The following is a 1153433-nucleotide window of genomic DNA, read 5'->3' on the forward strand; positions in this document are numbered from 1 at the left end:
TTCACAGCTTATCAACCATATATTCAGGTGGAGTGGTCAACTTGGGTAAGTAGTTTTGGCAAAAGCAAGAAGAAACCTTGGCAGCTTGGCTTTTGTGTCTCTGGGACACAGGGGTGGGCTTGGTGCCTGTGGCAGTATTATGTGTCCTTACTGAGAGAAGTAGAGGGGCAGCATGCAAAATGCCCTTTTAAAAGAGTGAAGGCCCCAAAGGGGGCCTAAGCTGACAGGGGTCCCATCCAGGTTATGTGGATGCAAATGTGGCCTGATCTGTGTGAAGTATGTTGTAAAGGCTGTGTACTGTGATGCTGTACTAACCGCTGATTCTCTTGCAGATTCAGAACAGTGTGAAAGCATTTGGAATCTTGTGGGTGGGCTGTGAATGCCATAAAAATCACTTCCTTGAAGGGGTGGGCCTTGAACCTATTTGTGGGATATTCAGATTCTTAATAAAAAACCCCACAGGGGTGGAGTTGTGCCTATGGAGGCTTTCTTGCAATTTTGCAAGGACAGACTGTGTAAAGGATTTGGTCATGAAAGATAAACATATTCTACCTGCAGTGGCTGGCTCTACTAGCCCCTTGAGGGCAAGGACTGCAACATGAGTGATATCTGGTGTTGAGTTTTGCTATGTATTGAGGATGGAACTGTTCGTTGTTATAACAGTTACTGCTGTTGCAAGATGTAAATCCAAGGGTCAGTGTTGCTTAACAAGAGAATAGCACAGAAGATGGACTGTGCAAAGAATGTTAGGTGAGAGAGCCTGAAGGGGTAGAGTGTGGGGAGTGAGCAATTTAGCCAAGATGGTGTGTTCAGGCTCTCTCATCCACATTTTGTAAATAATGACTATATAACTGTTGAGATCATTTATAGCACTATGCATGCCTATCATGAGGTTTATGTAACAGCTGAGATCACTTGTAGCATTGCGTATGCATGTCAGGATGTACTCACTTGGTCACAAGCTACTTTGTGCTGTACAGATTCATGAGCTCCACTTAGAAAGCAGCGGCATTACTGCTGCATCACGGCTTTGTCCATTTCTGTCACCCATGAGAGTAGAGAATATGGTATGCCTGCTGCTAGGGCTCTGTGTCAGCCAGGAGGGAATACTGCCATGGCTGCTGCACCAGCCTGGAGAGAGGTTGTGTTTTGTTAAGTTATGCTATGGCTGCTGCTATGTCAGCCAGAGAGAATAAATGTGTCTGCAGTTCTTATGACTTCTCAAGTCTTCTTTCAGTCTCTTAGCTTGGGCTTTGCCTAACATGGATTCAAGAAACAGTGCACATAATGTGAACAGTGAGATAATTGGCACTTGGAGCAGGGTCAGCAATACATATTAAGATAAGGAAAAGAAAAAGATTTCATCTCTGATCACTACAATTTAACATTGATTGTATAGGAAGTTGTGGTTGGTTGAATAAGATAATAAACAGAAATAAAATTGTTTAAAAATAGAAAAGAAAGAAATCAACCTGTTTTTATTTACAGATAACATGTTTTTTCATGTAGAAATTTTCAAGGAATCAATAAAAACAAAAAAAACCTGGGGAACGCATGTAAGAATTAAAGATTTTAAAATATAAAAAATAAAAAAATAAAACTTTAGGTACTAGTGAAACAATACAGTAAAGTGATAGGATGCAAGGTTAAAATAAAAAAGTCAATTGTTCACAGATGCAAGCTTCCCTAACCAGGAAACCTTGACAAGTCACTCGTCCAACCCCACCCACAGGGAGCAACCTCCACAATAAAGAGGAACCACAAATGTCCAGCCTACAGAAAGGCCACCCCAAAGAGAGCAATCTAAACAAAATGAAAAGGCAGAGAAATGTTCAACATGTAAAGGAATATGATAAATGCTGACTCAACCAAGCAAAAATGGAGGAGATAGGGAGTCTACTTGAAAAAGAACTAAGATTAATGATAGTAAAGATGATCCAAAATCTTGAAAACAAAATGGAGTTACAGGTAAATAGACTAGAGACAAGGATTGAGAAGATGCAAGAAATGTTTAACGAGGACCTAGAAGAAATAAAAAAGAGCCAACCAATAATGAATAAAGCAGTAACTGAGATCAACAGCACTCTAGAGTGAATCAACAGTAGAATAACTGAGGCAGGCAGAAGATAGGATAAATGAGATGGAGGATAGAATGGTGGAAATAAATGAAGCAGAAAGGAAAAATGAAAAAAAAAAAAGAATTAAAAGAAATGAGGACAAACTCAGAGACCTCTGGGACAATTAAATGCCCCAATATTTGAATTATAGGAGTTTCAAAAGAAGACAAAAAGAAGGTACTAGAAAATACTTGAGGAGATAATAGTTCAAAATTTCCCTAAAATGGGGAAGGAAATAGCCATCCAAGTCCAAGAAACCCAGAGAGTCACAAAGAGGATAAACCCAAGTTGAAACACTCCAATACACATATTAATCAAATTAACAAAGGTCAAACTCAAAGAGCAAATATTGAATGTAGCAAGGGAAAAACAACAAATAACACACAAGGGGATCCCCATAAGGATAACAGCTGATCTTTCAATAGAAATGCTTCAGGCCAGAAGGGAATGGCAGGTCTCTATAAGAGACCAACCTTAAACCAAGGCACACATACAGGCTGAAAGTGAAGGTCTGGAAAAAGATATTTCAAGCAAATGGAGACCAAAAGAAAGCAGGAATAGCAATACTTATATCAGACAAAATAGACTTTGAAATAAAGACCATAAAAAGAGACAAAGGACACTACATAATGGTCAAATGATCAATCCAAGGGGAAGATATAACAAGTATAAATATATATGCATCTCACATGAGAGCACCACAATATGTAACAAATATGAAAGGGGAAATGAACAGTAACACAATAATAGTGGTAGAAGTCAATATCTCACTCACACCTATGAATAGATCAACCAAACAAAAATTAGCAAGGAGACACAAACTTTAAATGATACAATGGACCAGTTAGACCTAATTGATATCTATAGGACATTTCAACCCAAAATAATGAATTTCACCTTTTTCTCAAGTGCACACAGAACCTTCGCTAGGATAGATCACATCCTGGGCCATAAATCTATCCTTGATAAATTCGAAATTTGAAATAATTTTAAACATTTTTTCTGATCACAATGTGGTAAGATAAGATGTCAACTAAAGGAAAAAAAAACTATTAAACATACAAACATATGGAGGCTAAACAACATGCTTCTGAATAAACAACAAATAACAAATAAATCAAAAAATGCATAGAAACAAATGAAAATGAAAACATGATAACCCAACAACCCAAAACCTATTGGATTCAGTAAAAGCAGTGCTAAGCAACATTTTTTGTTGTTGTTGTTCATAGCAATACAGGTTTACCTCAAGAAACAAGAGAAAAAAATCAAATAAATAACCTAACCTTACATCTGAAGCAACTAGAAAAAAGAAGAAATCACATGGTTAGTAGAAGGAAAGAAATCATAAAAATTAGGGCAGAAATAAATTGAAAGGAAACAAAAGAGACTATAGCAAAAATCACCAAAACTAAAAGATGGTTCTTTGAGAAGATAAATAAAATAGTCAAACCATTAGCCACATTCATCAAGAATAAAAGGGAGAAGAATCATATCAACACAATTAGAAATGAAAATGGAGAAATCACAGCAGACAGCATAGAAATACAAAGGATCATAAGAGACTACTATCAGTAACTATATGACAATAAAATGGACAACTTGGAAGAAATGGACAAATTCTTAGAAAAGTATTACCTTCCAAAACTAAACCAGGAAGAAATAAAAATCTTAACAGATCTATCACAAGCACGGGAATTGAAACTGTAATAAAAAATCTTCAAACAAACAAAAACCCAGGACCAAATGGCTTCACAGGTGAATTCTAACAAAAATTTAGAGAAAAGGTAACACCTATCCTACTCAAACTCTTCCAGAAAATTGGAGAGGAATGTAAGCCCCCAAACTCATTCTGTGAGACCACTATTACCCTACTACCAAAACCAGACAAGGATGCCACAAAAAAAGAAAACTACAGGCTGATATCACTGATGACCATAGATGCAAAATCCTCAACCAAATTCTAGCAATCAGAATCCAACAGTATATTAAAGACACCATACATCATGACCAAGTGGGCTTTATCCCAGTGATGCAAGGATTCTTCACTATTCACAAATCAATCAATGAGATACACCACATTAACAAATTGAAAGATAAAAACCATATGATTATCTCAATAGCTGCAGGGAAAGCCCTTGACAAAATTCAATACCCATTTATGATAAAAACCCTCCAGAAAGCAGGCATAGAAGGAACATATGTCAACACAATAAAAGCTATGTATGATAAACCCACAGCAAACATTGTTCTCACTGTGGAAAAATTGAAAGCATTTCCCCTAAAGTCAGGAACAAGACAAGGGTGCCCACTCTCACTACTACTATTCAACAGAGATTGGGAAGTTTTAGCCACAGCAATCAGAGAAGAAAAAGAAACATAACGAATCCAGATTGGAAAAGAAGAATTAAAACTCCCACTGTTTGCAGATGACATGATCCTCTACATAGAAAACCCTAAAGAAACCACCAGAAAATTACCAGAGCTAATCAATGAATATGGTAAGGTTGCAGGATATAAAATTAACACACCGAAATCCCTTGCATTCCCATACACTAACAATGAGAAAACAGAAAGAGAAATTAAGGAAACAATTCCAACCACCATTGCAATGAAAAGAATAAAACACTTAGGTATAAATCTACCTAGAGAAACAAAAGAACCATATGTAAAAAGCTATAAAACACTGATGGAAGAAATCAAAGATGATGCATCAGGATGGCAAAATATACCATGTTCACGGATCAGAAGAATCAAAATATTGAAAATGAGTATACTACCCAAAGCAATCTATAGATTCAATACAATCCCTAACAAGCTACCAACGGTATTTTTCACAAAACTAGAGTAAACAATCTCACAATTTGTGTGGGAATACAGTAAAATCTCTAACAGCCAAGGCTATATTGAGAAAGAAGAATGGAACTGGAGGAATCAATCTGCCTGACTTCAGACTATACTACAAGCTATGATCATCAAGACAGTATGGTACTGGCATGGAAACAGAAATATAGATCAATGGAACAAAATAGAGAGCCCAGAGATAAATCCACACACATATGGACACCTTATCTTTGACAAAGGAGGCAAGAATATACAATGGAGAAAAGACAATCTCTTTAACAAGTGGTGCTGGGAAAACTGGCCAACCACTTGTAAAAGAATGAAACTAGAACACTTTCTAACACCATACCCCAAAATAAACTCAAAATGGATTAAAGATCTAAATGTAAGACTAGAAACTGTAAATCTCCTAGAGGAAAACATAGGCAAAACATTTTCTGACATAAATCTCAGCAAGATCCTCTATGACCCACCTCCCAGAGTAATGGAAATAAAAGCAAAAATAAACAAATGGGATCTAATGAAACTTAAAAGATTTTGGCCAGTGAAAGAAACTATAAGCAAGGTGCAAAGGCAGTCTTCAGAATGGGAGAAAATAAAGCAAATGAAGAAACTGACAAATAATTAATCTCAAAAATATACAAGCAGCTCATGCAGCTCAATACCAGAAAAATAAGTGACTCAATCAAAACATGGGCCCAAAAACTAAACAGACATTTCTCCAAAGACATACAGATGGCTAACAAACACATGAAAAGATGCTCAACATTACTCATTATCCAAGAAATGCAAATCAAAACCACAATGAATTTCTATCTCATGCTGGTCAGACTGGGTGTTATTAAAAAGTCTAAAAACAATAAATGCTGGAAAGGGTGTGGGGAAAAGGGAACCCTCTTACACTGTTGGTGGGAATCCAAACTAGTACAGCCACTATGGAGAATGGTGTGGAGATTCCTTAAAAAACTGGAAATAGAACTGCCATATGACCTAGCAATCCCACTGCTGGGCATACACACTGAGGAAATCAGAATTGAAAGAGACACATGTACCCGTGTTCATCATGGCACTGTTTAGCTAGGACACGAAAGCAACCTAGATGCCCATCAGCAGACAACTGGATAGGAAAGCCAGGGTACATATACAAAATGGAATATTACTCAGTTATTAAAAAGAATGTATTTGAATCAGTTCTAATAAGGTGGATGAAACTGGAGCCTATTATACACAGTGAAGTAAGTCAGAAAGAAAAACACCAATACAGTATATTAATGCTTACATGTGGAATTTAGAAAGATGTTACTGTATGCGAGTATATAGCATATATATATAGCATATATAGCATATATATAGCATATATTATATGCTAGAGAGCAAAAGAGTCACAGATGTAAAGAACAGAGTTTTGGATTCTGTGGGAGAAGGAGAGGGTGGGATGATTTAAGAGAATAGTGTTGAAACATTTATATTACCATGTATGAAACAGATCACTAGTCCAAGTTCGATGCATGAAACACAGCACTCAAAGCCAGTGCACTGGGACAACCCTGAGGGATGGGATGGGGAGGAAGATGGGAGGGGGTTCAGGATGGGGGACACATGTACCCCCATGGCTGATTCATGTCAAAATATGGCAAACCCACTACAATATTGTAAAGTAATTAGCCTCCAATTAAAATAAATAAATAAATTTTTTGTCAATTGTTTTTCTATATACAAGTAGTGAATAATTAGATCTTGAGAATTAAAATAAATTACCATATACAGTAGCATAAAAATAAAATAGTTCATTATAAACCTAGTAAAATGCATATGAAATCTGTATGTGAAAGACTGCTAAACGCTGCTAAGTCATTTCAGTCGTGTCCGACCCTCTGTGACCCCATAGACGGCAGCCCACCAGGCTCCCTCATCCCTGGGATTCTCCAGGCAAGAACACTGGAGTGGGTTGCCTTTCCCTTCTCCAATGCATAAAAATGAAAAGTGAAAATTGAAAGTGAAGTTGCTCAGTCGTGTCTGACTCTTAGCTATCCCATGGACTGCAGCCCACCAGGCTCCTCTGTCCATGGGATTTTCCAGGCAAGAGTACTGGAGTGGGTGACATTGCCTTCTCCGACTAAATGCTAATGAATGAAATCAAACTCCTGTATAAACAGAGAAATATTCGTGTTAATTAATTTTAAGAAGCAATATTTTTAAGATGCCAATATTCTCAACTTTATCTGTGATTCAACACAATCCAAAAAAAAAAAAAATCACAGAAAGCTATTTTATGGTCAGAAATATGACTTAAATTTATGTGGAATGACAAAATACAGAATAGCCCACACAATATTAAAGAAGATAAGTAAATACAGAGCACTTATACATCATAATTTCAAGATGACAAAAATTAACACAGTGTGGTGTTGTTGAAAGAACATACCTGTAGATTAATAAGCCAGACTCCATTAATGGAGCATAACTGAAAGTTTGAAAACATAATAAACAGATCTTTGCCAAAAAAGCAAAGACAATTTCCTGGATAAAGGACTGTCTTTGCAACAAATAGCCCTGGAAAAATTGGATGACCATTTGCAAAATAAATGACACAGACTCTGTCCTTACACAGGTCACAACAATTTACTCAAAATGGACCATATATTCAAATGCAAAATGCAAGACTATAAAACATATAGAAGAAAATTTATGAGTTTTGATTTGATGATCCATATAAGAGACAATATCAAAAGCATGATCCATAAAAGATACAAAAAAAGGTAATTTGGAATTTATTAAAATGAAGTAATTCTGTTTTGCCAAATACACTGTTAAAATAATAAAATACAATGAATAGATATTAAAATACAATGAACAGATTGGGTTATATCATTTCCAAAATACATATCTGATAAAGGATTATATCCAGAACATGAAAATAATCTTTAAATCTCACAATTAAAATAAAAATTAATAAAATGTACCATATTCCTATGAGGTTAATAGGGAAGTTTGATATGTCATATATGGAAATTCCCTATTTTCACTTTTTTTCTATAAACCAAAAACTGAAAAAAACAACAAAAAAAATTACTTAAGAAAATCAAATAACCACCTAAATTATGCTTAATATTATTATTAATTGTTCATTTAATGAATTTAACTTTCATTAGCAAACTACTGAGACATCAACATAAACATATTTTTGACTAATATGAGATAATGCTGGTGACTTCAATTTGTGTTTTGCCTAATACTAATAAGTCATCTTTATAGAAATTTAATATTAAACTGACAATGAAATGTGTATGATGGATGCCAATCTGACTTGAGCTTTAAATTATGGGTTTCACACCTGATGTGTTTCAGTGTGTGTTGATAACAAATGGAAAACACCTCTGTATCACGCCTACCTAAATGATCTCTATTAACTTGATGTTAAATATCCTTTCATTTTCTTTTTTTTTTGCAAAAAAACACAGCATACATTGCAAATCAGGTGTATAAGAAATATATTCAATTAGATATGAGACTGACAAGCACATGAAAAACACATCTTTAACTTAGAAGAAAATTTGAACGTTATCTCATCTTTTTTTTTTTTTTTAACCAGGAGCTTATAAGAATTAATAACAGTTCTTTGTATCTATATAATACTCAAAAATTTAACACAGCATGGCATAAACTGCCTGTTATTCAAGTCCCATGAAAAATTTTGCATTAATAGACATACTTTATTGCAACCATTACCTTTAAATACAAGAACTGTTTATTATTAGCAACTTTGGGATAATTATAGGATTATTTTATATATAATTAATCATTTTACTATAAAACTTCATAGATTAACTTTTAAATGAATCCATATCACAAATGTAGAGACTCATTGGGAAGCAGAGATAGTATATGTTTCCTTTAAGATAGGGACAGTTAATAATTAATAAATAATCCAAAGCTCAAAGTACATTTCAGAATTAAAAAAAGAATAGAATTGTATGTTGTTGTTCTCATTATTTATAATGATCTATTATTTCAGGAGTTTAGAAAGGCTGGTCCTTTAAAACTATGAGCAGATTAGATTCTAGGTCAAACATATTTTAAGGTCCAGAATTTGTTCATCTTCCCAATATTTTCAATAATTAGACAACAGCATAGTTTTGCTAACATCTGACCCCCATATATCCTCAAAGAGTATAGTGAACTGAAGTCATTCAGTCATGTCCAACTCTTTGCGACCCCATGTACTGCAGCCTACCAGGCTCCTCAGTCCATGGGATTTTCCAGGCAAGAGTACTGGAGTGGGTTGCCATTTCCTTCTCCAGGGGATCTTCCCAACCCAGGGATTGAACATGGGTCTCCTGCATTGTAGGCAGATGCTTTACCATCTGAGCCACAAGGGAAGCCCAAAGAGTATAAGGAAAGATTAAATAAAATCTAATGAGCTAGAACTTTTAGTTGGGGAAGGACCAGTAGTAGGATCTACTTAATCTCCCTTGATCTCCTAATTCTTTTCATTTTGCTTAAAAATTATTTAGAATTATGTCTTCTCTTTTCTCCCATTATCCTGACTGACAGTGGAGAAAAATAAAATAAAACTAATAAGTAAACTCTATTAAGAGATTCAGCAGTATCAAAAAATTACTTGAAATCTATGACAGAATTACTTAAATTTACAAATTAAATGATTCACTTAGTACAATTATTAAGGTCAAACTTCAGGATATGGCTCCAGACCTCCTTAACAAGAAACTATAGGGGAAGGGTGTGGGAATACAGGTGGTTCTTAGAAGAGAAACCAAACTCTCAATCTGAATGTTCACATCAAATCAAACATTATGTACCAGACTTAAATGTTATATTTCTATAAATCTGACAGTATTAAAATTATTTTTAAAAGATATAGACATTAATTAGTACTGTGAACAAAATGTATTCTTTGTGTGTAATAGGGAATAACAAATTTGACTCCATATTGGATCTCTTTTACTTTAATCATCATATTCTAATTTTTTTTGCTACAAGTTAACCACTAGTTTCCTATAATTTAAAGTGTACATAATGGTCCATCTTCTGGAACCTTGCCTCCAAAGTCTGAGCATTAAGCTAAAATGCTTTTGTTTAAGCTCTCAGGAAATACCTTAACCAGTTTAGTTCAGTTCAGTTCAGTCGGTCAGTCATGTGGGACTCTTTCAACCCCATGAATCGCAGCATGCCAGACCTCCCTGTCCATCACCAACTCCCGGAGTTCGCTTAAACTCACGTCCATCGAGTTGGTGATGACATCCAGCCACCTCATCCTCTGTTGTCCCCTTCTCCTCCTGCCCCCAATCCCTCCCAGAATCAGGGTATTTCTCAATGAGTCAACTCTGCATGAGGTGGCCCAAAGTATTGGAGTTTCAGCTTTAGCATCAATCCTTCCAATGAACACCCAGGACTGATCTCCTTTAGGATGGACTTGTTGGATCTCCTTGCAGTCCAAGGGACTCTCAAGAGTCTTCTCCAACACCACAGTTCAAAAGCATCAATTCTTCAGCACTCAGCTTTCTTCACAGTACGACTCTCACATCTATACGTGACCACTGGAAAAAACATAGCCTTGGCTAGATGAACCTATGTTGGCAAAAAAATATCTCTGCTTTTCAATATGCTGTCTAGGTTGGACATAACTTTCCTTCCAAGGAGTTAGCGTCTTTTAATTTCATACCTGCAATCACCATCTGCAGTGATTTTGGAGCCCCGCAAAATAATGTCTGACACTGTTTCCACTGTTTCCCCATCTATATCCCATGAAGTGTTGGGACCAGAAGCTATGATCTTCGTTTTCTGAATGTTGAGCTTTAAGCCAACTTTTTCACCCTCCTCTTTCACTTTCATCAAGAGGCTCTTTAGTTCCTCTTCACTTTCTGCCATAAGGGTGGTGTCATCTGCATACCTGAGGTTATTGATATTTCTCCCGGTAATCTTGATTCCAGCTTGTGCTTCTTCTAGCCCAGTATTTCTCATGATATACTCTGCATATAAGTTAAATAAGCAGGGTGACAATATACAGCCTTGACATACTCCTTCTCATATTTGGAACCAGTCTGTTGTTCCATGTCCAGTCCTAACTGTTGCTTCCTTACCTGCATATAGATTTCTCAAGAGGCAGGCCAGATGGTCTGGTATGCCCATCTCTTTCAGAATTTTCCACAGTTCCTTGTGATCCACATAGTCAAAGGCTTTGGCATAGTCAATAAAGCAAAAATACATATTTTTCTGGAACTCTCTTGCTTTTTCCATGATCCAGTGGATGCTGGCAATTTGATTTCTGGTTCCTCTGCCTTTTCTAAAACCAGCTTGAACATCTGGAAGTTCACAGTTCATGTATTGCTGAAGCCTGGCTTGGAGAATTTTGAGCATTACTTTACTAGTGTGTGAGATGAGTGCAATTGTGCAGGCGTTTGAGCATTCTTTGGCATTGCCTTTCTTTGGGATAGGAATGAAAACTGACATTTCCAGTCCTGTGGCCACTGCTGAGTTTTCCAAATTTGCTGACATATTGAGTGTAGCGCTTTCACAGCATCATCTTTCAGGATTTGAAATAGCCCACCTGTAAATGACTTCAGGTAAGAAGAAATTAACACAACTCTTTCAGAGTATGGCTGGAACCAGGAAGTATTTGTAACAATGTTTCACTGTTTGTTGTTGTTGTTGTTTGTTTGTTTGTTTTTACTTTACCTCCTCAACTCCCCATCTTTCCAGAGCCATGTTATGGGGAGGGAGGAGGGAGGGGGGTTCATGTTTGGGAACACATGTAAGAATTAAAGATTTTAAAATTTAAAAAATAAAAAAATAAAATAAAATTAAAATGCAAAACAAAACAAACAAACAAAAAAAAACATTAAAGAACCAGGAAAAAAAAAAAAAAAACTAGCTTCCAACCATCCAAACCAAAGATGATTCTTTGGGACACTAGTCCACCATTCTTAGTGTTGGCTTTCCAAATAAAGTCACTACTACTTTCTCTAACAACTTGTTGCTTCATTTATTGGCCTGTCATGTGGCAAGCAGTATGAGCTTGAACCCAGTACCATCCCAAGTTTATTTTTCTTATTGTGGTGTTTCCAGCAACAACTGGTTTACATACTAAAATCTGATTTTTAAGATATTCTTTGGCTAAAGACTTGCATTAAACTATTTGAGTACAGACATTAAAACTTTATACATATGTTTTTCTCACCAGCCCTTTTTCAGAACTACCAAACCTTTGTTTTAGTGATGTCCATCTTTACAGTGATAAGTTTTGCTAATTAACTTAGCTGTGCTTGATAAAATCATTTTATTATTTTCTTGGACTTTTTCTGGAGTCAAAATTTCAAAATTATGTTTTCTACAGCACTGAAGTATCATAAACTTAGAGTAATGTGGCTCTTGTGCTCATCGATGCTTAGAGCCCCAGATACCCTATGAAGAAAGGGGCTTGACTCTGCAATTGACCTGAAGACCTCTGTGCTTCTGCATAAATGTGTGAATGACAATATATGAATGAATTAAAGCATCACCTCTAGCTTCTCATTCATATGTGTGTTTGTATGTGTGTGTTTTGCAGGTGTTGGAGAACTATATAATTCATCTTCCTTTCTTGAATGTAATAAAATATTTACTGGGTGAAATGATCATTAATTATCAAACTATGGATAATGATTTAGGAAATATAAAAACAAACAAAAGAAAGGCATAAAAGGAAAATATACTTCCCCCAACTCCTCAGGTGGTTCTCAGTTTTCTGTGAGGCTATTAAAATTCTGTGGTGGAGAGTTCTGAAAAATGTGGTCCATTGGAGAAGGAAACGGCAAACTGCTTCAGTATTCTTGCCTTGAGAATCACATGAATAGCATGAAGAGGGAAAAAGATAGGACACTTAAAGATGAACTCCCCCGGTCAGTATATGCCAAATATTCTATTGGAAGACTGGAGAAATAATTCCAGAAAGAATGAAGAGATGGAGCCAAAGCAAAACAACACCCAGCTGTGAATGTGACTGGTGACAGAAGTAAGTCCTATGATATAAAGGAAAATACTGCATAGGAACCTGGAATTTTAGGTCCATGAATCAAGGTAAATTGGAATTGATCAAACAGGAGATGGCAAGAGTGAACATCGATATTTTAGGAATCAGTGAACTAAATGGACTGGAATGGGTGACTTTAATTTAGATGACAATTATATCTACTACTGTGGGCAAGAATCCCTTAGAAGAAATGGAGTAGCCTTCATAGTCAACAAAGAGTCCACAATGCAATACGTGAGTAGGTGCAGTCTCAAAAACAACAGAATGATCTCTGTTCATTTCCAAAGCAAACCATTCAATATCACAGTAATCCAAGTCCATGTCCCAACCAGTAATGCTGAAGAAGATGAAGTTGAACAGTACTATGAAGAGCTACAACACCTTCTAAAACTAACACCAAAAAACATGGTCCTATTCATTATAGGGGTCTGGAATGGAAAAGAAGGAAGTCAAGAGATACCTGGAATAACAGGCAAATTTTGCCTTGGAGTACAAAATAAAACTGGGAAAAGGCTGAAAGAGTTTTGCCAAGAGAATGCACTGGTCATGGAAAACACCATCTTCTGACAACACAAGAAAAGACTCTACCATGGATGTCACCAGATGGTCAATACTGAAATAAGATTGATTATATTATTTGCAGCCAAATATGGAGAAGCTCTATACAGTCAGTAAAAACAAGACTGGAAACAGACTGTGGCTCAGATAAGGAACTCCTTATTGCCAAATTCAGACTTAAATTGAAGAAAGTAGGGAAAACCACTAGACCATTCAAATAAAGAAAGAAAGGAAAGTGAAGTCTCTCAGTCGTGTCTGGCTCTTTGCGACCCCATGGACTGTAGCCTACCAGGCTCCTCCCTCCATGGGACTCTCCAGGCAAGTGTACTGGAGTGGGTTTCCATTTCCTTCTCCAAGGGATCTTCCCGACCCAGGGATAGAACCTGGATTTCCCGCATTCCAGGCAGACGCTTTAACCTCTGAGCCACCATGACCTAAGTCAAATCCCTTACAATTATACAGTGAAAGTGACAAATAGATTCAAGAGATTAGATCTGATAGACAGAGTGCCTGAACAACTATGGACAGAGGTTCCTAACATTGTAGAGGAAGCAGTGATTAAGACCATCTCCAAGAAAATTAAATGCAAAAAGGCAAAATTGTTGTCTGAAGAGACCTTACAAATAGCTGAGAAAAGAAGAGAAATTAAAGGAAAAGGAGAAACGGAAAGATAAATCCATTTGAATGCAGAGTTCCAAAGAATAGCAGGAAAAATAAGAAAGCCTTTGTCGGTGATCCATGCAAAGAAATAGAGGAGAAAAAGTAGAATGGGAAAGACTAGCGATCTCTTCAAGAAAATTAGAGATACCAAGGGAATATTTCCTGCAAAGATGGGCACGATAAAGGACAAAAATATTATGGACCTTACAGAAGCAGAAAATATTAAGAAGAGGTGGCAAGAATACAGGGAAAGTCTTCATAATCCAGATAACCATGATGGTGTGATCACTCACCTAGAGCCATTTATCATGGAATGTGAAGGCAAGTGGGCCTTAGGAGGCATCCCTATGAACAAAGCTAGTGGAGGTGATGAAATTCCAGTTAATCTATTTCAAATTCTGAAAACAAAAAATGATGCTGTTAAACTGCTACACTCGATATGCCAGCAAATTTGGAAACCACAGCAGTGGCCACTGGACTGGAAAGGTCAGTTTTCCAATCCCAAAGAAAGGCAATGCTAAAGAATGTTCAAACTATTGCACAATTGCACTCATCTCACAAACTTAGTAATTCTCAAAATTCTCCAATCCAGGCTTCAACAGTTTGTGAACTTTGAGCTTCCAGATGTTCAAGCTGGATTTAGAAAAGGCAGAGGAACTAGAGATCAAATTGCTAACATCTGTTGGCATCATCAAAAACCCAAGAGAGTTCCAGAAAAACTATTTTGACTATGCCAAAGACTTTAACTGTGGGGATTGCAACAAACCGTGGAAAATTCTGAAAGAGATGGGAATACCAGATCACCTCAGTTATGTAGGTCAAGAAGCAGCAGTTAAAACCAGACACGGAACAACAGACTTTTTCCACATTGGGAAAGGGATAAGTCAAGGCTGCATATTGGCACCTGGTTTATTTAACTTATGTGCAGAGTACATCATATGAAATGCTGGGCTAAATGAAGCACAAGCTGGAATCAAGGTTGCTGGGAGAAATATCAATAACCTCAGATATGCAGATGATATCACCCTTATGGCAGAAAGTGAAGACGAATGAAAGAGCCTCTTGTTGAACGTAAAAGCAAAGAGTGAAAAAAAATGGCTTAAAACTCAGCATTCAGAAAACTAAGATCATGGATCCGGTCCCTTCACTTCATGCAACAAGATGGGAAACAATGGAAACAATGACAGATCGTTTTTTTTGTGGCTCCAAAATCACTGCAGATGGTGACTGCAACCATTCAATTAAAAGAAGCTTGCTTCTTGGGAGAAAAGCTATCACCAACCTAGACAGCATATTAAAAAGCAAAGACATGACTTTGCTGACAAAGATCCATCTTATGAAAGCTATGGTTTTTCCAGTAGTTATGTATCGATGTGAGAATTGGACTTTAAAGAAAGCTGAGTGCCAAAGAATTGATGCTTTTGAACTGTGGTGTTGGAGAAGACTCTTGAGAGTACCTTGGACTTCAAGGAGATCCAACCAGTCTATCCTAAAGGAAGGACTGATACTGAAGTGGAAACTCCAGTATTTTGGCCACCAGATGCAAAGACCTTACTCACTGGAAAAGACCTTGATTCTGGGAAAGACTGAAGGTGGGAGGAGAAGGGGACAACAGAGGATGAGATGGTTGGCTGGTATCACTGACTCAATGGACATGAGTTTGAGTAAACTCTGGAAGTTGGTGATGGACAGGGAAGCCTCTTCTGCTGCTGTCAATGAGGTTGCAGAGTCGGACACAACTGAGCAACTGAACTGAACTGAATTAAAATTGAGCTTTGGAAAGCGGAGAAACTTGAAATAACCACATGGGAAATGGGAGTTTATTTCAGAAATGAGCATGAACTTGGAGAATACCATTTTTTTTGCTAGGGAAATATAGACAAACCATGACCTTGTACATTCAAATGGGTGCTATTTGACATTTTATCACAAGATGGTGATGAAGTTTTTTGGAAGCAGAATACAACCATACACTCTAACTCTCCTTAGTTTTTGAAAACTAAGATCATGACTTCTGGTCCCATCACTTCATAGGAAATAGATGGGGAAACAGTGGAAACAGTAACAGATTTTAGTTTGTTGGGCTCCAAAATCACTGCAGATGGTGACTGTAGCCATGAAATTAATAGACACTCACTCCTTGGCAGAAAAGTTATGACCAACCTAGACCACATATTGAAAAACAGAGACATTACTTTCCTGACAAAGATCTGTCTAGTCAGTAGTCATGTATGGATGTGAGAATTGGACTCTAAAGAAAGCTGAGCACCAAAGATTAATGCTTTTGAACTGTGGTGTTGGAGAAGACTCTTGAGAGTCCCTTGGACTACAAGGAGATCCAATCAATCAGGAAATCAGTCCTGAATACTCATTGAAGGGACTGATGCTGAAGCTGAAACTCCAATACTTTGGCCACCTGATGCGAAGAACTGACTCATTTGAAAAGACTCTCATGCTGGGAAAAATTGAAGGTTGGAGGAGAAGGGGACAACAGAGGATGAGATGGTTGGATGACATCACCGACTCAATGGACGTGATTTGAATAAACTCTGGGAGTTGGTGATGGACAGAGATGCCTGGTTTGCTGCAGTCCATATGGTTGCAAAGAGTTGGACACGACTGTGCAATTGAACTGAAGTGAATTTTTGACAATCATAAAAGTCTACAGTGTCATATCCTCAGTATATCATTGTTTTATATCTTTTCATCAGCGGTGTATATTTCCTATTTTCCATGGGGCCTTCATCTTTATCACCTGTAACAGTTCTCTAATCAACTAGCTATTTGACTTTGTCAGTTTTTTTTTTTCTAGATAAAATTCAAGTTTCTTTAATTGTATGGCATTCAGTGATTTTCATTATTTTTTTCATTTTTTATTGGCATGTTTACTATTTATTTTCCCACTAGCATAATCAAATAAAGAAAATATTTTGAAAATTTAAGACAAAAATTCCTGGCAGCAGGTTTTGGGGACAATGAATGATACAGTGACTGTGTAAATCATTTCACTTTACTCATACACAGCTTCTACCTCAATTCATTTGGATGCTTGAGTGGGTCACTTGAATAATACATACAAGGAAAATATGCCTCTAAACATATTTAATTCTCCCCTGAAGGTGTCATAAACTAATATTCTTGATTCTATGCAGATCCAATTATTTTTCCCTTGGTAGAAATAATGTTTACTTATGATTTGAGGAAAGCAGAATGAATGAAAACTAACAGTCACTCATATTCCTGGGGACTAGTAACCTCATTTACTTCTCACAATATTATGTGATTATGATAAAGAAATGGAATGTAGCACAGAAAAAGTGGCTATTTTCATTTTAATATCTGGTACTGTGTAAATTGAGATAACCCAGGCTGAGTTGCAGAGGTAATGAGACAAAAATCTCAGGGACTTCATACAATGCATGTTTATATTTTGTTCAGTTTGTGTCTATTTCAGGTTGGTGTTCTTGGAGAGGGAGTGGGAACATAGGGGTTGTGACTGACATCATTCTTATTCTGTGAGCCAATCTGACCTAGCCTCTCTGTAAGGAGAAATTTCTTGGCACTTGTGAACACAAAGGGAGAGAAGTGTCTGCCAATCAAGCATTGTAACTTAAAGGCTTCCACCCTAAGTGACTAGCCCTTAATTTACACTAGCACTTCATTTACAAAAGCCAACCAAATGGTTAGGCTTAACTTCAGAGAACCAAGGAAGTACCACCCACATTCACATGCCAGAAAAGACGAGAGTGGAATGTATCTGTGCACAGATCTAATGAGTTCATGGACACTCTGCACCTTTTTTGCCCACAAAAAAGAAAGCTGATTTAAAAATACTGAAGTCATTTTCAACTACAGTTGCATAATTAAATGTTTTATATTCCCTGTGGATCTTTAGCTGTATAATTTCTACACTCTTAAGTATGTGACATAATCAGTAGTAACACACTGAATGATTCTTAGAGATTAAAAAATAAGAAGTATTGATTAGAGATTTACAAATTGAATAGCCCTAAATATCTCAAAGAATCAACTGGTGGCCAGGGTTTCTTGATTCCAAGGAAGGCAGTGAAGAGAGAATAAGTAAAAGTCCAGCAGGGGGAACTCCACACTCAGTCATTGGTTCTGATCAAGAATTATGTTTTCGTGTGAACCAAGATCCTACTTCAGTGACAACATATATAGTAACTAGACTGGGCAAAGAGAAGGAATTTTTTTCTTCCTCTAGATATGCTATAGTACAATTTCAGAGAATCCGATAATTCTACTCTGCCAAATGCTGTTCCCCAAAAAAGCTGTCTTGGTATGCCTTATATAAAATATCCATTTATTTCCGCACATACAATAATTCAGGAAGAAAAATTTCATTTGATAATTTTCATTTCTGTAATATGTGTCATATGCCAGGCATTAGACTATACACATAATCTGTTTGTGGTGTTTGTACTGTGAGGGATGTAAAATAAATGTAAATAAATTAGAATACCATATGGCTAGCAATCTAACAGCTCAAACCATTACTAAAAGGACATTTCTTGCAAGGATGGGCTCAATAAAGGATGGAAATGGTATGGACCTAACAGAAGCAGAAGATATTAAGAAGAGGTGGCAAGAATACACGGAAGAACTGTACAAAAAATATCTTTATGACACAGATAATCATGATGATGTGATCACTAATCTAGAGCCAGACATCTTGGAAAGTGAAGTCAAGTGGGCCTTAGAAAGCATCACTCTGAATAAAGCTAGTGGAGGTGATGGAATTCCAGTTGAGCTGTTTCAAATCCTGAAAGATGATGCTGTGAAAGTGCTGGGCTCAATATGCCAGCAAATTTGGAAAACTCAGCAGTGGCCACGGGACTGGAAAAGGTCACTTTTCATTCCAATTCCAAAGAAAGGCAATGCCAAAGAATGCTCAAACTACCACACAAGTGCATCTCACCATGCTAATAAAGTAATGCTCAAAATTCTCCAAACCAAGCTTCAGCAATACGTGAAACGTGAACTCCCTGATGTTCAAGCTGGTTTTAGAAAAGGCAGAGGAACCAGAGATCAAATTGCCAACATCCTCTGGATCATGGAAAAAGCAAGAGAGTTCCACAAAATATCTATTTCTGCTTTATTGACGATGTCAAAGCCTTTGACTGTGTGGATCACAATAAAATGTGGAAAATTCTGAAAGAGATGGGAATACCAGACCACCTAACCTGCCTCTTGAGAAGTCTGTATGCAGGTCAGGCAGCAACAGTTAGGACTGGACATGGAACAACAGACTGGTTCCAAATAGGAAAAGGAGTACCTCAAGGCTGTATATTGTCACCCTGCTTATTTAACTTATATACAGAGTACATCATGAGAAACGCTGGACTGGAAGAAATACAAGCTGGAATCAAGATTGCTGGGAGAAATATCAATAACCTCAGGTATGCAGATGACACCGCCCTTATGGCAGAAAGTGAAGAGGAGCTAAAAAGCCTCTTGATGAAAGTGAAAGAGGAGAGTGAAAAAGTTGGCTTAAAGCTCAACATTCAGAAAATGAAGATCATGGCATCCAGTCCCATCACTTCATGGGAAATAGATGGGGAAACAGTGGAAACAGTGTCAGACTTTATTTTTTTTTGGCTCCAAAATCACTGCAGATGTTTATTGCAGCCATGAAATTAAAAGACGCTTACTCCTTGGAAGAAAAGTTATGACCAATCTAGATAGTATATTCAAAAGCAGAGACATTACTTTTCCGACTAAGGTCCGTCTAGTCAAGGCTATGGCTTTTCCTGTGGTCATGTATGGATGTGAGAGTTGGACTCTGAAGAAGGCTGAGCACCGAAGAATTGATTCTTTTGAACTGTGGTGTTTGAGAAGACTCTGGAGAGTCTCTTGGACTGCAAGGAGATCCAATCAGTCCATTCTGATGGAGATCAGCCCTGGGATTTGTTTGGAAGTGATGCTAAAGCTGAAACTGCAGTACTTTGGCCATCTCATGCGAAGTGTTGACTCATTGGGAAAGACTCTGATGCTGGGAGGGACTGGGGGCAGGAGGAGAAGGGGACAACCGAGGATGAGATGGCTAGGTGGCATCATGGACTCAATGGAGGTGAGTCTGAGTGAAGTTCGGGAGATGGTGATGAACAGGGAGCTCTGGTGTGCTGCGATTCATGGGGTTGCAGAGTCAGACATGACTGAGCGACTGAACTGAACTGACTACTCTAATGGCTCAAACCATTACTAAAAGGGCATGAAAAATATAAATAAATAAAAAGAACTTTCCTTGAGAGAGTTCAAGAACTTTTTCATGAAACCGATTCTATTTGGAGTAGAAATTTACAAGTGGTTCAGTTCAGTTCAGTCGCTCAGTCGTGTCTGACTCTGCAAACCCATGAACCGCAGCATGCCAGGCCTCCCTGTCCATCACCAACCTCTGGAGTCCACCCAGACCCATGTCCATTGAATCGATGATGCCATCTAACCATCTCATCCTCTGTCATTCCCTTCTCCTCCTGCCCTCAATCTTTCCCAGCATCAGGGTCTTTTCCAATGAATCAGCTCTTCACATCATGTTGCCAAAGTATTGGAGTTTCAGCCTCACCATCAGTCCTTCCAGTGAACACCCAGGACTGATCTCCTTTAGGATGGACTGGTTGGATTTCCCTGCAGTCCATGGGACTATCAAGAGTGGAGAAGATCTTTATAAGGAAACAGATCAAGACAAATTATATCTTCAAAAATACATTGTAACTTAATTCTGGTGCTATAGACAAGAGAATAGGGACAGTTGCAATGAGGAATTAACAGATATTTTAGTATTGTGGTTGTTAGTATTATAGTTGCTTCAGTTAAAGAATCTAGATGATCAGTTCATTTCATCGGAAAATAATTCCCTAGCAAAACAATCTCTTTAACATTTACCTTTTCTTTACCTTCGTTTCATGCTACTAATCCCTCAGAGTATTACGTAGTACAGAGGTGAATTCTGTCGTCTTTGATCACCCTTTCTAGTAAATTTACAGCCTTCTTTTCCTTTCCCTAGATCCACATGGATTCTCTTCTGTTTCCATATCTGATACCTCATCTCATTTCCCTTTCTTTTCCCTCTTTGTTTGCCTGGGAGCTTTTGGACCTCATATGCTTTGCTTTTCCTTGATTAATTACCCCTGTAAGTTAATTTATGTAGATCTTTTATTCAGTAAAATTTCTATGTTGAAGTTAAGTTGTTCCCAGTTTTGGGAAACCATCAGGGAGGTATATTTCTGAAACATCATAGCTCATTTGAAGGGTTGACTCTCAAATAATTTACAGTTTTTTATTCCTGATTTAGTATAACCAAAAAGATGGAAGCACATTTGTCCTACTCATCACTCCATCTGTATCAGAACATTGTGTGCCAAATAATATTAACATAGTGAAAACATAACAGAAATTGAATCGCAAAAGGTAACCAGAAATATTCTCAGAGAATCTTGTCAAATAGAGGTCATGGTATATTTTGCACCACTGGATAGTTTCACTTTTTTGTATAAATGAAACCAAATAAAGAATACTTTTGTTAATTGATTACATAATACTACACACCCATTAACAAAATATTAATTAATTTTGCCTCTTAAACATGATAGTATTTCTTAATTTTGGAGTTTAATTTATCTAACACTACATAGAGTATTCAGTGTTCATTTATCTTTCTTGAAAGTCAGTTTCATCCATAAATGATCAGAGCTGTTACAGTATTTGTCCTTGAATCTCCATACACATTAAATATCTTCTTCAAAATTAATAAATATTTATTGTTTAGCTCTTCATAAAGTATTTCATTATATCTGGCTTGAAAGGCAGGGCAACCACATCTTATTCTTATTCACAACCAGATAGATCATTTATTTACTCAGAAAGCATTATTACATGCAAATTTATATTTTAAATGCTAACATGAATTATATCCCTGATCTACTCCTCAGTGAACTTCTCTGCCAATGACCTATTTCCTGAAGACTTGGAAATATTATAAAATCTTCCAACATTCTCCCCTGGGACACTCTGAACATTTACACAAGCATATTTTAAAATGGAATCAGCTCCTGACTTACAAATGATCATTGTATCACCTTTATATCTCCTTTATAAAATAATATCCACAGAGGCTATCTCTACCATTGCTACTGAAGTTGTCAACACACACACACACACACAGACACACACACACTGACTGTGGCTATTTTGAGTAAGGGGTCATTTACTCATGTCCACTTCTTGGTTCATGAGCAGTATGAAATCAATAGAAAGATACATATATCTATATTTTAAAAACTTGGGATTTGACCCTGATAATTACTAGGCATGATGCTTCTTTCTTTCTCCTAACTACAACTCTATACCAGGTCAGTTAGTACATACCTAGATGGCAGTTTTCCAGAAGGGGATCCAGAAGATTTAAATATAAATATATTTCAGCAACATGAATTCTCTTATTGAATTGATGTATTACTAGGTCATAAGTATGAGATGACCACTTGATCAAGTCACTACCTGCCCAGTATCTCTATATTAGCCAACAGTAAAGCCAAAGTAGGGACATAGATTTTATGTAAATTTAAAAAATACCTTTGTCCCTCTTGCACCTATCCATTTCGGACTGAAAGTTTGTGTATGAGTAAGATGTGATTGAAATATAGGGGAAGTCGCAGCTATTGGGATGGAGTGTACTGACTCTGTGCTGATGGAGTATGAGCAAAAATCTTAACAATTATTTAAGAAATACCTTAGATTCTTGGAAGAATATAAGGGACCCCAAATCTTTCTTATAAGATTCTTATGTGAAATGAAGGAAATTAATATTCTTTCCCTTTGAAAATCACCACTGGAGCCCTTTCTATGAAGAAAATATCTTTATATAGTTCTCTGAGATGGTTTCAATCACCTTGTTGTTGTTGTTGTTGTTTTTTAATATTGTGTTTTCTCTTTGTGGGAATGCAAATTGATAAAGCCAGTATGGAAAACAGTATGGAGCTTCCTTTAAAAACCAGGAATAAAACTACCATACGACCCAGCAATCTCACTACTGAACATATATCCTGAGGAAACCACAATTGAAAAAGATACATGGAAACCAGTGTTCATTGCAACACTATTTACAATAGCTGGGACATGGAAATAACCTAGATGTCCATCAACAGATGAATGTAAAGACAGTTGTGGTACATATAGATAATGGAATATTACTCAGCTATAAAAAAGAACAGATTTGATTCAGTTCTAATGACGTGGATGACCTATTATCCAGAGTGAAGTAAATCAGAAAGAGAAAGGAAAATATCATATATTAAGGTATATATATGGAATCTAGAAGGATAGTACCAATGATCCTATGTGCAGGGCAGCAAAGATAAAGAACAAACTTCTGGACACATTGGGAGGAGGAGAGGATGGGAAGATTTGAGAGATTAGCATTGAATATATACACTACTATATGTAAAATAGATAGCCAGTGGGAGTTAGATGTATGATGCAGGGGCCCCAAAGCCTGTGTTCCTGTGCTCTATAAAAACCTAGAGGGATGGGTTTGGGAGAGAGGTGGGAGAGTGTTTCAAATGGGAAGGGACAAATGTATACCTGTGGCCAATTCATGATGATGTTCAGCAAAAACCATTACAAATATTGTAAAGGAATTGTCCTCCAGTTAAAAAAAAAAAAAAAAAAAAAACAGAAACGTAGTTATGTACAATGTTGTATTTATTTCAGGGTCTACAACATGATGATCCAACATTTGAATATATTACAAAATGATCAACATGATAAGTTTAGCAATCATCTATACTTATTCAAAATTATTATGGTATTATTGACCACATATCTTATGCTGTATGTTATATCCTGGTGACTTATTTATTCCATAACTAGAATAGTGTATCTCTTAATACCTCTTACTTATTTTGCCCAATCGCCAACCTCTCACCCTCTGGCAACCACAAGTTTTTTTTTTTTTTCCTAAATCTGAGTCTGTTTTAGCTTTATTTATTCATTTGTTTCATTTTCTAGACACCACATGTAAGAAAGATCATGCAGCATTTGTTTTTCTCTGTCGGATTGATATGTTTGATTTAGCATAATGCTCCTTAGGTCCATGCACATTATGGCAAATGGACAAATATGCATATATATATGTTTCAGTATACAGATATATATGTTTCAGTGTGTGTATATATATATATATACACAAACACACACACACATATATATATATATATTTGTTATTGTTGTTGTTCCATGGATTTTAAAAAAAGCTTTATTGAGGTATAATTTACAAACCACAACATATATATCTATCTATATCTATCTATATATATATATATATATATATACCACTTTTATTTTATTCATTTATCTATTGACAAACACTTAGATTGCCTTCATATTTTGGCTATTGTAAATAATGATGCAAAGAACATAAGGGAACATGTGTTTTTGTCACAGATATACCCTGCTTTTCTCTGGATAAATACTCAGAGATGGAGTTGCTGGACCACATGGTAGTTCTATTTTTATTATTTTGAAAAACCTCCATAGATTTTTTTCATAATGGTTGGACCAATTTATATTCCCATCAACAGTAGATGGCAGTTCCCTTTGCTACACATGCTCCTAAACAACACTTTTTATTTCTTGTCTTTTGGATGATAGACATATGACAGAAGTGAAGTGATATCTCACTGTGTTTTAATTTGCAGTTCCCAGATGCATGGTTGGATTTATTTCTAGATATTTTATTCTGTTGATGCAATTGTAAATGTGATTGTTTTCTTAATTTCTCTTTCTGATAAATTTTCATCAGTGGATAAAAATGCAGTAGGATCATGTATAATAATTTTGTATCCTAAAACTTTACTGTATTCATTTATTAGTTTTGTTTTTTTGTGGACAATTTGTGTTTTTTTAATATGTATAAAATTATTAATTTCTTTTTCAATCTGTATTTCTTTATTTATTATTTTTGTTCTATTAACAATTGCTAGGGCTAGTATTTCTAATATCATGTTGAATGAAAGTGGTAAGAATGGACTTTTTTGTCTTGTTCCTAATCTTAGATATCGTACAAGAAATTATTTCAGTTTTTTACTATTGAATATGATGTTAATGGTGAGTTTGTGATACATGGCCATTATTATGTTATAGTACATTCCTTTTATACCTATTTGATAAGTGTATTTTTGTTTTTTATCATACATGAATGGTGAATTTTGATAAAATCTTTATCTACATCAATTGAAGTGATCATATATTTTTTGTTCTTTAATTTGTTAATGTGGATGTGATATATCACACTGATTTGCAGATATTGAACAATCCTTGTATAGCTGGGTTAAACCCTACTTAATCATGATTTATAATCCTTAAATTTTATTGTTCAATTTGATCTTATAATATTTTGTTGAGGGTTTTTACATCTGTAATCATCAGGTATATTGATCAAAATTTTCTTTTTCTTTGTAGTGCTTTGTCTCATTTTGATATCATGGTAATTCCAGCCTATTAGAATGAGTTCAGAGATGTTTTTTGGACCTCAGTATTTTGGTGTAGTTTGAGAAGGAATACAGTGTAGGAATTAATAGTGTAGGAATTAACTCTTTTATAAACCTTTGTGCAATTTCCGTGTGAAACTGTCTCATCCTAGACTTCTGTAATTTATGAGTTTTTAAATTACTAATTCAATTTCAATACCAGCAATTGGTTTGTTCAGATTTTCTACTTTTCTTGTTTCAGCATTGGAAGATTATACATTTATAGAAATTTTTCCGTTTCTTTTAGGTTTTTCAGTCAATTGGTATGTAATTTTCCTCTAGTAATCTCTTATGATCCTTTGCATTTCTGTGATATATATTGTAACATCTTCTATATCATATGATTTTGCTTATTTGAATCCTCTCTTTTTTCTTCATGAGTCTGATTAAAGAGCTATCAATTTTGTTTTTCGTTTTGAATCATCATCTCTTATTTTCATCAATCCTTTGTAATGTTTTTCTAGCTTCTATTCATTTTCTCTCTGATATTTATTATTTGCTTCCTTCTACTAATTTTGTTATCTTACCTCCATTATGTGTAAGGTTAGATTGTTTATTTGATACTCTTCTTGTTGTCTGAAGTAGGCCTATATTGCTATTAATATGTTTTCCTCTTAGAATTGTTTTTGTTGTATTCCACAGAATTTAGGCCACTGTGTTTCTTATTATTTTAATGTTTATTTTTTAAAAATTTTTCTTTACTTTTTTCATAGACCCTTTGGTTGTCTAAGAGCATTTTGTTTAGATTGAATATGTCTGTGGGCTTTTTTTTTTCCAATTAGCTTATATCTAGTCTCACATTTTGTGGTAAAAAAAAAAAAATATATCTGATTTTATTCTAAATTTGCTGAGATTTTATTTGTGGTGTAATATGATTTCCCTGAAGAATGTTACATGTGCATTTGAAAATAATGTATATTCTGCTGTTTTCTGATGAAGTGTTCTCCATGTATTTTTCAAGTTCGTATGATCTAATATGTCATTTAAGTCCAATGTTCCCCTATTTCTTTCTGTCTTTATGATCTATACATTGATACAAGTAGGAGTATTAATTTTGCCTACTATTATTAAGCTATTCTCAATTTCTCTCTTAATGGCTATTAATATTCACTGTGTGTATTTAGGTGTTCTTCTGTTTGGTACATATATATTTACAAAAGTTATATATTCTTGGTGAGCTTGTCTGATATAAGTGATGTTATCTAACTTATTAACTTATTTAACACCCTGCTTATTTAACTTATATGCAGAGTACCTCATGAGAAATGCTGGACTGGAAGAAACACAAGCCAGAATCAAGATTGCCGGGAGAAATATCAGCAATCTCAGATATGCAGATGACACCACCCTTATGGGAGAAAATGAAGAGGAACTAAAAAGCCTCTTGATGAAAGTGAAAGAAGAGAGTGAAAAAGTTGGCTTAAAGCTCAACATTCAGAAAACGAAGATGTTGGCATTGGGTCCCATCACTTCATGGGAAATAGATGGGGAAACAGTGGAAACAGTGTCAGACTTCATTATGGGAGGCTCGAAAATCACTGCAGATGGTGATTGCAGCCATGAAATTAAAAGTCACTCACTCCTTGGAAGGAAAGTTATGACCAACCTAGATAGCATATTAAAAATCAGATACATTACTTTGCCAACAAAGATCCATCTAGTCAAGGCTATGGTTTTTCCAGTGGTCATATATGGATGTGAAAGTTGGACTGTGAAGAAGGCTGAGCAACATAGAATTGATGCTTTTGAACTGTGGTGTTGGAGAAGAATCTTGAGAGTCCTTTGGACTGCAAGGAGATCCAGCCAGTCCATTCTAAAGGAGATTGGTCCTGGGTGTTCTTTGGAAGGAATGATGCTAAAGCTTAAACTCCAGTACTTTGGCCACCTCATGCGAAGTGTTGACTCATTGGAAAAGACTCTGATGCGGGGAGGGATTGGGGGCAGGAGGAGAAGGGGAAGACAGAGGATGAGATGGCTGGATGGCATCACCGACTCGATGGACATGAGTTTGGGTGAACTCCAGGAGTTGGTGATGGACAGGGAGGCCTGGCATATTGCAATTCATGGGGTCACAAAGAGTCGGACATGACTGAGCAACTGAACTGAGCTGAACTGAACTGCACCTCAGATTATTTTTGTTTTTGTGGCCAGGGGATATCTTTTTCTATCTCTTCATTTAATTTTTATATATCTTTATATCTGAAGTGAATCCTTTGTAGACAGCATACATGTTAATATCTTGTTATTTTTAGCCATTCAATCTTTCTATGTCTTTTGCTTATAGCATTTAATCCGTTTACATTTAGAGTAATTATTGATGAATATCTATTTATTGTTATTTTGTGGTTTTCTGGTAGTTTTGCAGTTCGTTTCTATTACTTTCTTCTCTTGATCACTTCTCATGTGATATGGTGATATCCTTAATGTTAGTTTGGGCTTCCTTCCTCTTTGTGTGTGTGTGTGTGTGTGTGTGTGTGTGTGTATGTGTGTGTCTGTGTATTTACTTTTATTTTTTATTTGTGTTTATCTTAAGGTTCATATATAACAACTTATATGTACAGGTATATATGTTAAGTTGATGTTCACTCACATTTTTATGTTATTATGTTATACATTTTTTATTTTGTAAATTTATTAACTAATTGTAGATACAAATGATTTTGTTTCTTTTCTCTTTTAACCTTCTTATTAGCTTTGCAGGTGGCTGAAAGTAATATACTTGCCTTTACCAGTGAGATTATTTTCTCTCCTAATTTTAATTTGTTTGTGACTCTTTGTTTCTACTTAGAGAAGCCCCTTTGACATTTCTTTTAAGGCTTGTTTAGTGGTCATGCACTCCTTTAGCTTTACTTAACCGTGAAAGTTTTTATCTCTCAATTCTTGTTAATAACCATGGTATCTAGACTATTCTTGGTGGTAGGCATTTCCCATTTACGCTCTTTGAATATATCTTGTCACTCTCTACAGAGTTTGCTGCAGAAAAGTCAGGTGATAATCTTTTACTAGTTCCCTTATACATAACTAGTTGCATTTCTTGCTGCTTTTAGGATTCTCTGTTTATGTTTAATTTTTGGCAGTTAGTTACAATGTGTCTTGGTGTGGTCTTCTTTGAGTTCATCTTATTTGGAACCATCTGTGCCTCCTGGACCTGGATATGTTTTATTTCTCAGGTTAGGAAAGTTTTCAAATATATTATTTCTTAAATACTTTGCCTCCTTCTCCTGTCTTCTCCTTTTGTGACCCCTATAGTGTGAATGTTAGCACATTTGTTGTTTTCCCAGATAGCCATTAAACTATCTTCATGTTTTGTTTTGTTTTGTTTTGTTTTGTTTTCAGTTAAGTTTGTGTGATTTCCACTACTCTGATTTTCAAATCATTAATCCATTCTTTTCATCATCTAATCTACCTTGATTGTTAATTCTTTCTAGGGTTTATTTTATTTTAGATGTTGTATTCTTCAGGTGTAATTGGGTCTTTTTCATGTTTTCTAACTCTTTCTGTTAAAGTTCTTTGTGTCTTTATCCATTATTCTCCCAAGTTTGATGAACACCTTTATGCTTATTACCTTGAACTTTTTATCAAGTAAATTGCCTATCTCCATTTTGTTTATTTACCTTTCTGAAATTTTGTCTTATTCCTTCATTTGGAATACATTTCTGTTTCCTCACAAAGACTAATTTTTTGTCTTTATTTCTTTGTGTTAGATAAATCCATATGTCTCTCAATCTTGGAAAAGCATCCTAAAGCAGATGTATTGTGTGGCCCAGCAAAATGCTGCCCACTGGTCAAGAGAGCTATATGCTCCATTGGTGTTTTCTATGGGGATTGTGTACACTCTTCTGTTGTATCATGGCTAATTACTGCTGGTACACTGGTAGGTGAGGCAGGCCCTTGGCCCATTAGCCTGTGAAGTCCTACTTTGTGCAGCTGCAGCCAGTGCACTGGTGGGCAGGACAAGCCTCTGGCTGTGAACTCTGTCTGTAAGTGATTTCTAATGGTGCTTTCATGGATGAAATATGTCCCTGCCTACAAGATCTGGCAGTTTGTGACTGCTGTGTACATGCTGATGGTCCCCAGAACTAATTGATTAGAAGGAGGATTCCAACATGGTACCTGCCAGTGCTGGTGTCATCGTAATAGAATGAGATCACAAAGATGGTAGCTGCCAGAATCTCAGTCCCCAGTGAGTATCCCAACTGCCTCTGCTTCTTTTGAAGGCTCTCCAAGGTCAGCAAATGAGTTTGATCTAGGAACTTTTCAAATGACTGCTTCTGTGTGGGACTCAGAACAAGTGAAATTTGTGTATGCCTTTTAAGATCTGAGGCTTGGTGGCCCCCACCTCTGTGATTCATGTAAACAGTTTTGGGTGCTTGTCTTCCCAAGGAAGGACCCCCAATCTGGGAAGATCAACGTGTCCTTGGTTTCTTCATCCCTCTAGATGTTGCATGTGTCTCTTTATTTATATCATTAGTTATGAAACAATCTTCTCCACATCTTCAGGTTATTTTCAGAGATAGTAGTGCAGTAAATATTTGCAATTTTGTTGTGCTTATGGGAGTAACTGAACTCAGGCTCTTCCTTCTCTGTCATTTTTATCTGATACAGTCATGATTATTTTAAGTTAAAGAAGATGTTGGTTGCCCATTACCTCTCAGGAAGTCCTCACCATGATATCATTGTTTCTTTCTTAACTTTATTGAGAATTTTATTTAAAAAAAAAAAAAAAAAAAAACAACAACAGGACTTGCCCCCAGCTCTAATACACTCCTCAAGAAACACTTGCTGCCACATCTTGTTTACCCACTCCCACTCTCCTACTCATCACTCAGTCATTTCATGTGTAGGATAGAATGGACAAGGGGACAAGGGGACAATTTTGACCTGTTTTTTTCTCAATGGTGTCTCTAAGAACAAAGATTAGGCTCAATTATTTTAAATAAATTTGAAATTCTTAGACATATCTGCCAAATGTCCATATTCAGTTCAGTTCAGTTCAGTCGCTCAGTCGTGTCCGACTCTTTGAGACCCCATGAATCGCAGGATGTCAGGCCTCCCTGTCCATCACCAACTCCTGAACTTCACTCAGACTCATGTCCATCGAGTCAGTGATGCCTTCCAGCCATCTCATCCCGGTTGTCCCCTTCTCGTCCTGCCCCCAATCCTTCCCAGCATCAGAGTATTTTCCAATGAGTCAACTCTTCGCATGAGGTGGCCAAAGTACTGGAGTTTCAGCTTCAGCATCATTACTTCCAAAGAAATCCCAGGGCTGATCTCCTTCAGAATGGACTGGTTGGAACTCCTTGCCATCCAAGAGACTCTCAAGAGTCTTCTCCAACACCACAGTTCAAAAGTATCAATTCTTTGGCTCTCAGCCTTCTTCAGAGTCCAACTGTCACATCAATACATGACCACTGGAAAAACCATAGCCTTGACTAGACGGACCTTACTCGGCAAAGTAATGTCTCTGCTTTGGAATATGCTGTCTAGGTTGGTCATAATTTTTCTTCCAAGGAGTAAGCATCTTCTAATTTCATGGCTGCAGGCACCATCTGCAGTGATTTTGGAGCCCCAAAAATAAAGTCTGACACTGTTTCCACTGTTTCCCCATCTATTTCCCATGAAGTGATGGGACCAGATGCCATGATCATCGTTTTCTGAATGTTGAGCTTTAAGCCAAATTTTTTGCTCTCCTCTTTCACTTTCTTCAAGAGGCTCTTTAGTTCCTCTTCACTTTCTGCCATAAGGGTGGTGTCATCTGCATATCTGAGGTTATTAATATTTTTCCCGGCAATCTTGATTCCAACTTGTGTTTCTTCCAGTCCAGCATTTCTCATGATGTACTCTGCATAGAAGTTAAATATTCAGGGCGACACTATACAGCCTTGACGTACTCCTTTTTCTATTTGGAACCAGTCTGTTGTTCCATGTCCAGTTCTAACTGTTGCTTCCTGACCTGCATACAGATTTCTCAAGAGGCAGGTCAGGTGGTCTGGTATTCCCATGTCCTGAATAATTTTCCACAGTTATTGTGATCCACAGAGTCAAAGGCTTTGGCATAGTCAATAAAGCAAAAATAGATATTTTTCTGGAACTCTCTTGCTTTTTCCATGATCCAGCAGATGTTGGGAATTTGATTTCTGGTTCCTTTGCCATTTCTAAAACCAGCTTGAACATCAGGAAGTTCATGGTTCACTTATTGCTGAAGCCTGGCTTGGAGAATTTTTAGCATTACTTTATTGGCATGTGAGATGAGTGTAATTGTGCAGTAGTTTGAACATTTTTGGCATCACCTTTCTTTGGGATGGGAATGAAAACTGACCTTTTCCAGTCCTGTGGCCACTGCTGAGTTTTCCAAATGTGCTGGCATTTTGAGTGCACCACTTTCACAGCATCATCTTTCAGGATTTGAAGTAGCTCAACTGAAATTCCATCACCTCCACTAGCTTTATTCAGAGTGATGCTTTCTAAGGCCCACTTGACTTCATATTCCAGGATGTCTGGCTCTAGATGAGTGAACACATCATCGTGATTATCTGGGTCATGAAGATCGTTTATGTATAGTTCTTCTGTGTATTCTTGCCACCTCTTCTTGATATCTTATGCTTCTGTTAGGTCTATACCATTTCTGTCCTTTATCAAGCCCATCTTTGCATGAAATGTTCCCTCGTTATCTCTAATTTTCTTGAATAGATCTCTAGTCTTACCCATTCTGTTGTTTTCCTCTATTTCTTTGCACTGATTGATGAAGAAGGCTTTCTTATGTCTCCTTGCTATTCTTTGGTACTCTGCATTCAGATGCTTATATCTTTCCTTTTCTCCTTTGCTTTTCACCTCTCTTCTTTACACAGCTATTTGTAAGGCCTCCCTAGACATATTCGAGGTGGCCATATCAGAAGTGCTGACAGTCTTGATTTTAAGCACGGTAGAGGACTACAATATGCACTCTCTTGACTATATTCTTGGAATGAAAGTTCAGGCATTAACTTGCCTCTTTCCTGAAATACCATGACTTACAGATTAGAGGGGGTCACTAGACCCAGTACCTCAGAATGTCACTAATTTGAATAAATGATTACCTGTAAAATAGGTCATTGCAATGATATACAATGGCAAAAAGACAGTTTCTTAAGCAAGTGGGAATGTTGTACAGCTATATGCAAGGCAATGAAATTAGAATTCTTTTTCACACCATATACAAAAATATGCACAAAATGGTTTAAAGACCTACAGATAAAACATGACACCACAAAAGTCCTAGAAGATAACATAGGCAACACTCTTGGACATCAATAATAGCTATATTGTCTTAGATCAGTTTCCTAAGGCAAAATAATAAATGCAGGAGTAAACAAAGGAGAATTACTCCAACTTGAAAGATTTTGCATAGCAAAGGAAACTGTCAACAAAATGGCTGAATGGCCTACAGAATGGGAGAAAATACTTACTAATGATGTGTCAATATTCAAAATATATAAACGGTTCATAGAATTCAACATAAAAACAAAACAAAACAACCCAATCAAAAAATTAACAGAAAATCTAAATAGGCATTTTCTAAAGAAAATATGCAGATGGCCAAAGGCACATGAAGATATTCACCATCACTAATTATTAGAGAAATACACACCAAAAGCACAGTGAGATCACAATGGTCATCATCAAAAAGTCTAAAAATAGATTTTGGAAAGGTGAGGAGAAAATGGAACTCTCCTATGCCATTGGTGGAAGTTTAAATTGGTTCAGCCACTATAGAAAACAATATGGAGTTTCCTTTAAAACTAAAAATAAAGCTTCCATATGATTCAGTGGTCCCACTCTGGGGCATATATCTGGAGAAATACAAAAACTCTAATTCAGAAAGATACATACACCCCTATATTCATAGCAGCACTATTTACAATAGCCAAGTCATGAAAGCAGCCTAAATGTTCACTGACAGATGAATGGATAAAGAAGATGTGGTATATGTATACAATGAACTATTATATAGCCATAAAACAATTAAATAATGCCATGTGCAGTAACACAGATAGACCTAAAGATTGTCATCTAAGTCAAGTGAGTCAGATACAGACACATTATCATACACACACACACACACACACACACACACACACAAATAACTGAATCACTTTGCTGTACACCTAAGACTAATACAATATTGTAATTCAACTATACTTCAATTAAAAATAAATAACAAGAACCCATTGGATGGACGCTAATTGCATATGACTGAGGGGATTTGAATGCAGAGATACCAGGGAAGCACACGCACAGTAAAAAAGAGATGTGAGAATACAGCAAGAAAGGAGCCATCTGGAAGCCAAGGAGATATCTCTTCAGAGAAACCAACCCCACTGACAACTTGATCTCAAACATCTAACCTCTAGAATGGTGAGAAAGTAAATTTATTTTGTTGAAGCCACCCAGTCTGTATTGTTTTTTTTTTGTGACAGCCCTAGTAAAGTAATACGAATACTATGATGCAACATAATTAATTCTCAGAATATATTTAACAGATGAGCTAATGAAAATGAAATAGAATCCAATAGCATAGCATCCATTACATTCCACAGTGCTCATGTCTTAGCTTCCAAGAAATGTTCTTTTATTCTTCATCCCAGCAGAGTAAACAAAGTAATTCTTTTCATTCAAAAATGTTACAGAAGCAGCTTATCCAAAAAAAAAAAAAAAAACAAAACAAAACCAAAAACGGAGAGAGAGAGAAAGTGAGAAGATTGATGATATACTCAGTGGTGCTGACAATGCTACGATGAAGTCTATGAGATAACACAACCCTTGATGAATGATGATATTGTTTTGTCCATAAGATTTTTGAATGATGATGCCTGCAGTCAGTAATATCAGATTTTTATTTTTATTTTCTAGAGGAATTTCATAGAAATGAATTTAACTGTTTTCAAGGGAAACAATATCTAGCTAAGTGAACAGAATGCCAAAGATCTAGAAATACTTTCTCAAAGATATTTTACTAAATGCAATATTTATAGATTTCCATCATCTTTGATTTTAGGATAAAAGTTTGTGCTGAAAGTGTGACTGTACTCTTGTAGTTCTTGTCTTTCAAGACTCTGCATTTCCTTATATTTACAATTATCTGGTGCTCTTTTATTTTTCCTTGGTTAAATATGTCTTCAGGAAATAATCAGTAGCACATACTTATTCTTTTTTTTTTTAATTTTTATTTATTTATTTATTTTTTAAATTTTAAAATCTTTAATTCTTACATGCGTTCCCAAACATGAACCCCCTCCCACCTCCCTCCCCACAACATCCCTCTGGGTCATCCCCGTGCACCAGCTCCAAGCATGCTGTATCCTGCATCAGACATAGACTTAATATGAATTACTATTTACTCCTGAGGAGGTTTATACATTAAGCCACATCTTTAGTTATAGAATGGAAAAACTTGTTAAAATGAACTGACACATCATATTTTGGAGTTGAGAAGTCTTTCTTAGGGATCCTGAAGACATATAAGTCCACCTTTTACACTCTAAATGCAAACTTAAATACAATTATCTTCATCAATAAGCAAAGGTCCCACCAGATTATACCGTATATCTTTCAAGCTGACTCAGTGTCTCAGACATGTAACAGTTTACTCATGACATACTGGGTCACTCTGCCCTGCATGGCCCATAAGTGATTAGACTGGACACAGATAACTTGTTAAAAGATAACTTATATAAAAAAATAAAAGGAAGTGCAGAGTCTTGAAAGACAAACAGATGTCAATATTTTCTGATAGATAAACAGTTAACTGAGTTAAAGTTGGCAAAACCAGGACTTTTCTGACTCAGAGACTTTGTATAAAAGATATGAATGAAAGGTAGATGGGTGGACTATGAGGTGGAGAGTGACATATATGCAGAGTAGTTTGGAAGAGACATTAGTTGGTTTCACATTCAACAGACCCTTTCTGAGAATACATAGATAACAGTACTAGAAAGTAGACACCAAAAATTAAAGTCAATCAACACAAATGATAAGTAGAAGCTATGAAGCAATAAAAAGCTGAAATAATCAGAATGTGAGAATTATAGTATGCTTAGAAATATCTGACATTATGCAAAAGTAAGGATAGCACTGTATTAAAATCCCAAGGATACATCACCTTGCTTCAGTATTTGGAAAATTACTGACTGTCTTATTTCATGTCAGTTCTCTACATTGCACAACACAACACTATTCTAGGTCATTTTTAATAAAATCCCAGATATCAAATTATTTCATATGAATACTTTAATATCTATTTTTAAATGATCTGACTCAAATATCAACAGTGTTTTTCTCAATAATATTATTTTGCTTAAGATATTTAACAATAACTTCTCAATAATATTTAAATACTTAGTTAAATTGTACGTGTGTCTGATTGTCTCCTGTGGTAGCATTCAAATTATTTGGTCTCAGGGAATCTGTATACTCTTAAACATATTGACATTTACAAGAATCTCTTGCCTTATTATGCTATCTATTGATATTTATCATAAATTAAAACCAAGAAATTAGTTTTACTATGCTTTAATTCATTTAAAAAAAGAGTAAAAAGTTCATTTTAACACAAATTCCACATCTTTAATGAAAAAAGAATGGTATTTCTCCATTAAAAGTGAAAAGAGTATAGTATTCCTTTACATTTTTGCAGATCTCCTTAATATTTTGTGTGATAAAAGACTGCTGTTTTTTACATCTTGCATTGCATTCAAAATGTTGCTATCTGTTGTTTTAATGAAAGTGTGTGAAGAAATATATCCCTACTCACACACACACATAAATGTAGTTGGAAAAGGAAGAAATGAAACAGCATTCTTAAATAATCTTGTATAGTCACCTTTAACATTATACCAAAATGAGACAAGTGGAATTCCTCCCCCAACTTTATTGAGAAATAATTGAAAATTAGTATATATTCAAAATGTATAATGTGATGATTTGATTATATATGTATATGCACATTAAGGAATGATTAAAAGATCCATTCTCAGCAATTTCAAGTACACAATATACATTGTTAACTAGTGCCAATGTGTTATACATCAGATCCTCAGAATTTATTCTTACAACTAAAATTTTGTACCCTTTGACCTGTATCTCCCCATTTTCCCTTCCCTCCAAGTCCTGGCAGCCATCATTCTTTTTCACTGTTTGTGTGAAGTTGGTTTTCTTTTTTTCTTAAAGATTTGACCTATATGCAGTTTAATATTTGTCTTTAGGATTATGTCAGCAAGAATACTGGAGAGAATTGTCATTTCCTCCTCCAGGGGATCTTTCAAACCCAGAGACTGAACCCGCAACTCCTGCATTACTGGTGGATTCTTTACTACTGAGCCACCTGGGAAGCCTACACTTTCTTGTATTTTGAAATCCTGACTCACAATAACTCTGAATGTCCACTGTAGTTGGAGATGGGGCTTTAAAGACGTAGTTAACCAGGCTTCCTCTGTGATGCCTTGGTAAATAATCCCCCTGCCAATGAAGGAGACACAAGAGATGCAGGTTCAATCCCTGGGTTGGGATGATCCTCTGGAGCAGGAGTGGCAACCCACTCCATTCCTCTTGCCTGGAAATTTCGATGGACAAAAGAGCCCAGCAGGTTACAGTGCATGGTGCAGCAAACAGTGAGTCATGACTGAACACACACTTTTAAGATAAAATGAAGTCATTGGCCTGGACACTAATTCAGTATGGCTATCTCTAGTACTCCGATGAAATAAATTTCTCTTTTTTAAGCCACAGGAATGTGGCACTTTGTTAGGGAAGTCCTAGAAAACATATATTCTCTGTCTTTCTTTTTTTCCTTTGTTTCTTCCTCATCATGTTTATTAAAAGAAGTTTAATTTTTAGTACTGTAGTGAATTCTGGTGATTGCTTCCCTGTGATACCATGCAATTTACTTTTTTATTCTCACAGAAATTAATGGTTCCTTCTCTAGGAAATTTCATGTTCATTTTTCAATAGTAATTCATAAATGATGCTACATTATATGTTTTCAGGATGATTCACATAATATCTGTGACCATGTGTTTTTTTTCATGATCTTAGCTGATAATTTCATGATCTTAGATGATAATTCATTTGGAATTATCATCTTAAAATTCTAAGCAATCATCTAGATCCAGAGATTGAAACTTCATCTAAATTGGCAGGCAGATTCCTTACCATTAGCTCCTCCTGGGAAGCCCTGAGTAGGGTATATATGTGTGTGCATATCACCGCAAATGGTGACTGCAGCCATGAAATTTTTTTTTTTTCAAATTTCTATTTTTTTTCCTTTATTATTTTTTTTTAATTCTTACATGCATTCCCAAACATGAACCCCCCACCCACCTCCCTCCCCATAACATCTCTCTGGGTCATCCCCATGCACCAGCCCCAAGCATGCTGTATCCTGCGTCAGACATAGACTGGCGATTCGATTCTTACATGGTAGTATACATGTTAGAATGCCATTCTCCCAAATCATCCCACCCTCACCCTCTCCCGCTGAGTCCAAAAGTCCGTTATACACATCTGTGTCTTTTTTGCTGTCTTGCATACAGGGTCGTCATTGCCATCTTTCTAAATTCCATATATATGTGTTAGTATACCGTATTGGTGTTTTTCTTTCTGGCTTACTTCACTCTGTATGATCGGCTCCAGTTTCATCCATCTCATCAGAACTGATTCAAATGAATTCTTTTTAACGGCTGAGTAATACTCCATTGTGTATATGTAACATGAAATTAAAAGACATTTACTCCTTGGAAGAAAAGTTATGACCAACCTAGATAGCATATTCAAAAGCAGGGACATTACTTTGCCGACTGAGGTACGTCTAGTCAAGGCTATGGTTTTTCCTGTGGTCATGTATGGATGTGAGAGTTGGACTGTGAAGAAGGCTGAGTGCTGAAGAATTGATGCTTTCAACCAGTCCATTCTGAAGGAGATCAACCCTGGGATTTCTTTGGAGGGAATGATGTTGAAGCTGAAACTCCAGTACTTTGGCCACCTCATGCGAGGAGTTGACTCATTGGAAAAGACTCTGATGCTGGGAGGGATTGGGGGCAGGAGGAGAAGGGGACGACCGAGGATGAGATGGCTGGATGGCATCACGGACTCAATTGACGTGAGTCTGAATGAACTCTGGAAGATGGTGATGGACAGGAAGGCTTGGTGTGCTGCGATTCATGGGGTCGCAAAGAGTCGGACACTACTGAGCGACTGATCTGAACTGAACTGAACTGATATACATGTGTATGTGTGTTCACTAAGTTGCTAAGTTGTGCCTGCTGCTAAGTCGTTTCAGTCATGTTCAACTCTGTGCGACCCCATAGACGGCAGCCCACCAGGCTCCCCCGTCCCTGGGATTCTCCAGGCAAGAACACTGGAGTGTTCCAAATGGCGACAGGAGTCGCCATTTCCTTCTGCAATGCATGAAAGTGCAAAGTGAAAGTGAAGTCACTCAGTCATGCCCGACTCTTCATGACCCCATGGATTGCAGCCTTCCAGGCTCCTCCATCCATGGGATTTGTGTCTGACTCCCTTGCAATCCCATGGACTATAGCCTACCAGGCCTCTCTACACAGGAATTTTTTTTCCAATCAAGAATGCTGGGGTGGATTGCATTTCCTCCTCCATGGGACCTTTGTGACCCAGGGATAATACCCACATCTCCTGTGTCTCCTGCATTGGCAGGTGGATTCTTTACTACTATGCCACCTGGGAAGCCATAAATACATGTACACACACAGACACATATATATGAAGTGAGGTCATATCTCATTCTGACTTTGATTTGCATTTCCCTGATGATTAACAGTGTTGAACATCTTTTCATATGCATGTTGGCCATCTGCATTTCTTTTAAACTATTTTAAAAGGTTATATCTAGAGCTGTCAACTCCTTAAAAAATATTGATGTACTGAATTATATGGATTACTGTTCCAGTTTAGTTCTTTGATCAATGCACACAGCATATATTCTATTAAAAATATTTGATTCAAAAAAGCTTTGTCCCATCTGTTTATTTTTGCTTTTATTTACAGTATTCTGGGAGGTGGATCATAGAGGATCCTGCTGTGATTTATGGTGGAGAGTGTTTTGCCTATGTTCTCCTCTAGGAGTTTTATAGTTTCTGGTCTTACATTTAGATCTTTAATCCATTTTGAGTATATTTTTGTGTGTGGTGTTAGAAAGTGATCTAGTTTCATTCTTTTACAAGTGGTTGACCAGTTTTCCCAGCACCACTTGTTAAAGAGATTGTCTTTACTCCATTGTATATTCTTTCCCCCTTTGTTGAAGATAAGGTATCCATAGGTGTGTGGATTTGTCTTTGGGCTTTCTATTTTGTTGCATTGATCTATATTTCTGTCTTTCTGCCAGTACCATACTGTCCTAATGACTGTGGCTTTGTAGTAGAGCCTGAAGTCAGGCAAGTTGATTCCTCCCGTTCCATTCTTCTTTCTCAAGACTGCTTTGGCTATTAGAGGTTTTTTGTATTTCCATACGAATCTTGAAATTATTTGTTCTAGTTCTGTGAAAAATACCGCTGGTAGCTTGATAGGGATTGCATTGAATTTATAGATTGCTTTGGGTAGTATACTCATTTTCACTATATTGATTCTTCCGATCCATGAACATGGTATATTTCTCCATCTATTAGTGTCCTCTTTGATTTCTTTCATCAGTGTTTCATAGTTTTTGATATATAGGTCTTCAGTTTCTTTAGGTAGGTATATTCCTAAGTATTTTATTCTTTTCGTTGCAATGGTGAATGAAATTGTTTCCTTAATTTCTTTTTCTACTTTCTCATTATTAGTGTATAGGAATGCAAGGGATTTCTGTGTGTTGATTTTATATTCTGCAACTTTACTATATCATTGATTAGCTCTAGTAATTTTCTGGTGGAGTCTTTAGGGTTTTCTATGTAAAGGATCATGTCATCTGCAAACAGTGAGGGTTTTACTTCTTCTTTTCCAATTTAGATTCCTTTTATTTCTTTTTCTGCTCTGATTGCTGTGGCCAAAACTTCCAGAACTGTGTTGAATAGTAGCGGTGAAAGTGGGCACCCTTGTCTTGTTCCTGACTTTAGAGGAAATGCTTTCAATTTTTCACCATTGAGGATAATGTTTGCTGTGGGTTTGTCATAGATAGCTTTTATTATGTTGAGGTAAACAAAGGAAACTCTAAGTAAGGTGAAAAGACCGCCTTGTGAATGGGAGAAAACAATAGCAAATGAAGCAACTGACAAACAACTAATCTCAAAAATATACAAGCAACTCCTGCAGCTCAATTCCAGAAAAATAAACGACCCAATCAAAAAATGGGCCAAAGAACTAAATAGACATTTCTCCAAAGAAGACACACGGATGGCTAACAAACATATGAAAAGATGTTCAGCATCACTCATTATCAGAGAAATGCAAGTCAAGACCACAATGAGGTAACATTTCACACCAGTCAGAATGGCTGTGATCCAAAAGTCTACAAGCAATAAATGCTGGAGAGTGTGTGTAGAAAAGGGAACCCTCTTACACTGTTGGTGGGAATGCAAACTAGTACATCCACTATGGAAAACAGTGTGGAGATTCCTTAAAAAATTGCAAATAGAACTGCCTTATGACCCAGGAATCCCACTGCTGGGCATACACACTGAGGAAATCAGAAATGAAAGAGACACATGTACCCCAATGTTCATTGCAGCACTGTTTATAGTAGCCAGGACATGGAAACAACTTAGATGTCCATCAGCAGATGAATGGATAATAAAGCTGTTTTACATTTACACAATAGAGTATTACTCAGCCATTAAAAAGAATACATTTGAATCAGTTCTAATGAGATGGATGAAACTGGAGCCGATTATACAGAGTGAAGTAAGCCAGAAAGAAAAACACCAATACAGTATACCAACACATATATATGGAATTTAGAAAGATGGTAATGATGACCCTGTATGCAAGACAGCAAAAGAGACACAGATGTATAGAACAGACTTTTGGACTGTGAGGGAGAGGGAGAGGGTGGGATGATCTGGGAGAATGGCATTGAAACATGTGTACTACCATATAGGAAATGAATCACCAGTTTATGTTCGATGCAGGATACAGGACGCTTGGGGCTGGTGCACGGGGATGATCCAGTGAGATGATATGGGGTGGTAGGTGGGAGGGGGATTCAGGATTGGGAGCTCGTATACACCCGTGGCAGATTCATGTCAATATATGGCAAAACCAACACAGTATTGTAAAGTAAAATAAAATTAAAATTAAAATTAAAAAAAAGAAAAAAAAAGCTTTGTCACATTTGAAGAAATGAATTAATTTCATTTAGCATTGCCTTTTTAGAGATAATTTTCTTTTTTATAGGTCTAATAATAATTACATTTCATATTGTGATCCAACCTAATAGGTTTATACTTTCATTGGGAATTTCCCTAAGATGTAATTTAATTGTCAGTAGGGGATCAATAAAAGCATAATGCAATGTGCTATGAAGATCTTTTGTTCTATAACTATTTGTTGCTATAGAATCCTTTTAGATTTAGTACTTATCATGAATCAGAGCTTAAACAGAAATAAAGAAAGCTGAGAATTTGCAGACTACTTGACTCAAATAATTAGATTTTGTGTACAAATAAGAGAGTTGACAAAGAACATAACAGTTTATGCACCTTTAAGCCACATATTTAAGGACATTTTGATGTACTATATTAACATATCAAAAACATAAAAATGAAGACAATTTTGAAAAGCAAATGACTCATATGCAATATCTAAATTTATGTCTTTTTTTTAAATCTAAGACATGAAATAGATTTAGAAGATAGCTCCCCATTATCTATCTATCTATCTATCTATCTATCTATCTATCTATCTATCTATTATCTGTCTGTTGAGTAGTATCTGTCTGCATTCAGTTAAGGAGCAGAATGTATAAACTGTTTCAAAAAGAAAAAAGTTTGCTGGTTTATCTAGGATAGTTACAGAGTTAAAAAATAGGCTGAAAGAAATTCAGGAAAAATGTTTTTAGGAAATATGTAAGTGCAGGACCCCAGGGATTGCATGAAGCAGCCACCAGTGATCCCAGCTGCCTCTGAGAACCAAAACAAATAACTTTCAAGAGCATACCTAGAGGTCCTGGAGGTTCTGTTGCCAGAGAAAACACAATATGCCTAGTTAAAATTGAATTTCAGATTTACAACATTTTTCTTTGACTAACTATGTCCCAAACATTGCATAGAACACATCTACATTAGAAAGCATTCGTTGTTTTTCTGCTATTCAAATTCAACTGATTGCACTGTATTTTAATTTGCTAACTCTTGCAATTCCAGCTGAAAACTACCATGGTGATTCTTGAAGCTTACAGCCCTGCAGTGTGTAATCCACTGAAGGACATCTGGGAACTGGAGGAAGTCATCTCCAATGATCTCGGCTGGCTGCCCACAGCTGACAAGAGAGAATAATAGCTTCTCCTATTCTTTTCTGGGAAAGGAGTTTTAGGTTTCCCTCCAGGGAAGAACATGAATGGAGACAATGCGGCACTGACAATAATCAATCTGCTATGTGAGTTTACCTAGAGTAATCATAGTTCAAACACAAATCTTTATTACTGTACTTTACTACATTGACATTTTATCAATCTTAAATCTTAAGATTTACATCTATAAATCTTAAATATTAGATCATTTTTCATGAGTTATTCTATTAACCTGAGGCTTAGTGTATATATATTCTACTTCTCACATTATTGGATATTTAGGTTTCTTTAAAAAGTAGTTCCACTGTTTCCCCATCTATTTCCCATGAAGTGGTGGGACCAGATGATCTTCATTTTCTGAAATGTTGAGCTTTAAGCCAACTTTTTCACTCTCCTCTTTCACTTTCATCAAGAGGCTTTTTAGTTCCTCTTCACCCTGGCATGCTGTGATTCATGGGGTCACAAAGAGTCAGACACGACTGAGTGACTGAACTGAACTGAACTGAAAAAGTAGTTCAAGTAAATGGAATTAAACGCTAAGGAATTAAAAGGAAAATATTAGTAGAGATGATTTTCCAAGTGAAATAAATATAAGATAGTCATAAGAAATATTAATAAAACAAGAAAAGTGCAAAAAAGACTTTTTTGGGGCTTCCCTGGTGGCTGAGATGGTAAAGAATCTGCCTGCAGTGTGGGAGACCTGGATTTGATACCTGGGTTGGCAAGAACTCCTGGATGCTGGCCTGACAATGCACTCCAGTATGCTTACCTGGAGAATCCCTACGGACAGAGGAGCCTGGAGGGCTGCAGTACATGGGGTCACGAGTTGGACATGACTGAGCGACTAGGCACAAGCACACACATGAAAAATTGGAATTTAAAATAATGAAACGATGATGAATCTTACAGTGTTGTGTTAGTCTCTCAGTCATGTCAGAGAATTTGTGACCCCATGGGCTGTAGCTTGCCACACTCTTCTGTCCATAGAATTCTCCAGGCAAGAATACTGGAGTGGGTTGCCATTTCCTTCTTCAGGGAATCTTCCCGACTCAGGAATCAAACCCTGGTCTCCTGAATTGAAGAAAGATTCTTTACTATCTGAGCCACCAGATAAAACTTTTAAAGGACAGGCAAATAATGTATATAAAGGACTTAGTGGAGTTGGGAAAGAATGTTAGAAAAACTACGAAGAATTCATGGCAAACAGTGACATGACTTAATGAGGACTTTTAAAAATATTAATTCAGATGAGCTATAGAGTTAATGGTTTCCTAAATTTTAAGTGCCAATACTATTGCAACATCATTAATATTTGAAAGTAAATGAAATCACTAGGAATGTTTTCAGGGTTAAACTATAGAGACAACCTACAAAAAGACCAGGATTTCACTTATTAGCATGGAACTCTTGCCAAGAATTTAATGTCTCTGTCTCAGAACTTTATGTCTCCTCCGGTTACAGTTCCCCATAGAGAAATTTAATATGTACAATTCTAGGCATTCTTATGAACCTTTAGTTCAAGTTATTTCTTTGGAGAGAAAGTTCTTTTCTGATGTAACTTGAGTGGGAGCATTATAACTGTGTTTGTACCAATCAGGGGAACATGTCGCTTTACCAAAAACTTATTTCCTTAATAAGTTCTTCATTCTCTGCTTCCTTGTAACTCCTAAACTTTGGTCTCAGTTTCAAAGTTACATTGCCCTTAAAAGTGCAATTTGAACTTCCCTGATGGCTCAGTGGTAAAGAACCCACCTGCCAGGGAAGGCAACATGGATTTCACCCTTGTGTGGGGAAGGAAATGGCAGCCCACTCCAATATTCTTGGACAGAGATCCTATGGACAGAGAAGCTTGGCTGGCTACAGTCCATGGGATCACAAGAGTCAAACACTGCTTAGAGACTAAACAAAAACAACAGAACTGCAATAGCTCTTATGATATTTGAAAAACTACAAGCTCCCTTTCATGTCAAAGTCTATAAAAGCTCTCCATTTGGTGGTTTCCAAACGCATCTTCCTAGATAGCTTTTTATTTTTTTAATGATATATATCTGGCATAGAAGACGCTGATGTCAGCACATTGCTTAACCTGATAGTATGTTGCTGCTGTTCTTGTTCAGTCATTGTCATGCGCAACTCTTTGTGACCCCATGGATTGTAGCATACCAGGCTCTTCTGTCTTCCATTACCTCTTGGAGTTTGCTCAAATTCATATCCATTGAGTCAGTGATACTATCTCAGCCTCTGCCTCCCCCTTCTCCTTCTGTCTTCAGTCTTTCTTAGTTAGCATCAGGGTCTTTTCCAATGAGTCATCTCTTCGCATCAGGTGGCCAAAGTATTGGAGCTTCAGCTTCAGCAGCAAGCCTTGCAGTATTCAGCTGGCAAAATTAGTAATTATCTGTAGTTGTTTTTTTTTTCTTTTTGTAGAAATTCCATCTTTGTTGCAAAATTGAATTGTAAAAAAGGTAAAAAATAGACTCAGCATAGATATCCATCTAATCTACAGTATAAATTAATGCAATTGTAGGATTTAAAGGCTAATTTATACTTGTGTGTGCGAGCTCTTTCACTTCAGTTATGTGCAACTCTTTGCAACCCTATGGACTGTAGCCTAACAAGCTCCTCTGTCCATGGGATTTTCCAGGCATGAAGACTGGAGTGGATTGCCATGCCTTCCTCCAGGGGATCTTCCCAATCCAAAGATCGAACCCTAACTTCCTGCATTACGGATGGATCCTTTACCACTGAGTCACAGGGGAAGAACAATTTGTACTTATAGCTAATATTATTTGGCAAGAAGTTTAAACTGTTTCATTAAGCAGTATATGATTTTACTCAATTGTGTGAAGTTTTTCAGGCAAGATTTTAAACCAGAAATGCTGCTTCATTGTTATATTCCAGTAGAATGACCAAGTCAGTATTTCTTTAAAAAAAGTCAATTGATGGATATCCAGTGATCATTAATATTTTTATCACAGTGTTACTTAAAATTACACAGAAATGTATATCTTAACTATTAGCATAACGTTGACCTTATACCATGTGCATTTACATTGTTAATTAAATAGAGGGAATACTGTTGTTTTGAGGAAATACAATCTGCATTTGCTAAAAAAAAACATTCAAAATAATTGATGTAGTTCAAACTATTACATTCCATGTTTCCTCAATTCCACTAGTATTCTCTGTTATTGTTCTCATTATCCTATCTTGTAAATTAAATATTTTCTAACTAACCCTCCTATTTATTATATCCTACTTTTAAAACTGTATGACTACCTCTCTCTCTTTCAATAAATGTTTCTACATTGTATATATTTTTTGCATTGATATTCTGAATATTATTTTCTATATGGACCTTAATTTTTAATCCATCCATTGTTTACCTGCACTTAAGCAGAGAAAATTTTATTCTCTTTCTTAGTCTTATGCCTTAATTTCTATGTATAACCCGGTTCCTACTTCAAAAGTTGACTGACAGTTCATATTTACTGAAATTAAAATTCTCATTGTTGAAGGAGATATAAATACATTTGCATATGTCCTAATTCCTTTTAAGGGAAGAGATGGATGGGAAAATTGTAAAGTAGCTTGAATTTAACTAACAATGAATGTCATTCACATGAAGCACTATGTAGAATAAACATAGCACTTCTCATTTGATAGCCACACTATTGCACTTTATCATACATATCATTTATCCATGAAGATTGAGTATGTCCTTTTGCATTTGGAAAATGGGTAGATGAGAAATCAAGCTTACTCTATAAAAAATACTGTTATAGGACCCATTTGTCAACCACAATATATGATTCTTTTGTATGAATCTGTCACCATAACTTCCTTAGTGGGCTTGCAACTTTGCACATCTATCTTTATCTGCTATGAAACTTCATGTTGTGTTAGTTCTATAGCACAATAAAATGAATGGATACTTTATAGCTACCAATTGAAAATAAATGTTTCATGGAGAGCATTTTTCTTTTCACTGAACCAGCTGAATGACAAGCATATGATTACTTTTCTTTGTGTCTACAAATTTTTAAGAGGGAAAAACAGACTAAAGCCAGTTTGGTTACTATTCAAAAGAAAATGCACCATGGTGCTAGGTATATTCTTCTTAGAGTTGTATTACTCCAGTGAACACTTGGAATGAACATAGAAATCTCTAGGAAATCTGTATTGTTAGCCATGTGGTTGGAGATGGAAGGTAGTAGTAAGTTTGTATAAAACCAGGTTCCATGAGACTTCTTGAGAACTGAAGTCAATCTAATTACTTTTGTGAGTTTAAACCTGTTTCCTTTCTTCTTTCATATAACTGTGTTTTCATTTATTACTTTGGGATTTAAAATTTCAATTAGTCTTTAATGAATTATTTTGAATGAATAAATGATAGAACATTTTTAAGGCAATAAAACACCAAAATTAGAATATTTTGATTATTATTTCAAATATATATATATATTTATGTCATTTATTATGATAAATATTTATAAAAGTATACATTTGATTCTATCTTATACTTGATGAAAAAATAATAATTATACCGATCTGATCACCCATTTTCTTATGAGCTCATTACTCATTTGTTTACTAATTACTGTTTTGACTTTCCAGTCTCTTTATATTTACTTCTGGTAAATGTTTATCTTAACTTTATTACTCTTTAGTTTAATAAAATATTCATTGTTCCAGAGAGTAACTTTTTTGGTTATTTGTTTTTCTCTTTTGTAGATTATTTTCTCAGATAAGCCATTACATAGTATTGGACAGAGTGTCCCTGTGCTACTGAGTAGGTCTTTATCAGTTACCTATTTTACAGTAGTGTGTATATGTCAGTTTATCTTCCAATTTATCCCCCCATCTTATGTGTTGGTAACCATAAGTTTTATTTACTACATCTGTAATTCTATTTCTGCCTTGTAGATTAGTTCATTGGTACTTATATTTAGATTTTGCATATAAATGATATCATATGATGTTTGTTTTTCTCTATCTGACTTACATAACTCAATATTACAATCTCTAAGTTGCTACAAATTGCAATATTTTGTTCTTTTATATGGCTGAGTAGTATTCCATTGTATATGCACCACATTTTCTTTATTCACTTGTCTGTTGATGGAAATTTAGGTTGCTTCCATGTCCTAGCCATTTTAAATAGTGCTTAAATGAACATTGGGGTGCTTGTATCCTTTCAAATTATGGTTCTCTTTGGCAATATATCCTGGCATTGCTGGATATATAGTATCTCTATTTTTAGTATTTTTAAGAAACCTCTGTACTATTTTACATAGAGGCTGTACTAGTTTACATTCCCACCAACAGTACAAGAGGGCTCCATTTTCTCCATGCCCTCTCCACATTTATTTTTTTGTAGATTTTGAAAGTGCTTATTCTGACCGGTGTGAGGTGATACTTAATTATAGTTTTGACTTGCATTTCTCCAGCCATTAGTGCTGCTGAGCATTTTTTTCATGCGCCATTTTGACATCTATATGTCTTCTCTTGAGAAATGTCTATCTGGATCTTCCATCTACCCATTTTTAATTGGAGTTTTTAAAAAATTCTGAGCTACATGCACTGTTTATATATTTGGAGATTATCCCTTGTCAGTTGCTTCATTTGTAAATATTGTATCTCATTCTGATAATTTTATTTTTCATCTTATTTATTTATTGGTGTGCAAAAGTTTTTAGGCTTAATTAGGTCTTACTTGTTTTTTTATTTTTATTTTTATTATTCTAAAAGGTGGATAGTAAAAGATCTTTCAAAAATTTATGTCAAAGAGTGTTTTGCTTGTGTTTTCCTTTAACTGTTTTTTTTGTTTTGTTTTGTTTTGTTTTTTTTTTATCCAGCCTTACATGTAGATCTTTAATTCATTTGGGGTTTATTTTTGTATACAATGTTGGGGAATGTTCTAATTTCATTCTTTTACATGTAGCTCTCCAATTTTTCCAGCACCACTTATTGAAAAGACTGCCTTTTCTTTACTGTATATTCTTACCTCCTTGTCATAGATTAGGTCACCATAGGTGCATGGATTTATCTCCAGATCTTCTATCCTGTTCTGTTGATCTATATTTCTGTTTTCGTGCAAGGACCACGCTGCTTTGATTACTGCACCTGTGTAGTAGTGTCTGAAGGTGAAGCCAGGAAGCCTGATTTCTCCAACTCCATTTATCTTTTCCAAGATTACATCAGCTATTCAGAGTCTTTTGTGTTTCCATAAAAATTATAGGATTTTTTGTTGCTGTTCTAATTCTGTGAAAAAATGCTCTTGGTAATTTAATAGGAACTCCACTGACTCTGCAGATTACTTTGGATAGTATAACCATTTTCACAATACCGATTCTTCCAATCCAAGAACATTGTATTTTTCCATCCTTTTGGATCATGTTTGATTTCTTTCTTCAGTATCTTACAATTTTCTGAGTACAAATCTTTTGCCTCCTTAGGTAGGCTTATTCCTAAGTGTTTTATTCTTTTTGATGTGACAGTAAATGGGATTGATTCCTTCATTTCTCCTTCTGATTTTTTTGGTCAGTTTATAGTAATTCAAGAGATTTCTGTATGTTAATTTTGAGTCTTGCAACTTCATGAAATTCATTGATGAGCTCTAGTAGCTTTCTGGTAGTGTCTTCAGGGCTTTCTGTGTATAATATCATGTTATCTGCAAACAGTGACAGTTTAATTTCTTCATCTACAAATTGCGCTTCTTTCACTGTGTTTTTTCTCTGATTTCTGTGGCTTGGGCTTCCAAAACTATGTTGAATAAGAGTAAGAGTGGATGTACTTATCTTATCCCTGATCTTAGAGGAAATATTTTCAGCTTTTCACTATTGATAGTGATGTTTGCTGTGGTTTTGTCATATACTCCCTTTATATGTTGACATTGTCTCCTGTTATGCACACTTTCTGCAGTATTTTTTTTTTAATTGTAGGATAATTGTTTTACTATGATATGTTGGCTTCTGCCATAAGACAACATGGATCAAACATAAGTATACATATATCAGCTCTTTTTTGAGCCTCCCTCCCACCCTCTATTTCACCTCTCTAGGTCACTACAGATCACCAGGCTGATTCAATGTGTTATGTTATATAGCAACTTTCCATTAGCTATTTTACATGCTAGTGTATGTATTTCAATGCTACTCTCTCAATTATTCCCACCTTCTCCTTTTCCTGCTGTTTCCACAAGTTTGTTCTCTGTGTCTTCAGCAGTTTTTTTGTTTATTTGTTTTTCTATCTTATATTAAAGCAGTGTTGAATTTTGTTAAAAGCTCTTTCTGTATCTACTGAGATGATTATGTGGTTTTTATTCTATAATTTTTTTCAAGTAGTGTATAACATATCACATTGACTGATTTGCAAATATTGAAAAAACCCTGCATTCCTGGGATAAATCCAACTTGATTGTGGTGTATGATCCTTTTAAGATGTTATTAGATTTAATGTGTTGAGGATTTTTGCATTTATATTCACTAGTGATATTTGCCTGTAATATTCTTTTTTTGTGTGTGTGATATCTTCCTCTGGTTTTGGTTTCACAGTGAGGGAGGCTTCGTAGGGTGAGTATGGGAATATTTCTACCTCTACAAATTTTGGTTAGACTTCCAGAAAGGTAGATATTAACTATCTTCTAAATGTTCAATAGATTTGCCTGTGAAACCATCTTGTCCTGGACTTTTGTTTGTTAGAAGATTTTTAAACACAGTTTTTAGTTTTAGTGCTTATGATTGGTCTGTTCATATTTTCTATTTCTTCCTCGTTCAATCTTGAAAGGTTGTAACTTTCTAAGAAGCTGTCCTTTTCTTCTAGGTTGTGCATTTTATTTGCATACAGTTGTTTGTAGTAGTCTCTTATGACCTTTCATGGTATCCATTGTAACTTTTCCTTTTTCATTTCTAATTTTATTGAGTCCTTTCACTTTTTTTCTTGATTGGTCTGGTTAAAGAATCATCAATTGTATTTATCTCCTAGAACCAGCTTTTAGCTTCATTAATCTTTGCTTTTGTTTTCTTTTGTCTATTTTATCTATTTCTGACCTTTATAATTTATTTTCTTCTTCTAAATTTGGGTTTTTCTTATTTTTCTCTAGTTGCTTTAGTTATAAGGATAGGTTGTTGATTTGAGGTTTTTCTGTTTTCTTGAAGTAAGACTGTATTATAAACTTCCCTTTTAGAATTGTTTTGCTCTGTTGCATAGGTGGCAGACTTCATTTGCTGTTCATATTAACAAAAATAAATAAATAAATAAACTCTTCCTCTGGGACAAAGTTTGGGCAGGCTTAATTTAGATCCTATCATAAAATACGGGGGTTTCCTAAATTTATGATTGTTTAGTTTTATGCAGTCCTACTCTGTGCACTCTCTTGCTTTTTTTATGATGCAGCGGATGTTGGCAATTTGATCTCTGGTTCCACTGCCTTTTCTAAAACCAGCTTGAACATCTGGAAGTTCATGGTTCATGTACTGCTGAAGCCTGGCTCGGAGAATTTTGAGCATTACCTTACTAGCATGTGAGATGAGTGCAATTGTGCGGTAGTTCGAGCATTCTTTGGTATTGCCTTTCTTTGGGATTGGAATGAAAACTGACCTTTTCCAGTCCTGTGGCCACTGCTGAGTTTTCCAAATTTGCTGGCATATTGAGTGCAGCACTTTCACAGCATCATTTTGAGAATTTGAAATAGCTCAACTGGAATTCCATCACCTCCACTAGCTTTGTTCGTAGTGATGCTTTCTAAGGCCCACTCTACTTCACATTCTAGGATGTCTGGCTCTGGATGAGTGATCACACCATTGTGATTATCCAGATCGTGAAGAACTTTTTTGTACAGTTCTTCTGTGTATTCTTGCCACCTCTTCTTAATATCTTCTGCTTCTGTTAAGTCCATACTATTTCTGTCCTTTATCAAGCCCATCTTTGCATGAAATGTTCCCTTGGTATCTCTAATTTTCTTGAATAGATCTATAGTCTTTTCCTTTCTGTTGTTTTCCTCTATTTCTTTGCATTGATAATTAAGGAAGGCTTTCTTATCTTTTCTTTCTATTCTTTGGAACGCCACATTCAGAAGCTTGTATCTTTCCTTTACTCCTTTGCTCTTCACCTCTCTTCTTTTCACAGGTATTTGTAAGGCCTCCTCAGACAGCCATTTTGCTTTTTTTTGCATTTCTTTTCTTGGGGATGATCTCGATCCCTGTCTCCTGTACAATGTGTCGAACCTCATTCCATAGTTCATCAGGGACGCTATCAGATCTAGTCCCTTAAATCTATTTTTCACTTCCACTGTATAATCAAAAGACATTACTTTGCCAACAAAGGTCCATCTAGTCAAGGCTATGGTTTTTCCAGTGGTCATGTATGGATGTGAGAGTTGGACTGTAAAGAAAGCTGAGTGCTCAAAAATTGATGCTTTTGAACTGTGGTGTTGGAGAAGACTCTTGAGAGTCCTTTAGATTGCAAGGAGATACATTCTGAAGGAGATCAGCTCTGGGATTTCTTTGGAGGGAATGATACTGAAGCTGAAACTCCAGTACTTTGGCCACCTCACTTGAACAGTTGAGTCATTGAAAAAGACTCTGTTGTTCGGAGGGATTAGGGGCAGGAGAAGAAGGGGACGACAAAGGATGAGATGGCTGGATGGCATCACTGACTAGATGGACGTGAGTCTGAGTGTACTCTGGGGGTTGGTGATGGATAGGGAGGCCTGGCATGCTGTGATTCACAGGGTCGCAAAGAGTCAGACATGACTGAGCAACTGAACTGAACTGAAAAGGAAACTAATGACAAGATGAATATCATGTTGCCTGTGGTGCTGTGACCAAAGTTTGTCCTGTTATCTGCAGTATCCATGGTGGATATTGACTAACTTGTTAGATTAACAATAGGATAAATTTTCGGGCCTTTATTTGTTCTTCATAGGAAGTAGAAAATTGTTGAGGAATTAGATTAGGTCAGACCTACTAAATGTACTTTTGTTGAACATTTATGTTAAAAGATTTAGAAAATATGGCCTCACTTAATCTATTATCATTATTATTTTTTTCTTTTTCTTGTGACATTTTGAAATGAGGCCAGTATAACTTTTTGTTCTTTATTTCAGACATTTGGGTTTTTTCTAACTGACTACTTGCTGTTTAACCAAGTCTGAATGTTGTCTCTCAGTCAGGAAGTTTCCACAAGCCTCTTATCTGTATCCATCAGAGGGCAGATAGGGTGAAAACAACAATCCAGAAAGCTAACCAAAATGATCACATGGATCACAGCCTTCTCTAACTCAATGAAACTATGATCCATGCCATGTAGGGCCACTCAAGATGGGTGGATCATGATGGAGAGTTCTGACAAAATGTGGTCCATTGAAGAAGGGAATGGCAAACCAATACAGTGTTCTTGCCTTGAGAAACCCCCAACCCCCTCCTCATCCCCGCCCCACACCCCCCCCCCCATGAACAGCCTGAAAAGGGAAAGAAATATGACACTGAAATATGAACTCCCCAGATTGGTAGGTGACCAAAATGCTACTGGAAAAGAGTAGAGAAATAACTCCAGAAAAAAAGTAGAGATGGAGCCAAAGCTAAAACAATGCACAGAGGTGGATATAACTGGTGATGGAAGTAAAGTCTGATGTTGTAAAGAACAATATTGCATAGGACCCTGGAATGGTAGGCCCACGAATCAAGGTAAATTGGAAGTGGTCAAACAGGAGATGGCAAGAGTGAATATCAACATTTTAAGAATCATTCAAATAAAATAGACCAGAATGGGTTAATCTAATTCAGTTAACCGTTATGTCTACTAGTGTGGGCAAGAACAGGGTAGAAGAAATGGAGTAGACTTTATAGTCAACAGAAGAGGCTGAAATGCAGTACTCAGTGCATTCTCAAATCGACAGACTGATCTCTTTGTTTCCAAGGAAAATCGTTCAATATCACAGTAATACAAGTCTATGCCCCAAGAACTAATGCCGAAGAAGCTTAAGCCGAATGGTTCTATGATGCACTACAAGAACTTCTAGAACTAACACCAAAAAAAGATGTTAGTTTCATCATAGGGGATAGAAATGAAAGTAGAAATCAAGAGATACCTGGAATAACAAGCAAGCTTAAACTTTGAGTACAAAATGAAGCAAAACAAAAGCTAACAAAGTTTTGCCAAGATAACACACTTGTCATAGCAAGCACTCTCTTCCAAAAGCACGAGACAACGATACAAATGGACATCATCTGATGGTCAACAGTAAAAATATGATTGATTATACTCTTTGCAGCTGAAGATGAGAAGCTCTATACAGTCAGAAAACACAAGAATGGAAGCTGACTGTGGCTCAGATCATGAACTGTTTATTGCCAAATTCAGACTTAAATTGAAGAAAGTAGGGAAAACCACTAGGCCATTCAGGTATGATCTAAATCAAATCCCTTATGATTATACCGTGGAAGTGACAAAGAGATTCAAGGGATGAGATTTGATAGACAGAATGCTGGAAGAACTTCGGATGGAAGTTCGTGACAATTTATAGCAGGCAGTGATCAAGTCCATTCACAAGAAAAAGAAATGCAAAAAGGCAAAATGCTTATTAGAGGGGGGCTTGCAAATATCTGAGAAAAGAAAAGAAGTAAAAGGCAAAGGAGAAAAGAAAAGATATACCCATTTGAAAGCAAAGTTCCAAACAATAACAAGGCAAGATAAGAAAGCCTTCCTCAGCGATCAATGCAGGGAGGAAAACAATAGAATGGGAAAGACAAGAGAATTCATTAGGAAAATTAGAGATACCAAGGGAAAATTTCATGCAAAGATGAGTTCAATAAAGGACAGAAATGGTATGGACCTAAAAGAAGCAGAAGATATTAAGAAGAGGTGGCAAGAATACACGGAAGAACTGTACAAAAAAGGTCTTCACGACCCAGATAATCATAAAAGATGTGACAGTGCTGCACTCAACAGGCCAGCCCATTTGGAAAACTCAGCAGTGGCCACAGGACTGGAAAAGGTCAGTTTTCATTCCAATTCCAAAGAAAGGCAATGTCAAAGAATGCTCAAACTATCACACAATTGCATTCATCTCACATGCTACTGCAGTAATGCTCAAAATTCTCAAAGCCAGGCTTCAGCAATACGTGAACCATGAACTTCCAGATATTCACGCTGGTTTTAGAAAAGGCAGAGGAACCAAAGATCAAATTGCCAATATACACTGGATCATCAAAAAAGCAAGAGAGTTTCAGAAAAACATCTACTTCTGCTTTATTGACTATGTCAAAGCCTTTGACTGTGTGGATCACAATAAAATGTGGAAAATTCTGAAAGAGATGGGAATACCAGACCACCCAACCTGCCTCTTGAGAAACCTATATGCAGGTCAGAAAGCAACAGTTAGAACTGGACATGGAACAATAGACTGGTTCCAAATAGGAAAAGGAGTACATCAAGGCTGTATATTGTCACCCTGCTTATTTAACTTCTATGTAGGGTATATCATGAGAAACGCTGGGCTGGAAGAAGCACAAGCTGGAATCAAGATTGCTGGGAGAAATATCAATAACCTCAGATATGCAGATGACACCACCCTTATGGCAGAAAGTGAAGAGGAGCTAAAAAGCCTCTTGATGAAAGTGAAAGAGGAGAGTGAAAAAGTTGGCTTAAAGTTCAACATTCAGAAAACGAAGATCATGGCATCTGGTCCCATCACTTCATTGGAAATAGATGGGGAAACAGTGGGAAAAGTGTCAGACTTTATTTTTTTGGGCCCCAAATCACTGCAGATGGTGAATGCAGCCATGAAATTAAAAGGTGCTCACTCCTTGGAAGGACAGTTATTACCAACCTAGGCAGCATATTAAAAAGCAGATACATTACTTTGCCAACAAAGGTCCATCTAGTGAAGGCTATGGTTTTTCCACTGGTCATGTATGGATGTGAGAGTTGGACTGTGAAGAAAGCTGAGCACCAAAGAATTGCTGCTTTTGAGCCGTGATGCTGGAGAAGACTCTCAAGAGTCCCTTGGACTGCAAGGAGATCTAACCAGTCCATCCTAAAAAAGATCAGTCCTGAGTGTTCATTGGAAGGACTGATATTGAAGCTGAAACTCCAATACTTTTCCACCTCATGCAAAGAGTTGACTCATTGGAAAAGACCTTGATGCTGGGAAGGATTGGGGGCAGGAGGAGAAGGGGACGACAGAGGGTGAGATGGCTGAATGGCATGACCAACTCAATGGACATGAGTTTGGGTAAACTCTGGGTGTTGGTGATGGACAGGGAGGCCTGGCATCTTGTGATTCATGGGGCTGCAAAGAGTTGGACACAACTGAGTGATTGAACTGAACTGGAATGAACTGATGTTTTTTCCAGTAGTCATGTATGGATGTGATAGTTGGACCATAAAGAAAACTGAGCTCTTAAGAATTGGTGCTTTTGAACTGTGATGTTTGAGAAGACTCTTGAAAGTCCCTTGGAGTGCAAGATGATCAAACCAGTTCATCCTAACGGAAATCAGTCCTGAATATTTATTGGAAGGATTGATGCTGAAGCTGAAGCTCCATATTTTGGCCACCGGATGTGAAGAACTGACTCACTGGAAAAGACTGAAGGCAGGAGGAGATGGGGATAACAGAGGATGAGATGGTTGGATGGCATCACTGACTTGATAGGCATGAGTTTGGTCAAGCTCTGGGTGTTGGTGATGGACAGGGAAGCCTGATGTGCCTCAGTCCATGGGGTCACAAAGAGTCGGACATGATTGAGAGACTGAACTGATGAGTGAATATTTCCTCTATCTTATATGTTCATCCATGTATTACTGCTTTTTCTTACTGTCCATGCTGTTCTCTGGGGAAGAATACTGAAGTCAGTTATCATTTCCTTCTCAAGAACTGTCTTGTTGGAAAAGACCCTGATGCTGGAAAAGATTGAAGGCAAAAGGAGAAGGAGAGGTAGAGTTTGAGATGATTAGAAAACATCATTGACTCAGTAGACATGCTTTTACAAATTCCAGGAGATAGTGGAGGACAGAGGAGCCTGGCATGCTGCAGTCCATTGTGTCGCAAAGTTAGACAAGACTTAAGGACTGAAAAACACAAATAGCATCAAATATATCACTGTGATTTTTAAACATTTTTCATGATTTTTGTAGCAATAACTATCATAGAAAAATTAGAAAGCATAATGAAAATTTAAAGAGTACAATATTTCAATATTATCACAAGATGAAATCAATATTAATTTATTTGCATATATATTTATATAATTTATCTTTTTTTAAAATTTTATTGTCATCTTTACTCACATACAATTCTGTATTGTTATATAGCCCTGGATTTAACAATATCTTTCTCAACAGGTGATAATAGGAAATATCTAGGTCCTCTGGGAGTCTTTTTATAGAATAGGTAGCTAGGAAGCAATTTTTTTCTGATGGAAGGAAGTTTGTAAGTAAGCTCTGCTGAATACAAAAAAAGAAAACACGAAATTTTGGAAGAAATGGTCATTCTGAATTAAGTGTATTTCCTTTTACTCTGATTTTTCCCTACTCTTATCCTGCGTGGTTTCATCCTCCTAATGAACACAACATAGAAATTATTAATAGACAAAACAAGTCAAATATGTGAAAACATTTTTGACCTTATCCTAATTGATGTGAATACAATTGGGGAAAAAAGATTCTAATCAGTTATATAATATGCCACAGCAAAATTTTGTAATTTACAATGCTTAAATATGTTAGCAACGATGGTAAGATTTATCCAATCAGTAATACAATGTGTAGTGAAAGCATGTAAGCAGAAGCACTTCAGGTGCATGATTGGTTGAGATGATGCCACTGGGAATAATGGCAATATCCATCAGAACTATGAATATGAGGATCTGCTTCAAATAAAGAGGTGAGAGTTGAACAGGACCAACTTTCTTTAAAATAAAAAAAAAAGTATTTTAGAAAAACAGCAATCTGGATATCCTGGAGACTAAGCAAAGCATACAGAAACAGGAAGATAATTTGTATTTGAAAGTCAAAATGCAAAAAATATATAAAAGCAAAATTTGTATGAAAATTAGCCATTGGTAAGGCAACTTAGTTGGAAAAAAAAAAAGATAGTCTTTTCAAGAAATATCTCCAGCTGCAAAAGATAAATTCGCACCCTTACCTCATACCATACAAAAAATTAACTTCAAATAAGTAATACACCTCAATCGGAGGTTAAAGTAGCTATATTTTAGAAGAAATGATAGCAGAAAATCTTTGTGACCTTGGATTGTGCAAAAAGGTTTTGATAAGACACCAAAATCATGATCTATAGAAAAAAAATTGACAAACAATGCCTCATCATATTAGTTTTTACTTCAAAAAACACCGTTCAGGAAATAAAAAAGATAAACCACAGATGACTTCTTCTCCACCCTGCTTGATTTTCTTCCCCAGTTTTCTTGCCTAGAAACGACTGACTTTCTTATCTAAGAATGTTTTCTGAAGGTTTACTTCCCACTCAATATCTGATTGTACTCATGTGAGAGACCAGACTCCCAGCATCTAGTTGAGGCAAGAAAATTTGTATATTATTTATAAATGTGATAACTGTGAGACATTATTCAATTGCTGATTTAAGTTTCTAAGTTTTGGGTTTTTTTTTTTTTTCAATTTTTTTACTTTACAATACTGTATTGGTTTTGCCATACATCAACATGAATCCGCCACGGATGTACATAAGTTCCCACTCCTGAACCCCCCCTCCCACCTCGCTCCCCATACTACCCCTCTGGGTTATCCCAGTGCACCAACCCCAAGTATCCTGTATCCTGTATCGAACCTAGACTGGCGATTCGTTTCTTAAATGACATTATACATGTTTCAATGCCATTCTTCCAAATCATCCCACCCTCTCCCTATCCCACAGAGTCAAAAAGTCTGTTCTGTATATCTGCGTCTCTTTTGCTGTATTTCACATAGGTTATCATTACCGTCTTTCTAAATTCCATACATATGTGTTAGTATACTGTATTGGTGTTTTTCTTTCTGGCTTACTTCACTCTGTATAATTGGCTCCAGTTTCATCCACCTCATTAGAACTGATTCAAAAGTATTCTTTCTGATGGCTGAGTAATACTCCATTGTGTATATGTACCACAGCTTTCTTATCCATTCATCTGCTGATGGACATCTGGGTTCCTTCCATGTCCTGGCTATTATAAACAGTGCTGCGATGAACATTGGGGTACACCTGTTTTTAAAAATATACCATAAAATAAGTGGCAACTTTTAGAATATAACATTAAAAACAGCTTGCACACTGATATTTAGCTATATTTGTTTTTCTATAAAAATTAATATATGAAGTAAATATATGCACACATATAATCATGTTTTGGTACAGTTCAGTTCAATTACTCAGTCGTGTCTGACTCCTTGCGACCCCATGAATTGCCTCCCTGTCCATCACTAACTCCCGGAGTTCACTCAGACTCATGTCCATTGAGTCAGTGATGCCATCCAGCCATCTCATCCTCTGTCGTCCCCTTCTCCTCCTGCCCCCAATCCCTCCCAGCATCAGAGTCTTTTCCAGTGCATCAACTCCTCGCATGAGGTGGCCAAAGTACTGGAGTTTCAGCTTTAGTATCATTCCTTCCAAAGAAATCCCAGGGCTGATCTCTTTCAGAATGGACTGGTTGAATCTCCTTGCAGTCACATACCTTTTCCAATTCCATTGAAGATATAGAATTATATGTTAATATAATCAACTGTTTATCTTAATTTGTGAATATTCGTTTAGAAGGAAAAAATAAGAGATTTTTCTTAAGTTGTTGTTCAGTCGCTAAGTCATGCCCGACTCTTTGTGACCCTATGAACTGCAGTACTCCAGGCTTCCCTGTCCTTGACTGTGTCCCAGAGTTTCCTCGATCTCTTGTCCTTTCAATCACTGATGCCATCCAATCATTGCATCCTCAGTTGCCCCCTGCTTGTCTTGCCTTCAGTTTTTCCCAGCAGCAGGGTCTTTTCCAATGAGTGGGCACTTGGCATCAGGTAGCCAAAGCGTCAGAGCATCACCTTCAGCATAAGTCCTTCCAATGAATATTCAGGGCTTATTTCCTTTGGGATTGACTGGTTTGATCTCCTTATTGTCCAAGGACTCTCAAGAGTCTTCTCCAGCAACAGAATATGAAAGCATCAATTCTTCAGCACTCAGCCTTCTATATGATTCAACTCTCACATTCTTACATGACTACTGGAAAAACCATAGCTTTGACTAGATGGACATTTTTTGGCAAGTAATATAGTGTCTCTTCTTTTTAATACACTGTCTGGGTGTCTGGGTTTGTTATGGCTTTTCTTTCAAGCTGCAAGTGTCTTTTAATGTCATGGCTGCAGTCACCATTTGCAGTGATTTTGGAGTCCCCCAAAATAATGTCACTCACTGTTTCCATTGTTTCCCCATCTATTTGCCATGAAATGATGGCACCAGAAGCCATGATCTTGGTTTTCTGAATGCTGAGTTTTAACCCAACTTTTTCACTCACCTCTTTCACTTACATCAAGAGGCTCTTTAGTTCTTCGCTTTCTGCTGCAAGGATGGTATCATCTGTGTAGCTGAGATTATTGATATTTTTCTTGGTAATCTTGATTCCAGCTTGTGTTTCATACATCCTGGCATTTCCCATCATGTGCTCTGCATGTAAGTTAAATAAGCAGAGTGACAATATACAGCTTTGATGTACTCCTTACCTGATTTGTAACCAGCCTATTGTTCCATATCCAGTTCTAACTGTTGCTTCTTCATCTGCATCCTGATTTCTCAGGAAGCAGGTAAGATGGTCTGGTATTCCCATCTCTTTAAGAATTTTCCACTGTTTGTTGTGATCCACACAGTCAAAGGCTTTGGTGTAGTTAATTAAACAAAAGTAGATGTTTCTCTGGAACTCTCCTGCTTTTTTGATGATCCAGCAGATGTTGGTAATTTGATCTCTGGTTCTTCTGCCTTTTCTAAAACCAGCTTGAACATCTGGAAGTTCACAGTTGATATACTGTTGAAGACTGACTTGGAGAATTTTGAGCATTACACTAGCATTTGCTAGTGTGTGAGATGAGTGCAATTGTGCAGTAGTTTGAACATTCTTTGGCATTGCCTTTCTTTGGGATTGGAATAAAAACTGACCTTTTCCAGTCCTGTGGCCACTGCTGAGTTTTCCAAATTTGCTGGCATATGGAGTGTAGCACTTTCACAGCATCTTTTAGGATTTGAAATAGCTCAACTGGAATTTCATTGCCTCCACCAGCTTTTTCTCATAGTGATGCTTCTTAAGGCCCACTTTTCTTCACATTCTAGGATGTCTGACTCTAGGTGAGTGATCACAACTTCGTGGTTATCTGGGTCATGAAGATCTTATTTGCGTAGTTCTTTGAGTATTCTTGCCACCTCTTCTTAATATTTTCTGCTTCTGTTAGGTCCATACCATTTTTGTCCTTTCTCAAGCCCTTCTTTGCATGAAATGTTCCCTTGGTATCTCTAATTTTCTTGAAGAGATCTCTAGTCTTTCCCATTCTATTGTGTTCCTCTATTTATTTGCATTGATCTCTGAGGAAGGCTTTCTTATCTTGTTCACTCTGATTAACTGACTGAAAACAATGTACAAAACCATTAAATTTCTCTCATACAATGCTGATTAAAACCACCAGCAATAAGACACCAAACAATGTTATTAGGCAGGTTCAAATATTGACATCAACTGTGCTCTTGTTATCAGCCTCCTGTTTAAATCCAATAGACTGTCAAGGTTTAGGTGACTTTCCCCTTAAGTTTCTGTATTGCGCTTGTATTGCAGTTGCAGTTGTTCTGTATTGTAGTTGTTCCCAGGAATTAGCCTACTTATAGTAGGAATTATTAACAATTTTACCTACTACATCTTGACTCACAAGGAGAAAGACTAGAACAATTCCATCCTCTATAACAGACCTGGTCAGTGAGTTAAAGCTGACATGAATGATCTGAGATAGTAGCAATATCTTTTTTCAGATTGGGTCTGGACAAATTTTGTAATTGCCTTTCTTTTTGTATGGCTTCCATTCTTGAAATATCTGCCTAAAATGTGCACAGAAATAATGAGTCAGGTATACCTCCAGAAGTTCCTCTGAGTAACAAAGGGTAGCTTCATTTTAAAGTAATGTCTGTATTCATCTGACGTTTACATGATTTACTGGTGGTGGCAACTTATATACTTGAAAATCACTTATAAACTCTAATGTATAAGTTACTGTGTTTTCAAGACTAGATTAATATCTGGCTTCTGCACAGAAAGTATAACTTCCAATGGTACATCTGTCAGTTATAGGGGAAAAAAATGCTGTTAAAATTGTTGGGAATTTCCAAATGTGGCTTATATTAATCAAGGTGACCTTGACATAAACTTTAGGGTTTCATATTAAGTTTGAATAATTGATTCTAGTTTTTGTGTTTGAGGAGACTTAGTTAAGGGAGACAGCATAATCTATAGAGTTAGTGTATACTACCAACTGGGAACAATTCTTCTGCCTCAAAGAAAATCTGACTAATGCTTTCAGAAATGGAGACTTAGGAATATGAAAAGGTACTTACATGTGTTTTGTGTTGGAACTGCAGTGTCTGGGCTCTTCAGTAGCGCTTTTTGGTAGATTTCTACTTAGGGATGAGGAGAATGACAATCAAATCATGATGAGACCTGTCTGGTCAGTGATGGCCAACACAGAAGTACTGAATTCAAGGTTTCTATAATATTTTAGGACATCTGCAATAGAATATTAAAAATATTACTGGAGTATAGGTGATTTACAATGTATAAGTTTCATGTGTGAAGCAAAATTACTCAGTTATACATATACATATATGTATAACCAAAATTATTTCCTTTTATAGACCATTACAGAGTGTTGAGTAGAGTTCTCTGTGCTATACAGTAGGTTCTTATCATTAACCTATTTTGTATAAGGGCTTCCCTGGTGACTGAGCAGTAAAGAAGCCACCCGCAATGCAGTAGCTGAAGGACCTGGGTTCAATCCCTGGGTTGGGAAGATACCCTGAGAGGAAATGGAAACTCACTCCAGTATTTTTTTGCCTGGAGAATTCCATGGACAGAGGAGCATAGTGGGCTATAGTCCATGGGGTTGCAAAGAGTTAGACATGACTGAAGAAATTTAGCAGTGGCAACTTTTTATATATAGAAGTATACATATGTCAATCCCAAGCTCCCATGTTGTTCCTCTTCTTATACTCTAGTAACCATATGTTTGCTTTCTACGTCTGTGACTTTACTTCTGTTTTGTAAAAAAGTTCATTTGTATTATATGCTGTGTGCTGTGCTTAGTTGATCAGTTGTGTCTGATTCTTTGCGACCCATGAACTGTAGACTGTCAGGCTCCTCTGTCCATGGGGATTCTCCAGGCAAGGATACCAGAGTGGGTTACCATGTCCTCCTGCAGGGGATCTTTCAAACCTAGATATCCCATATGAAGGAAGGTTTTTTGTTTTTGTTTTTGTTTTTTTTTACCATCTGAGCCACCAGGGAAGCCCAGAATTTTGGCTAAGACAATGAAATTGGGAGTGGGGGAGGGCAGGGTAAGGCTTTAAGGTCATGGTGAGGGTTATGGAGAAAGAGGGTGAAGACAGGGCGGCTATTTCCCGGTGATTGTTGTGTTTCCCTCTCCATACCATCAGCCCACACCTCTGTCCCCACTACTCTTCTCCAGGGACTGGAGTTAGAATCTAGATAGGCCCCTGACCACACACATCACTGGGTTAGGTGGTGGAATCAACAGGGCTTTTTGTTCATTAAGAAGGTTTCAGGGGGCTGTTGTGAAAAGATAGATTATTACTGAGAACAAATCCTCCCATTTCTTTAAATTTTTGTGATATTACTTTTCCAGGTGCCAAAGTTTTTATTGTCCTATACTATTAATATCACAAAAATTTTCTTATTATAGGAAAACTAATATTATCTTTAAAAATTCACCTCAAACTCACCTCTTTAATTTGGAATGGTCAGATGCAAGAGGGATGAAAGTGTATGTTATACATACAGAAAGCCTTTATGGCCCACAAGTTTACCTACATTGGATACTAGAACAGGCCTAGTTGACAATGTAGTCAACTCAGTGGACAATATCCTTATGATTGGGGTCCTGTCAACTCAAGAATGTAATCTATACAGCTGATCCAGAATTAAGTTGAATCCTCTAGGGTCGTATTTTACCTTGGTGACACCTGGAGATTGTAGCAATCAGGCTGGACTGGGATGGGTCTTAAAGAAAGAAGTGTAATCCAGAAATTCTCAGGGCAGAATTCTACATTCTCTAAAATTCTCTATAGCCTCTATCCATTTTATCCTCATTGCTAACCACATATTGGCCAAAAGGAGATCTCTTATTGGGACAGTCACATATAATTACCAATCTGACTTTCTAAAATGTATGTGCCAAGAGGAGATGATGGAAAGGGAAAGAGAATCAGAAATGCTTTTGAGTCCATTTGTAGGAGACTTTTCAAAATGCTGAGGTGCTCATGGAATGTGTTTTCAATTCAGTTCAGTTCAGTTCATTCGCTCAGTCATGTCCGACTCTTTATGACCCCATGAATCAATCGCAGCATGCCAGACCTCCCTGTCCAACACCAACTCCCAGAGTCCACCCAAACCCATGTCCATTGAGTCGGAGATGCCCTCCAACCATCTCATCCTCTGTCATCCCGTTCTCCTCCTGCCCTCAATCTTTCCCAGCCTCAGGGTCTTTTCCAATGAGTCAACTCTTCACATTAGGTGGCCAAAGTATTGGAATTTAACCTCAATATCAGCCCTTTCAATGAACACCTAGGACTGATCTCCTTTATAAGGGACTGTCAAGAGTCCTCTCCAACACCACAGTTTGAAAGCATCAATTCTTCGGCATTCAGCCTTCTTCACAGTCCAGCTCTCACAGCCATACATGACTACTGGAAAAATCATAACCTTGACTAGATGGACCTTTGTTGGCAAAGTAATGTCTCTGCTTATTAATTTGCTGTCTAGGTTGGTCATAACTTTCCTTCCAAGGAGTAAGTGTCTTTTAATTTCATGGCAGTAATCATCATCTTCAGTGATTTTGGTCTCCAGAAAAATAAAGTCTGACACTGTTTCCACTGTTTCTCCATCTATTTCCAATGAAGTGATGGGATCAGATGCCATGATCTTCGTTTTCTGAATGTTGAGCTTTAAGCCAACTTTTTCACTCTCCTCTTTCACTTTCTTCAAGAGGCTCTTTAGTTCTTCTTCACTTTCTGCCATAAGAGTGGTGTCATCTGCATATCTGAGGTTACTGATATTTCTCCTGGCAATCTTGATTCCAGCTTGTGTTTCCTCCAGCCCAGCATTTCTCATGATGTACTCTGCATATAAGTTAAATAAGCAAGGTGACAATATACAGCCTTGATGTATCCCTTTTCCTATTTGGAACCAGTATGTTGGAATGTGTCTAGGGAATGAGAAAAGTCAGATATCTTGATTATCATCCTGTTGTTGAATGCTTCATGATAAAAGGCACTCTGTTACATGAAAATGATTAGGAAATCTGAAAATATTTTGCATATTACTAGATAGAATTAAAATGATGTGCAAGAGTCAGCTGAGTAGAATGAAAATATTCTCAATCTATGAATAATACAGTACAATACTACTTTATGAGATGTACTACTTTTAGATTAATCTTTTATCTTCATGTTCTTTTTTCATCTCTGTCTCCATTATATATATATATATATATATACACACACACATATATATATATATACACACACACATATATTCCAATGATAAAACGGAAATAAAAAAAAGTATGTGTTGACAGCAGAGATAGATATGTGCATGCAAATTTTTTATGCAAAAGAGAAATAATTGATCAAAATATTTCCTTTGAAATATTTTGTGATTGATCATATAAAAGATACTTGGTTACCTGCCTACAATGCAGGAGATGTGACTTTGATCCTGGGAGGGGAAGATCCCTTGGAGAAAGGCATGGCAACCCACTCCAGTATTCTTGCCTGGAGAATCCCACAGACAGAGAAGCCTGGAGGGTGACAGTCCATGGGCCATAAGGAGTTGGCAGGACTGAGTGACTTTTACTTTCACTTGGTTACAAGTTAGATTCAAATAAATATTCAAAACTTTATTGGCTTTACAATATTCTATTGGTCAAGAAGGCAAATATTTAAATCTTTACATTTAGCCATTTAATATCATATATTTTGGGCTTACATTAAATATATTTCACAACCAGCACTACAAAGCAGAGACCAATAAAAGGGACACACTGATCACTCACAATTGATACCAGCTATGAAAAACAAGTCAGCTGCACTGGTGAGCATTATCTCATATGTATTCAAGATAGCCAGAAAATACTCATTTATGTAGACACAATTAACTGGTAATTTGTAGTGATGATTTGCTTCACTGATGAAACTTAAAAATCAATCTGATGGAAACTATTTTTAGCATCCCAGAAATATTCATGGCAAAATGTCATTAGTATGATTTACTTGATGGCACTGAAATTTAGGAGCTTGATGATACAGGGAAATAACCCTTCAGGTGATATTTTCATTCTTACTAATGATCTAATAGGACCCAGAGCATACTTTCTTTTTAGGCTGATTTTACTTTATCTTAGATTATTTCTTATTTGCAAAGGGCTGTCTCATTGAAAATAGTGTGTATATGTTTGTATATGTTTGAACTTACAGCAAAATATTGGATGCATTCTACTCAAAGCTTTCATACTGCTGTAATATTTGCATAATAAAAAGTCATTAGATGGAAAAAATACTCAAAAGTAAAACTGTATTTTCAATTTAGGCAAATGGACATGAAAAGAATTTACAATGTGTAAAGATGGGAAAGAGTCATAGATCTTTAGAAAGTCTTAAATCTTTTGCAAATTTGTATTAAAATAATAATGAATGTGGTAGTATGTGAACAACATATTTAATTGTCACTTGTTTTGAAAAAAATACATTTTAATAAGTAGCACAATAAGAATACTGGGATCACACGTAAAATCAATAAAGTATTCAGATATTTATAATCAGACCTAGAATAAAAGATAATAATAATAGAAGTTAGTTTCTGCTACTCTGGCTCTGGCAGTCATTAAATAGCAAGCCATATGTAAACATGTAAATCATCTATCAAGCTCTTATACACAGCTCTTGTACATGGACTGCTAGTATATTCAGAGAACCACCAAAAAGATTCAGGGAATATGTGTATAAAAGTGCAAAAATACTTTGAATAGTTTTACATGAATAATGTGTCTTTTGCATTGTGAAACAGGTTTTATAGTGGAGAAAAATATGATTTTTCTATTCTATAGATATACATATTGGCATATCTTTATCATCAGAAATGTATCCTTAGATGTTTGATTGTATGTATTTTACTGGATAAAACTGTGTTAAGACACCACTGCTGTTTTAAATGTCATTTAATTATTAAATTTAGAGTCATAAGAAATTTCCTCTTGTTTAAAATTTACATCACTAGACAAATTAAAATATCTTAATGATTTCATATTTTTTCCTAATTTTCCTTCTTGAAAAAAATTTTCCACATGTGCTTCATAAATGCATTTTCTAAATTTAATCCTGGCAAGTAGGTCCAGGAAAACTATTAATAAGACTTAGCATCGTGTATATGTACCACAGGTTTCTTATCCATTCATCTGCTGATGGACATCTAGGTTGTTTCCATGTCCTGGCTATTATAAACAGTGCTGCGATGAACATTGGGGTATATGTCTCTCTTTCAATTCTGGTTTCCTCGGTGTGTATGCCCAGCAGTGGGATTGCTGGGTCATAAGGTAGTTCTATGTGCAATTTTTTAAGGCATCTCCACACTGTTCTCCATAGTGGCTGTACTAGTTTGCATTCCCACCAACAGTGTAGGAGGGTTCCCTTTTCTCCACACCCTCTCCAGCATTTATTGCTTGCAGACTTTTGGATCGCAGACATTCTGACTGGTGTGAAGTGGTACCTCATTGTGGTTTTGATTTGCATTTCTCTAATAATGAGTGATGTTGAGCATCTTTTCATGTGTTTGTTAGCCATCCGTATGTCTTCTTTGGAGAAATGTCTATTTAGTTCTTTGGCCCATTTTTTGATTGGGTCATTTATTTTCCTGGAATTGAGCTGCATAAGTTGCTTGTATATTTTTGAGATTAGTTGTTTGTCAGTTGCTTCATTTGCTATTATTTTCTCCCATTCAGAAGGCTGTCTTTTCACCTTGCTTATAGTTTCCTTTGTTGTGCAGAAGCTTTTAAGTTTAATTAGATCCCATTTGTTTAATTTTGCTTTTATTTCCAGAATTCTTGGAGGTGGATCATAGAGGATCCTGCTGTGATTTATGTCTGAGAGTGTTTTGCCTATGTTCTCCTCTAGGAGTTTTATAGTTTCTGATCTTACATTTAGATCTTTAATCCATTTTGAGTTTATTTTTGTGTGCGGTGTTAGAAAGTGATCTAGTTTCATTCTTTTACAAGTGGTTGACCAGTTTTCCCAGCACCACTTGTTAAAGAGATTGTCTTTACTCCATTGTATATTCTTGCCTCCTTTGTCAAAGATAAGGTGTCCATATGTGTGTGGATTTATCTCTGGGCTTTCTATTTTGTTCCATTTATCTATATGTCTGTCTTTGTGCCAGTACCATACTGTCTTGATGACTGTGGCTTTGTAGTAGAGCCTGAAGTCAGGCAAGTTGATTCCTCCAGTTCCATTCTTCTTTCTCAAGATTGCTTTGGCTATTAGAGGTTTTTTGTATTTCCATACAAATCTTGAAATTATTTGTTCTAGTTCTGTGAAAAATGTGGATGATTTGGGAGAATGACATTCTAACATGTATACTATCATTTAAGAATTAAATCGCCAGTCTATGTCTGGAAAACAAACAAACAAACAAACAAACAAAAAATTCTATTAGCACATAAAGGACATATGCATGCATGTATAAATAAAATCAGTTTTAGGTGGGTTAAAAAGAAAAAGACTTAGTGTCATGAAATAATATCCCTGAATTGAGTTCAAATGTTTGTCCTTGACCAATGAGGTTGCTGTGTGACCTTGGACAAAAATTATTTAATTAGTATTTTTCTAATTATTGTCACTTGTTATATAAGGGAATATATCATGATATATCTATACTTCTATTCTTTTTAATTCTAAATCATGAATGCATGTCCAATGGTTAACAACCTCTTTAGAGTTATGGTTTAAATATAACATTATTTCAATAACAGTTCAATTCTCTACCTTGACCTAAAATACATTTGCATTACATAAAGGTAGTAAGGCAATAAAGAAGATAATTCCACCTTCCATCTACCTGGCATTTTATTTTTTTTTTCCTGTTGAGGTTAGAGAAATCACCAATGGAGCTCCAAGTCAAGACCTAGGTATCATCTTTCCACATGATTGAAATTTCTCAGCTACTTGACTAGACAGAAGAATGATCCCATGATTCTTAAGCAATGTATATATTGTACTATTTAACATCTTTGAATGCCATTAAACAGATATACCTATGATATTTTAAATAAATTGATCTGGGTTTCTTCCAAAACAATTCTGCTTTGAAACTTCTTTGAATATGTGGAACAACACACCAGAATTTGTCCTGCAATTACTCATTTAGTCATTCTAAATTTTATCACCCATGGAAATAGTCACCTGTTCTGATCTGTGAGTTTCCACACAGATTCACAACTAATACAACAAATATTTGTTGTTGTTCAGTCACTAAATTGAGTCCTACTCTTTGTTATTCCATGGACTGCAGCCCACCAGGCTCTTCTATCCTCCACTATCACCTGGAGTTTGCTCAGATGCATGTCAATTGACTCAGTGATATCTAACCATCTCATCCTCTGCACCTCTTTTTCCTTTTACCTTTAATATTTCCCAGCATCAGGATCTTTTCCAATGAGTCATCTCTTCACATCAGGTAGCCAAAGTATTGGAGCTTCAGCATCAGTCCTTTCAACGAATATTATGGTTGATTTCCTTTATGGTTGACTGGTTTGGTCTCCTTGACATTCAATGTACTCTCAAGAGTCTTCTCCAGCACAATTTCAAAGCATCAATTCTTTAGCATTCAACTTTCTATATATGATCACTGGAAAAACCATAGCTTTGACTATATGGACATGTGTTGGCAAAGTGTTGTCTTTGCTTTTTAATATGCTGTCTAAATTTTTCCTGGCTTTCCTTCCAAAGAGCAGCATTTTTTAAATTTCATGGCTGCAGTCACTATCTGCAGTAATTTTGGAGCCCAAGGAGATCAAATCTGTCATTGCTTCCACTTTTTATCCATCTATTTGCCATAAAGTCATGGGACCCATTATCTCATAGGATCCACAATCTTAGCTTTTTGAATGTTGAGTTTTAAGCTAGTTTTTTTTTTTTTTTTTCACTCTCTTGTTTCACTCTTATCAGGAGGCTCTTTCCTTCCTGTTCACTTTCTGCCATTAGAGTCATATCATCTGCATCTCTGAGGCTGTTGGTTTTTCTCCTGGCAATTCCAGCTTGTGATTTATCTAGCCCAGCATTTTGTATGACATACTCTGCATTAAATAAAGTAAGCAGAGTAACAATACAGAGGCTTGTCATAATCCTTTCCCTTTTTCTACCAGTTTGTTGTTCCATGTCCAATTCTAATTGTTGCTTCTAGACCTGCATACATGTTTCTTGAGAGATAGGTAAGGTTGTCTGATACCCCATCTCTTTAAGAATTGTTGCCAGTTTATTGTGATTCACACAGTCAAATAATTTAGTGTAGTCTATTAAACAGAAGTAGATTTTTTCTGGAATTCCCTTGCTTCCTCTGTGATTCAACAAATGTTGGCAACATAATTTCTGATTCCTCTGTCATTTACAAACCCAGCTTGTATCTCTGAAAGTTTGCCATTCATGAACTATTGAAGTCTAGCTTGAAGGATTTTGAGGATTATCTTGCTAGCCTGCAAAATGAGTGCAATTATATAGTAGTCTGAATATCCTTTGTCATTGCTCTTCTTTGGAATTGGAATGAAAACTGACCTTTTTCCAGCCCTGTGACCACTGCTGAGTTTTCTAAATTTGGTAGCATCATCTTATACATTTTTAAGTATCTTATCTGGAATTCTATCACCTCCATAGCTTTGTCCATAGTAATACTTCTTAAGGCCCACTTGACTTCACACTCCAGATTGTCTGGCACCATCTGGTGAATGACTGCACCATCGTGGATCTCCAGGCCATTAAAACCTTTCTTGTATAGTTTTCTGTGTTTTCTTGCCACCTCTTCTTAATCTTCTCTGCTTCTATCTCAAGTTATCTTGAAGAGATCTCTAATCTTTACCATTCTACCATTTTACTCTATTTCTTTGCTTTATTCACTTAAAAAGGCTTTATTATCTTTCCTAGCTATTCTCTGGGACTCTGCATTCAGTTGTGTATATCTGTATCTTTTCCCCTTGTCTTTCACTTCTTTTCTTTCCTCAGCTATTTATGAAGCCTACTCAGAGAACCACTTTGCTTTCTTGCATTTCTTTTCCTTTGAGATGGTTTCGGTCAACACCTCCTGTCCAATATTACAAACCTCCACCCATACTTGTTCAGGGACTACCAAATCTAATCCCTTGAATCTATTCACCATTTCCACTGTATCATTTCCACATAACATATTTGATTTAGGTCATACCTGAATGGACGAGTGGTTTCCCCTACTTTCTTCAACTTAAACCTGAATTTTGCAATAAGGAGCTCATGTTCTGAGTCACAGTCAGCTCCAGGTCTTGTTTTTTTTGCTGATTATATAGAACTTCTCTATCTCTGGCTGCAAAAAACATAATCAATATGATTTCAGTATTGATCATCTGGTGATATTCACGTATATCTGGGGTTGTAGGAAATGTGTGTTTGCTATGACCAGCATGTTCTTTTGACAACATTTTGTTAGTTTTTACCTTGCTTCATTTTGTACTCCAAGGAAAAACTTGACTGTTGTTCTGAGTATCTCCTGACTTCCTACTTTTGCATTCCAATCCTTTATGATTGGTGTTTGTTCTAGAAGGTGTTGTAGATCTTCATAGAATTTGTCAACTTTAGCTGTTTTGGCATCAGTGTTTGGAGCATAGACTTAAATAACTGTGATGTTGAATGGCTTGCCTTGGAAACAAATTGAGATTATTCTGTCATTATTGAGATTACACCCTTAGGAGAAGGCAATGGCAACCCACTTCAGTACTCTTGCCTGGAAAATCCCATGGATGGAGGAGCCTGGAAGGCTGCAGTCCATGGGGTCGCTAAGTCGGACATGACTGAGCGATTTCACTTTCACTTTTCACTTTTATGCATTGGAGAAGGAAATGACAACCCACTCCAGTGTTCTTGCCTGGAGGATCCCAGGGACGAGGGAGCCTGGTGGGCTGTCGTCTATGGGGTCACACAGTCGGACACGACTGAAACGACTTAGCAATGACATTTTTAACTCTTTTGCTGACTCTGAGGGTTGCTCCATTTCTCCTAAGAGATTCTTGTCCATAGTAGATATAATGGTCATGAATTATTTGCCATTCCCATCCATTTTAGTTCACTGATTCCTAAGATGTTTGTGTTTAATCTTGACATCTTCTCCTTGACCATGTCCAATTTACCTTGATTCATAGATCTAACATTCTCCTTCCCTATGCAGTGTTTTTCCTTACATCATCAGACTTTACCTTCTCTGCCAGGCATATCCACAACTGAGCATCATTTCCACTTTGGCCCTGTCGCTTCATTCTTTTGAAGCTATCAGTAATTACCCTCGTCTCTTCCCCAGTAACATATTACACACCTTCTGACCTGTGGGAAGGGAGGGGGGTTGTGGAATCTTCCAGTATCGTAAGTTTTTGCCTTTTCATACTGTTCATGTGATTCTCAAGGCAAGAATACTGGAGTATATTACCCTTTCCTCCTCCAGTGGACTATATTTTGTCAGATCTCTTCACTATGACTTGCTTATTTTAGGTGGCCCTGTATGTCATGGCTCATAGTTTCAGTGAGTTTTGCAAGCCCCTTTGCCATGACAAGGTTGTGATCCATGAAGGGGATAACCAACACATCTAGCCACATAACTCACCACTCCAGTCAACTAATATACATGATCTTATGTTGCTGCTATGATTACTGTCAACCATAAAATATATTTATACTAAGTTTTTTTTAAATTAGGAACCAGTTTTCTATCCTACAGTTCTAAAATTAGTGATCAGTAAAAGCCTAGGACCTTCACTTTGTAATAATTTATTCCATGTCAATCTTCTTATATAGATATTATTACCCCCTTGATTAAATAAGCAGTATTCAGGTCTCTGAATATTTAGTTGTATTTACCAAAAACCTATGATGTATTATTTACTATGTATTGTTTTCCATATAAATATTGTATATTTATAATAATTATCCACAATATATTTATATTTGATGATTGCTTGCATATAGGGATTATATTTATACAGGGGAAGTTGATAAGAAATTAATACATAATTTGGAATAGGATAAACATACTAGAAATTTTAGAGGTATATTAATGATTTTGTAGTTCAACACTGCTATTTTAGGAAACAATCAAGGTCCACCAATTGTATAGTTAGATTGTAGCAGAATTGGGAATAAGACACAGCTCAACAATTTTCTTTCCAGTATTTTGCAATCACAATCTTGTCTAACATGTCATATGTTACAAGTTTCTATGTTCATCTGTGGCAGCAGTAATGACACTTCCTATTTTTAGTTTGTTAAGAATAAATAATCCAAATCTATCACATGACAGCACTTTCTATTGAATCTGTGAAATAACAGACTTGCACTGCCTTTCTGGAGGAAGGCAGCAAGTACAGCTTATCAATGGCATGCCCTGAGTTCAAGCATTTGAGACAATCTTTGTTGTTTGTCTATGTGCTACTGTGGCCAATATCAGAAGCTTGATGCTCATGTGGTCCAATTAACTGCATATTGTTCTTCAACTGCTGATAGTGTAGTTGATTTATTTCTTTTCAGGCTGATATCTTTATACAGACATTTTTAAAAAGTTCTTTTTTATAGTAAGCTTCTGTTTCAGAAGCATATTGTATTTAGCATTAATTGCTTTTATTTTAAAGGAATACATGGAAATGTTATCATGCAGTAACTGAAAGAGAATTAAAATATTTTGAATGTTGAGCCATTATAATATGTGAAGATAGATATGTAGATTTGAGAGGTTCTCTTATGTTTTAATTTGGTGCCATCATATCTCTGGAATTTGTACTGGCCAAAGCATCATTAATAGAGACAATAAAATGTACATTTTTCAAATAAGAATATTTTAATTAATGTTTTTAAAATGTTATTCATAAAGGGCAATGTGTATGTAGAATAAAAGAAATCACAATCTATATATAATAAGATTTTATGCATAAATGAGCCTGAAAACTTCACAGAAAGAAATAAAACTGTAAATTTGTTATTTAAGAGAAAAAATCATTGGGGAAAGTGAAAAGCATATTAAAAATACTCTTTTTAAAATGTTATATAGGAATGAATGACTATCAATTTCCTCATAATGGAAATGCACATTCTGAATAAATTATAGATACCTTAGAAATCTTCAAATAGTTTTTTAAAAAACCTTATATATTTGTTTTTTTTTTTTTTTTTCATAAAATTCCAACAAGTTTATCAGCTGCTGCTGCTAAGTCACTTCAGTCGTGTCCGACTCTGTGCGATCCCATAGACAGCAGCCCACCAGGCTCCCCCGTCCCTGGGACTCTCCAGGCAAGAACACTGGAGTGGGTTGCCATTTCCTTCTTCAATGCATGAAAGTGAAAATTGAAAGGGAAGTTGCTCGGTCGTGTCTGACTCTTCGTGACCCCATGGACTGCAGCCTACCAGGCTTCTCCATCCATGGGATTTTCCAGGCAAGAGTACTGGATTGGGGTGCCATCGTCTTCTCCAAATTTATCAGCACCAAACTAGTAAGTACATGGATATTACTGTGGCAGTGTGAGGATCCTATACAGATAAATTTTGAATTAAAAATGGAATATCTTTCAGTTGAGAGATTATATAATATCCATAATCTTCAAATTACAAAACAACAAGAAGATAAACATTCAAGAGAAAGACATAGGTATAATTTATAGAGGCTCAAAAGTCATATTTTATTAAAAATCTGATAATGATAACCCTCATTAACACAGATTTTTTAAAAGCTTAAAAGTTAGTAATAATAGTATCAGTAGATCTTTAAGAAATATACCTTAAATTTTACAATTCAGTTGTGTTGATTTGCTTTCACAGAACAAGGGATGATCATAAAAACTAATTGCAGTGCTGGACTATCTGTTGATTGATTCTTAAAATATCAAACAGGATATTTTTAAATGTAGTGGAAATACTCATTTAAATTTGAATAACTTTTCCATAGCACTTCTATTAGATGATATATCATGTAGAAAAGTAAAAACATCTAGGTACCATATTATTTTATAAAGTTAAGAGGCATGCTAGAAATTACATATAATCAATATGAATGCAACTATTAGCACTCACTGCATATGGCACCCTCCAATTTAAGTCTTTCTTCATAGTTACTACTGGTGCTGATTTTATATTTAGAGTGGGCATAATGAACAAATGCTTTGGTACCAAAAAAAAAATCGAGTTTATTATTATTTAAACCAAACAGTTAATTTCTCAAATCAGTGCTTCAATAAAAAGTTCCTTTTGAGAAATGTGTATTAGTACTTAATTCTAATTTAGGGTTTGATTTAAAGAATAGATGTTTTTCTTTTATAAAGAGAAACCATCAATTTTTCCAAGAGAAACACCATGGAAATCATCCATAAACATTTAAAAATTCAGATTAATGAAAGGTACAAGGAAAATATTTGGGAAAATAGTTTGATTTTCATGAAAGGTAAGATAACATGTAAATATCATTCACTTATACAATGTGACTAACCTTGGTTTTAGAATAGTAAATCATATGTCAAATCAATTACATCACCTGACTGTAATATGTTTTTCAAAAATGATAAAACGTTTCTAAAATTAAGCATCATTTATTGTGTTCCTATTTGTGCTTAGAAGGGATGATATTTTCTAGAGTTCAAATGAAAAATCATTTGTAATTGAAGGTTTAATAATTTTACAGTTATCAATATGATTGTTGATCATCAATATTTCAAAAAATAAATAGCAGCATCTTAATATTTTTATCATTAAAATATAATCCTATCTTTAAAACATGGACAGTGTTTAGATTACCTGTATTTATGCTTATATTTTGTTTATTCAAACTGGAAAAAATATATCCCACTTCTCTTTAGGGAGTGTGCCCCTGTCCCCATCTTTAGAAGTAATCTTTTATCTTATGTTTTCATTCTGGTCATTGTTCCAGAATGTCTACTGTACTTTAAATATTGAAAATAAGAATAAAAAATTATAACCACAATGGGACTAGAACATTCATTACTTCCTAGCCAAGTTCTTTTAGAGTCTTTGATTTTTATGTGATAGATTCATCATCTGTAGTCTTTTAAAATATCTAATTCTTTCAAAAGCATTCTTTCTCTCTCTCTCTTTTTTTTTTTTTTTTTCCCTACTGGGGACTTAACAATCAAATATTCCTTTATATCCCCCATTTTTCAGTTCAGAGTTCTGGAAACTTATTGGCATCTTCACAATATTTATTAAAATCATTCATAGTTGGATCATCTGCAATGTTCTGCAAGCCTCTGGCAACTACTCAGTATTAAAATTCTTCAGTGAATTACCTCTAACTCCTCCCATCCCAAATACTGAAACTTACAACTCAATATATACCATGTCCTAGCTATGTGGTTATGAGTATAATGCCTAAAGGAAATGAGGGAGAGCCTAAGAGAAATCAGGCAGAACAGCTAGAGTTTTTGAGTGCACATAGATTATTCTGGTAGATTCATTTTTCAAAATAGCAATCTGCTTTTTGAGGCCTGAGAACGTGGTCACTAGACTAAACAGAAGTGTGAAAACTGTGGTTCTTTTGTGTCTTGTTTCTGTAAAATTTAGTAAATTTTTCAGGAAAATTCAGCTTCCCTGATAGCTCAGTTGGTAAAGAATCTGCCTGCAGTGCTGGAGATCCCTTTTGGATTTCTGGGTTGGAAGACCGTCTGGAGAAGGCACAGGCTACCTAATTCAGCATTCCTGGGCTTCTCTTGAGGCTCAGCTGCTAAGAATCTGTCTGCAATGCAGGAGACCTGGGTTCGATCCTTGGGTTGAAAAAATCCCCTGGAGTAGGGAAACGCAACCCACTCTCGTATTTTAGCCTGGAGAATTCCATGGACTGTACAGTTCGTGGGGGTTGCAAAGAGTCCGCCACGACTGAGCGACTTTCACTTTCACTTTATTCTCAGTAAAATTTACTCATTAAATGTTTGCCCTGATCATATTAAATTCCTTCTGGCTGCTATTTATATTGTTTTGTTGTTGCTTGAGAAAGAGGTGGGCTCCTGGGGAATTCCTCTCTGATCTTCCGTAGCTAAAAGAATCAGAGTTCTGAGAAGACAGTAATAGCAACAGAAACAGCCCTAAAACGGGGAAATCATTTGTTTCCTCCAAAGTTCAAAATATAGAGAATAGCAAGAAACCCAGACCTCTAAGAGAAGGTTCTTGGTAGTAGTTTATCATGGGTAACAAATTAAATATATAACCTGTCTGAATATCTCTATCTTTTTAAAACCTTCCATGATTCAGACATACAATGCATTCTATTATTGAGTGTATCTCCCATATTTTCTTATTTACAGTCCTCTTGTATTATTGTATTCGTCCCCTTCTCCTCCTGTCCCCAATCCCTCCAAGCATCAGAGTCTTTTCCAATGAGTCAACTCTTCACATGAGGTGGCCAAGGTACTGGAGTTTCAGCTTCAGCATCATTCCCTCCAAATAAATCCCAGGGCTGATCTCCTTGCAGTCCAAGGGACTCTCAAGAGTCTTCTCCAACACCACAGTTCAAAAGCATCAATTCTTTGGCACTCAGCTTTCTTCACAGTCCAACTTTCACATCTATGCATGACCACAGGAAAAACCATAGCCTTGACTAGATGGACCTTAGTCAGCAAAGTAATGTCTGTGCTTTTGAATATGCTATCTAGGTTGGTCATAACTTTTCTTCCAAGGAGTAAGTGTCTTTTAATTTCATGGCTGCAGCCACCATCTGCAGTGATTTTGAAGCCCCCAAAAATAAAGTCTGACACTGTTTCCACTGTTTCCCCATCTATTTCCCATGAAGTGATGGGACCAGATGCCATGATCTTTGCTTTCTGAATGTTAAGTTTTAAGCCAAATTTTTCACTCTCCACATTCACTTTCACTTTCATCAAGAGGCTTTTTAGTTCCTCTTCGCTTTCTATCATAAGGGTGGTGTCATCTGCATATCTGACGTTATTGATATTTCTCCTGGCAATCTTAGTTCCAGCTTGTGTTTATTCCAGTCCAGCATTTCTCATGATGTACTCTGCATATAAGTTAAATAAGCAGGGTGACAATATATAGCCTCGACGTACTCCTTTTCCTTTTTGAAACCAGTCTATTGTTCCATGTCCAGTTCTAACTGTTGCTTCCTGACCTGCATAAAGGTTTCTCAAGAGGCAGGTCAGATGGTCTGGTATAATTAGTGAAAATGCCTAAATTTGAATATTTGTTCTTAAGGAGTCTAATAATACCATGATAAATCTACCTCTGTAAACATTTTCTGAAAAGTTATGTTTTGTGCAAAAAAAGCCCAAACTACTTACCCTCATTTACAAAAGAAACTTATTCCACCTGAAACAGAACAAAGTAATAAGGAATAAACTTTAAATTTCATCTTACTAAATAATTTGGTAACAAAAATGAAATACTGATGTGTTTAATCAGCAGTTTAATCTCTAGCCCTCTTGGATAAACAATCTTTCTATTGCTAAATTAATTCTGTCATTTTATTAAGGGACCTTTTTTCATAGCATTATCCACAAAATATCACAACCTAATAGACAAAATCAATTGTTTGGTTTATTTATTTAAGTGGTAAGCATAATTTAATTATTATAACCTTAACTCCATTAAAATAATTTAAAGGTACAAAAATGCATTGAACACCATTTATCATTACTGTATATTTTGACTTGGTGTTATCTATTATTACTAAAAAAAATGATAACATCAACTAGTTATGCTATATAACAGTTATTCTTTTTTAATTTTTATATTTATTTTAAATACAACAAAATGAAATATTATACTTAAATGATAGTATTACTGTAGCAGTGTTAGTCACTCAGTCATAAACTGAGTGATAGATCCCTTAAATTATAGTCTGCCAGGCTCCTCCTGTTCATGGAATTCTCCAGAAAAAGATACTGGAGTGGGTTGCCATTTCTTTTTCCAGGGAATCTTCCCAATCTGAGCCACCATGGAAGCCCTACTATATACTTCCTAAGTAAACATAAAATACATGAAGAGAAGGGTTCTATTGGCCCTGCTGTCTTACAATACCAGTAATCTGTGAGGGTCTTTCTTCCCTCCCTTTGGATTTTAATACCATAATATACTGCTCATAATTTGAGGGAAGAATCAAATAAATGATCAATACATATATAATAGATTAAATTATTGTTCACCAACTATGCAAAACCCTCCATCCCCCCCACACACATACACATACTATCTCCAACACACATGCCTGTGATGTTGGATTTGGCCATGTGACTTGATTGCCCAGTGGGACTGTGAGTGGAAAAGGTAAGATGCCATAACATTTTTCCTTCTGACCTTCTCCATGAGCCTTGGAAACCACAAGTGTGGAAAGAACCTAAATGAAACTTAGCTCAAAGCAAAGCTGCTCCATTTTCATCACAGAATTGAGTAAGAAATAAATACTATTTTCCACTCAAATTTTGTGATTTTTTATTAAAGAAAAGCTGATGGATGCTATGGGATTTTATTATAATGCTTGCTTCTTGGGGTAGAGGTGACAGAGGAATGGCATGAAAAGGAGAGCATGTGAGTAGGTGCAAAGTATTCTTGGTGTTCTAGTACTTAAGTTGGATTATGGATCCATAGGAGTTCATTATGCCTGTAACTCACATAAAGCAGATATGATACTTGTGTAAAATATTACCCAAAATATTACAAAAGAAGAAAGAAGCAAAGTGAGTCTCTCACTTTTAGAAGGAACATAATGAATCAGCATTATTCCTATGTATAAATCATTTTTCATATTTCTGTGCAATTACATGTGTCCATATCATACTTATTATATATAAATAGACAAATGTTAACATATATTTTATATTTTTAAAAGCTATTTAAGATGGTTCAATATCAGTTCTCAGCAGAGCAAAATGAAATTAATTTCACTTAATCAGTTTAGAAACCAATTTATTTCTTTACTATTCAAAACCATAAAAACAAAGTTTTACATACTTGAATGACTTTCTGAAATATGCTGATTATTTTTTCTTTATAAGACACAGTTATATAATTTATATATATACATATATATTTACAGACATGGTAGATTTGCATATACATGTATTTCTCAAATACTGTTATTCATGTGCATGTACCAAATGATTTTGCACACTTGAATGAGTTAAGTATACTCAAAAGTTCCCACAGATAAACTTTTTAATTTGGACAATTTTTCATTGGAGGAGCAGAGAACTTTAGAAATATTTAGTTAACTGTATTGTTCAATAAAAAATTCTTTTAAGTTACTATAGAATCATGAATATCTACTGAAATATTTTAAAATGCCAATTATTTTCAAAGAAATGTTTATGATATTTTATTATTGATTAAATAATATTGAATAAATATAAATTTATTATTGATTAAATACTTAATTTAAATTTTATTTAAAATTACCCTACAAACAAATTTGGTGTACAAAACATTATATCTTATAAACACTAATCATGATATCATACAATTAATGAAATGCTAGAGACCGAACAAAACAAAAATATATGATTATAGCTTATGAACTTAAACACTATAGGTCTCATATTGATGCTCCATATCTTGCTATGGTGGAGTGACATTGTTGTTATTGTTCAGTCACTGTGTCCAACTTTTTGCAACCCCATGGACGACTGCAGCATGCCAGGCTTCCCTGTCCTTCACTGTCTTCTGGAGTTTGCTCAAATTCTTGTCCATTTAGTTGGTGACGCTATATAACCACCTCATCTGCTGCCCCTTCTCGTGTTACCTTCAATCATTCCTAGCATCAGTGTCTTTTCCAAAGAGTCAGCTCTTCCCATCAGGTAGCCAAAGTATTAGAGCTTGAGCTTCAGTTTCAGCCCTTCCAGTGAATATTTAGGGTTGGTTTCTTTTAGGATTGACATTACCAACTTTGCATTTATAGGTTTTACTTAGAAACCAATAATGCAATCTAGAATTATGTCTATCAATTTCACTAAAGGGAAAGCAAATTCATCAACTTTCTTTTTGTTTCCAACTACTGCACAATTGCACTCATCTCACATGCTAGTAAAGTAATGCTCAAAATTCTCCAAGCCAGGCTTCAGCAATACGTGAACCATGAACTTCCTGATGTTCAAGCTGGTTTTAGAAAAGGCAGAGGAACCAGAGATCAAATTGCCAACATCTGCTGGATCATGGAAAAAGCAAGAGAGTTCCAGAAAAACATTTATTTCTGCTTTATTGACTATACCAAAGCCTTTGACTGTGTGGATCACAGTAAACTGAGGAAAATTCTGAAAGAGATGGGAATACCAGACCACCTGACGTGCCTCTTGAGAAATCTGTATGCAGGTCAGAAAGCAACAGATAGAACTGGACATGGAACAGAGACTGGTTCCAAAGAGGAAAAGGAGTACGTCAAGGCTGTATATTGTCACCCTGCTTATTTACCTTTTATGCAGACTACATGAAGAGAAATGCTGGACTGGAAGAAACACAAGCTGGAATCAAGATTGCTGGGAGAAATATCAATAACCTCAGATATGTAGATGACAACACCCTTATGGCAGAAAGTGAAGAGGAACTAAAAAGCCTCTTGATGAAAGTGAAAGAGGAGAGTGAAAAAGTTGGCTTAAAGCTCAACATTCAGAAGATGAAGATCATGGCATCCGGTCCCATCACTTTATGGGAAATAGATGGGGAAACAGTGGAAACAGTGTCAGACTATTTTTTTAGGCTCCAAAATCACTGCAGATGGTGATTGCAGCCATGAAATTTAAAGAGGCTTACTCCTTGGAAGAAAAGTTATGACCAACCTAGATTACATATTCAAAAGCAGAGACATTACTTTGCCGACTAAGGTCCGTCTAGTCAAGGCTATGGTTTTTCCTGTGGTCATGCATGGATGTGAGAGTTGGACTGTGAAGAAGTCTGAGCGCAGAAGAATTGATGCTTTTGAGCTGTGGTGTTGGAGAAGACTCTTGAGAGTCCCTTGGACTGTAAGGAGATCCAAACAGTCCGTTCTGAAGATCAGCCCTGGGATTTCTTTGAAAGGAATGATGTTAAACCTGAAACTACTCCAGTACTTTGGCCACCTCATGTGAAGAGTTGGCTCATTGGAAAAGACTCTGATGCTGGGAGGAATTGGGAGCAGGAGGAGAAGGGGACGACAGAGGATGAGATACCTGGATGGCATCACTGACTCGATGGATGTGAGTCTGAGTGATCTCCGGGAGTTGGTGATGGACAGGGAGGCCTGGTGTGCTGCGATTCATGGGGTTGCAAAGAGGTGGACACGACTGAGCAACTGAACTGAACTGAGCTGAACTGAACTGAACAAAAAAAAAAAAAAAAAAGAAAGAAAAAAAAATAAAACAAATGCCATGAGTTCATGTTCTTTATATCGTCAGTATCTCTTGTTATTATTCAAAGTCGAGTACTTTATTTTAGATTCTTTGCCTAACTCAGTATTTCATTGTCTTTTGCTTATTTCAGTATCTTGAAGCAAAGAAAACAGGGAGATGTGAACTCTTATGAAAGAAAAAACAAATCTCATTTATATTGTATCACCTGAAATAATTTTAGAATATAAATAGCGAGGAAATTCATTAAATAATGTCACTCAGTAATTTTTTTACAATTTGAAGTAACTTTCAGATGAATGAACTTGGTGCATTTGAAGTAGGCTCACTTTTAAATGAACATGTAAATGTACTTTGATCTTTACCTCATAAATAATATTATTTATCCTTAAAGGCTTCTGTAGATTTCCAATTTTATGATTACAAAGATATCCATTATACATATTATTGCAATGATCACTATAGATTTCCTTCAATAAATTTGAGCAAAATGAAAAAAGGTTCTGTATTCTAACTATAACCAATCATTTTGCCCAATGATACAGAGATAGGGAAATAGGGAGAACTGATAACAGATAGGGAGAACTGTAAAGGACTCTTCCTCAGTTCTTAGTAAGGACACAAAGAAGAATCTGAGGTCTTACTCATGGCAAAAATAAGTTTATTGAAGAAAGAACAGAAGGAACGCCTCAAGGGAGAAGTAAGTCAAGTCAAGAGAGGCACCGCACCAGGAATGACGAGGTACAGGGGTTTTCAAGACAGGGCTTTTATATATTCATTAAGGTGGGTGTGGACTGAAAATTTTGGTTGACAGTTGCAAGTTGAATAACAACAGGCTTTGTAAAGAGTATCTTTCCCATAATTCAGTCTATTATAATCAGATGTGTGTAAGTTTAAAGTGTTTATGAACCGTTAATGGGCTCCTAGCTGCCAAGGTCACTTGCAGACATATCTATGTATCAAGGACACATGGGATTTGGAGAAGTCCTTGTGATTAGTTTGCATCCATGGTGTGCCTAGGGCACATGCTTTCAGTGAAAAATTGGTAATTTTTTAGCATAGCTGTGAGTTCTCCTTGGCCTCAGTGGGGCCAGTCTGGAGTGGTGTTTGAAGATTTCATTGCTCATGCCTAACTTCCTACCTAACCAATCTACTTAAATTTATATGAATATTCCACATGTATCTAATTGGTTTACATTAATGTAACTATAATCTATATTTACTATCCATTTCCATAAGATGACTGACAGGTGATCACATACAACTTTAAAAATTTATTTTCATAATCTATTTGATTGATATATTTCTTATTTTTCCTAGTGTAGATCTTGTTACATAAGAATATGTTTATTCTGCATCCTGCAATCCTGACTTCTTTAGTACATATCTGTGATGAATGCATATTTCATTTTTGGTTGTTACAGTGAAAATCAAGAAGTCACTCTATCTAATTTTGCATGCATCCCTCACAGATTATAATTTTTAAAACGGGGATGACCCAGAGGGATGTTGTGGGGAGGGAGGTGGGAGGGGGGGTTCATGTTTGGGATCGCATGTACACCCGTGGTGGATTCATGTCAATGTATGGCAAAACCAATAGAGTATTGTAAAGTAAAATAAAGTAAAAATAAAAATTAAAAAGAAAAAACATACCTTTTAAGAAATAAACTAAATGGATTCAGAATACTATCTATGCTTATCATTATTATGAAAAAAATAAAAACAAAACATTTAACAATGATGGACATTATAAGCAGTCAGGTAATTTTTCTTTCAAGAAAGGCATTAACTGTTTCATGAAATCAGAACATCTTGTGATTAGGCTTGGAATGACCCATCTATCATTTTGTCCATGTGGTATTTTAGACCCAAAACATCTAACACAGAGTTGAAGTATAGTAGTTAAATTTTAAAATTACCATAATTCCTTGGGTATATATAAAACTCCAAGAACATGGTTATTAACGTATGAAATAGCAAACTTGGTGTTTAACAGCAATTTTGGTAAATCAGTTATTTCATGTCTATATTTACTGAGAGAATATATATACCAATGACATCACTGACATAGAAAATAACCTTGCTTGTGATTACTAGATATTTTGCAAGATAGTGATTGTTTCATGTTTAAGAGGACATTTATTTAGTATTGAATATCTTCCCTATCTAAGCCAATATGAGAAATCCACCAAAGTGTATCATCAGCTATGTAAGACATTGCTTTTTGTCTTGTTTGAAATGTTATTGCTTTCCTGGAGCACTCTATCGACTGAAGTTATCTTTGAAATTAGAGACTGACCTTTGCAGGTATACACATATATTTCAATATGCATAGATCTAGAAATAACAAACGGAGTAAATGTCTATTACCCTGCTCCTAGGAAACTTTGCGAACAAGAATAAAGTCAGTTTTAGGGAATTATAGCCAACCATACTTACTAGCCTTAGGCTTCCCTGGTGGCTCAGACAATAAAGTGTCTGCTTGCAATGCGGCAGACCCAGGTTTGATTCCTGGTCAGGAAGATCCCCTGGAGAAGGAAATGGCAATCCACTCCAGCACTCTTGCCTGGAAAATCCCATGGACGGAGGAGCCTGATAGGCTACAGTCCATGGGGTCGCAAAGAGTCGGACACGACTGAGCGACTTCACTTCACTAGCCTTGTGTTCTCCATTGCCTTCAGGGAGTAACTAATGAAGACAGTGCTTCTTGACAATTACTCTATTCTCTTAGACCACTTTCTGTGGCATAGTTTTGCTGACAGATTTTTTTTTTTTTAAGGATATAATCTTGGAAGAAAAACTATGACCAACTTAGACAGCATATTAAAAAGCAGAGACATTACTTTGCCAAAAAAGGACAAAGCTATGTGTTTGTTTGTTTGTTTCAGTAATCATATATGGATGTGAGAATTGGGCCATAAAGAAGGCTGAGTGCTAAAGAATTGATGCTTTTGAATCGTGGTGTTGGAGAAGACGCTTGAGAGTTCCTTGGACTGCATGGAGATCAAACCAGTCAATCTTAAATCAATCCTGAATATCCGTTGGAAAGAATAATGATGAAACTGAAGCTCTAATACTTTGGTTACCTTATGCGAAGAGCCCGTTAGAAAATACCCTGATGCTGGGGAAGATTGAAGGCAGAAGGAGAAGGGGATGACAGAGGATGAGATGGATGGATGGCATCATTGATTCAACGGACATGAGTTTGAGCAAGCTCCAGCGGATGGTGAGGGACAGGGCAGACTGGCGTGCTGTAGTCCGTGGGTTTGCAGAGTCAGACACAACTTACAACTGAACAACAACAACATAACCTCACAGGAGCCCAAGAGAATAAAATCCATCACTGTTTCCTCTTTTTCTACTTCTATTTACCATAAAGTGATGGGACTGGATGCCATAATCTCAGCTTTTTTAATGTTGAGTTTAAAGCCAGTTTTTTCACTCTCATCTATCACTCTCATTAATCATGAATCTCTTTAGTTCCTCTTCACCCTCTACCTTAGAGTGGTATCATCTGAATATTTGAGGAGGTTGTTGATATTTTCCCCAGCAATCTTGATTCTAGCTGTGATTCATCCAGCCTGGAATTCCAGATGATGTACTCAGCATAGAAGTTAAATAAATAGGGTGACGACAGATTTAATTTTCTTAGGCTCCAAAATCACTGCAGACCGTGACTGCAGCGATGAAATTAAGATGCTTGCTCCTTGGAAAGAATGCTATAACAAACCTAAACAGCACACTTAAGAGCAAAGATGTCACTTTGAAGACAAAGTTCTGTATAGTCAAAGATATGATTTTTCCAGTATTCACGTATGGATAAGAGAGTTGGACCATGCAAGTACCAAAGAATTAATGCTTTTGAATTGTAGTGCTGGAGAAGACTCTTGAGAGTCCCTTGGAGTGCAAGGAATTCAAATTAGTCAATCCTAAAAGAAATCAACCCTGGATATTCATTGGAAGGAATGATGCTGAAGCTGAGCTCCAAAACCTTGGCCACCTGATGTGAAGAGTTGACTCACTGGAAATCATCCTGATGCTTGGAATGTTTGAAGACAAAAGGAGAAGGGAGTGACAGAGAATGAAATGATTGGATGGTATCACTGACGCAACGGACATGAACTTGAGCAAACTACCAGAGATGGGGAAGAATAAATATACCTGGTGTGCTGCAGTCCTTGAGGTCACAAACAGCTGGATACCACATGATGACTGAACAATATTTACTGCAATATACTTGAAAGACTAACATTTGGGTTCTACTTGTATTGAGCTATTTCACATTCTTTTTGCTGTTTCAGAATTAAAAGTTGAGTGTAGGAGACAGGAAGAATAAAAGAAAAGCAGGCCCCAGCAGGGGCCACAAAAGAAATTTATAATTATTGATAAACTGGATTCTATAAGCCATGAGACTCTTGAAACAAGTCCTGAGGGGACAGCTCATAATCTTGAAAACAAGATATGATCCTGGGGTTCGAAAACCGAGACCAGACTGTTTCTCAACTGGCGTCTCAGAGTCACATGTTTTACGTATCTGGTGGAAAATCTATAGATAATATTAGGCTTTGTTACTGATTACTGTTTCCTAATTACTCAATGGTTAATGATCATTTTGTTCTTTGGCTCTGAAGGCCACATGAGTTATAGTTTAACTCCCCTTTTATTCTTTCATTCATGGCTGAAAGAATAATAAAGCTGGCTTGGATTCAGTTTCAGCACCGTAAACTTGGAGTGGTGTTGGTCCCCTGATCCTCGCTTTTCTCTGAATTCTTGTGTCTTGTTTCTCATTCTCTCACTGTATTGCACTTTTGGAAACCCTGCTTGTCAAGCTGGTCTTGACAGATGACTAAGTTAAACTGTTTCCTACCGTACTCTAAAATCAATTAAATCCTTTCTAGAAATGTCATAAAGATCACACAAACAACCTTTGCCTGGCATTTGTTTATGTAGAAAGAAGACATACTCAAGGCCCTGCATATTAGAAACACTGTTAGCTTGCCTGGAAAATCCCATGGACCGAGGAGCCTGGTAGGCTACTGTTCATGGGTTGCAAAGAGTTGGACATGATTGAGCGATTTCACTTTCACAGCCCCTCAGAGCCATTTGAACAAATGTATAGAGTAGTTTAGGCAGAGAAACCTGAATTTTTAAAAAAAATTGAAAATGAGAGAAAACATGCCAGTTTCAGGGAAATAAATATAGTTAAGAGTTCCTGGAGCACAGCTCCAGAGATACAAGCAGGAGAATCAATGAAACTACTGTGTAAGGGTGTATCAAGAATATCATGTCCTAAGATGCAGAATTTCATTCTAAAATAATGGGAGACCACAAAATGATTGTGAGCAGGAATAGCACACTATCAAATTTGCCCTTTAGGATAATCAGTGTGACAGGAAATGAGAATATTAAAGAGAAACAAGACTAAAGATTGAAATACTGATAAGGAGGATATAGCAATAACCTAAACAAGAAATGATATGAGTATAGAATACTAAGCAGTAGTAAGATGGGTAGGAAGACAATTTTTGACAGATATTTAAGAGATGAAATTAATATGATTTATGAATCATGGAAATTTCACTACTAAATATGGAATTCACAATATTTTTATACAAAATTTATTGTCTGTTTTGTACTTAAGAGGTAGTACATATTTGTCTCCTATAGAATGAATGTTTATAGTCAGTAAATAGTAAGCAGAGTTTCTCCAAGTGCAATTATTTGTATACTTTGAGGTGAATTGGGAGCTTGTTAAAAATATAAACTTCTAAATATCAAATTTTAAGCATCATAGCCTTAGAATGTAGCAAAGTGCTAACTCTTAATTTATGGGGATTTTTCTAAGATAGTTTTAACTGAAAGATGTTCAAATAAACTGACTGCAAATTAAAGGATTACAACCAATTTATGAAAAAAAGAAATACACTTTGTCACTGATGAGAGGCTTATAGGCATATAGCTATTCTATTATGGGCTCTCATTAAATACTGTTAGCATGCCAAAAAGCTTTTCCTGAAGTATGATACATTGCTTTCCTGTTATCTTTCAAGGGTACTTGATTATCTTTCTAAGACATATCCCCTTGATAGAATTCTTGTAGTATTGAGAATATATGGTGATTTATTGTTTGCTATATGCTGGCACACTGGTACACCCTTTATTTCTCTCCATCCTCTAATTTTCTTATCTACTGTGAAAACCTCACATGTACCTTGTGTATAACCTCACATGTATCTTGTGGATAATGATATTCAATACTTCTCCTAAGATTATATTTTAGATTTTCAGTCACCAAGTTGTTGTTGTTGTTCAAATTAATGACAAACAGAAATATGCAATATAGAATGAGAGATTATTTGCACATTTATCTTGCTGTAGAATCCTTAATTCCTAAAAATTGATGGTCACTTCTAATTTGAGAAGTCAATTAATTGATTTAAAATCACCATTCTTATGAGATACTACCGTATCCTAATCCCTGTGCATGGCAATGGAAAGCAAAGAAGAATGCAATATCTTGTCTGAATGTAAAAATATACATTTATGGATCTTAAGGGGAGATTTTGTAATTTACAAGTAAGAATTTTCAAATAATAGCCGATTCAAAATCAGGAGAGAGAATAGGGCTGTCTTGTACTTTGGCCACCTGACGTGAAGAACTGACTCATTGGAAAAGACCCTGATTCTGGGAAAGATTGAAGGCAGGAGAAGGGTATGACAGAGAATGAGGTGATTGGATAGCATCACTGACTTGATGGACCTGAGTTTGTGCAAGCTCTGGGAGTTGGTGTTGGACAGGGAGATCTGGCATGTTCTAGTCCATTGGGTTGCAGAGTCAGGCACAACTGAGTGACTGAACTGAACTGATTGTCATGGCTGCTTATATTATCTTGGTATTTAATTTGCACTTCTTGTGTAGCAATACAATAGATTGTAATAGTAATTAACTTTTTTAGTTCTACTAGAACTTGTAGCTGCATATCACTAGCTCAGGAAAAGATCATTGATAAAATTCAAAATTCAAAGTATGGTTTCTATTAAATGTGTATTAATTTTACATCATTATAATGTACAAAATTTTAAGTTGAACCATTATAAGCCAATGACTGTCTGAACAGTAATATTAATTTTGACTCAGATTATTTTAGCTGAGGGCTTCCTTTATGACTCAGCTGGTAAATAATCCACCTGCAATTTTTTAGCTGAATGGTGACTCATAAGACAGTTATCAGTTTCATTACTATGTACAACAGATTATTCTTCAAGCAGAGATTTTATCAGTTTGTGATCTTCCAGATTAATAAATTTACTCTTTTATCAATTCTATGTCCTTGGAGAATGTGTCCATTTACTGTTCCTATTGTCCTCTTAACTAATGGTTTCTTACCTTAAAATCTACTGAGCTTTAAATATACCAAGACAATCAGTAGCATAATAATATATATTTTAAAAATATGCAATATCTTGAAAATGAATATGTGCATATGTTTTTATTTAGTACTATGACACTGAAATATGATATTGTAATAATGTATAAATAATTATAAAACAAAGTATACATAAATACATGCTGCAGGCCTTGACATTAATTGCAATATAAAGAATATATGTGCAACTATTGTCATTGATAAAAATCACAATGTATATTATGACTGCATTAAAGCCATTGAGGTAAGTAAGATGTAGCTGCATATGGAAACCTTACAGTAAAGATTGTAATTAAAATATTTTAACAAAATTTCTAGGTTTAGAAACAGAACTTTCTATAAACAAAAACGGTGACATCAAGCTTTGAAAATATTTTACATAGATGAGTAAACAGATTCAGTGCTTTGAATAAAAATATAAACAAAGTAAACATGTTCAGTACAGTCATTCAGTTGTATCCGACTTTTTGCAACTCCATCAACAGCAGCGTGCCAGGCTTCCCTGTCCATCACCAGCTCACAGAGCTTGATGAAACTTATGTCCAAGATGGTGATGCGATTCAACCGTCTTATCCTCTGTCCTGCCCTTCTCCTCCTGCCTTCAATCCTTCCCAGAATCAGGGTCTATTCCAATAAGTCAGTTATTTGCATCAGGTGGCCGAAGTATTGATGTTTCAGGTTCAGCATCAGTCCTTCCAAAGAATATTCAGGAGTGATTTCTTTTAGTATTGACTAGTTTGATCTCCTTGTAATCCAAGGGACTTTCAGGAGTCTTTTCTAAGACCACAGTTCAAAAGCAACAATTCTTCAGTGCTCAGCTTTCTTTACAGTCCAACTCTCATCCATACATGACTACTGAGAAACCCATGCTTTTGATGAGATGGAACTTTGTTGACAAAGTAATGACTGCTTTTTAATATGCTGCCTAGTTTGGTCATAGCTTTTCTTTCAAGGAGCAAGTATCTTTTACTTTCATGTCTGCAGTCACTGTCTGCAGCAATTTTGGAGCCCCCAAAAATAAAGTCTCTCACTGTTTCCATTGTTTTCCCACCTATTTGCCATGAAGTGATAGGGTCAGATGCCATGATCTTAGTTTTTTTTTTTTTTTGTAATGTTAAGTATTAAGCTAACTTTTTCACTCTCCTCTTTCACTTTCATCAAGAAGCACTTTCATTCTTCTTTGCTTTCTGTCATATGGGTGATGTTATCTGCATATCTGAGGTTTTTGAAGTTTCTCCCGGAAATCTTGATTTCAGCTTGTGCTTCATCCAGCTCAGCATTTTGGATGATGTACACTGCATATAAATTAAATAAGCAGGGTGACAATATACAGCCTTGATGTACTCCTTTCCCTATTTGGAACCAGTCTGTTGTTCCATTTCCGGTTCAAACTATTGCTTCTTGACCTGCATACAGATTTCTCAGGAGACAGATAAGGTGGTCTGCTCTTCCATTTCTAAGAATTTTCCCCAATTTGTTGTGATCCACACAAAGGCTTTGGTATAGTCAATAAAGTGAAAGTAGATTTTTTTTTTAAAATTCTCTCTTTCTTTTTTTTTTTTTTTTCCTATGATGTTGGCAATTTGATCTCTGATTTCTCTGTCTTGAACATCTGAAAGTTCTTGGTTCACATACTGTTGAAGCCTGGATTGGAGAATTTTGAGCATTACTTTACTAGCATGTTAGATGAGTGAAATTGTGTGGTAGTTTGAGCATTATTTGGCTTGCTTTTCTTTGTGATTGAAATGAAATTTGACCTTTTCCAGTCCTGTGGCCACTGCTGAGTTTCCAAATTTGCTGGCATATTCAGTGCAGCAGTTTAACAGCATCATGTTTTACGATTTCAGATGGCTCAACTGGAATTCCATCACCTCCTCTATCTATTCATTTTTTTAATTTATTTATTTTAAATGGATGCTACTTACTTTATAATATTGTAGTGGTTTTGCCATACATTGACATGAATCAGCCATGGGTGTACGTGTGTTCCCCATCCTGTGTCCCTCTCCTACCTCCCTCCCCACCCCATCCCTCTGGTCATCCCAGTACACCAGTCCTGAGCACTCTGTCTCATGCATCGAACCTGGACTGGTGATCTGTTTCACATATGATAATATACATGTTTCTCTGCTATTCTCTTAAATCATCCCACCTTCCGCTTTTCCCACAGAGTCCAAAAGACTGTTCTATACATCTGTGTCTCTTTGCTGTCTCGCATACAGGGTTATCATTCCCATTTTTCTAAATTCCATATATAGGCATTAGTATACTTTATTGGTGTTTTTCTTTCTGGCTTACTTCACTCTCTATAATAGGCTCTAGTTTTACCCACTTCATTAGAACTGATTCAAATGTATTCTTTCTTTTTTTTTTCCTTTTTTTCTTTTTTAGTTTTTTTATTTTTTTAATTTTAAAATCTTTAATTCTTACATGTGTTCTCAAACATGAACCCCCCTCCCACCTCCCTCCCCATAACATCTCTGTGCATGGGGATGACCCACAAATGTATTCTTTCTAATGGCTGAGTAATATTTCATTGTGTATAGGTATCACAGCTTTATTATCCATTCTTCTGCTGATGGACATCTAGGTTGCTTCCATGTCCTGGCTATTATAAACAGTGCTGTGATGAACATTGGGGTACACGTATCTCTTTCAATTCTGGTTTCTTCAGTGTGTATGCTCAACAGTGGGATTGCTGGGTCATATGGCAGTTCTATTTCCAGTTTTAAAGGAATCTCCACACTGTTCTCCATAGTGGCTGTACTAGTTTGCATTCCCACCAACAGTGTAAGAGAGTTCCCTTTTCTCTACACTCTCTCCAGCATTTATTGTTTGAAGACTTCTGGATAGCTGTCATTCTGACCGGCATGAAATGGTACCTCATTGTGGTTTTAATTTGCATTTCTCTGATAATGAGTGATATTCAGCATCTTTTCATGTATTTGTTAGCCATCTGTATGTCTTCTTTTGAGAAATGTCTGTTTAGTTCTTTGGCCCATTTTTTGATTGGGTCCTTTATTTTTCTGGAATGAGCTGCAGGATTTGCTTGTATATTTTTGAGATTAATTATTTGTTAGTTGCTTCATTTGTTGTTATTTTCTCCCATTCTGAAGGATGTCTTTTACATTGCTTATAGTTACCTTCGTTGTGCAAAAACTTTTAAGTTTAATTAGGCCCCATTTGTTTATTTTTGCTTTTATTTCTGTTACTCTGAGAGGTGAGCTGTAGAGGATCTTTCTGTGATTTATGTCAAGAGTGTTTTGCCTAAGTTTTCCTCTAGGAGTTTTATAGTGTCTGGTCTTATGTTTAGATCTTTAATCCATTTTGAGTTTATTTCTGTGTATGGTGTTAGAAAGTGATCTAGTTTCATTCTTTTACAAGTGGTTGACCAGTTTTCCCAGCACCACTTGTTAAGGAGATTGTCTTTTCTCTATTGTATTTTTTTGCCTCCTTTGTCAAAGATAAGGTGTCCATAGGTGCATGGATTTATCTCTGAGCTTTCTATTTTTTTTTTAATCTATATTTCTATCTTTGCACTAGTACCATACTGTCTTGATGACTGTGGCTTTGTAGTAGAGCCTGAAGTCAGACAGATTGATTCTTCCAGTTCCATTCTTCTTTCTCAAGATTGCTTTGGCTATTCGAGGTTTTTTTGCATTTCTATACAAATTGTGAAATTTATTGTTCTAGTTCTGTGAAAAATACCGTTGGCAGCTTGATAAGAATTGCATTGAATCTATAGATTGCTTTGGGTAGTATACTCATTTTCACTATATTGATTTTTCCAATCCATGAACACCATATATTTTTCCATCTATTTGTGTCCTTTTTGATTTCTTTCATCAGTGTTTTATAGTTTTCAATATATAGGTCTTTTGTTTCTTTAGGTAGATATATTCCTAAGTATTTTATTATTTTCATTGCAATGGTGAATGGAATTGTTTCCTTAATTTCTCTTTCTGTTTTTTCATTGTTATTATATAGGAATGCAAGGGACTTCTGTGTGTTAATTTTATTTCTTGCAACTTTACCATATTCATTGATTAGCCCTGGTAATTTTCTGGTGATTTCTTTAGGGTTTTCTATGTAGAGGATCATGCCATCTACAAACAGTGAGAGTTTAATTCTTCTTTTCCAATCTGTATTCCTTTTATTTCTTTTTCTGCTCTGATTGCTGTGGGCAAAACTTCCAGAACTATGTTGAATAGTAGTGGTGAGAGTGGGCACCCTTGTCTTGTTCCTGATTTTAAGGGAAATGCTTTCAATTTTTCACTATTGAGGATAATGTTTGCTGTGGGTTTGTCATATATAGCTTTTATTATGTTGAGGTATGTTCTTCTATGCCTGCTTTCTGGAGAGTTTTTTTATCATAAATGAATGTTAAATTTGTCAAAGGCTTTCTCTGCATCTATTGAGATAATCATATCGTTTTTATCTTTCAATTTGTTAATGTGGTGTATCTCATTGATTGATTTGCAGATATTGAAGAATCCTTGCATCCCTGGGTTAAAGCCCATTTGGTCATGATGTATGATCTTTTTAATATGATGTTGGATCCTGTTTGCTAGAATTTTGTTAAGGATTTTTGCACCTATGTTCATCAGTGATATTGGCATATAGTTTTCTTTTCTGTGGCATCTTTTTCTGGTTTTGGTATTAGGGTGGTGGTGGCCTCATAGAATGAGTTTGGAAGTTTATCTTCCTCTGCAATTTTTTGGAAGAGTTTGAGTAGGATAGGTGTTAGCTCTTCTCTAAATTTTTGGTAGAATTCAGCTGTGAAGCCATTTGGTCCTGGGCTTTTGTTTGTTCTGATTATGGTTTCCATTTCTGTGCTTGTGATGGGTCTGTTAAGATTTTCTATTTCTTCCTGGTTCAGTTTTGGAAAGTTGTACTTTTCTAAGAATTTGTCAGTTTCTTCCAAGTTGTCCATTTTATTGGCATATAGTTGCTGATAGTAGTCTCTTATGATCCTTTGTTTTTCTGTGTTGTCTACTGTGATTTCTCCATTTTCATTTCTAATTTTGTTGATTTGATTCCTCTCCCTTTGTTTCTTGACGAGTCTGAACTAATGGTTTGTCAACTTTATTTATCTTCACAAAGAACCAGCTTTTAGCTTTGTTTATTTTTGCTATGGTCTCTTTTGTTTCTTTTACATTTATTTCTGCCTTAATTTTTAAGATTTCTCTCCTTCTACTAACCCTGGGGTTCTTAATTTCTTTCTTTTCTAGTTGCTTTAGGTGTAGAGTTAGGTTATTTATTTGACTTTTTTCTTGAGGTAAGCCTGTGTTGCTATGAACCTTCCCCTTAGCACTGCTTTTACATGTTTCATAGGTTTGGGGCTGCTGTGTTTTCATTTTCATTCATTTCTATGCATATTTTGATTTTTTTTTTATTTCCTCAGTGATTTGTTGGTTATTCAGCCTCCATATGTTGGAATTTTTAATAGTTTTTCTCCTGTAATTGATGTCTAATTTTACTGCATTGTGATTAGAAAAGATGCTTGGAATAATTTCAATTTTTTTGAATTTAGCAAGGCTAGATTTCTGGCCCAGGATATGATCTATCCTGGAGGAGGTTCCATGTGCACTTGAGAAAAAGGTGATATTCGTTGTTTTGAGGTGAAATGTCCTATAGGTATCAATTAGATCTAATTGGTCCATTGTATCATTTAGAGTTTGTGTTTCCTTGTTAATTTTCTGTTTAGTTGATCTATCCATAGGTGTGAGTGGGGTATTAAAGTCTCTCACTATTATTGTGTTATTGTTAATTTCCCGTTTCATACTTGTTACCATTTGTCTTACATATTGCGGTGCTCCTATGTTGGATGCATATATATTTATAATTGTTATATCTTCTTCTTGGATTGATCCTTTGATCATTATGTAGTTTCCTTCTTTGTCTCTTTTCACAACCTTTATTTTAAAGTCTGTTTTATCTGATATGATTATTGCTACTCCTGCTTTCTTTTAGTCTCTATTTGTGTGGAATATATTTTTCCAGCCTTTTACTTTCAGTCTGTATGTGTCCTTTGTTTTGAGGTGAGTCTCTTGTAGACAACATATATAGGAATCTGGTTTTGTATCCATTCAACCAGTCTTTGTCTTTTGGTTGGGACATTCAACCCATTTACATTTAAGGTAATTATGATAAGTATGACCCCATTGCCATTTACTTTGTTGTTTGGGGTTTGAATTTATATACCCTTTCTGTGCTTCCTGTCTAGAGGAGATCCTTTAGTATTTGTTGGAAAGCTGGTTTGGTGGTGCTGAATTCCCTCAGCTTTTGCTTGTCTGTAAAGCTATGATTTATCTTTCATATTTGAATGAGATCCTTACTGGGTACAGTAATCTTGGTTGCAGGTTTTTCTCTTTCATCACTTTAAGTATGTCCTTCCATTCCCTTCTGGCCTGAAGAGTTTCTGTTGAAAGATCAGCTGTTATCCTTATGGGAATCCCCTTGTGTGTTATTTGTTGTTTTTCCCTTGCTGCTTTTAATATTTGCTCTTTGTGTTTTACCTTTGTTAATTTGATTAACATGTGTCTTGGGGTGTTTTGCCTTGGGTTTATCCTGTTTGGGACTCTCTGGGTTTCTTGGATTTGGGTGACTAGTTCCTTCCCCATTTTAGGGAAGTTTCAACTATTATCTCCTCAAGTGTTTTCTCATGGTCTTTCTTTTTGTCTTCTTCTGGAACTCCTATGATTCGAATATTAGGGCATTTAACATTGTCCCAGAGGTCTCTGAGGTTGTCCTCATTTCTTTTAATTATTTGTTCATTTTTCCTCTCTGCTTCATTTATTTCTATCATTCTATCTTCTACCTTACTCATCCTATCTTCTGCCTCCATTATTCTACTGTTGGTTCCCTCCAGAGTGTTTTTTTTGTCTCATTTATTGCATTATTCATTATATATTGACTTTTTTTTACTTCTTCTAGGTCCTTGTTAAACATTTCTTGCATCTTCTCAATCCTTGTCTCCTGGATATTTATCTGTAACTCCATTTTGTTTTCAAAATTTTGAACCATTTTTACTATTATTCTGAATTATTTTTCAGGTCGACTCCCTATCTCTTCATCTTTTGTTTGGTTTGGTGGGCATTTATCCTGTTCCTTTACCTGCTGAGTATTTTTCTGTCTTTTCATCTTGTTTAGATTGCTGTGTATGGGGTGGCCTTTCCATATTCTGGCCATTTGTGGTTCCTATTTATTGTGGTGGTTCCTCACAGTGAGTGGGGTTGTATGGGTGGCCTGTCAAGGTTTCCTGGTTAGGGAAGCTTGTGTCGGTGCTCTGGTGGGTGGAGCTGGATTTCTTCTCTCTGGAGTGCCATGCAGTGTCCAGCAGTGAGTTTTGAGACGTCTATGGGATGGTGTGACTTTGGACAGCCTGTATATTGAAGCTCAGGGCTATGTTCCTGCATTGCTGGAGAATTTATGTGATATGTCTTGCTCTGGGAATTGTTGGCTTTTGAGTGGTGCTTGGTTTTAGTGTAGGTATGGAGGCTTTTAGATGAGCTCTTATTGATTAATGTTCCCTGGAATCAGGAGTTCTCTGGTGTTCTCAGAATTTGGACTTAAGTCTCCTGCTTCTGGTTTTCAGTCTTATTCTTACAGTAACCTCAAGACTTCTCCATCTATACAGTACTGATGATAAAACATCTAGGTTAATGATGGAAAGTTTCTCCACAGTGAGAGACCCCCGGAGAGGTTCATAGAATTTCATGGAGAAGATAAGAGGGAGGAGGGAGATAGAGTTGCCTAGAAGGAGAAGAGGGGGAATCAAAAAGGGAGAGAGAAAGCTAGCCAGTAATCAATTCCCTATGTGCTCTCCACAGTCTGGAACCCCAGAGATGTTCATAAAACAAAACAAAGTCACAAAAATTTTAAAATATATATATGAAGTTTCCTTTTAAAATAGGGTCTTTTTGATTTTGCAAGGAAATAGTTGGTTATAAAAATAAAAACTAAAGGAGGAATAGAGGACTTAAAATTTAAAAATATAAAATAAAAAATGATAATAGCAAAAATATATCTAGGAATTTCTCTGGAGCTTTTGCAGACAGTGTGGGGTCAGTTCAGTTGTGGATAGTTCTTGATCTGGCTTATACTTCTCAAGATCTATAGGCCCATTCCCATATAGTCAGTGCTAACTACAGGGTTTTAATCTGTTGCACCGGTCACTCCCAAAGCAGTTCCCACTGTTTATTTTTGCTTCTTCTGTTTGCTGGCCTCTTCAGTGTCTAATTATGCCCTGACACGAGGGGGCGAAAGTGGTTGGTTATTTAGGCTCCTTTGTTAAGTACCACTGTGAGGAGGGAGGAACACTGCAAACAAATATCACTGGAATGTGTGGGGAGTGCTCACAGTGTCTCGGCTGCACTGGGTTTGCCCACACTCAGGGCGTGTGGGCTTTCATGGTCTACACTTCTCAGGTTCTAGGTTGCTCTGCCAGGGAACTGTTTGAGTCAGGCTGTGGGTTGCGTGCACTTCCCAGGCCTAAGCTGCTCAGGTTCAGGTTCTCAGGTACTCCACAAAGGTACAGACTCATTTGGGCCTGCGTTTTGTGCCCTTCCCATGTCCAAGCAGCTCAGACGACCAGGTGCCAGGGAGTGCAGTCTCCCTCACGTGGGGGTTGCATCTTATCACCTCCCCTGTCCCAGATGCTTGGTTTTCTAGGTGGCTGCGGTTGCGCCCCTCTCAAGTGTGTCGTGTGCCTCTTCTGGGAAACTGATCTCTGGCTGCAACCCTCCCGACGGATATCAACCATCCAGAATCCCAAGAATTCTTGGTTAGCAATGGAGCCTGGTTGCAGTTTAGTAGAGGATGCCTCTCTGGGGCCAAGATTGCCCCTTTGGCGCTCTGGCGGCCCCCGCCTGCCTGTCTCCAGTGGAGGATGGGCCAGTCTACAGCCTGCTAGCTCTCTTCTTTTATTCGCTCAGTCCTTTGTTCTGTGAGGAGGCCTGGCAGTGCCTTAGGTTAGGGCTTTTTGTGGAATAGTTCTCTCTCTCTTTTTTTTTTTTTTTCTTCCTCTCTTTCTATGGCTATCCCACAGTTTGGCTTGCTATCTCACGATAGTTCCCTCAGATTGTGCTCAGGGATTTTGGTCCTGGTCCCTACCCTAAGCAATGCAGCCCGCACCTCCCTGTTCAGCCCGCACTTGCTGGTGGTGGCTGTGAGTTCTGGGAGTTGCCTACACACATAATCTGTGGGTTTTATTTATTTATTTTTCCTCCCAGTTATGTTGCCCTCTGAGATTCCAAAAGTCCCCACAGACCCGCTGGTCAGAGTGTTTCCTGGTGTTTCGAAACCTCTCCTCTTTTAAGACTCCCTTCCCGGGACAGATCTCCATCCCTACCTCTTTTGTCTCTCTTTTGATCTTTTATATTTTCTCCTACCTCCTTTCAAAGACAATGGGCTGCCTTTATGGGTGCCTGAAGTCCTTTGCCAGCATTCAGAAGTTGTTTTGTGGAATCTGCCCAGTGTTCAAATGTTCTTTCAGTGAATTTGTGAGGGAGAAAGTGTTCTCCCCATCCTATTCCTCAGCCATCTTAAGACCCTCCCCCCCCCATCTTTATTCTTAGTGATGCTTCCTAAGGCACACTTGACTTCATATTCCAGGATGATTGGCTCTAGGTAAGTGATCACACCATCATGGTTATCTGGGTAATTAAGAACTTTTTTATATAGTTAAATCTGAGTATTCTTGCTACATTTTCTTAATACCTTCTGCTTCTGTTAGGTCCATACTGTTTCTGTCCTTTATTGTGTTCATCTTTGCGTGAAATTTCCCCTTGGTATCTGTAATTTTCTTGAAGAGATCTCTAGTCTTTCCCATTATATTGTTTTCCTCTATTTCTTTGCATTGATCACTGAGGAAGGCTTTCTTATTTCTCCTTGGATCTCTGCATTCAAAAGGTAATATCTTTCCTTTTCTCTTTTGCTTTTAGCTTCTCTTATTCTCTCAGGTATTTGTAAGGCCTCCTCAGACAAATATTTTGCCTTTTTGCATTCCTTTTTCTTAGGGATGATCATGAATACTGCCTCCTGAACAATGTCTGAACCTCCATCTATAGTTTTTCAGGCACTCTGTCTATCAGATCTAATATTTTGAATCATTTCTCACTTCCACACTATAATCGTAAGGGATTAGATTTAGGTCAATCTGAATGGCCTAATGGTTTTCCCTACTTTCTTCAACTGAAGTCTGAATTTCTGAGTTTTGCAATAAGTCGTTCATGATTTGAGCCACAGTCAGCTCCCAGTCTTGTTTTTGCTGACTGTATAGAGCTTCGACTGCAAAAGAAAATAAATAATCTGATATCTCTATTGACCATCTGGTGATGTCCATGTGTAGAGTCTTCTCTTGTGTTGTTGGAAGAGGGTGTTTGCTATGACTATCAGTTTGTTATCTTGGCAAAACTCTGTTGACCTTGGCCCTGCTTCATTTTATACTCCAAGGCAAAATTTGCCTGTTATTCCAGGCATTTCCTGACTTCCTACTTTGCATTCCAGGCCCTATGATGAAAACAACATTTTTGAGGGTGTTAACTCTGGAATGTCCTGTAGGTCTTCATATAACTATTCAGCTTCAGTTTCTTCAGCATTACTAGTCAGGGCATAGACTTGGATTACTGGGATATTGAATGGTTTGCCTTGGAAACAAACAGAGATCATTCTGTCATTATTGAGATTGTATCCACTCGAGTATTGCATTTTGGACTCTTTTGTTGACTATGATGGCTACTCCATTTCTTCTAAGGGATTCTTGTCCATAGTAGTAGATATAATTGACATCTGAATTAAATTTGCCCATTCAAGTCCCTTTTAGTTCAGTGTTTGACCATGCTCTTGTTTGACCATTTCTAATTTACTTTGATTCATGGACCTCACATTCCAGGTTCCTATGCAGTATTGTTCTTTACAGCATCAGACCTTACTCCCATCACCAGTCGCATCTAACACTGTATTGTAAACCTGAACTAATGTAAGTCAGCCAAACTTAAATAAAAATTTTCAAAATTAAAAATGAAATAAAGTAAATATAACTGTGCAGTGTTCTCACTTTGGCACTGCCTCTTCATTCTTTCTGGAGTTATTTCTCCACTCTTCTCCAGTAGCATATTGGGCACCTACCAACCTGGGGAGTTCAGTTTTATATCCTTTTGCCTTTTCATACTATTCATGGGGTCCTCAAGGCAAGAATCCTGAAGTGGTTTGCCATTCTATTCTCTAGTGGACCACATTTTGTCAGAAATTTTCACCATGTCCTATCCATCTTGGTTCACCCTACATGACATGGCTCATAGTTTCTTAGAGTTAGACAAGGCTGTGGTCCATGTGATCATATTAATTAGTTTTATGTGATTGTGGTTTTCATCTTTCTGCCCTCTGACAAATAAGGGTAAGAGGCTTATGGAGGCTTCCAAAGGGGAGAGGTTGACTCTGGGGGAAACTGGGTCTTTTCTAATGGGTGGGGTCATACTCAGTAAATATTTAATCCAGTTTTCTGTTTATGGATGGGGCTGTGTTCTCTCACTGTTTTTTGAGCTGAGACCAAATTATGATGGAGATAATGAAGATAATGTTAATATCCTTCAAAATGTCCCATGCTTGCATTGCTTCACTCAGTGTCCCTAATCCTCAGCAGGCCACGGCCAAATCATGCCTCTGCTGGAGACTTCTGGACATTCAGAGGAAAGTCTGGTTCAATTTCCTTTAGGGTCACTGTTCCTTTTTCCTGGGTGCTAGTGCACACAAGGTTTACTTTGTGCCCTCTGAGAATCTGTTTCTCCAATCCTGTGCAAGTTCTGTAATAAAATCCCACTGGCCTCCAAAGTCAAATTCCCTGGGTGTTCTCAGTCCTTTTGCCAGATCCTCAGGTTGGGAAATCTGTTGTGGGTCCCAGAACTTTCTTAAGAGTGTGAGAATTTATTTGGTATTATTGTTCTGTAGTTTGTGGTTCATCTAATTAGTGGCTCTGTGGTGGGGTTAATAGGGGCCCCTCTAAGAGGGCTTATGCCACACATTGTGTGACCCAGTTCTGCCACATCCAGAGTCCCTGCCCCTGTGGCAGGACACTGCTCACCTGTACCTCCACAGGAGATACTCAGATAATCAAAGGCAGGTTTGGCTCAGTCTCTGTGGGATCTCTGGGTTATTGTGTGCACAAAGTTTTGTTTGAGCCCTCTGAGCATCTCTGGTGGGTATGAGGTTTGATTCTAAAAGCGATTTTTGCCCCTCCTACCATCTGACTGGGGCTTTGCCTTTGCCCTTGGACTTGAAGTATCTTTTTTTTGGTGGGATCCAATATTCTCCTGTTGATAGTTGTTCAGCAGCAAGTTCTAATTTTGGAGTTCTCACAGGAAAAGATAAACACACATCCTTCTACTCTGCCATCTACAACAAGTTAACATGTACTAGGTAGATAAGTTAGGAAAAGGAAAATAATTCAGAATATGGAGAAGAGTGGAGATTCCTTTAAAAACTGGAAATAGAACTGCCGTACCACCCAGCAATTCCAGTACTGGACATATACACTGAGGAAACCAGAATTGAAAGAGACACGTGTAACCCAATGTTTATCACAGCAATGTTTACAATAGCTAGGATGTGGAAGCAGCCTAGATGTCCATCGAGAGACAAAGGGATAAGAAAGCTGTGGTACATATACACAATGAATATTATTCAGCTATTAAAAGGGACACTTTTGAATCAGTTCTAATGAGGTGGATGAAACTGGAGCCTATTATGCAGAGTGAAGTAAGTCAGAAAGAAAAACAACAATATAGTATATCAATGCACATACATGTATAATTTAGAAAGATGGCAATGATGACCCTATATGCAAGACAGCAAAAGAGACACAGATATAAAGAACAGACTTTTGGACTCTGTGGGAGAAGGCGAGGGTGGGATGATTTGACAGAATAACGTTGAAACATGTATATTACCATATGTGAAATAGATCACTAATCCAAATTAAAAGCATGAAACAGGGCATTCAAAGCCTGTGTACTGGAGCAACCCTGAGAGGTGGAATGGGGTGGGAGGTGGGAGAGGGGTTCAGGATGGGGGACACATGTACACCCACGGCTGATTCATGTCAATGTATGCCAAAAACCACTACAATATTGTAAAGTAATTAGCCTCTAATTAATATATATATATATATATATCCTCTCTCTCATGTATGTGTGAGTGAGTGTGTTTGTGTGTATATAAGGGCTAATTCAGGTATCTTGGAAATACTACACACTTTTTTTAAAATTAGAAGTAAACTTTAAAATATTGAATTTAATATGAAAAGCTTATATGCTTTATCTCAGGCATTGTTTAGCTCCTTATGAATCTTAATGATTGCTTATAACTAGCAAGATTATTTATTATTGTCATTGTTGTTCAGTCACCCAATGGTGTCCAACTCTGTGAGCCCGTGGACTGCAGCACTCCAGGCCTCCCTGTCCCTCACCATCTCCAGAATTTGTCCAAGTTCACGTTCATTGTATCGGTGATGCTGTCCAGCAACCTCATACTCTAATGCCCTCTTCTCCTTCTGCTTTCAATCTTTCCCAGGATCAGGGAATTTTCCAGTGAGTAATCTGTTCGCATCAGTTTCAGCTTCAGTTTGTGCTTCAGTTTCAGCATCAGTCCTTCCAGCGAATATTCAGGTTTTATCTCCCTTAAGATTGACTGATTTCATCTCCTTTCTGTCCAAGGGACTTTCAGTAGTCTCCAGCAGCACAGTTTGAAGACATCAATTATTTGGTATTCTGCTTTCTTTACAGTCCAGATCTCACAACCGTACATGACCACTGGGAAGACAATAGCCTTCACTATAAAGACCTTTGTCAACAGAGTAATGTCTCTGCTTTTCAACACACTGTCCAGGTTTGTTATTTCTTTCCTGCCAAGAAGCGATTGTCTTCTCGTTTCATGGCTGCAGTCACCATCCACAGTGACTTAGGAGCCCAAGAAGAGGAAATCTGCCACTACTTCCACATTTTTCCCTTTAGCTGCCATGCAATAATGGGGGCAGATACCATAATCTGTTTTTGTTTTTGTTTTTGTTTTTTAATAGTTAACTTAAGCAGATTCTTTCATTCTCTTCCTTCAACCTCATCAAGAGGCTCTTTAGTTCCTTCCTCTTTGCTTTCTGCCATTAGAGTGGGATCATCCACATGTCTGAGGTTGCTGCCCTTTCTCTCGCCTATCTTGATTCCAGCCTGTAACTCATCCAGCTTGACATTTCTTATGATGTGCTCAGTATATAGGTTAAACAAACAGAGTGAGAGCAGACACCCCTGTCATACTCCATTCTTAATCTTGAACCAATCAGTTGTTCCATACAGGATTCTAACTGTTGATTCTTGATCTGCATACAGGAGACAGATAAGATGGTCTGGTGTTCCTATCTTTCTAAAAATTTTCCACATTTTGTCATGACTTTGGTTAAAGTCAAAGGCTTTACTCCAGTTCATGAACCATATATATATATATATATTTTTTTTTTTCCTGAAATTCCTTTGCTTTCTCAAATGTTGGCAATTTGATCTCCAGTTCCTTTTCCTTTTCTAAACCCAGTTTGGACATCTGGAACTTCTTGGTTAACATAATGCTGAAACTTAGCATGCAAGAATACAAGTCCAACCTTGTTAGCATGAGAGAGGAGTGAGAATAAATATGCAGTTCCCCCTTCAAGGATCACTGCCGTGTCATGGTGAAGGGGCTTAAGTAACTCAAATTGAGTTATGAGAAGCTATGAGCCATGCCATGCAGGGTCATCAAGATGGGCGGGTCATAGCAGAGAGTTCAGACAAAATGTGAACCACTGGAGGAGGGAATAGCAAACCAGTCCAATATACTTGCTGTGAGAACCTCATGAACTTTATGAAATGCATATTTATTATTACTAACTGCTTATTTCTAGCAGTCCTCATCTCTCAGTTTTAAAAGGCAGAAAGTCGCTTTCATTAGACCTCTATTTGTCATCAAAATTCTAGCTTAATGGTTTGAATAGGATTGTTGGCTATTCCTAACATTCGTTTTGATAATATGCAGTAAGCAACTTTTCAACAGAGGATGAAAACAATTACAAAAAGTTGTGTGTGTTCAGGACAAAAGCTTCAGGAAATGTTGTTGTTTGTATCAATGCTAGTGACATTTTAGGGCCATTCCACAGTGCTTCCCCAATATTTGAGTTACCGAAAGGAAATGGAGTGGAAAACAGGTAACTTTGCAACAATTACCTTTCCTCAATAGACTATTCTATTTTGAGAAATAAATATACAGATCTTCTTTGGGGAACTTTTTCTTTCTGTCCATTAATTTCTACCTTTTTCCAGGTCTGAATTTGAATATTTCATCATGTTCCTTCTCCATAAGTAGCTCTTGCATTACAATGGGGGTGGAGAATTAGCTTAAATGGTTGAGTGCTCACTTAGCCTGCAAGAGGTAGCAAGATGGATGCCTGCATTTTCCAGCTTAGGCTTCCCTGATAGGTCAATTGGTAAAGAATCCGCCTTCAGTGCAGGAAACCCCAGGTTGATTCCTGGGTTGGGAAGGTTCACTGGAGAAGGGATAGGCTACTGAATCCAGTATTCTTGGGTTTCCCTGTGGCTCATCAGGTAAGGAATCTGCCAGCAATGTGGGAGAGCAGGATTTTATCTCTGTGTTGGGAAAGTCACCTGGAGAAGGGAAAGGCTACTCACTCCAGTATTCTGGCCTAGAGAATTCCACGGACAGTATTCCATGACCATGGGGTTGCAAAGAGTTGGGCATGACTGAGTGACTTTCACTACAATGGTAATCAGCAGCTGGTTCAGACTGTAAAGAATCTGCCTGCAATGCAGGAGGCTGGGGTTCAATCCCTGGGTTGGGACTATCCCCTGGAGAAAGGCTTGGCAACTCATTCCAGCATTCTTGCCTGGAAAATTCCATGGACAGAGGAGCCTGGCGGGTTACACTTCATAGGGTCACAAAGAGTTGGACAAGACTGAACTGTTAATACTCTCACTTTCAACAATGGTAGCTGAGGCAAAGCACTTTTCTCTCCTTTTTTGTTTCCCATGTTTGCAGAGACTTTATTATATCACTAAGTATAAAGAAGAATATTATTCCAATGTAACATATTGGGAAAATAAAGCTGAAATGTTACATATTGGCTTCTATCTGTAGGTAGAACAGGAGTTAAAACTCTGTTGCTCATTCCCAATCTGTAAAATTTAGTAAGTCAATTAAATATTTTGTTATTATTATTTTCTACTTATTTTATTTTATTTATTTATTTTTTTTTACAACTTACTATTTTAAGCAATCTCAAGGCTCACACTTGGCATGCCAGGATAGAGGTTTTTGAAAATTTTATTTCATTGCATGAACCTCTAGCTACTTCTTTGAATGGAATACATTATAAGTCTTGAAGAAGGAAAGAGCTTCTGGACCACAGTAACTAAATTGAGTCAAAGGCTTTTTTCTTATTGCCCACCAGTGTTAACTCTGGTTATCAAACGTTCTTCTGTTGAGGAAATTCTAAAAAAAAAAAAAAAAGGGGGGGCCAAAACACACAAAACAAAAATCTTAAGATTATGATCTGCTATTCTTTATGAAACATCCAATGAAGATGGCTGAGGAGCTCTAAGAAGGAAAGCCTTGAGTCATTTCTAAATGTGCAACAGAGTTTCCTAAATGTGCAACAGGGTTTAATACTACTTTTCTAAAACATTCTTCTTTTAGTCTATTCAGTAAAATGGCATATAAGGGGATTATTAAGAATTCACCATAGTAACAAACTAACCAAAAAAAAAAAGAGATAAATCCCTAATAAATATTGATCATTGAAATTAACATCAGTTTATACATTGAGAATTATACTATATTACTATAACCTTAATACTCTGTGCTTTTTTGGGGGTAAGGTGGCTAGTAATTAATGTTCTAAATTTTATCATTTTAATCTTTTTTCAATCTTTTGGTTGCAGGTAAAGAAATACAGAATATACAGAAATGATGAGAAGTCAATTCTAGAGGGTGCATATGTCTAAACAGGGAGAAAAAAAAAATACATGAAGGGTAATTTATGAACTTCTGCTGCTGCTGGTGCTAATTTGCTTCAGTCATGTCCGACTCTGTGCGACCCCATAGACGGTAGCCCACCAGGCTCCCCCGTCCCTGGGATTCTCCAGGCAAGAATACTGGAGTGGGTTGCCATTTCCTTATCCAATGCATGAAAGTGAAAATGAAAGTGAAGTTGCTCAGTGATGTCCGACTTAGCGACCCCAGGGACTGCAGCCTACCAGGCTATTCCGTCCATGGGATTTTCCAGGCAAGAGTACTGGAGTGGGGTGCCATGAACTTCTAGACAACCCTTAACATTTGTGAATATTGAATGAATATATTATAAGTACCTTTAAAAATGTTATGTAGTGTTATTTGAGGAAGACTGTCAGTGCAAGGAAGATGCATCTCTATATATGGCTATGTGCTGTGTAATATAAACATCAGTAAATGCATTGTATTTAGCTAATGAAGCAATTCTTGCTGTTGTTCCCTTGGCAAAGAGAAGTGATGTGGCATAGAGAGAATTTCTCAACAACCCTGAGGCATATGTTGAAGGGTTAATGCGGCCACAATAGGGAAAGTGGAGATGTACTGCTTGCAAACAAGATGTTCTGCCAAGAAGACGGACACAGCCTTGAGATTAATGGTCCCTTGCAAATAAGGGAACATTCCCTTCTTGTGATAAGGGCTCTGGACAGATTCTGCAGTAGGCCAGAATTTCACTGCCTTTTGCTGTACAATAACATTTATGCACATGCGCTGTACTGAACAAGTTTGGTCATACAGTCTGGAATTCTGCCCAGGGGGGCTATATAAAAATAAACTGCAAGCCTGCTTGCTGGCGCAGCAGTTATTATTTTCCCTCTTGCCAGAGTGTTTCTGGCTCTTGTATGTGTATCTTGTTGTTTTATGTCATTTCACTCGTAGTCTCCAGAAATCTCCTACATATGTAAATGAGATTAATGATGGGAGTGAGTCTTAAAATGAAATTATCCATAGCTTACTTTTTGTTTGAAGAAAACTAGACTTTTTTCATTTTTAATAAATGTGTCATTATATTAAGTGACTGTAATAGAAATAGATCTGAAAAATTGTTCTCAGAGCTTGTCAGTGAAACTAACTGTGAAGGTTCTCAAGAAACTAAATTTGTTATTAAAAAGCATGCAGTTATCTGCTAAATGAGTCACTTATGAATCTCTGGGACTCAGAAGAAAGGGGATTGAAAGAACCAATAAACATAAAAGGACTTCAAAGAAAACACCCTGTAGATTCACTTTTTCTTCTCCCTGATTCAGAAAACCAAGAAATCATATGAAAATAACTTGGATGGATAGCTATACTTTTTAATCTAAATCTAAGAGAGAACAGGTACTGAGACAGGCAAAGAAAAGCAAGCAACCCTCACAAATTATGTCTTACAGATGAGCCTCTGTTAAAAATGTGTGAGTTAACTGAAAGATCTATCTTCTGGATTTCTGTTGTCTCTGCTATCGTGTCTATTTACATTACACTCTAACTCCGAAGTATTTTGCAGAGATAGATGTTTTGTATTTTGTGCTTTACCCAACAAATATCAAATTCATATATATATATATATACAAATATAACAATTATGAGTATTTTAAGTTTAAACATTTAAACTCTATATACATTATATTTTTGACTATAATTATAAATTACATAATAAATTTCATATATACAATTTAAAGGTATAAATATAATATATAAAATTTCATTTCACTTTTGAATGGTAAGTATAGCACTAGTGTTGTTTATGAATGGAGTACTCCCCTTTTTTCTACTAAGCCTAATAATCTACATTACTTATGATTTAGGATTTATTTGTTGATATTAACTTGCCAAAGGAACTCTGAATGTTTATGAATTTATGTTTAGGTTTTAAATATTATTTTGATATTAACCTTTTAGTGACAATTACCCTTTAATTCACTTTCTAGTTGTTTTGAAGGTTCAGTTCAGTTCAGTTCAGTTCAGTCTCTCAGTCATGTCCAACTCTTTGAGACCCCATGAATCGCAGCACGCCAGGACTGCCTGTCCGTTCACCAACTCCTGGAGTTCACTCAAACTCACGTCCATTGAGTCGATGATGACATCCAGCCATCTCATCCTCTTTCATCCCCTTCTCCTCCTGCCCCCAATTCCTCCCAGGATTAGAGTCTTTTCCAGTGACTCAACTCTTCACATGAGGTGGCCAAAGTACTGGAGCTTCAGCTTTAGCATCATTCCCTCCAAAGAACACCCAGGACTGATCTCCTTTAGAATGCACTGTTTGGATCTCCTTACAATCCAAGGGACTCTCAAGAGTCCTCCAACACCACAGCTCAAAAGCATCAGTTCTTTGGCACTAAGCTTTCTTTACAGTCCAACTTTCACATCCATACACGACCACTGGAAAAACCATAGCCCTGACTAGACGGACCTTTGTTGGCAAAGTAATGTCTCTGCTTTTGAATATGCTATCTAGGTTGGTCATAACTTTCCTTCCAAGGAGTAAGTGTCTTTTAATTTCATGGCTGCAGTCACCATGGACGTGACTGAGAGACTGAACTGAACTGAACTGAATTGAACCTTCAAAACAACTAGAAAGTGAGTTAAAGGGTAATTGTCACTAAAAGGTGACAGCATATTCAAAAGCAGAGACATTACTTTACCGACTAAGGTCCATGTAATCAAGGCTATGGTTTGTCCTGTGGTCATGTATGGATGTGAGAGTTGGACAGTGAAGAAGGCAGAGCACTGAAGAATTGATGCTTTTGAGCTGTGGTGTTGGAGAAGACTCTCGAGAGTCCCTTGGACTGCAAGGAGATCCAAACAGTCCATTCTGAAGGAGATCAGCCCTGGGATTTTTTTTGGAAGGAATGATGCTAAAGCTGAAACTCCAGTACTTTCGCCACCTCATGCGAAGAGTTGACTCATTGGAAGAGACTCTGATGCTGGGAGGGATTAGGGGCAGGAGAAGAAGGGGACGACAGAGGATGAGATGGCTGGATGGTATCACTGACTCGATGGACGTGAGTTTTGAGTGTACTCCAGGAGTTGTTGATGGACAGGTAGGCCTGGCGTGCTGCGATTCATGGGGTCGCAAGGAGTCGGACACGACTGAGGGACTGAACTGAACTGAACTGATGGGACCAGATGCCATTTTGCTACCAAATGAAACGTTGTTTCTGTTATACACATATACAGATAGGTTGCACATGTATACAAAGTTTTGGCATGCCCTTCAGAGTCTCTTAACTCAGTTTTGCAACCTTCCCTCTCCTATATCTGTATGTACATTGCATTCCAGTTGTTGACTAAGTATTCATTGTTTATTCCTTTATACCTTTAATTTACAAATAATGGCTTTTGCCCACATTGACTACTCAGTTTCAGTATATTTTTAACCCAATTCTGCCTTTTGAAATCCTATTAATTTTTTTTAAAGGTAAACTCATATGTAATCTCTTTGAGGGAGCTTTTCACATTGCAACAGAATTTCTCAAGCTTGGAAATATATATATTTTGAAGCAGGTAATTATTTGTTGTAAGGACTGTCTTGTGCATTTTAGAATACTTGCAACATCCTTATCTTCTACTCTCTATATGGCACAACCCCTTCTATAATTTTGAAACATAAAAATATATCCAGAAATTGCCAAATGTTTATTTTATATGGGAGTGTTGGTGTGCAAAATTGTCCCTAGCTGAGAACCATTTCCCTGACAAAGGAGTATATCTCTCAGTCTTTACATTCCTATGGTACCTTATTTTTGCTTTTCTCTTGGCATATATCACATTTCCATCATATTTCAGTTAGCTGAGCACTTAGTAAACTCTCTTATTTTGTGTGAGGAACTGCATTTAATGTATGTTTTTTACACAATGTTGTATAAACAATGCTTTTGACATTATGGGTGTACTGTTTCTTAAATACAATTAAATTCCAATGCCCATTCACTATGTTTAAAGATAAATTCAGATTCATTAATAACAATGGAACAATTTGTTGTTGTTGCAATTAAGTTATGTATTAGTAGTTATAAGTTTGCAACGTCAGGGTTCTAGAGGCTGTTTGATGTGCTCTCATGTTTCTATCTTTAATAAATAGCCACCAAATGGATAGTGGTGTTGTACTTTGGTATCAAAAATGGCTCACTTTGTTATAGTGTAGCTGATTAAAACAAAGATGGGTATGTCTTATGACTTGATTAATAATTATGTACAAGAAGCACACTCCTTTTTATTAATAAAACAGCTAAGATGTGTATTCGATTAAAGATTAATTCTCAGCTTCTAAGTGTAATTCCAAATAGGTTCCTTTTTCTCTATCTATCTCTATATCTACAAATATGTAATGACCACTAAATGCAAGAACATCCAAACAGATAACAAATTTCATTACTTCCTGTTTAATGTTTATTACTGTTTAAGCTTTTCTGGCTATAATGCTGAAAATGTATCAGTTTTAAACTAAATCTCTCTTGTTAGCAGAAACCTTTTCATTACATATATAGGGTTTTACTCTTTTGAACTTAAAAGCAAAATAAAATGCACACTACAAGACACTCTTGCAACTTACTCTTAATTCACTCATGCTGCTAAATATTAAAAATAAAATAGTTTAATATATGTTTTTGTCACTATTGTCTGCTTATATTGCTATTGAATAAATGAATAATAAATTACAGTGTGGTGGAGATTTCAGAGCCCATAAATACTTACACCAGGGGAAGAAAGAGTTTCTAGTTGACAAGTGACATAGATAAAAGAAGTAAAAGTTACATTTCTGCGTTTCTCTGTGTTTATCAGGACAGTAATATTTTGATTACATTGAGTCACCATTAAAAATTTCACTATTTTCTGCATAAAAATAGCAAAGCCCAGAGATAAATCCACACACATATGGACACCTTATCTTTGACAAAGGAGGCAAGAATATACAATGGAGTAAAGACAATCTCTTTAACAAGTGGGGCTGGGAAAACTGGTCAACCACTTGTAAAAGAATGAAACTAGATCACTTTCTATCACCGTACACAAAAATAAACTCAAAATGGATTAAAGATCTAAATGTAAGATCAGAAACTATAAAACTCCTAGAGGAGAACATAGGCAAAACACTCTCAGACATAAATCACAGCAGGATCCTCTATGATCCACCTCCCAGAATTCTGGAAATAAAAGCAAAAATAAACAAATGGGATCTAATTAAAATTAAAAGCTTCTGTACAACAAAGGAAAATATAAGCAAGGTGAAAAGACAGCCTTCTGAATGGGAGAAAATAATAGCAACTGAAACAACTGACAAACAACTAATCTCAAAAATATATAAGCAACTTCTGCAGCTCAATTCCAGAAAAATAAACGACCCAATCAAAAAATGGGCCAAAGAACTAAGTAGACATTTCTCCAAAGAAGACATACGGATGGCTAACAAACACATGAAAAGATGCTCAACATCACTCATTATTAGAGAAATGCAAATCAAAACCACAATGAGGTACCACTTCACACCAGTCAGAATGGCTGCGATCCAAAAATCTGCAAGCAATAAATGCTGGAGAGGGTGTGGAGAAAAGGGAACCCTCCTACACTGTTGGTGGGAATGCAAACTAGTACAGCCACTATGGAGAACAGTGTGGAGATTCCTTAAAAAATTGCAAATAGAACTACCTTATGACCCAGCAATCCCACTTCTGGGCATACACACCGAGGAAACCAGAATTGAAAGAGACACATGTACCCCAATGTTCATCGCAGCACTGTTTACAATAGCCAGGACATGGAAACAACCTAGATGTCCATCAGCAGATGAATGGATAAGAAAGCTGTGGTACATATACACAATGGAGTATTACTCAGCCATTAAAAAGAATTCATTTGAATCAGTTCTGATGAGATGGGTGAAACTGGAGCCAATTATACAGAGTGAAGTAAGCCAGAAAGAAAAACACCAATACAGTATACTAACACATATATATGGAATTTAGGAAGATGGCAATGATGACCCTGTATGCAAGACAGGAAAAAAGACACAGATGTGTATACCAGACTTTTGGACTCAGAGGGAGAGGGAGAGGGTGGGATGATTTGGGAGAATGGGAATTATAACATGTATACTGTCATGTAAGAATTGAATCGCCAGTCCATGTCTGACATAGGGTGCAGCTTGCTTGGGGCTGGTGCATGGGGATGACCCAGAGAGATGTTGTGGGGAGGGAGGTGGGAGGGGGGTTCATGTTTGGGAACGCATGTAAGAATTAAAGATTTTAAAATTTAAAAAAAATAAAAATTTAAAAAAAAAATAGCAGAAAAACCCATTATGTGCTGTGGGAATAATTTTTACCTTATATAGATTTATTTTTTAAATTGAAAAATACTTTCATATAATTTAAAGTGTTAATATTTGAATAACCCATCCATATATATCCACTCACATCTCAGTATTCTTGATATGCTGCTGCTGCTGCTAAGTTGCATCAGTCGTGTCCTACTCTGTGTGACCCCATAGACGGCAGCCCACCAGGCTCCCCCATCCCTGGGATTCTCCAGGCAAGAACACTGGAGTGGGTTGCCATTTCCATCTCCAATGCATGAAAGTGAAAATTAAAGTGAAGTTTCTCAGTCGTATCAGACTCTTTGTGATCCCATGAACTGTAGCCTACCAGGCTCCTCCGTCCATGGCATTTCCCAGGCAAGAGTACTGGAGTGAGGTGCCATTGCCTTCTCCCATTCTTGACATATATAATAGCTAATCATAAGACACTAAAAATAATGCAGAAATTTCTAGATAAGCTCTCTGGTTCTCTGAGGCTTCAGTCTTATTTTGTGAAAATGAAACTGTAGAGATGGATGAAATTACAATTTGAGGATGAGTGAAGATTCTGGTAATGGCACTGTCCTTTGTGCTATAGAAGGTGGATCATCTCTTGAAGACCAAGTGCCTCGGTCTCCTCAAAGACACCTCATGTCTGAAAATTTGCCTTGGAGTGTCTTCAGTGAGCTTTATTCTGTCTATTCTGCCTATTCTGCCTCCTTTCCCTTTTTCACATAGTATCTCACCATTCAAAAAATAAAAGTCATGGCACCCAGCCCCATCATTTCATGGCAAATAGCTGGAGAAAGAATGGAAAGAATGACAGATTTTCTTTTCTTTGGTTCCAAAATCACTATGGATGGTGACTACAGCCATGTAATTAAAAGACACTGCTCCTTGGAAGAAAAGCTATAAAAGTCAAACCTAGACAGCATATTAAAAAGCACAGACATCACTTTACCGACAAAGGTCCTTCTAGTCAAAGCTATGGTTTTTCCATTTATGACGTATGAATGTGAGATTTGGACCATAAAAAAGGCTGAGTGCTGAAGAATTGATGTTTTCTATCAGTGGCACTGAAAAAGACTCTTGAGCATCCCTTGGATAGCAAAGATATGAAACCAATCTTAAAGGAAATCAGCCCTGAATATTCATTGGAAGGACTGATGCTAAAGTTTCAACACTTTGGCCACTTGATGCAAAACGTGGACTCAATGGAAAAGACTCTGATGATAGAAGAGAATGAGGGCAAATGGAGAAGGGGGGAAAAGAGGATGAGATGGTTGGGTGGTATCATTAACTCAATGGACATGAGTTTGAGCAAATTCTGGGAGATAGTGAAGAGTAGGGAAGCCTGGGGTGCTGCAGTTCATGTGTTGCAAAGGGTAGGACAGATCTAAACAACTGAACAACAACTTCATCATGCAGCTGCTGCTTTGCCAAGTATATTTAACTTTCCAAAATCAGATTAATTATGATCTGTTAGAATATTTTAAAAAGTGGTGTCTCGTGTCTGATGTCATCCCAAATATGTGCTAATATGCCCCATAGAAAATATCTGTGGTCACCAACAACCATCTGCTGCTCTCATGCACATTTCCAAAAGTATGAATAGATATCTGTAAGACATTTTTTTTTTGCTATTTTAATTTTTTAATTGAATGACAATTGATTTATAGAATTTTGTTTTTCTATCAATTGTCAACAAAAATCAGCCATAGGTACACCAATTTTCCTTCCCTCCTGAACCTCTCTCCCATCTTCCACCCCATCCCACCCTTCTAGGTTGTTACAGAGGCCCTGCTTGAGTTCCCTGAGTCATTTGGCAAATTCTCATTGGCTTTCTATTTTACATATGGTATTGTAGGTTTCCATGCTACTCTCTCCATACATCTCACCCTCTCCCTTCTCTGTTTCCCCATGCCCAAAAGTCTGTTCTCTAAGTCTGTTTCTCCCCTGCTACCCTTAAAGTAAATTCATCAGTACCATCTTTATAGATTCCATATATATGCATCAGTATATGATATTATATTTCTCTTTCTGACTTACTTCACTCTGTATAATAGGCTCTAGGTTCATCCACCTAATTAGAACTGAGTTAAATGCACTCTTTTTCATAGCTGAATAGTATTCAATTGTATATATGTACCACTGCTTATTTATCCATTCATCTGTTGATAGACATCTAGGTTGCTTCTATGTTCTAGCTATTGTAAATAGTGCTGGAATGAACATTAGGGTACTTATGTCTTTTTCAATTTTTGTTTCCTCAGGGTACATGCCTAGTAGTGGGGTTGCTGGGTCATATGGTGGTTTTAATTCTAGTTTTTTAAGGATTCTCCACACTATCTTCATATCGCTGTATCGATCTTCCATGTGGCTGTATTAATTTACATTCCCACCAGCAACGCAGGAGGGTTCCCTTTTCTCTACAGCCTCTCCGGCATTTATTGTTTATAGAGTTTTTGATGATGGCCATTATGACTGGTGTGAGGTGGCATCTCATTGTAGTTTTGATTTGAATTTCTCTAATAATAAGCAATGTTGAGCATCTTTTTATGTGTTTGCTAGCCATCTGTATGCCTTCTTTGGAGAAATGCCTGTTTAAGTCTTTTCCCCACTCTTTGATTGGGTTGTTTGTTGTTCTGGTATTGAGTTGTATGACCTGCTTGTATATTTTGGAAATGAATTATTTGCCAGTTGCTACCATTGCTATTATTTTATCCGATTCTGAGAGTTGTCTTTTCACCTTGTCTGTAGTTTCCTTTGCTGTGCAAACTCTTTTAAGTTTAATTAGGTCCCACTTGTTTATTTTTGTTTTTATTTCCATTATTCTAGGAGGTGAATCATAGAAGAACTTGCTTTGATAATAGGTATATTTCCGTTAATGTCGCAATTCTCCATGGCATGGCATCCAAGTTTTTATCATCTTAGATCATTTGTTTCAATCAAAACTATTTCCCAGTAATGAATTGTGCCCAATATTCTAACAACTTTTTTTTTTCTTCTCAACTGCTGCTGCTGCTAAGTTGCATCAGTCATGTCCAACTCTGTGCGACCCCATAGACAGTAGCCCAACAGGCTCCTCTGTCCCTGGGATTCTCCAGGCAAGAATACTGGAGTGGGTTGACATTTCCTTCTCCAATGCATGAAAGTAAAAAGTGAAAGTGAATTCACTCAGTCGTGTCCGACTCTTAGCGACCCCATGGACTGTAGCCTACCAGGCTCCTCCGTCTATGGGATTCTTCAGGCAAGAGTTCTCAACTGTTCCTACCTAAACCTGGCTTCTGAAATTCTCTATTGAGTAACTCTTATAGTCCATATTCCAGATTTCTCTCCAAATAAGTGCATGCAATCCAGACTAATAGCTCTAAAACAATGGATTCTAATTTCCCACAGAAAAAAATACAAAAACCTGGGGTTCAAATCGCTATCTAACCTGAACGTTATCATTTACAGTCAACAGAAATCACTGGACTGAGGACGTGAGCCTGAATCTCACTTAAAATTTTTGCAAATTGTGTATAATCGCCCAAATTTATTCAAAATTTTTCTTTCCTAAATATTTTAGGAATATTTCCAAAATATTATTTCCTAAATATTTAAAGTCATTTTCTCATACAGTTTTGCAAGTCTTAAATAGTTAGACTCACAAAATCTTGTATACTCTAAAACATTAACAGGCAAATCTAATTAAAAATAATAGTAATAAAGAGAAGGAGAAATAGCTTTTTCCAGCATCGTTTTCCACTTTTAACTTACATAAATGATGTTACAAGAGACACCTTTTTGTTGTATTTAGTCCTTTTCTACATTCTGTTACTTTGCACAAACTCTCCTTCCCACTCAATTATTTTTCACCCTTCTCCTGCATGGAGTGGCCCATCTCCATTCTTCTCACTTTAAAATGCCCAAAGAGATCAAAATGATCTCTTCTATGAATGATTGGAACTTCCTTTTTGCCAATACAACCTGTCCCAGGCTTTTATTGTCCTTTTTTGTTGTTGTTGTTCATGCTTCACAATCAGCCATTTCACTAGTAGCCTTTGTTCCTTTTATTTAGAAATTACATTTAGGAATCAAGAATATACCTGTGGCAGATTCATGTTGATGTATGGCAAAACCAATACAATATTGTAATCAACCTTCAAATAAAATAAATAAATTTATATTAAAAAAAAAAGAAACCAAGTATAGCCACGGAGTGTGCTGTGTTCTTGGGATGTCCCTGTTTCTCGACCTCCCAGAGGACAGAGCTAGATAATATTGTTTACATATATCAATATAAAAACATTTATATTTATATAAGTATTAGTTCAATTCAGTTGCTCAGTCGTGTATGACTCTTTGCGACCCCATGAATCGGAGCACGCCAGGCCTCCCTGTCGATCAACAAACCCCAGAGTTCACTCAGACTCACATCCATAGAGTCCGTGACCAATCCAGCCATTTCATCCTCGGTTGTCCCCTTCACCTCCTGCCCCCAAACCCTCCCAGCATCAAAGTCTTTCCCAATGAGTCAATTCTTTGCATGAGGTGGTCAAAGTACTGGAGCTTCACCTTTAGCATCATTCCTTCCAAAGAAACCCCAGGGCTGATCTCCTTCAGAATGGATTGGTTGGATGTCCTTGCAGTCCAAGGGACTCTCAAGAGTCTTCTCAAACACCACAGCTCAAAAGCATCAATTCTTCAGAGCTCTGTCTTCTTCGCAGTCCAATTCTCACATCCATACATGACTACTGGAAAAACCGTAGCCTTGACTAGATGGACCTAAGTCAGAAAAGTAATGTCTCTGCTTTTGAATATACTATCTAGGTTGGTCATAACTTTTCTTCCAAGGAGTAAACGTATTTTAATTTCATGGCTGCAGTCACCATCTGCAGTCATTTTGGAGCCCAAAAAAATAAAGTCTGACACTGTTTACACTGTTTCCCCATCTATTTCCCATGAAGTGATGGGACCAGATGCCATGATCTTCATTTTCTGAATGTTGACCTTTAAGCCAACTTTTTCACTCTCCTCTTTCACTTTCATCAAGAGGCTTTTTAGGTCCTCTTCACTTGCTGCCATAAGGGTGGTGTCATCTGCATATCTGAGGTTATGGATATTTCTCCCTGCAATCTTAATTCCAGCTTGTGTTTCTTCCAGTCCAGAGTTTCTCATGATGTACTCTGCATATAAGTTAAATAAGCAGGGTGACAATACACAGCCTTGACATACTCCTTTTCCTATTTGGAATCAGTCTGTGTTCCATGTCCAGTTCTAACTGTTGCTTCCTGACTTGCATACAGATTTCTCAAGAGGCAGGTCTGATATTCCCATCTCTTTCAGAATTTTCCACAGTTTATTGTGATCCCCACAGTCAAAGGATTTGGCATAGTCAATAAAGCAGAAATAGATATTTTCTGGAACTCTCTTGCTTTTTCCATGATCCAGCAGGTGTGGACAATTTGATCTCTGGTTCCTCTGCTTTTTCTAAAACCAGCTTGAACATCTGGAAGTTCGTGGTTCACGTATTGCTGGTCTGGCTTGGAGAATTTTGAGCATTACTTTCCTAGCGTGTGAGATGAGTACAACTGTACGGTAGTTTGAGAATTCTTTGGCATTGCCTTTCTTTGGGATTGGAAATGAAATTGACCTTTTCCAGTCCTGTTGGCCACTGCTGAGTTTTCCAAATTTGTTGGCATATTGTGTACGGCACTTTCACAGCATCATCTTTTGGGATTTGAAATAGCTCAACTTGAATTCCATCACCTCCACTAGCTTTGTTCTTAGTGATGTTTTCAAAGCCACACTTGACTTCACATTCCAGGATGTCTGGCTCTAGATGAGTGATCACACCATCATGATTATCCGGGTTGTGAAGAACTTTTTTGTAGAATTCTTCTGTGTATTCTTGCCATCTCTTCTTAATATCTTCTGCTTCTGTTAGGTCCATACCACTTCTGTCCTTTATCAAGCTTGTGCCCATAGAAATGTATGTAAATTAATATAAACTCAAATTATTTTATATTTTAAAAAGTGCATCTGATAGAATGTACTTACTATGAGGCAAACTTTGAGTTTTTACATACATTTTTTTTAAAATTTGTGCCTCAAAACACCCCAGTCAGATGGCTGCAATTCTTATCCTCATACATAAAACAAAGCTAGTGGAGGTGATGGAATTCCTGTTGAGCTGTTTCAAATCCTGAAAGATGATGCTGTGAAAGTGCTGCATTCCATATGCCAGCACATTTGGAAAACTCAGCAGTGGCCACAGGACTGGAAAAGGTCAGTTTTCATTCCAATTCCAAAGAAAGGCAATGCAAAAGAATGCTCAAACTACTGCACAATTGCACTCATCTCACATGCTAGTAAAGTAATGCTCAAAATTCTCCAGTCCAGGCTTCAGCAATATGTGAACTGTGAACTTCCAGATGTTCAAGCTGGTTTTAGAAATGGAAGAGGAACCAGAGATCAAATTGCCAACATCCTCTGGATCATGGAAAAAGCAAGAGAGTTCCAGAAAAATATCTATTTCTGCTTTATTGACTATGCCAAAGCCTTTGTGTGGATCACAAGGAACTGTGGAAAATTCTGAAAGAGATGGGAATACCAGACCATTTAACCTGCCTCTTGAGAAATTTGTATGCAAGTCAGGAAGCAACAGTTAGAACTGGACATGGAACACAGACTGATTCCAAATAGGAAAAGGAGTACGACAAGGCTGTGTATTGTCACCCTGCTTATTTAACTTATATGCAGAGTACATCATGAGAAACCCTGGGCTGGAAGAAGCACAGCTGGAATTAAGATTGCTGGGAGAAATATCAATAACCTCAGATATGCAGATGACACCACCCTTATTGCAGAAAGTGAAGAGGAACTCAAAAGTCTCTTGATGAAAGTGAAAGAGGAAAGTGAAAAAGTTGGCTTAAAGGTCAACATTCAGAAAACGAAGATCATGGCATCTGGTCCCATCACTTCATGGGAAATAGATGGGGAACAGTGGAAACAGTGTCAGACTATTTTTTTTTTTTTTTTTAGTTTTTTAAATTTTAAAATCTTTCATTCTTACATGCGTTCCCAAACATGAACCCCCTCCCACTTCCCTCCCCATAACATCTCTCTGTGTCATCCCCATGCACTAGCCCCAATCATGCTATATCCTGCATCAGACATAGACTGGTGATTCAATTCTTACATGATAGTATACATGTTAGAATGCCATTCTCCCAAATCATCCCACCCTCTCCCTCTCCCTCTGAGTCCAAAAGTCCGTTATACACATCTGTGTCTTTTTTCCTGTCTTGCATATAGGGTAGTCATTGCAATCTTCCTAAATTCCATATATATGTGTTAGTATACTGCATTGGTGTTTTTCTTTCTGGCTTAACACTCTGTATAATCGGCTCCAGTTTCATCCATCTCATCAGAACTGATTCAAATGAATTCTTTTTAATGGCTGAGTAATACTCCATTGTGTATATGTACCACAGCTTTCTTATCCATTCATCTGCTGATGGACATCTAGGTTGTTTCCATGTCCTGGCTATTATAAACAGTGCTGCGATGAACATTGGGGTACATGTGTCTCTTTCCATTCTGGTTTCCTCGGTGTGTATGCCCAGCAGTGGGATTGCTGGGTCATAAGGTAGTTCTATTTGCAATTTTTTAAGGAATCTCCACACTGTTCTCCATAGTGGCTGTACTAGTTTGCATTCCCACCAACAGTGTAGGAGGGTTCCCTTTTCTCCACACCCTCTCCAGCATTTATTGCTTGCAGATTTTTGGATCGCAGCCATTCAGTGTCAGACTATTTTTGTGGGCTCCAAAATGACTGCAGATGGTGACTGCAGCCATGAAATTTAAAGAGGCTTACTCCTTGGAAGAAAAGTTATGACCAACCTAGATAGTATATTCAAAAGCAGAGACATTACTTTGCTGACATAGGTCCATCTAGTCAAGGCTACGGTTTTTCCAGTAGTCATGTATGGATGTGAGAATTGGACCGTGAATAAGACAGAGCTCGGAAGCATTGACGTTTTTGAACTGTGGTGTTGGAGAAGACTTTTAAAAGTCCCTTGGACTGCAAGGCGATCCAATCAGTCCATTCTGAAGGAGATCAGCCCTGGGATTTCTTTGAAAGGAATGATGCTAAAGGTGAATCTCCAGTACTTTGGCCACCTCATGTGAAGGGTTGACTCATTGGGAAAGACTTTGATGCTGGGAGGGATTGGGGGCAGGAGGAGAAGGGGATGACCGAGGAGCAAATGACAGGATGGCATCATGGACACGATGGACGTGAGTCTGAGTGAACTCCAGGATATGGTGATGGACAGGGAGTCCTGGCGTGCTGCTATTCATGGGATCACAAAGAGTTAGAATGAACTGACCTTAACTGATACATAAAACTAAGGTTAAAAAGTTTGTTACACTAATACAATAGTGTAACTTTGCTGGTTAAATGTAGAAATCCTACATGTTGAAGACAAATTACAGAAAGGAAAAATAATTGCCTGAAAGGGTAAAACTAAACTCGTTTTCTTCCTTCTTTCCTATTTTGTTTCTTTCTTTCAGAAAAATGTGATATTATTTCTAGACTTTGGGTGAAAATATTTTATCAGACTGTGAAAAGCATGACTGGCTGTTAAGCTCTTTTTGATTTACAAATACTGTATGAATTACTTTGCTGAAAGTTGCAAGGTTATGATTGGAATTTTAGCAGAATGCTATGATCAATTAACAATGCCTGCCAAGAATACCTGAGGGACAGGTGGCAGTATGTTATATTTAGTAACTCTATTATAACAGCCTATTTTCAGTATTCCCTGCTTTCTATTAATCATTTAATTCCCTACAACATAGAATTTAGTGCACTCGATTAATTTTTTAGACTCATCTATGTTTCCAACAAAATTATAAATGTTATTATGAAAAAATACTTATATCCATCTTGTTCATTTTTGTATCTGGAGTGTCTGGTATATTGCATAGTATATATATGAATTATAAATTGTGAAAACAAAGGTTAAATGTATATCTTATTTTGAAACCTTGTGTGAACAAACAGAACACTAGTAGGTGAATAATATGTTATAGACATGTTTAAATAACTGAGAACTAACAAAATGTTCTTAAAGGTCATCTGGGAACTGCTACCATCCTAAAAGTTATTTATTTTGAGATGCAAATTGACAGATGAAAATTTCCAATATCAAATTTTTTAACATCAGCTGTAGCAATAGTCCTATATAACCTCATTATTGCTGCAACAGTTGTAAAGTCAATGGCTTGTAAAGTATATGATGCAATGAATATTCATGTTATGCAGATAGTAATGGGAATGCTTCTAGAACTCCACCTCCTTTTAAATACATTCTGGTCGCATACTGATCTCTCTATGGAGTAAGTATTTCACCTTTTTATTAGTTTATTTTTAAATGCACCCAAGCATCGAGATTAATGCTATAAACTTAATATATATGAAATACAGTTATGAAGTATTAGAACAGAATCTTTCATATCTACTGAGAAATCTTGTTTTTAAAAGTATGCTTCCTTTTTAGGAGAGATAACAGAAACAACTTCTATCACACTCAAAAGCAGCCATCTACTATAGAGAGTAAAAAGTGGCAGAGAATATAGAATGCACTTCTGTTATGAAATCTACACACAAAACTATAGCCAGTGACATTTTCATTATTTCTGTATGTAAGCCAAAAGCATTAAGATTTGAATAGATTAATCTATTTCTATTACCAGAAACCTGAGATAACATAATGCTTTTTGTTCTGTCTGCAATATGACAAGGAGAAATTGTAATGAATATGTTTAATTTCTCTGATAAAATGTTAAAGGACAAAATCATCCACCATTGTTTTTAATGAACAAAATAATTTTGGTTTTAGAATATATTAAGACATACACAGTGATAGGAATTATGGATAAGCTAAAAATAGTTTAGAAAAATACAATATATCTTATTTAAAAAAAAGTTTTAAGATATTCTTCTATTTTACAATTTTTATGATAGTGCATTAATTCAATGCCGAGAGAGGTAGATATCTGTAAAGTAGTACATTTATGAAGAATATTAAGACAATCATAATTTATAACAGCCAAAAAAAAAAAGAAGAAGAAATCAACATGTGAGTTGAATCAGAGAATTTCAGGCACAGAAATAATTAAAATTTATTTTTCTTATTGGGATGATATTGTCTAGTAGTATAGATTTCATTGGGAATTAAAAATTCATACTTCATTTGTTCATTCCTTTCTCTATGGTAGCAGTTAAAAAGAGATATTAAGAATAAGATGTGTTCCCTGAAATGGCATTGTTATTGTTCAATTATATCAGTACTTAAAAAGATGAGTTATAATGGATATATGAAATAGGTAATTTAATAATAATTTTGTAGAATTTTAAAAATGCTTAAGATTTTAGTGTATCCTGCTCTTAAAATCAGGTAAGCAGGGTTTCCTTCTGTTTTTTTCTTTTTAATATATGCAAAAAATCCATTGTGATGATTTACTACTGAGAATCTCTTTGGTTTCATTTTTGTAAGCCTGGAGGTCAACATTTGGTTGCAGAGAATTCTTAGTCACTCTTATTATTGTCATTTTTATAACCAGAAGAAGCTAGAAAGGTAGATCTTTTCTCAACTTGTAAATGTCAAGTGGGGTGCTGTTGAAATGCATATTTTCAGTCATAAGTTAAAGTATAAGAATATCTTCAAAGTGTTTCAATTATATATACCTGTGTCAGATTTATGTTGATGTATGGCAAAACCAATACAATATTGTAAAGTAGTTAACCTCCAATTAAAATAAATTTATATTAAAAAAGAAGAAGATATTTATCATATTTCCACCTGAAAATAACAGGGCATTCCTGTCAAGATTTTTTTTTTTTTAACGGTGTCTGCTTGACTTTGGCAACAGATACAGTCTTAATAATTTATTGTTGTTTAAGAATTTTATGGTATGACTGTGCCAAAATGAAACCAGAAAGTTATGACACGATCCTTTCTTTCTCCCTGCTGAGGTGATGACCTAGGTAATTTCAAAATAGCATTTTCTTTTCTTACAGAAAAATTGCTGCTAAAATGAAATAAAAGCAAGCTTGCTATTGCTTTCAAAAATACAAAGTTTCACTCAAATAATCATACTGCAATTTTTTCATTCAGATGGCATATTTAAACAAGCAACCCCAGACACACAGTAGAAAATTCTAATGTATAATAGCACACTTCTCTTTCCCTGTACTTTTAAGTGGTCAGTTTTCTTCTACAAATATTTCATCAGAATATCACAATTGTTTTATGAGATGAGGAGACCTTGTTTTATTATTTTCATTTTTCTCAGGTTAAACGACTTGAACAAATACCAATTATTTAAACAAAACTGAGAATCAAAACTCCCAATTTATATTCTAGTATGATTTCCTGAAAAACACTGAAAACAATTCCATTTTTGTTGTTTGCCAGAGGTTGGCTTTCAAATGGTCCACTCCCTCCCCATCTGTCCCACATATAGACAAAGCATAACGCAATTCCTGGCATTCTTTCCTTTGGTGTGGTGAAGTGTCACTCTAGTCATGGATTCTCCAAGCTCCACCCGCTTATCACAATAAAACCCAAGCTATTCTCCTAACCTTCTCTACTCAATTCCTGTGGATCAGCTTTACCAGCTGAGCTACCAGGGAAATCCCATGGATCAGCTTTAGAGAGTGTTTGCTTTCTCCCATGAGCCTCATTATGTCAGTAGTACAACTGTTCCCATCTTCTTGGGCATCATCAGTCTTTATGTTTGACCCCATTTTGGTTATGTGAGAGGGGCATATCTCACTTTTGCAATATGGCCAGAAAATACACATAGACCTAAATTTCAATTTACTTTTGTAGAAATCTTCCTTCTGAATCTCTACAAATAAAATAATTCTCCTGCTTTCTTCCTCTGTAATCTTTACCTATATTTACACGGAGTGTTCATTTCTCTTCAGGATTCCTCTTCTTGCCAGTAACTCCTCCCCCCACCTCCATTTTCCTTTCATACCTGTGGTCTTTCCATGCCCTGTTTTAGAAAACATGTGACAATATACATTGATTGTTCTACTTACAGCAAGGAAAACATTACACAGCAACATACAAATTTGTATTTTAAAATTGATTATGCTGTTGGAGCAGGGGTTGGAAAAATTTTTAAAGAACCATTTAGTGAATATTTTAGGCTCATGAGCCAGATTGTTCCTGTTACATCTATTCAACTCTATAATTATAACTCAAAAGCAGCCATAAACAACACATAAAGAAGGTTTTTATGGTTTAATTCTAAGATAAATTTAAAATTGAACTATCATATGATCTAGCAATCCCACTCTTGGGTATATATCTGAAGGATGTGAAATCAGTGTCTCCAAGAGATGACTGCATTCCCAAGTTCATTGCAGGTTTATTTACAAAAGAAGTGTTCATCAAAGGGTGAATGAATTGAGAAGTTGTGACTTGTGACTTACAGATAGATAGTAGAAAGATAGACAAACAATACACACAAACAATGGAATATTAATATTATTCAGCAGTGAGAAAGGACATGTGTCATTTTCAATGACAAGGATGAAACTTGAGGCCACTATGCTAAGTGAGATAAGTAAAGAAAAAGACAAATATTGGATGATGTCACTAATATGTAGAGTCCAAAAGGAAAAAAAAAAAAAATTGAAATTGTTAAGAAAAATGGTGGTAGAATGGTGGTTGCCAGAAGCTGGGGATAGGGGAATTGGGGATATACTGTATAAAAGTACAGATCTGCAACTAATAGATATATAACTTCTGGAGATATAAGGCAGAAACATAATAATTATAGTCAACAAAATACCCTATTATATGCTTCAAAATTTCTAACAGACTAGATCTCAACTGTTCTCAATAACAAAGAAATAGTAATTATGTGACATGATGAAGGGGTTAGCTAACCCTTCTGGAATAATTGTATTGCAATATATAAATGTATCAAATCAAAACACTGTACATCTCACATTACACAATGGTATATATTAATTATATCTCAATTTTTAAATGATAAAGAATAAAATTTATGTAAAAAAAGCAAGTGCCATCTATACCTGACCTATAGGCTGTACTATGTCTACCCCTATACTATTCCTAGGTAATTTATTGCAAAGAGGTAACAAACCAAGAAAAAAATTTTTCACTCAGTATCACTTAATTAGTTTAGCATTTAATACTTAAGAAAACAAATGAGAGATGGCTAGATAATAACTATATGTTTTCAAAGAGGTACAGTAATTATTTTTATTCTGAGTTCCATAGACTAGGCATATAATAGCTATTTATTAAATAAATGAAGCAACAGCCTGTCACACACCACTGAAAACATTATAGCAGTCTTTGGAATATATATTTAATATTTAATATTGAAAATAAATCAGTAAAGTTTTAATGTAAGTAGTCCATAATATTCGCAAAGAGTCGGACATGACTGAGCGACTTCACTTTCACTTTTCACTTTCCACTTTCATGCACTGGAGAAGGAAATGGCAACCCATTCCAGTGTTCTTGCCTGGAGAATCCCAGGGACAGGGGAGCTTGGTGGGCTGCCATCGGTAGGGTCACACAGAGTTGGACACGACTGAAGTGACTTAGCAGCAACAGCAGCAGCAGCAGCAGCAGCAGCAGCAGCAGCATCAGCAGCAGCAGCAGCAGCAGTAATCCAAAATATTATCTACCGAAAAATAAATAAAAATCAAAGAGTTTAGCTTTTGAGGGTATTAAAACCATGAAGTGACCCATGAAACATTAAAATATAAAAATTTGTGTTCTGAAGAGCTAGATCTAGCAACTAATTTTCTTATTCAAATATAAATATTGTGCTTTATAATTATAAATACATATACGGTTTCTAAGAAAAAAAATGTACTCACATTAGCAGAGTTAAAACATCATTTTGTAACTGTAATAACACATTCAATTGAGCAATTCTGAAATAACCACAAAGCTGTGTTAGTTAAACATGTTTGGCTTTGGTTCCTGCCCAACACAACCAAAAGATTAAACCTGCAATAAAACAAGCCAAAGACCTCTGGAGGATATTAAGATAGCTGCCTACTCTGCTTTTGATTGTTAGTTTCTTAAAACTTCTCATTTGAATGTAAATCTGAACTCTGAATAATGTTTCTTTTTTTTTTAATGTAACTCCAAGAGATTTGATAATCTTTACGAAGAGTTTTGAGTCAGAGCAATGCCCCTCTTTATTTTTGATCTGAATTCTATTCTTTATTTACCTATAGGCATAAGCAATTTTGCCACAGCCACTCATGGGAATTGTGTCTGCATATGAAGAAGACAGGTAGGTATTTCCTATAATCAGTATTCATTAATATTGTTCATAAATATATATTTTCATCCTTAATATCTTTGACATTGGCATCAATAGGGGTATATAGGCAAAGAGTAATATGTGGTTCTTGCTTTCACTGAGTGTTGAATTAATTTGAAATGCAGACCAGATGCCAGAAATTTAAAAATATGGCATGGTGAGATAATATTTGACATACTTGTTGAGGTTTTTTTTTCTTATTATTTAATTTTTCAATTTTTCCTATTTAATCAGAAGTAGCTCTGTTTCCCTTTAAAAGGAAACAGTGAAAAGACATAAAGCAGAGATAGCCGTAATATGTTTCTGGCTTTCACTTTAAACATCTAAACCCTTTAGAGAAGTTTAATGTTCTAGCAGAATAGGTTAAAGAAAGACGACCCAAGGTATATGACAAAAATCTCTGGCAGAATCAGTGTGTGGATGTGACACCACTCACTTCATTACCAGAAAGTAACTATCCTGAGTAGGAGGGCAGAAGAGAAAAGTGAAGGAGATAAGGCTTTTTTAGACAACTTGCCAGTACTACCTGAGAAATGTCAGGCACCTGGAGAGAAAATGAATGTATAAACGTAACTGGGCAGATAGATCCGTGGACAGTTCTACAGAGAGTTTCTGCTCTCAAGTGAAGCATAGAAGAAGCAAAGATTTAATGGGAGCCATGACCAGTGTGGTGTTGGACTACTTGGTTATTTCTGTGAGGTACTGATGTAACCTACAAAATACAGGATAAGTAGAGAAGTCTGCTTTTCCCCACAGAATAATCTTAACTTTAGCAAAAGCAGGGAGGTAAACACAAGAACGTTATCCATCGTCCTGTCTGGAGAGAACTGATTATAAATTAAATCAAACTGTATAATATTTTCGAGTGAAACAGATTCTCCTATTTTCTATAACTATAATATCAATAATTATTAGTATTAATAATGCAATGATGTATACAGAGTAGGATGTATACAACATATGATGAAGACACAATTAGTAATTAGAATGCTTGTTAGAGCTTAGGAACCTTTTATTTTGGACTCAATGATCATATATATGTTGGTACTATTCACTCTGCTAAGAAAAATTGTGAGGGAATTAAAACTGTATTTTTTGGATATGGATTTCAGTTAACACTGAGACATATGAGTGGAAGTGAAATTGAGATTTGTAAGTCTCTGGTATTGAAGTATCAACAGAACCTGAGGCAGGCAATAGATGGGCCCCAGGTCAGATATTTATAGCTAGCCCCTTATTTATGCTTCAAAAATAAAAATAATAAATGGAACAGAATAAGTAGCTGGACTCTGTCTCCTGTGGACCTCAAGATAATGGGAACAGCAGGAATATGGAGGGACTAAGCCCTGCTTAGGTAAAAGATATGGTGACCACATACTTCTCTTTTTGAAGTAAAGGAGACCCCCTTCATCTCTCCAATATACACATGTGCAGAAAGGATCCTCAGGGGAGGGGGAGGAATCTTTCTTGGCTCAAAGGTCCATGTGCGCACACAGCGATTGCCCTGAGCCAGGTAAAATACGGACTCAAAGACCAACAAAGCAAAATGATTGGCCAGAGGAAACTGAAAGAACTGCTCTTATATTAGTTATGTAAACCACACCAAAAGTGTGTGACTCTCTCTCCAAGCACACGTGTGCTTTCTCCACACATATCTCCTCTCCTGATAAATATTTTCCTTGCCTCACTGCTTTTCATCTCTGCTAAATTCTTTCTTCAAAGCAAACAAGAGCCAAGGCTCTGCTACCAGCCACAGCCCCTGGTGTTCTAACGGTTAAGATTTGGCACTTTGACCACCATGGCCATAGTTTAATCCCTGATCAGGGAACTGAGGGGCTTTCCTGGGAACTCAGATGGTAAAGAGTCTACCAGTAATGCAGGAGACCAGGGTTTGATCCCTGGGTTGAGAAGATACCCTGGAGAAGACGATGGCAACCTACTGCAGTATTCTTGCTTGGTGAATTCCATGGACAGAGGAGCCTGGCAGGCTACAGTTTATGGGGCTGCAAAGAGTCAGACATGACTGAGTGACTAACACACACACACACTCACATGCACACACACATACACACACACATAAAGAACTGAGAGGAATCCCCGATGGCTCATTGAGTATAGACTTGTTGATCTTTTCTATTGTCTTTTTAGTCTCTATTACATTTACTTCTGCTTTAATCTTTGTTATTTCTTTTCTTCCACTAAATTTGGGCTTCATTTGTTCTACTTACTTTTTCTAGTTCTTTGAGGTGTGAAATTAGGTTGTCTATTTAAGACTGTTAAGGTCTTAAGGTTGGTATTTATCAGTATGAACCTCCCTTTTAGAACTTCCTTTGATATATTCCATAAACTTTAGTATGTTGCATTTTCATTTTTTCCAAAGGATTCTCTTTTGATTTCTTTTTTGGTCTATTGGTTATTCAGTTGCATGTTGTTTAATCTCAATACATTTGTGAATTTTTCACTTTTCCTTTGTAATTAATTTCTAGTTTTATGCTACTGTGTTGCTATCAGTGTATATAATTATTCAAATTCTATCTTACCTGGCAAATTAGTAATTTTTTCCTGATGAGTACGGATAATTTTTCTGTCTTTGCAGTAAGCAATGTCTGTACTCATTTTCACACAGCAGGCATTGTGCATGTTTGAATTTACAGATAGTTCTCAGAATATTATTAAAACTTTTTTCCTTGCTATTAGCTCGGTTGAAATAATTTTTCAACCCATTTACATTTAAGGTAATTATTAATAAGTATGATCCTGTTGCCATTTACTTTATTGTTTTGGGTTTGAGTTAATACACCCTTTTTGTGTTTCCTGTCTAGATAAGACTTTCATAGATATAAGGAAAGATGTGCAATAAACACAAGAAGAGTAGATAATGAACTGATACCATGTATCTCCCTTTTATTGTTAATACATTTCTTTACAAGAATAAAGCAGGAATTATACTTGGTGTGCTCAGGAAATGTTCAATTTATGCAATAACTGTTCTGAGGTATAAGAGAATAAAGTCAAGGCAACCATAAATTAAGTGCTGGTAAAATTAACCATGCTTAGAACATTGCCTAGCATATACCAAGTGATAAATACACATTATATATATATGTTTATATATATACACATATATGTTTCCTTACTTATTGCCTAAAATAAGTAAGTATACTTATCTTTATTAGATTTGGATATATAATTTATTTCCAAATTTTAAGACTTCTCAATTAATATTCTTGCACCTAAAAGTTGATTCTAGCGATCAATACAGCTTATTTTAGAAATAGTTAATTAAATCTAATTTTTTAAACATACAAAAATAATCTTTAATTTTTAAAATAAGGAAATTTTACTTTCATAAAACTGTGCCTGTTTCTGTATGACTTCAAATGAAAGTCTTAGTGAAATTGTGTTTCAAAGTACTTTTTGTTTTCTAGCAAGATTTAATTTGTCTGGGGATTTTAAATTAATATTCCTGCTACCACTATTTTGACTCAGCATAGTTTTACTCTCTATTCAAAAACTTTTGCATGGACTTTTAAACAAACAGAACTTTTATCATCTCTTCCCTATAGCACAGTATCCTCCATATTTGGTATTTATTTCATGGGCTCCTCTGGTAGCTCAAATGGTAAAGAATCTGCCTGAGATGCTGGAGATTTTAGTTCAATCTCTGGGTCAGGAAAATCCCCTGGAAAAAGGAATGGCTACTTATTCCAATATTCTTGCCTGCAGAATTCTATGGACAGAGAAGCCTGGCAGGAGTCTCCTACAGTTCATGAATTCTCAAAGAGTTGGACACAACTGAATGACTAACCTACATAGAAAACATCAGAAAAGAAAGGTTGAAAAGGCAATTATCTATGTATACATCTTAAATTATCACAACAAATAGTTAAAGAAAGAAAAGGATGATTCTTTAAATTTTTTAATTTAATATTAAAACCAAGCATTACCACTAACTTATGTAACTGAAAAATCTTTTCTAAACCCTGTTATAAGCTAGAGGATTACATAAACTTTCTATTTACAAAGTTCAGGCAAAATTTATGTATTTGAAATATGATATTCTACCTAAAAGAATTTATAATCATGACATTATTTGAAACATGCCTGTTTTACTTAAAATGGATAACCAACCAAGACCTACTATATAGCACAGAAAGCTGTGTCCAGTATTCTGTAACAATATCAATGGGAAAAGAACTTGAAAATAAGTTATTTATATAAATATATATGTATATCTGAATTACTTTGCCTTACACTTGAAAGTAATGCAGCACTGTTAATTAACTATATAGCAATATAAAGTTAAAAAATAAAAATTTAATTTATTATATAACAAAAATTAGAAAATTCCTGTGCCATAAAATTAAATAACATTTATTATGAACTTGCTTTCTTCCTCCAACTGACTGTTACAATTCTACCCAGATGATAATAAATAAGCTCAAAATAATAGTGGTCTAAGTACAAGTGGTCTAAGTATAAGTGGTCCAAGGCAAACCATTCAGTATCACAGTAATCCAAATCAATGCTCCAACCAGTAACACTGAAGAAGCTGAAGTTGAACGGTTCTATGAAGACCTACAAGACCTTTCAGAATTAACACCCAAAAAAGATGTCTTTTTCATTATAGGGGACTGGAATGCAAAAGTAGGAAGGTAAGAAACACCTGGAGTAACAGGCAAATTTGTCCTTGGAATACGGAATAAACCAGGGCAAAGGCTAATAGAGTTTTGTCAAGAGAACACACTGGTCATAGAAAACACCCTCTTCCAAAAACACAAGAGAAGACTCTACACATGGACATTACCAAATGGTCAACACTGAAATCATATTGATTATATTCAATATAATCATCTTTGCAGCCAAAGATGGAGAAGCTCTATACAGTCAGCAAAAACAAGACTGGGAGCTGACTGTGGCTCAGATCATAAACTCCTTTATTACCAAATTCAAACTTAAGTTGAAGAAAATAGGGAAAGCCAGTAGACCATTCAGGTATGACCTAAATCAAATCCCTTATGATTATACAGTGAAAGTGAGAAATAGATTTAAGGGACTAGATCTGATAGAGTGCCTGATGAACTATGGACGGAAGTTTGTGACATTATACAGGATACAGGGATCAAGACCATTCCCATGGAAAAGAAATGCAAAAAGAAAAATGGCTGTCTGGGGAGGCCTTACAAACAGCTATGAAAAGAAGAGAAGTGAAAAGCAAAGTAGAAAAGGAAAGATATAAATATCTGAATGCAAAGTTCCAAAGAATAGCAAGAAGAAATAAGAAAGCCTTCCTCAGTGATCAATGCAAAGAAACAGAGGAAAACAACAGAATGGAAAGACTAGAGATCTCTTCAAGAAAATTACAGATACCAAGGGAAATTTTCATGCAAAGATGGGTTCAATAAAAGACAGAAATGGTATGGACCTAACTGAATCAGAAGATATTAAGAAGAGGTGGCAAGAATACACAGAAGAACTGTACTAAAAAGATCTTCACAACCAACATAATCACGATGGTACTATCATTCACCTAGAGCCAGACATCCTGGAATGTGAAGTCAAGTAGGCCTTAGAAAGCATCGCTACGAACAAAGTGGAGGTGATGGAATTTCAGTTGAGCTATTTCAAATCCTGAAAGATGATGCTGTGAAAGTGCTGTACCTAATTTGCCAGCAAATTTGGAAAACTCAGCAGTGGCCACAGGACTGGAAAAGGTCAGTTTTCATTCCAATCCCAAAGAAAGGCAATGTCAAAGAATGCTCAAACTACTGCACAATTGGCACTCATCTCATACGCTAGTAAAGTAATGCTCAAAAAACTCCAAGCCAGGCTTCAGCAATACGTGAATCGTGAACTTTCAGATGTTCAAGCTGGTATTCAAAAAGGCAGAGGAACCAGAGATCAAATTGCCCACACCTGCTGGATCATGGAAAAAGCAAGAGAGTTCCAGAAAATATCTATTTCTGCTTTATTGACTATGCCAAAGCCTTTGACTGTGTGGATCACAATAAACTGTGGAAAATTCTGAAAGAGATGGGAGTACAAGACCACCTGAACTGCCTCTTGAGAAACCTACATGCAGGTCAGGAAGCAACAGTTAGAACTGGACATGAAACAACAGACTGGTTCCAAATAGAAAAATAAATATGACAAGGCTGTATATGGTCACCCTGCTTATTTAACTTATATGCAGAGTATATCATGAGAAACGCTGGACTGGAAGAAACACAAGCTGGAATCAAAATTGCTGGGAGAAATATCACTAACCTCAGATATACAGATGACACCACCTCTGTGGCAGCAAGTGAAGAGGAACTAAAAAGCCAATTGATGTAAGTGAAAGAGGAGAATGAAAAAGTTGCCTTAAAGCTCAACATTCAGAAAAAAATGATCATGGCATCCAGTCCCATCACTTCATGGGAAATAGATGGGGAAACAGTGGAAACAGTGTCAGACTTTATTTTTTTGGGCTTCAAAATCACTGCAGATGGTGGCTGCAGCCATGAAATTAAAAGACGCTTTCTCCTTGGAAGAAAAGTTATGACCAACCTAGATAGCATATTCAAAAGCAGAGACATTACTTTACCAACAAAGGTCTGTCTTGTTAAGGCTATGGTTTTTCCAGTGGTCATGTATGGATGTCAGAGTTGGACTGTGAAGAAAGCTGAGCACCGAAGAATTGATGCTTTTGAACTGCGGTGTTGGAGAAGACTCTCGAGAGTCCCTTGGACTGCAAGGAGATCCATCCAGTCCATCCTAAAGGAGATCAGTCCTGGGATTTCTTTGGAAGGAATGATGCTAAAGCTGAAACTCCAGTACTTTGGCTACCTCATGCGAAGAGTTGACTCATTGGAAAAGACTCTGATGCTGGGAGGGATTGGGGGCAGGAGGAGAAGGGGACGACAGAGGATGAGATGGCTGGATGGCATCACAGACTTGATGGATGTGAGTCTGAGTGAACTCCGGGAGTTAGTGATGGACAGGGAGGCCTGGCGTGCTGCGATTCATGGGGTCGGAAAGAGTCGGACATGACTGAGCGACTGAACTGAACTGAAGTATGTATTAACTTAAAATGAGTAAACAGAACAAAACCTTTTGTGATCACCACATCCCTTTTCAGCTATTACTCTCTGCTCTAATTTGGTCCTCAACTTCATGTGCAAACTAGCAAAGAAAAATAAAAATTCAAAAATTCAAAAAGTTTTCTGTACTCTATTTTTTTTCCTACACTTTATTTTCTTTCATTAACTTCTGAAGACCCTGGAATATTAAAAATTAAAATATTGCCTTGAAAGTGGCACTTTGAATTCTTTGTCACCATAGCCATGAGACTCATCAATTTTTACTTTTCCTTAACTATGCAGCCTATACCATTTTTAACAACTTTGTCTCTCTTAAAACTTTTATTTTCCATAATACAATACCATATCTCTTGGTATTTCTATTTCCTAATTTAGCTTTTCTTCTCCTTTTTTTAAAAACAACTAAAAACACATTTTGCTCATGTCTCTATGTCATTCAGACAGTAAAAATATATATTTTTACCATTGCTCCATTCCTAGAACTGGGTGTACTTTGTGAATGAAGCAGTCATGTTTTCTGTCCTCATTGAACTTATACCCTACTGAGGTAGAAAAATAAAATAAAATAAGTAAATAGATATATGAAATATATTGTGATACAACGATAAAATAATACTGTTGTGATGACAGGATAACATAGAACATATTTAGGGTAATCAGAGACAGAATTTTTAAAGAGGGTCTTGTGAAAGTGACCTGAAAGATCCAGGTAAGTGTTAGTGGTGGTCGAGGACAGAGAACCTGCTCTGAGAGGCATAGTCTTTGCAAAGGTTCTGAATTGTATTCTTAGAGGCAACCAGAATGTGGTGAACAAGGGTGAAAGTGATGAGATGGGGTTTGGAGAGATAGGTGAGACTGATGAGTCAGGGTTGGGAGAGATAAACAGAGGCATGATGCTGCAAATGCAGTTCACTCTTTCACTTATCACATCTTCCTTTCTACCTATTTGTTCATGATTATCAAATCCATATAGAATCAGTCCAGATTTTAAGAAAGACCTGATCTGGGAATAATATTGAGAGCTTATATATGTTATTAAACCCATGAGGCTGGAAGAGATCACAATACAATTAAAGAATGAGTGCAAAAAGCGAAGGAGGTTTGGTAATATTTATTGTTCTGGAAGATGAGGAGGGAAAACTGGCAAAAGACACTGAGAAGAAGCAAACAGATGGGCCAGAGGCAAACCAGTAGAGTGTAGTGTGCTAGCAGCCAAATGAAAAATGTGTATCAAGGATAAATGCTGATGAGAGTCTAGTTAAAAAAAAAAAAAAAAGGCAAACTGTTCATTATTTTTAAATATACAATGAAGATCATTTGACAAAGAGACAAAAAGGGTATGTTTATCTATCTATCTATCTATCTATCTTGTTAAGGCATTTTGTTGTCAAGTGTAACAAAAAAATGTGCCCATAGATATAGAGTTTAAAGGTCTCAAGAAAACAATACTTTTGAAGAGAAGAGAGAACCAACATGTTCTTATGTGATGTTATATTAGTCAAAGAAGGATTGATGTAGAGATAGAACAGAATAATAATTGAGAGATATTCTAAATGATCTAGCTTACAAGTTGAAGGATAGAGACATGAATAACTTAATACATTGCAAGGAATTTTTAAAATGGTAAATACTAAAAACATATCAGCTACATATCAGCTACTATTCCTATATTATATTTATTGTCATGACTAAAATTGGATGGTGCATAGCTCCCTATTTTGAGAAAGACAGAGAAAAAGAAAAAGATAGACCACACAGTGGTAATCAATGTCAACAGGACTCTATGCTTCAGTCCCCTGACCTCTATGTATGTCCAGATGCATATATGACAGGGGTTTTCTGAAAAAAAAAAAGAAAAGAAAAAGAAAGAAAAGAAACAATCTATCTATAACTATCTATAAGTAATCTCAGAGCTGTTGCACTCAAGCGATTGGTAAATTATGATATTGTGATGTCACCAAAAGCACTTCATGATAAACGCAGTTTCAAATGGCTCAGCTGTTCATGCTGAATTTTCTCCTGTAATTATGCCAGGTTTGCTGGCATTAAGAAAGGAGTGGAGAAAGGTTGAAGTGTAGCATTTTCCCTTAGATATAGAAAAAATCATAATTTCTAGTCATTGTGAGCTAAATAGGAAATTGTAATAGATCCCCAAAGACTTACAATTTAATTGCAAGTCTAAGAATGTCTTTTATTTTTTCCTCTAGTATTTTGAAACTGGGACATTCTACATGCTGTGAATCTCTTGCTTTTCCTGTATCTTTATATTAACTACACTTGATTAAGACTCTTAAAACAATTTCCTGATTATTTAGTAGTTTGTTTGTTTTTGCCTAAATGCAAAGAAAGAAAAAAGCACATTTTCTAGATGTGGTTATAATACCAGCATCAGTTTTGAATTTAACTAGAATGTATGCATCTAAAGGACAATTTTTTCCCCTTTAAGTTACAATATAAAAATTATTTTATCATGTAATGTGTTCTAAACTGAGGAGATCTGAAGGAAATAAAAGAAATAATTCCTACTACTTGATTAAGATTAAATGCTTTACATAGAATTATAAAAACTCATGGGTCAAATTAAAGATTTTAAACTTTAAAAAATAAAAAACTAAAAAAAAAATTAAAAAAAAAACTCATGGGTCAGTTTATAATTAGATTCTAATATAGGTAGAATTTGTATCCGAGGTTTAAGTGCTACAGGGATTAAGACACAAAAGAACCAGCACAACCACAGAAATGCTAGCTGAGGGCATGAAAAAAAGGACCTGGATCTCTTCTGTGTGACCAGAGTAGATTTATACAAGATGAAGCATTAAATCAGATTGTATTTGTCTTACCTAGATAAAATGAAAAACATGAGCAAAGCCAAATATATATTTATTTTCCCAATTGTTATAAAACTGCTTTGACAAGTTATTATTATAGCCAATATTTGAAAATAGTCTATATTTATGAAGATAATACTGTATAAAATCAATAAAATCATTCAATAAAAAGTATATAAAACAGTATATAAAAAGTATATAAAAAGTTATAAAACAGACAGCTACCATAAGCAAATGATAAACTATAGAATTATTATTTAATAATTATTTAATTATTATTTAAATATTTTTAGCTATCCATACAAAGAATTTTTGAAATTAAGCCCAAATTTATTTTTTAAACTGCTTTATTTAGATGTACAGAAGAGAGAAAGTAGCACTGATATATATATATATATATATATATATATATATATATATATATATATATAGTACCATGTGTAAAATAGATAGCTAGTAGGAAACTGCTCGGAGAAGGCAATGGCAACCGACTCCAGTACTCTCCTTTGGAGAATCCCATGGATGGAGGAGCCTGGTAGGCTACAGTCCATGGGGTCGCTAAGAGTCTCGGACACAACTGAGCGACTTCACTTTCACTTTTCACTTTCATGCATTGGAAAAGGAAATGGCAACCCACTCCAGTATTCTGGCCTGGAGAATCCCAGGGACGGGGGAGCCTGGTGGGCTGCCGTCTATGGGGTCGCACAGAGTCGGACATGCCTGAAGCGACTTAGCAGTAGCAGGAAACTGCTAATATAACACAGGAAGCCCAGCTGAGTGCTCTGTGACAACCTCAAAGGGCTGGATGGGGATAGTGGGATGGTGGCTCAAGAGGGAGAGGATATATATAACAGACAGAGAGATATGACTGATTTGTGTTGATGTAGGTCAGAAACCAATACAACACTGTAAGGCAGTTGTCTTCCAATTAAAAATATGTTGAAGACATTTTACAATACACATTCAGAAATATATCAGTAATTAACTTTTTAAAGGGTTTTCAAAACATTCTAGGTGTGGTTATTGGGGAAAAATCCCCTGGAGGAGGAAAAAGCAACCCACTCCAGTATTCTCACCTGGGGAATCTCATGGACAGAGGAGCCTGGAGAGCTACAGTCCATAGAGTCAAAAAGAATCAGACATGACTGAGCAACTGATCACACAGGCACATGGTCATTGGACCAATAATTGAAAAATCTGAATTTTGAGATAGATACTGTGCATCACAATTTTCTAAATCACTCAGGCTTTCCGTATTTTTTCTTATGAAATGATATTAATATCACATATATTTGAGATGGCAAACTAATTGTGAAAATCCTAGAGAAGACATATATAAATCTTTGTAGTACACAAGTACTAATCACTGAGTTTGTGTTACTCATCCATCTTTTTTATTCCCACTGGAGATTCTGTTAGGACCAAACTGAAGCCAGGACAGGCTCTAAGGGGCAGGCCCGCAGGCAGTGTAGCTAGACCAATCAGAAAAAATCCCCGTAGCCCCACTCTGGCGCCAGACCCCAGCCAATCCAGGGAGGGATGCAAGGTTTAAAAGTCCCGCGCATGCCTACGGTTTAACCAATCAGCTATGCTGTTACAGAAACAAAGAACCATCTGTATAAAATTATATGTGATTCAGAACTCGGGGCTCTTGTCAGATATCACTGTGCTGGATGAAACCTGGGCCCTGGCTCGAGCTAGTAATAAACCCCTTCTTGCTTTTGCATTGCTGTGGACGTCTTATTCTCTCAGTTTTGGGGACCTGGACTCTGGGCATAACAATTCTTTTTCGCTGTAATTAAAATAATTAACCTATATTTGGTGTTTAATGTGTGTCAGGCTGTTTGAGAGCCTTATGTGTGTTATTTTCAGAAATACTAATATTTATCTTGCATTATCTTCATTTTTCCTACTGCTATTTGTACTTTATAGACAGGAGAATTGGTACATGAAGACTTTAGATAATTTTCCCAGATTAGACAGAAAGCATATCTGACCCCAGCTTCTTGGACCTTAAATCCTGAATACAGAATCATTGTGCCATAAGACCTCCCAGGATTTTGCACTTGCAATACTCACATTTTAAATGAATTAAACTAATTTTGCAATGGAATTTGAAAACATTTGTGTTAAAGCTCTTCAAATGACTTGTTGAGTAATTTTAATTATGTTAATAAGGCTTTTCAAATTATAAAAGAGATAAACCATGTTTCAATGCTTGAGAATCTAATAACAAGATGAATAATGACAGAACTAACCAGTCATTACTGGTCTACCTTATCTTGCCTGCATGTGTGCTATGTCACTTCAGTCATGTCCCACTCTTGGTGACTCTGTGCACTATAGCCACCCAAGATCCCTCGTCCATGGGATTCTCCAGGCAAGAATACTGCAGTGGGTTGCTATTCCCTCCTTCAGGAGATCTTCCCAATCTAGCAATTGAACCCACATCTCCTGTGGCTCCTGCAGTGCAGGCAGATTCTGTATAACTGAGCCACCTTGCTAATGAAAATATATGCAATCGTGATGTTCATAATTAATTATTTTCATTTGTTTCTCATTTTATTGAAATAAAACCATTATTTTATGCCATCTTTTTGTTGACAGAATATCAATACCCTTAAGTGGCAATAGATTTAGATCCAATTTTCTTTTCTCAGATTTCTTCACTTAGAAACATAATCATATAAATGCTAAATATTATTTATATTATTTTATATTTCTTGATACATATAATTATACATTGAAAGTATATCATGCATATTTTCTTTCCAAAGGCATTTTTCCCCTCTGTAACTACCATTCATTCAATCATTTTAGTTTTCTAAATCCATTGTCACTCACAATTCAGATTAGCGTTAAGTGTACCTCCTTTCACTTTTTTGTCATTTTCCTATATGAATAATATGTATACATTTTAAACATATATTGACATAACATAAGCACATATATATTAATATAGAAGGTTATTGGTCATTAATTACCTTCTCAAAATAAAATATACATGACACAAATTTATCATCTTACTTTTTTCCAGCTTAATATGTCTTGGACAATTTTTTGCAGTTAGCTGGTATATTTTGACTATTTTTTTTTTTTTACTAATTATTTTTAATGGTTGCATAATATCCCATTGAGTGGATGTACCATGTATTTTCAGTCTTTCCTCTGAGGATGGATTTAATGGGATATGAAGCAACAGACTAGTTCAAAATTTAGACAGAATTATGTCAAAGCTGTATATTTTCACACTGCTTATTTAACTTGTCTGCAGAGCATATCATGTGAAACCCCCGGCAGGAATTAAGAATGCTGGGAGAAATATCAAAAACCTCAGATATGCAGATGATGCCACTTTAATGACAGAAAATGAGGAGAAACTAAAGAGCACCTTGATGAGGGTGAAAGGGTGAAAAACCTGTCTTAACACACAACAAGATCACATCCGGTCCCATCACTTCATGGCAAATAGATGAGAAAATATAGAAACAGTGGCATATTTTATTATCTTGGGCTCCAAAATGACCCTGGACAGGGTCTGCAGACATGAAATTAAAAGACACTTGCTCTTGGGAAGAAAAACCATGACAAGCATAGACAGTATATTAAAAAGCAGAGACACAACTTTCCTGATAAAGGTCTGTATAGTCAAAGATATGGCTTTTCCAGTAGTCATGTATGAATATGAGAGAAGGCTGAGCACCAAAGGACTGATGTTTTAAACTGTGGTTCTGGAGAAGAATCTTGAGAGTCCCTTGAGCAGCAAGGAGATCAAATCAATGAATCCTGAAGAAAATCAACCCTGAATATTCACTGGAAAGACTGGTTGATAAAGCAGAAGCTCCAATACTTTGGCTACTGGATGTGAAGAGCCAGCTTAGTGGGAAAAAAAAAAAAAAACCCTGATGCTGGGAAAGATTGAAGTCAAGAGGAGATGGGAGCAACAGAGGATGAGATGGTTGGATGGCACCATTGATTGGATCAATGTGAGTTTGAGCAAACTCCAGGAAATAGTGAGAGACAGGAAAGCCTGGCACGTTACAGTTCATGAGGTCACAAAGAGTAGGACATGACTTAGCAACAAAACAACAAAATAGAAATAGTATCACAATAAATACATTTTATTTATATCCTTAACTGTTTGTATATATATTTTTTAATTCTTCCTGATAGATTCCCAGGTAAAAGATGCTAGAAAGAATAAGTATGTGCATCTTATTTCTAAATGACCTTGACAGACTGCTTTACAGATGCTACAACAATTTTATCTATCAATCAACAATGTGTAAAGCACTTTATCCTGATTCTCCAACTTTTTAAAATTCTTCCAGGTCAGGAATTTTTCTAAGATCTGCCAAGATTTGTGTCTTTTTTTCGTCAATTCCTTCTAGCATGAGATGAGTCCTTTCAACCTGCAGACTCAAGTCTTTCTTCAGCTCCAGGGTATCTTCTACTATTTGCAGAGTATTTGTTTCTCTGTCATCCATTTCCTTGTCTCTTGATGGAATTGCTATTATATCGGAGAAGGCGATGGCACCCCACTGCAGTACTCTTGCCTGGAAAATCCCATGGACGGGGGAGCCTGGTGGGTTGCCGTCTATGGGGTCACACAGAGTCAGACACGACTGAAGCGACTTAGCAGCAGCAACAAAGCTAAGCATTTGGGATTATTACTTACTTTTTCAAATGTCATTTTCTTTTCTTTTTCCTGACTTCACTTTTACTGCTTTCTTCCTCCAGCCATCTAATTTAACTATTGCTAGTGACTATCTTCTCTGTGAAAAATGGATTTTTTTTTTTTTTGAGGTCCAGAGAAACTTCTTAGTGTATTAGATTTTAATATTGAGTGCTTTTTCCTTCATTTGTTGAAGTTCTCCCCTGGAAAAGGCACAAGAGACTCCATCTTTAATAAAGATCTCTTCTAATTCTTATTCTTCTTGAGCTTTCTAGCTACAGGATTATATTGTGTTGGTATGATTTACTTTATGAAAATGTTAAAAAAGCATCAAATTTTATGAAGTCTAATACAATGACTAACTGAATCATCATTGCACATTTTCAAGTGTTTGTCATGTTTATTTCAGATCTTGATTTTCTTTTAAAGAATAGACATAAATATTCTACTTTCATATTTTGTCTTAAGCCTCATCTTTTGTCCAAAAGTACAGGAAAAATCATTTCTAAATTTGAAGTTTATCATTTGTGTATGTTGTGAAATAATTTTATTAAATAACTAATGATCCCAAGTAATATATATTCTTCTTTGGTTTATTTTTTCATTGTATGTATGTGTATTTACCACATTGTAAACATCATTGCCAAATTTTTTTGGAGCCTGAGGTTTATGTATGTCAATGCATATCATTCCAGTTTCAGTAATTTCAACCTTTTCACCATTTGAGTTTCAGTTCAATTCAGTCACTCAGTCGTGTCTGACTCTTTGCAACCCCATGGACTGCAGCATGCTAGGCCTCCCTGTCCATCACCAACTCCTGGAGTTTGCTCAAACTCATGTCCATTGCCAGTGTTTCCATCCAACTATCTCATCCTCTGTCATTCCCTTCTCCTTCTGCCTTTAATCTTTCCCAGCATCAGGGTCTTTTCAAATGAGTCAGCTTTTCGCATCAGGTGGCCAAAGTATTGGAGTTTCAGCTTCAGCAACAGTCCTTCCAATGAACACCCAGGACTGATCTCCTTTAGGATGGACTGGTTGGATCTCCTTGAAGTTCAAAGGACTCTCAAGAGTCTTTCTCCTACACCGCAGTCTTTGGCACTCAGCTTTCTTTATAGTCCAACTCCCATGTCCATACATGACTTTTGGAAAAACCATAGCTTTAACTAGACAGAACTTTGTTGACAACATAATGCCTCCATACCAGAATAATATACAAATTTAGATTGCTTCCAGGGTTCTGCTAGTATAAATATATTTGCAATGAATATTTTCTAAATGTATCCTTAGGTACATCTATGAGACATTCACTAGGAGATTATACCTTAAAGGGCAATTGCTTGGTTACAGAATATGGGCAATTTCAACTTTACTAGATATTGCTGGCCAAATTGCACTATAAAGTACTTATACCAAATACATTCTGACCGGCAGCATTTGAGAATGCCTATTGTTCCATCTCACTGCCAGCAATTCTTGTTTCCATTCTAACTTCTGCAAGTTTGATATTTGTAAAATACTATTTCATATGAATTTCAATTGGGATTTTTCTAATAACCAGTGAGCTTGAGTAATCTTTCTGTGACTTACAACTATTTGGGTAGTTTTATCCTTTGTAAATCCCTTATGCAATTCAATTTATAATATTTTCTGTTATATTTTAGATGTATACCTTATAAAAATTGTTTATTCATTATCACAACCAATATTTAACATGTTTTATAATGCTGTGCTGTGTTCATCAATATTTTAACATATTATTCATGAGTAATTTTATAGCAATCCTTAGGTATTCATACTTACAGCTTCAAGTCCTCTAAATAGTGTTAGGACCAGTCCTATTTCAGATAATTTGCCTTTTAATTTCCAGGTTTACCACCAGTATGATACTTACTTTATTTTTAAATTTCCCTTACTTTATTTTTAAACTTCACTGACTTATTGAAAATAATGTTTATTATCAATTGCACACATTTCAGTTGGGTTTTATTTTCCTTTAAAAAAGATTATCTATATTACCAGGATTAGGAGTATATTACTTGTTGATCTGAATTCATAGGAGTTCAAGATAACTGGCTAGGTGACCTAGAAAGCACTTCAGACATGGTCTAAGCCCAGCTGACCGTATATAATAGCAGGAAGGTTTTCAATCCTTTATGAAGGTAACAAGAAAAAAGTATATTTACTCACCAATCTTAAATTTGGGTGTTTGTTTTGGTCTTTGAGATTTGAGAGGACTTGGTCCATGCATATATGTTTCTATGTATCTTTCTTGGATCAGGGATCAATATAAGCCAGACTCTTTCTCAGTCAAACTCTTATGGTACTTCCCCCAGGCATGAGCCATGCAGGATACCAGATTCTCATTGTATGTTAAAGGAAGTGAGATAACACGATTTTAGGTATTTCTGTCCATGCCTATTCTTCCCTAGAAATCATGACTACTTTACTTGCTGGTACTGAATGGATTAAACTGCCACTATCATAGAAATCTTAGTAAGATTTCATTTTAATGTGATATTTTAGACATGTGAGAATTGTTTTCCAAATGATAAAAATTGTGACACAAGTCATTATTGACTTTTTGCTTTCTCAACTATTATAAAGCACATAGAAAAGGTACTATGATATGCATGACAGTTGAGACATCTAATTCCCAAAGTAACTGAGCAGAACAATAACATGGTAAAAATAATTCTTGATAGTTTGATGTGAGTGAGAACTAAGTTATAAGGACTCAAACAAATACCAAAAGTATAAAAATTTGGAATTTGATTAAAAAGAAAAAAAAAAAAAACTACATAGTTCAGTTCAGTTCAGTTCAGTCACTCAGTCGTGTCCAACTCTTTGTGACCCCATGAATCGCAGCACACCAGGCCTCCCTGTCCATCACCATCTCCCAGAGTTCACTCAGACTCACGTCCATCGAGTCAGTGATGCCATCCAGCCATCTCATCCTCTGTCATCCCTTTCTCCTCCTGCCCCCAGTCCCTCCCAGCATCAGAGTCTTTTCCAATGAGTCAACACTTCTCATGAGGTGGCCAAAGTACTGGAGTTTCAGCTTTAGCATCATTCCTTCCAAAGAAATCCCAGGGCTGATCTCCTTCAGAATGGACTGGTTGGATCTCCTTGGAGTCCAAGGGACTCTCAAGCATCTTCTCAAACACCACAGTTCAAAAGCATCAATTCTTTGGCACTCAGACTTCTTCACAGTCCAACTGTCACATCCATACATGACTACTGGAAAAACCGTAGCCTTGACTAGACGGACCTAAGTCGGCAAAATAATGTCTCTACTTTTCAATACGCAACCTAGGTTGGTCATAAATTTTCTTCCAAGGAGTAAGCGTCTTTTAATTTCATGGCTACAGTCACCATCTGCAGTGATTTTGGAGCCCCCCAAAATAAAGTTTGACACTGTTTCCACTGTTTCCCCATCTATTTCCCATGAAGTGGTGGGACCAGATGCCATGATCTTCGTTGTCTGAATGTTGACCTTTAAGCCAACTTTTTCACTCTCTACTTTCACTTTCATCAAGAGGCTTTTTAATTCCTCTTCACTTTCTTCCATAAGGGTGGTGTCATCTGCATGTCTGAGGTTATTGATATTTCTCCTGGCAGTCTTGATTCCAGCTTATTTTTCTTCCAGTCCAGCGTTTCTCATGATGTCCTCTGCATATAAGTTAAATAAGCAGGGTGACAATATACAGCCTTGATGTACTCCTTAGAGTAATTTACAATGTAGCTTGGAAAATTCAGCTTAACGCAAGTTTGAACAAGTACAGGCTACTATGAAGCATGAATTTTGAAGCCCTTGACTTTACATCATTGGCTCTGTAATATTGATAATCCAAGAAAATAACATTCTCAATCCTAGTGCATTAATGCTTGTCTGGTGGCTCAGACATAAAAGAATCTGCACACTATTTATATTATCGTGAAGTCGTGAAATCACTCAGTCATGTCTGACTCTTTGTGACCCCATGAACTGTAGCCCACCAGGATCCTCCATCCATGGGATTTTCTGGAGAAGAGTACTGGATTGGGTTGCCGTTTCCTTCCCCAGGGGATATTCCCAACCCAGGGACTGAACCCAAGTTTTCCACATTGCAGACAGATGCTTTACCTTTTGAGCCACCAGGGAATCACACATTTATATTATATAAACCACTTAAAGCATAGCTTCTGGCATTTTTCTCTTCAGATCAGAAGTATATAAAATAATTTTACATTTGAAAAAATAATTCACAAGCTTAAATATTTATTGATGATTCAGGGCTAAGTTGACTGTCAGTTATTGAGTTCTTAGTATATGCCAGAAGCTATGTTTTAAGTGGTATTTATATTATATAATACCGCTTAAAGCAGATAGTTATACTATATAATACCACTTAAAGCAGGTACTTATATTATATAATACCACTTAAAGCTTAGCTTCTGGCATCTACTAAGAAGTCAATAACTGACAACAAACTTAGCTCTGAATAATCAATAAACATTTAAGCTTGCAAATTATTTTTCAAATGTAAAATTATTTTATATACTTCTGATCTGGAAAAAGAAAAAGAGCTTGAACATCTGGAAGTTCATGGTTCATGTACTGTTGAAGCCTGGCGTTGAGAATTTTGAACATTACTTTATTAGCATGTGAGATGAGTAAAATTGTGCAGTAATTTGCGCATTTGTTGTCATTGCCTTTCTTTGGGATTAGAATTAAAACTGACTTTTTCCAATTCTCTGGCCACTGCTGAGTTTTCCAAATTTGCTGGCATACTGAGTGCAGCACTTTCACAACACTATCTTTTAGGATTTGAAATAGCTCAACTGGCATTCCATCACTTCTACTAGCTTTGTTCATAGTGATGTTTCTTAAGGCCAACTTGACTTTACATTCCAGGATGTCTGGCTCTAGGTGTGTGATCATACCATTATGATTATCTGGGTCATGAAGACCTTTTCTGTATAGTTCTTCTGTGTATTCTTGCTACCTGTTTATATTTTCTGCTTCTGTTAGGTCTATACCATTTCTGTCTTTTATTGAGCCCATTTTGTATTAAACATTCCCTTGGTATCTCTTATTTTCTGGAAGAGATCTCTAGTCTTTCCCATTCTATTATTTTCCTCTACTTCTTTGCCTTGATCACTGAGGGAGGCTTTCTTATCTATCCTTGCTATTCTTTGGAACTCTGCATTCAAATGGGTATATATTTCCTTTTCTCCTTTGCCTTTCACCTCTCTGCTTTTCATAGCTGTTTGGAGGCCTCCTCAGACAACCATTTTGCCTTTTTGCATTTCTTTTTCATAGGGATGGTGTTGATCACTGCCTCCTATACAATGTCACAAACCTCTGCCCATAGTTCATCAGGCACTCTATCTTTCAGATCTAGTCCCTTAAATCTATTTTTCACTTCCACTGTATAATCATAAGGGATTTGATTTAGGTCATATCTGAAGTCTAGTGGTTGTTCCCTACTTTCTTCAACTGAAGTGTGAATTTGGCAATAAAGAGTTCATGATTTGAGGCACAGTCAGGTCTTGGTCTTGTTTTGTTGACTCTATAGAGCTTTTCCATCCTTGGCTGCAAAGAAGACAAGCAATCTGATTTCAGTATTGACCATCTGGTGATTTCCATATGTAGAGTCTTTTCTTGTGTTGTTGGAAGAGGGTGTTTGCTACAACTAGGGTGTTCTTTTGGTAAAATTTTATTAACCTTTGCCCTGCTTCATTCCTTACTCCAAGGCCAAATTTGCCTTGGGTAGCCACAGACTGTGGAAAATTCTTAAAGAGATAGAAATATCAGACCACCTGACCTGACTCTTGAGAAATCTGTATGCAGGTCAAGAAGCAACAGTTAGAATTGAACATGGAAAAACAGACTGGTTTCAAATAGGCAAACGAGTAAGTCAAGGCTGTATATTGTCACCCTGCTTATTTAACTTATATGCAGAGTACATCATGAGAAACACTGGGTTGGATGAAGCACAAACTGGAATCAAGATTGCTGTGAGAAATATCATTAATCTCAGATATGCAGATGACACCATCCTTATGACAGAAAATGAAGAACTGAAGAGCCTCTTGAAAGTGAAAGAGGAGAGTGAAAAAGTTGGCTTAAACTCAACATTCAGAAAACTAAGATCATGGCATCTGGTCTGATCACTTCAAGGCAAATAGATGGGGAAACAGTGGAAACAGTAGCAGATTTTATTTTGGGTGGGTGGGGGGGTTCCAAAATTACTACAGATGGTGATTGCAGCCACGAAATTAAAAGACGCTTACTCCTTGGAAGAAAAATTATGACCAAGCTAGACAGCATATTAAAAAGCAGAGACATTACTTTCCCAACAAAGGTCCATATAGTCAAAGCTACTGTTATTACATTAGTCATGTATGGATGTGAAAGTAGAACTATAAGGAAAGCTGAGTACCAAAGAATTGATGCTTTTGGACTGTGGTGTTGGAGAAGATGCTTGAGAGTCCCTTGGACTGAAAGGAGATCCAACCACTCCATCCTAAAGGAAATCCGTCCTGAATATTCGTTGGAAGGACTGATGCTGAAACTCTGATACTTTGGCCACCTGATGTGAAGAGCTGACTCATTGGAAAAGGCCCTGATGCTGGGGAAGATTGAAGGCAAGAGGAGAAGGGGATGACAGAAGATGAGATGGTTGGATGGCAACATGGACTTAATGGACATAAGTTTGAATAAACTCCAGGAGTTGCTGATGGACATTGATGCCTGGCATGCTGCAATCCATGGGTCACGAAGTCAGACAGGATTGAGCGACTGAACTGAAATGAACTGATCTGAAAAAATATAAAACTGGAATTTAATATAATACATTTTTATCAGCTTAAAATAAATAGATTTTATTCTTCTTCTCATTTCTGGTACTGTCAATCCTAACAGAAATCAACCTTGAATACTCATTGGAATGACTGATGCTGAAGCTGAAACTCCAATATTTTGATCACCTGATGTGAATAACTGACTCATTGAAAAAGACCCTGCTGCTGGGAAAGACTGAGGGCACGAGGAGAAGGAGGAGACCGAGGTTAAGATGGTTGGATGTCATCATTGATTCGATGGACATGAATTTGAGCAAATTCTGGGAGAATGTGACAGACAAGGAATCTTGGTGTGCTGCAGTCCATGGGGTCATAGGAAGTTGGACATGACTGAGTGACTGAACAACAACAATTCTAAGGAAGTAAAATGTAAACAGTATAATGAAGATGCTCATACATACCATTATTCTCGTGATATTAAAGCATAATAGATATGTGAGCAAATGATGCTAGTTTTAACTGTTACTAATAAATGTTGGCAGATTATCATAAATGAATATATTTTAGAGAGTCTAACAGTTAAAATAATCAAATATTTCTATTTTATATTATCTTCAGTATATTGTACATGAAAAAGAAAGATCCTAGGGAAGTCCCTTCTGTAGTAAAGGAAAAATAAAACAAAACTGTTTACTATGTATACTTAATACAAAATGCTTATAAATATTGGTTTCAGCTCCATTTATTGCATCCACTAATTAGATTTTATGATTGTCTTACAGAAATATAGAACTTTTCTTGTTACATTAATATAAAACTTTTATTTCATGGGTTCATAAAAACTATTAAAAAAACACTTTTTCCTGTATTATCCACCTTATTAAGTTTATTTTATGCATTATGATACACTCCTGAATAGAACTTAATAATTTACAGAGTTTATCAAACCATCCAGGCTTAAGAAAATTAAAACATTTTTGCCTGAGTTTTAATGGGAAATAATATGAACTTTTGAAAATGCATCTAGAGAATGCAACCAGTAATAAAAAAGTAAATAACTGTATACATGAAATTGTGCTTAGAAAAAGGAGCATTGACTTTAGCTTCCAAATGTAAGCATCTACTCTTCTTCATCTTTTCTTAACTGAGGTAAATCTTACACTTTCAATTAAAGAGGACTATTATTCTATTATCAACAACTCATTCTAACTAATAATATTTTGACAAATAGCTCTCCAGTTATGACTATTGAGTCATCTATACAAATAAAGTTTTCATTTATCTAAGTTTTTGAAATCAACATTGAATATATTTTATAGGTATTGAAAATGCTCTGATTCTCACTTGAATAAGATTCCTCTAATGCAAAACTCATCCTTTATTTTTTATCATATTTCATTCTAACAGTGGTGGGGGCATGAAAGACATTCAGAATGTCACTTAGAGAAAAGCTATGGGGAGGGAGGTGGGAGGGGGTTTCAGGATGGGGAACACATGTACACCTGTGGCGGATTCATGCTGATGTATGGCAAAACCAGTACAATATTGTAAACAACTAGCCTCCAATTAAAATAAATAAATTTAAATAGAAAATAAAACTCCTTTAAAAATTTATTTCAAACATGTAAACGGAAATAAGTAACATGCCTGAGTAATGCACTCTTTAGTTAATGTGTATTTTCTTAAATAGTAAGCACTAATTTTTGCAAATGGGCTTTCCTAGTTGATGACTTATTTTGTAATAGAACCATAAATTGAACTGTAGACTTTAGAACCATAAATAAGGACTAACTTCTCTTCATCAGAGTCATAAATATTTAACATATTTTTATTGCTGTCTTTGCAAATGAATGCTGATTGGTAATTAAATAAGAATACAAGTAGAAAAGAATAAAGAGTAACACTGATACATGCTTTCTGTTTTTGAAGTACAGAAGCTTCATGAAATCTTTTAATTAAAAAAAATTGAACTTTCTAGAACACACTGACATTTTAAAAAGACACAGAAAACTACAGAACAACTACAGAAAACTACAGAAAAAAGAAATAAAAAAAGGCAAGAAGCAAATAGGAGGAAGAAAGTATACTTAAGGATTAGACAAAACCTTTAAGGAATGCAGTTATTACAGGATTAATGTATGAGTATAAAGGATATCAAATTTCTTTGATAATGTTAAAGTAAGCAAAACAGTTGTTCATAACAATGGACCTAAAGAGAGAAATAATTAGGAAAAATTGTCAGTAGGTTACAGATTAAGATGCTCAACATTACTCATCAGAGAAATGCAAATCAAAACTACAATGAGGTACCATTTCACACCAGTCAGAATGGCTGCGATCCAAAAGTCTACAAGCAATAAATGCTGGAGAGGGTGTGGAGAAAATGGAACCCTCTTATACTGTTGGTGGGAATGCAAACTAGTACAGCCACTATGGAGAATAGCATGGAGATTCCTTAAAACACTGGAAATAGAACTGCCTTATGACCCAGCAATCCTACTGCTGGGCATACACACCAAGGAAACCAGAATTGAAAGAGACACGTGTACCCCAATGTTCATCGCAGCACTGTGTCTAATTGCCAGGACATGGAAGCAACCTAGATGTCCATCAGCAGATGAATGGATAAGAAAGTGTGGTACAGATACACAATGGAGTATTACTCAGCCATTAAAAAGAATGCATTTGAATCAGTTCTAATGAGGTGGATGAAACTGGAGCTAATTATACAGAGTGAAGTAAGCCAGAAAGAAAAACACCAATACAGTATACTAACACATATATGGAATTTAGAAAGATGGTAATGATGACTCTGTATGTGAGACAGCAAAAGAGACACAGATGTGAAATCAGTCTTTTGGACTCTGTGGGAGAGGGAGAGGGTGAGATGATTTGGGAGAATGGCGTTGAAACATGTATAATATCATATAAGAAACGAATCGCCAGTCTAGGTTTGATGCAGGATACAAGATGCTTGGGGCTGGTGCACGGGGTTGACCCAGAGAGATGATATGCAGAGGGAGGTGGGAGTGGGATTCAGAACTGGGAACACATGTACACCCATGGTGGATTCATATCAATATATGGCAAAACCAATAAAGTATTGTAAAGTAAAATAGAGTAAAAAAAAAAAAAAAACACTTCTATAAATTAAAATCCTGCAAATGTAAATGTTGTCAGTTCTGGTTTTGTTGCAAGAAAGAGGATCCCTTCCAAGGTCCAAAGCGTGTTCATGTCTAACACTCAGAAATGAATTGTCCAAGGAGACACATATACTGACAGAGCAAGAGACATTTTTGTAAAAGGTCACACATGTGGAGAGCAGTAGGTTTAGGGAACCCAGGAGAACTGCTGTATCACGTGGGTCCCAGTCTCAGGTTTTATGGTGATAGGCTTAGTTTCCTGGCTGTCTTTCACCAATCATTCTGATTCAGAGTCCTTCCTAATGGTGTATGCATTGATCAGTCAAGATGGATGCCAGTGAAAAGTATTCTGGGAGGTGGTAGGACAAAAGGTGTCACCTTTTAACCTTTCCCAAACTCTTCTTGTTAGTGATGTCTTATATGTTCCGTGTTCCTTAACAGGACCTCCTGTTGTAAAAATAACTCAGGCAGATGGTTACTATGGTGCCTGGCCAGGATGAGTGGTTTCAATCAGTGTGCTTCCCATAGCAGTTTTTCACTGCTTGAGCTTTTCAGAAGGCTCAATGGTAAAGAATCCACCTACCAATGCAGAAGCTGCAAGAAGCACAAGCACAGGTTTGATCTCTGGGTCAGAAAGACCCCCTGGAAGAGGAAATGGCAACCTACTCCAGTGTTCTTGCCTGGAAAATCCTATGAACAGAGGAGCTTGGTGGGCTACAGTCCATGGGGTTGTAAAGAGTCGACAAGACTGAGCTTGCACACATGCAAATCTAAGCATAGCCAACATTCTTAAAAAACAAATTAACAGCATCAACTTATATGTTTTGGAAAATATACCAATCTTTCATATAAAATTCTTAATATTATTCTTTCCTATACTTTTACAAATTATGCTTAATCAGGTTTTATCCAGAATAGAATTTGACTGTATGTCTATTGGTTCTAGTATAAGACTAAGAAACATCTGCCAGTCAAGACTAAAAAGAATATTGCCTTCTTGTAGAATAAACTGAAAATTTTAAATATTTTTTCTTATATATAGTCCTTATCACATCACTCTTTTGTTTTCTTACTTTCATATTCTAACCCTCACTACTATTTGCAACACATATGTACATATAAACACAAACCTATACTTTTATATCTACTAAAACATAGTTTTCATTTGCAAAGCAGAGGGTCACACAACTATTAGATTTAAACTGAATCTTACTCACCCTTGAGTCAAGATCAATTCCTGTTTTATTAAGATGAGTAGGCACTATGTTCTCTGATTTGCAGAGGAGTAGCTGATCCTAACTGGAGAAAGATAATAATATCAAGAGCCTCCTAAAATCAGAGATAATGGGAAACTTTTAGAGCAGTCAAAGAAAAGTAAGCTATTACTTTAAAAGAGCTACAATAATATCATATAAGAAACAAATCGCTAGTCCAGGTTCAATGAAGGATACAGGGTGCTTGGGGCTGGTGCACTGGGATGAACCAGAGGGATGGTACGGGGCGGGGGGGGGCCTTCAGGATGGGGAACACGTGTACACCCATGGCGGATTTATGTTGATGTATGACAAAACCAATACAATAATGTAAAGTAATTAGCCTCCAATTAAAATAAATAAATTTTTAAAACCTATATGAAAGTTATATTTAGTTAACTTTATTATTGACAGCCTCACTGGTAACACAAGAATGCATATAAAAAATACCAATTAATAGTTCAATGGCTAATAATAATAATAATAAAAAAGAGTGCTAGCACATCTTTCCATCAGTTCAGTTCAGTTCAGTCGCTCAACCGTGTCCTGTAAAATACATCTTTTGTCTTATATTTGAAACTTGTACCAACTATATCAAAATGCAAAATGCATATGAATATTGATAACAGTGTAGGTTTTTGGTGTTAAACTGATTATAAAACAAGGGAAGATTAAATTTAGGTTAAATAAAAATGTATCATATCTTTGCTGTTTACTTCTCCTGATTAACCTCCTCAGTTCAGTTGCTCAGTCATGTCTGACTCTTTGCGACTCTATGATGCAGCACATCAGGTTTTCCTGTCCCTCGCCATCTTCTAGAGTTTGCCCAAGTTCATGTCCATCACGTTGATGATGACATCCAACCAGCTCATCCTCTGTCATCCCCTTCTTCCCCTGCCCTCAAACTTTCCCAGCATCAGGGGCTTTTCCAGATTCAGTTCAGTTCAGTTTGGTCGCTCAGTCGTGTCCGAATCTTTCTGACCCCACGAAATGCAGCGCACCAGGCCACCCTGTCCATCACCAACTCCCAGAGCCCACCCAAACCCATTTCCATTGAGTCAGTGATGTCATCCAGCTATCTGATCCTCTGTCATCCTTTTCTCCTCCTCCTGCCCCCAATCCCTCCCAGCATCAGGGTCTTTTTCAGTGAGTCAACTCTTTGCACGAGGTGGCCAAAGTATTGCAGTTTCAGCTTCAATATCAGTCCTTCCAATGAACACCCAGGACTGATTTCTTTTAGGATGGACTGGTTGGATCTCCTTGCAGTCCAAGGGATTTTTGAGTGTCTTCTCCAGCACCACAGCTCAAAAGCATCAATTCTTCAGTGCCCAGCTTTCTTTATAGTCCAATTCTCACATCCATAATGACTAATTGGAAAACAATAGCCTTGACTAGACAGACCTTTGTTGACAAAGTAATGTCTCAGCTTTTTAATATGCTATTAAGGTGGTCATAACTTTCCTTCCAAGGAGTAAGCGTCTTTTAATTTCATGGCTGCAATCACAATCTGCAGTGTTTTGGAGACTCAAAATAAAGTCTGCCACTGTTTCCACTGTTTCCTCATCTATTTCCCATAAAGTGATCAGACTGAATGCCATGATCTTAGTTTTCTGAATGTTGAACTTTAAACCAACTCTTTCACTCTCCTCTTTCACTTTCCTCAAGAGGCTTTTTAGTTCTTCTTTGCTTTCTGCCATAGGGATGGTGTCATCTGCATATCTGAGATTATTGTTATTTCTCCTGGCAATCTTGATTCCAGCTTGTGCTTCCTCCAGCCCAAAATTTCTCATGATGTACCCTGCATATACTTAAATAAGCAGGGTGACAATATGCAGCCTTGACATACTCCTTTTCCTATTTGGAACCAGTCTGTTGTTCCATGTCCAGTTCTAACTGCTGCTTCCTGACCTGCATGCAGGTTTCTCAAGAGACAGGTCAGGTGGTCTTGTATTCCCATCTGTTTAAGAATTTTCCACAGTTTATTGTGATCCACATAGTCAAAGGCTTTGGCATAGTCAATAAAGCAGAAATAGATGTGTTTTATTTTTTATTTTTTATTTTTTTCTGGAAATCTCTTGCTTTTTTGTTGATCCAGTGGATGTTGGCAACTTGATCTCAGGTTCTTCTTCCTCTTCTAAAGCCAGCTTGAACATCTGGAAGTTCACGGTTCACGTATTGCTGAAGCCTGGCTTGGAGAATTTTGAGCGTTACTTTACTTGCATGTGAGATGAGTGCAATTGTGAAATTTTGAACGTTCTTCAGCATTGCCTTTCTTTGGGATTGGAATGAAAACTGACCTTTTCCAGTCCTGTGGCCACTACTGAGTTTTCCAAATATGCTGGCATATTGAGTGTAGCATTTTCATGGCATCATCTTTCAGGATTTGAAATAGCTCAACTGAAATTCCATTATCTCTACTAGCTTTGTTCGCAGGGATGCTTAGTGTTGTTTCCTAAGGCTCACTTGACTTCACATTCCCAGATGTCTGGCTCTAGGTGAGTGTGAGTGACCACACCATCATGATTATCTGGACCATGAAGATCTTTTTTGTACAGTTCTTCTGTGTATTCTTGCCACATCTTCTTAATATCTTCTGCTTCTCTTAGGTCCATACCATTTCTGTCCTTTATTGAGCCCATCTTTGCATGAAATTTTCCTGTGGTATCTGTAATTTTCTTGGAGAGATCTCTAGTCTTTCCCGTTCTACTGTTTTCCTCTTTATCTTTGCCTTGATCACCGAGGAAGGGTTTCTTATCTTTCCTTGCTATTCTTTGGAACTCTACATTCAAATGGGTATATCTTTCCTTTTCTCCTTTGCTTTTTGCTTCTCTTCTGTTTGCAACTAATTGTAAGGCCTCCTCAGACAGCCATTTTGCTTTTTTGCATTTTTTTCCCCTTGGGGATGATCTTGATTCCTATTTCCTGTACAATGTGATGAACCTCTGTCCACAGTTAATCAGGCACTCTGTGTATCAGGTCTAGTCCCTTAAATCGATTTCTCACTTTACTGTATAATCTTAAGGAATTTGAGTTAGTTCTAACCTCCTACATTTGTTCAATTCATTTTCTTTATAAACTCTTCTGGACAATACTCCACGTTTTCTGTCTTCACTGAAATTAGCACTTTATAATCTGTATAACCTGTCTATATGAGTTTTCCTTTCATGTAAATGAATATAGTTTATAATTATCATTGGGAATTTTCTATTTTTAGTGTGTATCATATGCCAGAGAACTCATATGTAATTCAGTCATATTAAATTCTTTTGTTTAAAAATCCAAGCAAAACATTTGACTGTGTGCATATATGCACTGGCACACAGACACACAAAAGTGGCAGAAGAAGCGCTGACTTAAAAGTTAGAAGAACAAAGTTCTGTTTTTTTGTACTGCTACATCTCTGCATGCCATAGTAGATGGAGAACCATATGATTTGATTTCCTTGGAATTCGTTTCTCTCAAATGTTACAGAGGAAGGAGGAGTTGGTTTCTAATATTTACTTGATTTAGTTTAGTTTCCCAGTTCATGTGGATTATTTTTAGCAGACTTCAAATTCAAAACTTAGACATAATTATAGTGTTTTGTATTGAGACAGATACTATCTGTGATCAATGCATTTTTAGAAAAGTTTAGTTTACTTCCTCTGATGTATTGAACTTGAAAAACAAAGGGCGATACAGTACACCTTTCACCTGTTTAAAAATGCACAAGGATGTAGAAAGACTATGTTTAATGAAAAATGCAGTGGATCAAATTCCATTAAAGTTTTAGTTTGACTTTTATCTAAGGTGACAATGAGTTGACCTTATGAGCTCATTGCTGGGGAGCTAGGCTAAGAGAAAACCTCAAGGTCATCACTTTCAAATAAGATCTATGGGTAACACTGTTTCCTAATGAAGAATGAGCAACTGTGAACTTTTTGCGCATACGTTTCCTTATACCACAGTAAGATACATAATGTGAAAGAAGTCATATAGATATAATTTATGCATGTGTTAATTATGATCAACGTTTTTTATTCTTTAACCTTGAGCTATATCTAAGATACTTCAAGCATAATTTTGCTGGGAAATAGGCATATATATCACCATTTTAAAGTGAGGTTTTAATCTCTGGCATCATTTAAGCTACCTCTGAAATAGTGTTTTCTTACCCAATTATAACACAGATAAAAACATATTTTTAAATTTATGTTTATTTAGTATTTAATTTTTTGTTGCTTATGGTTTGTGTCATACATTGTCAGAATTGACTGTGTTTGTGTGGCATTTGGATGGATCAATAATAAATCTCCTGTACCCAAATATGCCCCTTTTATCTGCTTGCTGAATATCGTTCACTCTACCATTATCTGTGTTTCACTCTACCATTAGAAGAGCTTCCCTGGTAGCTTGGATGGTAAAGAGTCTGCCTGAAATGAAGGAGACCTGGGTTTCATCCCTGGATTGGGAAGATCCCCTGGAGGAAGGAATGGCAACCCACTCCAGTATTCTTGAATGGAGAATCCCCATGGACAGAACAGTCTGGTGGACTACAGTCCATGGTGTCACAAAGAGCTGGATATGACTGATCAACTAAGCACAGCTACCATTAAGGGAGAAATGTTAAAGTATGTTACTGGAAGTGATGGCACCCTGCCTAAAAGTCAAGTTTTCTAATACACATTTATCCATATTAAAACTGGGGAGGCAATGATTTGCTTTTTAAAGTCTATAACCAATAGTCTTATGTTGTTTCTCTTTCATTCCCTTTCACCTCTACCTGTCTTTATCTCTATTCTCTCTTCTATATGTCCCTTCTCTTCTTTTTCTCTCTTTCTTTCTTTCTAATTTTTTATGCTTCTGTATAGCCACTCTATCTCACTTCACTTGTTAGTATCAAATGCCATCACTTTGAATGCCAAAGTAGCAATTTAAAATATTATAATTTCCCCAAAGACTAGTAGGCATACACTTGTAGTTGCGCATGTTGGGTTTGATAATCATTGCAAAAGGAAGAACACATACCATGAGGAGGCACAGTATGAGGGTGTTAGAAAAAATCCATCATAAAATTTGGGGCTTATATTAGGTATATTTAAGGTGAGTTCAAGGTAGCAGGAAATCAAGCAAAAGCCAATCAGTTTTACTCTGGGTGTTTTCAGGAAGCAGGGGCAATTGATTCTTACTTAGGCTTACCTAGATGGAAGCAAGACTGGACAGAAGCAAAATGGTAATTAGTATAGAAGCATCTGCCACTTTCCTCAGCCAGGATAGGAGTATGTCTGGTCTTTTTGTGGATTAAACATTATTTGTGTATTCATATTTATAGACATTATTCTATTTGATCAGTATTACAGAGTGGTCTTATTTTCTTTGACTCTCTCATGGTCACTGATTAACACTATCTGATGCTAATATTCTGTGAATTTGCTTATTTTTTACTGAATAGCACCGTAGTCTCCCCTCCACCCCGCCCCAGCTTTCAAAGGATGTTTTTTACTTTATCTTTACCAAGCGTTGAGTCCCAAGCAGTTCCTTTCCCCAGTCTAGTGGTTAAAGGTATGTACTCTTGAACCACACTGCTGGGTTTGATTGACTATTGCATTTGTCATTTGCTAACTATATTACAGAATATCTACTTCATTTTACTGTACTTTATCTACTTCCACTGAAAAATGGACATAGCAGTCTCTCCCTCATGGTGTTATGAGGGTTAAATTGGTTAATACGTGTGAAATACTGAGAACACTGCTTATCACACATTCGTGTTGTAGAAATGTTAGCTAGAATTATTTCATCAGCTTTCCTTTCCACAGATAAGTACTGGAACACCCCCCAAAAATGTTCATATCATGATTAAATCTTTTGCACTATTACTATTATCCTTATAACCTCTTTATACACCCAATTTTAGATATGTTTAAGCTCTAGTAACCTGCTAGAAATACCTGTGTTCTGGCTCCTTCAGGTGACTCTTTCATCTCAGATTCACCACTTCTTTGAACTTCACCATCTCCTTAACAGTGGTCACTGCCTTGGTCCAAAGTGACTTACAAGTATCTGCAACTGAGGGCAAGTACCATAAACTCCCACCAATCACATTTGGGTCCCATCTTTCCTGTCCAATAACTAACCTTTTCCTTTTACTGATTAGAATGTTAATACATTATATAAAAATTTTACATTATCATGTCACAGCAGTTTAGGACTACTCTATAAAAAGTAAGAAGTAATATTTGTCTTAACTTTATGGCAGGATAATTTTGAAAGATTTTCATTTTGCAACAGCTTACGTATTTTTTTCTCAGTTTTCCTTTTCAGGTAGAGAAACTTTGCAATTTCCTACTTTAGTGGCATTAGTAAGGTGAGGAGCAGCTGCAACATTTGGTCAAAACTCTTCCTGACTTTCCTTAAATCAAGAACCAATTGATTTGATCATGCACATGCTGATGTGGTGGAAAAGAACCACTGACAAAGTTCATTATGTGTAGGAATGGTGTCATGAAGTGAGAGACTGAGGAATATGTGTTAATTCTCTGAGCAATGGGAACACACAACAGTATTCTAGGAGAGTGTCCCAAGGAGGTGGTATGTACCATCTATAACCAGAAAGAAAAACACCAATACAGTATACTAACACGTATATATGGAATTTAGGAAGATGGCAATGACGACCCTGTATGCAAGACAGGGAAAGAGACACAGATGTGTATAATGGACTTTTGGACTCAGAGGGAGGGAGAGGGTGGGATGATTTGGGAGAATGACATTCTAACATGTATACTATCATGTAAGAATTGAATCGCCAGTCTATGTCTGATGCAGGATACAGCATGCTTGGAGCTGGTGCATGGGGATGACCCAGAGAGATGTTATGGGGAGGGAGGTGGGAGGGGGGTTCATGTTTGGGAACACATGTAAGAATTAAAGATTTTAAAATTTAAAAAATAAAAAATAAATAAATAAAATTTTTAAAAAAAAGCATAAAAAAAAAAAACAAAACAAAGACTGAACCCACACATAACACCAAAGAAGTAGAAATTTTAGACCTAAAACAACTGGGACAAAGGGCATCACAGTCATAAATCCTAGAATATAAGTCATTAGAACAGAAGCCCCATGAAGGTAAGCCCTTTAATTTCTTGTTCAGTGAGGATTATATGCAGAGTACATCATGAGAAATGCTGGACTGGAAAAACACAAGCTAGAATCAAGATTGCTGGGAGAAGTATCAATAACCTCAGATATGCAAATGACACCACCCTTATGGCAGAAAGTGAAGAGGAACTAAAAAGTATCTTAATGGAAGTGAAAGTGGAGAGTGAAAAAGTTGGCTTAAAGCTCAACATTCAGAAAACGAAGATCATGGCATCTGGTACCATCACTCCATGGGAAATAGATGGAGAAACAGTGGAAACAGTGTCAGACATTATTTTCTGGGGCTCCAAAACCACTGCAAATGGTGACTGCAGCCATGAAATTAAAAGACTGTTACTCCTTGGAAGAAAAGTTATGACCAACCTAGATAGCATATTCAAAAGTGGAGACATTGCTTTGCCAACTAAGATCCATCTACTCCAGGCTAGGGTTTTTTCCAGTAGTCACATATGGATGTGAGAGTTGGACTGTGACGAAGGCTGAGTGCTGAAGAATTGATGCTTTTGAACTGTGGTGTTGGAGAAGAATCTTGAGAGTCCCTTGGACTGCAAGGAGATCCAACCAGTCCATTCTGAAGGAGATCAGCCCTGGGATTTCTTCGAAAGGAATGATGCTAAAGCTGAAACTCCAGTCCTTTGGCCACCTCATGTGAAGAGTTGACTCATTGGAAAAGACTTTGATGCTGGGAGGGATTGGGGGCAGGAAAAGAAGGGGATGACAGAGGGTGAGATGGCTGGATGGCATCACTGACTCGATGGACGCAAGTCTGAGTGAACTCCTGGAGTTGGTGAATGACAGGGAGGCCTGGCGTGCTGCAGTACATGGGGTCGCAAAGAGTCAGACATGACTGAGTGACTGAACTGAATTGAACTGAGGATTATATGTTCAAAAGGAAAATAGTTCCCAGCACTACTTCTAACAAATATTTTAGTCAATAAGTTAATGAATGATTGATTATATCTCCAGAACTTTTGTACAGATTTACTGGAATTAGGGGAGAACACTTGTTGACAGGCAGGATGCCTATCCTACTAGGAATCTGGTTCAATAAAACACTCACCTCACCCAAAAATTCATTATTTCATGGCTGTCTTGGAATCAAGGTTAGAAATCTATCCACCAGAGATATGTGTGTGTGTGTGTGTGTTCACCTCTCCAGAATAATCACTACAAAATGATGTTCATATGAAAATTCTCCCTGATTTTAAATTGCATCTTCCCAAACGCAGCAATAATAATGGTAGCAGCACTGATACTAGTATAATTTCAACTTTCAATGCATTTTACTATAGTTGTATCCTTTGCTGTAAGTTATATAGTTATTATGGAGAAGGCAATGGCACCCAACTCCAGCACTCTTGCCTCGAAAATCCCATGGACAGAAGAGCCTGGTGGGCCACAGTCCATGGGGTCGCTAAGAGTCGGACACGACAGAGCGACTTCACTTTCACTTTTCACTTTCATGCATTGGAGAAGGAAATGGCAACCCACTCCAGTGTTCTTGCCTGGAGAATCCCAGGGACGGAGGAGCCTCATGGGCTGCTGTCCTATGGGGTCGCACAGAGTCAGACACGACTGAAGCGACTTAGCAGCAGCAGCATATAGTCATTAACTCTGTCATGAAAATAAAGCCTGTTCTTTTTTAAAAAGCTTTAGGTTGTGACAGCCTGACTAATGGCATTTTCCTGATTAGGTCATGCTTTCTTATACCTCTGTGCCTTTGCACATACTGCTCCCTAGGCTTTAATGCTTTCTTACCATCTGTACTTGGCTAACTTCCAAGTCACAGTTCATGAGTTTGCTTAGGTATTCTACACCCAAGAAGCTTTTAGAAAATAATTTTCAGTAGAAGAGAGAGGCTGTGAACACATTGATGAGTGACCTAAACTAAATATGAAGAAGAAAAAGGAAGAGAAAAGAGGGATTTGACATAATTATTAAAATGTTTTGTTCATAATTTTGCCTAGATTAATCTATATTTTTAGCATTATATATTATATTTAATTCATATTTAACCACATAATTTAGGTGTGTTCTCTGATATTATATATAGATGCTAATGTTCAGGTCTGCATTTCTTGAGATCAAATTACAATAGAAACTCATGTTTAAAGTAATTATTAATATTGTCCTGAAAATGTGGCTGTCAAGACGTAATTGTGTATCTATCTATTGATATATATAGTCTAATTATCACATTAAAGATAAAATAAAAACTATAATGAAGATTAGCTCTAAAAAGAGCACAGAATTTTAGCATCTGTGCCAATACTTCATATTTAGTGCTATTTATCTTCTATTAACACCATTATTTTGTTCTTTAAAATAATGACACTATAAGTAAAATTTAACATTTGATGAACTTCCTAGGATTTGTTAGTATTAACTCTCTCCAACTAGTTGAAAATACTCTAATATAGAAACGATCCTTAAAATATGTTATTACTATAAGTTAGTATACATGCTTATACCAATAACTATATATCTATTTATTCATGCACATAATAATATCTTTTTGGGGTAGATATTGTTACAATTTTTAGAGCAGTATTTCACACGTAACTATTGCCTTTCCTTTGAATGCATTTTAAATCCTTATTTCATTATGCAGGCTATCATTAACCAAAAGCGTAAATATTTTCAAAAGGAAAAATTAAAATTCTGCCAATGTGAGCATTGGAAGGTTTAAATGCATTCAATTCTGAGATCCAAAATGACAAACCAAGTTCTAGTAGTAAAGTGATGTCAAAGACAAATACTATATGATGTCATTTATTTGTGGAATCTAAAATAAGACACAAATGAACTTATCTGCAAACAGAGAGACTCACAGAGAAGAGGGGTTAAGGATGAATGGATTAGGAATTTTGGATAATCAGATGGAACTAATTTATATAGAATGGGTAAACAACAAGGTCCTACTGCATAGCACAGGGAACTGTTTTCAATATCTTGTGAAAAATTATAATGGAAAAGATTATAAAAAGAACATGTGCACATCACTTTGCTATATATAAGAAATTAACACATTGCAAATCACCTTTACTTAAATAAAAAAAAAAACAGTAGATTCTTTGGTTAGTGTCTATATGTATTTCCATATCATAAGAAATACTAAATTCCAATTTTAAATGGCAGTCAATGTTGGTATTTAATTTCATAAATCAACTCATATGGGCCATGGTCAAACTTTATTCTGGATATTTCTGTGAAGATTATTTTTGGAAGGCATAATTATCCTTTAGGGTAATGTGGGTGGATTCACCCAATCAGCAGAAGGCCTTGATAGAAAATTACTGACCCCCTCCAAACAGGAAAGAATTCTGCTACCAGAATGACTTTGGACTTGGCACTACAATGCTTCCCTAAGCATCCAGACTTCTGGTCTACCTAACCGATTGGTTGATTTTGACTTGAAAAATTTCTGTATATGTGTGAGCTAATTACCCAAAATAAATATATTTTCCTCACTCCTTGTCTATCTTTCTGTATGTGTGTATTTGTGGTTTCAGATGGATGGTTAGGGATTTGAACAATGGTGATCAGAACACTAGGCAGAGGAGAAAGGAAAATACAAGGAGCTGGATATTTTCAAAATCTCAATACCCAAATAGAACTTCATAATTATACAATAGAGTGTTATCCCTGGCCACAAAAACCTATTAACTTATGTGATACAGTTTAAACTGCAGCCTGGGAAACCAACCAGTATAATTATTATTGCAATTCTATGGAAACACTAATTTTCTCTCCCCAGAAAGCAACTTTACAAGAAAACTTTAAGAAATCAGTATGCTTGTCAACTGGGGATTCATGAATAATTTTGGATTTATGAAAGGATAATCTACATTCATTTACCTCAAATTGAAAATTGTGCATATTTTACTTAAATTTTTGTGCATTTGGAACTAAAGTTAAATAATTTACTCACATTCATTCTTGAGTCTGTCCTATCAAATTTTATTAAATATACAATATGCTCTATGTTCATTGCATTGCTGTTAGCACAAACAAACACAGAAGAGGAAAACATACAAAACACTAACTCAAAGTTAAACAGTAGCTGAACTTGCAAAGAGCAAACCAGTCTGGAAACATTTCTAGAAAACATAATTAAAACTTATATTGTAATTTAGAGAACCTAAGATTTTTGCCATGAGTCTGTAGTATTGACAGAGAAATGTTCAGGAATTAAATATTTTAGAAGGTCTTTCATTTTAAAACCAGCTTCTTAAAATTCAGGTAGATATCCAAGCAAAAGATTTATGTGTACCCATAGAATTAATATTGGACACTGTCAGAAGTTCTATAATAATTTCATTGTAAGCTTATTCATGGTTGATGAAATTATTTTAATTATGACATGACAGTACTATCAAGGTTTTTTTTTTAATTTATTATCTTGGAAAAAACACATTTAAATTAATGTGAAATATTGGAAAATATATCAGGGTACCACTGGAAGCAGAGAAATAATCTAAAATAAAATTGCCTATTGACTCTTTCTGGTAGATAGCATAGGTTAGGAAGGGCACAAAGGACTTATGACTAGGTCAACTCCTAACTCATTTCACTCCAGAATTATAATTTTAAAAGAAATAAATAAATTAGAGGTGTAGCTAGACTTATATGATATCATGTATCTTAGCATAACTTTTTTCAGTTAACTCCACTGTGTTCTAGGAAAGGGTCTCAAAAGGGAAAATAGTAGAGAGCTGCAAAAAATAAACGTTGGAATTATTTTTTTTTGTTTGTTTTGCTACATTTATCATAAGAATATTTATTCAAGTGGAACCCAAAATTCTTTCCAAATAGCTTTTTATACTGACAGGTAATTGACTTCAACTGGCAGGGAAAATAACTGGCAAAATTCTAGGTAAAGGAGGTTGAATGTCTGCAGTATAACCTGATAACTGGTATTATTTGGAACTTCTGAACTATGACAGTCTTCTGCAACTCAACAAAATGTAGTTGAAATTAATAAGGTACCAAAGAAATGTATGTTCAGCAGCTTGATTAACTTAAAGTGGATGAATCAAATCCCAAATAAAGGGCAGATGCTCCAGTGTGCCTAGGGATGAATATATTATAGATTCTGAGAAATGATTACACTTTCACATTTCTAAATGTCCAAGGAACTGAAAATCAAGGTAGCTCAAGTATTACAATAGTTTTTTTTTTTTTTCTAGTAATTTTATTTATTTATTTTTTTTTTAATTTTAATTTTTTATTTTTTTTAAATTTTAAAATCTTTAATTCTTACATGCATTCCCAAACATGAACCCCCCTCCCACCTCCCTCCCCACAACATCTCTCTGGGTCATCCCCATGCACCAGCCCCAAGCAAGCTGCACCCTATGTCAGACATGGACTGGCGATTCAATTCTTACATGACAGTATACATGTTATAATTCCCATTCTCCCAAATCATCCCACCCTCTCCCTCTCCCTCTGAGTCCAAAAGTCTGGTATACACATCTGTGTCTTTTTTCCTGTCTTGCATACAGGGTCGTCATTGCCATCTTCCTAAATTCCATATATATGTGTTAGTATACTGTATTGGTGTTTTTCTTTATTTCAGGTTCATCTTTAGGGTAATTTTTTCAGATACGATATTTTAAAGCATACTTATAATTTTCTACTATGTTGAATATCATATTATCTAGGGCATAGTACAGATTTCAAAATTATTGCTGTTGTATTTAATCGTGTCCAACTCTTTGAAATCCCCTGGACTGTAGCTTGCCAGGCTCCTCTGTCTATGGAATTTTTCAGGCAAGAATACTGGAGTGGGTTGCCATTTCCTACTCCAAGGGGATTCTCTTGACCCAGGGATCAAGCCCACATTTCCTGCATTGGTAGGTGGATTATTTAACAGTAGTATTACTTGAAAAAATTATCCTTATTATAAATATTCTGCTGTCTATGTGATGATTACTAAAATGTTTAATATAAAATTAGATAATATGACATATTATTCTAAGGTATGATTTCTAGATTTAGTGGGATTTGAACTATGTTAACTGAAGCATCACCTGCCTTCATGTTATAAACTCTTTAGTATATTTTTCCACTTTCAGTAAATGTCAGTAACCTGAATTTACAGCTTTTTAAGAGTTTAATTTGAATTCTACATGTTAAAAAAAAATGCAGATGTGAAGTTAATCTCAAAAAGAAGATTGAACAAAGCAGTTCCATAATGCAAACAGTACTCTCGCCACAGTCTTTATAACTGAAATGTATTAATAAATTGAAGCAACAGTCATATCAAAATTTAAGTTATGTGTATTTTCTACCTTGCATTACTTCAAGGTAGGTATGGTCAATATCCAAATCAGATTGATTATGATCTTTGCAGCTGAAGATGGAGTACAGTCAGCAAAAACAAAACCTGGAGCTAACTGTGGCTCAGATTATGAGCTCCTTTTTGCAAAATTCAGGCTTAAATTGAAGAAATTTGGAAAAACCACTGGGCCATCCATGTGTGACCTAAATCACATCCTTTATAATTATACCATGAGCTTCCCTGATAGTTCAGTTGGTAAAGAATCCACCTGCAATGAAGGAGACCTTGGTTTGATTCCTGGGTTGGGAAGATTCCTGGAGAAGGGATAGGGTACCCACTCCAGTATTCCTGGGCTTCCCTTGTGGGTCAGCTGATAAAGAATCAGCCTGCAATGTGGGAAACTTGTGCTTGATCCCTGGGTTGGGGAGATCCCCTGGAAAAGGGAAAGGACCTAAATCACATCTCTTATGATTATACCAGTGGAGGTGATGAATAGACTCAAGGGATTAGATATGGTAGATAGAGTTCCTGAAGAAATATAGATGATGGTTCATAACATTGTATGAGAGGCACTAACAAAAACCATTCAAAAAAAAAAAAGAAATGAAAGAAGGCAAAGTGACTGTCTGAAAAGACTTTAAATATAGCTGAGGAAAGAAGAGAAACAAAAAGCAAGGGAGAAAGTGAAAGATATAACTCTACCACTGAATGTAGAGTTACAGAGAATAACAAAGAAAGACAAGAATATCTTAAACAAGACTGGAAGAAGTAGAGGGGACAATGCAAAGAAATAGAGGAAAAAATAGAATATGAAAGACTAGATATCTCTTTAAGAAAACCAGAGAAATGAAGGAATCACTTCACATAAGGATGGGCATAATAAAGGACAGAAACAATAGGGACCTAGCAGAAGTATAAGAGATTAAGAAGAGGTGGCAAGAACATACAGAAGTATCATGCAAAAAAGGTCTTAATGACCCAGATAACCATGATGGTCTGGTCACTCACCTACACCCAGACCTCCTGGAGTGTGAGGTCAAATGGACCTTAGGAAGTATTACTGCAATCCAAGCTAGTGAAAATGATGGAATTCACTCTGAGCTATTTCAAATCTTGGACTATGCTTCATTCAATATGTCAGCAAATCTGGCAAACTCAACAGTAACAACAGGATTGGAAAAGGTCAGTTTTTATTCCAATCCCTAAGAAGAACAATGCCAAATAATGTTCAAATTACTGTACCATTGCACTCATCTCATATGATATTAATACTAAGGTTATGCTCAAAATCCTTCAAGCTAGGCCTCAGCAGTATATTAACTGAAAACTTCCAGATATACAAGCTGTATATAGGAAAAGCAAAGGAACTAGAGATCAAATTGCCAACATTTCTTGGATCATAGTGAAAGCAAGGGAATTCCAGGAAAATATCTATTTCTGCTTATTGACTATTATAAATCCTTTGATTGTGTGGGTCACAACAAGCTGGAAAATTCTTAAAGAGATGGGAATACGAGACACATTACCTGCCTCCTAAGAAACCTATATACAGGTCAAGAAGTGATAGAACTGGACATGGAACAATGAACTGTTTCAAAATTGGAAAAGGAGCATGATAAATCTATATGTTGTTATCTTGATTACACAACTTATATGCAGATTGCATCATGTGAAAACGTGGGCTGGATGACTTACAAGCTGGAATCAAGGTTGCTGGGAGAAATGCCAGCAACCTCAGGTACCAGTCTAATGGCAGAAAATGAAGAGGACCTGAAGAGCCTCTTGATGAGGGTGAAAAAGGAGAGTGAAAAAATCTGGCTGAAAACCCCACAAGAAAAAAAAACTAAGATCATGACATCCAGTCTCATCACTTCATGACAAATAGAAGGGAAAAAAGAAGAAGGAGTGACAGAATTTATAAGAAAATAAATTTTGGGCTCCAAAATCATTGCAGATGGTGACTGCAGCCATGAAATTAAAAGACACCATTCCTTAGAAGGAAAAAGCAGAGACATCACTTTGCCAACAAAGGTCCATATAGTTAAAACTATGGCTTTTCCAGTAGTCATGTATGGATATGAGAGTTAGACCATTAAGAAGGTTGAGTGCCAAAGAACTGATACTTTCAAGCTGTGGTACTGGAGAAGACTCTTGAGAGTCCCTTGGATTGCAAGGAGATCAAACCAGTCAGTCCTAAAGGAAATCAGTCCTGAATATTCATTGGAAAGATTGATGCCAAAGCTGAAGCTCCAAAACTTTGGCCATCAAAGAACTGACTCATTGGAAGAGACCCTGATGCTGGGAAAGACTGAAGGCAAAAAGAGAAAGTGGTGGCCTGAAGATGAATTGATTAGATAGCATCATTGACTCAATGGACATGAATTTGAGCAAACTGTAGGAGATAGTGTAAGACAGAGGAGCCTTGTGTGCTGCAGTCCTGGGGTCACAAAGAGTTGGAGACAATGACTGATCAACAACACAATTTCCTCTGTAATATGAAGTACATGTAAGTGTGTGTGTGTGTGTGTGTGTGTGTGTGTGTGTGTGCTCAGTAGTGTCCAACTTTTTGCAATGCCATGGACCTTAGTCTACCAAACTCCTCTGTCCATGGATTTTTCCAGGCTAGATTACTGGTGTGGATTGACATTTCCTACCCCAGGAGATCATCCTGACCCAGAGGTCAAACCCCCATCTCTTGCATCTCCTATATTGGCAGGAGGATTCATTACCACCATTCCATCTGGTAAGCCATTTTCTTAAGTGTAATTGCTAGCAAATACTAATGTTAAGAGGTGAAATTTATTGTATATTACCAAATTTGAGGCATAGTTCTATAGACCTTACAACATAAATGTTATCAGTGCTGTTTTTCAGTGGTGAAAGGGAGGTAGAGAAAGATCCTATGACATGTTCATTATTGCAAAATTCTAAGTCTACTCCAGCACCCTTGCCTGGAAAATCCCATGGACGGGAGAGCCTGGTAGGCTGCAGTCCATGGGGTCGCAAAAGTCAGACACGACTGAGCGAATTCTCTTTCAATTTCACTTTCATGCATTGGAGAAGGAAATGGCAACCCACTCCAATGACCTTGCCTGGAGAGTCCCAGGGACGGGTGAGCCTGGTGGGCTGCCGTCTATGGGGTTGCACAGAGTTGGACACGACTGAAGTGACTTAGCAGAGCTGGAAAGATTCTTCTGCAGACACCTTCACTACTCTCCTCAATTATTGTTCTGAATTCTTTGGGCTCCAGATTTCATTAATAATTTGTAAAGATAGTATGTATATGATATTTTAAAGATATTCTTTAAGTTAAGCTGATAAGATAATGCAGTTTTATTTATATGAAGATCTACAGTTACCCGTCTAATCTAGTTAAAGTTAAGTCTCAGTTCAGTTCATTTCAGTTCAGTTCAGTCACCCAGTCATGTTCGACTCTTTGCGACCCTATGAATCGCAGCACGCCAGGCCTCCCTGTCCATCACCAACTCCTGGAGTTCACTCAGACTCATGTCCATCAAGTCAGTGATGCCATCCAGCCATCTCATCCTCTGTCATCCCCTTCTCCTCTGGCCCCCAATCCCTCCCAGCATCAAAGTCTTTTCCAATGAGTCAACTCTTCGCATGAGGTGGCCAAAGGACTGAGTTTCAGCTTCAGCATCATTCCCTCCAAAGAAATCCCAGGACTGACCTCCTTCAGAATGGACTGATTGGATCTCCTTGCAGTCCAAGGGACTCTTAATTTTATGGGCGGTTTGCTTTGTATGTCCCTGACTCTTATGCTCTAACTGGAAACTTATTATAACAGTAATAAAACAATAATACTGAGAATAACACCCACTTGTAGAATTATTTTGAGACTAATTATGAACAATTTATGTAATGTAATTTGCATGCTATTTTTAAAATTTGTGTATTTTCAGGGTTGAACAAAGTGGTTATTACTTAGTAAACAGTCAACAAACACCATTGATATTAGTAAAAGTTCTAGTATTATTAGCAAATGACAAACACCATACAGAGTTCTTTAATAGAGAGATGAATATGATAGAATCAATGTTGAAAATAATTTAAAAAGACATAAATGCAGAATGAAAAGAACATTCATTCATTTCTGATGGAAATACTGAATAGAAGAGCCCATTTTGAAGACAGTTTTGAAATTTTTACACACTTTTTCATAAACTCAGTTATCCTGTCCATGGATACTGTGCTGTGCTTAGTTGCTCAGTCATGTCCAACTCTTTGTGATCCCATGGGCTGTAGCCCTCCAGGCTCCCCTGTCCATGGGGGTTCTCCAAGGCAAGAATACTAGAGTGGGTTGCCATGTCCTCCTCCAGGGGATCTTCCCAAACTGGGATATTGATTCAAATAAATTGAAAACTCATATTCATACAAACATCTGCACATGGATGTTTGTAGCAGCTTTATTCAGAAATTGAAAGCAAATCAAGCAGTGTATCAACAGGTGAATGACTGGACAAACTGATACTTTTAACAATGGAATATCTATTCAACAATGAAAAGCAGGGTGCATTAATTCATACAAAGGCATGGCTGAATCTAAATGCCTTTTGCCATGTGGAAGAAAGCAGAACTCAAAAGAATATTGATTGTAATACTGCATTCTAATATAACATGCTGGAAAGGCAAATCTATAAGAACAGTGAAAGATCAGTGGCTAATAGGATTTGGAAGAATGAAATGCAATCTTATGAAAAAGAGACATACAAAGCATATTTTAGGGTGATGTGCTTTATGATACTGAGGTACTGGGTACCTCATCCTACGTAGGTTTCCAAATCTTATATATATATATATATATATATATGTGTGTGTGTGTATATATATATATATATATATATATATATATATATCACAAGTGGTAAACTTTAATGGATGAAGACCAAAAAAAAAAAAAAAAAAGTCAACCAGCATGTCATGATGAAATCCAAACTGTGAAGAATGAATCTAACCCGTATTACGAATATATCACATAACCTTACTGAAGAGGATGAAGTGAATAAGAGCTGAACTGTGCTGACTTTTTTAACATAGGTAAACAATATTTTGACTGGAAACGTTAAGGTTAACAGCAAAAAGAACTATGCATAAACAACATGGTCTATTTGACTTTTTTCCCACGGAAGGATAGGTTAGCAATTCTGAAGCTATTAATATCTTTATTTAACAGTTTAAAAATGTCATAAATGATAGACAATAAGAGGCTGGCTTCTTAATGTCAGATTTCCAGGTAATATCAGTAGACACTGCATCTTCCAGGGTTGGAACTTAATCTTCTCTTACCCTAACTGGGGATGAATTTAGAGACTTGATTTCAAAAATAAAGTAGAAAAGGGAAAAATAAAATAGTAGCTTTACAAGGGAGAAAGCTAGAACACACTAACTTAATTAAGTGATCAAAATTAAAATTATCGATAACGTTGTGTGTCTATTACTTACCTGTGCTATGACATGGTAAGAAGGGTATTCAACCTCTGTGACATTCTTTTCCCCAAACCATAATTCCAGTCCAATTATGAGAAAACACCAGGTAAATCCAAAATATGACACATTTTTAGAAAATATGAGAGTCAAGTCCTAGGCAGATTGATAAGAGGTCCAGAGGTCCCCAAGGGAATCGGGGTCTGGAATTCCCAAGGAGGAGGAAAGGACACTTTTTTTTTCTCCCCTCTCCATTCCTTAGTCTTACTCACATTGAAGGTTTGTTTTTTGTTTTGTTTTGTTTTGTTTTTCCTTTAAGCCTAGAACTGATGGTTACACAACAAACAACTCAGGTTTTTTTTTCAGATTTTATTTTATTTAATTTTATTACTTTAAACTCTGTACTAGGGATTATATAGCAACAATGTATCCTACTTGAGAACAGTTTCTCCTTCCTGAAAACCTGAGAGAATGCAGATTTTGGGAATGGGTCTGGAAGGATCTTTCTATTGTTAAATTCTAATCTTGTTATATTAAAATGTAAATTGTGGGTTTGGTAAAATTTTTACAACCTTGAGACATTTTTTCGATTTATTGTAATAGCTAATTAAAAAATATATAATTCCCTTGCTAAAGAATAGTGAGTGGGGCACTCTCCTCCCCCTTCTGATGTCTATGTCAGAAGCTTTCTCTGTCCCTTTTTAATTTTATAAAACTCTGCTATACAAAAACTCGTGAATGTTCAAGTCTGGTCTCTGGTCCCAAAGTTAAATCTTCTTCGGACATCATGAATCCTGCACCATTCATCATAAGCTATAAAATACTATACCAGCCTTCATCAAAACTGTCAAAGTCATGAAATTCAAACATTAAGAAATTCACATAAGAGGATAATAAGAAAATAAATATAATCAAGACACAACATGGTATCCAGAATAGAACCTGCAAACACAAAATAGACTTTGATAGAAAAACAAATGAAATTTAAGCATAGTCTGGAGTTTACTTATTAGTAATGTGTCAGTAAAAATTTCTTGGCTTGACAAATGTATCAAAGGTATGGTAACATTACCAGAGAATTCCATATAGAAACTCTTCGTGTTATCTTTGCAAATTTTCTACAAATCTAACTTTAATCCAAGCTTTAAAAAAATGCCTATGAAAAAAGTTATAGTAGAAAATATAGAAAACATGATAAGTTTTTGGATATATTAAAGATAGATTGAACAATGTTTGCAGAGTAGGTATTGAGTATCCATATGACACATTATTTGCATGAAATTAAAAGACACTCCTTGGAAGGAAAGTTATGACCAACCTAAACAGCATATTAAAAAGCAGAAACATTATTTTGCCCACAAAGGTCCGCCTAGTCAAGGCTATGATTTTTCCAGTAGTCATGTATGGACGCAAGAGTTGGACTATAAAGAAAGCTGAGCACTGAAGAATTGATGCTTTTAAAACAGTGGTGTTGAAGAAGACTCTTGAGAGTCCCTTGCACTGCAAGGAGATCCAATGAGTCCATTCTAAAGGAAATCAGTCCTAAATATTCATTGGAAGGACTGATGCCGAAGCTGAAGCTCCAATACTTTGGCCACCTGATGTGAGAATTGACTCATTGGAAAACACCCTGATGCTGGGAAAGACTGAAGGCAGGAGGAGGAGATGACAGAGGATGAGATGGTTGGAAAGCATCACTGACTCAGTGGAAATGAGTGCAGTGTAAACTCTGGGAGTTAGTGATGGACAGGGAGACCTGGCATGCTACAGTCTAAGTGGTGGCAAAGAGTCGGACACGACTGAGCAACTGAACTGATCTGAACACTTACTTGTTGCAGATCAGTGCCAGTGCAGGAGACATAAGAGACATGACTCTCATGCAAAGATTCGGACACAACTGAAGCAATTTAGCATGCATGCACACCAAGATTAGGACTTCCCAGGTGGCACAATGGGAAAGAACCCACTTGTCAATGCAGGAGACACAAGAGATATGGCTTAGGTCCCTCATTCAGGAGAATCTCCTGAAGTAGGAAATAGCAACCCACTCAAATAGTATTGCCTGCAAGATTCCATAGATAGAGGAAGCTGTTAGGCTACAGTCCTTGGGGTCACAGAGAGTCAGAGGCTACTGAGTGCACGGGCACACACACACATACACACACACACACAGCCAAGACTATGTTTGTAAAATAACATTTTAATCCACATATGGCTAACTATGGACAGGGAAGCCTGGTGTGCTGTAGTCCATGGTGTTGCAAAGAGTTGGTACGACTGAGTGATTGTAACAACAATGGCAAACTATGAATTTATGAATTACTAAATTAATACTTCACAATTTAACCTATCAGGCAATAATGTTTTTACTAATTGCATAATTTTTTAAATGTCCTAGTAAATTTTTCATTTTTATTTATCAAATTATTTTTCATTTTTGTTTAAAAGTACTTTTTGCAGTTTCAATATATTATTATATTTTTCACATACTATCATACCATGAGCCTTTGGAACATATAACACAGTAGACATAATATGTGCTTAATGAATGCTGCTGAATCAATTATTAAAATAAACTCGATAGTTGTGTCTTTTTATTTACTCTAATCACTAGAAGTAGAGAATTACACAGTACATGAAATTACCACATAGAAGTCAAACATTTTAGGATTTCTTGAATCTCATTTTATAAACATTATTTTAAAATTCCACTTTGTAACATCTTTATATTCAACACATATGAAGAAATGTATCATTTAAATTCAATGAAGCAAAGATAGCACAGTAGCTTGCCAATTCACTTTAATCTCCATAAGCTTGGAATTTTTTTTTCTTTTGCTGATTCTCTGAATTGTTTTCTCCTTCTTTATTTATTTTTTTTCTGTTCCATTAATTCTGGTTGATTTAAAATATTGTTAACCTATTTAGTCTCATTTCTTTATATATAAAATTATTTATATGAAGAAGTTAGAAAGAGTAGTTATATTTCAAGCTGAAATATATGTTTTAATTCTTGAAGCATTCATTAACTACTAAAATATTTATTGCTAGCATTCAGACATCACACCCTAAAATAAAAATCCTGCCAAGTGTTCTTTGTTTAACTAATGTTAGAATAGATACATTGGAAAGATTAGTTACTATGAAAATCTGTTAACTCATGAGTGTGGATAATTTAAAACCCTATTTACTTATTTTTTTTTTTTTCTGGCTGCCTTGCACAGAATGCATAATATTCACAAATGAGGACATTTATATATTACCTGTCCCCAGTATCACATTGCATGTAAAATTAAGAAGTCACCACCTCAGTATAACTCTCTGGGAAGTATTAACTTGGTTATAAAAGTAAACAACTCTTAGTTGATCATTTCACATATCTGTCATGTGACATTGTATACAATCTGTATGTCATAGATCATTGAGTTAAGATACTTGAAAACAGGTAAAAAATTTACATATAGTGAGCTTAATATTCCTAGAAAAGAAATTTGTCTTTTATCAGTGATCACTTTTTTTGTTAAATTTGAGACAGCTATGTGGAAAGCTTAGCAAAAGATTTTCATTCTTCAACAAAACAAAACAACAAAGAAAACAACAACAACAACAAAGAAACAAAAAAAATCACCTTGAACTTAGTTAAAGAGAAGATATTCCACATAGATATTAAGGAAACATGATAAAGTCTTCCTACTAAATCTAGTCACAGATTAGGTATATCCAATATACTTTTGGAAGGATTCTGGGTGTTCATTGGAAGGACTGATGCTAAAGCTGAAACTCCAATACTTTGGCCACCTCATGTCAAGAGTTGACTCATTGGAAAAGACCCTGATGCTGGGAGAGATTGTGGGCAGAAGGAGAAGGGGACAACAGAAGATGAGATAGCTGGATGGCATCACCAACTCAATGGACATGAGTTTGAGTGAACTCCGGGAGTTGGTGATGGACAGGGAGGTCTGGTGTGCTGTGATTCATGGGTTGCAGAGAGTCAGACATGACTAAGCGACTGAACTGAACTGAGAAAGCTAGAACTTGAAGCACATAAACATAACCAAGAAAACTGAAACAATGAAACAACCTCACACGGACAGAAAATAATTTTGAATATTTGTATGTTTGTTTACTTTTGATTCTTACTTCCTATGCATTATTTCTATTCTGTGCTGTGTGCTATGCTTAGTCAGTCGTGTCCAATTCTTTGGGCCACATGAACTGTAGCCCATGAGGCTCCTCTGACCGTAGGGATTCTCCAGGCAAGAATCCTGGAGTGGGTTGCCATGCCCTCCTCCAGGGAATCATCTCAACCCAGGAATTGAACCAGGATCTCCTGCATTGCAGGCAGATTCTTTACCAGCTGAGCTACCAGGGAAGCCCAATATTTCTATATACAACTTTAAACAAAGTTGACTCCTACCATATACTTTTGTATCCTGATTTGATTATCAAATACACCTATATCTCAATTGTATTCCTAAATCTGCATGCTAAATGGAAAGCAAACTCTATTAATCAGTTACCTATTACTGAATGTCAAAGGATGGTGAAGTTTCAGGAAAGGCAGGCAAATTTATATATTTGTATGTTTTATATTTTTATATAAAGAAGTAGAGAAAATTTCTATCCCATTGTTTCTTTCCTTCAGTAGGAGACATGGTCACCTGCTGAGAATTATTAAGATATGGAAAACAGACTTATTGTAGAAGCATAGTAAGATTTCTACTCCACTTGTTGAGGTAACCATAAATGTATATTGGTGGCTATCTACTCTCTCTTTTCAAGATACACAGTGGCATAGGGCTATTTCTGTAACAGGTATGAAAAGGGCAGTTGGTTGAGTTCATCTTGGACTCAAGTTTTGCTGGAATGGATAATAAAAGAATAAGAGATTTTAAGGGAATTGTTTGTAAGATAACTTTTGATCCTTGCAAACCAGATTATATAGGCAGGCAGGGAAATCTAAATGGGAGTTAAGTTCCCATTAAATAAATATAAGCACACTGCTCTCTATCCACACCCTCATTTATAGCAGAAACTTAGAGAGTCCATAGTCCACTGAAATAGTATCCTACTTTCTCCACCATGATACAGTTACAAATATAGAATGTGCTAATAGTAATGAGGAAATCAGCCAAATAGTAAGCCTGATAGAGGATTTGAAGAAGGGGAATTTACATAATCAATTAAGGATTGCATGCTACAGAAGCTCACTAAGATAGGAATGACATAATTTACTATCTGATTATATGCAAAACAGACATCTTTGAAGTTATCTTCTCTACCAAACAGAGTAATTTTTATCTTTATTGGTAAAAATATACAGGTAAACAGATGATAACAGAGTTTAGGCTCTTGAAGATGGTAAATAGTAGTCCTGTTAAACAATGATATTGCAGAGACATTTAGTCCACCCTTGGTCTCATATCCAAAATTTTTTATTTTTCTTTAAAAAAAAAAGGAAAAGAAAAGAAACAGTAACCACACAGACTAAATTTCTACCAAACAGCCTTTTTTTTTTTTTTTTGTCTCGATTAGATATTTGCAGGCTACAAATATGCTTTCACCTGTTTTATGACTGGTTTAACCCACCTATTTTTTCTCTAGAATTTTCAATTTCTCCCTGGTTGTGGAAAATACAATAGTAAGGAATGGAAAGTCACGATTTTCTCTGTCTTCTCAGACTGTCATGAGGTAAAGGCTATGTAGCAAGCACTGAACCTCCAATCCAGTTCCATCTGCTTTCTAATTATAAACCAATTAGATTTTGTTATTAATTGTCTTTCATTTCAACCCTTCAGTGCTATAAAATTCCACCTTGGTTGACTCTTCATGATTTACCTGTATTACCTCATCGTTAAAGAAGTGGAGACTTCCTTCATTAACGAGTGCTTCGTGTCACTCTTCGTTCATAGGACAAGGAAAAGTAAGACAGACAATTTCAGGGGCTATTTTGAGTTGTACCATAACTGAACCAGCTCTCTGCATGTTTCTATTGAATGTTATAGATCATTCCATTACGTGAAATGATTGAGAAAGTTAGCATTTATAGTTTCCTGGCTTATTCAAAATGTTTACTTATGAAGTAGATTTTGTGTATGTTATTATTTTGTCACATAAAAGAGACTTTAGGTTTAATACAGTAATGCTTAAATTTATTTGTAAGCAAGTTGACCATAACCTTAAATTTTTTTTTTCTGTTATACTAATGAGATACTTTTAGAAGAGTTCAGACTTAAAATCTAAACAAAAAAAAAAATTTAAAGAGAAGCTAAGCCCAAACATTTGCTGCGTTTTGTAACACTCCAAAATAGTCATGCATTTTTAATGACTATTTGTGAATCGTGTTTCTAATTATTCATTAAAATTCATTGTTAGATGCTATGAATATGCTATAGCATAAATTTCCATGAATATAAAATGAAAATCAAAATACATGATATTAAATCTGCAGAACTGTTTCTCCAATATGATACTAGAGTTCAAAATTATAAATACTTTATAAGCTTCATATTTTACTGATAGTTTTAATTCAAAATTAATTTAATATCTTTGCATAATAATTGTCTGACTGAAACCATATACAAATCCTTTTGTCCTTGTCTTTGAAGTAAAATGCTGACTCAAGATTTAGTGATTGGGAAGTGTGAAGATGTAGGAACAAAGAATAGCTATTGAGTTGAGGAACTGGTAACTATTTAGACTATAATTCTGCCACATAGCACAATCACCAAACTCCCATTCCCTGAAAGACAGAGATAAATGCTTGACACCACATTACTAAGTGGTATTTATAGGAAGCAGAACCCTCCAGTGAGAGCTGGAATGTAGACCCTAGACTGGTTGAAATCAGTTTGCTGAAACTTCATCTTGATACCAAGCAATCTGAGAATTATCCATGAGCTGATTATGCCCTGATCCTCAAACACTGTAAAAATTCTCACCATCTTCTCCAGAATAGGTCACGCAGTCTTGAGAGCATTAGTCCACTGTGACCCACTTGCCCGTCAAAGCAATAAGAGCTACTATTTTCTACTTCACCCAAAACTCTGTCTCTGTGTTTCTATTTGGTACTGATGAAGAGAGGCAAAATATCAACAACATGACCAAAATGCTAAACTTAATTGCTAAGTTAAAAACCTGAGTATGTGTTCTTTTTTATCAAAAATATTAACTGATGAAGATTTTCTGAGCAGAATCATCACTCCATCTGTGAAACTTAAAATAAATAAATAAATAAAAACACATGGAAAACATCTACCCAGGGAATTCCCTGGCTGTCCAGTAGTTAAGATTCCATTCTTTGACTGCTGAGAGTACAAATTCAATCCCCAGTCTGGAAAATTCCTACAAGCCATGTGGTGCCAGAAGTGGGGCAACAGCTATCCAACTCAGATTTGATGGATCTAAGTTATCAGGGATGAACCCAAACAAGATCCCTCTCTCATAAAGCTTCCATTATAATAAGGTATAATAAGGCATAAAACAACATATGCAAATACACATAAATTTACTCATTATAATATCTCAGTTACTAAAGTCTATACAGGCAAACGACACAGAGTAAAAGTTAAGACAATATCAGATTGTCAGGTAGGTAATCTCTGAAGAAGTAATACTATTCTGGGAATCCAGGGATCAATTCCTAGAAGATATAGAGAAGAATATTTCAAGAAGAAAAAAAAAAATCAACAAAAAGGACTTGCATAGGAGTAAACTTGGAATACTTAAAGATCTGCAAAGTGATAGATACCCCTGGTACAGACTCAACAAAGGGGAGGTTGGAATGGGTCAAATTCAAATATGGGGTCAAAGGCCAAATTATGAAAGGCATAATAATGTGAGATAAGCATTTAGATTTTGTTTTAAGAAGTAACATAGTCTGAATCATAATTTTAAAATAGCACCCTGGCTGCTGTATGGAGAATAAATTCTCAATATGAACAGTAATGGGGGGAGGCAAACTACTTTGGCAAATAATGGCAAACAACCACCCAGATGTGTTGGTGGTTTAGACTGGACATATAGAAGTGGGGGTGGTGAAAATTGTGTATATATTTTTAGAAGAGATGCTTTATTACATCATCTGCTCTCTGTAGACATGAATAACTCATGATTTCCTGGAGTGTTTCTGCATTTGAGATACAGGAGCTAAAAAAGATAATACATTGAACACCAAGACTATCTGCCTCCTATCATTTCTCCAATACAGAACCTTCCACTAAATTTCCTACTTTGACTGATAACACCCATTTATCCAAGCAAGAGAGCTGCAGTGTCTTCCAAACACTTCTCTTTCACTCCATTTTAACAGCCATTGCCTTTGGTGACCATTAATACCTCTGCAAAATGTCCTTACTTCACCTCTATGATTCTTCCTTACAACAGTTTCATCTCTCAGCTGAACTCTTGATCTGATTGCAAAATTTTCAGCCCTCATCTTTACTTCTTCATGAAGACGCTATTGTAATTTTTTTCAGTTCAGCTCAGTTGTGTCCAACTCTTTGTGACCCCATGAACCGCAGTATGCCAGGCCTCCCTGCCTATCACCAACTCCAGGAGTTCACCCAAACTGATGTCCATTGAGTCGGTGATGCCATCCAACTATCTCACCCTCTGTCATCCCCTTCTCCTCCTGCCCTCAATCTTTCCAACATCAGGGTCTTTTCAAATGAGTCAGCTCTTCACATCAGGTGGCCAAAACATTGGAGTTTCAACATCAACATCAGTCCTTCCAATGAACACCCAGGACTGATTTCCTTTAGGATGGACTGGTTGGAACTCTTTGCAGTCCAAGGGACTTTCAAGAGTCTTCTCCACCACCACAGTTCAAAAGCATCAATTTTTCTGCACTCAGTTTTCTTTATAGTCCAACTCTCACATCCATACATGACCACTGGAATAACCATAGCCTTGACTAGACGGAACTTTGTTGGCAAAGTAATGTCTTTGCTTTTTAATATGATATCTGGGTTGGACATAACTTTCCTTCCAAGGAGTAAGTGTCTTTTAATTTCATGGCTGCAGTCAACATCTGCAGTGATTTTGGAGCCCAGAAAAATAAAGTCTGACACTGTTTCCCCATCTATTTCCCATGAAGTGATGGGACCGGATGCCATGATCTTCATTTTCTGAATGTTGAGCTTTAAGCCAACTTTTTCACTCTCCTCTTTCACTTTCTTCAAGAGGCTCTTTAGTTCTTCTTCACTTTCTCCAATAATGGTGGCATCATCTGAATATCTGAGGTGATTGATATTTCTCCTGGCAATCTTGATTCCAGCTTGTGCTTCCTCCAGCCCAGAATTTCTCATGATGTACTCTGCATATAGTTAAATAAGCAGGGTGAGAATAGACAGCCCTGACGTACTCCTTTCCCTATTTGGAACCAGTCTGTTTTTCCATATCCGCTTTTAACTATTGCTTCCTGATCTGCATAGAGATTTCTCAAGAGTCAGATCAAGTGGTCTGGTATTCCCATCTCTTTAAGAATTTCCCACAGATGGTTTTGATCCACACAGTCAAAGGCTTTGGTGTAGTCATCAAAGCAGAAATAGTTGTTTTTCTGGAACTCTCCTGCTTTTTCAATGATCCAATGAATGTTGGCAATTTGATCTCTGGATCTTCTGCCTTTTCTAAAACCAGCTTGATTGTTTTATTGCTATACTTTTATCCTTCGATGATTTCTATTCATCTTTAAAATACTTTCAAACTTTTCAGATTATATATGTTCAACTCTCCCCTTCCTGAGGCATTACATCCTAAACTAATACCAGACAGCTTTGCAGTTTGCATTTATGGTACATTGTTTAAAACTTTCTCCTCCCAGTATGCTCTTTTCCCTTCATCTACTTAACAAACTTCCTTTTCCAGCCACTGAAGCTCATGGTTCATAATAAAGAGACTGAATTTAACTAAATCCATTTATTCTGTTTGGGACTTCAACTCTTATGCGAAAAAGCCCTTTCTCCACCCAGACAAAATTGACCACCAACTTCTCTATAATGTTTATGAACATTACATTTTTAAGTACTATTTCCATGTGTAAATATGTACATACTCCTCAAAGGTGATCATATCTCTTTTTAGAAGTTTTCTGAGGTAAAGAATAATAAATTGTTTGCTTTTGAAACTGTGGTGCCTTGCATACATTCAAATATATTTCAATATTCTTTGTAACTCAATTACTACAGTAGAGGAATAACTGCTAAACAATATATTAATAGATAGCTAATAATGATATGTCCTTAGAATAGTCAATAATCCCTTACATTCACTCTTGTTTGATCTTTGTCAAGAACATATGCTTTTGCCATTTGGTTTTGTGTCAAAAATTGACTTCAAAACCTCAGGCCAGATTTTTTTCTCATGTAATTTGATGAATAACCCCTTTGTGCAGGCCCTGAGACTCCTCAGTATCTGCAATTGCTCAAGGCTCAAATATTAAGTTGCAGAAATGTCAGTAACCACATTTCTCTAGTTTTGGCTTTTAGTTTTTCTAATTCACTACTGCTCATATATAATATAAATTTAATAATTCATATATGATTCTCATATAAATATGTATGCTTTAGAAAATCAGCTGTGCATGTCTTTCCCTGCTAAAGTAAACTGAGAAGACTGGTTTTTAGGCAGAAAAGACCTGTACAATATTTTCTTTAGTACAAAAAGTGAATAAATCCTCAGCCATTTTTTGACTGCATAATTAATTGCCTTACTATATCCTGGGCCCCCTGGTGGTGCTAGTGGTAAAGTATCCACCTGCCAATGCAGGAGACGTAGAGACTCAGGGTCAATCCATAGGTCGGTAAATTCCCCTGGAGGAGGGCATGAAAACCCACTCCAGTGTTCTTGCCTGAAGAATTCCATAGACAGAGGAGCTGGTGGGCTACAGTCTATATGGTCACAAAGAGTCAGACACGACCAAGGTGACTTAGCATGTATGCCCTATATCCTAATCTCTCTCTCTCTTTTTTTTTTTTCCTAATGCCTGATAGCTCCCCTAAATAATCTATAGGTAACCATATTTGTTGGGATCTAGACACGCAAACAGAAACCATTGTTTTAACTTGAAAAATTAATATAAAAATTGAGAGTAATTAGAGGACAGAAAGGTGGAAGGGGAAAAAAGGAATTATTTAACAGAAGCAGCCACTGTCTTTACTGTTTTGAGAAGAAAGGGCAAAGGTTGGGGTTTACTAGAGCCTAGAACATTGGAGGAGAAACTCCCAAAGGAACTTCAGCCTCAGAAAATGAGACATAACTCATCTAGAGCTGGCATCTCAGGAACTCAAAGCAGGGTCTCTTCCAAACTGAAACTCAGACATGTGAGTAAAAATGCTGCTCAGTTTGTCTCTGAAAGCTACCATAGATGACAAATTGCTGTTAAGATGACACTGACAGAGAAACAACTGAACAGAATGAGTAGGTTCTTTCTGTCTCTTCTTACTTTCCCATCTCCCTCTAGCGATCTGCCAAAGGAGAACTGCCGTTTGTAAAATCTGTCTTCCAATTTCGAACAGAAGATGGAAGTGGATACACAGGGGAGCAACAACAGCTGAAAAATCAACGCTCAATCTGTACAGCAACAATTGCATTACTTTGAAGGTCTGATGTACACTTCACACGACAGAACAAAGGAATCCATGACTTGGGTCCCAGGAACAGAGGCTTCATGCTGTATTATGAGCAATATCTTGACTGCTGTCAACCTAAATGTAATGAGCAAGACTAAGTCATGCTTCTGGTTAATTATTGGCTATTTATAAATGGAAAACCAAGTTCTCTGTAATATTTTCATTAGTAAGCAATCAATAATAGCCTGCTTTTTTTCCTGTGGCCAAAGAGATAAACTCAACTTAAATTTCACAGAATGCTTTAATAGACTGAATCAATTGTGAATTAAATTATTCTTATGCTAATGCTAAGTAGTTAGAGTAGGGAAAAGGAGTCCAAAATGGTGGTGGCTAAAAGACAAAGAAAGGAAAAATCTCATAAAAATGGAACAAAAGAAAATCCGAAGACCAGAGTGAGAACCTCAGGTGAAACAAAAAACCCTCCTGGCTATCCTAATTCACAAAGGACAAGCTAAAGGAGAGGAGAAAAAAACATACAAAAAGAGGAGCCAAAATTAAGCCCCTCTCTTCTTTTAGGTCGGCCCACCTAATGCCTCTAGGTTGTTTTTTCCTTTGCTTGCCAAATAAAACTGAACTGCAACCAAGCTGTAAAACTGGTCCACCACTTCAAATCTGTCAAAAGAGTTACTTTGATAGAATAAATAATAGAGGTTTAAACCCTCTTATTTCTAGAACTATAGGAATTGAACCTACTCCTAAGAACCCAAAACTCTTCGTGCTCCCAATTACACCAAATTCTATTAGTAAGGTCAGCTAATTAAGCTATCAGGCCCATACCCCGAAAATGTTGGTTTATATCCTTCCCGTACTAATAAACCCAATCATCTTTATTATTATCCTAACAACCGGTATACTTGGAACCATCATCGTTATGATTAGCTCCCACTGACTACTTATCTGAATCAGATTCGAAATAAATATACTCACCATTATCCCTATTATAATAAAAAAACATAATCCACAAGCCGCAGAAGCATCAACCAAGTATTTCCTAACTCAATCAACAGCCTCAATGTTATTATTAATAGCTGTTATTATTAACAATATTCTCAGGCCAATTAACTGTAATAAAATTATTTAACCCAACAGCCTCTATACTCATAACAATCGTCCTCACTATAAAATTAGGAATAGCTCCATTCCACTTCTGAGTCCCAGAAGTAATGCAAGGTATCCCCCTATCCTCAGGCCTAATCTTACTTACATGACAAAAACTAGCACCCATATCAGTACTTTACCAAATCTGCCCATCCATCAACCTAAACCTAATCCTAACCCTATCAATTCTATCTATTATAATCGGAGGCTGAGGAAGACTAAACCAGACCCAACTACGAAAAATCATAGCCTACTCATCAATCGCCCACATAGGCTGAATAACAGCAGTTTTACTATATAATCCCACCATAACATTACTGAACCTAATCATTTATATCATTATAACCTCCACCATGTTTACACTGTTCATAGCCAACTCAACCACAACCACCCTGTCACTATCACATACATGAAACAAAGCACCTATCATAACAGTCCTGGTCCTCATCACCCTCCTATCAATAGGAGGACTACCTCCACTATCAGGATTTATACCAAAATGAATAATTATTCAAGAAATAACAAAAAATAACAGCATTATTCTACCCACCTTTATAGCAATTACAGCACTACTAAATCTATATTTCTACATGCGACTTACATACTCCACCGCACTCACAATATTTCCCTCCACAAACAATATAAAAATAAAATGACAATTCTCGACCACAAAACGGATAACCCTCTTACCAACAATAATCGTACTATCCACCATACTATTACCACTCACACCAATCCTTTCAATTCTAGAATAGGAATTTAGGTTAAACAGACCGAGAGCCTTCAAAGCCCTAAGCAAGTATAATTTACTTAATTCCTGTTAAGGACTGCAAGATCATATCTTACATCAATTGAATGCAAATCAACCACTTTAATTAAGCTAAATCCTCACTAGATTGGTGGGCTCCGCCCCCACGAAACTTTAGTTAACAGCAAACACTCTAAACAACTGGCTTCAATCTACTTCTCCCGAAAAGGCGGGAGAAGCCCGGGCAGAGTTGAAGCTGCTTCTTTGAATTTGCAATTCAATATGTTACTTCACTACAGGACCTGGTAAAAAGAGGAGTCAAACCTCTGTTCTTAGATTTACAGTCTATTGCTTTACTCAGCCATTTCACCCATGTTCATCAACCGTTGATTATTTTCAACTAACCATAAAATATCGGTACCCTATACCTCCTATTTGGTGCCTGAGCTGGCATAGTAGGAACCGCCTTAAGCATGCTAATTCGCGCTGAACTAGGCCAACCCGGAACTCTACTTGGAGATGACCAAATCTACAACGTAGTTGTAACCGCACATGCATTCGTAATAATTTTTTTTATAGTAATGCCTATTATAATTGGAGGATTCGGCAACTGACTGGTCCCTCTGATAATTGGAGCCCCTGATATAGCATTCCCTCGGATAAATAATATAAGCTTTTGACTCCTTCCCCCTTCTTTCCTGTTACTCCTAGCATCCTCTATAGTCGAAACTGCTCTAGTGGAAACTGCACACTCCCCTGACACTAATATCCATCAACATATTCCTCTATACATAGACCAATGTCTAATCAGTTTGAATTGCATTACTTAGATGATTACATCGTTGCGCTAGCCTGAAGTGTCTTGAGATTACACTATTGAACTAACATGAAGTGTCTTGAGTAAAACACTACAACTTCAGTTTTTGTAATTAGTATGTCCCCAATATGCAGCATGATATCATACATGAAGTGGTTTCTCAGTATATGATTGGCATAAAAAACAAAAATTATTTATTCCTTTAAATCATACCTTGAGATATTTTACATTTTCACTAATATACCAGGGTAATATACAAAATTCAGTGACTTATAAGTATTAATATTACAATGATTTCCAAAGTTTCTATCTCTCATGCCAAGATAGATACATTGTGAGAATCTGCCTTTGCAAGATAAAGGCAAATTTTATTTAATGCCTAATTATACAATGTATATTCAATATGTATGATTTAATGTTGATTATAAGCCTTAGTATTTTTAGTTTCCTGTATTTTCATTAAGAGAAATGAAAAAAATATTATGTTGTCTGCTCTGGCTCTTTCAATCATTCATTGTTTCTTTAATTAAAATACACTTAAAAATGTGTTATAAATCACAATTGTCACTATAGTCAAATGGAATACAATGCATTAAAGGTCTAAAATGCTCGTGGAAGCCATGTTAAATATATCAATACAAACAGAAACATATATATATATATATACATACACACACTCATATACATACAGAGCTTCCCCAGTGGCTCAGCAGTAAAGAATCCACCTACAGTACAAGAGATACAGGAGACACTGGTGGTCTACAATCCATAGAGTCGCTAAGAGTTTGACACAACTGAAGCGAAGCAACTGAAGACACATGCATATATTCTCTAAGAAAATATTTGAAGTTATCCATTCGTGTATTTATATTTTATGGAGAAGGGTATGGCAACCCACTCCAGTATTCTTGCCTGAAGAATCCCAAGGACAGAGGAGCTTGGCGTGTGACAGTCCATGGGGTTGCAAAGTGTCAGACACGACTGAAGAGACTTAGCATACACATTCATATTTTAACATTATTTCCTATGTTTGTGTTATTTTAATTGATTCCTTCCTCACCATGACATCTCCTCTCACAACCATACTGCCTCAATAAAGCAATACACTGTTATACTGTGGGCTTTATACTAATCTTATACCCCACTGGGGTAATGAGGGTGATGGACCCTGGACTTAATTTTCTTTTAAGGTCAAGGGAGTTTGGCATTTTTCATTAGCATGAACTCTTTTGGAATAAGCTAGTGCTGATTAGCAAAGAAGACATAGGTTGATACTAAGGAATACTGACAGAGGTGTATGGATACTGTATGCCATTCAGTGTCCCCTTTTAAATGAAATTAGCTTTTCATGAGTACAAGGCCTTTATTAACTTGCTAAGGCTTCCCTAGTGGCTCAGCAGTGAAGAATCCACCTGCAATGCAGGATATGCAGATTTAATCCCTATGTCAGGAAGATACCCTGGAGAAGGAAATGGCAACCCATTCCAGTATTCTTGCCTGAGAAATCCCAGGGACAGAGGAGCATGGTAGGCTAAAGTCCATGGGAACACAAAAGAGTTAGACACGACTTAGCTTCTAAACAACAACAACATATATTCAAATTAGCTTTAAGAACAATATATTAAAATAAATAATTTCATAATTGTTCATATTTGTAAAATCTTCAGAATTAAGTTCTTTGTCATATTTTCACTAGATATATTACTTACTATATTATATGTCTATATAAATGCTTTATGTTTCATAACTATCAGTATATATTTTTATACTCTTTATGTTTTTTATTTTATATCAAACATGTATTATTATATATCTCTATCTGATTTTTTAGTGTAGCTGTGATAGTTAATTTTATATCTCAACTTGATTGAGCCATGGATGCTTGATTAAACATTGTTTCTGGAAATGTCTCTGAAAGCGTTTCTTGATGAGATTAGTATTTGCATAGGTAGACTCCATGATCTTCCCAGGTGGCCCTAATGGTAAAGAATCCCTCTGCCAATGCAGGAGACTCAAGAGACGTGGGTTCAATCCCTGGGTCAGGAAGATCTGCTGGAGAAGTGAGAAGTGCATGGTAACACATTCCAATATTCTTCCCTGGAGAATCCCATGAGCAGAGGGGCCTGGCAAGCTACAGTCCATAAAGTAAAGGAGTCAGACATGATAGGAGTCAGCACACACATAGGTAGATCCCATAAATTGCCCTCCCAGTTGTAGCTGCATATCTGCATTCTCAATCAATTGAAAGTACGAATAGAACAAAAGGCAGAGGAAAGAGGGATTTATCCCTATTTTCCTGCTTCACTGATGGAAGCCGAACATCTCCTATTCTCTTTTCCTCTCCAACAGTTCCCCTGATTCTTAGGTCTCTTGACTCAAACTGAATGACACCACTGACTTTCCTGTGTCTCCAGTTTCCATACTGCAGATTACTGATTTTGTTTCTCTGGAGAAGCCAGTCAAGAATTAATATATTCCAGTCATGGAATATATTCATAGAGAACATAAAGAGTAAAATAGGACCACCTTTATCCTCAAGGAAGTTTCAGACTTTTAATTTCTTAAGTAATTGACTTCTCTTATCTGTAGGTCACAAGTATGCTGGAATAGTGATGGTGTCGACAATAATAACACATATTTAAGAAATAACAGTAATAATACTTGGAATTTTCATTAAGGCTATATATTTCTCAAAATGATTCTGGATATACTCTCTGATTTCTTATTTTGATATATGAATTAATGCTAAGATGTATAAAATTTGCATATTTTATACATAACAAAGATTAAATCAATGTTATTTCATAAATAATATTATTCTTATGTTTAAATTATGCTAAATTAATTTTAAATATTAAGTTTAATATTTTCTTACACAATTAAATTATATTATTTTCCCTTACAAAATATTTCTAGAGTTTGAAATAAAAATATGGTTTGCCATTTGCCCATGAGATACTAAACTGGCTGAAGTTTCTAAGCATAAACACCAGTATGAAACATTGTTTATTTTTCTACATTCCTTCAGGATCTAATTTATGTGTTTTCTTTTGTGGTGCACTATTCTCAAAGCAGAAAGTATTGCTTTCTTGTCTATGTTCCAACAGCGTAATTCTTAATTCTACCTCAGAAAATGTGTACTACATAAACACTTTGCAGATATTCTCAGACATAAGTCATTTTATTTGGACCTGAGAGGAATAGAGACTCTGGAATGTTTAAAAGCCTGAAGACACCTCAGTTACATTTTTCTATGCAAACTCACTTGCATATGTTCAAAATTCTGGATGGCATTTGGAATTGTGGGTCTTCTGATGTGGGTCTCCCCAACATCAAAAGGGGAAAAGCAAATAACTTTACTGATCCAGACAAGAATGTCACAATCTCTGAATGTAGGAAACTTCTGGTATCCTTGGATGATGTTAAGGCAGGAACACCTACAAGTAAAGGCCCTGTTTCCACAGCTTCAACCTGAGTATAAGGAATGTTAATCTCAAGTACACACAAAAGAGCAGTGAAAGGTATGGAAAACTACTCAAAATGAGTTTGCAAGTAACGGCACAGATAATCCTACAAGGTGCTATGACACTAGGATGGCCTTTTATTATTGTCTCAATTTGTGGCATGAAGACAGGGCTTGCCCATCCTAATATCAGCCAGTTGATGTGGTTCAGGACATGCTATCCTAAACTCTGGCTTGAAAATCTTTCACTGAGGGAGTTTGAGCAAAGGCAGAAGCAAGAAGTTCACTCTGACCTTCCTCAACTCTTACCCATCTTTCCTGAATGCAGGAGATAGTCTTCCATGCAAAACATAGCCTTCTGGTACCAAAAGGAAGGGAAACATTATTTTCACTACAGATAGGAAATTTAGGGCCAAGATATCTGTAAAAACAAACCTTTTAAAAATATCCCATCCTTCTAGTTACTTCTTCACCATTTACTACTCTCTGCCCAAATCCCTTTGTCTTGGCAGTTGATGTCAAATGTAATTCTTTTTTTTCTTTTGTCTAAAAGGTATCAACACTTCCTGCTCTGTTCACTTCAGATTTTCATTCTCTTGGGAAAGTTCCCATGTACATGTAAAAATTCAGTATAATATGTACGCTTTCCTTCTATTAATCTGTCATTGTAACTAATTTTTAAAATTAGCCAGGGCCTAAAGAGGGCCAATTAAAACTTCTTTCTCTCCTCCATGTTTGGGGAGATATTTCCCTGTGGTCTGGGTCAAGTCTCAGTGAGAGACACCTGTAAACATTCAACTGCTGATATTTTTTAACAACAAGTGAAATTGGTGTGTTTGCTCTGAAGGGAGCATCCAAACAGATCCACTATTCGTAACAGTAATCTCTTGAAGACTGAATGTTTCCCATCTGTATGTCTTATCTGGAGAAATGTCTCTTTAGAGTCACATGAAAAGATGCTCAGCATTGCTAACTGTGGGAGAAATACAAATCAAAACTACAATGAGATATCACCTCACACCAAACAGAGTAACCATCATCAAAAAATCAAACAATAAATGTGGGAGAGGGTGTGGAGAAAGGGAATTCTACTGCGCTGTTGGTGGGAATGTAAATTGGTACAATCTAGTGGAGAAGGCAATGGCAACCCACTCCAGACTCTTGCCTGGAGAATCTCATGGATGGAGGAGCCTGGTAGGCTACAGTCCATGGGGTCGCTAAGAGTCGGACACGACTGAGCGACTTCTCTTTCACTTTTCACTTTCATGCATTGGAGAAGGAAACGGCAACCCACTCCAGTGTTCTTGCCTGGAGAATCCCAGGGACAGAGGAGCCTCTTGGGCTGCCGTCTATGGGGTCGCACAGAGTCGGACACGACTGATGCAACTTAGCAGCAGCAGCAGCTGTGGAGAACAGTATAGGGTGTGTGTGCTCAGTTGTATCTGACGGTGTGAGACTCCATGGATGGTAGCCTGACAGGCTCCTCTGTCCATGGGATTCTCCAGGCAAGAACACTGAAGTGGATTATCATTTCCTTCTTCAGGGAATCTTATCAGCTCAGGGATCAAACTTGTGTCTCCTGCATTTCCTTGCATTGGTAGGCAGATTTTTTTTGTGTCTGTGTGATTATTTTATTTTATTTATTATTATTATTTTATTTATTTTTTTTTACTTTATAATATTGTATTGGTTTTGCCATACATCAACATGAATCCACCATGGGTGTACACATGTTCCCAATCCTGAACGCCCCTCCCACCTTCCTCCCTGTATCATCCCTCTGGGTCAATGTTCATCAGCACTGTTTATAAAAGCCGGGACATGGAAGAAACCTAGATGTCCATCAGTAGATGAATGGATAAGAAAGCTGTGGTACATATACACAATGGAGTATTACTCAGTCATTATTATTTTTTTTTTAAATCACTGAGAAACTTGGGAAATACCTGAGAACAGTGTGGAGGTTTCTTGGAAATTAAAAAAATTGAGCTACCATAAAATCTAGAAATCGCACACTTGGGCATGTAATTCAGAGAAAAACATGGTTTGAAAGGGTACATGCACCTCAATGTTCATTATAGCACTAAATGTCCATTGACAGGTGAATGAGTAAAGAAGATAAGGTACATATATACAATGGAATATTAGTCAGCCATTTAAAAGAATGAAGCAATGCTATTTGCAACAACATGAATAGACCTGGAGATTACCATGTTATGTGAAGCAAATCATAAAGAAAAGACAAACACACTATAGTCTTGCTTACATCCAGAATCTAAAAAGAGAGAAAAAAAATGATGCAAATGAACTTATTTACAAAACAGAAACGGACTCACAGACTTAGAAAATGAATTTATGGTTACCAGGGGTGAAGTTTCCCAAGGAGGATAGATTTGGAGTCTGAGATTAATATGTACAAGCTGCTGTATTTTTTTTTTTTTAAAGTGCCTTTTCATGAAAAAAAAAAAGATTTAATATTTCCCATTAATAGCAAAATTATTTGCATGCATGCTATAGTTTTGTCACTACTACTAAAGAAAATATTTCTTCTATCATATTTCCTACAAGATTTTTCAGTGAAGGAGAACTATTAATTTTTGTCTGATAATTAGATAACTAATCATTCTACTGAATTACTTTTAAATTTTATTATCTTAGGTTCCACAGATATATAATTATACCCATATATTTATCCAGTTATTCCTGGAAAAACAAAATTAGATCAATTATTATCATAGATGTATAATATCATATAAGAAATGGATAACCAGACCTGGTTCTATACAGGATCCTTGGGTACACTGGGATGACCTAGAGGGATGGTATGGGGAGAGAGATGGGAGGGGGGTTCAAGATGGGGAACATGTGTACGCCCGTGGAGGATTCATGTTGATGTGTGGCAGAACCAGTAAAATATTGTAAAGTAATTAGCCTCTGATTAAAATAAATAAATTTAAATTAAAACAAACATTAAGTATAAACGACATTATGGTGAACTATTTTTTGGTAGTCAACAAACAAAGCAACCATGTGATGAAAGTCAATGTAACTGAAACTTGCATTAAAAAAAAAATACAAAGAATAGTACAGACGAAGAAACCAGTGTTAACAAAGCAAACGGTGAATGAAATTGCAACTACTCTGCACTGACAAAGCTAAAGAGGGCTGAAAGAAAACCTTAACACTATGGTGCCTCTACTCACTTAAAAAAGATAACTGCCTGGCTGCTCTCATTTCTGTGTTCAGCTCTTCTCAAGTCATGGGAAATACAAATCAGCTCAGTCAGACCAAAAAAGGACTCCCAGCAGGTAAAAATATTTGAAAAGTAACTCCTTAAAATGCCAATTTATTTTAAGTCAAATGGAAATTTGTTTTAGGTTTTAACTGTTGCCATAATATTTTCATTCTTCTCAATTTTTATAAAACTAAACATTTAATCAGAGAACTGATTGACGTTTTTAAAAAAGGTTCAGTTCAGTTCAGTTCAGTCGTGTCTGACTCTTTGAGACCCCGTAAACCACAACATGCCTTATAATAGTCATTATCTTGTCTTGTTCTTAATGAAGATTCATGTGTTTCACCAACAATTATAATGACTGAATTTTTTCTCTCACTTTATTGTTTATTTATACACAAATGTAAAATAGAAATGGATAATTGTATATGCATATGTGTGTAAATTATTTTGAGAGTATCTAGTTTTTCATTATGTTCCAAACTAATTAATGTGTTTAGAATGTATTTCTTCTTTGTTAGTTGCTACAGACATCATTATGGTATCATTTATTGTTATTGTCTGATTGTTTTTTCTGGTAATTTTTCTCATGGGTCTAATTTACTCAGGTTTCCATATTTGAATATCACTGGAGAAATTAAAATTTAACCTAATCTTTAACTGTTAAGACTTTTCCTTGTGTGTGCATATTTTCTTTTCTGAATGCTGAGAATTTTTTTTTACTGATGATTTATAGTAAAGTTTTTTAAAAATCTATGTTTATGTGAATCTATTTGAATAATATTTCCCAGGAGTCAAGTTGTCTTTTTCTGAAATTTTCTTTAATTCAAATTGCTTTCTTCAATGATAAACTTTCCTTTTTCTGTATATTTTTAGTTTTATTTCTTCTTGTATCTTTTTCAAAATACCAATTATTTCAACTCATGATATCATTTCATATTTATTGTCTTTGCTCTAATTTTCACTTCTTTTTCTTTTTTAACTCTTTTTTTTTTTCCCCACTCTTTTTCTGTCATTGCATCACATTCCTGACTGGATCATCAGTGGAGTTCTTTTCTTTTCTTATATATATATTTTTAATTAACCATATGATTCATATTGTTCTTTTCTTTTCTGTTTTGCATTGATTTACTAAGCTCTGAAAGCTCAAAGTTGATCTGTTACTGGTTTTGTAACAGTTCTTCCTTGAGCCTTTGAAGATCGTCTCTGAGGCCTTGAAATATTTCACTGCCTTTAGGTTCTTAGATTTTTGTGGGCAATAATTTTTCATCAAAGTTTTCCTCTTTTTTAGTGTCATCTTATTGGATTTTTTTTCTTATGAAAAATCATTATTGTGCTTCCTTTTCACCATTAGATATATGCCACTTATATGTAATTTTCATAATAATTTCACAATAATATTCATAAATAAATTCATAATAATTGTCATTATTATTAAACATAATTGAATGCGAAGAGCTCTTTTTGGGCCAATCATCTCACAAGAAATATAGTGATGGAGTCAGAAGATAGGAAAAGGGTTCCAGACACTTAGAGTAGAGAAGATTGATGTTCCATTCTACTGTCTATTATACATTTCTTGTGACAATCTTGCTTTTAGGTATTATTTTGTGCAAGATAACAGGAATAAATCCTGGAAGCATTCCACAGCTCATTTATGGGAAAATCTGAGTATTTGTACATTATTATCTTACATTTTCCTACGATGACAGAGAGAGGCACCTACAGCTGTTTTTTTACTAACGTTTTCTCTGTCACTACACTGTTTTGTGCAAAGCTGGCATATCTGGTTGTTATTGTCATATATATATATATATATATATATATATATATATATATGTCAGTCAGTCATTTCAGTCATTCAGTCCTGTCCTACTCGTCGCAAACCCAGTGGACTGAAGCATGGTCAGGCCTCCCTGTCCATCACCAACTGCCGGAGTTTACTCAAAGTCATCTCCATTGAGTCAGTGATACCATGCAACCATCTCATTCTCTGTCATCCCCTTCTCCTCCCGCCTTCAATATTTCCCAGGATCAGGATCTATTCCAATCAATCAGTTCTTCACATCAGCTGGCAAAAGTATCGGTGCTTCAGCTTCAGAATCAGTCACTCCAATGAATATTCAGGACTGATTTCCTTTAGGATGGACTGGTTGGATCTCCTTGCAGTCCAAGGGACTCTCAAGAGTATTCTCCAACAATTAAGTTCAGTTCAGTCACTCAGTCATGTCCGACTCTATGCAACACCATGAACTGCAGCACACCAGGCCTTCCTGTCCGACTCTTTTCAACTCCATGAACTGCAGCATGCCAGGCTTCCCTGTCCAACAACAACTACCGGAGTCTACCCAAACCTATGTCCATTGAGTCGGTGATGCCATCCAAACATCTCAACCTCAGTCGTCCCCTTCTCCTTCTGCCCTCAATTCTTCTCAGCATCAGTATCTTTTCAAATAAGTCAGCTCTTTGCATCAGGTGGCCTAAGTACTGGAGTTTCAGCTTCAACATCAGTCGTTCCAATGAACACCCAGGACTGATCTCCTTTAGGATGGACTGGTTGCATCTCCTTGCAGTCCAAGGGACTCTCAAAAGTCTCCTCCAACCCAACAGTTCAAAAGCGTCAATTCTTGAAACATTCAGCTTTCATTATAGTTCAAATCTCACATCCATACATGGCCACTGGAAAAACCATAGCCTTGACTAGATGGACCTTTGTTGGCAAAGTAATGTCTCTGCTTTTTAATATGCTGTCTAGGTTGGATATAACTTTCCTTCCAAGGAGTAAGCATCTTTTAATTTCATGGCTGCAATAACCATCTGTAGTGATTTTGGAACCCAGAAAAATAAAGTCAGCCAGGTTTCCACTGTTTCCCCATCTATTTGCCATGAAGTGATGAGACCAGATGCCATGATCTTCGTTTTCTTAATGTTGACCTTTAAGCCAATTTTTTCATCAAGAAGCTCTTTAGGTCTTCTCCCCTTTCTGCCATAAGGGTGGTGTCATCTGCATATCTGGGGTTATTGATATTTTTCCTGGCCATCTTGATTCCATCTTGTGCTTCCTTCACCTCAGTGTTTGTCATAATGTACTCTGCATATAAGTTAAATAAGCAGGGTGACAATATACAGACTTGACATACTCCTTTTCTTATTTGGAACCAGTCGGTTGTTCCATGTCCAATTCTAACTGTTGCTTCCTGACCTGCATACAGGTTTCTCAAGAGGCAGGTCAGGTGGTCTGGTATTCCCATCTCTTTCAGAATTTTCCACAGTTTATTGTGATCCACACAGTCAAAGGCTTTGGCATAGTCAATAAAGTAGAAATAGATGTTTTTCTGGAACTCTCTTGCTTTTCCCTTGATTCAACAGATGTTGGCAATTTAATCTCTGGTTCCTCTGCCTTTCCTAAAAACAGCTTGAACATTTGGAAGTTCATAGTTCACATACTGCTGAAGCCTGGCTTGGAGAATTTTAAGCGTTACTTTACTAGCGTTTGAGATGTGTGCAATTGTGCAGTAGTTTGAGCATTCTTTGGTATTGCCTTTTTTGGATTGGAATGAAAACTGACCTTTTCCAGTCTTGTGGCCACTGCTGAGTTTTCCAAATTTGCTGGCAACTTGAGTGCAGAACACTGACAGCATCGTCTTTCAGGATTTAAAACAACTCAACTGGAATTCCATCACCTCAACTGGAATTCCATCACCTCCACTAGCTTTGTTCATAGTGATGCTTCCTAAGGCCCACTTGCCTTCACATTCCAGGATGTCTGGCTCTAGGTGAGTGATGACACCTTCGTGATTATCTGGGTCATAAAGATCTTTTTTGTACAGTTCTTCTGTGTATTCTTGCTACCTCTTCTTAATATCTTCTGTTTCTGTTTGGTCTCTATAATTTTTTTTCTTTATTGAGCCCATCCTTGCATGACATGTTCCCTTGGTATCTCTAATTTCTTGAAGAGATCTCTAGTCTTTCCTATTCTACTGTTTTCCTCTATTTCTTTGCATTGATTGCTGAGGAAGGCTTTTTTATCTCTCCTTGCTATTCTTTGGAACTCTGCATTCAAATAGGTAATGCTTTCCTTTTCTCCTTTGCTTTTTGCTTCTCTTCTTTTCACAGCTATTTGTAAGGCCTCTTCAAACAGCCATTTGGCTTTTTAGCACTTCTTTTTCTTGGGGATTTTCTTGATTCCTGTCTCCTGTACAATGTCATTTACCTCTGTCCATAGTTCATCAGGCACTCTGTCTATCAGATCTAGTCCCTTAAATCTATTTCTCACTTCCACTTTATAGTCATAAGAGATTTGGATTAGGTCATACCTAAATGGTCTAGTGGTTTTCTCCACTTCTATTTCAGTCTGAATTCGGGAATAAGGAGTTCACGATCAAAGCCATAGTCAGCTCCCAGTCTTGTTTTTGCCGACTGTATATAGCTTCTCTATCTGGGGCTGCAAAGAATATAATCAATCTGATTTCGGTGTCGACCATCTGGTTATGTCCATGTGTAGATTCTTCTCTTGTGTTGTTGAAAGAGGGTGTTTGCTATGACCAGGGAGTTCTCTTGGCAGAACTCTATTAGCCTTTGCCCTGCTTCATTCTGCACTCCAAGGCCAAATTTGCCTGTTATTCCACGTGTCTCTTGACTTCTTACTTTTGCATTCCCATACCCTATAATGAAACGGACATCTTTTTTGATGTTAGTTCTAGAAGGTCTTGTAGGTCTTCATAGAACTGTTCAACCTCAGCTTCTTCAGCATTACTGATCAGGGCATAGACTTGGATTACTGTGATATTGAATGGTTTGCCTTGGAAATGAACAGAGATCATTCTGTCGTTTTTGAGACTGCATCCAAGTACTGCATTTCAGACTCTTTTGTTAACTATGATGGCTACTCCATTTTTTCTAAGGAATTCATGCCCACAGTAGTAGATATAATGGTCATCTGAGTTAAATTCACCCATTCCAGTCTATTTTAGTTCACTGATTCCTAGAATGTCGAAATTCACTCTTGCCATCTCCTGTTTGACTACTTCCAATTTGCCTTGATTCATGGACCTGACATTTCAGGTTCCTATGCAATATTACTCTTTACAGCATTGAAATTTGCTTCTATCACCAGTCCCATTCACAACTGGGAGTTATGTTTGCTTTGGCTCCATCCCTTCATTCTTTCTGGAGTTATTTCTCCACAGATCTCCAGTAACATATTGGGCACCTACCAACCTGGGGAGTTCATCTTTCAGTGTCTTATCTTTTTGCCTTTTCATACTGTTCATGGTGTTCTCAAAGCAAGACTACTGAAATGGTTTGCCATCCCCTTCTCCAGTGGACCACATTCTGTCAGACCTTTCCATCATGACCTGTCCTTGGGTGGCCCCAAAGGGCATGGCTTAGTTTCACTGAGTTAGACAAGACTGTGGTCCATGTGATCAGATTGGCTACTTGTCAGTGACTGTAGTTTCAGTCTGTCTGCCCTCTGCTCCCTTCTCTCAGTGCCTACCATCTTACTTGGGTTTCACTTACATTGGACGTGGGCTCTCTCTTCACAGCTGCTCTAGCAAAGTGCAGCTGCCGCTCCTCTCGACCACAACCCCTGACCTCGGGCATGGGGTAGCTCCTCTTCTCCAACACCATAGTTCAAAAGGATCAATTTTTTAATTTCTTCATTCTTTCTGCTCTGGGACATCAAATTAAGACCAGGAGGTAGACTTAATTTATACCCAGACCACCCATATCGATTTATTTCAAATATAGCATTAATTATTTTTCCTTCCTTGGAATCCCATCTGATTGATGAGAAATAGGAAAAGAGAGTGTTATTTGAAATTTATAGACAGAACATCAATGTAAGAATGAATATCTTTTAAAGAAGATATTAATCTTGAGAAGAATAAAAATTCAACTAGAGTTAGAAGGGGCAAAATTATAGGGGAATTAAGGGGAATTGAGGAGGAGTAAATAAGGGAATGATGTTTTTATCATTTTTTATCATTTTTATTGTATATAGATATTGCCATTTTAGCATATATATATATATATATATATATATATATATAGCCCTTCTCCCAAATTTGGAACCAAAAATCTTCCAGCTCACAATTTTAGTAAATAAACTGTGCCAATTCAGGAGATGCAGGTTTGAGCCCTGGGTTGGAAAGATCCCCTGGAGAAGCAAATGGCTACCCAGTTCAGTATTTTTGCCTGGGGAATCTTATGGGCAGAAGATCATGACAGGCTACAGTTCAAGAGTTCCCAAAATAGTCTAACAGGAGCTAGCAACTAAACACCACCAGCACCACCACCACCACCACCAAAAGCAAGAAAGTATGAAATGGTACAACACTGTGTATATATGGGCAAAACATTTTTTAAAATCATTGTGATCAATTTTACAATAGATTTATCAATTTAGTTTAAGCAGGAACATTTTTGATTCAAAAGATAATGGAAAATAGGAAAGGTCTCTAAACATAGTAAGGACTTTGAATCTGATATACTTTCCTTTTATTTTTCCTTAAAGAAAGTATTAGTTTATTTATTTTTTTCTTTTTTTAATTTTTATTTTTACTTTATTTTACTTTACAATACTGTATTGGTTTTGCCATACATTGACATGAATCCACCACGGGTGTACATGAGTTCCCAAACATGAACCCCCCTCCCACGTCCCACCCCATATCAGCTCTCTGGATCATCCCCATGCACCAGCCCCAAGCACTAGCTTAGATTGGAGCTTTTCCCTAAACTTTTAACAAAAAAATAATTCCAATCTTACACAAATTATTCCAGATAATAAAAAAATGTTGTCTACTCTCAAACCTATTTTCTAAGATCAGCATAACTTTGATATAAAAACTTGACAGGGATATTACAAAAAAGAGGAAGTTATGGATTGATTTCTCATATAATCATAGATGCAAAACTCTAAAACAAATAGTAGCAAATGTGTAAAAAAGCAATCAAGTAAGCAGAGATACAAGATTATTTTTGCATTTAAAAAATTATGATACAATTAAAGATATTAAGATAAAGAAGTGGAAAAATGATATTTTCTTCATAAATACAAAATAATCATTTGATTGTATTCAAAAAATTATAAAACCAAAATCATAAAACTCTTTTTGATGCTCAACTTATAAAACCCTTGAATATGACAACTTAGAAGCACAATGAGATATAATGAAATCTATAAATCAAATATATAAAATTACAAAATGATGACTTGCTATAAAAACATGTAACAATAATATTATGTATATATTACATTAAAAATACAATGCATCATTAATACCAAGTGCTAGCAAGGAGGCAAGGTGATTGTAACTTTCATTCACTGCTGGAGGGAATGCAAAATGGTACAGCCACACTGTTTGTCACTTTCATATTAAATTAAACATATGCTTATCATACAACCCAACAGTCACTGCAGGTTTTTAACCTGAGGAAATGACAATTGTATTCACATAAAAAGCTGCTGCTGCTAAGTCGCTTCAGTCGTGTCCGACTCTGTGCAACCCCGTAGACAGCAGTCCACCAGGCTCCGCCATCCCTGGGATTCTCCAGGCAAGAACACTGGAATGGGTTGCCATTTCCTCTCCAATGCGTGAAAGTGAAAAGTGAAAGTGAAGTCGCTCAGTCCTGTCCAACTAGTACCGACCCCATGGACTGCAGCCTGCCAAGCTCCTCCGTTCATGAGATTTTCTAGGCAAGAGTACTGGAGTGGCTTGCCATTGCCTTCTCCAGTATTTGTTTATTTATAGTGACTCTATTCATAATTGACCAAAATTGGAAACAACCCATTGTTCACCAATAAATAAGCTCTGCATAGTCATATAATTTAATGTTTCTATGTAAGAATAAAGAATAAACTACTGATACCCATAATATACATATATTTCATATGTATTTTAATGAAAGAAAGAAGCCACTCTCAAAAAGTTATATGCTGTATGATTTCATTTACACGACATTTTACAAAAGCAAAATTGTAGGAACCAAGAACAAATTAGTTGTTGCCAGGGTTTGAGGTGGGAGGAAATTGTTGACTACAAACAAAACATAATGATTTCTGGTGTTATATGACACTTCTGTATCCTGATTATGGTAGTAGTTACATAAATGTATAGAATAGCTAAAACCCACAGAACCATACACAAAAATATATAAAGTGTATCGTATGTATAAAAAAACTAATACCATTCATAAATAATACCTAATAAAACTAATACCATTCATAAAAAATAACTAATACCATTCATAAATAAAGAAGTCAGGAATCTTCTTTAATCTGGTAGAAGAGAAAAAGGTAAAACAAACATGATATTAATAGGAGAATTCATGAAAATCCATCCTGCCAGTGAGACAAGAAGATCTGCCTGTAGTACTTCTGTAAAATAGTGTCCTAGCGAGTTCTAACAAGTATAAATATTGGAAATAAAATAAAAGTTTTATTTTTGCAGATGACATGACTATACATGCAGAAAATTAAAAGGAGATACCGAGAAAGTCTTAGCTCTTAAATGAATTTATTTTGCATGTTTAATAAAACGTTGAAAGAAAGAGATGGAGAGAGTTAAAAGAAACAAACTTAAAGCAATAACTTGCAGAAATCTGAAATACGCTAAAGTAGAATCAAACTACCACACAATTGCACTCATCTCACAAGCTAGTAAAGTAATACTCAAAATTCTCCAAGCCAGGCTTCACCAATACGTGAACCGTGAACTTTCAGATGTTCAAGCTAGTTTCAGAAAAGGCAGAGAAACCAGAGATCAAATTGCCAACATCCTCTGGATCATGGAAAAAGCAAGAGAGTTTCAGAAAAACATGTATTTCTGCTTTATTGACTATGCCAAAGCCTTTGACTGTGTGGATCACAATAAACTGTGGAAAATTCTGAAAGAGATGGGAATACCAGACCACCTGACTTGCCTCTTGAGAAACCTATATGCAGGTCAGGAAGCAACAGTTAGAACTGGACATGGAAGAACAGATTGGCTCCAAATAGGAAAAGGATTATGTCAAGTCTGTATATTGTCACCCTGCTTATTTAACTTATATGCAGAGTACATCATGAGAAACACTGGGCTAGAAGAAGCACAAGCTGGACTCAAGATTGCCAGGAGAAATATCAATAACGTCAGAAATGCAGATGACACCACTCTTATGGCAAAAAGTGAAGAGGAACTAAAAAGCCTCTTGATGAAAGTAAAAGAGGAGAGTGAAAAAGTTGGCTTAAAGCTCAGCTTTCAAAGAATGAAGATCATGGCATCTGATCTCATCACTTCATGGGAAATAGATGGGGAAATAGTGGAAACAGTGTCAGACTTTATTTTGGGGGGCTCCAAAATCACTGCAAATGGTGATTGCAGCCATGAAATTGAAAGACGCTTATCCTTGGAAGAAAAGTTATGACCACACTAGACAGCATATTCAAAAGCAGAGACATTATTTTGCCAACAAAGGTCCGTCTAGTCAAGGCTATGGTTTTCCAGTGGTCATGTATGGATGAGAGAATTGGACTGTGAAGAAAGCTTAGCGCTGAAGAATTGATGCTTTTGAACTGTGGTGTTGGAAAAGACTCTTGGGAATCGCTTGGACTGCAAGGAAATCCAACCAGTCCATTCTAAAGGAGATCAGTCCTGGGTGTACATTGGAAGGACTGATGCTAAAGTTGAAACTCCAGTACTTTGGCCATCTCATGCGAAGAGCTGACTCATTGGAAAAGACTCTGATGCTGGGAGGGATTGGGGGCAGGAGGAAAAGGCTATGACAGAGGATGAGATGTTTGGATGGCATCACCAACTCGATGGGCATGAGGTTGAATGAACTCCAGAAGTTAGTGATGGACAGTGAGGCCTGGTGTGCTCTGTTTCATGGGATCACAAAGAGTCGGACATGACTGAGAGACTGAACTGATCTGAACTGAATGTATAGTAGCATCTAACCAGTAGATTTTAAACTTGAGTAAATGAAATAAATTACTGGATATCCACACAGAATAAAGCATGAAGCTAGAAGGAATAGGAATTTTCTCCTTAGTGGAATATGCAATAATGAAGGATTGCATTTTATTTCATCATACTTACAGCTTATTTCCAAATCTATTTATTAAAACTAAAATCCTATGTGAAGTGAACAAAGCTTTGAAGTGGCCTAGTTAAAAATTTCTCACTTAACAATTATCTCTAGAAAGATTAGGCTACCATGTGACAATAAGAACTGAGAAAATTCTTGTTGATATTGGACAGAACTTAATGACTGTTCAAGTCAAGATTGCCTTTATAAAGACTTCTCTCTAAAATTCAGAGCTTAAAGGAGAGAATGTAAGAAATAACACAAAATAGTTTAAGGTAAGTAAAGAATAGCATGAATAATTTAGCTATGATTATGTGCCAGAGCTTAGTAAAATATATTTATATTTATGATATTTTAATTCTTCAAATTTAACTCTGTTTCACATTTTTGCAGCTAAATGATGTTAATCTGAATTATGGCATGGTAATCTGAAAGAATATCAACTTATTCTCAATTATAATTGAGAAAAAAAAAATCTTACTTTTATTCACAATGGTTTTTGACCATTTACTATGAGCCTGACAATGTTGGATAGTGAGGAAACACGCAAACATACAATATTTTATGATAAATTTTTATTTAAATAAATACATTTGTTAATACATATAGTCAAAGTAAAATATTTTAAATTACACTTTAACCCATTTGTTTCATGCACTAATCAAAGACTTGAGATCTTGAGTCCTTTAATACTCAGCAATGCTTGCTTCCACAGCACATATACTAACACTGCTGCTGCTGCTGCTGCTAAATTGCTTCAGTCGTGTACAATCCTGTGCAACCCTTTAGATGGCAGCCCACCAGGCTCTGCCATCCCTGGGATTCTCCAGGCAAGAACACTGGAGTGTGTTGCCATTTCCTTCTCCAATGCATGAAAGTGAAAAGTGTAAGAGAAGTCGCTCAGTCGTGTCCCACTAGTACCGACCCCGTGAACTGCAGCCCACCAGTCTCACCCGTCCATGGGATTCTCCAGGCAAGAGTACTGGAGTGGGTTGCCATTGCCTTCTCTGATATACTAACACAGGGGGCCTCAAACTACTGCCCATGGTCCAAATTTATCCCTCTACTGATTGCAGAGCCCACAAGATAAGTATGATGTTTTCTTTACATTTTTAAATAATCGGGGGAAAAAAATCAAAGGATGAATATTTTCCAAGATGTGTGAACAATGTATAAAATTGAAATTCCAATGGCCATAAAAATGTTTTATTAAAACAAAACTATGCTCATGTGCTTCTGTGTTGCTTATGGCTTCTTCCATTCTGCTAATAGTTAAGAGAGACTATTTGGCCTAGAGTTCTGAAAGTATTTACTATCTGGCCCTTTACAGAAAAAAGATTTCCTGACCTAGCTTTTACAGTACATGGCAAAGGAGGTCTCATTGCTTGCCTAAGCATTTCCTTCTGACAAGAGCTGAAACAGCAGAGACTCACATATTTGAGTGTCCCATGTGGCAATAGTGGTAAAGAAACCGCCTGCTAAGTTAGGAAAAAAAGAAAACAGGGTTTAATCCCTGGGTTGGAAAGATCTCCTGGAGAAGGGCATGGCAATCTACTCCAGTATTCTTGCCTGGAGGATCCCATGGACAGAGAAGTCTTGTGGTCTACAGTCCATAGGGTCACAAAGAGTTGGGCACAACTGAAGTGACTTAGTATGCATTACGTGTTTTTTGCTCTTCTACCTTAAATAAAAGTACAGTAAATGACAGAAGGAGACGACAGAAGATGAAATGGTTGGATGGCATCACTGACTTGATGGACATGAGTTTGAGCAAGCTCCGGGAGTTGGTGATGGATAGGGAAGCCTGGCATGCTGCAGTCCATGGTGTTGCAAAGAGTTGGACACGACTGGCTGAATTGACTGAAGCCTTTATGAGATTACTACTAGTGGTTTTAACCACAGTCTCTTATTTAGAAAAGCTGGCAATATCAGACAATGTAACTCTTTTATCGCATTTTAAATGCAGTTGGGTTTAATGCACATTTTGCATACTGAATGGAATCTCATGGCTCTAATAATTTTTGCAAGTTCATTTCAGGGAAATTTTAATTGAAATATTTAAATCATACTTTGCAGCCACAACAAATTTTATTTTATGCAAACATTTCTCTTGTCTTCCCAGTAGCTTTTGTTTAAGGATCCATGATTCCCTTATTCTATGCAGTTAATCATTGATTGTTAGGCCAAATGGAGCCAATGTGTTGGAAATATACACCAGATTTTTTTTTTTTTCTTTTTCCCTAAGATGTTGGGTCTGAGACCAGTAGAAAATGGTCCATGTGCATTATTCCCCATGTATATTGTCAGTTATATAAGAAGGAGAGAATCATTCTGACACTCAGAGAGAAGTGCTTAGAGTAGGAAAATAAAGGGAGGAAATGAATAGAGTTGCTTAAATGCCTGGTATGAGATGTGCTTGGAATAGGCAAACATCTGGACATTTAAGTGGTGTGAACCCAATCAATTCTTTTGTTTTTCTTAATCTAGTTGCAATTTAGAGTTTTTATTTATATATATGATATACTTTTGTTAAAAATTAGTCTAAATTTGAATTTACTTCCTTAGGATTTTACACTTTGGCTATTTTCTAGACTTTAAAAAATATATACTCTTTAAAATATTTTTAAATAAAAGGAAATCCTCCTATCTGTTTCTCAAAAATTTTTCCTTAAAATATATTTAAAGACTCTTCAGGCTCTAATAAAATGGTCAGCTAGAAGAACTAGATTTAGTTAACCATCAACTAGTTTCTATGCTAAACAATTCTGTACAGGTTTATCACATGGCACTAATAGCACTATGTCAAAATGGGAAAGGATGATTAAATTAGTACAAAGATATCAAAGTGTATATAACAAACTTACAAGATGAATTTGTGGTTTCTTTAAATATGTCCCTAACTCACACTTATTTCCTTGAAATGACAGACATATTCACACTAATACTAGTGCTGTGTCTATCATATAGATGCTACGCTAAATGTAGACGCTCAGATAAGTATGATCACTTTGCTGTCAGAGAACCTTGGCTAAAGACCAGGATGTGGCTTGTATAGTAAAGAAATAACTTTAACCAAAGAGAGAGACTGGTCGTTGCTGAAACTACCACGAGGTGATCTCTAGGCTCTTGGACTATCATTCCAGATATCCTTGTCTGGATTGTTTGGCCACTAGATTAACAATTTAATTCATGATGGATTTAATTCATTTGAGCCATGCACTACCATCTTTACCTCCAGTAGGAAATGGAAACAAAAGATATCATTCCCAACCTCAGGGAAGGGCTGAAGATAAAAAATCAGTCAGGTAGGCAGGATGTGATTGATTTTCCCAAATCTCGGAAAACCAAATGTTAAGATGCTTTCTTGGTCAGCAGTATGTACTCCATGTGTATTGTCAACATGAATTTTACAAAAGCAATCCTGTCTTCATTTTATAGGGAGAAGAAGACAGAAGCTCTTCATGTGATACTTTTCCTGATATCTTCCCTGTGTGCTTCTACTTCTAGTTGACTTTAATCTGTATTTTCATGCAATAAATTGTGACTAAATGGAAAGAAAAAAAATCTGCTTTCTTAGATTAAAAATTGATTTTAATAAAGGATATAGTTCACATAACATGTTTCCTTTATTTCTGTTATCTCTATTTACAATATAGCAAAAATATATTTGAATTAGTTCCAAAAGTTTTTAAATGTTTTTGTGAGGCTCTAATCAAAAATCAATGTGAATACATTTAGAAAAATCAACCAATCAAAGGAGTTGATTGACTCATAGAAGGGTCAATTCTTTTGCTCCTACTTTGCTTTTTATTTCTATTCTGTATTGTTTTCTTATTTGAAAGAGTGTCTAAAAACCATGCTGCATTGATTAGTCGTTAGAGATGATGTGGCACATAAAGGGCATCATAATGCATTGTCAACAACCTGGTTTTAAAACCTCTATGACTTGTGATAGAAATTCATTTGGATTTTGGAAAGTGAAAAGAAATAGATTATTAGTGAATCAAATTAAGAATGTTAAAGACCATGAAAATAAAAACTTGGAGCTAATATGACAGTGTGGTATATCCTTTTTCACTAATGATCTGCTTATTAAGATAGTATATAAGAACTCATGATCTTATACAAAGAATAATGAGACTAGAATTTGTCACATTTATGGTATAGTAATGACATTTACTTCACTGACTCTTGTGTTTTAAACAAGAAATAACCAATGTTATGAATAATTGGGCTTCCCAGATAACATTAGTGATAAAGAACCAACCTGTCAATGCAGGAGAGATAAAAGACATAAGAGAGAGATGTGGTTTCAATCTTTTGGTCAGAGAGATCCACTGGAGGAGGGCATGGCAACCTGCTTTAGTATTCTTGCCTGGAAAACCCCATGGACAGAAGAGCCTGGCAGTCTATGGTACACAGGGTCGCAAATAATTGGGCAAAGCTGTATATTGTCACCCTGCTTATTTAACTTATATGCAGAGTACATTATGAGAAATGCTGGGCTGGAGGAAACACAAGCTGGAATCAAGATTGCCGGGAGAAGCATCAATAGCCTCAGATGTGCAGATGACACCACCTTTACGGAAGAAAGTGAAGAAGAACTAAATAGCCTCTTGATGAAAGTGAAAGAGAAAAGTTAAAAAGTTAACTTAAAGCTCATCATTCAGAAAACTAAGATCCTGGCATCTGGTCCCATCGCTTCATGGCAAATAGGTGAGGAAACAGTAGAAACAGTTGCTGACTTTATTTTCTTGGGCTCCAAAATCACTGCAGATGGTGATTGCAGCCATGAAATTAAACGACGCTTACTCTTGGAAGGAAAATTATGACCAATCTAGACAGTATATTTAAAAGCAGAGACATTACTTTGCCAATAAAGGTCCGTCTAGTCAAGGCTATAGTTTTTCCAGTAGTCATGTATGGATGTGAGAATTGGACTACAAAGAAAGTTGAGTGCCAAGAAATTTATGCTTTTGAACTGTGGTATTGGAGAAGACTCTTGAGAGTCCCTTGGACTGCAAGGAGATGCAACCAGTCCATCCTATAGGAGATCAGTCCTGGTGTTCATTGGAAGGACTGATGTTGAAGTTGAAATTCCAATACTTTGGCCACCTGATGCAAAGAGCTGACTCATTGGAAAAGACCCTGATTTTGGGAAAGGTTGAGGGCAGAAGGAAATGGGGATGAGAGGATGAGATGGTTGTATGGTATCACCGACTCGATGGACATGAGTTTGGGTAGACTCCGGTAATTGGTGATGGACAGGGAGGCCTGGCGTGCTCAGGTTCATGGGCTTGCAAAGAGTCGCACATAACTGAGCGACTGAATTAGAACTGGAAATGGAAGAGACTTAGCACAAATGATTAATTAAGGATAATTTATCACATATACTTGAGAAATTTGTCTCCTAAGAAGATAAATGATTATAAACAAAATTACTTAGCATGAATCAATTTCATAAAATGATAAAAACACATTTCTTACAGTTTAAATATTCAGGAATCTTTAATTTTACACTATATGGAATAAAAGTAAAATAATTTGAATATAAAATTTAGTTTAGTGACTAAATCCCCATAAAATCTGTGATCAATTTCCACATTACTTCTTAAACCAACTGGTATATGAAATATAAAATAGAATAAATTACTTAGAAAGTTTATTAACTAAAATACATTCACTTATACACACACAAAAATGAATAAAAGATGGCAAACTAGGTGATACAAACAAACGTTAACACTTTGTAAAGCAAGAGTATGTTCCCAAGAGTCTAGAGGTAGAAGACAGGAAGATTTCACAGTATTGAAAAATAAGAACAAGGGAGAAAGAAACACAAAATATCTGACTAGCTGAGCCTACATAGTCATCCTGTTTGGAATGAGAAGGAACAAGGGAAAAAATATAGAGCCCAGAACTGACTCAGTATTGAGATTGTTTTACTTGGATAAATGATATCTCTGGTCAGGTAAAGTAACTACAGGTACAGAAAGTAACAGTGTCAACCTACTCCAATATCTTTGCTTGGGAAATTCCATGGACAGAGGAACCTGGTGGGCTACAGTCCATGAGGTTCCAAAGCATTGGACATGGCTTACTGACTAAACAAGAAAGTTTTCTAAGCTTTGGTTTGCCAGTGTGGTACCTTGGGCAGGAGAAGCACCATCTTGTGCATGGAAATTGTTTCAAAAGTCTCCACTTTGAATCATCCTCTTGACCATTTAAGAGACTTGATAAAAAATAAAGTTTGGAGTGATTCTCAGTTATCGTTGCTTTTTCAGTCTCAGTGTCATGTTCACAATAGAGGATGTCAGGCTCACATTATTGAGAATAGATTAGGTTCTTCTGTAGTCTTTTGTTGTTCCAGTCAGAGAAAAACCATCTGTTGGCTGGCTGGTCAATGGCTACAAGTACATTTAAAATTTTTCAGAACAAAGTGTACTGTTGTTATTTTTGTTGTTGTTGTTCAGCCACCCAGTTGTGTCTAACTCTTTGCAACTCCATGAACTACAGCATGCCAGGACTCCCCATCCCTCACCATCCCCAGAGTTTGCCCAAGTTCATGTCCATTGCATCAGTGATGCCATCCAGCCATCTCATCCTCTGATGCACTCTTTTTCTTATGCTCTCAATCTTTGTCAGCACCAGGGACTCACTTTTCCACTGAGTCAGCAGTTCACATCAGATGACCAGAATACTGGAGTTCCAGCTTCAACATCAGTTCTCCCAATGAGTATTCAGGGTTGATTTCCCTTAAGTTTGACTGGTTTTATCTCCTTGCAGTCAAAGTGACTTTCAGGAGTCTTCTCCAAGACCACAGTTCAAAGGCATCAGTTCTTTGACATTCTGCCTTCTTTATGGTCCAGCTCTCACAACCGTATGTGAACACTGGGAAGACAATAGCCTTGATTATATGGACTTTGTAGGCAGAGTAATGTCTCTGTTTTTCAACACACTGTCTATGTTTGTCATAGTTTTCCTGCCAAGAAGCAGTCGTCTTCTGATTTCATGAATGCACTTACCATCTGCAGTGATTTTGGAGGCCAAGAAGAGGAAATCTGTCGCTACTTCCACCTTTTCCCCTTTTATTTGCCATGAAGCAGTGGGGTCAGTTCCCATGAGCTTGGTCTTTTTTTTTTTTTTAATTAATATTTAATTTTAAGCTGGTTCTTTCACTCTCTTCCTTCACCTTCATCAAGAGGCTCTTTAGTTCCTCTTTGCTTTCTGTCATCAGAACAGTATCACCTGCATATCTGAAGTTTTTGGAATTTCTCCCACTTATCTTGATTCCAGCTTGTAACTCATCCAGACTGGCATTTCTCATGATGTGCTCAGTGTATATGTTAAACAAATAGGGTAACAGTAGACAGCCCTGTCATACATTTTTCTCAATCTTTAATCAATCAGCTTTTCCATACAGGGTTCTGTTGCTTCTTGACCCACATACAGGTTTCTTGGGAGAAAGATAAGATGGTCTGGCATCCCTATCTTAAAGATTAAGAGCTTTTCACAGCTTGTGATTCTCCGTAGAGTCTAATGCTAAGAGATGTAAATGCTTTTCTGGAATTCTCTAGCTTTTTCTATGATCCAGTGAATGTTGACATTTTGTTTTCTGGCTCTTCTTTCTTGTCTAAACCCAGATTGGACATCTGGAAGTTCTTGGTTCACATAATGGTGAAGCCTAGCATTCAAGATTTTAAGCATGACCTTACTATCATGGAAAATGAGTGTACCTGCCTAATGGTTAGCAAATTCTTTAGTTACTACCCTTTTGGGGAATTGGGATGAGGATTGACCTTTTCCAGTCCTGTGACCACTTCTGGGTCATCCAGATATGCTGACATATTGAATGCAACACCTTGATGGAGTTAGGGAGATATTAATAATTATAAGCAACATAACAGAGCCCATGCTTTGGAGAGCACCCCTGAGCCAAAGTCCTCATGACTCAAATCAGCTAAGATTTCCTATGACTGTATTTCTACTTCCCAGAAGTGTTTATGCAACCATTTGAAGGCAGTGGAATTCAGGGAGTAGTGAGTGATGAGCAGAAAGAACTAAAGGACCGCCAGCACCATAGCAAACATCAACAATCAATCAAGTTGGATTCCTTTGCAATGGCTTTAGGTATGTGAACTTTGGTATTATTTTTCTCAAGCCAAGGCAAGAAAAATATGGGGAAGAAAGAATCATAAATAGGACTTCTCTTGTGGTGCCAAGGCTAAAAATCCACTTGCAATGCAGGGGAACAGATTTGATCTCTCCTTTGGGAAGATTCTACACATCTCAGAGAAACTAAGCCCAAGGGCTACAGCTACTGAGACTCTGTGTTACAACTACTAAAGCCCGCAGGCCTAGAGCCTGAGCTCCACAACAAGAGAAGCCATTGCAGTGAGAAGTCCACACACCACAATAAAGTGTCTTATTTGCCACAACTAGAAAAAGTCTGTGCAAAGCAATGAAGACTCAGCACAGCCAAAATATACAAAATTATTTTTTTTAATCATACAGACCTTCATAGTTTTAGATTTAGATAAAAGATGGTCAGAAGTGGAAGAAAGAATAGAAATAAATGTTCTAGATCAGACATGATGGGAAGAAGCAGCCACTTCAACATCAGCTACTTTTCTTCCTAATCAATTTGATTTTGAGGTTACTGAGCTTATATAGGATCAGATGTCATGTAGAATTATCTTCAATTGTGAAATCTGCAGCCAGTATTTGATACCTTGTAATATGGCATTGATGTCAATGGTCAAGAGAGTTTGGTATAGTCTTTTCTACATATCTCAGTTCTGCAAATGCATAACAGTAAAAGATTTTAAAATGTCCATTGGTAAAAATCTGATGAGAGTTAATTGCAATGGAATTGACAAGGAAATTTGGTTATTTCTATGACATACAACATTTTAAGATGATAGCTGAAATTATGACTCATAAACGTATCACAGAATATATCAGATTTGTAGGAATTTTATACAATTTCTGGAACACTTACAATAAAAAAAAATATACCATACAAATAAAACTTAAGAAAGCCAAACACATATTCTTATTGGACAAGGCTTCCTTGGTAATTTAAATTATCAGATAATTCTAAATAATTTAACACTACTACTTTTAAGTAGACATATCAAAAACCATAATTACTGTTAAAAATTTACATACTCTTGTGGTACTTACATCGCTCTAATTTATTTGTTTCAGAAATTATGCTTAGATTATACATGAAATTTTTGTGAGTCATTAAATGACTAACCACCATCTTAACCTACCTTTCTTGCTGACAAATTCTTCAACAGAGATAACATATGAGTTTATTTGACTCAGTAAACTTTGGTGGAATAACTGCTATCAGTTCAATTCAGTTCAGTTGCTCAGTCGTGTCTGACTCTCTGGGACCCCATGAATAGCAGCATGCCAGGCCTCCCTGTCCATCACCATCTCCCGGAGTTCACTCAGACTCACGTCCATCGAGTCAGTGATGCCATCCAGCCATCTCATCCTCTGTCGTCCCCTTCTCCTCCTGTCCCCAATCCCTCCCAACGTCAAAGTCTTTTCCAATGAGTCAACTCTTCGCATGAGGTGGCTAAAGTACTGGAGTTCCAGCTTTAGCATCATTCCTTCCAAAGAAATCCCAGGGCTGATCTCCTTCAGAATGGACTGGTTGGATCTCCTTGCAGCCCAAGGGACTCTCAAGAGTCTTCTCCAACACCACAGCTCAAAAGCATCAATTCTTTGGCACTCCACTTTCTTTATATTCCAACTCTCACATCCATATGTGAGTACTGGAAAAGCCACATATTTGACTAGATGGACCTTTGTTGGTAAAGTAATGTCTCTGCTTTTTAACATGCTTTCTATGTTGGTCATAGTATTCCTTCCAAGGAATAAAATTTCAAGGTTGCTGTCACTATTTGCAGTGATTTTGCAATCCAAGAAAATAAAGTCTTTCCCAGTTTCCATTTTTTCCCCATCTATTTTCCATGAAGTGATGGAATTGGATGCCATGATCTTTGTTTTTCAAATGTTCAGTTTTAAGCCAACTTTTTCACTCTGATCTGTCACTATCATCAAGAGGTCCTTTAGTACCTCTTCACTTTCTGCTAAAGGAGGGGTGCCATCTGCATATCTGAGGTTAGTGATATTTCTCCCAGCAATCTTGATTCCAGCTTGTGCTTCATCCAGCCTGGCATTTCACATAATGTAGTCTACACATAAGTTAAATAAGCAGGAAAACAGTACTCAACCTTGAAGCTCTCCTTTACGAATTATGAACCAGCCCATTGCTCCATGTTCAGCTCTAACTGTTGCTTCTTGATCTGCATACAGATTTATCAGAAGACAGATAAGGTGGTCCGGTATTCCCCATCTCTTTAAGTATTTTCTGTTTTGTTGGGATCCAAACAGCCAAAGGCTTTAGCATAGACAATGAAGCAGAAACAGAGGTTTTTCTGAAATTCTCTTGTTTTTTCTATGATCCAAAGGAGGTTGGCAATTTGATCTCTGGTTTCTCTCCCTTTTCTAAATCCAGTTTGTACATCTGGAATTTCATACTGTTGAAGCCTATCTTGGAGAATTTTAAGCAATACTTTTGTCAGCATGTGAGATGAGTGCAGCTATGTGGCAGTTTGAACATTCTTTGGCATTAACTTTCTTTGGGACTGGAAGGAAAACTGACCTTTGCCAGTCCTGTGGCCATTGCTGAGTTTTCCAAATTTGGTGTAATATTGAGTGCAGCCCTTTAAGAGAAAATCTTTTAGAATTTGAAATAGCTTAGCTGGAATTCCATCACCTCCACCAGCTCTGTTCATAGTGATGCTTCCTAAGGACTATTTGACTTTGTACTCCAAAATGTCTGACACTAGGTGAATGATCACACCATCATGCTTATCTGGGTCATTAAGATTTTTGGGGTTTTTTTTGGTATAGTTTTGTGTATTCTTGGTACCTCTTCTTAATGTATTTTGCCTCTGTTAAGTCCATACCACTTCTATCCATAATTGTGCCTATCTTTGAATGAAAAATTCCTTGGTATCTATAATTTCTTGAAGAGATCTCTGTCTTTCCCATTCTGTTGTTTTCCTCTATTCTTTGCATTGAGAGAAAGGCTTTCTTATTTCTTCTTACTATTCTTTGCAACTCTGCATTCAGATGGATATATCTTTCCTTTTCTTCTTTGTCTTTCATTTCTGCTTTTTGCCAGGTATTTGTAAGGCCTCTTCAGACAATTTTGCCTTTTGGCATTTATTTTTTCTTGGGAATGGTTTTGATCATCACCCCCTGTACAATGTTAGAACCTCTGTCCATAGTTCTTCAGGGACTCTGTCTATCAGATCTAATCCCTTGAATCATTTGTCACATCCACTGTATAATCATAAAGGATTTGACTTAGGTCATACCTGAATGACCTAGTGGTTTTTCCTACTTTCTTCAATTTAAGTCTGAATTTTGCAATAAAGAGTTTATGATATGAGCCACAGTCAGCTCCCAGTCTTGTTTTTACTGACTGTATAGAGCTTCCCAATCTTTGTCTGTAAAGAATACAAGCAATCTGATTTCACTATTGACCATCTGGTGATGTCCATGTGTACAGTCTTCTCTTGTGTTGTTGGAAGAGGGTGTTTGCTATGACCAGTGTGTTATCTTGGAAAAACTGTTAACTTTTACCCTGCTTCATTCTGTACTCCAAGGCCAAACTTGCCTGTTATCCAGGCATTTCTTTACTTCCTACTTTTGAATTTCCATTACTCCATAATGAAACAGCCATCTTTTGGGGATGTTAGCTCTAGAACTTGTAGGTCTTCACAGAACCGTTCAAATTCAGCTTCTTCTGCATTACTGGTCAGGGCATAGACTTGGAATACTGTGATATTGAATGGTTTGCCTTGGAAACAAACAGATCATTCTGTCATTACACCCAAGTACAGCATTTTGGATTCTTTTGTTGACTATGATGGCTACTCCATTTCTTCTAAGTGATTCTTGCCCTCAGTAGTAGATATAAAGGTAATCTGAATTTAATGTGCCCATTCCAGTCCATTTTAGTTCACTGATTCCTAAAATGTTGATGTTCAATCTTTCCATCTCCTGTTTGGCCACTACCAATTCCCTTTGATTAATGGACATGAATCAAGTTTCAAATGGTTCATGAACTTGATTCATTCCAGTTTCCTATGCAATATTCTTTCCAACATCTGCCTTTACTTCAATTACCAGTTACATCAACAACTGGGCATTGTTTTTTCTTTGGCTTCATCTCCTTATTCTTTCTAGAGTTGTATGAGCACAGCACATAGCAATTTACCAGAGAATCCTTGTGTCCCATCAACCTTTGTAGGGGTCTTTGAGGGTGAATGTGGAGGCATTTCAGGTTTTGTGATATATTTGACAAATTCTTTGAAAACAGTTTTTTCAAGTGTCCTGGTTGATTGCAAACCAGTCACTGATTTTTTGACCACTGTTCTGATCTTGGAGCTTTGAGAAGGATGGACCCAAGGAGGTCTGGGTGTTTTCTTGGGTGTCTAACTTCAGAGGTATTGCAGTTGTTATCCAATAACTTGATGGATTTTTAATGGTCTATGGTTTCTTCAGAGTGGAAAGGCAATTAAGATACAGGATAATTAGACTGAGACTACTGAGAGTCTGTCTTAGATTCTTTTATTTTAGGTACCTCTTGTGTTTATTTTAGATACCTTTTGTGTCAGGTCATGAACTCCATATTGCAAAAATCAGACTTAAAGTGAAGAAAGTACAGAAAACCACTAGACCATTTAGGTATGATATAAATCAAATCTTTTATGATTATACAGTAGAAGTGACAAATAGATTCAAGGGATTAGATCTGATAGAGTGCCTGAAGAATCATGGATGGAGGTTTGTGGCATTATACAAGAGGCAATGATCAAGACCATCCCCAAGAAAAAGAAATGCAAAAAGGCAAAATGGTTGTCTGAGGAGGTCTCATAAATAGCTGAAAAGAAGAGAAGCAAAAAGCAAAGGAGAAAAAGAAAGATATACTCATTTGAATGTAGAGTTCCAAAGAGTAGCAAGGAGAGATACAAAAGCCTTCTTCAGGGATCAATGGAGAGAGAAAGGAGAAAACAATAGAGTGGGAGAGACTAGAGATCTCTTCAGAAAATTTGAGATACCAAGGGAACATTTCATGCAATAGGCACAATAAAGCAGAAATGGTATGGACCTAATAGAAGCAGAAGATATTAAGAGGTGGCAGAATACACAAGAAATATACAAAAAAGATCTTAATGACACAGATAAGCATGATGGTGGGATCACTCACCTGGAGCCAAACATCCTGGAATACAAAGTCAAGTGGATCTTAGGAAGCATCACTACAAGCAAATCTAAGGCGTATGATGGAATTCCAGGTGCTATTGATGCTAAGTCACTTCAGTCGTGTCTGACTCTGTGCGACCCCGTAGATGGTAGCCCACCAAGCTCCGATGTCCCTGGGATTCTCCAGGAAAAACAATGGAGTGGGTTGACATTTTCTTCTCCAATGCATGAAAGTGAAAAGTGAAAGTGAAGTCTCTCAGTCATGTCTGACTCTTCGCGACCCCATGGACTGTTGCCTACCAGGCTCCTCCATCCATGGGATTTTCCAAGCAAGAGTAATGGAGTGGGTTGCCATTTCCTTCTCTGGAATTCCAGTTGAGCTATTTTAAATCCTAAAAGATGAGGTCGTTAAAGTGCTGCACTCAATATTCCAGCACATTTGGAAAACACAGCAGAGGTCACAGGACTGGAAAAGGTTAGTTTTCATTCCAATCTCAAAGGAAGGCAATGCTAAAGAATGTTCAAACTACCTCACATTTACACTCATCTTACACTCTAGCAAAGTAATGGTCAAAATTCTCCAAGCCAGAAATTTCAACAATACATCAACCCTGAATGTCCAGTTATTTAAGGTGGATTTAGAAAAGGCAGAGGAACCAACATCCGTTGGATCATTGAAAAAGCAAGAGAGTTCCAGAAAAAACATCTGCTTCAAAGCTTTGACTATGTCAGTTCAGTTCAGTTCATTTCAGCTGCTCAGTCATGTCCGACTCTTTGCAATTCCATGAACTGCAGCACGCCAGGCCTCCCTGTCCATCACCAACTCCTGGAGTCCACCCAAACACTTGTGTTTGTATCACAACAAACTGAAAAATTCTTCAAGAGATAGAAAAATCAGACCACCTTACCTGCTTCCTGAGAAATATTTATGCAGATCAATAAGCAACAGTTAGAACTGAACATGGAACAATGGACTGGTTCAAAAGTGGGAAAGGAGAATGTCAAGGCTGTATATTGTCATCCAGCTTATTTAATTTATATGCATAGTACATCATGTGAAATGTGGGGCTGGATGAATCACAAGCTGAAATCAAGATTGCCAGGAGAAATATCAGTAACCTCAGATATGCAGATGATACCACCCATATGGAAGAAAGCTAATAAGAACTAAGGAGCCTCTTGATGAAAGTGAAAGAGGTGAGTGAAAAAGTTGACTTAAAACTCAGCATTCAAAAATACAAAGACCTATATATAGAAAACTATAAAACACTGGTGAAAAAAATCAAAGAGGGCACTAATAGATGGATAAATATACCATGTTCGTGGATCAGAAGAATCAATATAGAAAAAATGAGTATACTACCCAAAGCAATCTATAAATTCAATACAATCCCTATCAAGCTACCAGCGGTATTTTTCACAGAACTAGAACAAATAATTTCAAAATTTGTATGGAAATACAAGAAAACCTTGAATAGCCAAAGCAATCTTGAGAAAGAAGAATGGAACTGGAGGAATCAACCTGCCTGACTTCAGGCTCTACTACAAAGCCACAGTCATTAAGACAGTATGGTACTGGAAGAAAGACAGAAATGTAGATCAATGGAACAAAATAGAAAGCCCAGAAATAAATCCACACACCTATGGACACCTTATCTTTGACAAAGGAGGCAAGAATATACAATGGATTAAAGACAATCTCTTTAACAAGTGGTGCTGGGAAAACTGGTCAACCACTTGTAAAAGAATGAAACTAGAACACTTTCTAACACCGCACACAAAAATAAACTCAAAATGGATTAAAGATCTAAACCTAAGAGCAGAAACTATAAAACTCCTAGAGGAGAACATAGGCAAAACACTCTCTAACATAAATCACAGCAGGATTCTCTGTGATCCACCTCCCAGAATACTGGAAATAAAAGCAAAATTAAACAGATGGGATGTAATTAAAATTAAAAGCTTCTGCACAACAAAGGAAACTATAAGCAAAGTGAAAAGACTGCCTTCAGAATGGGAGAAAATAATAGCAAATGAAGTAACTGACAAACAGCTAATCACAAAAATATACAAGCAACTTATGTAGCTCAATTTCAAAAAATGGGACAAAGAACTAAATAGACATTTCTCCAAGAAGACATACAGATGGCTAACAAACACATGAAAAGATGCTCAACATCACTCATTATCAGAGAAATACAAATCAAAACCACAATGAGAAACCATTTCACACCAGTCAGAATGGCTGGGATCCAAAAGTCTACAAGCAATAAACACTGGAGAGGGTGTGGAGAAAATGGAACCCTCTTACACTGTTGGTGGGAATGCAAAATAGTACAGCCACTATGGAGAACAGTGTGGACATTCCTTAAAAAACTGGAAATAGAACTGCCTTATGACCCAGCAATCCCACTGCTGGGCATACACACCAAGGAAACCAGAATTGAAAGAGACATGTGTACCCCAATGTTCATCGCAGCACTGTTTATAATAGCCAGGACATGGAAGCATCCTAGATGTCCATCAGCAGACGAATGGATAAAAAAGCTGTGGTACATATACACAATGGAGTATTACTCAGCCATTAAAAAGAATACATTTGAATCAGTTCTAATGAGGTGGATCAAACTGGAGTCGATTATACAGAGTGAATTAAGCCAGAAAGAAAAACACCAATACAGTATACTAACACATATATATATGGAATTTAGAAAGATGGTAATGATAACCCTGTATGCGAGACAGCAAAAGAGACATAGATGTATAGAACAAACTTTTGGACTCTGTGGGGGAGGGAGAGGGTGGGATGATTTGGGAGAATGTCATTGAAATATGTATACTATCATGTAAGAAACAAATCGCCAGTATAGATTCGATACAGGATACAGGATGCTTGGAGCTGGTGCACTGGGATGACCCAGAGAGATGATATCGGGAGGGAGGTTCAGGATTGGGAACTCATGTACACCTGTGGCGGATTCATGTCAATGTATGGCAAAACCAATACAGTATTGTAAAGTAAAATAATAATAATAATAATAATAATAATAAATAAAATTAAAAAAATGCAAAGATCATTAAATGAAGACCTATCACTTCATGGCAAATAGATGGAAAATAATGGAAACAGGGACATACTTAATTATTTTGGGCTTCAACATCACTGCAAATGGTGACTACAGCCATGTATTTAAAGTTGCTTGCTCCTTGGAAGAAAAGGTATGACCAAACTAGACAGCATGTTAAAAAGTAAAGACATTACTTTGCCAACAAATGTCCGTCTAATCAAAGCCATGATTTTTCCAGTAATTATCTATGGATGTGAGATTTGGACCATAAAGAAAGCTGAATAGTGAAGACTTGCTGCTTTTGAGCTGTGGTATTGGTGAAGACTCTTGAGAGACACTTGGACTGTAAGAAGATCCAACCAGTACATTCCAAAGGAAATCAATTTTGAATATTCTTTGGAAGGATGATGGTGAAAGTGAAACTCCAATACTTTGACCACCTGATGGGAAGAACTGACTCACTGGGAAAGACCCTGATGCTGGGAAAGTTTAAAGGCAAGAGGAAAAGGGGACAACAGAGGATGAGATGGTTGGATGGCATCACCGACTCAACAGACATGAGTTTGAGCTGTTTCTGAGTGTTGGTGGACAGGGAAGCCTGGTGTGCTGCAGTCCATGGGGTTGCAAAGAGTCAGACATGAATGAGCAACTGAACTGAACTATGCTTTTAATTTTTCATTAGCATTTTCCAATGTGTCTTTCAATAAAGCTATATTGGAAACGAAGTCTTTTGGAGTGTTCTGCATAACAATTAAAATAAGTATCCTATTCTGTTTATTAGGCCTGGGAATCCTTGCTTTTAAGTGCAATTTAATGGATGATCTTGTCTAACTAGTACCTAAGATTTTGCTATTTTAATAGGTATTTATAGCTTTTAGGACCACAGTTTTTAGACACAAAATAAATAGCATGTGTCAAAAGAAGATGAACTCATGCCAGTGGTGTCACTTCACACCAGTCAGAATGGCTGCGATCCAAAAATCTGCAAGCAATAAATGCTGGAGAGGGTGTGGAGAAAAGGGAACCCTCCTACACTGTTGGTGGGAATGCAAACTAGTACAGCCACTATGGAGAACAGTGTGGAGATTCCTTAAAAAATTGCAAATAGAACTACCTTATGACCCAGCAATCCCACTTCTGGGCATACACACCGAGGAAACCAGAATTGAAAGAGACACATGTACCCCAATGTTCATCGCAGCACTGTTTATAATAGCCAGGACATGGAAACAACCTAGATGTCCATCAGCAGATGAATGGATAAGAAAGCTGTGGTACATATACACAATGGAGCATTACTCAGCCGTTAAAAAGAATTCATTTGAATCAGTTCTGATGAGATGGATGAAACTGGAGCCAATTATACAGAGTGAAGTAAGCCAGAAAGAAAAACACCAATACAGTATACTAACACATAAATATGGAATTTAGGAAGATGGCAATGACGACCCTGTATGCAAGACAGGAAAAAAGACACAGATGTGTATAACGGACTTTTGGACTCAGAGGGAGAGGGAGAGGGTGGGATGATTTGGGAGAACGGGAATTCTAACATGTATACTGTCATGTAAGAATTGAATCGCCAGTCCATGTCTGACGTAGGGTGCAGCTTGCTTGGGGCAGGTGCATGGGGATGACCCAGAGAGATGTTGTGGGGAGGGAGGTGGGAGGGGGGTTCATGTTTGGGAACGCATGTAAGAATTAAAGATTTTAAAATTTAAAAAAAATAAAAAATTAAAAATAAATAAATAAATAAATAAATAAAAGAAGATGAACTTAATTCTTTAAAACTTCAGGATTCCATTTTTTTTTTTTTTTTTTAGCTTTGTGTTTCTCAGGACCAAACTAATACCTAAGAGGATCTGCAACTTAGTTCACTTTGTTGTGGATTTGTGGTATTTTAGAGTGTATCTCATTACATGAAAACTTTCTTGAGATTGTCAAGTAACCTAGTTTTAATTGAAACCATTCTTATTATGGCCTTGGAGACTTAGAGTTAAGTCTAATATGTCAGTTATATTATTTTAAACATTATATAATATATATTATTTATAATGTTATAAAGCATATTATCATTGTTTATATATTATAAAGCACTATATATGTAACATATAACATTTTAAAATAAATTTTGCTTGAAATGAAGGTGTGGATGAAAGGAGAGTGAAGCTCAGTTATGAGCATGACTATAGCCACTGTTAATATGAAAAACTCAGAGAAATACCAGGTACATTGCCTGTGCTTCTTTTTGTTCCCCAGGCCACAATGCTCAGCTTTATCTCATTTTTCATCAATCATCAGTTGTGTCAAAAATGAGTAAAGAAGACAATTTATGTAGTATCAACAAACTTTATTTAGCACCTCATGTAGCAGACAGTTTCTGTTATGAAGGAACTAGAGAACTTAAAAATGGAGCAGAAAGAGAGATGCTTGTACAGAATAAAGAGTAAAAAGAAAAACAAAGATAAAAGTAGAGAATATCTGATTGGCTGAGGCTACGAAGTCAATCTTTTTAGGGAAAAAAGAACAAGAAAAATGTTTAGACATATCTGCCTCCATACTTGGGGATTGGCAGACTGGATAGACTGTATTTCTAGTCCAGGGGAGCACTTACAGGCACAAAAATTATCTAAGTTAGGAGAAGTGTGTGACTGACAATGAGATGGTTGGATGGCTTCACTGACTCAATGGACCTGAGTTTGGGAAAACTCTGGAAGATAATGAAGGACAAGGAAGCCTGGAGCGCTGCAGTTCATGCGGTCACAGAGAATCGGACACATCTGAGTGAACAACAACAAAGACAGCAATTTCATCAAATATGCACACATATGTCTTCACACACTTTGCTTTTGAAAGAAAAGTAAAAAAGCAAAGAGTTCAATTTACTTATAGGTAGTAAGAAATAATTCTTGTATATTACATAAACCAGGCAATATATGAGGAAAATATAAAAATCAATGATCTACTTTCTATGTATATAATTAGTGAAATCAATTCAATATTGTTAGTTAAAATATTACTATATTTGAAAATATGCAACCTATATATTGTATTGACAGGGAGAATCAAAATCATAAGACAAGTAGATATAGAGCAAGACAAACAATTTAAAATAGCATAGGAGAGTATTTATGTAAGGAAGAGAAACAGGAAAATAGGGACTGCAAGAATTGACAAGATACTTGATTTTTTTCTTTCCTGGTTGCACAATATAAGACAGAAAGTTAAAATTGGATTTTTTTTCAGTCTCAGTTTTGGTTAATGCCTCAAAAGTCAAAGAAAATTTAACAAATGCAAAGTACGCTCAGACCCTCTACTAAAGAAATTTCTGTGTACTAAAGGCATATTTCGTTCTGAAGTGGGTTCTGTGACTTCTGGTCTGCATAAGAATCAGAAGTTGAAAAATCCAGTTGGGAGAAAGGATTTCAGATTCAGTACTTCAGGCTTCAGTACTCTTCTTGGAATGGAGAAAGGTACTTCTTCTTTCCCAGGTGGCTCAGTGGTAAGGAATCCACCTGTGTGGGTTTGATCCCTGGGTTGGGAAGATTCCTTGGAGATGGAAATGACACCCATTCCAGTATTCTTGCCTGGGAAATCTCATGGAAGAGGAACCTGATATGCTACAGTCCATAGGGTCACAAAAGAATCAGACAGTAATTTGTGACTAAGCAAAAATAAGCTTAAAAAAAAAGTAAGGAAGTTTAAGTTTTACTATATCCGCATAGTTTACTATGTGTTTTCTGAAGTTCAAAGGAAACTGAGATACTGTTTGACTCCTGTGAAGAGAAGTCTTACTATAAAAGAAGTTGGAGATGGGACTGCCATTTTCTGGCAATGGAGAGAAAACCCTAAGGATGCTAAGTCTGTGTTCTATAACAAGTATATTTCTCCTAGACTACACAAAATTGAACAAGTATATCTTTCTAAGATTAGTCTAAAGGACATCTAAAGGACTTCTCACTTTTAAAGATGGACAGATTTCTAGATGTCTGAGGGATGAGAGCACAGCAGAAATTTGTCAGCCACAGGAATCATTGTGCTATAATATCAGGCAATTTACCATTTAATCAAAATTGAAAAGCACAGCTAATATATTTTCCATGAAGAGGGTACCAGCACCAAAAGACATATCCATCAGTCAGATGATAACTGTCCAGCATATATTGTTCCTTGTTCTCCCAAACTCCATCTGTTTTCAATCCAGAGGGGTCCAAAATAACAGATGCAGATTTGGCTAGGAGAAGATGAGAAGAAGGGAAAAGAGACAACCTTTTCCAAATGTAAGCTTTATAACCAAAAGCAGAACTGAATTGCGATTGGAAGAAACTTTAAATTGGTTTTAAAATAAAGTTTGAACACTAAAAATGTATTATTTACTTACCAAAGTAAAATTCTGCTTGTGATTGGCATGGGCTAGAAAATAAATGAGACCTGATCAAGATTTCATTGAAAGGCCCAAAAGGGGAAAAAAAAAATGGTCTAGAACATAGACTTTAAGTATGTACATGTAAGAGTTAGGTACAGACAAGCAGGAACATTTTAAGAGAATTTATTGTCTGCGTGAAATCACTTAGAGAAAAGAACCAGAAGCTTCAGGAAAATTTTTATGGATGAAGCAAGTGCAGAAAGGGTGAAAAAAAGTGATACAAGATGATGGAGATTAAAATGTAAGAAAAAGTCAAATCATTAAAGATTTGTAGGTGAAGATAAAGATTCTGAAATTTATGCTAAGTGCAAAAGATGTCAGCCATTGAAGAGTTTTAAACTGCTGAGTGAAATGATCAATCAATGTCACATTTACTTATTTTAATCCAGTAATATCTCTCAGAGTGGTTCTATATTCTCCTTTCCTGTGGCCACTACTCCCACAGTTCTAATAAATTCACTAATCCCAGAACTTATTACTTCTCACCTGGACTATTATAGGAGACTTTTAAAAGACCTCTCAAATTTATATTCTTGTTAAAGTACAATTTTGATCATCTCTATTTCCTATTCAGTAACTCTTCATTAGCTAAAGGTTGTGTTACGCTATTCTTTGACTTGACATTCAAAGCTCTCTATTTTGAGTTCCTGCCTAGTTTTATATCACAACTTAGCTACCAACTTGAACTCTTCCACATTTGCTATATTCTTGCAATTATTCCTTCCCATCATTTCCCTTAAGCAGTTTACTGCGCTCTTACACTATTATTCTTCTCTGTGGGGTCAAATTCTCTCTATGCACAAAAAAATGTAATCCTAATACCACTTCTGGTGTCCACAAAATCTTCTTTGACCAACTCAACCAAGATTCTGTGTCCTTCCCCCTCTTTGTGTTATAATTTAATCAATTAATCAGGCAAACATGTATACAGAGTTGTCAAATGGAATGCCTTCTGCTAGGCATCTCTCTCTCTCATTTTTAAAGTAGGATGCATAAGACAAGTTTTGGCACATGTGGCACTGAAAAGCATAATGCTTTATCCAAATGAAAGATGCATCATGCAATGGTATAACTTGATAATCCCTACGGTAAAATTGTATATATACTGTCTATGTGACCTCACAAGGCAAACTCTAAGTATCTCCAGGAGGGATCAGAGATGGCTTTATGAAGGAGGCATGCCTAGGCTTTGATGAAGATAGGAGTTTTTAGACCAAATGGATTTAAAGGCATTTCAGACAGAAAGAATGTCTGTTTATGCCTTAGCATCTGTGGGATACATATACCTGACAGTGGAAGCTGAGTCTACCTCCTTACATTTCCAGTTTCCGAGTTTCATATCCTACACAGAATAAGCAAGAATATCTTTCCTGTCCAACCGCTTCAACTACAGATAGTGAAAACTGGGCAGCTCACAGAGCTTTCCCTGACATAACCTATCATATATCCTTAGGTAACTGTCACCATGGTGGTTCCAAACAAGGTTCATCATTGTCCTCATAAAACCCTCAGCACGCACTTTCCCAAAACAGAGAAGATATTGAGGGAAACACTTCCTCCACCCCTGATATTTTCCTCCTTGGGCAGAGTCACATGTTAATATTGTAGTCTGACCCTTGTCTGTCAGCTCCTTTACTCATGGCATGTGAAAGTGTTAGTCATTCTGTCATCTCTGACTCTTTGTGACCCCATGAAGTATAGCCTTCCAGGCTTCTCTATCATGGAATTCTCCTAGCAAAAAATACTAGAGAGAGTAGCCATTTCCTTCTTCCGGACCCAAGGATAAAACCTGGGTCTCCTGCATAGTAGGCAGATTCTTAACCATCTGAGCCATGAGGGAAGCCTAAACAGTGGTTAGATGCCACAAAGTAGTTGGCAATGTCTTAACTGTATGCATGTTGTCAGGCCTGAGAGCCTCGTCCATCTTTGTCAAGGGGAGTGCTAACCTTGTCTCCTTTCATATAACACTCAAGGCACAGCAGGAGAGCTTTTACTATAGCTGAGTCTGGGAAAAAAAGCCAGGCAGTTGACTCTGCCCCTTCAACTCTTCTTTTTCTTGGGAACTTATCTGAGAATGCTCAAATTCATTCTTCTCTGTTCCTTTACATCAAAGGAAGACAAGGCAGCCCTGGAAAGCTGACTATGAGTGGGTGAAAAAGTTGATTTAATTCAGGTATTCTAAATCAGTAAGTGTGTTTCTTTCTTTCTCATTTTCTTCTTTCCTTCCATCCTTCCATGCTTCTTCCCTTCCTTTTCTGCCTGTCTGTTTTTATCATTCACATAAGTAAAATTCTCCCAAAGCACCCCCACAGTGTCTTGTTTTTATGTGCTCTAGACCCTCACTGATACCCACAGTGACTGTTCTCATTGAAATAAATAACTGTTTCCTGTGTGCCAATTTGGTGAGATAATATCTCCCAGTTTTAGAAGAAAGTTCTAGTTTTTTCCCAAATGGCCTGTATATGATCCTAGAATGCCTATGGATAATCTATTATGGGTTATGACAATAGTGGCATAGTAAATATCTATTTCAAGTGAATGTCTCCTGGCTGTTCAGCTATATTTATCACGTTTGTGAAATCAATATTTCTATAGATATTTTTTTATTGTGTATAAAAAAAAAGATGCTAGGAAAAAATTCTTCTTTAATCTTGCTTTATTGATTTTAGTTTCTATGTTTAATATTAATTAGTATCAATGTCTAACTAAGCATAATTTAATGATGAGCAATTTTGCCAAAGTTGTATTTAATACAAAGATTCAAAATAAGAATATAATTTAATTTTATCACAATACCTGTGCTGCTGTTGTTGAGTCACTAAATCTTGTCTGACTCTTTGCAGACTTCATGGAGTTCTCTGTCCATGAATTTCCCAGGCAAGAATACTGGAGTGGTTTGCCATTTCTTTCACCAGGGAATCTTTCTGACCCAGGGATTGAATCTACATCTTTGCTTGGCAGGCAGATTCTTTACCACCGAGCCACTGGGAAGCCTGTTACAATATATTTTTAGATGAAATGTAATGATTTTTAAAAATTTTTAATTATTACAAGCCATTGATATTAACTTCCACTGAATTATTCATTCAGTGACATAAAGATTAAGTGAAATGTCTCTACTTCAGTGAGTATTTTTTTATATTCTTGAAGGAAGGTATCTGATGAAAATATGTTTATTAGTTGAGATGAATATTTTATACCATACGTTAAGTGTTTCTATCAAAAACAAGATTCAAACTTGTGTAATTCTGAGACAGAAATTCTAGAACTGTACCCTTTAATGTCTTAAACAAAATCAGTCCTGCTTAAAGCCATTTTTAAGTTAAATTAAAAAAAATAAATGCCTAGACGCTTACTCCTTGGAAGAAAAGTTATGACCAACCTAGATAGCATATTCAAAAAGAGAGACATTACTTTGTCTACTAAGGTCCATTTAGTCAAGGCTATGGTTTTTCAAGTACTCATGTATGGATGTGAGAGTTGGACTGTGAAGAAGGCTGAGCACCAAAGAACTGATGCTTTTGAACTGTGGTGTTGGAGAAGACTCTTGAGAGTCCTTTGGGCTGCAAGGAGATCCAACCAGTCCATTCTGAAGGAGATCAGCCCTGGGATTTCTTTGGAAGGAATGATGCTGAAGCTGAAACTCCAGTACTTTGGCCACCTCATGCGAAGAGTTGACTCATTGGAAAATACTTTGATGCTGGGAGGGATTGGGGGCAGGAGGAGAAGGGGACGACAGAGGATGAGATTGCTGGATGGCATCACTGGCTCGATGGATGTGAATCTGAGTGAACTCCAGGAGTTGGTGATGGACAGGGAGACCTGGCGTGCTGCGATTCATGGGGTTGCAAAGAGTCGAACATGACTGAGTGACTGAACTGAACAGAAAACATCTTAAAAATTCAAACTATGCACCAAGTATGATAAATATTTCTAAAGTCTTATAAACAATCCAACTTGGTGTAACAAAAATTAATCACTTTAGTTTTATCTTTTTATAAATTTTCTACATATGTACAATCACATAGAGATAATACATATGTATATGATACAATTCACTTAAAGATATTTCTATGTTAGCATTAAATATATATTTTTGCTATGCATATTTTATAGGCCTTTTTGAAACTATTTTCTCTATTCATAGAATTAAATATTACACAGGCACTCTGTCTATGTATGTGTGTGTATACTCAGATATATCTGACACTTTGTGACCCTATGGACTATTACCCACCAGCTTCCTCTGTCCATGGAATTTTCCAGGCAAGAATACTGGAGTAGGTTACCATTTCCTATTTCAGGGAATCTTCCTGACCCAGAGATGGAACCTACTTCTCCTGCATTGGCAGGCAGATTTTTTTTTTCACCACTGTGCCACCTGGGAAGCCCACATAGGCAATTTAGAAAATCATATATTTTATTTCACATTTTTAATAATAAAATTATGTACATATACTTGCTGGAGATTCAAGCTACTTATCTAGAAAATTCTCCTAAAATGTCAATTTAAGTTTCAAAATCTTGGCTATAAAATTTCAAATTATAAAACAAAAAGAAAATAATTTTAAAAGAGGGAAAATAATTAGTAATTAATTTCACTGAAATGTGACATATTGCTATATTGAAAATCAAGATCAGTGATAACTCTGTGTTTGAAACATAAGGAAGAATAAATAAGAGATTCTGTTTTATTCAGATGTGTGGACACTGTCTACACAACAACTTCTTTCCTCCTAACTGGAAATTCATTCAGCCCAATTTTCGTCACTCATGATATGTAAATCAGGAATGTCAAGAAGACAACATTGGGGGAAGTGTCATACATTCTGTCTATATCATGAACATGGTTAAGCCAACATAATTGGGTCTAATTATATTTTCCAACAGATTCAAAATTCGTCACACTTTATCCAGATTTAGAACTAAGGAAAAAAAAAAAAAAACTGAAAAATCCAATGAGTCCGTCATCTTTTCTCTAAGATTTTGACATTTCTTCTTAATTTCTTGTCACTTGGAGTTTAATTGCTGCTGCTAAATAACTTCAGTCGTGTCCGACTTTGTGCGACCCCATAGACGGCAGCCCACCAGGCTCCTCTGTCTCTGGGATTCTCCAGGCAAAAATACTGGAGTGGAGTGCCATCGCCTTCTTCAATGCATGAAAGTGAAAAGCGAAATTGAAGTTGCTCAGTCATGCCTGACTCTTAGCGACCCCATGGACTGCAGCTTACCAGGCTCCTCTATCCATGGGACTTTCCAGGCAAGAGTACTAGAGCGGGGTGCCATTGCCTTCTCCTTGGAGTGTAATTAGTAAACTAATATTAGTTTTAAACTATTGAATAATATTTTTGTTCTAGACCTAAAATACTTTTTGGAAACCGGGTGTCAGTATAGCCTCCACATTATTTTCATCTGTTCATTTTCACTCTTTTTGACTCCTTTTGTAGGTAGGTAGCAGTTCAATTCTATTTGGTAAATCATTGAAAAGTCTATGTTTTAGATGTAATAAATATGTTTTACTAATCTAAAGATAAATCATGTTTATCATTGTTTTAAACAAGGTGCGGCAATTTGACATGGGAATAATTAGATCAGACAAAAAATAAGGTTTGCTTATTGTTTAATTTTGCTTTATTTTGTTTTATAAATCTACATAAGGAAAATAAAACACAATATTATATAGTCTGAGGTAGACTTGCACATTGATTTTGTGGGGTTTAAGTCTCCATCAATTTTCAGGAAAATAAAAGGAAATTTATAGTTCATTCTAAATTTACAAGACAATCCTTTTTAAATACAGTTACTCTAAACTACATGATAAAATGGTTATCCTAGACTACAAAATTAAAAACTAAGTATATTTACTTCAAGGTAATAATATTAATTTTAATTCAGGATAAATAGAAATATGTTTGAGATATACTTTGCAGACTAACTACCACCTTCAGATGATTGTGTTGTTCTTGGGTTACTTATAATGCACTGTTTTCTTTGTAGTCCAGAGAGAGTACTAATACAGTTTCCACCTAGTAGACATATTTCCTCCAAAATTTTTTTCTGTCTACTAAAAAACATTCACTGAATATTAAGGATACAATTATATATATATATATATGTTTATCTATCTATAATAATTTATATTTTTAAAACTCATAGTTACATTGGAACCTTTTTAAATCAAATCTAAAAAAAATAATAATGTCAAATGCCCAAAAGTCAATAGTTACTGAAGATTTGGTTCCAAAGACACAGTAATAAAAGGTTTCAGAGACTATATAGTTCAGAAAACTTATACTAGATTGTTATTTTTTAAGGCCAGAAATACTTCAGCACCAATGTACATTTTGTAACTCAGTATTTATATTTGAAAATATGACATGAAAAAGAAGAACTTCTTTATTACATAATTGAAAGTAGGATGGATAGGGCAAGAAGATTCATCTATTTGCATAAACTGTAAAATACTAAACAAAGAGTACTTTCTCTCAGTCAGTCAACCAACCCTTTCATTTTCACAGCAACCTTTTACATGAAGGTATAGTTAGTTATCATCATCATTATCATCTGTACTTTATGAATGAGAAAACAGATGGACTGTTTGCTGGGTAATTTTTTGAAGCTCACTCAGTACATCCCAGGACTGAGATATGAATCCAGACTGATTCTATTGTCTATGGCCTTGATCATCATGTTACATTGCCTGTGAAGCTGCACTGAAAATGATTGAACAATCTGACAAATAATCAAGTTTTAATTGAAACATTTTTAAAGGAAATAATCCATTCTAATCAAATACTGAAAATAAGACTGTTTGACATTTAATATTGGAATATGTTATAAAATATCATAGGCAGACCAAAAATTATTTTAAGGCCTTTCATCGTTTCTGAGGAAAGCTTCCTGTCAATTTTTTTAACTTGAAAATCTTTAATTTCAAATCTATAGAAAATGCTTCATGTATTATTTATATCATATATTATATTTTAGGTAAAATATTCAGAAACAAGAATTTGATTGTAAACAAGGAACTAAGAAAAAAAACTTATATGAAGTATGAACATATATTTGGATATTAGAAGAGAGTGAAAAAGTTGGCTTAAAGCTCAACATTCAGAAAACAAAGATCATGGCATCTGGTCCCATCACACCATGGGAAATAGATGGAGAAACAGTGGAAACAGTGTCAGACTTTATTTTGGGGGACTCCAAAATCACTGCAGATGGTAACTGCAGCCATGAAATTAAAAGACACTTACTCCTTGGAAGAAAAGTTATGACCAACCTAGATAGCATATTGAAAAGCAGAGATATTACTTTGCCGACTAAGGTCCGTCTAGTCAAGGCTATGGTTTTTCCAGTAGTCATGTACGGATGTGAGAGTTGGACTGTGAAGAAGGCTGAGTGCCAAAGAATTGATGCTTTTGAACTGTGGTGTTGAAGAAGACTCTTCAGAGTCCCTTGGACTGCAAGGAGATCCAACCAGTCCATTCTGAAGGAGATCAAGCGTGGGATTTCTTTGGAAGGAATGATGCTAAAGCAGAAACTCCAGTCCTTTGGCTACCTCATGCGAAGAGTTGACTCATTGGAAAAGACTTTGATGCTGGGAGGGACTGGGGGCAGGAGGAGAAGGGGATGAATGAGGATGAGATGCCTAGATGGCATCACTGACTTGATGGATGTGAGTCTGAGTGAACTCCGGGAGTTGGTGAATGACAGGGAGGCTTGCCATGCTGCAATCCATGGGATCGCAAAGAGTGGGACACGACTGAGCGACTGAAATGAACTGATAATATATTTCCAAAATTTGGCTATCTTGAAACATATCAAATTATAATATCTGTCTAATCTTTGTTAAAGATGTTGAGGTCACATAAATTATACTTCCATCTTCTGTAAATGTAGCAGTAGACATCTTTGCATTTATATAGAATATGTAACTGTAAACAACAGCCTCCCAAATAGCCCTGGACACTCCTGAAAGTCCCATGACCCAGGATCCTCCCATTCAGGCAAACAAAGATAGCTGATTATCTTTTTTATTTGCTAAAGCTAGAGAGTAGAAGCAGCGAAAAAAAAAAAATGTAAAACTCCAGTAACTTTCCCATTTCAATTATCCTTTAATCCACTTGCAATGTAAGAGATGTAGTTTCAGTCTCTGTGTTGGGAAGATCCCCTGGAGGAGGAAATGGTAATGCACTCCACTAGTTTTGGCTGAAAAATCCCACGGACAGAACAGTCTGACCAGCTACAGTCCAAAGGGCTGCAAAGAGTCTGACACAACTGGGCAACTGATCACATGCACTATATCATCACTTATTTTGACTTTAATATGTGGAAAGATTTTAACTGTACACTGGTTTATTTAATAATTGGTTGCATTCAATAATTGCTCACTATGAGAACATTGCATATCAAAATCTACATCATGTTTTTGGCTATGAAAATAAATGGATATATTGAATCCTCTATTAGGAGGAAAAATTAGAGAACTAATTATTTAAGTTGTTATGAAACAAAATAGCTTACATAAAATGCTATAGAAGTTCACAGGAAGAATGATGGGATGTTAAGAACCACACAAAGAAACTAGATTCCTAGGTTACCAACAGACATAAAATAGAAGATAGCCACTGATAGTTCAGCTGGGAAAGAATCCACCTCTAGTGCAGGAGACCCCAGTTGGATTGCTGGGTCAGGAAGGTCCACTGGAAAAGGGATAGGCTACCCACTCCAGTATTCTTGGGCTTCCTTTGTTGCTCAGCTGGTAAAGAATCTGCCAGCAATGTGGGAGATGTGGGTTCAATCCCTTGGTTGGGAAGATCCTCTGGAGTCTGGCAAGGCTGCCCACTCTAATATTATGGCCTGGAGAATTCCATGGACTGTGTAGTCCATGGGTTACAAACAGCTGGACATTACTGGGTGAATTTCACTCACTGGAAATGTAACCATGTGGAGAAAATTATACTTTGTAAAGGGTAGTACAAATATAAGCCACTTGACAATAGAAAGAGGAAAAGTGAAAATGAAAATAAACAGCTCTGGCTTGTGTATGTGTGTGTATTTGTGTGTTAATCACTCAGTTATGTCTGACTCTTTGTAACCTCATAACTGTACTTGGCCAGGCTCCCCTGTCCATGAAATTCTCCAGGCAAGTGTACTGGAGAGGAATGCCATTTCCTTCTCCAAAATAAACCAAACAAAGACGTATTTCTAGGTTACAAAAATATGAATAATAAACATGGACATTGATCAAATTCTTATTTTGCCAGGCCCCACTTTGTCTGCATAATTCCATTCTGGGCCTATTTTATTTCCTTACAAGAAACAGTGGAGACATAGAATCAAGTGACCTAAACTTTTAATTTACATCCCAACTTGCTGCACATAAGGATGGAATTGAGGAGCAATAATTATTTTAATCTTTCAATATGTCATTAAATTTAAAAGACAGCTATAAAAGATTCATGTCAACATGCTATGTAAAGTAACTAATTTTAAGTACTATTAAACAATTAGAAAACTTCATATACATAAACTTACTTTTAGAGATATCTCGCACTTAAAACCTCAGATACGCAGATGATACCACTCTAATGGCAGAAAGCAAAGGAGGAACTATAGAGCCTCTTGATGGGGATGAAGGGAGAGAGTGAAAGAGCTTGTTTAAAACTAAAAGTTAAAAAAAAAAAAAACTAAGATCATGGCATCTGGCCCCATTACTTCATTGCAAATAGAGGGGGGAAAGTGGAAGTAGTGACAGATTTCCTCTTCTTGGGCTCTAAAATCACTGCAGATGGTGACTACAGCCTTGAAATCTGAAGACATTTGCTTCTTGGCAGGAAAGTTATGACAAACCTAGACAGTGTGTTGTAAACCAGAGATATTACTCTGCTGACAAGTGTTCATATAGTCAAGGCTATGGTCTTTCCTCTGGTCACATACAGTTGTGAGAGTTGGACGGTAAAGAAGGTAGACCACTGAAAAATTGACACCTCTGAACTGTGGTGCTGGAGAAGACTTCTGAAAATCCCTTGGAGAGCAAGGAGATCAAACCAGTCAATCCTAAGGGAAATCAATTCTGAATAGTCATAGGAAGGACTGATGCTAAAGCTGAAACTCCAGTATTTTGATCATCTGATGTGAACAATTGACTCATTGAAAAAGTCGCTGATGCTGGAAAAGATTGAAGGCAGAAAGAAAAGAGTGAATCAGAGGATTAAATGGCTGGATAGCATACCAATGCAATGGACATGACCTTGGACAAACTTTGGGGGATGATGAGGGACAGGGAGGCCAGGCATGTTGCAGTCCTTGGGGTTGCAGAGTTGAACACAACTGGATGACTGAATAACAACTACACTTAAAAGGACTTCCCAGGTGGTGTTAGTGGTAAAGAACCTGCCTGCCAATGCAGGAGATGCAGGTTACATTCCCGGGTTGGCAAAATCCCCTGGAGGAGGGCACAACAACCCACTCCAGTATTCTTATCCGGAGAATTCCATGGACAGAGGAGTCTGGCAGGTGACAGTCCATGGGATCACAAAGAGTCAGATAAGACTGAAGCTACTTAACACTCATTCTCGCACAATAACTAAAATTAATTTCTGCTGTGAAAAAATCTTTATAGATTCCAAAACATGTCTGTATGGCATGTTTTCTGCAATATGCAGCCCAAAACATGTGTGCCTAGAGGAAAGAAGTCAGGTAAGAGGTACTGATAAGCTTAAACTGAATTCTTTATGACTAAGCTATGCATACATTGGACTCTAGAAGAGGAAATTCACCACACTTATCCACAAACTCATCTTAAGTTTTCAGGAAGCTTAAGGCATGAACATTGAAAAAAAAACATTTTTTTTTTCATTTGGTTTAAACAGAGGACAGAAGCGAAGATAAGAAAAATAAGCTTATAATTATTAGTTAATTGAAACTAATACACTGCCTTTGCTGTTTCACATTTATTGTTGACACTTTGAATTTAAAAAGAACTTCAAGGGCACTAGGCAAAGACCTCTGGGTTATGCTTAAGAGCTACAAATATTCCAGAGAGAGGAAGAAGGAGGAACAGAGGGAGAAAGAAGGAGTGAGACACAGGGATCACCTTTGAAATTTATCAAGTAATGTTAAAAAAAAAGCATGTAAATAGACAACCCAAGTCTAATCTTTCAAATGTTAATGGCTTTAATCACTTCTTCTCAAACTGGTAAATTATCTTTTGAGATTGAATTAGAGTAACATGAAAAACACTCTACATATTGGACATTACTATATAAATGTATTCATTTATATTACAGTATAGTATCACTTCATATTTATTCCCTTTAAAAATGAAAGCATGATATCATGATCATTTAAAAAGCATAAATTGGAAAGACTGGTCCAGATTGCTAACAGACCTCCTTTTCTCTTGAAAGCTATGCTATCTAATTAGTTAACAGCACTCACTGTCTAGTGGTGGTTACCCCTGAATACAGAGATAAAGTCATGAAGGAACAAACAAGATTTGAAGCTCATATAAAGTATTAAAGCACCTTTGTATGCAATGGCAAAGCTTGAGTCTAATGAGGATGCCACAAAGAAAATCTTCCAGATCCTACTCCCTGAAGGACAGATTTTGAATTAATTAAATTCAACAGTATAAGAAGAGTATGACAGTAACTTCTCTTTAAAGATAAGTAATCAAAACCAATAAATGGGAATTAAACAAGAACCATGGAAGGCAAGATTTTAGCTGCAATCCCAGTGAATACATAACCCTAAGTTATAAACAAATTAACATACCATAAGATTTTCTTCTGATTTCTTCTGTACACACACATACATACTATTCCTACACGAACATCTGTATTCTGCAGATGCTAAATAAAATTTTAAATAATTAAAAATAAAAGACCTTCAGCACTGCTAAGGATTTAGATACACTGATCCTCTGAAATATCCCATTTGCATACAGTAAAAACCAATATTTCCTATATAAAGAATAACTCTTTCATAAGACTTCTCAACTCCAAGGCCTCTAGGCTCAGCTTACAGAACATTTCCTGACATCTAACTCCTTGAACTGACCAATCCAAAATTTTGGTACTGCATATGATACTTTCTATACTTGTTTTTACAGCTATTACACAATGGAATCATATAGAAATTTTCAAATTTATTTGCTTTTATTTTCTTCCACTAGATGATAACCTTCATGAGAGAAGAGGGTGTGCCTAATATTTTTACTACTGTATTTCCAAAATCTACAGCAATCCTTGGAACATAAATAGGAGCTATTTTGGTGAATGAATGAAAGTATTATAACCACTTTTCTCTTTGAGGTAGAATAAAATAATATTATAATGTTAAGAGAGTGATATATATATATATATATATAGTGATGTTTATAGTATATACAAAGGCATATAATATGTGTATATTTTTTTCCAGAATGGGTTCAGTTCAGTTCAATCACTCAGTCGTGTCTGACTCTTTGTGACCCCATGAATCGCAGCACGCCAGGCCTCCCTGTCCATCACCAACTCCCGAAGTTCACACAGACTCATGTCCATCGAGTCAGTGATGCCATCTAGCCATCTCATCTTATGCCATCCCCTTCTCCTTGTGCCCCCAATCCCTCCCAGCATCAGAGTCTTTTCCAATGAGTCAACTCTTTGCTTGAAGTGGCCAAAGTACTGGAGTTTCAGCTTTAACATCATTCCTTCCAAAGAAATCCCAGGGCTAATCTCCTTCAGAATGGACTGGGTGGATCTCCTTGCAGCCCAAGGAACTCTCAAGAGTCTTTTCCAACACCACAGTTCAAAAGCATGAATTCTTCAGTGCTCAACTTTCTTCACAGTCCAACTGTCACATCCATACATGACTACTGGAAAAACCATAGCCTTGACCAGACGGACCTTAGTCGGCAAAGTAATATCTCTGCATTTGAATAGGCTATCTAGGTTGATCATAACTTTTCTTCCAAGGCTTAAGGGTCTTTTAATTTCATGGCTGCAGTCAACATCTGCAGTGATTTTGGAGCCAAAAAACATAAAGTCTGACACTGTTTCCACTGTTTCCCCATCTATTTCCCATGAAGTGATGGGATCAGATGCCATGATCTTCGTTTTCTGAATGTTGAGCTTTAAGCCAACTTTTTCACTCACATCTTTCACTTTCATCAAGAGGCTTTTTAGTTCCTCTTCACTTTCTGCCATAAGGGTGGTGTCATCTGCTTATCTGAGGTTATTGATATTTGTCCTGGCAATCTTAATTCCAGCTTGTGTTTCTTCCAGTCCAGCATTTCTCATGATGTACTCTGCATAGAAGTTAAATAAGCAGGGTGACAATATACAGCCTTGATGTACTCCTTTTCCTATTTGAAACCAGTCTGTTGTTCCATGTCCAGCTCTAACTGTTGCTTCCTGACCTGCATACAGATTTTTGAAGAGGCAGGTCAGGTGGTCTGGTGTTCCCATCTCTTTCAGAATTTTCCACAATTTATTATGATACAGTCAAAAGCTTTGGAATAGTCAATAAAGCAGAAATAGATGTTTTTCTGGAACTCTTGCTTTTTCCATGATCCAGCAGATGTTGGCAATTTGATAACTGGTTCCTCTGCCTTTTTTAAAACCAGCTTGAACATCAGGAAGTTCACGGTTCATGTATTGCTGAAGTCTCGCTTGGAGAATTTTGAGCATTACTTTACTAGCATGTGAGATGAGTGCAATTTTGCGGTAGTTTGAGCATTCTTTGTCATTGCCTTTCTTTGGGATTGGAAGGAAAACTTACCATCTCCAGTCCTGTGATCAATTCTGATTTTTCCAAATTTTCTGGCATATTGAGTGCAGCACTTTCACAGCATCATTTTTCAGGATTTAAAATAGCTCAACTGAAATGTCATCACTTCCACTAATTTTGTTCTTAGTGATTCTTTCTAAGGCCCACTTGACTTCACATTCCAGGATATCTGGCTCTAGATGAGTGATCTTACCATCGTAATTATCCAGGTCATGAAGATCTTTTTTGTACAGTTCTTCTGTGTATTCTTGCCACCTCTTCTTAATATCTTCTGTTTCTGTTAGGTCCATCCCATTTCTGCCCTTTATCGAGCCCATTTTTTGCATGAAATGTTCCCTTGATATCTCTAAGTTTCTTGAAGAGATCTCTAGTCTTTCCCATTCTGTTGTTTTCCTCTATTTCTTTGCACTTATCACTGAAGAAGGCTTTCTTATCTCTTCTTGCTATTCTTTGGAACTCTGCATTCAGATGCTTATATCTTTCCTTTTCTCCTTTGTTTTTTGCCTCTCTTCTTTTCACAGCTATTTGTAAAGCCTCCCCAGACAGCCATTTTGCTTTTTTTTTTTTTTTTTTTCATTTCTTTAACTCAGTGAAACTAAGCCATGCCCGGGGGGCCACCCATGATGGGCGGATCATGGTGGAGAGGTCTGACAGAATGTGGTCCAGTGGAGAAGGGAATGGCAAACGACTTCAGTATTCTTGCCTTGAGAACCCAATGAACAGTATCAAAAGGCAAAATGATAGGATACTGAAAGATGAACTCCCCAGGTCAGTAGGTGCCCAATATGCTACTGGAGATCAGTGGAGAAATAACTCCAGAAAGAATCAAGGGATGGAGCCAAAGAAAAAACAGTACCCAGCTGTGGATGCAACTGGTAATAGAAGCAAGGTCCAATGCTGTAAAGAGCAATATTGCATAGGAACCTGGAAAGTCAGGTCCATGAATCAAGGCAAATTGGAAGTGGTCAAAGAAAAGATGGCAAGAGTGAACGTCAACATTCTAGGAATCAGGGAACTAAGATGGACTGGAATGGGTGAATTTAACACAGATGACCATTATATCTACTACTGCAGGCAGGAATCCCTCAGAAGAAATGGAGTAGCCATCATGGTCAACAAAAGAGTCCAAAATACAGTACTTGGATGCAATCTCAAAAACGACAGAATGATCTCTGTTCCTTTCCAAAGCAAACCATTCAATATCATGGTAATCCAAGTCTATGCCCCAACCAGTAACACTGAAGAAGCTGAAGCTGAACAGTTCTATGAAGACCTACAAGACCTTTTAGAACTAACACCCCAAAACGATGTCCTTTTCATTATAGGGGAGTGGAATGCAAAAGTAGAAAGTCAAGAAACACCTGGAGTAACAGGCAAATTTAACCTTGAAATGAGGAATGAAGCAGGGCAAATACTAATAGAGTTTTGCCAAGAAAATGCACTGGTCATAGCAAACAAAATGGGTTAAGAGTTTTCTTTGTTTAATAAACATTACATCCTCTTGTATTCTCCTAAAAATAACTTCCATACAGTTAAAAATAATAGTGCTTCAAGAACGAATTTGAAAAAGTGAAACATTTTTCAGTTATAATATTTTATAATAACCAAATATCATATAAGTAAAAACAAAATATGGTAAAAATCTTTAAAGCTGCCTAATATAGTTGAGCAAGTTTCAATTTACACAACATGTAAAAAGGTACCATTCATACCATTTATTCTATGAACCAGGTAAGATGACACATAATGTAAAAATAAAGAGGTTAAGGTATGATAGAGGGACATTTTAGTCTTGTAACTTGGTGAACAATATAGTTTCAAAATGGAGATGATAATTTCAAAACAACTAATATAGAGTTTTTTATGTCACCACAATGTATGTTTGTGTGTAGTATGTAGTACAGAATCAATATGCACTTATCATATACAAATGGTTGTCTGAGGGGGCCTTACAAATAGCTGAGAAAAGAAGAGAAGTGAATGGCAAGGGAGAAACAGAAATATATAACTATCTGAATACAAAGTTGCAAATATAAGCAAGGAGAGATAGGAAAAGCCTTCCTAAGTGAAAAATCCAAAGAAATAAAGGAAAACAATAGAATGGTAAAGATTAGAGATCTCGTCAAGAAAATTAGATAATTTTGGAGGGTAATTTTAGAGACTCTTGTAGGGCACAAACAAAGCTTTGTGTGCACCAAGACCCAGGAGAAAGAAGCAGTGACCCCAACAAGAGATTGAGCCAGACTTGCCTATGAGTGTCCTGAAGTCTCTGGCAGAGGCATGGGTCAACAGTGGCCTACTGTGGGGTCAGGGACACTGAATACAACATTCCTGGCATAAGTCTTTTTAAACGAAGTCACACATAACAGCCATTACCCCTACCATAGTTTGATCTCAGACCAAACTACACGGAGGAAACATAGCCCCACTCATCAACAGAAAATTGGATTAAAGATTTACTGAACATGGCTCTGTGTATCAGAGCAAGACCCAGATTCCCCTACAGCCAGATCCTCCCATCAGGAAGCTTCCACAAACCTCTTATCCTTATCCATTAGAGGGCAGAGAGAATAGAAACCACAGTTACAGAAAAATAACCAAACTGATCACTTGGATCAAGGTCTTGACTAACTCCATGAAACTATGAGCCACCTTGTAGAACCAACCAAGAAGAACAGGTCATGGTGGAGAGTTCTGACAAAATATGGTCTACTGGAGAAGGGAATGGAAAAAACACTTCATATTCTAGCCTTGAGAACCCAATGAACAGTATAAAGAGACAAAAAGATATGACACTGAAAGATGAAATCTCCAGGTCGGTAGGTACACAATATGTTACTGGAGAAGAGTAGACAAATAGCTCCAGAGAAAATGAAGAGGCTGAGACAAAGTGAAAACGACACCCAGCTGAGGATGTAAAGTCCAATAATGTAAAGGACAATTCTGCATAGGAACCTGGAATGTTAGGTCCATGAATGAAGGCAAATTGAAAGTGGCCAAACAGTAGATGGCAAAAGTGAATATTAACATTTTTGGAATCAGTGAACTAAAATGGACCTGAATGGGCGAATTGAATTCAGACAACCATTATATCTACTACTGTGTGCAAGAATCTTTTAGAAGAAATGAAGTTTTCCTCATAGTCAAGAAGAGAGTCAAAAATGCAGAATTTGGGTGCAATCTCAAAAACAATAGAATGATCCTTGTTTGTTTCCAAGGCAAACAGTTCAATATCACAGTAATATCACAGCAATCCAAGTCTATGCCTCAAACACTAATGCAGAAGAAGCTGAGGTTGAATGGTTCTATGATGATGTACAAGAACTTATAGAGCTAACACCAAAAAAAGAATGTCTTTTTCACCATAGGTAAATGGAATGAAGTAGGAAGTAAGGAGATGCCATGAGTTACAGGGAGGTTTGGCCTTGAAGTACAAAATGAGGCAGGGCAGGAGCTAATAGAGTTGAGCAAGAGAACGCACTGATCATAGCTACTATCCTCTTCCAACAACACGAGACAACTCTACACATGCACATCACCAGATGGTCAATACCACAGTTAGATTGATTATATTATTTGCAGCAAAATATGGAGAAACTCTATACAGTCAGGAAAAACAAGACCAGGAACTGTCTGTGGCTAAAATCATGAACTCTTTATTGCAAAATTGAGATGGAAATACCAGACCATCTGACCTGCCCCTTGAGAAATCTGTATGCAGGTCAGGAAGCATGGAACAACAGACTGGTTCCAAATAGGAAAAGGAGTATGTCAAGGCTGTATATTGTCACCCCGCTTATTTAACTTCTATGCAGAGTACATCATGAGAAATGCTGGACTGGAAGAAGCACAAGCTGGAATCGAAAAGGAGTATGTCAAGGCTGTATATAGTCACCCTGCTTATTTTACTTCTATGCAGAGTACATCATGAGAAATGCTGGACTGGAAGAAGCACAAGCTGGAATCAAGATTGCCGGGAGAAATATCAATAAGCTCAGACATGCAGATGACATCACCCTTATGGCAGAAAGTGAAGAGGAACTAAAAAGCCTTTTGATGAAAGTGAAAAAGGAGAGTGAAAAAGTTGGCTTAAAGGTCAACATTCAGAAAACGATGATCATGGCATCTGGTCCCATTACTTCATGGGAAATAGATGGGGAAACAGTGGAAACAGTGTCAGATTTTATTTTGGGGGGCTCCAAAATCACTGCAGATGGTGACTGCAGCCATGATATTAAAAGACACTCCTTGGAAGAAAAGTTATGATCAACGTAAATAGCATATTTGAAAGCAGAGACATTACTTTGCCAACTAAGTCTGTCTAGTCAAGGCTATGGTTTTTCCTGTGGTAATGTATGGATGTGAGAGTTGGACTGTGAAGAAGGCTGAGCGCCAAAGAATTGATGCTTTTGAACTGTGCTATGGGGAAGACCCTTGAGAGTCCCTTGGAGAGTAAGGAGATCCAACCAGTCCATTCTAAAGGAGATCAGTCCTGGGTGTTCTTTGGAAGGACCGATACTAAAGCTGAAACTCCAGTACTTTGTTTTGGCCACCTCATGTGAAGAGTTGACTCACTGGAAAAGACTCTGATGCTGGGAGGGATTGGGAGCAGGAGGAGAAGGGGATGACAGAGGGTGAGATGGCTGGATGGCATCACCGACTTGACGCACCTGAGTTTGAGTGAACTCTGGGAATTGATGTTGGACAGGGAAGCCTGGCGTGCTGCAATTCATGGGGTCCCAAAGAGTCGTACACGACTGAGCAACTGAACTGAACTGAACTGACTGCTTCACTGACTATGCTAAATTCTTTTGCTGTGTGGATCACAACATAATGTGGAAATTTTTTAAGTGTTGGGAATACCAGACCACCTTACCTCCCTCCTGCAAAACATGTATGCAGGTCAATAAGCAACAGTTAGAACCGGACATGGAACAATGAACTGTGAAAATAGGGAAAGGGGTATGTCAAAGTTGTATATTGTCAGTCTGTTTAAGTGATATGCAGAGTACATCATGCAGAACACTGGGCTGGATGAAGTACAAGTCCACCATTATGGCAGAAAGGGAAGAGGAGCTAAACAGCCCAGTGATCAATGTGAAAGAGAAGAGTTAAAAATCTGTCTTAAAACTCAACATTCAAAAAAACTGAGATCATGGCTTGTGGTCCAGTGACTACTAGGAAAATAGATAGGAAGCAATGGAAACTGACAGACTTCATTTTCTTGTGCTCCAAAATCACTGCAGATGGTGACTGTAACCATGAAATTGAAAGACGCTTGCTCTTTGTAAGAAAAGTTATGACAAACCTCAGTTCAGTTCAGTTCAGTCACTCAGTCGTTTCTGACTCTTTGCGACCCCATGAATCGCAGCACTGCAGGCCTCCATGTCCATCACCAACTCCCGGAGTTCACTCAGATTCATGGCCATCGAGTCAGTGATGCCATCTAGCCATCTCATCCTATGCCGTTCCCTTCTCCTCCTGCCCACAATCCCTCTCAGAATCAGTGTCTTTCCCAATGAGTCAACTCTTCACATTAGGGTGCCAAAGTACTGGAGTTTCAGCTTTAGCATCATTCATTCCAAAGAAATCCCAGGGTTGATCTCCTTCAGAATGGACTGGGTGGATCTCCTTGCAGGCCAAGGGATGCTCAAGAGTCTTCAACACCACAGTTCAAAAGCATCAATTCTTCCACGCTCAGCCTTCTTCACAGTCCAACTCTCACATCCATACATGACCACAGGAAAAACCATAGCCTTGACTAGATGGACCTTAGTTGGCAAAGTAATATCTCTGCTTTTGAATATGCTGTCTAGGTTGGTCATAACTTTTCTTCCAAGGAGTAAGCATCTTTTAATTTCATGGCTGCAGTCACCATCTGCAGTGATTTTGGAGCCCCCCCCCAAATAAAGTCTGACACTGTTTCCACTGTTTCCCCATCTATTTCCCATGAAGTGATGGGACCAGATGCCATGATCTTCGTTTTCTGAATGTTGAGCTTTAAGCCAACTTTTTCACTCTCCTCTTTCACTTTCATCAAGAGGCTTTTTAGCTCCTCTTCACTTTCTGCCATAAGGGTGGTATCATCTGCTTATCTGAGGTTATTGATATTTCTCCCGGCAATCTTGATTGCAGCTTGTGCTTCTTCCAGTCCAGCCTTTCTCATGATGTACTCTGCATGGAACTTAAATAAGCAGGGTGACAATATACAGCCTTGACATACTCCTTTTCCTATTTGGAACCAGTCTGTTGTTTCGTGTCCAGTTCTAACTGTTGCTTCCTGACCTGCATACAGATTTCTCAAGAGGCAGGTCAGGTGGTCTGGTGTTCCCATTTCCTGAAGAATTTTCCACAGTTGATTGTGATCCACACAGTCAAAGGCTTTGGCATAGTCAAAACAGAAGTAATAAATGTTTTTCTGGAACTCTCTTGCTTTTTCCATGATCCAGAGGATGTTGGCAATTTGGTCTCTGGTTCCTTTGCCTTTTCTAAAACCAGCTTGAACATCAGGAAGTTCGTGGTTCACATATTGCTGAAGTCTGGCTTGAAGAATTTTGAGGATTACTTTACTAGCATGTGAGATGAGTGCAATTGTGCGGTAGTTTGAATATTCTTTGACAAACCTAGACAGCATATTTAAAAAGCAGAGGCATAACTTTGCTGACAAACATCCATCTAGTCAAAGCTATGGCTTTTTCAGTAGTCAGGTGTGGATATGAGTGTTGGTCCATAAAGAAATCTAAGCACAAACAACTGATGCTTTTGAACTGTGCTGTTGGAGAAGACTCTTGAGAGTCCCTTGGACTGCAAGGATATCAAGCTAGTCAATCCTAAGGGAAATCAATTGTGAATATTTATTGGAAGGACTGATGCTGAAGCTAAAGCTCCAATACTTTGGCTACCTGTTGCAAAGAGTTGACTCATTAGAAAAGATCGTAGCTGGAAAGATTGAAGGCAGGAGGAGACGGGCATGATAGAGTATAAGATGATTGGATGGCATCATTGATTCAATGGACATGAGTTTGAGCAAGCTCTGGGAAATAGTGAAGGACAAGGAAGCTTGGTATGCTGCACTCCATGGGGTCCCAAAGAATTGGACATGACTGAGTGACCAAACAACAACAATATACTAATTTTTCCATTTCTACTACTTTCAGTTCAAAGTAATAATAAGATGCTATGATTTAATATAGGTACTAAAAATGCTATGTATGAAAAAGAATACTGGGTAAGCAGCCCACATTTCGAACATGTAAGTAGCAAAATTAACATTGACTTCATGAATATCAGTACTTGGGAAGAGAGTAAGGTATGTAATAGTGGTAGAGCCACTAAATTACAGTTATGGATCCTCATAAATCTTTCAAAACTTCAATGAATGACTCTTCCACTATAATGGTTAGGTAACAATTATACACAGGCTTACTAGGTGATCCAATGTGAAAGAATCCACCTGCCAATGGAGGAAATATGGGTTCAGTCCCTGCGTGGGGAATATACCTTGGAGAAGAAAATGGCAACCCATACGAGTATTCTTGACTGGAAAATTCCATGAACAGAGGATCCTGGGGGTTACAGTCCATGGGGTTGCAAAGAGTCAGGCTCAACATACTGACTGAACACACATGCATCAATTATATAAATTACTAATAAAAAATTCAAAATGTTATTTCTATAAGTAACAGTTGTGCAAAATGTATATAAGTAGGCAAAGTGTGGATTGGTATTGAAATAAAATCTGATTTATGTCCATTTTCTTTCCATTCTTTCCTCTAACTCTTGAACTCATAACATATTAACAATCAATTTTTAAATATTTAAATAATGTGTATTCTTGTTTGCTGGAAAAATCTGTCAAATATTTGTGTCTGTTGTGTTTTTTGATGAATCGCTAAAACCTAGAGCTATGCCTGGACACTCAGTAAATGTTTTCTGAATCAATAATGTCATCCTGTAAGTTTATAGAATATAGATTAAAAGAAATAAAAAGCAGAAAATGTATTTTAAATTTGCAAAATTTCCAGCTTCAAATGGAAAAACATCACACAAACATGAGAACAATTTAAAATATGAAATTTAGATTTAATGGTTTGATGATAAAAACAAACTTGAATCTGATCTTATACTCTGAATCAGAGCTATCTGATCTGAAATATCAGTTTAAAGCACAACAAACAACTTGGATGGTAGAGCAAAGTGGACAATTTCAGTGCTCCTAAAGACCATGTAGTATAATAGGAAGACTTTGCAAAATTTAAGATAGATGTTTTATAATATTTAATTGCAAACATTGCAACTATTGAACTAATTCCCAGGGCCCTCATTAAGCCTGCTTCAAAACAAATAATAAATATTTCAATCCTAGAACTGAATAAGCAGTGTCATTGATGACACACTTCTTCATTTTAGAATTAACAATATATTCAAAAGATGTAAATCACCCAGAGTGGCACAAATTCAAAAAAAAATTCTAACAGTAGACAAGTTTTAATTATATCTGTTCACCTGATTTTGTCGTTTATCAAATACAAGATAAATTAAAAAGTTCATTTAACTTTGCCAAACTAGAAGGACCTGTATGAATGAAAAATAAATAAAAAGCTTTAAAAATGTACCCATGCCTTCATAACAAATAACGGCATCAAATATAACCAGTTTATTAGAATAAACTGAACCAATATGCAATATTTCATATAGACATACTGAGGATTTTTATGCAAAATATAATCATGATTGTGGCACTTGATCCTGGAAATGCATAAGTGTTAAGACAGATACTACAAATGAATCTGCTCAATATTTTAATTGCACTAGCAGAGATCCACTGAATTTCATTTTTTAAAAATCAGATTTTTAGAAAAAAGCTGCCAGTGAATACTAAATATTACTGTTTTGTACTGACTGACATTTGCTAGTTATAACGTGGAAAATGTTCCGGGTATTCTAAATTACAAGAGCTTCGAGTTTGGCCTGATGAATTCTTCAAACTACAATGGCTGACTGACAGTGGATTCATGAATTGCTGTTCAGTAGCTCAGTCGAATCCGACTCTTTGCAACCCTACCGACTGCCTCATGTCAGGCTTCCCTTCCCTTCACCATCTCCTGGAATTTGCCCAAACTCATGTCCATTGAATTGGTGATGCCATCTAACTGTCTCCTCCTCTGTAATTCCCTTTTCCTCCTGCTTTCAGTCTTTCCCAACATCCGGAATTTTCCAATGAGTCATCTCTTCACATTAGGTGACCAACGTATTGGAGCTTCAGCTTCAGCATCAGTCCTTCAAATAAATATTCAGGATTGATTTCCTTAGGATTGACTGGTTTGATCTCCTCAGTCCAAGGGACCCTCAAGAGTCTTCTCTGATACCACAGTTTGAAAGCCTCAATTCTTCAGTTCTCAGCCTTCTTTATGACCCAACTCTCACATCCATGCACCACTACTGGAAAGGCCATAGCTCTGACTATATGAACCTTCATCAGCAAAGTAACGTCTCTGATTTTTAATGCTCTGTATAGGTTTATCAATGATCACATCTAGAATGGGTTCCTGCTTCTAGCTGACGTCAATACTAGAACATCCATGTTTGTCTTAATCAGAACAAAATATATTCAAGTAGTCTTGTGGTTCTGATTTTTTAAATAGTTCTACTCCAAAATCACTGCAGATGGTGATTTCAGCCATGAAATTGAAAGAGGCTTACTCCTTGGAAGTAAGGTTATGACCAACTTAGACAGCATATTGCAAAGTAGAGACATTACTTTGCCAACAAAGGTCCATCTAGTCAAGGCTATGGTTTTTCCATATGGTCATGTATGGATGTGAGAGTTGGACTATAAAGAAAGCTGAGCACCGAAGAATTGATGCTTTTGAACTGTGGTGTTGGAGAAGACTCTTGAGAATCCCTTGGACTGCAAGGAGATCCACCCAGTCCATCCTAAGGGAGATCAGTCCTGGGTGTTCATTGGTAAGACTGATTTTGAAGCTGAAACTCCAATATTTTGGCCACCTGATGCAAATAGCTGACTCATTTGAAAAGACCCTGATACTGGGAAAGATTGAGGGCAGGAGGAGAAGGGGACGACAGAGACGACAGAGGATGAGATGGTTGGATGGCATCACCGACTCATTGGACATGGTTTTGGGTAGACTCCAGGAGTTGGTAATGGACAGGGAGGCCTGGGGTACTGTGGTTCATGGGGTTGTAAAGAGTCGGACACGACTGAGTGACTGAATGGAACTGAACTATACAAACTTGTCTTTGTACATTTTTGTAATATAAATGATTCTATTTTGTTAACTTTAATTGAATAATATAATATGTTGTAATTAAGTGTGGTTTAATCATTGATTAGAATTAAGACTACAAGCAGAAGAAACTGTCAAGATAACTTTGGTTTGAAAAAAATAAAACTATCTCTATTCCTGACAATGGGAGTCTACAGATAGAAGGTCTGGGATTGTAAGGTAATTCTCTTGCTGTGGTCTTATTGATTTTCTTAATATGAAGTGATTAGGGAAAAGGACTTCCCAGGAAGTGCCAGGGTCCAGCCCCGGTGGATCCAGGGAATTCGAAGGGGAGATGGAGTTGGCGTCCTAAGAAAGAACTATTTAATTAGAAATATAAAGAGAGATTAGGAAACAATAGTGTAGTAGGAAAATTAGTGGAGAAAAAGAGGCTGAATAACTTGGTTTATGCAGAATACTAATAAAACTCCAAGACAAGGAATTTGCACCATCTACGTAGGCCACCGGCGCCCGCTTGAATAGCGGAGGGTGCCCCACCTTGGGCTCCCTCTCGCATGGGTCTTAGAAGCCAGGGCAAGTAAGTAGACATGGCAAGCTTCCATGCTCCAGATGGGAATTCAGCCAGAAAAGAAGAGAATGAGAAAAGACCACACGGGGGAAACCAGTCTTTCCAGGAACTGGTCCATTTTCTTTATTTTTCAGGTTCACATATATACTTTTTGTAATACATAGGGATGAATACAGAGTCATGCGGAGTCAGCAGACCTGACCTTTATCAAAATCAGGTGCTTCATATAAAAGATCTTAGGGGTTTTGCATCATCTTCTGGCCAGGGGGCCTACTAACATTTTATGACCCTTTCTTTCTGATAATGGTCAGTCAACCAGAAAACTTATTTTTTCCAGGGGTGATTTTTTCTCAAACCAGGCACCACTCTCTGAAGGTACCGGATAAAGTTACATTCCTATAGTGTGAGGGTGTAGTGGATTACAATTAAGAAAGGAATTTACTTAGCCTAAGGTTTAACATGATTAATCTTAAAGGTTAGTACTTATTTCTCTTATATGCTAGTCATATATTCATTAACATGTATAAGGGCAGGAGATTTAACAACAAACTTTGGCCCAATAAATGAAAAACCCTTCACCAATATAATTCCTAGTCAACCCACTATACTAATAATTTCTAACTTCCCCAAAGAATCTGTCTTTAGAAAGTTGAAAAACACCTCATGCCTCTCATGGTGGGAAGGCTGTAAAAAATCACATGTGGCCGGACGAACCTGTTCAGGCAGGGTAGATATCCTTCAGAGGAGTTTGTAAGTTGAAACACTCTTGTCACACCCAGGAATTTTTATTAACTGGAGCTGTAGGTTAACTCCTTCTCCGAGAGAGGTGGTGGGAGATAGCCCCCCGTAAAGTCAGAGGTATAGGTGAGAGCAAAAAGCAGTAAAGTAGGCAGACTCTGGTTTTGGGGGCAGATGCCTGGAAACAGGAGGTTTCCTGAGGCTCGATCTTGCCTTTGTGTATGCCGCGCCTCCTTCCCCATGACCTTTCCCACTGGCGGAGTTCCTTACACTGGCTCCCGGCAAGGAAGTGCAGTGGTAAAGAATCTGCCTGCTAATGCAGAAAACATAAAAGACACAGGTTTGATACCTGAATTGAGAAGATCCCTTGGAGTAGGAAATGACAATTCAATTCAGTATTACTGCCTGGAAAATTCTCTGGACAGAGGAGCATGGCAGGCTACAGTCCAGGGGGTTGAAAAATATCAGATATAACTGAATAAGTGCGCACACACACACACACACACACACACACACACACACATACACATGCACAAGGAAAAGAAAGGACTAGAATGATATGGTTTATCCTAGGCAAATAAGTTGTGTGAACTCTTTGAAGTGAAAGAGTAAGAAATAATAGGTTGCACTTTGCATATAATGTAGTGAAGCTATAGATATAAAATTTAAAGTTTGTATCTGGAGTTTGGAAGATAGTTTTGAAACGTAATGCAGTATTTGTGAGTCATCTATTTACCCTTTGTAGTTTTGCTTGCTTTGTTTTGCTATTGAGAAGATTAATTCAATTTTGTCTTACATTATATATAGTATCTGGAGAAGGCAATGGCACCCCACTCTAGTACTCTTGCCTGGAAAATCCCATGCGCAGAGGTGCCTGGTAGGCTGCAGTCCATGGGGTCGTGAAGAGTTGGACATGACTAAGCAACTTCACTTTCACTTTTTACTTTCATGCATTGGAAAAGGAAATGGCAACCCACTCCAGTGTTCTTGCCTGGAGAATCCCAGGGATGGGGGAACCTGGTAGGCTGCTGTCTATGGGGTCGCACAGAGTCGGACACGACTGAAGTGACTTAGCAGCAGTAGCAGCAACATATACAGTATCTACTGAGTAAGTATAAATTTATTATAAAAACTAAGTTGCAGAAAGATCTTAACAGTAGGACACTCCATGGAAGTAACAAAGATGATTTTGTTCTGAATTACCTATCACGTAATTTTTATATAGTGTATATCAAAATCATGTTATGAAGACTAGGATTATAAGGGGGGAAATAAGCAATGTTGCAATTAAAATATTGGTAAGTTAGAGGTGTCCCCAGAAGTTCTTAGTAGAAAACTGAAGCATAAGTACATAGGGAAGAAATGATATTACGAATGGAACTGTAGATGTAATCAGTTCATTTGGCAGATTAAGCTGTAGAATAGATAGTTTCATGAAAAAGGGTGATGTAGAATAGGAAGCTAAACTCACAAGGAAAGAACAATTTAAGTAAAAGTCACAATAATCAATGAGAAGAACAATAACCATGTTTTCAGTCAGATAGGGAAAAAAATATGGTGTCATAGAAACAAAAATTGGAGTTTATAAAAGAATTTGAGAAATAGTGTTGACAAATCTCAGCCAAAGACCTGATGGATTATGGAAAAGGAGGGGCCAACTTCTTCCCTCTGGACTTTTGTAACTTGCACAGAAGCACAGAAATTCTCTCTGGTGAATTTCCAGAGTATTTGAACTACAATAAAGGAGAGATCTGACAACGGAAAGGAGAATGAGAATGAATGGACTGTGTGAATCTGTAACCTCTGCTTCGTTCCCTGGTCTATATTCCTTTCTATAAAGACCAAAATACATGTGCCTCATTCTGTACCTGCCTGTGAGCACCCAAGCCTACAAAGATCACCTTCTCCAAGGGACTGAGACATCAGTGTTCCATTCTTTGACCAGTCATCTATCACCCCTGAACACAATTTTTTTTTTTAATGTGTTACCTAGTTTTCCTCTACATAGGGAAAATATTAGGATTGCTCTTCTCATATGCAAAATGAGAACAATAACATTTTCTTAACTAGAGATTGTCCAATAATTTCAAGTAGAAAAAAAAATGAAAAGTAGTAAAGGGGTTAGCAGTTAACTGGTTTCCTAAATTTTAGGACATGGTTTGGAAAGAAACTATATTTCAATGCTTTGGGGAATAAAATTTTGTTTCTGAAGTTACTCAAAGCATGAGGAATTTGGAAGACATTAGGTACCAAGAGAAGGAGAAACTAGTGTATTCACATAAACAGTGAGTAAAACTAAGGAATATTATTTATTATTGAGGATAATGTATTAAGATGATAAACAGAGGGGAAAAAAAAGGCTGGAGTGGGAGAGACTGAAACAAGAGAAGGGACAGTACTAGAGGCAAATCTGCATTATCTCTGAAGCAAAATGTGGAGTTGCTTAATATAGCAAGGACAACAAAGTATGTGACTATAAAGATGTAAATAAATACTTACCATGAAGAACGCTTTGAATCTTTAATGTCTCATTTGACCCAAAGCTCTATCATCTACGTTTTGCAGAATTCACATAGTTAGGTAAAATACATAGCTGACAGCCAAAAGTTATTCATTTGTTTCTCCATTCCAATATATAAGCTTTTGTTAGTAAACTCATACCCTAAATGGCCATAATTCTGCTCTTTAGTTCATTCTCTTTTTAAATGTCAGACAAAAGAAAAATGTTGCTGTTATTGTTCTGCAAATATCTAGAACAGCAAAGAAATCAGGCCAGATTTATCTTGAGTCCAATAAGTAAAATGTGATCTCACCTCATGTGACCTCACCTCCTAATTTGTTTTATTTTTTTTTTAATATGATTAGCTTTCAACTTTATTCTTTGTTTCTCTTTAACAAAAATCTCTTAGTCCTGAGATAACAAAGACCATAAACTGAGTGACTTAAAACAAGGTGAATTTATGGTCTTTAAGATGTGGAAGTTAGTTGCCCAGAATCAAAGTGTTAGCATGGCCATGCTTCTTTCTAAAGCTCTAAATGAGGGAACTTCCTTGTCTTTTCCAGCTTCTGATAGTTCAGGTATCCCTTGGTTTATGACAGCATCACTTCAATCTCTGCCTCATCTTTATAGGGCCATCTTTGCTCCCTGATGTTTGTCTAACTTTCCCTGGTCTTTTCCTTCTTGTGTTTCTGTTTTCTCTTCTTTTAGGCCACCAGTTGTATCAGACTAGGACCTACCCTAATCCTGTAAGATATCTTCTTAACTTCATTCTCTGCAAAGACCCTCTTTCAAAGTTATATCACATTCCCAGGTACTGGGGGTTAGGACTTCAAGTTTCTTTTGGGAGACACAATTTATGCTATAATAACTGCAATTAAAAAGCCAAGACTTACTATTTTGTAACTTATATTCCTACCTTCCATTTCTAAAACATCTGGAAACTACATATCCCAGATCTTTTTGAATGAGCCTCAGCTAGGGGATTGAGTGAGCCTCAGCTAGGTCAGTGGACTGTTAGCCAAAGAGCTACATACAAATCCCATCCCTGTCTGCTGAGATTTTAGAGGCAACATTTGAATACGTGGCTTCCATATAGGGAATTCACTTGGGTCACTGAGTCACATTCAGGGGAGAGCTTCCACAAATGTCAACACAGGAATTTGCACACATGAAAAATAAATTTTCATTGTTAAGTCAATGAGTTGCAGAGAGACTACCTTAACAGACATGCACATGTACAGTAAGAAAAGGTTCTACTCTCAATGTTGTTACTGGATCCTCTAATATTATGTCTAACAATAAAGGGCAAAAATATATAATATGTATAAAAACGTCTTAATCCACAACACAGTGTTGTTATCTTCATATAGCTAATTTTCTCTCAAGACAGTATATACTATCAATTTCATTGGACAATACTTTTAAGGTGAAAAGACTTGCAATTAATGATTAAGTCCCAACTGTTTTCAATGCACAATAAAAATGATATCACTTTTATGGCATCACTGAGTCAATGGACATGAGTTTGAGCAAACTCAGGGAGATAATGAAGGACAGGGAAGTCTGGCATGCTGCAGTCCATGGGGTCTTGAACAGTTGGACAAGACTGAGCGACTGAACAACAATGACAATAAAAATAACCAAGTTTATGGATTTCTTAAGATGACTGACATTCAAATATCTTAAAAGCAAAATAATTGCAAGACATTGTCTGGTAAAGGTTAATTATCATTCTACAGGCTATTTGATGGGAAATCCTACATATGTATGTGCTGTAGAAACATGTTTAGACCAGCAAATTTATATTAATGTGTTCATTCAATTATGCATTCACACAGTGCTTTGGTGCCTAAGTTTAATACTCTCTGCTTGGATTTAGGTGTAGCATAGCAAAGCAAATAGGCAGGTTTCAGCTTGCACTGAGTTTACAGAATATGGGAGGAAATAATAAATGGTGATACAGGTGCATAATTACATACTGCCAGAGTGTTATGAATGAAATGCAGAGGCAGATATAAAAATACAGAGCAAGAAATGTGATCTAGCCTGCATTGAGCTGAGAATGTTCCCATAAGAAAGTAACATCTTTCACTGTGTTTAATGTTCAGTAAGAATTAACTGAAACAAAAAGTGACTGGTGGAAAGTGGTTTATGCAGAGGCAACAAGAGGTCCAAAGTTCCTGGGAAAATAAAAAAAAGGATAAATTCTAGGAGTGTAGAGAGTTTGTGAAAAATGTGTGAAATGAGAAGAAATGTAGGGGACAGAAGTGGCAGGAAACTGCAGTCTATGTTAGGGATTTTGTTTTCCATACTAAAAAAAAAAATATATGGTCATATTTGCAAAATGAAAATATAATTCTGCCTGCAATTTGTAGAGAGAAAAATTGATCCAGGCAAATAATTTTGGAGACAGCTGTAGTATTTCAGTTTTCAATCTTAGACTAGCAGTTTGGGAAAATGAGAGAAGTAAATAATTTGAGAAGTATTTAGGATGTGCTGCATGCAAACCATAGAATATAGACATGCAAAAACATTTTACTGTTTCCTCTACTATATATTGCCTTTACTTAAAACACCATTCCATCTTATGGCATATCTGTGCCTACATCTTTCTAGGGAAAGTAAGAAATGATATCGATTAGGGATAAGAGAAAACTTGTCAGTGAATATCCATTACAACTTAGTTTCACCTCCTAATTAGTTGGAGGGAAATTCAATCAATTCACATGCAACTCTTCTATTTCCCCTCTGTCATAATGTATTTTCTTCCCTTCTTCTCTCCATTGTTGAAATGTGAAGGCTAGATCCACTCTCTCTGGCAAGGGAAGAATTATTTGTGTGCTTTGCTGTTTTCCCTATGTCTTCAACAAGTTGTCCTTCACTCTGTCTGGTCACTGAAATACCAAGAGTGTACTCTGAGGTGAAACCTGTTTTAGTGTTGTGGAAACAGAACACTTGATGTCAGTAGTCTTGGTTATCCCAAATCTATCTAACCATTTTTTTAATATAAATTTATTTATTTTAATTGGAGGTTAATTACTTTACAATATTGTATTGGTTTTGCCATACATCAACATGAATGCACCACAGGTATACACGTGTTCCCATCCTGAACACCCCTCCCTCCTCCCTCCCCATACCATCCCTCTGGGTCAGCCCAGTGCACAAGCCCCAAGCATCCAGTATCACACATTGAACCCGGACTGGCGATTCGTTTCATATATGATATTATACATGTTTCAGTGCCATTTTCCCAAATCATCCCACCCTCTCCCTCTCCCACAGAGTCCAAAAGACTGTTCTATACATCTGTGTCTCTTTTGCTGTCTTGCATCATTCTAAATTCCATATATATGTGTTAGTATACTGTATTGGTGTTTTTCTTTCTGGCTTACTTCATTCTGTATAATAGGCTCCACTTTCATTCACCTCATTAGAATTGATTCAAATGTATTCTTTTTAATGGCTGAGTAATACTCCGTTGTGTATATGGACATCTAGGTTGCTCCCAATGTTCATCTCAGCACTGTTAATAATAACCTTTTTTTTTTTAATTGGAGGATACTTGTTTTACAATATTTGCTGGTTTCTGTTGTACAACCACAGGAATCAGCCATAAGGATACATATTCTCTGGTATCTCAGGCTGTAAAGAATCTGCCTGAAGTGTAGGAGACTTGAGTTCAATCCCTGGGTTGGGAAGATTCCTCTGGAGAAGGGAATGGCAATCCACTCCAGTACTCTTGCCTGGAGAATTCCATAGACATAGGAGTCTGGTGGGCTACAGTCCATAGAGTCACAAAGAGCTGGACTTGACTGAGTGACTAACAGTCACATACACCTCCTCTTTGAGCCTACCTCCCACCTGTATTCCACCCCTTGAGTTTGTCACAGAGCATCAGGCTGAACTCCCTGCATTATACAGCAATGTCCCACTATCTGTTTTATACATGGTAATGATACATATTTTAATGACATCCTTTGAATAGCAAATAAGAAGACCAAAATTTGCTTCTCCACATCTTTTACCCATCTCTCCCCCAACTCATACCCATCCCCAGTATCTCAATACTGTTTGCTCTTTTTTGTGAGGAGGGACTTCCCTTGCATCATACCATGCATTTCTCTATTATATATATATATATATCAATCCTGCAAAAGACTCTGTCAGAACAAAGTTTATACTTTGTCCCTCCAAAAGTACTTCATTCTCCCCAAGCCTTGTTCTTGGTATGTAAACAAAACAAACAACAACAACAAATCTTTTGGCATTTGAAGTTTTTTGCTTATTTGTATAAAACCTGAATTTCAACATTAATATTTCCACATACACAGAAAGTAAATTCTCATTTGAAAGTCAAAGTTAAACAAAGACCTGTTTGTTCTTGGCTGTTCTCCCCAAACCATAGTAATGATTCAAAGCTGGGAAAAGTGAGAGTCTAAACCATATTCAGAATTACATGTAATAAAAAAAGAAAAACATGTTTAGTGGACATTCACATCTGTTAATACCTTTTTCCCTTTAAGATGTCTTTTTTCTTCACAAAATAATATCTGGATACTTAGTGAAGTTTGGATACTTTTAAGCAAATTGAGAAGAAATCTGTGGTCCATACACAGAACTTAAGTGCTACTTATAAATGTATTTTTCCAGCACATTCTAGATTTGATCACTGTTCATGAATCAAATATATGTGATTAATCCACTGTATCTTTCTTTTCTGTGTGACTTCCCTGGTGGCTCAGGTGGTAAAGCATCTGCCCACAATGCGGGAGACCCGGGTATGATCCCCGGGTGGGGAAGATCACCCGGGGAAGGAAATGGCAATCCACTCCAGTATTCTTGCCTGGAAAATTCCTTGGACAGAGGAGCCTCTTAGGCTGCAATCCATGGAGTCACAAAGAGTCAGACATGACTGAGCAAGCAGGCATTAATGATATTCTACCTTGCCATTACATTTGAGTTCAATATCTTAATATCCCTTGTTCCCAGCTTGATTCTGATTCACTCTACTCTCAGCACTTCAGCCATTTATACACACATCTGTCTAGGAATTTTGGCGTTGATGGGGAGGTTGCAAAGCTGCCATGATTAAAGTGGAGAGAAAGTTTTGGGAAGACATAAAGAGACAGACAGAAAATATTTTGCCAGTCTGACTATATGACTAAAGATGATTCTAATAGTAAGAACACTCTAAATATACTTTAAAAATCAAATACCTGTATGCATTATTAACTTGTGAAATAGTAATATGATTATAGGTTTCCTCAGATAAAGGAATTTGAAAAAGTTAAATCCTAGCAATTAAAATTATATTCCATTAATCTATGTTCAGATATGCAGATGACACCACCCTTATGGCAGAAAGTGAAGAGGAACTAAAAAGCCTCTTGATGAAAGTGAAAGAGGAGAGTGAAAAAGTTGGCTTAAAGCTCAACATTCAGAAAATGAAGATCATGGCATCCACTCCCATCACTTCATGGGAAATAGATGGGGAAACAGTGGAAACAGCGTCAGACTTCATTTTGGGGGGCTCCAAAATCACTGCAGATGGTGACTGCAGCCATGAAATTAAAAGATGCTTACTCCTTGGAAGAAAAGTCATGATCAACCTAGATAGCATATTCAAAAGCAGAGACATTACTTTGCCGGCTAAGGTCCGTCTAGTCAAGGCTATGGTTTTTCCTGTGGTCATGTATGGATGTGAGAGTTGGACTGTGAAGAAGTCTGAGTGCCGAAGAATTGATGCTTTTGAACTGTGATGTTGGAGAAGACTCTTGAGCGTCCCTTGGACTGCAAAGAGATCCAACCAGTCCATTCTGAAGGAGATCAACCCTGGGATCTCTTTAAAAGGAATGATCCTAAAGCTGAAGCACCAGTACTTTGGACACCTCATGCGAAGAGTTGATTCATTGGAAAAGACTCTGATGCTGGGAGAGATTGGGGGCAGGAGGAGAAGGGCACAACCCAAGATGAGATGGCTGGATGGCATCAAGGACTCGATGGAAGTGAGTCTGAGTGAACTCTGGGAGATGGTGATGGACAGGGAGGCCTGGCATGCTGCGATTCATGGGGTCGCAAAGAGTCGAACACGACTGAGCGACTGAACTGAACTGAACTGAACTGAACTGAATTTATATTAGACACATTTAGTAAAGGAAAAAATTGTCTTGCATACAGGAAATAGTGTCAGAAAAAAACATCCTTTTGTGCCTAAGAAAGAAATGCTGGCAAGCTTCCCGTTTAGTGAAAGTGCATTATACACACACACACACACACACACACACACACACACACATACACAGGGACATTCACATTCATACACACAGAGTAAGTCACAAATATTAATTTTATTTTTAATATAACAATTTGTAATCCAAGTGTGATAGATATTTTAATGTACTAACAACCTACTTATCCCTCAAGCAAACCTTTATTTTGGAAAGCTCTAATACATTTTAAATAAATAATATATGGCAATTATGTTGGCCTATCCAATGCATTTGGCTTCCTAAAACATAACTTCCTGATTCAGGGAAAAGAATAATCTAAATATGTCTAAGGTGTTTTGGGGGGGCAAATCTGCCATTTAGAGCAGTATTTCAAACACAAATGCCATTTATTGTTGTTCAGTATTTAAGCCATATTCAACTCTTTTGCAACCCATGGACTGTAGCCTGCTAGGCTTCTCTGACCATGCAATTTCCCAAGTAAGAATACTGGAGTGTGTTGCCGTTTCCTTCTTCAGAGTGTCTTCCAGACCCAGGGATCAAACGTGTCTCCTGCATAGGCAGGCAGATTCTTTACCAGTGAGGCACCTGGGAAGCCCTTGTAAATGTACTATATACATGGAAAAATAATATATACATATGTATGTCTGTATATACATGTGTGTCCATATGTATATGGACTGTATGTCTGTATATGTATATACATACAGACTTACAGGGTATTGAGAAAGAAAATCTTTATAGTATAGTGAAGAAACAATACTCACAACAGTGAACTTTTACACCATGGGAAATGACATGCCAATGGTTAACACATTGTATTGCATAAATGTTAGCCATTTAATTTATGAATTACTATTGAATCAATAGTTCTGAACGTTTGAAATTTATTACTAAGCTTCTTGCTTTTTTTGTGTTCAAGTCAATACAGATTTAATGGGCCCATAAATCTTCTAAAGTAAGTTGTTTCTCCTCCCTACCATCACCAGCTACCCTCTCCCCCAGTGTTAAGACTCAGCGTAAAGCTTAAGTCATAACGTTCCTTCAGTAGTTGAGTGAAGGAAGTAAATGAATTACACTGTAAAAGACAGTTATGGAGCACTAAGGTTCAGAGAGAACAGTGGGTGTGAGTATCATGTAGCTTCTCAACTGCTAAAAAGGATCTTGATAAAGTGGATCCCAGCTGTGTTACTCCAGATGCTTGCTTTCTCTTAATGACCATTAGAACAGGCAACAAAGCAATTAATGTTGTATCTGTTAAAAAAAAAAAAAAAAACTGTCAGATAACTTTTAAATAAAAATAGGATTATAGGCAATTTCTCAATGTAAACCTCATGTAAACATTTTAATATGAACTTGCCCCTAGGATAATTTTTATGTAATTAATAAATTATGCTGCTACTGGTAAGTTGCTTCAGTCGTGTCTAACTGTACGACCCCATAGATGGTAGATCACCAGGCTAACCCGTCCCTGGGATTCTCCAGGCAAGAACACTGGAGTGGGTTGCCATTTCCTTCTCCAGTGCATGAAAGTGAAAAGTGAAAGTGAAGTTGCTCAGTCGTGTCCAACTCTTCACGACCCCATGGACTGCAGCCCACCAGACACCTCCGCCCATTTGATTTTTCAAGCAAGAGTACTGGAGTGGGGTCCCATTGCCTTATAAAAATCAAAGTGTCTCAAAACAGGTAGAGTTATTAGTGACAATTACTAAATACCTTCCTAAATACAATCTCTATCTACAGTTATGCAAACTGGTAACTATTTAGCCTCTGCCGGGATAATTCTGAAAACCAACATTCATTCACACTTAATGAAAAAGAGTTCCTTATTAGAGAGTCTTGCTCTTAATGAGTTCCTGTTATTAATTACTTGAAATGTGCACTCTTTAAACACTTCCACAAAAATTCAACTTACTCTGTGAAACAAGGCAACTGTCATATTGATTTTTTATATTACTGGCTTTAGATATTTAGTGCAAGCATATGTTTGGGAGAGATGATGTCAGAGCTTTCTCTTTCATCAGTTTTCTAATGCAAATATTTATAATGATTCAAAGCATTCCTTTCATGTAATGAATGATCATAGAAATCATGCTCATAACTCAATAGCCATATAATTCTGTATATGTTTATTTCTAGAATACAAAGCTAATTTATTTTAGCTATTTACATTTACAATGTAATATGTGCCTTTGTCCATGATAATTTAATAATTGAGACTGTATTAAAATATATCAATTTTTTTACTGTGACTTGAAACCTTCACACTAAGTGTTTAGACTTCACTTATTAAAGAGCAGCTAAAAAAATTCTCACTTAAATGACAAGGTTAATAAGATCTATATCTCCTACTTTTAACAATTTTCGTCTCATCAGATCATCACTATGTTAAGGGTCAATACATATTTAATTGATAGAATTAAGTAAAAATAAATGAATTATTAAATAATTATATAATTATGATTACTTTTTCTAAGTTCAGTGTTGGATCTTAAACTTGCTCTCTCTATAAATAGAGTATATGGATTATTTGTTCAGTAATTATATAAATATGCATGCCTGTGTGAATTCCCTTCAGTCATGTCTGACTCTTCGTGACTCCATAGCCCACCAGGCTCCTCTGTCCATAGGATTCTCCAGCAAGAATACTGGAGTGTGTTGCTATGCCCTTCTCCAATTATATAAATGTACATCTGTATAATTTAGAGAATATATATTTATATAATTTAGTGCAACAATGCAGTTTAAGACTGGAAATAATTGAACAATGTATTGAATTAACATACCAGATTGAGCACTCTGCCATTGGTCTTACCATGAATCAGAAGGAATGTATGTGTGTAGCCTTCTATTGCGCCATAAGAGAGCAATACAAAATCATTTATGTATCAATGCCCTCTTGACAGGAAAAACTAGAGAAAAGACAAAAAGCACTAGACACCGGTCTTATCTCTTATTCAGATGGGAGCAATCTTTTTGAGTCCATAAACCAGCTCAAAGCAGACACGTCTAGCATGTATCCTAAATAATTGGGAACAATTTGACCCTCAAACCCTACAGAAGAAATACTTGGTCTTTTTCTTCTCCAAGGCATGGCCTCAATATAATCTAGTTGATGGTGAAAGATGGCCCTTTGAGGGCACGCTTAATTAAAACACCATTTTACAGTTAGCTCTTTTTTGTAAACAGGAGGGGAAAATGGTCAGAAGTCCCTTATGTACAGATTTCTTTAAGAGAAGACAACACATTACATACGAATTGTGGGTTCTCTCAATCTGTACTGCCTGTAGTTTCTTATGAATTTTTAAGTCCAAACTGTTCTCCTTATCTGGAATTGACTAAATCAAATCCTGCACATGCTGAAAAGCAGCACACTCACCTGACACCAAATTAGTGGAGATACTTCTAGATTCAATACCTGCAAGTGATTAACAGAGAGACAAACAGAGATTCTCACACCAAATTAAGCAGGGAACTAGGTATAAACAAACATTTCAGAAAAATTGTCACCATCTAAAAGAAAAAATTCAACTGTAAAACAAATTTTTAAGGAAACAAAAAGAATAATTGGATTAGTAAATGAAAGTAATGTCCAACTCTTGTAAAATAAGGACCCTAGAAATTTAAAAAAAAGCATCAATACTTAATATTCAATATGCTATGAATCTTCATGGAGTGTTGATTTAAATTTTAAAAAAATCTGGGGATACATGAGTTCATTGGGGAAGTTAAAATATTATTTGAAAATTTGGCGGTGTTATGGAATTATTGGGAGTTTTGCTTATTAATGGTATTGTGCTCACTTTTTAAATAAAATGTCTTATTCTTTGAGTTTATGTTAATATATTTATACATGAAAATGATAAAATATCTAGGATTTGCTTCAGAATAATCCACGGGAGAGTAGATAATTGATGTGGATAGAAGTGGAGATGAAAAAAGATACATGAATTGACCATGAAATTTAATTATGGGTAGTACGTGAAACTTTGTTCTTCTCTTTATTTTTTGTATATTTCTTACATCAGCAGAAAAGCAGAGGATAATATAACAAACAATTTAATGAGTTAGAAAGACAGTTTGAGAAAATTAGGGTAATATGGCATGCTGTACCTTAATAGTTTAGCCTTGAATGAAGCATAATTTACAACTTTCTCTAACTGATGTTCTAAGAGATGAGAAGAAAATATATGTAGAAACAAATACAGCATAGAGCTGAAGAAAAACTCAAAATTCCAGAGTACTGAATGCATATGTAGAATGAATTCTTTAAAAAATCTGGAAAAGTCCAATTATTCTATTGCAGAAGAATATTTCATCACAGAGAATAAATAAGACATTCAAAAATTCCTTAAAGGAAATTAAATAAATTACTAGCTATACAAGTAAAAATATATGTGTGTATATACATATATATATACATATATGAACTTGTTTCATATATATATGAACTTGTTTTATCATCAACCATACTACATGTTAAAAGCATAGTAACAAGAAATCAAGTGAACATTTTTTTAAAGTTAGACAATTATTAGCATCAGATAGCATTTGGCAACCATATAGTTTCAACTCATCAATGGTAATAAGTCCTGAATGAGATAGTGAGGCTTAGGGAGAGGCAAATTGTAGGGGGAAAACATTCCCACCAACAAAAACAAACCAAAAAGCAAGGATACTGAGTGTTGCTGGAATTTTCTATTACTTGGGGTAACAGTTAATTGAGTTATCAATTTAATTATCTTTCTACCCCATTTATTATTGCTCTAATATGCCAAACATATGCCTCTGAGCCTTTCCACTTTTTTTTTTCCTGCCCCAATGACTATTGCCCTGGTAACTGCAAGTCTCCCTTTCACCCTCCCACTGCTTTATTCAAATCTCTTCTCAAATGTCATTTTATCAGAGAGAACGTCTCTAACCATATTATCTAAAATAATTGTTGCAGCTCCCTCAGAATTCTCTAGTTCTCCCCTTGCTTAATTTTTCTACATAATAATTAAATCCCCATGACATTATTTACTTATTTATTTGCTTGTTTGTCTTTTCCCACTAGGATGCAACCTCTGCTGAAACATCCAGAACAGGGTTTGACACTAGTATGAAACAAGAAACACTATTAATTATTTAATGACTTGGAAAAGAAAGGGCTAAGACACCCCACCAGTGTTTCTTTGGAAAATGATGGTTACTTGCTAATGTGCAAAAGCAGAAAATCATAGAGGAGAAATATGTTATTTATATTTTCTCTAAGTGTTAAGGGAAGAATATGAACAAAAATGACATACGAAATTCAATAGCAAATGCTTTCCATTAGATTTAACATTGTCTCTGAATATAATTCTTACAAACCAAATTAACAAATTAAATCCAATTCTGTTTGTATTTTATCAAAGAAAATCTCATTTTCAAAAGTCTACGTCTTGTCTTTAACATACTCAGATGATATTTCAGCAATTTGAAATTATGGATAACCTGAGTTATATATGTTTTATATATTATGATCTTAAGTAAATACAAGAATTCAATAAAGTGAGATCTTTGGTGACAGCTTGAGGCACAGTAAAATATTGTTAGAAGGATTTTCTAAGTACAAATAACTTTTTTCTCTGTAGGTTTCCTTTTTTGATATATATTCCTTATTACTTAATAATAAATTCTTACTGGTTTGACATAATATGCTTTAAATTGCTTACATTACCCAGTGGTTGCTATTTGCTTCTGGATGGCAGACCTTGGGAATGGTACCAATGAGTGACATCTTTAAACCTCCTCTAGTATGGAAGAGTGACATTTGTAGGTGGTCTCACCCTCAGGCTACTGCCTTCCCAGGATGATTCCTTAGGGTCTGGTCATATAAAGTGAATAGAGGGCTGCTTCACTAAAAAACTGGTAATATTTTTAACAGTAAATGGAACTTTGAATATTCCTCACAATCACTTTCTGATAGCTGTGATCAATGAATGAAAATTTTGATAATGTAAATCTCATCACACTTTGTCACCATTAATCTGTGTAATAACCTGAAATTGCTATCAAAGACCTTATTACTGAACTACATAACTATTTTTTAAAGTAAACTTCAAAAAGTTCTATTTATTCTTTATAATTTATGGGCATCAAAGCATTATTTTAACATTTAAACTGCAGTAATACTTTCTATCTATAATATTTAAATTTCATAACCTATTAACTGAGTTTCATAATTTGCTGCTGCTAAGTCGTTTCAGTCGTGTCCGACTCTGTGCGACCCCATAGACAGAAGCCTCCAGGCTCCTCCCTCCCTGGAATTCTCCAGGCAAGAATACTGGAGTGGGTTGCCATTTCCTTCTCCAACACATGCATGCATGCTAAGTTGCTTCAGTAGGGTTTGACACTGTGTGACCCCATAGACAGCAGCCTACCAGGCTCCTCTGTCCACAGGATTCTCCAGGCAAGAACACTGGAGTGGATTGCCATTTCCTTCTCCAATGCATGAAAGTGAAAAGTGAAAGGAAAGTCGCTCAGTCATGTCTGACTCTTAGAGACCCCATGGACTGCAGCCCACCAGGCTTCTCTGTTCATGGGATTTTCCAGGCAAGAGTACCAGAGTGGGTTGCCATTGCCCTCTCCGAATTTGCATACTAACTATGTATTTATTGTTAACCATTTCAATTTAGAAACAGGATGTAGAAAGACAGAGATTGATATTTGTTGAGTAACTTCTATATGCTGGCCCCTATGTTGAAAGATGTAATTTAGTTAGTTTTTTTTTTTTCTTCAAAAATTTTTGAAACATTATAGCCTCTGTTTTATAGATTAGGAAACAAAGTCTCTGAGGAGTCTGGAAAATATTTCAAGGTAAAACAGTTAATTAGTATCAGAAATGGAATTCAAATCCAAGTCATTGTACCCAGAGTAAGCCCTATCTGTATCATTTTAAAATTCTGGTAGATATTGGTAGATGTTGGACAAGGCCCCTCTCATTTAGTCAAGATTGAAGACTCAGCAATATAATTCTCTTCTTGATGTTTCTCATTGCTTTCTTATTGTTTCAGTTTTTTTCTTTCTGGACTTTTTTTTTTATTCAATTATTTCTTCCAATTTTATTATTTATTTCTATATACGATTTATAAGATATATTTGTTGTGTATGTGCTCAGTTGCATCTGAATCTTTACAACTTCATTGACTATAGACCACCAGGCTTCTCTGTCCATGGAGTTTTCTAGGAAAGAATACTGGAGTGGGGTGCCATTTCCTGCTTCACGTGATCTTCCTGATCCAGGAATTGAACCCACCTCTCCTAAGTCTCCTGCTTTGGCAGATGGATTCTTTACCACTGTGTCATCTGGGAGGAGCAAGGATAGATATCACAGTTTTATTAAAATGTGCATATAACTTGGTTTTCATTATGCACACTAAAATGTCATTTTTGATTTATGGAGAGTTCCTATTTCTTCATGATTTTTTCTTTTATATATATATAAATATTTATTTCTTTTATTTATTCTTTTATTTAATATTTATTATTCTTTTATATATATATCCCTGTTTCAGAAATAGAATAGATGATAGTAAGTGTTTTATTCACTTAATTTTAAAGAATCCATGGGTATTTACAATCATGTTTTACTCGGAACTGTGTAACTCTGAAGTTAAATCATAGGATAAAATGGACTACTGATATTTCAGTGTTCAGTTCAGTTCAGTTCAATCACTTAGTTGTGCCCAGCTCTTTGCAACCCCATGAATTGCAGCACACCAGGCCTCCCTGTCCGTTACCAAATCCTGGAGTTTACTCAAACTCATGTCCATCGAGTTGGTGATGCCATCCAGTCATCTCATCCTCTGTCGTCCCCTTTTCTTCCTGCCCTTAAATCCCTCCCAGCATCAGAGTCTTTTCCAATGAGTTAACTCTTCTCATGAGGTGGCCAAAGTGTTAGAAAAGTTGAAACTTTGCACTCATGAAGTTCAAGTTGCAGGTTAAATGCAGAATACTAAATGAGCAGGAAACATGAAAATTGAGTTTATCTTTAGAGTAACTGTAGATAGACTGGAGGAAGATTAATATTTAAAGATTATCAAGATGAAATTCCTGGTCTATATGTCAACTGACCACCTACATTGATAGTAGGTGACTATCACTTCCACTTCCCAGGTAATGCTAGTGGTAAAAAGCCCATGCCAATGTAGGAGACATAAGAAGCATGGGTTTGATCCCCTTAAGGTAGGATCCCCTAGTAGAAGAAGAAATGGCAACCCACTCCAATATTCTTGGAGAGAGAATTCCATGGACAGAGGAGCCTGGTGGACTACAGTTCATGGGGCCTGCAAAGAGTCAGGCACAACTGAAAATGCTGAAGAATAATAAGAAATTTGTACAGGTTACATCATTGTTTTGATCTTTAGGTTAATAATCTAGAAAAATAAATACTACCTCTCCGGTTTTCAAAAGGATTTCCCATAATATTAACTACTCTAAGCTCTTTCCTGACCCAGGATCTTTGTATATAACATTTCTTTTCCTTCTAGCTTTTTCTATGTTCTCCTTTTCCATCATGTCTCTGCTTTGTAATCCGTCTCCAGAGTCCTGATTTCCCCTTGAGAACCAATACAGTTTATAAAGTGAGATAACATATGGCAAAGTGCTTTTAAAAATAAAAACCTAGCACTGTAAGTTATATCCATTTACTAAACACTAATCCTGGTACTAAATCCTTAAATTAAATTAAGATAGCACCTCTATATGAGAGCAAGCACTAATACTACCCAGCTTATTTTTGAAACTTATTATGGAATGATCCTAGGTTAAATGATTGAGTTTCCTGATGGAAGAGAAAATATTCCTGATGATGTATTTCTTTCTTTGGATCCTTGCACTTTTCCAATCTAATTGACCCAAGTTAAAAAACAGTCATGTCTGACTCTGTGTGACCCCATGGACTGCAGCATACCAGGCTTCTCTGTATATCACCAACTTCCAGAGCCTACTCAAACTCATGTCCATCTCGTTGGTGATGCCATTCAACCATCCCATCTTCTGTCATCCCCTTCTCTTCTTGCCTTCAATCTTACCCAGCATCAGGGTATTTTCTAATGAGTCAGTTCTTCGCATCAGGTGGCCAAAGTATTGGAGTTTCAGCTTCAGTATCAGTCCTTCCAATGAATATTCAGGACTAATTTCCTTTAGGATTGACTGGTTTGATCTCCATGCAGTCTAAGGGACTCTCAAGAGTCTTCTTCAACACCACAGTTCAAAAGCATCAATTCTCTGGTGCTCAGCTTTCTTTATAGTCCAACTCTAACATCCATACATGACTACTGGAAAAACCATACCTTTGACTAGACGGACCTTTACTTCACTGCTTAAAACCCTTTAAATTAACTGCTTAATTTTCCATTGTAGATACAATTTTTAAAAAGAACTCTACCCTGCAAATTATGGAATAATGTCATCTCAGCCTTCTCCTTATGTAATCCCTAAGAGTGGCCTTTGTATTCCTCCAATATACCATTCTCTTTGCTAAGTGGCTTTCAGTGGCCATTCTTTGGTGGTCTTTCTCCTGTTGTTGTGCTGATTGTTTTCTTTTATTTTTGTATTTTATCTCCTTCTTCTCATCTCTTTATCCATCTGTTTTATACACACACACACACACACACACACACACACACACATTGCTATCTTTCAAATGGGTTATAAGGTCAACTTTATAGAATACAATTTTCTAAGGATTCTACATAAAATGGAGAACAGTGAAGTGCCTTCTGCTATCTCATCTCTTTGCACTTCATAACACCAAAATGTTTGGGTTTATTTTTGGTTTGTTTAGATGTTTTCTAGCTTTTCTCCCCATAGAAAATGTCAGTTCTGTGTGGATAATGAGAAGCCCCTCTTTACTTTTCATGTTATAAGTACATAACAAGATCCAGTCACTCAGAAATAGATATTTGTTCTATGATTGAACAGATTTCAACAATTTTATGACACCAAGTCCAACAGTTAATCATTTCTGCCTAACCATCTAAATCATTATTAGGAAATCAGATATTTCAATATTGGACTGGATTTTTTTAAACTAAATAGCAGATTAGTTAAAATTTTTATTTTATTGAAGACCATAAATAAGTCTTTCCTTATTGATAAATTCACTTTTAAACTGTAATTCTCCTAGATCTTTCTGATTTTTGAAAACAATTACCAGTATCATCGTAAAATTCCCTTCTCCGTTGTCTTCTCTTGGAATGCATTACTGAAAGGAGACATAGTAGAGGTTTTATGTTCAATGACATGCCCAAAATGACAGACTCTAGGTAGCAATAATAGAAAGACAATTAAAATATTGCAGCTGTGTGGAATTCAATATCTTCTGTGAACTGTCTCCATTTAAAGTTTTGAATTTTTTTTTTAATATCCAGGAAATGATATCTACCATATAAACTGAATTAATCTCTTTCAAAAATAAATAAATGCCAAATTATGTGTTTCTCCTTTACTGTTTTGACTGTATTGTTCCCTATGATTTGATTTCCTTTCAAACTTTATGTATGTGCATGTGCATATAAACTTACATATACCCACATATGTATATGCATAAAATGTATCTGAATAGAAAACAATACATTTGTACTGCACCAACTGCTTTATTCTATGGCTTCAACTGGGGAATGATACCCACAGCAAAGGAAAAGAGGTTTTCAAAAGGTTAGTGAAGCACAAACATTTGTAAAGAAGTATACGATGTTAGAAGTTATGTTCCATATGAAAATTAAAATTTTGCATTTCAATAACCTGTAAAGTTCTCTTATTAACCAAAGAAATTGACTCAGGAGTGGCTTATTAGGTCTATAGTACTCTGTGATTGGTACTTTAGCTTCTCCATACTTCATATTTGCATCTTTGGGAAACAGGCATGAGAAATAATTATGAAAAATCACCTGCAAAATCTGTATGTAAGAATCAGAAAAATTCTCAATCTAATAAGAATTATAATTATTAGAAAATTATTTTCCAATAAGAATTAGAAAAATATTCAGAGCATTGTATGGTGTGGATAACTCATAATTTAAAATCTTCTTGTTTGTATATGTTATGTACCAGAATAGGTCCCTATTTTCTTCACAGCACAAGACTGAGGACACAGGTAATTCTCAATACTAAATTGATTGATTGAAATCTCCTGCGGTTTCAATTATTTCTGCATGGCTTGACATTTTTGTAAGTCAGAAATCCATAGTCTGGGTTTTCAGTGCTGACACAGAAGTATAGATTTATGGCAGAAGATCAGAAATAATGAATGAACCTTCTAGAAAGCTCATTCTATTGGATGGAAGTGTCAATCTTAGATTCTCCAGTCAGGAATCTGGAAAGAGAAAATTTGAAGTCTATCCTGTAGTATAACTTGTTCTAGTAGTCTATTATTTTCACAAAAATCAGCATTAATAAATGGAGACATATTCAATTATTGAAAATGTGTTTTTATAATGAAAATAAAAAGTTTTATATTTTGACAAAATATAGCTAATAAAAAAACTCAACATTCAGAAAACTAAGATCGTGGCATCTGGTCACATCATTTCACAGCAAATAGATGGGGAAACAGTGACAGACTTTATTCTTTTGGGCTTCAAAATCACTGCAGATGTTGACTGCAGCCATGAAATTAAAAGATGCTTGCTCCTTGGAAGAAAATCTATGACCAACCTAGACAGCATATTAAAAAGCAGAGATATTACTTTGCCACCAAAGGTCCGTCTAGTCAAAGCTATGGTTTTTCCAATAGTCATGTATGGATGTGAGATTTAGACCATAAAGAAAGCCAAGCACTGAAGAATTGATGCTTTTCAACTGTGGTGGTGGAGAAGACCCTTGGGAGTCCCTTAGACTGCAAGGAGATCCAACCAGTCCATCCTAAAGGAAGTAAGTCCTGAATATTTATTGGAAGTACTGATGCTGAAGCTGAAACTTTAATACGTTGGCCACCTAATGCGAAGAACTGACTCATTTGAAGAGACCCTGGTGCTGCGAAACATTGAAGGCAGGAGGAGAAAGGGATAACAGAGGGTGAGATGGTTGCATGGCTTGACCAACTCAATGGACATGAATTTGAGTAAACTCTGGGAGTTGGTGATGGACAGGGAGGCCTGGCATGCTGCAGTCCATGGGCTTGCAAAGAGTCGGAAATGACTGAGCAACTGAACTGAACTGAACTAATATTCATATGCAAAGCCAGAATGTTGACTAGCAAACAATTCTACATTTAACTAAATTTGTACTACAAATGGGCTTCCCAAGTGGCATAGACAGTAAAAAATCTTCCTGTAATGCAGGAGACCTGGTTTGATATCTGGGTCAGGGAGATCTTTTGGAGAAGGGAATGTCTACCCACTCCAGTATTCTTGCCTGGAAATTTCCATGGACAGAAGAGCCTATCAGGCTACAGTCCATAAGGTTGCAAAGTGGTGGACACAACTGAGCAACTTTGACTTTCAGTAATATCAGGTCGCATGGTGAAAGAGATTAAAACAATAAAAGGATCCACTCAACTCAGAAATAACTCATATTTTGTTTTGCTAACAGGCCTGAAATTTCCTAAATTACATTCAAATTCAGATTATGATAGTTGTTTTACAAAAGAATTTTGAACAGTAGAAGCTATTCATATACCTAGATTCATGCAGAAGCCCAGTTTATAAAACAGATAAAAACAAGATTGTCTTTATTCAAGCTGGGCAGTCCACCCTAGGCTGTGATTGCAGGTGCTGCCTTTAACATTTTTGGCAATCCCTAAAGAATGATAAAGAACTTTGAATATATCTTGGTTTAAAGTTTCATTTGCTAAATCTCAATGAAATATAAATTATTTTGTAGGCTGAAATTACAAATTACTACCTGAACATGGCTTAAGTTATGTGAGCATCTGACATCAATGAATAGGATCCCCTGCCAAAAAATGGAGAAAGAGATTACCTTTGGGAAACAAAAACAGAATTAAACTTTATCAAACATTGATAGTATAGAGAGGAAAGAAAAAGGCTGTGAGCTTGAAAAATCAATTCCCTAGAAATGCTACACCTTCCCAAAACTTCCCATACTTCTATCATCTTTTATCTCCTCTATTACCATAGCATTCTAATGTTTTCTTGTCCGTACCTTGCTTTCTTCTCTTTATTTTTAACCTGGCAGCCAAGATGTTCTTAGAAAATTAAAGTCAGATGCTATCACACCAATGCTAGACACACTCCAATGGCTTCTCATCTGATTCAGAATAGAAGCAAACCTTCCTATCCACTCACCTGGAAGATCCTTTAAGCCACCATACTGACACTCACCCCACGCTGAGTTACCTTATAACTCAGTTGGTAAAGAATCTGCCTGCAATGCAGGAAACCCAGGTTCAATTCCTGGGTTGGGAAGATCCCCTGGAGAAAGGAATGGCAACCCATTCCAGTATTTTTGCCTGGAGGATCCCATGGACAGAGGAGCCTGGCAGGATACAGTCCATGGGGTTGCAAGCATCAAACACGACTTAGCGACTGAACCATCCCCCTTCCCCTCCACCCCACCGCAAGTTCATCTTCTAGTTTCCCTTTGGTGACTCAGCTCTAGTTGATATGACTCCTTAAATATTCCAAAATGTATCCTTTCCCAAGGTCCTTGCTTGTCTATGAGATCTGTTTGGGGTACTGTTCCATTTACATGAATAAAATCTGCTTTCATTTCCTTCTGGACAGAGCTGAAGTGTCCATCTCCCAGTGAGATTTGTTCTTTCAGACTACCTAAATTTCAACCTATTTCCCTTCAAAACTTTTGCTTTCTTTCTTTGATACAATCTCCATAGACATCTTCATCATCTTGTATTTATTTATTTATTGACCTTTAATTTATATCACTCACTTCGAAGATGTAAGTTCAATGAGGGCATGGATTTTGGTTTACCTTTTTTCTTAATTGCCTCATTCCTATCACTTTGAATAGGGCCTGGCACATAGTAGATACTCAATAAAAAAGAAATGTGTTTGAATACATGCAGTAATGTATGAGTGAATTAAATATGTGTTTCTAATATAACTAAAGTTTATATTTTTAAATGTAAAGACTTTAAAAATTTTAATATTAACGATGAAAAAAATTGTCTAAATACATTATACATTGCATTGCCTCTTTCTAGAAAGGAACACAGAATATAAGCTGATTTTTTAAAATGTTTTAGAATCATTTAGTAATATGACTGAAGTATTCCAGAACACACTTTTTTATAATTCTATTTGCTCTTACACAAAATAATTCCAGACAGAATGTTTTATCATACTTTTGTTTAATTTTTTTTCCTGCTTTCTCCTATAGGAGTCCATTCTACCCCATCCCCCAAACTGGTCACTATTATTAATTCAAAAATTATATATTAATTTATCATGCCATATAGGCACTATGTTATTGTTGTTGTATAGTTGCTAAGTCACGTCAGGCTCTTTTGTGACTCCATGAACTATAGCCTGCCAATCTCCTCTGTCCATAGGATTTCACAGGGAAGACTATAGCAGTGGGTTGCCTTTTCTTTCTGCAGAGGGTCTTCCCAACCTAGGGGTCAAACCTGAGTCTCCTGCATTTGCAGGCAGCTTCTTTACTTCTGATCCACCAGGAAAGCTGTGCTAGGCACTGTGAATTCAGTATTAAATAAGGTATGTTCTCTGCCCTCTAGAACCATTATAGCATAGTAAAATAATCTCTGTGTTTTCCAGAAATTATTGTCTCAAAGGAGATACTATTTTTATTCTTGTCTAAACACACACCCCCACACACACACACCCACACACACACACATACACATGCAAATACACGCTAATATTGAAAAGTTCACTTTTGAAAATGCTAAAAATATCTCTTTTCTTAGAGCAGAGCAAATGTATAGATAATTATGAACCTCCATACTCTGAATCACAGTTTATGAAAGGATATTGAAATGTCATAAGAAGTGTGTCTTTTTTTAAAAATGCACTCTTGTACTTAGCAGGAGGAAAAATATACCTGTGGAAAACTGTCTGAGCTAGATAATAAAAGAAAATACCTGTGATGTGGCAAGTGGAGTTTTAAATTTATTTTTCTTACACTGAGTCTTTTATAACATCTAGCTAGTAAGATTTTTATAAAGATTAAATGAAATAGTTGTCTGGAATTTAGAAAGGTGTTATAAAATTATACTTTCCATTTTAGTTACCTAAATCACTATATAAAAATAAAGTATAATATCATTAACATTTTTATAACTTTAACTTTGGAGAAAAGGTTCCATATTTAATCTGAGAGTCTATCTAGTATGAATAGATTTAAAGAATGTATTATAATCTACAATTGTATCTGTTTCCCACTGTCATCTTTATTTATAATGTTGTTTTAGAAAAGTGAAAGTTTTAATCTCTCAGTTGTGTCCGACTCTTTGGGATCCCATAGACGGTAACGCACCAGGCTCCTCTGTCCATGGAGTTTTCCAAGCAAGAATACTGGAGTGGGTGGTCATTTCCTTCTCTAGGGGATCTTCTTGACCCAGAAATTGAACCTGCGTCTCTCATGTCTCCTGCATCGCAGGCAGACTCTTTATTACTGAGCACCAGGGAAGCCCAAACTCTACACACAACTTAAGTAGGCTAAAATCTCATGAAATTTATGTGGTGTTATGATTTTCAGATTTATCACTCTATTTTTCATCCTTTATAGTACACTTGTATTCAACACATGTCATATTTCCGCTGTTCTATAGAGGAGAACCTTCCCTATAGAACCTTCCCATCTTTCATTTTGGCTAATAATTAGTGTAGCATAGGAAGAGAAAGGTCCCTGTAGATAAAGGAAACATGTATTCAGTCTAGAGATTCATTAGTTAGCCTCCTACAAAGCTGACAAGTAATCTTCTTTTGGACTGGGGACCAAAAGACATCTGGATTGGTAGTAAAAGTCATGAAAATATACTAAATACCTTGAGCTTTGATATTCAAATTAAAAATTAGAAACTTATTTACTTGTATTAACAATGCTCAAAGGAATTTGATTTCTCAGAATAATCTTCTTGAGGCTCTTTGAATACACAATTTACTTGAAATAAGTTATAGTATTATTTCCAAAACAGGTTATGCATGAAATATTGCTCTCAACTCTTATATGTTCACATGTTACTTAACACATGGACTTCTGGGAAAAGGAGCATTTGTAAACAGTCTATAATTTATGTTATATACCTAGTCAAAATTATGATAAGGAAAATGGAATCTTGGTTTCTTAAGACAGGCTTTCTGATTATAGATTTTTAACAGATCTGGTAACAAAGCAGATGAAAGTAAACGTAAGAGCTTGGCAGATGTTCCTCCAGATAGAAAGATGGAGGTATAGAAACCTGACATGAGAAAATCTTATAAAAATTTTCAAGAGCCCATGTCCATATGAGACACAAGACAATAAAATATTATTCACAAAGTTCATTCTGGGTTGGCTTCAATTTTCAGGTATCCTAAGCAGGAAATGGTAATTGCAACTATGTTGAAGCTAATATTTAAATTTTGTGTTGTTATTTTCCTGTTTATATTGACATCGTAAACTCTTTTCTAAGTCTGTATTGTATATACTATAATCTTACTATTTTATTTTGTCCTTAATGGTAAAAATTCCAGAGGACGCACAGGTTACCTCACAGAGATAATGAAAAATTTAAATTTGACATGAAAAATAATGAAATTACTTTATTCCATGTAAATCTTAACAGTTTTGGAAATATAAAGTATTAGTGAAACAGTTTTCTCTCTATCTATATTAATATATTGTCTATATATTTATATATTTTTAAAAATATTTCCTTTAAAAAAGTAAGGGTTTGTTTAATCATACCATATTGTTCTGAGCAATGTGACTATAACCAGAGCACCTACTTCAAATGTTAAAATAGTGTATTTTCACCTTGGACATTCTGCACACAATTTTGAGAATAAAAAGATAATTAAATGAAACCTCGGTCATCGTTAATATGAATGCACTCTTTTAGTATAATTTTGAATTCCTGCACTCATGCAGTTAACTCAGACATATATGTATGAGAACTTCTCAAGCATATACATTTATTGCCTGATTCAAATCAAAAAGGTCAAATAAACCAAAGAGGTAGAGTGGATTAAAATGGTCCCTCAGGATCAATTAACACCTACAAATGTTTAGTAAGCAGTCATTTAATTGCTACTTAACTAAACTATACATATACTGTAATGAAGATTAATAGACTTTGAACAGGTAATGTTTATTTGATTTAAGAAGAATAAGCCCTTGATACTATATATGAACTCACTTAATATTAGTGCTATATGGCATTATTTCTTTCATATTAAGAAAGAAAATATCATTACAGAACTATTGTAATTTCCACTTCCACTCATTTTAAATATTTTCTAGTGATGTCCATAGATATATTTCATTAAAATAAAACAAATATGAACAAAAAAAAACAAACTAAAATACAGGAAATTTTAACATCTGAACTTACAAATTGGATAATAATTAGCTGTTCAAGTGCTTTTGTTGAGTATTTTTATGTAGAGACAAATTACTAGACATTGTAGAAGTACTGTCTAAAAGATTCAGAAGGATCAGAATTCACTTGGAGCAAATACACATTTACTTGAATTGTTTATAAAATGATTGCTAAATGAGAAAATTTTCCACCAAGAAAATGCTTGGATTCACATTCAGTTTTTCTTTTTGGTTAAATGTTTGAGTTGTAGGAACTTTCAGCTAGGTGTATTTAATGTTCATATTGAATTTAATTATTATTTGGAGAGTTTTATTCATGTGTATAGAAATAAATGTTTGAGCATCCTTTGGATTTTTTTGCTAAAGTTTTGTCAGGAAATTATGGCAATATTATGAACATTCATTTGAAAGACCCTGACTGAAATGACAGATCAATTTAATTAAATAATAGGATTAGAAAAATTGAGTTGATATTCTTGTTTAAAAGAAAATGTAATATGATTTTTGGGATTGTTCAAAAGTGTCTATTATGTTTTTGTCCTCTTCCTTATGAGTATGGTTATCTTAATCTGTAATTTATTTGACTCAAAAGTAGATTACAATAGATAAAGTAAAGATAGTTAATAATTTATAACTGCCTAAGTAATCATCTTTGTTAGTGCTTACAGCCAGTTTCTAGGAACTTAATTCTTTCATATCTGCTATTTCTTGCCATTGGACCTAATGTGTTCTAAGTGCTAAATTATTATTATTATTTTTAGTTTGAATACTGGATACTTAATAAGGCATATTTTTTCAAAGAGTTTTCTAATATATAAATGTAAGTCATGATATCTTAGTAAATTTATTCTTTCATTTCCTCTCTTTCTTTCCTTCTTTTTCTTTCTTTTTGACTTTCTTTCTCATTCATTTTCCTTTCTCTCCTCCTTCCTTCTCTTATTACTTCATTTTTTCCCTCCTTCCTTCTTCTACTTCAATAATAAAATATAACACTAAAGCTAAATAAATATAATCAATATCTACTTAAGAATTTAATTAATATTTCTTTATATTAAAACTCAAATTACATTAATTTGGGTCATATAAATTTGAACAGATAACTTTTAAGCTGCATAATAATCATATTGATATTGCAAATTAAAAGTGTAATAGAATTTCAAAATAGCAGTGGAAATGAGTACTGAATTACAGTTTTGAATGTTTCAGATATGAAGAAGGAAACTATAGCAAACCTTATTTATATTATTTTATATTATATATTTTATATTATTTAAATTAAGTTTAAATTAAATGAAGTTGGAAAATCCATGATGCAATCAATTTCTTAAAAAGTCAGTTAGTTATATGCACTTATATTTCTGCATTACCTCTGATGGAAAGTTTTTTTGTCTTGCTTGTAATGTGTGATTTCATACACTGCTTTCTCCCCAAAGAGAAATACTTGATTCAGTTCTTGGATAAAAATGATCTGTCACCATTGTTTGCTTTAAAGGGCTTTTTTTTCTTTTCTTTTTTAACTCTGAATACTGAAAGAAAAAAAAAATCAAGGCACAGGGGACTGTAGTCCAGCTGTTGTGGAATAAATCAATATTTAAATGTGGAATAGTGATTTTTCTCCTTCTGAAAGTAGGGATTTTATGTGCTTAATTTCTTGTTTTATGAATACATCTAACTTTGTCTAGGAAAGGCTTCAAATGTAGCTTCAGTTTCTGTTTAACTTTACTGCTCAACAATGGGGTAATATAATAATAATATAACTGTGCTTTAATCTTTGATTCCTGTGTTCTGTTGGAGGTTGATGAAGCTATGACTTTCATAAATTTCTGTGAATTTCTTTTAATCAAACAACCATATTCCTTTTTGAGTTACGGAAACTGCAACTTCTCTGATCTGTTTGACGTTGGCAAAAATGATTTTGGTTCTATTTTAAAGGCTCACTAAAGGAAAAGCTGAAAAATCTCTACCTGGTCATAGCTAGAAAGGGATCATAAATCTCATTCTAAATATAAGGAAAAACACATATTTTTTTCTTCAAACAAGAGATTTCTGCAGAATAGTAGCCTTTGGGTATACTCAGTCTTTTCCCCCAACCTCTTCCATACATTTTATATCACGATTTTTGTACTAGAAGGTTATGCCTTGAAATTATGTTTTATCATTTTATTCCATTTCTTGGTTTACACTGAGAACAGCTTTCATTCTATGGCAACTCATTTAATGCACTGATTTTGCAAAACTCGTCCCCTGCGCTCAGATGCCCATCTTCAAATTTCTACCGTGTGCCTCTGGCCCCCAGGGTGAAGCACTGCCTGAGTGCGTTATTGGCAGAATAACAATGTAATTGTCAGAATGGTGGCATCGTCACACTTTGACGCCAGCATCCTGTTTCTTTCTTCTCGCTACAGAGAAACTAAGGCTAAAGGTTAAAGGATGCGGTTTATTAAATAATTCAAGCCATTAACCTGCAACCTGCAAAGCAATGGCAGCCTATTAAGTTTATGCTGCCATGATTCACATTTGGTGTTTACTGATGCTAAAGCATATTGCCTGTTTGCTTTACTTTTATTGCTACATAGTAATGTAGTAAGGAAGGAGAATAAAAAAAAGGTGACAGGACCCACACAAGGGGACAATAAGAGCAGCAGACTCACTTGCATAAAGAAGATTGAAGCCTTCCCTCCCTCTCTCCATCTCTCCGTTAAGGCCTCAGTGCACATCTGCGTCACTTACTGGGGAGGAGGAGGCGCCGAGGCAGAGAGAAAATTGTACTGTGAGGACCTTGACAGCTTCACGGCGCGGGCTTTGCTTCTGCCCTCCTGCATTTGCTGGATTTTTTTTTTTTTTTTTCCTCTCTCTCTCTCTCTTTCTCTTACAAACTGACTAGATAAAACCACCCCTTCTCGCCTTGCAGAAGGCATTTTGACTTTCTCAGAGATACCCGCAGCTCTCAGAGCATCTTCCTAGAGAGCAGGGACAGGGGCGCAGGTGCATCGAGAAGGCTGGGGGGTGTGTGCTTCTTCCGCGACTTGGGGATCTTTCTCTCTGCAGTCTCCAGGCACTGAACTCTAAGCTGCAAGGATAGGAGAGCCGACAGCTTCTCGACTGAGGCTCTGCCGCCCTGCATGCTAGGGAGGTGTATCCAGCTGCCTTCGCCTCCAGAGCTCTGAGCGCGTAGACCTCCCTCCCTCGCGCGTCTCCGGCATCAGGGCAGCCCCTCACCGCGGTCACCGCGGGACCCCGCAAGGAGATCGGGGATTCTCAGCCCTCTGGGTCCAGTTCCTGACTGTGCACCCAGCCGTTGAGTTCCCCACGGCGGGTCCTGAGGTCCTGACCGCAGCTGAGCCGCAAGGCTTTGCTGTTCGCGCTCCGGTCGTCGCCTGGCAGGGAGCTCAGCCGCCCGGTCCTGTCTGTTCCCCGGGCTCATAGGGAGCCTCCCGTACCCTCCTCTAACCCGGGGCTCCGTTGGCCTGCCTCCCCAAACCATCTACTCCTGCATCAGCTGAGGTCCCTTCGCCTTCCTTTTGTCAAGCATGTCAGGCTCTGGGCGAAAAGACTTCGATGTGAAGCACATCCTGCGACTCCGCTGGAAACTCTTCAGCCACCCGTCGCCGTCGGCCGGCGGCCCGGCCGGGGGCAGCTGCCTGCAACAGGACGGCAGCAGCAGCTTCGAGCACTGGGGACCCAGCCAGAACCGCCTGCTCAAAAGCCAAGAGAAGGGCGGAGTGAGCACTTTCTGGAAGAAGCCTTCCTCTTCTGCCTCCTCTTCTTCGCCTGCCTCCCCGTCCTCTTCTGCCTCTTCCTTCAGCCCTCTGAATGGCACCCTCTTGCCAGTGGCTACGAGGCTGCAGCCAGGGGCGCCCAGGCAGGGAATCCACCAGCCTGCCAGGACTCTCTTCTACGTGGAGTCCTTAGAGGAGGAGGAGGTGCCCGGAATGGACTTCCCTGAACCACACGGCAAAGGGCTTGTCCCACAGGAGTTCAAAGCGGAGCCAGCCAAGTCGAGCCAAGCAACAGGTGAAGGGTGTGGACACAGGTACAGTAAGACCCCATGGGACAACCAAGCAGCCCTCAATTTCCACTTGTTCCCGTCCCACCCGGTGTGCCCTGGTAGTTACTAAGTATAAGTTTCAGGTTGAAAATTTTGATCAAGAGATGCCAACCTGGTTTTTATTACTCAAATTGTAATCTCATTAAAAGTTTCCTCGTTAATTTCTATTAGCTCCTACATATTGCTTTTCTTTTGGAGTTGTAATCACAAATTGAATATATATGCATTTTGCTAACTCTCCAGGTAGAGTGGTTCTCATATTTCTGAGGTTACAGTATTTTTCTGTCATTTTCTATCACTAAATGACATGTGTGAATCTCCCAGTTATCTAATGTGAGGAGAAACTTCATATTCAAATGCATCTGGTATACTGGCCTAGTAACTGGCTTGGCAGATTATCTAGGATCCTTGTGGCTTGACTCTATATTCCAGGAGTAATGAGGTGGACAGAAGGAGGTTCTGGACAACATTATCTTCTCTCTTCCTCCTGCATGAAAGGCTATACTCTCTGTTACTCTACTCTATCCCAACTTGCCTTTTTATTCTACTTCGTGATCACCTTCGTTTTGTTCAATGTCTTAGAATTAAACTCTTACTAATGCCCTTTGCATTATTCTACCCTGATTCATTGGCTCAGTATGGACTGTGTATTCTTAGTAAGCAGGTCAATGCCAATTTCCTATTTATTTCTAATATTACATCTTTGAGTACAGTTTTTCTACTGTTAAGATGTAGAAAAACTCTCTCACATATGACCTCATTCTGAGTTTGATATTTTCAGAGGATTAATTCATTCTACACTAGATCATTACTACTTTAGGCATATAGTGAAGGGATCTGAAAAGGTTTGCATTTTAATTCATATATGAGAATATATTATGAAGAAGAAATACAGAGGAGCCACAGGAAAATTATGGGGAAATTATTAATAATAAAATTTACCTTTCAGTAAGTAAATTAGAAACAGATGCAATGTTTAAACTTCTGCTTCATTGAATCAATATTTCATCAAGTTGTCATGAAAAAACACATAAAATAAAATACTATAGATGTTCTTTATATGGACAAATGTGAAGTTAAAGATACAAAAACAATCCTTAAAATTTTTCAATTATATGGATTGTGTGGATTTGAATTTAAATTTTAAGAATCTTGAACATAATCTTATATGCAAAGATAATATAATGGTAGTTTATTATTTTACAAAGAGAGGTTTAATTTACTATTTTCAACTATGAGAAAGTTTTTTCTATGTATAGGAGACCTAAAATATAAATTTATCTATTATTCAGTTTAATTAAGATACTTTACAAAAACAGTCATGACTTTGGGTATCATTACTACTGTGACATTATTTGACTTATGTATTCACTGGTGACCTACAGTTATGGATTTTTTAAAAAATAAAATACATTGGGCTTAAGCCCCTTTAACTGAGAAATTTTAATTTTATTTTTGTTTTAATTTTTGGATAATCATCTCTAAAGATCTAGTATTTCACCTTATATGTTTAAAAGAAAACCAGTTAGGTTAAATATTTACCAATTACTGTTATATTGAAACTGGTACTTATGTGTCTCAGACAGTTTAGGGAAAAAGAAATAGATTTTTTTTTTTTTTCAGTTTTGTAAAGTCTTCTCATCAGCTCAACACCTGACCTTCTGGGAATATTTATGTTTGATAGTTGTAAAAACCAATTTGCTTTATAAAAATATATCAAGTATATAAGGCATATTTGGCATACGTAATTTCAGAAAAAATTTATGTAAGTTGGAGAATTTGGAAATTCTTATGGAGTACTGGCTTAAGAATTTATAATAAATTAAAGAAATAAAACTAATAACTAATAGTCTAGGTTAAAGATAAAACACCCATCAGATTTACTTCCAGTCCCTCACTTTTGAATATACATCAGTATTTTTACTCATTAAGAGTTGTATATGAAAACAATTCTGAAAACAAGTCAAGTGCCACTTCAAACCATCTTTACTTTTGATATGAGGGCTTCTTATAAGAGTTTGTATGTGTAAAATGTTGAAATTAAGGTCTAGTTTTATTTTAAAATTCTTATGCTTAAATCCTTTAGTTAAATTTTAATTTCTTGCTGGACAAATTAGTCAGCACTGATAGTATCTCGCGGATTTTATATGTTCCTAAACATTCATAGATTACTGGTTCTATGTTCATGATTGATTGACAGCAAGCTACTAAACAACAATTAGTTGTTATCAATATATGTTATTATAATATGTGGTAAGAATAATGTCCATTTCCTAGGAAGGACAACATTTCCAATATGTTAAATACAAAATGAAAAACAATATGTAAGATCATTCTGTAATATGGATTTACTTTGTTTTCTCTCATAACCCATGCAGGCAATCTACATGGGGTTCATAATGACCAATGGACACATAAACCATATAAACCTGCATGATCTTTTTCATTACTTGAGTCATTACTTTATTGGTATTCTATGCTGTCACATTTGATATTTAGCATTTTGCTTCATCAATTCTGAGCACTATATTAAGCTAATCTACATGTGTAAAGAAAGAATTGGCCCTTTTTCTCTTTCTTCATTTCTCTTTATTTGTTCTCATACTAGTTAAGAACATTGTTTTATATAAGTGGCTCAGTTTTATTTGTTGTTCAAATAGCAGCTGGAAGTTGCTCAGCAGAAAGCAGCTCATAATCTCAGCTCAATTATCATGGAGTTGAAACATAAAGGTAGCAAGAAGACATAGTAAATCGATTTACTGCTGAAACCCAGTCTTTATCTTATCCCACTTTATCAGACATACATAAACAAATCTCAGTATTCTACCTTACCCGTGATACCACTAAGAATCCTAACTCTTACAGTAATAGGCTCTTGCCCTGTGCTATTACTTATTTATTTTCTCTTTTTTACTGTCTGAACTTAGTTGTTGGCCAGTGTATCATTTCCTAACCATCAGATCATTACATATTTTTGATATGTTTAATTTTTTTATACCAGATTCTATATGTAGTAAACTAAAAAAACAAAGACCTATTCTTGAAGTTCATAGTAATGTGAATAGGAGAAAATACGTCATGTTTAACTGATTGCTTTTTTAGTTTTTTCAGTTCTCACAGAGTGGAGGCTTCTATTTTCATGGCTTCAGTTGCATACGTACTCAGTTTAGTTGAACTCTGTGACCCCATGGACTGTAGCCTGCCAGGCTCCTCTGCCCATGGGATTTTCTAGGCAAGAATACTGGAATAGGTTGCCATTCCTTCTCCAGGAGATCTTCTTAACCCAGTAAAATGAACCTGCAGCTCTTGCCTCTCCTGCATTGGCAGGAGGATTCTTTACCACTGAGCCACCAAATTGTATTTTAGTTGCAATTTGAAAACTCAGACTCCACCTCCCCACACTCAACCCTCTTCTTTACCCCCACCTTGACCTCTGGACTCGCACATCCATTTGATCTCTCTGGTGGATATCGCAGATACAATAGAATACAGCACATACAAAATTGAGCTCATAAGCTCCCTTCTCTCTTGCTTAGTTTCCTTTTTCTCTATCTCAGAGAAGAGCATTCCATGTGTTAGGTTGTGCAACCTAGAAATCCAGGATCATATTTGTCAAAATCCTCTCTCTCTTGATTTTCAATATTCCACCAAGTTCTGTCACTTTTCTTTCAAAACTGTCCTTTCCCCTGTATCTATCCCACATCTCTCCATCTCCACCAACTGCACTTCATTTAAAAATACTGTTGTCTTTTATGTCAACTTCTGTAACTCCCATCTACATTCTCTTTCTTTTTTAACCTTGCCACCTGTAATCTTCCTCCATACTAGAGTCAAAGAAAATTTATGAAATAAAAATTTGAACTATTTTGCCAGATACTGATTCTCCTTTTATTTTTCAAAGCATTTCCACCACTCTGACCACGATCCATTCTGTGGACAGTGATGCCCTGAAAGAGCTGAACCTTGTCTCCCATCTAGGCCTTTCCCTTACGAGATCCCCATGCTCCTCCCCTGTCTTCCAGGGGCAATGTTCTTCTGTATTGCTTTTCCCTGCCTCTGGGCCTCACAAAGTTAATTCCTTTCCTGATTACATAGTGATTCTCCTTCTCTCAATTCACCATTTTCTGAATTCATTACTATTCATTATTGAAATGTCTTAAATAAAATCCTTGTAGCTTTCTTGAAGAAGCATTCATTGATCTTCCAGCAAAAGTCACTTTAAAATTTTTAATTTATTTTATTCCCTTATTTTATGTTTTTAGAGTAACTGGTCTCTGTCTTGAGTTTCTTATTATAATTATATAATAATATATGTGCTACATTTTTTTAAATTTATCTAACTCTGTTTGCCTCATGGACAGAATGTTTCTGTTTGCTCATTATTTTATACTTATCATAGAGCATATAGCTACTCAATAAATACTGTTGAATGAATACATATTTGTCATAATCATAATAAGTGACATTGATTAAGAACTTTCTATTTGACAGGTAGCATCTGAATATTTATATTGTGGAATTTAATATTTAGAACAGCTCTTTGATTCTGATATAATTATGGATGAGATATAGACAGGTGATTAACTTCCCCCAAATCACAGGACTGTAAGGAGTACAACTGGATGTTTAATCTTGATTCTCTGACTCCTGACACCATATTCTATGCCACTTTGCCAACTCTTCACTCAGTCTGCTTAAACAAACAAACAGAGCAGAAGAAAAGAGGCTCCAGCCAAGATTATACTGAAAGAATTCTTATCTTTCTGGTGGAAATTATGCTTGTGTCTCAATGTTTAAATAAACTATTTTAAATGATAGTGATGGACAACTCCTGAAAAGGTTCAGTCAGAGAGGACTTAGCCCAAGTTAAAAAACATCAAATTGCTTTCTGAAGTATTGCTTATTCAGTGCATTTTACTTTTTAGTTAAATCAAAGTATAAGGAAATAACCTAGACATAAAAAAAATCATTAATTTTGGAATCCAAAAGAGAGCATTAGGATGGAAAATCTCCTTCTGAAGTACAGAACAATTGATACAGAGATGTGTCATAGAAAAGAACATATACCATTAGAATCTCATAGAAGTTTGTGGAATTTATTTAGAATGGAAAGAAATCAGCCTTGTTTCAGTCCAAAGGAAAGGAAAATGACACGAAGTGCTATTTCAGGAATATAGCTCTCAAAACATTCTTATATGGAACTCTAAAATAAATAATATTCATATTTTCTCCATGAGCTCAATTTTGTGGTGAAAAAGTGTATGGCATTATTTTATTCAATTTTATGTCTTCCTTGTTAAAATTTCTACACTTGGCTATTATACAGACTATTAAAATTTAAGTTAGAATTAGCAAAAAACAATAGTTTCTCTGGGAAAGTTTTTTTTTTTTTTTAACTTATTTTAGGATGCATTTACCAATATATTGTGTTGTTTGCAAATGAGTCTACAGTTTCCAGATGCCATCTCCTCTGAGTACATTTGCTTCAGGCAAATAAGACGATCATAAAGGAAAAAGTAATAAGATCATTAGATTGGTTTGAAAGTACTCAAAAGTACTCAAAACTCCAGAGTTATCTAAGAGAAAGATGTAAAAACAAATGCAAGATGAAATAGATAGAACTCTTAGTTGTAACAAACCATAAAACCTCTACACTAGTTGAAAAATAATATTCTGGCTTTCTTTGAAATTTCTAAATGAATACTTTGTAAACTATATCATTAACCACTTCCAGGCATCAGTTTAAATGTTTAAAAAATAAGGAAAATCTCCCTATTCAACACTTGATTAATATAGAATATAATATTGATGTTATTTTAATTTGTTGATTTCTTCTATAAGTATCAAAAGATAATTTGTATATCTAAAAGATGATATATTTCTAACATGTACATGTTAAGTCAAATTTCATTGCTTTTGACTAAGAACTCTTACAGAATTTACAGAAATTTTAGATCTGCAGGATATTTTAGAATTATATCAAGTTTAAGAACATGAAAATGTACTACATTTTAAATGGAGTCTCACAGTAATGAGACTATTGATTTTATTTTAACATCCAAAATAACTGTAGGTATTTTTGTAGTAGCTGTAAAAACAAATTCTCTGGAATGTACATATTAGTTTAGACCAGATAAACTTAATTCATCTTTCTGCATTTAAGATAAGATTATTCAAAACTTTGAGGAAAACATGATATACAAACAGATAGTGTGAGCAGAATCAAATATTTGAAAGTGTTGTAAATCAATTATAGGTAAAAATTCTGTCCACAATATATAAATAGGTTTGGTGCTATTACCTTTTCTCACTTTCTGGCCAGGATTTGGAAACAGATTGGTATAAGAACTTATGAAAGCATTACACAGTTTAGCTTGACTGATAGAATGTATGGTATGATTTTAAAATCCTGCAAATGATAAGCCAACAAGGCAGGTCATTTTGACTGAAGATCATGTCACAGAGCTAGTACTTGAAAATGATCTGACAGTCTTTGATAAAGGTAAAGAGTGGAATCAATTGATTTAATTCTAAATTCAGATTTTCCCATCCCTTAGGCAGCATAAATCAAACTTTTATAATTTTTCATAGGAAATCTTTCAATTTAATTTCTTCTCATACTTGTTTGTAACACTGTCTCAGTAGATCATTTGGGCCCCTTTATTCTTAATGATGTGGATAGGTACTTAGTCATGTAAATCAGCATTTTCATCTTGGCTGAAATGTGATGGGATAACTTTAAAAATTAAAACATAAAATTAGGGGCTTTTATATTACAAAGGTAGGAATAATTCAACTATTTTATAGTTTTAAAGAGGTAAATACAAAAATCTCTTTATATCTACAATAAACATATGGTTTGGTTTGATTTACTTCTTTAATAGATTCCAATTACTTTAAAATGTCTGAGATGTCTCTTTAGGCTAATATTGATAAGTATCAGCTTCAGAGTAGACAGAAAAATACCCTTGGAAAGAAAAACTGTTTTGAATTTATATCTTAAACTTTATGGATATAAAAATATCCTGACTTTCTAATCCTGAGATTCATCTTTGAACTCTACAGTGCTGAAAATAAGTTGGAGTAGTTTATCATTCACAGTAAAATTTAACTATGATTTCTACTTTTTCAGTTACCTTACCTTAGATGTAATAATATGTAATTTCAGTAGAGAGGTTTACATACATTAGTAGCTAGGTATTTGGTCTTTGGTGATCTATTGATGATATTTAAACATTTACTTGTGCAATTGTTTCTTAAAATGCATGGAATTTTGCATTTTAATTTCTTTATGACTGTGGCTTATAGCAGTTTTGGTTAGTGGTTAGCTTAGTTATCTTGGACTTCCCTGGTGGTTTAAATATCTGCCTACAATGTGGGAGACCTGGGTTCAATCCCTGGGTTGGGAAGATCTCCTGGAGAAGGAAATGTCAACCCACTCCAGTATTCTTGCCTGGAAAATCCCATGGACGGAAGAGCCTGATAGGCTACAGTCCATGGGGTTGCAAAGAGTTGGACACGACTAAGCAACTTCACTCACTCAATCACTAGCTTTGTTAGTGGTTAGTTATAGTGGCTTTGGTTAGAAAATTCTTATTAGCAATAAGAAAATGCCCATATTAATCTGCCTAAGAATAAGAAAATTTGGAAAAGCAGTCAATGTTAAAATAATCGTAGATCAAATAATCAAATCATTTTCTTTAAGTCAGGATAAAAGAACTGATATCTCTGCTTCTGGCTGAGTTAGAATAAAAGGCACTAGGCTTATGTGTGCATCTAAAATAAAAACAAAGAAGGAAAGAAGAAAAGAATACAGAGAAAAAATGAATGAAAGGAAGAAAGGAAAGAAGGAAGTAAGAAAATAAAGAAAAAGAAAAAATAAGAAAGAAGAAATATATGAAACAAAATATTCAAGTCACTGGACATCAGACACTGCAGGAGAATAATTCCTGAGATATGAAAAACAAATGGAATGAACACTAATTGTCCAAGCTCACTGCCTTCAGAGATTCCAGGCACTGTTACAGGGAAGGAAAAAGGAAGAAGACTGCGCAAACCACCCTGGATTGAAGAGATGGAGCTAAGTGGCCAGGAAGACCAAAGTAGTGAGACCTCAAATGACAGTGTCATAAAAGAAATCTGTAATAATTAGAAAGCTCCAGAAGTCTGTAGAGGTGCCACTTAAGTATTCAGCAGGTCAGTATTCAGTAGACTGATGATAGTTACACATGTTTAAGGAAACCACCCAAGTTCTGGGAAAAAGCCATGTCAGAATTACAGGGATGGTTGTTGTTCAGTTGCCAAATCATGTCTGCCTCCTTGTAACCCCATGGACTATAGCATGGCAGGCTTCCCTGTCCCTCCCCATCTTCTGGAGTTTGCCCAAATTTATGTCCATTGAATCAATGATGCCACCTTATCATCTCATCCTCTGTTGTCCCCTTCTCCTTCTGCCTTCAATCTATCCTGGCATCAGGGTCTTTTCCAATGAGTTGGTGCTTCGCATCAGTTGGCCAAAGTATTGGAGCTTCAGCTTCAGCGTCAGTCCTCCAAATGAGTATTCAGGATTTGTTTCCTTTAAGATTGGCTGGTTCGCTCTCCTTGCAGTTCTAGGGACTCTCAAGAGTCTTCTTCAGCACTACAGTTCAAAAACATCAATTATTTGGTGCTCTGCCTTCTTTACGGCTCTCTTCTTACATCTGTACATGGCTACTAGAGGGACTGTGAAGTAAAGTGAAGTGAAAGTCAATCAATCCTGTCTGACTCTTTGCAACCCCAAGGACTATACAATCTATGGAATTCTCCAAGCCAGAACACTGGAGTGGATAGCTGTTACTTTCTCCAGGTGATCTTCCCAATACAGGGATTGAACCCAGGACTCCCACATTGCAGGGGGATTCTTTACAAGCTAAGCCACCAGGGGAGCTCAAGAATACTGGAGTGGGCAGCCTATCCATTCTCCAGCAGATCTTCCTGACCCAGGAATTGAATTAGGGTCTCCTGCATTGCAGGCTGATTCTTTACTGGCTGAGCAATCAGGGAAGCCCAAAAAGACCATAGCCTTGACTACATGTACCTTTGTTTGCAAAGTGATATGTCTGCCTTTTAATGCACTGTCTATGTTTGTCATAGCTTTCCTGCCAAGAAGCAATCATCTTTTAATTATATGGCTGCAGTCACCATCTGCAGTGATTTTAGAGACCAAGCAGAGGAAATATGCCACTGCTTCCACTTTTCTTCTTCTATTTGTCGTGATGGGACAAAAGGCTTTGACTGTGCAGGTCACAACAATCTGCAGAAAATTCTTAAAAAGATAGGAATACCAGATCACCTCACCTGCCTCATGAGAAAATTTTATGCAGGTCGAGAAGCAACAGTTAGAACTGTACATGGAACACAGACTGGTTCCAAATCAGGAAAGGAGTACATCAAGGCTGTATATTGTCACCTTGTTTATTTAACTTATATGCAGAATACATCATGAGAAATGCTGGGCTGGAGGAAGCACAAGCTGGAATCAAGATTGCTGGGAGAAATATCAATAACCTCAGATACACAGATGACACCATACTTATGGCAGAAAGTCAAGAACTAAAGAGCCTCTTGATGAAAATGAAAGAGGAGAGTGAAAAATTCAGCTTAAAACTCAACATTCAGAAAACGAAGATCATGGCATCTGATCCCATCACTTCATGGCAAATAGATGGGGAAACAGTGGAAACAGTGTCTGACTTTATTTTTTTGGGCTCCAAAATCAATGTCGATGTTGACTGCAACTTTAAAATTAAAAGACACTTGCTCCTTGGAAGAAAAGTTATGGCCAACCTAGACAGTATATTAAAAAGCAAAGACATTAATTTGCCAACAAAGGTCCATCTGGTCAAATTATTGTTTTTTCAGTAGTCATGTATGGACTTGATAGTTGGACTATAAAGAAAGCTGACTGCCAAAGAATTGATGCTTTTGAACTGTAGTGTTAGAGAAGACTCTTGAGATTCCCTTGGACAGCAAGGAGATCCAACCAGTCCATCCTAAAGGAAATCAGTCCTGAATATTCATTTCAGGACCTGACAGTGAAGCTGAAATTCAAATACTTTGGCCACCTGATGTGAAGAACTTACTCAATTGAAAAGACTCTGATGCTGGGAAAGATTGAAGGTGGGAGGAGAAGGGGACAGCAGAGGGTGAGATGATTGGGTGGCATCACCAATTCAATGGAAATGAGTCTGAGTAAATTCTGGGAGTTGGTGCAAGACAAGGAGGCCTGGTGTGCTGCATGTAGTCCATGGGGCTACAAAGAGTCAAACATGACTCAGCGACTGAATTGAACTGATGAGACCAGATTCCATGATCTTAGTTGTTGTTGTTGTTGTTGTTTTTAATATTGAGTTTTAAGCCAGGTTTTCATCTCCGCTTTCACCCTCATCAAGAGGCTCTTCGTTCCTCTTCACTTTCTGACATAGGGTAGCATCATCTGCATATCGGAGGTTTTTGATATTTTGCTTCACAGGGTTGGTACCTGTTCTTAATAATTAGAATGGAAAACCTAATGAATCCTGGTACTAGATAAAGTATGTGGAAGGGTATTAATCACTTAGTAATAGGAAATAACTAGCCTTGGAGTAAACACTTCCATTGTTCCATTTAACAAATCTTAACAAGAAATCCCCAAAGCATCAAAGTGCTTCAAAGTATTGTAACTGTCTTCCAGAACAGAGTTGAAAAATAATTCATATATTAATAAATGTTTAGTACCAAAGAAAACAAATATTTCAATGTCTGACATTGAATTGAAGATACCTAGGCAACAAAGAAGTGGAAACATATGAACCATACTGAGGAGACATATCAATCAAACAAACTGACCCCAAACTCTAGAAAAGTCTTTAAAGTAGTTAAAACAATATTCCATATGCTCAAATAGCAAACTCAGCCATGGTAGATATGAAAAAATCAATATCAAACCTCTAGACCAAAAGACAACACATGCCTGAGATGAAAAAAATATATTGAATGAAATTAGTGACAGAGCAAGAAGCAGAAAAACATAATGATTTTGAACACATAGCAATGAAACTATCCAAAATGAAACAAAGAAAGAAAGATTTGATAATTTTAAAAAACTTAATAAATATATACTTAGAATTCCCAAAGGAAAGAGAAAAATAAAGAAAGCAAAAAAATTAAAGAAGTAATGGCAGAACTTTCCAAACTTTATGAAAAATATAAACTCATATTTTTAGTAATCCTAATGAACACAAGCTGGAATCAAGATTGCTGGGAGAAATATCAATAACCTCAGATATCCAGATGACACCATCCTTATGGCAGAAAGTGAAGAGGAACAAAAAAGCCTCTTGATGAAAGTGAAAGAGGAGAGTGAAAAAGTTGGCTTAAAGTTCAACATTAAGAAACCAGTGGAAACAGTGTCAGACTTTATGTTTTTGGGCTCCAAAATCACTGCAGATGGTGACTGCAGCCATGAAATTAAAAGACATTTACTCCTTGGAAGAAAAGTTATGAGCAACCTAGACAGCATATTCAAAAGCAGAGACATTACTTTGCCGACTAAGGTGCGTCTAGTCAAGGCTATGGTTTTTCCTGTGGTCATGCATGGATGTGAGAGTTGGACTGTGAAGGCTGAGTGCCGAAGAATTGATGCTTTTGAACTGTGTTGTTGGAGAAGACTCTTGAGAGTCCCTTAGACTGCAAGGAGACCCAACCAGTCCATTCTGAAGGAGATCAGCCCTGAGATTTCTTTGGAAGGAATGATGCTAAAGCTGAAACTCCAATACTTTGGCCACCTCATGTGAAGAGTTGACTCATTGGAAAAGACTCTGATGCTGAGAGGGATTGGGGGCAGGAGGAGAAGGGGATGACCGAGGATGAGATGGCTGGATGGCATCACTGACTCGATGGACGTTAGTCTGGGTGAACTCCAGGAGTTGGTGATGGACAGGGAGGCCTGGTGTGCTGCAATTCATGGGGTCGCAAAGAGTTAGACACAACTGAGCGACTGAACTGAACTGAACTGAACTGAATGAATTCTAATCACAAGAAACATGAAAACTGCCATAAGTCACATTTTAATAAAATTCTCAAAACCAAGAATAAATATTAAAATATCAAAACTTCCAGAGAAAACACATGTTGTGTAGAGGGATATAAAATAAAGAATGATGGATCATTTTATTTTCAATGAAAATGATGCTAGTGAAAAGTAGAACATCATATTTTGAGAGTACAAGAAAAAAAAAACTATCCACCTGAAATACTATATATATCTAAAATATTTTTCAAAATGAGAGTGATATAATATTTTTTCAGACTTAGAATAGTTGCAAAAATTCATCAGAAGGAGACATGCTCTACAAATATTAAAATTCATTAAAGGAAAGGAAAAATAAACCAGTTGGCACGAAGGAATGAAAAACCACCAGAAATGTTAACTGCATAGGTAAAAAGATAAAGATTATTCTTGATTATATAAATCTGGAACATCTGGAACATAAATAGTCATTAAACAAACAAAAACCATGAAAATATGAGGGTTTTTCCATATGTGTAACCTATACTTATAACTGCTGTAGCATTAAGGGAAGAAATAAAAGTATAATATTGCAAGCTTCTTTATACTAAATGTAAAGAGATGTATCATTTGAAAGCCATCTCAGAAGTATATTTTAAATCCTAAAATAACCACTAAAGTAACTAAACAATAATAAAGTAACAAAACAAAATAGCTGGTCATCCAGCAAAGATAAAATGCTGTTTTAAGAATTATTCTATTAATTGAGAAAAATGAGAGCAAAGATAGGACAAATAGTAAATGCACAGCACATATAATCTGAAATCTTACTATATCAAGAATTGCATTAAAGTAATCGGTATATACATCCATAATATAAAGACAGAAATTGTCATTGTATAAAAAGCCCTAGAAGAAATACACTTTAAATATAAACACAAACACTGGATAATAAGGAAAATATAGAAACAATACAAAGCATGCTAAGACTAATCAAAAGAAAGCTGAATTAATATATAAAAATATTAAACAAAGCATCTCTCAGAAGAAAGAATATCAATCTGATAAAAAGAATCTATTAAAAATACCCTGGAGGCAACATCAAAATGTTGAAAGATTAAATGTGTTTCCTCTAAATCTGGAAAAGAATGAGAATGTCTTCTCTCACAACTTTTGCTCAGCATTGTATTGGAGATGATATTCAGTTCCATAAGGAAACAAAAATAAATAAAAAGCACCTATATTGGAAAGGAAAAAATAACGTTTTCATTTGTACAAAATAGATCATCATAGAGTAATAAATAAACACTATGGCTTTGTTTGCAGATATGTTTGTTTATTAGAAAAAATTATGGAATCTACAAAAAGATGAAGTTTTTATGGTTTGGGATACAGAATCAGTATACAAAATCCAACTGCATTTCTATATACCATCAAGGAATATCTAGAAGTTGAAATTACAAAAATAGTAACATCAGTAAATTTTGAATACATGTAAATGCATACAATAAAAGATGAAAGGGACTTATAAGCTCAAAACAATAAAACTAGGTAGATAGAAATTAAAGTCCTAAAAATGGAAAAACATATTATGTTCATGGTTCAGAAAACTTACTATTACTGAGATGTTAATTCTTCTCCAGTTGATTTATAGATAGTATACATCCTCAAAGAAAATCTTTTCTTGATTTTTTTGAACAAGTTGACAGGTTTATTCTAAAACCCACTGAAATATTCAAAGAAGCTATAGAAAGGCAAAACTTGAAATTAATCTACTTTAAATAGTATAGTATCAAGTTCACAATATATAGGTTAATGGAGAATAATTAAATGTTTTTATAACAGCCATATTAAGCATGGCTTCCCTGGTGGCTCAGATAGTAAACAATCTGCCTGAAATGCCAGAGATTTGTATTCTATACCTGGGTTGGGAAGATCCCCTGGAGAAGGGCATGGTAACCCACTCCAGTTTTCTTGCCTGGAGAATACCATGGACAGAGGAGCCTGGCTGGCTACAGTCCATGGGGTCGAAGAGTCAGACACAACTGACTAACACACACAGCCAAATAGAGTAATACTTCACACCATAAAAAAGAATAAGCAACTGGTCATTAAACACTTATAATTGAATGAAAAAAATATGATGAGCTAAAGAAACTCAATTGTATGGTATATTTCTTTTAATATTTATGTACTGTAAGTCATATATACACTGATTATTCATATTTTGAAAAAATAATTTGATCCTAATTTTCCTTGAATCATATATTGGAGTGAAAGACTGACTGAATTTGAATACATGGTTCCAGGAATCATTTATTGATATTTGCCTTGCAGAACTTCATTATGAAATTATTCACATTAAGTTTTTTGTTTCCTTCTTCTTGGCAGTAGATGAGAAAGAAGAGAAGGCTGAATAGTTTTATAGCAGACATTTCTGCAAAGAAAGCTCAGAAATTCTTGCTGTGTGCCCACAAGGACTTTTATCTTGAGGCAATGGGAACCATCCCCATTTCTAATACTAGAGGAGCATCAGTACAATTCTGAGCTTTCCCTTAAGGACACTGAAAGGAAATGCTGTGCTGTCCTCATCTCTGATTCTTCTTTGTATTTTACCAGATGATTTGGAAAGATCACTAAACATATTTTCTCACAGAGGAAAAACAGAAGTTCATGCTCTTCTCTAGCTCTTGCCCGAACAGTTATAAAATATTTACCTGTGATTATTCTCCTTAATAATGGTCTGTGACTTTAAATAGATTTCTTATTAGAAGAAAATGTTTTCAATTTTAAAAGTAAATTTATATTATTAAAGAGCTCATCAAAGAACACAAAATTATTTCTTTTTAAAAATTGAGGTGTAGTTGATTTACAATATGTTAATTTATATTCTACAACAAAGTAATTCAGTTATAAATATATATATATACATTCTTTTTTATATTATTTTCCATTATAATTTATCATAATGGATAAGGATGTTGAATATTGTCCACTGTGCCATATAGTAGAACCTTATTGTTTATCTAGTCTATATAAAATAATTTGCATCTGCTAACTTCAAACTCCCACTCAGTCCTACTCCTCCCTCTTGGCAACCACAAGACTGTTCTTTGTGTCTGAGTCTGTTTCTATTTCATAGTAGTTCCATTTGTGTTATATTTTAGATTTTGCATATAACTGATATATGGTATTTGTCTTTCTCTTTCTGACCTCACTTAGTATGATAATCTCTAGCTACATACATATTGTTGTAAGTGGCATTATTTTATTTATATTTTTTAAACTGAGTAATATTGTATACATGTGCCACATCTGAGACATTTAGGTTGTTTCCATGTCTTGGCTATTGTGAACTATGGGGCAATGAACACAGAGTTTTATGTATCTTTTTGAACTATAATTTTGACTGGATATATGCCCAGGAGTAGGATTGCTGGATGATATGGTAATTTTCTTTTTAATTTTATTTTCCATGCTGTTTTCCATAGTGGCTGCACCAGCTTACATTACCACCAACAGTATACAAGGGTTCCCTTTTCCCCATACCCTCTCCAGGATTAGTCACTTCAGTTGTGTCTGACTCTTTTAAACCCTATGAACTGTAGCCCATCAAGCCTCTCTGTCCATGGGATTCTCCAGGCAAGAATACTGGAATGGGTTGCCATTTCCATTTCCAGGGGATCTACTTGACCCAGGGATCGAATTTGCATCTCTTGTGTCTCCTGTATTGGCAAGATTGTTCTTTATGACACTAGATTGTTCTAGTGCCATCTAGAAAGCCCTAGACCCAGGCCTAGATCTAGGGATACCTGTGTTAGCATTTGTTATTTGGAGACTTTTTAATGCTGGCCATTCTCACTGTCATGAGGTGGTTGATTATTACAGTTTTTATTTGCATTACTCTAACAATTAGTAATCTTGAATATTTTTTCATGTGCCTTTCAGCCTTTGTACTTCTATTTTGGAAAATGCCTATTGAAATCTTCTGGATTACATTAAAACTTTGTATTTAACTTATGGTGACTGTGAAGCAATCAATTTAGTAGATGAAAATCAAACTTTGGAAATTTTTTCTGTTGCAATATGTGATATGGACTAGAGAAAAATGGACGAAACTAAAAATAGACATATGAAAATTCTAAAACAAAAATCTACTGAGACACTATTATTAAGAAGAAGAAACAGAAGAAAGAAAATATGGAAAAAATGCCTCAATTGTCCCATTAATTTAAGCTTCAATTGTGAAAGATAGAGAGACATAAGAAGACTTCTACATCTTGGTGGGGAAATGAATGGATTTTTTCTTGTTCTATGAAGTGGACAGTGCTGGAGGCTAGAAGGAGGAAAATATTTTTTGTTTGAACAATATGAGTCCAATAAGCAGCTGACATAACTACTGTAATTTTTTTAGTCCATTTGGAAGAACTGTATTGGGGTGATGGGATAAAGGGATTACAAGAATTAAATTTTTGGAATATGCTGGGACTTCAGATTTCACGTGAAAAATAGACCTGAATAGTGACAACATGAAATATGTGGTTATGAGAATGAGTAAGTTGGGATACTCCGGGAGTTGATGATGGACAGGGAGGCCTGGAGTGCTGCGATTCATGGGGTCGCAAAGAGTCGGACACGACTGAGCGACTGAACTGAACTGAACTGAAGTTGGGATAAAGATGTGGAATTCAAGGCACTGGAAGCAGAACTTACATTGCTTGGTGAATCATCTATATAAGATTAAATATGTCCAGAAATATAGTTGAATTTGAGGGATTGCAATGTGGTATGGACCTAACAGAAGCAGAATATATTAAGAAGAGGTGGCAAGAATACACAGAACAGTGCAAAAAAGATTTTCACAACCAAAATAATCAAGATGGTGTGGTCACTCACCAAGAGCCAGACATCCTGCAATGTGAAGTCAAGTGGGCCTTAGAAAGCATCACCACAAACAAAGCTAGTGGAGGTGATGGAATTCCCGTTGAGCAATTTCAAATCCTGAGAGATGATGCTGTGAAAGTGCTGTACGCAATATGCCAGCAAACTTGGAAAACTCAGCAGTGGCCACAGGACTGGAAAAGGTTAGTTTTCATTTCAATCCCAAAGAAAGTCAATGACAAAGAATGCTCAAACTACAACACAATTGCACTCATCTCACATGCTAGTAAAGTAATGCTAAAAATTCTCAAAGCCTGGCTTCAGCAATACATGAATTGTGAACTTCCAGATGTTCAAGCTGGTTTTAGAGAAGGCAGAGGAACCAGAGATCAAATTGCCAACATCCTCTGGATCATCAAAAAAGCAACAGCATTCCAGAAAAACATCTATTTCTGCTTTATTGTCTATGCCAAAGCCTTTGACTGTATTGATCACAATAAAGTATGAAAAATTCTGAAAGAGATGGGAATACCAGACCACGTGACCTGCCTCTTGAGAAACCTATATGCAGGTCAGGAAGCAACATTTAGAACTGGACATGGACCAACAGACTGGTTCCAAATAAGAAAAGGAATACATCAAGGCTGTATATTGTCACCCTGCTTATTTAACTTATATGCAGAGTACATCAAGAGATACACTGGGTTGGAAGAAGCACGAGCTGCAATCAAGACTGCCGGGAGAAATATCAATAATGCCAGATACGCAGATAACACCACCCTTATGGCAGAAAGTGAAGAGGAACTTACAAGCCTCTTGATGAAAGTGAAAGAGGAGAGTGAAAAAGTTGGCTTAAGGCTCAACATTCAGAAAACGAAGATCATGGCATCTGGTCCCATCACTTCATGGGAAATAGATGGGGAAACAGTGTAAACAGTGTCAGACTTTATGTTTTTGGGCTCCAAAATCACTGTAAATGGTGACTGCAGCCATGAAATTAAAAGACATTTACTCCTTGAAAGGAAAGTTATGACCAACCTAGATAGCATATTGAAAAGCAGAGACATTACTTTGCCAACAAAGGTCTGTCTAGTCAAGGCTATGGTTTTTCCAGTGGTCATGCATGGGTGTGAGAGATGGACTATAAAGAAAGCTGGGCACTGAAAAATTGATGCTTTTGAACTGTGATGTTGGAGAAGATTCTTGAGAGTCTTGGACTGCCAGGAAATCCAACCAGTCCATTCTGAAGGAGATCAGCCCTGGGATTTCTTTGGAAGTAATGAAACTCCAGTACTTTGGCCATCTCATGCGAAGAGTTGACTAATTGGACAAGACTCTGATGCTGGGAGGGTTTGGGGGTAGGAGGAGAAGGGGACAACAGAGGATGAGATGGCTGGATGGCATCACGGACTCAATGGACGTGAGTCTGAGTGAACTTCTGGAGTTGGTGATGGACAGGGAGGCCTGGCATGCTGCGATTCATGGGGTTGCAAAACGTCGGACATGACTAAGCGACTGAACTGAATGTCTTCAACGAAGACAGGCATAAAAAATCAATATGAGGTATATCAATGGAAACAACTCAGTTGAATTCATATATAAATTTTATTTGGTGAAACTCATCATAGATGTAGTTTAATTTGTTTGTGAATGTATACATTGGGCTTCCTGGTGGAGGTAGTGGTAAAGAATCTGCCTGTTTCTTTAGGTAGATATATTCCTAAGTATTTTATTCTTTTCGTTGCAATGGTGAATGGAATTGTTTCCTTAATTTCTTTTTCTACTTTCTCATTATTCGTGTATAGGCATGCAAGGGATTTCTGTGTGTTGATTTTATATCCTGCAACTTTACTATATTCATTGATTAGCTCTAGTAACTTTCTGGTGGAGTCTTTAGGGTTTTCCATGTAGAGGATCATGTCATCTGCAAACAGTGAGAGTTTTACTTCTTCTTTTCCAATTTGGATTCCTTTTATTTCTTTTTCTGCTCTAATTGCTGTGGCCAAAACTTCCAGAACTATGTTGAACAGTAGCGGTGAAAGTGGACACCCTTGTCTTGTTCCTGACTTTAGCGGAAATGCTTTCAATTTTTCACCATTGAGGATAATGTTTGCTGTGGGTTTGTCATAGATAGCTTTTATTATGTTGAGGTATGTTCCTTCTATTCCTGCTTTCTGGAGAGTTTTTATCATAAATGGATGTTGAATTTTGTCAAAGGCCTTCTCTGCATCTATTGAGATAATCATATGGTTTTTATTTTTCAATTTGTTAATGTGGTGAATTACATTGATTGATTTGCGAATATTGAAGAATCCTTGCATCCCTGGGATAAAGCCCACTTGGTCATGGTGTATGATCTTTTTCATGTGTTGTTGGATTCTGATTGCTAGAATTTTGTTGAGGATTTTTGCATCTATGTTCATCAGTGATATTGGCCTATAGTTTTCTTTTTTTGTGACATCTTTGTCAGGTTTTGGTATTAGGGTGATGGTGGCCTCATAGAATGAGTTTGGAAGTTTACCTTCCTCTGCAATTTTCTGGAAGAGTTTGAGGAGGATAGGTGTTAGCTCTTCTCGAAATTTTTGGTAGAATTCAGCTGTGAAGCCGTCTGGACCTGGGCTTTTTTTTTGCTAGAAGATTTCTGATTACAGTTTCAATTTCCGTGCTTGTGATGGGTCTGTTAAGATTTTCTATTTCTTCCTGGTTCAGTTTTGGAAAATTGTACTTTTATAAGAATTTGTCCATTTCTTCCACGTTGTCCATTTTATTGGCATACAATTGCTGATAGTAGTCTCTTATGATCCTTTGTATTTCTGTGTTGTCTGTTGTGATCTCTCCATTTTCATTTCTAATTTTATTGATTTGATTTTTCTCTCTTTGCTTCTTGATGAGTCTGGCTAATGGTTTGTCAATTTTATTTATCCTTTCAAAGAACCAGCTTTTGGCTTTGTTGATTTTTGCTATGGTCTCTTTTGTTTCTTTTGCATTTATTTCTGCCCTAATTTTTTAGATTTCTTTCCTTCTACTAACTCTGGGGTTCTCCAACTCTTCCTTTTCTAGTTGCTTTAGTTGTAAAGTTAGGTTATTTATTTGACTTTTTTCTTGTTTCTTGAGGTATGCCTGTATTGCTATGAACTTTCCTCTTAGCACTGCTTTTATAGGAATATATCTACCTAAAGAAACTAAAGACCTATATATAGAAAACTATAAAACACTGATGAAAGAAATCAAAGAGGACACTAATAGATGGAGAAATATACCATGTTCATGGATCGGAAGAATCAATATAGTGAAAATGAGTATACTACCCAAAGCAATTTACAAATTCAATGCAATCCCTATCAAGCTATCAGCAACATTTTTCACAGAACTAGAACAAATAATTTCAACATTTGTATGGAAATACAAAAAACCTCGAATAGCCAAAGCAATCTTGAGAAAGAAGAATGGAACTGGAGGAATCAACTTGCCTGACTTCAGGCTCTACTACAAAGCCACAGTCATCAAGACAGTATGGTATTGGCACAAAGACAGACATATAGATCAATGGAACAAAACAGAAAGCCCAGAGATAAATCCACACACCTATGGACACCTTATCTTTGACAAAGGAGGCAAGAATATACAATGGAGTAAAGACAATCTCTTTAACAAGTGGTGCTGGGAAAACTGGTCAACCACTTGTAAAAGAATGAAACTAGATCACTTTCTAACACCCCACACAAAAATAAACTCAAAATGGATTAAAGATCTAAATGTAAGATCAGAAACTATAAAACTCCTAGAGGAGAACATAGGCAAAACACTCTCAGACATAAATCACAGCAGGATCCTCTATGATCCACCTCCCAGAATTCTGGAAATAAAAGCAAAAATAAACAAATGGGATCTAATTAAAATTAAAAGCTTCTGCACAACAAAGGAAAATATAAGCAAGGTGAAAAGACAGCCTTCTGAATGGGAGAAAATAATAGCAAATGAAGCAACTGACAAACAACTAATCTCAAAAATATACAAGCAACTTATGCAGCTCAATTCCAGAAAAATAAACGACCCAATCAAAAAATGGGCCAAAGATCTAAATAGACATTTCTCCAAAGAAGACATACGGATGGCTAACAAACACATGAAAAGATACTCAACATCACTCATTATTAGAGAAATGCAAATCAAAACCACAATGAGGTACCACTTCACACCAGTCAGAATGGCTGCGATCCAAAAATCTGCAAGCAATAAATGCTGGAGAGGGTGTGGAGAAAAGGGAACCCTCCTACACTGTTGGTGGGAATGCAAACTAGTACAGCCACTATGGAGAACAGTGTGGAGATTCCTTAAAAAATTGCAAATAGAACTACCTTATGACCCAGCAATCCCACTGCTGGGCATACACACCGAGGAAACCAGAATTGAAAGAGACATCGCAGCACTGTTTATAATAGCCAGGACATGGAAACAACCTAGATGTCCATCAGCAGATGAATGGATAAGAAAGCTGTGGTACATATACACAATGGAGTATTACTCAGCCGTTAAAAAGAATTCATTTGAATCAGTTCAGATGAGATGGATGAAACTGGAGCCGATTATACAGAGTGAAGTAAGCCAGAAAGAAAAACACCAATACAGTATACTAACACATATATATGGAATTTAGGAAGATGGCAATGACGACCCTGTATGCAAGACAGGGAAAGAGACACAGATGTGTATAATGGACTTTTGGACTCAGAGGGAGAGGGAGAGGGTGGGATGATTTGGGAGAATGACATTCTAACATGTATACTATCATGTAAGAATTGAATCGCCAGTCTATGTCTGATGCAGGATACAGCATGCTTGGAGCTGGTGCATGGGGATGACCCAGAGAGATGTTATGGGGAGGGAGGTGGGAGGGGGGTTCATGTTTGGGAACGCATGTAAGAATTAAAGATTTTAAAATTTAAAAAATTTAAAAAAATAAAAAATAAAAAATAAAATTAAAAAAAAAAAAGAATCTGCCTGCCAATGCAAGAGACAGAAGAGACTTGGATTTGAGCCCTTGGTCAGGAAAATCCCCTGGGGTAGGAAATGACAACTCAATTCAGTATTCTTGCCTGGAAAATTCCATGGGCAGAGGAACCTGGCTGGCTACAGTCCATGAGGCCGCAAAGAGTTGGATGTGACTGAGCACACACACACACACACACAAACGTACACACAAATGTATATATATTACATATAAATTTAGATACAAAGCAGTTTTAAAATATGCTTCTTTTTAATTTATTAACTTGAGGTAGTAAACAACTTTCACAGATTATACCGTGCTTCTGAAATAGTCATCACATTATTTCAATGGAAAGAAAAGCTATTGGAACCAAAGAGATAATATCAAATGCTTGGGCCTGTGGAAATTTAAAACTACTTCAAAATAGATTTTCAGTACTCACACACATGCTTATAATTTTTTATGTTGAATTCAATGAATAAAATTTCTATCTCTATGTTGAGTTTATGCAAATAAAATTATTCTTATATTCTTTAGAAAAAAAACAATTTATGAGTAATTTTATATTTCACACAGCTTTATCCAGTGTTTCACTGACCTGGAGAATTGCATTGGCTTAAGAATTAGCACAAAGAGAAGGGTACCAGAGTAAGCTGATGTAATATCATGTACTTATATACATAAGAATATCAAAGAAGTATAATCACTTCTGAAAAATCAGTGATTGGCACAATCTCAGGAAGTAGCCTTCTTCTTAGTCCTTATTGACTACCATTATCTTATAGTATGATGTTAAATATAATACCTCTTTTTAGTATTATATTTTATTTAAAAGTACAAATACATTTCATTTAGTACATTAAAGTAAATTGACAGTTATTTTGGGCTTTGCTGTCTTTAAACAGAAAAACTTTGGCAGTCACAATTCAGAAGAAAGGAAGAATTACAAATGTATATTTCTAACTCCTTGAAATTATAAAAACTTTATGATGAAAAGGTTAACCTCTTTCAAATAGCAAATATATTGGAAGCAGAAATTGCATCATAATTCTCAAATCACTGTAAATTAGGTAAATGGCTTAAATTTATATGTTTATGATACCTAGGTAAGAAATAATCAGAAATATTTTATTGTTGATGGGAATGCAATTTCCTGTATTTTGGAGGGAGGGGCATGGGGCAATATTTATTGGTAAAAAAAATATAAAAGTCTTTTAATCAGTAATACAAATTTTGAGATTATATCCTTCAGACATAAAAGCACTGTAAGTTAAGGAACACCCATATCCCACATTTCCTCATTGATAGAAGTATGACAAAAAACCATTTTATATCCTTCATGCAAAATATACATTATAAAATGAAAATATTTCCTCTGTCTCCCTTTTCTCCTTCTGCCTTCAATTTTTCCCAGCATCAGTGTCTCTTCTAATCAGTTTGAAGAGGGCAACAGGGGATGAGATCGTTGTATGGCATCATGGATGCAAATAGGCATGAGCTTGGGCCAACTTCGGGAGATGGTGAGGGACAGGGAAGCCTGGCACATTGCAATCCATGGAGTCTCAAAGAGACAGACATGACTTGGCTACTGAACAACAACAAAATATACAGAAGCTGAAAAAGAATGAATAAATGTAGAATGTGTTGGATAACACTTGGATTCAGTGCATAAAGTAATTTGTCAAAATTTGTGTGAGACATGTAAAATAGTGTGTATGATCACATTATATATTAAAACAAAGAATAAAACATCTCCACATTCACGTTTATATGTTTAAATGCCTTTGTAAGGTCAGAGAAATAACATGGAAGTCAAATACCACATTTTTGTTTCCAGAAAATTATAATATTATTTTTTAATATAAATTTGTTTATTTTAATTGGAGGTTAATTACTTTACAATATTGTATTGGCTTTTTCTATGTTCTTGATGTGATACATTGAACTTTATTACAATTATATTTTTTACAAAAGATTAAACTAAGAAAAGCTTGTAAAATTTTTAATTTAGCAAATATTTGCTTTAAAAGCAATGCATATAATTGTGGTCAAAATTTGGTAAATTCCTAACAGGTGTTAAAAAGCAATATTGCTATCTACTGGTCATTTATTCAAATTAAAGCGACATGTGTGCATGCCTGCTTGCTGTCGCTTCAGTTGTATCTGACTGTTTGTGACCCTATGGACTATAGCCTGCCATCATCCTCTGTCCATGGAATTCTCCAGGCAAGAATCCATGAAATTCTCCAAATTCAACACACTGTAGTGAGTTATCGTTTACTTCTCCAGGGGATCTTTTCAACTCAGGGGTTGAACCCACATCTCCTATATCTCCTACATTGGCAACTTGGCTTCTTTTTACTACTAGTGCCGCTTGGGAAATCCAAAAACTATATAATATAGTAGACAAATAAGGCCATTAAAATGTTCTAAGATATCAACATTCACCATGGAATGATTTTTTTTTTCTATTCATTGTATTCAGTGTATACCACATTACCAGGGTGATGCTGGCCTTATAAAATGAATTTGAAAGTGTTCTTTAATTTTTTCTAACAGTTTCTTTATCATTATTAAATTTATCATTTTCTTTATGCACTGCTTTATTAATTTAGTTTAGTTGTCTATGTGCTGTTGTGATTTACTGAACTCATTTTAAAATAATTATTCTGATTTCTTATTCAGTTCAAAAATCTCTATTTCTTTAAGATCAGTTATTAAAACTTTATTGGCTTCTGTTGGTGGTGTCATGTTTATCTGATTCTTTGTTACTCTTGTTTCTTTGTATTGGCATCTGCATTTGAGTAAGTGATCTCTCTTTCAGACTTTACACATTCCCTTTGGTAGGGAAAGGCCTTCACTAGTCCAGTCAGCATGGGCACTGGACCAATCAACTGGTATTGACAGGCAAGCAGGGCTTTCTATCAAAGATTTTGGTTGGACAAGGCCATGACAGTTCTCTGAGATTGGGAGTGAGGGATCTTCAATTGAGTTCCACAGTTGGGTTGGCCTTCTGGTTGGGTTCTACATTCAAGTGGAGCTGCTGGATGGGCCTCCTGGTTGGTTGAATGCACTCTGTGGGCAAGGAATCAATAGCTGGGCCCTGTGGTCACTTCTGGGTGAATGAGGTCTCAGGTTATGTTCCCTGGCAGTGAGGCTACTATTTAGACTCTCTAATTGTACAAGTCTGCAGGCTGGGCTCTGCAATTGCTTCTGGTCAAGTGAGGTACCACTTGTTGTTCAGTTGCCCCGTCATGTCCAACTCTTTGTGACCCCATGGACTGCAGCTCATCAGGCCTCCCTGTCCATCACCATCTCCCAGAGTTTTCCCAAGTTCATGTTCATTGCATTGGTGATGCCATCCAGCCATCTCATGCTCTGACACCCTCTTTTCCTTCTGCCCTCAATCTTTCCCAGCATCAGGGACCTTCCCAATGAGTTCTCTGTTTGCATCAGATGACCAAAATACAGGAGCTTCAGCTTTAGCATCAGTATTTTCAGTGAATATTTAGGGTTGATTCCCTTAAGATTGACTGGTTTGATCTTGCTGTCCAAGGGACATTCAGGAGTCTTCTCCAGCACTACAGTTCAAAGGCATCAATTCTTTGACGTTCTGCCTTCTTTCCAGTCCAGCTCTCACAACTGTACATGACCACTGGGAAGAACATAGCCTTGACTATATGGACCTTTTTCAGCAGAGTACTGTCCCTGCTTTTCAACACACTGTCTAGGATTGTCATCACTTTCCTGCTGTAATCAATCATCTTCTGATTTCATGGTGGCAGTTATTGTTCACAGTGATTTTTGAGCTCAAGAAGAGGAAGTTGGTCACTATTTTCACCTTTTTCCCTTCTATTTGGCATGCAGTAATAGGGCCAGATACCATGATCACAGGTGTTTTTTCCTTTTCTTTTCTTTTTTTTTTAATATTTAGTTTTAAGCCAGATCTTTCACTCTCCTCCTTCACTCTCATCAAGAGGCTCTTTAGTTCCTCTTTACTTTCTGCCACTAGAGTGCTATCATCCACATAGCCAAAGTTGTTGATGTTTTTCCTGCTTCTCTTGATTCCAGCTTGTAATTCATCCAGCCTGGCATTTCTCATGATGTGCTCAGCACACAGATTAAACAAACAGGTGACTACAGAAAGCACTGTCATACTCCTTTCTCAATCTTGAACCAATCAGTTGTTCCATCCAGGGTTCCATCTGTTGCTTCTTAACCTGCATACAGGTTTCTCAGAAGACAGGTGAGATGGTCTGGTATCCGCATGTCTCTAAAAGCTTTTCACAGTTTGTCATGATCCACACAGTCAAAGGCTTTAGCGTAGTCGATGAAACAGAGATAGATTATTTTTTTTTCTGAAATTCGCTTGCTTTCTCCATAATTCAGTGAATCTTGGTAATTTGATCTCTAGTTCCTCTTCCTTTTCTAAACCCAGCTTGGACATTTGGAAGTTCTTGGTTCACATAATGCTGAAGCCTAGCATACAAGATTTTAAGCATGTCCTTACTAGCATGAGAAATGAGTGCAACTGTCTGATGGTTAACACATTCTTTGATACCAATTCTTGGGAATTGGAATGAGGATTGACCCTTTCCAGTCTTGTGGTCACTGCTGGGTCTTCCAGATTTGCTGACAAAATGAATACAAAACCTTGATGGCATCATCCCTTAGGGATTTGAATATTTCTGCTGCAATTTCATCACATACACTGTTAGATAGCCCCTAAAATTAATTAGGTCCATACAGTGGGCTTGATGATTGGCTAGGCCATGGTTATGCTTCTCCATGTGTGAGATCACTATCTTCACTCTCTGGTTGGGCAAGGCCTCCAACTATATTGTACTGAGTACAGTTGGGTGGGGTTGCAGACTGTGTTCTGTTGTGTGGCAGGACACTGTCTATGTTGTGGGCTCATGGTTGTGTGGGGCTGCAGTCTGTATTCTCATAGGGGCACTAGCTGGGTTCCCTGCTAGTCTGTGTCCAACAATTGAGGGAGCCATAGGCTGGGCTGTGCTGCTTGGTGGAGTTGTAGGCTTGGTGGTCCAGTTAGCCAGGCTACCAGGATGCCCAGGATCACTCGTTATGCTCAATAGTTAAGCAGGGCTTCTGGCTTGGTTCCCTGCCAGCACAGGTCTGTAAGGTGGTCTCCAGGTCTGCCAGGATTCTCTGGCCAGGCTTCCTGGTGTGTGAGACTAGGGCCTATGATCAGCAATTAGTGGGGCTGCGAATTTGTTTTTCTACCCTGATGAGCTACAGAATGCTTTAGCAGTTTAGAAGTTATGTAGAACTTTAAGCCTGCTTACCTGTCCAGAATGGCTTCAAAGATAGTACAGCCTGTTGGCTGAGAACTGCAATCAAGAAGAACTGCTAATGGAGATTCCTGACCAGATGGGGCCTCAGCTCAGCTCTGAAGATGAGCAGAGCTACTGGCTGGATTCTTGCTTGACAACTCCTTTAAGCAGGAACCCAGCTGGCTAAGATCTGAGCACTGGTTGCTGGTAACCTTGGCTCTTCTCTGTCTCTTTGGATTTGCAGTGGTTAAATCTGCAGATTTCCCCTGGTAACCATTTGGAAATGAGGTGTGGGTATCCACTTTGGCTTTCTTTTCACACTGAGAAACCATGGTCCCAAGGGGGCCCTCCTGGTGCCCTGTTATGATAACCTGGAATATAGGTAATGTTATCAAAGTGAAACTGCTCTTCTCATCCTTCTAATGAGGTCCTTCTCAGTCCTCGTGATCCAGGAGGGGGCCTAAACTTTATCCAAACTTTCTGAGATTTCCACAGTTTTGACTTACCTATGGATAGTTGACAGTTGGTCTTCTTGTGGTAGGGACTGAAATTGAGAACAACATATGTCACCATTTTGATGATTTTGCTCTCCAATTTTTCAAATGTTATAAAAATTTACTTAGATGTTGTTCCAAAATAATAGAGAATTCATAGTGCCTACCTCATAAAATATGGCTTCCTAGATGGTGCAGTGGTAAAGAATCTTCCTGCCAACGCAGGAGACACAGGAGATGCAAATAAACCCCTGGGTTGGGTAGATCTCCTGGAGGAGGAAATGGCAACCCACTTCCAGTATTCTTATCTGGAGAATCCCAAACAGAGGAGCCTGGCAGGCTATAGTTCTTAGGGTCACAAAGAGTTGGGCACAACTGAGTGACTGTGCATGCATGTATCTCATAAAGTATAATCATTTCCACTATTTAATAGTATACATGGGAAAAAAATGACAATCCACTCCAGTATTCTTGCCTGGAAAATCCTATGGACAGAGGAGCCTGGTGGCTATGGTCAATGGGGTCGCAAGAGTCAGATATGACTTAGTGACTAAACAATAATGACAATAATATTAAATATAAGTATAATGTTAAAAGAGTATGATGTATATTTCAAATGAAATTTTATATTTTAAAATGATCATACTTCCAAAACATACAAGCCAAATTTATGGAGTCTAGATTATTAGAAGGAAAAAAAAAATAGCTGGCTACTCATAAGTCTGTGCCTTCCTGAGTTGCATGAGGCTTCCATGTCTGCCTTACTCACCTGACATGCATATTTATTGAGGAAATCATGACTGAGCATCTGAAAACACTTGGAGACTTTAACACATTACATCATAATAGACAAGCCAGTAATATCAGGACTTGGCTCCATAATACTAGGCTTAATGAAACTGTATTGAAAACACTTGCAACATGTCACTTTTTCCATTTGGACAAAGCTTTATCTAGGCTTGAATACTGCCCTGTGTAATTTTCTAGAGAATTTTTATATAGAACTTCATTAGTAAAGCATCTAACCTTGAAATCACTATTACATAATAACCTGACAGTGTTCTCCACAATGATTCATTGGCTTTTGTTTTTAAGAAAGAAGGAAGGAAGGAAGGAAAGGAAAAGAAAAACAACTCAAATAGTTGTTCTTTTAAATGATTCTTTGAATATTTCTCCTAATTTTTGATGTACCATATCAATATTTTCAGTCTTTTTCTTTCAGAGAAGCAATATGCTTGCAAGTCTAACTCTGGCTTTGTCTTTCAAAATATCAGCTTGCCCTGAAGCTAATAATTACACATAGACTATTCTCATTTAGCTAATTGTTACTTTAATAATTTGAATCAGGAGTTGTCTTCAGATGAGATAATGTGGCAATTAATTCTCCTTTTTATTCCATTTCCTTGAGAAGACACTCTTTGCTGGTAAATCTATTCTGCTAATCATGTTTCTCTTTTACTTGGAATGTGAGGTCAAGTTATAGTACACAAAGCAAGGAACTTTTCCTCTGATTTGAAGTTTTATTTCTAAGTCTATTCTCACAGCAAATGATTTTCAGGAGTCATATTAAGAAGTAGAAATCATGTATCTACTTGTTAAGTAGAAACCCTTACCAGTTCCCAATGTGGAGTTGTTTGAGAGGTTGTTTTGAATTTTTTCCCAAGAACACCAGTAGGAAGTAATCAAAATTCCCATAATGTATGTTAATTACACTAGAACTGAATCACCTCATCGGGAATGTCTTTAAAGTTTCCAGCTTGAAATTATAGAAGAGAATCACTTTCCCTCTCCTCAAAAACATTAATGGCATTGGAATCTGGAAGTCATTGTATACAGCATTAGGGAAATAAGCAATTTAACATATTCCCGTAGAGTCAACTTCATGGCATGTAATCTGCCCAGTCTCACAAATCTGTGCTTGGAAGTATCCCACGTTTGGTTTAATGCTCTAATATTTCCCTCTTGTGTGTGTGTGTTTAGTCATGTCCTATTTTTTTGTGACCCTGTAGACTATAGCCTGCCACTCTCCTCTGTCCATTGGATTTTCCCTGCAAGAATACTGGAGTGGGTTGCCATTTCCTCCTCCAGGGTATATTCCCAACCCACGGATCAAACTTGTGTGTCCTGCGTCTTCTGCATTGCAGGCAGATTCTTTACTGCTGAGCCACCAGAAAAATGATATCCCTCTTAAAACTCCTAATGATATTGAATAAAGAACCTTGATTTTCCATTGAGTCTCACAATTATGTCATTCATTTGTAATAGTCCTGAGAATGCAACTAGAACAAGTGCTTTTCTTTCTTGGTATAGAAAGAAAAGATTTATACAGATACAGATTTCTTTCTGTATCTTTAGTTTTCCTCTTGACAAATCTGACAATCACTGTAAAAGATTTTATTTAAAAATTATTGCAATAACCTTTCTCAAACTGCTGCTAAGTCACTTCAGTCGTGTCCGACTCTGTGCGACCCCATAGACGGCAGTCCACCAGGCTCCCCTGTCCCTGGGATTCTCCAGACAAGAACACTGGAATTGGTTGCCATTTCCTTCTCCAATGCATGAAAGTGAAAAGTGAAAGTGAAGTCGCTCAGTTGTGTCCGACCCGACCCTCGGCGACCCCATGGAGCCCTTCCAGGCTCCTCCGTCCATGGGATTTTCCAAGCAAGAGTCCTGGAGTAGGTTGCCATTGCCTTCTCCACCTTTCTCAAAATGAGTACCCAAATCCCAGGACCTTCCCAAATTTCACTTAAATACAACTGATTCCATTGACTATGTTGAGTAGATTAATGACAGAAACAATACTTATTATTTGGAAGGGTACTTAATTTTTGGCATAGTAGTAAATAACTCACCTGCCAATGCCAGAGACAGAAGAAATGTGGATTCGATCCCTGGTTTGGGAAGATCCCCTGGAGAAGGGCATGGCAACCCATTCCAGTGTTCTTGCCTGAAAAATCCCATGGACAGAGGAGCCTGGAAGGCTACAGTCCATAGGATCGCAAAGAGTCAGACATGACTGAAGTGAGTAAGCACACAATCACTCTGTGTGTATCAATCTGACTATCAATGTTATATCAGAGTCAGCATAACAGAAGCTTGAAAAGCAACATATCTAGGTATAGACAAAAAGGAAAGAAACTATTTTTAGTAGAAATGGGGATTTGGTAGACGGCATGGTCATTTAGCTGTATTCAATTAACTCCATTCCCACATTTCTTCTGATTAATTCTCTTGGATAACTGCATTAATTGGAGATAAAGACATATAACTTCTAACTTTGTTTATTTGGAACAGTATGAGAAGAAAACTAGATTGGAAGATAGAAAAAGAAAAAAAAAAAAGAAGTCTGCAGTTATGGGTTTGCAATGAAAAAGGCAGTAGAGGTAATGATAGGGGTCAAAGTGTGACCTTAACTCACCTGGTCAGCTAAAGAAGCCACTCAGGTTGTCACATAAATATGGCAATCCTCTGGTGTTTTCACAGATAAGTCAAAGTGCATACAGGGTAAAATGATTCCTTCTACTTTAGATAGAGAACTGCACTATAGCATCTCACAACTTAACTTAAACCTTTCTAAACACAGTCTAAAGGAAGCAGAGATCAAATTGCCAACATCCATTAGATTATCAAAAAAGCAAGAGAGTTCCAGAAAAACAACTATTTCTTCTTTGTTGACTACACCAAAGCCTTTGACTGTGTGGATCACAACAATCTGTGGAAAACTCTTAAAGAGATGGGAATACCAGACCACCTTACCTACCTCCTGAGAAATCTGTATGTAGGTCAAGAAGCAACAGTTAGAACTGGACATGGAACAACTGACTGGTTCCAAATTGGAAAAGGAGTACATCAGGGCTATATATTGTCACCCTGCTTATTTAACTTATATGCAGAGTGCATCATGCAAAATGCCAGGCTGAATGAAGCACAAGCTGAAATCAAGATTGGAGAAATATTAATAACCTCAGATATGCAGATGACACCAACCTTATGGCACAAAGGGAAGAAGAACTAAAGAACCTCTTGATGAAAGTGAAAGAGGAGAGTGAAAAAGTTGGCTTAACCAATACAATATTGTAAAGTAATTAGCCTCCAATTAAACAAAATCAATACAAAAAAAGTTGGCTTAAACCTCAGCTTTCAGAAATCAAAGATCATGGCATCTGGTCCCATCACTTCATGGCATATAGCTGGGGAAACAATGGAAACAGTGACAGACTTTATTTTATTGGGCTCCAAAATCACTGCAGATGATGATTGCAGCCATGAAATTAAAACATGCTTGCTCCTTAGAAGAAAAACTATGGCAAATCTAGACAGCATATTGAAAAGCAGACACATTACTTTGCCAACAAAGCTTCATCTAATCAAAGCTATGGCTTTTCCAGTAGTCATGTATGGATGTGTGAGTTGGACTATAAAGAAAGCTGAGCACCGAATAATTGATGCTTTTGAACTGTGGTGTTGAAGAAGACTTGAGAGTCCCTTGGACTGCAAGGAGATGAAATCTGTCAATCCTAAAGCAAATCAGTCCTGTAGGACTGATTTTGAAGCTGAAACTCCAATTCTTTGGCCACCTCATGCAAAGAACAGACTCCTTGGAAGAGACCCTGATACTGGGAAAGATTGAAGGCAGGAGGAGAAGTGAACTGAACTGAACTGAAATGAAACACAATCTATCCAAAAACTTTCTGAAATGAACTAATGACAATTTTCTATTTTAGTCTATCAGTCAGGTCATCACATTCACTCAGTGATGTCTGACTCTTTGCAGCCCCATGGACTGCAGCATGCCAGGCTTCCTTGTCCATCACCAACTCCCGGAGCTTACTCAAACTCATGCCCATCGAATCTGCAATGCCATCCAACTATCTCATCCTTTGTTGTCCCCTTCTGTTCCTACCTTCAGTATCTTACTTAAAGAATCCAATTTTCTCATATTAAAAAGAACCACTGGTGATTAAAAAATAAAATTAGTTCTCATGATTGGTAAAATTAAACATAGCCCTTTATCATGTTTTAGTAAAATATGTAACTCCAAAATCAGATATGAGTGTTATTCTCAAATAATGTCACAAGAGAAAGTCTATTAATTATTCAAGCATATCGAATAACTTCATATATATTTTTATATACTTGATAAAGTATATATACCAGTTTACAATATAGACTGCAAGTCTAATAGTCACTTAGCTTTTATAACTTATCCTTCATATACCACTCTTTGATCCTTCAAGAATGATCAATCCATTGGCAGCAAAGTTCTTTGTGTATGATATAATTGGTTCAAAATCCCATGAGAAAACAAATACTTTGTTAAAATCAGACTAATGTCAAGTACAAACTTCAATTTGGAAATTTTAAAAAATATTTTAAAATCTACCAAATTAAGTAATGCCTTCCCACATGTGTTTTCTGTGTCAAAACATTTTTCTTACAATGAGGCAGATATTTCAGGAGGGAAAAAATCATAAAAATAGGAAATTGCTGCTCCATTTGGGGGGCAGGGACATATAATTCCAGTGTTTAGGGATACTTAGATTTTACACTACCCCCATTTCATTATCTTTCTGAAAGGTAAATGCTTTTGGTTATCATATTGACTTATGGTTTTAGATCCAGTATATTTCATGTGGTCTTGGTCATATGATGGTAGAGGATGTGTACACTCTTGTGGATGAGCATCTCTGAGCCTGACAAGCAGAATTTATTTTCTCTAATATAATTGTGGGATCAGAAATGTCCTCTGTTATTCCCTTCCTTCATCTCTCCATCTCTGCCTGCTTTCTCTTTATTATCTCTCTCAGTATTTCTGTCTCTATCTTTCCCCAATCTTATTTTCAATGCATCCAAGGTATTCAAGTATAGATAATTATAGAGTTCTTCAAAAGATGTATCCTATAATTTATTTTCATTTTATTGTACCATGCAGCTCTCTTGTGGAAAAGAAGAAACATGCAACTTGATATATAACTTTCTTAAAAAGTTCCTAGAAGGAGGAACATTTGTAGTGCTGACAAAATAAAAAAGGGAGTTTTCCTATTTTTATCCAGTGACACTGAAAAAAATAAAATTAGATTTCAAGGTTATATTTAAAATGTATTAACATATTTTGGGTATAAAGTCTCATAAATATTATACTACAGTTTAGATGTGATGCAGAAACCATTCTATCATTCTATGTATGCACAGTCCAACGAAAGATAAAGTGACTGTCACTCAGTCGTGTCCAACTCTTTGCAGACCCATGGACTATACAGTCCATGAAATTCTCCAGGCCAGAATATTGGAGTGGGTAGCTCTTCCTTTCTCCAGGGGACTTCTCAGTCTAGGAATCAAAGAAGAATCTCCTGCATTGCAGGGAGATTCTTTGCCAACTGAGCTATCAGGGAAGCACAGTCTAATATTATATATATTATCTACACCTGACAACTGAGCACTTAAAATATGGTTAGTCTAAATGGAAAATTGAATCTTAAAATTCGTTTAATTTTAATTATTCTAAATATACATGTAAACAATAGCATGTAGCTAGTTGCTACCATATTGGAATACCACAGTCTTATCATGAAAAATATGAGTAACTTTTCTATATTTTCAGGGTACTATAAAATCATGGTGGAACTAAGAAAGGGATAATTCAGTTCATAAAGATAAAGCTGTGATTGAAAAATTTTGTACTTATAATCTATTGAATGCTTTACATTCCACAAGTCATTATTTTAACCACCAGTATGATTTTTCATTAATTAAAATTATGCAAGCTCTATGCTTACAAAAATAGGCAAAATCATTCATTATTTTATGATATATATGCTTATAATTTTGTCTATTACACATAAGTGACTATAAGAATTATTATTTCATTTTAAAGAATAAATGAGATTCTAGGCAAGGATATACTAGGTAAGCAAAGATTCTAAGCAGAGGAAACAATATGGACAAAGTTATATATATATATATATATATGTAAAATTAAATATAGAAATAATAAGTGATAGTTGAAGATAACAGTAATAGATTTGGATTGAAGAAAAGATTAGAAAGTTATATTAGTTTTTTAATACTTTGTACCAGTTACCACAAAATTAGTAGCTTGAAACAACAATTATTCTTGCAATTTCCCTGAGTTAGGAGTAGGGACATGGCTTAGTTGTGTTTTCTGTTGTTCTTAGTTGTGTTCTTAGCTGTGTTCTCTGTTAAGCCTCATAAGCCTGAAATCAAAGTAAAAGTTGAGATTCTTTCTATCAACAGGTTTGACTGGGGAAGATTGTTCCCAGGTTCAATCAGGTCTTTGTCACAATTCTTTTTGTTGATATTCGACTGAAGGCTCCAGCTTCCTACTGTCAGTTGGAAGCCACTGTGAGGTTCTGGAGGACACCCACTGTTCCCTACAATGTTATCTTCTCCACAGGAAATTCACACATTGTCTATTAGCTTAGTTAAAGCCAAGGGCAAAATTTATTTCTATAGTCTCCTGCAATGGAGTCTCATATAATGTAACTTAAGATATCTGCATCCTATCTCCTATGTCACATTCTCTTGGTTAAAAGAAAGTCACAGATTCTACCTGCACTCAAGGAAAAGGGATTATATTACCAGTAAAATATGCAGATGACACCACCCTTATGGCAGAAAGTGAAGAGGAGCTAAAAAGCCTCTTGATGAAACTGAAAGAGGAGAGTGAAAAAGTTGGCTTAAAGCTCAACATTCAGAAAACGAAGATCATGGCATCTGGTCCTATCACTTCATGGGAAATAGATGGGAAAACAGTGGAAACAGTGTCAGACTTTATTTTTTGGGGGGCTCCAAAATCACTGCAGATGGTGACTGTAGCCCTGAAATTAAAAGACACTTACTCTTTGGAAGAAAAGTTATGATCAACCTAGATAGCATATTCAAAAACAGAGACAATACTTTGCCGACTAAGGTCCGTCTAGTCAAGGCTATGGTTTTTCCTGTGGTCATGTATGGATGTGAGAGTTGGACTGTGAAGAAGGCTGAGTGCTGAAGAATTGATGCTTTTGAACTGTGGTGTTGGAGAAGACTCTTGAGAGTCCCTTGGACTGCAAGGAGATCCAACCAGTCCATTCTGAAGGAGATCAGGCCTGGGATTTCTTTGGAAGGAATGATGCTAAAGCTGAAGCTCCAGTCCTTTGGCCACTTCATGCGAAGAGTTGACTCAATGGAAAAGACTCTGAGCTGGGAGGGATTGGGGGCAGGAGGAGAAGGGGACGACTGAGGATGAGATGGCTGGATGGCATCACTGACTAGATGGACGTGAATCTGAGTGAACTCCGGGAGTTGGTGATGGACAGGGAGGCCTGGTGTGCTGCGATTCATGGGGTCGCAAAGAGTCAGACACAACTGAGTGACTGAACTAACTAACTAACTAAAACTCATTAGAGATCACCTTAGGTTGTGTCAAGCACAAAAATCTAACCAGGATTTAGGTATGGTGTGTATTAGACTTAATTGGACATCATATATTTTTGAGTTAAACACTGTATATTTTAAGTTAAAAAGATGTACTTTGCAGGCAGAAGTTATGGTATGCAATGAAGAGACTCATGTTCTCACTAAAATGAGGGAATAAAATCAGAGGGTTTTTGTTGTTGTTGTTTGTTTGTTTACTTTGTTTTGATAGAACTAAATTCAGTGGATCAATTATTTAAAAACACCTTGCCTTACTACAGACAGGTATCAGGTAATGAAGCCCTACATTTGAGTGCCAAATTCTGTAGTTTGAGAAAGCCAGTGCATTAACTAAGGAAGCTAAAGAGAATGAGAACACTGATTCTCTTTTTCATAGAAGTATGAGCAGCAGTACAGGTGTCAAGCATGTCAACCATACATCTGTAACTGGAGAGAGGAAAACAGGTTAACAAAGTAAACAGGAATGACAAACAACATAGAAGGCATATATTCCCTAAGGTAAAATGTTAAAATATCTATGGTGCAATTTCTTTCAAGATTAAAACATATTAAAAAGTATTTTATCAATAGTTCCAAGTACTTAAATATAAGAAACAGATTAGTGGTTGCTTACATTTAGAAGATTGGGGAATGATTTTCTAATGGGTTCAGGTGTCTTTGGGGAAGATAATTAAAATCTCAAAACCTAAATGTCATGATACGTGAACAACTGTGAATATAAGAAAAACATTGATTTATACACTAAATAGGTAAATTGCATGGTGTGTGATTTATATCTTAAACCATTCATGTTGATGTATGGCAAAACCAATACAATATTGCAAATTAATTAGCCTCCAATTAAAATAAATAAATTTAAATTAAAAATTTAAAAAAAAGAAAATAATTTTACTGAAAGAAAATTGGTATTTATAAAATCTTCTCATGTATAGATATTTTTCATATTCCTGAAGTTTGAGGTATAAGGATCTTTGGACATAACAAAAGAATGTGTTGTTGCCTAGATTATATATATGATGTGTATATATATATATATATGATATATACATATATGTATATGCATATATCATATATATAATATAAAAATCCTAGCTGTAGATGGAATGAGATAAAATTGTATTAATCATATACAACAATTTATGAAAACATTTGTTCAAAACTACATAGGACAAGCCAAAGAAAAGTTGAAAAACCATATTAAAATCCACAATAAAAAGGACTGTAGGCCAGGCCTGGGTGTATCCTACATTCACAGCATGGTGGGAAGCTGTTCCCATGGCAGCCATTTTGCCTTATGGACAAACGGCTTTTTAGAAAAGGCTTTTCCACCTGAGAACTGGCTAAAAGTGTTGACAGCTGTGTTGCCAACATTTTCTTTGGCATGTATCAGGACAGGTGGTAGCAACCATCCAAACAAAGCATCATGAGTTCAGCCATACAATTGTTCTTTGAATAAATAGACTGGAACCAAAACCCTACCCCACAAAAAAAGCACAATTATGTGCAGTGAGACAACAAGAGCCTTTGAAAATACCATCTCAGTAGTTTGTGACCTATGGAATTGTGCACAAATGCTTATTCTGACCTTGCTGTAAATGGAAGAGGAGACACAATTTCAGATGTCAAAATATTTTTGAAAGATATTAATCAAATGGAAGAGTAGCAATAAACTCAACAAATAAGTGAACCAAGCTTGCAGAATGGAATATTAAATAGAATTGAGTGCTTGATCAGCAAAATTAGGTACAGGCTCAGGATGTGGAAGCACAAAATGTATACAGCTAGATTTTTTTTCTTAGCAGACAGAATATTGTTCTCTAAGGCAAACAAACATTTCCAGAGAAATATCTATAGGTACACATTAAAAAAAAATTATGATGAAATGAGGCAGAAAGCGTATGAGTCCTTGTTTTATGAAAGTTGACTGTAAGAGATTTTTTACAACACTTTTCCAGAGTTTGCTTGTAAAATTGTCACAAAGAATTAAGACCAAATTTAAACAATCCTCTGAAGCAGCTTGTCTTGGGGGAAAATAATAATAATAGTTAAAAATTCAGATTCTAACAAAGAAAATAAATGTGCTACAGGAGCAGATTGAATAGTTGATTGAATATTTAAGATAATAAGCAGATCAAATAATTAGGATCTGAAAAGAAGGTAAAGGAGTCCTAAGAAAATGATGAAATTAGTTAAATAGTTTAAAAAAGATAGATATTTCTTAGATCTACAACCTTGATGATTGAAAGCATTACTTCCCTGTTCAAACAAATAGAAGTTTGTGAAGTGGGAAGTTAGTGGACTCTTTTGATAGTAGGATAGTCTCAATCTGGACAGAAAACCATTTTTGAAAAAATAATATTTGGACTTTGAAAAAACTAGAACTCCTGTGGATTTTTTTTATGAATGAAAGAAAATAAAATTAACATTCCAGTCATAAAGAGTGATTAAAAATGAGGAGCAAGAACAAGGAGAAAGAGAAAATGATTTGGTGAGAAATATAAACAAAGACTGTGGAAAAGAAGGTGAACTCACCCGGTGGTTCAGGATTAAAGAATCTGCTTGCAATACAGAAGACACGAATGTGGGTTTGATTCCTGGATTGGGAAGATTCCCTGGAGAAGGGAATAGCAACCCATTCTAGTATTCTTGCCCATAAAATCCCATATACAGAGGAGAATGGTAGGCTACAGTCTATAGGGTTGCAAAGAGTCAGGCACAACTGAAGTGACTAATCATGCACACATACATGGAAAAGAAGATGAGAGGGAGAAAGAGAAAAAGAAAGGGTTTGTGATGGAGAAATAAGAAAGTTGCTCATGAAATATATACACAAGCTGAACTTCTGAATGAAGAGGCAACAGATCTCAGAATCACAAAAAAGGTCATGAAGTGGAGCATGAAGGTGAAGCAGATACAGGAAGAAGCAGATGCCAGAATAGAGAAAAATATGAGTATAGAATAAGATTAACAAGTTAATATGGAACGCCATGCAAGCCAGAAACAAAAGTTGGAATAGAGAAAAATAATATCCAAGGATAAAGACAAGAAGAAATCTAGTGATTAAAAGGTAAGAAGAAAAATAGATAAATAATGTGAAGTTAGGATTTAATGAGTTGAAAGAAAGCAACACTCAGAATGAGGTCAATGGAATCAGTGAAGACATTAAACCTGAAGATGATGCTCAATTCAATGAAAACTAACGTGGTAAGACCTCAGACCAAACAGAAGACTATTGTGTGAATATTTTTAGAATAATATTGAATACGGCACAAAATAGTGACGTTCAAATGAAATGAAAGAAAGCTATAATAAAATGAAAAAAAGTATCAAGCAGTTCTTTTTAATTAAAAGTTAATTCAGGACTGATTGTGACTACCAGATTTCAGAAAATGTGCTAATATTATATATGCCACTGATAACTTAGGCCCTATGCCATGTTTGTTGTTTTCTTTAGGTTTTTTAAAGAGTATTACCTAAATATGTCTTGGTCAGTTTTTAACTGCCAGTTTTCTTTCTTGAAATTTGAAAGGAGAATTAAACATTAGTATTCACATGAATAAGACAAAGTGCAATTCCATCTTTACAACTCTTCTATTCCTAGCCTTTGACTTTCTGTTACCAAAAAATAAGTAACTTTATTTTGAATTCAGTTGGTTTCATTAGTGGTAGAAGAAACCACATCACCTATATTTTCTGATTTTTCTATTTTTAAAGTAATTAGCCTCCAATTAAAATAAATAAATTTAAATTAAAAAAAGAAAAAAAAGAATTTTGAATTGGAAGAAGGATATATTTATACCAGTCAGCGTTCTTGCTGACATACCCTACTATAATTAGATATTAACCAAAATTATAACTAAATTACATGTTTTTTAATAAAAAAGCTATAATTTGTTAAATGCTCACTATGTGCCAGACACTATACTAAGCCTTTTCTATTAGTTATTTTTGTTTGAGTCTCAACTAGCCTCTATAGGAATAAATAACATTGCTATTTTCATTCTTCAGATGAGAAAATAGAGAGACAGCTATACCACAAAGCCCAATATTAATGCATATAAGATTATAAATCAGATATTCATAAAGGCTTGTAATATGTGTGTGTGTGTGTGTGTAACTCTAGTAACAAAAATTTTCTTTCCACTTCAATTTAACACAAGCAAATTTATATATCTAGTCAATGATAACAATTTGAATTTTGTCTTACAAAGCAAACATTGAGAAAATGGCCCCAATCACAATTTAATGAGTGAGGATGGATAGTCTGTCTCTATGAAATGTATCAACTATCTGAGCAATATGTATTTCTATGAAAAAAGGAAAAGAGACCATCTGTGAAAATTATTGAGTGTATTGTATTTCTAAATTTCCCTTTTTAAGTAGGTCTTTCTATATTTGTTGACCAGATAGAATGTAGCCACATGAGTAGCTCTTACAGATTCTGAATTTTTATGAGTTATAGAAAGTATTGAATCTTGCAGGACCTATATGAATGCCAAATCAAAAGACCTGGGTTCCAGTTTTGTCTTGATCATGCTATGTAATTTAAGGTAATCAGGATCAGGTTGACAGAATAGAAAGGCCCCCCATAGCAAAGCCAAAATTACCGCCACATATAGAGCAACTCTTTTTTTGAGAAAGACCTCAAGAATATCACAATAGCTCTTCTACAACTAATTATATAAAGAAACATATCAATGTGGAAAGATGAGACACAGACATGATCTATTCAAGTTCTATACCTCTGGAGAGAAAACCAAAAGTGGAAGTGTATATCACAAATGTCAGAGTCCTTGCTAAGGAGGCAAGAGATTGAGTCCTACATTGGATGCCCCAGCCCAGGTTATCAGCACCAGATATATGAACCCTCTTGTGAAAGTGAAAATCTCTCACCTGTGTCCAACCCTGCGACCTCATGGACGATACAGTCCATGAAATTCTCCAGGCCAGAATACTGGAGTGGGTAGCCTTTCCCTTCTCCTGGGGATCTTCCCAACCCAGGGATCAAATCCAGGTCTCCCACACTGCAGGTGGATTCTTTACCAGCTGAGCCACAAGGGAAGCCCATGAATCCTCTTAATGGGTTTAAAAACTAGCAGGACAAATAACCAGAGAATTGAAGGATCGTAAGAAACCTAAATTCCAGTTAAAGGCCACACACAAAAACTTACTCCTTTTGAGTTCCAAAGCAGAGACAGCTGATTAAAATACTTCAAGCACTTTAGCTAGGCTTCCAAGATTGCTCCAGAACACAACCTCCAGCTATGCCAGGCTCTGGTCCCAAACCCCTGTGCCACCAAGGTGGTAGCCCTTGGAAAGCTTCAGCAGAAGCCTTGGCCAGGAATGGGGTTTGACTACATGTCCTCTCACCATGGCAGTGGATCTTGGTGAATCCTGGAAGGAGCTGTGACCTGCACCAGGCTCTGGCATCAGTCAACCTTACCAAGGCAGTGGCCTCCAGTCAATTCTGGCAAAAGCCCCAACCAAGGCCAACGTTGGCTCCAGCTCCTCTTGTCACAGCCACTAGGCACAGGTAGCCTGATTAGATCATTCTACAAAAGGCCATGCCTTCAAGACCGGAAGAAATAACTGTTTTGCCTAATTCACAGAGACACACACAGAAAGTAATGAAATATGAGATGAAAGAAATATATTCCAAATGAAAGAACAAGATGAAATGCTAAGAAAACAGAAACAAGTAATTTATCCTATAGAGAGTTCAAAGCAACAGTAATAAAAATGATCATTAAAACTGGAAAAAGAGGAACACAATGTGAATGCCAACCAAAAACTAGAAAAATGTACAAATGAAATAGAGCTGAAGAATACAATATCAAATGAAGAATGCACTAGAATTTTGGACTCAGAGGGAGAGGGACAGGGTGGGATGATTTGGGAGAATGGCATTGAAACATGTATACTATCATGTAAGAAACGAATTGCCAGTCTATGTCCAATGCAGAATGCTTGGGGCTGGTGCATGGGGATGACCCAGAGAGATGTTATGGGGAGGGAGGTAGGAGGGGGATTCATGTTTGGGAACGCATGTACACCTATGGTGGATTCATGTCAATGTATGGCAAAACCAATACAGTATTGTAAAGTAAAATAATGTACAAATAAAAATTAAAAAAAAGAAATTAACAACAGATTAGGTGATACAGAAGAATGCATAAGTGACCTGAAATACAGAATATTGAATATCACTAAAGCAGAACAGCAAAAACAAAAAGAACACTGGGATGGCCCAGAGGGATGGTACAGGGAGGGAGGTGGGAGGGGGGTTCAGGATGGGGAACACGTGTATGCCCGTGGCAGATTCATGTTGATGTGTGGTAGAACCAATACAATATTGTAAAGTAATTAGCCTCCAATTAAAATAAATAAATTTAAATTAAAAAAATAGCTTAACTGAAGGAATAAAGTTCTCACTTAAATATTCTTTACTTTAAAATCCTTGCTTTAAATAGAAATGGAAATGTTCTTCTGTATATTGGGTGCTAATAAATCATGCTTTTTATGCATTTCCAACTTAAAAAAAATGAAGATAGTTCTCACAAGAGAATAGTAAGAATAACTATGCATCAACAAAGTGGACAACCTAGAAGAAATGGATAAATTCCCAGAAACATACAATCTTTCAAAACTGAATCAGAAATAAATAGAAAATATGAAAATAATAATTACTGAAAGTGAAATTGAATCAGCAACAAAAAAATTTCCAGTAAACAGAAGTCCAAGATGATATGGTTTCACAAAGGAATTCTGCAAAATATTTTTTAAAATATTTATTATCTATCCTCAAATTACAAATATTAAAGAGAAGGGAATGTTTCCACACTTTTTCTACAAGGTTAATAATGTGATGCGAAAACCAGGAGAGGACCATACACAAAATATAATCATAGGCCAATATTGCTAATGAACATAGATGCAAAAATATTCAATGAATTACTAGCAAGCTGAATTTTTAAACGTTGAAGGGATCATATATTATGACGAAGTGGAATATATTCCAAAAATGGAAGGATGGCTCTATACCACAAATCAATCAATATGATATACCACAAATCAATCAATATGATATACCACAATTAAAGTATAAAAACCACATGATCATATCAATAGATGCAGAAAAACATTTGACAAAATTCACCATTTATTCATAACAAAAACTCTCAACCAATTGAGTATGGAAGGAAGATATCTTAAAAAAAGATCATTTATAAATGAATCCAAATTAGAAAACAAGAAGTAAACCAGTTGCTATTTACAGATGGCCTGGTACTTGAACTGTTGTTCAGTCACTAAGTTATATACAACACTTTGTGATCCCATGGACTACCAGGTTCCTCTGTCCATGGGTTTTCCTGGCAAGAATCCTGGAGTGGGTTGCCATTGCCTTCTCCAGGGAATCTTCCCAACCCAGGAATCAAACCCTCATCTATTGCATCTCCAAAATTGACAGGCAGATTCTTGGCAGGCAGATCCCTGAGCCACCAGAGAAGACAGAATCTATAATAGAAAACATTAAAAACTCCATCTAAAAACTTTAAAAATTTGTTGCTGGAAGTTTTTTGTTTTTGTTTTTTTTGGGGATGTAGTTATAAATGTTATTTTTTTCTTGATTTTTCTGATAGTTCAATATTAGTGTTTAGAAACAAATGGAATTCTCTGTGGTAATGTTGTGTCCCACAACAAATTTAACCAATAAGGTAAAAGAGAGAAAAAAGAGTATACCCTGAAGACTATAAGACATTCATAAGAGAGATTGAAGACAACACATATATGAAATAAAAATATATAGTGAGTTTATGAAGAGGATGAATAGCACTGTTAAAAATATCTGTACTACCCAAAGGAATTTACAGATTCAATGTAATTCCTATTAAAATATACATGGCAATAAATAAAAAGATATACTGAGTTCACAGACAAGATGAATAATATTGGTAAAAAAAAAAAAATCTATACTACCCAGAACAATTTACAAGTTCAAAGTAATTCCTATTAAAATATGCATGACATTTTTCATAGAACTAAAACAAATAATCATAAAACATGTATGGCACTACAAAAGACCCTGAATATCTAAAGCAACCTTAGGAAATAAAAGGAAAGCTAGATATACAATGCTATCTGAATTAAAATTATATCACAAAACTATGGTAATCAGAATGGTATGGTACCTGCACAAAAACAAACACACAGATCAATGGAATAGGGAAGGCATAGAGATAAACCCATGAACATACAGTCAAATAATCTGAAATAATAGAAAAGACAATAAAATGGGATTGGGAAACTGTTTCATAAGGGGTACTAGAAAACATGATTCTTGCTGTTGTTCATTGAAAAGTGATGTCAAACTCTTTGTGACCCAGAGCGTGCCAGGCTTCTCTGTATCCACTGTCTCCAGAGTTTGCTCAAATTCATACCCATTGAGTCAATGATACTATTTAACTAGCTCATTCTCTGCCTCACCCTTATCCTTTTGCCTTTAATATTTCACAGCATCAGGGTGTTTTCCAATGAATCAGCTCTTCACACCAGGAGGACAAAGCACTGGAGCTTCAGCTTCAGCATCAGTCATATTTAGGGTTGATTTCCTTCATTTTTTATTTTATTTTATTTATTTTTTTATTCTTATTTTTACTTTATTTTGCTTTACAGTACTGTATTGGTTTTGCCATACCTTGACATGAATCAGCCACTGGTGCTCATGAGTTCCCAATCCTGAACCCCCCTCCCACCTCCCACCCCATATTATCTCTCTGGATCATCCCCGTACACCAGCCCCAAGCATCCTGTATCCTGTATCGAACATAGACTGGCAATTCATTTCTTACCTGATAGTATACATGTTTCAATGCCATTTGATTTCCTTTAGAATTGACTCTTTTGATCACTTCATACTCCAAGGGACTTTTAAGAGTCTTCTGTAGCACCACAATTCAAAAGCATCAATTTTTTTGGTGATCAGACTAACATTTGCTGTTCACTCACTCAGTCATACCCTACTCTTTGTAGCCCCATGGACTGCAGCACCCCAGGTTTCTCTGTCCTTCAACATCTCCCAGAGCTTGCTCAAACTCATGTCCACTAAGTGAGTAATGTCATCAAACCATCTCTCTGCAGTGATTTGGAGTCCAAGATTTCCCCATCTATTTGCCTTGAATTGATGGGATCGGATGCCAAGATCTTCATTTCTGAATGTTGAATTTTAAATCATCTTTTTCACTCTCCCCTTTCACTTCATCAAGAGGTTCTTTAGTTCTTCTTTGCTTTCTGCCATAAGTGTGGTATCATCTGCATATCTGAGGCAATTGATATTTCTCCTGGCTATCTTGATTCCAGTTTGTACTTCATCCAGCCTGGCATTTCACGTGATGTACTCTGCATATAAGTTAAATAAGCAGGGTGACATGTACAAACTTGACAATATATGGACTTCCATGACTACCAGAGAAGACTCTTGAGAGTTCCTTGAATTGCAAGGAGATCAAACCAGTCAATCCTGAAGGAAATCAGTCCTGAATGTTCATTGGAAGGACTCATGCTGTAACTAAAACTCCAACACTTTGGCTACCTGACACAAATAACTGACTCATTGGAAAAGTCCCTGATTCTGGGAAAGATTGAAGTCAGGAGGAGAAGGGGATGACAGAGAATGAGATGGTTGGATGGCATCACTGACTCACTGGACATGAGTTTGAGTAAGCTCTGGGGGTTGGTGATGGACAGGGAAACTTGGCATGCTGCAGTTCATGGGGTTGCAAAGAGTCAGACACGATTGAGTGACTGAACTGGCTGACTGATGACTACTGAAAAAACCATAGCTTTGATTATATGGACCTTTGTTGACATAGTGATGTCTCTACTTTTTAATGTACTGCCTAGGTTTATCATAGCTTTCCTTCCAAAGAGCAAGCATCTTTTAATTTCATGGTTGCAGTCACCATCTGTAGTGTTTTTGGGGCCCAAGAAAATAAAATCTGTTACTTCTTTCACTTTTCCCCTTTCTATTTGCCATGAAGTGATCCAATGGGATGCCATGATCTTAGTTTTTTCCATGTTGCATTTCAAGCCAGCTTTTTCACTCTCTTCTTTCACCTCAAAGGGACTATTTTTTTCCCTCTTCATTTCCTTACTTTAGAATATCATCTGCAAGTCCGAATTTGCAGCTTTTTCTCCTGGCTATCTTGATTCCAGCTTGTGGTTCCTGCAGCATGACATTTTGCATAATGTACTCCACATACATTCAAATAAGCAGATGACAATAGTGAGCCTTGTCATATTCATTTCCCAGTTTTGGACCAGTCAGTTTTTCCACGTCTGGTTCTGTTGCATCTTGAACTGCATACAGGTTTCTTAGGATACAGTAAGGTGATCTGGTATTCCCACCACTTTAAGAATTTTCCACAGTTTATTGTGATCCACACAGTCAAAGGCTTTCACACAATCAATGAAGCAAAACTTGATCTTTTTCTGGAATTCCCTTGCTTCCTCCATGATCCAATGAGTGTTTGCAATTTGATTTCCATTACCTCTGCCTTTTTTAAACCCAGCTTGCACATTTAGAAGTTCTTGGTTTATGTACTGCTGATGCCTATCTTGAAGGAATTTGAGCATAACCATAGGAGCAAGTGAAATGAGCACAACTGTATGGTAGTTTGATCATTCTTTGGCATTGCCTTTTTTGGGGATTGAAATGGAGACTGACCTTTTCCAGTCCTGTGGCCTCTGCTGTGTTTTCCAAATGCGCTGGCATATTGAGTGAAGCACTTTCACAGCATCATCTTTTAGGATTTGAAATAGCTCAGCTATAATTCCATCACCTCCATTAGTTTTTTGTAGCAATGTGTCCTGAGGCCCACTCGACTTCACACTACAGGATGTCTGGCTCTAGGTGAGTGACCGCATCATTTTGGTTTTCCGGGTCATTAGGTCTTTTTTTTTTTTTTTTTTGCATAGTTCTTCTGTGTATTCTTGCCACCTCTTCTTAACCTCTTCTGATTCTGTTATATCTCTACCATTTGTGTCCTTTATCACACCCATTCTGCATGAAATAATCCCTTGGTATCTCTAAATTTCTTGAAGAGATCGCTACTCATTCCCATTCTATTGTTTTCCATTTCATTGCATGGTTCATTTAAGAAGGCTTTTTTAAATGTCACCTTGTTATTCTCTGGAACTCTTCATTCATCTGGGTACAAACTTTCTTTTCTCCCTTGCCTTTTGCTTCTCTTCCTTCCTCAACTATTTTCAAGTCCTCCTCAGACAAGTACTTTGCCTTCTTACATTTCTTTTTCTTTGGGATGTTGTTGTTCACTGTCTCCTCTACAATGTTACAAACCTCTGTCCATAGTTCTTCAGACACTCTATCTGATCTAATCCCTGGAATATATTTGTCACCCCTACTGTATAATAATGAGTGATTTAATTTAGGTCATATTTGTATAGCCTAGGATTTTCCCTACTTTCTTCTGTTTAAGTGTGGATTTTGCAATAAGCAGCTAATGATATGAGCTACAGTCAGGTCCAGATCTTGTTTTTACTGACTATATTCTGTTTCTCTATCTTCAGCTGCAAAGAACATAATCTGGTTTCAGTATTGAGCATTTGACGAGGTCCATGTGTAGAGTCATCTCCTGGGTTGTTGAAAAAGGGTTTTTGCTCTGACCAGTGTGTTTTCTTGACAAAACAGACATCCTAAATGTCTATTTTTACTGTTGTCATTTCCTGCTTGACCATGTCCAATTTACCTTGATTAAGGACCTAATATTCCAGGTTGTTATGCAATATTGCTCTTTACAGCACTGGACTTTACTTTCACCACCAGATACATTCATAGCTGATTGTCATTTCTGCTTTGGTCCAGCTGCATCATTCGTTTAGAATTATTAGTGATTGCCTTCTGCTCTTCCCCAGTAGCATATAGGACACCTTCTGACCTGGGGGACTCATCTTCTGGTGTCATATCCTTTTGGTTTTTTTGTACTGTTCATGGAGTTGTTGTAGCAAGAATACAAGTGTGGTTTCTCATTACCATTTCCACTGGACCACATTTTATCAGATATTTTCACAGCTGCACATAAAAATTAAAACTATACACTTTCTCATACCAGATACAAAAATAAATTCAAAATGGATTAAAGAGTTAAATGTAAGACCGGAAGTTTTAAAATAAAAATAATATATAGAGGACACTTTTGGGGTTTAGCAATATTGTTTTAAATGTTTCTTCAGGCAGTGGAAATAAAGGCAAAACAAGCAAATGCAACCAAATCAAACTAAAAATCTTTTTCACAGTCAAGGAGAATATGAACAAAGCAAAAAAATCAGACTGATGAACATAAGAAGATATTTTCAAAGTATTCTGCATTAAGAAGATTTTTGAAATTATGTCTCCTCTCAGTTCAGTTCAGTTCAGTCACTCAGTCGTGTCCGACTCTTTGTGACCCCATGAATCGCAGCACGCCAGGCCTCCCTGTCCATCAACAACTCCCGAAGTTCACTCAGACTTGCTTCCATCGAGTCAGTGATGCCATCCAGCCATCTCATCCTCTGTTGTCCCCTTCTCCTCCTGCCCCCAATCCCTCCCAGCATCAAAGTCTTTTCCAATGAGTCAACCCTTCGCATGAGGTGGCCAAAATACTGGAGTTTCAGCTCTAGCATCATTCCTTCCAAAGAAATCCCAGGGCTGATCTCCTTCAGAATGGACTGGTTGGATCTCCTTGCAGTCCAAGGGACTCTCAAGAGTCTTCTCCAACAACACAGTTCAAAGCATCAATTCTTCAGCACTCAGCCTTTTTCACAGTCCAAATCTCATATCCATACATGACCACAGGAAAAACCATAGCCTTGACTAGACGGATCTTAGTCGGCAAAGTAATGTCTCTGCTTTTCAATATGCTATCTACGTTGATCATTACTTTTCTTCCAAGGAGAAAGCGTCTTTTAATTTCATGGCTGCAGTCACCATCTGCAGTGATTTTGGAGCCCAAAAAATGAAGTCTGATGCTGTTTCCACTGTTTCCCCATCTATTTCCCATGAAGTGATGGGACCGGATGCCATGATCTTCGTTTTCTGAATGTTGAGCTTTAAGCCAACTTTTTCGCTCTCCTCTTTCACTTTCATCAAGAGGCTTTTTAGCTCCTCTTCACTTTCTGCCATAAGGGTGGTGTCATCTGCATATCTGAGGTTATTGATATTTCTCCTGGCAGTCTTGATTCCAGCTTGTGCTTCTTCTGGTCCAGTGTTTCTCATGATGTACTCTGCATATAAGTTAAATAAGCAGGGTAACAATATACAGCCTTGACATACTTCTTTTCCTATTTGGAACCAGTCTGTTGTTTCATGTCCAATTCTAACTGTTGCTTCCTGGCCTGCATACAGATTTCTCAAGAGGCAGGTTAGGTGGTCTCCACTAAGAAGATATTTTCAAACTATATCTCCATTGTCTCTTTAAAGGAAAATATATAAAGAATACTTACAACTAAATATGAATACCAAAAAGATAAATAAACAATAATTCCATTAAGATGGGCAGGAGGATTGCTGGAATTTGGAGGACACTGGATACAAGTATATGTATAGTTGAGTCCTTTTACTTTTCACCTGAAATTATCACAGCATTGTTAATCAACTATACCCCAATACAAAACCATTTTTTTCATGTGTACGAAAAGGAGAAAATAAACTTTCCCAAAGACGAGAAATGGATGTCTACAGGTACATGAAACACTGTTCAACATCAATAACAGGGAAATGCACATCAAAATAATGAGCTATCACTTCATATCTGTCAGAATAACTATCATCAAAAAGACAAGGAAGAACAAATATTGGCAAAAATGTAAAGAAAAGGGAACTCTTGTAAACTTTCATAGGATGTAGATTGATATAGTCAGTATTGACGTTCAAAACATTAAAAACTTTCCAATGATCCAGCAATTTCACTCCTGAATATTAATCTGAGAAAAATGAAAACAGAAATTTGAAAAGATATATGAACCTGAATATTCATTGCAGAATTATGAGCAATAGCCAAAATGTGGAAATAGCTTTAGTGTCTATCAACAGGTGAATGAATAAGGAAGATGTGGTGTATATACTATCACTCTGCCACAATAAATAATTAAATTTTGTCATTTATGAAAACGTGTGGACCTAGAGAGGATTATGCTAAGTCAAATAAGACAGAGGAAAACAAATACTGTGTATTTTCACATCTATCTACCCAGTCACTCAGTCGTGTCTGACTCTTTGTGACCCCATGGACTGTAGCCTACCAGGCTCCTTAGTCCATGGAATTTTCCAGGCAAGATTACTGGAGTGGGTTGCCATTTCCTTCTCCAGGGGATCGTGCCAACCCAGGGATTGAACCCGGTTCTCCCTCATTCCAGGCAGATGCTTTAACCTCTGAGCCTCTAAAAAACAAGCTAGATAAACAAATATAACAAAACAAAAGTAGAATCACAGATACAGAAAAAAACTAGTGTTTGCCAGATGAGAAGCAGTGAAATGAGAAATGAACTAGTTGAAAGGAATTAAAGGTACAAATTATCAATTATAAAATAAGTAAACCACAGATGTAAAGCACATAAAATATTGTCAATAGTATTATCATAACTTATATGGTGCATAATCTATAAAAATATCAATCACTATGGTGTATACCTAAAAATCATGTACCAAAGTCAACAATTAAAAAAAAACAAAAGCTTATGTTTTAGAAAATCGTGCATTGAATCCATAAAAGTTAGATTCATATGAACACTTTAGGATAATTGATAGACCTATATCACTAGATTTTTTTTAATATTTTCTATAGTATGTTCAGTTCAGTTCAGTCAATCAGTCGTGTCTGACTCTTTGTGACCCCATGAATCACAGCACACCAGGCCTCCCTGTCCATCACCAACTCCCGAAGTTCACTCAGATTCATGCCCATCGAGTCAGTGATGTCATCCAGCCAACTCATCCTCTTTCATCCCCTTCTCCTCCTGCCCCCAATCGCTCCCACCATCAGAGTCTTTTCCAATGAGTCAACACTTCACATGAGGTGGCCAAAGTACTGGAGTTTCAGCTTTAGCATCATTTCTTCCAAAGAAATCCCAGGGTTGATCTCCTTCAGAATGGACTGGTTGGATCTCCTTGCAGTCCAAGTGACTCTCAAGAGTCTTCTTTTATTTTATATATGTTATTCACTATATTTTAATGAAGAATCAATAAAATTCGAGTGTTTTCTTGAGTAGGTCAAGCTATTTTAATGACCCAGAGGTGTTTATTTTATCTTTGCCAATAAGATCAAAGTCAAATTGGGTCATAGAAGATCCTGCTGTGATTTATGTCAGAGAGTGCTTTGCCTATGTTCTCCTCTAGGAGTTTTATAGTTTCTGGTCTTACATTTAGATCTTTAATCCATTTCGAGTTTATTTTTGCGTGTGGTGTTAGAAAGTGTTCTAGTTTCATTCTTTTACAAGTGGTTGACCAGTTTTCCCAGCACCACTTGTTAAAGAGATTGTCTTTTCTCCATTGTATATTCTTGCCTCCTTTGTCAAAAATAAGGCGTCCATTAGTGCGTGGATTTATCTCTGGGCTTTCTATTTTGTTCCATTGGTACAAGGAGGGAGGAGGGAGGGGGATTCAGGATGGGGAACAGGTGTATACCCGTGGCGGATTCATGTTGATATATGACAAAACCAATACAATATTGTAAAGTAATTAACCTGCAATTAAAATAAATAAATTTATATTAAAAAAAAGTCAAATTGAGTAGGCTGGTCAAACAGTTGGCCCACAATATTTAAGTTTATATTTATCTCATTAACCTTTTATCAGATATATTTTCTTATTATAGTATGTATTCTGTGGAGTACTTCCTTAATCCATTAAAAACAGCAAGGTAAGAACAAAAATAAATCTTCTAAGAGCAATAGCCAAACCAGTGTTACCTACGTGCTTAAACAGAGCATATAGAATTAGTATAACAATACGAGCATAGCTAAAATTCAAGAAAAAATTCACGACAAGCCAAGATGTGAATAGCTACAGGAAGGCTGGATTCAGGAGATAGTTTACAGTACTGCCACAGACCACTGATTCTTTTGTACTTTCCATTTCCTCCCTTTTTGAACCAGAAATGTATATAATTGTTCTCATATGCTTCTCAAAGCATGATATGTAGGAAGCATTTATGATAGATATTTTGTCTCTACTTTTACAGATCTTCAGATGAAAAGGAATACTGCAGTAGTCTGTACTAAATAACTAAATAAATTATATAATTAACTAACTAAATAAATAATAACTAAATAAACCACATGCAGGAGTCTCATGTACACATGAACCTATTTTAAATAATGGTATCTTGGGATTTTCAAGCAACAGTGTAACAGGATGAATCTCTTAGAAATTTCAGGAGAGGAGCAAATATATTTTGCAGTTTGGAGAGACATGAATCATGGGAGTTAAAGGCTGAACTATCACAGACAAACTTTAGACCATGCCCTTGATATTCACACCTTGTATAATATCCTTTGCTCAAGTATGAATGGGGCTTGTGACTTCCTTGTAACAATATCAAAGATGATGGTATTTACTTCCTATGATTAAGTTAGATTATAAGGCAAAGGAAATAAGATGATAGCTGTAGATCTAAATTTATATATGACTACACCTGCAGTATACACAAAACTCTTAAGATTCTTTCTTTGTTGGCTTAGAGGAAGTGAGACACCATATTGTGAAAGAACCTATAGAAAAATCCACATGGCCTATATCTGCTGAAAGACTTTGGCAGTAAGGAAATGAATTTGGTCGACCATCAGAATAAGTTTGGAAGCACATTCTTCTCCAGTTTGCTCTTCCAGATGTAAAACTAGCCCAGATAACACTTTGATGGCAGGCTTGTGAGTTTTTCATATAGACCCAAGAAAATTGAGAGATAGTAAATATATGCATAGTTTTAACCTGTGAAAATTGTGATGAAATATTATACAGCAATAGAAAATTAATATACCTCTGTGGCAGTTACCCAGAACTGACATACTTCCCAAGATACGTTTTAAATCCTAGACATCCTTGAGCAAGCTGGGGCACACTGGTTTTCCTAAAATGCCCTTACTTTTTGATTGGGTCTAATGCATTGGAGAAGGAACTGGCAACCCACTCCAGTGTTCCTGCCTGGAGAATCCCAGGCACAGAGGAGCCTGGTTGGCTGCCGTCTCTGGGGTCGCACTGAGTCAGACACGACTGAGGCAACTTAGCAGCAGCAGCAGCAATGCACATTTTAAAGTGTAAAGTATTAGCCTCCAATTAAAATAAACAAATTAAAAAAATAAAGTTTACTTGGTATAATTTTTGCAAAATTACTATATAAATAATAAACTTTTCATGACATGTGCTTTGTAGTATTTCTGGAAAAAGAAAGTCCCTGAATGTAGTGGTTGAATTTAAATAAGCGTGCTATACTCCTAAAAATAATGTGAAAACCAGTCAGTAATTTTTTAGAATAGTCAAACATTTGAACATTTAACAAAATCAGCAGCCGAACAAAATCAATTTAAAAAGCAATTGTATTTCTGCATACTAGTAGCAGTAATCTGAAAGTGAATTATATGATTTACAATGGAATAAAAAATCATCATATACTTAAGAATAAATCTAATGAAAAATGTGCAAGTTTTCCACAATGAAACATACAAAAAGTTGTTGAATGAAGATCAGTAAGATCTAAAAAAATGAATGCATAAATTAGAAGACACTGTCATTATTTTGTCCATTCTATTAAAACTTATCTATAGATTTAATGACTTTGGAACCCAAACCCCAGATAGTTTTGTTGACAAAACTGATAAGCTAATTTTAAAATCTATGTGGAAATGCAAAGGATCTAAAACAACCATAAAATTTTTGAAAAAGATGAATATTTTAGGACCTATGCTTTCTGATTTCAGGGCTTGTCATAACACTGTAGTAATCAGAATAAAATTGTGGTGTTAGTATACAAAATGCTGCAAATAAACCAAGATAATAGAAAATTCTGAAATAAACTATGACACATTTATGATTGACTAATAGCCAATTAAGATTCCAAGTCAATGAGGAAAGAAAAGTTATTTTTAACAAATTGTGCTTAGAGGTACCAAAACTTGGTACAGGGCAAGTCAGACTTCAAATTCTATCCTACTCTGTACACAGAAGCTAATTTCACAGAGATCACAGACTTAAAAGCTACAATCACAAACTTTTTAGAAGAAAATATAGTAAAATATTTTGATTACATTTTTTGTTGTTGTTTAGTTGCTAAGTCATGTCTGACTCTTTTGCAACCCCATGGACTATATATAGCCCACCAAGCTCCTCTGCCCAAAGGATTTCACAGGCAAGAATCTTGGAGTGATTGGAGTGAGTTGCCATTTTTTCTCCAGGAGATCTTCCTGACCCAAGCATCAGATCTGTGTCTCATGCATTGGCAGACAGATTCTGTATCACTGAACCACCAGGAAAGCCCTAATAACATTAATGCAGCCAAATATGTTTTCAGAGAAGAAGTAAAAAGCAGTGAATATGGAAGAATAAAAGTGATAAATTGAAGTTACCCAAAACTTGGTTCAGTTCAGGTCAGTCACTCAGTCACGTCCGACTCTTTGCGACCCCATGAATCGCAGCACGCCAGGCCTCCCTGTCCATCACCAACTCCCGGAGGTCACTCAGATTCGCACCATCTCATGCTCTGTCATCCCCTTCTCCTCCTGTTCCCAATCCCTCCCAGCATCAGAGCCTTTTCCAATGAGTCAACTCTTCGCATGAGGTGGCCAAAGTATTGGAGTTTCAGCTTTAGCATCATTGCTTCCAAAGAAATCCCAGGGCTGATCTCCTTCAGAATGGACTGGTTGGATCTCCTTGCAGTCCAAGGGACTCTCAAGAGTCTTCTCCAACACCACAATTCAAAAGCATCAATTCTCCAGCACTTAGCTTTCTTCACAGTCCCACTCTCACATCCATACATGACCACAGGAGAAACTATAGCCTTGACTAGACAGACCCTAGTCGGCAAAGTAATGTCTCTGCTTTTGAATATGCTATCTAGGTTGGTCATGACTTTTCTTCCAAGGAGTAAGCGTCTTTTAGTTTTGTGGATGCAGTCACCATCTGCAGTGATTTTGGAGCCCCCAAAACTAAAGTCTGACACTGTTTCCACTGTTTTCCCCATCTATTTCCCATGAAGTGATGGGATCAGATGCCATGATCTTCATTTTTTCAATGTTGAGCTTTAAGGCAACTTTTTTACTCTCCTCTTTCACTTTCATCAAGAGGCTTTTTAGTTGTTCTTCACTTTCTGCCATAAGGATAGTGTCATCTGGATATCTGAGGTTATTGTTATTTTTCCTGGCGATCTTGATTCCCGCTTGTGTTTCTTCGAGTCCAGCGTTTCTCATGATGTACTCTGCATATAAGTTATATAAGCAGAGTAACAATATACAGCCTTAACATACTCCTTTTCCTATTTGAATCCCAAAACTTAAAGTATTTACTAATCAAAAGACATTATTAAGAAGTAAATGTGCAAGCTACAGAATTGGAAAAAACTTTGTCTTTAAGGACACTTCTGGTTAATAGAAATGCTCTCTATTTATATTGGGTTGAGTCATGCTATACATGATTGTCAAAAGAAAAAAAAATATCTGTTGGAAATATAGTAATAACTAAAACAGGATACTCAGAAGTAAAAAGACAGACACATTTAATTACATGAAATTTACAACATTTTAGTAGCCAAAAATATCCCATCCAAAGGCAAGTGAAGACAATGATCTGTAAAAATCATTTAATATGATGATAACTGTGAAAAATTGGCATGAAGTATATGGTCATATAATAATAATAAATTAAAATAATGTTCAAATAAAAGAAATTTCCTCAAATTTAGTAACAGTTTATGAAAAAAACAAACAAACAAAAAACAAATCTCATTTGCATTCTTCAGTTTAGCAAAAAAGAAAAAGAAAATAATCACTTAAAGACCTGTTACACAGATTAAGGTTGGAGTTTTTTTAAAAAAAAAAAAACAAATGGACTCCTCTTTAATGTTTTTGGCAGAATTGTGAAGTGTTGTATCAATGGAGGAATATTCTGAAGACAGTTATGAATATTACAAATATAGATATTTTAAAAATGAGAGCTTCTAATTTTGGCACAGTTGATATTCTGGCTAGGTCTTTGTTTGTGGTGGAATCTGTGCAGTAGGATATTTGTAGGATATTTAGAGCATCTCTGGCTTGCACTCACACTCCCCAGTATGTAAGCTTAAATTGTCTCTGGACCTTATTCAATGTTCTGTGGAGGATGAAATTGCCCATGGTTAGAACCATAGTTTTAAGTTAACCTCTTAAAAGTTTCTGTTGCATTATTATAGAAGCAGATTAGCTAAAAAAAAAAAAAGCAACCAAAGCATCAATAGTGTAGTGACACCATGGAATCTTAGGAGGCCACCAACATAATGACAGCATTATATTGGTTGATTAGAGGAACTTCCAAAAAGTACTACTGAATAGGAAGAAAAGAGGGAAATGGCCTAGAAAAAAAGATTGTCCTAAAATTGTCCTTGTACTTATGATTTTCAACAGATTCTATTCCTGCGTTTGAATTAAACTTGTATCAATCTGCACATAAATAAATAAAACGAAGGTTGAAAAAAAAAAACAAATTTGGCATGATTGTGACTGGCCAATCTATCAGTCTGTCAGCCTATTTATAAAACCAAGATGAGCAGATGTTCTAATGAGGTGATACAACAAGGTAAAGAAACAATATTAATTTCTAGGTATATCTGAAAGACACAAAATGACTTTGTTTTAGCAATATACTAGAAGTGATTTAATTTTAAAACTCTTTCCTCCAATTATCATACTTCTTTCTGCATTTATGATTTCCTTTTGGGAAGTAAAATGATTCTGTGGTCACTTAACACTTATACACTCGAGACCCTTGCCAAGTGTTGAAGGGTGTTTGAAATAAGAGCCAAGCTGTGCTGGCACGCTCTTCAGATTCATTCCCTGGTCCAATCAGGCAGCACTCAGACTAGCAGACACACAAGGCAGTCTGAGGCCAATGCCAACATGTATTCTTTCAGATTCTGCCAGCTTTTACCCAGACTGCATGTTGAGTGATGAACAGGCTGCCATATTAGTGGCAGTATCTTGGTACCTGTCCACAAATCCCTTTTTTTCACCTAGTGAGCCAAGATGGAATAAACTAGCAAGAATTATGGAATATACTGTCATGTCCTGGTGTCCACATGCCCTGGAGATCTGCTATGGACCCATTTAAAAAAAATTCTAAGAGAGTGAAATAAATTAACCACATAGAATATGAATTAAGACCTCAATATCCTGAGTTCAAATCCCAGCTCTAACACTTACCTAGAAGTGTAACCATAGACAAATTACTTAGTGTCTCAAAGCCTTTTCTTCTGTAAGCAATTTGCAAAATGATATATCATATTACCCACTTGGTTGTTTTGTTACAAAGAGTTAATATTATTAAACCGCTTACACTAGCACTTATATAATCATTATATAAATGTTTGCTATTACTAATACTATTATTCTGCTATTGAAAATATTGAGACTATAGGAATACAAATTCTCGTAAAACATATTACTTTTATTATTCTTTTGTGCGGATGAAACTAAAAGATGTGTGGATCCTTGATTAGGTGGGACATTAAGAAAATGAAATGATATTTTAGACATGAGGAAGTAAAAGTAAAATAGTACAGATTACACAGACATCATGAAGAGAGTTAGAAAGTTATGTGTCCTGTTACTTTACTGAGCTTCTATCATAGAATATATGAAATGGACCATAAATGTCAGTATACGTAGAAGTATTTGAACAACACACATTAAGTCCACTCAACCTGAGAGACTGTGATTCAGTGAATGTGATATACAATAGAAGTAAAAGACAGATTAAAGGGATTAGATCTGATAGCCAGAGTGCCTGAAGAACTATGTACGAGGTTTGTGACATTGTACAGGAGGCAGAGATCAAGACCCATCTCCATGAAAAATAAATGCAAAAAGGCAAAATGGTTGTCTGAGGAGGCCTTACAAACACCTGAGGAAAAAAGAGAAGCTAAAGGCAAAGGAGAAAAAGAAAAGATATACCCATTTGAATGCAGAGTTTCAAAGGATAGCAAGGAGAGATAAGAAAGCCTTCCTCAGTGATCAATGCAGAATAATAGAGGAAAACAATAGAATGGGAAAGACTAAAGATCTCTTCAGGAAAATTAGAGATACCAAGGGAACATTTCACACAAAGAAGGGCACATTTCACAAAGGACAGAAATGGTATGGACTTAATGGAAGCAGAAGATATTTGGAAAAGGTGGCAAGAATACACAGAAAAACTATACAAAGAAGATCTCAATGACCCAGATAACCAGGATGGTGTGATCACTCACATAGAGCCAGACATCCTGGAATGTGAAGTCAAGTGGGCCTTAGGAAGCATCACTACAAACAAAGCTAGTGGAGGTGATGGAATTCCAGTTAAGCTATTTCAAATCCTAAAAGTGAAGCTGTGAAAGTACTGCATTCAATATGCCAGCAAATTTGGAAAACTCAGCAGTGGCCTCAGGACTGGAAAATGTCAGTTTTCATTCCAATCCCAAAGAAAGGCAATGCCAAACAATGCTCAAACTACCACACAATTGTACTCATTTCATAAGCTATCAAAAAGTAATGTTCAAAATTCATGTACCAGGCTTCAACAGTACATGAACCATGAAATCCAGATGTTCAAGCTGGAATTAGAAAAGGCAGAGAAACCAGAGATCAAATTTCCAACATTCATTGGATTATCAAAAAAGAAAGAGAGTTCCAGAATATCTTCTTCTCCTTTTTTGACTATGCCAAAGCCTTTGGCTATGTGGACCACAGTAAGCTGTGGAAAATTCTTCAAGAGATGAGAATACCAGACTACCTTACCTGCCTTCTAAGAAGCAACAGTGAGAATTATACATGGAAAAATGGACTGATTCCAAATTTGGAAAGGAGTATGTCAAGTCTGTATATTGTCACCTTGCTTATTTAACTTATATGCAGAATACTTCATGTGAGATGCTGGGCCAGATGAAGCACAAGCTGGAACTGGGATTGCCAGGAGAAATATCAATGACCTTAGATATGCAGATGACACCACTCTAATGGCAGAAAGCAAAGAAGAACCCAAGAGCCTCTTGATGAAATTGAAAGAGGAGCATAAAAAAGCTGACTTAAAACTTGGTATTCAAAAATAAAAGATCATGGCATCTAGTCCCATCACTTCTTGTCAAATGGATGTGAACAATGGAGACAGTGACAGACTTTATTTTCTTGTACTCCAAAATCACTGCAGAAGGTGACTGCAGCCATGGAATTAAAAGATGGTTGCTCCTTGGAAGAAAAGCTATAACCTACCTAGACAGCATATTAAAAAGCAGAGACATTACTTTACCAACAAATGTCCATCTAGTCAAGGCTAATGTTTTCCCAGTAGTCATGTATGGATGTGAGAGTTGGACAATAAAGAAAGCTGAGCACAGATGAATTGATGCTTTTGAACTGTGGTGTTGGAGACTCTTAAGGGTTCCTTGGACTGCGGGAGATCAAATGAGTCAATTCTAAAGGAAATCAATCCTGAATATTCATTGGAAAGATTGATACTGAAGCTGAAACTCCAGTACTTTGGCCACCTAATGTGAAGAACCGACTTATTTGAAAAGACTCTGATTCTGGACAAGATTGAAGGCAGGTGGATAAGGAGGCGGCAGAGGATGAGATAGTTGGGTGACATCACTGACTCGATGTACATGAGTTTGAGCAAACTTGGGGAGTTGGTGATGGACAGGGAAGCCTGGCCTGCTGCAGTCACTAGGGTTGCAAGAGTCAGTCATGACTGAACGATTGAACTGAACTGACTGAACTGAATGTGGTATGGGTTCAGGGAAAAGGGATAGTTAAGAAGCTTCTAAGTGGCTCTTAGGATCAACCTGGTGTAGATATCACTGATATAGAAGAGATTTAGTTAAGTGATTGACACTGCCTTGTCCCTGGCCTAAGTTCTAAGAAGGCTTGGAGAGCCTATTAAAACTGCAACATGTATGACATGGTTGATAAATGCCAAGTCTGTATTTCTATCATATTCTCAAGAGCATTCTGTCTTTATTTGTATTAAATGTTATAAAATTGTTTAATTTCTCTTCTGGCCATCAAACTGTGCAGCTTGTCAAGTGGAAGACCTGACAACTGAATGATAATGAGAAAATCCAATGAGCATATCTTTAGATAGGTCCTTTTATAGAATTGATTATTTAAATCAATCCATTTCAACATAAAATGTTTCGTGATTTTTATAAATATTTAATGGTTCTTATTTTGTATATGTATAGGTTTATTTTTTTGGTGAAATAATTCCAGTTGCAAAGCCTTTATGATTTCAAAAAGCACATTTGTGCCAGTACATTGAATAGAGTGGTGACATTAAAGGAACAGTAAAGTTGGCAGTGATCTTGATTAGCTGGACTCACATTCTCATTTCATAGATGAGAAGGCGAGGAGGCTAAGGCTCTTAAATGTTAATTGACCTTTACAAGGTCCCAGATCTCATTAGTGGCTTTCCAAGTGTTAGAACACTATTTGTCTGACTGCAAAGCCAATATCTTTCACCAAGCTCTTTGCCCTTCATGTAATACTACATTTGCATTTTTGCTGTTTTTGTTGTATTTTTATTAATATTTGGGGAGAAGGTTTGGAAGTTATACAAATAAAATTTTTATGATTAAATGTGTTGTTGAAAGTTTAATGGGGGAATTTAAATAACTCTTTGAACATAATTAATTTGCTAATCCCAAATATGTTTTTGTCTGTGAATGAGGATCCTATTTAATATGACCTTTTAAATATACACAGATGAAATTGAATCTACTTTCTTCTACTGTAAATGTTGTAGCAAGAAGACTGTTGGCTGGTGCTTACATGATCTAAGAATATTCTCTGAGATTTTTTTTTTCTCCTTTACCCAGATTGAGTTAATTCCCTTCATTAGAGCATGCTAGGAAACCATACAGAGCTGAACTATGCCAGCTTTTTAAATCATTCCCATCTCAGCTTAGACCAAGCCAAACAGATGCAGCCTCTGCTAGATAAAGAATGGCCATCTATAAGGGCACCTGTAAAAAACAGGTTAATAACAGAAACTTTTCCAGTACAAAATTTTTAAAAGAATAATAAATATGGACTGAATCATACTTGACCTTTTATTTAATGAGAGGAAAGTCTTTGACAAAAAGAAAACATGAAACCTAAAAAGATAAATATCACCAAAAGGGCACAGAACATGTGCAGAGCTTGCATGGCTTCTATTTCATTGGATAAAATATTACTTTTTTTCCTTAACCTTTAGTGCTTATGATGTAATTCCTAATATTTTTAGCTTAAAATCATTTTTAATTAAGATTTTATTTTAGACCAGTTTAAGTAACAGGAAAATTGTGAAATAATATAGATAGTTCCCATAAACTTCCCACTGCCTACCTGCGACCCCATTTTCCCTATTTACAGCTTGCGTCAGTGTGGAACATTTAGTACAACTGATGAACCTACGTTGATATATTATTTTTAGCAAAAGCCCATTGAATACATTAAGATAAATTCTTTCTGTTGTTGGTTTCTATAAATTTTGCCAAATTTTAGTATAAAGTTATACACCTACCACACAAGTATCATACAAAGTATTATCATGCTCAGTTGTGTCCCATTCTTTGTGGCCCAGGGATCTCCCCAACCTAGGGATGGAACCCACATCTCTTGCACTTCTTACGTTGCAAGTGGATTCTTTACTACTGTGCCACTTGGAAGCCCAAAATATTATCACTACCTTGAAAATTCCCTGTCTTAGACATATTTATTTCTACAACCAAACCTTCAGAAATTATTTTTTTCATCTGTGTAGTCTTCCATTGTTTAGAATGTCATGTAGCTGACATGACATATACACAATGTCGTACAATGCATAGTCTTTTCAGATTGGTTTCATTCACCTAGTGACACACATTTAAAGATCTTTGTGACTGATGGTGGCTTGATTTTTTTTTTAATTAATGAGCAATATTTCATTTTATGGCCACACATACCATTGTTTATCCAATTCAACTATTAAATGAAATTTTGGTTGCTTCCATTTTTTGAAATTATAAATAAAACCTCCATAAATATTTACTTGGAGGATTTTGTGTGCATATAAGCTTCCACTATATTTGATAAAGGCTTAAGAGCACAATTGCTGTATTATATCATAAGAATATGGTTAGGTGTTTAAGAAACTGCTGAACTGTCTTCCAAAGTGGCAGCACCATTTTGTAATTCGGCCAACAATGAATGATGGTACTTGTTTCTCTATATTTCCATCAGCATTCTGTATCTTCAGTAGTTTGGATTTTGACATTTCTAATAGGTATATGGTGGTACATAATTATTATTTTAATATGAAGTTTCTTAATAATGTGATATTGAACATTTTTCTATCTTTATTGGACATATATATATACACATATATATACAAATATATATGGGCTTCCCTTGTGGCTCAGCTGGTAAAGAATCTGCCTACAATGAGGGAAACCTGAGTTTGATCCCTGGATTGGGAAGATCTCCTTTAGAAGGGAAAGGCTACCCATTCCAGGATTCTGGCCTGGAGAATTCCATAGACTGTATAGGGCATGGGGTCGCAAAGAGTCTGACATGACTGAGTGACTTTCACTTTGACACATATATATATATTCCTGTATATATTTTGGCAAGGTTTCTCTTCAAAGATTTACCTGCATTTTTTCCCTTATTTTTAAGTTTTGAGAGTTTTTCTGTGTTTTGAATACAGTTCTACTGGTAAAAAGTTTCTCCAACTCTGTGACTCGTCTTTTCATTCCCTGAAGAGAAAATTTTGCAGAACAGAAGTGTTTAATTTTAATAAAGTCCAATTTATGAATTTTTTTCTTTCATTTATTGGTTTTTTGGTCTTAGTCTGAAAAATCATTGTCAATCCTGAGGTCACATAGATTTTCATCCCTGTTGTCTTCTTGAAGCTTTATATTTTCACATTTTACTAGCTTTAGAACTAGTTTGCCAGCTTCCAAAAAGTAACTTGCTGAGATTCTGATTGGCATTGCATTGATTCTACAGATCAAATTGTGAAGAAACGACATTTTAACAGTATTGTTCTTCCTATCTATGAATATTGACTATCTCTGCATTTATTTTGGAGAAGGCAATGGCACCCCACTCCAGTACTCTTGCCTGAAAAATCCCATGGACGGAGGAGCCTGGTGCGCTGCAGTCCATGGGGTGGCTAAGAGTTGGACACGACTGAGCGATTTCACTTTCACTTTTCACTTTCATACATTGGAGAAGGAAATGGCAGCCCACTCCAGTGTTCTTGCCTGGAAAATCCCAGGGACAGGGGAGCATGGTAGGCTGCCGTCTATGGGATCGCACAGAGTCGGACACGACTGAAGCAACTTAGCAGCAGCAGCAGCAGCAGCAGCTGCTGCATTTATTTAGAACTTTGATTTCTTTCATCAAGTCTTAAAGTATTCCTCGTGTAGGCCTTGTATACATTTTGTCAAATTTTTGCCTAAACATTTTTATGCTATGTAAATAGCATTGTATTTTAAACTTCAAATATATATAGTACTGTTTATTAATTCCAGTTGTTTTTGTTGGATTTTGGTGAGATTTCCACATAGACAACCATGTCATTTTCAAACAAAAGAGACAATTTTATGTCTTCCTTTCCAATATTTGTACCATCTATTTTGTTTCTTGACTTATTGTATTAAGCAGAATATCCTGTACAATGTTGACTGTAAGTGGTGAAAAATGGTATCCTTTCTTTGTACCTGATCTTAGGAGGAAAACATCTAGTTTCTTATCATTATTAGTGTGAGGTTAGCTCTACATTTTTTTGGTCTCCTCTTTTCCTTGTATGGGCTTTTCTGGTGGCTCAGACCGTAAAGAATCTGCCCACAATGCAGGAGACCTGTGTTGGATCCCTGGGTTCAGAAGGTCCCCTGGAGAAGGGAATGGTTACCCACTCCAGTATTCTGGCTTGGAGAATTACATGGACAGAGAAACCTTGCAGGTTCAGTCCATGGGGTTGCAAAGAGTCAAACATGACTGAGAAATTTTCACTTTCCTTGTTTACTCAGAGTTTTTAATCATAAATGAGTGTTTTATATTAGCAAATGCCTTTGTATCTGCATGTATTGATATGGTCTTGTGATTTTTCTTTAGTTTGCTTTTATAATGGATTTTATTAAGTTATTTTTGAATGTTAATGCAGTCTTGCATACCTGAGATAAATTCAACTTGGTTATCCTATATATAATCATTTTTATACATTGTTGTATTTAATTTGCTAATATTAAGTTGAAGATTTTTGCATACTTGTGAGAGATACTGATCTGTAATAATATCTTTCTTGTAATGTCTTTGTTTGGTACTGGCTTTATTCTGGAATAGATTGTAAAGGACTGACATTGTTTCTTCCTTAAAAGATTGGTAGAATTCACCTGTGAAAACATCTGGGCATTTTGCCTTCTCTTTTAAAATGTTATTTATTTGATTCAGTATCTTTAAGGGTTATCTGCTTCTTCTTGCATGAATTTTGATAGATTGTTTCTTTCAACAAATTGATTCATTCCATCTAACTTACCAAATTTGTAAGCATATAGTTGTTCATAACATTTTTTTGATTAAATGTTCATGAGTTCAATAGCACTAGCTTTTCTTTTCCCTGGAGAAGGGCATGACAACCTACTCCAGTATTCTAGCCTTGGGGAATCCCATGGATAGAAGAGTCTGGCAGACTACAGTCCATGGGGTTGCGAAGAGTTGAACAGAACTGAAGCGACTTACCACCAGTCCTTCTTTTATTTTTGATATTAGCAATTTGTGCCTTTTCTCTTTTTTTCTTGGCTAGTCTGAGTAGAGTTTATCAATTTTATTAATCTTTCCAAAGAATTGGAGTTTATTTACTTTACTTTCCTCTATTTTTTTTCTTAATTTCAATTATATTGATTCCTGCTCTGATTTTTATTATTTTACTTTGTATTTATTTTATTTTTATGTATTTATTTTTTTTTACTTTGAAATGAATTTGCTCTTGTTTCCTAGTTTCTGAAGGTAGAAGCATAGATTATTAATTTTAGATAACTTAAAATTTATGGTTTCAATGCTAATTTCACTCTACTGCTTTTGATGCATATCACATACATTGATAGGTTGTGGTTTCATTTTCATTTAATTCAAACTATCTTAAATTTTCCCTTGAAACCTCATATTGATCTACATATTATTGAGAAGTCTCAAAATCTGCAAATATTTTTTTGAATTTTCCAGGTATCCTTCAGTTATTGATATCTAGTTAAATTTCATTTTCACCTACTAGCATACTTTATTGGAGAGGCAATGGCAACCCACTCCAGTACTCTTGCCTGGAAAATCCCATGGACGAAGGAGCCTGGTAGGCTGCAGTCCATGGGGTCGCTAAGAGTCGGGCACGACTGAGCAACTTCATTTCACTTTTCACTTTCATGCATTGGAGAAGGAAATGGCAACCCACTCCAGTGTTTTTACCTGGAGAATCCCAGGGACGATGGATCCTAGTGGGCTGCCATCTATGGGGTCGCACAGAGTCAGACACGACTGAAGTGACTTAGCAGTAGCAGCATACTTTATATGATGTTTGTTCTTTTAAATTTATTAAGATGATTTTTATGGCCTAGAATATAATTTATCTTGGTGAATGTTCCATGTGAGCTTGAGAAGAATGTGTATTCTGCTGGTACTTGATGAAGTATTCTATAAATGTCAATTAGATCCAGTTGATTGATGGTCCTATTTAGTTCAGCTACATTCTTACCCCTGCTGTATCTGTCTTCTACTGATAGGAAAGTGTTGAACTCTACAAATATAATAGCAAATTCATCTAGTTCTCTTTGCAGTTCTATCAGTTTTGTCTCATATGTTTTGACACTGTTATTAGGCACATAGATATTAAAGATTATTGGTTTTTTTTGAATAATTGATCCTCTTATCATTATATCATGCTCCATTTTATAACTCTTATTGCCCTGAAGTTGGCTCTGCCTGAAAGTAATATAGCTGTTCCTAAAAATAATATGACTTTTCCTGCTTTCCTTTGAATAGTCTTAGCATGGCATAGTTTTCTCCAAACATTTACTTCCAAATTATCTGTCTTTATATTTAAAGTGAATTTCTCTTAGACAACATATAGATGGGTCTTTTTTTCTTCTTTTGTTGAGATTCTCTGTCTCTTGTTTTATTATGACCATTCACATTTAAAGTGATTATTAATAGTAGAAATTATATTTACTGTTGCAATTGTATCTATTTTAACTGTTTTCTATATGTTGTCTTTGTTTTTTCTTTTTATTTTACTTTCACATTTTCTACCTTCTTTTGTTTGGAAAACATTATATTATTCAATCTCCTCTCCTCTCAGCATATGTTATATACTTCTTTTCAAAATTCTTAGTGACTGTCTTTGAGTTTTAAATATGTGTAATAGAAATCTCCTACAGCTCTATAGTTACCTTATGAGAATACCTTATAATAGGTACCTTATGACAGAGTATTTCCAGTTCTTCTCTCCATTTGTTTATATGACTATCATTTATTTCGCTTATCTGCAGCTATCAGTTCAGTTCAGTTTAGTTCAGTTGCTCAGTCTTTTCTGACTCTGCGACTCCAAGCACTGCAGCATGCCATGCTTCCCTGTCCATCAACAACTCCTGGAGCTTACTCAAACTCATGTCCATTGAGTCAGTGATGCCATCCAACCATTTCATCCTCTGTTGTCCCCTTCTCCTCCTGCCCTGAGTCTTTCTCAGCATCAGGGTCTTTTCAACTGAGTCAATTCTTCGCATCAGGTGGCCAAAGTATTGGAGTTTCAGCTTCAGCATTAGCCCTTCCAATGAATATTCAGTGCTGATTTCCTTTAGGATGAGCTGGTTGAATCATCTTTCAGTCCAAGGGACTCTCAAGAATCTTCTCCAACACCACAGTTCAAAAGTATCAATTCTTCATTGCTCAGCTTTTTTATAATCTAGCTCTCACATCCAAACATGACTACTGGAAAAACCATAGCTTTAACTAAATAGACATTTGTTGGTAAAGTAATGTCTCTGCTTTTCAATATGCTGTCTAGTTTGGTCATAGCTTGTCTTCCAAGGAGCAAGCGTCTTTTAATTTCACAGCTGCAGTCACCATCAGCAGTGATTTTGGAGCCCGCCAAAATGAAGTCTCTGACTGTTTCCATTGTTTCCCATATTTTTTGCCATGAAGTGATAGGGCCGGATGCTATGATCTTAGTTTTCTGAATGTTGAGTTTTAAGCCAACTTTTTCACTCTCCTCTTTCACTTTCATCAAGAGGCTCTTTAATTCTTCTTCACTTTCTGCCATAAGGGTGGTGTCATCTGTATATCTGAGGTTATTGATGTTTCTCCTGGCAATCTTGATTCCAGCTTGTGCTTCTTCCAGCCCAGCATTTCTCTTGATGTACTCTGCATATAAGTTAAATAAGCAGGGTGACAATATACAGCCTTGACAGACTCCTTTTCCTATTTGAAACGAGTCTGTTGTTCCATGTCCAGTTCTAACTGTTGCTTCCTGACCTGTATATAGGTTTCTCAAGAGGCAGGTCATGTGGTCTGGTATTCCCATCTTTTTTAGAATTTTCCATACTTTATTGTGATCAATACAGTCAAAGGTTTTGGCATAGTCAATAAAGCAGAAATAGATATTTTTCTGGAACTCTGTTACTTTTTCCATGATCCAGCAGATGTTGGCAATTTGATCTCTGGTTCCTCTGCCTTTTCTAAAACCAGCTTGAACGTCTAGAAGTTCACGGTTCATGTATTGCTGAAGCCTGGCTTGGAGAACTTTGAGCATTACTTTACTAGCATGTGAGATGAATGCAATTGTGCGATAGTTTGAGCATTCTTTGGTATTGCTTTTCTTTGGGATTGGAATGAAAAGTGACCTTTTCCAGTCTTGTGGCCACTGCTGAGTTTTTCAAATTTGCTGGCATATTGAGCACAGCGCTTTCATAGCATCATCTTTCAGGATTTGAGATAGCTCAACTGGAATTCCATCACCTCCACTAGCTTTGTTTGTAGTGATGCTTTCTAAGGCCCACTTGACTTCACATTGCAGGATGTCTGGCTCTAGGTGAGTGATCACACCATCAGGATTATCTTTGTTGTGAAGATCTTTTTTGTAACCTGGAGTTAAACTGTTCATTAAAATATTTTTGATCATGTCTATATACAATTTGCACCCTAAATGGCTTATTTAAGTCTATATCCTTATGCTTCACACAACTGTTATAGAGTAGGTGTCCAATAGAGGCTTGTTAATTTTGCTTCATAAAGATTAAAAAAAAAATAAATAAATCTCTCATTGCCATATGATTTAGTCTAACTAAATTGGTAATTTTATCCTTACTTAACATGCTTTTAAAATGTGCTTCAATTTTCTACCACCTCTTGAGAATGACAAGCTTGAGTGTAAATTCACAGTGCAGACAGTAAAAAGCACAGCTGGCAAACCACAGGGCAAATTTGCAAGCCCTTGTAATGCTTGATTTGGTTCCGTTAATTACTGTTTATTTTGAATAATTATGCTATAGTCTGTAGTTTAAAAAACATTTTTGTTTGAACAAATTGATAGAAATATTTATCAATGTCTTTAGCTAATGCTTTAATTTCCCCTGGATAATCACTGTGGAATGCGAAATTTAGAACACTGGTCTCCATAATAGGAGTTGATATATGCTTAGCCTCTCTTTATTTATTTATTTATTTTATTTATTTATTTATTTGCCTTACCTCAGTTTTGATGAAACAATGAATGTTAGTGGTAAACCTGGGAATTCTGATTACCATCTGTCTGATCCACCTGCTAAGGCTTTACTTAAACTGATGCTTAGGTGCTATTGAACAAAGGCATTGCTTCTAAGATAAAAATAGATCGAAAAAATTCTAGTTATAATGTTTAAATAAGTTCCTTTGCCAAGCTTATTTCCCCCTAAACACAAAGATTTAAAAAATAAAATCTAAGGGAAAATATTATGGTCTCTAAAAACCTTCCACTCTTCTTAGAATTTTATTTACACAGTATTTATTGCCACAAGGTGCATTTTTTCCCAGTGTTAATGAATAATGCATTAAAAGATGAATTCTTTTTTCTTAGTGATTGTAGTAGGAATAGGAAAACACCTCAATATTCAACCTTTCATTCTTGTTAGATAACTCCCACCTCTGCCCAATCTATTATCTTCTTCTTAATATGGTTCAAGGTATAGGGAGCATTGACTAGCATATGTGCTTGCCAAAATCATCCTCTCCATCCTTTTAAACCCTGATTCATTTTTATAATTGTATTTTTCCTAACTTTAATCAAATGACAGTTGTGCTTTAGTTATTTAATAATATATCTATGGAAGAATATGTCTCTTCAACAAGAAACTTGTGGTCATAACAAAGTGTGTCTCAGATTTGGGGTACTTTGTGAGTAATATTTAGCTAATGGTCATGTTGATGTATGGCAAAACCAATACAATATTGTAAAGTGATTAATCTCCAATTAAAACAAATTTTTTAAAGGAAATTTTAAAGTAATATCAGAAGTAATGTGACAATAAAGATAGCTCCTGCTGCTGCTGCTGCTAAGTGGCTTCAGTCGTGTCCAACTCTGTGCGACCCCATAGACGGCAGCCCACTAGGCTCCTCTGTCTCTGGGATTCTCCAGGCAAGAGTACTGGAGTGGGTTGCCATTTCCTTCTCCAATGCATGAAAGTGAAAGCGTAAGTGAAGTCACTCAGTCCCGACGCTTAGCAATTAATGTTTATTTTCTCCTTACTTCCCCTAATTTGATGCCTCATTCCCCATCATAACATGTTGGTATTAAAAGAATGTCTCTGGTTCAGAAAGAAGAACTGATGTGGAAAGAATTGACTTTGGGTCAGGAATTAGCCATTGCACATTTGAGCAGTCAGGGCCCCAAGATTTGTGGTGTGTTTTATTAATAGAACAAACGAAGCAAACAGAGTCAAAAATTTTCATTTATTTGGGGCCAATAGTCTTTGAGAATGAAAAGTATGAACTATTTTTCCCTGTATTTGTGTGTTAGTTGTTCAGTAGTGTCTGTTTCTTTGCTACCCCATTGACTGTAGCCCACCAAGCTATTCTGTCCATGGAATTCCCCAGGCAAGAATACTGGAGTGGGTAGCCATAGGCACAAACGAAAACCTTTTCAGATTTTCAGATATCAGTGACACCATAGATTGGATTATTTGGTGATTAAAATTCAAAGGGATATAAACCAAAGTCAGGAAACCAGCAAATTTATTTAAGGTTAAAATTTGGAAATATTCCAACAAGGGAATAAACATTTAAAAAAATATGGCTTACTTCACTAATACAGTATACTAACACATATATATGGAATTTAGAAAAATGGTAACGATAACCCTGTATGCGAGACAGCAAAAGAGACACAGATGTATAGAACAGACTTTTGGACCCTGTGGGAGAGGGAGAGGGTGGGATGACTTGGGAGAATGGCATTGAAAAATGTATAATATCATGTAAGAACTGAATCACAGTCTAGGTTCAATGCAGGATACAGGATGTTTGGGGCTGGTGCACTGGGATAATCCAGAGAGATGGTATGGGGAGGGAGGTGGGAGAGGGTTTAGGATAGGGAACTCATGTACACCCATGGTGGATTCATGTTGATGTATGGCAAAACCAATACAGTATTATAAAGTAAAATAAAGTAAAATTTAAAAAAGAGAAACAATAAATAAATAAATAAAATGTTATATTTATGCAATAGAATACTAGTGAGTTATTTAAGAAAGATGAATTTCAAAAGAATTGCTAAGCACAAGTATCTAGTTACAAAGAGTATGTGCTTTCTAATCCTATTCATATGCTGTCCTATGAGAGGCCAAAGTTATCCACAGTGATAAAAATTAGATGTCTTGATCTGATCAAAAGATTTGATGGGAATTTGACTGCAAAGCGTTATAATGAAACTTTCTTGGATGAGGGAAACCAAATGTAATTAAGATGAGATCATGCTTTCACACATGTACACATTGGTCAACATTGGACAAACTATCTTTCCTCTGTGTGTATTTTGCAGTATTGAAAATACATCTCAAAATGAATTAAAAGAAAGTAGATAATCAGACTTGAAGAACTGAAAGCTCCAGGTAACAATGTCAAGGGGACGATACATTGGAGTCAGTTTCGCTTATACTGTTTGATATAGGTAAACACAAGTATGGTAGCACAAGTCTGTACACTAGAATTGGCAGGTGGCCAGGTTATTTATTAAATTTATTCTTTTATTCAAGATATATTTACTCTTTAGAATTAAGAGGCATTAAATATACAATGGTGGGCAATTGTCTCTAACCTTGTAAGCTGATAGTTAATTGAATATTAACCACATAATTGAAAATATGGAATAAAACAACCATACAGAGAACTTTCATAACAGTTGTGTGGACAAATGTTGAGCATCAGCTTCTAAATGACAAGTTTTAACACCCTTGTACACATTAACATGAAAAACACTAAGGCATTTCTATACTATTTAACGTTCATCTAATCCCAAACAAAGTCAATGCCAAAGAATGCTCAAACTACCACACAAAATTGCACTCATCTCACACACTAGTAAAGTAATGCTGAAAATTCTCCAAGCCAGGCTTCAGTGATACTTGAACTGTGAACTTCCAGATATTCAAGCTGGTTTTAGAAAAGGCAGAGGAACCAGAGATCAAATTGCCAACATCTGCTGGATCATGGAAAAAGCAAGAGAGTTCCAGAAAAACATCTATTTCTGCTTTATTGACTATGCCAAAGCCTTTGACTGTGTGGGTTACAATAAAGTGTGGAAAATTCTGAATAACATGGGAATACCAGACCAGCTGTCCTGCCTCTTGAGAAACCTATATGCAGGTCAGGAAGCAACAGTTAGAACTGGACATGGAACAATAGACTGGTTCCAAATAGGAAAAGGAGTACATCAAGGCTGTATATTGTCACCCTGCTTATTTAACTTCTATGCAGAGTACATCATGAGAAACGCTGGGCTGAAAGAAGCACAAGCTGGAATCAAGATTGCTGCAAGAAATGTCAATAACCTCAGATATACAGATGACACCACCCTTATGGTAGAAAGTGAAGAGGAGCTAAAAAGCCCCTTGATGAAAGTGAAAGAGGAGAGTGAAAAAGTTGGCTTAAAGTTCAACATTCAGAAAACCAAGATCATGGCATCTGGTCCCATCACTTAATGGGAAATAGATGGGGAAACAGTGGAAACAGTGTCAGACTTTATTTTTTGGGGCTCCAAAATCACTGCAGATGGTGACTGCAGCCATGAAATTAAAAGACGCTTACTTCTTGGAAGAAAAGTTATGACCAACCTAGACAGCGTATTGAAAAGCAGAGACATTACTTTGCCAATAAAGATCCATCTAGTCAAGGCTATGGTTTTTCCTGTGATCATGTATGTATGTGAGAGTTCGGCTGAGTGCTGAATAATTGATGCTTTTGAACTGTGGTGTTGGAGAAGACTCTTGAGAGTCCCTTGGACTGCAAGGAGATCCAACCAATCCATTCTGAAGGAGATCAGCCCTGGGATTTCTTTGAAAGGAATGATGCTAAAACTGAAACTCCAGCACTTTGGCCACCTCATGCGAATAGTTGACTCATTAGAAAAGACTCTGATGCTGGGAGAGTTTGTGGGCAGGAGGAGAAGGGGATGACAGAGGATGAGATGGCTGGATGGCACCACTGACTCGATGGAAGTGAGTCTGAGTGAACTCCGGGTGTTGATGATGGATAGGGAGGCCTGGCGTGATGCGATTCATGGGGTTGCAAAGAGTCGGACACGACTGAGCAACTGAACTGAACTGAACTGAACACATTTTGGGTGCAGCTGACCAAAGCAGATTTTGCTGCTTTGTTAATTCTCTTTGCATACTGATTGAGTAATCCTCATAGATACCTGCTGCTTTGTTCAGAATGCACCCGTGTCCTTTACTTAGTCTTCTACCTAGAGCTTCATAATCAATCAATTATCAGGACAGGTATTTTTATAAACTAAATCATTCATTTAATATTTTGATGGATATTTTCTCAAAGAAAACATTTCATAATATTGATGTTCTGTCTGTTTTGAGTTAAACTTGCTAAGTTTAAAAATCGTTCAGACCCTAGGTAGAAAAGGAAATCATCCTGTTGTATAAACCCACCCATAAATAAAATCCAAGTGGAAACTCAATATTTTTCAAAATTTATTCTCCAAGGAAACATGTCTCACATACAGCAAAACAAGCATTCATGCAAATTATTGAATTGTGGGGTAACTTGCCAGGCTGTTCTACTGGCAAAAGAAAACTGATTATTTTCATATTCTTTCTTTTCCAATTTCAAATGTTCTCAAAATTATCTCAGTAGTTATCCTCTTCTTTGGTATTTTTAAGTGGAATGATGAGGTTACATTTTGTAAAATAAGGAATTTTGCAAAGCTGATTTCTATTTTATTTGCATTGATATTTCCAATTAAGTATTCTATTAAGTGGATGAATATCACTATGCTTGTTAGGTTGTGAATTTGAATTTTCATTTCCTTTATATTTCCTTTTTTCATTTAAGTTTATCAATGATAACTTTTTAATGACAAAGTGGTAAAGGGGTTATGAGAGTATGAGTGAAAGTGTCAATATAAAAATTATTGTAATTAACAGTTCATTAGTTATAATGGTCAAATCAGATCACTTAATAATGCCAGAGAAATGTTACTAAACGCATTACCTTTTCAAATCCATAAAAGCTATGACTGCCATTTTTAAAAATAATGTATCCTTATTGTTAAAAACTGTGCAGTTATTATTTATGCTGTCCTGGAGTGGCTGATTCAAAAAATAAAACCATACTCCTTAGAAAAATGTAGTGTTGGTATAAAGAAGACACTTGGGTCCATCTCTCAAGGGACTTATGTATCCCACAGATAGCAGCCTCCAGAAAGGAAAAAAAAAAAAAGAGAAATGAACCTGAATTTTAGACGAAAGCTTGGGATGACTGATGAATTAAAACTAAGTTGTTTTCAGAACTTATCTACATTGCTAACTTAATGCAACTTAGCTGCATTGCCATAGAGAAAGAATCTGTGGCCAAATTTAACAGTCAGTCAGTTCAGTTGCTCAGTTTTGCTCGACTATTTGCAACCCCATGAATCGCAGCACTCCAGGCCTCCCTGTCCATCACCAACTCCTGGAGTTTACTCAAACTCATGTCCATCGAGTCAGTGATGCCATCCAGTCATCTCATCCTCTGTCCTCCCCTTTTCCTCCTGCCCTCAATCTCTACCAGCATCAGAGTCTTTTCCAATGAGTCAATGCTTTGCATGAGGTGGGCAAAGTATTGGAATTTCAGCTTCAGCATCAGTCCTTCCAATGAACACCCAGGACTGATTTCGTTTAGAATGGACTGGTTGGATCTCCTTGTACTCCAAGGGACTCTCAAGAGTCTTCTCCAACACCACAGTTCAAAAGCATCAATTCTTCAGCACTCAGCTTTCTTCACAGTCCAACTCTTGCATTCATACATGACCACTGCAAAAATCATAGCCTTGACTAGATGGACCTTTTTGGCAAAGTAATGTCTCTGCTTTTTAATATGCTGTATAGGTTGGTCATTACTTTCCTTCCAAGGAGTAAGCGTCTTTTAATTTCATGGCTGCACTCCCCATCTGCAGTGATTTTGGAGTCACCAAAAATAAAGTCTGACACTGTTTCCACTGTTTCCCCATCTATTTCCCATGTACTAAGTATCAAATTGAACAGTACTAAGTATCTCCAGGAATCAACCATGATGTGACTGGGAAAGCTAAAATGAAAAAGGACATATAAAGGAGAAAATAAAGTTCTTTATTAATTTAAGGTAAAAAGAAGATCAAGGAAAATATAAAACACCTTTGAACAGAAGAGAAAAATTGATAACTGAAAAGGCAAATTCATTTAATATTTTTAAAATTATTTAAATTTGTTATTTTTTAACAAACTTTGTGTTTGTATAATTGATTATAATTTTGTTACATAAATGTGAATTGGGATGGAATTACTAAAACAAATGCAATTTCAAAACATTAAAAAAAATAAAGCCAGTCCAGGTTCGATGCATGAGACAAGGTGCTCAGGGCTGGTGCACTGGGATGACCCAGAGGGATGTGGGAAGGAGGTTCAGGATAGGGACCACATATAAATCCATGGCTGATTCATATCAGTGTATGGCAAAAACCACTACAATATTGTAAAGTCATTACCCTCCAACTAAAACAAATATATTAAAAAAATAAGCAAAGTTACTATAAGACAGGCATGAATGAGTGCTGTATTCACTTACTAATCAATTAATTTATTTATACTCAATGAGAGTTTTTATTTTACATTGATTAAAGGTAAACATTTTCAGTTCAAATAGAATAGGAAAAACGTTATCTTGCATTAAGGACTTTTGATCTAAATTTCTGTTTCAATACTTTTCTACAACCTAAGTGATTCATGTAATACAATTCTGTTTAGATATCACACAGTTTACTTTCACATCAAAATCACTTAAATGGTTTATGCTGACAAATTTTGAGGAATATAGCTCACATTATAAATGTTCATGAGCACCTCAAAATTTCTCCAAAATTTCTCATCAGTTTAAGACAGATAGTTCTATATAGATATGGATTTTCTCCTATTCTCAAATTTAACATATTTAGATCATGAGAAACACTGGGCTGGAGGAAGCACAAGCTGAAATCAAGATTTCTGGGAGAAATGTCAATAACCTCAGATACACAGATAACACCAGCCTTAAGGAAGAAAAGTGAAGAAAAAGGAGCCTCTTCATGAAAGTGAAAGGGGAGAGTGAAAAAGTTGGCTTAAAGCTTAACATTCAAAAAATTAAGATCATGGCATCCAGTCCCATCACTTCATGGCATAGATGGGGAAACAATGGAAACAGTGGCTGACTTTAATTTTCTGGGCTCTAAAATCACTGCAGACGATTATTATAGCCATGAAATTAAAAGACGCTTACTTCTTGGAAGGAAAGTTATGATCATCATAGACAGCATGTTAAAAAGCAGAGACATTACTTTGTCAACAAAGGCCCATCTAGTCAAGGCTATGGTTTTGCCAGTGGTCATGTATGGATGTGAGAGTTGGACTATAAAGAAAGCTGAGCACCGAAGAATTGATGCTTTTGAACTGTGGTGTTGGAGAAGACCCTTGAGAGTCCCTTGGACTGCAAAGAGATCCAATCAGTCCATTCTGAAAGAGATCTGGGATTTCTTTGGAAGAAATGATGCTAAAGCTGAAACTCCAGTACTTTGGCCACCTCATGTGAAGAGTTGACTCATTGGAAAAGACTGATGCTAGGAGGGATTGTGGGCAGGAGGAGAAGGGGACGACAGAGGATGAGATGGCTGGATGGCATCACTGACTTGATGGATATGCACACCCTTCACAAAGTTCTATAAATTAAACTTCTTACAAAAATGTATGCTATTTTCACTTTTTCACAGAGCTTTGTGCCTGCCCCTGCTTAACCATAAAGAATAAACTTAGTGCTAAGTAAAATGCTGTCCAAAATCTAGCCCTCAGCTACCATTTATATTTTCTAGTGACCTTAGATATTAAAGTAGCCACTATCCTAAATGTGGTACCTCACGGAAAAGTCTTGTAGTTAATTATCTTTCTGCGTTTAAATCATAGAACGTGCAATACTCTTTATCCTTCTATGTCGTACCTTTTGAAATTCTGTATTTTTTTCAAGACTACAGTCTAATTTTACCATTTACATGTAGCTTCTCTGTCTTCTCAGTCTAAATTAACTGTTTTTTTCCTGTACTCATAGCAGTTTGCTTAGTATATTTATTTCAATAATCTCTTTCTAACTTGCATTTGTTTCTGTAAACTGTGTACTTTTGTTTTTCTCACTCAAGCATATGCTCATGTGGATCAAGAAGCACGTATAATTCATCACCTTATTTCTCAATATTCAATAGCAGGACCTAGCAGCCAATTGTTTTCTTCCCCACCCTGGGTGATCGAACTGAATTTAATTCATGTGCATGGGAGAGAGAGGAGAGCCTGTTTCAGTGTTAGTAAACAAACAAACAAACAGAAAATCCAACTTAGATTTTTTTTTCCTTTTTTTAAAGGAAATACAAAATAACTTGCTTTTAATAACTCTATTAATAGTTTGTTACTAAAATAGTTTGTTATCTAGTTTCATTGTTTTACAAGTGGTTGACCAGTTTTCCCAGCACCACTTGTTAAAGAGATTGTCTTTACTCCATTGTATATTCTTGCCTCCTTTGTCAAAGATAAGGTGTCCATATGTGTGTGGATTTATCTCTGGGCTTTCTATTTTGTTCCATTGATCTATATGTCTGTCTTTGTGCCAGTACCATACTGTCTTGATGACTGTGGCTTTGTAGTAGAGCCTGAAGTCAGGCAAGTTGATTCCTCCAGTTCCATTCTTCTTTCTCAAGATTGCTTTGGCTATTCGAGGTTTTTTGTATTTCCATACAAATCTTGAAATTATTTGTTCAAATTCTGTAAAAATGTGGCTGGTAGCTTGACAGGGATTGCATTGAATTTGTAAATTGCTTTGGGTAGTATACTCATTTTCACTACATTGATTCTTCCGATCCATGAACATGGTATATTTCTCCATCTATTAGTGTCCTCTTTGATTTCTTTAATCAGTGTTTTATAGTTTTCTATATATAGGTCTTTAGTTTCTTTAGGTAGATATATTCCTAAGTATTTTATTCTTTTCGTTGCAATGGTGAATGGAATTGTTTCCTTAATTTCTGAACGCATGTAAGAATTAAAGATTTTAAAATTTAAAAAATAAAAAATAAAATTAAAAAAATAAAATAGTTTGTTATTAAAATATATTGAAGAGTAACATATTCAAATGTGTTATGGTTTGAAAACATTGCTCAGTTCAGTTCAGTCCAGTTCATTCACTCAGTGGTGTCCAACTCTTTGTGACCTCATAGACTGCAGCACGTCAGGCTTCCCTGTCCATCACGAGCTCCCAGAGTTTACTCAAACTCATGTCCATCAGGTCAGTGATGCAATCCAACCACTTCATCCTCTGTTGTCTCCTTCTCCTCTAGGTTGGTCATAGCTTTTTCTCTGCAGAGCAAGTGTATTTTAATTTCATGGCTGCAATCACCATCTGCAGTGATTTGCAAGCCCAAAACAATAAAGTCTCTCACTGTTTCCATTGTTTTCCCATTTATTTGCCATGAAGTGATGGGACCAGATGTCATGATCTTAATTTTCTGAATGCTGAGTTTTAACCAACTTTATTAAGTTTAAATTTTAAGTAATGACTTCAAATATGGTAAAGCCTCTGTTAGATTTTTGTTACTATTTAGTCACTAAGTCATGTCCAACTCTTTGTGACCCCCATGGACTCTCAAAGAGTAGCCTGTCAGGCTCCTCTATCCATGGGATTTTCCAGCAAGAATACTGAAGTGAGTTGCCATTTCCTTCTCCAGGGGATCTTTCTGACCCAGGGATTGAATCTGTATCTCCTGCAATGGTGGACAGGTGCCTTACTGCTAAGCCACCAGGGAAACCCCTCAATTAAATAATGCCTTTGAAAGATATTAAGTTGTTCTGTTTTTTTTTTTGTTTGTTTGTTTGTTTGTTTGCAGTTTAGCTAACATCTTTCTTTAGAATATAGAATATGGACGGAGGCACCTGGTGAGTTACAGTCCATGTGGTCATAAAAGAGTCAAACATGACTTAGCAGCTAAATATTAATAACAATAATGCCAAAATATTTTTCACAATCACCAGAGGAAAGGGGGAAATTATGTAAACATTCCTCAGTACTATACCTTATCTTTCTAACCAGTTCCCATAAGACAAGTGTGTTGATTTTGTTTTTGTGTTTCATGGTAAGGGGTAATATGCAGTCCTAAAATAGTGATGCCAAATATACTGCATTAAAAAGAAGCATAACTTACATTTCATTATGGTTTCATTAACTTTGAATCCCACTGTTGATTGAGCATACACATTTTCTGTGCACTGGAATTTTTGCTACGTACTGGAAACTTGGATTGCAGTATCAACTGAATTGAAATTCAGTGTACTATGCAGTTTTAAGAAAGTAGAGGTCAATGATAATATCAAATCTGTTTAAAATATTGGAAATATTTTTTATACACAAGAATAAAAATTAGTCTGTAAAAAATAGCTTACTAGAAATTGACAAATCAAAACAAACAAAAATAACCTCTCTACAAAACTAAAAATAAGAAAAAAAATACCTTTATTTCTATTTTTTTAAGTTAGGATTTTTATTCTTGCACCCCCAATCCCCAAACACAAAAGAAAAACAGACATAGATTTTCTTAGCAATTTACCTGCGTCTCTGAAATGTCAGTAGAACAACCTGGCAGATAGTTAATAATGTCAGCAAAGGCAGAGAGAATCATAAATCACATGTGGGATGTACCCCTAATATCAGGGAGATCTCTACTCATCTAGTTCAAGAAACTTTAACAATACCTTTATCAGATGCCCCATTGCTGAGCATTTAAATGTTGTCAGTGTTGAATTGTCTTCCTCTTATTGAGTTAACTTTGATTCAAGAGTGTCTGCGTAAAATATTTGCCTTTTAGATATGTCTATGTGTTCTCCCCAGTGAATATCAAGCATTTGCTGTATGATATTTTGATTTCAGGAGCATGGTATTACTGATTAAATAAATGCTATAAAATTTCTACTACATGCCATATTTATGCAACATTAAGGAAAATGTATGAAGCCCTATATTTTTACATGAGAAAATATCTTAATGATCATTTTGTAGAACACTCTAACATCCCACTCCACACGTCCATTTTTATAGAAATTTGTGACTTAGACGTGTCTAATATCTTTCCTACTGCCATATGTTATATTCCAACTAATAATTTGAGAGTATGACTAACTTCCATATACTAACCAGTATTGATTTCCATTTACAATTCTATTCTAAGGATGATGTTAGAGAAATATTTATTTATCTGCTCTAGTCAGTTATGGAAAATATAGTATTCATTTTCCTAGGGATAATACTATTACCACAAAACTAACTAATGAATATAAAAATACTTTCAAAATGGAAAAATGTCACAAAGATGATTATACTAATATGCTTTATTATGAAATTCTTCTCATAAAAAATATTTAGAGCTGGATGGTTATCAACTACCAGATTAATGTTTTTCTTCTATCATGGTTAAAATTATTTTTATAATGTGCCATAGTCTAGGGAAGATTATTTGCATCACCATAATAAAACTAAGAAAATGTAAGTAATTCAAATCAGTCTAGTAACCAGGGAGACTAATATGTATTTTAATTGAGCCTTAGAATATCAGTTACAACACATGAAAGAGGAATTAATCAATCACCATCATCCTTTAGGGAATTTCTGAAGTAAACTGTAGTTCAGTTTCTATGCTCTTTATAAGCAAAAGATAAGAAATAAAGGAAAACCTCGGCTCACTTCCTTTAACTGAAGATATCAGAACCTCAAACTTCATTTTAATATTTTATAATCTTAAACCTTATAAAACTTTAACTCTCTAGATAAAAGTTTAATACAGAGATAGAGGCTGGCTTCTGAAGAAGGTTTTATGGAAAGGTTCCTTAAGAAGGAAGAAGGCTCCAGAGTCATGTGTGAATATTTCATGTAAAACAAGTCAGTTTTCATCAAAAGGCCTCCTTTTGATGACAGATAGAACATCAAAAAATTACTTTAAAACTTTAGATGGATTCTATTACTAATATTAAAGTAATAAAATTAAAATAATTTTTAATATTTTTACCTCATCCATTTAAATGGCGAATTAAAGTTAGCAGTATATTTTCAGTAACAACTTAAGACGCTAAATTGATCACTTACAGTACTATTTTTTTTATTTAACATTCTGAAAAGATATGCTTTAAAGTGTCACTCTGTGTTTTCTCTCCCATTTTATTATTTTACAGTTTTAGATACTTTGATTTGTGGTCAGTATAAATGTTGTATCAGAAGACAATAGATAGAATAATTATGGTTTATCCTGTGACAAACTGAGGGGACAAAAATACCTTCTTATCTCACTTTGAAGTTTTTTATGAAGTTAACATGGGATAAGATCCTGTATATAAAAATACACTGAAAATCATAAAATCACGTGTAAATAAACTACTAAAAGTTTACAGACCTTAAAGTAGTGTCATTAGCATGTAATAATTTACAAATGCTTATGTTGATGGCAATGATTATTACACTTCAGCAGATGGTGAGAAAACCAGCAGAAAAACTGCAGTTCATTTGTGTAATGATTTAGGGGCTCATTTTTTTTTTTTTTCTTTTCACTAGTAATTCAGACCAAGGTCAAGTAGTTATTGCTAAAATAACTCTGAAATATGATAAACTGTGGCCTATGTATTTCAAAATATAGGTAAAGGCACTTTCAAAAGGAAAAATGTAAGTTTATCAAGAACTAATATTTCTTCACCTTAGTGACAAAAAGAAATAAATGAATGGAGTTCAGTTACTGATAGGACAATTGATTTTGTCATTTATCTCTACAGTTGATCCTAATCTGCACTGTTTTGGTCTTGATTTTCCATAGCTTTTATAAACTGGGTTTTAGTATTTTCCTTATGGAAGAAAATATTAAAGAAAATATAAAATTGAAAAATGATGAAGAAAATACTTCCTAAAGTATACTGCTAATCAAATCTTTATTATTAGTACCAAAGATATCACATTCAATAAGACAGGTTCAAGTGGTAACAAATGAATTAATTACTCTTTAAGAGAAAATGGGTTTATCCCAATGAACTGAAAGTGAAGAAGTACACTGTTAGTCACTTAATCATGTCTAACTCTTTGCAAACCCATGAACTGTAGCCCACCAGTCTCCTCTGTCCATGGAATTGTCTAGGCAAGAGTACTGGAGGGGGTAGGCATTTTTCTCCAGTGTATCTTCCTGACACTGGCATTGAATCCGGGTTTCCTGCATTGAAGGCAGATTCTTTACCATCTGAGCCAACTGGGAAGCCAATTATCCCAACAACATAAGCCAATTTCAAAACAAAAGTAAATAAAATGATTTTGTAACTGGGTTTATTTTCTCTATGTTTTCTCCCTTTTAGATACCATTCTTAGGTTTCAAAATACTTTTAGTTCACTGCCTTATCAGATAAAGTTGATGCAACAATATTTACCTATTTTTTAAATAACCTTCTTGTTTATCAAAGAATATGAATTAAACCAAAGAGTCTCTTGATGAAAGTGAAAACGGAGAGTGAAAAAGCTGGCTTAAAACACATCATTCAAAAAATGAAGATCATGGCATCCAGTCCCATCACTTCATGGTAAATAGATAGGAAAACAATGGAAACAGTGACAGACTTTATTTTCTTGAGACCCAAAAATCACTGTAGATGGTGCCTGCAACCATTAAATTAAAAGACATTTGCTCCTTGGAAGAATACCTGTGACCAGCCTAGACATCGAGAGGCGGGAGGGCCCCTAGCGCCTGCCTGACCCCCGTCCTCTCCACAGTCCGCCTGGAGGTTCTATGCCACCAACTTGTCGCGCACGGACCTGCACTCCACGTGGCAGTACTACGAGCGCACGGTGACGGTCCCCATGTACAGGTGCCTCTGCCCCACCGCGCGGCCTGTGTGCCCTATTTGTTCTGAATCCCCACTTTCAGTTGCTCATCATTTTGTTTGCTTTTTCTTTTTCTTTAAAACATGTACTTTTCAAAAACAACAACAACAACAAAAAAGCAGAGACATTACTTTGCCAACAGAGGTCTGTCTAGTAAAAGCTATGGCTTTTCCAGTAGTAATGTATGGATGTGAGAGTTGGACCACAAAGAAAGCTGAGTGCTTAAGAATGGACGCTTTTGAACTGTGGTGTTGGAGAAGACTCTTGAGAGTCCCGTGAACAGCAAGGAGATTCAACCAGTCAATCCTAAAGGAAATCAGTCGTGAATATTAATTGGAAGGACTGATGCTGAAACTCTAATACTTTGGCCACCTGATGTGAAGAAATGATTCACTGGAAAAGATCCTGATGCTGGGAAAGATTGAAGGCAGGAGGAGAAGGGGACGACAGACAAAGAGATGATTGGATGGCATCACTGACTTGATGGACATGAGTTTGAGCAAGCTCCAGGAGTTGGTGATGGACGGAGAGGCCTGGCGTACTGCAGTCCATAGGGTGGCAAAGAGTCGGACATGACTGAGTGACTGAACGAACTGAACTGTCTTTATCATTTAAAATGCTTAAAGATAAATCTAGAAATAATCACAAAATTAAAACTGAACCTTAAATTGCTTTCTGAAATATACACCGAATTTAGGTAGTAATTCACTAACGTGTGGTAGGAGGATAATTGCATATCATCAGGTTCTGAGTTTCCCAAGTGCCTATGTCTTGTCAGACCAATCAGCTTTATTGAAACTCCAAAGAATATATACTTTATTAAATTCCTGGAAAATGTAATTGTGTAATAGTCCCGCATTTCTTTTCTAAGATTTTCTTAGAGACAGTGTGCCAAACTGTGGAGTGATATATGCCAGTAATAAAAGAACTGAAGTGTCTCCCTTAAAAGGAATGAAAACTTGTCTCAGACTCTGAAGAGATCTCATCAATAACTTACTTGAGGACGTCCACTAAGATGTGAGGAGGAATTCAAGTTCAGAGATGGAGTGTAGAGTTTTAAAACTGATCACTGAAAATATCAGGACTGGCCCCCAGCTTCACAGGAGGTAGTTTTTCCATTCTACTTTTAAATATTGTTCTGCTTATGCCTGGAAATCTAGAAGCAGCCAGAGAAAAAGTAGAATATAGTTAAAAAATCCACATCAGATGAAAATTTACATTAATTACATTAATTAATTTACATTAATTTACATTAATTCTTGAAGTTAAGAATTTAGTTTCTAATATATTTCAATTCATATATTTAGCTCTGTTTTTAAAGCAGTTTGTTGGGAATTTGTTTTGCTAAATTGAAATCACTAAAACATGAGATGCAGACTATTGCCTAGAGGTTAGAAGAATTTCTCTTTTAATAGGTCAAATTTTTGTATTTAATGAATGAATTCCTTATATTATTATTCAGAAGCAATGAATGTGTGAAATAATGTGTCTCTAAAGAGCACAACCTTTATAAACTGTACTACATGGAGCAAAATTCATTCCTATATGAATATATATATATATATATACATATACATATATATATATATATATATACACACACACACACATACACTATGTGTGTGCTAAGTCACTTCAGTAGTGTCCAACTCTTTGTGGCCCTATGTACTGCAGCCTATCAGGCTCCTCTATCCATGGGATTCTCCATGCAAGAATACTGGAATGAGTTGTCATGCCCTTCTCCATGGATTCTTCCTGACCAAGGGGTCAAACCCACATCCCTGATGTCTCCTGCATTGGCAGGTGGGTTCCACTCGCACCACCTGGGAAACCCATATACCATATGTATGTATAGATACTATATATATGTCAACTACAAATTGACACTTGCCACTGGCACTGGCCATCTACTTCTACAAGGATTAAATTAGATACTGCCACAGTTGCTGATATTCAACAATCCTTGAAAATAATTCAAAGTAGAAAGCAAAAATGAAGTACTCTGTCCTCTAGAAAAAAAACTGGCAGAATACGTTTTCAGATAGATATTTTCAGGAGCTAATTTTAAGAACTCAATTTTTGTATTACCTCATATCTAGAAAAGCAATAAAATCCTTCATGGTGACAAGGGACTGCTCCTAAAGACTAGCAGAAACCTTCTGGGAAAAAAAAAAAAATGTACATGATTGCATGTAATTCTGCTTCAACAAAATCACTTATATACTGACCTTTCCCCTGAATTCTTTGGAGCAATTTATCAGAACTATCTGAAAAGCTGTCTCCCAAGCTATAGTCCTCATTTTTCCCCCAATAAATCTTAACTCACAAAATTCACATTGTACATTTTTTAAAGTTGATATGTATGGGCTTCCCAAGTGTCACAGTAGAAAGAATTTGCCTGGCAATGCAGGAGATGCATGAGACTCAGGTTTGATTCCCATGTTAGAGTGATCCCCTGGAACAGGAAGTGGCAACCCCCTTAAGTATTCTTGCCTGGAAAATTCCATGGGCAGAGGAGCTTTTCTTCTAAAATTATACTGGTCAAGTTAAGTTTCTTATTTTTTGTTATGTCTTATATCTATGATAAATGTATTTTTTTGAAATGATTTACTATTGCACAAACATCTCAAATTCTGATCTATACTTGTTCCCCCCCTCCCCATTGGTCAGTCTATATAGTCTTGTGTACATGTTTAGATGGTTTGTTTGCAAGCTCCATAGAAGATAAGCATTTAATTACTACACTATTTATAATCCCTAACACAGGATAAGTTTTCACTGAATGAATTTATTAAAAAACAGTCAGTGTCATATGGTAGCTTTAGTCCAAGTTTTTAAAGGAATCTTCATATAGTTTACCATAGTAGCTGTGTCATTTTTCATTCCCACCAACAAAGCAATAGGGTTCCCTTTTCTCCATATCCTCTTCAGCATTCATTGTTTGCAGATACTTTAATAATGGCCATTCTGACCAATGTGAGGTGATACCTCATTTTAGTTTGATTTGCATTTCTCTAATAATGAGTGATGTTGAGCATCTTTTATGTGTTTGTTGGCCATCTGTATGTCTTCCTTGGAGAAATGTCTATTTAGAGTTACACAAAATAGGACAGTCAATGCAACCTAAATTTGTTACTATACAGGGAAAAAAAAACTATAGTCAATAATTTCTAGAAAAACAAATGCCTTATTACAAGACAAAGATAATCAACAGTTGTAGCTTTAGTGCTTAGTACGGCAAGATAGAAAAACATGAGCTAGGAAGGCAAATAAACCTGGGTCCAAGTCTAGAATCTGTCACTATGTACCTTTGGGATCTTAGTGTGTGATTTATTTTCTCTGAGAGGTATGTTCTTCATTTGTAAAATGGGGACAATCATCTTTACTTTCCAGAGATTGTGTGAGGATTAAATGTAATAATGAATGTAAAACATCTCTCAAAGTCTGCCACTGTGGTCTTGACATTGTTTCCCACATTATTCTATGTGACCCTTTTGCTCATACTCAAGCCCCTACCACCAAAAACAAGTATTTTCTTTACTTTGTATGTCTTTTTCATTGGTTGTATTCTCTGTCTATAATCTTCCAGTTTGCTGGCTTGATAGACAAATTAAATCTTTTTTTTAATTAAGCTTACCCTGCTACCAAAAAGAGATTCAATGTAAGTCACCTCTTTATCTTAGACAAAAGAGAGCAGAGAAAGTACGAAAAGAACAACTTAACTGGAAAATATTCCCTTAAAGAAGTCAGTTGAAGGTTTGATTGAATGAAAGAGAGATTTACTGGGATGAGGCAGTTTTAAGGCAAAAAATTTAATTTAAAAAAATTACTAAACTGATACGAGAAAATTTCTCTGCTAATTTGAAAACTAAACATCAATTTTTTTGTCCTTATGTTTGAGAGGAAAGCAGTATTACCTAACTTGAACGAACTATCATGAAATATTTTATTTTGCCAAATTAAGAGATGTTTCATGGGCATGACCAATTGTCATTTGGAGAATATATTTTCTTTAAACTAGATATTCATTTTTAAGAGTAATCCAAAAATGTTTCAAACATTTAAACATGTTGTACCTGGTAACTTTTAGAAATCTGAAGGGGATTTCTTTTTTCTGTTATTTGAGTTTTAACTTTTCAATGAAGTTCAAATTATTATATTTATTTATTAACTCTTTTTACCACTCTGCTGCTTGCCAAGTATCTATGTACCACTCCCTACTTGTGATTTACCTAACAGATGGTAAATATTTCATAAATATGTCATCAGAATAAGATGGTTTTGTTTTGAGAATACCATAAGAAAAAAACACTGTCTTTATAGGATATTTGCTAACGATAAAGAGAATTACTTGCAATTGAGGATTTGTACCTAACAAAATAAGGGTTTAAAAATTAAGATCAAGCATAAAAGGGCTTTTGTTTGTTTGCATTAGTAGATTTAATCATACATTATTTTGGTCCTGAATATAATGTTTGTCTAATGATTTTAGAGTAATTCAAGTTTTCTTTTGGAAAGATCACCTTAGGGAAAGAACTCTCAGACTTTTAGATGATGGTTAGTAGAATCAAGACTTCACTCTTTCAGCTGTGCATTGAATTTGGGATTGCAGTTCAAATGTTGACAAAATGATTTCAAATAAGAATTTCTGTACATAACACTCCTAAGAGTTAAGTGTGACTTTTTTCCTTTTTATAACAACAAAACTTGGTCTCAGAAGGTAATGTGACTTTCCCAAGGTTTCCCAATGAGTGATAATCAAGACTGGAAATAGGCGTTGGAGGCCTGTTCAGTTCAGTTAATCTTGTATGCTGAATATGTAAAAATGGACAGATTGACTATGTTGTTTAGGGGTTCAGAGACATAGTAACATTTCTTTTTAACAATTGTAGTAAAATATCTAATTTTTTTAATCCTCAAGTATGATTATAAATTGAGAATTAAGATAAGTTTTATTAATTTTCAAAATATTACCAATAATCTCATTAATGGTATGAGAGAAGCAAAGGATATTAAACATAGGTAACAAGAATACACAGAAGAACTATACAAATAAAAAGAAAAAAATCTTAATGACCCAGATAACCATGATGGTGTGATCATTCATCTAGAGCTAGACTTCTTGGAGTGTGAAGTCAAGTGGGCCTTGGGAAGCATCACTGCAAACAAAACTAGTGGAGGTGATTTGAAACAGCACCATCTGAGCTATTTCAAATCTTAAAAGATTAAGCTGTTGAAGTGCTTCACTCAAAATGCCAGCCAATTTGGACATCTCACCAGTGGCCACAGGGCTGGGAAAAATCAGTTTTCATTCCAATTCCAAAGAAGGGCAATGCCAAAAAATGTTCAAACTACCACACAATTGCAGTCATTTCACATACTAGCAAGGTCATTCTCAAAATCCTCCAAGTTAGGCTTCAACAGCACATGAACCAAGAACTGCCAGATGTTCAAGCTGGATTTAGAAAAGACAGAGGAACCAGAGATCAAATTACCAATATCCATTGGATAATAGGAAAAGTAAGAGAATTCCAGAAGAAACATCTACTTCTGCTTCATTGATTATGCTAAAGCCTTTGACTGAGTGGATCACAACAAACTCTGGAAAATTCTTAAACAGGTGGGAATACCAGACCAAATTAACTGCCTCCTGAGAAAACTGTATGCAGTTAGAATGGGTTCAATTTTTGGTTCAAAATTGGAAAAGGAGTGTTTCAAGGTTGTATATTATCACCTGGCTTATTTAACTAATATGTAGAGTACATCATGCAAAATGCCAGGCTGGATGAAGCACAATGTGGGATCAAGATTTCCAGGAGAAATGTCAATAACCTCAAATATGCAGAAGACACCACCTTTATGGCAGAAAGTGAAGAGGAATTAAAGAACCTCTTGATAAAAGTGAAAGAGGAGAGTGTAAAAGCTGGCTTAAAATTCAACATTTAAAAACATAAGATACTGGCATCTAGTCTCATCACTTCATGTCATATACATGAGGAAACAACAAAAGACTTTCTTTTCTTGGGCTCCAAAGTCACTGTGCATGGTGACTGCTGCATGAAATTAAAAGATGCTTGCTCCTTGGAAGAAATGCAGTGATAAACTTAGACAGCATATAAAAAAGCAGAGACATTACTTTGCTGACAAAGATCTGTCTAGTCAAAGCTATGGTTTTACCAGTAGTCATGTATAGATGTGAGAGATGGACCATAAAGAAGGCTGAGTGATGCAGAATTGATACTTTTGAACTATAGTGTTAGAGAAGACTCGTGAGAGTCCCTTGGACCTCAAAGAGATAAAACCATTTAATTCTGAAGAAAATCAACCTGAATATTCATTGGAAGGACTGATGCTGAAGCTGAAGCTCACAACAATTTTGCCATCTGATGCAAACAGCGAACTCATTAGAAAAGATTCTGATACTAGAAAAGAGAGAAGACAAGGGCAGAAGGGGATGACAGAGGGTGAGATGGTTGGATGGCATCACCAACTCAATGGAGATGAGTTTGAGCAAGATCTGGGAGATGATGAAGGACAAGGAATTCTGGAGTACTCTTGTTCATGGGTTTGCAAAGAGCTGGATATGATTGAGTGACTGAACAACAACAAATCTCATAAAGTGAATATATGGAAAGGAATTCCATTTTTTTCATTCAAACCAATCCAAAGACCGTGTATTTATATATTTGGAAATTTAAGTGTTATTTGTTTAAAAATTAATAATAATGTAGCTTACACCCAGGGATGTATCTCAAAACCAGGTATTTGAAAATGTTTATAAAGCTAATAAGGAAAGATATATACGTGTATATATAATTATTTATATTAAATAGACAAATTCACAATAAACTATATGTAATATATAATGATCTTGATTTATAATTTATTATGAATTTATCTTTTCAATATAAATAATTTAGTTCAACTAATATGTGTTTGGGTCCTATTATTACACTTTTTTTATTTTAATAAATAAAACAAAATGAGGTGACAGTAAGTTACAAAAATGATGGTATTATTCTAGACAGATTTATAAGAAATCTCTCCAGAAGATTTCATTTGAGCAGAGATCTAAATACAATGAAGGAGTGAACCATATCAAAAACTGTAGTGGTTGTGTTGTAAGACAGAGCAAGTTAAGTGCCTCTAGGAGGGAGCAAATGTGGAATGTTCTAGGAATATAAACAGACTTCAGAATACCAATCAGGATTGAGCCCTGGGGAAAAATTTGAAGAGAAAAAATAAGTGGGGAAGGAGAGAGTAGGCTACATAGAGCCTTATAGGTCAGAGTGTGGAGTTAGAATTTAATTCTGAGTACAATGAGAAGTTGCTGGAAAATGTTGTATAGATGATGTGAGGGACTTTTTATATAGATTGCTGCTGCCATAAGACAAGTTTGTGTATGAAAAAGGTGAGCAAGAATTGCAGATATATACCAATTAGGAAGAAATTGCAGAAGTGAAGGTGAGAGATGATGTATCAGGATAAAATTGGTAGAAGCACTGAGAGACTGATTGTATTTTAAGACTTTTGCTTTTAGGAAGATGGGGTAGATGGACTCTTCCCAATTCCTCTGGCTAAATAAATAATTATATATATATACATATTTATATTTATATATATATTTATATGTGTGTGTGTGTCGCTTCAGTCATGGCTGACCTGTGAAACCCTATGGACTTGGCTCGCCAAACTCCTCTGTCCATGGGATTCTCCATGGAAGAATACTGTAATGGGTTTTCATACCCTCCTCCAGGGTATCTTTCCAACCCAGGGATTGAACCTGTGTCCGTTAGCTCTCCTCCATTGGCAGGAAGGTTCTTTACCATTAGTGTCACGTGGGAATATATACTTACAATCAATATAAGTAAAAGATACATAAATCCAGTATAGATATCTTGGGTTTTTCATTTACTTAGAGAAATAGGGTAGATTATATATATATATATATACACATATATATATATACACATATATATATAAACAGTATGACTTCATCTCTATACATTTTATCTTATTATATATATATTATATATTATATTATAATTATATTATATAATAATATAAAATGTATAGAAATGAAGTCGTACTGTTTTTATACTTTAGGACCCACTAGGAATAGCACAGCGGTGATTTTTCCAGGTTTCATTTTCACCATATATAGCCTAGTTTGGATTATCAAATCAGCAACCTGGAAATACCAATTGAAGAGAAAAAGTGTTTGTTGCTCAGCCATGCCCAACTCTTTGCGACCCCATGGACTACAGCCCACCAGAAATCTGCTCTTTAGCCAAATACTACAAAGGGGTGATCTAAAACAACAGAAAGGTTTACACAGAAATCTTTTAGATATATACCACCTATGACTACTTCAGTCAGATACAGAAGGAAACAAACAAACAACAACAACAAAAATGCAACTTCATTCTCACTTCTACCAGCAAATCCTGAGTAGGAAGCATAGATACCCATCCTGGTGATGTATAAGAAGGGTCCACTGTGGAGGCTTCCTGGTGGTTCCCTGGGGGCTCAGAGGGTAGTGTCTACCTGCAACTTGGGACACCTGAGTTAGATCTCTGGGTTGGGAAGATTCCCTGGGGAAGGAAATATCAACACATTCCAGTATTCTTGCCTGGAGAGTCCCATGGACAGAGGAGCCTAGTAGGCTACAGTCCACGGGGTCACAAAGAGTCAGACCTCAGTGACTGACTTCACTTCCTTTCTTTCTACTGTGGTGGCCTCAGAGAAGTTCAACAGGGGAATAATGAGCCAGTGCTCCCTGAACTCATCAGAGCAATGTCATAGAAGATGTGCTGAGGCACATGATTTAAATAACATCCAGAGAGTGGTGTTTCATCCTCGCATGGTAACAACAAGGCCCTCTCCTAAAACCCTCTCTCCAACTGCATCAGTGGAGACCATGTTGGGAGTCTCAATTTCTAGGCATACTATATGGTTTTCTCTCATAGCTCAGGTCAACAAAGAATCTGCCTGCAATTCAGGATACCTGAGTTCAATTCCTGGGCCAGGGGAGATCCTCTGGATAAGGAAATGCCAACCCATTCCAGTATTCTTGCCTGGGAAATACCATGGACAGAGGAGCCTTGCAGGATACAGTCTATGGGATCGCAAGAGTGGGACACAACTTAGCGACGAAACCAGCAAAGTGTAACAAAACACCTTTCCTCACTAGGCTAGTGTTGGAGGAGGAGAGAAATACTAATGCATCCAGGGATTTCACCATCACTCATTATCACTAAGGCCACTTCACAGTGTCAGTGGAAGCCAAGTAGGAAGCACTCCTAGTCAGAGTGATATCAGTAGGGACTTAAAGGGGAGACTGACCTCCCATTTCTCCTATAACCAGTAGTAGCAGAGAGAACCTTTCAGCCCCAACCCACTGAAACTGAGTAGAGAACCTAGACTTACATATCAACTTGAAAGATAATGAGGCTGTGCCCTTCCTCATGATAAGAGCACTGTCAGAAGACTCTAAAGTACAAAATTTAAATAAGACTTATAGTATTATAACAGAAAATACAAAATGTCTAATTACACTCATTACATGAAAATTAGGAGGATCCAAGTATGATGAAAAAAGACAACAAAAGACAACACTGAGATGACTCAAGTGTTAAATTATTTCCCAAAGATTTTAAAGCAGCCTGTATATATATATATATATATATATATATATATATGTGTGTGTGTGTGTGTGTGTGTGTGTGTGTGTGTGTGTGTGTGTGTATAAAGGAGCACTATAAACATGCAGGTGGCTCAGTGGTAAAGAATCCATCTGCCATGCAGGAGGCCCTAGTTTGATCCCTGTGTCAGGAAGATGACTTGGAGGAGGAAAATAGCAACTCATTCCAGTATTCTTACCTGTAAAATCCCATGAACAGAGGAGCCTGGTGGGCTACTGCAGTCCCTGGTTTTGCAAATAATTGGACATTACTAAGCAACTGAGTACACAAGCACTATAGAAATAGAAATAGAAAGCTTCAACAAATGCATAGAAAATATAATGAAGAGTCAGATGGAAATTATAGAATTAAAACAATACATTAATTAAAATAAAACTCAAATAATGATTTCAATAACAGAATGAAAAGATCAGAGGAAATAACTTTTTAGCTCGATAGATTTATAGAAGTTCTTCTATACAAACTGAACAACGAGGAAAAAGAAGACTGGAAAAAGAAAGGAAAAAAAAAAAGATAGCCTCAGTGCCATGTGAACTGTAACAAAATATCAATCTCTTGTGTAATTAAAGTTGACAAGGAGAATATAGGGTGAGACTTAAATGTATTCACATAATAATGGCTAAAAACTCCCTAAATTTGACAGACAAAACACAATAGAAAAAGACAATACCAAACGTAGACTCACAGATTGAATAAGAATAAACCCACAGGTATACACGCGTTCCCCATCCTGAACCACCCTCCCTCCTCCCTCCCCATACCATCCACCTGGGTCGTTCCAGTGCATCATCCCCAAGCATCTAGTATCATGCATCGAACCTGGACTGGCGATTCATTTCATATATGAATTTATGTTGATGTATGACAAAATCAATACAATATTGTAAAGTAATTAGCCTCCAATTAAAACAAACAAATTTATATTTAAAAAATAAATAAATAAAGCCAAGTCCTTAAAAAAATAAATAAATAAACCCAAAATAGAATAAAGTACCCCAAAATACATAGTGAAGTGAAATGAAGTCACTCAGTGGTGTCTGGCTCTTTGCAACCCCATGGACTGTAGCCTACCATGCTCCTTCTGGAGAATCCCATGGAATTCCCACGAATACTCGAGTGGGTTGCCATTTTCTTCTCCAGGAGATATTCCCAACCCAGGGATCCCAAAATACGTATCACATCATAATGAAATTTTGAAAACTAAACTTTGAAAACAGAGAAAACAAAGTGTTGCCTATAAGACAAAAACAATTTGAATGACAGTGAATTGCTCATCAAAAATCATGGAGGTCAGAAGGAAGTGGTAAAATATTTTTTAAGTACTGAAAGAAAAGAACTGTCAAACAAGCATTCTATATTGATTTTTGACAGGTACTGACTGTTAAAAAGATGAACAACAACAACAACAACAAAAAACTAAATGTGGGATAAAATCTTTACTAAGGTTATATGTAGCGTTTTTTCCAGTGGTCATGTATGGATGCGAGAGTTGGACTGTGAAGAAAGCTGAGTCCTGAAGAATTGATGCTTTTGAACTGTGGTGTTGGAGAAGACTCTTGAGAGTCCCTTGGACTGCAAGGAGATCCATCCAGTCCATTCTAAAGGAGATCAGTCCTGGGTGTTCATTGGAAGGAATGATGCTAAAGCTGAAACTCCAGTACTTTGGCTACCTCATGCGAAGCGTTGACTCATTGGTAAAGACTTTGATGCTGGGAGGGATTGGGGGCAGGAGGAGAAGGGGACAACAGAGGTTGAGATGGCTGGATGGCATTACCAATTTGATGGACGTGAGTCTGAGTGAACTCCGGGAGATGGTGATGGACAAGGAGGCCTGGTGTGCTGCGATTCATGGGGTTGCAAAGAGTTGGAAACGACTAAGGGACTGAACTGAACTGAACTGAAGGTTATATTTGCCAAAACGTTCATATCTATAATATTTAAATAACTTCAAAGCTCAATCATGAAAATACTCAAATGATCCAATTAAAAACCATACAAAGAAATGAAGCAATATTTAGCAAAGAGAATATACAAATATCAATTACATGAAAATATTTCAACCTTACTTTCCATTAAAGAAATAGAAATTAAGACAATAATGAGATAATGCTACATAATGTTTTAATTAATATAAAAGTATGTTAACACATTTGCTGGAGATTTGGAAAATACAGAACAAAGTAACTTATAGTTCTACTGTATATTACAATTACTTTTTAAATAGGTAACAAGAGTTTTAGTTGGAGTTTCAATATTAAATTCTAAAAAAATCATAGAATGAATAGAAAAATAGAATATAGTAGACCTGAAAAGCTCTATGAACCAAGTCAACATAATTAAGATGTATTCAGTTTTCATACAATAGCAGGATGCAAAACCTATTCAAGTTACCATAGACTATAAACCAGGAGACACTGGAGCATATCCAGGAACATAACAAATTTCATTGTCTAAAGGTACTGAAATCCTGAGTCTGTTTTCTTATCACTGTGGAATATGTTAGAAATCAATAAGCAATCCATATTAATACAAAAGACATCATTAAATACTAGCAAAGAAGATATTTAAATCTATCCTAAACTGCAGTTAGGAATGCATAATGCTACACAAATTTTAAGAACTGAATAAAATAATAAGCAAATTTAGAAAGCCCAATTTTTGTATTAAATAGCATTTAGTATTGAAAAAAATTCAGAAGATTTCCCAAGGTGGCAGAGAAATAGGACAGGGAGACGACTTTATCCCTCACAAATTCATCAAAGAATCATTTGAATGCTGGGCAACTTCCACAAAACAACTTCTGAACACTGGCAGGGGACACCAGGTACCCAGAAAGGCAGTCCATTCACTTTGAAAGGAGGTAGGACAAAATGCAAAAGACAAAAAGAAGGACAAAAGAGTTAGAGGCTGAGATCCATCCTGAGGAGGGTGTCTTGAAGGAGAAGTTTCCACACAGCAGGAAACCCTCTGCCCACAGGCAGGTCTGTGGGGAGTTTTGGAATCTCAGACAGCAACATAACCAGGAGGGAAAAACAAAAAAAAAAATTGCAGAATAGACGCCCAACTGCAACTAACAGTGGAGAAGTGCCCCAGACGCTCGCTTCTGCCATCAGCAAGCGGGGGCTGAACAGGGAGGTGTGGACTGCATAATCAATGCTTAGGGTAAAGACTGGGCCTGAATGCCTAGAGGACAATCTGAGGGAGAAAACGTAAGATAGCAACCCGAACTGTGGGGTCCCTGGCAAAGAACAAAAAAGAGAGAACTTTCCCGCGAAAGGCTCTAATGCACAGCCTGGTCCACTCACAGAACAAAGGATTGAGAGAATAACAAAGGAGAGCTAGCCGGCTGTGTACAGGCCCCTCTCCCACACCAGAGGCAGAGAGTCACACGTGCAATAGCCAGAGCCAGAAGGCAATGGGATGCTACATTCTCAGCCCCAGAGACCAGCATCCTCCACCAAACTGAGCAGGTTACCAGTTGCTAACCACATCTTCCTGGGATCCTGGATGGCTGACATAGGCCAGGAGGGTCGCAGCCTGAGATCAGCTCCCCAGAGCAGACACATGGCAAACCTAAGACCATGCTCTCACAGTGCACCTGGGAAACTGAGAAGCCCAGCTGGGGAGGTGATTAAGATTCATGGCCCACCAGGCACAGTGTGCTCACCAAGCACCTGGTCCCCTGAGCTGCTCGGACCTGGGCAGGGCACAAAATGCACAAGCAACTGAGTATGTGCCCTTGTGGAGTACCCAAGAAACTGAGTGGCTTAGACCTGGGTAGTGCACAAAACACAGGGCCTTCTTTGAACAGTACCCCTGCAGACCAACCTGGAGCCTGAGCAGTGTAGACCCAGGAAGCATACACTGTCTTGAGCTGGGACAAACTCAGTGTGGTTCATACACTGTGAGCACTCCCCACACAAGCCAGCGATATTTGTTTGCAGTGTCCCTCCCTCCCTATAACACAACTGAACAAGTGAGCCTAAATAAGTGACCTCCTTTGGCCCCTGTGTCAGAGCAAAAGTTAGACACTGAAGGGACTTACAAACAGAGGAAGTCAAAATAAAGAAGAGGGAACTGCTCTGGAAGTGACAGGTGAAATAGATTAAAACTCTGTAGTTAGCCTTGACTAAACACTGGAGGGGACTATAGACATTGAGGACAAGTACAATCTAGAACAAGGAGCTATCTGAAACTGAACTGACCCCACACTGCCCACAACAACTCCAGAGAAATTCCTAGATGTATTTTTACTATTATCACTTTTTAATTTTTAATTTTTTTAAATTAAGATCTTTATTACTCCTTTAATTTTTATTTTTATAACCTACTATTACCTTGCCAAAAGTTACCCTATTTTTAAAGCATATTCATATTATAATTTTGTGATTGATTTTGTTTTCTATTTTTAATATTACAGTTTTAAGAGTCTAACCTTTACTCTAGATTTTTAATCTTTGCTTTTTGGTATTTGTTATCAATTTTGTACCATTAAGAATCTAGTCTTCAGTATCCATTTTCACTTAGGGGTGTGAATACTGGCATAATTGCTCTCTCACCTTTTGACTCTTCTTTTTCTCCCCGAGGGCACCTCTATCTCCTCCTTCCCCTTCTCCTCTCTACTTAATTCTGTGAATCTCTCTGGTTATTTCAGGCTGTGGAGAACACTTAGGGAACTGATTACTGGCTAGATTGGCCTCTCCCCTTCTGACTCCCCCTCTTCTCCTTGTGGTCACCTCTCTTTTCCACCTCCCACTTCTCTTCTCCATGTAACTCTGTGAACATCTCTGGGTGCCTCTCACTGAGGAGAACTGTTTCACCATTAACCTAGATGTTTTATCATGTGTACTGTATGGATGGAGAAGTCTTGAGGCTACTGTAAGAATAAGACTGAAAGCCAGAAGCAGGACTCAACTCCAAAACCTGAGAACATCAGAGAACTCGTGATTCCAAGAAATATTAATAGACAAGAGCTCACCCAAAATCCTCCATTCCTACATGGAAACAGAGCTCCACTCAAAAGCCAGCAAGTTCCAGAGCAAAACATACCATGCTAATTCTCAAGCAAAGCAGGAACACAGCCCTGAGCATTAAAATACAGGCTGCCAAGGCCATGTCAAACCCTTAGACACCCCAAAACTCACTACTGAACACTTCACTGCACTTTAGAGAGTAGAGATCAGTCTCTACCCATCAGAACACAGATGCAAGTACCTGTAACTAGGAAACTTTGGAAAACTACTAGTCCAACATTACAAAGAGGCACCACAAACTTCCAGCCTGTAGAAAGGCCACACCAAACACAGCAATCTACACAAATGGAAAAGGTAGAGAAATATACAGCAGGTAAATAAACATGATAAATGTCCACCAAAGCAAACAAAAGAGGGGGAGGTAGGGAGTCTACCTGAAAAATAATTCAGAGTAATGATAGTAAAGATGATCCAAAATGAAAGCAAAACGGAGTTACAGATAAATAGACTGGAGACAAGGATTGAGAAGATGCAAGAAATGTTTAAGAAGGCTCTAGAAGAAATAAAAATTCGATCAATAATGAATAATGCAATAACTGAGATCAAAAGCCCTCTGGAGGAAACCAACAGATAGAATAAATGACACATGATAAGATAAGTGAGATGCAAGATAGAATGGTGGAAATAAATGAGGCAGAGAGGAAAAAAGAAAAGAGAATTAAAAGAAATTAGGACAACCTCAGAGACCTCTCAGAGAAGGCAATGGCACCCCGCTCCAGTACTCTTGCCTGGAAAATCCCATGGATGGAGGAGCCTGGTAGGCTGCAGTCCATGGGGTTGGGAAGAGTTGGGCACAACTGAGTGACTTCATTTTTATTTTTTACTTTCATGCATTGGAGAAGAAAATGGCAACCCACTCCAGTATTCTTGCCTGGAGAATCCCAGGGACGGAGGAGCCCTAGTGGGTTGCCATCTATGGGGTCGCACAGAGTCAGACACGACTGAAGTGACTTAGCAGCAGCAGCAGCAGCAGCAGAGACCTCTAGGACAATGTTAAATATCCCAACATTTGAATCATAGATGTCCCAGAAAAAGAAGACAAAAAGAAAGGGCATGAGAAAATACTTGAAGAGATAATAGTTGAAAACTTCCCTAAAATGGGGAAGAAAATAGCCACCTAAGCCCAAGAAACCCAGAGTCCCAAACAGGATAAACTCAAGGTGAAACACCCCAAGGCACATATTAATCAAATTAACAAAGATCAAACACAAAGAGTAAATATTAAAGGCAGCAATGGAAAGCAAAACATAACACACAAAGGGTTCCCCATAAGGATAACAGCTGATCTTTCAATAGACACTCTTTAGGCCAGAAGGGAATGGCAGGACATCCTAAAAGTGATGAAAGAGAAAAACCTACAACCTAGATTACAATAAACAGCAAAGATCTTATTCAGTTATGAAGGAGACATCAAAGCTTTCCTGACAAGCAAAGTCTGAGTGAATTTAGCACCAGTGAAGCAGCTCTTCAACAAATGCTAAAGGATCTTCTCTAGGCAGGAAACAGGAAAGGTTTATAAACTCAAGCCAAACTAATAAAATAAATGTCAATGAAATAATACTCTTCAATAATTACCTTAAATGTAAATGGGTTGAATGCCCCAATCAAAAGACAAAGTGTGGCTGAATGGATACAAAAACAAGACCCCTATATATGTTGTCTACAAGAGACCTACCTCAAACTAAGGGACACATACAGACTGAAAGTGAAAGGCTGGAAAAATATATTTCATGAAAATAAAGACCAAGAGAAAGCAAGAGTAGCAATACTCACATCAGAAAATATAGACTTTGAAATAAAAGCCATGAAAAGAGACAAAGAAGGACACTACATAATGATCAAATAATCCAAGAAGAAGATATAACAATTATTAATATATATGCACCCAACATAGGAGCACTTCAATATATAAGGCACATACTAACAACTTTGAAAGGGGAAATTAATAGTAACACAATAATAGTGGGAGACTTAAATATCTGACTCACACCTCTTGATAGATGAACCAAACAGAAAATTAGCAAGGAAACACAAACTTTAAATGATACAATGGACCAGTTAGACCTAATTGATATATATAGGATATTTTACCCAAAACAATGACTTTCACCTTTTTTCTAAAGTGCACATGGAACATTCTCCAGTGTAGAACACATCCTGGGCAACAAATGTAACCTTGGTAAATTCAAAGAAATTGAAATAATTTCAAACATCTTTTCTGATCACAATATGGTAAGATAAGATGTCAACTACAGGGGGAAAAATATTAAAAACAAAAACGTATGGAGGCTAAACAGCATGCTTCTGAATAACCAACAAATCATGGAATAAATCAAAATGGAAATAAAAATATGCATAGAAACAAATGAAAATGAAAAGAACGATAATGCAAATCCTATGGGATTAAGTAAAAGCAATGCTAATGGGAAGGTTCATAGCAATACACGCTTACCTCAAGAAACAAGAGAAAAATAAAAAAAAAAAAAATCTAACATTATACCTACAGCCACTAGAAAAAGAAGAAATGAAGAATCCCAGGGTTAGTAGAAGGAAAAAAAATCTTAAAAATTAGAGCAGAAATAATTGAAAAAGAAATAAATGAGCCTACAGCAAAAATAATAATAAAAAAGCTTGAGAGGGAGAGGGTGGGATGATTTGGCATTGAAACATGTATAATATCATATGTATCGCAGCCATTCTGACTGGTGTGAAGTGGTACCTCATTGTGGTTTTGATTTGCATTTCTCTAGGTACCACTTCACACCAGTCAGAATGGCTGCGATTCAAAAATCTGCAAGCAATAAATGCTGGAGAGGGTGTGGAGAAAAGGGAACCCTCCTACACTGTTGGTGGGAATGCAAACTAGTACAGCCACTATGGAGAACAGTGTGGAGATTCCTTAAAAAATTGCAAATAGAACTACCTTATGACCCAGCAATCCCACTGCTGGGCATACACACTGAGGAAACCAGAATTGAAAGAGACACATGTACCCCAATGTTCATCGCAGCACTGTTTACAATAGCCAGGACATGGAAACAACCTAGATGTCCATCAGCAGATGAATGGATAAGAAAGCTGTGGTACATATACACAATGGAGTATTACTCAGCCATTAAAAAGAATTCATTTGAATCAGTTCTGATGAGATGGGTGAAACTGGAGCCAATTATACAGAGTGAAGTAAGCCAGAAAGTAAAACACCAATACAGTATACTAACACATATATATGGAATTTAGGAAGATGGCAATGACGATCCTGTATGCAAGACAGGAAAAAAGACACAGATGTGTATACCAGACTTTTGGACTCAGAGGGAGAGGGAGAGGGTGGGATGATTTGGGAGAATGGGAATCATAACATGTATACTGTCATGTAAGAATTGAATTGCCAGTCCATGTCTGACGTAGGGTGCAGCTTGCTTGGGGCTGGTGCATGGGGATGACCCAGAGAAATGTTGTGGGGAGGGAGGTGGGAGGGGGGTTCATGTTTGGGAACGCATGTAAGAATTAAAGATTTTAAAATTTAAAAAAAAAAAATTAAAAGAAAAAAAAAATATATCATATGTAAAACGAATTGCCAGTCCAGGTTCAATGCATGATACTGGATACTTGGGGCTGGTGCTCTGAGACAACCCAGAGGGACGGTACGGGAGGGAGGAGGGAGGGGGGTTCAGGATGGGGAACACGTGTATACCTGTGGTGGATTCATGTTGATATATGGCAAAATCAATACAATATTGTAAAGTAATTAACCTCCAATTAAAGTAAATAAATTTATATTAAAAAATAAAAAAATATATATATTAAAAAAAAACCTAAAAGCTAGTTCTTTGGGAAGATACATAAAATAGCAAAACCATTAGCCACACTCATGAAAAAAAAAAAAAAAAGAGAGAGAGAGAAGAATAAAATCAACCAAATTAGAAATGAAAATAGAGAAATCACAACAGACAACACAGAAATGCAAAGGATCATAACAGACTACTATCAGCAACTATATGCCAACAAAATGGACAGCTTAAAAGAAATGGATGAATTCTTAGAAAAGGATAACCATCTAAAACTGAACTAAGAGACATAAAAAATCTTAGCAGACATATCAAAAGCATGGAAATCAAAACTGTAATAAAATATCTTTCAACAAATAAAAGCCCAGGACCAGATTCATATTTGTCAACTTAGCTGAATTGAAGACATATAAATTCACAATATGTATCAGTTCAGTTCAGTCACTCAGTCATATCTGACTCTTAGCGACCCCAAGAATCACAGCACTCCAGGCGACCCTGTCCATCACCAACTCCAAGAGTTCACTCAAACTCACATTCATCGAGTCAGGGATGCCATTCAATTATTTCATCCTCTGTCTTCCCCTTCTCCTCCTGCCTCCAATCTCTCCCAGCATCAGAGGCTTTTCCAATTAGTCAACTCTTCGCATGAGGTGGCCAAAGTACTGGAGTTTCAGCTTTAGCATCATTTCTTCCAAAGAATACCCAGGACAGGTCTCCTTCAGAATGGACTGGTTGGATCTCCTTGCAGTCCATGGGACCTCCAAGAGTCTTCTCCAACACCACAGTTCAAAAGCAACAATTCTTAGGCACTCAGCTTTCTTCACAGTCCAACTGTCACATCCATACATGACTACTGGAAAAGCCATAGCCTTGACTAGACGGACCTTAGTCGGCAAAGTAATGTCTCTGGTTTTTAATATGCTATCTAGGTTGGTCATAACTTTCCTTCCAAGGAGAAAGCGTCCTTTAATTTCATGGCTGCAGTCACCATCTGCAGTGATTTTGGAGCCCAAAAACATAAAGTCTGACACTGTTTCCACCGTTTCCCCATCTATTTCCCATGAAGTGATGGGACCAGATGACATGATCTTTGTTTTCTGAATGTTGAGTTTAAGCCAACTTTTTCACTCTCCTCTTTCACTTTCATCAAGAGGCTTTTAAGTTCCTCCTCACTTTCTACCATAAGGGTGTGTGCCATCTGCATATCTGAGGTTATTGATATTTCTCCTGGCAATATTGATTCCAGCTTGTTCTTCTTCCAGCCCAATGCTTCTCATGATGTACTCTGCATATAAGTTAAATAAGCAGGGTGACAATATACAGCCTTGACGTACTCCTTTTCCTATTTATGTGTATGGAAATACAAAAAACCTTGAATAGCCAAAGCAATCTTGAGAAAGAAGAATGGAACTGAAGGAATCAACTCGCTTGACTTCAGACTATAGTACAAAGCTACAGTCACCTAGACAGTACGGTACTTGCACAAAGACAGACATACACATCAGTGGAACAAAATGCAAATCTCAGAGATCAACCCATGCACCTATGGACACCTTATCTTTGACAAAGGAGGCAAAAATATGCAAAGGTTAAAAGGCAATCTTTTTAACAAATGGTGCTGTAACTACCTGTAAAAGAATGAAACTAGAACACTTTCTAAAACCATACAAAAAATGAACTCAAAATGGATTAAAGATCTGAATGTTAGACCAGAAACTATAAAATCTTAGAGGAAAACATCAACAAAACACACTCTGACATAAATCACAGCAAGATCCTCTATAATCCACCTCCCAGGGTAATGGAAATAAAACCAAAATAAACAAATAGAACCTAATGAAACTTAAAACCTTTTGCACAATGAAGGAAACTATAAACAAGGTGAAAAGACAGCCTTCAGAATGGGAGAAGATAATATCAAGTGAAGCAGCTGATGGAAAATTAATCTCAAAAATATACAAGCAACTCCTGCAGCTCAATTCCAGAAAAATAAATGATCCAATCAAAAAAGGCCAAAAAACTAAATAGACATTTCTCTAAAGAAGAAATACAGATGGCTAACAAATAAGTGAAAAGTTGATCAATATCACGCATGGTCAGAGAAATGCAAATCAAAACCACAATGAGGTACCATATCATACCGGTCAGAATAGCTGCTATCCAGAAGTCTACAAACAATTAATGCTGGAGAGGGTGTAGAGAAAGGGAACACTCTTACACTGTTGGTTGGAATGCAAACTAGTACACCTCTATGTAAAACAGTCTGGACATTCCTTAAAAAACTGGAAGTAGAACTGCCATATGACCCAACAATATCACTGCTGGGTATTCACACTGAGGAAAGCAGAATTGAAAGAGACAGGTGTACCCCAAAATTCATCACAACACTATTTACATTAGCTAGGACATGGAAGCAACCTAGATACTCATCAGCAGACAAATGAATAAGAAAGTTGTGGTACATGTAAACAATGGAGTATTACTCAGCTATTAAAAATAACACATTTGAAACAGTTCTAATGAGGTGGATGAAACTGGAGCCTATTATACAGAGTGAAGTAAGTCAGAAAGAAAAACACCAATACAATATATTAATGTGTATACATGGAATTTAGAAAGATGGTAATGATGACTCTATATGTAGACAGCAAAAGAGACACAGATATAAAGAATAGACTTTTGGACTCTGTGGGGGAAGGCGAGGGTGGGATGATTTGAGAGAATAGCATTGAAACGTTTATATTACCTTATGTGAAATAGATGAACAGTCCAAGTTCAATGAATGAAACAGGGCATTCAAAGCTGGTGCACTGGGACAACCCAGAGGGAGGGATAGGGAGGAAGGTAGGAGGGCGGTTTGAAATGGGGAGACACATGTATATCTGTGGCTGATTCATGTCAGTGTATGGCAAACCCCACCACACTATTGTAAATTACCCTCCAATGAAAATAAATTAATTAATTAAAAAGGAGAAAAGAAAAGAAAGTTCATAACTGGAGGCAGTTACAAATCTATTTACACAACAGGGGAAGATAAAGAGTTTAAAGAAATGCTAAAGAAAAGTTATTAAGAATAGGAGAAGTTCTAACTTTAAATCAGATTGAAAGATCAAAAAGTAAATACAGAATAAGAGGATAATACAAAGATTTACATGTAAAGAGTTGGAAATAATAAAACACACGTATTCCTAGCGTTTAGACACTAAGTTATAAGTAATATAAATACAAAGAAGCCCATGTTGAAACAAAGCACAATTATATGGAACTGGACATGGAACAACAGACTGGTTCCAAATAGGAAAAGGAGTACGTCAAGGCTGTATATTGTCACCCTGCTTATTTAACTTCTATGCAGAGTACATCATGAGAAATGCTGGACTGGAAGAAACACAAGCTGGAATCAAGATTGCCAGGAGAAAAATCAATAACCTCAGATATGCAGATGACACCACCCTTATGGCAGGAAGTGAAGAGGAGCTAAAAAACCTCTTGATGAAAGTGAAAGAAGACAGTGAAAAAGTTGGCCTAAAGCTCAACATTAAGAAAACGAAGATCATGGCATCCGGTCCCATCACTTCATGGGAAATAGATGGGGAAACAGTGGAAACAGTGGCAGACTTCATTTTTTTGGGTTCCAAAATCACTGCAGATGGTGACCGCAGCCATGAAATTGAAAGACGCTTACTCCTTGGAAGAAAAGTTATGATCAACCTATATAGCATATTCAAAAGCAGAGACATTACTTTGCCGACTAATGTCCGTCTAGTCAAGGCTATGGTTTTTCCTGTGGTCATGTATGGATGTGAGAGTTGGACTGTGAAGAAGGCTGAGTGCCAAAGAATTGATGCTTTTGAACTGTGGTGTTGGAGAAGACTCTTGAGAGTCCCTTGGACTGCAAGGAGATCCAACCAGTCCATTCTGAAGGTGATCAACCCTGGGATTTCTTTGCAGGGAATGATACTAAAACTGAAACTCCAGTACTTTGGCCACCTCATGAGAATTGTTCACTCATTGGAAAAAACTCTGATTCTGGGAGGGATTGGGGGCAGGAGGAGAAGGTGACGACAGAGGATGAGATGGCTGGATGGCATCACGGACTCGATGGATGTGAGTCTGAGTGAACTCCGGGAGATGGTGATGGACAGGGAGGCCTGGCGTGCTGCGATTCATGGGGTCGCAAAGAGTCGGACACGACTGAGCGTCTGAACTGAACTGAACCGAACTGAACCAAATACAGAAAGAAAATCAAAAGCTCACCTAAATTCTCACAACAGAACCCCAACAGTGATACTAAATTCTCAAATGGAACAGTAAAATTCAAACTACTTGAGAATTATATATTTAAAGCAGTTATTGAATTAAAAAATAGGTAGGTACATCTAGGGTTATATCCAGTGATACTATCACTCAAAAAAGGTGATAAATAAAGCTCTTTTCACAAATACCCTATCTAGATACAACTGGTATTTATCAGTATTGGCAGTCAGTTCAGTACATTATTCCCAGAGAAAGTAAAATTATAAAACAAAATAAATGGACACTATAACTGGGTCAGATGGTAAAAAAGTTTGCTTGTAATACAGGAGACCCAGATTTGATCCTTGAGTTGGCAAGATCTCCTGGAGAAGGGAATACGCACTCCAGTATTCATGCCTGGAGAATTCTGTGGACAGAGAAGCCTGGTGGGCTACAGTCCACGGGATCACAAAGAGTCAGATATGACTAAAGTCTTTCATTTTAACTTTTTTTTTTTTATTCCTAATTTAGAAACATAAATTGTATTTCTAAAAGAAAAAACTTTTAATCTCTGGGTTTATTAATACATTGATATTTATTATTGAAATACTGACACTTTGAAGCATGATCATGATTAAATGAAATTTTACTGCATAATTACTAAAGCAATTGAATATTTTCCAAATATTTCTGAGTTCTTTTTTTTTTTTTTTTTCCTGTGTACTCTAACCTACAAACTAGATATGGTCTTAGCTAAAGGTTTAGAACATTTATTCCTTTAGTATTATCCATCATTTAATTCCATACCAGATTTGATAAAGTTATCACCTCACTTGATAACCATAAAATTATAGTTTCACATCAGATTTTTTGCCCTTCCTTCACGGAACTCAAGTTTCTCAAGAGCTCCTCTTTGCTAGATTCTCAAAAATGTACCAGCCTCCTATCCCTAATTTTCTAAATCTCTCACTTGATTTAGAGTCAAACAGTTTCTAGGCCTGTCTTCAAACCTTCATAAAAAGGTTTTCTTATAAACAAAAGACACTTCATTTAGTATTTACCAAGATATTCTCTTTAAAGACTTACTGATAAAAGTAATTTTCTGTTTGTTTGGTGTATAATTGTAATTCAAATTAATATTACCAGTAAATAGTATTTTACTAAGTTACTATGCTATTTTAAGGAAATATACCTATACATTCTTTTTTTTAGTAAATACAACTGCAAAATTTTACTCATCTGTGATCCTGTTTCTGACAAGGGAAATTTGTTCACAGTCCTACTCCTGATCCCATAGAATCAGCAATACATAGAAATATAATTGTCATGACAACTTTTTCAGAAACTTAAAGCAAACCCATATCATACTATCTGCCGAGTCCTTGTTCAGCAGGCAAATGGAGAGCCCAGGTTTATATCCTTTTTTTTTTTTTTTTTTCAGATTCTTCTGATCTGAAGAACCCATTTTACAACAGAAAATAGATTTATTATAATCAAAGTTAAGAGTAGGTTGCTTTCTACATGCAACATTCTTTAGCCTTTTATGTGTGAAAGATTTTGTAGTAAAGCATTATTCAAATGTTCTATAAGATAGCAGTGACAACTCATTTAGAATCCATGTGTATTCTTAGAATGAGACAGGATAGTAAAATTATGCAAGACTCGAAAATTAATGATGTGAAAATTCTAGAAAGTTTTCTAAAACAAGCTGCAAATATTATTGGAGCACTTTATGTGATTATTAATATTTAAAACTAAAATACTATTATTTTGTGTCTGTATTTTAAGGAAATGTTATGGTTCTCAAAAATATCTTATAATGTATCTGAATAAAAAGAAGTGAATGAGCACAAAGTGAAAAGTGAAGTCGCTCAGTCGTGTCCGACTCTTTGCGACCCCATGGACTAGTAGCCTAACAAGCTCCTCCTTCCATGGGATTCTCCAGGCAAGAGTACTGGAGTGGGTTGCCATTTCCTTCTCCAGGAAATGAGGGCAAAAGTGAATGAATTTCCAAAATGTCTCTGTGTCATGTATATTATTTTAGGCTAATTTTTAAAAGCAAACAAAATAAAAGCTCTGAAAATCAAGTAGAAGTTCCTCTTTTATAAGAGAAATTTATATTTTCAAAGAAAATATTTATTTGTAAGGGTGTCTCACTTGCTGTCTGAGGAAGATGTCATTTTTGTTGCTGTTGTTCAGTCGCTAAGTAGTGTCCAACTCTTTGAGACCCCATGGATTGCAGCACACCAGGCTCCTCTGTCCTCCACTAGCTTCTGCAGTTTGCTCAAATTCATGTCCATTGAGTTGGTGATGTTATCTAGCCATCTCACCCTCTACTGCCCTTTTCTTTTACCGTCCATCTTTCCCAGCATCAAGGCCTTTCCCAATGAGTTGGCTTTTCACATTATGTGGCCAAAGTATTGGAGCTTCAGCATCAGTCCTTCCAATGAATATTTAGGTTCGATTTAGCTTAAGATTGACTTGTTTTATTTCCTTGCAGTCCAGGAAGTTGAGGATGATTAAATGTCTAGAAACTCTTATCAAAGGAAAAGTCCACAGGCTTAAATCTATATAGCAACCATAATAAACTTGATGTGTGTGTGTGTGTGTGTGTGTGTGTGTGTGTGTGTTTAAATAACCTCCCTTCCTCTCCCACATCATCTTTTATCTTTAGCTGGAAATGGTATTTAAGGTGAGAGATTGGGCCATTTTAGGGAGTTACTCAGCTTTTCTGGGTTTTTGTCATTTTACAGGAGATATATATTATATTAAACTTCTATTTCTCTCCTGTTAATGAGTCTTTTATTTTAGGGGGTTTCAGCCAAAAAGCCTAGAATGTGGAGAAAATTTTATTTTTCCTCGCCTGTAATAGTATACCTGAAAAAACAAAATCAAAAAAGGCATAAGTACCCAATGTTAATTGCAGCACTGTTTACAATAGCTAGGACTAGAAGCAACTTAGATGTCCATCATCAGCTGTAGTACATATATGCAATGGAATATTATTCAATCATAAAAAGGAATGCATTTGAGTCAGTTCTAACTAGGTGGATGAACTCAGAGCCTATTATACAGAGTAAAGTAAGTCAGAAACAGAAAACCAAATATTGTGTATTAACACATATACATGGAATATAGAATGATGGTACTGATGAACCTATTTACAGGGCAACAGTGGAGATGCGGACATAGAGAACAAACTATGGACATGAGTTGGGGGGAGGAATGAGTAGTTGGGATGAATGGAGAGAGTAACATGGAAGCATATACACTACCATGTGTAAAACAGATAACCAGTGGGATTTTTCTGTATGACTTAGGGAACTCAAACCACGGATCTGTAAAAACCTAGAGGGGTGGGAAGTGGGAGGTAGGTTAAAGAGGGAAAGAAGACATGTATACCTATGGCTGACTCACGTTGATATATGGCAGAGACCAACACAAAATTGTGAAGTGATTTTCCTTCAATTGAAAATAAATAAGTTTGGGAGGTAAAAAAGTATACCTGAAGGTTTGATATTGTCAGTATTAGGGCTTAATGGCTGAGTTTTACTCAAACAACATTCACTGGGACTTTGGGAACAACCTCTATGTGAAGTTTAAGAGTAGTTGAGAGAAAGCTGCAAACAAGATTTTCCCCTCAATACCTACTTAGATAAAGAGAGTTAAACTTTTTCTTCCAGCACAGGTCAGCTCAGAAGGAGAATATTTAAGGATAAAACAAAATAATTAAAATATAATGGTGTGCATTTTAATACATATCAGCTTACAAAATTTCATTTTTAGATTCAGATTGAGAAGTACCAGTAGCAAGCAGTTTCACAAATTCCAGAGGTAATATCTATGCTTAAAAATAAAACCTCCAAATGATAATTAAGTAAATTAAATATGCTCATGGCATTTTATGATCTTAAAGAGAATACTAACAAAAAAATCTAAAGTTTAGATGATATATTTGAAAAAATGTATTTTAATCAGTGTTTGAGTGGAATTCAAATCAAAGTATTTTTTTCATACATATATGCGACACATTCCACATGCATATAAACAGTATCTAAGAATTTTACCTGGGTTTGATTCCTGGGTTGGGAAGATCCTCTGGAGAAAGGAAAGGCTACTCACTCCAGTATTCTGGCCTGGAGAATTCCATAGACTATATAGTCCATGGGGTTGCAAAGAGTTGGACACGGCAGAAAGTCTTTCACTTTCAATATTTTGAGTAATTTTTGAAAACTCTATTTTTAAAATGAAAAACAAAGCTATTTAATGGTCATGGAGTCTTAAGATTTTTTTTTTTTTAATTGAAGCTATGCATAAGAACAAGGTTGGGCTTCCCAGCTAGTAAAGAATCTGCCAGCAATGCTGGAGATTCTGGTTTGATTCCTGGGTCAGGAAGATTCTGTGGAGAAGGGATAGGCTACCTACTTCAGTATTCAGTATGCTTATATCCAGTATACCTAATTCCCTGGTGGCTCAAACAGTGAAGAATCTGCCTGCAATGTGGGAGACCTGGGTTTGATCCATGGGTTGGAAAGATCCTGTGGAAGAGGGCCTGGCAAATCACTCCAGTCTTCTTGCCTGGAAAATCCCCATGGACAGAGGAGCCTGGTTAGCTATAGCCCATGGGGTTGAAAAGAGTCAGACACAACTGAGCGACTAAGCACAACACAGCACCTAAGAACAAAGTACTGAAAACTCACTGGGAAATTTTATTAAGCTTATTGCCAGAGAACCATACAATTTTGCATGGTATTTTCCATGTTTCATTTCTATGAAACTAGAGTCTACTATATTCCTTTCTTTAAGTTCCCCTGTCATTGTATTTTCTCCTGTATTTTCCTGAAATAAAGTATAATAAACTGTTTTCAGATTCTACTAGTTAATATTTAAGCACGTTGGTTTCAAATCTTTTTTCCTTTGGTAGTGAAAAAACCATTTATCCTACTCATGCTTTCAAACTTTGGAAATCTTGTATATTTTGCAAGTCATTATATCAATTATTACTTTCTCCCATCCATTCCTTCTTCACCTTCTTACCCCATTCCACCACTTTATCATCATAGCCTCTATTATTGTGCTCCATCCTATGCTTAGCATGAGACTTAAAATATATTTACAGATGTTTATGATAAACCTTTAGAGAAACAAACAAAGCTATACTTTCTAGACTGTGATATTAAAGTTCATATGAGTTAAATTAATTTGCCCAAGTCTATGCTATATGTTAATGGTATAATCAGGATTCATTCCCTGGTCATTCATATTCTAAATCTTATCCTCTTTCTCTTTCTATAAAATTTCTTTCTGTTCTTTTAAATTTCATAATAATTTTGGCTCTTCTATTTTCACTTAACTTTTCCCTTTTCATTATCTGTAATATTTATGTTTTCAGTAACACATTCTAGGGCTTCCCTGGTGGTTCAGCAGTAAAGAATTCACCTTCAATGCAAGACATGCAGGAGACTTGGGTTTAATCCTTGGGTTGGGAAGAGCCCCTGGAGGAGGGCATGGCAACCAACTCCATTGTTATTGCATGGGAAATCCCATGGACTGAGAAGCCTGGAGGTCTACTGTCCATAGAGTCTCAAAGAGTTGGACACAACTGAAGGGACTGAGCATGCACACGACACATTCTAGATGGTTCAGGAAAATATTCTTATTTTTTACTTTACTTTTCTTTTCTTTTTTTTTTTTTTTTTCATTGATTAGGGTCATACCTTTCACATGAAATAGTTTACAACCATCTAGAAAAACTGAAAAACATATAGCTTCTAATCAAATGACCTTCCCATCTGTAAGGAATGTATAACTTCCTCTTTTAGGAATTGACTACTTAGAGCAGCCAGTTCCTATCTAGCTCAGGGTCCTCATTGATCATCCATCATCAGTTTGCAGAGAGTGCAAAAGACTGCAATCTGTCCATAGCTGATATTCTGGAACAGTATATTTGATGGCATTTATTCTTTAAAAGTGTCTTGCTGTTGTGTTGCTCAGTTGCTAGTCATATCTGACTCTTTGCAATCCCATGGACTGAAATACACCAGGCTCTTCTGTCCTACATAAGCTCCCAGAGTTTGTTCAGATTCATGTGAATTGAGTTGGTTGTATCTTTCATCTCATTCTCGGTGGCCCCTTTATCCTTTCACTTTCAACCTTTCCAGATTCACAATCTTTTCTAATGATCTGGCTCATTGCATCAGGTGGCCAAAGCATTGGAGCTACATCTTCAGTATCAGTACTTTCAATGAATATTCAGGATTGATTTGCTATAGGATTGATTCGTTTGCTCTCCTTGCAATTCAAGAAAATCTCAAGAGTCTTCCCTGGCCCCACAATTTGAAAGCTTCAATTCTTTGGTAGCTCAGTCTTCTATATGGTCCCATGACTATTGCAAAAACCGTGCTTTTGACAATATGGACCTTTGTCTGCCAAGTGATGCTTCTGCTTTCTAAACAATGTCTTAGATCCTGCCTAAAGAAGAGGTGGCAAGAATACACAGAAGAATTGTACAAAAAAGACCTTCATGACCTGGATAATCACGATGGTGTGATCACTCCTCTAGAGCCAGACATCCTGGAAAGTGAAGTCAAGTGGGCCTTAGAAAGCATCACTACAGACAAAGCTAGTGGAAGTGATGGAATTCCAGTTGAGCTATTTCAAATCCTGAAAGGTGATGCTGTGAAAGTGCTGCACTCAATATGCCAGCAAATTTGGAAAACTCAGCAGTGGCCACAGGACTGGAAAAGGTCAGTTTCCATTCCAATCCCAAAGAAAGGCAATGCCAAAGAATGCTCAAACTACCACAAAATTACACTAATCCCATACGCTAGTAAAGTAATGCTGATAATTCTCCAAGCCAGGCTTCAGCAATAAGTGAACCATGAACATCCTGATGTTCAAGCTGGTTTTAGAAAAGGCAGAGGAACCAGAGGTCAAATTGCCAACATCTGCTGGATCATCGAAAAAGCAAGAGAGTTCCAGAAAAACATCTATTTCTGCTTTATTGACTATGCCAAAGGCTTTGACTGTGTGGATCACAAGAAACTGTGGAAAATTCTGAAAGAGAAGGGAACATCAGACCACCTCACCTGCCTCTTGAGAAATCTGTATGCAGATCAGGAAGCAACAGTTAGAACTGGACATTGAACAACATACTGGTTCCAAGTAGGAAAAGGAATACGTCAAGGCTGTGTATTGTCACCCTGCTTATTTAACTTCTATGCAGAGTACATCATGAGAAATGCTGGACTGGAAGACACACAAGCTGGAATCAATATTTCCAGGAGAAATATAAATAACCTCAGATATGCAGATGACACCACGCTTATGGCAGAAAGTGAAGAGGAACTAAAAAGCCTCTTGATGAAAGTGAAAGAAGAGAGTGAAAAAGTTGGGTTAAGCTCAACATTCAGAAAATGAAGATTATGGTATCCGGTCCCATCACTTCATGGGAAATAGACGGGGAAACAGTGTCAGACTTTATTTTTTTTGGGGGGGGGGGGATCCAAAATTACTGCAGATGGTGACCACAGCCATGAAATTAAAAGATGCTTGCTCCTTGGAAGGAAAGTTATGACCAAACTAGATAGCATACTCAAAAGCAGAGATATTACTTTGCTGACTAAGGTCCATCTAGTCAAGGCTATGGTTTTTCCAGTAGTCATGTATGGATGTGAGAGTTGGACTGTGAAGAAGGCTGAGCACCAAAGAGTCGATGCTTTTGAACTGTGGTGTTGGAGAAGACTCTTGAGAGTCCCTTGGACTACATGGAGATCCAACCAGTCCATTCTGAAGGAGATCAGCCCTGGGATTTCTTTGGAAGGAATGATGTTAAAGCTGAAACTCCAGTACTTTGGACACCTCATGTGAAGAGTTGACTCATTGGAAAAGACTCTGATGCTGGGAGAGATTGGGGGCAGGAGGAGAAGGTGATGACAGAGGATGAGATGGCTGGATGGCATCACTGACTCGATGGATGTGAGTCTGAGTGAACTTTGGGAGTTGGTGATGGACAGGGAGGCCTGGGGTGCTGCGATTCATGGGGTCACAGAGTCGGACACAACTGAGCAACTGAACTGAACTGAACTGAACTGACTGAAAGGAAAGAGAAAAAATAATTTTTTTTTTCTAGACCCTTTGGTTATATGTGAATTAACCGTTGTCACTAATTTAGAGTAAAAAAAACAGCTTCCAAATATCACTAACTTTCCCCAGTGACACAGGTGCTTCTGTGCCAGGATGTGAGTTATATTCCGGTCAGCTTCATGTGTCTTCAGGTCCTGGATTCCAAGCTTAAAGAGCACATTCTGCCTGAAATGCGCTGCACTCCTGTTGGAGGGCCAGAGCTCAGGAGAGCTGGATCGTATTTTTAATGCATGTTAAAGCCCTTTGAATAGAACTGTAACACTTCTTCTTTCACTCTATTGGCAGAAGAAATCTACTGGATAAAAGTCAACACCTAAAATTTCAATCACTCTACTTCACTCCATCATGTTGGGATATAAAATAGAAAGTCGGTATTTGGTGACTAATAGTAATTTCCACTATGGTCCACTTTTTTGGTCACATTCCTATCCCTTTTTTCCACATACAACACAAGTTCATCTCTCCCCACTTAAGACACACTGAAATTCTCATCCCAACGGATTATCAGGCTCAAAGCACAGTATTTCTTGATGGCCTATGGATTGGTCCAGATGTGAGTTATTAGCAGTCCCCTCCTTATACACATGCACACATATGACTGACATAGAGACAAAATAACTGCAGTAAACACTCACATTTAAACAGGGAGGAAATGGGTAACTATTAGCAATGCTTATTAGGACAATCCTAAAATACTGTTAGGCTAATATTGCAAAATCTTCCCAAACAAGATGTCAGTGTTCTTTGATTAGGCTCCACTATTGCTCCCAGGAATTTGCTGTCTTAGCTATGACTTTTGGAACTCAATCGGACTCTGTAGTGTTCTTGGGCACAGAATCATTTCTATGTCCCCTGTTTCTTGTTTATAACAAATAGACACCTACTTCCATGAGCTTCCATGATCTTCCCTGAGTTCCAAAGAGCAGATGCAAACAGTTACTAATCAGTAAAGGGAGAAGATCAGAGACAAGGGAGGAGACCACCTTGGTCACATTAGGAAAAAAAAAAAAAAATCAGGCCCTGCACATACCCAGATTATTATCAGCAACTCAGACTTTGAGTCATTGCTTTAAAACACCTCACCTAATCCTCTTCGGTTGGGACACAGTTTTTGAGGCATGAGCCCACTGCAGCCCCCTTTGCCTGCCAAAGTAATAAAGCTATTATTTCTACTTCACCCAAAATTCTGTCTCTGTGGTTTGATTCAGCACCATTTCACAGAGACTGAGTTTTCAGCATAATTCATGGATCCACCTTTGGGACAACCTTCCTATCCCTTTATCAACCTTGACCATCTTTTATGATAGAACTGGGAATTATGCATTTCTTTTCACTAGAGTGCTTAGACTGCTTCCTGTCCATAAAAACTTAAAAAAAAAATTTAATGTGTTGAATTATCATGGTCTCCTTTATTTCAGATTCCCTCCCCAAAGGGGGGAAGAAGTAAATAATCTAATCCAATCAGTTCCATATAATCATACCAACTTTATTCAACAATTATATTGCTATTTATAAATTCAGTGACAAGTACTTTGAGATTATCAGTCATCCATGGACTTCAACCTTATTTCTTTTCATGGAATTATTTGGCCCAACTCAAACCATTCAATGTCACAGTAATCCAAGTCTATGTCCCAACCAGTAAAGCTGAAGACTTTGAAGTTGAATGGTTCTATGAAGACCTACAAGACCTTTTAGAACTAACATCCAAAAACTATATCCTTTTAATTATAGGGGACTGGAATGCAAAAGTGGAAGTCAAGAAACACCTGGAGTAACAGGCAAATTTGGCCTTGGAATGCGGAATGAAGCAGGGCAAAGACTAATAGAGTTTTGCCAAGAGAACTCAGTGGTCATAGCAAACACCCTCTTCCAACAACACAAGAAAGACTCTACACATGAACATCACAAAATGGTCAAAACTGAAACCAGATAGATTATATTCTTTGCAGCCAAAGATGGAGAAGTTCCATACAGTCAGCAAAAACAAGCTGGGAGCTGACTGTGGCTCAGATCATGAACTCATTGCCAAATTCAAACTTAAATTGAAGAAAGTAGGGAAAATCACTAGACCATGCAGGTATGACTTAAATCAAATCCCTTATGATTATACAGTGGAAGTGAGAAATAGATTTAAGGGACTAGATCTGATAGACAGAATGCTTGATGAACTATGGAATGAGGTTCCTGACGTTATACAAGAGACAAGGATCAAGACCATCCCCATGGAAAAGAAATGCAAAAAAAAAAAAGCAAAATGGCTGTCTGTGGAGGCCTTACAAATAGCTGTGAAAAGAAGAGAAGCAAAAAGCAAAGGAGAAAAGGAAAGAGATAAGCATCTGAATGCAGAGTTCCAAAGAATAGCAAGGAGAGATAAGAAAGCCTTCCTCAGCAATCAATGCAAAGAAATAGAGGAAAACAACAGAATTGGAAAGACTAGAGAGCTCTTCAAGAAAATTAGAGATACCAAGGGAATATTTCATGCAAAAATTGGCACAATAAAGGACAGATATGGTATGGACCTAACAGAAGCAGAAGATATCAAGAAGAGGTGGCAAGAGTACACAGAAGCACCGTCCAAAAAAATCTTCATGACCCAGATAATCATGGTGGTATGGTCACTCACCTAGAGTCAGAAATCCTGGAATGTGAAGGCAAGTGGGCCTTAGAACGTGTCAGTATGAACAAAGCTAGTCGAGGTGATGGAATTCCAGTTGAGCTATTTCAAATCCTGAAAGATGATGCTGAGAAAGTGCTGCACCCAATATGCCAGCAAATCTGGAAAACTCATCAGTGGCCACAGGACTGGAAAAGGTCAGTTTCCATTCCAATCCCAAAGAAAGGCAATGCCAAAGAATGCTCAAACTACCACACAATTGCACTAATCCCACACGCTAGTAAAGTAATGCTGATAATTCTCCAAGCCAGGCTTCAGCAGTACATGAAATCGGAATTCCCAGATGTTCAAGTTGGTTTTAGAAAAGGCAGAGGAACCAGAGGTCAAATTGCCAACATCCACTGGACCATCGAAAAAGCAAGAGAGTTCCAGAAAAACTTCTATTTCTGCTTTGTTGATTATGCCAAAGCCTTTGACTGTGTGGATCACAAGAAACTGTGGAAAATTCTGAAAGACATCAGAATAACAGACCATCTGACCAGCCTCTTAAGAAAGCTATATGCAGGTCAGGAAGCAACAGCTAAAACTGGACATCAAATAGGCAAAGGAGTACATCAAGGCTGTATATTGCCACCCTGCTTATTTAACTTCTGTGCAGAGTACATCATGAGAAACGCTGGGCTGGAAGAAGCACAGGCTGCAATCAAGATTGCTGGGAGAAATATCAATAACCTCAGATATGCAGATGACACCACCCTTATGGCACAACGTGAAGAGGAACTAAAAAGCCTCTTGATGAAAGTGAAAGAGGAGAGTGAAAAAGTTGGCTTAAATTCAACATTCAGAAAAAAATGATCATGGCATCTGGTCACATCACTTCATGGGAAATAGATGGGGAAACAGTGGAAATAGTGTCAGACTTTATTTTTTGGGTCTCCAAAGTCACTGCAAATGGTGACTGCAGCCATGAAATTAAAGGACACTTACTTCTTGGAAGAAAAGTTATGACCAACCTAGACAGCCTATTCAAAAGTAGAGACATTACTTTTCCAACCAAGGTCTATCTAGTCAAGGCTATGGTTTTTCCAGTGGTCATGTATGGATGTGACAGTTGGACTGTGAAGAAAGCCGAGCACTGAAAAATTGATACTTTTGAACTGTGGTGTTAGAGAAGACTCTTGAGAGTCCCTTGGACTGCAAGGAGATCCAACCAGTCCATTCTGAAGGAGATCAGGCCTGGGATTTCTTTGGAAGGAATGATGCTAAAGCTGAAACTCCAGCACTTTGGCCACCTGATCTGAAGAGTTGACTCATTGAAAAAGACTCTGATGCTGAAGGGATTGGGGGCAGGAGGAAAAGGGACGACAGAAGATGAAATGGCTGGATGGCATCATCAACTTGATGGACGTGAATTTGAGTGAACTCCGGGAGATGGTTATGGACAGGGAGGCCTGGTGTGCTGCGATTCATGGGGTCGCAAAGAGTCAGACACTACTGAGCGACTGAACTGAACTGAAAAGAGCTTGCTGTGGCCATTTGTCTAATCAGGATTCTTAACAAATATCTTATGGTGTCTCAAGACTCAAATTATATCTGAGTTTTATATTTAACTAGTAAAAGAGAGGCAATTGTTTCCTTTCATATCAATTCAAGTTCTGACGTGTCTGTATTATTTCCTTCTTTCTTCACAAATTTAAATGTGATAATTTGTTTTCCTGACCCCACCTACTCCTTGCAATATCTTATCCCAGTGGTCCCCAACCTTTTTGGCACCAAGGACTGGTTTCCGAGTACTGGGGAGAGGGTTGGTTTTATTCGGATGATTCAAGCACCCTACATTTATTGTATTCCCCACTTACCTCCTGTTGTATGGCCTGATTCTTAACAGGTCATGGGCTGGTATGGGGATTGGAGACCCCTGCCTTCATAAATGCAGTAAACAAAACATAAGTCCTTCCAGTAACTTTTTTCTAGAAATTTCTTTGGTGAGATCCATACATTCATTAAGTTTACTTTCTGCCTCTCAAATATTCTTGGTCAGTAGGTTTACCAAGTGTTTCATCATTATATAACATGGCACTATTCTAATCTCTATAAATGGATTCCTCACTGTCTACCAAATTAATCCTAAATGAATCCCAAATTCTTTGCTATATTTAGTTATCTGTTGCAGTGATAAAGCTATTTAACAACATGAAAACTTTTTATATTGTGCACTTTGAAAGATGTTCCGTCTTAGGTGACATTAATAGGCCTTTGAGAGAGTAGTAACTGTCATGGTAGGATTGCAATATTGCTTTTTGGTATAGTTTTCCCCTTCCTATTCTGGGAAATGCAGTCACTTCAGACAGCTACAACAGAAAACTAATATATACATTCATATCTTGTCTGGTTTTGTAACTGCAAAGTTCTGTACTCAATAAATGTGGGCTTTGTTGGGAGCCATGGAGGAAAAGAAAAGAGCAGCATTTACTTTAACTAGAAGTGATTTATGCTCCATCCATCAGTCTCCATAGGCATTTTTTGACACCAAAGCAGTCGCTGTATCTCTGTGCCTTCTTACTTTATCCCAGTCAGGAATATCAAGTTTGCAAATGAGAAGGAATTTCATTTTTTACATTTTAAAAGTATATATTTTTTATATAATAGTCAAAACACTATGGTAGTCTTTTAAAATGAAAAAATATCCTACACCATGTGTTTCTTTTTCGTCACTTACTCTTTCATATTCACTATTGTATTTGAGAATATTCTTTCATTACAATCACTCTAAGCTACAAATTTTATTCACATTATGAGGTACTTCATATATGCACAATCAACAGCATGAACTCAATAACTATTGTTATTTAGAACTCTTTTGACCATGAAATTGAAGGGAATCACACATTTTGTAAAAAGGATGATTCATAGAAATTTAGTCCAACTATATGATTTTCCAACAACTCTACATTTATTTCTACCATATCTCATTTTTTAAATTGTAGTTTACTTTCTTTTCAATAACTAACATTTCAATGCACAACTCACATAATGGTTTATTGTCATGAGTTGTGCCCTCTCTCTCTGATACACACACTGCATAATTTCACACCACACACACACACACACATACATAAATTCCTCTGAGTTTTTAAATGTTAACAACTTTTTTAAAGTCATCATTAAATTTCTAACAACTGCACAGTTCTTAGACTGCATTAGGTGTCTTATAAATTTGGGTTGTTATATTTACCCATGAAGGAATGTGTGCTCAAATTGGCTAAGTGACATATTCAATATGATAGTCAACTATTAAAATAGCTGGGTAAGAATCCAAATATACTAGCTCTCAATTTAGTGTTCCTTTATGTGTAATATACATGGATAACTATAATACACATCATACAAATAAGAACATTGCAAACTATTTCTGAATCCCTAAAACTGAATTTCTGGAAAAAAAAATGCCTCATCATTTTGAACTTAACTATATGTAGTACTATTTTATTGATAAAATAGTCCTGTCTAGAAACAATCTATATGAGCTACTGAACTTTAAATCAGGCAGGGAGGTATTTTTGCATTTTTCTGTTTTTGTTTTAGTTATACATGTATTCTTATAACATGTTGAAACAATAATGACTTGTTACTATCTTAAATTTCCATGTGTAACTTTGGTTCTGTCACATATTCATTCATTAGATTATTTGTTCATTGCTGATCCTGTGTGTGTGTGTGTGTGTGTGTGTGTGTGTATGTGTTTTAACAAAGGAGCTCTTTTACCATGAAAATAATACCAAAAAGGATATGCTTTTTGCCTCTAACTCCAGGATGTTTCTGCAGTGAGCAGGTCCTTTTTGGATGATTTCAAGAGGAAGGTCAATGTGATGAGACTTAGCTGAATTTATCTGCCTTTTCTGAACTTCAGAAACCTTTTACCTGATTCAGTGCTTTTGAGACTGATGCTTTATTAGCTTTGGAGCTGCTGCTGAGAGTGCTCTGTCTCTGTTATTTTAACATACCAGACAGTCTATGGCTAGGATGAAGACAATCAGAAAAAGTTTTCATATGAACATTTAAGCAGGCTTAAAAAAAGTAAAAAAATAACCCTCAAAATTAGTTTGGAAAGTTCATATATTTATAATGGGGTTCTTGATCTGCATTCAAATGACATCTTTCCAGTTTACTTTTTCTTTACTTATACACATACAGAAGTTGATTGTGCAGATGTAGCATGGGTAGCATTCTCAAGATACATAATTATTTACCCCAGGAGCTACTATTTAAATATGCAAATTATTTTCCAGATGGTCTGTTCAATAATAGGAATATTTGAAAACAAATAAAATAAGACTAAACTTCTTTAAAGAACATGTCCTAGAATTTTTAAAGATGAAAAATAAATGAGTACTTCATTTCAGTTCAGTCGTTCAGTCGTGTCCAACTCTTTGCGACCCCATAAATCGCAGCGTGCCAGGGATCCCTGTCCATCACCAACTCCCGGAGTTTACTCAGACTTGCATCCATCGAGTCAGTGATGCCATCCAGCCATCTCATCCTTGGTCATCCACTTCTCCTTCTGCCCCAAATCCCTCCCAGCATCAAAGTCTTTTCCTATGAGTCAACACTTTGCAAGAGGTGGCCAAAGTATCGGAGTTTCAGCTTCCGCATCATTCCTTCCAAAGAAATCCCAGGGTTGATCTCCTTCGGAATGGACTGGTTGGATCTCCTTGTACTCCAAGGGACTCTCAAGAGTCTTCTCCAACACCACAGCTCAAAAGCAACAATTTAGTGCTCAGCCTTCTTCACAGTCCAACTCCCACATCCATACATGACCACAGGAAAAACCATAGCCTTGACTAGACGGACCTTAGTCGGCATAGTAATGTCTCTGCTTTTCAATATGCTATCTAAGTTGATCATAACTTTTCTTCCAAGGAGTAGGCGTCCTTTAATTTCATGGCTGCAGTCACCATCTGCAGTGATTTTGGAGCCCCAAAAAATAAACTCTTACACTGTTTCCACTGTTTCCCCATCTATTTCCCATGAAGAGATGGGACCGGATGCCATAATCTTCGTTTTCTGAATGTTGAGCTTTAAGCCAACTTTTTCACTCTCCTCTTTCACTTTCATTAAGAGGCTTTTTAGTTCCTTTTCACTTTCTGTCATAAGGGTAGTGTCATCTGCATATCTGAGGTTATTGATATTTCTCCCAGCAATCTTGATTCAAGCTTGTGTTTCTTCCAGTCCAGCGTTTCTCATAATATACTCTGCATAGAAGTTAAATAAGCAGGGGAACAATATACAGCCTTGACGTACTACTTTTCCTATTTGGAACCAGTATGTTGTTCCATGTCCAGTTCTCACTGTTGCTTCCTGACCTGCATATAGGTTTCTCAAGAGGCAGGTCAGGTGCTCTGGTATTCCCATATCTTTCAGAATTTTCCACAGTTTCTTGTGATCCACACAGTTAAAGGCTTTGGCATTGTCAATAAAGCAGAAATAGATGTTTTTCTAGAACTCTCTTGCTTTTTCGATGATCCAGCAGATGTGACAATGTGATTTCTAGTTCCTCTGCCTTTTCTAAAACCAGCTTGAACATCTGGAAGTTCATGGTTTTGCACCTATAAAGATGTCATTTTCATTATAGGGGACTTGAATGCAATAATAAGAAATCAAGAGATACCTGGAGTAACAGGCAAATTTTACCTTGGAATACAAAACGAAGCAAGTCAAATGCAAATAGAGTTTTTCCAAGAGAATGCACTGATCATAACAAATACTCTCTTCAAACAACACAAGAGAAGACTTTATACATGGACATCACCAGATGGCCAACACTGAAATCAGATTGATTATATTATTTGCTGCCAAAGATGGAGAAGCTCTATACAGTCAGGAAAAAACAAGACTGGGAGCTAACTGTGATTCCCATCATGAACTCTTTATTGCCAAATTCAGACTTAAATTGAAAAAAGTAGGGAAAACCATTAGATCATTGAGGTATGACCTAAATCAAATCCCTTATGATTATACAGTGAAAGTAACAGATAGATTCAAAGGATTAGATTTGATAGAGTGCCTGAAGAACTATGGACAGAGGTTCGAGACATTGTACAGGAGGCTGTGATTGAGACCATCCCCATTAAAAAGAAATACAAAAAGGAAAAATGGTTGTCTGAGGAGGCCTTAAAAATAGCTGAGAAAAGAAAAGATGTGAAAGGCGAAGGAAAAAAGGAAAGATATACCCATTTGAATTCAGAGTTCCAAAGAATAGCAAGGAGAGACAAGAAAGCCTTCCTCAATGATCAGTGTAAAGAAATAAAGGAAAACAATAGAATGGGAAAGACTAGAGATCTCTTCAAGAAATTAGAGCTATCAAGGGAACTTTTCATGCAAAGATGGGCACAATAAAGGACAGAAATGGTATGGATGTAGCAGAAGCAGAAGATGTTAAGAAGTGGTGGCAAGAAAACACAGAACTATACAAAAAAAGATCTTCATGACCCAGATAACCACGATGATGTGATCACTATCCGGGAGCCAGACATCCTAAAATGTGAAGTCAAGTAGGCCTTAAGAAGCATCCCTATGAACAAAGCTAATGGAGGTGATGGAATTCCAGTTGAGCTATTTCAAATCCTAAAAGATGATGTGTTAAAGTGCTGCACTCAATATGCCAGCAAATTTGGAAAACTCAGCAGTGGCCACATGACTGGAAAATTTTCATTCCAATCTCAAAGAAAGGCAATGCCAAGGAATGCTCAAACTTCTGTACAATTGCAGTCATCTCACACGCTAACAAAGTAATGGTTAAAATTCTCCAAGTAAGGCTTCAACAGTGCATGAACCGTGAACTTTCAGATGGTCAAGCTGGATTTAGAAAAGACAGAGGAACCAGAGATCAAATTGCCTACATTTGTTGCATCATTAGAAAAGCAATAGAGTTCCAGAAAAACATCTACTTCTCCTTTATTGACTATACCAAAGACTTTGACCGTGTGGATCACAGCAAACTGTGGAAAATTCTTAAAGAGATGGGAATATCAGACCACCTGACCTGCCTCCTGAGAAATCTGCATGAGGGTCAAGAAGTAACAGTTAGAACTGGACATGCAACCACAGACTGGTTCCAAATTGGGAAAAGGAGTACATCAAGGCTGTATATTGTCACCTTGCTTATTTAACTTATATGCAGAGAACATCATGAAAAGTGCTGGGCTGGATGAAGCCCAGGCTGGAATCAGGATTGCTGGGAGAAATGTCAATAACCTCAGATATGCAGATGACACCACCCTTATGGCAGAAAACAAAGAAGAACAAAAATACCTCTTGATGAAAGTGAAAGAGGTGAGTGAAAAAGTTAGTTTAAAACTCAACATTCAGAAAACTAAGATCATGGCTTCCAGTCCCATCACTTCATGGCAAAACGATGGGGAAAAAATGCAAACAATGAGATAATTTCTTTTGGGGGGCTCCAAAATCACTGCAGATATTGACTACAGTCACGAAATTAGAAGATGCTTGCTCCTTGGAAGAAAAGCTATGACCAATCTAGACAGCATAATAAAAAACAGAGACATTACTTTGCCAACAAAAGTCCATCTGTTCAAAGCTATGTTTTTTCCAGTAGTGACGTATGGATGTGAGAGTTGGAATATAAAGTTAGCTCAGTGCCAAAGAATGGATGCTTTTGAACTGCGGTGTTGAGGAAGACTTTTGAGAGTCCCTTGGAATGCAAGGAGACCCATTCAGTTTACCCTAAAGGTAATCAGTACTGAATATTCATTGAAGGACCAATACTGAAGCTGAAACTCCAATACTTTGGCCACCTGATGTGAAGAACGGACTCATTTGAAAAGACCCGGATGCTGGGAAATATTGAAGGCAAGAGGAGAAGGGGACGACAGATGGGATGGTTGAATGGCATCATCAACCCTATGGATATGAGTTTCAGTAAGCCCCAGGTGTTGGTGATACACAGGGAAGCCTGGCATGCTGCAGTCCATGGAGTCCCAGAGAGTCGGACACGACTGAGTGATTGAATTGAACTGAACTGATGTTATGGTATGATTTTTAATTTATAGGTCATGAAATGGTATTAAATTTGTTATGCAATGTGTTTATTCTTATGAAATCCATACTTAGGTATTTTGATATGAAGTGTTTTGATATTATCAATGTACTTTCAAGTATTTTGAGGAATTACAAGTGTATCTGTATGTGTGTGTGTGTGTGTGTGTGTGTGCATGCATCTGCACAGAGGATAGGACACACAGCCAGTGAATGTAGGAGAACTGAAGAGTGATAGCATACATGAAAGAATTTTAATAATAAATCTAGTGAAGGATATATGAATATAGTAGTTTTTCAACTTTTTATAGATTTGATGAATCTGATAAGTGTGACATCTTCTAAATTAAAAGCTGGTGGAAATGATATATGTAACCACTCTAACATTCTAAAGGTATAGTGAAAAAAGATATGTGAACAAAAACATTCAAGAGCACTCTTTAAACAAAGGGACTGTTAAGATGACATAGATGTATTATCCATATGGAAAACATAATTCAAAATTCAACATAAATAAACCATCATGTTGTTCCGGGCTTTGTGATGTACTGTTATTCAGTATAGATTTTATCTTACTTGAGAACTGTTAATACAGTTACAGTTTGCCAGATTGCTTGCTTTATAAACTATGCATCAAGGAAAGCATGAAATTAAAGCATAAAAAAGCTTAAGCTTCAACATATGCTGAGAGAATACCTTCATATCTGTCCATTTCAGATGCTATAATATAAGTAGTTCTGTGTTTTGCTAAATTCATCCAACCTCATTGTCTAGTCTACTAGTTTGCATACATAAAAATCAAGGAATTTTGCTTCTATTCATTATCTATAACATACCTTAAAATCGTGCATACTAATTTTAGGGTAAACATGAATAATAACTGATATTCTGTCAGTGCTTTATATTAATTTTTCATAATATGTCTGTAAACTCAGATTGACACAGAATATTTTGATGTATACTGTGTATATACCTCCATTTAACCTGCTCCCACTAAGCAAGTAAATGTCATTATAGTGGTGACAGAAATATATATATATTATATATAATATATATATATATATATATATCTGAGACAGCCTGATCTTTGAGAAAGCAACAAAGACAATCCAATGGGGAAAAGATAAGCTTTTTAACAGATGATGTTGAAACAACTAGACAGCCACATGCAAAAAAAGAAATCAATCAACACGCAACCTCACCCTTCATTAATATTAACTCAGATTGGATCACAAATCTAAATGTAAAATGCAGAATTATAAAACTCCTAGAGAAAAACATAGGAAAAAAATCTAGATGACCTTTGGTATTTAGATAACTTTTTAGATACAGCACTATAGGCACAACTTGTAAAGGAAATAATTGTTAAGCTGGAGTTCATTAAAATTAAACATTACTTTTCTGCTAATTACACTGTTAAGAGAATGAAAAGACAAGCCACACAATGGAGTATATACTTGAAAATAACATATGCAGTAAAGGGCTATTATCTAAAGTATATAAAGAACTTTTAAAACTCAACAATAAACGAAACAAACAACCCAAGTTAAAGAAATAAGCCAAAGCGTTAACTGATGCCTCAGTTGCAAATAAGCCTGTAGAAAGACACTCTACATCATATTTCATCAAAGAAATGCAAATTTCCCCAGGGAACAGCAAGATGCATCAGACCCTGGAGACAGGACTTTCTGTGAAGGAGACCTATTAGCTAATCATCATGCCTGCAACCCGAGAGGCAGGCTTCTAATTAACCATGCATCTAAGGAAGGCTGACTAATTCTTTCTGGAGATATGTGGGGCACTCTTCTGTACCTTCTGGAGGCAACATTGCAGGTGGCTGGTACCCTGGTTTTTATATCTGGTGCCCCATTTTTTGAAGATGCCATGCAAATGCTGCCCTTAATTACCTGATTCTTGTGGTCTGGAAGATTCACATTTCTGGGTCACATAGGACAGTGGCCATCAGGGAGTCTGTCGCCAACAGGTCACTGTGCAAAATTATGGTATATTTCCTGTATTCTTGTAAAGAAGTCTTGTCTTATTATGGTGCTTCAGTCTTAAAGGTAGCCTTCAGGTTTGGCTTACATTTAGAGAACTATGAAGCTGCTCTCAAGAAGGAAGGCTATAGACACCAGTTTTGGTGCTGTCCATCTGTCTTGCTCCAGCTTGCCAGTACCTCCTATAAAATAACTTATACACTTTTTTGGACATTCGATTTTTATGACTCTCACACTGGAGACACTGCCAGATTACCTGGTTAAGGTTGTGGATGGGTTGTGCTTGCAATCCCGCAGATTAATATATTTGTATATTTTTAGAAGATGTTGCACCCTGGGGTCTGGCTATCAAATAGACTTAATCTAGGTGCTGAGCTACTCCTCTTAGGGACACTGACAGGTCTTGGCACATCCTCAGTACTGGGAACTAACTAGTAAATGTATAATAAGCTGCTTGGAAAGCAAAACTATTTGAAAGATGACAAAAGAGTTGGAGCAAGGTTGGACTACCAAGTTTCTCTCTTACACAAGGCAATTACTTCAAGTCTGGGAGAGGTGGTTGTTTTATCTACATTATAGAAATAAACACAGAGAGTCAAGGCAAATGAAAATAACAAAACAAAATAAAATGAAACAGTGAAATATGTTCTATATAAAAGAACAAGGTAAAACTTTAGGGGGAAAAAAAAAAAAAACTCAGTGACATGGTAATAAGTAATTTACCTGATAAAGGGTTCAAAGTAATGATCATAATGATATTCACCAAACTGAGATTAATGCAAAAAGAGAGAAAATATAAGAAAGTACCAAACGGATGTCACATCCAGTGTTCTTGACTGGAGAATCCCAGGGATAGGGGAGCCTGATGGGCTGCCATCTATGGGGTCACACAGAGTTGGACACTACTGAACAACTTAGCAGCAGCAGCTGAAAAACTTAATAACTGAAATGAAAAAGTACATAAGAGGGGTTCAACATTGTATTAGGTGAGGCAATTAAAAGATCCATCAACTCCAAGACAAGGCAGCTGAATTAATGCAATCAGAGAAGCAAAAAGAAACAAATGAAAAAAAAAATGTGAGAAGAAAAAGTTTAATAGGGTTACATTCAGAAAACTAAGATCATGGCATCTGGTACCATCACTTCATGGGGAATAGATGGGGAAACAGTGGAAACACTGTCAGAGTTTATTTTTTGGGGCTCCAAAATCACTGAAGATGGTGATTGTAGCCATGAAATTAAAAGACACTTACTCCTTGGAAGGAAAGTTATGACCAACCTAGATCACATATTGAAAAGCAGAGACATTATTTTGCCAACAAAGGTCCATCTAGTCAAGGGTATAGTTTTTCCAGTGACCATGTATGGATGTGAGAGTTGGACTGTGAAGAAAGCTGAGCGCCAAAGAATTGATGCTTTTGAACTGTGATGTTGGAGAAGACTTTTGAGAGTCCCTTGAACTGCAAGAAGATCCAACCAGTCCATCCTAAAGGAGATAAGTCCTGGGTGTTCATTGGAAAGAGTGATGCTGAAGTTGAAACTCCAGTACTTTGGCCACCTCATGCGAAGCATTGACTCATTGGAAAAGACCCTGATGCTGGAAGGGATTGGGGGTAGGAGGAGAAGGGGATGGCAGAGGATGAGATGGCTGGATGGCATCACTGACTCGATGGACATGAGTGTGGGTAAGCTCTGGGAGTTGGTGATGGACAGGGAAGCCTGGTGTGCTGCAATTGATGGGGTCACAAAGAATCGGACACGACTGAGTGACTGAACAGAACTGAACTGAAGACAAAATAAATGAAGTAACAAACACTTACAGAGGCCTCAGAAGGAGAGAAAGAAAGAAAGGGGCAGAAATGCTGTTTGAAGCATGGCTGAAAATGTCTTTAATTTGGGGAAAGAAACAGACATACAGATACAGAAAGCCCAGCAATTACCAAATAAAATGAAATCAAAGAGACTCCCAGTAATATATATCATAATTAAAATGTCAAAATTCAAATCCAAGGAGACTATGCTAAAAGCAGAAAAAGAAAAACAACTTGTTGTGTACAAGGGTGCTGTAAACATATGATTATCAGCAGATTTTTCAACAGAAAATTTGTAGGCCTGAAAATAGCGGCAGAATATAGTCTAAGTGCTGAAAGAAAAAAAAATGTCAAACAAAGAATATTATACCTAGCAAAGTTATTTTTCAGAATTGGAAGAGAGTTTTAAGAGGTTTCCAGACAAAGAAAAGCTAAAAGGGTTCATTACTACTAAACTAGCCTTATAAGAAGTGTTAAAGGCACTTCTTTTTTTTTTTTTTTTTTTTTTCAAAATATTGTTCTTTTATTTTTTTTTTTGTTTTTTTTTTTAATTAATTTATTTATTTATTTTTTTTTTTTTAAAATTTTAAAATCTTAAATTCTTACATGCGTTCCCAAACATGAACCCCCCTCCCACCTCCCTCCCCACAACATCTCTCTGGGTCATCCCCATGCACCTGCCCCAAGCAAGCTGCACCCTACGTCAGACATGGACTGGCGATTCAATTCTTACATGACAGTATACATGTTAGAATTCCCATTCTCCCAAATCGTCCCACCCTCTCCCTCTCCCTCTGAGTCCAAAAGTCCGTTATACACATCTGTGTCTTTTTTCCTGTCTTGCATACAGGGTCGTCATTGCCATCTTCCTAAATTCCATATATATGTGTTAGTATACTGTATTGGTGTTTTTCTTTCTGGCTTACTTCACTCTGTATAATTGGCTCCAGTTTCATTCATCTCATCAGAACTGATTCAAATGAATTCTTTTTAATGGCTGAGTAATACTCCATTGTGTATATGTACCACAGCTTTCTTATCCATTCATCTGCTGATGGACATCTAGGTTGTTTCCATGTCCTGGCTATTATAAACAGTGCTGCGATGAACATTGGGGTACATGTGTCTCTTTCAATTCTGGTTTCCTCGGTGTGTATGCCCAGAAGTGGGATTGCTGGGTCATAAGGTAGTTCTATTTGCAATTTTTTAAGGAATCTCCACACTGTTCTCCATAGTGGCTGTACTAGTTTGCATTCCCACCAACAGTGTAGGAGGGTTCCCTTTTCTCCACACCCTCTCCAGCATTTATTGCTTGCAGATTTTTGGATCGCAGCCATTCTGACTGGTGTGAAGTGGTACCTCATTGTGGTTTTGATTTGCATTTCTCTAATAATGAGTGATGTTGAGCATCTTTTCATGTGTTTGTTAGCCATCCGTATGTCTTCTTTGGAGAAATGTCTATTTAGTTCTTTGGCCCATTTTTTGATTGGGTCGTTTATTTTTCTGGAATTGAGCTGCAGAAGTTGCTTGTATATTTTTGAGATTAGTTGTTTGTCAGTTGTTTCATTTGCTATTATTTTCTCCCATTCAGAAGGCTGTCTTTTCACCTTGCTTATATTTTCCTTTGTTGTACAGAAGCTTTTAATTTTAATTAGATCCCATTTGTTTATTTTTGCTTTTATTTCCAGAATTCTGGGAGGTGGATCATAGAGGATCCTGCTGTGATTTATGTCTGAGAGTGTTTTGCCTATGTTCTCCTCTAGGAGTTTTATAGTTTCTGATCTTACATTTAGATCTTTAATCCATTTTGAGTTTATTTTTGTGTACGGTGTTAGAAAGTGATCTAGTTTCATTCTTTTACAAGTGGTTGACCAGTTTTCCCAGCACCACTTGTTAAAGAGATTGTCTTTACTCCATTGTATATTCTTGCCTCCTTTGTCAAAGATAAGGTGTCCATATGTGTGTGGATTTATCTCTGGGCTTTCTATTTTGTTCCATTGATCTATATGTCTGTCTTTGTGCCAGTACCATACTGTCTTGATGACTGTGGCTTTGTAGTAGAGCCTGAAGTCAGGCAAGTTGATTCCTCCAGTTCCATTCTTCTTTCTCAAGATTGCTTTGGCTATTCGAGGTTTTTTGTGTTTCCATACAAATCTTGAAATTATTTGTTCTAGTTCTGTGAAAAATGTGGCTGGTAGCTTGACAGGGATTGCATTAAATTTGTAAATTGCTTTGGGTAGTATACTCATTTTCACTATATTGATTCTTCCGATCCATGAACATGGTATATTTCTCCATCTATTAGTGTCCTCTTTGATTTCTTTCATCAGTGTTTTATAGTTTTCTATATATAGGTCTTTAGTTTCTTTAGGTAGATATATTCCTAAGTATTTTATTCTTTTCGTTGCAATGGTGAATGGAATTGTTTCCTTAATTTCTTTTTCTACTTTCTCATTATTCGTGTATAGGAATGCAAGGGATTTCTGTGTGTTGATTTTATATCCTGCAACTTTACTATATTCATTGATTAGGTCTAGTAATTTTCTGGTGGAGTCTTTAGGGTTTTCCATGTAGAGGATCATGTCATCTGCAAACAGTGAGAGTTTTACTTCTTCTTTTCCAATTTGGATTCCTTTTATTTCTTTTTCTGCTCTGATTGCTGTGGCCAAAACTTCCAGAACTATGTTGAATAGTAGCGGTGAAAGTGGACACCCTTGTCTTGTTCCTGACTTTAGGGGGAATGCTTTCAATTTTTCACCATTGAGGATAATGTTTGCTGTGGGTTTGTCATATATTGCTTTTATTATGTTGAGGTATGTTCCTTCTATTCCTGCTTTCTGGAGAGTTTTTATCATAAATGGATGTTGAATTTTGTCAAAGGCTTTCTCTGCATCTATTGAGATAATCATATGGTTTTTTTTTTCAATTTGTTAATGTGGTGAATTACATTGATTGATTTGCGGATATTGAAGAATCCTTGCATCCCTGGGATAAAGCCCACTTGGTCATGGTGCATGATCTTTTTAATGTGTTGTTGGATTCTGATTGCTAGAATTTTGTTGAGGATTTTTGCATCTATGTTCATCAGTGATATTGGCCTGTAGTTTTCCTTTTTTGTGACATCTTTGTCAGGTTTTGGTATTAGGGTGATGGTGGCCTCATAGAATGAGTTTGGAAGTTTACCTTCCTCTGCAATTTTCTGGAAGAGTTTGAGGAGGATAGGTGTTAGCTCTTCTCGAAATTTTTGGTAGAATTCAGCTGTGAAGCCGTCTGGACCTGGGCTTTTGTTTGCTGGAAGATTTCTGATTACCATTTCAATTTCTGTGCTTGTGATGGGTCTGTTAAGATTTTCTATTTCTTCCTGGTTCAGTTTTGGAAAATTGTACTTTTCTAAGAATTTGTCCATTTCTTCCACGTTGTCCATTTTATTGGCATACAACTGCTGATAGTAGTCTCTTATGATCCTTTGTATTTCTGTGTTGTCTGTTGTGATCTCTCCATTTTCATTTCTAATTTTATTGATTTGATTTTTCTCTCTTTGCTTCTTGATGAGTCTGGCTAATGGTTTGTCAATTTTATTTATCCTTTCAAAGAACCAGCTTTTGGCTTTGTTAATTTTTGCTATGGTCTCTTTTGTTTCTTTTGCATTTATTTCTGCCCTAATTTTTAAGATTTCTTTCCTTCTACTAACTCTGGGGTTCTCCAACTCTTCCTTTTCTAGTTGCTTTAGTTGCAGAGTTAGGTTATTCATTTGACTTTTTTCTTGTGTCTTGAGGTATGCCTGTATTGCTATGAACTTTCCTCTTAGCACTGCTTTTATAGTGTCCCACAGGTTTTGGGTTGTTGTGTTTTCATTTTCATTAGTTTCTATGCATATTTTGATTTCTTTTTTGATTTCTTCTGTGATTTGTTGGTTATTCAGAAGTGTGTTGTTCAACCTCCATATGTTGGAATTTTTAATAGTTTTTCTCCTGTATTTGAGATCTAATCTTAATGCATTATGGTCAGAAAAGATGCTTGGAATGATTTCGATTTTTTTGAATTTATCAAGTTTAGATTTATGGCCCAGGATGTGATCTATCCTGGAGAAGGTTCCATGAGCACTTGAAAAAAAAGTGAAATTCATTGTTTTGGGGTGAAATGTCCTATAGATATCAATTAGGTCTAACTGATCTAATGTATCATTTAAAGTTTGCGTTTCTTTGTTAATTTTCTGTTTAGTTGATCTGTCCATAGGTGTGAGTGGGGTATTAAAGTCTCCCACTATTATTGTGTTATTGTTGATTTCCCCTTTCATACTTGTTAGCATTTGTCTTACATATTGCGGGGCTCCTATATTGGGGGCATATATATTTATAATTGTTATATCTTCTTCTTGGATTGTTCCTTTGATCATTATGTAGTGGCCTTCTTTGTCTCTTTTCACAGCCTTTGTTTTAAAGTCTATTTTATCGGATATGAGTATTGCCACTCCTGCTTTCTTTTGGTCTCTATTTGCGTGGTATATCTTTTTCCAGCCCTTCACTTTCAGTCTGTATGTGTCCCTTGTTTTGAGGTGGGTCTCTTGTAAGCAGCATATAGAGGGGTCTTGTTTTTGTATCCATTCGGCCAGTCTCTGTCTTTTGGTTGGGGCGTTCAACCCATTTACGTTTAAGGTAATTATTGATAAGTGTGATCCCGTTACCATTTACTTTATTGTTTTGGGTTCGAGTTTATACACCCTTTTCGTGTTTCCTGTCTAGAGAATATCCTTTAGAATTTGTTGGAGAGCTGGTTTGGTGGTGCTGAATTCTCTCAGCTTTTGCTTGTCTGTAAAGCTTTTGATTTCTCCTTCGTATTTGAATGAGATCCTTGCTGGGTACAGTATTCTGGGCTGTAGGTTATTGTCTTTCATCACTTTAAGTATGTCTTGCCATTCCCTCCTGGCCTGAAGAGTTTCTATTGAAAGATCAGCTGTTATCCTAATAGGAATCCCCTTGTGTGTTATTTGTTGTTTTTCCCTTGCTGCTTTTAATATTTGTTCTTTGTGTTTGATCTTTGTTAATTTGATTAATATGTGTCTTGGGGTGTTTCGCCTTGGGTTTATCCTATTTGGAACTCTCTGTGTTTCTTGTACTTGGGTGATTATTTCCTTCCCCATTTTAGGGAAGTTTTCAACTATTATCTCCTCAAGGATTTTCTCATGATCTTTCTTTCTGTCTTCTTCTTCTGGGACTCCTATAATTCGAATGTTGGAGCGTTTCATATTATCCTGGAGGTCTCTGAGATTGTCCTCATTTCTTTTAATTCGTTCTTCTTGTTTCCTCTCTGATTCATTTATTTCTACCATTCTATCTTCTATTTCACTAATCCTATCTTCTGCCTCCGTTATTCTACTAATTGTTGCCTCCAGAGTGTTTCTGATCTCATTTATTGCATTATTCATTATATTTTGACTCTTTTTTATTTCTTCTAGGTCCTTGTTAAACCTTTCTTGCATCTTCTCAGTCCTTGTCTCTAGCCTATTTATCTGTGATTCCATTTTGATTTCAAGATTTTGGATCATTTTCACTATCAATATTCGGAATTCCTTCTCCGGTAGATTCCCTACTTCTTCCACTTTTGTTTGGTTTGGTGGGCAACTCTCCTGTTCCTTTACCTGCTGTGTATTCCTCTGTCTCTTCATCTTGGTTATATTGCTGCGTTTGGGGTGGCCTTTTTATATTCTGGGAATTTGTGGAGTTCTCTTTATTATGGAGCTTCCTCACTTTGGGTGGGGTTCTATCAGTGGCTTGTCAAGGTTTCCTGGTTAGGGAGGCTTGTGTTGGAGTTTTGGTGGGTGGAGCTGGGTTTCTTCTCTCTGGAGTGCAATGGAGTGACCCGTAATGGGTTACGAGACATCAAAGGTTTTGGGATAATTTTGAGCTGCCTGTATATTGAAGCTCAGGGGAGTGTTCCTGTGTTGCTGGAGAATTTGCGTGGTATGTCTTGTTTTGGAATTTGTTGGCCCTTAGGTGGAACTTGGTTTCGGTGTAGGTATGAAGGCATTAGATGGGCTCCTATTGCTTAATGTTCCCTGAATTCAAGAGTTCTCTAATGTTTTCAGGCTTTGGATTTAAGCCTCCTGCTTCTGATTTTCAGTTTTATTTTTACAGTAGCCTCTAGACTTCTCCATCTATACAGCACTGATGATAAAACATCTAGGTTAAAGATGAAAAGTTTCTCCACATTGAGGGACACTCAGAGGGGTTCACTGAGTTATAAGGAGAAGAGAAGATGGAGGGGGTAGTTAGAGGTAACTGGAATGAGATGCGGTGAGATCAAAAGAGAAGAGAGCAAGCTAGCCAGTAGTCACTTCCTTATGTGCGCTCTATAGTCTGGACCGCTCAGAGGTATTTACAGAGTTATACGGGGAAGAGGAGAGGGAGGAAGTAGACAGAGGTGACCAGGAGGATCAGAGAGAGGAATGAGTAGGAGAGAGACAAATCCTGCCAGTAACCTGTTCCTTAGGTGTTCTCCACTGTCTGGAACACACAGAGATTCACAGAGTTGGATAGAGGAGAGATGGGGGAGAAAAGAGACAGAGGCCACCTGGTGGAGAAAAAGGAGAGTCCAGAGGAGGAGAGAGTGGTCAAGCCAGTAATCTCGCTCTCAGGTAAACTGGGATAGTGAAGTTTGGGTTTTTAAATGTACAAAATTGACCACAAAAACCTAAGAGCAAAGATTAAAAATCTAGAGTAGAGGTTGGATTTTCAAAGATACAATATTAGAGAGAAGCAGAAGGAAAAAGGAAGAAAGAAAGAAAAAAAAAAAAGAAAGAAAAAGAATTATTAAAAAACAAACAAACAAACAATCAAGAAAAAAAAAAAAAGCCATCAACAACCATCCAAAGACTGTATATGGTGTTTGCCTTAAAAAAAAAAAAAAAAAAAGAAAAAAAGTCTTTTTAAAACAAACAAAAATATAGTAATAATAGGTTATAGAAATAAAAATTAGAGGGGAAATAGAAGACTTAACAATTAAAAAAAAGTTAGAAAAAAAAGCAAAAAAAAAAAAAAAAAAAAAAGGAATGATTTTAAAAATATCTGGCCCTTTCTGGTGTAATGGGCCGTGTGGGATCACTTCCAAGGTGGTTCCCTCTGTTTAACTTCTTCTGTTTGCTGGCTTTTTAGGCTCACTAGTTTAGTTGCGCTGTGAGGAGGGGGGCTGCTGCTAACAAATAGCACTGTCGTGTGCACGCAGTATCTCTGCCCGGCTTGACCTGTCCTTTCTCGCGGCGCACAAACCGCTCCAGCTCTAGGATGCTCAGCCGGGAACCGTCTGGGGCCGGCCCTAGGCTGCGTGCACTTCCCCGGTCCAAGCCGCTCAGGTTCGGCGCTCAGGCAGCCCTCAGAGGTACAGATTCGGCTGGAACTGCGCTTTGTGCCCTTCCCAGTTCCGAGTAGCTCAGGAGTTTGGCGAGCGCGATCGCCGCGGCTTGTCACCTTTTCTGCCGCTGCTGCTCAGCTTTCTGGGCGGACCGCTGGCGCACCCCGTGCAGTAGATTGTGACTGTCCAGCACCCCCAGAAGTCTTAGCAAAGGAGCTTGCTTGCAGTTAGGTCCCGAGTCTGCAATTGCCCCTTTCCAGTCCTTACGGCTCTGGCTGCCTGTCCCCGGCGGGGGATGGTCTGCAGCCGGCTTTTCCCGTTCCGTCCTTTGTTCTGTGCTCGGTCCTGGCGGTGTCTTATGTTCAAGCTTTTCGCGTGGTAGCTATCCCACAGTCTGGTTTGCTAGCCCAAGTTAGATCGTTCTGGTTGCGCGTGGGGCGTTCCTGCCCGATTCTTACAAAGCACTGCAGCCCGCGCCTCCCGCGCGTCCCTGCCCTGCCCCCGCTTCCCAATGGCGGATGCAGGCGTCTGCGCTGCTTTTCCGCTGGGGGAGTTACTGTTGGGCTTGTAATCTGTTGGTTTTAATTATTTGTCTATTTTTCCTTCCTGTTATGTTGCCCTCTGTGTTTCCAAGGCTCGCCACAGACTCGGCAGGGAGAGTGTTTCCTGGTGTTTGGAAACCTCTCTTCTTAAAATTCCCTTCCCGGGACGGGCTTCCCTTCCCGGGACGGAGCTCCCTCCCCACCTCCTTTGTCTCCTTTTCGTCTTTTATATTTTTTCCTACCTGTTTTTGAAGACAATGATCTGCTTTTCTGGTTGCCTGATGTCCTCTGCCAGCCTACAGAAGTTGTTTTGTGAAGTTTGCTCGGCGTTGAAATGTTCTTTTGAGGAATTTGTGAGGGAGAAAGTGGTCTTGCCGTCCTATTCCTCCGCCATCTTTCCCTCTCCCCCCCTAAAGGCACTTCTTTAAGCTGAAAAGGAAGGGTGCTTATTAGTACCAAGGAAACATGAAAGAAGAAATCTCATTGGAAAGGAGTATATATCGTATAAGCATTGAATGAATCACTAACAAAGTGAGTATGAAGGTTAAAAAAAAAAACAGTAAAAATAATTATGATTACAATATTTAGTTAAGGGATATTCAAGTGAAATATGGCATCAGAAAAAAAATATGAAGAGGGAAGAGTAAAAATGTTAGGCTTTAGAAGGGATCACATAAGTTGTTATAAACTTAAAATGCATTCTTATGAGATGGTTGGATAGCATTATCAACGGACATGAGTTTCCAGCAAACTCCAGGAGATAGTAAAGGACAGGGAAGCCTGGCATACGGCAGTCCATGGGGTTGCAAAGAATCAGACGCAAATGAGCAACTGAACAAAAACAAAGAGATATAAGTTGCTATATATAGCCCTCGTAAAAATCGCAAAGCAAAACTCTATAGTAAATACACAAAAGTCAAAAAGAAAAAGAAAAGATTACAAAAACAGCCAGTAAACAATTAACAATATTGAAAAAAGTACATACCTACTACTAATTTAAATGTAAATGAACTAAATCTTCAATCAAATACATAGAGTAGATGAATATATTTTTTAAGAAGACATCTATCTGTGGCCTACAAGAGATTTACTTTAGATGTAAAGATAGACTAGAAGGGAAAAATGAAAAAAATAAAAAAAGATATTCCATGTAAACAAAAACCTAAGAAACCTAGAGTAGCTATGCCTATATCTGACAAAATATATTTTATGTAAGACTTTAATAGAAGGTAAAGATGGATGTAACATAAATATTAATAGACCAATCCAAGGAGAGGATATAGCATTGCAAATATTCATATACCTGACAGCGGATCACCTAAATATATAAAGTAAACATTAGCAGATGTAAAGGGAGAAATGGACAGTACTACAGTACTAGCAGAGGATTTTAATACTCCCAAACACATCAATGTTTAGAGCAACCAGACAGAAAATAAAAAAGGACACATTGGCTTTAAATGTCAGTTATATCAGATAAACATAATAGACATATAAATAATTCACCCAAAATCAAAAGAATGTGCATTTTTCTTCTCAAATGCACTTGGAACATTTTCAAGGGTAGACCATGTTAGGTCAGAAAACAAGTGAAAGCTAAAGTGTTGGTCATTTAGGCATGTCCAACTCTTCGTGACCCCATGTAACCAGTCTGTCCAGAGAGACTCCATGGACAGAGCCAGGCTCCTCTGTCCATGGAATTGTTCCAGCAAGAATACTGGAGTGAGTTAGCCATTCCCTCCTCTGTGGGATCTTCCCAACAGAAGGAGATTAGACAGCATGCTATGAAACAACCAATGGGTTAAAGAGTAAATCAAAAGAGAAAGTAAAATTTACACTAAAGAAAAATGAAAATAGAAATGTAATGTAATATGTGAGATGCTGCAAAGTCTGTTATAAAAGGAAAGTTCATAGCAAAATATTTACCTCAGCAAACAAGAAAGTTCTCAAATAAATAACCTAAGTTTACACCTCAAGAAACTGAAAGAGAACAATGTACAAGACTCAAGTAGTATTTTAGAAGGAAGAAAATAAAGATTAGAGATGAAATAATGATTAAAAAGACATTAGAGAAGATCTAAATGAAACTAAGTGCTAATTTTTGAAAAGAGAAACAAAGTTAATGGGCATTTAGTTATATTCACCAAGAAAAAAGGAGGAGGATTCAAACAAATAGTTAGAAATAAAAACAGAGATACTAAAACTTTATTCCCAGAGATTAAAAAAGAAAAAAAAAAAAAGATCTTAAAAGGTTACTCTGGATGATTGCTGCTGCTACTGCTGCTAAGTCACTTCAGTCGTGTCCGACTCTGTGCGACCACATAGATGGCAGCCCATAAGGCTCCCCCATCCCTGGGATTCTCCAGGCAAGAACACTGGAGTGGGTTGCCATTTCCTTCTCCAATGCATGAAAGTGAAAAGTGAAAGTGAAGTCGCTCAGTCGTGTCCGACTCTTAGCAACCTCAGGGACTGCAGCCCACCAGGCTCCTCCATCCATGGGATTTTCCAGGCAAGAGTGCTGAAGTGGGGTACCATTGCCTTCTCTGACTCTGAATGATTACACACCAACAAATTGGAAAACCTAGAAATGGATAAATCTAAAATATGAACAGCAAGAATATTAGCAAGGATATTGAATCAGTAGCTAAAAATCTTCCAAACCAAAGGCCAGGGCCAGACAGATTTATTGGTAAATTCTACCAAATATTCAAGGAAGAATTAATACCAATCCTTTTCACGCACTATTAATTAAAAAAAAAAAAGAGGAGAAGGAAATATTCACAATTAATTTTATGCTGCCAGAATTATCTTGATATAAAAATCAGACAAAAATGCCAAAGGGAAAGAAAACTACAGGCAAGTATCTCTGATGAATATGTATGCAATAAAATATTACCAAACAGAATGCAAAAATACATCAAAAGATTAATAGATCATGATCAAGTGGGATTTATTGCAGGGATAGCAGGCTGGTTCAACATCGACAGATTTGTCAATGTGATGCACCATATTAACAAATTGAAAAATAAAAATCATGTGATCATCTTAATATAGGTATAGAAAAAGCATTTGATAAAATTTAAAATCCATTTGGGATAAAAAGTTTTCAACAAAGTTGGTATAGAGAAAATATGCTCAAATAAAACAATGAATGACAAACCCACTGCTAACATTATTCTCAATATGAAAAGCTGAAACCTTTGCTCTAAGATTGATAGCAAGAAATGAATGGTCAGTCTTGCCACTTCTGTTCAACATAGTATGTTAGAATTTCTAGTCAGAGCAATTAGGCAATAAATAGAAACAAAATGAATCTAAATCGAAAAGGGGAAAAAATAAACTGTCACCATTTGTAGATAAGATAATATTATATATAGAAAACCCTTAATACTCCAACAAGAACTGTTACACCTAATAACTCAGTGAAGTTGCATAATACAAATCAATAGACATAAATATGTTGCAATGACAGATTAAAGATAAATTAATAGAATATTTTAAATTGCATCAAAAATAATAAAATATCTAGGAATAAATGTGAAAGTGAAAGATCTATGTATTAAAACTTACAAGACATTAATAAAATAAATTGAAGAAGACAAAATAAATGAAAAGATATTCTGTGCTCATGGATTGGAAGAATCAATATGTAAAATGTTCATACTACTCAATCTACAGATTCAATACAATTTTGATAAAAGTTCTATTTGTTTTAAAGAAATAGAGATAATAAACTTAAAAATTGCTTGATATCACAAAATAGCCAAAACAATTTTTAAAAAGAACAAAGCTGGAAGCATATTTGTTGGTTTTAAACTATATGTCAAACTTATAAAAATAGTGTGGTATTGATGTAAAAGCAAATACGTTGATCAACAGAACAGAATAGAAAGCACTTCTCCCCCAAAAAATATATTTATAGTCAATTAACTTATGACAGAGAAGCCAAGAATGTGCAATAGATAAAATCTAGTGTCTTCAGTAAATATATTGGGAAAACTAGACAACCAAATGCCAAAGAATGAAACTGGACCACTATTGTTTTTACCATAGACAAAGATTAACTTGAAATGGACTAAAAATTTGATCATACAAATTCTGAAAACATAAAAATTCTGGAGGAAAATATAGGAAAGTATATCCTTGACATTTGTCTTGGGAATGATTTTTTTAGCTATGATACCAAAGCATAAGTAATTAAAGCAAAAATAAATAAGTGTAGCTACATTAAAATAGAAATATTCTACACAGCAAAGAAAATTATGAATGAAATGAAAGACTACCTACTGAGTGCAATAAACCATGTGCATATCATTTATTGATACGGGTTCATATTCAAAATATATCAAGATCATATACAACTCAATAGCAAAAAAAAAAAAATTATTAAATGGTGGGCAGGAGATATTAATTGACATTTTCCCAAGGAGGACATGGCCAGTAGATACATGAAAATATTCTTGACATCATTAATTAGAAGGTAAATACAATGCAAAACTACAGTGAGGTATCACTTCACACCTTTTAGAATAACTAGTATCAAAAAGACAAGAAATGATAAGTGTTTGTGAAGATGTAGAGAAGGGGAATGACTAGTTTACAATGGAAACATAAATTGGTTGCAACCTCTGTGGAAAAAGAGTATGGAGGTTCTTATAGGATTACAAATAGAACTACCACACAACCCATCAATTATACTTTTGATATTCAACTAAAGAAAATAAAAACACTAATTTGAAAAGATATACATTCCCTTATGTTTGTTGCTGCTTTGTTTACAGTAGCCAGTATATGGAAATGATGTAAATAACCATGGATGAATGAATGAATAAAGAAGTGAGATGGAGATGGAGGAAGGAATGGCAGCCCATTTCAGTATTCTTGCTTGGAGAATTCCATGGACAGAGGAGACTGGTGGGCCATAGTCCATAGAGTCACAAAAACTTGAACACAACAGAGCAACTAACACACACACACATACACACACACGCTTACCCACAAAAAGAATGAAATTGTGCCATTTGCAGCAACATATATGGATCTTGAGAGCATTAAACTAATTGAAGTAAGTCAGAGAAAGACAAACACAATATGATCTTTCTTATACATGTAATCCCAAAAGATCAGTACTTGCCAGAATGTGAGGAGGAGGAGATGGATAGAAAGGTCACAGAGGTTTTCTAGCTCAGTGAAACTAATCTGCATGTTAGTATAATGGATATCAGATAACCATGGATATCAGATAATCGTGATGGTGTGATCACCCATCTAGAGCCAGACATCTTGGAGTGCAAAGTCATGTGGGCCTTAAGAAGTATGACTACAAACAAAACTAGTGGAAGTGATGAAATTCCAGCTGAGTTATTTCAGATCATAAAAGATGATTCTGTTAAAGTGCTACACTCAATCTGTCAGCAAACTTGGAAAACACAGCAGTGGCTACAGGACTGGAAAAGGTCAGTTATCATTCCAATACCAAAGAAAGGTAATGCCAAAAGAAAGGTCAAACTACCACACAATTGTACCCATTTCACATGTTAGCAAAATAATGCTCAAAATTCTCCAAGCTAGACTTCAGCAGTACATGAACAGAAAACTTCCTGGTGTTCAAGCTGAATTTTACAAATGCAGAGGAATCAGAGATCAAATTGCCCATCCATTGAGACACTGAAAAAGCAAGAGAATTCCAGAAAAACATACTTCTGCTTCATTGACTACACTAAAGCCTTTGACTGTGTGGATCACAACAAACTGTGGAAAATTCTTAAACAGATGGGAATACCTGACCGTTTTACCTGCCTCCTGCAAAATCTGTATGCAGGTCAAGAAACAACTGTTAGAATTGGACATAGAACAACAGACTGGTTCAAAATTGGGAAAGGAGTACCTCAAGGCTGTATATTGTCACCGTGCTTACTTAAATTATATGCAGAGTACTTCATGTAAAATACTGGGCTGATGAAGCCCAACCTGGAATCAAGATTGCTGAAAGAAGTATAAATAACCTCAGATATGCAGATGACACCAAGCTTATGGTAGAAAAGGAAGAGGAACAAAAGAGTCTCTTGATGACAGTGAAAGAGGAGAATGAAAAAGCTGGTTTAAAACTCAACATTAAAAAACTAAGATGGCAGGAATGCAAACTAGTACAGCCACTGTGGAGAAAAGTGTGGAGATTCCTTAAAAAACTGGAAATAGAGCCTTATGACCCAGCAATCCCACTGCTGGGCATACACACCGAGGAAACCAGAATTGAAAGAGACACATGTACCCCAATGTTCATCGCAGCACTGTTTATAGTAGCCAGGACATGGAAGCATCCTAGATGTCCATCAGCAGATGAATAGATAAGAAAGCTGTGGTACATATACACAATGGAGTATTACTCAGCCATTGAAAAGAATTAAAGATTTTAAAATTTAAAAAAAAATAAAAAAATTAAAAAAAAAAAAAAAAAAGAAAAGAAAAGAATACATTTGAATCCATTCTAATTAGGTGGATGAAACTGGAGCCTATTATACAGAGTGAAAACAAGCCAGAAAGAAAAACACCAATACAATATACTAACACATATATATGGAATTTAGAAAGATGGTAACAATAACTCTGTATGCGAGACAGCAAAAGAGACACAGATGTATAAAACAGTCTTTTGGACTCTGTGGGAAAGGGAGAAGGTGGGATGATCTGGGAGAATGACATTGAAACATGTATAATATCATATACGAAATGAATCACCACTCCAGGTTCGATGCATGATACTCAATGCTTGGGGATGGTGCACTGGGACCACCCAGAGGGATGCTACAGGGAGGGAGGAGGGAGGGGGATTCAGGATGGGGAACACATGTATACCTGTGGCAGATTCATGGTGATGTATGGCAAAACCAATACAATATTGTAAAGTAATTAATCCCCAATTAAAATAAATAAATTTATATTAAAAAAACTAAGATGATGGCATCCCATCTCATCACTTCATTGCAAATACATGAGGAAATAATTGCAAACTTCACTTCTTGGGCTTGAAAATCATTGCATATGGTGACTACAGACACAAAATTAAAATACACTTGTTCCTTGGAAGAAAGTTATGACAAACCTAGACAGCGTATTAAAATCAGAGACATTACTTTGCCAAAAAATGTCCCTCTAATCAAAACAATGGCTTTTACAGTACTCACTTATTGATGTGAGAGTTGGACAATAAAGAAGGCTGAGCACTGAAGAATTGATGCTTTTGAAGTGTGGTGCTGAAGAAGACTCTTGAGAGTCCCTTGGACTAAAAGGAAATCAAACCAGTAACTCCTAATGGAAATCAATTCTGAATATTCATTAGAAGGACTGATGCTGAGGCTGAAGCTCCAATACTTTGGCCACCTGATGCGAAGAGCTGACTCATTAGAAAAGACTCTAATGCTGGGAAAGATTGAAGGAATGAGGAGAATGGGATAACAGAGGATGAGATGGTTGGATGGCATCACTGACTCAATGAACATGAGTTTGAGCATGCTCTGGAATATGGTGAAGGGCATGGAAGCCTGGTGTGCTGCAGTCCATGGGGTCACAAAGAGCTGGACATGACTGAGCTACTGAACAACAAGAGTCCAGAGATTAAAGGTACAGCTCCTGCTTCTCCAAGGTAGTCTCAGAATAGAGTGAAACAATCAAGTTAACTAAAAATGAAAACGTAGGTAAGTGTGATAAATCTCATCCATGGTTCTACACACTGAGAAAAATGCTCAAACCCGATTTTAAGAACAAATAGACTAGGAGGATCATAAAAAAAGGAGTTTGATTCTTTCTGTCTTGAAGGACTAATATAAAAACATTAAAGTAAAGAAAGAAGAAGGTTAATATATATATATATGATATTTCTTTAAGCCACCTCACCTAGTGAATCACTCTGGAGAAGTCATAACATTTTGCATACTGGTACCAAGACAGTTATTTGTCTTAAACTTCAGTTTAACTACTGATGCTGCTGAAAAATAATTTAAGTTTTCTTCAAAGAGATATTTCTTTATTTAAACTTTACAGAATTTTAATATTCAGTTCAGTTCAATTCAGTTCAGGTGCTCAGTCGTGTTCGACTCTTTGCGACTCCATGAACCGCAGTACGCCAGGCCTCCCTGTCCATGACCAACTACCGGAGTTCACCCAAACTCATGCCCATCAAGTCGGTGATGCCATACAGCCATCTCACTCTCTGTCGTGCCCTTCTCCTCCCTCCCCTAATCCCTCCCAGCATCAGGGTCTTTTCAAATGAGTCAGCTCTTCGCATCGGGTGGCCAAAGTATTGGAGTTTCAGCTTCAACATCACTCCTTCCAATGAACACCCAGGACTGATTTCCTTTAGGATGGACTGATTCGATCTCTTTGTAGTCCAAGGGATTCTCAAGAGTCTTCTCCAACACCACAGTTCAAAAGCATCAATTCTTCAGCACTCAGCTTTCTTTATAGTCCAAATCTCACATCCATATATGATCACTGGAAATACCATAGTCATGACTAGACGGAACTTTTTTGGCAAAGTAATGTCTGTGCTTTTGAATATGCTATCTAGGTTGGTCATAACTTTCTTTCCAAGGAGTGTCTTTTAATTTCATGGCTGCAATCAACATCTGCAGTGATTCTGGAACTCAGAAAAATAAAGTCAGTCACTGTTTCCACTGTTTCCACATTTATTTACCATTAAGTACAAGCTGGAATCAAGATTGCTGGGAGAAATATCAATAACCTCAGATATGCAGATGACACCACCCTTATGGCAGAAAGTGAAGAGGAACAAAAAAGCTCCATGATGAAAGTGAAAGAGGAAACTGAAAATGTTGGCTAAAAGCTCAACATTTAGAAAGCGAAAATCATGGCATCTGGTCCCATCATTTCATGGGAAATAGATGGGGAAACAGTGGAAACAGTGTCAGATTTTATTTTGGGGGCTCCAAAATCACTGCAGATGGTGATTGCAGCCATGAAATTAAAAGACGCTTACTCCTTGGAAGAAAAGTTATGATCAACCTAGATAGCATATTCAAAAGCAGAGACATTACTTTGCCAACAAAGTTCCATCTAGTCAAGGCTATGGTATTTCCATTGTCATGTATGGATGTGAAAGTTGGACTTTGAAGAAAGCTGAGTGCAGAAGAATTAATGCTTTTGAACTGTGGTGTTGGAGAAAACTCTTGAGAATCCCTTGGACTGCAAGGAGATCCAACCAGTCCATTCTGAAGGAGATCATCCCTGGGATTTCTTTGAAAGGAATGATGCTAAAGGTGAAAGTCCAGTACTTTGGTCACCATATGCGAAGAGTTGACTCATTGGAAAAAACTCTGAGCTGGGAGGGATTAGGGGCAGGAGGAGAAGGGGACAACAGAGGATGAGATGGGTGGATGGCATCACTGACTTGATGGACATGAGTCTGAATGAGCTCTGGGAGTTTGGTGACAGACAGTGAAGGCCTGGCGTACTGCAATTCATGGGGTCGCAAAGAGTCGGACATGACTGAGCAACTGAACTGAACTGAACTGAACTGAACTGAATTGATGGGACCGGATGCCATGATCTTAGTTTTCTGAATGTTGAGCTTTAAGTCAATATTTTCACTCTCCTCTTTCACTTTCATTAAGAGGTTCTTTAGTTCTTATCAGCAGACGGTGTAATACAGTAGTTGAAGGCAGAAAATGAAATTTCTCAAATTCATACCAGCATCATTTACAAACTATTTGGGCAAGTTATTCATCACTATTTGGCTCTATTCCATCATTTGTAAAATAAAGCACCTATTTCTATAAATAGTTGTGAAATTTAAAAACATAATATTTGTAAAATATTTAGTGTACCATTTTACATTAACTAAGTTTTCAATGTATCAATTCATTATTGTTTTTTTTCACTATCTCTACTAGTCCCTGCTCCTTAAAAATACCAGTACCTCATACTTCACTGAGAAAAGTGAAGTCAGCTGGTAAGGAAACTCTCTTCTCAGGTTCTGTATACTAAATGCCTGAGTTTGGACCTTCCTTAAATCTCAGTGGCTTCCTCAATGCTTCAAAACTCTTTCTCCAATATTCTGGATACTATATCTTCCTTTCGTTCTTTTCTCCAACGTTACTCCATTGTTTCCTTTTGGTTTTTCAACACGTTCCTTTCTTTTTTTTTTATTTTTATTTTATTTTTTTTTTTGCAGTGCAAATGTTTTATTTAGACATTTTTTCTTAATTTTTTAGGTCACCAATGTAAATATATTCATGAAAACTGTACTTTTTTCTTTTCTTTTCTTTTTTTTTTTAGTTTTTTTAGTTTTTTAATTTTAAAATCTTTAATTCTTACATGTGTTCCCAAACATGAACCCCCCTCCCACCTCCCTCTCCATAACATCTCTCTGGGTCATCCGCATGCACCAGCCCCAAGCATGCTGCATCCTGAGTCAGACATAGACTGGCGATTCGATTCTTACATGATAGTATACATGTTAGAATGCCATTCTCCCAAATCATCCCACCCTCTCCCTCTCCCTCTGAGACCAAAAGTCCGTTATATACAGCTGTGTCTCCTTTGCTGTCTTGCATACAGGGTCGTCATTGCCATCTTTCTAAATTCCATATATATGTGTTAGTATACTGTTTTGGTGTTTTTCTTTCTGGCTAACTTCACTCTGTATAATCGGCTCCAGTTTCATCCATCTCATCAGAACTGATTCAAATGAATTCTTTTTAATGGCTGAGTAATACTCCATTGTGTATATGTACCACAGCTTTCTTATCCATTCATCTGCTGATGGACATCTAGGTTGTTTCCATGTCCTGGCTATTATAAACAGTGCTGCGATGAACATTGGGGTACATGTGTCTCTTTCAATTCTGGTTTCCTCGGTGTGTATGCCCAGCAGTGGGATTGCTGGGTTATAAGGTAGTTCTATTTGCAATTTTTTAAGGAATCTCCACACTGTTCTCCATAGTGGCTGTACTAGTTTGCATTCCCACCAACAGTGTAGCAGGGTTCCCTTTTCTCCCCACCCTCTCCAGCATTTATTGCTTGCAGATTTTTGGATCGCAGCCATTCTGACTGGTGTGAAGTGGTTCTTACTGGTTCTCTTCTATCTACATTTAAACACCTCATGTTTCTTCTGTCTCAAAACACTAAAACAAATAACCTTCTTAGATTTGATGTTTCTTTCCTTCTAGCCTTCAGAGAATTTCTTATGACTTAAGTTAAGCAGGAGTGGTCCATTCTCAAGTATCATTTCTTGGAATTGAACTTTGAGTCATTGCATTCCATTGATAAATTGCCTTTAATTTATGAATGACAAAAATTTTTCTAATGAATATTTCAAGTGTTTCATCAACTACTGCAGCATTTAACTGGCAGTTATCTTTTATCTGTTTTCTTTTTTTTTTTTTAATTCTCTCACCCATTTGTTTGCTTTAGTGGTAGCAGTCTCTTCTGTTTCTCTCCTACCCTTCTGACTTCATGCTTTCTCATCTTTTTTATTATTGGTGACACCAAAGGCCCTCCATTTTTTTCACTTTGCAGTCTATCCTGTTAGAAATTGACCACATTCTAACCATTCATTCTAACTCCTATGCACTACCAAGTCTTAAGTATCTATTTTTCTCTTCCAACCTCCCTTTAAATTATCAAAACATTTATTCTGTTTGGATTACCTATATGTACCTTCAGCTCCACAATTCAACAAGTGAACTAAGTGTGTTTTTCTAATCTACTTCTTTTCCTTGCTTCCAATCTCATGAAATGGCAGTCATCCCACAAATTGCTGCTGCTGCTGCTGCTAAGTTGCTTCAGTCATGTCCAACTCTGTGTGACCCCATAGACTGCAGCCCTCTAGGCTCCCCTGTGCCTGAGATTCTCCAGGCAAGAATATTGGAGTGAGTTGCCATTTCCTTCTCCAATGCATGCTAAGTTGCTTCAGTCATGTCTGACTCTGTGTGACCCCATGGACAGCAGCCCACCAGGCTCCTCTGTGCACAGGATTCTCCAGGCAAGAATACTGGAGTGGGTTGCCATTCCCTTCTCCACGTCTCACAAATTACCTAAGCTCAAACTTCAGAATCACTTGAAAGTTCTCTGTCACTTTCTAAAATATTACACTAATCCCCACAGAATTTATCACTTCATCCTCTTAGGTGAAGTCTTCATTATTTTTGGCTTGTACTGCTGAAGTGACTAATTAATTAGCCTTGAGAATTAGGACAGCATGATGGGTAAAGGAGCAGTCTCTACATTCCCACTGTCTGAATTCAATTCTTGCTGCTTCCACTTTACAGCTGTGTGACATTTATAACCATTCCTCAACCTCTGAATTTATAAAGTGAGGATAGTCATAACATCTATATCTAGGGATTATTGTAATAACTGTGTTAACATGTAAAACTCCTGTCTGATATAAAGTAAATTCTGTGTAAGGATTAGTTGCTACCTTAGCTATCAATAAATTTTTCACTCATAGCTTTCAAGACAAATATAAAACTTTAAAAAAATTTTTCACATAAATAATTTTATGATTTACCCTACATTTATTTCTGTTATTTCTTGCTCCTCCCCAGAAAACACTTTGAGATTCAGTCACAACATTAAACTTGAGCCTTCCATAATATTGTTTTTTATTTCCATACTTTCAACTCTGTTTATGTTAATTTTTTTCAACCTTAGGATTTAATAGTCATAGGTGTGTTTGTGTGTGTATATGCCTGTGTGTGTGTTCTGTCATAGATAGCTAGGTTAATTTCAGGATACTATAAGAGAGTTTTCTGGGGTGAAGTGGTATTTCATTTTTAGAAGTCAGAGTAGAATCAGTACCGACCTGAATTTTTGAGGATGTTCTTTTTTATATAAAATTTATATAAAACTTAGAAAAGTTTTGAGTTCTAAAACTGATATCTTCATCAAAACATGTAAGTATTCACTTAACATTTCTGTAGCTTATTTTTATTCACCTCTAAAATTAAAGTATTTAATATTTAAGGATATATTGAACACGGATGACACAAACATGCCATGTATGAGAAAGTGCTTCTTGAAGGAATGATAATACATTCAAGAATGTTAATGGTAATACTGTATTTCAATTCTATAATATGTACGTGTGTGTGTGTGTGTGTGTGCGTATACCCTATAACTTCCACTTCCACGATAAATTCTGATCATGTTTGTGAATCCCTTATTAGTATATATTACTTTAAACTGAAGTTTTAAAAATACTTTTTAGTGCACCTTTTTCAGAAGTAATTCAGTATTCATTGTAGTACTATGTGTATTGCTTTAAAACTGTTTAAAATACTGTGAAAGAAAAATAAATACTTCTAGAAATCTATTCCAACTAAATAAAAAAATAAAGTAACATACCATGTTTACCAGTAATTCTTTTTGCCATGAAAGCAAATGTGTGTTGACTATCTTTCTTTTTTTAGCCCTCCTATATATTTAGCTCTGCAAGCTAACTGAAAATTCATAAATGACTAACATTGTCATTATGCATACTACAGTTTTGTTCAACTTCACAATGCTTTAAGCACATTGATATTTATAAAAGCTGCATAGCAATTGGAGTAACATTTTGAATCTTAGAGATTCTCATTATAAATGCATGAATGATGGTATAAACAGAATGGAAAACTCCCTGACTTTATTTTGCATTTCCTTATCTCTTTCACTAGCTTTCAGTTTGACAGATTCAGTGATGATTTTCTTCGCTGTCATGCTCAAAATATAACATTTATACATTTTTCCTCTTAACTATTTGCCATTTAATAAATGTTATTAAAATTCTGATTAAAACTGCACCAGAGTATTCTGATATTTTTCAAACAAAAAAAAGAATATTAAAGCCACATAAAATTATTTCTTTATTATAAAGTTGCACACTCATTTTAATTTCAGCATCCACTCTAATTTTTCCTAATATAATTTGTTGTTAACTTTGATTATTTTAAGACTGATTTACATTCCTATTATTAAACAGAAAATTAATATTAATATTAGAAATAAAAATCCTTTTCAGCTAATTTTTTTCTCTCCGTTTGTCAGGATAAAATCATTTATCTTTCTCATTCAAATATATGGATTCACATAAGCATCTGAAAGAAGGCATATTTTATTATTGGATATTGTTTATCAATGTATTTTATTAGCATTTTGGGGGGAATAAATAAATATATATATATATATAGACTATAGGCATTCTCTCTCTCTCACATATATATATATATAGGCGAGCCAATATATATATCCCTAGAGCCAACATAGTAGTGAATATATTTTCTCTCCTTAAATTTATTTTCCAACTCTCTCTATATTATTAACCATCAAAGAAATGTGTATATATTTTGTGTATATGTTATGTTGCAGTTATAAACCTTAGGTTATATACCATAAACTCATTTCAAATCACTGCTTTTGATGCCTATGACAAGTAGCAATAAAATGGCTTGTTTTATTAAATCTGGAATTTACCACATGCAGAAACATATTTTATGGATATGAAATCTGTTCTTTGTTATAGTTCAAGCTGCATTATAGGCATCTGATAAACAATTTTCTACCCTACCAGTGCAAAAATATTCTAGAAATTCAACTTTTTAACAGCTTTCAAAATTCCAACAAATTTTAAATATTTTATAATAGTTACAATGCAAATATGATGCTGAATTCCTATATAAAACTATGTAACATTATTCCATTTTTTCACCTTTTTGGAAGAAAACCCATATTGTTAGAGATTTTAAAAAGTTATAATTATGCAATACAGACAGTAATGCTTCAGATCTATGAGGTAGCTTCCAGTCTAATAAAATTAATATAAGAATACTGCACTATTGTTACATTGCACATTCACAGTAAACTAAACAAGGAGATTACATGGACTACAACCTTGCCTACCTCAGTGAAACTATGAGCCATGCTGTGTGGGGCCATCCAAGATGGATGGGTCATGGTGGTGAGTTATGACAAGATGTGGTCTACTAGAGAAGGAAATGGCGAACCACTTCAGTGTTCTTTCCTTGAGAATCCCATGAATAGTATGAAAAGGCAAAAATATATGACACTGAAAGATGAACCTGGAAAGTGACACCTGGGAAGGCCACAGAAAAATAATATTTGAGGACAAAATTAATAGTACAGGAGATTCAAGAGAGGTGGTGTTTTAGTTGACTTTTCAATAATAGGCAGGCGGCACTAGTAGTAAAGAACCCACCTCCCAATGCCTTAGACAGAAGATCTGGGTTCCATCCCTGGGTCAGGAAGATTCCCTGGAGGAGGGTACAGCAACCCACTCCAGTATTCTTGCCTGGAGAATCCCATGGAAACTGGCAGGCTACAGTCTTTAGGGTCTCGCAGTCAGACATGACTGATTGTGACTCAGCATACATGCTTGAAATAATATTCAAGGAAGAGAAGAGAAAAAAGTATCCTTTAAAAGAGCAGCATGTACAAATTCTCACAGTTATTTAGACAGAGATCAAAACTGACAGTCTAAATTAATTGTATACATAATGGGACAGAATCTGGCAGTATAGAAATGCGTTTGTCTCATGGTTAGGAGCCTGGACTTTTGCTCCTAATACACTTGCTTTTGAATGCCATTTTGTTTTGTATGTTGTTGATAGCATCCATAGTAATGTTATTTTAAGCCCAAACATTCCAACTAAACAAACTTGTGCATTGTAACCATACTGTTTCTCTATATCTATCTATCTATCTATCTATCTATCTATCTATCTATCTATCTAGTCTATCTGTTTCCAAACAAAAAGTCTGTAGTTTATGCTATGATCCTTGATCTCTCAGCAATATTTCACATATGTGATACCCTCTCTTCCTGGGGAACAAGTAAGACAACAAATTATACCCAGGATTCTATTTTCTGTTCTTTATACTTCTCTGGGGTCTTTACACTCTATATATAGAAAGTAAAGGGTGAAATATTTAAGAGAATATGAACTTAATGAAATAAAATGGAAAACAGTAAAAATAAAAACTGTTGGGAAAGAAGACAAATGCTAAAGACAGTCAAACCTTTTACTCCTAAATGACAAAGGAAGATGTATGTAATTATACAAAATAGGACAATTAAGCAAAATTTTTAAAATAATATGGAAAGTCTCACAACCATTCAATTTTCCTGGAAAATAGTGGAAATTTATGAATAAAATTTAATAAAACTTTAAAAATGTAACTCTGCCCCATAATGACAAAATTCATTAAGACTCTACCAGTAATTCATGTATTATATTACTTTCAAGGGCAAAAGTTTGCTCTTTACGTTTAGGAAAATATAAACAGCCTTCAAAAGTGCTGTAAACAAGTTGAATAGTAAGAAGTGCTATGTTTTATTTTATTTTTTATTTATTTATTTTTTTTATGCTTATCAGTTTATTTTTTTATTTTTTAATTTATTTTTAAATTTTAAAATCTTTAATTCTTACATGCATTCCCAAACATGAACCCCCCTCCCACCTCCCTCCCCATAACATCTCTCTGGATCATCCCCATGCACCAGCTCCATGCATGCTGTATCCTGCATCAGACATAGACTGGCGATTCAATTCTTACATGATAGTATACATGTTAGAATGTCATTCTCCCAAATCATCCCACCCTCTCCCTCCCTCTGAGTCCAAAAGTCCATTATACACATCTGTGTCTCTTTCCCTGTCTTGCATACAGGGTCGTCATTGCCATCTTCCTAAATTCCATATATATGTGTTAGTATACTGTATTGGTGTTTTTCTTTCTGGCTTACTTCACTCTGTATAATCGGCTCCAGTTTCATCCATCTCATCAGAACTGATTCAAATGAATTCTTTTTTACGGCTGAGTAATACTCCGTTGTGTATATGTACCACAGCTTTCTTATCCATTCATCTACTGATGGACATCTAGGTTGTTTCTATGTCCTAGCTATTTTAAACAGTGCTGCGATGAACATTGGGGTACATGTGTCTCTTTCAATTCTGGTTTCCTCGGTGTGTATGCCCAGAAGTGGGATTGCTGGGTCACAAGGTAGTTCTATTTGCAATTTTTTAAGGAATCTCCACACTGTTCTCCATAGTGGCTGTACTAGTTTGCACTCCCACCAACAGTGTAGGAGGGTTCCCTTTTCTCCACACCCTCTCCAGCATTTATTGCTTGCAGATTTTTGGATCGCAGCCATTCTGACTGGTGTGAAGTGGTACCTCATTGTGGTTTTGTAAAATGCAAATAAGTATTGCCTGAAAAGAGTAACACATTTTTTAAGGGGAAAGTGAACATTTTCAAGAGCTAGATTTTCTTACCCTCCAAAATGGAGAGGGCAGAAAAGTCATTGACTAAGGGAAATAAAATAACAGCAAAGAAAGAAAGTGTATAAATAAACATTTAAACTATGTTTAATATCTGGTCTAGATATTTTATACTAAAATTCAAAGCACTCAAAAGAGGTTCTCTGCATACTTTAAAAAATTAATTTATTTATATTAATTAGAAACTAATTACTTTACAATATTGTGGTGGTTTTTGCCATACATTGACACGAATCAGCCACGCGTGTACATGTGTCCCCCATCTTGAATGCTCCTCCCACCTCTTTCCGCATCCCATCCCTCAGGGTGGTACCAGTGCACCAGCTTTGAGTGCCCTGTTTCATGCATTGAACTTGGACTGGTCATGGTAATATACATGTTTCGAGGCTATTCTCTCAAATCATCCCACCCTTGCCTTCTCCCACAGAGTCCAAAAGTCTGTTTTTATATGTGTCTCTTTTGCTGTCTCACACATAGGGTAATCATTACCATCTTTCTAAATTCCATATATATGCGTTAATATATAGTATTGGTATTTTTCTTTCTGACTTACTTCACTCTGTATAACAGGCTCCAGTTCCATCCACCTCATTAGAATTGATTCAAATGTGTCTTTTTAATATCTGAGTAATATTCTATTGTGTATATATACCACAGCTTTCTTATCCATTCATCTGCTGATGGACCTCTAGGTTGCTTCCATGTCCTGGCTATTATAAACAGTGCTGTGATGAATATTGGGGTACACATGTCTTTTTCAATTCTGGTTTCTTTGGTGTGTATGTCCAGTTGTAGGATTGCTGGGTCGTATGGCAGTTCTATTTCAGTTTTTTAAGGAAGCTCCATACTGTTCTCCATAGTGGCTGCAGTAGAGGGCATTCCCACCAGCAGTGTAAGAGGATCCTTTTTCACCTCACCCTCTCCAGCATTTGTTACTTGTAGACTTTTTCATAGAAGCCATTCTGACCAGCATGAAATGGTACCTCATTGTCATGTTGATTTGTATTTCTCCAATAATGAGTGATATTGAGCAATGTTTCATTTATTTGTTATCCATCTGTATGTCTTCTTTGGAGAAATGTCTATTTAGTAATTTGGCCCATTTTTTAATTGGGTCGTTTATCTTCCTGGTATTGAGCTGCATGAGCTGCTTATATATTTTTGTTATTAATTCTTTGTCAGTTTCTTTGTTTGCTGTTATTTTCTCCCATTTGAATGCTATCTTTTCACCTTACTTATAGTTTCCTTCATTATACAAAAGCTGGTAAATTTCATTAGGTCCTGTTTCTTTATTTTTGCTTTTATTTCCATTACTCTGGGAGGTGGATCATTGAGGATCTTACTGTGATTTATGTCGGAAAGTGTTTTGCCTATGCTTTCCTCTAGCAGTTTTATAGTTTCTGGTATTACATTTAGATCTTTAATACATTTTGAGTTTTTTTTTGTGTGTGGTGTTAAAAAGTGTTCTAGTTTCATTCTTTTACAGGTGGTTGACCAGTTTTTCCAGAACCACTTGTCAAAGAGATTGTCTTTTCTCCATTGTATATTCTTGCCTCCTTTGTCAAAGATAAGGTTTCCATAGGTGTGTGGATTTATCTCTGGGCTTTCTATTTTTTTCCATTGATCTATATTTCTTTCTTTCTGCCAGTACCACACTGTCTTGATGACTGTAGCTTTGCAGTATAGCGTGAAGTCAGGCAGGTTGATTCCTCCAGTTCCATTCTTCTTTCTCAAGATTGCTTTGGCTATTTGAGGTTTTTTGTATTTCCATACAAATTGTGAAATTATTTGTTCTAGCTCTGTCAAAAATATCCCTGGTAGCTTGATAGGGTTTCTATTGAATCTATATTATTGCAATGAATTATTGAATTATTGCATGAATCTATATATTGTATTGAATCTAGGGATTGTTTGGGTAGTGTACTCATTTTCATTATATTGATTCTTCCCATCCATAAACATGGCATATTTATCCATCTATTTGTTTCGTCTTTGATTTCTCTCATCAGTGTTTTATAGATTTCTATAAATAGGTATTTTGTTTCTTTAGATAGGTTTATTCCTAAGTATTTTATTATTTTCATCTCAATGGTGATTGGAATTGTTTCCTTAATTTCTCTTTCTGTTTTCTCATTGTTAGTGTATAGGAATGCAAGAGATTTCTGTGTATTAATTTTATATCCTGCAATTTTATTATACTCATTGATTAGCTCCAGTAATTTTCTGATGGTGTCTCTAGTGTTTTCTATGTAGAGAATAATGCCATCTACAAATAATGAGAATTTTATTTCTTCTTTTCCATTCTTGCTTCCTTTTGTTTCTTTTTCTTCTCTGATTGGTGTAGCTAAAACTTCCAAAACTATGTTGAATAGTAGTGGTGAGAGTGGGCATCCTGGTCTTGTTCCTGACTTTAGGGGAAATGCTTTCAATTTTTCACCATTGAGGATAATGTCTGCTATGGGTTTAACATATATGCATTTCATTATGTTGAGGTATATTCCTTCTATGCCTACTTTATTGAGGGTTTTTAATCATAAATGGATGTTGAATTTTTTCAAAAACTTTATCTGCATCCATTGAGATAATCAAATGTCTTTTAACTTTCAGTTTGTTAATGTGATGTACCACATTGATTGATTTGCAAATATTGAAGAATTCTTGCATCCCTAGGATAAAGCCCACTTGGTCATGATGTATGATCATTTTAATATGTTGTTGGATTTTGTTTGTTAGAGTTTGGTTGAGAATTTTGCCTCTATGTTCATCAGTGATACTGCTCTGTAGTTTTCTTTTTTTGTGGCATCTTTGCCTGGTTTTGGTATTAGGGTAATGGTTGCCTCATAATAAGAGTTTGGCAGTTTAACTTCCTCTGCAATTTTCTGGAAGAGTTTGAGTAGGATAGGTGTTAGCTGTTCTCTAAATTTTTGGGTAGAATTCACCTGTGAAGCCATCTGGTCCTGGGCTTTTGTTTTTTGGGGAGATTTTGATTACAGTTTCAATTCCCGTGCTTGTGATAGGTCTGCTAAGATTTTCTATTTCTTTCTGCTTCAGTTTTGGAAGGTTATACTTTTCTAAGAATTTGTCCATTTCTTCCAGGTTGTCCATTTTATTGGCATATAGTTGCTGATAGTAGTCTCTTATGAGCCTTTGTATTTCTGTGTCATCTGTTGTGATTTCTCTATTTTCATTTCTAATTTAATTGATTTTATTCTTCTTCCTTTTTTTCTTGAGGAGTCTGCCTAATGGTTTATCTATTTTATTTATCTTTTCAAAGAACCAGCTTTTAGTTTTGTTGATTTTCGTTATAGGCTCCTTTGTTTCTTTTTCATTTATTTCTCCTCTAATTTTTATGATTTCTTTCCTTCTACTAACCCTGGGAGTCTTCATTTCTTCTTTTTCTAGTTACTTTATGTAAAATTAGATAATTTATTTGATTTTACTCTTGTTTCTTGAGGTAAGCTTGTATTGCTATGAACAACAACAACAAAAGTTAATGAGCACTGATTTTACTGAATCCCATATGTTTTGGGTTGTTGGGTTGTCATGTATTCATTTTCATTTGTTTCTATACATATTTTGATTTCTCTTTTGATTTCTTCTGTGATTTGTTGTTTACTCAGAAGAGTGTTGTTTAGTCTTCATATGTTTGTGCTTTTGTTTTTATTTCTCTGTAGCTGACATTTAATCTTACCACATTGTGATCAGAAAAAAAAAAATGCTTGAAATGATTTCAATTTTTTGAATTTACTAGATTTATGGCCTAGGATGTGATCTATCCTGGAGAATGTTCCATGTGCACTGGAGGAAAAGGTGAAATTCATTGTTTTGGGGTGAAATGTCCTATAGTTATCAATTAGGTCTAACTGGTCCATTGTATCATTTAAAGCTTGTGTTTCCTTGCTAATTTTCTGTTTGGTTGATCTCCATAGATGTGAGTGGGGTATTAAGGTCTCCCACTATTATTGTGTTACTGTTAATTTCCCCTTTCATACTTGTTAGTATTTGCCTTACATATTTCGGTGCTCCTATGTTGGGTGCATATATACTTATAATTGTTATCTTCTTGGATTGATCCTTTGATCATTATGTAGTGTCCTTCTTTTTCTCTTTTCAGGGTCTTTATTTCAAAGTCTATTTTATCGGATATTAGTATTACTACTCTTGCTTTCTTTTGGTCTCCATTTGCATAAAATATCATTTTCCAGCCTTTCTTTCAACTGTATGTGTCCCTTGGTTTGAGGTGGGTCTCTTTTCAGTTCCGTTCAGTTCATTAGCTCGGTCATGTCTGACTCTTTGTGACCCCATGAACCACAGCACATCAGGCCTCTGTGTCCATCACCAACTACTGGAGTCTACCCAAACTGATGTCCATTGAGTCAGTGATGCCATCCAACCATCTCATCCTCTGCTGTCCCCTTCTCCTCCTGCCCTCAATCTTTCCCAGCATCAGAGGCTTTTTTCAATTAGTCAGCTCTTTGCATCAGGTGGCCAGAGTATTGGAGTTTCAGCTTCAACATCAGTCCTTCCAATGATATTGCGGTCTTGTTTTTTCTATGCATTCAGCCACTCTTTGTCTTTTGGTTGAGTCATTAAACCCATTTACACTTAAGGTAATTACTGATAAGTATGATCCCATTTCCATTTACTTTGTTGTTTTGGGTTTGAATTTATAAGCCTTTTCTGTGTTTCCTGTCTAGAGAAGATCCTTTAGCATTTTTTTTTTAAGAGCTGCTTTACTGGCACTGAATTCACTCAGTTTTTGCTTATTGGTAAAACTTTTGATGTCTTTTTCATATTTGAATGAGATCCCTGCTGGGTATAGTAATCTGGGTTGCAGGTTTTACTCTTTCATCACTTTTAGAATGTCCTGCCATTATCTTCTGGCCTGAAGTGTTCCTATTGAAAGAACAACTGTTATCCTTATGGGGATCACTTGTATGTTATTTGTTGCTTTTCCCTTGCTGCTTTTAATGTTTGCTCTTTGCATTTTATCTTCATTAATTTGATTTATATGTGTCTTGGGGTGTTTCACCTTGGGTTTATCCTATTTGGAAATCTCTGGGTTTCTTGTATTTGGGTGGCTATTTCCTTCCCCATTTTAGGGAAGTTTTCAAATATTATCTCTTCAAGTATTTTCCCATGTCCTTTCTTTTTGTCTTCTTCTTCTGGGACTCCTATGATTCAAATGTTAGGCTATCTAACATTGTACCAGCAGTTTCTGAGGTTGTCCTAATTTACTTTAATTCTTTTTTCTTCTTTCTTCTCTCCTTCATTCATTTCCACCATTCTATCTTCCACCTCACTTATCCTATCTTCTGCCTCAGTTACTCTACTGTTGGTTCCCCCCAGAGGGCTTTTGATCTCAGATGTTGTATTATTCATTATTGATTGATTCTTCTTAATTTATCCTAGGTTCTTGTTGAGCATTTCTTATGTCTTCTCAAACCTTGTATTTACCTGTAACTCCATTTTGCTTTCATTTTGGATCATCTTTACTATCATTATTCTGAATTCTTTTTCAGGCAGACTCCCTATCTCCTCCCCTTTGTTTTGTTTTTTGGAAATTTATCATGTTCTTTTACCTGCTGAATATTTCTCTACCTTCTCCTTTTATTTAGTTTGCTATGTTTGGGGTGGCCTTTCTGTAGTCTGGAAGTTTGTAGTTTCTCTTTATTGTGGAGCTTACTCCCTGTGGGTGGGGTTTGAAGAGTGGCTTATCAATGTTTCCTGGTTAGGGGAGCTTGCTTCTGTGTTCTGGTGGGTAGAGCTAGATCTCCTCTCTGGAGTGCAATGATGTGCCCAGTAATGAGTTTTGGGGTGTCTATGAGTTTGGCACGGAGAAGGCAATGGCACCCCACTCCAGTACTCTTACCTGGAAAATCCCATGGATGGAGGAGCCTGGAAGGCTGTAGTCCATGGGGTCACTGAGGGTTGGACACAACTGAGCGACTTCACTTTCACTTTTCACTTTCATGGATTGGAGAAGGAAATGGCAACCCGCTCCAGTGTTCTTGCCTGGAGAATCCCAGGGACGGGGGAGCCTGGTGGGCTGTCATCTATGGGGTTGCACAGAGTCGGACAAGACTAAAGTGACTTAGCAGTATGAGTTTGGCATGGCTTTGGCCAGCCTGTATTTTAATGCTTAGGGCTGTGTTCCTTCTTTGTTGGAGAATTAGCATGATATGTCTTGACCCGAACTTGTCAGCTCTTGGGTGGAGTTTGGTTTCAGTGTGGGTATGGAGACTTTTGGATGAACTCATATCTATTAATGTTCCATGGAATCAGGAGTTCTCTGGTGTTCTCAAGTTTTGGATTTAAGCCTCGTGCCTCTGGCTTTCAGTCTTGTTCTTACAGTAGCCTCAAGACTTCTCCATCCATACAGCACACATAATATAACACCTACGTTAATGGTGAAACAACTCTCCACAATGAAGGAAACCCAGAAGGGTTCACAAAGTTATATGGAGAAGAGAAGAGGGAGGAGGTAGATAGAGGGGACCAGGAAGAGAAGAGAGGGAGTCAAAAGAGGAGAGACCAGTCTAGCCAGTAATCGGTTCCCTAACAGTTCTCCACATCCTGGAACACCCAGAGAGATTCACAGAGTTAAGTAGAGAAGAGAAGGGGGAAGGAGGAGATAGAGGTGACTTGGGGGAGAAAAGGGAGAGTCAAAAGGGGAGAGAGAAATTCAGCCAATAATCACAGCCCTAAGTGAAAATGAAGACTGAAGACTAGATTCTTAAAGGTATGAAATTGATAACAAATACTGAAAATCAAAGATTAAAAATCTAGAATAGAAGTTAGACTCTCAAAATACAATATTAAAAATAGAAAACCAAATCAATTATATATATATGAAATTTGCTTTAAAAATAAACTCTTTTTTTGCAAGGCAATGGTAGGCTATAAAATGAAAATTAAAGGGGTAATAAAGAACTTAAAAAAATAAAAATGATAATAGTAAAAATATATCTAGGAATTTATCTGGAGCTGTTGTGGGCATTGTGGGGTCAGTTCAGTTTCAGATAGCTCCTTGTTCCAGCTTGTAGTTCTCAAGGTCTATAGGCCCCTTCCAGTACTTAGTTAATGTTAACTACAGGCTTTTGATTTGTTGCACTTGTCACTTCGAAAGAAGTTCCCTCTTCTTTGTTTATTTTGGTTTCCTCTGTTTTCAAGTCTCTTCAGTGTCTAATTTCTGCCCTGACACAAGGGGGTGAAGGTGGCCACTTATTTAGGCTCACTTGTTCAGCTGTATTTGGGGAGGGAAGAATACTGCAAACAAATATTGCTGGCATGTGTGGGGCGTGCTCACAGTGTATGGACCACACTGGGTTTGCCCCAGCTCACAGCACTGTGTATTTTCTGGCTCTACACTGCTCAGGCTCCAGGTTGCTCTGCAGGGGTACTGTCCAAAGCAGGCCCTGCATTTCTTGCACTTCCCAAATCTAAGCTGCTCAGGTTCAGTTTCTCAAGTACTCAGCAAAGGCACAGACTCAGTTGGGGGTGTGTTTGGTGTCCTTCCCTGGTCTGAGCAGTTCAGGTGCCCAGCTACTTCGGAAGTGTACTGTCCCAGGTGGACTGGGTTTCTTAATCACCTCCCTGGTCGTGGCCACTCCGTTTCCTGGGTGCACTGTGAGAGCACCGTCTCAGGTGTGCCATATGTCTCCTCTGAGGAGCTGATCTCAGGCTGCAACCCTCCCGGCAGATGTCAACCATCCAGGATCCCATGAAGATGCAGTTAGCAACTGGGAGCATGCTAACAGTTTGGTGGAGAATGCAAGTCTCTTGGACTGAGATTGCTCCTTGCCTTCTGGCTCTGGCTGTTGCACGTCTGCCTCTCTGCCTCTGACAGTGGGGAGGGTCCTGTCCACAGCCAGCTAGCTCTTCTTTGGTATTTGCTCAGTCCTTTGTTCTGTGAATGGGTCAGGCTGCACATTAGAGCCTTTTGTGGGATATTTCTCTCTCTCTCTCTCTCTCTCCCCCCCTCTCTCTCTCTCTCTCTCTCTCTCTCTCTCTCTCTCTCTCTCTCTCTTCTTTTTTTTCCCTCTCTGGCTATCCTACAGTTTGGGTTGCTATCTCACATTAGCTTCCTCAGATTGTCCTCAGGGCATTCAGGCTCAGTCCTTACCCTAAGGATGCAACACATGCTTCCCTGTCCAGCCCCTCCAGTGGCGGACTCAAGTGTCTGGGCCACTTCTCCCCTGGGAGTTGTGGTTAGGCACATAATCTGTGTGTTTTTTGTTTTTGTTTTTGTTTTTCCTGGTTATGTTACCCTCTGAGATTCCAAAACACCCCACAGACCTGTCAGTGAGAGGGTTTCTTTTTATTTGGAAACTTCTCCTTCACGACTCCGTCTGCAGGATGGGTCTCCATCCCTAACTCTTTTGTGTCGCTTATTGTTTTCTACATTTTGTCCCACTTCCTTTGAAGAGAATGATATGCCTTTCTGGGATCCTGATGTCCTCTGACAGTGATCAAAAGTTGTCTTGTCTTCACTCCATTCTATATTCTTGCCTCCTTTGTCAAAGATAAGGTGTCCATATGTGTGTGGATTTAACTCTAGGCTTTCTATTTTATTCCATTGATCTATATTTCTGTCTTTGTGCCAGTGCCATACTGTCTTGATGACTGTGGCTTTGTAGTAGAGCCTGAAGTCAGGCAAGTTGATTCCTCCAGTTCCATTCTTCTTTCTCAAGATTGCTTTGGCTATTTGAGGTTTTTTGTATTTCATACAAATCTTGAAATTATTTGTTCTAGTTCTGTGAAAAATACTGTTGGTAGCTTGATAAGGATTGCATTGAATTTGTAAATTGCTTTGGGTAGTATACTCATTTTCACTATATTGATTCTTCTGATCCATGAACATGGTATATTTCTCCATCTATTAGTGTCCTCTTTGATTTCTTTCTTCAGTGTTTTATAGTTTTCTATATATAGGTCTTTAGTTTCTTTAGGTAGATATATTCCTAAGTATTTTATTCTTTTCGTTGCAATGGTGAATGGAATTGTTTCCTTAATTTCTTTTTCTACTTTCTCATTATTCGTGTATAGGAATGCAAGGGAATTCTGTGTGTTGATTTTATATCCTGCAACTTTACTATATTCATTGATTAGCTCTAGTAATTTCCTGGTGGAGTCTTTAGGGTTTTCTATGTAGAGGAACATGTTATCTACAAACGGTGAGAGTTTTACTTCTTCTTTTCCAATTTGGATTCCTGTTATTTCCTTTTCTGCTCTAATTGCTGTGGCCAAAACTTCCAGAATTATGTTGAATAGTAGCAGTGAAAGTGGGCACCCTTGTCTTGTTCCTGACTTTAGGGGAAATGGTTTCAATTTTTCACCATTGAGGATAATGTTTGCTATGGGTTTGTGATATATAGCTTTTATTATGTTGAGGTATGTTCCTTCTATTCCTGCTTTCTGGAGAGTTTTTATCATAAATGGATGTTGAATTTTGCTGGGCATACACATCGAGGAAACCAGAATTGAAAGAGACACATGTACCCCAATGTTCATCGCAGCACTGTTTATAATAGCCAGGACATGGAAACAACCTAGATGTCCATCAGTAGATGAATGGATAAGAAAGCTGTGGTACATATACACAATGGAGTATTACTCAGCCATTAAAAAGAATACATTTGAATAAGTTCTGATGAGATGGATGAAACTGGAGCCAATTATACAGAGTGAAGTAAGCCAGAAAGAAAAACACCAAAACAGTATACTAACACATATACATGGAATTTAAAAAGATGGCAATGATGACCCTGTATGCAAGACAGCCAAAACGTCACAGATGTGTACAGCAGACTTTTGGACTCAGAGGGAGAGGGAAAGGGTGGGATGATTTGGGAGAATGGCATTGAAACATGTATACTATTGTGTAAGAATCGAATCATCAGTCTATGTCTGATGCAGGATACAGCATGCTTAGGGGTGGTGCACGGGGATGACCCAGAGGGATGTTGTGGGGAGAGAGGTGGGAGGGGGGTTCATGTTTGTGATCACATGTACACCCATGGTGGATTCATGTCAATGTATGGCAAAACCACTACAGTATTGTAAAGTAAAATAAAGTAAAAATAAAAATTAAATTAAATTAAAAAAAAAAAGTTGTTTTCTGCTCAACATTCAAATGATCTTTTGATGAAACCTTTGGGGAGAAAGTGGTCTCCCCATCTTATCCTTCTGCTATCTTGTGACCACCCCCCCCCAATTCTTGTGAACATATTCAGTTCAGTCGCTCAGTCATGTCTGACTCTTTGTGACCCCATGAATCGCAGCACGCTAGGCCTCCCTGTCCATCACCATCGCCCGGAGTTCACTCAGACTCAGGTCCATCGAGTCCACGAGGCCATCCAGCCATCCCATGCTCTGTCGTCCCCTTCTCCTCCTGCCCCCAATCCCTCCCAGCATCAGAGTCTTTCCAATGAGTCAACTCTTCGCATGAGGTGGCCAAAGTACTGGAGTTTCAGCTTCAGCATCATTCCCTCCAAAGAAATCCCAGGGTTGATCACCTTCAGAATGGACTAGTTGGATGTCCTTGCAGTCCAAGGGACTCTCAAGAGTCTTCTCCAACACCACAGTTCAAAAGCATCAATTCTTCAGCGCTCAGTCTTCTTCACAGTCCAACTCTCACATCCATACATGACTACTGGAAAAACCATAGCCTTGACTAGACGGACCTTAGTCGGCATAGTAATGTCTCTGCTTTTCAATATGCTATCTAGGTTGGTCATAACTTTTCTTCCAAGAAGTAAGCGTCTTTTAATTTCATGGCTGCAGTCACCATCTGCAGTGACTCTGGAACCCAAAAAAATAAAGTCTGACACTGTTTCCACTGTTTCCCCATCTATTTCCCATGAAGTGTTGGGACTGGATGCCATAATCTTCGTTTTCTGAATATTGAGCTTTAAGCCAACTTTTTCACTCTCTTCTTTCACTTTCATCAAGAGGCTTTGTAGCTCCTCTTCACTTTCTGCCATAAAGGTGGTGTCATCAGCATATCTGAGATTGTTGATATTTCTCCCGGCAACCTTGATTCCAGCTTGTGTTTCTTCCAGTCCAGTGTTTCTCATGATGTGCTCTGCATAGAAGTTAAATAAGCAGGGTGACAATATACAGCCTTGACGTACTCCTTTTCCTATTTGGAACCAGTCTGTTGTTCCATGTCCAGTTCTAACTGTTGCTTCCTGACCTGCATACAGATTTTTCAAGAGGCAGGTCAGGTCGTCTGGTATTCTCATCTCTTTCAGAATTTTCCACAGTTTATTGTGATCCACACAGTTAAAGGCTTTGGCATAGTCAATAAAGCAGAAATAGATGTTTTTCTGGAACTCTCTTGCTTTTTCCATGATCCAGCGGATGTTAAGAATCATAAAAGAATCCATAAGAATAGAGAAAAGCAAATATGTTGTTTCCAAAGGGGGAGATAGATTTCAGCCTATATTTCAATGTTTGTTATCAATGATGGAAAAATGGATCAAAGAATTTCAAGAATTTGCAAACTCCAGAAATCAGTGATCGTTATTCACAATCTGCTGGATTCATTTGGATAGTTAAATAAATGTGATAGGGTGGACATCTTTATTTCATAAATATATTTTATTTTCCAAATAATTTAACACAATAAGTGCATTTGAAGGAAATGCTATTAGTTGAAAATTTTTATTAATAAAAAACCTTGAAGAATAGAATGACTAGAGGTTTTAAACTGTTCTTTCCTTGAGATGATTATTCAATAGTTTTATCTATTAGTCTGCCAAAGGTTAGTGATCATACATATCAAATTTGTGCAAATGCAATGTAAAATATTGCAACGTTTTTTGTCTCATAGTCCAAAAGGAAGCTGTAGCTTATTTTGATCCAGGGATGTTTAGGAAATATGTGAGCTCTGCACTGTCCGCCCATGGAAGTTCTTAAAGACTGCCTGCCAATGCATGGGATGAGAATCTGATCCCTGAATTGTGAAGATACCTGGAGAAGGAAATGCCAATCCTCTCCAGCATTCTTAGGTGGAAAATCCCACAGACAGAGGAACTTACTGAGCTACAGTCCATGGGGTCATGAAAGAGTCTGAGACAACTTAGTGACTAAAGAACAGCAACAAAGCTCTGCCTTGGTTCCAAAAATAAAAGATATGAATAGGATATACAAGTGTTGTCTTAGTAATGCTGTATGTAGAGCATAAATTCAGAGTTTTAGTTAGTAGTTGCAGTCCTAATTTCCTTATTATTATTATTATTATTAATGAGGATAATTGCTTAACAGTGTTGGGTTTATTTCTGCAATATAATAATGTGAATTGGCCCTAAGTATCACCGTCCTGTTGAACCTCTCTCCAATCCCCCAATCATCCCACCACTCTAGGTTGTCACAGAGCACCACGTTGAGCTCCCTATTTTATACAGAAACTTCAGACTAACTGTGCATTTCACATGCTGCTGCTGCTTAGGCACTCAGTCTTGTCCGACTCTGCAGTGCCATGGACTGTAGTCCCCAGGCTTCTCTGCCTATGGGATTTTCCATAAAAAATACCTGGAGTGGGTTGCCATTTCCTACTCCTCTATTTTACATATGGTAGTGTGTATGTTTCCATACTATTCTCTCAATTCATCTCATCCTTTCCTTCCTCTGCTATATCTGCAAGTCTGTTTTCTGTATTTGTGTATCTATTCCTGCCCTGTAAACACGTTTATCAGTACTATTGTTCTAGATTCCATATATACATGTTAATATATGGTATATGCTTTTCTTTTTCAGATTTACTTCACTCTGTATAACAGGCTCTAGGTTCATACACCTCACTAAAACTGACTCAAATTTGTTCCTATATATGGCTGAGTGATATTCTATTTTATATATGTACCACGTCTTCTTTATCCATTCATCTATCAGTGGACACCTAGGTTGAGTCCATGTCCTGGCTATTGTAAATACTGCAGCAATGAATACTGAGGTACTTTTTTTTTTTTAATTATTATTTTCTCAGGGTATATGCCCAGTAATGAGGTAGCTGGGTTATATGGTAGTTTCCCTGGTAGCTTGATGGTAAAGAATCTGCCTTCAATGCAGGAGACACGGGAGATGCGGTTTGATCCCTGAGTCAGAAAGAAACCCTAGAGGAGGAAATGGCAATTCACTCCAATATTCTTGCCTGGGAAATCCCAAGGACAGAGGAGCCTGGCAGGCTAAAGTCCATGGGCTCACAAAGAGTCAAACACTATCGAAGTGACTTAACACACACACATGGTAGTTTTATATTAAAAAAAAAAAACAAAAACAAAAAAACAAAAACCTCTCCATACTGTTCTCCATAGTGGATGTATCATTTGTATTTCCACTAACAGTGCAACAGGATTCCTTTTACTCTGCATACTCTCTAGCATTTTTGTTCTTAGACTTTTTGATGAAAGCCATTCTGATTGATGTCAGATGATACATTATGATGGCTTTAATTTGTTGAGTAGTTTTTCATGTATTTATTAGCCATGTGTCTGTCTTCTTTGGAGAAATGTCTGTTTAGATCTTTTTTCCAATTTTTCGATTCAGTTGTTTATTTTTCTGATATTGGGTTGCATGAACTATTTGTATATTTTGGAGATTTATCCTTTGTTAGTTGCTTCATTTGCAGTTAGTTTCTTCCATTTTGAGGATTGCCTTTTTATCTTTTTTCTTTAGTTTCCTTTGCTGTTCAAAAGGTTTTAAGTTTAATTAGATCCAATTTGTTTATATTTGTTTTTATTTCCATTAAGAAGGTGTGTCAAAGAGGATCTCGCTGTTACTTATATTAAAGGGTGTTCTACCTGAGTTTTCCTTTGAGTTTTATAGTTTCCAGTATTTTTGTTGCCTGATTTTGGCATCAAGAGATGGTGACCTTATAGAATAAGTTTGAAAGTGTTCTTCAATCTGAAATTTTTTGAAAGAATTTGAGAAGGATAGGCATTAGCTCATCTTTAAACATTTGGTAGAATTCACCTGTAAATACATCTGGCCCTGGGTTTTTGCTTCCTGGAAGACTTTTGATCACAATTTCTATTTCTGTTCATAATTTCTATTCCTTCCTGATTTAGTTATTATAGAATATTATACTTTATATAAATGTATAGTCTAAAAAGGGCTTCCCAAGGGCACTAGTGGTAAAGAACCCACCCACCAATGCAGGAGACATAAAATTTGCAAATTCAATCTCTGGGTCTGGAAGATCCCCTGAAGGAGGGCATGGCAATCCACTCCAGTATTCTTGGCTACAGATTCCCATGGAGAGAGGAGCCTGGTGGCCTACAATGCATAAAGCTGCCAAGAGTCAGACATGGCTCAAGTGACTTAAAACAAACACACATACTATAAAAGGTTATACTTTTCTAAGAATTTGTCCATTTCTTCCAGGTTGTCCGTTTTTGATCTTTTGTATTTCTATATTGTCTGTGTGTAACCTCTCCTTTTTAATTTCTAATTTTGTTGATTTGAGATTTTCTCCCTTTTTTCTTAATGAGTCTGGCTAATGGTTTGTCAATTTTGGTTTGTCCTCAAGAAACAAATTTTTAGTTTTATTGATCTTTGCTATTGTTTCCTTCATTTATTTTTTCGTTTATTTCTGCTCTGATCTTCACAGTTCATTTCTTTTTACTAACTTCTGGTGTTTTTGTTCTTCTTTTTATAATTGTTTTAGGTCTTCTATTTGATGTTTTCCTTGTTTCTTGAAGTAGGATTGTATTGCTACTTGTATAAAATTCCCTCTTTGAGAACTGCTTTTGCTGTATCCCATAGGTTTTAAGTTGTCATATTTTCATTGTAATTTGTTTCTAGGTTTTCTTTTTTATGTGTCATATATTTTTAATTTCCTCCTTGATTTATTCAGCGACCTCTTGGTCATTCAGAAGCATATTGTTTAACCTCCATGTGTTCATGGTTTTTATATATTTTCCACTATAGTTGGTATGTAATCTTATAGCATTGAAGTTATAAAAGATGTTTGATATGATTTCAATTTTCTTAAAGTTACTGAGGCTTGATTTGTGCCCCAAGATATGATCTATCCTGGTGAATGTTCTGTGTGCACTTGAGAAAAACATGTATTCTGCTCTTTTTGGATGGAATGGCATTAGATATCAATTAGGTCCACCAGGTTTAATGTAACATATAAAACTTGTTTCCTTATTAATTTTCTCTCTACATGAAGGTGTATTGGGTGCAGGTGTGGTGTTAAAATTCCCTACTATTGCTGTGTTACTGTTGAGCTCCCCTTTTACGTCTGTGTTTTCCTTATGTATTGAAGTACTCCTATGTTGAGTGCATATGGAGAAGGCAATGGCAACCCATTCCAGTACTCTTGCCTGGAAAATCCCATGGACGGAAGAGCCTGGTGGGCTGCAGTCCATGGGGTCGCTAGGAGTTGGACACAATTGAGCAACTTCACTTTCACTTTTCACTTTCATGCATTGGAGAAGGAAATGGCAACCCACTTCAGTGTTCTTGCCTGGAGAATTCCAGGGATGGGGGAGCCTGGTGGGCTGCCATCTGGGGTAGAACAGAGTCAGACACGACTGAAGTGACTTAGCAGCTGCAGCAGCATGTTGAGTGAATAAATATTTACAAGTGATGTGTCTTTTTTGATAGATCTCTTGATCATTATATAGTATCCCTCCTTGTCTCTTGTAATACTTTTTATTTTAAAGTCTATTTTGTCTCACATGAGTTTTGTCATTCTTACTTTCTTTTGATTTCCATTTGTATGGAATATCTTTTTCATCCTCTCAGTTTCAGTGAGTATGTGTTTCTAGGTCTGAAGTGGGTCCCTTGTAAACAGCACATATATGGGTCTTGTTTGTGTATCCATTTAGCCCATCTGTGTCTTTTGGCTGGAACGTTTAGTTCCATATTGACATTTAAAGAGATTATTTATATATATAATTACCATTTTTATTTTCTTAATTGTTTTGTGTTTGTTTTTGTAGCTCTTTTCCTTCCCTTGCGTTTATTTCTTAGAGAAATCTCTTTAGAGTTTGTTGTTAAGCTGGTTTGGTTGTGCTGAATTCTCTTAGCTTCTGCTTGTCTGTAAAATTTTTGATTTCTCCATCAATTTTGAATGAGATACTTCCTCTGCGTAGAATAATCTTGGTTGTAGGTTTTTCCCCTTTCATTATTTTAAATACATCCTGTCACTCCCTTCCATCTTACAGAGTTTCTGATGAAATGTTAGCTGTTGGTTTTATGGGATTTTTGTTGTGTTACTTGTTGCTTTTTCTTTACTCCTTTATTGTTGTGTGTGTGTGTGTGTGTGTGTGTGTGTGTGTGTTAACCTTTGTTGGAGAAGGAAATGGAAATCCACTTCAGTATTCTTGCCTGGAGAATCCCATGGACAGAGGAGCCTGGCAGGCTACTGTCCATGGGGTCTCAAGAGTCAGACATGACTTAGCGACTAAACTACTATTACTACTAACGTTTGTTAGTTTGATTGATATGTGTCTGCTAATATTTCTCCTTGGGTTTATCCTGCATGGGACTTTCTGTGCTTCTTGAATTCAATTGACTATCTCCTTTCCCATGTTAGGGAAGTTTTCTACTCTAATCTCTTCAAAAATTTTCTCAAAGTCTTTCTCTTCCTCTTCTGAGAACCCTATATTTCAAATGTTCACAAGTTTAACATTGTTGCAGGGGTCTTTGAGACTAACATCAATTCTTTTAATTTTTTATCTTTCATTCTGCCCTCCAGCTATTATTTCCACCATTCTATCTTCCGGCTTACTTATCTATTTGTCTGCCTCATTTACTCTGCTATTGATTCCATTTAGAGTACTTTTAATTTCAATAATTATGATGTTTGCCACTATTTGTTTACTCTTCATTTCTTCTAGATCTTTATTAAATGTGTTAGAGGATTCTTGTATTTTTTCCTATTTTTGAGATTTTATATTATCTTTACTACCATTATTCTGAATTATTTTTCAGGTGGTTTGCCTATTTCCTCTTCATTTACTTGGCCTTTTAGCTTTTTATCTTGTTTCTTCATCTGCATAATAGTTTTATTTCTTTCAACTTTGTCTAACCTACTGTGTTTGAGATCTCCTTTCCCAGACTATAGTGTCATAGTTCTTGCTTTTGTTCTCTGTGCCTGGTGGGTGAAGTTGATCCAGCAGTTTGTGTGACTTTTTTTTTTTTTTTGATTGTCATTATCCAGGTTTAGTTGTGAGCCTACTACTTAAGGATGAAAAACAAAAAAAATTAATTTATTCTCTGAGGACTATATTTAAGTTGGTATAGCCAAGGTAGAAATGTCGATTAGTACTTATCTATGAATGGAAAAACAAACAAACAAACAAAATAATAAACTAGGCAAAGTATATTGTCTAGTTAAGTGATAATATCATTGAGATATAGGTCCAGAGAAGGAAAAAAAAAAGATTTTTGAATGACAAAAATCTTCACAAATCATCTGTATTTTCACTGCATGTAAGTTGCATCAAAGATACCATTTTCTAGAAACTTTAATTTTAAAAAGAAAAATTATTTGGCACTCCAATAACATTTTGACTCATGAGATTTATATAAAAATAAATTTTACATTAACTTATATTATAGATTAAATTTGATTTATATGTACTTTCTAAGCATATAGAAAATAATATTTTACATGGTCATTTGGGAGCTCTATTTTTAGTTTACTTTAGAACCTTCATACTGTTCTCCATAGTTGGTATACCAATTTACATTCCCAACAACAGTTCAGGAGGGTTCCCTTCTCTCCACACTCTCTCCAGGTTTTGTTACTTCTGGATTTTTTGTTGATAGCCATTCTGACCAGTGTGAGGTGAAATATCATGGCAGTTTTGATTTGTATTTAAAATCACTGCAGATGGTGACTGCAGCCATGAAATTAAAAGACACTTACTCCTTGGAAGAAAAGTTATGACCAACCTAGATAGCATATTCAAAAGCAGAGACATTTCTTTGCTAAAAAATGTCCATCTAGTCAAGGTTATGGTTTTTCCAGTGGTCATGTATGCATGTGAGATTTAGACTGTGAAGAAAGCTGAACGCTGAAGAATTGATGCTTTTGAACTGTGGTGTTGGAGAAGACTCTGGAGAGTCCCTTGGACTGCAAGGAGATCCAACCAGTCCATCCTAAAGGAGATCAGCCCTGGGATTTCTTTGGAAGAAATGATGCTAAAGCTGAAACTCCAGTACTTTGGCCACCTCATGAGAAGAATTGACTCATTGGAAAAGACTCTGATGCTGGGAGGGATTGGGGGCAGGAGGAGAAGCGGACGACAGAGGATGGGAGGGCTGGAAGGCATCATTGACTCGATGGACCTGAGTCTGAGTGAACTCCGGGAGTTGGTGATGGACAGGGAGACCTGGCGTGCTGTGATTCATGGGGTCGCAAAGAGCCAGACACGACTGAGCAACTGAACTGAACTGAACTGAATAACTACTGATTTCGAACATCTTACGTGCTTATTGGCCATCTATATGTCCTCTTCAGAGAAATGTCTATTCAGCTATTCTGCCCATTTTTTTTTTAGTGAGTTTTTTTTTTTTTTTTTCCTGTGTGTGTGTGTGTGTGTGTTTTAATGCTATTAAGTATCATAAGCTGTTTGTAAATTTTGGAGACTAATCCCTGACTAGTCACATCATTTGCAAATATTTTCTCTCAATCTGTGGATTATCTTTTCATTTTGTCCATTGATTCCTTTGCTGTGCAAAACTTTTCAGTTTAAGTAGGTCCTATTTACTAATTTTTGCTTTTATTTCCATTAATCTAAGAGTTAGATTGGAAAAGATGATGTTGTGATTTTATGTCAGAGAGTTTTCTGCCTATATTTTCCTCCAAGCATCTTATAGTGTCTGATCTACCATTTAGGTCTTTAATCCATTTTGAGCTTATTTTTGTGTATGGACTCAAGGAATGATTTAATTTCATTTATGTACATGTGGCTGCCCAGTTTTACCAACACAATTTGTTGAAGAGACTGTCTTTCCAACATTGTGTAGACTTGCCTCCTTTATCATAGATTAGTTGACTACAGGTGTATGGGCTTGTTTCTGGGTTATCTATCCTGTTCCATTGATCTATATTTCTATTTCGATGCCAGTACCACACTGTTTTATTGACTGTAGCTTTGTAGTATAGTCTGAAGCCAGGGTGTATAATTCCTCCAGTTCTGTATCTCTTTTTCAAGATACCCAAAGGGATTAAAAAAAAAATGGCCAGAAAAGTAACATGCACTCAAGTGTTCATTGCAGCAATGTTCACAACAGCCAAGACATGGAAACAACCTAAGTGTCTACTGACAGAGGAATGGATAAAGAAGTTGTGGTACATAGGTACAATGGAATATTACTCAGACATTTAAAATAATCAAATAAGGTCATTTGCTGTAACATGGATGTGCCTAGAGAGTGTCATACTGAGTAAAATAAATCAGACAGATGAGAACTATCATATGACATTTCATATCTTGAATCTAAAAAGAAGTGATGCAAATGGACTTACTTCCACAGTTAGAGACTCACCGATTCAGAAAATGAACTCACTGTTGCCAGGGCAAAGGTATAATTAAGGAAATTGGAAAGGTCATGTACACACTACTATATTTAAAATGAATAATCGGAAAAAGTCTACTATATAGCACATGGAATTCTGCTCAATGTTATGTGCCAGCCTGGATGGGAGAGGGGGTTTGGGGGAGAATGGATGCATATATATGTATGGCTAAATCCCTTTGCTATTCACCTGAAATTAACACAACATTGTTAATCACCTATACTCCAATAAAACAAATTTTGGTGTTAAAGAATAAGTAAAATTTTAAAAATGAAAGTGTGTTATTAAATGTGCTGGTTTGTTTATACAGGAAGCAACCTAGATGTCCACCAGCCAATGAATGTTTAAGAAAGCTGTGGTGCATATACACAATGGAGTATTAATCAGCCATTAAAAAGAATACATCTGAATCAGTTCTAATGAGGTGGATGAAACTGGAGCCAATTATACAGAGTGAAGTAAGCCAGAAAGGAAAACACCAATACAGTATACTAATGCATACATATGGAATTTAGAAAGATGGTAATGATAACCCTGTATGCAAGACAGCAAAAAGACACAGATGTGTAGAACACTCTTTTGGACTCTGTGGGAGAGGAAGAAGGTGCGATGATTTGGGAGAATGGCATTGAAACATGTATTATATCATATATGAAATGAATCACCAATCCAGGTTCAATGCATGATACAGAATGCTTGGGGCTGGTGCACTGGGATGATTCAGAGGGATGGTATGGGGTGGGAGATGGGAGGGGGGTTCACATTTTGTTGATCAGTCACTCATTCTTGTCTGACTCTTTGCAAACTCATGAACTGCAGCACCCCAGGCTTCCCTGTCCTTCACCATTGCTCAGACTTTGCTCAACCACATGTCCACTGAGTCAGGGATGCTGTCGAAAGAACTCATCCTCTGTCATACCCTTCTCCTTCTGCTGTCAATCTTTCCCAGCATCAGAATCTTTTCCAGTGAGCTCGGTCTTCAATCAGGTGCCCAACGTATTGGAACATCAGTCCTGCCAATGAATATTCAGGGTTGATTTTCTTTAGGATTTACTGATTTGATCTCCTTGCTGTTCAAGGGTCTCACAAGAGTCTTCTCCAGCACCACAGTTCAAAAGCATCAGTTCTTCAGTGTTCATTCTTTTTTATTTTCCTGCTCTCATATCCATATATGACTACTGGAAAAATCATAGCTTGACTATATGGACCTTTGTTAAGCAAAGTAATGTCTCTGCTTTTTAATACACTGTCTAGGTTTGTCATATTTTTTCAACCAAGAAGCAAGCATCTTTTAGTTTCAAGGCTGCAGTCACCATCCACAGTGATTCCAAGAAAATAAAATCTGTAATGGTTTCTTTTGTTTCACCATCTATTTGTCATGAAGTGATAGGACCAGATGCCATGATCTTTGTTATTTGAATGTTGAGTTTTAAACCAACTTTTTCACTCTCCTTTTTTACCTTCTTCAAGAGGTAAAACTCAAGAGTTGAGTGTTTCACTTTCTGCCATAATGGTGGTGTCATCAGCATGTCTGAGGTTATTGATATTTCTGCCAACAATCTTGATTCCAGCTTGGGCTTCATCCAGCCCAGCATTTTTTCATGATGTACTCTGCATACAAGTTAAATAAGCAAGGTGACAATATAAAGCCTTGCCCTACTCCTTTTCCAATTTTGAACCAGTCCATTATTCCATGTCAGGTTCTAACTGTTACTTCCTGACTGCAAACAGGTTTCTCGGGAAGCAGGTAAGGTAGTCTGATATTCTCATCTCTTTAAGAATTTTTCACACTTCATTGTGATACCCACAGTCAGCGAATTCTGTACAGTCAATGAAGCAGTAGTAGATATTTTTCTGGAATTCTTACCTGGGTCCAACAAAGTTGGCAATTTGATCTCTGCTTCCTCTACATTTCCTAAATACAGTTTTTACATCTGGAAGTTCTTGGACACATACTGCTAAAGCCTAGCTTGAAGGATTTTAAGATTTCTTTGCTAGCATGTAAAATGAGTGCAACTGTGTGGTAGTTTGAACATTCTTTGGCATTACCCTTCTTTAGGATAGATGTGAAAACTGATGTTTTCCCGTCCTGTGGCCACTGCTGAGTTTTCCAAATTCGCTGGACTATTGAGTGCAGCACTTTAACAGCAATGTCTTTTAGGATTTGAAATAGCTCAGGTGGAATTCTATCGCTTCCACTAGCTTTGTTTGTAGTGATGCTTCTTAAGGCCCACTTGACTTCATGTTCCAAGATATCTGGCTCTAGGTGAGTGATCACACCATTGTGGTTATCTGGGTCATTTTCTTTTTATTTTTTTATTTTTTTTTTTTGTATAGTTCTTTTTTGTATTCTTGCCATATTCTTGCCATATTCTTTCATATTGCTCCATTAGGTCCATACCATGTCTGTCCTTTATTGTACCTATCTTTGAATGAAATTTTTCCTTGCTATCTCCAATTTTCTTGAAGAGATCTAATTTTATTGTTTTCACCTATTCTTTGCATTATTCACTTAAAATACTTTCTTATCTCTCTACTATTCTTTGGAACTTTGCATTCAAATGGGTGTATCTTTGCTTGTCTCCTTTGCCTTTCACTTTTCTTCTTTTCTCAGCTATTTGTAAGACCTCCAAGACAATCATTTTGCCTTTTTGCATTTCTTTTTCTTGGGGATGGTTTTGATCACCACCAACTGTACAGTGTTAAAACCTCTGTCCATAGTTTTCCAGGCACTCTGTCTATCAGATCTAATCCTTTAATCTATTTGTGTTTTCACATTATGAAATCCATATTAGCTAGTGAAGGGATTATGACAATATCTTTTGACACACACTAGCAGACACATTTCTGAAAATATTGCAATTTAATTAATATTTAAGACACACTGCTTAATTTCAGACATGTTGCTGAAAATATTATTATTAATATGATATATTTTGATTACGAGAAACATTTTAAAAGGCAACATAAAAAGAATACTTTAGAAATGCTAGAGAAACTAGCTTTTAACATTGTAGATTGCCTATTTTTTTCTCAATGAAATGTCTCTGGGAATTCAGTGAAGTACATAATGGAGAGAGTAAAAGGAGCCATTTGTCAGAAGGATACAATTTTGTTTATTTACTTAATGAATGAAATAAAAATATTGGCAATTTCCATCCTCTTTATTGTCTTCAAGGTTCTATCAAAAGTATTTAATGAATTTCATTTTTTAAAAATATTTATTTATTATTTATTTGGCTGCATTGTATCTCTGCTGCAGCATGCAAGGTCTTCATTACATCATGTGGGATCTTTCATTGCAATTTATGTATTCTCTAGTTGAGGCACACTGGCTATAGAGTCTGCAGGTTTCAGTAGTTGTGGTCCATTGGTTTAGCTACTCTGCTGTGTGTGGCATTTTAGTTCCCTAACCAAGGATCAAGTCCACATCCTCTGCACAGCAAGGTAGATTTTTAACCACTGGACCACTAGGGAAGTCCCCTGATAAGCTTCATCTTATCATACTTTCTTTACTTGGCATTTTGAGATACTAATACCTTTCAGTTGTTTGTCTTTGATTTTCATCTTTAACTTTTCTTTGCAAGTTCTTCTCAGCTTTATTTGTTGGTTATTCTGAGGACTTCATTCTTAAACTTTCTACCTTTACTACATGTGGTCATTGTGTATACGATCTGCATCAGTGGCATGGTTTTAAATATTGTCAGTAAAAAATATGGCAGCCAAATGCATTATTCAAACTCCTAACTTCACTAGCACTAAAGAATTTTATCCAATAGCCTACTTGACATTGCCACTTGGATTTACTCTGGCACTGAATTCTTGGTTATATTAATTTCTCCTGGCTTTTTTTTTTTTTTTCCCCAATTATATATGGTTCAAAATCAGCCCCTGAATTGTTAAGGTAAAAAACCTGTATATAATCCTGTGTTTCTTTTTCTACCTTTTTTACCTTCATACTTGACATCCATTCTAACTATACAATCTATCAGCAGTACCGTTGAAGAATATTGTAAATGCTTATCTTCATTCAGTTCATTTCAGTTCAGTTGCTCAACCGTGTTCGACTCTTTGTGACCCCATGAATCACAGCACGCCAGGCCTCCCTGTCCAATGCCAACTCCAGGAGTTCACTCAAACTCACGTCCATCGAGTGAGTGATGCCATCCAGCCATCTCACCCTCTGTTGTCCCCATCTCCTCCTGCCCCCAACACCTCCCAGCATCAGGGTATTTTTCAGTGAGTCAACTCTTCGCATGAGGTGGCCAAAGTACTGGAGTTTCAGCTTTAGCATCAATCCTTCCAAAGAGCACCCAGGACTGATCTCCTTTAGAATGGACTCCTTGCAAGTTGGACCTCCTTGCAGTCCAAGGGACTCTCAAGACTCTTTTCCAACACCACAGTTCAAAAGCATCAATTCTTCGGTCCTCAGCTTTCTTCACAGTCCAACTCTCACATCTATACATGACTATTAGAAAAACGATAGCCTTGATTAGATGGACTTTTGTTGGCGAAGTAATATCTCTGCTTTTGAATATGCTATCTAGTTTGGTCATAACTTTCCTTCCAAGGAGTAAGCACCTTTTAATTTCATGGCTGCAATCACCATCTGCAGTGATTTTGAAGCCCCCAAAAAGTAAAGTCTGACACTGTTTCCCCATCTATTTCCCATGAAGTGATGGGAATAGATACCATGATCTTATTTTCCTGAATGCTGAGCTTTAAGCCAATGTGTTCACTCTCCTCTTTCACTTTCATCAAGAGGCTTTGTAGCTCCTCTTCACTTTTTACCATAAAGGTGATGTCATCTACATATCTGAGGTTATTAATATTTCTCCTGGCAATCTTGATTCCAGCTTGTGTTTCTTCCAGTCCAGCGTTTCTCATGATGTAATCTGCATATAAGTTAAATAAGAAGGGTGACAATATACAGCCTTGAAGTACTCCTTTTCCGATTTGGAACCAGTCTGTTGTTCCATATCCAGTTCTAACTGTTGCTTCCTGACCTGCATACAGGTTTCTCAAGAGGCAGATCAGGTGGTCTGGTATTCCCATCTCTTTCAGAATTTTCCACAGTTTATTGTGATCCACACAGTCAACGCTTTGGCATAGTCATTAAAGTAAAAATAGATGTTTTTCTGGAACTCTCTTGCTTTTTCCATGATCCAGCGGATGTTGGCAATTTGATTTCTGGTTCCTCTGCTTTTTCCAAAACCAGCTTGAACATCTGGAAGTTCACATATTACTGAAGCCTGGCTGGAGAATTTTCAGCATTACTTTAGTAGCGTGTGAGATGAGTGCAATTTTTTGTGGTAGTTTGAGCATTCTTTGCCATTGCCTTTCTTTGGGATTGGAATGAAAACTGACCTTTTCCAGTCCTGTGGCCACTGCTATTTCTAAATTTGCTGGCATATTGAGTGCAGCACTTTCACAGCAGCATGTTTCAGGATTTGAAATAGCTTGACTGGAATTCCATCACCTCCACTAGCTTTGTTCGTAGTGATGCTTTCTAAGGCCCACTTGACTTTGCATTCCAGGATGTCTGGCTCTAGGTGAGTGATCACACCATCGTGATTATCTGGGTCATAAAACTCTTTTTCGTACAGTTCTCCTGTGTATTCTTGCCACCTCTTCTTAATATCTTCTGCTTCTGTTAGGTCCATACCATTTCTGTCCTTTATTGAGCCCATCTTTGCATGAAATGTGCCCTTGGTATCTCTAATTTTCCTGAAGAGATCTCTAGTCTTTCCCATTCTGTTGTTTCTCTCTACTTGTTTGCATTGATCACTGAGGAAAGCTTTCTTATTTCCCCTTGCAGTTCTTTGGAACTCTGAATTCAGATGCCTCTATCTTTCTTTTTCTCCTCTGCTTTTCACTTTTCTTTTTTGCACAGTTATTTGTAAGGCCTCTCCAGACAGCCAGGTTGCTTTTTTGCATTTATTTTCCTTGGGGATGGTCTTGACCCTTGTTTCCTCTACAATGTCATGAATCTCCATCCATAGTTCATCAGGTATTCTGTCTATCAGATCTAGTCCCTAAATCTATCTCTCACTTCCACTGTATAGTCATAGGCGATTGGATTTAGGTCATACCTGAATGATCTAGTGGTTTTCCCTACTTTCTTCAATTTAAGTCTGAATTTGGCAATAAGGAGTTCATGATCTGAGCCACAGTCAGCTCTTGGTCTTGTTTTTGTTGACTGTATAGAACTTCTCCGTCTTTGGCTGCAAAAAAAAAATAATCAATCTGATTTTGATGTTGACCATCTGGTGATGTCCATGTGTAGAGTCTTCTCTCGTGTTGTTGGAAGAGAGTGTTTTCAATGACCAGTGTGTTCTCTTGGCAAAACTCTGCTAGCCTTTTCCCTGCTTCATTCCGTATTCCAAGGCCAAATTTGCCTGTTACTCCAGGTGTTTCTTGAATTTGAACTTTTGTATTCCAGTTCCCTGTAAGGAAAAGGGCATTTTTTTTTGGGGGGGGGGGGTGTTAGTCCTAAAACGTCTTGTAGGTCTTCATAGAATCGTTTAGCTTCAGCTTCTTCAGCATTACTGGTTCGGGCATAGATTTCTATTACTGTGATATTGAATGGTTTGCCTTGGTAACGAACAGAGATCATTCTGTCATTTTTGAGATTGCATCCAAGTACTGCATTTTGGACTCTTCTGTTGTCCATGATAGCTACTCCATTTCTTCTAAGGGATTCCTGCCCACAGTAGTAGATATAATGGTAATCTGAGTTAAATTCACCCATTACAGTCCATTTTAGTTCGCTAATTCCTAGAATGTCGACGTTCACTCTTGCCATTTCCGGTTTGACCACTTCCAGTTTGCCTTGATTCATGGACCTGATATTCCAGGTTCCTATGCAATATTGCTCTTGACAGCACCGGACCTTGATTCTATTGCCAGTCACATCCACAACTGGGTATTGCCTTTGCTTTGGCTCCATCTCTTCTTTCTTTCTGGAGTCATTTCTCCACTTATCTCCAGTAACATATTGGGTACCTTATCGACTCAGGGAGTTCCTCTTTCAGAATCCTATCAATTTGCCCTTTCATACTGTTCATGGGGTTCTCAAGGAAAGAATACTGAAGTGGTTTGCCATTCCCTTCTCCAGCGGACCACATTCTGTCAGACCTCTCCACCATGACCTGCCCGTCCTGGGTGGCCCCACACGACATGGCTTAGTTTCATTGAGTTAGACAAGGCTATAGTCCTTGTGATCAGATTGGCTAGTTTTCTTTGATTATGGTTTCAGTGTGTCTGTCCTTTGATGCCCTCTTGCAACACCTGCCATCTTATTTGGGTTTCTCTTACCTTGGACGTGGGGTATCTCTCCACAGCTGCTTCAGCAAAGCACAGCCACTGCTCCTTAACTTGGATGAGGGGTATCTCTTCACAGCTGCCCCTCCTGACCTTTAACGTGGAGTAGCTCCTCTCAGCCCTACTAAGTCAATAAGAACTAATTAATCTGATTACATCATAATGGGAGATTTATACTAGTGAAAAATTAAATTTATATCTCTTTTGGCACATAAATGCATAAGTGTGCATGTTTGGTCAGTTGAGTTCAGTTGAGACACTCAATTGTGTCCGACTCTTAATGACCCCATGGACTGCAGCACGCCAGGCCTCCCTGTCCATCGCCAACTGCTGGAGCTTGCTCAAACTCATGTCCATCAGGTCAGTGATGCCATCCAGCCATCTCATCCTCTCTTGGCCCCTTCTTCTCCTGCCTTCAATCTTTCCCAGCATCAGGGTCTTTTCTAATGAGTCAGTTCTTTGCATTAGGTGGCCAAAGTATTGGAGTTTCAGCTTCAACATCAGTCCTTCCCTACTCAGGACTGATTTCCTTTAGGATTGACTGGTTTGATCTCCTTGCAATCCAAGGGATTCTCTCAAGAGTCTTCTCCAGCACCACAGTTCAAAAGCTTTAGTGCACAAGCGTACATGCTTGGTCAGTTGTGTCCAACTTTGCAACTCCATGGACTATAACCCACCAGGCTCCTCTGTCCATGAGATTCTTCAGGGTAGTGAGCTGCCATTTCCTTCTCTAGGGAATCTTCCTGACTCAGGGATTGAATCCGTGTCTCTTGCCTGCATTGGCAGGTACATTCTCTACCAGCTGTGCAACCAGGGAAAACTTTTGCCACATAGATTTGGTGCAGTTCAAATACTCGATAGAATTTTGTCTTCAAGTCACTAAAAAAAAAAAAAAGATAATCCATTATTATCATTAGCATCTGTGTATGAAAAAAGAGGAAAGTACTGTAAGGAGAATAATCGTTAATATAAATGAGAACCATATAATTATTGGTGAGATAATTACAGAAAATACTGAGGACATACTAAAATAAATGACTAATTTTGCTGTTCCCAATAGAATTTTAATGCATATAGTTATATACATGCTTATTTGAGTGCATAGCCAGTCATGCACATAAGTGTATCCAAATATGGGGACCATATCTCCAGACACAGAAAATATACACATTCTTCTACGTCCACAAAAATGACAAAAATCTTTACAACTTTGAAAAGATAGGGCCCTAGATGTGAAAGCTAGCTAGGAGGTACAAGTGCATGTTCTCAAATGAATTAAACAACTTGACATTTCTCATAAGCCTTTTTCCTGAGATGATGGATTCCCTCTGAGTCAAAGAAGCCTCTGAATATTTATTTTTGAATAAATATTCAAAATGAAGCCTATAAAACAATCATGACAACCTAATTTTCAGTGCAGTAAATTGCAAATATGATTGAGTTGTGTAATAGGCCCTTCAGAAAATGATATTTTAAAATAAATATTTCTGGAGATTATGAAGTTGGAAAATTTAAAGCTAAAACTCTTACAGGAGAAATATGGCATGATACTCAGGGAAACAAGATAGCAAGGGACACCAAATCAGAATAAACCAATACATATTAATGCCACACTATGTTAATTTTCAACATGGAACCCTAAACATTGTACATTTTATGTATCATCTGGCATGTGGTTGAAAAAAAGCACTTATTGATTTTCAGATAGTATTTCCTACCTATAAACCAGTTGTTTTATTCTATCATATTTATTATTGTAGTAAGTAAAGAATAGTTATATAAGGGTAGGTTTTAATCTTAACTAGTAATGTATGTGTCAAAAAACTGTACCATTAGAAATATGTATCAGTATCTCTTAAGAAAGCATTACAATGGAGATTAGCTTGCCTTTTCTCAGTGGGTCTGAAACTATCTGATTTTTCTTCAAAACAGAAAGCTTAGTTTTTGTGTCTGCTTTTTCAACATCAGACTTCTCAGCTAATCTATAGTAAGGAGTCAGGTGGCATAAGAAGTATGTATCACAGCTTATGTAACATATTCTCTCCCAGAGAAAAACTTGAGGAACTGAGTCCATCAGAGGAACCAGAGAGCTTATTCTGGCCAGCTCTTGTATTTGAGCACGCATTCTCCGTGTGGGAAGTCAAACCTGCTTGTTTTATTCAAATTTATTGAAATGAACAAAAGTCACATTTTTTTCCATCTTTTGTGCTGCCTTTTCTCTTACTCTGTTCATTACTTGAATTGTCATATGTCCAGAGTATAGACTTTCTTTTTCATAGTTAGAAATACATTCTTATAAGCAGCTGAAGAAACAAATAACATGTTGCACTCTCTACAGTAATGGAAACAAAATTTTTAAGGGAATCACAGGACTCTTCATAGTCTTTGAATTCTCATAGTTAGTGGATACATCTGTGTCTGTGCTTGTTTTATTATGTGTTCTAATAAATGATTATGCCCAGTATATATTATTTTTTTTATTATTTTAATGTGTAAAGTTAGGAAGTACTAGACAAGTTGAGATTCTTTGCTACTTAATGGTCCACCAACAAAGCTTAAATAATTTATAGGTGAAATATGTCATAGCAAAGAATTTCAACAAAGTTTAAATAAGAAAGACAACTCCATCTCCACACTCCCAGATGAATTTAAAAAGATGTAAGTGCTTATATTTGGTGTTTCCCTTTGTATTATTCAAAAATATGTCAACTTTAATCTGACTATCATTTATTCTAAGCTATACTGTTTTTAAAATAGATATTTCCCATGTATATATCAGCAACTTGGAATGTAAGATTCACTCAAGTAATGAGTACATCAATATGTCCTTACATAGATGTGTATGTGTGGCTTTGTGTATGAGTGATTTCTGGGAAAAGTTAATTTTTGAGCAGAATAATATCAGAAAAAAACATAATGAAATCTAACTTCTATAATTTTATTATGAATCTTAGAAGTAGATATTTTTTAGAATCAAGTGCACATATTTGATTCACTGCAGTATAATGTTTCAAGTATATTTTCCCAATCTAATTAGTATCATAGGGCTTGTAGATCGATTCACATATTATTTATACATTAAATTATTAGCAGTATTTCCTTTAATACCTATGATATCCGAGAAAACACTATACTCATAATTGCAATCAGATAACTTTCTTAATCTACATTTTAACAATAGAGTCATAACTCTTATGGTTATCATTCGTAATGCTAATGATATTTATTAACTAAATATAATATGGTAATGTATTTTTATTTAAAAAGCTAAAAGAAGAGGAATTTGTAAGTATGTAAGACTGTGCTTCTTTTTTAGTTGCTCAGTCTTGTCTGACTGGTTGATACCCTATGGATTGTAACCTGCCAGGCTTCTTTGTCCATGGGGAGTCCAGAAGACTGGAGTGGGTTGCCATGTCCTCCTCCAGGCTATATTCCACGGATCAAACCAATGTCTTCCACATTGCAGGCAAATTCTTTACCATCCGAGCTACCAGGAAAGCCCATGAATACTGGAGTGGGTAACCTATCCTTTCTCTAGGGGATCTTCCCAATCCAGGAACTGAACCAGGGTCTTCTTCATCACAGGCAGATCCTTTATCAGCTTAGTTACCAAGGGAGCACTATGTAAGATTGATTGGAAATAAATCATTGCTCAGATCAATCTAATTAATGTGATGATTCAGATTATTGCAGAGTCCTATGAGTCTTTTCTATGATAAACTATCTGAAATTTGCTGCTGCTACTGTTGCTAAGTCGCTTCAGTCGTGTCCGACTCTGTGTGACTCCAGAGGCGGCAGCCCACCAGGCTCCCCCATTCCTGGGATTCTCCAGGCAAGAACAATGGAGTGGGTTGTCATTTCCTTCTCCAATTAATACATCACAAATATTCCCATTTGACTACATGTCAACTTTATTATATTTGTAGAAAAAGTTGTTACAAGCCACCATATTTAATAATTGCTGTGCATTTGCTATAGATATAAATGCATATCAAAATAAAAGAGTGCAAATTATACTTTAAAATATTTAAACATATTAACATTTTCATGGAACAGCTATTTTCTTTAAAATAAATTAACAATTTGATAAAAAAAAAATACACTAAATTTTAGCTAACCAGTTGCTAGACTTGAACAGACAGGATCTTCTAAAGCACAGGTGAAATACTGTTTGAAACTAGATATTTATACATTCATACTAATAGGCTGTAAGAGTGTCAAATTAGTAAACAGTAGTTATAGTTTATTGGGGCTATCCAGACATCTCAAAGATAATCTGTCTACCAGTGTAGGAGATGAAGGAGACATACATTCAATCCCTAGCATGATCCCCTGAAGAAGGAAATAGCAACCCACTCCAATATTCTTGCCTTGAAAATCCTATGGACAATGAAGCTGTGCAGGCAACAGTCCATGGGATCACAAAGAGTGGACATGACTGAGTGACTGACCACAGAGTTTATTACTGTTTATTAGCCTAATTATTAATATAAATACTTAAGGAAATATATTCAGTCAGAAAAATTTCCTAGACAGGCAACCCAGATTCTTTTATATATTTATTTAAAAAATATTTGAAAATAATTTTTTGCTCTAATTATATCCTGCATATGAGCTTGTCAGTCTCCCAAGTCTAACAAAACTAAAGGGAGCAAAGTTTATTCTGGTACTTACTATAAGAGTAAGGAGGCTTTGTGTAAGAAACAGTAAAAAAATGATTAATATCCTCAAGAGTATTGCTGTAGAAACAGCACAGTTTCTAAAATATTGCCATTTAGAGTATCTCTTGATAAAAACTAATACTATAAACTTAAAATTCAATATAATGAAATAATTATTGACTGGAATGAAATAAATTACCTCTCTTCATTGAAGCAGAAGTTCCTATGTGTACAATTGGTGTTGTTCTTTGCTAAGTCTGGTCCAACTGTTTGCAACCTCAATGACCGCAGCATGCCAGGCTTCCCTGTCATTCACTATCTCCCAGAGTTTGTTTAAATTCATGTTTGTGGAGTCAGTGATGTGATCTAACCATCTCATCCTCTGCTGACCTCTTCTACATTTGCCTTCAAACTTTTCAGCACCAGGATCTTTTCTTGTGAGTAGGCTCCTTGCATCATGTGGCCGAAGTATTGGAGCTTTCCTTTAGGATTGACTGGTTTGATCTTGCAGTCCAAGGGTCTCTTGTGAGTCTTCTCAAACATCACAGTTCAGAAGCATCGATTCTTTGGTGCTCAAATTTCTTTACAGTCCAACTCTCACATCCATACATGACTACTGGAAAAAACATAGCTTTGACTATATGGACTTTGTCAGCAAAGTAATGTCTCTGCTCTTTAATAAGCTGTCTAGATTGGTCATAGCTTTACTTCCAAGAAGCAAGTATCTTTTAATTTCATGGCTGCAGTCACGATCCACAGTGATTTTGGAGCTCAACAAGAATTAAGTCTTTCACTGTTTCTGTTGATCCCCATCTGTATGTCATAAAGTGATGGGACTGGATACCATAATCTTAGTTTTTTGACTATTGAGTTGAACCCAGCTTTTTCATTCTCTTCTTTCACTTCCATCAAGAAGCTCTTTAACTGCTTCTCACTTTCTGTATAAGGGTGGTTCAATTCAGTTCAGTTCTGTCACTCAGTCGTATCTGATTCTTTGCGACCCCTTGAACAGCAGAATTCCAGGCCTCCCTGTCCATCACCAACTCCCGGAGTTCACCAAAACCCATGTCCATTGAGTTGGTGATGCCATCCAACCATCTCATCCTCTGTCGTCCCCTTCTCCTCCTGTGTCATCTGCATATTTGAAGTTATTGATATGTCTTCCAGCAATCTTAATTCTAGCTTGTGATACATCCAGTTCAGCATTTCACATGATGTACTCTGCATATAAGTTAAATAAACAGGGAGACAATATACAGCTTTGACACACTTCTTTCCCAATTTTTTACCAGTCTGTTGTTCCATCTCCGGTTCTAACTGTTGCTTCTTGACTTGCATACAGTTTTCTCAGAAGACAGATAAAGAGATCTGATATTCGCACCTTTTAAAGAATTTTCCACAGTTTGTGTGAACCACATACTCAAAGGTTTTATAGTAGTCAGTGAAACAGATGTTTTTCTGAAACTCTCTTGCTTTTTCTATGATCCAGTGGATGTGGGCAATTTGATCTCTGGTTCCTCTGCCTTTTCTAAATTCAGCTTGTGCATATGGAAGTTCTCAGTTCATGTACTGTTGAAGCTAAGCTTGAAGGATTTTGATCATAACCTTGCTAGCACGTGAAATGAGTGCAGTTGTACAATAGTTTGAACATTGTTTAGCATTGCGCTTCTTTGAGATTGGAATGAAAACTGATATTTTCCAGTCTTGTGGCCACTGTTGAGTTGTCCAAATATCCTGGCATTTTGAGTGCAGCTTTTTAACATCATCACATTTTAGTATTTAAGTAGCTCACTTGATTTCCATGACCTCCACTAGCTTTGTTCGAGTAACGCTTCTTAAGGCTCACCTGACTTCACACTCTACAATATCTGGTACTAAGTGAGTGACCATACTATCATAGTTATCTGGGTCATTAAGATATTTTTGGCATAGTTTTTCTGTGTATTATTTCCACCTCTTCTTAATCTCTGCTGCTTCTAAGACATCTCTAGTCATTCCCATTCTGTTGTTTTCTTCTATTTCTTTTCATTGTTTATTCAAAGAGTCCTTCTAACAGTTCCCTTATTTTCTCTAAAATTCTGAATTCAGTTGGATATTTTTTTACTTCTCTAATATTATTTAATTCAGATGTTTCTAAAAATATTCATTTATTCAAAATATAAATCAGTAGCTATATACTGCTGTATATTTATATATAGTTTTATAATTCATAAAAAGATGCATGCAATAAAGGACAGAAATGGTATGGACCTAATAGAAGCAGAAGAAATTAGAAGAGGTGGCAAGAATTTGCAGAATAACTATACAAAAATGGTCTTAGTGACCTGGCATTGGCCACAGGACTGGAAAACATCAATTTTCACTCATCTAAAAAAGGGCAGTCCCAAAGAATGCTCAAACTACTGAACAATTACACTATCTCACATGCTAGAAATGTCATGCTTAAAATCCTTCAACCTACGCCTCAGGAATATGTGAACAGACAATTTTCCAGATGTACAAGCTGGATTTAGAAAAGGCAGAGGAAGCAGAGGTCAAATTGCCAACATCCACCGAATCATAGAAAAGCAAGAAAATTCCAGTAAAAAATCAACTTCTGCTTCATTGACTACACTTAAGCTTTTGACTGTGTGGATCACAACAAACTGTGGAAAATTCTTGAAGAGGTGAATACCATTCCACTTTATGCACATCCTCTGACACCTGTATGCAGTTCAAGAAGCAGCAGTTAGACCCAGAGATGGAACAACTGACTGGTTCAAAATTGGGAAAGGAAGATGTTTGGCTCCATATTGTCACCCTGCTTATTTAATTTAAATGCAGAGTACATCATGTGAAATACCAGGCTAGATGAATCACAAGCTGGAATCCAGGCTGCAAGGAGAAATATCAACAACCTCAGATATACATATGACACCATCCTAATGGCAGGACGTGGAGAGGAACTAAAGAGCCTCCTGAAGGTCAGAGAGGAGAGTGTTAAAGCTGATTTAAAACTCAACATTCAAAAAATGAAGATCATGGCTTCTCATCCCATCACTTCAAGGCAAATAGATTGGGAAACAATGGAAAAGTGATAGACTTTGTTCTCTTGGGCTCCAAAATCACTGCAGATGGTGACTGCAGCCATGAAATTAAAAGATGCTCCTTAGAAGAAAAGCTATGGCCAAACTAGACAGCATATTAAAAAGCAGAGAAATTACCTTGCCGTCAAATGTCCATATAGTCGAATTTATGGCTCTTCCAATAATCATATATGGATGTGAGATTTGAACCATATAGAAGGCTAAGCACCAGAGAATTGATGATTTCTAACTGTGTTGCTGGAGAAGACTCTTGAGAGTTCCTTGAAACTCAAGGAAATAAAACAGCAAGGAAATAAAACCAGTCAATCCTAAAGGAAATCAATCCTGAATACTCATTGGAAGGGTGATGCTGAAGCTGAAGCTCCAGTACTTTGGCCGCCCGATTCGAAGAGTTGACTCATTGGAAAAGGCCCTGGTGCCGGGAAAGATTGAAGTTAGGAGGAGAGGGGGCAGCAGAGTATGAAATGGTTGGATGGCATCACCGACATGAATTTGAGCCAACTCCAGGAGATAGTGGAGGACAAGGAAGCCTGGCCTGCTACAGTCCATGGGGTCACAAAGGGTTGGACATGACTCAGTGACTGAACTGAACTGATATTAGAATTTAATAGATTCTTTTCTCAGAGCTAAACTTGGATTATCAGTTTGGGGGAGAAAGATCTAAGAGGTAATGTCACACAATATCTAAGTTACATTCCAAAACATGACATTACTCTTGATATTAAGCAGGACAAACTGGCTGAGGAAATGTTTCCTTTTTTTAAAGTTATGTCTTCCTCCCTAATGACTTAATTTTAATTTGTAGCTATCATGCTTTCCACACATCCAAGTAGATATCAAATCAAACTACCATTAAAATATACAGAATGTGTTTCTCCTCTTGTTGGACAAGGGAAATCATGGCAAGCCTATCAATTTTACTGTTCCTTTAGCTCAGTTGTCATCTACAGGTGGATCTGTTCATTATTAGTTAGCATTCAAGTAATGCTTATATGACTGGACTATATTATCTGTCACTGGTGAATAAGGCACTACTAACCCACTCCAGTATTCTTGCCTGGAGAAGCCCAGGGATGGAGGAGCTTGGTGGGCTGCCGTCTGTGGAGTCGCACAGAGTTGGACATGACTGAAGCGACAGCAGCAGCTGCAGCAACAGCCTATGTATATGCTCACTACTACTTTGAGCAACCCAAACAAAACACTCATATGCAAAACCACTGCAAATCTTATGTTGGCTCCAATCTCTTCTCCAAAGAACTAGTTTAATATGTGCAAACTTTATTTTGCAAAGGGAAGGAGTTGTAAATATTTTACTAGAGTTGGACTTTAAGCAAGCTAAGAAGTTGCCTTGTATTAAAAGGTAAATACATTAAAGGTAGAACTTCACAATCTAACCTTTAAGACAAGCTTTAATCCATTAGCTTATAAATATTCTTTGATATCTGAAAATGTATCTCATTTCAACTTTTAAAAATATCTATTATACTAGGCCTCCTCACTTCTTCCAATACATACTGTCTTAACTATTTTAACTTCAATCTCCAAGATCATACTCCAGCAATTTTTCTAGAGTCTTTGCTCCTTTTAAAATAATAGAGTGTTGATTTTCCCATTATAAATAATGCATCTGTGCTAAATAAAGTTAGCAGAAGACATTTGTTCAAAACTGGAAGTGGAGCATAGAAATTAGGGTGACTGTCAACTTCAGAATAAAGTTAGCAGAAGATATTTGTTCAAAACTGGAAAGTGGAGCATAGAAATTAGGGTGACTGTCAACTTCAGAATATAGTTATTCTCTTTTTTTTTTTTTTTTTTTTTGTCTCCAGTTGTATAAAAAAATAAAAGACTTAGGGACAGAAGAAGGAAGCCAAAAATCAATGGTAATAAACCTACCCCACCAAGAAAAAAGTATGATCCCTATTCCCTCTATAATTCAGTCAAAGAAACATATCTTTTCTTCTCTTCCCAGAAGCAAAGAAATGAGGGGAGGGAATATCTTTACTTATACATAACAATAAAGTCATCAATAATGATAAGATATAAGAAGAAACTTGTACTTGCTAAATTTTGAAAGAAGGATTATGGGGCAAGACAGATTGAGACTTCAGAAGAAAAAAAAAGTATTTTAAAAGACAGAGGTTCCTTGTGGGATGGTTGTGAGAAAAGGGAAAAAGTGGAGAGGGCACTCACTTTAGACACTGTTATCCAGTCTCTCAAACTTGCATGAATTGAAAATCCGATTATTTGACATAAAGTATAAGTTTAAAAAAAGAACTTAAGGTCTAAGGATTATTATACCTACTCATTCAATATATAAGGTTTAGATTCATTACTACTGACCTTGAATGCAATTAATCATTTTTTTCAAGATCACACACACACACACACATTCAATTCAGCTTCTGGAAAAATAATTAACCTAGGGAGGGAGAGTCTTTTTCCCCATCAATAACAGACACTAGGGGCTTCCCAGGTGGGGCTGCTGGTGGTAAAGAACCTGCCTACCAGTGCAGGAGATGTAATAGATGCAGGTTTGATCCCTAGGTCAGGAAGATCTCCTGGAGAAGGGCATGGCAACCCACTCCAGTATTCTTGCCTAGAGAATCTTATGGACAGAGAAGCCTGGCAGATTATGGTACATAAGGTCACAGAGAGTCAGACCTGACTGAAATGACTTAGCATGCACTGATGCAAGGGGTTAAAAAAGCATCTATCTCAATAAACTAATATAAATAGAGTTTAGGATAAGGTCACTGTCTCTATAGGAGAATTACAAACATAAATGGTAAAAGAAAAGAGTCTTTTCATATAAAATAAGGCAGTTCATTGAAACTACTGAATGTAGTAATTAAGCAGAGCAAACATGTAACATTCTTCAGGTTAGATTAATTCAACATTTGTGGAATAGTGTTCTTACAGATTTCATGACACTGGGCTAAATACCTGGTATACCAATCAAAATACCTGGAATAACAATCATGTTTTCCACCTCTTATCACCTCATTTAAGACAAAACAAGAGTGTGAAAATTTTTTTGTACGTTAAAAAAATCTTTTTTATTGTACATAAAAATTCATTCATTCATTCGTTTAAATAAATTTTATTCAAATTGCATTAAAATTTTATATTGTTATAACAGAATTTCCATTGTTCCTGGTAAAGACAAATAGACACTTAAAAAAAAAATCGTAATATTGGTAGGGTGGATATGGACCAAAAATTAAAATAGAGGAGAAGGAGTATATGAAACATCTGAAGAAAAGGATGGCACAATTTCACTAACATATACTTTATTGATATATTCCCTAAATTATTAAATATAATTTCCTTGGTTAAAAATGAATTCATCTTTAATTATAGCACAGAAAAATTCCTCAATTTTTAACTTCTTAATAAAACATTTTCTATGATTACTAGGCATAAAAGAAATACTTTAAATCTATTGCTGAATTCACTGCGTCAGTTAACATGCAGTAAAATAAGCATTTTTGTAATATTTTGTGGACAGTTATCTTATTTGTGGACAATTTATGAGAACAAAAATGGAAAACTGTTAATGTAGATATGGATTAAATTCAAGTACAATAGAAAAAACCATTTGTATCAGCTATTTCTAAAGGATATTTGATTTTATGGCTATAATAAATTTTATTTTCAGTTACTTAACAAGCATAAATATCCCTTCAAACTTTACGTATCTTCAAGATGTTCATTTTTTCATAATACTTTAAATGCAATATTAACCTGGATAAAGGTTTATTTATGCATTAGTATTCTCCAAGGTTAAACATTAAATCAAATTAAATCAATAGTATCCACATGTAATAACTTTTTTAATGGCTCCCTCCACTCACTCTTGTGAATTATCAAGACTTATTGGTCTCCACTGAATTTTTCATATTAAAATTCAGTGGCAAAGTAAAGATGATTGTGGATAATTTCTGATCTCAAAAGTAATTCTAATTGTGCACCGTAACATATCTCTAAAACTTATCCACTGCTAGATATTATGACAAGCATATTGCTTACATTAAAAGTTAAAAAAAAAGATATTTTGGTATAATAACAAAATTTGAGAGTCAGCTTTAATGTTGCATAATTTAAACCAGAATTAGATAAGTAGTAATGTTTGAAAAACTTGTTTTGTTTTCTTTTTAAATGTGTGCACAAAATAACTGAAGTTCAATACTAGGTATTTGTATGTAATCAAGTAGAAATGCCTAAGGTGTGGTCCACAGTGTTTTTAGAGATTCAGGAGAGTCTTTAAGAAAATGATGAGTTTTGAACTAAGACTCAAAAGATGTGCAAATATATATGGCAGAGAGATGGAAATATGAGTTATTTCACAGATAGGAATACCCATAAGCAGGAACCAGGAAGTATTAATACCATGAAATTCTGCAGGATAAATTGTAATTATTGATGTGGGGAACATCAGCATGTGGTAAATTCTAAGTGACAATCAGGGTTCAAATTATGAAAATTTTTATCTTACTTTTGTATTTATTTTGTGGATGAACCATAGCCATTCCAGAATTTAATACTTTTTCAATTCTCATTTTAAAACCATCATGAATATCTGAGAATTCTGTTGACAATTAGTAGATCTGTTGACCATTCTTCATTGCATATAGCTTGTGAGCCATAGATGTAGAAAAGAGAAACTGCAAAATACTATTATTATTTCTGTTCTATTCTGTATGTGCCCTTATTTATGCATATCTTTGAGTGTTTTAGAAAGTTTAATAGTGTACTGATGGCAATTCTTGCGGGGGCCGCTCCGCAGAGAGAGGCAATGGAACTTCCCTCAGCAAAGCCAAGGGGAGGTGAGCCTGCTGTCCTTCAACCCAGCCCCTCGGCGAGGGAGAGACAATCAGACGCGACAGGGCTTCCATCTAAGCAGTTCCGCTTTATTGCCACAAACTCTTGGTTTATATAGGCAAGCAAGGGGGTTTTGCGAGGGACTTTCTACAGTTGCACCAGTCACGTTAAAGGTCAAATCGTCATGCGCCTTCATTGTAACAGAAGTCTATGGTGATCACACGCTGTCCACGTTCATGGAAATCAAGAGAGCCAATCAAAAACTGTAACATAGACCACACCCCTATCTCTTCCACCAGGCACCCTCTTAGTTTCCCATCTTTTTTAAGGTTTCTCATTTAGGGCCCCACAATTCTAATATTCCACCATACTTTATTATAGAATTAAGCTGAGTTTCCAGTTCATCTATAGTTAGCCAAGGAAGTTTTGAAAAAGAATAGGGTTGTTGGAGATTACAAGTGAAATGACATAAAAGACAAGACACACACATGAGACAGACACCACTCTGGCCAGAGGAAAAATAATAACTGTGCAAGCAAGCAGGCTTGCAGTTTACATTTATATAGCCCCCCTGGGCAGAATTCCAGACAGTATGACCAAGCCTTTTCAGTATAGCGCATGTGCATAAATGTTATCGTGCAGCAAAAGGGAGTAAAATTTCTGCTTACTGCAGAGTCTGTCCAGAGCCTTCCTCTTTCTTCTTATCACAAGAAGGGAATGTTCCCTCATTTGCAAGGGACCATTAAACTCAAGGCTGTGTCCAGACTCCTTGGCAGAACCCCTCACTTGCAAGCATGTTCAGCCCACGCAGAGAGCGCCACCTGTGGGCACATCTCCACTTTCCCTATTATGGATGCATTAACCCTTCATAGGGTGTTATGCACACAGTATAAAATGTATTTATAACAATTAAAATAATCTGAGGCATAGTCAGATGAGAAGCTAGAATAGAGAGAAAATAATGAAATCATGTATATAAGAGAATCCAATCATAAAAATGATTTTCCCAAGTGGCTCAGATAGTAAAGAATCTGCCTGCAGTGCAGGAGACCCAAATTTGATCCCTGGGTCATGAAGATTCCCCTGGAGAAGGAAATGGCAACCCATTCATGTATTTTTACCTGGAGAATTAAATGGGCAGAAGAGCCTGGTGGGCTACAGTCCCTGGGGTCACAAAGAGTCAGACACGACTGAGGGACTAACACTTTCACTGTCAGTAAATATTGGCATGTATTTATGGATTTCTACTGTATCTTACTAATAAATGTCAATACTAAGTTGATATTACTGAAACACCTTTGGAAACTATTTTGATGCCAATAAAGCAATGCTCCATTAATTATTATTCTTTTCTATAAATTCTCTTGCTATTTCCAGGTATTTTTCATATAAAATGTAAAATATTTTAGTCAAATTATAATAAAACATTTATTTTTAATCACTAAAACATAGTTTGTTTAAATGTTGCATATGACTAATAGTAGATTAATCAGTTTTTATCTAAAATGAATTGCTTTTTAGAATATTAAAAATGATATTTATTTCAATAAATTTAACTTCAGTAAATAATTCTGTGTTTTTAACTGTTGATTAGGGAAAGTCTCTAATTCTCAAGTTCTCTTTAGAATTTGTATTCTGAATTACTGAAATCATTTTGGTTATTTATTTTAGAAATAAGTATTTATATTGTCCTAAGCCTGTTTAGTAAGAATCTAATTTAATTTATATGTAAAAGCTATTTGCAGTGATTTTAATTATAAATTTAATTATCAAAATGATTATCAAATTTAGTGTTTTTTAATTAACAGTATTTTAGCTACTACAGTAACTTTTATTTTGCTTGCCCCAGCACATTATTTTATTTCATACAATAAAATTATCTGAGAAATGAAAAGTGGAAAACAATTATAATATTTTAACAGAGCTATTATCACTGAGATATTTTTTCCTTAACAGCAATTGGGTAATTTTGAATATGTCTTATAAGGTCTTGGTACACATAATGATGTGATGGTGAAATAAATATTAATGTTATTAATTGCATTAGATCATCAACAAGATAGTAATAAAACAAAGAAAACATGAACTTGACAAGATAAAAATCTATCAATTTTAATATCCTCAAATGAAAACACAACTACTATACAGCTAAAATGTAACCTTCTAAGTGCTTTTCTGTGATGCAAAAAGGGCCAGGACAAAAGTTAAAGGAACATAATTTTGAATGCTTAGCATCTCATTCCCATGCTCCTCTGTCCATGGAATTCTCCAGGCAAGAGCATTGGAGTTGGTGGCCATTTCCCTCTCCAGGGGATCTTCCTGGCTCAAGGATCAAACCTGGGTCTCCTTCATGGCAGGAAGATTCTTTACCATCTGAGCCACCAAAGAATCAGAGGTCATTTCATTGATTAGTCAAATGTGTTTATATTGTCATTTGTCATGGGAGTCTTTATTATCTGATCTGACATTTTCCTATCTGTCAGATCTATACAAGTAATAGTTTCACCATTTCTAAACTTTTTCTATTCCCAGCCTCTCACTTATGGAATTCCATTTCCATTAACAAAAAACTGGGTAATAAATTGCTGTTTAGAATAACGTTTTAAAACTTCTCACATACACCACATATGGACCATTTGTGAAGTCACTCAGTCATGTCCGACTCTTTGTGACCCCATGGACTGTAGCCCACCAGGTTCCTCCATACATGGAATTTTCTAGGCAAGAGTACTGGAGTGGGTTGCCAAGTGGCCTTAAAAGTAGACCCCAAGTTAAATTTATAATAAGTATGTGTAAATTAGTACTAGTGCACAAAAGCTTTTGGATATGCTTTAATACCTAGAAATGGGTTTATCCAAATACAGGCCTTGACCTTCAAGTGGTTTTGTAGGTTTTATTTGCATTATGTCTCCTCAATCTATATCTATTCTCTTAAAACTCCCTTTATTAAATCTTCTCTGGTCCAGATCTATATAGTCTTCTCTCTTGAATACTATTAATACAATAGTCTCCCTGTCTGCAATCTCTCCTCTTTCTGATGCATATATCCAATTTTCTCACTCCCTGGCTTATAAATGGCTGATTACTTAAAAGCACTCTTTCCAAAGTGGTGCTCAAGCCCCATAAAATATTAATAAGGGTTATCCTTTGTGTAATTCTCCTTAAAAAATCAACACATATAACAAAAATTAAATTGTTTCAAAGATATATGCATTTGAGTGAACAGAGCTAAACAAATTAAAGTTATTTTATTTATTTTCACATCCTTTGTTGGTTTTAAGTGTAATAAGAATCTCTAAAGGGAGGCAGTAAATGGGGCATTATCTTCAAACTGATCATTTTTATTTTGATCTCATGCTAAAAGTATTTCAGAAAATTTGGATGCAGCTTAAAAGATTGTTTATACTGGAGGAAGAAATGGTAACCCATTCCAGTACACTTGCCTGGAGAACCATGTGCACAGAGGAGCCCTGGGCACGGTGAGGAGACACTACAGTTCATGGGATCGCAAAGACTTAGCAGCTGAGCACATTTGCAAAGTGCAGCCTAAGTCCTGGGAACCTTAAAAACTTCCCAGTGATTCTAATAATCAGGCTTTATTTAGCAGCACTGCTCTAGAAGAAATCTGTGCCTTTAGGGAAGAGCATTGTGATAGACTGGTGATATTCGTTCTCAACATCAAAATGTTTAGGAAAATATTGTAAATATCAACTATTAATTTTCTCACCTTTATTGTAAGAAAGACTAAACATTTTGGACCAAAAGGGCTTGATCAAAAAAGAAAAAAAAAATCTGCATCATAGTTATAGAGCCCTCTTTGCTCACAGAATTCAATGCAGTTAAGGAGTCTATTTTATTCCAAACTAAAAGTAGGGATACATGGTCCAATAAGCATGTTTCATTTTTAAAGTTGTTTATTTGGAAATTTAGTGTTTATACATTCATCCTAAGAAATGCCTTCACAAACCAATAAAATTACTCCAATTTTTAATTATACCTGAACTTTAGGGAAGTATATAATCAAATTCAGCAGAATTTCACTGTTTGGCTGTGAATACTCAACTTGGCTTATTCCATCTCTACTCCAAATATTCCTAACAAACATTTCTCCCCTCAATTGATCTCATGTTAAGTTAGCATGAAAATGTTAATATTATTCTAGCTTGACACTACAAAAGATGCAGGTAAAGAAGTGGCCATTAAGTTTAAACAGATTTTCAATGTAATTAGAACTTTTCTTCAGCTTATATTGAGTTTTGACAATTTTGAGTAAGTTTACGAGGCTATGTCTCATTAAGGGAAAAAAATAATGTTGGTTTGTCTTGCTGTTGCCACATGGTTCATATATTAACTAATCAAGAAACTAAATAATGCCTCAAAAAAAGATAGTTCATAATCCCTTTAATATGTCATTCAATGACAAGGCTGTATGTTGGCACCCTGCTTATTTAACATATATGCAGAGTACATCAAATGGGTATATCTTTCCTTTTCTCCTTTGCTTTTCTCTTCTCTTCTTTTCAGTTATTTGTAAGGCCTCCTCACACAGCCATTTGGATTTTGGGCACTTCTTTTTCTTGAGGATGGTCTTAATAGCTGTCTCCTGTACAATGTCACAAACCTCTGTCCATAGTACATCAGGCACTCTGTCTATCAGATCTAGTCCCTTAATGTATTTCTCACTTCCACTGTGTAGTCATAAGGGATTGGATGTAGGTCATACCTGAATGGTCTAGTGGTTTTCCCCACTTTCTTCAATTTAAGTCTGAATTGGGCAATAAGGACCTCATGATCTGAGCCATGGTCAAAAAGTGGCAAGAATACAAAGAAGAACTCTACAAAAAAGATCTTCAAGACCCAGATAATCACGATGCTGTGATCACTCACCTAGAGCTAGACATCCTGGAAAGTGAAGTCAAGTGGTCCTTAGAAAGTATCACTGTGAACAAAGCTAGTGGAGGTGATTGAATTCCAGTTGGGCTATTTCAAACCCTGAAAGATGATGCTGTGAAAGTGCTGCACTCAATATGCCACCAAATTTGGAAAACTTAGCAGTGGCCACAGGACTGGACAATATCAGTTTTCATTACAATCCCAAAGAAAGACAATGGCAAAGAATGTTCAAACCAATGCAGAATTGCACTCATCTCACACACTAGTAAAGAAATGCTCAAAATTCTCCAAGCCAGGGTTCAGCAATATGTGAAAAGTGAACTTCCTGATGTTCAAGCTGGTTTTAGAAAAGGCAGAGAAACCAGAGATCAAATAGCTAACACCTGCTGGATTTCTGAAAAAGCAAGAGAGTTCCAGAAAAACATCTATTTCTGCTTTATTGACTATGCCAAAGCCTTCGACTGTGTTCAGTTTAGTTCAGTTGCTCAGTCTTCAGTTGCTGAGATCCCATGAATCACAGCACGCCAGGCCTCACTGTCCATCACCAACTCCCAGAGTTCACTCACATTCACCTTCATCGAGTTAGTGATGCCATCGAGCCATCTCATCCTCTGTCGTCCCCTTCTCCTCCTGCACTCAATCCCTCCCAGCATCAGAGACTTTTCCAATGAGTCAACTCTTCGCATGAGGTGGCCAAAGTACAGGAGTTTATGCTCTAGCATCATTCCTTCCAAAGAAATCCCAGGGCTGATCTCCTGCAAATGGACTGGTTGGATCTCCTTGCAGTCCAAGGGACTCTCAAGAGTCTTCTCCAACACCACAGTTCAAAAGCATCAATTCTTCAGCACTCAACTTTCTTTACAGTTCAACTCGCATATCCATACGTGACTACTGGAAAAAACCATAGCCTTGACTAGATGGACCTTAGTCAGCAAAGTAATGTATCTGCTTTTGAATATCTTATCTAGGTTGGTAACTGTTTTTCCAAGGTGTAAGGGTCATTTAATTTCATGGCTGCAGTAACCATCTGCAGTGATTTTGGAGCCCCCAAAAATAAAGTCTGACACTGTTTCCACTGTTTCCCCATCTAGTTCCCATGAAGTGATGGAACCGGATGGCATGATCTTCGTTTTCTGAATGTTGAGCTTTAAGCCAACTTTTTCGCTCTTCTCTTTCACTTTCATCAAAGGGTTTTTAGTTCCTCTTCACTTTCTGCCATAAGGGTGGTGTCATCTGCATATCTGAGGTTGTTGATATTTCTCCTGGCAATCTTGATTGCAGCTTGTGTTTCTTCCAGTCCAGCGTTTCTCATGATGTACTCTGCATAGAAGTTAAATAAGCAGGGTGACAATATACAACCTTGACATACTCCTTTTCCTGCTTGGAACCAGTCTGTTGTTCCATGTCCAGTTCTAACTGTTGCTTCCTGACCTGCATACAGATTTCTCAAGAGGCAGGTCAGGTGCTCTGGTATTCCCAACCTCCCTCAGAATCTTCCACAGTTTATTGTGATCCACAGAGCCAAAGGCTTTGGCATATTCAATAAAGTAGAAATAGATGTTTTTCTGGAACTCTCTTGCTTTTTCCATGATCCAGCAGATGTTGGCAATTTGATCTCTGGTTCCTCTGCCTTTTCTAAAACCAGCTTGAACATCAGGGAGTTCACAGTTCATGTATTGCTGAAGCCTGTCTTGGAGAATTTTGAGCATTACTTTACTAGCATGTGAGATGAGTGCAATTGTGCTGTAGTTTGTGCATTCTTAGGAATTATCTGTCTTTGGGATTGGAATGAAAACTGACTTTTCCAGTCCTGTGGCCACTGCTGAGTTTTCCAAATTTCCTGGCATATTGAGTTCAGCACTTTCACAGCATCATCTTTCAGAATTTGAAATAGCTCCACTGGAATTTCATCACCTCCACTAGCTTTGTTTTTAGTGATGCTTCCTAAGGCCCACTTGACTTCACATTCCAGGATGTCTGGCTCTAGATGAGTGTTCACATCATCGTGATTATCCGGATCATGAAGATCTTTTTTGTACAGTTGTTCTGTGTATTCTTGCCACCTCTTAATATCTTCTGCTTCTGTTCAGTCCAGACCATTTTTGTCCTTTATCGAGCCCATCTTTGCATGAAATGTTCCCTTGGTATCTCTAATTTTCTTGAAGAGATCTCTAGTCTTTCCCATTCTGTTGTTTTCCTCTATTTCTTTGCATTGATCGCTGAAGAAGGCTTTCTTATCTCTTCTTGCTATTCTTTGAAACTCTGCATTCAGATACTTATATCTGTCCTTTTCTCCTTTGCTTTTCACCTCTCTTCTTTTCACAGCTATTTGTAAGGCCTCCCCAGACAGCCATTTTGGTTTTCTGCATTTCTTTTCCATGCAGATGGTCTTAATCCCTGTCTCCTGTACAATGTCACGAACCTCATTACATAGTTCTTCAGGCACTCTATCTATCAGATCTAGTCCCTTAAATCTATTTCTCACTTCCACTGTTTAATCATAAGGGATTTGATTTAGGTCATACCTGAATGGTCTAGTGGTTTTCCCTATTTTCTTCAATTTAAGTCTGAATTTGGTAATAAGAAGTTCATGATCTGAGCCACAGTCTATGTAGATCACAATAAACTGTGGAAAATTCTGAGAGAGATGGGAATACCAGACCACCTGATCTGCCTCTTGAGAAACTTATATGCAGGTCAGGAAGCAACAGTTAGAACTGGATATGGAACAACTGACTGGTTCCAAATAGGAAAAGGAGTATGTCAAGGTTGTATATTGTCACCCTGCTTATTTAACTTATATGCACAGTATATCATGAGAAACGCTGGGTTGGAAGAAACACAAGCTAGAATCACGATTGCCCGGAGAAATATCGATAACCTCAGATGCAGATGACACCACCCTTAAGGCAGAAAAGGAAGAAGAACTAAAGAGCCTCTTGATGAAAGTGAAAGAGGATAGTGAAAATATTGGCTTAAAGCTCAACATTCAGAAAACGAAGATCATGGCATCCGGTCCCATCACTTCATGGGAAATAGATGGGGAAACAGTGGAAACAGTGTCAGACTTTATTTTGGGGGGCTCCAAAATCACTGCAGATGGTGACTGCAGCCATGAAATTAAAAAGTGCTTACTATTGGAAGAAAAGATGTGACCATCCTAGACAGCACATTGAAAAGCAGAGACATTACTTTATCAACAAATGTCATCTAGTCAAGGCTATGGTTTTTCCAGTGGTCATGTATGAATTTGAGAGTTGAACTATAAAGAACGCTGAGAGCAGAAGAATTGATGCTTTTGAACTGTGGTTTTGGAAAAGACTTTTGGGAGTCCCTTGGACTGCAGGGAGATCCAATCAGTCCATCTTAAAGGAGATCAATCCTGAGTGTTCATTGGAAGGACTGATGTTTAATCTGAAACTTCAATACTTTGGCCACCTGATGTGAAGAGTTGATTCATTGGGAAAGACCCTGATGCTGGAAAAGGTTGAGGGCAGAAGGAGAAGGGGATGACAGAGGATGAGATGATTGGATTGCATCACCAACTCAATGGATATGAGTTTGGGTATACTCCAGGTGTTGGTGATGGGTGGGAGTCCTGGCGTGCTGCAGTTCACGGGGCTGCAGAGTCAGACACCACTAAATGACAAAACTTAATGTGGCCATAGCCTTTTTTAAGTAAGTAACTAAACTCTGATCCTGTGGGCAAGCTCAGAGTTGTACCCTCAGGGTAGCAGTTTGAAGAGACTTAAAAGCCTTTTGAGTCTCTGGGGACCATGCCAGCTTTTTAGTTTGCTAAGTCTCAGTTGTAAGTTTATGTAAAAAAAACATGCAATTCCCCATAACCTGGAACCCAAAGGAGAAATAGCCTGTAATGCCCAAGAATCCTCTCAGTTGTCTTCATGTCACAGGCAGAGGATGATTTAGTATAAGTTTAACTCTAGAAAGTATCCTTCAAGTCAATGAATGAAAAATATATGTCTCATTCAGGAATTTCAGATAATAATGTATAAAGATTAGGCACTTATTATTTGTATATCTTGAATTAGTCTCCTTTTATCATTTGACTTCCTTACACCCAATATAGGAGTGCTGTATGGACTGTTACAGGGAATTAATAGTCCTTGTTCCTTTAAATTTTCAATGATGGGTTTTAACCATTCCTTTACCTCGGGCTTTAATGGATACTGCTTTGATGTGGAAATAGTTGAGGGTCTTTGAGCTTGATAAGGAGCAGCACATTGTGTTCAACCCAGTTTTTCATCAGCCCACACTAAGAGTTACATTTCGTGCAATTAAAAATAGTGGGTTCCATAGTCGTGAAATCAGAGGCCTGGATCTTGTTCACTATATTCCTCCCCAGAAGGGGTGAGGGAGTCTCTGGCATGATTAAAACATTGTGAGAAAATAGCACAGAGTCCCAGTTGCCACTTAAAGGATGACTGAAATAATAGCATTTGACTCATCCAGACAGCCCATTACAGTAGTGGATTGGGAGGGAAGTTGACCAGGAGCTTCAGTAAGCATAGAGAAAGTTTCCCCAGCGCCCATCCAAAAGAAAACCAACGATTGCCCATGCCCCCGCCTCCTCCACCCCCACCGCCCCACTGCCACAGTTATTACTACTCAGGATTCCTCAGGTGTAATTAGGATATGAGCTTGTGTCGGGACCCCTGGGCACCTTACATCTGGATTGTCTTGAAAGTCTGACCCTTGGGGCCTACATCTTGGAGGGCAGTCTCTTCTCTAGTATGGTCCTTTGCAGACTGGATATTGAGCTAGGATTGGCATAGATGCTTGACTGTAATCCTGCTTGAGATGCCTTGTCTTCACACAGTATTAAGAAGTCCATCCCTTTTCACCTTGGTTCCTCTGGGCATTTTTCCTCAGGCTGTTTCAGAGCAGATCTAACAGCCATTATTGGTTGCCTGGATCTTTTTTCCTCCTATTTTCCTCCTTGTATTCTCTTCCATAATATACCATCTGAGTCAACTGTAACAGTTTTTTAAAGACTCATTTGGTCCAAATGTCTGTTTTTGTAACTTACAACAGATATCTGGAGGTGACTGAGTGAGAAATTTTAAGAACATTTCTCTCCATATTTTGGGGATCAATGTCACTAAACTTGTGGAGAGCTTCTCATAGTCTATCTAGGAATTTACCAGGGGTTTCCTTCCCTTCCTGTTCGGTCAGTCAACTTAGCATAGCTTAAAACCTTAGCATGTGCTCACTTGAGTCTTTGAAGAATACATCCGGCAAAGTGGCTGCGATTCCACCTTCCTTTAGCTGTGTTATCATGTCAATCTGGCACCATAATGGGAGTTGCTTGACTCCCAGTAGGAAGGAGGGCTATTTCATGTTCCCTCTTTCCCTTTGTCTCACATTCAAGCCATTTGTCTCCAAAAGTTGTAGCTTCCCCCCAAACTAAAGTTTTTTGAGTCAGGGGTCAGCAACTGTTTCAAGACATGTTACATCTCTCCAAGTAAGCTCATAAAGTAAAGTTAGTTCCATAAAAGCTTCTATACACTTTTTGGATCCTCTAAATAGTTTTGACCGCAGTTAGTACTGTTTGAATTTTTACAAAGATTGAAACAACCCCTCCCAGAAGGGTGCCCTGATTCTCAGCCTGTTCAGTTGGGAGCCACAGATACAGGGACAAAGTAAGAGGATAGGAGGGAGCTGAAGGTTCCACACCCAAGTATGCACCTTTAGGACATAAGTCTGGCATGTCTCACAGAGAGATAAAGAGCAACACATGGCACTTCTACCCATTTCCCTTGTCTTCTACATAATAGGTCTAGTTGTAAAATAGTATCATGATTAAGAAACCCTTAAGAGACCCTTCAACAGGCCAGCATTCCCTGCCTTCCAAAGGATACTATGGAAGATCAGATGTGTCTTCTTTAAATTTAGGGGACCTTGTCACAGTTTTGAAACACACTTTAAAGGAGTGGTTCTGGAACTGCTAGCTCACATCTGTAAGAGAGAAAAATATGGCATCGACAGCCATGGCTTCTTTCTATCAGAGGCATCCCTCATTGCTCTAGATGAGGATATAGACAGACTTTCCACTGAAGCTTTCCTTCCCTGGTCAAAGTCTGTTCCTTACTGACACAAGTGCCATACTCATCCCTCCTGGTTCTATGACCAAGGAGGGATGGAGATGCACCAAGAGTACACCTGATGGCATCCCAAATTTATTTCTAGTTCCATACCACCACAACCTTTGCTTAATTTGCCAGAGTAGTTTCCCAGGAAGTTTCCCAAGCTAGTACTACTAGGGAAAGCATCAGTCTTCCATGTGCCCATTGACATTCCTGAGTACAGTCCTGACTACAGTAGAAGTGATGAGTCATTGCCACATCAGTAAAACACTGGAGAGTTTTATCTAGTCTGCTAAGAGCTAGTACTACCCAAGGAAGAAGTCCACTATACTCCCCAACTGGGATTCCTGCCCTATGTCCTCACACTCACTAACAGCACTTTCATATTGTTTGGAAGCACAGCTATGACAAGGACTCACTAGTTCCACTTAGTTCTTAAACATTATCTTAGAAAATTTGTACCAAGCTTGGGGTCTAAGTAAAAGTGAATAGTTAATAGCATGAATCATAAGTCCCTTGAAAGTCTATGATCTGACAGATTAGGTTAGTAGTTCTAATTCTCCACATAATTATGAAATGGTCAGAGACCAGGAAAAGCTAACCAAGATAGGAAAGTTTGGCCCACCCGCTAGCCCATTTCTGGTTGCTCCCCTTGCAGGGAACTTGGGTGTCTCTTGGCATTGACAGGTTGGTTTAAACCCTGACAAGGCTCCCCTTTTGGGGGCTACCTTCAGTCATTACCATGAGGCACTGAAGAACTGCAAAGCAGGGATCATCACTTGCTCATGCAGAGTGTGTCATTCATTCACACAGGCACAGAGAAGAGTTAGTAAATTAAAGCAGAAAACGTGTATACTGAGAAAACAGAGAGGCTATTGCTCTCTGAACACATAGAGTATTCTTACCTTGTCCTGAATATCCCGGACAAGCCCCCAAGATGATAGCTTATGGTGAACGATGTTGGATTTGTAATCTCTGAAGAAGATTTAGCTTCAGGACCAGGGACCTGGCTTGATCACTCAAGAGTTTTAGTGTAGCAGAGTTTTATTAAAGTATAAAAAAGGACAGAGAAAGCTTCTGAGATAGCCATCAGAAAGGGGACGAAAAGTGCCCCCTCCCCACCCCGTTAGTCTCAGAAAAGGAGTTATATGCTTTTTAAATTGATTATTACAATAAGTCTAAAGAATGTCTCAAGGTTGTAAAGATCTTACTAGATCCACCTCCACAATGTACATTTTAAGATAAATTGAAAGTGAACTCACTCAGTCGTGTCCAACTCTTTGTGACCCCATGGAGCATAGCCTACCATGTTCCTCCATCAATGGGATTTTCCAGGCAAGGGTACTAGAGTGGGTTGCCATTTCCTTCTCCAGAAGATCTTCCAGACCCAGGGAATCAAACCCAATTCCCTGGCATTGTAGGCAGAGGCTTTACCTTCTGAGCCACCAGGGAAGCATTTTTAAGATAACAGTATTTTAACTAACAATAGAAAGATTTTACTAGACCCACTCCCACAATATACATTTTAAGATATCAAGATTAGTCAGGTTTTCAAGAAGGAGAAACTGTCCTCAAGCAGGATAATTTGTTGTTATATAATCCTTATCACAGAGTTTAAACTGAGTTGTTTCCTTATATAATCATCAGCTCTGGGCTTAAAGAAAAAAAAAAATGTTTTATGTGATTTAAGACTAAGGAATGTAGACAAGAAAACATTTGTCCTTTCCTCCTCCTTGAGAATTCAGACCCCTTTTGCATCTTCAAGAGCCCCAGACCCCTTCTTCTCCTCAGGGACCCTGGACTTCTTATCAACCTTCCCAGGAACTGACTTTCTCATAACTTAGGGAGAAGACATAACAATCCTCCCATGATAATTGAACTCAGATTTTTCACAAAATAAATCACCTTTTTTTCCCCTGATTAAATAGACCAAGTAAAAATTGGTGGATGAACTATTTCACACAAGTACCTTCATATATATATATATATATAACCACCTCCCCACCCCCCACCACCCTGCCGCCCACCCAGAGACGTTTTTAGATAACTAAAATCTACTAATCACAATTTCATTCCCTTGATCACTAGTCAAATTTTACCCTTGCCTGGAAAATCCCATTGATGGAGGAACATGGTAGGCTATGATCCATGGGGTCACAAAGAGTCTGACACGACTGAGTGAGTTCACTTTCAATTTATCTTAAAATGTACATTGTGGGGGTGGATCTAGTAACATCTTTACAACCTTGAGACATTCTTTAGATTTATTGTAATAATCAATTAAAAAAGCATATAACTCCTTTTCTAAGACTAGCAGGGTGGGAAAGGGGCACTCTTCATCCCCTTTCTGATGTCTATCTCAGAAGCTTTGGTAAGAATGCACGGAAGAACTGTACAAAAAAGATCTTCACAACCCAGATAATCATGATGATGTGATCACTAATCTAGAGCCAGACATCTTGGAATGTGAAGTCAAGTGGGCCTTAGAAAGCATCACTACGAACAAAGCTAGTGGAGATGATGGAATTCCAGGGGAGCTATTTCAAATCCTGAAAGATGATGCTGTGAAAATGCTGCACTCAATATGCCAGCAAATTTGGAAAACTCAGCAGTGGCCACAGGACTGGAAAAGGTCAGTTTTCATTCCAATTACAAAGAAAGGCAATGCCAAAGAATGCTCAGACTACCGCACATTGCACTCATCTCACAGGCTAGTAAGGTAATGCTCAAAATTCTCCAAGCCAGGCTTCAGCAATACATGAACCATGAACTCCCTGATGTTCAAGCTGGTTTTAGAAAAGGCAGGGGAACCAGAGATCAAATTGCCAACATCCGCTGGATCATGGAAAAAGCAAGCGAGTTCCAGTAAAACATCTATTGCTGCTTTATTGAGTATGTCAAAGCCTTTGACTGTGTGGATCACAATAAACTGTGGAAGATTCTGAAAGAGATGGGAATACCAGAGCACCTGACCTGCCTCTTGAAAAATCTGTATGCAGGTCAGGAAGCAACAGTTAGAACTGGACATGGACCAACAGACTGGTTCCAAATAGGAAAAGGAGTATGTCAAGGCTGTATATTGTCACCCTGCTTATTTAACTTCTATGCAGAGTACATCATGAGAAACGCTGGACTGGAAGAAACACAAGCTGGAATCAAGATTGCTGGGAGAAATATCAACAACCTCAGATATGCAGATGACACCACCCTTATGGCAGAAAGTGAAGAAGAGCTAAAAATCCTCTTGATGAAAGTGAAAGAGGAGAGCAAAAAAGTTGACCTAAAGCTCAACATTCAGAAAACGAAGATCATGGCATCTGGTCCCATCACTTCATGGGTAGAAACAGTGTCAGATTTTATTTTTGGGGGCTCCAAAATCACTGCAGATGGTGACTGCAGCCATGAAATTAAAAGACGCTTACTCCTTGGAAGAAAAGTTATGACCAACCTAGATAGCATATTCAAAAGCAGATACATTACTTTGCCAACTAAGGTCCGTCTAGTCAAGGTTATAGTTTTTCCTGTGGTCATGTATGGATGTGAGAGTTGGACTGTGAAGAAGGCTGAGAGCCAAAGAATTGATGTGTTTGAACTATGGTGTTGGAGAAGACTCTTGAGGGTCCCTTGGACTACAAGGAGATCCAACCAGTCCATTCTGAAGGAGATCAACCCTGGGATTTCTTTGGAAGTAATGATGCTAAAGCTGAAGCTCCAGTACTTTGGCCACCTCATGTGAAGAGTTGACTCATTGGAAAAAACTCTGATGCTAGGAGGGATTGAGGGCAGGAGGAGAAGGGGACGACAGAGGATGAGATGGCTGGATGGCATCATGGACTCGATGGACGTGAGTCTGAGTGAACTCTGGGAGATGGTGATGGACAGGGAGGCCTGGCGTGCTGCGATTCATGGGGTTGCAAAGAGTAGGACACGACTGAGCAACTGAACTGAACTATACTGAAGAGTCAAAATTTTTAGCTTCATGGGGCATACGGTCTCTGTAGCAACTAATTGATTGGTGCTGTGGCAACAAAGTAGCCTTAGAGAACACATAATCTAACAGGTGTGGCTATGTTCCAGTAAAACCGTATTTACCAAAACAGGTGGCAAGCTTGATTGGAAAACTGGATAAAGACAAAACAACCATATTTTCTTGTATTCATAGTTACTGTCATTGACTAAAATTTGTATCATCAGAATCTATAGTTTCCATTCCAGAGAGCTTTAAAAACATGCTATTGATTTCTGTGCCAGTAAATTTCTTGATGGTGAAAGAATATTCACTAGAACATCCAATAGTTATGGTTAAATATGTTGACCATAATAGATCTCCTGTATCATTCCATATATAAATCCATACAAAGTATGCTACCTGGGCTTCCCTGGTGGTGCTAGTGGTAAACAACCTGACTCCCAATGTAGGAGGCATAAGAGATGCAGATTTAATCCCTGGGTCAGGAAGATACCCTAGAAGAGGGCATGACAACCAACACCAGTATTCTTGCCTGGAGAATCCCACGGACAGAGAAGCCTGGTGGGATCCATAAGGTTGCAAAGAGTCAGACACAACTGAAATAAAGTGGCATACATGCACTCATAAGCACAGTGGAATGATATAAATAAGACAAAATAATATAGAATTATATGTTCATAAGTATTTTTCTTTCTTCTTTAGTATGACTGAGAAATGTTGACATTACAGATTGTAGGATTTCTGTTACTTCAGACTTCCTTTAGCCCATAATTGATGTTGCAACCACTCTTCTGAATTCTCTGAAGCCACTTAAATTCATTTTATACAGGCCAACTTTAACCTGATACTTTCTAAATCTTTTACTGCTAATGTTTCTCAGATCCCTGTCTATACAAATTAGCATCTTATTGTAATAATTTTAGTGTGTGATGTATCTTCTCAAGGCAGAATTTGCGTTATTTTATCATCCATGTCAATTTCCAACTGCATTTCATATTAAGAGCACTTTCAGAGTTTATACCATTTCATATTGCATGAATCTTTCTCTCTAAATTATCTTCTTGGATTTTTCCTTTTTGAGTGCTGAGAATTTTCAGAATCTAAATGTGATTTACTCATTAACCATTAGATCATGGCCTGAAGCACAATTTTCCTTATACTGAATTTAATGTTCTTTAAAATATATCATTTCACATCTTCTGATTTCACACATCTAAAATATATTTTTAAAATATATTATACATACATATATATATATGTATGAAGTAGGCATTTAAAAATTTAAAACAAGTAAACCACAAATTTATTATTTGTTTTGTATTTGTTTTATATATCTATTTATTGTTTAAAGTAGGTATGATTTTTCAAGCAACATACTTCACTGTACTGATATGCATCTAATTCACAAAAATACTCTTTCAATTTCACAAATACTACTGGTCACATTTCCACATTTGGATTTTTTTGGAAATATGCATAAGAACTTAAGTGACTAAGCAAATTTAAATATAGACATTTATTTACATAAACATCTGTGAGAAAGTTTATTAACGGTAATTCAATTTACAGACAAATAGAGATTCAGAATTCATAGACACACATGCACACACACATATATATATATTCACTTTTCCCTGACTCTTAAGCTATTCCTTTTTATTGTTCCATCTTACCAATGTTTGTGGTGTGCTTCTGTGTGTGTGTGTTTCAACACTTCTGATAAGAACCCTTACTTAAAATTCTATTATAATTATCTTATGAGACAGTTTATCCAGAAGAAACATAATGACTATATTAATTTTTTTTCTTGTTTCTAAATAGTAGCAGATGGTGCTTGAACTTTATCCATTATATTTCCTGCATCTGAGCCTCTCTCCTGGGGATAATTGAAAGATTTTTAAATTAGTGTGTTTAAAATAACCAGACATTTATTTTTATCATTAATTTACTCTTCTATACCAATATATGAAGATGATGTTTGATACTCTAGTATTAAAATACAAAGTTGATTTTTAAAGATTAATTTATTTAAATGTTTTCCCTTTTCTTTTTTAAAATAACAAAACAACAACTCTAAATGGAGGACTTCTGGAGTTAAATATATGTGCAATATTTGCTTTTACTGTCAATATTTTATCAATTTTTGACCTTTGAAATTATTTGTAATAATATATTTATAGTTTTAAAATTGAAATAAATGTGCTTTATATAAAATATTTAAGAAATGCAACAAAGGAGGAATATAACAAACTTTTAAATTTTCATGAAAAAATATTTTTTAAGTTAAAATAATTATCTTAATGAAAACATAATATAAAGCAATGTACATTTTCTTCAGTGTATACTAAATTTGCAGATCTAAACTGGTTATTTTGTTATTTAAGTAAAATAATCTTTTACTAATTACAGGCCTTCCCCAAGAACTATACATGAGTAATATTTTTAATATTGTTTTAGAAATGTTTTTGAAATTATTCTCACAAGACCACAGCTAACTAATTTCTCAAGATAAACAAAACATTTCTTGCAAATTCATCTTGCCATTTTAGTTCTACTCTTAATCATTGACATTAAAATATAAGGCATGCATTCTCAGTTGGTTCAGCCATGTCCAAGTCTGCACAACACTGTGGACTGTAGCCCACCAGGCCCCTCTGTCTATGGGAATTCTCCAGGCAAGAATACTGGGGTGAGTTGCTATGCCCTTTTCCAAGGAATCTTCCTGACTCAGGGATCAAACCTGTGTCTCTTATGTCTCCTACATTGGCAGGCATGTTCTTTACCACTAGTGCCACCTGGGAAGTACAACAATGCTGAGATCTAGTCTTTGTCAGGGTTTCTTGTTTGAAATAAATATATCAAAATACCTGTTTAGATTATTTTTTAAGTACTTACTACATTATATTTAGTTTACTCTTTAGTATTTTCACAGCATATGTAAATGCACTATGAAAGAATACACAGGAGTAAATTACTAGTTGCAATTTTTTTTTTTCTACTGAACTTGGAGCTATTGAAAATTTAGCAATAGCAATTCACTCAAACATTTAACAACTATTTCTGTGTGCCAGGCACTTCTGTTGGCTTTTGAAATATAAATGCTTTTACCAAAAATATATTCCTTCATTCTATGAAACATATAAACATAAAGTAGCTGATTTATTTCACAAATAGTTAATGAACTCCTAAAATATCTATATGCCAGAGGTGTATTTAAATCATTCTAGGTAGTTAGCATATCAGGGTAAACTGCAACCTCATAAGCAATGAAGATTAAAATATATCTTTTGGAAAAAAATTATATTTAAACTGATCTCCGAAGGAGTAAAGTTATTCATGAGAATCTCAATGTTTTATACAAGTTTCAGGTAAATAAAAAATTTGTGTGTGAAAGCTTTAGAGGAAAGAAATCTAATACATAGCAGGAAGTAGAATTAGTATTCCTAGAATTAAAGATTGAGCTGAAGAGTATTAAAAGTTGAAGTATCAGATCACATAGGTACTTATAACATGTGATCTGTTATTTGAACCAAGGAGGCAATAAACACTGAGAGCTGCTTGGCAAGTGTGTAGAATTTACGATGTAATAGTTTTGGATTGGCCTGTAGGTAGGCATCTTAAAGGGAAAAGAGATGGGTAATTTGGAGGGGTTAACTTTTTTAAAGTTAGTGTTATGTTAGTTACTCAACAATGTTGTCTGACTCTTTGTGACTTCATGGATTGTAGACCATCATGATTTTCTCCAGTCCATGGAATTCTCCAGGTCAGAATACTGGAGTGGATAGCCATTTCCCTCTCCAGGACATCTTATCAGCTCAAGGATTGAACCAAGATCTCCTTCATAGTAGGCAAACTCTTTTCCGCAGTTTAATCTTCCAAATGTAACTGTGTCCTATTCCATGAGCTGTTATTTTTGCCTAATCCGTATATTGTTTGGAAAAATATATGCTTTTTATCAGGTTTGTTTGAAAGAGGGAAAGTAAATGATGTTTAGGCCTGACTTGTTTAGCACTGGGACAGAATTGCATGTTGGTCAGCTCTCCACCATTAAGAAATGAACAATTTAAAAAAAAAAAAAAAGAAATTAAAAAAAAAAAAGAAATGAACACTAATAATGCCTGTAGAAAAGACAGTAATGCCCTTGAGAAAAGCAGTTTCATTATTTGGGTGGTTGGAGAAGTAGGATTTCAGTGGATTGAGGAGCACTCAGGAAGTCAGGGATTAAGATAAAGGGTACAGACAATACCTTCAAGACATGGTTGGGAAAGGAAGTAGAAAGGAACAGCTATGGCTGGAGTAATTCAAGAAGTTACTGACTGGACCACAAATCATGAAGAGGCAAAAAGACAGCTTACTTGGGGTCTTAGAATTTCAAAGTGAGATCACAAATTCTGGAGGGAAACAGAATAATATACCACTGGAGGACATCCCCTGGGGGCAATCCTCCAATTACAAATAAAGACACAGCTAGGTGGAGCACAGGGAAAGTGAAGTCACTCAGTCGTGTTCGACTCTTTGCGACCCCGTGGACTGTAGCCCACCAGGCTCCTCCGTCCATGAGATTCTCCAGGCAAGAATACTGGAGTGGGTTTCCATTTCCTTCTCCAGGGGATCTTCCTGACCCAGGGATCAAACCAAGGTCTCCCGCATTGTAGGCAGATGCTTTAACCTCTGAGCCACCAGGTAGAACACAGGGAAAGGAGGTGTTAGAGGTGAAATTAAATCATGGTCTGTTAATACTTAAGTAGACTAGAAGCCTGGTTTGTTGAATACAAAAGGCTTATCATAACAATATGTTTTATTGTTACATAGTGAGGTAAAGGTAAGTGTTTGGAAGTTGAATCCAGTGTTTCCAGGTAATTGCCAGGTACTGTTGGAAGAAACATTTCTAGAAAACTGTTGGGGGCTGCTAGGTATTATCTGGTTCTTTTGACAAAGAAGAAAAGGCAGCTGTAGCACAGTAAATTACTAGGATATTCTGGGACAGTAGATGAATTCTGAATAAGACATAGTAGAGGGATGATAGAAAGATCAAAGATAGCCAAGGCAAAAGGTTCCCAGTATTCAATCAGTAATCTGGAGCATTGATTGGGGTCCAAATGTCTGTTAGATTTCCTCCAGTCGCTAGACTTTGGGAAATGTAGATGATGGCATTATTTTCCCAGGCATATGGGGTCTGGATAGATTTTGAGAGAGATAATGATAATACTAGAGAAGGAAATGGCAACCCACTCCAGTAATCTTGCCTGAAGAATCCCTGGACAGAGGAGCCTGGCAGGCTATAGTTCACAGAGTCAGACACGACTGGGTGCCTGAACTGAACTGAGAATGGCTCCTGGCCCTGGTTAGTGAAAGAATTTTAAGCCAAACAGATTAATTAAGTGACCAAGAATTGAAGCCAGAGACTTACTCTCAGCAGAGTTAAGACAAGATGTATCGTTTTCATAGACTTACCACTAATGAAGGATGCTCACTCTACGTAGGGCAAAGAACATTAATAAATCCATAGCTACACTGAGGAGTCCCAAAACTTTAAAAATCTGGTGTTTCATAGTTAAAATCAAAGGACCAAAGGACCAGAGTCATGTCTTCTAAACTTTCATTCCAGGCATAAATTCATCATAAAAGTTTTCACTCATTGAAAATTTTGCCTATAAGAAGGAAAGTAAGAAGAAAGAGTGGCAAGCTGATGCATCATCAGATATTACATAATGAAGAAGATATAGCAATTCCCTGATGACAGCAATTAGAACAAAGGTAATGAGAGAGATTTAATCAGATTTAATCAGGGACCATGCTGACTACTGGCCTAGTCCAGAGTCTTGGAAGGGCTGTCTGCATCACATACCATTAGCTTCACGTCAGAGTCAGTTTCAGTTCTAGGTCTCAAGGTATTTCAGAGGCCCACTCAGGTAGGGAAGCCTTTTTTTAAAAAGGGTAAATATGATTCTAAGAAGTAATAATTTTATATTTAGTATCATAAAGTTTGTTTGGAAGTACCTGATAGGATCTCTTCCATCTGGGCTGTAAGGTATCCTTTGCAAGCTATCTTTTCCAATAAACATAGTCCCCTGGCTGTTAATTGTGGTACTTTATATTGTCTCCTGGGAACTCACTGTGTAAAGATTTTTGTCAGGTACTCATTTTGCTTTACAGGCTTAATGAGAATTTAACAATAATATAAAAAATATCCCTTGACTAGAAGGAGCTCATCTAACCCTGAGCCAAAACTCATGGATTTCTAGTGTTTATTTCTAAGGGTGACTATTTGTTTTCCAAAATGTGTAGATCTTACATTTAATAGAATAATTGGTAGGAATTGAGGCCAAAAATAAAAGATTGAAAGCCTCAGAAGTTTTACCAATTGAGTTTTAATAACGACGCTGATTCTTTCTACTAGACCAGAAAATAGAGGCTAATAGGCACAATGGAAATGCCGTATAATATGCCAGATTTCACAAACAACATTTGAAATTTGTCCAGTGAAATGGCTACCTTTGACACTATGTAATTCTGAGGGAATTTTCTAAATAAGAATAATCTTTTCCAATCATATTTCTAACCCACTGCCAAGTGACTAATCTGCAAGAAAAGTCTTCCATGCATTGGGAATTTGTGCAAATCATCCCCTGAATATATTTGTATCCTTGAGAGGAAGACAGCTGGATAAAATACAGTTGGTAGATAGCAAAGGCACCTGGAATCAAAGAAAGTGGTCTTGAGGAGTATGAATAAGCTTTCCTAAGTTATACCTAAGTCAGATCTGACACCTCTAACACGTTTTTGCTGCTGTTGTGGGAGGTTTCCAAAAGCATTGTTTTCCCCAAATATTTTTTATCAGTATCCCCATTATGGTTTCTTGAGTGACTGCAGGATAGCTCTTTGGCCCCTAACAAAGCCCAGTATTTTACTTGAGTTTGGACAAATTGGAGTTTATCCCTTAAGACCTCATGTCCTTAGTATGCTAGTGAGTGAGGAGGTGTAGGTTGTCCTTGAGGCTTGCTTCCTCAATGGGAGAACATAGCAAATGTTTGTCAACATATTGGCATGAAGCAGAGTCATTAGCAAAATATACATGGGCCAAATCTTAGTTCAATATCTGTGAAAAATAAGTAGGGCTTTCCATGATGCTCTGAGACACAAAGTAAACTGACATCTTACCCACATAAAGGCAAACAGGTACTGATCATCTGGATGTATAGAAATGCTGAAGAAAGCACTACATAAATCTCTAACTGTTAAAATCTGAGGACTTCCCTGGTGGCTCAAACGGTAAAGAATCTTCCCAAAATGTGGGAGATTGGGGTTCAATCCCTGGGTTGAGAAGATCCCCTGGAGGAGGGCATGGCAACCCACTTCAGTATTCTTGGAGAATTTCATGGACTGAGGAGCCTGGAGAGCTACAGTCCATGGGGTTGCGAACAGTCAGTCATGATTGATCAAACACACACATAAAAACACTACATGTTTGGAAGGATTAACTTGAGAATAGTAGGAGGGATGGGGACCACAGGGAGATGTGGTATGACTATATTGTTTATGGCTCAAAGATCTTGAATGAAATGGCTGCCTGCATTATGAAGTTTGTGTATGGGAAGGACTGATGTGTTACAGGGACTTGGTCATGAGATTATAAGGCCCCTTTAGGGGTATGCCTTGGCAAGGGGACACATTTTTTTCTAGGGCTTCAGATCTGAGAAGGTTTTGCCTCAAGGGAGGCAAAGATTTACTAGGGTCTGTTGTTCTTCAGTCACTAAGACATGTCTGACTCTCTGCAGCCCCGTCGACTACAGCACACCAGGCATCTGTTTCCTTCACTGTCTGCTGGAGTTTGCTTAAACTCAGGTCCGTTAAGTCAGTGCTATCCAACCATTTCATCCTCTGTCACCCCATGGACTGTAGCCCGCCAGCATCCTCTGTCCATGGGATTTCCCAAACAAGAATACTGAAGTGGGTTGCCATTTCCTTCTCCAGGTGATCTTCCCATTCCAGGGATCAAATCCAGGGAATGAGGCACAGATTTTTATTTGTAGGAAGGAACTTAGAAACAGTATCTGAACGTGAAGTAATGTTTGATTCACAGACCTTTTGGGTTTCATGAGTTCATTGGGAGACTTAAGTAAATCAATTGAAATAGGCTTCCCTCTCTATTTGCTTAGTTTCAGACCTCTTAGCTTCTAGTTATACACACAAAAAGAACAATTTTGGAATTTCAAAAACTCACTGTTGTGGCCAGATCAATTTTATGTCATGAAATGATGGGACCAGATGCCATGATCTTAGTCTTTTGCATGATGAGTTTTAAGCCAGCTTTTTCACTCTCCTCTTTCACTTTCATCAAGAGGCTCTTTAGTTCCTCTTCACTTGCTGCCGTAAGGGTGGTGTCATCTGCATATCTGAGATTATTGATGTTTCTCCTGGCATTCTTAATTCCATCTTGTGATTCATCCAGGCCAGGATTTTGCCTGATGTACTCTGCATGTAAGTTAAATAAGCATGGTGACAATATACAGTCTTGATGTAATCCTTTTCGCATTTTGAGCCAGTTTATTTTTCCATGTCCGGTTCTAACTTTTGCTTCTTGATCTACACACAGGTTTCTCAAGAGGCAGGTAAGGTGGTCTGATATTCCCATCTCTTTAAGAATTTTCCAGTTTGTTTTGGTTCACAAAGTCAAACTGGAGGAGGAAAAGAAAACCCATTTCAGTATCCTTACCTGGAGAATACCATGGACAGACGAACCTCGTGGGCTACAGTCCATGGGATCTCAAAGATTTGGACACAACTGAGCAACTAACACACACACACACACACACACACACACACACACAGAGGCTTTAGTGTAGTCTATGAAGCAGAGGTAGTTTTTTTTTTGTTTGTTTGTTTCCCCTGGAATTCCCTTGCTTTTTCTATGATACAACAGACGTTGGCAATTTTATCTCTAGTTTCTCTGGCTTTTCTAAATTCAGCTTGTACATCTGGAAGTTCTCAGTTCACATACTGCTGAAGCCTATCTTGGAAAATTTTGAGTATTATTTTCTTAGCATGTGAGATGAGTGTAATTGTGTGGTAGTTTGAATATTCTTTGGCATTGCCCTTCTTTTGGATTGGAATTGAAAACACCTTTTCCAATCCTGTAGCCACCACTGTTTAATAACAGTTCTTTTCAGAAGGTCAAAAATAATTTGTTTTCTTTTTATTGTTTTAATACTTTAGGTTCAGGAAATCTTAAATATGTTTAAATTTTAATGGGAAGAAGTCATATTAGACTTCTAAAATTGTATTTCTTTAAAATAGAGGCTTTAGGGACTTCCCTTGTGGTTCTGTGGCTAAGACTCTGCTCTCCCAATGTAGAGGGCCCAGATTTGATCCCTGGTCAGGGAACTAGATCCCGTATGCTAGGGCTTTATATTATTGGATAAATAAGAATAAAATAAAAGGATAAATAACAATAAAAATAAAAATTACTATGTCATATCACAACAGATGTTAGACTCTCAGATTAGAAAAAGACTATAAAGTTTATCTAGTTTGAAGACATAAAATTCAATAATCCAATGTCAGATTTTTCTGGCATTTTAGATATAGAAAACATTGTAAAGATATGACATTTATATCTTAAAAATTTAAGATTACATTTATTAAAATAATAAGCCTAAGTGTATATTAAGTCTTCATTATACAGTGAACTTTAGCTTAAAATTAATAAGCATCCTGAAACTGCTTTTTATATCTTGAGCCAAAATTTAAGAACAACAAGCCTTACTCAAGTCTGATATCAGGAAATGATTTAAGAGGAAATGTGTAAGAACTGTGACAGTGACTTACTTTATAAGGAGAAAATAGCATCAAACCAACATAACTGTTTCTCTCACAATTCAACTTCTCTTCAGGAAAAGTAACTTGTTTTCATAGATAACATGAAAAAACAAAGCATTAGAAATTTTAGGACAGAAATCTAGGAATGAATATCAGTTCAGTTCAGTTCAGTTGCTCAGCTGTGTCCGACTCTTTGCGACCCCATGATTGCAGCACTCCAGGCCTCCCTGTCCATCACCAACTCCTGGAGTTTACTTAAATTCATGTCCATCGAGTCAGTGATGACATCCAGCCATCTCATCCTCTATCATCCCCTTCTCCTCCTGCCCCCAATCCCTCCCAGAGTCAGGGTCTTTTCCAGTGAGTCAACTCTTCCCGTGAGGTGGCCAAAGTACTGGAGTTTCAGCTTTAGCATCATTCCTTCCAAAGAAATCCCAGGACTGATCTCCTTCAGAATGGACTGGTTGGATCTCCTTGCAGTCCAAGGGACTCTCAAGAGTCTTCTCCAACACCACAGTTCAAAAGCATCAATTCTTCAATGCTCAGCTTTCTTCACAGTCCAACTCTCACATCCATACATGACCACTGGAAGAACCATAGCCTTGGCTAGATTGACCTTTGTTGGCAAAGTAATGCCTCTGCTTTTGAATATGCTATCTAGGTTGGTCATAAGTTTCCTTCCAAGGAGTAAGTGTCTTTTAATTTAATGGCTTCAATCACCATCTGCAGTGATGAACTCTGAAAAAATAATTTTTGAGGTTTGTTTTTAACTCTGTTCTTTTAAGACTTATTCTCAAAGTATTTTCAAATTCTTCAGAAAAGGCTCAAGTTCCTGTCATAATCATTTGCTAATATACCTAGGTTATGTAAAAAAAAAAAAAAAAAAGACTACCTTGACAGTAATTAGCTGTTTTACTTTGCCTAGATCTTGTCAAATTCTATGTATGCCCTGTTTCATTTTATGTCTATGGTCTCACCAATCTCTAAAATTAAAAGTAAAATAAATTATATTTTCCCTATCTCCTCTACTATTGCATCCATCACAACTTGAGTGACTTGAAAATAAAATATACTAGATCATTTTTCCAATAACATTTCCCAAGCTATGAAATTCTTAATGAGGTATAAAACTTTCTGCCCTAAGTACATTATTTAACTTGTAGAAAGTTAACATAATGATCTGAATTTATCCCAAACTTCCTGGAAACCTATCTGGAGCCATTTTGCAGGGCTGTCTCTAATATCTTGACTTTTAGACATTTTTCATGTCATTATCAGTATCAGTCTGATACCAGACCAGAAATATCAGGGTCTCAAAGGGACATTCTTGATCTAGTTGGCAACTTACAGTTCTGACTCTATTCTCCTTAGTTAAATGAGAGTCAATAATATGCTCACTCTTGATTTAAAGATGTCTCATTCAGGGAATTTTGAGACTTTTCTGTTCAGTGTGTTGATGTCTGAAATAATTCTGTTATTCTTGTCACATATACCTAAGCCTGAATTTCTAAAATATATGCTGGAAAATACCATATTATGGGGTTGTAATTTTCAAACTTGTGAAAAGAAGACAAATACTATAGCAATTTTTCTATTAACTATTTTGAATATTCATTATTGCTATTAAATATTTTAAATATTTAAAAGAAAACATGCAAATTCTGATGAAAATAACCATGTTACAAAGGAAAATACTACAGATAACAGAGAATACACATAATTTTAATGGATTTAGATTCATAAGCTTGTCTGTATATTCTTTGGGTGTTTGACGTATACAAAAACATCTTCTGGAAATAATACCAAATGTGTTTTTTCTTATCTAACTCTAATGGCCTTTTTTTTCTTTTAATTTGCTAACATTACACTGGCAAGGCCCTATAGAAAAATGTTGAATAGAAGTAGTACTAGTAGATTTTGTTGTTAATTTCAAGGTGAAAAGGATTCAACAAAATTTGATATTTGCTGTATGAATGAATGAAGTGGTTTATATAATTAAAAGTTTTCCTTTAAGTCCAACTTAGTTTTGATGCATTACCAACCATATATTTGATACTTTTATTTTTTTTATTCATTTCTCTTTCACATACTTTTCTATATTTGGTTGCTAATATTTTCTTACAATTTATGTAAATACCTTTAAGAGAGACAATGACCATTAATTTTCCTTCCCTGAATCATCCTTTCCAGGTTTTGTATCAATGTTATATTTACCTCATTAAAATACTTGGAAGACATGATCTCTTTTTCCATTCTCTGGTGATAGTTTTTTTTATTTTAGTTTAAATATTTTCTACTTATGTTTTCAAATCATTGTTATATTAAAGAATATTAATATTAATGATTATTTTCACATCTACTAAATACCTAGCTGTGATCCATCCATCTAAAACTATCTGTAGTGCTTGGTGACCTGTTTCTAATGTTTGTTTTTCTCCCTGTAACTTCTTTATAAGTTTGCTACTTTTCTTTAATGTCAAGTGCTGTATGCACATACACAAGAAATCAAAGAATCTAAGGTTAGCTCTTTCTAGTGATAATTTATTTTGACAGTTTGTTGGCATTTACATTAGAAAATCAACTTAATTCAATTGGAGATTTCACTGATTCATATCTAGGTTTCAGCCTTTGTATCATCTTGTCTATTTCCAGTTTCTCTAACTTCTAGGATATAGTTCTTCAGAAGTTCAGTTGAGAGTCCATTAATTTGCCAAAGTTCCTTGTTTTTGTTAGCTCTTAAAGTCAAATTGTTATCTTTCAATCTCTGTTTAACTTCTAAACGTACTATAAATATTTTTTACTCACCTAGCACATTTCAGTTCAGTTCAGTTCAGTCGCTCAGTCGTGTCTGACTCTTTGCGACTCCATGAATCGCAGCACGCTAGGCCTCCCTGTCCATCACCAACTCCCGGAGTTCACTCAAACTAATGTCCATCGAGTCGGTGATGCCATCCAGCCATCTCATTCTCTGTGGTCTCTTTCTCCTCCTGCCCCCAATCCCTCCTAGCATCAGAGTCTTTTCCAATGAGTCAACTCTTCGAATGAGGCGGCCAAAGTATTGGAGTTTTGGCTTTAGCATCAGTCCTTCCAATGAACACTCAGGACCAATATCCTTTAGAATGGACTGGTTGGATCTCCTTGCAGTCCAAGGCACTCTCAAGAGTCTTCTCCAACACCGCAGTTCAAAAGCATCAATTCTTCGGCGCTCAGCTTTCTTTATAGTCCAACTTTCACATCCATACATAACCACTGGAAAAACCATAGCCTTGACGAGCACATTTAGGAATCAGCAAATAACCACTAAGGGAAACGTGGCACACAATAGTGGCCATGCCTGAACTTTCCTGCCTTATGGTCCCACATTTGCCCTCCAGTTTTGACTACTTTTGGGAACAATATCCATTCTTCCACCAAGCCATATGGTACCAGCAGAAGTTCTGCTTAGTTCCCACATTATTAGCTTTTTAGGTTCTCAGACTCCTAATTGATGTTGCTTATAGTTGGTAGAAACCTCGAGGAGGAAGGAAAACGTTGTGTTAATTTTGAGCTGACTTTCATGAGTTTACCTTTATTCTAGGAGCTTATTCTTTCAGATTCTAGCTGCCTTAGAAGCTATAAGTATATTCCAGTAGTTATTTTGATATTTAATGCAACTTTTTTTCTGGTGTTCTTGGTGAGGGGTTTAGTTAGCAACAAGTTATTGCATTGTAAATGGAAGTAAAATACTCCATGTTACTATCTTGAAATATATCATTTATTTCCTTATTAATGTTATGCATCTAATACAGTGTCATTTTTTAAGTTCTTTTAAGAGTTTATTATCAGAGCACCTAATTGAGTCTGCTGGTCCTATCGTGCATGTATATTGAGAGTGTTCTATACATAAAATATATATCTTAATGTTTTTATTATGAAACAGCCTATAATAATATTAGTTATAAGAGCCAAAATTAAGTATCATGTATTTTATGAAATCCTAAAACCTGATGAAGCACAAGTTGGAATCAAGATAACTGGGAGAAATATCAATAGCCTCAGATATGCAGATGACACCACCTTTATGGCAGAAAGTGAAGAAGAACTAAAGAGCTACTTGAAGAATGTGAAAGAGGAGAGTGAAAAAGTTGGCTTAAAGCTCAACATTCATAAAATGAAGATCATGGCATCCAATCCCATCACTTCATGGAAAATAAATGGGGAAACAGTGGAAACAGTAGCTGACTTTATTTTGAGGGGCTCCAATATCACTGCAGATGGTGACTACAGCCATGAAATTAAAAGACGCTTACTCCTTGGAAAGAAAGTTATGAACAACCTATACAGCATATTAAAAAGCAGAGAAATTAGTTTGCTAACAAATGTCCATCTAGTCAAGGCTATGGTTTTTCCAGTAGTCAAGTATGGATGCGAGAGTTGGACTATAAAGAAAGCTGAGCACTGAAGAATTGATGCTTTTGAACTGTGGTGTTGGAGAAGACTCTTGAGAGTCCCTTGGACTGCAAGGAAATCCAACCAGTCCATCCTAAAGGGGATCAGTCCTGAGTGTTTATTTGTAGGATTGATGTTGAAGCTGAAATTCCAATACTTTGGCCACTTGATGCAAAGAGTTGACTCATTGGAAAAGACCCTGATCCTGGGAAAGATTGAGGGTAGGAGGAGAAGGAGATGACAGAGGATGAGATGGTTAGATGGCATCACGGACTCAATAGACATGAGTTTGGGTAAACTCCTAGAGTCAGTGATGGACAGGAAGCCCTGGTGTGCTTGTGATCCATGGGGTGGCAAAGAGTCAGACATGACTGAGCGACTGAACTGAGTTTTTTACATAATTGTATATGTATGTTTTTGTTTAATCAATTGGGTACAGAATATGAGTCAGCAATCTACTTTCAAACTTTTGTCAGTCTTTTTGCAAATGACATTATACAATTTCTCACAGTAAAAATCACCTACTTATATAAAACATTTACTAAAACCTCACAAGAATAGTAATTTAGAAACATATCATTAAATGGTCAAACTCAATGTCAAATTGATTAAATTAACATTTAAATAGTAATTCATTTTAGGGAGGTTATGCTTGTAATTTACCATTTCTCACTGTTTTCAAGTTTATTATCTCCTAATAAATACAGATAACCTACCTTTTAAATTTCTTTAAAGTAAGAAAAATTTACAATTCATTTATTGCTTCTTAAAACAAATCATTTAACCCCAAATGTATTTTTCTGACATATTAATAATAATGGACATAAGGAGAGAAGCTTAAATTTAAAACTAAACTTTGTATGCAGTTCTGAACAATTGGTGGCACTTTATAAACCCCATATTTTTGTGCTTTTTGTGTGTGGTTTGCAGACTGTCAGAAACTAGCCATTTGCTGACACCTCAAAGTGATATGGACTCTGGTAGCTCTGAAGAATTCTATCAGGCTGTGCACCATGCTGAGCAAACATTCAGAAAAATGGAAAGTTATTTGAAGCAACAGCAACTCTGTGATGTTATCCTGATTGTTGGGAACCGAAAAATACCTGCACATAGGTATAGTAATCTGCCTTTATCAGAAATATGAATTCATATATTTATAATGATGGTCTGGTTCAAAATACTCTACAAATAGAGAGATAAGAATCCATGTTTTTAAGGATGTTTGGGTAATTTTCTTGGTGAAAGTTATAATGCCATGTTAAGTCACCTTTTTAAGAAGTAAAGCAAATGTAAATAGTTCAGAAATAACTCTTCCAATAAGGTAGAAAAATATCCCATTTTATTGATTCATTACTGAGTCATACTAATTAGGAATCAATTCTGACTTAGGAGTATGTACCTAAGCTCTGAAATGAGATATGCTTTTCCGTCAAAATTGAAAGAAAGTCAGGTTATTTTTGGCATACACTGTTTATTTCAACTAGGAAATTCAATGTGATATCACAGGAAATTCATAGTGATATCTTTATTTTAAATATATTAAAGGTTCCTTAATTTGTGATGTACTGATATTATTCTAAGGCCCAATATATTCAAACATTAATGCATTTTTAAATATTCCTTATTACTTATAAATAACAATTCTAAGTAACATGAACTAGATATCTGATTATTTGTGTCCTATTGATACACTATTAGTTTATTTTTGAAAATTCATTACATTTGATGTTGATTTTTTTCCTCAATTTTTCTATTTATTTTTTGAATTTTTATGAGAAAACAATTTAAATTTAAATTTTGATACTGATTATTTTAAATAGTTGAATATATGGACAAATCGCTTTAGGCTACCTTGATGTACACCATTTAATACCATTAATACTGATAAATAAATAGAAAACAATAAACTATAAAATAAATATTTACAATGTACCTCTCTTTCCCATATTTTTAAACTTATATTGCATTATCTAGATAATATATATGCACCTAAGTGCAAACTATTAAAATAATTCCAAAATATAAGGCTATATTTCTATTATGTTAAGAATGTTTAATCATGGACATTGCATTTAAACCAATACACTAAAAATGCATAGGGAAGAACATTTGACACTAAATAATTAATCTAGATCTAATTCATCAACTAACTATGACAGCAATTCTAATAATATAATAGTGATAGTCACTAAACTGTATCCAATCCTTTGTGACCCCAAGGACTAACGCATGCCAGGCTCCTCTGTCCATGGATTTCTCCAGACAAACATACTGGAGTGGGTTGCCTTTTCCTTCTCCAATAATACAATATTCACACTTATTTTGCAAACAATTTTATGAAATTGCATTATCATTACCAATAGAACAATTGTATTATCATTATTAATGAGACAGGGTTGCAATATGTGTGACAAATATGTAGATTATTCTAACCTGTCATCTAAATAGCATCTAGATAAACATTCTGTTAACAAGTGATTTTAATTTCATAATGTAGCTGTTTATTTTAATTACCCACTAGTTTAATATATATATATATTTGTTCAAGAAGACAGAGGGAATCACCTCAAAAGTATGTTAACAGAATAAATTCTCATTAATATTTTTGAAACAGAGTTTTATATAATTTTAATAATCTTATTTTATTGACTTTTATTGGTACTAATTTAGTATTTCTCATTTGAAGCAATTTTAACCAGTATATCGGGCAATCCCCCATATTAATTATACTCTATTGTTTTCCATATTACTCTTCTTCTCTACACTGTTAATACTATTTTCTAAATAATTTGGTAAATTATGTATTTATTTTATAACAAATATGACCAAAACATGTTTGTTTATTGGTTTAGATTACTTTAAAATATATTTTAGCAATATATTATTTATATGATTAATATTCTAAACATTTAAATATTTTATGTATTTAGCAGATATGAAATTTGATATATTATTGTCAGTTATCTTCATTTTTCTTAATATGAAAGTTTTACCCTATTCACTAAATTTATTTAAATTAGGATTTATATTTTCTCACTCTATAGTTTAAAACTTTAGTACTATCCTTTCAGTGAGTAGATATCTAAGTTAAACATATATTAACAAATATGTGGGAAAATATTTATGGGAAGCTTGAAAAAGGCAAGCACTGTTTTTAATAATTGCAAGTAGATTGCACCTCCTTGTTTATACTTTTGCAAAAGAAAATGACTTATCAATGCAAAATCAAATCTATGCTTAAAAAATAATAATCTTAGTAGTAGTAACAAATGAATGGATTTTTAAGTTATACTGTTATATTTTGATTAGCACAATTGAATATTGTCTTTGGACAAAATATATATAATGTCTCAGTTATTACCAGTGAATAATATGGGACTAGTAAGGTAAGTTCAAATCATGGAAAAACAAATAATTTGCATTAAGATCTATTCTGCCTGAAAAGACATTGCAAGTTAAATGTCATAGTCATTTACAAAGATCATGTGTGTTTTCTTTCATATTAATTGTCTTGTCATTTGAAACTTTCAAATCAATTCCCATTTAAGTTAACAGATTATGACCATTACTGACTTCCCATAAAATCTTTAGCTTATGTGATGGCTATATTGCATATATATATTTAACCTGATGCAAGTTACAACTATTTATTAATGAAAGATCATGTATTTATAGATATATTCAGATTATTGTTAGGCATATTTTTAAGTAGATTAGCTCTGAAAGGCTAACAGTATTTAAGATAACCATTAATATATTTTCAGAATTAAAAATAATAAAAATCTTGATTTTATCTGTGCTTTAGTTTCTCAAAGAAATTTTAAAATACAGACTTCTTTTAAATGGTCCAGATTAATTGGTTAACAACTACCAAAGCAAAACATTTGAAGGCAAAACTCCAAATTCTAAATATAGGGATTTTTCTTAGGTAGGCTGCATATAATAAAGGATGTCAGATACTGAAAATTAGACTGGCAAACCCTGTATGCGAGACAGCAAAAGAGACACAAATGTATAGAACAGTCTTTTGGACTCAGTGGGAGAGGGAGAGGGTGGGATGATTTTGGAGAATGGCATTGAAACATGTATAATATCGTATATGAAACGAGTTGCCAGCCCAGGTTCAATGCATGATACTGGATGCTTGGGGCTGGTGCACTGGGATGACCCAGAGGGATGATATGGGGAGGGAAGAGGGAGGGGGGTTCAGGATGGGGAACATGTGTATACCTGTGGCAGATACATGTTGATGTATGGCAAAACCAATACAATATTGTAAAGTAATTAACCTCCAATTAAAATAAATAAATATATATTAAAAAATAATTTAGACAGTCAAATTTTCAATAGTAAAAGAATTAAGGAGTTTTCATGGCTTACTCTCTCATTATATACAAGTATATAATGAAATACAGTTAAGATTTTGAAAGTTTTTTTTCTCCCTTTAGCCATCATTAAGAATAAGCGCCTTGGATACAAGTAAATGAGAAAATCTTTTTTTTTTTTTTTTTAATTTTATTTATTTTTTTATTTTTTAAATTTTAAAATCTTTAATTCTTACATGCGATCCCAAACATGAACCCCCCTCCCACCTCCCTCCCCATAACATCTCTCTGGGTCATAAATAGCTAACTTCCTGTGAGTTGAAAATAATGGCGCTTTTAATTTTATGTGCATAGGAAAAGTGTGAAAGAATCTAAAACACAGTCAACAATCTTTGTTGTTAGGAAGCAAGGCTCCTAGACACGATAAAGAAGGCACTGGAATTATTTTTAATGTATAAACATGTATAAGTTTTAAACTTCTTAGTATGAACATTTCAAGATCAAATAAATTCTTAAGTGAAAAATAAATGATATATGATAGAGAAGAAAGGATCTTGCTCTATAGACCAAAACATTGGGTATCTCAGGAAGCAACATATTCTATTTTCATTTTCCTGCAGGGGCTTCCCTGGTGGCTCAGATGGTAAAGAATCTGCCAAAATGTGAAAGACCCAGGTTCTGGGTTGGGAAGATACCCAGGAGAAGGGAGCGGCAACCCACTCCTGTATTCTTGCCTGTAGAAGTCCATGGACAGAGGAGCCTGACAGCTACAGTCCTTGGGCTTGCAAAGAGTAGGACACAACTGAGTGACTAGCACTTTGACAGTATATTTATTTATTTCAAGAATATATTTATTACTCTAATATTCTTTATTGAGCACTAGTATTATGGAAATAGTTGAGGCTAAAAGGAGGAATTGCTATATTTAGAAACATTTAATTTCACAAGTAACTTAGACATTAATACTCAAGAGTAGGGAAACAGTAATGTTTATCTCTATTGATGGAAAGTTAGTTTATAGATATTCTTTGATGGGAGCAGAATAAATTATAATAGTTCTGTACAAACTTCAGAAGAAAAAAAAAGAAAGATCCCTGTGCCTGTTGGCATCAGTAACTCTAGGCAACTCCCATTGCACTAGGCTCTGGAAGTGCTCCTGTGGACATAGTATGCCTATGAGGCCCCCTCAATCCAGACTGGGTTCCTTGAACCCAGGCTTCTGGTTGGCCCAACCAGGCCAACTACCAGAGATCCAGGCTTTTATCCTTCCCAGTGTCGGGCCATCCACTTGTGCCGCCAAGTTCCAGTGCCAGGCTTGCCCCTGTGGATCCAAAATTTAAGTTGGTTCCCATGGATACGGGCTTCCTGGGCTCAGGAGGTAAATAATTCTCCAGCAATGCAGGAGACCTGAGTTTGATCCATGGGTTAGGAAGATCCCCTGGAAAAGTGAAAGGCCATGCACTCCAGTATTCTGGCCTGGAGAATTCCATGGACTCTATAGTTCATGGGGATGTGAAGAGTCGGATACCACTGAGCAACTCTCACTTTCACTTGCCCTTGGATCCAGGCTGTCTGCTGTCTCTGCAACAGAAACTTGCTCTGGCAGAGCAAACCCTCAGACTGGCCTGAAAGTTTTCACCTTACAAGCAAACTCTGGTGGTTCCAAGTTCAAGGCTTACTCTATTGCCACGCCAGCCACAATAATAATCCAATACAACAATATGCTGGTGAACTAATCACTTTAATATATATGTTAGAAGACAAAAGAGTTCAAAATAACTACAGCTACAATAATTAGTTAATAAATACCCAGTGTACACAGTGTAACAACAGGTGAATTGTGACATCAAAACGAAACATGGGGGGATGGGAAACTGGGAGTAAAAGGTCAGAGTACTCCTATGAGAATGACATTATCAGCATAAAATAGACTTATTTTTATAGAATATTTTATGCAAATTTAATGATAATCTTAAAGCAAAATTACAACAGATACACAAAAGTAAAAAAGAAAGGAATTAAAGCGCAACACTAGAAAATCATGAATCCCCAAGTAACAATAGCAAAAAAGGAAGGAAGAAACAAGGAATCAGTAAAACAGTCAGAAAACAATACAATGACATTATAAATCCTTCAGTTCAGTTCAGTTCAGTTGCTCAGTCGTGTCTGACTCTTTGTAAACCCAAGAATCACAGCATGCCAGGCCTCCCTGTCCATCACCAACTCCTGGAGTTCACTCAGGTTCCTGTCCATCATGTTGGTCATGCCATCCAGCCATCTCATCCTCTATTGTCCACTTGTCCTCCTGCCCCTAATCCCTCTCAGCATTAGAGTCTTTTCCAATGAGTCAACTCTTTGCATGAGGTGGCCAAAGGACTGGAGTTTCAGCTTTAGCATCATTCCTTCCAATGAATATCCAGGACTAATCTCCTTTAGAATGGACTGGGTGGATCTCCTGGCAGTCCAAGGACCTCTCAAGAGTCTTCTCAAACACCACAGTTCAAAAGCATCAATTCTTCAGCACTCAGCTTTCTTTACAGTCCAACTATCACATCCATACATGACCACTGGAAAAACCATAGCCTTGACTAGATGGACCTTTGTTGGCAAAGTAATGTCTCTGGTTTTCAATATGCTATCTAGGTTGGTCATAACTTCCTTCCAAGGACTAAGCGTCTTTTAATTTAATGGCTACAATCACCATTTGCAGTGATTTTGGAGCCCAAAAAAATAAAGTCTGACACTGTTTCCACAGTTTCCCCATCGATTTCCCATGAAGTGATGGGACCAGGGGCCATTATCTTCATTTTCTGAATGTTGAGCTTTAAGCCAACTTTTTCACTCTCCTCTTTCACTTTCATCAAGAGGCTTTTTAGCTCCTCTTCACTTTCTGCCATAAGAGTGGTGTCATCTGCATATCAGGTTATTGATATTTCTCCCAGCAATCTTGATTCAAGCTTATGCTTCTTCCAGCCCAGCGTTTCTCATGATGTACTCTGCATAGACATTAAATAAGCGGGGTGACAATGTACAGCCTTGACATACTCCTTTTCCTATTTGGAACCAGTCTGTTGTTCCATGTCCAGTTCTAACTGTTGCTTCCTGACCTGCATATAGGTTTCTCAAGAGGCAGGTCAGGTGCTCTGATATTTCCATCTCTTTCCGAATTTTCCACAGTTTCTTGTGATCCACACAGTCAAAGGCTTTGGCATAGTCAATGAAGCAGAAATAGATGTTTTTCTGGAACTCTCTTGCTTTTTTGATGATCCAGTGGATGTTGGCAATTTTATCTTTGGTTCCTCTTTCTTTTCTAAAACCAGCTTGAACATCTGGAAATTCACGGGTCATGTATTGCTGAAGCCTGTATTGGAGAATTGTGAGCATTACTTTACTAACATGTGAGATGAGTGCAATTGTGTGGTGGTCTGAGAATTCTTTGCTATTGCCTTTCTTTGGAATTGGAATGAAAACTGACCTTTTCCAGTCCTGTGGCCACTGCTGAGTTTTCCAAATTTGCTGGCATATTGAGTGCAGCACTTTTACAGCATCATCTTTCAGAATTTGAAACAGCTCAACCGGAATTCCATCACCTCCACTAGCTTTATTCATAGTGATGCTTTTTTAAGGCCCTCTTGACTTCACATTCCAAGATATCTGGCTCTAGGTGAGTGATCGCACCATCGTGATTATCTTGGTTGTGAAGATCTTTTTTGTACAGTTCTTCTGTGTATTATTGCCACCTCTTCTTAATATCTTCTGCTTCTTTTGCTGCTGCTAAGTCACTTCAGTCGTGTCCGACTCTGTGTGACTCCATAGACTGCAGCCCACCAGGCTCTGCTGTCCCTGGGATTCTCCAGGCAAGAACACTGAAGTGGGTTGCCATATCCTTCTCCAATGCATGAAAGTGAAAAGTGAAAGTGAAGTTGCTCAGTCGTGCCCAACTCTTAGCGACCCCATGGATTGCAGCCTACCAGGCCGGAAGGAACTGGCAACCCACTCCAGTGTTCTTGCCTGGAGAATCCCAGGGATGGAGGAGCCTGGTGGGCTGCCATCTATAGGGTCGTACAGAGTTGGGCACGACTGAAGTGACTTAGCAGCAGGTTCCTCCATCCATGGGATTTTCCAGGCAAGAGTACTAGAGTGGGTTACCATTGCCTTCTCCATCTGCTTCTGTTAGGTCCATACAATTTCTGTCCTTTATCGAGCCCATCTTTGCATGAAATGTTCTCTTGGTATCTCTGATTTTCTTGAAGAAATCTCTAGTCTTTACCATTCTGTTGTTTTCCTCTATTTCTTTGCATTGATTGCTGAGGAAGACTTTCTTATCTCTTCTTGCTATTCTTTGGAACTCTGCATTCAGATGCTTATCTCTTTCCTTTCCTCTTTTGCCTTTTTGCTTCTCTTCTTTTCAAAGCTATTTGTAAGGCCTCCCCAGACAGCCATGTTGCTTTTTTGCGTTTCTTTTCCATGGGGATGGTCTTGATCCCTGTCTCCTGTACAATGTCACAAACCTCCGTCCATAGTTCATCAGGTACTCTATCTATCAGATGTAGTCCCTTAAATCTATTTCTCACTTACACTGTATAGTCATAAGGGATTTTATTTAGGTCATACCTGAATGGTCTATTGGTTTTACCTACTTTCTTCAATTTATGTCTGAATTTGGCAATAAGGAGTAAATGATCTGAGCCACAGTCAGCTCCTGGTCTTATTTTTGCTGACTGTATAAAGCCTGTCCATCTTTGGCTGCAAAGAATATAATCAATCTGATTTCGGTGTTGACCATCTGGTGATGTCCATGTGTAGCGTTCTCTTGTGTTGTTGGAAGAGTGTGTTTGCTATGACCAGTGTGTTCTCTTGACAAAACTCTATTAGCCTTTGCCCTGCTTCATTTTGTACTCCAAGGCCAAATTTGTCTGTTACTCCAGGTGTTACTTTACTTCCTACTTTTGCATTCCTATCCCCTATAATGAACAGGACATCTTTTTTGGGTGTTATCAGTAACTATTCTAAATATCATTGGATTCAACTCTTTAATACAAAGGCATAAAGTGGCTGAATGACTTAAAAGCAAAGACTCAATTATATTCTGTCTACAAGAGACTCAGCTTTAAGAAAACACATAGTCTCAAAGTAAATGGATAGAAAAAAGTTATTCCAAGAAAATGAAAATAAAAAGAGATCAAAGTAGCTATGTTTATTTCAGACAGAATAGACTTTAAGCCAAAAATCGTAACAAGAAACAAATATAGCCACTATATATTGATAGAAGTGTCAATTCATCAATAGAATATGACAATTTTAAAAGTATTATTGTAATGCTTTCACAGTATATATATATATATATATATATATATACACACATATATATATGTATCACATTCACACATTGTATAACAACAGTGGGCTTCATAGGTAGCTCAGCTGGTAAAGAAACCACCTACAATCCAGGAGAATCTTGTTTGATTCCTTGGTTGGGAAGATTCCCTGCAGAAGGGATAGGCTACCCACTCCATTATTCTTGAGCTTGCCTGGTGGCTCAAATGGTAAAAAATCTGCCTCCAATGCAAGAGACCTGGATTCGATCCAGGGTAGGAAGATCTCCTGGAAGAGGGCATGGCAACCCACTCAAGTATTCTTGCCTGGAGAATTCCCATGGACAGAAGAGCCTGGTGGGCTGCAGTCCATGTGGTCACAAAGAGTCAAACATGACTGAGAGACTAAACACAGCACAGCACATATCAACAGTATCTCAACAAAACTAAGCTAGGGGAGATAAGAGAAGCTGTAAACTTTTGTTTTTCTCCCCATTGTTTAGATATCACTTAAATATCCTGTTTATTCTTACTGTGAATATACAGCAACCAGTGAAGCATCTTTCCTTGTATTAATTAAAACAGATGTTTATCAAACATATTATAGCATTGGTCTACCCTGCTGGTGATGCAAAAGAATTATAAAACATGCTCATTTTCCTTGTGAAGCTTCCAGCTATCTTGAAGAGGAAAAAATAACCCATAAGACAATGTACTTGTGTTTGTAAATAACTACAACTGAAATATATGGCTTTGATTCCAAATACAAGAGACGATGAAAGAAATGAGTACTATATGAGAGTATTGCACAAGTTTTTTTTTTTAGGAGAAATTGAGATCAGCCTGATGAAAGAGAACAAATATGCTATTTTAGATAGAATAGTATGGAAAAAAGAGAAGTAAATAATTTGCAGTTTTGAAAATTATGATGTACTAGCTTAGCTAACATGGAGCAATACAGAAAGTAAGCTACAACATTAAGGCAAATGTGATTATGATAAACCTTGATATCTGGTAGAGAGGTTTGCATTGGAATTATGTATACAATTAAAAGTTCACATAGGTTCTTGAATAGGGGAGTAACATAGTCAAATTAATGTTGTGTTTAGTCATTCAATCATGTCTGATTCTTTGATACCCCATGTGCTGTGGCCCACCAGGCTTCTCTGTCCCTGGGGATTTTCCAGGCAAAAAGACTGGAGTGGTTTGGCATGCCCTCCTCCAGAGGATCTTCCCACCCAGGGATCAAACCCAGGACTCTCATTGCAGGTGGATTCTTTACCAGTTGAACCCCAGGGAGGCCCAAGAATACTGATATGGGTAGACTATCCCTTCACCAGAGGATCGTCCCCACCCAGGAATGGAACTGGGGTCTCCTGCATTGCAGGTGGATTGTTTACCAGCTGAGCTAATCAAATCAGTAATAATAATAGCTTCCCTGGAGGCTCTGATGGTTAAAAATCTGCCTGCAATGTGGGAGACCCAGATTTGATCCCTGGGTAGGGAAGATACCCTGGCAAAGGAAATGGCACTCCAATCCAGTATTCTTGCCTGGAAAATCCCATAGACAGAGGAGCCTGGTGGGCTACATGGAGTTGCAAAGAGTCAGACACTACTGAGAGACTAACACTTTCACTTTCAATAATACTAGTTAACACTCACTCTATTGCTTATTTGCCAAATCCTATTTGAAGTGTATCTCATATACTAACCCACTTTGTCCTGAAAAGGAACAAAATTATTTTTCCACTTTTTCTCTCATAGAATAGAAAATGGAGAAATTAGGAATTCACCCAAATTATGCACTTCATAGGTGGTGGAAATAAATTCAAAGCCAGGCTGTCTGGCTATAGAAGTAATGCTTTAATGACTACAATAGTCTGCTTAGCATAATTTACAAAGACAGTCTGAAAAATAGCACAGGTTTAGAAAATGTAGGAAAGTCTTCCCTTGTGGCTCAGATGGTAAAGTGTCTGCTTGCAATGCAGGAGACCTGGGTTTGATCCCTGGGTTGGGAAGATACCCTGGAGAAGGAAATGGCAACCCACTTCGGTACTCTTGCCTGGAAAATCCCATGGACAGAGGAGCCTGGTAGGCTACAGTCCATGGGGTCGCAAAGAGTCAGACACGACTCTTATTTAGAAAATGTACAAAAGACGGGCAGAGCAAAAACTAGCTACTGCCCCAGGAAGCTGTTATACTTAATCCAGGCATGAAATGAGGACCATGTAAACACTGAAAGAGAGATGAATTGAGAAATACTTTGAACAGTGTCATTAGTCAGGATCTTTGGATGCAGTGTAGAGACTGGAATTCAGGTATGCAAGGTTTATTTATAAAGTATTTTCAGAAGAAGAGCAGGATAGGGTAGAAGAAGGAGAAAATTCAGGATGTAGTCTCAGCAGGTCCGTAGCTTCATCTTTAACTCCTAGTCATACCCTGAGGAAAAGGGACAGCCTTCACACCTTGGTTCTATTTATCATCATTGTTGGACCCACTCACAAGCTGAGAGTTGGGAAGGCTGTAGAATTTTGGAGATGAGGTAAGAGTAGCCAGAGCACATGGAGTGAGGGAGCCTCTGTTAGACCAAGTGCAATTGGTCTACACAGAAAGGGTAACTGGAAGCAGTTAGGTGTCAATATCACTGGTGCTGGAAACATAGGTGTACCTCATAAAAGCGGCCTGGGCACAGGAACCATACAGTCCAATTCAAGAGGAAAGGTGGATATTGTGTCATATTTATACAGACAACAACGCCAGAAGACATAAGTGATGACTTCATAATACTGTGAAAATTCAATATATTTGTGATACACCAAGTAGAATTAGGGAAGTAAAAATAAAAGAGCCCTCCAAGTGAATACTCTGAGTTTAGTTGAGAGCATACCAGAATGCTACTGGGATATCTAGTGAGCAGTTTCTACAGGCATTCTAGATAAGTTGCTAGATTAAAACCACAATAAATGTTATAATTAAGGCCATGCTCAAACATGGTTCTGAAACAGTGAGTGTTAAGGCCAAAATTTAGACACACACACACACACACACACACACACACACACACACACACAACCTGGAGGCAGTGAAAGGGTCAAGAAGTAAGAGTAAGAAAAGTCAAAGAATTTGAGGAAAACCAGGCTAAGGAAGTCTGCACTGCCTTAGCTAAAATGGGATTTAGAGAAGGCGTGGGAAGTCCACAACGTCAAACTCCAAAATAACCTGGAGTAGGACTTAGACAGGTTTAATAGCTTTGTAAGCAAATAAATTTGTAGTGACCTCAATAAGAGACTTTTCCAGAGTGACTGCAAGCATTCGCTTATTTATGCAGTTTTTGCTTCTGCTTCTCTTGCATTAATAGAAGCTATATACTCACCTATGAAGATATTACTCTCTGTTATGCATTGCACTCCTCTTTTAACATCTAATTCAAATTTCATGTGCCACTAAATCTAAATGCAGTATAAACTTTTCTGTACTTCTCTTACTGAGTTAGCAGTATTTTTTATTTTATAGCCGATGGAGAAGATTTCATATCATTATTTAAGATAAATTCTGTAGGTTTTGTAATATTTTCCTCTACATGGATGTTGCCTGGTTGCAAATAAAGCCCTTATATACTTAAACTGGTTAACTGGCTAACTTTATGTCAGTATATTTCTTATGCTCCAAAAAAAAAAAAAAGTACATATATATATCTGTGGCTTATGATAATTTACTTTGGTTTCCAGTTATATTTAGTTCTTTTGATAAAACTGATTAACACTGATTTATCTAATCAGTGTATAACAAATATTTAAAGCTATCTGTACCTCAATTATTTTGTCACCTATGGGAATATAAAGAGTTGACATGTTTAAGTACTAACTGTCCATTAAGAAAACTGATAACTTTAAATATATCTAACATGTTACCAATTAGGCTATTAATATTAATAGCTAAAATCATGAATCACATGCCTAAATTCATGAAGTATGTACTAAGGCTTTTTTCCAGTTGAAAAAAGTCATAAACTTATGAATCATAAACACTATAAATCATAAAGCTATACTGATACCACTACTTTCAATCCTATTTAAACAGAAGAGTTTCAGAAATAATTCAGACAACTGATTAAAACACATCTTAACTACAATTCAGGTATCAATTTTTTTTAACAATTCTCTATTCATAACATGTTGTCAAATATTTTACTCATTCATCTTAAAATATATTCCTACTTAGGATTTTAAAATATACAAAAATCTTAACAATCATTAAAACAACAATAAATCATCAGAAAATTGAAATAGCTGCATGTTTTTAAAGCTATCAAAAAGTTGTGGCAAAACAATAAAAATTAAAAATAACTAAAAAATAAAGTAATATTCTCTTCTTAGCTTCTACTTTTATTTTAATGGTGTGAGTTGACCATAATGTCCATTTTACAAGTAAGACTTAATGATACATGGGAGAAAGCCTGGAGAATGTAAATCTACAATCAAGAGCAAAATCAGTCAACTCAACCTGGAAACAAGGCCATTAAAGCAAGTATGAAAGATAATTTAAAATATCTATACGGCTGCTGCTGCTAGGTCACTTCAGTCGTTCCGACTCTGTGTGACCCCATAGATGGCAACACACCAGGCTCCCCCGTCCCTGGAATTCTCCAGGCAAGAACACTGGAGTGGGTTGCCGTTTCCTTCTCCAGTGCATGAAAGTGAAAAGTGAAAGTGAAGTTGCTCAGTCGTGTCCAACTCTTCGTGACCCCATGGACTGTAGCCCAACAGGCACCTTCGCCCATTTGATTTTTCAAGCAAGAGTACTGGAGTGGGCTGCCTTGCCTTCTCTGAAAATGTCTATAGAAAAAGATAAATATGATAAATAATGTAAGTTGATACTAAAAGAAATTTGGAAAAAATGTTGACTCACTAGAAGTCTTCTGCAATAAAACACAAAGCAAAAGAAAGATTGAGTGTAAACTGAGCTCACTCAACAACATGTAAGGTGCTCTCAATTACCGGAACATACATAGAATTAAAGTCCAAAAAAGAGTTAGAAGACTAATTGGGTGAAAAAATGAGGTACAATTAACAGATAATTTTCTAAATTTGATGAAAAAGATCCATCCACCTCTCCAGGAAGCACAGAAAATCGTAAGAAGAATAACAAAGTAACCGCATCTATATAACTTAAGCCATAATAGGCCAACTCTAAATCTTAAAATAAACTGAAGAAAACTAAAACAATTAGAGATAAAGGACATAATAAAACAGGGAAACAATTATAAGAATGAAAAATAATTTCTATTAGAAACAATAGAGTCTTGATTATAATAGAATATTAGTTTTCTAGCTCAAAATATTTTTTTCTCTCAATCTAGAATTCTATATCAAGTGAAATAACTTTATATTTTCAATGCAGCTAAATTAAGATATTTTTATATAAATGAAAACTGGCAGAATTTATTATCATTAGACATTCTTTACAAGAACAACTAAAGAAGTTTCTTTCACTTGAAGGGTATTGATATCCTTCAGTATCTTTATCTTTCTTTAGAACAAAATTGAGTCATTTTTACTTTCACACATATATTCTTTGGGCTTCCCTGATAGGTCAGTTAGTAAAGAATCCACCTACAATGAAGGAGACCCCAATTTGATTTTGGCATTGGGAAGATCAACTGGAGAAGGGACAGGCTACCCATCCCAGTATTCTTAGCTTCCCTCATGGCTCAGCTGATAAAGAACCCACCTGCAATGCAGGAGACCTCGGTTTGATCCCTGGGTTGGGAAGATTCCCTGGAGAAGGGAAAGGCTACCCACCCCAGTATTTTGGCCTGGTGAATTCCACGAATTGTACAGTCCATGGGGTCACAAAGAGTCGGACACAACTGAGTGACTTTCACTTTCGCTTTCATATATTCTTTAAAATGATTCTTGACTGAGCAAGAAGAAAGTAAGGAGTTGGACTAAGAAAAATTATGCTGTTGCAAGGTTCTTGCAATGTTCATGAAACATTAGGTTGGTACAAAAGGAAATGCAGGGAATGATAAATCAATATAACTAGGCTTAAACACATCTTTATTAATCAAAATAAGAACCATAACAATCAACACATTTTTGCCAATGAGAGATGTTTGTTTATTCCTGTAGGGTAAAAATCCATGCTTCAGGATTCCACAAATGCTTGCAAAATATTTTATGCCCCCTGCTGGTTTGGAAGCATTTTACCTGCAAAAAGTTGTCCAGATGCTTGCAGAAATGGTAGTTGATTGGTGAGAGAGGTCAGATGAATATGGCTGATGAGGCAAAACTTCATAGCTCAATTTCTTCAACTTTAAAGCTTGATTGTGTGACATGCGGTCAGGCATTGCTTTGGAGATGAATCAGGCCCTTTCTGTTAATCAATGCCAACTGTAGCTATTACAGTTTTCAGTGCATCTCATCAATTTTCTGAGCATACTTGTCAAATGTAATAGTTTCACTAAGATTCAGAAAGCTGTAGTGGATCAGACCAGCAGCAAACAGTGACCATGACTTTTTTTTTTTTTTTTTTTTGGTGCAAGTTTGACTTTCGGAAATGCTTTGGAGCTTCTTTTTGGTGTAACCAGGGAATTCCAAGTGGCTCAAATGGTAAAGAGTCTGCCTGTAGTGCAGGAGAACTGAGTTCAATCCCTGGGTAGGGAAGACTCCCTGAGAAGGAAATGACTCCCCACACCAGTGTTCTTGCCTGGAGAATTTGATGGACAGAGAAGCTTGGCAAGCTTCAGTCTATGGGATTGCAAAGATTAGAACTTAAGTGAACAGCAAACACTTTCACTCAGTCCAATTGCTGAGCTGGTTGTCATAATATAATTAACTTTTCAACTCATGTCACAATCCAATCAAGAAATGATTCATTGTTATTGCAGAGAATAAAAGAAGACAACACTTTGAAACAAAGATTTTTTTTTTTTTTTTTAATTTGGGATCAACTCATAAGGCACCTTCAGAGGGTGATGTGAGTTGAAAAGTTAATTATATTATGACAGCCAGCTCAGCAATTGGGCTGAGTGAAAGTGTTATGGGAAATAGATGGGGAAACGGTGGAAACAGTGTCAGACTTTATTTTGGGGGGCTCCAAAATCACTGCAGATGGTAATTTCAGCCGTGAAATTAAAAGACGCTTACTCCTATGAAGGAAAGTTATGACCAACATAGATAGCATATTCAAAAACCTTGCCAACAAAGTAATGTGTAGTCTAGTCAAGTCTATGGTTTTTCCAGTGGTCATGTATGGATGTGAGAGTTGGACTGTGAGGAAAGCTGAGTGCCGAAGAATGGATGCTTTTGAACTGTGGTATTGGAAAAGACTCTTGAGAGTCCCTTGGACTGCAAGGAGATCCAAACAGTCCATTCTAAAGGAGATCAGTCCTGGGTGTTCATTGGAAGGACTGATGCTAAAGTTGAAACTCCAGTACTTTGGCCACTTCATGAAAAGAGTTGACTCATTGGAGAAGACTCTGATGCTGGGAGGGATTTAGGGGCAGGAGGAGAAGGGGACAACAGAGGATGAGATGGTTGGATGGCATCATCGACTCGATGGACATGAGTTTGGGTGAACTCTGGGAGTTGGTGACGGACAGGGAGGCCGGGCGTGCTATAATTCATGGGGTTGCAAAGAGTAGAAATTCAATGCATTTTAATTAAAATTCCATTTAATTTATTTGAAGAGATTGCATTAAATTTATATGAAGACTAAAACTCCACTAATAGTTAAATGAAAGTAAAAATAAAAAGGGATGATTTGTTTCACTGCTTATAAATACTATTTAGAATCATAGTTTTGTTTTTTTTTTTTTTTTCTATAATGTATTGTATTAGCACAAGGACAGGAAAATAAGGGGAAAAAAGTCAGTGACAGATCACAATACATTCAGGACTTGAATTTAAAATATAGTTGGCACCATTAATTCATGGGGACAAATGAAATTCTTTAGTAATTTCATGGAACATGGACAAGTATATAGAGAAAAATAAAATTGGAATCCTATCCGAAAGGATGAATGACTTAAATTTGAAAGAAAAAAAATATGGAAGAAAATGTAAGACAATACTCTGTGACCAAAGGTTGGAGCAGAATTTTCTAAATCAGTTTTTTTAAAGTACACTTCATAAGGCAATAAGTAGACAGATGCATACATATGTATATATACATAATGGATGGATGATAGGCAGATGGATGGATGGATGGATGGATAGACAGATAGTGTCCTTCATTGCATTCTTGTTGACACATTCATGGCCTAAATAAGATCCTGTGACTCTTTCAGGCTTGTTCTGAGCTCAGTCTCTGACTATTTTGCTGCCATGTTTACAAGTGATGTTTGTGAAGCCAAGCAAGAGGAGATCAAGATGGAAGGCATAGACCCCAATGCTCTCTGGGACCTTGTCCAGTTTGCATATACAGGTACAGTAAAAGGATTAGAATTTTATGTTAATATCTTGTGAATTTTAGAATTTTAATATATGTTTTAAAACTAAAAAAGAAAAACTGCTTAGCTTGTATCAGTCTTCTTTTCTCAGTTGAGACACTAACAGAGAAAAATCAGACCACATTTTTCTTTGTCAACAAAATCACCAATGTAAATTATATATAAATTCTCTACTCCCTTCCACAAATAATTTAAACTGGTTTGTAATAATAGTCAATGGAATGAGTTTGGAAGACAGGAAAAAGATTATTAATTATTAAATATGAGTTTGTTTATGTTCAAACAGAGCATTAGGAAGAAAAGCTATAATTTCTTTCTTTTAGGAAATGATGGGTTCAAATAATTATTTTATCCTTGTAACATGTTTATTTCAGTATTAAAACCTTCAGACAATTTAATGTGGACTTGACAAACTTAGCTTAAAAAGGAAAATGAAGACACTTAGAATTGTGAAAATGGCTAATTTTTAAGCATTTTTTTCTTTTTTCTGATCTATTATGTTCTTTTGTTGGCCTTTGCACCATACTATATTTAGCACAAATAATTTAGCAAATAACTGTTACATGCTACTCAATGTACAAGTATTAGCTGTGCCTCTGGGGAATAAACTAATGAATAAACCATGTCTTTGCCCTCCAGAAGCTCACAGTCCAAGTGGAGTCAAAAAGTTAGACAAGGGATAAATATGATAGAATTTCAAATGTTAAGAGGAAATTAGACGGCATAAAACCTGCTATTTAGAGCATTATTATGACTCACATTTGTTTAAAACATTTTAATAACTTTCAAGGTTAGTAAGAGAAGGAGACACATTATACTAAAATCTTGTGATAGAAGCAAAGGCAAATAGTATGGATTGGTGTAATATTTTTAGAAGTAACAGGTAGTTCATTTTGCCCTAACTCTTGATCATAGTGTGAAATGAAGAAAGAAAGAGAAGTTCGAGCCTGATTACCAAAGCAGCAAGACCCTAATTTAAGGAGTTGTGTTTTTGCAGTACTTCTGGCTACAGGGAAATGAGAAATGGCATTGTGAAAATCAGACTTTCCTGGTGGCTCATTGGCAAAGAATTTGCCAACAATACAAACTTGATCTCTGGGTCAGGAAAATCCCCAGAGAAGGAAATGGCAACCCATCCCAGTAATCTTACCCGGGAAATCCCATGGACAGAAGAGCCTGGCGGGCTACAGTCCATGGTGCTACAAAAGAGTCACACGCGATTTAGTGAATAAACCACTACATTATGAAGATTAGCCACTACAACCAGACGCTATGGAACTAGTAAGAATCTGTTCTCTTGGAGAATTTAGCTTCTCACAAAGAGAAGTTTACTACATTAATGTTGTACTTACTCAGTAAAAGAAACCACTTTGGAAAGAAAAATACACATGTTCCAGGTACTTGAATCTCAAGTCAGCAATGTGGTGGAAAGACTTAAACATTTTCCAGCCTTAGTAACTTTTAAATTACATTTTGTCAAAGGAAATATTGCAATGGACAAAGTTAATCAGGTAAGCACATCTGTTTTCAAGGCTGTTGCAACAGGGGAGTGAGATAAGAATTCAGACTTAATTTTGCTAAAACAAAGGGTTAGGGGAGTATTTTTAAGCTCTGGGCTAAAAGAGAACACAGGCCATTGCTTATTGACTTTATCTAGAGGAAAAGTAAACTTAATCCTCTTTGTAACAGAAGGTAGTTTCACAACTTGAAGCAAGGTGCCCACTCAAATTCTGCTCTTTCCATTTCGAAAAATAGAGATATGCAAGTGCTATTTCCCTTGATGTTGGATTTTCAAAGAGATGGCTTTCAGGTCCTTGAGAAAAATCTTCCTGTTGTATAACTGGCAAGAAGCCAGTTTATTTTTTTTCTTTTTAATAATTTGCATCTCAAAGAGGTAGAGGAAGATTTATAATTACAAGTTTTCTAAAGCAAATGCTCCAAGAAAAGGGAGATCAAAGCCCTCGAGTCAAGAAGTAGCCTGTCTAAATTTTAGTAAAGCTGAGGGGACTTTAAGACCATCTTTTTTTATTTCAAATTGCAAGCAGTTTGATATAATGATATAAAATATTTCTGACTATCCAAACAAGAGATAAATAACATAATCACACTACTGTTTCCTAGAAAGAGAAGAATCATGAAGCTAGCATTTTAGGAATCCTTCTACAAACACAAAGACATAGATCCAACACTTACAGCCTCTATGGCTCTTGGCAGCCTTGCATTCCTCGAGTGAAAAACTAGGTCAAAAGACACTTATCATTGTGCAACAGAAAGTTGGAAGGTGTTTCAAAGCTTCCTGCTGAATGACCCAGATTTGGCACTGCTTTGTAGAGGGCAGACCAGATACAAAGCTGCCTTTTGGTTACCTCTGCCACTCTGGCCTTTGCTCATATTAATATATCCATACCTACCTCATGGTTGATAAATTTCCAGTTGTTATAGAAATGTGCTAGATGTGCTAATAATTTGTATTATAATATTGCACAATATTGGGAGTTAGTCATAATAGAAAGTGTGTACCTTTTTTAAAAATATATATACGATGTAAGAAATTATAACAACAGTAGAGATCAAGTAAATAATGATACAGAAAAGAAAGACTGAGAGGTAGCTCTGTGTGTGTCTATTTAGCTAGCCAACTAGCTGATCTCTAAGGCTTTCCTTTGTAGAAGGCTAAAAATGAACACATCTCAGAAAAGGAGAAATAATGAATGAGCAGTGAGATCCTTAAAGGGTCATCCAACTGGTAATATTTTCTTGAATTCTGAAGTTTGGGCAGCCTCAGAAAAACTAAGGAGGTTCAACTGTCTCAAGAATTGACAGTTAATTATCAGCTGTCTAGTTCTGCATCTAGTAGAGATGGGTAAGAGTACCTTAAAATGATTTAAACAGATAAAATTTCCTTGAGGTCTTGAGAGTCTTTAAGGTTTGAAAGAACTGTATATAGCTATTTGTATAATCTCATTAAAAATTTATGAGTGAATAGGTAAACTTCCTTGGAAGAATTAACTGAGATAAGCTTCAATGATTATAGAGTTCAATAATTTTTGACTTGAACAAAGAGGAAGCATTCTTTAAAGAATTCTTGTGGTAAAATTTGTAAGAAGTAGAAGACATTCTCTCTATTTACCTTTCTTTTTTCCTACTCCATCAAATTAGAATGAGAAGGAATGGGATCAGGAGTGTGGTAGTGTTTCATTAAGAACCAAAGCAAATATTTAGAGATTTTTCTTTTTCCCCTAGTGATTAGAAAGAGTGACAATAAATAAATAAATAAATAAATAAGTGATAAATAAATAAGTGAATGCTGGATAATAGCTCAAATGAAATTAGAATTTTATTCTAAAGGGAAAATATATAATAATATAAAGGTTAATACTAGCAATATGTAAGATAGAATAAAAAAGCCAAGAAGTCTTTGTGTTGACATTAAAGAAAATGCTGTTGAAAATACGAAAGGTAAAGATATAAATTGTAAAAATAACAACTAATTATTACAGTATCAAAACTAGCTACTTAAAATAAAATTCACAAAAAGGTTATTTTTTTAACATCTATAATAGTTCAGGAATAAAAAGGAAATGAAATTTGTATCAGTGTTAGAAATAATTGTATACCTAACAAGAGACTTCCTGTTGCCTTTCTAAATTCTTGATTAACTTTGATTTCTTCTTTTTAAAACTTTCTATTGAATTTTATTTATTTTTTAAAATTAGGAAATATGAGTGTGATCTTAGTCATTTATACAGAACAAAAGACTATTTAGTAACTGTGTATGTTATAAATACCCTTTAAGCAGTGTCTTAAATTTAAAGTTTGAATATTTAATTAAATCCAGAGAGTATGTAATTCTGCAAGCTAATAATATATGTTTTTAAAAATCAAACGATAACTTGGTTAAAAATATTTGAGCACTTATTATCTGAAGATGGTCACATTAGGGACTACAAAATGAAACATAAGTTGAAACACTAAAATGATATAAACCTTTAAACAAGTTTGGTAACTGATACATTTATTGGAGTGAAGCAGCTCTTTACTTTTGTTCTTGAAACTGGTAAGATCTATGTATCACCATTCGCTTACTGGCATTCTCAGTTGTATAGCATCAAATGAATGTAAAAAAAATTTTTTTTAAACATGCTCCCTCATGTAATGGAGCTTTCATTCTATACTTGTACTCATCTAGAAAAGAGATACGGGGTATTACTTGTTTAATCTACAGTAAAGCCTATGGTTTGGGAAAATGAAGTCAAGGCTGTTCTGAAACTATTGTATAGAATGTCTTTCAAAGGATGATATCAGAGAACAAAACATATATTTATATTTTCTCATTATCGTACTTTCAAATTCCCTAGAAACTTAGAGATCTATAGAACTGTAGAAATTCTTTCTTGAGCGTTATGAATTTCACTAATTTTTCTATAGCTAAGAATGTGATACAAAGCAGAGGCAACAGAACAAATTTTTTGAGGATTACATATTTGCTATCTTAAGCATTGACAAAATCATCATAACAGATCAGAAATTTGTTGGTCTCCTTTGAATTAATATTAAGGGATGCATGAATGCATCATAAATCACCTTAGTTGTGTCCAACTCTGCCAACCCATGGACTCTATCCTGCTAGACTCATCTGTCCAAGGAATTTTCCATGTAAAAATATTGGAATGAGTTGCCATGCCCTCCTCCAAGGGATCTTCCTGATCCAGGGATCAGAACACAAGTCTCTTATGTCTCATGCATTAGCAGGAGATTTCTTCACCACTAGCATCACCTGCGAAGCCCAGTATTAAGGGATAGCTTTTTTTATTTTTTTTTAAATTCTTTATAGACTCTGAATTTATTACTGCAGCCAAGTTAGTGAGCTAAAGTAACTTGATAAAATCCATAGTCAGCTGTTGAATCTACTGCTAGAGTAAAATGTCAAAGCACAAATTGAATGGTATTATCCCTACTGAACAATATCCTTTTGTAGAGTGCTAGTTAACTAGTGACTATTTTGCCCTCACAATAGTTTAGGTAGCTTAAATCCACTCCCAGGTAACTAGACAATGGCTCAGTGCAGGCTTGAGTCATACTTCCTCCCAAACTAGTGGTGGTTCCCTACAGGAACCCATGATACCTGACAGCTTCAGCACATGAATGCCTGACAGTTCTTGCCTTGTGAATGAACTGAATGCCTCTGAATTTTTACTATAAGGCCCACTATGTGCCGTGCCCTATGATGAGTTCTGGAAGACAATATACTGATTTATACACATTCTCTACTTTTTAAGGGTCTTTCCAATTTTGAGTTTCAAATAGCTAATTTTCACTATAAACATACTTTTCAATATACACAGCCTAGTGTTTCCTCATTAGAGAATGGTGTAAAGCGAATTTTGAAGGTTACTATACTGATTGTGTGAATATCAATTTTAGCCAGAAATAGATGATCACATTGTGAATATGAAAGAGGAAGTTTAATATATTTGAAAAGGATGCTTTGGGATTCACTGTAGTTTAAACTTGCCATCAGACTGATAGAAATATCCTTCCAGTTTATCCTGACATACTTGAAAATATACTGTGTTCATTGATGCATAAGAAAATAAATTTTCAACAAATATAGGTGATTGGATTGCAGGGTTACTAACAAAGTATCAGGTCCTGTAGAAAACTGATAAGGACAAGGTTTAAATAAAGGAAACTGTCCATCTAGTAGTGATATTAAAAAGAAGGGCAGAAAATTAAACTGCCAAATGGCAAAATTTTAATCATATTGAAGAGTTAACTTTCTTAAAAGACAACAAAAAAGGTTTGTGTGCCATTGAAGTTAATTAAAGCCTTAGTACATGCTAAGGAATGGTAGGATAATTTCTGCTTAGTACCAAACATTTGAATAAAATACCATGAATGGTATGAAAATATACATACACAGGAGCTAACAAGTTTGATGTTCTGCCTTAATATTAAAAGATATACATCAATATACACAGCCTGGGCTAAATATTCTAAATTCCCTTCTGAATTTTTATGGTAAAATTATTGTCTTATTTTTATTACTGGTTTAATTCAAGTGGTATGAATATGCAATATTATTTTTAAACTTATGGCTTTTGCTAGATGAGAAAATTATCTTCCCATTTTAAGAAATTGAGCCTTAAAAGACTGGTTTATATATTGCTATTACCAATTAATTAAAAATATTGAGAATAATTATCATAGGATATTGAAATAACCTATAGAAATCAGTAAGAAAAAAGTAAAAATAGCAAAATAGATCAGTTGTGTATTGCCATCATACTCCTACCTTTCCACTATGTTGCCAGGAAATTTTGTATGTGTGTGTGTGTGCACATCTGTGCATTCATGAAACACTAAATAATATAAAATTAATTGGGGGAACACTATTGTATCAAATAGATAATTTAAAATGATGTATAGTGTATATATATTGTGTAATTTTGGTTGCTATTATTGAAATACACTTTTGCTTTATGCTATGGGATTCCATAAATAGACTAAAAATGAAAAGGCAATATGAAATTCAATATTTACCAGCTAGACAGGAAAGGTTTTGTCTCTTCTGCACTGTAACTCACATTTAATTTCTGAATTTCCAAATAGGGGAAATCTCTCATGTCTCGTCTTGTAATCAGCTTTAATTTTCTTTAAAAAATACCTGCTTTGATTTTTACTGTTGTTTTCAGTTTTATAATTCTCTACATTTTCCTCTGCTTTGGATATTGGGAAGGTATGAACTGAATCATAAGCCACTATACCAACGGGGCAGTGTCCATGCTATGTATTTTTATACCATTAACATTATATTTGGTTAAATTTTCTCAGAATTATTTTACCTTCACTCTAATCCCCAAATATTTGTACCCTTGATTCTGTTGTATTTGAAGGGCAGTGGCTCCATATAGTGTAATATGTTGAATTTAATGTCAGAAAAAACTGAGCTTGTCTTTACCTAGGACCATTTAACCAAGATTCATCATGATGTGGGCAATCCAATGTTCATTAGATTGTTGGGCATTTATTCTAATTAGCACTGCCTATTACTTACTCCCCCTTAAAAATTTAGATTATAGCCTTTGGTCTCCCCCATTGTACAGTTAAGGATATTAGTCAAATTTCTTAACTTCATAGAGTCTTAAAATAACTCAACTATAAGAAGGGGAAATGATGATGTCTGAGAGGATTCTTTTAAGAAATAAATAAACTAATGAAATAAAATAAGTTTATCATAACACTTAGCATATTGCAAGCACTCAATAATGATGACTGTACATGATGTTTATCAAATGTTTTATGTTTTTTTTCAAATCTCTGGCATAATCTGCCATTAAAAAATGAATATAAAGGCTAAGAACTGGGGAAAGAATAATCATTTTTTAACAAACATTCATAACTTTTGAATCCAATATATTATATGCTTCAGTATACAATATGATTTACATTTAATATGTATGATTTTATGTACATTTTTAGTGCTACGTTTTATTACACCCACTGACTTGCAATTTTGCTACCTTATATATTTGAGGTGTGTTTATATTATGTATTACATTTATTATCTTATCTGATCCACACTGTAACATTCTGAGATGGATAATTAATCAAATTTTACTGTCAGATTCAGAAATATAAACACAAGAAGCCAGAGGTCATCAAAACAGCACAGAGGTAAAGCCACAATCTAGTCTGCAATGACAGTTCATAGTTGCTTTTTTTTTTAGTTCAGTTTAGTCACTCAGTCATGACTGACGCTCCCTGAGCCCATGAATCACAACACGCCAGGGCTCCCTGTCCATCACCATCTCCTGGAGTTCACTCAGACCCAGGTCCATCGAGTCCATGATGCCATCCAGCCATCTCATTCTCTGTCGTCTCCTTCTCCTCCTGCCCCCAAATCCCTCCCAGCATCAGAGTCTTTTCCAATGAGTCAACTCTTCGCATGAGGTGGCCAAAGTACTGGAGCTTCAGCTTTAGCATCATTCCTTCCAAAGATATCCCAGGGCTGATCTCCTTCAGAATAGACTGGTTGGATCTCCTTGCATCCAAGGGACTCTCAAGAGTCTTCTCCAACACCACAGTTCAAAAGCATCAATTCTTTGGTGCTCAGCTTTCCTCACAGTCCAACCCTCACATCCATACATGACCACAGGAAAAACCATAGCCTTGACTAGAATGACCTTAGTCGGCAAACTAATGCCTCTGCTTTTGAATACACTATCCAGGTTGCTCATAACTTTTCTTCCAAGGAGTAAGTGTCTTTTAATTTAATGGCTGAAGTCACCATCTGCAGTGATTTTGGAACCCCCAAAATAAAGTCTGACACTGTTTCTACTGTTTCCCCATCTATTTTCCATGAAGTGATGGGAACAGATGGCATGATCTTTGTTTTCTGAATGTTGAGCTTTAAGCCAACTTTTTCGCTCTCCTCTTTCACTTTCATCAAGAGACTTTTTAGCTCCTCTTCACTTTCTGCCATAAGGGTGGTGTCATCTGCATATCTGAGGTTATTGATATTTCTCCCAGCAATCTTGATTCCAGCTTGTGTTTCTTCCAGTCCAGCGTTTCTCATGATGTACTCTGCATATAAGTTAAATAAGCAGGGTGACAATATACAGCCTTGACATACTCTGTTTCCTATTTGGAACCAGTCTGTTGTTCCATGTCCAGTTCTAACTGTTGCTTCCTGACCTGCATACAGATTTCTTAAGAGGCAGGTCAGGTGGTCTGGTATTCCTATCTCTTTCAGAATTTTCCACAGTTGATTGTGATCCACACAGTCAAAGGCTTTGGCACAGTCAATGAAGCACAAATAGATGTTTTTCTGAAACTCTCTTGCTTTTTCGATGATCCAGCAGATGTTGGCAATCTGATCTCTGGTTCCTCTGCCTTTTCTAAAATCAGCTTGAACATCAGGGAGTTCACGTTCACGTATTGCTGAAGCCTGGCTTGGAGAATTTTGAGCATCACTTTACTAGCATGTGAGATGAGTGCAATGTGTGGTAGTTCGAGCATTTTTTGGCATTGCCTTTCTTTGGATATGAAATGAAAACTGACCTTTTCCAGACCTATGGCCACTGCTGAGTTTTCCAAACTTGCTTTTTTTTTTTTTTTTTAGCCAGATCTAAAGTTACTGTGGCTCAGATCTTGAACTCCTTATTGCCAGATTCAGACTTAAATTGAAGAAAGTGGGGAAAACTGCTAGACCATTCAGATATGACCTAAATAAAATCCCTTATGACTCTACAGTGAAAGTGAGAAATAGATTTAAGGGACTACATCTGATAGATAGAATGCCTGATGAACTAAGAACGGAGGTTTGTGACACTGTACAGGAGACAAGGATCAAGACCATCCCCATGGGACAGAAAAGCAACAAAGCAAAATGGCTGTCTGGGGAAGCCTTATAAATAGCTGTGAAAAGAAGAGAAGTGAAAAGCAAAAGAGAAAAGGAAAGATATCAGCATTTGAATGCAGAGTTCCAAGAAGAGCAAGGAGAGATAAGAAAGCCTTCTTCAGTAATCAATGCAAAGATATAGAGGAAAACAACAGAATGGGAAAGACTAGAGATCTCTTCAAGAAAATTAGAAATACAAGGGAAAATTCCATGCAAAGATGGGCTTGATAAAAGACAGAAATGGTATGGACCTAACAGAAGCAGAAGATATTAAGAAGAGGTGGCAATACACAGAAAAACGGTACAAAAAAGAGCTTCATGGCCCAGATAATCATGATGGTGTGATCACTCACCTAGAGCCAGACATCCTGGAATATGAAGTCAAGTGGGCCTTAGAAAGCATCATACGAACAAAGCTAGTGGAGGTGATGGAATTCCAGTTGAGCTGTTTCAAATTCTGAAAGATGATGCTGTGAAAGTGCTGCACTCAATATGCCAGCAAGTTTGGAAAACTCAGCAGTGGCCATAGGACTGGAAAAGGTCAGTTTTCATTCCAATCCCAAAGAAAAGCAATGCCAAAGAATGCTCAAACTACCGCACAATTGCACTCATCTCACATGCTAGTAAAGTAATGCTCAAAATTCCCTTCCAAGCCAGGCTTCAGTAATATACGAACTTCTAGATGTTAACGCTGATTTTAAAAAAGGCAGAGGAACCAGAGATCAAATTGCCAACATCCACTGGATTGTCGAAAAAACAAGAGAGTTTGAGTAAAACATCTATTTCTGCTTTATTGACTATGGCAAAGCCTTTGACTGTGTGGATCACAATAAACTGTGGAAAATTTGGAAAGAGATGGTAATACCAGACCACCTAACCTGCCTCTTGAGAAACCTATATGCAGGTCAGGATGCAACATTTAGAACTGGACATGGAAAAACAGACTGGTTCCAAATAGGAAAAGGAGTACGTCAAGGCTGTATATTGTCACCCTGCTTATTTAACTTATATGCAGAGTATATCATGAGATATGCTGGGCTGGAAGAAGCACAAGCTGGAATCATGATTGATGGGAGAAATATCAATAACTTCAGATATGCAGATGACACCACCCTTATGGCAGAAAGTGAAGTGGAAGTAAAAAGCCTCTTGAAGACAGTGAAAGTGGAGATTCAAAAAGTTGGCTCAACGCTACACTCAGAAAACACAGATCATGGCATCTGGTGCCATCATTTCATGGGAAATAGATGGGGAAACAGTGGAAACAGTGTCAGACTTTATTTTGGGGGGCTCCAAAATCACTGCAGATGGTGATTGCAGCCATGAAATTAAAAGACGCTTATTCCTTGGAAGGAAAGTTATGACCAACCTAGATAGCATATTCAAAAGCAGAGATATTACTTTGCTAACAACAGTCCATGTAATTAAGGCTATGGTTTTCCGGTGGTCACGTATGAATGTGAGAGTTGGACTGTGGAGAAAGCTGAGCGCCGAAGAATTGATGATTTTGAACTGCGGTGCTGGAGAAGTCTCTTGAGAGTCCCTTGGACTGCAAGGAGATCCAACCAGTCCCTCCTAAAGGAGATCAGTCCTGGGTGTTCATTGGAAGGACTGATGTTAAAGCTGAAACTCCAATACTTTGGCATCCTCATGCAAAGAGTTGACTCATTGGAAAAGACCCTGATGCTGGGAAGGATTAGGGGCAGAGGAGAAGGGGACCACAGAATGAGATGGCTGCATGGCATCACCAACTCGATGGACCTGAGTTTGAGTAAACTCCGGGAGATGGTGATGGACTGGGAGGCCTGGCGTGCTGCGATTCACTGGGTTGCAAAGAGTCGGACACGACTGAGTAACTATACTGAACTGAACTGAAAGTTACTGACAGAGGAGGCAATGGCATCGCACTCCAGCACTCTTGCCTGGAAATCCCATGGACAGGGGAGCCTGGTGGGCTGCCATCTATGGGGTCGCACAGAGTCGGACATGACTGAAGTGAGTTAGCAGCAGCAGCAGCAGCAAAGTTATTGAACACTATGGCTGATTAATATGAGAGGGAATGTTGTTTATATGTACTTATGTAATTTCCACATAGTGTGAATAATGTGAACTTCCATTGTCTTAACATCAACTGGCATAAAATACAATTTTTTTTTCTTTCTGTGGAAGGTTATTTTCATGTACACACTGCAATATTTAAAATGGATAGACAACAAAGACCTACTTTATAGCACAGGGAACTCTACTCAATATTATATAGCAAGCTAGATGGGGAAATAATTTGAAAAAGAATAGATACATCTCTATGTATAACTGAATCACTTAGCTATATACCTGAAACTAATACATGTTTTAATAATTATGTATATGCTTTATAGCATGTAGGTTACATACTTTAGAAAGAAAGTAGATGCCACCCCAATGGAAAAAAAACTGATTTTTTATTTAGCACTATGGACATGGAACAACAGACTGGTTTCAAATACTAAAAGTAGTACGTCAAGGCTGTATATTGCCACCCTGCTTATTTAACTTATATGCAGGGTACATCATGAGAAATGCTGGACTGGAAGAAACACAAGCTGGAATCAAGATGGCAGGGAGAAATATCAACAACCTCAGATACACAGATAACACCACCCTTATGGCAGAAAGTGAAGAGGAACTAAAAAGCCTCTTGATGAAAGTGAAAGAGGAGAGTGAAAAAGTTGGCTTAAATCTCAACATTCAGAAAATGAAGATAATGACATCTGGTCCCATCACTTCATGGGAAATAGATGGGGAAACAATGGAAACAGTGTCAGACTTTATTTTTATGGGCTCCAAGATCACTGCAGATGGTGACTGCAGCCATGAAATTAAAAGACGCTTACTCCTTGGAAGAATAGTTATGACCAATCTAGATAGCATATTCAAAAACAGAGACATTACTTTGGCGACTAAGGTCATTCTAGTCAAGGTTATAGTTTTTCCAGTAGTCACGTATGGATGTGAGAGTTGGACTTTGAAGAAGGCTGAGCACTGAAGATTTTATTCTTTTGAACTGTGGTGTTGGAGAAGACTCTTGAGAGTCCCTTGGACTGCAAGAAGATCCAACCAATCCATTCTGAAGGAGATCAGCCCTGGGATTTCTCTGGAAGGAATGATGCTAAAGCTGAAACTCCAGTCCTTTGGCCACCTCATGTGAAGACTTGACTCATTGGAAAAGACTCTGATGCTGGGAGGGATTGGAGGCAGGAGGAGAAGGGGAAAACAGAGGATGAGATGGCTGGATGGCATCACTGACTCGATGGACGTGAGTCTGAGTGAACTCCGGGGGTTGGTGATGGACAGGGAGGACTGGCATGCTGCGATTCATGGGGTTGCAAAGAGTCGAACACGACTGAGTGACTGAACTGAACTGAAAATATCCTAAGGCTTGGATAGGAGAGGCTAAGGCTTCACTTTCAGAATTTTGCAATTTTAGGTAAAACTTTGTTTTATTATCGTATCTAAATAAGTATTATTATTAAAAAATACTGCACATTTTAATATTTACTATTTTAGGATGTTTCACATACATCTTAGTTATGTCTCATGATACTCAAGTTTATTTTGATACTGGGAAAGCTGTAACACCAGCTTTGTATGTTTCTAAATAATACATATATTCTAAAGTACTCTTTTTGTTGAATTTTGACTATGGCTCAATATTTGGCATTTCAAAATTTAAACAGCTGATACTCTTTGTAGACTGTATCCAAAATCAACTAAACACAATTAAAAACAATAAAGGAACAAAAACAAGAAAAAAAAACCTGCAACTTTACTGCACCCTTCTTCAATTTCTATAGATTACCATTGTGTATGGTTCACCATCTTTATGAGGAGTTACTTCCTTTGCATGCTTGAGAAAAGAAATTTATAATGAGAATCCTAAGCACTTTAATTTTAAATGCTTCTTCTTGTTCAGATAACAGATGGTAAGGACTTTCCGTAAGAAAAATAAATTTCAGCCATAAAGTAGATTGCCTACTCAAAATATCCCAAAGGAGCATCTTATCTCTGACCCTTTAGATTGTGTGCTTAAACTCTCTTCTCAGACACATTGTTGCTACCTCTGAACTCCCGTTACATTCCTCAGCCAGAGAAAACACCATCCAGATGGTGTTCATGTGAATCTGATTTCAGATGCATGTTCCAACTCCATTATTTCTTCTTTGGAGAAATGCTAAAGCAGAATAGAAAAAAAAAAATACTAAAGAAAATCTAGACTAGTAATGGAAATGTAATACTGTGAGAAGAGTTATAAAAAATCACTTTGTGCATGTATGTTAAGTTACTTCAGTTGTGTCCAGCTCTCTGCAACTTGATGAACTGTAGCCCACCAGGCTCATCTGTCCATGGGACACTCCAAAAGATCACTTTACATTTACTTAATATGTAACATTTTTTATTTTTTTATGCATTCATGTCCATGAAGAGTAGCAATACTTTGAAATATATGTCATTAATTATTACAAGTTTTTTCTGGGCAATGTAGTCTATGATAAATGGACATTTTTTTAAAAATATGTTTTTTTGAATTTTGGGGTACATTATTTTATTTATCAAATTAAATTAAGCATATTTAAACCTGAAGTACAAACATTGCTTCTTATACTTATTTAATTTAAATTTTCTATTTCACAAAATGACTTCAAACTAAAATAGTTAAATAAGACCATCTGTATATCTTCTTTGGAGAAATGTCTACTTAAATCTTCTGTGCATTTTTTGATTAGTTTGCTTTTTTCATATTGAGCTGCATGAGCTCTATGAATATTTTAGAGATTAACTCCTTACTCATTGTTTTGTTTGCTTTTTTCTGTTTTCTTTTTTGGATTTTTTTTTCCCCCTTTTGAGGGTTGTTCTGTTTTGCTTTGATTTTCTTTGCTGTGGGAAAACTTATGCATTTCATTAGATCACATTTGTTTATTTTTGTTTATATATATGATCAAAAAAAGATATTCTATGATTTATGTCAAAGAATGTTCTGCCTATTTTCCTCTAAGAATTTTATAGTGGTTGGCCTTATATTAATGTCTTTAATTCATTTTGAATTTATTTTTGTGTATGGTGCTAGGGAATGTTCTAATTTCATTTGTAAGCATATCAGTGCCCAAATTTCCCAGCTTCACTTATTAAAGAGCCTTGTCTTATCTACATTGTATGTTTTTGTTTCCTTTGTCATAGATTAGATGACCATAGGTGCCTAGGATAATCTTTGGACTTTCTGTCCTGTTCCACTGGTCAATAGATCTGTTTTTGTTCCAGTACCATGCTGCTTTGATTACTATGACACTGCAGTGTAGTCTGAAGTCAGGGAGCCTGATTCCTCCAGCTCCATTTTTCTTTCTCAAGATTGCCTTGTCTAATCAGACTCTTCTGTATTTTCATACAAACTGCACAACTCTTTGCCCTAATTCTGTAAAAAATGTCGTTGGTGATGTGATAGATATTGTACTGAATCTGTAGATTGCCTTGGGTAGTATAGTCACTTTCAAAAAAGGACATTTGTTGTTCAGTCGCTAAGCTGTGTTTGACTTTTTGTGGCCCCATGGACTGCAGCATGTCAGGTTCTCTGTCATTCCACTGTCTCCTGGAGTTTGCTCAAGTCCATGCACATTATATCAATGATGTCATCCAACTATGCCAACCTCTATTGCCCTCTTCCCCTCCTGCCTCCAGTCTTTCCCAGCATCATGGTCTTTTTCATGGAATGATTTGCATCCTAAGTGTCTTAAAATTCAGTTTGCATTCATAGAAATTACATACCAATATTTTGTGTTAACTTCTCAGTCACTAAGACAAAGAAAAAAGGCTAATAGTTATGCTATTAAAATCAAAATTAATATTTACTCAACATAAATACAGCTTACTGATATTAATATCTGAGAGAAATATTTTTGTGTATTTGAATACTTGAAAACCAGAATGGTGTACTTCAGACATCTTCACTAATGTGCCAGGAGTAGATATTATAATGCATTACATAACTGTTTTTTTTTTTTTTTCTGTTGTCTGATTTGAATTCAAAACATAATGTCCAGAAGCACAGATTATTAATAATTTCAGTATAAAACAGTTATTAAAATCCTTAGATCAAACTCTCTTGGGCTCAAAAAACATTTAATTTGAAGAGATTGTTCAGTTCAGTTCAGTCACTCAGTCATATCTGACTCTTTGTGACCCCATGAATCGCAGCACACCAGGGCTCCCTGTCCATCACCAGCTCCCAGAGTGCACCCAAACTCATGTGCATCGAGTCAGTGATGCCATTCAGCCATCTCATCCTCTGTTGTCCCCTTCTCCTCCTGCATCAGGGTTTTTGACAATGAGTTACCTCTTTGCATGAGGTTGCCAAAGTATTGGAGTTTCAGCCTAAGCATCAGTCCTTCCAATGAACACCCAGGACTGGTCTCCTTTAGGATGGACTTGCTGGATCTCCTTGCAGTCCAAGGGACTCTCAAGAGTCTTCCCCAGCACCACAGTTCAAAAACATCAATTCTTCAGCGCTCAGTTTTCTTCACAGTCCAACTGTCACATCCATACATGACTACTGGAAAATCTATAGCCTTGATAGATGGACGTTTATTGGCAAAGTAATGTCTCTGCTTTTTAATATGCTATCTAGGTTGGTTGCTGTTACCTATGCTGAAATTAAGTGTACACATTCCATGTAAAGATGTTCTAAATTATTAAACTTTGAAATGGCCAAATGAACATATATATGATAAGCTTGACATATAGGTTGCCAAATTATGTTGCCTAAAGTAGATGATTGGATAACTTGTATAACAATGATGATCTTTTATATATATATGTATGTGTGTATATATATATATATATATATATATGTATTATATATATATATATATTTGTTTTGCTCATAGCCAAAATTTGCTTGAGTATTGAGTGGCAGACTGCTTTAGGTTAAGCTCTATAGCAAGTCCTTGTAGTGGGAAATAACTCTATGTAGTTTATTAGGGACAGAGGTGGCAAAAATACACAGAAGAATTACACAAAAAAGATCTTAATGTCTCAAACAACCAAGATGGTGTGATCACTCACCTAGAGCCAGACATTCTGGAGAGTTAAGTCAGTGGGCCTTGGGAAGCATCACTATGGACAAAGCTAGTGGAGGTGATAGAATTCCAGCTGAGTTATTTCAAACCTAAAAATTGGTGCTATTAAAATGCTTCACTCAGTATGCCAGCAACTTTGGAAAACTCAGCAGTGGACATAGGACTGGAAACGGCAAGTTTTCATTCCAATCCCAAAGAAAAGCGATACCAAAGAATGTTCAAACTGCCGCACAATTGACTCATTTCACATGTTAGCAAGGTAATGCTCAAAATCCTACAAGCTATGTTTCAACAGTATATGAACTGAGAATTTCCAGATGTACAACCTGGATTTAGAAAAGGCAGAGGAACCAGACATCAAATGCCAATATCTGTTGGATCATCAAAAAAAAACAAAATGTTCCAGAAAAATATCTTCTTCTGCTTTATTGATTACGCCAAAGCCTTTGACTGGGTGGATCACAACAAACTCTGGAAAATCCTTAAAGACATGGAATACCAGACCACCTGACATCCCTGCTGAGAAGTCTGTATGCAGGTCAAGAAGCAACAGTCAGAACTGTTAGAACCAGAACAACAGACTGGTTGTTTTCTGGTTGTATTTCCTGGTTCCAAATCAGTAAAGGAGTACATCAAGGCTGTATATTGTCACCCTGCTTATTTAACTTATATACAGAGTACATCATGAGAAATGCTGGGCTGGAAGAAGCACAAGCTGGAATCAAGATTGCCACGAGAAATATAAATCACCTCAAATATTCAGATGACATCACCCTTATGGAAGAAAGTGAACAAGAACTAAAGAGCCTCTTGATGAAACTGAAAGAAGACAGTGGAAAAGTTGGCTTAAAACTCAGCATTCAGGAAACTAAAATCATGGCAACCCATCCCATCACTTCATTGCAAATAGGTGGGGAAACAATGGAAACAGTGACAGACTTTATTTTGGGGGGCTCCAAAATCACTGTAGATTGTGACTGCAGCCATAAAATCAAAAGACGCTTGCTCCTTGGAAGAAAAGTAATGACCAAGCTATACAGCATATTAAAAAGCAGAGACATTACTTTACCAACAAAGGTCCATCTAGTCAAAGCTATGGTTTTTCCAGTAGCCATGTATGGATGTCAGAGTTGGACTATAAAGAAACCTGAGTGCTGAAGAAATGATGCTTTTGAACTGTGGTGTCAGAGAAGACTCTTGAGAGTCCCTTGGACTGCAAGGAAATCCAACCAGTCAATCTTAATGGAAATCAGTCCTGAATATTCATTGGAAGGACTGATGCTGAAGCTGAAACTTCAATACTTTGGCCACCGGATATGAAGAACTGACTCATTTAAAGGACTCTGATGCTGGGAAAGACTGAAGGTGGGAGGAGAAGGGGACAACAGAGGATGAGATGGATGGGTGGTATCACTGACTCGATGGACATGAGTTTGAGTAAGCTCTGGCATTTGGTGATAGACAGGAAAGCCTAGCGTGCTGCAGTCCCTAGGGTCACAAAGAGTCTGACATGATTGAGCAACTAAAGTGAATTTACTTTTCTCCTTAGAAACCTGTATGCAGGTCAAGAAGCATCAGTTAGAACTGGACATGGGGCTACGGATTAGTTCAAAATTGGGAAAGGAGTATGTCAAGCCTGTATAATGTCATCCTGCTTATACAGCTTCTATGCAAAGTGCATCTTGTGAAATGCTGGCTGGATGAATCACAAGCTGTAATCAAGATTGCCAGGAGAAATATCAATAACCTCTGATATGCAGATACTACCACCCTTATGTCAGAAAGTAAAGAGGAATTAAAGAGCCTTTTTTGAGGGTGAAAGAGGAGAATGAAAAAAAACAGCTTAAGACTCAGCATTCAAAAACATATAGCTATGGCTGATTCATGTTGATATTTGGCAGAAATCAACAAAAATCTGTAAAGCAATTATACTTCAATTAAAAAATATTTTTTTTTTAAAAGCTAAGATTCTGGCATCTGGCCCCGTCATTTCATGGCAAACAGAGGGGGAAACAATGGAAACAGTAACACACTTTATTTTCTTGGACTCCAAAATCACTGTGGATGGTGATTGCAGCCATGCAATTAAAAACACTTGCTCCTTTTAAGAAAAGCTATGACCAAGCTATAAAGCATATTAAAAAGCAGAGACAAAACTTTGCCAACCAAGGCTCATATAGTCAAAGCTATGGTTTTTCCAGGAGTCATGCATGAATGTGAGTTGAACTGTAAAGAAGGCTGAGTACCAAAGAACTGATGTTTTTGAACTGTGGTGTTGAAGAAGACTCTTGAAAGTCTTGAACTGCATGAAATTCAAATCAATCCTAAAGGAAATAAACCCTGAATATGTATTGGAAGAACTGTTGCTGAAGCTGAAGCTGAAGCTCCAATACTTTGGTCACCCAATGCAAGCCAATTTATTGGGAAAGACTGATGCAGGGAAAAGTTGAAAGTAGGAGAGGAAGGGGATGATAGAGTAGAAGATGCTTGGATGGCATCACAAACTCAATGGACATGAGTTTGAACAAGCTCCAGAAGATGGTCAATGACAGGGAAGCCTGGAGTGCTGCTGGCCATGGGGATCACAAAGAGTCATAGAGGACTGAGATACTGAACAACGACAATATTAAAAATAAGTGATGACACTTTACCCTTCAATTCAAGGAGTTTAAACATCTGTACATGGATCTGGAAATATCCAAAGTCAAGGTTTTTACTCAGCAAACAAGTTCTTGTTCGTCCAAATGATGGATATGTAAGAATAGTAGATTTAATGCAATTTAAGTAAATGAGGGGCTTCCGTGGTGGCTCATTGGTAAAGAATCTATCTGCAATGCAGGAGACCTGGGTTCCATCCTTTGGTCTGAAAAATCCACTGCAGAAGGGCATAGCAACCCACTCTGGTACTCTTGCCTAGAGAATTCCATAGACAGAGGACCCTGGCAGGCTACAGTCCATAGGGTCACACATAGTCAGACATGGCTGAAGTGAAAGCAGGAGCAGCATCAAATAAATTACAACTATTGACATTTTTGGTTCTGTCCTCAATCCTGGTGTACTCCCTAGAGAAAAAATGGAAAAATGGTGCTTTTTGCTGTCATAACTTTTTCACTGATCCTCGAGCAGATATTTCTCTAATTTTTCTAACAGTGAGTCCTTGAATTCTGAAGTATATTTAGTACTCAAAAGCATAATCAGCTCTTGTCTTGTGGCTAGAATGCATGAAAGATGTTATTTATTAATTAATAAATTCTAAGGTCATAAAATTTCTGAAGTATATATTATCATTTTTTTATAAAATGTATTTGCTGCAATTTTCAGGTGACAAGATTTTCCTCCAGATGAGAGGAAGAGAGAAAAAAGTGAAAGAGAGAGAAGCAGAGAGGAGACTAGAGTGCCACTAATGTGGTGCATATTAGATTAAGGAGTAACTAATGGCAGCAAAAGTCTAAACTTCAGTAAAAATCAATTTCTTTTGGTAATTGTTTAAAATATATGTAAACCTACTGAATGTAATAAAATGAGGTAAACCAACATTACCTTAGCTCTCTTGCCTTAAAAAAAAAAAAAAATAAAATAAACAACCCTAGGAATTTATTGGTATAAATAAGCAAATTCTAAATCATTTACATAATTAATCTGTTCTCAAAGAGATAGAGCATAACTCCCTGTTCCTTAAGTGTGGCTGTGCATTATATATGTGATAAGCCCCCAAACCCATAATCTCAGTGTAATCATAATTTTAAAAATCCCAATTGAAAGACTGTCTACAAAATACTTAAATAGTACTTCAAAACTGTCAAAGTCATTAAAAATAAGGAAAGTCTAAGAGACCATCACTTCCAGAGTTCTTGCCTGGAAAATCCCACCAACAGAGAAGTCTAGCAGGCTGTAGTCTATAGGGTCAAGAAAGGGTCAGACAAAACTTAAGACACTATACAAACAAAACAAAACAAAACAAAACAAAACCTGTCACAGCGAAGGGTTTCCTAAGGAAATATAATGTCTAAATGAAATATGGTATCATACATGGGATCCTGGAACAGAAAAAAAGGATAATAGGTAAAAAAAAAAAAAAAAAAAAAAAAAAAGAAAGAAAGAAAAAGCATATGTGAGTAAAGAATGAACTTTATTTAATAACAATATAACAATGCTGCTTCATTTATATATGGATCATATAATATTAACTAGGAAAAACTAGCATATGATATATGAAAAATGTCTGTGCTACCTTTGCAAATTTTATGTAAATCTAAAGTATTTTAGGAAAAAAGTTATTCTTTAATCTTCTATAAATTTCTAAACTGTCATTTTTATACTTTGTTTTAATTCTAACGTAGCAATGACATTATATTTTTTCAATGAAGAAACATGGAGACAGATGAGAGGTGGATAGATTATTTTAATTTACTTTATGTATTTTATAGGCAGTTCCTGCCCTTACAAGGTAAAATGTATTATTTTTTTCAAAATAACTGACTTAATGGATGAAATATGGTTGTACAGCATAGTTGTTAGAATACAGCTTGTCTATCAAAAATGTAAACAACATATATTCATATTCTTCTATAACAGTCAATTTTTCCCATTATATTTTGCATATTTTCACTAGACTACAGCATAAATTTAACTATATTCCCTTTCAGGAAATCAGAGTTTGAGTCTACTTGTATGTGTTGGATTAGTCAGTAGCTTTAGCATTTATTTAATGTGAGGTAAAGGTTGCACTGGACATGGAACAACAAACTGGTTCCAAATAGGAAAAGGAGTATGTCAAGGCTGTATATTGTCACCCTATATGAAGAGTACATCTTGAGAAACGCTGGGCTGGAAGAAGCACAAACTGGAATCAAGATTGCTGGGAGAAATATCAATAACCTCAGATATGCAGATGACACCACCCTTATGGCAGAAAGTGAAGAGGAACTAAAAAGCCTCTTGATGAAAGTGAAAGAAGGGAGTGAAAAAGTTGGCTTAAAGCTCAACATTCAGAAAACGAAGATCATGGTATCTGGTCCCATCACTTCATGGGAAACAGATGGGGAAACAGTGGAAAGAGTGTCAGACTTTCTGTTTTGGGGCTCCAAAATCACTGCAGATGGTGACTGCAGCCATCACATTAAAAGATGCTTACTCCTTGGTAGGAAAGTTATGACCAACCTAGATAGTATACTGAAAAGCAGAGACATTACTTTTCCAACAAAGGTCCATGTAGTCAAGGCTATGGTTTTTCCTGTGGTCATGTATGGATGTGAGACTTGGACTGTGAAGAAACCTGAGTGCCAAAGAATTGATGCTTTTGAACTGTGGTGTTGGAGAAGACTCTTGAGAGTCCCTTGGATGCAAGGACATCCAACCAGTCCATTCTGAAGGAGATCAGCCCTGGGATTTTTTTGGAAGGAATGATGCTAAAGCTGAAACTCCAGTCCTTTGGCCACCTCATGTGAAGAGTTGATTCAATGGAAAAGGCTCTTATGCTGGGAGGGATTTGGGGGCAGGAGGAGAAGTGAACGACAGAGGATGAGATGCCTAGATGGCACCACTGACTTGATGCATATGAATTTGAGTGAACTCCAGGAGTTGGTGATGGACAGGGAGGCCTGGCGTGCTGAAATTCATGGAGCCACAAAGAGTCGAACACAACTGAGCAACTGAACTGAACTGAAAGGTAGCACACATTGGAGACACCCTATTCAAAACTCAGTATCTTCTTACTCCACCAGTCGACTCAACAGAGAGTGATTCTATTGATGCAATTTGTGTAGGGTTAAAGTCAGTAACTGGGGTTTTACCTCATTGGTAATTATTGGTTAAATATTGCTGATCATTTTATGATCACATCATAAAATTTTTTCTTAGGTAACATAAAGAAGCGCTTTGGGGAAGTTTTAGTAAAGTTATCTTCACTGACACAAAAGAACTCTACATGAAGGGATACTTTCTCTTCTGATGGGTGTTTTCTTGTCTGAATTTGAAGCTTAAAACTATACAACCGTGAGAGAAATAGCAAGGCTCTTGAGAAGATGGCAGTTTCCTGATGATGTGTTGAGCCTTATCAATTAATCAGCTCTCATCCTTTGGACTTGTCAAGAAAGATTATAAATGTTTCCTTATTATTTAAGTAAAAATTCTCATGGTTTTCTACTGCTATAGTTATCAGCTTCTTAATTATCTAAAAGTTAAATTGCCTATCAGATATTTTAAGCTAATCTTAAGTGGCACCTAAAGTAAAATCATACAGTCTTTCAGTTCAGTTCAGTTCAGTTCAGTTCATTCGCTCAGTCATATCTGACTCTTTGCGACCCCATGAATCGCAGCACGCCAGCCTCCCTGTCCATCACCAACTCCCGGAGTTTACTCAGACTTGCGTCCATCGAGTCAGTGATGCCATCCAGCCATCTCATCCTCTGTCGTCCCCTTCTTCCTCTGCCCCCAGTCCCTCCCAGCATCAGAGTCTTTTCCAATAAGTCAACTCTTCACATGAGGTGGCCAAAGGACTGGAGTTTCAGCTTTAGCATCATTCTTTCCAAAGAAATCCCAGGGCTGATCTCCTTCAGAATGGACTGGTTGGATCTCCTTGCAGTCCAAGGGACTCTCAAGAGTCTTTTCCAACACCACAGTTCAAAAGCATCAATTCTTCAGTGCTCAGCCTTCTTCACAGTCCAACTCTCACATCCATACATGACTACTGGAAAAACCATAACCTTTACTAGATGGACCTTAGTCGGCAAAGTAATGTCTCTGCTTTCGAATACACTATCTAGGTTGCTCATAACTTTTCTTCCAAGGAGCAAGCATCTTTTAATTTCAAGGCTGCAGTCACCTTCTGCAGTGATTTTGGAGCCCCCAAAAAGAAAGTCTGACACTGTTTCCACTGTTTCGCCATCTATTTCCCATGAAGTGATGGGACCAGATGCCATGATCTTCATTTTCTGAATGTTGAGCTTTAAGCCAACTTTTCACTTTCCTCTTTCACTTTCATCAAGAGCATTTTTAGTTCCTCTTCACTTTCTGCCATAAGGGTGGTGTCATCTGCATATCTGAGGTTGTTGGTATTTCTCCCGGCAATCTTGATTCCAGCTTGTGTTTCTTCCAGTACCGTGTTTCTCTGCATGTAAGTTAAATAAGCAGGGTGACAATATACAGCCTTGACGTACTCCTTTTCCTATTTGGAACCAGTCTGTTCTTCCATGTCCAGTTCTAACTGTTGTTTCCTGGCCTGCATGCACATTTCTCAAGAGATAGGTCAGGTGGTGTGGTATTCCCCTCTCTTTCAGAATTTTCCACAGTTTATTGTGATCCACACAGTCAAAGGCTTTGGCATAGTCAATAAGGCAGAAATAGATGTTTTTTCTGAAATTCTCTTGCTTTTTCCATGATTCAGTGGATGTTGGCAATTTGATCTCTGGTTCCTCTGCCTTTTCTAAAACCAGCTTGAATATCAGGAAGTTCACAGTTCACATATTGCTGAAGCCTGGCTTGGAGAATTTTGAGCATTACTTTACTAGCCTGTGAGATGATTGCAGTTATGTGGTAGTTTGAGCATTCTTTAGCATTGCCTTTCTTTGGGATTGGAATGAAAACTGACCTTTTCTAGTCCTGTGGCCACTGCTGAGTTTCCCAAAATTGTTGGCATACGGACTTTACCTCTCAATAAATGTTAAAGCCCTTTGTGAACATTAATGCCTTAAAAGTTGACTTAGTGAATGTATAGAATTGCTTTCTCCCCCCCCACCCCGCCCCATTAACGCCAGTTGTATCTTTTTTAGATTCACTTTTAAGTCAAATACCTTTCTACCATCTAAATCTGCCAGCGAAATAGCCAGTTTATAGATACAAAGTAGATCATGCATGAGATAACTCAATTTATGTGCATTCAAGCTCAACACTAACTATATTCCATTTATGCCTTCTGGCTTTTACAAATGTATCCTTTCATTGGATATATTCCAAGTTGAAAAAAATAGAATATTTTTAACTCTTTGAAACAAACAATACTTACATCCTCCAAATTTACACCCAAATTTATCACTAAGTAACTTTTAAAAATTAGTCTACAGATAACCTGTGAAAATTTAGTTTCTCCCTTTCTTTTTTTTTTTTTTTTTAACAAGAAAGAATGGTGAGATGCCCTGCTAATATTTTACCTAAATTATTTTAAAGTACAATGTTAGAGCCAGCATTTGAATTTGGATTGAGTAATTATTTTTGTTATATACCCTATAACTTATTTCAATGTATAATATCTATGAAACAGTTTGATTTGGGGAGGTAAATATACTAACATGGACACACTCACACATACACCATTTTATATGTTAGGCTTACATTTATAAGATTTTTTATACAGTACTTTGGTCAAGCATTTTAAGTTGGCAATAGGTTATATGAAGTTTTCATGATCATAATAATATGATCTATATATATTTTAAGCTAAGAAAAAAATAAAGAAAGAACATATAACCATAATTTCTCTAAATTGTAATATCCTATCTTTGTGATTTTGTTAGTAAAGTTTGAATTAAAACCATCAGAAAGTATTTACAGTTAGTAGTCAACTCAAATTATCTTGGTTAAAATTTGAGTATTCTTTTTTAAAGTTTTATTAATGAATAATTAACATTCAGTGAGCTACACATACATAAGATGTATAATGTGATACTTTGACATGTGTATACATGTAGAAAGGCTTCCCTAGTAGCTCAGATGGTAAAGCGTTTTAAAAATTCGATCCCTGGGTGGGGAGGATTCCCTGGACAAGGAAATAGCAACCCACTCCAGTATTCTTGCCTGGGAAACTTCATGGATAGAGCAGCCTGGTGGGCCACAGTCCATGGGATCATCAAGAGTCAGATATGACTGAGTGGGTAACACACAAACATGTAAAACCATCACCAAAAACAGGATAAGGAATATATCTGTCACCTCTTTTCATGATCCATTTTGTTGCATCTCCTTATCCCTCCCCATGCTCGGGTACTAATGATCTGATTTGTGTCACTCATAATTGATAAGTTTATATGTTTAAGAATTTTAATTAAAATGGATCTAAAATTTTTCTTTGTCTGATTTTATACATTCAGCATAATTTTGCACTCAGCATAATTAACCAAGATATTGCACATATCAATAGTTCTAAATTATTACTGAACAGTAGTCCTGTAAATGAATAGATTACAATTTGTTTTTCCATTCACTTGCTGTTAAACATCTAGGTTGTTTTCAGGGTTTGGTCATTACAAGATAGATCTACTATAAGCATTCATGCAAAATGATTTATATTAACATATATTTTTTTTAATTTTTCCTGGGTAAATAGTTAAGAGTGGGATGTCTAAGTCATTTAAAAGCAAAATTGTATAAAACTACTTTCCAAAATGGTTATACCATTTTACATTCCCATCAGCAGTCCTAATGCATGTGTAGTGGTATTTCACTGTGCTTTTCACCTTGCATTCTCTTAAATACTAATTATGTTGAGCATTTTAGAGTCATGTATCTTCTTTTGTGCACTGTCTGCTTAGATCACTTACCCATTTTTTATAAGCATTTTTATATAAGCTTTATATAATAAGATTTTTTATTATTATTGAGTTTGAGAGTTCTTTATGTATTTTACACACAAGTGTAAGAAATGCCGCGGGAAGAAAGAGCCACCCTTATGGACCGTTGATCAGGGCCTTTATTCGGCAGTCGCTCTGGGGCAGAACTCCCGGGGGCGGGTGAGCAAGGAAGCGAAGGGAGTCTGCGAGGTATGAGGGGTGGGGAAAGGTTTTATAGCCAGGGCCGGGCTCCCATATAAGGAAGAAAGCACAGGCTCAGCGGTGATTGGTGTCCAGGGGCTCCGTGTCGGCCCCTGATTGGACGGCTTGGTTGTGGGCCCGCGTCCGGGACTTGTCTGCGGCACTTTTCCGGGGCATGCCTCAACACGCCCAGGCAAGCCTCAACATGTCCAGGCATGCCTCAACATGCCCGACCTTGCCCGACCTTTCATCCTGGCCTTTTTGATATAGGACAAGGGGCGCCGATTCTCTCTGGCTACTTCCTGCTGAACAGGGGCGATGAGGGGTAGGGTATGGCCGGGATGACAGGGGGCATCTGCCGTTAATTTTGTCACAGAGTGCTTGTTGGAAGCCCTTGGTACTGCTCTTGCAGCACCATCAGCTGGACCGTGTTGAGCCGTTGTTTGATAAAGGCCAAAAGCTTATTTAGGATACAGGGCCTGAAAGTCAGGAGTAGCAGGAGAATGATGATTGGTCCCATTAGGGAGGATAGCAAAGTTGTCAGCCAAGGGGAGCTCTGGAACCAGGACTCAAACCAGCCCTGCTGGGCCTCCCTCTTTCCAGGACCCCCAGTACCCCCAGAGTAACCCAGAGTAGAGAGCCCTGCATTGCTCCGAGGTTGGAGTGAAAGGGGTGTGGCGGACAACCAGCCTCGGGGGTCCTGTAAGGATGGAGCTGGTAACCAGGTCAGGGTGTCCCAAGGGAATAGCACCCCAGGAGTAGGAAGCAGGTGGCTAGGTACGTGAGGGCCAGGGACAGTCGAAGAGTGGGGGACCAATCATGGGGGGCCGCGGCTGCTAATCCAATGGCAAAAAGTATGGCCAGAGCTGCAATCGTCAGCAGCCACAGCGGGTGATGCCAGGCCAGCATCGGATCGGATTGGACTGTGGCCTCTCAGTTATTCAGGAATCGACGACAGAGGGGTTCAGGTGATGATTAGTTTGGTGGGCCCCGTGAGGGTGGAGCGGTAGGAGTGATTGGGAGAAGGGGTCGGGGCTGGGGCCACCCCTGTCTCTGAGAGACCCGGGGGAGCTCGTTTGAGTCGGGTCAGGTGGTACCAGGGCTCGTGTCCCAGGAGTTTGGCTGCTGTAGGAGTGGTGAGGATTACAGTATGGGGTCCCGTCCAGCAAGGCTGTAGTGGGCGGGGACTCAGGGTTTTTAGCAGTACCTGATCTCCTGGTGCTAGAGGCCGGGTGGGCCCCTCGTCGTCGGTCGGTTGTGGCAGGACCCGGTCTGCGTGTTCCCTCAGCAAGGATCGTAGGAGGGAGAAGAGGGGGAGGTACCCCACGAGTGGGGGAGCCTCTCCCTCTGGGAGGTGAGTCAGGAGATAGGGCCTGCCGTAGAGCAGCTCAAAAGGGGTCAAACCTGTTTTGGAGTGTGGTGTGGTGCAAATGCGAGTGAGCGTCAGAGGAAGGAGGTCGACCCAAGACAGCCGCAGTTCTGAGGCAAGCTTGGTCAGATGCGTCTTGATGATGCCGTTCACCCGCTCTACCTTGCCTGACGATTGGGGCCGATAGGGGATGTGGAGATGCCAGTCAATACCCAGGGCCGCAGCCACCTGCTGAGAGATCTGCGAGATAAATGCAGGCCCATTGTCAGACTGGAGAGAGTTTGGCAATCCAAATCTGGGAATGAGATGGGCCGTCAAGACCTCCACCACCACTGCTGCCGCCTCCCGGGTGGTGGCGAAGCCCTCAACCCATCCTGAAAAGGTGTCCACCAAGACCAGCAGACAGCGGTAGGTTCGATGTCTGGGCATGTGGGTGAAGTCTATCTGCCAATCCTGCCCAGGCATATGTCCCCTCAAGTGGTGAGTCTCCTGTGGGGGTTGGAGTCCTCCTTGAGGAGAGGTGGAGGCACATGTTAGGCAGGAGCAGTGGACGGCATATATGGTCTGTCTGAGATGTAGGGGAGAAAAGACAGGGCTGAGAAAGGAAAAGAGAGCCCTTGGTCCGATATGGAGGGTATTGTGGATTTGGGATATTATGGCCTTAGCCTGGCACTCAGGAAGCACCGGTTTATTATGGAGTAGTATCCATCCCGACGGGTGCCTCTGAGCCCCTTCTTGTGCCAGCAAGGCTCTGGCTTCCTTGCTTGAATAATCTGGGTTGAGGGTGGATTTCAAAATCAGCAGGGGCTCGGGGGCTTGTTGTAAGGTAATTTGTCGAGCCACTTGATCTGCCATATTATTAACCAGAGCAACAGTGTCATGGGTATTTTGGTGTTCCTTGCAGTGTATGATAGCGACCTCTGGGCAGGGATAACGCATCTAACAGTCGAGTAATGTGGGGGGCATTACAGATGGAGGATCCTTTAGTGGTCAGGAAGCCCCGTTCTTTCCAGATTGCCACGTGAGAATGGGCAATCAAGAAGGCATACTTGGAATCTGTGTACTGAGCTAGCTGGGCTGGGAAACAGGTGGGGTCCCTTAGCTGGATGAGGACTGGAGGGTGGTGCCGAGCCGCCACCGGGACTCGGGTGTCCCAGACCTCAGGATTAAAAGAAGAGGTTGGAGGGTCAACAAGTAGCATTAGGAAGGCCGCTGACATGGGGGCCGATCCTGGAGTTAGCTGAAGAGTGGCCTTCAGCTTGGAAAGTATATCTCTTCCCAAGAGAGGAGTAGGGCAGGAGGGGATGACCAAAAAGGAGTGGGTAAATAGACAGAAATCTAATTGACAAGATAGTGGTTGGGTTTGGAGTGGACACGAGGGTTGGCCGTCAATGCCCATAACCGAAACCTGGGAAGGACGTAGAGTGCCTCCGAAAGAGGGAAGGACCGAATAGGTAGCCCCCGTATGAACCAGAAAATTGATGGGCTTACCCGCTACCTGGAGTGTTACCCTGGGCTCGGCTTGGGTTATTGGGGTCCCCGAGTCTGGGCGGCATCAGTCACCGTCGAAGCTCAGCAGCTCCAAAGCCGGAGGAGGGCAGGAGGTCTCCCTGGGGCGCTCTGGTCCCCAGCCCCTAGACGTCGAGGCCCGAGAGGCCTGGGGACAATCACTAGCCCAGTGTCCTCGTCGTTTGCACAACGGACATGGCTTGGAAGGAGGCCGCGGATTGGGGCACATCTTGGCCCAGTGCCCTTCTTGGCCGCACTTGAAGCAGGCCCCCGGAGGGGGGTTTTGGGGCCCCAAGCCCACCGCCGGCCGCAGGGCCGCTACCAAAGCCTGGGTTTGCTGGTTTAGGAGGCTTGCCTGAAATTCGGCCTTTTGCTTGAGCCTTGCCTTTCGGCTGGCCTCAGCAGTTTCCTCTCGGGCATTGTAGACCTTAAAAGCCATTTTTACCAGGTCTCGGATAGGGGTCTGAGGGCCGTCCTCGGCCTTGGCCAACTTTTTTCGGATATCAGGGGCAGACTGGGAGATAAAACGATTGGCCAAGGTGGCCGCCCTGATGGGGGACTCAGGGGACAGCCTGGTGTATTGGATGAGGGCCTCGGTCAGCCGATTAAGGAACATGGCTGGGTTTTCGTCGGGCCCCTGGGTCACCTCATCTAGTTTGAGGAGGTTTACAACCTTATGAGAGGACGTTTCCATCCCATCGAGGATGCACTCTATCATATAGCGTACTTGCAGCTGGCCGCCACCCCTTTCCTGGTAGTTCCAATCAGGGTCAGTGTCAGGAACGGCCTGAGCCCCCAGGGGGCGCTCGGGGGAGGGGTTGACATAGTGCCGCTGGTCAGCCTGAGCCTTGGCTGCCGTCCAGATGGCCTGTCTCTCTTCGGGGGTGGTGGTAGACCCCAGGACTACATATATGTCCTGCCATGTTGAGGCGTAGGCGCGGGTCAGACCAGTAAACTGCTTAATGTACTGAGTGGGGTTGGAGGAGAAGGAACCCAGTTTGGCCTCAATCTGTGCTAAGTCTTGGAGGGAGAAGGGGACATGAACTTGGGCTAAACCCTCAGCTCCGGCTACTTGTCGAAGAGGGAGTAGCGGGGCTGGGGGAGGGGGAGGGGAGGCTCCCGGAGGGTTGCTGTGGGAGTGGGTGTGGGAGATAACCGGACAGGGGGAGGGAGTGCCGGGGGGGAAGAGGAGGATACAAGATAAGGTTAAGGGCCGGAGGATCCGGGGCCGGTGGTGGAGTCTTGGGGGCGGGAGCGGAGGTAGGAGGGACTGGAGTGGAAGGGGAGGGGGCAGGAACCAGAGTGGAAGGGGTAGGGGCCATGGAAAAGGTATAGGGAGGAGGGGCCACCAGATCTTCCAGGGGAACAGAGAAAGCAGAGGACTCAGAGACGGGAGGAGCTGGTTTGGCCCGGGAGGGTGGAATCGGGGGAGCCATGATAAGCAGGATTTGGCTGGGAGTGCACGTGGTGCACAGGGTGGGGCGAGAGCACAACGCCCAAAAGGCCTGAACATAGGGGACCTCAGACCATTTTCCTGTTCTCCGGCAGTAATTATCTAAATCACGGGGGACGTCAAAGTCTAATGCCCCTGTGGTTGGCCACTGTGAGCCATTATCTAGAGGATACTGAGGCCAGGCTTGTGAACACAGAGAAGTGAGCTGCTTGGGGCGGATATATCCCTTTAGTCTTAGGGTCCGCAGGTTAGCCAGCAGGCACTCTAAGGGGGTGGAGTATTGGGGATCGGGTTTGGAGGCCGTCGATCCCATGGCGACCACAGAGCGTGGAAGCAACCCCCGCTGCCTGAACGTCTTCGGACGTGCCAAGGGAAGGCGGAGGTCCGTGCAGCCGTTCGGAACGTCTTCCTCACGAGCTGGGGACCAGGAAGGGCCGAAGGCGGAGGTCTACTCAGCCGCTGGGGACGTCTCCCCCACGAGCTGGTGACCGGGAGGGCCCACTAAGTGCACACCTGCTACCTGGCCCTAGGAAGTGGTTGCCAGGGAGGGTGGGCCCCAAAGCCGAAGGGACTTACCCCATATCCTGCTGTCCGGGGGGTTGGTCAGCTGCCTGGGTCTGGGGCTACCGTGGCGGTGGAGCTCGAGGGGGCCTCAACGGCGAGTGCCGGAGGCCCGAACCTCAAGCCCCACGTTCGGCGCCAGATGTAAGAAACGCTGCGGGAAGAAAGAGCCACCCCTATTGACCGTTGATTAGGGCCTTTATTGGGCGGTCGCTCTCGGGCAGAACTCCCGGGGGTGGGTGAGCAAGGAAGCGAAGGGAGTCTGCGAGGTACGAGGGGTGGGGAAAGGTTTTATAGCCAGGGTGGGCTCCCATATAAAGAATAAAGCGTGGGCTCAGTGGTGATTGGTGTCCAAGAGCTCCGTGTCGGCACCTGATTGGACGGCTTGGTTGTCGGCCCGTGTCCGGGACTTGTCTGCGGCACTTTTCTGGGGCATGACTCAACACGCCTGGGTAAGCCTCAACATGTCCGGGCATGCCTCAACATGCCCGACCTTGCCCGACCTTTCAACAAGTACTTTATCAGATATATGATTTTGCAAACATTTTTTCCTAGTTCATGGTTCATATTTGTTCCTTTACTACTGTCACTTAGTGATTTTTAACATTTTTTTTCTGTAGATTATGCCTTTTGACATTTTATCTAAGAAATAATTAGTTAACTTAAAGTTATAGAGACTTCTCCTATGTTTTCTTAGAGAAGGTTTGTAATTTTAAGTTTTAAATTTAGGACTATGGTCCATTTTGAGTAAATTTTATGTATTGTGTAGACTAAAATACAAGTTTTAGTACATGGATATCTGCTTGTACTGATTATTCAAAGACTGTGCTTTTTCAATTGAATTGTTTTTGCACCTTTGCCAAACTTTATATATGATTGGTTGTATTTTTAGAATCCATTCTGGTCTGTTGATCTATTTGTCTATATTTAGACTGATAGCCATACATTTTAATCACTACAGCTGTGTAAAACGTCTTAAGATCTATAGTGTCATTATTTCTACATTTGTTCTTTTTCAAAGAACATTCTTGGTTGTTGCATATACATGTGAACTTTAAAATCAGTTTTGCAATTTCTACAAAATGTCTGTTTGGGTATTGAATATAATCATAATAAAACTATAGATTAATTTGAGGTCAGTTGCAATCCTGATAATATTGTATCTTCCAGCCTGTGGACACAGTATATCTCAAACTTCACCCAACACCTCAACTATTCTAATTAGAAAGCTGTATTGCGATATCCTCAAGACTGACACTCCAGGTTTCATGATTCATGAGAGGATGACTCACAGGACTGAGCATACAAACCAATGGCACTGATTTATCAAAAAGATTCAGAGTGTAATGAGGAAAGGGAAATATTGTACAGGGCATAGTCTTGGGGAAATCAGGAGCAAGCTTCCAAGGTCGGCATTTCAAATGGAATAGCACAGGGTACACTTAATTTCCTCTGCAAAGAGTTGTGACAAAGTCTGTGAGTTGTTGTCAACAAGGGAGAGTTTTTATTGATGCAGCTTTTGCTTAGTATATGCCAAAATTCAAGATTCCAAGAAGGAAAGCAGTTGTTAAGCACAAGCCATAATGTTTACACAAATAGTTTAAGCACAGTGAGCCATATATACTACTGAAAAGTGGGAACCCTCTTGAAATCTAAGTTTTCAGATACCAAGCAAGGGCAAATCTTGTGGGCATGCCTTTTCAATAAGAGCAGTTCAGACTTGCTGTGCTAATTTGTTAATTCTTTCTGCACATATGCTACTGAGAACAATAATTAAAATTAAAGTCACTCTCCTAATGTTCTGAAGTCACAATAAAAATAGAATCTATAAAGATCATACCATCTGAATGTCTCCTTTTTAAACTGATTTCACATGATCAATGTTAAAAAAAGCATATTTTTAAGAATCTTATTGAAATATTTTAGATATAGTTCCTCCAAAGATATAAAATCATGTCAAAATTTTAAACACATACATACATATGTATATATAATTGTTGGTCTTATAATCAATTGTAAATAATAACAGATTTTATTGTACACATTTTATCTTCCTTATATTTTATATTTTTATTGATATGTGTATGGGTACATATTTAATAAAACATATGAAATCTACATAAAATATAGGTTTTTACAATTTTTAGAATATTTATTTTGATGTTTATTAATATTCCATAGTATATTTCGACAGGGAGGCTAGGCGTGCTACTATTCATGGGGTCACAAAGAGTCAGACATGACTGAGCGACTGAACTGAACTGAATATTCCATAAGCTTTAACATATATATGTATAATTACACTAATATAATTAGTCTTAAAGTCATTTAGACTGGTTGTTTGACATTATTACTGAATGACAATGTTACTGATAATGTGAAATATAAACACCTCAAAAATTTTATTGCTATTGGCAAATGTGTCCTCTGTCAAATTGATCATGATATTCAATGTTCTACTAGTTGATAATATCTGAAGTGGGTCCTTGTGCATTTATTAAAATGTTGAAAATTTGTTTATAACTTTTATTATTGATAATATCTCTCTTTTATACCAAGCTAAAATTTAGGTAGTTAATTTATAATTAGCAATTAATATGCAATAAAATGATTTTAATTTCCTTTGAATTTATATCCAAAGGTAAATAGAATTTACCTCCCTCTTTTCTTCATCAAATCCCTTGCTATACTGGGAAGCAGGCTTTAGATTTCTTTGCTTTCATCCTTTCAATGAAACTCATAAATGAAACATAATGCTTTTCATCTATTAAACATGTTAAGTTATGGATGAAATGTCACGTTTTAAAGTGAAATTATCCCTCTACAACATATGACTTATTAATTATAAAGGGAAATATTTCTGTAGAAATTTAAGTTTCTTTAAAATAAAAGTATCTGGCAGACACTATTTTAAACAAGATACCAAATTTAACACCAGCAAGAGTGGGATATACTGCCATTATCACTCACTCTGCATACATGGAATGAAAAACATCACTTGGATTGTCTCCCTACCAAAAGGTGTTGGCTAAATCTAATAATGGAGGAAAAATATGACTAATTCACATCAAGGAATTCTACAAAACATCTTGTCTGAACTGCCCTAATATAAATGTCATGAATGACAAAATAGCTGTCAAACTGTTCCAGATTAAAGAAGACTAAAGAGATGTAGCAACTATATTACGTATAAGACTTCATTGTGTGTGTGTTCATGTGTGCATGGGCACGCATGCACTTAGTCGTGTCTGACTCTTTGCAACCCCCATAGGTAGCCCATAGGTTCCTCTGTCCATGGGATTTTCCAGGAAAGAATATTGGAGCTGGTTGACATTTTCTACCCCAGGCGATCTTCCCAACCCAGGAACTGACCTGCATCTCCTGCTTTCCTGCATCTGCAGGATGATTCTTTATTACTGCACCAACTGGGAAGCCCTTGATTAGATGCTGAACAAAATAAGTTCGTTCAGTTCAGTTCAGTTGCTCAGTTGTGTCCGACTCTGCAACCCCATGTATCACAGCACACCAGGCTTCCCTGTCCATCACCAACTCCCAGAGTTCACTCACACTCACGTCCTTTCAGTCAGTGATGCCATCCAGCCATCTCATCCTCTGTCATCCCCTTCTTCTCCTGCCCCCAATCCCTCTCAGCATCAGAGACTTTTCCAATGAGTCAACTCTTCGCATGAGGTGGCCAAAGTACTGGAGTTTCAGCTTTAGCATCATTCCTTCCAAAGAAATCCCAGGGCTGATCTTCTTCAGAATGGACTGGTTGGATCTCCTTGCAGTCCAAGGGACTCTCAAGAGTCTTCTCCAACACCACAGTTCAAAAGCATCAATTCTTCGGTGCTCAGCTTTCTTCAGAGTCCAACTCTCACATCCATACATGACCACTGGAAAAACCATAGCCTTGACTAGACGGATCTTTGTTGGCAAAGTAATGTCTCTGCTTTTCAATATGCTATCTAGGTTGGTCATAACATGTCTTCCAAGGAGTAAGCGTCTTTTAATTTCATGGCTGCAGTCACCATCTGCAGTGATTTTGGAGCCCCCCAAAATAAAGTCTGACACTGTTTCCACTGTTTGCCCATCTGTTTCCCATGAAGTGATGAGACCAGATGCCATGATCTTCGTTTTCTGAATGTTGAGCTTTAAGCCAACTTTTTCACTCTCCTCTTTCACTTTCATCAAGAGGCTTTTTAGCTCCTCTTCACTTTCTGTCATAAAGGTGGTGTCATCTGCATATCTGAGGTTATTGATATTCCTCCCGGCAATCTTGATTCAAGCTTGTGCTTCTTCCAGCCCAGCGTTTCTCATGATGTACTCTGCATAGAAGTTAAATAAGCAGGGTGACAATATACAGCCTTCATGTACTACTTTTCCTATTTGGAACCAGTCTGTTGTTCCATGTCCAGTTCTAACTGTTGCTTCCTGACCTGCTTATAGGTTTATCAAGAGGCAGAAATCTACATTAGGGCAAATACTATTGTTCTTGAGTGTAAAAAATTAAATTCATAAGTGGCTATTTAAAGAATGCTGTTGTTTTTAAAGAGAGGCACATTGAAGTATTCAGAAGTGAAATACGTGTTGATTAGAAGTACTATAAAATAATTCATCAACTATAGCATAAACACACAAACATATACATAAATATAGCAAAATGTTAACACTTTGTGATTGTGTTTTTCTTAGAGAAGTTAAGGAAAAGGTACTTAAGTGCTTATTGTATTATTATTGTAAAGTATTGAAATTTTAAAAATTCAGAATAAATTTTTTGATGTGGGAAAAAAATAAAGGCATTCTGTTAATGAAGAGTTTCCTTAATAAGTATCCTGTCCTTAAAAGCTGAATTTTTGAAAGTAAACAACTTCTCTTAGAATGTGATAAAAATGAATATTGATTATGAAATAAAGATTCATCTAAGGAAAAAAAAAGTTACAGTATCATCACCAAGTTAAAAAATGTATTCCAGCTTGCAAGAATATCTTTCTAAATTTTGATTAGATAGCAACATAATAATATAAGCATTAATCAATTATATTCCCTATGGTTTTACACTTGAGGTTCAATTTAGACACTTGAGACAGCTTTCAATTCAAGTATAAGTTTTAATTTATTTTTGGAGTATTAATAGTTTATATATTGCATATTGTTGTTTGAAGCTAATAATTCTGAGTGTGGATTCAGAGCTTAGGCTTCTTGCTTCCCATGTAGCTTCCATCCACTGGGGCTTTTATGTAGGCCTTAGTTAGCCTGTGGGCTTCCCAGGTGGCACAGAATAAGGAATCTATTTGTCAAGGCAGGAGATATAAGAAATGTGAGTTGGATTCCTAGGTTGGGAAGATCCCTTGAAACAGGAAATGGCACCCCACTTCAGCATTCTAGCCTGGAAAATTCCATGGACAGAGGAGGCTGGCTGCCTTCAGTTCATGGGGTCACAAAGAGCTGGACACAACTGAGTGATTGAGCACAAAGCACACTTAGCTGGTTAAAAAGAAAGTGTAGGGGTGAGGCACAGTCATATCATAAATGTTGATGTGGTAGCAGCACACATCCGCTGACATGTGTCATGATGTTAATATGTGACTTGACTCCATGTTCAGGAAAAATTAGTGCAGATATTTCTAGTGAAGAGTAGTCATGTATGTCACAAAAGTTAAGATGATATAAATCATTTCTGAGACTACATGACCTAGAAAACCTCACCCAATAGCAATAGAAAATCTGAATGGAACTAAACTACTAAAGATGTGCTGAATTGTTACATGAAAGAAAACCTAAATAGTTGAGCCTAGATATTTACACAGATGAAATTTATAAACATTCCAGAAATAGCTCCACTATTTAACAAGTTATACCAGTAGTTAGGAAAAAAAAAAAAAGAAAAGAAAAGAAACACTGAAGAGCTCAATTTTGAGATTAACCGACCAGAAAGAAAAGGAAAGTTCCTCCCGTGGTGGCTCAGATGGCAAAGAATCTGCCTGCAATGCAGAAGACCCAGGTTTGTTCCCTGGGTTGGGAAGATCCCCTGGAGAAGGGAATGGCTACCCACTTCAGTATTCTTGCCTGGAGAAACCCATGGATAGAGGAACCTGGCGGGCTACAGTTTATGGGGTCGCAAAGAGTTGGACATGACTGAGTGACTAACACACAACACCGACCATAAAGAAAGAAATATTATAGGAAATTATAGACACAGTGAGTTAAATACAATATTAGCAAACACACAACCTGTGTGGTTATAAATATATATAGATGTTAATTAAAGTCACATAAATATTCCATATTCATATAAACAGTGAATATATTGTCTGAAACTTAGTGCATCTTTGCTCTCCTAAGCTTATTAAAGTGTGTGTGTGCATGCATGCTAAGATGCCTCAGTCGTGTCCAACAGTTTGTCACTCTATGGACTATAACCCACCAGGCCTCTCTGTCCACAGGATTCTCCAGGAAAGAATGCTAGAGTGGGTTGCCATTTCCTCCTCTAGGGTATCTTCCTGACTCAGGGATTGAACCCTCTTCTCTTGTGTCTCCTGCATTGGCAGGGTGGTTCTTTACCACTAGAGCCACCTGGAAAGACATGTGTTGTAAAATATTTCTCTCTCTCTCTAGCTTTTCTTTCTTTCTTTTTTTTTTTATTACTTAATTCACAACTGAAGGAACAACCATAATTCCTGTTCAATAGGATACATGTATTTCAGAGGAAACTCTGTTTGTGTTTGGATGATTTTGAATATCATACAAATTAAGAAATGCAAGATGCTGAAAGCAATTACTGACCTTTCATGAGTTATATTTATGTGGATTATCAATTTAGGTTCAAGCATTTCTAGAAGGTTGGCCTAATGTTTTGAATAATAGACTGGTACATATTATTTGATGCTTTAAACAGTTTCATAATTCTTTTAACATTTAGGTTGCTTGGAATTAAAGGAAGAAACCATTGAAAACCTTCTCGCAGCAGCTTGCCTTCTTCAGCTTCCTCAAGTAGTGGAAGTGTGCTGCCATTTCCTCATGAAGCTCTTGCATCCATCAAACTGTTTAGGAATCCGAGCATTTGCAGATGCTCAAGGATGCATTGAATTAATGAAGGTGGCCCATAGCTACACGATGGTAAGGAAATGTAATTTTTTAATAATAGCAACATAACTGTATTGTCAGAGGTTAAAATAATTACAGCCATTGCATTCAAAATTAAAACCCAAAATTTGTTTTGAATCACTGGCACATTTTTATCATGAGACACAACATACTGTATAGTATTTAAGAACCTCAAAGTAGAAAAAGACATCACACAATGGTTTTATTATGGCTCTATTTACATTTTATAGATAATATATAGATATTGACTGCTTGGTATTTTAAATGATTCTTAAAATAATTTTTTTCTTAATTTCTCCCAGGATATCTATCTTTTACATCTCCTTCCACAGTTGCCTTTCCCCACCTTTTCTTTCTAGTTAAGAGCTAGCAGCTTCTGTCACAAAAATTTTTCTTTTGCATTTTTCAAACAACCTCTCTACCATGGACTCAGGTTTGTGCATGCTAAGTTGCTTCAGTCATGTCTGACTCTTTGCAATGCTATGGACAGTAGCCCATCAGGCTTCTCTGTCCATGGGGATTCTCCAGGCAATACTGGAGTGTGTTGCCATGCCCTCCTCCAGGAGATCTTCCCGACCTAGGAACTGAACCTGTGACTCTTAAGTCTTCTGCACTTGCAGGCAGGTTCTTTACCGCTAGCACCACCTGGAAAGCCCATGGACTGAGGTGTATTAACCAAAATTCAGTGTTGAAATCCTACCCCAAATGTGATGGGCGTTTGGAGATGGAAACTTTGGAGGTGAGGTCATCATAGCAGGCCCCTCAGGATGCCCTTATGAGAAGAGACACTGTAGAATTTGCTTCCCCTCTCTCTTTTTCATGTGAGGAAACAGTGAGAAGATAGCCATCTGACAGCTCAGAAGAGAGTCCTTAGAGAACCCAGTAACACTATATTTTAATATTAAACTTTTCATCCTTCTAAACAATAAGAAATAAATTCCTGTTGTCTAAGCCACCTAGTCTTCAGTATTTTGTTATGGAAGCCTGAGATATCTAGTACACTTTTTATCATAGCATGATATATTAGGTATGCATTTGTCTGTATGATTTATGGAGAAAAAAAGATAGTGATAGTATATTTTAAAGTATTTATTGGGATAGTGAATATTGGATTTCAGAATTCCTAGGAACTTTTATACTAAAAGAGAAAATATTTAGGTATGTAAATCAAATGATATTTGTTTTTTTTTTTTTAATTTGTCTCTCTGTACCATTTTTCATAAAAGGTGTAAATTGATTATCAGTCAGTAAATAATCCTGTAATACTATAAGCCTTTTTTATAATTTTCTCTTTGATTTCTTGCTGTATTTATAGACATATTATATATGTAGATATTTTAACAGAAGGATTAAAATCATTTAAAGTGTACACTTTAAATGGATAGACTTTATAGTATGTTCTTTAAAAGTAATCTTCATTTTAGAATTGAATAGTCAGTTAGAACATTTTCATACTGATCATTTTATATCCTAAAAACAATCATTCTAAAAATGCTTAATAGAGTGCCTAGAATATAGCAAGCACTATATAAAATGTTAACTGTTTTTACTATTATTATTAATATTATTAATGATTTGATTTTTACCACTGGAACAACCAACTCTAAAGTATATAACTTTCTCTTTGCAACTCAAAGGAGTAATTTATATGAAATAAATCTCATTAAGCTTTATAGTTGCTATTTACTTAGAAACTCTTATTTTGGGATTTAGCACCTTTTAAAATTACTAATGACTATCAGCCATTTAAGTCTCCTTATTGTTATTCTTAGAGAAAATCTCAATATTATTTTAATTCTCTTCTTTAATCCTTTAAGCAGATTAGTAAATTAAATAAAATGTAGAAATAAAGAAAGAAGATGCATGCTTTGTACTTCTATTGTCAAATTCTTTTTCTGAAATATTCCATGACAGGGCACAGTATTACTATTCAAATTATATGAACCATATAATGTAAACAAATACTTCATCTACCAAAACATCAAAACCCAACTGCTGTCATTTAATTATGCACATTTCATTACACTTCGGAGTTCCTGGCTTAGCTAAGCCAAAGAACAATATGCCTCCATATCCAGTGGGATAATGGTCCCTTCTGGTCTGGTTTGAAATAATTAATTTAATAATCAAAATGTTTACCTTGCAGCTGCTTGAACTGATCTAGAATTTATGACACAATAGTATCAATATAGTTTTTAAACACATTAAAAATATTCTTTACAGTAAAATATACATGTAAAAAGAAATAGGAATGTCCTGGCTAAGACACTCAACATTCTAAACAACTCTATCTTAACTTATTTTTGAGACTATGGATTGATCATGTGTTGTGTTATGCTTGTCAAAATTAAAATGATTTCAGTTTCTGCTGGAAACATGAAGGTCCAGTGTGCTCCAGATGCTCATGGGTTACTCTTTTACTGGAAAACATTTTCTGACCAATTGTCTTCCTAGAGTATTATTTTGCCTCAGTTATAATGCTTTAAAATGAATGTATCTGATATTATAATTTTTTACCATATATTAGCCTCTGATCCATGTTTAGTCTTGCATATCTCCTCATTTAATCTATTTAATTTATGCTTAAAGAACAAACTTATTAAGCTTTTTTTTCCCCTTCTTCTTCTTCTCCTTAACTCATTCAGTAGCAAAACATCTCAGGGTTTCTACTGAGTAAACTTCGGTACTAAATTAATATATTTATTGGTTCTAAATATACCTTCTTTGCTTATTTTATACATGGCATTCTTGTTTTAATTTTCAATTTCCTTATCAAAATATTTTAGATATGAACTTGATCTTTCAACATTCAGATCTTAATTTGCTGAGTGTATGCCTTTGCTTTCTATATGTTTTGCTGTTCCCTTTGGAAATTTCACTTATTTTAATTCAGCTATTGATTTTGTGTGATTCCCAAATCTATTCAGGGAAGGTGACCTTGCTTGGCAGTTGTTCATGTGAGAAATATTGGAAAATTTTGATTACGAGGTCAATATTAGACAGAAGGGTGAAATAAATTCTGAAACATTAATTTACATTTGGGGTGCATGAATATGCAGATACCAACAAGAAAATTGAAGAAAATAGTTCCTTTTACTCTATTACAGTTCAAAATGAAAGCTGTTGTTAATTCTGGGCATCTCATTTTAAAAACATTAGAGAGCAACAAACAGAAGTAGATGAGAATTATAATAGCAAAATTTTATAACCATGAAATATGAAGAAAAATTGAAAAGATTTGGTTCCTTTGGCTGAATAATATCAGGGCATGGAAATAGATATCTTTGTGTATTTGATAGAATGAGTTTTTGTTTGAAACAGCACCATTTGTGTTTTCTAATCCGTTTTTAATTTTAGTAGTATAAACGTAAACTTCTTTCAACTTAAATATCATAGGAAAGAATAATATTGGAGTTGAAGTGCTTGGTGTGATGATAGATGAAGGGTTTGGAGTCTCCTTCCATCTTCTGATTTTTCTTTCTCTGCTGCTTGTCTATTTCTACTAATCATCAACATCACTTCCTACCAAGATCAGCTCTGTCTTTAGAGGAGACTCCTGGACCTTCAGTTTTAAGAAATTCTCTCCATATGGTTCTGGTTTAGACTTTGACAATTAAAAACATTTATGCAAGGTATAGAAAGTGGAAATGAAGGAGAATCCATTATTTCTGCACAGATAGATGCAGGCAAATATGTGGATGAATGGAAACATGAAGTAACTTCTAAGTGAGCACTTGAAAGCAGTTGGCTTCATTGCTGTAGACTGAGACAGTTGATTGGAGATTTCTGGAGGTTCTTGAGTTCAGTGCATTTGTGGAGTACTTGTCAGAACAGTTCATATTGAACAGAGGTAGAGATCATTAGCTGAAAGTTCCCTGACCTTCATTTCCACAGCTCTTTCAACAGCTATTTAGGTCCCCAATTCCCTATCCAAAATCTATTTTACATAGAAAATATGTTTTTTTTTTTTTTTTAATTGAACAATGTCTTAAACACATACCGCAAAATAGCAGATTTAAACTCCACATTTTTATAGACGTAATTCTCCCCACCTAACTTCTGAATAACTGCCTGAGCATTTTTCCTAAAAAAATAAATTGAATTAATTTTACCACTTCTCAGTATGTCCATGACTTCCTTTCACTTGTTCTTTACTCATGATAGTTCTTTTATCTGGAATCCCTTGTATCTAATTCTAAATAACCACCCTCACTTCTTAGTTTAAGTTCACTCATGCCTAAGAAATATTTTAAAATTTTTCATGGCATTCTCTATCTTATTTAAATTCTTAATATTCCTTTTGTTAGCACTATATGGTGTCACCATACATTTTCTTATGCAGTTAATTATCCCTTATGTCTTTATGACTGACTTCACAACTACATTGCAACTTCTTTGTGACAGAGAAAAGGGCTTTCCACTGAGATTTGTTTTTCCCAACAAATCTTCATTGAGATTTGTATTTACCTGCATGTGTAATATATTAACTAATTCCTATAGTTCCCATTTGATTTAAGTCATGAATGTTGGCTTAAATCTCAACATTCAGAAAATGAAGATCATGGCATCCGGTCCCATCACTCCATGGGAAATAGATGGAGAAACAGTGGAAACAGTGTCAAACTTTATTTTGGGGGGCTCCAAAATCACTGCAGATGGTGATTGCAGCCATGAAATTAAAAGATGCTTACTCCTTGGAAGGAAAGTTATGACCAACCTAGATAGTATATTCAAAAGCAGAGACATTACTTTGCCAACTAAGGTCCATCTAGTCAAGGCTATGGTTTTTCCTGTGGTCATGTATGGATGTGAGAGTTGGACTTTGAAGAAGGCTAAGTGCTGAAGATTTGATTCTTTTGAACTGTGGTGTTGGAGAAGACTCTTGAGAGTCCCTTGGACTGCAAGGAGATCCAACCAGCCCATTTTGAAGGAGATCAGCCCTGGGATTTCTTTGGAAGGAATGATGCTAAAGCTGAAACTCCAGTACTCTGGCCACCTCATGAGAAGAGTTGACTCATTGGAAAAGGCTCTGATGCTGGGAGGGACTGGGGTCAGAAGGAGAAGGGGACGACAGAGGATGAGATGGCTGGATGGCATCACGGACTCGATGGACGTGAGTCTAAGTGAACTCTGGGAGACAGTGATGAATAGGGAGGCCTGGTGTGCTGTGATTCATGGGGTCGCAAAGAGTCGGACACAACTGAGTGACTGAACTGAACTGAACTGATAGTTCCCATGGATATTTAGAATTGTTATTCCCAGATCTCCCAAATTCAGTTATTCAGCAAGAGTATCCATGTTTTTCCTCTAACTTCTAATGATATATCTTATCGTTATTTTCTTGTTCACACAATTCCAGCCACACTGTTCTTCTTGCTATTTTTTGACTACAGCAAGTGTACTATCACCAGATGAACTTTGTGTTGTTCTTTTTAATTCTGCTGGAAATGCTCTTCTACCAAATATTTATATCCTTTCTCTGCCTTATTCAGCATTCTGCTCAAATGTCACTTAGACAGAAATCTCTTCTCTGAATATCCTATTAAAAGTGACATTACTTTCAAAACTCTCTCTTTCCTTAAATGGTTTTCTATCCTTTAGTGTACTTTTGGCACTCCACTCCAGTACTCTTGCCTGGAAAATCCCATGGACGGAGGAGCCTGGTAGGCTGCAGTCCATGAAGTCGCTAAGAGTCGGACACAACTGAGCGACTTCACTTTCTCTTTTCACTTTCATGCGTTGGAGAAGGAAATGGCAACCCACTCCAGTGTTCTTTCCTGGAGAATCCCAGGGACAGGGGAGCCTGGTGTGCTGCCATCTATGGAGTCGCAGAGTCGGACATGACTGAAGTGACTTAGCAGCAGCAGCAGCAGCATTCTAGTTTCATATCATAAATTTTTTGTTAAGGGTTGTTGTTGTTCACTTCCACCATAATATGATATCTCCTAGATAGCATCTGTTTAACTTCCTATAGCTTGGAAACCTAGATAGATGTCTCTTCATAGCATTCCTTGTTGAAAGGGGAAGTTACTGTTGACTACTTTGTACCAGGAGCTGGAGAAAGATACAATGTTGACCAAAATAAACATATGTTGCCTTTGTTATTCAGTCACTAGATTGTATCCATCTCTTTGCAACCCCATGGACTTTAGTGCTCCAGGCTCCCCTGTCCTTCACTATCTTCAGGGGTTTTCTCAAATTCATATCCATTGAGTTAGTGATGCTAACTATCTCATCCTCTGCTGCCCCCTTTTCCTTTTGCCTTCAATATTTCCTAACATCAGGGTCTTTTCCAATGAAATTGTAGGATGATATAGGAGATCAAAACAGGAAAAGCTTTGGCAGTGCAAATTTTTGCAGGGTTAAGGAGACTTTGTTATAGATTTGTGATGTTATATTAAAACAAGGATATAACATTGAACATTTCTGAGCAAGTAAGAGCCAAGATTTAATTTTAAGACTAATCTTCAGATTGGCCTGAGGAGAAGGCAAGAAGAAGACCAAGAATAAGGTTAGTACTTCATAAGAGTATATTATGTATAAAAATATGTATATTTACATATACTGGGTGAGTGAGAAAGAAAAAGAGAAACTCAGGTAGCTCCTGACATTTTGCTTGATGCCAATGCTTATCTCTACTGGTGTTGGTGGTGCAAAAGTTAAATACATAGTATATACCAGACTTTTTTTTTGTTTTTTTTCCTATGTTTCCCTTTACTTGCTTGGCCGCCTATTAAAAAGCAGAGATGTTACTTTGCCAAAAAAGGTCTGTAGAGTCAAAGTTATGATTTTTCCAGTAGTCATGTATGGATGTGAGCATTGGACCATAAAGTAGGCTGAGAGCTGAAGAATTGATGCTTTTGAACTATGGTTCCAGAGAAGACTCTTGAGAGTGCCTTTGACTGCAAGGAGATAGAGTCCATCCTAAAGGAAAACAATTCTGAATATTCATTGGAAGGACCAATGATGAAGCTGAAACTCCAATATTTTGGCCACCTGATGTGAAGAGATGACTCAGAAAAGACCTCCAATGCTGGGAAAGATTGAAGGAAGGAAGAGAATGGGATGACAGAGGATGAATTGGTTGGATGGCATCACCACCTCAATGGACTTGAGCTTGAGCAAGCTCTGGGAGATGGTGAAGGCCAGGGGGAAGCTTGGTGTACTGCAGTCCATGGTATCACAGAGTCAGACATTACTAAGCAATTGAACAACAACAATATATTAAGCATTGCTCTACATGTTAAACAAACTTTTAAAATTTAATCTTTTCACAACTCCGGCAAAGTATGTGTTTTATTCATTCTAAAATGAAATTAAAAGTTGCTTGCTCCTTGGAAAGAAATTTATGAACAACCTAGATAGCATATTAAAAAGCAGAGACATTACTTTGCAAACAAAGGTCCATCTAGTAAAGGCTACGGTTTTCCATTGGTCATGTACGGATGTGAGAGTTGGATTATAAAGAAAGCTGAGTGCCGAAGAATTGATGGTTTTGAACTGTGGTGCTGGAGAAGACTCTTGAGAGTCCCTTGGACTGCAAGGAGATCCAACCAGTCCATCCTAAAGGAGATCAGTCCTGGGTGTTCATTGGAAGGACTGATGTTAAAGCTGAAACTTCAATACTTTGGCTACCTGATGTGAAGAGCTGACTCATTGGAAAAGACCCTGATTCTGGGAAAGACTGAGGGCAGGAGGAGAAGGGGATGACAGAGGATAAGATGGTTGGATGGCATCACCGACTTGATGGACATGAGTTTGAGTAAACTCCAGGAGTTGTTGATGGACAGAGAGGCCTGGCATGCTGTGGTTCATGGGGTTGCAAAGAGTAGGACACGACTGAGCAACTTAATTGAACTAAACTGAAGGTTTAGGGAGGCTAAATAACCTACTCAAGAATAGTGAAACATGCTAAAATGGAGATTTAAATATGGCAGTGTCTTACTACAAACTCAAAGCTCTATTTAATGTGCTAATTAATTTACATATTACCAGAACATCAAGTTGGATTCCTGATATCCAGAATATTACAAGGCATAGATTACTTGAGACAAATGGACACTATAAACCTGCAGCATGGATGAGATCAAAGAATTCCATTAAGATTTTTCTCCTCAGTTTTATCATTTCCCTGTTCACTTCACCCTTACTTTCTACCCAGTGCTACCAGCATGCCTTAAAAGATTCCACAATGTTTACCCTAGAAGCAGAAGCAGTTTCAGTAAGACTAATTGGAGCCTGCTATGATCAGTCAGTAGCTTCAAAAACCAGGTGTTTCACAGATGGAGCATGGAGCCTTCCAAACTCAGTATAAGAACAACACCCTTTTCAAAGGCCAGAACCCAAAAGCTCTTGTACATAGTTCGCATGTCCTTTAGAGCTGTAAAAGTAATGCCAGAGAAAATAAACTTTATTGATATGGTTTCTGTTTATGGTTTTGAAATATCTGACATTTCTCATGATTTCTAATCAGCAGCATCTTTTTTTTTTTTAATCTTTACCAAAATCCAACAAATAAACATAAACTAGAATTTGCTTTTAGAGAGCAAATGGAATTTAAATGTCTGTTTTCCTACATTGTCAAAATAAAGTTCACTTCATCCATATTCTCCTCAGGACTCCTATGTGATGTATTAGTACTAAAATTTGCTGTGAACTTTTTTTCTGTCTGTTTTTCATTCATTGCTTTGTGTTAGTCCCTTTGAATATCTCATTTACAAACATGGTGTGAATAATGAGTTTAAATCAGTATGTAAATATCAACCTGAAGCTTAGCCAAATTTGATTTTCAGAATTTCTTTGTAAATTGAAGTGAAGGTGTTGAGTGAGTGCAATAAGTTGCTTGAAGGACAACCACCACCTATATTTAATCCTCACAAACAGTGAGAAGCATGCAGAGGCCTCTATAGAAAGGAACCTCCTCTCATCTTGTTTTTGTTTATGCTTTCCGGTACTTGCTTTGCCCCTAAATTAGACTGACAACTCTTCACAGGCAGTTTTAGTTTGAGTTATTACTCACAGTCATTGGTAAAATTTTAGTCTATTGCCTACAACTGGAAGTTGATTTGAGTGGAAGAATTTTAAAAAATTGTCTTTAAATTGCTTAGTGTTGTGCACAAAGAGGATATTCAGATTATACCAGAAAAACTGACAGAAATGTATAATAAATAGTAATATTATAATAAATATTCACTTACACAATTGCAGCTTTGGCTATATAAATTTTTTAATTGTTAGGGTTCTAGAAAATAACCACAATAAAATGTCCATTTATGACCATTTCAAAGACTAATTAAGCATACTCAAAGAGGATCCAAGGAAAATTGTAAGCTTTATAAGGATTCATTTCAGACAAAGTCCATTTCTTCTATTCAGATGCTCTTTGAGTATGTTTCTATTTTAGGTTTTCATATTCAAATGGAAGATATTCTATTTTAAGAAATACATCCTTCTGCTTTGTTGTTGATAATGGTGAAGATGACAATATTCACCTACTTGAAAAACACTCCATTCATTGTAGGAATTTTTTCATTTGCATACTCTGATTTTATTTTCATTTATTTTACTGAGCTATTTCTAAAATACAATGATTTGGCACACAGCTGTTTAAAGTCACACCACTTGCACACACACACACAAGCAAAATCTACTATTAAATTCATTAAAATGTATTAGGTTATTTGGGGCTTTCCAGGTGGCTATACTGGTGAAAAAATCCTCCTGCAAAGGAGACACAGGAGAGGCAGGTTTGATCACTAGGTTGGGGAGATCCCCTGGAGGTAGGCATGGCAACTCACTTCAGTATTCTTGCCTAGAGAATCCTATGGACAGAGAAGCTTGGTGGCCTATGGTCCATAGGGTTATCTACCAGATTTAAATCTTTGTTGAGTTGCTATATCATGAATTGATTCTGTGGAACAATGCAATGAATGAAATTCCAAGAAGGAACATTAATGTCAAAAAAATTTCCTATAAACCCAAATCTAAAGGATTTTCAGAGTCAATTGTAAGTAGTATTTAATTATTTGAATTATTTAATCCATAGAATTTCATTCTATGAAAAATAATATTTCTACTTTGTTAGAATAGTTCTAAAAGGGCTTCCTAGGTGATGTCAGAAGAAGGAAAAGCCAGAAACTTTTTGGCTATAGTGCCTTTCATTTTGCAAATCAGTTCTTCAACAACGAAATAAATAACTTGCTTTTCTTCTGAATTTTTACATGCCTATGAAAACCTGATTTTCTATGCATATGAAAGTTTCACGTTATTACAAAAATTTGCACCTATGAACTAATGTTATAGAATATTTATATTTTCTGATGAGGTAATGAATTACTCACCAGGGAACTAATTTCTTTTTACGCTTCCATTTAGATTTTTCTTTCAATGTCACTTCTGTTAAGGACTACACATGTGCTTAAAGATCTTTAATAGTACTTTTTAAAAGAGTAATAAAAGGAAGAGGGATCGATTATTGTTCACAAGAAACATGCTAAATCAATCGTTGCTGGAGGGGAAGCCCAGTCTGCCCTTTGTACACAAGGCAGCATAGAGCTGGGGCTGATCATGACCTTAAAATAATACTTTCAGAAATTTAAAACTAGACACAATTCAACAAAAAATAGCTTCTAATAGAGAACTGGATGTTCCTCCCAGACCCCAAGTTACTCTAAATATGTTAAATTTTCTGCACAGAGGTGGACTTAATATTCCATGAGGCACAAACTACATCTGACTTGTTCACTGCTATAATCTTAATTCTTAGGATAGCATCTTTCTCATTGTAGACACACAATAAATGATGTTTGAAAGAATAAATGAGTTCTTTCACATATTAATAATTTGAAATACTATTAAAATTTGCCAACTTAAATTAAATATGAATATTAATAATTTGAAGTGATACATATTATCTCTGAGCTTTCCAGGTGACTCAGTGGTAAAGAAACAATCTGCCAAGCAGGAGATGTGTGTTAGAGCCCCTTGTGGAAAAGATCCCCTGAAGAAGAAAATGGCTACCCACTCCAGTATTGCTGCCTGGGAAATCCTGTGGACAGAGGAGACTGGTCCATGGGGGTTGCAAAGACATAACTCAGTATTAAGCAACAGCACTCTTATCAGCAATAATAAAAAATATTTATATGGTGCTGACACAACTGAAGCGACTTAGCAGCAGCAGCAGCAAATTTACTTTTCATTTCTCTTTATTAAAAATATGTATAAATAAATAAATAGTAAATGCTTATAGAATGTATCATGATCTCAAAGTTCATTAGCTGTGTTTTTAATCAATAATTTCTAAACGTTTTAATAAGTAACATTTTTTGTTCCACCTACTGTGTATGTATATTTTTTAATTGAGTTTTCAGTGGACCTATTTCATATTCAAGGTCTATATTCAATATTTTTTATTATTTATAATAAAAAAAGGTTCATTTAAATTTAATTTTATTGAAGATCCTCTTGATATCCATAAATACATATAAAATCTTGTGATTTAATAGAAAGAATATGTACTACAAAAAATAGAAAAAATATGTAGTACAAATATGTACTACAAAGAAAGAATTGTACTACTAAAAATAGTAGGCCAAATGTATCCAATTGTCACATATGATAGCTAATTATATAAAATAATACATAATTAAAAGTTTCCAGATGACAGAAAGCTGAAATTAGCAAAGATTTAATAAAGGAGATTCAAATCCTGACCTAAATAAATTAAATAAATAGTTTACTTTAGATGATGAGTTTTATTCCAATAAGTGTCCTATTGTATTTTTTTTTTATTTTAGTTGTTTATTTTTTTTGTTACTTTACAATACTGTATTGGTTTTGCCATACATCAACATGAATCCACCACAGGTGTACATAAGTTCCCACTCCTGAACCCTCCTACAATCTTTACTTGAACAACAAAAAACCTATTTTAGTTTTGTTAGAGTTATATGATTTATATTTAGTAAAAAGCTTTCTGAAAAATTATGAAGTTTAAACATTTTTAAACAAAATGGACTATTTATTCTATCCTAAATCAAAGTAGATTTGTTTAAAGACTCAGATTACTAAAGCCAGATATACTACTCTAAACATTTGTTAAATACAATTTGCAGTTTAATTGGAGTTAGAGGGAAAAGAAGAGATTGTAAACATATGGGTATAGATGGAATTCATTTCTTCTCCAGTTCTATTTGAAAGGAAACTGACCTGATTATTAATGTATGAAGCATTGTTTCTATTTTTACTTCTGGCATAGGGAAAATAATAAATGAAGATAACTAAGAGACAAAAAGACAGGATTAAAGGAAATTTAGAAAAAGTACATACTTTTTAAAAGAAATGTATTGTAGTTGAACTAGAAGAAAAGTGATGAAGCTAAAATTACTTTCATTATATGTAGTGATTAAGATATATGAATCCATTTATATATACAAATACATATCTTTAATACTATTGCAAATATTAATCAGAAGAAAGGTTGTATTTTAATTAGTAAACTCTGTAATAACTCTAGTTTATATGGCTTCAGATAGTGACATTTACCACACATATAACACATATCATCATCACCATTATCATAATATTTTTTATATTTAAAAAATTTACATTTCTGACAAATGACTAAAAGAAGCATAAAAATATAAAAAATAATTAGGATATCATCTTCATTAGTTAGGCTTGCCTTGTCATATATGCCACAGATATAATTTGAGGATGTAGTAATGAACTTATTTTTTTCTTGAAACAATAATGTGGAAAATTCTATTTTCTTAATTATTCAGAAAGACTTGGGAAAACTTGACATTCAGTTCCGTTCAGTTCAGTCGCTCAGTCATGTCTGACTCTTTCCACCCCATGAATCACAGCACGCCAGGCCTCCCTGTTCATCACCATCTCCCAGAGTTCACTCAGACTCACGTCCATAGAGTCAGTGATGCCATCCGGCCATCTCATCCTCAGTCGTCCCCTTCTCCTCCTGCCCCCAATCTCTCCCAGGATCAGAGTTTTTTCCAATGAGTCAACTCTTCTCATGAGGTGGCCAGAGTACTGGAGTTTCAGCTTCAGCATCATTCCTTCCAAAGAAATCCCAGGGTTGATCTCCTTCAGAATGGACTGGTTGGAACTTCTTGCAGTCCAAGGGACTCTCAAGAGTCTTCTCCAACATCACAGTTCAAAAGCATCAATTCTTCGGCGCTCAGCCTTCTTCACAGTCCAACTCTCACATCCATACATGACCACAGGAAAAACCATACCCTTGACTAGACGGACCTTAGTAGGTAAAGTAATGTCTCTGCTTTTGAATATGCAGTCTAGGTTGGTCATAACTTTCCTTCCAAGGAGTAAGCGTCTTTTAATTTCATGGCTGCAAGCAACATCTGCAGTGATTCTGGAGCCCAAAAAAATAAAGTCTGACACTGTTTCCACTGTTTCTCCATCTATTTCCCATGAAGTGATGGGACTGGATGCCATGATCTTTATTTTCTGAATGTTGAGCTTTAGGCCAACTTTTTCTCTCTCCTCTTTCACTTTCATCAAGAGGCTTTTTAGCTCTTCTTCACTTTCTGCCATAAGGGTGGTGTCATCTGCATATCTGAGGTTATTGATATTTCTCCCGGCAATCTTGATTGCAGCTTGTGCTTCTTCCAGTCCAGCGTTTCTCATGATGTACTCTGCATAGAAGTTAAATAAGCAGAGTGACAATATACAGCCTTGACGTACTCCTTTTCCTATTTAGAACCAGTCTTTTGTTCCATGTCCAGTTCTAACTGTTGCTTCCTGACCTGCATACAGATTTCTCAAAAGGCAGGTCAGGTGGTCTGGTATTCCTATCTCTTTCAGAATTTTCCACAGTTCATTGTGATCCACACAGTCAAAGGCTTTGGCATAGTCAATAAAGCAGAAATAGATGTTTTTCTGGAACTCTCTTGCTTTATCCATGATCCAGCAGATGTCGGCAATTTGATCTCTAGTTACTCTGTCTTTTCTAAAACCAGCTTGAACGTCAGGGAGTTCACAGTTCACGTATTGCTGAAGCCTGGCTTACAGAATTTTGAGCGTTACTTTACTAGCATGTGAGATGAGTGCAATTGTGCAGTAGTTTGAGCATTCTTTGGCATTGCTTTTCTTTGGAATTGGAATGAAAACTGACCTTTTCCAGTCCTGTGGCCACTGCTGAGTTTTCCAAATTTGCTGGCATATTGAGTGCAGCACTTTCACAGCATTATCTTTCAGGATTTGAAACAGCTCAATAGGAATTCCATCACCTCCACTAGCTTTGTTTGTAGTGATGCTTTCTAAGGCCCACTTGACTTCACATTCCAAGATGTCTGGTTCTAGATTAGTGATCACATCATTATGACTATCTGGGTCGTGAAGATCTTTTTTGTACAGTTCTGCCATGTATTCTTGCCACCTCTTCTTAATATCTTCTGCTTCTGTTAGGTCCAAACAATTTCTGTCCTTTATTGAGCCCATCTTTGCATGAAATGTTCCCTTGGTATCTCTAATTTTCTTGAAGAGATCTCTAGTCTTTCCCAATCTGTTGTTTTCCTCTATTTCTTTGCACTGATTGCTGAAGAAGGCTTCCTTATGTCTTCTTTCTATTCTTTGGAACCCTGCATTTAGATGCTTATATCTTTCCTTTTCTCCTTTGCTTTTTGCATCTCTTCTTTTCACAGCTATTTGTAAGGCCTCCCCAGACAGCCCTTTTGCTTTTTTACATTTCTTTTCCGTGAGGATGGTCTTGACCCCTTTCTCCTGCACAATGTCACGAACCTCATTCCATAGTTCATCAGCCACTCTATCTATCAGATCTAGGCCCTTAAATCTATTTCTCACTTCCACTGTGTAATCATAAGGGATTTGTTTTAGGTAATACCTGAATGGTCTAGCGGTTTTCCCTACTTTCTCCAATTTAAGTCTGAATTTGGTAATAAGGGGTTCATGATCTGACCACAGTCAGCTCCTGGTCTTGTTTTTGTTGACTGTATAGAGTTTCTCCATCTTTGCCTGCAAAGAATATAATCAATCTGATTTGGTGATGTCCATGTGTAGAGTCTTCTCTTGTGTTGTTGGAAGAGGGTGTTTGCTATGACCATTGCATTTTCTTTTCAAAACTCTATTAGTCTTTGCCTTGCTTCATTCTGCATTCCAAGGCCAAATTTGCCTGTTACTCCAGGTGTTTCTTGACTTCCTACTTTTGCATTCCAGTCCCCTATAATGAAAAGGACATCTTTTTTTGTGTGTTAGTTCTAAAAGGTCTTGTAGGTCTTCATAAAACCATTCAACCTCAGCTTCTTCAGCATTACTGGTTGGCGCATAGACTTGGATAACTGTGATATTGAATGGTTTGCCTTGGAGATGAACAGAGTTCATTCTGTCATTTTTGAGATTGCATCCAAGTACTGCATTTCAGACTCTTTTGTTGACCATGATGGCTACTCCATTTATTCTGAGAGTTTCCTGCCCGCAGTAGTAGATATAATGGTCATCTGAGTTAAATTCACCCATTCCAGTCCATTTTAGTTTGCTGATTCCTAGAATGTTGACATTCACCCTTGCCATCTCTTGTTTGACCACTTCCAATTTGCCTTGATTCATGGACCTGACATTCCAGTTTCCTATGCAATATTGTTCTTTACAGCATTGGATCTTGCTTCCATCACCAGTCACATCCACAGCTGGGTATTGTTTTTGCTTTGGCTCCATCCCTTCGTTCTTTCTGTAGTTATTTCTCCCCTGATCTCCAGTAGCCTATTGGGCACCTAATGACCTGGGGAGTTCTTCTTTTGGTATCCTATCATATTGCCTTTTCATACTGTTCATTAAATATTAAAAATTTGAAAGTCTCAATACTGTCCAAAACTCTAAACCTTGGTTTGTAGGTATCCAACCACTTTGTATACATTTAACAGACTGTTTCAAAGCCTTTAGTGATTTGTGATGGTTTGGTTGTCAGTAGAATTAAGCATCACTTGGCATAGGAAAGAATATTATTTTACTAGAGGATTTAGGCTGAAAAATGGACAGTCTGATGAACTCACTTGAAATCTATCACAGTAAATTGACACTCTCTTCTTCTTCTTTTAAAATCATGAAATGCTCTGAGAATTACTGCCTTATTTTTTTCAAAATGGCATAAATATGAGTGATATATCCCAGCTTAGTAGAAATAAAACTTGGTAATAAACATAACTTAAGCTAAATAAGAACAAAATTTACAAACTACTAATAGTATATTCATCTTTTGATAGCTGAGGCCATGGAACTGGAAATTGATGAATCTTCAGTTTTCATGCCAAAATTAAAAAAAAAAAAATTCTAATAGATCAACAGATGAAAAACTTACTGACTTCAAGATTCAGTTTGGGTGAAGAGCATAATAGAGTACAACCATAAACTCTTCATTCAGTGATATTCCTCAATGTCAAACATTCAGTTCAATTCAGTTGCTCAGTCGTGTCCTACTCTTTGTGACCCCATGACTCACATCACACTAGGCCTCCCTGTCCATCACCAACACCCAGAGTTTACTCAAACTCATGTCCATCGAGTCGGTGGTGCCATCCAGCCATCTCATCCTCTATTGTCCCCTTCTCCTCCTGCCCCCAATCCCTCCCAACATCAGGGTCTTTTCCAATGAGTCAACCCTTTGCATGAGGTGGCCAAAGTATTGGAGTTTCAGCCTCAGAATCAGTCCTTCCACTGAACACCCAGGGCTAATCTCCTTTAGGATGGACTGGTTGGATCTCCTTGCAGTCCAAGGGACTCAATAATCTTCTCCAACACCACAGTTTAAAAGCATCAATTCTTTGGTGCTCAGCTTTTTTCACAGTCCAGCACTTATATCCGTACATCGTCATTGGAAAAACCATAGCTTTGGCTAGATGGACCTTTGTTGACAAAGTTTATCTCTGCTTTTCAATATACTATCTAGATTGGTCATAACTTTCCTTCCAAGGAGTAAGCCTCTTTTAATTTCATGGCTGAGAAAATAAATGTATCTTACTGATCATAAAACCAAAAACTGATACAGTAATCTGGAGTATCCTTTGGTTACTTAGAAAGAGCCAATATAATGTATACTAGAATTAGATTTTAAACATACATAATTCCCTGCAAATATTAGTTTTTAGCTGTTTTAACTCAAAACTATCATTGGTTAGGTGTGAGAAATATGCCACCCCTGGAATTTGGAGTTCAGTCACACCATGAGAAATATGTGTCTAAGATGGTGAAAAGCATGTCCCAAAATTAAACTAAATATCTACCATTATTAATAGTTGCTTTAATTGCTAAAAAATTAAATTAAAATGTATATTCATTTTTTATTTACAACTTATGGAATATTGTTGTTGTTTGGTCTCTAAGACATGTCCAATTCTTTGTGACCCCATCAATTGCAGCATGCCAGGCTTCTCTTTCCTTCACTATCTCCTTGAGTTTGCCCATTGAGCTGGTGATGCCATCCAACCATCTCATTCTCTGTCACCTCCTTCTTTTGCACTCAATCTTTCCCTGCATCCGAGTCTTTTCCAATGAGTTGTCTCTTCACATCAGTTGGCCAAAATGCTGGAGCTTCAGCTTCAGCATCAGTCCTTCCAATGAATATGCAGAGTTGATTTCCTTTAAGTTTGAGTTGATTTCCTTTATGTTCAAGGGATTCTCAAGAGTCTTTTCCAGCACCACAGTTCAAAAACATCAATTCTTCAGCACTGAACCTTCTTTATGGTCCAACTCTCACATCCATACATGACTACTGAAAAAAGCATAGCTTTGACTATATGGAATTTTTCTGGCAAAGTGATGTCTCTGCTTCTTAATGCACAGTCTAGGTTTGTCAGAGCTTTTCTTCCATAGGACAAGTATGAATATAATATTCCATATATTATAGATATTATATATATATAGATAGATTTTGATTAGTTATTGATTTGAAAGAAAGAAGCAAACATATAAAACACACTGGAGTTGATGAACAAGAACTAATCAAAAAAATATTAATTGGTGTGACAAGACAGTTAAATAATACATGTATTCATTCTCTAAAAAAATGGTGAGCATCTTTTCAAGTAGGTATCTATAGAAAAATTTTGTTCTCCTTAAATCTGTATACTATATGAAATATTATATCTATATTTTGATAATATATGAAATATTATATAGATTTAAAGGAGAACAATTTCCTATGGAAGAAAAGCTATGGCAAACATAGACAGTGTATTAAAAAGCAGAGACATCACTTTGCCAATAAAGGTCCAAATAGTTTAAGCTATAGTTTTCTAGTAGTTATGTATGGATATGAGGGTTGGACCATAAAGAATGCACCAGTGTGTTTTATATTTTTGCTTCTTTTTTTTCAATGTAAATCTTTAGAAAGACTAGAGCACTCAAATACTTCATTGTAAAAGTAACACAAACTGTATTTAGAAACTACTGTTTATTATTAAAACATGTGAAGAAAAAGAAGGAATTGTTCCCTATAGCAAAACTACCAAAATAAAGATTTTAGGAAGAAAAATAAAATTTTTTATCTTCATTTTAGCCAAATGATGATAATATAGCATAATAAGAATTTAGCATAATAACCATTTAGCATAATAATTATTCTCTTGATAGCAGTATATGTCAAATATATATTATTTTGATACACACATATGTATACAAAATTTTTATGATTCATTTAATAAAACAACTTTTTTATAATTATATGCTTAATTTATGTTTATAGTATTCAATATCTTCAGCTATCAATCTATCACAGATAAAGGAAGTATTTGCACAATTTCTGAAATGCCAAGGACCTAACACAGAATAACATTTCTTGTTAACATTTCTTGAGGCCTTTCCCTGGGTTTGACTTAGGTGTTTTTACACACATTAGTACAGCATCCCTATGAAATAGGTAAAATATTGTTCTTATTTTACAAATGAGAAATTGAAGACACAAAAAGATTAAATGTCTTGCACAAAGTCACCCAGCGAATGAATTGTAGATCTTGAATTTTGAATTTTTGAACACAAGTATGAACCATTTTGTCCACTGCCTTAGATTAAACTGATAAATATCACTTTACTGGAAAAAATATATCATCCAAAATTTAAGTTAATTTTTTTCAAAAGTGATTTTTTTTGAAAAAGCAACAAAGAAAACAGACACATGGGCCTTAGTTTAAGGTTAAATAATGTGGAAAAGAAAAGTGAAAATGTTAGTCGCTCAGTCATGTCTGACTCTTTGCAACTCCATGGACTGTAGCCCACCAGTATCCTCTGTCCATGGGATTTCCCAGGCAAGAATCCTGGAGTGGGTTGCCATTCCCTTCTGCAGGTCTTCTCAATCAAGAAATTGAATCTGCGTATCCTGCATTGCAGAGCAGATTCTTTACCATCTGAGCCATCAGAAAAGCCATAAATATCAATTGTTGTTGTCATTGTTGTTTAGTCACTAGGTCTTGTCCAATTCTTTTGTGACCCCATGGATTGTCCTGGAGTGAGTAGCCATCCCTACTGCAGGGGATCATCCTGACTCAGGGATTGAACTCAAGTCTCTTGCATTTCCCGCATTGGCAAGTGGATTCTTTACCACTGTGGCACCAGGGAAGCCAGATAAATATCAAACATGAGCCAAATATGTAAAGTGCATCAGAAGTATACAGTTCAAGGCTAATGGAAAACATTATAATATTTTTATCACCACACCTAGGTTTGCCTGTAAATTTGCAGACAATGGAAGTAATTTATTTTGCTCTGCACCTTACATTATCAGATTACTAGTCAGGTATTTGATAAAGTTTCTTTTCACTGAAGGAAGATGTCTTTAGCTTTTTCCAAAGGAAATGTTACTGTAATTGCAGCTCTGTTTTAGTTCTTCATTGACTAGATTTTCTTATGGCAGAAAAATATATGCTCCCAGTTATTTGATCAGTAAGATCATTTACATTTTAAAATACAAAAGCCCTCTAGTTATCTGCCAAGTTGGTGCTAAAACAGCATGAGCCATTAATTGTAATGCATAAATGGACTTTATGAATATGCTAAAATGACATAGGATTTAACATTTATGACTGTTTATGCATTTGTATTTTTAATGTTTCTGTTCATTTCCTGTGCAGCCTTTACTTTATGACTTCATACAGAAGAGAATTAATGTTTGTGAGGTTTTTGTGTCAGAGATAATATATGGACAAAAACATGTTTGCTGACCTCTCTCTTTTTCCCTTAAGAATATGTTAAAATGAAAAATTCAAATGAAAAAGAATCTTTACGTTCATCATTAGACTTTGTTCTGTGACTATTTTTAGTATGAAAAGGTATGTTTCCATAAGATAAAGAGCTCAAGGCTTTCATAAATGTATGTAAAATCTAATATTCTTAAGGACATGTCAAACAAAAACTCAAGAAAACCCAGTTATGTCTTACTTATTACTCATCAATTTAGCCATCTTATTTGTTATTAGTTCAATAACTTTACTTTAATTTTTGCCTTCTCTTTCTTTCTGATAGGTGTGAAGTAACTTTGAATGTAGGAGTCCACATGGTGACATTGACTTAGAAATGTCACTTTTATTACAACCATTTCATGAGTACTGCCTGATTATCTATTAAAATAACATTGTCAACTACAAATGGACTAATGCTTTATACCTTTTAACATTTATTTAACTATCCTAATTTTCTTTTAAAATGATGTTAATCTAGGAGTCAGATGTTGGGCAGTTGATAATCTCACATATGGTTTAAATGAAGGGGAATGATAAAGATGATAAGCAGTAAGCACTCTTTTCACAGCCCCTTTTATAAAATTCTTTGAAATGAATGGATGAAAATAGAAATTAAGAAGGAAATGTGCCCATATTTGAATTAGATAATTATTAAGTCAATAATGTAAATTGTGAAGGACAAAATTTGCCAAATAAGTAAATTTAGCCAAAAAATAAAAAGGGAAGCACCAATTTGACATATATAGTATTAGACTTTCCTTCAGGGCTGACTCTGCCTTTGTGATAGGGGATTCCATCTCTTTGTAGAGAAAATTTGTGGCATTAACATACTCAGCATGCCTTTTTCTAAAACTTGCTTTATTTTATTTATTTTTATTTTCCCTCTCAAGAAACTTCACACCTGAAAAAAACAGCACAAATTAACATCTAAGTACCCAGTTTAAGGTGGTTCAGATGGTAAAGCATCTGTTTGCAACACAGGAGACCTGGGTTCGACCCCGGGGTTGGGAAGATCCCCTGGAGAAGGAAATGGTAGCCCACTCCAGTACTATTGCCTGGAAAATCTCATGGACCGGGGAGCCTGGTAGGCTACTGTCCATGGGGTCACAAAGAGTTGGACACGACTGAGTGACTTCACTTTCACTTTCACCCAATTTAAACTCGATAAAATTCAAGCTATGTGAGGTGAAAACGAGGTTCCAGTTTAGGAATATCTGCAGCATCTATCCTGGGTATCTAGGAGTTCTAGATACAAATGTTTACCTTTAATAATAACCATCAAACTCATCAATATTATCATTATCTTTAACAACAAGCATATATTCTACAGATAAATTGAGGAAATGCATATGTGTGTAAAATATGTAGATTCTTTGAAAGAATATCCTATTTAGTATAAGAAGGAAAATATAATTTCCTGAGCTCTTTTCATTGAGTAAAACAATTAAAGGTTAAATAAAGTAAAAGTGAAGTCGCTCAGTCGTGCCCGACTCTTTGTAGCCTGCCAGGCTCCTCTGTTCATGGAATTCTACAGGCAAGAATACTGAAGTAGATTGCCATTTCCTTCTCCAAAAGGTAAAATAACCAGCTCTCAACTGGTTGCTCATGCCAGATTAGTTCATGATGGTGAAAGACACACTTATTCATATTTCAAGTATATGTTACCATGACTTTTAAACTATATTTCAGAAATTCCTAGAGGCACAAAATATTGATGAAAATTGTGAATAGCTTATATGTTTGATCACAAGGCATGTGAGAAGTAGTGTCTGAATAAATAGCTGGAAAATTAGGATATGATCAATGTGAAGGGACTCTAACATCATAATAAATACTTTGCATATTTTTCCTATAATTAAATGGGAATATTGAAAAGCTTTTATGTAGGAGAATGACACAACTGTGCTTTACAAAGATGATGGAGAGGAGGTAGTAGTTAATTGATTAAAGGAAGGACACACACTAGAAACCAGAAGAACTGCTGTAGGCCATTGCAATACTGTTCTTTATGAAACAGTTGCATCTAGACTCTAACAGATAGGCTGAGTATGAAACAAATGTTGCAGAGGCAAAAAACAGTTGATGAAAATAGAAAACTAAATCCCACTGAGCCTGATCTTTGAGTTGTGCTGTTGTGGTTGACTCTAAGCTATATTAAGCTTGTGCTTTGATGAAACATATTCAATTATAAAAAAAAAATGTAACTAGCTATTATAATGGAGAAGGCAATGGCAACCCGCTCCAATGCTCTTGCCTGGAAAATCCCATGGACGTGGACGGAGGAGCCTGGTAGGCTGCAATCAGTGGGGTTACTAGGAGTCAGACACGACTGAGCAACTTCACTTTCATTTTTCACTTTCCTGCATTGGAGAAGGAAATGTCAACCCAGTCCAGTATTCTTGCCTAAAGAATCCCAGGGACAGGGAGCCTGATGGGCTGTCGTCTATGGGGTCACACAGAGTCAGACACGACTGAAGTGAGTTAGCAGCAGCAGCATGAGATAGCCTTTCATGAAGTTCTAGGACAGAGGAGCCTGGTGGGTTGCAGTTCATGGGGTCACAAAGAGTCAGACATGACTGAGGAAATAAGCACAGCACACAGCAAAGAAAGAAAGATAAACAAGAAAGGGGAAATCATCCACTGTTTTCTTTCTCCTACAACATTCAATTTCATGATCACACAAAAATGAACAGTGTGTATCTTATCTAAAAGTTCATGCTATATAAGATAAAATGAATGCAACATTTAGGGAGGAAATATTTAACAGTTTTAACAAAACCATTACTCGATGACATAAGCCATATCTACAAAGTATTTTTATAGACAAGTCCACAAATTAAAAAAAAAAAAACTGGGGAAAACAAAACTGAATTAAACAACAGACCTGGAGTGCATTTTTGGCTCACCTTCTCTTCCTAAGTGGCTCCCTTTCTTCCCATCTGGCTCATAGAGCTCCCATGTCCCCAGAACTATCCAGACATGGACCTCTCCCCACCGCCTGGGTCAGCAAGTTGCCCTTCATGCTGTTTCTTACGGACCTGGATAACACTGGTTGGCTTGGAGACTGGTCTCCAGCCAAAGTAACATTTGTGGCTGGAAAAGCACATTGGCCTCCTTGACCTTGAGCAGTACTGAGCCCTGTCTAGGAAGCTGGCTGAAAAAGTGGCTGACTATGTATGAAACATCAAGCTTTTTCTTAGATTTGGATGCCACCTCAGGTTAGGGACAGGATGGGGTGGGGGCAGGGACTTGAACCATGAGGGAGATAAAGGACAACATGCAGTTTGACAAGATCTTCATCTGCATCAGATCTCTGATGTCATATGGTCACTGTGAGGTCCAAAAGTGCAGTGGGGTGAAGAAATACTAGGGCCCAGTCTGTTAAATGCATTATCCTCACTAGGGACTAGCTGCTGATCTTAGAGGACCTGCTCACTGATGACAAGAACATTGAGGCCAAGAAAAGATCCTGAGCTTGTAGCACATCTTGTTTACCTACAGCCACAGTCAAATTTCCCAATCAGCCACTGTCAGTTTAAATTAATTTAAATAATAAATTAATCAAGACCAGTAAGCACCTGGTTCTGTTGAAGAAGGCTACTCCCTTTGGAGGGAGATTACACAGCAAGTTGGTAGCCTCACAGAGGTCCTAAAGGAGCTTGAAGTTCCTCGAGGAATAAGCCAAGGGGCTGCCACAGTAAATAGCAGCTGAAGGAAAGAAAAGCAAGAAGGCAGGGAATCCTACAGCATCAGAGACTGGATGCTGTGGATCAAGGAGATATAATTTTTGTTGTTGTTTAGTCCCTTAGTCTTTTGAATATACTCTTTCTCCTCTTACTAACACATTATTACTACCTTAATAATAAAGTATCTTGCATAAGAAAAGCATTTTTGTTTCTTTCCTGAGCCCTTTATTGGAGAAGGAAATGGCAACCCACTCCAGTATTCTTGCCTGGAGAACTCCATGGACAGAGGAGCCTGGTGGGCTATAGCTCGTGGGGTCACAAAGAGTTGGACATGACTAACATTAAGTCCCTAAGTCATGTCTAACTCTTGTGTCATCCCATGGATTGTAGCCTGCCAAGTTCCTCTGCCGATGGAATTCTCCAGGCAAGAATGTTGGAGGTGGTTGTCATGCCCTTCTCCAGGGGATCTTCTCAACTCAAAAATCAAGCCCATGTTTTCTGCTTGCCAGGCATATTCTTTACCACTGAATCAATTGGAAAGCCCAGAGAGATATGATACTCCTGGACTTCCCTGGTGGCTCAGATGGTAGAGCATCTGTCTACAATGTGGGAGACCTGGGTTTGATCCCTGGGTTGGGAATTTTCCTGGAGAAGGAAATGGCAACCCACTCCAGTACTCTTGCCTAGAAAATCCCATGAATGGAGGAGCCTGGTGTCCATGGGGTCGCAAAGAGTCGGACACGACTGAGCAACTTCACTTCACTTGCTTTCCTAGACCCAGCCATTTAGTACTTCCCAAGATGGTGGCACCTGGTGCATAACTGGCATGGAAATGCTATGTAAAATCAGTCAGGGATCTTTTAATTCTTTAAAAGATTTATTTGTTTATTTTCGGTTCTGCTTGGTCTTCATTGCTGTGCACAGACTTTAATTGTGGCTATCGGCGGGGGGCAGGTGGGGGGTGCTAATCGCGATGCATGGGCTTCTTATTTCAGTGGTTTCGCTTGTTACAGAACACAGGCTTCAGGTGCATGGGCTTCAGCAGTTGCAGCTCAGGGGCCCAGTGGTTGTGGCTTATGGGCTCCAGAGCACTGGCTCAGTAGTTCTGGCACATGGGACTTAGATCCTCCATGGCATGTGTGAACTTCCCAGATGAGGGATCAAATTCTTGAACCCTGCATTGGCAGGCAGATTCTAAACCACTAGACTACCGGGGAAGTCCCAGGAAACTTTTAAATTGAAAAAAAAAATTATCTTAAAATAAGTTGAAACTAAATTTACAGTGCTTCATTCTTCACTCATAGAAAAGTAGACGCCAGTGATACTATTTGCCAAGGAATTTATACATCCAATCTGAAACTTATTGAGAGTAAAACAACATCTCAAGAAAAAATTAGAGTGAGATATTAGCAAAATTTCGGTTCCAAAAGAAGCAGGCTATATTTTGGTGAAAGGAAAGAAATACCCATTTGAAAGTTGGTTCATATAACTGAAAAGACTAAGGGTGGGGCAAGCTTTAGGCTTGGCCAAATGTTGTGTGCAGTAAATGAAATTAAATTACTTCATATCTGCATGAAATAATTGGGTCCTTTAGGTTGACTTCGATCCCAAATTCTGCATGATTCATGTTGCTGTTCCTCACTGATATCAAATTATTATTTTTCACCTATTTCTTTAAATGTTATATTTCATTGTTATCTAAATTATTCAATGAATCTTTTAATGTATTGTATTTAACTTTGCAGAAAATTATTTATCAGTGGTTTATTGACCATACATCACATGTTTTACAAAAGCATGAAAAATATCTGAAAATATCTTAAGTTTTGGAGGCCAGGGTACTGTGATAAATATACTTTAAGACCTTGCTAATCCAGGTACCTTGTTATAGCTGATGATATAACAGTGAATGTGACAATATTGATTAATATTTACTGCATAAAGTTTTCAGTGTTGTGAAATTTGACAGACTATTTGGGACTCACAAAATAAAGGACCGTTGACTCTGAGGAACTTAAGGAAAACCACAGATAACTTAATGCTTGATCTGAGACTAGGAAAAGAGAACAGAAGGGAAGGAAAGGGAAGAAGAAAAGAAGAATAACAACAAATGAAGAATATAATAAGAATTAATTACTGATAATATCAGGTTAATACACTGCTTTTACTAGCTTCATAATGTTATTTATTAACTCAGTGTTTAAAAATACAGTTTGTGAGTTATGCTCATTATTAGCTATATCCTAAACTATTAAGATTTATCTTCAATTAAAAAGAAAATAACTAAAAATTACTCCCCAAACCCAAAAAGTCATTCATGCAGTGACCAATATAATTTTATTGATATTTGATAAATATCTGATTAATTGCTATTTGGTCAACTATAGGGAAAATAGTTTGGTGATAATGAGAATACATCTGGAGATTAAGATAAGATTTTCTTTTTAATTCTCTCCACCATAAAAACAATAATGACTGCCAAATCTGAATATATTTTGCTCTGAATTGCTCAATAATGATGTAGTTTATTGATATTTTGTGTACTTTATTTCCTTTACCTTAGATATTTGCTGTTTTACCCTCCCTCAAACTCCAATTTTTGAAGAAATTTCCTTAGAATAATATTATGTAAACTATTTTACCACAAGGTGATATTTTCACTCTAGAAAAACTATTTATATGAAAAGCAGAGACATTACTTTGCCAACAAAGGTCTGTCTAGTCAAGGCTATGATTCTTCCAGTGATCGTGTATGGATGTGAGAGTTTGACTGTGAAGAAAGCTGAGTGCTGAAGAATTGATGCTTTTGAACTGTGATGTTGGAGAAGACTCTTGAGAGTCCCTTGGACTGCAAGGAGATCCAACCAGTTCATTCTGAAGGAGATCAGCCCTCAGATTTCTTTGGAGGGAATGATGCTGAAGCTGAAACTCCAGTAGTTTGGCCACCTCATTCAAAGAGTTGACTCATTGGAAAAGACTCTGATGCTGGGAGGGATTGGAGGCAGGAGCAGAAAGGGACGACGGAGGATGAGATGGCTGGATGGCATCACTGACTCGATGGATGTGAGTCTGAGTGAACTCCAGGAGTTGGTGATGGACAGGGAGGCCTGGCGTGCTGCAGTTCATGGGGTCGCAAAGAGTGGGACACGACTGAGTGACTGAACTGACTGAACTGACTGAGATACATTTGGGATAAATTCTCTCTGCATGTAAAAGTATGCTAATTCTGCACAAGTCTCATCATAAAGCAGAGGCAGTTAAAATTTCCTCTGGGCTAAAATGTGTCAAGCAAGCATCAACTTGTAACTTTATTCATTTTTCTTTCTCCTTCTATCTTGAACATCCAGTAAATTATTCCCCTATTTCATTGGCACACATATATATAGTGTGTGTATGTATGCTTGTGTATCATATGCATATAATTTTATTATTTAATGTAGTAATTAGAAATTGTCATAATTTATATGATGTTATATTTAGAAACTTAATTTAGAATGAATATTTAAATGGAATAAGTAATTTTAAATTAGCAATATGTATCATGTGTAGTTGGAGAAGGATATGGCAACCTACTCCAGAATTTTTGCCTGGGAAGCCCAATGTACAGAGGAGCCTGGCAGGCTATAGTCCATGGGGTCACAGAGTCAGACATAACTTTAGTGACTAAACAACATCATGTATAGTACATTAAGACATTAATATTGAAGATTATTTTTCAAAATATTTTAACGTTCAATTTAAATATTAATAATATTTAATTCATAATATCAGTGCAAAAATAGCAAATACTCTATTTTAATACTGTAAAATGATAGGCACATTCTGTAATCAGCTTTATATTAGCTGATCAGTTCAGAAAAAATATTGATAAATATTTTATCTTTTATTATACTGGTCAAATTGAAAAAAAATACAATTTTGTGAGTTTTCCTCATCACATAGCTATGTCCTGAATTATGAAGATTTATCTTTCATTAAAAAAAAACCTAAAAATTATTTAAATAATTTTTAGGAAGACCCCCAAATCATCCATTCGATGGCTAATATAATTTTATCAATATATGTCATTTTTATTTGATAAACTATTAGAGAAGTATTTTGGCTTTAATGAAGAAGCCTCTGTACATTAAGTTTTTCTTTCGAATTCTCACCATCAGAAAAATAATCATAGTGACTGAAAAGTCTAAATATGTTAAAAGAAACAAATATAAATAAAATAAACTAACACCATCTATATCTTTATAAACTAGTGTCTAAATCAGTTAGTATAATGTATAGCTATCACTTTTGATTCATGTATAATTGTATAAGCTATACAACTTGAAAATAAGTAATTCATAAATTACATGTATGACATATTTCATTTTATCAACAAAAAATTGTCTATTTAATAAAATTATTTTTTTTTACAATTTCCTCCTCAAATTCTTACACTATAAATTTAAGGAAGAAAAGAACTGTGAAACTGTGTAACTTCCCAGTTTATATACCAATTGAAATGTTGAATCAGATCATAGGAAGAAAGAATAGCTACTCAAGGAACAAATTAGTCTGTAAACCCTTCTCTTATACCATTTCCTTACCATCTCTCTCTCTCTTTAGCTGCTAATTCATGTCCAACTCTTGCAACCCCATGTACTGTAGCCTGCCAGGCTCCTCTGTCCATGGGATTTTCCAGGCAAGATTATTGGAGTGGGTTTCCATTTCCTTCTCCTTTCTTTACCATATTCAGACTTAAATTATAACACTAATAACTGCTTATATTATAACAGTAAAAGCAGAGACATTACTTTGCTGACTAAGGTCCATTTAGTCAAGGCTATGTTTTTTCCTGTGGTCATGTATGGACGTGAGAGTTGGACTGTGAAGAAGGCTGAGCGCTGAAGAATTGATGCTTTTGAACTGTGGTGTTGGAAAAGACTCTTGAGAGTCCCTTGGACTGCAAGGAGATCCAACCAGTTCATTCTTAAGGAAATCAGTCCTGGGATTTCTTTGGAAAGAATGATGCTAAAGCTGAAACTCCAGTACTTTGGCCACCTCATACAAAGAGTTGACTCATTGGAAAAGACTCTGATGCTGGGAGGGATTGGGGGCAGGAGGATAAGGAGACTACAGAGGATGAGATGGCTGGATGGCATCACTGACTTGATGGATGTGAGTCTGAGTGAACTCTGGGAGTTGGTGATGGACACGGAGGCCTGGCATGCTGCGATTCATGGGGTCACAAAGAATCAGACATGACTGAGTGACTGAACTGAACTGAATAACTGCTTATACTATAACACTGCTTTAATTATAACACTAATAACATTTTACCTGAAACTTCTAATTCTCCAGGCTCTCTGAAAATCTTTCTGTATATGCTTCCTTGATTATTCTATCTTCTCTTCCCCATTGCAGGGTGTCACTTTCTTTGTAGATCGGGACTTGGGGACTGGAGTTGACGAGAAGAAGGATGCAGAGGACCCAAGTCTCAAGTGAAACAAGGGTGCTTTATTTGCAGAAATGCATGTTTATATATCTTCATACAGGCAGCTTTAGGCAGTAAAAGATATTGAGCAAAAACAAAGCCAAGCAAATAACAGTCTTCAAAGGGCCAGAAAGCATTCCATATCATGAGTAAGAGGGGCATAACTGAATTGATTACATTTAAGTAAGGACACTGAAGGGAGTCACTGAAAGGAATCCAAGCAGGTGTCCTTTCTCAGGATCTCAGTCCTGAGAACTGCGTGCAGCTCTGCTCACTTTTGTTTTCCAGGAACTGATAAGGAATAGAGTCCTTGAGAAACAGCACACAAAAGAAGAACATATTGGATCCCTTAAAGCTGAACATCCCCTGACAGCAGGGTTCTTGTCTTTGCCCTATTCTCTTACTTATCTATACTGTCTCCCAATATATCCATCACTTATGGCTTCAATAATTATTATTTAACTGAGACCTCACTTCTCAGTTCCAGAGCTCAGTTCTCAATCTCTGTGTATAACTGTTGATAGTTGTTTGTGTTAGTCGCTCAGTGGTCTCAAACTTTTTGAGACGCTATGGACCTATAGCCCACCACACTCCTATGTCCATGGAATTCTGCAGTCAAGAATACTGGAGTGGGTAGCCATTCCCTTCTCCAGGGGATCTTTCTGACCCAGGGATCAATCTGGTCTCCTGCAGTGCAGGCAGATCCTTTATTCTCTGAGATACTATGGAAGCCCACTGATAGCTGCTGTGTTGGAATTAAACTAATTATATTTTCTAACATATACTCTTGAACTTTTCAGTTTAGTTCAGTCACTGAGTCGTGTCCGACTCTTTGTGACCCCATGAACCACAGCATGTCAGGCCTCCCTATCCATCACCAACTCCTGGAGCTTACCAAAACTCATGTCCATTGAGTCGGTGATGCCATCCAAACGTCTCATCCTCTGCCATCCTCTTCCGCTCCCACCGTCAATCTTTCCCAGCATCAGGGTCTTTTCAAATGAGTCAGCTCTTCACATGAGGTGGCCAAAGTATTGGAGTTTCAGCTTCAACATCAGTCCTTCCAATGAACACCCAAGACTGATCTTTTTTAGAATGGGCTGGTTGAATCTCCTTGCAATCCAAGGGACTCTCAAGAGTCTTCTCCAGCACCACAGTTCAAAAGCATCAAGTCTTCTGCACTCAGCTTTCTTTATAGTCCAACTCACATCCACACATGGCTACTGGAAAAATCATAGCCTTGACTACATGGACCTTTGTTTACAAAGTGATGTCTCTGCTTTTTAATATGCTGTCTAGGTTGGTCATAACTTTCCTTCCAAGGATCATGTGTCTTTTAATTTCATGGCTACAATCACCATCTGCAGTGATTTTGGAGCCCCCCAAAGAAAGTCGGCCACTGTTTCCACTGTTTTCCCATCTATTTGCCATGAAGTGATGGGACCGGTTGCCATGATCTTAGTTTTCTGAATGTTGAGCTTTACGTCAACTTTTTCACTCTCCTCTTTCACTTTCATCAAGAAGCCCTTTAGTTCTTCTTCCCTTTCTGCCATAAGGGTGTGTCATCTGCATATCTGAAGTTATTGATATTTATCCCGGCAAACTTGATTCCAGCTTGTGCTTCTTCTAGCCCAGCATTTTATATGATGTACTCTGCGTATAAGTTAAATAAGCAGGGTAACAATATACAGCTTTGACATACTCCTTTTCCTATTTGGAACCAGTCTGTTGTTCCATGTCCAGGTCTAACTGTTGCTTCCTGACTTGCATACAAGTTTTTCAAGAGGCAGGTCAGGTGGTCCTGTATGCCCATTTCTTTGAGAATTTTCCACAGTTTTTTGTAATCCACACAGTCAAAGTCTTTGGCACAGTCAATAAAGCAGAAATAGATTTTGTCTGAACTTCTCTTGCTTTTTCAATGATCCAGCGGATTTTCACAATTTGATCTCTGGTTCCTCTGCCTTTTCTTAAACCAGCTTGAACATCTGGAAGTTCACAGTTCACGCATTGCTGAAGCCTGGCTTGGAGAATTTTGAGCATTACTTTACTAGCATATGATATGAGTGCAATTGTGTGGTAGTTTGAGCATAATGGTTCACCATCTACAAGGTAACATAGGTTATTAAACTCATGGTAGAAACAGATTCCTCCTTCTTCATTCCTAGTGTTTAACTTCCATGTATGAAAATTCTTATTTTCAAATGCCTTAAAAATTTCTGTCTCCATGTTACTTCATTCTAACCTACCCTGCATCCTACTAATATAATATTCTTTTATGTAGACACCTCGAATTGATTTAAATTCTTTATAACATAAAGCCCCAACTCCCTACAAATCTCCCAAAGCACTCTTTAGCAATGCTCTATTTTGTTTAGTTCATATTTCTGGTTATATCTATGTCCTCTATCCTCTCCAATTTTTCCCACAGAATATGCTACCTAAATTGCAATTAACTTTCTTGCTGCATTGCTAGTCCTGCACAATAAAGAATCACTCATGTCTACCTATGATTTTCAAATATCTAGTCAGGCATTCAAGTAAATAAACAGATATTCAGAATTATCTGAAAGTAAAAGCAAAATTTACATAAAACACAAAATATATTTAACATTTTATATACATTAAATTTTCTAGAAAGTTTTCAAAGACAACTATCATATGAATAGAAGGAAGATTGTAAATACCTACTGCATTGAACATGACCATGGATATTTGCCATATCAGAAACTTGCAGTGTCTGTGTCAATGTCGTTCATAGTATTATATTTCAATCATCAATATAGCACAATTTGGGCTTCCCGGGTGGCTCAGTGGAATGCCTGCAATGCAGGATTTATCCCTGTGTTGGGAAGAGTCCTTGGAGGAGGAAATGGCAACCCATTCCGATATTCTTGCCTAGAGAATAGGCACGAACCTATTCTCCCATGAGCAGAAGAACCTGAGGGGCTACAAACCCTCACAAAGAACTAGACATGGCTGAAGCAACTTAGCAGGCATGCAGGCATAGCACAATATAGCTTTAGTAGCCATGATGAATCTATGTGTAAAGTATACTTATTTACATGTTCAAATGGTCAATTTTTTTAATTGAAATATTATCAGGTAAATATTAAAAATTGTGTTTTAGAACTCTACCCCAAAATTTTGGTCCCCAATGGACCAACACTGAAAATCTATCAATTGTTCTTTTCTTGTTTTTGTTGTTTGTTGGTTTGTTTTCAATGAGGTAAAGATTATGGCAGAACTCTGAAGAAATAGATGATAAAGATTGCAAAAATGTTTTATCCTTTTGAGATTTAATGAAAGTTTGAAAATCAGATGGTATTTTGAATGTGAAAATAAATATTTAAATCAGAACAATAAAAGCTAATTTCTTGCAGAATAACAAGATGTTACCAAAATATGGTAATACAGTAATATTCTTAACAATTGAGAAAGTTTCCTAATATAAGCTGAAATCCAAATGAATATAATTTTTCTAGTCCCTTGAAAGTGAGACTACTTAAGCAGTCTTGACAAGATGGAACAGAATGGTAATAGCATGTGTAATAATTACAGTCAAGTAAATTTTCATTACAAATGAAGAAGTGTCATGTATGAAAATCAAGATAGAAATTGCCTCTTTCCTTAGAAAAATTCTTTTCTAGTACCAAAGAGAATGATTGAATGAGAACTAAACCATATTCACAAAGGCTTTGTATTCAAGATAAAATTAAGATTATAAAAAATATAATTTTGAGATTATAAGTTCTCTTATATAAAAAATACTAATTCCAGGAAATTTGGAAAACCTCAAACTAAGAAAAAAAATCAAAGAAAACACTAAAATTTTCACCAGTATAAGACAATTTTAATATTAAAATATTTTGTTCCAGCCCTGTTTGTCTAAATATTATTAAAATACAGACCATATTTTGATCAAGTGGGCCTTGAAGTGACAATAAAAACAGTATTTTCTCACAAGTGCCCCTGTAAAACTACTTTGTGAGTCCCCTTTTCATTGCGTTGCTGAATAAAATCAAAGACTGGGCTCCATAATTGTTCTGATAGTTTGTAGTTAATGAAAGTTCTCCAAGGAATCTTAAGTCATAGAATTAGCCTCATTTCTGTAATTAAAATGTCCAGTCCTGTAAAATACTAATTAACTGAATCCTGTGTAACCTCAGTGACTGTTTAATAAGTGGTGACTCTCGTAGGATGTTAACAAGGAAAGAAAACACATACTTTATTTACCTACTAAAAATTCACTATGTGAAGCCACTTTACTAATCAAGATTCTTATGCCAGTTACTTTAGTTTCCTGGGAGATTTTGATACACTGGGTTAATCTGGGGGCATTAATTGATTAGTGTGGCAATCTTGTTAAATAATTTTCTGGGGGCACTGTGACAGTATACATTTGTAAAACTTTGACTTACTTAGTCCAGTGTTTTGCACCCAGCCACTTATCAGGGATTTTTTTGGCAAGGAGATAGTGTGGCACGGGATTAATAACAGGACTTTGGAAGCAGACTGCTTGATATTAACTATATATTTAATTAATGGCTGTGTTAAGTCTTTTTGCTGCAGTTGCTTTCTCTCTAGTGTGGAGAGCAGGGCTACTCTCTAGTTGTGGCTCATGGGCTTCTCATTGCTGTAACTTATTTTGCAGAGCACAGGTTCTAGGGTACATGGGCTTCAGTAGTTGCAGCACAGGCTTAGTTGCTCAGCTGCATGTGGGACTCTTCCAGGACCAGGAATCCAACCCATGTCTCCCACATTGGCAGGTCAATTTTTCACCGCTGAGCTACCAGGGACACTCCAACTGCTTGCATTTTTAATATGACCACTTTGGAAAGCCAGTCAAGCCAAGCAACTTCATTGTGACTCACTTTACGTACCTTTAAAAGGGGTATGATTATACTATCTACCTCATTGAGTTGTAAATATTAAATAGCATATTTAATATCTTAGAAATTTAAAGGATGAAGTCACAACTGTATTACTTACATAGATGCAATTATTTCAAATGATACTGAATTGGCTGGAATTTAAGATTTTGTATGTGCTGTACTGTGCTTAGTCATTCAGTTGTGTCTGATTCTTTGTGACCACATGGACTGCAGCCCACCAGGCATTCTGACAAGAACACTGGAGTGGGTTGCCATGCCTTTCTCCAGGGAATCTTCCCAACCCAGTGTTAGAACCCAGGCCTCCCTCATTGCAGGCAGATTCTTTACTATCTAAACCACCAGGGAAGCTCAAGATTGTGTATGCTGCTGCTGCTGCTGAGTCGTTTCAGTCATGTCCGACTCTGTGCGACCCCATGGATGGCAGCCCACCAGGCTCCCCTGTCCCTGGGATTCTCCAGGCAAGAACACTGGAGTGGGTTGATATTTCCTTCTCCAATAGGTGAAAGTGAAGTCGTTCAGTATTGTCCGACTCTTAGCGACCCCATGGACTGAAGCCCACCAGGCTCCTCCGTCCATGGGATTGAAATCAAAATATTTACCTCCTCTCTGATGCCCAGAATTTGACATAAAGGCTTGTCATAGAGTGAATTATAAATAAATGTTTAAATATTGGTCAAAAGGAGAAATCATCGTCTACTTTTCAATATCAATAGCTATAAAACTAGTTCAAGAATTTGATTAATTTAGAGCATGAAGAGGAAAGGTCCCAAGCTACAGTATATGCTGTTCTGTTTGTCATGTAATTTTAAGAGTTGAGTTCAGAATTAAGAAGAAGTGATTGAAATTCATCAAAGTCAAATAGATTTGCCATATTATCAACATTGTTATTGCATGTAAGCACATTATTTTCACATCACATTTGAGAAACCAACTTTTGTTCATGTTTATATTCTGTCGAGTTAGTCAGCCTCATTGCTTCAGGGCTTATGTTGAGAGTAATCTGTACAAAGATGGAATTAAACCAATCCAGACGAGTGTTTGTATGTGCTCTAAGCAATTTAGAGGTTGCAAACAAAGTGAATTTACTCAAAACGGAAGAAACGTAAGGATAGCAATTTTAACTGCCTTGTCAATTTATTGTTTTCAGGATAACCGTGATATAGCCAGTTTTATTTACTATAGCTATTTTAGTAAGGCATTCCGTTACTGTAGGAAGTATAGTTATGGGAGCTATCATAGAGAACAGATTAACTAAAAATCATAGGTTGTAAATCTTCCAATAAATGTAAAAATCATATCATGATAATTGATCATAATCATATCAAACCCAATATAGTTCAGCGTGGAGCCAGATATAGTGAATGCTAGAGCCAGATTTAAAATCCTTGGTTGCTCTTCTCAGTCACATAAAGTTGCATAAGCATGGACTATTTACTTAAATTCTCTTTGCTTGAGTTTCCTCAAATGGCAAATATAGATGTTCAAACAGGTTTCTGGTTTTTCTTCTTTTCTACTATTTTTTCTATTGTGGGTTCTTTAATTATTATATGGAGTTCTGTCCACATATGGTACCAGGACCAATGGGAATAAGATGCAAGAAGAATGCTTTGAATTGAGTATAAAGAATTTTTTTTTTTTAATTTTAACAATATCACCTTCTTCAATTGGTACAAAGTTCCCACTGATGGGAAAAATGACTATGTTGAATATTTGTAAGGATGTTGCAAAGAGGTTCACACAATAGAAATACAGTTGAAATACACATCACAATTTTGTATGTACATTTCTTCTAACATTCATATTGTATTATTCTCAAGGTGAGAATCTTCACAATGATAATTTTAGCTATACCTAAAAATACCCTAGTTGAGACTCATAAAATAAAATTTAAGCAAGGTAACTTTGTCAAGAGTTGCTTGAGTTTCATATTTCTTGATTTCAGCAAAGTTCAAAACTCTAATCTTAATGCATTTTTCTCATGAAATAATGATAATAAAATTTATTTTTTATAAATTTCATTAATTTTCTTAAATTTTTCATAAATTTCTTTTAAGACCTTTTTAGTGTTCAGTTTAAAAAATGAAAAATCTCTGTTCTGTACATCAAAATCTAAGACTATGTAGATGTTACATTTATTTTATTAAATCTAAACTAAATATGGTATTGCTGATAATTTTGAGTATTTTTCTTCAAACACATGGAACATGTGTTAAGCATTCCTTTAAATGAATAAGAACATTAAAAACATAATATCATGATCATTGATAACAAAACATTATGTTTCGGCTGTACATTTTCATATATGATCTATATCCTCTTTATATTGTGTTATCTGTATCTTACTTCTCTCAATTTTATTTGTGTTGGTCTGTGTATGTTCATATTTTTTCACCCTCCATCCTTTACAGTTCTATATATGTCTAGTAATAAATTCTCAAAACTAAAATCCAGGGAACTGTTTTAACATATTGATTAGTTTTTTGAACTTTTGCTTACAGTTATCACTATTAATCTTTCTTGTGTAGGAAGCATTTTATTTTACAGTCTTTCATTTGCTTCTGCACTTTCATTACCCCCATTTGAGTTTTCTTTTCATGATTGCATTCAGTTTCTTCTCAAAGACTCTTCCATCTGCTTAGGAAGAGGGTCATTATATGCATTTATTCTAAGAAATATTTTGAGTACCTAGGTTGTTCCAGGCTTTAAAATAATTATCAAGGAGTCAAGGATGAGTCTTAACTTTGCAAACAATAAATATTATAAAATTATGGTATTGAATTCTCTCTTTCCAGTGTTGTAGTTCTCCAAAACATAATTTGTTTCTGCTAGCATTATATTATTCATGCTTTCAATTTCTACAGTCAGGTTTTTTACCCACCAATTGACTGGAAATGCTTTTTAAGGAAACTAACAACAAATCTATGGGGTTTTCTGTTTTCATTCCCTTTGAACTTACTGTAATTTTTAGTTTTCCTAATTAAACTCTCCTTAAAATTTTCTTTCACTTGCCTCTCTGACTCTTCAGTTCAGTTCAGTCGCTTAGTCATGTCTGACTCTTTGCAACCCCATGGACTGCAGCATGCCATGCATTTCTGTCCATCACCAACTCCTGGGGCTTTCTTGGACTAACGCCCATGGAACCATCTCATCCTCTGTCATCCCCTTCTTCTGCCTTCAATCTTTCCCAGCATCAGGGTCTTTTCTGAGTCAGCTCTTCATAACAGTTGGCCAAAGTATTGGAACTTTAGCTTCAGCGTCAGTCCTTCCAATGGATATTCAAGACTGATTTCTTTTAAGATTGACCAGTTTGATATCCTTGGAGTCTAAGGGAATCAAAAGAGTCTTCTCCAATATCACAGTTCAAAAGCATCAATTCCTTGGTACTCAGGTTTCTTTTTACTCCAACTCTCATATCCATACGTGACTACTAGAAAAACCATAACTTTGACTAGACAGACATTTGCTGACTGACCTACTAGTCAGCAAAGTAATGTTTCTGCTTTTTAATATGCTGTCTCATAGATATATCTTTTCTTCCTTTTCCTTAGATCAGCCATATTGGCCAAACCACAAAAGAAATTCAATTCTCTAATTAAAACGACTTCGAATCCTGTCTATCCAAGACTTACCCTTTCATGCACTTACATTTCTAGCTTCCTGTCACATATTAATATTTGCCATACAGTGTGCTTTATCACTTCAATAGTGAGTCATGTAAGAACTTGTACGTTGTTAGATGTTAAGTCTTTCTAAATGTTCTCCATTTCTGCCAAAGGTATTGTCAATTTATTTGACTATCAAACTGCAAATTGCTGCCAAAATTTAAGTTGTCCTAAGTCACTTGCACCTGATCTCACTCTGTTTAGTCTACTTTGTTTACTTTTGGTGTTCCAAAATATGTCATCTGTTTACCCTTGATTAGAATTACCATTGTATCCCAAGCATTCTATACACAATTCTACCTTTCAAATTTGTTGCAGTTCTTCTTTCACTATGGTTAATTCATTGGCTAAGTCTTTCATGGAAATGTGTCTGCCTACTTTGAAAGTAAAAGTGAAGTAGCTCAGTTGCGTCCGACTGTTTGAGACTCCATGGACTATAACCTACCAGGCTCCTCTGTCCATGGGATTTTCCATGTAAGAGTACTGGAGTGGGTTTCCATTTTCTTCTCTAGGGGATCTTCCTGAACCAGGGATTGAACCTGGATCTCCCGAATTGTAGGCAGACGTCTGAGCCAGCAGGGAAGTCCCTGCCTACTTTCAGTTCAGTTCAGTTCAATTCAGTCGCTCAATTGTGTCTGACTCTTTGCGACCCCATGAATTGCAGCAAGCCAAGCCTCCCTGTTCATCACCCTCTCCCAGAGTTCACTCAAATTCACGTCCATCAAGTTGATGATGCCGTCCAGCCATCTCATCCTCGGTCGTCCCCTTCTCCTCCTGCCCGCAATCCCTCCCAGCATCAGAATCTTTTCATACAATGAGTCAGCTCTTTGTATGAGGTGGCCAAAGTACTGGAGTTTCAGCTTCAGCATCATTCCTTCCAAAGAAATCCCAGGGCTAATCTCCTTCAGAATGGACTGGTTGGATCTCCTTGCAGTCCAAGGGACTCTCAAGTCTTCTCCAACACTACAGTTCAAAAGCATCAATTCTTCGGCGCTCAGCCTTCTTCACAGTCCAATTCTCACATGCATAAATGACCACAGAAAAAACCATAGCCTTGACTAGAATGACCTTAGTCGGCAAAGTAATGTCTCTGCTTTTGAATATGCTGTCTAGGTTGGTCATAACTTTTCTTCCAAAAAGTAAGTGTCTTTTAATTTCATGGCTGTAGTCACCATCTGCAGTGATTTTGGAGCCCCCAAAAATAAAGTCTGACACTGTATCCACTGTTTCCCCATCTATTTCCCATGAAGTGATGGGACCAGATACCATGATCTTCGTTTTCTGAATATTGAGATTTAAGCCAACTTTTTCGCTCTCCTCTTTCACTTTCATCAAGAGGTTTTTTAGTTCCTCTTCACTTTCTGCCATAAGGGTGGTGTCATCTGCATATCTGAGGTTATTGATATTTCTCCTGGCAATCTTGATTCCAGCTTGTGTTTCTTCCAGTCCAGCGTTTTTCATGATGTACTCTGCATATAAGTTAAAAAAGCAGGGTAACAATATATAGCCTTGACGTACTCCTTTTCCTATTTGGAGCCAGTCTGTTGTTCCATGTCCAGTTCTAACTGTTGCTTCCTGACCTGCATACAGATTTCTCAAGAGGCAGGTTAGGTGGTCTGGTATTCCCATCTCTTTCAGAATTTTCCACAGTTTATTGTGATCCACACAGTCAAAGGCTTTGGCATAGTCAATAAAGCAGAAATAGATGTTTTTCTGGAACTCTCTTGCTTTTTTGATGATCCAGCGGATGTTGGCAATTTGATCTCTGGTTCCTCTGCCTTTTCTAAAACCAGCTTGAACATCAGGGAGTTCACGGTTCACGTATTGCTGAAGACTGGCTTGGAGAATTTTGAGCATTACCTTACTAGCATGTGAGATGAGTGCAATTGTGTGGTAGTTTGAGCATTCTTTGGCATTGCCTTTCTTTGGGATTGGAATGAAAACTGACCTTTTCCAATGCTGTGGCCACTGCTGAGTTTTCCAAACTCGCTGGCATATTGAGTGTAGCACTTTCACACCATCATCTTTCAGGATTTGAAACAGCTCAACTGGAATTCCATCATCTCCACTGGCTTTGTTCATAGTGACGCTTTCCAAGGCCCACCTGACTTCACTTTCCAAGATGTCTGGCTCTAGATTAGTGATCACACCATCATGATTATCTGGGTCATGAATATCTTTTTGTACAGTTCTTCCGTGTATTCTTGCCACCTCTTCTTAGTCCTTAATAAGTTAATACCATCACAAGAAACAAAGTTATATGCAAAGAGGAATGGCTTAAAGATATACCATTCTGTATGAATGGTTGAGTCCTTTACTGTCCACTTGAAGCAATCACAAGATTGTTAATCAACTATACATCAATAGAAAATAAAGGAGCTTCATTTCATTAAAAGATATATAATTCTAAATTTAAATTAACATCTATGTGTGTGTCTTTGAATACATTTCCTATTCACTATGAGTCTCATTACTTCTGTGCATAAATACGATCAAATAAGAAAATATGTGTAAAGTGCCTGACATGGTGAGAAAAATACTAGTAGCACTTATTTTTATTGCTGTACACAATTTCCTAATGATTCATGCTTTCATTTTTTTTTTTTCTGTTTTCAGTTAGGCATTTAAATATGTAAATGAAACACCATAATATAAAACAACTAAAGAAGCCTCTGCATATAATTAATAATTTGTAAATGTTATATCCATTCTACTCAACTGTTTGCATGCACAGTATCTTACAAATTTAAATGTTCCATAAATTTCTTTTTTGTATTTGTGGTGATCTTGGGCCAAGGCTTTACTGGGATATGCAATCAGGGTTTCAAAATTGAGCGGAAAAGAAAAAAGTATGCTAGAAAGCAGGAAAGGAAAATGCAAAGTAGTGCATTACTGAGCTCTTAACAACCTAACAACAAAACACAATCAGTAGTTGAACAATGAGGAATGTCTTCAGAACAGCCCATGTAGAACCACTGTGGCTCAGATCTATTCATCCAGAAGATAAAAAGAAAGGATTATCTGTCAACACATCTTGTCTTCTGTTTATGAGTCAGAGTTTGTACCACTGTACATTATTTCTGTCTCTTCAAAATTGTGTTAACCAGCTCTGTTTATCCAGTTAGTAGTCCCAGACTGTAGTTCAGTGCAACTGTTCCAATGTCTACTGGCAAAATCATCCCCTTCACTAGAATCTAGGATCGTTTGCTCAACCAGTTCTTGAGCTGTAGAAAACTAAAGCACACTTTCATGATTGAGTTATTGAGAATAATACTGACAAAGACTAATCCTAAATGTATCTCTTATTTTCTTGGCTCATGAATTCTAGCACTTGAGAATGCAGGATTAAATACCAACATTGATTCAATGCATATACTATAATTTAGGGAAACATGCCCCAACCACGCATGGTCTGTGTCCAAAGCTGGTGCATCCAAACCCATAATATGTTGTTTTACTATTCTTCAGGCCAGACAGTTATCAGTGATATAATAAGACCAATGAATCTTGTGTTCAAAAGCCTATTCATGATGTTGTCAATCATACTATATCAATGAATTAAGAATTCCCTAGACCATTAAACGATGTTGACAAGCAAAGAAGGTAAATCTAAGTATAGAATATGTTGCTGTTTCAGGAAAGATTAAATTCTGTCACCTGCAACATAGAATGGGACCTATGTAATTCAATTTTACCTGCTGATTAGCTGGTCTTCCCCAAAGAATTGTACTGTATTAGGAAGTCACAGCTAGATCAAATTTTTTGAGAAACAGTTCATAGTTTCAAGCCTGGGCATAGCTCCCATTCTTGCTATATTGGTGATCTCTTTGTAGTCCCATTGTTGGAACATGATGGCTAAGGAAAGATGATAGCTGTTGTGCATGACACAAGTAACTGTCTACCTGGTTATTGAGAGCCTCCTCTGTAACAGAGGTTATATGCTAAGCATTAAAGAAAGATCCTTATTTTATGGTCACTCCAATGGATCTACTAACATTAGATTACGCCAGATTTCTTTGCAACCAATCTTTCCCTTTTGTTTCTTTCAGGCCTCTTATCAGCCAGCTAAGCTGTTTTCCTGTGCTCAGAAGGCCATGCACAATTTAGACTTCTCTCTCTTCATACAAAGTATACATCCAAATGTACCATTCACAGCTTTGACTATGACAAGGATTTTCTTTCATTGTGGTCTTGGTTAGTACCAGCATAGCATGCCAACCCTTTTCTAAACTAGAACTGAATCCTTTTTTTCCCCATAAATTTATTATAAGGAACCCCATTTGAGTAAAGGAATGTACTTACTAGTGCCTTTTAGACCTGTTGGAAGACAATGCTTCCATTTAATGATTGCAATGGCTGGGCTCGATGCCTACTTCACATCATTAGCCAATGAATTTAATAACATCAAACAATTTTCAGTCACTGGATGTTCCATGATAAGAACTTTGGTTACCATGTGAGCCCAACCGTGCTCTGATAGTTGGCTTTTTTTTTTTTTTCCAGACCTAGAGGAAGTCTTATTTACAGTGTGTGTGTGTGTGTGTGTGTGTGTGCATGCACACAAATGCACACTAAGTTGTTTCAGACATGTCTGACTCTTTGTGACCCTATGGACTCTAGCCCACCAGGCTTCTCTGTCCATGGGATTCTCTAGGAAAGAATACTGGAGTGGGTTGCCATGCCCTTCTCCAGAGGATCTTCCTGACTCAGGGATTGAACCTGCATCGTCTACATATCCTTCCTTGGTAGACTGGTTCTTTACCACTAGTTCCACCTAGGAAGCCCCCTTAACAGAAGGTAGTTTTGCTATAAAACTTAAGAAGCTTGAGCCATGGTATTAACCACTGACACTTGTTAGTTCTCTTCCACACATTCTTATCCATTAGTTCTCTGCCCCCAATTCTTATCCACTCCCAGAACTAATTTTCAATCCTATATCACAAATGGCAGGGAAAACTTACCCAACAACTGGGACTTGCATACACTAGCACCATTAGAAACCAATAGCCTGAATAGATTTGAACAATAAATAAATTTGAATCATATTCTGATATGCCTTAAAAATCCAAAGGAACCTAATAAATTCTGTGCCTCATTTTCACTGGCTGGTTGGTTCTCCCATTACAATCTAGACCATGAGGTTATTGAAAAGTCTACAGATGCAGCAGATCTTCAAAACTTCATAGGGATTCAGGTCTCAACTTCTGACATACATGTGTTTTGCTAAGTTATCTAGAATAACCACCACTTCCTGTTCACCAAAGCAAATTTTCATGTATATATTATCAATAGAGTGGATTTCTTTGATAGCTCATGGAATGTCAGGAAAGCAAAGTTTTTGTAGACTCAGTTCAGTTCATTTAAGTCAATCAGTCATGTCCAACTCTTTGTGACCCCAAGGACGGCAGCATGCCAGGCTTCCCTTTCCATCAACAACTCCTGGAGCTCGCTTTAACTCATATCCATTGAGCTGGTGATGCCATCCAACCATATCATCCTCTGTTATCCCTTTCTCCTCCTGCCTTCAATCTTTCCCAGCAACAGCATCTTTTTCAATAAGTCAGTTCTTATCAGGTGGCCAAAATATTGGAGATTCAGCTTCAGCATCAGTCCTTCCAATGAATATTCAGGACTGATTTCTTTTAAGATTGACTAGTTTGATCTCCTCTATCCAAGGGACTCTCAGGTGTCTTCTCCACCACCACAGTTCAAAAGCATCAATTCTTTGGTGCTCAGCTTTCTTTATGGTCCACTCTCACATTCATACATGACTCTATGGATACTTTATACTTTTCCAAAGCGGTAGAAAAAACATAGCTTTGATTAGACAAACCTTTGTCAGTAATGTCTTTGTTTTTGATATGCTGTGTAGGTTGGTCATAGCGTTTCTTCCAAGGAGTAAGTGTCTTTTAATTTCATGGCTGAAGTCACCATCTGCAATGATTTTGGAGCCCAAGAAAATAAAGTCTGTCACTGTTTCCATTGTTTCCCCATCTATTTGTCATGAAGTGATAGGACCAGATGACATGATTTTTGTTTTTTTGAATGTTGAGTTTTAAGCCAGTTTTTGTAGACTATATCAGGGCAAAGAATATAATCACATTGCAACAAGAGCTCCAAGATTATTAAAGCATACTGCCACGTTTATTTTATAAAGACAAACTCCTATGTTCTTTTTTGATAATGAATATTCAGAGAAAAGCATTTGTCATGTCCATGGCTACATACTAATGCTTCAGGCAACTGTGAGAGTCTTCCCTTACCTGGAAGCACCACCTTACGGTGGCTCCATGCCTGAGGGTATACAGTCTTTCTCCTTCTAAGCTTCAAGCCTCTGTTTCTTCTGGCCAGCTCTGGGCACTCTTCAGAAGGCAACCACAGAAAACAGATTGGTACTTTTGTGCTTCTTCATGTGAATTAAATTCTCTGCTATTGACAGTTAAAACTGGCATTATACAAAATAAAGATGAAGAGTCAAATTCATGCTAGTAGTTGAAAGTTTTCTTTATTTAGAATGACATTGGTGGTGGTGGTTTAGTTGCTAAGTCATGTCCAACTCTTGCAACCTCATGGTCTGAAGCCTGCAAAGTTCCTCTGTCCATGGGATTTTCCAGGCAAGAATACTGGAGTGGATTGCCATTTCCTTCTCCAGGGGATCTTCCTGACCCAGGAATCAAACCCAGGTCTCCTGCATTGCAGGCAGATTCTTTATGAAGGAAGCCCAATGCTTGGGGCTGGTGCACTGGGATGACCCAGAGGGATGGTATGGGGAGGTAGGAGGGAGAGGGGTTCAGGATGGGGAATACGTGTATACCTGTGGTGGATGTATGGCAAAACCAATACAATATTGTAAAGTAATTAACCTCCAATTAAAATAAATAAATTTATTTTTTAAAAAATAATAAAAAATAAAAAGCACAATGACAAATTAAAAGAAATGCTCTGAAAAACAAGAAAAAGCTTAGTATGTACCTTATAGAGCCTTTTCTCCTTCTCTTTGAACAAGAGATTGTACATCTTCACTTTGCTTTATGCCTCACAAAGTGTAGCCAAGCTTGCCAGAATCAGGAGATTCTGAGATATGCAACAATTTGAGAACCACTGTTCTAACACATCAGGGAATCAAAGAGAGAGCTCAGCCAGCTGTTAGTATATCTCAATTATTGCTATTTTTTTTATTTCTCTAGAGATAATCACAGAGATGGTTTATGGAACCATTGTATCTGCACTGAGATGAAACTTCATTATGAAACTCAATTTATTGTGCAGCCTCTAAGGTCCCACTATAACAAGAGAACCATCATAGCATTTCGATGTCACCCCAAATCAAACAGTCTTTAATGATGTCGGGTTACCTCTTCTCTGTGCACATCTACTCTTAGCAAAATCTGAAGATCCCTTTGGGGTAAAATCAGAGGGAAATTTATTATATACACTTGTGTCTATATTCATTGTATATACTTTTCAAAGAATCTTATTACCCCATTAAATTAACATATTCAGGTATGTGAATGTACTTTGATCTAGAAATTGTAAGTAGAGTTATTAATAGAATTTGCTATTTCAGTGGCTAATCTTCAGTTCAGTTTAGTTCAGTCGCTCAGTCGTGTCTGACTCTTTGAGACCCCATGAACTGCAGCACCCCAGGCCTCCTTGTCCATCACCAGCTCCCAGAGTTCACTTAAACTCATGTCCATCAAGTCAGTGATGCCATCCAGCCGTCTCATCCTCTGTCGTCCCCTTCTCCTCCTGCCCCCAACCCCTCCCAGCATCAGAGTATTTTCCAATGAATCAACTCTTTGCATGAGGTGGCCAAAGTACTGGAACTTCAGCTTTAGCATCATTCCTTCCAAAGAACGCCCAAGACCAATCTCTTTTAGAATGGACTTGTTGGATCTCCTTGCAGTCCAAGGGACTCTCAAGAGTCTTCTCCAACACCACAGTTCAAAAGCATCAATTCTTCTGCACTCAGTGTTCTTCACAGTTCAACCCTCACATCCATACATGACCACAGGAAAAATCATAACCTTGACTAGATGGACCTTTGTTGGCAAAGTAATGTCTCTGTTTTTGAATATGCTATCTAAGTGAAGTGAAGTGAAGTCACTCAGTCGTGTTGGACTCTTTGTGACCCCGTGAACTGGGGCTCACCAGGCTCCTCCGTCCTTGGTATTCTCCAAGCAAGAATACTGGAGTGGGTTGCCATTTCCTTCTACAGGGGAACTTCCCAACCCAAGGATCAAACCCAGGTCTCCCGCATTGCAGGCATACGCTTTAACCTCTGAGCCACCAGGGAAGCCTAGGTTGGTCATAACTTTCCTTCCAAGGAGTAAGCCTCTTTTAATTTCATGGTTGTGATCACCATTTGCAGTGATTTTGGACCCCCCAAAAATAAAGTCTGACACTGTTTCCACTGTTTCCCCATCTATTTCCCATGAAGTGATAGGACCAAATGCCATGTTCTTAGTTTTCTGAAAGTTGAGCTTTAAGCCAACTTTTTCACTCTCCTCTTTCACTTTCATCAAGAGGCTTTTTAGTTCCCTTAGATGTAGTAATCCAACCAAAAGCATTTCATATTGCTGCAAGTTCCTAATATGGCCAGCCATCTTGCAATTATTTTTAATCCACAATAACAGAAATGCACAGGTAGTTACTAAGTAAAGATAAAAAATAGCAATTGTGAATTAAGAGCGTTAGGATATGTCAAGTATTTAAAATGTGATCTGATGCCCAAAAGCTTTGTCTCTCTGTACCTGTGTGCTGTATACTTGGGTGAAATAGAAAATAATAGCTTTAATGCTTTGCCAGCAAAGGGATAGACACTGGACTTCTGCCTCAAAAAATTATAAGCCCCAAAGAACTTGTTCTCCTAACCTTGATAAGCTTCTCTGTCCCTTTAACGTTTCCTTGGATGATTTCTTGGCTGCTCCTTCTATGATTAGCAGAGAGGGGAAGACTATATGTGCTCAGCCATGTTCAAATCTTTGAGATCCCAAGGATTGTAGCCCACTAAATTCCTCTGTCCATGGGATTTTCCGGTCAAGAATACTAGAGGGGGATGCCATTTTATACTCAAGGGTTGTTTTTTTTTTTTTTTTTTTTTTTTTTCTGACGCAGGGATCAAGATTGACAGGCAGATTCTTTACCACTGCATCACTTGGAAATGCCCACCTGTTCATCAAATCCACCCTTTATTACTCATTGAAGATTATAATGGCTGGAGTCTTGCATATAAGAATTGGAGAACATAAGGGTTTCCATGCCTGGGATGCCCACAGGACACTGCTTGGTTTCAGTACTTTATATAAAAATGCTTCATAAAAAATATAAAACTTTCTTTGTATATTGCATAATCCAAATCTATTATAAGAGTACTCACAAAATTAAGAACTGTATCTTGTTTGCTGATTAGTAGCTAAGTTGTGTTCAACTCTTTTGGAACCCCATGGACTTTAGCCTGCCAGGTTCCTCTGTCCATGGGGTTTCCCAGGCAAGAATACTGGAGTGGGTTACCATTTCTTTCTCTAGGGGACATTCCCCACCCAGGGATTTAACCCACATCTCCTACACTGTCAGGCAGATTCTCTACCAGTGAACTACCAGGGAAGCTGATACAGTAGTTAGAAGGAATTTTTTTTAAAAAATGCACTAAATTATAAGCAAAAAAAAAAAAAAAAAAAAAAGACTTGTTCAAGATGATCATTAAATTAGGACAAAGAGAAAAACTGAAAATAACAAAGTGTTTTCAAGGCAGGTATAAAGATGAAGAAGTAGAGAAAAGACACTTGGACACAGTGAAGGAAAGGGAGGATGGGACAAAGTGGGAGACTAGGATCAAAATATATACATCTATCATATGTAAAATACATAATTAGTGGGAACATGCTACAATGCAAAAGAAGCTCAGTTTGATGCTCTGTGTGGAAGGTTTTGGGGAGGGGTGGGAGAGGAGTCCATGAAGGAGGGATATATGTGTTCATTTCAGGTCAGTTCAGTCAGTTGTGTCTGACACTTTGTGACCCCATGAACCACAGCACACCAGGCTTCCCTGTCCATCACCAACTCTCAGAGTTTACCCAAACTCATGTCCATTGAGTCGGTGATGCCATCCAACTATCTCATCCTCTGTCATCCCCTTCTCCTCCTGCTTTCAATCTTTCAGTCAGCTCTTTGCATCGGGTGGCCAAAGTATTGGAGTTTCAGCTTCAACATCACTCCTTCCATTGAACACCCAGGACTGATTTCTTTTAGGATGGACTGGTTGGATCTCCTTGCAGTCCAAGGGATTCTCAAGAGTCTTCTCCAACACCACAGTTCAAAAGCATCAATGCTTCAGCGATCAGCTTTCTTTATAGTCCAACTCTCACTTCCATACATGACTACTGAAAAAGCATAACCTTTACTAGACAGACCTTGTTGACAAGGTAATGTCTCTGCTTCTTAATATCCTGTCTAGATTGGTCATGACTTTCCTTCCAAGGAGTAAGCATATTTTAATTTGATGGCTGCTATCACCATTTGAAGTGATTTTGGAGCCCCCAAAAATAAAGTCAGCCACTGTTTCCACTGACCTATGTGTACATATAGCTGATTTACTTCACTGTATGGCAGAAATTAATGCAATATTGTAAAGCAATTATCCAATAGTAATTTTTAAAGGTCTTTATTCATTTACTCTGACAGTGCAAGAAAGAGACCAAAAGTGGTGCTTCCTCTCAGCTATCCCCCACAGAATGGCACCAGGTGAGGTACCGATCCAGCTGTGGATCAGCATAGATTGGGAAGTTTCTCTCACTCATTACCAAGGAACCTCCAGCAGAAGACTCCTGCTACTTTATTGAGTGGTGGGTCAAAGAATAGGGGAATGGGAAGGGCTAAGAGTGTCAAGGTAGTGAGTCAAATTGGAGGTAACCATAGGCAAAAACTCATCTTCTACATCTGAGTGGTTAACTCAGGAGGAGGGGATTTTTGTCTCTCAAGTCTTGTGGCTTCCCTCATGGCTCAGACATAAAGAGTCTGCCTGCAATGCAGGAGAACCAGGTTCAATCGCTGGGTCAGGAAGATCTCCTGTAGCAGGAAATGGCAACCCATTTCAGTACTCTTGCCTGGAAAATTTTATGGACAGAGGAGCCTGGTAGGTTACAGTCCATGGGGTCGCAAAGTCGGATACAACTGAATGACTTAACTTTCATTTTCTTTCAAGTCGTGTAGTTTAATAGCCATCCTCACTGACAATCTATTTGAATCTTTGGAACAGGGATGAAGTGGATGGAAAAGTCTTACAGAAAAACTCCGTAAAGACTAAAGTATCTTCAGTTGTAAAAAGAGTGCATTTATTTGAAATAAGTGAGTGAAGTTGCTCAGTCGTGTCCGACTCTTAGCCGCCCCATGGACTGTAGCCTACCAGGCTCCTCCTTCCATGGGATTTTCCAGGCAAGAGTACTGGAGTGGGTTGTCATTTCCTTCTCCAGGGATTTGAAATAAGGTGACTGCCGTTATCTTGTCCCTGCCCATAAACCACTTGAACCTATCCTTTATTTTCCATTAAAACAGTGAATCCCCCACCTTCACCCCATGGCTTGGGAAATGTTAAGCAGCATGTTGAGTGTATCATATGCTCCAATTAGACCCATTGATGTAGGCTATAGATCTAGGGTTTTTATCAGATGTAATCACCACTGGAAGATATTAAGAAGAGGTGGCAAGAATACATAGAAGAACTATACAGAAATATTTTAATGACCCAGATAACCACGAAGGTATGGTCACTCTTTAGAGCCAGATATCCTGGATTGCAAACTCAATGGGGCTTTAGGAAGCATCATTACAAAAAAAGCTAGTAGAGGTGATGGAATTCCAACTGAGGTATTCAAATCCTAAAAGATGATACTGTGAAAGTGCTGAACTCAATATGCCAGCAAATTTGGAAAACTTAACAGTGGTCACAAGACTGGAAAAAGACAGTTTTCATTCCAATCCCAAAGAAGGACAAAGACAAAGAACTTTGAAACTACTGCACAGTTGCCCTCATTTCATATGCTAGGAAAGTAATGCTCAAAATTCATCAAGTTAGGTTTCAACAGTACATGAACCTAGAACTTGCAGATGTACAAACTGGATTTATAAAAGCAGAGGAGTCATGTCTGACTCTGTGCGATCCCATAGATGGCAGCCCACCAGGCTCCTCTGTCCCTGGGATTCTCCAGGCAAGAATACTGGAGTGTGTTGCCATTTCCTTCTCCAAAAGCAGAGGAATCAGAGATCAAATTACAAACATCCATTGGCTCATAGAAAAAAAATAAGAGAATTTCAGAAAAACATGTACTTTTGCTTTATTGAGTACACAAAAGCCTTTGACTTTGTGGATCACAACAGTGGAAAATTCTTAAAGCAATGGGAACACCAGATCACCTTACCTGCCTTCTGTATGCAGGTCAAGAACCAACATTTAGAACCAGACATGGAACAATGGACTGGCTCAAAATTGGGAAAGGAGTAAATCAAGGCAGTATATTGTCACCCTGCTTATTAGAACTTATATGTAGAGTACATCATGTGAAATGTCAGGCTGGATGAAGCATAAGCTGGAATCAAGATTGCCAAGAGAAATATCAATAACCTCAGATATGCAGATGATACCACCCTAATGGCAGAAATGAAGTGGAATTAAATAGCTTCTTGATAAAGGTAAATAAGCAGAGTGAAAAAGCCGGATTAAACTCAACATTTAAAAAGCAAAGATCATGGCATCTGGTCCCATCACTTCATGGTAAATAGATAGGGAAATAGTGACAGAATTTGTTTTCTTGGGCTCCAAAATCACTGCAGATGGTGATTGCAGTTGTGAAATTAAAAGATATTTGCTCCTTGGAAGGAATGCTATGACAAATCTAGACTATTAAAAAGCAGAGGCATTACTTTGCCGCAAAAGTCTGTCTAGTCAAAGCCATGGTTTTTCCAGCAGTCATGTATCAATGTGAGAATTGGATTATAAAAAAGCTGAGTGCTAAAGAATTGATGGTTTTGAACTGTGGTTTTGCAGAAGACTCTTGAGAGATCCTTGGACTGCAAGGAGATCCAACCACTCCATCCTAAAGGAAATCAGTCCTGAATATTCATTGAAAGGACTGATGCTGAAGCTGAAGTTCCAATACTTTGGCCACCTGATGGGAAGAATAAACTCACTGGAAAAGACCCTGATGCTGAGAACAATTGGAGGTAGGAGGAGAAGGGAATGACAGGGGACAAGATGTTTGGATGGCATTATTGACTCACTGGACATCATCTTGAGCAAACTCCAGGAGATGGTGAAGGACAGGGAAATGGTGTATTGCATTCCATGCGGTTGCAAAGAGACAGCAAGGACTGACTAACTGAACAACAACAATGGAAGCTGAACAGGATATAAACATTGTCTATTAGGGCTTGGGTCTTCCCAAGAGGCTCAGTGGTAAAGAATCCACTTGCCAATGCTGAAGATGGGTGTTCGATCCCAGAATGGGAGAAGGAAAGGGTAACCTACTTCAGTATTCTTGCTTGGGAAACCCCATGGACACAGGACCCTGGCAGCTATAATCCATCAGTTATGTTCAGTTCAGTCGCTCAGTCGTGACCGACTCTCTGCGACCCCATGAATTGCAGCACTCCAGGCCTCCCTGTCCATCACCATCTCCCAGAGTTCACTGAGACTCACGTCCATCGAGTCTGTGATGCCATCCAGCCATCTCATCTTTGGCCGCCCCCTTCTCCTCCTGCCCCCAATCCCTCCCAGCATCAGAGTCTTTTCCAATGAATCAACTCTTCTCATGTGGTGGCCAGAATACTAGAGTTTCAGCTTTAGCATCATTCCTTCCAAAGAAGTCCCAGGGTTGATTTCCTTCAGAATGGACTGGTTGGATGTCCTTGCAGTTCAAGGGACTCTCAAGAGTCTTCTCCAACACCATAGTTCAAAAGCATCAATTCTTCAGCGCTCAGCCTTCTTCACAGTCCAACTCTCACATCCATACATGACCACAGGAAAAACCATAGCCTTGACTAGACGGACCTTAGTGGGCAAAGTAATGTCTCTGCTTTTGAATATGCTATCTAGGTTGGTCATAACTTTTCTTTAAAGGAGTAAGTGTCTTTTAATTTCATGGCTGCAGTCATCATCTGCAGTGATTTTGGAGCCCCAAAAAATAAAGTCTGACACTGTTTCCACTGTTTCCCCATCTATTTCCCATGAAGTGATGGGACCAGATGCCATGATCTTCGTTTTCTGAATGTTGAGCTTTAAGCCAACTGTTTCGCTCTCCTTTTTCACTTTCATCAAGAGGCTTTTTAGCTCCTCTTCACTTTCTGCCATAAGGCTGGTGTCATCTGCATATCTGAGGTTATTGATATTTCTCCCAGCAATCTTGATTCCAGCTTGTGTTTCTTCCAGTCCAGCGTTTCTCATGATGTACTCTGCATAGAAGTTAAATAAGCAGGGTGACAATATACAGCCTTGACATACTCCTTTTCCTATTTGGAACCAGTCTGTTGTTCCATGTCCAGTTCTAACTGTTGCTTCCTGACCTGCATACAGATTTCTCAAGAGGCAGGTTAGGTGGTCTGGTATTCCCATCTCTTTCAGAATTTTCTTCAGTTTATTGTGATCCACACAGTCAAAGGCTTTGTCATAGTCAATAAAGCAGAAATAGATGTTTTTCTGGAACTCTCTTGCTTTTTCCATGATCCAGAAAATGTTGGCAATTTGATCTCTGGTTCCTCTGCCTGTTTTAAAACCAGCTTTAACATCTAGAAGTTCGTATATTACTGAAGCCTGGCTTGGAGGGGAATTTTGAGCATTACTTTACTAGCATGTGAGATGAGTGCAATTGTGTGGTAGTTTGAGCATTCTTTGGCATTGCCTTTCTTTGGGATTGGAATGAAAACTGACCTTTTCCAATGCTGTGGCCACTGTTGAGTTTTCCAAACTTGCTGGCATATTGAGTGCAGCACTTTCACACCATCATCTTTCAGGATTTGAAACAGCTCAACTGGAATTCCATCACCTCCACTAGCTTTGTTCATAGTGATGCTTTCTAAGGCCCACTTGACTTCACATTTCAAGGTGTCTGGCTCTAGATTAGTGATAACACCATCGTGATTATCTGGGTCATGAAGATCTTTTTTGTACAGTTCTTCCGTGTATTCTTGCCACCTCTTCTTAATATCTTCTACTTCTGTTAGGTCCATACCATTTCTGTACTTTATCGAGCCCATCTTTGCATGAAGTGTTCCCTTGGTATCTCTAATTTTCTTGAAGAGATCTCTACTCTTTCCCATTTTGTTGTTTTCCTCTATTTCTTTGCACTGATTGCTGAAGAAGGCTTCCTTATGTCTTCTTGCTATTCTTTGGAACTCTGCCTTCAGATGCTTATATCTTTCCTTTTCTCCTTTGCTTTTTGCCTCTCTCATTTTCACAGCTGTAGGAAGCCAGCGTGAGCGTTCCCACCCGTGACAAGGTCATGTGGAAGGAAGCCTGACAAAAGGCAAGGACGTGTTCGGCTTCAGGGATTCCCCTTGGAAATTCCTGAGCATCCACCCCCAAAGACCAGAATCTGCCTTCTTTACTATGTTATGCTTTCCACCTACTCTTATGTCATTAACAGGGGGCTGTCTCCCCACCACCTTTTTCTGGAAAAAAAAAAAAAATTAGAGTTTTTAGATAATAAATCTCCTGGGCATAATACGAGTGTTTCAATCCAAAAACCCCTCTGATGGCTTTCTAGCCTGCCTGCAGGACTCATACAGCTGCGCATGTGATTGTTTGTGGCCTCCCAACTGCGGGAGGCATAGGAAGCTTAAAACATCCTAGGAATGTCGAGGCTTCCGAGGAGTCAAAATCATTAGAATAGGACTGATTAAAGGTTTCATTTGTTGAGCCAATACTTGCTGCCAAATTTTCATATCTTTTATGTTTAGGTATAGTTTGTATATAGAAAAACAGGTAGTACACCTGGCATTAGCAACACTAGACCTTTGAGTTAAGTACTTTCTTTGTTATAACCCACTGCACTTTGTTCTATAGGAATGTAACTTTTTTGTACTTTAAGCCTGATGCAGAGTGAAGAAAAAACACTTCTAGGGAAAAGGAGTTTGCTGGACAATTATCCAGGAAGAGAGCCATAAAAATGTTAACAAGCCTCTTAGCCAGAAGATAATGTAAACCACCTGAGACCTTTTGTATAAGGCAGGATATGCAAAAAAGAAAGCCTTGTCTCAATGACGGTCAGGACTGCTGCCCCTACATAACTCTATTTCTTTATGTACAACTTGGGGTATATAAGCTGATTTTGAAAAATAGTTTTTGCAGTCTTGCACTGATGCTGGGCTTCCCCATGTCGTTCTTTTCTTTTTCCTGCTGAATTCCCATCTGGAGCAGGGAGGCTCATCATGTCTACTTATTTGTCCCCATTTATAAGATCCATAAGAGAGACAGCCCAAGGCAGGACACTCTCCAATATTCAAACGGACGCTGGTGGCCTAATGTAAATGGTGCAAGTTCCTTGCCTGGAACTTTATTGGTCTTCCACATAATCCAAGTTATTCAGCCCTCTTTCTCTACTTAATATTCCTACTATACTGTTGTTTCCTAATCTGATCTTATATTAATAAATAAATAAGTTTTCCTTGCCAACTCCGTCCACCCTTCGAATTCCCTGGATCCACCGGGGCTGGACCCCAGCACACAGCTATTTGTAAGGCCTCCCCAGACAGCCATTTTGCTTTTTTGCATTTCTTTTCCATGGGGATGGTCTTGATCCCTGTCTCCTGTACAATGTCACAAACCTCATTCCATAGTTCATCAGCCACTCTATCTATCAGATCTAGGCCCTTAAATCTATTTCTCACTTCCACTGTATAATCATAAAGGATTTGATTTAGGTCATACCTGAATGGTGTAATGGTTTTCCCTACTTTCTTCAATTTAAGTCTGAATTTGGAGCAATATTGCATAGGAACCTGGAATGTCCGGTCCATGAATCAAGGCAAATTGGAAGTGGTCAAACAAGAGATGACAAGGGTGAACGTCAACATTCTAGGAATCGGCAAACTAAAATGGACTGGAATGGGTGAATTTAACTCAGATGACCATTATATCTACTACTGTGAGCAGGAATCCCTCAAAAGAAATGGAGTAGCCATCATGGTCAACAAAAGAGTCCAAAATGCAGTACTTGGATGCAATCTCAAAAATGACAGAATGATCTATCTCTGTTTGTTTCCAAGGCAAACCATTCAATATCACGGTAATCCAAGTCTATGCCCCAACCAGTAACGCTGAAGAAACTGAAGTTGAACGGTTTTATGAAGACCTACAAGACCTTTTAGAACTAACACCCAAAAAAGATGTCCTTTTCATTATAGGGGACTGGAATTCAAAAGTAGGAAGCCAAGAAACACCTGGAGTAACAGACAAATTTGGCCTCGGAATGCGGAATGAAGCAGGGCAAAGACTAATAGAGTTTTGCCAAGAAAATGCACTGGTCATAGCAAACATCCTCTTCCAACAACACAAGAGAAGACTCTTCACATGGACATCACCTGATGGTCAACACCGAAATCAGATTGATTATATTCTTTGCAGGCAAAGATGGAGAAACTCTATACAGTCAACCAAAACAAGACCAGGAGCTAACTATGGCTCAGATCATGAACTCCTTATTGCTATAATCCATGGGTTCTCAAAAGATTCAAACCTGACTTAGTGACTAAACAGCAGCAAGTATGTTTTGGATATTATGACCTAAGTTAGGGGAATGTGCAGGCAGGAATGGTTAAGCCAAACTGGGAGAAAGTATCAACTACACTCAAAGTTGAGTGGGACCTCTCCAGATAGGATGAGAATGCCCGTGGGATTTATCTGTTAGGTGGGATAGCTTTTCCATGCTGTTGTGGCACCTTCTGACAACAGTGGCAGTCTACAGGCCCAGTTTGGATGCAATCTGAATTTCCTTGGCTGTCCTCCATAGATCCCAATTAATCTATTTACTCTGAGAAAGAGAACAACTCATTCTCCATGTTTAGCTGACAGTCCTGCTCTACTCATTTTTTCCTTCTCCGTGTTTTAGTGGAGAGGTGAGCATCTATAGATTTAACATAAAAGCTTATTAGTAATATTTAAATTGACCTAAATCTCTTGTCCTCAAAGAAATGGTTACAAGGCTTACTTATATGCCAGTCTGATGCCAATCTCAACTAAATAAGCAGACCATTTGCCACACTCTTTGAAACTGTAACATGGTACATTTTGTGGTGGCCTGGAAAACCATGAAGCTCTGCCCATTGTTCCACATCTCCTTCACTTCTCTTCAGTAACCAACAGGACTCTTTCCAATTGGATTACAGCCACACTTTCTTACATCCTAATAGAACTTAACTGGAAAGAGACATCAGTAAATCAGTCCCTTGCCAGGTTTCAGCAAGTCACTGTGTCTGAATCCCCATTGGACTAGTGAAGATTATCTCCTCTTGGGAGGCAGGGGAGCATTCCTGGGACCTACCCTTGGAATTATGGGACAGCAGCTGGGCCAGAAATTACCATTTGTACTTCACTAGAGAAGACTTGTGGTGTTGGAGAAGACTCTTGAGAGTCCCTCGGACTGCAAGGAGATCCAACCAGTTCATTCTGAAGGAGATCAGCCCTGGGATTTCTTTGGAGGGAACTGAAGCTGAAACTCCAGTACTTTGGTCACCTCATGAAAAGAGTTGACTCATTGGAAAAGACTCTGATGCTGGGAAGGATTGGGGGCAGGAGGAGAAGGGGATGACAGAGGTTGAGATGGCTGGATGGCATCACTGACTCGATGGACGTGAGTCTAGGGGAACTCCGGGAGTTGGTGATGGACAGGGAGGCCTGGTGTGCTGCTATTCATGGGGTCGCAAAGAGTTGGACACGACTGAGCGACTGAACTAACTAAGAGGACTTGAGCCTCCTCTACCAGGTAAATTGAAGTCTCTTTTCAGACCCATGACATGATTGGAATTTCCAAAGACAATACTACTTTAAGACTATGAATCTTGTGGTCACTAGCCACCAGGCCGAATATCAGGCCAATAATTGCCTATCAAAAGATGTTTACCTTTTAGCCACCTCTAGGATCCTATGTGTCCAGAAGACTAAAGGGTAGTTTGCAACTCATAATAGGTTCTAACTGATAAACTGAGATGTTACTGTGATCTATAACTCTAAAGGCAAATGTGAGTTGGGGGGTGGGGGGGTCCCAGAAAAGAACAAACTAAGTAGCTTGATGGAAAGCCTCCAGGATATACTATTGTTCAGGGCCCCACTCAAAGCCAGTGGCCTTTTTAGTCACCCAGGAGATAAGTATCATCAGATCTTCTTCATTGGGAATGTAAGAGCCTCAATAACCAAATAGGTCTACCAATCACTGGGCCTCCTTTTCTTAAAATGTTTTATTTTGTATTAGGGTATAGTCAGTTAACATGTTGTGATAGTTTCAGGTGAACAACAAAATGACATAGCCATACATATACATCTATCCATTCTCCCCAAATTCCCCTTCCATCTGCCAAGACAGAGGGTCAAATTCTTGGCAGTCCTCTCCTCTAAATGAGAGGCCTATTTAGTCCACTAAATATCATGCTTCTTCCCAAATTTTACCCAGGAATTTTACTTAAGTTGAAAGTTCTTAAAACTTGTGCATGTCAACTATTTTGCTATATGTGGGCAGTAGGTTTCCCAGCCCCTGCTGGGTATGGCCCTTGTTCTCAACTCACCAGGAAGATGTCACCGATAAAGAGAAAGGCTAATCCTCCCTCTTGGAGCAGACAGTTTTTCTAGATCATGGCATCTCAATAGATGGCAGGCAGTAGCCAGGGGATTTCAGTTGCCTTGTAGAGGTAAAGTTGTCTTGAATTCCATTTCACATAAAGGAAAACTGAGCCTGATCATCAGGGTGCAGAACGATGCTGATGAAGGCACTTACATCAACTGCTGCATTCTTTCAGCTTGAACAATAGCTTCTATGACACTCGCCATGCCAGTTATTGTCTTGATTACAGTATTGAATTGCCTTCAACAAGTGGTGAATCTTAAAGGCTTTCATGCAGGCCAGATAGGACTATTGAATGGAGAAATAGTTTCACAGAAGAATTTGGTTTCCTTAAACTCAGAAATAACAGTTGGCATTTCTTTCCTACCCTCCTCATCTGCTATTGCTTTAGGGAGACTGTGTCATTAGACATTGGTAGCTGGATTGGTTCGTAGTCATCCCTATATCCCACTAAGACAGTCTTAACTGGAGCAATTCCCATTAAGGCTTGAGAACAAAGGTGAACAGGAGTACACATAGAGAACACATTCATACCAATAGTGCATTCATTAATAGGATCCATAATAATAAAAGATAGAGAGTTCCAAAAGGATCCACTCTTAGCCAGGACTGAACAAGAGTCCTCCCAGGGTTTGTGGCTTTAGCCTCAAACCCAGAGAGCATTATCTGTTTCCCCATCATGGTGACAGGTGACTCAGGCATCAAAGTCACCTGTGCCCTCCTATCCAAAAGACCAATAAAGTACAGTATCCTCCAATCATCCCATTAAACCATGACCCTAACATGTGGCTCATCTCTGGGGAGGGGGAGAATTTGACCTAATTCCCAGGTTTATTTATTTTTAAAAGCAAACCTGAAGGTCTTTGAAAAAGCTGGCAGGGCTCTCTAATTCATCTCCAAACAGTGGGAAGAGAGGAGGTGACAACCTCATAAGAGAGGTTAACTGGACATGATAACCAGTCAGACTGCTACAGATAATCCAAGAAACCAAGTCTTGTTAATAGTCTTGTTGCCTACTGTTCTGAAACCATCTCTATAAGCACAAACGACAAGCAGCGTGGCTTGCAGGGCTGCAATTGTCTCTGCCAGCATGGTCCAGACATGGTTTCCAGTGCAGCATCCTCCCCAGAGTGGGTCTAATGTGTCAAAGCCCAAGTAACCATCAGGCAAGGAAGGGGTGTGTCTCAAATGTGTAGTCTTCTCATTGCCTGCCTTCCCCTCCTATGTAGAAAAAGACAGAGCATTCTGGAGGAAGGGGTCTGCAGTGGCAATTCCACAAGGCATCCCTACCTTTAATTAAATTAGTGGTTTTGACAGCAAATTAACCAAGCTTCAAATGTCTCTTCTCATTCTACTATTGTCATCTATTTCTTTACAATGTTCACTTAGGAAGGCATTCTATCTTTCCTTTCTATTTTTTGGAACTCTTCATTCACATGTGTATATTTTTTCTTTTTCTTCTTTGCCCTTCAGTTCTCTTTTCTCAGCTATTTGTAAGACCCCCTCAGACAACCACTTTGCCTTTTTTGCATTTCTGTTTCTTGGGGATGATTTTGGTCACAGCCTCATGTACAATGTTATGAACCTCCATCCATAGTTTTTCAGGCACTCTGTCTATGAGATCTAATCCCTTGAGTCTATTTGTCACTTCCACTGAATAAACATTAGGGATTTGATTTAGGTCCTGGTGGCTCAGATGGTAAAGCATCTGCCTACAATGAGGGAGACCCAGGTTCAATCCCTGGATTGGGAAGATCTACTGGAGAAGGAAATGACAACCCACTCCAGTATTCCTGCCTGGAAAATCCCATGGATGGATGAACCTGGTGCAGGCTACTGTCCATGGGGTCACAAAGAGTCAGACATGGCTGAGCAACTTCACTTTCACTTTCACTTTCATACCTGAATGGTCTAGTGATTTTCCCTTACTTCAATTTACGTCTGAATTTTACAGTAAGGATCTGTTTTACAGCTCATGATCTGAGTCACAGTCAGCTTCAAGTCTTGTTTGTGCTAACTGTATACAGCTTCTCCATCTTCAGTTGCAAAGAATATAATCTGTTTGATTTCAGTATTGACCATCTGGTGATGTCTGTGTGTAGAGTCATCTCTTGTGATGTTGGAAGTTAGTGTTTTATATGACCAGTGCATTCTCTTTGCAAAAGTCTGTTAGCTTTTGCCCTGCTTCATTTTGTACTCCAAGGCTAGACTTGCCTGTTACTGAAGATATCTCTTAAACTCCTAAGTTTTCATTCCAGTCCCCTATGATGAAAAGGACATCATTTTGTTGTTGTTGTTAGTTCTAGAAGGTTTTGTAGGTCTTCATAGAACCATTCAACTTCAGCTTCTTTGGCATTAGTGGCTGGGGGATAGACTTGGATTACTGTAATGTTAAATGTTTTGCCTTGGAAATGAACCAAGATCATTCTGTCACTTTTGAGATTGCACCCAAGTATGGCATTTCAGACTCTTGTTAACTATGAAGGCTTCTCCATCTCTTCTAAGGGATTCTTGCCCATGCATGCATGGTAATTTGCTTCAGTCGTGTCTGACTCTTTGTGACACTATGGACTGTAGCTCACCAGGCATCTCTGTCCATGGGATTTTCCAGGCAAGAATAAGTTCCTGCTTCGATTCAGCCTCTTCATTCTTTATAGAGCTATTTCTCCACTCTTCCCCAGTAGCATATTGGACACCTACCAACCTGGGGGGCTTATCTTTCAGTGTCATCTCTTTTTGCCTTTTCATACTGTTCATGAGTTTCTCAAGGCAAGAATATTGAAGTGGTTCACCACTCCCTTCTCCAGTGGATCACATTTTGTCAGAACTCTCTACCATGATCCATCCATCTTTGGTGGCCCTGTGTGACATAGCTCATTGTTTTCTTGAGTTAAACAAAGCTATGATCCATATGATGATTCTGATTAGTTTTTGGTGACTGTGCTTTCATTCTGTCTACCCTCTGATGGATGAGGATAAGAGTCTTCTGCAAGCTTCCTGATGTAAGGGCCAGGCTATGGAGAAAACGGGGTCCTGCTCTTGTGCCAGAGCCATGCTCAGTAAATATTTAATTTAAGAACAAAAATGGAAAGAATATAACAGAAGCAGAAGAAATTGAGAAGAGGTGGCAAGAACACACCGAAAAAATTGTACAAAATATGTCTTAATGACCTGGATAACAATGATGGTGTGGTCACTCACCTAGAGCCAGATATCCTGGAGTGTGAAGTGAAGTGGACCTGAGAAAGCATTACTATGATCATAGCAAATGGAAGGGATGGAATTCCAGTTGAGCTATTTGAAATCCTAAAAGATGATGCTGTTAAAGTGTTACACTTAATATTCCAGCAAAACTCAGCAGAGGCCACAGGACTGGAAAAGATCAGTTTTCATTTCAATCTCAAAGAAAGGCAGTGCCAAAGAATGTTCAAACTACTGCACAATTGTGCTCATTTCACATGCTAGCATGGTAATGCTTAAAATCCGTCAAACTAGGCTTCAACAGTACATGAACTGAGATCTTTCAGATATGCAAGCTAGAACCAGAGATCAAATTGCCAATATTTTGGATCATAAGAACAACAAGAGAATTCCAGGAAAAAAAAAAAAATCTACTTCTGCTTCATTGCCTATGCTAAAGCCTTTGTGTGGATCGCAACAAACTGTGGAAAATTCTTAAAGAATGGGAATACCAGACCGCCTTACCTGCCTTCTGTGAAATCCGTATGGAGGTTAAGAAGTAATAGAACTGGAAATGAAGCAGTGGATTGGTCAAAATTGAGAAAGGAGGACATCAAGGCTGTATATTGTCACCGTGTTTATTTAATTTTATCAGAGTACAACATGCATAATACCTGACTGGATGACTCACAAGCTGGAATCAAGATTGCTGGGTAAAATATCACTATCCTCAGATATGTGGATGACGTCATGTTAATGGAAGAAATTTAAGAGGAAGTAAAGAGTCTCTCGATGAAGATGAAAGAAGAGACTGAAAAAAACTGACTTAAACTCAACATTCAAGAAACTAAGATCATGGCAGCTGGTCAGATAACTTCATGACAAATAGATCTGGAAAAAATGGAAACAGTGACAGACTTCATTTTCCTGGGCTCTAGAATCATTGTGGACAGTTACTGCAGCCATTATAATAAGGTTGCTTGCTCTTCGGAAGAAAAGCTATGACAAAACTTGACAGTGTATTAAAAAGCAGAGACATCACTTCGCTGACAAAGGTTTGTATAGTTAAAACTGGTCCATATAGTCAAAGCAGGCTCATATATTCAAGAGACTGGTTTTTCTGGTAATCATGTACCAATGTGAGAGTTGGACCATAAAGAAGGCTGAGAGCTGAAGAATTGATCCTTTTGAATTGTGATGCTGGAGAAGACTCTGGGAGTGCCTTGGACAGCAAGATCAAACCATTCAATCCTAAAGCAAACAATCCTGATGCTGAAGCTAAAGCTCCAATACTTTGGCCACCTGATGGGAAGAGCCAATTCATTGAAAAAGATTCTGATGCTGGAAAAATTGAGGGCAAGAAGAAAAGGGGCAACAGAGGATGAGATGGTCCAATGACATCATTGACTCAATGGGCATAAGTTTGAGCAAACTCTGGGAGATAGTGAAGGACATGGAAGTGTGCTGTGCTGTATTCCATGGAGTCACAAAAAGCTGGACATAACTAAGCGACGAAACAAGAACAGCAAAGATCTCTTCAGGCTCTAAAATGAATTGATCTTGAAGGGCTCCACATACATTTTCACTAAAGTCATAAGCCTTAATTACTCACTGCATTACAGGATGTCTGTCTTTGTCAGGGGACAGCTTAGAGCTAACTTACAGCATAACTTGATGCAACCCAATATAAGGATCCAATGGTTTGGGGCCTCATTACCATAGAACCATGAGGAATAGTTAGGGGCTGTTTTCCTAGCATTCTAATACTATTTTTGGGTTTCTAATTTGACTCACAGGTAAGTATGACTAAGGACTTGTGTGTGTGTGTGTGTGTGTGTGTGTGTGTGTGTGTGTGTTAGTCACCTAGCCATGTCCAACATTTTGCAACACCATGGACTATAGCCCTCCAACCATCTCTGTCCATGGAATTCTCCTGAAGAATACTATAGTGGGTTATTCCCTTCTCCAAAGGATCTTCCCAACCCAGGATTGAACATGGGGCTTCTACATTACAGATAGATTCTTAACCATCTGAGCCACCAGGGAAACCCTGACCAGGGAGTTAGGGGCTAACTAAAGAGAGGGATCGATGGTCCCCTTAAGAAATGAAAGTTTTCTGTAAGCAATTTGTTAAATAATGTCTTATCATTCAATTCTAATTAAATTAATTATAAATAGATGATCACCTTTGAGAACTTTAAACTCAACTAGATAATGTTAATTTTCTGTTGATCAAATAACCAAATTTTCCTTCTCATTTCTTTAATCATAATAAACCTCAACAATATTTTGAACTGAATGGGGGTGTGGCCACATATTTTCACATTTATATTTAATTTCCTGATATATACTTTAATATATTTAGATGTGCAGTAAATTTAGCTGAATGACAGATTTGGTGAGGGTCATGATTCATCCACCAGCTTTAACCACTAAGTGTTAAATAGATAGCAAGCATGAAAAATTGATAAACCTGACAGGGAAACTGGTAGGAAGAATTCCAAAAATGCCTTTCTCTGCCAAAATCGCCTGGTTATTCAATCAAACACTAATCTAGATATTGCTCTGAAGGCACTTAGCAGATGGAACTGAGTTGACTAATCAACCAACTTTAAGATAGAGTTATCTGGGATTATTGTATCATGACATGAGTGACTAAACACGAAAACAAAGCCAGGAGAGTCAGAGAGAAATGGCAGAGTAATGAAGTTGAGGCTGAGGGCAGGTAGAAGAGACTGGAAATGTGAAGACTCAACCTGCCTTTGATTAGGGCTTCCCTGGTGGCTCAGAGGTTAAAGCGTCTGCCTCCAATGCGGGAGACCTTGGTTTGATCCCTGGGTCCGATCCCTGGGTTGGGAAGCTCCCCTGGAGAAGGAAATGGCAACCCACTCCAGTATTCTTACCTGGAGAATCCCATGGACTGAGGAGCCTGGTGGGCTGCAGTCCACGGGGTCACAAAGAGTCGGACATGACTGAGTGACTTTACTTACTTACTTAACCTGCCTTTGCTGTATTTAAAGATGGAGGAAGGAGTATGAGGTAAACAAAGCAGGAAGCTGAGAATGACCAGCAAAGAGGCAGCTAGGAAATGGGAAGCTGGATCCCAAAACCACATAGGACTGAATTCTCCCACAACCTGAATGAACTTCTAAATAGATTCATTCTCAAACACTCCAAAAATATAGATCCTTGTCTACATTTTAATTTTGCTCTTGTGAAACCTGGAGCAGAGAATCAGCTCAGCTGAACTTTTTCCTGGACTTCTGACTTTCAGAACTGTCAGGTAATGTTTTTCAGTCGCTAAGTCATGTTTGACTCTTGTGCGATCCCGCAAGGCTCCACTGTCCATGGGATTTTCCAGGCAAAAATACTGGAGTTGATAGCCATTTTCTTCTCCAGGGGAATATTTCCAACCCAGGGATCGAACCCACATCTCCTGAATTGGCAGGATTCTTTACTACTGAGCCACCTGGGAAGTCCTTGTGAGATAATAAATGATGTTTTTGCGAAGCCAAAAAATTTGTTACAGCAGTGATAGGAAATAAATATACAAAAAAAAATTATGTTAAATAATCATAAAATAGTTATTTAATAGATTTATTAAATGTAAAAATGTATATTTAGAGTATTTTTAGAAATAAAGAATGACCATTTCCATATTGAAACTCTCTGGGATGGCAATGCACATAGCCTGTGTGACGTGTGAACTTCTGTTTTTTCACAACAGTTCTTGTCTCACTTTGCTGCATCTCATTTATAATATTCTGTGGAATTATGCTTGGCACCAACTTGTATATTTAATGATTGCATCTAACAATATATGTTGTGATGCAGCTAATGGTTATTTTATTTGCTGAGACATAAATCAATGACATGTGCCAAGTTATTATCTGGCAAAATCAGAGGACAATTATTATATATACGAACAGCTACTAACAGGATTATCTTTCATTATTCCAATTATTTTGCATAATGTAATGTATTCTCTTTCATTAATTTCCATTTTATTGTTTTTTGGAAGAATTTTTATAGCTTTGAACTTTACTTGATTTTTTAACAATGATTATGTCTGCTGTTTAAATTTTTTAAAAATAGATTAATACAAGAGAAGTTGCTCTGCTGTGATTTTTTAACATTGATTAATAATTAGTATACTTCAGAATGGAAATAGTCTAAATCCTTTTATTAAGCCATACATGAATGCAGAATTACAATTAAAATTTCACATGCTTCTGTAGAGACAATTTAGACCTTAATATTGCAAAACTGTAATGTATGGGGAAAGCTAACGCTGATATTCACTGCTAAATAATGTGATTATGTAAGCAAAATTCATGCCAATTGCTTTCTTTCCTACACATAATTTTTACCCCAGTTTTTTGAGTATTTCAGATTATGCATATAAGTCATTTATTTTTACAGGCTTAACAACAAAAGACTATATAAATCTCGGTTGACAAAACAATCCTGTTTTGTCCTAAAAACAACAACAACAACAACAACAAAAACACACACACACACACACACACACAAACCTGTTTGCTGTTGAAAAGGATAAACTTTCTTTCAGTTTGTTCTAAGTACAGACTATGTGCTACCAGACTATATACATCCTTACATATCAAAGTAGATTCTAAAAGTCAACCTGCTGCAAGTTGAGGGAAGACAGAAATATCTAGAAATAAAAATTTCTTTTTCTTTCAAAGTTGTAGAGGATTATTATTTTTATATTTTTATTGCAGAAAACACTTATGTGATCAGATGGCCTGGATGCTTCGCTGCAATGAAAGAAATGCCTTTGAACACCTTTGCGCGTGTGTGTGTGTGTGTGTGTGTGTGTTAGTCGGTAAATAATGTCCTACTCTTTGTTGACCCCATGTACCTCACCTGCCAGTTTCCTCAGTCCATGGGAATCTCCAGGCAGGAATACTGGAGTGGTTAATTAAATAGACATTTCTCCAAAGAAGACATATGAATGGCTAACAAACACATGAAAAGATTCTCAACATTACTCATTATTAGAGAAATGCAAATCAAAACCACAATGAGGTACCATGTCACACCAGTCAGAATGTCTGCGATCCAAAATCTGCAAGCAATAAATGCTGGAGAGGGTGTGGAGAAACGGGAACCCTCTTACACTGTTGGTGGGAATGCAAACTAGTACGGAAAACAGTGTGGAGATTCCTTAAAAAATTGCAAATAGAACTGCCCTATGACCCAGCAATCCCACTGCTGGACATACACACTGAGGAAACCAGAATTGAAAGAGACACATGTACCCCAATGTTCATCGCAGCACTGTTTATAATAGCCAGGACATGGAAACAACCTAGATGTCCATCAGCAGATGAATGGATAAGAAAGCTGCGGTACATATACACAATGGAGTATTACTTAGCCGTTAAAAAGAATACATTTGAATCAGTTCTAATGAGATGGATGAAACTGGAGCCTATTATACAGAGTGAAGTAAGCCAGAAAGAAAAACACCAATACAGTATACTAACACATATATATGGAATTTAGAAAGATGGCAATGATGACCCTGTATGCAAGACAGCAAAAAAGACACAGATGTGTATGGCGGACTTTTGGACTCAGAGGGAGAGGGAGAGGGTAGGATGATTTGGGAGAATGGCATTGAAACATGTATACTATCAAGTAAGAATCGAATCACCAGTCTATGTCTGATGCAGGATACAGCATGCTTGGGGCTGGTGCACGGGGATGACCCAGAGGGATGTTGTGGGGAGGGATGTGGGAGGGGGGTTCATGTTTGGGATCACATGTACACCCATGGTTGATTCATGTCAATGTTTGGCCAAACCCATACAGTACTGTAAAGTAAAATAAAGTAAAAACAAAAATTAAAAAAAGAAAACAAACAACAACAACAAAAAAAACAAAACAAAGGACAAAGATCATGGCATCCGGTCCCATCATTTTATGGCAAATAGATGGGGGGAAAAATGGAAACCAAAATAATAATAATAATAATAAAGTTTGAATACATATGTAGGCTAAATTCTCATGATTAATTTGACAACAATACTGTTTCTTGCAGAACAGACACAAACATCCAGCTTTCATTAAGACTGTCCAGAGATTTTTTACTTTCCTCCTAACTTTTCCTGCTGCTGCTATTCTCAGTTATTTCTATAAGACACCAAAAGAAACCTGGAAAATACTGATGCAGGACAATTTATGAAGAAGGAAGAAAAAGACAGGTTTGGCCTCTGCTAAGGAGTAAATGTGTCTAATGTTAATAACTATAAAAAACAATACTATTACTCTAATAATTTATGCAAGCAGTGTTACACAGTTTACAAAGCAATTACATGTTTGACAATAGTAATATCAAACCTTTCCCTCCCCAACAAAATGGATGTATACCTGTTTAGCTAACTGGGTTTGTTTTTCTTAGTGGTGTGTGCAAATGCTCAGTTGTGTCCAACTGTTTGTGACAATATGGACTGTAGCCCATCAGGCTCCTCAGTTCATGGGGTCCTCCCAGCAAGAATACTGGAGTGGGTTACTATTTCCTCCTCCAAGGGATCTTCCTGACCCAGAGATCAAATCCATGTCTCTTACATCTCTTACATTGGCAGGCAGATTCTTTACCACTATCTCTACTTGGAAAGCTCCTTCTTGGTGGTAAAGTTTATAAATTATTTCTAAACACTTCCTTAAGTTAATTAGTAGATAATATGTATCACATATTACAATTCTTGAACAGTATGTCTTCAGAAGCAGAAGCAGACCAAATCAAGAATTTCAAGAATCACCCCAAAATAATTTTGCACATACTTTACATAGTATTGCATGATTTAGGAATTTTTTTCCTCCTAATTTTTTTGCCCTAATTTGCTTGATAGCAAGTTACAAAAGGTTCCTAGGTAGGTGTTTGTTATACAACCTATTTTCAAGGTGAAGAGATGATATATCAGAGCAATTAAATGTCTTTGCCTAGAAAATCATGATTAGGAAGTATTATAATTGAGGGTTTATCCAATTCTTTGTACCAAAAAAAAAATTATCTTTCCACCAAAATTTCTAATGCATCTTATCTCTTTAGCAGCACTTTTTCAGAAAATACTTCCAGTCATAGACATGTATTTCTTAAGGAACTTATAACAAAATTATCTTTTCCCACTTATAAACTTGAAAGATAACCATCAGAAACCATTTTTGATGCTGGATAAATTTTGGGGGTTATTATAAAATGCTTCTTTTGAAATTTGTTGCTCAAGTATTTTGGGAAAAAAATTCTATCAACAAAGTAAACATATTTGCTGCTAAGTTGCTTCAGTTGTGTCCGACTCTGTGTGACCCCATAGATGGCAGCTTACCAGGCTCCCCCATCCCTGGGATTCTCCAGGCAAGAACACTGGAGTAGGTTGCCATTTCCTTCTCCAAGACATATTTAGTGGGTGGTAAAAATTAACTCTGAAAACGCAAATTTTCATTTTAGTTGTCTTTCCTGGTGGCTTAGTGGCAAAAAATCTGCCTGCACTATAGGTGATATGGGTTCGATCCCTGGGTAGGAAAGATCCCCTGGACAAGGAAATGGCAACCCACTCCAGTATTCTTGCCTGGACAGAAGAACCTGGCAGGCTACAATCCTTGGGGTCAGAAAAGAATTGGACATGACTTACGGACTAAACAGCCACAACAAAGGAAACAAAAGCAGATATTTCAGAGAAAATTCAGTGAAAATTATGTTTTCTCCTCTGGCTTATTTTTCTGATTTTGAGGATTAAAATCATTCAGAGAGATTAAAAAGTAATAATTATTTCAGCTTTATCACATGTAAATCAGAATTAAATATTAACCTTCATGTATGTGTAATGATAATCAATACAATAATAATATATTTGCCCTAGAAACAGTGTGAGAAATTGCAAGACAATTTTACTTCAAAATGAGTTCAGTTTTCTGACAGTTATTCAACAGTAGTATAAGCTTTCTTCCAGTGGTAGATTTCCTACTGCTGAACATAATCATAAGGCAAGCATTGCACAACATTATGTACTGTGCACATTAAGTGACTTCAAAGATTGCTTCCATTTTGAGATGATGTGAAGTCACAGAAATTTTTATTTCTTAACCCTGCTAAGTAATGATATGAGTATTAGACTGGATAACATAAACATTATTTAGTATTTTCCATATCTATGGTTCTATGAGAAATATTTCCTTGTTTTGGAAATTGTTATTTCATAGAGAAAAATTGTGTATCTCCTAACTCAAATTCCTCCTTGGCCTCCTTTATTTCATGTGCATTTTCATCCACTGGACTTCATGAAATCTCTCAATTTTGTTCTCTTGTCATAAAATGTATATACTTTTCTTTCAACATCATATTGTCTTCCTCATTGGAAAGTAAGTGTATTAGGAGGTGGAATCCTTTTCTTTATTATTTTTCTTGTCCTTCTATTCTTAGTATTAAACACATACTAAGCATAGAAAAAAGATAAACATTTGTTGACTGAATATTAGTAAAGAAAATAGGGAAGATAAAGAACTATGAACTTGAATGCAACTACCAGTAAAAGCCTAAAAGGAAGGGTAAGCTCTGATGCAGAACAGCTACTGGCTAATGCTTATATAATACTTGCTATGTATCAGGTATTTTTCTAAGAAAAATATTAATCTCCAAGCTTAATCCTCACAGGACTTCCCAGGTGGTGCTAGTGGTAAAGAACCCACCTGCCAATGCACGAGATGCAAGAGACACCGGTTTGATCCATGGTTGGAGAAGATACCCTGGAGAAAGAAATGGCAACCCACTCCAGTATTCTTGCCTGGAGAATCTCAGGGACAGAGGAGCCTGGTGGGCTACAGTCCATGGGGTCAACAAGAGTCTGACATGACTGAAGCGACTTAGCACACTTAATCCTCACAGTAGTGCTACTATTTTTATCCTCATTTATAGGTAAGGGACTTCCCACGTGGCTCAGTGGTAAATAATCCACTGCCAAGCAGGAGACATGGGTTCAGCCCCTGGAAAATCCCCTGAAGAAGGATATCCCAAACTTGCTTGGGAAATCCTATGGACAGAGGAGCCTGGCAGGCTGTAGTCCATGGGGTTGAAAAAGCATCACACACGACTTGGCAAATAAACAAAAACAGCTAAGAAACCTAAATTCCTAATGTGCAGCCAGCAGATAGTCAGGTAAGGATCTAAATCCTGACCAATTTACTAAGTCAATACTAATCTATTGAGTCTCCCTAATTACCAGGCTACATTATGGGATCCAGTTATACCAAGAACGAGTGGGAAACATGATTCAAGTAAGCACTCAGGAATCGGGGTGCATAACGTTGCATAGATCTAAGTAAGTAAGCAAGTCTAAACTAGATGGGCAGAAAGAACAAGAAGAAGAAGAAGAAGAAAAAAAATAACAGAAGGATGCATAGCCCAGGTAATATAACAAGATGAAAGACTGAATTCCTAATCTCATCCCTATCTTGACTAATGGTATGACTATGTATGAGTGCCTCTGAGCCCCAGGATTCTTATCTGTAAAGTAACAAGGTGTGACTATCTCCTAATGAATCCCTTCCCTTTGAACTCTGAGGTAGTGCTCAAGAGCTTAGGCAGCAACTTTGACACAAGCATTAAAAATTTACAGAAGCCAAACAATCAAAAGCCCAGGAAAATTGGTTTTAACCTGAAAGGTTAGAGTCTTGACAGTAAAACCAGTGTGGCAACATTAAGGTGTTACTTCTTAGCCCCTGATAACTTGGGAGAGAATTATCTCTCCCTGCTCTGCATTTTTAGAAAGTTTAAATTTTAGAGGGGATGGGGGAAAAGTATGTAAAGAGAAGTTGATCCAGCGATCAGACCACTTTTTCCTATCCCTGACACTCATTTGGGTCATGGGAAAGCTAGCTAATATTTCTCTTTTTTTAACTGATTTTATTCATTTTTATTTGAAATTAATTTTATTGGAATATAGTTGCTTTATGGCACACCACTCCAGTACTCCTGCCTGGAAAATCCCATGGATGGAGGAGCCTGGAAGGCTGCAGTCCATGGGGTCGCTGAGGGTCGGACACAACTGAGTGACTTCACTTTCACTTTTCACTTTCATGCACTGGAGAAGGAAATGGCAACCCACTCCAGTGTTCTTGCCTGGAGAATCCCAGGGATGGAGGAGCCTGCTGGGCTGCTGTCTATGGGGTCATACAGAGTCGGACACGACTGAAATGACTTAGCAGCAGCAGCAGCAGTTGCTTTATAATGTAGTGATAGTTTCTGCTGTACAGCAAAGTGAATCAGTTACACATATACATATATCCTTTTTATTTTATTTTTTTAAATTTCCTGACCCAGCAATCCCACTGGTGGGCATAGCCACCAAAGAAACCAAAACTGAATGATACACATGTACCCCAATGTTCATTGCAGCACTGTTTATAATAGCCAGGACATGGAAGCAACGTAGATGTCCATCAGCAGATGAAGGGTTAGGGTTAGGTTTAGGATTAGGGTTAGGGTAAGAAAGCTGTAGTACATATACACAATGGAGTATTACTCAGCCATTAAAAAGAATATATTTGAATCAGTTCTAATGAGGTGGATGAAATTTGAGCCTATTATACAGAGTGAAGTAAGCCAGAAAGAAAAACACCAATACAGCATAATAATGTATATATATGGAATTTAGAAAGATGGTAATGATAACCCCATATGCGAGACAGCAAAAAAGACACAGGTGTATACAACAGGCTTTTGGACTCTGTGGGAGAGGGAGAGGGTGGGAGATTTGGGAGAATGGCATTGAAACATGTATAATATCATATATGAAACGAATTGCCAGTCCAGGTTTGATGCATGATACTGGATGCTTGGGGCTGGTGCACTTGGACGACTCAGAGGATTGGTATGGAGAGGGAGGAAGGAGAGGGGTTCAGGATGGGGAACACGTGTATACCTGTGGCAGATTCATGTTGATGTATGGCAAAACCAATACAATATTGTAAAGTAATTAACCTCCAATTAAAATAAATAAATTTATATTAAAAAAACAACATAAAAATAAAATAAATAAAATAAAACAAATAATAAATTTCCCTCCCATTTAGATCACCACAGATCATTGAGTAGGGTTTCTTGTAATAAACAGTAGCTTCTCATTATTTATCTATATATAAGTGAATCCCAGGCTCCCAATTCATCTCACCCCTCCTTCCCCTCTTGGTAACCACAAATTAGTTATCCATTTCTCTATGTCTGTTTTGCAAATAAGTTAATATGTACCATTTTTCTAGATTCTACATATAAGTGATATTTTATGATTTTTTCTATAACTTACTTCACTCTGTATAACAATCTATAGGGCCATCCACGTATCTCCAAATATCACTATTCTGGTCCTTTTTATGGGCCAAATTAATATTAATATTACCCATTGTATATATGTACCATGTCTTTTTGTTCATTTTTCTGTTGATGGATATTTAGGGTGCTTGCATGTCTATCATCATGGCTATCATCAATAATGCTGCAATGTAGAGTGTGGTGTACTCTTGACTTATGGTTTTCTCTGGGTAAATACCCAGGAGTGGGATTGCTGGATCACATGGTAGTTCTATTTTTAGTTTTTTAAAGGAAACTCCATACTGTTCTTCATAGTGGATGTACCAATTTACATTCCTGCCTACAGTTTAGGAAGATTCCCTTTTCTCCACATCCTCTCAACATCCAATGTGTGTAATTTTATTTGTTTGTTTGTTTGTTTTATGAAGGCCATTCTGACCAGTGTGAGGTGACAACACATTATAGTTTTAATTTGCATCTATCTAATAATGAGTGATATTGAACATCTTTTCATGTGTTTTTTGGCTATTCATATGTCTTTGGAGAAATTGCTAGTTAGATCTTCCCCCTAGAAAACTGATATTTCTTAAAGATATCATTCCATAAAATAAAGAGTTTAGTCAAAAGATTGGTAATAATTGCCATGTTTTCTCAGGTTTATGTGAGAGATTTCAGCATAATTGTTTTTAGAATTTCTCTTGTATGTTATTTTCCTAGGGCTCCCATAACAAAGTACCAAAAACTGGGTAGTTTTAAACAATGAAAATGTATTCTCTTGCAATTCTAGAGGCTAAAATTCTGAAATACAGATGCCGGCAAAGCCTGACTCTCTCTGAAGTTTAGGAAAAATCTTTCCTTGCCTTTTCCAACTCCTGGTGGTTGCTGGCAATCCTTACCATTCCTTGGCTTTTGGCAGCTTGACTTTTACCTCTGCCCCTTTATCTATGTGTTACTATACCTTTGTTTATATGGTCTCCCCTGGTCAGAAAATATTTATTCCTGTTTCTCATTTTCTAATTTATGCTCCTACCTAATATTTCAGGTCTTTTTGAAAAACAAGCTTTTACAGACGAGGACAGTCATTTCCCATGCTTTGCACATTGTCTAGCTGTCCCATGTGTGGTAAACATTTTATGAAAATTAATTTCATTCTTCTCACTACAATTATCCAGGAATAAATGTTAGGTGTTCAATAAATCTGTGTAGAATGAATGATTGAGTTAACTTATAATAAAAATAACATAAAAAAATAAACAGCTCAAAATGTACTTATGTCTCCCATTACTTTATCTTCTCAGGCAACAGAGAGTTAGCTAAGATGTAAGGAAACTAGTGTGAAAAGATATTTTTTCTTCTTTAGTGAATAAAAAATAATGACACAATTTATTTGATTCTAGAAGCTAAATTGCAAACAACACAGGAAATATTAGGCAAGATATCATTGGAAGGAGACCTGATGGATAAGAAAAAAAAAAATCTAAAAGAACTCCAGAATGCCAATATATATATATAACAAAAATAAAAAAAAACAATATAATCTATGTGTCAGTATGATGAATTCAGTAATATCCAATATTTTCTTCCAATGTATAGTTTATTTATAGCGATATTTAAAAACAATATTTCTTATTTCCTAAATATATAGTATAATTTATGCAGATACAAAATTATAAGAATGCAATCTAGATTAGATGTAAGAAAAAAAAATATGCTGTAGTAATATTAAATGATGCTATTACCAGAGCTGTCTGAAAAAGAAATCGAACCATAAAAGGCTATAGCCTTACTCTCTGCTAGATTTCAATTTGACTCAAAGTTTTTTAGAAGCCAAATAAAAAGATGAATCTGATCAATTTCACAATTTACAACATCCATGATAAAAGCAAACCAATTTACATAGGAGAAGTGCAAGTATTCTTGCTACTAAAATATGAAAGAAATTTCTCCCAAGGGTCATCATAAGAGTACACCATAAAATTGTTCAATGAAATCCTTGAACAATGTCTTTATGATAGGCACTGCTAAAAGTTTCACAGAACTTATTTTTATGGTACCCCTCACTATACACTGATGGTCTAGCTATACAATTCCATGTGTAGTTTAAAAGAGGCATAGATTTTTAAGTAACTGGAATAATAGATGAACAAAAAGTCTTTCAAAGATTCTTTGGAAATTTATTTATCTTATTGCAGCTCTTTAGAGAAACTTGGTAGCATTAAATCTCAGAGTACACAGCTGGCTCATTTAGTAAATAGGTATCGTGCATACGTGTGTGCTGTTGCTTCAGCCATTTCTGACTCTTTGTGACTATAGCCTGCCAAACTCTTCTATCCATGGTATTCTCCAAGTGACAATTCTAGAGTGGGTTCTTTGCCCTTCTCCAGGAATCTTCTTGACCCAATAATCAAACCCTTATCTCTTATGTCTCCTGCATTGGCAGGTGGGTTCTGTTCTATTTTGTTGCTGTTGTTCACTTGCTCACTTGTGTCTGACTCTTTGAAACCTCACAGACTGCAGTATGCTAGGAATACTTATCCTTCACTATCTGCCAGAGTTTGCTTAAACTCATGTACATCAAGTCAATGATAGAATCGGATCATCTCATCCTCTGCCATCCTCTTTTCTTTTTGTCCTCAATCTTTCCCAGCTTCAGAGTCTTTTCCAAATAAGTCAACTCTTCACATCAGATGGGCAAAGTATGCTCTGCTTCAGCATCATTTCTTCCAATGAATATTCAGAATTGATTTCCTTTAGGATTGACTGGTTTGATCCCTTGCTGGCCAAGGGATTCTCAAGAGTCTTCTCCAGCACCACATTTCAGAAACATCAGTTCTTCAGCTCTCAGCCTGTTTTATGGTCCAGTTCTCAAATATTAATGCAACCCACTCCTGTATTCTTGCCTGGAGAAGCCCAAGGATTGAGGAGCCTGGTGGGCTACAGTCCATAGGGTTGCAAAGAGTCAGCCACAATCAAGCCACTAACGTTACTACTACTACTGGATAAAACATAGCTTTTACTATAAAGATTTTTGAATTTTCACAGTATTGTATTAGGCACACAGGAAACACAGGGAGCAAAATTACTTCATGAAATCAGCTATTCTGTGAGGTCAAATGTAAGAAAAAAATAGCTAAAGACCTGAAAGTAAAAGTTGATTTGCTTTTGTGATAGCTGAAGGCCCTTCAAGCCTTGGATTTGATTCTAAGAACACATTCACAACATGTGTCAGGTCTTGAGCAAACAGGTTTGAATTTGTTCTGACAAACAGATGAATCAGCACTTGCTGCCTCTTCTATGTTTTAGCAAGACACTAAGTCACCAAGGTTTTGGGGAAAGAGAAGTGCACTGATTCAGATTTTACATTAAAAAAATAATCCTTTCGAGATTTCTGCCACCTTTGCGGCTTTAAAACTATCATCTGAGAAGTCTTAGTTATCTTCCTTGGGGTTGTCTCAGGAGACATGGAGGAATGTGGAACAAAAGTAAAGGCCAACAGTCAAATCTCTGTCTTCTCTTACATTTATTAGACACATAAGACACTGTGATGAAATGCAAGATTTTCAACAAGCAGTTTTTAAAGTGTTTGAAAAACATTGCACTGAAGTTCACTATCTCAAAATTTATTTTTCTCTAAGATCATAAATATATCTATTCAATAAATCTGTACTGTTCACTGGCTATGTTCCAGAATCTAGATATAAAAGGTTAATTCAAAGTCTTTGTCTCAAGGAACTCAAAGTTTGTGATAAGATCCCTAAGTACACCAAAAATTATACAGCACTTTGGTAACTGATATGTCATGCACCATACACTGTGCATGCATATAAGATAGGGCAGCCAGATCAAATGGGAGTGAACAGAGAGCTCTTGATATATATATATATATATATGTGCGTGTGTGTGTGTGTGTGTGTGTAAAGAGAGATATAGATATCCATATCCATATATATATGGTTATATGCATATCCATATTTAGTTTTTGAACTGAATCTTGAAAAATGAAAGCAGTTAGGACAACAAAGATGGCTAATAGCCATTTTAAGCAATGTAGTGAGAATAAGGCAAATCTAATGAGTAATTTTGTGACAGAAGTGCCAACAAGTTTGGAAACGTAATATTTAGAATCAGGAAGAGGTGAGGTCATAAAGAACCAATATGCTTAACCAAAAGATTTGAAGCAAAAAAAAAAAAAAAAGAAACACAACGAAAGTTTAGAATAGTGTCAAGAGCATATTTATGTTTTAGAAATATCCTTCTCACAACAATACAGTGGGACCACTAGAGAAGCTAAGGATAGAGTCAGGCAGAGTTATTAGCGAGTATGGCAGCAATCTGCTATAAAATAAATGGAAATCTAAATTAAGTCAGAGAAACTGTCAGGAGAGAGGTTTGAGAGCTATTAGGAAGGTGAAATATATGGGATTTTGTGACTTTCTAAGCTCTGTTCTCTTTTTTCCTTTTTGAGTAAACAGTGATGCATCTTATAGTGTTAGATCTGTGTAATTTTATTCCCACTTTCTGATTGATGTATATATAGTCAAGCTTTTAATAAATTGAAATGCTATTTTTTTCATATTCACCAAATCTTACACAGCGGTCCACTGGAAACTTGAACATTTAATCACTTAGTATATTCTGCCTGCATAACAAAGCTCAATGTTATAATCCTACGGTTATTACAAGATCTGTGCTCTCTCAGATACATTTACACTTCAATTACAATTACAATGCTTTCATCTTAACAGCTTCTAGCTTTTGAAGGATTATGTCTCAAGGATTATGTTATAATGAAATCAAAGGTTATTGACTACTTTTCTCATTTCTTTCTGGGAGGCTTTGCTAGCTAAATAAAACTGAGGCCAAATTTATGCCAAACTATGTCTCTCCCTCTAGGAAAACATAATGGAAGTTATAAGAAATCAAGAGTTTCTACTGCTTCCAGCTGAGGAGCTCCATAAACTCCTGGCCAGTGATGATGTCAATGTTCCCGATGAAGAAACCATCTTCCATGCATTAATGATGTGGGTCAAATATGACATGCAGAGGAGATGCAATGACTTGAGTATGCTTCTGGCCTTCATAAGACTGCCGCTGCTTCCACCTCAGGTAATTAGATGCTGTTTTCATAGTTAAGACTGACTGAAAAATTATGTGCTAAAATTAAATATTACAGCCAATATTTTACTATTATTTGATAGGTGATGGTTCTGATTCCCAAATCTGCCACTTACTAAATAATGCCTATATGACTGTAGGAATGTTAATTTCTCTGAAGTTTAATTTCTTTTTCAAATCAAATTATACTACCGCACAAAAATTTTATGAGGCTCAAATTAGATAATATATGTAAAGTACTTAATATCAATAGAATATTTTAAAGATTTTTAGAATATTGCAATTATTAATTCTCCACTTCCCTGTTTTGAAGATTGATCTAACTACCTGTCTCTCTAGTATCTAGCTTACTAATGTAAGATACAATAGCATGATCATTTTCTGAAAAATATATCTCCCTAGAATATTCTTAAAAGCTCAAATCATGGGATTTCAAACCTTTATAGAAGGATAAGATATATTACTGAATGGCAGAGAATTGTGAAGAAACAGCATTTGGCAATTGGGACTATGAAATCTTTAGAATTGGAGCTAAAGAAAATCCACACATCAAATGTACGACCCACCTCATTTTATTGATGAGTTATGCAGGACACAGGTAATATGATAAAATATCAAGTTCATTCAACTTATAAGAAAAAGCATAATTAATTTTCCCTGATTCAGAGTCTTGTGTCTGTAACTTAACTTCTATTGTTGAAAAATCATCCATGAATAACATTGTTAACTCAGAGTGTAGTCTAGCATTTCAGGGCATCCAAATATAAGTTTGAAGGTGGCTCTGCCCTCTGAAATGATAGATAAAATTGTGTGTGTGTGGGGGGGTGTACATTTTGTATGAGGTTTATTAGGAGCCTGTCCACTTGAATCCAAATCACCATCGACATTTTCAACAATTCACATAATACTAAAAAGTGAAGAGAGAGGGAAGTAGGGTCACAGATTAAAAATGGACAGTTAAGAAAAAGAAAATATTGTGCCAAAACTGGGATTTAAATGAACATTTATGAATAAAGTAATAATTGTATTTCATTTGGTTACTCAAAGTAAAAGGAAAGAGAAAATTTATGGAAATCCCACCTAAATGAATTATGCAAATTTATCTTATCTGCTTTATTGACTATGCCAAAGCCTTTGACTGTGTGGATCACAAGAAACTGTGGAAAATTCTGAAAGAGATGGGAATACCAGACCACCTGAACTGCCCCTTGAGAAATCTGCATGCAGGTCAGGAAGCAACAGTTAGAACTGGACATGGAACAACAGACTGGTTCCAAATAGGAAAAGGAGTATGTCAAGGCTGTATATTGTCACCCTGCTTATTTAGCTTATATGCAGAGTACATCATGAGAAATGCTGGGCTGCAAGAAACACAAGCTGGAATCAAGATTGCTGGGAGAAATATCAATAACCTCAGATATGCAGATGAAACCACCTTTATGGCAGAAAGTGAAGAAGAATTAAAGAGCCTCTTGATGAAGTGAAAGAGGAAAGTGAAAAAGTTGGCTTAAAGCTCAACATTCAGAAAACAAAGATGATGGCATCCAATCCCATCACTTCAAGGCAAATAGATGGGGAAGGAGTGGAAACAGTGAGATACTTTATTTTGGGGGGCTCCAACCACTTCAGATGGTGATTGCAGTCATGAAATTAAAAGACAGTCCTCAGAAGGAAAGTCATGACCAACCTAGACAGCATATTAAAAAACAGAAACATTATATTAAAAAGCAAAGACATTATTTTACCAACAAAGGTCCATCTAGCCAAAACTTTGTCTTTTCCAGTAGTCATGTATTAATGTGAGATTTGAACTATAAAGAAAGCTGAATGCTGAAGAATTGATGGTTTTGAACTATAGTGTTGGAGAAGACTCTTGAGAGTCCCTTGGACTGCAAGGAGATCCAACCATTCCATCCTAAAGAAAATCAGTCCTGAATATTCATTGGAAGGACTGATGTTGAAGTTAAAACTTCAATACTTTGGCGACCTGACACAAATAACTGACTCATTTGAAAAGACCCTGATACTGGGGAAGATTGAATGTGGGAGGAAAAGGGGATGACACAGGATGAGATGGTTGGATGGCATCACTGATTCAATGGACGTGAGTTTGAATAGACTCTGGAAGTTGGTGATGGACAGGGAGGCGTGACATGCTGCCATCCACAGGGTTGCAAAGAGTCGGACACGACTGAGCGAATGAACTGAACTGAACAGGCATTTTGGTAACTTGATAAAGAATGGATTGTAAAGCCATGCACTGGATTTGTCTAAATCCCAGATAGGTTCTGATACCAGATATTCTCAGAGTGTGGACACCTCTCTGAATAGAAATGGACAATCATCACGAGTAGCCAAAACAAGTAGATAGCCATTAACTTATGATAGATAATGTGGTAATTCTTAACTTTGATCCTGCCCACCCATTTCAACTTTTTTGTTGAAATGTACAGAGCTTGGAGTCAAACTGTTGCTCAAAAATCATCATACATAATAGGACACATACCAGAGGAGGCCCAAAACATGACCAGAGTCCCATCTTTTCACAATATGCCTTTTGTTCATACACTCCTTGTCCATTCTTTAGTCATTAAGAGTGGGAGTTCCTCCTACATTTACATCTCTATATATTTTTATATCTTCTTCACTGTTATGTCAGAACAAAGATGTACATTCTATTGGCTTGTTCCTAAGCCTATGCATTACACATAGGTTTTTAATTCTGATTGGTACAACTGCTTTACTTTGATTAGTAAAGCAATATTTAATAACATCAGAAAATAAATTATTATTGTGTTTTCCTAAAACTATCTAGTAAAGACTTTCACCTTTTATCACAGTGCCTGATAGACATAAATACATCATTTATCTACTTTCCATTCCTCATCTCTCAAACTGGGAGCATTACAAGCATAAGTTTATGTATATTTTCAAGCAACAGATGTGCAGGAGGAAAGAGTAAAATATATTTTATTTTCATAAAAATGTGTCTTTAGATATAGGAGACTTTATCACTTCCATAAATAATATTAATTAATTACATGCCTTTATAAGCACTTTCCACACAATATTTCTAATCCTAAAAAGCACGATTGCAAGGTAATCTGCAGAGAGATAAACAGGTTCAAAAAAGTTAAGTGATTTTTCAAAGTCATAGAGCTAGTGAAAAATCCAGTTTTCCTCCAAATCTGGGCTGGCTAGATATGAACATATACAGAGACATTTCTACTGTGAGTATATGTTCTTTCCTTATTTACTGTCTAAACTGGAAGATCATTAAAATATTCTGAATATAGCAATTCTGAAGATTCTTATAAAAAAGGCTGGGAAAGGAAGAGTGAGGGAATTGGAACTAACATACATTTCTTTCTTTCTTTAGTCACCAAACTTATCTCATTTAATGTCTATAATATCCCTATGTAGTAAACATTATTATCTTTTAACAAATGAGTAAATTGAGAATCAACATGATAATCATCTTTCCAGTAAGTTGTATAACTCAGACTACTCTAGTTGCGTTTGATACTGTTACTTTTCTCTCTGGTGGGAAATAAGTGCAATGTTTATTTCTGCTGTTAGTTTCCTATTTACCTCAGTGTCCAACCAGAGTTTTAAAAAGTTGAATTAAATCTAAATTTTTCCAGCCTTTATATGAATTTTCAAAGCTGCTGAACATCTTAAGATTCTTCAGAAAAGCCGTATGTTGATCAGAAGACACTTTTTTCTTGATGGGTTTTAGAACCAGTAAATACAGATTTTGTTCTTAATTCTGACAGTGATTAATGTATGGAGTTTTTTTTTTTTTTTTTTAACCTTCAGTTGACTTGTATGTATATACTATGTATCTTATTACATTACATATGTGATTATACTGCATTTTATATTATACATTATATATATTATACATGTATTTGAAAGTGAAAGTGTCAGTCAATCAGTCATGTCCAACTCTTTGTGACCCCATGGACTGTAGTCTGACAGGCTCCTCTGTCCATGGAATTTTCCAGGCAAGAATACCAGATAGAGTGGGTACCATTCCCTTCTGCAGAGGATCTTCCTGACCAAGAATTAAACTAGGGTCTCCTGAATTGCAGGCAGATTCATCACTAGACTCATATATATTTACATAAAATTATATAATAAGTAATATTTTAAAATACTAAAAATATTTAAAGGAAGAAGAAGCTACATTTTCCTAGTGTGTTAGGGGTTTATTTTAAAAAGAAATACTCCTTGGACTGATTCTTCAGGGAGATTTGAGAGAAGAATTTGACTTATCATTTTATAATTCCTATAGATTTAAATGATACATTTCATGTTAGTGACAGACCAATATTCGGAAGGCCAGATATGAGCTGCTTATAGTATTATTAAGCAAAACATAATGAACTACTGACCAAGACAAGAATGCAAGGTCAAAGGGGATTTAGCAATCTTTAAAATTAAAAAAAAGGGGGGATATGTATTTCTAGGGTAAAGTTAAACTAAATAACCTATAAGTTTTTATATAGTTAGCAGTTTCTTTTTCTATTTAGTGAGTGCACACACACACAGAAATTCTAAAGTAAAAAGAAAAGTAAACACAATGATGGAAGTTTTAGCAGAAAAGAAAGCATGTTAAAAGATTGATTAGAGCCAAAGCATAAATGTAGACTGTAGTAAGAGTTTGCTTTTATTAATTAGTCATGAAGCAACTAACCAACTTCACTTAACCATATTTCAGTTCCTCATGTCTCACAATCTGCATTCTTACGTTTGTTACTGAGTCTATAATGTTATAGAAGTTATTTCTTATGTCCTGATATTCTTTATTATTCAAAATTTACATGCTATTATGAAGTACAAATTATATTAATTTGGATTAGAAAAACAAAAAGAAGAAGCAAATTTTGGTAGAGGCTATGGATCTTAATTGAGAACAGTGGCAGACAAAATGAGCTTCAGAAAAGAATGGAAGAAAAGACATTTAAAAAATTCAGAAGCAATAATGCTTATTTTACTCTCTGTTGAAGTAGAATTGCTAATACTGAAATAAATTCAATTGACTTAGCTATAGAAAGAACAGGAGGAAAAGGCCAAATCAAAGAAATACATAATTGAGATATACTTTAAGAAATGGTTTTTTGTATTTCCATACAAATCTTGAAATTATTTGTTCTAGTTCTGTGAAAAATGTGGCTGGTAGCTTGATAGGGATTGCATTGAATTTGTAAATTGCTTTGGGTAGTATACTCATTTTCACTATATTGATTCTTCCGATCCATGAACATGGTATATTTCTCCATCTAGTAGTGTCCTCTTTGATTTCTTTCATCAGTTTTATAGTTTTCTATATATAGGTCTTTAGTTTCTTTAGGTAGATATATTCCTAAGTATTTTATTCTTTTCGTTGCAATGGTGAATGGAATTGTTTCCTTAATTTCTTTTTCTACTTTCTCATTATTCGTGTATAGGAATGCAAGGGATTTCTGTGTGTTGATTTTATATCCTGCAACTTTACTATATTCATTGATTAGCTCTAGTAATTTTCTGGTGGAGTCTTTAGGGTTTTCCATGTAGAGGATCATGTCATCTGCAAACAGTGAGAGTTTTACTTCTTCTTTTCCAATTTGGATTCCTTTGATTTCTTTTTCTGCTCTGATTGCTGTGGCCAAAACTTCCAGAACTATGTTGAATAGTAGCGGTGAAAGTGGACACCCTTGTCTTGTTCCTGACTTTAGGGGAAATGCTTTCAATTTTTCACCATTGAGGATAAGGTTTGCTGTGGGTTTGTCATATATAGCTTTTATTATGTTGAGGTATGTTCCTTCTATTCCTGCTTTCTGGAGAGTTTTTATCATAAATGGATGTTGAATTTTGTCAAAGGCCTTCTCTGCATCTATTGAGATAATCATATGTTTTTTATTTTTCAATTTGTTACTGTGGTGAATTACATTGATTGATTTGTGGATATTGAAGAATCCTTGCATCCCTGGGATAAAGCCCACTTGGTCATGGTGTATGATCTTTTAAATGTGTTGTTGGATTCTGATTGCTAGAATTTTGTTGAGGATTTTTGCATCTATGTTCATCAGTGATATTGGCCTGTAGGAGATTCCTTAAAAAATTGCAAATAGAACTACCTTATGACCCAGCAATCCCACTTCTGGGCATACACACCGAGGAAACCAGAATTGAAAGAGACACATGTACTCCAATGTTTATCGCAGCACTGTTTACAATAGCCAGGACATGGAAACAACCTAGATGTCCATCAGCAGATGAATGGATAAGAAAGCTGTGGTACATATATATACACAATGGAGTATTACTCAGCCGTTAAAAAGAATTCATTTGAATCAGTTCTGATGAGATGGGTGAAACTGGAGCCAATTATACAGAGTGAAGTAAGCCAGAAAGAAAAACACCAATACAGTATACTAACACATATATATGGAATTTAGGAAGATGGCAATGACGACCCTGTATGCAAGACAGGAAAAAAGACACAGATGTGTATACCAGACTTTTGGACTCAGAGGGAGAGGGAGAGGGTGGGATGATTTGGGAGAATGGGAATTATAACATGTATACTGTCATGTAAGAATTGAATCGCCAGTCCATGTCTGACATAGGGTGCAGCTTGCTTGGGGCTGGTGCATGGGGATGACCCAGAGAGATGTTGTGGGGAGGGAGGTGGGAGGGGGGTTCATGTTTGGGAACGCATGTAAGAATTAAAGATTTTAAATTTAAAAAAAAAAAAAAAAAGGAATGGTGAATGACTTCTATTATCTTTTTAAATAAGTAAGGAACAGAATTTTGCATAATATTTTTCATGTTTTCTTATATACTCAGGGGAGTTATAATTTCAAAGGAATTGGAAAAATATGGAAATTTCATTTTAAAGAATGGATGATTATGTGTACAATATACATATCACAAGGAGGCTACTCAGTTTGATTCATTTATTTTTCTATATTTCCTTTTTTAAAGACACAATATAAGAACATGTTGCTAAGCAAAAAAAAAAAAAAAAAAAAAAGTTTTAACATTTTGTAACTATTGCTTCCACTGGTTTTAACTAATTTAGTAGAATGGATCTTTGTAATAGGTACATATATATTTATTTGTTATAGGTGCATTTTAAAAGTATATGTAGGTATCCATTTTGGTATGTTCTCTTCTAATGAGATATTTTAGTAAGTAGAAGCATGGTACTCTCAAAAAATACAGTTGTATGTATGATCACACCAAAAGTCTTCAGGTAAATTCACTTTTACCACAGTCAGAAATTATTTAAAAGTTTGGAGATATACAGATAGACTTTGTTTCATGTCTTAGAGCTGGTATTGTTTATTCCTTTTGAGGCAACAAGGAGAATCATTTCTCAAAACTTTCTAACAAGCATACCTACTGACTCAACATAAAAAAATAGTAATGTATATGTGTATAAATATTTATTTTCTGTAGCAAAATGTGAAAAAAAAAAAAAACAGGTTGCAGTGGATAACAAAATATGACCTAGGTTTAGAGGAGTATCATTTATAATCAGAAAATTAAAATTTTAAAAATAACAAGGAGACAGAAGAGTTTAACTTAAGGAACCATATATTACCTCTGTCCTATAAGAATTAATTATCTCTATGCAAAGCTATAAGAAATTTATTCCAAAATATTTTGTTAATGTTAGTTACAGCAATACAAGAGGGGAGAGGTCCTCAACCATTTGTCCCACTGAATGTGTGACAACTGATGAGATACAAGAAACACAAAAACTGTTTCTCTATAAAAATTATAGCCACAACTAAAAAAAACAAAAACAGTAATTAAAAGCAAGGAAAATGACAATGAATGAATCAATGGGAAAAGAGTAGTTATAAAGAAATCAAAAAGCTATGGCTTTTCCAGTAGTCATGTACGGTATGAATGTGAGAGTTGGACCATAAAGAAAGCTGAATGCAAAGAATTGATGCTTTTGAACTGTGGTGTTGGAGAAGTCTCTTAAGAGTCCCTTGGACAGCAAGGAGATCAAACAAGTCAATCCTAAAGGAAATCAGTCCTGAGTATTCATTGTAAGGACTGATGCTGAAGCTCCAATATTTTGGCCACCTAATGTAAAAAATGGACTCATTGGAAAAGACTCTGATGCTAGGCAAGATTGAGGTAGGAGGAGAAGGGGACCACAGAGGATAAGATGATTGGATAGCATCACTGACTCGATAGACATGAGTAAACAAGCTCTGGAAGTTGGTGCTGGTCAGGGAAGCCTGGCATTCTGTACTCCATGGGGTTGCAAAAAGTCAGACATTACTGAGCAACTGAATAGAGATCACTGAGCTGACTGATTACCAGTATTTGTTACTTCTTCATTTTTTCCTATTTTTTTCTCTCTGATTTGCTTGCCATATGATTAATTAATGATTATAGAAAGTCATTATCAAAGAAATAGTTTTTTTCCATAATACTAGAGTATAAGAATTTTTAAAAGCTGTATATTAAAGTTATTCTTCTTCAAAAGATACCTGTTTTCAAACAGTGTCTTTAAAGCAGAAATGCACAAACAATATATACATCTGAAATATAATGGATGTATCTTAAATATTATTTAGCTTCATTTGATCTACTATGGCATTGGCAGTTTAAGTTACAAAGTTAAGAAAATACAAAACCTTTTTATTTCAGCAACTTTTAAGTCAAAATATTGTTAATTTTAATAAGTATTTGCACATGCACAAACTCATACATTCATGTTACTACCTTTGGTCAAGTAAAATACATGGAGGAGAAGTTGTAACCTATTCTGAAAGCCTTTATTTTTGCTACGGTATATCAAGTGTTTCTGCCTTAAAAAATGGTTGATCACAGTGCTTCTGGTTTTATTCCAATCTTTCCTTAAACTGAACCTTCTCTACTGCAATTACACCTTCTACATTTTCTACTATGAATTTTATCCTATGTTGGATAATTCCAAGCAACCTACAAATTTTCATTGCTTCAGACATACTAAAGCAAAACAAAATATCTCATACTCCTTTGACCAACTACTCCAGTTCCCTGTTCTTTTTTCCCCAGCAAAAATATGTAGTCATCATTTATAGTTGCTAAATCTACTTAGTCAGAATCATCTTTCTGTTATAAAAGTTCTTTGAAATGATCATGATCACTCCAAACAGTGCTGTCATTTGTGTTTTCATATTACTTGGCTTTTCAGCAGCCTTTGACACTATCTGGCCACTCTTACTCAATAATTGCTCATTCTTTTTACTTTCTGATGTTGCAATGACCTGGGGCATCACATGAAAATAGCATTTACTTCTTTACTTTTAAATACTATCTGGGAGTCGATTATGAATTCTGATTATGTATGTCTAGCTTTAAAGATTTCCTTAAAGATAAATTCAAATACCCTACTAAGTACTTGACATTTCTAGTTAGATATTCAATAGTTATTTAAAACTTCACATTTCCAAAATGAAAGATTTCAAATTCCCAAGTCTCCCCTACCCTGTACTTCCAATTTTTAGTAAATATCACTACTAATCACTTAGTTGTTCAGACCTAACTCCTAGAATCGTTTTTAATTCTCTACTTTGCATTGAATTTAACATTCATTTCCTCAGGATGTCCTTTTCACTCGTTCTAAACCATATCCTGAATCTGTATAATACATCTCTATAATCAAACCCTAAAATACATCACCAGAGACTTTCTCCTACACTTGAAATAGCCTGCTCTTTATTATTCTAACTTTTGTGCTTAACTGCTGCCATAACTTCCATTCAGCAAACAGAATTTTGCAGTATGAATCAATTAATATCAAACTTAAGATTCAAACACTTAGAATTTCCCTGGTGGTGCAGAGGGTAAGAGTCCACCTGCCAATGCCGGGGACACGGATTCAATTCCTGATCCTGGAAGATCCCACATGCTGAGGAGCGACTAAGCCCATGCACCACAACTACTGAGCCCACACTCCAGAGCCTACACACAGCAACTACTGAAGCCTATGCACCTAGAGTCTGTGCTCCGCAATGAGAAGCCAGTGCATCACAGTGAAGAGTAGCCCACACTTGCTGCAAGTAGAGAAAACCCACACACAGCAGTGAAAATCCAATAGAGCCCAAAATTAATTAATTAATTACTTTAAAAACAGATTTAGATAGTTAGAACACAATTTTAGTATACCTGCCCTACAAGACCCTACAACTGTCCCATGATCACTCCTCTGAACTGATATCTTATCAGCTCTCAGGACACTACAGACACACTGACATATCTTCTGTTTCTTGAGCATGTCAGGTTTCTTTCGTCTCTAGTACATTTGTACCAGCTGATTCTGGGGATTAGAAACTGTGGTACCCAATAGAAGAGAGTGGTGATACAGTTTTCTCAGGGGTAAGCAATGAAAGGGGAAGCATAGTCTATAGATAATTAAAGGCAACAATAAAACTGATTAAACATTGGTCTACTTTTATCATTGTGATACCTTGACAATTCTAAGCAAAGCTAGAAAGAACTTCCTACCTCCTGGGTACAACTGCCCATCACACACCTTTTCTGGCCCTTGTTTGCCTAGAAGATGTTCACCCTATCATGGCATCACTAACTCATTTTTTTTTTTTTAATCTAAATACATCTCACCTTCAATGTGTCTTCTTAGCACTTTCATTATTGCTTAGTAATAGTTTATTTGTTTTTACCTCTTTCCTGATAACCCTTCAGAAAATCAGACTTGAGTTTCTTGTTCACAAAGTACCTGCCATAGTTGATACTCAATAAGTATTTGCTGAATCAACAAGTGGAAAGTTTATGTTAGGTCCTAGGAATTTTGGCTTCATTTATTCTAGAATATTCATTGGAAGGACTGATGTTGAAGCTGAAGCTCCAATACTTTGGCCACCTAATGCAAAGAACTGACTTATTTGAAAAGACCCTGATGCTGGGAAAGATTGAAGTGGGAGGAGAAGGGGACGACAGAGAATAAGATAGTTGGATGACATCACTGACACAATGGATGTGAGTTTGAGTAAACTCTGGGAGTTGGTGATAGACAGGGAGGCCTAGCCTGCTGCAGTCCACGGAGTCACAAAGAGTCGGACACGAGTGACTGAACTGAACTATATTCTAGCTGTCTGTTGCTGTATGATTTGTTTGGAATATGAGAGAAAGCACTGTGTTTGATTGTTGTGTGTTGTGTACTAGTTGCTCAGTCATGTAGAACTCTGCAATCCCATGGACTGTAGTCTGCCAGGCTAATTACATGGAATTAACCAGGCAAGGATACTGGAGTGGTTTTCCATTCCATTCTTCAGGGAATATTCCAGACACAGGTCGCCTGATTTGCAGCCATATTCTTTATCATCTGAGCCACCAGGGAAGCCCATGTGTCAGTTTTTTACCATCAAGCTAACAGTGGATACTAGGAAAACTGTCATCAAGGGGAATCATAGCATATTGATTCAGATTTTGCTAAAAAAATATGTTATTGATTGGACAATGGGAGGCCAGTCTTAAATAGGATCTGACCTCTCTCTTTATTCTGTTAGATAAATTAATAAAATAAATTTATAAAAATGAGTAATACATATTAGTTGTGTATTTAAAAATAAAATGTCTTAAGAAAAATTGGTTTCATTTTCATGGATAGCATAATAAACTGGCAAGACAAGTTCATTCCACAAAGAAAGGAAAACTCAAATTAAGTATAAAACTACCTCACAAGCATTTTTGTACATATTAAATAATATACATAGAATTTATCAAGAGGCCACACAGTGCAAGAAAAATTACTTTTCTCAGTTAAACATTAAAAAAAGAATTTCTCTTTCTGTTCATGCCTATTATATAAGGATGATAAAATTAAAATTGAATATATTAATTTGTAAGAGGACTAAGAAAAATTGTGGAACATTCTTAATAAAGCATAAGCCACTTAAATCATTCAAACTTTTCAAATAATTTTTATTTATGATTTGGAGGAATTTAAATGAACTATTAAAGCTATCTTAATATTTCAGCACATAGAGTTTATAGAGATGAAATCTGGAGATTAAAACAGGATCCTTAGACTTAAGAACACTTGAACTTTCAGCAAATTTCAAGGCTATAGCCTATGAAGAGAAAAGTTACACTGGTCCAATTATAGAACTATTCTTTAATTTTGATAAGTGATTTGTTTGAGATATACATAAAACTCAACATTCAAAAAACAAAGATCATGGCATCAGGCCCCATCAATTCTTGTCAAATAGATGGGGAGACAATGGAAATAGTAATAGATTTTATTTTCTTGGGCTCCAAAATTACTGCAGATGGTGACTGAAGCCAAAAAATTAAAATTAAAATTGAAAGACGCTTGTACCTTGGAAGAAAAGCTATGACAAAACTAGGCAGCATATTAAAAAAAAAAAAAAAAAAAAAAACAGAGATATTGCTCTGTTGACAAAGGGCTGTCTAGTCAAAGCTATGAATTTTCCAGTAGTCATGTATGGATGTGAGAGTTGTACCATAAAAAAGAATAAGTGCTGAAGAACTGATTCCTTTGAACTGTGGTGTTGGAGAAGACTTGAGAGTTCCTTGGTCTGCAAGATCAAACCAGTCAATCCCAGGAGAAATCGATCCTGAACATTCAGTGTAAGGACTGATGCTGAAGCTCCAATACTTTACTTACTTGATGAAAAGAGCCAGTTCTTTGGAAAATATCCTGATGCTCAGAAAAACTGAAGGCAGGAAGAGGAGGGGAAGAGAGAGGATGGAATGGTTGGATGGCATTACCAACTCGATGGTCATGAGTTTGAGTAAGCTCTAGGAAATGGTGATGGAAAGGGAAGGCTGGTGTGCTACAGTCCATGGGGTCACAAAGAGTTGGGCCTGACTGAACAAGTTAACAACAACAACAGCAATACATAAAATAGATATATTCCTGCATGCTCTTGTCCACATTGCTATTTTTATAACATAATTTTTTGCTTGTTACTATTTGAGAAACAATAAGGCAGCCTAGGGGTGATGCAACTGATGAGTTTCCAGAATTCAAAGAAGGTGAAAAAGCAAATCATTCAGTTCAGTTCAGTCGCTCAGTCGTGTCCGACTCTTTGCAACCCCATGAATTACAGCATGCCAGGCCTCCCTGTCCATCCCCAAATCCCAGAGTTCACTCAGACTCATGTGCATCGATTAGTGATGCCATCTATCCATCTCATCCCCTGTTGTTCCCTTCTTCTCCTGCCCCCAATTTCTCCCAGCATCAGAATATTTTCCAATGAGTCAACTCTTCACATGAGATGGCCAAAGTATTGGAGTTTCAGCTTTAGCATCAGTCTTTCTAAAGAACACCCAGGACTGATCTCCTTTAGAATGGATTGGTTGGATGTCCTTGTAGTCCAAGGGACATTCAAGAGTCTTCTCCAACACCGCAGTTCAAAAGCATCAATTCTTCGGTGCTCAGCTTTCTTCACAGTCCAACTCTCACATCCATACATGACCACAGGAAAAACCATAGCCTTGACTAGATGGACTGTTGTTGGCAAATAATATCTCTGCTTTTTAATATGCTATCTAGGTTGGTCATAAGTTTCCTTCCAAGGAGTAAGCGTCTTTTAATTTCAAGGGTGCAATCACCATCCGCAGTAATTTTGGAGCCCAAAAACTAAAGTCTGACACTATTTCCACTGTTTCCCCATCAATTTCCCATGAAGTGATGGGACCAGATGCCATGATCTTCGTTTTCTGAATGTTGAGCTTTAAGCCAACTTTTTCACTCTCCTCTTTCACTTTCATCAAGAGGCTTTCTAGTTCCTCTTCACTTTCTGCCGTAAAGGTGGTGTCATCTGCATATCTGAGATTATTGATATTTCTCCTGGCAAACTTTATTCCACCTTGTGCATCTTCTAGCCCAGCATTTCTCATGATGTATTCTGCATATAAGTTAAATAAGCAGGTGACAATGCACAGCCTTGACGGACTCCTTTTCCTATTTGGAACCACTCTGTTGTTCCATGTCCTGTTCTAACTGTTGTTTCCTCATCGTTATGTAAGTTTCTCAAGAGGCAGGTTAGGTGGTCTGGTATTCCCATCTCTTTCAGAATTTTCCACAGTTTCTTGTGATCCACACAGTCAAAGGATTTGGCATAGTCAATAAAGCAGAATTAGATGTGTTTTTTTTTTTTTTTTTTTTTTTTCTGGAACTCTTTTGCTTTCTCTGTTATCCAGGGGATGTGGACAATTTGATCTCTGCTTCTTCTGCCTTTGCTAAAACCAGCTTGAACATCTGGAAGTTCACGGTTCACATACTGCTGAAGCCTGGCTTAGAGAATTTTGACCATTGCTTTACTAGCATGTTAGATGAGTGCAATTGTGCAGTAGTTTGAGCATTCTTTGACATTGCCTTTCTTTGGGATTGGAATGAAAACTGACATTTTCCAGTCCTGTGGCCACTGCTGAGTTTTCCAAATTTGCTGGCATATTGAGTGTAGCACTTTCACAGCATCATCTTTCAGGATTTGAAATCGCTCAACTGGAATTCCATCACCTCCGCTAGCTTTGTCTGTAGTGATGCTTTCTATGGCCCACTTGACTTCACATTCCAGGATGCCTGTCTCTAGGTGAGTGATCACACCATCGTGATTATCTTGTTCATGAAGATCTTTGTGTATTTTTGCCATCTCTTCTTAATATTTTCTGCTCCTCTTAGGTCCATACCATTTCTGTCCTTTATTGAGCCCATATTTGCATGAAATGTCCCCTTGGTATCTCTAATTTTCTTGAAGAGATCTCTAGTCTTTCCATTTTGCTGTTTTTCTCTATTTCTTTGAACTGATCACTGAGGAAGGTTTTCTTATCTGTCCTTGCTATTCTTTGGAACTTTGCATTCAGATGCTTATAGCTTTCCTTTTCTCCTATGCTTTTTGCTTCTCTTCTTTTCACAGCTATTTATAAGGCCTCTCCAGACAGCCATTTTGCTTTTTTGCAGTACCACCCCCCCCTCACGGGGAAGGTCTTGATCCCTGTCTCCTGTACAATGTCACGAACCTCATTCCATAGTTCATCAGCCACTCTATCTATCAGATCTAGTCCCTTAAATCTATTTCTCACTTCCACTGTGTAATCATAAGGGATTTGATTTAGGTCATATCTGAATGGTCTAGTGGTTTTCCCTACTTTCTTCAATATAAGAATGAATTTGACAATAAGGAGTTCATGATCTTAGCCACAGTCAGCTCCTGGTCTTGTTTTTGTTGACTGTATAGAGTTTTTCCATCTTTGGCTGCAGAGAATATAATCAATCTGATTTTGGGGTTGACCATCTGGTGATGTCCCTGTGTAGAGAAGTCTTCTGTTGTTGTAAGAGGGTGTTTGCTATGACCAGTGCATTTTCTTTGCAAAACTCTATTAGCCTTTGCCCTGCTTCATCTGTATTTCAAGGCCAAATTTGCCTTTTACTCCAGGTGTTTCTTGACTTCCTACTTTTGCCTTCCAGTCCCCTATAATGAAAAGGACACCTTTTTTCTGTGTTAGTTCTAAAAGGTCTTGTAGGTCTTCATAGAATCGTTCAACTTCAGCTGCTTCAGCATTACTGGTTGGGGCATAGACTGGGATTAGTTTGATACTGAGTGGTTTCCTTGGAAATGAACAGAGATCATTCTGTCATTTTTGAGATTGCATCCAAGTACTGCATTTCAGACTCTTTTGTTGACCATGATGGCTACACCATTTCTTCTAAGGGATTCCTTCCTGCAGTAGTAGATACAATGATCATCTGAGTTAAATTCACCTATTCCAGTACATTTTAGTTCGTTGATTCCTAGAATTTCGATGTTCACTCTTGCCATATCCTGTTTGACTACTTCCAATGTGCCTTGATTCATGGACCTAACATTCCAGGTTCCTATGCAATATTGCTCTTTACAGCATCAGACCTTGCTTCTATCACCAGTCGCATCCAGAACTGGGTATTATTTTTGCTTTGGCTCCGTCCCTTCGTTCTTTCTGCAAATCTGGAAATTTACAGCAAATCATTAAATGTATAGAAACATGTTCTATAACTTTGGAATTACCTTGGAGCATAATGAAAATTGTTGCAGAGTTCAGAATGGTGAAGAGGCTGATCTAATGTACATAGTTCAATGGGCTCTCTCTTGTTACTGTGATAAGAGCACACTAGTGGAAAACAAGAGAAGAAAAAGAAAATCAGTTAGCAGGTAATAGAAGTTTAGAGGTGAGAATTTTTGAAGAAGTCAGATGAGGGTAATGAGTTAGTAGCAATGAAAATAGAAGCATTTTAATTCTGGATATATTTTAAAATAGAGTGAGTTTGTTGGGAGAGTGAAAAAAGAGAGAAATCAGAGAGATTATCATTTGTTTTTGTTACTGTTGTTGTTGGCTTAATCTGCACTGAGGAAGGATGTACTATTAAGATTTCTATAGGGCCTATAAGTGCAGATGTTGAGTAGGCATTGAATACATCATTTAGGAGTTGTGGGGAAATGGCCAGGAGATAAAAACCAGGAAGTGTTAGTCACTCAGTTGTGTCTGACTCTTTGTGACCCCATGGAAAGCAACCCAGCAGGTTCTCTGGTTCATGGAAATCTATACACACACACACACACACACACACACACACACACACACATACTAGAGTGTGTTGCCATTCCTTTCTCCAGGGGATCTTCCCACCCCAGGGGTCAAACCAGGGTCTCCTGCATTGCACGCAGATTCTTTACTGTCTGAGCCACTAGAGAAGCTAAAAACTAAGGAACTGCTAGCACAAATATAACTTAAAAACATGGTATCATATGGTTTCACAAAAGAAGTGTGTACCAAAAAAAGGCAAAGAAGACTGATGTTCTAGGACTTGAAGGGTTACAAAAGTGGAGACAAAAAGAAGAAAGAGCCTAGTGACTTAAATGAAGAAACTAATTATATACAATGAAAACCAAAGAAGCTTAATGTCTTGGAATTCAAGGGAATATACCATCAGAAAGGAGTGTGGATACTGCTCAGAGATCAGATAGACTGATGCCTAATAATTGATTTTTGAACTTAACAAAATGAAGGCCTTTGATGACTTTGACAAGATTATTTACTGTGGAATAGCGCTAAGAAAACATCAAAAAACTGGTGTTTAAAGTATAAATGCATAGAATCTTTAAAACTGCAAAACTGAACTGAAAAAGTAACCAAAAAAATGGCTGGAATTGTCAGCATGGGTCAACTGATGAGAAACAAACATTGAAAGTTCAACATAAAAATTTAAATAAATAATCATTAATTATAACAAATATTTAGCTAAGGAAAGTAAGAAATCAAGATAAATCTAATATAGAAATAGCAGATATAAAGAGTAACTACTACCTTTAAGGCTAATACCAAAGTCCAGAACTGAGATCTGGATCTCCTTGAAGAGGAAACAAACATGGCTTTCTAGATGGTAGAGAAGTCACTAAGTTAGTAAAATAATGGCAGAACTAGAGAGAAACCTGTTCTCTAGAACTTATTAGAAATCTTCCTGACATGTCCCCAAAGAGACACCCTACTGCAAAAATCACCTGAGGAGTCTTTTGGAAGCAGTTTCTAACTTCTTCTGGCCAGCATGCACTACAAGAGGCAATTATTGGAGAACTTGCAGGCAAATCATCACATTATTGTTATTTAGTGGCTAAGTGGGCTCATACCAGGAAACAAAATCTGCAATGTCACTTTTGAGCCCTCTACGTCAATGCTTACTTAGTGCTGGTTGGCAAAGAAAAATTACTTAAAGGACCTAGATATTTTAAAAAAAAATAACCTAAAATAATGATTTTGGAACTAGGAGTTAATAAAATGATATTAATTGTAAAACTGGGGGGGGGGGTGGAGTCAAGCATGTTCATATACTAACAGGTATGATCCAGAAGAGAGGGAAATTTGATGACGTATGAGAGAGGGAAGGATTGTCTAAAATTTTTTTAAATTAATTTATTTTAATTGGAGGCTAACTGCTTTACAATATTGTGGTAGTTTCTACCATACATTGACATGAACCAACCATGGGTGTACATGTATCTCCCCATCCTGAACTCCTCCTGTCTCCCTCCACACCTCATCCCTCTGGGTTGTCCCAGAGCACCAGTTTTGAGTGCCCTGCTTCATGCATCACACTTGCATTGGTTATCTATTTTACATATGGTAATATACATTTTCAATGTTATTCTCTCAAATCGTCCCACCCTCACCTTGTCCACATAGTCCAAAAGTCTGTTGTTTTTATCTGTGTTTCTTGTGCTGTCTTGCATATATGGCCATCCTTACTGTCTTTCTAAATTTCATATATATGTGCTAATATACTGCATTGGTGTTTCTCTTTCTGACTTACTTCACTCTGTATAATAGGCTCAAGATTCATCCACCTCATTAGAACTGACTCAAATGAGTTCTTTTTTATAGCTGAGTAATATTCCATTGTGTATATGTACCACCACTTCCTTATCCATTTCTCTGTCAATAGACATCTAGGTTACTTCCATGTCAAACCTATTGTAAACAGTGCTGCAATGAACACTGGGTTATATGTGTCTTAATTCTGGTTTCCTCAGTGTATATTCCCAGCACTGGGATTGCCAAATCATATGGCACTTCTATTTCCAGTTTTTTAAGGAATCTCCACACTGTTATACTAGTTTCCATTCCCACCAACATAAGAGTGTTCCCTTTTCTCCACACCTTCTCCAGCATTTATTGTTTATAGACTTTGCAATGGCAGCCATTCTGACTGGTGTGAGATAGTACCTCATTGTGGTTATGATTTGCATTTCTCAGATAATGAGTGATGGTGATCATCTTTTCATGTGTTTGTTAGCCATGCATGTGTCTTCTTTATATAAATATCTGTTTAGTTCTTTGGCCCATTTTTAATTGAGTCATTTATTTTTCTCGTATTGAGTTGCATGAGCTGCTTGCATATTTTAGAGATTAAGTCTTTGTCAGTTGTTTTGTTTACTATTACTTTGTCCCATTCTAAAGACTGCTTTTTCACCTTGCTTATAGTTTCTTTTGTTGCACAAAAGTTTTTAAGTTTAATCAGGTCCCATTTGTTTATTTTATTTTTTTTTTATTTCCATTAATCTGGGAGGTGGTTCATAGAGGGTCTTGCTGTGATTTACGTCAGAGAGTGTTCTGCCTATGTTTCTCTCTAAGAGTTTTTACAGTTTCTCATCTTACACTTAGGTCTTTAATCCATTTTGAGTTTATTTTTGTGTATGGTGTTAGAAAATGTTGTAGTTTCATTCTTTCTTTCACAGGTGGTTGACCAGCTTTCCCACACCACTTGTTAAAGAAATTTTCTGTTCTCCATCGTATATTTTTTCCTCATTTGCAAAAGATAAGGTGTCCACAGATGCTTGGATTTATCTCTGGGCTTTCTATTTTGTTCCATTGTTTTGTATTTCTGTCTTTGTGCAAGAACCATACTATCTTGATGACTGTAGTTTTGTACTGTAGTCCTAAGTCAAACAGGTTGATTCCTCCAGTTCCATTCTTCTTTTTCATGATTGCTTTGGTTATTGGAGTTTTTTTTTTTTGTATTTCCATAAAAATCGTGAAATTATTTGTTCTAGTTCTGTGAAAAATACCATTGATAGGTTAATAGGGATTGCCTTGAATCTATAAATTGCTTTGGGTAGTATACTCATTTTTACTATATTGATTCTTTCAATCCACGAACATAGTATATTTCCCCCTCTATTTGTGTCATATTTGATTTCTTTCATCAGTATTTTATAGTTTTCTATATATAGGTCTGATGTTTCTTTAGGTAAATTTATTCCTAAGTATTTTATTCTTTTAATTGCAATGGTGAATGGGATTGTTTCCTCAATTTCTCTTTTTGTTTTCTCATTGCTAGTGTACAGGAATGCAAGGGATTTCTGTGTATTAATTTTATATCCTGCAACTTTACTCTATTCGTTGATTAGCTCTAATAATTTTCTGATGGTTTCTTTAGGGGTTTCCTATGTAGAGGATCATGTCATCTGCAAACAGCGAGAGTTTTAGGTCTTCTTTTCAATCTAGATTCCTTTTATTTTTCTTCTCTGATTACTGTGGCTTAGAATTCCAGAACTGTGTTGAACGGTAGTGGTGACCAAGGGCACCCTTGTCTTGTTTCTGATTTTAGAGGAAATGGTTTCGATTTTTTGCCATTGAGGGTGTTTGCTATGGGTTTGTCATATAGGGCTTTTATCATGTTGAGGTATGCTCCTTCTATGCCTGCTTTCTGGACAGTTTGTATCATAAATGGGTGTGAATTTTTCAAAGTCTTTCTCTGCATCCATTAAGATATTCATATGGTTTTTTATCTTTCAATTTGTTAATGTGGTGTATCACATTGATTGATTTGTGAATATTGAAGTGTACTTGCATCCATGGGATAAAGCCAACTTGGTCTTGATGTATGATCTGTTTAATATGCTGTTGGATTCTGTTTGCTAGAATTTTGTTGAGGATTTTTGCTTCTATGTTCACCAGTGTTATTGGCCTATAGTTTTCTTTGTTTTTGACATCTTTGTCTGGTTGTGATATTAAGGTGATGGTGGCCTCATAGAATGAGTTTGGGGGTTTATCTTCCTCTGAAATTTTCTGGAAGTGTTTGAGAAGGAGAGATGTTGGCTATTCTCTAAAATTTTGGTAGAATTCACCTGTGAAGCCATCTGGTCCTGGGCTTTAGTTTGTAGGAATGTTTTTTATTTCAGCTTCCATTTCAGTGGTTGTGATGGGTCTGTTAAGATTCTCTGTTTTTTCCTGGTTCAGTTTTGTAAGGTTATACAACAGAATTTATCAATTTATTCCAAGCTGCCTATTTTATTGGCATATAGTTGCTGATAAGCAGTCTCTTATGATCCTTTGTATTTCTGTGTTGTCTGTTGTGATTTCCCCATTTTCATTTCTAATTTTATTGATTCTGTTCTTCTCCCTTTTCTTCTTGATGAGTCTGGCTAACAGTTTTTCTATTTTTTTATCTTCTCAAAGAATCAGCTTTAATTTTGCTGATTTTTGGTATAGTCTCTGTAGTTTATATTTCATTTATTTCTGCTCTGTTTTTTTATGATTTCTTTTCTTCTACTAACTTTTGGGGTTCTTCTTTTTTCTAGTTGCCTTAGGTGTAAAGTTAGGTTGTTTCTTTGATGCTTTTTTTGTTCTGTGAGGTAGGCTTGTACTGCTAGGAACCTCCCTCTTAGCACTGCTTTTTTGGAGAAGGCAATGGCAGTTCTCTTGCCTTCCAGTTCTCTTGCCTGGAAAATCCCATGGACGGAGGAGCCTGGCAGGCTGCCATCCATGGGGTCGCTAAGAGTCGGACATGACTGAGCTACTTCAGTTTCACTTTCATGAATTGGAGAAGGAAATGGCAACCCACTCCAGTGTTCTTGCCTGGAGAATCCCAGTGGTGGGGGAGCCTGGTGGGCTGCCGTCTATGGGGTCGCACAGAGTTGGATTCGACTAAAGTGACTTAGCAGCAGAAGCGCTGCTTTTACTGAATCCCATAGATGCTTTGTTGTCTTGTTTTCATTTCCTTTTGTTTCTAGGCATATTTTGATTTCCCTTTTGATTTCTTCTCTGATCTGTTTGTTTACTCAGAAGTGTGTTATTCAGGCTCCATATGTTTGTATTTTTAAGTTTTTTTTTTTTCCTTATAGTTGACAAATAATCTTATTGTGTTGTGATCAGAAAAGATGCTTGAAATGATTTCAATTTCTTTTTTAAATGTATCAAGGCTAGATTTATGTCCCAGAATGTGATCTATCCTGGAGAATGTTCCACATACACTTGAGAAAAAGATGAATTCCATTGTTTTTCGGTGAAGTGCCCTACAGATATCAATTAGGTAGAACTGATCCATTGTATCATTTATAATTTGTGTTTCCTTACTAGTTTTCTGTTTGGTTTGATCTATCTATAGGTGTGAGTGGGGTATTAAAGCCCCTCACTATTATTGTGTTACTGTTAATTTCCCCTTTCATACTTGTTACTCTTTGCCTTGCATATTGAGGTGCTTCTATGTTGGGTGCATATATATTTATAATTTTTATATCTTCTTTGATTGATCCTTTTATTATTATGTAGTGTGATTCTTTGTCTCTTATCAAGGTCTTTATTTCAAAGTATATTTTATCTGATATGAATATTGTTGTTCCTGCCTTTTTTTTTTTTTTTTTTTTGTTCACGTTTTCATGAAATATCTTTTTCCAGTGTTTCATTTGCAGTCTGCATGTGTCCCTAGGTTTTAAGTGAGTCTATTTTAGACAGCCTATATAAGGGTCTTGTTTTTGTATCATTCAGCCAGTCTTTGTCTTTTGGCTGGAGCATTTAACCCATTTACATTTAAGGTAATTATTGCTAAGTATGGTCACATTGCCATTTACTTGTTTCCTGTCTAGAGAAAACCCTTTGGCATTTGTTGAAGAGTTGGTTTGGTGGTGCTAAATTCTCTCAATTTTTGCTTATCTGTAAAGCATTTCATTTCTCCTTCATATCTTAATGAGATCCTTACTGGGTATAGTAACATTGGTTGTAGGTTTTTCTCTTTCATCACTTTAGGTATGTCCTGCAATTCTCTTCTGACCTGATGAGTTTCTATTGAAAGATCAGCTGTTATCTTTATGGGGATCTCCTTGTGTGTTATTTGTTGCTTTTCCCTTGATGCTTTTAATATTTTCTGTTTGTGTTTGACCTTTGTTAGTTTGACTAATATGTGTCTTGGGGTGTTTTTCCTTGGATTTATCCTGTTTTGGAAATCCCTGGGTTTCTTGGACTTGGGTGGCTATTTCTTTCCTCATATTAGGGAATTTTTTTATTATTATCTCCTTAGGTATTTTCTCATGCCCTTTCTTTTTGTCTTCTTCTTTTGGAACACCTATGATTCAAATTTTAGAGCATTTAACATTGTCCCAGAGGTCTCTTAGATTGTTCTCATTTCTTTTAATTCTTTTCTCCTCTCTGCTTCATTTATTTCCACCATTTTATCTTCCACCCCACTTATACTATCTTCTGCCTCATTTATTGTACTGTTGTTTCCCTCCAGAGCACTTTTTATCTCAGTTATTGCCTTATTCATTGTTAATTGATTCTTCTTTGCTTCTTCTAGTTCTTTGTTAACCATTTCTTGTATCTTCTCAATACTTGTCTCTCATTTATTTATTTGTATCTCCATTTTGTTTTCAAGATTTTGGATCATCTTGACTATCATTTTTCTGAATTATTTATCCCTGTCTTCTCTTTTGTTTGATTTGATGGATTTTTACCATGTTCCTTCACCTGCTTAATATTTCTCTGCCTTTTAATTTTGCTTAGATTGCTGTGTTTGGGGTGCCCTTTCTGCAGGCTGGAAGTTCTTAATTGTGAAGTCTGCTCCCTGTGGGTGGGGTTGGACTAATCGCTTGTCAAGGTTTCCTGTTTGGGGGACTTGCTTCTGTGTTCTGGTGGGTGGGGCTGGATCTCTTCTCTCTGGAGTGCACTGAAGTGTTCAGTATTTAGTTTTGGGGTGTCTCTGCATTTGGCATGGCTTTGGGGATCCCATCTTTTTATGTTCAGAGTTGTGTTCTTGTTTTTTGAAGAATTAGTATGTTGTGTCTTACACTGGAACTTGTTGGTTCTTGGGTGGAGCTTGGTTTCAGTGTAGGTGTGGTGATATTTGAGTGAGTTCTTCTCTATTAATGTTCTCTGGAGTCAGAAATTCTCTAATATCCTAAAGTTTTGGAGTTAAGCCTCTGACTCTCGCTTTCAGTCCTTCTCTTACAGTAGTCTCAAGATTTCTCCATCCATACAGCATAGAAGATAAAACCGCTAGGTTATTGGTGAAACAATTCTCCACAACCAGGAACACCCAGAGAGATTCACAGAGTTATATGGAGAAGAGGGAAGAGGGAGACAGCAGTGACCTGAAGGAGAAAAGGGAGAGTCAAAAGGAGAGAGAGCAATCAAGCCATTAATTAAATCCTTAAATGAAAATGGATAGTGAAGATTAGATCCTTAGAGGTACAAAATTGATAGCAAATATCAAAAAGCAAAGATTAAAAACCTAGAATAGAGGTTGGACTCTCAAATATACAGTATAGAAAATACAAAGCATAATAAACCACAAAAATTATATATATATATATATGGAATTTGTTTTTTAAAATAGTAATAGCTGAGAGATAAAGGGATAATAAAGAACTAAATTATTTTATAAAAAATTAAGAAGTGATAATAGTAAAAATGTATATAGGAACTTCTCTGGAGCTGTTGTGGACTGTATGGGGTCAGTTCATTGTCAGATAGTCCCTAGTTTCCACTTGCACTTATTCTCAATGGCTATAGATGCCCCTCAAATACACAGTAACCAATATTAAATCCAGGGTTTTAATCTGTTGCACCTGTCACTTCCAGAGCAGTTCCCCCTTCTTTATTTATTTTAGCTTCCTCTGTTTGCCAGTCTCTTCAGGGTCTAATTTCCACCCTGATACAGGGGGTGAAGGTGGCCACTTAGGTTCATTCATTCAGTTATGTTGTGGGGAGGAAGGGACATTACAAACAAATACTGCTGGTGTGTGTAGGGAGTACTTGCAGTGGATGGACCACACTGGCTTGCCACAGCCCAAGGTAACATGTACTTCCTTGGTCTACACTGCTTAGTCTCTAGGGTGCTCTGCAGGGGTGCTGTCTCAAGTGGGCCCTGCATTTCATCCAGTTCCCAGGATTAAGCCACTCAGGTTCTTGGATGCTATCAGGAGCATGTACTCAGGTGGACTATGAGTTTTGTGCTGTTCCCAGGTCCAAACACCTCAGGGTGCTTGGCGAGCATGCTGTTCTAGGTTGGCCATTCATTTTATTCACCTCCCTGGTCCTGGCTGCTTGGTTTCCCAGGTGTGCCATGAGATCACAAACCCAGGTGTTCCGTATGTCTCCCCTGGGGAGCTGATCTCAGGCTGTGATACTCCTGGCAGATGTCAACAGTCCAGAATTCCAGGAAGATGTGATTAGCAACTGGGAAACTGCTCAGAGTTTGGTGGCTCTGGAGCCAAGATTGCAGTAGACCCTTGCCTTCTGTCTCTGGCTGTTGCAGGCCTGTCTCTCTGCCTCTGGGGAGAGTGCAGCAGGGGTCACCATGATGCATTAGAGCCTTTTGCAGCAAAGGTCTTTTCCTTTTTTTTTTGTTTTTTTGGTCTCTCTGGCTATCCCACTGTTTGGGTTACTATCTCACATAAGCTCCTTCAGATTGTCCTCAGGGCTTTCAAGCCCAGTTCTTCCCCTAAGAACCAATCATGCAACTCACACCTTCCTGCCCAGTCCCCACTTGCTGGTGGTGGATGTGAGCGTCTGTGCCACTTCTCTGCTAGCAGCTGTGATTAGGCACATATTCTGAGGTTTGTTTTTATGTTTTTATCTCCCAATTATGTTGCCCTTTGTGATTCCAAAACTCCCCACAAACACACCTGTGAGAGGTTTTCTACTGTGTGGAAACTTCTTCTTCACAACTCCCTCTCCAGGATGGTTCTCCATCCCTAAATCTTTTGTTCTCTGTTTTTGTCTTTTATCTTTTGTCCTTCCTCCTTTTGAAGAGATTGGGCTGCCTTTCTGGGTGGTGGTATCCTCAGCCAGCTTTCAGAAGTTGTTTTTTAGAGTTACTCAACATTCAAAGATCTTTTGATGAATTTGTGGGGGAGAAATTGGTCTCCCCTTCCTATTTCTCTGTCATTTTGGTACCTCCTCCCTAGCCAAATATTTTCTTTGAATGTACTACCATAGGTATGATTTCATGCACAAGAGGGAAGATTGGCTTTTGAAAAACAAATTGGAAATTTATAAAAAGTTAAAACATGGGCATGCAGAAGTGCGTAGGTGAGCAAGCAATGGTGGATCCTAAATTGACTCTGGCATCAATTCAGTGTTTGATCATAGAAAGTATATTTAATTTCATTAGACTTTAGTTTCCATTTTAGGGCAAGGAGATGGAAATATCCCTTTTGAGAGTCACACCGTATTCTTAAGACTAGGTTTTAATTTCCTAAGAATTAAAGCCTGCTCAAAATTCTGCAACATAGATAACTTTGTAGAGAATTAAGAAATGTATTCCTACCCATGTTAAAAAAAAAGTTTCAAAACTCTCATGAACTTTTCATTTATTCAAAGTATATTAATGCAAAGCAAAACACTACTTGAAGAATGACATTTGTTCAGCAAAAAAAAAATGATCTTCTTTGAAATATAGATTCCTTCCATTGTAGTCTGTAGCCTGCCAGGCTCCTCTGTCCATGGGATTTTACAGGCAAAGATACTGAATTTGGTTGCCATTTCTCCCTCTAGGGGATCTTCCTGACCCAGGGATTGAACCCATGTCTCTTATGTCTCCTGTATTGGCAGACAGGTTCTTTAACACTAACATCACCTGGGAAGCCCACCATTGTAGTCATTTTCCCCTAAGTCATCATTTACAGCTTTTAAATAATCAAAAGAAAACAACAACAGCACCAAACTTAAAAAAATAAACTGTTAGTATTACAATGCAAACCTTAACAATTTAAAGTGTTCCTAATAGGGGAGGAAGCAAACTTAAACTATGTGAAGAAACCACAAATGAATTAGAATTTATCACACATGTGGTAAAGAATCTGTTTGACAATACAGAAGACATGGGTTCAGTCTGTAGATTGGGAAGATTCCCTGGAGAAGGAAATGCAACCCACTCCACTATTCTTGCCTGGAAAATCCCATGGACAGTGGAGCCTAGTTGGCTATAACTTTGGGGCTTGCAAAGAGTCAGACGTGACAGAGAACACATAGAACAGAAACTTGGGAAGGAAATGGCAACACACTCCAGTACTCTTGCCTGGAGAATCCCATGGAGGGAGCAGCCTGGTAGGTATATTATGATTATAATTTCCAAGAGTATCAGATAAATGAAATAGTTTATTATTTTAATGATTCTGAAAATGGAAAAAAAAAAATACTCCCTAGAGAAGAGTAACTTAACATTGATGACTATCTAAAGAATTAGGCACATACACTCTTTTTCATTTGAATTAAGTGAAAAGTACTTAGACATCACCCAAAATAAAAATGATCACTTTAATAATATTAAAATAACAACACACTGTTAAGGTTAAAAATAATAAATACTTGTATATTATCTTGGCCAATATTCAAAATTTATTGAACCAATGTTTCCCTTTCCAAAATATAAAGGAACATTATCTTATTGGTGTTGACTATAGTGCAATTTCAATATTTTAACCACTAAGAAAATGGAGCACATGTTAATTTAGTATTTCTCATATATACATCAAATTTTCCAATTCAACTTCTAAAAATTGGTCATTTTATTTACTTTTCATATGTATGGCTATTATTAGAAACATTTGTTACTCCTCTGTTACTTAACTTCATCCAATAGAATTTATTTTTTGAACCAGAGGATCACTTATGAAATATCTGTGTGATTTTTTTTAACTTGTTAATTTGAGGTTGTGTTTATTCCAACATTCTACCTACTGTTAGCTTCCTTATCAGGCCAATATAAATTAGCTTGAATTAATTTTCTTACAATTTCCAAGGAAGATATGTGAATGATTACAAAATGCCATAATAAAACTATGTTCGTTCCTTACCTTTATTGATTTTTATTGTGTTAAAGACTTTCAAAACCAGTCTTCTAATATTTTGCCAACAGAAACTAAGATATGAAGATTAAAGACAATCAGTTTAGGTAATATTTTTAGTTTAATTACTCATAGATTTGTGTAAAATGAAATTTAGAAATCTTAATTTTAAAATTACACTTTTTCCACCCATGAGAACAAAGTTTCAAACAAAAAATTGAAGTATAAACTATCATCATGACACTAGTGCAGAAATGACATTACAGATACTGAATATCTCAACTTTCTGTTTATAGGTCAAGAAAAAATCTAGATAATTTAAAACACGGTGACTAATTTTATTGTAATTCAAAGAAAAAAATGAATAATTAAATAATATTTTGTCATTTATAAATGCTTTTTTGAAATTTATGATCATATAATTATTTATTCAGTTTCTCAATGTTCTTTACACCTATCTAAATCTTTTCATATATTGTATTTATTTCTATAAATGCTATGTTTAAATGTATCATGTTGCATAATTAATGAAATTAATACTATCATATTTATACTTTTAAACTGCCAATCATTCGTTTTAAATATATAATCTGTATATGTCTATTTTTAGTGAGATTTTCCATAGTCATGATGTCTATTTTATGATTTATTTAATGTTAAAATATAGTGTATCCATTCAGTTCAGTTCAGTTGCTCAGTTGTGTCCAACTCTTTGCGACTCCTTGTCCAACACCAACTCTCAGAGCCTACCCAAACTCATGTCCGTTGAGTCAGTGATGCCATCCAACCATCTCATCCTTTGTCATCCCCTTCTCCTCCTGCCCTCAATCTTTCCCAGCATCTGGGTCTTTTCCAATGAGTCAACTCTTCACATCAGGTGGCCAAAGTATAGGAGTTTCAGCTTCAACATCAGTCCTTCGAATGAACACCCAGGACTGATCATCTTTAGGATGGACTGGTTGGATCTCTTTGCAGTCCAAGGGACTCTCAAGAGTATTTTCCAACACCATAGTTCAAAAGCATCAGTTCTTCGGTGCTCAGCTTTCTTTATAGTCCAACTCTCACATCCATACATGACCACTGGCAAAACCATAGCCTTGACTAGACAAACATTTGTTGGCAAAGTAATGTTTCTGCTTTTTAATATACTGTCGAGGTTGGTCATAACTTTCCTTCCAAGGAATAAGCGTCTTTTAATTTCATGGCTGCAATCACCATCTGCAGTGAATTTGGAGCCCCCAAAATTAAAGTCTCTTACTGTTTCCCCATCAGTGTATTTGGCATAATACTAAATGCTTTATGCATATTATATCCTTAAATGTTTCACCACATACTTATTATTATACTGCAGATATTTACTTTATACTTGAGGAAACGGAAACTTCATTAAATCACCCAAAGACAAGTATAGTAGAAAAGGGATTCTGCCTGGAAAATATTTAGTAATTTTTTTAATGCATTTGTATATTATAGAAAAATAATCTAATAGAATGTTAAAATTCTTAGAACAATATTATAGAAAAATTATAGAATAATAATCTAAGAATGTTAATGTGATAATTTAAATATTTCAGGTATGCTTCTGAGGATATATATTTTTTTTCACTAAAAATCTACATTTGGCATGGTATAATGATTTAATAAATAGATGTTTAAAGAATAAAATTTTATTATTATCTTTAAAGCAAAATATTTCTTTTTCTTCCAAGTAACTTTTAAAAATGAACATCATATCACCTAAGTGAAAAAATAACTTTTTAAATAGATACTATATAAGTTATAGGTTATCAGTAAAGTCTTTTCTGCTATGGTTCAAAGGACAGGGCTGCATTTATATGTCTCATTTTCCTGCTATGATTAGGAGCTAAAATAACTAACTTAAATAAGGATTGTGTGAGAAGGCAGTGAGAGTTAATCAGTGACATACAAAATGTTAAAACAGAAGAGAAAGTAGATAAAAAATTAATATTTTCATTATTTATTTTAAAATTATCATGTATTATAGAATTCCTGACCAGCGCTACTATACTTAAAAGCATATTTATTTTCAATAATATTTAAAATGTTATTTCACATAAAATTATTTAATAGGCTGTGTTGTTTCTTTAATTGTTTTTTTTTTTGTTTCCATCTGGATTTTAATAAAACATAGTATGCATTTCAAATGTGGTACTTCTCCAAAATTCAAATCCTTCACAGTTCCATGGTTAACACTTTTATTTTTTTTCAAGTACCTCAGACAGCTTAGAGTTACATATTATTTAATACTTGTGTGTGTAATTAGTCTCTCAGTCATGTTCAATTCTTTGTGACCCCATGGACTGTATCCCACCTGGATCTTCTGTCCATGGAATTCTCCAGACAAGAATACAGGTGTGGGTTGCCATCTTCCCAATCCAGGTCTTCATCATTGCAGCAGATTCTTTACTGTCTCAGCCTCTAGGGTAGCCTCACTGAATACTTGGCCAGATTAAATACATATTAAATAAGTATAAGAATTAAATATGTGATCTTTGAAGCTAAAATAACCCATATTTCCCACAGGGGGGAAAAAAAAAAAACTGCTGGTGTTGAGGATGAAATTACAAAATTACTAAAACAGCAACAAAAATATGGTGCATTTTTTATGTTTAAACCCTCTTATTACCTCTGCATTGGGTCTCTGAAATATTTTCAATGAATTGCTCTAGACTAGCATTTCCCAGTGGTTGTTCCTGGACTAGTAGTATTTAAAGGTATATATCACAAAAATGTTTTATGCTAAAAAAAATTGTAAACCCATCTTTCTATATCCCTATTTTAAAATTTAACAGTGAAGATTGTCACAATAGTACATTAGTAAAGAAAGTCACATAATTCTGTCATGGAATCACTGACTTTTCTGAAGCATACTTATTTCAAGTAAAGCCTATTGAAGTCATGAAAGAATGATCTACTGAACATGTAGGGAAGCACTGTTCTGAGTGGTTTTATTTATGAATGTTAAGAATTCTCTCTCTCTCTTTTTTTTTTTTTTACAGTTCTTCTGTGTATTCTTTTTTTTTTTTTTTACTTTACAATATTCTATTGGTTTTGCCATACATTAACATGAATCTGCCACGGGGCAAAGGTCAATAAACAATGGATTTTCATTTGGAGTAAATTATCCTAAATTAAGGGTGTTCTAAGATGTGTTTATATTGAAAGAAATTGGTTTTCTTTCACTTCTATGAGTCTGTAAAGTAGTCTGCTAAATTGGCTTTGCTGAACTGTAAAAGAAGCATATTCAGTGAATTCAATAAGCTGACCTATAAAGACCCTGGAAATAGAGTCATAAATAATAATGAGTGTGTTCTTGATTCAGTCAGCTGTGGGAGTTTTCCAAACCATTAAACAACTTCCCAATTTGCTACAAATTCATCATGAGTGCTGTACTCTTTTCAAGAGGAGGTTAAGAACAAGAGATGGCAAATATATGGTAAGGATTTAGAGAGTGATGAATATTTAATCACAATGAACACCTGAAATCTGGTCTGAGGGAGTAGTCACTCATAATATTCATGCGCTACAAGAGGAAAAGATGAACTTGATTCTGACCATTGGTTTCCACCTCATGCTAATAAATATGATCTATTTAAAAGATTCATGTCCATTTCCACTATTGGTTAATTTTTTAGGAGAGTGGATTTTTTTATTTGTATATAGGTATCTCACTCAGTCATGTACAACTCTTTGCAACCGCATGGATTATAGCCCACCAGGCTCCCCTGTCCATGGGATTCTCCAGGCCAGAATACTGGAGTAGGTAGACATTCCCTTCTCCCAACCCAGGGATTGAACCCAGGTCTCCTGTATTGCAGGTGAATTCTTTACCATCTGAGCCACCAGGGAAGTCCATACATTTTCTTTACAAAACCATCAGTCTCCTTTCCCTGTATACTATCACTGTCTTTAGATTATGCTTTACCTTTTTTTTTTTTTTTGCAAAGGATTCCATCTTAATTGCTTAACTCCATGATATCTTTCTCTACATGTACCTGATCTCAAGAGGGCTCAGCCTGCACAGGCTTGAAATGGAGCTTGGGTTCCCAGCCACAGATTGAGGCTGGATTGTAGCAGTGAGAGCAGCAGATCCTAGACACTAGACCAATGGTCAGTGATAAAGGTCTTAGCTCTAAGGCTTTGCAGGAAAGAATTCCCACAAAGAGGGAAAGTAGTGAATCAAGTAAAGTACTTATAGGAAGAAAAAGAGTACAGAACCTGTGGATAGACACATTGGTGGACTCAGAGAGAAAGTCACTGAGTTGAACCCTCATGAAAGTTTGAATTACTGATATGCCTCATTTCTTCCAGCTTTCCTTTGGCCAATCAACTTAATTTGCCTAGTTCCCAGTCTGAATTTGGTATATCTCAGGATCCTCTCATGTGTATACATGCATCTCTTAGCTAAAATGGATCCTATGGGAAAGGCCTATGGGTAGTCTGACATTAGTTAGCATCATTCCCCTTTGACCTCCAAAGAGTCTTTTGGCACATGTGTGGTCACTGAGGTCTCCTGACTTTGAGAATGAGAAATATGTGGTCTGGGCATGACCCAGCCTCCTCTCTTATTGTCCTGCTATTCTCACAGGGAATGAATGAGTTTTGCCTCACAGGGAACGAATCTGTAATCACTTTACCAGGAGGGGGCCATCTACTTCCCGCCTTATATTTATTCTTCACAATGCTTTCAAAGTGAAATTTTTAAAACACAAACTTAATTACAATATTCATTGGCTTTGGAGCACACACGGCAGATACATATATAGCATATATTATCCTTAGCATTACATTCTTTGTTACAATCTTCTTTCCTATAGTTCCTGGTCTACTAGTTCAGAGCAGCAGAATATTTTTTAAAATTTTTTTCTGGTTTAACACATGACAAGCCTTCTTAACTTTACATCCATAATCTGAACCTCATACTCAGACATTCATGTGCTTGACTAGCTTACCTGCTTCACCATTAAAAACTCAATTTGGGGTTGAATATACTATGAGGCACTTCCCTGATGACTTCTACTCATTTTTAGAAATGAGTGTTCCTTAAGATGCTCTTATAGTACCCCTTTTTAACTCCATTCCTAGCACTGGTAACATTTTATTCAGGTTACTTAGAGGTATGTGTTTATGTGGCCTAATCCATGTAAATTCCTTAAGATTTTATCTTCAGTTTCTGACACACATTGGATACCTAAACACTGTCTCTTGCAATGCAAAAGATTTTTTTAAATAGTTGCTTATTAATGTCTTTTATAATCAAATTTTAAACAGATTACTCTGAACCCTACTAACTAGTCTTTATCTTCTGGTATGACTCTTTTCTTAAACCAATAAATGTATCTGAAAAAATTAAAATCAAATTTTTATGAAAAGCTAGGTTTAAATATTCAAAAACATACAAACCACAAGTGAAATATTAATATATCTTAATTCATCATGATGAATGCTAATCAACTAAAACTTGGTCAGTTTGAAATGGCTTTATTTTAGCATATTTTGCAGGAATTTCAGTGTTTTTTTTTTTTTTTTTTTGGTTGTTGTTGTTTAATGTATATATAGTGATGGTGATTTAATTGCTAAGTCATGTCTGACTATTGCGTCCCCATGGATTGTAACCCATCAGGATCCTCTTTATGGAATTTCCTAGGTAGAAATAATGGAGAGCGTTGCCACTTCCTTCTCCTAGGAATCATGCCAACCTAGGAATCAAACCTGTGTCTCCTACAATGCAGGTAGATTCTTTACCTCTGAACAACAAGGAGAGTCCTTGTGTGTATATATGCATATGTATGTATTGATGTGCATGTGTGCTAAATCGCTTCAGGCATGTCCATCTCTTTGAGGCCTTATGGACTGCATCTCATCAGGCTCCTCTGTCCATGGGGATTGTCCAAGAGAGAATAATGGAGTGAGTTGCCTTGCCCTCCTCCAGAGGATCTTTCTGACCCAGGGATCAAATCCGGATCTCTTATGTCTCCTGCATTCGCAGGTGGGTTCTTTACCACTAACACTACATAGGAAGCCCATATGTTGATGGACAAATAGATATATGGGCTACTCTGGTGGCTCAAATGGTAAAGAATTTACTTGAAATACTGGAGAAGTGGATTCAATTCCTGGGTTAGGAACATTCCCTGGAGAAGGGAATGGCTGCCCATTCCAGTATCTTCCTTGGACAATTCCACAAACAGAGGTACCTGGTGGGCTACAGTCCATAGGGTTGCAAAGAGTCAGACACAACTGAGTGACTAGCACTTTCATTTTCATTTTTTAATGCATATGTATGGGTTTCCAGGTGACTCAGCAGTAGAGTCTGCTGCATTGCAGGAGATGCAGGTTTGATCCTTGGGTCCAGGAGCATATTTATATATGAAAAGAACATATATAATTAATGTTTTTCTTATTAATCTAGCATTTTAATTTAGAGTCAGATAATTAATAGCACAGAATATCAAGCTCTATGATTCCTTTCCAAAGAATAGAAGGAATCCATTTTCTCCTTGCTGTGATCTTCACAGTTTTTAATATACACAAGGCCATGTTCTTTGCATATATAAAGTCCACAGATTAAGAGGAAAATATCAGAAAAATAATACTACTTTCTGAGAAAAAGAATGCTAATGGCATTGAAACATGTATACTATCATGTAAGAAATGAATCGCTAGTCTAAGTTCAATACAAGATACAGAATGCTTGGGGCTAGTGCACTGGGACAACCTAGAGAGATGATATGGGGAGGGTGGTGGGAGGAGGGTTCAGGGTTGGGAACTCATGTACACCTGTGGTGGATTCATGTCAATACATGGCAAAACCAATACAGTATTGTAAAAAAATAAAATTTCAATTTAAAAAATCAATTAAAAAATTAAAATAATAATAATAACATTGACTCAAGATAATGCTTGAGTGTTTCATGACTGTCCTTTGACTGAAACAAATATTAATACACATAACTGCATTGTTCATTAAGCTTTTTTGACTATTAAGATGAGGTGAATGCATAATATTCAAATAAAAATGTTCTGAGAGGAATCAGCAGGAAAAGGCAATTCCAGTGATGCAAAAACAAATGAACGTGGGTGTTTGCATCATTCAATAGAAATGGCCAGAGGGATGTTGTGGGGAGGGAGGTGGCGGGGGGGGCGGTGGTTCATGTTTGGGATCGCATGTACACCCATGGTGGATTCATGTCAATGTATGGCAAAACCAATATAGTATTGTAAAGTAAAATAAAGTAAAAATAAACATTAAAAAAAAAAAAGAAATGGAATGTGAGTATTTGCATTGTCAAAATGACAGCTGAAACAAAATCAGATAATTCATTCACTTAGTATTTCTGTGATAATAAAGATTATCTTATTTAGGGATCATAAAATGTGATAAACATTGTAACTTCAAATACAAAGCAGTGCTGCAAATTAAAGTCCCCCCCCCCTTTTCTTTTAGCTGAGTCCTTCCTTTTTGGTCACTTCTTAAGCTTTCCATGTAATTTGTTTACAGCATCCATTCAACTTCAAATTCTCCCCATAGAGAATAACGAGAGGTAAATGAAATATCCTATTAGTAATTTGCATTTTGCTTGCATCTGTCTATCTTTTTTTTTAATATTCAGTTCAGTTCAGCTGCTCAGTGGTGTCCGACTCTTTGCAACCCCATGAACTGCAGCATGCCAGGCCTCCCTGTCAATCACCAACACCCAGAGCTTGTTCAAACTCATGTCCATTGAGTCAAAGATGCCAACCAATCATCTCATACTCTGTTGGCCCCTTCTCCCCCCACCTTCAATCTTTCCAGCATCAGAGACTTTTCAAATGAGTTAGTTCTTCATATCAGGTGCCCAAAGTATTAGGTTTCAGCTTAAACATCAGTCCTTCCAATAATATTCAGGATGCAGTGGTTGGTTCTCCTTTCTGTCCAAGGGAAACTCAAGAGTCTTCTCAAACACCACAGTTCAAAAGCATCAATTTTTTGGTGTTCAGCTTTCTTTATAGTCCAACACTCACATCCATACATGAATACTATAAAAACCATAGCCTTGACTAGACAGACCTTTGTTGATAAAGTAATGTCTCTGCTTTTTAATATGCTGTCCAGGTTGGTCATAACTTTCCTTCTGAAGAGTAGGTGTCTTTTCATTTCATGGCTGCAATCACCATCAGCAGTGATTTTGGAGCCCACAAAAATAAAGTCTATCACTGTTTCTCCATTTATTTGCCATGAAGTGGTGGGACCAGACACCATGATCTTACTTTACTGAACGTTGAGTTATAAGTCAACATTTCATTCTCCTCATTAAATTTAATCAAAAGGCTGTTTACTTTTTCTTGGCTTTCTGGCATAATGTTGGTGTCATCTGTATATATGTGGTTACTGATATTTCTCCCAGCAATCTTGATTCCAGGCGTGTTTCATCCAGTCCAAAATTTATTGTGATGTGTTCTGCATATACGTTAAATAAGCAGGGTGACAATATACAGCCTTGACGTACTCCTTTCCTGATTTGTAACCAGTCTTTGTTACATGTCCTGTTCTAACTGTTGCTTCCTGACTTGCATACAGATTTCTCAGGAGGCAGGTCAAGTGGGCTGACATTCCCACCTCTCAGAATTTTCCAGTTTATGCTGATCCACATAGTCAAACACTTCGGCATAGTCAATAAAACAGAAGTGGATGTTTTTCTGGAACTCTTACTTTTTCGATAATCCAGCAGATGTTGGTGATTTGATCTCTGGCTCCACTACCTTTTCTAAATCCAGCCTGAACATCTGGAAGTTCACAGTTCATGTACTCTTGAAGCCTGGCTTGGAGAATTTTGAGCATTACTTTGCTAGCATGTGAGATGAGTGCAATTGTGTGGTAGTTTGAGCATTTTTTGTCATTGTTTTTCTTTGAGGTTGGAATGAAAACTGACATTTTCCAGTTCTGTGTCCACTGCTGAGTTTTTCAAATTTGCTGGCATTTTGAGTGCAGCACTTTCACAGCATCATCTTTTAGGATTTGAAATAGCTAAACTGGAATTCCATCACCTCCTCTAACATTGTTCATAATGATGCTACCTAAGGCCCACTTGACTTCATATTCCAGTCTCTCTGGCTCTACGTGAGTGATAACGCCATAATGATTATCTGGGCCATGAAAATCTTTTTCGTATAGTTCTTCTATGTATTCTTGTCACCTCTTGTTAATATCTTCTGCATCTCTTAGGTCCATACCATTTCTGTCCTTTATTGTGCCCATCTTTCATGAAAAGTTCCCTTGGTATCTCTAATTTTCTTGAAGAGATCTCTAGTCTTTCCCATTCTACTGTTTTCCTCTATTTCTTTGCACTGATCACTGAGTAAAGCTTTCTTATCTCTCCTTGTTATTCTTTGGAACTCAACATTCAAATGGATATATCTTTCTTTTTCTCCTTTGCCTTTCACTTCTCTTCTTTTCATAGCTATTTTGTAAGGCCTCTTCAGGCAACCATTTTGCCTTTTTGCATTTCTTTTTCTTGGAGATGGTCTTGATCACTACCTCCTGTAAAGTGTCACAAAACCTCCATCCATATTTCTTCAGGCCACTATGTCTATCATATCTAATCCCTTGAACCTATTTGTCACTTCCACTGTATAATCATAAGAGATTTCATTTAGTTCATACCTGAATGGTCTAGTGGTTATACCTTTTTTTTTTTTTCAGTTTAACTCTGAACTTGGTAATAAAAAGTTCATGATCTTATCTTTTAAGCACCCAGCACCCAGCTTCTTTCAAATTTATAATTTTCTACCCTTCTGTTTGTTTCCTAGGCCTAAAACTTTGTTTAGGATATTTCCAAAAGTTTTATTTTCAAATGCAATCATGAAGTATCCCATTCTTTCAGTTTTTCTGAGTTATCAATTGGAACACATCAGAGAAAAATAAAACACAAAGAAAATGAATAATTGTAACACAATTGCATAAAACCAATTAATAAGAACTTTCATGTGCCTGATAGCAAGTCATTAAGAAATTTCATAATAATAAAATAAAACATTTATCAATTAAATTGCAAAGCTGGAAATAATCTTTAAAGGTAGCTGACAATACACATAAAATGAGTGAAATGCAGCACTCATTCACTTTGATTTTTGTTATCCAAATTTATCTTTTAGCTTGATCTGCCATAAGAAAACCCTACAGTCTATGTGACTTAAATAGCAGGAATTTATTTTCTCATAATTCCAGAGGCTATAAGTCCAAGATCAAGGTACCAGAAAATGGAATTCTGGTGAGATCACTTCCTGGCTTCCAGACAGTCAATCATCTTCCTGTTGTGTTCCCCCATGGCCTTTTATCTCAGAGGGATGAGAGTGGGAGGAGGTTGCATATGCTCTGATGTATCTTCCTCTTCTTTTACAGACATAAGGACAAAAGATCTTTCTGGTCAGGGCTCCATCTTTATGATGTCATTTAACCTTTATGATGTCATTTAACGTTTATGACATCTTTATGATGTCATCTAACCCAGGTCGCCCACATTGTAGGCAGTTCCTTTACCAGGTGAGGCACAAGGAAAGCTTCATTTAACTTTAATTATCTTCATAAATTCCCTGTCTTCAACTGAAGTCATTTTTATGTTTAGAGCTTCAACATATAAATATGGGGAGGGTACAATTTATTCCATAACACCATGTAAAAAATTCACTTTGTATTGAGTTTATGTTTATGCTTACCTTACTGAGTTGTGATAATCTGATGGTCATAAGGAATATTTAATGGCAATAAAATTAACTTTGACACATAAAAATGTTACTGTTAAAAAAGCTTTGTTTTTGAAAATATACTTTTGAATAAAAGAATCTTGAATAACTTTTTTATATATCCTCAGTTCAGTTCAGTTGCTCAGTTGTGTCTGACTCTTTGTGACCCCATGAACCACAGCACACCAGGCCTCCCTGTCCATCACCAACTCCCGGAGTTCAGTCAGACTCACATTCATCGAGTCAGTGATGCCATCCAACCATCTCATCTTCTGTCGTCCCCTTCTTCTCCTGCCCTCAATCTTTCCCATCATCAGGGTCTTTTCCAATGAGTCAACTCTTCACATGAGGTGACCAAAGTACTGGAGTTTCAGCTTTAGCATCATTCCTTCCAAAGGAATCCCAGGACTGATCTCCTTTAGAATGGACTGATTGGATCTCCTTGCAGTCCAAGGGACTCTCAAGAGTCTTCTCCATCACCACAGTTCAAAAGCATCAATTCTTCAGTGCTCAGCTTTCTTTATAGTCCAACTCTCACATCCATACATGACCACTGACAAAACCATAGCCTTGACTAGATGGACATTTGCTGACAAAGTAATGTCTGTGCTTTTCAATATGCTGTCTAGGTTGGTCATAATTTTTCCTCCAAGGAGTAGTTAAGTTCAGTTCAGTTGGGTCGTTTAGTCATGTTCAGCTCTCTGTGACACCATGAACCACAGCACACCAGGCCTCCCTATCCATCACCAACTCCCGGAGTTTACCCAAACTCATGTCCATTGAGTCGATAATGCCATCTAACCATCTCATCCTTTGTTGTCCCCTTCTCCTCCTGCCTTCAATCTTTCCCAACATCTGGATTTTTTTTAATGAGTTAGCTCTTTGCATCAGGTGGCTAAAGTACTGGAGTTTCAGCTTCAACATCAGTCCTTCCAATGAACACCAAGGACTGATCTACTTTAGGATGGACTGGTTGGAAGTCCAAGGCACTCTTCAAGAGTATTCTCCAACACCACAGTTCAAAAGCATCAATTCTTCAACACTCAGCTTTCTTTAAAGTCCAACTCTCACACCGATACATGACCACTGGAAAAACCATAGCCTTGACAAGACAGACCTTTGTTGGCAAAGTAATGTCTCTGTTTTTTAATATGCTGTATAGGTTGGTCATAACTTTCCTTCCAAGGAGTAAATGTCTTTTAATTTCATGGCTGCAATCACCATCAACAATGATTTTGGAGCCCACAAAAATAAGGTTAGCCACTGTTTCCACTGTTTCCCCATCTATTGCCATGAAGTAATTGGACTAGGTGTCGTGCTCTTAGTTTTCTGAATGTTGAGCTTTAAGCAAATATTTTCACTCTCCTTTTTCACTTTCAACAAGGGGCTCTTTTTTTCTTCTTCACTTTCTGCCATAAGGGTGGTGTCATCTGAGGTTATTGATATTTCTCCCTGCAATCTTGATTCCAGCTTGTGCTTCTTCCAGTCCAGCGTTTCTCATGATGTACTCTGCATATAAGTTAAATAAGTAGAGTGACAATATACAGCCTTGACAGACTCCTTTTCCTATTTGGAACCAGTCTGTTGTTCCATGTCCAGTTCTAACTGTTGCTTCCTGACCTGAGTACAGGTTTTTCAAGAGGCAAGTCAGCTGGTCTGGTATTCCCATCTCTTTCAGAATTTTCTTCAGTTTATTGTGATCCACACAGTCAAAGGTTTTGGCATAGTCAATAAAGCAGAAATAGATGCTTTCTGAAACTCTCTTGCTTTTTCCATGATCCAGCAGATGTTGGCAATTTGATCTCTTGTTCCTCTACCTTTTCTAAAACAAGCTTGAACATCTGAAAGTTCACGGTTCATGTATTGCTGAAGCTTGGTTTGGAGAATTTTGAGCATTACTTTACTAGCGTGTGAGATGAGTGCAATTGTGTGGTAGTTTGAGCATTCTTTGTCATTGTCTTTCTTTGGAATTGGAATGAAAACTATGAGCACCTGGGTGCATTTGCAAAAATGAAATATGATCTTGGTTCTTTTCCAAGGCAAATCATTCAACATCACAGCAATCCAAGTCTGTGCCCCCAATAACTGATGCCAAGGACGCTGAATTTGAATGGGTCTATGAAGTCCTACCATATCTTCCAAAATTAACATTAAAAAAAATTATCCTTTACATGATAGATGAGTGGAATGCACAAGTAGGAAGAGCTTGAAGAACTATAGATGGAAGTTTGTTATGTTGTTCAGGATGGAGTGACCAAAATCATCCTGAAGAAAAAGAAATGCAAGAGAGCAAAGTGTTGTCTGAGAGGGCTTTATAAATAGCTGGGTAAGAAGAGAAGCAAAAGACAAGAGCTAAAGGGAAAGATATACCTAACTGAATGCTGAATTCCACAGAATAGCACGGAGAGATAAGAAACCCTTCCTCAGTAATCAATGCAAAGAAATAGAGTTAAACAATCAAATGAGAAAAACAGATTTTTATCAGGGAAACGAAATGTTTCGTGCAACAATTTGCATGTAAAGGACAGAAACTATTAGGACTTAACAGAAGCAGAAGAGATTAACAAGAAGTGGCAAGAGTACACACAAGAACTTTACAAAAAAATTCTTATTGACTGGGATAATCATGATGATGTGGTCACTCGCCTAGAGCCAGACAGCCAGACATCCTGGAGTGTGAAGTCAAATAGGCCTTAAGAAGCATTACTACATAGAAAGCTAGTGGAGGTAACAGAATTCCAACCAAGATATTTACAGTCCTTAAAGTTGCTGCTATTTACAGCAATTTACAGTTGTTGCTAAAGTGCTGCACTCAACATGTTAGCAAGTTTGGACAATGCAGTAGTGGAAAACTCCAGAATACTGGAAAAGATCAGCTTTCATTCCAATTCCAAACAAAGGCAATATATCCAATCTATGATACAATTATGCTCACTTCACATGCTAGTAAGCTTTTGCTCAAAATCCTTCAGGCTCGTCTTCAGCAGTATGCAAATTGAGAGATTCCAGAAGTACAGGCTGGGTTTAGAAAAGGCAGAGTAACCAGAGATCAAATTGCCAAGACTCATTGGATTCATGGAGAAAGCAAGAAAATTTCAGGAAAACAAAGATTTCTACTTCACTGACTACTCTAAAGCCTTTGACTGTGTGCATCAAACAATCTATGGAAAATTATTACCGAGGAAAGCACCTGTCTCCTGAGAAACCTGCATGCAGAACAAGAAGCAACAGTTAGAACTGGACATGGAACAACTGACTAGTTCAAAATTGAGAAAAGAGTGAATCAAGGGCTGTATATTGTTTGTCATCTGGCTTATTTAACTTGAAAGCACAGTATATCATGTGAAATGCCAGTCTGAATGCATCTCAAGCTGGAACCAAGATTGCCAGGAGAAATATCAACAACCTCAGATATACAGATGATACCAGTCAATTACAGAAAGTGAAAGTGAAGAGGACCTAAAGAGCCCCTTGATCAAGGTGAAAAAGGAGAGTGAAAAAGCTGCCTTAAAACTCCACATTCAAAAAACAAAGATCCTGGCATCCCATCCCATCCAGTTCAGTTCAGTTCAGTCATTCAGTCGTGTCCAATTCTTTGCAACCTCATGGATCACAGCACGCCAGGCCTCCCTGTCCATCACCAACTCCTGGAGTTTACCTAAACTCATGTCCATCGAGTTGGTGATGCCATCCAGCCATCTCATCCTCTGTTGTCCCCTTCTCCTCCTGCCCTCAATTCTTCCCAGCATCAAAGTCTTTTCCAAAGAGTCATGAGTGGCCAAAATATTGAAGTTTCAGCTTCAGCATTAGTCCTTTCAATGAACACCCAGGACTTATCTTCTTTAGGATGTCCATCCTGGATGGATCTCCTTGCAGTCCAAAGGACTCTCAAGAGTCTTCTCCAACACCACAGTTCAAAAGCATCAATTCTTCTGCACTCAGCTTTCTTCACAGTCCAAATTTCACATCCATACATGACCACTGGAAAAATCATAGCCTTGACTAAATGGACCTTTGTTGGCAAAGTAATGTCTCTACTTTTCAATATGCTATCTAGGTTGGTCATAACTTTCCTTCCAAGGAGCAAGCGTCTTTTAATTTCATGGCTGTAATCACCATCCACAGTGATTTTGAAGCCCAAAAAATAAAGTCTGTCACTGTTTCTACTGTTTCCCCATCTGTTTCCCATGGAGTGATGGGACAAGATGCCATGACCTTAGTTTTCTGAATGTTGACTTTTAAGCCAACTTTTTCACTCTCCTCTTTCACTTTCATCAAGAGGCTTTTCAGTTCCTCTTCACTTTCTGCCATAAGGATGGTGTCATCTGCATATCTGAGGTGATTGATATTTCTCCCGGCAATCTTGATTCCAGCTTATGTTTCTTCCAGCCGAGCATTTCTCATAATGTACTTTGCATATAAGTGAAATAAGCAGGGTGACAATATACAGCCTTGACGTACTCCTTTTCCTATTTGGAACCAGTCTGTCGTTCCATGTCCAGTTCTAACTGTTGCTTCCTGAGCTGCATGCAGATTTCTCAAGAGGCAGGTCAGCTGGTCTGGTATTCCCATCTCTTTCAGAATTTTCCACAGTTTATTGTGATTCACACAGTCAAAGGCTTTGTCTTAGTCAATAAAGCAGAAATAGATGTTTTTCTGGAACTCTCTTGCTTTTTCCATGATCCAGCGGATGTTGGCAATTTGATCTCTGGTTCCTCTGCCTTTTCTAAAACCAGATTGAACGTCTGGACTTTTACAGTTAGCGTATTGCTGAAGCCTGGCTTGGAGAATTTTGAGCATTACTTTACTAGCGTATGAGATGAGTGCAATTGTGTGGTAGTTTGAGCATTCTTTAACATTGCCTTTCTTTGTAATTGGAATGAAAACTGACCTTTTCCAGTCCTGTGGCCACTGCTAAATTTTCCAAATTTTCTGGCATATACTTCACGTCAAATAGATGGAGAAAAAAGTGGAAGCAGTGACAGATTTCATTTTCCTGGTCTCCAAAATCACTGCAGACATGGACTACAGCCTTGAAATTAAAAGACTCATGCTTTTTGGAAAGAAATTTGACAAACCTTGACAGTGCATTGAAAAGCAGAGACATCAGTTTGCCAACAGGTATCCTTATGGTCAAAGCTATAGTTTTTCCAGTTCCTTTTGTTTTTCATTTGTGTGCCTGACCCTTTGTGGTCCCAAGAACTGCAGCACACCAGGCTTCCCTGTCCTTCACCCTCTTCTGGAGTTTTCTCAAACTTGTGTCCATTGGGTCAGTGATGCCATCCAAGCATCTGATCCCGTGCTTTCCCCTTCTCCTCCTGACTTCAGTGTTTCCCAGCATTGAGGTCTTTCCCAATGATTCAGCCCTTTGCATCAGGTGGCAAAAGTATTGGAGCTTCAATTTCAGCATCAGCCCTACCAATGAATAATCAGGGTTGATTTCCTTTAGGATTGACTGGCTTGATCTCCTTGTTGTTCAAAGGACTCTCAAGAAGTCTTCTCCAGCATCACAATTCAAAAGCATCTATTTTCCAGTACTCAGCCTTCTTTATGTCCAACTCTCATATCTGTATATGACTACTGGAAAAACAATAACTTTGACTATATGGACCTTTGCCAGTAAAGTGATGTCTCTGCTTTTTAATACACTGTCTAGATTTGTCATAGCTTTTCTTCTAAGAAGCAAGAATCTTTTAATTTCATGGCCGCAGTCATCATCTTCAGTGATTTTGGAGCTCAAGAAAAGAAAATCTGTTACTGTTTTCTACTTTTTCCCCAACTACTTTTGTGAATGATGGGACCAGATACCATGATCTTAAATTTTTAATGTTGATTTTTAAGCAGCTTTTTTGCTCTTCTATATCACCTTCAACAAGAGGCACTTTAGTAACTCTTTGCTTTCTGCCATTAGAGTGGTATCATCCGCATATCTCAGGTTGTTGATATTTTTCCTGATATTTGCAATATTTATGTCTGAATGTGAGAATTGGACCTTAAAGAAGGCTGAACACTGAGGAATTGATACTTCCAAATTGTGGTGTTGCAAAAGACTCTTGAGAGCCCCTTGGACAGCAAGGAGATCCAACCAGTCCATCCTAAAGGAAATCAGTCCTGAATGTTCATTGGAAGGACTGGTGCTGAAGCTGAAACTCCAATACTTTGGCCACCTGATGCAAAGAACTGACTCATCTGAAAAGACCCTGATGCTGGCAAAGACTGAAAGTGTGAGGAGAAGGGGACTACATAGGATGAGATGGTTGGATGGCATCACAGACTCAATGGACATGAATTTGAGCAAACTCCATGAGATAGCATAGAATGGAAGAACTTGGTGTGCTAAAGTCCATGAGGTCCCAGAAAGTCAGAGACTGAACAACAACAACAAAGAGGCAAGATAACTAGAGTTCTTTGGGCAAGGTACCAGGGGCGCAGAAGATGAGGTCAGCAGTGACCAGAAAGTGATAATATAGGGCTTGTAGTGAATCATACATACTTTAACTCTTAATTAATTAATAAGAAATATACTGTAGGATTTTAAGTGAAGAACACACATGCATTATATTTTTTCTTAATTTTTATTATGGAAACGTTCCAATGGATTCAAAAGTAGAGAGTAATTAGATCTTTAAAGTAATTATCTTCTAGTTAATCTCTGAAAAATAAATATATAGTATAGAAATAGTCAATATTCCAGCATGAGTTAAAATTCATTGATGATAATTCTTATGAAAAATATTAATAAAGGCACTACTTACAAAGATGCGGCCAGTTTTGAAGAAATGACCAAGGAATATTGAGGACTCAGAGGCCTGGAATTATGGGGACGATGGAGGAAACTTTATTACAAAGTCCAGAGTGACTGGGGCTATGGCAGAGGGGCTCCCCTACTTTAACTTTCCTCATAAAGAGATAGTCACACCACACAGGAAGTAGAGAAGACATGTTCTCTTCTTTGCTTCCCCTTTCTGCTTGTAAATCCCATTGGTTGGACCCAAACAAGAGCAAGTCCGAAAGCAGCAAGGAGATATATTTTCAGAAAGTTCAGTATTTTAAAGAACTGAAAAGGACATAATAATGCAAAATGAATAATGGGAAAGCAAATGAGAAATAATCAACACTAAGACAGAAACCTGGAAGCAGATTTACTAGTTAGAAGGTATTACAATACTCCAGGTGATGATGGTGAGAGACTGTCCCTGGATGGTAGTAGTGAATATATTCAGGATCTATTTTTAAGCTCAAATTAAAAGTATTGTCCTGTGGATCTGAAAGGAAGAATGAGAGAATGCAATAGTATTTCCAGGTTATGTGTTTATATAACTTCAGATATAAGGATTAAGGTGAGTGGATGGATAAATGGTTAGATGAGTGAAATATAAATAAAGATGAGAGAAAAGAGATGGGGGAGAGGTAGAGGAGGTGTGTTTTATAAAGAATAACATCTCAGTACACAAGATGTTATACATGATTTTCTTTCATTACTCTGGTCTATGAGTTTTCTTAGTGAAACATCTTTCATGCTTTTTCATGCTTGACAATGAGGTATCTATCCTTACTGATTCAGTTAAGGAAGACCTACCATTGCAAATATTTCTTTACCACATAGCTACTGACTCATTGCATCTTCCTGTTTCCTAGAGTATTTTGTTTCTATATCTGTTAGTAACCTTTTACTAAAGAGTTTTAAAGAGTTTAGTTATATTCTTACTGCTGCATTTATTTTTCTTTGTAAATTATGATATCTTTCAGTTCAGAAAATAATTATATTTGTGATTATGTTCCTAAGACAGAGTCTCTAAAACAGTATGAACATGATGAGTGTTTATTGCATCAGTTAATTAAATGGCCTCTCCTGGATGTCAGAAGCAATCATTTTAACTCACATTTCTACAAAGAGAGAAGTCATTTAATTTTTATAACTGATGTCAACTTGTTTCTATTCCTTGTGATGGCAGAATAATTTATACTTAGTATTTAGAAAAGCTAAAAAATTATATGGTTCATAACTACAGCTTTCAGGTGACTATTCAGTCAGTTGGAAGTTTAAAGTTCTTGTTCGGGGCAGTCTTTTCCTGTCACGGGGTCTCACACCAATCTTCTTCCTTCCGTTGATGGTGCCTGTTGAAGGAGGATGATTACATTTCTTTACAATGATAGAGATGCTTCTCTTCACCCACTGTAGTCTGGGTCCTGATGGATTCTAAACTTTCAAATATATGATAGAGTGTTATTAACTATAGTTGCCGTGCATTACATTACATCCTTCTACTAACTGTAAAAGAGTTTTAGTTATATCCTTAAGGCTGCTGCTACTAAGTCCTTTCAGTCGTGTCTGACTCTGTGAGACCCCATAAACCGCAGCCCACCAGGCCCCCTCATCCCTGGGATTCTCCAGGCAAGAACACTGGAGTGGATTGCCATTTCCTTCTCCAATGCATGAAAGTGAAGAGTGAAAGTGAAGACGTTCAGTCTCGTCCGACTCTTCGCGACCCCATGGACTGCAGCCTCCCAGGCTCCTCCGTTCATGGGTTTTCCAGGCAAGAGTACCGGAGTGAGGTGCCATTGCCTTCTGCATTCTTACTGCTGCTGCTGGTGCTGCTAAGTCGCTTCAGTCGTGTCCGACTCTGTGCGACCCCATAGACGGCAGCCCACCAGGCTCCCCCGTTCCAGGGATTCTCCAGGCAAGAACACTGGAGTGGGTTGCCATTTACTTCTCCAATGCATGAAAGTGAAAAGTGAAAGTGAAGACGTTCAATTGTGTCCGACTCTTAGCGACCCCATGGACCGCAGCCTACTGGGCTCCTCCATCCATGGGATTTTCCAGGCAAGATTACTGGATTGGGTTGCCATTGCCTTCTCCTCTTACTGCTACAAGGACTTAAATATTTCATAACTGGAAGCTTGTACCTTTTGATCACCTTCATCCATGTCTCCACTTTCCCATGTGCCTTGGAAACTACCATAAGTAATTTGGACCTATGCATTCATTTCTTGCTTGTGTGTTATTTAGACTCACATATAATTGGGATCATATAGTATATCTCTTTATTCTCCTTCTGACTTATTTCTCTTAACCTAATGCTCTCAAGTTCCATCCATCTGTCATAAATAGCACAGTTTTCTTCTTTTTTAAGGTTGTATGTATATAAACATATACATTTGTTGTTGTTCAGTCACCCAGTCCTATTCAATTCTTTGCAGCCCCATGGACTGCAGCACACAAGGCCTTCCTGTCCCTCACCATCTCCTGGAGTTTGTCCAAGCTCATGTCTATTGCATTGGTGATGCCATCCAGCCATTTCATCCTCTGATGCCCTCTTCACCTTCTGCCTTCAACCCTTCCCAGCATCAGGGTATTTTCCATTCCCATCAGGTGACCAAAATATTGAAGTTTCAGATTCAGCATCAGTCCTTCCAATGAGTATTCAGAGTTGATTTCCTTTAAGATTGACTAGTTTGATCTCTTTGTCCAAGGGACTCTCAAGAGTCTTCTCTGGCATCACAGTTCAAATATATCAATTCTTTGGTGCTCAGCCTTCTTTATGATCCAACTCTCCCATCCATATGTGACAACTGGAAAGACCATAGCCTTGACTATATGGACCTTTAGTCAGTAAAGTGATATATTTGCTTTTCAACATACTGTCTAGGGTTCCTGCCAGAAACAACCATCTTCTAATTTCATGGTGGCTGTTACTATCTGCAGTGATTTTAGAGCCCAATAAGAGGAAATATGTCACTACTTCCACTTTTTTCCCTTCTATTTGGTATGAAATGATGGAGCCAGATGTCATGATTTAAGTTTTGTGTTTTTTTTTAATATTAGTTTTACACCAGCTTTTTAACTCTTCTTTTTCGTCTTCATCAAGAGATTCTTTAGTTCCTCTTTGCTCTCTGCTGTAAGATTGGTATTATCCACATATCTGATGTTGTTGATATTTCTCCCACCAATTTGATTCCAGATTTTGACTCATCCCGCCTGGTATTCCTCATGATGTGCTCAGTGTATAAGTTAAATAAACAGGGTGACAACAAATAGCCTTGTACTCCTTTCTCAATCATGCACCAATCAGTTCTCCTATACAGAGTTATAACTGTTGCTTCTTGACCCACATACAAGTTTCTCAGGAGACGGGTTAGATGGTCTGGTATTCGCATCTCTTTAAGAGTTGTCCACAGTTTGTTATGATCCACACAGTCAAAAGCTTTAGTGTATCAATGAAACAGTGGTAGATGCTTTTCCGGAATTCCCTTGCTTTCTCTATGATCCAGTGAATGTTGGCAATTTGATTTCTTGTTCCTTTACCTTTTCTAAACCCAGCTTGGGCATCTGGGATTTCTTGGTTCATGTCATGTTGCAGCCTAGCATGCAAAATTTTGAGCATGAGCTTACTAGCATGGGAGATGAGTGCAATTGTCCACTGGTTTGAGCATTCTTTAGTACTCCCCTTCTTGGGCACTGGGATTAGGTTTGATCTTTTCCAGTCCTGTGTCCACTGCTGGGTTTTCCAGATTTGCTGACATACTGAGTGCAGCACTTTGGTAGTAGCATCTCTTAGGATTTTAAATAGCTCTCCTGGAATTCCATCACATCCACTAGCTCTATTGACAGCAGTGCTTCCTGCTGTCACACACGACTTCACACTCCAGAATGTCTGGGTCTGGACAGCTGACCACACCATTGTGGTTATCAGGTTCATTTGGATCTTTTTGTATAGTTCTTCTATGTATTCTTTCCATCTCTTCTTGATCTCTTCTGCTTCCAGAAGAGATCTACCATTTCTGTCCTTTATTGTGCCCATCTTTGGGTGAAATGTTTCCTTGATATTTTCAATTTTCCTGAAGAGATCTCTAGTCTTTCCTTTTCTGTTATTTTCCTCTATTTCTTTGCACTGTTCATTGAAGAAGGACTTCTTGTCTCTTCTTGCTATTGTTCAGCAATGTTTGATGTGGCTATGGGTTCATAGTCTCTGAAGCAAAGAATTCACTCCAGGACCAAAGGAACACAGTTGCTCATGTCTTTGCAGCAAAGTAACAGTTTTATTTAGAGTTAAGAAGTAACAGAGATGTCTCTGGTATAGACACAAGAAGAGGGTAGGGAAAGTCCTATCTTCAGCCTTTAAAACATCTTATTATATACTTTTTGACCTGTTACTAAAAATAACTATTGTATAGGATTGCACAGTTAACATTAAGTCAGTTTGTTTCCCTTAGATCTTGTGAGGAAGTTTGGTCATCCTGACAATATCAAGGAGCCTGTTCCTATGGTGCCTTTATTATCAATTAATCAATTTCCCAGTCTCACTTCTGTTGTGGGTAATTGGCCATAAATTCCAAACAGCCATAAATTCCAAAACATGAGTGACTATGTAACCGGGCCCATGGAAACTACCTATCAACCTGCCTAAGGAATGTTATCAATATTCTCTGGAACTCTGCATTTAGTTGACTTTGAGTAAGCTCTGGGAGTTCATAATGGACAGGGAAGCCTGACGTACTGCAGTCCATGGAATCCCAAAGAGTCAGACACGACTGAGTGACTGAACTGAACTGAACTGAACTAAATCTTCCCCTTTCTCCCTTGCTTTTTGCTTCTCTTCTTTATTCATCTATTTGTAAATCCTCTTCAGATAACCACTTTGCTGTCTTCCTTTTCTTTTCCTTTGAGATGGGCTTGTTCACTGCCTCCTGTACAATGTTATGGACTTCTGTCCATAGTTCTTCTGGTCCATTGTTTACTAGATCTAATTCCTTGAATCTATTCCTCACATCTACTGCATAGTCATAGGGGATTTAAGTCATAACTGGTTGGCCTAATGGTTTTCCACACTTTTGTTAATTTGGGCCTGTATTATTTTGCTAAGAAAAGATGATGATCTGAGCCACAGTCAGCACCAGGTCTTGTTTTTGTTGACTGTATACAGCTTCTCCATCTTTGGCTACAAATACTGTAATCAATTTGATTTCTGTATTGACCATTTGGTGATGCCCATGTGTAACATTGCCTCTTGTGTTTTTGAAAAGGGTGTTTGCTATGACTGGTACAGTCTCTTGGCAGAGTTCAGAGGATGAGCAAAAGTTGATGTATATATATGGGTTTTCTTAGGTGGCTCAGGGGTAAAGAATCTGCCTGCCAATGCAAGAGACACAGACACGGGTTCGATCCCTGGGTCTGAAAGATACCCTGGAGGAGGAAATGGCTACCCGTTCCAATATTCTTGCTTGTGAAATCCTACAGACAGAGGAGGCAGGCTACAGTCCACAGAATTTCAACAGAATCAGACATGATTAAAAGACAACAGCAAATATACATACATATATATATATATATATACACATATATATATATAGAGAGAGAATATGTATATAGATATATATATCTCATCTTTTCTTCATCTATTCATCTATCATTAATGCTTATGTTTCTCCCATCTCTTGACTATTGTAGATAATGCTGCAATGAAAATGTGGGTGTAGATATCTTTTCAAGTTAGTGTTTTCACTTCATTTGGAAAAATGCCCAGAAGTGGAATTGCTAAATCTGGTGAATATCACTTTAAACAATTCTCTTCCAGCATGTATCTACACATTAAAATGATTAATGTAATTTTTTGCAATGACATGGCACTGTCATGCAAGTCCCAGAGGATTATCTGTAAAAATCAGAAGAGTAAATAGTCTAATGATTACCGTTTTGAAAAAGTCAACCAACTGAAAATTGGACTGTTAGATTAAAAAATTGTCAGCTTAATACACTTGCTTAACTGGAAAATAATTGCCATATGCTCCATTATAATATATATTATAAATTATAGTATAGATTACTCCATTATAATACAAATTCTATTATAAATTGTTAGGCAGTGATATATTACTTTATATACCAAATGTCTGGCATACTATTTGACACTTTTCAATTATTTTAATGCCTTTAGTAGTAAGATTAATAAGCATCTATCTTCCCTATCCCTGAAGTTTGTTCAGTCAGGATGTTTGAACCACTCATTTTATACCTAGACTTTAGAAACTCTACAGACAGAGTGTATACACAGTGGAATTAGCTTTACTTGGGAGAATTATTTAAATCCCTTATTGACTTGCAAGATGCATCCACCTTGATGTTTTCACAGGGACTTATTTTACTGATGATGATCAAAAGAGGTATGTTGGGCTTTGATCAGAGCAAATCTAAAGAAAGCTGGGAATCTGCAAATATGCTATGATTAAAATTCTTTCTCCATCTTCTCTTAGTGAAATGAGGAAAGGAAAATACTGACTGCTACCTTATAATTAGTGTGAGAGAAAGTTAGAAAGGTTCTTATTTAAAGAAAATTGAGTTAGGGCTAGCACAAAACAAAAATGTAATACTAGGCTCCTGTTATTGAAATTTGGGAATCCAGTTTTCCAGGCAATAAATGAATGCAGTCTCTTCAGTTGCTTATGGTAATGTGAAGGCCAACCTGCTGCAATAGCCCTGTCAAGGAAGGCTATTTGAGAATAACCCTTACACTTAGTGGACTGCACTTGTTGGCTATGGTTAGTCTGTGTTACCTCTTCAGTCAGAGAAATTTCTTATAGAAAGTTTAAAGAATTCCAGGATAACACTGAAGATCACAATTAATTTTATTATTTCAGAAGCATTCTACTTAACACAAAATTGTTTGAAATCAGATTATGATTTTAGTAACTTGTCAAGGCAGAAGGCTGGTCGAGGTATAATGAGCTTGAACTAGGTACTTAAATTACGTCAGGAAATACTTTCAGTTGTAAGAAATTAAAACAAGATAGCAAGACAATACATTCTGAGTATATATATATTTTAGGACAGTATGTGAGAGTACCGTGAATTCTGTATATGATTGCTTGTACCATATACAACAATTGAAATTATGAATCACTCTCAGATATTCAGAAAAGAACTAATAAGACTGTCAACCAGTAAAATGACTTTTGGAAAGGAAAGAGAATAATTAAATAGAAGGGTTTTAGGCAATATTACAATAATGTACATTATCTGATGATGCTGTGGATGTGGAGTTAACTGAGAAAATAAGAAACTTTGCTAAATAGAATTACCAGTGGATCTACTATCACAGACAGGAAGAAAAATTTGAGGAGTATTTATTAATTGATACCATATTTTCCAAATTAGTTGGAATCAGATTAAATAGAAGTGGCTTAAAACATAAGTACAGATACAAAAATACATACCCTGTACCACCAATGAAAAGTAGAAGACATAAGCCATTACAGATGGGAAAATGATAATAAGAAAAAACAAGTTGAGTTATAAATGTATGATTTGAATTATCAGTGGAACATTCAAGTTATGCTTCTTAATTGAGTCAAAATGACATTAACATAATGTCCAAGATCCCAAATTATTTGTGTAATAGAATTCTACTATTAACCATGATTGGAAAGAGGGCTTCCCTGACAGATAAGTTGGAAAAGAATCTGCCTGCAATGCAGGAGACCCTGGTTCAATTCCTGGGTGAACAAGATCTGGTTGAGAAAGGATAGGCTACCCACTCTAGCATTCTTGGGCATCCCTCATGGTTCAGCTGGTAAAGAATCCACCTGCAATGAGGGAGACCTGGGTTGGGAAGATTCCCTGGAGAAGGGAACGGCTACTCACTCCAGTATTCTGGTCTGGAAAATTCCATGGACTATATAATCCATGGGGTTGAAACAGTCAGATATGACTGAGCAACTTCCATTTTTATGACTGGAAATAAACATGGATCTGGGATAAATCATTTAGAAATATATGTTTGGTTGGTTGATAAGCAAAGATATTTCTGAAAGACCATAAGTATTTGTGAAGATGATTAACATGCAAGTAATCTGAGATGTGATAGTGAATATATTTTTGCCTGTGTGCTGTATGTTTTCAAGTTTCAGTACTGAAGATATTATTTAAAATAAATTAATAGATACTCTTAATTATAGTAAATTATCAATCACTTAAATAGTTATTGAACCGTTCATAGGAGCTTTAACCCTGTTAATCACACCTAAGAAGAGATGCCACACATTTTTCTTGATTTTCTATGTTTATGAGTCAGTATGACTATGAAGCCTTTAATCAACTACACAGATGGCAATTGATTAAAGTCTAATATGACCAATTAAAAACAAATTGTGTCAACTGTGGCCTGAGTAATTAGGTAAATCCTTGTGGAAGTAATAGGATTTAACCTAGATTCTGAAGATTGAGTAATATTTTAATGAAAGCATCAGAGGTAAAGGCATTATATCATTGCTTTCTAAAGCCATAATATATTCAGATAAGAGGAAGATATCAGAAGAACTAAATTATTAAATACAGAATAATGTGCCCTAAGTTATTAGAGAAAGTGGCTGAATAGCTAGAATGAAGTTATAGCATAAAATTTATGGCTTGCTAGTCTGAGGATATTGAATAATGTCTTGCAAACAATAAGAAATTAAAGCAGGTTTTGAATATAACCTAGATAAGAGTAAATTAATGAAGGTGTTCTAAGGGGTGGAGAGAAGGGTGGGCTTGAGTAGAATAGATTAGTGATAAGAGAAGCTGCAGGTATCCAGGATCTGGATTATAGCACCTGGCACAAAACATTCACTAAATAAATAGGAGCGAACTACTTACTAAATGAATGTATGAATGAATACAAGGTCTGGAGCCTATATAGGATGCAATAAAAATTTTCAGGATGAAAGTGGAGTGTATGCAGAACACAGGATTGCTTCTTTGAGCCTTAGAAATGCTGACCTTTCAAACCACTTTAGAAATGCCAATCCATGTTAAATAAATGCAAGTTAATGCTAAATTATGAACTCATGAAATCTATTTTCACTTATCACTAATAGGAACTATCATTTGAGTTAATTTTTATGAGCTTTGCTTCTTTTGATTCTGTCATTATTCTTGTCTATTTGTACTGTCAGCTTAGCCAATTACTTTTCATCTTAAAGCAATCAAATATTTCTGTGTTCAGAATAACATTAATGAAACTGCTTCTAATTTTGTAAATGGTTTCTTCCAAATACTTTAGGATGAATCATTCAAATGTATCATTTGGATATATCAGATGTAAGTTTTAGCATGTTAGTAATTTTAGCATGTTAGTAATTGTGTTTTCATTTTGACATGATAGCAATGAAAGAGAACATAAAAAGCTCTAGTATGTCTACTTTCTTCACTTAGTTAAAAATAAAAATAACATCCTCACATTTTATTCAGAATCACTGGTGTCCCAGTAGAAAGAACTAGAAGATATTTCATTTTCTTAAAATTTCATGATTCTATTCTTTGTTAAAATTCTTTTCATCTAATGTTAATGGGATTTTAGGTGAAACATGTGGGTCTGGCTGCTTATATAGGTGAGTTCCTTTTAAGCTGCAGGCAGATGTTTCTTTTAGGCTGGCAACGGTTGATCTAGTTTTCTTGCACAAGCTTAGGCTGTTTCAGTCACAAGAAGATACTGAAGTAATTAATGATGGACTGCAAAAATCAGTGAAACAATGTTTGAGCCTGGTTGTCCATTTTCCTCTCTCTTTTTGAAAATCTATCAAATAGGTTGGAAATATATAGAAAACTTCTCCAGGCATGAAACAACTTCTGGTTTCCCTTGAGGGGCGGGACAGCCCTATCTAAAAGCTCTCCTATGAATCCTGTTTATTTGTTGTGATGTCACAAAGTTCTGTGATAAATAAAGTCTCTCCTTTAACCAGCACTTTCCACTCATTGTTTTTTTTTTTTTAACTTTTTATTTTTACTTTATTTTACTTTATAATACTGTATTGGTTTTGCCATACATTGACAAGAGGCTCAAGGTTCAAGGTCACTCTCAGTGTGACTGCTAAATCATTGTTTCCTTGTAGAATATCTTAGATAAATAAACCACATAAAAATAAAAAAAAGTATTTTATTTGCATCCCCTATTTATAAGACATTGAAGTAAAAATAATTTTCCTGAAGTTTATGGAATATGCTATTTTACCACTTTTCTTATGTATTCTGTCAAGCAGAAAATTGAAAGACCATGTATGAAGCTGTCATTTGTTCTGTAGGGACTGTCGCTTCTAATAGGAATTAACTTTGTTTCATAGTTTCAAATTTTGTGAGTTGATTATTTTAGCATAACACCTCATAGCAAAGTGAGTTTCAAGTACTGTGAAATAATATGAGATATATGAAATTTTTTTACTTTCATGAACGTAAGAAAGTTCATAACTTTGACAGCCCAAGGATATAGGGTTAGAAGAGTTAATACATTCTTTGGTCCACAGTAAGTGCAAATTTATCTTTCTTTGTTTATTCAATATTGCATTCCATTTTCCAATGGATCTTTAGTCAGATATAAGGTACAGAAAGGTGTATTTGCAGTGCTTTCTGCAGATTCTGTTGGTTACTGTGCTTTTCAATACAATGTTACTCTTACTTAAAGAATACCTTTTAATACAGTTGTTTTTACTTCCAGCCACTAACATTATAGAAAAGTGTTGCTATAATTTATATTTCTCTAATATCTTTATTTTATATTTTAAGAAGTCTAGATATAATGCATATTTCTGTAATGTAGATATTTTCTGATTTACTGAAAAATTAAAGTTGTATGCTCTCTGTGTAGTAAAAATAGGTTGTACAGCACAAATAATTTGTGTTTTTGATTTTGTTTGCTCATGATGAAATGTTGGGTCTTCCCTCATAGCTCAGAAAAACCTGCCTGCAATTCAGGAAACCCAGGTTTAATTTCTGGGTTGGGAAGCTCCCTTGGAGAAGGCATTGGCAACCCACTCCAGTATTCTTGCCTGAACAATCCCATGGACAGAGGAGCCTGGCAGGCTACAGTCCACAGGATCTCAAGAGTCAGCCAGGACTTAACATCTAAGCCACCACCATCATGAAATGTTACAATGTTACAATTTAAGGTAGCACTCATACTTGCAAGTTACTGCAGAAAATCAAGACAAAGATTCTAGCCAAGAGGGTATTTTCTTTGAAAAATTGAGTTATAAGTTATACAGAAATGAGACAATATTTTTGAATATTTTCTTATTTAGAGGTTGGAAAAACAGTGCAAATCTAGATACTTGAATAATACATTTCATTTTAATGGAGTAATATTTTCAGAATCATAATTTCTAATTTATGGCAAGCATTTGAAATTAATTCATATAAATAATTTTGGAAAATGCAGTTTGAGTTAGTATCTATGTATAAAAATGCAGATTGAAACATATTAAATAATTTATGTTGCTAAATATGAGGTTCAATGTCTGAAACATTAACAAATTGTATTTTAATAAGAAATGTAATGGTCATTTGAAAGAAATATTGTTTTAATAACCATTTTTTTGTTTTTTCATAATTAAAATAAAATCAGTGATAAAGTGAAAATTTGAGCTGAGAAAAATAAAGCAATAATGTTTTAATATAACAACTGCAATGAGCATCTTTATTCTAATTAAAAGTTTATAGCATATCTGGCAACTGGAACCTTCTAACTGAGTTACTATTGAGTACTCTAGCTTTAATGAATACATTATTCTAGTTTTTAATATTAATCAATTCTGAATATCATGCATGAGGTTTCCCTGGATGTTTCTTAATCCAGTTATATTCTGAAGCTATAGGGTTACATTACAACTTACTGGTTATTATTTACTCACAAAGGAAAATGACCAAGATTATAGAGAGATAGATCATATTTACAAAGTAGCTGCCTAGCTGATGTGGATCTTTGGATGGAACAGCCTCTTAGTATTTCACACAATGTTATTTGTTAATATGCCCTATGCTATCCTTCATATTGTCAGGATGTTTTTATTTCTGGCATATCTTCTATATAATAACATATTCTAAAACATTATTTTGTACATAGTGGGATTTTTTTTTCTTGAGGTTTATACCCAAGTAATTTATAAGGACATAGCTATTGGTTACCTTAAGTGTAAGAACATTGTAAAGTGTAAAGTGTAAAGATATCAATAAACTTCCAAGTATATTTTTTGTAAACAAAGTTATATGATGATTATCTTTGACTGGAAATAATATTTGTATATAATATCCTAAGAATAAACTCTGATTTATAGATAATTACTATACAAATTCTGATATATAAACATGAGTGTGTTTCAAAGTAGTAGACAATTATTGAAACATATTGATGTATTCTTCTAAATAAGACAGAGCAAAGGAAATGTCAGAGCAGTTAAAGTTTCTCAAAAATTAAAAAATGCAAAAAACTAACTTCCATTGCATCAGTTCAGTTCAGTTCAGTTCATTCACTCAGTCGTGTCTGACTCTTTGAGATCCCATGAATCGCAGCACGCCAGGCCTCCCTGTCCATCACCAACTCCCGGAGTTCACTCAGACTCACCCCATCGAGTCAGTGATGCCATCCAGTTATCTCATCCTCTGTCGTCCCCTTCTCCTCCTGCCCCCAGTCCCTCCCAGCATCAGAGTCTTTTCCAATGAGTCAACTCTTTGCATGAGGTGACCAAAGTACTGGAGTTTCAGCTTTAGCATCATTCCTTCCAAAGAAATCCCAGGGCTGATCTCATTCAGAATGGATTGGTTGGATCTCCTTGCAATCCAAGGGACTCTCAAGAGTCTTCTCCAACACCACAGTTCAAAAGCATCAATTCTTCGGTGCTCAGCCTTCTTCAGAGTCCAACTCTCACATCCATACATGACTACTGGAAAAACCATAGCCTGGACTAGATGGACCTTAGTGGGCAAAGTAATGTCTCTGCTTTTGAATATGCTATCTAGTTTGGTCATAACTTTTCGTCCAAGGAATAAGTGTCTTTTAATTTCATGGCTGCAGTTACTATCTACACTGATTTTGGAGCCCCCCCAAGATAAAGTCTGACACTGTTTCCACTGTTTCCCCATCTATTTCCTATGAAGGGATGGGACCAGATGCCATGATCTTCGTTTTCTGAATGTTGACCTTTAAGCCAGTTTTTTTCATTCTCCTCTTTTACTTTCATCAAGAGGCTTTTTAGTTCCTCTTCACTTTCTGCCATAACAGTGGTGTCATCTGCATATCTGAGATTATTGATATTTCTCTAGACAGTCTTGCTTGCAGCTTGTGTTTCTTCCAGTCCAGCGTTTCTCACGATGTACTCTGCATATAAGTTAAATAAGCAGGGTGGCAATATACAGCCTTGACGTTCTCCTTTTCCTATTTGGAACCAGTCTGTTGGTCCATGTCCAGTTCTAACTGTTGCTTCCTGACCTGCATACAGATTTCTCAAGAGGCAGGTCAGGTGCTCTGGTATTCCCATCTCTTTCAGAATTTTCCACAGTTTATTGTGATCCTCACAGTCAAAAGCTTTGGCATAGTCAATAAAGCAGAAATAGATGTTTTCTGGAACTCTCTTGCGTTTTCCATGATCCAGCGGATGTTGGCAATTCGATCTCTGGTTCCTCTGTCTTTTCTAAAACCAGCTTGAACATCAGGGAGTTCACGGTTCACGTATTGCTGAAGCCTGGCTTGGAGAATTTTAAGCATTACTTTACTAGCATGTGAGATGAGTGCAATTGTGTGGTGTTTGGACATTCTTTGGCATTGCCTTTCTTTGAGATTGGAATGAAAACTGACTTTTCCAGTCCTGTGGCCACTGCTGAGTTTTCCAAATTTGCTGGCATATTGAGTGCAGCACTTTCACAGCATCATCTTTCAGGATTTCGAATAGCTCAACTGGAATTCTGTTGCATAGGGAGGAGTAAAATTTGTGTTAATCTTGGATTATTTAAAAAAATCTAAACATAGCTCAAGTTTAGGAAGCAGCTTAACTACCTGTTACTCTCAATTTGGACCTGAGTTTGGAATGGAATAATCCTAAAAACTGTTGTCATGGAATATGAAATACAGACCCAAGTGATATAGTACCCATAAGCGAGTAATATTTGCAAGTTACAGTTTGAAACAGTTTGAAAACAGTACAGTGATTAAGGAGAATTTAACTTCTTTCCAAATGAAGAATGTTGTCAACTGGTTGAGTACACCAAAGTTAAGAAATTTTACAGAATTATTTGTTAATAAAATGGAAAATATCATTTAAATACAAAATATCTTGGTCATTTTTTAGAAATAAAGTACAAATTTTAAGTTTATTTTGTATATCTTTCAGGTAATTTTTTTTTCTTTCCCCTTTGGACTTGCTATGAGCTGATATTTATTTAAAGAAACAAGAAAAACAGGGATATTTTCTTCAGAAGGCCAGAATTAAGTAAACCATGTGTTTTCTGAGAAAGGCTTTCTCACTTTTAGATCATTTAGATCATTTTAATTCATCATGTTAGACAGTTTACATTTGGAGGTGGAACCAAGAAACAAAACAGGGAGATGTTGGTGAATATGATTAGTGCCAGAGCAAACTTGCCAGGCTCATGATGGGATGAAGGATGTCCAGGGAAGTGTCAGCCCTTCTTACTCAGGAACCCTAGGACATGTGGCCTGGATAGTTGGAGAGAGAATGAAGCAGGTGCATTAAACCAAAACCAACTTTACTCTCTTTCTAACAGCTGATCTTTTTGCCAGGCCCTCTGTGTAAAGTTTTAAATCTGTTGGCTTCATCTCTGTTCCCGAACCATTGTGATATGTGCAGATAGGTGAGGCCTTTGGGCATTGAAGAGATCTGGAGAAGTCAGCCCATAAATAAAAATTTGAAACTTAAGACAAGCCTTACTCAAAACTAAATGGGCAACCACATATGCAGTGAGATCTAGAGAGTCTGAGGTCAAAGTTCTAGCTATAAGGAGTTCGTTTATTTTTCTTTTTATTGACATTAAGTTTTTTTGTGTTTTTTTTTTTTTTAATATTGGAGTATAATCAACTAACAATGTGTTTGTTTCAGGTGCACAGCAAAGCAATTCAGTTATAAATATATAGGTATTCTTTTTCAAGTTCTAGGACATACTTCAAAATAAATAGTATATAATATGCTTTTATGGATATATCTATCAACATTAAGAAATTAATTTCCCATTTGAAATTATTACTTGAAAGTATTTTAAACCTAGGCACTCGGAGTTGACTGTCCTCTGAAACTCCATTTTTACAGAATTCCTTTCATTTTCTTTTATGATTTTAAATTTATAAAAATTTTGAAATAAATCTTATTTACTTTTATTTTTTTCTTCCTTTTGGGCTATGCTATTTCCCCAAATCTATTTCATTAATGTTTCTATTTATTAATATTTTACAAGTAAAATAGTAGTCCCTTAAGAAATGGGTAGGAAGGCAACAAAGTTTTAGTATATAAGACAAAAAGTACAAGCAAGACTCTAATTAAACATCTTCTTTGTATATTCCAAAGCACCTAGTAATTCTAATACTTTTTTTTTTTACTTCATAACACCTTTTTTAAATTGGAGAATAATCAAGTAACTGATATGTTTTTGTGTTCTCTCTTATACTTCCAACAGTAATTTATATATTACAATAGTTAGATAAATTTATTTGATTATGGTTCAAATAAATTTCTAAATTATATATTGTCATCATTTATTAACTTATTCACTCAATAAGCATTTATGTACCAATGTGAAACAGGGTCTTACCAATGGGAAGAAAAGGTCAGTGAGTCAACGTTAATGTTTCTACTTATAAATTTCCTAAATCCATGCAACATATTTAACTCTCTTGAAATAAAATAGGTTTCATGAACAGAAAGAGAGAATATGATACTGAAAGAGTCAAGGAAAAAGAAAATGCAAAGAAAGGCAGAGAAAGAGGAAAATAAAAGATATTTTGGATATATTCAAAGAAATGTACAGAAAAAGAATTTGTGGAGATGATAACTTTTTATAGTTAAAAAAAAGAAATAATATAACATAAAATTCTGGTCTCCCTCAGGTGCTGGATTTTTGGTAATTTTTACTTATTTATTTTAGTTTCACTATTGGAAACTATTACTTTACTTGAACTAGAGTTTTCCAATGGTTTGCATAATTAAAATGGTGTTATGAGCATAATTTTCTATTTTTATTGAATTGTTTTAATTTGAAAGGGATTTAAACTATGCTTGAACATCTTAAATTATGATTTCTTTTAAAACTGTAAAAGCTTTAAAGTATGCTTGGAATACATTAAAGTATGTGAATATTTATGATAGGTTTGTTAGGGCTTAATTTGTTGAAGAATTTTTTTTTAATCTACTTTACCAGAAATTTTTATGGCCAAAAAGGCAGCTATATTTGATTTATGAACAGATTTTATAAAAAGGAAATGAAACTGAAAAGTGATATTTAGAAGTTTCTTTATACTCTGAATGGCAAAATAATAATACATAGTATGGAATCAAAAATAATATATTTTCTATTTTTCTTAGCCATGCATTTAACTCATATTTATTTCTCAATGTAATCAATTCTTATTATATTTTTCGTCCCTGTCAGTATATAAGGGCAATATCAAAGTTACTAAGCTTCTAATTTTCTAATTAGATATGCTCATACTATAAAAAGCATTATTAACATGAATGTGTATTATTCACAGATATTGGCAGACCTAGAAAATCATGCATTATTTAAGAATGATCTGGAATGTCAAAAGCTGATTCTAGAAGCAATGAAGTACCATCTGTTGCCAGAAAGAAGAACTTTAATGCAAAGTCCAAGAACTAAACCTAGAAAATCTACAGTTGGAACTCTGTATGCTGTGGGAGGAATGGATAACAACAAAGGTATTTAGTTCCAGATCTTTAATAATATTCACCTGGTATCATACCATAACATGAATTTACTACTGTAATTTGTGTAATACCAACAAACTTCACAGAAACTTAGCTTCATTCATTAAAATTTTAGATTTAGGAAAAAATTATGATGCCTCATTTTTCCTTTTTTTTCAATCTGTAGTTACTGCTTCTGTTTTTTTCATCTTTAAATCTTTTATCTCTTTGCATTATGCACAAGATTTCATATGAAATTAAAAAAAAAAGATTGAAAGCACTTACTTACAAAGCACAGACCAAATGATTTGTTGGATATCTTGAAAAATGTATTTCTATTCAAAGTGAGTATATTTATATTCTATTCTAGTCTAAGTAAAGTAAAATATATTTCTATTTCTAAATGCAATGTGTCAGCCCTATGCTTGCTGAGAGTAACATTTATGAAAAAGAGTCTCTGCTTTTGAAGAATTTAGAATATCTTACAGTAGCCAGAGGGCTTCCCAGGTAGCACAGTGGTATAGAACCTGCCTGCCAATGCAGAAGACATAAGAGAATTGGTTTCTTCCTGGGTTAGGACAATCCCTTGAAGGAGGGCATGGTAACTCACTCCAATATTCTGCCTGAAGAATCCCAGGCCAGAGGAGCTTGGTGGGCTACCATTCATAGCGTTGCAAAAAGTCAGACATGACTGAAGTGAAAGCACAGACACACGCACAGAAGCTGGAAAAATAGACAATTATCAATGAGGGTACTGACTTGGCAGGTATCATTTTCAAGTTTAATTTTCTTTTTTTTTTTTTTTTTTCCACATGAAACGTTTTTCCATTTCTTAAAACAGAAGCAGGTACACTTTATAGTAAGTCTCAGATTTTATAAATGGGCAGTGATTTTATACATGTATATAAAAATTTAAGTTCAAATATATGATATTTGCTTTAAAAGAACACTGCATTCTACAGAAAGAATGCCCATATAAGATCAATTCCATTTGTACCTCTGCACATATCATTTAAAAATAAAGACAAAAAGAACAGTGACTGAATCAGGCAAGCCTGTGGCTAGGGTTAAACAGTAAACAACAACAATACACAAATTAACATTAATATAAAAATCATTATCCTGTTAATTAGCCAAAAGACATGGCTAATTTAAATTTAAAAATTTAGTGAGTTTAATTACAATTGCCATAGCATAAAGTAGTATGAGTACAGGGAGTACACTGAGTTAAGCTGTTTCCCATCATCCCCAAACCATCCCCCCAATCCTGGTTCACAAAGCCAGTCCCTGGTGCCAAAAAGTTTGGGGATCACTGGTGCAAAAGATTTAAAGAGTGTGATAAAACAAAGGGTTTAAAAAAGCTTTCCTGATTAAGTCAGAGACGAAACAGGGAAAAAAAAAAATGATGGAAACTTTAGGAATTCTTACCATACCCACAACCCTCTAGGGATTAGATGTTAAATATATCCCAAACTTAGAAAAAAATCCAACATTTAATACCAAACCTCAGAGAACCTAGTTTTCCTGCTGTAGCAGAAACTTAGAGAAGCCAGTGTTTCAAGAGATTTAAACAACTAGGACATTTTCAAGGTAATCATTATATTTGCATCGTGCTTTAACTACTTAAAAAGTGTTTTCTACACCTTATTAACTTGTGTTATCTCTAAATGACCATTAGGATTTTATCTTAAAATTGTTATTTCTTTTCTTGAAAGATAACGAGGAAAAGGAAATTAAAATGTAATAAGAGGCAGAGAAATCAAAAGAAAAAAAATGTAGCAAAAATTAGAATTTATTTTGCATGACTAATTTGAAAAATAAAGCAACACAGTGATAATGACACAATATGTTAGAATACAATGATATAGAATACTTAGCATATTTTTTGGAATTTTTTACATATTTATATTGTGCCTTATAAGGCTATATAAACATTTTGTTGAGTTCCTCTTCAGTTTCATAATTACTGGGATTCAGGTGATATTCCATAGTATTGATAAGCTATGAGTACAACCCCTGTAGATTTTCTGTAAACACTGCAAAACTTCCAAGCATTTTTCTCTCCTTTCCCTTCCTTTCTTCTTATATTCACATGGAAGCACATGGATCCTTCGGTGATGTATTTTCCTGCACATCTATTTTGTTCCAGGCTCTGTGTTAAGAACTTGTGTACCATGTTGAACATTATGAATTACTAATCCTACCTCATGGGCTTCTCATGTGGTGTTACTGGTGAAGAACCCACAGGCCAATGCAGGAGACACAAGAGAGGCAGGTTCCATCCTTGGGTTGGGAAGGTCCCTTGGAGGAGGAAATGGCAACCCGGTCCTATATTCTTGCCTGGAGAATCCCATGGATAGAGGAAATTTGTGGGTTTATAGTCCATAGGGTCTCACAGACTCAGACACAACTGAAGCGACTAAGCATGCACACAAGCACCCCTACCTCACAGAGCTGCCAAGTTAATCTGGGAAAGTGAACAGTAAACAAAATATTTGTGAATAAAATGATCTTGAGAAGAATGAGTTTGTGAGTACAATATCTATAATGCTTGGGTGCTAACCTAGTCTAGTCTAAGAAAGTGGAGAAGTACAGATAAAGTGTTGGTTGTTGTTGTTCTTAGCTGAAATCTAAAGGATAATTAGACATTCAGTTCAATTCAGTTCAGTCGCTCAGTCGTGTCCAACTCTGGTAAATACCAAGTTTTATTTTTTTCAGATAAATACCAAGAAGTGAAACTGTCAGATAATAAGGAAGTTCTATTTTTAATTTTTTAAGGAAACTTCATAGTGTTTTTCATTGTAGCTGCACCAGTTTACATTCCCCAGAACATCGTGCAAAGATTCATTTTCCTCTCCACCCTCACCAATATGTGTTATTTGTTGTCTTTTAAATGACAGCCATTCTGACAGGTGTAAGATGATAGCACAGTGATCTGATTTGCATTTCCCTGATGATGTTGAACATTGTCTCATGTGTCTCCTGGGCATTAATATATTTTACTTAGAAACATATTTATTTAGGTTCTCTGCATATTATTTAATAAGATATATGTTTTTAATATTGAGCTTTATGTTTTGTTTCTATAGTTTTGATTTTAACTTCTTGTTCAATATATTACTGTTTAGTCTCTAAGTTGTGTCTGACTCTTTTTGTCTCCATGGATTGTAACTTGCTAGGCTCTTCTATCCATGGGATTTCCCAGACAAGAATACTGGAGTGGGTTGCCATTACCTGCTCCAGGGGATCTTCCCAACCCAGGGATCAAACCTGCATCTCTTGAATTGCAGGCAGATTCTTTACCACTGAGCTACCTGGTAAGCCCCTTTATTGAATATATCATTTGCAAATATCACCTCTCATTCAATAGATTAGCTTTTTGCTTTCTTAATAGTTTTCATCCCTGTGCAAAAGCTTGCAAAATATTTTCACTCTGATGTAATCTTTTTTGTTTATTTTCATTTCAGTTTACTTTGTCTGAGGATATCCTATATATATATAGGCTTCCCTTGTGGCTCAGCTGGTAAAGAATCTGCTTGCAATTCAGGAGCCCTGGGTTTAATCCCTGGGTTGAGAAGATCCCCTGGAGAAGGAAAAGGCTACCCAACCCAGTATTCTGGCCTGGAGAATTCCATGGACTCTATAGTCCATGAGGTCATAAAGAGTTTGATATGACTGACTTTCATTTCACTTCACACGTATATATATATAGACATATACATCTATATGGATAGATAGATAGATAGATATAGATATAATCTTGCTAACACTGATGTCTGAAAGAATACTGCCCATGTTTTTTTCTAGGATTTTATGGTTTCAGGTTTCACATATAGGTTAAGTCTGTAATCCATTTTGAGTTTGTTTTTGTATCTGGTGAAGGGAAAGTGACCCACTTTGATTATTTTGCATATAGCTGTCCAGTTTCCCCATTTATTGGAGAGGTTGTCTTTTCCACAAGTTATATTCTTGCTTACTTTGCTATAGATTAACTGAGCGTATATGTGTAAGCCTATTTCTGGACTTTCTACTCTGTTCCATTGATCTATGTGTCTGTTTTTATGCCAATGTCATGCTGTTTTCATGGCTATAACTTTGTAGTATAATTTGAAATCAGGGCCCATAATACTCCAGTCTTGTTCTTCTTTCTAAGGATTATTTTGATTATTTGAAATTTTAGGTTTACTTATTCTAGTTCTGTGAAAAATGCTGTTGATATTTTGGTGGAGACGTCATTGTGTCCATAGATTGCTTTGGGTAGTAAGGACATTTTAACAATATTAATTAGTATATCTTTATATTTTTGTATTGTTTTTAAATTCATAAGTGTGTTACAGTGTCCAGAGTACAGATCTTTTACTTTTTTGGTTAAACTTTTTTCTAGGTATTTTATTCTTCTTGATTCAATTGTAAATGTAGTTGTTTTCTTTATTTATCTTTCTGATACAAAATTATTACTGCATAGAAACACTACATATTTCTGTACATTAATTTTATATCCTGCTACTTTAGTGAATTCATAAGTTCTAATATTTTCAGTGGAGTCTTTAGGGTTTTCTAATTATAATATCATGTCATCTGTAAACAGTGACAGTTTTGCTTTCTTTCAGTTTTAATACTTTTTATTTCTTTTTTCTTGTGTGACCAGCATGGCTAGGACTTTCAATAATATGTTTAATAGAAATGGCAAGAGTGGGCATCCTTATCTTCTTCCTGTTATTAGAGGAAATACTTTCAGGTTTTCATCATTTAGTATGGTGTTTCTATGATACTGTCATATATAACTTTTATTATGTTCAGTTATATTCTCTCCACACCTATTTCATTGAGAGTTTTTATATCTTAGAAGAATGTTGACTTGGTCAAAAGCTTTGTCTGCATCTATTGAGATGACTATGTAATTTTGTTTTAGTATAGGTTCATCTCTGGGACTCTCTGTGCTTTCTGGATGCGGATATCTGTTTCCTTCACCAGTTCAGGGTTGCTTTCACCATTATTCATTCTGATAGTATTTTTTGTCCCTTTTTTTGTTTCCTTCTAAGAAGTCTATAATGCTAATGTTAGTATGCCTGGTGTTGTGTCAGAAGTCTCTTAAGCTAGCCTCATCTTTTGGTTTCTTTTTCTTTTCCACTAGCCTATCTTCCAGATTATTGATCCATTGTTCTGTATCAGTTAATCTGCTGTTGATTTTCTCTGTGTATTTTTCATTCAGTTAATATATTCTTCAATTCCAATTGGTTCTTTTTTATGTTTTTATCAATTTGGTGAAGTTTTCACTGTGTTCATTCATCTTCTCCTAAGCTCTGTGAGGATTTTTATGACCATAAATTTAAACAGTAATATATATTTTTTTAGAATATTGCTTAACTCCATTTTATTTAGCTTTTTTCCCCCCCGTGAGGTTTTCTGTTTTTCTTTCATTTGCAACATATTTCTTTGTCTCATTTTGTCTAACTCTTGGCGTTCATTTCTATGTATCATGTAGATCAGCTATATCTTCTGAAATAGTGGCTTTGAGTAAAAGATGTCTTACTGCACCCAGTAACACTGTCCTGCCTCAGTGCCAGAGCTAAGTGCTACAGGATTTTCCCATATGTGGGATGTATGTACCCTCCTATTGTGGCTGGGCTGTGATTTCTCTGGGTACAGCTAATGTGTGGGACTGATCCCCACTCATATAGCTGAAAGGCCTGGCCACAAGTGTTGCATGTACTCTGTTGTATGTGACTGAGTCCTGGTGTGAGCACCCCTTCAAGGAAACACCAGTGCTGGTCAAGGGCATCTGCCAGGTCTGGCTCTACTGCCAGTCAAGTGTACCTGCCTGGACTGGTGGTCCAAGGAGCTACTTTGGATAGTGTCTACAGCCAATTAAAGGTGGCTGTTAATAGGTAGGTAGCGACTTTGGAGGCGCATAGTCTTCATCATGTCCACAGGTGAACTTACCTTAGTGGGTTGTTGTGCTAGTAAGTTACATGGCAAGAGTCATAAATGGCACTAAACAACTAAGTGGAGGAGGATAGGAAAAAAAAAAAAACTACTGGCACTTGCCATTCCTCCATATCCAGAGAAAGTTCCAAAAATCCCAGTCTCTCAGATACACACCTTATATCACCTTAAAATTAATCAATGGATTGCTTCATTATGAAGCAGGTACTTTTCTTCTGCATTGGGCTTCAGAGCAAATGAGTTTTTCATGTTCATTTAAGAGCAAATTCTTAATTTCCATCCAGCTATCTTACTTATTTTCATAGTCAGACACTGTTGCAGCTTGTCTTCCCAGTGCAAGTTCCCAGGCCTCAGAAGACTCATGAAAGGTTTAAAACCTTTGCTCTGCAAGGATAACTAGTAAAGCTGTGATGTCCCTTTCACCTCTGGTTTCCAGTGTCTGGAGTCCCGGCCAGACTGTATGTGTACCCTTCCGCCCATTTCAACGTGGCTTCTTTTTATCCTTAGTCGTTAAAACAACAACAGAAAAAGTGTCTGTGAGTTTTCCTGCCATTCTGAGTTAGTTTCTGTATATGTAATTGTAATTTTAGTGTTTTTGTGGGAGGAGGGGAACCTAGGATCTTTTCATTCTGCCATCTTGCCCCCTCCAATATCATTACTTTAAATACCAGCTTTTAAGCACCACTATATAAAAAATTTCATTTACATTGTATAACAAATTTTATTTGAGAACATTTTGGTTTTGACAGAGGTTAACATTCGTCTAATTTTTCTCTCTGACCTAAAACCTATTCATGATGAGATGTAAACATAATGACTTTTTAAAACATCAGCATAAAATTCTGACAGTTTTGAAAATTAAAATTTTATCACATGTCCTAAAACAGTCTTTTTTTTTAGTTCAGTTTTCATGTGTATATTATTTCCTCAAAGAACAAATTCAGTTCAGTTCAGTTCAGTCTCTCAGTCGTGTCCGACTCTTTGCGACCCCATGAATCGCAGCACCCCAGGCCTCCTTGTCCATCAACAACTCCCGGAGTTCGCTCAGACTCGCATCCATCCAGTCCGTGATGCCATCCAGCCATCTCATCCTCGGTCGTTGCCTTCTTCTCCTGCCCCCAATCCCTCCCAGCATCAGAGTCTTTTCCAATGAGTCAAGTCTTCGCATGAGGTGTCCAAAGGACTGGAGTTTCAGCTTTAGCATCATTCCTTCCAAAGAAATCCCAGGGTTGATCTCCTTCAGAATGGACTGGTTGGATCTCCTTGCAGTCCAAGGGACTCTCAAGAGTCTTCTCCAACACCACAGTTCAAAAGCAGGTGCATGGGGATGACCCAGAGAGATGTTGTGGGGAGGGAGGTGGGAGGGGGGTTCATGTTTGGGAATGCATGTAAGAATTAAAGATTTTAAAATTTAAAAAAAATAAAAAATTTAAAAAAATAAAAAAATAAAAAAAAATAAAAACAGAAAAAAAAAAAAAAAAAACAAAAGCATCACTTCTTCGGCGCTCAGCCTTCTTCACAGTCCAACTCTCACATCCATACATGACTACTGGAAAAACCATAGCCTTGACTAAATGGACCTTAGTTGGCAAAGTAATGTCTCTGCTTTTGAATATGCTATCTAGGTTGGTCTTAACTCTTCTTCCAAGGAGTGAGCATTTTCTAATTTCATGGCTGCAGTCACCATCTGCAGTGATTTTAGCCATATGAAAAAATCATCTTTTAGGCATAAAACGTATCAATCCTATTTTTATGAGATAATTTCTCAGCTAAAATACATAGTATAATTATTAAATAAAAGTTCTATAGCTCAACACAGTGTCATTATATTTCTCACTATAAAAATAATATTAATATCTCAAATATATCTTATTAGCAATATTTCATTATAATTTGGCTTCAAACTTTAGTCATTAGAATCACTCTGTCCTCTGTAGTTAATCAGCTATAGGGATTGTCTGATTTACATCAGCATTTCTCGTACTTTGGTTGAAGCTTTATTATCTTATGTCTCTGTTTATATAACACATGTAAATGCATGTGTTTATCAAATGGATCATTTTTTTCTGACAAAACATTAATAAGCCAGATAATTATCTCCTTACCTCCAGTTTCTCTCCAATCCTACTCATTTAGCTCATTATTTTCGAATTAATTTATCATAACTTTTTAGCATGATCTTTAAAATACAAAGATATAAATAAAACAATAAAAACCTTCATTAGGCCCCCATCTCCCAGGTAGAGCTTAATATTCTTCCTTTTTTTTTAAATATAAATTTATTTATTTTAATTGGAGGTTAATTACTTTACAATACTGTATTGGTTTTGCCATACATCAACATGAATCTTAAGTGCAATATCTTTATTACCTGTCATTCCAAATTTAACCAGAAAATTTTTCCTATTTTGTGTCCATCACAAATGTCTTGAATGATTCACAAGTATCTCAAATGATACTTTTAATGTGATCAAATTTCATCATTCACTGCCTCAGATTTGATGCATAATATTGGTTGCACTGCCACCCACACACGTACATTGTCTAACGCTTTAGTATCTTTATCCATTGTATACTTCTCTTTGCTTGTCTAAAGCTACTGTAATATTCTCCCTCTCATGGTATCTCAGTTAAGCTTATTTGATCCTTGTTCTACAATATCTTAGCATGTGTGTTTGCCATTTTTATTACACCAGTCATTATATTGAATACATCTTTTTTCATTAATTTTCATTTGCAGAAAATAATACAGATTTTTAAACATAGATCAAAGTTAAAAGAATCATATAGTTAAATTCCACATACTCACCTATATTATACAGTTAAAATTATGCTTCATTTGCTTTGTCACATATTTATTTAGCTATTATTCTTCTACTCATGGTTCATATTTTCATTGCATTTCAAACTTGTAGACATAAATATGCTTAATTCTGGACACATTTATGAATATTATTAACAAAGTTTCAACATTTTTAGAGCTTTGGGGCAATATTAGCATACAGTGAAATCTAGAAATCTTAAGTGTACTTTTAAATGATGTTTGACAAATATATCACCTAGGTAATTCTAAGTCTTAACTTTGAAGAACAAAGATTGAGAACGTTGTCATTACCTAAGAAAGTTACCTCATATCCTTTCCTAGTTAGTCACCAGCTTCAACATCTCTAAGACAACTATTTTTCTGAATTTTTTGAACTAGTTTGGCCTGTTCTTTAACTTCATATGAATGTAATCGTACATTTTATATCTCTTTATCTAAACTTTCTATCAATCAGCATATTTTAGTGATATACCCATGGCATTGTACATATCAAATAGTTCATTCTTTTTTTTTTTTTTAATTCCTTAATAGCAGTCTGTTTATCCAGTTTCCTTTTGATGAACATCTGGGATATGTCCAGTTTTAGCTATTATAAATAAAACTCTGTGAGCAGCCATGCACAAGTATTTTTTGTGATCACTGCACTTTCATGTATAAGAGACACACAAACCAATGTTATAAAGCATATGATTTTCCAAAAATGTGAGTGGAAAACATCACAAAAATATCTCCTTGTGTCTTGAGGAAAATACAAATATATGAGCAAATAAATCACAAAAATGTGCTGTTTTCACTATGGCTGATCACTACTAAACCTATTTACTTGTTTGTGATTTTTATTCTACTAATAATGACATGTCACATGTTGGGTAGCAACCTGAGCTTTTGGAGATTTTTTTTTTTTGCATATTAAATATACTGAAATTATTGGAAGTATTTTTATGTAATGCCAAAAATTTTTAAGAATTTTATGTTAGTTCTGTTTAACACTCAGGTAGTTTTGATAGCTTGACTTTTGAAAAACCCTTTTAAGATCATGAAGCGTTAACACATTTCAGAAATACTAATGTGGACTTGAAGATAATGATCTACACACGTAATCATATACCTGTCAAGAGGTGATTTAATACCAAGAGCAAAATTCATGAATAAATACCATAGGGAATAAGCACATTTAATTTACTCTATCACAGTTGAGTCATATTAACTATGCATATTACCCAAGGAATCCAACCATATATTCTGAGAGAGACAGGGGTAATGATTTCAATGATGAGGGTGATGTCAACCTCAATTTCCATGGCTTAAGCGAGAAATGGGAGAAATGAAAATGCTGATACCTCAGAAAATTCCAGTGTCTGTGTTGTACAAGGAGTAGAGTAATGCATTTTATTATTTACTTTTTATTTTATATGACAGCAAGCTATAAAAAAAGAAAACTTAGTACCTTATTTTGTATCAATAACAATGAAACACCCAAAAAAGATATCTCCCTAAATTAAAAAAAATATATAGATATATATCTTTTGCAAATTTAAGTCCATATTAATGTGCATTTAATAGAAATATAAAGAATTTTTAATAAAACAATTTTAATTATTTTAAGATTTTTTTGGCTGACATATGGGTTTTAAGGCCTAATTTCTCATTGGAAACCCCAGATACCTTTTATTTTGATAAAATTGCTTATTTTAGTAAAATTAAAACAATTAGAGTTGTGTGTCTTGTATCCTTTAGCAAGATAATTAAATATTCCAAGAAAATTAATATTCCAAGAAAATTAAATATGTGTTAGTGTTCCTGACACATATTATGGAAATAATAACACATACTCTTTTGAGATACTCAGAAATATCTAGACAAGGATATATGTAAAACTTAACTGCATCCTAAATCAATAAATGATGGCAATGCAATCTTATGATTTGTTACATACTATTTATTGCTGGAAATTTTTATTCACACTTAAACATCTAGTCTTTGGGATTGAGGCATGTATGTTTCTCAGAACAAATCCATCCAAGAGTGTTGTCATTAGTAAGCTTTTGATTTTTAGAGAAAGTTTCTTTGGAAAGGAAGTTTATGTACAAAATGAGTACATGTGTAAAAATACATAGTTATGCTTTTGCACATCTGATTTGCACATATATAATTTAATCTTGTATATGAGTCATTGTTTTCTACATTTTTTATTTATCAAAATTTCAATGTCAGTACAATTTAATCTTTATCACATAAGAATTTTAAAACTGTTATTATTCTTTAATCAAACAGTTATATTTTATGCCAGTTATACAAATAAATTATGTCCACATATTATACTATTCTTAATCTTAGTCTGTTGCAATAACATTCTAGTTAGAGGCATTATTGTTGTACATAATTTCAGTTTCCTCCAAGTGGCTTCTTTACAGAAATCTGTAAAAGTGACCATTTTCAAGGTCTACCTTTGAAGCATGGGAAAGAATAACAAGGGTTTCATAAGATTAGCAGTCTAATTGCAATTCTATTAAATGCTCACATGTTGAATAGAAAAGTTTGACTTTCTGTTCAATAGTTCTGTTAATATTGTTTCATTCCCCAAATTAGGAAAAAAAAAAATTTAATCTCTGCCTCCCAAATTGGAAAGTGTTAATTATGAAATTGGGTTGCAATTGTATCCATTCTACTGCCATTTCCTCAATATTTTTTGGGTTCCCAGATCATAATTTCATCCTTTTTGGATTATCTAATTTACTGCAAATATTCGTTGAGTTCTTCTTAATCTCTAGTCATTATTCTTGGTGCTAGTAAACCAAACAGCAAAAGTCCCTGGTCTGTGCTAATTTAAATTATATTCAACAGACCAAAAAAATATATACAGTTAGTTTAGTATGTGTGATAATTAGTTATCAAGAAATATAAAGTAAAAACAAAAAAAGAACATCAGAGGAACAAGATGAGGGAATAGTGCTGCTATTTCATTAATGTTGGCTGAGGAAGGCCACATTCATAAGTTAAATTTGATATACAAACTTATATCTGGAAATTCAGTCATTTTTTCCTAAAAAGAACATTTCTTTGTTTTATTATGATTAATAAACATTTTATGTTTCTTTTTCTCCAAATATTTATATTTTATTGGTATTTTAAGAGTAAGGGCTAGCAAAGTATGGCCTACAAGCCAAAACTAACTGACCAATTTGTTTACATGGTTTCAATTTTTACATTATAATATTTTAAAGTAATCAAAGAAGGAATAATATATTATGATTCATTTAGTGAACATTTTCATTTTGTGAAATTCAAATCACAGTGTCCATAAAGTTTAATTGAGACTCATTCATTTTGTTTATCTATTGTTTACAGCTGCTTTCACTCTATAATGCCCATATGGTTGCAACAAATAGACCCTTAGAAAAACCCACAAAGATCTGCTTTTTACTATCTGGCCTTTCATGGAAGAAAGGTTTCCAAACTCTGTTATAGAAGAAAGTAAAGCTATAGATCATATTTCTAGAACGCTTGTGGTGCCAACTGTATTATTTACTTGACCCAACTCTAATTTACTGGCACCTGGAGTGGGCAATTTTTATAATATGTTTACAATGTCCCACCATAAGCATCTTCCTGGTCAACCTGCTTAATCTGCCTAAGAACATTCTTTGAGGTACTGAGAGCAAGGTCAGACTGCCTGCTCTTTTCATAGGAAGCCCAACTCTGCAAACAAAGCTGCAGGAACCATCCGCAACTAACTGGGTATGAAAGTATGGGATTTTACTGTAATATCAATTCCAATGATCTTGGTTTTTTCTTTATATGCTCCACTTACATCTTTGTTGGTAAATTCTCTCTTCAATTATCTTTTTTTTTTTTTTTAATGGCTGTGGCTTTATCATAGTAGTCGTAGTGTAAGTCACTCAGTTCTGTCTGACTCTTTGCAACCTCATGGACTATAGCCCATTAGCCTCCTCTGTCCATGGAATTGTCCAGGCAAGAATACTGAAGTGGATTATCATTCCTTTCTCCAAAGGATCTTCTTGACCCAAGGATTGAACCCACATCTCTTGCATTGCAAGCAAATTTTTTACCATCTGAGCCATCAGGGTTTTATCATAGGAGGCATAAAAACATCCAAGGGTCTGTGCATGAATTCAGCAACAAAAATGTAGTGACCTGCAGAATTTGAAAGAGGTGAGGTGATTTGTTACTGATCACAAAGTATATCTGTTATTAAGTAGTGATTTGGGAACTGAAGAGCTAGTAGCAAAGTTTGTACTTGTTATTCATAATTTGTTATGGTAACTAAAACATGGGGGCCAAATGTTTTATTTAACTAAACCATGATAACTGAAATTTATTCATGCTAGAATTATGCAAACCTAGGATTATCTGTATTTGAGGAGATATTGCAGAATCATACTGCAGAGAAAAGGGACTAGAATGTTAGGGTAGGAGACTGAAAGGCACAAACTTATAAATAAGAAGCACTCTTTTGCTTCAGTTAAAGTCTTAGAGGCATTCTTCTCTTCTTGACACAAAGAAGTCCCATTGTACAACTTTGTCAGTAGGCAAGCAGAGGTCACTCTGGCTTAGACTAAGGCATTTTAAGAGACTTAAAAGCTTTTGAACAATATAGGAAAATATAAGCAAGGTAAAAAGACAGCCCTCAGCATGGGATAAAATTATAGCAAATGAAACAACTGACAAAGAATTAACCTCCAAAATATACAAGTAACCCATGAAATTTAATACTAGAAAAACAAACAACCTAATCAAAAAGTGAGCAGAAGACTTAAACAGATGTTTCTCCAAAGAAGACATACAGATGGGTAATAAGCAGGTGAAAAGATGCTCAATCTTGCTTATTATTAAAGAAATGCAGATAAAAATCACAACGAGATATCGCTTCACACCAGTCAGAATGGCCATCATCAAAATGTCTACAAACAATAAATGCTGGAAAGGATGTGGAGAAAAGGGAATCCTCTTGCACTGGTGGTAGGAATGTAAATTGATACAGTCACCATGGAGAACAGTATGAAGATTCCTTAAAAACTTAGAAATAAAACTACTGTAAGACCCAGCAATCTTACTACTGGGCATATACCCTGAGGAAAGCATAACTGAAAACAACACACATACCTCAGTGTTCACTACAGCATTATTTACAATAGCTAGGACATGGAAGCAACCTAGACATTCATCGACAGATGAATAGTTGTGGCAAATATACACAATGGAATATTACTCAGTTATAAAAAGGAATGCATTTAAGCAAGTGCCTAATGAGGTGGACAAACCTAGGCTTTTTATACAAAATGAAGTCAGAATGTGAAAGACAAATATTGTATATATTATATATATTGTATCCACATATATAGGGAACCTAGAAATGAAGTACTGATGAACTGATCTACAGGGAAGCAATGGAGATGCAGACATAGAGAACAGACTTTTGCATACAGTGAGAAAAGAGAAGTTGGGCTTATTTGAGAGAAAAGCATTGAAACATATATGTTACCTTGTGTAAAATAGCTAGCCAGTGGAAATTTGCTGTAGGACACAGGGAACCCAAAGAGAGGTGAGATGGGGAGGGAGATGGGAGGGAAATTTAAAGAAGAAGGGGATATATATATATATATATATATATATATATATATATACACCTATGGCTGACTCAAGTTGATAAATGGCGGAAACCATTATCATATTGTAAAGTAATTATCCTCCAATTAAAAATAAAGAAAATTTTTAAAAAGAGAGACTATACATTCAAAAGAAAGAATCAACAAAGAATTAAAAGGTAATAGTCTTTCAAATTGATATATTTTGGAGGTAAAATAGAAGGAATAAGAAAACCACATTATTACATTGTTTTGCTTATCTTATACATGGTAGCAGTGAATATCAAAGGATGCGTTATTAAAGCTATAGCAAGCATGCTGATGACATGTCAAAATCACAGCAGCAGTCTCTTCCCTCAGATTGTGACTTGACTGAGTGAACAGGGGAAAGAATTAAAACCATCCTTTATTCTAATGTTTGCATTGCCTCCTTGTTGACAACCTCCTTGCAGCCACACGTCAGTTATTGATTTTCACTTACAGCCAGGTGCATGATCAGATAGATCAACATCTTTCATATGAAGGAAAAGCAAATTTCTTAATATAACTAATAAAGATAAGATCATAAATGGAGAGAAAACATTAATTATTAACTATGAAATATAAACTTAATTTCCTTGAGTTTCCTTATTTAATCATCTTATTATTGAGCATGTTTTATGATATATCTTTAGATTTTCATATATGTAAAATTTTAAAATTATCTAACTGTAGGGATAAACCTAGAGAAGGAAATGGCAACCCACTCCAGTATTCTTGCCTAGAGAATCACATGGATAGAGAAGCCTGGTGGACTGCTGTCCATAGGGTCGCACAGAGTCGGACACGACTGAAGTGACTTAGCACGCATGCATGGATTGGAGAAGGAAATGGCAACCCACTCCAGTATTCTTACCTGGAGAATCCCAGGGACGGAGGAGCCTGGTGGGCTGCTGTCTATGGGGTTGCACAGAGTCGGACACGACTGAAGTGACTTAGCAGCAGCAGCAGGGATAAACTGATATTTTTCTCTCTATATTCAAAATACATAGCTAGATCATTTTATTCTGAATTTGTCTCATCATACTTTTCATCATTGTCAGTATTGTTGAGAGACAAAAATGGAAATTGAATAGATAGGTGGAATTAACCATCTTGACCTGATTTTTACTTCCTTGGCTTGAAATGGACAGACTGCACTATCATGGACTTTTAAAGAACAGCTTTTCATACTGAAATTCTGAAGCTGTATAATTTCTAAAGCATTTAACACAATAGTGATCATCATACAGCTTTAAGAAAATGATTCACTTGCGATTCTGTGTCAGAGAAACCTGAGCAGTTGCAGTTAGATGGGGGAAATAACTTTAAAATGCTGTATGACTTTTTCTGAAGAAAAGTAATATAATAAAAGACAGCTTATTATTTCATCTTTACCCTTTTGAGGACTGCTCTACTTGATGTCTGCCTCAATAACTCCATTCGGTCACTTTGGTTCCACTTCAGTACCTTTTATGAACTTGAAGTATATCTTTGGAGATTACCAGTTCACTGTCATCAGTTTTTAATCAAGGTGTAGAAACAACTCAAAATCACTAATAACATCGTGTCAGCCTAAACCTGGTTTTGTTTTTGTTTTTCTTAAACAAAGAATTGATTTTGGGGATAGATGTTGAATTACCAGGCTTCCCTGATATATAAGGCTCAGTTAGTAAATAATCCACCTGCAATGCAGGAGACCCCAGTTCATTCCCTAGATTGGGAAGATCGCTGGAGAAGGGATAAGCTACCCACTCCAGTATTCTTGTTACTTCCCTGGTGGCTCAGCTGGTAAAGAATCTGCCTGAAATGTGGAAGACCTGGGTTTGATCTCTGGGTTGCTAAGATCACCTGGAGAAGTGAAAGGCTACCCACCCCAGTATTCTGGCCTGGTGAATTCCATGAATTGTACACTCCATGGGGTTCCAAAGAGTTGGACGTAACTAAGAGACTTTCACTTTCACAAGAGATATTTTAAGGGGAGCATCATACTTCTCCAAGACTCTCAGGGGAAGAACTATGTAAAGTCAAGGTATCTGCTTTCATAACAATCTTTAGAGTCAGGAAAGATGCTCATGTGTTAAATTAAATCCTGTTTTTTTATGCAATTGCCAATGAGTCTACAAAGAATTTCAGCTTCTAGAAGAAATATTGGGGCTTCCCAAATGGTTCTGGTGGTTAAGTGCCTGTTTGTCAGTGCAGGAGATGCAAGAGATGTGGGTTCAATCCCTGGGTCAGGAAGATGCCCTGGAAAAGGAAATGGCTATCCACTCTAGTATTCTTGTGTGGACAATCCCATGGACAGAGGAGCCTGGCAGTCTACAGTCCATGAGGTCACAAAGGGTTCGATACAACCAAACACACACACCACAGAAGATATGTTGCATTATGACAAGAGAAGGAAGGTTCTCTCAGGTCAAAAGTGAATCACCTGTTGGTGAAGTTTTCTTTCATGGCCTCCTCTTCAGTAGAAAGAGACAAAGCTTAGTGACTAACTTGGTTATGCTGCTGCTGCTACTTGGCTATGGTCATTTCTAAAGTCTCTTCTGAGGATGGATCAGGGTTAAAATTATAAGTTAAATTCTTCAAAATTTAGTCTACTGAAAACTTTATTTTATCTTTTAGTAGTCAGAGAATTTGGGTCACTTATCTGTACATAGTGTGGGTCTTTCAAATAATATGGATTGAATAATAAATTAGCGTTTTGTGATAAAAAAGTGCCATCATAATTATAGATTCTTGAGTACTGGGTATATTATCCTGGTCAATCTCCCAGTGAATATACCGTACATAAGTGCATCCTTTTTCTAAATCAAGTATCTTTTTAGACACCCACGTGGGAATAAGCCAGTGTGTGTTTGGGTGCATTTCATATGTACCAGATCTTAATACTCCAATGTGTGGTTCTTCACTAACAAGGGGAAATAGACCTCGCAGGGCTAACTCAATTTACTTCCATGGTAAAGACTCATAGAGAATGAGAAGTAAAAGACTGAGAGATATGTAGAAGACATGTGCTTTCCTGTTCATGTGGTACTAATGTAAACCCTCAATTTGAAATGAGTAAAGATTGTAGATCACAAAGAGCCTTCAATTAAAATATCTTTATAAGGGAAGGTGCTCATTAATGAAAAAGATAAAAACGTACTTTCCAAGAGTTTATAATTTAGGTCGAGATCAGTGAAATCTCATGTGTTTTTTTTTTTTAATTTTTAATTACACTTACAAAAAGGCATTTCAGTGACTTTTGTGTCATTTGTATTATAACTAGAACCCAATTGTCCAAATAGCCATGTGTCCTTTCATTCATCAGTGCTGACATTTTCAACAAAGGTTAGAAAATTTCTAATAAGGATTATAAGGAAAGTATTTCTAAAAAGAAACTTTAAAACTTTTTTAAAAAGTTGCCTAAGAGGGCATTTTAATAACAATATAAATTACAAAAACTTGGCTAATATTAGACAAACATTAGCTATAAAAATAAATATTTAATGGAAAATTTTCAAGTAGTTTGAGTCGGTGATGCCATCCAACCATCTCATACATTTTCATCCCCTTCTCCCATCTTCAGTCTTTTCCAGAATCAGGGTCTTTTTCAAATGAGTCAGTTCTGTGAATCAGGTGGCCAAATTACTGGAGTTTCAACTTCAAAATCAGTCCTTCCAATGAATTTTGAGGACTGATTTCCTTTAGGGTGGACTGGTTGGATCTCCTTGAAGTGCAAGGGACTCTCAACAGTCTTCTCCAACACCACAGTTCGAAACCATCAATTCTTTAGCACTCAGCTTTCTTTATAGTCCAACTCTCACATCCATACATGACTGCTGGAAAACCATAGCTTTGAGTATATGGACTATTGTTGGCAAAGTAATGTCTGTTTTTTAATATGCTGTCTACATTTGTTATAGCCTTTCTTCAAGGAGCAAGTGTCTTTTAATTTCACGGCTGCAGTCACCATCTGCAGTGATTTTGGAGCCAAAAAAAAAAAAAATTCTGTCACTGTTTCCATTGTTTCTCCATTTATTTGCCATTATCTGATGGAACCAGATGCCATAATCTTCATTTCCTGAATGTTGAGTTTTAACCCAACTTTTCTACTCTCCTCTTTCACTTTCATCAAGAGGCTCTTGAACTTTTCTTCGCTTTCTGCCTTAAGGGTTGTGTCATCTGCATAGCTGAGGTTACTGATATTTCTCCTGGCAATCTTGATTCCAGCTTGTGCTTCCTCAAGCCCAGCATTTCTCATGATGTACTCTTCATATAAGTTAAATTAGCAGGGTGACGTACATATAAGTACGTCAATATAGCCTTGACATACTCCTTTCCTTGTCTGGAACCATTCTGTTATTCCATGTCCAATTCTAACTGTTGCTTCTTGACCTGCATACAGATTTTACAGAAGACAGGTCAGATGGTCTGGTATTCCCATCTATTTAAGACTTCCAAAGTTTGTTGTGATCCACACAGTCAAAGGCTTTGGCAGAGTCAATAAAGCAGAAGCAGATGTTTTTCTGGAATACTCTTGCTTTTTTGATGATCCAACAAGTGTGGGCAATTTGATCTCTGATTCCTCTGCCTTTTCTAAATCCAGCTTGAATATCTGGAAGTTCATGGTTCATGTACGGTTTAAGCCTGGCTTGAAGGGTTTTGAGCATTACTTTGCTAGTGTGTGAGATGAACGTAATAGTGTGATAGTTTGAGCATTCTTTGGCATTGCCTTTCTTTGGGAATGGAATAAAAACTGACTCTTTCGAGTCCTGTGGCTTCTGCTGAGTTTTCCAAACTTGCTGGCATATTTAGTGCAACACTTTCACAGCATCATCATTCAGGACTGGAAATGGCTCAACTGGAATTCCATCACTTCCACTAGCTTTGTGCATAGTGATAATTCCTTAAAGACCCACTTGACTTTGCATTCCAGGATGTCTGGCTCTTGGTGGGTGATCACACCATTGTGGTTATCTGTATCATGATCTTTTTTGTACAGTTCTTCTGTGTATTCTTGCCACCTCTTCTTAATATCTTCTGCTTTTCTTAGGTCCATACCATTTCTTTCCTTTACTGTGTCCATCTTTGCATGAAAAGTTCCCTTGGTATCTCTGATTTTCTTGAAGAAATCTCTAGTCTTTCCCATTCTATTGCTTTCCTCTATTTCTTTGCATTGATCACTGAGGAAGGCTTTCTTATTTGTCTTTGCTTTTCCTTCGGAACTCTGCATTCAGATGGGTGTATCTTTTCCTTTTCTCCTTGTCTTACATGTCTTTTCTTTTCTCACTATTTGTAAGGCCTCCTTAAACAACTATTTTGCCTTTTGCATTTCTTTTTCATGGTGATGGTTTTGATCACTGCCTCCTGTACAATGTTTATGCTCAGTGAACATTTATTAAGAAAATGAAAAAAAATAAAGAAATAATGTTTAATAATTTCTATTAGAACATATTTGAATCGATTTAATATCAGCCAGCATGGGAAATAGATGGGGAAACAGTGGAAACAGTGTCAGACTTTATTTTTTTGGGCTCCAAAATCACTGCAGATGGTGACTGCAGCCATGAAATTAAAAGATGCTTACTCCTTGGAAGGAAAGTTATGACCAATCTAGATAGTGTATTGAGAACCAGAGACATTACTTTGCCAACTAAGATCTGTCTAGTCAAGGCTATGGTTTTTCCTGTGGTCATGTATGGATGTGAGAGTTGGACTGTAAAGAAGGCTGAGGGCCGAAGAATTGATGCTTTTGAACTGCGGTGTTGGAGAAGACTCTTGAGAGTCCCTTGGACTGCAAGGAGATCCAACCAGTCCATTCTGAAGGAGATCAGCCCTGGGCTTTCTTTGGAAGGAATGATGCTAAAGCTGAATCGCAGGGCTGGTGTGCTGCGATTCATGGGGGCGAACGAGTCAGACACGACTGAGTGACTGAATTGAACTGAACTGTGTTTTGATGTGAATTATCAAAATTAAACGTTTTCTAAATGTTTTGGAAGTTTAATAAAATAATTTAATTTTAGAAATGCTTACGTAAACTTTAAATATGCAGGTTGTATTCATACTGCTTTTCTATTGTCTGCTAATGACATTAGCATATTTCTCTTAACATATGAAACATAAGTTACATATTTAAAGATGTTTTAATGTTTGTAATTAATGTCTTAGTTTATAAAAGCTTTGATATATCGACATTTATGCAAAAAGTTTTTGCTATTTTTTAAAATTTCGTTTCATTAAGTCTTGCTGTCAGTCTATTTTTGTTTTTAATTTGTTTATTTTTGATGTAACTATATTATTTGAGTGGTTAGTGATTATGTAGACAAAAAATTCTAAGTCTAGAGGTTTTTCCTCATGAATTATTGTTCTTAGACCCACCTAGAATTGAACATTCATCAACTATATTTTCATCTTCTAGGATGTTTAAGGTTTTAGTAGAATGTGACCAAAGGCAGCTTACCAAAAATTACCATGTCTCTGAGAAGCACACAGTAAACATGCTAGTTCTATATCGCTCTTTGCTGTGCTTTAACCCATGTCACACCTAAACCTCATTTTTCTAAAAAGAGTAAGACAAGAATCTCAATGACTTTTTCTCCAAACAATTGATTACCCCAACACTATTCATCTGAATAGTAAAATGTTTTTTTAAATAATTTGAGCAGCCACATTTATCATATTATACTCACACCTTTTAGAGTTGTTTCTGACTTTCTTTTCATGTTCATTAATATAGCCATATTATTTCATCATAAAGCCACATTTTTCTTCAGTTTTATTTATTTATTTATTTTTATACTTTACAATATTGTATTGGTTTTGCCATACATTGACATGAATCCACCATGGGTGTACATGTGTTCCCCATCCTGAACCCCCCTCCCACCTCCATCTCCATCCTATCCCTCTGTGTCATCCCAGTGCATCAGCCCCAGGCACCCTGTATCATGCATCAAACCTGGATTGGCAATTCGTTTCACATGATATTTTACATGTTTCACTGCCATTCTCCCATATCATCCTGCCCTCGCCCTCTCCCACAAAGTCCAAAAGACTGTTCTATGCATCTGTGTCTCTTTTGCTGTCTCACATACAGGGTTACTGTTACCATCTTTCTAAATTTCATAGCCACATTTTTAAATTATCTAAGGTTATACAATAGTTTTTAATATTTCATAGGCCAATTTTTCCTCAGGATTCCTTTGTATTGGAGATTGTCTCACCTTCAAAACTGTATTTCCTAATATTTGACATTTGCATGTTCAGAGAAACACAAGCACAATTTTATAAATACCTTGTACAAATATCATTATTATATAAATTGTGAGTTTAAGATAATTATGGTTTCCATAATAGCAAACTATCTCATTCAAAAGTCATATGATTCTCTCCATTCATTTAAATTAACATTATTCAATAAAGTTTTTTTTATTGTTTTTTCATCTGGAATTGGAACCTATCTTGGTGACTTCATTTTTAGATAACTTACTTTTAGTGGTGCTATTTAAATAAGTTCTGTTCTTTATACAATTTATGTGATTTTTATAAAAGGAATTGCATTCCCTTCTCCAAGGTATGTTTCCAACACAGGGATCAAACCTAATCTTCCACATTGCAGGCTGATTCTTTACCATCTGACCTACCAGAGAAGCCCCTATATATTTATATCTCTATACAACTCTTCCTCAATTTATAATTTACCTCTTGAATCCATTGTAAGTCCAAAGTATAGTAAGTTGAAAGTGCATTTAATACACTAACCTATAGAACATCAGAACTTAGCCTAGCCCACCTTAAGTGTGCTTGGTCTACCTACAATTGGGTAAAACCATCTAATGCAAAGCCTATTTCACAGTAGAGTGTTGAAATTGAATACTGTCTGAAAGTGAAAGGTAGAATGGTTGTAAGAGTTGTTTAACTTCGTGATGATTTGGCCACATATGAACTGCTTCTCACTGCCCTGCCCAGCTTCACAAGAGAGTATTGTACTTCATATTGCTGGCTCGGCAAAAGATTAAAATTCAGCCTAAGATTTCTATTGAATACATACCACTTTCACACCATCATAAACTGAAAAACTCATTAAGTCAAACCATTGAAACACAGTTGGGGACTGTCTTTATATAGCTACATGTCAGTTTCTTATCATTTTACAACTATTTATATTGGGGGACCTAGAATTCCCTTGGTTGTTTGCTTGGTACATATGAAAGTGTTATGGCGATTATGAAATGCTTGCAATGCCATCCTAAAAATTTATAAGGGATTACCTAAAAAGTAAAGACTCATTTGTCCTTGAAAGATATTTTCTCTGCAATAATACTTTTTTTTGTAAGTATAAGAATGTTTTCTTGAAGTCATATTTTTTATAAGTATGCAGATACATGAAATTTTTATTATATGAAAACTTCAAAATATATCATTTTTAATAATGATATTTTTAAAAAAGTTTAAGGTCTTAAGTATCTTTAAAAGTATCCGATGCTTTAAATTTTTTCCAAAATGCTTCTTAATATTTATTGTTTTCTATAAAAATGTATATATATATATATATATATATATATATATATCTGACTAATTTAACCTTTCCAAAAGTTTGATGGCATCAGGATACATTACTTATTATTGGGCCATGATGTTCTTTGGTCATTATATAATATATTTTGCTGTAATAGCCATAAATGCTTGTTCTGAGTTAAAACAATGCATTTTTTCCCTGGTTATTCCTTCACTATCAGCTATTTGTATTTTCAACTGTGTTAGACCATTTTGATTTGCAGGTTTGTAAAAAGTATTGAAAATCAGGTAACTAAGCTTGTGCTCTCTCTGCTCAATCATGTCCAACTCTTTATGACCCTATTGACTATAGCCCACCAAGCTCCACTATCCATGGCATTATTCAGCAAGGGTACTGGAGAGAGTCTGCCATTTCCTCCTCCAGGGAATCTTCCCTGACACAGGGATGGAAACTGTTTCTTCTGAGTTTCTCATGGCAGGTGGATTCTTTTTCACTGAAACATTGCAGAAGCCCTATTACTAAGCGTATTAATATTATATTAAAATTACAGTGTGGGCTTCCCAGGTGGCTCTAGTGGTAAAGAACTCACCTGCTAAAGCAGGAGATGCAAGAGACCTGGATTGGGTCCCTGGGTAGGGAAGATCCCTTGGAGGAGTAAATGGTAAACCCACTCCAGTATTCTTGCCTGCAAAATCCCAAGGAGAGAGAAGCCTGGTGGGCTAGAGTCCATGGAGTCACAAAGAGTCATACATGACTGAAGCAACTTAGCAGGCACACAGTTATAGTAAAAACGCTCTGTGATACCTGAAGTCCTTTCTATTGAGTTGAATGAAAATCTTTAACTTCTTTATATTTTATGACATCTATTTTGTCTTTAGAAAACTCCTATACTTTTATTCTGTGCAGTGTTCAAGATAAGTATCATTGCTAAATATTTGAATTATAGATATGAAATAAACCATTTGTAATTTAAAATCACATTTGACTGTATGTATGAACAATTCCAAAGATACCTAGAACCACACTTTATTGAGCACTTTTTCTCAATTTTATATTTTAAGAAAGGAGTTTGCTGTTTGTTTTGTCATGAGAAAAACACTTTTGTGTTTGTATTGTATCTAATATCTTCTAGTTATGTTATTGAAGTTGAAAAAATATACATTTAAAATGCAAATTAAAATAAACTATACTCTATTACTGCTGTAACACATTGACATAAATACTTTTTAAAACAAGTACCAACTTTTAGCTCACAGTGGGTCACAGGTCCAGGAAGGCATATCTGGTTTTTCTGCTCAAGATCTCAAAAGGCTAGAAAGCAAGGTGCTGGCAAGGCTGTGTTCTCATCTGAAGCTGGAAGCCATCTTCCAATGTCATACAGATTACTAAATGAGAGTTTACAAAAATAGGCTGCTATTTGGCCTGCAGTCACATATTTTAAAGTTGTGCCTCCACTTTGCAGGCATTTGAAATAACCAGCGATGGTTTCATAATCAGAGGAACCCCAGAGTAAATATGTCTTAAAATAAAATTTCCTTTTTAATTTCTTCCAAATGCATTACTAACCAACACTTCCTGTGCTTAGTTGCTCAGTCGTGTCTGACTCTTTGCAACCCCACAAGGCTCCTCTGTTCATGAGGATTCTCCAGGCAAGAATAATGGTGTGGGTTGCCATGCCTTGCCCTTCTCCAGGGGATCTTCACAATCCAGAGATCGAACATAGCAGTTCACTCTTATACATGTTCTGTTTTTAATTTATGTAATGACAAACATTGTCTTTACTTTAAGGAATGACACAAGGTAATATTGCTTAGATAGAATGGCTTCATCCTTCCTCTGACTCAGGAAACCATTAAGGGGAAACATAAAAGGAAACAACAGGACTCAAAAGAAAAAAAAAAAGTTGATAAATTTTTACAAGTATAACACAAGAAGTTTATACAGACAACTAATGACATATGTTGGTGAGAAAATTCCTTACAGAATATTATTATTAATAACTTTCATTAAAAAAGAACAGGCACATTTTTAACTTCATGACCATTACAAAATGGATAAAATATTTATATTACATGCTGACTAACTGAGGAAATAATTTATTGACTACTAACTTCCCGACCCAGGAATTGAACCTGAGTCTCCCGCATTGCAGGCAGACACTTTACCATCTGAGCCACCGAGGAAGCTTATAGTAAACTCTACAAATCAAGAAATACTTGTTTTATATTACTAAAATTTCTTTCTTTTTTTTTTTTTTTTTGACTAATTAAAACTGAAGAGTAGAGTGAACATAGACTTTGGTTTCTGAGGTAGGAAAATAATGCCTCCCAAAGATATCTATGAGACTTCCTTACAGCTCAGATGGTAAAGAATCTGCCTGCAATTCAGGAGACCTGGATTTGATCCTTGGGTCAGGAAGATCCTCTAGAGAAGGGAATAACAATCCACTCCAGTATTCTTCCCTAGAGAGTCCCATGGACAGAGAAGCCTGGCGGGCTCCAGTCTGTGAAATCTCAGACTCAGACACAACTGAGTGACTAACATTTATGTATGTATGTAAAGATGTCTAAAACTTAATCCTCAGGATATGAGTATGTTAGTTTACATAGCAAGTGCAGGAAAGGGGCTGGTTGTGAAGGGAATTAAGGTTGCTAATTAGCTGACCTTAGATTTTTCTACATTAACTCAAATTAAATTGGGGTGAGCCTATTATAATCACAAGAATTATTGTCAGAGAAACACTATGTTGCAGGACCTGAAGATCAAAGGAGAGGTCACAAAGAAGATGTGAGACCTAAGCACCGCTTCACTAGAGCCTCCTGAAAGAAAGAACCCCCAACACCTTGATTTTAACACAAGATCTAATTTGAACGCCTGAACTTCAGAACTAAGAGATAATGTGTGTTTGTTAGGCTGCTAATTTGAGATAATTTTTTACAATAGCCATAGTAAATTTAAACAACTTTAAAATTTTACATAATGAATACAGGGATGCATTCCTATTTCTGATGAAGTTCAGTTCAGTTCAGTTCAGTTGCTCAGTCGTGTCTGACTCTTTGCGACCCCATGAATTGAAGAATGCCAGTGAACAGTGAGCTTCCTGATGTTCAAGCTGGTTTTAGAAAAGGCAGAGGAACCAGAGATCAAATTGCCAACATCCATTGGATCATGGAAAAAGCAAGAGAGTTCCAGAAAAATATCTATTTCTGCTTTATTGACTAGGCCAAAGCCTTTGACTGTGTGGATCACAATAAATTGTGGAAAATTCTGAAAGAGATGGGAATACCAGACCACCTGACCTGCCCCTTGAGAAATCTGTATGCAGGTCAGGAAGAAAAAGTTACAACTGGACAGGGAACAACAGACTGGTTCCAAATAGGAAAGGGAGTATGTCAAGGTTGTATATTGTCACCTTGATTATTTAACTTATATGCAGAGTTCAGTTCAGTTCAATTCAGTAGCTCAGTCGTGTCCAACTTTTGTGACCCCATGAATTGCAACACGCCAGGTCTCCCTGTTCATCACCATCTCCCAGAGTTCACTCAGACTCACGACCATCGGTACATGATGCCATCCCACCATCTCATCCTCAGTCGTCCCCTTCTCCTCCTGCCCCCAATTGCTCCTAGCATCAAAGTCTTTTCCAATGAGTCAACTCTTCGCATGAGGAGTCCAAAGTACTGGAGTTTCAGCTTTAGCATCATTCCTTCCAAAGAAATCCCAGGGTTGATCTCCTTCAGAATGGACTGTTTGGATCTCCTTGCAGTCCAAGGGACTCTCAAGAGTCTTCTCCAACACCGCAGTTCAAAAGCATCAATTCTTCGGCGCTCAGCCTTCTTCACAGTCCAACTCTCACATCCATACATGACCACAGGAAAAACCATAGCCTTGACTAGACGGACCTTAGTCAGCAAAGTAATGTCTCTGCTTTTGAATATGCTATCTAGGTTGGTCATAACTTTTCTTCCAAGGAGTAAGCGTCTTTTAATTTCATGGCTACAGTCACCATCTGCAGTGATTTTGGAGTCCCCCAAAATAAAGTCTGACACTGTTTCCACTGTTTCCCCATCTATTTCCTATGAAGTGATGGGACCGGATGCCATGATCTTCATTTTCTGAATGTTGAGCTTTAAGGCAACTTTTTCACTCTCCTCTTTAACTTTCATCAAGAGGCTTTTTAGCTCCTCTTCACTTTCTGCCATAAGGGTGGTGTCATCTGCATATCTGAGGTCATTGATATTTCTCCCTGCAATCTTGATTCCAGCTTGTGTTTCTTCCAGTCCAGCGTTTCTCATGATGTACTCTGCATAGAAGTTAAATAAGCAGGGTGACAATATACAGCCTTGACATAGTCCTTTTCCTATTTGGAACGAGTCAGTGGTTCCATGTCCAGTTCTAAATGTTGCTTCCTGACGTGCATACAGATTTCTCAAGAGGCAGGTTAGGTGGTCTGGTATTCCCATCTCTTTCAGAATTTCCTTCAGTTTATTGTGATCCACACAGTAGAGTACATCATGAGAAATGCTGGACTGGAAGAAACACAAGCTGGAATCAAGATTGCCGGGAGAAATAACAATAACCTCAGATATGCAGATGACACCACCCTTATGGGAGAAAGTGAAGAGGATCTAAAAAGCCTCTTGATGAAAGTTAAAGAGGAGAGTGAAAAAGTTGCCTTAAAGCTCAACATTCAGAAAACGAAGATCATGGCATCCAGGCCCATCACTTCATAGGAAATAGATGGGGAAACAGTGGAAACAGTGTCAGACTTTATTTTTTTGGACTGTAAAATCACTGCAGATGGTGACTGCAGCCATGAAATTAAAAGACGCTTACTCCTTGGAAGAAAATTTATGACCAACCTAGATAGCATATTCAAAATCAGAGACATTACTTTGCCAACTAAGTTCCATTTAGTCAAGGCTATGGTTTTTCCCGTGGTCATGTATGGATGTGAGAGTTGGACTCTGAAGAAGGCTTAGCACTGAAGAATTGATGCTTTTGCACTGTGATGTTGGAGAAGACTCTTGAGAGTCCCTTGGTCTGCAAGGAAATCCAACCAGTCCATTCGGAAGGAGATCAACCCTGGGATTTCTTTGGAAGGACTGATGCTAAAGCTGAAACTCCAGTACTTTGGCCACCTCATGCGAAGATTTGACTCATTGGAAAAGACTCTGATGCTGGGAGGGATTGGGGACAGGAGGAGAAGGGGACGACAGAGGATGAGATGCCTGGATGGCATCACTGACTTGATGCACATGAGTCTGAGTGAACTCCGGGAGTTGATGATAGACAGGGAGGCCTGGCGTGCTGCGATTCATGGGGTCGCAAATAGTCGGACATGACTGAGTGACTGAACTGAACTGAACTGAGGCCTCCCTGTCCATCACCAACTCCCAAAGCTCAGTCAAACTCACATCCATCGAGTCGGTGATGCCATCCAGTCATCTCATCTTCTGTCTTCCCCTTCTCCTCCTGCCCGCAATCCCTCCCAGCATTAGAGTCTTTTCCAGTGAGTCAACTCTTTGCATTAGGTGGCCAAAGTACTGGAGTTTCAGCTTTAGCACCATTCCTTCCAAAGCAATCCCAGTGCTGATCTCCTTCAGAATGGACTTGTTGGATCTCCTTGCAGTCCAAGGGACTCTCAAGAGTCTTCTCCAACACCACAGTTCAAAAGCATCAGTTCTTCGGTGCTCAGCTTTATTCACAGTCCAACTCTCACATCCATACATGACTAGTGGAAAACCCATTGCCTTGACTAGACAGACCCTTGTTGGCAAAGTAATGTCTCTGCTTTTGAATACTTACTTTAGAATAAAAATATATAGGTCACCTTTGAAAACTGTAGCTAGAGAAAAAACACTGTAAGAATTAAAAATCCTGCCATGTGTTGAGGTTTAAGACATACCTAGTTTGCTTGAATGATACTTTGAATCTCAAATCAAGTTCTCAATTTTCCCTTTGAATAGCATCATCTTTGGTTGTTCAGAGGCCATTGACTTCACATATTTTCAATGATTTTTCTCTTAGAAAGACGACTATACTTTAGATTCCCTGCAGAAAATTTGATCAAGGTTTTGGAGATTAAGAAAATCATTGTTCATGCCTTTATTTCCTTGTGTACCTAGATCTGCAAAATATGGGTTTCTTTGCAGTGGATTAATTACAATTAGGTTGCACTGTTTCTTCTGTCATGATTTGTCAAGAGTTAGTCATAAGAGAGAGGCATTTGCATATAACATACAACTCAGTTTTGAGACATTCATGGCATTCCCATGCTATTAACCTTTGATAATTCAGATGATCTTGAAATTGTTTAAAACTTTAGTTCACCTTGGGATTTCAATTTTTATGTATTTGAATAAAATTTTATTATAAAACATAAAGAATCCACCTACAATGCAGGAGATCTAGGTTCAATCCCTGGGCTAGGAATATCCCCTGGAAAAGGGAAAAGGCTACCCACTCCAGTATTCTGGCCTGGAGAATTCCAAGTCTGTATAGTCCATGGGGTCACAAAGAGTCGGACACAACTGAGAGACTTTCACTTTCATAATAATTACATTAAGCATAAAATAAGCAGATTTATTTCAATAATATTTTATGTTAACAAACTGTATCAAATGACTTTCATGAATGTTAAAGTTCATTTTTACTCTAACAATGTTAATAGTACTATAATACTTCATATTTAGCTGCGTGAAACTCAGCTCATGTATTTAACAACATCAGAAAGCCAAATTTAATTCATTCTAGCTCAGTATTTATATTATTACTGCTTTGTCACTTTTGAATAAAAATTGAGCATAAATTACACCATTTTTACTTCAATTAGTAGAATTTTTCCTGCCAAGTTGTATATATTTGTTTAGTTCATTGCTTATTAGGTTCTATGAGTAAATGAGACCGCTGAAGAATGTCTTCCCTAGTTTGCAAACTTGTAATATATTACAAGTAAAATAATTTTTAGTTCATAAGTTAAAGTACACAAAATATTGACTTGTAAATGTAGGGATATTTAATCATTAAAGATGCAACATTGATAAATATGAGTCTAAAGATTATGATGAAACACTGAAGCAAGATCAGTTTTTACTGACTTAAACATTTGTGAATTAGCTCAAAGTAGATACTTTTAATGTGAAATGTTTAACTGGATCCCTTAAAATATATGTCACCAATGATTAAGCCTATTCTTTCAATTTCAATCTTACTAGTCAGATTCACTGCATTTCTCAAACTTATACATTAAAAAGCTTTTAGGGAAGATAAGCTATTTTATTTAGATTATAACATAATTGATAAGGATAAGAGATCATTTCATGTCTCTAAATTCTATTGTTATTCCCTGGATGCATTTTATTAAAAATAAGGTTTTTTTGTTTATTTTTTTTAAAGCGCAGCTAACATTTGTTTGTGTTATCTTAAAGCTCACTTTTAAAACCTTCGTTATTTAAGACATAAGACAAATTTTAAAGCAATTTGGCAAAGAATCTGCTAAATTAACCTCTCTTCACTCTCAGAAATTATACAGATAGCATGTGTAACTTAGTTATTTAAAAGGACTTTAATATATTTCCTTTTTAGGCTAGGCTTATATTGCATTTTTTATAGCAAATAATGATAAAAGGAAGCCATAAAATGTACAGAACTGTCATGCTAAATAATGATTCCATTGAGTCAGTAGTTTAACATGAGATCATTATATAATTCAAATAAGCTGAACATTTGTGTCTACTTTAATCATTAATGTCTTCTCTGCCAAGAAGAGAAAATAAGGTACTTAAATTAACACTCCCTTTGTTTTCTTGCCATATTTTTCATCAAGAAAAGTGAATGCGATAAGAATGTTTTCATATCCCAATTTGTGCAGTGTCTCGGGAAGATTCTTTTTTGGATTTATAGTGAACAGTGACTCTTTGATTTATGTTTTATCAGGAGCTACAACCATAGAGAAATATGACCTCAGAACAAATTTGTGGATCCAGGCAGGGATGATGAATGGCAGGAGATTGCAGTTTGGTGTGGCTGTTATTGATGACAAACTCTTTGTAATTGGAGGTCGAGATGGCTTGAAGACATTGAACACTGTTGAATGTTACAACCCCAAAACCAAGACTTGGACTGTTTTACCACCAATGTCAACACATAGACATGGTCTAGGTAAGATTCTTCTTTATTGATATCATTTTTGGAAAGTATTTTATTGAAAGTAAGAAAGTGGAAGAAAGTGAAGTTGCTCAGCCATGTCCATCTCTTTGTGACCCCATGGACAGTAGCCTGAACCAGGCTCCTCTATCCATGGGATTTTCTAGGCAAGAGTACTGGAGTGGGTTGCCATTGCCTCCTCCAGAGAATCTTCCTGACCCAGGGATTGAACTCAGGTCTCCCACATTATAGACAGACGTTTTACTGTCTGAGCCACCAGGGAAAGTAAGAATGTGTGTTCAAATATAGTATTATTTTGATCAATTATCATTAACTTGAGGTAAGTTGTGAACTAATTTGGAACATATATATGTATATATATTGATGTATATATGTGTTGATATATATATATCTATATGAACATATATATAGATGGATAGATTCTTGACATTTTTCTATATTGATCAATGTTCATTAAACTGTTAAAAGAGTGATGTTAAATATACCAAGATGAAATATCCTTGGTTTCCATCAATGGATGAATGGAAAAAGAAAATGTGATACATATACATGATGAAATATTGTTCAGCCATGAAGAATAATGAAATCTTGCCATTTGCAACAACATAGATGGGCTTTGAGGGAATTATCCCTAGTGAAATAAGTTAGATGGAGAAAAATAACCATATGGCCTCACTTACATGTGGAATCTGAAAAAAAAAAAAAAAATCATGGATTTAGAGCAAAGATTGGTTGTTGCCTGAGGCAGTGTTTTGACAGTGGGTGAAATGGGTGAAGGAACTCAACATTAAAAATTTCCAGTTATAAAATGAGTAAGTCATGGGGATATAATGTACAGCATGGTGACTATAATTAATAATATTGTATTGCATATTTGAAAGTAGTAGGAGAATAGATCTTGAAAGTTCTCATTACATGGGGAAAAACTGCAACCATGTCAAGGTGGATGTTAACTGAACTACTGTGGTGATCATTCTGCAAAATATATAAACATTGAATCATTATTTGTACAGGAAACTAATGTGCTGTATTAATTTTACTTCATTTTCTTATATAAAATAAAAGCAAGGACTTGTAAAAAATATACCTAGATGAGTAGACCTCAAGTTATTCTCAGCTTTCAAAATTTGATACTCATACAGCATGTAACATTCATCTACTATGAAGAGAAAATGCACAACTATCATGGAAAGACCAGAGTAATACAATGTGGAAGAAATAACAGTTAATGTGAACTGAGAAAGCAATTAATGTGGTTTTCTCTAGCATTAGTGAATAGTCAAATCTTTGCATTTAATTGTTGCCATCTTGAAAGCCCATGGGGAGAGAGCAAAACAGATTTAGGAAAACAATGACTCATCAATAGGCACTAGAAATCAATATAATAGGATTTAACTGATCTCCAGTAGGGAGTAACCTGGAGATGGGGTGAACTGTATTTGGATTCAGAAGTTCTAGGTGTGAGTTTTCAATCTATCATGGGATATTGGCTTGATTTGGGGCCAACAGATAAACTATGAGCCTTCATTTCTTCATTTGCCACCAATTCAAGGTTATGAATTAGATTAAAATTGGATGACGATAATGAATGTGAAATCACTTGTAAATTATAAAGTCCTCAACAAATATTTGAAAAAGAGTAATATAATATAGATCCTGAATTTGTGTTTCTCATCCTGTGGATTGTAAAAAGTCCTAGTAACTTTTTGAAGACCTGAAAGATGTCAGATAGTTGGCTAAGTACAGTTAGAAATATACATTAGAAAGGTATTGAGGTCTAATTGCAAATTTACTGATCCAGACTTTTATAGGAAAGCAAAATCATAGAGCATTTAAAAAACAAAAATTAATGGTAGTTTAAGGTCTTCAGCACTACAATATAATTCATATCTGCCATCATCTAAGACAAACTTTAAAAATAGCTCTGAATTAAAACAACTTGCCTTTTTGTTCTGATTTACCTCCACTTCGATCAGTTTTCTGATTTTTATTTTATTTGCCATTGTTGGTAAATATCTTGCTTTGTGATATGCAGTGAGATTACAATATTGCCCATGTATCTCATATTAAACTCCAAGTGGCAAGAAGCTAAAGTAAAATTTTAATATAAAATAAAAACTCAAAATAATTTAGTTGGTCTATATAGCTTTCCCCCACCTAGATTTGTTTAAAAAAAAATCCTTACATGATTATATTAGAAAGCCACATGAGTTCTTTGGTTGTTAAAGTTGAAGATGTCAAAACATTCATAGATATCAAAAACATTTCATAGATATCAATAAATGAAGACTGATTCTTCTGCTGGATAAAATAGCAAATAAAACTGTATTCATGTTAAGTCTGTAATATCAGGGAGTAATGCATCTCTTTAGGGAATGAAGCTAATTAAGACCACAATTGCCTCAACATGCTGAGTTTTTATTTTAGCATTTTATCTGTGAAACACATAGTTCTATAAATCATATCTTCTTTCCCACAACATTTGTTTTGTATAAAATTGAATAAGTCACTCTCACAATACACTATTTGCAAATAAGTAGTTTTAGGAAAAATTGATAAAATAGTAATATAGCTTTGTTGATTATGGATTTTCTATATGCCATGCTTTGTGTTGTATGTTAAATATATGATAGGATTTGCTTTTGTTTGTTTAGTTTTCAACTGAGATAAAGTTAAGTGTTAAAGTGTAAAATTGACTATTTTTGAGTCTATTCACAGAGTGTGTAGTCATCACCACTATTAAACTCCAAAATATTTTTATCATCCTAAAAAGAAACTCTGTAATCAATAGCAGTCACTCACCATTGTCCCATCTGCCTGGCCCCCTTAGCAAAAATTAAACTATTTTCTGTCCTGGTGAAATTGCCAACTCAAGATAATTCATCTAAATAGAATCATATAATGTGTGGTTTTCTGATTTGCTTCCACTTTTTGGTTATTTTGAATAAAACTAAAATGAACATCCATGTATGTATTTTTGTATGAATATATATGTTAAATTCTGTGGGATATGTACATATGAGAAAAGTTGTTGAATTACACGGTAGCTCCATTTTTAAATTTTGGAAGAACTGCCAAGCTATTTTCCAGAATGGCTGTCCCATTTTCCATCTCCTCAGCAAAATATGAGGGTGCCAATTTTTCCATATCCTTGACAACACTTGTTACTGTTTATTCTTTTTCTATTATAATGATCACAATGTATCTCATGATTTTATAAAAATTTCTCTACTGAGTAATTTTGAGAAATATTTCATGAGCTTATTGACCATTTGTACCTTCTCTGGATAAATATGTATAACTTTTGTTCAGGTTATTTTTTCTTTTATCGTTCACTTTATATTCTATATATGAGTTTTCTATCAGATATAATACTGCAAATATTTCATCCCATTCTATGGGTTCTAACTTAACTTTTTGATAGGACCCTTTGAAGCACAAAAACTATTGACTTACTAAAGTTAAATTTATTTTCTTTTCTTCTGTTTCTTCTGCTTTCGGTGGAGTATAAGAGAAAATATTGTCTAATTGATGATCATAAAATTTATGCTAATACTTTAGAAATTTTATACTTTTGGGTCTTAAATTTAAAAACATAATCTATTGTTAATATGATGTGAGCTAATAGTTCAAAATCATTTTTGCATGTTGTTTCACTGTTCTTTGTTGAAAAAAACTCTTTCTTTTCCATTGAGTTATCTTGGTGCATCATCAAAAATGTATTGGCCATAAATATGAAGATTTATTTATAGACACTCAGTTCTACTCAATTAAAAACCCTGCCTATACTGACACCAATACCACACTGCCTTGATTACTGTAGCTCTGTAATAAGATTTGACACTGGATAATTTCAGCCCTCTGACTTCTACAGGACTGTTTATTTTTTTTTTTTAATTTTTATTTTTACTTTATTTTACTTTACAATACTGTATTGGTTTTGGCATACATTGACATGAATCCACCACGGGTGTACATGAGCTCCCAAACATGAACCCCCCCTCACACCTCCCAGCCCACATCATTCTTCTGGATCATCCCCATGCACCAGCCCCAAGCATCCTGCATCCTGCATCCTGCATCCTGCATCAAACATAGACTGGTGATTCTTTTCTTACATGATAGTATACATGTTTCAATGCCATTCTCCCAAATCATCCCACCCTCTCCCTCTCCCTCAGAGTCCAAAAGTCCATTCTACACATCTGTGACTCTTTTGCTATCTTGCATACAGTGTCATCATTACCATCTTTCTAAATTCCATATATATGTGTTAGTATACTGTATTGGTGTTTTTCTTTCTGGCTTACTTCCAGGACATTGAAACAACCTAGATGTCCATGCAGGACTGTTTAATAGCCACATATCTGTTATTGTCATACAAATTGCATATTTATACATTATACATCCATTTCAATACAGTTCTAAAATTATTACTTTATGCATATGTCTTTATAATGACAGGAGAAAATAAAGTGCTATAAATTATTAAAAATACAGTTATTACCTTAATAGAGTTCTTTACTCTTCTTGTGAATTTACGTTGCTATCTAGAAATGTCTACACCTGACCCAAAGGACCCCTTTCAGGGAAGATCTATTAGCAACAAATTCCCTTTATGTTTTGTTTATTTATTTTTTAAAATTTTAATATATGATCATTTCTCCTTTATTTTTAAAGGACATAAAATTCTTAATAGTCTTTTTATGTTAACACTTTGAATATGCCATACCATGTCTTCTGGTTTCCTTGATGAGAAATGAACTGCTAATCTTTTTGAGAATCCCTTGTGCCTGATAAGTTGCTACTCTTTTGCTACTTATAAGATTCTCACTTTGACTTTTAACAGTTTGTGATATGCCTATGTGTGCCTAGTTTTGAGTTCATCTTACTTACAGGTTCTTGAACCCAGCTATCTCCCAGCTCAGCTGAGCTCCTGATAAGGCAGAGTTGTAAACTGACCACTGAAGTGTTGAAGGATTGTCCCAACATGAACGCTGAGCCCCTAAGCAAAGTCAAATTTTCTTTCTCCTTTCCTCATAAACGTCTTGGCAGAAGTGCCTGAAGACGACCTCTTGCCAAGACTCAGACATGGGTACCTTAGGATGAAAGGTGGTTGGGAGAGAAAGGCAAATATGTGAAGATCATGATCAGCTAGATAATCTGAGTCCTTTACTGCAACTTTCTTGAAAGTTTGCAGTACTTTGGTTTTACATCAAGATTGGTGTTGGGATAATAGCTTTCCCCTATGAGACCTGCCAGGTAAAGCCTTTGTAATAGCTTATGATCAGGTTTAAAACATCATAAGTAGATTTTTAGAAAGAGCTAGATTCTTCATGACTTATCTTTCATTCCTGCTTACACAAATTCTAAAAGTCAGATAGAGATAAAAACTTATTACCTTCACAGATTTTACCTGTGCATGTGCACATGACCTTTAAGAGTACCAGGAATATGTCAATCTTTTCAAATTTCTCCATGGACATCCTTTCCCCAGTTATTCTGTTGTTGTTGTGTTTGTTTGTTTCTTTGTTTGTTTTCAGCTTCTTGTTTGCTTTAACTGTTTTCACCACCTCAGGCTGCATTGACATTAAGTAATTGCCATTGATTTTTTTTTTCCTTGACACACATTCTGGAGCATTCTCAGTAAGAAGAAGCCTTAATCAGGTGAAACAAGAAACTCTTGCAAGTGTAGGTTTCCAGAGAACTACCAGACCCGTCAGAATAATAGCAATTTCCTAAGAATGAGACTTCTGAGGACTCTCCAAAATCTGTCCAGAGCCCTCCATTAGCTGATATGCTTTTAGATTTCATCACTACCTTGATCATGAGGTTGTTCGTTTTCAAGATTACTGCACAGTTAGGGAAAAGGTGCTTGGAATAAAACCATAGAGCTCATTATTCTTATGTAAATTAAGCTGTTTTTATTTTTTCTTGAATAAATCTCTTCAAATATTTAATATTTTTATTTCACCTTCAGAGTTCTGATTTTGAAACATTTTGTCAGTGTTCTCATTATACTTTTATTTTGTCATTGCTGCAGATGTCAACAATAGAGATGGTTTTTATGTGGGTACAATAAAAAAAGAACTGGCTAATCCATAAGAAGAGGAGTCTTTTGAAAACATAATTGCTACTAAAATTTTACAGATGTCTTATACGGTCTAGCCATCAGCACAGGAAAACATTTTATTTTATTTCATTTTTTTTATTTTTTTTAAATCTTTTCCATCTTTATTTTTGTCAGTTTTAAAATAAGAATATATGTACCCATACAGAGAGTTATGAACATTGAATGAGATAGGCTTAGTGCCTAGTTCCGGGCTTAACAAATTTACTTTTCCTTTGTTCTTTTTTTTTTTTTTTAGTTTTTTATTTTTAAATTTAAAAATCTTTAATTCTTACATGCGTTCCCAAACATGAACCCCCCACCCACCTCCCTCCCCATAACATCTCTCTGGGTCATCCCCATGCACCAGCCCCAAGCATGCTGTATCCTGCGTCAGACATAGACTGGCGATTCAATTCTTACATGATAGTATACATGTTAGAATGCCATTCTCCCAAATCATCCCACCCTCTCTCTCTCCCTCTGAGTCCAAAAGTCTGTTATACACAGCTGTGTCTTTTTTCCTGTCTTGCATACAGGGTCGTCATTGCCATCTTCCTTAATTCCATATATATGTGTTAGTATACTGTATTGGTGTTTTTCTTTCTGTCTTACTTCACTCTGTATAATCGGCTCCAGTTTCATCCATCTCATCAGAACTGATTCAAATGAATTCTTTTTAACGGCTGAGTAATACTCCATTGTGTATATGTACCACAGCTTTCTTATCCATTCATCTGCTGATGGACATCTAGGTTGTTTCCATGTCCCGGCTATTATAAACAGTGCTGCGATGAACATTGGGGTACATGTGTCTCTTTCAATTCTGGTTTCCTCAGTGTGTATGCCCAGAAGTGGGATTGCTGGGTCATAAGGTAGTTCTATTTGCAATTTTTTAAGGAATCTCCACACTGTTCTCCATAGTGGCTGTACTAGTTTGTATTCCCACCAACAGTGTAGGAGGGTTCCCTTTTCTCCACACCCTCTCCAGCATTTATTGCTTGCAGATTTTTGGATCGCAGACATTCTGACTGGTGTGAAGTGGTACCTCATTGTGGTTTTGATTTGCATTTCTCTAATAATGAGTGATGTTGAGCATCTTTTCATGTGTTTGTTAGCCATCCGTATTTCTTCTTTGGAGAAATGTCTATTTAGTTCTTTGGCCCATTTTTTGATTGGGTCGTTTATTTTTCTGGAATTGAGCTGCATATGTTGCTTGTATATTTTTGAGATTAGTTGTTTGTCAGTTGCTTCATATGCTATTATTTTCTCCCATTCAGAAGGCTGTCTTTTCACCTTGCTTATATTTTCCTTTGTTGTGCAGAAGCTTTTAATTTTAATTAGATCCCATTTGTTTATTTTTGCTTTTATTTCCAGAATTCTTGGAGGTGGATCATAGAGGATCCTGCTGTGATTTATGTCTGAGAGTGTTTTGCCTATGTTCTCCTCTTGGAGTTTTATAGTTTCTGATCTTACATTTAGATCTTTAATCCATTTTGAGTTTATTTTTGTGTGTGGTGTTAGAAAGTGATCTAGTTTCATTCTTTTACAAGTGGTGAAAATGAGTATACTACCTAAAGCAATTTACAAATTCAATGCAATCCCTATCAAGCTACCAGCCACATATTTCACAGAACTAGAACAAATAATTTCAAGATTTGTATGGAAATACAAAAAACCTCGAATAGCCAAAGCAATCTTGAGAAAGAAGAATGGAACTGGAGGAATCAACTTGCCTGACTTCAGGCTCTACTACAAAGCCACAGTCATCAAGACAGTATGGTACTGGCACAAAGACAGGCATATAGATCAATGGAACAAAATAGAAAGCCCAGAGATAAATCCACACGCATATGAACACCTTATCTTTGACAAAAGAGGCAAGAATATACATGGAGTAAAGACAATCTCTTTAACAAGTGGTGCTGGGAAAACTGGTCAACCAGGAAAACATTTTAAAAGCAATGAGAATAACACTGATGTTGGTCTTTTGTCAGCTATGTTGGTGAACAATGACTCTTCCCCATAGATGGTGAAGTTAGCCTCCCTTGAGAGCTAAAAGGACACATGCATAATGGACAAACATAATGTATGAAACTTCAGGCTGTACACAAACGAAAGAAAACAACAACTGAAAAACCAATGAACATAATGTTTAGCTTATGAAATTGATTAGATGTCCTGGAACATGGCTGAAATTGAGACAGGCTTGTTAATTCAAGTGAAAAATGATACCCCTTGGAAAGTCTGATAAGGACAAAAATGCTTCCAGGAAAGGTACTGGTTGCCCCAACTGGCATCATTGCTTCTACTCACTCTAGAGATCTGTGAGATAGCTCTGAGTCACTGACTTTAGCTTTTTAATCAGGAATAAGAAGTAATTCAAACTGTTGTCATCTATCATGGTAGACAATGCTGCTTCAAATGGCTGATCACATGTGTGTACATTCTTAAAATAAGGATATTCCCATTCACAGTTAGTGTAAAAAAAAAGTTAAATCTGTACTCGACATTTACTAACTGATTAAATACTCACAGTTCAGTTCAGTTCAGTCGCTCAGTCGTGTCTGACTCTTTGTGACCCCATGGACTGCAGCACGCCAGGCCTCCCTGTCCATTGCCAACTCCCGAAGTTTACTCAAACTCATGTCCATTGAGTCGCTGATGCCATCCAACCATCTCATCCTCTGTTGTCCCCTTCTCCTCCTGCCTTCAATCTTTCCCAGAATCAGGGTATTTTCCACTGAGTCAGTTCTTCACATGAGGTGGCCAAATTATTGGAGTTTCAGTTTCAGCATCAGTCTTTCCAATGACTATTCAGGACTGATTTCCTTTAGGATGGACTTGTTGGATCTCCTTGCAAACCACAACTACCTTATAATTTAGACATTTTTGCAGTTTTAAGGTTTAAAAAATTATGGACCAAGTGGCCAATTAACTTTCCCTATGTCACCCACCTTGTAAGGAAGATTTATACTCGTTATTTTTTTGGCTCCAAAGTCATTTTTTTTCTAATATAACATGCTGTTGCCAATAAGTTAATAATAATAACAAATGTTTTTGTTTTTCAATTGCTAAGTCATGTCTGACTCTGAACAACCTTATGTATTGCAGCATGCCAAGCTTCCCTGCCTTTCACTATCTCCCAGAGCTTGCTCAACTCATGTCTGTTGGGTCAGTCATGCCATCCAATCATCTTGCCCTCTGTTACCCCCTTCTCCTCCTGCCTTCAATCTTTCCTAGCATCAGGGTCCTTTCCAATGAGTTTGTTCTTCACATCAGGTGGTCAAAGTATTGGAGTTTCAGCTTCAACATCAGTCCTTCCAATGAATATTCAGGGTTGATTTCCTTTTAGATTGACTGGTTTGATTTTGTTCTTGTCCAGGGGACTCTCAAGAGTCTTTGCCACATCAGTTTCAACGTATTAACTTCAGTGCTCAACTTTCTTTATGGTCCAACTCTCATATCTACATTTGTATTGGAAAAAACATAGCTTTAACTATAAGTATCACTTTTGTAGGCAAAGTAATGTCTCTGCTTTTCAATACACTGTCTAGGTTTGTCATAGCTTTTCTTTCAAGGAGCAAATGTCTTTTAATTTCATGGCTACAGTCACGATCCATAGTGATTTTGGTACCCAAGAAAATAAAATCTGCCACTATTTCCACTTTTTCCCCATTTGTTTTCCTTGAAGTGATGAGACTGGATGCCATGATCTTTGTTTTTTGAATGTTGAGTTTTAAGCCAGATTTTTCAGCCTCCTCCTTCACCTTCATCAGGAGCCTCTTTAGTTCCTCTTCATTTTCTGCCATTAAAGTGACATATCTGAGGCTGTTGATATTTTTCCTGGTAATCTTGATTACAGCTTGTGAGTCATCCAGACCCACATGATGTACTCTGAATATTGCATGATGAACTCTGAATATAAGTTAAATAAGCAGCCTTGACCTACTCCATTCCAAATTTTGAACCAGTCCATTATTCCATGACTGGTTCTAACTGTTGCTTCTTGACCTGCATATAGGTTTCTCAAGAGGCAGGTGAGGTGGTCTGGTATTCCCTTTTCTTGAAGAATTTTCCACTGTTTGTTGTGATTCACATAGTAAAGGCTTTAGTGTAGTCAATGAAAGAGAAGTAGATTTTTTTTCCCAATTATCTTGTTTTCTATCATCCAGAGGATGTCAGAAATTAGATCTTGTTTCTCTACCTTTTTTTAAAATCCAGTTTGTACATCTGGAAATTTTTGGCTCATGTACTACTGATCCCTCACTTGAAGGATTTTGAGGATAATATTGCTAGCATGTGAAATGAGTGCAATTGTAAAGTAGTTTGACAATTCTTTGGCATTGCTTTTCTTTGGGATTGGAATGAAAACTCACCTTTCCCATTCCTGTGGCCACTGCCGGGTTTTCCAAATTTGTTGGCATATTGAGTGCAGCACTTTCACAGTATCAACTTTTAGGATTTGAAACAGCTCACCTGGAATTTCATTATTTCCACTATCTTTGCCCATAGTAATGCTTCCTAAGGCCCACTTGACTTCACACTCGGGGTCTAGCTCTAGGTGAGTGACCACAGTATCTTGGTTATCTCAATCACTAAGGTTGTTTTTTTTTTTTTTTTTTTTTTTTTTTTACAGTTCTTCCATGCATTCTTGCTTCCTCTTCTTAACATCTTTTGCTTCTGTTAGGTCCATTTTGTTTCTGTCCTTTATTGTCCCATCTTTACATGAAATATTCTCTTGGTATCGCCACTTTTCTTGAAGTGATGTCTAATCATTCTACTGCTTTCTTCTATTTCTTTGCATTGTTCACTTAAGAAAGCATTCTTATCTCACCTTCCTATTCTCTAGGACTCTGCATTCATATGGGAATATCTTTCCCTTTCTTTTTTGCCTTTCACTTCTCTTCTCTTCTCAGCTATTTGCAAGGGCTCCTTAGACACCATTTTGCCTTTTTGCATTTATTCTTCTTGGGATATGGTTCTGGTCACCATGCAATATTATGAACCTCCATCCATAGTTCTTCAGTCACTCAGTCACTCCAATCTACTCCCGTGAATCTGTTCACACCTCCACTGTATAATCATAGGGATGCGATTTAAGTCATACCTCAATGTCTTAGTGGTTTTCCCTACTTTCTTCAATTTAAGTCTGAATTTTGCAATAAGGGGTTCATGATCTGAGCCACAGTCATTTCTTGCATTGGTGGAAGAGGATATTTGCTATGGCCAGTATGTTCTCTTGACAAAACTATGTTAGCCTTTTCCCTGCTTCATTTTGTACTCCAAGGCCAAATTTACCAGGTATCTCTTGACTTCTTACTTCTACATTCCAGTCTCCTCTGAAAAAAATATATCTTTTTGGTGTTTGGTGGAGTTCCATGGTGGGAGCAGGGTAGTGACCAGAGCTCTGAGTTTCTAATGTGGTGGGGCAGGAGGCTATGAAGCACTTCTCACCACCTTGGGGCAGCTGGGCTTGCCAGACCCTGACAATAACTCTGAAGAGCCAGAGAAGAGGACAGATGGTGGCCAGTTATTGGCCAGTGGTGGGCCATGTGGGTGGCAGAAAGTTCCCAGAACAGCCAGTATCAACAGTGAGACCAAGGAGCCCTCAGTTCATGATCATCTTCCAACCTCAACTCCAGCCTTCTCTGTACCCCCTTCCCAGAAAATCCACAGGTCCTTTGGCCAGCCCCTATGTGGCACACTGACTGACACCCAGTGGTGAGTGAAGGTTTACATGCCCAAGGGCTAAAGAAGGACCAGCATTTGGACAACCAGGGTGCAGGACATGTCTGTCCAGTTACAAACAGTGGCTGAAGGACATGTCCCTGGTAGTCAGGGCATGACAAAACATGGCCCACTGGAGAAGAGAGTGGCAAACCACTTCAGTGTTCTTGACTCAAGAACCCCATGAACATAAAGAAAAGTCAAAAAGATATGACACTGGAAGGTGAACCCCCTAGGTCAGTAGCTGTCCAAAATGCTACTAAGGAAGGGCACAGAAACAGCTCAGGAAAGAATGAAGTGGCTGGGCTAAAGTGGAAACATTGCTCAGTGTGGATGTGTCTGGTGGTGAAAGTAAAGTCCAATGATGCAAAAACAATATTGCATAGGAACCTGGAATGTTAGGTCTATGAATCAAGGTAAATTGGGCACAGTCAAGCAGGAGATGGCAAGAATGAACATCAACATTTTAGGAATCAGTGACCTAAAATGAACTGGAATGGGCAATTTTAATTCAGATGACCATTATGTCTACTATGGTGGGCAAGAATCTCTTAGAAGAAATAGAGTAGCCCTCATAATCAGAAGTGTCCAAGATGCAGTAGTTGGGCACAAACTCAGAAATGACAGAATGATCTTACTTCATTTCCAAGGCAAACCATTTAGCATCACAGTAATCCAAGTCTATGTCCCAACCACTAATGCTGAAGAAGATGAAGTTGAAGAGTTCTATGAATACCTATGATATCTTCTAGAACTAACACCTAATATGATACTCATATTATATTTATATATTTTTTTTATTTTATTTTTTAATTAAGACTCATTCTCTCATTTTATGTACACAGATTAAAAGACATGCACACAAAAATATCAGTTTAGTGTCTGAGTGTCTGAAACTGTTAGCATGTTTGATTGTGAAAATTTCTATAGAAAGAATTTGAGGAAGGATTCAACCAAGTATTTCAGATTTGAAATACAGACATAGATTTAGATATAGACAAATGAATAAGTATATGAATAGGTAAAGAAATTGACTAGATAGATAGATAAAGTTCTGTGTTAATTTATATGAATTTCTTAATTTCACTGAGTGAAAAGGGAAAATGCTGATGGTGGTATGTTTGTTATTTTCATATCAATGATTTAGATATATTAAAATGATACAATTTGAATTAATAAATCAGGACCAAAAGTCTCTATGTTCTGTCATTTAAGGATTATCTGTCTTATAGGCTGGTATCCCATTTAGCCTTCCTAGCACAAAAACCGTCTATGTATATAGACTCTAGGAACTTACTACCTAATATTTAGTTCAGTTCAGTTCAGTTCAGTTCAGTAGCTCAGTCGTGTCCGACTCTTTGCGACTCCATGAATCGCAGCACGCCAAGCCTCCCTGTCCATCACCAACTCCAGGAGTTCAATCAGACTCACGTCCCTCGAGTCAGTGATGCTACAGATTCACAAACCATCAAGAATTCCTGGAATAATTCAGGCATTAAAAGAGAGAGAGAAAGATATATATAATGCAACTTCTCTGAAACCACAGACATGGTTTAATTTTAACTTAAAAAAAATAAAAAAAATAACAAAATACCAAAAGCAAAAGGAACACAAATGTATTTGGTATGCTTTGCTAGTCACCAAAGATATTCAGTCTTGAAATAATCAGTTATATAAAAACAGGAAAAAGTATAATTTTTTTTTAATTTAAGATGTTTGTTGAAATGAAATAGTAAATAAAATTTTGAAAAAATAAAATTGTAATCTCTAAAAATCACTAAGAGGAAATAAATTAAAATTATGGCAAAACAGAAATAATCAGTATGATATTTTTATTCAGGGTAATTTATAAAAAAATATTGAGAAAGTGAGAGAGAAAATAAGAAATAATCTGAGAGAATTTCACCAAAGTATAACACATGGCCTCTGCTGACCTGAAGTAAATAACCAGATATTTCTCTAACAAAGATGGGTTTACTGGGGCCAACAAAGAATTGCTATGGTGAGCTATGTGCAAGTTCCCACATAACAAATGAAGGACAACTTTTTTATGGAGAGGAAAAGGAAGTTGGGAGGATTATAGTAAAGAGTCTGTGACATTTTGTTTTCTGGATCTTTGCCAGGAAAGAAGAGGAGTCCTGCTGCTACTGTCTCAGAATCTGAGAGCTCCCCTTGCTGGTGTCCCAATTTTAGCTAATTGAAATTCCTGTTTGTCGTTTTTTTTTTTTTTTTTTTTTACATTTTCCCCTTTAATCAAAAATTTTTTATTTTTTTAATTCAGTGTTGGTCAAGACTCACATCTAGTTTCAGATACTTTTTGCCCCTAACATCAGGAAGGACTTTCCAAGGTGTACTGTCTTATGTCAGAAGAAAGTGCACTGATTGGAAAACTATTATGATCACTTTCACATAACAAAGAAGAGTTGAAATCACTTTCTGTTTTAAGTCCATATATTATCAAGATCATCATCATTGGAGCTCATCTGAAGCATTACATCATCATCATAAGTTTAGGAGACACATTTATGATAGGCCTCATCTTGATAGCTTGAAGTTATCTCCTCAGATGTTCTCTGCTTCAGTTGTAGAAAATGTTTACTTTCAGGGTACCAGATAATGTGCAGTTCCAGTCAGTGTTCAGTACTTTCTTTAGGTGTATCATATGAATCAAAGAACCTTTTCCTTGAAGTTTATTGGCACAAGTGGTAGTTAGCAGTACCCAGAGAGTATGAAGAGAGTTTGGTATCTTCTAATTAATAAAATCTCCAGGATGCAAGACGTAATGTTTAATGTCTTCATCTTGAGCACACTGTGAAAATATTTCTTTACCAGAACATGGTTATTTTTAATAGAAGTATTTATGCTTTTGCAATACAGGAGTATCTTTTATCAGTTGTGGATTTAAAGAAATAGAAGGCAAGTATATTAAACTCCCTGTGATTATCTCACAGGGTGAGAGTTTATAAATTCCCAAAGGAGTGAATCTGAAGTTTAGTAGGACCAACAGCAATGCTCTTGGTCAAGGTGTTTGGAGGTTCTCTACAAATCTTGCCAGTTGAGCCTTCATAATATTGTTAATGCTTTGGACTTAATCAGAGGATTGAGGATGGTAAGTAGAGCGAAATCATTGCACAACAAGCCAAATGGGGCAGAATTATAGAGGTACCTGGCCAAGAAAATGGTTTCCTCTCTATGAAGTTTGAGAAGCATTCTGCCAGGTGTGGACAATATTTTCAAAAATGATTTTAGCAGTAGAAGAAGGTCTGTAAGCAAGGGAAGGTTTCAGTCTAGTGTGAACACATGCAAACTACAACTAAAATATATTTATATCCATAAGACTGAGGAAGTTGTATGAAATTCATTTGCCAGAACTCAAATGGTCCATTGGAAAGTTAAAAGTTTGGGAGAAGTACATACAAGTTTCCCCAGGTTGTATGTTGCACAGATGAAACAAGTGAGGTAGGCACAGTTTGTAACTTTTTAAAAATTTTCCCACCAATATTGATTTATGAACACTCTTATTTTGTCAGTAGACCAGTTGTTTAATGCATGTACTGTTATTAAGATTATAAATTTTAGAGTTCCTAGAAGGACTGAGTTGGTATTTAGTCCAAACCAGAGCTTTCTCTTTTTATCAAACTACTAATTGAATTTTCATTGGCTGAATCTTGCCAGGAAAGAGATTGTCTTCCTGTTGGGCTCCTCTATTGACTTCCCTGGTGGTTCAGACAGTAAAGCGTCTGCCTACAGTGTGGGAGACCCGTGTTCAGTCCCTGGGTCGAGAAAGATCTCCTGGAGAAGGGAACGGCCAACCATTCCAGTATTCTTGCCACCCCCCAGCCCCCCAAAAAAGGGGCTCAAAGAAATATTTGAGGTTCCCCTGGTGGCTCAGAGGTTAAAGCCTCTGCCTGCAATGCAGGAAACCTGGGTTCGATCCCTGGGTCAGGAAGATCCCTTGGAGAAGAAAATGGCAACCTACTTCATTATTCTTGCCTGGAGAGTCCCATGGATGGAGGAGCCTGATGGGCTATAGTCCACGGGGTCGCAAAGAGTTGGACACCACTGGGCGACTTCACTTTCTTCACTTTATTGTTACCAGGTGTGAAAGCTTCCCCTGCTGTTCTCTCAATTCTATTTTATTGAGGTTTTTATTTATTTAATTTTTCATACCACTAGAATGAGTAGTCCAGAGGGCAATCAGAAAAATGAGTGAAAAAAGAGCAAATTCACTCTATCTATATCAAATTACAGAGTATCAAAGATAAAAAAATTATTACATATCTCCCAAAAAGGGAAATAACGACACTTAAGCTAATGAGAACCATAGCCATGTATGAATAACAATGAAATAACTGCAATAAAATACCAAAGTCCACAGAAAAGGAAGGATGACCAAATTGCTGTCAGGCTTCTTAATAGCAATGCATTGTCCACAGATAATGAAAGCATTCTTCAAACTTCTGATGCATAAAGGTTTTCAACTCATTTATGTCTCGCCAAACTACTCCTCATGCTATGGAAGGAGGGGAAAAAAAAAAAAAAAAAAAGACATCTTCAGACATTTTGATTCTGCTGATTTCAGCAAGGATATGAACCTCAAAATCTATTCTCAAAACTTAATACTGAAAAAAGAAAGAGGCATCTTAAGAAAAAACAATCTAATTTTAGGATTCAAAGATCTCCTTCATTATCAGGAAAGATAGAGGATAAACAGTTGTGCTTTCACAGAGTTCTTGATCTCATGGAAGAAATACCTCATCAGATGATCTCTTTGCCAAGAGCAAACACAGGGTTATTTCCCACCTGCAGACGCTTAGTGAGTCCTAATATAACACTGAATTTTACTTCTATTTGTTGCTAAGAAGTACGGTTCCACTTCTGGCCTGTTACACTTGACTAAAGGAAAATTGCTGAAACCATCTGATGATGCTTCATTTACAACTGAGGGTGAACTGGGGTGAAAGCACGGGGTATCTACATATATGCATCCAGAAATGCTCACCTGCCAAAAGAATAAAGCAAATGAAGTTTCATAAACTAGCCAGGGGAAATGTAAAGTTAAAATTAAAATATCAAGAAACAACTTTCAAAACAATGTCATGAACATAACTGAATAAAATTCTTGAATATAAGTATGAAGAAAAATAACCCAAAGTGACATCTATTATCAGTGTTTACCCTGACTTTTAGAATCTATACTTATAACAACAAGTAATGAATGGACTGAAGAAAATAGCAGCCTAATAAAACCTTGCATTTGTTTGTGATATGAACCATTAGTCTAGAAAATTTCATTTTAATCTGTCAGTTTTCATTGTCTTAGAAGGAGCACTTGCTTCAGCTTAGCCTCTGCTACTTTAATTATATCAGTATGTATCTGTCCTCTTCATGTTTCTTTTACTTAAAAAATAACATTTGTCAAAAAACTAAGGGGTCTACATTTCTTTAAAAGTTTGGCAATTTTCACAAGTAAATACAATTCAAAAGTGCCAGCTCACTTTTACATATCAGATTTTTAAAAAGACATTGTGAAAAGAAAAAATACATATAGATATAATGGAGTAAGTTGACAATGTAAAAAAAAAAAATTCTCTTTTGATACTATATACCCAAATACATGTACACAAATATGTACACAGATCCACAATTTTAAATACATATGCATGTCTGATTCATTAAACAGGGAATGTTCTAATCATGATATGGTATATAACAAGAAGTTTTTAGAGCAAATAGCTACCATTTTCATTTAAAACATTAATGTTTGAGTAAACAGAAACTTATAACAACAGTTTTCTTATTACTTCAACAGATGTAATATAGACACAGACATGTGTATACAGCTTTAAATAACATTTTAGAGACTTTAAATTTTTTTTTTAACTTTTAGTTTAGCAGTTCCTCTTGGAAATATCATGCCTAGAACATTAGTAATGCCAGCAAAAAAAGGAGGAAAAGAAAGAAGGGAAGGATAAAGAAAAGATAAGAAATAACAACAAACACCTTTTCAACAGAATGTGCACTTATAAACTGTGATTTATAAACTCTAAATATTAGTGAAATCATCATTATATATTCAGTCTTCTGTGGTCCTATCAGCTGTTGAATTCTAAGCTTAGATATTCTCTGATCTCTTTCCACTGAATTATGTTTTCTTTTTAAATAAACTTTTATTGAAGATGTTTTAGTGCTAAGAATTCAATTAGTGTTGAGGATAAAGAGATATGTAAGAGAGAAAATGACCTTCAATATTGTACACACTAGTTGTAAATACTAGTTGTGAATGCTCTCTTACAAATAAAAATCATTAATCCAGGCACAGAGATTCTGTGTTTGGTTTGTTATATAATATCTTATTCTATTACTCATTTCTGCAGTAAAATTTTATATCACAAATTGACTGGTCCTTAACATAATTCCCATGTCATTTGTATATATCCTATCTCTTAAATCTGCCTGCAATTCAGGAGACCCCAGTTCAATTCATGGGTCAGGAAGAGCCACTGGAGAAGGGACAGGCTACCCATTCCAGTATTCTTGGGCTTCCCTGGTGGCTAGCTGGTAAAGAATCCTCCTGCAATGTGGGAGACCTGGGTTTGATCCCTGGTTAGAAAGATCCCCTCGAGAAGGGAAAGGCTACCCACTTCAGTATACTGGCCTGGAGAATTCCATGGACTGTATAGTCACAAAGAGTTGGGCACAACTGAGCAACTTTCAATAGTGTAAAAAATTTGTGAACTGAGTATGAAGAATTCTTTTTACTATACAGTACTCTGACAAAATGCTAAAGACTAATAGATTTTCTAGAACAGGTATCCCCAACCTCCCAATCTAACTCCTGATAATCTGAAGTAAGGCTTTTATGTAATAATACTAGAAATAAATTGCACAGTAAATGTAACCTTCTTGCATCATCCCTAAATAATCCCCCTCACCAATCCATAGAAAAACTATCTTTCATGAAACTTGTCCCTGGTGCTACTAAGGTTGGTGACTGCTGTGAGAACACTGACCCTTGAAACTAAGATCTAAATGCCAAGCTTCTTCATTATGAGAAACTTTGATAAATGTACTTGTTTGATCTAAGAGTCACAGTTTTAAGTTTCTCTCTTTGAGCAATTGGTGAGTTTTCTGTTTCAAGAACATTGTGGATAATATGGCTAATTATGTTTCCCTCTATGAATTAAATGTTATAAAGTCTAGAATTAAATTTGCATTCTAAATGTAACAAACATGCATGCATTTTTTTGTAGCAATCTCATGTTGGGCTCTATTTTATCTTTCTTTGACTGTTTTCCTATCATCTAATTTTACTAAAATATATCCATCCTTATTTCACATGTTTTTGGAATCACTTTAATTTTTCAATAATAAGATGAAGTATTAAGTTAAAGATAAGGCTAGAAGAACTGGTCTAGTTAAATCCAAGAAATTGTTTGTAAGAATGTTCATTTGTTAAGTTATTCCATCATTCAAGTAGCATTAAAATTGTACTACTACATGCTTATGTTAGAATAAAAAGATCAATGAAATATTATACTTAAGGATCTTACATATGAGTAAGGAGACCAAAAATGTTAAAAGACAATTTAAATGAACTGCTGTATTAATACAATAAGTAAGAGTATTATGATCATATTCTTTTAAGTCAAAATGGGTAGGTTAGAAAGGATTCTAAAGAAAAGTGATGATGAAACTAACTGTAGAATATTAATAATCAGCCAAATTGAAGACAAAAAATACAGTTCAGTCAACAAAACAAGATATGTAAAAATACCAATGTGAAAAAGAAGCATAGAATATTTGAGTAGCAAACCACAAGGTTATTGAACACAAATTTTCTGGTGTTGGATTGTCTTATGGATATATTTTAAAATATAACAAATATAATTTTCTTCATGTTTAATCTGCAGTATAAGAGATGTAGGAGCATACATAATATGATCTCCATAATCTCACTTATAATAATATTTAATTGGAATTTAAAATTTAATAGCAAAATATTTATTTTGAGGTAATTTCTTGTGCATCATTGGCTTGGTATATTTGAATTTAGCTCAGATATCAAAAAATAAAAGGCATAAATTCACCTGATATCTTTTTCTCAGGTTGAATAGGAAATAAATGAAATGGGATTTTTAGAAAACATGAGTGCAGTTTGGTCACTCAGGTGAATCACAGAAAAATAGCTGTTAACAGAAAAGGAAAAGTATTAAATCAACTACAGAAACTATACCACTTCAGTTTTTGTTATTTTAATTATAACAGCTAATTTATTGCTTACTTTTGCTTTATCTGGGGAGATTATTTTATTTTAAAGTTTTCATATTTTATATTTTATCTTTTTTCATAAATATCTTCAACCTGAATGATCACATGAATTTTCCATGTTCCAATTTAAAATGCATGCTAAAATTACATTTAATAAAAAATGTCTTCATTTTTAATAATTTCCATCTCAATATGCTGGTAGTAATGGGACACTAGAGCAAGCAAAAAAAAAAAAAAAAGGTGTAGATTAATAGATATCTAAATCTAAAGAGTGGCTAAGAGACTTCAGAATGCTATTTTGACACTTGAGAAAACAGGTTCAGAAAGAATAAGTAGGTTGCTGAAGTTTATTCAGTTTATTAATAGTTTGGTTTGGAATTCTCCAGGAATTTGGGATTTGTTTTATTCTGCTTTGCTACTTGCACTGATTTTCTACTTCATTCTGATTATTTGCAGATTATTATTTCTAGAGTAAATCAAGTTTATTTTTCACAGTATAATGAGTCCAGGGGTGAGTACGGTTTTGTGAGTCTTAAAGATGAGGCTTTTCTTAAGAAATAAAAATATAATAGCTGCCTGAACACATTGCTAGAGCCATTTCATGGGCCTCAAAAGGAGCCTGGTGAGAGAGGACTGCTAAGCCTTAAGCTTCATCAGCCTCACAGGAATTATTTTCTCTATGAGCAATATTACCAACATTTACTCAAAGATTATATTTTGCTTTAGTGAATACATAAGTTGACGTGTTTCTCTTTTTATGGAAATCATTCATGGCATTATTTTACATATGAATTCATATCGTATTCAAGAGTATTGTTATTGTTTAATCACTAAGTCTTTTGTGACTCGTGACTCCACGGACTGTAGCCCTCCAGGCTTCTCTGTCCATGAGTTTTCCCAGGCAAGAATACTGTAGTGGCTTGCCATTTCCCTCTCCAAGCGAACTTTCCAACTCAGGGATCAAACCTGCGTCTCCTACTTTGGGACACAGATTCTTTACTGCTGAGCCACAAGGGAAGCCCATTCAAGAATATGTTAGTTAAGATGCTTGGAATGATTTCAATTTTTTTGAATTTACCAAGGCTAGATTATGGTCCAGGATGTGATCTATCCTGGAGAAGGTTCCGTGTGTGCTTGAGAAAAAGGTGAAATTCATTGTTTTGGGCTAAAATGTCCTATAGATATCAATTAGCTCTAACTGGTCTATTGTATCATTTAAAGTTTGTGTTTCCTTGTTAATTTTTTGTTTAGTTGATCTATCCATAGGTGTGAGTGGGGTATTAAAGCCTACCACTATTATTATGTCATTGTTAATTTCCCCTTTCATATCTGTTAACATTTGTCTTACATATTGCAGTGCTCCTATGTTGGGTGCATATATATTTATAATTGTTGTATCTTCTTTTTGGATTGATCCTTTGATAATTATGTGGTGTCCTTCTTTGTCTCTTTTCACAGCCTTTGTTTTAAAGTCTATTTTATCTGATATGAGTATTCCTACTCCTGCTTTCTTTTCATCTCTATTTGCATGGAATATCTTTTTCCAGCCTTTCACTTTCAGTCTGTATGTGTACCCTGTTTTGAGGTGGGTTTCTGACCCTAATGCAGTAAGATTAGATCTCAATTACAGGAGAAAAACTATTAAAAATTCCAACATATGGAAGCTGAAAAACATGCTGCTGAATAACCAACAAATCACAGAAGAAATTTAAAAAGAAATCAAAATATGCATAGAAACAAGTGAAAATGAAAACGCAACAATCCAAAACCTGTGGGACACTGTAAAAAGAGTGCTAAGGGGAAACTTCATAGCAATATAGGCATACCTCAAGAAATAAGAAAAAAGTCAAATAAATAACCTAACTCTACACCTAAAGCAACTAGAAAAGGAAGAAATGAAGAACCCCAGGGTTAGTAGAAGGAAAGAAATCTTAAAAATTAAGGCAGAAATAAATGCAAAAGAAACAAAAGAGACCATAGCAAAAATCAACAAAGCAAAAAGCTGGTTCTTTGAAAGGATAAATAAAATTGACAAACCACTAGCCAGACTCATCAAGAAACAAAGGGAGAAAAATCAAATCGATAAAATTAGAAATGAAAATGGAGAGATCACAACAGAAAACACAGAAATACAAAGGATTATTAGAGACTACTATCAGCAATTATATGCCAATAAAATGGACAACTTGGAAGAAATGGACAAATTCTTAGAAAAGTACAACTTTCCAAAACTGAACCAGGAAGAAATTGAAAATCTTTTAACAAACCCATCACAAGCACGGAAATTGAAACTGTAATCGGATATCTTCCAGCAAACAAAAGCCCAGGTCCAGACAGCTTCACAGCTGAATTCTACCAAAAATTTAGAGAAGAGCTAACACTTATCCTACTCAAACTCTTCCAGAAAATTGCAGAGGAAGGTAAACTTCCAAACTCATTCTATGATGCTACCATCACCCTAATACCAAAACCTGACAAAGATGCCACAAAAAAAGAAAACTATAGGCCAATATCACTGATGAACATAGATGCAAAAATCCTTAACAAAATTCTAGCAATCAGAATCCAACAACACATGAAAAAGATCATACACCATAACCAAGCGGGCTTTATCCCAGGGATGCAAGGATTCTTCAATATCTGCAAATCAATCAATGTAATTCACCACATTAACAAATTGAAAACTAAAAGCCATATGATTACCTCAATAGATGCAGAGAAAGCCTTTGACAAAATTCAACATCCATTTATGATAAAAACTCTCCAGAAAGCAGGAATAGAAGGACCATACCTCAACATAATAAAAGCTATATATGACAAACCCACAGCAAACATTATCCTCAATGGTGAAAAATTGAAAGCATTTCCCCTAAAGTCAGGAACAAGACAAGGGTGCCCACTCTCACCGCTACTATTTAACATAGTTTTGGAAGTTTTAACCAGAGCAATCAGAGCAGAAAAAGAAATAAAAGGAATACAAATTGGAAAATAAGAAGTAAAACTCTCACTGTTTGCAGATGACATGATCCTCTACATAGAAAACCCTAAAGACTCCACCAGAAAATTACTAGAGCTAATCAATGAATATAGTAAAGTTGCAGGATACAAAACCAACACACAGAAATCCTTTGCATTTCTGTACACTAATAATGAGAAAATAGAAAGAGAAATTAAGGAAACAATTCCATTCACCATTGCAATAAAAAGAATAAAATACTTAGGGATATACCTACCTAAAGAAACTAAAGACCTATATATAGAAAACCATAAAACACTGGTGAAAGAAATCAAAGAGGACACTAATAGATGGAGAAATATACCATGTTCATGAATCAACTCCTGTAGCTCAATTCCAGAAAAATAAATGACCCAATTAAAAAATGGGCCAAAGAACTATATAGACATTTCTCCAAAGAAGACATACAGATGGCTAACAAACATATGAAAAGATGCTCAACATCACTCATTATCAGAGAAATGCAAATCAAAACCACAATGAGGTACCATTTCATGCCAGTCAGAATGGCTGCAATTCAAAAGTCAACAAGCAATAAATGCTGGAGAGGGTGTGGAGAAAAGGGAACCCTCTTACACTGTTCATGGGAATACAAAGTAGTACAGCCACTATGGAGAACAGTGTGGAGATTCCCTAAAAAACTGGAAATAGAACTGACTTATGACCCAGCAATCCCACTGCTGGGCCATGGAAACCAGAACTGAAAGAGACACATGTACCCCAATGTTCATCGCAGCACTGTTTATAATAGCCAGGACATGGAATCAACCTAGATGTCCATCAGCAGATGAATGGATAAGGAAGCTGTGATACATATATACAATGGAGTATTACTTAGTCATGAAAAAGAATACATCTGTATCAGTTCTAATGAGGTGTATGAAACTGGAACCTATTATACAGAGTGAAGTAAGACAGAAAGAAAAACACCAATACAGTATACTAATGCATATATATGGAACTTAGAAAGATGGTAACGATAACCCTCTATGCGAGACAGCAAAAGAGACACAGATGTATGGAACAGACTTTTGGATTCTGTGGGAGAGGGAGAGGGTGGGATGATTTGGGAGAATGGCATTGAAACATGTATAATAACATATAAGAAATGAATCGCCAGTCCAGGTTCAATGCAGGATACAGGATGCTTGGGGCTGTTGCACTGGGATGATCCAGAGGGATGGTATATGGAGGGAAGTGGGAGGGGGATTCAGGATGGGGAACATGTGTATACCCGTGGCGAATTCATGTTGAAGTATGGCAAAACCAATACAATATTGTAAAGTAATTAGCCAATTAAAATAAATAAATTTAAATTAAAAAAATAAAATGGATAACCAAAAATAAGATAAAATAAAATAATGCTTTACCATAACTAAAAAACGACTATATTAGTTAATAATTTTATAAAAACTGTTTTTTTTCATGTAATATACAAAAACTATAAGTATAGTAGCCTATACACTTCATTAATAAAATACTAAGACATATGCATGTTTGCATGTTTATGATATTTGTTAAAGTGACTAAATTGCTAAACTTTTTAAATCAGTCAAACCATTGTTTATACAAGTCTAGAGATTTGTGAAATACTAACAGCTAGCATGAGACCAAATATTTATTTTTAAAAACACTGTCATAGCTAATGTTCTGACACTAAGAAAATGCCCCTATTTTCTATTTTATTAAGGGGATATTTTAAACTTTTCTACTGTAATCAACTAGGAATTCAGAAAATATATTTCATTTAAATTACTCCAAATAAATCTATAATGAAAGTGAAATGATATTTTTTAAATTTTTAGATGAGATCAAATCAGTCTTCTTTGTCTCTTTATTCTAATTACCATTGCTAGAATGTAAACCCCTAGAGGACATAATTCTTATTTCTGTTGTTTGATGTCTTAAGCACTCAACACATATAGAAAACCAAATATTTTTGAATAAATTATTATTTTTAATTCAGAGTATACCATATAAAATTGAAGGTATTGACATGGAAACTAATTATTTATGTGACTAATATTATCATAATAGATGTTTATTTACTGGTATCTTTTGTTATGGCAATTGACCAGCAGTGTGGATTCACTCTGCCTTTTTCAGTGTTGTTTCTGTAACACCTCAAACATTTTAAGACACCAAATACTGAGGCTTGAGTGCATTAGCAATGCTAAGTTCAAGGAGCTAGTTGTGCTGTTAATAGTGACTTATTAGCTCCATAAGATGAATTCATCATTCAGCACTACCAGGAAAATATTAAACAAAAATGCATTGTATTCTTTTTCCTTTAGAGATTAGATTGTCAGGTTAAATACAGACAAAAGCTAATTTCAAAGGCATTTTACCTTTTCACAATACATGAATCTCTGTTCAAGAAACAATAAAGATGAAAAATGACATCCTAGCAAGTTTCCTTCTCTGGCTGTTTCATTTAAAAAGTAGTTTTAAATGTGGAAATTCAAATAGAATATGGAAGTGGCTTTAATGGTGACTTTAAAAATGAAACATAAGTCATCAGTACTCAGTTATGTGATTCTTCAGAACTAGCAGTTTCTGAAAAGTTAATATGTGAGAAAATATTATAGCATTAATGTTCCAATTGAATGGAATGAGATAGGCTATGTATATATATTTTTAATCAGTTAAAGTCACATTGTACTTTAAAGTTTAGGATTAAAGCAAGTAATGTAAAAATTAACTCATACAACATTTTATGCTTGGTTGAAGGGTGAAAATAAGGAAAAATTTTTTCATTATTTTGCCAGACTGAACTGTTTAACATTCTTAAATAATGACAAAAATGTAGAATAATTAGCAGTTTAAGGTACTACACAAAAAAGCACAATATATTACATTTTAATAAAATGAATCACTATATATATGCACAACTCTATACTTGTACTCTCAGGTCAAACTTGGATAAAATTTTCTTAATTACACATTTTGATGCATCTTGCAACATTATATATATCTATAAATCTGTATATTTTTACAAATAACAGTACATTAGGATTATTTTTATCTTTAATCAGAATGATCTAATCATTCGGACCCCATGTATGTTAAAAGGAATAATGCTGAATTATTACTATTCTTTTCAGTGCTTAATTAGTATTTTCTTTATTATACAGGGAAATAAAATAAAAAGCTTTAGGAAAAAGATATCTTTGATAGTTGATATTTTTGTTATTCTTATAATAAACTATCATGTCACTTTGGGATTGGAATGAAAACTGACCTTTTCCAGTCCTGTGGCCACTGCAGAGATTTCCAAATTTGCTGGCATATTGATTGCAGCATTTTCACAGCATCATCTTTCAGGATTTGAAATAGCTCAACTGGAATTCCATCACCTCCACTAGATTTGTTTGTAGTGATGCTTTCTAAGGCTCACTTGACTTCACTTTCAGGATGTCTGGCTATAGGTGAGTGATCACACCATCGTGATTATCTGTTCTTCTGTGTATTCTTGCCACCTCTTCTTAATATCTTCTGCTTCTGTTAGGTCCATATCATTTCTGTCCTTTATTGTGCCCATCTTTGTATGACATGTTCCCTTGGTATCTCTAATTTTCTGGAAAAGATCTCTAGTCCTTCCCATTCTATTGTTTTCCTCTAATTCTTTGCATTAATAACTGAGGAAGGCTTTCTTATCTCTCCTTGCTATTCTTTGGAACTCTGCATTCAGATGCTTATATCTTTCCTTTTCTCCTGTGCTTTTCACTTCTCTTCTTTTCACAGCTATATGTAAGGCTTCCTCAGACAGTCATTTTGTCTTCCACACAATTGCACTCATGTCACACGCTAGTAAAGTAATACTGAAAATTCTCCAAGCCAGGCTTCAGCAATAAGTGAACCGTGAACTTCCAGATGTTAAAGCTGGTTCTTGAGATCAAATTGCCAACATCGCTGGATCATCAAAAAAGCAACAGAGTTCTAGAAAAATATCTATTTCTGCTTTATTGACTATGCCAAAGCCTTTGACTGTGTGGATTACAATAAACTGTGGAAAATTCTGAAAGAGATGGGAATATCAGACCACCTGATGTGCCTCTTGAGAAACCTATATGCAGGTCAGGAAGCAACAATTATAACTGGACATGGAACAACAGACTGGCTCCAAAGAGGAAAAGGACTACGTCAAGGCCGTATATTGTCACCCTGCTTATTTAACATATATGCAGAGCACATCATGAGAAATGCTGGACTGGAAGAAACACAAGCTGGAATCAGGATTGCTGGGAGAAATATCAATAATCTCAGATATGCAGATTATCCCACCCTTATGGCAGAAAGTGAAGAGGAACTAAAAACCCTCTTGATGAAAGTGAAAGAGGAGAGTGAAAAAGTTGCCTTAAAGCTCAACATTCAGAAAATGAAGATCATGGCATCCAGTCCCATTACTTCATGGGAAATAGATGGGGAAAGAGTGGAAACAGTATCAGACTTTATATTTTGGGGATCCAAAATCACTGCAGATGGTGATTGCAGCCATGAAATTAAAAGACACTTACTACTTGGAAGGAAAATTATGACCAACCTAGACAGCATATTAAAAAGCAGAGACATTACTTTGCCAACAAAGATCCATCTCATCAAGGCTATGGTTTTTCCAGTGGTCATGTATGGATGTGAGAGTTGGACTGTGAAGAAAGTCGAGTGAAGAAGAATTGATGCTTTTGAACTGTGGTGTTGGAGAAGACTCTTGAGAGTCCCTTGGACTGCAAGGAGATCCAACCAGTTCATCCTAAAGCAGTCCCGGGTGTTCATTGAAAGGGCTGATGCTGAAGCTGAAACTCCAATACTTTGGCCACCTCATGCGAAGAGTTGACTCATTGGAAAAGACCCTGATGCTGGGAGGGATTGAGGGCAGGAGGAGAAGGGGACAACAGAGGATGAGATGGCTGGATGGCATCACCAACTCGATGTATATGAATTTATGTGAACTCCAGGAGTTGGTGATGGATAGGGAGGCCTGGCATACTGCAAATTCATGGGGTCACAGTCAGACACGACTGAGCGACTGAACTGAACTGAACTGAAGTTCAACTTGGTGCATTAGTATATAAGATTGAAATTTTAAGACAAGACCTTATTCTTTCAACAAATGTATTGCCAAGAACGTCCCTGGGTGCCAGAGAGAGAACTGTGAACAAATATAATCCTGTTCCTATATTGCTTTGGGTTTAGCAAGGTAACAGAAAACTATGGAGTAGCTGTTGACCTTTGATTTTAGGAAAACTTTTCTTTGGCTTTACTTAAATAAATAAATACTATACTTAAAAATAAAATGTGTACATTACTGTATTAAATACTCTATAGTGTTGAGGTTTTTGTGCTGTCAAATTTTAAAAGAAGTAACAAATTTACTATGAAAACTGTGTTACATAATATGTGTGCTTGCCAATAATGCAAAATGATGAATGTCCCTGGGAGAATAAAAATTTATATATATATATATAGTTTCTGTAAGTATTTTTACTTCAGAATAAAAATATTAGAGTTTCTTTAGTATCTATCTGTAGGCTATAGTAGCTGTGGAATATAATTTTTGCCAACACAACCTTATTGTCTATGTGATTGGGGTAAAAGTTGATGGATCAAATTCTGATGCACACATAAGGTGTTTTTCTGCAAATTAGGCAGAAACAAAACTAGTCATATCAGTTGATATATAAGCTAAACCAAGCACAGCTCCTTGTTATGGAATACAACTAAAACTATGATTTAAACTAGGCTATTGAATTCTCATATTTGGGCATACCTGAAAACCCGTATTCTTGAAAGAAAAAGCCTTTGTTTTGAACAGGTTACTGAACAATGTTTTATGAGTATAATTTATGACCTTCTTCTTTAATCAGATAATATTGACATAAGGACAGAGGTGTTTGCAAAAATAATATTTCTTCTTAGGCACATATATTAAAGACCACCCATTTTACTAAGTGACAAAAAATTTATATTACTGATTATATGAAAAAATAGTGAAGGATTAAAATAGATGATATGCTTGTAATAGTCTACACCTGAAACTGAACTTATGATTTAGAGTTGTTTAAATAAAGTAACCATGCTTCTTGGATGCCTACTCTCCAATATTTATTTTAGACAAAAATAATTCTGCTATTAATTAATGAGTCTCTCCATAAAGATTGAAGAATTTAAAATACATTATATTCAGTATGTCACCATCTTCTACAATAGGGACAATATAATTAGAACTTATAGGCTTTTATGAATAAAACAACTTCTTTTAACATATTATCTATGTTAAATATATAGATTCTCATATTTTTAGCAAAAAAAAAATAATGCTTTGGCATATAATTTTTTTCTTTAGTGCTTTTATCATCATTTAAGCAATAATGGCCATTAATTTTATCCTAAAATACAGCCTATCATTTTTATCCATATCATAAAATACTTACATTTCATTAAGATTATGTTAATTATAATAAACACAATCAAAATAAATATTGAGATTGATTTTTCCTACTTTGATGATGACAAAACAGTTGGCTATTCCATAAGTCAGTATGAATAAAAATATATGACTGCTCAACATATTTAAGTGCTAACTTTATGCTGAATCTCAATAACTGCTAAGCATTAGAAATGTGTCAGTCAGTCATGTCCGACTCTGCGACCCCATGAATTGCAGCACACCAGGCCTCCCTGTCCATCACCAACTCCTGGAGTTCACTCAGACTCAAGTCCATCGAGTCAGTGATGCCATCCAGACATCTCATCCTCTGTCGTCCCCTTCTCCTCCTGCCCCCAATCCCTCCCAACATCAAAGTCTTTTCCAATGAGTCAACACTTCGCATGAGGTGGCCAGAGTACTGGAGTTTCAGCTTTAGCATCATTCCTTCCAAAGAAATCCCAGGGTTGATCTCCTTCAGAATGGACTGGTTGGATCTCCTTGCAGTCCAAGGAACTCTCAAGAGTCTTCTCCAACATCACATTTCAAAAGCATCAATTCTTTGACTCTCAGCCTTCTTCACAGTCCAATTCTCACATCCATACATGACTCCTGGAAAAACCATAGCCTTGACTAGACGGACCTTAGTCGGCAAAGTAATCTCTCTGCTTTTGAATATGCTATCTAGGTTGGTCATAACTTTTCTTCCAAGGAGTAAGCGTCTTTTAATTTCATGGCTGCAGTCACCATCTGCAGTGATTTTGGAGCCCAAAAAAATTAATACTGACACTGTTTCCACTGTTTCCCCATCTATTTCCCATGAAGTAATGGGATCAGATTCCATGATCTTCATTTTCTGAATGTTGACAGGGAAAGAGACACAGATGTGTATAATGGACTTTTGGACTCAGAGGGAGGGAGAGGGTGGGATGATTTGGGAGAATGACATTCTAACATGTATACTATCATGTAAGAATTGAATCGCCAGTCTATGTCTGATGCAGGATACAGCATGCTTGGAGCTGGTGCATGGGGATGACCCAGAGAGATGTTATGGGGAGGGAGGTGGGAGGGGGGTTCATGTTTGGGAACGCATGTAAGAATTAAAGATTTTAAAATTTAAAAAATAAAAAAATAAATTAAAAAAATGAATTTATAACTAAGATAAAGAGAGAAACAAAAGAAAAATGGTGAAAAGGTAATTGAATTTTGAATTTTGAAATGTGAATCCAGATCATTTCTTTTTTTCTTCTGAGACAAAGTCTTAACCTTGACCCAGTTTTTTGACCCTCAGTATATGAAATCACAGTTAAGTAAAATTTACATTTATTTTTGAAGTGAAGTGAAGTCGCTCAGTCATGTCCAACTCTTTGCAACCCCATGGACTGTAGCCTACCAGGCTCCTCTGTCCATGGGATTTTCCAGGCAATAGTACTGGAGCAGATTGCCATTTCCTTCTACAGGGGATCTTCCCGACCAACGGATAGACGCTTTACCATCTGAGCCACCAGGGAAAGACTTTTTTTTTTTTTTTTTTTTGAAAAAGTGCTAAAATGGGCCAAAGAAATTTAAGTTAATTCTTATTTAACTTTCACAATAACTGCTTGAGGTAAGTAGCTTTATTAACATTATCTTTGCAGATTAGAAGACTGACAAATAAAATAACTGAGTTACTGTTGTAAAGATACTCAACACTTTTTGCATCCAATTCCATGCTTTAATGTGATCTTTTTATTAATTGTCTGCTCCGGTTATAGGTTGGAAAACACCTTCATGTCAATCACCTAGAGTGCACTTTCCATAAATACAGGATCTGTATCAGCAGATTCAGGCAACCATGGACTGAAAATGTTTGACAAAAATTCCAGAAAGTTCCCAAAACCAAACCTTGAACTTGCATGAGCAGTCAACTATTTACATAGCATTTACATTGTATTCACAATGATTTACATATCATTTACGTTGTATTAAGTATTCAGATCAATTCAGTCACTCAGTCCTGTCCAACTCTTTTCGACCCCATGGACAATGTGTCAGGCCTCCCTGTCCATCACCAACTCCCCGAGCTTACTCAGATTCATGTCCACTGAGTCAGTGATCCCATGCAACTATCTCATCCTTTGTTGTCCCCTTCTCTTCTCACCTTCCATCATTCCCAACATCAGGGTGTTTTCAAACGAGTCAATTCCTTGCATCAGGTGGCCAAAACATTGGAGTTTTAGCTTGAGCATCAGTCCTTCCAATGAATATTCAGGAATGATTTCTTTTAGGATGGACTGGTTGGATATCCTTTCTGTCCAAGGGACTCTCAAGAGTCTTCTCCAACACCATAGTACAAAGCCATCAATTTTTTGGCACTCAGCTTTCTTTATAGTCCAACTCTTATATCCATACATGACTACTGGAAAAAAAAATCAAAGCTTTGATTAGATGGACCTTTGTTGACAAAGTAATGTCTCTGCTTTTGAATATGCTATCTAGGTTGGTCATAACTTTTCTCCCAAAGAGTATGCATCTTTTAATGTCATGGCTGCAATCTCCATTTGCAGTGACTTTGGAGCCAAAAAAATAAAATCTATCACTGTTTCCATTGTTTCTCCATCTATTTGCCATGAAGTGATGGTATCAGATGCCATGATCTTAGCTTTCTGAATGTTGAGTTTTAACCCAACTTTTTCACTCTCCTCCTTCACTTTCATTAAGAAGCTCTTTAATTCTTCTTCACTTTCAGTCATAAGGGTGGTGTCATCTGTGTATCTGAGGTTATTGATATTTTTCCCAGCAATCTTGATTCCAGCTTGTGCTTCTTCCCCCCAGCGTTTCTCATGATGTACTCTGCATATAAGCTAAATAAGCAGGGTGACAATATAAAACCTTGATGCTCTCTTTTCCAAATTCAGAATCAGTCTGTTGTTCCATGCCCAGTTCTAACTGTTGCTTCCTGATCTGCATAGAGATTTCTCAAGAGGAAGGTCAGGTGGTCTGGTATTCACATCTCTTTAAGAATATTCCACAGTTTGTTGTGACCTACACTGTCAAAGCTTTGGCATAGTCAATAAAACAGTAGCAGTTGTTTTTCTGAAGCTGTCTTACTTTTTTGATCATCCAACAGATGTTGGAAATTTGATCTCTGGTTCCTCTGCTTTTTCTAAATCCAGCTTGAACATCCAGAAGCTCAGCATTCACATACTGTTGAAGCCTAGTTTGGAGAATTTTGAACATTACTTTGCTAGTGTGTGAGATGAGTGCAATTGTGTGGTAGTTTGAACATTCTTTTGCATTGTCTTTCTTAGGGATTGGAATGAAAACTGACCTTTTCCAGGTATTAGAAGCAATCTAAAAATGATTTAAAGTATATGGAATGATGTGCCTAGGGTGTATGCAAATATTATGCCATTTTGTATAAGGAACATGATCATCCTCAGATTTTGATCTGAGAGGTGGTGGGCGTGGAACTTCCACCTTGCAAATATCAAGGAGAACTACATTCCTATGCAATGAGTCAATTCCTAAGAAATTTTAATGGAATGATATTTGCCCTAACAGATTGAATAAAACAGGGATCAAGAAGATACGACATTTTAGGAATTTGTCAGCAGTAATTTTCAACTTCTACAGTTGCTTATTTTTATTACTTTTATATACATTTGTTTCCATTTAATTAAATATAGCTACATAGGACTAGCAGAACTGAGAGAAGCAAATCAATATGCTTTTCTCTTCTCTTAAAATAGCATTTCTAGTATTAAAAACTCTAAAAAACTCTAAAGATCCATCACAATAAAGTGATGGACTCCTATCTTAATGCAATTATTTTATATACTTTACACATTCATTCATAAGTTTACAATGTTGAAAAGCATACAAATAGGCTTAGTGCAATTTGTTGTTTTGGAGTTTTATCTCCACATTTGGCTCAGCAGTAAAGAATCTGCCTGCATGCAGAGCCGCAGGAGACATAGCTTTGATCCTTGGGTATGGAAGATCCCCTAGAGCAGGAAATGGCATTCCCCTCCAGCATTCATGCCTTGGAAATCCCATGAACAGAGGATCCTGGAGGACTACAGAACATGTGGTCGCAAAGAGTAGAGCATTCCTGAAGTGACTTAGCAGGCAAGCAAGCTCCACAATTAGATTCACATGTTTTGCAGTTGTGACCATTTCATCAAAGAGTAAAAGAAATATGTTACAGCATTATTGTGGTCAAATAGAATTCATGAAAAAATATTTTATAATATATAAACCCTCTATCTCAGCATTCAGGAAGCCCTAAGATCTAAAGCTATGAACCCAAATCCTTTTACAGGTAGACTTTGGCAAAGAAGTGTATCTAGTTTTCATTTTTAGACTTTTATACCTGTTTTGGATTACAAGAAGCTAGTATGAATTTGCACTAACAAAGGTCAATTGCTGCCAGTATATAAAAGTCAATGAAAGTGTTACTTGCTCAGTCATGTCTGACTCTAGTATATGTTAGCATGAAATGTCAGAAAATGGTTTTTAGAGGAAATGTCTATAGTGGATCTCTACCCTTGCCTGTTACATGTAGAAATTTATGGAGGTATATTAACCCATCTGCATGCATGCTAAGTCACTTCAGTCATATCCGACTCTTTGTGACCCCATGGATTTTATCCCACCAGACTTCTGTCCGTGGGATTCTCCAGGCAATAATCCTAGTGTCGGTTGTCATGCTCTCCTCCAGGACAATCTTCCCAATCTTCTTGGGAAGACCCAGGGAACAAACCCACACCTCTTATGTTTCCTGCATTGGCAGGCATATTCATTTCTACTGAGCCACCTGGGAAGCCCATTAACCTGTGTGCATCCTCTTAAAAGATTTAAGATGGAAAAGTAAAGACAAGTGGTTCATTAAAGGTAAATTGAGGCAGCTGATTTCCATTGCTTAACAACAATTTTGAAGACAATGGATTAAAAATAAAATGTTACCAGTGTTATAAGATTCTAAAAGGTAAAGACCCCGACTGTGTTAGTTTGTTTGTTTGTTTTTGCTTTTTTCTTACTTTGAAAGTTGCTAACAGCACACAAAATTAGATGATAGCTTAGAGAGAACAGGCTGGAATGACAAAACATGCAACACAGAACAAGAGTCTGCAAAACACAGAAGAGGACACAAAGGAGATGAATGTGCAGCCAGTGTAGATTAGGGGAAGAATCTTGATGTGGAGACCTATGGGGTGAGGAACAGATTGGTAAAGCCAGAAGGCATGTGTGGCAGCTGATCAACATTGTTTTGAGGGCCAAATCTTAACAGCAGTGAGATAAGCCAATCACAGCTTCCCCAAAACTATTCTGAAGATTATACATTTTCTATGTGTTTATGTCCTACATGCTTGTAAAACATAAACAACAAACTTATGCGAGGATCCACTAGAAAGAAATAAAATAATTAGGTCTTATGTGTTTTTCTCTTGTACTGTTGTTGCTGCTACTGCTAAGTCACTTTAGTCGTGTCTGACTCTGTGTGACCCCATAGATGGCAGCCCACCAGGCTTCCTCGTCCCTGGGATTCTCCAGGCAAGAACACTGGAGTGGGTTGCCATTTCCTTCTCCAATGCATGAAAGTGAAAAGTGAAAGTGAAGTCGCTCAGTCATGTCTGACTCGTAGTAACTGCATGGACTGCAGCCTACCAGGCTCCTCCGTCCACGGGATTTTCCAGGCAAGAGTACTGGAGTGGGGTGCCATTGCCTTCTCTGTTTCTCTTGTACAGGAGATATTAACTACCTTAGTCTCTACCCTTCAATTAATCTCTCTTATTACCAAAGTTAACCCTATAAAACACAAATCTGATCATCTATTTATCTAATTAGAAAGAACAAACTCTTTAACATAACATTCATAGCTCATCAATATTTACCTAGTGTTATCATAAACTCTGCTACTTCCCTCTACTATTAGACTCTGAGATATATAACACTAAATATTTTAACAAGCTGGAAACACACAGCTATTTTACAGCTTACGGTGAACAAGGTGTTGCCTCCACCCAGACTGAAAGGGTGAGAGTAATAGTTGCTTAGTCATGTCCAACTCTTTGTGACACCATGGATTTTAGCTCACCAGGTTTCTCTGGTCATGAAATTCTCCAAGCAAGAATACTGGAGTGGTCTGCCATTTCCTTCTCCAGGGAACCTTCCTAACCCAGGAACTGAAGCCATGTCTCCTACATCTCCGGCAGATTCTTAACCACCTGAGTCTCCTCCTCTATTTCCTGACTAGCGAATTCTTATTCATATCATAATATATGGGTCTAATGTCATTTTCTACATAAAATCCTCCTTTACCATCCTTCACAATGCTTGTTGTTCTCTTTTCTGCATTCCTGGTACAAGTGGTTTTATTATGTCACCAACAACTATGGATCACACTTATTTAATTATCATAAATAGCTAATTAGCTTTGAGAATGAAACAATGTCATATTCATTTTTATTTAACTGACTACAAGTTCCTAAAATATTGCCAGATCATATTAGAACTTGGTTAAGTGTGCAGAAGATACTGCCATTGATTGAACACAGTTGATGATTGAATACAGAAAATTGATTGAACAGATTATTGATTGAACACAGAAAATCATTAAAGACCCACTTAAAAAAATAGTTTCCTTTTAAGATAAAACTCACACTGGCTTAATTTCCATATATCAATATACCTGAAGCTCAAGTGAACATATATATACTATATATATATATGTATGTGTATATATATATATATATATATATATATATATATATATATATAGTCAATAGAACCTAGAAAAAATTCAGGAATTGCAGATCAAGCAAAAAATAATTAAAAATTAACAAACATAAAAGTATAGACAGGATCTTAATTGATGAAGCTGTTAAAATTATTAGGTGGATTGTTAATCATGTCACTTCAAGTTCAGTGTGTAACAAAAACATAAACTGTGTTCAAATGTGTTGAAAATTAACCTTTAGTTCAGTTCAGTTCAGTCACTCAGTCGTGTCTGACTCTTTGCAACCACATGAATCGCAGCATGCCAGGCCTTCTGGTCCATCAGCAACTGCTGGAGTTCACTAAAACTCATGTCCATCGAGTCAGTGATGCCATCCAGCCATCTCATCCTCTGTCGTCCCCTTCTCCTCCTGCCCCCAATCCCTCCCAGCATCAAAGTCTTTTCCAATGAGTCAACTCTTCGCATGAGGTGGCCAAAGCATTGGAGTTTCAGCTTTACCATCAGTCCTTCCAAAGAACACCCAGGACTGATCTCCTTCAGAATGGACTGGTTGGATCTCCTTGCAGTTCAAGGGACTCTCAAGAGTCTTCTCCAACACCAGTTTATTTATTTTTTATTGTTATTATTTTAATTTTTATTTTTACTTTATTTTACTTTACAATACTGTATTGGTTTTGCCATACATTGACATGAATCCACCACAGGTGTACATGAGATCCCAAACACGAACCCCCCTCCTACCTCCCTCCCCACAACATCCCTCTGGGTCATACCTGTGCACCAGCCCCAAGCATGCTGTATCCTGCATTGGACATAGACTGGCGATTCGATTCTTACATGATAGTATACATGTTTCAATGCCATTCTCCCAAATCACCCCACCCTCTCCCTCTCACTCTGAGTCCAAAAGTCCGCTATACACATCTATGTCTTTTTTGCTGTCTTGCATACAGGGTCATCATTGCCATCTTTCTAAATTCCATATATATGTGTTAGTATACTGTATTGGTGTTTTTCTTTCTGGTTTACTTCATTCTGTATAATCGGCTCCAGATTCATCCATCTTATCAGAACTGATTCAAATGTATTCTTTTTCATGACTGAGTAATACTCCATTGTGTATATGTACCACAGCTTTCCTACCCGTTCATCTGCTGATGGACATCTAGGTTGTTTCCATGGCCTGGCTATTATAAACAGTGCTGCAATGAACATTGGGATACATGTGTCTCTTTCAATTCTGGTTTCCTCTGTGTGTATGCCCAGCAGTGGGATTGCATACAGGAATCTCCACACTGTTTTCCATAGTGGTTGTACTAAAGAATCAATATAGTGAATATGATTATACTACCCAAAGCAATTTACAAATTCAATGCAATCCCTATCAAGCTACCAGCGATATTTTTCACATAACTAGAACAGATAATTTCAAGATTTGTATGGAAATACAAAAAACCTCAAATAGCCAAAGCAATCTTGGGAAAGAAAAATGGAACTGGAGGAATCAGCTTGCCTGACTTCAGGCTCTACTACTAAGCCACAGTCATCAAGACAGTATGGTACTGGCACAAAGACAGAAATATAGATCAATGGAACAAAATAGAAAGCCCAGAGATAAATCCACACACATATGGACACCTTATCTTTGACAAAGGAGGCAAGAATATACAATGGAGTAAAGACAATCTCTTTAACAAGTGGTGCTGGAAAAACTGGTCAACCACTTGGAAAAGAATGAAACTAGATCGCTTTCTAACACCGCACACGAAAATAAACTCAAAATGGATTAAAGATCTAAACGTAAGACCAGAAACTATAAAACTCCTAGAGGAGAACATAGAAAAAACACTCTCAGACATAAATCACAGCAGGATCCTCTATGATCCACCTCCCAGAATTCTGGAAATAAAAGCAAAAATAAACAAATGGGATCTAATTAAAAATAAAAGCTTCTGCACAACAAAGGAAAATATAAGTAAGGTGAAAAGAAAAGACAGCCTTCTGAATGGGAGAAAATAATAGCAAATGAAACAACTGACAAACAACTAATCTCAAAAATATACAAGGAACTTATGCAACTCAATTCCAAAAAAATAAACGATCCAATCAAAAAATGGGCCAAATAACTAAATAGACATTTTCCAAAGAAGACATATGGATGGCTAACAAACACATGAAAAGATGCTCAACATCACTCATTATTAGAGAAATGCAAATCAAAACCATAATGAGGTACCACTTCACACCATTCAGAATGTCTGTGATCCAAAAATCTACAAGCAATAAATGCTGGAGAGGATGTGGAGAAAAGGGAACCCTCCTACACTCTTGGTGGAACACCACAGTTTAAAAGCATTAATTCTTCAGTGCTCATCTTTCTTCACAGTCCAACTCTCACGTCCATACATGACCACTGGAAAAACCATAGCCTTCACTACATGGACCTTTGTGGATAAAGTAATGTCTCTGCTTTTTAATATGCTATCTAGGTTGGTCATATGGAGAAGGAAATGCCAACCCACTCCAGTGTTCTTGCCTGGAGAATCCCAGGGATGGGGGAGCCTGGTGGGCTGCCATCTCTGGTGTCGCACAGAGTCAGACACGACTGAAGTGACCTAGCAGCAGCAGCAGAAGGTTGGTCATAACTTTTCATTCAAGGAGCAAGTGTCTTTTAATTTCATGGCTGCAGTCACCATCTACAGTGATTTTGTAGCCTCCCAAATTAAAGTCTGTCACTGTTTTCACTGTTTCCACATCTATTTGCCATGAAGTTTATGAGACCAGATGCCATGATCTTAGTTGTCTGAATGTTGAATTTTAACCCAATATTTTCACTCTCCTTTTTCACTTTCATGAAGAGGCTCTTTAGTTCTTCTTAGCTTTCTTCTATAAGGATGGGATCATCTGCATATCTGAGGTTATTGATATTTCTCCCGGCAATCTTGATTTCAGCTTGTGCTTCATCCAGCCCAGCGTTTCTCATGGTGTACTCTGCATATAAGTTAAATAAGTAGGGTGACAATATATAGCCTTGATGTACTCCTTTCCTAATTTGGAAACAGTCTGTTGTTCCATGTCCAGTTCTAACTGTTGCTTCCTGATCTGATTACAGATTTCACAAGAGGCAGGTCAGGCGTTCTGTTATTCCCATCTCTTTCAGAATTTTCCACATTTTGTTGTGATCCACACAGTCAGAGTTTTGGCATAGTGTATAAAGCAGAAGTAGATGTTTTTTTCTAGAACTCTCTTGATTTTTCAGTGATCCAACAGACGTTGGCAATTTGATCTCTGGTTCCTCTTCCTTTTCTAAATCCAGGTTGAACATCTGGAAGATCACAGTTCATGTACTGTTGAAGCCTGGCTTGGAGAATTTTGAGCATTACTTTACTAGCATGTGAGATGAGTGCAATTATGTGATAGTTTGAGCATTCTTTGTAATTGCCTAAAATGATTGGTGAAAAATTTTATGATTCACATGTAATTCAAAATATATTGACTTGAAATATTTATTTTCCAACTACTTTTTTTTTATATAGAAATTACTTTTCTTTTTTCCCTTTTCTTTGATAATAAGTCAGATTGCTGTATCTGGGATATGGGAAAAATAAGCATTTCTCAGTTTTAAAAATATGAAAATTTTATTGCCTGGCATGCTGCAATTCATGGGGTCACAAAGAGTCGGACACGACTGAGCAACTGAACTGAACTGAACAGATCCATAATCAAAATAATGTCAAGTTACGTATTTAGTTCTAATTTTTAGTGATTTTACTCAATATTTTGGAAGTTTATTCTGTAAGCATTTATTAAATAATTAACAAGGTGTTGTCCGTGTGATCAGATTGGTTAGTTGACTGTGCTTGTGGTTTCATTCTGTCTGCCCTCTGATGCCCTATCTCAGTGCCTACCATCTTATTTGGGTTTCTCTCACCTTGAACATGGGGTATCTCTTCACAGCTGCTCCAGCAAACTGCAGCCACTGCTCCTTATCTTGGAAGCAGGGTAACTCCTCTTGACCACTGTCCCTGACCTTGTCTAACTCAGTGACCACAGCTTGTCTAACTCAATGAAACTAAGCCATGCCATGTGGGGCCACCCAAAACGGATGGGTCATCCGTCTGACAGAATGTGGTCCATTGGAGATGGGAATGGCAAGCCACTTCAGTACTCTTGCCTTGGGAACCCCATGAACAGTATGAAAAGGCAAAAAGATAGGACACTGAAAAATGAATTCCCCATGTCAGTAGGTGCCCAACATGCTACTGGAGATCAGTGGAGAAATAACTCCAAAAAGAATGAAGGAATGCAGCCAAAGCAAAAACAACACCCAGTTGTGGATGTGAGTGGTGATATAAACAAGGTCTAATGCTGTAAAGAGCAATATTGCATAGAAACCCTGAATGTTAGGTCCATGAATCAAGGCAAATTGGAATTGGTCAAATAGGAGATGGAAAAAGTGAACATCGACATTTTAGGAATCAGCAAGCTAAGATGGACTGGAATGAGTGAATTTAACTTAAATGACCATTATATCTAGTACTGTGGGGAGGAATCCTTTAGAAGAAATGGAGTAGCCATCATAGTCAAGAAAAGAGTCCAAAATGCAGTACTTGGATCCAGTCTCAAAAACGACAGAATGATCTCTGTTCATTTCCAAGGCAAACCATTCAACATCATGGTAATCCAAGTCTGTGCCCTGTTCAGCAATGCTGAAGAAGCTGAAGTTGAACAGTTCTATGAAGACCTACAAGATCTTTTAGAACTAACACAAAAGAAGATGTCCTTTTCATTATAGGGGACTGGAACACAAAAGAAGGAAGTCAAGAAACACCTGGAGTAACAGGCAAATTTGTCCTTGGAATACAGAATGAAGCAGGGCAAAGGCTAATAATGTTATGCCAAGAGAATGCACTGGTCATAGCAAAGACACTCTTCTGCAACACAAGAGTAGACTCTACACATGGACATCACCAGATGGTCAACATCAAAATCAGATTGATTATATGCTTTACAGCCAAAGATGGAGAAGCTTTATACAGTCAGCAAAAAAGGACCGGAAGCTGACTGTGGATCAGACCATGAACTCCTTATTGCCAAATTCAAACTTAAATTGAAGAAAGTAGGGAAAACCACTAGACCATTCAGGTATGACCTAAATCAAATCCCTTACAATTATACAGTGGAAGTGAGAAATAGATTTAAGGGACTAGATCTGATAGACAGAGTGCCTGATAAACTATGGACGGAGGTTTGTGACATTGAACAGGAGACGGGGATCAAGACCATCCCTAAGGAAAAAAAATGCAAAAAGTCAAAATGGCTGTCTGAGGAGGCCTTACAAATAGCTGTGAAAAGAAGAGAAGAGAAAAGCAAGGAGAAAAGGAAAGAGATACCCATTTGAATGTAGAGTTCCAAAGAATGGCAAGGAGAGATAAGAAAGCCTTCCTCAGCAACCGACGTAAAGATAGAGGGAAAAAAAAAAAAGGCAAGACTAGAGATCTCTTCAAGAAAATTAGAGATACCAAGGGAATATTTCATGCAAAGATGGGCTCAATAAAGGACAGAAATGGTATAGACCTAACAGAAGCAGAAGATATTAAGAAGAGGTGGCAAGAATACACAGAAGAACTGTACAAAAAAGATCTTCAAGAACCAGATAATCATGATGGTGTAATCACTCACATAAAGACAGATAACTTGGAATGTGCAGTAAACTGGGCCTTAGAAAGCATCACTACGACAAAGCTAGTGGAGGTGATGGAATTTCAATTGAGCTATTTCAAATCCTAAAATATGATGCTGTGAAAGTGCTGCATTCAATATGCAGGCAGATTTGGAAAACTCAGCAGTGGCCACAGGAATGGAAAAAGTCAGTTTTCATTCCAATCCCAAAGAAATGAAATGCCAAAGAATGCTCAAACTACTGAATGATTCCACTCATCTCACACACCTATAAAGTAATGCTCAAAATTTTCCAAGCCAGGCTTCAGCAATATGTGAACCGTGAACTTCCAGATGTTTTAGCTGGTGTTAGAAAAAGCAGAGGAACCAGCAATCAAATTGCCAACATCTGTTGGATCATCAAAAAAGCAAGTGAGTTCCAAAAAAACATCTATTTCTGCTTTATTGACTATGCCAAAGCCTTTGATTATGTGGATCACAAGAAACTGTGGAAAATCCTGAAAGAGATGGGAATACTAGACCACCTGACCTGCCTCTTGAGAAATCTGTATGCAGGTCAGGAAGCAACAGTTAGAACTGGACCTGGAACAACAGACTGGTTCCAAATAAGAAAAAGAGTACGTCAAGGCTGTATATTGTCACCCTGCTTAAGATTGCTGGGAGAAATATCAATAACCTCAGATATGCAGATGACACCATCCTTATGGCAGAAAGGTAAGAAAAACTAAAGAGCCTTTGACGAAAGAGAAAAGGGAGAATGAAATTATTGGGTTAAAATTCAACATTCAGAAAACTAAGATCATGGTATCCAATCCCATCACTTCATGGCAAATAGATGGGGATACAGTGGAAACAGTGGCTGACTTTATTTTTGGGAACTCCAAAATCACTGCAGATGGTGCCTCCAGCCATGAAATTAAAGACGCTTACTCCTTGGAAGAAAAGTTATGATCAACTTAGATAGCATATTAAAAAGCATAGACATTACTTTTTCAACAAAGGTCTCTGTAGTCAAGGCTATGGTTTTTCCAGTAGTCATGTATGGATGTGAGAGTTGAAGTATAAAGAGAGCTGAGCACCGAAGAATTGATGCTTTGGAACTGTGGTGTTGGGGAACACTCTTGAGAGTCCCTTGAATTGCAAGGAGATCCAACCATGCTAAAAGATCAGTCCTGAAAGTTCATTGGAAAGACTGATGTTGAAGCTGAAACTCCAATACCATGGCCACCTGATGTGAAGAGTGGACTTTTTGAAAAGACCCTGATGCTTGGAAAGAATGAAGCTGAGAGAAAGGGACGACAGAGGATCAGATGGTTGAATGGCATCACCAACTCAATGAATATGTGTTAGGGTAGGCTCTGGGAGTTGGTGATGGACAGGGAGGCCTGGAGTGCCTCAGTTCATTGGGTCACAAAGAGTTGGACACGACTGAACAACTGAACTAAAATGAACTGAAATAATTAACATTTATTTAATGTTTTAGTATTTGTACCTTAAAATTTAATGTGGTCAAGAATCAGTAAAATTTTCTCAGAGAAGGTGTTTTCCTGCAGTTTTATGTCTTCATTTTCTTTCAGAATACTTTCTATGCCATTAGGTATCCATAGTATCATACTGCATTTCAAACCAGTGAATATAATTAATTTGTTATTTAGGCCTTAGTTTGCATAATTAATCAGTTATGTCCTTCTTTCTTTATTTCCCCATGCTTTATACACTCAGACTCCTATCAAAAACACTTTTATTGAGTGTTCATAAAAGCCATATCACAGTTGTAGATGCTCTGTGAGATGTAATAATTAATTAGAAAAAATGTTACTTTAACAAAGATTGTATATTCCCAGATACAAGTTCTAAATTACTTTAATACTATCTGGAAACAGATACAAACATTTTTAAAAGCTGGTAAATCATGGTTGCATTATTTGCAACTTGGTGCGTTGTTCAATCACTCAGTCATAACTGACTCTTTGTGATTGCATAAACTACAGCACACCAAGCTTCCCTGTCCATCACCATCTCCTGGAGCTTGCTCAAACTCACAATTACTGAGCCAGTGATGCCATCCAACCATCTCATCATCTGTATTTCCCTTCTCCTTTTGCCTTCTATTTTTCCCAGCTTCAGGGTCTTTTCCAATGAGTCAGTTTTTCTCATCAGATGCCCAATGTATTGGAGCTTCACCTTCAGCATCAGTCCTTCCAATGAATATTCAGGACTGATATCCTTTAGAATGGAATGGTTTGATCTCCTTGTAGTCCATGAGACTCTTAAGAGTCTTCTCCAGCACCACAGACTGAGGCATGAATTCTTTAGAACTCAAACTTTTTATTGTCCAACTCTCACTTCTGTACATGATTACTGGAAAAACCATACAGACCTTTGTCACCAAAGTAATGTCTCTGCTTTTTAACACACCAAGTTAGAGATAGTTTTTCTTCCAAGGAGCAAGCATCTATTAATTTCATGGCTGCAGTCACCATCTACAATGATTTTGAAACCTCCCAAAATAAAGTCACTGTTCCCATTCCATCTATTTGCCATGCAGTGATGGGACTAGATGCCATGATCTTCATTTTTTGAAAGTTGAGATTTAAGCCAGAAACTTTATAAGTAAGAGGGAAATTTTCTCTAGATAATTGGGTGGAGTTTTAACGATGGGTAAAAGTTTGATATGCTACCATAGAGGAAGACATTTTACAGTATGAAACGTGAGAGTCATGAAAGATAAAATATGTGTCACATAGATGAAACACTAATTATTACACCAATAATTACAGTGATATTATTATTAGAAAAAATTTTTCTGCTCATTTCACTCTTCTTATTAAAGACTGTAAACAGTCTTACATACATATCTGAAATCATGTACTGCCTCCAATCTGTTTAAAAGCAAAGCAACATAGGTAAAGCTAATCAGCTGCCCATAATTCTTCACTTATGGAATCTTTCTTCTTGATTTTACGTTAATTTCTGAAGGTCAGAAATGTCATTTGACATTTTTTTGAAATGATTATTTTAAAATAATTACTTTATTCAGTATTATAATTATAGAAATGAAGTACTTATTTAAGAAATAAAAAAAATAAAAAAAGAATATGGCACTTAACATCATTGGTATACCTTGGTATAGGCCAGCATGAAAAAATACTGATAAGCTTGTCTTTCTGATACTAAGAAAATATTCTAATGCAAGCTTTAATATGCTTCTTTGGTTTTTACTGGATATTTATTTTCTGTTGCTTTTCATCCTTTTCCCTATTTCATATCAAAGGATTGGTATAGTCTTTAAAACTTCATTAACAATGAAGCAAATACTGATTTGAATAATTTATGACTATATTATCAGTAGATTCAGTTTTAAAATTTGGCCAGGCCAATACTGAAGCCTAAAGATAAATCTGCAATACCAGGAGCCCCATGTGCAATCAGGGCTTCCCTGGTGGCTCAGATGGTAAAGAATCTGCCTGAAATGCAGGAGATTCAAGTTTGAACCTTGGGTCAGGAAGAACCCCCAGAGGAGGAAACAGCAACTCATTCCAATATTCTTGCCTGACAAATTCCATGGACAACGGAGTCTGCCAGGCTGCATTCCACTGGGCTGCGAAGAGTTGGACACAACTGAGCAACTAATACATTCACATGCAATCAGTGTCAGAGAGTGGTCAATAACAAGTGTGGTCTTGGCGCAAGTTCCATGGTGGATAGGGACAGTTCAGTTCATTTCAGTTCAGTTGCTCAGTTGTATCCAACTCTTTGTGACCCCATGAATTGCAGCATGCCAGGCCTCCCTGTCCATCACTAACTCCCAGAATTCACTCAGACTCACGTCCATCTAGTCAGTGATGCCATCCAGCCATCTCATCCTCTTTCGTCCCCTTCTCTTCCTGCCCCCAAATCCCTCCCAGCATCAAAGTCTTTTCCAATGAGTCAACTCTTCGCATGATGTGGCCAAAGTATTGGAGTTTCAGCTTTACCATCAGTCCTTCCAAAGAACCTCCATGACTGATCTCCTTTAGAATGGACTGGTTGGATCTCCTTTCAGTCCAAGGGACTCTCGAGAGTCTTCTCCAAACAGGAAGTAGTCAGTTATGAGCAGAATATTTTTATAGTTGATAAAACTAAAAAAAAAAAAAGTATTCACTCTTTTTTATACTTAACCTGTTTTTTGTTTCTGTTTTGTTCAAACAGTTCCCTTCACTTAGATTGTCTGGCAGGCTTCCCTGGTGGCTCAGCAACAAAAAATTTGTCCAAAATGCAGGAGATGCAGGAGATGCTGGGTCAGGAATATTCCCTGGAGGAGGGCATGGCAACCCACTCCAGTATTCTTGCTGGAAGAATCCAATGGACAAAGAAGCCTGGCGGGCTGCAGTCCATAGGGTTGCAAAGAGTCGGACATGACTGAAGCAAGTGAGCACACACACACATTGTCTTGTGTCTGTTTGTCAATATTCTAGTCAACCTTTACATCCTAATTCACTTACCTTATCTCTTGTGATATCTTCTCTGATCATGCAATTGCAATCCATAGTCTCTGCATTACTTCTCTATTTTATCTGAATCGCAATATTTGCTTTAAAAGTCAATAATGCATAGCTACAGGAAAGCTGACATTTAGAAAAGTAGCACTTCAAAATCTATTACAATTGCATTTCTTACATGTAAAAGTAGCCCACTGAGTCACAAGGATGTTTGTGGTTGGATGTCAGAAGAAGGTTATGTTATCTTTAGGGATCTCAGGAAGGACAGGGTGGAATGGCATGAGATTTTATCATGTTCCTCAAGATGCACACAATTTGCAACTTAGGAATGGTTTAATTTTAGAATTTTCTATTTAATATTTTTAGACCATGACTGACAACAGGTAACTAAAATGGAAAATAAAACAATTTTTAAACAATATCATTTAAAATAATAACTAAGGATTACAATAAATCATTCTTTGGCTTTTCATAAGATAAAAAATATATTTATTTAGCAAAATACTAAGAGAGGACATTTTTTGTGTGGAAGATTTTGTACCATAACTTTAAATTGCCTCAATGAATCAAATATAGATGGAGTCCTCAGAAGTAGAGGCAATGTGTCACACTGGAGTATACTTAAATTTTTAACTTGCTCCTTCACAAGACTTCTTCCATTTCCCCTAAAATGACAATGCAGGTTGAAGTTTGATTAGAAAACCAAAGGTCGGATTGTATTGCTGTCATTATCTTCATCAAATTGAATACTTCAGTTTAGTTTAGTCGCTCAATCTTGTCTGACTCTCTGCAACCCCATGAATTGCAGCACACCAGGCCTCCCTGTCCATCACCATCTCCTGGTGTTCACTCAGACTCACATTCATTGAGTCGGTGATGCCATCCAGCTATCTTATCTTCTGTTGTCCCCTTTTCCTTCTTTCCCCAATCCCTACCAGCATCAGAGTCTTTTCCAATGAGTCAGCTCTTCATATGAGATGACCAAAGTACTAGAGTTTCAGCTTTAGCATCATTCCTTCCAAAGAAATCCCAGGGCTGATCTCCTTCAGAATGGACTGGTTGGATTTCCTTGCAGTCCAAGGGATTCTCAAGAGTCTTGTACAACACCACCGTTCGAAAGCATCAATTTTTTCAAAGCTCAACTTTCTTCACAGCCCAACTCTCACCATATATGACCACTGGAAAACCATAGCCTTGACTAGCTGGACCTTTGTTGGCAAAGTAATGTCTCTGCTTTTGAATATGCTATCTAGGTTGGTCATAACTTTCCTTCCAAGGACTAAGTGTCTTTTAATTTCATGGCTGCAGTCACCATCTGCAGTGAATTTGGAGTAATGTTAAAAATGTTTCAGATGTTTCTCTTAAGTGCTTTGCATATATTAGGTCATTAAATAATGAACTTGAAACAGCCCTATATGTTAGGTACTATAACTAGCTCAAGTATGCAGATCAGTTAATTGAAGCACAAGAGAGAAATATTTCACATAACTGGAATTTATATTTAAAAGAATGTGTTGATGAAATAATTGATGGAGGGGTATAAGAAAAGAGATTTATAAATACATCCTCAGTATTTGAAAATATTTCCTGAGTCTTTCTTTTTTTCTCATATCGATTTCTGCCACATTACTACAGGACTCTGTAATTTCTCTTGCATACCACTGGCATGGACTCACACATTCTAATTTCTCCATACCACATCTAGTATGATGTACAGCAAAAAAAGTATGGTTTTATCACATCTCTGATTTAAACATTTAGGTAGCTTCACAGTTTTCTTGGGTTTCTTGGGATTAAAAAAAATACTTATTTGTACACAGAGCCCCATGATATGTAGTACTTTTATTCTTCAACATTAATGTTTACTGCCTATTTCTTAATTCTCCAGTTTTCTTGTCATATTGGCCTTGCAGCTCCTCGGACATAGTCTGCTTCTTCCTGCTGTAAAGCCTTTACACTAATGTTCTTTCTTCCAAGAATTTCTCACCTCTGACGAATCCTAATCTTCCCCCAATCATGACTTGTTCACTTTGGACAAGAGTCATTCCTTTCATCATGTAGACTGGTACTAAGTTAGTACCCATTTGACATATACCCCTCCTTTCCCCACCCACTGTACACTGCAGATATGTCTTACAGAAGCTATACCATAATTATTGGAAAGCTGTTTGGGTGGTGGGCTTCCCTGATAGTTCGGTTGGTAAACAATCTGCCTGCAATACAGAAGACCCCAGTTCAATTACTGGGTCAGGAAGATACTTGGAGAAGGGAAAGGCTACCCATTCCAGTATTCTTGGGCTTCCTTTGTGGCTCAGCTGGTAAAGAATCCACCTTCATTGTGGGAGACCTAGGATCAATTCCTGGGTTGGGAAGATTCCCTGGAGAAGGGAAAGGCTATCCACTCCAATATTCTGTCCTAAAGAATTCCAAGTCCATGGATTTGCAAAGAGTGAGACACAACTGAGTGACTTGCACTGTCACTGTCATGGTCACTGTTTGGGTGGTGAATAAATCCAGAAAATGGACTTGTATAACAATGAAATTGTGATTAGCTGACTGCTAAACTTCTATGACAACCTGAGTTTCATATATCTACATAAAATACACATGTACACACATACACAAGACATGAGTCAAAAATCTTAAGAAACTTGCAAGTTTGGCATATTATTATTGAGAGACATTCTGCCATAGTGCTAGTACAGTAGTCATTTTCTAATGTGGCAGTCTATCTTGACTGCACATAAGAAGCACTGCTGCTGCTACTGATAAGTCGCTTCAGTCATGTCCAACTCTGTGCGACCCCATAGATGGCAGCCCACCCGGCTCCCCTGTCCCTGGGATTCTCCAGGCAAGAACAGTGGAGTGGGTTGCCATTGCCTTCTCCAATGCATAAAAGTGAAAAGTGAAAGTGAAGTCGCTCCATCGTGTCCGACTCTTAACGACCCCATGGACTGCAGCCTACTAGGCTCCTCTGTCCATGGGATTTTCCAGGCAAGAGTACTTGAGTGGGTTGCCATTGCCTTCTCCATAAGAATCACACATATGTTTAAAATTTTTTTAAACATACCTGAGTTTAGACCTAAGCCCAGTACAGTGAAATCAGAATCTCTCTAATTCAGACACTTATATCTTGTTTTGAAAGTTTCTAAATGATTTCAATGGGCAGTCAAGACTATCTCAGTGAAGGAAAGAGTGAAATACATCGTACAAATTGTGCTTTTTCTCTTTGCTTGTGGATCAAGAAAATAATATTTTAACCCTAAGTGATTTTGTAAGAGTGCATGTAAAATACACCTAGTAACTTAGTCCATCTTTTTCTACCTGTGGCCAACATTTTAAAAATATATTTGCATTAACCAATGTGTATTTTACATCATAATTATATAAAAATATTTATAGAGAAGGTATAATATATATTTGAAGAAGGAAATGGAAACCCGCCCCAGTATTCCTTCCTGGAAAGTTCCAAGGGCAGAGAAGCCTGGCATGGTTTTTCAGCCCATGGGGTCACAGGAGAGTCAGACACAACTTCTCGACTGAACAACAGTGAAAATTGCATAATTATATACATTTATAACATTGGGAAAAGTTTCACAACCTTTTTCTTTTCTCTCCCTCTTTTTCTCTCTTTCTATGAATATATAAATAGAGGTATTTAATATTTTTAAGAGATTTTTACAGACTAATGTGAGTAAAATATATGCTTATCTATTTCAATATTCCCCATTGCACAAGGCTTTTTTGTTTCTTTAATTCTTTTCACAGAGCAACTGTAAAATGTTCATTCTTATGAGCTATTGCTTAGTGATTCATTGCTCTTGAAGTTACAATTATAGCAGAATTAAGTCTCTCTACTGGTTAGTTAGACAGTTTCCTGGTGGCTCAGAGGTTAAAGCGTCTGTCCGCAATGGGGGAGACCTGAGTTCCATCCCTGGGTTGGGAAGATCCCCTGGAGAAGGAAATGCCAACCCACTCCAGTACTCTTGCCTGGAGAATCCCATGGACAGAGGAGCTTGGTGGGCTACAGTCCACGGGGTCGCAAACAGTCGGACACGACTGAGGGACTTCACTTTCACTTTCAATGGTTAGTTATGAATATTTACTAGATACTACTATAACTTTGGTGATGATTAAAACAAAAGAATTTAGAAAATAAAATAAAAAATTAGTTGTGCTCAGAAAGTCATATGCATATTATGAAGCCACTGATGAGTTAGATATATTCTGTGACTTCCATTAAGGAATATTTATTCAACTCAGTGATTAAGTTAAAATACATTTAAATGCACTATTCAGTTCAGTTCAGTTCAGTCGCTCAGCTGTGTCCAACTCTTTGCGACCCCATGAATTGCAGCACACCAGGCCTCCCTGTCCATCACCAACTCCCGGAACTTCCTCAAGTACATGTATATCGAGTTGGTGATGCCATCCAGCCATCTCATCCTCGGTCGTCCCCTTTTCCTCCTGCCCCCAACCCCTCCCAGCATCAAAGTATTTTCCAATGAGTCAACTCTTCACATGAGGTGGCCAAAGTACTGGTATTATTCATATAAAAATAAATTTCTCTACCTATGCAAAAGGAAATCTCATATTTCACAATTTCATTGTTTTTAAATATGTAAATAATGGTAAATATATAAAAATTTAACAATACTAAAAAGTACTTTAAGATTTTCATTATTTTTCATAATTAGAATATATATTCTCTTTAAATTGGAAGGACTGAGAATTTAGAATAAAGTTAGCAATATTTTGAATGGATAATAGTAACATGGACAGATGATTTCTTTCTCAGGAGAACAAATTAATATATCAGTTGCATTAATATAAAAACAGTAAAACAAATATTTTGAGGTAAATTATGTAAGCAGTAGATTTTACTTTTAAGCTAAACTTTTTGCAGGAGTTACCTGTCAAAATGACTGCCACCAAGATCACTCTTTATATTTAAAGATCTTAATATCCATTGCATTTATCTGTGCTCTAAAGCCCATATAGAAAGTTTTCAGCTTTTACTTGTGGTGTTTTACCTGACAATTAGTAGTGAATTGATGCCTTCATTGAACTATCTTGAAGAAAAATTACACAAAATTTTCTAATATTATATTGTAGAATTTTCAGAGGTAAGAATAATATGTCAAAGCTATATTGACACCTTGCTTATGTTACTTATATACAAATTGAATCATGTGAAATGCTGGCCTGGATGAAACACAAGCTGGAATTAAGATTGCTGGGAGAAATATCAACAATACACAGAAGACATCACCCTTACGGCAGAAAGTGAGGGAAAACTGAAGAGCGTCTTGATGAAAGTGAAAGAGGATAATGAAAAAGTTGGCTTAACACTCAATATTCAGAAAACAAAGATCATTTCATCTGGTCCCATCACTTCATGGCAAATAGATGGGGAAACAATGGAAACAGTGACAGACTTTATTTTGTCGCACTCCAAAATCACTGTAGATGGTGACTGTAATCATGAAACTAAAAGCTGCTTGCTCCTTGGAAGAAAAGCTATGACCAATCTAGACAGCATATTAAAAAGAGAGATATTACTTCCCTGACGAAGGTCCATCTAGTCAAAGCTATGGTTTTTACAGTAGTCATGAATAGATGTAAGAGATGGACTATAAAGAAAGCTGAGCATCAAAGAATGGATGGTTTTGAAATGTGGTGTTGAAGAAGACTCTTGAGAGTCCTTTGGACTGAAAGATCAAACTAATCAATTCTAAAGATCAGTCTTCAATAAACACTGGAAGGACTGATGCTGAAGCTGAAACTCCAATACTTTGGCCATCTGACACCAAGGACTGACTCATTTGAAAAGACCCTGATGCTAGGAAAGATTGTAGGCAGGAGGAGAAGGGGATGACAGAAGATGGCATCACCAACTCAATGGACATGAATCTGAGCAAGCTCCAAGAGATGGTGATAGATGAGGAAGCCAGACATTGCTGCAGTACGTGGGGCTGTAAAGAGTCAGACACGACTGAATGACTGAACTGAACTGAGGCACTCTTAAAGGATAAGTATACTGAGATGCAGGAAATAAGGGATTTTTCTTTTTTTTTTTCATTGTCACACAGCTGGTAGAAACAGAATGAAATTTGAGCTCAGGCGATTACCCTCTATTGTCAATGTTGCCAACAAATATCTTCTGCTGTTTCTATCAACATTTATGATAACAAAGAAATGGACCTACAAAAGTTGCTTATTCATACAATGTAATAGTATATGCAATGGAAAATAATAAATGAGTGCCTCACTTAACAACCTGAATGAATGTTATAAACATAACTTGAAAGGGAGAAAACAATATTTTTTTCCTATACCTAGCCTTGATATTCTCACTCAAAATAACTTGATTAATTAAAGAATTTTAATATATAAAATCATTCAATTATGTTTGTATGCTTATTGTGTATATTCCCCATTAAAATATTATAATGTATTTAAAATTTTATAAAAACTAGATCATAATACTTTCACAAAATATTGTTAAGTTTCTTTCCAAAGTGGTATACTTAAATGACAATTTCATCATAAAAATTTATGATCCAATGTTTATAAGAGTTTTTGATATTAAAACACTTTTAAAATTTTAAAAATAGTAAAGTATGGTTGTCAAAAACTTTCTCTCAAAGATGTTTTGTTTCTATATCCTGATTATTCTGATTACCAGCTATATTAAACATTTTATATGCTCATAGGACCTTCATATATCCTCTTCTATAAAATTCTTCCATTGTCCATAGGGTTGCAAAAGAGTTGAACATGACTGAGCAACTAAACAGCAATATAAAATACAAAATTCCTGGCAGGCTACAGGGATTTCCCAGGCAAGAATACTTCCCAGGCAAGTTCATACATATGAACTTGAAGGTTCGTATTCAGGGAACTTACTGTAACCTCAAAATTAAAACCATCACAGATTAAGTATTTTTATAGAGTACATAACTGAATAAATAGTCACCAGACAAATTAAAACTTGTATAGTGAAATGCTAAAAAGCAAAATGGCTGTCTGAGGAGGCCTTGCAAATAGCTGTGAAAAGAAGGGAAGCAAAAAGCAAAGGAGAAAAGGAAAGATATACCCATTTGGATGCAGAGTTCCAAAGAATGGCAAGGAGAGATAAGAAAGCCTTCCTCAGCAATCAGTGCAAAGAAATAGAGGAAAGCAATAGAAAGGGAAAGACTAGAGATCTCTTCAAGAAAATTAGAGATACCAAGGGAATATTTCATGCAAAGATGGGCTCAATAAAGGATAGAAATGGCAAGGACCTAACAGAAGCAGAAGATATTAAGAAGAGGTGGCAAGAATACACAGAAGAACTGTACAAAAAAGATCTTCATGACCCAGATAATCACGATGGTGTGATCACTCACCTAGAGCCAGACATCCTGGAATTGGAAGTCAAGTGGGCCTTAGGAAGCATCACTATGAACAAAGCTAGTGGAAGTGATAGAATTCTAGTTGAATTATGTTGTGAAAGTGCTGCACCCAATATGCTAGCAAATTTGGAAAACTCAGCAATGGCCATAGAACTGGAAAAGGTCAGTTTTCATTCCAGTCCCAAAGAAAGGCAATGCCAAACAATGCTCAAACTACCGTGCAATTGCACTCACCTCACCCGCTAGTAAAGTAAAACTTAAAATTCTCCAAACCAGGCTTCAGCAATACATGAACCATGAACTTCCTGATGTTCAAGCTGGTTTTAGAAAAGGCAGAGGAACCAGAGAAGAAATTGCCAACATCTGCTGGATCATCGAACAAGCAAATGAGTTCCAGAAAAGCATCTATTTCTGCTTTATTGACTATACCAAAGGCTTTGATTGTGTGGATCACAATAAACTGTGGAAAATTCTGAAAGAAATGGGAATATTAGGCCACCTGATCTGCCTCTTAAGAAATCTGTATACAGGTCAGGAAACAACAGTTAGACTGGACATGGAACAACAGAATGATTCCAAATAGGAAAAGGAGTACTTCAAGGCTGTATATTGTCACCCTGCTAATTTAACCTATATGTAGAGTACATCATGAGAAACATTGGGCTGCAAGAAGCACAAGCTGGACTCAAGATTGCTGGGAGAAATATCAATAACCTCAGATATGCAGATGACACCACCCTTATGGCAGAAAGTGAAGGACTAAAAAGCCTGTTGATGAAGGTGAAAGAGGAGAGTGAAAAGGTTGGCTTAAAGCTCAACATTCAGAAAACTAAGATCATGGCATCTGGTCCCATCATTTCATGACAAATAGATGGGGAAACAGTGGAAACAGTGGCTGACTTTATTTTTCTGGGCTTCAAAATCACTGCAGATGATGATTTCAGCCACAAAATTAAAAGACACTTACCCCATTTGGAGGAAAGTTATGACCGACCTAGACAGCATATTAAAAAGCAGAGACATTACTTTCTCAAAAAAGGTCCATGTAGTCAAGGCTATGGTTTTTCCAGTGGTCATGTATTGATGTGAGATTTGGACTGTGAAGAAAGCTGAGAGCCAAAGAATTGATGCTTTTAACTGTGGTGAAGACTCTTGGACTAGTTGAGATCCAACTAGCCCATCCTAAAGGAGATCAATCCTATGTGTTCATTGGAGGGACTGATGTTGAAGCTGAAACTCCAATACTTAGGACACCTGATGCGAAGAACTGACTAATTGGAAAAGACCTCGATGCTGGGAAAAATTGAGGGCAGGAGGAGAAGGGGACGTCAGAGGATGAGATGGTTGGATGGCATTTCTGACTCAATGAACATGGATTTGAGTGGACTCTGGAAGTTGGTGATGAACAGGGAAGCCTGGAGTGCTGCTGTTCATGGAGTCACAAAGAGTCGGACACGACTAAGCGAATAAACGAAACGAACTATAGTACTGGTATGGAACCCACTTTCAAAGTCAACAGCAACTTCTCTCTTTACATATCCAATATAAACTTGGACTTGGTAAGAAATAGGCAGGCAAATAATTGACCCATCCTCCTAGAAACACTCTTTGTTCATAATTTTCAGATACCAGAAGCTTCTGAAAAATTCTCCAACCCATCTAAACATTTCCTCTCTGTCTTCTTTGTCCTTTTTTCTTATAATTGATACTGGAGCCACTTAAGACTTTGCTGCTGTGAATAATATATTTATGAAATGAAGTAGGACCCTATGATCCTTGATCCCTCCCATGTCCTCAACCTGACTTTTGTCAAATAATAAGTTTAATCAGATAAGTGAAAACATGCAAAACAAGGGAAAACAATCAAAGGAGACCAATAAAAATATTATAGTCATTAAACATAATCAAAGACATTTACCTCCTTCTGCAGGGCTATAGGTAATATTCTGAACCATATCTTTGAGCTATCTTAGAAATACTGAAACCTCCACCAGGTGGAGAATTTAACTACATGATGACCAGACTGTAGTCATGACATAAATTGCCACAGTTCTGAGAACTGGCCTCAAGAAATGCAACAGAACAACCCTGGAACTTAAGACTAACTATATTTAAAGCAATGAAGATGATGCTGGTCAGACCACTGGTAACCAACTTCAAGACTGCAGTCAAAACTGACTGTGGTGATTCAGCAAATAACTCCCACCTTCCACTATAAAAGCTCTTGTGAGGATAGGGGGAGTAGGTTACTTGGACAGGTACCTGCCCTTCTCACCCTGTCCCTTGGTTCTGACATTCAAATAAACCAAACTTTCCACCAACCTGGCCTTTTTGATGGCTTTTGAGCAGCAAGCAGACAGACCCCTGGGTTCTGTAACACTTATTCCATTTATGTTAAGTATTTAATGACTATGTAAGTTTAATGAGGGCAGGGCCTTTTTCTTATTCACCTATATGTTCTTGGAACTTTGGCGATAAGAAAAATTCTAATAGTAGACACTCAATAAACATTAGTTGAATAAGTTAATGAATCCATGAATAGTTTAAAAGTATCATTTTACTTTCACATTTGTGTTGAAATACAATTCTCCATGATTCTTTCACATTTTTGTACAACTTTTAAATAAGACAGTAACTTCCCCTCCTCTAAACTTTTATAACAGAAATACTAATAAGATAAAGATAGTTCTTTTCTCCATAGTAAAAGACAATCATACTTAAAAGCATGAAGAGAATGTCTCCTTCTGGAGCAATGGGTATATAAGTTTGTTGTCCATTATATATTAATTTGCTTCCAACTTCAAGTTAACTTACAACCTATTGAATGTTCATATCTCATCTAAATATTGTCAAAGCAAAAAAAAAAGTGTAATAGATAAACAGACAAGGAAGACTTTATTCAATACTATTGCAATAAGGAAAAGAGATCAGAATTGAGGCTGAATGCACCTCCACTAAAACAAAGGGGAGGAGGGAGTTTCTGAGAGCTGTAATGCATGGGTGGATCATAGGTAGTCTATGTTTGCAAATTGGCCTTATTTAAACAAAGGTAAATTGAATTTACTATCTTCCAAACAAGAGGTAGACTTACAACTTGAAGCAAGGTGTCAGTTGAAGCTAAGCTCCTACTCTTGCACAGAAACTGGGAGATATAAACACTAACTTTCTTGTTGATTATATTCCTAGGTTCTTGAGAAAGAAAGTATTCGGCTGTAACACTGGCAATAGGTTTTTTAAAAGACTAACTACTCAAAGGGACAGAAAACTTTCAATTTGCAATTACAAGTTGTTTAAAGTAAGTGCTTTAAGGAAGGTGAGGTCACGATTCTAGAGGCAGGAGAATTCTGTCTCAAGTCTGGTCAACATGAAAGAGATGTTAAAGTCCTCTTGGCATAACCAAGACTGGGAAATTGGGGCTTGGAGAACTGATTAAAAAAAAAAAAAAGTTGATACTCTGACTATTGCCATTGTTATGGTAATAACTATCTTTCTTCTATGACCCAGGAGCCTTGTGTCTTCTCTCAATATACATACATTTGGGGCAGTTTAACTTGTCAGCTAGGAAATAGGGTAAGAATCACAGATAATTCAGAGTTCTTAACAATCAGACATTGTGCTTTGAAACTTGTGGAAAATTAACCAGAATTCCCCTAATAGATAATGAGACCAATTCAGTAAATATAAACATAATATTTAAATACTTAGTGATTATTTAACATTTAAGAAAATTCATCTAATATAGAAGTGAATTGACAGGAAAGAAACTGTGTAAAACTTGTATATATCATCTATTGATGACTCATAAATAATTTAATTGCTTGTGTTTAATAATTTCAGCTTATAAGAAAAGAGATATTGTATTCTCTAAGCTTTAGATACATTTATTATGTCTTGACAGGGGAGCCAAAACTTAGAGGACCCTAGCCTGAAATTCAAACCAATTATATTGCACTGCTTAATGAAATTTTTCTGAACGTGAAAAAAAAAGTACTTTAAATTGCAGTGTAAAAACAGTCTTCAAAAGTAGAGGCATAAGATGCATCATCTCTGACTTTTAGATTTTGAATCTTTATATGATCATAAATAAGAAAATATATTTTCCTTCATAAAGCATATAGGTCATAATATTTAGATGGATTCCTTTATGTTTTCATGTGAATGAACTGGTTCAATTAATAGTGATTAGTTTCCACCTCAGTGAAATCGTTTGTTAACTGATAGAGGCTATTCTGAATGACATAACAGCTAAATAACAGCTTTTACTGTTAATTTGATTTGAGAACCTCACTGTGTCATGATTCATTCACTTTTTATCTTTCCTTTACTGCAGGTGTGACGGTACTGGAAGGCCCTATCTATGCTGTGGGAGGCCATGATGGCTGGAGTTATCTGAACACAGTGGAGAGGTGGGATCCTCAGAGTCAGCAGTGGACATTTGTAGCTAGCATGTCAATTGCCCGAAGCACAGTTGGGGTGGCAGCATTGAATGGCAAGTGAGTAGACTTTCTTTTTTTTTTTTAATCTGAAGAAAGATTTTGAGTGAATGTTCTCTTAAAATAACATTTAGCAAACTGCTTTAAAAAAAACCTCTTTTTTAAAATTTTAGGTTTCAATTTTTTTTTTTAAGTTTAGTCTTCGTGGATTATTGACAGTTCAAGACTATGTATTTTTCCGATTATCACTTCTCATAAAATAAAAACCAAACAAAAATAACAAAAATGACCAAACACCCCCCAAACCCCAAAAATATATAGAATAAGGAATTTTACTCAATACTCTGTAATAATCTAAATGGGAAAAAATTTGAAAAAGAAGATACATGTATGTGCATAAGTGAATCACTTTCTTGCATACCTGAAACAAATATTGCTAACTATTGTTGTTATTTAGTCCCTAAATTGTGTCTGACTCTTTTGAGACACCATGGACTGTAGCCCACCAAGCTCCTCTGTCCATGGGTTTTCCCAGGAAAGAATAATGAAGTGGATTGCCATTTCCTTCTCTATGGGATCTTCCTGACCCAGGGATTGAACTCCAACATAAAATAAAAATTAAGAAGAATAACCAAAAAAAATTGAAAGCAAAATACAACAAAAATCCTCAAATTTCTTAATCTTAATTGCTTGTTTAAAAGTAATAAATATAGTTCATGAAAATTATGTGAACTGCATGGTTTACCATTTCTGGTGAAATAGTCTGAGGAGCCTTTTGAAAGACTACCAAAAGTTTGGTACTTAATGTTTTTTGCCTGATTGTATCAATCTCTCTACATTTCTCCTTTTCTATTCCTATCACACTAAGTCAGGGATTTTCAAACTCAACACTGTTGATATTTTGAGTCAGATAATTCTTTGTTGGCTGTGAGGCTCTGCCCTGTGCATATACAATGTTTAGCAGCAGACTGGCTTCTATCCACTAGATACCAGCTGTACCCACCTGCCCAATGTGATAACCAAAAGAAGTCTCCAAATATTGCTGAATATATCCTCTGGGGTGGCAAAATACACTCCCTCTCACTACCTGAGAAACTCTGCCCTAAACAAAGATAATAACACCTCTGACATGAACTACAGCAGAAGTTTCCAGTCTCCTTCCTTCTCTTCCCCCTAAAGTCCATTTGCTAATGCAGCCAGAGGTGCTTTACAAATACAGGTAACATATCAGTTCTCTTCAAGAACATTTTAAAATTAGAATACAATGCCTATTTCTACCTAAAATCATCCACTGGATCTTGTTTCTTCCTACTCTACATTTTTTTCCTCAATACATCAGCCCAATTGCCCTTTCATCTTTGCTTCAAATACAGCAAATCTAATTCCACTCAATCCCTTTGACTGTACTCTTTTTTTTTTTTTGCCTAAATGTTATTCCTTACAATCTTCACATGCTTGGCCTTTTAATACTCCTCAAATTTCATCTCAAAATCTGTCCACATGCACAGTTATTTACTCTTATTCTTATTTAAAATAGACTACCCTGCACACTATCCCAAATTATTTGTGATTCATAAAATTACATACACTATTGTTTTCTATTTTTACTAGGTATACATGGTCAATAAATCTTGATATCTGTCTGCAACATTCATTGTTGTATCCTTAGGCATAATGCACATTCAATCTATTTACTGAATAAGTGTTGAAAGAATTGTACATCCAATTAAGTAATAACTTTTGAGAATTTAATTACCTTTGACAAATCTTTCCTAAATATATGTATCTATAAAGTTATTATTATATGCCACTGTTAAAATATAAATAAACTGCTTCCCTCAGCTAAATTGTACATATATGCACTCTTTGGCTTTAAAAACTCTAGGAAATTCACATTTTAATGGCTATACAGTAATTTATTTTATGCCAAAAAATTCCCACAAAAATACACAAAACATGATAAATGTAAGTGAACAGTATAAATTTAAGTAACTAGTACTGATCTGAAATAAGCAGACTGCCAAATATGACTCCAGGAAAGGCAGGTTTATTCAGAATTGGCACAGAATTGCAATTTTGGATCTACAATAATGGTGAACATATGCATGTCCAAAAAGGTAAGTGGAAGAGAAAGCTTTTATAGAGAAAAAGTAAGTTGAGAAGGTTAGAGTAAACAAAGTGTTTTTTCCCTGGCTTAGTCGTTTTCATGAAAAAGGAAAGTCTTTCTATTGTGTATGTGTGTGTGTGTGTGTATAGAGTCATGTCTAACTCTTTGCGACCCCATGGACTGTAGCTTGCCAGGCTTCTCTGTTCATGGGATTCTCCAGGCAAGAATAATGGATCTGGTTGCCAATTTCCTACTTCAGGGCATCTTCCTAACTCAGGGATGGAACCCTTATCTCTTGCATCTCCTGCATTGGCAGGTGGGAAGCCTTTCTTCCTTTTGGGCTCTGCTATTATCATAGGGTGTAAGAGCTCCTCATTTCGATCTCTCAGTTGTCTTTAATTGAGTTTTCTGCTTATAAATTATTTACACTAGTCTCTGACTTTTAATATCCAAAATATCTGCTGCTGCTGCTGCTAAGTTGCTTCATTTGTGTCCGACTCTGAGCAACCCCATAGACAGCTCCCCCATCCCTGGGATCCTCTAGGCAAGAATATGGAGTGGGTTGCCATTTCCTTCTTCAATGCATGAAAGTGAAAAGTGAAAGTGAAGTCGCTCCGTCATGTCTGACTCCTAGCAACCCCATGCACTGCCGCCTACCAGGCTCCTCTGTCCATGGTATTTGCCATGAGAGAGTACTGGAGTGGGTTGCCATTGCCTTCTCTGATCCAAAATATCTAAATATATCTAAAACACATATCTACAGTGATGTGTGTCTAAAACAATCCCCAAATTTAGATATTATACATGAAAAGATACATTGAATACCATTAAATATAAACTTTTGGGCACTTTCCTAACTGTACCCTTAGGAAGAATTTCTACAAAATGAATTGCAAGACAATAGAGACTGAAATATTTTCTAGCTTCAAAGGACTATTTTAATTTAAACTTTGTCTTTGATGGATGCATGCATGCTGTCGCTTCAGTCATGTCCAACTCTTTGTGACCCTCAAGGAACAGTAACCCACCAGACTCCTGTGTCCATGCGGTTCTCCAGGCAAAAATACTGGAGTGGGCTACCATTCCCTTCTTTAGGGTATCTTCCCTACCCAGGGATTGAACTCATATCTCTTATGTCTCTTGCACTGGCAGACCAGTTCTTCAGTACTAGCACCGCCTGGGGAGCCCTGTCTTTCGCAGGATTCACCAAAATGCTTTTTCAATAGTATCATGCAAAAATGTCTTGCATCCTGACTGATAACTTAATATCATGATTTTCTTTGAAAAATAATCATTTTAAATGCAAAATGTTTTTACTAGTGTGAGGCTAAGTTTGAGTAAATTGCTCATTCTGTTTCATCAAATGTGTGTATATGTATTGTAAATTATAGCAATATTTTCTACTTCATCAATATTAACATATTATGCCCATTTATGATTTTAATTGCATATATTTTGGACTTTCAAATTTCATATTTATATATTTATCAATCTGTGATTTCCTTAGTCTTAGGAGTCAGTTTTCATTTAGGTTTATTGTGCACTTAAAATTAGGACTTTCTGGTACAGAATCTGCTTGCAACTGTAAAGATCCATTGGTAAAAATGGTAAAGAAAATGCCTACAATGCAGGAGACTCATGTTTGATCCCTGAAGTGGGAAGATTCTCTGGAGAAGGGAATGGCTGCCCACTCCAATATTCTCGCCTGGAGAATTCCATGGACAGAGCAGCCTGATGGGCTAGAGTCCATGAGGTCACAGAGCCACACATGCCTGATCAACTAACATCTTAAAATTATATTCTTACTGTCACATATACTTTCTGAGAATCCATCTAGGAATTTGCCTAGAAATAAATATTTCCAGAGTAATTAGAGAAAATGTTAGATCTATACATTTGAAATCTTTTCACTTGATAATACAACCTTACTTTTATCTCTAAAAATTAGTCTCTATTTTGTGCATGTGTTTATGCTCTGTCACTCACCTTTGTCCTACTCTTTGTGACCCCATGGGCTGTAGCCTGCCAGACTCTTCTGTCCATGGAATTTTCCAGACAAGAATACTGGAGTGGGTTGTCATTTCCTACTTCAGGGGATCTTCCCAATCCAGGGATAGAATTCATCTCTTTTGCATCTCCTGCATTGACAGGAGGATTCTTTACCAGTGTCCCACCTGTGAAGCCCCAATGTAGTTTAGTGGTTTTAATTTGAGTATAGGTTTAATATTATTCTTTCTGAGCTTTATTCACATTTGTTTGTATTTTTGAACATCGCAGATATATTTTGGTTTACATATTTGTATGTATTAATTATGTATTTAATAGTGCAGTAGAGAAGAAAGTTTAAGTATTTATGTTTATAGTAAACCGCCTTACTAAAATGAACATGTCAGTTATATTATTTTTTAATTTATAAATATTTTCAAAATATGTATTTTTTCCATTTATAATGATAGATTTTCTAGGAAGATAAACATGATAAACTAAATGCAAATGAAATTTTTTTCTTATTTCTTAATATGTATGCTTATGTTCTTTTTATTTTTTTATTTATTTTTTTTTTTTAGGTTTAAGAATTTTTAATGAAAAATCAGGTTAACATTTTCAGTATAATTTTCTAAGGATGAATTCCTTTTATTTTTAGAATAACAACATAAATATCAATATCAGGTGACCTCAACTGTCTTTTAATTGGGAAAACTTTAAAACTTTGGTGTCTGTGTAGCATTAATTGTTATTTGGGATACTTATACCAAGTGATTTTAAGGGCCAGATCTTATCACTGTCTATAATTTCATGAATGGAAATTTTACTTAAAATATCATATTTAGTATAATGTTTTATTAAATTTTCTTAAAATGTATAAAAGATGTTTTCTTATTTTTTCTATTATATGGTAATTTAAATAAATATCATGATTATAAATCATTATTATATGCACAGAATAAAGCCAACTCATCCTTTTTAATTATTCATTTAATATTTTGCTGCATTCTATAGTCTATTTTTAGTCTGTTTGGTCTACATGAACTAATCGTTTTGAAAATCAATTTCCTAACATTTTCCATGATGATATGAAGCTTTTCTTATAGATTGAGGGGCTTTCTATAATATATCTGTTATGTTTTTACAAACATGAGAACTATACGTATTTGAGCATGAGAAATTATAGAAAAATTATATATATATATAAAATCACATATATTCCACTTAAAAATTATATTTTACTGAGACTCTAATATTTAAAAGAAAGCAGTTTTACATTACTTCCAATCCTATGACTAATAAAATAATTGATTGTGTGTTGTTATATCTGCTTTTGTACTGCTATTATCTTCCTAATTTCTTATATTTAGGTGTTAACATTATTATTCATTTTGTCTTAGGTTTTCTCAGTGTCATTATTCTGTTTTTGTTTCTCTTTTTAAACAAATATGTGCATAGAATGAAGCTCTACTTGTTTTCCCTCTTGTTTTCTTATTCATTAATTTGAACTTGGCTTGCTGTTCAGTTTCTGTCTCACTCATTGAGAACCCATGGACTCAGACACCAGGCTTCTCTGTCCTTTACTAGCTCCTGAAGTTTGCTCAGATTCATGTCCACTGAGTCTGTGATGCCATCCAAACATCTCATCCCCAGTCTTCCCCTTCTCCTACTGCCCTCAGTCTTTCCTAGAAATAGTCTTTTCCATTGAGTCAGCTCTTTGCATTAGGTGGCCAAAGTATTGGAGTTTCAGCTTCAGCGTTAGTCCTTCCAATGAATATTCAGGGTTGATTTCCTTTTAAATTGACTGGTCTGATCTCTTTACTGTCCAAGGGACTCTCAAGAGTCTTCTTGAGCACCACAATTTTTCTCTATGGTCTCAGCTTTCTTTATGGTCCAACTCTCACATCCATACATGACTGATTGAAAAGCTTTGACTCTACAGACCTCTGTCAGCAAAGTAATGTCTCTGCTTTCATAAGCTGTCTATATTTGTCATAAGTTTTCTTCCAAGAAGCAAGCATCTTTTAATTTCATGGGTGCAGCCACTATCCACAGTGATTTTCTTGGAGCCCAAGAAAATAAAATCTCTCACTATTTCCACTTTTTCCCCCACGATTTGTCATGAAGTAGAGGGACTAGATGCCATGATCTTAGATTTTTGAATGTTGAGTTTTAAGGCAGCTCTTAAACTCTCCTCTAACACCCTCTTCAAGAGGCTCTTTAGTTCTTCTTTGCTTTCTGTCATTAGAATGGTATCATCTGCATACTGAGGCTATTGATGTTTATCTCAGCAATCTTGATTCCAGGTAATGATTCATCCATCCCAGCATTTCACATGATGTGCTCTGTGTATAAGGTAAATAAACAGGGTGACAATATACAGCTTTGATGTACTCCTTTTTCAATTTTGAACCAATCTGTTGTTCCATGTCCAATTCTAACTGTTGTTTCTTGTTCTGCATACAAGTTTCTCAGGAGGCAGGTAAGTTGGCTTGGTATTCCCATCTCTTTAAGAATTTTCTAGTTTGTTGTGATCTACACAAAGAATTTTGTGAAGCAGAAATAGATTTTTTTTTTTTTTCTTCTGTAATTTCCTTGCTTTTTCTATGATCCAGTGGATGTTGGCAACTTGATTTCTAGTTCTTCCGCCTTTTTTAAACCCAGCCTGTTCATCTGGCATCTCTAAGTTCACATACTGCTGTAGCCTAGCTTACAGGATTTTGAGCATTATCTTGCTAACATGTGCTTAGTTTTATTTATTTTGTCTTGAAATTTAGAATTTCACAAAATAGTATTAATAATTGTCTTGTAGTTTGTTTTGCCTTAGCATAACAAAATTGAAATTTTAATAGTTTCCACTTGTTGCTTATTAATGATAGTGCTGCTGTGAGCATCTTCAAATATATATGTCCTTTGTGAGCATGCATATACAATTTAGGTTTGGACATGGAACAACAATTGCTAGTTTATCCAGTACACATGTGTTTAACTGTAATAAATTTTGAAAGTGCTTTTCCTAATTTATGTATGTATTAACAGTGTGTAAGTATTCTAGATACTCCATATCCTACTGATTTGGTAATGCTTGTTTTATCTTTTATGGTTTGTTCTATTCTAGTCAATAATATTCAACTAATGACTAAGATTGAACACTATTTAATGTACTTATCTGTTTATTTTTTCTGACTAAAATATATGCTGAAGTATTTTTCCTGTTTCCATGGGAGGAGTTTCTTTATTTTTTCTTTCATTTTGGTTCGTAGAGTTCTTCATGTGTTCTAGACATTATTTCTGGGTAAATGCATCTTACTTTATTATTAGTAGCATATTACTACTACTACTATTTTCCAGGGGGGGTATGTTGATTGTATAATTTATTAGACATTATATGTATATTGAACTTTCTTATGTCTTCAATCATTTGTTGTAAATTGGTTTGACTAGTTTAATGTCAAAGCCATGTATCATTAAAATTAAACAATGGTTACTAATCTGCTGCCATTTTTTTATTAGCCAGATGTGTGATAAGTCCAAAGTTTTTCACTTTTATTATGTTTTTAAATTTCAGACTTGCATTCTTACAGAGATTTTTTTCTATCAGTTAAAGTACAGCCAAGTGACAGAAACCACAGCAGTCACCTATCAGTTATTCTAAATAAAGATAATCTAATATAAATATTTATTAAGTAGATATAAAAATTAACTAAAGAACACTATGCACTTTCCTGCTGGCTCAGAGGGTAAAGCATCTGCCTGTAATGCAGAAGACCCAGGTTTGATCCTTGGGTCAGGAAGATACCCTGGAGAAGGAAATGGCAACCCACTCTGGTACTCTTACCTGGAAAATCCCACAGAAGGAGAAGCCTGGAAGGCTATAGCCCATGGGCTCACAAAAAGTAGAACATGACTGAGCGACTTCACTTTGTTTCAGAGAACACTATACCATAATGTGTCTACTAAAGGAAACAGCTATTGTCCCTAGCATTGGAAAATTAAGAGGGGATTGTAATTATTAAGATTTAGAAAATCAGAGGAGAAACCTTGTGTAGCTGAAATCCAGACATTTGTGATTAGATCCCTGCTCAGCTAGAACTAGCATCTCTGATGTGAAAGAGAGGTTCCTTGGCCTGTGATCTGGAGCTCTGAGGAGGTGGTGGTGCCAGTCTGCTCCTGCTGATAGTTCTGAGTCTCAATAAGGCTGATATTAAATTTTTAAAAATGGCAACTGAATGCAACTGAATGCAAAAAGAAAGATGGGGAGACACTCATAGAAATGGGAAACAAGCAAAAAGAAGCAAGACCCTTCCTCCTCTAGCACCTTTCAATCTCTCTATAGCACCTGTTCATTGTCACATCTTAAAGAGGGAAGGAACCAGGTGGCAAGACAGAAAAGTGGTTCACTGAGTTTCAGCCCCTACCTCAAAAAGCAGAGTACAGAATAGAGAATGTGGGGCTGAGAGATAGTAGCTTACCTGCTGTCATATTCTCCAATTTTAAAATGTTTGCCAGAGTATAACCTGATAGCTGTCTTTCATTCTTTTAAATTAATATTTGGAAATTCATTTGAACAATCTCAATCATGTCTTTATTTGACTGAGGAAGGTTTTATGTACTGAGGATTATTTTTTGTTTGTTTGATTCTTTTTCCATTATTCTAGTTCTTTGGTTTGGGGATATGTATTTTAGTATGTATTTATGTTAATGGTTATGTGTAGTCTTGAGCGCTGATTTATTTTCCATAAGCACCTTTCCTCCCCAGTGATTTTATTTCTTTTCCTCTTAACTTGGGAAATTTATTTCATATTTCATATTTAATTTTTGCCATTTTGTTTGTGAATTTTACTGTTGCCAATGCAGACACATTTTTTGTTCATTTTTTCTTTATGTGATAGTTTTTGATATCTCTATTTCTGTACTCATATTCATCTTACTTCAATTGGGGTTGCTCTCTTAGTGTTTTTCTTAAAAATATCTTACATTTCCAAATCTATACATTATAAAAAATTTCTTGAGAGCACATTTAGTGACTTCCTTATCACTTACATTGATGATAATAGATTCATTTCTTGTATCCTTCAAAAAATAGGTATCTCACAGCAACTTTGCCTGAGATGAGAAATATCTGCACTTCACTATATTATTCATTTGTTACTTTTATCTTTGAGCAGAAGACACACATATGCACACACAAAACACACAGATGTCACTTTAAAGTTTAACATTGTTTATCTTGTTCTAGTGGTCAGGATCTAGTGTTAGTCACTCAGTGTGTCTGATTCTTTGCAACCCCTTAGACTGTGTAGCCCACAAGGCACCTCTCTCTGTCCATGGGATTCTCCGAGCAAGAAAACTGAAGTGGGCTTTAAACTTTAAAATGACATCTGTGTGCTTTGTGTGTGTGTATGTGTGTCTTCTCATCCATCTACCTATCTCTACCTATCTATGTATGTGTGTATTTTATTATATATCCAAACAATCGGGAATATATGGGATAAAAATTTTAATAAATAAAATATTTAATGGATAAACTTTTCATAAATTTTTACACATCATTATAATAATTGTTTATCCAATTTCCTCCCCTTTAAATCGACTACACAGGAATTCATTATTTGTGTTTTTGTGTGGTCCTTGATATCTTGGAAGAAGAACAGTGAGTGCTCCTGAAGAGAGATATTGTTTCCCTGCCCAGAGATTGGACCTAGGTAGTTTGGATGAAAACCGGGAATATTAACCACTAGATCACCAGGGGCTAGAGGCTAGAAGCAAAGTGGCCCTGGATCTTTCCCTCGTTTGAAAGCAAAAATGTTTCAAAGAGGCAAGAACTGTAAAAAAAAAAAAAAAAAAAAAGGGTACAAAGTTTATTGTTAGAGACACAGCACAGTGTATAGGAGAGTGTACAGAAAAACAATTTAAGTCAGAAGCTAGGTAGAAATACACAATTAGAGAGAAAGCGTATGAACTTGGTCGCTTATGAAGAGGAGCACAATGAGTCAGAAAATAGGCAAAGACACACACCTGGAGAGGAGTACTGGCATCCTGAGCAAGGAGGAGTGCAGCAAAGAGGTGATGAATCTTAAAGGTAAATCACTTATATAGGCCAGTCCTTCCAGGTCTTTATTTACCTTTGGTCAATTATTTTGTTTCTCTCTTCACATCTGACAGGTTCATGGATCTTCCTCAAGATGCATTTGTAACTTTTTTCTAAGATAGATTCCACCACAGAGACCTATGGGTGCATGTCCACGTTTTTTATTGGGTGGGGCCCCACTCCCTTTGTGAGTCCAAAGAAGCTTTCCTGTGCCATGCAGACAGGGAAGTCTTCCTTGACCTCAGGAGTGGGCATCTTATCTCTATTTTAGCAGAGCTCAGCTTTTGCCACTAGCTTTCTCCTTGGAGTGTCTGGATGAGAACAAAGCTTGAATTTTATTCCACTTAAAACACACCAGATGTCCAGCTGAGGGGCACATCTATCCCCTATCTCACTTGTATTTTTTTTTTAATCAGCTACAATATGTAATATCCAAAGGGTCCTATTTTACTCTAATAATATTCTTTATATCAAATATCATAGTGTGAGAGTATTTAAAATTTTTATTATAAAAATTGTTTATGTTTCAATTGTTTATTTTCCCAAATTTTAATCCCATTTTAAGAAAATATTTGAAATAATTTTGATTTTACTTCAAATAATCTTTCTCTTTTAACTCAGATTAACATATATGTCATTTGGGTTATTTTGTTTAATTCTCCTGAATATGATTTAATTGTCTCAAAATTCTGTTGTTTAATGACTGTCTCTTAATGTCTGGTTGTTTTTCCTGTTTTACTCAGAGAAAAAAAAATGATCACTATAAAGTGCCCTTTACTTCAGACCCATATCAGAAAATTGTTTCAATATCACCCTCTGACTGTAGTCTATTTTTCTCTCACTTCTAATAACATAGCTTTTTCCCCCTCTTGTTTTAGTCTCACATCTCACAAATGCGCCATTCTAACCTGACTGCTGCTTCTTTGAACATTATTTTGAATAATTTTCCCAAATAAGGATAATAAAAGCCAGTGAGTAGCCCTCTTGAGTTTAGAGTCTTCATAATAACCTTTGTTGTGGAAAAACATGACATTGGTTCACCACTTAAAATTAATTAGTATATTTTGATGAACTCAAGAGCAAAATTACATCAATTTTATAAAACATTTTGGTCAGTCTTCCAATGAGATGGATTGAGCTAAATGGTAGATATACATCTCAGGCCAGAACCATCCCAGACTTACTTGATGTATAAAGGAAATACAACAAAACAGTGAATAGACACTCTGGTGTGGGTATTGACCATATTAAACCTCAAGCTCTCCAAATAATGTCTACGCTACTAATTATTTTTGTTTCTTATTTACTCTTTGCCTTAATTTTGTTCTTTCAAGTTTTGTTTTGTAGCTGAAAGCACTTTCTGTTTTTTTTTCTCTTTACTTCTTGAGTTAGCTCATAAAACAGATACTCATACTCCCTAATTGCATCCATAAATAGGCTTAAATTTTAACAAATGTGTGCTACAGTCCCTAAAGAATTTGGAAAACAGACGAAAACACCTGGATTTTTTTTTTTTTTTTATGATAAACCACAGCAAAACTGATTCACTCAGTCATTCAAAACCTCATGTTAATAAGGAAGCTACTGTTTCTGGGCAATCTTAAGTTTTTTGACCTTGAAATAGTATGAGAACATGAATCATGTCTGTTATTTTTCCAGTACAGTCCAATATCTATCATCATACTTGCACATGTCACTTACATGGTGCTAAGACAATTTCTGTTTTTGCATCCAAATTTTGATATTATTTTTCTTAAAAATGAAACCACAAAATATAAATGATTTTGTACTATATACATGTTACAAAACAAGTTCATGTGCTGAAGGCACAGTGAAGCCAAATCAAAACGTTGGATATGGAGGAGAGAATGGTTTAATACAGGGCTGTACAAGGAGATGGGTGGCTCATTCCGAGCCCAAAACCTTGAATTCCCTGATGGATTTCAGCAAGATATTTTTAAAAGCAAAGTGAAGGAGGGGTATGGTTTGTTGTTTCAAAATTCTTAGTGTTGACATGCTTTTTTCCTGCAGCTGTCCATGGATGTCAGGCCGCAATGTTCCTGTAAACTTCCAAGTCAAATGTTATTATCTGTTCTGCAACTTTTTATCTCTACATGAATGGAAATGTCAAGTCAGTTTATTTATCTTCCTCTATTCTTGCCTCATCACAGCAAAGATTTGGAACAAAAGACTGAAGTTTAAAGCAAGAGACAAGTTACAGCTCAGTTGCAGCTCAAGTAGACAGATCTTCCAAGACATGGAGTGGGGCAACCCTGAATGAGTCCTGATGACTACTCAGCTTTCCTTTTTACTTCCTGTCTCCTTCTCTTGGTTGTGCTCTGTTCAAAATAGGGCTTCTACTCACCACCAATCAGGAAAAGAAATGAAAATTGGCATATACTTAAGGTTGATTGACAGTTGCAAGTTACATAAAAGCAGGCTCTGTTGCACATGTCTTCCATAATACAGTCTCCTATAATCAGATGTATGTTCAGTACAGTTCAGTTCAGTTCAGTTCAGTCCAGTTTAGTCGCTCAGTCATGTCTGACTGCTCGTGACCCAATGGACGACAGAACACCAGGTCTCCCAGTCCATCACCAACTCCCAGAGTTTATTCAGACTCATCTCCATTGAGTCAGTGATGCCATCCAACAATCTCATCCTCTGTCCTCCCCTTCTCCTCCTGCCTTCAATCTTTCCCAGCATCAGGGTCTTCAAATGCGTTAGCTCTTTGTATCAGGTGGCCAAAGTATTGGAGTTTCAACTTCAGCAATTTCCAATGAACACTCAGGACTGATCTCTTTAAGGAGGGACTGGTTGGACCTCCTTGCAGTCCAAGTGACTGTCAAGAGTCTTCTTCAGCACTCTAGTTCAAAACCATCAATTCTTCAGTGCTCCGCTTTCTTTATAGTCCAACTCTCACATCCATACATGACCATTGGAAAAACCACATTCTCGATGAGACAAATATTTGTTCGCAAATTAATGTCTCTGCTTTTTAATATGCTGTCTAGGTTCATCATAACTTTCCTTCCAAGGAGTAAGCATCTTTTAATTTCATGGCTGTAATTACCATCTGCAATGATTTTGGAGCCCCCCCCAAATAAAATCAGCCAATGTTTCCAATGTTTCCCCATCTATTTGCTATGAAATGATGAGTCCAGATGCCTTAGTTTTCTGAATTTTGAATTTTAAGCCAACTTTTTCGCTCTCCTCTTTCACTTTCATCAAGAGGCTTTTTAGTTCCTCTTCACTTTCTGCCATAAGGGTGGTTTCATCTGCATATCTAAGGTTATTGATATTTCTCCCGGCAATATTGATTCCAGATTGTGCTTCTTCCAGCCCAGTGTTTCTCATGATGTACTCTGCATATAAGTTAAATAAGCAGGGTGACAATATACAGCCTTGATGTACTCCTTTTCCTATTTTCAACAAGTCTGTCATTTCATATCCAGTTCTAACTGTTGCTTCTGACCTGCATACAGATTTCTCAAGATGCAGGTCAGGTTGTCTGGTATTCTCATCTTTTTAAGAATTTTCCACAGATTATTGTGAGCCACATAGTCAGAGGTTTTGGCATAGTCAACAAAGCAGAAATAGATGTTTTCCTGAAACTGTCTTGCTTTTTCAATGTTCCAGTGGATGTTGGCAATTTGATCTCGGATTCCTCTGCCTTTTCTAAAACCAGCTTGAACATCTGGAAGTTCACGGTTCATGTACTGTTGAAGCCTGGATTGGAGAATTTTGAGCATTACTTTACTAGCATGTGAGATGAGTGCAATCGTGTGGTAGTTTGAGCATTCTTTGGCATTGCCTTTCTTTGGGATTGAAGTGAAAACTGACCTTTTCCAGTCCTGTGGCCACTGCTGGTTTTCCAAATTTGTTGGCATATTGAGTGCAGCACTTTCACAGCATCATCTTTTAGGAATTGAAATAGCTCAACTGGAATTCCATCACCTCCACTAGCTTTCTTCATAATGATGCTTCCTAAGGCCCCCTTGACTTCATACTCCAGGAGGTCTGGCTCTAGGTGAGTGAACACACCATTGTGATTATCTGGGTCATGAAGATCTTTTTTATACAGTTCTTCTGTGTATTCTTGCCACCTCTTCTTAGTGTCTTCTGCTTCTGTTAAATCCCTACCATTTCGGTTCTTTATTAAGCCCATCTTCACATGAAATGTTCCCTTGATATTATCTCTGATGTTCTTGGAGAGATCCCTAGTCTTTCCCATCCTTTTGTTTTCCTCTATTTCTTTGCACTGAACACTGAGGAAGGCTTTCTTATCTCTTCTTGCTATTCTTTGGAACTCTGCATTCAAATGGATATATCTTTCCTCTTCTCCTTAGCCTTTCACTTATCTTCTTTCACAGCTATTTGTAAGACCTCCTCAGAGAGCCATTTTGTTTTCTTTGCATTTCTTTTTCTTGGGGATGTTCTTGATCCCTGTCTCCTGTACAGTGTCCCAAACCTATGTCCATAGTACATCAGGCACTCTTTCTATGAAATCTAGCCCCTTAAATCTATTTCTCACTTCCATTGTATAATCATAAGGGATTTTATTTAGGTCATACCTGAATGGTCTAGTGGTTTTCCCTACTTTCTTCAACTTAAGTCTGAATTTGGCAATAAGGAGTTCATGATCTGAGCAATAGTCAGCTTCCAGTCCTTTTTTGTCCTTGGTTCCCTGTTTGAGCATCAGTTCAGTTCAGTTCAGTCACTCAGTAGTGTCCAACTCTTTGTGACCCCATGAATCACAGCACACCAGGCCTCCCTCTCCATCACCAACTCCCAGAGTTCACTCAGATTCACTTCCATGGAGTCAGTGATGCCATCCAGCCATCTCATTCTCTGTTGTCCCCTTCTCCTCCTGCCGCCAATCCCTCCCAGCATCAAAGTCCTTTCCAATGAGTCAACTCTTCACATGAGCTGGCCAAAGTACTGGAGTTTCAGCTTTAGCATCATTCATTCCAAAGAAATCCCAGGGCTGATCTCCTTCAGAATGGACTGGTTGGATCTCCTTGCAGTCCAAGGGACTCTCAAGAGTCTTCTCCAACACCACAGTTCAAAAGCATCAATTCTTCGGCGCTCAGTCTTCTTCACAGTCCAACTTTCACATCCATACATGACCACAGGAAAAACCATAGCCTTGATTAGACAGACCTTTGTTGGCAAAGTAATGTCTCTGCTTCTCAATACACGATCTAGGTTGGTCATAACTTTTCTTCCCAGGAGTAGGCATCTTTTAATTTCATGGCTGCAATCACCATCTGCAGTGATTTTGGAGCCCCCAAAAATAAAGTCTGACAGCCACTGCCAAACTCCTCAATCTGAAATACAGTGGTTTCCTGAAATAGACCTCTCCTTCCTTCTCCAGTCTTCACTCTTAAACATCTGCCTTAGAAACACTCTACATCAAGGCATAATGAACTGCTTGATTGTTCACACTCTTTTGCATTTTCAAATACTCATTTATCTGCCTCAACTTCCCTTCCATGTTTTCCTTAGTAATTTGTGACTGTCCACTGTCCACTTAGTTTCTCTCCTCAGATTTTTATCTGGTCATTGGATACATTTGGAAATTTTCTTGATTGATAGCCTGTCACAACTCTACATCTCTCTATGCATTAAGTTCCATGTGGCAAGACTGGTACTTATAGGATTCAGTTTATTTTACTTGAGAACAATAGTGTAAGAAATCATTGAAATATATTAAAATGTACCCTTAATTAAATAAAACCTAAATGAGATCATTTATAATAGCTCCATCATTCAAAACCTAATTTAATCTGCACCTTTTCCATGAACCCTTTCAAAATCCACTCATTTAAGAATCTTTTTCTAGGGACTTCCCTGGCGGCCCAGTGGTTTAGACTCTGCACTTCCAGTGCAGGGCACAGGTGCAATCCCTGGTCAGGGAACTAAGATCCCACATTCACAGTGTGGCCAAAATGGTTATATATATATGTGTGTGTGTGTGTGTGTGTGTGTGTGTGTGTGTGTGTATAAAAGCAATGAGGATTTACTATATAGCATAGGGAACTAGGTTAAATGTCTAAATAAATATATATATATTTAAATATATATATATATATATATATTTAAAACCTTTCCATCTTTTGCGTTCCTAAGACACATGCTTGATACTTTTCTCTGCAATTTGTCAATATCTTATTTCAGTGGAACTTAAACAGGTGCCTTTTCTTTGACAAACATCATTTGTAAATCATTCTTTCTCAATTAGAAATGAGTGCTTTGCTTTATTCATTAAAAATTACAAATACATACTTGCTATGATGATATATCAAAGAAAATAAATCGAACCCACCCTCAGAGAACTTACATTTTTAATATGGGGAATAACAAATAGAAGAGGAAAGAAATTTAGAATTGTGAAAGGCATAGAGTGAGATTTGGTAAGAAAATGTTGAGGGATTAAAATTGAAGTGACTGTTTCTGCCCCTTTTGAGTTAGTAAACTCTATCAGGCTGTGGGATGTAGCTCATAAACCTAAATTAATTTCTGTGTTTATAATCTTTAGAGATTGTTTTTAGAAAGTAGAGCCACTTTCTAATAAAATAAGGTAAGTGTTCTGGCTTACCTTAGTCATCTGCTATAATAAAAATAAGTCCATTATGTTTGGGGCAATGAATTATGCTCAGGAACTGAGACTGTCTTTACCAATATTTTAAACACAAGATCCCGGTAGGAAATTCACAAATGGACAGCATACAGGGTGATATATCTTAATAAGCTAATAAATAAATAACAAACCCATGTTAGATTAAATATACCATTGTTCCAGGCAAGGGGAGAAGGTAAAAATACAGTTTAAATTTAGTTGAAATATATTCTTTCTGAGTTTAGGTTTCTGGAAGAGGTAGTTTTGCCAACCAACAACTAATGCCCATTGGGGCAGTTTTGCCAACCAAGAGCTAATGCCCAGTGGGCAGTGAAAAATGGAATGTTCCTCAGTTGCTAGAGCACCTTGCAGGGAACCATGATGGTGTTTGTACTGAAGGGTAGGCTGATATTCCTGGGGTTCTTGCCTGATTTTTCACTGCTGCTGATAAAATAGTCACCTTTATTGTGACAGAAATTAATACTCAAGGTCTTTGGAGAGCTAGATTGGCTTGGTTCAGGAGGAAACTCTGGGATAACTCTCACAAACTCTGTATTTATAGTCTAAATGTTCCCTCTGCTGTAGTTGCTTGTCCACCAGTTTTTATTGAAAAACCCCCAGCTAGGTTCCCTCAGCAGCTGAGCTACTGTTTATAGTTAGAACAGATGAGATGATAACACCCAGATACAACTTACTTCATTCTTATATCAAAGTAACTTTTCTTCTGGAAACAACTTTGCTTTTTGGGGATGAACAAATGGATTTGAAATTATAGTAAACCAATACACAACAACATCTGAGATTGAGTTTGCCACACATACCAACATTTGGCAACATTACCAAAGAGGGTTCTTGGCCTTCTACAATTATTAGAAATTGATTAGCAGCCAGACAAAAAATTCAGTCAAAGCTTTATTGAGGCCCCTGCTGCAGCAGTGGGGAGCAAGAATAAACAATAAATTCCCTTGCTGGCTTGGTCCCAGCAGGGCACAAGCTCTTTCCTTACACAGAGTGAGGGTAGGGCCAAGTCCAGGGGATGGGCCAGAGGGGCAGCTTAGCTATTTTGCCCACCCCTGAGGCAAAGTTTTAAGCAGAGGCATGCACAGTACCCTGCTTTTCTCCAGGCTCTTCAAAAGTGGCAATTAGGTTGTTTTGTATCTTCTGTCCAGCATTTGTCCTAACTATACATGTGTGCAGTTATTTTTAGTCTGATAGAGTTTCTCTACATTTTCTTACTCAAGCTATATCCAGGTGCAAGCATCGCCACATTGCAGCAAAGCATCCCAGATTCTAGGCCTGTCTCAAGTGGGAATAAAAGCAGTCATGCAGCCTATTGTGCAAGCTTACTGAAATCCCTCTCACTGTATTGTCAGACACTCCTCAAAAACCTCTCATGGAAATTACTCACTAAAAGGCACATGCAGGAGTATTCTGGTAGCAGGTATGACAAGCCTGGGGTCAGATGAAATAGTTCTCCATCAACTGAAAAACAAAAGACCAAACAAAGTTCTGGATCTAGGGTTATTTCTAAGATGTTATATATACCACAATTTCTATAACCAGCCCTCAAGTTATGTATGCATCATTGAGCTATGATAAAGTATGTGTTTGTGTATTAGTCTCTCAGTCATGTCTGACTCTTTGCCACCCCATGAACTGTATTTCGCCAGGCTCCGATGTTCATGAAATTCTCCATACAAGAATACTGGACTGGCTTGCCATTCCCTTCTCCAGGGTACCTTCCCAACTCAGGGATTGAACCTGGGTCTCTCAGATTGCAGGCAGATTGTTTATAATCTGAGCCACCAGGGAAGCCAGTGATAAAATATGCCACATATTAAATAACTTTCCCTAGGATACAGATTATAAATAACAGATATCTGGGGAAGACAAAATGGGATCAAAAAAGACTTTCTAGTGGAGATGTACCTTAACTGATGGAGAGAAAAATGAGCAGTAACCTACTTTATATAATAACAAGGTACCTAGGACGGAATCCACAATGGCACACAGGGCTGGAAAGGATCTAGTGCTATGACAGAAGCTTCTAATTGCCTCTTAATACTCATTCACTCCTTTTTATATGATAGTATGCACAGCACTGTTAGCTAGGCAGGAGACCACCTAAAATAAAGACAATTTTTCCCAGTACCTGATCAATCAGGTATCGTCATGTAGCTAATTTCTGGCCAACAGGCGATAAAAAGTGAGTTGTGCAGCTTAAAAGATGAATTCTTAAAGGGAAAGAATTATGCTCCTTCTTCCACTTCTCCTCTATCTTTCTGTTTGAACTATTGTGATAATTAGAATTTCTACAATTTCTACAAGAGGAATTGTAGAAAATTCTCCACGAAGTTTTAATATTGTTACACATTTTCAAGGCAAAAAAAATGACAACTTCTTTTTCAACATATTTTCAAGGTTATTTGTAAATGGAATAGCTTTGCGAGATAGCAATGTCTTTTTGAGGGACAGAGAGCAGATTTTTCTTTGACTGAAATAATAAACGCAATATTGCCCTTCAGAGCAACAAGTTTGCTAGCAGTCCCTTTAAAGATGATAATTAAAAACTCAAGATGTGCAAAAAGCCCTCTAAGTAAACATTATTTACCTGAATCTCTCTGCATCACCCTTGTGGGACTAGGGGGCACTGGGAGAATTCACATTAACAGGGAGCTCATTCTGCCTGTTGTGCGTGAGAAATTATGTAACTTCTCTCTGGTCCCATAATCTTGTGGCTTTTACCAACATTTATGACACTGAATTAGGTTAATCTGTTAACTTTCAGGTAGGGTAGAACTTCAGACTTTTCACAATTCTTGATAACGGGTCTATCCTAGCTTCCCCAGTGGCTCTGTCAGTAAAGAAACTGCTTGCAATGCAGGCAACCCAGGTTCGATCCCTGGGTCAGGAAGATCCTCTAGAGAAAGGAATGGCAACCCACTCCAATATTCTTGCTTGGAGAATTCCATGGACAGAGGAGCCTGGTGGACTACAGTCCTTGGGGTGGCAAGAGTCACACGCAGCTTAGTGCATAAGTCATCCTACAGATGATAGATTGAAAGTTGGAAGCAGCCTGGATCTCAACATATATGCAAACCTTCTTTACATTTGAACCCATATCTTTAAATAATGCAGAATTTATTTCCTTCAACTGCCATATTGTATGGACAATCGTACCCCAAAGACATTGCAGATTTGATTCTAGACCACTGCAATAAAGCATATATTGCAATAAATGGAGTCATACATTTTTTGTTTGTTTGTTGTTTCCCAGTGCATATGAAAGTTATACTTACACTAGTGTTCAGTCGCTAAGTCGTGCCTGACTCTTTGCAACTCCATGGACTGTAGCACACCAGGTTTCCTATACCACAGCATCTCCCAGAGTTCGACCAAATTCATGACCATTGAGTCAGTGATGCTATCCAACCGTCTCATCCTCTGCCATCTTGTTTTCTTTTTGCCTTCAGTCTTTTCCATCATTAGGGTATTTTCCCATGAGTACACTCTTCACGTCAGGTAGCCAAAGTATTGGAGTTTCAGCTTCAGCATCAGTCCTTCCAACGAATATTCAGGGTTCATTTCCCTTATGATTGACTGGTTGAATCAGCTTGCTGTCCAAAGGACTCTGAAATCTTCCCCAGAACCACGGTCCAAAAACACCAATTCTTGAGCGCTCAGCCTTCTTATGGTACAACTCTCACATCAGAACCTGACCACTGGAAAAATCATAGCTTTGACTACATAGGCCTTTGTCAGCAAATTTACACTAAGCCATAGTTTATTAACTGTGAAATGGCATTATGTCTTTACAAACAATCTACACATCTTAATTTTAAAAAGTATTATTTGACAATGCAGAATTGACAAAGAACTCTGTTTTATAAAAAAAAATGCAATATCTGAAAAATGCAATAAGGTGGAGCACAATCAAAAGCAAAAAATGCATAAATTATACATAAAATGACATATGCCTGTACTAGAATTTAAAATATATGGCACTGAGATGAGCACCTGGCAACTAGATCTCAAAATAGGAAGACCTGCTTACTAAAGTTTATGTAAAATTTTCTGTTAAGCTGAATAAACACATAATTCTGGGAAAATGGTATGAAAGTTTCATTCATTCTCAGCAAAATTCTAGAAGAGTTTACTTAAGGCTATTTTTGACCTCCTGCCAATTTTTGCATGCAAGGAGGGACATGCTGATCAATATTCATAGCAAACTGATTTATGACACTAATGTCTCCTGAGAATGCTATTTTTTTTGTCCTTATTGTCTCTGAATGAAATTCCAACTCCATTGCACAGCATAAAATGCTCTTCATTTTCAGTCAGTCCTTTTCATCCTAGCAGCCATCTCTCCTTTCCCCTTGTTTACTACAATCCATTCCACCAATATGACATACTTGCCACTCTTTATTTATCATGTGCTATGACCTTTCATGTCCCTTGTCTTTACATATAATGCTTAGCCTGTATGTAACACTTTTCCCTATTTCTTCATCTTACAAATTTCTACTCATCGTTCAACTCTAAGTTAAAAATGTCATGTTTCCTTCCTTGCTATGAAACTGTCAGCTGTCACTTTTTATGTTGTCAGTGCCTTTACTTCTAGTATCAGATTCTTCTCTGGTCTTCACATTCTCAACATCTAATTTGTCATTGCAGTGAAATAAAGTAGGGAACCATTCTAAACTATGATTAAATAGATTGTCAGAGGAGATCTGAGAAGATAAACTTGGATAATTGCAGACGAATTTTTATGTGTGCATTACACTTTTTTCTAACTGCAAAATCTTTTCAAGTATTGAAATACATCTGTTGGTTTTAATAAAGACACCAATAAAGCAGCCCACAATGACACTATTATCTTTTCTATACAATTTTCTCATTTCTTTTTTGAAGATTTTTTAAGGAAAAAATGTAGTATATTTATTATTTTCCAGCAGTTTTGCCCTAGTATTAATAATTTTATTGCATTATCAAAACAAAAGTAATTTCATTGTTAATCTGTGGACTACATAATACTGTAAAGAACATGAAAATGGGCTTTTACCAGGTGAAATAAAATACTGATGACCTAGGTTAGACTTCAGTAAATTATAAAATAACAGCTGCTGCTGCTGTTGCTAAGTTGCTTCAGTCATGTCCGACTCTGTGCGACCCCATAGACGGCAGCCCACCAGGCTGCCCCGTCCCTGGGATTCTCCAGGCAAGAACACTGGAGTGGGTTGCCATTTCCTTCTCCAATGCATGAAAGTGAAAAGTGAAAGTGAAGTCTCTCAGCCGTGTCCGACCCTCAGCGACACCATGGACTGCAGCCTACCAGGCTCCTCTGTCCATGGGATTTTCCAGGCAAGAGTACTGGAGTGGGGTGCCATTGCCTTCTCCGAAAATAACAGCTACTGTATATCAAATATTTATTTCACAAGAGAAGTTGTCAAATATTATGTCATTTTTATTGAAATGTTGCATAAATTTCTTTGTACAGACTGTGTGTTATTGAGTTTTATTAGGAGAGGGTTCATATAAAAGACAGAGAGATTGAATGAATAGTGGTTTATAACATACATGATTACACTAAAAAGTCAATGATGCTATAACTTGTGAACTTTAAGTTACATTTTATTTCCAAATACAAGGTTATGCTAATAGGTTCTATATTTGATTTCTATAACGTGATCAATATGCTTAATTATCATGTTATCATTATTTTCATATGAGCTTCCCTGGTGGCTCAGTGGTAAAGAACCTGCCTTCTAATTCAGGAGAGGCAGGCTCGATCCCTTGGCCAGGAAGATTCCCTGGAGAAGGAAATGACAACCCACTCCAGTATTCTTGCCTGGGAAATCCCAAAGTCAAAGGAACCTAGCAAGCAAGAGACCATGTGGTCACAAGAGTTGGACACAAATTAATGACTAAGCAGCAACATTTTCATATGCATTTAGCTATATATTTGTATATGTTCACATTCTTTAATAATGTCAAAACTATGACAAATTATTGTATAGAGTGATTTTATTAATTGGTTGAGCAACACTAGATTCAGATAAATCAATAGTATAATTTGTTACTTTAATGTGTATAAAGAAATAGAGTAGCTTGAAGTCAATTATTCCACTAAAACAATGGAAAAGAAAAAGTGGGAAACTTTTCTTACATATAAACTATGTACCAAGAACTATACTAGGTGCCCTTCATGAAGACACTTACCAATAAATAAAATCTCTGCAAAAGCAATATTTAATTAAGTTTTAATAATAATACCTTTGTATTACAGCATACTTCTTTTGAGTTAGATTTTCAATTTAAATGAAACAGAAACGCAATTCAGATTTTGTAAAGCATTTAAGATGATAAAAACTTTCTAGTGAATGCTCATTTCCCTTCTGGATGCTTTTGCTAGCTAAACTGTCCATTACTTGTCCTTTAAATTGCCTCTATTGGTTAATTTCAACATATTGTAAGACTGAGAGCTGCCAGGCAACTTTTGAGTAATCAAGCAAAGAGACATTACATCCATAAAGAGAACACTTGGACAATCAAAAATATTTCATCATGGCTGGCATTTAGAGCAGCAAAAACATCTTTTTAAAGTTCTCCAGGATTTAAAATCAGTTTAAAAATCACATTTTAGACTTAGAAAGGATACTAGAGGATGAATTTTTAAATCTATGATCTAAAACTATTTTATAGACTAAGTAATGTCTTTTCATGCTTTTGCTTTATTAGAACCTGCAAAGTATAGAATTGAGTCTATTTGTCAATATTATTCATAATGTTAACTAGTAAAGCAAACAATTCATGACATCTAATTTTATTTAAACATAATCAAGCCACAACCCTTTTCCACTCAAAATCGTCTTATGGCTTCCTCTTTCACTTAGGATCAATGACTACATTTGTTTTAGAGAATAGACAAAATCTAAACACCTATATTATGTCCCTGTACCTGAACCCATCAGCTCATCTGCCACACTGCCCATAATCTCTGCTCCTGGTGCTTTGGCCTCTGCTGCCCTTGAAACTTTGTACTCATCTGTTTGAAAGTGAAAGTGCTAGTCGTTCAGTCATGTTCTACTCTTTATGACAACATGGACTGCCAGTCTCCTCTGTTTAGCTGGCTTCAAATTTTCCCCTCTTAGAAGTTCCTGAACTCTCCTCCAACCACTATTATTCTCATGAAATTCTTGGACAAACTTCATCTTCCCAATGAGACCTTTTCTGGTGTTTAAAATTGTGACCACATTTCAGTTGTAATTGATATTTACAGTTCTAATTCCCATTCCCACCAATTTCACTCCTGATCCCACTTTCCTGCTCTGTCAACAGTGTGTATTTTGGCTGTATACCCTCTAGTAGAATTGAGTGCAGGGAATTTTCTTCTTGTTTTGTTCATGGATACATTCACAAAACTTTGCATGGTATGTGACATATACCAGGCCTTCAAAATTATGTGCTGAATAAATGGGTAAATAAATAAATACAACTCTGTATCTTAATGTGATGCAATCTTCATGACTAGGATCAAATAAGCAAAAATTATTTTTATTAGGAATAGACGATGTATTTCTACTTCTGTATTTATGAATGCATTTTATATAAAATTTATGCTGTAATATTTATTTTCCTGGGTTCTGATCATAACTCTCAGTAATGAAATAGCAAAATAAGTGCATCAAGTAAGTTTCAGCAATGTTTACTCAGGCTAATATTGTTGTACTCTTTTTTCCTATAACATTTTGTCTGTCCAGATAAAACATTAGCTATTAGTATAGACACTAATTAAGATAGTATGACAATATGTGTATAAATTACTTCATTTTTTTAGCGTTCTAAACTATGAATACAGATCACAAGAAGTAAGCATGATCTACATACTGGAAAAATCAATTGCTGAACAACAAGTGAAATAATTGAGTTTTTTCTGATTATCCTCAATTTCAAGAAAAATAGAAGATAAATATCTTATTAGTTTTAAAATAGACATTCCTTGATATTTATTAAAATAATATATTAAGATTATTTAATTACATATGTAAAAACAGTTTTAATCTAATATTCTAGAAATAGTAGAGGTTAGGAAACTATAGTAGTTTTAATTTCATCTAGTATATTAGAATCATAGGAAATCCAGGTATAGGAAATTAGTTATAGAGGACCTTTAACAAAAATTTCCATGTGAAGCAACATTTTTTAACACATTGGAGGCTCAGGTTGTGGTTGAAATTTTATTTTTCAAGGAATTTCCTTTCCTCTATTTGTCATATAGACAGAAATACTAAATCATGTTTTCTCAATTGTGTTTTTAGGTTGTATTCAGTTGGCGGTCGTGACGGAAGCTCCTGTTTGAGTTCAATGGAATATTATGATCCTCACACAAATAAGTGGAATATGTGTGCTCCAATGTGTAAGCGGAGAGGGGGTGTAGGAGTGGCCACATGCGATGGTTTCCTTTATGCAGTAGGAGGTCATGATGCTCCTGCTTCAAATCACTGTTCTCGGCTACTAGACTATGTAGAAAGGTAAGAACCCAATACACGGTTAAAATGAAAGACAGAATGTGAATTAAATTGATACTTAATGCAAGTGACCATATCAACAAAATATGCTCAATCTGCCTAAGCTAAGAAAGTACTCCTAAAGCTGTTTCATTAGTCTCTTTCTTTCTCCTTCTCTCTCTTTCTCTTGCTTGTGTATCACACAAACACACACACACACTATACGATGTTTTATTTTTTCTTTCATCATCCTCACTCCTTCCCTCCTTCTTTCTTTCTTACCTTTTCAACTAATATTTTTTGAAACCTTACAATTTTTTCACATAATCCTAAAGTAATCTTTAAACTTCTCATGAATATATGTTAAAAGTTCATTTAAAACCAATACAATATTGTAAAGTAATTAACCTCCAATTAAAGTAAATAAATTTATATTTTAAAAAATAAAATAAAGCTGTAAGTACTTTTTAAATGTATGAATGCTTGTTAATTTTCTTTTAAAAATTGAATATTTCATTTATTTGTTTTACTCATCCTGTCTTATTAGTTCTACTACTCACTTCAAATTTGCAAAGATGAATTATGAGCTTTGTTTAATGCCATACCTTTTGCAATGTAAGACAGATTTATTAAAACTGTATTCTCTATAATCTTGAAGTATAACAGAAATATAGATTCTCTTTTAACTGTTCCTAAAAATGCCAGGTGCAGAGGTTGGAGTGAAAAGTCACCTTGGCTTCAGTCTTAGTCCAACAGTGGACACACTTCTGGCATGGTTATAACAAATTTCTCTTTCATAGCTGCACATCACTTAGCACTATTATGTCATGTGCAGTGAGAATTTGAGAGACTTTTAATGATATTTATATTTTCAACTGGACATGGAATGAAAGACTGGTTCCAAATTGGAAAAGGGGTACATCAAGGCTGTATATTGTCACCCTGTTTATTTAACTTATATGCAGAATACATATGAGAAATGCTAGGCTGGATGAAGCACAAGCTGGAATCAAGATTACTGGGAGAAATATCAATAAACTCATATAGGCAGATGAGACCACCCTTATGGCAGAAAGTGAAGAACTAAAGTGTCTCTTGATGAAAGTGAAAGGGGAGAGTGAAAAAGTTGGCTTAAAGCTCAACATTCAGAAAACTAAGATCATGGCATATGGTCCCATCACTTCATGGCAAATAGATGGGGAAACAATGGAAACATTGACAGACTTTATCTTCTTGGGCTCCAAAATCAGTGCAGATGGTGACTGCAGACATGAAATTAAAAGACTCTTGCTGTTTGGAAGAAAAGTTATGACCAACCTAGCAGCTTGTTAAAAAGCAGACTTGCCAACAAAAGTCCATCTGGTCAGAGCTTTGGTTTTCTCTGGTAGTCATGTATAGATGTAAGAGTTGAACTATGAAGAAAACTGAGCACCAAATAATTGATGCTTTGAACTGTGGTGTTGGAGAAGACTCTTGAGAGTCCCTTGGACTGCATGGAGATCCAACCAGTCCATTCTAAAGGAAATCAGTCCTTAATACTCACTGGAAGGGCTAATGCTGAAGCTGAAACTCCAATACTTTGGCCACCTGATGTGAAGGTCTGACTCATTTGAAAAGACCTTGATGCTGGGAAAGATTGAAGGCCAGAGGAGAAGGGGATGACAGAGGATGAGATGGTTGGATGGCATCACCGACTCATTGGGTATGAGTTTGAGTTAACTCCAAGAGTTGGCGATGGAAAGGGAACCCTGTCTTGCAGTCCATGGGGTCTCAAAGAGTCAGATACAACTGAGCAACTGAACTGATTACATAAGGAAACATGATGATATATGAAGAAGTGAGATTAGAGAATATTGAAATTATTTTTTTTTATCAGCTGGAATAGGATAAGTAATTCTACTGTAATGAATAACTTCAAAATTCTCAGTGACTTCACACTGTAAACTCTTTTTCTTGTTCATGCCACATATCTATGAGAGCCATGATTTTATTACTCTGGTACTCAGAATGAGATATAAGATAAAATACGAGCACCTATTGGTTTCAACGTCAGAAGGGAAAAGCTAGAGAGTAGTACTACATTGTTCATCCATTCATAAAGATTCAACCTTCAAATATTAAAAATATAATTCTCCTTTACTTATGCTTTGTTGACAACTCAATCTCATGGCCACCAAAATTTTCAGATTGTGGGAAGACATAATCTGACTTACCTGGGAGAGGAACAAGAGATGTCTAGCATATCATACTGATGAATATAACAATTTTTATCTTAATATTAGGAGATCAAATCCTTTATATTTATGTCTGTTAGTAGAATAGACAGCGAGAGAAGGGGCCTTTCTCTCCTTTATGAGTTTTTTCTAAAAATAAATGAGCATTTTTACTGAGAATAAAGTCATTGGAAAGAGATAGCTTTTAGAAAACAGGCTCTGTTCAGACTTGAGGTACTTCTTGGATAAAATACAAAAACATGTCTAACAATATTGTTACTCTATAAATGGACTGTAGATATATATATATATATATATAAAGAATAGCATTAAGCTCACCATAGTTTCATTCCACCATTATCTTATCCAGTGAAATTAGAAACTATAGGTACTACAGTGAGGATGGTGACCAGAATACAAATTAATTGATGTATACTTTTTTTTTTTTGAGATCCTGTATGTCTGAATTATTTTTCTTTTTTTTTTTTTAGTTTTTTATTTTTTAAATTTTAAAATCTTTAATTCTTACATGCGTTCCCGAACATGAACCCCCCTCCCACTTCCCTCCCCATAACATCTCTCTGGGTCATCCCCATGCACCAGCCCCAAGCATGCTGTATCCTGCGTCAGACATAGACTGGCGATTCAATTCTTACATGATAGTATACATGTTAGAATGCCATTCTCCCAAATCATCCCACCCTCTCCCTCTCCCTCTGAGTCCAAAAGTCTGTTATACACAGCTGTGTCTTTTTTCCTGTCTTGCATACAGGGTCGTCATTGCCATCTTCCTAAATTCCATATATATGTGTTAGTATACACAACAAGGAAACCAGAATTGAAAGAGACACATGTACCCCAATGTTCATCGCAGCACTGTTTATAATAGCCAGGACATGGAAACAACCTAGATGTCCATCAGCAGATGAATGGATAAGAAAGCTGTGGTACATATACACAATGGAGTATTACTCAGACAATAAAAAGAATTCATTTGAATCAGTTCTGATGAGATGGATGAAACTGGAGCCGATTATTCAGAGTGAAGTAAGCCAGAAAAAATTGATGTATACTTTTATACACACAAACATATAATCATTTATTTTAAAATACTGCCAACAGAATGGCAGGTTATTCACATTTTCCTCTGTAAAATTCTTGGGGAAAAATGACAAAGAAGAGGAATATGACAAGGCTCTGAATTTCACAGCAAATATCTTATATATAAATGCCACTAAATAAATGATATTTCATACACATATTCTTTCCCAAGTTTACTCTCTAATGTATTAAAATGATGTTTGAGAACAGAGGCATAAATAATACAGTCTAGGAATACATTTATCATGCAAAATTATATTTAAATAAGCATAGTTATTTTGAGTTATAGGCGTACAGTAAGAATGAATAGCTTAAGTAATGCGGAAGCACACAGAACCATTATTATTCTTATCCAAGCTCATACCATGTGTCAGGTTGATAACATTTTTGCACTTTTTATGAGATATATTCTATATTGATGATTTCACATGTAAATCACCAATAAATCAGGATACATAATGTTGCTCTGGTAGAATTACTTTGCACATATAATGTAAGGAATGTTTCTTAGTGTATAACCATAGGCAAACAAATCATTAGGAATAGCAGGTAGTGTAAATGCTGTTTGATAGATAAATAAATAGATACACAGACCAAAATTATTTTATAGTGATTTCTTATAGAAGTGTGTATGTGTGCATGCTCACTTGTATCCAATTCTTTGTGACCCCATGGACTGTAGCTCACCAGGTTTCTCTGTCCACGGAATTTTTCAGGTAAAAATACTGGAGTGAGTTGCCATTTTCTTCTCTACTTATAAAAATGTAAATACATTATAGACTAGTAAAGTACAGTTATATAACCTCTATCAAAAATTGTAGAATTGGGCTTTCTTAAATGCAAGGAACCTTGGCATCTCAAAGCAGAACAGAAAAGACAGCAGGGACTGAGTAAGAACAGGAAATCTAGAATAGTTAATGGAAGAGTAAAATCTAATGTTGCAGACAAGCCTCATTCTAGTTATAACGTCCTAGTGAACAAAATCAGTGTCCAAAAATGCACTAAGTTCTAGCAGAATTTAGATTCAGAAAGTACAATTCATTAGAAAGAGCACATTCATCCATCTATTTACTTATTCAATAAGTATTGTTTTGTGTGTACTTTTCACTGTACTAGATAGATATTAAAATGTTTTAGAATAAAGAGATAAAGAAATGAATAATTATAACCTTCAGATCACAAACAAATTGAGAAATCAAGCAAAGGATCAGCATATATGCTCAAAGACATGAGTACCATTGCTAGCTAATAAGAGATCAGGACCATCTTTGTCCTTTAAATCTGCATATCAGTAATGAAACATAATAGGAAAGGGGTGCCACGATCAAAGGAACTTCCTAAACTCACGTTTGTAGTATCTACTTTGTTTCCTCCAATCTTTCTCCTTAGAGTAGCCAGAGGAATATTTTCATGATGCAGAATTGGCCTGGAAGTGCAATGGAGTTTTCCTTTGTTTCAATTGTATCAACATAATAAAAAATTATTTGTTTTGCAACAATTTTCCCACTAAAATAGATTCTATGTGCTGGTCAAGATTATCTTGTTTATGCCTATATTATTCCACTTGGCTCAATTTCTGGCACTGATTAAGCACTCAACAAACTTTTATTGAGTCATTAGACAATAAGTTAAAAAAAAAACCCTCAAATTTATCCAAGGAAAAATCTCATGAGATATACTGTAAATAGGTAGTCAGAAGGAAAGATAGATTTTAAAAGAAATGGATGGATGGCTGTTTAGATGGACTGATGGAAATACATGTAGATAAATTTTGACTTTTTATTTCTCTATTTGCATGTGAATAGCCATTTCCATCATCATACGCTGGGGATTCTTGATTTATATGTATATTTTATGCATACTTTTAATAGAAAAATTTTGATGAGACAAAAATATTAAGTAAGCATTATTTATGTATTAGTTGAAAATTATATTGTACTTTATCAAACACTATTAACAATGCTCACAATTTTTGATATATTGCTTATAATGAATATACAACTTTTGTTCAAAATCTACCAAACTCTGCTACAGTAATAACTGAAAAAGTCATAAAAAATAACAGTGTGCTATGTGCTTAGTCAGGCCCAACTCTTCGTGACCCCATGGACTGTAGCCTGCCTGGTTCTTCTGTCCATAGGAATTCATTACTGTCATCATGCATGTGTGAATGCTAAGTCACTTCAGTTGTGTCCAACTCTGTGTGACCCCATGGACTGTAGCCCACCCAGTTCTTCTGTCCATGGGATTCTCCAGGCAAGAATACTGAAGTGGGTTGCCATGCCCTCTTCCAGGGTATCTTCCTGACCCAGCCAGCGTCTCTTATATCTAACCTGCACTGATAGGTGGTTTCTTTACCACTTGCACCACCCGGGAAGCTCATCTTCCCAGGTGAGATGGGAACTGGCATCTTATGACTCGATTTTTTTTAACTTTATATACACTTTTAAAAATATAAATTTACTTATTTTAATTGGAGGTTAATTACTTTACAATATTGTATCATCTTTAGATCTTTGTTAAAAAATAAAATAACAAGATTTGCTGTCTTTACATGTAGTAATTATTTCAGAAGTACCATAAATATTAACATGTAAAGCAAGAATTGAATTTTGAATTCTTTCATTTCTCCTGATTTCTCATTGTAACCTTCTGGTTTTGATATGATCCAAGAATTTCTGAGCACTGAAGATAGATGATAAAGGAGAGACTTATTTTAATTTTAATTAAGGATGCTTAGTTATACTAAGGCTTATATGGTGTATTCATATATTAATTCATATTTGTATATATATATATGAGATTTTTTTTTTACAAAAATGTAATTAGTTGAATTAAGGTTAAAATGTTAAGTAGACACTTTTGCACTTTTTAATAAGTATTAATTTTTATTCTCCTTAAAATATTATTGTTGGAGCCAGTCAAATGAGTATAGCATGAAAAGACTAACTGGGTTTTTTGCCATCGCTTTTCTGTTATTGTGCATGTATAATCTTTGCTATTTCTTTGATAGCTAATTATGTTCAAATTTTTATAGAAATATATACAATAGATGGAGATCCTCCTACATAAAAACAGGGGCCCTACTTTATATGCAGATGCAATAATTATTAACCTAGGCCATAGCTATACTACTTTATGTTTGTGATTAGATATTTTTCTCAATGGTTTGTGAGGCCAGTGTTATCTTTGGAGTAAAAAGATGGACATGGGGAGTGACAGATTAATCTGCTGTCCTAGCCTAGAATGCTGGCTTTGAAGGTATACATACATGAAAATACAAAATATGATGTCTTATACAGATGGAAGGATATCAACTTTGGTATCAAACTATAAGATTTATTTTCATGTTGAGACAACTATTTAAAAATACATAATGCATGCTCACAACACTAGTAATAATTTTCTGTTATATGAGCAGATAAAATAATTATCAACACATAAAAGACTCTATTTCTTCTTAGTTTTGTACTGTTAAAGGTATTTATTTTAAAAGTTATATTTTACTAGCACTTAGATTGCCTAAGAATAATATATGTTCTGTTTATTGACAATAGCTTAAATAATTGTTAAAACTCTAATAATAAAACTGCACCAGAGAGGAGTCAAAGTTGCTTATCAGATCCTTACTTTCTCTGGTTCAGTTAACCTCCCCTCAACTTGAAGGGAATTGATTTAGTTCATACCTGAATGGCTTAGTGGTTTTCCCTACTTTCTTAAATGTAAGTATGAATTATGCAATAAGAAGTTCATGATTTGAGCCACAGTTAGTTCCTGGTCTTGTTTTTTACTGACTGTATAGAGTTTCTCCTTCTTCACCTGCAAAGAATAAAAACAATCTGACTTCAGTATTGACCATCTGATGACATCAATTCACAGAGTCATCTTTTGTGTTGTTGAAAGAGGATATTGGCTATGACCAGTGCATTCTCTTGGCAATAGACTGTTAGCCTTTGCCCTGCTTCATTTTGTATTCCAAGGTCAAATGTGCCTGTTACTCCAGGTATCTCTTGACTTCCTACTTTTGCAGTATAGTCCCGTATGATGAAAAGGACATCTTTTTTGTGTGTGTTTGTGTGTGATAATTCTAGAAGATCTTACAGATCTTCAATAGATCATTCAATCAAATCCCTTATGATTATGTAGTGAAAGTGACAAATAGATCCAAGGGATTAACTCTAATAGACTGTGTGAAGAACTATGGACAGAGGTTCATAACATTGTACAGGAGGCAGTGATCAAAACCATCCTCAAGCAAAAGAAATGCAAAAAGGCAAAATGGTTGTCTGAGGAGGCCTTACAAAAAGCTGAGAAATGAAAAGAAGTAAAGGCAAGGAGAAAAGAAAGATATACCTATCTGAATGCAGAGTTCCAAAGAACACCAAGGAGAGATAAGAAAGCTTTCTTAAGTAAGTAATACTAACAAAAGGAGGAAAGGAACAGAATGGGAAAAACTAGATATCTCTTTAAGAAATAAGAGAATCTTTATTTCCCTCTTAAGAAAATTAGAGATTATGGGAAAATTTCATGCAAAGATGAGCAGAATAAAGGACAGAAATGATATGGAACTAACATAAAAAGAAAATATTAAGAAAAGGTGGCAAGAATACACAGAACTATAGAAGGAAAGATCTTATGAACAAAAATGATGGTATGGTCACTCACCTAGAGCCAGACATCTTGGAGCATGAAGTGAAGTGGGCCTTACGAAGCATTACTACAAACAAAACTAGTGTAGGTGAGAGAATTCAAGTTGAACAATTTCAAAATAAAAGATGATGCTGTGAAAGTGCTTCACTCACTATGCCAACAAATTTGGAAGACTCCGCAGGGGCCACAGGATTGGAAAAGATCAGGTTTCATTCCAATCCCAAAGAAGGGCAGTGTCAAACAGTGCTGAAACTACTGTACAATTGCACTGATTTCGCATGTTCTCAGGTAATGCTCAAAATCCTTCAAGCAAAATTTCAACAGTATGGGAGTCGAGAACTTCCCGACGTGTCAGATCAGTTTAGTTCAATCTCTCAGTCATGTCCAATTCTGCGACCCCATGGACTGCAGCACACCAGGCCTCTCTGTCCATAATCAACTCCTGGAGCTTATTCAAACTTATGTCCATTGAGTCGGTGATGCCATCCAATCACTTCATCCTCTGTCATCCCCTTCTCCTCCCACCTTCAATCTTTCCCAGCATCAGGATCTTTTCAAATGAGTCAGTTTTTTGCATCAGGTGGCCACAAAGAAGGCTGAGCACAAAGGAACCCTCTTACACTGTTGGTGGGAACGAAAACTAGTACAGCCACTATGGGGAACAGTGTGGAGATTCCTTACAAAACTGTACAGAGAACTGCCATACGACCCAGAAATCCCACTGCTGGCCATACACACCGAGGAAACCAGAATTGAAAGAGACACGTGTAGCCCAATGTTCATCGCAGCACTGTTTACAATAGGCAGGACAGGGAAACAACCTAGATGTCCATCGGCAGACGAATGTATAGAAAGCTGTGGTACATATACACAGTGGGATATTACTCAGCTATTAAAAAGAATGCATTTGAATCAATTCTAATGAGGTGGATGAAACTGGAACATATTACACAGAGTGAAGTCAGAAAGAAAAGCACTAATACAGTATATTAACGCATATATGCAATTTAGAAAGATGGTAATGATAGCCTTATATGTGAGACAGCAAAAGAGACACAGATGTAAAGAAAAGACTTTTGGACTCTGTGGGAGAAGGCGAGGGTGGGATGATTTGAGAGAACAGCATTAAAACATGTATATTATCTTCTGTGAAATAGATCACCAATCCAGGTTCGATGTATGAGACAGTGTGCTCAGGGCTGGTGCATTGAGATGACCCTGACGGGTGGGATGGGAGGTGGGATGGGGGTTCAGGATAGGTAACACATGTACACCCATGGCTGATTCATGTCAATGTATGGCAAAAAACCACTACAATATTTTAAAGTAATTAGCCTCCAATTAAAATAAATAAGTTAATTTTTTTTTTAAAAAAAGGAGGTTGAGCACAGAAGAATTGATGTTTTCAAACTGGTTCTCTCTTGAGAACCTCTTGGACAGCAAGGAGATCAAACCAGCCAATCTTAAGGAAATCAACCATGAATACTCACTGGAAGGACTGATGCTGAAACTGAAGCTCCATTACTTTGGCTACCTGAAAGGAAGAGCTGGCTCACTGAAAAAGACCCTGATGCTGAGAAAGATTGAGGGCAGAAGGTGAACTCGGCAGCAGAAGATGAGATGTTTGGATGGTATCATCGACTCATTAGATGTGAGTTTGAGCAAATTCCAGGAGATAGTAAAGGACAAGGAAGACTGCCATGCCACCATCCATGGGGTGGCAAAGAGTCAGACAGGACTGAGTGACTGAATCACAACAACCTTGAAGAATAGATGTAGTGGAATATGAAGGTGAAAGTTAAAATGTTAGTCACTTGGTCGTGTCTGACTCTTTGCAACCCTATAGACTATAGCTCACCAGGCTCCTCTGTCCATGGAAATCTCCAAGCAAGAATACTGGAATGAGTAGCCAATCCTTTTTAGAGGGGATCTTCCTTACCCACAGATCAAACCTATCTATCCTGAACTGCAGGCAGATTCTTTTCTGTTTGAGAAGATGACCTAAATCAAAATAGATTTTTTCTTACACCTTCATTGAAAAGTTGAAATTAACTTAAAAAAATATTTTTTTGAGAGTCCCTTGGACTGCAAGGAGATCCAACCAGTCCATTCTGAAGGAGATCAGCCCTGGAATTTCTTTGGAAGGAATGATGCTAAAGCTGAAACTCCAGTACTTTGGCCATCTCATGTGAAGAGTTGACTCATTGGAAAAGACTCTGATGCTGGGAGGGATTGGTGGCAGGAAGAGAAGGGGTCAACCGAGGATGAGATGGCTGGATGGCATCACTGACTCGATGGATGTGAATCTGAGTGAACTCCGAGAGTTGGTGATGGAGAGGGAGGCCTGGTGTGCTGCGATTCACAGGGTCGCAAAGAGTCAGACACGACTGAGTGACTGAACTGAACTGAACTAAACTGAAGCAAAAAATGTTGAAATAAGGAGCAGACATCTTTTGTTCTGTGGTTATCATGTTCCTTCAGCAAATTTTCATTTTACAGACAATTTTAGCCACTGTATCCTGATGAATCTCTTGCCTGTGGTCTATAAACTTCAACGGAGTCCCTGATACAAAGCTCACATTCTGACCATGAAGGCCAAGATGAGATGTAGGAAAGGCAGACAGCTAAACACATAAACACAGTTCCCCTGCATGCTTTTTCTTTTAATTTCTATAAACAGGCAACCTGAGGCCAAAAAAAAAAAAAAATGCTTAGAAGAAAATTTTGTCAAAAACATGAGCTGATAAAGATAGAGTTCACTGTTCATAATAGTCAGAAAGTGCTTATACATCTGTGGTCTTCTCCTAAGCTAACAAAAGCTGTTTTTTCTTTTTGTATTTTGAAGGGTAACAATTATGTGTATCACCAGGCTAAGAGGTGGATCCATGGACTTCTATAAACAGAAAAATCAATTTTGATTCATTAATGTGAAAACATTAATTGATAAACATTATTGACTAATTTTAAATTTGTGTGATTACTTCAAAATATCTATTGGAAAGAAAAAGTATGTCAGAGGGAGCAGGGTTAAGACACATTTTTTGTCTTGATTTGGTTTGATTTTCCAGCTCTATATGTTTAAATACCATCACAATTGCCTGATGCAACTGAAAAGATTTCTATTAAACACTTACCAATCCATGAAAGCAGATATGCCTAATTCAAAGATCTGGATCTTCTGGGAGAATACACTAAATATTTAAAATTTTCCTTAGAAATTTAGTAAAATAAGAAAAGAATGATTTCTGTTTCTAAGCATAGGACATTATTTCTAAATTTTACCTAAATATAAGATGTACTCAATTAAGTTCACTTGAGTTCAGTTCAGTTCAGCCACTCAGTCATGTCTGACTCCTTGCAACCCCATGGACTGCAGCACGCCAGGCCTCCCTGTCCATCACCAATTTCTGGAGTGTGTTCAAACTCATGTCCATTGATGAATGATGCCATCAAACCACCTCATCCTCTGTCATCCCCTTCTCCTCCCACCTTCAATCTTTCCCAGCATCAGGATCTTTTCAAATGAGTCAGTTCTTTACAACAGGTGGCCAAAGTATTACAGTTTTAGCTTCAACATCAGGCTTTCCAGTGAAGATTCAGGAATGATTTCCCTGAGGATGGACTGATTGGATATCCATGCAGTACAAGGGACTCTCAAGAGTCTTCTCCAACACTACAGTTCAAAACCATCAGTTCTTCAGCATTCAGTTTTCTTTATAGTCCAACTCTCACAGCCTTCCATGACTACTGGAAAAACAATATCTTTAACTACACAGACCTTTGTTGGCAAACTAATGTTTCTGCTTATTAATATGCTATCTAGATTGGTCATAACTTTTCTTCCCAGGAGCAAATGTCCTTTAATTTCATGGCTGCAGTCTCTATCTGCAGTGATTTTTGATTTCCAAAAAATAACATCTGTCACTGTTTCCATTGTTTTCCCATCTATTTACCATGAAGTGATGGGGCCAGATTCCATGATCTTAGTTTTCTGAATGTTGAGTTTTAAGCCAAATTTTCCACTCTGCTCTTTAACTTTCCTCAAAAAGCTCATTAGTTCTTCTTTATTTTCTTCAATAAGTGTGGTGTCATCTGCATATCTGAGGTTATTGATATTTCTCCTGGCAAACTTGATTCCACTTTGTGCTTCATGCAGTCCAGCATTTCTCATGATGTACTCTGCATATAAGTTAACTAAACATGGTGACAATATACAGCCTTGCTGTACTCCTTTCCTGATTTGGAACCGGTCTGCGGTTCTATGTCCAGTTCTAATTGTTGCTTCTTAATCTACATTCAGATTTCTCAGGAGGCAGGTCAGGTGGTCTGATATTCCCATCTCATGAAGAATTTTCTACAGTTTGTCATGATCCACCCAGTCAAAGGCTTTTGTACAGTCAATAAAGCAGACGTAGATGTTTCTGAAACTCTCTAACTTTTTTGATGATCCAATGGATGTTGACAGTTTGGTCTCTGGTTCCTCGGCCTTTCCTAAAACCAGCTTGAACGTTCAGAACTTCACAGTTCACATACTGTTGAAGCCTGGCTTGGAGCATTTTAAGCATTACTTTGCTAGTGGGTGAGATGAGTGCAATTGTGTGGTAGTTTGAGCATTCTTTGGCATTGCCTTTCTTTGGGATTGAAATGAAAACTGACCTTTTCCAGTCCTGTGGCCACTGCTGAGTTTTCCAAATTTGCTGGCATTTGAGTGCAACACTTCCACAGCATCACCTTTTAGGATTTGTCATTCCACTCTATAATCATAAGGGTTTTGATTTAGGTCATACCTGAATGGTCTAGTGGTTTTCCCTATGTTCTCCAATTTAAATTTCAATTTGGCAATAAGGAATTCATGGTCTGAGCCACAGTCAGCTCCTGCTCTTGCTTTTGCTGGCTCTATAGAGCTTCTCCATCTTTGGATGTGAAGAATATAATCAATCTGACTTCGATATTGACTATCTGGTGATGTCCACGTGTAGAGTTTTCTCGTGTTGATGGAAAAGGGTGTTTGCAATGACCAGTGTGTTTTCTTGAAAAAAATCTGTTAGCTTTTGTCCTGCTTCATTTCTATATTCCAAGTCCAAATTTGCCTGTTACTCCAGGTATTTCTTGACTTCCCACTTTTGCATTCCAGCCCCCTGCAATGAAAAGGACATCTTTCTTCTATGTTAATTCTAGAAGGTCTTGTAGGTCTTCATAGACCCATTCAACTTCAGCTTCCTCAGAGTTACTGTTCAGGCATAGAGTTGGATTACTGTGATATTGAATAGTTTGCCTTGGAAACAAATTGAGATCAATCTTTTGCTTTTGAGATTGCATCCAAGTACTGTATTTCAGCCTCTTTTTTTGACTATGAGGGCTACTCCATTTCTTCCAGGGGATTCTTATCCAGAATAGTAGATTTAATGGTCATCTGAGTTAAATTCATCCATTCTCCGCCATTTTAGTTCACTGATTCCTAAAATGTGTATGTTCACTCTTCCTATCTCCTATTTGACCACTTCCACTTTGCCTTGATTCATGGACCTAACACTCAAGGTTCCTATGCAATATTGTTTTTTATAGCATTGGATTTTGCTTCCATCACCAGGCACATCCACAACTGGGTGTTGTCTCTGCCTTGGCTCTGTCTGTCCACTCTTTCTGGAGTCATTTCTCAACTGATCTCCAGTAGCATACTGGGCACCTGCTGACACGGGGAGTTCATCTTTCAGTGTCCTATCTTTTTGCCTCTTCATACCATTCATAGAGTTCTCAAGGCAAGAATACTGAAGTGGTTTGCCATTCCCTTCTCCAGTCGACTAAGTCCTATCAGAACTCTCCACCACAACCCATCCGCCCTGTGTGGTCCTATATGGCTTGGCTCACAGCTTCATTGTGCTAAATAAGGCCATGGCCCATGTGATCACATTGGTTAGTATCCTGTGACTGTGGTTTTCATTCTCTCTGCTCTCTGATGGAGAAAGATAAGAGGCAATGGAAGCTTTCTGAAGGGAGAGACTGACTGAGAGGGAAACTGGGTCTTGAGCATGGTCAGGGACATGCTCAGTAAGTCTTTAATCCAATTTTCTGTTGATGGGCTGTGCTGTGTTCCCTCCCTCTTATTTGACCTCAGGCCAAACTATGGTGGAGGTAATGAAGATAATGGTGACCTCCTTCAAAAAGTCCCATGCATGCACTGCTGCACTCAGTGCCCCCAACCTTGCAGCAGGCCACTTCCAACCCATGCCTCCACTGTAGACTCCTGGACACTCCAGGGCATGTCTGGGTCAGTCTCTTGTGGGGTCCTTTCTGGGTCCTGGTGCACTCAAGGTTTTGTGTGTGCCCTCCAAGAGTCTGTTTCCCCAGTCTTGTGTAAGTTCTGATGGCTCTATGGTGGGGTTAATGGCGACCTCCTCCATAAGGGTTTATGCCATATCCAGGTCTACTGCACCCAGAGCCGCTACCCCTGCAGCAGTCCACTGCTGACCCATACCTCTGCAGGAGATACTCAAACACAGTTCTGTCTCAGTCTCTGTGGGGTCTCTGGGTCCTGGTGCCCACAAGGTTTGTCTGAGCCCTCTGTATAGGCCATGGAATTCTTTAGGCCAGAACACTGGAGTTGGTAGCCTTTCCCTTCTCGTCCAAATCCATGAATTTTCCCAACACAGGGATTGAATCCAGGTCTCCCTCATTGCAGGTGAATTCTTTACCAGCTGAGCCACAAGGGAAGCCCTGTAAGATATACTTGTGTTTTCTTAATTTTCCTGTGGTATTAGTGTATGAGAATGTCTTCATTATTTGAGCTTTACTTAAAATTTCAGAAGCCTTCAGAAATGCATTTATTATTCTTTAGTGCAATTAGTGTTAGATTTTGCCTCAGTTTTTCTCCTTTCCTGCAACGTGATCAACAAAGTCTGTTGTGTAGATAGTATTTGAAAAAAAAAAAAAAATCCTGCAGAGCTGAATACCAATCATATGAGGACTGAAATAGGACTTCAGAGAAAGCTATTTAAGTGAAGCGATTGTGGCAAAAGGCAGACTAGCTTCTAATGGAGAAGGAATAAAAGATGTTCACATTTCACTAAAATTAAGATGCATTATACTTCTTCCTTTTAAGGTTATCTTCACTACAAAAACTTCCTGGCAAAAAAATAAATAAGATAAAAATTCACTCTTTATCCAGCTTCAACCACCATCACTGATTTGCCATTTTTGCTTCATCCTTTCACATTTACAGTATTTTTTCCTGAAGTATTTTACAGTACTTCTTAAACATGTCATTTTAGCTCAAAGCATTTCTGAATTCATCCCAGAAACAATGAAATATGATCACAACTTTACTTTTTCAGCTTAATTGCAATTAATAAAAATTTAAATAATCTCTTATTAAAAACTGATACCCAGAATTAAAATTTCCAAAATGTCTTAAGCATCTTTTCATAGTTCTGTAAATTGGCATTCAAGTAAGTTTCACTGTTTATTTCATTACATTTTAAAACCACATTTAATTTATAACAGCTACTTCTTTCTAGTTATTCATTTTATTACTTTTTTTTTCTTGAAAAATTGTCAAGTTATCTGTAAAATGTTTTACTTTGTGTATTGTCCAATTTGATTCCTCTTAGTGTTTCTCCTTTCTTTCCTCCACTTTTATGTTTATATATTTCAAAACGCTCATGGTAGAAATGGAAATATCTTAAAGATTTTTCTGGCATAGATTGCATATTTGTGTTTGTGTCTATGTGTGCCTGTGTCTATTTGTGACATTTTACATTTATTAAGTATAACATGTAAGATTACTTTGGTTATTTGCCTAACAGCCTATGCTTTAACATGGTTCTGGTTTTGCAGGCTTTCAATCAATCTCTCATTTCACGTATATTACCTTGGCTGTCACAATTTCTCCAACCATAGTGTGTAAATATATGTAATGTCCTGGGTGAAATATTCTCTGTGAAATACAAAGTCCAGATTCTTGGGGTCTTCCCAGTCATTTATTTTGTAACAGACTTTTTAATTTTTAATAAATTATAGGTTTTGCTTTTTGTGCTTTCTGTTTGTTTGTTTGTTTTGCCTGTTTATTTCTTTTGTCTGTTTTGGGGATCTGTAGCTTTAAAATTTCAAAATAAGACTGGAGTAGAAAAACAAACTAGGAATATATTTGTCTATATATTATAGCTTTGTAAAAAATAAAAATAAAAAAATAAAAAACTTCCATCCATTCTTCTTTTATATTTACTTACTCTACTAGGTTCTTACTAGATGTTTTTGTATATGAACTTGTAATTGTAGGTTAAAAGCAAAAAGGTGGATTAACCATTCCTTCTAAACTGAAGCTAAGCACACTAAGCAAGGAATTCTTTGTGGTTTTACCACCTAACCTATAAAATATTTGTATTTAATGTGTGGTAATAGACCATCTCAAAGAAAGGCAATGCCAAAGAATGCTCAAACTACCACACAATTGCACTCATCTCACATGCTAGTAAAGTAATGTTCAAAATTCTCCAAGCCATGCTTCAGCAATACATGAACCACGAACTTTCAGATGTTCAAGCTGGTTTTACAAAAAGCAGAGGAACCAGAGATCAAATTGCCAACATCCGCTGGATCATGGAAACAGCAAGAGAGTTCTAGATAAACATCTATTTCTGCTTTATTGACTATGCCAAAGCCTTTGACTGTGTGGATCACAATAAACTGTGGAAAATTCTGAAAGAGATGAGAATACCAGACCACCTGACCTGCCTCTTGTGAAATCTGTGTACAGGTCAGGAAGCAACAGTTACAACTGGACATGGAACAACAGACTGGTTCCAAATAGAAAAAGGAGTTTGTCAAGGCTGTATATTGTCACCCTGCTTATTTAACATATACGCAGAGTATATCATGAGAAACACTGGACTGGAAGAAACACAAGCTGCAAGCAAGATTGCCTAGAGAAACATCAATAACCTCAGATATGCAGATGACACCATCCTTATAGCAGAAAGTGAAGAGGAACTAAAAAGCCTTTAGATGAAGGTGAAAGAGGAGAGTGAAAAAGTTGGCTTAAACCTCCACGTTCAGAAAACGAAGATCATGGCATCAAGTCCTATCACTTCATGGGGAAACAGTGGAAAAAGTTTCAGATGGTTTTTTTTGGGCTCCAAAATCACTGCAGATGGTGATTGCAGCCATGAAATTAAAAGACATTTACTCCTTGGAAGGAAAGTTATGATCAACCTAGATAGCATATTCAAAAGCAGAGACATTACTTTGGCAACAAAGGTCCATCTAGTCAAGGCTATGGTTTTTCCAGTAGTCATGTATGGATGTGAGAGTTGCACTTTGAAGAAAGTGAGCGCCAAAGAACTGATGCTTTTGAACTGTGGTGTTGGAGAAGACTCTTGAGAGTCCCTTGGACTGCAAGGAGATCCAACCAGTCCATTCTAAAGGAGATCAGTCCTGGAGGTTCATTGGAAGGAGTGATGCTAAAGTTGAAACTCCAGTACCTTGGCCACCTCAGGCAAAGAGTTGACTCATTGGAAAAGCCTCTGATGCTGTGAGGGATTGGGACCAGGAGGAAAAAGGGATGACAGAGGATGAGATGGCTGGATGGCATCACCGACTCAATGGATGTGAGTCTGAGAGAACTCCGGGAGTTGGTGATGGACAGGAAGGCCTAGCATGCTGCAGTTCGTGGGGTCACAAAGAGTTGGACACGACTGAGTGACTGAACTGAACTGAATCAGACTATCTGAAAATTGAATATTTGGTTAAAATTAAAAATAACAACTTGAACCCTCTGCTTCAATCTCTTGATTTACCAATTGCTCCCCTCAAGTGAATGCCAAATAACTGTCACTGAAACATAGTTCTATTCATGTTGTGTTTCCTCAAGTTTCAAGTTTTCTTATTTTTCTATTGAAGAAACATGAAATACTATCATACTCTGGGAATCAAGTAATCTATTAGCTGATCAAATATCATCTTTTAAACAACCTTTGATACTAAACACACTGCACACCTAATTTTCTCAAAGCTGTCCATGATTTTTTTTTTTTTGGCACTTGTGATCTTTTGTGCAAATATCTTCTTTTTTTCTAGCAAATTTAGGATAGACTTTCATACTTTGTTTAAAGAAGATTTCAAAAGTGAATAATTTTATAACTCTCCCAGATTTTTAACCATTACTTCTGTTTCATAATCATCACTTTTTTGTACTCTCTTGAAAGAACCTCATTCCACTGTAGAAGATATTTATTTTCATCTGTCTTTCTTGGGAAAAATAATGATATTCATTTTTGTGAAATGACTCTGGATCCATCTAGTTAAGAGTTTAGCTATATTTTTAAAATACCTTAAACAATATAAAGCCCAACTTTGTGGATATTGGCTCTGCAACATCTGTTCAAATAATTGAGCTTTAGGGAAAAAGCTAAGTTTTCTTTTCCATGGCTTGTTTTGAAAGTGCATCATTAATATCCAATAGTAAGGTTGAATGTGATTAGAATGTTATATCCTATCATCCTTTTATTTTAGGTATGATCCCAAAACAGACACATGGACTATGGTGGCTCCTTTGAGTATGCCCAGAGATGCTGTTGGAGTCTGTCTCCTTGGTGACAGATTATATGCTGTTGGTGGCTATGACGGCCAGACGTACCTCAACACTATGGAATCCTATGATCCACAAACTAATGAATGGACCCAGGTAAAAATGTTGCAAGCATAAGTTACTTCACATATAAAAATTATTTTTTTTTTCATTTACTTCCTGTGGAGGAGATGTATACATACAACAGTGTATTTAGCTGAATTACTCTGAACTCAAAGTGACTGATTTTTGTTTATTTTCATGTTCATTTTATAAAAAGTTTATGAAACATATACATTCATGTACTTTTCTATTGTGTATTCTATACTTCAATAAAATTTATATTAGAAAGTGAAATTTATGCTTCAGTGGGATTTCCATTTTAAGTCATGCCAAGGGACAGGGACTGAATTTTAATCAACTGAAACAAAAAATAAAAGTTAAATATATTTGTTCACAAAAATTTAACTATACTTGGTTTTAGAGATAACAAAATCAAGTGGATAGAAGCTTGTAGAAATTAGCTTTCTGCTTCCCATTTTTTGCTTGACTGTCTTTGTTAGGTTCCTTGCTATCTATGGCAGAAAGAATATTCCATGGGATGGTGCTGCTGGAAACTCCAAATGAAACTCTTCACAACCATAATCATTAAACAAAAGAACTTTGTTCAAAAAGGCCCCCAGAACAAATAGCAAAGAGGCCTGAATAGTCTGTTGTATAATGCATTCATTCCTAGATGAACACTTTGTTCAAGAAGATGGAGAAAAATAATTGGCTGATCTTAGGTTAACCTTATAGGGGACTGGAATGCAAAAGTAGGAAGTCAAGAAACACCTGGAGTAACAGGTAAATTTGGCCTTGGAATACGGAATGAACCAGGGCAAAGACTAATAGAGTTTTACCAAGAAAATGCACTGGTCATAGCAAACACCCTCTTCCAACAACACAAGAGAAGACTACACATGGACATCACCAGATGGTCAACATTGAAATCAGATTAATTATATTCTTTGTAGCCAAAGATAAAGAAACTCTATACAGTCAACTAAAACAAGACCAGGAGCTGACTGGGGCTCAGATCATGAACTCCTTATTGCCAAATTCAGACTTAAATTGAAGAAAATAGGGAAAACCACTAGACCATTCAAGCATAACCTAAATCAAACCCCTTATGATTATACAGTGGAAGTGAGAAATAGATTTAAGGGCCTAGATCTGATAGATAGAGTGCCTGATGAACAATGGATGGAGGTTCGTGACATTGTACAGGAGACAGGGATCAAGACCATCCCCATGGAAAAAAAATACAAACCGACAAAATGACTGTCTCAGAAGGCCTTACAAATAGCTGTGAAAAGAAGAGAAGTGAAAAGCAAAGGAGAAAAGGAAAGATATAAGCATCTGAATGCAGAGTTCCAAAGAATAGCAAGAAGAGATAGGAAACTCACAGCAATCAATGCAAAGAAATAGAGGAAAACAACAGAATGGTAAAGACTAGAGATCTCTTCAAGAAAATTAGAGATATCAAGGGAAAATTTCATGCAAAGATGGGCTAGATAAAGGACATAAATGGTATGGACCTAACAGAAGCAGAAGATATGAAGAAGGAGTGGCAAGCATACACAGAAGAACTTTTCAAAAAAGATCTTCAAGACCAAGATAATCATGATGGTATGATCACTCACCTAGAGCCAGATTTCCTGGAATGTGAAGTGGATCTTAGAAAGCATCACTATGAACAAAGCTAGTGGAGGCGGTGGAATTCTAGTTGAGCTATTTCAAGTCCTGGAAGATGATGCTGTGAAAGTGCTACACTCAGTATGCCAGCAAATTTGGAAAACTCAGCAGTGGCCACAGGACTGGAAAAGGTCAGTTTTCATTCCAAACCTAAAGAAAGGCATTGCCAAAGAATGCTCAAACAACGGCACAGTTGCACTCATCTCACATGTTAGTAAAGTAATGCTCAAAATTCTCCAAGACAGGCTTCAGCAATACGTGAACCATGGACTTCCAGATGTTCAAGCTGGTTTCAAAAAAGGCAGAGGAACCAGAGATCAAATGGCCAACATCTGCTGAATCATCAAAAAAGCAAGAGAGTTCCAGGAAAATATCTATTTCTGCTTTACTGACTATGCCAAAGCCTTTGACTGTGTGGAACACAAGAAACTATGGAAAATTCTGAAAGAGATAGGAGTACCAGACCACCTGACCTGCCTCTAGAGAAATCTGTGTGCAGGTCAGGAAGCAACAGTTAGAACTGGACATGGAACAACAAACTGGTTCCAAATAGGAAAAAGAAGTTCGTCAAAGCTGTATATTCTCACCCTGCTTATTTAACTTATATGCAGAATACATTGTGAGAAACGCTGGGCTCGAAGAAGCACAAACTGGAATCAATATTGCTGGAAGAAATATCAATAACCTCAGATATGGAGATGACACCACCCTTATGGCAAAAAGTGAAGAGTAACTAATGAGCCTCTTGATGAAAGTGAAAGAGAAGAGTGAAAAAGTTGGCTTAAAGCTCAACATTAAGAAAAGTAAGATCATGGCATATGGTCCCATCACTTCATGGGAAACAGATGGGGAAACAGTGGAAACAGTGTCAGAATTTATTTTGGGGGGTTCAAAAATCACTGCAGATGGTGACTGCAGCCATGGAATTAAAAGATGGTTACTCCTGGGAAAGAAAATTATGACCAACTTAGACAGCATATTCAAAAGCAGAGACATTACTTTGCCAACAAAGGTCCATCTAGTCAAGGCTATTGTTTTTCCTGTGGTCATGTATGGATGTGAGAGTTGGACTGTGAAGAAGGCTGAGTACCAAAGAATTGATGCTTTTGAACTGTGGTGTTGGAGAAGACTCTTGAGAGCCGTTTGGACTGCAAGGAGAACCAACCAGTCCATTTTGACGGAGATCAGCCCTGGGATTTCTTTGGAAGGAATGATGCTAGAGCTGAAACTCCAGTACTTTAGCCACCCCATGCGAAGAGTTGACTCATTAGAAAAGACTGATGCTGGGAGGGATTGGAGGCAGGAGGAGAAGGGGACGATAGAGAATGAGATGGATGGATGGCATCACTGACTTGATGGACATGAATCTGAGTGAACTCCGGGAGTTGGTGATGGACAGGAAGGCCTGGTGGTGCTACAAATCATGGGGTCACAAAGTCGGACAAGACTAAGCGACTGAACTGAACTGAACTAGGTTAACCTTCAGTTAAGCAATTAGAGATTCAGGATCATGTTCAGAGAAGCTTCCAAACCAGTCAAATATCTGGAGAATGTGTGTTGGGTTGGGGAACTATAAGTGTAGGACACCTTAAGTAAGTTGGAAAATACCTATGCTTACAGTTACTATAGACTTGCTTGTGATGAAGGGAATGGGTATGTTTTCAGACTTGCTTTAATACTGTTTCTCTCAGCTTTTTTTTTTCTTTCCAAATCTCTCAATATTTCTTATCTCTCTGCTTTATCAAAACTTAAAATCAAGAAACAGTTCAAACAAACAAACAGTTTTTGCACCAATGGGTACATTTAAATTCCAATGTCTTACTTAGTTGAAGAAGAATGATAACCTTGTCTCTTTGTATTCCTTAATGTATAGAGGGCTTTATTTTTGATCACAAGAGATTGGCTAAAATTTATATGAAGAACTTGAACATTGATTGAAGTAAATCTTTGAAAGAAATTCTTACTTTTAAAGATATATAACTTCTTTCTTAATATGTGTTCAACTACAATATTAAATAGACTTTGTTGGAAGTACAAAATCAAACTCATCATGGTCAGGCTAAAGTATCTGCCTTATGACTCTCACTCTTCCCTAAGGGGAAATTCTTTGATTTCAGTGAAGATAGATGCATTTGACAAAGGAGGAAGAAAACAGGTAGAATGGAGGAAAGACCAGTGTAAATTTGGAGAACTACGTTCTGTGATTTTCTGTGTTTAACTTTAATTCTGAAAAAGTAGTGTTCCTTATTCAGGGAGAAGAAAACATATAATAAGCTATAATTATTGCACTGAGAGTTTAGAAGATATATTTTAACTCCTTACATTCCCAAGTTCCTAGTTTTATAAAGGGAGCAATGCATGAATTATTTTTGGTTTGCTAAGGAAGTACAAATTCAATGTTACATATCTTAAATGAACTACTTTTACAAATGAATATTAAATAAAAGAGGCTTATGAGCATATAAATGATATAATATTTTCATTACATATTTATAGTAATGAGCCATTATGCTTATCATTCCTCTAAAATTGAAGTCAGAATAATGCATGTAGTACTAATGGGTGGAAACTTCCAACAGCCATTCTCCCTCATCTATGCTTTATTATACTCTTTTGGATCATTTACTATTTTACAAATAGCAAAGTGATATTTAAAATGTTTTAGAACAAATTTATTTTAATATAATAGACATTAATTTTAAAATTTCTAAATTAAGATTTTACAACCATATCTTTTCATTCTTTGTATTTTTAAGACTTTCAAGGGGCCATCAGGAAACCCACACAAAATCAGTTTGGAAAATTTTCAGGATTCCAGGCTACTAGAGAAAGTTCTCATATTTGCTGTGTATTGCCTGTCACTTCCCTTCACTTACTCCACAGATGGACAAAATCAATTGGTTGTTTCATTTGTTATTGACACCATCAACTGGCCAAGCATTAGAATAAATAAGCAAATTATATTAAAATATATAAAAATGTATATTTGAAAAACTTCCCAAGCTAGCTATAATTGGAAATAATGAAAACACATGAGGGAACATTTGCCAGATACATGTCTTACATTGTTACATACAGAAGACACACATACATGCTAGCATGAGTGTGTGTATTTGTGTTTTAAATAAACTTGATTTTGCCACTTAATTTTTTTTGCATATGATTTAAAATAAAATATGTGTGCTTTAAAGCATAGAAAGAAAATTTTAACTTTGTTTCCTCTAGCCTGAGTAAAATCATCCTTTCATGTGTTTCTTTGGTACATGGTCATAGTGCTGTCATGCTGCATCCACCTGCAGCTATAAAAACCAAATACAATATGTCATTTACAGTCATATATCCAAAGACTGGCATAGTTGCTAGCATGGGTAAGAGATGTGTGAAACTTTCTCAAGTGAATAAATTGTGAATTATTTTTGCAGCTCAGTTTACTCTGTTGTACATGGGTTTAGTTTATTTGCATACAATCAATCTATAAGATATTTAGAATGAGTTTCAGGGAAGTCTGGTAAGATATTTGCATCTTGGATTGCTGTTTAATAACTGATACTATGCCAACCTTTTTGGATTATCATAGTTTACTGAAAGGTATAATGCTGGAGAGAGAAAAGGGCAGATTGTCAAAATATGTATTAAATAAGATAAAACTGAACCAAGGGGAAGAGAGGGAAACCTCTCAAATATTTAAAATGTACTTATGTACAATATATCAAATGCTTAAAATAGAATGATAAATGCTGAGATAAGAGAAATACTTAACACTATGCTAGAACTTAAGTGTATTAGGTAGAGAAATCTTCTTTCAAGAAATTATATAAATAGACTGTGGCATGGCAAATAAATAATAAACATAGAAATATGGGGAGTGGTTTGGTTTAAGAAACAGAATTTTTAGAGACATGGGAAAGAGAACACATGGCATGTTTCATTGAGCAAGAAATAAAGTGATGAGGAATAAGTTTGGAGAGAGAAAATGGGTCTTTATGACATAAGGTAAGAAACCATGTTATAGAATCTTGACTTTACCATGAACCAAAAGGATAGTTAATGAAGGACTTTAGGCAGGGAAAATAAATAATCAGAATTGTGTTTTAAAATGATTGCACTTCATAGGATGGGAAATATGATTAGAGGAAAGCAAGATCAGAAATTTATTAGGATATACTTCACTAATTCACTGCATGGGTGGGAATTTTTCCTTCTTTCCTTCTAGTTATTTTTATTTTATTTATTTATTTATTTATTTATTTATTTATTTTTGCTAATCTAACAATTAAATTGACATAAGACAAATTAACAGAAAAACAAAAATTTAATTTTGGGCATATAGAAATCCCATATGGACTCAAAAAAGTGGCCAAAAGCAGGAAGTTCTTATACTGTTTTAGACAAAAAAACAATAAATACATAAAGAATTTAGAAGACAAAGTGGTTTGGGATTAGGTAGTAAATTAATGAAGAAGTTACAAGGTTTTCTGACATAGCCTTCTTGGCCCTAAATTCCTCATGTCTGGTGGTAAGGATGCTTTTTACACTCCTAGTAGACAGAGGGTACCATTTCACATGAAACATTTATCTCCTGCTTTAAGGGGTCAAAGGAAGGTCACAGTGCCCCTTCTGCATGAAGTATCACTCAAGTGTCTTTAATTAGAAATAATCAATGTGCCAAAGTGGCATATCCTGGAGTGGGTTATTCTACTCCCCTTTCACATTCAAGGTGAAATTGTAATCTGAACTAGTTGAAGATAGTAGGAATGGTATAATTCAGTTGGTAGGAGAGATAATTATAAGACTTGATGTTATTCAGCTGTCAGGTTGAGGGAAATGAAACTAAGGGCTGTAGATATGCTCTAGGTTCCGGTCTTGAGCAACTGAGTAGAAGGATAAAAGAAATAACAGAAAGAAGAGTAAACTTGGGGCAGTGGAGGGGAGGATGGAGGAAGCAGTGATTCATTTTTACATGCAAATATAAGCATGTATAGAGACATAGATGCAAATGTAGATAGAGGTATACTTCATCTGGAACTAGGCATAGTACTTTTCAGCACTGGATGAACATAAAGAGCATCTGGGAACTCTTCAAAAATACTGCTCAGAACTCATGTCATTCCTATTGAATGGTAGGCCTTGAGTACTTATATTTTGTAAAAGCTCTTTAGATGTCTCTGACATGAAACAACACTTGAAAATCTTTGGAAACTAAAAGAGAGACAATGGAAAGTGTGCAATTTGGAGTCAGAAATATTGCAAATTGTAGACCTAAATGTTACCAGATTTATATCATTTCATACTCCATTCACTGTAATATAGGGATGACAACATATGGTGGGATTATAAAAGTGACTGTGGTGATCAACAAAAATTATTCTTAATACACAATATGCTATCAATATATCACATGCTCCTTTTTGCCTTTCACTTTGAGCAAATATATGTGAAAAAGACAAGAGACATAACATTAACCTTTTAAAAGAAGATATTGTATTAAATGAAAAGTATAAAAATGATATGAGAAAATTTTCTACTTGTTTTAATCTATAGAAAGATGGCAGATGACAATAAGCACAATTAAAAGAAATAATATGTATTTAGATAATGGTGGTAATTTTCATATGTAGAGGGTGAGATAGTGTCCTTTCTCAATCAATAAGATAGTGTGTGATCTGAAGTTATTTTGCTCTCAGCTACTTCATTTGCTACACTTGATTCATTTTATCTTCAGTTTGAAATAATATCCTGTAAATTCTAGTCTACCTGATATTCTTATGTAAATTAATTAGTCTTAGAAAACTGTATCTAAAAATCATTGATCTAAAAATTCAAAATCTGCAAGCAATAAATGCTGGAGAGGGTGTGGAGAAAAGGGAACCCTCCTACACTGTTGGTGGGAATGCAAACTAGTACAGCCACTATGGAGAACAGTGTGGAGATTCCTTAAAAAATTGCAAATAGAACTACCTTATGACCCAGCAATCCCACTGCTGGGCATACACACCGAGGAAACCAGAATTGAAAGAGACACATGTACCCCAATGTTCATCGCAGCACTGTTTATAATAGCTAGGACATGGAAACAACCTAGATGTCCATCAGCAGATGAATGGATAAGAAAGCTGTGGTACATATACACAATGGAGTATTACTCAGCCATTAAAAAGAATTCATTTGAATCAGTTCTGATGAGATGGATGAAACTGGAGCCAATTATACAGAGTGAAGTAAGCCAGAAAGAAAAACACCAATACAGTAAACTAACACATATATATGGAATTTAGGAAGATGGCAATGACGACCCTGTATGCAAGACAGGGAAAGAGACACAGATGTGTATAATGGACTTTTGGACTCAGAGGGAGAGGCAGAGAGTGGGATGATTTGGGAGAATGACATTCTAACATGTATACTATCATGTAAGAATTGAATCGCCAGTCTATGTCTGATGCAGGATACAGCATGCTTGGAGCTGGTACATGGGGATGACCCAGAGAGATGTTATGGGGAGGGAGGTGGGAGGGGGGTTCATGTTTGGGAACGCATGTAAGAATTAAAGATTTTAAAATTAAAAAAAATAAATAAATAAATAAAAGAAAACATTTTAAATCTTAAAAAAAAAAAAGTTCAAATTATTAAATTCTTAGCTTACCTCCATGAAATAAATTTTCATTACAAATTCTTTAAAATCATTGCTTTCAATATATTTCTAGCCAATTTCATATTCAGGATTATTTTTTAAAAATCTCAGTCTCATCAATAACACTCATAATATGGATTTTAAAATAAGCCCTGTAGCAATTATAATTATGTTCTAATGATGACAGCATATTGAAATCACATCATTAAATGTCTCTCTTTAGAATGAATTAATAGCACATTTTATTCAGTATAATATCTTTGGAAATGGCTTTCCAGTGACTTCAATAGTGAAGCAGCTATTTCATCTAAAACATACTCCAAGCTATCAATTTGAAATTTCATCAAAAATGTGTCCAAGCAAGCTCCAGAAAAAATCTTTGCTGAAAACTTTCCTATAGAAGCTTCACTTCACTAAATATCATTAAAGAATTTATTACTTTTATCAAAAATTCCACAAATAAGTATAGATTTTAAATTCTTCAATATTCATATTATTTTATATACATGCCATTTTCATTGTTTCCATGTTTATTGTATTACTTGCAGATACATTGGGAAATGATAATCATATTTATTAATGATTTTCATGGATATGAATGAATGATTTAAGTACATTATAATCTGTATATTTTCCATAACAATAAAATATTTCTTAAATCATATTTCATTTTTTTCAACAGATGGCTTCCTTGAATATTGGGAGAGCCGGTGCCTGTGTAGTAGTCATCAAGCAACCTTGACTTATATTTTTGGAGAGATTTTATTTGCTGGAGTGGTTATTTTTATATGAGGGCAGGAATGAGAACTTTTGGAGATGAAAATTCTTCAAGAAAAAAGATTTTGGTAGATTTACCTACTGAGATCAAAAGAGGTAGAAGATGAAACAGAATTATGGGAAACAAGAGAACATCAAACTGCTGTGGGAACACTATCTGGTCCTATGTTAGTTCAGGAATGGTTATTGGTAATTTGTTTTGTATTGAGGCATACAATAACTAGAGTTACCAAAGGCTCGTTTTTCTTGGTCAGTTGAAAGGAGAGAGAAAGATTTGTGACATGGATAATTTCATGACTAAAGCTCATTCAATGTTTTATAATCTGTGATGATATTCCAGAGGTTGCCAAGAGTAGAAGACATGATATTTCATCTGACAGAATCTGATTGATTCTGCCCTAATTTTTAATCAGATGTGGTCATACCAGGAGGTGGAATGATGCTTTATTAAACAAACATGCTTTTTTCTAATTTTCCTAAACTATGAAGACAATTAAAGAAACAGATTCATGCTTGCCTCTTGCACTCAGAAAACAAATCAAAGCTGCATATATCATCCAGGAGGATAGTTGAATTTTATTGCAACTGAATTAGCAATTTGAAGTTGGCAAACACAAAGGATTGTTTTCATTAAGCTTCCCATATTGCTTTGCTTTTTGATCACACTGAGAATCAATAAAATTAAAGGCTTTTGCCTTATGATGAGTTTAGTGTAAGCATGGAAACCAGTTATTCTGAATGTTTTTTATATATATATATATATATATATATATATATATATATATATTCATTGCATGTTGGAGTCCTTTAGAATTTTGTTCATAAAACATCTTAGAATTTTGAGGGAGAAATCTATGATACATTCATTTGCAGTGTTAATGGCCATTGTCAGAAGGAGGGCAGACTTCGGACCCTCATTCCCTACTTTTCAAACTTGCTACATTGATAAGCACATTATTTTACGCCAAATGTTTGTAATTGTTTAAAGCATATAGTGGAAATGTTATACCATATCTTCAGTAGATCCAAGTAAATGTTAAATATAATTAATAAATAATAGAAAATTTGCTTTTATCAGTGTACCTTTCTTCAATAAATTTTAATTCAGAACAGAGTAAAAACTTGACAAGTTATTCTGCAAAAATAGGCAAGTTTTGTTCCTTAACATTTCATAAATCAAGGAGTATATGTTTTCATCAAAATAAGCTTATTTCTTCCTAAATACTATGCTGACACAAAGTGCAATCTTTATTGATTTTTTTTTTGTGTGTTTATGTGTGATCACTCACTTGAGACATTTAGCAATAATGCTTAGAAAATTCATATCCCATAATGAAAGTGCTGATAATCGTGCAAGAACTATCAATAGGAAGTCCCTCATTTTGAGTCAGTGTAAAATATGTAATTGAGTTTTATTGTTGGGTAGTGGAAAAATACTAGAAACGTAGAAACCAAGAAAATATTGATAGTTTGTGTAAAGGAAATATTAGGAAATCCAATGTTTTCCAATATGTATATGTGATCAAATGTTATTGGACATACAAAAAATAACATAATTATAAATACAAGATGTTAAGGAAGTATCAGTGATTTTTTAATTGTAGTTAAAAGATATATAGCATGAAATGCATATTTTAGCCATTTCAAATTGTGCAGTTTCCCTGGTAATTCAGAGGTTAAAGTGTCTGCCTGCAATGCGGGAGACCCGGGTTTGATCCCTGGGTTGGGAAGATCCCCTGGAGAAGGAAATGGCAACCCACTCCAGTATTCTTGCCTGGAGAATCCCATGGACGAGGAGCCTGGTGTGCTACAGTCCACAGGGTCGCAAAGAGTTGGATACGACTGAGCGACTTCACTTTCACTTTCTCTTCAATACATAGAACATGTGGATAATATCAGCTAACTGGAGTGGACAGCTTATACTTGAAATGTTAAATAATAGAGGGGAAAGTGAAATGGTGTATATCTATTTTTCAACCATTAAAAGTTTGTGGCAGTCATATTTAAAACTTGGTTAATACATTTATCAATGTTTTTACAAATGATTTTTTTTCCCCAAAGAGATATATTCCACCAAACAAATTTGCTGTATCCAACCAAATATTTTCAATATGTGAAACGTATTAGCTTGCTGCTGCTTGCATTTCATACTATGAGTGTGCACACCAAATTTACCAGTCAAGGACATTGAAGAGCAGTTTGGAGAATAAACTCAAAGCTTATGTGAGATAAGAAGAATGGATATTATTGTGTCATTTACTAAAAAATATATTGTCCACCAAAGTTACATGCTAAATGAGTTTCAGGATGTACTCATCTACCCTGCTATGACTCCAATCCAGGATTCTTGAAACTTAACTTTGTCAACTGGTAATTTAGCTATGTTAAGGACCCCACTTTGGGGTGAAATTTCTGCTAAAGACAGGACTTACTATTTGGCTGTTTAACTAATAAGGTATACCTAAGGAAAAGAAGCATGTTAACAGAATATACTATCAACATTGCTAGTTTTTCTAATATACTGTTCAGGCTTTTTATAATATTGATGTCTCTGAAGCATAACTTATTTCTATAAGTAGCTCTATTTAATCTTCAAATTTAGTAGTTTTCTTTTCTTTTTTAATTTTTCTGGTCCCACCACATATCATGTGGCATCTTATTTCTGCAGATGAGGGATTAAAATTGCAAACCCTGCAGTGAAGTGCATAGTTTTAACCACTGGACCACCAGGAAGTCTCTGTGTAATCTGCAAATATTTTCAATGTTAATGATTACTATTAATGATACTAGGAATATATAATATGCAATTGTCCCACCATATCCATGGGGCATTGGCCAAGGACCTCCCCTGTGTATCATAGTTTGTAGATGCTCAAGACCCATAGTCATGATTCACATTTGTAGGTCCCATCAACTTCAGACTGTGTAGTACTGTATTTATTGAAAAAATATCCATATATAAGTTAACCCATGCAGTTAGAATCCATGTTGTTCAAGGGTTAACTATAGTTCAAAATTATTTATAAAATATGCAATCACATTCAAGCGTCCATACACAGTAGTACTGGAATTTTTAATGTCACACATTAAAACCCAATATAACACAAATTTACAGTTTGAATGTAATAAAAAATAATATTTGTAAGTTTCTTCTGGGTAGATACTGCAACAAAGACCAAATAAGACTAGAAGCATTATTGAAATCAGCTGAGAATGTCTAAGGAGGTTAAATTATTAATTATTTTATGTATTGCTTGAATAAAACAAAAAAATCTATTTAGAAAATAAAATATTTAAGTAATCTGCTAAAATCTATAATACAGCAATAACTTTAAAAATTTACATTTTAATAGAGGCTAAAACATAATGTTGAAATATCTAGTCATATTTCTAGATTGAAATGTTGCTATAAAAATTTTAAGATTTTGAGGCTTTTGGGAACTCTTAACATATCCATGTCAGTTTAAAAAACTATGCATAGTGGTTTTAGTATTTTAAAAGACATGAAAGTAGCAATAGAAGTAATAACAGAAATAAGAATCAAATTTCATCTTTTTGGCAAGAAGGGAAACAATTCGCTATCCCCAAAACACCTTTTTTGGGGTATTTGGACATAAGGATTATCTTGAACTGGCTATTTTTTAAGAAACAGCAGACACAGGAAAATCTCTGAAAACTAGGTAGACATACTGTTAGAGACATTTGTATTTACATGAGAAATTCCATTTGTAAGGGCATCTCACTCTCTGTACAGGAAGAGGATAATGACTAAATATCTAGAGACTGTAACAATGGAAAAAGAAAATCTGATTAGCCACCTTACCCTAATTATTGTGATTTTACTGCTCCCATTAGTGGCTCCTCCAACTCCAGTATCTTCTTTTGTCTTTAACTTAAAATGATGAGCTTTGTTAATGCTTTTATTGCTTTTAGATATGAGAAGATTAAAAAAAAGGCTCAGAAAATCTTCTGAAAATATCTAACTATGTAAAGACCTGTTTTGTCAGGTTTTCCCAAAGCACAGAATGCCTCATTCATGATCACTGCCTTAAATATATTTCAGGGTGATTTTTAAGTTCAGTGACTGCAGTGGCAAGGGACTTCATCCTTGTCAAAGAAGATGTTGAGCGACAATTTTTCATTCACACAGGTGATGATTATCTCACTTTGTTTTATGAATGTGATATCTCTAAATCCTTAAGACTTTGATGGTAAAAGAATACTTGTTTCCTATTACACTGCTATATGATATTTTTTTTTTCTAACACTCTTGGTCTTTTTCACTGTTCATTATTCCTCTAAATGATAGTGAACCAGTAGTATTGCAATAGATTGGTGATAGTGGTGGGAAAATAAATAAACAAAAAAACTTCTCCAATCCAGAAAACCTTGCAACAAAAATACTAGAAAAAAAACTTTATTATTTAATAAGCATAAAACCAGAATGTAATACATATCACACATAACATGCTATGAGGTGGCAAAGATAGAAAGCTCATCCTTTTCTGTAGCCAAGCAGACACAACTCATTAGACACTTTTTTTTCAAAATAAACAATATTTACTTCTTAAGTAAGAGGAACTGAACATTTGTCACATAGTTCATCCTAACTTTACCCAGCAGTTGCTTTAAAAAAACAAAACAAAACTAATGTGACTTGTTAAATTTGAACACCAATTTCAGCCATTATTTCTCTGTAAACTCTATTTCCATCTCAGTTTTCTCAATGAAGGTACCAACTAAGCAGTCAGTAATCCTGCCTAGTTCTCATATGAAATCCATGTACTCCAGGATAAACTTTATTAGGAATAAAAGTAATTTTTTTTCTCATCTACTTTCATTTTGTCTAACTTTTCAGTGGGTTCAAAAACTAAATGATGAGGATTGTGCTATACATTGGATTCCCTCCAAGCCCAAGCAGCAAAAGTTAACTAGGTGAAATGTGTATATGATAAGCAGAGAATTCCAATTACAAAACCTTACAATTTTTAAAAAGGAAGATATATGCAAGAGAAATTGTATGTTCATTCTATGCCTATTATAATCTGTTTAGTCTTTTATAACCATTTATAATCTGTTTTAGTCTTACTGAGACTGGATAGGACAGAAATAATCCCTGGTCTCAAGGAGCCAAATTTGGCTTACGATTCTTATTCACCTTCGTTCTCCTAATATGATAAGTGCAAGTTTGCTTGGGAACTAACTATCAGCTTGCTTGTGTTAAGAAACAAAAGTAAGCCAAATAAATTTTGAAGACCTAATTAACTTTATTCAGTGATTCGTGAACTGGGTGGAACCCCATTTAGGAACTAAAGGAAAGCTCCGAGAGGGTTATACGAAATGGAAGCACTTTATAGGAAGGATGTAAGGCAAGGGAGCTGTTGGCAAAAGAAAGGAAATAATTATGTTTAGGCCAAAATGCCGTCTTTGTTGGGGGGAGGAAATATCATAGGTTTTATTAGGCAGATTGCCTCTTCTTTCCCTTGGGAATGATGAAACTCTTACCTGAGAGATTACTCCATTGGTTATGATCAGGAAATTCTGAACTGCTTGATTAAAATTACATTTCTGAAAGTCAAAATGCCAATTAGGTTAAGTATTAAATCTATGTTTGGTATCATGGACTTTAGCACAAGTAATACTTTTTTAGGCCTACAGTCTTCATTTTAACACTTAAAAAGGCAAACCACTTCCCTTGCCTACTGAGAAACTTGTATTTTCAAAATAAATTATATTTAGAATTAGTATACTAGTTCAGTTGATTAAGAATCCACCTGCAGTGCAAGAGACTCTGGTTTGATTCCTGAGTCTGGAAGATGCAGTGGAGAAGGGATAGGCTACCCACTCCAGTATTCTTGGGCTTTCCTGGTGTCTCAGTTACTAAGGAATCTGTCTGCAATGTGGAAGACCTGAGTTCGATCCCTGGGTTGGGATGATCCACTGGAGAAGAGAACAGCTATCCACTCCAGTATTCTGGCTTGGATAATTTCGTGGACTGTATAGTCCATGGGGTCGCAGAGTTGGACATGACTGCACAACTTTCACTTTCATATAAATAATGAAGAAAATAAAACCCACAGCATCAACATCTTTTGTATTAAACTGAGGGGCACTATTAAAGTGTTTGTGTTGGGAGCCAAGATGGCAGAAGAGAAGACGCAGAGTTCACATCTCCCCAGAATTAGGCTATTTGCCAGATGCTGGTGAAGGGACCACAACAGCGAGGCTGATGGGAGGATCACCGAGTGACCAGTAGGATATCAGGGGAGAGAGTAGTGGGAGAAATGGAGATGGGTTTGGGCTGGCACATCTGAGTGGCAGCTGGGGAAGAGGAGGGTGTTCACATGCCTGGAGTGGCAGATTTACCTCAGGGTGACTCAGTGGGGAAGGAGGGACCCTTGAGGCTTGAAGGATTGGGAATAACATCCCTGGTGTTTCCTCTACCCACTTGGCTAAGGGAGCCTGCTGGACTGCCAGGCCTGGAACTATGCCCTCTGATCTCCCTTTGCCTGTGTGGAGCCTTGTGCCATTGGAGCAGGGAAGAGGAGGAATCCGATGGACTGGGAGAGACCTTTAAACTTTGGGGTGTTGGGTTTGCCATCTGACTTTCCTCAGCTGAAGCCTGTGCTTGATTCCTCATCATCCAAAATCAGAGGTACTCCAGAGACCCTCTGAGTCAGGCTGAGGCTCGGATTTGCCCCTGCACACACAGAACGACCTTTGCCCAGACACTTTTCTGGCATCATGGATCCTGAGCCTAGACCACGCCCCCACCTAAGCCCTGCTGCTCACAGGCAACACTTTTCCTGACATTATTTTGGAGGGTTTTTGTTTTTTTTTGGGGGGGTTTTTGGTTTATTTGTTTTTCCTTTACTTTTGTTCTTTGCTATTGGGATTCTGTTTTACTTTTGATGGTGTTTTCATATATCTTATTTTTCTAATACACCTGTTAGTTTCCAGATTTATTTTATTTTTTATTCTTTGTTATTGTTCTCCTTTTCTCTCATTCTCTATTTTTCTTTGTGTCATGCTGTGTGGCATGTGGGATCTCAGTTCAAGGGCCAGGGACTGGGCTGAGCTCCTGTGGTGAGGGCACTTAGTTTGAAACACTGGACTAACCTCAGATCCCAGGGAATATTAATTGGAGTGAGGTCTCCCAGAGATCCACATCTCAACACTGAGACAGCTCTAACCAACTACGTTCAAACACCAGTGCTGGAAACCTCAGGCCGAAAAACCTGTAATACAAGAACACCATTCCACCTATCCAAACAAAAAAGAAATAAATGAAACGAGAAAAAAAAAAAAATGTAACAGATAGAGAAGCAAGGTAAAGCCTCCAAAACCAAAACAATGAATAAGAAATAGGTAACTCAATTGGAAAATAATTTATAGTAAAGATAGTAAAGATGATCCTGAATAGCAGAGATAAAATGGAAAAAAAAATGCACGAAACACTTAATGAACACCTGGAAGAATTAAGTTGCTCTAGTCATGTCTGCCTTTTTGCAACCCTGTGGACCTGAGGCTCCTCTGTCCATAGGATTCTCGAGGCAAGACTACTGAAGTGGATTACTATGCCCTCCTCCAGGGGATCTTCCAGGCCCAGAGATTTAACCTGCATCTCATTATGTCTGTGCATTGGCCAGCAAGTTCTTTACCACTAGTGCCACATGGCTTCTCTCATGGCTCAGTGGGTAAGCAATCTTCCTGCAATGCAGGAGACACAAGAAACATAGGTTTGATCCCTGGGCTGGTTAGATCCTATCGAGAAGGAAATGGCAACCCACTCCAGGATTCTTGCCTGGAGAATCCCAAGGACCGAGATTTGTGGGCTACAGTCCATGGGGTACCAAAGAGTTGGACGTGACTGAGTGACTACCACCTCTACCACATACTAAAAGAACTAAAGAATAAACAAACAGAGATGAACAACACAATAACTGAAATTAAAAATACTCTAGAAGAAATAAATTGCATGATAACTGAGGCAGATGAACAGATAAGTGAGCTAAAAGATAGGATGGTGGAAATAATTGCTGAAGAGCAGAACAAACAAGAAAGATGTAAAGAATTGAGGACAGTCTCAAAAACTTCTGGTACAATATTAAATGCATTAACATTTAAATTATACTGGTCCCAGAAGAGTAAGAGAAATAGAAAGGGTTTAAGAAAATTTGAAAAGATGATAGTCAAAAACTTCCATAACATGGGGAGAGGAAATAAAATAACTAGCCAAGTCAGAAAGCAGAGACCATACAGAATAAGCCCTAGAAGAGCAACAACAAAACACATATTAATAATAGTACCACATATTAAACTCAAAGAAAAAAATATTAAAAGCAATGAAGGAAAAGCAAAAGGTAACATACAAGGGGTGCGTGCATGTTTGTGCACACACTCCCTAAGTTGCTTCAGTTGTGTCTGACTCTTTGTCAACCCATGGACTGTAGCCCACCAGACTCCTTGGTCCATAGGATTCTCCATGCAATATACTGGAGTGGGTTACTATGCCCTCCACCAGTGAATCTTCTTGACCCAGGAAGTGAACCCATGTTTCTCATGTCTCCTGGATTGGCAGGTGGGTTCTTTACCACTAGTGCCATTTGCAAAGCCCTAACATGCAAGAGAATCCCCATAAAATTATCAGCTGATTTTTCAGAGGAAACCCTTCAGACCAGAAGGAAGAGTTGGGATATATTTAAAGTGATGAAAAGTAAAAAATAAAAACAAAAACAAAAACAAAAAACACAAAGCAAAAGCCTACAACCAAGATTACACTGTGTAACAAGGGTCTCATTCAGATTTAATGAATAAATCAGAAGCTTTACAGACAAGCCAACACTAAGAAAATTCAGCACCAATAAACCAGACTTACAACAAATGCTAAAGGACCTTCTCTAAGCAAGAAATGCAAAAGAAGAAAAAGACACAAAAACAAACCTAAAATAATTAAGAAAATGGTAACAGGAATATATATATCAATAATTACCTTAAATGTAAATGGATTACCTTTTTACACCGTAGGCATGAAAGTAAATTCGTACAGCCACTATGGAGAACAGTATAGAGATTCCTTAGAAGAACTAAAAATAGTGCTACCTTATTACCCTGCAATATCAATCTTGGGCATATAGTTGGAGAGAAATAAGATTGAAAAGGATACAAACAGCCCAACATTCACTGCAACACTGAAATTGGTCAAGACATGGAAATAACCTTAATGTCCATTGACAGAGGAATGGATAAAGAATATGTGGTACAAATATACAATGGACTAATACTCAGACATTAAAAATGAAATAATGCCATTTGAAGTAACATGAATAGACCTGTAGATTGTTTTACTGTAAGTCAGACAGAAGGAGAATTGCCATATGACATCCCTTGTATGCAAAATCTAAAAAAAAAAAAAAATGATACATAAGAATTTAACTAAAAAACATAAATGACTCACAGACTTAGAGAACAAATTTGTGGTTGTCAGGTGGGAAGGATGTGGGAAAAGGATAGTTAGGAAGTCTGGGACCGACATGTACACACTGCTGTGTTAAAATGTATAGCCAACAGGCATTTATTGCATAGCACAGGGAACTCTTCTCAATATTACATGGCAGCCTGGATGGGAAGATAATCTAGAGGAGAATGGATACATGTATGTGCATGGCTGAAGTCCTTTGCTGTCCACCTGAAACTATCCCAACATTGTTATTTGGCTATATTCTCATGTGAAATAAAAACTTTAAAGCAATGTAAGTAAATTAAATACCCAAACCAAAAGACATAGACTGACTTAATGAATACAAAAACAAGACCTGTGTATATACTGCCTGGAAGAAACCAATTTCAGATTTGGGACACATACAAACTGAAAGTGAGAGCACGGAAAAAATATTCCATGCAAAATGAAATTAAAGAAAAGCTGAAATAGCAATACTCATAAAATAGACATTAAAATAAAAACTATTACAAGAGATAAAGACAGGACATTGATCAAAGGATCAATTCAAGAAGCTGAGATAGTGATTATACATATTTATGCACTTAGTATAGGAACATCTAAATACATAAGACAAACACTAACAATAAAAGGAGAAATTGGCAGTAAGACAATGATAGTGTGGGACTTTAACACTCTAGTTACACCAATAGACAGATCATCCAAACAAAAAATAAATAATGAAAAACAAGTTTTAAATAACACAATAGATCAAATAGATTTAACAGATAGTTATAGGACAAGTCAATCTTAAGTATCCAAATAAACTTTCTTCTAAAGTGCACATGGAATCATCTCGAGTATAGACTGCATCTTGGGTCACAAATCAAGGCACAGAAAATGTAAGTAAATTGAAATCAGATGAAGCATCTTTTAAAAGCAGAGTGCTATGAGATTACAAATCAGGTACAGGGGAAAAAAAAAATAAATAAAACCTAAATAGAGCACAGAAAAAGATGGCAGAGGAGTAAGATGGAGAGATGGCCAGCCACCTCCAAAATCCACCTCCAAAAACTCATCAAGATACAGAACAATTCCTACAAATCAACCTCTAGGTGATAGCAGAAGACTGCAGGCCTCCAGGGGACTTAGGCTAAGCTCCCTGGAATAAGGTAGGAGAGACGATGGAGACATTAAAAGGGAAAAGATGGAGAACTTTTGGATGGGTGTTGTGCCCCAAGGGAAGGAGGGAGTTGTGAAACAGGAAGAGTTCCTGTGCACTGAGCAACTCCTTCACAGAGGGCCCCAAAGAGGAGTTGCAGAATCTGGGAAAGCCAGGCAAAGCTGGAACTTAGAGGGCAAAAAAACAGAGAAAGCTGCACTCCTCAGTCTATAAACAGCTCACAGACGATGGCCCTGACCAAATGGCAGGCTCAGGGAACCAACAGAAGCCCACAGAAGTCCCGTGGTGCAGAGGGTGGGCCAGGGTGTCAAGTGAGGCATGGCATACAAATCTCTGCAGCGCACATAACCCTTGTGGTGCAGAGAGAAGGTCCAGGGAGATGAAAGAAGAACACACAAACCTTGCAACATAGAGGGTGAGCCCAGTGAGCCAAACCAAATGCACACAAGCTCCAGGACATAGAAGGAAGACTTAGTGAGCTGAAACAAGTGCACACAAGCCCTGCAACACAGAGAGTGAGCTCAGGGAGCTAAGGGAAGCCCACAGAAGTCTCTGTGATGCTGAGGGCAAGGCTGATAGCCGAGAAAAGATCCACACAAGTCCTTACTTAGCAAACTTCAGCCTGCAGTACAGGGCAGGGTCAGGGAACAGAAGCACCAGCAAAGATTACAGGGACAAGTAGGGGGCTGGTGGCAGTAAGGATATGCTGAGAGGGCCACTTTCATGTGGCTGCAGAAACGGACATGCCTAACATTGCCAAAGCTAAAAAGACTGCTCAAAGACATACAAAATCCATAGATACCCCACAGGACACTAATCCAAACCCATCCACAGGGGCAGATTCCACAACCAAGAAGAAATATGATTTTGAGAACTTTTTCTCATTTTCTTTTGTCTTAAAAAACACACTGTTTATTTCTCCTACATATTTCTACCTTCACATTAGCCTTTTGTGGTGTTTTACTCTTTGGTTTTCTTGTTTAAAAAAAAAGATTTTTTTTCCACGTTTGTGATTTTTCTGATTTTGTTTTTTATATATTTGACTGCTTTTCTTCTAGTTCTTTACCACCTGTAGCTATTCCTGAATATATAAAAATCTCTTTCTTTCACTATTTATCTTTGCTTTTCTATTTTTTTTTCTTTTCTCTCTTTTTATAACCTCTCTTTCTCCCCTCCTTTTCTCTTTTATTGCTCCTCTCCTGTTTTTCTTTCTATTTTTCTTCTCCTTTCTTTCCTTACCTTCTCTTTTTTCACCATGTAAGTTGAATTGTTGTGCTCTCTTTGCTGTATTCCTCAATTGGCAACCTTCTCAGGCTCAGTTTTCCAGACTGAGTGTTAATTAGCTCTGCTTTAATTGGTTGATATCACTTTTGGTTTCCCTTGTTCACCAAGTCAATCTCCTATATTCTTTTCTTTTAAACACTTTGGTTATAACTCTGTGTTGAAGTGTGTGTACATGTCCCATTATTTCTGTAATTACCTACTCAATCTTCTCCCAATAGAACACAGGCACAAGTCATTCCTAACAAGAAGTCAACACAAAGCACTCAAAAAACCTTTCCCTCCAAAGACAAAAACCAAAAAGAAAAAAGAATGCAACCATAAAGCCTGGGGAAAGGAGACCTCAACTGGAGCAAGTTAGGAAAACAACAAAAAATGAAAAGACAGAGAAATACAGTGCAAAAGAAAGAAAAAGACAGAAAATCACAAAACCAAATAAATGAAGAGGAAATAAGCCAATTACCTGAAAAATAATTCAGAATAATGCTAGTAAAGATGCTCCAAAGACTTGAAAATAGAATGGAGAAGATGAAAGAAACAAATAACACAGTTAATGCAATCATCAAGGACATAGAAAAAATAAACAAGAAGCAAATAGAGATGAATAACACAATTACTAAAATTAATACTCTACAGGGAATCAATAGCAGAATAGCTGAGGCAGAGTAATGGATAAGTGAGCTGGAAGATAGAATGGTGGAAATAACTAGTGAAGAGCAGAATAAAGAAAAAGAATGAAAAGCATTGAGGATAGCCTCAGAGATGTTTGGGACAATATTAAACACACAAACATTTGAGTTATAGAGATCCCAGAGGAAGAAGAAAAGAACAGCACTGAGAAAATTTATGATGAAATTATAGTTGAAAACTTCCTCAACATGGGAAAGGAAATAGTCAATGCCAAGAAGCACAGAGAGTGCCTTACAGGATAAACTCAAAGAGAAACACATTGAGACACATATTAATAAAGCCAACAGAGATTAAACACAAGAAAATAATATTAAAAGCAGCAAGAGAAAAGCTACAAGTAACGTACAAGGGAAAATGCATTCAGTTAATAGTGAATCTGCAAGTCAGAAGGGAATGGCACAAAGTATTTAAAGTACTGAAAGAAAAAAAAAATCTACATCCATGACTACTTTACACATTAAAGATCTCATTCAAAATTGATGGAGAAATAAAAATCTTCACAGATATGAAAAGTTAACAGAGTTTATCTCCACCAAACCAGCCTTACAACAAATACTAAAGGGACTACATAGTCAGTAAACGCAAGAGAAAGGAAAGACCTATGAAAAGAAACCAAAAAATAAATTAGAAATGCCAATAGGAACACACACTCACACACACACACACAATTATTGTAAATGTAAAAGGATTAAATGCACCAATGGAAAGAAACAGACTGATTGAATGGATACAAAAATATGACTGATATATATGCTGCCAACAAGAGATGAGCTGCAGACCTAGAGAAACATACAGACTGAAAGAAAAAGGATGGAAAAAGATACTCCATACAAATAAAAACAAACAAAAATCCAGAGTGGCAATTCTTATTTCAGACAAAGTCAACTTTAAATTAAAGACTATTATAAGAGACAAAAAGGGACACTACATTAAGATCAAGGGACAAATGCAAGAAGAAGACATACAAATTGTAAATATTTATGCACCCAACATAGGAGCACCTCAATACATAAGCCAAACATTAACAAGCATAAGAAGGGAAATCAACAGTAACACAGTAATAGTAGGGGACTTTAACACCCCACTTAACCAAAGGACAGATTACCAAAACAAAGAATCAATAAGGAAACACAATCATTAAATGAAATATTAGACCAAATGGACCTAATTGATATCTTCAGGACTTTCCATCTTAATATGGAAGATAAAAGTTCTTCTCAAGTGCACATGGAGCATTCTCCAGGATAGACCACATCTTGGGCTGCAAGTCAAGCCCAAGCTTAGTAAATTTAAGAAAATTGAAATCATATCAAGTATCTTATCTGATCACAATGCTATGAGAATAGATATCAACTACAGGAAAAAATCTCATGGACATAGAAGACTGGTAGACTACAGTTCATGGGATTGCAAAGAGTCAGACACGACTGAGCAACTTCACTTTCATTCGAGAAGGAAATGGCAACCCACTCCAGTACTCTTGCCTGGAAAATCTCATGGATGGAGAAGCCTGCAGGTTATAGTCCATGGGGTAGCAAAGAGTCGGGGGAAAAAAAAAAAAAAGGCAAAAAAACACAAACTCATGAATATTAAACAATGCATTACTAAATAATGAAGAGGTTACTGAAGAAATAAGGAGGGAAATTAAAAATAAAAAATTCCAAAAACAAAAGACAATGAAAACATGATCACCCAAAACCTATGGAATTCAGCAAAAATGATTCTAAGAGGGAAGTTTATAGCAATATAATCCTACTTCAAGAAATAAGTAAAGCATCGATTAGACAACTTAATTCTACATCTAAAGCAGCTGGAAAAAGATGAACAAAATACCCTAAAGTCAACAGAAGGAAAGACATCATAAAGATCAGAGCAGAAACAATTGGAAAAGAGATGAAGGAAGCAATAGCAAGATTAATAAAACTAAAAACTGGTTCTTTGAGAAGATAAACAAAATTTACAGACCACTAGACAGACTCATCAAGAAAAAAAGGGAGAAAAATCAAATCAGCAAAATTAGAAATGAGAAAGGGGAGGTTACATAAAACAGACAACACAGAAATACAAAGGATCCTAAGAGAATATTATGAGCAACTATATGCTAATAAAATGGACAACCTAGAGGAAATGGACAGATTCTTAGAAAAGTTCAACCTACAAAGACTGAACCAGGACGAAATAGAAATTATGAACAAGTCAATAGCGAACACTGAAATCAAAACTGGGATCAAAAATCTCCTCAAAAACAAAAGCCCAGGGCCAGATGACTTCACAGGGGAATTCTATCAAACATTCAGAGAAGAGCTAATGCTTATTTTTCTAGAACTCTTCCCAAAAAAATTCAGAGGAAGGAACACTTCCAAACTCATCCTGTGAGGCCAGAATCACCCTGATACCAAAGCCAGGCAAAGACAACACAAAAAAAATTTCAGGCCAATAACACTGATGAGCATAGAGGCAACAATCCTCAACAAAATTCTAGCAAACAGAATTCAACCACACATTAGAAACCTCAGGCACCATGATCAAGTCAGGTTTATTCCAAGGATGCAAGGATTCTTCAATATATGCAAATCAATCAAAGTAACACATTATATTAACAAATTGAAAGATAAGAACGATATGATCATCTCAATAGATGTAGAAAACACCTTTGACAAATTTTAGCACCCATTTATGGAAAAAAAAGTTTCAAAAATCAGTATAGAAGGAAACCAGCTCGACATAATAAAGGCAATATTTGATAAGCCCACAGCAAACATTATTCTCAGTGATGAAAAATTGAAAGCATTCCCCTAAGATCAGGAACAAGACAAGGGCATCCACTCTCACCACTTTATTCAACATAGTTTTGAAAGTCCTAACCACAGCACTTAGAGAAGAAAAAGAAATAAAAGTAATACAGATCAGAAAAGAAGAAATAAAACTCTCACTATTTGCAGATGATATGATACTATACATAGTAAACCAAAAAGAAACTATCAGAAAATTACAAGAGCTTATCAGTGAATTTAGAAAAGTCGTTGGATACAAGGTCAATACACATAAATCATTTGCATTCTTATGTACTAACAATGAAAAAAATCAGAAAGAAAAATTAAGAAATCAATCCCATCCACCATTGCAATAAAAAGAATAATATATATAGAAATACACCTACCTAAGGAGATAAGAGAACTGTATAGAGAAAATTATAAGACACTGATGAAAGAAGTCAAAGGCAGCATAAAAGATGGAGAGATATTCTTTGTTCTTAGGTGGGAAGAATCAATATTGTGAAAATAACTATGCTACCAAATGCAATCTTACAGATTCAATGTGATCCCTATCAAATTACCAATGGCATTTTTCACAGAACTAGAACAAAAAAATTCACAGTTTATATGGAAACACAAAAGACCCCAAATAGTCAAACCAGCCTGAAGAAAGAAGAATGAAGATGAAGGAATCAACTTTCCTGACTTCAAACTCTATTACAAATATACTGTCTTCAAGAGAGTGTGGTACTGGCACAAAAACAGAAATAGAGACCAATGGAACAGGATAGGGATCCAAAAGATAAACTCACACACCTATGGGTTCCTTATTTTTTATAAAGGAGGTAAGAATATACAATGGAGCAAAGATAGCCTCTTCAATAAGTAGTTCTGGGAAAAATGGACAGCTACATGTAAAAGAATGAAATCAGAACACTTCCTAATACCATCAGTTCAGTTCAGTTCAGTCCCTCAGTCATGTCCGACTCTTTACGATCCCATGAATCGCAGCAGGCCAGGTCCTCCTGTCCATCACCATCTCCCGGAGTTCATACAGATTCACGTCCATCAGGTCAGTGATGCCATCCAGCCATCTCATCCTTGGTCGTCCCCTTCTCCTCCTGCCCCCAATCCCTCCCAGCATCAGAGTCTTTTCCAATGAGTCAACTCTTCGCATTAGGTGGCCAAAGTACTGAAGCTTCAGCTTTAGCATCATTCCTTCCAAAGAAATCCCAGGGTTGATCTCCTTCAGAATGGATGGGTTGGATCTCCTTGCAGTCCAAGGGACTCTCAAGAGTCTTTTCCAACACCACAGGTCAAAAGCATCAATTCTTCGGTGCTCAGCCTTTTTCACAGTCCAACTCTCACATCCATACATGACCACAGGAAAAACCATAGCCTTGACTAGACGGACCTTAGTCGGCAAAGTAATGTATCTGCTTTTGAATATACTATCTAAGTTGGTCATAAGTTTTCTTCCAAGGAGTAAGCGTCTTTTAATTTCTTGACTGCAGTCACCATCTGCAGTGATTTTGAAGCCCAAAAAATTAAAGTCTGACAGTGTTTCCACTGTTTCCTGGTCTATTTCCCATGAAATGATGGGACCAGATGCCATGATCTTCGTTTTCTGAATGTTGAGCTTTAAGCCAACTTTTTCGCTCTCCTCTTTCACTTCCATCAGGAGGCTTTTTAGCTCCTCTTCACTTCACAAAGATAACCTAAAAATGGATTAAATACCTAAAAGTAAGAACAGAAACTATAAAACTTTTAGAGGAAAACTCAGGCAGAACACTCAGTGGCATAAATCAAGCAAGATCCTCTATGCTCCAACTCTTACAGTAAGGAGATAAAATAAATAGATAAATAAACAAGTGGGACCTAAGTAAACATAAAATATTTTGCACAGCAAAGAAAATTACAAACAAGGTGAAAAGACAACCCTCAGAATCAGACAAAATAATAGTAAAGGAAACAGTTGACAAAGAGTTAATTTCCAAAATATATATACAAGCAACTCAATACCTAAAAGCAAACAACTCACAACCCAATCACAAAGTAGGTAAAAGATCTAAGCACATATTTCTCCAAAGACATACTTCTAAAAAAAAAACACATGAAAAGATGCTCAACATTGCTTGTTATTAGAAAAATGCAAATCAGAAGTACAATGAGAAACCACCTCATGCTGGTCAGAATGACTATCACCAAAAAGTCTAAAAACAATAAACACTGGAGAGGGTGTGGAGAAAAGGGAACCCTCTTGCACTGCTGGTGGGAATGTAAATTGATACAGCCACTATGGAAGATGGTATGGAGATTCCTTTAAAACTAGGAATAAAACCACCATATGACCCAGCAATCCCAATCCTAGGCATTTACCCTGAGGAAACCAAAATTGAAAAAGACACAAGTACCTGAACATTCATTGCTGCACTATTTGCAATAGCTAGAACTTGAAGGCAAACTAGATGACCATTGACAGATGAATGGATAAAGAAGCTGTGGTACATGTATACAATGGAATATTACTCAGCCATAAAAAGGAACACATTGAGTCAGTTCTAATGAGGTGCACTATCCTAGAGCCTATTATACAGAGTCAAGTAAATCAGAAAGATATATGTAAATATCATACACTAATGTATATATGTGGAATCTAGAAAGATGGTACTGATGAATTTATTTGCATAGCAGCAATGGAGAAACAGATTTAGAGAACAGATGGACACAGGAGGAGGGGAGGAGGGTGAGGGTGAGATGTATGGATAGAGTAACATGGAAACTTATAATAACATATGTAAAATAGATAAACAATGAGAATTTGCTGTATGATTCAAGGAATTCAAACAGGGACACTGTAACAATCTGAAACGATGGGGTTGGAAAGAAGATAGCGGGAAGATTCAAGAGGGAGGGGAGACAGGTATATCCACAGCAGATTCTTGTTGATGTACGACAGAAAACAACAAAATTCTGTAAAGGAAATATCTTTCGATTTAAAAATAAAAAAATTAAAAAAGGAGCCTAAATAAATGGAGGTTAAACAGTTATCTGCTAAATAACCAAGAGATCACAAAAAAAATGAAGAGGAAATTTAAAAATACATAGAAAAAATGACAATGAAAATAGACGATCCAAAACCTATGGTATGCAGCAAAAGCAATTCTAAGAGGGAATTTATAGCAATTCAATCTCAGGAAATTAGAATAATGTCAAATAAACATCTAACCTTACACCTAAAGCAACTAGAGAAAGAACAAAGAAAACCCAGTCAGAGGCAGGAGAAAAAAAAATCATAAAGATCAGAACAGAGATAAATGAAATAAAAACAGAGAAAATAATAACAAAGATGAATAAAACTAAAACTTTGTTCTTTGAGAAGGTAAGCAAAAGTGATAAACCTTTAGCGAGACTCGTCTAGGAAAAATAGAGAAGACTCAAATTAATAAAATTAGAAATAAAGAAGGAAAAGTTACAACCAATAATGAAAAAATATAAAGGATCATAAGAGACTAGTACAAGCAACTATATGTAAACAAAATGGGCAATCTGGAAGAAATGAATTAATTTTTAGAAAGGCACAGCCTCCCAAGAGGGAACTAGAAATAATTAGAAAATTTAAACAAAGCAATCACAAGTAATGCAGTTGAAACTGTAATTAAAAACCTTCCAACAAAGAAAAGTCCAGGACCAGATGGCCTCACATACAGGTTCTATCAAAAATTTAGAGAAGAGCTAACACCCATCTTTATCAGACTCTTCCAAAACATTGTAGAGGCAGTTTGCAGAGGCAAACTCATTCTCAAGGCCACCATCACCCTGATACCAAAACAAGACAAAGATATCACAAGGAAAGAAAATTATAGACAGTATATAAATGCAAAAATCCTCAGCAAAATGCTAGCAAACATAATCCAGGAACATATTAAAAGGATTATACACCATGATCAAGTGGACTTTATCCCAGTAATGCAAGGATTCTTCAATACATACAAATCATTTGATGTGATACACTTTGTTAACAAATTGAAGAATAAAAACATATAATCATCTCAGTAGATGCAGAAAAAGCAGCTTTTGACAAAATTGAACACTGATTTACAATGAAAACTCTCCAGAAACTGGGCATAGAGGGAACTTACCTCAACATAATAAAGGCCGTGTGTGACAGACCCATGAAAACTATCATTCTTAATGATAAAAAACTGAAATCATGTCTCCTAATATCAGGAACAAGACAAGGTTGCCCACTCTCAACACTCTTATTCAACATAGTTTTGGAATTCCTTATGATGACAATTAAGAAAAAGAAATAAAGGAATACAAATTGGAAAATAAGAAGCAAAGCAATCTCTCTTTGCATATGACATGTTATTATACATAGAAAATCCTAAAGATGTCACCAGAAAATGATTGAACCTAATCAATGAATTTGGTAAAGCTGCAGAATACAAATTTAATACACAGAAATCTCTTGTTCTATACACTAAATCAGAAAGAGAAATTAAGGAAACAATCTCAATCACTACTGCATCAAAAAAAATAAAATATCTAGGAATAAACTTATCTAATGAGACAAAAGACCTGTATGCCCAAAACTATAAGACACAGATGAAAGACATCAAAGATGACATGAACAGATGGAGAAATACACCATGCTCTTGGATGGGAAAGAATTGATATAGTGAAAACAAATATACTACTTAAAGTAATCTCCAGCCCTGGGATTTCTTTGGAAGGAGTAATGCTAAAGCTGAAACTCCAGTACTTTGGCCACCTCATGCGAAGAGTTGACTCATTTGAAAAGACTGATGCTGGGAGGGATTAGGGGCAGGAGGAGAAGGGGACGACAGAGGATGAGATGGCTGGATGGCATCATTGACTTGATGGACATGAGTCTGAGTGAACTCCGGGAATTAGTGATGGACAGGGAGGCCTGGCGTGCTGCGATTCATGGGGTCACAAAGAGTCGGACACGACTGAGTGACTGAACTGAAAGCAATCTCAGATTCAATGCAATTCCTGTCACATTATCAATAGCATTCTTCACAAAATTAGGGCAAAAAGTTTAGAAGTTTACAGTTTGTTTGGAAATACAAAACACCCTGAAGAGCCAAAATATTCTTGAGAAACAAAAATGAGCTGGAGGAATCAGGCTCCTAAACTCAAACTATACTACAGCACGACATTAAATAAAACAGATGGTCTTAGCTGAAAAGCGAAAATAAGGACCAATGGTACAGGATAGAAATCCCAGAGATAAACCCACGGACCTATGTTCACTTAATCTATAAGAAACGAGATAAGAATATATAATGGAAAAAATATATATACATCTTCTTTAATAAGTGGTCCTAAGAAATCTGACAGCTACATGTAAAAGAATGAGATTAGCATACTGCCTAACACCATACACAAAAATAAACTGAAAATGAATTAAAGACTTAAATGTAAGACACTATAAAACTCTTATTAGACAAAGCAGGAAAACCACTCTGTGACAAAAATCACAGCAAGATTTTTTTTAACCCACTTCCTCAGGCAATGAAATTAAAAACAAGAATAAAAAAATGAAACTTAATTAAACATAGTAGCTTTTGTACTGGAGAAGGCAATGGCACTCCACTCTAGTACTCTTGCCTGGAAAATCCCATGGACGGAGGAGCCTGGAAGGCTGCAGTCCATGGGGTCGCTGAGAGTTGGACACGACTGAGCGACTTCACTTCATTTTTCACTTTCATGCACTGGAGAAGGAAATGGCAACCCACTCCAGTGTTCTTGCCTGGAGAATCCTCAGAATGGGGGAGCCTGGTGGGCTGCCGTCTATGGGGTTGCACAGAGTCGGACATGACTGAAGCGACTTAGCAGCAGCAGCTTTTGTACAGCAAAGGAAGTCATAAGTAAAACAAAAGGACAACCCTCAGAATGGGGTAAAATATTTATAAATGAAACAATGAACAGAGGATTAATCTTCATAGTATACAAAGAGTTCATGTAGCTCAATATATTTAAAGAAACAACAACTCAAACAAAAAATGGGCAGAAGATCTAAATAGAGATTTGTCCAAAGAAGATCTAAACATGGCCAAGATGCTCATGAAAAGATGCTCATCATCACTTATTATTATAGAAATATCAATCAAAACTATAATGAGGTATCACCTCATACCAGTCAGAATGGCCATCATCAAAAAATCTACAAATGATTAATAATGATAAATAATGGAGAAGGTGTTGAGAAAAGGGAACCCTCTTACACTGTTTCTGGGAATGTAAATTGATATAGCCATTGTGAAGAGCAGTATGGAAGTTCCTTAAAATGATAAACATAGAATTACCATATGACCTCGGAGAAGGTGATGGCACCGCACTCCAGTACTCTTGCCTGGAAAATCCCATAGAAGGAGGAGGCTGGTGGGCTGCAGTCCATGGGGTCGTGAAGAGTCGGACACAACTGAGCAACTTCCCTTTCACTTTTCACTTTTCATGCATTGGAGAAGGAATTGGCAACCCACTCCAGTGTTCTTGCCTGGACAATCCCAGGGACGGGGGAACCTGGTGGGCTGCCATCTATGGGGTCACACAGAGTAGGACAGGACTGAAGTGACATAGCAGCAGCAGCAGCACATGACCCAGCAATCCCACTACGTGTCATATACCCAGAGAAAACCATAACTTAAAAAGACACATGCTCTCCAATGTTCATTGTAGAACATTTGAAAGAGCCAGGACATGGAAGAAATATAGCTGTTAATCAACAGATGAATGGATAAAGAAAATATGGTACATATATCCATGGAGTATTATTCAGCCATGAAAAGGAATGAAATTGAGTCCATTGTTGCTGCTGCTGCTGCTAAGTCGCTTCAGTTGTGTCCAACTCTGTGCGACCCCATAGATGGCAGCCCACCAGGTTCCCCCATCCCTGGGATTCTCAGACAAGAACACTGGAGTGGGTTGCCATTTTCTTCTCCAATGCATGAAAGTGAAAAGTGAATGTGAAGTCGCTCAGTCATGTCTGACTGTCAGCGACCGCATGGACTGCAGCCTACGAGGCTCCTCCTTCCATGGGATTTTCCAGGCAGGAGTACTGGAGTGGGGTGCCGTTGCTTTCTCTGGAGTCCATTGTAGTGATGTAGATAAACCTAGAGTCTGTTATACAGAGTAAAGTAAATCAGAATGAGAAAAAAAAATATTTTATATTAACACATACATATGGAACCTAGAAAATAGCATTAATAAACCTATCTGCAGGGAAGGAAAAGAGACACAGAAATAGAGAATGATCTTCTGGACACAAGGCAGGAAGGAGAGGCTGGGATAAACTGACAGAGTATTATTGACATATATACAGTACCATGAGTACCATGTGTGAAATAGATAGCTAGCAAGAACCTGTTGTATAGTACAGGGAGATCAGCTTGGTGTTCTGTGATGACCTAGAGGAGTAAGATGGTGATTTGGGAGGGAGGGAGGCTCAAGAAGAAAGGGACATGTTTATACATATGGCAAATTCACTTCATTGTTCAGCAGACACTAACACAGCATCTTAAAGTGATTATGATCCAATTAAAAAGAAAAAGTTTGTGTAGTTAAAAGATAAACAAAAGCACATTAAAAAATTTAAGTGATTATTCAAGAAAAAATTAATTCTAATCAAACAGCCCGGAACTAGAAACGATTAGGGGTACTCAGTTTATACGAGCTAGAAGAGAGATGTAAACAGAGGAGGTGAAGAAGCAAAAAGAGTATTTGACTGGATACAGCTTAAAGTTAGTTGGTTTGATTTGTTGTTTTTAGCCATTTAATTTCATAACCTGGAGGCATTTAGAGGCTTAGATTTGTGTTTGCTTTCATAGGTTACCCATGCACTGGTTCCCCCTCAGTCTAATGGCCTCTTTGCTTAATTATCAATATTAATTGATTTTGATGTGTCAGAAGCTCAATTTTAATTGACATTTTAATGTAGTAAACTACATTAATTTTAGATTTCAAAAGATTTATGTGAAATAAAGTTTATAAACAATATTTGAATATTAAAAAAATTGAATTTATAATTTTAATGCTATATTTGATAGTGCTGACTAATGTTTTGAAAAGTTTCCTATCAGGATAAATTCTTCACAAAATTAAAATACAAGTATATTCTATTTATTAGTTTAGAGTAAAATGTGAGAGGAAGTTTAAATAAGCTATAGATGAGACTGTTAAAGGAAATTTAATGTAATTACATTTATATGCACACATATTAATCAAGGAGCCTTTAAAAAATTATTAATATTTTCATAGATTTATAACAAAACTGCTAAGACTCTGAAAGTTCAATTTAGAAACTTAAGGAAAATGTGATTTGTTTATAGAATTAGTATTAAGTTGATTTTTTGTATGTAAATAATAGCTACTAATAATCTTTCTTCAACTTAAAAAACAAAAAAGTTTTAATATTTATAAAGTATTTCCATATCTATTATTATTTTTTTAATTTTTATTTTTGCTTTATTTTGCTTTACAATACTGTATTGGTTTTGCCATACACTGACATGAATCAGCCACGGGTGTACATGAGTTCCCAATCCTGAACCCCCCTCCCACCTTCCACCCCATATCATCTCTCTGGATCATCCCTGTGCACCAGCCCCAAGCATCCTGTATCCTGTATCGAACATAGACTGGCGATTCGTTTCTTACCTGATAGTATACGTGTTTCAATGCCATTCTCCCAACCCCTCCCACCCTCTCCCTCTCCCACAGAGTCTAAAAGTCCATTCTATACATCTGTGTCTCTTTTGCTGTCTTGCATACAGGGTCATCATTGCCATCTTTCTAAATTCCATATATATGTGTTAGTATACTGTATTGGTGTTTTTCTTTCTGGCTTACTTCACTCTGTATAATAGACTCTAGTTTCATCCATCTCATTAGAACAGATTCAAATGTATTCTTTTTAATGGCTGAGTAATACTCCATTGTGTATATGTACCACAGCTTTCTTATCCATTCATCTGCTGTTGGACATCTAGGTTGTTTCCATGCCCTAGCTATTATAAACAGTGCTGTGATGAACATCGGGGTACACGTGTCTCTTTCAACTCTGGTTTCCTCGGTGTGTATGCCCAGCAGTAGGATTGCTGGGTCATAAGGCAGTTCTATTTGCAATTTTTTAAGGAATCTCCACACTGTTCTCCATAGTGGCTATACTAGTTTGCATTCCCACCAACAGTGTAAGAGGGTCCCTTTTCTCCACACCCTCTCCAACATTTATTGCTTGTAGACTTTTGGATCGCTGCCATTCTGACTGCTGTGAAATGGTACCTCATTGTGGTTTTGATTTGCATTTCTCTGATAATGAGTGATGTTGAGCATCTTTTCATGTGTTTGTTAGCCATCCATATGTCTCCTTTGGAGAAATGTCTATTTAGTTCTTTGGCCCATTTTTCGATTGGGTCATTTATTTTTCTGGAATTGAGCTGCATAAGTTGCTTATATATTTTTGAGATTAGTTGTTTGTCAGTTGTTTCATTTGCTATTATTTTCTCCCATTCAGAAGGCTGTCTTTTCACCTTGCTTATAGTTTCCTTTGTTGTGTAGAAGCTTTTAATTTTAATTAGATCCCATTTGTTTATTTTTGCTTTTATTTCCAGTATTCCATATCTATTATTAATTCATCAATGTCTCCATATTAAAATTAGCAGTTCCTTCAGAGTTATACTCTATCCATTATAGAACTAAAAATATAATTTTATGATATAAATCTGACTATCCATTTTTTAAATATGCTGTTAAATATAAGTGTTTGAGAAAATGCTTCATATTGACTTAAAAATTAAACTAACTTATGGATATTAGATTATTTTCAGTAAAAAATTTAAAGTGTTTTTATTGTATTTAGATAATGATTTAGTTATTATATCTTAATATCATGACCTAATATAAGTGCATTTGTATTCTATTTCATTTTTTCCCCACCTTTGGACAAGTCACTTCTGTTAGATAATTTAAGCTAAATTCAAATACTTCTATTTTGCTTAGTAATAATTCAGAAAAATAAAATGTGGCTTTTAGAAATTCAGAATTATATCTCATGCACAAATCTGTTGATATTCTTTAAAAAATAATAGGTATTTGAATGCTTATATTTTTCTAAATGTCCAAAATCTCCTTTTCCATCACTTCTGTTACCAAACATAAATGACGTGTAATAATTAACTAACACAAATTGCATTTACATATTATCTAGTTCTAAAGCTACTTACAGAGAATTTCTTTTTAATTTAAATCATTGAAAAGAGAGATTAGATTGAAGCTAGTTTGATATCAGTCAAAGAATTAAGAGAATTCCTAAAAGACTCTAGGAAACAGATCATGAAGTGTACACATTAGGGAGAATAGCTGAATTGCATGCCCAAGCACTGCCTTGATTGATTTTTACTCTGATCCTCTCACCAAATTACGTTTGCAAAAGTAACCATGGAAACTAAAAGCTTGACTATGGGAACTGAACTAGCAAAGTAATATCAATGAATATAGTAAAAGGAAAGCTAAGGTGATTTCAAAGTCAAAGAGGTGTCTTATTTTTACATTCAAATATGGTACACTGAGTTTTCTAAATCCTAGGAAATCAACATCTATTTACTATCAGAAAGAGTAGATACAGGAAAGTAGATACACCAATAAACAAAATGTTTATGTTTCAATAGATACTGTCTAATTTTCTATGTATGTATTGCTTATAAAGTGGTTTAGCTCATATATAAAAATATTTCTTTAATAAAAACATCACATTCTTTGATATGCATTTCAACTAGAATAAATTACCTCTAGGTCATAAAAGATTATTTTAGTGACATTATTTGTGTACTAATTCTATTATTCATATACTATGCTATTATTTTGAACTGAACACCTATCATTACAATTCAGAAACTTGCTGAAAAATCTCAGTTCTTCAATTGGCTTCACAGTATGTAAGAATATACACATTACAGATCTATAATAAAATATTTTTATCTATAACTTATAGCATAAAGATAAATTAAATGTAATATACTCATAATGCAACATATTCATTTGTCAAATATTCAATGATACCATTTTATAACTCTAGGAATCTAAGTTGATGTTGGGGACATAATTTTAAACAATAAATTTGTTCTCCATAGTCATAACAGTGAAAAGAACACACTTAAGAGCAAATAATTCCTGTACCCTGAATAAATGTTGGGGTAGATTTAAGAGCCAGATGTAAAAGAAGTTGATGCTGCTGCTGCTGCTAAGTCGCTTCAGTCATGTCCAACTCTGTGACCCCATAGACGGCAGCCCACCAGGCTCCCTTATCCCTGGGATTCTCCAGGTAAGAATATTGGAGTGGGTTGAGGTAGCAACAAATTGAAGCAAATACAACAGACGTCTTGATCTCAGGGAGCCTTGGCCTGCAGTGACTTGAAGCAGAGTTTCAGTTCCCTGACCAGGGATTGAAGTCAAGTCATGCAAATGAGAGTGCTGAATCTTAGTCACTGTACCAGGGGCCAGTGGCAAGGTTCTGGATCATCAGCTTTGTAGAAATGATGTTCCACAAAGAGACAGGAAGTAGTGAAACAAGTAAAGTAATTATTTGAAGGGAAAAGGATATGTGTGGGTAGACATGGGGGTGGGATCCAAGAGAGCCAGTCCTTATGGTAATTTGATTCACCTATACAAGGCATTTCTTCTCGGTTTCCTCTGGCCAATCATCTTGCCTTGCCTGTCTCTGAGTATGTAACTTGTTTGTTTTAGCCAAGACAAATTCTAGCAAAGGAATCTAAGGGTTGTTTGACATCACCTGTCAAGTGCGTAGTCAGGTCAAGTGTAGTCTGTGTATATGTAGTCAGGAAGCTTTCCTTAAGCTGGAGAATGAGAAATATGTGGTGTCTATCTTTTATCTGGGCAGGGTTCAGCTCCTCACTACTACTATTATGAAGTAGTAGCAAATTTGAAAATATGTATTACTGATTCCCAATGGATTGATCACTCCTCAATTGGTCCTTTGACAATTCATGAATGCCAATAAAAGGAAATCAGGTTCTTAAACATTCACAAAGCATTCTTAACTGTTAAGATTTGAATTTGAATTTAGATCACACAGTCTTGTATCTGGGCTCTACCTTTTTCCAGGGCAAATTGCTTAACTTCTTTATTTCTGAGCTTCCTCACTTTCTATATTGCATGCTCAGTCACTCAGTTGTGTCTGACTCTTTGCTACCTCATCAGTCTTCTCTGTTCAGTGATAACATCATAGGTCAGTTGTTTTAAAGTCCTGTATATCAGGCATCTTAAAAGACGAATGCATAAAAAGAATATGTGCATTTGTGTGTGTAGTTAAATTTGTATTAAACATTCAGCAACTGAATCCTATGCATCACCAAACCAGTAGATTCTAAGAGGTTGCTGTAGGAAAGTCTTCAACTGGAAGAGTCAGAATAATTGTAAACATTCTGTGAATATCTTCATTAGCATTTCAAATATGATTGCTGACCACGGAGATGACAGATAAGTTTCAAGAAACAAGCATACATTAGTTGTTTCTGACTGTCTCTGGAGGCCAGAATCAGCTGGCTGTTTAACACAGTTGTTCAGAGTTTCTTGATGCTCTTAAGAGATAGAATGTCAATGCCTTTAGTGAGGTTGCACAGTCGTTGATATCTCTTGAACAAGGTCACATGTAAAGGATGCAAATATTTTGCTAGACTTCCTTAGTCACCCCACAGAGACTTATCCAGGGGTAAATTTGGCCAAGGCATGATTTGCTCTAAATGGTAAGTCTTACAAGAGTTTTATCAGGTTTTCAGGGTTTAGCTCACAGGATATGATATATTCTGATAGGGATATAAAAACAAGTTTTAGTTTTTAGTGACAGTGAATCAAGTGGGAAGAAGAAAACTAAAAACAATAACATGGATAGTTTTAGCCAGATATTGAAGGAAATGAGGATCTAAACATCTGAGCAAGTTAAAAAGATCCGCTCAAGTTTTCAAAGAGGTGAAATTAAATCCATAGGGTGAAATTAAACCTTTGCAAATCCATTAGTTTTCTGAAATTTATATAGTGGTGCAAATAGCTTAAGACAGTGAACTGAAAGAGTCTGACAACCTGGGAGGACTGTTTTCCATTGAAACATTAAAGTTTTCTCTACTCTCTCCCATCTTCCTTTTGAGAAAAAGTAATTTTAAATGAAGGTTATTATTGATTATAAAATAAGACTGATGTCCTTAGATATGCCCTGTTACTTTCATAGGTATAGTAAATATGAATAATTTACCATGGTCTTTTAAAATTTGCTTTGCTAGAATCTCACATTGGAGATTCTCAGACAGGATTTTTAAAATTCTTGTGAGTCTAGAAGGAAGTCAAACCAAGAATTTAAGTACCTATTAATTTGGTCGAATTCTCTCTTTTCAAGACTGCCAAAATATCTTCATGTTCCTAGACCTACTTATTTAATCACATGTAAGAGAGGGAATCCTGTAACACAGGTACCAAACCAGTTTTTACAAGATAACTTTGTAAGCACTGGCTCCATAAATTCAGTCTTAGTTTCTTAAAGGTATCTGATCATATCTGACTAAGTCAGTATTTTATTCAAATATGATGAACTCAAGCAATGGGCTTGTGTGCCTGAGGTGCAGAAAGCCAAAACTCTTGAGTTCAGGTGTTAGCAGTGAAGTAAGGATTTATTGCTGGGCACCTAGCAAAGGAGTAGGGAGCACAAGTCTCAGGCCCACTCCAACATGGTCCTTGAATTACTGATTTTTTAAAGAGAAAGAAAAAAAAAAAACCTAGGATTAACCATTTAAACATTGTCTTGTGACATTTCTTAATCATAGTTTTGAAAGTCAAGATGCCTGCATTTAATGAGTCTCTGGTTTTGTGGTCCATAAACCAGGGATCAATTATCTCATCTTATTCTAAAGAAAAAAACTGAGCTTGTATATTAATGGTGCTGTCAACAACAGAATTTTTAACACAGTAATGATGCTATTCATGTCTGCATCCATGCTAAGTCTCTTCAGTCCTGCAAGACTCTTTGACACTCTATGACTGTAGCCTGACAGTATCCTCTGTCCATGGGATTCTCCAGGCAAGAATACTGAAGTGGGTTGTCATGCTCTCCTGAAGGGGATCTTCCCAACCCAGAGACTGAAGCTGCATTTCCCATGACTGCTGCATTGCAGGCTGTTTCTTTACCACTGAGACAATGGGGAAGCCCAATGATATTATGAAAGTAAAAGTGAAGTCACTCAGTCATGTCCAACTCTTTGCAACCCCGTGGACTGTAGCCTACCAGGCTCCTCTGTCCATGGGATTTTCCAGGGAAGAATACTGGAGTGGATTGCCATTCCTTTCTCCAGGAGATCTTCCCAACCCAGGGAATGAACCCAGGTCTCCCGCATTGTAGGCAGATGCTTTATTGTCTGACCATCAGGGAAGTCCTTGATATTATAAATAATATAATGATATTATAGATAATAGCAATCTTAATTACCTGACTGATTAATTAATGTTCAGTTGGCATAAGACTGTGATCAGAGGGAACAAGAAAGAGAATGAAACTTTGAATAGAGAGGTTAATCACAAACTAGGCAGGGATACTCCGTTTTAGGGGGACTCAACTTTGATGACCTTTCAGGCAAGTCATTGGTTGCATATCAATCTTTCTTATCATATCCTGATAAAACAGAGAACAGATTCTTATTGTACCTGTCATAAATGATGATTATCCACACAAGAGTGAGAAAGTGCTGAAACAATGGTGTTCCATCCACTTGCGTTTTGAAGAACTCAAATATAAGCAGGGAAGTGGGAAATCTTTATAGTTAAAGGTTGAGGCATCCTTTGATTGGGATTTGTAGGAAGAGGGAAAGCTAGAAGGGGGCTAACTAGAAAAGCGGCATCTCATGTTTGGGGAGTATATTTTGCTTTCTCTAATTATACTTGAATTGTAAGGGGTAGGAGTAAAAATAGTAAAATATGAAAAGGCCAGTTCCCTTATACATTTCAGCACTTTTATATATTTAACTAGGTTTTCATAATTTTATAGTAAAAATTATAAAAATCAGGCTGGGAACTCATGTATACCCGTGGCGGATTCATGTCAATGTATGGCAAAATCAATACAGTATTTAAAGTAAAATTAAGTAAAATTTAAAAAAAAATTAAAAATATTATAAAAATCAAACAGCAAGTAAATTATTTAAATTGGAATCCTGGGAACTATCCTTTACTAATTTGATGATGACTAATAGAGGTTTTCCTGTGGGGAAAGGGGCTAGATAATGATAGATAGCCAAATGAGAATTTGAGTTAGATAAGTATTGATAGCCATAATTTTGTACACTTGCTGTTTTCTTTGTTTTTAAGTAAGTTTCAAAGTGAATTTTTCCATACACTACATGTTTCTTAAGGAAATATCATCTACACAGACACAAAGTTCACCCAACATTTTACACAGTGTTAAAATATATACTGAACCATATTAAAAATTTTAAGGATTTATTTGAGTAAAAATCTATTGAATAAGGAAGTTTCCAACTTAGCAAATATAAAGAAGTCCCCAGGAGCTGTTCAAGATGAAAGACTTTTATAAGCAGAAGGGAGTGGAAACAGGGAATTTATACTAGGCAAGAAAGTGGGTTGTTTATTGCAGTGCAACTTTCCTTTAGGGGATAATATGGGTCTGTCAGACAGATTACCTAACTAGTGCTGATCAGGTGATTCCTGATTGACTGGTTTAAGAGTCCATTCCTAGGAGAGTCAGGAATGTATTACAATTAAACTTATCTGCAATTAGACCTTGGTTTGAGGATGTGGGGCTTAGCGTAAGCAACTCCATTTGGGGCCTGTTGTCTTGTTTTTTAACAGTAGAGGCAATGAAGTCCAGCGATCTGACCTGTCTTTTTAGTAGATGTGACCAATTCCTTGAGTGAAAACTGGAACAGATGAAAGACAAGCTTCTGGAGCCAGAAATGCAGTACATTTATTGTTAGTATTGGACCACCAGAACTATTTTTGTAACAATGAATGAACACAGGATTGTAAAAGTTAAACCTCATTTACTACCTTTTAGATAAAGTCTGCAGGTCTTAATAGATTCTTCACTGTTTCTTTTGCAAGTGTACACATTGTTTCTGAAATATTTTAGCTAATTCAATATGGTTTTGCAAATTACACATGGGGAAGGGATACCAAAGACAGAGACAGAGTGCTCCAAATTGGTAAATTTCAATTTTAATAAGCAAAAGAATTTACTTATGAGGCTTATCTTGGGTAAACACAATATGTGTATGTACTATGTTGCTTCAATCATGTCTGATTCTTTGAAACCTTATGGACTGTACCCCACCAAGCTACTCTGTCCATGGGATTCTCCAGGCAGGAATACTGAAGTGGGGTGCCATGCTCTCCAAAAGGAGATCTTCCTGACCAAGGGACTGAATCCTGTGACTCCTGCACTGCAGGCAGACTCTTTACGACTGTCACTGGGGAAGCCTGGTAGATCTCTATACCCATCCACCAAATTTTAAAAGTTTATGTAGAGACCTTAACAGGGTTTGGTCAAGTATTTAGTCCAGATAGTCTAAAACATCTTACTTTCCTTAGAGTACGTCCTTGGAACACCTCCCACTGTGGGAAAGGTAGGCAAAGTTTACACCCCAGAAACCGAGGAAAAGGGGAGGAGCCTCTGGTTATCAGCTCAAAGGACAATGGGAGGTCATGTCCTGGCCTCCTTCAATATCCACAAAATTTAAACACCTTGAATTTGACCAGTGAAAGCCCATTTTCAACATTTATTTATTAATTGCTTCTAATTAACAGACAAATTAAACGCATTCCTTTGCCATCTTCCTTCCTGTATTAATCCTCAATAAGATTTCCTCTATTAAAATCTCTTTTTTAATACAATAGAAAAATAAAAGAGAAGACAAAGTCAAGTTGATCGTTCAAAATTATCAAGGCATTAAACATAATCTTATATTTTAAACTCAAATAGCATTCTTATGGAATAAGCTATATTTACCGGCTGAATATAGCAGTATTTTCCAAAGTATCTTTTTTTTTAAAATACTGTAGGTTTTCCAAGTTCTTTTCTTATTTCCAATTTTGTCATCTTGTTGTTTCTTATGATCATCTTTAAAAGGAGTAACAAGTTTGATATCCCTGTTACAACTGAGATACTGGTATTGAAGAAGGTATTTTAACGTTTTCAGTTTGTTAAAATGTGTGTGATAATCGCTCAATCATGTTTGACTCTTTTCGACCTTATGGGCTGTAGCCCACCAGTCTCCTCTGTACATAGAATTCTCCAGGCAAGACTACTAGAGTGGATTGACATGCCTTTCTCCAGGGGATCTTCCTGATCCAAAGGTCAAACCTGGGTATCCTGCATTGCAGGCAGATTCATTACTGTCTAAGCCATCAGGGAAGCCAGTTAGTGGTATAATGTTTACTTGGAACTCTGGTAATCCTTTCAGATCCCTGAACTTTTTTTTTTTTTTTTTTAAGGTATAGTAGTAGCCTGGAAAGTCCCATGAATGGAGGAGCCTGGTGGGCTGCAGTCCATGGGGTCACGGAGAGTCGGACACAACTGAGCGACTTCCCTTTCACTTTTCACTTTCATTTATTGGAGAAGGAAATGGCAACCCACTCCAGTGTTCTTGCCTGGAGAATCCCAGGGACAGTGGAGCCTGGTGGGCTGCCATCTATGGGGTCACACAGAGTCGGACACGACTAAAATGACATAGCAGCAGTAGCAGTAGCCTGGGAGAAAACTGAAGCTTCAATGCCTACCAACATTAGAGATGCATTTCAGTTTAAAATAAAACCTCCCTGTTACATCTCCCAGTATTCAGTATTTACGTAACACTAGGAAAAAAAGTTAGTTTTTGAAGGGGTTCAAGCTACATTTTCCTAAGAGATGGAACCTTGGCATATTTAATATTGTAAGCTGAAGAAGTTTGAGAAAAGAGCTGAAAGAGGAAAGTTACTCTCTTTCAGACCCTCATCCATTTTTCTTGAAACAAGTTAGGAAAACTTCAAGTGAGACGTGATTTTCCCATACCCAGGAGAAAGGAGCATCCTTATCTCAGAAGACAAATGAAGGCCCAGAACAGTCTTAACACACAGGCCTTGTTAAGTTTCCCCCAGTTTACTACAATTACCTTACACTCCTTACCTTACCTTATTCTTCCACAACTGTCTGCTCATCATCAAACCTAGCCTAAAAGTATGTATGTCTGTTTCTTTGGGTCTTAATTTCTTTCTAAGAGCTCCTATGTCACATAAAACTTAAATCAATTTGTATGTTTTTCCCCTGTTAATGTCTTTGTCAGTTTAAGTTTCAGATCTAGCCAGGGACCCTAAGAGCTGAAAGATATCTCACTCCCCTACACTTTCATTTCCGGATCCTTCAAATTTGTTTTTGTTGTTGTTGATTTAAACAATAATTTGTTCTATTCCCTTTCTTTTTTTTTTTTTTCCTAGCATATGCTTGCTTGTTTGAAAGCCATGTAAAATAGATTCAAGCACCCCTATCTGTGAAATGAGGTTATTACTCATTAATATGTTGTTTCTACATTTGTATAATTTAACATAGTACCTGGAACAGAGAGCATAATAAAGAATAGTCTTTAACTGTATTAGATTAATCCAGTCAGCGCAATAAACATATTGTTTAATTTTTAATTAAATTTGATTTAATTTTGATCCTAAAAATATCTCAGCTACACATCATTGCTGTTTAAATGTCTATTTTGTTTATAGAAGAAGTATCACTGTTTTGTTCGAGAATTCAAAATTTAATTATGTTTATACTTTTTTCTTAGTTAAATGTTATTTACCCCCAAGAATTATATTCTCTCCATTGGAAAAGAAATCTAGTTGCCTCTAATAACAGAGCCATATTTTATCTTCAAGTGGCCGTAGGTAATAATAAAGCTGCTTCTTTCTCTCTCTCTATTTTTTCCTGTGTTGTTCATGATCAGCAGTGAAAAGAGAGGCTGCAGACCTCATTAAGTTGTATACTTGATAGACTTTATAAAGCAACCCTCAATAGCAAATAAGAAAGAAGCAAAACTGAGCAATAAATAAAGCAACAAAATTGAAATGAATTGCACATTGCTTGAAAAATCAGGAAGACAAGGAAGAAGGAAATTCTGTTGCTTTTGGAGCATGCAACACTTGCTTTTATTTTTTCTATTGTAAAGGCTATTTGGGGGAAAATATTTTCTGTAGAAAAACAGTGATCATCATCAAGTTTTATTCACCTTTTTGCTAAAGTGCCACACAAAATATTAATAAATTTACTATATCCCCACTGAAACTTCTTCTTATGTGACATCCCAGGGACAGCAAAGTTCTGAAACAGCAAATTTATCTCTCTTTTTAAGGCAACACCAAATAATGCTCAGTCTACCACACAATTGCACTCATCTCACATGCTACCAAAGTAATGCTCAAAATTTTCCAAGCCAGGCTTCAACAGTATAGGAACCGTGAACTTCCAGATGTTCAACCTGGATTTTGAAAAGGCAGAGGAACTAAAGATCAAATTTCCTACAACCATTGGATTATCAAAAAAGTAAGAGAGTTCCAGAAAAAAGCATCTACTTCTGCTTTATTGACTATGCCAAAGCCTTTGACTGTGTGGATCACAATAAACTGTGGAAAATTCTGAAAGAGATGGGAATACCAGACCATCTGACTTGCCTCTTGAGAAATCTGTATGCAGGTCAAGAAGCAACAGTTAGAACTGGACATGGAACAACAGACTGGTTCCAAATAGGGAAAGAAATATGTCAAGGCAGTATATTGTCACCCTGCTTATTTAACTATATGCAGAGTACATCATGAGAAACACTGGACTGGAAGAAACACAAGCTGGAATCAAGATTGCTGGGAGAAATATCAATAGCCTCAGATATGCAGATGACACCTCCCTTATGGCAGAAAGTGAAGAACCAAAGAGCCTCTTGGTCAAATTGAAAGGGGAGAGTGAAAAAGTTGGCTTAAAGCTCAACCTTCAGATAACAAAGGTCATGGCATCTGGTCTCATCGCTTCATGGCAAGTAGATAGGGCAACAATGGAAACAGTGACAGACTTTTTTTTTTTTTTTTTTTTTTGCTCCAAAATCACTGCAAATGATGACTGCAGCCATGAAATTAAAAGACACTTACTCCTTGGAAGAAAAGTTATGACCAACCTAAACAGCCTATTAAAAAACAGAGACATTACTTTGCCAGCAAAGGTCCGTCTAGTCAACACATTGGTTTTTCTGGTGGCCATGTATGGATGTGAGAGTTGAACCATAAAGAAGGCTGAGCACTGAAGAATTGATGCTTTTGAACTGTGGTGATGGAGAAGACTTTTGAGAGTCCCTTGAATGGCAAGGAGATCCAATCAGTCCATCCTAAAGGAAATCAGTTCTGAATATTCATTGGAAAGACTGATGCTGAGTCTGAAACTCCAAGATTTTGGCCACTTGATGCGAAGAACTGACTCATTAGAAAAGACCCTGATGCTGGGAAAGATTAAAGGCTGGAGGAGAAGGGGACAACAGAAGATGAGACGGTTGGATTGCATCACAAACTCAATGGACATGAGTTTGTGTAAACTTTGGGAGTTGGTGATGGACAGGGAAGCCTGGAGTGCTGCAGTCCTTGGTGTAGTAAAGATTTGGACACAAGAGAGTGACTGAACTGAACTGAACTCTCTTCTTTTTCTTCCTTTCACTTCCCATTCTTCTCTTCCCCCATCTTCATCTTTATTCTTCAGTAATGCCATTCAACTTATTTTAGGAAAATGTTTTACCTTTAACTTCAAACATTTGGGTTATTCCAGAACCATCATTTGCATCATCTTTTTCTTGGCCAATTCAAGAAATTGTAGAACTGTAGATTGTTCTCCATAGTTGGTTCTCTCACTATATGCTCATATCCTGAACTTTGGTGATCCTAGGACCATGCTTTCCACTTAGAGATATTCTTAGCATCTCTTTTAGAGTTAAGATTCACATTGATCCTTAGCAGTCTTCCATGTCTGTGTTTTTGGAACATATTTGAAGCAATAATTATAAATGTATAAATAAATATGTAAATAAATAAATAAATACATGTAAATAAAGTGAGTTCCTGATTATCTTTCAAGGCTATTAGATACTGAGCACTGACACAGAATGATTTCATATCTGTTTAACAATTTTAATTCTCTCTACAAATAAAACCTTTACTTTATCAGATTTTCACTCATAAATGGAAATAATGATCACACACCCATACATAATATATGTTGAATAAGCAGTCTCAAATTATCTGTAATAAGGATCCTTATTACATTTTTTTCAATCTATTGCAGATGAATATGTAAAGACATTATGTCAATGTTAATTGTTCTTAAAATTTCTAAATGTTTATTTCCATTTCTGTACTTATTTTGTTAAAGACCTGTGACCAATAATGTATAGCCTATTACATTGAACTGAATATATTTATTACCATGGATAGGTCACTGTTAGCTCTCTAAAAATAAAGCCTGTAATTTATCAAACATTTACTCATAAATAAACCAGTCAATCCAAAAGGAAATCAGTCCTGAATATCCACTGAAAAGACTGACGCTGAAGCTCTAACCCTTTGGCAACTTGATGTGAAGAATTGACTCATTAGAAAAAACCCCGATGCTGGGAAAGATTGAAGACTGGAGGAAAAGTGGACAACATAGGATGAGATGGTTGGATGGCATCACCAACTCGATGGACATGAGTTTGAGCAAGCTTTGAGTGTTGGTGAAGGACAGAGAAGCTGTGCATACTGCAGTCCATGGGATCACAAGGAGTCAGACATGACTGAGTGACTGAACTGAACTGAACTGATATGCCACTGTACCTGTTGGGATTAGATATTGTGGGAGCTCCAAGATTAAAGTGTCATAAATAAGAGCTCTTACAAGTATTTTTTTCTGTTTCATGTAAAGTCTGAAGCTATGCCTGTCAGGACTGGTGTGGCAATTTTCCTTTTTGGAGTCCCTAGATACTTAGGCTTTTTCATCTTCCTTGTTGATGTACTTAAACTCTACTGGTTTTCTGTATGGGAAATGAATCCAGCACTTGTCGTCACATTTATATAAAGGAAGCAGGAAAAAAGAACAAACAAACCAGGAAAGAACAAATTAAAGTAGGAAAACATTCTTGCTATCTATTGAAGAAATTCCAAGCAGCTGAAATATAGCACTTCTGTTTTTATCCTATTATCCAAATTTAGATACATGACCACACTTAACATCATGAGAGGTTTCAAAATGAAATTTTTATCCTGTGAAGTTTGATTAATTCAAAAAAAGGAAAAGGAAAATTGCAAGCCATATCTGTTACATTTTTATAGAGATTCCATTTGGTGTTTAAAAGTGTTCCCAGGAATTACGAACTTGATTTATCACTTAAAAAATTTTATCTAAATTTTATTTGACCTTCAAAATTTTTGAAAAAGTAAAGAAGCAAAGATTTTTTTTCCAAAAATTGGAATTAGCTGAGGTGATTTTCTGCTCTTGTTTTGTCTATTCAAGAAAATAAATGTAGATTTAATTTTAACACAGTTCACTGACTCTTTCAATTATATATGAATGATAAAGCTCACTTCACTGCCTCAGTAACTATGACATAACTGGGCAATCATTTCCTCAATAGTGCCATTTACTGAAGAGACTGAAGGAGGATACACTCATCATTTTAACTTGACAAAGCATATGACTTCTGGGATGGATAAAGTACTCCAATGACAAGTTTCATGGTCATTTTTTTATATTTCAGGATGGACTTTGATAATATGTGCCCTTCAAAAAACTAATATTAAAAGGCTATTGCTTAAACACTCCTGGAGGGTATTTTTTCCTAATAAAATTTATGAGGTCACAGTTGTCTAAAATCATTATCAGTGGAATTCACTAATCCAAATGGGCCACTGTGAGAAAGAAAATAATTACATTAATTTGAAAATATCTGAAAATTTAAAGTATTGAAAAAAGAGAGATTTAACTTTTTAAGGACTTTTGCTAAGAAGTCACACACAGTTATTTCTGCTTCTCTCGTAAAACTGCTCTTTCTTCCCCAGTAACCAGATCAAGGACAAAAAAAGAAAGAAAGAATCACAACTTGGCTTAGGATATATTAGATGCCATGATTTAGATTACCATTTTAAGGATTAGACATTGGAGCTATAAAATTCCTATACTAAAAGAAGTATTTTATACCCCACTGGGGTATAAAACTCATAGTGGTATACACCGGTTATTTTTCTACGATTGGCTTTAGTGCTCAAAATATGTATTTTCTCACGTTGTAACCTTACTGTCACGTCACATTTGGAGTTCAGATAGAAGTAATTCTGTTGTCTAGAGAAGACTGTACCTTGCATAAGTTTAGTTTGGACAAATTGGTTTTGTTTTTAGATCATGTATTAAAAGGGTTCAGTGATGCATTATATATGTAGGGGAGAAATAAAGAGTGATGCTTGTGCTTCCCTGATGGCTCTAACAGTAAAGATTCTGCCTGCAATGAAGAGACTGGAGTTCAATCTCTGGATTGGGAAGATCACCTGGAGAAGGAAATGGCAACCCACTCCAGTATTCTTGCCTGGATAATTCCATGGACAGAGGAGGCTAGTGTGCTATAGCCCATGGGATCTTAAAGAGTGACTGAGCTACTAACTTTCAATTTTCTCTTTGGGTATATAAGCTGGTGAAACTGACTACATATGGTTGTCATTCATTTAAGGTAGAAAGAACTGAAAGAGGATCATATTTTGAAATCAGTATTGTACACATTTTTGGAGTGAATGCAATACACAGCATTACTATGTTCCTAAATTACAAAATAATATGTTCTTAAGAGTGAAAAAATATTTTAGAAGTTATCTAACCCACCATCTTAACTGATAATAGCTATACTGTTTCTGTCCGGATGTTTCAAGTGTTGATATTTTCTTGGATTTATAGACACAGAATGATACTTTTAAAATAGGTATTATTTTGGTACAATAGGATGACACCTGACTCTTTATAGAAGATAATAATAGATTTGGAAGTAAGTATATTCCTATAGGACATGCCGCATCTTTTCAAGAAGATCTTGGCACTACTTAATGAAACACACATTAAACATAAACTACCAAATAGATTTATTTCCATGTTTATTTTATTAATAATATACATAGTACATAAAGTATGGGCTTCCCTGGTAGCTCAGCTGGTAAAGAATCTGCTTGCAATACAGGAGACATGGGTTCAATCCCTGGGTTGGGAAGATCCTCTGGAGAAGGGAAAGACTATCTATTCCAGTATTCTGGCCTGGAGAATTCCATGGTTGTATAGTCTATGGAGTCACAAAGACCTGGACTTTATATAAAGTAAAGCTTTATTTTATATAAAGTAAGCTAGCCTTTTCCCCCAGCTCCTGGGAGCTTACTTCTAAATTCTTGACATTTCCACATGATATGCCTATCTCTGCTCATGGTACACCTTTCAGACAATCCTACTACTGATGTGTGACTAATGGTAGCCCTTACACAGTTAATGATAACCCGAGATGACTCAGGATACAAGCCATTTCAAAAGGACCAGTCAAGTAATTAGAGGGTCTGTTTGATCTTTTTGGAGGGGAGATGGCTGGAGATTGAGTTTAATCTCTTGGTCAATGATTCAATTAATTATTCGCACTTAATGAAACCATTCAGAAAACTAAGAAAATGGCATCCGGTCCCATCATTTCATGGCAAATATATGGGGAAACAGTAGAAACATTGGCTGACTTTATTTTTCTGGGCTCCAAAATTACTGCAGATGGTGATTGCGGCCATAAAATTAAAAGATGCTTACTCCTTGCAAGGAAAGTTATGACCAAACGACAGCATATTAAAAAGCAGAGACATTACTTTGCCAACAAAGGTCCATCTACTCAAGGCTATGGTTTTTCCGGTAAATGAAAGACATTTGACATTTGACATTAAATGAATGACATTTGACATTTGACATTAAATGAATGACATTTGACATTTGACATTAAATGAATGACATTTCCACTGGTCATGTATGGATGGGAGATTTGGACTGTGAAGAAAGCTGAGTGCTGAAGTATTGATGCTTTTGGCTGTGTTGTTGGAGAAGACTCTTGAGAGTCCCTTGGACTGCAGCCAGTCCATCCTCAAGGAGATCAGTCCTGGGTGTTTATTGGTAGAAGTGATGTTGAAACTGAAACTCCAATACTTTGGCCACCTGATGCAAAGAGCTGACTCATTGGAAAAGACTCCGATGTTGGGAAAGATTGAGGGCAAGAGGAGGAGGGGACGACAAAGGATGAGATGGTTGGATGGCATCACCGACTCAATGGACATGGGTTTGGGTGGGCTCTGGGAGTTGGCGATGGACAGGGAAGCCTGGAGTGCTGCGTTTCATGGAGTTACAAAGAGTCAGACATGACTGAACGACCGAGCTGAGCTGAATTAAACTCTAGTAAAAACTCTGGACACTGAAGTTTGCAAATGCTATAAATTCTGTTTTAGTACAAATACCTTTTTTTATTTTTGTAGAATATTTTATATAATATATGTTTAATCAGAAAAGTGAAAGTGAAAGTCACTCAGTTGTGTCTCTTTGTGACCTCGTGGACTATAGCCCCACCAGGTTCCTCTGTCCATGGAATTCTCTAAGCCATAATACTGGAGTGGGTAACCCCTCCCTTCTCCAGGGGATCTTTCCAACCAGGGATCAAGCCCAGGTATGCCACATTGCAGGTTAAATCAGAAAGTGTGGAAGAAAATATTTTATGCAGTATACGTTAAGTCTAATACTTGGTTTTACTTGTAAGTTAAGTTAGTCTGTACAATTTTATGTATATTCTGACAGAAATAGTAGATTGCTGGATCTGAGAAACAAACCATGTATTAGACCAAACTCACTGGAGAAACATCTTAATCCCCATTCCTTGACACCCAATCCTCATTGGGTGATGCAATGGCTTAGTCTGTTCAGGCTCTTATAACAGAATATCATAGACTGGGTGGCCTATAAACAATAAAAATTTGTTTCTCACACTTGTGGAGGCCAAGAAATCCAAGATCAAGGTGCTACTAGCAGACTAGGTGTCTCGTAAGAGCCCACTTCCTGGTTCATAGTCTCCTTGCTATGTCTTCACACAATGGAAGCAGGAAGGAAGATCTACAAGGCTTCTTTTATAAGAACACTAATAAAAGGGTCCACCTTTTTGATTTAATCACCTTCAAAGGCTCCACTTTCTAAATATTCACATTGCAGTTAATATGTTAACAAGAATTTGAAGAGGAATACAAAAATTTTGTTTATTGCAAACAGTATTTGGTATTAATTTGGCATGCAGTGGGTTTACATCACAGCAGTTGTACCCCAAAATTGAAATACCTAGTGCTTACGTGGGAGAAGAAAATGGCAAACTGCTCCAGTATTCTTGCCTGGAGAATCCTGTGGACAGAGGAGCTTGGAGGGCTGCTATTCATAGGGTCGCACAGAGTGGGACACAACTGAAGCAACTTAGCAGCAGCAGCAGCAGTGCTTACATAGGGCAGCTGGTGTACCTACCCATTTTCTCTGCCAGAAAAGGAAAGAGACTTTGTTCTTAATCAGAAAGATCAATGAATCTCCTCATATGAGAATTAGAAGGGCTTCATGATTATTATCCAGAAATTTAATTGTTGTCTCTCAGAAGATGGATTGTGTAAGTTTATTATTACTGTAGAACACAAGCAAATATTCTTCAGCAAGAAGAGGGGAATTTTTACTATTCTGAAATGTGTCTAGGGAATGATATGTTCTCTACATTTAATATACCTTATATTTCTTTTTCTATAGAAGGCATGAAATGTGCAGAAAACAGAAATCCAGTGAGAATTATCTCCTGGTATTATCTTTAAACTGTAATTAATAAAGAAATATTTTAAAATATAGATGTAAAGTTTTCCAGGGAAGATTTTTGATCTTTGAGACTCTGATTTCTTAACTTTCTTTAATATTTTATTTATATAAATTATTATTACATCTTAATAATGTAAAAAAGAAGACAAAACCATAGTCATAAAGGCTACTTCCCTCATGGAACACACAATCTAGTGCCGAAAACAAAGTACATACTGTAAAAACACAATTCAGTTCAGTTCAGTCTCAGTCATGTCTGACTTTTTGTGACCCCATGAATTGCAGCTGCCAAGCCTACCTGTCCATCACCAACTCCCAAGTTCACCCAAACTCATGCCCATTGACTTGGTGATGCCATCCAACCATCTCATCCTCCGCCATCCCATTCTCCTCCTGCCCTCCATCTTTCCCAGCATCAGAGTCTTTTCCAATGAGTCAACTCTTCGCATCACTTGGCCAAAGTATTGGAGCTTCAGCTTAACATCAGCCTGTACAATGAACACAGGACTGATCACCTTTAGAATGGACTGGTTGGATCTCCTTGCAGTCCAAGTGACTATCAGGAGTCTTCTTCAACACCACAGTTCAAAAGCATCAATTCTTCTGCACTCAGCTTTCTTCACAGTCCAACTCCCACATCCATACGTGACTACTGGAAAAACCATAGCCTTAACTAGATGGACCTTTGTTGGCAAAGTCAAGTCTCTGCTTTAATATGTTGTCTAGGTTGGTCACAACTTTCCTTGCAAGAAGTAAGCATCTTTTAATTTCATGGCTGCAGTCACCATCTGCAGTGATTTTGGAGCCCCCCCCCCCAAATAAAGTCAGTCACTGTTTCCCTAACTATTTGTCATGACGCGATGGGACCAGATGCCATGACCTTAATTTTCTGAATGTTGAACATTAAGCCAACTTTTTCACTCCTCTTTCACTTTCATCAAGAGTCACTTTAGTTCTTCACTTTCTGCCATAAGGGTGGTGTCATCTGCATATCTGAGGTGATTGATATTTCTCCCAGCAATCTTGATTCCAGCTTGTGTTTCTTCCAGCCCAGCGTTTCTCATGATGTTCTCTGCATATAAGTTAAATAAGCAGGGTGACAATATACAGCCTTGACATACTCCTTTTCCTATTTGGAACCAGCCTGTTGTTCCATGTCCAGTTCTAACTTTTGATTCTTGACCTGCATATAGGTTTCTCAAGAGGCAGGTCATGTGGTCTGGTATTATCTCTTTTAGAATTTTCCACAGTTTATTGTGATCCACACAGTCAAAGGCTTTGGCATAGTCAGCAAAGCAGAAGTAGATATTTTTCTGGAACTCTCTTGATTTTTTGATGATCCAGCGGATGTTGGCAATTTGATCTCTGGTTCCTCTGCCTTTTCTAAAACCAACTTGAACATCTGGAAATCCACGGTTCACCTATTGCTGAAGCCTGGCTTGGAGAATTTTGAGCATTACTTTACTAGCACAAATGGACAGAAAATTGCAATTTGTAAAAGTCTATCAATAGAATCTGACAGATACAGAGGTCTGAGAAAAATTGTCTGAGACGCTAATGCTTTTTAATGAAGAATGGATGTAATTTACTTAGGAGAACTCTCTAAGGAGAGAGACTTGCATGCACCATGCTCTGTGGTGGAAGCACACATAGCCTGTTCCTAGCTTATAGCAAACCAAAGTGTAAGAGCAAGTGGGACTTGAGGTGCTGAGGTTCTGCTGTGATAGGGATTTGTCAACCTTAGGGTCAATGGGCATTACTTATTTTAATAAATATAGTGCCATAGAGGTATTTTTAGTGGAGGAAATGGCTGGTGATTTAATGTATATTTTCAAAATATTACTCTGCCTGCTGTTAATCAAAACAAAGAAGACCTGACTGCCAATAAGAATGTGACTCCCAGTATAAATTCAAGCAAAGTATAGTCCACAGTAAAGTAAAAACCAGCTTGCAGACTTTATATATAACTAATATTTCATGACTTAAAACATCACATGCATATTATGGTAGACAGAATTCAGAGATGGCCTTACAGTGCTCTGTAGTAGTAAGGAATACTTTGTGAATATGATGCTCACATATCACTGTGTTTTCTCTTGTAGTAAGGAATAATTTGTGAATGTGATGGGATATGACTCCCTGATTAGTTATAGTCCATTGATTTAAAAGGAATATCATTGAGGTTGGAGTCTAAAATATGTCATTCAAAAGTTCTGTCTCCTCTTGAAGTCAGGAAGGTTTGAATGTGAGAAAGCATTGGAGAGGGCACATATAGACCTGAGAGTGTTACCAGGGAGCTGAGCTACTTTGTGCAGTAGTTTGGACATTCATTGGCATTGCCTTTCTTTGGGATTGAAATGAAAACTGGCCTTTTCCAGTCCTGTGGCCACTGCTGAGTGTTCCAAATTTGCTGGCATATTGAGTGCAGCACTTTCACAGCATCACCTTTTAGGATTTGAAATAGCTCAACTGGAATTCCAACACCTCCACAAGTTTTGTTTACAGTGATGCTTCCTAAGGCCCACTTCACTTCTCATTCCAGGAAGTCTGGCTCTAGGTGAGTGAACATACCATCATGATTATCTGGGTCATGAAGATTCTTTTTCTTCTTCTTCTTCTTCTTCTTTTTTTTTTTTTTTTGTATACTTCTTCTGTGTACCCTTGCCACCTCTTCTTAATATCGTTTGCTTCTGTTAGGTACATGCAATTTCTGTACTTTATTGAAACCATCTTTGTATGAAATGTTCCCTTGGTATCTCTGATTTTCTTGAAGAGATCTCTAGTCTTTCCCATTCTATTCAGTTCAGTTCAGTTCAGTAGCTCAGTCGTTTCTGACTCTTTGCGACCCCATGAATTGCAGCATGCCAGGCCTCCCTGTCCATCACCAACTCTCGTAGTTCTCTCAGACTCACGTCCATCGAGTCAGTGATGTCATCCAGCCCTCTCATCCTCTGTCGTCCCCTTCTCCTCCTGTCCCCAATCCCTTCCAGCATCAGAGTATTTTCATCAGAGTGAGTCAACTCTTTGCATGAGGTGGCCAAAGTACTGGAGTTTCAGCTTTAGCATCATTCCTTCCAAAGAAATCCCAGGGCTGATCTCCTTCAGAATGGACTGGTTGGATCTCCTTGCAGTCCAAGGGACTCTCAAGAGTCTTCTCCAACACCACAGTTCAAAAGCATCAATTCTTCGGTGCTCAGCTTTCTTCAGAGTCCAACTCTCACATCCACACATGACCACTGGAAAAACCACAGCCTTGACTAGGCGGACCTTAGTCTGCAAAGTAATGTCTCTGCTTTTGCTATCTCTAATATGCACTGATCACTGACGAAGGCTTTCTTATCTCTCCTTGCTATTCTTTGGAATTCTGCATTCAAATGGGTATATCATTTTCTCCTTTGCTTTTCACTTCTCACCCTTTCTTAGCTCTTTGTAAGGCCTGATAACCAGCCATTTTTTAATCACATTTATTTTTCTTAAGGATTATGTTGATCCCTGTTTCCTGTACAGTGTCACAAACCTCTGTCCATAGTTCATCAGGCACTCTGTTTATCAGAGTTAATCCCTTGAATCTATTTCTCATTTCCACTGTTTAATCATTAGGGATTTGATTTAGGTCGTACTAGAATGGTTAGTGGTTTTCCCTACTTTCTTTAATTTAAGCCTGTATTTGGCAATAACAAGTTCATGGTCTGAGCAACAGTCAGCACCCAGTCTTGTTTTTGCTGATTGTATAGAGCTTCTCCATCTTTGGCTGCAAAGAATATAATCAATCTGATTTCGGTGTTGACCATCTGGTGATGTCCACGTGAAGAATCTTCTCTTGTGTTGTTGGAAGGTGTTTGCTATGACCAGTGAATTCTTTTGGCAAAACTCTATTAGTCTTTGCCCTGCTTTATTGTGTACTCCAAGGCCAAATTTTCCTGTTACTGCAGGTGTTTCTTGACTTCTTCCTTTAGCATTTCAGTCCCCTATAATGAAAAGGACATCTTTTTTGGGTGTTAGTTCTAAAAGGTCTTGTAGGTCTTCATAGAACCATTTAAATTCAGCTTTTTCAGCATTACTGTTTGGGTCATAGACCTGAATTACCATGATATTGAATGGTTTGGTTTGGAAAGAGAGATCATTCTGTCGTTTTTGAGATTGCATCCATTACTGCATTTTGGACTCTTTTGTTGATTATGAGGGCTACTCTATTTCTTCTATGGGATTCTTACCCACACTAGTAGATATAATGGTCATCAGTGTTAACTTTACCCATTTCAGTCCATTCTATTTTACCGATTCCTAAAATGTTGATGTTCACTCTTGCCATCTCTTTTTTGACCACTTCCAATTTGCCTTGATTCAGGGACCTAGCATTTCAGATTCCTATGCAATATTGCTCCTTATAGCATCAGACTTTGCTTCTATGGACAGTCAAATCCACAACTGGATATTTAGTTTGCTTTGGTTCAGTCTCTTCAGTCTTTTTGGAGTTATTTCTCCACTGATCTCCAGTAGCATATTGGTCACCTGCCGACCTGTGGAGTTCATCTTTCAGTGTCCTATATTTTGCCTTTTCATGCTATCCATGGGGTTTTCAAGGAAAGAATACTGAAGTGGTTTGCCATTCCCTTCTCCTGTGGACCACATTTTGTCAGAACTCTCCACCATGACCCTTCTATTTTGGGTGACTCTACATGGCCTGGCTCATAGTTTCATTGAATAAGATAAGGCTGTGGTCTGTGTGATCAGATTGGTTAGTTTCCTGTGATTATGGTTTTCATTTTGCCTGCCTCTGATGAAGAAAGATAAGAGGCTTATGGAAGTTTCCTGTTGGGAGAGACTGAGGAGGAAACTGGGTCTTATTCTGACTGGCAAGGCCACACTCAGTCAATTTGAATTCAATTTTCCGTTGATGGGTGAATGCATCTACATTCAGAGTTTATTATAACTGCCTCTTGAAGTGGTCATGTGAGCATGAAATGTTAGATAGTCAGGGTCTTGGACTGGGGAGCAACCCAGTATGATGATCTCATCTCTGCTTCTGATTCCTATGCCTTTGATTCAAAATCCATAACATGGAAATAATAATTCTTGTCCAATCTCTCTCACAAAGGACAAAGAAGAGAAGTCACTGCCAAGAGTGAATCATCCTTAACAATATCCTGACATTCACCTGTACTCCCTGAGGAGCCTGGTAAGTGCAAGAGGCCATTGCTGGTACCAAAGCTCCAGTTTCTCATGGAGTCCAGTCGAAGGAAGGAAGTCCATCCTGGGACGCTTCATCAGTTGCCATAACTGTCAACTAAAAAAAGATGTACAACTTGAGTATTGTGAGTTAAGTTTTATTTGGGGCTAAATGAGGACTGCGGCACAGGAGGCAGCATCTCAGATAGCTCTGAGAGACTGCTCAAAAAATAGTTTAGTTACCTCAAATGTTTAATGAGAATGATATTAGAGTTAAGGGAGTTAAAGCTGGAATCAAGATTGCTGGGAGAAATCAGAAACCTCAGATATGCAGATGCCACCACACTTGTGACAGAAGGTGAAGAACTAAAGAGCCTCTTGATGAAAGTGAAAGAGGAAAGTGAAAAAGTTGACTTAAAATTCAACATTCAGAAAACTAAGATTATGACTTCTGGTCCCATCACTTCATGTCAAATAGATGGGGAAACAGTGGAAACAGTGGCTGATTTTATTTCTTGGGGCTCCAAAATCACTGCAGACAGTGACTGCAGCCAGGGAAATTAAAAGATGCTTTCTGCTTTGAAGAAAAGTCATGACATACCTAAACAGCATATTAAAAAGCCGAGACATTACGTATTAACAAAGGTCCGTCTATTCAAGGCATTTGTTTTCCCAGTAGTCATGTATGGATGTGAAAGTTGGACTGTAAAAAAAGCTGAGCACTGAAGAATTGATGCTTTTGAACTGTGATGTTTGAGAAGACTCTTGAGAGCCCCTCAGACTGCTAGGAGTTCCAACCAGTCCATTCTAAAGGAGATCAGTCCTGAGTGTTCACTGGAAGGACTGATGCTAAAGCCGAAACTCCAATACTTTGGCCACCTCATGCAAAGAGCTGACTCATTAGAAAAGACCCTGATCCTAGGAATGATTGGGGGCAGGAGGAGAAGGGGCCGACAGAGGATGAGATGGTTGGATGGCATCACCAACTCAATGAGTTGGGTAAACTCAGTGGCACATGAGTTTGGGTAAACTCTGGGAGTTGATAATGGACAGGGAGGCCTGAAGTGCTGCAGTCCATGCAGTTGCAAAGAGTTGGACACAACTGAGCAACTAAACTGAACTGAACTGAACTAAGGGAGTTAAAACTATAACTATTTTTCAGTGAATGTCATCATCTTAATGGCATTACTATAAATTTGCTTCTTTAGTAAAATGCAAAAATTGATTTACAATAATTGATTAGATTGTAAATTATGTATTGTTTGATAGAAAATGTTGGTGCAACTTCCTTCTAGTATCCCATACCTTACATATTGTGAATATAACGTTTAAGAGAATCATTGACAGATATAATTTAATGATAGAAAAATAATTTGGTTAGTATTTTATTATAATTTTTCAATTATTTTAAATAATTGTGTTATTATAATTTAAAATCTTATTTATTGCAGATGTATAGAACATTAACTATAAACATTTTGTTACAAAATCCTGTTTTAAACATACACACATACATGAGCTAAATTAGCATAATCTGTTAAGCCAGTAAAGATTTTAATGTTCCCATTTCAGACATGTAGATGAAGAGCAGATATTTTGAGAAAGATCATACAACCTGTAAGCAACTAAATCTACTCATATTCAAGACCTAGCTCTGTAACCCTCCTTATATAGCAGTTCACATAATCAATGCACTTGAATTTTCTGACATATAAAAAATGTATTGAGAAATTGTTCTATTTAAGTACAGCCACTATGGAGAACAGTGTGGAGATTCCTTAAAAAATTGCAAATAGAACTACCTTATGACCCAGCAATCCCACTGCTGGGCATACACACCGAGGAAACCAGAATTGAAAGAGACACATGTACCCCAATGTTCATCGCAGCACTGTTTATAATAGCCAGGACATGGAAACAACCTAGATGTCCATCAGCAGATGAATGGATAAGAAAGCTGTGGTACATATACACAATGGAGTATTACTCAGCCGTTAAAAAGAATTCATTTGAATCAGTTCTGATGAGATGGATGAAACTGGAGCCAATTATACAGAGTGAAGTAAGCCAGAAAGAAAAGCACCAATACAGTATACTAACACATATATATGGAATTTAGGAAGGTGGCAATGACGACCCTGTATGCAAGACAGCAAAAAAGACACAGATGTGTATAACGGACTTTTGGACTCAGAGGGAGAGGAAGAGGGTGGGATGATTTGGGAGAATGGGAATTCTAACATGTATACTGTCATGTAAGAATTGAATCGCCAGTCCATGTCTGACGCAGGGTGCAGCATGCTTGGGGCTGGTGCATGGGGATGACCCAGAGAAATGTTGTGGGGAGGGAGGTGGGAGGGGGGTTCATGTTTGGGAACACATGTAAGAATTAAAGATTTTAAAATTTAAAAAATAATTAAAAAAAATCATCAAAAAAATAAAAAAAAAAGTAATTTATGATTGCCTTTGAAATATTTACATGAATTGTTGAAGCAAAACATTTCCCTCTAACTGTGCTTATTCTTTTCATTATCATTTTTAAAAAGAGAACAAGTGAAAGGAAGACAAAGGCATAGAATAAAGAAAGGAAACATTGCTTAATTTGTCAATGCAAAAACATTTTTACTACAGTAAAGTGCTTGCAAAGTATTGAATAGTTGTCCAATATTAAGGTGTCTGTAGAAATAAAATGAACATTTGACTGAAAAACAATGCAACCATAATTTTTTAAGTGAATTGGATTTTCTGAGTGCTTGATATTTTGTCCCTGTGGGATCAATGAATTCCCTAATTTTTCTAGATGAAAACAGTTGAACTGGAGACTGTGCCTCCCTTTTGCAGTTCATTATGAAGCCTAACAGAGTAGTCAGTCGATGCCAATTTGTGTGCAACATTTCCAGTTAGGTTACTAGGAATCAGGAAAAAGAGTAGAAACTAGGAGCCAGGTCCTGCTCTTTAAGTGATGTTTCACACGAAAAGAGTCAGGTACCTGTTCCTAGCTCTTCTGGAGATACTAAGCGAGAAACCCTTAGCAAATGTATATTAAAAGAACATTAAGGAATTTTGTGAAAATGGAAATAACATTTCTTAAAAGGAAATAACCAGGAAATTAACTCTAGATAAGTAAGTTAGGATCAGAAATGAAGACATTCAGTCTAGCTCATCAGTTTAAAGTAAAGACGACAGGAAAGCAGTCAGGGAGAAGCAAATACTTTTATCCATTCAAAATAGTGATATTTTCTCATAATGATAAAATTATGAATTTATCTAAATTAAAAGTGAAATTTGGCATTCTAAATGACAAAACCCAGAATATTAATAGTGTTTTTAAAAATCAGTTTTAGTCAATTTGAAGAGCTTATGTAAGTTGAAATTGTGTAAACAATTTGGTTTTCTAAAAATATACACATTAGAACATATATTCCAATTGATTTTTACATGTGCTGAAAAGTTGCTGTTGGAAATTGAATATAAAAATTTAGGTAAATAGTTTTATATGATGAATGATCATTCACAGTCATTAATAAATGAATATGTACCATGAATCTCTAAGGTTAGGATAGAGTTTTCAGTACTTTCTCAGAAATTTCTATTTTTTCATCCATTTACTCATTCATTTACTCAGTCTTAATTTTTTTTTCAATATCTGCAAATACAAGGCAGTTTATTAGGCATTAGGAATATAGCAATGAACAAAAGAGACAAAACTGCCTATCTTCAAGACTTTGCATTCTAGCTGAAAATCTTGTGGGTCTAATGTTTTCTGTATCAGTCTTTGAGAAACACTGACAAAATATACAGATTGTTCAAAATTTAAATAGGGAAATAGGCAACATTTAGCTGAAGTGGAAAAATACTGTGGTCTTGGATGTTTCATTAGCAGAAATCTTGAGACTATTTATTTGACATCACTTCAAAAATATATATTCCAGTAATAATGCCATTCAACATACACAGCTGATGAAATTAGAAGATAAAAAAAAACAATAATCATAAATATCACTTAAGAAGTCAGACACATAAATTAAACAGTAGATTAGAAAATCATACAATTTCATAGTTGCTGTTTTTCAATCCCTAAATTTTGTTTGATTCTATAACCCATGGAATGCAGCATGCCAGGCTCCCCTGTCACTCACCATCGTCAAAGTCTGCCCATGTTCATGTCCACTGAATTGGTGATTCATCTTCTGCCACCTTCTTCTCCTTTTGCTTCAGTCTTTCCCAGCAACAAGATCTTTTCCCGTGAGTCAGCTCTTCACATCAGGTGGCCAAAGTATTGGAGCTTCAGCTGCAGCATCAGTCCTTCCAATGAGTATTCAGGATTGATTTCTCTTAAGATTTCCATTAAGATCTCCTTGCAGTCCAAGGGAATTTTAAGAGTCTTCTCCAGCACCACAATTCAAAAGCATCAATTCATTGGTGTTGAGTCTTCTTTATGGTCCAGATCTTAAATCCGTACATGATTACTGAAAAGACCATAGCTTTGACAATATGGATCTTTGTCTGCAAAGTGATGTCTTTGCTTTTTAATATACTGTCTATATGGAATTTAGGAAGATGGCAATGACGACCCTGTATGCAAGACAGGAAAAAAGACACAGATGTGTATAATAGACTTTTGGACTCAGAGGGAGAGGGAGAGGGAGAGGGTGGGATGATTTGGGAGAATGGGAATTCTAACATGTATACTATCATGTAAGAATTGAATCGCCAGTCCATGTCTGACGCAGGGTGCAGCATGCTTGGGGCTGGTGCATGGGGATGACCCAGAGAGATGTTGTGGGGAGGGAAGTGGGAGGGGGGTTCATGTTTGGGAACGCATGTAAGAATTAAAGATTTTAAAATTTAAAAAATAAAAAATAAAATTAAAAAAAAATATATATATATATATATATATATATATATATATATATATATATATATATATATACTGTCTAGGTTTGTTATAGCCTTCCTTCCAAGAAGAAAGTACCTTCTAATTTCAGAGCTACAGTCACCATCCACAGTGATTTTGGAGCCCAAGAAGAGAAAAAAACTATCAATGCTCCTACTTTTTCCCTCTTTTTTTTTTTTTTTTTTTTTTTTGCCATGAACTGATGATACCAGATGCTGTGATCAGTTTTTTTGAATGTTGAGTTTTAAGCCAGCTTTTTCACTCTAGTCCTTCATCCTCATCAAGAGATTCTTTAGTGCCTCTTCATTTCCTGTCATTAGAGTGGTATTGTCTGCATATCTGAAGTTGTTGATATTTCTCCCAGCAATCTTTATTTCAGCTTGTAATTCATCCAGCCCAGCATTTTGCATGATGTACTCTGCACATAAGTTAAATAAGCTGGATAACAGTATACAGCCTTGACTTACTCCTTTCCCAATTTTGGACCAGTCAGTTGTTCCATGTAAGGTTCTAAGTGTTGCTTCCTGACCCACATACAGGTTTCTCAGGAGACAGGTAAGAAGTTCTGGTATTCCTATTTCTTTAAGAATTTTTTGCAGTTTGTTGTGATCCACACAGTCAAAGGTTTTCGAGTAGTCAATAAAACAGAAGTAGATGTTTTTCTAGAATTCCCTTGCTTTTTCTATGAGCCAACGAATGTTAGCAATTTAATCTTTGATGCCTCTGCCTTTTCCAAACCCAGTTTGTGCATCGGGAAGTTCTCAATTCAAGAACTGCTGAAGCCCAGCTGGAAGGATTTTGAGCATAACCTTACTAGTATGGGAAGTGAGCTCAATTTTCCAGTTGTTTGAACATTCTTTAGCTTGCCCTTTGGAATTGGAGTGAAAACTGACCTTTTCCATTCCTGTGGCCACTGCTGGGTTTTCCAAGTTTACTGACATATTGAGTGAAGCACGTTAACACCATCATCTTTCAGTATTTTAAATAGTGCAGCTGCTCATCATCTCCACTAGCTTTACTGGGCTTCCTAGGTGCCACTAGTGGTAAGGAACCCAACTACCAATGCAAGAGATATAAGAGACCTAGGTTCGATCCCTGGGTTGGAAAGACCCCTGGGGGAGGAAATGGCAACCCACTCCAGTATTCTTGCCTGGAGAATCCCATGGACAGAAGAGCCCAGTGGGCTACAGTCTAAGGGGTCGCAAAGAGTCAGACATGACTGAAGCCACTTAGCAAACATACAAAGCCCACGTGACAATTTCATAGTAAGTGTTGTAAATTAAAAGAACTAATTCATTGAAAATTCTAAAATTTCAGATGCAAGTGGCAGGATTTTGATTATTCTCTGATAGAATGCAGTCTACGTGTCATGATACTCTCTTTCAGTTTCACCAATGACCACCACACAGCTTTCGACAGCCTAAGTTTTTCTGAAGTTGGTATTATTAGCTAAAAAATAATAATTTATCAAAAGTGAAGTGATTGCTCTGTGGCATCATCAAGAATAGTGGTTGGATCAACCTAAGGCAGCGATACTCACTGTATCAACAAAGGGATCTCTTCTCCTTTAAACTTATCTTAGGAAGTGATAGTTGCCTGCATATGAAGTTGTCTATGTTGGAATATCAATGGTTGTGGCTAGATGCTATCATAGGGAATCTCATGAACATATGAGTTACAACATACACATATTTTGGAATGTTGTATGTAGTGCAGGTTCTGTACTGAAATGAGATGAGAAACACTGAAGGTTGATCTTCACATATTTTGATCAACAAAAAATTTTGTTAGTGCTCATAAAGGTTTACAATTATTGTTTATTTTCAGTTATATTAAGCTGTCTGTTGGGTTCTATAACATACTTTTCATGTCACCTCACTTAGCCATTGCACCTTGGCAAATTCTTATAATTATTTTAATGTTGGAGGAAAAGAAGAAGATACATGCCAAGGTTAAATAGCAAAGTTCATATAGTGGCCCTGAAATGTGACATCTGATCTATGAGAACTGAAAGACAGCACTGGTTCCATTCTTTTCTATTTTTCATACAGTCTTGAGTTATATTTTGAGATAATGATAAACATAGGGTCCTCCCCATGTTAGAACAGTGCTCAGCACAGAGTGATATATATATATATATATATACACACACATACATATTTGTAGATAAAATTAGCAATATGAATGTAATTAAGTCTTTATTCTGATTTACAAATGAATTGGCAGCCAGTCTAGGTTTAATGCAGGATACAGGATGCTTGGGGCTGGTGCTCAGGGATGACCTGGAGAGATGGCATGAGGAGGGAGGTGGGAGGGGGGTTCAGGATTGGGAACGCATGTACACCCGTGGCGGATTCATATTGATATATGACAAAACCAATACAGTATTGTAAAGTAAAATAAAGTAAAATTTAAAAAAAAAAAAAAGAAAAAGAAAGAAAATAAAGTTGATCATTATCTAGCAATAGGAAGTGACCGGTTTTTCTGTATTTTTCTCATTACCAACCAAAAACATATTTAAAATGTTGCATCTATTTTGAGATAACATTTTTCAAGGCTATTTTCCCATTCTACTTTGTTGTTCATTTGATATATATAAATTGACTTTCGGGTATGTAAATATACATCACAATCTGAATTAAGTTTCATATATAATCAGGCTGGTAGTCAAATTGTTTTTTTCTATTATATATTTACTTTATTTTTGCTAGCAGGGTGTATTTATTAAGAAAAGGCATTTTTGCTGTTTACAAATGTGTCTGGGTCTGCATACATGGAAAATATTGCAACCAAACTCAGTTCAATTAGTCAATATGTGTTGATCACAATCAGAGCTATTCAGGTATAGTGATCATAAATTGCAGCAATAGCATTTATTCTTATAATAATAAATTATAACTTTAATTAGAAAGTCTCTCATGTGATGTTTTTCATTTGTGATAAGCTCTTTATTGTTATTTAGAGCACTTGTATAAAATCAATACTCTATTAGTGCTTCAAACTAACAGTTTGTGTGAATCAAAAACTCAAAAGCTGTCCTCAATGAAAAAATCATTATCATTATTATCTTGTTATTTAGTATCTGTTTAGACCACATTTCTTCATTGAGCTTAGACATCATTTAAATTAGTTTTGATGGGTTCACTAAATTACTTACAAAAATGAGAAAAAATTCTATTTATTAAATTTGAAAGGCTATTATTTTTAAACTTGATGTTCTCTGTATATTTAATTATTTAAAATTGTATTTGAAGAAAGGAAATAAGAAAACTTGAGCCAAATAACTTCAAAGATTTCTAAAGCATGAAAAATTCTTTTATATCCTTTTTACATTTTGCATAGATATTATTCCAAATCACTGAATAATTGAATACATTAACAATGGATATTGTCTTCCATTTTCCCATGCAAAGTTCCATATTTTGTTTCATTTTTCAGGATGATATGTTGCGAAGAAAAGACAATTGCATATTCAAACATATCCACATTCTCCCTTGCTTAATAAATATTAGAAATTCCATTCAATTTTGAAATATAGATATTGTTAAAGGACATAATCAGTTTACAGTCCCACCATCAATGCAACAGGGTTTCCTTTTCTCCATATCCTATCCAGTATTTATTGTTTGTAGATTTTTTGATGAATGGCCATTCTGACTGGTGTGAGGTGATACTTCATTATAGTTTTGATTTGCATTTATCTAATAGGTGATGTTGAACACTTTTTCATGTGTTTATCAGCCATTCATATGTCTGGTTTTTTTTTTTTTTTTTTTTTTTTTTTGCCTTTTCACACTGTTCATGGGGTTCTTGAGGCAAAAATACTGAAGTGTTTTACCATTCCCTTTTTCAGTGGACCACTTTTTATCAGAACTCTCCACCATGGCCTGTCAATCTTAGGTGACCCTGCACAGCCTGGCTCATAGCCTCACTGAGTTACACAAGACTGTGATTCACATGATTACTTTCATTAGCTTTCTGTGGTTGTGATTTTCATTCTGGAGGCTGAGATTACAGATCTTACTTCTTTTGTCTGCCCTCTGATGCATGAGGATAAGGGACTTGTGCAAGCTTCCTGATGGTAGGCCCTAGCTGTGGAGAAACCTGGGTCTTGCTTTGGTGGGCAGGACCACAGTGTAAATCTTTAACCCAATTGTCTGTTCATGAGTGAGATTATGCTCCCTCCCTGTTAGTTCCTTGGCCTGAGACCACCCAGTCCTAAAGTCTACAGGCTCTATGGTAAGGCTACTGGTAACCTCCAAAAGCTGCTTATGCCAGCATGCACCTCCCAGGACTGCTACTACAAGTGTCCCTGTCCCCTGTGGCAGGCCACTTCTGAGCCACACCTCTGCAGGAGACCCTCAAACACTCAGTCTGGCTTAATCTTTTATGGGGCCACTGCTCTGTTCCCCTGGGTCCTTGTACACACAAGATTTTCTTTGTGCCTTCCAGGAGCCTCTATTTCCTCCAGCTCTGAGGGAGTTCTATAAACAAATCTTGCTGTCACATGTCATGTAAATGTCACATCACATGTGTGGATGTGAGAGTTGGACCATAAAAGAAGACTGAGCACTGAAGAATTGATGCTTTTGAGCTGTGGTCCTGGAGAAGACTTGAGAGTCCCTTGGACAGGAAGTAGATTAAACCAATCAATCCTAAAGGAAATCAACCCTGAGTTTCACTGGAATAACTGATGCTGAAGCTGAAGTGCCAAATACTTGGCTACTTGATGTGAAGAACTGACTTACGAAAATATCCTGCAGCTGGGAAAGACTGAAGGCTGAAAGGGAAGGGGGGTGGCAGAAGATTAGATGATAGCATCACTGACTCAATGGACATGAAACTCAGCAAACTCTGGGAGATAGTAAAGGACAGGGAAGCCTGAGCATGGCTTAGTGACTGAACAATAATAACATCTTTGGAGAAATGTCTGTTTAGGTCTTCTGCCTATTGTTTGATTGGGTTGTTGTTTTTCTTGTATTGAGCTGTATGAGTTGTTTGTATATTTTGGAGATAAATCCTTTGTCAATTGTTTCATATGCAATTCTTTTTTTCCCATTCTGAGAGTTGTCTTTTCATATAGTTTATAGTTTCCTTTTCTATGAAAAAAGCTTTTAAGTTTAATTAGTTCTCATTTTAATTTTGTTTCTATTTCCATTGCTCTAGGAGGTGAATCATAGAGGATCTTTCTGTGATTCACACCAAGAGTGTTCTGCCTATGTTTTTCTCTAAGAGTTTTATAGTTTCTGGTTTTATATTTATGTCTTTAATCCATTTTGAGTTTATCTTTGTGTATGGTTTAGGATGTGTTCTAATTACACTTTTTTTAACATATAGCTGTCCAGTTTCCCAGCACCACTTATTGAAGAGTCTATCTTTTCTCTATTGTATGTTTGTGCCTCCTTTATCAAAGAAAACAATAAATGCTGAAGAGGATGTGGAGGAAAGGGAACACTCTTGCACTGTTGATCAGAATGTAAATTGGTACAGCCACTGTGGAGAACAGTATGGAGATTTCCTTAAAATATTAGGAACAAAACTATCATATGACCCAGCAATCCCAATATTTGGTGTATACTGTGAGAAAACCATAATTGAAAGAGACACATGTACCCCACTGTTCATTGCAGCACAATAACCAGGACATAGAGGAAACCTAGATGCCCACCCACAAATGAATGGAGAAATAAGTTGTGATATATATGTACTATGTGATATCACTCAGCCACAAAAAGGAAAGATTTTGAGTCAGTTCTAGTGAGGTGGATGAACCCAGAGCCTGTTATACAAGTAAGAGAAAAACAAATATCATACATTAACATATACATATGGAATCTAGAAAAATGGTACTGATGACTCTATTTGCAGGGCAGGAATAGAGACTCACTCAGACATAGAAAGCAGACTCATGGACACAGAAGGGGTAGGAGAGAGTGATGAGTTGAAAGGGTAGCATTGAAATATATGAATTACCAACTGTGAAATAGTTAATAGGAAGTTGCTATATAACATAGGAAGGTCAACTCAGTGCTCTCTGACAACCTAGAAGGGTAGGATGAGGTGGGAAGTGGGAGGGAGTTTTAAAAGGGAGGGAACATATGTAAACCTATAGCTAATTCATGTTGATGTATGGCACAAGCCAACACAACATTATATAGTAATATCCTCCAATTAAAAATAAATAAATTAAAACAAGGAAATAATCATTCCAGCAAATATTACATGACTGAAAATTCATAGTTACCATATTATCCTCTAAATGGTGTGCAAAATGAGACATAGCTTTGAATTAAGTTGGGAAAGTAAAATATTTGTATATAAAATGCAATAAATTAAAACAGAAAGTAAACAAATGTAGGGATTTTAAGGTTAAAATCACTCACATGTGTTGGTGGAGTTCAGAGAAACTATTTGGGAACCCATTTGGACTTACTGAAATTCAACAACCAAGTGACAAAATTAGGATTATGTTCAACTGAGAGTAAATACATCCAACTTCCACAATGATTTCAACAGTCAAAATATCTGGAAGTGTGCTGATATAGCATCTCTGCTCCACAAAGTCCTCACAGATTCTGAATCTCTTCAGTTCAGGGTTAAGCTATCCTTAGGCTATAACCCATATTCACAGAGTCCAAAAAAAAAAAAACAACTTCAAATATCTGGATGGAGAAAGAAATGAATAAGGGTAGAAGGTTACTTACCTTTTTTGTTGTTGTTAAAGAATAACCAAGACTGCCTTGATATTCTTCTTGACTTGACCAAAATTTTAGATATTTCCTCCTAACTGTAGGTCCCTCATCTCTTTTTTGTTAGAACATTTAACTTGTAATTAAAAATTTTGCCTCTGACCCTCTTTTTTACTGTGAGGTAGTAGTTGTTTTCAACCTTGTCAATTCACTTATTAGTTTTTGTCAATATTTCTGTAGATTCCTTAAGATTCTCTACAAATATACAATCATGTCAACAATGAATAAAAGCAGTTTTACATCTTGTTTTCCAATTTTTGCACCCTTAATTTCTTTTACTTGCCTGATTGCACAGCTTAGGATCTCCAGTAATTTGTAGAATAGAAATAGAAGGAGCAGATAGCCTCACCATATGCCCATTCATGAGAGGAAGAATATTTAGACTTTCATCATGAGATATGATGTTGGCTGTAGGTTCTTTTTGTTTTTGCCTCTTTCAAATTCTTATATGCACATCCATGTTCCTTATTGTGTAGATGTGTGTGTGTGTGTGATTGTGTGTGTTTTAATAAGACAACAGATAAAATCTTAGTGTTGTCTATGATGATTTAAATGAAAAGTGAGTGTCTTTTCTCTGTATAATCTCCCTTCTTCCATTGGCTTCATGCAAAGGGCTTTAAGAACGTAAAAGATGATTGAGTCAAAAGTTTGTAGGAGTCTGGGTCCCCGGACTACCACACCAAAGAAGGTCATCTGCCCAGCTACCAGGAAAACCCACTGTGTTCCACACCTGGAATTTTGTGGCTTAATTGTTGCAGCAGCTGTTACTCTAACAATTACAAAAGTTAGATTTCAAGAGTAGTTGTTTAGTCGCTCAGTCTATTCTTTGTGATCCCATGGACTGTAGCCCACCAAGCTACTATGTCCATGGGGATTCTTTAGGCAAGAATACTGAAGGGAGTAGACAATGTTATTTAAGAGGCAGGGATATTGAATAATATCTCTCCAACTGAGAGTTTTGAGACCAGAAAACAAAGCAAGCAACACAATTAAGTTAATTGTGAAATTTATTATAGTAACTTATATACAGTTAGATGGTGATTCAGAGGCATTTGTAGCTACACTCTGTCCCTGAAAGGGAGATAGGGGAATTCAAAGGAATCAAGGATAAATGTAGAATCTGACCAAAAAGGAAAAAGCAAATCCACATCAGTGAGAATCAGGAGTTTTTCCTTCCCTGGGGATCTCATGACTATTATTATTAATGGACTATTAACAATCTGCATCAGCAAAGGATTAAATATCAGATAAAGTCAAGGGTTAAAGACTATAGGAAACTTTTTGACTTGCATGCATTTCTTGTAATTAGGTTAGAGTTCAGTCATGCAGCAAAGGGAAGAGATAGGACTCAGGCTCAAAATGGTGTCAGTGTGATCCAGGACCACAAATGATTATTATTATCTGCTGCCTCCAACAAAATAATGTTTTTCCACCATTGACTCCCGTTCACCCATTTCTTTCAATTCCCCATCCCACTTATGGCAATCATTCTCTGTATCTTGTCTTTCATTATTTTTGTTTTGTTTAGATTTCACATACAATATTCATCTTTGTCTGACTTATTTCACTTCAGTCATTGAGGTCCATATTATTGAAAATGGTAATGATTTATTCCTTTTCATGGCTGAAAAATATTCCATTATTTATTAGAAATTATATCATTTTAATGCATTATGATGAATAGTGCCATAATGAACATGGAAAGCAGGCACATATCTTTTTAAGCTAGTGTTTTTATTTTCTTCAGACAAAATTCAGAAGGGAAATAACTGCATTATGTTAGGTCTATTTTTCTTTCTTTGAGAAAACTAAACCCTGTTTTACATAATAACTGCACCGATTTACATTCCCACCAGCAGTGCACAATGGTTCCCTTTTCTTCATAACCTAATTCAGTTCAGTTGCTCAGTCGTGTCTGACTCTTTGTGACCCCATGAATCGCAGCACGCTAGGCCTCCCTGTCCGTCAACAACCCCTGGAGTTCACTTAGACTCAGGTCCATCGAGTCAGTGATGCCATCCAGCCATCTCATCCCCTGTTGTCCCCTTCTCCTCCTGCCCCTAATCCCTCCCAGCATCAGAGTCTTTTCCAATGAGTCAACTCTTCACATGAGGTGGTCAAAGTACTGGAGTTTCAGCTTTAGCATCATTCCTTCCAAAGAAATACCAGGGCTGATTTCCTTCGGAATGGACTGGTTGGATTTCCTTGCAGTCCAAGGGACTTTCAAGAGTCTTCTCCAGCACCGCAGTTCAAAAGCATCAGTTCCTTGGCACACAGCTTTCTTCACAGTCCAATTCTCACATCCATACACGACTACTAGCAAAACCCCTGAAATAGTTATAAATATTCTGCCAGTCTCTAGTCAGTTTCACAACCCAAGAATGTCTTTCTGAAGCACCTTGAGCCCTCGCTTTCAAATGAAAACATTGAGAAAGGTAGTTCTTCTATTTCTCAGTTTCTGTGGGAGTGTAGGAGCCTAACTTTGATTTATGTCAATTAGGAAAAACAGATCCTAATTACAGAGAAAAAAACATTTGGAAACTCAGGGATAATTCACTGTGCTCAATAAATCCCCACTATCAACTTGCCCCCACTGTTGTCCTGTCTTCCACAAATTTTCCACTATACACCACAGAGTTTAAACATCCTCCTGCCTTGTTTTCAACACAATAGAGCCCAAGATCTCTCTACAATTCTAATAATCTTAAATAAAGTCCATCTCGCTTATGAACTTTGTTTGATACAATTTGTCTTAGACGAGAAGTTTACCAGAAGCTGCCATGTGAAATTTGCACCTCATCTGATTGACCAGAACTTTGTTCCAAGGCCACTGGGAAATATAGTCTTTTTTTCTGAGCAGTCATATGTTGAGTAAAAAGTTCTGCTTTTATAAAAGAAAAAGATAACATTTGGAGGTAACTATGCAACAATTTACTTACTAACATTCAGGTACCAAAATAAAGACACTAGGGTTTGGTCATTTGGTAAGTCCTTGACTATACAATGCTATTTTCAGACTGCCTTGTATTTTTTGTCTCCCTTCTTCTCTTGTCTATTTGCTCATTCTTCAAATGTGGTAAAAAAAAAAAAAAAATCTTTAAGTACTGTGACTAATGGTTGTCTCCATTCAGTGAGAATTTTGTCATGTAAATTAATAATTTAATCATTTCATAATAAAGCTTTGTTATGCAGATATTATGTGGAAGTCACTGTGATATAGTCTGAAATTATGAATAATAGAACCTCAGCAGCAGTAAAAAATATACAAGGCTTGCAAAGATGTAAAATAAACAACTTCAGATCAAAGTACATATGGGGAAAAACTAGACACAAATGATACTGTAATTAAATATACACAGGAATTGAAATTAAGGTCTTGTGAAAGTTTTTCTCACTGAGTGAATAACTGAATGAATTATTGAAGATGAAGATGGACAAACCAGGGAATTAGAAGAGCATCCGTAAGAGCTATAAGAATGAGTCTTCAAATGGCAAGTCTTGTAAAACAGAGAATGGAAAATGAGCATACTGTTGAAAAAACAACAACAACAACTACATTCAACCCTCCTGGACTATCGGATTAAGTGAACCAGAGAAACAGGAAAACACAAAATACAAAAGTTTCTGACAATAAGATCACACATTGAAAGACTTGCCCAAAGTATGGTAACATAAAACTAACATTATATTCAGGGTTAGGCATTTATTGATTAAAAAAATTACATTATTTTTTCTCTCAAAAAGATCACAATTTAGTTGCATATATTTGGAAAACATTCAAAGTAATCTTAAAAATGGTTTATAAGCATTATTGTATTTGAAATGAAGAGGTAACACAGAAACTGCCTTTAGCACACATTCAGTTCAGTTCTGTCACCCAGTGATGTCGAACTTTTTACAAACCCATGGACTGAAGCACACCAGATTTCCCTGTTCATCACCAACTCCCAGAGCCTGCTCAAAATCACGTCCATAGAGTCAGTGATGCCATCCAAGCATCTCATCTTCTGTCATCCCCTTTTCCTCCTGCCTTCAATTTTTCCCAGCATCAGGGTCTTTTCCAGTGAGTCAGTTCTTCACATTAAGTGGCCAAACTATTGGAGTTTCAACTTCATCATCAGTCCTTTCAATGAATATTCAGGACTGATTTCCTTTACTATTGGGAATAAACAGTTTATTAAGACATTAATATTATAGCAGTACAGTTCAGCTGTAAGTAACTAAAGAGATATCAAAGGAACAAAATAAACAAGACTAAACATTCAGTTCAGTTCAGTTCAGTCGCTCAGTCGTGTCCGACTCTTTGCGACCCCATGAATCGCAGCACGTCAGGCCTCCCTGTTCATCACCATCTCCCGGAGTTAACTCAGATTCACGTCCATCGAGTCAGTGATGTCATCCAACCATCTCATCCTCGGTCGTCCCCTTCTCCTCCTGCCCCCAATCCCTCCCAGCATCAGAGTCTTTTCCAGTGAGTCAACTCTTCGCATGAGGTGGCCAAAGCACTGGTGCTTCAGCTTTAGCATCAGTCCTGGCAAATAAATTCCAGGGTTGATCTCCTTCAGAATGGACTGGTTGGATCTCCTTGCAGTAGAAGGGACCCTCAAGAGTCTTCTCCAACACCACAGTTCAAAAACATCAGTTCTTCGGCGCTCAGCCTTCTTTACTGTTCAACTCTCACATCCATACATGACCACAGGAAAAACCATAGCCTTGACTAGACGGACCTTAGTCGGCAAAGTAATGTCTCTGCTTTTGAATATGCTATCTAGGTTGGTCATAACTTTTCTTCCAAGGAGTAAGCGTCTTTTAATTTAATGGCAGCAGTCATCATCTGCAGTGATTCTGGAGCCCCAAAAAATGAAGTCTGACACTGTTTCCACTGTTTCCTGGTCTATTTCCCATGAAGAGATGGGACCCGATGCCATGATCTTCGTTTTCTGAATGTTGAGCTTTGAGCCAACTTTTTCTCTATCCTCTTTCACTTTCATCAAGAGGATTTTTAGTTCCTCTTCACATTCTGCCATAAGGGTGGTGTCATCTGCATATCTGAAGTGATTGATATTTCTCCCAGCAATCTTGATTCCAGCTTGTGTTTCTTCCAGTCCAGCGTTTCTAATGATGTACTCTGAATATAAGTTACATAAGCAGGGTGACAATATACAGCCTTGACGCACTCCTTTTCCTATTTGGAACCAGTCTGTTGTTCCATGTTCAGTTCTAACTGTTACTTCCTGACATGCATACACATTTCTCAAGAGGCAGGTCAGGTGGTCTGGTATTCCCATCTCTTTCAGAATTATCCACAGTTTATTGGGATCCACACAGTCAAAGGCTTTGTCATAGGCAATAGATAGATAGATGTTTTTCTAGAACCCTCTTGCTTTTTCCATGATCCAGCGGATGTTGGCAATTTGATCTCTGGTTCCTCTGCCTTTTCTAAAACCAGCTTGAACATCAAGGAGTTCATGGTTTGCAGATTGCTGAAGCCTGCCTTGGAGAATTTTGAGCATTACTTTACTAGCATGTGAGATAAGTGCAATTGTGCAGTAGTTTGAGCATTCTTTGGCATTGCCTTTCTTTGGAATTGGAATGAAAACTGACCTTTTCCAGTCCTGTAGCCACTGCTGAGTGTTCCAAATTTTCAGGCATATTGAGTGTAGCACTTTCACAGCATCATCTTTCAGGATTTGAAACAGCTCAACTGGAATTCCATCACCTCCACTAGCTTTGTTCATAGTGATGCTTTCTAAGGCCCACTTGACTTCACATTCCAAAATGTCTGGCTCTAGATTAGTGATCACATCATCATGACTATCTGGGTCATGAAGATCTTTTTTGTACAGTTCTTCTGTGTATTCTTGCCAACCTCTTCTTAATATCTTCTGCTTGTGTTAAGTCCAGGCCATTTCTGTCCTTTACTGAGCTCATCTTTGCATGAAATGTTCCCTTGGTATCTCTAATTTTCTTGAAGAGATCTCTAGTCTTTACCATTGTGTTGTTTTCCTCTATTTCTTTGTATTGATCACTGAAGAAGGCTTTCTTATCTCTTCTTGCTATTCTTTGGAACTCTGAATTTAAATGCCTATATCTTTCCTTTTCTATTTTGCTTTTCACTTCTCTTCTTTTCACAGCTATTTGTAAGGCCTCTCCAGATAGCCATTTTGCTTTTTTGAATTTCTTTTCCATGGGGATGGTCTTGATCCCTGTCTCCTATACAATGTCACGAACCTCATTCCATAGTTCATCAGGCACTCTATCTATCAGGTCTAGGCCCTTAAATCTATTTCTCACTTCCACTGTATAATCATAAGGGATTTGATTTAGGTCATACCTGAATGGTCTACCGGTTTTCCCTACTTTCTTCAATTTAAGTGTGAATTTGTTAATAAGGAGTTCATGATCTGAGCCACAGTCAGCTCCTGGTCTTGTTTTTGCTGACTCTATAGAGCTTCTCCATCTTTGGCTGCAAAGAATATAATCAGTCTGATTTCAGTGTTGACCATCTGGTGATGTCCATGTGTAGAGTCTTCTCTTGTGTTGTTGGAAGAGGGTGTTTGCTATGACCAGTGCATTTTCTTGGCAAAACTCTATTAGTCTTTGCCCTGCTTTATTCTGTACTCCAAGGCCAAATTTGCCTGTTACTGCAGGTGTTTCTTGCCTTCCTACTTTTGCATTCCAGTCCCCTATAATGAAAAGGACATCTTTTTTGGGTGTTAGTTCTAAAAGGTCTTGTAGGTCTTCATAGAACCATTCAACTTCAGCTTCTTTCAGCATTACTTGTTGGGGCATAGACTTGGATAACTGTGATATTAAATGGTTTTCCTTGGAGATGAACAGAGATCATTCTGTCGTTTTTGAGACTGCATCCAAGTACTGCATTTCAAACTCTTTTGTTGACCATGATGGCTACTCCATTTCTTCTGAGGGATTCCTGCCCGCAGTAGTAGATATAATGGTCATCGGAGTTACATTCACCCATTCCAGTCCATTTTAGTTCGCTGATTCCTAGAATGTCAACATTCACCCTTTCCATCTCTTTTTTGACCACATCCAATTTACCTTGATTCATCGACCTGACATTCCAGGTTCCTATGCAATATTGCTCTTTACAGCATCGGACCTTGCTTTTATCACCAGTCACATTTACAGCTGGATATTGTTTTTGCTTTGGCTCCATCCCTTCGTTCTTTCTGTAGTTATTTCTCCTCTGATCTCCAGTAGCATATTGGGCACCTAATGACCTGGGGATTTCCTCTTTCAGTATCCTATCATTTTGCCTTTTCATACTGTTCATGGGGTTCTCAAGGCAAGAATACTGAAGTGGCTTGCCATACCTGTCTCCAGTGGACCACGTTCTGTCAGACCTCTCCACCATGACCCGCCTGTCTTGGGTTGCCCTTGGTTTGGTTTCATTGAGTTAGACAAGGCTGTGGTCCTAGTGTGATTAGATTTACTAGTTTTCTGTGAGTATGGTTTCAGTGTGTCTGCCCTCTAATGGCCTCTTGCAACACCTACCATCTTACTTGGGTTGCTCTTACCTTAGACGTGGGGATATCTCTTCAAGGCTGCTCCAGCAGAGCACAGCCACTGCTCCTTACCTTGGATGAGGGGGGTATCTCCTTACCACCATCGTTCCTGACCTTCAACGTGGGATAGCTCCTCTAGGCCCTCCTGTGCCTGCACAGCCACTTCTCTTCGGATTGCTCCTCCTGGCTGCGGGCCCCAGCCTCAGGCTCAGGATGGCTCCTCAGGGTCACCGCCCCTGGCCTGGGCCGCGAGGTGGCTCCTCCCAGCTGTCACCCCAGGCCTCGGGCTCGGGGTGGCTCCTCAGGGTCACCGACCCTGGCCTCGGGCACCAGGTGGCTTCTCCCAGCTGCCCCTGACCTCGGACTTGGGGTGTCTCCTCCTGGCCACCCTTGACTTTGGACGCGGGGTGTCTCCTCCCTGCCACTGCTGGCCTCTGATGCAGGGTAGCTCCTCCTGGCCGCCGCCCTGACCTCGGATGCAGGGTGTCTCCTCTCGGCCGCCCCTGACCTCAGACGCAATTAAAGAATAATAAAGAATAGTAAACATTAAAGACCAGGTTCAAATGGAAGAAATAATCAATGAGTAATGAAAAAAATAGCTTTCTTAAGACAAACTCCAATAAAGTCAGCTTTCAACATGATAATTTTTTTTTTTAATTGGAAAAGATGTTTGGTTTAGCAAAGACACCAGGCCAGAATAAACTTTACTGAATATTATAGCACACAGTGCACATGAACTTGTTAAACTACATAATCATAGCTTAAAAAAAAATAAATATAAGCTAATTAGTCAAGGCCTAAAAGAACTTGTAAAGTTAGAGTGTGTCAATCACTCTGACTCTCCATCTGGAGATTCTTTCTACCTAACATGTCTGTAGAGATTTACAATTTAATTTTTATCCCACAACATACTTCTTCTCCTGCAATGCTTTCTTACATGTTTCTAAACAAATTACAGTCTAAACAGAGCACATTTGTCTTGGTATTACATTTTTGGTAACTTTAAAAACTTCTAATTTCTTATCATACCCATTTCTGATCACCAACTGTGTCTGTCTCAACTCACTCAACCCTTAAATATCATTTTGTTATTTCTTCATTTCTATCATTTATTTTATGCTTAAAATATACTTACAGAGCAAAGGATATCATCAAAATTAATTGTATTTATGGGGCAACTGTTTTTACTTTCAAAATTATGCATTATAAGCTAAATTGGAGAGAAAGGCTCTAATGGAAGAATTTTACACAGTTTATTGGGATTCACACAGTCAAAGCCTTTGGCATAGTCAATAAAGCAGAGTAGATGTTTTTCTGGAACTCTCCTTCTTTTTCGATGATCCAAAGGATGTGGCAATTTGATCACTGGTTCCTCTGCCTTTTCTAAAACCAGTTTGAACATCAGGAAGTTCATGATTCACATATTGCTGAAGCCTGGCTTGGAGAATATGAGCATTACTTTACTAGCATGTGAGACGAGTGCAATTGTGCTGTAGTTGGAGCATTCTTTGGCACTGCCTTTCTTTAAATGAAAACTGACATTTTCCAGTCCTGTGGCCACTGCTGAGTTTTGCAAATTTGCTGGCATATTTAGAACTGGACATGGAACAAAAGACTGGTTCCAAATCGGAAAAGGAGTACTTCAAGGCTGTATATTGTCACCCTGCTTATTTAACTTATATGCAGAGTACATCATGTGAAATGCTGGGCTGAATGAAGCACAAACTGGAATCAAGATTACTGGGAGAAATATCAATAACCTTAGTTATGCAGATGACACCACCCTTATGACAGAAAAGTGAAAGTGAAGTTGCTCAGTCACGTTTTACTCTTTGCAACCCCAAGGACTGTACCTGCCAAGCTCCTCCATTCGTGGTATTTTCCAGGCAAGATTACTGGACTAGGTTGGCATATCCTTCATTGCGGGGTCTTCCCAACCCAGGGATCGAACCTGGGTCTCCTGTATTGCAGGCAGAACTCTTTACCATCTGAACCACAAGGGGGCTTCAGAAAGTAAAGACAGAAAGTGAAGAACTAAAGAGCCTCTTGATGAAAGTGAAAGAGGAGAGTGAAAAAGTTGGCTTAAAATTCAACATTTAGAAAACTAAGTTAATGGCATATGGCTCCATTATTTCATGGCAAATAGGTAGGGAAAATGGAAGGAGTGACAGACTTTATTTTTCTGGGCTCCAAAATGACTGCAGATGTTGACCACAGCCATGAAATTAAAAAACACTTGCTCCTTGGAAGAAAAGTTATGACCAATCTAGACAGCTTATTAAAAAGCAGAGACATTACTTTGCCAACAAAGGTCCATCTAGTCAAAACTATGGTTTTTTTCAATAGTCATGTATGGATGCAGGACTTGGACTATAAAGAAAGCTGAGCGCCAAAGAATTGATGCTTTTGAGCTGCGGTGTTGGAGAAGACACTAGAGAGTCCCTTGGACTGCAAGGAGATCTAACCAGTCCATTCTAAAGGAAATCATTCATGAATAATCATTGGAAGGACTGAAGCTTAGTCTGAAACTCCAATATTTGGCCACCTGATCCAAAGAATTGACTGGTTTGAAAAGACCCTGATGCTGGGAAAGATTGAAGGCTGGAGGAGAAAGGGATGACAGAGGATGAGATGGTTGGAAGGCATCACTGAATCAATGGGCATGAGTTTGAGTAAACTACAGAAATTGGTGATGAACAGGGAGGCCTGGTGTGCTACAGCCCATGGGATTGCAAAGAGTTGGATGCAGCTGAAATGAACTGAATAGAAAGAAGAAATTTGTCAGATGTAAAATAGATCTTAATATTGTCAAGAAGTCAGTTTGTTTTGATTAAGAAGAGAGAGATAATTGTTGAGAAACGACTAGCAAAGTTCAGAGTTTGAATTTTAGATTTTAGCAATGCATTTCTGGGAAGGCACTGGGGTTTCCTTGGTGAATCAGGTGGTGAAGAATCTGCCTACAATTCAGGAGCTGCTGCTGCTAAGTCGCTTCAGTTCAGTCGCTCAGTTGTGTCAAACTCTTTGCAACCCCATGAATCGCAGCACGCCAGGCCTCTCTGTTCATCACCAACTCCAGGAGTTCACTCAGATTCACGTCCATCGAGTCAGTGATACCATCCAGCCATCTCATCCTCTGTCGTCCCCTTCTCCTCCTGCCTCCAATCCCTCCAAGCATCAGAGTCTTTTCCAATGAGTAAACTCTTCGCATGAGGTGGCCAAAGTACTGGCGCTTCAGCTTTAGCCTCATTCCTTCCAAAGAAGTCCCAGGGCTGATCTTCAGAATGGACTGGTTGGATCTCCTTGAAGTCCAAGGGACTCTCAAGAGTCTTCTCCAACACCACAGTTCAAAAGCATCAATTCTTCGGCACTCAGCCTTCTTCACAGTCCAGCTCTCACATCCATACGTGACTACTGAAAAAAACCATAGCCTTGACTAGACAGACCTTAGTCACCAAAGTAATGTCTCTGCTTTTGAATCTGCTGTCTAAGTTGGTCATAAATTTCTTCCAAGGAGTAAGCGTCTTTTTAATTTCATGGCTGCAGTCACATTTTCCGTGATTTTGGAGGCCAAAAAAATGAAGTCTGACACTGTTTCCACTGTTTCTCCATCTATTTCCCATGAAGTGATGGGACCAGATGCCATGATCTTCGTTTTCTGAATGTTGAGATTTAAGCCAACTTTTTCACTCTCCTCTTTTACTTTCATCAAGAGGCTTTTTAGTTCCTCTTCACTTTTGCCATAAGGGTGGTGTCGTCTGCATATCTGAGGTGATTGATATCTGTCCTGGCAATCTTGACTCCAGCTTGTGCTTCTTCCAGCCTAGCGTTTGTCATGGTGTACTCTGCATATAAGTTAAATAAGCAGGGTGACAATATAAAGCCTTGACGTACTCCTTTTCCTATTTGGAGCCAGTCTGTTGTTCCATGTCTACTTCTAACTGTTGCTTCCTTACTTTCATATAGGTTTCTCAAGAGGCAGGTCAGATGGTCTGGTATTCTCATCTCTTTCAGAATTATCCACAGTTTATTGGGATCCACACAGTCAAAGGCTTTAGCATAGTCAATAAAGCAGAAATAGATGTTTTTCTGGAACCCTCTTGCTTTTTCCAGGATCCAGCGGATGTTGGAAATTTGATCTCTGGTTCCTCTGCCTTTTCTAAAACCAGCTTGAACAACGGAAATTTCATGGTTCACATACTACTGAAGCCTGGCTTGGAGAATTTTGAGCATTACTTTACTAGCATGTGAGATGAGTGCAATTGTGCAGTAGTTTGAGCACTCTTTGGCGTTGCCTTTCTTTGGGATTGGAATGAAAACTGACCTTTTCCAGTCCTGTGGCCACTGCTGAGCTTTCCAAATTTGCTGGCATATTGAGTGCAGCACTTTCACAGCATCATCCTTCAGGATTTGAAATAGCTCAACTGGAATGCCATCACCTCCACTAGCTTTGCTCATAGTGATGTTTTCTAAGGCCCACTTGACTTCACATTCCAAAATGTCTGGCTCTAGATGAGTGATCACACCATCGTGATTTTCTGGGCCGTGAAGATCTTTTTTGTACAGTTCTCCTGTGTATTCTTGCCACCTCTTCTAAATATCTTCTTCTGTTAGGGCCATACCATTTCTGTCCTTTATCAAGCCTATCTTTGCATGAAATGTTCCCTTGGTATCTCTAATTTTCTTGAAGAGATCTCTAGTTTTTACCATTCTCTTGTTTAGCTCTATTTCTTTCCATTTATCGCTGAGGAAGGCTTTCATATCTCTCCTTGCTATTCTTTGGAACTCTGCATTCAGATCCTTTATCTTTCCTTTTCTCCTTTGCTTTTCACTTCTCTTCTTTTCACAGCAATTTGTAAGGCCTCTCCAGACAACTATTTTGCTTTTCTGCATTTCTTTTCCATGGGGATGGTCTTAATCCCTGACTCCTATACAATGTCACAAACCTCATTCCATAGTTCATCAGGCACTCTATCTATCAGATCTAGGCCCTAAATCTATTTCTCACTTCCACTGTATAATCATAAGGGATTTGATTTAGGTCATACCTGAATGGTCTACCGGTTTTCCCTACTTTCTTCGATTTAAGTGTAAATTTGTTAATAAGGAGTTCATGATCTGAGCCACAGTCTGCTTCTGGTTTTGTTTTTTGTTGACTCTATAGAGCTTCTCCATCTTTGGCTGCAAAGAATATAATCAATCTGATTTTTATATTGACCATCTGGTGATGTCCATGTGTAGAGTCTTCTCTTGTGTTGTTGGAAGAGGGTGTTTGCTATGACCAGTGGGTGTTTTTTTTGCAAAACTCTATTAGTCTTTGCCCTGCTTCATTCTGTAGTCCAGGGCCAAGTTTGCCTGTTACTCCAGGTGTTTCTTGACTTCCTACTTTTGCATTCCAGTCCCTTATAATGAAAAGAACATATTTTTTGGGTGTTAGTTTTAAAAGGTCTTATAGGTCTTCATAGAACCATTCAACTTCAGCTTCTTCAGCGTTACTGGTTGGGGCATAGACTTGGATTACTGTGAGACTGAATGGTTTGCCTTGGAAATGAACAGAGATCATTCTGTTGTTTTTGAGATTGCATCCACGTACTGCATTTCAGACTCTTTTGTTGACCATGATGGCTACTCCATTTCTGAGGGATGATTCCTGCTCACAGTAGTAGATATAATGGTCATCTGATTTAAATTTCAGTTGTGTCCAACTCTGTGTGACTCAGAGACAGAAGCCCACCTGGCTCCCCCATCCCTTGGGTTCTCCAGGCAAGAACACTGGAGTGGATTGTCATTTCCTTCTCCAATACATGAAAGTGAAAAGTTAAAGGGAAGCCGTTCAGTCATGTCTGACTCTTAGCCACCCCATGGACTGCAGCCTTCAGGCACTTCAGTCCATGGGATTTTCCAGGCAAGAGTACTGGACTGGGTTGCCAATGCCTTCTCCAACAATTAAGGAGACCCGGGTTCAATCCCAGGGTTGGGAAGAACCCCTGGAGAAATGAATGCCTATCTACTCCAGTATTATTTCTTGGATAATTCCATGAACACAAGAGTCTGGTGGGCTATAGTCCATGGCTACGCAAAGAAAGGGACATGACTGAGAGACTAACACTTTGACTCTCATTTTTTCAAGGTGTTGGGTGTTCTTGCAATGGTTAGCCAAATGTAAGTGTAAATAAAGAGTGTTTAGTTGTCAAGAACAAAATCTCAGACACTGGCTGTGACATGGTCATTTGTAAGTTTGTTAAGTAATTCATGTACAATAATAGAGCTTAAATTTGAAAAATAATTTTAAGTCCAGTTTAGATAGAACACGTTAGAAGAGAGGAAACATAATTTTTTCTTTTGTTGTTAAACTAATGTTACTTTAAATAAAAACAAGTAGTGATTATCTGGAATAAGATTCAAGGATATATAGATGGAAATTTTAGAAGATAAAGCCTTTAAAAGGTTATAATTTTTGCAGCTTGTCAGTTTGTTCTTGCCAGCAGGCTACACTTTTGTTTAGCATTCTAAAAAGAATGTTGTTGGGTCATCCTCAGGATCCTGAAAGGTAGCTGATGGAATCGTCACTCACCAGAGGCATGTAAAAGAACTTACCTCCCCAGACTAGACAGTAGCAAGAAAGGATTCCCTGTTTCCTCTGTCTTCTGATAAAAAGAAAAAAGTGGTCTGGTCCATTTGGAGATCTGATACATCACATTTTGAACTAAGAGCCTTCATAAGCAGGTGAAGTTATTCAGTTACTGTAAGTAGTAATTCAGTGTTTCCTTCCAGTAAGTCTTTTAAACACATAGCTAATAGAGAATAAGTTTATATTTAAACTCTACTCATTTCATTGAATTAGTGAGAGTGGAAAATACCACTGTGTCCCACTCATATTGCTTAAAACCACATAACATATTAGATGTGAATAGAATGAGGAGGAAAGCCATTTGTATTTTTCCATCTGCTATATTCCTGCAGTGTAAAAATTATTTAGAAATGTTATCTCAATTAATTAGATTGTAAATTTTCGTGGCAAAAATGGGTCACCCATTCATTTTGAATAACAAACAAATGATGTTCAAAACACTGCTATGTTCAAACATGAACAAAATTATTAAGACTAAAATTAAGCATTAAATATATAGCATATTGCTTTCATGTTTTCCACAGAATTAAAATTCTAAAGAATTAAACTTATAGATACACATGATCAAAAACACTGAGTTGTCATTTATTCAGGAGAGCTTTTCTCAAGCATCACGTTCTGTAGCCATCCGTTTATTCATTTTCTAGCAGAATTTTGGATTATTTCCTTTTTATCTAATTAGCTTCATATTTAGGATTAAATGCATATTATATTACCTTTCTCTGTTGGTCTCATGTATATACTGCTACTTTCCTAGTTTTGCTTGTTCATTTGTTTGTCTCTAGTATGTCTTAGCATCTATTTTGTTACTTTATAAAATGTTTTTAAAAAGTAGCAAATCAGATGAAAGAATATAAATAAACAACATAGTTGAGACTTCAGAAGGAGTATTGGAAATTGCTTCAAATAAAGAAAAGGCTTTTCTAGAGGAGAAACCCCTGGGTTGCACCAGTGGTAAAGAACCTGCCTGCCAATGCAAGAGACATGGGTTCAATCCCTGGCTATGGAAGATCTCCTGAAGAAGAAAATGGCAGCCCACACCAGTATCCTTGCCTGGAAAGTTCCATGGACAGAGGAGCCTGGTGGGCTACAATTCATCTGGTAGCAAAAGAGTCAGACAACTTAGCATCTGAGAACATCTAGAGAAGAAGAGTATGTATAGAAAATTAAGGTGGAAATCAGAAGTTACTATTTAGTAAAGAATAATCAAATGAAAACATAATGAAGAGTAATGCAAGATGAGTAAAAGAAACTACAGTAATGGGATCTAAATGCTGATTAAAAGTTTCAATATTTGATTCAAAGAGTTACAGGCCATCCTTTTAAATTCCCAACCATAATGTATTACATGTCTTATTCAATCAACAAATAATATATTATTCATTGAAAAAATGTTGCAAATGCACAATCAGTGTATAATTTAGTAGAAAAATTTTTTTTCTCTTTCTTTTTCTTCATTTTCTTTTTAAAAACGAGATCAATCCAAGAGCAATATAATGGCCTAGCATGGGCGGAGGAGCCTGGTAGGCTGTAGTCCATGAGATCGCGAAGAGTTGGACACGACCGAGCGACTTCACTTTCACTTTTCACTTTCATGCATTGGAGAAGGAAATGGCAACCCACTCTAGCCTTCTTGCCTGGAGAATCCCAGGGACGGGGGAGCCTGGTGGGCTGCCATCTATGGGGTTGCACAGAGTCAGACACGACTGAAGTGACTTAGCAGCAGCAGCAAGGTTAAAAGAGCTTCCCTGGTGGCTCAGTGGTAAACAACACACCTGCCAATGTAAGAGGCTCAGGTTTGATTCTGAGGTTAGAAAGATCCCCTGGAGAAGGAAATGGCAACCCATTCCGGTATTCTTGCCTGGGAAATCCCATGGCCAGAGGAGTTTGGTGGACTACAGTCTACAGGGTTGCAAAATAATCGGACATGACTTAGCAGATAAACAAAAAAAGCAGTTAGAAACTCTATAACATTTGACAGTTACTTAATCAATGAGTATAAATAATTATGCAGTTCATTAATAGCAATGCTGAGAAAATTTAATGAGGTGATATATATTGAGTTTTCACTTTATGATTCTTAATAGCCTGTTTTTTACTTTGTGACTGAGGACATGTCTCTGACATACAAATCATCATCCCTTCACATGTAGCCAAGTCAAGCATCATCTTTTGACACCTCCTTTGTTTCTCCCTCACATATTGATTTTGCATTGTCCCAGATAGCTTTTCTATCTACACTCACTCTCTAGATATTTACATTCAGTCTTATGTTTTTAAATGCTATCGAAGTACTTAAAATGTCCACAATTATTATATCTCCAGCTCATATTGACAACTTTCTCCAACAATGTTTCTAGTTGGATGACTAATCAACATCCTAAACTTGAAAAGTCTACAACTGAACTTCTGAAACTGCTCAAAATCTTGTGTAGCCTCAGATTGTCATACCTCAGTTGATGGCAGCTTATGCTTCTAATTGCTCAGGCCAAAAATCTTAGTATTGTCCTTGAATTCTCATTACTGAATGAGAGCAGAGTGGGGAGGGGAGAAAAGATTATTGGTACTTCTTTTAAAATCTTTGCTAAAGCCAAGCACCTTTCACCATCCTTATGCACTCTGGTAAAGGCATCACCAAAAGTTATCTTGTAGTAATCCAATCTCTAAACTAGAAATGTGGCTTCTACACCATCCCTTTTCAGCTTGTTTTTAGCAGAGTTACAGGAATAATTCTCTTAAATACAACTCATAACATATCACTCCTCTGCTTAAACTCATAGTAAATACTATTTATTATTTTTTTAACCTCATCCTTCACTACATTTTGCTAGGTTGCTACACTCACAAAATACCTTATCTAGTCAACTTTATTTTTATAGCATTTATTACAATTCCAAAATACTTGATGATTTTATATAATTACCATTTATTACTTACATTATCCCCTCTCCCCTAACTAGGGAAGGGAAAGAGAACTCCACAAGGGAGGAACCTGGACTGATTTCTTCACTGGTGTGTCCTAGGACCTAAGATTGTGTCTGGCATGCAAAGGGACACAATCAATATTGGCCAAATGAATAATTTCTACTCAATGTCTAAGTCGGACATGACAGGATTAACTATTCCTTTCTTATAGAAGAAAAAGTTTCTTACTCTTTTCTTCCTCTCTAGCTTTTGACACATGGAGCATGTGGGCTTCATATACTGCCTCTCTATCACTCTTCTGATTACATCTCTTATTCCCATTTTAACATTCACACCTAATCTTTTTTTTTTTTTCATTTTCTATATCTGCGCTATTTTTGCTATTTTTGTTAATAACATCAGTTACATGGGTTTCAATGTCAAATGTATGGTGACAAATTAATGCAGGTTTCTCCATCAAAAACCTAAATATTTTGTACCAGACACATGTATCCAGCTTTCTACTTGATGAATTGGTTAACTCACCATTATTTCTAAATGAACAGAATGTGGCAATCACTGTTTTCCTGCTAAAAATCTATTTTACTAACTTTAACAAATGATAGCACCATTTGCTTATTGAAGTTAGAAACTCAGAATTCTACTATACACATTCACTTCTATTTTATTAAATTTTAATTATGTATTTATTATTAACTTTGTCTCAATATTCTAAACTCTATGAGATCGAGGAAAATGCCTAGCTTTATCACCACAATAAATATGATTTCCATGTATGTATGTATATTTATATTGTTAATAAACATTGAGAATGAACTATTATTATTTTGATGGTTCTTGTATTATTATTATAAAACATAATTCTTGATTCTTCTAAGGTGATTACTATATGGTTGAACACAAAAAAATGCACAAAAATAATTTTTAACACCATAGTGTTTTAATGGTTGAGAAGAACACTAGGAAAATAAAATCAGCTTTCTTGTTTCACAGATAGTATACATAAGCTGTGACAGAATACAATCTAGAGCCCACTTATTTTTTCTAACCATTTTCATTATTACCATGTTGAAGCTTTTGATTCTGCCACATTGTTATGAGTATATGTCTTTATTTTCTAGTAATTATGTTCTATTTGTTCAAAAGCCTACTGTGTTCTTTGGATTATTTGAAAATAAAATAATATGAGAATACTTATACTTTTGACCTTAATTTCATATGCCTAATAATCACCTTTTTAATTGAATATATGAAAAATTATCTCTTCATATTAGTAGGTACAGCAGCATTTTCTTGAGTTAATAAAGAGCATGTCAAATATAATTTTGCATTTTTCTAAAGGTGAGCCTCTTTTCCACAGTATTTTAAGCATGAATCAAAGAAACATTAATCTTACTTAAAATGCTAGAGTATTTCAAACACAAATTAAAGTATATTCAGTTCAGTTCAGTTGTTCAGTCCTGTCCGACTCTTTGCAACCCCATGAGTCACAGCACGCAAGACCTCCCTGTCCATCACCAACTCCTGGAGTTCACTCAAACTCATGTCCATAGCGTCGGTGATGCCATCCAGCCATCTCATCCTCTGTTGGCTCCTTCTCCTGCCCCCAATCCCTCCCAGCATCAGAGTCTTTTCCAATAAGTCAATTCTTTGCATGAGGTGGCCAAAGTACTGGAGTTTCAGCTTTAGCATCATTCCTTCCAAAGAAATCCCAGGGCTGATCTCCTTCAGAATGGGCTGGTTGGATCTCCTTGCAGTCCAAGGGACTCTCAAGAGTCTTCTCCAACACCACAGTTCAAAAGCATCAGTTTTTCGGTGCTCAGCATTTTTCACAGTCCAACTTTCGCATCCATACATGACCACTGGAAAAACCATAGCCTTGACTAGACGGACCTTAGTCAGCAAAGTAATGTCTCTGCTTTTGAATATGCTATCTAGGTTGGTCATAACTTTTCTTCCAAGGAGTAAGTGTCTTTTAATTTCATGGCTACAGTCACCATCTGCAGTGATTTTGGAGCCCCAAAAAATAAAGTCTGATACTGTTTCCACTGCTTCTCCATCTATTTCCCATGAAATGATGGGACCAGATGCCATGATCTTAGTTTTCTGAATGTTGAGTTTTAAGCCGATTTTTTCACTCTCCTCTTTCACTTTCATCAAGAGGCTTTTTAGTTCCTCTTCACTTTCTGCCATAAGGGTGATGTCACCTACATATCTGAGGTTATTGAGTTTTCTCTCAGCAACCTTGATTCCAGCTTGTGCTTCTTCCAGCCTAGTGTTTCTCATGATGTGCTCTGAATATAAGTTAAATTAGCAGGGTGACAATATACAGCCTTGACATACTCCTTTCCCTATTTGCAACCAGTCTGTTGTTCCATGTCCAGTTCTCACTGTTGCTTCCTGACCTGCATATAGGTTTCTCAAGAGGCAGGTCAGATGGTCTGGTATTCCCATTTCTTTCAGAATTTTCCACAGTTTATTGTGATCCACATAGTCAGAGGCTTTGTTCCAATCAATAAAGCAGAAATAGATGTTTTTCTGGAACTCTTCCTTTTTTCCATGATCCAGCGTTCATTGGCAATTTGATCTCTGGTTCCTCTGCCTTTTCTAAGTTCTTTTATTAATTTAATATTCTGGATTTTTCACTTTCATAATGCTATTTATTCTTTCAGTATTTTTACACACAATAGACAGAATTTTCCTTTAAAAATGTTTCTATTCAAAATTGGAGTTTTCTTAAGAATAAGCTACCTAGTTTGTGGTAGATAGATTGGATTTAGTAGAAGTGTCTAATTCTGTCTAATTTGTCTTTCAGTTTTCAGTAGTTTAACTGAAGTAGACAATAAATGTCTCATATACATATATAATATATAGTGTTATATATGAAAAATACTATGTTATGCATATGTATCTATATAGAAATATAATGATTATGTATTTGTGTGTGAATAGAAAACTAGATAGAACATTAAATTATGAAAGAAATGGAAAGAGAAAGGGAGAAAGAAGGAAGTAGGTTTAATGTGGACATATGATAAAGTGCTGGAAATCTAGAAGAAAAGCTTGAAAAATATCACATATATGTTTTGACCTTATACAGAGATCCATGTGTGCTAAAGTAAAGCTACTGTGAATCTTTATCTTGAAAAGCACAACTTTGAGAATTTTTCTTTTCTTGTAATGCAAAACAATGTTACTCTATTGTTTTTTTCTTGGTGTTTAATTTATATGATATAGCTGAGTTCAGATTAAACATTCTCTATTATTCAAATCGGAGAAGACAATAGCAACCCACTCCAGTACTATTGCCTGGAAATTCCCATGGACGGAGGAGCCTGGTAGGCTGCAGTCCATGGGGTCGCTAAGAGTCAGGCATGACTGAGTAACTTCACTTTCACTTTTCACTTTTATGCATTGAAGAAAGAAATGGCAACCCACTCCAGTATTCTTGCCTGGAGAATCCCAGGGACAGAGGAGCCTAGTGGGCTGCCATCTATTAGGTCGAAGAGTCAGACACAACTGAAGCAACTTGGCATTATTCAAATCTATTGTTTACATAGATTGTTTGGGGGATACATTTAGACAACTCATTTAAAAAATTCAGAAAGCTATGAAAAGTATTGTGTTTATATTTCTTTTTTGTTTTGTTATTTTACCAAAGATATTTAAATTTAATATATACAGGATTAAATATATCCAGGGATATCAAAATAATGCTGTAGTACTACGTGAAGGCTTTAAAATATTTGCACCACTGTCAAAAACCTTTTCTGTTGTTAACTGTGGTTACTTAAGTCACAGATTTATGAAATTTTCATCAATCAGGCCAAACTGTACACGGATTGGGTAAAAAACTTTACAAAAGGTTACCTCAAAGAGAGTTTATAAAGAATGTGCCATAATCAGTGACACTTGTTTCTCTGCTTGTTATGATTCTTTCACTCATTACAGTCAATTACCTGAATCCAACCCATTTTCTGAGTTCAAAAAAAGTTCATTGAACTTGACTTGGCTTTCCTCAATTTTTAAGGATATAATTGGCATAATATTATGTAAGTTTAAGGTATAAAATAAGTTGATTTGATACATTTACATTTTGCAATATGATTATTACAATAACCTTAGCTGGCATCTTTATCACCTCACATAATTTTATTTTCTTTTATGTGGTGATAATAATTAAGATCTACTCCCAGTAATTTTGGTGTGTATAATATAGTATTTGATTATAATCACTTGACTGTTCATTAAATTGCCAGGATTATTTTCATTTTCTAGTTACAAGTTTGTACCCTTAAATATCTCCATAATATCCCTATTCTGCAGGCTCTACTAACAACCATTCTACTTTCTGTTGCTACAAACATGCCTTTTTTAGATTCCACATATAACCGTTACCATGCAATATTTGTAGCTTTCTTTCTGACTTACTTCACCTAGCATTATGCCCTTAAGGTCCATCCATGTGGTTGCAAATGGCAGGATTCCCTTCTCATAGGTGAATAATGCTCACCTTTAAGTTCATTTGCTGACAGATCCTTAGATTGCATTTTGGATATTGTGAATAACACTGCAATGAACATGGAAGTACAAATATCCTGCTTTTATTTCCTTTGGATATATACCAAGAAATGGAATTGCTAGATCACATGGTCGTTTTATTTTTAACTTTCTGAGAAACCTCCATCTTAATTTCCATAGTGCCTAAATCAATATACATGCCCCCTCAACAGTGCACAAGTGTTCCCTTTTCTCTGCATCCTCACCAACATTTGTTATCTTGTATCTTTTTCATGACAGCCATTCTGACATCTGTGAGATGATATGATCTCATGGTTTTAACTTGCATTACCCTGATGATTCCTGATATTGAGCCCATTTTCAGGATCCTATTGACCGTTGGATAGCTTCTGTGGAAAAGATTTCTATTCAGTTTCTTTGCTCATGTTTTAGTTGAATTATTTTTCTGATACTGAGTTGTTGGACTTCTTTACATATTTTGGATATTAACCCTTTACCTGACATGTAGTTATAAATATTTTCTCCCATTCTATAGGTTCCATTTTGTTGATTGTTTCTCTCATTGTGCAGAAGCTTTTTAGTTTGATGTATTTCCACTTGTTGACATTTGCTTTTGTCCCTTGACCTTTTGGGGTCATATCCAAAAAATCATTACCAAGACCAGTGTCAAAGTGTTCCTCTCCTATGATTTCCTCCAGCAATTTAAGGTACCATGTCTAATGTTTAAGTTTTTACTTCATGTCGAGTTAACTTTTGTGAGTGGGGTGCAAGATGGTTTGATTTCATTTTTCTCCATGTGGTTATCCAGCTTTCCAACACCATTTATTGAAGGAAGTATCCTTTCTCCATGTGTACTCTTTATTCCCTTGTCCAACATTAGTTGACCATATACACGTGGGTTATTTTAGGACTCTCTATTCTGTTCCATTGTTCTATGTGTGTTTTTATGCCTGACCTTACTGTTAGTTACCATAGCTGTGAAATGTAGCTTGAAATCAGGAAGTGTAATGCCTCTGATTTGTCCTTCTTTCTCAGTATTGCTTTGCTATTCAGGGTTCAATACAACAAATCAACAGTGAATATCATACTCAATAGTAAAATGTTGAAAGTTTTCTTCTAACATCAGGAACAAAACAAAGAAAAGGGTGTCTACTCTCACTGTTCTTATTCAACACAGAACTAGAAGTATATTTAGAAGAATTAGATAAGACCAAGAAATAAAAGATATCTGAATTTGAAAGGAAGGAGTAGAATTGTAACTATTTGCAATGGATATAATCTTATACACAGAAAACCTTAAAGAATCCATCATCCAACAGTTGTATTTAATCAAAGATTTTAGTAAAATTCAGGATATAATATAAATATATAGAATTAATTTTATTTCTAAATGTTAACAACAAAGTATCTGAAAAAAAAATAAGGAAAACAATCCCATTAAATCCCACCAAAGATAATATAATATAAATGCATTATATTAGTCATGATTTTAATCACAGAAGTGAAAGATCTATACAATGGAAACAAACTTTTGATGAAAAATGTTAGAGAAAACAAGCAAATGGGAAAACATCCATTTTCACTGATTGGAAGAATTAATGTTGTTAAAATGTTCATATTACATAAAACATCTATAGGTGCAATGCGATCCTTTTCAGAATTCCAGTAACATTTTCGAAAAATTTCAACGACATTGAAAAAATATTTATTTATTTATTTATTTGACTGTGTCAGGTCTTATTTACAGCATAAGAGTTCTTCATTGAAGCCCACAAGGGCTCCTTTAATTGTGGTGCAAGGGCTTAGTTGCCCTATAGCATATGGGATCTTAGTTCCCAAAACAGGAATTGAAACCCCCATCCCCTACATTGCAAAGTGGATTCTTAATCACTGGACCACCAGGGAAGTCCCTCCAATGGCATATTTTCACAAAAAATAAATATCCTAAATTTTTTATGCAATTACAAAAGACTCCAGGATGACCCAGAAGGATGTTGTGGGGAGGGAGGTGGGAGGGGGGGTTCATGTTTGGGAACTTAAAGATTTTAAAATTTAAAAAATAAAAAAATAAATAAAATTCAAAAAAAATAAATAAAAATAAAAATAAAAAAAAAAACATTATCCTAATTTTTTTTTAATTTTAACAAATGAAGTTAAACATTAGAGAATAATTCTTAATCATGAAATTTAAAGTAAATAAACTAAAAGCATTCTGATTGCTAGAGATAGAAAGATTACTATAGATAACAGGATCCTACAGGGATACTTTGATTTTCAATATAAGAAAAGTCAAGATTGCCAAAATCTTTAAATAATCCCTTGTATTCCTGAAGTTAAGGAAGATGTATATTTTCAGTAATCCTCAAATATCTACTCCATATATGTTGAATTTACATTTGGAGAAGAAAATGGAATAGCTTGTTGTCGGGAGCTGTGTTAGGCATTACTGACAAAATAGAGGCACAGCCCCAACCCCCTCTCCTCATCTTGCAGGCTCAGCCCCAGGATGAAGGAGTTAGGCCTTGTGATTCTGACTTTTTTTTTCCTTTCTTTGGTTGAGTTGGCTGGAAAGAATGTTATGGTGCTTGAGAGAAGCATGAGAAAGCACAAAGCCTTCTACAGTTGTGCCCAGAAAATAATTTATAAAGTTACTGTTGACATTCGTTCAAAGATCTTTACAAAGAATGTTCCAGGATGAGCATGTAGGCTGCAGCTTGAGGCCATGGGAAGGACTGTTATCTGAGACTTGTTTGTGAGGGAAATATTTATGGCAAAAGAAGATTGTTGAGTTTAGGGTTTAGGAATAGCTAAAAATAGCTAGAAGCCTTTTTAGAAGATAATGATCTTAAGATGTTAGGGGCAAACAGGATTTAGAAAGATAAGAAATAAACTGAGGAATGTAGCATGAGTTACAATGTAATCACAAGCTAAGTACAGTAAATCTGGGTGGGGGAAATCAAAAAACGTCACACCTCTGACCTAATGCTTTTGTCAAAGTATAAAAGAGAACCTGAAGCTTGAAATAAACATGTAGTTTCCTACCATGAGTCAGAGACTGCATCATCCTCAGCAGATGTAGTTCCATACTATGAGTCAGAGGCTACATCATCGTCCACCGACATCGCTCACCCCTTCAGGCTGATTCCCTGGCTGCTGGAGCTGAACTCCAGAAGCTTGTGAATTCGCAGTTTCAGTGAAGAATAAAAAATTGCAAACATAAAACTAATGGCTACAATGTAGGTAAAATATTAAGAACAATTGACACATATTGCAGACTGTGTTATTTTAGTCACACTCTTCATTCAGCTAATATATTTTATAACATAAGGAGTAATGAATGAAAAAAAAATCTAGATAACAATATACATGACTTTTGTTCTGTCTGAGGAATTTTCCTAATGACTGTGCCTCTACTTCTTTTGGTAGTAGAAATTAAATAAATGTAAGAAGACCAGAAATCTGAACTAGTTACAGAGAAATAAGAAAAGTAAATATGTTAGTATTTGACAATGGTGAATATTGTATAGATTATTATTATTTCATGGAAAAATATTTTAATTGTGGTGATATGTGACTCTTAAAATAGATTATGTGGTCTGTGCTCTTAAGACTACTATAAAATCATTAAACAGTAATTAATTTGAGCAATTCCTAATAAACTTCCGAGTCTTATGCCTAAACTATGGCAGGTGTTAAACTACATAATAAATTCTGACATCTTACCAGATGTCAATGATAATACCTACTTGACAGTGATAAGTACAAAATGTTAGAAGAGAAAAATCACTTCAAGTAGATTATTCTTGTCAAGCCTCAGCTGGCTTTAACTAGAAGTGCACATAACAGTTGCTTTGATGTATTCTAGGGTATGCTCTGGGAGAAAATTAGGGTAGATGTTGGAAATTTTTCCTATAATTTCTATGATATCTGTGTTCTCTTTTAAAAAGAAAAGTGATGGTAACAAAAAACATTATCATATTCCACTATTTTGAAGTAACATAGAGACTGTTAGTGTCTTATATTTTAAATTGAGCAACCCCACAAAATCAGTTCTTCTCTGCATCAGTTCTTCTCTTCAATGTGAGCAGTTTGTCTGATTTTTAAATGCTTGCTAGTCTCATCTATGAGGATCTTAAAAAAAAGATAAGCACTGTAACAATATACTTTTCAGTCTGTAATTATGTGAATGAAAAGTGAAAAGAAAGTGAAAGTGTTAATTGATCACTCGTGTTTAACTCTTTGCAACACTATGGACTATAGCCCAACAGGCTCTTCTCTCCATGGAGTTCTCCAGGCAAGAATACTGAAGTAGATAGCCATTCCCTTCTCCAGAACATCTTTTCAATCCAGGGACTGAACCCAGTCTCCCATATTGCAGGCAGATTCTTTACTGTCTGAGCCACAAGGAAAGTCCTATTATGCCAAAAAATAGAGCAAAAACTTGGGAAAGACTCAACTCATACAATGCTGTGTATCAATTTTATCTCAATAAACCTGGAAAACATAATTTAGAAGAATGCTTGTCCAGCACATTAAACAAATATATATATATATATATATATATATTTGAAAAGATTGTTTTTCATCCCTTTTCTTTCTCCTGAGGCATGTAGGTGTCTTACATACCTTGATAATGAAGCAACTGCTTTAAACTCAATTGTACACTAAGATATGCTTTGGGAAGTTAATTATTGGAATTGTTCAAATCATTAGCAAAAGAAAAAAATTCAAACGCTAAAAAGTAGGATACAATCATTCTTTAATTTCAGTATGTTTTAAAGTGTCATAAAGAGAAAAGATAAGACCTGTGTAGATATAATTATTATTTAAGTCCCAAGTCAAAGGAAACAAAATGATCACTCAATAGTTTTGTCAAATATCTAAGTCTATAAGCAATTGCTTTTCTCTTACATTGATACATCTTAATAGAGCTCTTAATATAGTGTTTATTTGAAACTGAACAACTCTTGAACACCAATCTTAGAAGTTCTGTTTTATTTTTTCCTATTTATACATTTTGTGGATTGATTCCAAAATTTCATGGATATTGAAACAACAGGCAACACAGTGAGGTCCATAAAACCTTGGCAAGTTTGGCTTTTTGAAAGTAACTCACTCTCTCTTCTTCGTCTTCCTTTTTTTTTTTCCCATCAGAGAATAGCAATAAAAACACAAAGAAAAATCTTAATAGGATATATGCAATGTCTAGCCCTGAAGACAGAATTTTTATATTTTCTATAAGTTGAACTATCCAGGAATGTGAAGTCAAGTGGGCCTTAGAAAACATCACTATGAACAAAGCTAGTGGAGGTGATGGATTTCCAGTGGAGCTATTTCAAATCCTGAAAGATGATGCTGTGAAAGTAATGCACTCAATATACCAGCAAATTTGGAAAACTCAGCAGTGGCCACAGGACTGGCAAAGTCAGTTTTCATTCCAATCTCAAAGAAAGGCAATGCCAAAGAATGCTCAAACTACCACACAATTGCACTCATCTCACATGCTAGTAAAGTAATGCTCAAAATTCTCCAAGCCAGGCTTCAGCAATACGTGAACTGTGAACTTCCTGATGTTCAAGTTGGTTTCAGAAAAGGCAGAGGAACCAGAGATCAAATTGCCAGCATCACCTGTATCATGAAAAAAGCAAGAGTATTCCAGAAAAATATCTATTTCTGCTTTATTGACTATGCCAAAGCCTTTGACTGTGTGGATCACAGTAAACTGTGGAAATGTCTGAAAGAGATGGGAATACCAGGCCACCTGACCAGCCTCTTGAGAAACCTATATACAGGTCAGGAAGCAACAGTTAGAACTGGGCATGGAACAAAAGACTGGTTCCAAATAGGAAAAGGAGTACATCAAAGCTGCATATTGTCACCCTGTTTATTTAACTTATATATAGAGTACATCATGAGAAATGCTAGGGTGGAAGAATCACAAGCTGGAATCAAGATTGCTGGGAGAAATTTCAATAACCTCAGATATGCAGATGACACCACCCTTATTGCAGAAAGGGAAGAGGAACTAAAAAGCCTCTTGATGAAAGTGAAAGAGGAGAGTGAAAAAGTTGGCTTGAAGCTCAACATTCAGAAAACGAAGATCACGGCATCTGGTCCCATCACTTCATGGAAGAGCAGTATCAGACTTTATTTTGGGGGTCTCCAAAATCACTGCAGATGGTGATTGCAGCCATTAAATTAAAAGACGCTTAGTCCTTGGAAGGAAAGTTATGACCAACCTAGATAGCATATTCAAAAGCAGAGACATTACTTTGCCAACAGAGGTCCATCTAATCAAGGCTATGGTTTTTCCTGTGGTCATGTATGGATGTGAGAGTTGGACTGTGAAGAAAACTGAGTGCCAAAGAATTGATGCTTTTGAACTGTGGTGTTGGAGAAGACTCTTGAGAGTCCCTTGGACTGCAAGGGCATCCAAACAGTCCATCCTAAAGGACACCAGTCCTGGGTGTGCATTGGAAGGACTGATGCTGAGACTGAAACTCCAATACATTGGCCACCTCATGTGAAGAGTTGACTCACTGGAAAAGACTCTGATGCTAGGAGGAATTGAGGGCAGGAGGAAAAGGGGACGACAGAGGATAAGATGGTTGAGTGGCATCACCGACGCGAAGCATATGAGTTTGGGTGAACTCCAGCAGTTGGTGATGGACAGGGAGGCCTGGCGTGCTACAGTTCATGGGGTTGCAAAGAGTCGGACATGACTGAGTGACTGAACTGAATTGAACTGATAAGCTGAACCTGCAATTACCATATTATTCTGAGAGGTAAAATAGTGTGTGTGTGTGTGTGTGTGTGTGTGTGTGTGTGTGTGTGTGTAAAAGGAAGAGAAATTCTTAAACCTCAAAGATTTTCAGTAAAGGTTTGGCTTTCTTTTATTAAAAAATTATTATATTAATAACTACAAAATAATCACTTGGTTGATTTGCTGAATATATATAAAAGAGCCTATGGTAACAGAATTAGTATGTAGTTAATTATTGTATTTATAGCTCAAAAATAGAAGAAACTCTAACTCTCTTAGATTTATTTGGTACATGAAGTATTCAAAATATTGAGATGACAAAGCCTCAGGTTTTTAAGGTGAAATCTGAATTCAATAGAAAATACTTTTCAAGGATTACATTGGATAACTTATTTTAGCATTTAGAAATCACCATTACAAAAAGCAAACATGCTGAAACTCTACTTCAAAGATTTTCTATGTATTCCCTCTTCAGCTTGACTGTTTCTAGTTTTTGGCTACTTTCATCTAGTAAACTGATGTCTAGCCGGTCATAGAATTGGTCCTATGGTGTTGTTGGTGGCCCTGTGTTTGGAGCAGTGGATCCTTAAGGGAAAATGAACTTTATAGATCTTTCCTTTTTGAGCACTCTCGTCTACTTTCTATGGATCCACAGAAAAACAGTTGTAACTGGGCTTTATGCTTTGCTTCTTTCCAACTGAGCATCCATTGCTTAAAAAATATGGATGGCAAGATACTTTCTATCATTATAAAATACTCCTATGGTCCTTATCGCTTTTCAGATTTTATTAATTTACCATCCCAAATACATTACTAAATTAATATTATTTTAGGCATTCATTCATACAACTTCTCTGGTCGTCTACGTATAGGAATTTTCTTTGTATGTTATTTCAGAGGAATCATTCATAAACCATAATAATTAATTTAATTTTAAGAAGCAAATGTATTACACACAATCCACTTGCTATAAAACATAATAAAATAATACTCCTAATCCAACCACTTAATCTCACAACTAGAACCCTGAAAGTAACTTTACTGTGCAAACTTCCCCATTTCTTCTTTCTTCTCCCCAAAGGTTACTACTATTGAAAGTTTTAGCATTATTGTGTTTTTGTAAAACATTGTATTAAAGTTTGTGTGTATTATTCTACAATCAGGTTTGTTTTTCACAAAACATTATATTTCTGCCAGTAATCCATGCTGTTCCATATAGCTCTCATACACATTTTGTGAAATTGAATAGATATGTATGTATACACACACACACACACGTGTATATATATATATATATATATATATATATATGTATAAAATCTGTGTCCCAGTAATTTTGTGTGTGTGTGTTCAGTTGCAAAGTCATGTTCCACTCTTTGTGACCCCATGGACTTCAATGTAGCAGGCTTCCCTGTTCCTTTCTCCCAGGATTTGCTCAAATTCATGTCCATTGAGTCAATGATGCTATCTAAACATCTCATCCTCTACCACCCTCTTCTCTTCTTGCTTTCAATCTTTCTCATCACCAGGGTCCTTTCCAATGAGTCAACTCTTCACATCAAGTGGTCAAAGTGTTGGCACTTCAGCATCAGTCCTTCTAATAAATATTTAGATATGGACATGATTAAAGCAACTTAGCAGCAGCAGCAGAGTTGATTCCCTTTAGGATTGATTGACTGGTTTGATCAGTAATTTTACTCTTAGATATATGCCATGGAGGGGGAGCTTGCTAATTTTCACTAGTAGACATAATAATTCATGAGTAGACATTAAATTGTTTATTGCAATATTGGACAAATCAGTAAAAAGCAAACAAACAAACTAGAAGTCAAATGCATATAAAATTGAGAAAGACTGCATTTAGGTAAATAAACTGTGGGGTGCTCAGACCTGAATTATGTAGTAGTACTTTATTTTTGAAATACAGAAATAATTAGTTCTAAAAATATTTTTTAGGGCTTCCCTTGAGGCTCAGCTGGTAAAGGATCTGCCTGCAATGGGGGAAACCTGGGTTTGGTCCCTGGTTTAGGAAGATATCCTGGAGAAGGGTAAGGCTACCCACTCTAGTATTCTGGCCTGGAGAAGTCCATGAACTGAATAGTCCATGAGGTCGCAAAGACGGACTTTCATTTTCACATTCAAAAATATATTTTTATCTAGAAAAGTTTTCTATCTATATTTATCAGATATTCAGGTAATTATGTATTCAGGGAATTCTGAAGTTATCATTCAGAAATTTACAATCTTTGATTGGAACTTCTCTTGTTTTTCAAACGTTGCTTTGTTGTAATCAGCTTTTCTCCAGTGTCTTATGTTCCTTTCCTTTGTTAACATGGTTAGAGATCTGAACAAGACTACTTAGATCTGGATTTTTCCCCCCAAGCACATCCATTTGGAGACAAAAATCTTTCATAGTGTCCATATGGCACTATCAATTATTGATATAATATAGACCCTACAGCTGCTCTGTTTTTATAAGTGCTCTAAAACAACAATGAGAATGACATAAATAAGTAAATATCCACCAGGAATCTTGCTGCTTGAAGAAAAATATGCTGGAGAAAGGAAATCTAACTCTCTCTCTCTCTCTTTTTTTTCTGCACCTGAATTACCTGTGCTTGAGTCAGGCATTTTTCCCTATGAGATTTGTGAATGAATTGTGTAATAGACCAGAAATTTGCAGAAAAAAATAATGTATGTCTACTATAGCAGAAAACAGTCTCCAGGGGTTATAAAGTAGATCTACAATATGAGTAATATGTACATGCATTAACATGAGGTTTTCAAGAAGATCATCTTGAAAACAGAGAGATTAAATGTTATGTGCAGTGATTTCCTTCTATCAAAATAAATTTAAGGCTGTGGAACAGAATGCTTATAACACTTCTACTCTCATCTTGAAAATCTTCTAACAGTCAGAGGTGAGGCTAAAAAGATAAAGAGGAAAGACTAGAGAGACTCAGGGATTAGTGATGCCTTAGAGAACTAGACATTCTTTTTTTTTTAGCTGCTCTCTTTCTCTTGATGCTCAGTTCAGTGATTTCAGTCACTCAGTCATGTCCAAATTTTTGTGTCCTCATGGACTACAGCAGGCCAGACTTCCCTGTCTATCACCAATTCCTGGAGCTTTCACGAACTCATATACATCGAGTCAGTGATGCCATCCAATCATCTCATATTTTGTTGTCCCCTTCTCTTCCTGCCTTCAATCTTCCCAAGCATCAGGGTCTTTTCAAATGAGTCAGCTCTTTGCATCAGGTGGCCAAAATATTGGAGTTTCAGCTTCAGCATCAGTTCTTCCAATGAATATTCAGTACTGATTTCCTGTAGAGTTGACAGGTTGTACATTCATGCAGTCCAAGGGACTCTCAAAAGTCTTCTCCAACACCACACTTCAAAAGCATCAATTCTTCTGCACTCAGCCTTCTTCACAGTCCAACTCTCACATTAATAGATGACTACTGGAAAAACCATAGCTTTGACTAGATGGAACTTTGTTGGCAAAATAATGTCTCTGCCTTTTAATATGCTGTCTATGTTGGTCATAGCTTTTCTTCCAAAGAGCAAGCATCTTTTAATTCCATGGCTGCAGTCACCATCAGCAGTGACTGTGGAATCTAAGAATATAAAGTCTCTCACTGTTTTTGTTGTACCCCATCTGTTTGCCATGAAGTGAAGACTGGATGCCATGATCTTAGTTTTCTGAATGTTGAGTTTTAAGCCAAATTTTTCACTCTCTCTTTCACTTTCATTGAGGTTCTTTAGTTCTTCTTCACTTTCTGCCATAAGGGTGGTGCTATCTGTATATCTGAGGTTACTGATATTTCTACCAGCAATCTTATTTCCAGCCTGTGCTTCATCCAGCCTGGCATTTCCCATTATGTACTCTGCATATAAGTTAAATAAGCAGGGTGAGAATATACCCCCTTGATGTACTCCTTTCCTGATTTGAAACCACTCTGTTGTTCCATGTCCAGTTCTAACTGTCAGATCTTGACCTGGATATGCATTTCTCATGAGGCAGGGATAGTGATCTGGTATTCCCATCTTTTGGAGTTTTTTCCTGTTTCTTGTTATCCATACAGTCAAAGGCTTTGGCATAGTCAATAAAGCAGAAATATACATTTTTCTGGAACTCTCCTTTTTTGATGAGCCAACTGATGTTGGCAATTTGATCTCTGGTTCTTCTGCCTTTTCTAAATCCAGCTTGAACATCTGAAAGTTCACAGTTCATGTCCTGTTGAGGCCTGGCTTGGAAAATTTTGAGCATAACTTTGCTATATTGTGAAATGAGTGCAGTTATGCAGTAGTTTGAACATTCTTTGGCATTGCCTTTCTTTAGAATTGGAATGAAAACTTCCTTTTTCCAGTCCTGTGGTCACTGCTGAGTTTTCCAAATTTGCTGGCATGTTGAGTGCAGCACTTTAACAGCACCATCTTTTAGGGTTTGAAACAGCTCAACTGTAGTTCCATCACTTCCATTAGCTTTGTTCATAGTGATGCTTCCTAAGGCCCACTTGACTGCATTCCAAGATGTCTGGCTCTAGGTGAGTGATCACACCATCGTGGTTATCTGGAACATGAAGATCTTTTTTTTATAGTTCTTATGTGTATTCTCGCCACCAATTCTTAATATCTTCTGCTTCTCTTAGAGCCATACCATTTCTGTCCTTTATTGTGCCCATCTTTGCATGAAATGTACCCTTGATATCTCTAATTTTCTTGAAGAGGTCTTTAATCTTCCCCATTCTATTCTTTTCCTCTATTTCTTTGCATCAATCACTGAGGAAGGCTTTCTATTCTTTCCTTGCTATTCTTTGGAACTCTGCATTTAAACGGATATTTCATTCCTTTTCTCCTTTGCCTTCACTTCCCTTCTTTTCTCAGCTATTTATCAGGCCTCCTCAGACAACCATTTTGCCTTTTTGCATTTCCTTTTTTGGGGGATGGTCTTGATCACTGCCTCCTATATAGAGTCATGGACCGCTGTCCATACTTCTTCAGGCACTCTGTCTATCACATCTAATCCCTTGAATCTGTTTGTCACCTCTATCACCTTCACTGTATAATCATAAGGGACTTGATTTAGGTCATACCTGAATGGTCTAGTGGTTTTCCCTACTTTCTTCAGTTTATGTCTGAAGTTTGCAATAAGGGGCTCATGGTCTTGTCCATAGTCAGTTGCCAGTCTTGTTTATTTCTGACTGTATAGAACTTCTCCATCTTTGACTGTAAAGAATGTAACGAATCTGATTTTGGTGTTGACCATCTGGTGATGTCCATCTGTAAAGTCTTCTCTTATGTTGTTGGAAGAGGGTGTTTGCTATTCCAGTGCATTTTCTTGGCAAAACTCTATTAGCCTTTGCCCTGCTTCTTCTTGTAATCCAAGGCGAATTTTGCCTGTTACTCCAAGTGTTTCTTGACTTCCTACTTTTGCATTCCAGTCCCCTATAATAAAAAGGACATCTGTTTTGTGTGTTAGTTCTGGAAGGTCTTATAGGTCTTCATAGAACCATTCCACTTCAGGTTCTTCAGCATTACTGGCTGGGGCATAGACTTGGATTATTGTGATATTGAATGGTTTTCCTTGCAAACAAACAGATCATATTGTCATTTTTGAGATTGCATCCAAGCACTGCATTTCAGACTTTTTTATTGACTATGATGGCTACTCCATTTATTTTAAGGGATTTTTAATCACAGCATTAGTTATAGTGGTCATCTGAGTTAAATTCACCCATTCTAGTCAGTCTTAGTTCACTGATTCCTAAAATGTTGATATTCACTCTTGTTATTTCCTGTTTAACCACTTCAAATTTGTCTTGATTCATGGACCTAACATTCCAGGTTCCTATGAAATATTGCTATTTACATTATCAGAATTTACTTCCATCACCAGTCACATCCACAACTGGGTGTTGTGTTTACTTTGGCTCCTTCTCTTCATTCTTTCTGGAGTTATTTCTCCACTGTAATCCAGTAGTATTGAGACCTGGGGAGTTCATCTTTCACTTAAGTTCAGTTCAGTCACTCAGTCGTGTCCGACTCTTTGTGACCCCATGAATTGCAGCACGTCAGGCCTCCCTGTCCATCACCATCTCCCGGAGTTCACTCAGACTCACGTCCATCATGTCAGTGATGTCATCCAGCCATTTCATCTTCTGTAGTCCCCTTCTCCTCCTGCCCCCAATCCCTCCTAGCATCAAAGTCTTTTCCAATGAGTCAACTCTTTGCATGAAGTGGCCAAAGTACTGGAGTTTCAGCTTTAGCATCATCCCTTCCAAAGAAATCCCAGGGCTGATCTCCTTCAGAATGGACTGGTTGGGTCTCCTTGCAGTCCAAGGGATGCTCAAGAGTCTTCTCCAACACCACAGTTCAAAAGCATCAATTCTTCGATGCTCAGCCTTCTTCACAGTCCACTCACACATCCATACATGACCACAGGAGAAACCATAGCCTTGACTAGACAGACCTTAGTCAGCAAAGTAATGTCTCTGTTTTTGAATATGCTATCTAGGTTGGTCGTAACTTTCCTTCCAAGGAGTAAGTGTCTTTTAATTTCATTGTTGCAGTCACCATCTGCAGTGATTTTGGAGCCCCCATGAAGTGATGGGACCGGATGCCATGATCTTCATTTTCTGAATGTTGAGCTTTAAGCCAACTTTTTCACTCTCCTCTTTCACTTTCATCAAGAGGCTTTTTAGCTCCTCTTCACTTTCTGCCATAAGGGTGGTGTCATCTGCATATCTGAGGTACTCTACATATAAGTTAAATAAGCAGGTTGACAATATGCAGCCTTGACTCATTCATTTTCCTATTTGGAACCAGTCTGTTGTTCCATGTCCAGTTCTAACTGCTGCTTCCTGACCTGCATACAGATTTCTCAAGAGACAGGTCAGGTGGTCTGGTATTTCCATTTCTTCAGTGTCCTATTTTTTTGCCTTTTCATACTGTTCATGGGTTCTCAAGACAAGAATACTGAAGTGGTTTGCCATTCCATTCTCCAGTGCACCACATTTGTCAGAACCCTCCAAAATGACCCGTTTGTCTTGGGTGGCCCTACAAGGCGTGATTCATAGTTCCTTTGGGTTATACGAGGCTGTGGTTCGTGTGATCAGTTTGATTAGTTTTCTGTGATTGTGGTTTTCAGTCTGTCTCCCCTCTGATGGATAAGGATAAGAGGCTTATGGAAGCTTCCTGATGGGACTGACTGTGGGGGAAATTGGGTCTTTTTCTGATGGGTGGGGCTGTGCTCAGTAATGCTCAAAATTCTCCAATCCAGGCTTCAGCAATACGTGAACTGTGAACTTTCTGGTGTTCAAGCTGGTTTTAGAAAAGGCAGAGGAACAAGAGATCAAATTGCCAACATCCGCTGGATCAAAAAAGCAAGAGAGTTCCAGAAAAACATCTATTTCTGCTTTATTGACTATGCCAAAGCATTTGACTCTGTGGATCACAATTAACTGGAAAATTCTGAGAGAGATAGGAATACCAGACCACCTGACCTGCCTCTTGAAAAATCTGTGTGCAGGTCAGGAAGCAACAGTTAGAATTGGACATAGAACAACAGACTGGTTCCAAATAGGAAAAAGAGTATGTCAAGGCTGTATATTGTCACCCTGCTTATTTAACTGATATGCAGAGTACATCATGAGAAACGCTGGACTGGAAGAAACACAAACTGGAATCAAGATTGCCAGGAGAAATATCAATAACCTCAGATATGCAGATGGCTCCATCCTTATGGCAGAAAGAGAAGAGGAACTAAAAAGCCTCTTGATGAAAGTGAAAGAGGAGAGAAAAAAGTTGGCTTAAAGCTCAACATTCAGAAAATGAAGATCATGGCATCCAGTCCCATCACTTCATGGGAAATAGATGGAGAAACAGTGGAAACAGTGTCAGACTTTATTTTTTGGCCTCCAAAATCACTGCAGATGGTGATTGCAGCCATGAAATTAAAAGAAGCTTACTCCTTGGAAGAAAAGTTATGACCAACATAGACAGCATATTCAAAAACAGAGACATTACTTTGCCGACTAAATTCTGTCTAGTCAAGGCTATGGCTTTTCCACTAGTCATTTATGGATGTGAGAGTTGGACTGTGAAGAAGGCTGAGCATCGAAGAATTGATGCTTTTGAACTGTGGTGTTGGAGAAGACTCTTGAGCATCCCTTGGACTGCAAGAAGATCCAACCAGTCCATTCTGAATGAGATCAGCTCTGGGATTTCTTTGCAAGGAATAATGCTAAAGCTGAAACTCCAGTACTTTGGCCACCTCATGCAAAGAATTGACTCATTGGAAAAGACTTTGATGCTAGGAGGGATTGGAGGCAGGAGAAGGGGACAACAGAGGATGAGATGGCTGGATGGCATCACTGACTTGATGGACGTGAATCTGAGTGAACTCCGGGAGATGATGATGGACAGGGAGGCCTGGCGTGCTGTGATTCATGGGGTTGCAAAGAGTCAGACATGACTGAGCGACTGAACTGAACTGGACTCATGCTCAGTAACATTTTAATCCAATTTTCTGTTGACAATTGGGGCTTGGTTCCCTTTCTGTTTTTTGACCTGAAGCCAAACTACAGTGGAGGTAATTAAGATAATGGCGATCTCCTTCAAACAGTCCTATGCACACAGTGCTGTACTCAGTGCCCAGGACCCTGAACCATGCCACCACTGACCCACGCCTCTGCTGGAAACTCCTGGACACTCATGGGTGAGTCTGGATCAGTCTCTTGTTCAACCACTGCTCCCTTCTCCTGGGTCCTGGTGCATACAAGGTTTTGTTTGTCCCCTCCCAAGGTCTGTTTCCCCAGTCCTGTGTAAATTCTGGTGGATCTATGGTGGGGTTAATGGCAACCTCCGCAAAGAGGACTTATGTCATGCCAAAGTCTGCTGCACCCAGAGCCCCTGTGCTGTAGCAGGCCACTGATGGACTGATATACTACAAGATGGCAGAGTAGAAGGACTTGTGCTGATCTTCTCATGTGAGAACTTCAAAATTACAACTCGCTGCTGAACAACTATCGGCAGGAGAATGTTGGATCTCACCAAAAAAGGACACCCACCTTCAAGGGCAAAGGAGAAGCCACAGAACGACAGTAAGAGGTGAAAAATCACAATTAGAATCAAATCCCATACCTGTCGGAGATGATCAGAGGGCTCAGACAAAACGTTGTGTGCACCAGGAGACCCATAGAGACTGAGCCAGACTTATCTTTAAGTGTTTCTTGATTCTAAATTTTATGAATTCAAAGAATAATCATTCATTTTGCTTATAAATAGTTACTGTGTCTAATATTGCAATGGACATTAAAATTATGATAAAGAAAATATAAAGTGATATTCTTCATCACTCATGATTTATATATGCTATTATTTTCTATACTTTCCCATCCTTTGAATGACTAAAGACAAATATTAGTAAATTGTCGAAGACGTTCTTAGTAATTACAGGCTTGAAAATTAAATCATACTTTTTTTTTAAATTTTGGCTATAGTTATGTAAAATATAACAGAGAAAATGGTCAAAGTGTAAACATGAATCAAGAGAGTTGGTAACTGCAAATAGTAAATTTCCAGTAAAAAGGAAAATCTAACTATTGATCTACCTACCCATACACACACACACACACACACAAACACCATACACACACATGCACACACACACACAAGTACCTGCATTTATACATACATATTGTACTAGTGAAACTTTCAACCTGATTCCTCAAACTTTTATCAAATTATACAAATAATTTTCTTTGTTTAAATTCAGTTTTTCTGGGTGATCAAGTATGAAAATGCAGAACAAATAAACAGAAGTGACTGGATAGTGCATTTCCTACTACTTGAATTTAGATTCATTGAATAAACCCCTTGTAGAGAGCAATTTGAGTTGGCAAGGCAAGAAATCAGAAAAACAGAAAAGAGAAAAAAAATTGTATTAAGAAGAGAATTGGTAACACCAATAAAATGTGATTTACTTTTGGTTCATTTTATGAATGTACCTATATGATATATCAGAAAATATGAGAAATAAAAGTAGTTGTGACAATCCTTTATTGAATATTCCACGTCAAAGAAAAAAAGCTGCATAAATAATACTGACATGGGAATAAGTCTTCATGAAAACACCATAATTAATGGAATTGTATACAAATTGTGAATGAATTAGGTTCAGTATTCTATGGTGAAATTGCTAGTGGCATAGAGAATCATGACACATACTATCTTCAGAAAATATGACTCTGATGCAGTGTGGTAGAAGTCTAAGGCAAAATGTAAAGCCATCACACATTATTTCATCTTTCAGGCAGAATTAAGTAGATTTAGTTTTGTTCGTTAAAATAAGGAAAAGGAGTCCAGAATGGTGGTGGCTAAAAGATAAGGAGGAGAAAACCTCGTGAAAACAGAACAAAGGAAAGTCTGAGGATCTGAGTAAGGACCTCAGGCAGAACAAACAACACTCCTGGCTAACCCAAGTTACATAGGGCAGGCCCGGGGTAGGGGTGGGGGGACATATAAAAAGAGGAGTCAAAAGGCTGGGGCTCTCTTGCTCTTTCTCTCTCTCTCCCTTTCTCTGGGGCACTCTTCTCTTCATGTCTTTGGGTCTACATGCCCTCACACCTCGAAGATGGATTTCCCTGCTATTATCTAAATAAAATAGAGCCGTAACACTGAGCTGTAACACTGATTTGTCTAAGAGCTATAACATGGTCTGTTCAAGACCTGAGAGCTCTAACATGGACTGTCCAAGTCCCGAGAGCTATGACATGTCAAAGGGGGCATTAATGTCTGTCACTCCAAATCGTTGTTGTGATGAGACAGATCTGAGAAGCATAAACTCGCCTGACAGTTTCAACTCAATTTATGGATGCATTTTAAATTTTACTGTATACATTAGTAATTAACATTTGGAAAGGATGATAAACAAGGAGATAGCATTACCATACCACACTAAAAATATATTGAATAACTCTAAACATATGCATATATATATTCTCACCACCTATGTTATAAATTATTAATTTACTCTTAAAATTTCATAGTATTCACACAGGACATTTTGTGATTTTCCACGTCAGTGCTTACTGTAGACAACTATAATTATTTATTCAACTAAATAGGTAGCTGAACTTTTTCTTTATTTGAAAGTCATATTGCATTCCTTAATTTTCTTCACAGTAGAAGTATAATCTGCATCAAAAGACATGAACAGACAATCTTTTAAGAATTAAAATGCTTAGATAGTAACATCTATAAAAAAAATAGTTTCACCACCTTTAGAAATCCAATAATTTAAATTATAACTAGAGAGGCCATAAGAATTGACATGCCCCTCAAATTAGCTTAATTAAAAGCAGAAAAAAAAAATATATATATATAATGAAATTTGTAGAGCTCTTGCATATTAAAAGATAGTGGAGATATAAAGTGACAAAATATTTGGGAGAATCTATTTGGAAATATATATCAGTCTCGAAAGTGTTTATACCATTGACTATGGCATTTTATTTATTAGAGTATATCATGGGAATAATCAGAAAACTAGACCAATATTTATCCATTTTGATAAAGTTCAGAAAAATATGTTCATTATTATTAAAAATACTTAACACAATGCCAGATAAAGTAGGGATATTTAAATTCAATAAATATTTATTGCATTCATTTTTATTCTGCTCCATATTGCAAAGATGGACAAACACATCATAGGGAACTGAAGGGTGTGTGTGTATCTCCTCATTTACTCCTACTTTCTAAAAGTGACATATATAGAATCTTTCTTGCACACATAAGTTGGTAAGTGGAAAACTCCTCAGAAGCTTCCAATGTGTGATCTGAAATCATCCCCCTTGTGCTGAGAGCAGGAAGAGACAGAAGAGGCAGACGACTACAGACTGGTAGATGGCAGGTTTCATAAAAGCAGGGAAACTTATAAGCTTGTTTTGGGTGGCCACAAAATGAGTAGTTTTCCACATTTATCACTCAAATCTTAAAAGTTATCTAGAGGTTTTAACTAGAATCATTCACTGACCCAAGATGAATGGGTCATGGTGGAGGGGTCTGACAGAATGTGGTCTACTAGAGAAGGGAATGGCAAACTACTTCAGTATTCTTGCCTTGAGAACCCCATGAACAGTATGAAAAGGCAAAATGATAGGATACTGAAAGAGGAATTTCCCGGGTTGGTAAGTGCCCAATATGCTACTGGAGATCATTGGAGAAATAACTCCAAGAAGAATGAAGGGATGCAGTCAAAGCAAAAACAATACTCAGTTGCGGATGCGACTGGTGATAGAAGTAAGGTCCAATGCTGTAAAGAGCAATATTGCATAGGAACCTAGAATATCATGTCCATGAATCAAAGCAAATTGGAAGTGATCAAACAGGAGATGGCAAGACTGAACATCGACATTCTAGGAATCAGGAAACTAAAATGGACTGGAATGGGTTAATTTAACTCAGATGACCATTATATCTACTACTGTGAACAGGAAGCCCTTAGAAGAAATGGAGTAGCCATCATGATCAACAAAAGAGTCCAAAATGCAGTACTTGGATCCAATCTCAAAAATGACAGAAGGATATCTATTTGTTTCCAAGCCAAACCATTCAACATCATGGTAATCCAAGCCTATGCCCCAACCAGTAAAGCTGAAGAAGTTGAAGTTGAACAGTTCTATGAAGACCTACAATAACTTTTAGAACTAACATCCAAAAAGATGTTCTTTTCATTATAGGGGACTGGAATGCAAAAGTAGGAAGTCAAGAAGCACCTGGAGTAACAGGCAAACTTAGCCTTGGAGTACAGAATGAAGCACGGCAAAGGCTAATAGAATTTTGCCAAGAGAAAGCACTGGTCATAGCAATCTTCTCATCCAACAACACAAGAGAAGACTCTACACATGGACATCACCAGATGGTCAACACCAAAATCAGATTGATTATATTCTTTGCAGCCAAAAATGGAGAAGCTCTATAGAGTCAGCAAAAACAAGACCAGGAGCTGACTGTGGCTCAGATCATGAACACTTTATTGCCAAATTCAGACTTAAACTGAAGAAAGTGGGGGAAACCACTAGACAATTCAGATATGACCTAAATCAAAACCATTATGATTATACACTGGAAGTGACAAATAGATTTTAGGAACTAGATCTGATAGACAGAGTGCCTGATGAATGATGGATGGAGTTTCATGACATTGTACAGGAGTCAGGGGTCAAGACCATCCCCATGGAAAAGCAATGCAAAAAAGCAAAATGGCTGTCTGAGGAGGACTTACAAATAGCTATGAAAAGCAGAGACGTGAAAAACAAAGGAGAAAAGGAAAGATATAAGCATCTGAATGCAGAGTTCCAAAGAATAGCAAGAAGAGATAAGAAAGCCTACTTCAGCCATCAATGCAAAGAAATAGAGGAAAACAAGAGAATGGGAAAGACTAGAGATTTCTTCAAGAAAATTAGAGATACACAGGGAACATTTCATGCAAGAATGGGCTCAATAAAGGACAGAAATGGTATGGCCCTAACAGAAGAAGAAGATATTTAGAAGAGGTGGCAAGAATACACAGAAGAACTGTACAAAAAAAGATCTTCATGGCCCGGAAAATCATGATGGTGTGATCACTCATCTAGAGCCAGACATCCTGGAATGTGAAGTCAAGTGGGCCTTAGAAAACATCGCTATGAACAAAGCTAGTGGAGGTGATGGCATTCCAGTCGAGCTATTTCAAATTTTGAAAGACAATGCTGTGAAAATGCTGGACTCAATATGCCAGCAAATTTGGAAAATTCAGCAGTGGCCTCAGGGCTGGAAAAGATTAATTTTCATTCCAATCACAAATAAAGGCAATGCCAAAGAATGCTCAAAATACCACACAATTGCACTCATCTCACACGCTAGTAAAGTAATGCTCAAAATTCTCCAAGCCAGGCAAGAGCAATATGTGAACCATGAACTTGCAGATGTGCAAGCTGGTTTTAGAAAAGGCAGAGGAACAAGAGATCAAATTGCCAACACCTGCTGTATCATCAAAAAAAGCAAGAGAGTTCCAGAAAAATATCTATTTCTGCTTTATTAACTATACCAAAGCCTTTGACTGTGTGGATCACAATAAACTGTGGAAAATTTTGAAATAGATGGGAATACCAGACCACCTGACTGCCTCTTGAAAAACCTGTATGCAGATCAGGAAGCAACAGTTAGTACTGGACATGGAACAACAGACGGTTCCAAATAGGAAACGAGTATATCAAGGCTGCATATTGTCACCTTGCTTATTTAACTTCTATGCAGAGTACATCATGAGAAATGCTGGGCTGGAAGAAGCGCAAGCTGGAATCAAGATTGCCAGGAAAAATATCAATAACCTGAGATATGCAGATGACACCACCTTTCTGGCAGAAAGTGAAGAGGATCTAAAAAGCCTCTTGATGAAAGTGAAAGTAGAGATTGAAAAAGTTGGCTTAAAGCTCAACTTTCAGAAAACGAACATCATAGCATCTGGTCCCATCACTTTATGGAAGATAGATGGGGAAACAGTGGAAACATTGTCAGATTTTAATTTTTTGGGCTCCAAAATCACTGCAGGTGGTGATTGCAGCCATGAAATTAAAAGACGCTTACTCCTTGGAAGGAAAGTTATGACCACCCTAGATAGCATATTGAAAAGCAGAGACATTACTTTGCCGACTAAGATCCGTCTATTCAAGGCTATGGTTTTTCCAGTGGTCATGTATGGATGTGAGAGTTACACTGTGAAGAAAGCTGAGCCCCAAAGTGTTGATGCTGTTGAACTGTGGTGTTGGAGAAGACTCTTAAGAGTCCTTTGGACAGCAAGGAGATCCAACCATTCCATCCTAAAGGAGATCAGTCCTGGGTGTTCACTGGAAGGACTGATGGTAAAGCTGAAACTCTATTGCTTTGGCCACCTCATGCAAAGGGTTGACTCATTGGAAAAGACCTTGATCCTGGAAGGGATTCGGGGCAAGAGAAGAAGGGGCCCACAGAGGATGAGGTGGCTGGATGGCATCACTGACTCGATAGACATTAGTTTGCATGAACTCCGGGAGTTGGTGATGGACAGGGAGTCCTGGAGTGCTGTGATTCATGAGGTTGCAAAGAGTTGAACACGACTGAGTGACTGAACTGAACTGAACTGAACTCATTACATCTAGATAGTCTCAATGCCACGTTTCTATCTTAAGACTATATCCTTGGGGAAGCTTCTGACAATGGGGAAGCAAGTGTGCAATATGCATTCCAAAGATAGGGGAGGAGGTGGGGAGCCTCCATCTGCCTAGGTCCAGATTTCAGGTCACATCTGCTAGATAATCTCTTCCTGAATATTCTCCTGATATGATAATAACTTTAAGGTTGTTTCTGTCTCTGATCTCTTGCCTGAGCTCTGAACCTACATCTGTATTCTAAATCAGCTACTTAAATGTATCCCAGGAGATTCAATCTTAGCACTCCAAAGTCAAAGTTTATCATTTCTCAGAAATCACTTTCCCCCCTTGACATATTTTTGTTTGGTGAATAGCTCCACAGTTTTACAGCAGCAGAGAGGGACAACATCCTTCTGCAACATTCTATCCAATCATTTTGAACTTCTGTAGAATATAACTCTTCACTAACACCATTATCCAATTCTTTGCCCAAAAGGACCCATTAAAAAGTATAATAATAACCCAACTTTTTCTTTGAAAAAATTGTATATTCACATGCAATTGTAATTAAGACAGCAGAAATATCCTATGTACTTTTTACTGAGTTCCCCAATGGAGACATCTCACAAACCAACAGTGTACTATTATAACCAGGGTTTTGACATAGGAAAAATACTATAGTTCCATCAGAACAAGGATCCCTTATGTTGCCATTGAAAAGCCACATCTGATTTCCACGCCCCCATTCTTGACAACAACTGGTCTGTTATCCACTTCTACAATTTTGTCACTTCACAAACATAATATAAATGATGTCATACAGTGTGAGATCTTTGGAGTTTTTTTTTTTTTTTTCCAATCAGCATAACTCTCTGGAGACTCATCAAGTTTTTAAGTATATAGATGTTCATTGTTTTTCATTACTGATTATTATTTCTTGTCCTGACTGTACGACAGTTGGTAGAACCATTTTTCCTTTGAAGGGAATCTTTTTTTTTTTTTTTTTCTTTCAGTTTTTGGCTATTTAGCTGCTGTGAAGATTCATGTACAAGTTTTTGTGTGAGCTTACATTTTTCATTACTGTGGGATAATTGTCCCAGAATGAAATTTCTATGTCACATGATAGCTGCATATTTAGTTTTATAAGAAACCACAAGCTGTATCATTTTATATTCCCACTAGCAATATATGCATTATACATTAATTTTATGCATCTTTGCCAACATTTGCTGTTGACTCATATTTTTTAAATGATATATCTCCATGAGTTAGACTAGTAAGTAGTATAGTATTGCAGTAGCTCAATAAATGTTTGTTGAAGATTTTTTGAATGACTGAATGAAATTCTTTGTTAATATCTTTAGAGATATTTCTATTTAGGTTAGGATAATTAGTGTTTGGGGATGATTTAAGTTCTCCCCGAAGAATGTTATAATAAAAATTAACAAAGTGAACTGAATTACTACTTAGGTAGTTATTTATTAAAATTGATTTTATTTTCACAGCTATAGAAAATTTAAAACAAAATTACTATCTTTCACAAAATAGAATATGCATCATAAAGGCTTTTTTAGAATATTCTGGCCACTAAAATATCTATTATTTATATAAGCTCTTATCAAAATAACATGGAAATGCAAGCTATTCTGAGTATATTATATTGAGGAAAAATTAATTCTACTGCAAATAAAGCTAATATGGGTGCTTGTGTTTTTCACTGAAACTTGTTTACAAAGACTGTGCTAGATCTATGAGGTTTGCATTATAAAGACAAAAGGAAAGTATCTTTAATTTTTAAGTAAGTATGAAAATTTTAGTAGAGGGAATTCATTTATTTAGCTATATTTACTTCAATTAATATTTATTGACAACTAATTATATGCCAAACATTTATCTCTTCATTAGGATACATTCAGTGAACAAAGAGAGGAAAGTTTCTTGTATAAGTGAGGCTTACATTTTAATAATAGACAATAAATAATATATCACTGTCTTATAGTAAGCAACTAAATTATAGCTTACATCATAAGTGATATCAAATAAAAGAGAATGAAACAAGATTGAGAGGAACAAAAATTTTGAGAGAACGTGGTAGATTATAATTTAAGATATGAGGTTAAGTTAGACATGATCAAGAAGTTAAAATATGAAAAGCAATTTTTTTTTTATTTTTATAGGTGAAGAACATTCTTGATAATACAAATAGCCAGAGCTAAAACTATAAACTGGGAGAAAGAATATTTGTAAAACATCAAAAGGGAAGGGAAAATATGTGTGGTTATAGCAGAGTCAGTGATTGGGAAAAAAAAAAAAAAATTAAGTCATCGTAAAGATGGAAATGACAACCCACTCCAATATCCTTGCCTGGAGAATTCCACGGACAGAGGATCCTGGCAGGCTGCAGTCCACGGGGTCACAAAGAGTGCGACATTACTGAATGACTTTCACACATACATAGTGATAATGCAAAAGCATATCCTAAAGATAGAAAGAGTCAGACAAGACTTGAGAGACTGAACTGAACTGGGGTACAGAAGCCAGATTCAGCTTCATTATTCCTTGCCCCAACTGCTCAACCTCCAGCAGAAAGGGCTTGGACTCAGTAACAATTATATATCTTATCAACAATATCATGAGTCACATGAGGAACTGGAGACCCAGAAAGATTTACCTAAATTAGCAGAAGAGAAGGAAAAAGGCCAATGATAGCTTAAGATCCCTATATTACTGACCTCAAAATCTGATGATTCTTTCCTACATTATAGCTCCTACTGTTTCTAAAATTATCAGTCATTTACATGATGTTCTCATCATAAGAAAAAAAGTTTTAATATATATTTCTCCCAGTAGGTAAAGAGAAGAAATCCTAAATAACTTTAACATTATCTTAAGCATGTAATAGCTACATTTTGAATTAAATAATATAATAAACCAGATCCTTTATTATATTAGATTAAATAGCTATAACCATGGAGTTCTCTGGAGTTTCATATATCCAGGGTCACATATTGTAAGTTTTCAGGGCGGTTATAAGAGCTACCAAAAATTTGGTGGCTAAAAACAACTGAAAAATATTATTCTGTAGGATAGAAATCTGAAATCAAGAGATTGGCAGTGTTGCTTCTCTCTAAGAGCTCTGATGGAAAGTCTGTCCCCTGACTTATTTCTAGCATCTGGTGACAGAGGGCAATTCTAGCCATTCTTTTGCTTACAAATGCATCACTACAAAACCTGGTTTAGTATTCACATGGAGCTTTCCTTGTGTGTCTCTTCTCCATACTCATGAGGATATTGTTTGTATTAAATTAAAGGCTCACTCAATTTCAGTATAACCTTATCTTAATTAAGTCTGCAGAGATCTGATCTCCAATCAGGTTACATGCAGAAGTATCAGGCATTAAAATTTCCACATATCTTTTGAGTGGACACAATTAAACCCATAAAATATAGAAATCATGCAGCAGAGATCAGCTAAAAACAATGAAGTGAAAGACTATATAGGCTGAAATATTGGGGGCACTTGTTGGCATATTGATGTCTATGTGAGTATGTACATTTTTGTGTTTGCTTTTATGATCGTGGTTTCAAATTTACATGTCTTGTCACAATTCAGGCACTGCTTTTAGGCTACAGTCAGCCTCCATACCTGAGGATTCTCAATCCACAGTTTTAAACAATTGTAAATTGAAAATACTTTTTAAAAATTCCAGAAAGTTCCAAAAAGCAAAGCTTGAATTTGCCACATGATGGTAAATATTTACATTGAACTTATAACTATGTATATAGCATTTAGATTATAAAGGTAGAGATTTTAAATATATAGAAGGATGTGCATGGGTTTCATTTAAATACTATACTGTTTTACGTAACAGAGGAACAGCCTCAGATTTTTATATCAGAGGGGATCTTGGAACCATCCCCTGCAGCTTCTGAAGGATGACCTTGGTTCTTTTTGGCGCTAGTGGTAAAGAACCTGTCTGCCTATGCTGGAGACATAGAGGACATGGTTTTGATCCCTGGGTCAGGAAGATCCCTGGAGGAGGGCATAGTAACCCACTCCAATATTCTTGCTTGGAGAACCCATGAACTGAGGAGCTTGGCAGCATAGGTCAAAGCTTTGTTTTGCCAATATTTATATACAGATATAAGAATTGGACCTTAAAGAAGGCTGAGGATAAAAGAACTGATATTTTCACAACATGGCACTGGAGAAGACTCTTGAGATTCCCTTGGTCAGTGAGGAGACCAAACCAGTCAATCCTAAAGGAAACCAACCCTGAATATTCATTGGAAAGATGGCTGCTGAAGCTGAAGTTCCAATACTTTGGCCACTTGATGCAAAGAGACAATTCCATAAGACCCTGATGCTGGGAAAGATTGAGGGCAGGAGAAGAAGGGTGTGACAGAGGATGAGACAGTTGGATGGCATCACTGACCCCATGGACATGAATTTGAGCAAACTGGGAGATACTGAAGGACAGGGAAGCCTGGTGTTCTACAGTCCATGGAGTCGTAAAGAGTTGGACATGATTGATTGAACAACAGCAAATTGCAATATCAGCTTAGTAAAATTGCTATGAAGTATAAAATATTATGATTTTTCTCATTTTTTCAATAAAGATAGGACAATTATAATCTTTACTCAATTTGGAGAGAGAAACACACTTTAAAATTTTGACTTTCTCACAATTTATGTTAATTGATTGGGATATTTCACTCAAAAGAAAAAAAAAATCTTCATTCTCAGGAAGAAAGGAAATAACTTGTAAATATTATTTACCTTTTTGATCATTGCAATTATTGTTTCATAAAGCTATGCCCTTCTAAAGAAATGCCAGAATAGCAGTACTAACATTTTGTGGGGTTATTGCTTTACCTTAACTTCACAGCTTTTACAATGACACTAAAGTGGAAAGAGATTACTGAAACTCAATTCTCCTGTCTTTATAAAAATATTTCCAACTTTTGTCACAGAGATAGTTTGATTTTTTTTTTTAACACTCATGTCCACAACAATAAAATGGTTGAAATTTTTCAGAACTGTAAGTCTAACCAGCTCTTCTTCACATTATCCATAGCAAATAATATTTACTTTAGGATATCAAGGAACCACAATGTGGAGAGGGAGGGGGGCAGTGAGGAAAGAACAAAGATTGTTTTTTCTTTTATAGCCTTTATTTTCACAATTCAACAGTAAATCAACAGTGAATGTTTGGTATGCCTGAGGCCAACATGAAATCAGCTTGCCTTTTGGACTTGTCTTTTGTTCTTATCTGATAACTCTTCAAAATACCCACAAGCTTTCCTATCTTGGAGATCCTCAGCACCAGTGGTAGTCCCCACTGAATTTATCCATTTCATCAAAATGATATGAAACGCAGCTGTCCAACTTTGTATTTGTGAGGAATATTGGTAATAGAGTTCAAAATAAAGTTACAGAGAAGAATTCATTTCAGCACACAAATGATTTCCCCTATAACTAATCCTGTTTTTATTCAGACACAGACTTGTCTACACAAGGCTATTTCTCTCCCTAGGAAGAAGACAGGAAAAACCATCTGATAAAACATATTTAAGCACACAAACAAGAAAACTCCAATTTAGGGTATTTTCTTGACAAATGAGTGTCCCCTAGGTCATATCTATGTCCAATATCAGATTCGAGCCTTACTAGTGACAAAGGAAGCTGTCAAAAAGGTGGAACGTATCAGTCATGATTTGAAAACACAGTAAGACAGGGCAATCAAGTGAAAAGAACAGGGCATGAAGAAATTCAAACTGATAGGTCTGATTTAGCTGATAGCTGCATCATAAAGCAAAATTTTGATTTGCTGAAGAAGTATATTGAGAGCTTAAAGATATTTCCTTTTATACCTCTTTTATTTTTTTTCTATAGATAATTGAATTCTGAGGATTATAAATTTCTTAAAACAATGAATCTAATGTGGACCAAAAGGATTTGTAAGGGATAAAACATACAAATAAAGTTGAAATTATTTTTAATACAGCTCATGAAATGACTCTGTCCCTTTTAAACTAGGGCAAATACATTTAAATGGTTGAAAAATTATTGTTGCTTAGGGCTTCTGAAGTGTTACTCCACTGAGGACTAAGGTAGGTTAAGGTCTCATCCTTCATTTAAAAGTGAGCACAAAAAAACTGGGCATCTACCTCTGGGCTTATTGCAGTATCAGAATCTCTCTCTCTCCTTCCACAAAAACAGGACGTTCTATGTTCCTTCTACAGTTCTGAATATCCCAGAACTGTGTTAATATTTTGACCAGTGGAATATGAGGGAAGTCATGTTATGCTAACCTAAGCTACCATGCTGTGCGAAACCCAGGCAACTCCATGGAAACCCTCCTGTGTCAGGGAACTCATGCCAGTCCTTCAGCTGAGCACCCAGCTAGTGACCAGCACCAACATTCTAGTCATGTTGATTGGCCTCTTTGAAAATGCATCTTCCAGCCCCAGCCCAGGCACTCTAGCTGATTAGAAATATAACAGAGATAGAATTCCCACAAAGCCCTGATCAAATTGCAGATATGTAAGCAAAAGAAAAAAAAAAAAAGACTCTTCTTGTTATAAACCAGTAATTTGGGGGATGTATTGATACCAGTAGTAGAAAACTAGAACAACTTGTTAGGAGGCAGTCTAACTCTGCTACCCTTACCATATATCTAGCACTCCTCTTTGCTTTTTTTTTTTTTTTTTTTCCTTAAGGACTAGGGAAAATGTAGAACGGAGTGAGTTTTCAGAGTTGTAAATAACTGACCATAATTCTCTGGGTGTCAAATAAAGGGTGGAGGATAAGGTGGGAGAATAGGTTTCTTTCCCTTTTAAGTCTCACTGCTCATATCCTGTAACACAGGATTAACTCTCAATAAGTTACTCACGTTTAAACTACAGTTGTCTTAGTATCTGCAGGGGATAGGCTCAAGGCTTTAAAGGAACACCAAAATCTGAAAAGGCTGAAGTTTTTAAATAAAAAGGTTTTCAAATAAAAAGGTATTTGCATATAATGTATGGAAATTCTCTCATATATTTCAAATCATCTACGGGTCACTTATAATACCTAATACAATACTAACTAAAGAGTTGTAAGTATAATTCAAATGCTATGTAAACTATGGCAAATTTTGCTTTTTGGAGCTTTCTGGAGATTTTTCTTTTCTTTTTTTTTTTTGAGATTTTTCTTTTTAAAATATTTTTCATCAGTCCTTGCCTGAATCTGCAAATGTGTAATCTGGGATAGGGAAGGGCCAAGGGTAGTGTCTTGAGAGAATCCTAACAATGACAACCTTTAACAAGTGATGCAGGTTACATTGTACTAGTCAAGTAAATATGCCTTACTTATCACTATTTTTACTCATAAAAATAATAGATGTAGAGTCTTCTGATATCTGTTTTACAGCCTTTTCGATTTTAGGTGTGTGACTGGCTGATTGAACAATGCAGATTCAGCGTGTTTGTGTTGTTGTTCAGTAACTCAGTAGTGTCCAACTCTTTGTGACCACATGGACTGCAGCATGACAGGCTTCCTTGTCCTCCATTATCTCCCAGAGTTTGCTCAAACTCATGTCCATTGAGTCAATTATGCCATCCAACCATGTCATTTTCTGTTACCCCCATCTCTTCCTGCCCTCAACTTAACCAGCATCAGGATCTTTTTCAATGAGTCAGCTCTTCACATCAGTTGGCCAAAGTATTGGAGCTTCAGCTTCAGCATCAGTCTTTCCAGTGAATATTCAGGGTTGATTTCTTACAGGATTGACTGGTTTGATCTCCTTGCTGTCCAGGGGACTCTCAAGAGTCTTCTCCATCACTACAATTTGAAAGCATCAGTTCTTCAGTGCTCAGCTTTCTTTATGGACCAACTCTCACATCTATAAATGAATACTGAAAAAAACATAGCTTTGATTATAACTGACCTTTGTCAGCAATATGATGTCTCTGCTTTATGATATGCTGTCTTGGTTTATCATGGCTTTCCTTCCAAGGAGCAAGCATCTTTTAATTTCATAGCTGCAGTCACCATCTACAGTGATTTTGGGAGCCCAAGAAAATAAAGTCTGTCACTATTTCCACTTTTTTTTTCCCCATCTGTTTGTCATGAAATGATGATACTGAATGCCATGACCTTAGTTTTTTGAATGTTGAGTTTTAAGCCAACTTTTTCACTCTCCCCTTTCACCTTCATCAAGGTGTTCTTTGCTTTTTTAATTCTTTTTCACTTTCTGTCATTAGGGTGATGCCATCTGCATAAATGACATTATTGATATTTCTCTTGGCAATCTTGATTCCAGCTTTAGCTTCATCCAGCCCAGCATTTCACATAATATATTCTGCTTATAAGTTAAATAAACAGGGTGACAATATACATACCTTGACGTACTCGCTTCCCAGTTTTGAACCAGTCCATTTTTCCATGTCTTGTTCTAATGGTTGCTTCTGGATCTCCATACAGGTTTCTCAGGGGGCAGGTAAGCTAGTCTGGTATTCCCAACTCTTTAAGCATTTGACATAGTTGGTTGCAATTCACACAGTCAAAGGCTTTAGCGTCGTCAATGAAACAGAAGTAGATGTTTTTCTGGCATTCCCTTGCTTTTCTATGATCCAATGGATATTGGCATTTTGATCTTTGGTTCCTGTTTTCTAAATCCAACTTGTACATTTGGAAGTTCTCAGTTCATGTACTACTGGAGCCTAACTTGAAGGATTTTGAGCATTGCCTTGCTAGCAAGTGAAATGAGTGAAATTTTGTGGTAGTTTGGAAAAGCTTTGGCATTGCCCTTATAAATATGAGTAAGTTTAAACATGTTTTATTTTTTGGTTCTTAATTTTTTTTTCATTTAATTCCAAGTGGATAACATATAATCTCACTTTTATAATGATTAATAAATTCCTTAATTATAAGAGTATATGACATCTTCTATACACTTTCTGTTATTCATCTCTGGATAGCCCTGTACTTAAATCTCCAGTTAAAATTCAGTCTAGTTTTGAGGTGGGTCTCTTGTAGGCAGCATATATAGGGGTCTTGTTTTTGTACCCATTCAGCCAGTCTTTGCCTTTTGGTTGGGGCGTTCAGCCCATTTATGTTTAAGGTAATTATTGATAAGTATGATCCTGTTGCCATTTACTTTATTGTTTTGGGTTCAGGTTTATACACCCTTTTTGTGTTTCCTGTCTAGAGAATATCCTTTAGCATTTGTTGGAGAGCTGGTTTGGTGGTGCTGAATTCTCTCAGCTTTTGCTTGTCTGTAAAGCTTTTGATTTCTCCTTCATATTTGAATAAGATACTTGCTGGGTACAGTAATCTGGGATGTAGGTAATTTTCTTTCATCACTTTAAGTATGTCTTCCCATTCCCTCCTGGCCTGAAGAGTTTCTATTGAAAGATCAGCTGTTATCCTTATGGGAATCCCCTTGTGTGTTATTTGTTGTTTTTCCCTTGCTGCTTTTAATATTTGTTTTTTGTGTTTGATCTTTGTTAATTTGATTAATATGTGTCTTGGGATGTTTCACCTTGGGTTTATCCTATTTGGAACTCTCTGGGTTTCTTGGACTTGGGTGATTATTTCCTTCCCCATTTTAGGAAAGTTTTCAACTATTATCTCTTCAAGGATTTTCTCATGGTCTTTCTTTTTGTCTTCTTCTTCTCGGACTCCTATAATTTGAATATTGGAGCGTTTCATATTGTCCTGGAGGTCTCTGAGATTGTCCTCATTTCTTTTAAGTCATTTTTCTTTTGACACATGTATACTATCATGTAAGAATCGAATCGCCAGTCTATGTTTGATGCAGGATACAGGATGCTTGGGGTTGGTGTATGGGGATGATCCAGAGAGATGATATGGGGTTGGAGGTGGGAGGGGAGTTCATGTTTGGGAACTCATGTATACCCATAGTGGATTCATGTCAGTGTATGGCAAAACCAATACAGTATTGTAAAGTAAAATAAAGTAAAAATAAAAATTAAAAAAACATCAATCTAAATCATATATCAGCTTTTTGCAACCAACAACTGATTGGTTGTTTGAGACCCAAAAATTTGGAGTAAAAAAGAGGTAGGATCAGTTCTTTCAATCTTTACAGTGGAGATGAGTGCATTGCAGCTCTGCCTTTGTGGGTATTTCTGTTCTACTCTCCTCTGCTTCTGGGTTCATCTCCTCTGATGTGGGCAGGAAAGGAAAAAAAGGGAATGGCAAAGATTTTAAAACCTAGGCACATATCAATGGTGGAATGGTCTGGGTATAGGTCTGATTTAGTCTGGCTGTCTTTGTTACTTGTCACTACCCCCAAAATGGTATTCTGAAGAGATGGAAATCAATGTTAACTTCATAAAGGGTCCATTGCTGCTGTTATTCTTAGAGAATTTCATCTTTTTCTGAAGACTCTGAGAGTTACAGGAACTTGGGAGAGTATTTTTCTGTTCCTTCTTTTCCTAGAATATACGATTCTGCAGCCTCTATTCATTGTGTGTTTCCGAGCTTTTCTAGCATGTCTTCTACTTTCAGAAATATTCAAATATTTGGCATAAATTTGTTTATCTCATATGTTGCCAAATGGCAGTTAGATAATAGCAACATTACAGTGAGTTTTTCCTCTTTATATCACTTTAGAAGTAATATAACAAGGCTACATTTTCCTATCTTATAAAATGCACAAGTTGTATCACACATGTCTACTTGTATAGCAAGTTAACTTTACTCTCTCCTTCTGTGTGTGTATGCTTGGATGCTCAGCTGTGTTCAACTCTTTGCAACACTTTGGACTATAGCCCACTAGGTTCCTATGTCCATGGAATTTTTCAGGCAAGAATACTGGTGTGGGTTTCCATTTCCTCCTCCAGGGGATCTTCCCAACCCTGGGATCAAACCCATATCTCCTCTGTCTCCTGTATTGCTGATGGATTCTTTACACCTGAACCGTCGTGGCAGGACCACTGTGTCCGACAATTATTCAAATTTTTGACTTGTCAATTTTCGTAAAACAAAACAAAGCAGAACATTTATAAGATGTCCAAAATACTCACTGCTTAACTTGGTTCAAATGAAGAAATGTCTACCACAACTTTCCTAGACTCCAACCAATCCACACCCAGTAGTTTTGCTGGTCTTAGTTACTACCATCATAGGATTTAAGCTTCTGTTCATGTGAAGCCATAAATGATAAAATCATTCATTTTCAGTTATCATGAGGACTGGGGACCAATCTCATGAGTTCTAGACATTGTTTTTCTCTATGCTTTATATAGTAGAATAATCAGTTCCTTCAGGTAGGATAGTAACTCTTTGGTTTCCTAGCATAAGAATCTCAAAGTGACCAGGCAGTAGCCATAGCTTCAACCTACTGTTTTTCCCTTGAGGAAAAATGACTTGCAGTGATCAGGACATTTAAGCAAGCAAAGCATACATTTACTGAAAGAAAAGATAGATGTTCCATATATGATTCTCTGATAATGATTGTAAAATGTCCCTTCTACTTCCCCTTGGATTCCCAAATCTATCTATTCTATGGAATGAGATGAATCAGCCTGTACTGTTTGTTGAGCCCTAGTACACTTTTCATCTCAAAGAACATTTCCCAAATGACAAAGATATCATATGAGCCTTTAAATATGGCTTTAAGTGTCCATCCCAAATTTCCATAAGATTAGCTGTTCTCTTGGTTATGTAGACTACAGTATCAAGGGCCATTTTACACACTGTGAGATGGACTTGGAGTAGTACTTCACTTATTATATGGAATTTAAGACTTTCACTCTAAATAAGGGTCCCTAGTCAATAACAGCCCAAAGTATACTGATCAAACCTTGAACTATTTATGTATTTCTCTTTCACCAGTATACAATTGCTCTGGTGAATGGCCATAAATTTCTTTGAGACTGCTGTTCAGTCACTAAGTTGTGTCCAGCTCTTTGTGAACCCATGGACTGAAGCCTGCCAGGCTTTCCTACCCTTCACTATACCCAGAATTTGCTCAAACTCATGTCTATTGAGTCAGTGATGCCATCCAACCATCTCATCCTCTGTTGTCTCCTACTCCTCCCGCCCTCAATCTTTCCCAGCATCAGGATCCTTCTAATGAGTTTGCTCATTGCATCAGGTGGCCAAAGCATTGGAGCTTCAGCTTTAGCATCAGTCTTTCCAATGAATAACTTTGATACAGTCCATCTACTCAAGGCTATGGTGGTTCTAGTAATCATGTATGGATGTGAGAGTTGGACTATTAGGAAAGCTGAGCGCTTAAGAATTGATGCTTTTGAACTGTGGTGTTTGAGAAACTCCTGAGAGTCCCTTAGATTTTAAGGAAATCCAACTAGTCCATCCTAAAGGAAATCATTCCTGAATATGCATTGGAAGGACTGATATTGAAGTTGAAACTCCAATACTTTGGCCACCTGATGTGAAGAGCTGACTCATTTGAAAAGACCCTGATGCTGGGAAAGATTGAAGGTGACAGGAGAAGGGGATGACAGAGGATAAGATGATTGGATGTCATCACCAACCCAATGGACACAAATTTGAGTAAACTCTGGGAGTTGATGAGGGACAGGGAAGCCTGGTGTGCTCCAGTCCATGGGGTCACAAAGAGTCAGACATGATTGAGTGATTAAACTGAACTGAACTGAAATATATCCTTGAGATATACTTGAATAATTACTACTATGGTGGTGCTGGTGGTAAAGAATTCTCCTGCCAATGCAGGAGAAGTAAGACATGTGTGTTTTATCTCTGTATCAGGAAGATCCCCTGGAGTAGTAAATGGCTACCCACTTCAGTATTGCCTGGAAAATCCCATGAACAGAAGCCTGGCAGGCTACAGTCCATATCGCTGCAAAGAGTCGGACATGACTGAAGCAACTTAGGACATACATATTTTAGCATTAAATTCCTATTTTTCAAAAAGTCCCTTGTGCCTCCTAAATAAAAAGCACTTAGGTATGAGGAATGTTTCAGGTCTGGAAACTGGATTAAGAATTGTTATTTGCACTGTGATAATTGTCATCAATCTTCTGTTTCCCCATATTTTAAGTTTCTTTATTATAGGAGCCAATAAATACACTCAATGCCTGCTCAACTACCTTGTCCTTAAGAAAATCATAGTTGGCCATCCAGGGATCCTGAAGGTCAAGAGTGTCATATCAACCTTTCTACCATTGTCACCATTACGCCACCCCAAAATTCACATCCACCAGAAATTTCATCTTTGGAAATTGGGCCTTTCCATATTTAATCAAAATGAGGGCCTACTGGTTCAGAGTGAACCCTCAATTCATTAACTCTTATCTTCATAGAGAAAGGAAAGGGAGATTTGGGTATAGAGATACAAAGAGAACACAGGGAAAAAGGCCATGAATGATTCAGACAGAGATTCAAGAGATGGAACTAAGAGACAAAGGATATCAGGGATTTCTAGCAATTATCAGAAGGAAGAAGCAAAGAAGGATTCTTTTCTAGAGGCTTCTAGAGTCCATGAAAATAAAGTCTGTCACTGTTTCCATTGTTTCCCCACCTATTTGCCATGAAGTGATGGGACCAGATGCCATGGTCTTCTTTTTTTGAATGTTGAGCTTTAAGCTAGCTTTGTCAGTGTCCTCTTTCACTTTCATCAAGAAGCTCTTTAGTTTCTCTTCACTTTCTTCCATAGGGGTGGTGTCATCGTCATATCTGAGATTACTGATATTTCTCCCTTGATTCCAGCTTATGCTTCATTCAGCCCAGCATTTTGCATAATGTACTCTGCATAAGCTAAATAAGCAGGGTGACAATATACAGCCTTGACTTACTCCTTTCCCAATTTTGAACCAATCTGCTGTTTTAGTGCTGCAGAACACTAAAGATTTTTATTTTACAGGTTTTTGTTATAGAGAGCTAAGAAACTATTCATCTAGAAACCTACATTAAAATTAAATCAACAGTAATTTAATTTTTTTAAAGGTGAAACACCTCCCTCATATTTTAAAAGGATCCTTTGCCTAATATGCAAAAATCGACAGTCCATTTGGAGAAAAATATTTGATTAAATTGTTTACAATTCAAGTCTTTCTGTTTTGTATATACATTTCTCTTTGAATACTCTTTGTTCATTTTCCATGGATCTGATATATGTTGGCCTACATAATTTAAAAGTAGTTTTGAAAACTGATAATTATTTTATTTCACATAATTTTTTTTTTGTAGTGATATTCTCTTAATCCCTTAATTTTCATATGTTCCAAAAATACATTACTTGTTTTTCATTTAGAAACTAGAGCAGTAAAAAGTACCCATGGTACCGATCTCTTATTTAAATGTGCTTGCTCTGCCTTTGATGTGACAGAGATTACAAAGCAAGCATGAAAGTAGACAATAATTAATTCTTATTCTTCCTCTTGTTGAGAAGGTAATTACATAAATGTTTTACTAAATTTGAAGAAGACAATATTACCTCCATGACCCATATCTTTCTCTAATCTCCTGAATAGACTTAAATTTAATTCAGTTCAGTCCCTCAGTCATGTCTCACTCTTTGCAACCCCATGGACTGCAGCATGCCAAGCTTCCCTGTCCAACACCAACTCCCGGAGCTTACTCAAACTCATGTCCATTGAGTTGGCAATGCCATCCAACAGTCTCATTCTCTGTTGTCCCCTTCTCCTCCAGCCTTCAATCTTTCCCAGCATCAGGGTCTTTTCCAGTGACTCAGTTCTTCATATCAGGTGGCCAAAGTATTGCAGTTTCAGCTTCAGCATCAGTCCTTCCAATGAATATTCAGGAGTGATTTCCTTTAGGATGGACTGGTTGGATCTCCTTACTGTCCAAGGGACTCTCAAGAATCTTCCCCAGCACCACTGTTAAAAAAGCATCAATTCTTAAGTGCTCAGGTTTCTTTGCAGTCCAACTCTCACATCCATACATGACTACTGGAAAATCCATAACTGACTAGACAATTTTGTTGGCAAAGTAATGTCTCCACTTTTTAATATGCTCTCTAGGTTGGTCATAACTTTTCTTCTGAGGAGAGAGCATCTTTCAGTTTCATGGCTGCAGTCACCATCTGCAGTGATGTTGGAGCCCCCCAAAATAAAGTCTGTCACTGTTTCCATTGTATCATCATCTATTTACCATGAAGTGATGGGACCAGATGCCATGATCTTAGTTTTCTGAATGTTCAGCCAACTTTTTCATGCTCCTCTTTCACTTTCATCAAGAGGCTCTTTAGTTCTTCTTCACTTTCTGCTATAAGCGTGGTGTCATCTGCATATTCGAGGTTATTGAATATACTTAGTACCCATTAAACTACTGAACACAACCATGTGAAATCAGATATGGGGCACATATCATGAACATATTATTAAATCAGGCTCTGCTACTTCCCCCTTATAAAATCAACACTCAAAATGTTGGTAGAAAAGAAATGTGCTTTTATCAGATTGTTGGCAATCTGCGGAGACATTGCATATGCAGAGTTCTCACAAAACTACCCCCAAAGATTCTGCCCGGCCATGAAAGTTTTTTAAGGGAATCAGAGAAGTAATTCAATTAATCATTGAGATAGGGTGTCAGAGTCATCACCATTGCCCTTTGTCTGTAGACTTGTATGCAGACTTGTCAACTCTTTGTAATATTTCTTTGCTGTTGTTCAAGTAAAGTGATTAAATTATGTCCAACTCTTTATAGCACCATGGACTGCAGTACACCAGGCTTCTCTATCCTTCACTAACTCCTGGAGTTTGCTCAAATTCATGTCCATTGAGTCAGTGAAGCCATTAATTCATCTCATAATCTGTTCTCCCCTTCTCCTCCTGCCCTCATTCTTCCCCAGCATCAGTGTCTTTTCCAGTGAGTGGACTCTTCACATCAGGTGATCAAAATATTTGAGCTTTAGCTTCCATATCAGTCCTTCCAATGAATATTCAGGTTTGATTTCCTTAAGATTGACAGGTTTTGTCTCCTTGCTGTCCAAGGGATTCTCAAGAGTCTCCTTTAGCACTGCAATTCAAGAGATTCAATTCTTTGGTGCTCAGCCTTCATTGTCCAACTCTCACATTGTACATGACTGTGGAAAAGCCATAGCTTTGACTATACGGACCTTTGCCTTTAGATGCTATCTTGTTCATATGGTTTCTTTGTGAGATTACTAAAGGGGAAGCTAGGAAAGAGATTTGGTCATCAGTTAATTACTTATTCTTCCTTTCTACATCTTCAATCTATGAGAGAAAATGCCAGGCAAAGTGTTGTGTGATCAAAAGTTTTGAAAGGTGTGCCAACAGTAGAAATGAGTAGAACATGGAGATGCCTGGTTGAAGGTTAGTGACAAGACACAGGAGTGCCTTTTCAGAAAATTCTTTCCTGCAAAGAACTTTTTCGTGTCAAAGGCTGCTTACAAACATTGCAATGAAGAATGATGCTGGAGTCATCCAGCTCTTCTCCAAACACAGATTCTGGATTGTGAAGTTAAACATTTGAAAGATATAATTAACTTTAAGGGGTATACAATTCCTAAAGAATGTCTATCATATGGAGAAAAGATTACAATCTTCCAAAGTACAGTCCATAGTTAGGAATTCTGTGAGATGTTACTGGTGGTGTGAAGGGGGTAGTATTTCAAGAGCAAATAATATTAGGGAACTGTGAGGTAAACAAAAATAAATAGGTTGACCTAATTCAGAATTTCTTAGATCTCTGAATATGATAATAGACATTGTGAACCACTGAAAATTGGGAAATTGGGATATACTGTGTAGTTAATTCATTCTGCCTCTAATTCCTATTTGAGAGGGTGGGACATTTCCCTCACACCTTTCTGGAGATAGGATCACATTCCATAGGTGGAAGGCTCAATCCAAAAGACTGCCCTCCACTTCAGATGTCATTCACAAGCCCAGGTTATCTAACCTACTAGCTACAGATTGGAGGTCCCTAAAACCCTCTCCATCTCAAGATGCCAATCACTAGTCCAAGTCATTACCTGCACTACAGATGGATAGCTGTGCATCAAATGTGCCCAATGTAAAGGGAGATAATTCAGCAACAGCCAGATGGAAGAGATGAATAAGGCAAGTATGTATAAAATATCATTCATGGGAAACTTTCATGCTCCTTGAGAATGCCACTCTCCCAAATCTCTACTTATGCACCAACATAGAAGCCCTAACCTTTTGTTTTGGGGATTTTATGAAGGTTTCATTACAAAAGGGCAATTGATTGAATTATTGGAAGAGGAATGGGCTTGCATTCCTCTGGCACAAAAAGCCAAATTCTGACAGTGAGCATTCAGAGTAAAATAAGGATTTGTTTCAGGGCACTAAGCAAAATAGTGGAATAAAGGCAACTTAAGATCTCCTCCAACCTGGTCTTTGAGTTGGGGATAGTTTTAAAGACAAAGAATAAAGAAGCTAAATTAATCATTGTGAAGTGATTTTTCCTTAGGTGAATTTTTCTTAGGTTGAAGCGGATTATTTAGAGAGAAACACATTCCATGGGCCAAATGCAGTCCATCTCAGAACATAGTTGCTTGTGGTATTTCTTAATTATAGATTTTGAAGTCAGGATGTCTACACTTTACAAGTCTCCTGTCTCGTGGCCCATGACCTTGGGGTCTGTTAGCTCATCTTTTCCTGGAAAAACAACCTGAGTCTGTGCATTCATGATATCATAAAAACCAGCTATTTTAGTACAGTAATGATATTACAAACTACAGCAATTTTAGTCATCTGACTCTGGTGCATTATTGTGTTCATTTAGCCCAGGGGACAAGAAATGGAAAAGCTTTGGATAGTGTGGTTGATCATAAACTTAGCAGAGAAATTCAGTTTTATGGATACACAGTTTCACTAGCAGTCATTCTTTGCTATCAGCCTCATTTTGCAGATGGAGTGAAGGCATATCCTACCCTATCAGGACATTTGATATTGTGACATAAAAGTTAAAAACCGTTTCTTGATTAAGTGCAAACCCTGCTTCCAGCCTTGGCCATTGCAGCCCTGATCATATGACCATTGTATGCAGTAGGGGGAAAAAAAGTTGACGTGTGGAAGAGCACTGTCATCCTCCCCTCTCCCTCTTCCTCACATCTTCCAGGAAAACAGAAAAATCTATCTAGTGTGGACATCCCTTAATTCTACCCATGTTCATGGTGAATGTAAGAACATTCATGAAGGCACATAACCAGCCCTTCATGGTCTTATCTACCCACTTTAGACAACAAATTTTTATTTGTTCATTCTAATTTTCTGTTAAAACTATTACTGCAAGAAGATTATTACTCTTTCCATTGTTGGAAATTAGGGGCTGTAAAATATGTTCCTTTATTTGAAAAAATAACAGTTAGTCATTCAAATTGGTGTAATATCTTCTCTTCTAGTTCTTCTATTATGCTGTAACCATTTGTATCCACCACTAGATAAGCAAAGCAGAGTCAAAATCTATCCTTGTCAATATCCACTGATGAATTTATTTACAAAAAAGAATTAGATTCATGGACATGGAAAACACATTTATGGTTGTCAAAGGAGAAAAAATAAATTAAAAGATCAGAATTACCAGATATACACTACTATATATAAAATAAATAAACATCAAGGTCCTAATGTATAGCAAAGGGAAATGTATTGAGTATCTTGTAATAAACCTATAAGAGCAAATAATCTGAAAAATAATACGTGTGTGTCTGTATGTACATACATAACTGAATCACTTTGCTGTATATCTAAAATTAACACAACATAATACATCTACTATACTCTAATTTTTTAAAAAGAGAAAAGACCCTTTGCAGCCCCCAAGCATACATATTTAAATGCTTTTTGTTTTAAAGTATAGACAGCTTTTACAGGGACCTAGCCATTGAAACTATGTCGGTAAAGACTGCTTGAAAACTCTGGTTTTTCTTTCTGAAAAATACCGGACTCACTCGTTAGAAGAGTCCTCAAAATACTTGTCATAATTTATCTCCAAACCTGACATCCCCTACTTCCCTAAAACTATATCCATCACTCCTCTTGACACCCTTAGTGTTTCCAACTTGCCAAGATTCTTTTCCTTATGTATGAAGTTTGTTTTCATAGTTTCCTTTTCTCCATTCATGTGTTTTAGTCAATTTGAATTACTTTGTTTGTTTTGCTTTTCTTGTATGTTCATTATATATTGTTGTTCAGTCACTAACTTGTGCCTGACTCTTTGTGAAACCGTGGGCTAAAGCATGTCAGGCTTCTCTATCTTCACTATCTCTCAGAGTTTTCTCAAACTCATGTCCATTGAGTTGATGATGCCATCCAGTCATCTCAACATCTGCCACTTTATTCTCCTTCTGCTCTCAATCTTTTTCAGCATCAGGGTCTTTTCCAATGAGTTGACTCTTTGCATCAGGTAGTCAAAGTATTGGAGCTTCAGCAACAGTCCTTTCAATGAATACTCAAGGTTGATTTTCTTTAGGATTGACTGCTTTGATCTCCTTGCTGTATAGCAGACCTCAAGAGTCTTTTCAGCAACACAAATTGAAAGGATCAATTCTTCAACACGCAGACATTTTTATGGTCCAACTGTCACATCTGTACATGACTACTAGAAAACCACAGCTTTGAGTCTATGGACCTCTGTCAGCAAAATGCTGTCTCTGTTTTTTATATGCTGTTTAGATTTGTCATACCTTATCTTGCAAGGAGCAAATGTTTTTTAATTTCATGGTTGCAGTCATCATCTGCAGTGATTTTGGAGCCCAAGAAAATAAAATCTATCACTGTTTCCATTTTCCCCCATCTATTTATTATGAAGTGATGAGACCAGTTGCCATGATCTTAGTTTTTGAATGTTGAGTTTTAAGCCAGCTTTTCCACTCTCCTCTTTCATGTTCATCAAGAGGTCTTTTAGTTCCTCTTTGTTTTCTACTATTAGGGTGGAATCATTTGTGTATCTGAGGTTGTTGATATTTCTCCTGGAAATCTTGATTCTAGCTTGTGATTCATCCAGCCTCGATTTTGCATGATGTATACAAGCAGGATTACAATATACAGACTTGACGTACTCCTTTCCCAATTTTGGAACCAGTGTGTTGTTCCATGTCTGGTTATAACTGTTGCTTTTTGACCTGCATACAGGTTTCTCAGGAGGCAGGTATGGTGGTCAAGTATTCCTATCTCAAGAATTTTCCACAACTTGTTGTGATCCACATAGTAAAAGGCTTTATTGTAGTCAATGAAGCAGAAATAGATTTTTTTTTTTTTCTGGAATTATCTTGCTTTTTCTATGATCCAGTGGAGGCTAGCAATTTGTTCTTTGTGTCCTATACTTTTTCTAAATCAAGCTTGTACATCTGGAAGCTCTGTTCATGTACTGCTGAAGTCTAACTTGAAGGATTTTGATCATTACCTTTCTAGCATGTGAAATGAAGGTTAAATATGATGTTAGTGAGGTTTTCCCATTCAACCCATCTTGAATAAATGCTATAATTTCCTACTTTACTGTTATAGTCTAGTACATGTTTGATAGCTTATGGTGGTTGGTGTCAGGTTTGTGGCCTCTGAAGGAGAAGATTTCACTCCACTCCAGTACCAAAGACACAGTTTCAGTCGCTTAGAGCTTTGTGCAACAAATATTTTATTAAAGGATAGAGAAAGCATCTGACATAGACATCAGAAGGAGATAGAAAGAGTACCCACCTCACTAGTTTAAATAGGGCATTATATAATTTTCAATTGGCTTCTAGAAAAGATGAAAATAATACCTCAGGTTGTAAAAGTTCCACCAAACCCATTCCCAAGGCAAACATGCAGAGATAACTTCGCTACAAGATTAACCAGAAGGAAAGTGTTTCAGGCAACAAGTCTCTGGGCGAGGTATTCCGTTGCTGAGAAACAGGTTCCCAGGTAAGATTTGTTACAATTATAATCATTAACATAGAGCCTAAGAAAAGCATATTCATAAGTAAGACATGGTGTGTAACCATCAGCTCCCAACTTAATGAAAGGCCAAGTCTCAAGTGAGATACCTTGTTGCAATATCAGAATAGAGTGTAAAAGAAACGTGTCTTACTCTGACTAAGAAAAAAACAAATGTATAAAGGAATGTTTACCTCCAAAAGGGGCCTTGGACTGCCTGTCAACCTGCCTAGGATTTAACTCTCTCATTTTCCTAACGCTAATTAGTACTCTGAAGTACTTGGAAATAAAAACCATACAATTTAGTTGTCTTCATTAACTACATTGATTATATAATTCTTTAAATTCCTATTTGACTTTTCTTTTATATACAATTTATTATGAAACTAACTTGAAACAAAATAATGCTTCATGAAACTAAAGTGTGATTTCAAAGATATAGATTATTTTTTCAATTATATTTGCAATGTTGGAAAACCATTTACTTGGAACAGCTATGAGCAGCCAGGCTTTATAGTGATTAAGAGGCCAGGCTCTGAAGCTGCTGTTTTTATCTTGGTTTTTGTGACCATGAGCAAATCATTTCAACATTTTGTGTTTTCATTTCCTGAGCTGTTAAATTGCCACATTTATAGTACCTGACATAGAGTTGTAATGAGGTATAAATATATATTAAAAGGTTAGAATAATTTCTGACACTTGGTAATTTCTTAGCATATTTTGGCTATTTATACTATTACTTGTGATTATAATGGTAAGAAGAGAAGACAAGGGATCAGTGTTGGTCATAGTATTTACTGGATAAGAGGAGACAAAAGCACAAACAGATGCACACCAATGTGCTTTGTGCCACAATTTCCATGGTGGCTCAGTAATAAAAAGTCTGCTTGCAATGCAAGAGCTGCAGGAGCTGCAGGTTCAATCCCTGGGTCAGAAAGATTCCCTGGAGGATGGCATGGCAACCCACTTCAGTATTCTTGCCCGAAGTATCCCATAGACAGAGGAGCCTGCCAAGCTACAGTCCATAGGGTTGCAAAGAGTCAAACACAACTGAAGTGACTTGGCATGCACATGCACGCAGAAGGTAATAGGAGACAGGGATATTATGAGAGAAGCACTGGAGAAGATGAACTATCTGGCACAAGTTATAGAGTTCTACTAAAAGCTAGCAAAAATAAAATAAAGAAGTAGTATAAGTAAATTTAAAATTGAAATCATATCTTCTTTTCTTAATTTATTTATTTTAATTGGAGGTTAATTACTTTACAATTTCTAATCATACAAACCAATGATAATAAAAAAATAAACTTCAAAAAATAAACACTTGGAGCTTAAATTATGTGCTACTAAGTAACAAATAAATCTGAATAAATCAAATGGGAAATTTAAAAAAAAAACAAAAATCTTGTGGACAAGTAAAAATGAAAATAAAGTTATCAAAAGTGAGGCACAGCAAAAAAAAAAAAAAAAGAGTGGTTAATAGCAACACAAGCCTTCTTTAAAAAATAAGAATAGTTTAAAATAATCAAAATTTACCTCTCAATTAATGAGAGAAGGAAAAATAAACAAAATCCAAAGCTATTAGAAGAAAAATAACCATAAGGTTCAGAGCAGAAATAATGAAAAATGATACTTAAAGTCAATAGAAAAGATCAATATAATAAGAGCTGCTCCTTTAAAAGAGCAAATAAAACTGATAAGCCTTTAGCAATTCTCATATCAAGAAAAAAAATAAAAAGAGAGAGATGACCAAAATAAAATCAGAAATGAAAGAGGACAAGTTACAACACATACCACAGGACCACAAAGGATAATAAAAAAATTATTACAAACAATTATATGCCAGTAACATAGATCACTTAAGAAATTCCTTGAAGTGTACATTCTCCCAAAAATTAATCAGGATGAAATGTAAAGTTGTGTAGGCCAATTACTGAAAGTGAAATTCAGCTGTAAATAAAAGAACTCCCAACAGAGGCTCAGGATCAGACAGCTTCACAGGTGAATTCTACCAAACATATGAAAAATTAACACCTATCTTTCTCAAACTGCTTCAAAAATTTGCAGAATGTATTATGCTTCCAAAACCATCCTATAAGGTCAGCATAACCCTGATATTAAATCAGACAATCATATCACAAAGAAACAAACTGCAGACCAATATCACTAATGAATACAGATGACAAAATTTTCAAAAAAATATTAAACAAACTGTATTCCACAGTACATTAAAAAAGTTCATACAGCATGATCAAGTGGGATTATTTCAGGGATGCAAACATACTTCAGTATCCAAAAGTCAGTCAATGTAATATACTGCATAATAAATTTAGGATAAAAAACAAATGATCAACTCAAAAGATGTAGAAAAATGCCTTTAGCAAAATTCAACATCCATTTATGATAAAATATCTCAACAAAGTGGATTTAGAAAGAATATACCTCAACATAATAAAGAACATATATAGTTAACATTACACTCAGTGATGAAAAGCTGAAAGCATTTCCTCTGAGATTAGGAGCAAGACAAGGATGTCACCTACACTATGTTTATTTAACATAGTACCAGAAACCCTCACCAAGACAATCAATCAAGAAATAGAAGTAAAAATAATCCTCATTGTAAAAGAAGTAAAACTGTCACTGTTTCAGATTAAATGAAACTGTACAGAGAAAATCTAAAGACATCACCAAAAATACCATTAGAGCTAAGAAATAAATTCAGTAAAGTTGCTGGATATAAAGTTAACATAAAGAAATCTATTGCATTTCTATATACTAAAAACAAACAATGATAAAGAGCAAATAAAAACAAATCCCATTTGCAACTGCTTCAAAATAATAAAACACTCAAGAATAAACCTAAGGATATAAAATATCTGTACTCAGAAAATTATAAGACATTGATAAAAGTAATTGAAGACAACAAAAACAAGTGGAAAGACATACCATATTAATTGATTGGAAGAATTAATATTGTTTAAATGACTTTATTAGCCTAAATAATCTTTAGAGTCAACACAATTCCTATGTAAATAATATATATATATATATATTTTTTTTTTTTTTTCACAGAACTATAGCAGATGATGTCTGAGAAGAAATGGCAACCCACTCCAGTACTCTTGCCTGGAAAATCCCATGGGCGGGGGAGCCTGGTAGGCTGCAGTCCATGGGGTCACTAAGAGTCAGACATGACTGAGCGACTTCACTTTCACTATAGCAGATGTTATTTTGAGATTTAGAGTACTACAGAGAAATCAAAAAGATCCTAATGACTTTACCACTTGATACCCATTACTTGAAAGCTATTCTTTTTCCTTTGCATCATAGAAAAGGAAATAAAGTCAGACATTTCCCCACATCACCTCTTAAACATGGAATGAAGGAGAGACTGGACCCAGTGCCCCATAAGATTCACCCTTCCCCCGCACCTTCTTTCTTTCAAAGTGGCAAGTTTAAAAAAAAAAAAAAAAAGTACGTTTGTTTTCTTAAGGCACAAGAACAAGGCCCCTTTGAAAACAAGAAGGAAGGGGAGGGGCAGATGAGGAAGAAGGACTTCTTAGCTGCAGAAGCTCTTCTCTCGGGGAGAGAAGCTGCCCTGGGAGTCTGTTGGGAGAGGTGGAGATATGTTATGTGGCAGTGATTGGAGAAGAACCCTGAAATCTTTTCCTTAAACCTGATATGCATTTACAGTTATAAAGAAAGAGAGAAAGTTTGAGGAAATATTTGTCCTTCAAAGGCAGGAGATGGAAGTCAAATAACACTTCTATTACGGTCACATTTTTCTAACTCCTAGCTTCTAAAAACTTAAGACAAGAAAATGGTATAAAGGAAGTTGATGGTGAAGGGATGAAGGCATTGTTTGAAGATCCAAAACCCACAGCTCACTCCAAAAAAAGATGAAGCAGCAGAGATGAGGTGGATGGATACCACCATGAAAAAGGCCTTGAAAAAGACTTGTGAAAAGCAGTCACTCCTACTCTGCCTCTCCATCACTCTCCACATTTTCACCTAGCTAGGCATGGGCTCTTTCAAACCTATTTCCTCCAGTGCACTTTGGGGCCACTCATCCTCCTCCAGCCAGCTGGTCAGCCTCCCCCATAGTCTTCAGCTTTGAGCTGTCCTGGACATCACTCCTCAGTGAAATTGCATACAAAGGCTTCCCTAGTGGCTCACTGAAGAAGAGTCTTCCCGCCAATGTAGGAGACGTGGATTTGATCTGTGACCTGAGTAGATTCCATATGCACTGGAGCAACTAAGCCTGTGCACAAAAACCATTTAGCCTGTGCTCTAGAGCCTGGAAGCCACAACTACTGAAGCCTGAGAGCCCTAGAGCCTTTGTTCCACAATAAGAGAAGCCACTGCAATGAGAAGACTGTATACGACAGCTAGAGAGTAGCCTCCACACACAACAACTAGAGAAAAGCCCGTGCAACAACAAAGACCCAGCACATTCAAAAATAAATAAATTTAAAGAAAATCCACCCATGATGAAGGAGGCCTTCTCAAAGTTGAAGATAATGTACAACTTCAAGTGTTTGTCCAAAAGCTCTACTTACTGGTCAATCAGTTCCAGAGTTGAAGACATGTACAAGGTTCTTTGTCCTTGTCTTTTGAAGTAAAAGGCTGACTTCAGAGTTAATAACAGTGATATGTGAAGATGCAGAAACAAAGAATACCTGTTGGACTGGGGCTGTTGTTCAGTCATTCAGTTGTGTCCAACTATTTGTGACCCCATGAACTGCAGTACACCAGGCTTCCCTATCCTTCATCACCTTCTGAAGTTTGTGCAAATGTCTCCTAGAGTTTACTGAAACTTATGCCCATTGAGTCAATGATGCCATCCAACCATCTCATCTCTGTTGCCCCTTTCTCCTCCTGTCCTCAATATTTCTAAGCATCAGAGTCTTTTCCAGTGATCAGCTCTTCCCATCAGGTAGCCAAAATACTAGAGCTTCAGCATCAGTTTTCCAATGAATATTCAAAGTTGATTTCCTCTAGGATTGACTGGCTTATCTCCTTTCTGTCCAGTGGACTCTCAAGAGTCTTCTTCAACACCACAGTTTGAAAGCATCAATTCTTCAGTGCTCAGCCTTCTTTATGGTCCAACTCTCATATCCATACATGACTATTGGAAAAACCATAGCTTTGACTAGACCGACATGTTGGCAAAGTGATGTCTCTGCTTTTTAATATGTTGCCTAGGTTGTCAGAGCTTTTCTTCCAAGGAGGAAGTCCTTGGAAGTCACCATCCACAGTGATTTTGGAGCCCAAGAAAATAAAGTCTGTCACTGTTTCCATTGTTTCACCATCTATCTGCCATGAAGTGATGGGACAAGTTGCCATGATTTTAGTTTTTTGAAGGCTTAATTTTAAGCCAGCTTTTTAATTCTCCTCTTTCAACGTTCATCAAGAGGTTCTTTATTTTGGTCTAGGGAACTAGTATCAGCTTTAGACTATAAATCTGTTGCATAGAATTTCCCTGAGAGATATAGATAAAGTCCTGACACACACTCCTAAGTTATTTTTACAGGGAGGAGACTCTCAACAGATGAAAACTGCTGACCTCAAGAACATAGACCCTAGACTGATTGGAACTAGTAGGTTCCAACTGACCCTCCATCACTTCAGCTAATTAGAAGAATGTCCATGAGCTAGTCGTGCCCTGCTACTTGAACCATTTTATGAGTTTTCACTATATTGTTCAGGATTGGACACACAGCCTTGAGAGCATAAGCCCACTGTGACCCCCTTTTCCTGCAAGCAGTTAAACTATTCTTTCCTGCTTAATCAAACCTCTGTGTCTTAGATTCAATTTGGTGTCCGTGTATTGAGGCCAAGTTTCAGCAACACATGGCAAGTTCATTATCTGGACCCTCATTAACACAGAAGAAATAGGGACTGGAGTGTTTCTTATAGATGACCTTAAGGTTTCTCCACTTCTGGAAGCTGCAAAATCTAATCTTGCAAGCCAGAATGACCTGCCTAAGCTCTTGAACCATCTTCTTCTGCTGCTTGACTGATGTAGCCAGAAACCATTTTTCACTGCCACATTATCCTCGGCCTGTCCATAAGATTCTCCAGGCAAGAATACTGGAGTGGGTTGCCATGCCCGCTTCAAGAGGATCTTCCTGACCCAGGGATTGAACCCACATCTCTTACTTCTCCTTCATTGGCAGGGAAGTTCTTTACCACTAATGCCACTGGGAAGCCAGAACATCAACTTAAATCACATTGTTTCACAGCTTCTAACTCTGTGTATCCCTCTTTGGACCACAGGTGCCATCTCCACCTCTTTTATTAAACTTTACTTATCTTCATTTCTCCCTCTTACTTGAAGCCCAGCTTGCCCTGGAAACGAGACTCAAAATCATGAACGGTCATAAGGGTATCTCATTATGAGCACCTTAGGGTCCAACGGTCTTTTGACAAGTCTATCTGCTCCCCTGCCTATATTTGGAACCCACAAAAACTGCTTGGGGCTTTCCCATTTAGTAATCAGCAGTCACTGCAAGGTTGACATTTCTGTTTTGTCCGTGAGCTGAACTTTGGAGAATTTGGAACATAATTTTTGTTATGCAATAAAGTATATATAGGGAAAATTCAAAGTAGCCTCAGTAATATATGTGGACATCTTATGAATTAGCAAATATATCTTTTAACCAGTTTTCCAAAACATTTTTAGAACTGACTTAAAATAATGGTAATTTAACTTAAATTGATTTTGAAACCAAAACAAAGTCATTCTTTGCTAATGACTGCTTGATTCTATATTTTAAAGTTATCTTTATATGTAATTATAGCAGGTGTATTCTATAAAGCCTGTATAATACATAATTGAACAATTTACACTGTCAAGTATCTATTCTTCCAGTTAATCAAGGTTTTAAATTGTGAAAAATTAACATTTTAATGGTAAAACAAAGTCTTGTGTTATTGTTAGAAGAATGGAAGCTATATAAAAATGTAAAGTTCACCATGTGATATTTGACACTAAATTGTTTGGGTTGAAATACTTCCCCATGACGTACTACATGTGGGAACTTCAGGAAAGCATTTCATTTCTTTGTACTTCAGTTTCTTCATCCATAAAAATGTACTTTCATCATTATTTTGTTGTAGGTATTAAATAATTTAAAGAGATATTACATTGAAGTAGTAAACATTACTTGACATAGTTTGCATTTAATAAGCATTTTTATTTATCTATTCCTTTCCCATAGAGAGATTTGGAGAGGTGTTAGGGCATGTAGTTCATGAATTTCTTGGTTTTATTTTTCCTGTTACCAAAAATAATGCTATAGTACCAATGAGGCACTGAAGGTGACTTCTACTGGGAGAACTGATAGTGAAATTTCCAGGAATTTAGAGAGTTGGTTGATATTATGTTGATAGCTTAAGACTAGCTACAATGGAAATAATTAATGAATCAGTCCCAAAAGGCAATTGCTAAACATTTGCTAGGATGATTCTGGGGTTAAGTTTGTTAACCCAGTCAATAGTTTTCTCTTGTATTGATCTGCTCAGCAAACATAAAGGATCCACTCATTTAAAAAGGAAGAATTTGAAAATTTGGCAGATTTCTGCAGTTTATAGAAACAATTTTATATACTATAGAATGTTTGTTTAACTACAACATGATCCAGAAATTTTGCTTCAAATTTATAAAGAGAAATGAAGGCAGATGTGCACAAAAAGAATTGTTCAAGAGTCCCCTAGCAATATTATTCATTATGGCCGTAAAAAGAGTTCTCTCAACAGGTGAGTATGTTAAAAATTGTTTTATACTCATACCAACAAGTACTACACAATAATAAAAAGAAATGAATTACTGATGAATAAAACATAGAGAAAGAATCTCACAGAATGAAGCTAATTGAAAGAAACCAGATTAAAAAAGGTGTGTAAGGCACATGACCTTATTTATATAAAGATTAAAACTGAAAAAAAAAGTAAGACTTGAAAAAAAGTAATCTATAATGAGAGAAATTAGAACTAGCGCTGTGTTTGGTAGGTTGTAGTGGTAGTGGTAATAGCACCCCACTCCAGTACTCTTGCCTGGAAAATCCCATGGATGGAGGAGCCTGGAAGGCTGCAGTCCATGGGGTCGCTGAGGGTCGGACACGACTGAGCTACTTCACTTTCACTTTTCACTTTCATGCATTGGAGAAGGAAATGGCAACCCACTCCAGTGTTCTTGCCTGGAGAATCCCAGGGACGGGGGAGCCTGGTGGGCTGCCGTCTATGGGGTCGCACAGAGTCGGACACCACTGACGCGACTCAGCAGCAGCAGCAGCAGCAGTGGTAGTGACTCCTTCCAGTGACTGACTGGAAGGAGAATGATAGAAATGTCTGTAGTGATAGAAATATTCTGTATCTTAAAATGGGTTTTGGCTTCATGGATATACACATTTATCATATGCTACCAAATGTACACTTAACATTTGTGCATCTTAATTTGTATAAATTATATCTCAATAAAGAAAGATAAAGTAAATATTTCAGTGGAAATGCTGATTAATAATAGAAATTAGTGATGATAAAATTTGATAATTCTAAAATAAAGTTTAGGAGAATTTACATATATAAAAAAGGAGAAGACTAATGATTGTACAGTTCATCTAATCTTTTCAAGGTGCAATAATTTTTTGAACATGTCATCTTGTATAATTTTTTTTCTAAAATTTATTTTTATTAGAGAATAATTGCTTTACAATACTGTGTATGCTTATAAATACTCTGCTTTCTAATATTCTAAAATTGGTTTAAATAAAATATTTACCTCATAAAATAGCTTGTTGGTTTAAATGAAATAATCCATCCAAAGAATTTAAGATGCTTTATTTTTGATAAATGCTTAATAAATTATCTTAAAGCTATTTTAATTATTAAAAAATACACATAAAATGGAAAGAGAATATCTCATTGATTTCTATTTCCATGTCATAAAAATGACAGAGAGAGTGGATCAGGTAAAATTAAGAACTAAGTATATTTCCCCTGACCTGAATACTTTAAATATTCTTTGAAACAATTCAGGAGATGACAAATGAGAAAACAAACCTAATCAATCTTGCTGTGCTTTAATTTTTGATTGAAAAGAGTAAGTATTATCCAAAAAAATGGGAAAGAGGAGAGTAGTTTGGTGGCCTTGAAATGAGTGAGAAACAGACTGTCATCTTCCTTCTAACCAGCACTAATGTATATTCTAGGAAAAAATGAATTAGTGTCCTCTTATGCACAAGGAAAATAGTTTTAAATTTAGACTTCAGTATGGGAATACAATAAAAATATGCAGTCATACAAGTACTCAAATTAATTTTGACATAATTTCCTTTTCTAGGAAAAAAAAAAAAGCTTTACCATTATATATTTAGCATTAGTAGTAAACAATGAAGATGAAGGAGGGGTGTTATTTCACTGTTTACTTCTCTATACTTCTAAAAACAAAACAAAAAAAAAACAAAAAATAAATAAATAAAAACACATTTTTACTATGATTATATATCATTTTTATAATTTCAAATATATATTTTAAAAGATTCATTGAAGACATCTTATATTATTAAATATCCTCTCTTTTCATCTGATTTCTTAAATAAAGTATATAATATTATTATTCCATGTGCTGTGAGAAATAGGAATCATTATTACTGCTGCTGCTATATTTTAGATTCATATTTCTGTAGAGGTAAAATTAACATATTAATAAATTGCATTGTACTTAGGCAGTCAGTTTTACATGTATTGAGCATAGTAGCTCAACCCTGTAGCTATCATATTCAGCAAGGTATAGAAAATTTTTATCATGCTCCAAAATTACCTTTTGTCTCCCATATCCTACCCCTTCACACCTCCCTCCTTGCAGCTACTCATCTTATTCATTTTACCAAAGACTATCTGTTACTTGAGTTCCATAAAGCTCACACATTTGACCCTTGAATATACTGGGGGAGGATGGGGTGGCAAAATCCCAGGGGGTGGAAATCTGCATATAACTTTAGAGTCAGCCCTGCATATCCACCATCCTCTCTTCAGTATCTGTGAGTTCAACCAGCTGTGGATCCTGTAGTTCAGGAGTGCATATTTGTTGGGGACAGAAATCCATGTACAAGTGGACCTATGCAGTTTAAACCCATGTTGTTCAAAGGTCAATTGTATATAATATTTATTCTTTTCTGTCTGACATCTTAGACTGATTTTTTAGTAAAGAAAATTGTCCATGTTATTTTGAGTACCAGTAGACATGGAACAACAGACTGGTTCCAAATAGGAAAAGGAGTACGTCAAGGCGTATATTGTCACCCTGCTTACTTAACTTATATGTAGAGTACCTCATGAGAAACACTGGACTGGAAGAAACACAGCTGGAATCAAGATTGCTGGGAGAAATATCAATAACATCAGATATGCAGATGACACCACCCTTATGGCAGAAAGTGAAGAGGAAGTAAAAAGCCTCTTGATGAAAGTGAAAGAGGAGAATGAAAAAGTTCACTTAAAGCTCAACATTCAGAAAACGGAGATCACGGCATCTGGTCCCATCAGGGAAATAGATGGGGAAACAGTGGAAACAGTGTCAGACTTCATTTTTTTGGGCTCCAAAATCACTGCAATTGCTGATTGCAGCCATGAAATTAAAAGACGCTTACTCCTTGGAAGAAAAGTTATGACCAACCTAGATAGTATATTCAAAAGCAGAGACATTGCCGATTAAGGTCGGTCTAGTCAATCCTACGGTTTTTCCAGTAGTCCTGTATGGATGTGAGAGTTGGACTGCGAAGAAAGCTGAGCACTGGAGAATTGATGCTTTTGAACTGTGGTGTTGGAGAAGACTCTTGAGAGTCCCTTGGACTGCAAGGAGATCCAACCAGTCCATTCTGAAGGAGATCAGCCCTTGGATTTCTTTGGAAGGAATGATGCTAAAGCTGAAACTGCAGTACTTTGGCCACCTCATGTGAAGAGTTGACTCATTGGAAAAGACTTTGATGCTGGGAGGGATTGGCGGCAGGAGAAGAAGGGGACGACAGAGGATGAGATGGCTGGATGGCATCACTGACTTGATGGACACGAGTCTGAGTAAACTCCGAGAGTTGGTGATGGACAGGGAGGCCTGGCGTGCTGCGATTCATGGGGTCGCAAAGAGTCGGACACGAGTGAGAGACTGAACTGAAGTGAGTGTATTCATTTTTTATGGGCGGAAAGTAAAGCATTCTTTGAGAATATCACAAGCCATTATCCAATTTGTCAATTTCTCTGTTAATGAGCATTAATTTTGACTATTATGAATAAGGATGGTCTAAAATTCCTTTTAGTATTAGTATGGATGTGAGAGTTGGACCATAAAGAAAGCTGAGCACTGAAGAATTGGTGCTTTTAAATTGTGGTGTTGGAGAAGACTCTTGAGAGTCCCTTGGGAAGCAAGAAGACCAAACCAGTCAGTCCTAAAGGAAATCAGTCCTGAGTATTCACTGGAAGGACTGACACTGAGGCTGAAGCTCCAATACTATGGCCATCTGAAGAGAAAACTTGACTCATTGGAAAAGACCCTGATGTGGGGAAAGACTGAAAGTAGGAGGAGTAGGGGACTACTAGGATGAGATGATTGAATGGTATCATTGACTTTATAAACATGAGTTTGAACAAGCTCCATCGACAAGGAAGCCTAGCATGCTGCAATCCATGGGGTTGCAAAGAGTCAGACACGACTGAGTGACTGAACTGGATTGAAATATCCTTTTATCAGTGTTTTTAAGAATATATATTTCCACTGCTTTTTGGGTAAATGTGTAAAAGTGAAATTTCAGGTTTAAAAGATGTATATACACCTCTGGCTCATAAGATACATGTTTATGTACATATGAATATGTATATATGTATTTTATGAGCCATTTGCAGACATAAATTATATTTTATGTAATAATAATATACTATTTTGTTATACCATTAAAAATGTCAAGCAATTCTCCAAAATGTTTGTACTACTTACCACTCTCACCAGCAGTATGAAGTTCCAGTTCCTTCACAACTTCAACAGCACTATTAGACTTTTTAAATCTATGCATTCTAATGAGTGAAAAATGGTAACTACTTGTGACTCAGTCCCTTTTGTGACCTCAATAAATATATTCAACAATGATAAGTTTTTCTAAACCTCTGGGACTGAGGTGAAAATATTCAACCATCCTAATTATTTTTTGTTCATTTTGCCTTCTCATGAAAAGAATGAGATACAATAAATTGAAAAAATGAGTGAAAACAACTTTCTACCAGAAGTTGCTAAATAAGTGTGTTTTCTTCTAAAATTGCAATGCATCTTCACAGTGTTTTAATAGGTTACATTTTTGTGGAGGAATTTATATTTGAACTATTTCCTTAGAAAAGGAGAGAAAAAATACCATATTTTAAATAAATTTTATACAAATAATTTTATATGAATCAGCTAATTTCAGTAATTCAGTAGTATCTGACTCTTTGCAATCCATAAACTACAACAAACCACACTTCCCTATCCATCACCAACTCCTAAAACTTGCTCAAACACATGTGGATCAAATTGGTGATGTCATCCAACCATCTCCTCCCCTGTCATTCCCTTCTCCTACTGCCCTCAATCTTTGCCAGCCTCAGGGTCTTTTTCAATGAGTCAGTTCTTCCCATCAGGTGGCCAAAGTATTGGGGTTTCAACTTCAATATCAATCCTTCCAATGAATATTTAGGACTGATCTCCTTTAGGATTGACTGGTTGGTCTCCTTGCAGTCCAATGGACTCTCAAAAATCTTCATCAGCACCACAGTTCAAAAGCATCGATTCTTTGGCATTCAGCTTTCTTAATAGTCTAACTCTTATATTCATACATGATTACTGACAAAACCATAGCTTTGACTAGACAGACCTTTGTTAGCAAAGTAATGTCTCTGCTTTTTAATATGCCTTTTAGGTTGGTCATAGCTTTTCTTCCAAGAAGCAAGTGTCTTTTGATTTCATGGCTGCAGTCACCATCTCCAGCGATTTTGGAAGCCAAGAAAATAAAGTGTCACTGTTTCTATTGTTTACCCATCTATTTGCTGTGAAGTTATGGGACAGGATGCCATGATATTCTTATTCTGAATTTTTAGTTTTAAGCCACTTTTCTCACTCTCTCCTCTTTCACTTTCATCAAGAGGTCTTTAGTTCCTTATTGTTTTCTGCCATAAAACTGGTGTTATCTGCATATCTGACGTTATTGATATTTTTCCTGGCAATCTTGATTTCAGCTTGTGCTTCATCCAGTCCAGTATTTTGCATGATGTACTCTGCATAGAAATTAAATATACAGGCTGAAAATACACAGCCTTGACATACTCCTTTCCCACTTTGAAGCCAGTCCATTGTTCCATGTCCGCTTCTAACTGTTGCCTCTTGACTGGCATACAGATTTCTCAGGAGGTAGGTAAGGTGGTCTGGTATTCCCATCTGTTGAAGAATTTTCCACAGTTTGTTGTGATCCACATAGTTAAAGGCTTTGGCATAGTCAATGGAGCAGAAGATGATGTTTTTCTGGAACTCTCTTGCTTTATTAATGATCCAATAGATGTTGGCAATTTGATCTCGTATGCCTCTGTCTTTTCTAAATCCAGCTTGGCTATCTGGAAGTTCTTGGATTGTAATGAAAACTGACATTTTCCAGTCCTTTGGCCACTGCTGAGTTTTCAAAATTTGCTGGCATATCGAGTGCAGCACTTTCACAGTGTTATATTTCAGGATTTGAAATAGCTCAACAGGAATTCCATCACCTCCACTAGCTTTGTTTGTAGTGATGCTTCTTAAGGCCTGCTTGAATTCACATTCCAGGATGTCTGGTTCTAGGTGAGTGATCACACCATCATGGTAATCTGGGTTATGAAGATCTTTTTCATATTGTTCTGTGTATTCTTGCCACCTCTTCTTAATATTGTCTGCCTTTCTTAGGTCTATACCATTTCTGCCCTTAATTGTGTCCATCTTTGCATGAAATATTCCCTTGGTATCTCAAATTTTCTTGAAGAGACCTCTAACCTTTCCCATTCTATTGTTTTCCTCCATTTCTTTGCATTTATCTCTGAAGAATGCATTCTTATCTCTCCTTGCTCTTCTACAGAACTCTGCATTAAGATGGGTAAATCTTTCCTTTTCTTCTTTGCCTTTCAGTTCTCTTCTTTTCTTAGCTATTTGTTAGGGCTCCTCAGACAACCATTTTGTCTTTTTACATATCTTTTTCTTGGGGATTGTCTTGATCACTGCCTCCTGTACAATGTCATGAAGCTTCATCCATAGTTCTTCAGACAATCTTTCAAATCTAATCCCTTGAATCTATTTGTCCCTTTCACTGTATAATAAGGGATTGAATTTAGGTCATACCTGAATGGTCTAGTGGTTTTTCTTCTTAAGTCTGAATTTTGCAATGAATAAAACTTCAAACATACATCTGGTCGAGTGGGAAACTCTTTCAACTTCACAGGCTAATTATGCAATTAAAAGTTACAGAAATTTAAATCTGTAAAGTGCTTTAAGGTTATTATTTTACAAATGCAAACTCATGTCTATTTTGAAGAATACATAGAGTAGCTACAGATGTATTTAAACTCGTACTAAAATACAAAAGACAAATCTTCTTGACAATGCTGTTTTTTTTTCCCCTTAACAACCAAAAAGATTTGTTTTTGTATGGACAAAAGCTTTTAAACACAGAAGCATCTCACAAGTTTCCAGGTGATATTTACTTTTGTATCACAAGCAAAATATTTGAATTCTTAATTGGAAGTGGCATTACTCTTTACCACATGTTTATACTTTCATCTGCTGGCCAGATGATGCAAAAATTTTAAAAAGCACACATTTTGAAAGGGTAGTCTAAACTAAGGGTAGTCAAGTTTAATCAAACTTAAGAAAAGCTTTGTTCAAATGCATATCTTTCCTATAATAAAAAACTTTAAAAGTAAAATATTATTTTACTTCTTTATCATATGTGTTTTATATATATATACATATATATAAACAATATTTATATATATATACACTCAACTACTGTGCATGGTTCAAATATATTTTAAAGTATATTTGAATAACTAAAACACTGATGGGTGATCATGCTTTATTGTTCTCCCCCTGATTTCTGAAAATAACCAAGTGATGCATCACTTCAAGATCAAGATTGCTTCCCCCACCCCCCCAAAATGAACTGAATCTTTAATGCCTGATATGCCTGAAGTTAGGTCACAGGGCTCCCAAGTGAAATGTGTGATTCTTGGTTTCTTTTTTATTGATCCAAAAATTTAGAATCTTAGTTGCTTTCTTTTTCACATTACCTGTAATTTTTTGCTTTTCCAGTGGCTTAATGAAAATTTCTAAGCTTCGGTATTTAGAAATCTAAACAGATTCAAGATTTTATTTGTGGTCAATAAGGATAAGATGGTTGTATGGCATCAATGACTCAATGGACATGAGTTTGAGTAACCTCAGGGAGTTGCTGATGGACAGGGAATCCTGGCGTGCTGCAGTCCATGGGGTCATAAAGAATCAGACACAACTGATTGACTGAACTGAAACCATTTCAGATTTTCTGAAAGCTTGAATTATTGACATAGGTAGTACTTGATCAAGGACTACTATGTGATACCGAATAAGAATACAGAAAATAAAGGCAATTGATGAAGTGACTTTTTTGTTTGTAAGCTGGTTGAAATCAAGTTTTCTTCTCTTATAATTGTAGCTAGAATGATCATATACTAAGATATGGCCCAGAGATATGGCAAAGCCTTGCGTGATTTACTCTTAGCTCTGGATATATGTTTCCATATTTTTTGCCCTTTGAGCATAAAATGCTCAGTTTTTGAATACCTTTTCAGAATCGCAATATTTAACCAGTTTTTTACACTGCAAAACAAGAAAGAATGTCAGAAATCACCTTGATTTTCAGGAGTGTATATCATGAAGGCTAGTGTGTAAACTATGTAGTTAGAAGGTTGTCATGGTTACACTAGACATAAGAATTACATTAAACTAGAAATAAAAATTTATATCAGAAATGTAGATTGATTATTAACTTTGTGTTATCAAATAATATAAAATGAAGACAGTATGGCCAGATTTAGTTTTATTTCCCAGGTTCAAAAAATATATTCTCATATCTTGATTTTAGTTACTATTTTTTGTAACACATCTCATTCTTTTTCATCCCTCAGAGCATAAAACGGAAATAGCAGACACTCTATAAATTGAACTCACAAGCAAGGAAGAAACAAAAAGTACCTAGAAACATTAAGGAAGACTTCTGAGAGCCTTGAAGTCTTTTTCCAGATGGACAATGTAGTTTGAATTATTCTTTATACTCTCCCCTCCAGCTGTTTTGTTTGTGAGTTTTCTTTAACTGTTGATTCTTATACTTAGAATATATTTTCTTCCCCTTATCGAGTGCATTTGGCAAAGTTATGACTGCAGCTATTCTACACTGGTTATTGCCAATGCCCAAAGGGTGTAAGGGTGAAGAGGTATTTTTTCCATGCCAGAGGGAAGTTTATTTCTATAAACTTTCTCAAATCTTATAGGTCAAAATACCTCTTTCTCTCATAGTTGTTAAATCTCTAGTGAGCATTTTTTATACACACAAGGTTTTAATGAAATAATCTCCTGTATGTTTGTTTTAACTAATCTTATGTCTAAAAAATAGTTTCTTACATTCTTTTTGCAGCTATAAGTATATAGAAAAAAGTTTCTGGAAATATCAACTTCAGGAATTTTGCTAAGGTGTAGTAGTAAGTATCATGACCCCACCACTTATTTCTGGGCACATAGCTTTTAGCGTAATTTGATTTCATTCTTTTTCAGCCTTAATTACCATCTCTATTTTCAATGGTTAAGTAATGCATTAAGATTTATGAATTCTAATGAACTGCATAGAAAGAAATTGTTATGTGTTTCACAATAAGACTAGAAAAAAAATAACATTTCCTAAATCTAATATGGAAAATGGCATTAAATGTTTGTTTTAATGCATTTAAATATAAATTTTTCATAATACATAACTAAATTTCAGCAAATAATAGTGGGAAAAGTAATATGATATTTAAAAGATGAAATTAGACTATTAAATTGCAGTTATTTATGTGTTATCTTTTATGTGTTTTTCTGTAAGCAGGTTGAACCACAGAGAACATAAAATTATATTAACCAACAGAAAGAGAATTTAGAATTCAAGACAGAAAAAATAATTTTTACTTAATGAATTTGCTATTAAGATTGGTGTGCTTGCTAGTGAGTGAAGTGAAAGTCACTCAGTTGTGTCCAACTCTGTGACCCTGTGGACTATACAGTCATGGAATTCTCCAGGCGAGAATATGGAGAATACTCAGGTCTCCCACATTACTGGCAGATTCTTTACCAGTTGAGATACCAGGGAAACCCAAGAATGCTGGAGTGGGTAGCTTATCCCTTCTCTGGAGGATCTTCCCCACCCAGGAATTGAACCAGTGCCTCTTGCATTGCAGGCAAATTCTTCACCAGCTGAAATACCAGGGAAGCACTGGTTCTTCCTAAGGAAGGCATTATATCTAATAATCTGATTTATATGGTACTTTTGTAACAAGATGTATGTTTTTGCAAATTGTCTGTAGAACAAAAACTGAAAAAAAATATTAAAGTGAAAAAATGTCCATTTTGATCGCATGGAATATAAAACAATATAATAATTGCTTGCGTGTTAATTGCATGCAATGCAGTTGACCTTCTGAAATGGATGATGGAGTTTGATTATCTAAAGACCAACGGTTCAGTTAAGAGTTTAACTTTTCATACTACCCATCCATGGGGTTCTCTAGGCAAGAATCTGATGCTGTGACAAAAGGAAAAAGGGCACCAGAGGATGAGATGGTTAGATAGTGGACATGAATTTCAACAAACTCCAGGAGGTAGTGGAGTTTGACATACTACAGTCCATGGGATCGGACATGAGTCATCCATGACCTAGTGACTGCACAGCAAAAACAAAGACAGATTATTTTTCATGTATTAGTTGGTTCCCCAAATTTCTGTTGGTTTAGCTTTCCCCGGAAAATATTGAATTTTATCTGAGCCAAACATTCTTGGAAAATAACAGCAATTAAACACTATTCCACAGCCACTGCCCATTTCGTGTTCCAGGAAATGACCTATTGCAAAGAACTATCCCAATATAACTTAAATAAAGTTCCTGTATGGCTCTCTAATATACATATGGCAAGACTAGACAGATGCTTTTCAAATTCCCATTATTTGGTTCATAAATGAGTACAAAAAAGATCTTTATGACCAAGATAATAATGATGGTGTGATCACTCACCTAGAGCCAGACATCCTGGAATGTGAAGTAAAGTGGGCCTTAGAAAGCATCACTATGAACAAAGCTAGTGGATATGATGGAATTTTAGTTGAGCTATTTCAAATCCTGGAAGAAGATGTTGTGAAATGCTGCACTCAATATGCCAAAAAATTTGGAAAACTCAGAAGTGGCTATAGGACTGGAAAAGGTCAGTTTTCATTCCAATCCCAAAGAAAGGCAATGCCAAAGAATGCTCAAAGTACTGCACAAATGCTCTCATCCCACACGCTAGTAAAATAATGCTCAAAATTCTCCAAGCTAGGCTTCAGCAATACATGAACCATAAACTACCAGATGTTCAAGCTGGTTTTAGAAAAGGCAGAGGAATCAGAGATCAAACGACCAACATCCACTGGATCATCGAAAAAGCAAGAGTTCCAGGAAAAACATTTATTTCTGCTTTATTGACTATGCCAAAGCCTTTGACTGTGTGGATCACAATAAACTGTGGAAAATTCTGAAAGAGATGGGAATACCAGACCACCTGACCTGCCTCTTGAGAAACCTCTATGCAGGTCAGGAAGCAACAGTTAGAACTGGACATGGAACAACAGATTGGTTCCAAATAGGGAAAGGAGTCCGTCAAAGCTGTGTATTGTCACCCTGCTTATTTAACTTCTATGCAGAGTACATCATGACAAACGGTGGGATGGAAGAAGCACAAGCTGCAATCAAGATTGCCAGGAGAAATATCAATAATCTCAGATATGCAGATGACACCACCCTTATGGTAGAAAGTAAAGAGGAACTAAAAAGCCTCTTGATGAAAGTGAAAAAGGAGAGTGAAAAGTTGGCTTAAAGCTCAACATTCAGAAAACTAAGATCATGGCATCCAGTCCCATCACTTCATGGAAAATAGATGGGGAAACAATGGAAAAAGTGTCAGACTTTATTTTTTGGGGCTCCAATATCACTGCAGATGGTCATTGCAGCTATGAAATTAAAAGATGCTTACTCATTGGAAGCAAAGTTATGACCAACCTAGATAGTTTATTGAAAAGCAGAGACGTTACTTTTCCAACAACGGTCCATCTAGTCAAGGCTATGTTTTTTTCTAGTGGTTATGTATGGATGTGAGAGTTGGACTGTGAAGAAAGTTGAGTGCCAAAGAATTTATGCTTTTGAACTGTGTGTTGGAGAAGACACTTGAGGCTTCTCTCTTGGGCTGCAAGGAGTTCTAACCAGTCCATTCTGAAGAAGGTGTTTTTTGGAAGGACTGATGCTAAAGCTGAACCTCCAATACTTTGGCCACCTCATGTGAAGAGCTGACTCATTGGAAAAGCCTTTGATGCTGGGAGTGATTGGGGACAAGAGAAGAAGGGGGCGACAGAGGATGAGATGGCTGGATGGAATCACTGACTCGATGGACATGAGTTTGAGTGAACTCAGGGAGTTGGTGATGGACAGGGAGGCCTGGCTTGCTGCGATTCATGGGGTTGCAGAGAGTCGGACACGACTGAGTGACTGAACTGAACTGAAATTCTCCCACTGATCTACGTGGTCAGGATGTTCAGTAACCTGTGTATGTCTATATGCTTAGTCATATCCAAGTCTTCAGTACTCATTGTGCATGCTAAGTTGCTCCAGTTGTGTCAAACTCTTTGGAATGGCTGGACTGTAGCCTACCAAGAACCTGTGTCCATGGGGTTTCCAGGCAAGAAAATCAGAGTGCGTGGCCATTCCCTACTCCAGGGGATCTTCCTGATCTAGGAATTGAACCCATTTCTCACTATGTGTCCAGCATTGGCAAGTGAGTTCTTTATCACTAGTGCCACCTTCTGTACCTTGACTTCACCCAAATTTTGTCAGTTTTTTTCCAAGCGTATGAACTTGGATCCCTCTTCTGTGAGCTCTATCTGAGAATGTGTTATGTTGCTTCAGTCATGTCTGATTCTTTGCAACCCTACAGACTGTAGCCCACTAGGCTCCTCTGTCCATGGGGTTCTCCAGGCAAGAATACTGGAGTGGGTTGCCATACCCTCCTTCAGGGGATCTTCCTGAGAATAACTAACTCAAAGAAATACAATCCTGATCTATTGTCTGATCACGCTAGTGGCTCATCCCATTCCTCCACAATGGATTCTTTCTAAGATTGCTTATTCCTTCTTATAAGTAAAATTCCTTTTGGCCTGATATTTGAGAGGCTTAATGATCTCAAAATTTCAGAGTATTCCTATTGTCATAGTCCCTCTTTCTTCTTTTAGCTGGGATTAGCTTTTCTTCTTGTTTTCCTCTCCCTTATCTAAGCCTGAATTTGGTTTTCTTTGATAAACTCCTTCCTAATTATGATCAGTTTCTGAGTTAAATTTACAGATAGCAATCCATGAAAACTCGTCAGTATAAACTAGTAGTAGAACCACTCTCAAATTTTAGAGTTAAATTACATGTTTTTAGGAAGAAAGAGAATCAGTGTAGTTGTAATTTTCAATTTAATACTTACCTAGGATTCAAAATACGCAATTAAATCCAATATACTATTATAAGTTATATGAAAAAGTGATCAAGTATCATAAACTTGAATTAGAAAAAGAATCAAGCTCTACACTTTCACTTTGCATGTTAGGGTAGTTTTCTGGTTTACATGTGCAATCTTAAAGAGGTAACCCACTTCTGTACCATTAAAAAACTATCTATATTTTGGTTTTACTTATGAACATTTAACTTCCAGATGTACAAGATGGTTTTAGAAAAGGCAGAAGAACCAAAGATCAAATTTCCAATATCCGCTGGATCGTAGAAAAAGCAAGAGAGTTCCAGAAAAACATCTATTTCTGCTTTATTGACTATGCCAAAGCCTTTGACTGTGTGGATCACAATAAACTGTGAAAAATTCTGAAAGATATGAGAATACCAGACCACCTGACCTGCCTCTTGAGAAACCTATATGTAGGTCAGGTAGCAACAGTTAGAACTGGACATGGAACAACAGACTGGTTCCAAGTAGGAAAAGGAATATGTCAAGGCTGTATATTGTCAACCTGCTTATTTAACTTCTACGCAGAAGTACATCATGAGAAATGCTGGGCTGGAAGAAGCACAAGTTGGAATCAATATTGCTGAGAGAAATATCAATAACCTCAGATATGCAGATGACACCACCCTTATGGCAGAAAGTGAAGAGGAACTAAAAAGCCTCTTTATGAAAGTAAAAGAAGAAGTGAAAAAGTTGGCTTAAAGCTCAACATTCAGAAAACTAAGATCAAGGCATCTGGTCCCATTACTCCATGGGAAATAGATCCATGGGGAAACCGTGGAAACAGTGTCAGACTTTATTTTTGGGGGCTCCAAAATCATTGCAGATGGTGATTGCAGCTATGAAATTAAAAGAGGCTTACTCGTTGGAAGCAAAGTTATGACAAACCTAGATAGAGTATCGAAAGCAGAGACATTAGTTTGCCAACAAAGGTCCGTCTAGTCAAGGCTATGGTTTTCCCAGTGGTCATGTATGGATGTGAAATTTGGACTGTGAAAAATGCTGAGCGCCAAAGAATTGATGCTTTTGAACTGTGGTGTTGGAGAAGACTCTTGAGAGTCCCTTGGACTGCAAAGAGATCCAGCCAGTCCATTCTAAAGGAGATCAGTCCTGGGTATTCTTTGGAAGGACTGATGCTAAAGCTGAACCTCCAATACTTTGGCCACCTCATGTGAAGAGTCGACTATTTGGAAAAGACTCTGATGCTGGGAGAGATTGGGGGCAGAAGGAGAAGAGGAGGATAGAGAATGAGATGGTTGGATGGCATCACTGACTCGATGATCATGAGTTTGAATGAACTCAGGGAGTTGGTGATGAACAGGGAGGCCTGGCGTGCTGTGATTCTTGGGGTCGCAAAGAGTTGGACATGACTGAGTGACTGAGCTGAACTGGACTGATGAACATTTTTGCATAAAAAAGGCTAACCTGATTTTGAGAGGAAATTTTTAACTATAATCAGCATCCCATCTATACATAGGATGTGGCAAGTCAGGGAAGAAGACAGGAAGTAATCAAAGATGTTTGATGGCTGTATTATATTATTTATCACGTTATATAATTTTTTTTATTATGTTTCAAGTATCTATCCCTAGGTATGACACATAATTTATACTGATTGAATATTTACAGATTGAATTTTTAATATCTCTATGACATAAACAGATTTCATTTAGCATTTTACTTCATTCAAAACCATGATGTTGGTTGTAAGGTATGTCAGTTCTTAAGATAAGATTGACATAAAGGATAATATGAATGTTTATTATTGAGGAGAGGAAAACAAATTTTGGAAAATGAAAAAGTTTCAGAAATGTCTGTAGACTCATTTTCAAGTTTAATAAGCAACTCTTAAATTTTATGTTTGGTCATCTTGAGATGAAGTCTTATTTGACATTATGCATTTTTATGGTCATTTATACTTTTATGTTGAATTTATAAACTGAAGTTATTTTATACTTTAAAGAATAAGTAAGCTGATGTTACAATAGTTTTGCAGGTTAGTAAATACAGTTTACATTTCAAAAATCAAATCCAACATGAATAACATATTCAAAAATGAGTAAAAATCAATTTGCTGAGAAACATAATCTTGACATTAAAAAAAAGTTCACTCAAAATGTACTATGATAAGATTACTTTCAGCAATGGCACTGGCCACAGTAGTTTTCCCCATCTCAATAAGCACCCTTCATTGACATTTCTAAATATTAAAAACTAGCCAACTTTTATAGTACTTATTTATGGATACTTTTTCTAAATGATATGCACATACCTATTCTACAAAAGACTTCTCTCTTCTTATTCCACCCTGCACTGTTCTGGGTTAGTAGAGTTACTTCAATATTCATTCCCATGGAAACATTAGAATTTTTGGAAATAGAGTTTCTGCAGATGTAATCAAGTTCGATGAGATCATACTGAATTAGAATGAGACCTACATTCATTGTGACTGCTATTTAGACTTCTCCTCCAGCCTTCAATCTTTCCCAGAATCAGCATCTTTTACAATGAGTCAGTTCTTCGCATCAGGACCTTCAGCTTCAGCATCAGTCCTTCCAATGAATATTCAGGAATGATCTCCTACAGATTGACTGATTTGATCTGCAGTCAATCAGACTTGCAGTCCAACGGACTCTCAAGATTGTTCTACAGCATCACAGTTCAAAAGCATCAATTCTTTGGCACTCTCATATTCATACAGGACTGCTGGAAAAACCAGAGCTTTGACTAGATGGACCTTGGTCAGCAAAGTAATATGTCTTCTTTTTAATATGATGTCTAGATTGGTAATAGCTTTTCTTCCAAGGAGCAAGTATCTTTTAATTTCTTCGCTATAGTCACCGTGTACATTGATTTTGGAGCCCAAGAAAATAAAGTCTGTCAGTATTTCCGTTGTATCCCCATCTATTTGCCATGAAGTGGATGTGACCATATGCCATGATCTTCTTATTTTTAATTTTGAGTTTTAAGCCAGCTTTTACACTCTCCTCTTTCACTTTCATCAAAAAGCTCTTTAGTTCTTCACTCTCTGCCATAAGTGTGGTGTCATTTGCATATCTGAGATTATTGACATTTTTCCTGGCAATCTTGATTCCAGCTTGTGTAATCCAGCACATTTTGCATGATGTACTCTGCATATAAGTTAAATAAGCAGGGTGACAATATGCAGCTTTAATATATCCCTTTTCCAATTTGGAGTCAATTCATTGTTCCATGTCCACTTCTAAGTGTTGCTTCTTGACCTGAATACAGATTTCTCTGCAAGGAGGTAAGGTGGTCAGGTATTTCCATCTCTTGAAGAATTTTCCACAATTTGTTGTGATTCACACAGTCAAAGACTTTGTGTAGTCAATGAAGCAGAAGTAAATGTTGTTCTGGAATTCTCTTGCCTTTTTTTTTTTTTTTTTGATCCAACAGATGTTGGCAATTTGATATCTGGTTCTTCTTCCTTTTTAAAATCCAGCTTGAACATCTGGAAGTTCACAGTTTATGTACAGTTGAAGCCTGGCTTGGAGAAATTTGAGCATTACTTTGCTAGTGTGTGAGATGAATGCAACTGTGTGGTAGTGTGAACATTCTTTGTCATTGCCTTTCTTTAGGTTTGGGATGAAAACTGATCTTTTCCAGTCCTGTGATCACTGCTGAGTTTTCCAAATTTGCTGGTATACTGGGTGCAGCACTTTAACAGCATCATCTTTTAGGATTTGAAGTAGCTCAATGAGAATTTCATCACCTCCACTAACTTTGCTCAGAGTGATGCTTCCTAAGGCCTGAAAGGTTGCCTTGAGCTGGGAAAGATGTAGGGATTCTTGGCCTCTGGAGGAGAAGAATTCAAACTGGGGCCATTGATGAGGCTTGATTGCTCAGAGATTTTGTGTGATAAAGTTTTATAAAAGTATAAAAGAGATAGTCAAAGCTTCTGACATAGGCAGAAGTGAGCAGAAAGAGTGCCCCCAGGCTAGTCTTTAGTTGGATGTTATATAGCTACTCAGTTCAGTTCCATTCAGTTACTCAGTTGTTTCTGACTGTTTGTGACCTAATGGACTGCAGTACACCAGGCTTCCTTGTCTATCACCAGCTACTGGAGCCTACTCAAACTCATGTCCATTGAGTCAGTGATGCCATCCAACCATTTCATCTCACCCTCTGTTGTCCCCTTCTCCTCCAGCTTTCAATCTTTCCCAAAATCAGGGTCTTTTCAAATAAGTCAGTTCTTTGCCTTAGGTGGCCAAAGTATTGGAGTTTCAGCTTCAGTATCAGTCCTTCCAATGGCTATTTAGGACTGATTTCCTTTAGGATGGGCTGGTTTGATCTCCTTGCAGTCCAAGTCACTCTCAAGAGTCTTCTCCAACACCACAGTTGAAAAGCATCAATTCTTCAGCTCTCAGCTTTCTTTATAGCCCAACTCTCACTTCGATACATGACTACTGGAAAAAACAAAGCTTTGACTAGATGGACCTTTATTGACAAAGTAATGTCTCCACTTTTTAATATGCTGTCTAGGTTGGTCATAACTTTTATTCCAAGAGCAAGCATCTTTTACTAGCAGGTTGCTAATTAGAGAAAGTTAATTTCTCAAACCTCAGACTCTGGCTCCAGGCCCTTCACCCACAACATGCATTTTGAGATAACACTGTCACGAGATGAGTTGTCCTGGGCCATAAAAGGAATGACATGAATCTTGAAGAAAGTTAGGTTTCCAAGCAAATATATAGTTTCATTAACATAGATTAGGAGAACAATGTATGAGTAAAACATACTGGTTTTCTGAACCATTATTGGTTCTGAGTCTCTTAAGAGGAACTGACTTGAAGAAAGACAGAGTCTAGGGTAAATACATAGTTCATTAACATAGCTTAAGAAAAACATTTCCATAGGAAAAATGCATTGGTTAGCTCAAGGTATGAGAAAAGTTGTTTGGGTGGAACCAGGTGTAGTCATGGCAACACAGAATTTTAAAAGAAATCTCCCTTTGAGTTTTTATAGAGAAGGAGAAAAATCTGACAATTGTTTGTTTCCTCCTGCTGCTTAAGAGATAAAAAGCACTTGACACTTGCAGCCTATTGCCTCCATTTGGAGACCCTTAGCTTTCCTGCCTGTTACCCTTTCAGGCCCACTTGACCTCACATTCCTGGATGTCTGGCTTTAAGTGATTGATTACACCATCATGGTTATCTGGGCTATTAAAATCATTTTGGTATAGTTTCCTGTGTATTCTTGCCAACACTTCTTATACCTCCTGTTTCTGTTAGGTCCATAGAGGGTCTGTCCTTTATTGTGCCCATCTTTACATGAAATGCTTCCTTGTTATCTCTAATTATCTTTTTTAAAATTTTTTTTTATTTCTTTTTGTGCTCTTTACTTTTTATTTATTTATTTATTACTTTAAAATACTGTATTGGTTTTGCCATACATTGACATGAATCTGCCACAGGCATACATAAGTTCCCAATCCTGAACCCCCCACCCACCACCCTCCCCATATCATCTTTCTAGGTCATCCCAGGGCACCAGACCCAAGCATCCTGTATCCTGCATCAAACCTACACTGGCGATTAGTTTCTTAAATTATAGTATACATGTTTCAAAGCCATTCTCCCAAATCATCCCACCCTCTCCCTCTCCCACAGAGCCCAAAAGTCTGTTCTATACATCTGTGTCTCTTTTGCTGTCTTGCTTACAGGGTTATCATTACCATCTTTCCAAATTCCATATATATGTGTTAGTATACTGTATTGGTGTTTTTCTTTCTGGCTTACTTCACTCTGTATAATCGGTTCCAGTTTCATGCATCTCGTTAAAACTGATTCAAATGTATTCTTTTTAATGGCTGAGTAATACTCCATTGTGTATATGTACCACAACTTTCTTATCCATTCATCTGCTGATGAACATCTAGGTTGTTTCCATGTCCTGGCTATTATAAACAGTGCTGCAATGAACATTGGGGTACACTGTCTCTTTCAATTCTGGTTTCCTTGGTGTGTATGCCCAGCAGTGGGATTTCTGAGTCATTAGGCAGTTCTATTTCCAGGTTTTTTAGGAATCTCCACACAGTTCTCCATAGTGGCTATACTAGTTTCCATTCCCACCAACAGTGTAAGAGGGTTCCCTTTTCTCCACACCCCCTCCAGCATTTATTGCTTATAGACTTTTTGATCCCAGCCATTTTGACTGGTGTGAAATTGTACCTCATTGTGGTCTTGATTTGTATTTCTCTGATAATGAGTGATGTTGAGCATCTTTTCATGTGTTTCTTAGCCATCCGTATGTCTTCTTTGGAGAACTGTCTATTTAGTTCTTTGGCCCATTTTTTGATTGGGTCATTTATTTTTCTGGAATTGAGCTGCATAAGTTGCTTGCATATTTTTGAGATTAGTTGTTTGTCAGTTGCTTTATTTGCTATTATTTTCTCCCATTCAGAAGGCTGTCTTTTCACCTTGCTTATATTTTCCTTTGTTGTGCAGAAGCTTTTAATTTTAATCAGATCCCATTTGTTTATTTTTGTTTTTATTTCCAGTATTCTAGGGGGTGGATCATAGAGGATCCTGCTGTGATTTATGTCGGAGAGTGGTTTGCCTTTGTTCTTCTCTAAGAGTTTTATAGTTTCTGCTCTTAGGTTTAGATCTTTAATCCATTTTGAGTTTATTTTGTGTATGGTGTTAGAAAGTGATCTAGTTTCATGTTTTTACAAGTGGTTGATCAGTTTTCCCAGCACCACTTTTTAAAGAGATTGTCTTTAATCCATTGTATATTCTTGCCTCCATTGTCGAAGATAAGGTGTTCATAGGTGTGTGGATTTATCTCTGGGCTTTCTATTCTGTTCCATTGATCTATATTTCTGTCTTTGTGCCAGTACCATACTGTCTTGATGACTGTGGCTTTGTAGTAGAGCCTGAAGTCAGGCAGGTTGATTCCTCCAGTTCCATTCTTCTTTCTCAAGATTGCTTTGACTATTCGAGGTTTTTTTTTGTATTTCCATACGAATTTGTTCTAGCTCTGTGAAAAATACCGCTGGTGACTTGATAGGGATTGCATTGAATCTGTAGATTGCTTTGATTGGTATACTCATTTTCACTATATTGATTCTTCCAATCCATGAACATGGTATATTTCTCCATCTATTAGTGTCCTCTTTGATTTCTTTCACCAGTCTTTTATAGTGTTTTATATATAGGTCTTTAGTTTCTTTAGGTAGATATATTCCTAAGTATCTTATTCTTTTCATCGCAATGGTGAATGAAATTGTTTCCTTAATTTCTCTTTCTACTTTCTCATTATTAGTGTATAGGAATGCCAGGGATTTCTGAGTGTTGATTTTATACCCTGCAACTTTACTATATTCATTGATTAGCTCTAGCAATTTTCTGGTGGAGTCTTTCCAGTTTTCTATGTAGAGCATCATGTCATCTGCAAACACTGAGAATTTTACTTCTTCTTTTCCAGTTTGGATCCCTTTTATTTCTTTTTCTGCTCTGATTGCTGTGGCCAAAACTTCCAAAACTGTGTTGAATAATAGTGGTGAAAGTGGGCACCCTTGTCTTGTTACTGACTTTATGGGAAATGCTTTCAATTTTTCACCATTGAGGATAATGTTTGCTGTGGGTTTGTCATATATAGCTTTTATTATGTTGAGGTATGTTCCTTCTATTCCTGCTTTCTGGAGAGTTTTTATCATAAATGGATGTTGAATTTTCTCAAAGGCTTTCTCTGCATCTATTGAGGTAATCATCTGGCTTTTAGTTTTCAATTTGTTAATGTGGTGAATTACATTGATTGATTTGCATCCCTGGGATAAAGCCCACTTGGTCATGATGGATGATCTTTTTCATGTGTTGTTGGATTCTGATTGTTAGAATTTTGTTAAGGATTTTTGCATCTATGTTCATCAGTGATATTGGCCTGTAGTTCTCTCTTTTTTGTGGCATCTTTGTCAGGTTTTGTATTAGGGTGATGGCGGCATCATAGAATGAGTTTGGAAGTTTACCTTCCTCTGCAATTTTCTGGAAGAGTTTAATTAGGATACGTGTTAGCTCTTCTCTAAATTTTCGGTAGAGTTCAGCTGTGAAGCCATCTGGACCTGGGCTTTTGTTTGCTGGAAGATTTCTGATTACAGTTTCAATTTTCATGCTTGTGATGGGTCTGTTAAGATTTTCTATTTCTTCCTGGTTCAGTTTTGGAAAGTTGTGCTTTTCTAAGAATTTGTCCATTTCTTCCAAGTTGTCCATTTTATTGGCATATAATTGCTGATAGTAGTCTCTTATGATCCTTTGTATTTCTGTGTTTTCTGTTGTGATCTCTCCATTTTCTTTTCTAACTTTATTGATTTCATTTTTCTCCTTTTGTTTCTTGATGAGTCTGGCTAATGGTTTGTCAGTTTTATTAAAGAACCAGCTTTTGGCTTTGTTGATTTTTGCTATGGTCTCTTTTGTTTCTTTTGCATTTATTTCTGCCCTAGTTTTTAAGATTTCTTTCCTTCTACTAACCCTGGAGTTCTTCATTTCTTCCTTTTCTAGTTGCTTTAGGTGTAGAGTTAGGTTATTTATTTGACTTTTTTCTTGTTTCTTTAGGTATGCCTGTATTGCTATGAACTTTCCCCTTAGCACTGCTTTTATAGTGTTCCACAGGTTTTGGGTTGTTGTGTTTTCATTTTCATTCGTTTCTATGCATATTTTAAATTCTTCTTTGATTTCTTCTGTGATTTGTTGGTTATTCAGAAGCGTGTTGTCCAGCCTCCATATGTTGGAATCTTTGATAGTTTTTCTCCTGTAATTGAGATCTAATCTTAATGCATTATGGTCAGAAAAGATGCTTGGAATGATTTTAATTTTTTTTTTTTTTTAAATTTAGCAAGGCTAGATTTATGGCCTAGGATGTGATCTATCCTGGAGAAGGTTCCATGAGCACTTGAGAAAAAGGTGAAATTCATTGTTTTGTGGTGAAATGTCCAATAGATATCAATTAGGTCTGACTGGTCTATTGTATCATTTAAAGTTTGTGTTTCTTTGTTAATTTTCTGTTTAGTTGATCTGTCCATAGGTGTGAGTGGGGTATTAAAGTCTCCCGCTATTATTGTGTTATTGTTAATTTCCCCTTTCATACTTGTTAGCATTTGTCTTATATATTTCAATGCTCCTATGTTGGGTGCATATATATTTATCATTGTTATATCTTCTTCTTGGATTGATCCTTTGATAAGTATGTATTATTTTTCTTTGTCTCTTTTCACAGCCTTTGTTTTAAAGTCTGTTTTATCCGATATGAGTATTGTGACTCCTGCTTTCTTTTGGTCTCTATTTGAATGGAATATGATTTTCCAGTCCTTCACTTTCAGTCTTTATGTGTCCCTTGTTTTGAGGTGGGTTCTTGTAGACAACATACAGGGGTCATGTTTTTATATCCATTCAGCCAGTCTTTGTCTTTTGGTTGGGGCATTCAACCGATTTATGTTTAAGGTAATTACTGATAAGTATGATCCCGTTGCCATTTACTTTACAGTTTTGGGTTGGGGTTTATACAACCATTTGTGTTTCCTGTCTAGAGACTATCCTTTAGAATTTGTTGGAGATCTGGTTTCAGTTCATTTCAGTTCAATTCAGTCACTCAGTCATGTGCGACTCTTTGCGACTCCATGAATCGCAACACACCAGGACTCCCTGTCCATCACTATCTCCCGGAGTTCACTCAGACTCACGTCCATCGAGTCCATGATGCCATCCAGGCATCTCATCCTCGGTCATCCCCTTCTCCTCCTGTGCCCAATCCGTCCAAGCATCAGAGTCTTTTCCAGTAAGTCAACTCTTCCCATGAGGTGGCCAAACAACTGGAGCTTCAGCTTTAGCATCATTCCTTCCAAAGAAATCCCAGGGCTGATCTCCTTCAGAATGGACTGGTTGGATCTCCTTGCAGTCCAAGCGACGCTCAAGAGGCTTCTCCAAAACCACAGTTCAAAAGCATCAATTCTTCGGCACTCATCCTTTTTCACAGTCCAACTCTCACATCCATACATGACCACAGGAAAAACCATAGCCTTGACTAGATGGACCTTAGTTGGTAAAGTAATCTCTCTGCTTTTGAATATACTATCTAGGTTGGTCATAACTTTTCTTCCAAGGAGAAAGCGTCTTTTAATTTCATGGCCTCAGTCACCATCTGCAGTGATTTTGGAGTCCAAAAAAATAAAGTCTGACACTGTTTCTACTGTTTCCCCATCTAATTCCCATGAAGTGATGGGACCGAATGCCATGATCTTCGTTTTCTGAATGTTGAGTTTTAAGCCAACTTTTTTCACTCTCTTCTTTCACTTTCATCAAGAGGCTTTTTAGGTCCTCTTCACTTTCTGCCATAAGTGTGGTGTATTCTGCATATCTGAGGTTATTGATATTTCTTTAGTCAATCTTGATTCCAGCTTGTGTTTCTTCCAGTCCAGGGTTTCTCATGATGTATTCTGCATATAACTTAAATAAGGAGAGTGACAATATACAGCCTTGACGTACTCCTTTTCCTAATTGGAACCAGTCTGTTGTTCCATGTCCAGTTCTAACTGTTGCTTCCTGACCTGGATACAGAATTCTCAAGAGGCAGGTCAGGTGATCTGGTATTCCCATCTCTTTCAGAATTTTCCACAGTTTCTTGTGATCCACACAGTGAAAGGCTTTGCCATAGTCAATAAAGCAGAAATAGATGGTTTTCTGGAACTCCCTTGGTTTTTCCGTGATCCAGCAAATGTGGGCAATTTGATCTCTGATTCCTCTGCTTTTTGTAAAACCAGCTTGAACATCATGGAGTTCACGGTTCATGTACTGCTGAAGCCTGGCTTGGAGAATTTTGAGCATTACTTTACTAGCATGTGAGATGAGTGCAATTGTGTGGTAGTTTGAGCATTCTTTGGCATTGCCTTTCTTTGGAATTGGAATGAAAACTGACCTTTCCAGTCCTGTGGCCACTGTTGAATTTTCCAAATTTGCTGGCATATTGAGTGCAGCACTTTCAGAGCATCATCTTTCAGGATTTGAAACAGCTCAACTGGAATTCCATCTCCTCCAAGAGCTTTGTTCATAGTGATGCTTTCTAAGGCCCACTTGACTTCACATTTCAAGATGTCTGGTTCTACATTAGTGAGCACATCATCATGATTATCTGGGTCGTCAAGATCTTTTTTTGTACAGTTCTTCCGTGTATTCTTGCCACCTCTTCTTAATATCTTCTGCTTCTGTTAGGTCCAGACCGTTTCTGTCCTTTATCGAGCCCATCTTTGCATGAAATGTTTCCTTGGTATCTCTAATTTTCTTGAAGAGGTCTCTAGTCTTTCCCATTCTTTTGTTTTCCTCTATTTCTTTGCATTGATTGCTGAAGAAGGCTTTCTTATCTCTTCTTGCTATTCTTTGGAACTCTGCATTCAGATGCTTATATCTTTCCTTTTCTCCATTGCTTTTTGCCTCTTTTCTGAGTTGATTTGGTGGTGCTGAATTCTGTCAGCTTTTGCTTGTCTATAAAGCTTTTGATTTCTCTGTCATATTTAAATGAGATCTTGCTGGGTATGGTAATCTGGGCTGTAGGTTATTTTCTTTCATCACTTTTAGTATGTCTTTCCATTCCCTCCTGGCCAGGAGAGTTTCTATTGAAAGATCAGCTGTTATCCTTATGGGAATCCCCTTGTGTTTTATTTGCTGTTTTTCCCTTGCGGCTTTTAATATTTGTCCTTTGTGTTTGATCTTTGTTAATTTGATTAATATGTGTCTTGGGGTGTTTCACCTTGGGTTTATCCTGTTTGGAACTCTCTGGGTTTCTTGGACTTGGGTGATTATTTCCTTTCCCATTTTAGGAAAGTTTTCAGCTAATATCTCAAGGATTTTCTCATGGTGTTTATTTTTGTCTTCTTCTGGGACTCCTATAATTCGAATGTTGGAGCGTTTCATATTGTCCTGGAGGTCTCTGAGATTGTCCTCATTTTTTTTTTTTAATTCGTTTTTCTTTTTTCCTCTCTGATTCATTTATTTCTACCATTATATCTTCTATTTCACTAATCCTATCTTCTGCGTCCGTTATTCTACTATTTGTTGCCTCCAGAGTGCTTCTGATCGCATTTATTGCATTATTCATTATATATTGACTTTTTAATTTCTTCTAGGTCCTTGTTAAACCTTTCTTGCATGTTCTCAATCCTTGTCTCCAGGCTATTTATCTGTGTTTCCATTTTGATTTCAAGATTTTGGATCATTTTCACTATCATTATTCAGAATTCTTTATCAGGTAGATTCCCTATCTCTTCCTCTTTGGTTTTGTGAGCATTTATCCTGTTCCTTTACCTGCTGGGTATTCCTGTAACTGTTCATCTTGGTTATATTGCTGCATTTATTGTGGTCTTTCTGTATTCTGGCAGTTTGTAGAGTTCTCTTTATTATGGAGTTTCCTCAATGTGGGTGGGGTTGTATCAGAGGTTTGTCAAGGTTTCTTGGTTAGGGAAGCTTGTGTCAGAGTTCTGGTGGCTGGAACTGGATTTCTTCTCTCTAGAGTGAAATGATGTGTCCAGTAATGAGTTATGAGATGTCAATGGTTTTGGAGTAACTTTGAGCTGCCTGTATATTGAAGCTCAGGGGTGTGTTCCTGTGTTGCTGGATAATTTGCATGGTATGTCTTGCTCTGGAACTTGTTCGCCCTTGGGTGGTGCTTGGTTTCAGTGTAGGTATGGAGGCATTTGATGAGCTCCTATTGATTAATGTTCCCTGGAGTCAGGAGTTCTCTAATGTTCTCAGGATTTGGACTTAAGCCTCCTGTTTCTGGTATTCAGTTTTATTTTTACAGTAGCCTCAAGACTTCTCCATCTATACAGCACTGATGATAAAACATCTAGGTTAAAGATGAAAATTTTCTCCAGATTGAAGGACACCCAGAGAGGTTCACTGAGTTACATGGAGAAGAGAAGAGGGAGGGGGATGTTAGAGGTGACTGGAATGAGATGAGGTGGGATCAAAAGAGGAGAGAGCAAGCTAGCCAGTAATCACTTCTTTATGTGCTCTTCACTGTCTGGACCACTCAGAGATGTTCATGGAGTTATACAGAGAAGAAGAGAGGGAGGACAGAGACAGAGGTGGCCAGGAGGATAAAAGACAGAAATGAAAAGGAGAGAGACAGAGATCCAGCCAGTAACCAGTTCCCTAAGTGTTCTCCATCATCTGGAATACACAGAGATACACAGAGTTGGGTAGAGAAGAGAAAGAGGAGGGAGGAGAAAGAGGAAACCTGGTGGAGAAAAAGGAGGGTCCAAAGGAGGAGAGAGCAGTCAAGCCAGTAATCTCACTCTCAAGTAAAGATGGGTACTGAGGATTGGGTTTTTAAAGGTACAAAATTGATAACAAATACCAAAAAGCAAAGATTTGAAAATCTAGAGTAAAGGTTGGATTTTCAAAAATACAATATTAAAGAAAAGAAGAAGAAGAAGAAAGAAAAAAAAGTCACAAGAATTATTAAAAAACAACAACAACAACCACCACAAAAATATATATATGATGTTTGCTTTAAAAATAGGGTCTTTTTTTTTAAGTAATAGTAGTTTATAAAAATGAAAATTAAAGGAGAAATAGAGGACTTAAAAATTAAAAAATGTTAAAAAAAAGAAAAAGAAAAGAAGAAAAAACAAAGAAACAAAAGAATGATCATAAAAATAGTAAAGGTTATCTGGGAGTTTCTCTGGTGTTGTTGTGGGCAGTGTGGGGTCAGTTCATTTTCAGATAGTTCCTCGATCCGGTTTATATTTCTCAAGATCTATAGGCCCCTTCCTATGTAGTCTGTTCTAACGACAGGGTTCTAGTCCCAAGGTGGTTCCTTCTGTTTTAGCTTCTTCTGTTTGCTGGTCTCTTCAGTGTCTGTTTTCAGCCCTAACACAAGGAGGGCGGTGGTAGACACTTTTTTTTTTTTTTTTTAGGTTCACTTTTTCAGTCGCACTGTGGGGAGGGAGGGATGCTGCAAATAACACTGGCATGTGTTAGCAGTGTCTAAGCCATGCTGGGCCTGCCCCCGCTCAGGATGCACACAGCTCAGGCTCTAGGTTGCTCTGCCGGGAACTGTCTGAGGCTGGCCCTGGGCTGCATGCACCTCCTCAGTCTAAGCTGATCAGGCTCAGGCACTCAGGTAGTCCTCAGAGATGCAGACTCGGTTGGGCCTGCGTGTTGTGCCTTTCCCAGATCCGAGTAGCTCAGGTGTTTGGCGAGTGCAGTCACTGTAACTTATCACCTTTCCCATCCCTGCAGCTCAGTTTTCTGGGTGCACAACTGGTGTCCCTTCTTAGGCGGATGATGACTGTCCAGAACCCAAAGAAATCTTAGTTACCAAAGAAGCTTGCTTGCAGTTTGGTAGTTAATGTCTCTCTGGGGCTGTGATTGCCCCCTTCTGGCTCTGGCTTCCTGTCACCAGAGGGGGATGGTCAGCAGCAGGCTAATTCTGTTCCATCCTTTGTTCTGTGCACAGTCCTGGCAGTGTCTTATGTTAGAGCTTTTCGTGTAGTAGCTATGCCACAGTCTTGTGTGCTAGCCCAAGTTAGTTTGCTCTGATTACACTCAGGGTATTCTGGCCTGATTCTTAAAAAGCACTGTAACCTGCGCCTCCCTGCCCAGCCCCCGCATGCTAGTGGCAGATGCAGGCGTCTGCCCTGCTTCTCCATTGGGGGAGTTACCATTGGGCTCGTAATCTGTTGGTTTTAATTATTTATTTATTTTTCCTCCCTGTTATGTTGCCCTCTGTGCTTCCAAGGCTCACCACAGACTCGGCAGCTAGTGTTTCCTGGTGTTTGGAAACTTCTCTCTTTTTAAGACTCCCTTCCCAGGACAGAGCTCCCTCCCTACCTCTTTTGTCTCTTTTTTAATCTTTTATATTTTTTCCGACCTGTTTTTGAAGACAATGATCTGCTTTTCTGGGTGCCTGATGTCCTCTGCCAGCATTCAGAAGTTGTTTTGTGAAATTTACTCAGCGTTGAAATGTTCTTTTGATGAATTTGTGAGGGAGAAAGTGGTCTCCCATCCTATTCCTCTGCCATCTTAGGACTGCCTCCTCTAATTTTCTTAAAAAGATCTCTAGTCTTTCCCATTCTATTGTTTTCCTCTATTTCTTTGCATTGATCACTGAGCAAGGTTTTCTTATCTCTTCTTGTTATTCTTTGGAACTCTGCATCCAGATGGGTTTATGTTTTCTTTTCTCGTTTGATTTTAACTTCTCAGCTCTTTATAAGGGCTCCCCAGACAACCATTTTCTGTTTGCATTTCTTTGTCTTGGTTATGGTCTTTATCACCACCTCTTGTACAATATCATGAACCTCCATCCATAGTTATTCAGGTACTCTGTCTATCAAATATAATTCTTTGAATCAATTTTCCCTTCCACTGTATAATCATAACGGATTTTATTTTGGTCCTACATGAATAGGCACTGGAATCAAGCATACTCTGTACAGAAATAACCTGTATGGAGAATGTTTGTGAAAGTGATTTTACGAAGGTGAGTAAGAGGAGAGAGCACTAGGAACTCTTATCACTCACAGAATGTTGTATGCTTCTAAGGACTAACACTGACTGTTTTTTTACTCTGAAGGATGGCTTTCTGTTGATTGACTCATTTCATTAAAAGTGAAAAGATCTACCATATGATGTATAAATTTCACTCCCGGGTATATACCTGAACAAAACAAAACAAACAAAAAAAACAAACAGTCATTTGAAAAGATACATACACTCCAATATTCATAGCTGCATTATTTACAATAGACAAGATATGGAAACAACCTAAGTGTCCATAAATAGTTGAATGGGTAAAGAAGATGTACTCAGCCATAAAGAAACATAAACAATATCGATTATATGTGGAATCTAAAGAAATCGATAAACTAACAAATATAGCATAAAAGAAGCAGACTCATAGATAGAGAAAAAAAACTAATCGCTACCTGTATGGTAGGGGCAATATAGAAGTAGGTGGGGTGGGCAGTACAAACTGTTGGGTGTAAGATATGCTCAAGGATGCATATATGTAGTCAAAGCTTTGTCAAACAGGAAATAGAGAGTAATCTTGAAAAATTGTATAGTTGCATAAAATGAAAATTGGTTCAAAATTGGAAAAGGAGTATGTCAAAGCTGTATATTGTCACTTTGCTTACGTAATTTATATGCAGAATACATCATGCAAAATGCCAGGCTAGATGAAATGCAAGCTGGAAACAAGATTGTATGAGAAATATCAATAACCTCAGATATGCAGACGACAGCACCCTTATGGCAGAAAGTGAAGAGAAGCTAAAGAGCCTCTTGATGAAGATGAAAAAGGAGAGTGTTAAAACTCAACATTCAGAAAGCTAAGGTCATGGCATCTGGTCCCATCACTTCATAGCAAAAAGTGGTAAACAAAAGAAACAGCAAGAGATTTTATTTTCTTGGGCTCCAAAATCACTGGGGATGGTGACTTCAGCCATGAAATTAAGACACCTGCTCCTTGGAAGAAAAGCAATTAAAGTGTATTAAAAAGAAGAAACATTACCTTGCCAACAAAGTCTATGTAGTCAAAACTATGGATTTTCCAGTCAGTAGTCATGTATGAATATGAGAGTTGGAGCATAAAGAAGATTAAAGATGAAGAACTGGTGCTTTTGAACTGTGGTGTTGGAGAATAATCTTGACAGCCCCTTGGACTACAAGGAGATAAAATCTGTCAGTCCTAAAGGAAATCAGTCCTGAGTATTCATTGGAAGGACTGATGCTGAAGCTAAAACTCCAGTACTTTGGCCATCTGTAAAGCAGATTCATTAGAAAAGACTTTGATTCTGAGAAAGATTGAAGTAGAAGAAGGAAATGACAGAGGATGAGATGGCTGGATGTATCACTCAATCAATGAACATGAGTTTGAGCAAACTCCAGGAGATGGTGAAGGACAGGGAAGCCCAGCGGGCTCAGTTCATGGGGTCGCAAAAAGTCAGACACAACTGAGTGACTGAACAACAGCAATAAAATGAAAAAAAAAAAAAAAGCGAAAAAAAGATAATAGACTTTCTTATGCTTTAAATAAAATCATTTAGATAAGGTAACAATAGTTATTGCATCATATTTAAAGTATATGTAAATTACTTAAAATTATGAAATAATTCTTACTCATGTCACTGTCCAAAGCAGGTGGTCACAGTTGGAAGCCAATTCTCCTCCAAAAGTAGGTTAAGAAACCCAGGGCCTTTCTTTTGTTTTGGTCTAACATCAACACATTGCTTCACAGTCACTATGAAAGGAGAATGAATGATAGTTTGGGATGTTTTTAGCAAGTCAGATCTGAAAGTGATATACACTCTGGTAACTAGATCTTATAACTAAATCTCAGATTGCATTGTTACAACTAGGGATCCAGTATGGACTTCAGAGAAATTTAGTCCATATCTTATACCCAAGAAGTAAAGAAAGAATGTTAGATGAAGGGTTACTGGGTCAAATCAGTTCAGTAAACAATTACTGAACAATTATGATGGGCCTGTACCCTGTGTGGTCAGTTTAGAACTGAAGAGATATTAGGGAATTTCCTGTCATTCATAATTTGTAATATTTTAAGCAGAGTTTAAATAATTCACTATATTAAATATTAAACATACAATTGATAATATATTACATTTTCATTTGGTGTTTTGTGTTTGAACTGCAATCATTTCATTGTCATATGCTTAATATTTAGTTATTCCATTTTATTTATTTCTAAATATTGTGTAATTGTTTCTGTATAAACTTTCCAAAACTTTTAAAATAAAAATCACCCTTGCGCAGGCACATGAGAGATTAAGCAATATTTACTTATTGTATATAGAAATATACAGGAGTATAGTCCTGACTCATAATACACTAGTCATATTAAACTGTGATAAAAATTGGAAAGCAGAGGATAAGGGAATGGGGATTTTGAATCCTTGAGAGAGCTTAACTAAAAAAACCTCAGTGTCAGCTCTGGCATTTGAAACCATTGTTTACAGGAATTACTTTAGAACCCATTGCAAAAAAAGCATCCTTCTTCAGTATTTGGTGATTTTACCATAAGATTGAATAGTCTTGAACATCAGAAGTCCCCTTTTATTTTTTTTGGAAATGCATTCTATCCTAATGATGGAATGATGGAGATAATATTTGTAGGCTCACTCTCCTAGTTTATGAAAGGGAAAGCTGTTGATAATATTCTCAGTAAATCAGCACCTTCTGTTTTAGCTTGTAGGGCTTCGGAGAGGTGTACCTTCCCTCTTCAGTTTAGCCAGGACTGATGGTGCTGAGAAGGGAGTACCTGCAATATTTGGACATAAAATTTGGAGACAGAACTGAACTCAGCAGGGCAACAATACAGACTGGCACTCTTCATTTCAATCTTTTGTACTTAAACTAAGCTTGATATAGAGAATAAAGAGTTGTTTTCTCTGTTTTGATCAATGGACTTATTTTTGTCTGTCCTGGTACAAAAATGCCTAGAACAAAATGTGTGCGTGTCCCTCTTTCTCTCTCCTGAAATTGTCCTTCCATCTGTTGATGCTCAAAACAGTTATATTTTATGTGGAAGTGAAAAGCTGAAGCCATCATTGTTGTATATTAGTACCATACTTAAAATAGAAGGTAAAACAGCATTTACTAACAGTAATTGAGGACTGAGCTAAGCTTGTGATTAAAAGTGAAACTACCCTAAAATAAATGATAGTTACACACAAAAGCAATTAAAAAAATTTTTAGAAAGAAGTATATCTAAGAAACAGGTAGTATCTTGGGTTAAAAAACTGTTATTCCCATTCCATTTTAGGCTAATTTTTAGACGTCAAAACCTATCCTAACTGACGCTAAAATGTGGTATTATGAAGCAAACACACAAGAGGCAGGTTTTAAAACTGAAATTGCCCAGGTAGAAGTAGTTTGGGAGACAATGGGGATTGCAATAGTCCCAAGTATGGAAGTTCGATTCTTGTTATCTGTTGCTAAACAGATAACCAAAATGCTCTTTTTTTATACTTTACAATATAAACTTAACATGATTGTACATTTTGAAATCTGAGAGGGAAAATTCAGGTTGTTAAAGAAGGTTGTTATCTTTTTCCTTTCTCTTAGATTCAGTAATATCCTGTAATAAAGATAAAGACTGGGCTTGAAATGACTCATCAGAAAGAAAAAGACATACTTTTCACCTGTGGACAACCTCCAAGGATGACTGAAAGTGTAATAACCTGGAGGCTTTTGGGGGTGAAAACGCTAAATTATTTAACAAGAAGTTTGTTATTGTTAGCAGAGTTAAGGAATCCAGAGCCAGAATTGGCAATGAGATTGAGATACGGAAGAACTCTGATTCCCAAGGTCCCTTTCCATGAATCTCCTATTACAAACTACCAGGTAGACACAGGAGACAACTATTTTTATGGCTTATGTGCAGATAGCATGGATCAGAGAAGATTAACTTCGTCTTCCCATTCATTGTCTCAAATTGCCCAAGTAGATGACACAGTGGAGTCCATTAAATGGAGGGTTAGATAAGTGAGCATGTAACTAAGTATTGTCACCATGAAACCAGTACCTCAAGTTCCAGCTATAGAAGTGGGAACATGGCTCAACATGTTATCTGGTTTCCAGGGAGTAATCTTCCTAGTTTCTGGGGTTAAGAAATTATGATTGGTCTCCCACTTAGCAACTCCAAGCCACTTTCATATTTGCTGTCTTCACACACAATGAAGACACATGCCTACAAAAATGCAAGATGTAAATGATGAAGAGTCAGCATTCAGAATATGCATAATTTCCAAATCACATCTCAGATGTGGGCATGGACAACACTGAATATGAGATTTCTCCCAGAAATGGAAGGGGTTTCCCTGATAACTCAGTTGGTGAAGAATCCATCTGCATGCAGGAGACCCTGGTTCAGTTTCTTGGTTGGGAAAATTTGTTCAAGAAAGGATTAGCTACCCACTCCAGTATTCTTGGGCTTCCCTGGTGGCTCCACTGGTAAAGAATCCACATCCAATGCAGTAGACTTGGGAACAATACCTGAGTGGGGAAGGAAAAGGTTACCCACTCCAGTATTCAGGCTTAGAGAATTCCATAAGCTGTCTAGTCCACAGGGTCGCAAAGAGTTGGACACAACTGAGCGACTTTGCTTTCACTTTTCCAGAAGTGGAACCAAGAGGCATAGGGAGTGAGGTAGAAATAATGGGCTAAGGAGCTTCTTCCAGAAAAACAACAAGCAAGAACAACTAGGAATCATCCCACGATCAGGGTGAAAAGTCCACATTATTTTTTGAAATAAGATATGACCACATTATTTTGTTTCCAGTTACTTCCTCTGTCAACTTGTTTTTAATTCTTGTATTGTTTCACCTTCCTTTTTATGTTGTATTAATTAAAGGTAATGAACATTTATCCAAAGATCTCCAGGTCACAAGGAGACACAGCCTAAACTAATGGTGATCACAACTTACTTGGAGAGGGAGATGAATGCCATGACAAGAGGAAACTTTGACGAGGAGATTAATGATTCTTACATTTCAGGGATATTTTTGGAAACATGTATATGGGAAGGATGATATATATGAATGTCAGTTCTAAATTATAATTTTCAGAAATATTAAATCACAACTTCTTACAAATACAATTAAATATTTACTTTTTTATTCTACACATCAATTAATTAGGGGAGCAGTAAGTCATTAATATAGGTCCAAAAAGCATTTCAAATATTTATAGGCAATTAAATAAAGAAGTATTAGTACAAGATCACTGAGTTTAATATAAAACTAGTCAATGTTCTACAGAGTCATAAACCATAATCTTCACTTTTGCCATCAGGCAAGAGTTATGTACATCTCTATTGGACAAAATCTACAAGTTAGAATGCTCCGTTAATAAATCTGGGAGCTGAGATCAATAGTAAACAGTGAGTTTCCAGATTTTAACATTGCACAGTTTTATTTGTCATTCAACCTTCAACAAAGTTGGAGAATAAAGGTAGGGAGAAAAACAAAAATATATATTCTCCTAAAACTTAGATTAGGATACCTGTATGATGCTGAAAAAACAGACCCATTTTTTTGTCTTTATTTCCAGATTTGGGATAATTTTTAAATCATTAGTTAGATCAAGGATTTTGGTTAGATGATTTTAGCTAAATAACACTATTTTGTCTTTGTTTGAAAAATGATATTTCATTTTCCTAATGGGAATCCTGGAGAAGGAAATGGCAACCCACTCCAGTATTCTTGCCTAGAGTATCCTGTGGACAGAGGAGCCTGATGGACTGCTGTCCATGGGGTCGCACAGAGTCGGGCACAACTGAGTTGACTTAGCAGCAGCAGCAGCAGCAGCAGCAGCAGCAGCAATGGGAATCCACCTTTATCGAATATCTACCCATGTGGCTTCAGGGGCTGAGTCAAACATCAGGACCAGTGTGGACATAAAATTGAGAGAAAACACATCACTTTCCTTCAGAAGTGTGGAAAGAGCTGGATTTGATTGTTCATCCACAAGAGGTATAGCTATTAACAATGTTGTTAGTCCTGTAATCTTGAGTTTGAGAATTTTTGCAACCATATTGCTATTAAGATTGATGAGCCAGTTTAGTAATAGAGTTTACTCAAGGGAGTAGATTTGATAATTGTTAGACTAAAACTTATGGTGATATTATTGGAATCTTGTGGGAACCTACACCTGAATTCAAATCTATCTTGACTTTTCAGTTACATGAAGTCAAATATATCCTTAGTTTTCATTCAAAGTAGAATGGCTTTTCTTTTAAATAGTTTTTAAAACTTACTTAGAATGAATACATGTAAATTATAGTTTCTGATCTTTGTGTTTCAGAGAATATCTTAATTTTTTCTTGACTTAATTGAAAATTTAGAGCACCTTTTGATCAAAATTGTTCTTTCTAGATTTCAAAAACATTTGTATTTGGTCTGAAAATCTGGGGAGATATCTGATTCAAATTTAATTGTTACTTCAGTGTAGAGGACTTGCTTTTATTTATTTAATTTTTAATTTTATCTTTTTACTTTACAATACTGTATTGGTTTTGCCATACATTCACATGAATCCACCACAGGTGTACATGAGTTCCCAACCCTGAACCCCACTCCCACCACCCTCCCCATATCATCTCTCTGGGTCATCCCAGTTTAAAAATCTAGATAACATTTAATTGCCATCTATTTTTCTCTCATAAATTCTGAAGTAAGTTTCTTATTACTGAAATGTTTGCACTCATCTTGCTTGGTTTTCTGTATGCCACTTGAATTAAAAACTCCTGCCTTCCTTCAGTTTGGAGAAATTCTTGATGAAAAAAAAAAATGTGTTTTTCTGGTTTTGGTCTCAATTTCAACTCATATATTTTAATTACTGATTTGATTCTGTCTTGCTTTTTCTCTTTTTTTAATCAGGATGACAATAAAATGTGGAGAATTCTTAAAGACATGGGAATAGCAGACCACCAGACCTGTCTCTTGAGAAATCTGTATGCAGGTCAGGAAGCAACAGTTAGAACTGGACATGGAACAACAGACTGGTTCCAAATAGGAAAAGGAGTACGACAAGTCTGTATATTGTCACCCTGCTTATTTAACTTATACGCAGAGTACATCATGAGAAACGCTGGGTTGGAAGAAGCACGAGCTGGAATCAAGATTGCCAGGAGAAATATCAATAACCTCAGATATGCAGATGACACTACCATTATGACAGAAAGGGAAGAAGAACTAAAAAGCCTCTTGATGAAAGTGAAAGAGGAGAGTGAAAAAGTTGGCTTAAAGCTCAACATTCAGAAAACGAAGATCATGGCATCCAGTCCCATCACTTCGTGGGAAATAGATGGATAAACAGTGGAAACAGTGTCAGACTTAATTTTGGGGGGGCTCCAAAATCACTGCAGATGGTGACTGCAGCCATGAAATTAAAAGATGCTTACTCCTTGGAAGGAAAGTTATGATTAACCTAGACAGCATATTCAAAAGCAGAGACATTACTTTGCCAACAAAGTTCTATGTAGTCAAGGCTATGGTCTTTCCAGTGGTCATGTATGGATGTGAGAGTTGGACTATAAAGAAATCTGAGAGCAGAAGAATTGATGCTTTTGAACTGTGGTGTTGGAGAAGACTCTTGAGAGTCCCTTGGACTGCAAGGAGATCCAACCAGTCCATCCCAAAGGAGATCAGTCCTAGGTGTTCGTTGGAAGGACTGATGTTGAAGCAGAAACTCCAATACTTTGGCCACCTGATGTGAAGAGCTGACTCTGGAAATGCCTCTGATGCTGGGAAAGATTGAGGGCAGGAGTAGAAGGGGACGACAGAGGATGAGATGATTGGATGGCATCACCAACTCAATGGGCATGGATTTGGGTGGACCCTGGGAGTTGGTGATGGACAGGGAGGCCTGGTGTTCTGCGATTCATGGGGTCTCAAAGAGTTGAACACAACTGAGCGACTGAACTGAACTGAATATATTCTTGGAAGTTTCTCTGAATTCAGTTGAAATCACTCTATCAAATTCTTCATTCCGTTTCAGCATGATGATTAAATATTTTTGTGTTTCCTTAAACTGCATTTTTTCCCCAATCATATGCCCCTTACTGGACCACTCTCACCTTGTCTTTCCCGGTATAAGATTTAGGCAGTACAACAACCTCTGTATAAAATACACTTCCACCTGTTTTTATGTAGTTAGTTCCTACTTATCCCTCATATTTCAAATACCATGCCACATCCTCAAGGAATTATTTAATTCTGAAGATGTTTTGGATGTCACTAATCTGTTATTTTATCTTCATTCTATATACAACTTTTTATAAATGTTTTAACCTGATTATTTAATTAATTTTCTTTAATTAATTTTGTACTTTAGAAGAAAAATTACATGTCTGATAACAGACCATAGTGACACCAGTGTGGACTGTTATAAATATGTGTGGGATTAATGAATTTAAGAACAGGAAATAAAATTCCTTTTTTTTTTTTTAAATTCCAGCCTCTTGTACAGTTTTTCCTCTTTAAAAAAAAAAAATAAGCATGCCTTAGGTATCTCTGTCATTATTATGGTAGTGATTAATTTCTTAAGATCCCAATCCCATAATAACCATTAATGATATGTTTATTTTTTTAATACTCAGGTCTTTGCTTAGTAGCTAGTACAATATATTATCTGGATTTCTTTGTATCCCAAATTGTTATCACAGTATCATCCTTGTTAGCATTTGTATTTTCTGTCTCTTTTTTTCTGAATGTGTTATGTCTGACTCATCTTTCCATGCTTGCTGCAAGAAATTTTTCATGGGGCATTCTTAAAGTAGCTTTATCATCATACAGTCAGATTTCAATCTGAGAAAAAAACGTTTCTCAGATTGAAATCTATAATTTGTTATGAAACGGAGTAGTAAACTTCTTCATTTATAGGATGTGCACCTGCCATTCATATTTTTGAGTTCTGACTGCATCTTGCAACTATCATGTGCATTTATTGATTCCATATACCTTTTTATATGTTGTATATCCTATTCAAGCCTCTCAACCTGATATGTAAGCAAACTTCTCTAAATCCCTCAGTTAATATGTGATTGAGCTAGCTCACCGATGAAAGTATCTTTATATTGGAAATCTGTTTTAAAATCAAAATTTGTCTTTGTCACTAACTTCCTTGCTTAAATTCTTCAATTGCTCGTTATCACCTGAAGCTTAAGTCTAAATTCTTCAGCACGGTACATAAGCCCTTCTATGAATTGGTCTCTTTTCATAGATTCTGCTTCATTTCTTGCTATTTTACACCACAAATTTCTTACAAAGTGCTTAACACAATATATCATTTCACAATTCTTTTTTATTCATACAGCTTCTTTTGACAGAAATGGTGCCTCCACATTTTTCTTTAACGTTTATTATAGTTCTGTTTCTTCAGGTCTTGGTTCATTTCTGCTCTTGATACCTCCCTAAGAATAGTGGGGTAGTATAAATGTTTCTCTTCTAGGCTCCATAGCACTCTGAATATTTGTCATCTTATGTATACAAATATTACACACACAAAAAATGATATTTTTTCTACCCCCCCATCAGGATGTAAATTATTTGAGGAATGCACCTTTATTTTTTATCCTTTCAGCATTACGATTTCACCATGTTTGTCATGTAATAAATGGAATAAATTTTAAAAGTGCATTGAACTAAATAATCTCATGAAACCTGAATCACAGGAAAGACAACTGGATCTGTCTAGGGGATTATATTTAGTGTGAAGATGTTGAAAGGGTCCTACTGGAGGGGTTCTTCACTTCATGGGAAATAGATGGGGAAACACTGGGGAGAGTGTCAGACTTTATTTTTGGGGGCTCCAAAATCACTGAAGATGTTGACTGCAACCATGAAATTAAAAGACGCTTACTCCTTGGAAGAAAACTTATGACCAACCTAGATAGCATATTCAAAAGCAGAGACATTACTTTGCCAACTAAGGTCCATCTAGTCAGGGCTATGGTTTTTGCAGTGGTCATGTATGGATGTGAGAGTTGGACTGTGAAGAAGGCTGAGTGCCGAATTGATGCTTTTGAACTGTGGTGTTGGAGAAGACTCTTGAGAGTCCCTTGGACTGTAAGGAGATCCAACCAGTTCATTCTGAAGGAGATCAACCCTGGGATTTCTTTGGAAGGAATGATGCTAAAGCTGAAGCTCCAGTACTTTGGCCACCTCATGTGAAGAGTTGACTCATTGGAAAAGACTCTGATGCTGGGAGGGATTGGGGACAGGAGGAGAAGAGGACGATGGAGAATGAGATGGCTGGATGGCATCACTGACTGGGTGGACGTGAGTCTGAGTGAATTCTGGGAGTTGTTGATGGACAGGGAGGCCTGGCATGCTGCGATTCATGGGGTCACAAAGAGTCAGGACATGAATGAGTGACTGAACTGAACTGGAGAGGCTCTTAGTTTAAATTTTTTGAGCAAACTGTCACATTCAAGGCGACAATACTGATGGTGATAACTTTTTGTAAACAGTTGTTCCAGTCTAAGCTTGTAACATATTGAATAATTACTGCTTACAATAGCAATGCCAAAATGAGTATCCCATTATCAAGGCAGGAAGTAGAAAAACAGAAATGTTAAGAAAATCAGTGCACAATAAACCTGTAATGAATGATAACAACAAAAATCAAAGTACTGCAGTCTGATCCCAAACACTGAACATAACCATAGATCTTCAGTTTCGGAGTTTACAGAGTTTAGCATTCTAGTTTAAATTTAACAGAGATTCATAGCATGATGACAGTGACTTGAAGAAGTCAGATAAGAACAGTGCTCCCAGTGATCAGAGAAAACTGAAATGAATAGTTCCAACAGTTCTCAAATCTATATCCAAAAATTATTATAACTGAGAACTGTATGCTTTTGTAGAATATAGAATTAATTGTTATAACAATGCAATCAAAAGAGATTTTCATAGTTTAATGGAGATCATGGTGGAAAATTGGGCTTTGTTTTGGAAGTCAGTGTGAAGTAAGAATATTAGAAGTGAGTGTGAGTCTTATTCATTATTTGGTTGCGTAGCAACCCCACGTCCAAGGAGCGTCGACTGGCGTTAGAGGGCCAAAAAGAGCTAATCATTTTCAAGATCAGGAGGGGTGACTTCATACAAGGTAAGGAGCAATGGCTGAGCTTTGCTGGAGTAGCTGTGAAGAGATACCCCACGTCCAAGATAAGAGAAACCCAAATGAGACGGTAGCTGTTGCGAGAGGGCATCGGAAGGCAGACACATTGAAACCATAACCACAGAAAACCAGCCAATCTGCATGGACCACAGCCTTGTCTAACTCAATGAAACTAAGCCATGCCATGTGGGGCCACCCAAGATGGGCAGGTCATGGTGAAGAGGTCTGAGAGAATGTAGTTCACTGGAGAAGAGAATGGCAAACCACTTCATTATTCTTGCCTTGGGAAACCCAACCCCATTAATTCCTTGGGAACAGTATGAAAAGGCAAAATGATAGGATACTGAAAGAGGAATTCCCCAGGTCATCAGGTGCCCAATATGCTACTGGAGATCAGTGGAGAAATAACTCCAGAAAGAATGAAGAAAAGAAGCCAAAGCAAAAACAATACTCAGTTGTGGATGTGACTGGTGATAGAAGTAAGGTCTGATGCTATAAAGAGCAACATTGCATAGGAACCTGGAATGTCAGGTCCGTGAATCAAGGCAAATTGGAAGTGGTCAAACAAGAGATGGCAAGAGTGAACATCAACATTCTAGCAATCAGGGAACTAAAATTGACTGGAATGGGTGAATTTAACTCAGATGATCATTATTTCTACTACTGTGGGCGTGAAGCCCTTAGAAGAAATGGAGTACCATCATGGTCAACAAAAGAGTCTGAAATGAAGTATTTGGATGCAATCTCAAAAATGACAGAATGATCTCTGTTTGTTTCCAAGGCAAACCATTTAATATCACGGTGATCGAAGCCTATGCCCCAAACAGTAACGCTGAAGAAGCTGAAGTTGAACGATTCTATGAAGACCTACAAGACCTTTTAGAACTAACAGCCAAAAAAGATGTAATTTTCTTTATAGGGTACTAGAATGCAAAAGTAGAAAGTCAAGAAACACCTGGAGTAACAGGCAAATTTGGCCTTGGAGTACAGAATGAAGCAGGACAAAAGCTAATAGAGATTTGCAAAGAAAACATACTTGTCATAGCAAACACACTTTTCCAACAGCACAAGAGAAGACTGTACATATGGACATTACACATGGTCAACACCGAAATCAGATTGATTATATTCTTTGCAGCCAAAGATGGAGAAGCTCTATACAGTCAGCAAAAACAAGACGTGGGGCTGACTGTGGCTCAAATAATAAAATTCTTATTGCCAATTCAGAGTTAAATTGAAGAAAGTAAGGAAAACCACTAGACCATTCAGGCATGACCTAAATCAAATCCCTTATGAGTATATAATGGAAGTGAGAGATAGATTTAAGGGCCTAGATCTGATAGACGAAGTACCTGATGAACTATGGACAGACGTTCATGACATTGTACAGGAGACAGAGATCAAGACCATTCCCAAGGAAAAGAAATGCAAAAAATCAAAATGGTTGTCTGACGAGGCCTTACAAATAGCTATGAAAATAAGACAAGCAGAAAGCAAAGGAGAAAAGGAACTCTATACCCGTTTGAATGCAAAGTTCCAAAGAATAGCAAGGAAAGATAAGAAATCCTTCCTCAATAGAGTAAACTAATAGAATGTGAAAGACTAGAGATTTCTTCAGCAAAATTAGAGCTATCATGGGAACTTTTCTTGCAAAGATGGGCTCCATAAAGGATAGAAATTGCATGGACCTAACAGACAGAAGTTATTAAGATGGTGGCAATAATACAAAGAACTGTACAAAAAAGAGCTTCATGAATCAGATAATCACGATAGTGTGATCACTAAGCTAGAGCCAGCCATCCTGGAATGTGAAGTCAAGTAGGCCTTAGAAAGCCTCACTATGAACAAAGCGAGTGGAGGTGATGAAATTCAAGTGGAGCTATTTTAAATCCTGGAAGATGATGTTGTGAAAGTGCTGCACTCAATATGCCAGCAAATTTGGAAAACTCAGCAGTGGCCACAGGACTGGAAAAGGTCAGTTTTCATTCCAATTCCAAAGAAAGACAATGCCAAAGAATGCTCAAACTACCGCAGAATTGCATTTATCCCACATTCTAGTAAAGTCATGCTCAAAATTCTCCAAGCCAGGCTTCAGCAATACATGAACCATGACCTTCCAGATGTGCAAGCTGGTTTTAGGGAAGGGAGAGGAACCAGAGATCGAATCGCCAACATCTGCTGGATCATGGAAAAAACAAGAGAGTTTCAGAAAAGCATCCATTTCTACTTTATTGACTATGCCAAAGCCTTTGACTGTGTGGATCACAATACACTGTGGAAAATTCTGAAAGAGATGGGAATACCAGACCACCTGACTTGCCTCTTGAGAAATCTGTATGCAGGTCAGGAAGCAACAGTTAGAACTGGACATGGAACAACAGACTGGTTCCAAATAGGAAAAGGAGTCCGTTAAGGCTGTATATTGTCACCCCACTTATTTAACTGATATGCAGAGTACATCATGAGAAACGCTGGGCTGGAAGAAGCACGAGCTGGAATCAAGATTGCTGGGAGAAATATCAAGAACCTCAGATATGCAGATGACACCCCCCTTATGGCAGAAAGTGAAGAGGAGCTAAAAAGCTTCTTGATGAAAATGAAAGAGGAGAGCGAAAAAGTTGGCTTAAACCTCAACATTCAGAAAACGAAGATCATGGCATCCGGTCCCATCACTTCATGGGAAATAGATGGGGAAACAGTGGAAACAGTGTCAGATTTTATTTGGGGGTCTCCAAAATCACTGCAGATGGTGATTGCAGCCATGAAATAAAAAGATGTTTATTCCTTGGAAGGAAAGTTACGATTAACCTAGATAGCATATTGAAAAGCAGAGACATTACTATGCCAACAAAGTTCTGTCTAGTCAAGGCTATGTTTTTTTCCAGTGTTCATGTATGGATGTGAGAGTTGGAATGTGAAGAAAACTGAGCACCGAAGAATTGATGCTTTTGAACTGTGGTGCTGGAGAAGACTCTTGAGTGTCCCTTGGACTGCAAGGAGATCCAACCAATCCATCCTAAAGGAGACCAGTCCTGGGTGTTCATTGGAAGTACTGATGCTGAGGCTGAAACTCAAAAACTTTGACCACCTCATGAGAAGAGTTGACTCTTTGGAAAAGACCCTGATGCTGGAAGGGATTGGGGGCAGGAGGACAAAGGGATGACAGAGGATGAGATGGCTAGATGGCATCACCGACTCGATACACATGAGTTTGGGTGAACTCCAGGAGTTGGTAATGGACAGGGAGGCCTGGCGTGCTGTGATACATAGGGTCGCAAAGAGTCGGACACGACTGAGCAACTGAACTGAACTGTATAGCATTGAACATTATTAATAATTAATAAATTTTCATGTCTATATCTTCAGTTTCATTCAGTTTAATACATCTTCAGTTCAGTTCAGTCATGTCTGACCCTTTAGATCCCACTGACTGCAGCACACCAAGCCTCCCTGTCCATCACCAACCCCCAGAGCTTGGTCAAACTCCTGTCCATTGAGTCAGTGATGAGATCTGACCATTTCATTCTCTATCGTCCCCTTCTCCTCCTGCCTTCAATCTTTTCCAGCGTCAGGGTCTTTTCCAATGAGTCAGGTCTTTGCATCAGGTGGCCAAAGTATTGGAATTTCAGCTTACCATCAGCCTTTCCAGTGAATATTCAGGATCGATTTCCTTTAGGATGGACTGGCTGGATCTCTCAAGAGTCTTCTCCAACACCACAGTTCAAAAACATCAATTCTTTGGTGCTCAGCTTCCTTTATACTCCAACTCTCACATCCATACATGACTACTGGAGAAACCATAGCTTTGACTACATGGACACCTTCTGGCAAAGTAATGTGTTTGCTTTTTAATATGCTGTCTATGTTGGTCATAGTTCTTCTTCCAAAGAGCTACTGTCATTTAATTCCATAGATGCAATCACCATCTGAAGTGATTTTGGAACCCCCCAAAATAGTCTCTCACTGTTTCCATTGCTTCCCCATCTATTTGCCATGAAGTAACGGGACTAGATGCCATGTTCTTAGTTTTCTGAATGTTGAGGTTTAAGCAACTTTTTTACTCTCCTCTTTCACTTTCATCAAGAGTCCTTTAGATCTTCTTCACTTTCTGCCACAAAGGTGCTATCATCTGCATATCTGAGGTTATTGCTATTTCTCTCAATTGTGATTTCAGCTCGTGCTTCTTCCAGCCCAGAGTTTCTCATGATGTACTCTGCATCTAAGTTAAATAAGCAGGGTGACAATATACAGCCTTCAGTTCAGTTCAGTTCAGTTGCTCAGTTGTGTCCGACCCTTTGTGACCCCATGAATCGCAGCATGCCAGGCCTCCCTGTCCATCAACAACTCCCGGAGTTCACTCAGATTCACGTCCATCAAGTCAGTGATGCCATCCAGCAATCTCATCCTCTGTCGTCCCCTTCTCCTCCTGCCCCCAATCCCTCCCAGCATCAGAGTCTTTACCAAAGAGTCAACTCTTCACATGAGGTGGCCAAAGTACTGGAGCTTCAGCTTTAGCATCAGTCCTTCCAAAGAACACCCAGGACTGATCTCCTTTAGACTGTTTGGATCTCCTTGCAGTCCAACGGACTCTCAAGAGTCTTCTCCAACACCACAGTTCAAAAGCATCAATTCTTTGGCGCTCAGCCTTCTTCACAGTTCAACTCTTACATCGATACATGACTGCTGGCAAAACCATAGCCTTGACTAGACGGACCTTAGTCGGCAAAGTAATGTCTCTGCTTTTGAATATGCTCTCTAGGTTGGTCATAAGTTTTCTTCCAAGGAGTAAGCGTCTTTTAATTTCATGGCTGCAGTCACCATCTGCAGTGATTTTGAAGCCCAAAAAAATAAAATCTGGCACTCTTTCCACTGTTTCTTCCTCTATTTCTCATAAAACTTGATGTACTCCTTTTCCAATTTGGAACCAGTCTATTGTTCCATGTCCACTTCTAACTGTTGCTTCTTAACCTGCATACAGGTTTCTTAGGAGGCAGGTAAGGTCGTCTGGTATTTACACCTCTTTAAGAATTTTCCATAGTTTGTTGTGATCCACACATGTTAGCTGGTTACAAATTTTCTGCATCTTGGTGGATTCCACATCTTGGCTGATTCTACATCTTGGCTGATTATAAAGGCCCTTACTTTTTTTTAGATAGGGAGTTACTTTTAAGGTAAAAATGCATCCTGTCCTGGAAGCCAAGATATGAGTTCATAGTACAGACTTCAGTAATCCAATACAGATCCAACAAGTCCATTCTGAAGGAGATCAGCCCTGGGATTTCTTTGGAAGGAATGATGCTAAAGCTGAAACTCCAGTACTTTGGCCACCTCATGTGAAGAGTTGACTCATTGGAAAACACTCTGATGCTGGGAGGGATTGAGGGCAGGAGGAGAAGGGGACGACAGAGGATGAGATGGCTGGATGGCGTCACTGACTTAATGGATGCGAGTCTGTGTGAACTCTGGGAGTTGTTGATGGACAGGGAGGCCTGGCATGCTGCAATTCATGGGGTCTCAAAGAGTCGGACACGCCTGAGTGACTGAACTGAACTGAATCCAATACAGACAGCTGAATAGGTTACACGTTCCAATTTGGTGATAGTGAGAAAAAAATCAAGGAGAATTCAGATTTATTTATTTATTTTTCTAGTAACAGAACCCTTGTATTTATGGGAATTAATAGATATGAGAGTTGGACTGTGAAGAAAGCTGAGTGCTGAAGAGTTGATGCTTTGAACTTTAGTGTTGGAGAAGACACTTGAGAGTCCCTTGGACTACACGGAGGTCCAACCAGCCCATCCTAAAGGACATCAGTTCTGGGTGTTCATTGGAAGGACTGATGATAAAGATGAAACTCCAATATTTTGGCCACCTGATGTGAAAAGGTTACTCATTGGAAAAAACCCTGATGCTGGGGCTGATGGAGGGCAAGAAGAAAAGGGGACAACAGTGGATGAGATAGCTAGATGGCATCACTGACTTGATGGACATGAGTTTGAGTAGACTCTGGGAGTTATTGACGGACATGGAGGCTTGACGTGCTGGGATTCATGGGGTCACAAAGGGCCGGACACGACTGAGCAACTGAACTGAACTAAATAGATATGATACTAGCTGAGGAGTTTTGTTGTAGAAGTGATAGAACACAGTAACAGTAACTCACTGTGCAAATGGTTTATGATCTTGATTTCAAAATCTTCTTTTCATGCCCATAATCTGAATATGCTTTCTACTCTATTTTGATATTTTGTGTGCTAACATTATTTTAATATTTCAGTTTGTTAAAGAATTGGTCTTAACTTATTACCACTAGTGAAGAACCTTGACTGACACGGAACCTGAAACTAACAGATTCTTTAGAAAATTGATGAAACAAAGATTTATTTTCTAGTTTGCATAAGAATAAACAGAGTAAAAAGAATTTCAGCCAATATTATAGGCTGGGGCTATGGTAGCCAAGGGGTTCCCAGGTGGTGCTGGTGGTAAAGAACCCATCTGTCAATTCAGGAGACATAAGAAACTTAGGGTTCAACTCTTGGGTCAAGAAGATCCACTGTAGGAGGGCATGGCAGCCTATTCTAGTATTCTTGCCTGGAGAATCCCATGGACAGAGGAGCCTGATGGGCTGCAGTCCATGGGGTCCTAAAGAGTCAGGCATGACTGAAGTGATTTAGCTACCATGCACAAATGGTAGCCCATGGCAAAGCATATAATTAAAATAAAACTTGTTACTAGGCATAAAATTAAACTTCTGGAGAATCAAGTTGTTTCTGGCATTTAAAATCTGAATGATGTACAGAAAAGTAACTATTTCTCATGATGCTTTATAAATTAAAGAAAGAATATACATTCACATTCTTAACTATACAACTCAGAGCATGAACTGTCAGGATTGTATAATTGTGGTAAAATAATTAGAAGCCTCTGGCAAATATTTGTCATAGATAAATGGGGTTAAAACTACAACAATGCAAACAGACTCTCAAATTGCGATTCTAGGGTTTGCTATATCCCTGGGTCAGTCAGAAAAAAAAAAAAAATCATTTGGCTAATTTCCTAGAGAACACTTATTGTAAGGAGTCAATTAAAGAAAAAGTATTACAAAGTAAAAAGGAAATCATGAATAGACATAAAACTCATAGGCACATGAAGGAGACATTCTCATGAGAGCTAGGAGAACCAAGGTAAAATACTAGGGTTATTAAAATCTATACTTTTGCAGGAGGAGACTGACAAAGAGGAGAATTCTAACCCCTGAATAGGAGTTGGGGCTCTGTTAGTGTTGTGACCTCAGGAAGCCAAAAGGAAGGCCCCTGAAAGCTGAAACTCAGACATTGGAAAGCTCAGACTCTTGTCTTTGAGGGTACAAAATGAATCTAATTCTTGGAGAGTAGAAAACAGTTAGCAACTAGAACAAAATGCAGCTGGCAGGGTGTAAAACCATGAGGAAGAGGCTGATAGGAAAGAACAATCTCATCAACTACTGCCTTCTCTTTTCTACTCTCTCACTAGCACCCACTATTGGTGAAAGCTACCATGGATTCTGTTGGCAAAAAAACAAAAACCAAAAAATACTTTTGAGTTTCCAGTACCAGAAAGTAGAACATAGGAGGTGAATGTGGAACTGAGACTACAGTTGAGAAGACACACATAGCACATATAATTTACAATGCTTCTTGAATTTGCCAGTTCTTGTTATGTGAAATACATTGATCAGTTAAAAAAAAAGAGAGAGAGAGAGAGAGAGAGAGATCTAAGAAACAGAATGTAGAAAATGTTTGAATTTAGGGAACTCCTTCTCTTTTTCTGTGGTCTTTTTGGATTTGGAAGCAGTAACTTCCCTGTTTCCTCAGAGGCCAAAGACTGCCTGTAATGGGGGAGACCTGGGTTCAGACTCAGGGTTAGGTAGATCCCCTGGAGAAAGGAAGGGCTACCCACTCCAGTAATCTTGCCTGGAGAATCCCATGGACAGAGGAGCCTGGTGAGATACTGTCCAGGGGCTCACCAAGTACTAGACACGACTGATCAATTAACACTGAATATAATTTGTTTGTCTCTCTTGTTTGTTTACCCAGTGACCCAAGAGTCTATCCACTGAGAGTATTTCCAAGGACAAGAAAACAAGCTTCACCTGGTCCCAAATACAAAGCAAACAACTCTTGAGAGATGCTGGAAATACCTATGGAAAAGTGAACTGTTTTAAGGGAAGTGCAACAAGCCACGTTCTAAAAATCATAGACCAAATGCAAAGGAACATTAATTGATTAGCAAAAAGATTACATAATCTGAGCATTCATTATAGTGCATTGTGAGAAGCATAACACTGCAGATCAGATGGGTGATTTTGGAGATAAGGCAGGAATAAGCACCGAAGGCAAAAGTAACTTGTCTGAGAAGTTAGATCACATTCCAGAATTCACTGCTTATACCTTCCCATAAAAAAGAAGGTCAATGTAGTCAAAAGGAAATGAAGTGCAGAGAGGGATGGGAAATATGTTTAATTCAGTCCATGACATTCAGTATTTGTTCTGGCCAAGGACCGCTATGCATCAAATTCTTTGGATTCAGTTAGTTTACAAAATAGATCAAATGTAACTTTGCTTTCAGAGAAGTCTCAAAAAAATAGACAAAGAGCTGTAATTGTCAACTACTTAGACAATGTCTGGGACCTCACATTTGCATTAATAAAAAGAAGGTTACCTAATTAGTACGGTGCCCAAAGCAAAACTTCTTCTGAATTTTCTTCTTCACTGTCATGCAAAAGAATAGACCAGGCAGGTTCCCCTGAAAGTGCTGAGGCACGATAGTTGGCTAATCAAATAAATTATACCAAATAAGCATTTTTAAAATGTACTTATTTTGGGGAATATTCTACCACTTGTACATATAACCATTTCCTTTCCTTTCCTTTCCATTAAAAAAAAAAAAAAAAACATTCCTTCGTATTGCAATAGTTTTAATGAGTTTGATAAATTTATGCACTGGATAGATGCCTTGAAAGTGAAAGTGAAGTCGCTCAGTTGTATCCAACTCTTTGCGACTCCATGGACTGTACCTTCCAGGCTCCTCTGTCCATGGGATTCTCCAGGCCAGAATACTGGAGTGAGTGTCCATGGGATTCTCCAGGCCAGAATACTGGAGTGAGTTTCCATTTCCTTCTTCAGGGGATCTTCCCAACCCAGGGATCAAACCTGGGTCTGCCGCATTGCAGGTGGACGCTTTATCATCTGAGCCACCTTTGTATCTTCATTTTTAGTTAACTGAACAAGAAATCTATTTTGAATTTTGGGCAGGTTGACTGAGGCCTTTTTAACACTAACCAGCTTTCCCATGGATATGTGGCAGGATTAGTATGAGGATTAAATGTGTAGCATTTATTATCAGGAGCTTCCCTGGTGGCTCAGTTGGTGAAGAATCCACCTGCAATGCGGGAGACCTGGGAAGATTCCCTAGAGAAGGGAACGGCTACCCACTCCAGTATTCTGGCATGGAAAAATTCCATGGACTGTATATATAGTCCATGGGGTTGCAGAGAGCCAGGCTGGATGAAATACAAGCTGGAGTCAAGGTTGGCAGGAGAAATGCTACATTTCATATATGCAGATGACACCACCCTTATGGCAGAAAGTGAAGACGAACTAAAGGGCATCTTGATGAGAGTGAAAGAGAAAAGTGAAAAAAACTGGCTTAAAACTCAACATTCAAAAACTAGGATCATGGCATCCAGTCTCATCACTTCATGATAAACAGATGGGAAACAATGGAAACGGTGAGAGACTTTCTTTTCTTGGGCTCCAAAATTACTGCAGATGGTGATTGCAGCCATGAATCAAAAGATGCTTGTTCCTTGAAAGAAAAGCTGTGACAAACCTAGACAGCATATTAAAAAGTGGAGACATTACTTTGCCAATAAAGGTCCATCTACAGATGGCGATTGCAGCCATAAAATTAAAAGATGCTTACTCTTTGGAAGGAAAGTTATGACTAATCTAGATAGCATATTCAAAAGCAAAGACATTACTTTGCCAACAAAATTCTGTCTAGTCAAGGCTATGGTTTTTCCAGTGGTCATGTATAGATATGAGAGTTGGACTGTGAAGGAAGCTGAGTGTGGAAGAATTGATGCTTTTGAACTGTGGTGTTGGAGAAGACTCTAGAGAGTCCCTTGGACTGCAAGGAGATCAAACCAGTCCATTCTAAAGGAGATCAGTCCTGGGTGGTCTTTAGAAGGAATGATGGTAAAGCTGAAACCCCAATACTTTGGCCACCTCATACAAAGAGTTGACTCATTGGAAAAGACTCTGATGCTGGGAGGGATTGGGGGCAGGAGGAGAAGGGGATTACAGAGGATGAGATGGCTGAATGGCATCACCGACTCGATGGACATGAGTTTCAGTGAACTCCGGTAGTTGGTGATAGACAGGGAGGCCTGGAATGCTGCAGTTCATGGGGTCGCAATGTGTCAGACATGACTGAGTGACTGAACGAAACTGAACTGAATCAAACCTATGGTTTTTCCAGTAGTCATGTATGGATGTCAGAGTGGGCCTATAAAGAAAGCTGAGTGCCAAAGAAGTGATTCTTTTGAACTGTGGTGCTGGAGAAGACTCTTCAGAGTCACGTGTACTACAAGGAGATCAAACCCGTTAATCCTAAAGGTAATCAGTCCTGAATATTCATTGGAAAGATTGACACCAAAGCAGAAGCTCCAAATCTTTGGCTGCCTGATGCAAATAACTGACTCCTTAGATAAGGCCCTAATGGTGTGAAAGATTGAAGGCAGGAAGAGAAAGGTACAACAGAGGATGAAATTGTTAAATGGCATCACGGACATGAGTTTGAGCAAGCTTCTGGAGTTGGTGATAGACAGGGAAAACTGGTGTGGTAATGTCCATGGGGTCACAAAGGATCAGACATGACTGTGTGAATGAACTGAACTGAACTAAACTGATTTATTATCAGTGTCTGATCAATAGTAAATAGTCAGTTAATGAAAGTTATTAAAAAATAAAATATATTTATGCTCTAGATCCTCAGTTTACTCCTATTTTTAGCATATGAGCTACCATCTACCACAGCAGCATTCTCTACCTACATCTCTTTGCCTGTTTTCCTGCTACTATGACTTTTTAGAGAAGACAGCTCACTTATGCTTCAGTAGGCAAAATAATCAAATTTCAGTTTACTGTGTACACTGGCCTACTGACTCCTTGATATTTGAGTCAATGTCCCAATGCATATCTCATTTCTATCATAACCACTCTTTATCCTCATCATACTAGCTGATTTTCTAATACCCTGACTTATCTCCTTCCATAGATTAACAGTTTATCCTGATGAGGACAAGAGTATCAGCATGAAGGAACAAAGCATGCAGCAGGGAATTCAAGGATTTAGAGCCTGGCCACCAAATCACTGAACAATAGGATTTCAGCAAACAGTAAAAATGGGCATTGAGAGAGATAAGAGAAGAAAGGAGAAGCACTTAGCTGATAATATAAAGAGCACTACTGTACAGAAGCATGGAATAAGGCTCCTGACAAGGAAATGATGCCATCTAGTGTGAACTGATTTCACATGCAGCCCAGTTGCCACAGAGCATTCCTAGTATCCTTTACCAAAAACCAAGAGGCCACATCTGTAGAATGTAGATTTGTCACTAAATTTCATAAGCTTTAGAAAATACTAATGCAATCCTATATTATTTTAGCTAAATTGAATGTTTCTATGTAATATCAAGAACAAAATAGTGTAAAATCCAGTACCTTAATAATAAAAAAAAAGTAAAATTCTAATATACAGATTCAATTTATTATTCTCAAGATTTCCTGCTTGAAGTTTTTCTATTTTATCCGTTTAACTATTTAGGTACAAATGCTGTTCTGATTCTTTAACTTTACATTCATGAAAGTATTTTCATGTACAATGAAAAAAAAAGTATGTGTTTTATTATTTTGTTCTAACGTGTCAAATAGCATTTTTAAAAATACTTAATTGTAAAAATTTTTGTAATTCATAAAGAAAAGCAATATTTCTCCTAAAAGTGAAGATTAAAATGCAAAAATTGTTATGTGACTGATATTAGAGTTGATAGAAGTCAATAATTATCTTTTTGTTTTAATATTTTTCTTTGCAAATAGAGGGATTTAAAAACAAACAAACAAAAAAAAAACAAGATGGCAAAGTCGAAGGACATGCACTCATCTTCTGCTGATAGAACTCCAAAGTTGCAACGCACTGCTGAACAGCCATCAACAGCAGAATGTTGGATCCCTCCAAAACAAGATACCCCACCTCCAAGGGCAAAGAAGAAGCCCAAACAAATAGTAGGAGAGGCAAAATTGTGTTTAGAATCAAACCCCATACCTGCCAGAGATGCTCAGAGGGCTCACAGAAAATGTGCTCACCAGGAGAACCCACAAAGACTCAGCCAGACCTGCCCTTGAGTGTTTGAGTGACTCCTGTGGAGGTACAAGTCAGCAGTAGCCTGCCACTGGGGCTGGGGCTCTGGGTTCAGCAGACCTGGGTATGGAATAAGCTTTCTTGGAGGAGGTCGCCAATAATGCCAACATAGAGTGAGAGACTTTATTTTGAGGGGCTCCAAAGTCACTGCAGATGGTGTCTGCAGCCATGAAATTAAAAGACCCTTGCTCCTTGGAAGAAAAGATATCACCAGCCTAGACTGCATATTAGAAAGCAGAGACATTACTTTGCCAACAAAGATCCACCTAGTCAAAGATATGGTTTCACTAGTAGTCATGTATAGTCATGGACTATAAAGAAAGCTTAGTGCTAAAGAATTGATGCCTTTGACCAGTGGTGTTGGAGAAGACTCTTGAGAGTCCCTTGGACAGCTAGAAGATTCAACCAGTTTATCCTAAAGGAAATAAGTTCTGAATATTTATTAGAAGGACTGATGCTGAAGCTGAAACTCCAATACACTGGACACCTGATTCGAAGAATTGACTCCTTAGAAAAGACCCTGATGCTGGGAAAGATTGAAGGTGGGAGAAGTAGATGACAGAGGATGAGATGGTTGGATGGCATCACCGACTCAATGGACATGAGTTTATGTAAACTCTGGGAGTTGGTGATGGACAGGGAAGCCTGGTGTTCTGTAGTTTATGGGATTGCAAAGAGTAGGACACAATTGAGTGACTGAACTCAACAGAAATGACAGCTGCCCGAACTTCCACAGGACAGAGGAAACAGACTCTTGGAAGGCACAGACAAAACCTTGTGTATACCAGGACCCAGTAGTAAGGAGCAGTGACCCCACAAGAAACTGACACAGACTTGCTCGTGAGTGTCCAGGAGTCTCTGATGAAGGCGTAGATCTGCAGTGGCTAGCAGATCTGCAGGGTTGGGGACACTGAGTGCTGCATTACCTTCATGGGACATTTTTGGTTTTCGTTTGTTTGTTTGTTTGGGGGGGGTACATTTTGAAGGATGTCTCTGTTATCTTCATTACCTCCACCATAGTTTGGCCTCAGGTCAAACAAGAGGGAAGGAACACAGCTCCTCCCATCAACAGGAAATTAGATTAAAGATTACTGAGATGGCCCCACCCATCAGAACAGAGACCTAGTTTCTCCCTCAATCAGTCTGTCCCATAAGGAAGATAAGCCTATTATCATATCCATCAGAGGTCAGAAAGAATGAAAACCACAATCACAGAAAACTAATCAAACTGATCACATGGACCACAGCCTTGTCCAGCTCAAAGAAACTGTAAGTCATGCCATGTAGAGCCACTCACGAGGGAGTGGTCATGATGAAGAGTTCTGAAAAAATGTGGTCCACTAGAGAAGGGAATGGCAAACCACTTCATTAATCTTGCCTTGAGAACCCCATGAACAGTATGAAAAGGCAAAAACATAGGAAACTAAAGATGAACTTCCCAGGTCAGTAGGTTCCCAATATGCTACTTGAGAACAGTGGAGAAATAACTCCAGAAAGAATAAAGAGATGGAGTCAAAGCAAAAGCAACACCCAGTTGTGGATGTTACTGGTGATGGAAGTAAAGTCCAATGATGTAAAGAACAATATTGCATAGGAACCTTAAATGTTAGGTCCATGAATCAAGGCAAAATGGAAGTGGTCAAACAGGAGATGGCAACAGTGAACATCAACATTTTAGGAATCAGCAAACTAAAATGGACTGGGATGGGTGAATTTAACTCAGATGACCATTATATCTACTACTGTGGGGAAGAATCCCTTGGAAGAAATGTAGTAGCCATCATAGTACACAAAAGAGTCCGAAATGCAGTACTTGGATGCAATCTCAAAAATGACAGAATGATCTCTGTTCGTTTCCAAGGCAACTCACTCAGTATCACAGTAATCCCAGTTTGCACCCTAACCGGTAATGCTGAAAAAGATGAAGGTGAATGGTTCAATGAAGACCTACAAGAACTAACTAACACCCAAAAAAGTTATCCTTTTCATTATAAGGGACTGGAATGCAAAAGTAAGAAGTCAAGAAATACCTGGAGTAACAGGCACAATTTGCCTTGGAATGCAAAGTGAAGCAGTGCAAAACTAACAGAGTTTTGCAAAGAGAACACACTGGTCATAGCAAACACTCTCTTCCAACACCATGAGAGAAGACTCTACATATGGACATCACCAGATGGTCAAGACCAAAATCAGATTGATTATATTCTTTGGAGCCAAAGATGGAGAATTCTATACAGTCAGCAAAATCTAGACCGGGAGCTGACTGTGGCTCGGATCATGAACTTCTTATTGCAAAATTTACAATCAAATTGAAGAAAGAAGGGAAAACCACTAGATCTTTCAGGGATGATCTAAATCAAATCCCATATGACTATACAGTGGAAATGACAAACATATTCAAAGGATTAGATATGATGGACAGAGTGTCTTAACTAGGTAGGGAAGTTCTTGACATTGTACCGGAGGCACGAATGAAGATCATCTCCAAGTAAAAGAAACGGAAAAAGTCAAAATGGTTATCTGAGGAGGCTTTGCAAATAGCTGAGAAAAGAAGTGATGCAAAAGGCAAAGGAGAAAAGGAAAGATATACCCATCTGACTGCAGAGTTCAAAAGAAGAGCAAGGAGAAATTAGAGAGTCTTCCTCAGCGATCAATGAGAAGAAATAGAGGAAAACAGAAGAATAGGAAAGACTAGCAATCTTATCAAAAAAATTTGAGATACCAAAGGAACATTTCATGCAAAGATGGTCACAATAAAGGCCATAAATGGAATGGATCTAACAGAAGCAGAAGATATTAAGAAGAGGTGGCCAGAATACACAGAAGAACTGCATAAAAAAGACCTTCATGACCCTAATAACCACGATGTTGTCATCACTCACCTAGAGCCAGACATCCTGGAATGTGTAGCCAAGTGGACCTTAGGAAGCATGACTATGAATAAAGCTAGTGGAGGTGATGAAACTCCTGTTGAGCTATTTCAAATCCTAAAAGATGATGTGGTAAAAGTGCTGCACTCAGTATGCCAGCAAATTTGGAAAACTCAGCAGGGGTCACAGGGCTGGAAAAGGTTAGTTTTCAATCCAGTTCTAAAGAAAGGCAATGCCAAAGAATATTCACACTGCCACACAATTGCACTCATCTCACAGAGTAGTAAAGTAATGCTCAAAATTCTCCAAGCAAGGTTTCAACAGTATGTGAACTGAGAACTTCAAGATGTTCAAACTGGATTTAGAAAAGGTAAGGAACCAGAGATCAAAATGTCAACATCTGTTGGATCTTAGAAAAAGAAAGAGAGTTTCAGAAAAAAACATTTACTTCTGCTTCATTGACTATACCAAAGTTTTTGACTCTGTGGATCACAACAAACTGTGGAAAATTCTTCAATAGATGGGAAAACCAGACCACCTGCTCTGCCCCTGAGAAATCTGTATGCAGGTCAAGAAGCAACAGTTAGAGCTGAACAAAGAAAAATAGACTGGTTCCAAATCAGGAAAGGTGCACATCAAGGCTACCACCTTTATGGCAGAAAACGAAGGAGAACTAAAGAACCTCTTGATTAAAGCGAAAGAGGAGAGTAAAGAGTTGGCTTAAAACTCAACATTCAGAAAACTAAGATCATGGTATCTGGTCCCATCACTTCATGGCAAATAGATAAGGAAGCAATGGAAACAGTGAGAGACTTTATTTTTGGGGGCTCCAAAATCACTGCAGATGGTGATTATAGCCATGATATTAAAAGATGCTTGCTCCTTGGAAGAAAAGCTGTGACAATCCTAGACAACATATTAAAAAGCAGAGACTTTTCTTTGCCAAATAATGTCTGTCTAGTAAACCTATGATTTTTCCAGTAGCCATGTATGAATGGGAGAGTTGGAGTATAAAAAAAAACTGAGCTCCAACAAATTGATGCTTTTGAACTGTGGTGTTGGAGAAGACTCTTGAGTATCCCTTGGACTGCAAGGAGATCCAAGCCGTAAATTCTAAAGTAAGTTAGTCCTTAACATTTATTGGAAGGACAATTTTGAATCTGAAACTCCAATACTTTGGCCACCTGATTCAAAGAAGTGACTCATTTGAAAAGACCCTGATGCTTGGAAATATTGAAGGTGGGAGGAGAAGGGGACAACAGAGAATGAGATGGTAGGATGGCATCACTGACTCAATGGATGAGTTTGAGTAAACTTCAGAGTCAGCAATGGACAGGAAGCCTGGTCTGCTGCAGTCCATGGGGTCACAAAGTGTCAGATATGACTGAGCAACTGAACTGAAGTGAGAGAGATACATGGTATAAATAAAATAATATTAAATTTTGATTCCTTGTATAATTGTTTTAACTGGTTCATATTTCTTTATTACTAACTGACCTGGATTAGAAATATACTACTTTTTCACAAAGTGTCAGATATGACTGAGCGACTGAAATGAAGTGAGAGAGATACAGGGTACAAATAAAATAATATTAAACTTTGATTCCTTGTATAATTGTTGTGGCTAGTTCACATTTCCCTATTACTAACTGACCTGGATTAGAGATATACTACTTTTAATATTGGGCCAATCTATGATTTTTAGATTAAGTTTTAATTATAAAATTTTTCAAACTAACAAAACATTTTAAAAGAAAAATAATGTGACAATTTTTCCTTGCAGCCTCATCTTTCCTTTTGGATTTAATTTATTTTGGAAGCTTATTTTAAAATAATTCTTCCAAAGAAGATTAAAATATTTGAATTGAATCATCAATATTTAGTCATTAATCATAAAATTATTCAGTATGTATTAGAACACTTTATTTGATATCATCACATTGAAAATATTAGTCCATTTTTATCTTTTCTCTGTTTCTACTAAAATGTCTACTTTGAGTTAATCTAGTGATCCCTTTTATGAAATAGATCTTTCTATTAGGTTATAAGATTTTCCCTTCATCTTGGTATTATGCAGTTTCATTACTGTATGTCTAGAAACTGCTTTCATTTTTGTTTATCTAGATCAGAATTTTGTGTGATAATTCAGTCTTTACACTCAGTATCAGTTTTGACTTGCTGGCTGAAAATGGTATAATGGGTTGGCTTACCCTTTGTAGAATCCCCCACATTCATTCCATGCAGGTGGAAGGAAAAGATCTTGGAAAGCCTCTAAATTAAATTCAGTTTTCAATATTCAATACAATTGTGGGAGATTTGTAAGACAGAGGTGAACTAGAGGTCATGTACCTGTTAATTTGGATTTCTTCTACTAATGAGCAAGATCATTATTATTCAAGTGTTCCTTCCAGGCTTTCTGGATATTAACAGCCAGTTGCATTTGATCAATTCTGTTAACTGTGGAGTCTTAATTTTGAGTTTCTAATCTCTTTAATTTCACTACATAATGACAGGCATGTTGCATAAGCAGGTGTTACAAGGGCTTCTTGTCTCTCTCTCTCTTTCACACATACACACACACACACACACACACACACACACACACACACACACCGGCTGCCCTCAGGCAGTGGCCCAAGCACCCTAGCACCACTGCCACTCAGGCAGCTGCAATATGCTAAGGCCCGGGCAGTGGCCACAACAAAACAGCACTGGGGTCGTTGTCACAGAGCTCAAGGCACATGAGAAACAGTCAAAACGTCTTATCTTGATGAGCTCTCCAAGCCTATGTGTAGAACCATATAGCAGGCAGGGCAGGAGAGGTCAGTTTATGCTGGTTGAAAGGGTGTGTGCATGCGTGTGCGCTCAGTCATGTCCAACTGTGCAATCCCATGGACTGTAGCACCCCCATGGACTGCAGCACATGGCTTCTCTGTCCATGGATTCCCCAGGCAAGAATACGGGAGTGGGTTGCCATTTCCTACTCTAGGGGTCTTCTTGTCACCCTACATGAATTGAGGCTTGAGGGATTTACATAAACACTGACACTCTGTTGCTGCTGCTGTTGCTATTATTGTAATATAGTCCTTTGTTGCTGACCCAGAATTCTTGTATCTTCTGCTCCTACCCAGGAAACTGGAAAGCTAACTTGTTAACTTGCAAATACAGTAAAATCGCAGACTTTTCATCTATCTTTGCATAGGATATATCTTAATCCCAATATGACCAGTATTGATCTCGGGGCAGTGGTCTTGTTCCCAGGTAGCCCTAGTGATAAAGAACACACCTGACAATGCAAGAAACAATGAGGCAAGGGTTCCATCCCTGGGTCAGTAAGATGCCCTGGAGGAGCACATGGCAAGCCTCTCCAGTATTCTTGCCTGGAGAATTTCATGGACAGAAGAGCCTGGCAGGCTGCAGTATACAGAGTAGCAAAGAGTCAGACACAGCTGAAGCAACTCAACTTAGCATGCATACATATATTTTAAAAATATATAATATTCCCTTATTTTCATTCTGATTTAATATTTTTAATCAACCCTAGAAATGTATTATCAAAATATTAATTTGAATATTACATTTATTCCATCTTCTGTTTTATTATTTTTGGAATACCTTTTTTATATGTACTGATAGACTCAAGGTCCCTTGAATTCTGTTAATTATCATCCATTTTTTCAATTTCTTATTTTGCATTCTGTAATATCCTCAATTTTTTCTCCTACCTTATTAATTCCCTCTCCCTCTGTCTCTCTCTAATAAAACTTGCCTAAGTTTTACATTTCTGAGTCAATATTTTTCTTTAATAGAAATTAAAATTTTGGTTCTTTTTTCACATCTGCTTGTACTTTCTCATATTATCTGATTCTTTTATATCTAGAATCTTAAAAACCCTTAACAGTTTTAAATAAATCTATTTTTAAAATATTTTCTTTCAGATTGCAGAACTCAAGGACTTAAGAGTTTTTCTTATTTTTGCCTTATCTGTTTATTCTAAATTATGCTTGATTGCTTATATATTTTGTAATTTTTATTTCCTGGTGTTTTAGAAGGCCTATGTGATTTTCACTACCTGGCTTGAGGAACCCTCTTTCTGAAATACTTATGTGGATCCATCTTTTGTTCCTGTACAGGCATTCCAATTCAAGCCCTAATTTTATGTACCAAACATGTCTCCCATAGCAGCCACACCATATTCCTCACTTAGCTATCACAGCATCACTTGTATCCGGTGTTTCAAAACCACTCTCAAGTTAATTGATTAGCTAAAATGACTCATAAGACTCAGTACAATGTGATAGTATAGCTAAGATTTATTACATCAAAAGATATAAAGTGATATCAGTATTTTTAAAAAATGCATCAGTGGAATGCACACGGGTCAGGATCAAGTGTTCATGTCACTCCCTTACTAAGTCTCACAGGATATATCTTTTTTTCTTGTATCAGCTGTAAGGCTACATGAAAATTGTCTTGGATCAAGGAAACTCATTAGGACCTCAGGGTGCAAGTCTTCATTGGATAATTAATCACACAAACACATTCTACTACACTACGGGTCATGACAATAGCAGCTTGGGATCCCAACAGTGAAAACACGTGCATCATTAACATCGAAGATTCCACATAAGTCATCCTCATTAGTCCTGAAAACCCAATACATCAAGTCCCATTGCTCTGGGTGTACAAAACTACAGCCAGTTGGTAACATAAGAATATTCTCAAGATAATGTTTCCAGGACTTGGTCAGTCTTGGTTCCAAGTGATTGTAGAGACTAAGCTAAATCTGCCATGTTGATCACCTCTCACACCACCTTTTGGCTCAGTTTTTCACTTGCTTGTTTAATTCAGTCATTTTGGCAATTTATTGTTTAAAAATAACCAAAATATTGCTTTAGCATTTATAAGTGTTTTAGAGAAAGTAATTTTTTAGTTTTTTCTGAGTTCTCCATCTTGATCTTTATATATTTCTTTTTATGAAGGACTCCTATTTTAAATTAAACAATTATTTGTGCATAACTGTGTAACTCCATTTTTCTCAGGCTGGTATTAAAGAGATGAGCATACATAAATTTGCTTACAGAGTATATTCAGTGCAAACAACTTAATAATCAAATCTTCATGTATTATTTGTCTGTGATTTGTATTCATTTGTTAAAGAACTATAATGAAAAGATGGTAGTCCCAGAAGTGAAAGAATTGAGACATTAAAAAGAACAACCGAAATATGATATGTACTCTTCACAATTTTATCCTTTGATTAGAAATCAATCTAGTTCAAGGGAAAAGAGGAATATTTCAAAGAGGCAAAATGTCTTTTCTACACCAACACCAGAGTCACAAATTCCCCTTTAGATTAGATTTCATTGAATTTTCAGTGGAGATAAAATACTATTTTGGGGAAAATTGTAAGCTTTACCTCAATATAATATTAATATTTCATATGCCATACCCTTCACATTTCCATAGCTTGCTTAACCATATTAATTTGAAACATACTGAATTTTCACTAAAAGTCATTAAGTTGTGTTTTGTGTATGTTCCAGTTCTCAGTTGAAACCCAAGTTCTTCTAGAAGCATTTGTGTTGATTTCTCCTTATTAACTGGCTCCTTGTTTACTCTGGATCATAATTTTGTATCAACTGGAAGCTTACTAAAATGTAATAATTTTTCAGTTCCATAGCTGTCAGAAAATACATTTCAAAAATACAATTATAAGTAAGGTATAACAGCCCCAGGTGAATTACTAGGATGAAGACTGAAAACTTACATATCATGTTGTTCATTTTTTCATTCAGTGCATTTATTGGGCAACTATCATGTGACCAGTGTGCTGTCCTAAACAGTGAGCATATAGAAATAAAAATTGAGATGTTCTCATAAAGACTGTAATATATTTTGGATCTAAATGATTGGAGAAAATTGTCATATAACACTAGTGTGATATTTCTGTTCAAAAAGAAATGATCACCTTGGAGTGAATTTATGGAGTTTTGTCTTCCTTTGGCCGACTTTATCCACTACAATGCCCCAAACTGACCTGTTTTGACAAATGGATAGCAATACACATTCAAAATCATTCTCATGGAAATTAATTCTTGACCAAAAATTATATTTTGCTTCATGCCAAAACATTAATTTAAAGTGGTACAACCACTATTTCAACTAGTTTGGATGGATTTTTTTTTTTTTTTTTTTTAACCTCAGGAAATGAGAGCAAAGCATTGTTGCTTTTCATTTTGGAATACTCTCTGGTGGAGTCCAGCTCCAGCAGCCAGAGAATCAGCCTGAAGGGGTGAGCAGTGTCGGCAGATGATGATGTAGTCTCTGACTCATAGTATGGAACTACGTGTTTATTTCAAGCTTCAGGTTCTGTTTCACACTTTGACAAAAGCATTAGGTCAGAGGTTTGACATTTTCAGTTTCCCACACCCAGATTTACTGTCTCCAGAAATCACTGTTGCCCTACAGAGTTCCTGCTTTAGCGATTCTCTTAGAATCAGCTTTACTATCTATTATCTACTTTCTCTTATGAGTCCTATACTTAACTTGTAATTACATTGTAACTCATGCTACATTGCTCAGTTTATTTCTAATCTTTCTAAATCCAGGTTGCCCCTAGCATCTTAACATCACTATCTTCTAAAAAGGCTTCTAGCTATTCTTAATTATTCCTAAACCCTAAACTCAACAAACTTCTTTTGCCATAAATATTTCCCTCACAAGCAGGTCTCAGATAACAATCCTTCCCATGGCCTCAAGCTGGGGCCTACATGCTCATCCTGGGACATTCTTTGTAAAGATCCTTGAACAAATGTCAATGGTTACTTTATAGATCATTTTCAGGGCACAATTGTAGAAGGCTTTGTGCTTTTTCATGCTTCTTTCAAGCACCTTAACATTCTTTCCAGCCAACTCAACCAAAGAAAGGAAAGAAAAAGTCAGAATCACAAGGCCTAACTCCTTCATCCTGGGGCCGTGCCTACGAGATGAGGAGAGGGGATTGGGGCCGTGCCTCCATTTTGTCAGTAATGCCTAATGCGGCTCCCAACAACTCTTCCTTTTCTTTATAACCCAATGCATTCTTATTCAACTTTTAGGAAAGAAATCCAATACTAAATTTTATTTTCATCCTTTTGATCTCCCCACCATCCTGAGGGAGATAACCATCCAATCACCTTTAAAATTCATTCAACAAATTCAGAGAAACAGATAACAAACTAATGGTTAACCAGCAGGGAAACAAAAGGAAGGGAGGAACAGAATAGGAATGCAGGATTAAAACATACAAACTACTAAATATAAAATCAATTAACTATAAGGATATATTGTGAACACGGGGATATAAAGCCATGATCTTATAATTTTAAATGGAGAATAATCTATAAAAGTATTCAATCATTATGCTGTACACCTGAAAATAATATAATATTTTAAATTAACTGTATCACCTAGAGCTGACACACTGGAGTGTGAAGTCAAATGGGTGGAAGTATCACTATGAACAAAATTCTAAAAGATAATGCTGTCAAAGTGCTGCACTCAATATGTCAGCAAATTGAAAAGCTCAGCAGTGTCTACAACGCTGGAAAAGGTCAGTTTCCATTCCAATTCCAAAGAAGGGCAATGGCAAAGAATGTTCAACCTACCATACAATTGCACTTATTTCACATGTTAGTAAGATTATACTCAAAATCCTTCAAGCTAGGCTTCAGCATATGTGAGCCAAGAACTTTCTGATGTACAAGCTGGGTTTCAAAGAAACAGAGGAACTAGAGGTCAAATTGCCAACATTCATAAGATCATGGAGAAGACAAGAGAATTCCAGAAAAATATATATCTCTCATTCACTGACTACACAGAAGCCATTGACTGTGTCACAGCAAACTGGATTGGTGGTGATTAACAAATTAACAAATTCTTAAAGAGATGAGAATACCAGACCACCTTACCTGTCTCCTGAGAAACCTGTACACAGGTCAAACCACAGTGCTAGAACTGGACATGGAATCTTATCTATTTAACTTATCTGCAGAGTACATCATTCAAAATGCCAGACTGGATGAATCACAAGCTGAAGTCAAAATTGCCAGGAGAGACATCAATAACCTGAGATATGCAGAGGACACCACCACAATGGCAGAAAGCAAAGAGGAATGAAAGAGCCTCTTGATAGGGGTGAAAGAGTGGAGTGAAGAAATTGGCTTAAAACTCAACATTCAAAAACCTAAGATCATGACATCTGATACCATCACTATACTGCAAATAGAAGGGATACAATATTGTAAAGTAATTACCCTCCAATTAAAATAAATAAATTTATATTTAAGAAAATGGAAGAGGTGACCAGTTTTCTTTCCTTGGGTTCCAAAATCACTGTGGATTGGTGACTGCCACCATGAAATTAAATATTTCCTCCTTGGAAGGAAAATTATGCCAAACTTAGACAGCATATTAAAAAAACAGGTATCACTTTGCTGACAAAGATTCATATAGTCAAAACTATGGTTTTTCCAGTAGTCATGTACCAATGTGAAAGTTGACATAAAGAAGACTGATCACCAAAGAATTGATGCTTTTGAATTGCAGTGCTGGAGAAGACTCTTGAGAGTCTCTCAGAGAGCAAGGACATCAAACTAGTCAGTCCTAAAGGAAATCAGTTCTGAATATCCTTTTTAAGGATTGTTGCTGAAGCTGAAGCTCCAATAATTTGGCCACCTGATACAAAGACCTGACCCACTGGAAAGAACTCTGATACTGGGAAAGATTAAGAGCAGGAGAAGAAGGGAGCAGCAGAGGATAAAATGCTTAAATAGCATCATCAACTCAACAAACATGAGTTTGAGCGAACTCCAGGAAATAGTGAAGGACAGGGCAGCCTGGGATACTTCTTCAATGGGATCACATAAAGTCAGAAAGGACTTAGTGACTGAAAAACAGCAATAACAACTTCAATTTTAAAATCTATCTAATATTATATTTCATCATTTTATTTCTTTACTTACATTGTATCCTTTTTCAGAAGTTGGAAACTCCTGAAATGCAATTTGTTAATGATTTTTCTTATTTCTCTAGTGATCTACAACTTTATAACATCATCTTAAAAATCTATTTAACATATTATATGGCATTTATTGTTTCTTTCTGAGTCTATCTATCCTTCTATTTATATTGTAACCCCCCTTTGATGGGTTGGGAATTCATTAAACGGAACATTTGCTATTTGCCTATATTTCTTTGAAATGTGAGGCATATTAGACACAGTTTGGCTCACACAGTAATCAATTATTTTATTGAAATTTAATGAATGAGAGAATGTCATATAAAATGTTGGAAGTGTAAATATTTTCTAATTTCTAACCCTTTGTATGCATGAATAATATGAGACATATTACTGTATATATTTCATTTGTTGCACTGAACTATAGTTGTTTCATTAATCTAAGATATAATAATTTCATTCTATAGTGGAAAACATATATATATATAAATATGAATTTTGTATTACGTAAAACCAGTTGCCAAAAAAAAAAACCAAAAAAAACAGTTGCCAGAATGCTGAAATTATATAATTCTTCTATTGAAATCCATGTGTGTTATTACTAGGAACTACATAAAATAAACGTATCCTACATAGATAACAATAAAGGCTGATTGTTTTGTTAGACTTTAAAGGTTTAAGCTCTCAATGAGTGATGGATGTCAGAAATAAAATGAGAAGTAAAAAGTGATAAACCCAGGCTAAGATTTTTTTTTTTTTTTAAGTAAGATTAACATATCTTGGCTGTCATGCACAAGCTGCACTTTAAAAACAAACTTTTAAAATGTTTTACATCATTCACTTGGTAATGGGTATTTTTATTTTTCTTTAGTAAACTTTTCTAAAATTTCCTCCTTTCAGTTCTTTAAGGAGCAAAAAAGTGAAAAGTTTTGTCCATGTTTGTTTCTCTGTGTACTGCTGCTAGAAGAGTGTTATCACAGAATAAGAGGTCTTCAAAGGGATTCACAAATTGTTGGTCAAGGGATACCAAATGCCATATTCTAATAGGGGATTCATCTTTCAGGATCAGTATAGAGGTTCTGATATATTCTCAATACACAAAAGTGAAATCTCTTTAATTCCTAGTTTACAAGCACAGCCATACTCAGAACTTTTACATTTTTACAATATGCAGAGATGTACTAGGTGATGGGTTTCAGTGCTATATGAAAAATTGTCAGAGCAGACTATTTGCTCTCCAAGAATTGTATGTACATCAATGAATCCACTGAGAGTCATAACTGACAAGTTTGTTTATTATCATAAATTATTATTAATCAACAACTTGGGTAAATAGAACTCACTATGACAGGCAGTAAGTACTAAAAGCGCATTTAGAATAATCTGGGAATTTTTAAATGATGCAAATAGCTCTAGCTGACATTTTCAAAAATTTGACCTTTTTCATAGGATATATCACAAAATACTAAAAGTATTAAAATTAAAAATAAATATTATAACAGTTTTCCTATTTTGCCAACTGTATTTCCTGTTAAACTACCAGATGAATTTATTTTCCTAATAATGTCAACATGGTTTATAACTTAATAGAGAAAATGAACCCTGTTTCCTTGGTATTCATGCCTAGAGTGTACTTAATTCTCTCTTGTTTACTATATATTAATTAGAGCTTGTTGAACACAAGCGATATGTTAGCTACAAGTTGGCACTTGCCAAGATTGTTGCCTATGACTGAACAAGGGCTTTTGCCATCTGCCTCTGTAGATGAGACTGAACCATGCACTGTTGCAGCTGTTGACCTTCAGTATGCCCTAAGGGAGTTCAGGGTGTAGTAAGGGACTCTGTACTCCAGGCAATATGATGGGACAGGTCTTTACATAGATGTTTTAGGAACAGATTTTATAATCTCAACCTTTGCATCTCTTCATATCTAGAAAAGCAATAAATCCTGCTATGGTGACATCAGATCCTCCTGACTAGCAGAAAACTTTTCGTAAATGAATGTTTAATGGTATTGAACTCCCCCTTCACCAAAATTTATATATTGATTTTCCCCTTCTACCTCTTTGGAGCAGTTTCTCAGAGCTATCTGAGGTGCTGTCTCTCGAGCTGTAGTCCTCATTTTGCCCCAAATAAAACTCAACTCACAACTCGCAAGCTGTGCATCCTTTTAGTCTAAAGAGACAAATATAGTAACTCAAGATAATAAGGATTTATTTGTCCCATGTAAAAATAAATGTACAAGTGGTACTTTAAGACTGAAATTCTGCCTCAGTAGTGACAGGGAATGGTCTTCTATCTTTCATTACATTTTTGTTAGCAATGGCTATTGCACTCCAAGTGCTTTGCCAAAAGTTTTCACTTTCATCTCAATCAAAGATTTTTTTTTTTTTTTAACAAAATAAGCCATCTTTATATACAAATGTTAGGGAAGTGTGTAATTTCCTCCGTTCTGTCTTGCCGCAGCAAAAACTTGAAGTGATGGACAGACAGTGTTACAGCTCAGTTATATTTAGGAAGCAAAAGAAAATACCTCCTATAAGTGTGAGGGTGGGTGGATCCAAAAGAGAAGAGAAGCCCCAGGCTCAATTTTTGGCTCTTCTTTTTATGTTTTGTCTCCTCCCCCTGAGCCTACTCTATGTAAATTGGGCAACCCAGGAGGGATGTTTCTTTTACCTGAGGTCCTCACTCTGGTCCTCGGACCTTCCTTTGTTCTATTTTCAAGGGCTTTCCCCTTCTTTGTCTTTTAGCCACTGCCATTTTGGACTCCTTTTTCCTATTCTAGCTACCTAACACAAATAAATGATACAAATGCTTATTAGGGGATTTTTTAGTTTACTTTCAACATACCAACATTAAAAGAAAAGAGAAATAGAAAGCGCGGAGAGTACATCGCCAAATTCAGTTTTGACCAACATTCAGATTTAAACAGTGCTAGGAAGTCCTGTGTCACAGCACATCTGGAGTTCCGTTTGGGAAAATGTCCCAGGCAGTGTGTCTACTCAGTGTGTGAGATTTTAAAGACTGCAGTTTGGGATTTCCACTTAAAATCCCAGGACGACTGATATCATCATCAATCTGTGACCAAATTGCAAGTCTGTTTTCATGTCAATGCTGTTTGTTTTGTCTTGTAAAACTTGGAATGTTGCTAAGCCTACGGCTTGGTAGGTTAGATCCCCTTCAGGGGCTCAACAATCTCAAGATTCCTTCCCCATCTTATGTAAGGTGTTGCAAGTCTTGCACTCACAGCAGGCAGTCATTCACTCTCACTCTTAGTCAGGGCAGGTTAGAAGCAAGGTCAGAGGACAGCTCTGCTTTGTCTCTGAAGTCTAAACAAGACAATGTATTTAATTTCCCTAACACCCAGCTAAAACCAGTGTTCTAGAAAAGAAGAAAAAGTCAACAAGGTAGCACCATTTGATGTCTCTTGTTTCAGTGGCCAGAAATGAGTTGTGTGAATGTTCTTAGGGTGAAAGGGTTTTAAAACTGTCCTAAAACCATACCTTTCCAGTTACAGGATAAATAACTCCTAGGGATGTGATATAAAGCATGATAAAGATAACTAACACTGCAATAGCCATATACAAAAATTGTTACACCAGTAAATTTTAAAGAGTTTCAATTACAAGGAAAATATTTTTTTTTCTATTTCTTTAGTGTTTTATCTAAATGAGATAATTGATGTTTACCAAACTTTATTGTGGGAATCATTTCATGATGTATGTAAATCAACTTCTTCTAATGTACACCTTAAATTTATACATTGCTTCATGTGAACTATTATAAAGCCGGAAGAAGAAAAAAAAAATGTTTACTCGCTCAGTCGTGTCCAACTCTTTTATGACCACATGAACCCTCTATCTAGGCTCCTCTGTCCGTGGGATTTCCTAGGCAAGAATACTGGAGTGAGTTGCCATTTTCTTCATTGAACCCACATCTCCTGCATTGGAAGGCAGATTCTTTACCTCTAAACCACCAGGGAAGTCCTTAAAAATGTAGGGGATTAAAAAAAAAAAAAAAAATCTGTCCATTTTAGAGCAAGGTAAAAAGCCTATTGCTGTTGAGTGAACCAATCTACCGTATCTGTCATATTTTTATCTGAAATGCCATTGTACTCTTTTCATTCCAAGCCTATGGCTGAGTTTCCTTATTATATATTTACTGGTTTATCTGAATGAAAATACATTTAAGTGCTATCACTTTAGAGTTGCCAGAATAATGTGTATCATCACAATTCTCAAATAAATATTCACTGGGTTTAATCAAAGTTTTATTTATTTTTTTTAATGAGCATTAGGATAAATGATAAGATATTATAGAATATATTAAGAAAAAAGTTACCAATAGCAGGTTTTGTGATGGCTGATAAACTAATTTACAGTCTATGCATTCTCTGCCATGCAAGGGAAAAAGGCAGCATAAATGATTGTTAAGAAGATGTAAAGAATACTTCATTCATTGCTATTTCTCTAAAATATTGGCTCCTTCTACATGCAACTTCTGTCTTTTGCTAATGACCTAATGAAGCTAGACTATTTCTTCTGTCAATGAGCTTATGTTTTCTGCATCTATCCATAAAGTGAGTATGTAATAGGATCGAGCAGGGAGAGGAATGAACAGTGCCAATTCTGTAATGCCACGTGTAGCAGTTATTACCTTACATAGGAAGCAAGGTCAATATGATCACAGTGAACAAGAAATAGGGGTGATTTATTATTTTTATGTTAATACCATAATAATAAAAATAACATCATCTTTAAGCACTATCATCCTCTGGGAACGTAGCCTCAGGATGATCCGATACTTTGTTTCAAAGGACTTTGCATTAGATGAATGCCTTTGAAGGCCTGAACATTTATTAGGGAGTGTGTACTTGGTGCTCTAGAGCAATGCCATTAAAATATGCAATATGTGTGTGGATAAGAAGCACTCATACATCCAGTTTTATGTTGCATGCTGACTTGGAAATAAGGCTTTCCAAACAAAATCATATAAAAGAAGGTCTGTATGGCTTCTTCCAGTCATAGTACTGATCTAGAACTAAAATCCTGGAAATGCTAAGGGTTAGAGAGTAATTCCTCAGTTTATCAAGGCAGCAATGAAAAGTTATTTCTTAAAAAATGTGTTGTGATAAGTAAAAAAACTTTAAGTTTTAAGACCCTGTGATAGAGTATCTAGAGGGAGAAATTCAATTACTTGTTTTCATCTGAACGTTTCATGTAGTGGAGTTAGAGGAAATACACATCCTTCTTCAGTCTCTAGCAACATTAAGAGAGCTTGATGTCTTAAATGTTTCATTCATTCCATTCATTCAGACTGTGAAGATTTCTTGGTTTTTGAAAGTCAAATATTGGTCATGCCTTGGCAGCCAAGAACTCATTCATCGCCCGTACACTTATTTTATTTGGTTTACACTGTTTAAACAATTGAGCCAGCATATTGATTTTTGAAAGCATCAAGTAAAAATCTGCATTTCTGATTTTCTTTTTCAGGATCAGTAGTTCTGGCTATGCTAATTCCACGTTTCTGCATAGTAATGTTTAGGTGCTAGCAGTCCAGATCCCTGCAAACTGACATACACTTTATTACATAGGTCATTTCTAGCCTTTATATAACTTGCTTGGTATCTGCAAAAGCATCACTGAATATGAAATTTAGGAATTAAAAATAAAGATAAATAGGATAGACTAGTATAAGGTTGGGATATCCCAAACTTACACATGGGAGATGTCCTTGGAGGAAGAAATGATAAGCCAGTTCAGTATTCTTGCCTGGAAAATCCCATGGACCAAGGAGCCTGGTGGGCTCTGTAGTCCATGGGGTCACAAAGAGTCAGACATGACTGAGCAAAAATAGCATATGCACAAACAGAAGGGGTAGTTTGGTTTCCTGGATCGTATTTCAGAATGTTCAATAGATTGGAATTATAAAGAACATGTTATTAATGAAATCAGGGTATGAGTCAGCCAGGACAGACAATTCTGTCCAACAGAATGTAAAAAGGAATACAAAATACAAAAACCTAGTGTCTTGTTTAATTTTTTTTTCTTTGTGTGTATGTGTATTTATAGATATTCTACCATTGAGTTGAATTTGAATATTGTATATATGTCAGTATGAAACCTTTGTATTTTTATTACTCTACAATACCACTTCTCTACCATAAGAAATAATTACATTGGCATATGCAATGGCTAATTTTATTTTATTTCAACTGGGCTAGGCCATTTTGCCTAGCCTTCAGATATCAATCCAGATGTTTCTACAAAGGTGTATTTATATACAATTAACAGTTTAATTGGTAGACATTGAACAAAATATAGTACACAACAAAATGTCATCCTCATGTAATCTAATGACTGACAGCCCTAAGAAAAAGGCTTGAGGGCTCCTGAAAGGAAGAAATTCTGCAGCCATACTGCCTTTGGACTTGAGACTACAGTACCAATCCTTCCCTGGGTCTCTAGCCTGCCAGCCTGTCCTGAACATTTCAGACTTAATTCTCACAACTGTGTGAACCCATTCCTTAAAATTGGCACTCATTTCTCTCTGTCTCTGTCTCTCTCTTTTCATGTGTATATACACATACATCCTATTCATTTTGTTTCTCTGGATAATCTTGACTGCTTCAGCATGTATCTTCTCTGCTCTGCTTCTCATTTGTCATCTGATCTAATTTTTTTTTCTAATTGTATATATACAGAAATAAATACAACGCAGAAATATGTGTATATGTGCGTATCTGTATGCCATAATGATCACTTCAATTAGAAAAATGTTTTATCAACTCTGAAACTTTTCTGTTGCCACATTTCAGTCAAAAGTTTCTTCCATATGACCCAGCAATCCCACCACTGGGCATACACAGCAAGGAAACCAAAATTGAAAGAGACACGTGTACCCCAAAGTTCATAGCAGCGCTGTTTATAATAGCCAGGACATGGAAGCAACCTAGATGTCCATCAGCAGACGAATGGATAAGAAAGCAGTGGTACATATACACAATGGAGTATTACTCAGCCGTTAAAAATAATACATTTGAATCAGTTCTAATGAGGTGGATGAAACTGGAGCCGATTATACGGAGTGAAGTAAGCCAGAAAGAAAAACAGTATACTAACACATATATATGGAATTTAGAAAGATGGTAATGATAACACTGTATGCAAGACAGCAAAAGAGATACAGATGTATAGAACAGTCTTTTGGACTCTGGGAGAAGGCAAGGGCGGGATTATATGGGAGAATGGCATTGACATGTAAATTATCACAAGTGAAATGAATCGCCAGTCCAGGTTTGATGCATGACACAGGGTGCTCGGGGCTGGTGCACTGGGATGATCCAGAGGGATGGGATGGGGAGGGAGGTAGGAGGAGGATTCAGGATTCAGGGAACACATGTACACCCATGGTGGATTCATGTCAATATACAGCAAAACCAACAAATATTTTACTGTAAAAAAAATAATAATTAATTTTTAAAAACTTCATTTTATATATAAAAAAAGTTTTCAAACTCTCTTCTGATTTCTATTACCTTGACAAGGTTTATCTTGCTTTTGAACTTAATGTGAATGAAATCATGCAATAGATTCTCTTTTTGTGCCTAAAAGATCTCTCATTTATCAAAATATTGCTGCGATTATTTATACAATTTGTCACTTTTAACAGTGATCTTTTTCTTTTTTATCATTACTGAGTATTTTTCTACTGTATAAAAACATCACAGTGTACCCATCTGTTCTCTGTGAATATTTTGGTTGCTTCTAGTTTCTGCCTGCTATGAAAGTAGCTATTAGGAACTTTTTTTTTTTTTTTTTAGTGAACTTTATTTTTGCCTCTACTGGGTCTTCATTGCTTTGGGTGGGCTTTAGTTGTGGTCAGTGGGGGCTAGTCTTCATTGCTATGTGTAGACTTTTCTTGTGGAGGACCGGCTGTAGGTACACAGGCTCAGGAGTTGCAGCTTGTGGGTTCTAGAATGCAGGTTCAGTAATTGTGATTCATGGGCTTAGACGTTCCTTGGCATATGGAATCTTCTAGTAGCAAAGGTTGAACCCATGTGCCCTGCATTGGCAGGTGGATTCTTATCCACTGCACCATCAGGGAAGTCTGAACATATTTATACACATCATGTTATGTACATATTTCTTCATCTCCACTTTAGAATATTTATAACTGGAAAGTCAGAGCATCTTAAGAGAATTTTTAAAAGTTCTAAATTAATTAAAAAGAAAAAACCTTAATCTTTTCTGCATCTGTTAGACCTTTGACATTTTCTGTCCTTTATTGTGCCTGTCTTAAAATGTTCCCTGCATCTCTGCAGTTTTTCTTGAAGAGATCTCTAGTCCTTCCCATTCTAATATTTTCCTCTGCTTTTGCACAGTGTTCATTTAAGAAGGGCTTATTTTTCCTAGCTATTCTCAGGAACTCTGCATTCAGTTGGATATAACTTTTCCTATCTCTCTTGCTTTTTGGTTCTCTTCTTTCCTCAGCTATTTGTAAAGCCTCCTCAGATAACAACTTTGCTTTCTTGCATCTATTTTCCTTTGCATTGGTTTTAGTCACTGCCTCTTGTACAATGTTACAGACTTTTGTCCATATTTCTTCAAACACTTTCTCTACCAGATGTAAACTCTTGCATCTATATCTCATCTCTATTGCATAATCATAAGGAATTTTATTTAGGTCATACCTGAATTGCCTAGTGGTTTTCCATACTTTCTTCAATTCAAGCCTGAATTTTGCAGTAAGAAGCTGATGATCTGAGCTACAGTCAAATTATCGATACAGATTTTTTAAACAGGTGCAGGCTACTAATTTTTTTTTCACTTTTTTAATCTTTTCAAAGAACTGAATTTTGGTTTTGTTGATTTTATCCATTGTTTTTTATTCTGTAATTCATTCATTTTAGTCATATTATTCATTATTTCCTTTTTTCTACTTGCTGTGGGTTTAGTTTACTGTTATTTTTCTACTTTATTAAGGTAGAGTTTAAGCTATTGATTTGAGGTGTTTGATTTCCATTAACATATATGTATATATTTATATTTATAAATAATGAAAGTGAAAGAGGAGAGTGAAAAAGTTGGCTTAAACCTCAACATTCAGAAAACTAAGGTCATGGCATCCAGTCGGATCATTTCATGGTAAATAGATGGGGAAACAGTGGAAACAGTGTCTGACTTTATTTTTCTGGTTTCCAAAATCACTGCAGATGGTGATTGCAGCTATGAAATTAAAAGATGCATATTCCTTGGAAGGAAAGTTATGACCAACCCAGATAGCATATTATAAAGCAGAGACATTACACTGCCTACTAAGGTCCATCTAGCCAAGGCTATGGTTTTTCCAGTGGTCATGTATGCATGTGAGAGTTGGACTATAAAGAAAGCTGAGCACTGAAGTATTGATGCTTTTGAACTGTGGTGTTGGAGAAGACTCTTGAGAGTCCCTTGAACTGCAAGGAGATCCACCCAGTCCATCCTAAAGGAGATCAGTCCTGGGTATTCATTGGAAGGACTGATGTTGAAGCTGAAACTCCAATACTTTGGCCACCTGATGAGAAGAGCTGACTCATTTGAAAAGACCCTGATGCTGGGAAAGACTGAGGGCAGGAGGAGGAGGGGATGATAGAGGATGAGATGGTTGGATGGCATCTCCAACTCAATGGACATGGGTTTGGGTGGACTCCAGGAGTTGTTGATGTACAGGGAGGCCTGGTGTGCTGTGGTTCATGGGATCACAAAGAGTTAGACATGACTGAACGACTGAACTGAACTGATATTTGTAAATTGCCACCTGAACACTGTTTGAGCTGCATACTATAAGTTCAAATTTCCACAATGTTAAATTTTATTTTACTTTTTAAATATTTATCTCAATGTATTTTCTATTTCTCTCTCTCATGAATAAGTCATTGACACATTAGTTACTTAAAGTATTTTTAAAAATTTGCTCGTATTAGTGAATTTCCCAGATTTTATGCTTTTGATTTCTACTTTAATTCCATTACGGTGAAAGAATATGTTTTATATTATTTTAATCATTTTGAATATATTGAGGCTTGCTTTTTAGTGAACTTTCTGGTCTATCTGGATGAATTCTCCATGTGTACTTGAGAAGGATTTTTATTTTGTCATTATTGGAAAGTGTTCTAACAGACAGTAGGTCCAGTGATTTATATAGTCAAATCATCTACTCTCATGCTGACTTCTACCTAGTTGTTCTACCTACTACTAAAAGTGAGTTATGGAAGCTTCGGCTCTCATTTTTATATTGCCTGTTTTGCACTTCAATCCTTTCAGTTTTTACTGCATGTATTTTGGAACTCTATTTATATATACATCTAGGTTTAGATATTCCTAATTTATTCAACCTATTATCATTAAAAAGTTTCTCTTTTGTCTCTTGAAACATTTGTTTGTTTTTAAGCCTATTCTGTCAGTATAGCCACTCTACTTTTTGGTTTATATTTTGCATGTTATATTTTTTCCACCTTTTCACTTCTAACCTATTTGTATCTTTGAAAGTAATGTATATCTCTTGTAGACAGCATTTCGTTTTGACCTTTTTTTTAAAATAAAATTTCTTTTATAAGCTTCTGATATTGTGTTGAGTGTTTTTATATTCAATGTAATTCCTAGTAAGGTGGGATTAACATTGGAAATTTTAGATATAACATTTTATATATTTATATAAGCTTTGCCTTTTCATAGTTCCAGGAAAAGCATCTACTTCTGTCTCATTGAGCATGCTAAAGCCTTTAGTCAAAGGCTGTGTTGTTGTTGTCACTAAGTTGTGTCTGACTATTTTGCAGCCCCATGGACTATAGTTCACCAGGCTTTTCTGTCCATGGGATTCCCCAGGCAAGAATACTGGAGTGGGTTGCCATTTCCTTCCTCAGGGGATATTCTCAACCCAGGGATTGAACCCATGTCTCCTGCATCTTCTGCATTGGCAGGCGGAATCTTTACTACTGAGCTACCAGGAAAGACTATGTGGAGCACAACTAACTGAAAATTTCTTAAAGAGATGAGAGCACCAGACCACCTTACCTCTCTCATGTGAAATCTGTATCAGGTCAAGATGTATGGTTAGATCCAGACATGAACAACTGATTGGTCCAAAACTGGGAAAAGACTATGACAAGGCTGTATATTGTCATTCTGTTTATTTAACTTATATGCAGAGGATATCATGTGAAATGCTGGGCTGGATGAATCACAAGCTGGAATCGAGGTTCTCAAGAGAAATACCAACAACTTCAGATATGGAGTTGATAGCACTCTAAAGGCAGAAAGTAAAGAGGAACTTAAGAGCTTCTTGATGAGGATGAGAGAGGAGAGTGAAAAAACTGGCTTGAAGCTCCATGTTCAAACAACTAAGGTAATGGTATCCAGTCTCATCACTTCAGGGAAATAAAGGGGAAAAAAAGGAAGGAGTGACAGATTTTATTTTCTTGGGCTCCAAAATCACTGTGGATGCTGACTTGAGACTTGAAATTAAAAGAGGCTTCCTCCTTGGAAGGAAAACTATGACAAACCTAAATAGCATACTAAAAGCAGAGACATCACTTTGCTGACAAAAGTCCACATAATCAAAGCTATGTTTTTTCCAGTAGTTGTGTATGGATGAGAACTGGACCATAATGAAAACTGAGTGCTGAAGTATAGATACTTTTGAATTGTGGTGTAGGAGAAGACTCTTGAGAGTCCCTTGGACTGCAAGGAGATCAAACCAGTTAACCCTAAAGGAAATCAGTCCTGAATATTCATTGGAAGGACTGATACTAGAGCTTGAGCTCTAATACTTTGACCACCTAATGTGAAGAGCTGACTTATTAGAAAAGACCTTGGTGCTGGGAAATGTTGAAGGCAAAATGAGTGGAGATGGTGGAAGATGAGATGGTTAGATAGCATCACAGACTCAATGGACATGGATTTTACTAAACTACAGGAGATAGTGGAGGACAGAGAACCATGGCATGCAGCAGTACATGACGTGGCAAAGAGTTGGTCAGAAATTAGTGACTGAACAACAACAACAATATACCTTTTTGTGTGTCTAATTTAGACTTGGTGAGGCTAACTAGTCATTATCTAGGATTCCTTGGTTTTGACTTCTACATAGTAACCGGTGTACTATTGGAGTTATTGTTGCTTACATAATTTAATTTCAACTAAGACAATATAGATAAAACAGTTATAAGAATTATAAGAAAAAGCAACATGTTATAAGAGGTCCTCAGTTATTTTTTAGAGTTACTGAAGATGACTGAAGTTATCTTTTAGAGTCACTGAAGATTAGAAGCATTGAAGAGTAGACTCACTTAGAGTCACTGAAGATTAAACTCACATGAAATAAAATGAAATTTAAGTCAAGTTATAGCATTAAGGTTCTGATTGCAAATTGAGCTGCATACTTATAGAGTTGTTTGTTTTGCAAAGCAGAAAGAATTTTCAGTGTTGATTTATTTATATATATGAGATAACAATCAGTAGAAATATTATAAAATTGGTCTTTAAAATAACAAGATTTTTTTTGTGTGTTTTTCTGTGTTTTTTTTTTCACATTCTTATGATGAATTATACAGCAAAAGAGAAAGATACAACTCAAATTCAGCTCTCTCATGATTGAGCACTTCTTAATCAACATAGCCACAGGGTGTCTAATTTTCTCCTTTGGTATGCTTCTTTTCTGTATTCAATTACAATTACAGTGGATAATGATTATGATAATAGAGGTTACATTTATTGAATTGTACTCTGATCTCATTGCTGAGCTATTAGTGTCACATTCTCATATGTTTGTACTTTTTTTTAATCTCACTGTCTCTGTTTCTTTTTCTCTCTATTCCTTTTGCCTCCTTAAACTCAGCCTCTTTATTCATCCATAAGAGTTGCTTGCTTGTAAATATTCCTCAAATCATTAATAATAAGATTTACTTGTGAGAAAAAGGCTAAAAGTTATAAAATTGTGTTTTTCATTCAGTATAAGCAAGCTAGGCTGCGGTTCTGCCACAATGGCTACATTAGTATACATATATATACACATACATACATATATACATACATACATATATATATACACACAAATATACGTAGAGAGAGGGAAGTGCTATATATATATGTATATGTATATATATGTATATGTATATATATATGTATATACATATATATGTATATATGTATATATATGTGTGTATATGTGTATATATGTGTATATATATATATGTATGCCACAATGGCTACATTAGTATACATACATACATATATATATACACATACATACATATATATATATATATATACACACAAATATACGTAGAGAGAGAGAGGGAAGTGTTATTTTAAGAAATTGAATGATGCTACTGTGAAGGCTTTCAAGTCCAAATTTTGCAAGGTAGACTAGCCGGCTTGACAGCAGGGCAACTGTAGTTAAAGAGTCAGAGTCAGTCAAGCCAAAGACATAGGTAACTACTAATGTTACAGTTCAAGTCCAAAGGCCATATGCTGGCCTAATTTTGTCTTGCTTGAGAGAGGTCAGTCTTTTGTTCTTCTGAGACCTTCAAATTGATTTCATGAGGACTACTCACATTATAGAGAATAATCTGCTTCACTCAAAGTCCACCAATTTAAATGTACTCACATTTTTAAAAAATGAAATCTTCACAGAAGCATTGAGAATAATGTTTGACTACTTGTTTGAAAACCATGGCCCAGCAACCCCTGTCAACAAGGCACCCAAATGCTTCTCCTTAAACCATATTTAATCTCCAAATGAAGAAAATAACAAAGTCATACCTGCAGCTAATATGATACATCTATTCTGCATATAACAGAAACCATACTCTTTGCCCAGAAGATGAAAACTCCTTGAATGATGTTTATTATTCTTGATATCCCATAATGAACATGCCATAATGTAAAATAGTGTGTGTGAATAGTAAGTCACTTCAGTTGTGTTTGACTCTTTGTGACCCTATGGACCATAGCTCACCAGGCTCCTATTTCCATGGGATTTTCCAAGCAAGAATACTGGAATAGGTTGCCATGCCCTCCTCCAAGGAATCTTCCAGACCCAGGGATTGAATCTGAACCTCCTATGTCTCTTGCATTGGCAGGCACGTTCTTTACCACTAGAGCCACCTGGGAAGCCAGTACTTAAGACAATGATATAAAATCAATATATCTTATGTTACATGTTCAGTTCAGTTCAGTCGCTCAGTCGTGTCTGACTCCTTGCGACCCCATGAATCTCAGCACGCCAGCCCTCCCTGTCCATCACCAACTCCTGGAGTTCACTCAGACACACACCCATTGAGTCAGTGATGCCATTCAGCCATCTCATCCTCTGTCATCCCCTTCTCCTCCTGCCCCCAATCATAGGGGATTAAAAAAGGGAGAAAACAGAAATATTTACATCTATTAGTACTTGTATGTATAACTATATATAAAATACATATCACATGCATATCACACAAATACACAAACGTATATAAATGTATATATATATATGTGCATATATACATCACATTTTCATAATGAAATAAAGAATATTCATAATTATTATGATCCTTATTTCTGTTACTGGTGCCATGATCATAAGTGGTGTTTATAGCTATCTTCTTTTGCTACTCTTCCTGTGTTTCCATTGCTTTCAGCAAGTGCCTAAGCTGGTATGGCCTTTTACCTGGTGTAACCACATAAACCTTCATTCCTTAACAGTAGTAGACCTGTCTGGACAGGAGCACTGTAGTTTTACAATAACTTTAATCACAGGACTTGGTAAAATACTGAAAGACCCACCAAGAAATCTATATTCCAGGCATAATCTTCCTTATTTCTGTTGTGGAGCAGCAATCCATTTTTCACTTATACTCAGGATGATTTACCCCAGCCAAAACCATAACTCCCATGTTACCTTTTGATTCAGAGATGTAAAGAATGGCTGGATGGTAGTCTTAACCTTTAATTCAGTAGAATAATTTTTGTGCTTGCTAGTGGAAGAACTTTTTCCATTGGAACCATGACCTCTAGACCAGTGGAGAATAAGATCACAGGGACAGGAAGCAAATATTTTGCTAGTGGGTGGCTGGAGATTATAGTAAGGAGTGCAACTCCCATTCTCCCGTTTCACTACTGTATCTGTGAATGTTGGCTGCCTGATAAACAGCACCATATATTGGACACTAACTCAGAGCATGTAGAACCTCTTCAAGAACCCAGCCCCAGATCTGCAAGATATTGACACCTAACTGGCACTATAACTGAGTCTTAAAACACCCATACCACAGATTCAATATTAATCTCATCAAAAAAACATCCTCACAGAAACATCCATAATAATATATGACTATGTTATTGATGTTCTCTGGCTCAGTCATGTTGGCACATAAAATTAACCATCACAGTGGATATAATTATTTCAGACCTTAAATTGATTAAAAGTTCTCTTCTATCAATTAAGGGACAGTGCTATGAAGAGGAAGAAGGGTGTTATCCATATCATGTACTGAATGTCTTACTTACTTTATTTAGAAATTTGTTCTGATAGGCCCAAATCATCAGGTCTTGAAGCTATTTTCTTCCTAATCCAACATATTTAAAATCATATACTTACCGCTATTGCTTTATCTACCTTGACAACATGTTTTTAACTCATTATGAATTCTATCTGGTGAAAACTTTCTTTCTCTTGCAGAGCACCACATATCTGCAACAAGCTATCCTCCAACAAAACATTCATTCTTCACAGTGTTACTGTCATACTCAACATGTCCCTGAGGCATTTTAGTTCCTTGTGGCATTGGCTGTTGTTAGAGCTTATTCCTATGAAATTGCATCAACTTATTGCAAGTGTGAAAGTGTTAATCGCTTAGTCACGTCTGACTCTTTGCAATCCAGTGGACTGTAACCTGGCAGGCCCCTCTGTCTATGGGATTCTCCAGGCAAGAATACTGGAGTGGGCCACCATTTCCTTCTTCAGAGGATCTTCCCAACCCAGGGATCAAACCCAGGTCTCTTGCATTGCAGGCAGATTCTTTACTGTTTAAGCTATTAGAGAAGCCCTGCTTCAACTTATTCAGTTCAGTTCAGTTCAGTTCAGTCTAGTCGATCAGTCGTGTCCGACTCTTTGCGACCCCATGAATCGCAACATGCCAGGCCTCACTGTCCATCACCAATTCCCGGAGTTCACTCAAACTCACGTCCATTGAGTTGGTCATGCCATCCAGCAATCTCATTCTCTGTCGTCCCTTTCTCCTCCCGCCCCCAATCCCTCCCAGCACCAAGGTCTTTTCCAATGAGTGAACCCTCCGCATAAGGTGGCCAAAGTACTAGAGTTTCAGCTTTAGCATCATTGCCTTCAAAGAACATCCAGGGCTAATATCCTTCAGAATGGACTGGTTGGATCTCCTTGTAGTCCAAGGGACTCTCAGAAGTCTTCTCCAACATCACAGTTCAAAAGCATCAATGCTTCTATGCTCAGCTTTCCTCACAGTCCAACTCTAACATCCATACATAACCACTGGAAAAACTATAGCCTTGACTAGATGGACCTTTGTTGGCAAAGTAATGTCGCTGCTTTTCAATATGTTATCTAGGTTGGTCATAAATTTCCTTCTAAGGAGTAAGCAGCTTTTAATTTAATGGCTACAGTCACCATTTACAGTGATTTTGGAGTACAGCCACCACCCCCCAAAAAAAGTCTGACACTGTTTCCATTGTTTCCCCATCTATTTCCCATGAAGTGATGGGACTGGATGCCATTTCGCTTTCTAAATGCTGAATTTTAAGCCAACTTTTTCACTCTTCTATTTCACTTTCATCAAGAGGCGCTTTAGTTCCTCTTCACTTTCTGCCATAAGGGTGGTGTCATCTGCATATCTGAGGTTATTGATATTTTTCCCTGCAATTTTGATCCCAGCTTGTACTTCTTCCAGCCCAGCGTTTCTCATGATGTACTCTGCATATCACTTAAATAAGCAGAGTACCAATATACAGCTTTGACGTATTCCTTTTCCTATTTGGAACCAGTTTGTTGTCCCATGTCCAGTTCTAACTGTTGCTTTCTAGCTGCATATAGGGTTCTCAAGAGAAAGGTTCGGTGGTCTGGTACTCCCATCTCTTTCAGAATTTTCCACAGTTTCTTGTGATCCACACAGTTAAAGGCTTTGGCATAGCCAATAAAGCAGAAATAGATCTTTTTCTGGAACTCTCTTGCTTTTCCGATGATCTAGTGAATGTTAGCAATTTGATCTCTGACTCCTCTGCCTTTTCTAAAACCAGCTTGAATATCTGGAATTTCACGGTTCATGTATTGCTGAAGACTGGCTTGGAGAATTTTGAGCATTACTTTACTAGAATGTGAGATGACTGCAATTGTGTGGTAGTTTGAGCATTCTTTGGCAATGCCTTTCTTTGGGATTGTAATGAAAATTGACGTTTACCAGTCCTGTGGCCACTGCTGAGTTTTCCAAATTTGCTGGTATGTTGAGTGCAGCACTTTTACCACATCATCTTTCAGGATTTGAAACAGCTCAACTGGAATTCCATTACATCCACTAGCTTTGTTCATAGTTGATGCTTCCTAAGGCCCACTTGCCTTCACATTCTAGGATGTCTGGCTCTAGGTTAGTGATCCTACCATCGTGATATCTTGGTCATGAAGATCTCTTTTGTACAGTTCTTCTGTGTATTCTTGCCACCTCTTCTTAATATTGTCTACTTCTGTTAGATCCATACCATTTCTGTCCTTTATCGACCCCATCTTTGCATGAAACATTCCCTTGGTATCTCTAATTGTCTTGAAGAGCTCTCTAGTCTCCCCCATTCTATTGTTTTCCTCTATTTCTTTGCATTCATCACTGAGGAAGTCTTTCTTATCTCTTCTTGCTATTCGTTGGAACTCTGCATTCAGAGCTTATATCTTTCATTTTCTCCTTTGCTTTTCGCTTCTATACTTTTCACAGCTGTTTGTAAGCCCTCCCCCAGACAGCCATTTTGCTTTTTTGCATTACTTTTCCATGGGGAAATTCTTGATTCCTATCTCCTGTACAATGTCACGATCCTCAGTCCATAGTTCATCAAGCACTCTATCTATCAGTTCTAGTCCCTTAAATTTATTTCTCACTTCCACTGAATAATCATAACAGATTTAATTTAGGTCATTCTTGAATAGTCTAGTGGTTTCCCCTACTTTCTTCAACTTAAATCTTAATTTGGAAATAAAGAGCTCATGATCTGAGCCACAGTCAGCTCTCAGTCTTGTTTTTGCTGACTGTATAGAGCTTCTTCATCTTTGACTGCAATTAATATAATCAATATGATTTCAGTGTTGACCACCTGGTGACGTCCATGTGTAGAGTCTTCTCTTGTGTTTTTGGAAGTGGGTGTTTGCTATGACCAGTGAATTCTCTTAGCAAAACTCTATTCAACTTTGCCCTACTTCATTCCATATTCCAAAGCCAAGTTTGCCTGTTTCTCCAGGTGTTTCTTGACTTCCTCCTTTTGCATTCCAATCCCCTATAATTGAAGAAAGTAGGGAAAACCACTAGACCATTCAGGTAGGACCTAGATCAAATCCCTTATGATTATACAATGTAAGTGAGAAATAGATTTAAGGGTCTAGATCTGTGTCTAGATAGAGTGCCTGATGAACTATGGAATGAGGTTCATGACATTGTACAGGAGACAAGGATCAAGACCATCCCCATGGAAAAGAAATGCAAAAAAGCAAAATGGCTGTCTGGGGAGGCCTTAAAATAGCTGTGAAAAGAAGAGAGGCGAAAAGCAAAGGAGAAAAGGAAAGATATAAGCATCTGAATGCAGAGTTCCAAAGAACAGCAAGAAGAGATAAGAAAGCCTTCTTCAGCAATCAATGCAAAGAAATAGAGAAAAACAACAGAATGGTAAAAACTAGAGATCTCTTCAAGAAAATTAGAGATACCCAGGGAACATTTCATGTAAAGATGGGGTCAATAAAGTACAAAAATGGTATGGACCTAACAGAAGCAGAAGATATTAAGAAGAGGTGGCAAGAATAGATGGAAGAACTGTACAAAAACTTCTTCATGATCCAGATAATCATGATGATGTGATCACTAATCTAGAGCCAGACATCCTGGAATGTGAAGTCAAGTGGGCCTTAGAAAGCATCACTACGAACAAAGCTAGTGGAGGTGATGGCATTCCAGTTGAGCTGTTTCAAATCCTGAAAGATGATGCTGTGAAAGTGCTGCACTCAATATGCCAGCAAATTTGGAAAACTCAGCAGGGCCACAGGACTGGAAATGGTCAGTTTTCATTCCAATTCCAAAGAAAGGCAATGCCAAAGAGTGCTCAAACTACTGCACAATTGCGCTCATCTCACATGCTAGTAAAGTAATGCTCAAAATTCTCCAAGACAGACTTCAGCAATACGTGAACCGTGAACTCCCTGATGTTCAAGCTGGTATTAGAAAAGGCAGAGGAAGCAGAGATAAAATTGCCAACATCCGCTGGATCATGGAAAAAGCAAGAGAGTTCCAGAAAAAAAAAAAAAAAAAAAAAAACCATCTGTTTCTCCTTTATTGACTATGGCAAAGCCTTTGACTGTGTGGATCACAAGAAACTGTGGAAAATTCTGAGAGAGATGGGAATACCATAGCACCTGACCTGCCTCTTGAGAAATCTGTATACAGGTCAGGAAGCAACAGTTAGAACTGGACATGGAACAACAGACTGGTTCCAAATAGGAAAATGACTATGTCAATGCTGTATATTGTCACCCTGCTTATTTAACTTATATGCAGAGTACATCATGAGAAACGCTGGACTGGAAGGAACACAAGCTGGAATAAAAATTGCAGGGAAAAATATCAATAACCTCAGATATGCAGATGACACCACCCTTATGGCAAAAGTGAAGAGGAACTAAAAAGCCTCTTGATGAAAGTGAAAGAGGAGAGAGAAAAAGTTGGCTTAAAGCTCAACATTCAGAAAACGAAGATCATGCCATCTGGTCCCATCACTTCATGGGAAATAGACAGGGAAACAGTAGAAACAGTGTCAGACTTTATTTTTGGGGGCTCCAAAATCACTGCAGATGGTGACTGCAGCCATGAAATTAAAAGGTGCTTACTCCTTGGAAGAAAAGTTATGATCAACCTAGATATTATATTTAAAAGCAGAGATATTACTAAGCCGACTAAGGTCCATCTAGTCAAGGCTATGATTTTTCCTGTCGTCAAGTATGGATGTGAGAGTTGGACTGTGAAGAAGGCTGAGCGCTGAAGAATTGATGTATTTCAACTGTGGTGTTGGAGAAGACCCTTTAGGGTCCCTTGGACTGCAAGGAGATCCAACCAGTCCATTCTGAAGTAGATCAACCTTGGGATATCTTTGGAAGGAATAATGCTAAAGCTGAAGCTCCAGTACTTTGGACACCTCATGCAAAATGTTGGAAAAGACTATGATGCTGGGAGAGATTGGGGTCAGGAGGAAAAAGAGACGACCCAGGATGAGATGGCTCGATTGCATCACGGACTCGATGGACATGAGTCTGAGTGAACTCCAGGAGATGGTGATGGACAGGGAGGCCTGGCATGCTGCGATTCATGGGGTCACAAAGAGTCAGACACGACTGAGTGACTGAACTGAACTGAACTGAACTGATAATGCAAAGGACATCTTTTTCGTGTGTTAATTCTAAAAGTTCTTGTAGGTCTTCATAGAACTGTTCAGCTTCAGCTTCTTCAGTTTTACTGATTGAGGCATAGACTTGGATTACTGTGATATTGAATGATTTGCCTTGAAAATGAAAGAGATCATTCTGTCATTTTTGAGATTGTATCCAAGTACTGCATTTTGGAATTTTTTGTTAACCATGAAGACTACTCCATTTCTTCTCAGGGATTTCTGCCCGCAGTAGTAGATGTAATGGTCATCTGAGTTAAATTCACCCATTCCAGTCCATTTTAGTTCACTGATTCCTAGAATGTCGACGCTCACTCTTGTTTGACCACTTCCAATTTGCCTTGATTCATGGACCTATCATTCCAGGTTCCTATTCGATATTGCTCTTACAGCATCAGATGTTGCTTCTATCACCAGTCACTTCCACAACTGGGTATTGGTTTTTCTTTTTTCTTTTTGGCCCCATCCTTTCATTCTTTCTGAAGTTATTTCTCTACTGATCTCTAGTAGCATATTAGGCACCTACTGACCTGGGGAGTTCCTCTTTCAGTATCTTATCATTTTTCCTTTTCATACTGTTCATTGGGCTCTCAAAGCATGCAAGATGGGTGGGTCATGGTGGAGAGGTCTGACAGAATGTGGTCCACTGGAGAAGGAAAAGGCAAACCACTTCAACTTATTCAGTTCAGTTCAGTTCAGTTCAGTCGCTCAATCATGTCCAACTCTTTGTGACCCCATGAATCACAGCACGCCAGGCCTCCCTGTCCATCACCAAATCCCAGAGTTCACTCAGACTCACATCCATCGAGTCAGTGATGCCATGGAACCATCTCATACTCTGTCGTCCCATTCTCCGCCTGCCCCCAATCCCTCCCAGCATCAGAGTCTTTTCCAATGAGTCAGCTCTTCTCATGAGGTGGCCAAAGTACTGGAGCTTCAGCTTTAGCATAATTCCTTCCAAAGTTATCCAAGGGCTGATCCTCTTCAGAACGGATTGATTGTTTGCCTTGCAGTCCAAGGGACGCTCAAGAGTCATCTCCAACACCACAATTCAAAAGCATCAATTCTCAGCACGCAGCCTTTTTTACAGTCCAACTCTCACATCCATACATGACCACAGGAAAAAACATAGCCTTGACTAGGTGGACCTTAGTTGGCAAAGTAATGTCTCTTCTTTTGAATATGCTATCTAGGTTGGTCATAACTTTTCTTTCAAAGAGTAAGCATCTTTTAATTTAATGGCTGCAATCACCATCTATTAGATGTGCTTAAATAAAAAATTCTTTCATATCCCCATATTTGTTCCTGTTAGAGAATCATCTACTACTGATTTCCACAGTGAAGCAAATTTTTATATTTATAGAGACACGGCTGACAAGTTCTAGGTAGTGACAACAACTTTGTTTAATTTCTTTCAAATATTCCTTTCCCCAGCTTTCAAATTCTTTTGTCATTGCACAACTTTACTATTGCAATATTAGCACATGTATCTTATTCTAAACATCGTTTTCCTGCTATAAAAATGATCATGATTTAAAGTTTCTAATTCTACATGATTGTGCATTATATCATTGAAAAATTATTGAGCATATGATATATTCAAGTATCCTTCATGATATTCAAGTATCCTTCATGTTATTGGGGTTCAAATTAGGATTCATTAGGGACCAAAATGGATAAGGTTCTTTACTTTCATAGACTTAACTGAGTCCTCCTTCATTCAGATTAGTTTAACTGAATATTTTAACCTTTTAGTTTTCACTTTTCTACTGTATATGACTCTTTTCAGTACATTGGAAATATGAGTACATATTCATAAAAACCATGGTTGGTGCATATCAGCAGCAGTATTTTACTTGCACAAGAAGAAAGAAAATATCACAGTTTAAAAATCATAAATATAAGAAGGGATGGTAGGCATTAACATTACTAAACAATGCGATATAAAAATTATCCTGGAATTTCCTGGGGGCACAATGGATAAGAATCCACCTGCCAGTACAAGGGACACTCGTTCAATCCCTGGTCCAGTAAAATTACACATGGTTCATAGCAACAAAGCCTGTGAACAACTACTGAGCACACCCTCTTGAATCCATGAGTCATAACTACTGAGTCCTCATACCACAACTACTGAGCCTGTGTGCCACAACCACCAAAGCCTGTGCACCTAGGGCCTATGCTCTGCAACAAAAGAAGCCACTACAATGAGAAGCTTGAACACCACAATGAGGAGTGTATAATAATAATGTTTAATTAGAAAGAATAGAAAACACTGGATGATATCAGCATATAAATCAGCTTAAAGTCAATTGATATTAACATTCTCTAAGGTATTTACATTTGTAAGGAAAGGAGTAAATTTAATAAACATTAGATTCGAGTCAACATAGTAAAATTTCAAGGGTAATTATTGATAGAAAAAAAAAAAGCCTATAAGAAGAAAATAGAAAATTTGAGAGTTATGTATGAGAAAAGAGAAAATATAGTGTTCATCAATAAAGGGAAAATGTTGAAAGGAAGCGTAATATCTGAGATAAGTAGAAAATATAAATTTAGGTGATAAAAATTAAATCAGAAATAAAAACAAATATGGTTATATTAAACTCATCAATACAACTAAAGATTTTTCATTTTGATTAAAAATTCAGCTATAGAGAAGAAGATCAAACTTGTTGAGTAAAAGGGTGTGGAGCTCACTTCTCCCCATGAACACATCAAAAACAGCTTTATATGTGGGAAAATTATAACTGAAAACTAACTAGAGATTTGCAGAAAGACTTAAACAACCAAAGTTGTAAGAAAGATCTATAGGGAACCTGCCAGGAAGAGAAGTGACTAGGTATGGACCTGTGTCCCTAGAAGGAGGCACAGAAGAAAGAGAGCATTACATGCGTAGATATCTCCATGGAGAATGAGTGTCTTGAGTCACATATTGGGCACCCTAGCTCTGGGGTTGGACACTGGAAAGAGGAGCACTCTTCGCTGGTTTGAAAACCAGTGGACTGACAGGACAACTCTAAAAACCTAAACTTCACTTATGAAGAGTGTGAATACATTTGCTTACTATCTACACAAAGCTGGAGGAAAGCAGATTGAAACAGCAGGAAACTCTGGCTGTTTTTTTCTGCAATCACCCAGGTGTAGGCCTCAGCCTGAGCTGGGCACCCATTCCAGCCCTGCTTGCTCTGTGATGTGACTCCACAGTAGAGTGGGATCAAGAATGAGGGGAACTCAGTTGTGAGGAATACAGCAGCTCAGACCATATCTGGAATGGCATCTGAACAGTGACGGGGGAGACATTACTGACATTTATGGAGGCAGTCTATTCAGAACAGTCTAGAACTGTGACTGGGGCCAAGACCACCACAGCTCTTGCCCTGACCCACACTGAACACCTGCTCTAGCCCCTCTTGTTACAGCATCACTTATTTCTGGGGGGAAGGGGCCCATGCTGGGAGAGGGAAACAGCATATATTCTGGAACAAAGCCAACTCTGGAACAAAGCCAACTTAGCTCAACCTTAATGACTTCTGCTTCAACAGCTTGCAACCTGCTTTTGCCCCCAACTGGGTGCTGTTGGCCACTGAGCAGAGGAGAAACCCTGGTTCTGGATCTAGCCCCTCAGTCTTCAGGCCATGTCCTACCAAAGTGATAACTGCCAGCATACCCTGTGGGAAGATGTAACTCATGACCAGATCAGATCCAGTACTTCCACCAAAACCACTGGTTTTGTAGACTGTTGGATTCATTCTGACATGATAAACTCTTTCAAGGCAAGACTAGGTAACTGTTTTTTCCTGAACTCATAGAGATGGAGAAAGTTAAGCAAAAAGAGAAGACAAAGGAATCTTCTTTTTTCAATTCAAAGAACAGAAAACCCCTGAAAAAAAAAAAAAAAAAAAACAACTAATAAAACGGAAATAATTTATCAGAAAGAAAGCTCCAAGCATTAGTAATGAACATGTCAATTGAATTAGATAAAAGAATAGATGAATACAAGGAAGTAGTAACTTTTAACAAGAAACTAGAAAATATTAAAAAAGAAAACTTAAGAATATGATATCTGAAGTTAAAATAAACTTAGGAAGAATGGCATTGAAACATTTATAATATCATATAAGAAACAAATCGCCAGTCTAGGTTCGATGCAGGATACAGGATTCTTGGGGCTGGTGCACTGGGATAACCCAGAGGGACGGTATGGGGAGGGATGTGGGAGGCGGGGTTCAGGAGTGGGAACTTATGTACACCCGTGGCAGATTCATGTTGATGTATGGCAAAACCAATACAGCATTGTAAAGTAAAATATAAATAAATAAATAAAAAGAAAAAAGAAAAAAAAAGGGAAGAATTAACAGTCTAGGTGATGCAAGCAAGAAAAAGAAATAAAAAGCATCACACTGAAGGGGAAGATTTTAAAAATGACACTATTTGCATTTATATATATATATATATATATATATATATGGTAATATAGAGAAAACATTCCAAAGTCCCCACCAAAACTCTATTAAAATAAACAGAAATAATGAATTCAGTAGTGGCCGAGAGGAGCTACACCACGTCCAAGGTCAGGGGCAGTGACGAAGAGGAGCTACCCCACATCTGATGTCAGGGGTGGCAGCCTAGATGAGCTACCCAGTACTCGAGGTCAGGGGTGGTGACTGAGAGGAGCTGCCCCACATCTGAGGTCAGGGGCAGTGGCCAAGGCAAGCTACTGCATACCCGAGGTCAGGTAGGTGACCAGGAGGAGCTACCACAAGCCCGAGGTCAGGGGAGGCAGATGAGAGGGGCAGCCCCACATTCAAAGTCAGGAGAGGTTACTGTGAAGAGATACCCCACGTCCAAGGGAAGGAGCAGCAGCTGTGCTTTGCTGGAACAGCCATGAGGAGATAACCCACGTCCAAGGTAAGAGAAACCCAAGTAAGACGGTAGGTGTTGTGAATGGGCATCAGAGGGCAGACACACTGAAATCATAATCACAGAAAACTAGCCATTCTGAGCACACAGACCACAGCCTTGTCTAACTAAAGGAAACTAATCCATGCCATGTGGGGCCACCCGAGACGGGAGGGTCATGGTGAAGGGGTCTGACAGAATGTGGTACACTGGAGAAGGGAATGGCAAACCACTTCGGTTTTCTTGCCTTGAGAACCCCATTAACAGTATGAAAAGGCAAAATGATAGGATACTGAAAGGGGAACTCCCAGGGTCATTAGGTGTCCAATATGCTAGGAAAAGGAGTATGTCAAGGCTGTATATTGTCACCCTGCTTATTTAACTTACATGCAGAGTACAGCATGAGAAACGCTGGACTGGAAGAAACAGAAGTTGGAATCAAGATTGCTGGGAGGAATATCAATAACTTCAGATATGTAGATGACACCACCCTTATGGCAGAAAGTGAAGAGGAGCTAAAAAGCCTCTTGATGAAAGTGAAAGAGGAGAGTGAAAAAGTTGGCTTAAAGCTCAACAATCAGAAAACGAAGATCATAGCATCTGGTCCCATCACTTCATGGGAAACAGATGGGAAACAGTGGAAACAGTGTCAGACTTTATTTTTGTGGGCTCCAAAATCACTACAGATGGTGACTGCAGCCATGAAATTAAAAGGTGCTTACTCCTTGGAAGAAAAGTTATGACCAACCTAGATAGCATATTCAAAAGCAAAGACATTATTTTGCCAACTAAGATCCGTCTAGTCAAGGCTATGGTTTTCCTGTGGTCATGTATGGATGTGAGAGTTGGACTGTGAAGAAAGCTGAGAACCGAAGAATTGATGCTTTTGAACTGTGATGTTGGAGAAGACTCTTGAGAGTCCCTTGGACTGCAAGGAGATCCAATCAGTCCATTCTGAAGGAGATAAGCCCTGGGATTTCTTTAGAAGGAATGATGCTAAAGCTGAAACTCCTGTACTTTGGCCACCTCATGCGAAGAGTTGACTCATTGGAAAAGGCTCTGATGCTGGGAGGGATTGGGGGTGGGAGGAGAAGGGGACGACAGAGGATGAGATGGCTCGATGGCATCACGGACTCGATGGACATGAGTCTGAGTGAACTCCAGGAGGTGGTGATGGACATGGGGTTGCAAAGAGTTGGACACGACTGAGTGACTGAACTGAACTGTACTAATGCTATGGAGATCAGTGAATAAATAACTCCAGACAAAATGAAGGGATGGAGCCAAAGCAAAAACAATACCCAGTTGTGGATGTGACTGGTGATAGAAGCAAGATCCGATGCTATAAGAGCAATACTGCATAGGATCCTGGAATGTCAGGTCCATGAATCAAGGCAAATTGGAAGTGGTCCAACAGGAGATGACAAGAGTGAAAGTCGACATAGGAACCAGCGAACTAAAATGGACTAGAATGAGTGAATTTAACTCAGATGACCATTATATCTACTACTGTGGGCAGGAATCCCTCAGAAGAAATGGAGTAGCCATCATGATCAACAAAAGAGTCCAAAATGCAGTACTTGGATGCGATCTCAAAAACGACACTATCAACTCTGTTCATTTTCAAGACAAACCATTCAATATCACGGTGATCCAAGTCTATGCCCCAACCAGTAACACTGAAGAAGCTGAAGTTGAATGGTTCTGTGAAGACCTACAAGACCTTTTAGAACTAACAGCCAAAAAAGATGCCCTTTTCATTATAAGGGACTGGAATTCAAAAGGAGGAAGGCAAGAGACACCTGGAGTAATGGGCAAATTTGGCCTTGGAGTGCAGAATGAAACAGGGTAAAGGCTAATAGAGTTTTACCAAGAAAATACACTAGTCATAGCAAACACCCTCTTCCAACAACACAAGACAAGACTCTACACATGGACATCACCAGATGGTCAACACTGAAATCAGATTGATTATATTCTTTGCAACCAAAGATGGAGAAGCTCTATAGAGTCAGCAAAAACAAGACTGGGAGCTGACTGTGGTTCAGATCATGAGCTCCTTACTGCCAAATTCAGACATAAATTGAAGAAAGTAGGGATAACGACTAGACCATTCAGGTATGACCTAAATCAAATCCCTGGCGATTATACAGTGGAAGTGAGAAATAGATTTAAGGGACTAGATCTGATAGACGGAGTGCCTGGTGAACTATGGATGAAGGTTAGTGACATTGTACAGGAGACAGGGATCAAGATTATCTCCATGCAAAAGAAATGCAAAAAAGCAAAATAGCTGTCTGAGGAGGCCTTACAAATAGCTCTGAAAAGAAGAGAAGTGAAAACCAAAAGAGAAAAGGAAAGATATAAGTATCTGAATGCAGAGTTCCAAAGACTAACAAGGAGAGATAAGAAAGCCTTCCTCAGTGATTAATGAAAAGAAATAGAGGAAAAGAACAGAATGGGAAAGACTAGAGATCTCTTCAAGAAAATTGGAGATACTAAGGGAATATTTCATGCAAAGATGTGATCAATAAAGGACAGAAATTGTATGGACCGAACAGAAGCAGCATCAGGAAGCAACAGTTAGAACTGAACATGGAACAAAAGACTGGTTCCAAATAGCAAAAGCAGTATTTCATGGCTGTGTATTGTCACCTGCTTATTTAACTTATATGCAGAATACATCATGAGAAACACTGGGCTGGAAGAAGCACAAGCTGGAATCAAGATTGCCGGGAGAAATATCAGTAACCTCAGATGTGCAGATGACACCACCCATATGGCAGAAACTGAAGAGGAACTAAAAAGCCTCTTCATGAAAGTGAAAAAGGAGAGTGAAAAAATTGGCTAAAGCTCAACATTCAGAAAACGAAGATCATGGCATCTGGTCCCATCACTTCATGGGAAGTAGATGGGGAAACAGTGGAAACAGTGTCAGACTTTATTTTTTGGGGCTCCAAAATCACTGCAGATGGTGATTGCAGCCATGAAATTAAAAGACGCTTACTCCTTGAAAGGAATGTTATGACCAACCTAAATAGCATATTGAAAAGCAGAGACATTCCTTAGCCAGCAAACGTATGTCTAATCAAGGCTATGGTTTTTCCAGTGGTCATGTATGGATGTGAGATTTGGACTGTGAAGAAAGCTGAGTGTGGAAGAATTGATGCTTTTGAACTGTGGTGTTGGAGAAGACTCTTGCAAGTCTCTTGGGCTGCAAGTAGATCCAACCAGTCCATTCTAAAAGAGATCAGTCCTGGGGGTTCTTTGGAAGGAGTGGTGCTAAAGCTGAAACTCTCATACTTTGGCCACCTCATGCAAAGTTGCCATATTGGAAAAGACTCTGATTCTGGGAGTGACTGGGGCAAGAGGAAAAGGGAGCAACAGAGGATGAAATAGCTGGATGCATCACTGACTCGATGGTCGTGAGTTTGAGTGAACTCCGAGAGTTCGTGATGGATAGGGAGTCCTGGCATGCTTCAATTCATGGGGTCACAAAGAGTCAGACACGACTGAGCAACTGAACTGAACTGAACAGAAGCAGAAGACATTAGGAAGAGGTGGAACGTATACACAGAAAATCTGTACAAAAAAGAGCTTCAAGACTCAGATAATCACGATAGTGTCTTCACTTGTGGGGAGCCTCATTAGGCATTACTGACAAAATGGAGGCATGACCTCAACTTCTTCTCTTTGTCCCGCAGGCACAGACCCAGGATGAAGGATTTTGGCCTTGTGATTCTGACTTGTTTTTTCCTTTCCTCAGCTTAGTTGACTGAAAAGAATATTAATGTGCTTATTGTTCTTGAGAGGAGCATGAGAAGGCACATCCTTCTGCTGTTGTGCTCAGAGAATTATTCATAATCATTGACATTTGTTCAAGGATCTTTACAAAAAAATTGTCCCAGGATGAGCACGTAGGCCTCAGCTTGAGGCCATGGGAAGGATTGTTATCTGAAACTTATTTGTAAGGGAAATGTTTACGGCAAAAGAGTTTACTGAGTTTAAGGCTTAGGAATAATTAAAAATAGTTAGAAGCTAAAGATTTAAGTAACATTGTAATGTTAGCATATTTTGCTATAGCTTATAGAGATTAGGAATTTTAGAGATATTAATAGCTAGAAGCCTTTTTAAGAGGTAGTGAGATCAGGATACTAGGGGCAAACAGATTTAGAAAGATAAGAAATACATTGAGGTTTGTGTTATGCAGCCCAGATATGAGCATGAGTTACAATGTAATCACAAGTTAAAGTAAACACAATTCTGAGAGTACTGCTGAAGCAGAAACTCTGCTTGAAGGACAACAGTGATTTATGGAGACAATAAATCTGGGTGAGGGGAAATTGAAAATGTCAAACCTCTGACCTAATGCTTTTGTAAAAGTATAAAAGAGAATCTAAAGCTTGAAATAAGCATACAGTCCAAGAAAACTGAGAGGCTGCATCATTACTCACCGACACCTCCCATCCTTTCAGGCTGATTCCCTGGCTTCTGGACTCTGGCAGGTGGTGCCTGAATAGGAATATCAAACATTTGAAGGGTAAGTAACTTCGTGATTGTAGTGCAGGGTGGTTAGGATTGTACCTGTGGGTGGCCGGCACCCCTCTGCAGTTTAGGCAGGGTGAGGAGGGTACAGAAGGAATAAAGAATATTCTCTAGGAAAGTAGGTCTCTCTGCATCGAAGAATAGACAAATGTTTATTGAAATATTACTTCACATGTTAGCCCATAGAGGTGTTAAAGTAATCAAGGGAAGACTAAGTTTCTAATCTTTGTCCAAGAGCAATGCCCATGGTTTCCTGAGGAAGGTACCGTAAATCTAGAAATGGACTAAGGTTGGAGATCAGTTACATTTGTTTCATACTGTATACGGCCCAGAAAATGTTCCTGTAGATGCTTTTGCTCTGTGGATTATGATCAGGGATGTCCTGGATCCTCGGCATGAGGCTGTTAAACAGCCTATGGGAGAGGCTGGAGCAGTGAATGGTGGGTCTCCACCTTCTGTGCAGATCATGTTTTCTGCCACTGACGAAGAAAAGGAGGGAAACTGTTCTCAACCTCCTGAGGAAGGAGAGGGCTTGCAGGACACTGCGTCCAGGGGCTCTAGTGAGCCTCCTCCCCCTCTATGCAAACCTTTGAAAGTTTATCCACCACTTTCTGATTTAAGGCGATTGCCACCACCTCCGTTTGTGCCTCCCAGGGCCCAGGAGTTCCCCACTTTGCCCCCAAAGCCTCCCAGAGCATTGCCTGAGGCTGACGAGGATGAAGACTTTTCTGAAACAAAAGAGCTTTTGAGGCAGTCTCCTGTACAATATGCAGAGTGTGATCCTTGGAGTAAACCGCCTAAGGGGGGGGGGGGGCTCACCCAGCCTAGAAGGGAGGCAGAACAACAGGGGGACTTGGAATTTTCTATGCCCTTTCCAGTAGCTTTTACCAAAACCGAAGGGGATGATAAGGAAAAAGGAAAACGGGAATCAATCCCATATAAGCTACTGAAAGACCTTAAACAAGCCTGTCATGATTATGGGTCTACCTCCCCTTACACACTTACTCTGCTAGATGCCTTGGCTGGGAGATGGATGGCACCATGTAATTGGAGAATGGTTTCAAAGGCTTGCCTTCCTGGAGGAGAGCACCTCCTGTGGTTGACAGAGTATGATCAGTTGGCTAGACTACAGTCACCAGAAAACAAAACCTCTAATGATGCACAGCTCTGGGCAGTGGGATCTGCAGCATTAAAAGGAGATGGAGAATACCAATCTAACATAACCCAAGCAAGGTTATCTAAAGAAGCACTTAATCAGATTATGGCCATAGATGTCTTGACATGGAAATCTCTGCCCCCTTCAGATGGAAAATTATCCACTCTGAATAATATCAAACAGGGACCCGATGAGAAATATGAAGAATTTGTGGCCAGATTGAAAACTGCTGTAGAAAGAACTATTAAGAGTACTGACCCAGCAGAGATAGTTCTTAAACAATTGGCTTATGAGAATGCTAATTCTACCTGTCAGGCTTTGCTTAGACCTTTCAGAAGTAAAGAAAGTCTTTGGACTTACATACAGACCTGCCAGGAAGTAGGAACGTCCTTTATGCAGGGGGTTGCCTTAGCCTCAGCTTTAAGGGAAGAAACAGCTGCCCGAGTTATTCAGGGAATGAGAAAAAAGATTAATCCTAATGGAAATGATTTTACAAATAAAAGGTTCTTCTCTTGTGGCCAAATGGGGCATTTTTGCCTGTAATATCCTGCCAAGCAGGGACAACAAACTGTGCCAACACAGACTAAGACCAATCCCCCAAAGGCACATTGCCCCCCATGCCACAAAAGGGTATCATTGGGCAAAAGACTGTAGATCTAAATTCCATAAGGATGGGACTACGCTCACCCTCCAAGTACAGAGAGTAATTTTTCCCAGTTTCAAGGAAACGGGCAGCAGGGGCAGCCCTGACCCTGGACAACAATAGGGGCAGCCACGTTGAATTCCTTTATTCCCTTTGTCCTGTCTCAGAAATCCCCAGAGCAACCCCAGGTAACGCAGGACTGGACCTCAGTTCCACCACCACAACAATATTAATCCCTGATGTACTGGTTACTCCGATTCCCACAGGAGTGGCTGGCCCCTTACCTGAGGGCGTTGTAGGACTTGCTCTGGGGTGTAGCTTGCTCTCCCTTCAAGGAATTTTGGTGGTGCCTGCTGTAGCAGATTCTGATTATACTGGGGAAATTAAAGTTTTGATCTCTCCACCTATCAAAACTGTGCAAATTAATAAAGGTCAAATAATAGCACAGCTTTTGCTTTTACCTTATCATCAAACAGGAAGAACCTTGGCTTCTTAAGCTAGGGGCCCCAGAGTATTTGGATCTAGTGATCTAGCCTTTTGGGTGCAGGAAATTACAGCTTCAAGGCCTTTGAAAGATCTTTTAATTCAAGGAAATAAAATGTTAGGGCTGTTAGATACTGGAACAGATATCTCTTGCATTGCTGGAAAAGATTGGCCCTCATCCTGGCCAACATGCTTGACCAGTGCCGACTTGGTAGGAATAGGGTCAGTGCCCTAGGTTGCTAAGAGCTCACAAATTTTGACATGGTCAGATGAGAAGGGCACAAGGCACCTTTTGTCCATATGTGATTACTTCACAACCTTTTTCTTTATGAGGGAGGGATATATTATCTCAGATGGGAATGCTTTTATATAGCCCAGATGAAAAGGTTACTAATCAAATGCTGCAAATGAGGTATAATTCTGATAAAGGACTTGGTAAAGATCAGCAGGGAATTGTTTCTCCATTAGAAGCAGTTCCTAACAAGAATAGAGAAGGTCTGGGATACTCAAATTTATCCTAAAGGCTGTTGCTCTTGCTGCCAACCCTATTACCTGGAAATCTGATGATTCGGTATGCGTGGAGCAATGGCCATTAACAGCTGAAAAGCTGCAGGCAGCTGAGGATTTAGTTATGGAACAACTGGCAGGCAGGCATATAGAGCCTTCTAATAGCCCCTGGAATATCTGTATTTTTGTTATTACGAAGAAATCTGGAAAATGGAGATTGTTACAAGATTTGAGAGCTATGAATGCAACTATGGAAGATATGGGGGCCCTCCAGCCAGGCCTCCCTTCCCCAGTGGCTGTGCCCTTTCAATATAATGTGATAGTTATAGATCTACAGGATTGTTTCGTTACCATCCTCCTGGCTGATCAGGATTGTAAACGGTGCTTTCAGTCTCCCTTCAGCTAATTTTAAACAGCCCTATAGAAGGTTTCAATGGAAGGTTTTGCCTCAGGGAATGAAAAATAGCCATACCTTGTGTCAGAATTTGTCAACCAAACTGTGCAAAATGTTAGAGGAAATTATAAAGATCTGTATTTGACACATTATATGGATGATATTTTGGCTGCTCATAGGACAGAGCCTTGTTGCAACAAATATTATCTGAATTGATTGAGGCCTTGGAAAACTGGGGTTTAAAGATAGTTCCAGATAAGATACGAGCAAATCCTCCTTTTTCTTATGTAGGGAGGGTATTAAATACCCATACTGTGAGTCATGCTCCTTTGCAGCTGCAGAGAAGTCCTTTACTAACTTTAAATGATTTCCAGAAACTATTAGGAGATATTGATTAGATATGCCCACATTTAAGACTGACTACTGCAGATTTAAAGCCTCTGTTTGATTGCTTAAAAGGCGATCCTAATCCCAGTTCTAAGAGAGAATTGACTAGTGAGGCAGAGTCAGCTCTTGTTAGAGTGGATGAGGCTTTAAGTGATCAGTTAATTAGGATTAATATTATCAGAGGATGGGATTTAATTATTCTCACCACAGAGCATACACCTACAGGATGCTTGTGTCAAGAAGACCCATTGGAATGGCTCCATGTACAAGTGGCCCTAAGAAAATAGTTTTGTATGATCCCAGCTTGGTGGCACAATTAATTATAAAACGTAGCAAAAGAGGTGTGGAACTTTTGGGGAAAAAAATAGCAAATATTGTGATTCCATTCAATAAGGATCAACTGCAATTTCTTTTACAAAATAGTGATGATTGGCAAGTTGCCCTGATAGATTCCAGAGATCAAATTTTATTTCATTTGCCCTCAAACCCCCTTTTGCATTTTTTGAAAACACATCCAGTGATTTTTCTGAAGAAATTTTCTATTCAACCTTTGGAAAGGACAATTTTACTGTTCACAGATGGTTCCTCTAATGGTAAAGCAGTCACAATTATTATTGGAAAATCCCATGTTCAAGTAACTGAAGAGACATCTGCCCAGAGGGCTGAGTCAAGAGCAGTTATTTGGGGTTTTCAACATGTAAGAGACTGTACCTTCAATCTTTTGACTGCCTCCCGATATATTGTAGAGTTATTTCCTCATATTGAGACTGCTAATATTTTGGAAAATAAAGCTATAATCTTCTCCTTGTTATCTGATTTACAGAAGGAGATTAAACATAAAGATAAGAAATATTTTGTGGGACATAGTGGAGCCCATTCCAGCTTGCCCGGCCCTTTGCATGAAGGAAATGCTTTGGCAGACGCCTTAACTAAAGCAATTGCTTTAAACTTACATAAAAAGATTGACAAGGCCAAAAGTTCTCTCAAAATTCACCATCAAAATGCAGCTGGTTTAAGGTATGAATTTCATATCTCCAAGGAAGCAGCTAGACAAATAGTTAAATTGGGTTCAAATTGCCCAATATTTAATACATCTCTACCATTAAGAGTAAATCCCCGAGGCCTTAGGCCTAATGCTCTCTGGCAAATGGGCATAACTCATATCCCAGCCTTTGGAAAACTGTCCTTTCTGCATGTTACCATGGATACCTTTTCTCATGTTATTATAGCCTCTGCTAGATCAGGTGAAGGAGCAAGAGATGTAATTCAGCACTTGTTTCAACAGCTTTTCCCAAATAGGAGTCCCCAAACAGATAAAAACAGATAATGCCCCAGCTTATACTTCTGCTGTTTTTAAGAGATTTTTGTCAACAATTTTCCATAGTACATTCAGCAGGAATACCTTATAATCCCCGAGGCCAAGCCATAGTGGAAAGGGCACACCAGACTTTAAAAAATCAGATCGATAAATTAACACAGGGAGAATTTAAGTATTCCTCTCCACGTCATGTTCTACACCATGGTTTATTTGTAATTAATCATTCAAATATGAACACACAGGGGCAGACTGCAATGATGAGACACTGGATTCCTGAAGGGGCTATGACTCAGGTTCTGGTTAAGTGGAAAGACATCCTTATCGGAGAGAGGAAAGGGTCAGATATGCTGTTAAACTGCAGGAGAGGGTATGCTTGTGTGTTTCCACAGGATTCAACTTCTCCTGTTTGGATTTCTGACAGACTGATTCGACATGTCCAGTCCCATGAGACCTCCAGGATCACAAAGACCCACAAGGTCACTGAAATCTCTGGAGTCCTGGAGTCAGGGACTGAGGAAAGATGGGGAGACCAGAAGTTCGTCGAGTCCAGACCTGAGGGAGCCAAGGAAAAGTGAAAGGGCGAGTGAATCTTCACCTGAGGCTTCACTGCTAGTACATCACTTCAGGCACCTGGAGCTTCAAGAAGAGACATGCTGATCAAGTCCAACCGTATTGTGCTCCATCTCGTCACTGTCATTGTACTCAAACAACTACCTCCAGCACGGTACCAACTTGGGGCCTAAAACATCTCACTCAGCAGGCTGAAGAATTAACAAAAAGGGGGAGACATGAGGCCACTCCCATGGTAATGTTTGTGCTATGGAGGTGATGGAATACCAGTTGACCTGTTTCAAATCCTGAAAGATGATGCTGTGAAAGTGATGCACTCAAAATGCCAGGAAATTTGGAAAACTCAGCAGTGGCCACAGGACTGGAAAAGGTCAGTTTTCATTCCAATTCCAAAGAAAGACAATGCAAATGAATGCTCAAACTACCGCACAATTGCACTCATCTCACATGCTAGTAAAGTAATGCTCAAAATTCTCCAAGTCAGGCTTCAGCAATAGGTGACCATGAACCCCCTGATGTTCAAGCTGGTTTTAGAAAAGGCAGAGGAACCAGAGGTCAAATTGCCAACATCCGCTAGATCATCAAAAAAGCAAGAGTGTTTCAGAAAAACATCTATTTCTGCTTCATTAACTACGCCAAAGCCTTTGACTGTGTGGATCACAAGAAACTGTGGATAATTCTGAAAGAGATGGGAATACCAGACCACCTGACCTGCCTCTTGAGAAACCTCTATGCAGGTCAGGAAGCAACAGTTAGAACTGGACATAGAACAACAGACTGCTTCCAAATAGGAAAAGGAATACGTCAAAGCTGTATATTGTCACCCTGCTTATGTAACTTATATGCAGAGTACATCATGAGAAACATTGGGCAGGAAGAAGCACAAGCTGGAATCAAGATTGCCGGGAGAAATGCCAATCACCTCAGATATGCAGATGACACCACCCTTATGGCAGAAAGTGAAGAGGAGCTAAAAAGCCTCTTGATGAAAGTGAAAGAGGAGAGCAAAAATGTAGGCTTAAACCTCAACATTCAGAAAACGAAGATCATGGCATCCAGTCTCATCACTTCATGGGAAATAGATGGGGAAACAGTGGAAACAGTGTCAGCCTTTATTTTTTTGGGCTCCAAAATCACTGCAGATGGTGACTGCAGCCATGAATTTAAAAGACGTTTACTCCTTGGAAGAAAAGTTATGACCAACCTAGATAGCATATTCAAAAGCAGAGACATTACTTTGCCAACTAAAGTCCGTCTAGTCAAGGCTATGGCTTTTCCAGTGGTCATGTATGGATGTGAGAGTTGGATTGTGAAGAAGGCTGAGCGCTGAAGAATGATGCTTTTGAACTGTGGTGTTGGAGAAGACTCTTGAGAGTCCCTTGGACTGCAAGGAGATCCAACCAGTCCATTCTGAAGGAGATCAACCTTGGTATTTCTTTGGAAGGAATGATGCTAAAGCTGAAGCTCCATGGCCACCTCATGCGAAGAGTTGACTCATTGGGAAAGACTGTGATGCTGGGAGGGATTGGGGGCAGGAGGAGAAGGGGACGACCGAGGATGAGATGGCTGGATGGCATCACGGATTCAATGAACGTGAGTCTGAGTGAACTCCGGGAGATGGTGATGGACAGGGAGGCCTGGCGTGCTGATTTCATGTGGTCTCAAAGAGCTGGACACGGCTGAGTGACTCACTTGAACTGTGCTATGCTTGCTGTGTTGACTTGTCAACCAAGGCCCTCCTGTGCAGAAAAAGTTCATTGGGCGTATTTGCCTAATCCACCTTCTTATCAGCCTGTTGATTGGATGAATAAGCCCATTCATGTTGTTGTTAATGATATTCAACTTTTGGGCAGGGCTTCCATCTATCCTAATAATGCTAAAACACTGGTCAGTGGTCCCTTCAATTTTTCAGGAGTGTCTGTTTATCCACCTATATGCTTTGTCATATCTTCGTCTTTACAAAGATCATCTCCAGTTCTGAACGGATGTATTAGCACCTCCATGAAAGGCATGCTTACTGATTCTCTGAGAAGTGATGGCAAAAGAGACTTTTGGCCTTTAAAGCTGCTGATGCTGGGAGCACAAGAAAGACTATTTGATGCCATAAAAAAGGCAGCCCCTCATTTAAAGGACTTTCCATGCTGTGCACTCCCCACTCCGGATTCTGATGAGCAAGGACTTCAGGCCTGGGAAAGCATAAGTAGAACTTCTGGCTTTCTTCGTAGGAAAGAATGCTTGCATTCCATAAGGTTACCCATATCCATTGTTGCCACCAGATATTTTCTGACAGAATGGGGGTGCCCTATTGTTCGGATCAAAGATTGAACTTGATTCTTAAGAGCCTTGTAGATCCATATGGAATGATTCATTTATCCCTTCAGTTCAGTTCAGTTCAGTCGCTCAGTTGTGTCCGACTCTTTGCGATCCCATGAATCACAGCATGCCAGGTGCATCACCATCTCCCAGAGTTCACTCAAAGTCACATCAATCAAGTTGGTGATGCCATCGAGCCATCTCATCCTCTGTAATCCCCTTCTCCTCCTGCCCCCAATCCCTCCCAGCATCAGAGTCTTTTCCAATGAGTCAACTCTTTACATGAGGTGGCCAAAGTATTGGAGCTTCAGCTTAGCATCATTCCTTCCAAAGAACACCCAGGACTGATCTCCTTTAGAATGGACTGTTTGGATCTCCTTGCAGTCCAAGGGACTCTCAAGAGTCTTCTGCAACACAACAGTTCAAAAGCATCAATTCTTCCACACGCAGCTTTCTTCACAGTCCAACTCTCGCATCCATACATGACCACTAGAAAAACCATAGCATTGACTAGACGGACCTTTGTCAGTAAAGTAATGTCTCTGATTTTCAATATGCTATCTAGGTTGGTCATAACTTTTCTTCAAAGGAGTAAGTGTCTTTTAATTTCATGGCTCCAGTCACTATCTGCAGTGATTTTGGAGCCCCCTAAAATAAAGTCTGACACCCTTTCCACTGTTTCCCCATCTATTTCCCATTTAGGGCTTAGAAATAATTAAAAATAATTAGAAGCTATACATTTAAGAAATGTTGTAATGTTAGCATATTTTACTATATCTTATAGAGATTTTAGAGATATTAATAGCTAGAAGCCTTTTTCAGAGATAGTAAGATCAGGATACTAGGGGTAAACAGGATTTAGAAAGATAAGAAATACACTGAGGTTTGTGATATGCAGCCCAGATATAAGCATGAGTTACAATGTAATCATGAGTTAAAGTAAACGCAATTCTGAAAGAACGGCTGAAGCAGAAACTCTGCTTGAAGGACAACAATGATTTATGGAGAAAATTAATCTAGGTGAGTGGAAATTGAAAATGTCAAGCCTCTGACCTAAAGCTTTTGTAAAAGTATAAACGAGAATCTAAAGCTTGAAATAAACATGCAGGCCAAGAAAATTGAAAGCTGCATCATTATTCGCCGACACTACCCATTCCTTCAGGCTGATTCCCTGGCTGCTGGAGCTGGACTCCAGCAATCACTCACCTAGAGTCAGACATCCTGGAATGAGCAGTCAAGTGGACCTTAGAAAGCATCCATACGAACAAAGCTAGTGGAGGTGATGGAATTCCAGTTGAGCTGTTTCAAATCCTGAAAGATGATGCTGTGAAAGTGGTACACTTAATATGCCAGCAAAATTGGAAAACTCAGCAGTGTCCACAGGACTGGAAAAGGTCAGTTTTCATTCCAATCCCAAAGAAAGGCAATGCCAAAGAATGCTGAAACTACCACACAATTGCATTCATCTCACACACTAGTAAAATTCTCAAAATTCTCCAAGTCAGACTTCAGCAGTATGTGAACTGTGAACTGCCAGATGTTCAAGCTGGTTTTTGAAAAGGCAGAGGAATCAAAGATCAAATTGCCAACATCCACTGGCATCGAAAAAGCAAGAGAGTTCCAGAAAAACATACATTTCTGCTTTATTGTCTATGCCAAAGCCTTGGACTCTGTGGATCACAATAAACTGTGATAATTCTGAAAGAGTTGGGAATGTCAGACAACCTGACCTACCTCTTGAGAAACCTATATGCAGATCAGGAAGCAACAGTTAGAACTGGACATGGAACAACAGACTGGTTCCAAATAGGAAAAGGAGTACCTCAAAGCTGTATATTGTCACCCTGCTTATGTAACTTATATGCAGAGTACATCATGAGAAATGCTGGGCTGGAAGAAGCACAAGATGGAATCAAGATTGCTGGGAGAAATATCAAGAACCTCAGATATGCAGATGACACCACTCTTATGGCAGATAGGGAAGAGGAACTAAAAAGCGTCTTGATGAAATTGAAAGAAGAGAGTGAAAAAACTGGCTTAAAGCTTAACATTCAGAAAACGAAGATTATGGCATCTGATCCCATCATTTTATGGAAGATAGATGGGGAAACTGAAAATAATGTCAGACTTTATTTTGGGGGGCTCCAAAATCACTGCCGATGGTGATTGCAGCCATGAAATTAAAAGATGCTTACTCCTTGGATGGAAAGCTATGACCAACCTAGATAGCATATTGAAAAGCAGAGACATTACTTTGCCAACAAAGGTCCATCTAGTTAAGGCTATGGTGTCTCCAGTGGTCATGTACGGATGTGAGAGTTGGACTGTGAAGAAGGTTGAGCCCCGAAGAATTGGTGCTTTTGAACTTTGGTGTTGGAGAAGACTCTTGGGAGTCCCTTGCACTGCCAGGAGATCCAACCAGTCCATCCTAAAGGAGATCCGGCCTGTGTGTTCTTTGGAAGGTCTGATACCAATGCTGAAACTCTAATACTTTGGCCACCTCTTGTGAAGAGTTGACTCATTGGAAAAGACTCTGATGCTGGGAGGAATAGGGGGCTGGAATAGAAGTGGATAAAAGAGGATGAGATGGCTGGATGGCATCACTGACTCGATGGACATGAGTTTGAGTGAACTCTTGGGAGTTTGTGATGGACAGGGAGGCCTGGCGTTTTGTGATTCATGGGGTCACAAAGAGTTGGACATTACTGAGCAACTGAACTAAACGGAATGAATTCAGTAAAATTGCAGGATACAGAACTAATATACAGAAATCTATTGCTTTTATATTTGCTAATAATGAACTTTGAGAAAGACAAATAATGAAAAAAATCCTATATAAAATATGCCTAAGAATAAACTTAACCAAGGAAGTAAACAATATATGACCTATACTCTAAAAATTATAAAACATTGATGAAGGAAATTAAACATGATACAAGAAATGGGGTTAGAATTAATATTGTTAAAATGTCCATATTACCTAGAGCAATCTACAAATTTAATGCAATTCTTATCAAAATATCAGGGGTATTTTTCTGAAAACTGGAATAAATTATTCTAAAATTTACATGGAAGCACACAATATCCCAAATAACCACAGCAATTTTGAGAAGAAAGAAAAAAAAAACAAAGCTGGAGGTATCATGCTTTCTAACTGCCGGGGTATCCAACAAAGTTAAAGTCATCAAACAGCATGGTAATGAGACAAAAACAGACACATGGATCAGTGGAACAGAATGGAGAGCCCAGAAATACACCAACACAACTATGATTAATTAATCTAAGACAAAAAAGATAAGAATGTGAAATGGAGAAAAGACAGTGTCTTCAATAAGTTGTGCCAATATAACTACACGTTTTTTAAAAATGACACAATTTTAAAGGTTGCATTTTATTTAGAAGTATTGAAAAATAAATCCAAAATGGATTAAAGATCTAAACGTAAGAACAGAAACTATAAAACTCCTAGAGGAGAACATAGGCAAAACACTCTCCAACATACATCACAGCAGGATCCTCTATGATCTACCTCCCAGAATTCTGGAAATAAAAGCAAAAATAAACAAATATTATCTAATTAAAATTAAAAGCTTCTGCACAACAAAGGAAAATATAAGCAAGGTGAAAAGACAGCCTTCTGAATGGGAGAAAATAATAGCAAATGAAGCAACTGACAAACAACTAATCTCAAAAATATACAAGCAACTTATGCAGCTCAATTCCAGAAAAATAAATGACCCACTCAAAAAATGGGCCAAAGAACTAAATAGACATTTCTCCAAAGAAGACACATGGATGGCTAACAAACACATGAAAAGATGCTCAACATCACTCATTATTAGAGAAATGCAAATCGAGACCGCAATGAGGTATCACTTCACACCAGTCAGAATGGCTGCGATCCAAAAGTCTGCAAGCAATAAATGCTGGAGAGGATTTGGAGAAAAGGGAACCCTCTTGCACTGTTGGTGGGAATGCAAACTAGTACAGCCACTATGGAGAACAGTGTGGAGATTCCTTAAAAAATTGCAAATAGAACTGCCTTATGACCCAGCAATCCCACTGCTGGGCATACACACCAAGGAAACCAGAATTGAAAGAGACACCTGTACCCCAATGTTCATTGCAGCACTGTTTATAACAGCCAGGACATGGAAACAACCTAGATGTCCATCAGCAGATGAATGGATAAGAGAGCTGTGGTACATATACACAATGGAGTATTACTCAGCCATTAAAAAGAATACATGTGAATCAGTTCTAATGAGGTGGATGAAACTGGAGCCGATTATACAGAGTGAAGCAAGCCAGAAAGAAAAACACCAATACAGTATACTAACACATATATATGGAATTTAGAAAGATGTTAATGATGACCTTGTATGCAAGACAGCAAAAGAGACACAGATGTGTAGAGCAGACTTTTGGACTCTGAGGGAGAGGGAGAGGGTGGGATGATTTGGGAGAATGGCATTGAAACATGTATACTATCATGTAAGAAATGAATCACCAGTCTATATTTGATGCAGGATACAGGATGCTTGGGGCTGATGCACGGGGATGATCCAGAGAGATGATATGGGGTGGGAGGTGGGAGAGGGGTTCAGGATTGGGAACTCATGTACACCTGTGGTGGATTCATGTCAATGTATGGCAAAACCAATACAGAGTTGTAAAGTAAAATAAAGTAAAAAATAAAAATTAAAAAAAAAATATTGGCTAGATTTGCTGTGTTATACAATATATCATCGTAGGTTATCTTACACTCAATATTTTTTAATTCCCATTCTCTGATGGTAACCACTAGTTTGTATTCTATATTTATAGTCCTGCTTCTTTTGTGTGATATTCAGTTGTTTATTATCATTGTTTTTAAATTTAGATTTCAAACATAAGTGGTATCACACAGTATTTTTCTTTCTGTGTCTGATGTATGTCTATTAACATAATTCTTTCCATGTTCCTCCATGTTGCAGTAAGTGGCAGCATTTCTTACTTTTCATGGCTGAATAGTATTCCATTATAAGAATATACTACATATTCTTTATTCATCTGTTGATGGACATTAGATTACTTCCATATCTTGCTAACTGTAAATATTGTTGCTATGAACTTTGAAGTGCATATATCAATTCAAATTAGTTTTTTTTTCCAGATCTACACCCAGAAGTACAATGGGTGAGTCATATGGTAGCTCAGATGGTAAAGAATCTGCCTGCAGTGCAGGAGACCCGGTTCAATTCCTGGATCAGGAAGATCTGCTGGAGAAGGGATAGGCTACCCACTCCAGTATTCTTGGGTTTCCCTGGTGCCTCAATTGGTAAAGAATCTGCTTGCAATGTGAGAGACCTGGGTTTGATCCCTGGGCTGGGAAGATCCCCTGGAGAAAGGAAAGGCTACCCACTCAGTATTCTGGCCTGGAGAATTCCATGGACTATATGGTCCATATGGTTGCAAAGAGTCAGACACGACTGAGTGACTTTCACTTCACTTTATGGTAGTTTTATTTTTAGATTTTTGAAAAACTCCATGCGTTTTTCACAAGGGTGGCACAAGTGTACATTTCTGCTGACAGTGTACAGGGGTTCCCCTTTCTCAAAATCATTGCCATATTTTTTATTTGTGTTCATTTTGATGATAGTCATTCTGACTTGTCTGAGGTGGTATCTTATTGTGTTTTGATTTACATTTCCTTGATGATTAGTGATGCTGAGTATATTTCATGTGCCTGTTGGTCATTTATATTCCCTGTTTGGATAAATGTCGATTCTGTTCTTCTGTGCATTTTTAATTGGGTTGTTTGGGTATTTTTTATGTTGATTTGCATGAGCTATTTACATATGTCTGTAATACCATGTAGAAAAAGAAATTCAAAATATATTAAAAACCTAAATGTAAGATCAGATACTATAAAACTTCTAGAGGAAAACATCAGCAGAACACTCCTTGACATAAAGTGCTACAGTAAAAAAAAAATATATATATATATTATATATATATATATATAATATATATATATATATATATAGAGAGAGAGAGAGAGAGATGAGTGAGTGAGTAAGAGAAGCTACTCAGTCTTGTCTGACTCTTTGTGCCCCATGGACTGTAACTTGCCAGGCTTCTCCGTCCATGGGATTCTCCAGGTAAGAATACTGGAGTGGGTTACCATTTCCTTCTCCAGGGTATCTTCCCGACCCAAGGATCGAACCTGGGTCTCCCGCATTGGAGGCAGATGCTTTAACCTCTGAGCCATAGATCACCTAGAGTAAAGGAAATGAAAGCAAAAATAAACAAATTGAACCTAATTAAACTTAAAAGCTTTCACATAGCAAAATAAATCATTAATAAAACAAAAAGACAACCTACTGAATAGGAGAAAATATTTGCAAACAATATAGACAGCTACTTTTGAAATATTGATATTAGAACATTTTCTCACACCACATACAAAAATAAACCAAAAATGGCCTGAAGATATAAAGAAGAGGGTTCTAATTCCCTTGATCTGTATGATTCATAGAGATAGATCCCAGGTCTGTAACGAAGGTATTCCTCGGTCATACAGGTGACAAAATGTCTATCTGGTCTTCAAATAGCTTTATAAACATTTAAAAGCTGTAGTGAGTACTTGGAGAAAGTACTCAGATTTAAATGTTTCTACAGTAAATTCTCTGAGAAAAAGAAGAGGGACATATATTTCATTATTTTCAGTAAGTGAATTAAACATCTTAGTTTTAATTTGTACCTCACCCAACAATACTAACCAAGGAAATACCCTGCCGAAAAGGAAGTTTTAAGCAACAGATTAATGACCTAAGATATATATATATAGCAATCCTTGATAAAATAATTCTTCCATGGCATTAAAATATTCCACTACACCTGTAACTGATATTGATAGATATTATAAGGATAATATTAAATAAGGATATGATATTAATTAAAATAGAGATTTTAACACAATATCTCAAGTTGATTTAAAGGAAAATACAGAGAAATCAGTTGTAGCATTAGTATATTAGATACCAACCCACAGCTTCTGCTCTGTAAAATCATGAGGACATTCTGAGAGTACTTTTAACAAGAAAATTATGTTCAATTGTGAGAATCTATTTATTATTGAATTGTTGGTCCTGGCCCAAGTTAGGATAATTAATGATTAAATAAATAATAGAAATAAAATCTACTTAATTTAGCCTTTTAGAACTGTCATAGCAGAATTCAACAGATTTTCTGCTTAAACAACAAAATTGTATTTTCTCACAGTTCTGGAAGCTAGAATCCCCATATTATGATCCAATAGATTTGGTTTCTGGTGGGGAATCTCTTCCTGGCTTTCTGATGATTTCCTTCTGTCTTTGCCCTCACAGGAGTTTTTCTTGGCATTTGTATGTGAAAAAGAGAGAGACTTCTGTTTGATGTCTCTTATAAAACACATCCTAATGAGTAAGAGCACAAATTTTATGATTTCATTGAATCTTAAATGCTTTCTTAAAGGCTCTATATTCAAATATAGTCACACTTGCCTGGACCTTCAACATATGAATTTTGAGGGGACACAAACATTCAGTCACTAACTTTGTAATTACCCGCAAGGTACAGGGTTTGCCAAGAAGAGAATGGAAAATAAATACAAAGTATAAATACTTTATGGTGGTTAATAAAAGAGTTTATAAAAAATGTTGAATTTAATAGTTTGAAATAAGAAGCTTCAAAACCACACTCAAGTAGGGAAACTTCACATATGGCAGAAATTATATCAAAAATCACCAAAGAAACAAAATTTACATTAATAAGAGGGGAAAACATATGGAAAAAAGAATGTGGATACTTACCTTATCATCAGAAAAATCAGTTCTGAACAGATTAAAGAAGTAAGTATGAATGACAGAAGGTTAAAAAATGTAAATAAAGGAAATATTATTATGTTGGATAAGATTGAAAATTAGAATGTATTAAAATAAAAACTTTGCTGGCAAATGAGAAAAAATAGAAATAAGAATATGCATAGTGGCACCACACTTAAAAAATTCATGTATGCCGAGTTGCTTTAGTCGTGTCTGACTCTTTGTAACCCCACAGAGCCCAACAGGCTTCCCTGTCCATGGGATTCTTCAGGCAAGAATATTGGAGTGGATTGCCAAGCCCTCCTCCAGGGGATTTTCCCAACCCAAGGATGTACTCTGTCTCTTATGTCTCCTGCCTTAGCAGGTGGATTCTTTACCACTGGGGTCTATAATAACATCAAAGTCAACTAGGCAAACAAAATAAGCCGAATGTAATAAGACTCCATATGAAAATAAATAATTTTTAAAAAGAGTATAAATATTTCACACACATGGAAACCCAGTTCTGGATTTTAAATATAAAAAAGAAGATTATCAACTTCCTTAAGAAGTAATAAAATACAAATTAAGACAGCAATGATGTTAGATTTCACACCTAATAAGAGAAGTTTAAAAATATAAATTAATGAGATTACAGAATAAGAAAACTTATATGTTGTTGGAGGATAATTTGTTACGAACACTTTGAAAAATAATTTGGCATGTCTTATATATTTCAATACACTCACCCTTCAATCAAGCAATTACATTCTTAGGTATAACAACTACAAGCAGTTTCATACATATACATGAGAAACCTTCAATAATGCTTATTATCAAATTTATTTACAGTAGTAAAAATATCTGGAAATATTGTCCATCAACAGAAAAATAAAAAAATAAATTGTGATATTCTCACAAATTGGAACACTACAAAGATTGGAAATAAATTAACTGAACTTGGGAGAATGATATGGATTAATTTTAAAAATTAAATTTAATTAAAAACTAGTCACTAAATGGTACTTTCAGCATGGTGTTATATTTTATGACTCTAAAATGAGGGAAATGCTTGATGTATTAATCAGATATGCATACATATATACATGGGCACTCTGAAATATTAAAAAAAGAAAAGAAAGTGATACATGTAAAATTCAAGCATAGAGATAAGACTAGGGCAGTGCACACATGTAAATTTTTACTTGGAAATGTTTGTTCTTAACTGTGCTGACTTCAAAGCTGGTCATTTTATTATCATATGTAATAATATATGTATCCTTTATTTGTATAATGAACTGTTCCATAGAAAAGCATTAAAAATACAATGAGAAGAAATACAATTTGAAGGAAGTGGTCTAGTGTTGCTTACCCATGTCTGACAGTAATAATTTAAAAGTCAAAATGTGACATAAGAATATACTATAACCGGTACCAATTTTAGTATCTTTGTAACTTCAACTCAAGAATGCCATCCTTGACTGAGAGAGGAAATAAAATAAGTAAAAATTGTTCAATCCACCAACATCTGAAATTCTGATACATAGAAATTGTCACTTTTGCAGTGAGCCTTGTCTTGCATTAGAGACTCTTTTTCTAATTATCGAAATACCACCTTGCGTGTCCCCCATACCTACACAGCCAGCTGTGGCCAAGTGCTGAGGTTCACTGGACACAGAGGTCTTAACAAGTCTATTCGCACAACCAGTGCAGCTTACATTGGTCAAACATGCACCTGCTACAAACATTCACTTGTCTGCACACACCTGTGTAAACCGCTGCCACAAGAGGATAATTCTCACCAGCAGGTATTTTGGTCCCCTAAATGTCAATTCTTTTGCCAGTTTTTGAAAGTTTCCTTGCCAAGACCACATGTGCCAGAGTGTGAGGTGACAATTTTGCATATACTCCTTTAATCCTAGTTTTAAAACAATTAGAAACTGTATAATGAGATAGAGATAAAAATATACATGATATGTTACACTGTATTATGTTATTATAAGGGACTGAACTTGTGTTTGACAGCAAACTGTCCTTTATAATACTTCCTTCATCACCACCCTAGACCTTTGGAGCCATTGAATAGGATGAAAAGTTTTATAGCCAGTTCTACAAAAGATTACACTCTTCTTTGGGTTGAGTAGTTAAAGATATGGAGCAAAAATCTTATATCTTATAGGTGATAGTGTAATTTGCTGGAATCATTTTAAAAAACATCATTATTGCATAAACTTAAGCATCACACTCCCTGTATTATGTGAGAATATGCATAGCAAAATTATACACATGCACACATAAATACTTATATAATTATGGACTTATGTGTTAGGAAGGTTGATAATAATAGTACCTAAAATTATTTTTTAACATGTATCAAATATTTTATGTTACTGGATAAAATATAAAGCTACAAATAAAAACAATGCTTATTTATTCTATGAAATATGGTACATGTTGTTCTAATGCTCATCAACAATATTCTTGTAATATTTTATGTGCATAGAAGATTTGCCCAATCCAGATTGGAATCAGTATGATTTACTTTCAGTGTGAGCTGTGATGAAAGCTCTAAATATTATTTAAGAACTTAAATACTCTCCACACACTTGAGGACTACAAAAGCAATTAGAGATATAGAAACAGTTTTGAAGAAAGCTTATTGTAACATAGAGGGAGGAGGGCATGAAAACAAATGTGGCACAGTTTTATAATTGCTATGGTATCAATCTGTATAGGATATACTAGAAGTAGAAAAGGTTATAGGAAAAATTTCCATTTGAGAATATTGTGCCTGGATTGGCCTTTAAAATAAAGGTAAGATTACTTGAATAGAGTCACAAACTAGAAGACAACTTTTCTGGACAGACTGATATGGAAAACTATTTTCTTGGAAGTATATTGTAGGAATCAAAGACTTCAGAAAATTTAAATAATCAAAAACCTGAAGACAATATTTCTGAAATACAAAAATGTTTTACCTCACAGATATTTTTAGGGAATGGACAACTGGGAGAATAGAAATTCATGTCTTTAATATCAGAAGGAAAAACAGCATAAGATAGAAAAGTGGCTTTACTTGCACTTCAATTTTAGGATATTTGAAATTTTCCATAGTAACAGAAAATGAAAATGTATCTATTTTTTCTTCTTGTGTTAGTTGCCCAGTTGTGTCCAACTCTTTGCAATCCCATGGTCTGTCCATGGATTTCTCCAGGAAAGTATACGGGAGTGGGTTGCCATTCCTTTCTCCAGGGAATCTTCTTGATCCAGTTATCGAGCTCAGGTCTCCTGCATTTACTTTTCTTCAGTTCAGTTCAGTTCAGTCGCTCAGTCATGTTCAACTCTTTTATTTTTCTTAGGAATTCAAAAAGAGTACTGAATTTCATTATGGCTTAAAGAAAAATCTTGTAATTATATATACTTTTAAATAAAATATTCTGTATTTTCAGAACCATTTTAGATTCCATGCATTCAAGCTACAATTGCTGCCCATTTATGGGCAACATTTTGCCCATTTTCTCAGCATTAGTCTATAATATCACAATTTGGGGGCACCTGACACTCTATAATGAAATTCTAAATATTAGGCATATCTAGCTAGCTCCCCTAACTAATATATAATTTTCTTGACAATAAACGAAGTGTATCAGTTCAGTTCAGTTCAGTTCAGTCGCTCAGTCATGTCCAATTCTTTGCGACCCCATGAATCGCAGCATGCCAGTTTTCCCCGTCCATCACCAACTCCCGGAGTTCACTCAGATTCACGTCCATCAAGTCAGTGATGCCATCGAGCCATCTCATTCTCTGTCGTCACCTTCTTCTCCTGCCCCCAATCCCTCCCAGCATCAGAGTCTTTTCCAATGAGTCAACTCTTCGCATGAGGTGGCCAAACTACTGGAGTTTCAGCTTTAGCATCATTCCTTCCAAAGAAATCCCAGGGCTGGTCTCCTTCAGAATGAACTGGTTGGATCTCCTTGCAGTCCAAGGGACTCTCAGGAGTCTTCTCCAACACTAGAGTTCAAAAGCATCAATTCTTCGGCATTCAGTCTTCTTCACAGTCTAACTCTCACATCCATACATGACCACAGGAAAAACCATAGCCTTGACTAGATAGACCTTAGTTGGCAAAGTAATGTCTCTGCTTTTCAATATGCTATCTAGGATGGTCATAACTTTTCTTCCAAGGAGTAAGCATCTTTTAATTTCATGGCTGCAGTCACCATCTGCAGTGATTTTGGAGCCCCCAAAAATAAAATCTGACACTGTTTCCACTGTTTCCCCATCTATTTCCCATGAAGTGATGGGACCAGATACCATCATCCTAATTTTCTGAATTTTGAGCTTTAAGCAACTTTTTCACTCTCCTCTTTTACTTTCATGAAGAGGCTTTTTAGTTCTTCTTCACTTTCTGCCATAAGGGTGGTGTCATCTGCATATCTGAGGTTATTGATATTTCTCTGGGCAACCTTGATTCCAACTTGTGTTTCTTCCAGTCCAGCGTTTCTCATGATGTGCTCTGCATAGAAGTTAAATAAGCAGGGTGGCAATATACAACCTTGAGGGACTCCTTTTCCTATTTGGAACCAGTGTGTTGTTCCATGTCCAGTTCTAACTGTTGCTTCCTGACCTGCATAGAGGTTTCTCAAGAGGCAGGTCAGGTGGTCTGGTATTCCCATCTCTTTCAGAATTTTCCACAGTTTCTTGTGATCCACACAGTCAAAGGCTTTGGCATAGTCAATAAAGCAAAAATAGATGTTTTTCTGAAACTCTCTTGCTTTTTTGATGATCCAGCGGATGTTGGCAGTTTGATCTCTGGTTCCTCTGCCTTTTCTAAAACTACCTTGAACATCAGGAAGTTCATGGTTAACATATTGTTGAAGCCTGGCTTGGAGAATTTTGAGCATTACTTTACTAGAATGTGAGATGACTGTAATTGTGAGGTAGTTTGAGTATTCTTTGACAATGCCTTTCTTTGGGATTGGAATGAAAACTGACTTTTTCCAGTCCTGTGGCCACTGCTGAGTTTTCCAAATTTTCTGGCATGTTGAGTACAGCATTTTCACAGCATCATCTTTCAGGATTTGAAATAGCTCAACAGGAATGCCATCACCTCCACTAGCTTTGTTCATAGAGATGCTTTCTAAGGTCCACTTGACTTCACATTCCAGGATGTCTGGCTCTAGATGAGTGATCACACCATCATGATTATCTGAGTCGTGAAGATCTTTTTTGAACAGTTCTTCCGTGTATTCTTGCCACCTCTTCTTAATATCTTCTTCTTCTGTTAGGTCCATACCATTTCTGTTCTTTATCGAGGCCATTCTTGCATGAAATGTTCCCTTGGTGTCTCTAATTTTCTTGAAGAGATCTCTAGTCTTCCCAACTAAATGTATAATATATGATTATTTCATTTTTATCTACACATTAACAATTTCAGGATATATCAGCAAGCAATTTACACCTTCGAAGTAGGTGGGGAGAAACATATGATTTCGAATACCTACATGTATATATAAACAGTACTCGACTTGGAATATTTCATATGTAATGGAATATTTCAGAACTCCAAGTTCAAAATAAACAGGATACAGAGAACCATAATATAATCTTAGAGTAGAAAGTGGAAAAGGGCTCAGAGGCTTACTTGGTGTTTCAGATGGTAAAGAAAGTGAAAAGTTTTCACAAAGCCCGTATCCTTTTCACAAAGCAGTGTTTCCTTTTTTCTAGCAGCTTCTGCCGTATTTATAGAGATGATTGGATAAGTTCGATTTTCTAGTTCCCATTTGCATCGCAGGGTCCATCTCTGCATGAAAGTGAACAATTGCAAAGAAGACCTGGGTCAGTGAGTTACATCAGTAGCGATAAGTGAACGGTAAGAGAAGGTACATTTACTCTGAAAATCTATCAAAAAGGTAGTAAAGAAAACCACAAATGTTGCATCAGTTATAACAATCCTGAAGCACAGACTAGCTGAATTCCATTAAATATTTCTTGTTGTTTAAGCAATGCTTTGAGAGTACTCTTGATTCATCAGTTTTTTCAAATTGCAACCACAATAATCTTTTCAAAGATGAAGATAAATCATACTACTTAACTGGTTCAAAATTTTCAGTAACTCCTCATTGCTCTTAGGAGTTAATCTCTTACATTCAGATACTTTTCTTTTTATTGCTGGAATATTTTGCTGCTAATTACATGCAGTAAATCATACCAATCTGACTTCTTCAAGAGTATCTCCTCTGAATACTTCTAGACTAGTTATTTTCTGCTTTGTGAAAAACTCATTAATTATAGATACTTGTTTAATGACTCTCTTATTAAGACTTACCTTCCTGAGGTCAGATACAATGATTGTTTTAATTGAATTGCTGTTTAATGGATGAATTGGTACCTATGTGATTAGATAAATAATTTCTATATTTACTATTTAAAATATTTTCAAACTAGAAAATCTTGATATGTCTTTAGTAACAAACAAAGAAAAGTAAATGAGTATTTTAAAGACCAAGATGAAACTTGTGCTAAAGAAAACAAATAAAACTACTCTGGAGTAGTGACAGTTAAATTATTGCTAAACATTCAGAAAATTTTCATTAACTCTTAGGCTAACGGAGTTCTTTCAAAACATAATAAGTGCATTAATCATGCTCAGAAGTAGTAGGGTGATCTTCCAAACCTAAAAATTTACTCCCAGATATCACATACTTTTCCCATTGTTTTGGAAAATGTAATATTTTAGAAGTGTAAGACCAAGCTATACAGGAAAGAAGTCTCCACTTCTTTATGAAGGGTGTATTTCAAAACATCTGTATTACATTTCCTATTATTACTGGAACTTTTTTGAAAACTAATTTAATGGCTTAAAGTAACATCAAAATATTATCTTATATTTCTGGACCTCAGAAGTAAAAAATGGATAGGCAGAGCTGTGTTCCTTCTAGAAGTTCATTGGAAGAGTCCATTTATTTGCTTTCCCCAGTTTATAAACACTGCCAGCATTCCTTGGCCTGTGTTCACACATGACATAGAACTCTGCTTTCATGGTAACATTTCCTTCTTTGACTCACTCTCTTGCCTCTCTCTTTTCTTTATAAGGACCTGTGATTACACCGGGTAATTACACTCCACTTACATAATCCAGAATAATCATCTCATTTTAAGTCCCTTAATACAATCACATCAGCAAAATCCCCTTTTCCATGTTAAAGCAACATATTTCCTTAACATGGAAAAAGGTTCTGTGGCTTGAAACATGAATATCTCTGAGTCATAGTTTAGCCCACTGCAACACTGAAATAGTGAGTGTGTCTCTCAACAATACGCATCTTTCTCCATCTATTGGAAGAGTAATGTAGAAGAGTAAAATTTCTCCCTCTACTTCATTTAGGTCTCCATAACAAAAGACAATTAACATAAGGAAAAGAATACAAATTGAAATTTTAAATGACCTAGAAGCCCTCATAAGGAAATAAAGACCCAAAGAATTGGGAACACCTAGAGTAGCTAGTAAAATGGGAAGAATAAAGGAAGGTGAGTGCTATCTTAACAAGTCATGTCTGTACAGAATTTTCTGTTCTCAACGTATCCTTGATAAAATGGTTACTTTCTTTCTAATATAAAAAAGACACCTTTCTCATGGAGTTTTGTCTCCCCTCCTTATAAAGAAAGGGGAGTTTGAGTTGAGTGCCTTTACTTGAAAATACATGTTATGCTGAAGTGGCAAATATTGCACTCAGAAAGCAATTGTGTAGGAAATAGAAAACAGTACACAAGGCATTCTGCATCCCTGTACACAAGGATTTTAATCAAAGTAGTATAGGCAAGACTGCAGATAAGACATGGCTGCATACCAGGAATTGTAGTCACTTAGGTGCTACATTCGGAGAAGGCAATGGCACCCTACATCAGTACTCTTGCCTGGAAAATCCTGTAGATGGAAGAGCCTGAAAGGTTGCAGTCCATGGGGTTGCTGAGGGTCGGACACGACTGAGACTGAGTGACTTCACTTTCACTTTTCACTTTCATGAACTGGAAAAGGAAATGGCACTCCACTCCAGTGTTCTTGCCTGGAGAATCCCAGGGAAGGGGGAACCTGGTGGGCTGCTGTCTATGGGGTCACACAGAGTTGGACACGACTGAAGTGACTTAACATCAGGTACTAAATTATTTCAGAATATTAGAGTGCAAAATTGTATTTACAAGTTTCACATTTCAGATTAGCAGAGCTGCATTTATTAATACCAAGGCCATAATATTATTCCCTAATACTTGAAAGACTTTCTCTTAACACTATATACATAAGCATATAGTGTGAGTATCTATATATGCAATTATGCAAGCATTGACACATAGTCATATATATATATACTTATATATGGAAAACATTTCTGTGAACTCACTGTAGGGTAAAATAAGGTAAAAATTTTTATGCAAAAGTTAAGTGAACAGCAAATTATAAGAAAAATTGAGTATGGATAAGAATAACTGTTAAAATAGTCAAACAATGGAATAAAAGGAATGAAAATGCAGAAATAAAGGGAGCATTCTCATTTGAATTGTAAAGAACAAATTCAACAATGTGGAATGTTGTATCAGAGAGATAAAGAACAATGTAAAATATCCTTCTACAGTTTCAGGAATACACATCAAAGAGATTAAAATTATGATGGAAATATTGATAAACCTAGAGAAAAGAAGATACAGTTGAGACTAATGAATAATTTTTATACCAGAACATGTACGTTTGTACAGATGTTTGAGTAGGTATTGCAGGTGAGAGAGCACACACAAAAAATTGATAGAAAAGAAGTATCTGAAAATCTAAATAGAGAACTTTCTTGATGCAAAACATGTAATATGCTCTCATAGATAAGCACTTAAAAAAAAAGTAAACAGTTGTTTCACAAACTGCCTAATGTATAAATAAATTTATATTACTCTGTATTATAAAATAATATTATAACTTTTTTTTAAATTATTGACTAGTTACTCTGTGGTACATTTGTGTTATGTGCTCTATGTTGTTCATTCTATTTTTTACAATGATACTGATCTGAATATATCTATACGTAATTATTGGAGAAGGCAATGGCAACCCACGCCAGTACTCTTGCCTGGAAAATCCCATGGATGGGGAAGTCTGGTAGATTATATATTTAAAGATAAGAAAACCAAAAATCAAAACATAGAATGAAAGTAAATCTATGCTCCAATCAATCTTTCCTCTTCAAGTGAGGCAGTCCATCACCAAGGTAGCCTAACAGAGAATGTAAGCTATCTACAAAACTTCCTATTAAATTTAATTTTATTGAGATTAAACAAAAAAAAAAAAAAAAGAAGAAAACTTGCTATAGGAAAAACTGAAAAGAGATAAGAGAGACTAGAGAGTTTACTTCATTTGGACCTGATTAGGTTATGTTTGATTGGAAGAATCTGCAGCCCAGAGGCAAAGCTTAATCACACTTTATTTGTAGCTTTTCTGTTTTTCCGAAACTGTACTAGAAAATTTGCTTTTAATCTCTCTATAATATATATGGACTCCTTTTTGTCTTATAGCATCATAAAAATCTAACCAAGTAATGCAATGACAAAACAAATAATCACTCTTGAACCTCAGTCATGTAAGGTTCTTTATTTCTGTTTCTAATAAAAAACTAAACCATCAATGACATTGAAACACTACCAAAATAATTTCTAAGAAAGCACCTAAATTGTTCTCTCCAAAAGTAGATTCACTTAAAGCTATACAATTAATATTTGTCTCACCTGAAAGATTTTCTAAATAATATTGAATAACTTAAATTCTGCACCCCCCTCACTGGAAAGAATGACATACACAGTGTAAATCTCCATGAAAGGTCTTTTTTTGTTGTCTGATTACTTCTGTAAAATCAGTAAATATAGAAGGCTAAACAAACAAGTAAATATATTTAGGAAATGGGATTAGGTTTTGCATTGTTGGAGAAACAAGCTACAAACAAGGATGAGGGGACTGGTGTGGGTGAGTGGGTAAAGACTTGGAGTTTTTGGTGCTGGATTGGAGTCAACAGGTGTGATTATGAACTCATGCTTTAGTATATTGTTGCAGTTTTAATAAAAATAATATTAGATGTATAAATATGAACTGAAATATAGATGTGAATACATGAGATTAGTATAGATGCATACAAATTTCTCAGAATTACCATTGAAAGAGCCTAAATGCAGTGTCACCTCAATAACAATGAGTAGTTGTAGCATCTGGATATTGACTTCTAATACCATTCTCCCAAAAAAATATGAAGTGAAAAAGGAGAGTGAAAAAGTTGGCTTAAAACTCAACATTCAGAAAACTAATATCATGGTATCCAGTCCCATCATTTCATGGCAAATAGATGGGAAAACAGTGGAAACAGTGGCTGACTCTATTTTTCTGGACTCCAAAAGCACTGCAGATGGTGATTGTAGCCATGAAATTAAAAGACACTTTCTTCTTGGAAGGAAAGTTATGACCAACGTAGTTCAGTTCAGTTCAGTCGCTCAGTCTTGTCTTACTCTTTGTGACCCCAGGAATCGCAGCACACCAGGCCTCCCTATCCATCACCAGCTCTCAGATTTCAAACAAACTCATGTCCATCGAGTGGGTGGTGCCATCCAGCCATCTCATCCTCTTTCGTCCCCCTACCTCTGCCCTCAATCCCTCCCAGCATCAGAGTCTTTTCCAATAAGTCAACACTTTGTAAGAGGTGGCCAAAGTATTGGAGATTCAGCTTCAGCTTCGGTCCTTCCAAAGAACACCCAGGACTGGTCTCCTTTAGAATGGACTGGTTGGATCTCCTTGCAGTCCAAGGGACTCTCAAGAGTCTTCTCCAACACCACAGTTCAAAAGTATCAATTCTTCGGCCCTCAGCTTTCTTCACAGTCCAACTCTCACATCTATGCATGACCACTGGAAAAACCATAGCCTTGACTAGATGGACCTTTGTTGGCAAAGTAATGTCTCTACTTTTTAATATGCTATCTAGGTTGGTTATAACATTCCTTCCAAGGACTGTCTTTTAATTTCATGGCTGCAATCACCATCTGCAGTGATTTTGGAGCCCAAAAAATAAATCTGACACTTTTTCCACTGTTTCCCCATCTATTTCACATGAAGTGATGAGACCAGATGCCATGATCTTCATTTTCTGAATGTTGAGCTTTAAGCCAACTTTTTCACTCTCCTTTTTCACATTCATGAAGAGGCTTTTTAGTTCTTCTTCACTTTCTGCCATAAGGGTGGGGCCATCTGCATATCTGAGGTTCTTGATATTTCTCCCAGCAATCTTGATTCCACCTTGTGCTTCTTCCAACCCAGGCTTTCTCATGATGTACTCTGCATAGAAGTTAAACAAGCAGGGGACAATATACAGCCTTGGCGTACTCCTTTTCTTATTTGGAACCAGTCTGTGGTTCCATGTCCAGTTTTAACTGTTGCTTCCTGATCTGCCAGACAGCATATTGAAAAGCAGAGACATTATTTTGTCAACAAAGTTCTGTCTAGCCAGGTTATGGTTTTTCCAGTGGTCTTGTATGAATGTGAGAGTTGGACTATAAAGAAAGCTGAGCACCAAAGAATTGATGCTTTTGAACTGTGGTGCTGGACAAGACTCTTGAGAGTCCCTTGAACTGCAAGGAGATCCAACCAGTCCATCCTAAAGGAGATCAGTCCTGGGTGTTCATTGGTAGGACTGATTTTGAAGCAGAAACTTCAATATTTTGGCCACCTGATATGAAGCACTGACTCACTGGAAAAAACCCTGATGCTGCGAAAGATTGAGGGCAGGAGGAGTAGAAGACAAAAGTGGATGAGATGGTTGGATGGCATCACTGACTCAATGGACATGAGTTTGGGTAAACTCCTCGAGTTGGTGATGGACAGGGAGGCCTAGCATGCTGCAGTTCATGGGGTCTCAAATAGTCAGACACAACTGAATGACTGAACTGAACTGAAATATAGCTATGAATACATGAGATTAGTATAGATGCATATAAATTTCTCAGAATTACCACTGAAAGAGCCTAAATGCAGTGTCACCTCACTAAGAATGAGTACATGTAGCATATGGATAGAGAAGGCAATGGCAACCTACTGTGAGCTGCCATCTATGGAGTCGTACAGAGTCGGACACGACTGAAGAAACTTAACAGCAGCAGCAGCAGCAGCATGTGGATATTGACTTCTAATATCATTCTCCCAAAAAAGTGAACCAGAGCTACTTGGAGAAGTAGATGATGCCTGGAAGAGGTGTAGAATATGCAAGATGAGTCTAGAACACCTTGTGATGATAGAAAGTAGTACCAAGAAAAATTCTAAAATTTGGTTCATATCGAAAGGCCTCAGAAGACAAATTAAAAGGATCCCTAAAGGCCAAAACAGGGACAATTTTAGCAACAAAGTGAATAATTATAGTATTGAATTATAATAAACTAATAAAATAAATAGCTGAGACTTCATGCCAATATCAATAAATAACTCATTAGAATAGTAAATAAGGGAGATGTGAAGCCTCATACAAAATAATTCTGACTAATAAATATGGAAAGTGAAAGTCGTTCAGTTGTGTCTGACTTGTTGTGAACCAATGGAATTCTCCAGGTCAGAAAACTAGAGTGGGTAGGTTTCCCTTCTCCAGAGGATCTTCCCAAACCAGGGATCGAATCCAGGTCTCCCACACTGCAGGCAGATTCTTTACCAGCTGAGCTACAAGGGAAGCCCAGTAAATATGAAAAGAATACATAAACAAAGAGTCACCATTAGCACATGAGAGGTCCCTTAATGTATGTTAAAATGGGTGGGCAAATATAAGGAGCAACAGAATATTTTCAGTCTCAAAATACCTACCCCAAAAAAATCTTTATTAATTTTAAATGAATAAATAGTAGTTTTATAGTGGAGAAAATTTACTGCAAAAACCTATGGTAAATATAAGGATGGTTATATAATAATTGAACATTAATATAAATTCAATGTTTGTTATCTCTTAAAACCAATTTTCTATGCTTAATTAATATGAGTGACATTTTTATCTTCAATATTTTAGGTAACAAATTTTCTGCATGACTATGCAGACATCTGTGAATCAGCAAAAGTAGAATATATGCACACATATAAAATCATGATATACAACAGACTCATGTTTATGTAAAATGTGTATCACATAAACACTGGAAAAGAGAAACTAAGAAATTAACAGTGAGTGACAAAAAAAAAAAAACTATCTGGTTATTGTAAAATTAAAAAAAAAAACAATAATTTCAAAATGTATCTGTGTTGTCACATATGTGTATGTGTGTGTGTTTGTGGGTGTTTAGATTAGAAAATCTAGTTTATTTTTCTCCCCTGAGAAGATATACCTTATGACAAGAGATACAGAAGATGAAAAAACTGAGATTGAATAGACTTCACTCTTTTCCAGAAGTTTTGAGAAAATTTACAATCTGTTATACATGTGAAAAATATCTGCTTTAACAAAAAGAAAGCGTATTCTTCCTGACATGCAGGATAAAGAAGAGATTAATAGATAAAGATAGAGAGTGGGTGGAAAGGAAGTGGTATTAAAAAACACAAAGGAAATATCTAGGTTATGTCATATGTGCATTACACATTACACATCACGTTGCAGTAGTCAAGAGATTGAAAACTACAGAAAAAAATTAATAAAATATTTTCATTAAACATGGTAAATATTTAGTTTTGATAAACTTGAAGTTCTGATGGGAAAGCTTTAGCTTTTGAGTCTCTGTTCCATTCCCTCAATCTGAATACATGTTCTATAAATACTATTAATCCCAAGGCAGAAATGCTTATTTTGTGCACAAATACTTGCTGAGTTTCTGGCAGTTCTTGACAAAAAGTGGGAACTCAATTTACATGAAAAACTGACTGAATCACAAAAGGTGAATTTAAGTTGTTACTGCAGGTTGAGTTGGTTAGAAAATGTCTTAAAATCTTCCTGCTTTTGAAATGGCATCTGAAGCCACAAGATGACTACTCAAATCCAGAAATGATCGTTTGATTTTTCTTCCCTCTAATGATGACAAGCTATCACTTCATTTAATTATATATTCTCATTTCACCATGATTATGAATATTTCTTGATCTCTTCACATTATTTCATCTTATTAATGTCTTTATTCACAATATCATAAACTGTTATATATTATTGATACTAATAATATATATTATATATTATTAACACATAATTTATATATATTTTATTATTTTAAGATTGCATTTTTCCCTTCTTCATGTTTTGATAAATCCAGTTTTTAATAGACAGAACTACATGCATATGTTATTCAATTCTAAGCTTATAAAACAGCAATATGCACAAAAATGGAAAATGGCAAAAGCAATGTGCTCTAGAAAGTCAATATTGCAATAATTATCCTGAAAATACTTCTAGAACATAACTTCAGATATATATATATATATTTGCTCCTATAAAATATTTACTCCTATAAAATATGAAAATATATTTACTTATGTTTATGGCTGTCCAACTATCTTAAAATATTTATCAAACAATAAATATTTCCTTCACTTATTTGATACACCACTTTTTATCATATACTAAATTAAACTTTTCATTTCAGGTGAATTCATGGATTCTACTTATTTATTTCTGTTCAGGAGCTTTTGCCTTTCCTAAAAACTTTCTCAGTACTTAGTTAAAAATAATTGTAGCCTTATAAGACATTCTTATAACTATGAGATTAAATGTTAGTCACTCAGTCATGTCTGACTCTTTGCAACCCCATGTACTATAGCCTACAAGGTTCTTCTGTCCATGGGATTCTCCAGGCAAGAATATTGGAGTGGGTAGCCATTCCCTTTTCCAGGGCATATTCCTGACCCAGGGATCAAACCCGGGCTTCCTGCATTGCAGGCAGATTCTTTACCATCTAAGCCCCCAGGGAAGTTTAAAGATTAAAGTTAAAGATTTAAATTAAAGCTTAAAGATTAAGATTAAACCTCTCTTAAATCAGAATTTTACATAATTTTAGTGAAACTGTGAACAAGGCTCATATCTAATATCTGATTGGTATCTTAATTAATATGTTAATAAAGACATAGATTAATTCCATTTTTTCCCTCTGACATTTTCTTCTTAGAATTATTTTTTAGTGCCATTTAATATTTTTTAGTGCCATTTAATATTTTCTAGTAAACTTTTCAGTTATTCATGAGATGGTTGTGGTGGTGGTTTAGTCACTAAGTCGTGTCTGACTCTTGCAACCCCATGGACTGTAGCCCACCAGGCTCCTCTGTCCATGGGACTCTCCAGGCAAGAATACCGGAGTGGGTTGCCATTTCCTTCTCCAGTTCATGAGATAGGTATATACAATCTCATTTCTCTTGCAGAATTTTTTTTTCAATGTGTAATGCAATATTGTCTTCTTTGCATTTTCTTTTTTCCCCCAGCATATGGGAAAACAAATACATTATTATCTCATAATTTTGTAGTTGGTCATGTTAGAGATAATCTTACTATTTGACCAGATTTTCAAATTATCCTCTGTAGTTTTCCATGTGTATAATTGTATTAGCTAAAAGTTTTAGATTCACTTATATAATTTCAGCTGAATAACTGAAAAGGAATTTTAATTGGATAATAATTTCAACTAAATACTAATATGTTCATAAGTAAATACTTTCACATAGTGTCAGAAATATATTTCTAATTGAGAAAATAAAAGATGATATGTGGCTAGAATGAAAGCTTCAAAGATGGTTTTCAACCTTATATGAATAAATAAAGTGTAGATGCTTAAACCATTTTACTTTTTCAAAGAAAAAGCATCCACTTTGTATTTCTTATGAAATTAATTAATTTATTTCAATTGGAGAATAATTACTTTGTAATATGGTGATGATTTTGCCATGAATCAGCCACAGGTATATATGTGTCACCCCCATTCTGAACCCACCTCCTTCCCCACATTATCCTTCTGGGTCTTATAAGTGCCTTTTATAAAAGATTTCTCAACATTTTTTTTGCTAGCACTTGTTTCAGAGTAAAATATTTGTGCGCATATACTGACATCTGGTGGCTAATCAGTGTTGTATTAATACTTCTAATGCAGCATGATGGAAAGTGAATAAAATGTACCATAAGAAAAAAGTTCTAGCTAAATTTATAAAAATAGTAAAAATTAATTTTGTTTTTATATTCATGGGAAAATAATATAAGAAAAATGTACGCACTTTTCTTAGACTCTTACTATAGTAAATCCATTCTGATTTTTTCAGTGTGTAGGAAATTATAACCTGTCATATCCTCTTGCCAAATATCTTGTTTTGCCTGTTGTTATTGCTTTGCATTCATGCTGTTTACATAACTGGTACTCTATACTGCAGGACTGCTAAAATCGTTGCTGGGATAAAACATCTTCCGGTAGAACAATTATTGAAGAAATGAAGATGCTACATGTTTGTGCTGTGCTTAGTCGCTCAGTAGTGTCCAGCTCTTTGCAACCCTGTGAACTATATAGCCTGTCAGGCTCCTCTGTCCATGGGGATTCTCCAGGCAAGAATACTGGCATGTGTTCCCTTGCCCTCCTCCAGAGGATCTTCCCAACCCACGTCTCCTGCATTACAGGTGAACTCTTTACCATCTTAGACACCAGAGAAACCCAAGAATACTGGAGTGGTAGTCTGTCCCTTTTGAAAGAGATTTTCCTGACCCAGCAATTGAACAGGGACCTCTCATATTGAAGTTGTATTCTTTACCAACTGAGACACCAGGGAAGCCTGCTACATGTTTAGTGGTGCTTTGTTAAATTAGGTAAATCTTGGGAAATGAGGTGAAAGTGGACAACACACTGTTATTCAAGTCAACATCCCAGAAGCAAGGATTTATTTTTTTTTAATGTTGAAGAAGTAGACTATATAAACCAAAGCACTCCAATTGTGGATGGCTTTTCCTGCTACATGAAGACCTCAGGTAGGGTAAAAGTCAGAGTAGCTGCTGAAACTAATATACTTAAAACTATTATGCAACTCAGTTCCTACCCTGTGGCATAGCAAGAGTTAATTAGGTTCAAGACTGATATCATAAGCTCAGGATTTAATTGTATCTCTAAATGATAATAACCCACACTCTTAGATGTTGAATGACTCCTTCTATATGACACAGTTTTAGATTTTGCAACTTTAAAGATTTCCATTCTCAAGGAATACTGAGACCATACACTTTCCAGTTTATCCACATATCTTATTTATTGATCTTGTATGTTTGCAATATTGTAAGTCCTGACTTGTTACATCTGATTCTGAGTATTAAATTTATTAAATTGACTAGGTCTAGATTTACTAGTCTGGAAAATATAGATGATTTCAAGAAAAATTTATGTAGACCTAAATAAGGCTGTGGTTCTTCCAGTAGTCATGTATGGATGTGAGAGTTGGACTGTGAAGAAGGCTGAACGCCGAAAAATTGATGCTTTTGAACTGTGGTGTTGGAGAAGACTCTTGAGAGTCCTTTGGACAGAAAGGAGATCCAACCAGTCCATTCTGAAGGAGATCAGCCCTGGGATTTCTTTGGAAGGAATGATGCTAAAGCTGAAACTCCAGTACTTTGGCCACCTCATGCGAAGAGTTTTGACTCATTGGAAAAGACTCTGATGCTGGGAGGGATTGGGGGCAGGAGGAGAAGGGGATGACAGAGAATGAGATGGCTGGATGGCATCACTGACTCAATGGATGTGAATCTGAGTGAACTCCGGGAGTTAGTGATGGACAGGGAGGCCTGGTGTGCTGTGACTCATGAGATCGCAAAGAGCCGGACACAACTGAGCAACTGAACTGAACTGAACTGAACTATACATTATGCTTCAATTCTGTTCTATGTTGGAAGAGGTGTAGAGTCAATATTGCAACTTGTATATTCTTATTATCTATTTTCCAACTATCAGTTCAAATCAATCTCTTATTTTTAAAACTTTTTTTAAGGATTTTTTTAAAGGATTTTTCTTATCCTTTTTTTAATCTTATTTTTTTTTGTTTGTTTTATTTCTTTACTTTGTCTCTACTTTTCATACCTATCTCTATCTATCTCTGATTTTGCATTCTTTCTTCTCTTTCCATTTTCTAGTATTGCTCTACGTGGTATGGAGTAAGATTAAGGAAGATGATATCAGACATATTGGCCATAGTAGCAGTTTTAAAAACACTCTTCTTTAGCACTGAAAATCACCGTAAAATTTATATAATTCTACTGTTTTACAAATTTATGAAAAATTATATGAAAATGCTCAAGCAATTATTTCAAGGTCTTTTGAAAATTTGGCCATAGAACTAGATTTATTACCTATTTGTCCAGCATCATGTCCCTTCTCCACCTTACCTTCTTAGGTAGTCCAACTTGTAAAGTAATATTTTTTATGCCCCTCAGAAAATTATTTTCATCATTCACAATTCAAAGTGAGGCTTGTGATGTATTTCTATTTAAAGGATGATGAATTTGAACTCCTCTCTTTAGTTTCTTTGATTTTAAATTTCATTATCTGAATCAATGTATTTATAACTGTGAGAACAACTACATACTTGAATGAGATCTTATCTTTTTAAACTTTTTCTTTTTGATATTATTCCCAAAATATTTCCTTTTTCTGGTTTCCAAATCTGAAAATATATTTATAGGGTTAGGGAAGATGTAAAGTATATAGAGTCACGATTACGTAGATAAACTCATAATTTTCTAAGCTTCCCTGTTAGGAGGCAATACTAGGCAATCTTGTTTCATCATTGAATCCAGGGGTCTCTTCTTTTCTTTTCATTCATTCTATCAATACCAGCTTTGTACTGAGTTTACTATTTGCTAAATTATATTCTAGGACCTGGCAGAAGAGAGGGTAAAACCAACAACACTTGAACTTAAAAACCTCACGGTCAAATTTGGAAAATCTCTCTCTCTAGAAATTTTCTAATCCTTCAGTTTTCCTGACAGAGAAAAGTCTTCATTATTTCCTTTTTTTTTTCTTTTTGAAGTTTCTAATGTCTCTCTGCTTTATTGACTATGCCAAAGCCTTTGACTCTGTGGATCACAAGAAACTGTGGAAAATTCTGAAAGAGATGGGAATACCAGACCATCTGACCTGCCTCTTCCTGCAGGTCAGGAAGCATCAGTTAGAACTGGACATGGAACAACAGACTGGTTCCGAATAGGAAAAGGAGTATGTCAAGGTTGTGTATTGTCACTCTATTTATTTACCTTATATTCATAGTACATCATGAGAAAAGCTGGGCTGGAGGAAGCACAAGCTGGAATCAAGATTACTGAGAGGTATATCAATAACCTCAGATATGCAGATGACACCACCCTTATGGCAGAAAGTGAAGAAGAACTAAAAAGCCTCTTGATGAAAGTGAAAGAAGAGAGTGAAAAAGTTGGCTTAAAGTTTGACATTCAGAAAACTAAGATCATGGCATCTGGACCATCACTTCATGGCAAATAGATGGGGAAAAAAGTGGAAACAGTGGCTGACTTTATTTTTCCGGGCTCCAAGATCACTGCAGGTGGTGACTGCAGCCATGAAAAGACGCTTACTCTTTGGAAGGAATGTTATGACCAACCTAGACAGCATATTAAAAACCAGAGACATTTCTTTGCCAAAAAAGGTCTGTCTAATCAAAGCTATGGTTTTCCTAGTGGTCATGTATGGATGTGAGAGTTGGACTATAAAGAAAACTGAGTGCCGAAGAATTGATCCTTTTGAATTGTGGTGTTAGAGAAGACTCTTAAGAGTCCCTTGGACTTCAAGATCTAACCAGTCCATCCTAATGGAAATCAGTCCTGGATGTTCACTGGAAGGATTGATGTTGAAGCTGAAACTCCAATAATTTGGCCACCTGATGTGAAGAGCTGACTCATTGGAAAAGACCTTGATGCTGGGCAAGTCTGAGGGCAGGAGGAGAAGGGGACGACAGAGGATGAGATGTTTGGATGGCATCACTGACTCAATGGACATGGGTTTGGGTGGACTCTGGGAGTTGTTGATGGATAGGGAGGCCTGGTGTACTGCAGTTCATGGGGTCACAAAGAGTCGGACACGATTGAGCGACTGAACTGAACTGAACATAAAGTATCTCTTTCTTTTTCTATCTTTTTGTAACTCTCTCAAGGATCTCAATTCATCTTAAAATTTGGTTTCTGGAACACATTGCTTTTCTTTTTCTATATATACTACCTTTGGGTAATTTCCTTGACCCTCAGTGTTTCAACTACTCATTATATGCCTCTTTTTCCCAAATTTATTTGTCTTCCTAGACCTTCCTTAGTAATCTCAGATTAATTATCACACTGTTTGCTTGCTGTACAAACACAGGCAACACAGAGGAGCTTCAAAATGTCAGAACTGAGCAAATATTCTTCCTCCTAGGGCCTATTTCTTCTGTATTTTCTCTTTCTGCCGGCAGCACTGTGTTTGATCTGTTAACACAACCAAGGACCTAGAAGTTATTCTTGACTTTTCCCCCCTTTATCTCCTGTGACTAACCATCAATTTCACTGATTTTACTCTCCATGTATTTTTTCAACCAATGCATCTCCTCTGTTCTTATTACCTAAGTCCTTTTTCAGGCCCCAATTCTCTCATGATTATAAAACCCCAATAGCTGTTGCCCCTTGCTTTGTTCTCCTCACATTTACCCTTCTTACACATCAGTGACATCAAATGCAATTTTAAGTAATTAACTAAATACTCTAATGACTCCTGCTTTTCTATTGGATAAATCTCAATCTCCTTAATCATATATTTAGGATATAAACTACTTCATAAACCAATGCATTATACTTTACACTCCAATAATGTTAAATTGCTTTTATATGGTATACATATGGTATGCATCACATGTCCATATTTAAAAGTCATCGTGTCTTCAGATCACTTGCCTCAATCCTGCTCATAAGTTAAGACATCCACCAGTAAGCTTAAATTAATATTCCTCATTTGGCTGTGGTTACTTTTCTGCAGTCTCCTTGTAGTGTGTTTCATTGCTGTTTTTAATTTTCCATCATGCACTATGATCAGCTTTTATTGATATTGTCGGCAATGGCACCCCACTCCAGTACTCTTGCCTGGAAAATCCCATGGACGGAGGGCCCTGGTGGGCTGCAGTCCGTGGGGTCGCTGAGAGTCAGGCACGACTGAACGACTTCACTTTCAGTTTTTACTTTCATGCATTGGAGAAGGAAATGGCAACCCACTCCAGTGTTCTTGCCTGGAGAATCCCAGAGACGGAGGAGCCTGGTAGGCTGCTGTCTATGGGATCGCACAGGGTCGGACACGATTGTAGCGACTTAGCAGCAGCAGCAGCAGCCCTTCTTCACCCATATCCATTGCTAATAAACTGAAAAATCTGCGAGGAGGGAATGTGCAGTGCACAAGCATAGTGCTCTATGCAAGAGAGATTATTAACTATTCCATGAGTATAAATTTTGCAATGTTACAATGTTGCATTCCAGGTGGTAATTATAACTATGTAGATATTTAAAATGTCAATTTGATGATATGACTTAACTGCTTAAAATTCTCCACCAGCTCCTGCTGCTGCTGCTGCTGCTAAGTCGCGTCAGTCATGTCCGACTCTGTGCAAGCCCATAGACAGCAGCCCACCAGGCTCCTCTGTCCCTGAGATTCTCCAGACAAGAACACTGGAGTGGGTTGCCATTTCCTTCTCCAATGCATGAAAGTGAAAAGTGAAAGTGAATTCGCTCAGTCGTGTCCGACACTTAGCGACCCCATGGACTGCAGCCTACCAAGCTCCTCCCGTGGGGTTTTCCAGGTAAGAGTACTGGAGTGGGTTGCCATTGCCACCAGCTCTTAACTATACTTTATTTGTGTGCTTTACGAATCTCCTTGCTCTAAGTTTAAGAGACTTACTATTTCTATTCATAGAATATTCTCCTAGATTTGCATGACTTATTCCTTTACTTCCTTCTGACCTTTGTTCAAATTTTGCCTTATCAAAAATGTCTTTACCAATCTTGGTCACATTCTACTTCTTTCCACCTTCTTTCTTTTAGTAATACCTGATACATGTTAAATAGTTCATTTTATTTATTTGTGCATCATCTCGAGTTTATCAGACTATACATTTCATAACAACTGTGACTTTAGTATTTTGTCTACTGTTATATTCATAAAAACCAGAGTACTTTGGATTTATTATGATAAATATGTAAAAGAATAGTTTCATCTTTGGTTAGTTTCTCTGCCAGATTTTTAAAAATGATTTCTTAGAAACTTTTTATAGAAACTATCTTAACCCAATGAATTGATCTTGATGTTAGGATTTAAAAGTTTGGTATATACATTGAGGAAAGAGTTGTTTGAAACATATGGTCTGATATGGTAGTCTGGAAAATATTCCTGTTAAGTTGTCTATGGGCATTCCCTGGTGACTCAGCCGGTAAAGAATCTGGCTGCAATACAGGAGCATAGATTTGATCTTGATTCAGGAAGATGCCCTGGAGAAGGAAATGGCTACCCACTCCGGTATTTTAGTCTAGGAAATTCTATAAATGAAGGAGTCTGGCAGGTTATAGTCCATGGGATCACAAAGAGTCAGATATGATTGATTGACTAAACACCTTAAGGATATCCTAAACTTGTAGATAAGATTTTATTCTACTTACCAGAATAACAACTTTACATGGAACTTTAAGTATAAGACTGAAGCTGTTAATAAAATCAAGAGCTACTGAAGGTTTTGTGCTTGGAATAGGAAATAATTCATGCTGTTGTTAAATTTATAAGGTGACTAGAAATGCAGGGTATATCTGCAAGTAAGCATAGAAGAGATTTAATATTTATTAAATATTCAGTACATAATTGAGACTTTCATAATTATTGTTTTATTAAATAATACTTACTATGTAGGTGATATTATGCTCATCTAACTTTAAGTATCAAACGAGATTCATGGATATGTGAAAAAATTATCTAACTAGTATTTATTAGGGATTATTGATTGACAGGCTTAGTATTCCTTTCCTGGGAGAACTGAAGCTGTATAGAAAGTAAGTCTTAGTTTTATAATGTGAGACTTAGCATAACTGACTCCATTTTTGGCCTGCTGTCTTGTTTTTAACAACAGGAAAGGACTACTTCAATATTGATAATGCCTCATTGCCATGAGATTATCTGAGTTCTCCCTTAAGGCTAGATAAGAGTCACACTGTACTTGTTATTGCATAAGGTTGTAAATAGAGATTTTAGATGAAGTACAAACAATAATCATAGTGAATTAATGCAATAGAGATGTCAAAATGAATGGCTAAAATATCTGTTTCTATGCTGAAGAAGGAGGGTTTTGTAAACAAGGTGGAATAGTTGTTGTTCAGTTGCTAAGTCATGTCCAACCTGTTGTACCCATGGACTGCAGCATGCTAGGCTCTTCTATCCTCCACTATTTTCCAGAGTTTGCTCAAATTCATGTCCATTGTGTCAGTGATGATATCTCACCATCTCATCCTTTTACCTTCAGTCTTTCCCAACATCAGAGTATTTTCTAATAAGCTGATTCTCTGTATCAGATCGCCAAAGTATCAGAGCTTCAGCTTTATCATCAGTCCTTCCAATAAATATTAAGGATTAACTTCCTTTAGGATTGACAGTTTTGATCTCCTTGTTGTGCAAGGAACTCTCAAGAGTCTTCTCCAACATCAGTTCAAAAGTATCAATTCTTGAGTGTTCAGCCTTCTTTATGGCACACCTCTCATATCTCTACATGACTACTGAACAAGCCATAGGTCTGACTATAAGGATCTTTGTCAGTAAAATGATGTCTCTGTTTTTTAATACCGTGTCTAGATTTGTCATAGCTTTCCCTACAAGAAGAAATAATCTTTTAATTTCATGGCTTCAGTCACCATATGCAGTGATTTTGAAGATAAAGAAAATTAAAATCTGTCACTGCTTCCAATTTTTCCCCTTCTATTTGCCATGACTTGATGGAACTGTATGCCTAGATCTTAGTTTTTTGAATGCTGAATTTTAAGCCAGATTTTTCACTCTCCTCTTTCACACTTATAAAGAAGCTCTTTACTTTCTCTTCACTTTCTGCCATTACAGCAGTATAATCTGCATATCTGAGGTTGTTGATATTTCTCCTAGCAGTCTTAATTTCAGCTTGTTATTCATACAGCCTAGCATTTAACATGGTGTGCTCTACATATAAGTTAAATAAACAGAGTGAAATTATATAACCTTGCTGTACTCCTTTCCCAATGTTGAACCAGTCCGTTGTTCTGTGTAAGGTTCTAGCTGCTGTTTCTTGAGCCACATATAGGTTTCTCAGAAGACAGGTAATGTAGTCTGGCATTTGCATTTATTTAAGAATTTTCCACAGTTTGTTGTGATCCACACAGTGAAAGGCTTTTGCGTAGTCAATGAAGCAGAAATAGATGTTTTACTGGAATTCCCTTGCTTTTTCTATGATCCACTGAATTTGGCAATTTGGTCTCTGGCTCTCCTGCCTTTTCTAAATCCAGCTTGTACATCTGGAAGTTCTCATTTCACATACACTGAATTGTAGCTTGAAGGATTTTGAGTATACCTTTGCTAGCATGTGAAATGAGCATAATTGTACAGTACTTGGAACATCTTTTGGCATTGTCCTTCTTTAGGATTGGAATGAAAACTGGCCTCTTCCAGTCCTGTGACCACTGCTGAGTTTTCTAAATTTGCTGGCATATTGAGTGCAGCACTTTTACAGCATCATCTTCCAGGATTTGAAATAGCTCAGCTAAAATTCTATAACCTCCACCAGCTTTGTTTGTAATAATGCTTTCTTAGGCCCACTTGATTTCACACTGTAGGATGTCCAGCTATAGGTGAGTGACTAAACCATGGTGGTTATCTAGGTTATTAAGATCTTTATTGTATAGTTCTTTTGTGTATTCTTGACACATCTTCTTACTCTTCTGCTTCTGTTAGATTCTTACTGTTTGTTTCTGTCCTTTATTGTGCCCATACTTGCGTGAAATGTTCACTTGATTTCTCTAATTTTAGGGATATAAATTCAGGGAAGGTGGCAAGGTGAATAAGATTCTTATACTTAAAAAGTGGGTTAGAGAATATATTAGGCTTGATGTCAGTGACCAACTGGTTTAGTGAATCACCTAGGAATAGCAATTAAGCATGTTTTAATATTTCGTACTCTGCATGTGTCTGCATTTTGGTGTAGACTGAAATTTTATATCTTTCATAAACATTATTTTTCTTTGTCTAATCCTCTAATTAATCCTTGCACGAGAAGTCTAAATAGTTATTACAGGGATTAATGCATTTCTACTCTGTTCAGTCATCCTTCCCATGTCCAGCTGCTTCAGCAGAATGATCTGTTTTGTGTGGAAGCTACATAATCAACAGAACGAAATTTCAGTTATTTTTGGCTCTTTGAAATGTAGTGTAATTTGATAAATTGCCAAAAAATAAGTTGTTAACATGACTCCAAATTCTAATAACCCAAATTGTTGCTGATTTGGCTATGTTAGCATGATGTATAACTATTAATTTCTGTACAGGAAGCAAAATGAACATTTTAAATTGTATTTACAATGAAATAACAATAGATTCAGTTCTTAGCTAATATTTATATTATTTGTCAGGGGAGGCTAGTATAACATAAGTTTTAAATTGATTTTTAGCAAACTAATTATTCAGATGGTTCAAAGGAAAAAAAAATTTGAAAGCGCTTTTTTGTAAAGAGAAAATATTTTATAAGTCACTAAATAAATGTACCTATATATATGAAATTGAATTATGAATGTTAATATATAATTAAAGCTACAGGGAGCTATCTTTAACACATAATTAAAGATATAGGGAGATGGTACTTAAAATAAGATGCCAGAAGGTAAGGTGCAATTCTGTTTTATCTCTTTAAATCTTCTCATTAACACTATTAGGAGGCAAAGATATAGATGAAGAATTTGTGGCTTAGAATTACCAATATGATTTCATTCCTCACATGAGAAAAATCATCTGAAATGATGTCATTCTTCCCCATTAGAAATAACTCAGTACAATCTTCATATTTACAAAGGATTTGAAAAAAATGTAGCATTTCTTTAATGGTGATATTTTTGATGTCTCATAACTGGCTCTAGATATTTTAAGAAAAAAAATCTTCAGAAAACAGAAAATATAATGAACTCTGTGTGATCTTCCCCGTCATTTTTCTCATGTACATAATATGAGGTTAAGACTCTCTCAGTTCAACTACTTTAATAATGTCTAATGCTTAAGAAACCTATATGTAGGTCAGGAAGCAACAGTTAGAACTGGACATGGAACAACAGACTGGTTCCAAATAGGAAAAGAAGTATGTCAAGGCTGTATATTGTCACCCTGCTTATTTAACTGATATGCAGAGTACATCATGAGAAACGCTGGGCTGGAAGAAGCACAAACTGAAATCAAGATTTCCGGGAGAAATATCAATAACCTCAGATATGCAGATGACACCACCCTTATGGCAGAAAGTGAAGAGGAGCTAAAAAGCCTCTCGATGAAAGTGAAGAGAAGAGCGAAAAAGTTGGCTTAAAGCTCAACATTCAGAAAACGAAGATCATGGCATCTGGTCCCATCACTTCATGGGAAATAGATGAGGAAACAGTGGAAACAGTGGCTGACTTTATTTCTTTGGGCTCCAAAATCACTGCAGATGGTGGCTGCAGCCATGAAATTAAAAGATGCTTACTCATTGGAAGGAAAGTTATGACCAATCTAGATAGCATATTAAAAAGCAGAGACATTACTCTCCCAACAAAGGTCCATCTAGTCAAGGCTATGGTTTTTCCAGTAGTCATGTATGGATACGAGAGTTGGACTGTGAAGAAAGCTGAGAGCCATAGAATTGATGCTTTTGAACTGTGGTGTTGCAGAAGACTCTTGAGAGTCCCTTGGACTACAAGGAGATCCAACCAGTCCATTCTGAAGGAGATCAGCCCTGGGATTTCTTTGGAAGGAATGATGCTAAAGCTGAAACTCCAGTACTTTGGCCACCTCATGCGAAGAGTTGACTCATTGGAAAAGATTCTGATGCTGAGAGGGATTGAGGGAAGGAGAAGAACGGGATGACAGAGGATGAGATGGCTGAATGGCATCACTGACTCAATGGACATGAATTTGAGTGAACTCCAGGAGTTGGTGATGGACAGGGAGGCCTCACGTACTGGGATTCATGGGATTGCAAAGATTCAGACAGGACTGAGTGACTGAAGTGAAGTGAATACTGGAAAATATTGGTTATATTCACAAACCAACATTCAACATCATTGTGCTGGCATGTTTATAATCTGGCCTTTTAGGATTGTTCAGTCATTTCAGTCACTCAGTTGTGTCTAACTCCTTGCAACCCCATTGACTACAGCATGCCAGGCCTTGCTATCCGTCACCAACTCCTGCAGTTTACTCAAACTCACGCCCATGAGTCAGAGATGCCATCCAGCCATCTCGTCCTCTGTCATCCTCTTCTCCTCCCACCATCAATCTTTACCAGCATCATGATTTTTCCAAATGAGTCAGTTCTTCACATCAGGTGGCTAAAGTATTAGTACTTCAGCTTCAGCATCAGTCTTTCCAATGAATATTCAGGACTGATTTCCTTTAGGATGGACTGGTTGGATCTCCTTTCTGTCCAAGGGACTCTCAAGAGTATTCTCCAACACCACAGTTCAAAAACATCAATTCTTCAGCATTCAGCTTTCCTTATAGTTCAACTCTCACATCCATACATGACTACTGGAAAAACCATAGCTTGGAATAGATGGACCTTTGTTGGCAAAGTAATGTCTCTGCTTTTTAATAAGCTGTGTAGGTTGGTCATAACTTTTCTTCCAAGGAGCAAGAATCTTTTAATTTCGTGGCTGCAGCAGTCACCATCTGCAGTGAAAAAAAAAGTCTGTCACTGTTTCCATTGCTTCCCCATCTATTTGTCATGAAGTGACCTGAGTTTGAGTAAAGTCCGGGAGATGGTGATGGACAGGGAGGCCTGGCATGCTGCAATTCATAAGGTCGCAAAGAGTTGGACACGACTGAGCAACTAAACTGAACTGAACTGAACTGATGGGACCAGATGCCATGATGGTGGTTTTCTGAATGTTGAGCTTTAAGCCAACTTTTTCACTCTCCTCTTTCACTTTCATAAGAGGCTCTTTAGTTCTTCACTTTCTGCCATAAGGGTGCTGTCATCTGCATATCTGAGGTTATTCATATTTCTCCTGGCAATCTTAATTCCAGCTTGTGCTTCTTCCAGCCCAGCGATTCTCATAAATGTACTCTGTATATAAGTTAAATAAACAAGGTGACAATATACAGCCTTGACATACTCCTTTCCCAAATTGGAACCAGGCTGTCATTACATGCCCAGTTCTAACTGTTGCTACCTGACTTGCATAGAGATTTCTCAAGAGGCCAGTCAGGTGGTCTGATATTCCCATTTCTTTAGAATTTTCCATGGTTTGTTGTGATCCACACAGTCAAAGCCTTTGGTATAGTCAATAAAGCAGAAGTAGATGTTTTTCTGGAATGCTCTTGCTTTTTCGATGAGCCAACTTATGTTGGCAATTGGATCTTTGGTTCCAGCTTGAACATGTGGAAGTTCATGGTTCATGTACTGCTGAAGCCTGGCTTGGAGAATTTGAGCATTACTTTGCTAGCATGTGGGATGAGTGCAATTGTGTGGTAGTTTGAGCATTTTTTGACATTGTCTTTCTTTGGGATTGGAATGAAAACTGACCTTTTCAGTCCTCTGGCCACTGCTGAGTTTTCCAAATGTTCTTCATACTTCAACTATTTACTAAGAATTTTTTGTGAGTTTATGAATTTTTGCAGTTTATTTCCCTTTATTAACCTTCATAACAATACTATCAGAAATTAATTATATTTTCCTTATTAATACCCCAAACATACTTTAATTTTTATAATTTGCTCCTATTTAAGAAAATCTTCAGTAATAGTAGCTACCATCTACAGTCATCTAAGCTAAAGAGCTATTTTTCTCAATCTATCCTTTTTCCATTCCTCCATTCTCTTATCTAAATTGTTAATTATTTTTCCAGATACTTGAAAAATTAATTTCCTTTTAACTGCACTCCCATCCCTGTTGATGTTTTAGTTGATGTTCTATGATCATTTTCCTAGGATCTAATATCTTCTCTCTCTTGTATGAAATTGACATTATAGTCAGATCTGATAAATGTTTTTCACTAAAAACACAACAATAACAAAACAAAATGAAACAAACAAAAAACAAACTAACCTCAAATGGTCCTCTACTAATTACATAATGGAAAAGGATAGAGGCCAAAATCATAAGTAAGACTCTCAAGAATTTTCATTGTATATTTCTATCCTATTATTTAAACCTATTCTCATTTTTCTTTTAGGAAACATCTAAAGATCTCTGTACTATGTACCAAGTACTTTATTAAATGTGAGAAATGCAACAATGAATGCAATAAATAAAATCTCACCCTATGTATTGTTTAGTCAGTCCCACCAGAGAGTTTTCTCCAATAAAAATTTTAGCAGTAAGCATTGCTTTTATATTTAGAGTGTTCAGAAGATAACACTCTTTCTTCCCTTCCTGACACACTTCTCCTTGAGGCTCAAGCTTCAGAGCATATATTATTATTCCTTAAGAACCTTCTTTGATTCTTCTATTTAGAGGTAGTTGTGTTTACAATAGAATTTTAAAATACTAAATATCATGGAATTTGTCATTATTTGCTTATATCACTTGATTATTCTTAAAATTTAGGGGTCATTGCTATCCTTGAACATTTAATGAAAGCTATCAAACTTTTCTCCTGAAAATTGCGATGTGTACAAAATCAAGTGGATAATAATTTCAAAGTATTTCAAATTTATCAAGACTTGCTAACGTACTCCAAGTTTAGCACTATTCCACGTTTTCTTGAAAGTACTGGGTGCATTCTATTTGTTTTGAATTGCCATTCCACAGCAAATATATTTTGAAGAAATTTAAATAACAGCTTTTAAGACTTTCAGTACCCTAATTCAATATGCTTTTAAGAACAATAGCTCCTACCAAAGCTTCCATACATGTGTTTTTTTCTGAAATTTTATAAAATTAAATGAACTGAATATGGTAGACTAATAAATATGTGATAGTGAAACAGATACATACCTTAAGAATATTTTTATACATTATTATAATATAAATTTTATAATAAGCATTTATTGCCTTTTGTTTACCTCTATTCCTCAGATCTTTTTTTTTCCCCCCATTATTTTCAATCCAGTTTGTAAACTTGAGAGGAAAAGTAAGTTCTGAAAGGGCATTTAATGGAGCTTACATCTCACCTCTATTTTAAGGGACATAGGTAAGTCTGCATTTGGAAACTTGCAGTCCTGCTGTCTAAGCTCAGTCTCTTTTGTGAATGACAGCATTTGTAATTTAAGTCCATCTGGAACACCTCAAGCATTCAGTTCATTTATTAACTTATTACCAGGCTTGGCATATGAATCCTCAGATTATCAGTGAGGCAGAAAACTTAAATGAAATTAGATAAGCAGACATTAATAGAACAGTATGTGTATAAGAGATACTGAACAAAAAGCTTCCTGTTTTTCATTTTTTGAAGTGTGTCCATTTATCTCCTTGATGCCAGATTAGTATAAATTAGCTTTGCCCAAATTTATCAGCAGATTTTGACCACTGTTGGATAAAAATAAATGAAATAACTAGTTTGTCCAGAAGAGGGAGATCTTGTAAAAATATTCATAGGAAAAGTTTTTAAAATTTTGAAATTTGCACTTGTCTGTTAAAAAAAAAAAAAGATTAAGCTTCCAGATATTTAACTTTCAGAAAGTTAATGCTTCCTATAATTAGATATTTCCTTTTGCAAAATGTATCTTGGAAAAATGAGTAATGTAATTTTTCCTACTCTACTTATCCTAACTTTCATATAGTAAATGTTGTTAATAACAGAAATTTGAAATATCAAATATGACATTGAGTATTATTAATAAATACTTACTTTTATTTGAAGCAATTTGCTTTTTAAAAGTTTTTGACATGCAATTTATTTAAATTTAAGTCCTTTGTATCATCAATTCTCCTTAAAGAACATATCTAAAACTGACAGAATTGCTTATAAAAAAGAGCAATTTTAATGTTTATTATTAATCACTGAGAACCTGATACATGATAGATAGCCCAAATATATACAGTTATGTGGGCATCTGTTTGGGCTAGTATACACATACTACTTCTGTTTTGGTCTCTGTCTATCACACACATGTTCACATACACGTATACATATGTCTGTGTATAAATATATGCATATATATTTGTATTACAATGTTGAACCACTAATCTTTGCCCCAGCTGATAGTTTTAGAATATTTGCAAACAATCACAGATGGAGCACTGATTGTACCACCTGGAGGGTTGCACTTGATAAATCTGTAACATGATAGGAGAAGAAGTTTGCCACTAATCATTATTAATCTTTTCCCAAAATTAATTCATAAAACTTAGGAACTGGCATTTCTTTTGTTTCAAGTACCACTGGTAACACTTGTAAATTTCCATAGCTGCTACTAAAATGTATGTCTGTTTTTTGTAGGTGCCGATGAAAAATAATATTGATATTATCAACACATATATGTTCAGTATTTGCCCTATGATTATGAAGAAATTTAACAAAGCTGAATGATGCATTTCTTTACTTGGATTATTAGATTAGCTCTTACTGGCTTTTTATTTCAGAACCAGCATGCTACATCCTTTTTAACCTCAAATTAGTACTCAGACTCCAGATTAAGGTCAGGAATATTTTTGCCCATGACCAAACATTTTTACTTTTTACACGGCTTTATATTAGACAAGGCCACTGACACTTTGTTGCCTGAGATACTGGACTTCTCTGAGTTCCTAGAGTAGAAACCCATTTTCAAATCTATAAATTAATTACTGATTAGAGTCTTTGTAGTTTTGGAATCTCTGTGGCCTTCCTCTCTACCTACCAAATCTCAGCCTTCTCTACAGAGTGCAATGTATTGAATTCTACCCCATAGGCCTCCTACTATGTAACAATAGACTTTCTTTCATGAAGTTCAACTTAGTCTTCATTGAACAGTTCTAAAAGACACATCTGGACATCAAAAAACATTTTGCAGACTTCCTCTAAAAATGATTTGTATATTTTCTATCGTTCTATATCATTGAATGTGAAGGTCTCTCCTTATTTTTAATGTCATATGTTGAGCTTTCAAGGTAAAGCAATAATTATGTATTTCCATAGTAAACCTTCTCCAGCACACAGACAGAAATGTAAAATATGAGTGAATATTTTTACAATCAAAAGTGGGTGACCTAACTAAAATCCATTCCTCTCTCTGGTGGGAGGAGAGGGAAGTTGCAGCAGCATGCAATCAGCTCAGTTCAGTTCAGTCGCTCAGTCGTGTCCTACTCTTTGCCACCCCATGAATCGCAGCACGCCAGGCCTCCCTGTCCATCACCATATCCCGGAGTTCACTCAGACTCACGTCCATTGAGTCAGTGATGCCATCCAGCGATCTTATCCTCTGTCGTCCCCTTCTCCTCCTGACCCCAATCCCTCCCAGCATCAGAATCTTTTCCAATGAGTCAGCTCTTCACATGAGGTGGCCAAAGTACTGGAGTTTCAGCTTTAGCATCATTCCTTCCAAAGAAATCCCAGGGCTGATCTCATTCAGAATGGATTGGTTGGATTTGTTTGCAGTCCAAGGGACTCTCAAGAGTCTTCTCCAACACCACAGTTGAAACGCATTAATTCTTCGGCGCTCAGCTTTCTTCACAGTCCAACTGTCACATACATACATGACTACTAGAAAAACCATAGCCTTCACTAGAAAGACTTTAGTCAGCAAAGTAATATCTCTCCTTTTGAATATGCTGTCTAGATTGGTCATAACTTTTCTTCCAAGGAGTAAGTGTCTTAATTTCATGGTTTCAGTCATCATCTGCAGAGACTTTGGAGCCCCCCAAAAATAAAGTCTGACATAGGATGCTACTAATACAATGTTGCATATGCAAAGAACACTGTACACTAAGTATAGATACACATGTAATAAAAAAATACAGAGACATAAATGAGATTGATGAACCATACAGTCAGCATAGAAGTCACCTCATGAAGTCATAAGTAGAGAATTTCACTTCTACTTGTAGCATTTAATTTTTTGAGCTAAGAGGTGGATACAGATATCTTCAGTTTTTTATACCTAGTTTGTCTTAAATGTTACATAATAACTATAATTAGGATTTTTATCTATAATTTTGAAACATTATCTGTTTCTTGTAGGTGTTCTAAATTTGCATACAAAATTTCCTTTTATGTTTTGAAGATTAATTTAAACAGGTAGTAGTAGAAAGTAATGCACACTTTCTTAATATTGGGAATTACACAGGTTGTTTTGGAAAATAAGAAAACAATGAAAGAGTAGTGGAATCTTTATCATATCACGTAGGAAGAAAAGCTGCAAAATTACTTTTTTAAAATGAACTTTTTGTAGGCACTGTAAGGATGTTTATTCAAAAATACTCAAAAAATAAATAAAAATAAAAAGATTACTCATTCTTACTAAGCAATCTATATCAATGCTTCTGTTTATTGATAGCATCACTAGAATAAAATGAATCGCCCCATTGTCCTTAAAAACATAGTAAGTTGTGATCTCATTGTTTTAAAAATATATTATTGTGGAAATTTCACAGGATTCATTGGAAACCCTGATAACAATTTTTTTCTTTCTACTTAAGAAATATTCCTTAGATTCTATGTCTGCTAGTCATATCAATTATGATTCCAAAGGTTAACACAGTTTCTTCTGACATGTCAGTTCCAGAGTCTGGTGACTTGCAACATTCTGTGTGTGCTTGAGTGTGTGTGTGTGCAACTTAGTTTTCTAATTTGTTGAAATAAATTCTGCTTTCTACATGGCCCTTACTTCTTCCCTCTCAGTTAGTTTTGAATTTAAGCTAGATTCAGATTAGCATAGGACGTACTTCCTAAATGGAAATGTTAGGAATTTTTCCTCAGAGAAAACTTCATTTGCAGACTCTGTGTGTGTGTGTGTGTGTGTGTGTGTGTGTGTGTGTGTGTGCGCACGCTCTGGTATTGATCTATAATAATTGGATAGCTTTCAAAGATGATATAGCAAGAGATCAAATGTGTATCAAGTGATAGAGAAGTATATTTTGCTTATAAATTCTCTTCAGTAATTTTAGAACCAGGGATATCTTAATAGTTAGTTGCTCACTCTTTGTTTATAGCACATTGATTCAGAAAGCAATTTAAGTTCATCTTTATAAATGATTTATTTCCAGAAACCACTCTTTTTTTGAAACAGTACTACTAGCAATTTGAATTTTTTTTTTCTCCAGACTTTGTCGCCTCACCAGCTGTATGTTTGCCACTTAAAAAAAAAAAAAATCCTGCTAATTTGCAGTAGGGAAAAAATTGCCTGAGTGAGAATACTTATGCTTTAGTTTTCTTTGAATTTCAACCTACAAAACTTTAGACTTTCAAGGAGTCCATTTATATCTTTATACTTCTGGTCCATCATTAGAACTAACTTGACCATTTTTTTCTTTTTTATATAGTAAACATTAAAGTATGCAGTCAAGTACATTAAAACAAAAATATTATATAAATAGGCACTGGATCATACAGAACAATATATGGTTTTTTTATAAATGACATTTAGGGCTGTAATGTGGGAGATTCTAACTGAATGGATAGGGATATGTACATTGATCACCACTTTTAGAACTAAGAAGAAAAGAGAGAGTGAAAGGACAAAATGAAAGTCAATTAAATCCTTAATTAACTGAATAAAATTATTTGTCTTTGTGAAGTTAAAGAAAATGGCACAGTGCATTTGACTCAGAATGGTATTTGTAAAAATTCTTCATGATCATTACTGCTTTATACACTTCTTGCCTTCTGTTTTCTCTTATTTTGTATGTTCTTATTTGAGTGATTTATTTTCTTACTCTTAATTTTTGTTAGAACTGCTTCAGTTATACCCTTTTCCTCAGTGAAGAGACTTGCTCACTTTTAAAGCTTGCTCAATTATGATTTCAATTTTTTTTTAATATTTGGCATTATAATTTATTTTAGATTTACAAATAACAGTGATAATGGCAATGTAGCTAAACATTTGGCCTAATATTACTTAAATTCGTCCATCTGCCTTTTTGTGTGTGTCTATAAAAGTTTATTGCTAATGAAACAGTTTAATTTTCTACTTTCATTGTTTTTGATATGTGTATTAGATTAACAGAAGTTATTTGTTTATCTGTGAAAAGTATCTATCTAGTCTTCTTTTAAATCTGATATACCATGGAAAGCATTTAAAAGAGAAGCAATATTTATCAGAATTGTCATAAGATTTATCTTTTTATTTTTCTTCTCCATAGACAAATTTCTAGTTTTGAATAATGCTATGTAAGCCAAGGTTATTTAATTACATCATTGCACATGATTAATGTCATTTAACTGCTACCTACTGTAGAAGAATAGGTTTTAAATCAGCATTAAAAATATATATAGTCAAGGTGATAGTTTAATGTAAAATTAACCTGCTATGCTAATTTTCCTTACTGTTGATAGACTAAGTATTGATATATTTATGTTGAAATCTATAGGTACAGTTCTCTCTATATATTTATATGAATATAAATACTTTAAAAAATATGTAGCAGCCGTCTATGGGGTCGCACAGAGTTAGGCATGACTGAAGTGACTTAGCAGCAGCAGCAGCAGCAGCAGTGTCATGCTACATCAGTTTTGAAGTTAAAAAAAATGATAACAATTTACTGAGGATCTGTTATGTTCAGTGCCATGCAATCAGTGAAAATCTTACAGCAGTGTCTGTTACAGATCCAGATTTCCTGAACTCAACCAAGATATAATGGATCTTTCATTTTTAATGAATGTTACAGATCATTCTTATGTAGGTGTTTCGCAGACACCAGACTTTTAAAACAGTGAGCTATTATGTTACATACAGACTGTGTGGCTCACATAAATTGACTCATTTAGTAGTCATAAAAATACACTTCAATTTGAATATTAGTATACTGCTTTTGACAGATAAGCAAGTTGAGGATCAATTATTTAAGGAAATTACCTACAGTCACAGATCTAGAAATGACTGATCCATTACTCCAAATGAAGTCTATTTGACTCCAGATTAGATAGTTTTAAGATGATAACAATGCATACTTTTTTTTTTTTTTTCTGTGTGAGACATATGAAACATTCTATTGACATAAACAGATTCCCAGGTGCCTCAGTGGTAAAGAATCTGCTTGCCAAGTCAGGAGATGCAGGTTCAATCCCTGAGTGAGGAAGATTCCTTGAAGGAGGCAATGGCAGCCTACTCCAGTGTTCTTGCCTGGAAAAATCCCATGGACAGAAGAACCTAGTGGGCTACAATCCGTAGGATTGCAAAGAGTTGGACATGATTGAATGAGCACAGCGCAGCATTGAAATTAAAAAAAAAAAATCAGTTGATAGACATGAAAATTCAAAGGCAGCCTGGTATAATAACATGTAATAAATAAAGTAATGGACAATTGGTTATTGGAACTAATATGCTCTGCGTCTTTTGCTTTAACAAAAACATTTTGAATAGGAATAGTATTTAAGCACTTTGAAAAACAAAACCAGTCCATTCTGAAGGAGATCAGCCCTGGGATTTCTTTGGAAGGAATGATGCTAAAGCTGAAACTCCAGTACTTTGGCCACTTCATGCGAACAGTTGACTCATTGGAAAGACTCTGATGCTGGGAGGGATTGGGGGCAGGAGGAGAAGGGGACGACAGAGGATGAGATGGCTGGATGACATCACTGACTCGATGGACATGAGTCTGAATGAACTCCGGGAATTGGTGATGGACAGGGAGGTCTGGCGTGCTCTGATTCATGGGGTCACAAAGAGTCGGACATGACTGAGAGACTGAACTGAACTGAACTGAAGTGCCACAAAGTTAATAGAGTCAAAAGAGGACTAATTTAGACCACATAGGTTCATCATTGTCTATGTATGCATCCTCTGCAACCTCTCTGTATTGCTTCCCCTTCATTAACTATTCCAGTGATTCCCAGTTTTTCAGTTAATTTCCCAAATGAGCTTTCAATGTAGTGATGATTCTAAACCAATGGCCTTTATTTCTGTTTCTTATTGTTCCATTTTAACATATTTCTTTGAAAAAATAGTTTTTTTCCCCTCCATCTGTCTTTTGATGCTATTTCTTTTTTTATTACCCTAGTTTTGAATATGTTGTTTGCATTTCTAATTCTCTTTCCTCCCTCTCTCTTGATTTAGTTTTGTCCAAAAATATACAGTAACTTTTAGGATTAGAACTACTGAAAATAACACAGATCTAAAAATAGAAGCATAAATGAACTAAAAATGCCAAGAGAAATTTGTAGTTAGGCAATTGTGGTTGTTAAAGCTGCCCCAATATATCTGGGACTCATGATCCTTCTTTCTTCTTCATCTGACATGCATAAGTTCTTTCCTCAAGATCACATATGTTCAAAATGCATGCTCAGTCATGTCCAACTCTTTGAGACCCCATGGATAACAGCCACCAGACTCCTCTGTTCATGGAATTTTCCAGGCAAGAATACTGGAGTAGATTTTTATTTCCTACTCCAAGAGATCTTCCCAATTCAGGGATTGAACCCGCATCTCCTTCATTGACAAACAGATTCTCTACCACTGAGCCACTTGAGAAGTCCCATGTTCAGAGAAGGTCCTCATGTTTGAGATATTGCATCCATATTCTAGGTGGTGTGGATAAAAAGGAAAAAAAAGAGAGAGAGAGAGAGAGAGAGAGAGAGAGAGAGAGAGAGAGAGAGGAGAAGTCACTCTCATTTTTCTTTTTCTTTTCTTTTTCTTTTTGTTAGATATTCCAAAGGTACAAATGTCAGCAATGTTACTGAATTTGACCTTGGCTGCACATCACTCAAAAGAGTCAGTAGAAAAGGAAAGGTTACTTTATCAGAGGCCAGGAACCCAGGAAGAAGCTGGACTTCTGTTCAAAAGTCCACACTACTAACCACGGGGCAAGTGCTTTCAAAGATGAGTTTCAGGGGCCTATAGTAGGAAGAGAAGGTTACATGCAGAGCAGCACAATCAATTTGGACAGTCATTTTGAATCCAATCATGTGGTGGTCTGATCAGTGTCACCTTGAATACTTTATTTTCATCTTCACTTTCAGGGTCATTTTATTCCTATTTCCTTGAGGCCAATTCTCAGAATCGTGTAAGATGGAGCTGCCTATGTCATGACTACAGTCTGATCATTATGCAGTTAACTTCTTCTAACTGGCAGGTGTTTTAGTAGTTACAAAACAGCTCAAAGTATATGGTTAGAATATTATCTAGTATATGGTTAGGATATTATATTTGGGTATAAGCTAAAGATCCTTGACATTGTTCACTGAATAATCTTTTCTTATTTTGTCCTATTTAGCAGCTTTTATTTGCTTCTGCAGTTTTGTCTCTCTGACTGTCTTTTGATTAAAGTTGTTTTTATTAAAGACAAGAGGCAAGTGGAAAACATGGGATGGGAGGTGTTCTGTCCGAGGAAATCCCCACAGAATCCTGGTCCATTAAACAAGTGTCTCATGCTGATCACTGGAGTACATGGCTGTACCTAGCTGAAAGGCATTGTATGATGCCAGGAGTTAGCCAGGTTTCAGAGTGCCATGACCCAAATCAAATCCCTCACAATTATACAGTGGAAGTGAAAAACAGATTCAAGGGATTAGATCTGATAGACAGTGCCTGAAGAAATATGGACAGAAGTTCATGACATTATACAGGAGGCAGTGATCAAGACCTTCCCCAAGAAAAAGAAATGCAAAAAGACAAAATGGTTGTCTGAGGAGGCTTTACAAATAGCTTAAAAAAGGAGAGAAGCAAAAGGCAAAGGAGAAAAGGAAAGATATAAACATGTGAACGCAGAATTCCAAAGAATAGCAAGGAGATTTTTTTTTCCTCAGTGATCAATGCAAAGAAATAGAGGAAAGCAATAGAAGGGGAAAGGCTAGAGATCTCTTCCAGAAAATTAGATATACCAAGGGAACATTTCATGCAAAGAAGGGCTCAATAAAGGACAAAAATGGTATGGACCTAACAGAAGCAGATGTTAAGAAGAGGTGACAAGAATATACAGAGGAACTGTACAAAAAAAGATCTTAATGACCCATAACCACAATGGTGTGATCACTCACCTAGAGCCAGGCATCCTGGAATGTGATGTCAAGTGGGCCTAAGGAAGCATCACTATGAACAAAGCTAGTGGAGGTGATGGAATTCCAGTTGAGCTATTTAAAATGCTAAAAGATGATGCTGTCAAAGTGCTGCACTCAATATGCCAGCAAATTTGGAAACACAGTAGTGGTTGCAGGACTGGAAAATGTCAGATTTCATTCAAATACAAAGAAAGGCAATGCCAAAGAATGTTTAAACTATTTCACAATTGCACTCATCTCACATGCTAGCAATGTAATGCTCAAAATTCTCCAACAGTACATGAACCGTGAACTTTCAAATGTTCAAGCTGGATTCAGAAAATGCAGAGGAACCAGAGATCAAATTGCCAACACCTGCTGGATCTTCTAAAAAGAAAGAGAGTTCCAGAAAAATATCTACTGCTTTTTTGACTACATCAAAGCCTTTGACTGTGTAGATTATAATAAACTGTGGAAAATTCTGAAAGAGATGGGAATACCAGGCCATTGACCTGCCTCCTGAGAAATCTGTATGCAGATCAAGAAACAACAGTTAGAACTGGACATGGAATAACAGACTGGTTCCAAACTGGGAAAGGAGGATGTCAAGGCTGTATATTGTCATCCTGCTTATTTAACTTATATTCAGAGTACATCATGTGAAATGCTGGGCTGGATGAAGCACAAGCTGGAATCAAGATTGCTTGGTGGAATATCAATAACCTCAGATATGCAGATGACACCACCTTTATGGCAGAAATTGAAAAACTAAAGAGCTTCTTGATGAAAGTGAAAGAGGAGAGTGAAAAAGTTGGCTTAAAACTCAGCATTCCAAAAATCAAGATCATGGCATCCGGTCCCATCACTTCATGGCAAATAGATGGGGAAATAATGGAAACAGTGAGAGGCTTTGTTTTCTGGGGCTCCAAAATCACTGCAGATGGTAACTACAGCCATAAAATGAAAGACATTTGCTCCTTGGAAGAAAAGCTATGATAAAACTAGAAGGCATGTTAAAAAGCAGAGACATTACTTTGTCAACAAGGGTTCATCTAGTCAAAACTTTGTTTTTTCCAGTAGTCATATATGCATATGAGAGTTGGACTATAAAGAAAGCTGAGCCCTGAAAAATTGATGCTTTTGAATTGTGATGTTGGAGAAGACTCTTGAGAGTCCCTTGGACTGCAAGGAGATCCAACTAGTCCATCCTAAAGGAAATCAGTCCTGCATATACATTGGAAGTACTGATTCTGAATCCGAAACTCCAATACTTTAACCACTTGATGGGAAAAACTGACCCATTTAAAAAGACCCTGATGCTGGGAAAGATTGAACACGGGAGGAGAAGAGGATGACAGAATGAAATGGTTGCATGGCATCACTGACTCGACAGACATGAGTTTGAGCAAGCTCCAGGAGTTGGTGTTGGGCAGGGAAGACTGGTGTGGTACAGTCCATGGGATTGCAAAACGTCAGACATTACTGAGTGACTGAACTGAACTGAACTCAACAGTGTGCCAAGTTCAATGTGGAAAAATGGATATTGAAGGAAAAATTCCAAGTGCCTAACTACATATTCCAATTTTTGGTAAGAAAATGAGAACTCTGTTTGCTGGCTCTTTCAGTTTTTTTGTCCCATTCCCAAGTTTTCTAAGTTTGCAAATACCTCCTTCTCTTGTTAATTGTGCATATTCACCTTAAGTCCTGGCAATATTTTCCCCTCCCAAGAAAAGGGTGGAGGGAGAAAACTAAGAACTCTCAAAATTACTTAGAAAATATATCATTTTATATGTTGATTTTTACTTTATTTAAGTTTTGGTTGAATTTTTCACGATTGAAAATGTAAAAAGAAAACAAAATTTTACATTATTATTTGAACTATTCAGAAATAATTTTGGTAAGTGGACTGGAGTTGAAAAAGTTGTCCAAAAACATTACAGTAATTTACAAGTGTGAAAGAATGATTTCATGGGAACAAAATCAGCATTGTGACTTAATCTGTAATAGAGAACTACAGTTGAATGTGAAGTTAATTTTCTTCTTGTTGCAATGTACATGTTCTTATGAATATTTTATGGCTTAGAGTTTAAATGCCTTTATGAGGTTTTAGTGGATTCAAGACTATTTTAGATTTGTAAAGTCTCATTTTAAAACTGGTGTTAATTCTCAGCCCTGAAGTAATGAGAAAAGTATGAGAACTTATTCAATAATTTGAACCATTATTGATACTTGTATTAGAATAGAGTTTAATATTTAGTATATAGCTTGAAATAGTATTACATTTGTTCTTTTAACTCTGAATGTCTTATGATGCCAACCAGTTCATTGTCTAACTTTTCTTAACAACATTAGTAGTTAATATATTTTATAATCTTTGCATTTCTTGAAGTTTTCTGAAATTATGTCCTTTATTAGCCTTCATATACTTTGTATTTAGACATCAGATTTAAATAAGTTATAGTTTTTAATTAAGTACTTGAAATTTAATATACTATGGTGGTTTCCGTAGCATCAAGTGTTTAACAGTGATATGTAGCTGCATATTGTCCTTATAACTCAACACTGATAAACATGACTATAGTTGATTTAGGAATTATGAGCTCAAAAATAATCTGTGAATATATTCTTGATTGTCCTTTGAAGCTTAAAGTGATATCATTGTGAAGAAAAATAATAATAAACCCAAGAAACTCTGCCGGGGTGCAGCCCCTGCAGGATCCAGGGGAACCTGAGGGAAAAATGGCGTCGGCGGATGATTTAGAGAGAGATAAGGAAAGAATATTGTAGATAAGAAAAGAGAGGAGAGAAAGAGGCTGATATTCCTTGGTTTACATAGAAAGCCAATAAAACTTCGAGACAAGAAGTTCACCCTGTTCACGGAGTCCACAGGTGCCTTCCTAGTCTCCCGAGGGAGTGAAGATGCAGAATGACTTCCCATTCAGGTCTTAGAAACCTGGGCAGATAAGTGAACGCAGGGAGCCTCTATGCTCCAAGGGGTCAGCGTGAAAAAGAAAGTAAGAGAGAAAAAAAGAGAAAAAAGAAAAACACAGGGTGACCAAGCTCCTTCAAGCGAGGCCCACTAGCTTTATTTTTAAAAGGTACTTTTATATCTTGTCTTATGCATAGAGGGAAATAAAAGATGCAAAGTCATACAGTCAGCCCAAACATTACATCTGTTTTGTCTTTATCGAAACCAAGATTTTTCTGCAAACCTTTCCCATAAACAATAATTGTGTACATTATCTTCTGGCCTTGGAGGCCTGTGAACATTTTATGACCCTCTTTTGATAAAGGCTTCTCAACCAGGAAAATTATTTTCCCTTGATATGTTTTTTCTTATATTTCTAATCTATGTCAGCCTCAAAAAGTATTAAACAGAGTCACATTCTCACAAAGCAAAGGTGCAGCGAGTTACAAGAAAGAACCAATTAGCTCAAAAGTCTGATGTGGTTAACTTCAAAGCTACACTTGTTTTTCTTACTTTCCAACTATGTTAACTAATACACTCTCAGGTGCACAGTGGATAAGAGATATGGGAACTTAGCAACAAGCATTGGCCCAATAATGAAATCCTATGCCTAGCACTACTCTAATAACTTTTAACTCTTTAAAAGGCTCTATGTTTTAGGCTTTCCATGCCTCTCACAGTTGGGAGGATGTAAATAATCATATGTGTAGCTGCAAGAGTCTGGATATACCTGCTGAGCAAGCTATAATGCTAACAGAGGGGTTTTGATTGGAAATATTCTTCTCATGTCCAGGAGACTTATTAGCTATAGCCCTAAGTTAATTTTCTCCAGAGAAAGGTGGTCAGGGTTAGCCCCCTGTTAGTGTCAGAGAAATTGGTGAAAGTCATGAAATAGTAAAACAGACAAATTCTGGTTTTGAGGTAGATGCTCGAGAAAGCCTAGGGAGCTCACTGAGTCCTGAAGCCTTGCTTAACAGTTCTCTTCCACATGACCTCGTCATGGGTGGCTCCCATGGTGGCTCCCAGCAAAACTCTACATTTTTTTGCTACTAAAAATTATCTATTAAACAACTAATCTCAAAAATATACAAGCAACTTATGCAGCTCAATTTCAGAAAAATAAACGACCCAATCAAAAAATGGGCCAAAGAACTAAATAGACATTTCTCCAAAGAAGCCTCCAAGAAGGCTAACAAACACATGAAAAGATGCTCAACATTACTCATTATTAGATAAATGCAAATCAAAACCACAATGAGGTACCACTTCACATCAGTCAGAATGGCTGCAATCCAAATGTCTACAAGCAATAAATGCTGGAGAGGGTGTGGAGACAAGGGAACCCTCTTACACTGTTGGTGGGAATGCAAACTAGTACTGTGGAGAACAGTGTGGAGATTCCTTAAAAAATTGCAAATAGAACTGCCTTATAACCCAGCAATCCCACTTCTGGGCATACACACCAAGGAAACCAGAATTGAAAGAGACATGTGTACCCCAATGTTCATCGCAGCACTGTTTGTAATAGCCAGGACATGGAAACAACCTAGATGTCCATCAGCAGATGAATGGATAAGAAAGCTGTGGTACATATACACAATGGTGTATTACTCAGCCATTAAAAAGAATACATTTGAATAATGTCTAATGAGATGGATGAAACTGGAACCGATTATACAGAGTCAAGTAAGCCAGAAAGAAAAACACCAATACAGTATACTAACACATATATATGGAATTTAGAAAGATGGTAATGATAACCCTATATGCGAGAAAGCAAAAGAGACACAGATGTATAGAGCAGACTTTTGGACTCAGAGGGAGAGGGAGAGGGTGGGATGATTTGGGAGAATGGCATTGTAACATGTATACTATCATGTAAGAAATGAATCGCTAGTCTATGTTCAATACAGGATACAGGATGCTTGGGACTGGTGCACGAGGATGATCCAGAGAGATGATATGGAGTGGGAGGTGGGAGGGGGGTTCAGGATTGGGAACTCATGTACACCCGTGGCTGATTCATGTCAATGTATGGCAAAACCAATACAGTATTGTAAAGTAAAATAAAGTAAAAATACAAATTAAAAAAAATAATACTAATCTAAATTTTCCTTCAGTTCAGTTCAGCTCAGTCGCTCAGTCGTGTCCGACTCTTTGCGACCCCGTGAATCACAGCACGCCAGGACTCCCTCTCCATCACCAATTCCTGGAGTTTATACATTGACAGCTGAAGCACATCTAGTTTGCTTCCATATCTTGACTATTATAAACAGTGTTGCCATTAACATAAAGGTATATGTATTTTTTGAATTATTATTTTTTTGTTTTCTTCAGATAAATACTCAAAAGTAGAATTGCTGGATCATATGGCAATTCTACTTTCCATTTTTGAGGAATCTCCATACTGTTTTCCATAGTAGCTGCACCAGTTTATAAACCCACCAACAATGTATGGCCCTTCCATTTCCTTCACATCCTCACCAACACTTTTCTTTCTCATCAAGTCACATTAAGTAAGCAAGAAAAAAAAATGAAAGGCATTCAAGTTGGAAAACAAGTCACTTTTTTTAGATATTGTTGTTTTAGTCACTTAGTTGTGTCTCATTCTTTGAGATCCCATGGACTGCAGCACATCAGGCTTCCCTATCCTTCACTGTGGTTTGATATATATATAACTCCAAAGACTCTTTCAATAGACTTTTATAGCTAAAATTTTAATTCAGAAAATTTTCATGATACAAAATTACTATACAGAACTTTGTTGCATTTTTATGCACTGATAGCAGTCAGAAAGAGAAATGAAGAAGATAATGCTTTTTACATATTCCTCAAAAGAATAAAATACCTGGGAGTAAATTTAATCAAGGAACTGAAAGACATGTTACTCGGAAAACTGCAGGACATTAAAAAAGGAAATTGAAAACAATGCAAATTAAAGGAAAGATACACTGTGTTCATGGATTGAAAGGATCAACTTTATTAAAATGTCTATATTATCCAAAACTATATATTCAATGCAATTACAATCAAAATATCAATGTAATTTTTCATATAACTTTCATATCAACAGAGTATGATACTTTCACAAAAACAGGTCAATGAGCAGAATAGAGAGTCTAAAAAAATAAACCCATGCTTATATGTACAAATAATGTACAACAAAGGTGGCCAGGATAATGGAAAAAGAATATACAGTGCTTTTTCCCAATGATGTTGGTAAAACTGGACAACTATATGTAAAGGTAAAAACCCTCATCATTTTCTTACAACATATACAAAAATAAACTCAAAATGAATCAAATGCTTAAATATCAGACCTGAAACAATTAAACTCCTAGAAGAAAACAGGCAGTATGCTCTTAGATTTGACTTGCCAGACAAGAGAAAAAAATATTAAAACTAACAAAAGGGATTACATCAAACTAAGAAGTTTTGTACAGTGAAGGAAACTATTAACAAAATGAAAAGAGAATCTAATGAATAGGAGAACATATTTGCAAACAGTATGCTTTATAATAGTATACCAGGGCTTCCCTGGTGGCTCAGTGGTAAAGAAACCTCCTGCGATGCAGGAGACATGAGAGATGAAGTTTCAGTCCCTGGGTTGGGACCACCCCCTGGAGAAGGAAATGGCAACCTACTCTCGTATTCTTGCCTGGAGAATCTCATGGACAAACTTGCCTGGTGGGCTACAGTCCATGGGATCACAAAGAGTCAAGAACAATTGAGTGGTTAGCACTTTTCATACTTTATAAATGATTGATATCAAAAATAAATAATGAACACCTACAACTCAATATCAAAAACAACAAGAAGCTAAACTGAACATAGGTAGAATTCCTAAATAGACAATTTATTCCAAGAAGATATACTGACAGTCAAAAGACACATGAAAAGATACTTAACATCACTAATTATCCTAGAAGTGCAACTCAAACTGCAATAAGTATCATGTCACACCTGTCAGAATGACTACTATCAAAAAGAAGGCTTCTTATAAAAGATGGTAAATAAAAGTAATTTTTAATGAATTTTGCCACCCACTTTGAAACATAAAACAAACGAAAACCTAAACAATACAAAGTACTGCTTATATATGCTTTTTCTTACATTTCTAATCTCATTAGTTTCTAAATTCATGAGCATATTTTTCAACATCACAATTTCAGTTGTTTTATTTTTCAAATTATTATTATTTTTTTTTAATTTTAAAATCTTTAATTCTTACATGCATTCCCAAACATGAACCCCCCTCCCACCTCCCTCCCCATAACATCTCTCTGGGTCATCCCCACGCACCAGCCCCAAGCATGCTGTATCCTGCGTCAGACATAGACTGGCGATTCGATTCTTACATGATAGTATACATGTTACAATGCCATTCTCCCAAATCATCCCACCCTCTCCCTCTCCCTCTGAGTCCAAAAGTCCGTTATACACATCTGTGTCTTTTTTGCTGTCTTGCATACAGGGTCGTCATTGCCATCTTTCTAAATTCCATATATATGTGTTAGTATACTGTGTTGGTGTTTTTGTTTCTGGCTTACTCCACTCTGTATAATCGGCTCCAGTTTCATCCATCTCATCAGAACTGATTCAAATGAATTCTTTTTAACAGCTGAGTAATACTCCATTGTGTATATGTACTACAGCTTTCTTATCCATTCATCTGCTGATGGACATCTAGGTTGTTTCCATGTCCTGGCTATTATAAACAGTGCTGCGATGAACATTGGGGTACATGTGTCTCTTTCAATTCTGATTTCCTCGGTGTGTATGCCCAGAAGTGGGATTGCTGGGTCATAAGGTAGTTCTATTTGCAATTTTTTAAGGAATCTTCACACTGTTCTCCATAGTGGCTGTACTGTTTGCATTCCCACCAACAGTGTAAGAGGGTTCCCTTGTCTCCACACCCTCTCCAGCATTTATTGCTTGCAGATTTTTGGATCGCAGCCATTCTGACTGGTGTGAAGTGGTACCTCATTGTGGTTTTGATTTGCATTTCTCTAATAATGAGTGATGTTGAGCATCTTTTCATGTGTTTGTTAGCCATCTGTATGTCTTCTTTGGAGAAATGTCTATTTAGTTCTTTGGCCCATTTTTCGATTGGGTCATTTATTTTTCTGGAATTGAGCTGCATAAGTTGCTTGTATGTTTTTGAGATTAGTTGTTTGTCAGTTGCTTCATTTGCTCTTATTTTCTCCCATTCAGAAGGCTGTCTTTTCACCTTGCTTATATTTTCCTTTGTTGTGCAGAGGCTTTTAATTTTAATTAGATCCCATTTGTTTATTTTTGCTTTTATTTTATTGTTTATAATGAATTTTTCTTGCACTTTTGTTTATTCTGTTATGTCCCTAATTTTACATATATTATTTTTAGAACTTCTATACAGTAATCAGATGAGATGTTGTCTTGGATGGTCTAGTGATACTTTTGATTTTGTGAAAGTCATGTGACTTTCATTCATAGTGGATTCTTTCCCAGTATTTTTAAATCATTTACTTTGTAATCCTTTTGAATGAAACTTCATCTATGAAAACTTTATATTTAGTTAACTTATAAGATTCCCCACTTCAGATATATTATCAATAAGACCAAAATTTTGTATTATTTATTTCACTGAGTTTTGTTTATTCCAAAGTGAGTTTAAACTCATTGTTGTGTTCAAGGCATGTTGATGGAATTTGGCATTTACTGATGTCTGAGAAAAAATACAGAATCACTGGTGGCTCAAATGGTAAAGAGTTTTCCCACAGTGTGGGACACCTCGGGTTTGACCCCTGGGTCAGGAAGATCCTCGGGAGAAGGGAATGGTAACCCACTCCAGTATTCTTGCCTAGAGAATTCCATTGACAGAGGAGCCTGGTGGACCCCAGCCCATGGGATTGCAAAGAGTTGGACTAACTGAACAACTAAAACTTTGATTGTTCAATTTTAAGACCAAACAAAATAGATCACATATAGCATTCTTTTGATGTTTCTTGCTTTTTAAATTAAATTCCTTTTTATTATGGTTACATAAAATACTCCATATAGTTTTAATTGTCTTAATTATGTATGATATGTTTATTTTTATATCTTCTTAGAATACTAAGAATAAAAGTGAAAATGAGAGTTGCTTAGTTGTGTCCAACTCTATGCAACCCCATGGACTATACAGTCCATGGAATTCTCTATGCCAGAAAACTGGAGCGGGTAGCCATTTTCTTCTCCAGGGGATCTTTGTATTTTGCATATATAATTCTTATTCATTGCTATTTTACTTCAGGGAAAAATTTGATCAATAAGTAAAAAAAGAAAGAGAGAAAAACACATAAAGTGAAAATTCAAAAGAGGTGTATACCATTTTTAATAGGAAATTTGATCTGGTACTTTTTGATAGGTGAATAGGATTATGAAGAGCAAAGAGTCTGAAATGATGGGAAGGATATTAAAATGAGGAGAAGTAGGATGAGCAAAAAGAACAATATGAGAACTTTTGGAATGAACTGCAATCAGAACATTTTGATTACAGAATGTAGAAAACCAGAGATATAAGTTGTAGGCCCATGTGAACCATTAAATGGCAGTATCTAAAAAAGTCCAGAATCAAATTAGTGACAAATGATTCCTGGATAATAAAACTTTAATTATAAAATTATACACACATACACACACACACACACACACACACACACACATATATGTATAGGTTGAAAATAACAACCTCTAGATATAGACCTGGAATTAAGGTTTGAGATTACAATTAAGGTTTGAGAAAATAGGTTTGAGACTGCAGCTTTGGGAATCATAAACAAGATTATATTGAGCACAAATAAAACTTTATTTTGTAGCTTCATAATGTGCAATATTTTCATGCTAAAAATCTTTCATGTTGTAGGTTCAGCACTATATGAACCAAGAATTTGCATCTCCTGAGAAACTTGTATGCAGGTCAAGAAGCTACAGTTAGAACCCTGTATGAGACAACTGACTGGTTCAGGATTGAGAATGGAATACAACAAGGCTGTTTGTTGTTATCCTGTTTATTTAACTTATCCGCTGAGCATACCTTGAGAGACGCCAGGCTGAATGACTTACAAGCTGGAATCAAGAGCGGCAGGAGAAACATCAACAACCTCAGGTACATGGATGAAACCACTCTAATGGAAGAAAGTGAAGAGGAACTTAAGAATCTCTTAATGAGAGTGAAGGAAGAGAGTGTAAAAGTCAACTTAAATCTGTATATTAAAAAAATAATAATAAGATCATGGCAACTAGTCCCATTTCTTTATGGCAAATAGAAGGGGAAAAGGTGGAAATAGTGACAGATTTCCTTTTCCTGGGCTCTAAAGTCACTGTGATTGGTGACTGCAGCCATGAAATTGGAAACAGTTGCTTCTTGGCAGAAAAGCTATAACAAACCTAGATAGTATGTTGAAAAGTAAAGACATCACTTTGCCGACAAAGGTCCATACGGTCGAAGCTATGGTCTTTCCAGTCACTTATGGTTGTGAGTGATGCACCGTAAAGACGGCAGAGCACCAAAGAGTCGATGCCTTTGAACTGTGGTGCTGGAGAAGACTCCTGAAAATTCCTGAGATCAAACCAGTAAATCTTAGAAGAAGTCAACCTTGAATACTCATTAGAAGGACTGATGCTGAAGCTCAAGTTCCAATATTTTGGTCACCTGATGTGACTAGCCAGCTCATTGGAAAAGTCCCTGATGCTGAGAAAGATTAAACGCAAGAAGAGAAGAGGGTGGCAGAGGATGAGATGGCTGAATGGCATCACTGGTGCAACAGATATGAAATTGGGCAAACTCTGGGAGATGGTGAGGGACAGGGCATCCTGGAGTGCTGCTGTCCATGGGGTCATAAAGAGGCAGACATGACTGGGTGACTGAACAACGAACAAAAATGTGCAATTGGTGACATTGAAAGAAATAACGTAAATCAGTCTCTGCCTTGCTGACTTTAGACGTGGTGATGTAAATTGTTCCAGCTGGTGATTATAGGTAGCTATGCTAAGAGCTGAGGCTAAAGCGAGCTTATTTAGTTTATATTGTTCTCTAGTACTCATGAGGTTTGCCATAAGGAAAATACTGAATAATGACTGTACCAAGAAGAAAGTGGAGACATGTGGAGCAGACATGAACTAACTCAAATATTGACACCTGATATATAGTCAAAAACAGAACTGTTCAGCTGACTTACATACCCTTGAGCAAGAAAAAGAAATGCGAATTGTAGGCCACTGATTTCTGAGTTGATTTTCCATGAAACATTGTTGTAGTACTAGTCTACTAATACATCTAATACACTATGATCTGTGTCTTAAACCATCAAGGTGAATAGCTTAATTAAAGTTCAGTCTGCAAACTCTAACTTTATTTAATTTAGAACAAAGACAGTAAGGGATTTCCCCAGAATTCTATGCATTTCTCTAATAAATTACCATAATAATCTATCATTTATAATTTATTAATAGACACAAAATCAGACAGCTACAAAATTTAAAAAAAGATATTAAAATATCAAGTTAGAACAGGATTGTAGACTGTAATATATTCACATATATTTGTAAATACACTGAAAAGACAATATTTGTATAATAAAACAATGCTCCCTTGTAATAATGCTCTACTATTTTTTCTCCTCAGCACTTTAAGTCTATCTTCCATCTAACAAGTAGAGAGGGAGCATGAGTGCTCAGTCTTGTTCTACTCTTTTCAACTGCGTGGACTGTACCTCTCAGGCTCCTCTGTTCATGGCATTTCCCAGGCAAGAATACTGGACTGGATTGCCATTTTCTTCTCCAGGGGATATTTCCAGCCCAGGGATGGAACTTCCATCTCCTGCATTGGCAGGCAGATTTTTTACCATTTAGCCACCTGGGAAGCCATGATAGTAAGTATTTCATCTATTTTTTCATAAGAAATTTTGAAATAGTTCCATATTGGACACTAAGCTAATTTTTTGCCATGGGTGAACCAATTTTATTTCCCATGTCTAGACAGATTTCTCAATACAGCTCATTTGAAATTATCCAGTGAATACAATAGAGCAATTAAAATGACTGAAATATTAATAATGTATATAAATTGCCTTTTTCTATGTTATCAGAAAATTAAATACCTAATTTCCATTGAAATTTAGTTTTCAAATTCAATACAAAATTTCAATTTAATCCAATTCAAAATTTAAAATCTTTCTGGTTTTGCTTGTTTTGTTTTGCTTTTTGCTTCATGGACAGCCACAAAAGTCTTATTTTGGTGCTTGTGAGATTCCTGGATACTTTTTTTCTTTGGCTATCTGTGGGAAAATGAACAAGACGGCATCAGTCAGGTTCTCTCACCCCATGTTCTCATGCCCTCTTCACCCATGTTCTACAAACAATAACTTTGCATGGCTGTGTTACAGCTGACATCACTTATAGCATGTCTCATGTGCATATCGAGGTACTTGCTTGCTCATGGGCTACTTTGTGCAGTACACCTGTATGAGCTTCACCATGAAAGCCTTGGCTGCTGTTGAATTAGGGCTACATTAGCACGGCATCATGGTTATGTTATATGAGGTTATGTTATGCCTACATTATGGTTCCTTTATAGTTATGTTATGGCTGCTACTGTGGCTGCTGTGTCAGCCAGAAGAGACTGTGTTATGGCTGCCATGCCAACCAGAAGAGAATAAACTTGTCTGCAGTTTCTATGGCTCCTCAAGTCTTCTCCCAGCCTCTGAGCTGGAGATTTTCCTATCCGGGGTTCCGCGAATAATGCAAACAGTGTGAAAGAGGATCAGCAATACACTATCTAAGAATAACATCTCAGAATTTAAATTAAACCAGCTTCAATTTTCCTCATGTCTCTCACACTCCAAAATCTCTAAAAATACATTTCTCTAAAATTAACATTAATGCAATCTCTGTAATTCATTTAGAAAAAAAAAAGAAAAGAAAAGAAAAGAAAGTGACGATTCAGTGTTACTCAGAAGTGGGTATAGATGAAAGACATGAAAAAAAAAAAGACAATAAAAATGTAGGCTTCACCTGTCACAAAATACCAGTTAGTACCAATCTAAAATTCTGTTTAGAATTTATATTTGGATGTAATAAATGTAATTATTACATTTATGACATCTCGGGAAAAAATCACTGATCAAAATATTTTTCTTGCATCTTGCTTTAAAAAAATGGAGTCTGCATCCATATTCACTTTCTCTCTCAGCATTTGAAATGGTTCTGTTTTGCCCACATGTAGATTTTTTTCAAGGTGACTATTCTTCCTCCTGTGCTTCCCTGAAGTTCCTGCATTCCTTTGGTTTCCCCTCGTATAGTTACAAAACGCTGTTCCTACATAGTCCTGTTTAGCTAGAATTTAAGACACTGTATAGTTGAAATTAATATAATAATTCTGTATGGAAACATACTTAATTCTACTACCAAGATGCCCTACTATGAAACATGAAACTCTAAAGTTCCAGTGGCCTCTTCTGTTGAGGTTTCTCTGTATTCCCTTCTCTAGAAAGACCACATATTGAAATAGAGCAGGACCCTATGGGGCCTGCCTGGGACAGATCTCTCCCTCCATCCCCTGCCATATTCTTTGCCTGACCTTTTTTTTCTAGAAAAACTTTAGTTTTCTGGACCTTCTTTGAGTGAAAATAAAGGAAAACATTCAAACAAGACACAAATGTAATAGTCGAGGCATCAAACAAAGTCAAGGCATGTATGCCCCAGACCACTTGGAACAAGGTGAATGATGCTGACTCCTAAATGCTACTCAGTCACCACACTACCAATTAGAAGAAGATCTATGAGCTGATCACACACCACATGACTTCCCAACCCATCCTTACCATCTTTAAAAATATTTCTCTGAAAGCCATCAGGGAATTTGTGTCTTTTAAGCATTAACTGCCTGGATTCCTTGCTTGGCCAGTGGACCCAAGTTTGGTTTAGGAACAGCCTTAGTTTTCTTTTGTCGCCACAGTAACTAATTTGCTGCATATTTTTAAAGGATAATTCCAGGCCCATGATTCCTGTTGCCTAAAATATTTTCTCCCTGATCTTATAATGTCTCTGTTTGTGAATCACTTACCACACTATTCTCAGTCAAATTGCTTGGTTTCAGATCTTGAGGGAGCAAATGTTTAATGAGAATCTCTATAGGTTATCCCATACTATGCACAAAAAAATCTTTTCTGTATGTTATTTTGTAATTTATTTGTTAATTTCACAAGACTGGGGTAATTTTATTTATTTTAAAGACACCAGAAGCATCCCTATCTATTGCACTATTTTCTGGTTTTAAGGGTTGAATTGTATCTCCTCAAAAGCTATTGCAGTCTTAACTCCCAGTACCTGTGAATGTGGCATTATTTGGAAGTAGAATCATTGCAAATGAAATTAAAAAGAGATCATTATGATGGATTCTAGTCCAATATGACTGGTGTCCTAAGGGGAAATTTGGACACAGAGATGGACATGTATAGCAAAAGACAATATGCAGATACAAGGATTATGCCATCCACACATCAAGGAGTGTGTTAGTATACCAGGAGGCAAGAGAGAGGCCTGGAGCAGACTCTCCCCTATAGCTCTCTGAAGAACCTAACTCTTCTGACATCTTTATTTCAGAATTTTAGTGGCTACCAGAACCTCAAAACAATAAATGTATATTGTTTGAGTCACTGAACTTGTGGTATTTTTGTTTCAGCAGCCACAGGAAACAAATTACACCTCTGAATAAATGTCTTATATGTCTCATCTACTTCTGTTAGTCTCCTACACTTCTCAACAGGTACCCTGGTAATTTTTTTTTTAAAGTTAATATACTTTTAACTTTAGTTCCACCCTTATGGCAGAAAGTGAAGAGGAACTAAAAAGCCTCTTGATGAAAGTGAAAGAGGAGACTGAAAAGGTTGGCTTAAAGCTCAACATTCAGAAAACTAAGACCATGGCATCTGGTCCCATCACTTCATGGGAAATAGATGGGGTAACAGTGGAAATGGTGTCAGAATTTATTTTTGAGGGCTCCAAAATCACTGCAGATGGTGACTGCAGCCATGAAATTAAAAGACGCTTACTCCTTGGAAGGAAAGCTGTGACCAACCTGGAGAGCATATTCAAAAGCAGAGACATTACTTTGCCAACAAAGTTTCATCTAGTGAAGGCTATAGTTTTTCCAGTAGTCACGTATGGATATGAGAGTTGGACTGTGAAGAAAGCTGAGTGCTGAAGAATCGGTGCTTTTGTTTGTTTGTTTGGTTGGTTTTTTCTTTTTGAGAGAGAAATCACTCATGATTTTTTTTTTTTTTTACATTTTATTTTATTTATTTTTTTAATTTTTAATTTTTATAATTTTTTAATTTTATTTTTACTTTATTTTACTTTACAATACTGTATTGGTTTTGTCATACATTAACATGAATCTGCCACGGGTGTATACGAGCTCCCAATCTTGAATCTCCCTCCCACCTCCCACCCCATATCATCTCTCTGGATCATCCCCGTGCACCAGCCCCAAGCATTCTGTATCCTGTATCGAACATAGACTGGCACTTCATTTCTTGCATGATAGTAGGGAGAGGGTGGGATGATTTGGGAGAATGGCATTGAAACATGAATTGGTGCTTTTGAACTGTGGTGTTGGAGAAGACTCTTGAGAGTCCCTTGGACTTTAAGGAAATCCAACCAATCCATTCTAAAGGAAATCAGCCCTGGGTGTTCTTTGGAAGGAATGATGCTAAAATTGAACTCCAGTACTTTGGCCACCTGATGCGAAGAGTTGACTCATTGGAAAAGATTCTGATGCTGGGAGGTATTGGGGGCAGGAGGAGAAGTGGACGACAGAGGATGAGATGGTTGGATGGCATCACTGACCAGATGGATGTGAGTTTGAGTGAACTCTGGGAGTTGGTGATGGACAAGGAGGCCTCACATATTGGGATTCATGGGGTCACAAAGAGTAGGACACGACTGAGTGACTGAACTGAACTGAACTGAACTTTAGTTCTGGAACTTTTCCTGATGCAGGAAAAATACTATTTTCAATTGAGGGATCTTTATTTCCTTTGCTATTTACTTGGGTCCAGGTGTTTATTTTACTAAAGTGGCCCTTTTAATTTTATTTCCTAAGTCTCTTGGAGTGAAAGATACAATTTTTGAATTCTTAGTGTTAAAAAAAAAAAAAAAAAAAGAACAACACTTCTTTCTTTAAAAAATTCTCACTTCTCCAAATAGGCAAATTCCCATGGGAAGGCCATCAACTACTTGTCCAGCATTCCAAAAAGCTAGATTTAGTTTATAATTTCATGTCTTGCTTAACTTTAGAATCTCAAAATCCAAGAAGTCCCCGTGTAGTCTAGTGTTCCCTTACGGCACAAAAATAACCTGCTTTGCAACTTAGAATTCTAATTTTATTAAGGATTCTATTTTTAAAATCAAGAAACTCAACAAATGTTTGAATTTCATTCTGGTATTTTCAAACTTTCTTTCTGAAATGTGTCCAATTCTTACCTGATAAACTAGCGCAATTGTTCCAATAAACAAAGAACACTGTTAGAGGATATAATTTTGTACTTCTCTGCCTCCCACTCTTCTTATGGAAGATTTCCACTTTTTTAATGTTACCAACATCTTGACTTTTTCTTCTTACATGAAATCTTATTGAGTCCCGATACAGAAAGAAAGTAGCTTCAACTTTGCTAGTTTCTGTTTCAAAAGCAGCCAAGTATGGAGAGATTACCTTTTTTCTCTATTTTGTAATAAATTTCTGTTTGAGACCTTGACATTTTTTCTAAGCAAATCTCTTTTCTTCTTTTGCTGAATCAAATGCCTTCCATTGCTTTTCTTTCATTTTCAATACAGCTTCAATTCTGACTAAAAAAATAAACTGCTTTTTAAACTCATATATTCTCCGCTATGTCTCTGTGCAATCTTAAGTCCAACTGACAAAGTATTAAGAGAACAGTATTATTAAATTATCACTTAGCCCTTGGGTTCATAATAGTTACACTGTTTTGTTTTTGTTTTTTTTTTTTTTCCTATCTTACCTTAGTGGTATGATTTTTCATGGTTTCAAATTTCTGTTCCACATTATCTGTTCACTGAACATATTCATCCCACTGTGATGTTGATTTATCCACAAACTGTGGGTTCCTGAAATCCTCAATTGAAATCTCGTAGAATGTCAGAGCCCATCTGAAAACATGGTGTGGAAATGACTACAGGAGCTTCAGGGGATGTCACAGGGAGTCACAGTTTACTGTTATGACATTGTTTTCCTTGGACTTGAATGTTATTTACAGATACCAAGGAAAACAAAGTTGAGCAAGCCAAGCCCCCATGATCAATTTTTTAAATTGTATATATTGTTCAATACACATATTTATACACTGCTTTTCTAGCTTTGTTCTTTATTTACTTTCATTTTAAAGTCTTGTTTTGCATACCCAGGTTAAAAAATAAAAATAAAACTAGAATTATCAAAAAACTACTCAACCTCTATCACAGAATCTGCCTATATTTGACTCTTCTGAAATAAGAATAAAAATGTTTTGTCAATAATGCAGCAATAAATTATTATAATATCACTTTTGCCATATTAGAGTCTTCAGGTTTTTCTCCAAAAATTTTTCTCCAAAATAAATTTCTTTTTAAATATATTCAAATGATCCCACATCAATCTCCTATGTATAAATGGTTCAGATAGAATATGATGGTCTGATCTTTGTAATTTTTTCTTTAATGTCAAGAAGAAAACAAACTATAGTTTTTCAAGGGCTCAGAGGTTAAAGCATCTGCCTGGAATGCTGGAGACCCGGGTTCGACCCCTGGGTTGGGAAGATCCTCTGGAGAAGGAAATGGAAACCCACTCCAGTACTCTTGCCTGCAGAATCCCATGGAGGGAGGAGCCTGGTAGGCTACAGTCCATGGGGTCACAAAGAGTCGGACATGACTGAGCGACTTCACTTTCACTTTCGCTTTGCAAGACATTGGTCTGTTTTACCACTACATGTGACTACCTCAATCATTTTTCTGGATTCACTTGTCTATTGACAAATAGGATGAGTCTTATTTTCACTTGGAATCCCTGCATTTGTAACTTCCCAAACTAAAGTTAAATTTATACCACTGCAGTGAAAGAAAAGGCCAATCTTATATCCATCCCCAGGAATAAAGTACATACTAAGACACTTCCCTTACTTCAGAAATTGCATCGGTTTAAGTAGCCTAGCCCCTGAACCCCTGAGTCCAGTGTCCTCAGTTCAGAACTTGAGACTAGCTAAACTTAGGGTTAATGTGAGGAAATGATAATAGTGAGGAATGAGTAGGACATAGCAGGAAAAAAAAAAAAAAAAAGAAAAGAAAAGAAAAACCTAAGGTCAATTATTTGGGTCAGCATATTCAGAAATAAGGAAGTTAAAGAACAGGGGAAGAATGTTTTAATGACTGCAAGCCACCATAATCCTGTCTGCTGTCTTATCTTTTCAATGTAGATAGATGCTTTTGGATGAGGAGGCAATAAGAAGAGCAAGAAGTATGGATAGTGATGTCTATTCTTCCTTATGAGAATGGGGGACCAAAAGTAACCACATTACTCTCCTAAAATTTTTATTCTTGCACAGAAAAATTATTTCATGCATATTACCAAATACTGAGCTGTCCAATGGCATTCATCAGGAATCAAGAAAAAGGAGGCAAATATTAATGTAATCATTATCAAAAGACACAAAAACAATCCATTTAATAACATTCTATCTTTATTCTTGATTATAGTGTTATAAAGGTGATTTCTGAAGTATAGCAGAAAAATCACTGACATTCACAATCTAAGATAACTTAAGTTAAATTCAAGTTAAAAAGCATCCAACTCTGTTACCTTGAAAAAAAAAATCTGTATCTTTCTGAATCTTAGTAGTTTCTTGACAAAAGAATAATAATAATACTACCTATCTCATAGGATCATCATGAGGAGAGCATGAAAATAGCTTGTGTAAGAAAGCTATCACAGTGCTTTGTGTATTTTTGTGTTCTACGGACAGTATTACCTTTGAAATAATGTTTGTTGATCTTCAGTCCCTAAGTCGTGTATGACTATTTGTGACCCCAGGGACTGTAGTACCCAAGCTCCCCTGTCCTTCAATAACTCCTGGAGTTTGCTCAAAATCATGTCCATTGAGTCAATGATGCTCTCTAACCATCTCACCTTTTGCCCCACCTTCTCCTTTTGCCTTCAGTCTTTCTCATCATCAGGGGCTTTTCTAATGTTTGACTCTTCACATTAGGTAACTAAATCATTGGAATTTCACTTCATCATCAGTCTTTCCAGTGAATACTCAGGGTTGATTTCCTTTAGAATTAATTGGTTTGATCTCCTTGTTCTCCAAGGAACTCTCAAGAGACTTCTCCAGCACCACAATTCAAAAGCATCAATTGTTCAGCACTCAGCCTTCTTTTTGGTCCAACTCTCGTATCCATACATGACTATTAGAAAAACCATGACTTTGACTATATAAACCTACTTTAGGCAAAGTGATGTCTCTGCTTTTAATATGCTGTCAGTTTGTCATAGCTTTTCTTCCAAGGAACAAGCATCTTTTAACTTCATGATTGCAGTCATCATCCACAGTGGGAGCCCCCCAAAATAAAGTCTCTTACAGCTTCCACATTTTCCTTCTTTTATTTGCCATGAAGTGATGGGACAGGATGACATGATCTTAGTTTTATAATGTTGAGTTTTAAGCTAGTTTTTTCACTCTCCTTTTCCACCATTATCCAAAGGCTCTTTTTTCCCTCCCCACTTTCTGCCATTTAGATAATGCAGTGTGTCTTAAATTCATGATAGCAATGTTGGAAAATGTAACCATAATGTATAAAAGAACATTCTATATGTGTCATGTTATTCACTGCTATTACTATATACCTCCATGTCTTCTTCCATGCATATTCCTTAACCTTTTGTTTCAAAAAGACCAAAGAAGGGAATCAGAGGTAGTTTATTTCTAGGCATCAGAAGTATATGGTTTCCCTAGGATAGTGTCTAGTCAGCAAAACTAGGAAAAATGATGGATAAGAAACATGCATGCAAATGCTCCTTCTCAGCATGATAGTTGTGATATATCTTCTTTGAACAGTTGCTCCACAATATTTCTATGAAATGCAACCTGATAGCACCAGATCTCAGCTGCAGCCAGTAGCTGGCTTTCTCTGGCTTTCTGGACAGGAGCTTTTCTGAGGCCTCAACCTGGGGAAACTGCTAGTTTTTTGTGTATTCAAAAACTGAACTTTGAGGGTGGTGATATACACGGGGTGAATTGTGACAAATGGGCAAGATACTAAGAGACAAATGTTCCTCTTTCCTCCCAAGCAAATAATTTCAAATTATATTTTACATGTATCATTATGTGTATGGGGGTACCACACATGTGTCCTACTAGGCCTGAGTGATAGTTCTTAACAGAGTTTACATGAACCATAATGCAATCTCAGTTGTAACTACATCCCTGGTTCAGTCTTATCAAATTAACAAAAACAGTTTCTCAAGCTCTGCTTTCTGAAGATAACAGTCTAAGGCATCCCACTATTTTTCTGTTTTTTTTTTTTTTTAATGGTTCAGATGGTAAATTATATGTCATGTGTACTTTACCTTGATTTTTAAAATATTTTATTGGAATATATTTGATTTACAAATTTGTGTTAGTTTCAGGATAGCAAAGTGTCTCGGTTTTGTACTTATACACATACATATATATGTTTATATATAGCAGGTGCATGGTGCTGGAGTGGTGAGTGGCTGAGAGGAGATACCCCACGTACAAGGTAAGGAGCAGTAGCTGAGTTTTGCTGGAGCAGCCCGTGAAGAGATATCCCACATCCAAGTTAAGAGAAACCCCAGTAAGACAGTAGGCACTGAGAAAGGGCATCAGAGGGCAGACAGACTGAAACCACAATCACAGACAGCTAGCCAATCTGATCACATGGACCACTGCCTTGTCTAACTCAGTGAAACTAAGCCATGCCATGTGGGGTCACCCAAGATAGATGGGTCATGGTGGAGAGTTCTGACAAAATGTGGTTTATGGGAGAAGAGAATGGCAAACCACTTCAGTATTCTTACCTTGAGAACCCCATGAAGAGTATGAAAAGGCAAAAACATAGGAAACTGAAAGATGAACTCCCCAGGTCAGTATGTGCCCTAATGCCACTGGGGATCATTGGAGAAATAATTCCAGAAATAATGAAGGGATGGAGCCAAAGCAAAAACAATACCCAGTTGTGGATGTGACTGATGATAGAAGCAAGGTCTAATGCTGTAAAGAGCAATATTGCATAGGAACCTGGAATGTCAGGTCCATGAATCAAGGCAAATTGGAAGTGGTCAAACAGGAGATGGCAAGAGTTAACCTCAACATTTTAGGAATCAGTGAACTAAAATGGACTGGAACAGGTGAATTTAAAACAGATGACCATTATATCTACTACTGTGGGCAAGAATACCTTAGAAGAAATGGAGTAGTCATCAGAGTCAACAAAAGAGTCCAAAATTCAGAAATGGATGCAATCTCAAAAACGACAAAATAATCTCTATTCGTTTCCAAGGCAAACCATTCAATATCATGGTAACCCAAGCCTATGCCCTGACCAGTAATGCTGAAGAAGCTGAAATTGAACAGTTCTATGAAGACCTACAAGATCTTCTAGAATTAAAACCCATAAAAGATGTCCTTTTCATTATAGGAGAATGGAATGCAAAATTAGGAAGTCAAGAAACACCTGGGATAACAGGCAAATTTAGCCTTGGAATAAGGAATAAAGCAGTGCAAAGGTTAATAGAGTTTTGCCAAGAGAATGCACTGGTCATAGCAAACACCCTCTTCCAACAAAAAAAGAGAAGACCCAACACATGGACATCACCAGATGTTCAATAACAAAATCAGATTGATTATATTATTTGCAGCCAAAGATGGAGAAGCTCTGTATAGTCAGCAAAAACAAGACTGGAAGCTGACTGTGGCTCAGATCATGAACTCCCTATTGCAAACTCAGACTTATATTAAAGAAAGTAGGGAAAACCACTTGACCATTCAGGTATGACTTAAGTCAAATCCCTTATGATTATACAGTGGAAGTGAGAAATAGATTTGAGGGATTAGATCTGATAGACAGGGTGCCTGATGAACTATGGATGGAGGTGTGTGACATTGTACAGGAAGTAGTGATCAAGACCATCCCCAAGAATAAGAAATGCAAAAAGGCAAAATGTCTGAGGAGGCCTTACAAATAGCTTACAAAAGAAGAGAAGTGAAAAGCAAAGGAGAAAAGGAACTATATACCCATTTGAATACAAAGTTCCAAAGAATAGCAAGGAGAGATAAGAAAGCCTTCCTCAGTGATCAGTGCAAATAAATAAAGGAAAATAATACAATGGGAAAGACTAGAGATCTCTTCAAGAAAATCTGAGATACCAAACGTACATTTTATGCAAAGATGGGCTCAATAAAGGACAGAAATTGTATGGACTTAACAGAAACAGAAGCTATTAACAAGAAGTGGCAAGAATACACAGAAGAACTGTATAAAAAAAGATCTTCATGACCAAGATAATCATGATGGTGTGATGACTCACCTAGAGCCAGACATCCTGGAATATGAAGTTAAGGGGGCCATAGGAAGCATCATTACCAATAAAGCTATTGGAGGTGATGGAATTCCAGTTGAACTATTTCAAATCCTAAAAGATAATACTGTGAAAGTGCTGCACTCACTAGGACAGAAAATTTGGAAAACTCAGCAGTGGCCACAGGACTGGAAAAGGTCAGTTTTCATTCCAATCCCAAAGAAAGGCAATGCCAATGATTACTCAGACTACAGCACAATTACACTCATCTCACACACTTGTAATGCTCAAAATTCTCTGAGCCAGGCCTCAACAGCACGTGAACCATAAAACCATATGCTCAAGCTGATTTTAGAAAAGGCAGAAGAAACAGAGATCAAACTGCAAACACTCTCTGAAACATTGAAAAAGCAAGGGAGTTCCAGAAAAATATTTATGTCTGCTTTATTGACTATGCCAAAGTGTTTGACTGTGTGGTTCACAATAAACTGTGGAAAATTTTGAAAGAGGTGGGAATACAAGACCACCTGACCTGCCTCTTGAGAAATCTGTACACAGGTCAGGAAGCAATAGTTAGAACGAGACATGGAACAACAGACTGGTTCCAAATAAGAAAAGGAGTTCAAAGCTGTATATTTAACTTATATGCAGAGTACATCATGAGAAATGCTTGGCTGGATGAAGCACAAGCTGGAATCAAGATTGCTGGGAGAAATAACAATAACCTCAAATATGCAGATGGCACCACCCTTATGGCAGAAAGTGAAGAAGAACTAAAGAGCCTCTTTATGAAAGTGAAAGAGGAGAGTGAAAAAGTTGGCTTAAAGCTTAGCATTCAGAAGACTAAGATCATGGCATCTGGTCCCATGGCAAATAGATGGGGAAATAGTGGAATATCAGACTTTATTATTTGGGGCTCCAAAATCACTGCAGATGGTGACTGCGCCATGAAATTAAAAGACTTTTGCTCCTTGGATGGAAAGTTATGCTCAACCTAGACAGCATATTAAAAAGTAGAGACATTACTTTGCCAACAAAAGTCCATCTAATCAAGGCTATGTGTTTTCCAGTAGTCATGTTTGAATGTGAGAGTTGGACTGTAAAGAAAGCTGAGTGCTGAAGAATAGATGCTTTTGAAATGGGGTGTTGAAGAAGACTCTTGAGAGTCCCTTTGGTCTTCAAGGAGATCCAACCAGTCCATCCTAAAGGAGATCAGTCCTGGGTGTTTCATTGGAAGTACTTATGTTGAAGCTAAAATTTCAATACTTTGGCCACCTGATGTGAAGAGCTGACTCATTTGAAAAGACCCTGTTGCTGGGAAAGATTGAGGGCAGTAAGAGAAGGGGATGACAGAGGATGAGATGGCTGGATGGCATCACCGACTCAATGGACATGAGTTTGGGTAAACTCTGGAAGTTGATGATGGACAGGGAGGCTTGGCATGCTGCAGTCCATGGCTTCACAAAGAGTTGGACATGGCTGAGTGACTGAACAGAACTGAACTAGATGCGTTCATTTTCAGATTCTTTTTCTGTATAGATTGTTACAGAATACTGAGTATATTTCCCTGTGCTATGGCTTCCTGAGTTGTTCAGTGGTAAAGGATCTGCCTGCTAATGCAAGAAGAATCAGGAGACATGAGATCTATCCCTAGGTTTGGAAGATCCCCAGGCGGTGGAAATGGCAAACTTCTTCAGTGTTCTTGTCTGGAGAATCCTATGGACAGAGGAGCTTGGTAGACTATAGTTCATAGGGTCACAAAGAGTAGGACATTACTGAGTGACTGAGCATCCACACATTCACTCACAACCCATGCTGTACAGTAGTTCCTTATTAGTTATCCATTTTATATATAATAGAGTGAATATGCTAATCCCAATCTTCTAATTTATCAGCTTCTCCCATGTTTCCTTTTTTGTAACCATAAATTTGACTTCAAGACCTGTGGGTCTGTTTCTGTCTTGTAAATAAGTTCATTTGTATCATTTTTTTTAAAGTTAGATTCCACATGTAAGTGATATCGTGTGAGATAGGTTTTTCTCTGTCTGATTAATTTTACTTAGCATGATAATATCTAGTTCCATTCATTTTGCTGTAATGGCATTATTTTGTTATCTCTATGACACCAGTCAGGATGACCATCGTCAAAAATCTACAAACAATAAAATACTGGAGAGGATGTGAAGGAAAGAGAACCTTGATGTACTGTTATTGAGAAGGTAAACTGGTACAAACATTATGAAGAACAGCTTGGGAGTTCCTTAAAAAACTATCTATAAAACATCCATATGATCCAACAATCCCACTCCTAGGCATATACCCAGAAAAAATAATAATTTGAAAATATACATGCACCCCAATGTTCATTGCAGCACTATTTATAGTAGCGAAAACATAGAAGCAACACAAATGTTCATTGACAGGGGAATGATGAATAAATTGTGGTGAATAAATTGTGTGTGTATATGTGTGTGTGTGTGTATATATATATATATATATATATATATATATATATATATATATGTTTCTGAAATTTAGTTATTAAGACCCACATGGGTCAACTGAAATTAACATTGACCATCTTGGAGCCAGTCCCTGGCAACTTCTAATCTACTTTCTGTCTCTCTGGATTTGCCTATTATGAATGTTTCATGTAAATGCTATAATGTAGTGTGTGACATAAAAAAATGATATTGCTACTTTCACTTAGCTTGGTGTTTGCAAGGATTATCTGTGTTGTGGTCTGTTTCACTACTTCATTCCTTTTTATGGGTGAGTAATATTTCATTTTATGAATACACCTGAATATTCATTGGCAAGACTGATGCTGAGTCTGAAACTCCAGCTGCAATACTTTGGTCACCTGATGGGAAGACTGACTCATTAGAAAAGACTCTGATGATGGGAAAGATTGAAGGCAGGAGGAGAAGGGAATGACAGAGGATGAGATGGTTGGATGGCATGACCAACTCAATGCACATGAGTTTGAGCAAGCTCTGGGAGATGGTGATGGACAGGGAAGCCTGGTGTGGTGCAGTCCATGGGTCACAAAGAGTCAAACACAACTGAATGACTGAAAAGAAACAACAACAATGAATATACCACATTTTGTTTACCTGCTTGTCAGTAATATATATTGGACTGTTTTCATTTTGTGATCATTATAAATAATGCTTCTGTGAACATTTGTGAAGATATTTTTATGTGGACATATGCTTTCAATGCTCTTTGACAAATAATTAGTACCTAAATATTTAATAACTATTTAAATATTTAAAACTTTGAAGAAATCTGAAATTGTTTTTCATAGTGGCTGAATAATAATCTTATCATCAATGTATCAAGATTCCAATTTTTCTGCATGCTTGCAATTCTTATTTTCTGGCATTTAAAAATTTTATTTATCCAAGTGGGTGTGAATGAAATATCAGTGAGGTTTTTATTTCAATTTATTTAATGACTAATGTCCTGTGCTAAGTCACATCAGTCATGTCTGACTCTTTGTGACCCTATGAGCTGTAGCCAGCCAGGCACCTTTGTCCATCAGATTCTCCTGACAAGGATACTTCAGTGGGTCATCATGGCCTCCTCCAGGGAATCTTCCCAACTCAGGGATCAAACTCTTATCTCTTAATCTCCTGCATTGGCAGGTGTGTACTTTATCACTAGCACCACATGGAATTTTGAGGATTGTTTCATGGATTCACCCATTTGCATAAATTCTCTGGCCAAATAAATGCATTCTTTTTCTTTTGTTGCTTGTGTGAGTATAAGAGAATGTATCATTTTTTTTTCATAATTCTTAGTGTAGTTGTATTGAAGAAAGTTTTTTTTCTTAAATTGGATTTTTCAAAGCATTTGGTTACAGCCTTCAGAACAGCAGGGAAGACTTAGTGAGATTAAGCAATAATAATAAGATCAATTCTAGCTCTTTATTATTTAAATATGTTTTCCATATTTAGAAGGATGATAGGACAAATTCATTATTGGCTTCTGAGAGCTAATATTCAGGCCCTATGGCTGTGTTCTTTTACAGAGAAGGCAATTATCTGAAGATATGTGGCTTGCCTAAGATCACCCAGCAAGTTATTGGCATAGCAGAAATGTGAACACATGGACTCTCAGTTTCCCATCTGTTGCCTAGTTCATTTGGCTGCTTTGTTAGGAGTGGGTATGTATGTATATTTATGTAGTATTTCAGGAACAAGCAAAAGAAAGTGGGACTGTTTGTGCATTGTTTCAGGTAGGCAGGGAAGTAGGAATAAAAGCAATTTTCCTTCTTAATAAAAAATATATTAAAGGTAATTCTACCACTCTGAGAGAGAAGTAGAGTAAATAATTACCCTGTGTGTGTTAGTTACTCTGTTGTGTTCAACTATTTGCAGCCCCATGGAATATAGCCCGCCAGGCTCCTCTGCCCTTAGAGTTCTCCAGGCAAGAATACTGGAGTGGGTTTCCATTTGCTACTCCAAATAATTACCCTATTTCAAAGTATTTGGATATTTAATTCTATATTATTTTAGATATAGTTAACAAAAACTTTGGGATATATATATATATATATATATATATATATATATATACTGTGTTATGCATCATTATAAAAGTTATGCCTCTACTATGATGGATTGCATAAAAATGTTATGCATAGGTGGAAGAGAAAAAGTGTGTCTGCATTAGATGAGCAGAAGATTAAAAACAGAGTCTCTAGAACCTCCTTATTCAAAATCTATAGAAGACATTGTTCTAAACAAAGCTGAAAACATAATGAAGGGACAGATAGAAAGTAGAAAAACTGTAACAACGAGTTACAATTAGAGAAAGGAAGAAAGGAAAGATGAAAAGGATGATGGAGAATAAACCAAAAGGAGGAAAACAAATAGGGCAGTGGAGGAAGAAAAGATCAATACGTTTGCATGTCTTAACTTCTACAACTTAGTCAGAAATACTATTCGAAGTTTTGTTTTGTTGTGTTCCTTAACTTCTCTTGGGAAGAGAACCTTATACTGTGACATGAAATAAGACTAAGTTATGTAAATATTTCTGGCTTAGTCCTCAGTTATACCTTTGAGAGAATGATCAGGATGTGTATGCATATTAACTGTGTGTATGTCACCTATATCTCCTTGTCTTCTAGCACTCCCTCTCTCCAGTGCTGAAAGTAGGTACATAAATAAAGAAAAGGGATGTTATGGTCATTTCATCTTATACAGAATATCCTCCTTCCCCCCCAAGTGATGCCTTTCTGCCTCCAGCAAAATGAAGCCTACATGTGGGAGAAATATAATTGTATTAATCACATTATACAAAAGCATAAGAACATGATCACCTGAACTATATATATTGTCAAGGATACTGCTCTTCTATTTTAAGGGAGATCATCATATCCATTTTCTACCTCCTTTCTTTAGAGAAAAATACATTCAGTGATAGAATAAAGTACTGATTCATATAAAACAATGGCAACTAAACTGTGTTAACATGATCTTTCTAATTTCAAATATCCTAAAGTTTAAAAGAATGTCCTAATGTTATTTACACTGATTATCCAGAATATATTTGAAATTTTTATTAATGCACTCTTTTATTTAAAATATTTTAATTATTTTCATTAGAAATGTTTCATTTTAGAAGTGAATTGAAAGGTTCACCATTATAAGTCAATTTGAAGTATATTGGAAATTTCACAGTTAATTTTCAATTACTTGGCTTCCCTGGTGGCTCAGAGGTTAAAGCATCTACCTCTAATGTGGGAGACCTGGGTTCAAACTCTGGGTCAGGAAGATCCTCTGGAGAAGGAAATGGCAACCCACTCCAGTATTGTTGCCTGGAGAATCCCATAGATGGAGGAGCCTGGTGGGCTAGAGTCCACAGGGTCGCAAAGAGTCAGACACGATTTTTCATTAGAAGTGTTTCATTTTGGAAGTGAATTGAAAGGTTCACCATTATAAGTCAATTTGAAGTATATTGGGAATTTCACAGTTAATTTTCAATTACTAATCATTGTTTGGCTTCCCTTGTGGCTCAGCTGGTGAAGAATTCATCTGCAATGAGGGAGACCTGGATTTGATCCCTGGGTTGGGAAGATCCCTGGAGAAGGGAAAGGCTACCCACTCCAGTATTTTGGCCTGGAGGATTTCATGGACTGTAAAGTCTATGGGGTCACAGAGTTGGACAGGACTGAGCGACTTTCACTTTCACTTTCTTCAATCTTTGTTCATGACCAAACACAAAATTCAGTTCAGTTCAGTTGCTCAGTTGTATTCGACTCTGCGACCCTATGAATTGCAGCATGCCAGGTCTCCCAGTCCATCACCAACTCCCAGAGTTCACCCATGTCCATCTAGTCAGTGACACTATCCAACCATCTCATTCTCTGTTGTCTCCTTCTCCTCCTGCCCCCAATCCCTCTCAGCATCAGGGTCTTTTCCAGAGAGTCAACTCTTCGCATGAGGTGGCCAAATTATTGGAGTTTCAGCTTCAGCATCAGTCCTTTCAATGAACATCTAGGACTGGTGTCCTTTAGGATGGACTGGTTGGATCTCCTCGCAGTCTAAGGGACTCTCAAGAGTCTTCTCCAACACCACAGTTCGAAAGCATCAATTCTTCAGCATTCAGCTTTCTTCACAGTAAATAATCACCAGTTTAATATACAAGAATTATAATTGAATAATTTTCTTGATAGACATACACTATCTTCTACACCTTGATATAGGTTAAAGCTTTATTATTTTCTGTAAAGAAACCTCATAATCATCAGGAGACTGCGATTTAAAAGAAAAAAAAAAGTCTCTTTGTAGATATAGCCATCATATGAATTCCTTGATTTTTGAATAAAAAAAACAAAATAGAAAATTTATCATTACATCTTAAATTAAAAATACTTAACAAATTGTGCTAACAATCAAATATGAGAAAGTTTAACCAAACTGATAATATAAAATGGGGAAAATATGTTATAAAAACTAGACATTAAGTGGGAAAAATTCAACACAGCAACTCAAAAATTAGCAAAATACTGTTACAGTCTAACGAATATTATTTTATATGAAGAAGTATATTAATTTGAAGTAGGGACCCAGGCTAATTTGTTGGAGGTCTTCAGTATGACCCCCCTGTATTCCATGGGCTAATCTTGTCATTGAAACATATCCTCAAGAGAAAGCCAAATAACTAAGGTATTACTGAACCATCTCCTTGTTATATTATGTAGTTTCTATTTTTACAATGTATGTGTCAACTTCAAGGATTTTCAGGTGATTTAAAAACTTTAAATTAGTAATGTGAGTACAAATTCCAAAAACATGCCAAAGTGCAGAAATGAAGACATACTTTTGTTGAGTTGTAGCATTGCACAACAAAGGAGTGATTTGACAGCTGTGACAAGTGACTTAGCATATGACACTTTGAGGCCACACAGCTTCCAGGGAGAGTAAGATTCCAGTTATTTTTTCCTACTAGATTGTGGTCTATGGTACATAGATAAGTGACTTTCAGGCCTCAGGCAGCTATAACTCAAGGAAACAGATTAGTGGGTTTGGCAATGATCCCAGATGAAAGACTACAGCTGGACTTATGGTAGCTTATTTTTATCTATCCCACTGTCTACTGTTTCTCCCTAGAGATATGCTTTCTTTTTCTCTACTTTTTCTATCCAAGAGAGTTAATGGAACATACAACATCAATAACACAACTAGTATGTGAAGTAGACACACAAAAAATCTCTTGTAACAGAGGCCTAGAATTGCAGCAGTGTAAGATAGGAATCAAGTGTATAGACTTCAGTCCCAGCCCTATTTTTTTTTGTCCCCAGGGAAAGACACTGAACATTTTTTTTTTTAAATTAAAGAGTTGTTGTATTTGATGCACAAAATAACTTTTATTTCTACAATTCCATTGTTCTACCTTCTTTAATCTGTTGTAATTTTCTACAGTTCTTTTCATTATCTATGACAAGATTTCACTTGTTTCATCTTTCCTGTCCATCAGCTGTTTTTTTTACATTAGTTCTTTTAGTTATAACACATACCCAATTTATACTCTGTATCTTTACATATTCTGGAACGATAGACTTCTTTCCATGTAACAAGCCAGATATTTTTATTAAAGTGTGCACTCTAATTTTCTAGTTATCTATACATAAATTACATCCATATGATATATTTCCAGAGATTACAAATAAATACTTTCCCATCATCGCAAAGAGCCTGCTCAGTCAGTTCAGTCCTTCAGTGTGTCCAACTCTTTGAGACCCCATGGACTGCACCATGCCAGGCTTCCCTGTCCATCACCAACTCCTGGAGGTTGCTCAAACTCATTTCCATCAAGTAGATGATGCTATTCAACCATCTCATCCTCTGCCTTACCCTTCTCCTCCCTCCTTCAATATTTCCCAAAATCAGGGTCTTTTCCAATGAGTCAGTTCTTGGCATGAGATGGCTGAAGTATGAGAGCTTCAGCTTCAGCATCAGTCCTTCCAAAGAATATTCATCCTGGTAAACTATATCAAATATGAAAATTACTAGCTACGTAATTTATGTGAAGAATTACTGATCTTATGCAAAAAAAAAAAATTTTATGTTCAGTTCAGTTCAGTTCAGTCACTCAGTCGTGTCCAACTCTTTCTGACCCCATGAACCACAGTATGCCAGGCCTCCCCGTTCATCACCAACTCCCGGAGATGACCCAAACCCATGTCCATAGAGTCAGTGATGCCATTCAGCCATCTCACCCTATATCATCCCTTCTCCTCCTGCCCTCAATCTTTCCCAGCATTAGGGTCTTTTCAAATGAGTCAGCTCTTCGCATGAGGTGGCCAAAGTATTGGAGTTGCAGCTTTGGCATTGGTCCTTCCAAAGAACACCCAGGACTGATCTCCTTTAGGATGGACTGACTGAATCTCCTCGCAGTCCAAGGGACTCTCAAGAGTCTTCTCCAACACCACAGTTCAAAAGCATCAATTCTTCAGTGTTCATCTTTCTTTATAGTCCAATGCTCACATCCATACATGACCACCGGAAAAATGATAGTCTTGACTAGACAAACCTTTGTTATCAAAAAAAGTCTCTGCTTTTTCATATGCTGTATAGGTTGGTCATAACTTCCCTTCCAAGGAGTTAGTGTCTTTTAATTTCATGAAGGCAGTCCCCATCTACAGTGATTTTGGAGGCCAGAAAAATAAAGTCAGCCAATCTTTCCACTGTTTCCCATCTATTTTCCATGAAGTGATGGTCCAGATGCCATGATCTTAGTTTTCTGAATGTTGAGCTTCAAGCAAACATTTTCACTCTTCTCTTTCACTTTCATTAAGAGGCTCTTTAGTTCTTCTTCACTTTCTGCCATAAGGGTGGTATCATCTGCATGTCTGAGGTTATTGACATTTCTCCAGCAAATTTGATTCCAGCTTGTGCTTCCTCCAGCCCAGCATTTCTCATTAAGTATTCTGCATATTAGTTAAAAAAGCAGGGTGACAATATGCAGCCTTGACGTACACCTTTTCCTATTTGGAACCAGTCTGTTGTTCCATGTCCGGTTCTAACTGTTGCTTCCTGACCTGCATACAGGTTTCTCAAGAGGCAGGTCAGGTGGTCTGGTATTCCCACCTCTTTCAGAATTTTCCAGTTTATTGTGATACACACAGTCAAAAGCTTTGGCATAGTCAATAAAGAAGAAATAGATGTTTTCAGAAAAAGATGTTTTTCTGGAAGTCTCTTGCTTTTTCCATGATCCAGCAGATGTTGACAATTTGATCTCTGGTTCCTCTGGTTTTTTCTAAAATCAGCTTGAGGATCAGGAAGTTCATGGTTCACATATTGCTG

At 36.7% G+C, this 1153433-nt stretch overlaps 1 protein-coding gene across 2 annotated transcripts; it reads left to right on the forward strand.

Moving 5' to 3' along the window:
- On the forward strand, positions 279044-841332 carry KLHL1 (kelch like family member 1). Of its 2 annotated transcripts, XM_005687646.3 has the most exons (11): positions 279044-280352; positions 503555-503737; positions 520555-520691; positions 558780-558976; positions 636119-636331; positions 698166-698352; positions 729176-729400; positions 787571-787733; positions 812798-813010; positions 831457-831628; positions 840562-841332. In XM_005687646.3, the coding sequence occupies exons 1-11, from the start codon at positions 279850-279852 to the stop codon at positions 840619-840621; spliced, it is 2253 nt and encodes a 750-aa protein (XP_005687703.1). In that variant the 5' UTR covers positions 279044-279849; the 3' UTR covers positions 840622-841332. The 2 variants fall into 2 exon arrangements, with proteins under 2 accessions (XP_005687703.1, XP_005687704.2); XM_005687647.3 differs by lacking the exon at positions 503555-503737 and having other exon boundaries at positions 279850-280352.

This window comes from Capra hircus, chromosome 12 (assembly GCF_001704415.2).
Source record: "Capra hircus breed San Clemente chromosome 12, ASM170441v1, whole genome shotgun sequence".
NCBI lineage: Eukaryota > Metazoa > Chordata > Mammalia > Artiodactyla > Bovidae > Capra > Capra hircus.

What these genes read in the sequence shown, in the direction of transcription:
- KLHL1 (XM_005687646.3), top strand. Translation starts at nt 279,850, where the DNA reads ATGTCAGGCTCTGGGCGAAAAGACTTCGATGTGAAGCACATCCTGCGA. An exon ending in AGGAATGGATAACAACAAAG is followed by an intron (nt 698,353 to 729,175) that starts GTATTTAGTTCC and finishes ATGTTTTATCAG; the next exon opens with GAGCTACAACCATAGAGAAA. An exon ending in CTACTAGACTATGTAGAAAG is followed by an intron (nt 813,011 to 831,456) that starts GTAAGAACCCAA and finishes CTTTTATTTTAG; the next exon opens with GTATGATCCCAAAACAGACA.